This window comes from Homo sapiens, chromosome 10 (assembly GCF_000001405.40).
Source record: "Homo sapiens chromosome 10, GRCh38.p14 Primary Assembly".
NCBI lineage: Eukaryota > Metazoa > Chordata > Mammalia > Primates > Hominidae > Homo > Homo sapiens.
In genome coordinates, this window is record NC_000010.11 from 116531586 (window position 1) to 117685018 (window position 1153433).

The 1153433-nt window shown below is 43.9% G+C and overlaps 11 protein-coding genes, 7 long non-coding RNA genes, 3 other non-coding genes and 5 pseudogenes across 61 annotated transcripts, besides 67 other annotated features; 12 read left to right on the forward strand and 14 right to left on the reverse strand.

Moving 5' to 3' along the window:
• RNU6-1090P (RNA, U6 small nuclear 1090, pseudogene) lies at positions 6598–6691 on the forward strand (annotated as a pseudogene).
• Positions 10634–11164: an enhancer, noted in NCBI's record as "NANOG hESC enhancer chr10:118301731-118302261 (GRCh37/hg19 assembly coordinates)". NCBI's record gives its function as "activates a minimal SCP1, AML or CMV promoter by ChIP-STARR-seq in naive H9 embryonic stem cells {active_cell/tissue: H9 hESC(naive)}" and the evidence as "EXISTENCE:reporter gene assay evidence [ECO:0000049][PMID:30033119]".
• Positions 14346–36270, forward strand: PNLIP (pancreatic lipase). Its single transcript, NM_000936.4, has 13 exons — positions 14346–14373; positions 14508–14553; positions 15709–15863; positions 16775–16897; positions 19513–19647; positions 22142–22253; positions 23593–23712; positions 23803–23922; positions 24415–24533; positions 27569–27698; positions 28831–28939; positions 29887–30051; positions 36150–36270. The coding sequence occupies exons 2-13, from the start codon at positions 14508–14510 to the stop codon at positions 36211–36213; spliced, it is 1398 nt and encodes a 465-aa protein (NP_000927.1). The 5' UTR covers positions 14346–14373; the 3' UTR covers positions 36214–36270.
• Positions 46869–51373, forward strand: PNLIPP1 (pancreatic lipase pseudogene 1; annotated as a pseudogene).
• Positions 56878–57082: a silencer, noted in NCBI's record as "fragment chr10:118347975-118348179 (GRCh37/hg19 assembly coordinates)". NCBI's record gives its function as "represses an EF-1alpha promoter that drives an FKBP-Casp9 reporter gene in an ReSE screen in K562 erythroleukemia cells {active_cell/tissue: K562}" and the evidence as "EXISTENCE:reporter gene assay evidence [ECO:0000049][PMID:32094911]".
• Positions 59374–77590, forward strand: PNLIPRP1 (pancreatic lipase related protein 1). 3 transcript variants are annotated; one of them, NM_006229.4, is made up of 13 exons: positions 59374–59410; positions 59545–59593; positions 60186–60340; positions 60831–60956; positions 63145–63279; positions 64629–64737; positions 66243–66362; positions 66462–66581; positions 68462–68580; positions 69487–69616; positions 72445–72553; positions 73801–73968; positions 77468–77590. In NM_006229.4, exons 2-13 carry the CDS (start codon positions 59545–59547, stop codon positions 77529–77531), a joined length of 1404 nt encoding a protein of 467 aa, NP_006220.1. In that variant the 5' UTR covers positions 59374–59410; the 3' UTR covers positions 77532–77590. The 3 variants fall into 3 exon arrangements, with proteins under 3 accessions (NP_006220.1, XP_047281320.1, NP_001290064.1); NM_001303135.1 differs by lacking the exon at positions 59374–59410 and adding an exon at positions 59428–59454; XM_047425364.1 differs by lacking the exons at positions 69487–69616; positions 72445–72553; positions 73801–73968; positions 77468–77590 and having other exon boundaries at positions 66454–66581; positions 68462–68550.
• Positions 73557–78162, reverse strand: LOC124902510 (uncharacterized). Its single transcript, XR_007062299.1, has 2 exons — positions 77680–78162; positions 73557–75318 (listed from the first exon to the last, which is right to left on the reverse strand). It is a non-coding gene; the product is annotated as an uncharacterized LOC124902510 (long non-coding RNA).
• An 11205-nt stretch (positions 78163–89367) lies between these two features.
• Positions 89368–113558, forward strand: PNLIPRP2 (pancreatic lipase related protein 2 (gene/pseudogene); annotated as a pseudogene). Its single transcript, NR_103727.2, has 13 exons — positions 89368–89393; positions 89721–89769; positions 92360–92514; positions 94361–94486; positions 95279–95413; positions 96178–96289; positions 98358–98477; positions 99653–99772; positions 103256–103374; positions 105200–105329; positions 106784–106895; positions 110530–110697; positions 113449–113558. The product of NR_103727.2 is annotated as a pancreatic lipase related protein 2 (gene/pseudogene), transcript variant 1, non-coding (transcript).
• Positions 102554–103753: an enhancer, noted in NCBI's record as "P300/CBP strongly-dependent group 1 enhancer chr10:118393650-118394849 (GRCh37/hg19 assembly coordinates)". NCBI's record gives its function as "activates an origin of replication core promoter dependent on BRD2, BRD4, P300/CBP, MED14 and CDK7 cofactors, with strong dependence on P300/CBP, by STARR-seq in HCT116 cells {active_cell/tissue: HCT116}" and the evidence as "EXISTENCE:reporter gene assay evidence [ECO:0000049][PMID:35650434]".
• Positions 114603–115132: an enhancer, noted in NCBI's record as "H3K27ac-H3K4me1 hESC enhancer chr10:118405699-118406228 (GRCh37/hg19 assembly coordinates)". NCBI's record gives its function as "activates a minimal SCP1, AML or CMV promoter by ChIP-STARR-seq in naive H9 embryonic stem cells {active_cell/tissue: H9 hESC(naive)}" and the evidence as "EXISTENCE:reporter gene assay evidence [ECO:0000049][PMID:30033119]".
• Positions 130626–138697, reverse strand: SPMIP5 (sperm microtubule inner protein 5). Of its 12 annotated transcripts, none has more exons than XM_047424663.1 (7): positions 138496–138697; positions 136673–136738; positions 134023–134241; positions 133176–133362; positions 132589–132686; positions 130914–131112; positions 130626–130823 (listed from the first exon to the last, which is right to left on the reverse strand). In XM_047424663.1, the coding sequence occupies exons 2-7, from the start codon at positions 136725–136727 to the stop codon at positions 130787–130789; spliced, it is 795 nt and encodes a 264-aa protein (XP_047280619.1). In that variant the 5' UTR covers positions 136728–136738; positions 138496–138697; the 3' UTR covers positions 130626–130786. The 12 variants fall into 12 exon arrangements, with proteins under 12 accessions (XP_047280619.1, NP_001337859.1, XP_011537645.1 ...); NM_001350930.2 differs by adding an exon at positions 132299–132466 and having other exon boundaries at positions 130626–131112; XM_011539343.4 differs by lacking the exon at positions 138496–138697 and adding an exon at positions 137795–138381.
• Positions 138470–141153, forward strand: HSPA12A-AS1 (HSPA12A antisense RNA 1). 2 transcript variants are annotated; one of them, NR_187551.1, is made up of 3 exons: positions 138470–138693; positions 138809–138900; positions 140620–141153. It is a non-coding gene; the product is annotated as an HSPA12A antisense RNA 1 (long non-coding RNA). The 2 variants fall into 2 exon arrangements; NR_187550.1 differs by having other exon boundaries at positions 138834–138900.
• Positions 139607–319162, reverse strand: HSPA12A (heat shock protein family A (Hsp70) member 12A). 6 transcript variants are annotated; one of them, XM_011539579.3, is made up of 14 exons: positions 317981–318137; positions 303613–303672; positions 303350–303437; positions 175615–175700; positions 173566–173693; positions 169358–169544; positions 167050–167154; positions 160766–160882; positions 152206–152377; positions 150206–150292; positions 149567–149671; positions 147918–148176; positions 144814–144917; positions 139607–143833 (listed from the first exon to the last, which is right to left on the reverse strand). In XM_011539579.3, the coding sequence occupies exons 3-14, from the start codon at positions 303435–303437 to the stop codon at positions 143196–143198; spliced, it is 2076 nt and encodes a 691-aa protein (XP_011537881.1). In that variant the 5' UTR covers positions 303613–303672; positions 317981–318137; the 3' UTR covers positions 139607–143195. The 6 variants fall into 6 exon arrangements, with proteins under 6 accessions (XP_011537881.1, XP_005269730.1, NP_001317093.1 ...); XM_005269673.6 differs by lacking the exons at positions 303613–303672; positions 317981–318137 and adding an exon at positions 318506–319162; NM_001330164.2 differs by lacking the exon at positions 303613–303672.
• Positions 144741–145251: an enhancer, noted in NCBI's record as "H3K4me1 hESC enhancer chr10:118435837-118436347 (GRCh37/hg19 assembly coordinates)". NCBI's record gives its function as "activates a minimal SCP1, AML or CMV promoter by ChIP-STARR-seq in naive H9 embryonic stem cells {active_cell/tissue: H9 hESC(naive)}" and the evidence as "EXISTENCE:reporter gene assay evidence [ECO:0000049][PMID:30033119]".
• Positions 144741–145367: a biological region, named in NCBI's record as "Sharpr-MPRA regulatory region 10762".
• Positions 145073–145367: a silencer, noted in NCBI's record as "tiled region #10762; K562 Repressive non-DNase unmatched - State 22:ReprW". NCBI's record gives its function as "represses a minimal TATA promoter and a strong SV40 promoter by Sharpr-MPRA in K562 cells {active_cell/tissue: K562}" and the evidence as "EXISTENCE:reporter gene assay evidence [ECO:0000049][PMID:27701403]".
• Positions 150737–151238: an enhancer, noted in NCBI's record as "H3K4me1 hESC enhancer chr10:118441833-118442334 (GRCh37/hg19 assembly coordinates)". NCBI's record gives its function as "activates a minimal SCP1, AML or CMV promoter by ChIP-STARR-seq in naive H9 embryonic stem cells {active_cell/tissue: H9 hESC(naive)}" and the evidence as "EXISTENCE:reporter gene assay evidence [ECO:0000049][PMID:30033119]".
• Positions 151239–151738: an enhancer, noted in NCBI's record as "H3K4me1 hESC enhancer chr10:118442335-118442834 (GRCh37/hg19 assembly coordinates)". NCBI's record gives its function as "activates a minimal SCP1, AML or CMV promoter by ChIP-STARR-seq in naive H9 embryonic stem cells {active_cell/tissue: H9 hESC(naive)}" and the evidence as "EXISTENCE:reporter gene assay evidence [ECO:0000049][PMID:30033119]".
• Positions 159514–160252: an enhancer, noted in NCBI's record as "H3K4me1 hESC enhancer chr10:118450610-118451348 (GRCh37/hg19 assembly coordinates)". NCBI's record gives its function as "activates a minimal SCP1, AML or CMV promoter by ChIP-STARR-seq in naive H9 embryonic stem cells {active_cell/tissue: H9 hESC(naive)}" and the evidence as "EXISTENCE:reporter gene assay evidence [ECO:0000049][PMID:30033119]".
• Positions 162535–163506: an enhancer, noted in NCBI's record as "NANOG-H3K27ac-H3K4me1 hESC enhancer chr10:118453631-118454602 (GRCh37/hg19 assembly coordinates)". NCBI's record gives its function as "activates a minimal SCP1, AML or CMV promoter by ChIP-STARR-seq in naive H9 embryonic stem cells {active_cell/tissue: H9 hESC(naive)}" and the evidence as "EXISTENCE:reporter gene assay evidence [ECO:0000049][PMID:30033119]".
• Positions 210846–211295: a silencer, noted in NCBI's record as "silent region_2855". NCBI's record gives its function as "represses an Ori minimal core promoter by ATAC-STARR-seq in GM12878 lymphoblastoid cells {active_cell/tissue: GM12878}" and the evidence as "EXISTENCE:reporter gene assay evidence [ECO:0000049][PMID:35858748]".
• Positions 210846–211550: an enhancer, noted in NCBI's record as "H3K27ac-H3K4me1 hESC enhancer chr10:118501942-118502646 (GRCh37/hg19 assembly coordinates)". NCBI's record gives its function as "activates a minimal SCP1, AML or CMV promoter by ChIP-STARR-seq in primed H9 embryonic stem cells {active_cell/tissue: H9 hESC(primed)}" and the evidence as "EXISTENCE:reporter gene assay evidence [ECO:0000049][PMID:30033119]".
• Positions 211551–212254: an enhancer, noted in NCBI's record as "H3K27ac-H3K4me1 hESC enhancer chr10:118502647-118503350 (GRCh37/hg19 assembly coordinates)". NCBI's record gives its function as "activates a minimal SCP1, AML or CMV promoter by ChIP-STARR-seq in primed H9 embryonic stem cells {active_cell/tissue: H9 hESC(primed)}" and the evidence as "EXISTENCE:reporter gene assay evidence [ECO:0000049][PMID:30033119]".
• RPL5P27 (ribosomal protein L5 pseudogene 27) lies at positions 218279–219747 on the forward strand (annotated as a pseudogene).
• Positions 235234–235799: an enhancer, noted in NCBI's record as "H3K4me1 hESC enhancer chr10:118526330-118526895 (GRCh37/hg19 assembly coordinates)". NCBI's record gives its function as "activates a minimal SCP1, AML or CMV promoter by ChIP-STARR-seq in primed H9 embryonic stem cells {active_cell/tissue: H9 hESC(primed)}" and the evidence as "EXISTENCE:reporter gene assay evidence [ECO:0000049][PMID:30033119]".
• Positions 237220–242415, reverse strand: LOC105378498 (uncharacterized). The gene is made up of 3 exons (XR_946339.2): positions 241967–242415; positions 240781–240934; positions 237220–238559 (listed from the first exon to the last, which is right to left on the reverse strand). It is a non-coding gene; the product is annotated as an uncharacterized LOC105378498 (long non-coding RNA).
• Positions 243291–243790: an enhancer, noted in NCBI's record as "H3K4me1 hESC enhancer chr10:118534387-118534886 (GRCh37/hg19 assembly coordinates)". NCBI's record gives its function as "activates a minimal SCP1, AML or CMV promoter by ChIP-STARR-seq in primed H9 embryonic stem cells {active_cell/tissue: H9 hESC(primed)}" and the evidence as "EXISTENCE:reporter gene assay evidence [ECO:0000049][PMID:30033119]".
• Positions 247110–248309: an enhancer, noted in NCBI's record as "CDK7 strongly-dependent group 2 enhancer chr10:118538206-118539405 (GRCh37/hg19 assembly coordinates)". NCBI's record gives its function as "activates an origin of replication core promoter dependent on BRD2, BRD4, P300/CBP, MED14 and CDK7 cofactors, with strong dependence on CDK7, by STARR-seq in HCT116 cells {active_cell/tissue: HCT116}" and the evidence as "EXISTENCE:reporter gene assay evidence [ECO:0000049][PMID:35650434]".
• Positions 253213–253379: a silencer, noted in NCBI's record as "fragment chr10:118544309-118544475 (GRCh37/hg19 assembly coordinates)". NCBI's record gives its function as "represses an EF-1alpha promoter that drives an FKBP-Casp9 reporter gene in an ReSE screen in HepG2 liver carcinoma cells {active_cell/tissue: HepG2}" and the evidence as "EXISTENCE:reporter gene assay evidence [ECO:0000049][PMID:32094911]".
• Positions 295903–295983, reverse strand: MIR9851 (microRNA 9851). The gene has a single exon (NR_162126.1). It is a non-coding gene; the product is annotated as a microRNA 9851 (primary transcript).
• Positions 304351–304986: an enhancer, noted in NCBI's record as "OCT4-NANOG-H3K27ac hESC enhancer chr10:118595447-118596082 (GRCh37/hg19 assembly coordinates)". NCBI's record gives its function as "activates a minimal SCP1, AML or CMV promoter by ChIP-STARR-seq in naive and primed H9 embryonic stem cells {active_cell/tissue: H9 hESC(naive and primed)}" and the evidence as "EXISTENCE:reporter gene assay evidence [ECO:0000049][PMID:30033119]".
• Positions 304533–304827: an enhancer, noted in NCBI's record as "tiled region #690; K562 Activating non-DNase unmatched - State 21:Repr". NCBI's record gives its function as "activates a minimal TATA promoter and a strong SV40 promoter by Sharpr-MPRA in K562 cells {active_cell/tissue: K562}" and the evidence as "EXISTENCE:reporter gene assay evidence [ECO:0000049][PMID:27701403]".
• Positions 304533–304827: a silencer, noted in NCBI's record as "tiled region #690; HepG2 Repressive non-DNase unmatched - State 10:DNaseD". NCBI's record gives its function as "represses a minimal TATA promoter and a strong SV40 promoter by Sharpr-MPRA in HepG2 cells {active_cell/tissue: HepG2}" and the evidence as "EXISTENCE:reporter gene assay evidence [ECO:0000049][PMID:27701403]".
• Positions 306778–306877: an enhancer, noted in NCBI's record as "active region_4094". NCBI's record gives its function as "activates an Ori minimal core promoter by ATAC-STARR-seq in GM12878 lymphoblastoid cells {active_cell/tissue: GM12878}" and the evidence as "EXISTENCE:reporter gene assay evidence [ECO:0000049][PMID:35858748]".
• Positions 316561–316730: an enhancer, noted in NCBI's record as "active region_4095". NCBI's record gives its function as "activates an Ori minimal core promoter by ATAC-STARR-seq in GM12878 lymphoblastoid cells {active_cell/tissue: GM12878}" and the evidence as "EXISTENCE:reporter gene assay evidence [ECO:0000049][PMID:35858748]".
• On the forward strand, positions 317914–380790 carry ENO4 (enolase 4). 5 transcript variants are annotated; one of them, XM_006717835.4, is made up of 14 exons: positions 317914–318146; positions 324038–324166; positions 324907–325097; positions 327405–327553; positions 329209–329378; positions 329474–329605; positions 331214–331267; positions 337065–337121; positions 339540–339707; positions 342491–342616; positions 344480–344675; positions 347706–347773; positions 348284–348401; positions 379914–380790. In XM_006717835.4, exons 1-14 carry the CDS (start codon positions 317982–317984, stop codon positions 379985–379987), a joined length of 1797 nt encoding a protein of 598 aa, XP_006717898.1. In that variant the 5' UTR covers positions 317914–317981; the 3' UTR covers positions 379988–380790. The 5 variants fall into 5 exon arrangements, with proteins under 5 accessions (XP_006717898.1, NP_001229628.1, XP_011538099.1 ...); NM_001242699.2 differs by lacking the exon at positions 379914–380790 and adding an exon at positions 349930–351016; XM_011539797.4 differs by lacking the exons at positions 342491–342616; positions 379914–380790 and adding an exon at positions 349930–351016.
• SHTN1 (shootin 1) lies at positions 349892–595001 on the reverse strand. 5 transcript variants are annotated; one of them, NM_001258300.1, is made up of 18 exons: positions 594722–595001; positions 516860–516925; positions 447671–447723; positions 437067–437127; positions 428551–428645; positions 422457–422625; positions 420324–420421; positions 417331–417412; positions 413339–413433; positions 408881–409027; positions 398264–398417; positions 396207–396306; positions 389849–389931; positions 383790–383899; positions 380205–380258; positions 375042–375162; positions 370180–370372; positions 368727–368955 (listed from the first exon to the last, which is right to left on the reverse strand). In NM_001258300.1, the coding sequence occupies exons 5-18, from the start codon at positions 428635–428637 to the stop codon at positions 368952–368954; spliced, it is 1497 nt and encodes a 498-aa protein (NP_001245229.1). In that variant the 5' UTR covers positions 428638–428645; positions 437067–437127; positions 447671–447723; positions 516860–516925; positions 594722–595001; the 3' UTR covers positions 368727–368951. The 5 variants fall into 5 exon arrangements, with proteins under 5 accessions (NP_001120683.1, NP_001245227.1, NP_060800.2 ...); NM_001127211.3 differs by lacking the exons at positions 368727–368955; positions 516860–516925; positions 594722–595001 and adding exons at positions 349892–354981; positions 473437–473602; NM_001258299.2 differs by lacking the exons at positions 516860–516925; positions 594722–595001 and adding an exon at positions 473437–473602.
• Positions 374542–375741: an enhancer, noted in NCBI's record as "CDK7 strongly-dependent group 2 enhancer chr10:118665638-118666837 (GRCh37/hg19 assembly coordinates)". NCBI's record gives its function as "activates an origin of replication core promoter dependent on BRD2, BRD4, P300/CBP, MED14 and CDK7 cofactors, with strong dependence on CDK7, by STARR-seq in HCT116 cells {active_cell/tissue: HCT116}" and the evidence as "EXISTENCE:reporter gene assay evidence [ECO:0000049][PMID:35650434]".
• Positions 472685–473378: an enhancer, noted in NCBI's record as "H3K27ac-H3K4me1 hESC enhancer chr10:118763781-118764474 (GRCh37/hg19 assembly coordinates)". NCBI's record gives its function as "activates a minimal SCP1, AML or CMV promoter by ChIP-STARR-seq in primed H9 embryonic stem cells {active_cell/tissue: H9 hESC(primed)}" and the evidence as "EXISTENCE:reporter gene assay evidence [ECO:0000049][PMID:30033119]".
• Positions 472685–473487: a biological region, named in NCBI's record as "Sharpr-MPRA regulatory region 1976".
• Positions 473193–473487: a silencer, noted in NCBI's record as "tiled region #1976; K562 Repressive non-DNase unmatched - State 1:Tss". NCBI's record gives its function as "represses a minimal TATA promoter and a strong SV40 promoter by Sharpr-MPRA in K562 cells {active_cell/tissue: K562}" and the evidence as "EXISTENCE:reporter gene assay evidence [ECO:0000049][PMID:27701403]".
• Positions 473359–473468: a silencer, noted in NCBI's record as "silent region_2856". NCBI's record gives its function as "represses an Ori minimal core promoter by ATAC-STARR-seq in GM12878 lymphoblastoid cells {active_cell/tissue: GM12878}" and the evidence as "EXISTENCE:reporter gene assay evidence [ECO:0000049][PMID:35858748]".
• Positions 473699–473778: a silencer, noted in NCBI's record as "silent region_2857". NCBI's record gives its function as "represses an Ori minimal core promoter by ATAC-STARR-seq in GM12878 lymphoblastoid cells {active_cell/tissue: GM12878}" and the evidence as "EXISTENCE:reporter gene assay evidence [ECO:0000049][PMID:35858748]".
• Positions 563028–564147: an enhancer, noted in NCBI's record as "VISTA enhancer hs841". NCBI's record gives its function as "enhancer in: midbrain (mesencephalon)[3/8] | forebrain[5/8]" and the evidence as "EXISTENCE:transgenic organism evidence [ECO:0001131][PMID:17130149]".
• Positions 563251–563769: an enhancer, noted in NCBI's record as "NANOG hESC enhancer chr10:118854347-118854865 (GRCh37/hg19 assembly coordinates)". NCBI's record gives its function as "activates a minimal SCP1, AML or CMV promoter by ChIP-STARR-seq in primed H9 embryonic stem cells {active_cell/tissue: H9 hESC(primed)}" and the evidence as "EXISTENCE:reporter gene assay evidence [ECO:0000049][PMID:30033119]".
• Positions 594568–595068: an enhancer, noted in NCBI's record as "H3K27ac-H3K4me1 hESC enhancer chr10:118885664-118886164 (GRCh37/hg19 assembly coordinates)". NCBI's record gives its function as "activates a minimal SCP1, AML or CMV promoter by ChIP-STARR-seq in primed H9 embryonic stem cells {active_cell/tissue: H9 hESC(primed)}" and the evidence as "EXISTENCE:reporter gene assay evidence [ECO:0000049][PMID:30033119]".
• Positions 596935–606685, reverse strand: VAX1 (ventral anterior homeobox 1). Of its 2 annotated transcripts, NM_199131.3 has the most exons (4): positions 606231–606685; positions 604887–605074; positions 600855–600892; positions 596935–600717 (listed from the first exon to the last, which is right to left on the reverse strand). In NM_199131.3, exons 1-4 carry the CDS (start codon positions 606469–606471, stop codon positions 600624–600626), a joined length of 561 nt encoding a protein of 186 aa, NP_954582.1. In that variant the 5' UTR covers positions 606472–606685; the 3' UTR covers positions 596935–600623. The 2 variants fall into 2 exon arrangements, with proteins under 2 accessions (NP_954582.1, NP_001106175.1); NM_001112704.2 differs by lacking the exons at positions 596935–600717; positions 600855–600892 and adding an exon at positions 601705–602998.
• Positions 599531–600058: an enhancer, noted in NCBI's record as "H3K4me1 hESC enhancer chr10:118890627-118891154 (GRCh37/hg19 assembly coordinates)". NCBI's record gives its function as "activates a minimal SCP1, AML or CMV promoter by ChIP-STARR-seq in naive H9 embryonic stem cells {active_cell/tissue: H9 hESC(naive)}" and the evidence as "EXISTENCE:reporter gene assay evidence [ECO:0000049][PMID:30033119]".
• Positions 600059–600585: an enhancer, noted in NCBI's record as "H3K4me1 hESC enhancer chr10:118891155-118891681 (GRCh37/hg19 assembly coordinates)". NCBI's record gives its function as "activates a minimal SCP1, AML or CMV promoter by ChIP-STARR-seq in naive H9 embryonic stem cells {active_cell/tissue: H9 hESC(naive)}" and the evidence as "EXISTENCE:reporter gene assay evidence [ECO:0000049][PMID:30033119]".
• Positions 608268–608854: an enhancer, noted in NCBI's record as "H3K27ac-H3K4me1 hESC enhancer chr10:118899364-118899950 (GRCh37/hg19 assembly coordinates)". NCBI's record gives its function as "activates a minimal SCP1, AML or CMV promoter by ChIP-STARR-seq in naive H9 embryonic stem cells {active_cell/tissue: H9 hESC(naive)}" and the evidence as "EXISTENCE:reporter gene assay evidence [ECO:0000049][PMID:30033119]".
• Positions 608855–609440: an enhancer, noted in NCBI's record as "H3K27ac-H3K4me1 hESC enhancer chr10:118899951-118900536 (GRCh37/hg19 assembly coordinates)". NCBI's record gives its function as "activates a minimal SCP1, AML or CMV promoter by ChIP-STARR-seq in naive H9 embryonic stem cells {active_cell/tissue: H9 hESC(naive)}" and the evidence as "EXISTENCE:reporter gene assay evidence [ECO:0000049][PMID:30033119]".
• Positions 621936–637470, reverse strand: MIR3663HG (MIR3663 host gene). 2 transcript variants are annotated; one of them, NR_121651.1, is made up of 3 exons: positions 637275–637470; positions 629029–629255; positions 621936–622078 (listed from the first exon to the last, which is right to left on the reverse strand). It is a non-coding gene; the product is annotated as an MIR3663 host gene (long non-coding RNA). The 2 variants fall into 2 exon arrangements; NR_121650.1 differs by lacking the exon at positions 621936–622078 and having other exon boundaries at positions 627071–629255.
• Positions 627775–628531: an enhancer, noted in NCBI's record as "OCT4-NANOG hESC enhancer chr10:118918871-118919627 (GRCh37/hg19 assembly coordinates)". NCBI's record gives its function as "activates a minimal SCP1, AML or CMV promoter by ChIP-STARR-seq in naive and primed H9 embryonic stem cells {active_cell/tissue: H9 hESC(naive and primed)}" and the evidence as "EXISTENCE:reporter gene assay evidence [ECO:0000049][PMID:30033119]".
• Positions 634008–634562: an enhancer, noted in NCBI's record as "H3K27ac-H3K4me1 hESC enhancer chr10:118925104-118925658 (GRCh37/hg19 assembly coordinates)". NCBI's record gives its function as "activates a minimal SCP1, AML or CMV promoter by ChIP-STARR-seq in naive H9 embryonic stem cells {active_cell/tissue: H9 hESC(naive)}" and the evidence as "EXISTENCE:reporter gene assay evidence [ECO:0000049][PMID:30033119]".
• On the reverse strand, positions 636093–636189 carry MIR3663 (microRNA 3663). The gene has a single exon (NR_037436.1). It is a non-coding gene; the product is annotated as a microRNA 3663 (primary transcript).
• Positions 643534–643713: an enhancer, noted in NCBI's record as "active region_4096". NCBI's record gives its function as "activates an Ori minimal core promoter by ATAC-STARR-seq in GM12878 lymphoblastoid cells {active_cell/tissue: GM12878}" and the evidence as "EXISTENCE:reporter gene assay evidence [ECO:0000049][PMID:35858748]".
• RPL12P26 (ribosomal protein L12 pseudogene 26) lies at positions 664540–665147 on the reverse strand (annotated as a pseudogene).
• Positions 665904–678714, forward strand: KCNK18 (potassium two pore domain channel subfamily K member 18). Its single transcript, NM_181840.1, has 3 exons — positions 665904–666126; positions 669574–669702; positions 677912–678714. Exons 1-3 carry the CDS (start codon positions 665904–665906, stop codon positions 678712–678714), a joined length of 1155 nt encoding a protein of 384 aa, NP_862823.1.
• Positions 684268–684785: an enhancer, noted in NCBI's record as "H3K4me1 hESC enhancer chr10:118975364-118975881 (GRCh37/hg19 assembly coordinates)". NCBI's record gives its function as "activates a minimal SCP1, AML or CMV promoter by ChIP-STARR-seq in naive H9 embryonic stem cells {active_cell/tissue: H9 hESC(naive)}" and the evidence as "EXISTENCE:reporter gene assay evidence [ECO:0000049][PMID:30033119]".
• Positions 685032–685091: a silencer, noted in NCBI's record as "silent region_2858". NCBI's record gives its function as "represses an Ori minimal core promoter by ATAC-STARR-seq in GM12878 lymphoblastoid cells {active_cell/tissue: GM12878}" and the evidence as "EXISTENCE:reporter gene assay evidence [ECO:0000049][PMID:35858748]".
• Positions 685282–685331: an enhancer, noted in NCBI's record as "active region_4097". NCBI's record gives its function as "activates an Ori minimal core promoter by ATAC-STARR-seq in GM12878 lymphoblastoid cells {active_cell/tissue: GM12878}" and the evidence as "EXISTENCE:reporter gene assay evidence [ECO:0000049][PMID:35858748]".
• Positions 685282–685820: a biological region, named in NCBI's record as "H3K4me1 hESC enhancer GRCh37_chr10:118976399-118976916".
• Positions 685303–685820: an enhancer, noted in NCBI's record as "H3K4me1 hESC enhancer chr10:118976399-118976916 (GRCh37/hg19 assembly coordinates)". NCBI's record gives its function as "activates a minimal SCP1, AML or CMV promoter by ChIP-STARR-seq in primed H9 embryonic stem cells {active_cell/tissue: H9 hESC(primed)}" and the evidence as "EXISTENCE:reporter gene assay evidence [ECO:0000049][PMID:30033119]".
• Positions 685362–685501: an enhancer, noted in NCBI's record as "active region_4098". NCBI's record gives its function as "activates an Ori minimal core promoter by ATAC-STARR-seq in GM12878 lymphoblastoid cells {active_cell/tissue: GM12878}" and the evidence as "EXISTENCE:reporter gene assay evidence [ECO:0000049][PMID:35858748]".
• Positions 691117–691617: an enhancer, noted in NCBI's record as "H3K4me1 hESC enhancer chr10:118982213-118982713 (GRCh37/hg19 assembly coordinates)". NCBI's record gives its function as "activates a minimal SCP1, AML or CMV promoter by ChIP-STARR-seq in primed H9 embryonic stem cells {active_cell/tissue: H9 hESC(primed)}" and the evidence as "EXISTENCE:reporter gene assay evidence [ECO:0000049][PMID:30033119]".
• Positions 707180–710412, reverse strand: SLC18A2-AS1 (SLC18A2 antisense RNA 1). Of its 2 annotated transcripts, NR_184310.1 has the most exons (3): positions 710300–710412; positions 710076–710198; positions 707180–708596 (listed from the first exon to the last, which is right to left on the reverse strand). It is a non-coding gene; the product is annotated as an SLC18A2 antisense RNA 1 (long non-coding RNA). The 2 variants fall into 2 exon arrangements; NR_184309.1 differs by lacking the exon at positions 710076–710198.
• SLC18A2 (solute carrier family 18 member A2) lies at positions 709529–747845 on the forward strand. The gene is made up of 16 exons (NM_003054.6): positions 709529–709635; positions 710094–710229; positions 712386–712728; positions 721814–721872; positions 722463–722546; positions 722820–722912; positions 723692–723781; positions 723894–723937; positions 724012–724072; positions 726212–726307; positions 735148–735226; positions 735399–735450; positions 736088–736151; positions 738486–738605; positions 738745–738878; positions 745577–747845. The coding sequence occupies exons 2-16, from the start codon at positions 710109–710111 to the stop codon at positions 745679–745681; spliced, it is 1545 nt and encodes a 514-aa protein (NP_003045.2). The 5' UTR covers positions 709529–709635; positions 710094–710108; the 3' UTR covers positions 745682–747845.
• PDZD8 (PDZ domain containing 8) lies at positions 745689–843855 on the reverse strand. Of its 8 annotated transcripts, none has more exons than NM_173791.5 (5): positions 842771–843855; positions 809395–809517; positions 787287–787389; positions 758601–758763; positions 745689–753886 (listed from the first exon to the last, which is right to left on the reverse strand). In NM_173791.5, exons 1-5 carry the CDS (start codon positions 843640–843642, stop codon positions 751683–751685), a joined length of 3465 nt encoding a protein of 1154 aa, NP_776152.1. In that variant the 5' UTR covers positions 843643–843855; the 3' UTR covers positions 745689–751682. The 8 variants fall into 8 exon arrangements, 6 of the variants coding, with proteins under 6 accessions (NP_776152.1, XP_005269575.1, XP_047280531.1 ...); XM_047424575.1 differs by lacking the exon at positions 745689–753886 and adding an exon at positions 754109–754214; XR_945602.3 differs by lacking the exon at positions 745689–753886 and adding an exon at positions 779351–779475 and having other exon boundaries at positions 758712–758763.
• Positions 843346–843525: a silencer, noted in NCBI's record as "silent region_2859". NCBI's record gives its function as "represses an Ori minimal core promoter by ATAC-STARR-seq in GM12878 lymphoblastoid cells {active_cell/tissue: GM12878}" and the evidence as "EXISTENCE:reporter gene assay evidence [ECO:0000049][PMID:35858748]".
• Positions 843626–843945: a silencer, noted in NCBI's record as "silent region_2860". NCBI's record gives its function as "represses an Ori minimal core promoter by ATAC-STARR-seq in GM12878 lymphoblastoid cells {active_cell/tissue: GM12878}" and the evidence as "EXISTENCE:reporter gene assay evidence [ECO:0000049][PMID:35858748]".
• Positions 844176–844295: an enhancer, noted in NCBI's record as "active region_4099". NCBI's record gives its function as "activates an Ori minimal core promoter by ATAC-STARR-seq in GM12878 lymphoblastoid cells {active_cell/tissue: GM12878}" and the evidence as "EXISTENCE:reporter gene assay evidence [ECO:0000049][PMID:35858748]".
• Positions 877362–877720: a transcriptional cis regulatory region, noted in NCBI's record as "candidate enhancer chr10.4281 targeted for multiplex CRISPR interference". NCBI's record gives its function as "positively regulates PDZD8 gene expression with high confidence in K562 cells {active_cell/tissue: K562}" and the evidence as "EXISTENCE:mutant phenotype evidence [ECO:0000015][PMID:30612741]".
• Positions 879843–880331: a transcriptional cis regulatory region, noted in NCBI's record as "candidate enhancer chr10.4282 targeted for multiplex CRISPR interference". NCBI's record gives its function as "positively regulates PDZD8 gene expression in K562 cells {active_cell/tissue: K562}" and the evidence as "EXISTENCE:mutant phenotype evidence [ECO:0000015][PMID:30612741]".
• Positions 904646–923924, forward strand: LOC105378502 (uncharacterized). Its single transcript, XR_946344.1, has 3 exons — positions 904646–904739; positions 923468–923659; positions 923814–923924. It is a non-coding gene; the product is annotated as an uncharacterized LOC105378502 (long non-coding RNA).
• Positions 927053–927347: a silencer, noted in NCBI's record as "tiled region #14976; HepG2 Repressive non-DNase unmatched - State 22:ReprW, and K562 Repressive non-DNase unmatched - State 22:ReprW". NCBI's record gives its function as "represses a minimal TATA promoter and a strong SV40 promoter by Sharpr-MPRA in HepG2 and K562 cells {active_cell/tissue: HepG2 | K562}" and the evidence as "EXISTENCE:reporter gene assay evidence [ECO:0000049][PMID:27701403]".
• Positions 947818–948047: a silencer, noted in NCBI's record as "silent region_2861". NCBI's record gives its function as "represses an Ori minimal core promoter by ATAC-STARR-seq in GM12878 lymphoblastoid cells {active_cell/tissue: GM12878}" and the evidence as "EXISTENCE:reporter gene assay evidence [ECO:0000049][PMID:35858748]".
• On the reverse strand, positions 952708–1013483 carry EMX2OS (EMX2 opposite strand/antisense RNA). Of its 2 annotated transcripts, NR_002791.2 has the most exons (4): positions 1012981–1013483; positions 1012721–1012791; positions 960436–960524; positions 952708–959326 (listed from the first exon to the last, which is right to left on the reverse strand). The 2 variants fall into 2 exon arrangements; NR_144378.1 differs by lacking the exons at positions 1012721–1012791; positions 1012981–1013483 and adding an exon at positions 1010512–1011004.
• Positions 1003291–1004254: an enhancer, noted in NCBI's record as "H3K27ac-H3K4me1 hESC enhancer chr10:119294387-119295350 (GRCh37/hg19 assembly coordinates)". NCBI's record gives its function as "activates a minimal SCP1, AML or CMV promoter by ChIP-STARR-seq in naive and primed H9 embryonic stem cells {active_cell/tissue: H9 hESC(naive and primed)}" and the evidence as "EXISTENCE:reporter gene assay evidence [ECO:0000049][PMID:30033119]".
• On the forward strand, positions 1011161–1017961 carry EMX2 (empty spiracles homeobox 2). 2 transcript variants are annotated; one of them, NM_004098.4, is made up of 3 exons: positions 1011161–1012088; positions 1014047–1014231; positions 1016480–1017961. In NM_004098.4, exons 1-3 carry the CDS (start codon positions 1011683–1011685, stop codon positions 1016645–1016647), a joined length of 759 nt encoding a protein of 252 aa, NP_004089.1. In that variant the 5' UTR covers positions 1011161–1011682; the 3' UTR covers positions 1016648–1017961. The 2 variants fall into 2 exon arrangements, with proteins under 2 accessions (NP_004089.1, NP_001159396.1); NM_001165924.2 differs by lacking the exon at positions 1014047–1014231.
• Positions 1012376–1012998: an enhancer, noted in NCBI's record as "H3K27ac-H3K4me1 hESC enhancer chr10:119303472-119304094 (GRCh37/hg19 assembly coordinates)". NCBI's record gives its function as "activates a minimal SCP1, AML or CMV promoter by ChIP-STARR-seq in naive H9 embryonic stem cells {active_cell/tissue: H9 hESC(naive)}" and the evidence as "EXISTENCE:reporter gene assay evidence [ECO:0000049][PMID:30033119]".
• Positions 1012999–1013621: an enhancer, noted in NCBI's record as "H3K27ac-H3K4me1 hESC enhancer chr10:119304095-119304717 (GRCh37/hg19 assembly coordinates)". NCBI's record gives its function as "activates a minimal SCP1, AML or CMV promoter by ChIP-STARR-seq in naive H9 embryonic stem cells {active_cell/tissue: H9 hESC(naive)}" and the evidence as "EXISTENCE:reporter gene assay evidence [ECO:0000049][PMID:30033119]".
• Positions 1014867–1015489: an enhancer, noted in NCBI's record as "H3K4me1 hESC enhancer chr10:119305963-119306585 (GRCh37/hg19 assembly coordinates)". NCBI's record gives its function as "activates a minimal SCP1, AML or CMV promoter by ChIP-STARR-seq in naive H9 embryonic stem cells {active_cell/tissue: H9 hESC(naive)}" and the evidence as "EXISTENCE:reporter gene assay evidence [ECO:0000049][PMID:30033119]".
• Positions 1016032–1016121: an enhancer, noted in NCBI's record as "active region_4100". NCBI's record gives its function as "activates an Ori minimal core promoter by ATAC-STARR-seq in GM12878 lymphoblastoid cells {active_cell/tissue: GM12878}" and the evidence as "EXISTENCE:reporter gene assay evidence [ECO:0000049][PMID:35858748]".
• Positions 1016113–1016407: a silencer, noted in NCBI's record as "tiled region #1864; K562 Repressive non-DNase unmatched - State 21:Repr". NCBI's record gives its function as "represses a minimal TATA promoter and a strong SV40 promoter by Sharpr-MPRA in K562 cells {active_cell/tissue: K562}" and the evidence as "EXISTENCE:reporter gene assay evidence [ECO:0000049][PMID:27701403]".
• Positions 1018104–1019448: an enhancer, noted in NCBI's record as "VISTA enhancer hs1032". NCBI's record gives its function as "enhancer in: midbrain (mesencephalon)[6/7] | forebrain[6/7]" and the evidence as "EXISTENCE:transgenic organism evidence [ECO:0001131][PMID:17130149]".
• Positions 1018104–1021098: a biological region, named in NCBI's record as "VISTA enhancers hs935 and hs1032".
• Positions 1019387–1020362: an enhancer, noted in NCBI's record as "VISTA enhancer hs935". NCBI's record gives its function as "enhancer in: midbrain (mesencephalon)[14/15]" and the evidence as "EXISTENCE:transgenic organism evidence [ECO:0001131][PMID:17130149]".
• Positions 1020307–1021098: an enhancer, noted in NCBI's record as "H3K27ac-H3K4me1 hESC enhancer chr10:119311403-119312194 (GRCh37/hg19 assembly coordinates)". NCBI's record gives its function as "activates a minimal SCP1, AML or CMV promoter by ChIP-STARR-seq in naive H9 embryonic stem cells {active_cell/tissue: H9 hESC(naive)}" and the evidence as "EXISTENCE:reporter gene assay evidence [ECO:0000049][PMID:30033119]".
• Positions 1030395–1030896: an enhancer, noted in NCBI's record as "H3K4me1 hESC enhancer chr10:119321491-119321992 (GRCh37/hg19 assembly coordinates)". NCBI's record gives its function as "activates a minimal SCP1, AML or CMV promoter by ChIP-STARR-seq in naive H9 embryonic stem cells {active_cell/tissue: H9 hESC(naive)}" and the evidence as "EXISTENCE:reporter gene assay evidence [ECO:0000049][PMID:30033119]".
• Positions 1030897–1031396: an enhancer, noted in NCBI's record as "H3K4me1 hESC enhancer chr10:119321993-119322492 (GRCh37/hg19 assembly coordinates)". NCBI's record gives its function as "activates a minimal SCP1, AML or CMV promoter by ChIP-STARR-seq in naive H9 embryonic stem cells {active_cell/tissue: H9 hESC(naive)}" and the evidence as "EXISTENCE:reporter gene assay evidence [ECO:0000049][PMID:30033119]".
• Positions 1084930–1084999: an enhancer, noted in NCBI's record as "active region_4101". NCBI's record gives its function as "activates an Ori minimal core promoter by ATAC-STARR-seq in GM12878 lymphoblastoid cells {active_cell/tissue: GM12878}" and the evidence as "EXISTENCE:reporter gene assay evidence [ECO:0000049][PMID:35858748]".
• Positions 1132266–1132435: a silencer, noted in NCBI's record as "silent region_2862". NCBI's record gives its function as "represses an Ori minimal core promoter by ATAC-STARR-seq in GM12878 lymphoblastoid cells {active_cell/tissue: GM12878}" and the evidence as "EXISTENCE:reporter gene assay evidence [ECO:0000049][PMID:35858748]".
• Positions 1145479–1146742, reverse strand: LOC124902555 (uncharacterized). Its single transcript, XR_007062384.1, has 2 exons — positions 1146657–1146742; positions 1145479–1145730 (listed from the first exon to the last, which is right to left on the reverse strand). It is a non-coding gene; the product is annotated as an uncharacterized LOC124902555 (long non-coding RNA).
• Between the last annotated feature and the right edge of the window lie 6691 nt (positions 1146743–1153433).

A 1153433-nucleotide genomic window follows, 5' to 3' on the forward strand; every position in this document is an offset into this window, starting at 1 on the left:
ATCCCAGCCCTTTGGGAGGCCGAGGCAGATGGATCACGAGGTCAGGAAATTGAGACCATCCTGGCTAACAAAGTGAAACTCTTTCTCTACTAAAAATACAAAAAATTAGCCAGGCGTGGTGGTGGGTGCCTGTAGTCCCAGCTACTTGGGAGGCTGAGGCAGGAGAATTGCTTGAACCTGGGAGGCGGAGCTTACAGCGAGCTGAGATCGCACCATTGCACTCCAGCCTGGGCGACAGAGCAAGACTCCATCTCAAGAAAAAAAAAAAAAAAAAAAAGAATCAATGGCTTCAAGTGGTTCATTAAAGTGAAAAAACAGTGATAAAAACAGTAAAAAAATAGCCTAGCTCAGAAACCTAAATAGTGAACAATAAGTTCATAACCTAAATAGTGGACAAGACTCAAAGGAGAATCCCCCATATGAATCTCTGTCTTGAAACAAGCGGAAAATGGGATGGTGCTAACAGGGTACACAGCAATGATGAGCTAAACTTGGCTGACAGTAGATCCATATTCATTTGTCCTGTAGTGTCCTGCCCACTACTCCCAGTCTGCCTTGCTTTTGTCATGAATATTTATCCTAAGTGGAGTTGATGATGTTGCTGTTTTCATAATATTTTGAATAATACTAGAGACTGTTCAGATAAATAAATTTAGTCACTTTTTTTTCCAGAACAAACAACAAATAATGCTTTGCAAGAAGAAATGAATTAATTTTTTTTCTAGTTTAGCCACTGATTACAAGGAATAATTTAAAGGATACAAATGAAACAGTTAAATGAAGAGACACACAGGGCAAGGTTTGGAAGGGTCCCAAGCTCAGTAAAATTGATTAATTTTGTGGCTAACAGTGAAAATCAACCCAAGAGTACACAGACATTATTCAAACTTAACATTTCTTGTAGTGGAAACTTGCAAATCATGCTGTCACACGGAAGCTATAAAACCAGCCAAAATGATAATGATACGATATTGCGAGAGAAAAGGAAGAATGAGTTATCAGCCAAATTCCCTTATCAGATGACCACCTTAAACGTTACATGGTATCATTGGCATATTGTTTAAAATTACTCCCCAGAGTGTGCTGGAGAGATGTCTCACATTGCAATCGGATGGCCCCATTCGTGCAGATTTGGAATTGGTTCCTGGCACACAAGGCACAAGGAAGAGTGCTTTACACTCTTTTTTGTCTACTTGATTTTGTCTACTTGATCATTGAATTTTCACAATTAAACATTGTTTTGTGAGCCATAACACAGACTGAAAACAAGGCCCTGGGATCTGCAGGTTTAGAACCCCAACTGTGTTTGCATCAGGGAAGAATGTGGCTGTTAAGATATAAAAGGTGGCAAAGAATTCTAAATCTCAGAGACCAACTGATGATCAAGTAAATGCTTCATGTTCCTGATTGAATGTTGAAAGACATAGTGAAAATGGTAAATTCAATAGAAATCTCTCTTAACCTCTGCCTACCCAAATCACTGTTTTCACTCATGTTCCCCATTCTTACGGTCAACTCCTTTCTTACCTCTGAGTCTTTTGATTGTCTCACCTCCTTGAAACATTTTCTTCTCTCTGTCTCCAGGACACCACTTTCTCTTGGTTCTCCTCTGTCCTCACTGGATGCTGTTTTTCAAATCCTTAATTTCCCTGTGCTTGTAACATTGCAGAGCCTCAGTATTTAGTACTTAGAAACATCTTTCTAAGAGATCTCATCTACACTAATGGCTTTATGTAAAACCCAAGTTGGTATTTCTTACATGGACCTCTCTTCTGAGCTACAGATAACTGCCACCTCTCCATCTCCACTTAGACTCTAAGAAGACATTTAATTTTAACCATGCCCAAAACTGAACTTCGGATCTCCACCCCAAGCCTACTCCACTGACGTGCAGCCTTCCCCATCTTAGTTAATGCAATTCCAGCTTTCCCATTGTTCAAGTCAAAATTTGGGGGTCATCCTTAACTCATCTGCATTTACCCAACTCCCATCCAAATCCTATCAGTCATTTTTTTTGTTTTTGTTTTTGTTTTTTTTTGAGACACAGTCTCGCTCTGTCGCCCAGGCTGGAGTGCAGTGGCGCGATCTCGGCTCACTGCAAGCTCCGCCTCCCGGGTTCACGCCATTCTCCTTCCTCAGCCTCCCAAGTAGCTGGGACTACGGGCGCCCACCATCACGCCCGGCTAATTTTTTTTTTTTTTTTTTTTTGTATTTTTAGTAGAGACGGGGTTTCACTGTGTTAGCCAGGATGGTCTCGATATCCTGACCTCGTGATCCACCCTCCTCGGCCTCCCAATGTGCTGGGATTACAGACGTGAGCCACCGCGCCCGGCACTTTTCTTTTTTTTTCTTTTTTTTTCTTTTTTTGAGGCGGAGTCTCACTCTGTCGCCCGGGCTGGAGTGCAGTGGCAGGGTCTCAGCTCACTGCAGCCTCCGCCTCCCAGGTGCAAGAGATTCTCCTGCCTCAGCCTCCCGAATAGCTGGGATTACAGGCGCCCTATAAATAATCCCCTAATTCACCCTCAACCCTAGACAGACACTGATCTGTTCTTTGTAGTTAACATTAGTTTTGCCTGTTTTAGAACTTCATGGAAGCCTAATAATATAGTTATATGCTCTTTTTGTTGGGTTTCTTTCATTTAGTTTAATATCTCTGAGATTTGTCTATGATGCTACATGTACTCATAGTTCATTTCTTTATATAACTGAGTAGTATTCCACTGTATGAATATTGCATAATTTTTTTCAACTTTTATTTTAGATTCAGGGATACATGTGCAGGTTTATTTCCTGGTTATATTGCATGATGCTGAGGTTTGAGTATGAGTGATGCCGACACCCAGGTACTAAGCATGGTACCCAACAGTCAGTTTTCCAACCCTTGCCCCCCACCATTCCCCTGTCTAATAGTCCCCAGTGTCTATTTTTGCCATCTTTATGTCTACGAGTCACTGAGGTTTAGCTCCCACTTATAAATGAGAACATGTGGTATTCAGTTTTCTGTTTCTGTGTTAATTCACTTAGGATAATGGCCTCCAGCTGATCCATGTTGCTGCAAAGGACATGCTTTCATTCCTTTTTATGGTTGCTATTTTTTACTTCTTATTTGTTTACTTTTAAACTTTTATTTTAGGTTCAGGGGTACATGTGCAGGTTTGTTATTAATATACAGGTAAACTGGGTTGCAAGGGTTTGGTGTGCAGATTATTTCGTCACCCAGGAAGTAAGCATAGTTAACAGATACAGTTTTTCCATCCTCACCCTCCTTCTACCCTCCACCCTCAAATAGGCACCAGTGTCTGTTGTTCCCTTCTGTGTGTCCATATGTACTCAAAATTTAGCTCCCACTTATAAGTAGTATTTGGTTTTCTGTTTCTTTGTGAGTTTGCTTAGGATAATGGCCTCCAGCTGCATCCATGTTGCTGCAAAGGACATGATCTCATTCTTTTTTATGGCTGCATAGTATTACATTGTGTATATGTACCATTTTTTTTAATCCAGTCTACCATTGATGGGCATTTACGTTGATTCCATGTCTTTGCTATTGTGAATAGTGCTGCGATGAACATATATATGCATGTGTCTCTATGGTGGAATGATTTATATTCATTCGGGTATATACCCAAGAATGGGATTGTTGGGTCGAATGGTAATTCTGTTTTAAGTTCTTTGAGAAATTACCAAACTTCTTTCCACAATGGCTGGAATAATTTACATTTCACCAGCAGTGTGTAAGCATTTCCTTTTCTCCACAATCTCGCCAATATCTGTCTGATATTTTTGACTTTTTGATAATAGCCATTACGGCTGTTGTGAGATGGTATCTCATTGTGGTTTTGATTTGCATTTCTCTAATGATTAGTGATGTTGAGCATTTTTTCCTATGCTTGTTGGCCACATGAATGTCTTCTTTTGAAAAGTGTCAGTTCATAATCTTTGCCCACTTTTTATAGTGTTGTTTGGTTTTTGCTTGTAAATTTGTTTAAGTTCCTTATAGATTCTGGATATTAGACCTTTGTGGGATGCATAGTTTGCAAATATTTTCTTCCATTCTGTAGGGTGACTGTTTATTCTGTTGATAGTTTCTTTTGCTGTGCAGAAGCTCTTAGCTTAATTAGGTCCCATTTATAAATTTTTGTTTCCATTGCAATTACTTTTGGCATCTTGATCATGAAGTCTTTGCCATGTCCTATGTCCATAATGACATTTTCTCAGCTGTCTTCCAGGGTTTTTGTAGTTTTACATTTAAGTCTTTAATCCATCTCGAGTTAATTTTGGTATACGGTATAAGGAAGGGATCAAGTTTCAATCTTTTGCATATGGCTAGCCAGTTATCCCAGTATCATTTATTGAATAGGGAATCCTTTCCCCACTGCTTGTTTTTGTCAATTTTGTCTAAGATCAGATGGTTGTAGGCGTGTAGCATTATTTCTGGGTTCTCTATTCCATTCCATTGATCTATGTGTCTGTTTTCATACCAGTACCGTGCTGTTTTGGTTACTGTAGCCTTGTAGTATATTTTGAAGTCAAGTAATGTTATGCCTCCAGCTTTGTTCTTTTTGCTTAGGACTTACTTGGTTATTCAGATTCTTTTTTGATTCCATATGAATTTTCTAATTACATGAATAATGTTGATAGGAGTAGCATTGAATCTGTAAATTGCTTTGAGTAATATGGCCATTTTAACAATATTGATTCTTCCTAATTCTCGTTGGAGAGGTCTTTCACGTCTTTGGTTAGCTATATTCCTAGGTATTTTATTCTTTTTGCAGCTATTGTGAATGGGAATGCACTCTTGATTTGGCTCTCAGCTTGAATGTGATTGGTGTTAGGAATGCTACTGATTTTTGTACATTGATTTTGTATCCTGAAACTTTGCTGAAGTTGTTTATCAGATCAAGGAGCCTTTGGGCAGACACCATGGGGTTTGCCAGGTATTGAATAATATCCTCTGCAAACAAGCATAGTTTGACTTCCTCTCATTATTTGAATACCTTTTATTTCTTTCTCTTGCCTAATTGCTCTGGTTAGGACTTCCAGAACTATGTTGAATAGGAGTGGTGAGAATGAGCATCCTTGTCTTGTTCCACTTTTCAAGGGAAATGTTCCAGCTTTTGTCCATTCAGTATGATGTTGACCATGGGTTTGTCAAAGATAGCTCTTATTATTTTGAGATATGTTTCTTCAATACTTATTTTATTGAGGGTTTTTAACATGAATGGATGTTTAATTTTATCAAAATATTTTCTGCATCTATCAGGATGATTATGTGGTTTTCACATGGACACAAACAACTATGACACTACTCTTGTGACTTAGGACCATTGTTAAGTAATACAAAGCTTCCCTGAACAAAACCACTGGATACCCCAACAGTTGATCTGATGACCCAGACAACTGATTACCAAGTGACTAACACATAGGTAGCATGTCCAGCCTGGAAATGCTGAACAAAGCGATGATTCATGTCCCAGCCAGGAGGGAGTAGGACAGTGCAAAATTTGATAATGCTACGCAGAAGAGCATGCAATCTAAAGCATATGAAGTGTTTATTTTATTTCTAGAATTTTCCAATTAATATTTTCAAACTGTGTTTGGCCACAGGTAACTGAAACTGCAGAAAGAGAAACCATTAATAAAAACAGACTGCTGTATTTAATGTTGTCATAGTTTAGTTAATGAACACTTGGGTTACTTTCATCTTGGGCTATTATGAATAAAGCTGCTATGACTGTTCATGGAAAAGTCTTTTTGTGGATATATGCTTATACCTAGTTGTGGAATTGCTGTTTTTTATGTAAGTGTCGTTTACCTTTATAGGAAACTGTCAAACTTTTCCAAACTGTTTGTCAATTTGATACTCCCACTAGCACTTTATGCACTTTATGAAATTTCCAATTGTTCTACACCTTTGGAATTGTCAGATATTTGCCATCTTACTGGGCTGTAATATTTCCTTGTGATTCTGTTGTGCATTTTTCCAATGACTAAAGGTGTTGAGCGTATTTTTGCATGCTTGTTAGCCACCTATGCATCTTTTTTGTGAAGTTATTGATTAAATATTTTTCTTCTTTCTTTCTTTCTCTCTCTCTCTCTCTTTCTTTCTTTCTCTTTCTTTTTCTTTCTTTTTTTTAGATGGAGTCTAGCTCTGTCACCAGGCTGGAGTGCAGTGGCATGATCTTGACTCACTGCAACCTTCACCTCCCAGGTTCAAGCAATTGTACTGCCACAGCCTCCCAAGTAGCTGGGATTACAGGCACGTGCCGCCATGCCCAGCTAATTTTTGCATTTTTAGTAGAGATGTGGTTTCACCATGTTGGCCAAGATGGTCTCAATCTCCTGACCGTGTGATCTGCCCACCTGGACCTCCCAAAGTGCTGGGATTACAGGAGTGAGCCACTGCACCCGGCCTGATTAAATATTTTTCTATCTTTGTAGGTTGTTTGTTTTACTATCATGTTTGTAAGAATTATTTTTATATTCTGGATACAAGTTCTTTGTTAGGAGTGTATTGTAGACACTTTTTCCAAGTCTGTGTCTTGCCTGAAAAGGCAATGAAAATTTTCTTAACAATATCTTTTGAAGAATAGGGTTTTAGTTCTTGTTTAGACAGCACATATACTAAAATTGGAATGATACAGAGAAGATTAGCATGACCCTGCACAAGGATGAAGAGTAGGTTTTAAATTTTCATAAAGTCCAGTTTATCTGTTTTTTTATAGAGTGATTTTTATGTTTTGTCTAAGAAATCTTTGCTTATTCTAAGGTAGCAAATATTTTTCTCCTCTATTTTCTACTAGAAGATTTTGGTTTTGGCTTTTACATTTAGGTCTGTGACTTTCAGCACACTAAATACAGTAGTCCCTTCTTATCCATGTTTCTCTTTTTGCAGGTTCAGTTACATATGGTCAACCATAGTCCAAAAATGTTAACTGGAAAATTCCAGAAATAAACAATTCATGCATTTTAAATTGCATGCTGTTCTGTGTAGCATGATCAAATTTCACAGTGCCCTACTCCCTCCTGCCTGGGACATGAATCATCCCTTTGTCCAGCATTTCCAGGCTGGACATGCTACCTAGGCATTAGTCACTTGGTAATCAGTTGTCTTGGTTATCAGATCAGCTGTTGTGGTATCCAGTGCTGTTGTTCAGTTAAGCCTCATTTTACTTAATAATGGCCCTCAATCACAAGAATAGTGATACCTATGTCAGTCACCTCACTTTATCACCACACATAGGCATTATATCATCTCATATCATCACAAGAAGGGTGAGTAGAGTATAATAAGTTATTAAGACAGACAGAGAGAGAGGGATGGAAAGAAAGTGAGAGAGACCACATGTACATCAATTTTATGGCCGTACACTGTTCTATTTTATTATTAGTTATTGTTGTTACTCTCTTACTGTGCCTAATTTATAAATTAAACTTTGTTATAGTTATGTATGTATAGAAAAAACATAGTATATATAGGTTCAGTATTATTCACAGTTCTAGGAATCCACTGGGGTCTTAGAATATACTCCCCATGAATAAAGGGGAACTACTGTAAGCCATTCCATTGTCTTTGGCTTGCTGTTTCCATTGAAAAGTCTGCAGTCATTCCTTCTTTGTTTTCCCTGTATCTTTCTCCCCCTGTCTGCTTTTAAGTTTTTTTTTTCTCTATTATTGGGTTTCACAGTTTTACCATTTTTTGTGTTTTTTTTTGGTTTTCATTGGATTTATCCTACTTGATATTGTTCAACTTCTTGGATACATAGATTCATTTTTACAAATCAATATTGGATATTTTCAGCCATGATTTCTCCAATTTTATTTAACACTTGACCCAGGACTGCAATTAGATGCATGTGAAACTGCTTATTATTACCCCAAAGATCATGAAGACTCTGCAGATTTTTCAGCCCTTTTTTCCCCTCTCTGAACTTGGCAGTGTGAATGGTTTTTCTATTGCCATGTCTCAGTTTTCTGATATTCTCTTCTGTATTTCTTAATATGCTAATCTTGCCTAATAGTTACTATTTGTCTTCTCATTATGCCTATGTTTTCCTTTAGCTCTTAATCTTATTTATAATAGCTGTTTTAAAGTACTCATCTGTTAATATTATAATCCCTATCAATTCTAGGTCTCCTTCTATTGACTAGTGAGTCATATTTTTCTGCTTCTTTGTATGCCAAATAATTTGATAATGGATACTGAATACCAATAATTTTACATTTTTGCAGATCAGATTGATGCTTGAAGATTTGTTTTTATGCTTTCTTATGGCAGATTGAGATTAACCTTTATTCTAGGGATATTTTAGTCCTCCTAAAGCATGGCCTTTTGGGGGTGTCTACTAAATGCTCTGATTATACAATAAAATCTCTTACTCTGTTGGACCGAATGTCTTCCATCATGTGTGAGCTCCAGGAGTTGTTTGGATTACAAAGTCCACCAGCAAATTGTTCTTTCTCATATGGTTGTTATCTGACCAGTCTCATGGAATCTTATGCTTTGTAAGCATGTTAGTATTATTCAAGGACTCAAGTGGACTCCTGTGCCAGTTTCTGGAGCTTTTCATATTTGTAGCTTCTCCTCTTCAGTACTCTGCTCTGCTCATTCCAAATACTTTGGCCTCACTGAAATCTGATCTTCATCTCCTCAGCCTGTTGAGTCTACCTTTCTCTTCTCAGATTCTCCCTCTCTCTGCTAGGGTCCTGGAAATGTCTCCAGACATATAGCTGAAGTAATTGGTGATCTCACCTCATTTGTTTTCCTTTTTCACTTATTTTAGTCTTGCATTGCTTATTGTCCAATCTTGGGAAACTTCATATATATTTTCCAGACTTTTAATTATTTATGGTAAAAGAGCAAGTCTGAAGCCAGTTGCCCCATCATGGCTAGAAGTGTAAATCCCTCAGCTTATAATTTTTGAAAGAGACTTTGCTTCATGCCTTACAAGGGTAGTTGTGGAATGCGCATGAATAACAACCTCTGGCTTAGCCTGCCCCTTTGTGAGCCTCCTTGTATAATTCATAATTGTTTGGTGCCTCAAACATCTTAGGTATGGAACAAATATATATATTTGGTACAAATTATTGTTAGTCGATTTTTTTTTCTTTTTGACTTTTCTCTTTTGTGCTTTCTCTTTTTTCACTTTCATTACACCTCTCAATAGTCATGCTGTGATCTTTGGGTCTGTTGAATTTTGCAACTCTTCCTATTTACTCTCTCTTCTTGTTCATTGGCACCTGGAAAAGTTTGTTATTCCATTCTTTAGTACTTTCAGTTGTCTCCCATTCCAAACCCATTGAGAGTGCATATTTTGAAAGAAGCTCATAAGGGGTGGAAGATGGGCTAAGTGGGTATACAACAGGGTTGACCGGAAACCACAGAGAAGCTAAGCAGATCTGTAAAGCTGTATTTGTGATGTAAAGAGAGTAAAGTTAATCTAGAATTGTGCAATACATTACAGCAGCCACTAGCCACATATGACCATTGATCAGTTGACATGTGACTAGTACCACATGTTAATATTGATATGATAATATTTTGTATGTATTGAATTATAAAAATCGTTAACATTATTTTCACTGGTTTCTTTTTGCATTTTAAATGTGGCTTGCTTATATTCCTATTGGGCAGTGCTAATCTAGAAAGCACAAGAGAGGGGAAGGGAAGTGAGGTTTTAAGAAAGACAGTACAATGACCAGTCTGCATTTTAGAACTGACTTTCTAACAGTGTATAGAGAACAGACAGAAAAGGAACAGTCTGAGGGCAAGGAAGGCAGTTAGACTACTGTGATGGCTCAGGAAAGACATGATTTGTCATATTCAGTATCACAAAAGTTGTATTTCTGTTTGATAAAATTACCATTTACTACATTAGTATTGGAAAGCAGACTATAAATAAAACAAAAAAATAGGCTATACAAAGCGTATTTGCATGAATTTGTTTTGGAAAGCAAATACCCAGTCTTACACACCTGTATATACATACTAATGCCCCCTGGTATTCATTCCTGACTATATTTTAGTCCAAGGCTAGACTAACACAGCCTGGGAAAAGATGGCCTTCCGTGGATTGACACAAACAAGTCATTTGGAAATGGTGAGAAGAAATTGTCCCTCCTGACAGCTCTGCTACTTACCAACTGTGTGTTCCTGGGCAGGTTGATTAAACTCATGTCTCACCGACTTCATAAGGAAAACAGCTAATCCTTTAAGTTTGGTGGGAGATTAAAGGCAAAAACTTAAAAAGTGTGGAAACCTAAATAATTAATGCTATAAAATTTTAGGTATGCTTGTTATTCTAGGCCACAAAGAAAACCATCTTTATGCATAACAGAAGAGGGTTGACTATACGTTCACGCCTTGGGCCTGGATAGTGAAAGTGTGACCCACTCACATTTGGCAGGATGGTTGCTCTCTAGAAGGTGTGAAGCAATTAACCACCCCCAGAACTTCACAGTATTTTTCTGCTCAGGGAAGTTTGGGATACTCCAGAGAGCATGTCTTCCTCACCTTCAATGATCTTGGAAAGAGGCTGAGCTAGATAAAGGGAAGCAGGACAGGCTCTCTGAAGGTTAAGTAAATGAGACCTCCTTTGGCTAACATGCTGGTTATCTGGCCACACAGGTGTTCTGAAACCTTTCTTTCCCTCACCAGGAGTTTAGTATCACAAGGTTGTCAGAAGCAGAGCCTAAACTTAAACCAATATTTAACTCTGCTGCAATTTGATTAGAAGCATCCAAGTTTGGCATTTTTATTTTCAAATGTGCAAGGTTTCTGGGGCAAAGTTGAACTGATGTTATATAATGCATTGGTAAATAGGACACATGGAATTAATTCTCAGTGAGATCCCATCTTGGCTGTCAATGCCATGAGGTAGTAGGGTGAGGACTCTCAATGCTTCATTACCATTTGAACAGCTTCTTGTCAAGCCTGCAATCCTGAGATGTGAGGAGTGACAGAGGCTGGTAGAAAGTAGGGTTTTGATGGGAGCTCCAATCTGCCTCTGGTGTTGCAGGGTCTCCTATGTATCAAGAACATTGAGCTGCTCCAAGTTCAGATCAGTTGTGTCTAGGGACCCAGGCAACACTGGGTGAATTTTCTCTAAATTGTGGGTATCATACGGGCTCAGACTGAAGGTAGAACAATAGTCACCACTAGGGACTGAACTGAAAAATGCCCATTAGAATTTAAAATTTACCACAATAAAGTGAATACTTGAGCACTTATATTCTGTGATATGGGAAGTGGCAGGAAAGGGATTTTCAAAAAATCAAGTATTAGAAAAAAATCTGTCCAAGCATTAGTGTTATCCGTAAGTACCATCCAAATCTCATGTTGAAATTTTTAGCCCGGCATTTAATGTTTGATACATGGACTGTTCATGGAAGTAGAAGAAACATTCTATAATAAATAATCTATTGGTTAAGATAATGTTAATTGTTATAACCCTTAAATCTCAAGGCTTAAGATAATAATTCATTTATTGCTCACGTACAATTTAAAATGGATGTTTGTGATTGTGGGTAGTGTTCCATTAAGCAGGGATCCCAGGTTCCTTCCATCTTGTGTTTCTACCAGCTTCAACACATGGCCTTTAAGGATTTGTATTTGTCTGCATCAAGCCACAGAAGGCATGGCACATGGAGGACCATGTGTGGGTTTTTTTGTTTTTTGTTTTTTGAGACGGAGTCTTGCTCTGTTGCCAGGCTGGAGTGCAATGGCTTGATCTCAGCTCACTGCAACCTCCGCCTCCCAGGTTCAAGCGATTCTCCTGCCTCAGCCTCCCGAGTAGCTGGGACTACAGGCGTGCGCCAACACGCCCGGCTAATTTGCTTGGATTTTTAGTAGAGATGGGGTTTCACCATGTTGGCCAGGATGGTCTGGATCTGACCTTGTGATCCACCCGCCTCGGCCTCCCAAAGTGCTGGGATTACAGAGCTGAGCCACCACGACCAGCCACTGTGTGGGTTTTTAGGAACAGGACTGACGGGGGTGCACATCCACGCACTCACATCTCTGTAGCCAGAGAACTGGTTACATGACCCCATCTCCCTGCAAGGGAGGACAGAGAATAGAGTCTAGTTCTATTCCCTGTAGAAAGACGCTAGCAAGGCCAGGTGCGGTGCCTCACGCCTGTAATCCCAGCACTCTGGGAGGCCAAGGCAGATGGATCACGAGGTCAGGAGATCAAGACCACCCCGGCTAACACGGTGAAACCCCATCTCTATTAAAAATACAAAAAATTAGCCAAGCGTGGTGGTGGGCACCTGTAGTCCCAACTACTCAGGAGGCTGAGGCAGGAGAATGGCATGAACCCGGGAGGCGGAGCTTGCAGTGAGCTGAGATCGCGCCACTGCACTCCAGCCTGGGGGACAGATGGAGAATCCATCTCAAAAAAAAAAAAAAAAAAAGATGCTAGCAACTTTGCCACACATACTATGAAAATAGACGCTTCTAGATAGTACATTGTTGTCTGAATGAAACAATGTAGTTTATAACATTTCACAACCCAGCTTAAGAGTTCAACAGGATTATGTATAGAGGAAGTTATTCATCCAGAGCAGATGTAATAGACGGCTGATTATGTACCATTCCGTTCTTAGCTTTTATAAATTTGAGAAGTTGAATCTTCTTGAGATATTATAAAATTTGAACTTATTTTAGTTTACAAAATATCCCCACAGATTTCACTATTTCAGAATTTGGTGACTATTGATCCTAATTCTTTATACTATATTAAACAAATGTCCCCCTAATTATGGATTACATTTTGTGCCATCTAAAATGACAACTTAGAAACTTTGTGTGAATTACTTGGTAACTCACACAAAATGTAAATAACTTCATGGTAAAACCAGAGGAAACAATGACTGTCATAGGATATGACTCTGAGATCAATGTAGCATTACCATCACTAAATACTAGAGAGATGCAAGACTTCTGTTTTTAGAGGCTTCTGGATTTTTTTTTCCACATGTTTTGAATAAAAGAAATTTCAACAGCTTTTTACTTATGAGACTGTGGAGACAATTATTATTGCAGCCATTATGCAAAATAAATTGCTTTGCTTTTCATATTCATTCCATTTGTTCAATCATCCATCAGAGATGTTTTGAAGGCCTGCTGTGTATCAAGCACTGGGCTAGGTGCTAGGATGTGACAACAAGGCCCTGAGCATTCCAGCCTTCTCTGAGTTTATAATATACAAATGATCAGTCTTAAGTGAGAGAAGTTCTAAAAAGAACCTTCCTTAGAGGGAACAAGGGAACCAGCTTAACCATGGCTGGGGAAGATTGCCTGAGGAGGGGATGAAAGGCTGATATTTGAAAGATTAGGTAGGAATTTGCCATGGTGTCCATCCATGGATCCTTCCTTGTGCCTTCTGTCTTTATCTTAACAATTCCCTTGCCAAACTTCCTTGAACTTCCCTTGTACACGATAATTCTGTTGCTTTTCTCTATACCTATAAACTTTTCCAGGGGATTGAATTATTTTTGACCACTTTTGACCTACGAATGTGACAATTTCAACAACTCAGTGTATAGCTGTGACACTTTCAGGCTAAAAGGTTCTGGTCTCTTAAAATTATGGTATCACATTGTACTCTTTTTAACATTTATTGTAAGCAATCCATCATTAACTGAAAACATCCCAGTTATTTTCCATCAAACAATTCTCTTTCAGATTATTTTTTCTAAACCATTTTCTTCCAAGTTGAGTCATATTTTTTCTGCTTATTCATCATTTCATCTGATAGTGGGGTCAGTGATTCTGCCTCTATGCTTTCGGCTGTACCTCCAATTCCTTTTCTTAGCTTGTTTATTCTTTCCTCCATGACATTGTTGAGAAATAAATCAGTTCTATGGACTATCAAAATTAATCAAATGCTTTTCCAGAAGGTATGAGCTCTCTTGAAGGATTGCTTCTATTTCACTGTTTTTGAGGGTAAGGCAAGGTTATACAAAAATGGCAAGAGCTGGTAGGCTGCTGGTATTTGTTTTTAAGACTGCTGTTATCAAATCTGTGAAAACAATTTAATTTCACACATGCCCACAGACAGGCACAGAGAATTGTGAACTTAAAAAGAGACAGAAAGACTAGAACCTTTACTATATAGAACCTTTACTATAATGAAATTAAAGTGGTTTTGAGCTTTACATAATCACATATCTACCCCCTTTCTCATCATCCCACAACTACTATGGAAAACTTTACTCTGTCAACCTTAGTTTATCTATGATTAAAATTAGAAACACATCCTTGGGCCTTTCTTTGCATGCCATTTTTCCACGGTTTCAAAAAGATAAGCTTCGCCTATAAAAGGAGTTTTTGTTGCTATCTGGTTGCGTGTGGAACCTGACGGAACTGCCACGGTGAGTCGGGAACATGTTTTCCAGGCCTAATTGATCAGAATGTATCCATTTTCCCCCAGAGGTCTAAATGAACTAAAACTTGCCGATCTTTTAAAAACTTAGCCAGACTCAATCATGTTTTTAATTTCGTGTAGATGCTGCCACTTTGGACTCTTTCACTGCTGCTGGGAGCAGTAGCAGGTAAGAAAACAAATAAATGTTGAGCTGGGAGAGATTCACTTTTCAACACGGTCAGGAGGGCTAGGGCAGCTGAATTCAGGCCGCAGTAATAACATGAAGATTTACTTCAAGGAGTAAAGCACAGGAGACGCATAAGAGCACAGGTACATGGAGTAGGGTTGTCAGAAAACATCTAAGATGCCCAGTTAAATTTGAATTTCAGATAAACAGCAAATATTTCCCACAAACAACAAATATGTGACATATCTATACTAAAACATTATCATTTATCTGAAATTCAAATTTACTTGTATTTTGATTTGCTAAATCTAGCAACCCTGACATCAAGTCAAGTTAAGAGTTTGAACCTTGGCTCCACCACCACCTACAACTGTATTACCCTGAGCAAAATTCTTAACTCTTCTGTGCTTCAGAATCTTTGTCTGCAAAATGGGGAGAGTCGGATTCCCCATCTCCTAGGATTATTGTGAGAATTAGGTCAGATTAGTAAACCATCCAACCCAGCACCTGACACATGGTAAGATGTTGAGAAACGCAGCCCCCACAACAGCTGCTACTCTTACTCCTACCATTAATCTAGATTTATCCTCCTTAGAGAAGAGAACCCTTCTTTGGGTTATTTTTTTATGGAGTGACATTCAAGCCTAGAGTTGTGTTAAACCATGGATTTTTGGTTTGGTTGTTTGTGAACAGCTTCTTCATCACAGGAATGAAGATGTCCTGCAGTACAGCAAGGATGGGGATATACGGTTTTGGCCTTTCCATAAAATTTTAGCTCTCCTTTCAAAGCCCACAGCTAAACAGTGGCTACAAGAAGTTAAGGCTTAGGGACACAGGGCTGTCCCTTTCTTGAGCACCTATAGCCCAAGGAAGATATCTGAGTTTAGAGGCTAAAAGGAGTCCCACGTTGGGATTGGGCAGAGACACAAGGGGAGTGAAGTGATCCATGTGGTAGAATTGAGGAACAAGAACAACAGCCTGTCTGGAATAGTTGTGTTGTCTTTTGAAGCTGTTTTGTGAGTGTGTGGCTAGGAGGGTGTTGAGAGTAGCAGAGGAGGAAAGTCTACCACACAGTGTAATTGAACTCATATATTGGCAGACAGATCATTAAAAAGAGCATGTTTGTAAAACTAATATCCTTCTGGGGGATTGCAGGAAAAGAAGTTTGCTACGAAAGACTCGGCTGCTTCAGTGATGACTCCCCATGGTCAGGAATTACGGAAAGACCCCTCCATATATTGCCTTGGTCTCCAAAAGATGTCAACACCCGCTTCCTCCTATATACTAATGAGAACCCAAACAACTTTCAAGTAAGAACTATCACTGTGTTTAGAACTAAGTTCTTTGGGAGGCCGAGGCGGGCGGTTCACGAGGTCAGGAGATCGAGACCATGCTGGCTAACATGGTGAAACCCCATCTCTACTAAAAATACAAACAATTAGCCAGGCGTGGTGGCAGGCGCCTGTAGTCCCAGCTACTCGGGAAACTGAAGCAGGAGGATGGCGTGAACCCGGGAGGCAGAGCTTGCAGTAAGCCGAGATCGCGCCACTGCACTCCAGCCTGGGCGACACAGTGAGACTCCATCTCAAAAAAAAAAAAAAAAAAAAAAAGAAGAAGAACCAAGTTCCACCTGTTTTCTGTAATAAGGATACTGAATATTCAAGTTCTTAAGAGAAAAAAATCAGCCGTGAAATTTGCATCTTTGTAGATATTCAGGGCACTGAGCTTAGGTATTACTTAATGTAAATTGTTTATAAAAGATTCATTAACTTCATATTATTCTTGTCCTTCCTCTATAACATTTAATAAATATTGTAAATGTAGGGCTATATTTATACATATAAAGTATATAAACATTCCCAATATTATATATTTATGTAATCTCCTATTATATATATGTATCTCTACATAGATAAAGACATATAAAAATACACACACGCACACACACACACACAAAGCCTTCCATTGTATGAAGAAAAGATCATTACCACCAAGATTATAACAGACATATTATCCCAAGTTGAACAATGGCAAACATGTTGTGATGACTGGGAAATGGCAACATGATGATGATAGTGAATACTGTGGTTGCTATGGAGGAATCATTATTCACAAGGATCCTGAATCCTAGCAGTCTTCTACTTACTGCCCCTCTCCATGTACAAATGGTTCTATTGGCTACTATAGGAAACTGACATGAAACACTTTTCTGTCTAAACAGGAAGTTGCCGCAGATTCATCAAGCATCAGTGGCTCCAATTTCAAAACAAATAGAAAAACTCGCTTTATTATTCATGGATTCATAGACAAGGGAGAAGAAAACTGGCTGGCCAATGTGTGCAAGGTGAGATGTGGTCATCTCTCAAGGAAAGATCGTTTCCAAAGTGGTAATTAACAAACGGTAAGGCACTGGCCCCGACCAATGAGGACAGTGCTTGGAGGTCTTGGAGGATATTCAGACCCCTGCTGGGCCTGGAGTTCCTAGGGGAGGTCAAGGAGGTGGTGGTGGGAAGAGGGGGTTTAGGATGGTCAGAGCAGTGAGGCTGGCAAGCACTTGGTGGATCTAGGCAGTGGTTATTTAATAACTGATATGGAGGTGTTTCAACATTATAGCAACAGATGCTGTCATGCTGATGCACACCAGCTGGTTATAGGCCCCTGTTTTTTCATTAGTTTTTAATTTTATGTGAAGTGCTAAGAGGTCTCATTTTGCCTGAATGAATTCTTTTCCTTTGATTTTCACTTGCTACTCTCGGATCTCCTCTGGTAGCAATAACTTTGAAAACTGTGTAGGTTTTCATTTTTGGCTTCTGTTGTTTCAACAGCGGTGATCCTATTTTCTTTAATTTGCCTTTGGCTATATGCCCTGTCATAAAGAAGAATGAAAAGACAGAAAATCAAATAGAATAAATTTTCCTAGTAACTGCTAGTGCTTGAGGAACATTACTGTTGATTCATTTATTCAAGTATTTATTCATGTATTCATCAAATTTCTTTGACCTGCTGTCGCACAAAGGGAGTAGTCCTTTCTTCAGAGGTGTCAAGAAGAAAGACACAGGCTGGGTGTGGTGGCTCATACCTGTAATCCGAGCACTTTGGGAGGCTGAGGCGGGCGGATCACGAGGTCAGGAGTTCGAGACCATACTGGCTAACACGGTGAAACCCCGTCTCTACTAAAACTATAAAAAAAATTAGCCAGGTATGGTGGCACGCACCTGTAATCCCAGCTACTCAGGAGGCTGAGGCAGGAGAATCGCTTGAACCCGGGAGGCAGAGGTTGCAGTGAGCCAAGATCGTGCCACTGCACTCCAGCCTGGACAACAGAGCAAGATTCCGTCTCAAAAAAAAAACAAAAAAAGACACAAAGGTCCTCCTAAGCCCATACAGTTTCAGGTCTGCCTCTGGCTCAAAGCAAGGGCAGAATGAGTCAACTCCAGAACCTATCCATTGATCCTGAAGACAGATGAGCACTGTAGAATCTGTACACTCCGCAAGTTTAAACACAAGCAGTAAAACCACAACTTGTCCTCCAAAATAATTTAAAGCTGATGATTACTGGAGGGAGGGTAATAATAGATATTTATAGAACAGCAAAGAAAAAAATGTGATTCTCAGTTCAAAAGGAATATAGTTACCTTTGATATGGCTATGCAATTTATTTCTAAGATCCCAAAGGCAATTGTGGTTTGTTTTTGTTTTGTTTTGTTCTGCATTGATTTGGCTTTGACAGAACTATTGCTTTGAGACGCAGAAACAAGTGGTTTAAACTAGAAGGATAAAGGTTCTACAGTCCAGTCCTGACTCTCTCCTTAGCTAACTACGATTAGCAAATCTTTTCCCTGCTTTGGATTTTTCCTTTTGAAAAATGGAAAAGTTGCAGATGATTTCTAAGATTGTTCCATTATTCTCAAATTCTTTTTTTTTTTTTTTTTTTTTTTGAGATGGAGTCTTGCTCTGTCCCCCCGGCTAGAGTGCAGTGGCGCGATCTTGGCTCACTGCAAGCTCCGCCTCCCGGGTTCACGCCATTCTCCTGCCTCAGCCTCCCGAGTAGCTGGGACTACAGGCTCCCACCACCAGGCCCGGCTAATTTTTTGTACTTTTAGTAGAGATGAGGTTTCACCATGTTAGCCAGGATGGTCTCGATCTCATGACCTTGTGATCCACCTGCCTCGGCCTCCCAAAGTGCTGGGATTACAGGCGTGACCACCGCACCTGGCCTATTCTCAAATTCTTTTTGAAAAAAAAAAAAGAAGCTATACATAAACACACTCAGACAACAGAATTCCTTCCAGAACTAACCTCCATGAAGCCCTAATTAAATGCCATCAAACAAGGCTTTCCATAGATATCTGGTAGGCAATGTTTTCATGTGAAATATTAATAACTCTTTAGTGATGTACAATAAAACACGTTCATCCAAAAAATTTGATTAGTCTTTCTATTGTGGAAAAACTTATTTACCTTCAATGTATTTATATAAGGGGTCCTAACATTGTCTTTCATTCATTCATTAAATATTTACTGAGCATCTACTGTGTACCAGAATCTGTTCTGGACACTGAGGCTATACCAGTGGACAAGGTAAACAATGTCCTTGGGTGCATTCTATTAAGGGACAACGTAGTCTTATGGCATTTAGGATGACCTAATGAACAACACATTGTACCACATTTTATACAGTTTATACACTTTTTTCTTGAACTAAATGTCTCTGTATCTGCTACAGTAGAAATCCCAAGAATCCAGTTCCCACTATGGTCAAATTCCAGTTTGGAGATGATTTTAAACTTTAGCAGAGATTATATATCTATAACAGACTAAAAGTTTTGTCAATTGCATTAGGGTTAAAATGACATTGTGTGGGTCAAGGAGGGAATTTATCCTAGTCCTCCAGTATGTTAACTAGTAATTAATAAAGATCCTGAATTATTTATCTGTTTATTGTGCCCCTTCCACCAGAATCTGTTCAAGGTGGAAAGTGTGAACTGTATCTGTGTGGACTGGAAAGGTGGCTCCCGAACTGGATACACACAAGCCTCGCAGAACATCAGGATCGTGGGAGCAGAAGTGGCATATTTTGTTGAATTTCTTCAGGTAATTACTCCCGGATTGCATAAAAGCCTGTACACATGGTTTTCCAGATTATCTTTCCAAAAAAAAAAAAAAAAGCCTGTAGATTTAATCATAGATAAAGACACTTCTCTACTCAGATATGATGTTTCTCTTGGCTACAAAGAAAAATTAAAAAAAATCTAGCTTTGGGTTTCATCAATAACCCATTATGTTAATAAACTAGTTTTTTTAAGTTAACTTATTCAAGCAATTGGTAGGTTGTTTTTAATAAATTCCACGAGTATTTGTTTTAATTTTACTAGTTATTACCAATGTCAACCTTAAGATTAATCTAGTTTTATTTGATTTTAGTTTTGCTTTCTTAAGAGAAGCACGGTGATAACAAGCTAACCTCATTTGGTAACAAAAACCACAGAAAATGTTATACTTGAATGTGTTTAAATAATTGTTTTTATTTTTACTTTCTAATCCAAATACTTGCTTCATCATCTCTGGATAACAACTCTTCATGTTCATTAAGAGTTCTCTCTCCATAGTAAAACAACAAAATACAGCCCTACTTCCACCAGATTAAAAGTTAAACCCATTTCCATTTTTCATTATAACTATTTTAAAAAACATGGAAGTCAAGTGCTTTGGAAAGGCAGTGTATCTTCTTGACACTGAGGTTTTTGAAGGTTCTCCCTCTGCGCGCCTCATTGAATTCTGCAATACAGTCATGCACCACACAAGGACGTGTAGGTCAATGATGGACTTCAGATATGATGGAGGTCCCATAAGATGACAATGGAGCTAAAAAATTCCTATTGCCTTGTGACCTATAGCTATCATGATACCACAGCACAACATATTACTCATGGATTTGTGGTCATGCTGGTATAAACAAACCTACTGCACTCCCAGTTATATAAAAGTCTACCACATATAATTATGTACAGTATGTAATACATGATAATGATAATAAATGATGACATTACTGGTTTACATATTTACTACACTTTTTATCATTATTTTAAAGTATACTCCTTCAACTTATTAAAGAAAAATAAAACAGCCTCAGGCAGATCCTTCAGGAAGTATTCCAGAAGAAGACATGTTATCATAGGAGATGACAGCTTCATGCATGTTATTGCCCCTGAAAACCTTCCAGGGAACAAGATGTGGAAGTGGAAGACAGTGATATTGATGATCCTGACCCTGTGTAGGCCTAGGCTAATGCAGGTGTTTGTGTCTTAGTTTTTAACAAAAAATTTTGACAAGTTAAAAAAATTATCATAAAAATGGTTATAGAATCAAGATATAAAGAAGTAAAATAATTTGATACAGGGATACAGAGTGTTTTAAGCTAAAGGTTATTACAAAAAGTTAAAAGTTTAAAAAAAATAAAAATTGTGGCCTGGCACGGTGGCTCACGCCTGTAATCCCAGCACTTTGGGAGGCCGAGGCGGGCGGATCATGAGGTCAGGAGATGGAGACCATCCTGGCTAACACAGTGAAACCCTGTCTCTACTAAAAATACAGAAAATTAGCTGGGCGTGGTGGTGGGCGCCTGTAGTCCCAGCTACTCGGGAGGCTGAGGCAGGAGAATGGCGTGAACCCGGGAGGTGGAGCTTGCAGTGAGCTGAGATCGTGCCACTGCACTCCAGCCTGGGCAACAGAGTGAGACTCCATCTCAAAAATAAAATAAAATAAAATAAAAATTGCATAAAGAAAGAAAAATATTTTAAATGAACTGAGTGTAGAGTAATGTACAGTATATAAAGTCTTCAGCGGTGTGCAGTAATGTCCTAGGCCTTTACATTGCTTACCACTTACTCCATGACTTGCCCAGAGCAACTTCCAGTCCTGCAAGCTCCATTCATGGTAAATGCCCTCTACAGATCTACCACTTCAGAATTTTTTTATTTTTTTTCAGACAGAGTCTTGCTCTGTCGCCCAGGCTAGAGCGCAATGGCGCGATCTCGGCTCACTGCAACTTCCGTCTCCCGGGTTCAAGTGATTCTCCCACCTTAGCCTCCCAAGTAGTCAGGATTATAGGCACCCACCACCACGCCCAGGTAATTTTTTTACTTTTGTAGAGACGGGGTTTCACCATATTGGCCAGGCTGGTCTTGAACTCCTGACCTCAGGTGGTTAGCCCACCTTGGCCCCCCAAAGTGCTGGGATTACAGGTGTGCGCCACCAAGGCCAGCCTAAAATCATTTATACCGTATTTTTGCTGTATGTTTTTAGGTTTAGATATATTTGGATACACAACTAGTTACGTTGTGTTCCAGTTGCCTAGAGTACACAGAACAGTAACATGCTGTACAGATTTGTAGCCTAGGAGCAACAGGCTGTACCACACAGCCCAGGTAGGTAGTAGGCTATGCCATCTAGGTTTATGTAAATATACTTTATGATGTTCCCACAACAATGAAATCGCTTGATGATGCATTTCTTGTAACGTATCCCTGTTGTTGAGCAACTCATGACTGCACTTGAAAACATTCTGAAAAGGTTTTCTTTCCGACAGTCGGCGTTCGGTTACTCACCTTCCAATGTGCATGTCATTGGCCACAGCCTGGGTGCCCACGCTGCTGGGGAGGCTGGAAGGAGAACCAATGGGACCATTGGACGCATCACAGGTTGGTGAAAACAGTGAAAGATACCAGGGGGGTTGAGGCAAGATGATCTCTTGAGGCCAGCAGTTTGAGGCCAATCTGGGCAACATAGCGAGACTCCTATCTCCTTAAAAAAAAAAAAAAGAAAAAAAGGACGCTACAAACTTAGACTAAATGCAGCCTGTATGTGATTTAAAAGGAAATACAAGATGGAAATTTGGTGCAACCCTACGTTTTACCTTTTCACATTTTCTGAATTGGGCCCCATGATCAGAAATCGCTGTTCTGAGGCTTTGTAAAGTCTTCATTGATACCAATCTTTGGTCTACAGCACTCTGTTTAACATATTTATATTGCACGTGACTAGAATATGAATTAAGGACATCGAGAGATTTTATTCATGTCTATTTCCCCATTGACCGACATTCACAAAGGACAAGTTTCATGAATAGAATAAATTTCATAAATAGTAGAATAAATATAATTAAACCTAAGGAGCTGAAATTTGTATAACTAATTATATTCTGTTTCATTAGCAATTGCTAATGTGCTTAAGCCTCAAACATAACCCCAGAGTTGTCAGGGAAAAGGTGGTCAGGGTGCTCTGGGCTGCCAGTTCTGTGTGCTGCTAATGAGATAACGAATAGTATTTTACAAACCTGAGGCTGGCTGCATTCAGCCAGTGAGCTCACATATTGGATACCCAGGTTCTAAAACCTCTGTAAGGTTATAAGAAAGATGCTACCATCCTGGATCTGAGAGGTGATTATTTTAAGGAAGGACCACTTTCCTCTTCCATCTGTGTTCAACCTTTTTGTCTCTGACTTGGTGATTTTCTTTTTAACCCTTGGGATAAGTCGGCTGTATTTGGACTTGGGATAATCTGGACTGCCTATCCGTTCATTTGCTGAAGGGGAGATCTGCACAAGATTTTCTTTTCCACAGTCTGTAAATGTTTCTTTCCCACAGCCTGCTCGGCCAGGTGCTGTGCAGTGAATGCCTGTGGTCTCAGTGACGTTTGTGAAAGCCAAGGTCCTTGCCCTTGTGGGAGTTCACAGTCTAATGGGGACTATTTTAACCCTGCGTGGTTTTTAGTCCAGTGTGTCCCAGAGTCTACCTCTTTTGTTGTAACTGCTGCTAGTGACTAAGACTCTCCCAGTGACTATGGAGCCATGAGGAAAGGCATATTGTTTGGTTTGGGGAAAATTCACTTTAAAGCAAATAGCTAGAAGTAGATTCCTCTTCAGCAAATGGTCAGGTAAGGAAGAACCCGTTCATCCCTTTCCATGCATAACTCATATTTTACTCTTAATACTTGTACTCAGGACTTGTCATAATTCATGAAACATACTCTTTACTTTAGGGTTGGACCCAGCAGAACCTTGCTTTCAGGGCACACCTGAATTAGTCCGATTGGACCCCAGCGATGCCAAATTTGTGGATGTAATTCACACGGATGGTGCCCCCATAGTCCCCAATTTGGGTGAGTTCCTCAACCCGTCCCCCAAAGGGTGTTATAGTGTCTGAGTCTATATACATTAGCATAAACCCTCATGTATTTTTATGATTTCAGGGTTTGGAATGAGCCAAGTCGTGGGCCACCTAGATTTCTTTCCAAATGGAGGAGTGGAAATGCCTGGATGTAAAAAGAACATTCTCTCTCAGATTGTGGACATAGACGGAATCTGGGAAGGTAGAACTATTATGTGTAGAAAGAGATCTTCTTGGGAGAAAGCTTGTGTTTTGTTTTGCTAAACTTGCTAAATTCTTTGGAATTGTACAGGTCTCACATTTTACATAACAAAAGACTTTTAATTGTATCCATGAGATGTAGGTTTTCACTGGGATAAGTGGGCATGAGGAGACTGGGAAAGAAAGCGTATTTTCAGTCAACTTCAGAGTACCTAATTCAGGGAATGAGCTTTTATTTATTTAAACCAATCTTTTTCTTCTACAGTATTTTAAACCTTTCATTTAATTACAGTATTACCTATTATAATCTTAAACAGTACTCAACTTGTGATTACATCACAAATCATAAATATACTTTACAAATGACTTTGTTCTGTGACCTGCATGAGCTCACACTAATTAGAGAAATCTATTCAACCACTATATTCTGAATATGACGTTAACTTGGAAAAATAAAATCTGTCCTTGATGTGTAATTGTGTCTGATTCAAAGGGACTCGAGACTTTGCGGCCTGTAATCACTTAAGAAGCTACAAATATTACACTGATAGCATCGTCAACCCTGATGGCTTTGCTGGATTCCCCTGTGCCTCTTACAACGTCTTCACTGCAGTAAGTAGACTCCACCTTCCGCATAAAGAATTTTGTGACTGTCACTTCTCATGACTGGTGTGCTTTCCTATACATGACATCATTCAATGAATGTTTATACTTTTGAACTTATACATGCCTTTAATTATATGTATTTAAATAGTGATAAATTAGAGCACTTTAGAGAAATGAGCTTGTACATGGAAATGTCCTGTTTACTTTCATTTGTGTTACTTTTGTATGCATTGGGTAAATGTCCAAACTTGTTTTAGAAATAACCCTAAACAGACAAAAAATAATTAGTCTATGGAAATCTGAGCAATATCTGTAGGATGCTGATGAACATGGAAAAATTTTCTTAAATGCTGACCTTTCTAACTATTAATATATAATTATAGACATGTGGACATTTCTGTGCAATTTCATAATGGCCAAAATTTTTTTTTGAATTTTCATCTTATTTGGTATTCTCTTGATATCTTGGTTGAATTATTTATTTAATTTTACTTTAAGTTCCAGGATACTAGTGCAGAACGTGCAGGTTTGTTACATAGGTAAATGTGTGCTGTAGTGGCTTCCTCTTGGTTGAATTCTTTATATGTGATCTCAAATATGACATATCTATTGTCTGGGTTTTTTTTTTTATAAAATTGACTTTGCTTTGTACCATAAATTTTTGAAATAAAAATTTAAAACCTATGGATTTAATAAGAAAATTTCCAGTAACAAATGTGCCAGCTGAAGTCACAATTACCCAGGATATATACCTTAGTGATTAAGAGAGAGGATGCAAATCTTGGTTTCACCATTAAATAGCTGAATATCTTTGGGCAAAACAGTTCTCCAAGAAGTTTCTTCATGTATAAATGTAAATACTGATGGCAAACTTAACATATTTGGTGAGAGGACTTAATGAGAATACATACGTTAATTGCTTAGCCCAGAGCAAAAAAATATAATAGCATTCAATTAATGTTAGCTATTATGGGAGAGGGAGTACATATATTATTCACACTACAGCTTCCATATGCAGTGAGACAGAAGATCCCTTCTTTATTTATTTTAACTTTATTTTTATTTTCTTCCCCAATACCCAACAATAAGTAATGGGGGAAAAAAATAAAGAAGCAAACACAAAAGCCTCAGGTTTCATTCAGTTAAAACTTAGTCTAATTCAACAATATAAACAGTTCTTTCAAGTGATACTCATCACTTGTATAAGAAAAAATGTCTCAGTCTTGCAGATTTCTTCACCTTTGCACTCCCTTCTAAGCTTCTCTCCAAGTGAGTGCTGGGGCCAGGTGATCTGGTGGTGGTGGTCGATGTGTGTTCAGCAGAGGAAATGAATTGGGAGTCCATGGGTGTAAAGTTTTTGGGCTCCTTTCGACTCTGGGTAATAGCCTTGCCTGTTTTATTGATGGGCACACTGCTGTATTTAGAGATGACGTCTTGGGCTTGTCTATTCTTCTGGCTCTAGCAATGCCCTCAGAGAGCTTTGGCCATTTCTTCCCGGCTGGCTTAGGCAACACCTGGATTTTGTTGAATGCCAACCCTGGGACTGTGATAAGCCCATAATATGGTCCATTGAGCCAGGAGTCCACCACTTGCCTTCACTGTAGAGTAGCCCTGCCCCTCACAGTGGGAATTGGGACACTTGTCCTGCCAACTTGGTTCCTCCCTCTCCATCTCTTTTTCCCAGAAGTCCTTGGTCCAGAAATAAGGGGTATTTTCCTATACGAATATGTCTTCTCCAGGTATCAGCCTCACAGTAAGCCTTAGGCTAGCTGGGGCATTTTCTCTTCACATAGAGAAAATTCCGGGATCTGAATCCTTCAGGGCTTGATATGCTAAACATGAGCTAAAACAATTGAAAAAAGCCGGGCGCGGTGGCTCATGCCTGTAATCCCAGCACTTTGGGAGGCCGAGGCAGGTGGATCAGGAAGTCAAGATCGAGACCATCCTGGCTAACATTTTTAAACCTTTAAAAAAAAAAAAGAATTGAAAAAAGCCTGACTTTTGAGCCTATTGTCCTCCTAATAAATTCTATTTTGTTTATCAGAAGCTGATTATAATCTCTGTTCTACTTATGCAATCTTTCTTTCTTTTTTTTTTTTTTTTGAGACGGAGTCTCGCTCTGTCACCCAGGCTGGAGTGCAGTGGCGCTGTCTTGGCTCACTGCAAGCTCCACCTCTTGGGTTCACACCATCCTGCCTCAGCCTCCCAAGTAGCTGGGACTACAGGCGCCCGCCACCATGCCCGGCTAATTTTTTGTATTTTTAGTAGAGACGGGGTTTCACCATGTTAGCCAGGATGGTCTTGATCTCCTGACCTCGTGATCCTCCAGCCTTGGCCTCCCAAAGTGCTGGGATTACAGGTGTGAGCCACCATGCACAGCCAACTTATGCAATCTTTCTAAAATAAATTCTAGCTGTAAGTAGATGAATGTCTTGGGAGCAAATTAGGCAAAAGAGAAAAAATAGAAGATAGATACACACACACACACACACACACATATTCTCTCATTGTATGATTTGTTTTTTTTTTGAGATGGAGTCTTGCTCTCTTGCCCAAGGCTTAAGTGCAATAGTGCAGCCTCGGCTCACTGCAACCTCTGCCTCCTGGATTCAAGCGATTCTCCTGCCTCAGCCTCCAGAGTAGCTAGGATTACAGGCGCCTGCCACCATGCTCAACTAATTTTTGCATTTTTAGTAGAGACGGGGTTTCACCATGTTGGTCAGGCTGGTCTCGAACTCCTGACCTCTGGTGATCCACCTGCCTCAGCCTCCCAAAGTGCTGGGATTACAAGCGTGAGCCACCACGCCCGGCTCGTTGTAGATTTTTATAGTATTGTGTTGTTTGACAGTGAAGTTGGTGACTTACTGTTGTGAATAATGAAATGCATTGTTAATCTTTGCTGCTGAGACACTATTAAAGTCCCCATTTATCATCAGAACAGAACTGGCTTTAGAATATTTGAATGGCGACAACATGTAGGAAATATGGTACACAACTAAAAGATAGGGCATCCTCATTCATCATTTGTTTGTTTTCACTAGAACAAGTGTTTCCCTTGTCCAAGTGGAGGCTGCCCACAGATGGGTCACTATGCTGATAGATATCCTGGGAAAACAAATGATGTGGGCCAGAAATTTTATCTAGACACTGGTGATGCCAGTAATTTTGCACGTAAGTTTCTGTTTTCTGTATCTTATATTCTTATTGCTATATATTTTATTATTATGTCCACTGAAAATGTGCATACTTGCTTTTCTATACAAAAGCTTTAAACACCCCCTCTGCAAGGTGGAAAAATGCTCAATGCTATGTTCAAGGTAATTATAGCTAATTAGGGTGGCAGAACGGAGTTTGGGTCCTGGACTCTTAATGCTGCAAAAATAAGTTTCTTCATATTTGATTCTGGTGCTGAATTCAGAAGGCTTTCTCTGCTCCAGCCTCTTTATATTCAGTCAAAAGTTTCACTGAACAAAATTCTGAGATTTTTGTAAAAGCAGAAAAGTAATCTAGGAGAGAGAGATGGCAGAGGTTGTGAGAATGGAAAGACATTGACAGATTTAAGAGACGTTTAGGATTGTAGGCTCCATGGGTGATGGGAATTAGAGGCTGGAGGAGTGGTAGGAATGGGAACAGGTTCTGGGTTTCTTTTCCAAATAACAGAGGAATAAAATTATTTGGATGAGAGTTAATGGGGTTACCGACATTTTTAAATACTAATGACAAATTTTATCTCCTCCCCAATTTGCTCTGCCTATCTCTAAATGGCAAACTATTGGCTAGCACCAAGAAAACGTTCTTTTGGTTTTCATAAATTAATATATTCCCAAAGGCAATGAAAAGTTGAATTATAGAATTTTGAAAATAAATGTAGATATTTAGACAAAAAGATAGCAGTACCCTAAAATTTGGTGATCTATGAAAATAAATTAAACTGAAAAAATGTCACAGTTCACAATTTTACAACTACCTTTTAACATAAAGTTCTTATAACTTTCAAGGATAAATTGTCAGGTTGGAAATTGAAAACTAAATGTATTCCTTAGTCCCTTGGCTTGAAAAAAAATCTGTCTTAACTTTGAAAAAATTCTGCAAAGCCCCTATTACCTAATGCCTGTCCCCTAAACACATATAAAGGAATATCTATCACTATTTCATTAGAAAATTACACACACACACACACACACACACACACACACAATTATAAATAAATTATTCAAAACGTGGCAGTAGTGGGATGCAAATTAACTTGTTTTTAGTGTCTTTTATCTCCAAACTGACATTTTGCAATTTTTCTCCCTTGCAGGTTGGAGGTATAAGGTATCTGTCACACTGTCTGGAAAAAAGGTTACAGGACACATACTAGTTTCTTTGTTCGGAAATAAAGGAAACTCTAAGCAGTATGAAATTTTCAAGTGAGTAAAATAATATTGCTCTATGCTTTTTTTTTTTTTTTTTTTTGAGTCGGAGTCTCGCTGTGTCGCCGGGGCTGGAGTCTTGCTCTGTCACCCAGGCTGGAGTGTAGTGGTGCAATCTTGGCTCACTACAACCTCTGCCTCTAGGGTTCAAGCAATTCTCCTGCCTTAGCCTCCCGAGTAGCTGGGATTACAGGCGCCCACCACCACGCCTGGCTAATTTTTGTATTTTTAATTGAGATGGGGTTTCACCATGTTGGCCAGGCTGGTCTCAAACTCCTGACCTCAGGTGACCTACCCACCTAGGCCTCCCAAAGTGCTGGGATTACAGGCATGAGCCATGGTGGCCAGCCAATGCTTCTTAATGTTGGAATACTGCACATGTATAATGTATGTCATCGACATAAGAGTTTGTCTATTCATTACTAAATGGAAGTAGAGTACTGACATGTATAAGGGAAAAGGAAGCAATTATGTCATCCTTACGCCTTAGTACCATTCAGAATTCAGTTTCTAAATATTTTCATGCTATTTCCTGATAAAACCATTCATGTTTGCTTTGATAACTGGCATCTGATTTATGATCAGTAATTAATTAGTCTGCCCACAAAACACATGTGAAAAGATGATGGCATACTCTCATCATTTATTAAATTGTGGGGGAATGGTGACTAATACATGTTTGAAGTTTTACTAAAGTAAAGGTGACTAATATGAGATGTTCATGGCAAATGGACTACCACTGAGTTAGCATGCATGTCTGAATTTGTTTAATATGTTAGAATGCAAATGTACTGCCAATCACCTTAGCCAGAAATGCATTGTAAGCTGGTCTTAGAAACATAAATGTGTATGTATATATGTACACACTTACATACACACAAATATATATGTATATATTTACATGTATGCTCATGTATGTTTTTGTTAACTTCTTAAATCCTTAGGGGCACTCTCAAACCAGATAGTACTCATTCCAATGAATTTGACTCAGATGTGGATGTTGGGGACTTGCAGATGGTTAAATTTATTTGGTATAACAATGTGATCAACCCAACTTTACCTAGAGTGGGAGCATCCAAGATTATAGTGGAGACAAATGTTGGAAAACAGTAAGTAATGAAAATCCCAGGAGATGTGAAATATCGAGTCTGTGTTTATAGTTCTATTCCCACTAAAAGTCTAATTTAAGTGAAACCTCCTACAGGGGATCGCCTACATCCTAGTTGCAGTTGCTTCCTAATGCCTTCTGTTTCTTTAGGGAAAAGGGTAGAACTTTAGGAAACAGCTTTGATCAATTCATGATAGATGTGTGTTAGCTGATACAAATTAAATGTTAGAATGAGAAACCGGCTTCATGATTCTAAGGTGAGAGGAATGTTTCCTTTGGCAGCTGTGCTTCGTGCTATGTGAGTGCTTCTTGTGTGCATCTTCCAAACTTCCCAGGCTCACCTAATTGCTGTTTAAGTTGCTGGAAACACAGTGAATGTTTCAAGGAATAGAAATAGGCTTTTCCAAATCACTGGTCTTCTTAGTGAAGACGAAGGTCCAGGAGATAATTCTTGGTTTCAACCAGGACTGGAGTGTGTGGGAGCCAAAGGATGGTGAACTACCAGGAAAGGTGATCTGGTGATAATCATAACAATACCAATACTAGACCAAGTATTTCTGAGTATTAGGCCAAATTCTGAGGCAAGCACTGTGCTTCTGTCATTCTATCCTTCCATCCTCATAAAAACCAAATGAGAAGACTTTGCTTCTGGCAAAGATGGAGTAACAGAGCCCAGATTTACTGGCCTGACTGAAATAACCAAAATTCAAACAAAGTACATGAAAACACAGTTTTCCAGACACTGAACATTGAGGAATAAGGGATAGTGATTGCTGAGAGACAAAAACGGACAAGATGGAGCCTGGCAGTTGCCCCAGCTTACTGCTCCGAGAGATTTCCAGGATGTGTCACAGGGAGGAGAAACCCAGGCAGAGTTCAGTGGACTCCTTAAGTTAAAGAATCAGAGCTAAGAATGAGAAGATCCAGGGAAGTAGATTTCACAGGACAGCATACCAGAGAGGAGAGAGTTGCTGAGGGAGAATCCCAGAGATTATGAAAAGTCTCCCTGAATATTCATCAAGGTACTGATTGACCCATGTATGAGAACAAACCAGCTGGAGGTCATTGAAATATCCATTTGATGGATTAGAGAAAATAGTTCCCCTACTTTTGCAGGACTGAGAATGGTGCTTGTTTCCACCAAGCAGTCTGGAAAAGTTTATAATTCAAAGGACACAGGGTAGAGTATTTTAGAAGGTCTTGCTTTATAGTGGAAAATAATTTACCTATATTGACCAAGATCTGTAAAGAAACTGTTTCCAAATAACTGCATTGCAGAACAAAAAGGTCAAGAATATTTATAAAGATCCAGAATTATCAAGTACCTAAAACTCTAAAATCCACAGTATCTGACTTTGACTCAAAGATTCCCAGGTATATAAAGAAGCAGAAAAATACAGCCTATAATGAGGAGAATAATCAATCGACACCAAAACAAAACTGACATAGATGTTACATTAGCAGAGGAGAAAATTAAAACAGTTCTTAAACCTGTATCCATTTGCTTAAAAGGTCAGTAAAGGCATGGCATATACAGGTTAAGTGTTTCTCATCCAAAATGCTTGAGATCCGAAGTGATTCAGATTTTGAATTTCTTTAGACTTTAGGAATAGTTCCATTATATGTACCAGTTGAGCATCAAAAATTAAAAAAAAATCCAAAATCTGAAATGTTCCAATAAGCATTTCCTTTGAGCATCATGTTGGCAATCAAAAGTTTCAAATTTCAGAGCATTTTGGATTTTTTATTTATTTTTAATATATTTTATTTTTCCATAAGTTATTGGGGTACAGGTGGTATTTGGTTACATGAGTAAGTTCTTTAGTGATGATTTGTGAGATCCTGGTGCACCCATCACCTGAGCAGTATACACTGCACCATATATGTTGTCTTTTATCCCTCGCCCCTCCCACTCTTCTCCCCAAGTCCCCAAAGTCCTTTGTATCATTCTTATGCCTTTGCGTCATCATAGCTTAGCTCCCACATAACAGTGAGAACATACGATGTTTGGTTTTCCATTTCTGAGTCAAGTAACTCAGGAATGGATTTTTTTATTTTTGGATTTAGGATGCTCAACCTATATAGAAAAAGACCCACACTGAGTTTCTAGAGATGAAAAATACAATGTCACAAACAAAAAATGCACAGAATGTAATTAACAGTAGATTAGACATTATAGAAGACAAGGTTAATGACCTTGAATACATAATAGAAACTTTCTGAAATGAAATACACAGAGAAAAAAATCTTAAAAATAACTTTAAAAGAACATCAGTGATCTGTGGGACAATAATAATAAGGCTTATTTATTTGAAATAAGACCCTTTTTTAGGTCTTTGAAGACCCTAACAAAGAAGGGACAGAAAAATATATGTGAAGAAATAATACCTTGAAAATTTTCAAACATGGTGAAAACTATAAACCAACAGATCAAAGAAAATCACAAGAAACATGAAGAAAACAGCACAGCACCAATACACATAAAAATCAAAATGCTCAAACCAGGTAGAATGTACATTATTCAGGTGATTACACTAAAAACCTAGATTTTACCACTATACAATATATCCATCTAATAAAACTTCACTTGTTCCCTTAAACTTACACAAATAAAAAAATGTTGAAACCCAATTATAAAGACAAAATATTGAAAGCAGTCAGAGAAAAACCACACATTAGAAGAGTAAAGAAAAAAATAACAGCAAATTTCTAATCAGGAACAATGCAAGCCAGAAGGCAGTGAAACAACATCTTAGAGTATGGAAAGGAAAAACTGTTAACCTGGAATTTATACCCATAAATATCTTTCAAAGACAAAGATGAAATAAAGACTTTTAAAACTGAAATAATTCCTCACCAGCAGGTTAACACTAAAAGAAATGTCAAAGGAAGGCCTTCAGGCAGAGGAAAATGATACCAGGTAGAAAAGAATTCACTAAAAGAAATTAAGAACACAGGAAATAGGAAATACATGATAAATACATAATATTTTTAATTCTTATTACTAAATTCTCTTTGAAAAAATTGACTATTTAAAAAATAATGACAGTATTTTGGGGAGTAAATAATATATGTATAAGTAAAATATAACAATGACATAAAAGGCAGGAGGGGAGACCTGAAAATATACTATTGGAAGGTTCTTATACCATTTATGAATTGGTATACTTTCCCTTGAAGGTGTGATAAGTTAAAAATATGCGCTATAAATTCTAAAATAATGAAACAAATAATGAAACAACCACTAAAGTAATGAAACAAAGGATAATAGCAAGTAAACCAAACAAGGAGATAAAATGGAATAAAATATAATCCAAAATAGAGTATAAAAAGAGCTAAAAGGGGCCGGGTGTGGTGGCTCACACCTGTAATCCCAGCACTTTGGGAGGCCGAGGCGGGTGGATCATGAGGTCAGATCGAGACCATCATGGCTAACACGGTGAAACCCCGTCTCTACTAAATACACGACGCAGGCGTGGTGGTGGGCTCCTGTAGTCCCAGCTACTCAGGAGGCTGAGGCAGGAGAATGGCGTGAACCCGGGAGGCGGAGCTTGCAGTGAGCCAAGATCGCACCACTGCACTCCAGCCTGGGTGACAGAGCGAGACAATGTCTCAAAAAAAAAAAAAAAAAAAAAAGAGCTAAAAGAGAACAAAGAATATAGGAGACAAATGGAAAACAAATAGAAGACAATAGACTCATATCTAGCCATGTAAATAATCATATAAAGTAAAAATGGTCTAAATACTACAATTAGAAGACAAAACTTACCCCACTGTATTTTTTAAAACTCAATATCCAATTGTATTCTGGCTATATAAAATGCACTTTTTTTTTTTTTTTTTGAGATGGAGTCTTGCTCTGTCACCCAGGCTGGAGTGCAGTGGCACGATCTCAGTTCACTGCAACCTCTGCCTCCTGGGTTCAAGTGATTCTCCTGCCTCAGCCGCCTGTGTAGCTGAGATTACAGGCAGCAGCACCACTCCCAGCTAATTTTTGTATTTTTAGTATAAGTGGGATTTCACCATGTTGGTCAGGCTAGTCTCAAACTGACCTCAAGTGATTCACCCACCTCGACCTTCCAATACATCTCGCTGAGTCAGCGATTTTGGTGTTCGATATTTACCCATGAGGCAAGAACACATATGATTATACAAAAGATTTGTACATGAATATTTATAGCAATTTTTTTTTGAGACAGAGTCTTGCTCTGTCACCCAGGCTAGAGTGCAGTGGCACGATCTTGGCTCACTGAACCTCCATCTCCTGGGTTCAAGCGATTCTCCTGCCTCGGCCTCCCCAGTAGCTGGGATTACAGGCATACGCCACCCTGCCCAGCTAATTTTTGTATTTTTAGTTGAGACTGGTTTTCGTCATGTTGGCCAGGCTGGTCTCGAACCCCTGACCACAGGTGATCCACCTGCCTTGGCCTCCCAAAGTGCTGGGATTACATGTGTGGGCCACCGTGCCTGGCCTGTAGCAGCTTTTATTGTAACAGCCAAGAAGTAGAAATAATCCAAATGTCTACCAATAGAGGAATGGATAAACAAACTATGGTCTATGGTCTGTCCATACAATGGAATATTACTCAGCAGTAACAAGGAATGAACTAATGGTACACTCAACAATATGGATGAATCTCGAGATAATTATACTGAATGAAAAGCTAGACAAGAGTGCACACACCTTAGATTCCATTTATATAAAATTCCAGACAATTCAAACTACTCTATAGTGACAGCAGAGCCGTGGTTGCCTGGGAGGAGTGAATATTGGAGGGAATGGGAAGAAGCAATTACAAAGAGGAAGAAAGAAAATTGGGGGATGATAGATATGTTAATAACTTTGATGTTGGTGATGGCTTCAGAGGTGTGTGTGTGTTGTGTGTGTGTGAAAACGTATCAATTTAAATATGTACAGTTTATTCCAGGTAAATTAAAGCTCAATAAAGCTGTTAAAACAAAAATATATATCCTATGAGGTAGATGGTTTTATTATCCTTATTTTATGGATAATTAATTAAGGTACTGTTTCTGAATTTCTATGCAGGAAGTTTGACTCTACAAAATTCTTAACTACTACAAAAAAATTCAGTTCACCTTTAATCATGTATAAATATTGGTGCCTTTCTTTTCTTGTGTCCCTGATTGATAACAGTTTTAACCTTTAATTTCCTATTTGTGAGGCTGCCAGTCATTGAGGAAGTGAGCGTGAAGGGAAAAAAACATTTTCTGAGCACTTTTTTTCTGTTCCTGGTAGTTTACATATGGTAAGGTATTTTATTAAAGAAAAATATTCCAAAGCATCCTAAGTATTGTTCAGCCTGTTCTTTCTTTCTTTCCTTTTTTCCCTCCCTCCCTTCCTTTCTTCCTTCCTTCCTTCTTCCCTTCCTCCCTCCCTCTGTCCTTTCCTTCCTTCCTTTCTTCTTTCCTTCCCTCCCTCCCTTCTTTCTTTTCATTCCTTCCATCCTTCCTCCCTCCTTTCTTTCTCTTTCTTTCTTTCTTTCTTTTCTTCTCTTTCTTTCTTTTCTTTCTTTCTCTTTCTTTCTTTTCTTTCTTTCCTTCTTTCTTTTTTTCTCTTTCTCTCTTTCTTTCTTCTTTCTTTATTCCTTCCTTCCTTCCTTCCTTTCCTTTATTTGATCCACACAGGGAAAGAAGGCATATTGTTCAGTCACAATGAGAAAAGTTTGTCATTTCAGTTCAAATATTGAATTAAAATAATGGTTAGCCAACGTAACACCAGAAATTAGACTTTATACACTGGGCTGATTTCTTATGATGGTGACTCTGCTGTTCCTGAGTTGCATTGGTTGACATGGGCTAAGTGTTCAGTGACTGCTCATGACAAATGAGTCTTTCTTTTTCTTTGGGGCGTCTACTGACAGCTTCTCTCTCAGCTATTGCACAACCAGAAAATAACACTGGAAAGGAGAATTCAGTCCTTTATGTAGAAGAGGTCTTCCCTCAGCCATTGTCTGGTCTCCAGCACAGGGTGCGCCCTTCCCTCAGACTAGGAGGTTGGGGGCATAGATTGTCCTCACTGTCACACTCCAGATATGTGCCAGGAAGAGGAGGTGACTTTGTGTTGTTTTTTCTCCACAGGTTCAACTTCTGTAGTCCAGAAACCGTCAGGGAGGAAGTTCTGCTCACCCTCACACCGTGTTAGGAGACTACTGTTATTTGACCAATGAATTGACTTCTAATAAAATCTAGTGGTGATGCATTACATGCCTGTTTCTTTTGTCCAAAACCTCGATTGTTTCAAGTGAATCTGTTGGATGAAGTGACTAAAATCCAAAATTTGGAGTTGGTCAAAAGAACCACCAATGGCTGTTAAATTTTGCTGCATATTTGACCTTAAGAATGTTGTTTACATGGTACTGTCATCATGTTCATTATCAATATTACTTATGCCATTCTGGTCACTTAAGGCAGTCTTCCATGTCCAAAATGACCCCCTCTTGGTGGGCTCACATGGAAAGACTCACAATTGCCACTTTTTCCATAATCTTTAAGTTCTGTGTCTGCTCCTAATCAGATATCTCAGGGGAAATGACACACAAGGAGATAAGGACTAGACAGATCCAATGCTCCCTAACAGGTCTACCTGGTCTATGTGGGGCTCCCCCAAACCCCTCACTTCTGCAGCCTCTTTGATTTTTCTAAAGCGCAAATAAATCATCTTCCCAGTGGTCCCCAGGACAGAATCCATATTCTTTAGTAAGCCTTGTGAGGTCCCTCTTGGTCTGGTTGTCTCCTTGGACTCTAGCTTCATCTTTCACTATGTTCCTTCTGGAACTCTACATTCTGACCCTGTCCCCCAAGAGGGTTGTCTTGATCTCTGATGCTGCTGGATGTTGTCAGGAACTCTTCTTCTTCCTGGGATGTTCTTTTCTCTGTCTTCCTGTCTGTTAAGCTCCTACTGGTTCTTAAATCTTTTTGTAGACATCACTTCCTCCAGGACTCACCTCCATTATCCATACCCACTAAGACTTGATGAGGGGCTTACCACTATTATACTCCCACCACACCCAGACATTTTGCCGTCTCAACACTGGACTTCCCATATTGTAATTGCTTGCTGGCTCACTTCTCTGTATAGCCCATTTCTAAACTCCTTAAGGAGTTTTCCCATTGTATGTGCCTGGCACATGCCTGGCATATAGTAGAAGAGAAAATATGTATTTTTTGTATGACTTTCCCACTAATGGGACCAACGAATGAGTCCACTAGGGTCAGGTACTTAAAATTAGGCCATGTCTAAACAATACATCCTAAGAAAGAAAGGGATATTTGTGTTAGGTCTTAAAAGTTGAGTAGGGATTTGCTAAGAGGACATGGTGGAAAGGGCACTCCAGAGACAAGGAACAGCATAGCCAAAGGCACAGGGCTATGAAAAATTGAAAATGCCATTTATTCTGTATTTCACCAAAATATATGAAGTTAATCAACACACAAAGACTTGTTAAAGGGCCACCCGTTTATATTAATTAGGATGTTTCACTTGCATGAATCAAAAGCTCCAATTCAAAGTTGCTTTAACAACAAGGAAGTGTTTGGCTCACATGATTGGAAAGTTCAGAGGTCGAGGAAGCTTCAGGTTTTGATGACCCAGTCACTCAATAACCTCTTCAAAAGCCACTTTCTTTTTCTATCTTCTGATATCTATGGTGCTAGTTCTATACCAAGTCTGGCTCCCTTCTCAGTTGAAGAATGGCCATCTCCCACAATTGAGGCTATAAACATTTATTTCACATTCAACAAGGAGAGAAAGTGCATCTTCTTTCCTATTTTTTTCTCACAAAACTTGTGAGATTCACTCTTATTGGCCCCTGACCATGGGAGTAGAATGTGCTGATTGTCTTAAGTCAATCAGTGAACACTCCTGGGCAAAGAACAAGGCCAGCATCCTCAATGTACATGAACTATATAGAGAAGGAATTGATATCTAAATGAAAAAGGGAGTTAAGAATGACTCATGGGTCATCATTACAACTGGAAGGATGGAGTTGCCATTGCCTGAAATGGACATGCTTTGAGAGGCACGATTTTGAAGAGGCAGGTCAGAAGGTCAGTTTTAGTCATGTCAAATTTGAGAGGCTCATCAGGCATGCAACTGGGCATGGCATGCTGGCATTTGGATATATAAGCACAGAAGTGAGGACAGAAATCTAGGTTAGACACATAAACTTTGGCATCTTTAGTCTATAGATGTCATTTTTAAGCACTGCACTTCCCTGTAAAGAGAATAATGCAATGTTTATCACGTGAGTGCTTAATGAATGTTTATAATTGTAATTACCATGAGGACCTCATGAAACTTTCCTAAACATTAATGATAATGATGAATAATGAATAATAAAAATCAATGAAGAAATAGGATTATGTGCAAATTTACTCATTTAATAAGATTGAACAAAGGAGTTTAATTTTTAAAAATCAGTTAAAAATCTTTTGTAAAGAAAGATATCCATTTTCATCATAACGAAGCTGTTTCCAAGTTAGTTTAATCATTTCAAATGAATGGTTTACTCAAATTATTTCTATATTTCTAAACTCAATAAATTTTTTGGAAATACTACTTTTAGAACCCTAAATCAAATTTTTCTTCCCCTAAGAGATGAACATTTGTGAAAGGATGCTGATAATGTTCAGAATGCATGATGTAAGATAGTGGTAGAGACAATGGCAGAGAATTGATGAATTTGTTAATTCAAGAAGTGCTTAGAGAATGTTGACAATGTGCCAAGCCCTAGTCTAATATCAGAGAACTAAAGTTGAAAATATAGGTATCATCCCTACCCTCATGGAGTTTTCTGTCTTATTTGATGTTTCTCGAAGTGTGATCCACCTAATAGAAGACAGCTGATGAATTAGTTGGCTAGCACTGCATAGCACATCACCCCAAAGCTCAGTGACTTAATAACAATAATCATGTATTATGGTCCTGTGGGCCAACAGACAGATCTCCTGATCTGGGGCAGGGTTGGCTGATTTTGCTTGGTCTCACTCATGTATTTATTGGTGGTCAGCTTGTAGGTTGGCAGAGGGCTGGATGGTTTAGTAGGGCCTGTGTGCATTGGCTTTCCTCCACATGATCTCTCATCCTTCAGCATGCTAGCCTGTGCTATTGAACTTGAACTCCCAAGGGACCAAGAAAATGAGCATAAGCAAGGAAGACTGCTTGAGGCCTAGGCTCAGAAGTAGCAAAATATCATTTTCCCCACATTCTATTGAACAAAGCAAGTCACAAGGTAAGCACAAATTCAAAGATGAATACATAGACTCTATTTCTTAATGGGAGGAGCTTAAAAGTCATATTGCAAAAGGCATTGCTAGGGAGAGTAGCAGGGAACTGGGACCATTTTTGTAATCAATCTAGGTGGTTTCTCAGTTTTAGTAAGGAATGTAATAGAAATATTTCTCTCACTTTTGACAAATTTGGGTTATAAAATCTATTAATATTTCCACAGAAATTCCCTTCCTTTCTTAAGAATTGTGGTCATATGTGATGCAGAGGCCCTCTGACATTTTGCCTCAGCATCATTTCCTTCACTAAGAAAACATTTTTTGTGGGTGAATGTATTTTCACATCATTTGCAAGTAGTAGCTTACTCTCATGTGTTAAATGTGCATTTTATATTATTCTCATTCTGTTAAGTTATATTCTCATTTTGGGCTGTGAAAAAAAATCAATGGCTTCAAGTGGTTCATTGAAGTGAAAAAGCAGCAATGAAAATACTAACACAAATACAATATCTCAGAATAAGATTGTAACTGAAACAGTGGATAAGACTCATATGAAACTCCCCCCTATCAATCTTTATATCTTGAAACAAGTGGAAAATGTGGTGTTGCTAATGGGATACACAACAATGATCAACTAAACTTGGCTGATACTAGATCTGAGATCATTTGTCCTATACAGTATCCTGTACCCAACTCCCTGTTCTGCATTGCTTTTAGTCACGAATATTTGCCCTAAGTAGAGTTGATGATGTTGACGTTTTCATAATATTTTCAAATAATATCTTTGTATGCTCAGATAAATAATTGATCTTTTTCTAAAACAAGCAACAAATAATGCTTTCCAGGATGAAATCAATTAATTTTGTAGTTAAAGGTAGAAATAAACCCACAGCTACAGTCATTATTCAAAATTACATTTCTTGTAGTAAAAACTGTTGCAAATCACACTATCACACAGAAGCCTAAAAAACAAGCCAAAATAATAATGATACCTGTTATACTGGGGGAGAAAACGAAAAGTATGCTATCAGCCAAATTCCCTTATCACATGACTACCTTAGATGTTACATAGCATCATTGGCATATTGTTTACTATCTGGAGTGTGCTGGAGAGATGTCTCACATTACAATTGGACGGCCCCATTCATGTGCAGACTTGGAATTGGTTTCTGGCACACAAGGCACAAGGAAGAGTGCTTCATATATTTCATTTTTTTGTCTACTTGATCATTTAATTTTCATTGAACGTTGTTTTGTGAGCCATAACACAGACAGAAAACAAGGCGCTGGGATCTACACGGATAGAACCCCAACTGTGTTTGCATCAGGGAAAAGTGTGGCTGTTAAGATATAAAAGGTGGCAAAAAATTCTAAATCTCAGAGAATAACGGCTGGGTGGTCAGCTAAATGCGTCATGTTCCTAATAAAATGTTGAAAGAGGCCGGGCACGGTGGCTCACACCTGTAATCCTAGCACTTTGGGAGGCCGAGGCGGGCGGATCACGAGGTCAGGAGATAGAGACCATCCTGGCTAACACGGTGAAACCCCGTCTCCACTAAAAATACAAAAAAAAATTAGCCGGGTGTGTTGGCAGGTGCCTATAGTCCCAGCTACTTGGGAGGCTGAGACAGGAGAATGGCGTGAACCTGTGAGGTGGAGCTTGCAGTGAGCCAAGATCGCGCCACTGCGCTCCAGCCTGGGCGACAAGAGCAAAACTCCATCTCAAAAAAGAAACCTCTCACGACCCCCTGGAATATTCCTACTGACTTCATTCTATTAAGCCTCAGCTCAGGAAACAAAAGTTCTGCTACAAATTATCACAACAAAAAGGAAGATTTATTTCTATAACTGGTAAAAATAGATTATCATCAAAATGGAAACACATAGTAATTTCTCAGAGAGAGTCTGCCCAGGAGCCCTGGGAGTTAAATACTCCTATATCAGGGCGGACTCTCACCTAGCTGCACATGGGAATCACCTGTGGGCTTTTTAAAGGGGCCTGTGGCTTATGATTACCCTTTAATTGGTTGGGGTGGGGCCTGGGATTTGTCTGTTCTTTTTTTTTTCTCCCAGGTGACTCTGGTTTGCAGCCAGGATGGAGACAAACTGGCATGTCTTGATTGTGTTTTGGCTTCGTGCACCTTGGAGTTGTATGCAGGAGGCGGAGCTTGCAGTGAGCCAAGATCGCACCACTGCACTCCAGCCTGGGCGACAGAAGGAGACTCCGTCTCAAAAAAAAGAAAGAAAGAAAGAAAGAAAGAAAGAAAGAAAGAAAGAAAGAAAGAAAGAAAGAAAGAAAGAAAGAAAGAAAGAAAGAAAGAAAGAAAGAAAGGAAGGAAGGAAGGAAGGAAGGAAGGAAGGAAGGAAGGAAGGAAGGAAGGAAGGAAGGAAGGAAGGGAAAGAAAGAGAAAGTTGAAAGACAGAGTGAAAATTGTAACTTCAATAGAAATCTCTCTTAGCCTCCACCTAGCCAAATCATTGTTTTCACTCATTTTCTCCATTGTTACAGTCAACTCCATTCTTACCTCTGAGCCTATTGATCATCTCATCTCCTTGAAACATTTTCTTCTCTTTGTCTCCAGGACACCACTTTCCCTTGGTTCTCCTCCATCTTCACTGGCTGTTTCTTTTCAAGTCTTCCTCATTTCCCTGTGCTTGTAACATTGTAGGGCCTTAGGGTTTAGCACTTGAACCTCATCTCATCTAGACTAATGGCTTTATGTGAAATGGATGAACCCCAAGTTGATGTTTATTACCTGGACCTCTCTTCTGAACTACAGAATAACTGCCTACTCTCCATCTCCACTTAGACTCTAAGAAGACATTTCATTTTAACCATGCCCAAAACTGAACTCTGGGTCTCCCCCTCAAACCTGCTCCACTGACATGCAGCCCTCCCCATCTTAGTTAATGCAATTTCACCTTTCCAGTTGCTCAAGCCAAAATTTGGGAGTCATCCTTAACTCATCTCCATTTCCCCAACTCCCATCCAAATCCTGTCAGTCCTGTCTTCAAAATATATCTGGAATTTGGGCAATTCTCATCATTTCTGCTGCTAGCATGAAAGAGTTCTGGGTCTTAATTATTCACAGGACCTCTGACAGCAACTAGGAGTCATGCAGAAGATATACAACTGACAATGAAACAAGGCATGAGTGAATGAATGAATTACCAGGATCAAAATATCAAGAGAAGTGAATTGACAGAACCATCCAGTTGTCAGCCACCCTTAACAGAATTCAATTAAATGAATAGTTTCTGAGCACTTAGCATGGGCCTGGCATGTAAAATTTTTTCAATTTTATTGAAGTACATTTTACACACAAGAAAATGCACCCAATTTAAGAGTATGGTTCAATGAGTTTTGAAAAATGTATATATCCATGTATACAATCAAACTCTTGAAAAATGTATATGTCCATGTGTACAATGAAACATTTCCATTATTTCCTGAAAACATTCCCCTAATTCACCCCCAACCCAGGCAGACACTGACCTGCTCCCTGTCATTATAGATTAGTTTTGCCTGTTCTAGAATATCATGTAAGGATAATAATGTGGTATGCATACTTTGTTATTGTGTTTCTTTTATTTAGTTTAAGATGCTTGAGATACGTCCATATGGCTGCATTTATTCATAGTTCTTTTCTTTATATATGAGTGGTAGTCTATTGTATTAATATAGCATAGCTTTTTATCCCTTCATCAGTCAGTTCACATTTGCATTTTTTCCATCTTGGGGCTACTATGAATAAAGCTGCTATCTTAGTCCATTTTGTGTTGCTATAACAGAATACCTCAAACTGGGTAATATACAAACAATAGAAATGTATCTGGCCCATGGTTCTGTAGGCTGGAAAGTTCAAGATCAAATGGCTGCATCTCATGAGGGCATTCTTGCTGTATTTTAACACAGTGGAGTGCGTCACATGGCAAGAGAGCATGCAAGACAAAAGAGATGGGTGAACTTGCTTTCATAACAGACCTAATCTCAAAATAACAATCCTACTCCCACAATAAAGACATTAATCTATTCATGAGGGCAGAGCTCTCATGACCTAATCACCTATCTAAGATTCCATCTGTTGCATTGGGGATTTATATTTCCATCACATAAACTTTCGGGGACACATGCAAACCATAGCAACTGCTACAAATATTCACATAAAAGTCTTTGTGTTGACACATGCTTATATCTCTCGGGCAAATACCTAAGTATGAAATTGCTGGTGAATATGTAAGTGATTCTTTAATTTTATAGGAAACTACCAAATTGTTTTCCAAAGTGATTGTAAATTTGATACTCCCACTAGCAGTTTATGAAAAAAGTTCCAATTGTTCCACATCTTTAGTATTGTCAGTTTTTGCCATTTTACTTGGCTATAATGGTATTTCCTTGTGATTTTATTGTACATTTCTCTGATGACGAAAGATGTTGAGCATCTGTTTGCATGCTTATTGGCCATTCATAAATTTTTTGGGTGAAGTGATTGATTAAAATGTTTGCCTTACTTTTATTAGGTTGTTTGTTTCATTAACTTGTGAGAGTACTTTCCATAGCCTGAATACAAGTCCTTTGTTAATGTGTTTATTGCAGACACTTTTTCCCAGTCTGTATCTTGCCTTTTATTTCCTTAACAATGTGTTTTGAAGACTAGAGTTTTAATGTTCATAAAACCCAGTTTATCATACTTTTATAGAGTAAATTTTATGTCCTGCTTAAGAAATCTTTGTCTACTCTAAGGTAACAAAGATTTTCTCTTATGTTTTCTATTAGAAGGTTTTGGTTTACTTTTTACATTTAGACCTATGACTTTCAGCACTTTAAATAAGCTATTCCATTTTCTTCTGTCTCCACTGAGAAGTCTGAGGTCATTCTTATCTTCTTTATCCTGTAGGTAATGTATCTTTTGGTCTCTCTGTCAAACTTTGATAACTTTTTTTCTTTATCATTGAACTTATTTTTGCCTTTGTGTGATTTTCATTGGATTTATCCTGATTTAGATTGTCCAACTTCTTAGTTATGCTTTTCATATTCATTCCTTCAGTTGTTTGTTTATCCATTCAACAGGAATGTGATGAGGGCCAATGTACCAACCACTGGGGAAGATGCTAACATGTCACAATGAGGCCCAGAAAATTCCAAATTTCTCTGAGTTTATGACCCACAAATGATGGTGATGGTCTCAAAGGAGGGAAGCTCAAAGAGAAGGCTGTCTTTGAGGGAATAGAGTTACCAATCTAATCAGGGCTGAGACATGAAGGATTGTGTAGGAATTTGCCATGGTTCCTATTCACTGGAATTCCTCCCTTGTCTCTTATGCATTCTTTCTTTATTTTAACAATTCCCTTGCCAAACTTTCTTGAACTTTCCTTGTACACAAATAATTTTATTGTTTTTCTCTGTATCTGAGCAGGGAACTAAATTATTTTTGACCACTTTTGACCTACAAACATGGCAGTTTCAGTGATTCGACCTGTATCTATGACATTGTCAGGCTAAATGGTTCTGGTCTTGTAAATTGTAATATCATTTTGTTGTCTTTTAAAAATTTATTGGAAGCAATATATCACAAAATCATCCTAGTTCCTTCTATCAAACGTTTCCCTTTCAGATTATCTTTTCTAGACCATTTTTTCCAAGTTGAATCATATTTTCCTTTCTTATTGATAACTCCATCAGACGGTGGGGTCGCTGATTCCTCCTCTGTGCTCTTGGCTGGACTCCCCCAATTCCTTTTGTCAGCTGGTTTATTCTTTCCTCCATGATACTGCTGAGAAATAAATTAGTTCTACAAACTATCAAAATAACATATCAACTACTTTTCTAGAAGGAATAAACTCTTGAAGGATTGCTTTTATTTCGCTGTTTTTGAGGAAAAAGCGAGGTTATACAGAAACTGCATGACCTGGTAGGCTCTTGGTATTTGTTCATAAGACTATTGTCATTGCATCTGTAAAAACAATGCCCACAGACCTGCACAGAGAATTGTAAACTAAAAAGGGGCAGGGACACTAGAACCTTCACTACAATGAAATTATAGTGATTCTTAGCATTACATAATTACACATCTACCGCCTTTCTCATCTTCCCACAACTACTGTGGAAAACATTACCTACTCTATCAACCTTGGCTTACCCACAATTAAAATTAGAAATACATCCATGGAACTTTCTCTCTTTGCACGCCACTTTTCCATGGTACTCCTCAAAAAGATAAGCTTTACCTATAAAAGGACCTTTCGTTGCTGTCTGGTTGTGTGTGGAACCTGACAGAACTGCCACAGTGAGTCAGGAACATGTTTTCCAGGCCTAACTTAACAGAATTTACCCATTTTCCCAGAGAGGGCTAAATGAACGTGAATTATGCCAATCTTGTAAAGAAAAAAAATCTTAGATTCAATCATGTTTTTAACTTTGTGTAGATGCTGCTACTCTGGACTCTTTCAGTGCTGCTGGGAGCAGTAACAGGTAAGAAAAAATATGAATATGGAGTTGGAAAAGATTCACTGTTCAATAGTCAAGAGGGCTATGGCAGCCGAATTCAAGGCATGACGTGGATGACAAGAGAGGGAGATGCATGGCTAACAGCACAGGTGCTTGGAGTAGGGTTGTCAGATAAAATCTAAGATGCCTAGTTAAATTTGCATTTCAGATAAATGGCAACTGTTTCCCACAAACATGTGATATATTTATATTGAACATGTTATTGCTTATTTGAAATTCAAATACATATATACAAGTTAAATTTTAATTTATTTATTGTTGTTGTTAAATCTAGCCACTTTAGCTTGGGGTCAAGTGAGGGGTTTGAACCCTGGTTCTGCCACCTACAATTTTATTATCCTGAGCAAAATCATTAACCCCTCTGTGCTTCAGAATCTTTGTCTGTAAAATGTAAAGAATAGGATCCCCCCTCTCCTGTGTTATGAGAATTAGGTCAGATTAGCAAACCATCTTGCCTAGCACCTGGCACATGGTAAGATTTTGAGAAAAGCAGCCCCCACAACAGCAACTACTCTTACTCCTACCATTAATCTAGATTTATCCTACTCAGGAAAGAGAACAACACTTCTTTGGATTGTTTCTTTATGGAGTGACATTCAAGCCTAGAGTTGTGTTCAACCATGGACTTTCGGTTTGGTTGTTTGTGAACAGCTTCTTCATCACAGGAATGAAGATGACCTTCAGTACAGCAAGGATGGAGATACATGGGTTTTGTGGCCTTTCCATGAAACTTAAGCTCTCCGTTCAAAGCCCAGAGTTATATTGGCCCAAAGCCCAAAGTACCAAAGGCCCAAAGAAAACATTTGAGTTTAGAGGCTAAAAGGAGTCTCAGAATGGGACTGGACAGAGACACAAGGGAAGTGAGGTGGTCTTATGTGGTAGATTTTAGGAACAGTAGCCTGTATGTAACAGTGGCATTTTCTGTGAGCGTTTGGCTAAGAGGGTGTTTGGGGAAACAGAGGAGGAAAATCTGCCACAAAATGTAAATTAACTCACATTTTGGCAGAGAGGCTATTAAAAAGAGTGTTCTGGTTAAACTAATATCCTTGAAACACATCTAGGAGATTGCAGGAACAGAAGTCTGTTACCCAAGACTCGGCTGCTTCAGCAATGATGCCCCGTGATCAGGAATTATGGAAAGACCTCTCAAAATATTGCCCTCGGCTCCATAAGGTGTCAATACCTGTTTCCTTTTGTACACCAATGGGAACCTAAATGACTTCCAGGTATGAATGCTTATTGTTTTCAGGACAAAGTTCCATCTGATTTATGTATATTGTGGCACTATTCACAATAGCAAAGACTTGGAAACAACCCAAATGTCCAACAACAATAGACTAGATTAAGAAAATGTGGCACATATACACCATAGAATACTATGCAGCCATAAAAAATGATGAGTTCATGTCCTTTGTAGGGACATGGATGAAACTGGAAACCATCGTTCTCAGCAAACTATCGCAAGGACAAAAAACCAAACACCGCATGTTCTCACTCATAGGTGGGAATTGAACAATGAGAACACTTGGACACAGGAAGGGGAACATCACACTCCGGGGACTGTTGTGGGGTGAGGGGAAGGGGGAGGGATAGCATTAGGAGGTATACCTAATGCTAAATGACGAGTTAATGGGTGCAGCACACCAACATGGCACATGTATACACATGTAACAAACCTGCACATTGTGCACATGTACCCTAAAACTTAAAGTATAATAATAATAAAATTTAAAAAAAAGAATGTTGAATATACACATATTCTAAAGAGAACAAATCAGACAACGGAATTGCATCCATAGACACTTTTAGGGCAGTGATCTGAACTGTTATTTTATGTAACTTTTTATTAAAAGTTCTTCAACTTCATATTATTTTTGTTCTACCTTCATGGTACCATTTAACAAGTATTCTAAATATGAGGAGATTTATATATATTTTTACTCTATACATAGTAAAAATTCCCAACATCATATGTTCATATAATCTCCCAATTATATATATATCTCTATATTAGATGGGTAGAGTACAGATATATATAGATACACGCACACATACACACAAACGCACCAAGCCTTCCATTGTGTGAAGAGAAGATCCTTACCACCAAGATTATAACAGATACATTATCCCAAGTTGAACAATTGCAAACATGTTGTGATGACCAGGAAATAGCAACATAGTGATGATTGAGAATAGCGTGGTTGTAATGGGAGAATCATTATTCAGAAGGATCCTGAATCCTAGTAGTCTTCTACTTACCGCCTCCCTCCATGTACGAATGGCTCTACTGGCTACTATAAGAAACTGACATGAAACGCTTTTCTGCCTAAACAGGAACTCATTGCAGATCCATCAACTATCAGGCATTTCCTGGGTCCAGGCAGTGGTTGTTTAATAACTAATACAGAGATGTTTCAAAATTTCAGCAAAAGTTCCTACCATATTGAAGCATTACGGCATGTCCCAGGCCCGTTTTTCACTGCTTTTTTTTTTTTTTTTTTTTTTTTTGACACAGGGTCGGCCAGGCACAGTGGTTCATGCCTGTAATCCCAGCACTTTGGGAGGCCAAGGTGGGCGGATCACCTGAGGTTGGGAGTTCGAGACCAGCCTGACCAATATGGAGAAACCCCATCTCTACTTAAAAAATACAAAAATTGGCCAGGCGCGGTGGCTCATGCCTGTAATCCCAACACTTTGGGAGGCCAAGGCGGGTGGATCACGAGGTCAGGAGATCAAGACCAGCCTGGCTAGCACGGTGAAACCCCGTCTCTACTAAAAATACAAAAAAAAAATTAGCCAGGAGTGGTGGTGGGCGCCTGTAGTCCCAGCTACTCGGGAGGCTGAGGCAGGAGAATGGCATGAACCCAGGAGGCAGAGCTTGCAGTGAGCCGAGATAGCGCCATTGCACTCCAGCCTGGGCGACAGAGCGAGACTCTGCCTCAAAAAAAAAAAAAAAAATTAGCTGAGCTTAGTGGCGCATGCCTGTAATCCCAGCTACTGGGGAGGGTGAGGCAGGAGAATCGTTTGAACCCAGGCGGCGGAGGTTGAAATGAGCTGAGATAGCGCCATTGCACTCCAGCCTGGGCAACAAGAGCGAAACTCAGTCTCAAAAAATAAAAAAATAAAAAAAAAAATTGGCCAAACGCAGTGGCTCATGCCTGTAATCCCAACGCATTGGGAGGCCAAGGTGGGTGGATCACAAGGTCAGGAGTTCGAGACCAGCCTGACCAACACGGTGAAACCCCGTCTCTACTAAAAATATAAAAATTAGCTAGGCGTCGTGGTGCATGCCTGTGATCCCAGCTATGCGGGAGGCTGAGGCAGGAGAATCGCTTGAACCTGGGAAGCGGAGGTTGCAAGCTGAGATTGTGCCACTGCCCTCCAGCCTGGGCAACAGAGCTGGACTCCGTCTCAAAAAATAAATAAATAATAAAAATAAAATAAAGACACAGAGTCTCGCTCTCATGCACAGGCTGGAGTGCAGTGCCACAATCAAAGCTCACTGAAGCCTCAAACTCCTGAGCTCAAGGGATCCTCCAACCTCAGCCTCCCAAGTAGTTGGGACTACAGGTGCACACCACCATGACTGCTTAATTAAAAAAAAAAAATTCTTTTTTTAAGACAGGCTTTCCTATGTTGCCCCAGCTTGTCTTGAACTCCTGGTCTGAAGGGTTATTCTCCCATAGCTAGGATTACAGGCCGGAGCCATTGCACCAGGCTCTCTTTCATTACTTTTCAATTTTCATGTGATGCTCTAAGAGATCTCATCTTGGCTGAACAAAATCTTTTTCTTGATTTTCACTTGCTACTCTTCGATCTCCTCTGATAGTGATAACTTGGGAAACTGTGTAGGTTTTCATTTTTGGCGTCTGTTGTTTCAACAGCAGTGATCCCATTTTCTTTAATTTGCCTTTGGCTATGTGCCTGTTATAAAGAATGAAAAGAAAGACAATCAAATAGAATAAATTTTCTTAGTAACTGCTAGTGCTTGAGGAACATTGTTATTGATTCATTTATTCAAGTGTTTATTCATGTATTCATCACATTTCTTTGACCTACTGTGGCACAAAGGGAGAAGTCCTTTCTTCAGGTGTCGAGAAGAAAGACACAAAGGTCCTCCTAAGCCCATACAATTTCAGGTCTGCCTATGGCTCAAACCAAGGGCAGAATGAGTCAACTCCAGAGCATATCCATTGATCCTGAAGACAGATGAGCACCTTAGAGTCCATACATTTTGCAAGTTTAAACACAAGCAGTAAAACCACAATTTGTCTTCCAAAATAATTTAAAGCTGATGATTACTGGAGGTAGTAATAGATATTTATACAATAGCGAAAAATGAAATGTGATTCTTAGCTCAAAAGGAATATAGTTTTCTTAGTGAATACAATTTATTTCTGAGATCCCAAAAGCAGTTGTGTTTTTCTTGTATTTGGTTTAGCTTTGACAACACTGTTGTATTTAGATGAAGAAACAAGGAGATTAAACTAGAAGAATAAAGGTCCTAGATCCCCGTCCTGATTCTCTCCTCAGCCAACCATGATATTAGTAAAATCAAACTCAGTTCAGGATATCAGAAGTGCTGTGCCCTAAGCACACTTTTATGTTGCCATTCAAGAGTAGCCAAACTGGATTCAAGACAATCATTTCCTTGCTTTGGATATTTCCTGCTGTAAAATGAAAAAGTTGGAGATCATTTCCAAGATTGCTTTATCATTTCCAAATTATTTTTAGAAAAAAATGAGGATATGTATAAACACATAGCCAAATAAACAAAGCTCCTGCCCAAACAAACATTCATGAAACCATAACTGACCCTCATTAAACAAGTCTTCCAGTAGATATCTAGTAGGTTATATTTTCTATTGAAATAACTCTTCAGTGATGTACAATAAAATACATTCATCCAAAAGCTTTGCTTAGTCTTTCAATCATGGAAAAGCTTATTTCCTTACCTTCAATATGTTTATATAAGAGAACCTAAAGTAATATTTTATTCATTCAGTAAGTATTTACTGAGCACCTACTGTGTGCAAGAATCTGTTATAAGAATTGGATATAGCAGTGAACAAGGCAAGCAATGTCCTTAGTTGCATCCTAGTAAGGGACAATGTCTTGTGACATTTAAAATGACCTAAGGAACAACCCATCATACCACATTTTGTACATTTTTTGAAGTAAATGTCTATGTATCTATTACAGTAGAAATCCAAAGATTCCGGTTCCCATTGTGGTCAAACCTCTAGCTTAGAGCCAATGTTAAACTTTAAGAGGGATTCCATAGCCGTAAAAGACTAGAAGTCTTGTCAATTGCATTGGGGTTAAAATGATATTGTGTAGGCCAAGAAGAGAATTTATCCTAGTCTGCAAATGTGTTAACTAGTAATTAATAAAGATCCTAAGTTATATATCTATTTATTGTCTTTTTTACCAGAATCTGTTCCAGGTGGGAAGTGTGAACTGTGTCTGTGCGGACTGGAAGAGTGGCTCCCAAGCTGCATACACACAAGCCTCGCAGAACATCCAGATTGTGGAAGCAGAAGTGGCATATTTTGTTGATGTTCTTCAAGTAAGTATCCTCAGGTTGTACAAAAACCCATACACATTGCTCTCTGAATTTTCTTTCAAAAAAAAATCCATAGGTATGATTAATGACAAAGCCATTTTCAGCAATTTCTCTTTCCCCTTATTTGAAAGAAAACTGCAGGCTGGGCGCGGTGGCTCACACCTGTAATCCCAGCACTTTGGGACGCCAAGACGGGAGGATCACGAGGTCAGGAGATCAAGACCGTCCTGGCTAACACAGTGAAACCCCGTCTCTACTAAATACACAAAAAATTAGCCGGCGCCGTGGCGGACGCCTGTAGTCCCAGCTACTCAGGAGGCTGAGGCAGGAGAATGGTGTGAACCCTGGAGGCAGAGCTTGCAGTGAGCCGAGATCCCGTCATGAGAGACTCCGTCTGAGAAAAAAAAAAAAGAAAACAGCAAAAAAAATCTAGCTTTGGGCATCATCAATAAGCTTTGTTGGGTCAATAAACTAGTGCTGCTTGTTTGTTTGTTTTGATTCAAGCAACTAGGTAGGTTATTTCTAATAAATTCCATGAGTGTTTGTTTTAATTTTACCAGTTATAACCAAGTTGACATGACAATGTCAACCTCAAAATTAAACTAGCTTTTTGTTTTTGTGTCTTGAAGAGAAGCACAATGATAATAAACTGATAACCAAAAATACAGAAAATGTTATATTTGAATGTGCTTAAGTAATTGCCTTCATTATTAGTTTCAAATCCAAATACTTGCTTCATCATCTCTGGGTAACAACTCCCCATGTCCATCAGGGGTTCACTCTACATAGTAAAATCTCAAAGTAGAGCTCCTTCCACCAGTTCTGAAATTCAATTAATTTCCCTTTCTCATTATAACTGTGAAAGAGAAACATGAAAATCATTTACTTTGCATAGGAATTACCGAAGGGGGCCACAACACCTGGCCAATGAGGGTTAGGCTCATTAGCAATGCTATTGATGCAGAATATAATTAATTATACAAATTTTGAGCCTTTGGGTTTAATTCTATTTGTTCCATTAGGTTGGTGCAAAAATAATTGCAGTTTTCATCATTACTTTTAAGGCCAAAACTGCAATTACTTTTGCACCGACCTAATATTCTTTATGGTATGACACTTGTTCTTTGTATATCCCTGTCAATGGGAAGTAGACATAAATGAATAAAATCTCTGGATGTCCTTAATGCACGTTTGAGTCACACATAGTATTAAAGAGAGTGCTATAGACAAAAGATGAATATCATTAAAAAAATACAAGGACTCTAAGGGTTCTGATTTCTGATCATGTGACCCAATTCAGAAAATGTAAAAAGGTAAAATACTTATTGAATGAATATTTATACTTGCATACCTATACTTTTGATCATAGATAAGTATTTTAATAGAGATAAAGCATTTAAGGACTTAAGAAATATGGGTTTGTAGATGAAAATGTCTAAAGTCTACCTTAGTCACCATCACATATATATGTATCAGGTAAATGTTCAAACTTGCTCTGGAAATAATTCTGAACCAAAAAATTTAGTCTATGTAAATCTAAACTATGTCTATAGGATGCTAATGAACATGGGAAATTTTTCTTGAATGGTGACCTTTAAACCATATAATTATGGACATGTGGATATTTCTGTGCAATCTTATAGTTACCAAGATTTTTTTTTCATCTTGTTTAGTATTTTCTAGATATCTAGGTTGGATTCTTATATCTAATCTTGAAAATTATATATCTATTGCTTGGATTTTTATAAAAGACTATTCTTTTCACTATAAATTTATTGAAATAAAAATTTTAATGTATACCACTTAGAAGTAACATTTCAGGTAATGAAGATGCCCAGTGAAGTAAAAATTACCAAGGATATATATTTTAGTGACTACAAGAGAGGATTTGAATCCTGGTTTGGTTTTACCATTAAATAGCTGAATGACTTTGGGTAAAATACTTCAATTCTCTAAGGCAGGTTTTTCATTTGTAAATGTAAATATTAATGATACACTCAACATTCTTGGTGGGAGGCCTTAAAGAGATGATATATATTGAATGCTTAGGTTAAAGCCAAAAGTATAATAATTAGCATTCAACAAATGCTATGAGGGTGCATAAATGCTATGAGGGTGCACATTTTATTTCCACTATAGCTTGCAAATACAGTAAGTATGGAAACTACCTCTCACCTTTCTTTGGTTTAACTCTATTTTTATATTTTTCAACTTCTGTAGTCTAGAAACCTTGTGAAAGGAAGTTCTGTTCACCCTCACATTGTGTTAGGAGGCTGCTGACATGTGATCACTAAATCTTACTGCTAACAAAATTTAATGGTGGAGCAACACATTCTTGTCTTTTGTTATAAATTTCCTCTCAATGAAACTTTTCAATATGGTCTCAAGAACCATACATGACTGTTGAATTTTGCTGCCTTTTGAACTTTGGAATACTGTTTACATGAGACTGTCATCATTTTCATTATTAATATTAGTGATGTCATTCTGATCAGGTAAGCAGACTTCCAGGTCCAAAATGACCCCTTCTGGGTAGGTCCATGAGGAAAGTACCAACCATTGCCACTTTTCCCATCATCTTTAGTTCTGTGTTTGTTCCACATCAGACATCTCAGGAGAGAGGCCACACGAGGAGATGAGAACTGGACGGAATTGATAATTCCTAACTCATCCCCCTATCCCTGTGAAAGCAACTAACGTAGGTTATTTCTAATAAATTCCATGAGTGTTTGTTTTAATGTTACCAGTTATAACCAAGATGGCATGACAATGTCAACCTCAAAATTAAACCAGACCTCTCATCTCTCTGCAGCCTCTTTGATCTTTTTTAAAGCACAAATTGATCATCCTCCCAATGGTCCCCAGGAAAAATCCATATTCCTTAATGAGCTTTGTGAGGTCCTTTATGTTCTAGTTGTCACCTTGGACTCCAGGCCTCATCTCTCACCATGCTCCTTCTGGAACTCTACATTTTGGCCTTGTTCCCCAAAAGGGCCTTGATCTCTGATGCGGCTGGATGTTGCCATGAATGGTTCCTCTTCCCGGGATGTTCTTTTCCTTATCTTCCTGTCTGTTCAACTCCTACTGATTCTTAAATATCTGAGTAGACAGCACTTCTTCCAGGAAATCTTTCCTCACCTCCATTACCCATACCCCCTAAGACTTGATAAGGGGCTTCCCGGCAATAATCCTACTGCACCCAGAAATGTTCCCACCTCAACCCTTGACTCTCCATATCATAATTGCTGGTTCATTTCTATGTATATCCCATTTCTAAACTCCTTAAGGGGTTTACCTATTGCCTACATGCCTGGCATGTAGTAGAAGAGCACATAAATATTTTTTGAATGACTTTCCCAGTAATGGAAACAATGAATGGATCCACTAGGGTCAAGTATTTAAAATTAGGCCATGTCCAAACAATAACACCCTAAGAAAGAAAAGTATATTTGTGTTAGGTCTTAAAAAGTGGATAGAGAGGGCCAGGCGTGGTGGCTCATGCCTGTAATCAAGACACCAGTTTGTTAGAGCTCTGCGAATTCTTACCCAATCCATTGGGATAATCCTAGAGTTATCAGCCTATACTTGTCAGAGTACTTTCCATGAATCTCCATAAAGCTGAAGCTCGGTAAGGTTACAGTTGCTTGCAAAAAGCTTTCAGAAAACAATTCACTGGCCAGGCGCAGTGGCTCACTTTGGGAGGCCAAGGCAGGCGGATCACTTGAGGCCAGGAGTTCAAGACCACCCTGGCCAACGTGATGAAACCCTGTCTCTACTAAAAATACAAAAACTAGCTGGGCATGGTGGCATGCACTTGTAGTCTCAGCTACTCAGGAGGCTGAGGCAGGGGAACCGCTTGAACCCGAAAGGCGGAGGCTGCAGTGAACTGAGGTCGTGCCACTGCCCTCCAGCCTGGGCGACAGAGCAAGTCTCAAAAAAAAAAAAAAAAGAAAGAAAAAAGAAAAAGAAAAGAAAAAAAGGAAACAATTAACTATTTAATGATCTGTGCGTGAATAACAGGACTTAAAATGACCATCGTTAAAAGATGAGAATTCATTATAATAGTGACACAATTCACAAGGAAATGTGGTTGTTTTGTAGCATATAACAGTTTAACATAATAACCAAAATTACAGCTGCTAACACATTAGATTTCTAAGAATTTATTAGTTTGTGGAACATGAAACAACATATTTATACAAGTATAACTAAAAGAAGGTTAAATATAATTTCTTATTTACAATGTTTCCCATATAATTTAATGTATTTAATAAGCCTAATTGGTTTAATATGTCTCTTCCTTTGAGAAGCTCCAGGGACCCTCTAGTATGTCCCAAAGTCATTCTGAGATCAAAAGACTTAAATTAGAATTTCAGAAGTTTGTAAGAAATGTCAAAAGACCTAAAACATTTTCTTAAATAGGATCTTGGTCATTATGAAACAACTAAAGGTAAGTACAGAAAAGTTACACAGTTTTTAAAAGCTTAGCTCTTTTAATATTAAGAAGACAGTTTGTTATGGCTTCTGGGCAGTATTCAGAGAAGAGAATTGTAGGAGACAAGACTAGGATGGTCCTTGAGTAAGCATTCATGTCTTCCACAAACATGTGCTGAGCACCTACCATATGTGAGGCACTCCGCTAGGCATTGGAGACACAGAAGTGAGCAAAAAAAAGACCCAGTTCCTGGTCTCCGAAGTCCATGGCAGCTGGATGATGAGGACTTCCTCATGGACAAGCAGAGGCCCCCAAAAGTGGCTTCAGCCAAGTTTTGGGTGTAAATCAACCGTTTTGATACTTGTATGGAGAGCAAGTTCTGATTATTTCCCTATCTAATCGTCATTCAAGTTTGCAGAACTTCACAGCACCCAGATTCTGAAGGCTGGGAGTTGTTCTGGAAATGCCAAGGACCCCTACAGAGGAGCGCAGACTTTTGGACCTAATGCACTCCAACTGGCACCAGGGTTTGTCTGGCCTCGGTGAGATCTACCAGCGGTCATCAAGGACTTTGAGAACTCTAGGTGAAACTCAGAAGCTGAGTTCACTTCCCACAGACAGGTATCTCTAATAAAAGAAAAAGAAATCAATAGCTGACTAATGATGAGGCAAGTTCTTGTACCCTACTTCCATTACAACACACAGAGGGAGAGTCTGCCAGTTCATGGGATATTTAGAAACATAGTTCAATGTAATACAGTCTGATTCTAGGCTCTGGAAGAGATTTAAAAACCAGCTTTCTCAAAACAAACATTTCTCTAAAATTAAGGGACTCCGAAAACCCACCTTGAACCCAACTCTATCATTCCCCCAGAATTAAAATTGAAGGAGCAAACAAGGACAGAGCTGATTGCCTGAAGGAAAGCAGATATTTGGGCTTCATCTACACATGTATGTATAACAGATAATGGCTGGTGACTTCATTCTTTACTTTTGTGACCTTCAATGAGTCATACGTCTTGAAGACCTGAGAGCTGTCTGGTGGAAATGAAGTCATGGTTTCAAAAAGAGATCCACAGATTTGTATGCCTATGAATCCTTACTTGTGACCCTGAAACTGGATGTAAGTTCAATCAAAATATTCCAGTTGTTGGCCAGACGCAGTGGCTCACGCCTGTAATCCCAGCACTTTAGGAGGCCGAGGCGGGCGGATCACTAGGTCAGGAGATCGAGACCATCCTGGCTAACACGGTGAAACCCCGTCTCTACTAAAAATACAAAAAAATAGCTGGGCGTGGTGGCGGGCACCTGTAGTCCCAGCTACCTGGGAGGCTGAGACAGGAGAATGGCATAAACCCAGGAGGTGGAGCTTGCAGTGAGCCGAGATCGCGCCACTGCACTCCAGCCTGGGTGACAGAGCAAGACTCCATCTCAAAAAAAAAAAAAAAAAAAAAAAGAAAAGAAAAGAAAAAAAGAAATTCCAGTTGTTATTGTTGTTTGAAAGACTCACCCAGAAATCTTTCCATCTGGTGTGGAATGAATAAATTGTCTGACAGCCTGTGAAGGAGAAGCAGCTTGAACCTCAGCCTTGCTAGAGGCTTAGTCTAATTAAATCCCCTAGAGCATTTAAACAGGAGCCAGTGCATTGGAGCACAGTGTATATTGACTGATGCACGGAGTTTCCTCATTGTCTTAGGAAAGGGTATGCTCGAACCTGGTGCTGTGTGCTAAAGAATAGTAACAGTGAGTGCAACAGGTGCTGCTGTCTCTGAATTCCAGGCCTGGCTTGGGTTCCTGTATTGGTTAGCTACTGCTGCATAACAAACAATCACCAATTCAGTGGCTTAAAGCACTGAATTAAAGCATTTATCCATGCTCAAAAATCTGAGTTTGCTGGGTGGTTCTTCTGGTCTTGGCTGGATTTACTCATGCCTCTGTGGTTACAGTGGGTTGAGTAGGCAGTGCCACTAATCTTGGCTGGGTCCTTTACATACTTGGGGGACAGCTGGCTTTGAGTTGTTCAAAGATGTTGCTGTTACCACACTTAATGACCAAATCAAGTCATACCATGTCTAGCTCAGATTCAAGAGGTGGAGAAATAAACTCCACTTCTTGATGGAAGGAGCTGCAAGATCACATTGCAAAGGGTGTGTGTACAGGAGGAAGGGATGAAGAACTCTGACCACCTTCCCAGTCCATCACCAAGTCTAGCCTGTTTCTCCATCCTGGGGATGCCTGGAAGTAGGGAGGAAACAGGTCAAGGGCCAAGAGGGTTTTCACATTTTCTCTTTTGACTCATTCTGTGTATCCCTCTTGTTCTACATGGTTGACATCCAGTGAAGCTTGCTGATTACTAGCTCAACACAACTGAATATTCAACAACTCTGTACAGCCTGAATTCAAATCTTACCTCATCACTCGTTAGTCGTGTGACTTTTTAGGCAATTTACTTATCTCTCTGTGCCTCAGTTCCCACATTTATAAAGAGAGGCTTATGGGATTGTTTTAAAACTTATTAGGTAATACACGTAAGGTGCTTGGAATTCTGACTGTACTTGGTAAGGCTTCGTAACAGTTGGCAGCTATTCTTTATGATTCCAGGAGTCCTTTCCATTTTCTTAAGAGGAAGGCCCTTAGGCCTGCACCCTTGTGTTTTGGTTATTTAAGATTGAGAACTTTGACACCGAGGCATATTTAACTTGGCAAGGGGAGGCACTCATGGTGTTTGCTTTGTGAAGGCTTATCTGCCTTGCTGTGTGAACTGGCTGGGCTGTTCACAGATGCAGAGGTCTCTGGTTATATCATGATGGCTTTACAGGGTCCAAGAATTATCTGCAGGTGTGCAACCTTCAGAGGACCTGGGGAAACTCAACAGACATGACATGGGCCTCTGGGGGCTCCTGAACCCAACTATTGAGATTACAGTGGCATAATGCAATCATTGCTATTGTTTTAAAGTGTTGTCTTTTGGATTGGTTCATTGCATAGCAATATATAACTGGAATAGGCAGTTAATGGGAGGATTGTGGTCAGAAGCTACTGTGAGGGCTGTTGAATTTTTCTCCAAAGCTCAGATGCCCAGTATTCCTAGTCTTCGAAAGAGAGAGAGGAAGATTGAGAGAGAGAGAGAGAGAGAGAGAGAGAGAAGAAGTTTTCTTAATCAGAGATTTCTCTTTACTTTCAACTAATTGCAGGTATTTTCATCTATTCTAAATGAGAAATACTATCCTCTATCATTAGGGTTTGCTGCTGTGTCCCTATTGAGACTTGTAAACTATTTGGTGATGAAATAGAAAACTGAAAAGTGAGGGCCCATTCAGCTCACAAGTACATGCATAGTTACATAGGTACAAGGTTGGTGACTTCACTCCCTGCTTTAACCAAGCATTCTGTCATATTTCCAGACTTGTGGGAAGACTTGACAGCTATTATTAATCTTGTTTTGTGTATTTGGGCAGATTAAAGTATTAAGTGCGCACAGCATGGGCTATAATCACCTGCTGTTTTCTTGAAGTAGTGTCCAAATGATAAGGCTGGAATATATATTTTTAGAAAGGGCTGGACACTCGATCCGGTGGGAGGGAACATCTGGAACATTAGACAGGGTAAGCCACCTTTGCAACTCCTTTCCCCCTGCTGTGACGTACAGGTGAGGTAAACAGTACTGAAGTCCAGGGCGTCGGTGCTCACTGCTCTGGCAATGCCCGGTGAGACTGAATTATGTTTAAATTTATTGTAGATGCTGATCTTCTGGACAATCACACTTTTCCTGCTGGGAGCAGCCAAAGGTAAGAAACACCACTCCTGCCCCGTAGGAAGGGCTTAAACTTAAGCTCTCAGCCCTGGCCAGAGAAAGCTTTAACTGTGGCAGGGCTCCCAGCAGCTCCAGGGTACCAGAGAGAAGATGTGGGCTGACACTCTGCCTGGGAGAGTAGGCTGGGCAGTTTAAGGGAGACCTGTTTCTGGGGATCCCCCCAGTGGCCTACCTTCATGCTCGGGGTGCCCAAGGCCAGACATTTCTAGGTAAAGCATGAAACATCTGCCTGAGTTAACATATTGACTTATCAATGCCCATGATCACATTGGTCAAATAAATGTATCAGAAGAGCTAGGAATGGGACTTAGAACTTTCCAGTTTTGAGGGTAGTTCTAAACAAAGGCTCCAGTGGTGTCCCTGTGGGATTCAATGGGACTGATACTACTACCGGCCAGTAGTAGGTGGGCACTGGGGTCAAGAAGAGAGTGGGAGGGGTTGCAGTAGGTTCATCCATTGTCTTCAGACTGTCCCTGAATAGAAGAGTGACCAGGCCCGAACAGCAGTGACACCCCAGAGCACACCTTGAGAGCAAATCCTTGAGCAGATTCAACCTTTCTCTGTAGGAAAAGAAGTTTGCTATGAGGACCTCGGGTGCTTTTCTGACACTGAGCCCTGGGGCGGGACAGCAATCAGGCCCCTGAAAATTCTCCCCTGGAGCCCTGAGAAGATCGGCACCCGCTTCCTGCTGTACACCAATGAAAACCCAAACAACTTTCAAGTGAGACCTCTGTCATTTAAATGTCACTGTAACTGGCACGGGGCTATGCCCACCCTGCAGACCATGAATACCTTATCTCTGTGCCCTCTTCCTCCACCATGCCCCACCCCATCCCTCAAGCTGCCCCCCAGACCTAGCTAGACCTAGACAGAGCAGGTCTTTAGTAATGTTGGCTTGAATGAATGAATGGTTCACATTTGCCAGAACCTCTAGCTACTGTGTGATTCTGGTCTGGGGCAAACAGCTTACTGTCTAACAAAAACCACAGGGAAGGTAAAACCTCAAACCACAATCCAGGCCTAGTGGAAGCAGTGATTACTCACCTGGAGAGATGGGGCAAGAAAAGGGAGATCAGGGTGGGCTTCATGGAAGAAGTGGCTTTTTGCTAAGCTTTGAAAAGTAGAGGCATTGGCGCAGGCGGAGATGAGGAAGGAAAAAGGCCTGTGAGGCTGGGCTGCGAAAACATGAAGCACTTCTGCGTCTGTCACAGATTCTCCTCCTCTCTGATCCATCAACAATTGAGGCATCAAATTTTCAAATGGACAGAAAGACCCGGTTCATCATCCATGGCTTCATAGACAAAGGAGATGAGAGCTGGGTGACAGACATGTGCAAGGTAGGAGCCAGCTCTGATCCCTGTGGCCAGCTGAGGCCAACACTTCTGCTAACATCTCTGCATCACTTTATGCACTCAAGAAATCTTTACATATTAGGTAACTTTATGCAATTAAAATGCTTCTCTTCACAAAAATTAAAATGCCTTTCCATGTTTCCGCACTACATCTGCACACTGAAGCAACCACATTTGCTGTTAGAAAAGTACTCCTACTACCTAATTTCTGGTTAAACCAAGGCCTGATGTTTTCTGCTTCCATTTGTAGTGAGGGTACTTTGTATCCTATAAGCGAGGGACTATAGGGGTTTCTTTGTTCAAATTTTTCCCACATCCCTGAGAGGCTGACATGTGTTGCTGTGACCACTTAATTGATCCCAGCACTTTGGGAGGCCAAGGTGGATGGATCACCTGAGGTCAGGAGTTCGAGACCAGCCTGGCGAACATGGTGAAACCCTATCTCTACTAATGATACAAAAATCAGCCTGTTGTGGTGGCAGGCTCTTGTAGTCCCAGCTACTTGGGAGGCTGAGGCAGGAAAATTGCTTGAACCCAGGAGGCAAAGGTTGCAATGAGCCAATATTGTGCCACTACACTCCAGCCTGGGCAACAGAGTGAGACTCCATCTCAAAAAAAAAAAAAAAAGAAAACTAAGATTAAGTTACTACAATGACAGAATAGAAAGTGTCACCTACATGTAATATAGGTCAGAAGGAGAGCAACAGAAGAATACACACATGTGCACACACACACATACATACATGGACATGTGTGCAACTTGTGCATACACACACAAACACACACACATGTGCGTGCAATATACCACAATATACCATCATCCTTTCTATTTATGTGGAGACTAGTTCAATCGATTTTTCTGTCACCTAAGAATTTACCTACCCCAGGAGCCTGCCTTCCACACATACATTAATAACACCAACCAGTAATGTCAAAAGGAAAAATTACAAACCCAGAAAATTAAAGTCATTCTGCACTTGCCCTTGGTTTAACAGGCATTTCACTCTTGGCACCTTTCCTGTCCTATCATTAATAAGCATCTTATTGATACAGTTTATACTCCAAATTCTCCAGGCTTGTGAAAGTTTCCTCAGGATTGCTTGAAAATGAAAGTCCTGGCCAGGTGCGCAGTGGCTCATGCCTGTAATCCCAGCACTTTGAGAGGCCGAGGCGGGTGGATCACCCGAGGTCAGGAGTTCAAGACCAGCGTAGCCAACATGGTGAAACCCTGTCTCTACTAAAAGTACAAAAATTAGCCAGGTGTGGTCGCAGGCGCCTGTAGTCCTAGCTACTCAGGAGGCTGAGGCAGGAGAATTGCTTAAATTCGGAGGCAGAGGTTGCAGTGAGCTGAGATCGCGCCACTGCACTCCAGCCTGGGCGACAGAATGAGGCTGTCTCAAAAAAAAAAAAAAAAAAAGAAAGAAAAAAAGAAAAGAAAAGAAAAGTCCTGAGGAGAAAACTCCCACTATCTCTGTGCATGTGATCACACATATTAGTATACTATATGTGGAATGATTCCAAGTGCATTTTAAATTTATAGTACCATTTTAAATTCAAGCTGGTAATATGTACTGCCTGGCAGAACTCCTAAAGATATATCAGCTCCTTTGACATCCAGGAAGACATTTTCCTTCCAGAATTCTTCAATCTCTTTTAAATCAGTACAGTTCTATTTTTCAAATATCTACATGTGTCTACTCCATGAAGTACTGTGTCATCGTGACTATAAAAATAGTGAAACTTCTCTCTCACTTTCCAGCAGCCTGGGGCATCGCCAAGAGCCTGAAAGGACCCCTTACAGTCAAATCCACAAGGTCATTTAGACACTGGCCACCGGAGATTGCACCTAAGACTTTTCCTTTTCAAAACAGGACTCTTTTCATGATGCAATTGTTTTTCCCTTACTAACCAACCTTACTGAATTTGGTTGAAGGAAACCAGAGAGTAGCCAGCTTCCAATTAATCTGCAAGCTGGAGGGGGAATCAGTTTGCCTTTCTCATAGCATTCACCCTGAAGGATAACTCCTAATTACCAACAGGATTCCCTAACAGAGTCTAGTTTATCTCATGCCCTAGCTAGGAGAAGAGAGAAGTGGCCATTTCTGAGCCCTGGCTGGATAAGGTTTCCCCTGCTCCCATTATCTCCCCAACCCCACTATCTCCCCAACACCAGAAACTGTTCGAGGTGGAGGAGGTGAACTGCATCTGCGTGGACTGGAAGAAGGGCTCCCAAGCCACCTACACACAGGCTGCCAACAACGTGCGAGTGGTGGGCGCCCAGGTGGCCCAGATGCTCGACATCCTCTTGGTGAGTCAGCTGGCTGGCCTATGTGAGGAGGGAAGCAGTGCCTGCTGGTCTCTGTTTGGTAGAGATGCAGCTGAGAGTTATGGATTAAAGAAGGACAAAGAATTGATATCCAGACCTTACTTCTAAAACTCTGAAATTTGCCTTCATAATGACACGCCAGTGGAAGCAAAAATAAGAATCGCTAACACTTAGAAAGTGGTTTTTTAAAAATCATCTTCAATTTACAGATAAAGAAACTGAGGCCCAGAAAGTTTAACTAGTTTGCTCCCAAAGTCATAAAGCAAATGAATAGAAGACCTGCCTTTTGATCCAGACCATCTAGCTTCAGAATTCACCCACAACACCAGGTGGGCTCTGTTTCGCGTGAAACACAGCATGGCCAGAGAGAGCCACAGAGAGCCAACGGACAGTACGTGCAATTGGCATGTACCAGCTCTACTGGCCTGGTGGTATGGGTCCTATTGATGTTGGGGAATTCCTTCTGCCACAATCATTTCACTTATTTCTTCCTATACTGTTTCATTATAGCTAACTCCTTCAGTCTTTAATTCTTTAAGTTGCTAATCCTTTGTGACTATTTTCTATACCAGGTAATGACTACAGCCATTTCTGTCTTATAGTTAAAGGGTCTACAAAAGAATCAACTTCTGCACTCCTGCAGAAATCAAAACCCATGGTATTTGTGCAAGAAGTATGATAGACCAATAAATGAAGTGCCTTTGGGTGAACGTCTCTGAGATCAACATGTGCAAATACCTCATAGCTCTATTTGATTTGCTTGTTCACCAGTACTTTTGGAGCAGAATGTCAGGAGTATGTGAGGAAGTAAAGAAGACACATGAGATCCCAGACCATCAAGGAGCTTGCAGTGAAAACTTGCAATGCCAGTAGAGTGCGATCTATTAGTGGGTTCTGATGGGGAGAGTAGGAGCTTTACAGGAACACATAGAAGGCAGCTAATCCACACTGATGGGGTGGGGAAAGGGCTTAAGGAGGTCTCCCAAGGAAGAGACGTCTAAATTGACAGCTGAAGGCTAGTCTGTTGATGTTAGCTGGCAAGTGCTTGGGGGATAGACAACAACAAGAAGAGAAGAACAAACCAGGCCCAGAGGTGAGAGGCTATGATGTATTCGAGGGTCTGAAAGTTCAACAAAGGGTTTGGCTGAAGAGTCTAGAAAAATAGATGATGAGTTAGGAAAGCTCGGAGGCCTTCAGAATGAGTTTGGGCTTGATCCTGAAGGCAATGAGAGGCATGGAAGGTTTTCAGCAGAGGAGTAATATCCATTAGGCTGGCATTTTAGAAAAACCACAGCAAAAAATGTCCTGAAAATACAATCTTCCCTCTCCAGACAGAGTATAGCTACCCCCCTTCCAAAGTTCACCTCATTGGCCACAGCCTGGGAGCCCACGTGGCTGGAGAGGCAGGAAGCAAGACTCCAGGCCTGAGCAGGATTACAGGTAAGGCCCCAGAGGCAGGGCCCCAGTTTTGTCCCCAGAAACCCCAGAATGAGGTCTCAAGAATGCAGCCCAGTTCAGAGCTCCCCTGAAGGAGACTGTCCCCCTTGGCTGTGATAGAGCTGCTTGGAGCCTGCACAGAACATTTTAGGGAGCCCCCAAGAAGCTCATGCGCCACCTTCACGGCAAGGGAAGGGTGATTTTGTTCCTCTTTGCTTCTTCCACCTCTGTCCTAGCCCCTCCTTTCTAAGTCCTGGTTTTCTGGTGGTGTTCGCCTCTCAACAGGACTGGGCACCCAGGAAAATGCAGAGTGAGACTAGTATGAACATGAGCAAAACATAATCAAGGAGGGTCTATATTGCCAATTCTTTCTCCCTTCTCTTTGAAATCAAGGGCAGAATAGAACCTAAAAATTGTTTCCCACTGCTTCTACTAGTAGAAGAAACCCAGTCGCCATTATGGCCAAAAGCATTCTTTTAACCCAATCAAAGCATTTGAATTATAACAGCAACAGCAAGATATATCTACATAATATGATGGTGATAATAATAATAATAATGCTATTATAATTATTATGATAAGCATAGATTAAGTGCCTGCTTATCCCAAATACTGCACAAAATGCTTTATATTTTCTTATATAATTCTCAGAACTGAAGAAAAAGGCTCAGGGATGCAAATAACTTGCCCAAAGCCACACAACTCATCAGTGGGAGAACTGAGATCCAGACCTGGTTTTGCCGATGTTTGGCTTAAGCAACTCTTTATAAGAAATCTCTCTTTTATTTTCAGCTGGCAACTACATTCACGTTCCTATTTTATCAGCTGCTGTAATGAAGCCTTCAAAAACTATTAACAAATCCAAGATCCCTACTAAGAAGGAAATTTGTCAAAAACAATAATTATTAATATCTTACTTATACACCCATGACTATACACCAGGCATTGTGCTAAGTGCTACCTATTAACTCATTTAATCTATAACAACCATATCAAATAGATGCCATTATCACCCCATTTTGTAAAATGAAGAACCTGAAGCACAAAAAGGTAGAGTGACATGCTCAAGGTCATGCATCTTGCCCCAAAAGCAGCTGAGTAGGAATTTGGAGCCAGGCAACCTAGACCCAGAACCTGTGTTCTTAACTATGATACCACATTGCTTCACCCCTTTCTTTCTACAAGCTTGGGGAGAGAAAGGATGATGAAGAAGAAAGATACACAAGTAAATGGGAGACTCTGGTGTGGAAAAAATCCTTGCTTAAACAAAATCTAAATTTCTTTGCTCATTTGTCCTCCTCCATCCACGCCACTGGGAACCCTTTTGCAATGAGCCACATTCAGACTCTATGTCCTCATATTTAGCACCCAAGGCCATGGCACTGCATCACTCTGGTGCATGGTACCCATTGAGTTGGGCAGTGCATAGCCCGGGCAGCTGTACACCTTGGTGCTGCTGACATCTACAGTCAGGTCTATTGTTCTGCAGTGCTGATCATCTCTTTTAGGGTTGGATCCTGTAGAAGCAAGTTTCGAGAGTACTCCTGAAGAGGTGCGACTTGATCCCTCTGATGCTGACTTTGTTGATGTGATTCACACGGATGCAGCTCCCCTGATCCCATTCTTGGGTGAGACCTATGATGCTCCAGCTGTGAGCACGCACAACTGTGTTTTAACCATGAAAGTCCTGCATGACAAAAAGCTCATTGTTTTTCTAAGCATTTCAGGTTTTGGAACGAACCAACAGATGGGTCATCTTGACTTCTTCCCCAATGGAGGAGAGAGCATGCCGGGATGCAAGAAGAATGCCCTGTCTCAGATCGTGGATCTAGATGGCATCTGGGCGGGTAAAGTCATGGTGGGGTGAGGGGAGCAGGGCGGGTACTTTCCTGGAGTGACCAATACCTTTCTGCAGCAAATCTTAAGAATAAAAATGAAACTGTCTTTAAAAATATACAATTCCCTCTTCTGGGGATTATTTCAGAAAAAATGTAGCTACATAGTATTTGTTATATCTCAGCTTTACTGCTTTTGTGCTTCCTTAAAACATTGCTGTGGATGTCCTGGCATGTACAAGCAACAAAGAATTATAAAACTGTCACTTAAAGCTGTGACTCCAGCAATCAGTTGGTAGTTACCTAATACAGAAAGGAAATACCATAAGAGCAAACATCCTGACTGTAACTAAGAGACTTTTGCTACAAATTCTCTCTTGGGAGTCAGTGATAAGGTTCAAAATGATGTAATCAGCTCCCTTTCAGTAGCTAGAATGAGAATATTCCCAGTGGTTTCCACAGCAAGCCTATTTGCACAATGAGAGCCATTGCTCACCCATGTTGAGTAGGAATGAGGAGCAATCACAGTTAAGGAAGGTGAGATGGGAGACTGCTATTGGATGTGGTTATTCTTTATTGTTGATCTAGCACACTTGGGAAGAAAGGGCATCCTGCAGACACAGCTCTGACTCTGTATCTAATGAGGCCAAAAGGACAATGGACAGGTGAAGTTTTCATCCAGACTTGTCATGTGGCACCACACGGAGAAAACCCTTAGTAGTCTGACCAAATGTAATGAGTAAAGATTTTTACTGAATTTCATCAAAATGGCTTGGCATATATGGATGCCATCAAAGCAAATATTAAGAATGAGGACAGGCCAGCTGTGGTGGCTCACGCCTATAATCCCAGCACTTTGGGAGGCCGAGGCGGGCAAATCACTTGAGGTCAGGAGTTTGAGACCAGCTTGGCCAACATGGTAAAACCCCGTCTCTACTAAAAATACAAAAAGTAGCCAGTCGTGGTGGTGCGTGGCTGCAATTCCAGCTGCTCGAGAGGCTGAGTCAGGAGAATCGCTTGAACCCAGGAGGCAAAGGTTGCAGTGAGCCGAGACCATGCCATTGCACCACAGCCTGGGCAACAAGAGCGAAACTCCATCTCGAAAATAAAATAAAATAAAATAAAATAAAATAAAATAAAATAAAAAATAAAGAATGAGGACATATGCAGTTTGTCTTTCACAGCCTCATGAGGGTTTGCGTGCATAGGGCAGTCAAAACTCTTCATCAGTAATGGCCCAGCAAGCTCAGGCCAGGTCTAGAAGGTATAATGTAACATTTGTCACTTGGCAGGAGTTGCAGGGAGCCCAGAAAGGTTGCAAGTAAAATCAAGACACTATGAGAGTGAAGCTCATACAAAACCACCTAAAGTTATCCAGCCCTTGTTTTTATTTGTATAACTGCCGCATGGAAATGTCCTCGCATTGGCTTGGTCATGTCACATCTGGTCATGTCTTTGAGGACCTCCAGCATGGTGCCTGGGACATGAGATGGCACTAAGGTTAGAGGGATGGGCCGAAGACAAGATGGGCATGGGTTTAATTACCAGCTTTCCCACCTATTAGCTAAGCTGTAAATCTGAGGCTACACTCTGTAGTCCTTTCTGTAACATAGGAATGAGATGATAATGCATAAATAAGGATGATATGGTACCCACCTCCTAGGAAGACTGAGGATTACATGGACAAGGCAGGTAAAGTGATCAGAATGTTGCCTTGTACACAGAAAGCACCCTCTATATGTTAATTGTCATTATGGTGGCTGAATTTTGGATTTATCTTAAGTTTCTGAAAATACGGTCCTACTTTGGAACCATCCCATTTGGAGAGAGAGGCAGAGAAGCTGTTACAGGCCCCCAACCACCTGTTCAGGTCTCCTTATTTGTTTTCCCAGGAACCCGGGACTTTGTGGCTTGCAATCACCTAAGAAGCTACAAGTATTACTTGGAAAGCATCCTCAATCCCGATGGGTTTGCTGCATATCCCTGCACTTCCTACAAGTCCTTTGAGTCTGTAAGCTATTGTCCTGCCTCGAGCAACAAGCATCACCCCTCTGAGGGACTGCTGTCCTGCTGCGTTTGGGATTTGCAATGCCTTCTCACTACACGTTTTGCATTGACCCTCAGAGTTCATGGTCCTGTGGAGTGGAAGAGAAAAAAAAGTAAACAACTTTTGGCAGGAGATGGCTAAAATTTTAGATGACATGAGTTATGTGGCAGAGGAAAACTGGGAAATCAGAGAGAAAGAGCAGTCAATTCAATGATATAGAGGCTTCCTGCAGGAGGCAACCTCTGAATCTAGCTTAAAAATGATACAGTTTAGAAAACACAGGAATGCACATTTCTGGCAAGGGCAGAGCGAGAGTAGAAGAATGTATAGAGAATAATTCACACCAGAGAGAAAGCAAGGTGGATGCTGGAGTCCTATATGCCAGGCTGGCAACAAGGGGAGAGATGAAGAATGACAGGTTAGAGCCTGCCTATTCTGGCTCACGAAAGCCAGCATGAGTATCCCTTCCCAACTCCAAATTCAGAGACATCATGTTGGTAGCCTGAAACTGGCCACAGTCAGAGTATTTACACCACTGAAAATGGTAAGCACTGCAATCCAGGGTTTTTGTCCCAGAGCTTTTGCTGCTTATCATTCACCAGCTCCACTCAACAGAAGGTATAATTGATCTAACCTGGGTCCTGGGCATCAGTATTTTTTAAAGCTCCTCAAATAATTCTAATGTGTTGTGCCTAAAAGTTGGGAACCCTGATCCAGATGAAGGTAATTTAGAGATCATCTGCTCCAACCCCTTTGTTGTCACAAAGGAGAACGCTTAGGCTGTAGGAAAATTGAGTGTCTGCCCTCTCAGATGTATCGATCATACAAACACAAATTCTCCTTACAGTCCCATCTATCTCTTCTCATTAGGACAAGTGCTTCCCGTGTCCAGATCAAGGATGCCCACAGATGGGTCACTATGCTGATAAATTTGCTGGCAGGACAAGTGAAGAGCAGCAGAAATTCTTCTTGAACACAGGAGAGGCTAGCAATTTCGCTCGTAAGTTGCACTTTGACTACCTGCCCATGTAAAGAAAGTATATAGTTTCTGTTACAAATGAGGGGCTTGCTTTCAACCTGAAATATTTGTGGGTACATTTTAATTATCTTAGAAATGGACACATTTACCGAAACTATTGCAGTTACAAGTAAACTGAGGATTTAGACAGAGTGTGCATTTCTTCCGTTCTATTTCTGCGGCATGAAATGAGAGCAAGCAACTAGTATAATTAATGGGATGAGGCCAGTTTGCACATCCTTGTGACCAGCTACCCTGAATTTTTACCACTCCACAGTTCATTGTTTCTTTCCTTTTTAAGGCCGCATCAGACACACCTGTTCTCTTCATTCAGCAAAGACGTAATTGGTACCAGCTCTTTGCTGGGCTATGTCCCTTAAGAAGCCCAACTCCATTCTCTGCTTTCCCCTCTGTCTGTGCATCCCTGATGCCCAGGGGCTGCCTCGCTGGTGGAGTGCAGGCAGGAATCAGGGGGAAGGATGATTTCTCTCCAAAACCTGCTGAATGGACTAAGACACAGGGTAGAGACTGGGCATGTTTGGGCCACTTTGTACCAACCTGCCCCATGACACTTCCATAGGAGGTGACCCAGTAAAGACAGAGGTTACATATTCATATAAATGTATAACACATCTTACATAGTTTTTAAAGTCAGATTTATTGAGGTATAATTTATATTTGGCAAAATGCACGCTGTTTAGCATACACTTGTATGAGTTTGGACAAATGAATAGTTGTGTAAACACCTCCAAATCAAGATACAGAACACTTCTATCACCATATATATCACTCTGTAATTTTTTTTTTTTTTTTTGAGACGGAGTCTCGCTGTGTCGCCCAGGCTGGAGTGCAGAGGCGCAATCTTGGCTCACTACAACCTCCCCCTCCCGGGTTCACGCCATTCTCCTGCCTCAGCCTCCCGAGTAGCTGGGACTACAGGCGCCCGCCACCATGCCAGGCTAATTTTTTTTTTACATTTTTAGTAGAGACGGGGTTTCACCATGTTAGCCAGGATGGTCTCGATCTCCTGACCTTGTGATCCGCCTGCCTCGGCCTCCCAAAGTGCCGGGATTACAGGCGTGAGCCACCGCACCCGGCCCACTCTGTGTATTTTTTTTGTAAGAAGACATTGATTAATCAATCCTTCCACTGATGTTGTGATGCATGAAATACTTGCCAATATTTCAACAACAAATTAAACACTCAAAAACCAGGTATTCATTCCTCAATCAACATTTATTTATGGGCCACAGACTATGCTAGACACTGAGGATGCAGGGACGAACAAGAGACTCCTCTCATGAAATTAATAATCCAGCCAAAGACAGAAACTGGGCAAGCAACTACAAGCGTGTTGGGCTTGGTGGCTGTTGCCATGACATTATGGGACAGAGAACCTGGCCCTGACCAGAAGGAGGGTCAGGGTCAAGGTCTCTGAAGACACGAAAGATGAATAGGAGTTAGGCAAGAATCATGTCTGTGTATATTAATGTACATCTGTGCACATGTGTGGGTGTATGAATGCATGTGTGAGTGTGTTTGTGTATGTACCTTTGTGTGTATGCATGTGTTTATATACGTATGTATATGAGTCTGTATGTTTATGTATATGTATGTGCATGTGTATGTATATTTGTATGTGGGTGTCTATGTATGTGCGTGGTTAAATGTGTGTAGGTTTGTGTGTGTGTGCACATACACATGCATGTTTGTGTAGATGTATGTGTGTGTGCACATGCACATGTTGTGTATATGTATTTGTGTATGTGCACGCACATGCATGTTTGTGTATATGTATTGTGTGTGCACATGCATATGTTTGTGTATATGTATTTGTGTGTGTGCACGCACATGCATATGTTTGTGTATATGTATTTGTATTTGTGTGCGTGTGCATGCAGGCCCTGGGACAGCATTTCAGGTAGAAGCCTAAGTGACAGCTGCTCGTGCACCTGCTCTGTGCTAGAGACTGCCCAGGGCCCTGGGGAGCAGAGAGGAAACACAGTCCCCGCCCTCGAGGTGCTTGCCAGGCTGCACTCCCGAGCTACCTTCCCAAATGTGGAGACAAGCCCCTATTCCCTCTCTCTTCACCTTACCTTACTGTACTGCCATTCTGGGGCAGAGCTGGCTAACAGAACTTTCTGCAATGAGGGGCATATTCTGTGTAGCCATTAGCCTCATGTGGCAACTTAACATTTGCAACACAGCGAATGAGTTTGAGAAACTAAATTTTTAATTGTATTTAATTTGGATTTAAATGTAAGCAGCCACATGTGGCTGGTGACCTCCTCCCTGGGCAATGCAGTTCTAGAGGGGGATACTGCTAAATACATACTTCTCCATAAGGCCTTGTTTGATTTGTAGATTAACAAATAGAATTTCTTATACTTTGGCTGGGTGTGGTGGCTCACGCCTGTATTCCCATCACTTTGGGAGGCGGACACGGGCGGATCACTTGAGGTCAGGAGTTGGAGACCAGCTTGACCAACATGGCGAAACTCTGTCTCTACTAAAAATACAAAAATTAGCCAGGCGTGATGGTGTGTGCCTGTAGTCCCAGCTACTAGGGAGGTTGAGGCAGAAGAATTACTTGAACCTGGGAGGCAGAGGTGGCAGTGAGCCAAGATTGCACCACTACACTCCAGCCTGGGTGACAGAGTGAGACCCCATCTCAAAAAATAATAATAATAATTTTTTAGAAAAGAATTTCTTATGCTTTGTTGCCTCAGAGTAAGAGAAGGAGACAAGTCTGGGATGTAGGCTACTTATTTTGTGTGTGAATAAATTGAACTCTTCCATCTCCTGTGCAGGCTGGAGATATGGGGTTTCCATCACACTGTCTGGAAGAACAGCCACTGGTCAGATCAAAGTTGCTTTGTTTGGAAATAAGGGAAACACTCACCAGTACAGTATCTTCAGGTAATTTCCTATTTTAACACTACGTCTCATTTGATGATATACACAGCCTTCAAACCACACACTTAATTTGAACACTTATCATCTCTTTATATGTCACTGGTTTTTAATTATAGTCATGCAACATGTAACAACATTTTAGTTGATGGACCACATACACAACAGTTGCTTTATAAGCTTGTAATACCATATTTTTACTGTACTTTTTCTATGTTTGGGTGTTTAGATACACAAATACTTACCATTGTGTTCCAGTTGTCTACAGAACTCAATACAGTAACATGTAGTACAGGTTTGTAACCTAGGAGCAATAGGCTGTACCATACAGCCTAGGTATGTAGTAGGCTGTGCCATCTACGTTTGTGTGAGTACATGCTATGATGTCCACACAATGATTAAATTACCTAAGGACACATTTCTCAGAACATATCTCCATTGTTAAGCAACGCAGGACTATATAACTTTATGTACTGATGTTAATTGCAGACTTCTGCTAATAATTTTTCTTTTCTGTTATAAACCTAGGCATTTCGTCCTTTCTCTCTCTTTTTTTTTTTTTTTTTTTTTTTTGAGAAAGAGTCTTTGCTCTGTCACCCAGGCTGGAGTGCAGTGGCACGATCTTGGCTCATTGCAACCTCCGCCTCCCGGGTTCAAGAAATTCTCGTGCCTCAGCCTCCCAAGTAGCTGAGATTACAGGCATGTGCCACCACACCTGGCTGATTTTTGTATTTTTAGTAGAGATGGGGGGCGTTTTGCCATGTTGGCCAGGCTGGTCTCGAACTTCTGACCTCAAGTGATCCACCCATCTCGGCCTCTCAAAGTGCTGGGATTACAGACGTGAGCCACCATGCCCGGCCTCTTTCTCTTAATAGATGTTTTTTTAAACATAAATCTAATATTACTTCAGATATGCTGTTTTCTGATTAGTGCAATAACACATGCTTATTGTGCCATACTATGTGGCCAATTTGTTACTGTACAAATAATTCTTCCAAAACATATAAAATGATATGCAGGAATTCTATTTTATTTTCTATTAGAAAGCTTTAAGGAAAAATTAACTTGAGTTTTAAAAACCATAGTTTGAGGTGCTAGCATATAGCTGGCTTTTCCATTTCTCCATCCTTTATTTGGAAATTAATTCGGAAAAATAATCCTGTTAATCTAGAAGAGAAAACAGCAGCCTGGCATTGTATGGTAATTAGAACTCATTTCCGTGAACAGGGATGTTTATGTTTCTCTATTTCAAGGGGGATTCTCAAACCAGGCTCAACCCATTCCTATGAGTTTGATGCAAAGCTGGATGTTGGAACAATTGAGAAAGTCAAGTTTCTTTGGAATAACAATGTGATAAATCCAACCCTCCCCAAAGTGGGTGCCACCAAGATCACTGTGCAAAAGGGAGAAGAGAAGACAGTGTATGTATCTTTGCTGGCTGGTGCCTAAAAATGTTTGCAGAGATTCATGTTATAATGAAAACCCACCCTAGAAAGTTACGTGTAGTTAAGCAAGAAAAGCCAAGAAAATTTACCCATCTGTGGCCCCTTCTCCCCAAACAAGCAACTGACAAACAGCATAAAATGTTTCTGTTGGGTGCACCTTATTGGGTGTTCTCAGCACTGCCTGTGGGAATACAGAAGATAAGGCTGCACTTTCAAGGTAAAATGAGAAAATACAAGAAAGAGAACAAGAAATCCTTTCTGAAGGGTACAAGTTTATAAGTATGGGCTAGTGAATAGCTATACTTGAAAGAGGAGAAGACCAATTACATTTCAGGATAATAAAACGGAAAATAAATCGGTTTTAGGAAAAGATCGAAAATTTTACATAGGACAAGAATGCACTAGGATTGCAATACTTGTGAGATCCTGACCTGTGGTCTCCCTGGCTTTGGGCCTGAATAAGCACAGGGCCGTGGGTAGGAAAAAGGGACGGCTGGAGGAAAGTTGGAGTGGTGACCTGAGAGGGCAGAGCGACTGTCTCTCAAACCTCAGACCCCAAGTCTGGCTAGTAGAACATGTGGCTTTGTGGGAAGGAGATCCTGGGCTCTCAGCCACCGATGTTCTTGAAGTTTGGGGTTAGGTGGAGTCACCGAGTTCAGGTCCCAGAGATTGTCACTCCCCCAGGTGGGGAGGGTGGGGTGGCAGAGTAGAATGGGGGCTGACTCCACATCTGGGTCTCCTCGAACTGGATGACTTAGTGAGGTTCTCCTTATCCCCACGAGGCAAGGAGAACAAAGAGGTTGGCCCTGCCAGGTGGTGGGTGGAACCAGGAGGCCTCATAAGCTAGAGCATAGTACAGAGGAGGCTGGGCCGGGCTGGTCGGGAGCCCTGTGCAAGCTGGAGGTGCAACCAAATCCTTTCCTCCCTGACCCCATCAGAGGATACTCAGCCTCTAAATTCAGCTCCCCAAGGCCCCATTAGCAAGCATCCCATGGCCTGGATCCTGGGACTGTGTGGTTAAAAACATGTCAGGTGGTGGCATCATTGGAATCTTAAAAATTAGAGGTGTTCCCAGGAGATGACTTGCTCACAGGTAAGGCATACAAGTCCAAATCAGCCAGGGCATTGCATCTTCCAGGTTTTCTGAGGAAAGGCTGAGGCTTTCTGAACTTTCTGCAAATGGAACAGAACATACTTAAGGCTGCACCTGAGGTCCTGTGCCCATCAGCTGTCACCTGCATTCCAGTGGCTGAGTGCAGCTCCCCTCGCTGTCTGCTCCAGAAAGACTCTTTCTTAAGAGCAGCTGGATATAAGACATCAGGTTTTCTAAACAGAGGAAAGTCAAAACAGCTTCAAATCTCTCAAACTAGTTTGGGAAGTAAAAACACTGAATTAGTTGAATTACTCAAACATTTTCCTGTTATGAAAATGGCCAGTAACATTTAATAATAATAATAATAATAATAATAATGAAGAAGCTAAAGAAAATCAAGATTTTGGTCCAAGCTCTTCTCAGAATCCCCTCATATTTTTTAGTAACCTCATTGGGGTTTCAATTCCTACTAAGGAATCTGCCGACTAGGATTCCCTCCAATGACACAGTATCCAAAGAGAAAGGCAGCCCTCCCCCTCTTTATTTCTCCGTCCCCCTCTCTTTATTAAGTACCTTTGGTAAATGTACCCTTGCAAATGACTTTATTCAGTACCTATTGTATGGCCTGGCAAACAGTAAGGGATGCAAACACTGAGCCTACACTCAAGGAGCTTACAGTTCAGCTGTTGAGAAAAATCAGACTTATGGTTCACAGGGAAGGTCAAAAGACCAAATAAAGAACTCCCAGGAGAGGCTCAGAAAGACAGTGGCCAAGGAGGAAAGCAGAGGGCCGCGGGGAGGCTGTGATGGAAGGAAGGGCAGCTCTCAGGATGAGGCAGGGAGTAGGAGGGAGGAAGGGCACAGGGGCAGGGCAACAGGTCCAAGTGCATGAGGGGCGACAGGGCCCAAGTGCAGGGAATATGATCGGAGGCCTCCGATGCCAAGTTAGGGCTTCTTGGCAGAAAAAATGAAACACAGAAGAGAAAGTGGGAAGGGGCCAAGGAACACCAGTGAGGAAATGGGGCAAAGCTTCCGAGCTCACAGGTGGTGAGGCCTGAGAGAAGTCCGTGGTTCTTGAACAACCACAAAAATAACTGCTTACATCTGCATTGTTTTTTGTTAATTGTAAGACTTTTTACATTTACCATCATGGGATGTTACGTTCTTATCATGGAATTCTCAACAGTCGTGGGAGAATGACTGAGATGGAATCTCGCTCTGTTGCCCAGGCTAGAGTACAGTGGCATGATCTCAGCTCCACTGCAACCTCCACCTCCTGGGTTCAAGAGATTCTTGTGCCTCAGCCTCCCAAGTAGCTGGGATTACAGGCATGCACCACCACGCCCGGCTAATTTTTGTATTTTTAGTAGAGACAGGGTCTCACCATGTTGGCCAGGCTGGTCTCAAACTCCCGGCCTCAAGTGATCCACCTGCCTCGACCTCCCAAAAGTGTGGGGATTACAGGCATGAGCCACCACACCAGGCCTTGCCTTGCTCTTTTGATACTGTGTCATTGGAGGGAATCCTAGTGGGCAGGTTGTTTAGTAGGAATTAATACCCCAATAAGGTTATTAAAAAATATGAGGGGATTCTGAGAAAAGCTTGGACCAAAATCTTGATTTTCTTTAGCTTCCCAGTTACTAACTACATCCTTCCTCAGAGTCCTCAGATAACTAGCCCCGAAGCACTCAAATGTGGGAGGGAAAGGTCATGAGGAACTCCAGGGAGGAACGCCAGGTCCCCCGACTCCAGAGCTGGAAGACAAGGTCAAGGAAGGCTTGATGTGTGATCCTACCATGGAAAATACAGCCTCTGGCATCAGATGGACCTGTTTTTGCATCTTTGTTATTCTGCTGATTAATGGAGCGCCCTTTGTGCCTCAGTTTCCTCTCCTGTAATGTAGAACTAATCATCAGACCCCCTCACACATGTGTGGTGAGGATGCAGTTTGCATAAGTGAATTAAGCAGCATAATTGGCTGCAGATGAGAAGGGCTCAGGGCGTGTTGGCCGCTGTCCCCTTCCGAGAGTGACTGGAAGACAGCATCCCTCTGTAAGCCAGGCTGCTGGGCCTATGGAGGCCGCCAGGCGCCTGTGGGGACAAGGAGGTGAGAGTCCCTGCCTTCGGAGGCCACCGTCCTGTGTGACACTCCAGAACCATAGCAGACCTTGTCCTAGAGCCTCCAGGCAGCAAGCGCTGTAGGCGCTGGTTGCAGCTCCAGCCCTAGTGCCCCCTCGTGCCTCCTGAATCACTCATCAACTGTGACCTGGGCTTAACCCCTTAAGAAAAACCAAACCAAACCAAACCAAACCAAAACAAAACAAAACACCTGGCTTTTGCTAAGGTGACCCAAACTCTTACAAAGCTTCCTTTTCTCCCCAGGTACAACTTCTGTAGCGAAGACACAGTGCGGGAAGACACGCTGCTCACCCTCACGCCCTGCTAAGCTCCCGGGGCGACGAGGCTGCTGCGTTCACACTAATAAAATCCACTGGTGCATCTGTATGCTCTGGGTCTATCTCCTGCCGCGGCCGCCTCCCGGGGATACATTTGGGAATGGAACGTTTGCAAATGTCCCGAGCACGTCCCCATACCTGGGTTTCTCCCCGTTAACTTTGGGTCACACGGTTTCCCTGGCTCCTGTGCGTAGGTCGACTGTCTTCTCCGTGCCTGAGCTGGTGGCGATGGACTGAACTCCGGAGCCTCAGCTCAGGGATACCAGCCTTTAGCCCCGTCCCTCACTTCACAGGGAGGAAACTGAGGCCCAGAGGAGCAGGTAGCTGTTCAAACTCACTGAGTGACTCGCTGTCCCCGTCAGGTCGGAGGGCCGGGCCCCGGACCCCTATTTCAAGGACCCTCCCTGACTCACCGAGACCACCCCGAGGGATCGCGGCAGGCCCGGGAGGACCAGCCTCTCTGAGGAGGTAGATTTGAGGGTGAGGGGACCCCTCGTTGGCCCTGGCTCTTGGGGAGGTGCGCAGAGGCAGGCACAGGTGCAGGGCGCTCCCGGGCTTCCTTCCTGCTCCCCTGGGTCGAGGCGGCCTCGCGGCCACCTAAGCACAGAGCGGCGCGGAGGCGGGGCCCAGGCGGGCCCTGCTGAAACGGGCTTTTCCGTCAGCCAATCGGCTGGGGCCCCGAGGAGCCTCCTCCCCCCCCACCCGCCAGTCTGGCGTCCCCATGGGCCCAACCCATAGAGACCTGGGAGGAGCGGGCGTTCTTTCAGGAGGCGTTTCTGCCCCGCGGTGTCCCAAGTCACCACTCCCCCCAGGGAGTCTCTCTGTGGTTCACCAAGCCCCGCATCCTACCCCGGCAGTCCTGGTGCCAACTTCTTTTTCTCTTTTTTCTTTTTTTTTTGAGACGGAGTTTCGCTCTGTCGCCCAGGCTGGAGTGCAGTGGCGCGATTCTCGGCTCCCTCCAAGCTCCGCCTCCCGGGTCCACGCCATTCTCCTGCCTCAGCCTCCCGAGTAGCTGGGACTACAGGCGCCCGCCACCACTCCCGGCTAAGTTTTTTTGTATTTTTAGTAGAGACGGGGTTTCACCGCGTTAGCTAGGATGGTCTCGATCTCTTGACTTCGTGATCCGCATGCCTCGGCCTCCCAAAGTGCTGGGATTACAGGCGTGAGCCACCGCGCCCGGCCACCGACTTCTGTTTCTAACCTGCGTGGCCACGTCAAGCTATCATTGAACTTAAGACTTGAATGCGAGTGGGCTTCGATTATCCCTCCAAAGCAGGGTCGTGGCGAGGATCAAAGGAGCGACCTTAGGAGGGGCCTTACAGGACAGGGTGCAAGGCGAGTGCTCGGTAAACCGCGGTGATGACGAGGGTGATAAAGACGGCGGCGGCCAGGGACACCCACCCCTTGGGTGGTGGCACCAAGTGGGAGACAGCCAAACCCTCTGGTTCTCTGTCAGTTTCAGCAGCATCCGCAGTGAGCCCACACCCCAGGCAAAGAACTCAATCAATGGAACGTAGATTCGCCAAACATTTATCAAATACCAGCTCTGTACCCACCCCTGTGCCAGGCATTGGCAGGAGAGGAAATCAGAAGACATGCTGCCCTCAGGCAGTGCTTGGTGTTAGGGAGGCTGCCCCTGAAAAAGCACTGTGATGCTGCCTACTAGGTACAAAAAGCAAGGTAGGTCCCAGGCCAGGGAATTTCAGAAGGAAGGAGCAAGACAAGAAGGCTCCACAGAGATGGTGGTTACAGGACCAGGCTTGAAGGAAGATGTCCTACCAAGACCGCAGCCTGGGAGGCCAGCTAGGAGGAGGCGGCATCTGCCAATACCCAGAATTGATAAGGACCATCTGAGGGTAGTGACTGGAACCAAGGTATAAGGGAGGGGGTGTGGCTGGTTGGCCATGGGTGAGAGCCCTACTCCCTGGTCAAGGACAGTCTGTCTCACCATGCTTCCCAGACTGACAGCTATGGGTGTGATGACTTGGGAAAAACAATTTTAAAATAGGAAGGAAACTGAGAAGAGAGAAACTGGAGAGAGGAAGCCAGCTGGGGAAGCTCCCCAGGGCTGTTGGCCACATCCATAAGCACTCGGCCAAAGCACTGCTCTGAACCTTGGAGTGACCTGTGGTGACCTGGGTCCCAGTTGCAGAGGCAGAGATGGTTGGATCTCCAGGGGCAGGGGAGGCAGCAGATGGAGACCTGAGCTGGAACGGGGCCAGGCCCCTACTCACTCCTCCCACATTCCCTTCCTGGAACCTATGTCCTTTTATCAGTTATGCAGCTGGAAAAATCCCCAGGAAGGTAAAGAACAGCAGGTTCCAAGATCACCAGTGTGAACTTTGACTACTGATCAGTGTGGGTATCTACGGTCCACTTTCTGATGCCACTGGGGAGTCCAAGCTCAGCCCCACAGATCCGTAGCCCTTACACCCTGACTTGAGGAGATGTGGAGTCCAGGACTCTCTGGGGTAGGCCTGCCCTGTCTTTATGGCCCTGACCAAATCTGATCAGGTTTCTAGATTTAAGGGGTTGTATGAGGCCAGCTTGATTGGACTTTTCTATTTGTGTTTTAAGTAACAAAAGTGGCACATTGTTCAGAATGCACATGGATAGAGTCTTTGGGGCAATGAAAATATGCCATACTAACATTGACTTTATTAACATAAAGCTCAGATGGACATCCAGTCTTGTTGGAAGCAATGAAAAAGGGCACTGAGCTAGCATTTAGGATTCTAGTCAAGCCAGGTGACCCTGGACAAGGGGTTTCCACCTCTCTGGACCATAGCTTTCTCATGGGTAAAATGAATGCAACATTTGAGCCCTGTCTTTCTCATGTTGTCTTAAGGGTCTAACTTACAGGGATGTCCAACCGTTTGGCTTCCCTGGGCCACATTGGAAGGACTGTCTTGGGCCACACATAAAATACACTAACGACAGCTGATGAGCTAAAAATAAATAAATAAATAAAAATAAAAGTTTAAAAACTTGCAAAAAATCTCATAATGTTTTAAGAAAGTTTACGAATTTGTGTTGGGCTGCATTCAAAGCCAATATGGGCTGCATGCAGCCCGTGGGCCGTGGGTTGTACAAGCTTGGATCAGCATCACCATGGGAACGTAAGGCTCTAGCCTTAAGTCAGTGTGCTATAAGGCGAGCAAGGCCATCTAAGGAGTGTGGTCACAGTCTGGCTGCACACCCCAAAGTTACCCGAAGGCTGTAGGCATGCAGAGCTTTGGGGTCCCTGCTAGGTAGCAATGCTTGTTAAGGTTGGCTCCAAGCCCCCCAATCCACACCCTGCATACAACTCCAAGGTGCACGAAGCCAAAACACAATCAAGACATGCCACTTGTTCTCCATCCTGGCTGCAAACCAGAGTCACCTGGGAGTTAAAAAAAAAAAAAAAAAAAGAAAGGAACAGAGAAATCCCAGGCCCCACTCCAACCAATTAAAGGGTAATCATAAGCCACAGGCTGCTTTAAAAAGCCCACAGGTGATTCCCATGTGCAGCTAGGTGAGAGTCCGCCCTGATATAGGAGTATTTAACTCCCAGGACTCCTGGGCAGGCTGTCTCTGAGAAATTACTATGTGTTTCCATTTTGATGATAATCTATTTTTACCAGTTATAAAAATAAATCTTCCTTTTTGTTGTGATAATTTGTAGCAGAACTTTTGTTTCCTGAGCTGAGGCTTAATAGAATGAAGTCAATAGGAATATTCCAGGGGGTCGTGAAAGTTTTTTTTTTTTTTTTTTTTTGAGATGGAGTCTTGCTCTGTCACCCGGGCTGGAGTGCAGCAGCGCAATCTCGGCTCACTGCAAGCTCTGCCTCCTGGGTTCATACCATTCTCCTGCCTCAGCCTCCTGAGTAGCTGGGACTACAGGCGCCCGCCACCACGCCTGGTTAATTTTTTGTATTTTTAGTAGGGACGGGGTTTCACCATGTTAGCCAGGATGGCCTCAATCTCCTGACCTCGTGATCCACCTGCCTCGGCCTCCCAAAGTGCTGGGATTACAGGCATGAGCCACCACGCCCGGCTTTTTTTTTTTTTTTCGAGATAGAGTTTTGCTCTTGTTGCCCAGGCTAGAGTGCAGTGGCACGATCTCAGCTGACTGCAACCTCCGCCTCCCAGGTTCAAGCGATTCTTGTGCCTCAGCCTCCCGAGGAGCTGGGATTACAGGCACGCACCACCATGCCCAGCTAATTTTTGTATTTTTAGTAGAGATGGGGGTTCACCATGTTGGTCAGGCTGGTCACGAACTCCTGACCTCAGGTGATCCACCCACCTCAGCCTCCCAAAGTGTTGGGATTACAGGCGTAAGCTACTGCACCCAGCCCGTGAGAGTTTTTTTTAGAAAGAATAGAGTTCACATATTTACTGGCATCTGAAAAATCTTGGAGAGTATGATCTGGAACTGAAAATGTGGAACAGATGTCCAATGTCACAGGCTTTGCGAGCAGAGAGAGTTTGACCTGGGACCTGAAATGAAGGTGGAAACGTGCTGGCAAGGAGCCCCAGGCAATGGAGGAGAAATGAAGCTGGGAGACCTGGGAGTTGGGGTGGAGATGTGGAAACATTCCTGGCATGGGGAACCCCAGGGGCAAAAGCTCAGAAGAGGGGAAAAGCAGGTTCAGAACTGTGAGTGTTGACTGTTTGTGTCCTTCTATGTAGGCAGTTATCAGCTGGGAAGGCATCAAGGGTGTTGGCAGAAATTAGGCTGGGCAGAGGTCATATGGGAGCTGTTAGTTTGCTGGGGCTGCCATAACAAAGAACCACAAGCTGAGGGGCTTAAATAATAGAAATGCATTGTCTCCCCCCAGTTCTGGAGGCTGGAAGTCCAAGATGAAGGTGTAGGCAGAGTTAGTTCCTTCTGAGGGCTATGAGGGAGAATCTGTTCCAGGCTTCTTCCACAGCTTCTGATGGTTTGCTGGCCACTCGTTGGCAATCTCTGCCTTCATGTTCACAGGATGTATGTGTCTCTGTGTTCAAATTTCCCCTTTATATAAGAATGTCAATCATATTGACTTAGGGCTTACCCTAATGACCCCATTTTAACTTTATTAGCACTGTAAAGATCCTATCTCCTAATAAGGTCATGTTCTGAAGTACTGGGGGTTAGGATTCTAACATATCTTTTTGTGGGGCCTGTATTCAACCCATATCAATGTCCATCTGCTATGGTTTAAAAGTTTGTGTCCCTCCAAAATTCACGTCAAAACTTAATCCCCATTGTGACAGTATTAAGAGGTAGGGCCTTTTGGGAAATGATTAAATCATGAAGGCTCCACCTTTGTGAATGTCCTTATAAAAGAGGCTCCAGAGAGCTGCCTGGTCCTTCCATCTCATCTGCCATGAGTTCATCCTTTGTTGTCCCCTTTTACCATATGAGGATACAGCAAGAAGGCAGCATTTTGGAAGCTGAGAGCATCCCACATCTGACACTGAATCTGCTGGTGCCTTGATCTTGGACTTCCCAGCCTCCAGAACTGTGAGAAATAAATTTCTGTTCTTTATAAAATACCCTAGTCTTGGGTTTTTTATTATAGCAGCACAAACGGACTAAAATATCACCCTTGCATACCTAGCTTTGGTGCTTGGACGCCACCTAAATTCTTACCCCTCTCCACAGAGTTATTCTCTTTAAATAAAGCCCAAATTACATGATAGCTCTCCTCACCTGCCTTTTCTTCTTAGTGCTTTTGATCATTTGTAATTATGTATGTATTTATAGGTAACCATTGCCTGTGCCCCATGGGACCATCAGTCCATGAAGGCAGGGAAGGATGATGTTTTGCTCACTGTTGTGCCTTCAAGGCTGGAAGAGCTCTAGCACATTGTAGCCACGTGAAAATGAATGTGAATGAGTGAACCGACATGTGAATAATGCATCTGAAGGGAATGAGGAACCACCCACAGGATTCAAGCTGAGAAGGACTTTAGGAAATGGGGGAGGCTGACCTGGAGGGAGATGCAGTGGCCTAGAGAGAGGTGATGCTAGCCCCAGGAGGGGAAGGGCAGGGGGGAATGAAGGGAGGGGACCAGGCATGGTGGCTCATGCCTATAATACCAGCACTTTCAGAGGCCGAGGCAGGAGGATCACTTGAGCTCAGGAGTTCAAGACCAGCCTGGGCAGCATGGTGAAACTCCTTCTCTACAAAAAATACAAAAATTAGTTGGGAGTGGTGGTGCATAACTGTAGTCTTAGCTACTCAGGAGGATGAGCTGGGGAGATCTCTTGATCCTGGGAGATGGAGGATGCAGAGAGCCGAGATTGCACTACTGCACTCCAGCCTGGGTGTTGGAGTGAGACCTTGTCTGGAAAAAAGAGAAAGTGTTAAGGGGAGGGACAAATAGGTTTCAACAGGCCTCAAGGACAAGCAAAGGAGGACCCAAACCACCCCCATCCCCTGGGCAGCAGCTGTGCCAGCTGGCAGGGCTCACTCAGGCCCTGACCCTCCTACCTGCCAACCATGTGGTCAGCAAATGAGTTTTCCCACAGGTGCTGACCTTCGCTTCCTTCCCACAGTAGACAGCTGGCACCTTGGGCCTTCTTGGTGCCATGGGCAGGCAAGTGGGAGTAAATGAGTGCTACTGGGTGGCAGCCTAGGGGGCCCAGCTGCCTGCCTTGGGCCACCCTGCAGAAGAGACCAGGCAGGCTTGGGACTGCTTAGGAGCACCCAGTGTGTCTCTTCTCAACTACTGGTGACTGTGGCAGGGGTACCCAGCCCTCTTTGGAGAGCAGCTTGGTGCAAAGACAATGTTCCTTGATAAGCCTAGATTCCATCTATTTCACAGATTAACAAACTGACCTGCAGGAGGAGAGACAATAGCACCATAGTAGGAGAAGAAGCCCAGAGGTCAAGTCCCTCCTCTTCCATTCACCCTCACACTAAGCCCTTTAACCTTTCTGGGCCTCTGTTGTCTCAGCTGTAAAATGGGAATTAAATAAGACTCTCTATTTCTTGAATGTTTTACAACTCTAAGAGCTTGGATTTGATCACTGCCATTTATCTGAGGTCAGCTTCTAAACCACCACCACCTGATTCCTTTCCCGTTCTTAGCTCTCTCCCATGGCCCTTAACATCTGCCCTTGGGACTATATGCCCCAGATGTGTTTGCTCAGTTTACTCCTCATTACCTTGGACATTGTTACCTCTTGGGTGATTTCTTATCCCCTTTAGAAAGGGTTTAAGTGATGTGCTCCTTCAGGGTGACTGTTGCTTGAATAGAAAAGCAACATCCTTTCTCTAGGTTGCAGTTTCCAAAATTTCTGGTGGGGTCCCAGATTTGAAAACAACCTTGGAAGAAGATCACCTAAGTCAACCCTTACATGCTGCTTGACTTCTGCCAACCTCTGCTCATGTCGTAATGTCATTCAAGTGGGGCAGAGAGCTCATTCCCCCACCGACAAAACTCCATTCTATTTTCCAACGAGTCTAAGCTCTGGAAAGTTTTTCTTTACACTGTGCAAATCTGCCTCAGTGAGTCCTTCCAGAGCAGGGGTGACTGTGATCTGACTTGGCACTCAGAACAGAGTCTGAATAAAGCAGACCAGGAAATAACAATAATTGCTTCTTGCCTAAAGGAACTGCAACCTCCTCTTTTTTTTTCTAGCTCCGCTTTCTGGGGTGGATGTTGACCAGATGATATGCCACTGGCCACTCAGTGAGAAGTTTTCTTTGACTATTCATGGCTAGAGCCAGGTGAGGATGATGATGGGACCCACAGGTTATCTGAAAGTGCCTTAGCTAAACCACACCAAAGGTTATGAGCAAGCCACAGAATGGGTTGGCTACTGCATGGGTGGCTAAACCAAAAATCAAAGAACTACACAATCCAAAACCCTCTGTCTTTCCTAAGAAAGACAGAAATCCTCGTTAGGAATATAGAGTCAGGAAAGGAAGGTGCCTAGCTAATCCCTTAAAATGGACCACAGGCCTCTGTACAACTGCAGTCATTCTCTCTCCGGGGGAGTCCAGTGCCCAGTTGCACCTGTCAGAGCCTGGAAAAGAAATACTCCAACCTCTTCCTTCCACCATCCCACCTGCTGATACCTCCCATTGGCTAAACCCAATCAGAGGGCCAAGGGTCAAGTAGCCCAGGGAGGAAGCCCATAGAGGCAGCCTCAGGGCACCGAGCAGAGAGTAAGAAGAAGGGGGACTACATCTGGGGACACAAATAGGATCAGCTCATCACCAACCTAATGAATCATTAACTTTTTTTGTTGTTGTTGTGGTTTGTTTTGTTGTTGTTGTTGTTGTTGTTGTTTTAGAGACAGGGTCTCCCTATGTTGCCCAGGTTGGACTTAACTCTTGGGTTCAAGTGATCCTCCTGCCTCCTTAGCCTCCTGAGTAGCTGGGACTACAGGCACCACATCTGGGTAAAATGAGTCATTAACTCTTAATTCCCCATGTTCACATCTGGCAAGTATTTACTGATTACTTACTATCTGGCAGGTGCTGTGCTAGGCTGTCACAACATAGCAGTGACTACACAGAACTTGACCCTTTTGTCAAGACAAGACCTAAACAAATTGTCATGGAAATGTCGTTATCAATTGGGATACTTTCTATGAAAGCAAAGATAAGGAACATGACAAGAGATGTTAAGGAAGGTCTGGTTTCAATTTGAGGATTGAAAAAGGCTTCTTTGTAGGCTGAACCCTGAGGTATGACTTTGATTTAGGCAGGGAAAGGGGAGAGTGTCAGGAAGAGGAAATAGAATGTGAAAAGACCCTGAGACAAGCACTTTCAAGAGACCACCTGGAGTTTAGTGAGCAAGGGAGAGACACAGGTGAGGCCAGGGATGGAGAGAAGGTCCAGAGAACACCACACTCTAAAGGCCACGGTAAGGAGTTTGGATGTTTTCCCAAAAGCTACCGGCACCCACTGGTCCCATGTCATGGGCCTTGGGCTTCATTCAGCCTCATGTTGTCATTCCAGGCTCCTCAGTGGGGTCACTTATGCACATCAGTGTTGAGCCTTAGACCTAACCTCCTCTCTCAGCTGCCGAACACCTCCAGGGGCAGTGGGTGGTGACGTCAGGCTTTGGATTTGCTGAGACATAGGTGACCCCATTCAGGCTTCATCATCACTACAGATTCCAGAAGACTTTTTTTTCTTCTTTTTAAATTTATTTCATTTATTTTGGAGACAGAGTCTCACTCTGTTGCCCATGCTGGAGTGCAGTGGCATGATCTCAGCTTATTGCAATGTCTGCCTCCCGGGTTCAAGCGACTCTCATGCCTCAGCCTCCCTAGTAGCTGGGACTACAGGCATGCGCCACCATGCCCGGCTAATTTTTATATTTTTAGTAGACACGGGGTTTCACCATGTTGGCCAGGCAGGTCTCGAACTCCTGGCCTCATGTGATCTGCCCACCTTGCTGGGATTACAGGCGTGAGCCACCACACCCAGCCAGAAACCTTGACTTTTCTTAAGCCCATTGAGATAAGAAAGTTCATTCTTGGCTTCCCTCAGCTCCACACTCTTCCAGCCTCAGAATTCTCAGAAGAGAGTTTCAAAAAAAAAAAAAAAAAAAGCTATTTTTCTACACATGAAACCCTCAGGAAATTGCTGGCAACCTCGTGCTTCTGGGATTGATCAAAGGCCAGGGGTGGAATGGGAAGCAGCTAGAGCTCCCATCCAGCTGCTGGTGGGAATTACGCTGGTGCGACCACTTTGGGAAGCCGTCTGGCAGCATCTCCTCAAGCTGAACACACTCCAGGACCCTCACAATACTCCTGGGCATAAACCCAGGAGAAATGAGTGCATATGTCTACCAAAAGACCTGCACTAGACTAGAATGTCCTTAGCAGTAGTGTTCATAATAGCCCCAAACTGGAGAATTCAGATGTCCACCAACAGCAGAATGGATAAACAAATTGTGCTGTATTCTTACAGAACTATATCAATACCATACAGCAATAAAAAATAATTACTGATACACGTAACAATGTGAACGAATCTCAAAAATGTCTTGAGGGGGAGAAAAGCAAGACGCTAAAGAGTACATACTGTATTATTACATTTATATGACATTCTAGAGCAGACAAAACGAACCTATGATGATGGAAATCAGAGTATTGTTACAAGGGTGGTGATGGTGGTAGAAAGATCTGGCTGCTGGAAATGGTTTTTTTTTTTTTTTTGAGATGGAGTGTCTCTGTCACCCAGGCTGGAGTGCAGTGGCGCGATCACAGCTTACTACAAGCTCCGCTTCCTGGGTTCACGCCACTCTCCTGCCTCAGCCTCCTGAGTAACTGGGAATACAGGTGCTTGTCACCGCACCCGGCTAATTTTTTTGTGTCTTTAGTAGAGACGGGGTTTCACCGTGTTAGCCAGGCTGGTCTTGATCTCCTGACCTTGTGATCCACCCGCCTCAGCCTCCCAAAGTGCTGGGATCACAGGCGTGAGATAAAACTATACTTAGGTTTTCTTTTTTTTTTTTTTTTGAGATGGAGTCTTGCTCTGTTGCCCAGGCTGGAGTGCAGTGGCGGGATCTCGGTTGACTGCAAGCTCCGCCTCCCAGGTTCATGCCATTCTCCTGCCTCAGCCTCCCGAGTAGCTGGGACTATAGGTACCCACCACCACACCCGGCTAATTTTTTTTTTGCATTTTTAGTAGAGACGGGGTTTCACCATGTTAGCCAGGATGGTCTCGATCTCCTGACCTTGTGATCCACGCACCCAGGCCTCCCAAAGTGCTGGGATTACAGGCGTGAGCCACCGCGCCTGGCCTGTACTTACATTTTCAACTTAAGATGTATGCAGTTTGGTGTATCTAAATTACACACCCATTTAAAACATGGCAGGATGGCACCTGGTTATTCACCTAGGTTCTTCTGTAGCAGTGAAGAAAAGAAAATACCTCCCCTTCTTATCTCCAGGTCAAGGTACAGTCTGTGCAGCTCAGAAACACTTTTAAAACAAGCTATATTATTTCTAAACAAAGTTGTATTTGAACAGTGTTCATGTTCATTTTATTCTTTTTTTTTTTGAGACAGAATCTCGCTTTGTCACCTAGGCTGGAGTGCAGTGACGCAATCTCAGCTCACTGCAAACTCTACCTCCCCAGTTCACGCCATTCTCCTGCCTCAGCCTCCCAAGAAGCTGGGACTACAGGGGCCCACCACCACACCCGGCTAATTTTTTGTATTTTTAGTAGAGATGGGGTTTCACCGTGTTAACCAGGTTGGTCTCGATCTCCTGACCTCATCATCTGCCCGCCTCAGCCTCCCAAAGTGCTGGGATTACAGGCGTGAGCCACCGCGCCTGGCCTCATTTTATTCTTTGGAGCTTCGTCTGTGAGGTTGCGTTCATTTTTGTCCTCTGTCTAGACTCTCTAATAGGGAAGGTAGCCCTCCACCTACCCCACCCCCAAAGTAAGTAAGGTGTCTGTCTTCAAAAACAGTCAGTTCCACTGAGCAACAAGTCTCCTGACTTCCTAGGCCCGCACAATCTGTCAAGAGCAACAGGACGACACGATGGGTTTGGGGGATCATGTGTCCAAAGGGATTTTGTTCCAGAGATGCTATGCGCGGCATGATGTTTCCCTGTTACCACTTTGGGAACACAATCTCTTGGCAACTAAACCTGTAAACTCAGATTAACAGAGCTCTTTCCCTTCCCAAAGTTGGTTTTCCTTTCCTTGAATCTTACTTAATAAACATTGCTGCTCCCAGGGTTGAGTTGGTTTTATGTGTTTACGATAAGTTAGGTTCAAAGCGCCCACGTGCAGTGCCTTATCTATCCTGCCCCGGCCTTTCCTCTAAGGAGTCCAAAGGATAAAGCCTGGTTATAAAAGGCCACAGCCAACCTGCTGGGCTGTGAGTGGAAGCTCTGGTGCAGCATGGTAAGTCAGGGCCCCATGTGAGCAGGGGATTTGGCAGGGCGGGGGCAGCCCAGGCTACAAGAGGGACGTGGCCCAGAGGCGGGGAAGCCACCACAGTGGAGCCCCTGAGTCCAGGGTCCTAGTGTGCTGCTGTCTAACTCCCTGTGCACTGGGAGGACTCAGCCTCAGGGTCCCCACCTCAAGGGAGAGCCCTGTGGGGCCCGGGTTGCGGGGCGTCTGTTCTACTCACTGTCCTTGTGACCCGGGCTCCTGACCCAGCTGGGTCCTGCCCCTGCCAGCCTCACTGTGCGCATGGGTCTGTGTGTGTCTGTGTTTCCATCCATGTAGATGCTGCCCCCTTGGACCCTCGGCCTTCTCCTGCTGGCCACAGTCAGAGGTGAGGATGCTGTCACCATTCCTTTAGGGAGAAAGTGACATGCCTGGGCTGGCCTTTGGTGAGGCAGCTAGAGGTATATTAATAATTATTATAATGATTATGAAGAGCATTATCGTTACTTGGAGAAAACAATTGTGCCACTCAGAGAGTGTTGACTCTCAGGCAGACACAGGGCAACGTGCCGGACACAGAGTATCTCCCGTAACCCTCCTACTTGGCCACCTTCTTCCTGCAAAGACTCTCACGGCTGGGAGACAAGTGGAGGGTGTGGTGTTCCCACCTGATCCCAATGCCCTTGTCCTTGCCTGCAGACCAAAGTCATGTGGATGTGCCCTCTCCCAAGAAAGCCCAGTCCTGCCAGGCAAGCCTGCCTTTCTGCCATCAAGCCCACGTGTCCTCTTCTCAGAGTCACCGTTTCTGTCTCTCCAGTTTGTTCCCCCGACCTGGTTCTGTCCAGAGGAGATACAGATATTCAAGTTCTACTTATCCTAAAACACAAATCACCTCCGTTTCTTTTGGAGCCCCCTGAGCCCCAGCCTGCTGACTTCCCATCTGCCTACGCCTTCACAGGCGTGCTTCCTCCGGGAGTCTTTCCCTCTCCGTGGGGGCTGCCTCACCTCCTCTCCTGCCAGAATACCTCACTGCCCAATTTGGTCCCCCAAGTCCTGCTGTAGGAGACATGGTCTCCTTGGGTCCCTGTGGGGGCTTTCTTCTGCCTTGTGACTCTTCCCCCTTGTCTTCTCAACCCCGCCAGCCCACTCTTGGCCTCTCCTTCCATCCTGGCCATGAATTAAGGCCAGGCTCCTGACGGCAGAGACCGGGGTGGGTGCGACTGCTCCTCCGGCCATACAACCCCTCTTCATCTCCTTTGCTGACCTGCAGCCTCCTCCTGCCCCAAATGTGGACATTCCCCAAGGCTCACGCCAGGCTCTCTCCTCATCTCTCTCCTCCTAGGGCCTTCCTTCTTGCCCAGCTTCCTGGTCTTCCCGAGTTGCAAGAAGCCCTATCAGGGCCAAGCCTCAAGCCTCAAGCCTCACTCTCACTTCCCTGCCCCCAGCCTTCTCAGGCTTTTCTGCTTTTCAGCCCCCTGTACTCGAGTCCCAAAAACACAGGACTGCCTGTGGAAGCACAGCATTGCCACTGCCACCACCACCTCCCCTCAACCTCACCAACTCACACCTTCCAACACTTTCCTGCTCTCCACTTAAGAGAGCCCAGGTGTCTTGCATTCGAGCCCCTTCATTTAACCAGCTACCTTTCCCCTGGGGCAAACATTGCTTAAGCCTCCTAGAGTCCACCTCCAAGGGTGCACCCTCTTCCTGGAATGAATTCAACGCCATCAGTATTGCTTCCCTATTAGAGCTCCTCCCTTTCAGGACAGGGTTCATATCTCATTTATCTTTGTGTCCCCTCAAGTTCTAGCTTTATTCCCAGTTAAACTTCTTGGGTTCAAATCCTGCCTCCACCACTAGCTGTGACCTCAGGTAGCTTACCTTGTCTCTCTGTGCCTTGGTTTCCTCAGCAGTAAAATGGAGATAATACTAATTCCATATTTGTGTTTTCAGGCTTAAATGATACTATACCAGTAAAGTACTAACATGGTATCTGGCACATAGTAAACAAATATAAACTATTATGCATTTTTTTAATGATTCACCAATATTTGGCATCATCAGTACAGGAGTTGAGGAAGCATAAGAGAAAGGACCCATTATAATCCTTTGGGTTGGAATTATGTCACCCGTAGTGACCATATCCTGTGATCATGTTTATGTCATGGACACAGAAAGTACTCTCAGACTTAGATGTGGTTACTTGGATCATGGATTACATGTATTGAGTCTCTACTACACGTAGTGTGATACACAAGTCATTCCTGTTCTTAAGAAACTTACTTTTTCAAAGAGCAAAAGAGAAAATATGAAACGGCAGAGAATCACCCTTTCAAAAAAATGTGCATAAAAGGATGACATGAAGACATGTGAATTGGTGTGGGCACGGCCTATGCTGTGTGTAATAGAGATGTCAAGACAAAGTAGCAACTCTGTGCTACAGAGTTTGTAGGCACTCGATAAATACTCACTATTTGATGCTTACATGTAAAGAGTCAGCTGCAAGTTTCCTGAAAGAGGTGGTTTTAAGGCAGCAGTTTGTATTAGGTTGGTGCAAAAGTAACTGTGGTTTTTACCATTGAAAGTAATGGCAAAAACCGCAATTATTTTGCACCAACCTATGCATCAGCAATTCCCCAATTTGCCTAATGGTAAGGGGCACTTACTGAATATGTGTTTCTAGGACCCCACCCCAGACCCTCTGAACCAGAATCTCTGAGGGAGGGACCTATGAATGTGTATGTACAATACACCTGTTCCCCATACTGCCGCCTGCCCCCACCCGCCCTTCCCACCCCGCGACGCCGCAGCCCCCAGGTGATTCTTATCATCCCAGAGGTTTGGAAAATGATGGCAAAGATAAAGACCAGCACTGGCCTTAGCCAAACCTGGGCTCTGTCCTGCAGAGTTTTCCTGTATGGATATGACGTTGCTTCTTTCCAGAAGTTCACACATGTCCTGTTTGTGGCTCACCCTAGGAAAAGAGGTCTGCTACGGACAACTTGGCTGCTTTTCTGATGAAAAACCATGGGCAGGAACCCTTCAGCGACCTGTAAAATTACTTCCCTGGTCCCCCGAGGACATTGACACCCGCTTTCTTCTGTACACAAATGAAAATCCAAACAACTTCCAAGTAAGAGCAGGCATGTAAGCGCTGCATGGTGGGTGTATTTGGGCCGCCACAGTGGAGTCTTTGCATGGCTGTCTAGGGCATAAGTCACTGCCCTGGAATTTTCCAGAAACTCCAAGGCATAGAATCCAAGGCGTAGCTCTCAGGATCATAAACACCTGAGTATCTGATGAAATCTACTGATGCCTAACCCAGAAACTTACACATTCACACACACTGGTGCAGAGAACTTCAGGGGCTACCCCAGCGTAAATGCCTTGTTCCCTGGGAGGAAGGGACTATGAGCAGCATTTATGGAGAAGCCCAGGCCTGGTGTAGCCACCGGAAAGTCTGCCTCGTTTCTACACAGGAGAGTGGAGGGGGAGAAGCCTCTTGGGCATTGGGGGTGGGGGTGGGTGTAAATTCTTCCTGAAGAGCTAGGAGACAGGTAGGGGAGAGGGGACATGTAGCCACAATAGATAAAAGATGAGGTCCTCTGGAGCAACCTCCAGTTTTCAGCAGGTCTGCCCATCAGAAGCAGATCAGACTTGCTCCAGAGTGTCAGAAGTGACCAGGAGACAGTTTCAAGAAAGACATTGCTGAGAATCCAGCAGCTCACAGCTCTGGTCCCTGACAGAGTTTAGGGAGCCAGGTGCTGTCAATAGGTTTCTGAGGTCACCCACTGTGGGACTCTATCTGACAGACCAGCCTTCTTAGTGCCCCCAGCCCAGAGTCGGCTTGGACATGGTTACGGTGCGTCTCATCTGTAGGGGTTGGTGGCATCTTCTGGCATCTCATCTGTAGAGGTTGGTGGCATCTTCTGGCGTCTCATCTGTAGGGGTTGGTAGAAGGGGGTCGAGCAGCCTGTGGCAATTTAGAAGTGCATTCCAAAGTCTCACAGCTCCACTGAACTGAATTTGCTCCCACACTTAAGCTTCTGGTCCAGGGGTTCCTCACCTTTTCTGTGCCAGGAACCTCTCTGGCCACCTGGAAGAAGCCTAAAGGCCCCTTCTTAGGTCAATTTTTTGTTGTTGTTGTTTTTTGTTGGTTTGTTTGTTTTTTTTGAGACAGAGTCTTGCTCTGTCACCCAGGCTGGAGTGCAGTGGCGCGATCTCGGCTCACTGCAAGCTCTGCCTTCTGGGTTCATGCCATTCTCCCGCCTCAGCCTCCTGAGTAGCTGGGACTACAGGTGTCTACCACCACACCCAGCTAATTTTAGTAGAGACGGGGTTTCACCGTGTTAGCCAGGATGGTTTCGATCTCCTGACCTTGTGATCCGCCTGCCTCAGCCTCCCAAAGTGCTGGTATTACAGGCGTGAGCCACCGTGCCCGGCCAGGTCAATGTTTTTAAATGCAGAAATAAAATATATTGGATTACAAAAGAAACGAATTATATTGAAAAATAATTACCAAAACATTTAAATATATAAATATGTGATATAGTCATATATGTGCTTTTTATATATCATTAAATAACAAGATCTAGGGGTTGGTCTAATAACTACTATAATTTAAAATATTAATGAGTATAAATGATATTTTTAGATATCTGCAATAATTACATTATGACCTGAAAATACCTGTGACTTCTACCGGGGACAGAGTCACAGGTGTTGCTAATACCACTGTGGTTTATTGTCTAGTTTTGTGATTAACTGAAATGCTAGATATGGATTAAGGATTAACTAAAATAGAAAGTCTGTGAATTTGGACTTTCTGAAATCTATCCACAACCCCAGGTCAGGAGCTCCTTCTAGTCTGACCCAGCTTTGTGGGCATTGAAGCTGTGATATCAATTCTGAAACTGGCTCTAATAGACTCGTGGCTTGGAAAGGGCAACATTCAAATTAATCTTTTTAAATTAAACCAGCTAATCACTGGCACGGAACCAGACACCATTGAGGCTTCAAACTTCCAACTGGACCGCAAGACACGCTTCATCATCCATGGCTTCTTAGACAAGGCGGAGGACAGCTGGCCATCGGACATGTGCAAGGTAGGGCCCTACCACTTGGCCACTCCCTGGTGAGACCAGCACCCAACACACAGATTCAAACACTGTACCCCCAGTTTCCCTTAGACTGGGAAAAGAAATACTTCAGAGAGAGATGGGTCCTTTTTAAAACCACCGAGGAAAGCCCAGTTCCAAAGGGCATCCATTACCAAGCTCTCTCTACCTACCAATTTCTAGCCAACAATCTCCTATGAGGCTGAAGACACCCAGAGTTCAGTCAAAAAGTCTCGAGGTGGAGACTGCAGCAAACTGCTGGGCATTTATCCCTGAGGACTTATGTAAAACCCCTTTGTGATGTTAAAAACACTTAAATTTTACCCTCTAAAGCACCGCTATCCAATAGAATGTTCTGCAGTGATGAAGGTGTTCTATATATGCACTGTCCAAATCAGAAGCCACTGGCCACATAAGTTATTCAGCACTTGAAATGTGGCTGGTGCAAACGAGGAGCTGAATTTGACATGTTATTGAGTAGTAGTAGTCTGCTCACACCTGATTTAGTAAGTGGTCTTTTTAACCTGGTTGTGTTCCTAACGATGTGTGAGACCTCAGACACGTCACTCACCCATTCCAGGGTTCAGTTTCCATATCTGTTAAGCGGGTACTAGCATGTCCAGTCCATAGCACTGCAGTGAGGGTGACGTTATGGCAGGTATAAGAACATCAAAGCTCTGGCATGGGCTAGGTGTTTGACAGACGTGAATGCCTATCTCTGGGGTGTGCACCTGGGGGCTGTTTATAAATTGATTTCTCTCCCTTGTTTGTCTTCCCCAGAAAATGTTTGAAGTGGAGAAGGTGAACTGCATCTGTGTGGACTGGAGGCACGGGTCCCGGGCAATGTACACCCAAGCCGTGCAAAACATTCGGGTTGTTGGGGCGGAGACAGCTTTCTTAATACAAGCACTGTCGGTAAAACCCTGCCTGGGCCCTGTCCTGTGGGTAGGGGTCAGAGAGGGGCAGGGAGGTACCACGTGGCATGGAGAGGCAGCCTGGGGACCCGTGGGCATGGGTAGGGGCCGGCAGCTAGTAGCCCAGATTGCAATCAAGAAGGGCAATTCCCAAGATGAAGCTCTGCAACCTTCCTCTTTGCCTGCTGTCCTGAAGACACCTTGCCCTATCACTGTCTAGCTGTGGGGCCTGAGGCAAACTAAGCCTTGGTTTCCCCTTTTGAAATAGACCTTCCTTGCAGGCTGTTCTGCAAGGGTCAGAGAGCAGGCTGGGCTGCCCCGCAGCTCCCAGTGCAGAAGATGAGTTTTCATCCTTCGCCAGCCCACGAGGGAAGGCCCTGGACCTTTCTGCAGGATCTATCGGGAGGGGGCGGGGGGAGCCAGAGATAGGGCCCACTCTACCCGTGCTTGCCCAGACAGGCCATACCCCTGGCAGGGACGAGGAAAGGGAGCTGGGGGTGGGGCAGTCCCGGGCGGCAGGCCGTGTGCCACGCCCGCCCAGGTGGCCTGCAGTTGGCGTGGTGGCCGCTGGTCAGCACTGTTGCCCCGCGCACGAGCCGGCCTGCGGGACTCGCAGGCTGCAAATAGGAAGCGGGGTCGCCCTGCCCCAGGCGGCGTGCTCGAGCCCGGGTCCTGCCCCCATCCCTGGCAGGGCCCGGCGCCCCGCTCTCAGACCAGCGGGTCCCCACGCGGTGCTGTGGGACCTGACACGCTATCCCTCCGCAGACGCAGCTAGGGTACAGCCTTGAGGACGTGCATGTCATCGGCCACAGCCTGGGCGCGCACACGGCCGCGGAGGCGGGCAGGAGGCTGGGGGGCCGCGTGGGCAGGATCACAGGTAGGGGTCGCGGGGCCCCGGGCCGGAGTCCCAGGCCCCCGGGTGCGCACCTCGGAAGCCTCGGCCAGCGCCTTTCCGACGGCGAAGGGCGCCCCTGATGGTCCTCCTGGGGACCCGATTTTTTGTGATGACCGGCCTTAAATTTAAAAATAATTTTCCATAATGTGTATTAGAAAATAGATAATTAAAAATAAAAATGCATTCATTTTTTAAAACAAAGGCTGGGCCACTGGCTCACACCTGTAATCCCAGCACTTTTGTAGGCTGAGGCGAGAGAATCGCTTGAGGCCAGGAGTTCAAGACCAGTTTGGCAACATGGTGAAACCTTGTCTCTATAAAAAATTTTTAAAGTTGGCCAGGGGTGATGGCTCTGCCTGTAGTCCCAGCTACTCGAAAGGCCCAGGTGGGAGGACTGCTTGAGCCTAGGTGTTCCAGGCTGCAGGGAGCTGTGATAGCTCCACTGCACTCCACCCTGGGTAATAAAGGGAGACTGTATCTCAAAAAAAAAAAAAGAGAAAGGAGGAAAGAAAAGAAGGAAAGGAGGCAAGGAAAGAAAGAAAGAAAGAGAGAGAGAGAGAGAGAGGGAGGGAGGGGAGGGAAGGAGAAAAGTGAGGCCGGGCGCAGTGGCTCACGCCTGTAATCCCAGCACTTTGGGAGGCCGAGGTGGGTGGATCACGAGGTCAGGAGATCCAGACCATCCTGGCTAACAAGGTGAAACCCTGTCTCTACTAAAAATACAAAAAATTAGCCGGGTGTGGTGGGGGGCACCTGTAGTCCCAGCTACTCGAGAGGCTGAGGCAGGAGAATGGCATGAACCCGGAAGGCGGAGCTTGCAGTGAGCGGAGACCGTGCCACTGCACTCCAGCCTGGGCGACAGAGCGAGACTCCACCTCAAAAAACAAAAAAAAAAAAAAAAAAAAAAAAAAAGAAAGAAAGAAAAGAAAAGGAGAAAGATTTAACTAGCACATTAAATCCATGACTTAAGAGCTATTATTTTCAGAGTATGGCAAAGTAAAAGAAAAAATGTGAGATGGTTTTAAAAATTCGTCAGTTCCACGTAATTGTTTGAATGTCTCTACTGCGCCAGGCAAAGACAGAAAATGCAAATGCACACTGAGACCTGCCATATAGAAGGCGCTCAGTAAATACTGAATGAATGAATGAAGCACTAAACTGAATGCATATAAGGCAAAGACACAAATAACTTAATTTTGTGCAGCCAAATCAGTTTGTAACTTCACCAAACAGTTCACATCAACATTTAATGAGCGTCCCTTTGCCCAAGGCACTGGGTGAAGGATGAGGGGGTATTGGTTTGTGTTTATGTAGAATTTTGCAGTTTGCAAAGTCCCTTCTCTTACATCTCTTCATGAGGGTTTCACAACGACTCTGTAAGGTAGGGGTTGTCATTATTCCTGCTTTCCCGATAAGGATACAGAAGCTCAGAGAGGGCAGACATTTGACCTGGAGTAGAACTAGGGCAAGAATACAGGCCACTGTGTGCCCCCTCCTCCCACGCTCTGTTTCTCTCTGAAGATGACCTGGGGACAGCATAATACAAAGTGGATGGAATGGGCTGAGAAAGGAGAGGGGTTAGATTTTCCATTTAACCATGAGGAGGTGGTGTGTGAGCTGGGTTTGGAGGAGAAAGATTTAGATAAAGGAAGAATGTGGGAAAGAGCACAGCAGGCTGGAGAATGGCGTGAGCCAAACAAAGGAGTAGATGCTAGCAGCTGGGTAAGGCCTGGGGTCTTGCAGTCTCTGAGAGCAGTGGCCAAATGGTAATGTGTGAGGACAAAAAGAAAAAGGGAAAGAAGGGGTGTACGGAGGCTACCCAGATCCTCCACGGAGCCAGGCACTGGGTATTTCTGAATGTTCATCCACAGGCAATGACCCCATTCCCAGCCTTTCTGTCCCAGACTCTCTCTCCCAGGCAGACCAAGAACTGCAGACCCAATCCCCAGAACCATAGCTGCTGGGGTAGGAGGAATCCTCATGCTTAGTCTGCCAGTACTGGCTTTAAATCCCAGTTCTTAAGAGTCCAGCCTGCCTACCTTCTCCCTTTCAGGGCTGGATCCAGCAGGGCCGTGCTTCCAGGATGAACCTGAGGAGGTTCGGTTGGATCCATCTGACGCCGTGTTTGTGGATGTGATTCACACAGATTCTTCTCCCATAGTTCCTTCCCTAGGTGAGTTCCTCAATCCCATCTCCTGCTGACCTGTGCTACAGCTAATGACATTGGGTCCAGATATCCCCTCTCACACATACATACACACACAGCAGGGGAGGCCATTTGAAATAGCTACAGGAATGGCTTGGGCACCAACCAGTCAAAATGGGTACCAGTCCCAAATAAATAGCTAGTTCAATGCCAGTGGAATCAGCGTGCAGCCCTGGGTTAAACAAAAACCCTTCTGTAGTCTATGAAAGGTTGTCAATCAATCTTCAAACTCTGCATCCTTCCCCAATCTACCAGTAACTAGTGGGGCAGATGTATTCATTCTTAAAACTTGACCTGTACTTGCAAAATACGAAGTTAATTTTTGAATATTTTTCTTACTTCTTCAGTCAAAGCTTTGGTTACACTTTGTTTTGTTGGCAACTTTATCCCATTCTTTAATTCTTCTAAAATCAGTGTTTTTTTTTCAATATTTTCTTATATAGCCACTCATGAAACTTGCCAATAAAGGGTATGTTTTTGATGATGATGATGATGATGTTATCACTTACTTAGTGTTTACCATGTGCTACACTGAACATTTTGCATACATTAGCTTGTCAATTCTGTAACACTCTAAAAAGTGGGCTTTATTACCACCATTTCATGGCTGAGGAACTGAGGCTCAATTAGGTTAAGTAATTGACCCAGATCACAAAATCTGTAAGTAAAACCAGGATTTGATCACGGGTTCATATGCTTTGAAAGCCAAAGAGCCTAGCCATATGCTACGGCTCACAATATAACAATATAATGTTATGTAGTCTCCACATAACAATATAATGTAGACATCAAAATTTTAAAATGAGTAAAGTAATACAAATTGCACCAGTCTTGATAGGTCTACTGGTGCATAATGGTAGCAGGGCATATCAATATGGTCCAAGACTCTCCGAGACACACAGATGCACATCCAAATGTATGTGTCTCACTCACCCAAAGCTCAGCCTCCCCCTCATCTCACTTCCTCTGCCCTCTCCTCCGTCCTCATCTTGCCAAGCACCCATCTTTGAGAACTTTCTGCAGAGCTAGAGGCAGTGGTAGCTGTGATAAAGGGAGAATTTGCCAAAAAGGGTCTTGCTGTGGCCACACCCTAACTTTGGCACCAGTCACCTCGCCGCTCATCTCTGCTTCAAATATTTTAGGTTTCGGAATGAGCCAAAAGGTGGGCCATCTGGATTTCTTTCCAAATGGAGGAAAGGAAATGCCCGGATGTAAGAAAAATGTCCTTTCAACCATTACTGATATTGATGGAATATGGGAAGGTATGTAAATTAAAGAAGTAAGACAGCAATTGCTCTGTTCGGGGAGAAAGCAGAATGCATGGTCTGGCCTTCATAATGCTGACATTTGCCACCGTTTATGGAGTGTTGTGAAAATGTGCCAGGCATTTTCACAGCAATGCAATGAGATAGTTACTCTGATTAGTTCCAGTTTGCAGATCCAAAAACTGAGGATCCGAAAAATTACATAACTCAATTGGGCGTGGTGGCTCATGCCTATAATCCCAGCACTTTGGGAGGCTGAGGTAGGCAGATCACTTGAGGTCAGGAGTTCAAGGACAGCCTGGCCAACATAGTGAAACCCCATCTCTACTAAAAACACAAAAATTAGTTGAATGTGATGGCATGCGCCTGTAGTCCTAGCTACTCAGGAGGCTAAGATATGAGAGTCACTTGAACCCAGGAGGTGGAGGTTGCGGTGAGCCGAGATAGCACCACTGCACCAGCCTGGGTGACGGAGTGAGACTGTCTCGAAATATATATATAAAAAAAGTTACATAGCTCATTCAAGGCCGCTCTATATCTAAGCCCAATTTCTAACTATAAAGCCCTGAGCTCATGCCCCAGCCTGTGTATCTCCCTGTTGTCGGCATCCTGGGACAGCGGCTTGGCTGGCATGTTGGCTCTGGCTTTGACCACCTATCCTACCTGCAGCACCTGCTCCTTGAAGAACTGCAGGACATAGGCCAAGATTTGAAGGCCTTGACTTGCTTGCTGGTTGCTGTTGTTGGGTGCTAGAAATGGAAGGGGACTTTGCTGAGAAGAAGACAAAGGAGGGATGTGCTCTGTGGGTTTGGGGTACACGTGTAGGAGGGGGAGGCCTGGAGGTCTGGGAGACCCATGGTGGCTGCTGGCCAGCTGTGTACATTTCTGTTCATCTGAGAGAGCACGGCCCATGCCCTGCCATTAGGCGACCTCATAGCCCCATCTGATTTGCTGCCCCTTGCTCTGGCCTTTTTTGATTCCTGTTGCCCCTCCCCTGACACCAGGCTTCACTCTCCTCCCTGAAAAGAGAGGTTTTGGGCCTGTGATAATTTTAGTCTATTTTTCTGAGCTGGGAGTTCCCCAAGGCCAAGGACTATGTTTTGCACATTTCAGACACTCCAGTACCCTGCTCAGGGCCTCATCCAAAGCAGGCACGAAATATACTTTTAAATTGAGTTGAGTAGCCTTGTGTGGCATTTTAATATTCCATGTGCTTAATGTCAAAGAGCAGAGTCGATAAAGCGATCGCCAGCATCCACCGGCAAATAAACGGAGCTTTTGCCCTCTCAGGTAACTCCTGGGGAGATGTGACCATTCCAGGCTCCCTGAAAGCACACCAGAGTCACAATAATAGCTGCCCCCTCCCACAAACGATGAGCAAGGCACACATAATAGGAACGAGTCCAGGTTTAATTAGAGAAGCAATGTCGAGTGAACAAGCCCATGAGCACTGGAGTGTGTTTCTATTGTGTCAAGCTCCGAGTCATCCAGGCAGTGGGCACTGAGGAATAATTAAATCCACTTTCTCCTCCATTATGGGGTCCCAGGGCAGCAATTTTGGATGAAAGAAACAATTAAGTTTGAAACAGGTTCTGTTGTCCAGTGATGAGCACCAGTGTGGGCACAGGGAACGTGGCTTCAGCTAGAAGTCGCTGGGCCGAGGGCCGGGAGCCGTGGAGTACGAAGCCACCCTGGGCACAAAGGGAAGTGTTCCTTTCTCAGTGGGTGGCAATAAAGCCCCGCAGACCCCCCAGGAGTGGTCCGCAGGTGTGCCAGGGTCACTGTGCATTTCTCCATGGGAAGTTTTCTACCAAGTAGCCAGAGAAATGAAAAAACACCTTTCCGGACTTTTTCTAAAGAAAAGGATGATAAATAAAATGCAGTAAGAGAGTGGCCAGAGGCCATGGCCACCTTGCCATCACCGCTTTTACCTTGTGCCCTGCATAGCAAAGAGGAAGAATCAAAAAGCCTGGTTGATGGGGAAGGCCTGCCCGGTATGTCCTCACAGGGATCCTCACAGGGATAGGATGCGGTCTGCAGCAGCATTGGATGGGCCGGCATGGTAACTGTTTTTAAGATGGGGATGCGCTGCCTTCACTCACGCATGCGAAGGTTTTCAGGTAGAAGTGGAGATCCTGGCTTCTTATGAAAAAATCAGAGGACCAGGCGATTTGGGGCTTTGAACATGTGACACCTGGCTAGACTGTGTAGGGTTAGAGGGGCCCTTTTTACAGCTATTGCTATCTTCTCTTAGTCTCTCTCTCTCTCTCTGTATGTATGTGTATATATACATATATATACATATATACATATATGTATGTGTATATATACATATATACACACATATATATACATATATACATATATAGTATGTGTATATATACATATATACACATATATAGTATGTGTATATATACATATATACACATATATAGTATGTGTATATATACATATATACACATATATAGTATGTGTATATATACATATATACACATATATAGTATGTGTATATATACGTATATACACATATATGTATGTGTATATACGTATATACACATATATAGTATGTGTATATACGTATATACACATATATAGTATGTGTATATACATATATACATATATAGTATGTATATATATACATATATACATATATGTGTGTGTATATATATACATATATACATATATATGTGTGTGTATATATATACATACACACACTTGTATATATCATAGCGTATGTGTGTATATATACTATATATATACACACACACGTATACCCTCTCTATGTCTCTCTCCTCTGTCTCTGCATCTCTCCTCTGTCTATCTATCCTCTCTCTCTGTCTTTCTGAATCTCTCTCTTTCTCATCACTATCTCTTTTTGTGTTTCTTTTTCTCTCTCCATTTCTCTCTCTGTCTCTGTCTCTCTGTCTCCCCCTCCACCGGCTCTCTGTCCCTCTCTGACTCTCTGTCTCTCTCTCTCCCCCCACCAACTCTCTGTCTCTCTCTGATGCTCTCTCTTTCTCTCCCCCTCAACTCTCTCTATCTCTCTCTGACTCTCTGTCTCTGTCTCTCTCTCTTCCCTTACCAACTCTCTGTCTCTCTCTCCCCCACCGACTCTCTCGTCTCTCTCTGACTCTCTCTCTCTCCCCCGACCAACTGCCTCTGTCTGCCTCTCTCTATCACTTTCTCTCTCTCTCTCTCTCCCTCACCACCCCACCCTATTCCCAGCCCCCAGCCCTCCTCATTCATTTGTGTTACATGCCTGGCCCCTGGAAGAGTGGACAAAGGTGCTTGTCAGGACATGTCACTCCTCCACAGTCACCTAGCCCTGAGTAGGTCCCTGCTCAGCAAATGCCCCAAGATATTCAGGAGCCGACACCCATCGGTGAAATGTGCAGGTGATTCTTCCTTAGTCAGAATGAGTTGTTCACACTTAAAAGTGAAAGGCCTCCTTTGAGCTCCCGGGACCTTTGTTTTTTTCAGGAATTGGTGGCTTTGTGTCTTGCAATCACCTAAGAAGCTTCGAGTATTACTCAAGCAGCGTCCTCAACCCTGATGGCTTCCTGGGCTATCCCTGTGCCTCCTACGATGAGTTTCAGGAGGTAGGTTACCCCAGGAGGCTGAGGAAGATGTTGCTGGCCCTGTTTGGGGTGTTTTTGTGTTCCTGTGGCTTAGAACAGAAGAAAGAGATGTAACTCTGCAACTAATGCAGGGAGGTAATGGAAATTCTGCACCTCACAAAGCCATCTTCCCCCAGGCAGCAGGGTGGGCTGGAGGGGGAAGGCACAGACCTGACTGTGCTGGGCCCTTACTAGGGTCCCCAGTTGTTCATTTAGAAAAATTTCCAATTTGCAAAGAAGGTGAAAGAAGAATAATGATGAATACTGTACACCTGTCACTTAGATGCACCAGTTGCTAATATTTTATATATGTGTGTGTATGTATACTTTTTCTAAATTATGTGAAAGTAAATTAAAGACATTATGACATGTTACTTATAAAAACTTTAGCCTCCATCTCTTAAAAACAAGATCCTTCTCCTATAGAATAACATTCAAGAAATGTATCTTTGATACACTAATATTTTCTAATATATAGTACATATTCAAGCTTCTCCAGTTATCCAAATAATGCCCTCTAGAGCTGTATCTGTTTGCCTGCCTTCTTTCTTTCCTTCCCTTCTTCTTCTTTTTTTTTTTTTTTTTTTTCGCATTGCAATTATTTTGTTGTCTCTTTAGTCACCTTTAGTCAAGAACAGCTTCCCATTTTTTCTTGGTCTTTGAAGACTTGCCAGTTATGAGGCTTTCAGACCAGGTATTTGGCAGGATATCTCACTCTCTGAAATTGTTTGATTTTTTAGGCGGTGCTTCAGTGAGTAATAGCAGGTCCTTCTCAGTGTATTACAACTAAAGAGATTCATTTAATGTTCACTTATTATTTGATGACATAAATTCATTCATTATTTGATGACTTAAACTTTAATTACTTGGTTAAGATGTTTAAACTCACATTTTGTCCTTTCAAAACTAATTTTAACCTTGACATTCTTGGGTTGAACTGAGGTCAAAAGGACATCGTATTTGATCTCCAAGGTCTGTGAGTGTTCAGTGAGAAGGCTTCACTGTGCTAGTTCTTGTTGGGTCATGGATAACAACATGGCCTCCAGTATTTGTCTGATTCCTACCAAATCACAAAACAGCTCTACACATCATGCATTTTGGATGTGGCATGAGGTCAAAAAGCAGAGGACAATGACACTGTGGCATAAAGCAATCAAATCCCTGATTCAAAGACAGCAAGTTGCCTCCTCTGCGCCTAATTAAAGAACTATCATTTGAGAAGCAACAAATAAGAATCAACAAGTCTGGAGAAATAATTCACATTAAAGTGAAAATGGTCCTGGACCTTCCCTTCCTCACTTCTTTTGAAATAACTTGCCATCTCTCCCACTTCTCCCTACATATATTATATTTCATACCCCATTCATATTTTAATTTTACTGCTTCCTGGATATGACTTGTTTTCCCAACTATATTCCAAGTTTTTGAGGCACTTATTTGGATACTCTGCAGGGCCTAGCACAGTTCTATGCACAATTCCAAGGGTGGAAGCATGGATGCATGGGTGCATGGGTAGATAGATGCAGGAGTGCATGAGTCAGTGGGTAGATGAGAGAATGGATGGACACATGGATGCATGGGTGCATGGGTAGATAGATGCAGGAATGGATGGATTAGTGGATAGGTATGAGAATGGATGGATGGGTAGATGAAAGGATGGATAAGGGATGGATGAGTAGATGGATGGTTGCATAGGTAAATGAAAGGTGGATGGTTGGGTGGGTGATGGGTAGATAGGTAGATAGACATAGGAAGGAAGCTGAATTGATTGACTAACAGACAAATTATGGTTTTTTTTTTCCACTAGAGTAAGTGTTTCCCTTGTCCAGCTGAAGGATGCCCCAAAATGGGGCACTATGCTGACCAATTTAAGGGGAAAACAAGTGCTGTGGAACAAACCTTTTTCCTGAACACAGGAGAGAGTGGTAACTTTACTAGTAAGTTTCCATTTTACTCACTTCAAATTCTTGCGAATAATTTTCAAAAGTGTGCCAACCTTATTAGTCAGTATCCTTGGTAACAATGGATAGAAACTTAACTACAACAAGCTTAAGTTGTAATGAAAGGACAGTGAAATGGAATTTGTGTTGGGTCTCACCCCTTTAACCAATACTCCTGACCAGCAGAGAAAAGTACAATGATTGGCCCAGGCTGGGTCACATGTTCACCCACCCCTGTTGCTGGAAGGATGCATCTATTAACAGAAGAGGGCAACGTGAAAGTCACTGTAAGTCAAGAAGTCAGTGCAGTAATGACTATCTATTATATTAGTCCTCCTACATACACACACTTTGTGGTGATGTCATTTCGCCCTGCTTCTTATTTTAAAAGTACAAGATAGTAAAATTATCAAGACTCATTTACTGTGAATAATAGCACATAATGGCTGGAAAGGAGAGCAGTTATTTTCTAAGAGAGTTTCAAATTTAAAAATTTATATCAGCACTTTACAAAACACTTTTCACATACAGTATTTCCTGTAATCCTCAAAATATTTATCATAAAAGATAAGAGTTTGGCAGAATCTATAAAATCTTATATGCACATTCCTTTAACCCAGTAACTTCACTTCTCAGAGTGTACCATAGAGAAATACTTGCGTGTGTGCATAAGATGATGTGATCAAGGATGCTCGCTCTTTATTTTTAAGAGCGAAAGATTGAGGGGAAAACCTAAATGTCCACCAGTTGTAAATGACTAAATACTATAGATTAAATACTACATGTAACCATTAAAAAGAAGGTTATACCTCTGCGTACTGAAGAGAGAAAACCTCTAAGGTGTATTAAGTAAGAAGGCAAGTGACAAAACAACATGCAACACACCCATTGTCTTCATTGGTTCAGACTGCTGTAATGTAGTACCATAGACTGGGTGGCTTATAAATAGTAGAAATGTATTTCTCACAGTTCTGGAGGATGGAAATCTGAGACCAGGGTGCCAGCATGATCAGGTTCTGCTGCACATTGCTGTCTTCTTGCTGTATACTCCCACGTGGTGGAAAGAGGAAAAGAGCACTCTCTGTGGTCTCTTTTATGAGGTTACTGATCCCATTCATGTGGGCTCTTACCCACATGAATTCAGTCCATTGTACCATGTATCAGTCAAAATACACATGTGCAGTATCAGCTGCCCTTCATTCATCCAAGAGCACATACCTTGCTGTGTTCATAAGGGACTGTGCTGAACTATAATATTTACTGACCCCTGAGTCCCTTGCTCCCACCTAGAACCTAATGTACCCTTAATTCCTGGGCCCCAGGAATTCAATTAAGTCACAGTCCTATTGCCTCTCACCCCTGGAGGATTCAGAGCTTGGAACAATAATATTTTCATAGATCATTTTTTCAATAAGATGAGTTCATTAAATGGGTTGTATTTCTTTGGACAGGTTGAAGATATAAGATATCAGTCACACTTTCTGGAAAAGAGAAAGTGAATGGGTACATCAGGATTGCTTTGTATGGAAGTAATGAAAACTCAAAACAATATGAGATTTTCAAGTAAGTTCAATGGTAATGTGAAATGATCATACTTTCCATAATAGATTATTCAAACTTGATTGAGTATAAAGTGCTTTATAAATCTAGGCATCTATTATACAGAACCACTGAATCCTAGAATGTCAGAGCTGGAAGAAAGTCTCAATGTCTAGTTCAATTGTCCCATTTTACATATGAGAAGAGTGAGGCCCAGAGAGAGGGAACTCACTATTTAAAATGAGTCATGTGCTAACTCCTTTTGGAATGTCAGTCACCTGACTAGATTGTTTTTTCTTTTTTTGTTATTTTATTTTATTTTAGATTCAGGGGGTGCATGTGCAGATTCATTACATGGGTATATTGTGTAATGGTGAGGTTTGGACTTCTAGTGAACCTATTACCCAAACGGTGAACATTGAACCCAATGGATAAATTTTATCCCTTATCCCCATCCCAACCTCTCTCCTTTTGGAGTTCCCAGTGTCTATTCTTTCCAGTTTTATGTCCATATGTACCCATTGTTTATAAGTGAGAACATGCAGTATTTGATTTTCTGTTTATGAGTTATTTCGCTGAAGATAATGGCCTTCAGCTTCATCCATGTAGCTACAAAAGACATGATTTCATTCTTTTTTATGGCTGCATAGTATTTTATGTTGTCTATATGCCAAATTTTATTTATCCAATCAACCACTGATGGACACTTAGGTTGATTCCATGACTTTGCTATTGTGAATATTGCTGTGATCAACATACAAGTGCAGGTATTTTTCTGATAAACTATTCCTTTTCATTTGGGTAGATACCCAGTAGTGCAATTGCTGGGTCAAAATGAAGTTCTATTTTTCTATCAAGGTATTTGAGAAATCTTCATACTGTTTTCCATAGGGGTTGAGCTAACTGACATCCCTACCAACAGTGTATAAGCATTCCCTTTTCTCCATATCCTTGCCAACATCTGTTATTTTTTTTTTGACTTTTTAATAATAGTCATTCTGACTGGTATGAGATTGTATCTCACTGTGGTTTTAATTTGCATTTCTCTAATAATTAGTGATGTTGAGAATTTTTTTATATGTTTGCTTGATGTTTGTATGTCTTTTGAGAAGTTCTTTGCCCACTTTTTAATGGGGTTGTTAGTTTTTTTCTTGTTGATTTAAGTTCCTTATAGATTCTAGATATTAATCTTTTGTCAGATGCATAGTTTGTAATATTTTCTCCCACTCTGTAGGTTGTCTGTATACTCCGTTGATTGCTTCTTTTAATGTGCAGAAGATCTTTAGTTCAATTCAGTCCCATTTGTCTATTCTTGTTTTTGCTGCATTTGCTTTGAGGTCTTAGTCATAACTTCTTTCTTTCTTTCTTTCTTTCTTTTTTTTTTTTGAGATGGAGTTTCACTCTTGTTGCCCAGGCTGGAGTGCAATGGCAAGATCTCGGCTCACTGCAACTTCCGCCTCCTGGGTACAAGCAATTCTCCTGCCTCAGCCTCCCACGTAGCTGGGATTACAGGCACCTGCCACCATGCCTGGCTAATTTTTTTGTATTTTTAGCAGAGATGGGGTTTCACCATGTTGGCCAGGCTGGTCTCAAACTCCTTTCCTCAGGTGATCCACCCACCTCACCTAAGCTAATGTACAGGAGAGTTTTATCCTATGTTTTCTTCTAGAATTTTTATAGTTTCAGGTCTCACATTTAAGTCTTTCATCCATCTTGAGTTAATTTTTGCATATGGTGAAGAATAGGGGTCCAGTTTTATTCTTCTGCCTATGGCTAACCAGTTATCCTAGCACCATTTATTGAATAGGTTTATTCAATAACCCTTTCCTCGTTGTTTATTCTTGTTGACTTTGTCAAAGATCAGCTAGCTGTAGATGTATGGCTTTATTTCTGGGCTTTCTATTCTGTTCCAATGATATATGTGTCTATTTTTGTACCAGTACCATGCTGTTTGGGTTAGTGTAGCCTTGTAGTATAGTTTGAAGTCAGGTAATGTTATACCACTGGCTTTGTTCTTTTTGCTTAGATTGCTTTGGTTATTGGGGCTCTTTCTTATTCATATTCTAAAACATGAATTTTAGAATTGTTTTTTCTAATTCTGTAAAAAATGACATTGTTAATCTGATAGGAATTGTGTTGAATCTGTAGATCACTTTAATGATATTGATTCTTCCTGTCCATGAGCATGGGATGTCTTTCCATTTGTTTGTGTCATCTACAATTTCTTTCATCAGTGTGTTTATCGTGCTCCCTGTAGAGTTCATTTGCCTCCTTGGCTAAATGTATTTCTAGGTATATTTTGTGTGTATGGCCATTGTATATGAGATTGAGTTCTTGATTTGGTTCTCACCTTGAGCATTTTTGGTGTATAGAAATGCAATTGATTTTTGTGCAATAATTTGTATTCTGAAACTTTACTAAAGTGATTTATCAGGCCTAGCAGACTTTTAGGGGAATTGTTAGGATTTTCTGGATATAAAATCATGTCATCAGTAAACAGAGATAAGTAGACTTCTTCTTTTCCAATTGGATGCCTTTTATTTCTTTCTCTTGCCTGATTGCTCTGGCTAGAACTTACAGTACTGTGTTGAATAGGAGTAATGAGAGTGGACATCCTTGTCTAGTCCCAGTTCTTAGGGTGAATGCTTTCAACTTTTCTCCATTCGACATAGGGTTAGCTGTGGGATTGTCATATATGGCTTTTATTATTTTGAGGTATGTTTCTTTGATGTCTAGTTAGTTGAGGGCTTTTTATCATGAAGGGACATTAGATTTTATTAAAAGCTTTTTCTGCATCTATTGAGATTATTATATGTTTTTTGTTTTTGATTCTGTTTATATGTTGAATCACATTTGTTGATTTGCATATGTAGAACCACCCTTGCATTCCTGGAATAAAACCCACTTCATTGTGATGAATTATCTTTTTAACGTGCTGTTGGATTTGGTTTGCTTGCATTTTGTTGGGGATTTTTGTGTCTGTGTTCATCAGGGATATTGCCTATAGTTTTCTTTCTGACTTGGATTTTGTAAATATCAAAATCTCTTCAGGCAAGGCACATCTGTATGGCACATACCCAACACACACCCCATCCTCACACACATAGGTACACATATGAAGCCTGTGGCCATCTCATCCATGCTGTGTGGCCTCAGCATCTGGCTTCTGCTGGGCATGTGAGGTGCTTGGTAAATATGTGTTAGATGAATGCATAACCTGTACAATAAAGTTAGGTTCTGTTTTTGCACTAACTTTTACATAAAAATGTTTGTGTTGAATTAAATGTCCTTGACAAATTCCTGTAATACACATGAGATGCTAACAAATGGCACCTGCTGAACCACATGCATCTTTAAACATAAGACATTGCCCCAAATAGTCCTGTAACAAACTTAGAGCATTCATATGCCACCCCAAATATTCGACTTAGCTGTAGGTAAAAACTAAAACAGTGGAAATCTGGAGTCCAGTATTTTTAAAAGGTGTGTTCTGCACAAATACTTTTATGTTATGGCAGCCCCTGGATGTGTATGAAGTCATCCAAGGTGTTTGCAGAAAACCAACAACAGCAACTATTGTTTAGAGAAGTGATAGATCGCAATCATGTTATGTATTCATATATCCAGCTGATATAACATTTTATGTCTATATTTTCAGAGGATCCCTCAAACCAGATGCAAGTCACACGTGTGCTATTGATGTGGATTTTAATGTTGGAAAAATACAGAAAGTTAAATTCCTCTGGAACAAACGTGGGATAAATCTATCTGAGCCCAAACTGGGGGCTTCCCAAATCACAGTGCAAAGTGGTGAAGATGGGACTGAGTATGTATTTTTTATTGCATCTAAGTTTGGTTATTTATATTTACATATTGATCTATCTGTCTAGGCATTCATTCATCCAATTGCCCACCTACTCATCTATGTACCCATCTACTCATCCATTCATCTACCCATCTATCCATTTCTCTATCCTTTTAACCACTTAGCCACTTACCCATTCACTTATTCCTCTACCCATCCACCCAGACACCTATCTTATCATTCTTCTGGCCCTCTGGCCATTATTTGATCTTCCCTCCATCCATTCATCTTCCCAGCTGTTCATCTCAACTCTCCATCCATCCATCTGATTTACTTTGAAAAACCAAACGTTGTTTTCCTTAGGCAAAATTCAACTTGGCAGGGGCAAGGCAATGATTGTAGGCACAGATTCAAGAAACGGGCAAATATGAATGACTATTTTATCTCAAACAATAAGGAAAACACTTGGGAAGCACATAGTGGAAATCTCTGAGTTAATTCCAGTTGATGTGCAGTTATTAATGTAAACAGGTTTGTTTGGAGACTATAGCATTAGAGGGATACACACTGTGTTGGGAATCTGGCTCATAGTGGCAAGTTCTTCCATTCTGAGAGAATAGAATCCTACTTAGTAGGCATTGGGAGAGAATATAACTGTTTTTAAAATATGGAAAGAATGACACCTCAAAAGAGGATAATTCAAAAACAATGGGATATTAGAGAATAAAGGAAACATAAATGTTGACTCTCAACTGATCTTGTTTTAAGATGAGGAAGTAAGATTTGGAAAGTCAAGTAACTTGTCTAAGGTCATGTAGGGAATCTAAAGGGAAAAATATTGAACTTCAGAATGTTTTCAAAACACACACCAAGACTTAGCTCAGCTGCATGACTCAACTTTGCTGGCTGTAAAAGTGGCAATAATCCCAATTACTCAGTATATTATTGGAAGGATCAGATGTCACAGTCAGCGTGCCATCACTTTGTGTACAGTAGACCCCCTTACCTGGGGGGATGGGTGATATAATCCAAGACCCCAGTTGGATGCCTCAAACCTCAAATAGTACCAATCCTACATATACTATGATTTTTTTTCCTATTCATACATACTATATGAATAGGAAATATGCTGGACAAAGGGACACTTCATGTCCTGGGTGGGACAGAGCTGAACAGAGCAAGATTTTATCATGCTACTCAGAATGATGTGTAATTTAAGCTTATGAATTGTTTGTTTCTAAAATTTCCCATTTCCTATTTTGGGACCTCAGTTGACCATGGGTAACTGAAACCATGGAAAGCAAAACTGCAGATAATGGGGGGCTACTATGCTCAGTTGTAAGGCACAACAAGGACTGGGACCCAGGTCTTCTGACAGCCCCTCCAGTGTTCTTTCCACTGTGCCCATCAACTCAGCCAGCTGGATGTGAAACTGAGAAGTCCATATGGTCTGGTAGTGCAATGCAATGTGAAAATGTCTGGATTTCTCAGTATTTAAGTGGGGGTGGAGTTCCTGTTTTAAGTACAATATAGAACACATACTGTATAATCCAAACACCAGAGTCCCCAGCCCACATGAGGGCTCTCTCACCAAGAAGCTACATTCTGAAGCTAACCCGGAGGGAAGGCCAGCTTGGCCACACTGTTCCCCTTGCATCAAAGTCACCTGCAAGGGAAGGAAGAGGCCAGAAGTGGCCAGCTTCTCATGCTTGGTGCTTGCTCCAACCTGACTTAGTTAGTTTGTCACGGTTAATAACCCTCCAGGATCTTTTTTATTTTTAAGCAATTTTATTGAACCATAATTCCCATAAAACACAATTAACCCATTTAAAGTGTGCAATTCAATGGCTTTTAGAATATTCACAGAGTTGTGCAACTATCACTACAATGTTAAAATCTTTTCATCACCTTAAAAAGAAACCCCAGACCCATTAGCCATCATCCCTCCACCCGCACATCCCTTTTTCTCAGCCCTAGGCATCCACTAATCTACTTTGCGTCTCTGTAGGTTTTCTTATTCTGGATATTTCATGTAAATGGAGTCATACAGTATATAGTCCTTCATGACTGGCTTCTTTCATTTAGCATAACGTTTTCAAGGTTCATCCACGTAGCATGTATCAGTACTGCATTGTTTTTTATTGTCAAATAATATTCTATTATACGACTATGCCACATTTTATTTATTCATTTATCAGTTGGTCATTTGGGTTGTCTCTACTTGGGGGCTATTATGAATAATGCTGCTATGAACATTATGTACAAGATTTTGTTTTCATCCTCTTGGGTATATACCTAGGAGTGGAACTGCTTGGCCATATGATAACTCTGTTTAACCTTTAGAGGAATTGCCAAACTGTTTCCAAAGTGGCTGCCACATTTTACATTTCCAGAGCAGTGTATGAGGGGCCCTCTCTGATTTTAATTTGACAGAGAAAGTCCCCTCTGTGCTGGCTGGGGCACTCTTGGTCCCTGGAACTCATTGCTAGACCCAAAGAGGCAGTCCCATCAGAGTCCCCTCAGTTTTGCAGTTTGCAAAGCTTCAGTTTGACATGGCTGATTCACTTTCCACCCATTCAGAGCCCACATGGGGAGAGGAGTGCTCTTTGAGCAGGTTTTGTTAGTAAGAATTACTTGGACTCTGCCTGGTAAAGCAGAACTTTTCGGTCAAGGGGAGCCGAATCCAGGGGGTTGCCCAAATGCTGTTTACTCACCTGAAGTCACATTTCCACAAGCAAAAGAGCCTCATGCTGACAATCTTTTCCTCCACAGGTATAATTTTTGTAGCAGCGACACTGTGGAAGAAAACGTCTTGCAATCTCTTTACCCTTGTTAAAAACGTGGTGCAGCTATTGCGGTAATAAAATCTTTAATGCACTCGGTTTGAGGGTGAGCTGTTAGTTTGACATTCTCTACTTTCTGGGTTCGCATTTCAGAAATGATTTGGGGGATTGGAGCCAAGTTTGCCACAGGTGATGCCTGGAACTTCTCACCCACTTACCTCTGCCACCATCTCTCTCTTTCCAGGCACTTTAGGTGGCCCATTCCAGCGGATTTTATTTCCTTAGACAATGAACTTCTGTCCTATTTGTAAAGGTCATTGTTGCTCTCGCTTGCTGCCCAACCAGCTTTTAACATCCTAGGGACACAAGGTAGACACCACATAAGCATTCAGAAAATACAAAGAGAAGAAAAGCAAAAAAGGAGAATGAAACAAAAATCCCGAGATATTGCCGCATTTTGTGGCAGGTGTAACTCCAAACTCTGATGATTTTGATTAAAATCCACCTGCGGCATGGAGACAGCGGGGCTTTTTTTAAAAAAAAAAAAAAAGTTAATGCATGCACATGTTACAAAATTCAAATGATACAGAAAAGTATTCTTATGAAAGGAGAATCTCTTTCCCCCTTGCCTTCAAGTCTCTCAGTTCTTCTTCCTAGAGACAACCTGGGTTTTTTCAAGAAATAGTCCATATATCCTTATGGATATATCTATTTTACACACTCAACCCTGCCACACCCTTTTTGTCTAAGCACAGATGATAGAATACTGTACACACTGTTCCACATCTTGCATTTTTCACTAACAATAAGTTGCATATTCGTCTCTAATGGTACAGGAAGAGTTTCTCCATTCTTCATATAGCTTCATAGATTCCACTGAGAGATGTACATGGTATGTATGGTTGGACTATTTTCTATTATAAATATTCATGCAATTAATATCCTTTCATGATATATTCTACATTATATAGCTGATCAATAAATATTTGGAATATGTTTATTTTGACCAATATTGCCAAATTGCTCTCTATAGCGATTGTATCAATTTATTCAACGAACAACATAGTAGGTTGAACCATAGGCAATTACAGTTTTAAAGGCCAGAAAAGCCAAATGTTGACAATTTCATGTGATTCATTCTAATATGAGAGCGTTTCACACTCTTACCAACATGGGTATTGTCAAATCTTTTGCCAATTTGATAGGTGAAAGTGTGTTTCCTTACATTGTAATTTGCTTTATTTTATTATGAGTGAGGTTTCAGTATTTAATGGGCTCTTGGTATTTCTTCCTCTGTGAATTATCCAAATTCTTTGCCAATTTTAGGCATCTTTTTAATACAGTTTTCACTTTAAACAGCTCTTTAATATTAGGAAAACTGGAATATTCCATCATATGCGAATATTTTGCTCAATCTATCCTCTACCCAGGGAGGAAAAAGAACGGCAGCAGGAGGGCCTGGGGCAGCTGCTCACAGGGCCTGTACCTGTCTGCCCTGTGCGCAGCTCATACTTAAAGGGTTCTGCAGGTCCCCATCACCCCAGTGGCTTCCCGGAGGGCTCCAACCACCTGAACTCACACTGGTCAGAGGCAGATGAGGCAGCCAGGCCTGGGTTTTCATATCTCCTTCCTGAGCCTGATACTGGCCACCAGCCTGTGTGGTCTTTTTTTGAGGCTATGCCCAGATTTGGGGGGGCCAAGGACCTCCTCAACAAAGCTGCTGGGGCCCGTGTGGAGCGCAGCCGTGGAAGCCTGGCCTCCTGACCATGCACCACTTCCCATTTGCCCCCAGCAGAACTGCCTGGGCACCCCAGAGAGTAAATGGGCTGGTGCCAGGTAGAGGGTGTTGCTTTCAGGGCCTGGGGGTTGTACTGTAGGTGCACCCGTTGCGCCAGGGTGGGGTTATTCACTGTTCAATTCTTAGAATCCTGAAATGGCTTCATCTAGCAGATTGAGAAAATGGCATCATGACAGCAGTGGCTGTTGCTTCAGGAGAATTGCACGTAATTCTTCCTTCCACTGAGATTTGGAGAATAGGGGTAAAGGAGCTCTCTCTTCCCTTTAAGGGGAGGCCTCTAATGCAAACAGAACTGAAGTCCTTGAGTTCAATGTCTTGGGATTTTTTTGTTTCCTTCGTCCTTTTTGCTTTTATTTTCTTTGTATTTTCTAAATTCTTTTTCTTAAAACCCTATACAGCATTTATTTGTTTTTATTTTTTATTTTTTTGGGGATGGAGTCTCGCTCTGTCACCCAGGCTGGAGTGCAGTGGCGCGATCTCGGCTCACTGCATGCAACCTCCGCCTCCTGGCTTCACGCGATTCTCCTGCCTGTCAGCTTCCCGAGTAGGCATCCACCACCATGCCCAGCTAATTTTTTTATTTTTAGTAGAGACAGATTTCACCATGTTGGCCAGGCTGGTCTTGAACTCCTGACCTCAAGTGATCCACCCACCTCGGCCTCCCAAACTCCTGGGATTACAGGTGTGAGCCACTGTGCCCGGCCCCTATACAGCATTTAAAATCTTAGCCTGGTGCAATGAAATAGGTCCTTGTCTGAGACCTACCAGATGTTTTAGATCTCAATAAAACTACAAACTGTAGAAGTTATCAGCCCTGGCCGTGTATTAGAATTACTGTGGAGCTTTAAAAGAAACCTGTAATCCCAGCTACTCAGGAGGCTGAGACGAGAGGATCACCTGAAGCCAGGAATTTGAGACCAGCCTGGGCAACAGAGTGAGGCCCCATCTCTTCAAAAGAAAGAAAGAAAACAAAAGCAAAAGACAATCCCATGTCCAGGATATATCCTAGACCAACCACAATTTTGGGGTGGGTCACCGGTATTCTTAAAGCTCCCTGGACGATTTACAGCCACAGTTCAGAACCACCAGGTATGATCCCATCTAAGAGGTGGTAATGACACTTTCTATCTTTACTCATATAAATCCCCATAGTGTGATATAGGGCCTAATTGCTCAGCTCTGCAGTAAAGCTGAGCTGGCCTTGCATTCATTGCGGCTTCATTTCCTTCTACCTGGACTCCCTGGGCTGGCTGCTTAACTTCTCTGACCTCAACACTTACTGGAGAATAATAGTAGCCCTGCCATACAGGGTGGCTAGTAGAATTACATAAGATAAGAAACGCAAAGCGCTTAGGACAGTGCTTGGCACATAATAAACTGTCATTAAATGAGGAAGGTTGGGAGGCTGAAGCGGCTGGATCATCTGAGGTCAGGAGTTCGAGACCTGGCCAAGACGGTGAAACCCTGTCTCTACTAAGAATACAAAGAAAAAATTAGCGGAGCATGGTGGTGCACACCTATAATCCCAGCTACTCGGGAGGCTGAGGCAGGAGAATCACTTGAACCTGGAAGGCGGAGGCTGCAGTGAGCCGAGGTCAAGCTACTGCACTCCAGCTTGGGCAGCAGAGGGAGACTCGGTCTAAAAAAAAAAAAAGAAGAAGAAAAAGAAGGAAGGGCTGGCTGGCATGAGTTATTCTTTAAGAGTAACAGATACCAATGACAAAGAGCTAAGACAGGTCGTAGCCTCAGAGAAGCAATTTTAAGTGGATGCAACTAAAGATTCGTATTCAGAATACATAAAAGGACAACCCAACAGAAAAATGGACAGAGGTCACAAACATGCAATTCACACACAGGAAAACTGAATTTAAAAAGCTTGAGATTTAACCTCACTAGTAATCAGGGGAATACAAATGAAACCAACAAAATAACATTCACACTTGTCAGATTATCCAAAATATGCCTTCATCAATGAAAAAGAATGAACTAGGATCCATATGTATCAACATGTGTAGATCCCCAAAATGTCCTGTTGAGGACAAAAGCAAGTGTCAGGAAGATATATCATTTAGATACAGAAATTATGACTTACGTACATTTCTATTTACAAAATACTATTACTCACCACCTATGTGCTACAAGATATCAAAACATGACCTACAAGGCCATTTAGAATCCTTCGTCATCCTGGGAGCGAGCATAGTACCTGATAGATAGTTTTTCAACCCTCCCCACTCTTCTCCCTCAAGTAGTCCCCAGCGTCTATTGTTTCCATTTTTGTGTCCATGCGTATTCAGCATTTAGCTCCTGCTTATAAGTGAGAACACACAGTATTTGGTTTTCTGTTTCTGTATTCGTTATCTTATTCGTTATTCGTTAGGATAATGGCCCCCAGGTGCATTGCATTCATGTTGCTTCAAAGGACATGATTTCATTCCTTTTTATGGCTGCATAGTATTCCATGGTGTATAGGTACCACATTTTCTTTATCCAGTCCACCACTGATGGACATCTAGGTTGATTCCATGTCTTTGCTATTGTGAATAGTGCAGCAATGAACATATGAGTGCATGTGTCTTTTTGGTAAAATGATTTATTTTGGGGGGGATATATACCAAATACTGGGTCAAATGGTAATTCTGTTTTAAGTTCCTAGAGGAAGCTACACACTGCTTTCCACAGTGGCTGAACTAACTTACATTCCTACCAGCAGTGTATAAGTGTTCCCTTTTCTCCACAACCTCACCAATATCTGTTGTTTTTTGACTTTTTAGTAATAGCGATTCTGACTGGTGTGAGATGGTATTTGACTGTGGTTTTTATTTGCATTTCTGTAATGATTAGTGATGGTGAGCATTTTCTCATATTTTTGTTGGCCACATATATATCTTCTTTGGAGAAGTGTCTGTTCATGTCCTTTGCCCATTTTTTAAAATGGGGTTATTTGGTTTTTGTTTGTTGAATTGTTTAGGTTACTTATAGATTCTGAATATTAGACCTTTGTCAGATACATAGTTTGTGAATATTTTCTCCATTCCATAGGTTGTCTGTTTACTCTCATGACAGTTTCTTTTACTGTACAGAAGCTCTTTAAGTTACCCACTTGTCAGTTTCTGTTTTTGTCAAAAATGCTTTTAGGGACTTAGTCATAAATTATTTGCCAAGGCCAATGCCCAGAATGGATTTCCTAGGATTTCTTCTAGAGTTTTTTTTTTAAGTTTTAGATCTTGCATTTAAGTCTTTAATCCATCTTGAGCTAATTTTTGTGTATGCTGAAAAAAGGGTGTCCAGTTTCAATCTTCTGCCTGTGGCTAGCCAGTTATCCCAGCACCATTTATTGAGTAGGGAGTTCTTTCCCTACTTCTTGTTGTTGTCAATTGTTGAAGATCAGGTGGTTGTAGGTGTGTGGCTTTATTTCTGGGTTCTCCATCTTGTTCCATTGGTCTATATGTATGTTTTTGTACCAGTACCATGCTGTTTGGGTTACTGTAGCCTTGTAGTATGGTTTGAAGTCAGGTAGTGTAATGCCTCCAGCTTTTTTCTTTTTGCCTAAGATTGCTTTGGCTCTTTAGGCCCTTTTTCGGTTCCATATAAATTTTAGAATCATTTTTTCTAATTCTTTGAAAAATGACACTGATAGTTTGATAGGAATAGCATTGAATTGTAAATTGCTTTGGACAGTATAACCATTTTAACAATATCAATTCATCCTATCCATGAGCATGGAATGTTTTTCTGTTTGTGTCATCTCTTATTTCTTTCAGCAATGTTTTGTAATTCTTGTTGTAGCTATCTTTCACCTTGTTAGTTAGCTGTATTCCTAATAACTTTATTCTTTTTCTGGCTACTGTAAATGAGATTGTGGTCTTGATTTGGCTGTCAACATGGGTGTTATTGGAGTATATAAATGCTACTGATTTTCATACATTGATTTTGTAACCTGAAACTTCACTGAAGTTGTTTATCAGTTGTAGGAGCCTTTTGGCAGGGTTTATGGGATTTTCTAGGTATAGAATCATATTGTCTGTGAAAAGAGATTGACTTCTCTTCTTATTTGTATGCCCTTTACTTCTTTCTCTTGCCTGATGGCTCTGACTAGGACTTCCCGTAATAATTGAATAGGAGTGGTGAGAGAGGGCATCCTTGGCTTTTTCCAGTTCTCAAAAGAAATGCTTCCAGTTTTTTGCCCATTCAGTATGATGTTGGCTGTGGGTTTGTCATAGGTGGCTCTTATTATTTTGAGGTATGTTCGTTTGATGCCTAATTTGTTGAGAGTTTTTAACATGAAGGGATGTTGAATTGTATCAAAAGACTTTTTCTCTGTCTATTGAGATGATCAGGTGGTTTTTGTTTTTAATTCTGTTTATGTGGATGAATCACATTTATTGGTTTACATGTGTTGAGCTAACCTTGCATGCCAGGAATAAAGCCTACTCGGTCATGGTGACTTAACTTTTTGATGTGCTGCTGGATTCAGTTTGGTAATATTTTGTTGAAGATTTTTGTGTGTATGTTCATCAGGGATATTGGCCTGATGTTTTCTTTTTTCACTGTGATCTACCAGATTTTGTATCATAATGATGCTGGCTTTATAGAATGAGTTAGGGAAGTCTCTCCTCCTTTATTTTTTGGAATAATTTCAGAAGGATTGATATTAACTCTTCTTTGTACATCTGGTAGAATTTGTCTGTGAATTCATATGGTCCTGGGCTTTTATTGGTTGGTAGGTTTTTTATTAATGATTCAATTGCAGAACTTGTTATTGGTCTATTCAAGATTTCAATCTCTTCCTGTTTCAATCTTGGGAGGCTGTGTGTGTCCAGAAATTTATCCATTCTTCTACGTTTTCTACTTTGTATGCACAGAGATGTTCATAATAGTCTCTGAGGATTTTTTTGTATTTCTGTAAGGCCATTTGTAATGTTACTTTTGTCACTTCTGATTGTGTTTATTTGGATCTTTCCCCTTTTTTCTTTATTAATCTAGTTAGCAGTCTATTGATCTTGTTCATTCTTTCAAAGAACAAACTTTTGGTTTTGTTGATCTGTTGTGTAGATTTTTGCATCTCAGTTTTGTTTAGTTCAGCTCTGATTTTGGTTATTTCTTTTCCTCTGGGAGCTTTGGAGTTGTTTTGCTTTTGTTTTTTAGTTCTTCTATGTATGGCATTAGTTTGTTAATTTGAGTTCTAACTTCTTGATGTAGTCATTTAGTGCTATAAACTTTCTTCTTAACACTGCTTTAGCTAGGTCCCAAAAATTCTGGTGTGCTATGCCTCTGTTTTCATTAGTTTCAAATGATTTTTTTTCTGCCTTAGTTTAATTTTTTACCCAGAAATCATTTAGTTGCAGTTTAACTTCCATGTAATTGTATAGTTCTAAGGGATCTTCTTGGTATTGATTTATATTTTTATTGCACTGTGGTCTGAGAGTGTGGTTGTTATGATTTTTTTTTAATTTGTTGAGACTTGCTTTATGGTTGAGCATGTGCGCAATCTTAGAATATGTGCCATGTGCTGATAAGAAGAATGCATATCCTGTTGTCAGGTAGGGTGTTCTATAGATGTCTTTTAGGTTTATTTGGTCAAGTGTTGAGTTTAAGTCCAGAATATCTTTATTAGATTTCTGCCTTGATGATCCTTCTAACGTTGTCAGTGGGATGTTGAAGTCTCCCGCTTAACTTGTGTGGTTCTCCAAATCTCTTTGTAGACCTCTAAGAACTTTTTTAAAAATGAATCTGGGTGCTTCAATGTTGGATGCGTATATATTTAGGATAGTTAAGTCTTATTGAATTGAGCCATTTATCATTATGTAATGCCCTTCTTTGTCCTTTTTGATCATTGTTGGTTTAAAACCTATTTTATCTGATATAAGAATAGCAACTCCCTTCTCTTTTTTGTTTTCCATTTGCCTGATAGATCCTTCTCTATCCCTTTCCTTTGAGCCTGTGGGTGTCATTGGTGTCATTACTTGTAAGATGGGTTTCTTGAAGACAGTTGTTGGGTCTTGCTTCTTTATCCAATTTGACATTCTATTTTTTTTTTTTTTTTTTTTTTTTTTTGAGACAGAGTCTCGCTCTGTCGCCCAGGCTGGAGTGCAGTGGTGCGATCTCAGCTCACTGCAACCTCCACCTCCTGGGTTCAAGGGATGGATTCTCCTGCCTTAGCCTCCCGAGTAGCTGGGATTACAGGCATGTGCCACCACTCCCGGCTAAATTTTTGTATTTTTAGTAGAGATGGGGTTTCACCGTGTTAGCCAGGATGATCTCGATCTCCTGATCTTGTGATCTGCCCGCCTCGGCCTCCCTAAGTGCTGGGATTACAGGCATGAGCTACCAACTCTATACCTTTTAAGTGGGGCATCTAACCCATTTATATTTAAAACCAATATTGCTATGTGAGGATTTGATCCTGTCATTGTGTTGTTAGCAGGTGGTTAGGTAGATTTGATTGTATAGTTGCTTTGTAGTGTCAATGGACTTTGTACTGAAATGTGTTTTTGTGGTGGCAGGTATTGTTCTTTCATTTCCATGTTTAGCACTCCATTTAGAACCTCTTATAAGGCAGGTAGTGGTAACGAATTCCCTTAGAATTTGTTTCTCTGAAAAGGATTTTATTTCTCCTTTTCTTATGAAGCTTAATTTGGAAGGATATGAAATTCTTGGTTGGAATTTCTTTTCTTTAAGAATGCTGAAAATTGGCCCCCAATCTCTTCTGGAGTGTAAGGTTTCTGCTAAAAGCCCCACTGTTAGCCTGATGGGATTCCCTTTATAAATGACCTGCCCCTTCTCTCTAGCTGCCTTTAGGACTTCTTCTTTCATATTGACCTTGGAGAATCTGATTACAGTATGTTTTGGGGATGGTCATCTTATATAGTATCTCACAGGGATTCTCTGAATTTCTTAAATTCACATGTAAAATATTAGGAAATTTTTCATGGACTATATCCTCAAATATATTTTTTAAGTTGTTTGCTCTCTTTCAGAAATGCCAATGAGTCATAGGTTTGCTCTCTTTACACAATCCCATATTTCTTGGAGATTTCATTCATTTTCTAAAATTCTTTTTTCCTCATTTTTGTCTGCCTGCGTTGCTTTGAAGGAGTGGTCTTCAAGTTCTTAGATTCTTTCTTCAGGTTGGTCTATTCCAATTGTTGTTAATGCTTCCAATTGTATTATGAAATTCCTGTAAATTTTCTATTTCCAGAAGTTCATTTTGGTTCTTTCTTAAAATGGTGATGTCATCTTTCAACCCTTGGATCATTTTATTGTTTTCCTTGGATTGGGTTTCAACCTTCTCTTGTGTCTCATTGAGCTTCCTTGCCATCCAGATTCTGAATTCTATGTCTGACATTTCAGCCATTTCAATCTGGTTAAGAACCATTGCTGGGGAGCTAGTGTGATCATCTGGAGGTAAGAAGATACTCTGGTTTTTAGAGTTGCCAAAGTTCTTGCACTGGTTCTTTCTGTGAGGGCTAATGTTCCTTTATCCTTTGAAGTTGCTGTCTTTTGGATGAGGCTTTTTGTTTACATGTTCTTTATTGCCCTCGAGGGTTTGACTGTCGTACAGGTTGGGTATAGTTGAATGTTTGTTTCTGGATGCTTTCAGAGGGCCAAGACTCAGCTTGACACTCCTAGGCTGCATGCTTTAACCCTGGGGAGCTGGGACTGGGCCCATAGCTTTTTCTTCTGGCCCCTTGAGGTGAAGCACCAGCTGCTTTAAGGGAACCAAGGTGCTCCCAGACTGCTGGCAACAGCACTCTGTCGGATGCTGTGGGCTAAAGTGGTCCAGGAGGGCAGCAGAGGGGCTGTGGGTAAAAGGACTCTGGTCAGGTAGCACAGGGGCTGCAGGTGAAAGCATTATGGTGGTGGCCACTGGCAAAAGTGCTCCAGTGGGATGGCTGAGGCTGCCCTGTGAGCCAGCACAGATCAGACTCACCCCACTTTGTTGGAAAAGACAGCCTTGCTCTCTCCAGGTCAGGCAGCTAACAAAGGTCAAAGCCACCAAAGGAATATAGAGAGCTTTGGGAGATGGGTGCCTATTGCCGTGTTCCATTGCACCTGACCCTGCACAAAACCACCCGGGCTCCCTGCAGATTCAAGCTCTGTCTCCACCCACTCTCTGGGCAGTTCCCCCTGCCAACTCAATTGTCTGTGGGTGTCATGATATTTTCTGCCACTAGGGTCCTGGAGGTCCGTGGTGGGAGTAGGCTGCTCTGCATTTCCTTCTCTCACCCCTTCCTTAGGAGCCCTTCAGAGCCAGGAATGAGTCCTGGTGCTCAACAACCCCATGCAGGGTTCCCAGCTTCCTCCCCCTTCAGCCCCAGTGTCTGCATCGTCTCTTTATCCACCCTCAGTGCATTCTCTCTGAAGACCTGTTCAGAGTATGCTGGTCTACCTGATATTCTGAACTCTTCCTGGCTGCACCTAGATAGCCATGTTGTCCCAAGTCCCATATTTATTTACTTCTTACAAAAGAGCTTGAAGGAAATATGATAAAGCATTCAACTTTGCTAATTACAGGTGGTTACGTGGTGTTTGGCAATGTTATTTTGTGTTATTTTAATTTTTTATACACATTTAAGAGGAGAGAGAGAAAAAGAGAAAGACTTTGACTGACTGATTCTAGGGAAGCTGAGAATTCAGAATACATAAAGAAAAGGATGAGCTGAGAGGGTTGCCCACGAGCCTAGATGGATGAGGTCTACAGCATTTTGGGATTCGGGACCTGTGGCTGGTGAAAGGTGATTTAGTGGGTTTCCATGGCTGGGCCTTTCCAAGATGGCCCTCCATCTGTATTTGGATTCATATCCTGATTTAGCTGCCACTGCTCCCAAGACACATAGCAAGTGCCTCCCTCCTCTTTCTCTTGAGGACCTATGTCTGTCACATCAAAACCCTCCATTCTCAGTTTCTGACAGTCTTGCCACCTGTCCCTAGTGTCATACTGTCATCCCTATACCAAATGGCACTACTGATAAGGACCAAAGCCAGGACCCGGGCAGCATCCTGCGGGAGCCAGCCAAGACTACATTTGTGTAGACATCTTTATTTCATAGTATTAACCTGCCCAGGCACAAACCACATAATTCCACAGAGATCTTAACTGAATCAAGATGTTAACAGTAACAAAGGTGCAATAAAAAGCCCTTCATTGAGAATCAGGCATCTTCTTCCTGTCTTGCCAGCCTCCATAGGGAGAAAAAAAATGAATACTTTACAAAGCTGTTTCATAAAATGTTATGTTAAATGAACAACAAATTACTTTTTCTTTTACTAGCTTTTAATGCTAATAGTGCCATTTATTCCTGACCTTCAGAAATATGAGATATTTTAAATGACAACATAAAAAGGGTTCTTATTTGAAAACCCAGGCTACTTTAGACTGCATATTATTACTTATAAGTATAGCACGTGCCGGCATCATTCATTTCAGCATCCCATTGATATCTAACTGGTATATATTTCAGTTGACATTTATTGTTCTCCTGCATACGTGTCAAATTCCTTAATGCTGACTCTGACAAAGGCAGAACACTTGGTAGTTATAAATTACATTTGCTACCGTATAATCAGTGTTATCTATTAGAAGGCTGTTTGTGACAAATCATGTTCAAAATAAAAATTGAATTGATTTTTCTGTTATTTTAATATTGTGCCGCTCACAGCAAGCCTTTGATTGAATCTTAAACACTTTAATGCTCTATTTTTGTTTGAGGTAGATCAGAAATGGGGTTTGTACTATTCACAAAGCTAAAACAATTTGTAACACAACAAAATCAAATTTCAAAAAGCATTTTTATTTTCAAGCCAAGGGAATAAATTTGGTAAAGCTCTCGTTACGGGGCCCACAACTTAACGACGAAAGCCACGCACGCACGTTTAATTTCTATGCATCCATTTTCATCTAAATTAGATTTTAACTTTAATGCAGGGTATGAAAAGCCTCTACAAGGCCTTTGTTTCTACCTTTTTTGTCTCAAGCAATTGCAGGCTTTCTCCCGGTGAATACAAGCTACACATCATTCTTTGTCCCCCTCCCTCTTGCCAGTTGGTCTGGGCTACCTTCTCTGTGTTCTGGATACAGAGGATCTCTGTTTCTGAGCTTCTCCGAGGGGGCGTCTCTCAAGGAGTGCCTGCTTCACCCATATTGCTTACAAAATAAATCACACAGTCCGCTGCGGTGGCTCATTCCTATAATCCCAGCACTTTGGGAGGCCAAGGCATGTGGATCACCTGAGGTCGGGAGTTCGAGACCAGCCTGGCTAACATGGTGAAACCCCCATCTCTGCTAAAAATAAAAAAATTAGCTGGGCGTGGTGGCAGGCGCCTGTAATCCCAGCTACTTGGGAGGCTGAGGCAGGAGAAGCACTTGAACCTGGGAGGTGGAAGTTGCAATGAGACGAGATTGCGCCATTGTACTCCAGCCTGGGCAACAAGACCGAAACGCTGTCTCAAAATAAATAAATAAATAAATAAATAAATAAATAAATAAATAAATAAATCACGTACAACTAGATACTGGCTAGTGTCATCCTCTTGGATTAATTTTTCGTTTAAAGGAGGGGTCCTTGAATTAAAGCCCATGGCCACCTGTTTTTGTATGACTCTCCAGCTAAGCGGTGGTTTTCACATTTTTAAATGTTCTTTAAAAATTCAAGAGATAAATAATATTTCAGGATACAAGAAAACTATATGAAACTAAAACTTCAGTTCCCCTAAATTTTTGTTGTAACACAGCCACCTATTCATTTATCTATATAAGTATGCCATATGTCTATATATATTTGTGTGTGTGTGTGTGTGTGTGTGTGTAGCTACTTTCCTGCAAAAGTGGTAGAATTGAGTAGTTGTGACAGAGACCATATGGCCCATGAAGCCTAAAATATTTACTATCTGGCCCTTTATAGAAAAAGTTTTCAAACTCTGGCTTAGAAGACAGAGTCTTAGTGATTTACGTCCTATTAAAAGGGTTGGCACCTTCAGGGCAGGAGGCTGAGGTGGCACCCAGAAAAAATGCTGCATTCATGACAATGAATCTAATAGAAAAGTTTCTTGGACACGCTGGTTAAAAGTTCCTCAAAGTGTTCATAAGTAGATAAAATGGGGGGAAAAAAGAACAACCAAGGAAAACCAAACAACCCCAACCTTTACAAAGCTGCAGATGTGAGAAATATGCATGAATTGTCAGAAGTGCCCTTAGGCAAAAAGCTTGAGAAATATTTTATGGTCAGAGCAATTGGGTTGAGTTTAAGCACATGGAAGTGGTTTCAGACAAACTGGTACTGGGCAAGGGGTTACAGCAGACAGACCCCAGACCCTAGAGTTAGGGTCTAGGATTGTGGAGGGTAGAGGCTCCCGCAGCCAGACAGAAAGACCAGGGAGAGCGGCCTCTGTGTGTACTTCAGGATAGCACCCATCAGAAATGAGGTGTAAAGGACACTGGGCTGGGTGCCTAGCTCCCCTAGACCATGGAGTGCCTGGTGCCCCTTCCTCGTGGTGCCACAGACTGGTCAAGAGAAGTGAGGGCAGGCTTAGTCTTTGGAGAATCCAGACAAATCTGGTTTGAATCTAAATATAGATGGAAGCTGGTGTATCTCCACACTCTTCTTCCCCACCTCCACATGCCCCATCAGCTGAAAATAAGAGGCTGCCAAGGAGAGGGCAGATGGATGGGGTCTGCCTGCCTGGGCAACCTCGCCTAATGATAGCTCACACTCACGGGTTGCTCACTCTAGACCTGGAACCAAGGGAAACTTTGGATTGTTTGGGGAAAGGTAATATGCTTAAGGAACCAGAGGCCATCTGGGAAAGGACTCAAGACCCTGGCTCTTGAAATTCTTGGGGTGAGACAGGGGTCAGATGAGCAAGGCCTAAGAGCAGGGCGGAGGAGCAAGGGTCTTCATCCCTAGTGAACCTTTCAGACTTCCCCTTTGTCGCTATTGCTGTCTTCTAGTGCTTTTCACTGTGGTCAACAGGAAACGGAAGGCCTGCAAGTTTTATGCCTGCAAAATGCCGTAAGCCCTTTGTGTGAGTTATTTCATTAAATCCTCCAAAATGGCCTCATGAGGAAGGTATTATCGTCATTTTATAACTGCGAAGACTGAAGCTTGGAGAAGTTAAGTTTCTTGCTCCAGATTACTCAGCAGTTACAAAGCACAGACCGGTATGAGGACCCCCAAAGCCCAGCTCTCGGCATCTTTAACCCCAGTATACTGACTCCGGCATGTTTATTATACTTTTGTGTTCCTTGCTTATCCTTTCATCTCTTTTCTAAGTTGATTCAATGTTGAAACCGTGAGCCATTTAGTAGTAGTTCATGTTACTGTGACAATGGCTACTGAAGAGATCCACAGGACGTAGCAGTCCAGGCATGAAAGTTAAGTGTGAGACCCTGGCCTCAGACTGCCTGAGTTCGATTCCTGGCTCTGCCGCTTACTGTCTGTGTGGCTCTGAGCAAATTGCTTAACCCCTTTGTGCCTCAGTGTCCCCACCTATGAAATGAAAGTGATTTATCCTGATTCAATAAGCTATTCCAGATAAAGAGCTTGAGCAGAAAAGCAAGCACTGTACTCACTGGCTGCTGCTATTGCTGTTTTCCTTGTTGGCTAATCACACCTGTGCTGCTTGCCTCACGGGAGAATCCCAGGAAGAAAACTGCTGTGGTGCGGAGGGCACTTCTTTAAGAGCCAGGAGCTCTGGATTCTGAACCCTGTTCTGCCAATAACTCACTATGTGGGCTCCGAGACGTCACTCCTAATACTCTCAGTGCATGTCAGCTACAGCAATTTTTCCAGGTCCTTTTACCCGAATGGTAAATGTAATTTATATAACAATATTTACTGAGCATGTGTGGGCCAGACTGACCACCTGCCTAATCTCTCACTCTTTATGCCTACACTACTGGGTAGACTCTTTTGTTATCTTCATTTTACAAACTAGGAATTTGATGCTAAACAGGTGATGCTGAAGAGGAATTTGATGCTAAGGAAGGTGTTCAGAGTCACAAAGCCAGGAAAAAAAAAAAAAGGCTGAATTGGGATATGAACTCAGGGAGTCTGACTGCTGTCCACAGATTTCACAGCTGTGCTTGAGCAAAGTTGTGTTAGAGCCATGATTAAGGTCCCACTTATAGCCAGCTGGCCACCACTCTGCAGGATGGGGAGTGGGGACGGAGAACCGTGGCATCCCCTCTCCACACGTGTTGTGAAGAGAACTGTCAATTCTTGGCCGGGCACGGTGGCTCACGCCTGTAATCCCAGCACTTTGGGAGGCCGAGGCAGGCGGATCACGAGGTCAGGAGATTGAGACCATCCTGGCTAACACGGTGAACCCTGTCTCTACCAAAAATACAAAAAATTAGCCGGGCGTGGTGGTGGGCACCTGTGGTCCCAGCTACTCGGGAGGCTGAGGCAGGAGAATGGTGTGAACCCGAGAGGCAAAGCTTGCAGTGAGCCGAGATTGTGCCACTGCACTCCAGCCTGGGTGACAGAGCGAGACTCCATCTCAAAAAAAAAAAAAAAAAAGAGAACTGTCAATTCTTGCACAGAAAAAGGAAGAGGTGACCCCAAAGGAGCATTTGATTGCCATGGAGGTCAAACTATCCCAACAAAAGGCCCAAGTTGGCCCAAGGAATTTTCTTATCAGGTAATGGAAATTGTTTTTAGTGGCAAGAATGAGCTCATTACAGATGCAGCTTGTGCTAATAATGATAACTTGCTGAGCAGTAAAATCACCTCTCTACCTCCCCCGCCAACAGACGACACTCCAGAAATTATAGGCTAGGGAGAAACAGAAAGGATAAAGATTAAGGAAAAGACTTGCAATGTGGAACTGCTTAAACAAAGGGAGTTACAGATTCGCACGTTGAACTCGGTGATCTTAATCATGAAGTTGTAGAATAATTAGATACTGTTAAAGAATTGTTTAAATTGCCTTTATTCAATTTTGTTACCTCTATCACTGGGTTGTTGTTTTTTCTGGTTTTGTTTCAGTTTTACAGCTCAAACCATTTTTTAAAAGTTGGTGCAAAATGAATTAGTCAATGACTTAAATATTGATGCACCATAGGATCCCCTGGATGGGAGTAAGATAAGGGCAGTCACAAGGGGTCATTTCAGTCCTCACACCCCGTTAATTTCATGGGCAAAGACCCCCAGTAACCTTGAGCCCCTAGGAGCTATCTGCAAATTGTTTGGGCCCAGGCAGACATCCATTCCTGTCTCTCATCCCTGAGAGGCCAGCACAGACGCAGCAGGCTGGGCCACCCCCCAATCCCGGCAGTGGGGAGATCTAGCTCCACGTTTCCTTTCCAAGATCGTGGGTTTTAACTCTTTCAGGTTTTCAGAACACTGGGAAAAAATCCTGACAGTTCACTGAGCTTTGCCTCAGCCCTTGGAAGGGAATCCAGCTACCTTCTATTGAGATGTGGCTTTTTTCTTTGAACATTTTTTTTTTTTTTGAGACGGAGTCTCACTCTTGTGCTCAGACTGGAGTGCCGTGGTGTGATCTTGGCTTACTGCAACCTCTGCCTCCCGGGTTCAAGAGCTCCTCCCACCTCAGCCTCCTGAGTTGCTGGGACTACAGGCATGAGCCACAACGCCCGGCTAATTTTTGTATTTTTAGTAGAGACGGGGGTTTCACCATGTTGGCCGGGCTGGTCTCAAACTCCTGACCTCAGGTGATCCACCTGCCTCAGCCTCCCAAAGTGCTGGGATTACAGGTGTGAACCACTGCACCTGACCTTTCTTTAAACATTTAATCTCTAAAATATTAAAATATCTTTTAATTCAAATAGCGATTTTTTAATGACTTTTTTTTCTTGATTATAAAAACAATACCTATTGGCTATGGAAAATTGAAAAAAGCATAAATAAACAAAAATAACCAACAGGACCATCATCCAAATGACCACTGCTAGCATTATAGGTTAGTGCCCCCCCCCACCCTTTTTTAAAAACAGAAAGCAGGATTATAGTGTGTATGAGTTTGTGTGTATGAGGGACACACACACACAGGTCTGGTGTTACTGTACAGTTTTATGACCTGCCTATTTCATGTATGGGATCCTCAGTATTTTTATACAACACCATTTTTCCATCATATCATTTAAAAATAATGAGATGTACCATAATCCTGAACCCTGTGGGGAAGGTGTTGTTATCTGGTTTTGTGTGACAATCTCCCTTTACACACATTCGTGGCTGTTTTCCTGGACAAAGGTTCTTAACCATTCTTGTGGTGGGGACCCACTGCTGTCTAGTGAAACCTGTGGGCCTCTTGTCAGAACAGTATTTCCAAATGTTTAAAGCAAAATACATAAGATTACAATGGAAACAATATTGAAATATTATCAAAATATTAAAAAGAACAAATTTATAAAACAGCCATTTCTTTATTCTTATATTGAATAACACTATGTGAGAGAGTAGATATAGTCACTGTAATAACCACCATGATTACAGAGATGAGCTTTAACATCATTCCAGCTGTTTGCAGCCAGAGCCACGTGATACAAAAACATCTGTGACTGCTCTCAGGCCAAGGTGACAGGTCCTGCAGTGGTTTGTTGCCTGCATTCATCAAGGAAGGAAATACTAAATTTCGCCTGGAGGTTAGTGAAAACAATGATGTAACTTTTTTTCTCATCAAAGTTCTCTGACCTTCTGACTTCTACCCATGGAATCATGGGAGCCCAGCATGTCCAGGTGAAAATTCTTGCCTTGGAAAAAACCTCCGAGGCCCAGCTTGCTGCCTCGTGTGGCTCTGCACATTTCTGAGTGGATGACAACGGTCTCATTGTCCCAGGAGCTGTTATTTCTTCTGCATACGGGTGGTTGCTGAGGGAGGTCAGGGTGCCTGCTGGTGGCAAGATGATGTTATCCAGTGTTACGGCTTGAACTATGTCCCTCAAAAAAAACATGAAAGTCCTAGTCCCCGTACTTTATGTGACTTATTTGGAACTAGAGTCATTGCAGGTATAATGAGTTACAATGAGGTCACAGTGAAGTAGGGCATGCTCCTGATCCAGTGCGACTGGTGTCCTTGTAAGAAGACGGCCGTGTGGCTGGGCACAGTGGCTCACACCTGTAATCCCAGCACTTTGGGAGGCCGAGGCAGGCGGATCACGAGGTCAGGAGATCAAGGCCATCCTGGCCAACACAGTGAAACCCCATCTCTACTAAAAATACAAAAAATCAGCCGGGCGTGGTGGTGGGCGCCTGTAGTCCCAGCTACTTGGGAGGCTGAGGCAGGAGAATGGCGTGAACCCAGGAAGCAGAGCTTGCAGTAAGCCAAGATCACGCCACTGCACTCCAGCCTGGGTGACAGAGCTAGATTCTGTCTCAAAAAAAAAAAAAAAAAAAAGAAGATGGCCGTGTGAAGGCAGAGAGGCACCCAGGGGGCCTGGAGTTAGTAGCAAGAAATGCCAACGTGGCTGCAAAACACAGCAAGCTAAGAATAGATGAGTAAGGATTCCCCACGGGTTTCAGAGGGAGCTGGCCCTGCTAACACCCCAGTTTTGGACTTCCAGCCTCCAGAACTGTGAGACAATAAATTTCTGTTGTCTTAAGCCACCCAGTTTGTGGGACTTTGTGGAGGCAGCCCTATCACACCAATATAGCTGGTATCTGCCAACTGGACCCTCCTGGGGACTGGGATTCTGGAAAACCAGGGCTGGGGTGGGCGTGGTGTCTGCGCCGCTGTCAGGAACATGCCAGGACCCAGGGACTGTTTGGTTAGAGGGTTGGGCTAGGTCTTCAGTGAAGATCCTGGCCTGGCTGCAGTGTTACCTCGGGGGTTAGGAACCCTAGCTCATGGTCAACATAACCTGGAGAAAACCCGCACAAGAAACTTTAGCATGCGGAGAAGCAGCCTCTTTATTCCCACATGACAAAAAACGGTCTTTATCATTAATGACATGCAACCGTCAACCACTCAGGATGCAGGCGGCAGTTAAAAAATTCTTGTTACTAAATTTCTTTATTGCTCACTGGGCGTGATTCCAACATGAGAATGGCAGGTTTTGGAAGCCCCACTTAAAGTTCACCTCCTTGGGAGACTCTGCGCTTCTAGCCTTCTGCATACTTTGCGGAGGACAGTGGCTCTAGATACATCTTCCCACTGCATGGTATACTTGGCCTCTGAGCACAGCCACATGTCAGCGGAGTTTTGGGGTCCTCTCTCAGGGGCCTTCCAAGGGCAGGGCAGCTTCCATCTAGGAGAGGAACCGTCCGTGTGAGTTGCAGGGAGCTGGCCCAGCTAAGCAGAAAGGCCACTGCAAACATTTCATCCCCTTTTTAAAACGGTAGTAGGAAGGAAAGAGACATTTCTCCTCACCTGGAATAGAAAAATCGGGATATTTTGGCAGCAGCTCTTCATGCTGCAAAACTTTTGGAGACGGAGCAGAAGTTTTTGTGGAGCTAACTCCATATATTCTAAAACAAGAATAGAAGTCACAAAGTTATGGACCTTTTATTAAGAATAGAATAATAATAAATAGAATAAAATACAATACATAAATATGAGTAAATATATGAACATGGTATGTTATTTCTTTACAATTTATTCTAAAGGTAAAGATCACCCTCCTCATTTCGCAGAAGAGAAAGCTGAGGCCACTCAGCACCCTTGGGCCTTAAGCCACTGCCAGGATGGTAGCCCTGCTGGTTTTTACTCCCATCCCCTCCCTGCAAACCAGCAAAGACCACAGGTAGAGCTGCTGGGGAATGCTGAGCACAGGTTGGGAGCAGAGGGCACCTGCCTACTGGGGAAGCCCTGAAACTACAAATGAGGCACCTTCTCTAAGACAAATCACACACAAATAGTCCTAGTGCTGGGATGGGGACATCTGGTAAACCCCCATCCTGGGTTTGCACTTCTCCCTTTGACCTTGTGCCTGGGGTACGGACCCAAGCCAGACTCACTCTTCATATGGTTTCAGATGTGCCTTCTTGGCCCTCTCCGTGATCTCCAGGAAGTCCTTGTAGCAGTTTTTGGCCATGACAGTGTATCTCGTGCCACAGCCAAATTCAGTGACCTTGGCTCTCGGCAGGTAGCCTGCCCAGCCAGGGATCGGGGGCTCCTGGAGAGGTTTCTTTACATATTTGCATTCTGTAAAAAGACACCATGGCACAGAGAAAGCAACTAAAAAATGTTTTCCACTGACCCAGAAGCTGAGGCCTGAAAACTTGTGACTTGCCTAGGGTCTCCTAGTTCTCAGACCAGCACCCTCTTCCCTAACCAGGACTGTGCCCCCTCCCCTAGAAATGTTTCTTTCTGGCCAGCCTCTGTGGCTCATGCCTGTAATCCCAGCACTTTGGGAGGCTGAGGCAGGCAGATCACCTGAGGTCAGGAATTTGAGACCACCCTCGGCAACATGGTGAAACCCCGTCTCTACTAAAAATACAAAAATTAGCCAGGCATGGTGGCATGCACCTGTAGTCTCAGCTACTTGGCTGAGGCTGAGGCTGAGGCAGGAGAATCGCTTGAACCCAGGAGGCAGAGGTTGCAGTGAGCCGAGATCACACCACTGCACTCCAGCCTAGGCAACAGAGTGAGACTCCGTCTCAAAAAAAAAAAAAAAAAGAAAAAGAAAGAAAGAAAAAGAAATGTGTCTTTCTCATTTTAAGAAATGGAGCCTTTGCATTTGGTGCTGACCCCTGGGATTTGGAACGGTGCGGGATTCTGGGTGCTATGGGGCAGCTCAGCTGGCCTATGAGAATCTGCAGGGGTGACCAGGGGTGAGGGGAAATGGTTTCAGGGCGCTGCTACCCAGGATCAGGGGGTGGTACTGCAGATTGTACTGGTGCAGGGCCTGCAGGACCGTCTCCTCGGAGTTGACAGGTTTCAGTTTCGGGGCAGTGGCCACTGCGCAGCACAATTCCCGCAGCTGTTCTTTATAGCGCTGTGTTTTCTCCTGGAAGGTTTTCACACAGTGGTTCATGTCATCCTCCTTGGACATTCCTTGGCAGCTGAGGAATGGCACAAAGCCTGCAAGAGCCGAATGGAATCACAGCCTTCAGCAAGACTGGCCAGCAAGGAATTCAGAGCCCGCCTAAACTCCCCAGCATTTCAGCCCACCCTTTGGCATTTCTTCCTCAGCCAACAGCACTACGTTTTTCCAAAGGCCATTAATACAAGCAGTGCTGTTGTTTCCACTGCGGCTGGGCCCTCCCAAGGCCACAAAAAATGACCTTGGAGCTGGGGAGGGAAGGCCCATTTCAACAAAGGCGATGACAGTAATACTCTTTGAATAGCAAAGCCCCTGATGTCAGCCTGACGGAAAATGGGGAAAGCATTTAATGGGCCAAAATGATAGTCTAAGGAGTAATTGAAATTATTCATCTTTTTAAAGAGAAAGCTTATTTTCCTCGACACTTCCCAAATGCAATTTGGGATCTTTCTTGCCGGACCATCAGGAAATTGCAGGCTTATTAAAAGTAGAGCCCTGTTACACAAAAAGGTAAATTCATTATCTGCAAGACCCACCCCTAGCACAATTTTTCACCATTTCCCACCAAGTAACATATAATCATTACAATTAGTATGGGTAAAACACAACTATTTACTTAAACTGGAGGCTGAATCCTAAGTACTATAATATTGTCACAATAAAACCATTTTTTTTTTTTTTGAAGAACAAATGAGGAAAACTGGTTAAGAACTTAGTTTCAAACTGCAAAATAAATAAATAAATCTCTCTCCTTATGGAAACCCAACATTTTTGCCATGGTCTCCAGGAAAACAAAACCTGGCTTCAGAGTTGAAAGTAGCAATCCTCACCCCCAGAGCCCTACAATAACCCCCTCTGGAAGAACCTAATTACTAAACTAATCTTGACAGTGTTGGAAGCCTTCCATGCATCGCCCAGACTCCCCAACCCTTGGATGATTAAAAGATATCCTAACATTATGAAGACCCTAGGGGCTTTGCCACAGTGGTTTCCCTGCCATCAGGGCCGACTTTGGTCTGCCTAGGTTTTATATTAGTGCATATATGCACAGACATAAGCATACGAACTACCTTTATCGAGTCTCGCTAAGGACCAAGACATTTAAAATAGGTTATGTATGCTGGCTCCTTTAATCCTCACAACAATCTTATGGTATCCCATGTAGTGGGTTGAACTGTATCCTCCAAATAGATATATGCAAGTCCTAACCCCTGGTACCTGTGAATGTGCATTTATCTACAAATAGGGACTTCTCAGATGTAATTAAGTTAAGGGCCTAAAAATGAGATCATCCCGGATTTAGGGTGGGTCCTAAATCTGATGACTGATGTCCTTATAGAGGAAAGAAGAGAGAGACTTGTGACACAGAGACAAAGGGGGAAATGCCGTGTGAGGATGAAGAGAGTGACTGGAGAGATGCTGCCACAAGCCAAGAACACTGGGGCCACCAGAAGCTGGAAGAAGCAAAGGTGGGATCCTTCCCTAGCGCCTTCAGAAAGAGCATGGCCCTGCGGGCACCTCGATTTCAGACGTCTGGCCTCAGAACTGTGAGGGAATGCATTTCCATCACTTTAAACCACATAGTTTGTGGTAATTTGTTGCAGTGGTCCTAGAAAACAAATACATCCATTTTATAGAATGTTGTACTTACCACAGAGAGGCAAGTTACTTACAGTCTCATCGACAGTGACCAAACAGAGATTCGAACCTCAGCTTGTCAGAACCCAAAGCCTATTCTCAACCAGCCATTAGGACCAGAGTGAGGTTGGGCAACCCTGGAATATCACCCAAGTACTATTCCTCCTGAGAACGGCTGTATGGGAGAGCCAAGGGTCTGTGGGGACCACTGGGTTTGTCACCCACAGGGATATGACTTAGTAAGTTCTCAGTAGCCCAGAAGCCTGAGGAGGAATAGCCTCTAGGTAGGGCAACCAATCGTCCTGGTTTGCCAAGGACTGAGGAGTTTCCCAAATGCAAGATTTTCAGTGTTAAGGAAAGTCCCAGGCAGTCCCAGGACAAAGGCAGTCCCAGGTAGACCAGGGCAGTTGGCCAGCCTTCCTTTAGGGGATGCAGGAAAGGATGGGAGCACAAGAATAACCTTTGTGGAGGACTTGAGAAAACCAACTTGGGGAGAACAGGGCCTCTACTTATTCATGTGTCTATCCTCATCACATTGTGTCTATCCTCATCACATTGTGTCTATCCTGGTCCAAATTCATTCAACAGGCATTAAGTGCTTCCTCTGCATACCAGGCCATGTTCTGGGACGTGTGGTCTAAGTTCTGCCCCTCAGAACCCGGCCATCAGCCATCTTCAGCGATGGAATGCTCTCAATGCATGTCTGAGAAGCTAGAGCGCCTAGACTGGTCCAGTTGGCTGCACAGACACAGACAGTGGGTCAAGGCAGGGACAGTGACCAGGACCCGGGTTCCCCTGCCAGGCACAGCTGCAGGGTACGTCCACACTTACCGCTATAGCCTGGTGTGATTGGCAGGTTTCTCATGAAGGTCTTGGAAGGCTCCATGATTTCGCTCTCTGTTAGTGGAGGGAAGAGGGAATGAAACGGTCTCATCAAAAGTCACTGCCTTAAGGAATTACTATTGAGTGTGCACAAGCTCTTGGGAGTGGAAGAATGACTGCCAGGAGTTGGGGCTGAGAGGCAGCACTACCACCTTACCCAAAGCCAGAGACACAGCTGGCTTCAGTCACAAACCAATGACCTATTACCAAGGGCCCATCACCTTTTATGTTAACTTGGATAACAGTGTGTAGATCACACCTACCAGGGTCTCCTCTCCCCTCCATCCGACCTCCAGCCATCCAACAATTGTGAACTGTACTCATACTATGGCTGTGAAACATGATAGAGGCTGGGAATGCAAAGCTTCTGAGCAAGCCCAGAAGCCCCTGTGTTAGGTTCATGAGCCTCAGGTGAGGAGAGAGATGAGGCCCGCACACCCCCAGACCTCCTTCTTGATCCAGGTGAAATCAGGTTGCAGTGGTGATTTTTGCCAGCCCCCACCATTACCCCTGGAACATCTGGCAATGTCCAGAGGCATATTTGGCTGTCAGAAGTGGGGGATGGGATGCTACTGAACATCCTGCAATGCTCAGAAGCCTCCCCCCACCCGCCGGCACACACATGCACACACACACACACACACACACACACACACACACACAAACAAGGGAGAAGAAATTCTGGCTTGAAGGAATCAGGAAGTCCCAAAAGGCAGACATGGAGTCCAAGGAGGGTAAGCAGAGGCCACCCTCTGCTTCAGGGGGCTCCACTGAAACATCAGTTTATGTGGATGCTGTTTCTGCAATAAGACACCTTCCCTCTTTGGGTATCGCTGGTCATTCCCCCCAAGTGGGCTGAGGCCTTGCCAAGTCCTGCCCTGCTGAGCCAGTTCATCTCTTTAAAGAAATGCCTTTGAGGCTGGAAGAAGAGGATTCAGGGTGGAGGAGAGGGCCACAGTCATGGCTTAGTCAGCAATGATGGGGATTGTTAAGACAGTTCAGCCCCCGCCAGGCTGACAGCAGTGAGGACTGTGCCGCGTCTAGGCCACTCTAACCCCTGGCATCACGTACCTGACTCCTGGGAGGAAGCACTGGGCCTGGAGTCAGACAGACCTGGCTGTGAGACCATGTCCCACCCATACTGACCACCTGCTTACTTTTCTGAAAGCTTTCCACGCTTGTTTAATCCTCTCAACAGCCCCATGATATAAATGCTATATTATACCCATTCCCCAATTTAAAAAGGCAACAGACAGGGAACACTGGCTATCCCCATGTGGTTGCAGCAGAACCGCATTCTCCTTTAATCCCCACAGCTTCCCTAAGAATGAGTTCCTGTTGGAACCCCCATTTTATAAATGTGAAAAATAAGGCACAGAGAGGTTAGGTAACTGGTTTCAGGGTTCCAGAGTGAAAGGGGGTGCGAACAGATGACCTCTAAACTCTCAGGGACAGGATATGTTGCCCAAAAGCATCAGCTGGGGTATAAGCCTGCCTGGAGGAGGTGGGCAGGGAGGAGGGTGGGAAGAAAGGCGGTGTCCTGAGAAAGGGGGCTAGGAGTGGGTAGAAAGTAGGGCCCCTCCTAGCCACCCTCTTCCAATCCCACCTCAGCGCTCACCTGGGCGGGGCTGGCGCTATCCGGTGCCCACTTGGCCTCTGCCCGGCCGCCCAGGATCCCTGCCTTCCACCAGGCCTTTGTGCGCTCACCCGGTGGAGCACAAAGGCCCCACCACCGCCAGCCTGCCCCTCCCCCACCCTTCCCGCGGTCCCACCTGGAAGGTGGGCGCTTCCCCCAGCGCCCGGCACAGCCCGGACCCCGGTGTAAAGTCGGGCATCTGCGCAGTAAACATCTGGCCTCGGAGCTGTCCTCCGCGCCTTGGCTGCCCCAGCCAGGGGAAGGATATGCGGAGGGCTCTAAGTCAAAGCGGGCGTTTTTGCGGGTGTAGACACTGCGGCGCCTGGGTCTGCAGGTCTGGCCGGGGAAGCGGGTGGGCGGGAACAGGGGGCGGGGCCGGCAGTGGGCGGGAGGAGGCGAGGCCTGGGGGCCCTGGCGCCTCCAATACAGGAGCTTCCTGGGCCTGGCAGCCCCTCCCTCCCTGTCTCCTGTTAGGAGGGGCAGATTTTCAGGTGGCCGGGACAGGTGAAGGCAGAGAGGAGTGGCTGTCCACCTGGGGAAGGTGAGTCATCCTTCTTTCTAATCACTCTTGGAGGGACACCCAGACTTCCTCTCATTGAATTGAAACCCACCAAGATGTCCGCCCTATGAACCAGCATGTGCTGGCTGCTCCCTTTACAGAAAATGACGCTGAAGCTGCGCTACTTCCAGGACACGCTTGTTTGCTGCACCTCCCGGCCTTCCCTACCTCTACTTTTCTGAAAATTGAACTGCAAATGAAGGCTGGTGGAGCCGACCACCATTTATACCTCTCTTTTATCACCCCATTTAGAACATACCTCGGGCCATCAGGAAGCTTTCAGAGCCAACTGTGGAGGGCGACTCAGGTGTAGGCTCTGGACACAGCCAGTTTCACGTGACGGCTGGGATGCCCAGGGGCAAGAGCCCAGCCAGGCCTTCTGCATGTTTTAATGACTTACACTGGGGTGCAGTGGCATTGGCAGTGGTCACTCTGCTTACCTGCCCTCCCTCTGGCTAGACCACTTTCTTCCAGAGAAAAGGGGCTCTGTGCCCATCGATGGGGCCTTGGTTCCCAGCAAACAAAGGGCCTAGTCTTGTTAGAATAACTTAAGAAAACTTACAGCACCTGGAAAAAACTGAAACTCTCTCTCCACCACCTGAGATGGGGTAGAGAGGGAGATCAGTACTGACGTGTCCATCATGCAGTTTGCAAACCCAGGATGGGGGGAAAAAAAATCTGGGCCACATGAGATTCAGAGTTTTGCTTTATTAGGCGTCTGTGAAGACAAGAGAGTTTGCAGACACAGTCCCGTCTGGTGGTGAACTGCTGCAAAGTTCTGTGAAGTTTGAATTTATCTTGTAGTGAATGAGACCCCAGTAGCTGATATTTTAGAATACTGGTCCATATTTCAAGCAGATGAGAGGTGTGGCATTATGGCCAACAACTTTTATATTAGCCATCCACTCAAGCCGTTTCCCAGCATACATATGCAGCTTAATCACAGCTATACATCTCTACAATGTGAAATTCGATCTTTGACTAATAATGCATTCTGACTCCTGTTTACATTGGTGCATGCGATTCTTTGCTACCCTGGCAATTAACCAGACCTGGACTCTAAAAGCTAAACTTGGTCTAAATAACATTCTAAGGGTAAGGCAACCTCTATAATCTGGACTCAGCCATCATTTTGCAAAAACAGTTGTATGGTTCCTCCTCTTTCCCCTCCTGTCTGTAACTTGTCTGTTACTCAGCATTTATTCATGCCTGCTGTGTACGGAAAGGGCAGTTACAAAGGAAAGCCTTGATGATTCTGCTTCCAAGAAACGTGAAGATCAGATAATATGCCAGGGACAATTGAGTAATGGGTCAAGACAACAGGCCTTGTAGGTATTTTCTAAGGTTAGAAAAATGTGTTCAAGTGTACTTATCCAGTGCTCTTATTCTAGAATATTCCAGTGGGGGTAGGGAAGGAGGGATGGATTTGGGGGTTTCATTTAAGGACTCTGACAACTGGGGCTGCAGCTCTGTGGCCAGAAGATAAAATTATCATCCTCTCCATCACCTATCTGCCAACACTGCAGATTTCTATCTGCTCATTTAAGAGAAACAGTACACAGGGAGATAGCATTAATGCAAGGCAGGAAAGGCTTTACATTAGCCCAAAAAAGAGGGGCTTGACCATGTTACTCACACTTACACTTAGCCCAGCAGAAAAGCTGGGCTTATGTACCACTTGGTTTCTTTCTTTGACCCTAGCATCCTGAAAACATCACACACAGTGGACCACGCTTTGCCCTCAGAGTGACTGCTCCGACCCGGAAGGAGAGGTCAACGACCCCTCAGGACACAAAGGGTTTCTTAGGTTGTTCTGCGCAGTCACATGGCTTCCAGAACCAGAACGTTCAGCTCTTAAAGTCTGCACAGAAGAACTGATAGAATCTGCTCCTTTCAATGGAATCTGTGACTGTTTGGGAAGGATGTGCATGGAGAAGGGTCTGATGAGGCTCCTGATCCAGGCGGTCCACGTGCGTTCAGTGTGTTTGGACCCTAGGCACCTCTGTCTATTGCTCGGTCTTGCGTACATAGTCCATAGCTTGGCATCAGCACAGATCGATGCTTAGTGAGCACAATTAAGAAACCAAACTATGGAAAATTAAGGACAGTAACAAAAGTATCATCAACAAAAATCAAGCATTTTCCTCTTTTTGAAACAAGAAAAGCGCATCGTAGAAACCAAGATTCTGTACAATATTCTAACATTATATGTACATAAAATTATATTACTCATAACTATATTGAAAAGTCTTATTTGTAGAATATGGCTGGCAACAAAGAAAGACCCATACCATTTAGCGTTTGAAGCAGGGCAGGTAGCAAGAGAACATTAGCAAAGACACCTTTGTGCCTGGATACACAATCCTGCTACTAAGTTATGTGACTAACCAGCACACTCTAAGTTCTGTGGTTTGTTCGTTGTTTCACATTCTAGTAGGGAATTCTGCAGCAGGCGATGCGAAAAAGAAGACATGGTCAAATGAAATGTGAAATGCTGTTTAAAATCTGCATATTGGCTATGATAATGGGTTTGTGAATCCAAGTTGCATTGGAAGTTCACTCATTCTCCATTCATTATGCATGCCTCCAGTGATTTAATGAATTTCAGCAGGTGGAAAAGACAGCTTTGAACAGATCAGATGGGCTGTGAGTCAGATTCTTGATTCTTTTTCCTCATTTGGCTCCTGAATGTTGCAGAAAACTGGTTTTGTACACTGGGGAAGGAGAGAGTGAAGACCCTCCAGTTGGTTCCTCAGTCAGCTCCGTTCTTGGTGTCGCTTTCTTGCAATTTTTTTCCTCCCCTGGCCCTTCCTGTGAGGGTTAAAAGGGCCATCTCCAAGCCAGGTGGAGCCCCAATCCCATTGACCAAGAGGGCAAGGTATGGGGTCACCTTCTCATGGAAGCCCTCTTCCTAAAGGAGCCCAAAGGGGACACCTGCAGAGGGCGGGCTGTGATCTGTGTGTGAACTTCAACAAAATCTCAGGTTAGTATTTCTCCAATTTCAGTTGAACCACGATGTGGTATACACTACAAATGCAGATTCTGGTGCCCCTCTCCAAGAGTCGGCCTCAGTTAAAAAGGGCTCAGATCCAGGAACCTGTTCTGAACACGCACCCAGGCAATTCTGATGCAGGCGAGCCACAGGCCCGCTGTGAAAAAAAACTGACTTAATACATCAAGTATAGATCTACAAATTATTTTTAGAGAGACTTGAAAAACTGAAGATTTTAATGAAACATTGCATAGCACAGATTCTCTTCCCAAATTTCACCAATGTATTCCTTTCAAAATGTGGAATTAAATGGCCAAAACTCTTAGGGAGATGAAGGTGAGTGGGAAGGAGGGGGTTAATTTAAAATCTGTCTGCTTTTCAAGGTGAGGGGCTCTTCTGGATGTCTGGTCTTGGTGATGCAAACAAGACCAATGGCAACCTCATTTTCTTACCCAGAATTCCTACTAAGGTTCACTAGAATTACTTATGAACTCAGAAATCAGGGCTGGGCATGCTGGGAATTTATGTCACAGCATATAATTTGGGATACGTCAGTAACTCTTCACTATCTGTTTCCATCATGGCAAGTTTTCACCTGCTAAGAATGTGAGGTATCAGCTCTCCTACTCACAAAAGCCCTAGTGGATTACCCAAGGCTACGGTTATTCTTCCCTGAACCTCCTTGCTGTTTAAATGATATGAGAATCTAAAACAGTGCCCAGTGTAGGCAGCCTTCTACCACCAGCTAAAAACATTCCCAGTTCCCACTGAATCACCACTTTTAATCACATGATGAGGAAAAGAAATTAACTGCAGATGGGTGGCATTTTATATTGATGGCCATCCAAAAAATTTAGAAAGACAAGTCTCAGATGAAGATCTCCTCCTGGTTCAAAGATCTCATTTTAAATCTAGAAAGACAGCAATAGGGCATCCTAAATTCTACATAACGGAGATCTGTTCAAAGCAGCGCAACCACTGCTGCAGAAATGTACTGATTCCCTTCTCCGTGGCCATTTCACCACTTTTGTACCTATGAAAACTAGCTGCTCCTCCAGGATCCTTTAATTTTCTATGCCTAAACCTTAATCTTAATTTCTGTTTTTCTGACTCCAGTGTGCCCTCAAAAGTCACTAATTATTTCTAGCCCTGATTGTTCTCATCTTCCCTGCTGAAATTCACATGGGCAATGGTGAGGGTCAAGGTTAGGGAAAGAACAGTCAAGGTTGAGGTCAGCAGATGCAGATAAGTTGAGTCCAAGGGGACAGGCAGCGGGGCGGGAGGGTTAGTAATTTAAGAAGTCGATCCCAACTTTGACACTCTTCGAAGTGGCTATATCAATGGCTGTGGCTTTGATCTCGGTGTCCCCGAACTGCATAAGGGTCTGGATCTCCCTCCGGGCGGGCACCGCAGTGCCACTGGTCCCTGTGAGATCCAGGCGGAGCGTGCCACACTTCTTCACCCCGGGATCAGTGATGAAGCTGACGTTGTCGTGCTCAGAGCTGTAGATGTTGATGACAATGACCAGCTGGGAGGGCTTGGCCGGGGTGTAGCTACGCTTGACCAGCTCACCCAGAGCCACAGACTGGTCGGCAGAGATGAACTTGTCAAAGACGTCGGTGCACCACCGAGTGCCATCCTTCACCAGCAGCTTCTCAGGCGGGTGCTTGCCCTCCACGTAGCGGTTCAGCACGCCTACCCCGTAGGTGAGCGGCGACCGGCGCACCTTGATGACCGCGGGGTCCAGGCCAAAGAGGACGGCACCCTTGAGGATGGTGAGGCCCACGTCCTGGGGGATGATGATCCGGCACTGGTCCCCAAAAGCAGCCTGCACCGCCTGCTGCAGCAGGGGCGCCTCGGCAAAGCCGCCCACCAGAAAGAGGAACTTGACGGTGGACACCTCGGGCTTCTGAAACAGGTCCCCTGGAAGGGAAGAGGCAGGGAGAATGTCCTGTCACCAAAAGCCAGCAAGGAAGGGGGAACTGGGCTGCCTGCATCTGTGGGGAACGGATAAAGCCACTTGGGCCACTGGGAGGGCAGGCTTACTCTGAGCTCCTTGAACAGAATCTTTGCAGAACTGGTCTTTTAAAGAAAGGGAGTTTGCACACCAATATGTTCCGGAATAAAAGCCAGAGCTGCTGCTAAGTAGAAATGCATTTTAACAGATACATGGTGATAATTTTAAGTAGAATTTGGTTTGCATAAATGAATACTCCTAAAGCTCTCCAAACCTGTGGTTCTGTTGGGTAAGTCAAGGCAGGTTGTTATAAATAGAATTCTCTGATTTTCATAAAAATCCCATTCCACTCCTAGAGAGTCTGATTTGGTAGGCGGGGGACAGGATACTGAAAGAGGTCCTGGTGAGTTTGCTATGTGTCCCTGGGTACTGCCACCAATGTAGCAGGAAAATGACATAGCCAGATTCCATTTGCTTGCAGAACTTCCTTTGATTCACACAACAGTTCCTTCTCCCCTAGCAGGGTGAGGATGTCTAACATGTCCCAGTAAAGCAAAGAATATGCATTTCCTAGGGCCTGCCACTCTCAGGTAACATTGCCTCAGAGCTTCCAGCTCTCTGATCTTTTTTGTTGTTTTAAAGTTTTGTTTGTTTATTTAATTCTTCCTCTTTGTCATTACCAGCTCTCTGACTTTTGAGGCCAAACGGAAAGCTTGGGTGAGACAAGCTCTCAGCAGCTTTGCAGTACGAGGAGAGGGATCCAGAGCCTATGCCCAGTAACCTCTCCCATACATGCCCAAGCCCTGCCCAGTCCTGCAGGGCCCTTGCCTGTGGCTCCCAGATCCAGGCCAACCTGACTCCACAGGCACCAGCTGGTGATGCTGGGAAAGCCCATCCCCTTTCTCAGCTCTGCCTCGCCGAGTGGCCGAGCCTGGCTGATACTTACGGAGATGCTCAATGATGCTATCGATGGTCGGCTTAAAAAGGGCGTTCATGGCATCTGGACTCATCCGCAGCATCCCCTGCGAGGACCACTTCACAAAATCCACACTGCAGGAGCATAGCATGGAGAAGAGCAGGCAGTGAGGGTCTACACGATACCCAGGCTTATCTGCATAGACACCTGCCCTGGCAGAACATCTGTCACTTCTTAGCAGGCAGAAAGGGGGTTGAAAGCCAAAAGCACCTTTGGAAACCCTAAACTGCCAGGACCTGGACCCTTAGAAGCTCAAAAGCTAAGACATAATCTCTTCTCTGTATCTTAAGTTTGGCTGTGACCGACCTTCCCCTGGGATAGTGGAGGCCAAAGTCTAGTGCAAAGACAAGGAGATAAAGGGCTCACTGTCTCTTTCGCAGGACCACACTTTGAACCCAACAATATTTGGATTCAAGCACGTTAAAAGCTCCCTGGCGAGTTTATTGTACTGCTACTTACGGCTACACATGTGTGCGCTCAGGTGCATGTCCTCAGCCTTCCAGGCACCTGTCAGGTGACAGAGTAAGCCTAATTCTACTAGGTGGCCCTCACGGTCTCTGTCCAGAAGCAGCAGTGTGGAGCAGAGAGTCCTGGACGGGAATCCAGGATTGTGGGGCTCTAGCCTGGCCACCACCACTGCGGAGCTCTGGGACTTTGGGCAGATTAGACTCCATTTTCTTCAAGCCCAGTCTCCACGTCTGGAAGTCAGGGATAACTGCGCTTGCCTTACCTCCTTCACGGGGGTTGTTGTAAAGACGAAGTTAAATACCATGTCTGTGAAAGCGCTCTGGAAACTTTCTGGCACTAAGCAAATGCCAGGGACTGTGTATTCCCCAAACCCACAGGGCGTGCCCCTCCTGTTCTCAGAGGCCAAGCAAATGGCGCCTCTGTCCCTGATGCAAAGTGCACACCAGCAGCTTCCCAGGAACATGTTCTAGATGCTGGACGGGAATCTAGAACATGTTGGTAAGGAATCCTTTCCATGGCGTAGGCCAAAGGACAATGTGGTGTGGTATGGAATGACCCCATGGCTGGCTGCAGCCTGTTTCTTAGTGGGAGGGTTGACAGGCCCCAGAACTGTGCAGGTAGGTCTTGGGATTCCAAACAGAGGACAGGTGCCCTCTGTGGGGGACTAACGGGGCAGAGAACATCAGCCCAGTAAGAGGGTCCAGACTGGCCCTGCTCCAAGGGCAAGAAGACCTGACATGAAATCTGCTTTCACTTCCACTAAAAGGAACCAGGGCTTCTTAGGGAAATGGCCAATTCCAGGCCTGGGGTAGGGAATGTACAAGATGAGCCAAGAGTGTCTTCACATACAAGGAGGCAAAGACACTGTCAACCACCACAAATGTCATGTCAAAGGGATTCAGAGCCAACGTGAGAAGGCTCCTACTGGCCGAGATGGGACAGTGTGGGTGTCAATAAGGATAGAATTGCCATTGTTTAAAATACATCAAATATGCTTAAATCCTCAAATTCCTAATGATACTCCCCCTCATGCCCTCACAAAAGGAAAAATTCATTAGCTACTTTGGCGGATACTAGGAAATTGATTCTTTTTTTTTTTTTAACTCATAAATGGAGGTTGAAACCCAACCTATTTATCCTGTCTTCCCTAAGTGAGCTGTAGTTCAGGGCAACCAAACCACTGAGGAGCCAAGTTTCTCTCTCTAGGAGTATTCTAGCTAAATAAATGAGGAAGGAGTGATGGACCAAGATGGTGGCCATGGAGCCACCCCTAATGCATTAGTGGACCAGGCAATAATCATCAATGGCTGCTAATATCACAAAAGGAGAGACAGGCAGACATTTCGTGTCCCCTGATGGGATGCAGTAGGAGGAACCACCACCCGTAAGGCAGATATGCCAAAGATTCAAACTTGAATCTGATTAAACCTCTAAGTCCATCTGCCAACTTGCAAAAAAAAAAAAAAAAAAAAAAAAGGCTATGGGATAGAACCTGCTGTGTAACACCACGGACGTGAGATGAGCAAAGCCCAGATGATAGGAAACTCCAATCTAAGGACAAACTACTAGTTTTGCCATCTAATAAATTGTGAAGGAAAAACCAGGAGGGGAACCTGTACATTAGTGGGACTCGAGGGGCGTATCAGATAGCTGCTATGTAGAGCCCTCATTTGGATGTTGGTACAAAGTGAAAAAAAAAAAAAAAAAGACAAATGGAAAAATGTTAATGTTAATTAGATACTTGATAATATTGAGGAATTATTAATTGTTAAGTGTTATCGTGGTATTGTGGTTGTGATTTAAAACTTGTCTCCTTTAGAGGTACATACTGAAATAGATGAGATGCTAATTTCTAAGATTTGCTTTAAAATAATTGGATTTAGACTAGCCAGGACCTGACAGTTGTTGAAGCTGGACAATGGGGTATTTTACAGGATAAATGTTTGACATGTTCCCTTACAAAAGGATTATTAGAAAAAGGTAATTATGAAATATGATAGATAGGTAAATCTGTCTGTAGTCATCATTTCATGATGGATATTATATATATAAATTTAAAATGTTTAAGAATATTAGAAATCTATTATTTTTATCTTTTTTTTTAAATTCGGCTTTAAACCGTCTTCTAAATATATTCATTTTGCAACAAGCTGAGACACAAAATCAGTCAAGGGACTCAGAGTGGCAAGAAACCTACATTCCCATTGGATTAATTCCACAAATATTTATTGAGCACCTACTGCATACCAGGTTCTCTTCTAGACACTGGGGATATGGCAGGGGCCAAAACTAAACTTCGCTGCTTTCATAGTTCCTCTGTTTTTAGCAAACACATAGATAATACTTGCCAGGTCCCAGGCATTGTTCTAAGCACCCAACATGTATGAATTCATTGCATTCTCACAACAACCCTTGGAGTTACATAGAATTATTATCCCCATTTTCCATGTGAAAAAAACTGAGGGAAGAGAAGTTGAGTCCCTTGCCCAAGGTCATACAGCAAGTGTGTAGGATTGGAACCCGAAGTCCACACTTCGCTCCTCTCTCCCATCAGCACGATCCACCCGCTAGAATGTCCAGAGCCCGAGGTGATGAGCCCAACTCACTTGCTTTTCCGCAAGGCGTGCTCCACACTGTGCCCGCGGAACTTCTTGTAGTAGTCAATGAAGGAGAAGGGCAGGGTGATGTTCAGCGGGTTAGTTCTGTCTGGGGCAGCCGCCCTTTTGCGAGACTCAAACGCAATCATTAAGTCAACCCAGGCTGCAGGGCGTTTGATTTTGAATTGTTCAATAAAATCCTCTCCAAATATTTTATACAGAAGTTTTTCGAACTCATAATCTACTCCTAAAGATCCATAGGGTCCGCCTGAATTGAGAACAAAAAGGGAGGCCATGGTGTTAAAAACCATTAGAAACCCAATCCAGACTCTGAGAAACAGGCCCACCTGTTCATCTCTGAGCCACTTAGCAATGGGACGGCAGCTATAAGTGTTTACTTACACTTCAGAACCCTGCGCTGCTTCTCATTCCATGTGGAGAAGCTTTTCCCTACAGAAATCTCTTGTCAACAATCTTTACTTTATTATTTTATTTTTGTGTTTTCTTTTTTTTGAGACAAAGTTTTCACCCTTGTTGCCCAGGCTGGAGTGCAGTGGCACAATCTTGGCTCACTGCAATCTCCGCCTCCTGGGTTGAAGTGATTCTCCTGCTTCAGCCTCCCGAGTAGCTGAGATACAGGCACGCACCACCATGCCCGGCTAATTTTTGTATTTTTAGTAGAGATGGGATTTTGCCATGTTGGCCAGGCTGGTCTCAAACTCCTGACCTCAGGTGATCCACCTGCCTTGGCCTCTCAAAGTTCTGGGATTACAGGCATGAGCCACCACTCCCAGCCAACAATCTATTTTAAATCAATTACATTTTTTAAAAAATCAATAATTTTATCTAACTAGGACCATTATGGTATTCCAATCCAAGACATCCAAGGGCGGGGGCTGGAAAATCAGCAGGCCTGGTCTAGTCCCTGTGTGATCCTCTAATTACTTATTATCCTTTCCCCTCCAACCTCCCAAAAGGGAAACAGCATGTTCTTTGGTTTAGCAATCTTTTTTTGAGAGTCTCGCTCTGTCACCCAAGTTGGAGTGCAGTGGCGCAATGTCTGCTCACTGCAACCTCTGCCTCCTGGGTTCAAGCAATTCTCCTGCCTCAGCCACCTGAGTAGCTGGGGCTACAGGTGTGCACCACCACGCCCAGCTAATTTTTGTATTTTTAGTAGAGACAGGGTTTCATCATGTTGGCCATGCTGGTCTCCAACTCCTGACCTCAAGTGATCTGCCTGCTTGGCCTCCCAAAGTGCTGGGATTACAGGCGTGAGCCACCGCACTTGGCCAATGGTTTGGCAATCTTGATCCAAGACAAGGTGAGGCCTCCCTAGAAAGTTCACCTTAGCACGGTCATGGGCAACATCAAGTTGCAATCTCATCCTTTCGGAATTTTCAGAAACCAGCGCCCTTGGCCAGGATCTGAAACAGGCTCGCTTTAGGCCAAAACCCAAGTTGTGGTGGTTTGTGTTTTAAAGAATGTTTAATTGCATTTTGCTTTCCAATTTCAAGCAGACATTAGTATCCTCCACCGCCTACGATCCCACATGTTAGTGGCATTCAAGAGAATAAAACTGAGAGTTATCTGAAACAAGTGAAAACAGAACTGCCTGGAATTGGCTCAGGAATAAGAAAATTAGCCCTGCAGGGCCTCACCTGTTGCTTTATACAGTTCCTTAAGGTGTCCCTCCGGTAACCGGATCTGATGGACTGTCAGGTCTACGGTGCCACCGCCACTGTCCACAACCACATACTTATCACCTGGCACAAAAACAGCCATCTTTTACACAGACTGTTTGCCAACCCCATCTGAAACAAGCTTGTGGGTGGTAACTAGGTAGACCCAGCTAAGTGCCCTCAAAACTTCTCATTAGCACAATGGTTTTGCTAATTAGCAGCTCTAGGAGTTAACCATGACCAAAGAGAATGCAATCTGCCCAGGAGGATGGTTAGACATGGACGATGGAGAACCCAGGTGAGTGAATCTAAGATTCACACATTGCTGCATACCTGGCACGTACTTAGTGGGCAGTTTCCTGCCACGTGAATAGTGAGTGCCCTAAAATCATCTGCGTTTCACCAAAGACTTACTCTGGAACTGATCAATTCCAATCCCTACCTGGTTTTACAACATGCAAAATTACAGCTCCCAAAAGAGCTCTCCCTGCATGAGTGGTCTTTAGAACCCACTGAGTTTGAACATTTTCCAAAAGTGCAAAAGGGACAAATGGGAATGGCTTTTCACGAGCAGCACAGGAAAATCCAGCAAGAGCAAAGGACATTGAAGGACGCTACCTTCCTCCAGCTCGGACCAGATTTCTCCTATGACATTCTCCACCAAAAAGGTCCGACTCTGCCGATTACGCCGTATGTGTTCCTTAGCTAGTGGCCGACAGAAAGAAAATGATGACGGGTAAGAAAGCATGAAAAAGCAGAGATCATTTGCAGTCAGTGAAGGCAATAGCATGAGGAGATTTAGGGATGGAACATTAGTGACATTTGACCAAAATAAGTCAATACGATGTCGGGAATCACAAAGCCAGCTCTTCCCAGAGAAAGTGATTTCCACCGGCCTTCCTCTATTCCTCGGCTTAGCCTGTGCCCAGCTGAAAAGCCCACCCTGATGAGATTCTCACAACAACCCTTGGAATTAGGTGGAATTATTATCCCCATTTTCCACGTGAAAAAAACTGAAAGAAGAGAATGTGGTCAAATGTGCGCCACTGCACTCCAACTTGGGTGACAGAGCGAGACTCTCAAATGAGACCTACCCTGGTCACATTTTTTGGAGAATGGGTTAATGAAATCGCCTAGTTTCCCGGCTTTGCTGCCCCAGGGAGGAAGCTATCTGCCAAACAGCCTGCAGTGCGCTCAGTTAAACAATTCCAAATCAAGGAATTTTGTCTGATACAAGGAATTTGGGGTGTGTTTTCCTAACATGCACCCTGGGTAAATAGACTGGGGGGGGGGGCCATTTCCTGACCCAGCTGAAGCCAATATGCATTGCGGCCACAAGGTGGCGCGTCTGGGCCTGGCAAACCCCTGTGCTGCCTTTTCCATGAACACAGGGACAACCTCCGCTCCTGCTGTGGCTTGAGGTGCTGAGTGGCGGAGACGCCTATGTGGCTATGAGAGGGCACAAATCATTGTCCCTATGTTCGGAGAAGGAAATCAGGTCAGGAAAGGTTAAGGGGCTTGCAGTTCCCACAATTTTTTTTTCTTTGAGACGGAGTCTCGCTCTGTCTCCCAGGCTGGAGTGCAGTGGTGCGATCTCGGCTCACTGCAAGCTCCGCCTCCCGGGTTCACGCCATTCTCCTGCCTCAGCCTCCCAAGTAGCTGGGACTACAGGCACCCGCCACCTCGCCCGGCTAATTTTTTTTTTTTTTTTTTTTTGTATTTTTAGTAGAGACGGGGTTTCACCGTGGTCTGGATTTCCTGACCTCGTGATCCGCCTGCCTCGGCCTCCCAAAGTGCTGGGATTACAGGTGTAAGCCACCACGCCCGGCCCCACAATTCTTTTCTTGCAGCCTGAAATTAACCCTTAGACCTTAGGCCCTCGTGCCTTTGAGATTTAACAACAGTGCCCGGCGCCACCCCCATAGTGCTCTCACTTAGCGCTCATATTGGTGCCTTGACCCTGACAGGGCGTGTCTGCAAACCCTATAGCCCTCGACACACCCACAGAGCCCTGGATACCAGGGAACCAAGTTCTGTGACCAAGGCTATGACCTACTTGCATTCAGGTAATTATTAAAGAGGAAAAGCTTTTTAAAATCGCCATCCTCAGTCTCCCTAAGGCGGTGCTCCTTCCCACAGCTAAGCGAGCGTCACCTAGGTCAGGAAAAGTCAGCCGGTTTCATCTGCATTTTAAACTCATCGCACATGAAGCAGACCCAATGAGTGACTCAGCAATAAATCAACAGTCTTAATGGAGAATTAATAACAGGCAATGGAATTAGATTAAGAATCTGTTAATACACAAGAAAGATTAAGAGCCTAGTACAATGTGAGGCCAATAACCGCTCTCAGGCTACCCTCAGATTCTTAGAGAGAAGCTCCCCGCCCCCAGACACTTGGTGGGTGATGAACCAGGGTAACCATGCCTCCATTTATGGGGGTCCTTGGAGGGGCCAGGTAGGGGGGCTGAGCAGAGAGGTGCTTAAAGCCCACCTCCTCCCGGAGTATCCTGATTCTTCATTATGGCACTAAGTGCCTTTAAAATCATCAGAGGGAGAGAGACATCCAGGGCTTGGGAAGGAAGGAGAGCAGGAGGGGGAGAGAGAGAGCAGAGGTACCCTGTGTAAACCCAGCTCCTACTGTGTCACTGCCGCTGTACCCATTGACGGCTGCCTTGCTGCTCAGCTCAATCATCTGGTGTAGCCGCAGCTTTCGGCAGTAGATAGAGGCTGCCTCAGGCTCCAAGGCAATGATGAGCTGCTCCGAGTTCTCGGGGGAGGCCAGGCCTGCCTGGAAGACAGAAACAGAGGCTGGGACCCAGGGCCCCCTGGGCCGGCCTGCTCCTAGGACACCCGTGCCTGGACTGACATCCCTAAGGAGGGCGCACTCGTGCTCTGCATCTGTGGGACATTCTCTACACAGTCCTCTGCAGAGCATAATGTCAGGGTGCCTCGGTACTGGGCCCCAAGCCAGATACCCAAACACCCCAGGGTGGCCAAAGAAAATGTATAGGCACCCTGGGGAAAACACCAGGTGCTCTGGCTGTGGGGCCTCTTGCACTTGGGGCCTCCTTGGCTCAGAGCTGAGCAGCACCATGGGGAGGAGCGGGGGGATTCCGGACTGCAGGAGGCACACGGGCTTCCATGCTCCAGTGGTGAAGGCATGGAGTTGCAGAGACCCTGAAACTTTCCAAACCATCACAGGGTGGAAGGCAGGTGATCTGTTCTCAGTTGTAATATACCACACGGTCTGACCAAATCGGAGCAAACCCCTATCTTTGGTGGCCTTGGAAACAGACCATGGCTGGGCCTCAGCAACACAAGCATTTGACTTTGCTATCTGGGTAACCGACCTGTTATCTCCAGAGCGCTAGGAGGGTTCCTGAGATTTGCCTACTGGGGGTGACAGATAAGCAGTGGCTCCAGGAGGAAGCCCCTCCTGGAATCCCATATAGTCCCTCATTTTCTAGAGTGCGGTTGAGTCAGCAAGAAGATATCTTATTCAAAGCCTCCACCCTTTAATAGTTTTATTATAGACATATATCACATATAGTAATAAATATTCCTTTAACAATCTGATCCCCAAGTTCTCATCTGTGGCTTCCATCTGCAAACATTTGGGGCCTTGGCCTGTAGTAGGCAGAAGTGCTTCTGCTCTGTGACATCTGACCAGTCCCAGTCACCACTCCTGTGGGCCTTCAGAAGGGCCAGCTCAAGAGGCCCTGGGACAACCCTTCTGAGGATGCTCAGAGAAACAGCATGGCTGGGCCTCTAACCAGGTCCCTGGCACCTCTCATGGCCTTGAGCTGCAGCGGGAGGCCCCACTTGCTTCTGGAAACCATTCAGGTACACGGGTGTCCTCAGTTGCCAGCCCGATGGACCACGGAAGAACACTTCATCCCTGCCACTGCCGTGGTGCTGACTTTTTGCCATTTCTTAGGAACCTTGGGATGCTGCCTTCATACCATGCCTACTGGGAGGAAGGCCTCAAGTTCTGTATCAGACCCCTGGGGTTTAGTGCATTCTTCTTGCAGACCAGGTTCAGAAGGTCTCCTAATGTCACACACTCACAAATAACTTCTCATCAGGCGAAGTCGGCCTCATCATGGGCAGAGGGGCTTGGGAGGTCCAATTACTGGGCAAGGAGGGAAGGGGATTTTCAGGTATTAAGAATGCAAAGTGGCCAGGCGTGGTGGCTCACACCTATAATCCCAGCACTTTGGGAGGCTGAGGCGGGCAGATCACCTGAGGTCTGGAGTTCGAGACCAGCCTGGCCAAGATGGTGAAACCCCGTCTCTACTAAAAAAAAAAAATAGCTGGGCATGGTGGGGGCAGTGCCTGTAATCCCAGCTACTCGGGAGGCTGAGGCAGGAGAAATGCTTGAACTTGGGAGGTGGAGGTTGCAGTGAGCCGAGATGGTGCCATTGTACCCCAGCCTGGGTGACAAGAGTGAAACTCCATCTCAAGAAAAAAAAAAAAAAAAGAATGCAAAGGACCTTCAGAGCTATTTATCAACTCCTTCACTTTATGTAGAAAGAGAGGGAGGGTGGCCCACTGTCCCAGTTTGCTCAGGATAGAGAGATTTCCTGGGATGTGAGACTTTCAGTGCTAAAACTGATACTACCAGCAGGCAGGTGACTGAACATCTTCACTCTGTAAATACCAAATGCCTCAAAATGGCAGAACCACATCTGGAAGGCTGACTTTATAAAACCAGATAAGAACCACCACTCTCGTGTCCTGCACTGTCCGTGGCGAACCCTCTTCCCATCACCTAGTACCCTCAGCTACGGCCAACCACCCGGGCAGCATCAATGCCTGTCAGCTCAGCCCATGGGTCAGAGAAGCTGGGTCTGCCCTTAGGTGACATCGGTCAACAGGGCCCTGACTCAGGTGCATGACAGGATTTCCCACTGCCCCCTATTCAAGCAAGTAAAAGTCCCCCCTCCCCAGCTTCACTCTCACAGGGTCACATTAGACATCCTTAGCACAAACATGGCTGGAGGTTAAAGTGAAAGAGGATGTGGCTCTCACACGTATGGTGCCCTCGGGAAAGGTGAAACCTCTGAGCCTGGATCCCAAGGGGTCGGGAGGAAGAAATCCCAAATAAGACCAAGAGGGGCCCCTTCCGAGGGACAGCTCCTGTGCTGATTCTTCCATCCTTGAGGTTGTGGAGTCAAGGACCTCCCAGGAGCATAGAAGGTCCAAGGGGGAAGCTTCCACAAAACGGGGTGAGGAAGAAGGGACAACTTGCTGCAAAGAAACTGCCAGGCCTGTATGTATACAATTCTCCTCCAAAGTTCAAACTTGAAAATAAACTGGGGATGGCAGTAGACCCATGAGTGGAGCCCAAGGAGTTGGTGTGAAGGAAGAAAGGCAAAGACCCAGACGCTACATTACGGTTACCATGTCCCACTGGGATGTCAGCCTGCCAGGTGGGACTTGTGGCAGTGAGGCCCCCACAGGGCCAGAAAAAGCAAGGTGGGCCTGGGCCACGGCAGCAGGGACAGGGATGGGAAGGGAGAAAGGGTGGCATAAGCTCCGCCCCTTGTCCCCTCTTCCCACACTGTAAGTCCCACTCCTCATCCCTCTTCCCACACCATAAGTTCCACCCCTCATCCCTCTTCCCACACCATAAGCTCCACCCCCACCCCTTCCCAAACCATAAGCTCCACCCCTCATCCCTCTTCCCACACCATAAGCTCCGCCCCTCATCCCTCTTCCCACACTGTAAGCTCTGCCCCCATCTCTCTACCCACACTACCCCTGAAATTCTGAGCAGGAACTCTGACTTAGATGGGAAATCTTTATATGGAAATTCAGATCCAGCAGTCTAGAGGGGTGAAGAGCCCTGGGTAAAATTCTACAACTCGAGGGCATCCGAGTGTGCCTGGTGTGCAACTGAAAATCCAGCAGAACTGTCCCCCGCCCAGGACACTCTCACATCCTGAAGACACTGAGGCTGCCCCAAGTCTGTGGAAAACAGCTTGGGCTGGCCACTCAGGGGAGACCTTTCATCTGTCCCTCTCCAGCTGGGCTGGCCTCAGCTCCACAGCAAAAGCTTTGGCCTGTTTCCATAGGGGGTTCCCCACTGTACCAAGATGAGGATGCAGGTGGGAAGCGAAGGTGAAGAGGACCCCACTCCTGAGCAGAGGAAAAGGCAAGGTCATGGGCCCAGGCAGTGTCTGGGAGGCCTCGGACAAAGTAACCACACTTCTTTGCTTGAACCAGCTCCTGTCCAGTGAGGGGCCGTGTCCTACCTGCAAACTCCCATGGAAGCCACAGTAGAGAGCTGAGGAGAGGTGAGAAGAGGCAGCGGACTCTGCACAAATTCAACCTCCCCAGGAGTCCCAGAACTGCTGTGGACTCCGAGAAAAGGAGGAAATGCTAAAGTATCGCCCAGGCTCTCAAAAACCCAGCTGTCTTTCTCTCTGGGCAGGAGGACTCAATGCTTTCAAGTGCAAGCTTTGTTTCTGCATTAACACTTGCAGCCACCCTCAACAGAAGCCCTCCACTTGGCAGCCCTCAGCAAACCTATGGGTCTGTTTGCCTGGGATCAGGCCAGGGTCAACTGCAACCACAGAACACTCTCCGTCTTTGCTAATTCTGCCTTCAGAGAAGGTGCCTCATGGTTACTACTCCCACGTGAGCCCTCCCTCCACTGGGGCCCCTGCCAAGCACTTAACATATTCCGTCTCCAGTCCTATACGCCAAGCTTGTCCAACCCATGGCCCACAGGCCACATTGTGGCCCAGGACGACTTTGGATGCAGCCCAACACAAATTTGTAAACTTTCTTAAAACATGATGAGTTTTTTTTTGCGATTTTTTTTTTAGCTCATCAGCTATCATTAGTGTTAGTGTATTTAATGTGTGACCCAGGACAATCCTTCTTCTTCCAATGTGGCCCACGGAAGCCAAAAGATTGGACACCCCTGTTATTAACGGTGCAGACATGTGTAGCCTCTCCTGCAGGATGGTGGATTTTCTAACAGCAACGCTCAGTTCTTCTTGCCCCAAAGCACACAGTAGGTGTTCAGGAGGTAGCTGCTGAACGAATGGACCCACCAGCCCTCCAGCCAGCCTTTTTTCCTGCAGTTTCCTGGCCCTCATCCCTGCATTCCACAGACATGACCTGGGGATTCTACATACAGGAAGTATCTGAACCAAGAGCATGCTTCCCCATTTGCCTCCTCCAAGAATTCGGGGCAGCAGGAGCGACATCGTAGTAGCTTTTTAGAGCCTTCCTCTGTGATCACGAGTTTCACTCAGGAGAAGCAGGTGAGAAAACCACACTCCAGGGAGACTGAGAAGCTGAGGAGGTGGTGTTTACACCAACTACTCTGCTCCTCTGCCTTGCAGTCAGCCAGGAGAATCTGCCAAGGGACTGTGTCCACAGCTGAGAAAAAATAGCCAGATCAGTTAAGAGCGCTGCTGGTCTGCGGTCAGGCTACAGAAAGGCTACAGCTGCACCAGTTCGGGGTGTTATGCTGTTTTGTTTTCCTGATGATCATTTCTCACTGCAGCTTGTTCAGAAAGGGAGGCAGAAGAAGCTGCGTCTCCATGTTAGATGAGAGGATCATACATATGGGAGCAGCATTTATTTAACACGTTTCCGGAGCCTACTAGAGTTACACATTTTAGGCAAAATGCCCTTTGATATAAACTGGACTATTTCCTATCCACAATCCCCACAGCTTCAGAACAGTCTCCAGTTCTAAGTCTTTTCTAAAGGCCTCAGAAGAGGGATCAGCTGTTCTTTCTGTTATCATCTTTTCACTGAATGCTCTTAAAGGGTCTAAAGATGGCTTGAGTCTGTGAATTACAAAAGATAAAGGTTTAACCCATCTTTTCAACAAGCACTCAACTCAAGGCGAGTTTCTGGAGTTTCACCGATGAAACTGCATCTGTGCACCCTCTCTGCAGCCTTTACGGGCAGTGAGCCATAGCCTGCCCCAGCAGAGGCTCCAGAACTCCAGACCTGCTCCTCACAACATCATCTCCCAGCTCTGCTTCCAGGCTGCTTTCTCCTCCACCTGGCAGGTGGGAGGTTCAAGTTCAGCCCCCACCACTGCCCAGAAACCTGTGCTCAGGAGGCCTTTGATAAGCCTGAAAGGAGGGGCTCCATTTTCCCCACACAAGCAGAGTAGACGTGACCAGTTCTCCAACTGTCCTACTGGAGTAGCCACTCTACCTCATCCTTCCAGCTCTCCTGCCTGAAGTTGGGCCCATGGGATGGGATGCACTTTGGGTAGAAGGGTCAGTGGGCAGCCACCGCCTTGCAGAAGGAGACAGATGACCACCTGATTTAATACCTTTCACATACATGGGTGCCTGGTGAGCACTCGCAGAAGCTGCTAGGCTGAGAACTATGTTCTGTGCTCAGACACTGTATTAGTCAGGGTTCTCCAGAGAAACAGAAGCAGTAGGGCATACAGACACACAGACAGACAGACAGACAGACAGACAGATAGATAATTATAAGGATTTGGCTTATGCAGTTATAGAGGCTGAGAAGTTCCAAGATCTGCAGCCAGCAAGCTGGAGACCCAGGAGAACCCACGGTACAGGTTGGCAGGCTCGAGACCCTGGGACAGTCAATGTTTAAGTTTGAGTCCAAAGGCAGGGGAAAAAAAAAAAAAAAAACAATGACCCAGCTCAAAGGCAGTCATGCAGGAGGAACTCCCGCTTACTCGGGAGGGTCAGCGTTTTGCTCTATTCAGGCCTTCAACTGATTAGATGAGGCCCACCTTCCTCAAGGAGGGCCATTGCTTTGCTCAGTTTATTGATTTAAATGTTGAACTTTATCACAGGAACACTCAGGATAATGACTGACTAAATATCTGGCATCCTGTGGCCTAGTCAAGTTGACATATAAAATTAATCATCACAGGTACATATCTTTCTTATTCTGTATAATAATGGGGGATGGAGAGAGAGTAGAAAGATGTTAATTTTGCTCATAGAGTTGCAAATTTCACTTCCACTTTGTCCTAAGACTCTCCAGAAGACAGGCTAAAGAGACTACAGCAAAGTCTGCAGAGCAACTGTGCCTCCCAATACACCCCTCTCCCTAACCCAAAAGTATGCAAGGCTTCAGTGAACCATTTGGCTGGGAGCAACCCAGGGGCCAGATCCCTGCCTTGGTTGGGTATAGAATCCAGTGCCTACCACGGTCCTGACAGAGAGATAGGCCTCTAGTTTAGGTTTGTTTAATGAATAAATAAATGCATGAACAAAAAAAGCAATTGAATGATCGCCGCCCTCTTTAAATCCACTCAGCGGCTGTCAATGGAACAAAGCAAGTATCAAATCAGAACTGCAAAGGATCAAAAACGAAGCTGCAAAAACACTGTACCAAAGTTAGCCAGCATCGAGGAAACAGCATGTCTCTGGACTTCCGAAAGCAAATTCCCCACATTCATAAACACAGCTCACATCTGTCCTCACCCAAGAGCTGCAGGCCTTTTTCTCTCTGGGGTACCTATTTGATTCCAACAACCCCCAGGGATTTGGTGCCCTCCACTGTGACTCCCCAGTGTGAGGGCCCCACACCTCTTGTCCCACCTCCTAGAAGAGCCAGCCCAGGGCTCAAACTCCCCTGACAGATTCACCAGCCACTGCACCTCTCTTTTTTTTTTTCAGGCTATAAATAAGAATTGACCTTTTCGTGGGTCACACATTTGTTGCTGAAGTCTTCCTGTGGGGCTGGGAAAAGAGTCAAAACCATGAATCTTGAATATTCTTCCTGGGAAAAACTCAGAACGCCAGGTGGCGTCTCTGCAGACAGCTGTGTCCCGATGCCCCATTTCTGGGCCCTGCCGGAAGGCTGACACTATGGAGCTTGTGCTCCGTGATGCCCAGGGCTTCTGTGAATGGCTAAACTGCATTTTGTAATTCTCTTTTTAAAGAGCTTGCCTCTTTCTGGAGCTTCCACCCTCTTCCTTCATCCCTATAAAAACAGATCTATTTTTGGCAGGTACATACACTGAGCCAGATTCTCACACTGCAAGGAGGCAGGGGAGTGCAGGGGAAGCAGCCTGGGGAAGGGGAGAGAGTGCAGGGAGGAGACGACTCGCCCTTGACTGCACGCAAGTTGAACTGTGTGCTACTTGGAGTCAAGCCTTCCGAGTGAGCGCTGAAAACAATTCATGGTGCTGAGGTTCCCATGGCCATTCAACTATGCTGGGGCTCAGGGTTGACTCTGTGGGTTTTTTGTAAAGAAAGTGTCACAAACAAAATCAGAGGTACGTCTCCTGGGAAAGGTGGGCAGGATGCTTCCTGAGAGTCATGACAGTGGGGAGGGGACATCTAATGACTCTGGTGACTTGCCACACAACCCAGCCTCAGCTGAAGACTCACAAAACTGACTCTCAATACACAGAGAGCTGACCCAGGCCCCAGGCGTGGGTGTTCATACGCCCAGGGGCTTAAGTGCAACAGGAGCCAGCTCTGTCCTGTCCCTGGGACCATAACAACAGGTGAGCATGGCTCGCCATTCCTGCCTGGAAGCCAGATCCTCACAGCAGCCGCCCCTAGTGCCCACAGGGATGGGCTGGCCACTGGCACTGGAGCATCTGTCTCCCTGGCCAACAAGCGCCTGTGCCTGGTATGCCCCTTGGCCATGCCACTGCCCTCTGCAGGGGTCTGCCACCTCCAACACCCCCCCGCTGAGTGAAGTGTGCAGGGAACAATCACACTTCCCTTCTTTTCTGCGGCAGACATGCAGTTTTCAGCCTCCACACCAAGCTGAAAATGCCTGGTTCGTGGCCAATGGCCTTGGCTTGCTTGCTTTCTTGTTCAAATATTCCTGTTTCCCAAGCCTTTCCCTTAAGGTTCTCACTTCATTTCACCCACAGAGAAATGTCTCTGAACCACAGCTTTGAAATCCTAGCCCTGGAGACTCCGCAGTAGAAACATGACCTGGAAATGTAGAAAGCCAGGAAGGAAACCGAACCCAGCTCTTGTTGTGGGACTGACCCCCATGGCTCCCCCAGGAGGAAGCTGAGGAAAGGGATGGCTCCTTGTCTCCCAGCTCCCACCCTGGCTAGGGGAGCCTCCTTGCTGCCTCCCATGGAGGCCAGTGAATGTGGGAGGTACCTGGGCGGGGCTACAGTCACCACCCTGGACATCTTGAGTCCTTCTCCTCCGGCTTCCACCCGCCCTGACTCTACCCTCACCTGGTAGGCAGCTTGTCTCATGAACTGCTTGGCCGGCTGCTTCCAGATGGCAGGCACCGTGATGACCCATCTGACATCAGAGTTCTCGAACTCCGAACCCGCCTGGTCACTCAGCTCCTGAAGCCAAGGGAAAGAAATGCAACAGGTCAAGTGGCAGCTGGTTCCTGGAGCAGCCTCCTGTGGCTTCACTGAACCCAGGCTTCCTGCCATGAGCTCTTCAGGAGCCAGTTTCAGGGTCCCCCAAACTTACCAGCATCAGAGAGCAAAGATCTGTTTCCTGAATATTCTGCAAGCCGGGAGCTCTAGCCCCTTTCCCTCACTGAATGGGACCGTGGGCTGGAGAAAGGAGGATCAGAGGAAATCCCTTTGGCCACTTCCTAATCATGTGACTTTGGACAACTGACAACCTCTTAGGCCTCAGTTTCCATATCTGTGCAGTGGGGATTATAATGCCAAGCTCCAACGATTGTTGAGAGGATTGATGATTTATGGAGAGCTACATTTACTGAGTGCTTATCACGTATCTGCCACCTTATTAAGCACTTTGCATACCTTGTCTCTATTCATCCAGTCAAGAATCCTGTTAGGAAGGGAGTCTCACTGCGCCCCTTTCCTACAAATGGGAATACTGAGACTTTGATATGCTCAGTACCTTTTTGACCACTGTGCAGTTAGAAAGTAGCAGAGCCAAAATTTAGACCCAAAGCCTAGTCTATCTTGACTCAGCAAAGGTCTGAGTTGTTACACGTGGTCCCATAGGTAAACAGTGCCTGGCCCACAGTGATGCTTACCAGCCGGTGGCAGCTGTCATCATTGTCATCTACCTTATGCAAGGCCAGCATTATCAGGGGCATTTTCCCAACAGGAAGGGAAGGCTATGAATGATATGACCTCATCAAGAACCATGCGGCCCTTAACTTTTGGTTAAGGTTAAACGACATCACTGAGGCCCATGTTGATAAAGGGGCTGGGCAGAAGCATCAGAGGTTTCCACCTGGTTCACGGGGACAAAATATGTCGCTGGAGGACTTCTTAGACTCAGTATTCCCATCTGCGCAATGGAGATCATAAAACTAACTCACAGCATTGCTGGCGAGATTAAATGAAAACACATGAGGGAATGCTGGCCCAAAGACCTCTGATAAATGCCAGTTCTTTCCTTCCTTTCTCTTCCCCTTGCCACGTTCACCAGACAAATCTGTAATCAAACCGAAACACACACCAAGGCACTTCTGTGTCTAAATCAGCTCTGGAGAGACAAGAAAGATTAATAGACTGATGAAAAAACAAACAAACAAAATTGCTGACACTGTCTCATTTTTCCTATTGTTTCAAACAGTTATCTTGGGTCTGGCCCACCCTCTCTCTCTCTGAACTAACTTCCTCTTTGATCAGCAAATGATTTTTTTTTGCCTTTTTCTAAAAATTTTTAATAAAAATGTTTCATGGTAAAAATGTACACACCCTAAAATTCATCACCTTAACCATTTTTAAGTGCACAGTTAAGTACATTCAGTAAACTATTTTAAAACATCTTTCTAAAAACATCTCTGCTGTGGACCAACACAAAGCAGCCATTTTTTTATCATCATATTTTGTTTCCTTGCAGGTCTGCATTGGGTTTGAAAAAGCAGGTGAGGGTATGATGTGTGTTGGGAAGATTCTAAGCATGGCACCCATTACCAGGCAGGTGATTTTAAACTCTTTAAAAGGAAAAGGGTTCAAAATACACATGAGGGGCTTCCTTGAGCTGTCTGGAGAGTTTAGAGGAGCTGTCAGTTCCCCAGCGGGTAGGGAACAGCTTGGAAGGGAAAGGCGCCAGCATTAATTAATTGACCATCTCATGTGTCAGGCACTGTCACGGGCTTTCCTTCATGACCCACTGGGTGGCTTCATTTCTGTGACTCTTGGACGTCCCACTTGAGTAGGTATCCTGCCTTTGCTTATTCCAGCCAAGCAAGCCATAACCCCCTCCCTCCAACTCCAGCCAGCCCCTGGCAAGGTCTAGCTCCTCCTATACATCAAACAGCTTTTTCTCCTGGAATTTATTCACGGCATATTCCCTGCTGGGAGGAGCTACCTTTGAAAGAAAGGTGCCAGCAAGTTCCCTGGAGTCTCTCTGGCTGAGCTGAGGAATTCACAAACAACCACCCACATGGCCACTTGACCTTCTGGGGCCGTTCCCTCCACCTCCTCCCTCCCCTTCTGAGATGGGCTGCTCACTCCTTTCCTGTTGGCAAATTTGAAACGCACCAACATCCTGGGCTTTCTGAGTCCTAAATTTTGCCCCCGAGCCCCTACGGCTCCTCCTCCTAACTCAGGAGCCCCTGTGCGCTCTGCACTCTCTGCTCCTTCACCTGCCTCGGTGCCCACAGACACATCCTCACGTGGCCTCCTGGGCCACCAGGCGCTGAGCCTGTCCCTCTGCAACCTTTGCTCTTCCAGCAGACCTGGGTCCACCTCGTTGTGCCCCTCCCCTTCTGCCCTTTTGCCGCCTGGAACAAAGGGGCTGACCCCTTCTCCAGTTCCAAGCAGGCTTCACAACGCTTGTCTCTGACTGTGGTCACCTTCCCGAACACCACCCAGTCCCCTCCCTTCCCTCTCCCATGCCTCAACCCCCACCCCACAGTGACCTTGCTGCCAGGCCTCCCCTGTCCCCTTGTCCCCTTACTGGTGGAATACTGTTTGCCCAGAACCCACTCCTTCCCAGCCCACGGGCCCTCTTTCTTCTTGGTTGTCAGATCCTCCTTCTTGCTCCCCAAATGACCCTGTGGCTCTCAGTCTCAGAGCCTCCCTCTCTCCCTGCAGACAAACCTGCAGAATCTGAGTCAACTGCCTCCACACCACCGACCTCCACCCTGCAGGCTCTCGGGATTACTGGGGTCTCTCACTCTATGCTGTGTTCTGAATGTGTCCCCGAAAACTCATGTGTTGGAAATGTACTCCCCAGTGCAACTGTGTTGAGTGGGAGGTGGGGCCTAATGGGAGATGTTTATGTCATGAGAGCTCCGGTCTCAGGAACGGATTTTTGCTGCCATAAAAAGGGCTTGCGGCCAGGTGTGGTGGCTCACACCTGTAATCCCAGCACTTTGAGTGGCCAAGGTGGGCGGATCATGAGGTCAGGAGTTCGAGACCATCCTGGCCAACATAGTGAAATCCCATCTCTACTAAAAATACAAAAATTGGCCGGGCGCGGTGGCTCACACCTGTAATCCCAGCACTTTGGGAGGCCGAGGCGGGCGGATCATGAGGTCAGGAGATCCAGACCATCCTGGCTAACATGGTGAAACCCCGTCTCTACTAAAAATACAAAAAATTAGCCAGGCATGGTGGCGGGCGCCTGTAGTCCCAGCTACTCGGGAGGCTGAGGCAGGAGAATGGCGTGAACCTGGGAGGCAGAGCTTGCAGTGAGCCAAGATCACGCCACTGCACTCCAGCCTGGCTGGGCAACAGAGCGAGACTCCGTCTCAAAACAAAAACAAAGAAAAAAGAAAAAACAAAAATTAGCTGGGCATGGTGGCACACACCTGTAGTCCCAGCTACTTGGGAGGCTGAGGCAAGGGAATTGCTTGAACCTGGGAGGCAGAGGTTGTGGTGAGCCGAGATCGCACTACTGCACTCCAGCCTGGGCAACAGAGAGAGACTCCATCTCAAAAAAAAAAAAAAAAAAAAAGGCTTGCAGGTTTCAGGAGTGCGTGGGCTCTTTCAATCCACATCCCCTTGGCAAGAGGATGCTGCATTGAAGGCTCCATCTTAGAAGCAGAGACTGGGTCCTCACCAGACACCAAACCCACTAGCACATTGATCTTGGACTTCCCAGCCTCCAGACTATGAGAAATAAATTTCTGTTTTTCATAAATTCCCCAGTTTGTGATATTCCGTCACAGTGGCACAAAATAGACTAAGACACTTGATATGGTGTGGCTGTATGGTCCCCACCCAAATCTCACCTTGAATTGTAATAATCCCCACGTGTCAAGGGTGGGGCCAGGTGGAGATAACTGAATCATGGGGGCAGTTTCCCCCATACTGTTCTCGTGGTAGTGAATAAGTCTCACGAGATCTGATGGTTTTACAAAGGGAAGTTCCCCTGCACAAGCTCTCTTGCCTGCAACCATGTAAGACGTTCCTTTATTCTTCCTTCGTCTTGCACCATGATTGTGAGGCCTCCCCAGCCATGTGGAACTGTAAGTCCATTAAACCTCTTCCTTTATAAATTACCCAATCTCAGGTACGTCTTTATTAGCAGCATTAGAACAGACTAATACAACACTCTACTACTATCCCGGTGGCCACGTCACTCATTCCCCCACTAGAAATCCTTTGAGGACTCCCCATTAACCAAGAAAAAGTTCCTTGGCTTGGCATCCGCAGCTCTGCACTACCTTATCCTGAGCTCACGGCATCCTGGCTTTATCCCACAGCCTTACCCTCCTTCCACCTCAACTGCTTTCTTCCCACAGCTGTTTGTCTGCTGCTTTCTTCCTTCTGAGCTGAGCCTGTGCCATTCCACCAGCTTGAAATACCCACCCTTCCAGTTGCTGCCTGTGAACCACACCCCACCCTGCCCCGAATCCACCTCCTACAGGGAGCCTTCCATGATGCTCCCCAATGGACAGAATCTCTGCCTCCCCCAGCACCCACAGTTACCCCCTCACCACTCTGACCCTGACCACACACTCCTGTATACTGAGTTGATTTCTACACTGCCATAACTTGTATAGGATTTCACACATAAAAGGTACTCAAAAAAACAGGTACTTGAATAGATGAAAGTAATACCATGTTCTCACTTCTTCTTTGTCTCCCTCTGACCCTATTTCTAGAATTCACTAAATTTCCTTTAGTGGTCACACAATACCAAATGCTTCTGAAGTTCCCAAATCTTTTTGGATAAAGCTCAAAACATCAGTGCTCTTTAATCATCTGATCCCCACCCACTGGTCTCCATGCCTGTGGGAGGAGACACGAGTGGACAGCCACATTCCACTTCAAAATTAGATGCTTTTGGAATTTCAGGCCACCATGACCACAGACCTTTGTGGGGGCGACCCAAGGGGGCTCACGCTATTAGCTTCTTCCATGGGGTCTGGGGGGATAGAGGAGGAGGGGGAGGAGGGGGAGAAATAGCAGCCACCATTTACCCAGTGCTTACTATAGACCAAGCTCCAAGGAGGGCACTGCATGTCCAGTCCCATTTTCTATCAAATGGCCTATGAGGTACAGTTACCCACCCCACTCTCCAGTTAGGAAAGTGGATCTTGGAAAGATTAAGTACCTTGACCAAAATGGCACAGCTGCTAAGTATGTTTCCTGCCTCTCTTTTTGTTTTACTCAGATATAATTTCCATACCATAAAATTCCCAGTTATAAAGTGTGTAGTTCAGTGGGTTTTCGTATATTCACAAGGTTGTGCGCCCAACCCCATTACCTAATTTCATCACTCCTCAAAGAAACTCATATCCTTCAGCAGTCGCTCCTATTCCCACTCCCTGCAGCCCTGCGCAGAAAAAGTCTCTGCTTTCTGTTTCTGTGAAGGTGCCTGTTCTGGACATTTCATAGAACTGGAATCACATGCTATGTGGCTATCTGTATCTGGCTTCTTTCACTTCACATGGCGTTTTCAAGGTTTCTCCATGTGGTAGGATGTATCAGTAGTTCATCCTACTGATGAATAACATTCATTGTAAGATAGATCACATTTTGTTTCTGGCTGAATAACATTCATTGTAAGATAGATCACATTTTGTTTCTCCATTCATCAGTGGATGGGCATGTGGATTTTTTCCGATTTTCGTCGTTGTGAATAATGTTGCTATGCACATTCATGTATACGTGTGTTTGTGTGGACAGCATGTGGACTGTTTCTACTTTTCACAGTTATGAATAATGTTGCTATGCACATTCATGTATACGTGTGTGTGGACATCTTCTTTCATTTCTCTTAGGGATTTCATTTCTCTTAGGGATTTCATTTCTTCTTTCATTTCTCTTAGGGATTTCTTTCATTTCTCCACCCAGGAGTGGAGCTGCTGGGTCCTACGGTAACTCTGTGCTTTACTTTTTTAGGAATTGCCAAACTGTTTTCCAAAGAGGCCGCACCATTTTACTTTCCCACCAGCAGCGTGTGAGGGTTCATCCTGTTGTGTTGACTCCAAAGCCCACACTCTCCCTCCAGGCTGTGCCTCCTACCCTGGCCAGCAGGTGCAGCAGCCCGAGACACGGAGCTGGCACGGGTGCCACCGCCTAGCACACAGCTGGCTGGCCTCAACTATCAGTCCTACCTTCAGCGCCTGCTCCTTAAAGTACTGCAGGGCATAAGCAAAGATTTCAAGGGCTTTGACTTTCTTGCCATTTGCTGCCGTCAGGTCTGTATCCATGGTGAGGTCCTGGTAGGAGGAAGAGGAACAATAGTAAGAAGATGACACAGGAGAAACATGTCTCCTGGCTTTGGGGACTGCTCCAAGGGGACCTAGAGGATCCTGGTGAGCCATGTCTGTGTTCCCCCATGCTTAAAGAGGCAGACTAGGATGGCGCATCCCCCAAAATGGGGGCTGGCAGCAGTGTCCCCTTACTGTGTAGGAGGCTCTGGCTGTCCCCTCCAGGCCCCACCTTCACTGCTCCCTCCTTCTCTCCCTCTAGCTCCTGGATCCTCTGGGAGCAAAGGTTTCAGGGGCAACAGTAGAAGTCAGGAAGAGAGAATAGGCAGCAGGTGCCACTCCCCATGCAATTTCCGTACAATTTCCACATTCGAACACACATGGTCACGCTCAGGATCCCCCCTGATGGAGGCCTAATCGTACCAACCCACTGCCATCCACGATGCTAAACAGACGAAGCTTTCATTCCCCATTACGCTGCCAACCAAGTCACCAAAATAGAAGAGCTCCTATTTTAAGGCTTGCCCTATCTAATCCGCCAGGAGCCCAGCATCACTGCTTTCCTCTCTCCACCAAAAGTGAAAGCAGCTGCTGAGTGTGGTCCCAGAGAGAGGATGCTCTGCAGAGCCTAGATGCTGGTGGACGGAGATCATTAAAAAATGATGAGAAAAGTCCCTGTGGGGTAGGGATGGGCAGGGAGTGAGAGCAAAAATCAGGAGGAAGCCCCCAGGTCTCCTGAACCAACAAACTCATTACTGCCAGGGGGAAAAAAATCACTGGGGCCTCCAGATTGTCCCAGGCTGGGTAATTATGCTTTGCCTTGGGAGTGAAAACGGGCATTGAGTTACTAAGCTAGCCATGTGGAGCCCGTCTGTGGCATCCTGACCTATCTGCACTTGCTCACTCCTCCCAGCCAGCTGCCTTCTGCTCCTGGTGCCCAACAAAGATACCCCAGCTTTAGGGCAGCAGCTCCCAGGCTCAGAAAGGTGGTCAAGTGCCAGGAAACCATGGCTCTGAATTGAAAAAAATCCCTGTGCTTCCTTCCACCTGCCATCCTGATACTCAGCATTGAATCCCATTAGGCAAAATAGGAACAGTTCATTTCTAGCAGAACTTGGTCTGCACCATAGAAGGACAACCACGCCGATGGGCACAGAGCCTTGAAAGGCAGGGTGCTGGCTGCTGAGTTTCCCACTTATGTTTGCTTTGTCATCTGCAAGTGCTCAGCAGACAAATGAAAGCAATTAGAATAGGAGCTTGCACTTGACTAGAACTTAATCTGCACCAGGCATGGCTCTAAGAGCTTTACGTATTTTGATTCCTTTAATCCCTACAAAATCCCCATGAGGAAGGCACTGCTATTGTCTCCATTTGACAGAGAAGATAAAACAAGGCAGGGAGGGGTTACATAACTTGGATTACATTTCTCAAAGGTACCAGTGACCAGATTGAAACCCAGGCCATCTGGCCCCAGAGTCCGTGTTCTTAAACATCATCATCATCCTGCCTTTCTAAGCACTGACAGTTAAGGAAACTTTATGGAATAAAATGCTTAACTCAAAAAAGTTCTGTCCTATGCCCTATCCTTTTCTACGAAGCTTCGGGGTGGCAGGGGGTGCCTGTTTGATGTAGGTGTCTTATGGAACACTGGCTTGCTGGGAGCTGAGGACACCACTCAGGGAGTTGGACCTCCAATTATTGGGCACTTGATGTCCTGAGCTCCCCCTCCCCACATAAAGAGCTGGATGTACCAGTTGTTACTGGTTGTTACATCCAAACTGGTTAGTTAAGAGCTACTGCCCTGAGCTCGCCATGTGTCCCTAGCCCCCAAGTGGATCCTTCATGATACACTGATCTCTCAATAATCCAGAAACTAAAGGGAGAACTCCTGGCACAGCAGGAGGGCCCCAGCACCCCACTTCCCTGGTATAACCAGGGTCTACTCTGATAGGTCCATTTCCAAGACAAACGAGTTGTTAAATATTCAGAATATCTCCCTGCCCACATGCACATTGGAAAGCATCGCATATTCCACAAAAGCACTGTGTGCTCCAGGTTGTGTCTAAAATCAAGGTAAATGGACACTGATTTCTGCTTGGAAGAGACCAGAGGGCCCCCTGGGTTGGGAGGACATCCCTTCCCCACCCCAAGGCTGGAGGAAGCTTGGCACTCCATTGCGGGGGACCTGGGCCCAGGGGAGAGGCTTGCTCACCCCAGTGGTGTGCAGCTTCATCTTGAACTTCTCCAGGTACAGCCACTGCTTGGCCTCATTGGGATCCAGGTCATGGTAAAAGTCCCTGGCGGCATACCCGAAGCTGTGGAACTTCCTCTCGGGAGTCAGCAAGATGGTGGTTGGAGTCTTCTGATTGGACACACCAGGGTCACCTCCCTCCCATCGCCTGCCACCAAGGGAAGCAGAAGTTATGGGGCCTTCTTTCAAAATCCCAATTCAGGCAGCACAGATTTGAACACCTACTGTATGCATGAGTGTCAGTAATGTGGGTGCCCAGAGGCACTCTGCTTCAGCTGGATGAGCAGCTACTAGAGACACAACTTCAGTTAAAAAGGAGATGAACTGGGCAAGTGCAAAGTTCTTGGTCAATAACAAGCTCTGCCTTAGTCTTTCATTCCATGTTTACTGAGCATCTACTCTAAGCATCTACATGTTTGCCAGGTGCTGGCATGAAACTTTTATGTCTGTGTCTTCAAATAATTCACAATCTGCTAGGCAATGTATTTTTTATTTGCAAGCACTCAATAGCAGATATACTGCTAGCTTGAATCCTGTCTGAAACAAGGTAGGTATAGACAAATGCATAATTACCTGCCTTATGAGATGCAAATGAGATGCCCAAGGTGCCAGCTGGTAGGGCAGAGGAAAGAATGCAGGATTCGGGGGAGAACTGAAGAAGAGACAGACAACTGGATCTCAAAGGAGGGAAGGATACTCCAGGCTGCTCAGAGGTGGGCCAGCCGGGGCATTCGTGGAGAATGTGAAGTGACTGCGTTGGTTGGAGAGAGTATGTGAGTGGGAAGAGTGACTGTGAAAATGGGAAGGGTGAGAAACACGATTGGGAAAGCAGCTGGAATCAGGCTGAGGAGAACCCTGGGGACTTAGACATTTACTCTGTGAATAATGGGAAGCCACTAAAGGTCTTAGAGCAGGGGTATGACAGAATCAGAGCTGCTGTTCATAAGGGCAAACTGGGCTAAATGGAGGGAAAGGGAAGCCAGGAGCCTCAGACCTATCCTGGAGCAGAGGTGAAAGAACCATAGAAACAGATCTCAGCACTCTGGGGGGCCAAGGTGGGAGGATTGCAGTGAGCTATGATCGCATCACTGCACTCCAGCCTGGGCAACACAGCAAGACCCTATCTCTAAAAAGAAATGACAGAGAGAGAGAGAGAGAGAGAGAGGCTGCAGTGAGAGCAAGGGAAGGGGGAAGGGGAAGACAGGAAACTCAATGTATTCGCTCACCTTTGGGGCCACTGCAGAGAGGCCAGGGCCACCAAGAGGCCAAGCTGTTCCCTGCCCAACCAGGTCCTGGCTCCTGGCCTGCCGCTGGCCATGTGACCCCATGCACAGCCCGTGCGCCCTCAGGTGGGGACGCAGTGCAGGAGGGAAAATGAGCCACTTTCCTCACCCACTGGAGAGGTGGCCACGCTCCCAGCTGATCCCGGACCTGCTCCCGACCCCATGACATTAAGCATCAGTAGGACCATCTCAGTCCAGATGGAGCTCCGGCCTCCACTGATATTTGCTGCTCAAATGGGTCTGGAATCATCCCTGGTCAATTTCCTTGTCAAGCTCCATCAGGATGCTGCTCCTACCCCAGCAGCCAAAGTCCCCGAGGTGACCGCACTGAGACACAGGGATGGCCCCGATGCCAGGCAGCTGCTCCACACACTGCCCTTCACAAATGGAATTGTCATTAACAGTGACATTATCAGTAGAGAATGACCCCATGAGCTTTTTCCCTTCAAATTTTTATTCCTTCATTCCCACTTAGTACAAAAAAAAGTTAACTTTCTCACTTATAACTTGTCATATTAGCATCATTATGCTAATATGTTCTGATTGAAATAAAATTCAGGTAGAACCAACCAACCTCCCTCCAAAATGTCGACCATTACTAAGGTATCTCCTCTAGAGGCCCTGAACTATGGTGGTGCTTCATAAGTACCCCTCCCCAAGCAAGTTCAAAGTTATTTCCACTCCTTCTTTTCTGTTTTCACTGCATGACTATTCTGTGGAAATAACATTTCTTAGAACAACTACATAGAAGCTGATAAACATTGATTCTAGCCTTTAATGGCATATTCTTTTCCACTGGGATTTTTCATCTTGGGGGTCAGTGGTGGCAGCACAGACCCTCACAGCATCTGTCTGGCTAAATGGAAAGAGATTCCTGGTGGCAACTGAACACCAAGGGCGATGCTGTCAACAGAGTTGGCTATAGAACCGGCTTTTCATCATTTCCTGATGACATGACACCCAGGAGTGTCTGTACCCTCTTAGGACAAGAGCTTCAGGCTGAGCCACATCTGGTTTTCAAGAGGAAAGGTGAGACTTAAACCAAGATTGGGGTGGGAGTCACTTTTATTATGACTTGTGCTTTACACAACCCTTTATAAAAATTCCTAAAATACAAACATTAGCAGGGTGTGGTGGTATGCACCTGTAGTCTCAGCCACTTGGGAGGCTAAGGCAGGAGGATCACTTCAGCCCAGGAGTTTGAGGCTGCAGAGAGCCATGATCACACCACTGCATTCCAGCCTGGGCAAAGGAACAAGAGCCTGTCTCTTAAAAAAAAAAAAATAACAACAACAACAAAACTAAAAAATATTAATCTAGGAGCAATACTAAATTCCACAATTACTCAGTTGAAGAAACTGCAAAGCCAATTACAATGTATCTTCAGAGTCATCCCTTGGAATTGAAAATTGGGATGATAAATTCTGGGCTTCCAAAGATTCGAGGAGTCATACCCTGCAAGAAGATCATGGATCAAGACTGGGATCCCATGGATGGGTGGCACCCGGGGCCTGCAGGGTGCTGGGTGTGCGGGGAAGGGAAGGGGGCATCCCAGCACAGAGTGCATCCCAGGAGGCCCAGGGCAACTTTGCCTATGGGGCCACTTGGCTGAGATTCCCCTCATGCTGCCTTCTCTCTGGCAGGTGCTTTTTGCCTCTGGCTACCAACACCCCAGCACTTCTCTTCACTTGAAAGGGCCAGCACCTGGAGAGGATGTGGAGAAATAGGAACACTTTTACACTGTTGGTGGGACTGTAAACTCGTTCAACCATTGTGGAAGTCAGTGTGGCGATTCCTCAGGGATCTAGAACTAGAAATGCCATTTGACCCAGCCATCCCATTACTGGGTATACCCAAAGGATTATAAATCATGCTGCTGTAAAGACACATGCACACGTATGTTTATAGCGGCACTATTCACAATAGCAAAGACTTGGAACCAATGTAAATGTCCAACAACGGTAGACTAGATTAAGAAAATGTGGCACATATACACCATGGAATACTATGCAGCCATAAAAAATGATGAGTTCATGTCCTTTGTAGGGACATGGATGAAACTGGAAACCATCATTCTCAGCAAACTATCGCAAGGACAAAAAACCAAACACCGCATGTTCTCACTCATAGGTGGGAATTGAACAATGAGAACACATGGACACAGGAAGGGGAACATCACACACCAGGGACTGTTGTGGGGTGGGGGGAGTGGGGAGGGATAGCATTAGGAGATATACCTAATGCTAAATGACGAGTTAATGGGTGCAGCACACCAACATGGCACATGTATACATATGTAACAAACCTGCACGTTGTGCACATGTACCCTAAAACTTAAAGTATAATAATAACAAAATTTAAAAAAAATAAAAGAAAGGGCCAGCACCTTCCCTGCTTTCATTTTACTACACAGTAAGCACTTAATGGACAATCTCCTTTCATTTGCACACACACATTGTGAGGGAGGTATTGTCAGGATTCCCATTTCACAGATGAGGAAACTGGGGTTTAGCAGGTTCAGCAATTGCCTAAAGTCACACAGTAAGTGGCCAAGCTGGCACCTGGATCCCTCCATCACAGACACTACAGATCTGCGCCTCTCACCCAGGCCACAAGCTGGATTCACCCGGGCCAGGCTTCAAACATACTGCCCAGGCCCCTCCCCAGACCAACTAAATCAGAATCAAACCAACGTCTTTTCAAACCAGGAGCCTAGAGCCCAGAGATCAGAAATGGCTTGTCCCCAGTGGCATGGTGAGCTTGAGCCAAGCTGGAACAGAATCCAGGGCCGTCTTCGTAAGTGCCAATCACTGGCTCATTGCCCGGAGTCTCCACAGGTGCAGTGGTTGGCACCAGCCACGTGGCCCTCCCACCCACAGCACTCACCTCATCACATGGATGCATTCCGGCTCCTTGGTGAAGCTGTAGGCATAGCCACTGGATGTGGTCCCAAAGTCGACGGCCACCACCACGAGAAATGACTGCTGTTCTGAGACGTTGGAGTCAGTGTCGTTCTGCAGATATACAGTGAGGCATGGGGGGTGTGGAGGGGTGGGCCTGGCTTTCAGGAAGACACCCCTGGGGGGTCTCACCTTGCCTAGCTGTGAACCCCCTGCAGACAGAAAGACATTCTATATTCCAGCTCAAGTCTACCACCTGGGGAGAAGGCAGCCCAGCCTGGGCCCCCGCCTGAATGGCTCAGGGAGAAATGGGGGCATCCCTGAGTGGAGGGCCAGGCTGACTGGACAAAGCCTGCAGCTTGCCCACTCCTCTCTATAGACCGTGCCCGCACACGGCTAGTTACAGAAATTCTATCATCAGGGCTGGTCGCCCAGTAGTTCCTGAGCAGATACAATCTTCTTCCAAGCCCTGCTGCCTTCCGCAAGACCCTGTGCAGACCTCTGGCCACTGCCAGGAGCATTTCGCCAGCTGTGCCCTCTGTACACCCAGGTGACTGCTCCATCTGTGCTGGCATTTCATGCATGTGAGCAGGGCTGGGCATCCCAGGACCGTGTCCAATCCCACCAGGCCAGCCACATGACCCACTGTGACTGTCAGGGCCCAGGGCCTTGCCTCATCTAGATCACTTGGTCAGGCTATTTCAGGTTTCCAAGCCTTTCTCTCTCTCCTTTTTTTTTTTTTTTTTTTTGAGACGGAGTCTCGCTCTGTCGCCCAGGCTGGAGCGCAGTGGCCCAATCTCGGCTCACTGCAAGCTCTGCCTCCCGGGTTCACGCCCTTCTCCGCCTCAGCCTCCCGAGTAGCTGGGACTATAGGCACCCGCCACCACACCCGGCTAATTTCTTGTATTTTTTAGTAGAGACTGGGTTTCACGGTGTTAGCCAGGATGGTCTCGATCTCCTGACCTCGTGATCTGCCCACCTCAGCCTCCCAAAGTGCTGGGATCATAGGCGTGAGCCACCACGCCTGGCCTCTTTTTTTTTTTTTAAGCAGTTTACACTTTTTTTTTAACTCCCACAGAACTCCAAATTATAAAACCAACAAATGTTGGAGGGGAGGGGTGAGAATGCCACCCGCCTGGCCTCTCCTCACACCGCTCCCCTCCCTCACAGCCCTGAAGCTCTTACAGGACAACTTCAGGGTGCAAAGCTTGAAAACCACAGAACCTGGCCCTAGGGAACCAACCCTCCCAGTTTGCCCAGGAATAAAGGAGTCCCCAGGGTGCAGGACTTGCAGTGTAAAGGCCGGACAGTTCCAGGAAACCAGACAGGCTGGCATCCCTGCCTAGCAGTGACTCCGCAGTTCTCCCTGGGTCTTCTTTGTGCGTCTGCACAGCTCATGCAAAGCTGCCCTGTCTTCCGGGCACTCACTCAGGTTGGCTGCCTGTGCATCTACGTGCACACCCCTCTAAACGGCCGCCCCCTAACATCCATCTTTCCTCATACAGGGCAGGGTGGGAGCAACAGCCCCATCTCTAGCCCCACTCAATGCATATGAAGCCCTGCTCAGGGCTTCTCTACCAGGCAAGCTGTTCCAGAAGCGATTATACTGCTAGGGTCTTTTCGATACTGCAGACAACCGCAGTCAACAGAGTCCATGTATTCACCGATTCACTAGCCCAGAGTCAGCGGCTTCCTCTCAAGAGGACACCTCACAGGCTCTGACCCTGAATCTTTAAAGGGCTGCTCCCATCTCACCTTCTTCTGTGACCCACCCAGGCCCCTGCTCCAGAAGCACTAGCCACAGCACAGAAAGCCTTCCCAGGCTCGGAGTGGGGGAAGGGGCTTGGCAGGGCTCCTTTGGCCAGGACCAGGTCAACTTAATCTCCAACCAGTGAATGTGAGGGGCTGTCCAGCAGCCTGAACTGTGAGATCAGACCCAGAATGCAAAGGAAGTCAGTACGCACGTGTGCTCATGCGCACCCATGCGCGCACACACACACACACACACACACACACACACACACACACTTCTTACCACAATATGGGAGGGGGACAGAGGCGTTATTCCTGTGTCCCCAAGACTCCGGGCTGGAGATGAATATGCAGATGTGGGAGCCGTTTCTGAAAGGAAAAACAAAGCCGCCTCCTTAGAAGTGGCATGGACTGACCCAGGGGGAAGAAATGAGGGCTGCATGGCCTTAACTCCTCCAGGAACTGCGGCCTCTGCAAAGCCAGCTCACGAAATGGGCAAGGCCCAGCCCCAGCCAGGAAGGCAGGAACATCCGTTCCAGCACCTCTTTGCATTTGGTATTTAGAATTCGACCAAATGAGATGCTCCTTTCCTCCCAGTCGCCACCAGGCCTCTCACTCTGTGCCACTCAACCCAGCTTAGTTGGAGATGCTGGTCAGTCCCCGAAAGCTCCGCTCCTGGCTGTGTTGTCTGTGGAGCCAGAGGCCAGGCTCCATGATGGACTAGCAGGACCTGTAGCCACCTGAAATTATGTCAAATTTTTGTGTGCATTTTCTTGGAAGAGCATCTACAGCCCTCGGGTTCCCAAAGGGGTGAGGGGTACCTCCCCCAAGGAAGAGCAACCCCTATCCTAGGAATGTAGGATGTGATGAAGCTTCAGAAAGAGCGTCCTTGCCTAGCAGATGCACCAGCTCCTCCCTCCCCCTGCCAGGGCATGTGAATTCATCTCTCTTCAGTGATACTGAAGGTTTGGGACCTTTTTCAATCATAAAAACCACAGCAAAAAGGCAGACAGATCAGCATTTCTAGCCCCTGCAGATGGGACCCAACAGCCACGAGGTCAAACAGGCGAAGGGCCAGCAGCTAAGCAGCAGGAACACCATTTTGTCTGTTCCCCTGCACTCACCATCATTCAGGCCTAGCATTTTTCTGAAGTCTTCCCAGAGCCAGTGGCTCTGCCCCAGGAATGGGCCCCCCGGGAGAAAAAACACTCTCCCTGGCCGGCATTGGAACGCGCTACAGTGCTCTCCCTGCCTGCTGCCTAGGGCTGGCAGGGCACAGAGAAGCTGAGTGAAGACTGCGTGCTCCCACCGCAGAGACGAAGGCCGGGCACTGGGCACGTGCAACGACCCAGCACCACCCTCGGTGCTCTGCACATCCTGCTCCGTTTAGTACATACGTACTGAAACCTGCTAGGAAGAAGTGGGTAATTTTCCAAGGCAATACTTGTGGTCAAGGAAACCAGAAGGTTTGAGGTGTCTGAGAAAAGCCTGTCTGCTTCTAGGGGAGCAGGTGGAATGGTTCCATCTGCCTCTTCTGCTAAATCACTTTGGGTTAATCCCAGGCTCTTGCTGATTACTTTTTCTACTTGATGAGGACTCAGGCAGCATCATTACAGTGGGCACCAAACAGGCTGTAGGAATGAAATGAATCATGCAAGAGGGAATGTGAAGCCTCAAATCTGCACAGCCACCTCCCACTCTCTGCAAGCTCACAGCCTCTCTCCGCCTGATGAGGCTCAGTTCCTATCTTGGGGAGGGAGAGGCACAGTCCAGTAATTACAGAGGCAAAAATCCAACTCGCTGGGTAAAGGACTTGAATAGACATTTCTCCAAAGAAAATACACAAAAGATATATCAACAAGTATATGAAAAGATGTTCAACATCATTAGTCTGTAGAGAAATGCTAATCAAAACCAGTGAGATATGGCTTCACACTGACTAGGATGGCTACAGTTTTTTAAGAAAGGAAAATAACAAGTGTGTCAAGGATGTGAAGAAATTGGAATCCTTGAGCATTGCTAGTGGGAATATAAAACGGGACAACTGCTGTGGAAAAGAGTTTGGCAGTTCCTCAAAAAGTCAAGTACAGAATTACCATATGACCAGCAATTCCACTCCTAGGTATCTACCCAAAAAACTGAAAACAGGGACTCAAGGAGATACTTATATGCAAATGTTCATGCAGCATTATTCACAATAACAGAAAGGTGGAAACACTTCCAGTGTCCAACAACAGATGAAGGGATAGGCTGGGCGCGGTGGCTCACGCCTATAATCCCAGCACTTTGGGAGGCCAAGGTGGGCAGATCACTTGAGGTCAGGAGCTGAAGACCAGCCTTGCCAACATGGTGAAACTCCATCTCTACTTAAAAATACAAAAATTAGCCAGGCGTGGTGGCACATGCCTGTAGTCCCAGCTACTCGGGAGGCTGAGACAGGAGAATCATTTGAACCCAGGAGGCGGAGGGTGCAGTGAGCCGAGATTGTGCCACTGCACTCCAGCCTGGTGACAGAGCAAGACTCCATCTCAAAAAAAAAAAAAAAAAAGATGAAGGGATAAACCAAATGTGGTATATCCATACAACAGAATAGTATTTCATTGTAAAAAGGAAGAACATTCTTATACATGCTATAACATAGGTGAACCTAGAAAATATGCTAAGTAAAATACATGGATGCAAAAGGACAAATATTGTATCATTCCACTTATAGGAAATCTCCAGAATAGGCAAATTCACAGAGACAGAAAGTAGATGAGAGGTGACCAGGGGTAAGAGGAAGGGAGAAATGGAGAGTTCTTGCTTAATGAGTACAGAATTTCTCTTTGGGGTAGTGAAAAATTTTGGAAATAGATAGTGGTGATGGTTGCACAACATTGTGAATATAATTCATGCCACTGAATCATACACTTAAAATGGTTTAAGTGGCAAATTTTATGTTATACATACTTTTTAAAAAAACTTTATTGAAAAGTTTAAATCAACTTGCTCATCTGGGAGGGGAAGCTATTTCTGATTTCTATTAGCACCCACGACTAACAGAATTGCTATTAGCCGTGGGCGCTAATTGCTCTTGAAAAGAGAATGGAGAAGTCAGCTCAGTTCCTAGACCAGCCTGCTGATCTCCACCATCTTTGCTAATCTCCCAGCACAAGGGAACCCCTTCCATGAATGCAGGGGGAACTCTGCCTCCCCACTAGGGGTTCCAGCCAGATGGTCCTTCCACCTGTTGGTGAGAGGTCCTCCCTGCCCACAGCCCTTGGGCAGCCTGCGGAGAAATGCCATCAGCACCAGAAGCCACCCTCTCCACCTGCTACCTGGAAGGCCTGCGCCATGTGTCCACATTTGCACAGACGGTCCTGAAAGAAACCAAATGTCTAATTGCCCAGAAAATCTGGTGTTGGCAATTAGCAAACAAGCTATTATCTGCAGACAAACTATCCACCCCGCTGCTGCTTGGTCCTAATTATCCCATCACTCAGCCCTTCTCAGAGCCCTGGGTCTTCTCACTGATTTGCAAAATAGCCAAGGTTGAGCCACACATGGAACACATGTCTTGGGTCCCCAGGGGACTCTAGGATACTTTGAGGGCAAGAAGCAAGGATTTTTTGGTTCTGCTGTACCTCCCTTCAACCCCACGGCAACTGGGCCAATATTAAACAAATCATTTGACTTGCTGATCACTCAGCCAGGCCTAGAGGCAGCCGAACTTCATGGACTTTTTCCATCAGAAGTTAAAATTCAGCTACACTGTGCAATGATTGAAAACTGATCTGCACAGAAGGTATGGAGGGGTAACATTTTCAGAGATACCTGCACATGGTGCACACCCACATCTATATATCTGTATATTCCAAATCAAAGATAATTCACCAGCGAATGTCCATCAGTACAGCACAGAAATATACACAGCCAGTAGAGACATGCTACTGTTTCTCTACTTCACTACTTAGGATGTCAAAATGATGCTCAAAAATTCTCAGGGGAAAAAAAACGGAAAAGCCTATCTCACCCCCTGAGGAGAATGGGGAGTTTAATTCTGATGTGTCCCAACAAGGCTTGAGATCTTTCATTCAGTAGGTAAATGATCAGAAATAAAATACAGAATATTATCTATTAATCTATGAATATCTGACAGATATAAGCTAATGGACAACAGGAGAGAATTGATGTATGGAATGCCCTATACATACCAAGTGTAGGCTGTGTGTCCTGGCTGTCAATTATACAGAGGCCATTATCTATAGTAAGGAATCCCAAATGCCATTAAGTGTGGCCCTGCCTCCACTGCTTCTATAAAGCTAATACAACAACATCTCCCTCGGGACTACTCTCACCCAGGGGATAGTCCAGTTCAGTCCCCACAGGTTGACTTGGACACACTAGGAACAGAAGAGAAAGGCTAAGTCAACACCTCGACACAAATAGAGTTTCCTATAGTCGAGGCTTGAGAGAAAGAAAGGAAGCTGAAGAAAAGAAAATCCAGACCCTTCTGTGGAGGTAGAGAAGGAAGATTGCTAAAAGACAGGTTAAAGAAAATGCTCTATCAAGAAATGTGATCAAGGACAGAGCTAAAGGAACTAGGAGTTTTAAGAAATACCTACAGCACCGTTCCAAGTAGATTAAATAAAGGCCTACTCAAAGCATCTTCCACTTCAAGCACTAAGTTACCCTGAAATCCCATAATACAGAGAGAGTCAATGTTTTCACATCAAGGAATCAGAGAAACACTGACTCTTTCTTTTTTTTTCTTTTTTTTTTTTTTCGAGACTGAGTCTCGCTCTGTCGCCCAGGCTGAGTGCAGTGGTGCGATCTCGGCTCACTGCAAGCTCCACCTCCCAGGTTCACGACATTCTCCTGCCTCAGCCTCCCGAGTAGCTGGGACTACAGGCGCCTGCCAACGCGCCCAGCTAATGTTTTTTTTTTTTAAATTTTTAAATTTTTTTATTTTTAGTAGAGACAGGATTTCACTGTGTTAGCCAGGATGGTCTCGATCTCCTGACCTTGTGATCCGCTGGCCTCGGCCTCCCAAACTGCTGGGATTACAGGCGTGAGCCACTGTGCCCGGCCAACACTGACCCTTTCAAGAATGCAAACTACTAGCCACAAAACTATGGTTAAGCGGAAGGGGAAGAGACCTTTCTGGGGAACAGACCTTTCTGGGAAACAAACAGAAGAGCTTTCTGGGGAACAAACAAAAATTAATCATCATGTCTCCTTTGCTATTAGCTACGTGTTAGATAATTTAACATCACTTCAGTCTTGCAGAGCTAGTGAGCAGAAAATCTTTTTTAACTTTAGTGAACATAAAAATAAGGTGATGAGGGTGGTTATAGATTAACTCACAATCCTGGAACACCCCACCCCAACACATTAAACAATTTTTGCCAGAAAGAGGGGTATATAAAGAAATGAAAATATTTTTGCAGCAATGTAGAGGACAAATAAATAAAAGTATCAAATCCTGGCCAACAAGTCTCCTGCCCCAGGATTTCTTACAACCCCAAACCAGGCAATTGAGGAGGAACTAGTTTAGTTTGTTAGGTTAATCCTCATCGCTGGTCTTATTGGTTTAAGGATTAAAATGCAGGCTTCATCTGGGTTCCTGCTGTAAAATGCAACACATATAAAATTCAGACACAATTTTATGTGGTCCCAGCTCTAATGGCTTTAATCAAAGCAGATGTTCTTAAAATAAAAAATAGTCTTGATAAGAGAACCTCAAAGAGAGCCATAATTCATGAACTTGCTTGCTGTTCTCCTCTGCCAAAGTCATTAGTCAGCAAATGGCCGTGAGCAGAATCACAGACTCTCTGAGATACATAAAATCAATTCTGCTCCATAAATACATGTTTAAAGATGAAGACAGAACCATAGGGCTGACTTTATTCTACAAGGTTCTAGGCTCCGAGGAAATGTGACAGGTGGTCTCAACAATAGTGACATTCTAGTTTCTCTAAACAGTCCTTCTTGTTAGCTTTCAGATTTACGTATCCATCAAATAAATGCCCAATTTGAAAAGGAGTTTTAAGGTCTGGTACTTATGATTTTAAAAAATGCAATATATATATATATATATATATATATATATATATTTGCATTTCTTTTTCCCTGCTGGCTGTCAGATGTCAGGCCTTTGCTAACGATTGCCTAAAATCAGGCTATTTAAAAAAAAAAAACCTCTCTCTCTTTCTCTCCTTATATGCCTGCCTGCAGTGTCATCTTTGAAAACTGATCAGCTCAAGGTCATATGTAGGTTACTGGCAAACATCTTTTCAGAAGGAAAATAAAAAATCTTTTATTACCCTATAACAGGCTTCATGGCTAGCTGAACTAATGCATTATTACTGTAAGCTGAACTTCCATTTCAGTAAATAATTTATGGGCTGTTTTTAATCACTATGGTGGATGTCCAGAGTAAATGGAAATTTTATTGGCATGAACCAGGAGACCCTCTCACTACAAAGAACACTGAGTGTAAAATAACCACTCTGCAAATGCTAAATAATAATTATGGAAATGAGCATTTACCATGGCAGAGACAGTAGCATCAAGCCCAGGCCAAGTTGGGGGCAGCATCAGGCCCATCCTGACACGGGGTAGCAACTTCTTGTTACCCCTCCTACCTCCCTGAATAGTCCAAGAGATGAAATGTCGCAGGGAGAGCGAACTGGGGCAGCTGAGTTTCCCAAGACAGGAAAAGCCCCGAGTCCCTGCAATCCCAAACTGTCAACAGGGGTGGTTCACAGTCTCTCTCCTAACTGCAGGTTCATGCATTGGTCCGTGGGCCTCCAATTGTGTCTATACATGTCCAGGCAACTGCTGGGAGAGGTGAAGACACACTTGCTTGACCAACAGTTTTACTACTAATTTTCATGAATTACACTCCTCAACCTTACAGCCCTTCCCTCCAGCATCCAGCATTTGAAGAGGCTCTACCAGATCACCCTACACATGGTACTAAGATGTTTCTGTCCTCCTGGCTTCTCTCCCATGGACTCTGCTTGTTGGGGTAGGGCCAAGTCTTACTTCATCTCTAATTCCTTAGCTCTTGACATGTCACAAGCACTCAATGTTGGATGGATGGATGGATGGATAGATGGATGGATGGATGGATGGGTGGGTGGATGGTGGGTGGATGGATGGATAGGTGGGTGGGTGGGTGAGTGGATGGATGGACGGATGGATGGGTTGGTAAGTGGATAGATGGATGGATGGATAGATGAGTGGATGGATGGATGAATGGATGGACTTTTTATGTGTACCCAAAAGTGGACTCAGTGACTATCCACAGACTAAGAGTGTCAGGGAGTTCTTTCCCAACTGAGGCATCAACTCTCTTGAGTTGGATATTAGTAACATACATGCTATGCTGAGTGACCTCCAACAATGTGGGATCAGCTCTCAAACCACCCAGGTCTGCCTCTCTCCTCAGATACCCCTTTTGCCAGTAAAACCACCACTGCTCCCAGATGGAAGAGTCCCTAGACTTCCTCCTTTCTCATTCTACCCCCAAGCCCTATCACTCCTTCTAATTAGCATCTCTTGCATTCGCTGGCTCCTCTGCTAAGTCACCACTACAGCCTTGGTCCAGATCCTCCTGAACTTTCAGTCTCCCTGTCCTGGGCCTGCCCCCTCCCCCAGACACACTCACCCTGCAGTTAAAGCCATGACTGCAGATACAGAGAAAGCCATCTGGTCAAAATCAAGGTCTGCTCACCTAACTCAACCTTGTCAGGGTCTTCCCCTGATGCCCATTTCCCATGCAATAAAGTCCAGCACACTACTGACCCCAGGCTCTTCTAAGTCCACCCCACCTTCCTCTGCAGTCTCTTCTCTCTCTACTGCCCCACATCCCTGGCCATACCAAACCTATCCACAGGCCTTGGAACATCTGTGCTTGATTCAGCCTCTGGGCACTGCACATGCTGTTCCCCTGCCTAGCGTGCATCCTGCTTCTACAGCAGGCAAATTCTGCATCACCCTTCAGGGACCTCCACCTCTAAAAGTCAGCCTCCTCTTTTAAGAGAGAAGAGCCTTCTCAGCTCCCCCGGTGCAGATGAGAGAAGAACTTGTGCATCAGTTCCTGGTGATCAACTGGAAAACCCAGATGGGGGAAACTCGACAAGAGAGACAGGTTTCTCCTAAAGATAATCACAAGGAAAATCTACAGGAAAGGAGGGCAAACCTATGGACTAGAAGGTCTCAGCTCTGCTGTGCATCAGAACCCCCGAGGCTTGTTAAAACACAGATTAATGGTCTCACCCCCAGAGTTTCTCATCCAGTAGGTCTGAGGCTGGCTGACAATTTGCACTGATAATTTCCCAGGCTATCCTGACTGCCCCGGAGACCAACTGCGACAGCTTAGAAGAGACTTAAAACACACATCAACTCCAGTAAATGCAGTGGATGGACCTTTAGTGGATCCTAACTCAAACAATCCAAAAATGTTACATTTATGAGCCAATTAGAAACGTAAATGCTGACCAGACATTGGTAATGCTAAGGGATTATTATTAATAGTACAGTTACATAATTTTTAAAAGAGCCCTTGTCCTCTAGGGATACATTCTCAAATGTACAGACAAAACAATAGCATTTCTGGGATTTGTACCAGAATAGCAGGAGAGGGAAGGGGCAGGGATTAAACAAGGTTGGCCACAAGTTGATAATGACTAAAACTGGTGACAGATTCATGAGGCTTCAGTATAATATTTGCTCTGCTTTTGTATGTTTAAAACTTTCCATAATAAAATAATTGTGATTTGAATGTGCCAGTTACATGGAAGCTCCCGGACGGCAGGTCAATGTTTTTCTTCCGCTGTCCATCAGAGCACCTGGCCCATACATGGTAGGTGCTCCACACATATTTGGCAAATGAATGAACAAACCAATAAGGATACGAGTTCACTGAAACCTACAAATGTGGACTCTGAAAGCTTGGGAAGGTTTTGGACCTGGGTCTCAGGGTGGGTGAAGGGCTCCCAAACATCAGGCTTCTCTGGGGCTGAGGCTGGTCGGCCCAGTAGACCAAATAGCCCTTAGAGCAGTCAGAATTTCAGCAGGCACCCACTGGCCCCCTCGCAGATGACAAAACAGATGTCCAGCCACCAGCTGAGCAGCTCCCACTCTGGGATGGGCGCCAGCCAGATCTCAGGTACAGGGCCCTCTGGTCATCAGCTGACAGCTCCTAGACTTTGTAGCCGCTCTGTGAACCCAGGGCCTCAGAGGAGGTGGGGGTGGGGGGTATCCTCCATCCCCTGCTGGGCCCCTCCATGTCTGAGAAACAGTAGGGTATGCCCCTGCAGAGAGGCAGGATCACTTAAAGGACCCTGACATGCCCATTTTGCTTTGTCCTTCAGACTTGCTGAGATCCCAATGCCATATGGGAGGGGCAAGATGTAACAGCCTTGGCATCTTCCTGTGGTTCTCACCCCAGACAGGAATGGTGAGCTGAAATGCTGATGTTAGATGCCACCCTGTGACCCTTTGTACAAGCTCTGAGTCCTCCCGAAAGGCAGGTGTGTGTTGGGGGGTGGGGTGGGGGGTGTGTATGTGTGTGTGTGCATGCATGTGCTCCTGTTGGGGACAAGGGCACTGGGTTTTCTGCTCAGGCCCCAGGTTGGCCTTAGCATTGGGATGAGTGGAGGTGGCAGGCCAAGCAGTCATACGTGGGCTGCAGGCCAAGGGGCATGTCTCCTAGAATCAGGACGGCTTTGGAATAGGAGCAAAGCCAGAGTTGGCTCTTCGGCTGCTGCTCTTAGAGGAACAGAAGAAAAACAAAACAGCTCCTGAGGAGGATGAAGAGAGTGGAGGTGTGGATGTTTGTGAGCCTGGGGACACTGCCTCACCTCCCTCTGTGCCCCCTTCTCCCTCCATGAAGTGAGAATTGGTATTCTCAGGGCCCCCGTCACTCTGTTATCAATGAACACAGGACCAGTGAAACTCTGAAATAAACACCACCCTCCACCCACCATTTTCCAAATTCCTTCATGGGGTCAGATATTCATGCGTTTTTTTGTTTACTTTTAGGCTCTTTTGCAAGCTTATTCAAACTCAAATTATTAATTCAAAACCACTAGAAATATACAAACCCAGCACTCTATTGGGAAACCTATCATAGTCAGCACTCACTGCATGTGTATTTCATGCAAGCTAAGAGCCTTACAGGTGTATCTCATGGGGACCTGCCCTGTAAGGAAGGTTGCTGTGAATTACTATCATTATTCCCATTCTGTAGGTGACAAAATGAAGCCTAGAAGGGTAAGAAAGAAGCCCGCATCCTTAGTCAGGATGCCACCCAGGCAGACTCAGAGCTCTCTGACTCCAAGCCTGCACACCTGCACGTTCCCAGTGCCACTAAGGCATCATCTCTAACTACGAGACAGGTGTGAATGTAAATCCCCATTTCACAGACGAGCAAATAGCTGGAGGAAGTCAGGAGTCACCATCACAGGGCAGCTCCTGGCTGTCTCTGTCTGCAGGCTCATGAGACTGTGTGGCGTATTCTTTGGTCTGCAAAGCTCTATTTCGAAAACCATAATTCTCTCTCAAATCCGAAGATCCAGGTAGGAGAGGCACATATTGGTAAGAGAGATGTTAGAGGTACTAGTTCAAAGTCGGGAAAGCCTGAGCTCAAATCCCACCATGACCACGTCCTAGATGCATGCCACTGGGTGGGCATCTATATCTGTAAAATCTGGCTCATGGCAAGCACCCGATACATTATGGATGTTATTTTGTTTATTATTATTGTTACCATCATCATTATAAAATCGTTCCAACTGCTGCTGAAAAAACGACCGTGTGCTTACACAATGACACAAGCAGAGCCCCCACCTTTGCATAATGTCAGCAAATACATTTCCTTTACGTTTTGCTTCTCTAGGCTTGTTAATCAAAGCTAAAAATTCCCACCAGACAGGAACTTGGCAAAGGGAACCTTCAGGAAAATTTAGTGATAGGAAACGTGAGGGCCGGTGCTGCCAGGGGTAAAGGAGACCCTCTGGCCCCAGTTTGCCCCCCAAGCTGTCTGCTCACCCCAGGGAACTTTCAGAATAACCTAGAAGAACTTGAGAGGCCATATGACCACAGCTTGAGCCTTCCTGTATTCTACAGGGAAGCTCAGTCTCCATTCTAAAACTCACTGGGTCACTGTCAAGACTCTCTTCAGCTTCAAGGACAAGATTCCACCTGCCTGGGCCTCTGGAAGCCCTGGGTTTAGACTTCCCCAATTTCATCATGAACAGCCTTGTGACAGGTCAGTCTTCAGAGGCCACGGCACAGCTAGTGCTGCCTGGACTGAGGCTAAAGAAAGGGCCGAGGCCATTCCAGGCCAGTTGGTTTCCCCTTGAGCAGAATCTTTCACCTCCCAAACACTCACCACCTGTCCCTGGGGAGGGGAGAGGGAAGAGGAGGTAAGGGTAGGGAAGGTGAAGGTTCATCCTTCTTCAGCTGAACCCTCTCATGAGAGAGAGATACACCATCTCCAGGCAGGAAGGGGAACCCTTGGCCACCATGCCCTCCAAACCTGGGTAACTCGGGCACAAACCTTCCACTCTCTGCCAGTGCCCAGGAGGGCAGAGGCTTGAGCACATTTAAAAACCCCTCTGCAGCATTCCTTAATGGAAGAGACATCCCAAAACAGTTGTACGGCTTGTGCACTGCACAAAGGCACCAACCTTGAGGGACACCTCCCAAGCAGGGCTGCACTTACCCAGAGGTAAGTGTGCTATTTTCTTACCACAAAGGCATCTTTCCAAGCCTTGAAGGGCTGCACTGCCTAGAGTGGGCCCCTTTTTTTGAATTTTTGCATCTAAAGCAGATTTTTTCTAATTCACCCAAAAAGTAGCCATGGCACTTAATGGTCAAAGAAGGGAAGAAAATGCTGGGTAAGGTACTAAGTTTCCCGCAAGTAAAGCTCAAGCAGAGGCCAGGCAACCACTTAACTGAGTTCTAGAAGAGGAACAGAAGGTCAGAAAAACTCAGGGGTGTGGGGTGAGAACTAGAATTTATGAATCGACACGAGATTCACTGAATACTTGCTACATGCCGGGTGTTGTAGAGGCTGAGTAGCTGTGCCGAAGTGCAGTGGCCATGGACCTCAGAGGGCTGGTTCAGACCTCGGCTCAGGTCCCTGCTGGTCTTGATAGATGCTGCCAAGATACTGCTGTGTCCACTCAAAATCCATTTCCTGCTTCTTAACTAAACCCCAATTTTTACATTTGGGGTGTGATCCCTCCTGATAACTTGGGGTAGATCCCAAGTAATCTAAGCCAGTCATGGCAAGCCTCCTCCCGCTGCCAATGAGGAACGTGGGAGTGGGTTTGTGACCCACAGTCCTGACTGATGGGACATGAGAGGAAGTCGGCCTGGGGCTTCTGGGAGGAAACACCCCGCCTTTTAAGTGAGTACCCTGAGAAGAGGGTGGACGCACAGGGGCGTGAGGCCACACCTGCAGCTGCCACCTTGCCACCAGCACACAGATGCAGCCACCACCAAAGGAACCTCCCTCCGTCCTTGAGGGGGTCCATGAGCTGCCAAATCAGCCTGCTGGGCCCCTGGACTTCCCATTCTGGTCATAATTTCCCTTCTCTGTAAACAAGACAGGATCAGGTTTTCCATGCTTTGCAACTAAAAACTGATTCCTAGTTATGCAATCTTGAACAAATTACTGAACTTCTCTGGTGCTTGGTTTTCCTTATGTATTAGATAGGGATAATAATAGCTCATACTTCCCAGGATTAATGAGGATTAAATAAGAATAATGCAGGCAAAAGTCTTAACAAGTGTACCTATTATTACTTAGATGGCATCTCATATTATCTTATTAAACAACCCAATGAGGTGGGAAATATTTAACAGCAGAGAAAACCAAAACACAGAGAGGTTAAGCATCTTCCCAAAACCACACAGCCAGCAAGTCCCTGTCACCAGTGCCTGAGCTCCTTGTCTCTACCACATTCCAGCCCTGAGGTTCCTGGACTCTGTGACTCCCACTCAAGTCTGTACTGCTGGCAGCTTGCAGCAAAGAGCAGTGAAAAAGTAAAGGGCTTTACTGGGAGTGGACCTAGGGAGTAAGTGCTAATGAATAGGAGTTTCTTCCCAGGGTGATAAAAATGTTTGGGAATTTAATAGTGGTGACGGTTGCACAATCTTGTGAATACTATAAACCACTGAATTTTATGTGGTGAGTTTTATATGTGAATTATATCTCAATTAAAAACAAATCAAAGAGCTGCTAGAATCAGCCTTGTAAGGAGAAGTGCCCCTGTCCCCCTGCCTTCAGGAGCCCAGCCTCGTCTCTGGGAATGGACTCAGTCACCGCCACCCACCCTGGGCACCGCCCCCTCCCTCCTCCAACCTCTGTGCCTGGTAGAGTTGGCCACAACTTTCTCCCAGGACCCATCCAGTGGTTAATCTAGCTGCGGACTCCAGACTCTCCAACTGGGGCTGGGGCAAGAGCTGGCACTGGCCTCTCCCAGACACCCTGCTCTTTGGCAACGTAAGAATGCAGGCACAGGGCCGGGGCAGCGCCCTAGTCAGACAGCTGCAGTTTCACTCTTCCCCTAGATGCTGGGAAGCTGGCTAGTCAGAGTAGAATGGCCCCACTCCTCCCCAAGGCCAGACGTGCCATCCTGCTGGGGTGCTGCAGGCTGACTTGCTGGTGCTTCCCCTGACAGATCAGCTGTTTCAAGCTATGCCAGAATAAATGCTAGTGAAAGCCTCAAAACCTGCAGCTGTAACTAGTCTTCTGCAGACCCACCTTTGACAGGAGGGCAAACTGCACAGCATTAAAACATTCTGCTGTGTGACCGTCTGCACGTGCCAGCTGCAGCTAGCCAGGTCCTGGGCAGGGAGGTGTGCAGGAACCTGCCTAAGAAAATGCTCCTTCCAGGAAATAAAGGAAAAGAGAAGGCCAATGCTAAAAGGGGCTCCAAGGAGCTCTGAGAGAGGACGAGACAGGACCACCCACTGCAGCCTGGAGGGGAGGCACGATGGGAACTGCCCAGGATGCAGGGACACCCCCAGAGGCTAAATGTTCTGCTCAGAACAGGCAGCCGCAGCACAGACAGCAGACTTCCATGTCAGAAGAGAGGAGACAAAGTCCTTCCAGAGACTTTTTAAGACCTTTGAAGTCTAAAATCCCTAATTACTTCTTACTTTGTAAGTACAAAATCTTCAATGACAGACTTACATTTGTACAAAAAGAATTAGTAAACTGGGTTAAGTTATTGATTAACTTTAGACTTTGCTAAGTTAAGTATGCATGGCAAAATTTCAAGGGTAACTAATCTTGAAAGCAGTTGAAATTGAATCCCTAACTTCAGAGCAGTAAAGAGAGATAAATACACAAGACACTGAATGAACAATTCCTCCTGGGGACCGAATTTGCTCAAAGTCTTTTCCCAAGGAATCCATAGGTCACAGAAAGGCATCTCCCAGGTCTCCTCCACAGAGCACAGGATCCAGAGGTCACCCAGAGCGTCCCACCTGAGGCCAAGCAGCTGTGATGAGGCCAGCAGGGTGCCCCCTCTATCCCACCTTTTTATATTGTACCAAGCCAGCTCCTGGCCCAGAGAAGGCAAAATACTGACCATTAAATTTTGATGAGCTTTTGAATTTGAACTTAAAGTAAGTCAATCTCACTAAAAACAAAACAAAACAAAACAAAACGAAAACCCGGGTGTGCGTGACTATAGCAGGGTAAGAGCAAACAAACTACAAACCCATCCTAATCCCCATCCCTCCCCTCCCCGGCACTGAAATGCAAATATGAGTCTCTCCAAACCCTTTACTGAGCTGCGGTGGGGACAGCAGGCCTCAGAAACATATACACTCCAGGAAATAATGTACATGCTGTGTTTAGGGGCCCTGGGAGGCCGTGCAGATGGCCCCAGCTGCCATAATATTCACACTCATCATCATGGCTGCTCACCCACGTTGGTGTGTACATGTTATGAAAGAATGAGTGAACACACGTGGCCTTCCAGGACCCCTTGTTCCAGCCCCGACACATCAGTCTCTGCAGTCCTTGGGTCTGGGGAATGAGACTTTATACCTTGTTACCATGCTCAGATGGACAACCGCCCAAGTTCAGGCAAGGGAGGAGGTCTTGGGCACCCAGGGTGGTCTGTCTCCGGCTTTTCATTACTGCTGCCCCACAGACCTGTCCCTCCCAGGCGCAGGCCTGCCTGCTTCATTAGGCAGGGCAGCTTCTCTGACTTCATTGTTATCTTTAACAGCTCCATCTGGACCTCAATCAATCAGCGGCCATCTCCTCTGCAGAGAGGAATGCTCCAGACGGGTCAGGCGCAGGGTGACTAGCCTGACTTCCAGCAGGCGCACAATCCTCCCCCACAGAGCCCAAGATGTCTGTGCCCACGGTGCTGACTGCTGGGAGGTGGCCACAGGAATGCCTTGGACTTGGAGAAGTGGGAGCTCGTGCTAGGGACACCCACACGAGCCCACGGCTCCAACCAACCCTTGTCTCCCTGCCTCTCGCTCTCTCTCCACAGACCTAGTCTGGGAGGGTCCTGAATGGCATAGACACCACACTGAGGACATTCTGGGTTAATGAACAAGAAGAGTTCCAGGAGCTGACCCTGCAACAGGAAGACGGGTGGTATGACCCAGAAGTTCATCAGTGGGACCAACCAGGGCCGATGTGAAACATCCCCTGCACCCCACACTCGGTGTGCCTGTCCTGAGCCCTCCTCTGCCCATCCCTACCCAGCTGTCATCAGTCTTATCTTGTGGACATGCATCACATGGGTATTTAATTTATGAGAATCCAACTATGAGATCTCAGGCCAAAACATAGTGGGATGATTTCAATTTAAATATTAAATTGAATATTAAAAACACTGTAATTAAAAGCCCTGTAAAAATCTATTTTGCACATGGACTCTTCATGAGACACCATGGTAAGTGCCACAGGGGTGTTAGGACAGACTGACATCCCTGAAGGGGGTGGGGGAAGGTAGCTCCAGGAAGGTGACGCTTGGCTGGCTCCCGGGAGGGCAAGTTTGCTGAATGAACAAGGTAGGGAGTAAACAGCAGGCCAAAGGAACAGCAAGGGCAAAAGCAGAGCGGTATGAAGGGCTTCCCAGAGAGCCTTATACTCTCCCAGCTGGTGTCACTGCCTCCAGGCTGTCCCACTGGATCACATCACAACCACCACCATCATCATGTCACTCCCAGCCTCAAGCACCTACTGTAGCTCTCTATCCCCTTCATATCAGATGCAGCTGTTTAACCAATCAGATACCTCCATTACCCCCTAACCATTGCCCCCCCATCATTCCTGTCCTCATACAACCCCCTGCACAGCTGGGCTGTGTCCTCTGCCATCTGGGAAAGCCATCTGCCATCCCTCAGGCCTGGCTTGTGCACTGGCTGTCTGCAGGGAGAGAGGGGCCCGCTGACCTTCACGTGGGAGGATTTGACCCTCATGCTGCCCTCCAAATAGGCACAGCCCCAAGCTGTTCTTCCAGGGGCAGGGGACGGGGCTGAGGACCCCGAATGAGCTGGGTTCTGGGGCAACACCCAGTTCCACCCTCACCAGCTCTGTCACAGACGGGACTCTGTCTCAGGTCTCAGTTTCCACAAGTACGTACCAGGCTAACAACTGTCTCTCTCACAGGGCTGCTGTGGAGACCACAAGGGGTGACCCATAAGGAAACTCCAGCACCGAGCTGGGTGAGGTTAGGTGCTCAGGAAGCATGGGGCCTCCCCTGACATTCATTCCTGAGACCCACTGCGCACACGTGCTGAGGTTTTAAAACTGAATCTCCAGCCTGAGGACCATGAGGACCACTAAGCCTCAGGTGGGACCAGCAGCCCTGCTCCTGCAGTCAGCCTCTCCACCCGTTCCTTAGATCCCGGCTGCTTCCAGTACCGAGCCACCTCCAAAGAGAAGGGCTGTGCTTCCAGGCCCATCTACCATCTTGCCCGATGCCCACCTGAGGGCCCCTGACCATACCCCAGTAGCTGAGGCCAGCGGGTCACCTGTACCCAGGCATAGACAGCACTCTGCTGAGCCATCCATGGCTGCATGGCCCCAACAGAGGCGTATCGGGCAGCACTGGCCGGAACTTTAGAAAGACAGAGTTTGGGCTACTTTTCAAGCAGCCCTTCTGCACCTTGTACAGAGCCCTGCACCTGGGGAGGGCCCAGCCTATCTTGCTTCCTGGCTGTTTGATGTCAGGAAACCACTGGATCTTGAAAGTGGCTTTCTTGTGGCTGGAGGCAGGGCCACAAGGGAGTGTCACAGATATTTCCAGGGCAGAGATGAAGAGAGAACACGCACTTTGGGTTCAGAGACCAGAAGGCCACCACCACTCTCTCCCCATGGGATCTTTTTTTAAAACTTTATAAAAAAATTTTTAGTTTTTTAAATGTTTCTGATATATTATATTTGTACCTATTTATAGGTGCCTGTGAAACATTGTTACATGTGTAGAATGTGTAATGACTAAGTCAGGGCACTTAAGGGCCATGGGGTCTTCACCAAGATTCACGACCTTTTGAGTCTCCATCTCCTCTTCTAAAAGAGAAGACCCCCTTCCCCATGGTGCTGGATTTTGTGACAGCCCCTCTGTGAGCTTTGTCTCAATATGCCTGGCCAGTCTGGAAGGCTCCCCACCAAGGGGTTAACAGGGGCTGCCTCTGAGTGTGGGGTCCTGGCTGTTTCCTCCTTTCTTGCTTTGGATAATATTTCCTATAGTAAACACGTAAGTCTTCTGTCATGAGAACCAAAGCTGTCTCAGGTTTTACCCAAAACCTTCCCAGGACAGTGTGGGGCAGAGGAGACAAGTGAGTGACGCCTCCTGTCCCTTCCTGTGGCCTCACTGGGTGCCCTGCGGCCCAGAGCCCAAGACTCCAGCTGCTCCCAGCCATAGCCCTGGTCCTGCCCCAGGTCTTTGCCTGCTCCTCAGTCTCCTGAATCAGGACCCCCAGTCTCTAACAGCTCCCAGTGACCACCTGGCCCCCAGACCCTGAAGGCCAACTCTCTGCCTGGCAATCTCCCAGCAACACCGTGGTGCAGGCTCTTTTTCTCAGCTCCGTCCCCCAGAGGAGGAACCAGAAGCTCTGGAGGTGTTGAGACCTGCCCAAAGCCTCACAGCGAGGAACAGCAGAGCTGAGACTTGAACCCAGGACTTGAGCTGTTCCCACAATACCACTTTGCCTTACAGAGAAAACACAGTGCAGGGATCCCACCTGGAAGGGGGCTCTCAAACTGCCTCATCCTGTTAGCCTCCTCCAGGGCCCAGGAGCTCCACTTGATGGGAATTGCTTCTGGCTTCAACACTTAATTCCCCAAATGTCCCCTGCCTGAAGTGAGCCAGCCTGTGTTGAGACAGAAATCCTGCCACCCTGTAGGGTGGGGAGCACTCTGCTAGGGTCCCAGGCCTCACGCTGGGCCTCCATGGACCCAGCTCCACCTCTGAGCTTCCATCGTTAACATCAGGTCAGCATCCCAGTGTTGTTCAGTCGCCAGATTTGAAAAGAAGCCTGAAGCTGGCATGGCAGTGTGCAAGGGAGGACTGCGTGGCCCCCAACAGGCTGGGGGCCCTGAGAGAAGGGGCAGGCGAGCAGGGGAGGGGCACCAGGAATTGTATGCATATTCACAGATAGAAAGGGGTCACAAATTCTCTCCAAGGAAGACATCAGTTATGAGTATGGGACTGGGGAGAGATGTGAGGACTGAGGAGCTTTGCTGGCAGAAGGAGTGGGGGTGGCAGAAGGGGCGCTATCTTGGGACACAAAACCCAGAACTACTCCCAGCGAGTCACAGGGTGAGAGGGATATCCCACTGCCAGGGTGACTGTATTTTTGGCTTCTGTGTTTATGTTTTGCAGTTTATTTCTGCCTCATCGCTAATATTTCATTAGAAAGTGGCTCTTCCCTCCCCCAACCCCTGCCACACTAATATTTTTGGGAGGAAATCTTAAAAAGACCCCAGCTGCATTCAGCATGCTTGCGTGCTATCTTAAGGCCTGCCTCTACCGGCATAGGACTCCGTTTACAGAATGCAACTCAGTGAGGAAGTCAAGTTTTCTATCTGAATATTCATTCAACATACAAGGTTTAGACACACACACACACGCACACACACACACACACACACACACACAACAGGCCAAGCAGGACAAGGTGAATTCTGACATTCCCATGGTTCTCTACCCAATCCTATCCTGCTGGCTGGTCTTCCCTCCCAAGAGCCTCAGGCTCTGTCCCCTGGCATGTGGCACTTTGCAATCTCACTACCGAATATTTACCAAAGGCCCAAGGAGTGTGGTGTTGGGGCAGAATCTGCACCCATGACCAGCCATGACTTTGTGGGTTCAAGTTTGAATAAACTGCAAGAACCCCAAAGGAAGACCTACCAGAAGCTTCTAACATCTCTCAGCCCATTCCTTCCTCTGTCTCTGTCTCCCTCCTCCATCTCAGCTGCTCACTCTACCTCTCTCCCCACGCATGCATGCACATTCAGAGTTATATACGCACATTCCCAGCAGCCTCCCCCGAGACAGGCCTGGCAGGACCCCACCAGCTCCAGCAGTAAAAGGTCCTTGCTGGGTCTCTGATATCACTACCTACCACCCCCCTTGTGAGTGCTCCCCAAAGGGTTGGTGTCCTTGGGTAGACCATCCCCAATTTCCCACAGTTCCTTCTGGGGGTGCCTGTCAAACCACCAGGCCCAAGAGGGGGCTGCCCCTCAACACTCCTACCCTTAGCCTCTACCCGTCCCCAATATCCCATCCAGACAGCCAGTCTTGGCTTGCTCCGATGAACGGCATGGCCCTACTGCCTCCAGGTGTGCTGTCGGGCTCACTGTCACTTTCTAGGTTTCTGTTTCTTCATGTGGAAAATGAAGTTGGCTCACAGAACACTGAGAGCTCCCACACCTCCACCCTCCAGCCTTAACTATTTCTCACTGTGATAATCTAAGTCACACTAACTAACGTGCCGATGACGGATGAAGACCCCAGACTGCACAGCAACACCTCCCTCAGATCTCCATAATTCAGTGGTTCCAAGACACTTATGTTTTCTAAGAAGTAAAATCTGCCCCCGTCAAAAAACTGTGGATCTAACAAAGTGTTATCACATTTTGATTTTGCCAAGAACAGACATTAACACTTTTATTAAACCTATCATCTGCTACTATATTCAATTCATAAAAGAAAGAAAAATAGGACTATATCAGTTATCTATTGTAATCCAAATATTTCTAACTCCAAAATTTAGTGGGTTAAAATAACAATAATTTGCACAGAATTCCGCAACTTGGGCTTTTCTCACCTGGGGTCAACTCATACAGCTAAAGTCATCTCAAGGCTCATCTGGCACTAGATGGGCCAAGACAGGCTCATTCATGTCCATGTTCACCTAGGCTGTCGGTCGGGGGCCTCAGTTCCCCTCTAGGTGGCCTCTCCAGCAGGACGACCTGGACTTCCTAAATAGCAAAGGACAAGTGAGCAAGCTCCAATGCACTGGCAGGAATTTTCAAGCCTCTGCTGGCTTCCTGTTTGCCAAGGTCCTATTGGCCAAAACAAATCATGTAGCTACACCGAGTCCAGGTAGGAGGAGATGACACAAGGGTGTGAGTACAGGCGTCCCCAACTGAGGATGATTTGACTTATGATTACTTAACTTCATGATGGTGTAAAGGCGATAGACATTTAGTAGAAACCATACTTTGAGTAGCCAAACAACCATTTGTTTTTTTACTTTCAGTACAGTATTCAATAAACTACATGAGATACTTTATTATAAAATAGGCTTTGTGTTAGATGATTTTGTCCAAGGGTAGGCTAATGTAAGTGGGTTTTTTTTTTTTTTTTGGTTTTTTGGAAAGAGTCTTACTATGTCACCCAGGCTGGGGTGCAATGGCACAATCTCAGCTCACTGCAACCTAGGCCTCCTGGGTTTAAGTGATTCTCCCATCTTAGCCTCCTGAGTAGCTGGGATTACAGGTGTGCACCACCATGCCCGACTAATTTTTTTGGGGGGGGGACAGAGTCTCACTCTGTCGCCACTGCACCCAGCTAATTTTTCTATTTTTAGTAGAGACAGGGTTTCACCATGTTGGCCAGGCTGGTCTCGAACTCCTGACCTCATGATCTGCCCACCTTGGCCTCCCAAAGTACTGGGATTACAGGCATGAGCCACCGCGCTTGGCCAATTTTTGTATTTTTAGTAGAGACAGGACTTCACCATGTTGGCCAGGCTGGTCTCAAACTCCTAACCTCATGATCCACCCACCTGGGCCTCCTAAAGTGCTGGGATTACAGATGTGAGCCACTATGCCCAGCCTTGTAAGTGTTCTGAGCATATTTAAGGTAGGCTAGGCATGGATGGTCTGTAGGTTAGGTGGATTAAATGCATTTTCTACTAATGATATTCTTAACTTACAATGGGTTTATCAGGGTGTAACTCCATCGTAAGTCAAGGAGCATCTGTACCTGGAGACAGGATTTATTGTAGGTTATTAATTCAATAAGCTACCACAAGGGCACAATATCAGAAATTGTTTTTCAGATGGAAAAATTTAGCTTCGTGCAAACCTGGTACACAGTCACCTGGGTAACTTCCTCAGTGACGAATGTAGGCTTCAAGCATCAGAAGCCATCATGAACTAGTCCAAAGTGGGGCATTTGGGAAACACAGCACTGATTATCGCATTCTTTCCAACTGAGCCAGAGGTGACCTCAGAATCCTTCTTAACACAGCTCTCTAGATAGCTTCTTCCCTATTGGTCAGAGAGGTAGACACAATTCAAGTCTATGTGCCACTGCTTATCTAAGGGTTTTATATGCAGAGCAGGAGTTTTCTTTTAAAAGAGAACACTAAAGAAATAATGTTTAACCCAAAGGAATGTGGCATCAAATCAAGCCTGCATGAGTAAGACTCCCTGATGGTGGAACTCCAGGCTCTGTGACCAGGGGCAGGTGCGGGGAGCCTTCCAGGATCCTCAAACCACCCCCTCCAGGGGCCCATCTTAATGCTCCTTATGTGCCAGGCAATAAGCCTCCCGGGGCAAGGGCCCTCACACATCCCTGCAGGCGGCCTATGGCAAGCAGAGACATGGGACCCTCATTTTAGGCCAAACCTCACTAGTCCTGGCTCTCTGGGTACCTCACACAAATGTGAGTTGTGTCTCAGCTCTCAGTTCTAGTGGGTTCTCAGCCTCTGTCTGGCAGCATTGCCCAGCCCAAGGACTGACAAAGGGCACCCTGCAGACTCCATCTCTCCCTTCTCCAGAGCCAATGAGGAGCACGCCGGGAAGGTCACAGGAGCCCACCCCCAACCCCTGACTGGTAAGAGCCCCAGCGTACAGGCTGGGATGCTATCATTGGGTCGACCCTGAAAGTCCCTCCCTTTGGGGCACGGTCCAGGCCTTGAGATCCCCCACCATCGGAGGTGGGGCTTTCTGCAAACCAGAGGATCCTGAATGACAAAATCCTCCCGAGTTGGAAATACTCTGCACTGACATGGTGGTTACATGACTACAGTTGACCTTTGAACGACATGAGGGTTAGGGGCACCCACCCCCTGCACAGTTAAAAGTCCACATATAACTTTTGACCCCCCCAAAACTTAACTACAAATAGCCTACTGTTGATCAGAAGCCTTAACAATAACATAAACAGTCAATTAACACATTATTTTATGCATTCACGAAATACCTAAATTCTTGATTTTTTTCAATATTTCTAGGCTATGCAGTAAATTGTCACAAATCTCCAGAAAATGTTCCAATATATGTATTGAAAAAAATCCATGGATAAGTGGACCTGTGCAATTCAAGGCCATGTTGTTCAAGGGCCAACTGTATCTACATTTGTCAAAACTCATGGAACTGTACACCCAAAAAGTGTGAGTCTTACCTTATGTAACTTAGACCTCAATAGACTAAACTTTAACGAAATCTCCCAGCCAGCTCCACTCCCTAATATCAACCTTTCTGAGTACCTCGTGTGTGCCCAGTGGGTGTTTTGAATAATAAAGATGGCCAGGCGTGGTGGCTTACGCCTGTAATCCCAGCACTTTGGGAGGCCAAAGCAGGCCAACATGGTGAAACCTCATCTCTACTAAATATACAAAAATTAGCTGGGCATGATAGCAGGCACCTATAATCCCAGCTACTTGGGAGGGTGAGGCAGAAGAATCGCTTGAACCCTGGAGGCAGAGGTTGCAGTAAGCTGAGATGGTGCCACTGCACTCCAGCCCGGGTGACAAAGCGAGACTCCATCTCAAAATAATAATGATGATGATGATGCCTAACATTGACTGCACATGTTTTATGTGTAGGACAAATTCTTTATATACATGACCTCATCTAATTCTCAGAACCAACCCGTGAAGTGCTGTGACCCATACTTTTGAGATAAGGTCACGGGGATCTAGAGAGGTTGAATACCTTGGTGAGGTCAAGGCCAGGTATGGGAGCCAGGACCCAAACCAGGACTTTCTAACTGAGCTAAGCCCGTTTCACTCTACCAAGTGCCCATCCAACACTAGCTCCCAGGCATGGGGTGTTGAGTGCTATTTTATACTTAACTGAGGCCCAGAGAGGCTAAATGACTTGGCTGAGGCCACTCGGCTAGTCAGAGGTGGCACCACGATCTGAACCAAGTATTGTCTTATTCTAAAGCCCACTCTGTCTTACTGCCCACAAAGGAGGCCTGGGGTCCCTCATGCCCCATTCCATCTGCTGGGCTCTCTTCTCTGGGACTGCCTGGCCCTGGGTGACTCCTTCCCCAGCCATGCCCACCCCCAACCTGTTCTAGCAGCTTTGCTGGCCAAGACTACCAGAGGCTGACGCCAAAGGATGGACGCTCAAAAATATCTTGGAAAGCATCTCGCCATAGCTGGTCTGACACAGACAGACTGAGGCTGTGGGATAAGGGCCTTCCAAGGGCCTCTGTACAGCCTAGGAACCTGGCTATGAAGGAACCGGGCCCTCCTGGCTTTCCCAGACCAGGTCCAACATGGTTCCCACCCTCCCAACGTTTCCTGGGGGAGAAGCCGAGGAGCTTGGACAGGCAGGAATCAGTGTGCTCCCAGGCGTGGGCCAGCTTCTCTGCGCAGCCCGTTCCCATGGTCTGTCCCAGGGTCCTGCTGCATGGGCCCTTGTGGACTCAGTCAATGCTACATCCTCCATGGCTGGCCAGTTGGCCTCCCCTGGAGGGCCCCGGAGTTGGTCCTTGTGCTTAGGCAGAACGGGCCCCTGACCATGTTGGTTGCCCATCTTTCTGTGCCTTGGCTCTTGGCAGAATGTCTGTTTTAAAACGAATTTTGCTTGTGAGTAAGTAAACCTTCTCTGGCCAGAGGAAGCCAAAAAGGTACCTTTACAGTGAGGATCCAGGGATGGTGCCCAGAACTTAAACCAGCTGCCAGGTCTAGGAGGGGAAAGTGAAGCAAGTGACTCAGATGAATGATGCACCCCTTCTGCTGCTCTCTAACTGCCGGCCCCAGGGAAACCACTGCCAGACCGGATGACCACGGTCCCTTCAAATGGGGCCAGCGGCCATGTGGACTGACTACAGCCCATCACACACCAGAAGAACACACCAAGAGTCTGTGCATTATTGTCATGCAAGGGACCCAGTGGTCAGTTACCCCATGTAGCATGAAACTTTTACATGGGAGAAAGTAATTTTCTCTAAGAAAGAACAAAAGAGCAAAATTTCTAACAGGTAGTCTCTTTCTTCTCCATTCTTGTACAGCCCTCACCTAGAAATTCTTTACTACACAGGGCTTACTTCAGACACCTGTACTGTTAACTATTTGTGGGAGATAATTACTCTCTGACCACCAGATATCGTGCCCCCTAACTCCCCCTCTCTCAGCAAGGTAACCCTTCTTCTGGCCAGGGTTGACTGTTTCTGGGTCAAGTCCTGATCATACCTGAATCTTGCGGCCTCGTCTGGGAATCTGGACTTGGAAAAGAAAGAAAAACAGACAGACATCAGACCTCCTGTGTATCAGAACTTTTCATTTCAACATGGGGGTCACTGTTGGGGGCCACATTTGCCCTAAAGATGGGAAGCAATCCTAAAGTGGTCCTGCAGAGAGGAGGGGTGGGTGACATGCAGAGCAAAGCAGAAGTAAGAGACAGGGCCAGGGGTGGTGGCTCATGCCTGTAATCCCAGCACTTTGGGAGGCCAAGGTAGGCAGATCATTTGAGGTCAGGAGTTCGAGACCAGCCTGGCCAACGTGATGAAACGCCGTCTCTACTAAAACTACAAAATTAGCTGGGTGTGGTGGTGCATGCCTGTAATTGCAGCTATTCCAGAGGCTGAGACAGGAGAATCGTTTGAACCCGGGAGGCGGAGGCTGCAGTGAGCCAAGATCACCCTACTGCACTCCAGCCTGGGTGACTCCGTCTCAAAAAAAACAAAGAAAGAAAGAAAGAAAGAAAGAGACAGAGGGAAAGAAAACTGCCATGTTCCCAACACTTTCCCCTCCTAGACCTAGCAGCAGGTTTAAGTTCCAGGAACCAGCCCTGGATCCTCACTGTAAAGTTACCTTTTTGGCTTCCTCTAGCCAGAGAAGGTTTACTTACCTGCAACCAAAATCCCTAATCAAAACCCTTTCAAAACAGACATTCTGCCAAGAGCCAAGGCACAAAAAGATGGGCAACCACTACTGTCAAGTGAGGGAACACACAAGAGACTAGAAAAGAAAAGCTGGGCCTGCGGCTCCACCATTGCAGAGTGTTTTATTCACAGCAATTTGACTTGGCACTTCATTCCTTTGAGTTAAGCATTCTTCAAATACTTTTTTAAAATGTAACTCCTGCTGGAGGGACAAGTCATGAATTTGTTAACGGCAAGGAGGTTTGGATCCTTGTGCCGTCTCTGAGTGACCGGGAGTGGCTGGCGGGACTGCTGGAGGATTCTGTAGCCATTGCGGAGTTCAGCTGGAAAGCATGCAGAGGGAGTCGGCAGACCTCGATTCTGAGCCTGGCTTTGCCTAGTGTCCTGGGGCAGTCTCTTCCCCTCCCTGACTTCAGTTTCCCCATCTGTAAAATGAGAGGGTGGGCCCAGTCCAGACATTAGACAACCTGGTCCCATCTAGCTGTGGATGTATCCATGAGCTCTGTTTTCTAACTGCTGGCCCAGGGAAACCACCACCCAAACTGATAACCATCATCCCTTCAAATCGGTCCAGCAGCCATGTGGACTGACTACAAGCAGTTGTTTTCTGAAACTTTCATCTGTCCTTTGGGCACAGACTCCTGCCTGATGGTTGTGCTGTAAACAGTTTCTTATCCCAGCCAGCGGAGATGGTCACTAAGGGACAATGACTAAAGGAAAGAAAAGGAAGTAAGTGGCCAGAGGAGTTTAGCCTTCAGCCCAAGGAAACATGGGAGACAAGCAAAGAGAGGCCAGCCTGAGGCCTCAGAGGCAGCAGGCTGGAGCCCGAATACCTACAGCTTCCCTGTCCCAAACAGAACCAGCCGCCTGGGTACAGGAACCACTGTTCCTCATCACAGAGAAACCAATAAGATCACGAGGTCTGATTTACAAAACATAGGAAGCCCCAAGGGACATCATTTAATTGTCAGTTTATAGGAAGCAAAGGGCACTGGCGTAATCCATTTCCCTCTGAGATCTTGGGTGCTAAGTGGGTCGATGAAACAGGAGCTCCATCCTACAGAACTTACTCCTGGAGTCTCTGTTTTCTGACATTAAAATTCTGAACATAACTGACAAAACTACCCACTAAGTATGCAAACATCTGGGAAGCAAAGCAGTCTCAAAATTTCAAATGACTGAATAGGAAGTGACTGTAGGCTCTTCCTATTGGCTGTTATTTGAGGCTCCACCCCATATCGGAGCAAATATTTTTTAAATGAACACTTATCCCACATCAAATATAAATACACTCAGTCCTCAACTTAGGATGACTCAACTTATGATATTTTCAACGTTTTTATGGGTTTATAGGGACGTAACCCTATTGTAAGTCAAGGAGCATCTGTTCAAGCACTTCCACTGTAATGCAGCATATTTTCCTACAAATCTTCACATTCTACAAACCCATACACTAAAAATAACAGGATTCATGAGGAAAACAAGGTCGGTGTACATCACTCCACACCTGCGGAACCTTGCTACCGGAACCTTTCCAAAAACAGTAACGGAGCACTCACTTCTTAGGGGGCCATTCTCATCAAAATGCAAAACCCAACAGGGCACAGTGGTTCACACCTGTAATCCCAGAGCTTTGGGAAACCAAGACAGGCAGATCACACCTGTAATCCCAGAGCTTTGGGAAACCAAGACAGGCAGATCACCAAGACAGGCAGTTTGAGACCCGCCTGGCCAACATGGTGAAACTCTGCCTCTACTAAAAATACAAAAATTAGCTGGACATGGTGGCACACACCTGTAGTCCCAGCTACTCGGGAAGCTGAGGCAGAAGAATCACTTGAACCCAGGTGGTGGAGGCTGCAGTGAGCCGAGATCACACCACTATACTCCAGCTTGGGCAATAGAGCGAGACTCTGTCTAAAAAAAAAAAAAAAAAAAGCAAAACCCATCCAGGGTGTCACCCACACACCCATACCCATCATTTTCTTATAGGGACAATGTCTTTGCAGCTCCTTCATCTGCCCTCTCAGCTGCCAACAGAGCTTAAGGGAATGGGGAATGGAACAATACTAAAACAGCCCTGACTTACACTAAAGGTAGTTGCATCTACAGATTTTCAGCTTTTTTTTTTTTTTTGCTTTTTTCATATATTAGCCTTCAATCATGAAAAAAGTGCATTCTGGGCTGAGCACGGTGGCTCATGCCTGTAATCCCAGCACTTTGGGAGGCCGAGGAGGGCAGATCACAAGGTCAGGAGATCGAGACCATCCTAGCTAACACGGTGAAACCCTGCCTCTACTAAAAATACAAAAATTAGCCAGGCGTGGTGGTGGGCGAGTGTAGTCCCAGCTACTCGGGAGGCTGAGGCAGGAGACTGGCATGAACCCGGGAGGCGGAGCTTGCAGTGAGCCGAGATCGAGCCGCTGCACTCCAGCCTGAGCGACAGAGCGAGACTCCGTCTCGAAAAGAAAAAAAAGAAAAAAGTTCATCCTGATCTGTCAAAGTGCAAACATACTGGGAAAAATTGAGAATGTGCCAACACAACTTTTCTGAATACCACCATCATTCTTCATTTATCACTTATAGAAACACATGTTCTAGCACAACAAACAAATAATTGTAAGTGTCAGACAATCACTGGGCACTTGCAGAACGTCTTAAGAAGTGAGATCTAACCTACAAGTTGCTTTAAAGCATAATATAGTTTTCTAAAGTTTGTAGTTTCAACATTTTTGCCAAGCCAACTCTGTTAGATTAAAAATAGCCACACATTCTTTGCAGGTCCTCTCACTAAGAGGTGAAGGCAATTTCTCCATCCCTCTATCTGAGCTGGCTTCAAGACTTGCTGTGACCACCAGGAATACAGCAGACGTGATTTTATTGGACTTCCCAGGAACGCCTCAAGAGGCCTTGCAGCTTCCCCTCTCATCCTCTTGCTGTCCTGAGGCCACCACATAAAGAAGCCTGAGCTTGCCTCTTAGAGGATAAAAGACCATGTGGAGAACGAAGCCCAGCCGACAGCCAGCACCAACCCCCAGACCTGTGAGCGAGGTCATCTTGGACTACCCAGACTAGTTGAGCCATCAGAGTGTTGCAGTCACATAAGTGACCACAGGGAAGACCACCAAAACAACCACCCAACAGAGACCTGCCCAGAGAATCATAAGCCATAAAATGACTATTGTTGCCAGGCACGGTGGCTCATGCCTGTAATCTCAGCACTCTGGGAGGCTGAGGCAGGAGGGTTGCTTGAGCCCAGGAGTTTGAGACCAGCCTGGGCAACATAGTGAGACCTTGTCCCTATTTAAAAAAAAAAAAAAAGCCAGGCATGGAGATGTGCACCTTTAGTCCCAGCTACCCACAAAACTGAGGTGGGAGGATCGTTTCAGCCCAGGAAGCAGAGCTTACATAAGCCAAGATCACGCCACTGCTCTCCAGCCTGGGTCACAGAGGAAGACCTTGTCTTAAAATAAATTTTTTTAAAAAGACTATTGTTTTAACCCATTAAACTTTGGGGTGGTTTGCTACATAGTAAAAGCAAATATAATGTGACATTTTATAGACATTTCAATAACTTGTTTAATGCATTGATTGTTTTCCCTGCTTGGGAGCCAATAAACCTTTTTATTCAGATCTCAATGAGTCATGGGCCCCTCAGAAGGGGCTAAATCAGCCCTAAAAGTAACAATGTCTCTAAGGACCCTACTGAGATTGAATAGAAGTCAAGGGTTGATCCACAATCCAAACTCCAGGGAGGGCAACCCGCAGCAGGTGCACGAGGAACCTGACCTAATGTACAACACGGAGGAGGAGTCATTTCCAAACTTCAGACAGCTCCTGAGGGACACAGAAGACTCTCCAACACCCCAAACCTAGGCAAGACTCCAATCTTTCTGGCTATGAGAGGCTCGATAATAGCCCCCTGGTACCGATGACTATGTTATCTCCTATGGGAAAAGGGAGTCAGCAGATGTGATTAAATTAAGGATCTTGAGATGGGGAAATGATTACACAAGTAGGCCTAATAAGAGGTCCTCATACAAGTGTCCTTAGAAAGGGAATGGGAGGAGGAGGGGCAGAGTCAGAGAAGGGATGTGGCAATGAAAGCAGGGGCTGGAGTGATGGGCTTGGAAGATGGAGGAAGGGGCCACGATCCAAGGAATGCAGGTCACCTCGAGAAGTTTGAAAAGGCAATGAAATGGATTATCCCCTAGAGCCTCCAGAAGGAATACAGTTCTGCCAACACCTTGGTTTTAGCCCAGGGAGACCCATTTTGGACTTATTCCTGACTTCCAGAAATGTAAGATAATAAATTTGTATGGTTTTCAGCCATTAAATTTGTGGTAAGTTTTACAACAGCAATAGGAAACAAATGTACTGGATAATTCCTCCTGCCTACAAGAATGTAAGTTGGGACATTTATTCATAATAACAATAACAGCCAATAATAATTGCTCATATTAATTCAATGTCTACTTCATGCCCGGCTCTACTCTGAGTGCTTTTCATATAAAAACTCATTTAATTCTCATAAAGGCCATATGAAGAAGAGACTGTTATAATCCATACTTTACAGATGAGAAAAACTGAGGCTTTATGGGGTTAAGTAACTTGCCAGGGTCACAGAGCAGGTCAATGACACAGCACAGATTTGAACCCAGGCAGTCTGGCCCCAGATCTCACATTTAACCACTACGCTTCCCAAATCAACCTAACAATGATAATAAAATGACTGGAAGTTACTGAGAGCCCTCTGTGTACCAGGCTCATACCTAAGCTCATTACAAATACTCTCTCATTTCATTCTCACAGCACCCCAGTAGAGCAGAGATTATTAATCGTCCTTGTCTACAGCAGAAAAAACAGATGCAGCAACGTTAAACCCAGATGTTACAAGCATCTGAGACCAAAGCCCAGGTTTACCTGCACACCCTACTGCCTCCCTCATCCGTCTTGAGGCCCGGATGGCTGAGAAGACAAAGATAAGGAGCGCAACCACATAATTCACCTTCCAAACTGAGATACTTAGAAGGTGAAAGATATCATTATTACTAATTTCACTAGGAAAAGAGGCATAAACTAGAACTATTCCAGCAAACCAGGACATATGGCCACCCTAAAAATAAGGGGACTAAAATCAAGGCAAAAACTCTGCAGCTCAGGATTGCCCAGAAGGGGTGCCATGGAGCAGCTGCCAGCCCCGCAGGACATCTGCGGCTGCCAGGTCACGGTCAAGGCTGGAAGAAGAGGGGTGGTCCTGGCAGAGCTCAGAGCAGCATCTGCAAAGCTGCAGCCTGGGAGTCATTTGCAATGACAGGAACGCAGCAAGGATCAGCAGGGCCCGCTTCAGTGGGGCAGGTTTCAATTCTGAGCACTGCCTGTGCTTCCTTGGTCGTCTCCTCGCTGGCCCCGCTCACTCCTGGGGATGCCCAGGCCTGGGGGTGCCCGCAGTGGCAGGCGCTCACTCATTCCCTGCCACACGCTGCTCATTCATTAAAAGCCCCTGATTCCTCCCCGCTGTTCTAATTATGCACAGCAGTAATAAAGATGCTTTCTCCCTTACCAAAGAGGCCTATTTATATGAAAAGAGAGCATTTCGCCCCCACAAGATTGAGTCGTCACTCCAGGCCTTATTGGAATCAAAGCAGCTTCTCTTCTGAGATTGTCCAAGCCCTGCCTGACTCCCCTCCAGCTTGGCCCACTCCTGAGCATCCACATTTCCAGGAGCACCACTGCGGAGTGGGCAAGATGTAGACGCCATTGCCCTCTGCTGTGTTCCCTCATGTCTTGCTGACTGACACTCAACAAAAAGTAAGACATTTATTGAACACCTACTAGTGTCCTTAGTAAAAAAAAATGGAAATGAAAGACATAGTCCACGCCTTTCTCGGAAGAAAGAGCATTGAGAGAAACAGCACAAGATTTTAGGCTCCATGGCTGACTCATATCCCAACTCCAGCATTCACTGGTTGGGCAAGTTAGCAAGTTTTTCAAAGCCCTCAATTGCCTTATCAGCAAAATGGGGTAATAATAATGCCAGCCTCACAGGGTTGCTGGAGGAGTCAATGAGATACAGGCATACAAAGCTGGCATATCGTAGGGCCTCAACAAACACTAGTTGGAATTATCAACCATTAAGTACCGAAGGCTTTGGGACCACACAGGCAGATCTCATCCCGATGGATGAGCCCAGGAAGGCTTCCTGAGAGGTGATACCTTAACTGAGTTTTGAAGGATGAGTAGGACCTTGCTAAACAAAGAGAGGATGTCCCAAGCAGGGAGGACTGCATGTGTCCAGGGCCAAAGGCGATCACAAGGCTCTGGGAAACACAAGACACTGTGTAGGGACATACACAGAAGGCATGGGAGGACCACCAAGGCGGCAGACAAGTTGCAGCAGCAGATGTTGACACGGAAGTGGATCCCATAGCCAGAACCCTAACCTGCAATGCCCAGAGCATCACCCTGACCTTTGCTTACTTCCTTTGGGGGCTATAACCAGCGCCCTGTCACTACCATCTACAGCTTGGTGGCTGAAGGAAGTAGGGCAGCCACTCTCTATTAGCCGCAGGCCTACTCAACACAAGTCCCTGAGGGCCTATGACATGCCAGGCACATGCCAGGAGAGGCTGTTCAGCTTGACCACCTGGGGCCTGCATCCCATGGCCTAGGTCCTTACCTAGGCCCCCTTCCAGCTGTGCGCTGCTAGGACTGTCAGCTTTTTCCTCTGTGAAATGGGGATCACAGGGCGTCCTTCATAGTCATTCATTCAACAACAAACGTGGTCAGGGCTAAATGAGATAACTCAATATTCCCAGGTTTCAGCACACACTAAGTCCTCAATAAAAGTGAACGTTTAAAATGTTTATTTTTATTAAGATGAACCTCCAGGATGGCATCTCCAAAGCCCAATGCCAGGCCTCGAGAGATACCCTCAACCCAGGCAAAACTGCCTGCCCACCATCCCTCTCCTCAAGCCCGTGCCCTGGAAAAAATGACTTGGTTTCCACTCTTCATGTCTAGCCCTGACTTGGTCACCATAGGAGCCATCCCTGTCCGAACCACTCTGTCCACCCCCAATTCATCTCACCCTTCTAGGGCTCCATGTGTCAACCCACTCAGGTCATGCGGGAGGGGGCAGGATTGAAGGTCATCTCAAATTTTGCTGTCCAACACCCAGACCCTCAAGTGTGGCCCTTCAGATTTTGTAAATTAAGTAATTTAAACATCTTATTAAGAAAATTTGCAAACATACACAAAGTAAGCAGAATAGTAATGAACCGCCGCTCCCCATCACCCAACTACCACATTTTGCCATTCTTGTTTCATTGGCACGCACCTCTGCCCACTCCCCACCCCACCCCAACTGCACTTGTTGGAGAAGATTTCATGGCCAGCCTTTCTGACACCACCCCCCAACACCACCTACCCACCAGCAAACCCCTCCCCAACCCAGGACTGCCACTGCTCACAAATTCCAACAGTGTGATATTTGTGGCACCCATCCTTTTGTACCAAAAACATTCTGGAAATCCTTCCCAGGAAGCACAACCATTTTTTTATGTCCTTAATAGAGTGGTAACCACTGCACACATGCATAAGGGCTGTATGCACAGGTTGGTGCCCTGGAATCAGATGGCCTGGGTCCCAAACAACACTTCCCAGATGTGTGACCTTGGATAGGTCACTCAACCTGTGTTTGGATTTCCCACCCAGGAAGGGGAGAATGCTGGTAACAGGTTTGTTGTGAGCCTTTAAAACAATAAAATAATGCACGCTCTTTTCCCAGCAATGAGGAAACCTTAGAAATAAGTGTAGGGGCCAGGGGCAAGCCAACTCTGCTCCTATGCAATACTATTCACATCCTCCATTTTACAGATAAAGGGAGAGGTGCCCAGAGGCACAGTGAGCTGCCAGGGACAGCCCGCTCTTCAGGTTGGTCTCTGTCCTAAGTCCATGCACCTGGAATTCTCACTGGCCACCTTGAGCTGGAGATGACTGGAAGTGAAGAAACAAATACTCCAGAACAAACGCAGAAGAGCGGTGGCAGGTGGCTCGGCACACCAGGTATGGGTGTCCCCATCCTGGACAGGATTTCTCCCAGCACCGTGTGTGTGTGTGTGTGTGTGTGTGTGTGTGTGTGTGTCTGTGTGTGTGTGTGTGTGTGCGTGTGTGTGTGTGTTAGGATAGGGGTGCTGAATTTGATTTACAAGACAAAACAGTGTTGGGAAAGGTGTGGGGAGTGGGTACACATTCCTGCCCACTTCTGATTTGACAAATCCTATGCCCAACCTTGTATTTGGTATCATCGCCCACCCTATCCCAGCATGAGAGGCAAGAAACTGGCTCAGTAATTCTCAGGCTTTAGCAATTCAACGCCCCTACTTATCGTCCTAAAAATTTTTTTATTTTCTGACTTAAAGGAAAAAAGTAAAAAAAAAAAAAAAAAAAAAAAAAAGAGTCAATCCAGTTGCTGAGTGATGTTCAGACAAAGACAGCTGCCAGTCCATTGCCTGCGTTCACCAGCTGAGGAAGAGTACAGGCGGGGACTGGGTGTGTGTTTGGGGACGGCCTGGGCTCTCCGCTGCCTCTCCCTGGAGTGAGCCCTGTCAGGATCCCCCACCCGCCACCCTGCACTCCCCCACCACTGCAGTGCCGCGTGGGGAGGCACCTCCCTGATCCGCAGGAACAATGGGCTGGGGTGGGGGCAGGTGCGGCTTGGAGTGCAGCAGAGGGTGGGGGCCGCAGGCCCGACAGCAAGACAGGGAACCCAGCGCAGATGGTGGCTGTGCTGCCACTGGACTCAGTTTCTCCAGCTTTTGGGGCCCCGCAGAGCCAAGCGCTCGTTTCGTGGCTGAATCTCCCTTGCGTCCCGGCATTTTAATATCATCCTCGCAGGCGGCTTGCCTGTCGCTCCCGGGAAAGATGCCTGGGCCGCGCTCCTCTCCCCGGCGGCCGCTCTCGCCGAGGCCCTGCAGGTCAGGGACGCGCGGCGCCTCCATGCGCCCAACTTTCCCCACTTGGGACCCACAGGAAGACTGGAATCCTGGCCAGCCGGGCCCTCCGTGGGAGAAGCCTTGATTTACAGCCCTGGGCTCCGAAACCTGCTCGTCCTCTTCCCGCAACCCCCTTCCCCGTCCTCTCCGGCTCCCCCACCCTTCGGAGCCCTAATCACGCTCCCCAAAGAAAGCGGCCCTAGCACATCTGCAAAATGCGAGCGTCTGTCCTCCGCACTGGGTGCCTCCCCCTGCCCCCCGCAAGGAAGGGACCATCGAACCCCCGCCGCTTCACCCTTCCCCAGCCCAGTGAGTCCCTGGGGATGGGCGGGGAGGTGGGTGAGAAGCCCTTCGGCCGCAGCTGCAGCCCCCACTCCTGGCTCGAGCGTCCGGCCGGGGTGGGATGGGGCGAGGGAACAGGTCCAAATCTCCGATTTCCCCCAGGCTCCCACTCCTGCCTCGCTGAGTCACGAAAATTACCCGCTGGGGCCACCCGGCCACCCGGCGGCGGGCCCTTTACCCAGCCAGCGCCGGCCTCCGCAGCCCATCGCGCGGGGGCTGCACACGCGGGGCGGTCCTCACCCGCACGCGCGACCAGCCCCGCAGGAGGCGCCACCCGAGGCAGGGACCAACCAGGCGCCTCAGCGGGGGCTGCAGTCCCCGCCGCGGAGTCCGCACCCTGGCGGGGCGCAGAACATGTGACCCGCGGGCCGTCTCCGGTCCACCGGACCCCGGCCCCCGGCCCCGCTGCTGCTGACCCCGGCCCCGCCCGCCAGAACTGGATGCAGCGCGGGCGTCCCCACTTTTCCACGGCGCGCGAGGGGGTGCGGAGCGTTGGGCCAAGCGCGCCTCCTCCCTCCCTGCCCCGCCAGCCGCGGCCGCAGGACCCGCAGCCTGCGCTCACCTCGGGGCCCGTCGCTGCCGCCGGCCTCCTTGTCCGCCATGGTCGCGCAGCCCCGGACCGCGAGGGGAGCCTCCAGCGCAGCGCCCGTGCCCGTGCGGGTCTCTGTCCGCGTCCGCGGCGGCGCTCGGGCCGTGTCTGAGCCGCCGGGCAGCGGGAGCGCTGCTCTGACGCGGCAGCCGCCGCAGCCACGGCTCCTCCCCGGGCCCCGCCCCGGCCCGCCCGGCGCCCCGCCCCTCCGAGCTCGGGCCGGCCGGGAAAGGTCGGGGAAGGCGGGCGCGGGGAACTGCCTGGCTCCGGAGCTGCGCTCCCCGCCCGCCCAGAGCGGCCCGCCGAGGCCCGGCCTCTCCTCTCCCGGCTTCGGGACCGAGCGGTCGCCCCGCAGTCGACCGCGGCGGGGGTAGTGGCGCGCCCGGGGCTGCGCTGCGGGAGCGGATTTCAGGCCCTCGGGGCCCCGCGGCGCGTCCCCTCTTTGGAAGTCACCGAATGGCCAGGCCTGGAGCCCTTCAGCAAGCCCAGCGCGCCCGGCGCTCTCCCGAGGACGCCCGCGCCAGTCCCCACCAGCTTCTGTCTGTCCCCCAGGGTCCCAGGGGAGCGGCCCTGGGCCGGCGCAAAGGCGGGCTGGGTGGACCCCGGCGCGGGCAGGACCCAGGCCGCAGACCAAGGACCTGCGCGGGGGCCGAGCCCGGGGCACCGCCTCCAGGCCGCCTGCGGGACTCCATGGCAACTCCGGACCCAGGGAGGTGCTTGCCCCGGAGGCTGAGTCGCGCCTTCCATATATGGGATCCAGCTGGGCCCTCCTTAGAAGTCTGAGAATAACGATATTAATAATGCAAGGCTTCAGTTGTGAATGATTCATACTCCCTGTCCCCAGCTCCTCCACACACACGCGCCGCTGGCACCTGTTTGGGCCTGGCCAGGCACCCCCTGGGTCCGCGGTGTCACCACCCTGCCTTGGCAAACGAGGGCAGTAATAGGAATCCGAGGAGCACCGTCACTGGGTCGTTTCCGGGTGCCTGGCACTGTGCTACCTGCCTGGTGCTTTACCTCTATCTCCTTTCCTCCCCATAACTAACATTTTGCAGATAAGGAAGCTGAGGATCGGCAGGGTTACAATATCACACCCAGCAGGTGAGTCGCGGAGCTGGGATTCCCACCCAGCTGTAACCACCAGCATCCCTCACTTCCAGAGATGGGTGGCATTTCCCAAAGATCACCTAGGGGAGGCTTCATCGTACAATCCCGTTCTGGATGACGGAGTGGGCAGAGAGCTGCTGCGAGAGCGTTATGGATGACGGAATGGGCAGAGAGCTGCTGCGAGAGCCTGGAGACCAGAAGGTGATGGCAGAGTGACAAGTTCAAAACACAAAACTTGTCTTCTGTCTGCCTGCATTAAAAATCCCAAATGGACAGTTCCTGGCTGTGCATGAAACCACAGTCAAGTTATTTAACCTATCTGAGCCTCAATATTCTCATCTGCGAAATGGGTATAACAGGAGAACCCACTTCATAAAACTGAAGATTAGATAGACTATGCATGTAACATGCTTAGCTTGGGATCTAGCACATGGTAAAAATCATTAAGTCACTGATGGCCCCCGAGGGCCCTTCCTGCCTACGTGCCTGCGACAGCCTGCCCACAGCTCCCCCGCCCTCCTGTCTCACCCCTTCAGTCCATGCTTTGTGATCTGGTCTGTCCCCACCCTACTCCAGCTCCAGCTACAGCCGCTCTGATTCTTCAATCCCTCTCACCCACCCCTGCTTCTCTTATGCTGGTATTTCAAAGACATGAAAATGTGCTTGATGCCTGGATCACCCGTCCTCTCATTTCACCACCACCAGCAACCTAAGAACTTCTCCTTCTCATCATGGACTGCCCAACTCCAGGAAGGCTCCCCTGCATACCCATGCTGGCCAGGGGGGCCCTCCTCAGTGTCCTCAAGGCACTCGTTCCTCCCCATCAGACCAGGGCATCAGGACATTGGCCTTGACAGCCTGTCAGAAGCAGCAGAAACCCGTAGCCCCTGCACATCTGCCTCCTGCTGTGGAAGGGCCTTGGGCGCCACGTGCCCTCATGGGACTCCCAGCCACAGTGACATGAGGGTGCGTGAGAAGGATGGGAGGTGACATGCAGGCCCCAGTGCTGGGGGCAGAGAGCAGAACACTTTTGATTTGCAGGGGAGCATGAAAGGCAGCGCACACTCTGCCTGGGATTTGCCCTCACGGCCTTCATGCTCATCACACTAATTACAACGCGCCCTGCTGAGCACACCATCCAGCCCGCCAGCGAGGGGCTGTTGTGGTCTCACCTAGTTCTCATGGTGGCCCTTGCGGTTTTGCAGGAGAGGAAAAGGAAGCATTCAAAGGCTGAGGCACCTGTTCAGGCATCCTCTGGCCATCAGCAGCAAGGCTGGGGTTCAAGGCTCAGCACGCCACATCAAGGAAGGGTTCCCACCTTCCTCCCTGGAGTCTTCTTCCCCAATAGCAGCCAGAGAGAGAGCATGTCATTCTCCTGCTACCAGGTCCTACACAAATTGGCCTCCTGATGCCTCAGTGACCTCAGCTCCTTCCACTCTCCCATTCCCCCCAAAGCCCAAACACACACAGGCCCCACCTGGGGGGTCACTCCCCCGGACACATCCTTCAAGAGAATCAATCACGTGGCTTGCTCCTCCCAGAACACTCTATCTAAAACTGCTGCCTCGCCCCCACTGGGAAGTAAGTCCCAGGAGAGCAAGATCGTGGACTGTGTTGCCAGTTCTGCATCTCTGTGTCTAGAACAGCGCCTGGTACATGGCAGGCACTTAATAAATCCTTGATGCTTGACTGGCTGAATCAGTAAGTGAAGCGGGAACACAGCCCAGCACACAGACATTCTGCTGACCCCCAGGGCTCATGCCTTTCCACAGCCCCAGCTGTCTCAGGGCACGCCCAGACTCCTGGGAGGTTGCTCTGTACCAAGTTCCCTCAAGCTCCCCTCCAAAGACTCCTCCTCACAGTGCTCTCTGTGGGTACACTGCAGCACCCTCTATACCATCTCTTCTCCACCCTCCACACCCTCCACAGGCTGTAGACTGTGGTAGCTGGTGGAGAGAATGTTACACATCTCGGTTGGATACTCAAGTCCTAAAAAGTGGCCCAGCCCAGAGCCAAGTGACCACCTTCTAGTTCCCTTCCTGCTGGTCACTCCAGCTTCAAGGGCCTGCCCTCAGGTCCCCAAAGAGCCAGTGCCTCCACTGGAAGCCGATTCTCCTCTAGTTTTGCCAGGTAACCAACCCTGTCTCTTCCTACAGGCCTCAGCTTGGATGGCACTTCCTCCAGGACACCACCTAGCCCTCCAAGATCACATGAGGCCCCTCCTCTCTCCTCTGTGCCCAACCCCCCATCACTCCTATCTTAGCACTTATCACAACAACTCCAAGGTCAGTAGTATTGTTAACCCCATTGTACAGATGACCAAACTGAGATACAGAAAGGTCACTGAGCTCAGAAGCTGCAGTGCTGAGACTAGACCTCTGAGACCAGAACTCAGGTCTCTCCAGCTTCAGGTCACCCACCTCCCCCTCTAGCTGCCAGCTCTCCAAAGTGGGACCAGCCATGTCCACATTTAGAGCCCCCAGACCCTAGGATGGTGCCTGGCGCAGAGAGCAAAACATTGATGGAAAACAGCCTCCTCAGCTTCAGGCCTTTCTCATCCTCTCCGGGATCCCGTTCACCCACAGCCCCACACACGCTTCCCTGCCAACAGACTCCCTCTCTGCTCTTCAGCCCCCAAACAAACCCCCACCACATCCATTCATGCAAATAGAAGTCAGAGTCCAGAGGCAGGCCCAGCTAACTGCACCAGACAGCCAGGGCACTCTGTCACCTGCTATAACTACCAACTGTGGAAAGGGCTGGACATGATGCACAGCATGGGTAGGGGAGGCAGCTGAGTCCTCTGGCCCCCAGCTCAGAAGAAACTGAGGATAATTGTTGATGGACCAGATGCTAAGGGCAGTGAGCCCTGGGGGATGCATCAGGACCAAGAATGAGAAAAGTACAACAGGAGGAAGCAGAGAGCATGGGGTCAGCTGGACCAGGGCTCAAGTGGGCTCAGCTGCTCCCTGCCCACCTCAGGGGACCTGGGACATACCTCTCTGGGTCTGTTTCCTCACCTGTCAAAAGGGCCCAGTAATGATAGGTATCATAATTATAAGAGATCATATATGTAAAACATTCCATTTAGAGTCAGCCTATATATGCCACTGTTAATATGACTTATTTAATTTATATATTTGAACACAAAAATGCCATTTCCTTGTATATTATAAATTACAGAATGGATCCAGGCAAGATTTTCTTGGCTGATAAAGACACACAGAAGATATGAGTAGCTTTTTCCATTTTAATTTTTCTTTTATGTTTTTGTTAAGCTTAAGAAACACTGATATGAGTTCATATCTGAACTTTGACATAGGACACTGCCCGTCAAAGCTGCTTTGGACTTTAGGATATGCCAGCGGAACGTTGTCCATGAACTGAATATCATAAAAGAGACTAATTCATAACAGGACCAAGATTCAGATTTGCTAAAGCAACATAAAAACTTGCAGAGAAAACCTGGGCAAATGTCAGCCGCCTTGACCTCCAACTGTCAGTGCATTTTAAAAAGCCAGCCTTACAGCTGAATCATGGTGGCCAGTGTATACATCCTCCCCACCTCACTGGTCTTCCAGTCCATCTGGTGTGAATCGGTCTCTCCATTAACATTCCAAAACAACCTTCACATGTACAATGTGAGCTGCTGAGCCACTCTTTCAGGCAAAAATTCAAGGGCCAGAGGAAATTATTGCTCCAAATATCACCATCACTCAGGACTGCAATGTAAACTTTAGAAATGCCTTCTCAGGTAATGGAAGGTTATCCAAATATTTTTCGTAAGTATTTCAAATAGCAATGGCTCGTCTATGGTTAGTCTCGCAGCCACATTCTCAGAACTGCTCAAACCCTGGCCCTGCAAAGCTGCCGGTTCATTAATAAGACGGGACATCCCGGAAGCCACATCTCAAGGAGGACAATGCAAACTGAGACAAAGGTTCAGAGAAGAGAAACTGGCATGATCACGTGACCAGGAGAGTTTTCACAAGGGCTGCAACTCACCAGACACTATGAGAGCCAAGGGTTTCATGTTATGGAGAAAAACAACTTTCCTCTTCTCCAGCCCACAGCCCAGTGCCTGGCTTGCAGTAGGTACTCAGTAAATGTTTGTGGATGGAATGAATAAATGGTCCAGTAAATAAATAATGGAGGCTGGGCATGGTGGCTCATGCCTGTAATCGCAGCATTTGGGGAGGCCGAGACGGGTGGATCACTTGAGGTCAGGAGTTTGAGACCAGCCTGGCCAACATGGTGAAACCCCGTCTCTACTAAAAATACAAAAATTAGCTGGGCATGGTGGTGCGTGCCTGTAATCTCAGCTACTTGGGAGGCTGAGGCAGGAGAATTGCTTGAACCTGGGAAGTGGAGGTTGTAGTAAGCCAAGTTTGCACCACTGCACTCCAGCCTGGGCAACGAGAGCAAAACTCCATCTCAAAAAAATAAAAAATAAATAAATAATGAAGTAGAAACATGGGCTCAGAGATACTAAACCTCTTGTTCAAAGTCACACAATCAGTGACAGAGCTACGGTCAAACTCAGCCCCCTGACTCCCAGCCCAGCTTAACCCTTGACCCTTGTTGGCCTCTTCTGCAAAATACAAAGTGGAAGATAGCTTGTGCTAGCTGTGATTACTTGGTGATGACTCACTGGGGCATGTCTGCACAGTTGTGTTCTTCCTGGTAGCAAGCCCATGGTCACAGTATTTGCCTGGAGGAGAGGTACAGGCAGCATACAGCTGAGGAGAAGGAGACCAATGACCTAGAATAAGGGTGTTATCTGAGCCAGAGGGCTGAGAGCTTCAACAGCAGTGTCCAAGAGCAATGCTTGCACAAGTCTCCAAAAACCCCAGAGTTAGGAATGCACACTAAGTCACCATCCTCATTGCTACTCTTCTCAGGGAAACCAGCACTTTTCTCAGTGACTTCTGCAAGAGTGAGCCCAAATATTGTCTATCTTTGGGTCACTGGATGTGTTAGTCCATTTTCACACTGCTGACAAAGACATGCCTGAGACTGGGAAGAAAAAGAGGTTTGATGGACTCACAGTTCCACATGGCTGGGGAGGCTTCACAATCATGGCAGACAGTAAGAAGGAGCAAGTCACATCTTACATGGATGGCGGTGGGCAAAGAGAGAGAGCTTGTGCAAGGGAACTCCTCTTTATAAAACCATCAGATTTCATGAGACATATTCACTACACAAGAACAGCATGGGAAAGAGCTGCCCTCCTGATCCAATTACCTCCCACTAGGTCCCTCCCAAGACATGTGGGAATTGTGGGAGCTATAATTCAAGATGAGATTTGGGCGGGGACACAGCCAAACCATATCACTGGGTTCCTGGTGGCAGCCCTGTGGGAGCTGGGACCAGTCACTTGTCCCTGGGCCTCAGTCTCCTCATCTGCAGAGCAGACCCAGCTCCTCTCCCTTCCTCACCCCCTGCTGTCTGCTTTCCTACCTTGTGTCATCCCACTGATTCACCTTGAAGGGCAGCTCCTGAGAAGGACCCTCCCCACCCAACCTATGGTTCCATATATTATGCCACCCCATTTCTCCACGGCACTTTTATAAGAGCCAAGGGTTTCACGTTATAGAGAAAAATGACTTTCCCCTTCTCCAGCCCATAGCCCAGTGCCGAATGACTTTAAATGGCTTTAAAGTCATTTTGCAAATCTGTTTATGGTGAGCCTTCCTCACTTGCTGGGCTCTTCCTACCAGCAGTGGTGAGAATGAACATTTATCAAGCACCTGCTATGTGCTGGGCATTGCTCTGGGAACCTCACATCCATTGCCCCATTTATCTTCATGACCGTGTAGATGAGAGAACTATATTGTTAATGTCCCCCATTTTACAGGTAAGGAAACTGAGGCCCGGAGATCAGGTACTCAGCTGTTGTGACCTAAGAAGAAAGTGGCAGAGGAAGAATTTGCCCCACGGCATTCTGAGCTCAAGAACACGTTTGTCTGTCATGCCTTCATCTGTGTGCAGCAATGTCCCCAGCTCCTAGCGCAGCACCTGGCACATGGCAGGGCCTCAAGAAACGTGTTGAATGAATGAACAAATTATCAAATTAGAAGACAGAATTACAGTTCACAAAGCACCCTTATATCTCTCCTCTCGCTTGACTCATGTAGCGGCACTGAGGGGGAAACATCACTATTCCCGAGTTTTTTAAGATGAGAAAACCAAAGGTCCAGTGAGACCAGGAGCAACCTTGCCTGGAGGTGGATTCTCCATGGGCTGCTTTAGGCTATTTTGTTTCTTTCAGATCTTGTGCTTTATTTAAAAGTTGTGGGCTCTATGTCTAGCGAAGGATGCAGGTCTCTGTTCTGCAGGACAGGGTTTGTTAAAGTTGTCAAGAATAAGGCCTGCTTTAAGAGATACAAAGTGAAATTTAGAAGACAAGAGGGTAAAATGGATTACTGTGCTTGGAAATGCTTGGCAATACAGGATAAAAATAAGTACAACATGCCCAAATACAGGATGATCGCTCACATAACTAACACAGAGAGTGTTTGTCACATTGCTTATGCCTGTATGGAAGGGGATATGATAATGTGTGTACCTTATGCTCATGAGCTACCAAAACATGGTGTGAAGGTTGGCCTGACAAATTATGCTGCGGCACATTGTCCTGGCCTGCTGCTGGCCTGCAGGCTTCTCAATAGGTCTGGCATGGGCAAGATCTATGAAGGCCAAGTGGAGGTGACTGGTGATGAATACAATGTAGAAAGCACTTATGGTCAGCCTGGTGCCTTCACCTGCTATTTGGATGCAGGCCTTGCCAAAACTACTTCTGGCAATAAAGTCTTGGGGGGCCTTGAAGGGAGCACAGATGGAGGCTTGTCTACCCCTCATGGTACCCAATGATTCCCTGGTTATGATTTTGAAAACAAGGAATTTAATGCAGAAGTGCATCGAAAGCACATCATCAGTCAGAATGTCGTGGATTATACGCATTTCCTAACAGAAGAAGATGAAGATGCTTACAAAAAACAGTCCTCTCAATACATAAAAAAACAGCATAACTCCAGGCATGGAGGAGGTGTAGAAGAGAGTAACGCTGCTATGCAACAGAATACAGTCTATGGGAAGAAACCCAAGAAAGAAGTTTAAATAAAGAGAGGGGCCGGGCTCCGTGGCTCACACCTGTAATCCCAGCACTCTGGGAGGCCAAGCGGGAGGATTGCTTGAGCCCAGGAGTTTGAGACCAGGCTGGGCAACATAGGGAGACCTCGTCTCTACAGAAACTAAAAATTAGCTAAGCATGGTGGTGTGTGCCTGTCATCCCAGCTACTTGAGAGGCTGAGGTGGGAGGATCGCTTTAGCCTCGGAGGTCGAGGTTGCAGTGAGCTGAGATCGTACCACTGCACTCCAACTTGAGTGACAGAGCAAGATGAAGAAAGAGGAAGGAAGAAGGACGAGGAGGAAGAGGAAGAACATGAAGAAGAAGAAGAAGAAGAAGAAGGAGGAGAAGAAAAATGAGAGGAAGAGGAAGAGGAATAGGAAGAAGGAGGAGGAGGAGGGAAAGGAGGAGAAGGAGATGAAGAAAAGGAAGAGAGAAGGAAGAAGAAAGAAGAACTAGTAGTGGGTGACAATGGCAAAACTGTCCCAAAATGTCCCTTGCTCAGAAGAAAGATCAGGTAGCTCAAAGGAAGGTGTGCTTCCTCAGAGTTCAGGATCAGGCTGCTGAGAGCTAAACCAAACAACAATTTTCCATGAGGATTTTTCAAATAAAGACAATGAACTTATGGACCAACCAGCAAAAAATAAATAAATAAGTAAAAATTAAAGTTGCATGTACATTTTGCATGTACATAATGCAATGTACATTTTGCATTATTGTGGAATGCATATGCGTTGTGCACTCCACAATATATCTGTTTTCTCAACAAAACTAACATCTTAGATTTCCATTACTTGTTTCTAAAATGTTTTATTGTGAAAAATTTCAAGGATCCAGAAAAGCAGAGAGAATGCTATAAGGACCCCTCAGGTACCCATCACCCAAATTAATTTGTAAAAATCAACTCTAAGTAAAATTGCTTTCCCAGGAAAAACAGTAACAGTTGCTATCATTTACAGTTCATGTGTAAATATGCTGACACGGTTTGGATGTTTGTCCCCTCCAAATCTCATGTTGAAATGTGACTCCCAATGTTGGAGGTGGGACCTGGTGGGAGGTGTTTGGGTCAAGGGGACAGGTCCCTCATAAATGGCTTGGCTTAGTACCATCCCCTTGGTGATGAGTGAGTTCTCAGTTCACTGACTCCTCCTCTGCTCTCTCCTGCTCTTGGTCCTACCATGTGTTGTGCCCGCTTCCCATTTGCCTTCACCATAATTGTAAGCTTCTTGAGCCTCACCAGAAGCCAAGCAGATGCCAATGCCTTGCTTTCTGTTCAGCCTGCAGCACCGTGAGCCATTTACACTTCTTTTCTTTATGAATCACCTAGTCTCAGCTATTTCTTTATAGCAACACAAAAATGGACCGACACGTATGCTCACTTAGTTTTCACAGTTCTCCCTCTAAGAAGTCCACACTTATGTTGGCCTCTATTTCAGATGGGGACGTTGGGGGTGGTGAGGTCAAGTCACCTGCTGGAAGTCTTGGGGCTAGAAGGGGCAGAGCCAGGAGTCACCCAGAGCCGGTCTGCTTAACCACCAAGTAGCCCTGCCAAGAGCCTGGAGGTCAAGTAAGTGCTTTAAAACAATTCAAGGAAATGGGGCTATGCCCTCTTTCTTTGAAGTCTAAAGTTTGCATTAAAGTCACATGGTTTCTGAATTATCCCATAGCAAGTCAGCCAAGACACCTGGTCTTTCCTTCATCCTCCCCTCATTTATTCTCATTCAGCCTCTCTCTCACTTATTCATCCTATCCGTCAATCATTCTCTCCTTCCATCAGACATGTGCTGCAACATAAAATCTAACCAGACACAGGCCCAGCCCTCAAGTAGCACCCAGACCTTGTGAAAAAGAGAGAAACAAACACAACCAAAATTCAAGGCAGACTTCAACCAGTACCCTCATGTATGAAATTTACAAGAAAATTTCACCTATCTTCTGCTTCAGGGAGCAAAAGAGCAGGGTGCAAGGAGTGCAGTAGTTAAGGATGTGGGTTAGGGAGTTAGATTATACTTGCTCCATCCCCGCCTAGCTGTGTGGCCTTGAGTGACTCATCTACCCTCTCTGATTCACTTGTAAAAGAAGATTGACATGAACCCTTTTATACTAGGGCCATTGGAACATTTCCTTAGATAATGCTTAACCCAGTTTCTGCAACAAAGGAATCTCTCCATCAATGTTAGCCATTATAACTGGCCATTACCTATAGCCCACTCTCAGTAATGACTCCTGACCTGCCTGAGTGAGGCAGGAGCTTTGTAAGAGAATGTATGCATTTGCAAGCCAGCTAGGATATTTTCCTTAACAGAATTTTCTCAGAAAGTCTGTAAATCAAGAAAATAAATGACACAAAAAATAAAAGTCCTCAGCCTTCCCTACTCAGCTGGCCAAGGGATGTTGGCCACGTGTGGGAAGTACAATCTGGTGGTCAGCGGAGCAGGGACAAAGATGCCCTGTTGTTTCACAGCCTGGCGCTGGCATGCTGGTATGCTGGCACAAATTCCATGATCCTGCAGGGCAAACCCATGGCAGTGGGGCCAGGATGGTCAGGGCAAGGCCTGCGGGCTCAGACAGGCCTGTGTCCCATTCAGCCTCTTTCCAGGACATCCCTCTTCCTGGGTAAGGACCAAGAGGACCCTGAAAAGACACCTGGCACACTGAGCACTTCACTAGCTGCAGTTATCACTATGATCAGTGGTGAGATAACACCCAGCCTGGGCTCAGGATCCCTGGCTCCAAGACCAGGTTCTGTCTTTTGCTGTGTGGCTTTGCACAGGTCACCTAACCTCTCTGATGCCCAGTCTCCCCATCTGTAGAATGAGGACAAAAATCATACTTATTCTTCCTGCCTCATCCTGCCTGTCATAGACCTGGAGTGGAATCCCAACTTTGCTGCTTCTTAGTTTGTGATCTTAGTTACTGTAAGCCTTATTTTCCTCATCTGTGAATGGGAATAATTATGGCACCCACCTCCCAGAGCACAAATTCCATGATCCTGTAGGGCAAACCCCTGCAAAGAGTCTGAAAGTAAAGTAAGTGTTCTAAAAGAATTCAAGGAAATGGGTCTACGTCCTCTTTCTTTTGTGAAGAGTAAGTGAGGTGGTGCGTGTGGAGTGCTTGGTCTGGAGTCTGGCACGTGGTACCCACTCCAGGATAGAGAAAGGAGCTCCTCGGTAGAGAAGGGCTACATCACTACAAGTCTAATCATATGAACACTCGCTTCACTCCAGTGCTTGCTCATTTTCTGCTGGGCACTAAGCCAAGCACTCAGCTACCTCATTTCAGCTTCCCAAGGGAGCCAGCCTCATGCCAGGGCAGGAGCAGCCCTCGTAGGCAACATAGTAGAGACACGGGCCGGGCCTTCCTCTCCCCACCCTGGCAGGGGTCAGCTATGAGCAATTTAGTCACCACTGGCTACACAGCCAGGTAATGCCCTCAAACTGCTCCACCGAAGTCCTTCCCAGGCTGGCAATGTGGTGGGAGGGAGGAGAAGGAAGTGGGCTCTTCCCTAACCAGCCTGTACCTGGACAGTCTTCACTCATAACGGGGAAAACACACTGTCTTGACCCATCCCCCCTCAGCTCACTGCGAGGATGGAAAGTGCTAAGATCTGGATAAAGGTAAAATGGCCAAATAAAAGAAAATTATGTATTTCATCCCCCAAAAGATTTGTTATTTTCTACGTTTCCTATTTTGTCCAGTATCCTGATAAAGTTCTAAGTTTAGAGCAAAAGAAGAATTAAAGAAAAAAATCAAAATATTAAACTTTTTAAAAGTTAAGTTTCTGGTTTTTAGAAACTAAGAAAATTGGGGATAAGAAGAAAAATAGACACTGAGCAAATAGGTTGCATCAATGTGATCTAACAGGTGTGTAACGTGCATGTGAGCCTAAGTGTGTGCATGTAAATGCATCTGTATCTCTCAGAGTCCAAGAACTAAATACTCAAAAGTCACAAAGAAATATGCTCAAGAAGAAACATACAGATAAATAAAAATATGAACAGAATGACCGATCTTGTCAGTAATTTATTTCTGTGTGTATATGGTTAAACACTTATTAAACACAGGTAAGTTATAAAACAATAAAACAATAACATCTAATAATGAGATCACAGTAGAGTCTATACTTTCATACATACATGGATGGAGTCATCGTAAACTAAGGACTTGCATACTTTGGGAAATCCTATGGCAACACTTAGAAAACACTGACCAGTTAGTCTTTCTCTTAGAAATTATGTCAAAAGAAAACAACTATATTTATCCATGTATTTTTTTTTTTGAAACAGAATCTCACTCTGTCGCCCAGGCTGGAGTGCAGTGGCACGATCTTAGCTCCCTGCAGCCTTTGCCTCCCATGTTCAAGTGATTCTCACACCTCAGCCTCTAGAGTAGCTGGGATTACAGGCGCCTGCCACCATGCCCAGCTAATTTTTGTATATTTAATAGAGATGAGGTTTCACCATGTTGGCCAGCTGGTCTCAAACTCCTAACCTCAAGTGATTCACTCGTCTTGGCCTCTCAAAGTGCTGGGATTACAGGTGTGAGCCACTGCTCTTGGCCTATCCATGTATTTTTAAATGTTAATTGATGCGAGGAGTACAACTGAATAAAATTACAAACATAAATATGAAGGTGGCGGCTGGGCACAGTTGCTCACATCTGTAATCCCAGCACTTTGGGAGGCTGAGATGAGCAGATCACTTGAAGCCAGGAGTTCGAGACCAGCATGGCCAACATGGTGGAACTCCGTCTCTACTAAAAATACAAAAACTAGCCAGGCATGGTGCTGCATGCCTGTAGTCCCAGATACTTAGGGGGCTGAAGCACGAGAATCATTTAAACCCAGCAGGCGGAGGTTGCAGTGAGCCAAGATCGTGCCACTGCACTCCAGCCTGGGTGAAAGAGTGAGACTGTCTCAAAAAAAAAAAAAAAAAAAAAAAGGTGGTGTAGTAACATGAGAAAATGTCACTTATTAAGCGGGGGATTGGGAGGAGGCTAAGTGCAGTGGCTCACGTCTGTAATCCCAACACTTTGGGAGGCCAAGACAGGCGAATGGCATGAGCCCAGGAATTCAGGACCAGCCTGGGCAACATGGCAAAACCCCATCTCTACCAAAAAAAAAAAAAAAAATACAAAAATACAAAAATAAAGAGCCAGGCGTGGTGGGGCACATCTGTAGTCACATCTACTTGGGAGGCTGAAGTGGGAGGATCACCTGAGCCTGGGGAGGTTGAGGCCGCAGTGAGCTGTGATTGTTGCACTGCAGCCTGGGCAACAGAGCAAGACTCTGTCTCAAAAAAGAAAAGAAAACAAAATTTTACAAGCAGAAAAACACCCATAAATAATGATGATAACCACTAAAAGTATGCCTGCATACGAACACCTCCTAGCCTGTAGAAAGATCAAACAGTTGTGCTAAGGTGGAGGGATAATGAGGGAGGCTTTGCCATTTCCAGGTTTCCCTTAAGGCTTTATAATCTTTTTCTGTCTCCCTCTTTCTCTGAACTCTGTCCGGAGACTGATGCCTCTCACTTCCAGGGAAGGGTAGGGGGCTGTATCCTAACTCTACTGTCACTCTGGCTCTCGCCATTTGATTTGGCTCCTAAATTGTGTTGCTCTTTCTCGAAAATGCAGCTCTCAAAACAAACTGGCTGGTGTGCTTGTGAGATCAGAGACAGACAGCTCCAGCAAATACTTGATTCGAGAAAACACATTACACTGTGTGCTGGGGCCAAGGAATTTCACATTTGGACAGGAAATGTCAGTCCCCACAAAAGGCCTTCTGAGGCCCCAAGAGTGAGCTCAGAATGGCTGCCCTTCCCTGAGCCTGCTCGCCTTGGCACACGGGCACCCTCTGGGCACCGGCCCATGTGGGTGGGGCTCACTCTACCCCCATAACCCAAGGCCTGCAGCCGCCTCTCAGCCTGTTCTGAATCTTGTGCTCCTTTGAGAATCTGATAAGTGCTCAGACTTTGCAAACCGTTTTGAAAGGTTTATAGATCTACATAGTGGGAGTTCATTCATTCATTCACTCATTTGTGCACTAAAACAAGCATGGATTAAGGGTCTGTTATGTATTACAAGGATAAATACAAAGGTGGGAAAACACAGTTGATGGTCTTCAGTGGGAGATGGAAAACAAGAGAATACAACTTCCAATGAATTGAGGGTGGGCCAGTCCAGGTGTAAAGTTGCATCAGTATCAAAAGCTAATATTGAGCACTTACTAGATGCCAGGCATCCTTCTAGGCCTTCTCCATGGCGTATGTAACTCATTGTGGATTATGTTTAATTCACTTAATCTTCCAACAACCCTAGAGACAGGTAATAGTATTATATTCACGTTAAAGGCTAGGAAATGGAGGCACAGGAAAGGTTCAATAACTTGTTTAAGGATGGTCAGCAAAAAAGCTTGAGACCTGGAACTCTGACCACTCTGGTGCTCAGACTGGTAACCAAGCCACCGCTGCCACAGTAGGCTTAGCTGGGGGAAATGGGGGATGACCTGCAAATGGGAGGAGGCCCCTCAGGATTCCTGGAGTTCTCTCTGTGAATTGGCACGTTAGTGTTACGGATTTTGCCTGTGTCCCAGGAGCTGGGTTAACAGCATGAGTCTCCCAGGGAGAAGCAGCTCTCGCATGGGCTGACCCCTCCAGGTCCAAGTGACAGGGCTGATGATCAAAATCCAGACACCAGAAACCGTCCATGTAGGGCGACGCTGAGTGTACCCGTGTAGACAACCAGGCCCCTCTCCCAAGGTCACCTGACTTCCCTCCAAATGCCCTTCCCTTCAACAGCAAAGAGTGAGAGGGAGGCACTCCAGAGTTACATTCATCATCCGCACACGGCAGGAGGTTGGACAAATGCAAAATCACCTGGAGACAGAATGTCTTTCAGGCTGAAACCAGGAAGAAAGAGAGGCAGCGGAGGTCAGGGTTAAGAGCACTGGCCTGGGTTTGATTTCTTGCTCTGTGACTTTGGGCACTGCTTGGTACCTTGGTTTGGTCACCTGTAAAATGGGAATAATAACTGTACCTACTTCATAGGGATGTGATGAAGATTAAACGAGTTCATACATGTGCAGGGACAGTGATAACACCAAAGAGCCAAGGATTGTCAGCTGCTATTGATTAGAGACTGAGCGACCTATTAGAATGGCCACATCCAGATAAATACAAATCCCATCTATCTACTTCTCTACCTATGAGATATGTGCATATAAAATTGTGCATTTAAAAGACTAGAAAGCAATGCACTAACATATCAATAGGAGTAGCCTCTGCATAGTAAGATGACAAGTGACTTATTTTTTTCTTCCCACTTCTCCACCCCCACAACATTTTCAATAAGTAACATGTTTTTCTTTTATAACAAGAACAGGATCAATAAATGATTATTTAAAATCCACTCAACAGAAGTGGGATAGGTGGTTTAGAAGCAGAGGATGAGGTTGGAAAGGATGTCTTAATGCTAGGTACCTAACAGCCTTCAGCGAAGGTACCTTGATACATGGATTTCAGTCTCTTTCAGACCCATGTCCTGCCTTCTGAGAAGCATCGCTAGCTCTGCTCACCCTTGCCCCACACTCATTCCCCTTTCACTCTGCCCATGTCCAGGCCTCCTCAATGCATTGCCCTGTGACTTCTGATTGCCGTTTATGAATCACCTACTATGTGCCAAGCTCTGGGAGGCTAATTCACTAGGTGAACTCTGAGCTGAGGTCCAGAAAGCAAATGAGTTGCCCAGGACCACCCGGCCAGGAGGTGGCATGGCTGGAATTCACACCCACATCACTTATCACTTCAAGTCCAGAGCTCATCTTACTGGACAGCTCCATGATACAGGGAAGTCATGGGTTACAGGAATATGAGGCCAGCGGAGATGGTTCCTGTTTTCCAGTTAGAATCCCTGCCTGTGGATCATTTGTGTTTGTGTGCATGTGTATACATGTGTGATTGTGTGTGCATTTTAGAGAGAGGGAAAGAGAGGAAGTGAGATAAAAAGAAATAATATATATATATTTATCAAATGTTTCTCAAAGACTCTAAGAACAGATAGCAACACACAGAGCTTGCTCAAGTTTTTTGAAGAATTAGAGAAACTGAATTTAAAACCAAGGAAATAAAGAGTGTGGACTCAGATGAGTAGAAAATAGAAAAGCCTGATCCTGTGGAATGCTCTGGGGTGAAGGCAGGCCTCGGCTGATTCTAGATCCTGGTTCCTGACAACAGAATCCTGGAAGTTCAAGGTCAGAAGGAACTTTAAAGGTGATGTTGATGCAGAAACCCCTTCTGCTGCACCCCAGACAGCCGGCTTGTTTCAGATTCTCTTTTGATGGGAACTCAGGACCTGAAGAAACAGCACATTCCCTCGTCTCAGAGAGATGTCAGCCAGCTCTTCCTCTCATAGCTGTTTTCTCTTTGGTCTTAATTTCACCCTCTGGAGTAATGCAGAATAAATCTGCCCTTCTATCCAAGAAAGTTTCTGTATCCATTAAGGTATATCCAGCTGCAAATAATCAAAAGTCCTAACTCAATAACAAGTCATTTCAGAGGTAGTTCTGTCTCCATCTCTGTGGCTCTGCCCAGTTTCACTGTTAGCTTGACCTCAGGAGGTCAGCAAAATGGCAGCTGCCCCTCCCTGTGTGCTTTGGAGCCATTCAGTGTCAAGAGGAAGATGTTAATATGTCTTCTTGTGGGTCTTTCTTCTCAGAATCCCCTCAGCCAACCTCTCCTCACTTCTTATTGGACAGAACTAGATCTCATGACCACTCTGAAGTCTAAACCAATGACAGGCAAGGACAATGGAGTTACCTTAATTGGTTTAAGTGGATCTGGGCTTACCTCTGAGCTGGGGACAGGGTCACCTTCCATGAGGATGAACAAATTCAGGGCTCTTCCATCAGGGAATAAGGGGGAAATGGATGTTGAGTAAATGACAGTGGCTTTGACAGCATTCAGTACTGGGGTTGCAGAGGGATAGAAGACATCTCCTCAGGTGGAATTCAGTGGTTTCTGCTTGATATGGTTTGGCTGTGTCCCCACCCAAATCTCATCTTAAATCGTAGCTCCCACAATTCCCACATGTTGTGGGAGGGACCTGGTGGGAGGTAATTGAATCATGGGGCTGGGTCTTTCCCATGTTATTCTCATGATAATGAATAAGTCTCATGAGATCTGATGGTTTAATAAAGAGGAGTTTCCCTGAACAAGTTCTGTTCTCTTGTCTGCCGCCATGTGAGATGTGCCTTTCACCTTCCACCATGAGGGTAAGGCCTCCCCAGCCACATGGAACTATGAACCCATTAAACCTCCTTCTTTTGTAAATTGCCCAGTCTTGGGTATATCTTTATCAGCAGTATGAAAACAGACTAATACAGTGCTTACCCAGGATCCACTCATTCTCATTCTGCCAGAGCAGCACCTATTTTTGCTCTGAAGGATGAGCTCTTCCTTGAGGCCCTCAGCCCAGGAACCTGTCCTCTTCAAGTCATGGTTAATCAGCTTCTTTGGTAATTATACGAGCTGCCCCATATCTTTCTAGTACATTCTTTTTTATAGCTTCAATAGCCAGACCCAGTCTCTATTACTTGCAGCCAAAGAACTCTAACCAGCCCATCAGATTCAAGGGCACCGAGAGCTCCCTGTTTCACTCTCCCAGGCTGGTAGCAGCCTAAGAACAGTGCACAGAGCCCTGGAGTTTAGAACCCAGGATCAAGAGTCAGAAACTGGATTCATAGCAATCCTCTGACTAGCTGTGTGACCTTAAATAAGTCACTCCACACCTCTGATCAGTCAGTCCCTGGAATCTCCTTGCTCCCAGCAGGACTGGAAAGAAAACACATGAATGTGCCCTCAAACTCAAGACATCCCACTGAACTCGGGGGTCCTAGACATAAGCCACAAGTCCCCATGTACTTGCTCAATGAATTATCAAATTCCAAATCACATCACTTCTCAACACCTCAGTTTTCTTTTTTTTGTAAAATGAGAACACTAATAGCATTACCCAGGGTTTTTGCGTAATTACACAGAATGATATTTGTGAAAGTACTTTCTACTCTGTTAATGCCACAAAGTGCAAGGGACGGATATTCCCAATATCTGCTGGAAACATTAGCTTATTTATTCACATAACAAAACAAATGGTATTAAAGTATAAGTGTAGGCAGTCGTCCCCTCTCCCTGCTTTTTCTTGGTGTTTGGGTTTCTAGGATAACAACGGAGATAAAGGATAAAACACATGCAAATATGCGCTCAACTAGAGAAGCCAGAGGCTAGCTAGATGTACGTGGGGAAAAGAACTATAATTCTCATAGAGGTTAAAAAAAAAGAAAAAAGTAAAATAAATAAATTTTTAAAAACATCCTTGATCTAAGCTGGGTATGGTGGCTCATGCCTGTAATTTAGCACTTTGGGAGGCAGAGGTGGGTGAGTCACTTCAGCCTGGAAGTTCGAGATGAGCCTGGCCAACATGGTGAAACTCTGTCTCTACTAAAAATACAAACATTAGGCTGGGAGCGGTGGCTCATGCCTGTAATCCCAGCGCTTTGGGAGGCCGAGGCAGGTGGATCACTTGAGGTTAGGAGTTCGAGGCCAGACTGGGCAACATGGTGAAACACCGTCTCTACTAAAAATACAAAAATTAGCTGGGCATAGTGGCGCACACCTGTAGTCCCAGCTACTTGGGAGGCTAAGGTAGAAGAATCACTTGAATCTGGGAGACGGAGATTGCAGTGAGCCGAGATCACACCACTGCACTCCCACCTGGGCAACAGAGCAAGAGACTCCATCTCAAAAAAAAAAAAAAGAACAAAAATTAGCCAGGCTAACTAGTGAGGAACTCATCTACGTAGTGAAGAACTCATCTAAAAAAAGTAAAAAAAATAAAAAAAAAAACGAAGAAATTAGCCAAGCATGGTAGTGCACGTCTGGCTGGAGGATAGCTTGAGCCCAGGAGCAGAGATCGTACCACTGGACTCCAGCCTCGGTGACACAGCCAGACTGTTTCAAAACAAAACAAAATCCTTGATCTAAAACGTGAAGGTGGAAGGAAAAACAGAACAGACCCTAAGAAGAAAGTTCACAAACCTAGAGAGGAGAGAGATGCTAGAGGTGGCTATCAGGAATATGAGAAAATGAGAGGTAGGGGAGGGAGAAGCAGGCAGTGATAACAAAAAAAAAAGGATTTTTCAGGTTTTGCTGGATGTTAAGAATGTTCCCCTTTACATTTTCTTGAGAGACTACAGGAAAGTTTCAATTTGCTTTCAATTATTTTTGGATGTTGTGCTAGTCTTTGAATGCAACATTGTGCTAAGGCTGGCCTGGACGACAGCCCAGTTTTTTGCAGCTTATATACCAATATTCACTGAGTTCCTTTCACATGCTAGGCACTGTGCTAGGCTCCAAATACAGCGTGGCCCTTGTCCTCACGGACCTTTGGCGTAGCATAAGCCGCCTGGCCTGTCCCCTGCCTCACTCTCCTATCCTGTTGGTCACCAGACCATACAGACTTCCAGAATGGCTCCTCATCAGCCCTGTGGGCACCTCCTCAGATGAAGACCTTGTCACTTCCCACCTGGATGACTGTCAGTTCATCTCCCTGCCTCTGGTCCCAATCCCTCACCCCTAATCCATTTCTACCCTGCTGCAAAGGTGTGTATGTTTTTCTTTTTTTGTAAAATACATACCTGATCATGGCTTGCCTCTATTTTAAATCTTGACTTCCTCTTCATCCCTTACAGGATGAAGTCACAATGGCCATGCTGTGGGTCCAGCATGACCCATGACCCTCCTACTCCACATCCTCTGCATCTCACATGCCTGCATTTCCACACTGCCTGGAAAACCCACTCTGGTCCTCTTTCTCGCCTTAGAAACTCCCCTTACTCTTTCTTTTTTTATTTTTTTGAGACAGAGTTTCGCTCTGTCACCCAGACTGGAGTGCAGTGGCACAGTCTCGGCTCACTACAACCTTCACCTCCTGGGTTCAAGCGATTCTTCTGCCTCAGTCTCCCCGCTAGCTGGGACTACAGGCACATGCCACTACGTCTGGCTGATTTTTGTATTTTTAGTAGAGATGGAGTTTCGCCATGTTGGCCAGGCTGGTCTCGAGCTCAAATGATCCACCTGCCTTAGCCTTCCAGAGTGCTGGGATTACAGGCATGAGCCACCATGCCTGGCCTTCCTCTTACTCTTTCAAAATTCAGTAGGGCATCCCTCCTCTGGGAAGTCTTCCCTGGTAATCATTTGCCCTCATCCTTATCTTGAACAAAACTCTCTTTTCCTCCTCTAAGGCAGTTCTCTCTTTACACTCAGCAATGACTTGGGTATGTCTGTACCTGACACTCAGCTGCCACCATCTTAAGGACAGTAGCTACATCATGGTCACCTCTAGCACAGCTCCAGACACATGGTAAATGCATAAAGAAGTTTTGTTGCTGATGGTGACAGAGCTGACAGGGTATGAAAAGATATACCCTGGTGTTGGTAGGAGGCAGCCCAACTTAGTATTCAACTTGAACTCAGGCATGGTGGAAACTTGCTGCTTCTGAATGGATCTGGCTTTGCTTTTCTATCTCAATGTACATATGGGCTAGGAGAAGCCAAATGATCTTTTAGCTAATATTTTAAAATAAAATGTTTTCAAATGACACCGGTGAAACACGATCATTTTCAAGCAATAATAACTGACAAGAAATGTAAAGAAAAATCTCTTGTGAAAAACCCCTACCCCCAGATAATACTGCTCACATTCTGATAGTAGCCTCTGCAGACCTCTTTCTTCTGCATACATCGCTTCTGTTTGTATAGTGCGATATGATCCAGTCTCTCCATGCATACAGGGCAGGTCCCCAGCTTCCCAGAATCTGGGTGGAACTGCCCCCAGCAGGGTGGGGCCAGGGGACCCTCTATTTGAGGCCTTGGCCCTGGGCAAAGACATAGCTGGCTCCAGTCCCAACTTGGGGCCATCTCCAGGCAGACACAAAGGGGTCATTTTTCTCTCCCTCATGAACAAAATGTGCTCTGGACTAGGAGGTTTTTTTGGGTTACAAGATTCAACTGAATTGGAAAAGATCATCTGAGGTTTCTAAGAAAGTCAGATTTAAGGACAGCATAGACTGAAGCTTTATTTTTGTCCAAAATAATCATAAATTATGAAAGCCACTGGTTGGAAGCTGGGGCACAGCAGGCTTTTGTGGAGAAAGAAAAAGCATGAGTAAAATGTAGACACTGATAGGACCATGGCGTTATTGGGGGGGCGGTCGGCAATGAGCCTCTCTCACTTCCCTGCAACCTTTGGGGGGGTGTTCCAGGAAGTCTATGACTGGAGGCTACAAATGAGTTAATGTCAGGATTTATCCAGTGCCAGGGCTGAGTCTCATGGGACCTCCCCTGCCTCCTCATGGGACCCTCTATTACAGCTCCCAAGGCAGTGGTGAATTTCCTTCTAACTCACTATGGAAAAAGTCTTTCCACTGGCACTACTTTTATGGAAGCCATAGCTGCATGTATTATAGATTTATACTTTGATCCAGCAACCCCATATCTAGGAATCTACCTACAAATACAAACCAACAATGTGAAAGGTTATTATCGTAGGCTGAATTGTGATTGCAAAATAGTGGAAACAACATAAATGATCATTCATAGACAAGTTGAAAATACAATATGGTAGATTCACTCAATGAAATTCTATGCAGTCATAGAAATAAATGAAGAAAAGCCCTATCAATAGACATGGAGCAATTTCTAGGACATGTTAAGAAAAACAAGCAAAATACAAAAGACTACATAAAGAGAGTATTCTATGTTTTGTGTTAAAAAGGAGTGGGGAAATATACATATATATTTATGTTTAGTTTTGCAAAAACAAACACAACAGCCATACACTAGAAACTAACAAAATGGAGGGGGCAGAGTGAAAGGGATGGGGATGATGGTGAGACATCTTATGATGTCTTTTTATAGTTTTTATATCTTTTTATACAGTTTTGACTTGGAGTGCTTTATATACCCGAAAATCAATTTAAATCCAAAGGGTTTTTAAAGAGCAAACCCTATATTTGACATAAATAGAAACAAATAAACCTTACTATCCATCATATGAGTAGTAGAGATACAATATAGCCACACAAAAAAATCATTAATTCAAGTAATTTTGGATGTAGTACTCTAACTGTGTATCTTTAATATACATTTTCTAATGATAAAAAGAACACAAAGAAATCTTGAACTTCATTTAGCAGGCTTGTTGGGGATAGAAGTATTGGTGCTGTAATTCTGAAACTATTCTTTTGTGTAGTGAAGGATTGAATAAATGAGTAAAGATGTGATGTGGGGACCAGTGTTTTGACTTTGGAGAGGAGAGATGCAAACATAGAATGGGGAAAGGTGAGGTAAATGCATGCTACTGGGTACATCTGTATGTACTCATGGTTTTGAGAACAGCTTAGTTCTGTTCTCTGGAAAGACCTAGAAGCAATGACACTCCAGTGACAATGAGCACACCTAGTGCCCAGGTTTTGGTTTCTAAATACCATTCCCCACCCAAAAGCACATGGGCTCCTTGGTGATATAGCTGATTCCAGGACTAGGGTAGGAAAAGTCCAAATTAAACCTGAAACATCAAAAAAAATTTAAATTAAATAAGTAAAATAAAACCTGAAACATCATATAGTGGCAGAAGGGCTGAAAGACCAAGGAGGCAATACTAAAAACACAGAAAGGCCAGCAAGAAGGAGCTCCCACTGGCCAAATCCGGGACCATAGGAGGGGGAAAAAGGAATAATGGTAGTAATTTATTACAATAAACTGAATTTTTAAAATAGACCTAGAAGTCCATAATCATATTAAAAATAAAAGATATTTACAGAAAGAGGGCAGAAAGGAAGATTTTTAGAGGTACATGAGTGTTGATTGCACTATTCTTATAATTCCTCTGTAGGTTTGAGAACTTTCAGGATTAAAAGTTGAAGGAAAGAAGACACACACGTGTGGGGCAGGACACACCCGTTAGATGCTGAGAAACCTGCCATAGCCTGCTGTTCTCGAGGGTGGTGATGGCGCCCCCTAGGGAGGGTTTACAATGAAATGCCTCTCAGTTCTTCACCCAGTGTTCCCAGTCTTGCCTTAGCGTAGACAAACACAGACAAACATATTCTTTCCACTTTTTGCCCAACAGGAACATACCATATGCTGTTCTGCACCTTGGTTTTTCCTCTTTGCAACCTGGTACTTGGACATTGCTTCATAGCTGTGGAACTGCTGCATTCCTCTCTGCAGCCGCTTGTGGCTCCAACGCACGGATGAGCCACCCTTCATGCAACCAGGTCCTGTTTGACGGCACACACTCCCTCTCACCATTCGGCCACATTCACCTTCCCACCTTTCCTGCTCTCCACCTCCTCTGCCCCCTCTCCTCCCTTGTCCACCTTCAGTGCTGAGTGTGATCATGAGTAGCTGCCCTGACACTGGGGCATGAACAATTCATCCAGTTTTCCCTGAGACTTTTTCACTTTGGACACTGAAAGTCCTGGGTCCTAGGCTGCTGGTTAGGATGACCAATTCATCCCGGTTTGTCCAGGACTGCCCTGGTTGAAAAACTGAAATTCTTGCAACCCGAGAACTCCCTCAGTCCTGGGCCAACAGGGACAGGTGGTCGCCCTACCTGGGAGCAAAGTGGCTACTGGCTTGGAGAGGAGCCAAAATGTGTTCCTGGAGGACTTTACTCACTTTCAAAAGCTCCTCTGGATGCCCCTACCCAGCTCCCACCTCCAACTTAACGTCCTGTAAGAAAGGGACACTTCTGCCCATCTGCATCTTCAGACAAAGCTGCCCCACAGCCCTCACAGAGACTGCCTGGTCCCCTTCTTGGAGGCATTCAGAAGAAAGTTCATTGCTCCCTCAGTGGTTTTAACTGCCTGGAAATGACATTAAAAATTAACCCAGATTGTCATTTCCTCCCCACAATTCAATCAGCTTGGCATGGCTCATGGGAATCCCATTCTTTTAATCATGTTTCTCTTCAAACTCACTCTTGCTAGGAGTAAGGAATGCCATTCACTCATCTTTGGTTCAAATAATCTTTTACCTACTCTGGCCGCATCATTTAATAACTAACAATTTTGTTGAGACATTTCCTTTAAATAAAATGCTAGGAACTTAAAAAGAAAAAGCTCACACTGGCACCCGTAGGGCCCCCAGGGAACTGCTGGGTTTGCGTCCACCAGTCGACCCCAAAAAGATCCATCAGGCTGACAGCCAAGCCCATCGCGGAGGGGAAGTGGAGACGCAGTCCCCAGGGAACTGAGGAGGGAACGCCTGCTGGGGTCTGCCCCTGCAGTTCATGACCCTGAGATGGGCTAGGGTGGGGAGTGGAGGGCTGCAGGCCTCTGGGGGCTAGAGCGGGGGCACCTGATCTGGTTCTAGCAGGTTCCTGATGAGTCTGCTTCACAGTGTCTCCTCTCCTCATTGGCCTGGAGGAAACAGTGGCCCTGGGGAACGAGGTCCTGAAAAGAGGCAGCAAAGAGGCAACCAGAGGACAAGAGCCTGGGCCACGGAGACTGGAAGAGGCCAGAGGGCTGCCTGGAAGAAGGCTCATCCACTGATTTATTCTCCTTGGCTCAGGCACTGTGTTCATCCCCCTTCCTCCCATCCTGCACCCCTCCCCCACCAGTGACGGTGCAGACAAGCAGCACTGTCCCTGCAGAGCTAAGGCAGAGCAGACAGGAGAGGGTCATCCACCCCAGCTGCTGGGTGGAGGCTTGGCCCTGGGGCCTCGGGAGCCTCCCCAACATTATCTCCCGGCCCCTCCCTTCTCTGCTCCCACTAGCCTCAGCCAGCAAGGCCAGCCCCACATTCCTGCTGCAAACAGACTGGGTGGGGCACAGTGAGTTTTTAATTTGTCCACAGAAATCCAAAACAAGGGAGGGGAGGTTGTTGGTTAACTCTGCACCATCACCAGTGCTTTAAGCCTCTTTGGCTCAGAACCCAGACTCAGAAGTCCAGGCCACAAGGGGGCTTTAACCAAAATCCCAGGCAAGAGACCCCTTTGCTTCTGATGCCGTGTGTGGCTTCATGACAGCATGATGCCATCTGGGCTAATTTACCAAGGGCTCTGTGAACTCTGTCTCTCGGCACTATGTTCCCTAATTGCAGCCTCTTTCAAAAGGGAGTAACTACCTCTTCTAATCACGTGTACCCCCAGTATCTCAGAGGCAGGGCTACAAAAACAGCCTTAAAAAGTTTGGCAGTTCCTCAAAAAGTTAAACATAGAATTATCAAATGGCCCCCCAAGTCCACTCCTAGGTATATATCCAAGAGAACCAAAAATCTAAGTTTACACAGTAACGTGGACACAAGTGTTCACAGCAGCACTGTTCACAACAGCCAAAAAGTAGAAACAACCCAAGCATCCATCCACGGGTGAATGGATCAAATGTGTTCTCTCCATACAGTAGAACATTATTCAGCCATAAAAAAGAATAGAGTACTGATATATGCTACGACATGAATGAACCTTGAAAACATTACGCTAAGTGAAAGAAGCCAGATGCAAAAGACCACATACTGTTTGATTCCATTTATATGAAATGCCTGGAGTAGGCAAATCCATAGAGACAGAAAGCAGATTAGTGCTTGCCAGGGGCTGTGGGGAGGGGGAATAGGAGCAACTGCTAATAGGTACAGGGTTTCTCTTTGGGGTGATGAAAATGTTCTGAATTAGACAATGGTGATGCTTGCACAACACAGTGAATATCCAAAACCCACTGACTTGTACACTTTAAAATGGTAAATTTTATGTTATGTAAATGTCTCAATTTATTTGACCCTGTCTCAGAATAAATATATAGCCTCCACTCCCGGCTGGAGAGGAGTGGTGCAATCATGGCTCACTGCAACCTCGAACTCCTGGGCTCAAGTGAACCTCCTGTCTCAGCTTCTTGAGTAGCTGGGACTACAGGAGCCTGGCTAATTCTTTTATTTTTGTAGAGTTGGGGGCAGTCTCACTATGTTGCAGAGACTGGTCTTGAACTGCTGGCCTCAAGTCATCCTCCCACCTCAGCCTCCCTAAGTGCTGGGATTACAGGTGTGAGCCACTTAGCCCGGCTCAATTATTTTTTTTTAAAGCAGCCTGCTGACATCACCCTGACTTTGGCCTTAGCACAGCCCCCTATTGCAGGGCCAGCTTGTTCCTCTGAGTTATCTTTAACTCCAAGTCTCTGCTTCCTGGGACTGCCCTGCTGTGTGTCACCCTCTGCTTCCTGTGAGCACACTCTCTCATCCACACTGGCCTGACCTGTAGGACTGGACGTTGTGATTCTTGCCCGCTGCAGACTTTCAAAGCAGGTGTGGAAAGTGACATCCAGCACAGCACAGTGAGACACAAACATCGGACCATTCAATACCTCTGTCCTTAGAAGTCCCCTGGCCCAGCCACCACTAGGATCTTCTGACTGACCAATCATCACTTGACCTCCCCTTCCTCCAGCCACAAACCTTCCTGTGAGGTCACTTGGACTCTATGCTGGACCTAGAGAGCCCCCTCTTAGCAATCAGACAAGACTAAGGTGTGGGCTTGGTGGGGTCTTCTTAAGGAATGCTTTCCCCACCCCTTGCTATGGTGTCATCACCAGACCCTCATTCCAGCCAAGGAAACAAAGGCTTAGAGAAAGTCAAGCACCCAGCTGCCAAGCAGTGGGGTTGGCTCTCCAATGTAGACCCCTATGGTCTCCCATTTTGAGGGCCAGGACTTGGGGTGAAAGGTCCCCACCTTGAGGGCTGGGGCCCGGGGTGGCGAAAGCACCAGGATGTTGCTCTCCTGGGCTGTGTCTTCCTGTCTGGCTCTCAATTTTACTGGAATGATGCCACCACCCCCATCCCTTTCCCTGACATTGGCTCGGCCCAGGGCAGCTGCAGGATCGATTCCCCGTCTAAGTGCAGGACTTAGAGCACTTCATGGCTCAGAAACATGCTAATTAGGTTTAGGCAATAGAGCTCAATAAATTAGAGCAAAACAGCTATTGATTCAGTTATCAACTCTCCTGGAGATGCACGAAGCAGCGCTCCAAAGACAACAGGGAGAGAAACACACAAAACCCTTCTGAAGCCCCTTTACTCTCCACAGGTTGGGTTTCCATAGTTGCTTGGGGTGTTCGGAAGAAAATGTAGGCTGAAGAAGACATTTGCTCAAGTGCAGGCCTCGGCTCCTTGTGCTTAAAATTCTTTCCGCCTTCCAGCTGGGTATGCTCGCTTGAGAGTCAGCTCTCCAGGGAAGGCTGCAAGAAGCGATGACGCCACAGAGCTCCAAGGTCATTTGGGCCATTCCTCTGACTCAGAGCAGAATGAGGCAAGTAAGGAGAGAGTTTGTCCTTGGGGCAGGGTGCTGAACATGCCGTCATAGTTCCATTGATCCTCAGAAGAGCCTGATGGAGGAGGTCTTATGTGAGCCCTTGTGGTGGATGCAAAAACCAAGACTCAGAGAGGGCGGTGACTTGCCATGGTCACACAGACACCAAAAACAGGGCAGGGGTCTCTGGCTCTTGAATGATTACCAAGAGTTTGGCTTATGCGGCCCCTGTGAGAGCTGCTGGTGAAGTTCAAAGGAAGCCCTCAGATGAAAGGCTTCCTGCAGACCCGCCAGTACAGACCGAAGGGGCAGATGTGGGGAGGTCCCGCAGAGGCCACGCTGTGTGCTTGTGAAGGGGCGGATCAGAGGCTCAGCGGACACCCAGCACCTGGTGGGGCCAGTCCGATGCCCTCCTTGGGTCTGGGAATGTGTGAGATGCTCAGGGAAGGATGCAGCATGTTTCAGGATGATAGCTCAAAGCCAGGTGGCACAGGGGGCGGCAGGAAATGGACCCATGAGGCAGCAAGGTGGGGTGGGGGTGAGGGAGGACTGAGGCAAGGTGGTAGGAGGCCAGTGGCAGAGACGCCGAGCTCCAGCTGGAGTGCTAGAGTCTGCTCTTCATAAAGGTCCATGGCTGCCGGGTTGTCCCCACCATCTCTCCTCCAACCTCCTGTGCACTGTTCCCATAAGCCCCTCCCCAGGTGCTCGGGACAGCCCTCTGCTCTTGGAAACAAGGGGCCCAGCCTCCCCTCACCAACCTCAACTTTCTGTGAATTTGCTTTAAACATGGAAGCCTCAAATGCCTGAAAGCCTTTTCTAAGGATGCCTTCGGGTCACTTAACAAGCCTCTCTTGGGGGAGATTTTTACTTTTAAAAGGAAGAATGACTTCTTTTGGCTGCTGCGGGCTGTGTGTGCTGGGGGAGGGGGCAGTGGACTGCAGGGTTGGAGTGGGGCTGTGGGCTGTGTGTGCTGGGGGAGGGGGCAGTGGACTGCAGGGTTGGGGTGGGGCATTCTCAAGTGTGCTCAAGGGGCCTCAGTTTGCAAACCCTGGACTGTGGCTCCCGAGTCTGTAGATGGAGACAGAGGTGGGCGCAGGCTCAGAGCAACCCAGAGATGCCCCAAGTCCACGGTTCAAAGGCCCTGCCCATTTTGCCTCCAACATAGGGCCTGACTGGGCTGCCCCAGTGACACGCTCTGAAGAGGCACATTCACAGGCGAGATAAAACAAGGACACTCGCTGGGAGCTGGGGCCATCAGCAGCCGCTGGCTGTGGAGGCCACACAGAGGGGAGGGGAGGACAGGGGCCCTGACGAGATACTGGGGCCAGAGGCCAAAACTGAAAACCTAGGGGTGAGCCCACCAGCAAAGCCAGTGACAGGCCTGGGTGAAGGGTCACCCTCCTCCGGGAGCTGAAATGGGAACTGAGGAAGGAAGAGAAGCCACTGGAATATTTTAAGCAACGAAAGAGGCCAGGGCAGAGCCTGGGTCTGAATCATTTCCAGGGCCTAGACAGAGGGCCCCCGGGAGGATGTTTCCGGAATGAATACATCCAAAAGGATGGGACGGCAATTGCGAAATTCCATCATGGGAAATCCCTGCCTGCCAGCATGTTTACCAGGAGCCCAGGGACGGGGTGGATGAGAGGCAGTCCCTGCAGTTTCTCTCTGCAGTGGATGGAGGTTTCTCTCCCAAACAAGGGGCGCTTGCTTGTCAACCTACAAGGGGCCCAGATAGAAAGGCAGAAAAGGGGACAATGGTGAGAGTGCACCCCCAAGGTGCCTTGGGTTCCAGAAGCATGGAGTTGGGAGAACTGCTGGGGGCGGTGGGGAGGTGGCATCCTCTGGGGCCTATATTGATGCCAACTCCAGTCCAGGCAGGCTGCTCCAGCAGCTGTGCTGTCTCAGCCACGGCCACACCTGAACAGTCCCCACCGTATTTCCCATCTCCACATTTCCAGGTGAGCTACACTCAATAAGCTTAACATGGGAGAGGGCAGAGGCAGGACGAGGCTGGATGCCAGGCCATTCCCTGAGATGACAGCACAGGACGGGAGCGGGGGTAGTGGCGAGGATGATGGTGTTCCCGCCTTGGGACACTAAATGACCTGGGTGTCTCTGGGACATGCAAGTGGAGATGTCCAGATAAGGCTGGATCACGTGGGTTCAGGGATCATCAGTGCTGGGGCAGGGGGTACTGTGAAGCCATTGAGTGGAGGAGCTGATCTTGGATCCTGTGTACAGGTGAAGAGAGGAGATCCCAGGACAGACCCCCAGAGCCCCAGAGCCCCAACACTTGGCAGAAGAAGAGGATCTCAGACTCTACCCCACTTGCTCCTGGGACCAGCAGGGCTGGCTCTGCTGGCAGAAAATGCTGAGCAGACTCTGTGGAGCTGCATGCCAGGCCCAAACTCAGAGCTCTGTCTCCAGGAAGATGCTTTCAGGGAATATTTGTAACAGCCCTTTTGCAGATGCTGAAACTGAGACCCAGAGAAGTTAAATCACAACTTGAAGGCACGAGAGCAAATGAGGCCCGAAGCTGTCTGGCTCCAAAGTTCCAAGTTTTATCCCTGGGCCCTATCTCTGCTCTAGGAAAGCCTGTGGTTCTTCTTTTTCTTTTCCTTTCTATCTTTATTTTATTTATTTGTTTATTTATTTATTTATTTATTTGGAGACAGGGTCTCCCTCTCTATTGCCTAGGCTGGAGTGCAGTGGTGTGATCACGGCTCACTGCAGCCTCAACCTCCTGGGCTCAAGCGATCCTCCCAACTTAGGCTCCTAAGTAGCTGGGACTGCAGGCACACACCACCACATCTGGCTGATTATTATTATTATTATTATTTGTAAAGACAGAGTCTCACTATGCTGCCTAGGCTGGTCTTGAACTCCTAGTCTCAAGCAATTCTCCCACCTTGGCCTCCCAAAGTGCTGGTATTAACAGGCATGAGCCACTGCACCTGGCCACCTGTGGTTCTTCTGAGAAGGGGCTCATTCAGTCAGGACCGGGGACCCTAGCTAGACTAAAAGTCTGGGTGAGCCAGGGGACTTCCAAACAACTGCAGCCCCAGCTGCTCCCGTTGACTCCCCCTGGGCCCTCCTTCCTCCCACTCCTTTTCCTCTGCACAGCAGGCAAGGTCCCAGGGAGGCAAGAGCAGGCCCAGGTGGGCCCAGGCATTTCCCCAGCCCCTCCAGAGGCCCAGGATGAACTGGCCTGGGATGAGGCCCTGCTAATGAGCAAAGGCTTCAGTCCACTGAGCAGTACATGGTAGCACAGAAGAAGGCCTGGTACACCAACAGCAAATTGCATTTCCTTCTCAGAACCCTCAGCTCTGGTCTGGTACCCCCAGGCAACAACAGCCTAGCGGGCAGACAGGACAGGAGGCCTGGGAGCTGTGCGTCACTCAAAGCCAGACTGGAGAGTGACAATTGCCTTCGCAGCTCCCAGCGGGTTTCGAGAAGGTAACATGACCAGGGAGCAGTTCTGCCTCCCTTCTGTCACCTCTGAACCTCACCTTGGCCCATGGCCCCTCAACCTTGACTGATGCTAAGTAAGCAGTCTCCTCCTCCTTATTCCCTGGCCAACCTGCCCAGCTCACAGTGGGGGCCTCAGCCAAGGGTTGTCAACTGCAGCCTGAGAAAGTCTTTCTCACTGACTTGCCCCAAGAAGGGATTCCACTCAGCTGACAATTATGAAGCTCTGGCTGGTCCCTGGTCCTGGGCAGGGGCAAAGCTGCAAAACAGCCCACAGGGAGCTCACAGTGCCTGTGGTAATGATGATGACGATGATGGTGATGATGCTGACAATGGTCATTATCATGGTGACGGGGTGGAGGACTTGGAGCCAGGAGACCTAATTACAAATGATAACTATGCCACCATTCAGCTGAATGACCTTGGGTAGGTTACTTACCCTCTTTGGTCTTGAGTGGCATTCACTATGACATGGGGTGGGGGAACCTGCTCTGTGGCAAGGGCTTTTTTTTTTTTTGAGACGGAGTCTCGCTCTGTCCCCCAGGCTGGAGTGCAGTGGCGGGATCTCTGCTCACTGCAAGCTCCGCCTCCCGGGTTCACGCCATTCTCCTGCCTCAGCCTCCCAAGTAGCTGGGACTACAGGCGCCCGCCACTACGCCCGGCTAATTTTTTGTATTTTTAGTAGAGACGGGGTTTCACCGTTTTAGCCGGGATGGTCTCGATCTCCTGACCTCGTGATCCGCCCGCCTCGGCCTCCCAAAGTGCTGGGATTACAGGCGTGAGCCACCGCGCCCGGCCGGCAAGGGCTTTTTTGAAATATTTGCCATAGAGCACTCTGCGAGGGTCCCAGGTGATACTGCACCAATGCCTAGTTCAGTCCCTGACCAGTGTGGTCCCTGACCAGCAGCATTAACAACTCTTGGGCACTTAATAGAAATGCAAATTCTCAGGCCCCAAGGCAGATCTACTGACCCAGAGACTCTGGGTAGGGCCCAGCAACTGCACATCTCACACTCTTGCCAAAGTGTGAGAACCCCTGGAATAAAGAAATGTCAATGGTGCTCTTGGGTCTCTTCACAGACGTGGCTCTGCTAGAGGACTGGCCTTTTGGAGCAGGAGTTCATGGCCCAGATCCATCTCTTAGGAGAAAGGATTGGAGAGTGGGACATTGAGAGGGAGGCCTTCTGTGCACCCCTTCATTCACCCACCAGAAAACCCAGGTCCACCATTGAATAAGCTCCTCCCCCAGTCCCATGCCTGCCCACGTGGCCCTGGCCTGACTCCACCCTGACCCTGCAGGCTGCACAAGCCTGGAGCCCTCCACCCTGGCCCCTGCAGGCCCCAGTCCTGCCGGCTCCTGCACCAGCCCCTCGTGTTGGCTATACTGCCATGGCATAGGTCCAGCTGGCATCCTGTCACTCCACTCCCTCCCCAAGGGCCCCAGGTCGACTGCTACACACCCACCGCCACTGCTCCCAACTGTGCTGCTTTGGGGGACTCCAGCATTCCTTTGCTCCCTCCCGCCCATCCTGTGGCTGTCTCTGCTGAGTCACTCTTTATTAGTGTCCTCCCAGACACCTGGCACAGGTGCCCCCAAGGGATTGGGCCAGAAGCCAATAGCAGCAATTGCTGCCATTTACCAAGTGCTGATTCTGTACTAAGAACGTGCGAGTTCCTTATATCAGTTATCCCACCACTCACAAACCTATGGATAGGGCCTCAGGACTCCCATTTTACAGATGGATGAATTGAGACTCAGGAAGGAAAGATCCCAGGGTCACACAGGGCCACATAGCCAGTGAGACGGGAGCCTGGGATTTGAACTCCTGCCTGTCCGGTTGCAAAGCCAGCTCTCTCTGTCACCCCACACTGTCTCTTCTAGAGAGCCCTGGGGAGGACGGGGGCCAGCCAGTGGGCAGCCTGGGAAGGGAGTCTCTGTAGCTGGAAATGGCCAATGTATTTTCTAGAAACAGGAAATCTAACATTGACCGTGAAGTTTGTTTCCTGGTCAGTTCTGTCTGTTCCCACTGACAGCCTCGTGATACTGACTTTCAGGGCACCCGATGAGAGGGGATGGAAGAAGGACCTCCCGCCTCTCCCCACAGGAGTGCTGGGTGAGCCCTGACTTTCCTCAGTGCTCGGATGCTGGGAAGGTGCTGGGGCCATTTCATTTGCTTGCTAAAGGAAACACTCAGGCCAGGGGGCCAGAGGATTTGGGGACATCAGGGCACAGAAGTAACAGGGGGCTTTCAAGCCCTTTCCCAACTCCTCCCCGAGACAGTGACCTGGCCTAATCCTGCAGCCCCTATGACCTCTCTGTCCCTGGGGTCTTGTGAGGGCTCCTGCAGCTGGGGAGCTATGCCTTCTACTGTGGTCCCCAGCCTGGCACAGACTCTCTTATGTGACTCCACCAGGGACTAGACTGGGGGCAGCTGAGTGCCATAAAAGAAGTTAATGTGGCCTCACGTTGGTGGTGAGTGAGGGGCTTTGGGTCTACCTGCCATCCTCTGCGTCCCCTCTGGCCTCCAGTTAAGTGACCCATCCCATTGGTCTCTGTCCACTGAGCTGACTGCCCCCCAGTACCCAAGACAAGTGCCACTGCTCCTGGTTCCCAGGTCCCTGTTTTGGGTGACCACCTCACCCCCTCCCTGCCTCAGCACCTCTGTGGCCCACCCCTGGGACTCCTGTGGGACACAGGCAGGTGTCATGGGTGGACAACAAGGAGCATCTCAGGTCCGTCCGCCTGGACGCCCCCCTCTGCCTCGGGATTTCGCTCAAAGCAGCCTCCAGCTCTTGGCCGCTTCCTCCCGCTGGTCTCACCCCCAACAAACCTCTCCCAGGCAAAGCATAGTGCTTTCTCCTCTGCCTTCCTGTCTCCCAGGAACTCACTTCCATTGTATCCAGAATTCCTTCTATTTATGGCTTACAGTAAAACTCTACGCTCAAAATCAGCCGGGATTGATTCCTTATATTTAGAAAGAAGCTTTGGAATTCAGAAAATTTTTTTTTTCTTAACAAAACCCGGCATTCAAGACTATTGTTTTGCCTAGAAGACAAAACAAAATGGAAAGCCTAATTTGATCGTCAAAGTGAACAACGAATTTATTATTGTAGCAGAATCCACCGCTTCCCTGAAGTACTCAAGCCATTGATTCAGTGGATGCCACAGAGCATCAAAATATAAGAGCAATTAAAAATACATGAGTTTTATTTTCTTAATTGTTAACTCCATATACAATGCTTAAAACTCTAAAAACTGGGCTTAATGTAATCTTAATTAGAATCATAAACACTATTTCAGAATGTATTTTAGATGTATATCCTTAAAAGTTTGATGCAAATATGATAATTTAGGGATGTGAGGCATCATATAAGATGCTTAATGTCTGTACCAGGAATCTGGACTAGGTTCGAGAATGGGAGATATTGACAACCTGGACTTGGTTCAAGTTTGCTTTTAATTTGATTTACTGCAGAAGCATCAAGGAAGCAATGCACAGGGGAAGGAGGTTGTAAGAAAGCTCCTGGGTGGACCATGGCTCCTGTGTAGCCCGCTGAATTGTTCTCTGACATGAGTAGTGTGAGACGCCAGCCAGGCTGGAGGGGCGCTGAGCTGCAGATGCGCCCCTTTTCTTCCCTGCCTCGTCAACACCCGGGTGTTAAGTTCTTGCCGCGTGGCACTGGGTGGTCCCCCCACATCTGAGGCTGCACTGCAGTCTCCCATTTATGCCCCTTGGGAACTTTACATGGACAGCTCAGGCATGGCCTGTCACACTGACAAGCAACCAAAATAATCTAAATAATAAAAGAAATGACTTAAAACAGTATCTTTTAGAATAATTATTGCTATGAGTTTCTTTGCAAATTCTGCAGTTTTCAAACATTAGTCCTCAGGTGGACGGAGCCACAGAGCAGCTGCTGCTGGCCTCTTCCTCCTCCTTCCTGCCCCACCTGGTGCCTCCACCCTCACACCCAGTTCCCAAGAGCCTGCCACTCAGGCCTCCTCGTGCCCAGACCAGACAGGGACATGTGTGGACTTCCCAGGTGTACATATCCCCACCATGGCTGATTTTCAGCTACCCACATGATGTCACCGAATACGGAGTTGTAAAGAGACGCACGCCACTACGTTTCCATCCCAGAGCTGCAACAGACACAAATAAGCTTAAGTGCATCGACAATAGTCAGATCAGATGCACAAAAACAATTAGAAAATGCTGAGTTTGTTTTGTTTTGAGACGGAGTCTCACTCTGTCACCCAGGCTGGAGTACAGTGGCGCAATCTCAGCTCACTGCAATCTCCACCTCCTGGGTTCAAGCGATTCTCCTGTGTCAGCCTCCCAAGGAGCTGGGATTACAGGCATGTGCCAACATGCCCAGCTAATTTTTGTATTTTTAGTAGAGACGGAGTTTCACCATGTTGGCTGGGCTGGTCTCAAACTCCTGACCTCATGATCCGCCCGCCTCAACCTCCCAAAGTGCTGGGATTACAGACACGAGCCACTGCACCCAGCCTGTTATTTAACTCTTAATAATGGCTGTGCTTAACAACTGGCCCACAAAATCCCTGCAAATTTAACAACTGGTTCTCAGGAGGAGCCGCACATCATTGGGGGGGCCTTGGTTGGCCACAGCAGCTTGGGAAAGGGGAGGTACATGCCCTGACACTAGTCCCAAGATGGTTACTTGACATTTCCAAGCAATATATTATTTAAATATGCATATGTTTTTGCTGATTGCTAGTAGGTTTTTTCTTTCATGAATGCACTTAATTTTGCCCAATGCAGTTAATTCACCAAAGGATGACTGGGCACTGACTATTCCCCCCAAAACCTCCAGCTGGTGCTCTAACAGCCGACCTTACACAGAAAGGTCAGAGAAGGAAGCAGTTCTTCAAAGCAGGCAGAATCGCCCTGACACGGATGGGGAGATGAGGGTGGCACACCTCAGGGCTGTGGTCCCTCCCTCAGAGAGAACCACATTGCTCCTGAAGGAGCTCAGGCTCCTTCAAAAGGAGCTGCACTTTGGCTGAAGCTTTGTGTAGTCATTCCTGTCAGCACATTCCCCATAATTCCCACAACCCAAGCCTGGCTTCATCAGAAAGTCCAGGCTGGGCATGGAGGCTCAAGCCTATAAATCCCAGCATGTTGGGAGGCCAAGGCAGGAGGATCGCTTGAGCCCAAAACTTTGAGAACAGTGTGGTGGGCAACATGGTGAGACCAGCTTGGATGGCATGATGGGACCCGCTATGAAAAATAAAACAAAATAAAATAAATTAGCTGGGCATGGTAGCATGTGCCTATGGTCCTAGCTACTCAGAAGGCTGAGGCAGGAGGATCGCTAGAGCCCAGGACGCTGAGGCTGCAGTGAGCTGTGACTGCACCATTGCACTCGCAGTGGGGAGATGGAACGACCCTGTCTCAAAACAACAACAACAACAAACCCAGAAACAGAAAGAAGTCCATGGCAGAGTGGAAGGGTCTGTCTGCCCTTGGGTCACACAGGTCTTTAATCCTGATGCCTGATATAGGTCAGTTAGCTCCTTTCAAGTTAGGCAACAAAACATCCTTCTTTGATTCTCCAACCAAGTGCCATCACTCAAGGCACGTGGTTTCCAAGCCCTCCAGGGCCTTCATCGGCAGTTGCTTCCCTTCGCAACATCGTGAGCGACACATCGTGGCTGAACTCCAAGGGGGACATGTGGGTGTAATGAGTCACTGCCAACACGGAAGGTCCAGTGCAAGCTAGATCGAAGCTGATCCGGGTGCCCACCCCAAACACAAGAGTAGCAGGGAGGGGAGACAAGCACCTACTGAGGAGACCAGGGCCAGTGGGGCCTGGGTGAATCTTCAATGGGGACAGAATCACCCTGACACGGTTGGGGAGATGAGGGTGGGGCACCTCAGGGCTGTGGCCCCTCCCTCAGAGAGAACCACATCGCACTCCTGCTCTGCTGGACTCGGGTGTGGCCACGTGACTCTGCCTGATGAGACATGAGGGCAGTGACACTCTGCCTGGTCAGTATATTCTGTCCCTTTGCCAGGAGACAGGGAAGGTTGCAGGTGGAGGCTACTCTGTCAGCCCCAGGCCCGAACAAAGACAACAGGAACAGTGTTGCTGCCAGCCCGCGATGGAATCTGGGGGTCATTTGCTCCCAAGCTTTGCTATGTCTATCCTGATTGACACCCAGGCAGGTGGGAGAGGTGAAGGAAGTTCCAGAAACCGAATAACGCTGGGCATGTTGGGGAATGGCACGAAGCCCAATGTGAAGGGAAAACAGGGTGGGTGTGTGTAAAGAGGAGCTAGCAGGGGGGACGGGATTCCTAAGGGCTTGGAGCTCTGAGTGCACTCCGTCCCCGCACCCCGACTCCATGTGGGCCCATGGCACCACTCCCTAGGGGACTGCAGCCACCCTTCCCCTAGAACATGGACAAGGGCTGGCCGGCCCTGAAGGAGCTTCGACCTACCTAGAGGAGGCAGGCACCCAGGCCAGCCACGAGTCAGAGACCACTAATTCCGCCAGAGCAAGCTGTTTGGGCACTGCGTCCTTCTCACGCGAAGGGCAAAGATCCCGTTCATCCACAGGGACTGCCCAGCAACAAGGAACAGCAGTCACTCCCTGCATAGCTGCAGGGCACTGTCGCAGACCATCTCCTCCATCCTCCACCATACCTGGAGCTAGTCTAAGATCACAAGAGTTGGTGTGTCTTCCCTGTAGGAAGAGGGCTCTCCCTTGAGTCCAATTCTTAACCTTCCTGTTTCATGGACTCTTCGGTCACCTGAGGAAATCTATAGAGCCCTCCTCAGAACAATATTTTTATTTATTTTTATTTTATTATATAATAATTATTATTATTTTGAGACAAGGTCTCTCTCTGTCACCCAGGCTGGAGTGCAGAGGTGCAGTCACCACTCACTGCAGCCTCCACCTCCCACACTCGAGTGATCCTCCCACCTCAGCCTCCTGAGTGGCTGGGAGCACAGGTACGCACCACCACACCCAGCTAATTTTTTGATTTATTTTATTTTATTTTATTTTATTTTATTTTTCGTAGATATGGTGTCTACCTATGTTACCCAGACTGGAAAATAATGTTTTTAAATGCATAAAATAAACCAGGTAGGATTACCAGGGAACCTAATTATTTGTTAATACGATTATCAAATCCTTTTAAAAATTATGATGCGTGCTTCTTCATTAAAACATTGAATAACAAGGATCTAGTAGAATTATATAACAATCATAATTTTTAAGTGGATATTTCAAAATATCTACAAGCAAAGTAATAGGATGTAAAACTCTCTGTGATTTCTATGGGTGACGAGTCACAGGCATTGCTAACATTGTTTGGTTTGTCCTCTACATTTATAACTGAAAGTAATGCTACATTTCAGCCAGAGATTAATGAAAATAAGGACATAAACTTTTGCCTATTCAAGTTCACTGACCCTTTCACTCCTAGCCCCATCCTGGCTGGGTGCAGTGATTCATGCCTGTAATCTCAGCACTTTGGGAGGCCAAGGTGAGAGGGTCGCTTGAGGCCAGGAGTTCAAAAATTTTATGTTGCCTTGGCATCCATTTTGAGACTAAGTGTTACCTAGTGAGACCCCTGTCTCTACAAAAAAGAAACTTTTTAAAATTAGCCTGGCATGGTGGCACATGCCTGTAGTCCCAGCTACTTGGGAGGTTGAGCCAGGAAGATCTCTTGAGCCCAGGAGGCCGAGGGTGCAGTGAAACTTGCACTGCAGCCTGGGCAATAGAGTGAGACCCTGCCTCTTAAAAGAAAACAGAAAAAAAAAAATGGATTTCCTCTGGATTCACTCTCTCTACTCCCCAATCAGTGCCAATGATGATGATGATGATGATGATGAATGCCGCTCGGTCAGGCCTCAGTGATTTCACCCTGTACATTCTCAGATGGTCCTCTGGCTCTCTAGTTTACCCCTGGGGGAAGCACTTGTCTCAATGAAATGTTGCAATAAAAACTGAAGGGGAGGAGTGGGGAGGGGTGGTGCAGGAGCCCCACAGCCCTGGGTCCAAGGTGAGGCCAAGGGCAGCCTCTGCCACAGCCTGTGTCGGTTTCTCAGGAAGCCTTTTTCTCTGCCCATCCGTGGTGTGGTGATTGCTTAATTGTCGCTAAAAGGATCAAATTCAAAGCACTCGGCCTCTCTCCTTCATTCTCTTGCCTCACTCCAGTTTTTAATCAATCTCTCAGCTGTCAGCTACACCGAGTGCCTGAGGGTCTGCTGTGGGCTCTGCCTTTTCTGAGGTTGGGTAGGGGGTGTCCTCCTTGGGTCCAGCTATTCAATCTGACTCAACAAACAAAGCATTTCTTAAAACAAGTCTTCAAACATGCAAACAGTAAAGGAGAAGACTGATTCATTCTACCAGGTTAAAATTAAGATCATAACATTCATCAAAAGACAGTAAAAAGGAAGTCTCAAACTGGGAGATAATATTCCTTACACCTGTGAGTGACAAAGGGCTAGTATCCAGGATGCATAAAAACTCCTACAAGTCAATTTCAAAAAACAACCCAATACAAAAATGAGGGAGAACAATGGTCAGGCATGTCACAAAAGAGGCCCACAAGAAGGGCAAAGAGACGTTCGCAGAGATGCTCAACCTCAGCTGTGACCAAGAAAACACAAAGTGAGACCATAAGATGAGATTTTGTGCTCACTAGATGGACAAAACTCAGAAATGTGACTATCCCAAGGGTTGGTGAGGAAGTGGGTGAGCACCGGGGATCTTTACACAAAGCTAGAAAGAGGCTTATTCGACTGTTTTGGAAATTTGGCAATCTCTGAAAAGCTGAAGATACGTGAGCTTTGACACAGCAACCCCACTAGCATAGCCTAGTGCCTGTGCCCAAGCCTGCGTATATGACAAGGCTGATAGCAGCGCTTTTTGTAACAACCAAAATCGGGAGAGGGAGTTGTCCTTTGACTGAAGAATGGATAAATAAATTGTGGCATAGTCCCGGGTGGAACATTACCTAACATTGCAAAGGAATGAACTACAGGTACACCCAGCAACAAGGATGATGCTTAGAGTTGTAATGTGGAGCAAAAGAAAAAGCAAGTCACAAAAAAATGCCTCCTGTGTGACACTATTGTCATAAAAACCAAGCAAAACTAAACAGACTATTCAGGTAGGGCTCATAGACATGCTATCAACTGCTTTTTAAAAACAAGGGAATAAATGAGATGCTATTCAGGGTAGGGGCTGCCTGGTCAGGGAAGAGGACAGGATCACCAAGGCTTGTGCAAGTAGATTCACAGGTGCCAACAATGTTCTACGTCTTAAGCTGGGTGGTGGACTCTCAGTTTCAACAAAATCGCTGAGTAGACACTGAGACTGACTCCCAGGCCTGATGCCTGGCAACATACCAAGCCCAGGACACAGGGTCACCCTCACGGAGGGTACTGGAAGCCTTAGAAGTAACCTCAGAGAGGCAGAGAACATGGTGGGCCCCAAGGCGAAAGAAGGGAAATGACAAATGTCTCCTGCCACTCAGATGCCAGGTCTCTCCACAGCCTTTCCCACGTAATCCACACAGGCAATGTGTTAAACAGATACCAATCACGTCCAGCGCACAGATGGGCAAACTGAGGCTCTGAAAGACTAAGCTGTTTCTCCAGGAAGTGCCAATGGGAAGGGCTGGGGCTGAGACACCTCCAGTCCAGGTCCCTCTTTCCACACCATCGACGTGGTGCTGTGGGGATCAGGAGAGGCTTTGATGAGGAGGTGACGTTGGAGACATGTCTGGAAGAATTTGGAGGAGTCAGTGGCAGAGGAGCCTGGATGGCAGAAGGTGGCCTGTGCCCTGGCAAAGTGTGCAGCAGTATGGCTCGGGGCACAGTGAGTGGGAAGAGGGACAGAGCCTGACTCATGTGGCCCAGGGTCTGCCCACGATTATTGACTGTCAAGCACTGAATGAATGAGCGTGTGGGTGGACTTGGCTGGAGCACAGGCTGCACACGGACAAAGAGCTACAGCCGTCAACTGCAGCAGCTGCAACAGTCCTGACCCACCGTCCCCACCCCAGTCCACTCTCTCCCGCTAGCCAGGGTGAGTTTTGTAACACATAAACTGGGGCACATTCTTGCCCAGATCCAAATCCTCCAATGTTGTCTGTGATATAGTCTTAAGTGGGGGGAAAAAAGAGCAAGGAACAGAATGGTGTGTTAGTATACCACCATTTATGGGTATTTTTTGAGACAGAGTCTCACTCTCTTGCCCAGGCTGGAGTGCAATGGCTCACTGCAACCTCTGCCTCCCAGGTTCAAGCGATTCTCCTGCCTCAGCTTCCCGAGTAGCTGGGACTACAGGCATGTGCCACCACGCCCAGCTACTTTTTTGTATTTTTAGTAGAGACAGGGTTTCACCATGTTGGCCAGTACGGTCTTGAACTCTTGACCTCCAGTGATCCACCCACCTCAGCTTCCCAAAGTGCTAGGATTACAGGTATGAGCCACCATGCCCAGCCCATTTATGGTTTTTAAAATTACATAATTACATCTATTTTTTTCTTATGTATCCAAAAGATCTCACTGGAAGGACACATCAGGACCTGGTTGCAGTGTTGACCTCTTAGGGAACCAGATGGCTAAGTGGGACAGCCATGACTGGCCATGTGCTTGCCAATCCCATTTCCTCTTCCTGGACACACAAAAGTCACATTTCCCAGCTTCCCTTGTGGCTAGGCTGGGGCCTTGTGACTTGCTCTGGCCAATGGGCAGTGGCTGGGGTGATGCATGTCTCTCCAAGGCAGGCCGCTCCTGACCTAGGTGGCCCCTTGCCCTGCAAGTGGCAGCGCAGGGTCTTTGAGCACTTTCCAAAGTCCATTGCCTGATTTCTCTGTTCTGCAGAGCATTTTTCACATCCTGGTCACTTTCTCGTTTATTGGTTTATCTTCCTATTAGCGTGTAAGCTCCACTAGAGCAAGAAGTTCATCTGTCCTGTTCATTTCAGTAAGCCTAGCACTTAGAGTGGTACCTGGACTCTGTAGGTGCTCAATAAAGGTTTGTTGAGGGAATGAATGAATGAATGAATGGATGAGTGCAGGAATGAGTGAATGCCTTTAAGATTGGCTTATGATTGACATTTATGAAGTTGTCTGCCTAGCGTCCCTTTAGCAAGAGTTGCTCCTTCCCGTTCCCTCCACGTGTTGCCCTTGCAGTTGGGGACTTGTGCTTCCGGCCCCAGCTGACTGGCTGAGGAATGAGTCCCTGGCTGAGCTGGGTCAATGAATCCCTTCCCTGGGATCTTTGGACTAGATGGGATAAATAGAAATCAACATAGACAGAGCCTCTCCGTCTGGGGTTGAGCCTGTAACGCTAACCTCGGAGCTGTCAGTCTGGGCTGGAGATGCTGAGGGCACGTGTCTACAACAGCAGACAGGGAGGCAGCTGCTCCTAGGCAGGAGCCAACAGGAGAAACCAGAGAGGCCCCAGTCCTGCTGGTTCTAGGCCCTGCTGTGTTCCTCTTTTCTTGGCATCATGAAGCACCTCAGGCCCTAATAACAAGTTGAGGACCAACAAGAGGCTCTGGAGCTTGGATTCCAGAGGAGACATTTCCCAGCCTTTGGGAGGGGCGTCCTGGAAACCCTCATTGTGCCCTGCTCTGAGATGGCTTTGGGGCTTGACCCCTGCATGTCCACTCTCAGATTCCTTTCCTCCCCCTCCCACCCACCGCCACCATCATTCAAATGTCCAAAGCCTCAGGTAGTGGGAAGGAGGAGTATGAATTCTGGAACACAGGCAAGGACTGATGTCTTGTTCGGGAACGTTCTGGCCACCACAGCCTAGTGCTGCTGTGGAGGAAGGAGGAACGGCCCCGACCCAGGCCTGCCAGTGGACATGGCAGCCCGGGGACAGAGATCAAGATGTGGGAGCTGAGAGCAGTCCTGGCCACCAGCAGAGCATGGCATCAGGGCATTGTGACAGAAATGTTCTTGCCTGACCCCAGCCCCAGGACGGCTGTCCCCCACCCAGATCCCCGCCTGCCTCCCTGGTTCTCCCTCTAAGCCTCCACCTCAATGCAGGGGTCAGCAGGTGCCCACTCATAAAGCCCAGCTCACTCCCCAGCCTTGGGGGAACGCACACTCGGGCTCTGCTGCCCACCGCATGCTGCTGTTCATGATCCCTCTCTCTTCCTCTCGGACAGACACACACACACTACCCCAAATATCCACCTGCCCTCTGAGCACTGGCATCTGCTGTCACCCCCTCCCTCCCAGGGAATGGTCTCAGCCATCCACCGGTTATCCCAGCCAGAAGCCAGGCACCCACTTGACTCTGCCTTTCCCCGCTGAGCCCTCCTGCCCCACTGCCCTAATACCGCAAGATTCCTCCTATTTCCCCCCCTCCCCTCACCTTAGACTGCAGGCCCACCCCATGGCCTACTCAGACTCTGCCTGAGTGGTCTAGCATCCTCCCCTGCTTACATCTCTTTGTGGCCCTGGGAGACATCCCGACTCCTGCACCCGTCATGAGGCCTTTGCTGATCTAACGCCCACCTGTGCACTGGGAATCTTTGTAGCTTCATGAGGTTCACCTATGAGGTTAGCGCCAGAGAAGCCCCACGTGGAGCCTCTCGGGTAATTACGCAGGAGATGGAGCGGGTTCTGCAGAAGAGACTCTCAGCAAATCTCAGCAGTGGGGTTGCATGGAAGGCAGGGCTCCCAGGGGCTGAGACACAGTGGTAAATACTTCTTAAAATAGACTGTTTATGTTATGGATCAAACTGAATTCCTAAGTTTAACTATATTTTTGGTAATTTGGTGGGGAAACAGGCTGCGCAGAACAACTCCGCCTTGCCCCTAGCCTGGGCTCAGGACTCTAGGGAGGTCTAGGGAGCAGCTCCAGGGCCTATGGCCCCTCAGGTAGAGGCACAGGTGCGTGTGTGCACATTTTCCTGAAAAAAAAAGAAAAAAAAGATCTAGTGCTTTTGTCAGAATCTCAAAGGGATCCATGATCTAAGAAATGTCTAAAGCATTGTTCTCACAGAAAAATGTTCGTTCTCATTTATAATTCAAGAAATGTACATTTAAATGGTATATTTTTCTCATCTGTCTCAGTGGCGTTCATCTGTAGCTGCCTATTAGAATCTCCTGGGGAATTATTTATTTATTTATTTATTGAGACAGAGTCTGGCTCTGTCACCCAGGCTGAAGTGCAGTGGCTCAATCTTGGCTCGCTGCAACCTCTGCCTCCCAGGTTCAAGCAATTCTCATGCCTCAGCCTCCTGAGTAGCTGGGATTACAGGTGCCCACCACCACGTCCAGCTAATTTTTGTATTTTTAGTAGAGACAGAGTTTTGCCATGTTGGCCAGACTGGTCTCGAACTCCTGACCTCAGGTGATCCACCTGCGTCAGCCTCTCATAGTGCTGGGATTACAGGTAGGAGCCACTGCACCCAGCCTCCTGGGGACATGTTTTAAGTGCCAATGCCCAATCACCTCCCGGACACACACACACACACACACACACATACACACACGCACGCACTCACACACACACGGTCAGATTCTGCTTTAATTGGTCTGGGATACTGTCGTGTTGGCATATTTAGAAAGCTCCCCAGGTCATTCTGACTGCAGTCAAGATTGAGAACCAGCAACCTGTCAGATCAACCAAGGGCAAAAACGTCCATGGGATCTCATGCATTCTGGGTGGGAGTGCGGCCTGGTTTAAAAGTCCTTTGCAGAGCAATCTGGAAATACCAAAGCTAGAAGGGCCTCTACCCTCTGACCAGCAATTCCACTCTTAATAATTTAGTCAACAGCAGCTCTTGCATTGGTGCTTAAAGCTGTGTATAGAGGATATTTACTGCCCACTGCTCCTAATAAGCACAAGATTGGAAAGTGCCCAAATGTCAAATCAAGCATGTCACATCCACATACTAGAATACTCTCTAGCCAGCAAAAAAAAAAAAAAAAAAAAAAACCACAGGCGCCTTCTGTGAAGTGATGTGGGAGGCTTTCAGCGTCATTGCTAAATGCAAACGAGAAACTGAGTGGAGGGTGTGGTTTTGAACGTACAGGCGTCTGTATTTTTATATGCATCTAGAATTTCTGGAAGGATATACTTTTCCAAAACCTCTTAACAATTATGGCCTTTGGGGAAGAAGTGGGGCTAGGGTGGGAGGCGGGGAGCTTAGTTTTCACTTGCTTCCCCCTTTTGTGTTGTTTGAATTGTTATTATTAATATGCACTGCTTTTTCCAAAAACTTCAGAAGGTGAAAAGAAGAGGAAAGAAGGGAAGAGAGTGCCTGGCAGCCGCTTGGCACAAGGACTAAGAAGTGGAGTGCCTGGTCATGGAGGGGTGCGAGTGAAGCCTCCAAACTGGCTTCAGCGTGGGGGCACCCTAAATCCCCTGGAATCAGGTCAGACTCTGAAGGTAGGAGTCTGCTTGGTCTATGGTGGAAGTTGGGGACAGTGACTTGGCCTGAGGGTCGGGGATAGGAGGGCTTCCAGGACGGCAGGGCGGGAGCTCTGCAAGCCAATCCCTCCCTCGTGCCACCTCCACGCAACGCCGTTAAATTCAGATGCTACGCTAAAAGCAGAGGAAGGAAAAATATCTGTGTCACAGCACCAACTGGAAACCAACGCGCGTACATCCTGTCTCTACTCTGGCCGAGCCGACCAAAGCACATCCTGCAAAATTCTAGACCCCCGCAAACGGCGGGAGGCGGCCGTGCGCACAACATCCTGCAAACGCCGCCCTCTGGTGGTGGAGCTGGTGAACTGCGCCCAGGTCCATAGGCGGGCCCACGCTTGAGTGTTCCAAACGGGAGAAGAAAAAAGTACCATTTAATACCGAAGCGAAAACAAGTACTCAGTAAGAAAAGCACAGATGCAAACGCAAAATTCATATTTTAAATATAGTTCGCAAACTGGTTCCCAACTAACTCTTCTCCCAAAATACAATAGCTTGTTTCTCCCCTTGCAAAATACATATTCTCATTCTAAAAAAACAATAATGAAAAGCACTAGGAAAAAGAGACACCTACAGTCACCAGGCTGTGATCTGTAGCTCTTGCTAGCATTTTGGTGAGTATCCTTCCAGACTCTATCAACACATACACAGAGATACATGCAAATGGATAGCAATGGGACTGTGCAACACACCCAATTTTGTAGCCTGATTTTTTTCTCTTAATTATATATTGTGGGTATCTGCACAATAATACATGCTACATCATCATTTTTAATATTTTCAATTGAAAAAGTTATACGTGTGAAAATATACCCACAGATAAACTCACATAAATGAGAGAAACTATCTATTAATAGCAAACTTGCTGAGTCAATTATGATATATCCATCTGGTAGAATTCTACGCAGCTATTTTTTTTTTTTTTTTTGAGACAGAGTTTTGCTCTGTCACCCAGGCTGGAGTGCAGTGGCAAGATCTCAGCTCACTGCAACCTCTACCTCCCGGGTTCAAGCAGTTCTCCCTGCCTCGGCCTCCTAGTAGCTGGGTCTATAGGCACCTGCCACAACGCCCAGCTGATTTTTGTATTTTTAGTGGAGACAAGGTTTCACCATGTTGGCCAGGCTGCTCTCGAACTCCTGACTTCAGGTGATCCACCCACCTTGGCCTCACAAAGTGCTGGGATTACAGGTGTGAGCCACCGCACCCAGCCACTATGCAGCTATTAATCTAATGCACTGGTGCTGCAATATGTCAAAGATATATCACATCGCAAAATAAAATTACATTACAAAATAATACGTATAGAAGTATCCTATTTTAGCTTACAAAAATATATTTATATACATATACCATTATATATGTATTGATATATAGACATATATAGATATATATGTATATGCCTGTGTCTGAGAAGAAAATGTTTCTTGAAGGATACTCCAGAAACTCTCTTAGGAAATAAGACTGGGAAATGAAGGATGAGTATAAGTTGTAGCTTTTACTTTCTCTCCCCTTATAAGATTTTTTAAAAATATTATCCTCTCGATGATAGAATTCTGAATCCTGAATGTGCTATGACTTAGCTGAATAATGCCCTGTTGGTGAACACTCAAGCTGCTTATACTTTTTCTGCCAGGAACAAAGCTACAGTGGTACCTTGGATGTAGTCACTGTGCACTTGTCTGATTATTCCTGCTGAGTAAATTCCTAGGCATGGAATTGAGGGTTCGTTTTTAAGGTGCATCATCCAGGATATTGACTATCAACACGTCGTAGAGTGAAGCTGACGTGACTGTTCAGTGCCCGTTTGCATTTCTGAAGGGCCTAATGTCTGCTTCTAGGTGAGGAGGGCATTATCTCTGGCCATGCTTCATATCCCTGGAAGCTCTCTCCAGACTACGGGTCAGGTTCACCGGATGCCCAGACGTCCCTCTTAAGGTCTTGCTTCCATTTATGGCTGCACCTCCACACCCACTGTCATCCTCACCCACCTCTGTCTATTCCCTCCACAGCAGCCAGTGAGAGCCTTCACCAGACCCTGCCCACGCTCCATCAGTAGCTTTGCTGCACACTGGAAATCAATCCAAGGTCCTCCCATGGCCCAGGAATCCCTGCATGGTATGGACCCTGATAATCTTTCTTTTTTTTTTTTTTTTTTTTTTTTTTTGAGACAGAGTCTCGCTCTGTCGCCCAGGCCGGACTGCAGTGGCGGGATCTCGGCTCACTGCAGGCTCCGCGCCCTGGGGGTTCACGCCATTCTCCTGCCTCAGCCTCCCAAGTAACTGGGACTACAGGCGCCCGCCACCTCACCCGGCTAATTTTTTGTATTTTTAGTAAAGACGGGGTTTCACCGTGTTAGCCAGGATGGTCTCTATCTCCTGACCTCGTGATCCGCCTGCCTCAGCCTCCCAAAGTGCTGGGATTACAGGTGTAAGCCACCACGCCCAGCCCCCTGATGACCTTTCTAACCTCACGTCTCCCTCCTCTTCCTGCCCTCAGCCCACTCATGCTGCACACTGGCCACCTTGCTGTTCCTGACGCTCCCCGAACATCCAGCCCCAGGGCCTTTGCACTTGCTGTTCCCTTTGCCTGGAATACTGATCCTCTACTCACAAGCCTCTTTCCCTGGCTTCATTCACAGCCCAGCTCAAATATTTCCTCCTTAGAGAAGCCTTCTGGCCCACCCTGCCTTAAAGGACACTCTCCATTCCCAGACCCCATCTCATTGTCTAGTTATCATTTTTTATTTTTTTATTGAGACAGAGTCTCACTCCGTCGCCCAGGCTGGAGTGCAGTGGCATGATCTTGGCTCACTGCAACCTTTGCCTCCCAGGTTCAAGCGATTCTCCTGTCTCAGCCTCCCAAGTAGCTGGAACTACAGGAGCGCACCACCACACACACCTAATTTTTGTATTTTTAGTAGAGACAGGGTTTCACCATGTTAGCCATGCTGGTCTCGAACTCCTGACCTCAAGTGATCCGCCCGCCTTGGCCTCCCAATGTGCTGGGATTAGAGGCATGAGCCACTGCACCTGGCCCGTCCAGTTATCTTTGTATTCATAGCCCTGGGATTGCATTCTAAATCTACGTGTTTATTTGCCTTTGATATTCTGCTTTCACTGAGTTACAAGCTGCACAGGAGCAGGAGACTGTCTGGCTAGTGCTGTGTCCCCAACACCCAGGACAGGCCTGGAATGTGCAGGCCCTCCCTCCACAAGTGTGTGCTGCTTGGATGAAGGAGAAGCTATTAACACAAGGATGTCTGAAGCTTGAAGAGCCTAGATAGGCCATTTCTCCCAACTGCTCCCAAAGGAGGTCAGATGTGTTTAAAGCATCTTTTCCATAGATGAAGCTTTATCAAGAAAATCTGACAGAACCTTTTCAATGCAACCATTTGGGAGAAAAATTGCAAATAGGTTATTATTCAGGAAAAATACCTTTCCTCCAAACCAGAGCAGCACATCCACCCAACATACTGGCTCCTTTAGAGAAAAGCAGAAAGGTTAATATCGCCCCGTCAGAGTAAAGCAGCCAATTAGTGCAATTGCAATTCAGAAGAAGAATAGAGGTTAATTGCTTGGAGTCCACATGTCTCAAATGCCTAATGCTATATCATTATTTTTTAGCTACATATTATTCATTTCATACACTTAAGAATTCTACCTTATTACTAATTAGTAATTCCTTATCCTTAAATTTTACCCAATTCAAGTTGTCATCATAGGGCCCTCCTCAGCCCCCATTTTCCCTAAGATGCAACTAAATTGTTGAGAAAAGGTTGGCATCTCCTATTCACTACCTCCCACCTCCAGCCCCTGCCAGCACCCCCGAGTTCACCTCTCCTCTTCCACGGGCATGTGGTTTCCCTGCCTGCAGAATCTTCCATCTCGGTAAACAGGCTTCACTCCTGCCTTGGGTGTTCTCAAGCATCTACTATGTCCCAGACAAAGTTCCAAGCTTATCGATTAGCTGGGCAAAAAGATGCCAATTCATCCTGCCCAGGTGTCTCTGTTCTCTTGAAGAGACCCACAGCTTGGCACCTTGGAAATGTTAACCCAACAGATCAGAATTTCCTGGGAATGTAATAATGATATCATTAATAATAATAATATAATAATAATGATGGCCATAAATACTTCTTGAACACTTTCAGGTCTCAGACACCATGCTCATGAACTTTACATGCATGATTTTAATCCATGGGAAGCCACGTACATGCATGTACGTTGATCACGTAAGCATGTGAGTGGGACAACCCCAAACCCAGCCCCAGTTCAGCATGGGCAACAAGAATGAAACTCGGTCTCAAAAAAAAAAAAAAAAAAAAAATTATCCATCAAGGAACAAGAATTGGGAAATGTGAAAGGAGGTTAAGAGACAAAGAGTTCGGAGTGAGAGGTTCTAGAAGGAAATGAAAGTAGATGAAGCAGAGGTAATATAAGAAGATATATGGGGGTGAGAACCTTCCAGAACTAATGATAACTATCAACCCCTGGATTCAAAACAAAATAAATCCAAAGCAAGAAAAAATAAAAATAAATCAGCTGGGCGCAGTAGCACATGCCCGTAATCCCAGCACTTTGGGAGGCCGAGGCAGGCAGACTGCTTGAGCTCAGGAGTTCAAGACCAGCCTGGGCAACTTTGCAAAACCTTGCATCTACAAAAAAAAAAAAAAAAAAAAAAAATTAGCCAGGCATGGTAGTGTGCACCTGTGGTCCCAGCTACTCAGGAGGCTGAGGTGGAAGGATCGCTTGAACCCAGGAAGTCAAAGCTACAGTGAGCCAAGATCGTGCCACTAACTGCACTCCAGCCTGGGTGACAGAGTAAGACCCTGTCTCAAAAAAGAAAAGAAAAGAAAGAAAAAGAAAGAAAGAAAGAAAAAGAAAAGAGAAAAGAAAAGAAAAAGAAAATCTATTCCTGAAACATCATACTGAAACTGATGACTAAAAAGACAAAGGGAAGATTTTAAATGCACTCAGAAAGAAAATATAGATAACCTCCAACAGAGCAACAGTTTGACAGCTGACTTTTTATTGGCAGGAATGGAAGTTAGAAGAATGGATGATTCATTTGATGTGCTGTGAGAAAAAATAACTGTCAACCTAGAATTCTATGCCCAGTGAAAATTCATTTCAAGAACAAGGTGAAATACAGACATTTTCAAAACAACAAAAACTACGAGAATTCTCCACTAGCAAACTACAATAAAGGAAACTCTAAAGGATGGATCCAAGTTTAAAGATCTAAAATGCAAAAGGAATAAAAAACACTAAATAAACATTAACTGCATAAAACAACAATGATAATGCCTTATGGAGTTAAAGAAAAACAAAACAGACTGGGCACAGTGGCTCACGCCTGTAATCCCAACATGTTGGGAGGCTGAGGCAGGTGAATGTCTTGAGCCCAGGAATTTAAGACCAGCCTAGGCAACATGACAAAACCCTGTCTCTACAAAAGATACAAGAATTAGCCAGGTATAGTGGTATGCACCTGTAGTACCAGCTATTCAGGAAGGTGGGGTGGGAGGACTGCTTGAACCTGGGAGCTTGAGGTTGCAGTAAGCCACGATCACACCACTGTTCTCTAACCTGGGTGACAGAGCAAGACCCTGTCCCCACTGAAAACAACAAACAAACAAAAAAAACCCACAGAATTAAAAGACATCACAACAATGGCATGCAAATCAAGAGAGGGAGAATGAAATAAAATTGTTCTGAGATCCTTGTACTATATAGAAGGAAGGTAAAAGCGTTACATTCATATCATAATTTCTAGGACAATCACTAAAATAATGGAAACAGAATATGTAACTTCCAACCTACTTAGAGGGGGAATATAAAATGAGAAAAAAAATCGAAAATATAATAAGAAAAGGAGAGAAAAAGAAAAACAGAAAGCATAAAATGAGATGGCACATAAAGTCCTAACATATCAATAATTACAATAAACATAAAGGGACCAGGCCGGGCACGGTGGCTCACGCCTGTAATCCCAGCACTTTGGAAGGCTGACGTGGGTGGATCACAAGGTCAGGAGATCAAGATCATCCTGGCTAATATGGTGAAACCCTGTCTCTACTAAAAAATACTAAAGAAAAATTAGCCAGGCGTGGTGGTGGGCGCCTGTAGTCCCAGCTATACTCGGGTGGCTGAGGCAGGAGAATGGCGTGAACCCGGGAGGTGGAGCTTGCAGTGAGCCGAGATCGCGCCACTGCACTCCAGTGACTCCTGGGTGACTGAGCAAGACTCCGTCTCAAAAAAATAAATAAATAAAAATAAAAATATAAAGGGACCAAATGCTCCTGGTAAAAGATAAAGAGTATCACATAAGATTTATTTTAAATCCAACTTTTTGCTATTAACAAGAATCCCAACAAAAACTTAAGGACATAGAAAGGTTGGAAGTAAGAGTGGGAAAAGGGCTACAAGGCAAGCAAGCAGAATATTAACAAACATGACTATATATTGGACCATAAAGCAACTCCCAACAAATTTCAAAGGACTGAACACATGCAGATCACATTCTTTGATCACAATTCATACATCAGAACGCAATAGTAAAAAGATAATAGTTTTGGCCAGGCGAGGTGTAATCATACCTATAATCCCAGCACTTTGGGAGGCAAGGTGGGTGGATAACTTGAGGTCAGAAGTTCGAGACCAGCCTGGCCAACATACTGAAACCCCATTTTTATTAAAAATACAAAAATTAGCTAGGCATGGTGCCATGCACCTGTAATCCCAGCTACTTGGGAGGCTGAGGCAGGAGAATTGCTTGAACTCCAGAGATGGAGATTGCAGTGAGCCGAGATCACACCACTGCACTCCAGCCTGGGTGACAGAGCAAGATTCCATCCCAAAGAAAAGAAAAAAAAGATAATAGTTTTTTTAAGTTCACATTTAGAATTAAGAAATACATTTTTAAATAACCCTTTGGTCAAAGAAGAAATCAAAATCAGAATTTAAAAAATAATTAGAATTGATCAAAAAAGAAAATATACTATATCAAAACTTATAAGATGTAACTTGAGCAGCAGAGACAAACTTATAGCCTTAATTGTGAATATATTTTAAAAATAAAAATAGAAAGGCTGAAGATTAATGAGGTAAGTATTCATCTTAGAAGGGGGATAAATAAAAGCAAAATAAACCCAAACATTCTGTAACCAGGTCTCTACAGAGCTCAGTTCACCTTCATACCCCCAAATGCAACATGGCCTTCTTCCACCCTGCAAGGAAAGGTCCCTTCCATTCCCAAGGCAATATTTCTCCAAACATGCTAGGCTGTCTTCCAATAGTACAGAGGATGATTTTCAGTGTACTTGGGCACATATTTATTTTACTAGATTTTAAATAATAGCTTTTTCCTACATTTGACAGGTAATGTAGTTTTACATTTATAGTAGTAAAATAAAATTTCCTTTTAAAATTACTTAGTAAGAGGCCAGGCATGGTGGCTCATGCCTGTAATCCCAGCTCTTTGGGAGGCCAAGGTGGGTGGATCACTTGAGGCTAGAAGTTTGAGACCAGCTTGGCCAACATAGCGAAACCTGCCGCTACTAAAAAAAAAAAAATACAAAAATTAGCCAGGCGTGGTGGAACGTGCCTGTAATCCCAGCTACTCAGGAGGCTGGGGCAGGAGAATTGCTTGAACTCGGGAGGCAGAGGTTGCAATGAGCCGAGATCGTGCCACTGCACTCCAGCATGGGCAACAGTGAGATTCTGTCTCAAAAAAAAAAAAAAAAAAAAATTATAGTAAATAAAATTACTTGGTAAGAGGATGAAATTCAAAGGAAAATATTAAATAAGTATATCATATATTATTATTTATAAATTATTATATACATAAATTCTCATTTCCAAAATGGAAATAATATTTCCTGCTTCATAGCATTGTTATGAAAATTAAAGGCCGGGCGCGGTGGCTCATGCCTGTAATCCTAGCACTTTGGGAGGCCGAGGCGGGTGGATCACAAGGTCAGGAGATCGAGATCATCCGGGCTAACATGGTGAAACCTCGCCTCTACTAAAAATACAAAAAAAATTAGCCGGGCGTGGTGGTGGGTGCCTGTAGTCCCAGCTACTCAGGAGGCTGAGGCAGGAGAATGACGTGAACCCAGGAGGCGGAGCTTACAGTGAGCCAAGATCCCGCCACTGCACTCCAGCCTGGGTGACTGAGCAAGACTCCATCAAAAAAAAAAAAAAAAAAAAAGAAAGAAAGAAGAAAATTAAATAAGTTATACACAATATAAAATAATACTTCATGAATATATTACTTGTATAGCATCTGGTACTTACCAAGAACTCAGTTCACGTTAGCTGTTATAATAATAATAATAGTTGAATGATCAAAATTTGGGAAACACTAATCCAAGACTCCAAAAATGAACTCTAGACCAGTGACAATCCCTGCAGGCAAGAGGAAAGTAAAGACAACGGGTCTTCGGGTCTTTGCAGCTCCCCTCTCCCTTTCCACAGCCTTCCTGTCCTGCCCTGTGGGTCTTGCTGCTCTGGGTCTCTGGACCCCACGCTGTCCCTGCCCCAGGCCTGCTCCTGCCTCCCCATCCCCACTCAAACTACAAAATGCAAACTCCTCCAGACCATGGAGCAGAGTGCAGGGCTGATGAGGTTAGAAAGTTGTCCCTTCTCCAAAAGTTTCGTTTAAGACAGCAAAAGCGTTTAACACTGAAAGGGAAACCCCCAGCTGTAGCCGCTGCAGCATCCTAGCTGAGCCCCGGGGCAGAGATTTGAGAGCAAAGCTCTGGGTGCCTCCCAGAGCCTGAGCCCCTCTGCCCAGCCCCACCCTTGGATGGGGAACATGGTTCTGAAGCAACCCAAGGACAGCCCCAGGCTGAGGGTGACTGACCTTTCTGATTTGACAAGAGTGATATCTTCAGGTTCTTCACATCAGAAAAATTTGCAATCTGTCATTTCCAAACCCTCACTATATCATTTTTCCGCCCACTTCAAAGATGTATAGCAGGGTTACTTGGGGCCCCCTCCATTGCAACGTTTTTATTTTCCCTGCATGATTATTGCTGCCCCCGGGAACTCTTCTTGAGGTCCTCCAAAGAAATCCCACAGAAGTGAACCCCACCAGGATGTGATGCATTTCCCATCCGCAGGAGCTGGCTGAGAGCACGCACTTGCTGCAGCCACCAGGGGGAGCTACAGGTTTCTCTTTGGAGCCCCAGAACTCAGTGGCCTGAGTTCCTTGTCATTTGCTAAACAGAGGGGCTCCTGAGACACTAATAGATATGGGACATATCTGTGTAGATCCTATGTACTTCATTGGCTGGTGCACGGGGCTGACAGGCTGCCACTGAAGGCTGCTTCCTCATTTGAGACTCTTAGGTTGTGGGTCATCGTCCTTGACCCCAGGGGGCTTACAGTCTGACTAGGGGGTGGCAGAAGGACCTGTGGACCAGCAGTCAGATGTTTGGGTTCCTTACAATTGTTTGTCAAATGTGTGCTCCCGCTTACTCCAGGAGCCTCACAGGGCTGTTCGTGTGGATGTGTGTGCATGTGTGTATATGCATATGTGTTTGAGTGTGTGTGTTGGCTCAGGTCACCCAGCAGTATGTGGGAGGCTGGAATGTGAACCCACGTCTCCTGCCTCCAAATGCAGTATTGACACGCTGTTCAGTAGAAGAAACAAAATAAGCTGTTGAGTAGAAGAAACCAAAGAAGCTGTTTAGTAGATGAAGGGACAGAAGCCCCTGTTTCCAGGGAAAAGCCCTCAACAGGGTGGAAGGTGACCAGAGGATGGCGTCAACTGCTGAGAGCTGTGTACGTGGCTCTGTGAGGGGCAGGGATGAACACATGAACACACCACTTGCATTTGGCAGTGCAACAGGAACACACAGGCCACAAAACGGAAGCACTGAGGAAGGGGTGTCCATCAGTCCCCTGTAAGGACTGATGGTGGGGAAGGCTTCCCAGAGGACCAGAGGGGACAGCCAGCTTTAGCCAGAAGCCAGGCAGAAGGACATATCCAGCAGAGGGCACAGTTTGGGTAAAGACACAGCTATGGGAACACAGCCATGGGAACTTCTGAGTTTCAATGTAAGAGAAGCTCTTACAAGAACTATTTCTGGAGAGAGGCAGGGGCTGGGACCAGATCACGTGGGGTCTCCCAAGCCAGGCTGGCTTTTGTCAGGGGAATGACATGATCAGGCCCCGAACTGGACTTCCCTCAATGTGGACGGTAGAGGGGCGGGGCGGTGGGGCGGGGTGGGGCAGGGAGCAGGGGTGGCAGGAGGGAGCCCAGTCAGGCAGCCACTGCAACCTTCTGGAAGCCGTCTAAGATGAGACGGCCACCAAGGTAACCAACTGTCTTGGTTTGCCCAGGGTGGAGGGAGCTCCCAGGACTTAAGACTTTTAGCTTTAAAACCAGGAGAACCCTGGGCAAACAGGGACAAGTTGGCCCCCCTGCTGGCCACTAAGACAGACATGTCTGCCACTTAACCTCGCATAACTTCACTTTTCTCATTTGGGATCACAGCCCACATTAGCAATGTTCAAGTGAGTTTCAGTAGCATAGCACCTTCAGACAAAATCTTACACGGAAAAGTTGGTAGAGAAAGCACCCAAAACTGGAGCCCCCAGGAGGAAGTAGAGGATGGGATGGGGTGGGGGGTGAAGGACCGACATGCTCACACCCTCAGGCCCTGACCCACCTCTGCAAAACCACAGCGTTTGACAGCCATTGGCCTAGATGGTCAGAGGGTCTCATGACTACATTCATTTGTTGAACTGAAAACCCAACTGAATTAAAATCAATGATCTGGTTCAACTGCAGACTATGCTAAAGAATAAAATAATAAATCCACTCCCAAATTGGCCCACCTCTTTGAACTGGAACTAAATCCATACGGTTTCTCCAATTATTGTCTTGGAATAAAATCTAATCCCCCTGTGAACTGACCTTGAACCAATGGTCATTTTCTTCTGCTTGAGTTCTTGACAAGGCACCGCACAGCCAGACCCATCCACAGACATCCTCCGCAGCCTGGGCCATGGTCAGGGAGTGGCCGACAGGGCCCACTGGCGAGATGCCCAGGGCTCTGCTGACTCTTACTGGGCCCCCTGCCACCCTTGGGGGCCTGACTACCACTCCCACAGCCTGGTCAGGAAACCTGTGTCACTGACGGAGGATTAAAGGAATCTCCCACTCCTGGACATGGATGTGACTGGCTTTGCCCTGATCCTCAGGCAACTGGCCAGCCCTGAGCCTTGGCCCATCTTCACTACCCCTCACAGAGCCACGTACACAGCTCTCAGCAGTTGACAGTTTCCTCTGGTCACCTTCCACCCTGTTCAGGGCTTTTCCCTGAAAACAGGGCCTTCTGTTCCTTCATCTACTAAACAGCTTCTTTGGTTTCTTCTACTCAACAGCTTATTTTGTTTCTTCTACTGAACAGCGTGTCAATACTGCATTTGGAGGCAGGAGACGTGGGTTCACATTCCAGCTTCCCACATACTGCTGGGTGACCTGAACAAACACACACACGCACACACATATATGCATACACAAATGTGCACACACACGCACACGCACACTCATGCGCACAGACACAATGGGGTTATTCCTCTGTTCTTACAAGGCCTGGTGCCATGGAAAGGGAACTACAAGCTCCTAATAGAGAACGTTATTAAACCTCCTAGCTTTTGGAAATCTCAAAGCATGCTGCCCTGGCCTCCAGAGGTGGCCTGCTAAGCCCACACCGGCCCTGTGCCTCACCTGCAGTGACAGCCACTTGCTGGTCTATCTCTCCTCAAGACTCCATGAAGGAGGGTGCAGGGCTGTCTCCAAGTGCTTCACACCAGGTAGGTGCTCAGCGCGTGCTTAGTGAGCAACCCACTCCCCTTCATTCAGAAAGATTTAGTGAGAACTCATAGGCCAGGCCCTGTTCCAGATGCTGGTAATAATACAGCAGTGAACAGAACAGACAAAAACCTCTCCCTATGTGCCATTTACATTCTAGCAGGTGAATGAAAAAGTGGGTGGGTGAAGGATTTTCGTCGCCATGGTTTGTTTTTTTCCAGGGTATCAATGAAGAAACCCATTTCCTCCAACACTCATTCCATCTCTCCTTCCTAATACCCAGCATGGAAAAGGATGAACTAGAAACCCGCTTCTCCCAGAAAATGAGAGATGAACAAGCTGATACCATGGGCAACTGGCTTCTTGCCAATACAGGGTTCAGGTGAAAGCTATGGATGGCTCTAGCTTCGGTACCAGCCAAGTTCATTCCCTTAGCACCAAGTTGGCCTTAGTGAGAAATAAAAGCCTTCTGTGGTGGCCCCAGCCTCTCCCCCAACTTACCCCCAGTTCTGAGAGCTGATGACCCTCACCCCTGGCTGGCTCCATCATGGGGAAGCTCACAGAGGCTTGGTGAGGGGGTGGGGGTGCCAGCAAGTCACAGGTGCCTACCATGAAAGGGTTAGACTGGGTGGATTCTTCAGTCATCCCCTGCTCCTAGACCCCACTGTGTCCTGAGAGCAGGGGTCTCAGCTCTCCCCGAAACCTGGGCACCCACCAGTGGGAACTGAGCCTTTGTGGGGAGAGGGAGCCAGGAGCTACCCGGCAAGCTTTGCCACAACCCCTGCTGCGCTCACTGGGAGTCTCTGTTTTTCATTCAGATGCCAGTAGATACCACGAAACTCAAAAATCCCTTGCACTCCATCTCCGCGATGGATTCTTGGCTGGAAAAAATGGGGTCCTTTACAGAGTGCTTGGTACCTTGTCCCACAGTCCAGGGTAGCCTGAGCCCAGCAGTAATGTCTGTCACCTGACAGGTCTCAAGTCTATACTAACCCCTTCTCCATTCAAATGCAAACTCTGAGGAAGACTCATCGGAATGCAAACAGCAAGAAAGTCATCTAAAGTTGCAGCCTTGAAGCCTTGAAAAATTCTCATTTCTCTCCTGATGCACAGAACTGCAGCCGGGGGTGCTGGGGGCAGGGGCGACAGAGCAGAAGGGCTTCGAAAATCACATTTCCTTGCTCAGAACTCTGTCCGCCTGCAATTTGCTCTGATTCTCTGTCTTTTTGTCTGCTGCAGAGGGATGTGAATCACAGTTAAATTCTACCAAATAAATGAGCTATGTGTTAAAGTTCTGTAAAACCTACAATTTTAGAAAGGCTTGATGTGGTTGACACTAAATTGATTTCAACACATCCTATTTCCGGTCTAATGCTGGGCCTTTCATCCAGAACAAACATGTGCATAATGGCTGGATTCTAAGGGAATGGACTCGGTAAAAATACATAGGCAGCACAGGCACTCACATTAATTTTCTTCCTTTTTTAAATGAAAAGAGATGGTGTGTTTTACTTCTCAATGATTAATTTCCCATAAAGTTTTCATGGCACATCCATCGGAGGTTTTCAGGTGTAAACAACCAATCACGCTGCAAACTGAAAGCTCACCTTTGGGTTTTCATTTTAATCAGCAACAGAAACCTGATGCTTGCCAAGGGCAGGAGATTGTCCTGAGTGTTAAGAGCCCCCATCCCGAGGGGGTTCACAGGGAAGTTGGAGAAAGGGAGTTCCTAGCATCTGGTCACCTCACACTGAAAAAACGAACAGCTGCCTTGCACTGGATCTAAATTCAAGCATTCCCACGAGCGCAATAGCTCAGAAGGACCCAACAACCACAAAAATAAATTGCACAGAGAAAGAAAAAAAGCATATTTATTATACTCAAACCTAATACGTGGTAAGTTTAATAGCTTTGTGGCAAATTTATACACGTCATAAAATATCATAGAACTATTCACCAAAAGAAAAAAAAAAGCGCATGTAAAATCTGGCAAAATCCAAATAAAGCTTACTTAATAGTATTGTACCAAAGGCAATCTCCTGGCTTTGATCTTTGTCCTGTGGTTAGGTGGGAAGCCATCTCTGGGGGACGCTGGGTGAAGGGTACACCAAGTATACCCTTTTTTGTGTCCAGAAAGTGTACAACCAATGGCTGTACTATGTTTGCAACTTCTGTGTGAGTCTAAAATCATTTCAAAATGAAAGTTTAAAAAAATGTGTGGGCTGGGTAGAATGGAAACAGGCCTGCTAGCCACCCTGGGGAGGGCATAAGCTCTGGCACGGGCCTTTGGGAGAACAAGATGGCAGCATCCACCAAAATGTAAAACATGCTCACCCAGCAATTCAATCCTGGGAGTCCAGCTTACAAAATGACCCGACCAAGTGTATATGGGGTGTTCTTTATGGCATGGTTGTCATTGAAAAATCTAGAAATAAACTGAATCTCCCAGAGTAGGACAATAATCAGTGAACATGAGCTGCCCAGGCCCGTGGACTCCTGTGCACTCACCATAAGGAAAGCAGCCCTGCAGGAAGATATTGGTGATGCACTGCTAAGCACAAAATGTGGCCACAAAATAACATGTATCTGCGTGCATATGTCTAGGAAGATCCCATTTCCCTAAAATCTTATCTATATACACGTGCACCATATGTGATTCTGTGAGCAGGGGAACACTTGAGAGGATGCACCTTCAAGGGGTCACAGTGATTGCTTCCCGGATGGAAGGTTCTTAGCAGAGGTAACAAAGGGTCACTTTCACTTTGTTTAAAATACATTACAATGAGAATGTGTTACTTTTATAATTAGAACAACAACAGGAACAAAAAAAGACAATGGAGGCATGGTGGGAGACGCCAGGGTGAGTGCAAAGACTGACCAGGAAAGTCACCGGGGCCACAGGAAGGGGGCAGCTTATCCCAGAAGGCCACTGAGCAGAGGCAGGCTGCCCCGATCACGGCTTGCCTACCTCTCCCTGGCAGGGCCTTCCCACAGGAGGGACATCCTTCCCTGCCCACTGTTGGGCTTGGCCGTATCATGGGCCACAGAACATGAGCAGATGAGGTCTGCCAAGTCTGAACAGAAGTTTGAAGAGCCATGGCCTGGGTCAGCCAGATCTGTGTCTCTTCTCCCTTTGTATGTCTCTGACAGGTGTTACCCTTTCAGTCTGGGTTCCCGAACGAAGGAGACCCGTGGAACAGGGCCCAAGCCAGCTGGCAACGACCACAGAACAGGGCAAGAAATAAAGCATGTTTGGAGTAAGCCACCGGGAGATGAGGATTGTTCGTTACTGCAGCCTTACCTTATGAAAGCTGACGCAGGCGCCACGAGGCATGCGCACGCGTGCACACACACGCACGTATTAGGGAACTGACAGGTAGTTGGTATTTTCTGAGGGTATGCTGTGTGCAAAACATAGGTACACTCGAGGCAGGGGACGAGAGGGTGTGCGGAGAGAATTCGGGAAGATGCCTGCCGACTCCTTGGGGAGCCAACATGCGTACACGCAGATATACACGTACCCAAACACGCTGGCATGGAGCTCACAGGGGCCACGCAGAGTGGTGAGAAAAGCCAGACAGTGGGGCTGGCAAGAGACACTGTGGGGAAGAGGAAGATCCCATGGGCAAGGACCCAGGTACTGCCTTTCTGCTTCGGTATCTAACCCCGCAGGCACCCCCTGAGCTGAATCCAGGCATTCTAATAAAGCACAAAAACAATCACTCCCAGTGTAATCGCCCTCCCCTTTAAATCAAAGGTTCCAGGAAAACACCCACCGCCTGGGGCTTCTGTGTGGGCCTTTTGTTCCTGGGAGATGCGCTCTTCCACCAGAGAAGGCCCTTCTTGGATGATATGTTCTGTGTCTCTTGGGAATGATCGGAGCGTGAACTGTATTTCCAGAAACCAGCTGTTTCTCTTCTGAATGAGGCACATCTTTGTGCAAGGCACACTCTCTTAAAGACGACAAAGGGATGTGAGCTTGACGAAGGGTGTAAATACCAAGTCTCCCTTCCCGTCTTCTCTGACTGCGTGACCACGGTTCATTCATAATGTTTCATACAAATAGGCCACTTGTCACTTTCTCCTCTAAATCTGGACATTTCTGTTTAAAGTCCACTCCCTTACCACCACCCCCTTTTGAAAATAACACAATTAAGCCATTATTAGGTCCCCCAGTAAAAGATTCAAACTCCTAAGTACACGGAGAAGCAAAATGTGAGAATCTCCCCTTAGCCCCTCCTCATCCCCACTCACAAATCACGCACTGTCTTGCAACGGCCCCTCTGTGCAGCTCCCTACGGTCGACAGGCACATACGCATTTATAGCCTTTGCTTCCCTCCCTCCCTCTTGTCCTTCCTCCCTCCTCCCTCCAAAAAAACGATGCACGCATTTTCTTAAGCCACTCATTATTCTTATTTTCACCTGACGACGGGACGAATCTGCTCGCTTGTGGGCTGTTTGGTTCAGCAAATGCGAAATTCATCAAACACCCCAACGTGTTCAGTTAACCAGGGGAACCCATGGTTAGGGGAACTGAGGCTGGGTCCGCCGTGAAGTTGTAACAGCGGTGGCACCAGGCTCCCCGATTTGAGGGGTTGGGCCTTCGGAAAGCAAAGCTTGCAGCGTCCTATGGGGCTCACATTTCCAGAAGGGGTCGGAGAACCTTCATCCTGTAGCGGGTATACCCTCCCCGAGTCCCTGAGATTCTCGGCCAACTCCACTCCAGGTCTCTACCTCCCCTTCCTCTCCCTTTACCCCCAGCCCCCAGCCCCAGCCACAGCGAGATCCCTCCGCTGAGGCATCAGGAACATTAGTGGGAGGAAATGTTCCTGCGTGTTCCTACGCAACAAAATCAAGTGCATGTGTAGGTGTTCTGTGTTTTTACAAACTCTCCTCCCTGGTTGTTATAAGATTAAAACAATTTTCCCCCTCAGTAAATGCTTCCCTTCAAAACCACTGGAGGCACATAATCTCCCAGCCCATTTGCAGCTCCTATTTTCTTGGGGCTGGGAGAAAAATAATGATTGTGGGACCTGTTTCCTTCTAAGAGGCCAGGGTTGAACAAGTGATGGACAACAGAAGTAATGTTTCAATGACAGCTCTGATCAATGTTTCTTTTATTTTGAAGTTCAAAAAAGATAGGCGAGCCTTGCACGTCCTGTGGGAAGGCACGGATAGTGGGGATGGAGGTAAATTATCTTTTATCCCCAGTAAATTTAATGGACACTTCCATTAAAACCGCAGGGAATGTTGGACGGGCGCGGTGGCTCACGCCTGTAACCCCAGCACTTTGGGAGGCCGAGGCTGGTGGATCACGAGGTCAGGAGATCCAGACCATCCTGGCTAACACTATGAAACCCTGTCTCTACTAAAAATACAAAAAATTAGCTGGGCGTGGTGGTGGGCGCCTGTAGTCCCAGCTACTTGGGAGGCTGAGGCAGGAGAATGGCGTGAACCCGGGAGGCGGAGCTTGCAGTGAGCCGAGATCGCGCCACTGCACTCCAGCCTGGGCGACAGAGAGAGACTCCATCGCAAAAAAACAAAAACTGCAGGGAATTTTCAGGTAGTTCTATTCCATTTTAAAGCTGGAGTTGAAGGTTTTTTTTTGAATTCCTAGATCATTTTTTACTGCTGAGAAAACTAAACATTTTAGCCATGTGGCACATTTTATTTTCCTTAACAATGATGGGAAATTCACACACACCTGAGGACACAGAAACACTACTTAAAATCACAACAGATTTCAAGGGAAAATGTACACAAAAGGAGAAAATGAAAAAGCTGTTTCCGTTGATGTTGGGCGGGGGGGTACTGACTTGTGTTTGTCCTTGAAAAAAACAAATTCACCTGTCACTGATCAACGATGCCAGTTTGCCACCATGCTACTGAAAAAGCATTCCTGCTGACTGTAAACGGCCCCATTTATGTGACTGTTTACATAATTGCACAGCGAAACATTGCAATCTTTCCAATTTAATACATGTTTTAAGAAGCCCTTCAACTACAGTGTAGGCTTCTGTAATCAAATCAAGTCTTTTCAATTAAAACACAATTAGAAAAGGTGTCAGGTTGTCACTGTTACATTTTGCTGCGTAAAAGGATTCAAGAATCACCTGGCTGGAAATCGGAGCTAACCCAGGATGCCTGAGCGTAAATGCCACCTCAGACCACCCAGGAGGGCACCTAGGCAGTGGGCCTTTGGTCCAACGTGAGAGATGCATACTGTCATCCTTGGGCCACCTCTGTGATGGACTGAAGGCAGAGATGAAAACCCAGTGTGGCTCTCAGCTTGACCTCCAGGTGCTGACAAGTGTGTCATGGGCCAGAAGTGGTGGGCACAAAGTTACCAGAGAGATGGCCATCTTTCCCTAGCATGAGTGACAGCACAGTGGAATTCTACAGGAAGACACTGCTGTAGATATATATATATACATTTTTGAGACTGGGTTTCACTCTTGCCCGGGATGGAGTGCAATGGCACGATCTCAGCTCACTGCAACCTCCACCTCCCCAGCTCAAGCCATCCTCTCACCTCAGCCTCCTCCTCAGTGGCTGGGACTATACAGGCTTGAGCCACCATGCCCAGCTAATTTTTGTATTTTTTTGTAGAGACAGGGTTTCATTATGTTGCCCAGGCTGGTCTGAAACTCCTGAGCTCAAGCAGTCTACCCACCTCGGCCTCCCAAAGTGCTGGGATTACAGGCATGAGCCACCTCACCTGGCCTATTGCAGACATTTGATCTATTTCATCTTAAAGATGTGAAACAGAGCTCTCAGAAGACACAGTGTTTGCCACAGGCCATGATATGAATCATTTTTTGACACAAGGTAAAATGTGCAGCCCCACGCCACCCCTACTGAAGGATCAGTATCTACTTAAAGCAGATATGCAAAGGTGCCCTGGCTCACAGTGCTAAGGGGCCCTCGTTCCGAGAGGCCATTGGGAGACAGAAGGTTCCCTCCCATCTCAACACATCAGGGACAGAGGTTAGATGTGGAAGGCTGGTGCAGGGGATTGACCCGTGGCCCCCCAAAAGATATATCCATGTCAAATCCCTGGAGCCTGTGAATGTTATGTGGGAAAAGAATCTCTGCAGATGTAATTAAGGATTTGGAGATGAGGAGATCGTCCTGGGTTACCCAGTTATAAATCCAGTGGCAAGCGTCTTTGCAGGAGACACAGATAGGAGAGACACACAGGTAGAGGAGAGGAGAGGGTGATGTGAAGACAGAGGTGGAGACTGGAGTGATGCAGACGTCAGCCAAGGAATGCCTGGAGCATCCAGAGGGACTGTGGCCCTGCCAACACCTTGATTTTGAACTTCTGGCCACCAGAACTGGAAGAGAGTACATTTCTACCCTGCTCTCTGCCAAGGGAGCTACAACCAGGGGCTCTTTGACTTCTCGGTGGGCTCAGCCAGTGCAGGGCCTAGAGGGAGGGAGGAGAGAGGCCAGACATGAAATCTCTGGCTCCCTTCCACGGGGTCACTGTGAGCTGGCTGTGTTCCTCAACCTAACGGCCATAGCTCCTTTCGAAGCAGCCCTCTCCAAGGGACTCTCTGTTTCTGGGTCCCTGGACCTGCTTTCCCCTCTTACCCCTGCAGGCTTAGAGCTCATATCAGCCCTGGTCTTCCTGATACCCTGCTCATACCTTTGTAAACAGTCCCCGTATCCAAACATCCTCGAGTTAACTGGATTGAGTGTGCCACACATACCCTGCCAAGAGCCTGATGAGCATGCTCTGTTGATGTAGCAATGCTTCTATCTTATGGCACATTTGATCTATGTGAAGGCAAGTCTACTCCTTCAGGCCATTAGCTACTAGGTCAGCGGGTCGTCCCCATTTCTCTATGAGATAAGGGTTCTGGGGTGTCTGCGCCACTTGGAAGTAAGTGAGGCTCACAGAGGTGAACTGTCATTAGGACAATACACCGTGAGTCTGGAGCAGAGCAAGGATCACACTGCAGCCGTTCAGCCCCAATTCTGGGCTGTTTCCTAGACTAAGCTGTAGACCAGGCATGGCAGATTCCTGGCCCTCTGGCTACCAACGCCTCCTCATTCACAGCCTGGCTGACATCATTCTTCAATCAGGACATGCAGACTGCGCCCAGACTTCATCCTGGGATCTTCCTCAACCCAGCTCTCTAGAAGGCAGGAGGATCAGTCAGCACTGCTGGGCAAGTGTGTCCTGCCTGCTACAGTCTAACAGGCTTTAGCCTCTGGCCATCTCCTCCTACAATGTCTCCAGGGTATAATTTCCCAAGGTAGTTTCTGAGGACGCTGGTCCCCTGGGTTCCAAGACAATGCCAGCTTTTTCTTTGGAAAGACTGAAGGTTTCAGGGTTATCTGAAAGTCCCCAGGGCTTTTGGAGGAATATAGAAGAGTTTGGCGAAGGGGCCTTGAGTTTTTCTGATGAGGGATGAATGCTGAGGCCCATCCTGGAGGTAGACAGTGGAGAAGGAGCTTGGCTATGAGAACAGATGTCTCAGTTGCCACTGGGAGAAGAACTCTGGTGGGGAAAGGGGGACGGGGGCTGGGGGGCAGCCAGGAAACTTCAGAGGATTTAGGAAGTTTAGATGCAAGCTGGGTGACATCACTTCCTCCTCTGTTGGTCGCCCCAAGAAATCCTCAGTAAAAATCCACATGACCACGACTGTTTTGCAGTGTGGTTTGTGCGTCTGTGGATTAACATGGTATGAGGCTGATTTCCATGGTGGGCATTTCAATCGCCCCACAAGCACACTGGAGGCCCTAAGGAGTCCTGTAGTTTAGAGAACTGCGGGACCTCAACACAGCGTTTCCTTAAACCTGTTCATTTCCAGAACCTGATTTTCATGGTGCAGCTTAATAATGCCCAGCGTGCATCCTGTTCCCCACAATGGTCTGGCGTAATTATGGCCAGATCCATGATTGTGCTGCCATCTTTATTCAAATCACAGTTGAAGAGTCCCTCCTTTGAGGGACAGAGAGCCTTTCAGATCCAGTTGGTCTCCGACTTTTGCACATCTGATGCTCCACAGCTCACATTCCTGTACAGGGTGTATTTACAGAGGGCCCCGCACCGCCGTTCCTATGTTCAGACTTTCCTACAGTAGGCTACCGTAGGGTCACGACATGGCGGTGCCACTGACCAGGCAACAATTCAGTATCACGCCCCCAGTGGCTAGCGGGGAGTGGGAGGCAAGTCGGGAGGGGCCTCCTTCCACAGACTTCTCTTCCTCCGCTCCTTCCTCTTCCTAGAGGGCTGTCCTATGGCTCCAGCAGCATCCGGCCTGGGCACATGCTTCCTGGGACACCTGCCGATCTCTAGAGGCAGGGAAGGGGGAGGATGAGGCACATCAAAGGGCTTAAGTGGGGACTCAGGGGAGCCACTTCCCGGCACCTGGCTCAGGGGCAGAGGCTTTTCCTGACATTTTACATGTTGATGAGGCACAGTTACTTGCAGGTAAAGTCACCAGCATCACCAGCACAAGCCACCACTGAGGCTACTCATGACTGAAGCCCTCTGGTGATGGGGCTCCATTACCCACCTTTGCACAAAGAGGAAAGCACCCTGAACCCTCATGAAGGCAAAAGCTCCGGAGTCAGACACACCTGGATTCAAAGCCAGATCTGCCTCTTTCTAGCTTGAGTTTGACCAAATTTCTAAATTTCTCAAAGCCTTAGTTTCCTTGTTTCTAAAAAGAGGGCTGAAAATAGCATTTGTGCTCTCTGTGCAAGGTGAGGATTCCACGGGAGAGCCCAGTAGAATGAGTAGCCCATGGCCTGGCACACAGGAAGTGCTCAACTGACGTCAGCAATACTGCCGCTGCTGCTGTTTCATCAACACATTTCAGCGACGCCGGGGACTGTCTGCGGGGGAAACCCACTCACTCCTGGGATTCAGGAAAATTGGCGGTTCCAATATTTGCTGTGCCAGCGCCTGGACAGCTTCTTGCTCTCTGGCGCCTCTCCAGGCCTGTCCCCACTACTGCATCTGCTCCAAAGGACCCTTTCCTAAAAAGAGGATTCAAAAAGACAGATGTTGCTCACCGCCATAACTGCAGCTTCCTCTTGGGTATACAGAACTGGCAGAGCACTGGAAAAGGCGAGACTTTCGGAGAGAAAGAGGGCAGCTACCTAAAACCTGTCATGGCTGGTTCTTCCAGTCGCACAGGATCCCTGGGGAGGGACCCGGGGAAGACACGGGTTGGTTTATGCAAGGCTATGTGGACCAGAGAGGTGGAAAACAACCGAAGCCCACCGAAGGAGAACTGAAGAATGTGAACTCTGAGCAGCGCTTAACAAATAAAACACCCAGCCAGGTGAAGGCAGCGCTCCAAGCCATGGGGGGTGCTGGGGTCGCAAGGTGTTTCTTCTTTTGTTTTGTTTTCCCCCTGGTTTAGCCTCTGTACTTCCCTTATTAATTTCGATTCTCTGGTTTTACCCTCCAAGGTGAAGATTAAATGCGGAGCCGGCGGGAAGCGCTCTTGAAACCTCCCGGCTGCAGCCACCGTTTCATTTTCAAGCATTGTTCCCAGAGACCAGCTCAGCCCCACGCCCTGGTCCTGGTCCACAGGCACTTCCATTTAACTGACCTTTGGCCATTGTAAACCCCATCAGTAGGTGTTAATCCCTCCTGATTTAGACGAGGGTTTTTTCTTTCCTCTCTACCACCTCCCCTGCCCTTTTCCTTTTGAAGGTAAAGTTATGTTTCAAAACATCTCTTGCACTTATATATACAGTTCGTATAAGCACGGCACTTTCATATTCACCATGTCACTTATCAGAAAAATTAAAGATGCGAGCCTGAGGGTCTCTGCAGATGGTCTAACCCAGTGGTTCTCAAAGTGTGATCCCTGGACCAGCACCATCAAAATGATCTGGAGACTTGTTAGACATGCAAAAATTCTGGCCCCCTCCTCCAAAACTATTGAATCAGAAACTCTGAGGGTGGGCCAGCAATCTGGTTTTACAAGTTTTCCAGGTGATTCTGATGTAGGCTCAAGTTTGAGAACCAGTGCGCTAATCAAATTTCCCCTACAGCTCCTCTCCGTTGAACAGATTAGAAAACTGAGACCCACGGTAATTTAGCCAAGGCCATTCATTTGTTCAACAAGTGTGCAACACCATGCTAGGGATTTAAGACACATTCATGAAAAAGAAAAATGTGGTCCTGCCCCACGGAATTCACTTTCTATAAACCAAAAAACAACAAAACAAAGATAATCACCGGCTGTAGTTAGTGCCACAAGGGAAACAAACCATAGGGATAAGATTAACTGGGAAGGAGCTACCTGGGATGAGGTGGTCAGGGAAGGCTTCCTGGAGGAGGCAACATTTCAGCTGGAACTAATGGGTGAGCAACAGCTGGCCATGATAGCAATGGAAGACAGAGGCCACCACTTGGGCAAAGGCTTAAGAGCAAGAAAACACATGGCCTCTTCCAGAAACAGAAACACTGGTGTGGCTGGAGCTTGGTAAGCAAGGAGAAGAGTGGCCAATGCAGAATCAGAGGGAGCTGAGAGAGACTGAGGCTGAGACTATGCAGAGCCTCAAGGGCTTCACATCCAATTCCCATTCCCATAAGAGTCAGGCTAAGATTCCTGGCCCCCAGGCCACCTCCGCAAGGCTCTTGTGCCATCTACACTCAGACCCTCCTTGCGCCAATCACCTTGTCAAGCCTCTTAGATCTTCCAGGACCCGGGAGCTCCCTTTCTCCCTCACACCAAAGGCAAGGCAGCTGGTCCTGCTCCAGGCATTTCTCACTGATCTTCCTTCATATTGGGCCTAACTTGGATTCCTCTTTGCTTTTGTTAAAAAAAAAAAAAAAAAAAAAAAAAAGATTGGCCTTGCCGTCCCCATCCCCTGTCTCCTCTTTGTCAGGCTAAACATCTTCACATCTATTAAGAGGCAGTGAGACGGCATGGTGAAGAAGGTGAGTGCTGGAATCAAACTGCCTGCGCTCCGTAGGGCTCTGCCCATGACCTCTGCACCCGGGTTTTCCCATATGTCAACTGGTTGTAATAGCAATAACCCCTACCCGGTAGGTTTGTTGTGGTGTTTACATGTCTTAAAACATGGGAAGGGATTCAGTGAGGGTCAAGTGCCACCGCAGGGATTCCAGGGCGGGCCTCCATTACTCCAGCATCCTAGTAGCCCTCCCTCAATGGCGGCGGTGAGCAGCAGTCACCCCGATGTGGCCAGGCCAGGCCAGAGTGCAGAGGGACTGTTGTTTCCTCCCAGTCTGGCCACTCGTCTTCTGGAACAAAACCAGAGGCTGAGTGGGAGACGGAGAGGCTTGTCATTGTATTCATCTGGGAAAAGTGGCCCTTTACCTTGGGCCCTGTACCTATTACAAAGACACACTTTGTATATTTGCCCCCTGCCTTACTAAAATCATGACACTGGCTGGGCACGCTGGCTCATGTCTGTAATCCCAGCACTTTGGGAGGCTGAGGCAGGCAGATCACCTGAGGTCAGGAGTTTGAGACCAGCCTGGCCAACATGGTAAAACCCCATCTGTATTAAAAATACAAAAATTAGCTGGGTATGGTGGTGCGTGCCTGTAATCCCAGCTACTCAGGAGGCTGAGGCAGGAGAATCGCTTGAACCCAGGAGGCAGAGGATGCAGCGAGTCGAAATTGCAGCATTGCACTCCAGCCTAGGCGATCGAGTGAGACTCCATCTCAAAAATAAAATAAAATAAAATAAATAAAATAAAATAAAATCAGGGAACCCCCACAACCATCAGGAAAACTGATCTTGACTTTCCTGTCAGTTGAAGTGGCTTGTGGCTGACCACTGCAACCACTGAGACCAGCAAGGAAAGCAGAGACCAAATTCAAAAGCCTCCTGTACAGCACTGGAGAGCTGTGGAGATGACCAGGACCCACAAGGACAAAAACCTCACAGCAGGGGCCCCTGGATGGCAAGGTGAGCCGACATTCTGCTGCCACTCTTTCCTTCAGGGAATCTGCTCATTCCAGGTGTTGACCCAAGAGGCTGATGATCTGGCGAAGGACCCAGGCCAGGGTCGACGTCAAAGAGGCGCAGACACAGATGAGCTTTGGGCAGCCTCACAGGAATGGAGGGACCAAAATGAGGGATTTGCAGGGCTGGGATTCCTCTAAAAAGGAAGGACAGAAAAGACGGAACAACACACTCCCACTTTCCACCATGAGACATCTGCCAAGTTCTGAAACTGTGTAGGGAGGGAGGAAGCTAAGACGTTAAGCAGGAAACTTTTGAAAAGCAGTTAGGAGTTTCCAGCCATCCTGAGAAGCCACGGTGATGAGGATTAAAGTCCAGGACCTGCCACAGGGGAGATGCCCTGATGAACTCTCTGGGTTCGAGTGGAGGACCTGGAAGGCTACAACCTTTGGACGGGGTAAGCCAAAGGCAGGCAAGAGCTAAGGTCCTGAGGAATGCAGCCACCAGCTCCTACTTTATCTGCCGTTAAAGAAAGAGGCCATCCAGAGCTCTATTTTTTTTTTTTTTTTGAGATGGAGTCTTGCTCTGTTGCCCATGCTGGAGTGCAGTGGCGCGATCTCGGCTCACTGCAAGCTCCGCCTCCCGGGTTCATGCCATTCTCCTGCCTCAGCCTCCCAAGTAGCTGGGGACTACAGGCACCCACCACCACGCCCGGCTAATTTTTTTGTATTTTTCGTAGAGACAGGGTTTCACCGTGTTAGCCAGGATGGTCTTGATCTCCTGACCTCGTGATCCACCCGCCTCAGCCTCCCAAAGTGCTGGGATTACAGGTGTGAGCCACTGTGCCCAGCTGCTTTCTCACATTTTTATACATAATGTCTGGCATTCAATTAAAAACTCTAAGCCAGGCACAGTTGCTCACATCTGTAATCCCAACACTTTGGGAGGCCAAGGCGGGAGGATTGCTTGAGCCTGGGAGTTCAAGACCAGCCTGGGCAACATAGCAAGACCCTCCCTCTCTACAAAAAAAAATGTTTTTAATAGCTGGGCATGGTGATGAGCACCTGTAGTCCCAGCTACTTGGGAGGCTGAGGTAAGGGAATCACTTGACCCCAGGAGATTAAGGCTGCAGTGAGCTGTGATCCCACCACTGCACTCCAGCCTGGGCAACAAAGTGAGAGGGACCTTGTTGCTAAGAAAAAAAGAAATTATAGAAATGTCTAGTAATAGAATAACAGACAGACAAACAGAACCAAATGACCAGAATCCAAAAGAAAAAAAGACAATAGGAACAGACCCTCAGATAATCCAGATGCTGGAATTAGCCAAGAAGGACTTTTCAAAAGCTATCATAGGAATGTTCAAGAAAACAGAGGAAAAGATGGAGGAAGTATTAAAAGACAGAGAATTTCAGCAAAGAATTAGAATCTATTTTTTAAAAAAGAATTAAATGAAAATTCTAGAACTGAAAACTAGAATAACTAAAATTAAGTCAGTAGATGGTTTAAAGGGCAATTAGAGCAGAAAAGATCACTGAATCAATAGAAAATACTCAGACAGAAGCACAGAGGAGAAGCCAGAAAAGATTCTAAGAGACATAAAGTCACACATGGAAGGTCTGACATATAAGTGGAGTTCCCAAGGCAGAGGGCGGCCAGCTGTTGGTGAGGATCCATACAGGAACCCCCTTTTTGCCTCCTAGCCTTTCCCTTATCTTTGCTCACCTGTGACATATCTCAGCAAGTGAAAAGCCACATCTGCTACCTACACCCACCTGCACCAAAGATGAACTTTTTCCCCCATGGGACTTTGCACTCAACTCCAGCCAATAATGGGTTTGAACATTTTTGCTAAACTGTAAAAACTGGAGTTTCTCTGCTGGCAGTCACTCTCCACCCTCCCTCCCCAGTATTCCTGATGACCCCTCATCCAGCTGTGTCCTAGTGGAAAGGCCAGACCAGGACTTGGGCCAGACTAGACAGCTCAGAGCCAAAAGAGAAAGGACATTTCTGGGACCTGCTGAATCACCACCAGGTAAGGACATCTGGGAATGAGTACCACGGACCATTGCGAGATTGGGATCATCTTTCACCACCATCACCTTGCTGGGAAGTTACATACCTCTCCTGTTCTGTATGAGAGGGTGATTGGGTTGCAAATTTGTTTTCTAAAAATACAGCCTACGTTATAAAGGGGGGAATAAGTTCCCTTCAACCAGAGCTAAGACTTAGTTTCCTAAAACCCATCAGATGGAGAGCAGACAGCAAAGGGGCAGTCTGATCTTTTCAGTAAACTGGGATAAACCCTACACTCTTTTTACACCATCCCCTCTTCTTGCAGTTATGCAGTTTATTTACAGTTGACTTTTGAACCTAAGTACACGACTTTACATTTATCCCTACCCATTTTTTTTTTTAATTAGCACCAGCTCTTTTCTTATTTCTGAGATATCTTTGAAATCAGCAGCTGATCAATCAGCCAGCCTCTTCCAACTTTGGGTCACCTATAAATCTGCCCAGAGTGGTGGATATCCTCTGCCTCAGATCCAAAAGACAAAAAAAAAAAAAAAAAAAAAAAAAAATAGACAGAGGGCCAGGCCCAGGGACTCATGCCTGCAATCCCACACTTTGGGAGGCCAAGACAGGCAGATCACTTGAGGCCAGGAGTTTGAGACCAGCCTGGCCAACATGGCAAGACCCCATTTCCACATGTAATTTTCTGAATACAAAAATTAGCCAGGTGTGGTGGTGCGTGCCCGTAGCCCCAGCTACTCAGGAGGCTGAGGCAGGAGAATTGCTTGAACTCAGGACACGGAGATGGCAGTGAGCCGAGATCACGTCACTGCACTCCAGCCTGGGCAGAAGAGTGAGACCCTGTCTCAAAAAAATAAATAAGTAAAATAAACAAATAAGCAAAAAACCCAGGAAGGAACTAGGAAACTGCTACCCCGTTTTATACAGGTAAGTAGATTCTCTAGGATAACATGGCAGGGCCCTGACTCTGTCATTTTCCCTCGGGCCACTCCCTCCAACTCCCCCACCAAACGCTGCCAGCCACAAATCCTTCTTTTCAGTGCACTCTGCCTGCTGCTCGGCATGTGCTGTTGACAAGGCTCAAAAACAGAAAGCTTGTTGTTGGAAGGGCTGTATTCCCAAGCAGTGCATCTGTAAGACAAAATGTGTATCTCCAGGGAATTCGTGTTTCTGCTCTCCCTCTCGGCCCCCGCGGCCCTAAGAGGAAGGAGCCGGGCTGTGGATTGGAACAAATCCTCACTGAGCACTGACTGGGCCAGACTCTGTGCTGAGCTGTGCAGGTGCATTACCTCCATCAAAGCCCACGCATCCTCTCTGGTGGGTGCTACTTCCTCATCTTATGGGAGAGGAAACTGAGGCTTGGAGAAGGAAAGGAACTCGCATGCTGGCCGCAGAGAGGAGTGAGTGGCATACCAGAACTGGAGTCTCAGCCCTCACGCAAAGACCACTGGCTTACTCAGCCTGATTACTCAGCAATCGCTGACCTTCCAGCTCCAAATAAGCCATTCTTTCTGCCACATTCATATCATCTTGCCCCTGACAGACGAGTGACTATATAAAACATTCCCGAAACCATTGTTCTTCCTGCTCAGCTGCCATCCCCAGAGGCAGAGGACACCTGGCCTGGTCTCTGGCACCCCGCATACGGGGCAGAGAATGTTGGCCATGTGCCAGGCAATGATGTTCCAAATTACAGTTTGATCAATGCACTCTTCACCTTTTCTCCGAGGCCTGGAGTTTTTAGCAGCTCTAACTCCAAACTTCACAGCACCCAAATCATGTCACTGAAGGAGCGAGCAGAGAAGGCGCCATGTGGCTCACGCACCTGACTTCCTAACCTTAAGCTGGTGAGACACACAGCTCCTGAAAGCTTAACCGGCGCCGTCCTGCTCACGTAAAACAGCCCCGACATCCAATTCCGATGGTTGCAGCTGCGTGGTCTCCCTGAAAATCTGCCACTCATGATTTTTTTAAATGGGGTTTTTCCTTCTTTTCAGGGTGACAAAAGTCTTCCTAATGAGAAATACCAGAGGGTTAAAATTGCCTGGAGCCCTCGCCAGTTTCTGGTACTATGGTTTAAAAGATGACTTTTTATGCTCTGGGTTACAAAACGCTTCCAACAACACCTTTGCTCAGTATTGGATTGAGGCTAAGTTTATTTTTCTGGTGGGGAAATCAATCCTTGAGCTGTGTTAAAACAATCAGCAGCTCCAGTCATGACATCACGATTCAAATCGTTCTTCCTTCTTATGTATCAACTATGCTGTCGAATGTGGAAACATGAAATCTACAGTTTGCTGGAATCATCTGGATTGTTTAAACTGTATTTCTTAGGCAGAAAGAAAGAATCATTCTTGCAACCTATACCCCTTCCCCCACCCCACCATGCAGATTTACTTCATATTTATTATTTTTTTGTTACAATTAACAAAAGGAGAAACCCATTTGCTGTTTTTTTTCCCGGGGATTTAGAACAGAAACTTCTACCGCCAGTGGCTTGTGATTCCACCCTCCACCCCTCGCTCTCTAGAAGTTTCTGAGGTCTAATTTTTTCTAACAGAGGCTTTGTCTGTAGTGAATGAACCCTGGCTACAAAGTCGGCTTAATTAAAACAATGGCATTCCAGAGACAATAGGGAACAAGGTGCCGGCTTCTGTGCTGGGTGCTAACCCTCGGCACAGCCTTCTGCGGTGACCTTAGTGGAGCTACTCCTGATGCCGTCAAGTTCAGGGACAGGCTGGTCTTCTATTCGCTCGGTTCAAGGCTCTGGCAGAGGAAATCCAGTGTGTGTGTGTGGGTGGGGGTGGGGGGGATGGCATATTCATACCTACACATAATGATCTTCTATTTAAGATTTCTCTGTGCTCCACCACCATAGCGATGGGTGTCAGGCTGCCAATAGAATGAAGAGAAGTGGAGAATCGCGGCCATTGTTAAAATATTTCAGGCTTGTCACCCAAAGTCCCCCAAAAAAACCCTCTGCCTCAAGAATGTGGGTCAGTCAAGATAATCTGCAAATATGAAGAATGTGGGTCAGTCAAGATAATCTGCAAACATGAAGAATGTGGGTCAGTCAAGATAAGCTGCAAACATGAAGATGATACAAGACCATCTCACTGCTTTCCGTCCGGATGCTGAGAGCAGCAGCAGCAGTTCGGTTGCCCTGGTCAGACACCTGGCAGACATCCTGGATCATTCGCCACCTCCAATTAGGCGCCGATTCCTGTTACCTGACCTTACAATGACACTCTCCCCTCCAGCTTCCTCTTCCTCTCCAGGGTCTCTGCCCTGAGTTAGGAGTGATCGTTTCTCACCTGGGCAACTGCATCAGCCTCCTGTCTGGCTTCCCTGCCTCTCACCTTTCCCTGGCCACACACTGCCAGTAGGGGCCTCTCCAACTAGGAAGACATCTGACCACCTCACCCTCTCCTTGAGAACTTGGATGGTTCTCCCTGAGCTACAGAATCAAGTCTCAATGCCTCAACCTGGCATATGAGCTTGGTCACAATCAGGGACCTACGAGCCTTGGTAGGTTGTCTCTCTTGGCCCCTGTAAGATCATGCTCCAGCCCAGGGAGGTAGACTTTGGGCCTGCCCCACAGCCAGACCTACCCTGTGGTGGTGTCCCAGGTCACCCACTGGTTCTCTTCCCTGCTTTACCCAGCTGCTTGATGCCAGCCATAATGGCAGTGATGTATGGAAGGGGGACACAGTTGCATCATAGGTTGTCTCTCTTGGCCCCTGTAGGATTGTGCCCCAGCCCAGCGAGGTAGACTCTGGGCCCGCCCCATAGTCAGATCGTGGTGTCCCAGGTCACCCACTGGTTCTTTTCCCTGCTCTGCTCAGCTGCTTGATGCAAACTGTAATGGCAGTGACGTATGGAAGGGGGACACAGTTACATCTCCATGTGCTGTCCCCACCAAAGCAAAGGCCACAAGCACCTCCCCACAACACACTGACACAGTGGTCTGATGTCCCAGAGGGAAAAATGTAACTGTCAGAGATAAGAAATGTTAGGACAAGGGACATGGGAGTATGTGATCCCTAAATCATGGTTCTGTTTCCATCAGTGAGTGTAAAAATCAAAATCTGTCTTGGTAAGAATTTTAAATAAAAGGAAAATGGTGAGAGATTTACCCCCAACACATTGCAGTGTGTCTCCAGGAGCAATCATCGCACCTAAGGGCACCCTTCCTGCTTCCAGGCTTGTACCTTGACCTTCTCTGTTAACCCTTTGCAGCCCCTGTCACTCTCTCTCGCTGGATTCCTGTCTCTCTGGGTCTGATGTTCCCATGTGTCTGTCTCCATTGGTCCCATTCTCCCTGAGACAGATGCTCCACAAGGGAAACCCTTGACTTTTCCTCTTCTTCACAAGCAGCACCCCCAAGCCCTGTGTCCCGTGACACCCTGCTTATTCACTGGTCCCAAAATCACCTGCATTTTCCCAGTTCTGAGATTCAGCCTTTGCTTTCCTTTCTGCCCCAAATGCCCATCATCCAGTTGAGAAGCCCTTGTGCCCCTCTCATCTGGATGGCTCCACTTCTTAGATTCCCTGGGTCCCCTGACCCCTACCCACAACAGACAGGGCAGAACAGACAATTCCCCTTGCACTTTACATAGGAGGGTTCCGTGGTCTGAGTCTTTGTGTCCCTGCAAAATTCCTATGTTGAAATCTAATTCCCAGTGTGCTTGTATTAAGAGGTGGGGCCTTTGAGAGGTGACTGGGTCATGAAGGTGGAGTCTTTGTGAATGGGATTAGTGCCCTTATAAAAGAGAGCTGACGGAGCTTGTTCATGTGAGGACACACAGAAGGCACCACCTATGAGGAACGAGCCCTCACCAGACACCAAATCAGTTGGTGTCTTGATTTTGGACTTCCCAGCCTCCAGAACTGTGAGCAATAAATGTCTGTTGTTTGTAAATTACTCAGCCTAAGGTATTTTGTTGCAGCAGCCTCAACAGGCTATGATAGGTGGGTAAGACTGATTCAGAGAATGATGGCAACGTGGGAAAATCGTTATTACTGTAGGATATGTATAATGGAAATGCAACTTCTAAGGGAATCTGTATGTAGCCATACATGTTTGTAAACAACTTATAGGATTTTTTGGTTTTTTGTTTGTTTTTTGAGACAGGGCTGCCCAGGCTGGAGTGCAGTGGCATAAACTCGGCTTACTGCAGCCTCAACTTCCTGGGCTCAAGCAATCCTCCCACCTCAGCCTCCTGAGTAGCTGGGACTACAGGCACATGCCACCATGCCTAATTTTTGTATTTTTTTGTAAAGATGGGGTTTCACCATGTTGCCCAGCCTGATCTCAAACTCCCAGGCTCAAGCAATTCACCCACCTGGCCTCCCAAAGTGCTGGGATTACCAGCGTGAGTCACTGTGCCCAGCCAATTTATGTGTTTTTAGTTGGTAAAAATGGGTTGTACTGAGTCAGTACCATTAGAATTAGACAAATATGACATGATCAGCAAAATATTTTAAAAAATTAAAAATCAAGGAAAAATAAGAGACAAACATCTTGAACAGCAACATACTTGTTGACGTGAGAGTATCAAAGGGAAAGAGATTAATTTTGCCATTTTTAGGGACCATGATGGGGTGGGAGGACAGGCGTGGAGTTTGAGATCTGTGCAGGAGACAGTCACTGTGATCACCTGGTCAGGGATGCGGTTACACTGATCCTGTGGGAGGAAGCCAGGAGTGTTACCTGCCTGCTGTTTCCACCAATGGTATGGTCACATGACCATGACTTTGCATCAGTTCTCAGCCCTCATCAGACGTGGCCAGTCACCACCCTCTCCTCTTCATTTGCTTTCCAGGACACCACATCCTCCTGCTTGTCTTGTTCATTCCCGGCACAGCATTTCAGACTTTTTCACTGGTTGCACCTCATTGCTGTGGCTCTGAATGTGACAATGCCCCAGGCTTTAGTCCTCAGACCTCTCATTCCCATCTACACTCTTTCCTTGGGGGATCTCTTCCGCTTTCTTGGTGTTCAGTACCAACTATATGCTAATGAGTCCACGTTGACATTTCTAGTCGGAGCTCACCATATCTCCACTTGCAGTCTAACAGGTAACTCTAATAAACAGACCCCCAAACACCTGATCTCCAAATCAGCAGGTTCCACCCCAAACCCACTCCTCCTCCTCCAGTTGCTGGCACATCATATTGGTGACTCCACCCTTCAAAATGCCAGCATCATCCTTACTCCTCTCTTTTTCACAACTATATCCAGTCCCCAGAAATCCTATGGCCTCCCCCTGCACCCCTGCAAAATCTGTCTGCTTCTCACCCCTCCACCTTCTCCTCTAAATTCACATCTGTTCCATCTCCACCTACATCATCATAATTGCTGCCTCTCCTCTTGCCACCCCACTTCCTACCAAAGTCTATTCCCAACATGACCTTTGGGATCTTTCAAAAATATAAGTACAGAATGTAAGATCGTGTCACTCTCCCTCTCAAGACCCTGGCTTCCCACCTCAGAGGAGAAGCTGGAGTCCTTGCCAGGCCCTATAAGGCCCTACGTGGCCTCATCTCCCAGCTAAGTGGCCTCCTTGCTCTAACACACAAGGCACCTCCTACCTCAGGACCTTAGCACAGCCCTTCCTTCGGCCTGGGATGCTCCTCCATTGGACAGCCACATGGCTTGATGACCCACCTTCCCTCAGGCTGCTGCTCAGATGCCACCTTCTCAGGAGGCCTCCCCAGAACCCCTATTTTAAATTCCAACCTCATTTCTAGCCCATCATTCTTTATTCCCCATCCAGCTTTATTTTTTCTCTATACCATTTATCATTTAACATATTCAGATTTGCACACATACACACATACATACATTAGAATGGAAGCCCCATGAGGGCAGGGATTTGTACTTTTATCCAGTGCTGCATAATGTGTAGAACTGTGCTCAGCATATGATAGATGTGAAATCATTATCTGTTGACTGGTTTGTGGCTCCACGCTGATCCACCCGTGTCACTTGCCATCCTGACTGCATGAGAGGAAAGCCTGGACCTCAGGGAGTGGCACGGCAAGTCACCATCTACCACAGTGGGCTGGACTCACCTGTCAACCTTCCCTGTCAGATGGGAGCTCCCACAGTGTAGGGACTATGCCCTTTACAGCTCAGAAACACCAGAACCTGCCATTGGGTCTGAAAAAACAGGAGTAGGTGCTTGTTGAATTAATGTAATCCAGATAATCCAGGCCTAAGAGGAATCCGAATTAAATGAGATAATATGAAACCACAAATGTGATTTAAAAGACAGCTTTGCGTGCTATGCCTATCTTTTGGTGTTCGCTAAGGCATTTACATCACTTTGTATAGAGCAGTAGTATTTCACTTTGTGTAAAGTAAGTAGTACACTTGGGTTTATCTGAGGACATGGGATGTGGATAACTGAGTTTCTTCTCACTTCCACACTTGCTCAAGTCTTTGTCCATACGGGAACTGTCTCTCTCCATTACCAGTGGAGGAAGCACAGGACATGCCACTATAAGCTTTGGGTTCTAGTCTTCCCTTCACACTTACCAGTCTTATGTCTGACCTTCCCTTCGGTGATCCTCAGCTTCTCCATCTGAGGTTAATTCTCTCATGATAAGAGAACAACTGGCTGATGAAAACAATTCAGGAATGGCTTGTTAGAGGGGATTTGTGGCTTATGAACATACAGAAAGCAGGAATCACCAGGACGCCCTGTGGGTTCACAGAGAAAATACTCTTTCAAGAGAATCTTGTTTCCTTCCTTGATAGGATTAAGAGACCGGTAGAAATGAGGGAGATCAAGAGTTTATGAATTCAGTAGGGCATTTGATAAGTTCAATGGGGTTGACATGAATTTGGTGCATGGACCATTGGATGGCTTGGGGACTGGTTGGATACGGTTCTTCAGAGGCTACAATTTAATGTTCTCAGAGAGAGGTTCTGAATTCAGGACTTCAAGCCTCTATCCTTTGCAAAGTCCCATTGGACATTTTTATCACTGGCTTGAATGAAAATAAAGAGGCCATGTTTATTGCATTCGTGGATAGGCTGGGAACAAAGATGTCATGACTCAGGGTCAGAATCAGCATCCAAATCACTCTCACTCCTAGACTAGAAGCAATGGCCTGGACCCAAGAATATGCAATGGAAAGGGAAAGGAGCTATTTCTGGCACCCAAGAGCTACTTGCCCAGGTACAGAATAAGGAAGGCATGGCCTAGCAGCAGACGACTTAAAAAGGTGTGAGGGGCTTTTGTTGACATGAGTCAATGGTGTGCTGTGTGTGCCAACCACCCAACCCCAACTCACCTCTTCCACAAAAAGCTTAACTTTGTCTGAGGTTAGAGTACAGAATCATATCCACAAGTTTGAAGTGAACATCCACTGTCTTCAGTGCTAATCTGATGGTTCCAGGGACCACGTTTTAAAAGGGATGTGAAATGAACAATCCAAAAATAAAATTAAGAAAACAATTCCCTTTACAATAGCATCACAAGAATAAAATATTTAGGAATGCATTTAACAAAAGCAGTGAAAAATTTATTCTCTGAAAACTATAAAACACTGTTGAAAGACATTAAAGAAGACATAGGTAATCCAGGTTCATGGATGAGAAGATTTTTAATACCATTAAAATGGCAATGCCCCCCCAAATGATCTACAGTCTCAACATGATCCCTGCATTCACAAAGAAATGCAAGGGACACAGAATAAACAAAACAATTTTGAAAAAGAAGAACAAAGTTGGAGGACTCACACTTTCTAATTTCAAAACTCAATACAAAACCACAGTGATCAAGATAGTGTGGTACTTGTATAGGGCTAGACAGACAGATCAATGGAATAGAATTTCAGAGTCCAGAAATAAACCCTCACATGTATAGTCAATTGCTTTTTGACAAGGGGGTGAAGACAATTTAGTGGGGAAATAATAGTCTTTTCACTAATGGTGCTGGGACAACTGGATATCATGTAAAACAAGGAAGGTGAACCCCTACATCACACCATATACAAAAATGAATTCTAAATGCACAAAAAGCCGAAACGTTAAGAGGTAAAACCATAAAACTCTTATGAGAGGAAAGAAGAAAATACAGATATAAGTCTTTGTGGCCTTATGTTAGCAATGGCTTCTTAGATATGCCACCAAAACCACATGCAACAAGAAAAATATGGCTAAACTGGACTTAATAAAAATTAAAAACCTTCATGCTTTGAAGGACATCATCAAGAAGGTGAAAAGGCAACACACAGAATGGGAAAAAATATTTGCAAATAATACATCTGATAAGGGAGTTATATCTAAAATATATAAAGAACTCTTACAAATCAATAATAAAAAGACATAACCCAATTTAAAAATGGACAAAGAACCTGAACAGATATATCTACAAAGAAGATGTATACAAATGTCCACTAAGTATCTGAAAAGATGCCAGCATCATAAGGTATAAGTGAAATGCCAATCAAAACACAATGAAATGCCACTTCACACCCAGAAGGATGACTATAATCAAAAAGACAGATAATGCAAAGTGTTGGAAATGATGTGGAGAAATAAGAAGCCTCATACACTGTTGGTAGGAATACAAAATGTGTACCCACTGTGGAAAACAGTTTAGCAGTTCCTCAAAAGGTTAAATATAGAGTTACCATATGCCCTAGCAATTCCATTCCTAAGATATACCCAAGAGAAGCGAAAAAATACATCCACACACAAACTGGTCCATATCAACATTATTCATAATAGCCCCAAAATGAAAACAACCCAAACATCCATCAACTGACTAATGGACAAACAAACCATGTTCTATCCATACAATGGAATATTATCATTATCCAGCAATGAAAAGTGAAGGACTGGTTGGGCTCAGTGGCTCACGCCTGTAATCCCACCACTTAGTGTTTTGTTTGTTTGTTTGTTTATTTTGAGATGGAGTCTTGCTCTGTCACCCAGGCTGGAGTGCAGTCGCATGATCTCGGCTCACTGCAGGCTCCGCCTGCCGGTTCAAGCAATTCTCCTGCCTCAGCCTCCTGAGTAGCTGGGACTATAGATGCGCACCGCCACACCCGGCTAATTTTTGTATTTTTAGTAGAGATGGGGTTTCACCATGTTGGCCAGGATGGTCTTGATCTCCTGAACTTGTGATCTGCCTGCCTCAGCCTCCCAAAGTGCTGGGATTACAGGCATAAGCCACAGTACCCGGCTAATCCCAGCACTTTGGAAGGCCGAGGCAGGCAGATCATTTGAGCCTAGGAGTTTGAGATCAGCCCGGGCAACATGGCAAAACCCCATCTCTAGAAGAAATACAAAAATTAACCGGGTGTGGTGGTGCACGCCTGTAGTCCTAGCTACTGGGGGGCTGTGGTGGGGGAATCACTTGGGCCTGGGAGGCCGAAGCTGCAGCGAGCTGTGATTGCACCACTCTACTCTAGTCTGGGTGGCAGGGTGAGACCTTGTCTCAAAAAAAAAAAAAATAAGTAAATTTAAAAAAAAAATGAAGTGGCCGGGCGTGGTGGCTTATGCCTGTAATCCCAGCACCTTGGGAGGCCTAGATGGGAGGATCACTTGAGCTCAGGAGTTCAAGACCAGCCTGGCCAACATGGTGAAACCCCATCTCTACTAAAAATACAAAAAATTACCAGGGCATGGTGGCTCGTGCCTGTAGTCTCAGCTACTTGGGAGGCTGAGGCAGGAGAACTGCTTGAACCTGGGAGGCAGAGGTTGCAGTGAGACTAGATGGTGCTACTGCACTCCAGCCTGGGTGACAGAGTGAGACTCTGTCTCAAAAACAAACAAACAAACAAAGTACTGATACATGCTACAACATGGATGAACCTTAAAAACATTATGCTAAACGAAAGAAGCAGTTAAACAAAAGAATGCATCCTGTATGATTCCATTTATAAAAAATGCCCAGAACAGGTGTATCTATAGTGACCAAAAGCAACTAATGGTTTCCCAGGGCTGGGATTGGTGGGGGAAACGAGGAGTGGCTGCTGCTAATGGGTATAAGGGTTTCTTTTTGGGGTGATGAAAATGTTCTAAAATTGATCATGGTGATGGTTGCACAATTCTGTGATATATTAAAAATCATTGAATTATACACTTTGAGTGAATTGTACTGCATGTGGATTATAGCTCAATAAAATTGTTATCGAAAAAGAAGGATACGAACAAACTGGATCTCAGAATGAAAACAGGCTGTGAAACCACATCCTAGGCAGAAAAGCTGAAGAAGGCAGGAATACAACAGAAAGGCTTCCGGGGAGAAGCCACCTACAGATGTGTGAAGGGCTGTCACATGGAAAGGGAATTCCATTCTCTGTGTGGCCCCGAAGTCGACTCTGCTCCTCTGTCTGGACCGCACATGCCCCACCCCCACACACACCCAATAACTCCTATGCACCTTCACAGCTCAGCTTTCCCGTCACCTCCCAGGGAAGCCTCCCCCGCCTCCCTCCACCTTCATCTCTGCTGTCCACCTTCACAGCACCAAGTTCCTTGCCTTCATCTCACTTCCATCTGTCGTGACATATTTATTTAATTATTGGATGACAGTCTGAGAACCCTGATAAATTACCAGCTCCTTCAAGGGAGCCATTGGCTTTCACTCACCAGAACTTATCAATGTGCCTGGCAGACAAGAGGTGCTTAATAAGTATTTCTTGAATGAACGAATGAATGAATAATGAATGAAACGTAAAAGCCAGAAACTACAAGCAGATCCTCTAAGAAAGAAGTTTCTGAGAGTCTGAGCCATCTACAGATGCGTGAGTGTCACCGCCCCTGCCTGCATGGGAACTGATGGACGACACGGGTGTCACAGAAGTACCAAAGGGAAGGGCAAATGGGGTTGCTTTTCTTTCTGTTTTAAGATCTCACAAACAGTTCACATACACTGGAAAATTCCTAAAAAGCAGATAAATAATCAAATCAAATCACCCATAATTTCTCTACTGTGTGATACCCCCAGTTAATGTGTAGCCTTCTGGAGTTGGGCTATGTAGCATTTCCTTATATGGACAGAAAATGCTTGAATGAATGGGGGACTATGTGGCTCTTTGTACATTTCACAGCCTTTAATCATAACTCACACTTCTTGGATGTTTAATCTGTGCCAGGCACCATGTTAAACACTTGACATGCATTTGATTCTCCTAAAACCCAATGAGGCGGATACTTAGTATTCACATTTCATATTACAGATGGGGAAACTGGGTATTAGAGGAATCACGTCATTTGCTCGAGGTCATAGACTAGTAAGTGGCAAGCCCGATTCAGATCCCCGCAATCTGACTCCAGAAGCCAGCAGGGGTTCCGCAGATGTTGGCTGAATGAATCACTGAATTAATGAATGTGTGCTCAGCCACCCACACACACTGGGGAAAAACTGAGCTGCGCTTAACCAGCTAGTTGGCTGTTGTCTTTCAAATGCTCTAGAATATCATTAATACCTTCAGGGGTCACAATATCCTAAGGTTAAAAAAGGGACATTTTGACAACATAAGGAGCTTTCTTTGGCTCCAAATTCCCCCACCAATGGAGAGGTCTTCCTCAAGGGGGAGCCTCAAGCACCTCCTTGGATAAGGCTCCCCAAGGTCTCCCGTGTCCAGGCTTCTGTCACCCATGGAGTTGTCCAGAGAGCTCGCCCTTGCTGCGAGCCACTCCCAGCCACTGCCTCCACACCTACTACAGCCGATTGGCACCTGTAGCCACTGTGATGCTGCTGCATCCACTTTGGAGGTGTCGGTGCTACCTCTCCTGCTGGTACAGACACCGCCAGTGCTGGTGCCACCACCACCACGTGAGTGTCACCAACACTGCCAGCGCCAGGCTCACCGCCACTGCCATGTCACTGGAGCCACCAACTCACAACACCGCAGGGCCAGCGCAGTGGTGGGGAAGAGTGAAGCTCTGGGTGTTGTTTGCTCAAGTCCCACTCAGTTTGAAGGCAGATGTGGGACAAACTGGGTGACAAGACGTCATGAAGTGCTCCGAACTGCCCCTCTTCTCCAAATAAAGCTTCATTCTGGACTATTTGGGGATGTCCAAGGGACAGGACTTAGTCCCTCAGGTAAACAGATTCCTGGATAGCCCCACTCATGTTCCCAAGACGCCTCTAAATTCTCTGCGGCAGACGGTGGAAGCCAAGTTGCGAGCTGCTGTCCGCCCAACCCTTCTCCTGCTGCATATAGATATGACCAATTGTGTTCCTTTGTTCTGCGACTGGGAAGCTTACAGGCATTTGTAAATTTTAAATTCAGTAAGACCTCGTGGTATGCATTTGTGATCCAATTTTACCCCTGACTTTGCCTTAGTTTCTTTTCAGTTCTGTTTCTCAAATGTATTGTTCTTATTATGTTGTTATACCTCTGCCTGAAAGTCCCTTTTGAAATAAGACAGGCATTTATAGAATAAAAGGAAGAGCTGAAATAAGAACTTATGGATACATACTTTAAAAAGTTCATTTCCAAATGTGGTATGTTTCATTAGCGGTTTTTCTCTGCAGACTTCAAACAAGCAGGAAATCTTCACCAAATGACTTGGCAGTTCCAGGTGAAAAACAGAACTCTCAAAAAGCTTTACTGCATGTGAATTACAGAATGACTGTTCACCTCCTGGCCTGTGGTAGACAGGCAGGAAGGACATGGCTGCGAGGCATGGCCCTGGCAAAGCTGGCATTCAGGACCCCAACCCTTCCTACCTCTCCATCTCCTTCAGCCCAGACTCCTTTCTTAAAGGGCACCCAGCTTCCTGCACTGTCCTGGGTAGGCCATAACAGATGAAGTCATGTTAAGATTTAAAACTGTAACTCGATGCATGCTTCACAGTTAGTTGCCTTGCAGAACCCCAAAGGGAGGACCACCTATGTAATTTGCTGGGCCCAGCATGAAACAAAAATACAGGACCCCTCGTTCAAGGTATTAAGAATTTCAAGATGGTGACAGCGGAGCATTAAACCACGTGCAGGGCCTTGTGTGACTGCACAGGTCACAAGTCCAAGCTGGTCCTGCATCAAGGACACACAAAGGCACACTTTAGAAAATTACTTTTATGTACACAACCATGAATTCTGATTTTTATGGAAGAATGACAAATAGTTGCAAATATTTAAAAAACAACACAAAATTTCAACCACATTCCATTCCATTCTCGCAGAAACACCAGTTGCCTCAGCTCTGCGATTTGTATCACTTTGGTGCAAAAGTGTGAGAAACAATGTTGTAATTTTTACCGTGTTTCCATCCAAGCCTCCACATGCTGTCAGAATGTTGCATTTTTAAGAGAGAAGTTTGGAAGGGGTGATCAGATTGCATATGCCAGATATATTTTGGCTGTGTCCCCACCCAAATCTCACCTTGAATTGTAATAACCCCCACGTGTCAAGGGCAGGGCCAGGTGGAGATAATTGAATCATGGGGGCAGTTTCCCCCATACTGTTCCCATGGTAGTGAATAAGTCTCATGAGATCTGACAGTTTTATAAATGGGAGTTTCCCTGCACAAGCTCTCTTTCCTGCCGCCACATAAAAAGTCCCTTTGCTCTTCCTTCATCTTCCACCATGATTGTGAGGCCTCCCCAGCCATGTGGAAATGTGAGTCCATTAAACCTCTTTCCTTTATAAATTACCCAGTCTTTTGTATGTCTTTATTAGCAGCGCGAGAACAGACTAATGGATACCACAGCAAAGCAGGAAGGGGTAAGACAGCCATGGGCATAAGCGTTTCTCAAAGGATGGGCAGGATTTGGCAAGACCAAGAGGAAGGGCTCTGGGAAGGGGAGCCAAGGCGCAGAGAGAGGAACAAGGAGCAGAACCGGTGAGGGGGCAGGAAGAGGGTCACCCAACAGGCCAGGTGGGGCGGGCTCACCAAGAGCCACTGAGTTACTTCAGAACAATACATAAGAACCCTTTTAAAGTTCTAGAATCTGATTTTAAAACAGAGATTTTGTGTTCATATAGGGTAAAATAAATGTGACTCACTCAATGTCAAATGGGCACTTGTATATAAATGACACATGAACTTTTTCCCTCTACAAGCAACAGCATAACAGAATCCAAAGGATACACAGGAGGACTGACAGCTTGAATTCTCTTAGCAAACCGTCATCCAGCTCTCCCAATCTCGTGGCTGCCTCTGAGCTCTAGCAGAGCCTTTTGGGTTTGTGCTAAGGCCGTTGTCAGTGTTGGGTCGTTAGTCAGTCTTACCCTAAACATACTGCCCGGCACATTCCGGGAGGGCGTTATGGGCACTGGTGGGCACTCCTGGCAAAGAACGAAACTCGTGTTCACCACCATTAACAAGCTCAGCCTCCACAGACTGAATGATGGGGAATCACACAAGAACAAAGTAGGACTTGTCATCTTCCTACCTGAGACAATACACATGGAAAAACTCAAGAACACTATTCTAGCCAGGCATCCTCCTCCTCTAATGGGCTTTCTGACTTCAATGTACTATGATACACCATGGCAGAACTTCAAGAGCTTAGAGGTTTGTCTTTAGAAACATGTAGGCCAAGATACATGCTGTCATCTACTTTACAAGGAATACAGATTAACAGAGAATTTAAAGGCAGGGAAACCATGTAACACACGTATATTCCTCCAGACTGCAACTGATTCTTTCTCCGCCTGCCTCTCTTGCTGTCTTTATACAGAAAATATATGTGAATTTATGCACATATATACATATTGTTAATTTATATGCATAGATGTGTATATGTGTATGTATATGCTACACATGTATATTAAATATGCATATATGGGCTGGTTGCGGTGGCTCACACCTATAATCCCACCACTTTGGGAGCAAAGTTGGGTGGATTACTCGAGCCTAGGAGTTTGAGAACCGGGCAACATGGTGAAACCCCATCTCTACAAAAAAAAATTCAAAAATTAGCCAGATGTGGTGGTGCATGCCTGTAGTCCCACCTACTTGGGAGGCTGAGCTGGGAGGATCCCTCGAGCCTGGGAGGTCATGGCTGCAGTGAGCCGTGATCATACCACTGCACTCCAGCATGGGAGACAGAGCAAGACCCTGTCTCAAAAAATAAATGTATATATGTACATATATACAATATACATATAAAAGCCTATCTAAATATGCATATATTATAGGTATATGCATATATATATAAAGAGCAAGAGGGGCAGGGAGAGGATATGTACATATATACATATATATGGTCTGTAGCTTAGAAGCAGCTAGCAGCAGACTGTCCTGCATATAATAGCTTAGTTGTGAGGCAGGCTATATCATCTAGGTTTGTGGAAGTACATTCTATGATGTTCACACAATGATGAAATTGCCTAATAATGCATTTCTCAGAACATATCCCTGTCATAAAGCAATGCATGACTGTATGTATAATAGTGGCCTCTTCATAGGGTGGCAGGGCTTAAATGATATAACAAGTGAAAGCACTTACACTTACTGGAACCAAAAGGCACTCAATGAAAGGAAACCATCATTGTTACCACTATTGTTGTCATTGACAAGAACATCAAGTTCGACAGTGGGGGACACAAAAGAGAAAAAGGTCAATCTAACTTGGGAGGTGTCAGGAGAAGCTTTGTGGAGGTGATGACATGGGGTTGAATCTTTCCTAATAGCATGTGTTTGGCAGGGGAACAAAAGGAAGAAAAGGCATTTATTCCAAGGATAAGAAAGGTTTGTTCAAAGGCCCTGTGGCATGGAGCACCCTACCGTGTCCGGAGGACGGTCAGCAGATCAGCACAACCAGAGTGAGGGTTCAAGGTCAAAGAGAAGCCAGAGCCAGATCTCGAAGGGCCACCAAAAAGCCCTTAACAATGGAATAACAAAATCAAATTGTCCTTTGAGAAGGGTTAGGTAATATTCAACTGAACATAATTTCACCTTTCCGGGGTCCCCATCGCGATGATCAGCGATCATGAATACTACTGGAGTCTATCAATGCCACAAAACAGAAAACCTGTAATTCACATGTTCTTTCCTCTGTTCACAAGTCTTCAAAAGGTTTTTGTTTTAGTGACTAATTGGCTTATTTTTCCACAATGATTTAGTTGCTGAGGAAGGTTTTCTTTACCACTAATCTCCTCCAGAATGATTTTAAAATACTCATCTTCCTAACCACGAGGAAAATCTTAAGTGGTCACTTTTTAGCACTCAAAAGGGCTGCATGACAACTGTTCACCCTCAAAGTGTGCAAACCGCAATCGCAGCTGTGCAGGTCAGGACTCCGAGTCGGAGGTGAGTGTGCGAGGCATAGACAAGATAGGCGTCAGAACCAGAAATAGAAGAGATATGAGAGCTCAGAATAAAAGCAGTGTGAGTAAACAACAGTGTACAGGAGCAGCAAGAAAGACAAAGAAGGTCACCAAAGAGGAAAAAGAACGTGTGATACGGTCTCAAGGGGACGGAAAACAGGATAGGACAAAAATGCAAAAGGGTTGATTTTGTTTTTTTGGTTTTTTTTTGAGACAGAGTCTCGCTCTATTGCCAGGCTGGAGTGCAGTGACATGATCTTGGTTCACTACAACCTCCGCCTCCCCAGTTCAAGCGATTCTCCTGCCTCAGCCTCCCAACTAGCTGGGACTACAAGCACGTGCCACCACACCCAGCTAATTTTTGTACTTTTAGTAGAGACGAGGTTTCACCACGTTGGCCAGGATGGTCTCAATCTCTTGACCTCGTGATCCGCCCACCTCAGCCTCCCAACATGCTGGGATTACAGGCATGAGCCACCGTGCCTGGCTGCAAAGGGTCTTTTCAGGGAAGTCAGTGGCAGAAGAGGTCTGAGAAAGTTTGGGACAGTCAACTAAACTGTTTTGAATACCTCTAGATCAATTTGCTCAGTCATCATTCAGGAGGTCAGCCTATTGGTCAATTCTATTAATTCTCCTTTTTCAAATATGTCCTGTGCACCTTCCATGCCAGGTGCTGAAGATTCAGAGCTGAATTAGCGTCCAGTCTCTGTCTTCACTCAGTAGCTCACCTGCTATCAGGCCGAAAAAATAACTTGGCACGCAGAACAGCGCATGGTCTCCAACCTTCAAGAATTCATGACAGCAGGGAGAGAATTCACTGCTATTGAGCACCTGATATATGCCAGGTATTGTCCTATGTGTGCTTATTTATGCCATCTTACTCAATCTAACCTTCCTTTGATAAAATCAACAGACATCAGCAATCTGTTTTGCTGGCCCCCATTTTCACTGTTCCATATTAGAGAAAACAGAGGCAGCGGGTAGGAAAGAGGTCATGAGACAAGGAAAGGAAGCTGAAAAACCGAAGTTTCAGATGCCCTTTGTTTTAGACACCCCTCATTTCCAGAACTGTCACCTAAGGATTGGGTCTGAGATTTTCATAAAACAAACATTGCTTTTTCCAGTTCACTTTTTCCCTTTAGTTTAACACAACACTGGCCGCAAATGCCCATGGATTAATTCTGTCATTCCTTGGCTAACAGGCCCATAACATGTTCCGTCTGTTCACGTGCGTTTGTGTGTGCTCAAGTGCTGGTGCGTCCAATTCAGACACAACTAGGGAGTACCGTCATCCCTGCAGGAACTGCCAGTTCGTCAAATCCAAATCCTGGACACAGATGTCCTGTCATTGCCATAGGACTGCTTCTTTGTGTGGTAGCTGCTGCAGCCTGGGGGAGCTGAGAATTAATGGTATTTTGCTTAAGTCGTTAAAAACAAAACAAAACAAAAAAACAAGATAATCATGCCAACCCATAATGTGGAACTACAACTTAGCAAGCATTTTATGGTCAACTGAGAAGTTCAAAGAACATGATAGAAAGAGTTAAAGCAAGCATGAAAAAGAGCAAAATCTCAACCAATCACTCTTTGTTGCTCAGACAATAATTTTTCTCCCGAAAAACCAATTCAGATCAATAAATTTATTTATTGAGCACCTACGATGTGACAGGCACTGTCTATCCCACTGAGTATTACAGAATTTGTTTTCACTATGGTCTTTTATTCTTTCCAATATTTAAAGCATTGATCGGGATGCTTTCATGGTTTTCTCCTTAAGCAATTTTATTATTACGTCTTCAGAAGTTTAACACTTTCAGGGCTACACAGAGTTTTCTGGGTTTTTGTTTTGTTTTATTTCCTTCTTACTGTTGTTTTTCACCTAAAGCATTCCCTTTCTTTTCCTACTCTCTGCTTTTTACGGAGAAAAAAATCTAGCATCTGGGGTCTGAGACCACTTGAAATGTCTGGGCTGGGGATTGCTAATGGCCTCCCAGAGATAACCCAAATTGCTGATTTAGCGAAGCCCATTCTTGACCTTGACACAAGACAAGACAGGCAAAGGGGAAGGACTTGGGAGGCAGCAGTAAAAGAAAAAGGATCATAGAAGCGCTCAGATCTCGCCAGGCCCCTCCCCCATTCAGCAAACACCTGGCTGAGTTGGAAAACATGACCAGCCCAACCTTCCTATTGGCTGCAATTGAAGCTGTCAGTTCTCGGCTTGTCACCGGTTGCACTGGGAGGCCCCAGGCAGCCACAAGAGCCCTAATTAGGCAGAAATGACACTTCTACAACTGACCTGCCAGGACCTTTGGCAAACCATTTAACATCATTAGTTAACATGTTTTAAAAGTGTGAATGTAAATGAACAGCCAGTGGCTTTCAATGGAGTTTGTCGGTGGCATCTCCCCCTCCCTTTCTCAGTCTTTCTCTTTTTACATGAATAGTCCACTTGTTTTCTCCAGAATTGGAGGGAGGCACCAAAGAAGAAGGAGGAAGAGGACCAGTCCTCTGAGAGGAGAGACATGTTAAGGCAAAAATAAGTCCAGAAGAGCGAGAGGCCATCTCTTCCTGCCTTTGTATGGGCCCTCACAGAGCCAATCTCCCAGGGCCACCAGAGCAGGGCAGTAAGACAGCACGAGGCCGGTAGGCTACCCGGATGCTAGGTCCACAATCTGTGCGTGTGAGTGTGGCCAGCGATGATTCTAGGCTTTGGATAGGTGGGAAACGAATTTGTTTCCTGACTCAAGGGTGCCTCTGAAATTCTCTCAAACCTCTTCCCCCTTGCTGGTGTTCTGAACAAGCAGGTTTTGCAGCAGTGGCTTGGCAAACATCTTACACGTGCAGAAGTTTAAACGTCCCAGTTTTAAACATACCTAGTCCCTCTCGACAGGAATGAGGTTCTGGGGCAGTTATTTCAGATGCCAGTTTGATACTTACACACATTAGTTAATTTCCTACCTGAAGCGGCTATTTCCCACCTTGAATCACACTTCATTTTGTTCTTTGCTTTACACCCACAGAATCCGTACACGCCAACACTCTCCATCTGTAGGAGGGGGGAAAAGAGTTGCACTGTGAAAATGTCGATTTGTTTCCATGTTGCTCTTAAGTCGCGTACTCGTGCTGGTTGACGGTTTGTAAGAGGCAGCACCCGGCAGGAGGGAAGCAAAGATTTAGGTGGGCGCAGAGGAGCTGGGTCCCTGGCAGGCCTGTACACTTACCACCTACTTGTTGTGTGGCCTTGGGCAAGGTGCTTAGCCCTGAGTCTCAGATGTTTTCATCTGCAAGACAGAGATAATGCCTTACTACATCAAGAAAGAAAAAATAGATGGAAAATTACAAAAACCAGGAAGCGTTGTGTGCACGTAAGGAGTCGTGGAGAAACAAGAGCTGCCAAAACTGAGGAACGAGGCCCGGTTCTTTCTCCATTTACCTTGGAGAGATGACGCCGAGACTCTGTCCTCTGGTTCCCCAAGGCACATTTGACAGAGCCAATGTACCACCAGCCCATCCCAGGGTACTCCTCGTCCTCTGCCTCCACTCCTGCTTATTCTTAAAAGGGCTGTAGATATTACAAAGACAAGCGACTGGGTGTAAAACAAATTCCTAGAACCCACAGTTACATTAGCTATTCATTCCCTCTGCTGGCTCCTAAACAGTACAAGGGGAAAAGCATATCTTGTTCACCTGTGGATTTCTAGAAGCCCCACGAACACTGGTGGGTACACAGTAGATGCACAATACATGTTTACTAGTTGGAATGCAAGAATTCAGCTTCCACACTTGTGCCGAAAGCAGTCAGGAGTGTGTGCTTTATAAAGGTAGCACAGATCCTAAATTTGGAGAGCTTTACTCATCCCTGAATTAAAGATGAGTAAAATCAAGCCGGCGGTGTGTGGTGGTGAATGCCTGTGAGTAGTCACGAGAGAGGAGCGAAAGAAAACAATCTTAGTTTGGGGCAGAAAGAGAGTGAAAATGCTGGAAAATGTCCTTAATAACAGTAAATGGGGAAAGAGAAAACGGCTCATCATGATGGGGCATTTAGTGCTTTTAAGCTAAATACCTCAGCATATTAAGCAAATAGAGAAAAGCCAGCTAGAAGATGTCAGCAAATTGAACCGAACAGTGCTCAGAAAGCCCATAGGAGGTGTCTGTTTTTGACCCCTTTTCCCATCACATGCCTGGGCCCAGGCTGGTTGTTTAGTGTTGCCTCTCCTCTCCAGCTGCGGAGCTTATTGAAAAGCTCTTGCTCCCTGCCTGGCTTTGGCACATTTTCTGCAGGTGCCTCCTACTGTGGCCACAATGGGCTGCTAGGGAGGTTTAGACCTGTCAACAGCTACAGGGGAGGGGGTGGCAGTGGTGGAGGGAGCATAGTCATTGTCTTAAAGGGCCAGTGACATTGTGTGCCGCCATGGAGCCTGCAGCACTGGCACCTGCTAATGAGATGAACCCTTTCTCCCACTCTCTTTCTCTCTTTAATGATTTAACTAGATCGCTTTGGTTCCTTTCTGGAAGGGGAATTGCTCCATTGATCATATAAAGTAATTGCCTGTAAAACATTGCTCTGCAACAACTACTACTTCCCTGGCTGAAAATGTCACAGCAATTGAAAAGCTCTTAGCCCCGTTCAAGAATGAGGTTGCAGAAGAGAACAGTCTTTGCATACATCCCCAAGTATTTGTGTGTTCCTGGAGTTACAAATTTTTGGTGTGACTGGTGGATTTTTAAGACACAGAATTTCTTCCCTGCTATATGGTATGATTTTAGTGTAGAATTGTGGTAAACGAACCGAACACACACACACACACACACACACACACACACACAAACTCCTTCAACCCTAAAATTACATCTATTCGTTCAGAGAAAGAAATTCTTTTCTTCATCACCCATGCCATTCTTCTCTGAGAGGCCATGAATTTGGAGGGACACCCATATAGGGTCCAGTGTGATTTGGGGAAGGGTCTTCGTTTCTCCTTACAGAAGTATACACTATCTTTATCTAGGAGGTAGCAGGGGCCTTGGTTTGGGAAGGAGGAATTGATGCCTTAATTGTTTAGGATTTGCTGATTTTTCAGACCTGTCACTTGGCGGCGGCAGTGACACACTGTGGGAACGGGGACCACACACTTAAGGAGTTTTCATAAATAGCTTTATTAAATAGTCATTGCCACACCAATGTGAAGGAGTAATTTACCTGGGGATAAATCACTTTGTCACAGACATGAACCTGCCTACAAAATAAAAAACTCTTAGTGATGGTTTCATTTTCCTCCGACAGGTGAAAGTGTAAGTTTATATCTAAATCAGAAAGAAACCTTTTTCAATTCAGTTGGTGGGAAGGGCCACTTACGACACGCCATGCTGCCCGCTACCAATCTGGGAACAAAGCTCAGGTGAATCACCTGTCATCAGGATAAGCCATGGATATGGTTCTTCTAGCTGATGAAGTAAAGGCAGTAGACATGCCTATTATCACACTTTTATAAAAAGGCAAAAACATCTGCCTACTTACTGACAAAGAGCACAGAGAACTGAGCTATAAAAAAGACCATCTATGGCAATAAATCTGAAAAAGCCGTAGAACTTTGTGCAGCTAAACCCTCTGAAAGGTCATGGTACAACTTCCATAGCTGAACATATGTGCAGCATTTTTTTTCCTTAGAATTTAGAGACTGGGGATTTTAGATTTTAAAATACTTTAATACTATCAGAATATACATGATATCCAGCTAGGGCAATAACACATACTATACCAAAATATACTGTATATAATAAAAGGTATTTTCCTACCTATAATAAAAGGTATTTTTATCTACCTATTTAGTAAAAAGAATGCAAAAAAAAAAAATTCTTTAAATCTAAGCCCATTAAATAAACTGATTCCCGAATATGAAGAATTATGTTGATAGCCTTTTAAACAGGAATTTAAATGTGTTTCTATTTGCTCATACTGACAGGGTTTTTCTTTTTAATTTGCCTGTAACACATATAATTAGATGTTTAATTTGATAATATAGAACTAAATAAAATATGAAACTAATAACCCCAAAAGTTCTGCCTGGCTCTGAGTCCCTTAAAAAAAAACAAGATTTATATACTCTCATGGGAAATAGATAGTAAGCGGTAAATTACTCCACACGACAATTTCTAGTAGCTTTGCCTATTTGATCGGTGGTCTAGGCACAGGAAAGTGGGTTGAATTAAGCCCCTGCATCCAAGAAGAGAAGAGCTTGGACTATCGAGGCTGGAAACAGAAACCCCATTCGTACAGAGCAACACAGCAAGGCAGGGTGGGATGGGAGGGCCCGGGAGGTGGCATTCTGTGTGGGAGGGAGGCAGGGGTTGCTGGCCTGCTGCTGGTCCTCAGGCTGAGTGTCCTCTGCATGAATGCCCAGAGTGAGAGTGTGTGTGGACAGTTTTAACACCGTTTCACCATATTTCTGGAGGGGGGGAAAACAGAACATTTGAAGTGGAGAAAAACAAGCCAAACACACACATCATCAGTGGAATGAATGTCAAATCTGACAACAGCCACAGGACTGGTTTCACTTCTGCATGCCCCTTTTTGGTTTATTTGTACTTGATGCAAGAGGTCTGCCTAGAATTCCAAAGTTCAGAGGCAACAAAATTATGCTTTACATCTTATCACATGGATCTCCATAGCACATTTTAAACCATCTGACTTCACAAGGTACAATTAAACCTTTAGCTAAGTTTGTCTTAACTTCATACAAAAGAGGGTTTGTAAAGATGCTGGGGCTTGCTTTAAAAAAATAAAAGACTGCATTTTTAAAAATGTTGCCTTATTTCTGTGTCAAGGCACAGCCGGTTAAATGCACAGAGAGATGAGAATTCTAACCCGGGCTAATATGTGATTGTTCTGAGCAGTAACTGCTAAATTCTTCATAATTCAGGTTTGTCAACTTATTTATGTAGTGAGAGCCACACACATTTCAACCTGAGCACCTTATGTACTTAGTAAATCCGTGTGTTTACATTTGTCACCAATATGTATTTCATCCACTAAAAGTTAACACACAGAAGTGTAAAGATCCTTTATACTTTAATAAAAAGCTAACAGTCAGGCTAGCGGGTAACAGGGCCTGTTGCAATGTTTGTATTCAATACATAAGGTGAATATACTTTCACAGTTGGAAAACGACATCAATCTGAACTTTGTTTTATAGCTCCTGAATTAATATAGAGCTACTGGCTAAGGAAAGAAACAGATTTTACTATTTTATGCCTTTGTGGAATGCACAAGATCATTCTAAAGGAACATTTCAACCGCAGTGTTTAGGATCAAGTCAGACATTACTGAAGCTGCATGAGCACAGACTTCGCTCCCCTCCCCCACGAAGACCCCGGCTCTTCTTTGCTGTTTCCTACAATTTTCTTAGAATTACGTGCTGCAAAGTCTCCTCAAAAGTCACAAAGCACTAAGTAGCCAAAGGAGTCTTCCCATACCCTTGTTTTTCTCAGTTTGACAGGGATCACAGCTCCATTCCTCCAGTAATATCCATCCAAAGTTACAGCTTATTTAAAAATACCCCATTGAAAGAGATGCACTTTAGTAATCAACACAAGTGTGACTGATTCCAAAGGACTTCGTAGATGCCTACCGTAAAAAAAAAAAAAAAAAAAAAAAAAACCTAAAATCTCACCTACACATTTTGTCAAAAATAGATGAGACAGGATGGCATGACGTGTATAATCTTAAAGTCTCAATTTGAAAGCAAGGTGAGTCTATCATAAACAAAAACATAGCAATCATATGATCATAAACATAGTAACTGCATGATCGTAAACATAGTAATCATATGGACTGATCCTGATGTGGCAGCTGAGCCTTAACCCCAGAGGGTACAGACGTGTGTGCAATGTTTGATATACCAGCCAGGGTCTAGTTTTGTGCCAAGAAGGTTAGTGCCTTTTTTTTTTTCTTTAGTATTGGGGCTTGAAAGAATGTGAAAGGCCCAAGGCATGCCCCTAGTGAATTGGGGTTGAACTCAAGACAGCATACATACGGACGGGAAAGCCAGGTCTTTTTAGTTAAAAACAAAACACATGGTGATTTTTATTTTGTTCTCATATAATAAATAATATTTGGAGATAAAGTCTCTTGCAAATATAAATTTAAAAGAGTTCCTGTTTTGAGTTGATTTTGACTGCATATCCTGTTTTGCAGACTTACAATTATCTCTGAAAAAGACAACTAATTTTCCAACATTCGGTTTATAAGAAGTATACAAAAAATTACTAATTGAAGAGATCATGTTTTTCTTGCAAATATTAATTTCTTGGTTTAGAATTTAAAATGGCTGTATTTTCAGTAAAGTAAGAAATGATGATACACAGGAAAACATTCATTCTAAAGCTTACACATTGATAAATATACATTTTATTTATTTCAAATATCACTCTTTAAAATAAAAGTTATAGTCCTTTGTTCTTACCCCAAAAAAACATAGCCTTTGATTTTGTATTTGATTCTGTATTCTCAAAATCAGCACAGAAACTCTATTTTTCCTGTCAGCTTAGCTATAAAGAAAAGAAAGCATTTATGATTAGGCAACCAAAGTTCAGGTCAGGTCCATGGTTAATAGGAATCTCAACAAGTGTTGGCTGAGAATAATTTTACATCAAAAAGAAATTTGGCACTAGTTCCCTCAAATGGGAACTCTGCTTTTAACATGTTAGAGTCCGAAAATCCTTTAGGAGGTACAGAGATCTAAGCTTAATTCAGACCGAATTCCTGCCTTGTGTGTTTCACTGTCTTCTCCATTTTCAAGTTTCCCGAAAGTTTGTAAGACTAGATAGAGTACAAATATTTGGTTGTGACCTTTGGGAAGGATGACTACCTAGGATTGCTCAGTGATGTTTTAAATCAATCAGTTGTTCATTGATCAACTCCAATTTTCACAACAATCTAACAGTAGCTGTTTAACAAGTGCAGCTCCCTCAGGGCACTTTGGTAGCTCCGGTAAAGGCAGTGGAATAGAGTGAAGCCTGAGTTACTCACGCTGCTTCCCTTGGCCGTATCTCTAGGCACACACACACACAAATGGTGATGAGGGCAGACACCCAGATACTTCTAATCCAAACCTCACTTTTGCCTCAATTATTTATTTCAAGTGAAAGTAATTTCATACGACCTTCTCCTAATACACACAACTCTTTATTCCATTCTGAGTACAACTGTGTGTTAGATACTCCCGCACTTTCCTATTCTTTCGTATCCCCCAACTGTAGCAGTTAAAATTGTAGCTCAGGCCAAAGACAAACATCATTAATAACATAATAAAAGCATTTCCATTTTAGAAATCATATTTCAGTCTTTGATCTTTACTAAACTTTTCTCCTTCAAGTATTAATGGAAACGTTTTTCTGAGAAACAGATGCTGATCATCAGTAATTATACTTCTGTAATCTCTACCTAAGGTGTTGAATGCACAATCACAAAATATAATAATTACATTATTTAATTAAAAACAGGATTAATCATACATTATCCCTTGTCAGCATTCAACCCAATTCAATCTATTTTTTAACATCTGGTATAGAAATTTAATCTAACATATTAGAGATTCATTCACATACATCACCTTAAATAATTGTGGAAGTACATACAGCTTCAATTATAATAATTTATAGATGTTTGTCATATACAAAAGAGATGCAGTTAAATCAATACAGGTAAATTTGCCTAAAATGATTTTATTTGCTAAAAAAAATACTGAGAATTTACTCCTCCAGAATACAGTTCTTTGAAAAACAGTTCTCATTCTTCATTTGTGACTGTTTTTTCTTTTTTTTTTAATACTCAAAGAACTGTAGTTCTAAAACTTCTTAGGACAAAATAGCTGCCAACTCTAAAAGACAAAATTATGGCAGAAAAAGAGAAAACAACACCATAATGACAAAAAAAAATTCTACACTTTGCCAATAATTAACGTAAAGTCAAGGCCTAAGTTGACAACTTAATTTTTTAAATTCCCCAAATAACTTTTGAAGGTTTAATATTACCATAAGATTCATAACCAGGCCTGTAGAAATCATCAGTTATAAGGCAGAGGCAGTCTTTTGATTTTGCTAATAACAAACAGATAATTCCTCTTAAGCAGATTAACTTAAAGTACGTTTTCAAGGAAGTTAAAATCCCCTTAAATCAGGTTCTCAAGTTTAATTACAAAAGTCAAACAATTTATTAATACTCATTCAAGTGCAGCAACAAAACAGGCACAAAAGTCTCAGGGGCCAGGAAGCAAACCCAATCGATATTTACAAGAGTCACAGAGAAAACATTTTTTTGCCATAACTTGATAAAACATCTAACTGGTCCTCTTAACTAGGATTCTTCCTCTCTCTTCTTTGCTGCCCCCTATGTGGAAACTACCTTTAACATTTTCTTCACTCACAATAAGTACAATCATATTGTTTATTTTGCTATTTTTATATTAATAAAAGAAGTACAAATTAGAAAACCTGGCCTTTTAAAGGTATTTTATAGGTATCCTTTTGCTTTATTAGCCCTGTAGTTATGTTACAAAAATAGCTTTAAGCTGTGGCTACTTCTATAAAGTTAAAAAATTATCTATTTAAAAATGGCAAAAGAGTTTGCTTAAAGAGTTTGTTTTTGTTTTTGTTTTTGTTTTGAGATGGAGTCTTGCTCTGTCGCCCGGGTGCAATCTCAGCTCACTACAACCTCTGCCTCCCGGGTTCAAGCGATTCTCCTGCCTCAGCCTCCCAAGTAGCTGGGATTACAGGCACCCACCACTGTGCCCAGCTAAGTTTTGTATTTTTAATAAAGTCGGGGTTTCACCATCTTGTCCAGGCTGGTTTTGAACTCCCGATCCACCTGCCTCAGCCTCCCAAAGTGTTGAGATTACAGGCGTGAGCCACCACACCCAGCCAGCCAAAGTTTCTTTTGCTCGATCTTTTCCTTTTCTCTTTACTATCTGAACTCACTGAATAATTACCCTACTTCCAGTTTCATTCTGCCCATATAGAAATTGTGTGTCTAGTCCCTGAAAAATACCAATTAAACTGCCAGCAGTAGCATCTTCAACAGTATCTTTTGGTCTTCAGTGTCAAAGGCCTTTGAACAAATGACTGGAAGGCTGAATCTAAAACAGCCTTTGACAGGATGCCAGCTTTGAACACTCACATTTTGACTATGGCTCCAGCTTTCTATTTATGTGGGAAGCAAGAGTGAAACAACACAACTTCACAATTTTGCGCAAATGCTAAAGGCTAAAATTAAAGTGATACATCACCAGGAGGCATAATCACCTCAAAAGCTCACTGATACTGTTTTTAAAGGCTCCCTTTTAATTCAATTCAGTCTGGATTCCAGTGTAAAGCTAAATAAAGGTTTTCAGACAAATACTGCAAAACTGCTAAAATACTACATTTTCCTTTTCCTTCATTTTCTTGGTCATAACACCACCATTTACTGTGTGTTAGCCACAGCAGAAGGAATCTGACATGGATTTTTTAAATGTCATTTCCTAGCAATTCTATGAAATTAAAAATATTAGTCAGTGAGGAAATGGGCTCAGAAAGGTCAAGTAATTTGTAAAAGGTCACACAAGTGGGAACTGGAAGAACCAGGGTTAGAACTCAGGAGCTTTGATTTCCTAGGCCTTGTTGGCTTCATCCATCAACAAACCATTCCTGGGGGAAGGCTTCATCATTCTCTTTCTGACCTAATCCATGGAGAAATCTTTTGGAGCAGCGGTTTGCAACCTTGGCTGCATATTAATCATCATATATTTTTAAAATGTATATGCATGGGCCCCACCCTCTGGAGATTCCCATTTAATCGGTCTGGGATAGGGCCCAATCACCAGTATCATTCAATACTGTAGCAATGATTAAAATAAACAATATGTCTCTTCGTGGTGCTTAATTTCTAATGGTGCTTAGATTCTAGTAGAAGCTAATAGAACCTCCAGGTGATTCTAATGTGTGGCTCAGCCCAAGAACCAATGATCAAGACACCACTTACTGAGAGTTCTTTCTTCAAGACCTCCAAGTGAGCAACTCAACTGACTCCTCCAAAGAGAATGGACAAGAGTCAAGCAACAGCTAGCATTAGTGGAACCTGAGAGAGTTCTAGCTTTGAGAGGCAGTGGAGCACAAGGGGAAATACATGGACACTGGTGTCACCTAGACCTGGATCAAATTCCATCTCCCCTATTTATTAACTGTGTGACCTTGGGCCAATCACTTACCTTTTGTGGCTGTTCTGCAGATTCAATGAAATGATGTAAGTAAACCTCCAGGCATACAAAAATGCCCAATCAAAGGTAGTTGCAACTGTTGTTTTGGCTGGTTTTGTTATTACTATTATAGTGGTAATGACTACTGCCAGCAGACATCGATGAAGAAAAAAACAAATTTCAAAAGCCTCCCCATTTATTAGCCAGATAATTCCTACTTTTATTACTTAGCATTTAATTTACAGCTATTTATATTTGCAATTAGCTTGGTAATCATATTTCTTATTCATGACAACTGGGTGAGGAAGGTTAATGTTATTATTCTGATTTTCTAGATGAGGAATCTTATTTCCTATGCGTGATGACTGAGTGAAAATAGTTAACATTATTATTCCCATTTTCTAGATGAGGAAAAAGCAACATCTTCCATCTATTGTCTCTAGTTTCTATGATTCCATGATTAAAGGGACCTGCAGTCATGTTCATTGGTTCCCTATGAAAAATGATATTCAACAGAGATGTCAAGTGTGGGAAAGAAGAATTAACAAGCACTTGATAGCAACCCCAAAATAACATCTAAATAATCACTCAGGAACATCAAAGTCATGGCAAACAAGTTCCATTTTAAATAAAGGTGTTGGACAGGATTAGGGAAAAAATGAACAAATACGTCTTTATTCACATTCATTTAGGAAATATCTGACATAGCTTAGAAATTCTTTTTGAAATGCAGACTGAATAAGTGTTAACTTCCTCTATGAAGGGTCTTCAGTTAGCAGATTGCAATAGATTATGTCCTGATATTTTATCTTAAATTAGAGTTATAAAGTAGGAGAGATCCAAGATGGAAAGACCCAGTTCAGGGGTTCTCTAAAAAGGCCACCAGGAAGCCCGTGGACTCTGTGAAAGGGGCCATCACTCCAAAGACACCAAATACTCCCCCAACACTGATGGCTTGCCCATAAATGTATCCCTTTTCATATGCATGAAATTTCCATGAATAAAAATATAAATGCCTCTAGAAACACCACTAAATTTATAGTTATTATATATAACTACTATTACATTGAGGGAGGGGCTGAATTTTGTTATTGTTGTTAAAAGGAGACTTCATATTCGAAAAGCTTAGGCAACTCTAGCCCAGTCCAAACATCTCTTTTTACTGACATAGATGGATCTTAGGGGCAACTGGGATTCCACCTTAGGTTTTCTCATTCCCAGACAAGTGTTTCTTGTTGCACACCATACACGCCTTCCAATGCAGTTACAGACTCATGGAATGTTAACAATCATGACTAGATCCTCTCTCTAATATCATTTCCTCTTTCTGAAGCAGGAGAGTACAGTCCTACCCTCTCTCCGTGGATATGTTCCAGGAACACTCTAAATCTCCTGAGCCTCTTCTTTCCCCTTTCTTCCCTCCCATCGTCAGCTCCCCAGTTTGCTAAGTTTAAGGTTAGCAATACACTCAACCCTTCTCAAGCTCAGAGATGCTCTGGAAATGCCCTAAGACATTTAATCTCAATATGAAATGGAAATGCAATCACCGAGGTACTAAAACAAAGAATGTGTAAAGTATGCATAAAATCTGCATATATATGAGTGTATTTATAGCTAAAACCCCACAAATATTTCCTAATATCGATGAAAAATAAGGAAGTGGAATATTCATGAATAATCATGTTATTTACCTGGATCTGTCAATACCAATCAGCTGTTAATAAACCCCTTGCACACCAACTTTTCAAAATGGTTTCACATTTATGATTTCACTTTCTCTTGATGACTCACTCTGATATAAGTGCTACTGGAGTGTCACTGGAACTTAAATTCCATGAAGAGAAGGAATTTATTTTATTCACTGTTCTTTCCCCAGTGCCTAGAACAGCATCTGGCACGTGGTGGCATTCAATATTTGTTGATTGAGTGAATGACAGAAGCTGACTGGGATGGTAGTTTCTATTTATTGATTGATTTTTTGACTTAATGTAGTTTCACTTTTCTTTGAGAAAATTAAATGAGTCTATAGGGGAATAATTGAGTTCCTAAAACTTTCTTCTTAAAGTCTTCATCCTATTATAACTGTAACATTCTTCCCTCAAATATTGTTAATGTAATTTTTCTTTTCTTTTTTTTTTTTGTTTTTTTGTTTTTTTGTTTTTTTGATGCAGAGTCTCGCTCTGTCACCCAGGCTGGAGCACAGTGGCACAATCTCGGCTCACTACAACCTCCGACTCCCAGGTTCAAGCAATTCTCCTGCCTCAGCCTCCCGAGTAGCTGGGACCACAAGCACGTGCTGCCATGCCCGGCTAATTTTTGTATTTTTAGTAGAGACAGGGTTTCACCATGTTGGCCAGGATGGTCTTGATCTCCTGACCTCGTGATCCGCCCGCCTCGGCTTCCCAAAGTGTTGGGATTACAGGCGTGAGCCACCGTGCCTGGCCTTGTTAATGTAATTTTTCAAGTTTATGTAAGTAATTCATTCATTACAGGAAAATCAGATACTATCAAAATATGAAAAGAAGAAAATAAAAGGTCCTGGTGATCCCATCACCTTGGGACAACACAATTAACATGCTGATGTATATCTTTTCAGACTTTTTTCTATGCAGTTCTACAAACACAAACACATATATATGAAACATTCCCAAAAGTCTCTGCCCTAGACTTTGTGATTTTGATTTTTTCCTTCTTCTCTAAACCCTTTTTCCTGAGGTAGCTCCTTGCCTTCCCTTTATGTCCTAAATCTATTCCTTCCCCAAAATTTAGGTCCTACTTCAAAACGATTTTCCCCCTTTGCCCTCCAAAGGATTCGTCTGTTCTTACAACTTTGAACTCTATGTGGATGTTGTCTATCAGGATCTTCAGTCCTCCCTTTTCTCTGGGATACCAATGCTACTCAAGCTCTACACATCTAACACCCAATGCATCATATCGCCTCCATCAAAACCAGATGACGCACTGATCCTATTTCCGTTAACTATCACAGAATTCTACAAGGTAATCTCAAAAGCCATCTTTGCTTCCCCAACTCCACCACATCCAACCACTCAAAGCCTTTTACATCCCTCCTTCCTATTCTCTCTCACTCATCAATTCCCATGGTTGCCATCAGTGTTTAGGCCCTTGCACATATACTATTTTCTGCCTCTGTCTCTTGTTTTCTGTATAACAAAAACCCATCAATGCTACCCACTGCTGCAAGTTAACTTCCTAAAACCCCACTTATTTCTTGCCCTTCCTATATTCAGAAATTTGTGGTTGCTTCCTTCTCTTACAAAATGGGATTCCAGCTTCTTCATAATCTCACCTCAAACTACTTTTCCACCCTATTTCTCATTATTCCTGAAAAGAAACCCTTTGCTCCAGCCAGGTTGGTGTACTCATTACTCACCCACCTCCAAAACATCTGATTGTGAGTTAAGTACTTATTAACCATTTATTATGTGTAAAACCCATTCAATCACTCAACAAATATTTACTGAGCAGCTATTCCATCAGGTAATGTAATGATGCTGCAGACACAGTGGCGAACAAGACAAATCAAGTCGCTGTCCTCCTGGAACTGAGGCAAATGGGTTATAGGGTTATAGGGGGAGACTCTTAAGACATGGTGGTCCCAGCCCAGGATACTCGCAATCTTCCATTGAGATGTCAAATGAATCAAGACATCCCTGAGGGCTGAACTTTGTGGTCCAGGCTGCAAATGGGGAAAGAGTTCAGAAGGAAGGGCTGGCTGGAGTGAGAGCTGGATTGTGGACGTGGCTTCTTTGATGTGGGACTCAACCCAGGCACTCAAGGATGAACATAGGAGAGAAGCAGGTGCCTTTCTTCCAGGGGTGTATGAGGAAAGGCAAAAAGGTGAAATGGAAACAGCAGCAATAGTGTCAGCTTATTTTGCATAAGGGTTCACTCAACACCTATTCAGCAGAGCACATCCTCTGCCCTTGCAGGGCCCCAGGCTCCGTGGTGGATGTGAAGGTAACACAGACTCAGATTCTACCGTCAGGGGATTTCCATCTAGCAAGGAGAGAAGGCAGGTTCATGATGGTCCATTACACACAGACAGTGAGACGTTCCGTAAGAGAGCAGAGAGAACACGGAGGAAGTTTGGAAGGTGCATGTCTGGGTTTGTGTAACAGTACTTATAGCATCACATTTTTATGCATCTGCACCCATACGTGCATGTATTGAAAATAACTGTGTTTCAAAGTGCTTTCTCACTCACTTCCTCATTTTGTACTAAGTGACTCGGGAAACAGGCAGAGGAGGTAAGATGATGTTTTCCAGAGGGGGGAAAGTGTGGCACAGATCTTGTAACTGATCTGCTTAGGTAGGAAACATAAACAGGCGTGAGTGGAACAAGAACACCCTGTCCGTCGCCGCCCACTCCTGCAGCAGAGGAAGTATCTAGAACTGAGGACGCACACTAAGTTCTGTAATCGCATGATACCTGGCAGGTACAATGAAGCCAGGAAGGCACTTCGGATTGAAAAGGGCAAGGACATAGGCAGCATTCTGGAGAGGGAACGTGAGCCAAGGCCATTCCCCCATTTCCGTTTTACCTCCCCAAGTCCTGCCTGAATCATCCCCCATCCTTAGGTCTGCCCAAACCACAACCATCCCTTAGGGTTCACCCCAGATATTTTCAACCCACACTGGTTTTTTTCATTCCATTGATTTCACCCCCACTAATATCCCAGAGAAGGGCAAGTGGCCGTTTCTCTCCTGGACATCATAGCAGGCCCAGCCAGCACACGGCTCGGCTCAGAGCAGGTAGTTAATAAACATGAGCCGAATGAAAGAATTCCTGAGATCGCCACCGCTCAGTAAGGATGCCCTGAGCCCCTACATCCCTCCCCCAACAGAGTGGGCCTGCCTGGCACGGGCGGCCTTAGCAACCCGGAGGAGCTCACTAACAGCAGAGAGCAAGGGGGCGCGTGGGGAGGGCGGGGTGGCCCAAGACGCTGGGCCACTGGGACCCGAGCGCGCGACCCCAGCCGGAATTCGGAGCTAAGGCTGCCGCGCTCCGGCAAAACGCGCTTGATGAGGTCGTTAAAGATTTCCCCCTCTGGAAAATCGCCAGGGAAAAGTGGTGAAAAACGAAGCCGGGAGGGCCCTAGTCTCGGGAGTCTAGGAGGAGCCCAACCCCCGGACCTAATGCCGCAGGGAGAAAAGACAGAGCAGCGAGCGCAAATACCATCCTAGCTCCAATAAAAGGGAACGACTTTTACCGCAGGAAGAACCTAGGCCTGGAAGCCACGCGAGATCTGGGGGTCGGGATCACGTTGCGTTGCCTAGCGACAGCAGGGACGCTCGTGGGACCCCAGGCTAAACCCCGCTGTAGCCTTAAATCTCCTACCATGGAGGAAGAAGGCGGCGGCCGCAGCTGTGGGACCACTAGGGAGCTGCAGAAGCTGAAGCAGCAGGCGATGGAGTACTACCGGGAGAACGACGTTCCGCGCAGGCTGGAAGAGCTGCTCAACTCCACCTTCTACCTCCAGCCTGCCGACGTCTACGGGCACCTGGTAGGGACCTGGGACAAGCGCTCTCCTCCCGCCAACCCCTCTCCCCCCGCCCCGCGCTGCGGCAACGCCTTGCGCCTGCGCCTGCGCCTCAGAATCTCGCATGCCAGCCGCCCGGGCCCTGGGCCTGCGTGTGCGGAGGAGACTTCTGGAGGGAAGGAGCGGGAAGGACACCCAGGGGTGAAGGGATCTCCCCAGAGAAAGTGGCAGAAAGGAGGCAGCTGGAGGAAAGAGGGCGCTAGGCGTATTTGACCTGCAGCGGCAGCCCAGGGGCTGGCAGGCTTCCTCGCTGCCTAAGAGGCCTCTCCGTTTGTGGGCCGGCCCACCGCCCATGCTTGCCAATTGTCATTTTTAACACATACCTTAATGCCCTCAGCTCAGCTCACCGACCTTAAGCAGCTCCTCTTTGATCACAGGATGAACACCTTGGCGTTTGCTACAACTTGGCTTCAGCCTATTCTGGGGCCTCATCCTACTGGCTCCTCTGCCGGGATGCCAGTTAATATCTGACCAGCCCCGCCCTAAACTCCAAAATTCAGACCAAAGCCTTGCCCACGTAGCCCTGGACCAACCGTCCTTCTGGGTTCCTACAGCATTTCCTTCGTGTATTGTAGTCTCTTGAGGCAGCCTCCCTAGGCAGCCTGTGAGCCCCTGCTGGGCTCAGAAGCCTTGTCTTCTCACCTTCCGGGTCTCTGCCCAGCCCTGAGATCTGGCACATACCTTAGCGTTAAGCAGTGAGCAGCTGAAGCAAAGACGTTTTCTCCCTTCCAGATCTATAAGTAGTAAGGAAGGCAGTGTGGCTGGGGCCCCTAGGAGTTTGCACTATGGCAAGGCAAAGCAAGGAGGCAATGTGAACACCAAGCAGAAGGAGTCCTATGAAGAGGCAGATGTGCTGTCAGGGTGCAAAACCACGTCGTATTGAGGCAGTTGATATAAAGGATGTTCCGCGAATGACTTTTTCCCACTCATGGCCTATACTATCAAAGGGGAGAGGTGTGGGGTTTACTGAGCCCCTTGTGCTGCGTACTGTAACTCAATCCTCAGTACCACTGCGACGAGGTAAAAATGATGATTCCCATTTTACAAATAAAGAACCTGTGGCCAGTGCAATTTAAATGATTTTCCCAAAGGACATAGTGACAGAAGAAAAAAAATCAAACCACATTTGTGTCCCTAGTACCCAGCAGAGTGCATGGCACACAGTGGATGCTGAGAAACTACCTGCAGGATGAATGAGTGAATGCTTGACTCTCATTCCATTCTCTTCCTACTATCTGTTGCTAGAGGAATTCTTGAACACAATCTATTCTAACGTCCTCATTTTACAGGGACACCAAGTCTTTGTCTCACAGCTACTTAGTGTACAAGCTAGGACTAAAAACATGGACTCTTGTTCCCCAGTATAATGATCTTCTTATTCTATTAGGCAGCCAGGATATTCGTTTGTACAGCTCTCTGGGAACTTACATCTTAGTTTGGGACAAAAGTCACTAATACATAAAATAATTGGAGCAAAAGATAAGGTGATAGATGACTGTGTGCTAGATTGAGGGGCAGATCCCTATATGCCTATTAAAGGAATTCAGGGATGGAAAAGATCCTTGGAGGCTGTATATCCAGGAAGGCTTTGGCTTGGACTTCGAAGGATGTTCAGGAATTGCAGAGGCAAAAAAGCAAACTCCTTGAACCTGGGAATCGGAGGTTGCAGTGAGCCGAGATTGCACCACTGCACTCCAGCCTCGGCAACAGAGCGAGACTCCGTCTCAAAAAGAAAAACAGAAAAAAGCAATCTCCTTTTCCTTTTCTTAGTAACTGCCCTAGTTTTGGCCGTGCTTACTCTCACCTCGTCTCTCCCTCTATCTAGTTCATCCTGCAGAATGCTGCCAGAGCAGTGTCCTAACATGCAAGTCTGACCACACTTCTCTTCCTCAGAACCTCCTGTGGCTTTCCCGTGCTTGCTGGCCTTCATGTGTGTGGTTCACAGTGCTCAGCCCCTCCCTCTGGTAACAGGCGCATCTCCCACTCCCTGCCCTCCTCCTCTACACCGAATCACTGACTGTTCCCCAAAGCCAGAAGTTTCCTACCTCCCTCCTCTTTGCTTGTCCCATTCTCTCTCCCTGAAATATCTGCTCACCACATCTCCCCCTTGACTGGCACTGAAACACTATACCTCCTCCAGTGTTCAGCTCCAATGTCATTTCTTCTGTCCCTCTCCAACATTGATATGGCTTGGCTCTATCCCCTCCCAAACCTCATCTTGAATTGTACTGCTCATAATCCCCACATATGACATGTGGGGAGGGACCGGGTGGGAGGTAATTAAATTATGGGGGTGGTTACTCTCATGCTGTTCTCGTGATAGTGACTTCTCATGAGAGCTGATGGTTTTATAAGGGGCTTCCCCGCTTCACTTTGCACTTCTCCTTCCCGCCCTCATGTGAAGAAGGATGTGTTTGCTTCTCCCTCCACCATGATTGTAAGTTTCCTGAGGCCTCTGCAGCTGTGCAGAACTGTGAGTCAATTAAACCTCTTTCCTTTATAAATTACCCAGTCTCAGGCAGTCCTTGATAGCAGTGTGAGAACAAACTAAGACAGACATATTAGAGGAATTCACACATGGTAAAGATCCTTGTAGGCAATAACAATACAATTTATTCCATCATCATAAAACTGAATGAGAGAGTTTTGGACTGGGAATGTGGCAGATCTGGTTTTGATTCTTATCTCTGCCACTTCCTCACTGTGATAGAGTTACACTGATGGTCCTCCAAGAAACTACACTTCCAGTGTGAACACCTTTTTGTAAGTCCCTCCCACACTGACTCTGGAATTGGCTATGTCACTTACTTTGATCAATAGGACCTTGACAAACACGATACAAACAGAGAGTTGATCAGTGCTGGCATATGGAAGCTTGTCCTCTTGGAATCTAGTCATCATGCTGTGAGGATGTCCCAATTACCCTACTGGAAAGAGTGAGGTTGTGTAGAGAAAGACCTTGGCAGATACGAGACCCCTCAGGATATCCTGTGAGAAAGATAGATGCCCAGCCAACCCCTCACTGTGCCAGCCATCCCAGCTACGGCACTGGACATTGAGTGAAAACAGCTTGGATATGCTGGCTCCTGTCAAGCCTCCAGATGATTACATCTGCATAAGGGACTCCAGAGAAGCCCAGCAAAAGAATTTCCCAGTTGAAGCCCCACCCAGATTACAGGACCATGAGCAAGTTAATGGTTTAAACCACCAAGGTTTGGGGTGGTCTGTTACAAAGCAGTAGATAATGGCCGGGCGCGGTGGCTCACGCCTGTAATCCCAGCACTTTGGGAGGCTGAGGCGGGCGGATCACAAGGTCAGGAGATCGAGACCATCCTGGCTAACACGGTGAAACCCTGTCTCTACTAAAAATACAAAAAATTAGCTGGGAGTGGTGTCGGGCGACTGTAGTCCCAGCTACTCGTGAGGCTGAGGCAGGAGAATGGCGTGAACCCGGGAGGCGGAGCTTGCAGCGAGCCAAGATTGTGCCACTGCACTCCAGCCTGGGTGACAGAGTGAGACTCCGTCTCAAAAAAAAAAAAAAAAAAAACCAAAGCAGTAGATAATGAAAACATTAGCTAAGTGATCTTGGACAGTTAATTTTTGTGGAACTGTCTGCCCATCTGTGGGATGGAGATGATATCACATAGCTTAGAGAGTTGAATGTAATGACATAATGTATATACAGTGCCCAGGGATGTCACTGACATTTATTAATTTATACGAGATTTAATTTATAGAATCCTATATATGTCAGGCCCTGTGGTTTGAGATATAGTGATAAAGAAGTCATTCTTTCACAGCCCATATTAAGCACTTCAAAAATGTTAGTTCCTTTCCTCTCCTAACACAACACGCGGCACATTATAGGTGCTTGGTGCTTGTTAAACTGAACTCACTATAACACACAGAGTGTAAGCTAAATAACATTTTTGCTCTCCTGATTCTAAATTCATTTAGGCACTTACTCTGTAACATACAAACCACCATTTAAAGAATCCACGGATAGCTTGAAAATGAGCTCTTGCTTAATACTTCTGGGGCCCCACCTCTGAACTGGCATGTCGCTGTGGGTATTAGATGACCTGTTGTCCAGGTTGAAGTCACTGGATTTTGAACTGAAAGATCAGAGACCTGGTGTCTGCTAAATGAAAGCAAAGCCCAGTCCTATCTGGTAATCAAGAGAGCAATAAAGGTGTGCCTTCACCTTCCCTCCTTCTAGTCTCTCCTAGCTCCTGCTCCTCTGCACAGAAACACCTTCCTGAGCGTTTTCTTGCAGGCTTCTCGAGTGGGCTTTCTATCTCAGCTTCTCTTTCTTCAGTCTCCTTCTTAGATCACTTCCAAATGGCTTCTGCTTTTCCACCTCAATGAAACTGCAATTACTAAGGCTCCCAACAAGCCTCCTTGAACACATAGGACTATGAATGAGCTGATGGTAAGATACAGCCGTCACGTAAGTCTTCACCACTAAAATATCACGTGCCTTGCTGGGAGGAATAAAAATGAGCCCATGTGCCGGGCGCGGTGGCTCACGGCTGTAATCCCAGCACTTTGGGAGGCTGAGGCAGGCGGATCACGAGGTCAGGAGTTTGAAACTAGCCTGGCCAACATGTTGAAACCCCATCTCTACTAAAAATACAAAAGAATTAGCCAGCCGTTTTGGTGCACGCCTGTAATCCCAGCTACTCGGAAGGCTGAGGCAGGAGAATCGCTTGAACCCAGGAGGCAGAGGTTGCGGTGAGCAGAGATCATGCCATTGTACTCCAGCCTGGGTGACAGAGTGAGACTCTGTCTTAAAAAAAAAAAAAAAAAAATTCAGCCCATGTCAGGTTTCTGAAATTTGAATGCGTCATGGTGTTCTAGAGACCAGTTGGTTTCTGTATCTTGAAACAAGGGGGCTGGGCACAGTGGCTGACACCTGTAATCCCAGCACTTTGGAAGGCTGAGGCGGAAGGATTGCTTGAGGCCAGGAGTTTGAGACCAGCCTGAGCAACATAATAAGATCCTGTATCTACAAAATGTAAAAATTAGCCGGGTGTGGTGGCGTGTGCCTATGGTCCCAGCTACTCGGGAGGCTGAGGTGGGAGAATCACTTGAGCCTGGGAAGTTGAGGCTGCAGTGAGCCGTGATGGTGCCACTGCTCTCCAGCCTGGCTGACAGAGCAAGACCCTGTCTCAAAAAAAAAAAAAAAAAAAAAAAAAAAAGAAAGAAAGAAAAAGAAAAGAGGGATAGCTTAGGCAACTGAATTGACTATAAGAACGCCTGCTAGCCTGTAATCCCAGCACTTTGGGAGGCCAAGGTGGGTGAATCACGAGGTCAAGAGATTGAGACTATCCTGGCCAACATGGTGAAACCCCATCTCTACTAAAAATACAAAAATTAGCTGAGCATGATGGCGCACGCCTGTAGTCCCTGCTACTCGGGAGGCTGAGGCAGGAGAACTGCTTGAACCTGGGAGGCGGAGAATGCAGTGAGCCGAGATCACACCACTGCACTCCAGCCTGGCAACAGAGTGAGACCGTCTCTGTTGAAGAAGGCCTGCTAATCAGTGACACAGGGCCTTTTAATTAAGAAACGTATGCAAGTTTCTGTTGAGAGTTCAACATACACCAAATTGCCCCACATACCAGAGACTCAGGAGTGGGCTGAATCCATATCTCGGTATGTAAGGGCAGGGCAGTTCTCACAGAACTGCTAGTCTAATCCTGGCATCAGGAAGAATACTCGCGGAGAGGTTTGGTAGAAACTAGAGTCAATGTGAATGACCTTTTGAAGATAAAGTAGATATGGTATTGTGACTTTTTTCCCCAAACAACAACTTGAACCAGATGATTTTTGTTCTTTTGTGTGTGTTGAAGGCAAACTGCTTTTCTAAACTTGCAAAGCCTCCCACCATATGCAAAATAGTGGGGAAAGACGTACTAGATGGACTGGGGCTTCCAACCCTGCAAGTGGACATATTCTGCACCATTCAAAACTTTCCCAAGGTATGAGGCAGTTTAAGTGTGTTCTTTAATGTCCTGGCCCCACTGCATTTATTAGCAACACTTGTCTAAGCTGTAGAAAATTATTGTTTTGAAATTCAGTGTTTGTGAAATATATTTCATAGGTAGTCATGTAAGCATGAATCATACCATCAACCATGATGGCTTTATTATGTTTAAGTGTAATTTTGATACAGACATGACATGCTAACCTGAGGATGATCCAACATGGATAATGGAAATGAGGCAAAAATAGTTTATAAACTCTGACATTACTCATGTGATAGGTTCTATAAATCTACATGTAGGTTTATAGATTAGTCTATTTACCTAGACATTTATAGATGTTAGACTGACCTAAAGAAAGAAAATAATTTACTTTAATAATTTTAACAATTCGTTTTAATTCACTTTGCTACATATTTGTTAGAAATAATTTTTGCCATAGTCTCTGGTAGGAGAATAATGATGATTAAGTCTGATTTTTATTGTTATTTATTGGAGAGGTAGTGATAAAAATGAAGTTTGATGTAGGGTTTTTCTAAGGGTATTTTAAGTGTTCTATGAAGCTGAGTTCCATAGTGTTTCAACAGCTATAAAAATATCTCAAAGAAAATTATATATTCTCATTGTCCCCTTGAAATTGGTGGTAAAATTTCATGCATGTTAAAAGCTGGATTCATTTAATTTCCTCTTTCTGGGAGAGGTAGGGAAAGTGTTGAACACATTTATATGATTTTCAGAACGTATGTTCTGTGGTGATCTCGACTCATTTTGAAGTCCATGAGAATGCTCTGCCCGAGCTGGCCAAGGCGGAGGAGGCAGAGAGGGCCAGCGCGGTGAGCACCGCCGTGCAGTGGGTCAACAGCACCATCACGCACGAGCTCCAGGGGATGGCACCCTCTGACCAGGCAGAGGTGGATCACCTACTCAGGTACAGTTTCCACTTTGAAATATAAACATCAAGTACAAGCCGGGCACAGTGGCTCACGCCTGTAATCCCAGCACTTTGGGAGGCCGAGGCGGGCAGATCACGAGGTCAGGAGGTCGAGACCACGGTGAAACCCAGTCTCTACTCAAAATACAAAAAATTAGCCGGGCATGGTGGTGGGCGCCTGTAGTCCCAGCTACTCGGGAGGCTGAGGCAGGAGAATGGCGTGAACCCGGGAGGCGGAGCTTGCAGTGAGCTGAGATCGCGCCACTGGACTCCAGCCTGGGCGACAGAGCGAGACTCTGTATCAAAAAAAAAAAAAAAAGAAAATCAAGTACAAATATACGTCCATTATCTTTCCATTTCACCTGCCAATAAAATGGGTCTGTCAAATCTATAGAATTGGGAAGTCAGTTTACAAAGCGTATGTGAAAGCAGCAACATTTAGCATAAAATTTGTTTTTCTCCTGAAAACCATGTAGTTAACACCTTACTATGTAACACTACATAGGGCTTTTCGGTCTCTTTTCATGTATAGAGCTTTCCTAAGACTTAGTAAAAAGCTTCTCAGAAAAACAATCCGATTATGAATCCAGAGGATGCCTTTTTCTTCTCCCCACCTGTCACATGCCACCTGTGAGCTCCTCATATCCTTTTATTTAGTCACAACAGCTGACACTTACATTCAGTCCTCCAGCCACAACTAAGTCTCCCATGCTTTGCCCATAGGTTGACTCAAACACGCTAACAAGGAAGCATTTACTAGGGCTATGGAAATGTTCTTCATTCCCCAACCAAGTAGTGAGTTAGAATCATTTTCCTGTTTGTGCAGGTCCAATGCCACAACCCTTTGGCCAATAGAAGGTCAATTGGATTCTCTTTTCTTAAGCTTTATCACTTACTTAATTGTATATAACATTTTAGTTTGCTTCAGAGTAAGATAATGACCTTTGTAACAGAAACTTTTTTTTTTTTTTGAGATGGAGTCTTCCTCTGTCACCCAGGCTGGAGTGCAGTGGCATGATCTCGGCTCACCACAATCTCCACCTCCCAGGTTCAAGCGATTCTCCTGCCTCAGCCTCTGAGTAGCTGGGATTACATGCACTTGCCACCATGCCCAGCTAATTTTTTATTTTTAGTAGAAATGTGTTTTCACCATGTTGGCCAGGCTGGTCAAGAACTCCTGACCTCAAGTGATCCACCTGCCTCGGCCTCCCAAAGTGCTGGGATTAGAGGCATGAGCCACTGCGCCCAGCCAAGAAACTTTTTTGAATAGTTTTGGGTTTTCTTGGAGTTTCTGAATGCTATTCCTCTATTCCTTTTTTTTCCCCCTTCATGTGCTGTTATCATTTTCTTAGTTTATTATTTTTTTCTCAAGCTCTCAGTTACATCTTGTATTTTATTACACTCCTTTTTTTCCTGGCATTTTCCCTCCCCAAACCACCCATCTGGACTGGTTCTTCTGTAGACCAACTACAGAGATGCCATAAAAACCTCATTGTTCTCCTGTTTTTGGAACCCACATTCTTTTCTTTCATGATTTGCTGGATTGTATCCTTTAAAAGTAAGGATGAGAAAGGGTATATGGGATGTAAAGTTTCTTAGTTATTTTATGTGTGGGAATGTTGATACTTTGCCCCCATGGTTGATAGTTTAGCTGAGTATAGAATTCTCTGTTGAAATCAATTTCTCTCATACTTTAAAGGCATTGCCCTACTGGCATCTGGATTATTAATACATCTGATACAAATCTGATTCCTATGTCTTTGTTTTTTATTTGCCTGGTTTTTTGCCTATAGAAGTTTTTAGCCTCTTTATTTTGGGGTGCTGAAATTTTACATAAATGCATCTAAGTGGGATTTCCAAAAGTTTTTTTTAAATATTAACCCTAAGTGTCAAGAAAAAAGAAAGGAAGTCCTCTCTATTTATATGCTATATTTCACTCTATTCTTGACACATTTGTTTTCTGATGGTCATTTATACAAAAAGAAAATACTGTAACCCACAATAAAATTACATCTTCAAGTTTTACTCTAAAAATGCAAACCCAGGGCGCTCAAATAATTTAAAAATGAGCACCTGAAATCTTTAAACATTTATTTCCATGCCAAAATGAATTTCAGTTCTTGAATGCAGTTTTATAACAGCATCATTGTTTACTGGCTTTGAAAATTAAAGTTGATTTGTTCTTAAGTAGCTGAAAAGCAGTTATTTATTGAAATATATGGGGTCATCTCTAAAACATGACCAAAATCACAGAGTGATATTCCTAAATATCCCACTGTAAAGCCATATTTTCTTGCTATTAAGGATATTCTTCGCAAGTAAAGTACAAGAAGATAAGGGGAGAAAAGAATTGGAAAAGAGCCTGGAATACTCAACAGTGCCTACACCTCTACCTCCAGTACCACCACCACCACCCCCTCCACCTCCTACCAAAAAAAAGGGGCAAAAGCCAGGTTGGTTGGTGACTTATCTTGCAGAGTCGTTAGTAACAAATGTGTGAGGAAGAAAGGCTGAAGCCTGGACTGCCTTTCTGAGTCTCTTGGCTACAGGCCTACTTTGGGCTCACGGCTAAAAGCCATCCATCCTATGCCACATCCTCACTCAAAGATTTTGCCCCCATCCCACTCTCCTTTTTATTTGTAAAATAAAACAGTTTCTCACCCAGAGGTGATAAATACTTATTATTAAATAAGGTGCATTGAGCGGTGCCAAATTGGGGGTAGAGTGGGAGGGGATGGCATGGGAGACCTTTCACCTCCTTTCAAAATTTCCATTAGCTAATCCAAAAGCCACTCCATATCTTAGAGTTTTGATTCCTTTGATATGAACAACCAACATTTTCTCAATCCTATGTAAAATAAACATTTTCTTTATGAAACTTTATTTTAAAGCAAATAATAGAAATTATCACTTCAATTTGCCCTTGCTCCATGCCTTCCAACAGATTGCTAACCTCAGCCCCTGCAGTACTGTTCATTCTGGAGCTGCTCTTGGTATAATAACAGGGTTTTGTATGTCTGCTGAACTAGAACGTGCTCCTTGAGGGCATGAATCATGTTTATTCCACTTGCCATTGCCCGTATCTAGCATGATGCCAGGCACGAACCATACACCCAAATAATGTGGGTTCCATTGAGTAAGAAAGCACCAGAACCAGGAAGGGACCAAAGAGACCAGGGAGGCAGGGTACCTTATTTCATAGATCCAGATGCTGAGGCCCAGAGAAGTGAAGAGATTTGCCCCGAGACAAAATAATTATGTTTGAGCAATCTTCCCATGGGAGGGTGGGATGGCCACTACTGAGTTATAAGTAGAGACCAACATGGATGTTCGTTTGATGGTTGCTTTTGACTAATAGAATGTGGAACTTAAGGGAAGAAGTGGGAGGGCACAGCTATTTGCTAAGCGCTCATTAAGCGTGAGGTGCTGAAATATCTTATCTCCACTGGGGACCTGAACCACATCCGCAGCTGTGAAGGAACGGACAAGAGGAACACTAGAGATATATGATGGACTCTGTCCGGACCTCATGAGACAGGGAGGCTGAGAACATATTCTAGTGAAAGATGGGTAAGGAATGTGGGTCAATGATTGGATCTGAAAGGCACTGCTAAAGAACGTAAATGACACAGAACAAGGCATTGGTTTGGTGTTGGTGAGAAAGACAGCAAGTTAGATATATTCATGCAGAGATGTTCAGCAGAAAGTTGAGTGTGCAGCAGCTATGGTGAAATATAGAAAAACAAATGATTTGAAATTTCAAGACAGTTCAAATCCTCTATCTACTTTCTGTTACATGTTGGGCAAGTCTTTTAACCCCTCTAAGCCCCAGTTTATGTATATGTAAATGTAGAATAAAAATATCTACCTCATATGATTGATGAAGGAATTAATATTAAATGGCCTAAAATGTCTTAGACAGGCAAAATCCATGGCTAATGATTATTTGAGAATCTTAAGCAAAAGCAAACAGAAAACTTTTTGGGGGTTGAGGTAGAGCATTTGTTGTTCCCAGCCTCGGCTTTCATCCTTTCTTTTTCCTGGGTCTTTCCATCTGTAAGTAAAGCATTTAGAAATACAGTCTTACTCTCAATATTTCTCCCTCCAGGGAGGAAGGATACTATTACAGAGAAACCTATTGCGCCTGCAGAGCCTGTTGAGCCTGTACTCAGTGGCAGTATGGCCATAGGGGCCGTGTCACTAGCTGTTGCCAAAGCCTGTGCCATGCTGCTTAATAAACCTCTGTACTTAAATATCGCTCTACTGAAGCACAATCAGGTTAGTATCTATGAAGTTCCATTAAAAGGAGCCATGAGTATCTCAATATGGATGAACCCTGTTTCTCATTTTCCCTCGTTTTCCCCCTATTTCAGGAACAGCCAACAACGCTATCTATGCCTTTGCTGATGGTATCGCTGGTCAGCTGTGGGAAGTCATCATCTGGGAAGCTAAATTTAATGAAAGAAGTGATTTGTATACCCCATCCTGAATTAACAACCAAACAAGTACCTTACATTATCTTAAATTACCTTTTCTAAAAAAAAAAAAAAAATATATATATATATATATATACTCCGTCATTGATGAACTTTTAGTGGGGAATTAAGGATAAAATGAGAAAAAAAATATTTTAGGAAATCAGAGAAGTGGGAAGAAAGACCTCAAACCAAAGGGAGCACATGCAGAGCAACTTAGATGTCTGGTTTCATTACAGCACTGGCTCATGCTGTTGACTCACAGACAAGCCATGGCTGAGAAACTCTGCAGACCTAGAAAGTGCTGGAAGGTTGTTATTTGGGGGCATCTTATTTACTCTGCACTGTGCCCTATGGCAGCAGCAAGTGAAAGCTAGCACTTCCTAGCAGCCCACTCTGTTAAGTAAGAACTCCAGGACTTGCCTGGCACCTATGAGACTTTTAGTGCATATTTGTGGAGTGAATAAATCTCAAGTTGCAGGTTCACCACTCAGAGGTGTGCAAGGATCTATACTACTCCTCAGTAGCCTGAAAGAGTCAATATGCCTCTTTAAATCATGATGACCAAAGGTTCATGATCTATAGGAGATGCTTTGTAAAAAAGTACAGAAAGCTTTCCCCAAGCCCCCTCCAGTAATAAGTTGAGTGATAGTTTATCTTAGTGGAAATCAGTAAGAAAAAAAAAATCAAGATTTTTCATGATAAAGAATTCTTTCTTAAAATAGTTATTGCCTTACAGTTTATCAGTTGCAGAAGAATACTATTTATATCTGGCTTATCATCTGTCAGATCGTATTCAGATCCTGGTGTCAGGATCTTTCCTTTAGTTAGTATCTGTTGAGCTGTTTGCATACCAGAGCACGAGGAATGCCATTCTTTATCAGGTCTTTGTATGTAGATCTCATCATCACAACATACTTTTCTACTTTTTAAGGGACAGTAGATTTATACTGATTCAGCCACTCTAATCCAGACTACCTTGGTGATCTGTGACATGTATTGTGGGAAAGTTATCTAGGCTGGCCAGGCATGGTGCCTCACGCCTGTAATCCCAGCACTTTGGGAGGCCAAGATGGGAGGATGGCCTGAGGTCAGGAGTTCGAGACCAGCCTGGCCAACATGGCAAAACCCCGTCTCTACTAAAAATACAAAAATTAGCCAGGCATGGTGGTGCATGCCTGTCATCCCAGCTACTTGGGAGGTTGAGGCAAGAGAATTGCTTGAACAATTCGGAGTTTGCAGTAGGCCGAGATCATTGCCACTGCACGCCAGCCTGGGCAACAGAGTGAAACTCCATCTCAAAAAAAAAAATAAAAAAGAAAAAAGAAGAAGAAAGTTATCCAGGTTGGTCCAGAGACCATAAAAGAGGATGAAGCTAACTTGATCCAAGCAACTGAACCAGTCAGTTCTGAAAGGTCGAAGAGAGGCTACTGAGGGAGAAGAACCTCTCATTCACATTCAACCCAATGAAAACTGGGGCGAAGATTAACATTTAATCTACTGATTTTGTAGAGCATATCATCTGCTAATCAGGGACTCTACAAATACTCTGAGTTAGAAATAGCCACGTGTTATAAGTTTTTATACTTAAATTTTCTAGTCTGCAACTGTGGAAGATCATGGTTGTTCTACTTACAGGGTGTCGAGATGCTTATGGAAATGCAGAAACATATCAACAAAATAATTGAAATGGTATGTAAAGAGATTCTATGTTATCTAGTTACTGACACTTAGACACCTTCTAGCATGCAACTTGTAGTTCATTTGGACTTAAATCAATTGTGGTTGATATGGAGAATGTATTTATTGGCTTTGGGTTTCCCCCAAGAACCAAGTGTATCCATGTCCTCAGTGGCTATGGATCCAGCCTCTAATGGTACTTAACAATCTCATTTCAATTTCTGGGGCAACTGGCTTTGTGCTAAGATCATCCCTTAGGATTTACTAAGAAAGAAAGGATGTGGCCCCCACGATATGAGAGGCAGCTTGATGGAATGAAGGCAGAGACTCTTGTGCCTGCATTAGGATCCTGGTGTTGAGCAAACAAGGGCCCCTGGCAGAGCAGCCCTCTTAGGGGCAGTCACAGACGCAGGCGTATGAGTCGCCAGTTGTCCCATCATGTTCTAAATGGGCAGTGCACAGTGATATGGAAGGGCTGAGGCCAGGAGAGGGACCCAATCCTTGTCTGTGGGGCTTCACACACACACACACACACACACACACACACGCACACACCTTTTATTTTGGAATACCTCTCACCCAGTTTCCCCCAATGTTAATGATATATTACATGGTACATTTGTCAAAACTAAGAAACCAAAATGGTACACTACTAATAACTAACTCCAGACTTGATTCAAATTTCACTGGTTTTTCCACTAATGTCCTTTTTCTGTTCTAGGATCCAATCCAGGATCCCACATTGCATTTAGCCTGAGGCTTTTAAGCTGCATGATTAGGAAGCAGTAGGGCTGAGGACCCAGTAGGATGGGGCTGGGATACAATAGCAGTGTAACATGGAGGCACTTTGGTTTTAACTCTGTCTCACCAGCACAGAGTGTGACTGCAGGCAGGGGGCACGGGCCCCTCCCCTGCCGCGATGGTGGTTGGCTGGCTGGGGCCCAATCCCTGCAGTTGATCAGAATTGCTTCAAGCAATTCCAGGCTGGAGCTGGTTTCCATGGTGCTTTTCAGGAGGCCAGCTTCTTTTCTGGGTGACCAGCCTGTAGAGACTCAGACTTCGACAAGTTAGCTCTGATGTTGCACTCTGCTTTGCCATTCATAACTCCGTGACCTTGGGCCAATTCCATAGTCTCTCTGCCTCGGGTTCCTCATCTATAAAATGGAGATGATCAGTACCCAAGTCATGAGGGTGACCGTGAAGAGTAAACAAGTGTAATATCAAACACGCCGCATCAGGAGCCGGTGCCACAGGAAGCCATACCTGGTGTTGGTTCTGTCAGAGCAGGTGAAGGAAACCCACCTGAGCATTCTACAATTCATCCTTCTAAATTTCTTTTAAAAGTTTTTCAGCTGGGTGCGGTGGCTCATGCCTGTAATCCCAACACTTTGGGAGGCCAAGGCGGGTGGATCACCTGAGGTCAGGAGTTTGACACCAGTCTGGCCAACATGGTGAAACCCTGTCTTTACTAAAAATACAAAAAAATTAGCTGGGCATTGTGGCAGGCGCCTGTAATCCCAGCTATTCGGGAGGCTGAGGCAGGAGAATTGCTTGAACCCGGGAGGCAGAGGTTGCAGAGAGCCAAGATCGTGCCATTGCACTCCAGCCTGGGCAACAAGAATGAAACTCCGTCTCAAAAAAAAAAAAAATTTTTTTAGAATTTTCTTGAATTCTAAAATCTTTCCTGACATTTTGTCTTTTAAATGTTTTATTTACTTTGTGATTACACAAGTAGCTGATGAATGTTCTTGTGAAAATTCAAATACTGATAGAGCTACCCTCCCACAACCACCTCCTACAGACTGCCACCCTCAGCACAGTCCCTTCTCTAAAGGTAACTGCCGTTAAAAATTGAGTGTGGCCTTCCAGCCTTTTTAAAAAAATAAATAAGTAGATAGGTCAGGCGCAGTGGCTCACACCTGTAATCCCAGCACTTTGGGAGCCTGAGGCGGGCAAATCACTTGAGGTCAGGAGTTCAAGACCAGCCTGGCCAACATGTCAAAACCCCGTCTCTACTAAAAATACAAAAATTAGCTGGGTGTGATGGTGCACATTTGTAATCCCAGCTACTCGGGAGGCTGAGGCAGGAGAATCACTTGAACCCAGAAGGCAGAGGTTGCGGTGAGCCAAGATTGCACCACTGTACTCCAGCCTGGGCAATAGAGTGAGACTCCGTCTCGGGGGGAAAGAAAGATAAATACACAACAGAGAACAGTGTTTAAAATAATACAACAAATTATGCACAAATCATTCTGCAAATTGCTTTACTTCTTTGCCCTTTTCACTGAGGTGTTTATCTTTTATTGATATCTAGGAATTCTTTACATAATAAGGGATTTACTCTTTTATTTTATTAATTTATTTTTTGAGACAGTCTAGCTCTGTCACCCAGGCTGGAGTACAGTGGCACGATTTCGGCTCACTGCAACCTCTGCTTTCCGGGTTCAAGCGATTCTCCTGCCTCAGCCTCCTGAGTGGCTGGGGTTACAGAGCCCAGCACCATGCCCAGCTAATTTTTGTATTTTTAGTAGAGACGGGGTTTCACTGTCTTGGGCAGGCTGGTCTCGAACTCCTGACCTTGTGATCCGCCCGCCTCGGCCTCCCAAAGTGCTGGGATTACAAGTGTGAGCCACCACGGCCAGCCAATTCTTTATATACGGTAGACCTATTTTCCTGTATCATGTTGCCTGCCTTTAAATTGTATGATATGGAGTCATACCGATTTTTAAAATTTTTTGATGAAGTGAAATGTAGCAATCTGTTCTTTTAAGGCAGTGACTCTCAACCAGCAGTGATTTTGCCCAGGGGACATTTGGCAAGTCTGGAGACATCTGTAGTGGTCTTGGCTTGGAAGGAGAGTTCTGACCGCATTTTGTAAGCAGGGATCAGAGCTGCTACTGAGTGTCCTGCAATGTACAGGGCGGCCCCCACAGTGGGGTGATCCAGCCCCAAATGTCAATAGCGCCAAGGCTGAGGAAGCCTGCTTTAAGGCTGTTGCTTTGTGTGCCTTGTTTCATAAGGGGCTCCCTCTTCCTGGAATACTAATAATCCACAAGTATTTTTTTAAGTTTACTACGTACCATCCTGAGTGCTTTAATACTTTAACTCATTCAATCTGCATAACTGTATAGGTAGGTACTATTATTACCCCTATTACATAGATTAAGAACCTTGGGCCCAGCACTCACCCAAGACCCCCAGGTCGTAGGTGGCCAAGCTGGCATTCAAACTCAGAATCCATGATCTTAATCAGATGCTAAACTGCCCCCAAATCACAGAATATGTTTTCTTCAAACACTTTTATAGTTTCAAAGATTTATTTATATCTTAATTTCACCTGGCCTTTATATCAATAGTGTGAAGCAGGGATCACATTTCTGTTGACTTTCCATGTGGTGTTACACGTTTGGAAGCTGCAGTGGGATTCTTAGTAATAGCTCCAACTAGTTCATTCATGTTTGAAGGAAAAGCAGTAAAGCACTTAGAGAAAGCTCAGATATCAAAAACCATCACTATGCTGTCGAAGTCACAAAGTTTAAGTTGTTAAAGATTATGTAGTGTAGCAGAAAGAGCACAATCTTTGAAGCAACAGATTTGGTTTCTATTATGGTTCTGCACTTAGGAGCTGCCACGGTGAGCCTCTTACATATCCTGTCAATGCACTGGTTTCCTCATCTGTACAACTTTTAAATGCCTGTCTTGGCCAAGTGTGGTAGCACATGCCTATAATCCCGGCACTTTTGGGAGGCTGAGGTGGAGAGGCCAGGAGTTCAAGACCAGCCTGGCAACATAGCGAGACCTTGTCTCCACAAAAATTAGTCCAGTGTGGTGGCATGCATCTGTGGTCCCAGCCACTTGGGAGGCTGAGGTGGGAGGATTGCTTGAGCCCAGGAGTTTGAGGCTGCAGTGAGCTCTGATCATGCCACTGCACTCCAGCCTGGGTGACAGAGGGAGATCCTGTCCCATTAAAAAAAAAAAAAAATCCTGTATGGGAGGAACGCTGAATTGCTGGGCTCCTAATAAAGGACACCTATTGATAGCCTAGTAATTGAATATAGAAAGATGTTTAATCCTTCCCAGTGATTACAGTGATAACAGATCATTCCCAACATTACCGCGATTCTTCTATTAAGTCTTAATTTAAATCTATTTTGAGAAAAAAATGCTGAAGAAATGGTATGTTTTCTCATGCAGGCCCCAACCCAAAGATGTCTATAGATAACCTTAGCTAAAGCCACGGTCTTAAAACAGGAGATGATAGGAGTGGAACCAGGGTTACTGCAATCACCATGCTTTGTTTTAGTAATAGAGTGATAGTTCCTGATGACATCATTTGGCTGGTGGCAGAGATTAGTAGATTACATCATGCCAGATTTATTTTGGCATAACTCACTCTCCCTAGGAACTCCTGAGTTGCCTAATTCTTATTAAGGAAAGATTATATTTGTTTCAGTTTTTAGCCATTTTTAAATCCACTTAGTCTGAGAACAGCCATTCTAGAATACATTGCATTTTTTATGATTAAAAAGGCTGCCAGCCTGGGCAACATAGTGAGACCCTGTCTCTACAAAAATATTTACCAAAAAAAAAAAAAAAAAATTAGCCAGGCATGGCGGTGCACGCTTGTTGTCCCAGTTACTCTGAAGCCTGAGGCAGAAGGATTGTTTGAGCTCAGGCGTTCGAGGCTGTAATGAGACATGACTGTGCCACTGTACTCCGGCCTGTGTGACAGAGTGAGACCCTGTCTTTAAAAGAAAAGGGGTAGAGGTGGGGCTGGAGATTTTGACTTCCATTATGTAACAGCTTATTCTTAGTAAGGTAGACAGAAAGATGTCACAGGTTGTTTTTTTCCCTGGTTATTTTTTGCTGTTGCAAGGCCCTGTGCTAGGTGCAAAAGGGGAGAAAAACATACTTCCTGTCCTCAGGCAGTTTAAAAGTCTCAATGAGGGAGCATAAAAAACATGAGAAATCCAATAATAATGCAAACCAAGACTGTTCTTTAATGTTTGCCATTCTGAATTGGAGCCAGTAATCACTATTGTCCCCCGATCACATCACATGACTTCCCTTTGCCCTTCTGTTCAGGGTCACTGTATGTGCATATACTTGAGTGTGAACCATACCTATGCTTGACAATCCTGCCTCAGTTTACAGAATCAGTACACGCTGAGCATCCTTTAAAAGATTAGATCCTTGCAATAATATGCACCCAATACCCCAAATGTGGGAATGCCTCTTTGGGAATTACCTTTGCTTTTAACCTCATGACACTACACCCACCAGATTCACCAGATTTAATGACCTTTGACTGTTTCAAATCAAAGTCAAAACCACCCTGCAGGAGAAAGTGTTTGCACTCTGAGAATATTCAAAACAATATGTTGGGCCTGTAAAAGCAAATCCCGCAGTGGGGTTAAGCCCTAAGGGCAAGGAGGGGACTTTGTATCCTCCTGCAGAAAAAGGGTGCCTGCACACAGCAGGAGTTCATGATATATGTGTGAATAACACATTATTTATATGCATAGAAATGCATGAATCTGTACACACACCCCATATATGTGACTGGGGGCAGAGGGTAAGGATGAACTAAAGGAAACACATTCCTGAATTTGAGAAATAGTTTGTGGCATATAAAGTAGGGAGTGGCTGGAATCATCCCTATGTGCATGAGTGCGTGTGTGTGCGTGTATGTGTGCACACGTGTGTGAGATTCAGTGTTGCTGGTCAGGTCTCAGAGCAGTAAGCTTTGCTTGCTGCCACAGCCATGCTAAAAATTCCAGGTGATACATTTTTATCTTCTGCCCCACAGCCCTCTCCTCCAAAAGCAGAGACAAAAAAAGGGCACGATGGAAGCAAAAGAGGTCAAGTAAGTCTATATATTGTTTACCATCCTTCCATATGACACTGTCTATAAATTTCCTGCCCCTTTTTATCTTCCATAGTCACTTTTTGCTCCAAGACCAGGACTGAGGCAAATGGAAACCATATAGTGATATTGCTCCAGACACCCCCAGAGCTGCAGTATCATGCTGCCCCTGCCTTCCAGCAACAGGCTGCCCGACCATCGCTGGCAGCAGCTGTCTGACCATCTGGAATCTCACAGGGCTAGGAAGCATTTATGAGACGTAGGGTTACACTGGACCCTATAGGGGAAGTGTTTGGGAAGTCGAATCTCTCTGACAACTAGCTGAAAGGCACATAGGATGTTTTACATTTTATTATTAACAAAGAGAAAAACAAGAAGCACAAAAAGATGGCTATTCCTTCCATCTGGTCCCCCAAAGGCACTGAAGCATCATTTCTGACGAACCATTGCAGGAACTCCGATTTTGCCAGGAGAGTGAGGCGAACAGCCCTCCTTGTCAAAACCCGTTCGCTGGCTTCAGGAGCCTTGGGAGACCAGCTGAACTTGATCTGTCAGTCACGTTGGTGATTGTGAGTGCGCTGATAGATGTATCTATTATAGCCTAAACTTTCAACAATATAAATAGAAGAGCCAATAAGAACTTTGAAGAGCATGCACATGGGTGAAGGTTGCTCGCATCTGCAGTATTTGCTTTGGTTTGTGAGCGAACAATCTTTGCCCCACCCTGATGTTAGGTACATGAGAGTCAGCTGAAGACAAAAAAAAGAGGGGCTAGGAAAGAAGGGAGAAGACATGGCAAAGATAAAAAAGTGAAGTTTCTTTTTAAGATCAGGAGAGAGAAGAGAAATGTGTGAACACATACAGCGGTAAGTAAAATCCTGTCAACAGTTTGTATATGTTGGAATGAGCACAGCCTTCTAATATTAGGCCTTGCAAGAGGTGGAGATGGTAAACAAGCCACCAATTCTCAGTGCTGTGCCTTCATCCCAGCAGGTGGTTCTCTGCATGCTGGGAAACTTAGACCAACATCAGCCTTCCCTGTAATAAGCTTTACTACTACTTTTTCTTTTTCCCATTAGAAACAGTCTAGAGTATAGATTCCAGAGAGGCAGCCACACAAGAATTAGGGGTATAAACTCTGGTGCTAAATTGCCTGGATTAAAATCTGGTTCAACTTAGTTAACTCCGTAAAATGGAGATCATAATATCTTTGTATGATGTAAGGAGTAAATGTATTTACTTTATGTAATGTGCTTAGAACAGTACCTGGCATTTAGTAAGCACCAAATAAGTGATGCTTTCATAGTTTAGAAGGCTCTGTAACAAAACTCAGTTGATGGACAAAAATTTCCCCAACTATTGCTTTGTTTGCCAAATAAAAGTTTCTTCTCATTGACATTAAAATAGTGCTATCACCAGTCAAAACAGAATATTCATTCCCGGGTTCATGTTTGTCATTGAGTTTGGTGCACACACACACACCCCTTACCTTAAGCCCTCAGATTCATTGATATTGCTTCAATTTATAATTGCATAGTGGCAATTTATGGCGAGGGCACATCAAGGCTGACTTTGCAGTAGCTGTCTTTCCTTGGGGTTATGTGGGTCCTGAAATCATCTTCCACTAAAATCCATCTTCAGTATTGCATCCTCTTAGTGGAAGTCTTCAATCCTTTTAAAGTGGCCAACACCTGTAATCACAGCACTTTGGGAGTGCTGAGCACAAGACTTCAAGACCAGCCTGGGCAACACAGTGAGACCCTGTCTCTACAAAAAATAAAAAAAATAGCCAGGTGTGGTGGCACATGCCTGTAGTCTCAGCTCCTCAGGAGGTTGAGAAAGGAGGATGACTTCAGCCTGGGGAAGTCGAGGCTGCAGAGCCACGTTCAAGCCACTGCACTCCAGCCTGGGTGACAGAGCAAGACACTATCTCAAAACAAATAAATAAATGAAACTTCTCCTGAAGGAGGGCTATGCTTTTAATGGCTGCGTTTATCTAGAAGAAAACAGAACATACGAAAGAGCAGGTTTGGAGGAAAAGGACTGGCAGAGCTAGAGACAGACAGGGTGGACATTTACAGGGAGGGCCTGGAGATTCACCAACTGGGTGGTTGTGACTCAGGCTAGCCCCATGTACAAGGAATGGCAGCATCCATAAAGAGAGAACACAGACACACTAAAGAGAGAAAAGTGCACTCCCAGGCCAAACTTGGAAACCTCAGGAGTAAGAAAATTACTCCCAGATACTGCAGGGGAATCATATGCCCTAAGTCATGTGAATCAATCCTAAGTAGGATTGAGAATCAAAGGACTGATCTTTGCAGAGCTATATCTGATCATAAACCATGCTTATCACAGGAAGCGCCAAGAACCTTAATGTGCTGTATTGACATGGATCATTGTCTCTTGATCTTGCAGCAGCAGATCACTGGCAAGATGTCTCATCTTGGCTGTTTAACCATTAACTGTGACTCCATAGAACAGCCACTGCTTCTAATACAGGAAATCTGTGCCAACCTGGGGCTAGAACTGGGAACAAATCTGCATCTAGCTATCAACTGTGCTGGACATGAGCTGATGGACTACGTAAGTTTCCACTTCAGAACATTCACTTCCTATTGAGATCCATGATTTTTAAATTAGAACTCAGAAAAAAAAGAGCTTATCTGAATATTGTCCAAACAGATCTTATTGTTTTTTTATTAATATTGTGTGAAGGATCCAAATATAATGAGAAAACCAAATTAGCTAATGACCACAGAATAACATAACCATAAAATTTTTTAAATAGAAAATGTCATTATTATATATAGAAATTCTACAATAAAGATAAGTAAAATGAGTTACTTACATTGCAATCCTGAAAGCTACTGAAAAATAATTTAACAAACTGCATTTGGTTGATAAATGCTGAATTTGTCGAACCTAAAAAGTAGATGAGTTGTAACTTATGATGTGATAGGCGCTTCCAGACATGTAGTTCTTAGAATTTATGCTGTGACTTTTTAAATATAAAAATTTTTCCAAGTTATTGAAGTTTATGAAGAAGATGTTTTTGTCCAACTAAACACATCACAGTGTTATCCACAGCCTGGGTTAGGAGGACAGAGCTTTAGTGATGTGACGAGACTCCACCTGGGGACCACCCACCTGAAGAGAAAGATTCTAAAGAGAGTGAAAAACAGGTTCATTGAAAAACATCCTAGTTGGTGGGGCACAGTGGCTCACGCCTGTAATCCCAGCACTTTGGGAGGCCGAGGTGGGTGGATCACCTGAGGTCAGGAGTTCAAGACCAGCCTGGCCAACATGGTGAAACCCCCCTCTACAAAAAATGCAAAAAATTAGCTGGGCGTGGTGGTGGGCTTCTGTAATCTCAGCTACTCAGGAGGCTGAGGCAAAAGAATCGCTTGAACCCAGGAGGCGGAGGTTGCAGTGAGCCAAGATCGTGCCATTGCACTCCAGCCTGGGCAACAAGAGTGAAACTCCATCTCAAAACAAAAAACAAGCAACATTCTAGTCTTCACTTCCTCAGGGTAATACAACGGCAATTTACCTTTAAACTTGGGAAACTGGTATGTTAGGAAAGTTATTAGTTTTCTGTCTTACACATGTACTTCCTGATATGGTTTGGCTGTGTCCCCACCCAATTCGCATCTTGAATTGTAGCTCCCATGATTCCCATGTATCATGGGAGGTAACTGAATCATGGTGGCGGGTCTTTCCCATGCTATTCTCATGATAGTGAATAAGTCTCACTAGATCTGATGGTTTTATAAAGGGGAGTTCCCCTGCACACACTCTCTCTTGCCTGCTGCCATGTAAGACATGATTTTGCTCTTCCTTTACCTTCCACCATGATTGTGTGGCCTCCTCAGCCATGTGGAACTGTAAGTCAATTAAACCTCTTTCCTTTACAAATTACTCAGTCTCAGGTATGTCTTTATTAGCAGCATGAGAACAAACTAATACACTTCCCAATTTCAAATACACAAAAATGTTGAGTCTACATTTTATGAAATGCCCAGCATATTGCCAAGCATCTATGGTGACTTGGTAATTTATGTCAAATTCAGGGGACATGACCAAATAGCATTCTGCTTTAACTGTGATTTTAACTTTACAAAGGAAATTTTGAACTCTATAAAAGAGCCCTAAATTTTGCTTGACTTCTAAAAGTTCTTTTACTTTTCTAAAGAAACTAAGCACATAAAAGAATATTTAAAGTAATTTCCTATTCTTCACATAATGATTGGTTCCTAGGCATACCATTAAAAAAAAAATTGCATGTTTTCATCAGCAACGTATACCAGGAACTATGAATATACTGACTGCTAGTGCTAACTAGAATGGGTATTTATTGCTTATATTCAGTAAAATGTATTAGCTTGATATCAGATAATTCTTACAATATTGTTAGTTCAAAATCATTAGCGTTTCCTCACTGACAAGATAGGGTTTTTTAAGCTTTGCATTATAGAAGTTAAAAGTTCTTGCTGCTTTTGAAGGTGAAAAAAGTATGAAATCCCTTCAGTTATGGTCTTCTTAGGAAGCTGCTTAATTCCAATGGAATCCATTCTATTAGCAGCAGCAGGAAGGCATTAGCAAACCAAACAGCCACTCTGTTGCATTCCACCTCCCTCCCAGTGCCAAAATATCCCAGGTACCATCCCTGAACATAGACTTAAAAGGAAGGGTGCTTTGTTCTGCAGAAAGGCTATTCTAGATCCTTCAGCCCTGTTTACTTCTATACTTAATGACTTAGGGGCTTTCCAGACTTCAAATGAATGTTGCACTAGAATTCTACCTTCTGGACAATATCGTTACTACTAGAAAGTACATGCTACCCAAGAAAGAAATGCCTCAAATAAATCACATTATTTTTCACACTGGTTGTTAGTATATCAAAAGCCTAGCCTTGCTTTCAAGCGTTAGAGTATTTACAGTAAAGGAAACAAGTTATTCATTCAATGTGACCTGAAAGATGGTAGGGTCTAGTGAGTGAGCAGGTTAGCATTGCTATTCTGCTTATTTTGTGAATTTATGTTATTGTCCATCTACGCAGGCAGCCAAGTCTAACAGATTATTCCCCTCCTACTCTGTAATTCTTGGTGTTTTGTGTAGGAAGCTGCATCTGAAGTCTGTGGGAAGAACCCTAGAGGGCATCAAAAGGAATGGTGACTTGATTTCCCAGGTTAATATTTAAGATATTTAAAGTAGAATGGACAGATTTCTCAGGTCAACGTGCCCTGAAAAGAACCTGTTTACAACCTCTTATATAAAATGAACGAAAACGAATCTGAACCGTATCTTTGGGATTTGATGAATTCATTATTTATCCCTTATTTTAATATTTTCCTGACACATATCAGAATAAAGGAAAGTATGAAGTGATCATGGGCACATACAAAAATGCAGCGGAGATGGTTGACCTGTATGTGGATCTGATCAACAAGTACCCTTCAATTATTGCCTTAATTGATCCTTTCAGGAAGGAGGTAAGCACCCCACCTTCCATATTTTATAACATATTTTATATGCCATAAGATAGGCAGGACTCACCTTTTATATTTTATAACTCACCTTTTATATTTATAACAAAACAGAGAATAAAATCTCATTCTTTTGGATCGTTGTCATTCAAAATGTGTTGTAATTTGGTCTGGGGCTGAGTTGCTTTATTTCAGCATTCATGAGAAAAGGCACTTACTAAGCAAATGAATAGGAAAAACACAATTACCTAGGAGTGTGCCTGTCTGGGGAATGAAACACGTTATTCGCAAGCCCTTCAGGAGTACCTGTATATTTACAAGCAACCTAACAGATGGAAGCTGCCCCTGCTGTGCTAGCTGGAGCTTCAATAGGTTAATCATATACCATTTTCATGTGCTCAGGGGAACAGGACTTCTATAAGGCCAAATATTTTTCAACCTAAATCCAGTCACTATATATGCATAAACGTAACAAAGCCATTTTTTCTTTTATTTGAGACAGGGTCTCACTCTGTCACCTAGGCTGGAGTGCAGTGGCACGATCTTGGCTCACTGCAACCTCTGCCTCCTGGGCTCAAGTGATTCTCCTGCCTCAGCCTCCCAAGTAGCTGTGACTATAGGCGTGCACCACCACACCCAGCTAAATTTTGGTATTTTTAGTAGAAACAAGGTTTCGCCATGTTGCCCAGGCTGGTCTCCAGCTCCTGAGCTCAGGAGATCCGCCCACCTTGGCCTCCCAAAGTGCTAGAATTACAGGCATGAGCCACTGTGCCCGACCTGCAAAGCCATATTTTTAAAGGGTTTGAGATATTGAGGTTTTATGATCTATTAAAACTCATGCATTTGACAAAGGCTTATGTGACCATCTTTCCCCCAACCAACTTACACTCCAAAATTTAAATTCTTGATTTTATAAATTTGAGAAACATCAGATAGATTGAACAGATATATTGAACAGATATCTTCTTTGAGATAATACAACTATTTCAATTTGGAGGACGATATAAATGCTGGTCCTGATGTGGAGTCCCAGGGTCTCAGTCACATCCTCCTTTTCACAACCTCCATTCTACACCAGCATACACAGAATGCACTGGCTGAGCTTAGTTCCTTAACCTTGCCATACCAGCCCTGCGATGACTGTCCTGAGGCTCTGGTCATACTTTTTAAGACAGGGTCTTGCTCTGTCACCCAGGCTGGAGTGCAGTGGCCTGATCACAGCTCACTGCAGCCTTGACCTCCCAGGCTCAAGCCATCTTCCTACCTCACCCTCTCAAGTAGCTGGGACTACCAGGCACACCACCACACCCAGCTAGTTTTTGTATTTTTTGTAGAGATGGGGTCTTGCCACATTGTCCAGGCTGGTCACACACACACACACACACACACACATGCACATGTATGTGTATAATTTTAAAATAAGCATTTCATTTCATATGATAGTCTCACCAACAAAAATAAGGGTGTTGAGAAGGGACTAGAGCCCTTGCAGGCTTTCTTTTTCCATTTTCTGTTTATCAGAAATATCAGAAAAATCCATCCAGCCAATCCTTAGCAGCATTATAGACAAGAGTGGATGGGAATAGCCTGGGTCTGAAGAACTCTAAAATCCATGTAAGAAATAACATTTAGTGTAGTAACATTTTATTCATAAAACCTTTAAGCTCAAATTCACTATTAGTTTCTGTTTCCCAAAGCTTCTTAGTTTGTGTGGCTGTGGTACAGGGTCATTCAGGAACAGAAGTAAAAGAAAATTGTTTTGTGCATCTCAGGAAAAATGTGTGAGCTTGAGTATGTGCTATATTATTCCTGTTGTTTTGTAATTATGTTCAATGCATTATAATGATCAACTCTTAAATATTTACCCAGGACTCTGAACAGTGGGACAGCATCTATCACGCACTTGGTTCCAGGTGTTACATAATTGCAGGAACTGCTTCCAAAAGCATTTCTAAACTTCTAGAGCAAGGAAACATCAGCATCCCCAAATCCAATGGGCTGATCATAAAACACACAAACCAAACTACAATGTCTGACTTGGTGGAAATAACCAATCTGATTGACAGTGAGTAAAAGCATACATCTGAAAGACTCGTAATGACTTGGTTATACAAGAAACCAAAAATACACAGCATATCAAAGTTACTAAAAAGCATGGGAGAAATCTTGGAAGAAAAGAAAGTCCAACCATTTGTGAGAGATTTAGTGCTGGAACACAAAAGGCAGCTTACTGACTCCCTTCACTACGTTCCACTAACAGCCCAATTCCAAGCTCACCCCCTTTACTGAGGGCTACCAGAGGTATGGCCAAGGCCACTGCCCTGTCAACTTCACAGTGGGGAGAGCCTTTCTGCCTGTAACAGGAGGACTAATGGCTGATTTCTTACGAAAGGGCATAGCCTTCAGCACATTTATCAATTTGCTTTAGGTTCTGAGCTTGGACTACAGAAAATCTTTAAATTTACAGAAACCTGGCCGGGCGCAGTGGCTCATGCCTGTAATCCCAGCACTTTGGGAGGCTGAGGCCGGCGGATCACGAGGTCAGGAGATCGAGACCATCCTGGCTAACACGGTGAAACCCCCATCTCTAGTAAAAATACAAAAAATTGGCCGGGTGTGGTGGCGGGCGCCTGTAGTCCCAGCTACTCGGGAGGCTGAGGCAGGAGAATGGGGTGAACTTGGGAGGCGGAGCTTGCAGTGAGCCGAGATCGCGCCACTGCACTCCAGCCTGGGCGACAGGGAGACTCCGTCTCAAAATTAATTAATTAATTAATTAATTAATTTACAGAAACCATAGAGGTACCCCAACTCTTACTGCTAAAGAACAGGTCCCAAATCCTGATTCATGCACTGTGGAACACCTGGGTACCCATCTGCACTAGCCAGGCTTCCGGCTACAATGTAGTGTTCAAGCTAAGAAAAATATCTCACCATTCACAAAGCCAAGGCACCAAGCACAGCCAAGGAACAGCAGGGGCAGAACATGTGTAGCCTGCATCACATTACCGCAGTATTGTAAATTTCCTCCTATCATTTACTACCACTTTATGCTCTAGATTCTAGATAAGGAGTCAACACCTTAACAGGGACCACAGCTCTTTCTTCCACATAGGCATGGCCCAAGTACATAGTAAGGATGTAGGAATTACTTAATTGAAAATAAACTTAGCTACTTATAATATATCCCGACATCAGTCAGCCATTTTAATTTGCATTACTTGGGGAAGTCTAGGAGGGATCAGAATTTGGAACCAGATCATCCACTGCAGGGAATGGTCTACTTGAGCAGTTTAGAAAACAGGCAACAAGATCAGATTAGAAGCAGTTTTCTGTCAGTACAGAGACCTGAGGCAAGGGTAGGTTCACTACTAACATGCAGCATGAGGAAGCTGCCAAGCAGGTTGGCAAGGCAGTGGAGTATCAGGGAAGCCTCGGGAGGCAGAATCTGAGTCATGAAGCTGGGATTCAGGGACAGGATCCCAGCAATGGGGATCAGGGGATGACAGGTGAAAAGCGGGGCTCCAGTGCTGGTGCATCTGGGATGCCAGAGGAGAGCAGCTTTACTTAAGACCATTGGGTCAGGCATTTGCGAATTGGACATAATCCTTACAGCATCCCTGTGAAGTAGACACTATCATTTCCACTTTATTGATAAGAAAACAAGACTTGGAGAGATTAGGCAACTTTCCCATGACACTATAGTCATCTCACTTGCCCACAACTCTTGACCACCTGTCTTTAAACATGCTGTTCCTTTGGACCAGAATGCTTTGCTCTGACATACTTGGCTCTGCATCCTTCAGGTCTTGGCTAAAATGAAATGTCTTCAGCCACTCCTGCCTTCCCCTATCCCTAACTGGTTCAGTTCTGAATTTTCCTCCTAGCATCCTATATTTCCTCTTTGTAATACGGACCACAATCACTTATACAACTACCTAATGACTGGGGTTTCCCACTGGACTACAAACTGAGTTCATGGGCATCTTGTACACTTATGCAGAGGACATGAAACAAATACCACGAGTGGGTCTCAGGAACTAGACAGAAAGCTGGTCTCAGAGCTGGAGCAGAACTCAGAGCCAGACTGGCAGCCAGGGGCCTGGGTTGGTGCCAGAGGATGGAAGAAGATGCTCAGGCAGGGCTGGCCTGTGGGTGGTAGATGATAGATAGGAGGCAATGCAAACACCGTTGCTGCAGGAAGAGCTCTGGCTGGCACTCTTCACAGACTGGCACATTTCAAAGGGTTTTAAGACCCTCAAATGATTGATTACTACCAACACTACTCTTCTAGTAAACATTCAGAATGACAGTCCTTTGAATAAAATTCTACACAATGAAAGGAGAAAGCCATTACGTAGGCATACCAACTCCACGTTACTCTTACCATATTTCACTGACTCAAAGATGCATTTTTCTACACTGAACATTTAAAAAATTGAATCATGTCTTATAGCCGCGGTCTTAGAAATGTGTCAATCTAATTTGAGCATCCCCCTACCCCCTTTTAGTGGTAATAAAATAATAGTGCATTTTACAAATCATATATCTTTTTTTTTTTTTTTTTTGAGACGGAGTCTTGCTCTGTCGCCCAGAGCTGGAGTGCAGTGGCGCGATCTCAGCTCACTGCAAGCTCTGCCTCCCGGGTTCACGCCATTCTCCTGCCTCAGCCTCGCGAGTAGCTGGGACTACAGGTGCCTACCACCACGCCCGGCTAATTTTTTGTATTTTTAGTAGAGACGGGGTTTCACCGTGTTAGCCAGGATGGTCTCGATCTCCTGACCTCATGATCCACCTGCCTTGGCCTCCCAAAGTGCTGGGATTACAGGAGTGAGCCACCGTGCCCAGCCATCATGTATCTTAATTTTAATGAAACACAGTATTCATTTAGTATTTACAGCATCTAAGCTACTGAAATTGGGGGTAAACAAACAAAAGCAGGGCAATAAAAATGCAAACGTTAGAATCCTAGGTAGGCAAATAATTGACTCTTCACAGGGAAGTTTTAAATCTGAGAAATTTTAAATTTTGATCCCAGAGGCCCACATGTATCCTAACTTTCTACACCATATAAAACTGAAAGAAATTCCTCTTCCAGGTAAGAAGCACATCACTGTCTTTGGAAGTACAGAAGGAGAATCATCTGATGACAGCCTTGTCGATTTGGTAAGTGCTGAATGCTGGTCAACTGCCAAACACTGCTTTTATCACGAATTGGTATTTCAGAGAAATGCAGTCTCTGGTGGAGAAAGGCATGTAACCTTTTATGAAATAGACTTGCTTCCTCCCAGATAGCTACCTTTTGCAAAGAGCTAATCTTTGAACTTTTAAAAAGAAGAAAAATTGAAGTCCAGGGAAAATGATGAGCACACTTAAATGACTGGGGTGTGCACCTGCAATCTTTCCTCCTAAAATGAAGAAAGGCCAGAACGTTCTTACATAAAATCAGCATGCCTACGTGACTAGTAAAGTGCCTGATGGATAGTCAGCCACATCATCTGTTTGCCTTTCAGCACTCTCAGCTTGTAGGCCACTGTGCTTACATAAAGATAAAAAACTAGTAAGAGAAAATCCCAAACAGCACACTGTGACAGTTTCCTTTGTCTTTAAAGAATTGTTTGTCGTTTAGCAAGACATGGCTCCTCCGTCTAAAATTAGTTTTTTCCCCCCTTTCAGGCTGTTGGGCTTGGTGTCCGGTTCATCAAGTTGGGGGGTCTTTCCCGTGGTGAACGAGTGACTAAATACAACCGCCTTCTCACTATAGAGGAAGAACTTGTCCAGAATGGAACACTGGGTATGCGCTGCTTTCTTGCTTTGTTTCCACTTAGCCATGAATAAGAGAACAAAGATTGGAAGAGGGGGAATAGAAGTCCCTCTGCAGGAGGGCAGGGGAATCCAAAGACCATACATAAGTGCTGACAAAACTAGGATGGCACTTGCCACAATGTATATTGTTGTCTTAATGGATCATCTATTTACCTGAATGTTTAAAACTCTCGCCCTTTTTCTTGATGAATAGGCTGCACGATGCTCTTCAATAGAATTAATTGATTGGAATTTCCAAGCCTACCTTTTGTTATGGTCCAAATTATACTTAAGGTTTCCCTGCACAGCCCATGAAAGTTAAAGGCAGACACTTTCCTGAGGGTTTTTGGAAACAAACTGTTTTACTTAAAAACAAGTAGGCAGCGTGTTAATTTTAACATACCTTGGAAAGATTAAGGTCTCAAGAGAAATCGATCATTTAATGAAATTGAACCTTTGTAAATCTGCATGGTTAGAAGCACCTTGTATACTGGGTAACTAGAGAGAAACACACCAAATATGCATTTTTATTTTCTTATATTACTGATTGTGATGGCCAAAAGGAGGCCTATAGCATGCAGTGGCATTTAAAGAGACCAACAGAAACTGTGATTATAAACTTGTCATGTTTAACGTATGTAGCGGTCTTGAAATGCATCCTAGGATTCAGAAAATAAAGATATAATTGGGAGACTATTTCTGAGTCATGTAAGGGCAGTCAAAAGTTAGTCTGTATTGTTTAGTGTGTAGTAGAAGGGCTAGTTTTTTCAAATAGGTAAAATTATACTGTTCCACATATCTGATTATTTTTCTGGACATCCTGACTGGAGGCCTTAGCTTCCCTGAATCCCAGTTCCAGCCAGACGTTACCACGAGGGAAACAGCTGCTGCAGGGCATCCAAAAGGACTCTGGTGACCACAGGCTCCACCCCTCTGTGGTGACAGTGCAGCCGCCTCAGTATTCCACAATAGATTAACAGATCGAGGAGAATTTCTCTGACACTGGCCTTGGTGAATCACTATTAAAGGGACCAAAAACTGGAAAAATAAATCTCTCCACTCCCACTTTAGAGTAGGAAATCTTGGCAAAAGCTCAGCCATTAAAATGTTGTCAATACTTACATGTAAGGACCTGACTGGAATGGTCCTCGCCTGCCATCATTTCCCTGGGAGCAGTCAGCTGGCAGTGGCTTGTATCATGCCTAATACTGGCCTTTCCCCCAGTTTATCACCTTCCTCTTAACCCTTTCCGCTAAGCCTCTGCCCAAAGTCCATGATGCGTCATCAGATGTTCCAGAATGTTGAATGAGAGTGCAAGTAAAATCGAACAGAACATCTGTATGGCACAATTAACATATAACCAAAGATACGCCCAGTTGTAAATGGTTCTGGAGTCCTTTCCGATGGTGATGTGACACCTTTGGACTAGTACTGAAGATGATCTCCTTCAACTTATGTAGTATATAAAAACTGGCACCATTGGATTAGACAGTAAACTTTATTGTTACTTTAAATAGGTTTCAAAGAAGAACACACTTTTTTTTACTTTAATGAGGAAGCTGAAAAGGCTGCGGAGGCACTTGAGGCTGCTGCGGCTAGGGAGCCGCTGGTGCCCACCTTCCCCACACAAGGTGTAGAGGAATCAGCCGAAACAGGAGCATCCTCTGGATAGGGCTGTACACACCCCAGGTTCCAGCCACACCATCAGTATTAGTAGACCGGGAGGTCTGAAGTACGGCGCCGTGTCTCCACATGGAGTTTCCTCTTCAACTTCACCAACTCTTGTGGTTTTTATTCTTCTAATTCCACTGTTTGGTAAATTACATATATGATGTTTTTGCCTGAAATTCTGTGAACTTCGTTTTGCAGCCACCACACTTCCATGTGGATTTTGTTTGTCTATTAGCTCTCCTGTCCATTTTTCAGGGACACGCTCCAGTAAAAGAGGCCAATATTTTTGTTGCCAACTCCACACTCAGTCAAACACCCCATCCTTTACCAATCAGAATATCTCTGAGAACAAAAACCTAATGACCCTAGAAGCTCTCTGTGCTGGGAACAGATGTCCATCTTCTGTGTTTATTCTACATGTCTGTGCTGAAAAGCACTGACACATTTTTGTAACCAACCTCACGTAGAAGTGTGAGAGCATCACCATTTTTTGTAAGAGCCAATTTCATCTCACTTTCCTACCCTTGATTCCTTTTTTCCTAATTCCCTCTCCTTTTTAAATTTTAGTTTTTCTTGTATTATTTTTATCTTTGCGAGTCTTCTTAGATCCTTTTTGGAGTAAGAATGAGTATAAATGAATAAGCACATCAGTAAATGAATTAATATTCTCAAGGTTATTAAATGCCCAGTTATTCATACCACAGCATTTAAAAAGCAATCCGCAAGTGATAAAAAAAAAAAAAAAAAATGATGTGACATATCCATTGCCTGAATTGCTCTTTTGTAAGCCAGTGTTGGGATTATAGCAGAGGAGTAGCAGAAATAAATATATTCAGACACAAACATATAGATATAATAATATCCAACCACTTTATATGATTTAGGGTCTCGTTAAAATGGTTACCATTTGCTTCTCCTAAAAATTATATAAATTGCTATGTACTGACCTGTAGGGGAGTTGGCTAAGTTTAGACTTCTGACAAATTCTATAATTTTTATTAAGCACACTGAGGACCTCTCCTTTTAAAGAGTACTAACAAGGGACCTTAATTTCCTCATAACAGAGCCAACTCTTTATTCTCAAAGCTATGATTTGAAACTGGCTCAGGCGCAGACTCTCTCAGAGCATGCAGGAGACTTGGTTGGTATCACTCTAAGTTGGAAGAACTGTGTCACAGTTTGTGGCTGCTACTGCCTCTCCTGATGCTTAGCAACAAGCAACGGGTAGGAGAAACTGGAAGGAAAATTCATTTGAAAGGCAGAACAAACATGACTGGGTGTTCACATACCCTTTGAAAAATACACACACACACACACACACACACACACACATCATGAGACTATGCCCTGGAACAGTGATATAAATTATAATTAAATTACTAAAACCAGAGCAAAAATGTACAATGAATAACAAAATAACTAAATTAAATTAACCAAAGAGGTGATTTATTACAATAACCAGGTCAGCAGTGTGACTTCAACACAGAGCAGTTTACTCACCTATCCTCGAGACTGCACTCACCAATGGATAATTAGCATTTTAATTTAAATTTCTTAGGGTGCTAGGCACTCTTTCTACTTATACTTTCTCTCTCTTGTGTTATATAACATTTAATATGAAATATATTTATATAACTGTATATATAATATTATCTGTGAAAGAAATGAAAGAAACAGTCACATACCAAATTAAAATGACTGTGGGATAGGGACATGTTAGTGCTTGGAAGAGAAACTTCAAACCACTCCAATCCTTATGCAGGGACTGCTTGATGAGTCTTTGAAGGTCAGTGATAATGACAGATGGTTATCCATTCTCGACAACTTACTGGTATATAAGCTAATGTTGTTCCACAACGAGTGTAACTGAACAGGTAGAGTATGCATTTAGAAAAATAATCCAGACTTGAAGGCTGTGATACAGACTATCATTTACTGAACACACAACCAAAAACTGGTCTGGAAAGACAATTAAAAATAATTGTTACCTGTACTACTCCATTTCCAGCAGTTTACCATTAACAAAGAAGGTAAGGAAGGAGCAATTATTGGTGAGTAGTTAGAGCCAAAGCATCCATCCTCCGTACTCAGGGCAAACTATGCTGGGTGCTAATAGCCCTGTTGATGCCTGCCAGTCAGAACTTCCATGGGACTGTTCAGCTGCTGAAACTGCTGTGGGTGAGGACTTTGTTTGAGACCAGCTCACATACAAAAGGGTGCAAGTGCTTTAATTAAAATCTTATTCTTCCAGAAAAAAAAAGAGACATTTTCTTTTTCTTTAATAGCAATGGCACAAAGTACCTCTATCTCTGTTCCTCACTCGGGCTATAAAATGCATCAACATTCGTTTTTCTTAAAGAAAAAAAATCCTCTATAGCGCACAAGACTTAATTTATCTTTCCCAAACAGAAGGAAGCATAAATAACCTTTTAGAGAAATCAAAAACATAAAGATGCAGTCTTTTCCAACTTAAAATTGTGTAAGCAGGACGTATGTAAGTTTTGTGTGTGCAATAGCTATGAACATACCTTGCAGATATAAGCACGGTTCTCCTATGTCTTCCTATTTGGGATCCCTTGCTTTGGTTGACAGTGTCACCCCAGCCAGGGGCAAAACCCCCTCAAAACCAAAGTGAAAAGGGAAAAACTGTAGGCAGAAAAAGGTGAGTGAATATCTTCCATCAAATACCTTCATGTCAAATTAATTTAAAATGCTTTGTAATCACAGTGAGAGAAAGTAAGCAGCTTAAAAAAGGCAGGAATACTTTCAAAATACCTGTTACTAATTGTTCCCTAGTCCAGCTAACACATTTCACCCAAAGGGCAACTTCTTACTCTAGAAAGGAGGGTATTTTGATAACCATATTATTCTGTGATGGTGTGATGAAATATGGAAAGACAGTGTACATATTTTTATATTCCTAAATGTGTGTGAGTTGCATGCTGGCAGACAGATCACAGATGCAAGAAGGAAGACAGCACAAAGAAACATGAAAGAAAACTCAATAAACCATCTTAGGGACTATTAAAAATTACTAAAGTTGTCAAATCATATACAATTTTCTATTAAAGAATGTCAAGCTTGGGGAACTAAACCAGAAACGTTAATAATAACCACAACTGACCCTTAATGGGAAACTATTGGTGCCTTTTTAATAAGTTGTGGTGAGGAGAGTTCAAATTACAGCATAACAGAATTCGTTTCGTGAATTAATGCAGTCTGTAGTAAGCATATCATATAGCAGTATTATCCAGTTAAAGAAAGATACAGTTGAAAAACATTACGTTTTAATTCTCCATGAGTAAAGTGATAAGTAACTATAAAATCATTATTGGGAGAACATGGAAACAGTCAAGCATAACGAACTTACAGAAAGATAATTATCTCCAAATTTAGGAAGTACATGTACCTGCCTACCCACCTCTTCAAGCCTATGCTTACCACACGTGCAAAAATACAATACAATACAACTACTGCAATTATTACTATCATTTTCTTTTGCCCTTAGGTGAAAAACACCTGACAGCTACATGCTGAGCCATGCTAACAAAACTAAACCTTTCACTTTCTTTAATAGTAAAATTACCATTACTGAATCATTGTCATAAAAAGTGCATTCAAGTACATTACCACTTATTTTAAATAAACACCAATTTTGAAACAATCAACTTTGAAAAGCTGCATAAGTTTTTTTTTTAATCCCTGATTACATTTCTATTTATTCACTGTGGTAGCCTGAAACATTGTATTTTTAGAGACTAACTACTGCTTAATTTCTTTTTTAAAAAAAACAACAACAAACCTGTGTAATATAGAACAGCAGTGAAGCAAGAAAAATGTGTGCTTGTCACTTATCTTCACCATACTGTACATAAGAACTCTGATAAAATATGGTACTTGTGCCACATTAGTATTTGGGAAAACATAATTAACTCATAGCACAGAGCACATGGTTTACCAACTTACTACTGTAAAATTCAAGGTTTGGACTTTCACCTCAGTTCTGTATTCAGGCTACCAGAGCATCCCCACGGAGGTCCTCGGGAGGCTTTGGACACAATCAATAGCATGTATTTTTCATCCAATAGTTAACAATGTGTGTAATTAACACTGACTATGGGACTACGAGTTTGATGCCAGCTCCTGAGTTTTCAGTTTATCTCAGTCTACTGTAGAAAATAACTTGTATGCCACAGTACCCAACAATTTCCATGCTGCTGCAGTTTCTCCATCAAGAGGATCAGACCCAAAACAGAAGCTTCTTTGGGGGCTTTTAAAATCACATTGGGTTGATCAGTTTTGTTTATCCGATTATATACAAGCACCTCAAACTTTCAGCATTCCATTTGATGAGTGGTATGCACATTTCCTAAAAAGGTATCAACATCTGAATTTTTTTGTAACCTTCTAAAAGAAGTCATACTTAATACAGTAACTAGGAAAAAAACCTCATCTTTATAAAGATCAAAAAACCAAAACCTACTAGGAATGTGTGTTTTGCTAAACAGCTTACTTATGTTTATAGTTGCTACTTACAAAAGTGACACCAGAAAAGAACCTGTATTCTGAATACAGTGACCAGAGCAGAATGTCTACAGCCCTTGCCAATATAACAACACTAATCATGTGCTTATTGAAAAGGACTTCCAAACATGTCAGGCTTCTGGTTTATGGATCAGCAGTTGGAGCTGTCTGTCTCTCTCACGTTTTCAATGCTGTCTTCTTTGTTTTCTGGTTGAATTTCGCCTTCATCCTCCTTGTGTTGAGTTGGATCTTTTTCAGCAACCTGGTCTTTGGTTTGGGGTTCATGTGTAGAAACAGGATCTAAAACTACAACTGGTTCGGCTTGTTTTTCACCGTCAATGTATTTTTTCCTGCATCCAATGCTACTGGGAGGCCTATGAGATGAAGAGTTAGACAAAAAAAGTAAAAAGCAGAGAGAGAAAATAGTTGTCTCTGATATTCTGGATTCAGACTAACATAAAACCCAAAATGTTCTAAGTCTAATCAACATGCATATAGTAGTCTTTGAGATGCCAGCCATTTAAAAGAAAAAATGAAGCTATCAGATTACACAGCTGATACTAGGAGCACAAGGCCAGAAGAAAGAAGGCAGAGAAAGAGCGATTAACTACAGAAGTGTTAAAAAGCCAAATGCACCTACCTGCTTAATTGCATTCTCTTCTCAGGAAGCGTAAAGCTCATGGACAAACTGTGAACTTCTCACAGCCTGCTGCCCAGACCCCCACCCGCCCTCACTTAGCTGGATGGAGCCAGTTAACTCCCTTCCCTCCTGTGTGTCCCTGGGTATGGCTGGTTGCAGGGTAGTGCTGAGGAGCCTGCAGGGACAAGGGGAGTAATCACCCCTCATCACTGATGGACAGGTGAGAGGCATGCTGACTGCTGCCATTACCAACTAGAGGAGACCTGGTCAGACTTCAGGAGGGGGTGGTGGTAGGACCAAGGGCGGAGAGAGAGCCAGAGTAGAAGCTAAAATGCTAAGTTACCATTAATGTTTCTAAAAGGAGAATCAGGTTTCTTGAGAAATTTCTTATGGAATTTCAGAGGCAGTTTTCCACAGACTCCTTCTCTCGTCTCTTCTGCTGCAAGAAGCTATGGCTTCTCAGGCTGAATGGGTGAGGATTTCATTATGGGAACAGATATCTCTGAAACACCCGAAGGTTCAGGCTGCTGAGCTGCGGCCTGAAGGTGGAGGCAGCTGCAGCAGGCAGGGCTGGGGCTTTCGGACTTTTCTGGTCTTTTTGGAAAATGCTAGGATCAGGCCTTTTTGTCCCTGAGAACTGGCTGTTAACCATGACCCGGCACACCACCATCCCACCTCTTGGTGTTCCGCCAGGTGCCAGTGAGCTGCCAGCCAGTGCCTGCCCACTGCTCTACCAGCCCCTCACCAGGAGTTGGTTTCTACTATTCTCTGACCCCTTCAGCAGGTCAGAGCTGGCAGGAGACACTCTTTTACCACCTAATACCTCTCCCTTGTTGGACTTACCACAATTGTTTCCTGTCTGTCTCTTCCAATAGCATGTAAACATCCACGAGGCAGGGACTGTTTAGCTTTACTCACAATTCTATCCCCAGCACCTAGCACAGATGCATTTGTGGACTAAACGAATGGGCAAATACTAATAAACTGAAGGGTTCAGAATGAAGGGGGAGAAATCAAGGTTTGGGTGTGAGTAGGTCTGGATGTCTCTCTTGCAACAAAAACAACAGAACAAATGATCAACTACTGAGCAAAAGTAACCTGCATGACCCGGTCACGGGCACAAAACCTCAAACCCAAAGACCACACTGCTTTTTTCACTTTCTGACCAGTACTGTAAGATCTGTCCAAATGTTTAAAAACCACTCCCTCTGGCTACTGGGTTATATTACCTATGTGTGGCTCGGTCATCATCCTAAGTGACAAACACTATGTCTTCCTTGGAGGTGGTAAAAACAAAAATAATCAGGAGCCTGGGGACAGGCTGTGCTGTAGTGAGGACAGATTCCTTTATTTTTGCCTGATTATGGCACCATGACATTGTCCATCTACCTTGGCCAAGGAACTACTTCTCCAGACATCTGCCGCTATGCTTTGGGAATCAGAATGGGGTGTAGTTTCTCCAGTGGTACCTGTTTTGACTCTCTCTGACCCACACAATATTTAAAAGCCTGTGATGGGAGAAGCAGAACAACTATGAGTAATATTAAGGATTGATCAGAGGAATCAGACCTTAGGGAATGAGAGGCACTAGTCATGCCGTCTGTGTAAATCTGCTGCTTCTGCGTCTGACACTGGGCCTGCAGTCAGCTGTTCTGACAGTTGGGAGGGAAGGCGGCTGTAAAGTGACAGAGACTGGGGACAAACTAGAGCTGCACCTATCTCTCTCTCACAAGCACCAATCTTGATGATGCAAGACAATCTGCAGAATAAGCAGGAGCCTTCCCCAAGGAGCTGCACATGCACCTGCCCCAGGATTTGGAAAAGCTGGAGGAGGAGATGTGGGGAGCTGGAGAAACTGTGGGCCAGTCACTGCCACATGCCAGTTAGGTGAGTCAGCACATCAGGAATGTCATGCACAAGCTATAACAGAGCCTGCCCTACACGGACCTTCCGAGGGTTAAAAAAAATTTTTTTAAGACAACTACTTCACTTCCACCTTCTAAATCTCATGCAGATTTATCTGTCGGCAACTCTAAACTGAAAACAAACAGGTGAGGAGATTCTAGGAAATAAAGCTGCAGCCCAGCTAAGGTTCCAGGGAAAGTCCCATCCAAGTCTGCAGATTGAGTCACCAGTACGAAGGTTTCACCATCTTGGGCCTGGGCCCACTCTTATGTAAGCCAGTCAAACTGCTTTCAGCATGCAAAGGAGGTAGTATTTCTCTCATTCTAGGTGAGCAACTTCCATCAACCCATACTAACCTTCATCACTTCTGTAGAACTACCATGGATGTTTCCATGCTCGTGTGTGTCTGTAGGTGAAGGGGTGGTGCACAGATCCTAGAAAAAGCTTTCTTCATCAGCTCAGGGCTAAAAATTTCCAGGAAGTGCTCTCTGGGCTCCACAGCAGCAATACATGGATGTTGATTGAACTGAAAACTCATAAACCTAGTATTGTCAGGCTGAAATTGTCCTGGAATTGTCTCAGTCCAAAGAACGATCTCCCTGTCCTGAAGCAAGCTTCTTGACTGCAGATTAATCTATTATTAAGTCACTTATAGGCTACAATTTGAGAACCCCTTTGTTATCACTGAACTAGGCGCAGTGGGCATTTTCTGAATCTAGGCATGGAGGGAGAGTGACTGGTTTCTCAAGGATAATGACCACTGCCTTAGAATCCCAGTGGAAGGTGGAAAGGGACTAGGGCAATCGTCTAGTCTGACCTGTCCTTTTACAGATGAGGATGATGGGGCATGAAGAGGGGAAGGAACTGGCCCGAAACCACACAGCTCATCAGTGGCAGAGTCAGAACAAGAGTCAGAAGCTCCTGTCTCCCTGTTTCTGCCTTTTCCATGACAGCATGCTGTTTCTCAAAGGCATCTTCTCCTAGAAACAGGAGGCTACAGGCTAGTTTTTGGCATGTTTACTGATTTCATTCTTTCCGAATCCGTTTCCATCTCCATCTTCCAGATCTGTAAATAAAGTCTATCCCTTCAAGCTATCCCTTAGTTTTAATTTTTCCCCTGTGGTTTGTAGCTCCTCCTGGCTTGACATCACTAGGTCCACTCTTGGCTCCCACGGGCAGCTGCCCAAGACTCCTTCTGGAATGAGAGTCCTTTCTTTCTCCTAGGCCTCATTCTACCTTCATTCCTATCGTATGGGAAGAGCCACAGAGCCGCATCAGTGATGGTGCCAAGAACCCAAGTTCTCACTCTAGTAGTCATGGTGGCAGGTTCTAGAGGGTTAAATATGAAGCTTCTCCCCAAGGTAGAAATCCCAGAAGCTCAAATGCAACACTTCAATGGGAATTGTAATATACTGTCATTCTGTTCAATTTTTTTTTCTACTTTAATGCAACCTCTAAGGACTAAGACCACAATAAGGAATTAAAAGTCTGTACTTCTAAAAAGTGATGGCAGCCTGTCTCCTGCATGCCACAAAATCTGCAAGTAAAACTTAAATTTTACAAGTATCACTTATAAATTAAAACTAAAATCATGGGATGCTTGGGCTGACAGGGATCACCATGGTGAGCTAGTCTAACCTTTTCAGTTGTCAGATGAAGTGTCCAAGGAACAGTGAGGTTAAATCAGCATACAACTTGTTAACAGCAGACACAGGACTAAACTAGTGGAATCCTGATTTCCTGTCCAATAATTTTTTCTTACCACAACATACTGGTTGTCATTTATGATCCATTCATATAGATATTTTTCACGGGTCATATTAGACTATGTGCTCAAAGGCTATTTCAAGACAAAACCAAAAACCAAAAAGCAAAATAAAAGCTACGAGAAATATACCAAGTTATGCCACTCTATGAAGCCTGGTGCCCAAGTAAAACTTGGGTGACCTTTTAGAAAGCAGCTATTGTGCCCCTACTGCAAGAGAGCCCAAACGTGGGGCCTGAGCAGGTGGGGCAACTTACTAGTAAAAGGAAAGACCTGACTCCAAACCATACTGGTACCAGAAGAATCAGAACAATGGCAATGGCCATGCCAACGCTGAACTTTACAGGACTCAGTGATTTCTCAGACTGTGTTACAAGAGATGAAAATGCAGCATTCTAATTTTTAAAAAGGACATCGTTTGCATTCAATGAAATTCCTTTCAAAATCAACTTTCCACGTTCCAACTATATTCAACAACATTCTAGCTAACATTTCGGCTGCAATTCAAATTAACTAATGCCCAAAAGAGCCCTAATAGACGTGGTTCTGAGCTCAATTGAATACAATCAAAGCTCATGAAATGAAGGGGGAAATGCTTATTTCATGCAAATTCTGCATATCACTCAAGCTTAATTTTACTGATAATATAAAGGTGGGACATTTTGAACATTACAGTGAATGAACTTTTAAGCGGTGAGAGTTATTTTATAAAATGCTACCTCTGAAAAGCTGATTGCCAAACAGTATAAAAATGGTTTGAGGCATAAATGCCAAGTTCATTTCTATTTCACTTCTGAGGTAACTATCTTTCAAATCGCAACAGCTGGACTATTTAACACAATCTGGTGAATCAAAGTATAGTTCTTCTCTGGTCTCCCAGTGGGATGTCTGCATTAGTCTGTGGCAGCCATCCAACAAATGACGCACAGCCGGACGGTCTGAACTCTGTTTCATTTACAATAAAAATGGATAAAACCGCAACCATATTTACCGCCTTCAAGGACAGAAAACAGAAAGATTTAAATTTGTCTTTATAAAGTCGTTTCCTGGACAAACTCCAAAGAGGAAGTTCCTTTTATATTTTCTCTGGTGTAAAAATAAGGATTCTTATTTTTTTCCAAGCCCTTTATACAGTTACTGCAGTGAACAGTAGTGGCATTACAGCAGAGGTAGTTTTGATTGTTTCTTTTGGAAACCCTATTTTTCAGGAGATTTTAATACACTTGTCCAAAACTTCACAAATTTTTAATACACTTGTCCAAAACTTCACAAAATAAAGTTTCAAACCTAAGGTGAAACTTTCTATATTACTACCGATTCTAGCATTATTTTAAAATATAATAAAGGCAGAACAAAGCTCAATTCTTTTTGTTTTGGGTACTTTTTCAAAACTTCATTTTAGCTCAAAGAACGTATTAAGTTTGTCAATTTGGGTCCACTTCTATTTGTGGAAAAAGTAGATTTAATTATTTACATTGTTAAACAACAGAATACTACTATGTTTGAAAATCTGACATCAGCCTCTAGATGCTGATTTGCTCTCAACATGAACAAGAATTCCTTTTTAACATAGGTAACAATGGCTGGGCAAAGATCTATGTCTATGCTCAGCAATATTTTCTTTAGCTGAGTGACTGCAGCACAGGCATCCCAGTACACGGCTTACCTCCCGGACCACAATGCAATGCTAGGGAGCCTTGTAGCTTGTACCTTGTAGGATATTATCTTATTCCTCTAGTGCAGGCTGGACTGCACACATTTACAGAATCTAAAATACACTGGCACAAGGAGGTTCAGGAAACCGGACTATTCTCACAGCAAAAGCAACACTGACAATGCGTGAACTACGATTTCAGCTCGGCCAAAGATTCTGAAATGTGGGTGATCATTTTCTTAAGCTTCGTTTTTTAGCTTTTTATAATTCTGCACAACATTAAGTCATCATGGAAAATCCACTCAGATTCCAGCTATTAAAAGCCATGTTATTTATAAGAAATATTTTAAGAGACATAGTCTTCCACAAAATTCACCATATATAACATTGGTTCCTTAAAAACAGCTGCCATGCACAAAATACTTGCATTTTCATTCTATGTTTTCAGGAAAATACTGTTTTAAATGTAGTAGTTTTTCTTTCAATTTACTGTGTATTTTTAAAACTCTCTTTTAAGATCGAAAGTCACAAATTACTTTTCATAGAGCTATATAATAAAGAATATTACAAATGAAATGTGTTTATTGGGTTTCAGAAATTGGGTCAGTTTATTCTGAGATCTGACATTGCATTTGAGTTTTAGCTTCTTCTATTTGAATAAAAAAACCTCCCCTCTACTCCACTATACACAAATAAAAGGAAACATAAACACTGTGTAGACTATTGAAAAATGGCTAAGAAAACTACAATGTACCGAAAGCAATTTGGTTCTCTATGCAGAAATGGTATATTTTATACAAAGTCTCTTAAAAATCATAGGTGCTTGCAACTGGAAGCAAATGTTAGAAGGCAATTAATTCTCTGAGAGAATTGAGAATTACTCAGCAGCATTTTAACAGTAATTTTGAGATTTACTCAACAGCAGTTTAACAGTCATTTTTACACTAGGTGTAATACATCCTCAACAATTAATCTGGAGGAAGTTGCTGTTTGCACAGCAACTCAGAACACTTGTAAGACAATCCTGACAGGCGGATCTTTCGGGCAGTCCACAGGATAACTCCTTGGCAGCGGGGGAAGGAAAAAAAATGAAGTGAAGGGATCTCAACTTCCAGAACATCCAGTTGTTCTGCTAATTTTGTTGTTAAAACTTAATTGTCCATGTACAGGCGCACATGGAGAACCTTTGTAGCAGCGCTTTGCTGAACAGAGCTGTTTCCTGCAGTGTCAGTACACAATTCAGCAGTACTAAGATTACAGTTGAGAGCAGAGCAAATCCTTTAATTGTATAAGAGCATCAGATTAAGCAGTAACGTCCATGCAGTTCATTCTGCTAGCTGGTAGTCTCTTCTCAGAAACAAATGTTTACTAAGTACAGGGAAGGCGCCTTCCCTCCCCCTCCCTGATAGGCACTCATGTGCACACACACACACACACACACGAGAAAGAAAGCGGAGAAGCGGAGGTTATGAGGAAATGGTGGGGGTGGGAGTATCTATCAGGAACAAAATCCACTCCTTTCCATCCCAGGACTAAAAGAACTTCCCTAGTCTCCATTTGAACAAAACATGACCCCAAACCTCTCTTAAGGAATGGTTATATGGCCAACTAAATTAATTTCCAGCTGAGATAATTAGTTTGAGAGAATAATTTTATGCCAAGTTTCCCTAAAGTAAGTTAAGAATCTCAATTTTTATTTGCTAATGTATTTCAAAAGCTCATAATCTTTCATAGGATTAGAGAAAGTAAACAAAATAAAATAAAATAGCTCAGATTCTCCAGCTCCAGTAAATTAAAAAGCAGTACTTTCCTATTTCATTTTTCTACATTAGTTTCACATCAGAAATACTGAATGAAGAGACCAGTTAGAGGTCAAACAATGATAAAAATCAATCTTACTTTTAATTCAAAACCTGAAAGGCAATTAGATTTTTTTTCTTTCATGGAAATGTTTGACTGGTCACACCAACCAAGAAACATCTAAAATTTATCTTTTGTCAACTACCCTTTGGTTTCATTAATGGCCCAAACAAGATGAACTCTTACAAAAATAAATTTGTGTGGGGCCAAAAGTCACATGTATTTAGAGATACCACAGACATAGAAATTAAATGCAAATTAAAATAAAAATGGTTTCACTGGAAATGAACATTTTCTATTGAAATTGAAGTCTTATAATTGCCACATGGGTTTTTGTTTTTTAAATTCTTCTAGGGCAGCATGTAACCTCTTTTGACTCCCCCAAACGAAAAAGCAAACTGCCTGTCTGGCAGTTAAAAAGGAAATTGAAAAGAGCTTGATAAAGCTTACAGTTTTGAGGGGACCCTGGGGTGAAGAGAAGCATGATAAATTAGAAAAATGTTAACTTGAAGAATCTCTGGCAATTAATTGTGGCTTAAAAGGATCTTTGAGAATGACCAAGACGACACAGCTATGAAAGCACTGCAAACCACACTGTTGAAATGGAACAGGAGTTCCCTTTCGAAGGGCTTCTCCCTTTTGAAGTAAGGTTTTAAAGAAGTAACTAGATAAAATGAAAAATCATCTTTGAGGCTGACTACCTTGTCTAATTGCAACTGTTAGGAGGATATTCACCTTCCTGAAAGTAATTAATTGAAAAAGTGTGAATATGGATGAAAAAGCTCAATTCAGACAAGCAGCGCCACTTTCAGATAAGATGGTTTCAGGGGAGAAAAGCAAGAGGGCAAGAAAACATGAAACTCTTAAGCCTCTGCCTGACTGTGATGCAGACACATTTTAAGATCTGCTTACCTCTTTCTCCATACTGAAGGCCCACATATCCTGCCTCTCTTTATAATAAAAATGTCCTAAATCATAATGACCAATGGATAAACACAAACTCAAAGGTGTTAACCAGTAATTGACCAAACATGAAGCTCTCTTAAAAAGGCATAGAATAAAGTGGATACAATAATAAAATGTATTTGGTGCTTTAGAATGTATGTTTTTCAACTAGATTCACAGAGAGTGATTCACCTTTGTATTATCATATTATCATTTAGTAAAAGCATCTTTCTAATCCAATGATTACGGTCAGAAATTTTCAAGGTATTTGACTTCTGGGAAAAAACTATTTCTCAGCATGGTTAAAATGTTCAATAAAATAAAAAATGTGCAAATAGAACTTATGCTGACGACTAAAGTAGCTTAAGGCTGGTATTCTGACAGGCTAATTTCTAAAATTTATTTTGAAGCACAGCCCTTTATTGGACATTTGGCATGAAAAAAATTGAAATAATTTCTTTCCAATTATTCTTTAAGACTTTTTGCTAATTCAGATAGGCTCCCTTTTCAGAACTCTGTTTTACTGGGTAACACTTTCCTCCCTTGACAAGAGATCTTTAAATTGCTTAGGTTAGCCTTACAGAATGAGAAAAGGAAGACATGAAACTACCTATGAGTATGCAGGGTCTAAGGAACAGGATGTGAGTATCTTAGGGTCAATGAAGCAACTTAACTGCAGAATCATTACCTCCTATAGAAGGAATCTTATGGTCATTCTTTTCTTTCTCCTTCCTTAAGCTCTTAAGACACTAAACGCAGTACACCATAGTTCAAAAAGCACTGGCATTGGAAATAAAGTTTAAAACGTTCAAGTGCAATTTGATCTAAATGTCAGTTAGAAGTGTAATTTTGGGCAAGTTGTTTACCTCACTGAGCCTCAGTTTTCTCACCTGTAAAATTGGGATAATGTCCAATCTATAGGTTTGGGAGAATTAAAATAATAAACAAAAGCACCTTGCTTAATATTAGTGAAATACAGTAACAACAACACAGAAGCAAATTCCAAAACCCTCAATCCCCAAACTGGAAGCTGGTTCCATTACCGATAGCCTCCATCTATAGCTAACATATACATCCTGCCTACTATGATTTCAGCACATTTCCTCTTAGATGGATATTATTTTATTGTGAATATATACTGATAAAGAGTAATAGAAGTATTAAAACACACACACAGAATGGAAGTTTCTTGGCATTTCCCCCGAAAATGCTTTTTTCCTTTATTATACCTATATCAACCAAGAACATCAGATTTATGCATTCTGTTGATAATAGAGTTAACATGTTTCAGGTATCTCACATAGGATTAAAATGGAAGGCAATTTCACCCACACTGATGTATACTGGGTTTTCTTATTTATTGCTTGACTTATGTTTCAGAAACATTAATTTCCTAGCTACTCATTACTCAACATCCCAGAATGTGTAAATGTGGGACTAGTCAACCTAGCTGGGGTGAAAGAAGGAAGGCTAGGCCCCAACCAGCTTCGGCTTGACTGTACTGCACGACACTCTTTGGTAAATGTGATTGGCAGGCATATCAAGTGTCTATGTCACATTAAAAAAATACATACATCTGCAATGGTGGCGAACTGATAGCTATGTCCAAAAATTGAATCCACTTTCAAAAGCTAAAGTCATTTGGAAACATATGTTGAATATAGTGGTGATTAAAATGGGTCACGTCATCTTTTGATCAAAATGAATTACTGACACTATTCTCTTAGAGGACCAGCAGAGCGGCTCCGAAGCAGTCGTCTCATCTTCTCACCCATTTTCTCCACCCCGAAATAAACAGGTGGGAAAGACTGCCCAATTTATTTTCTCTGTGATCAGGTACTTTTTTTTTTTTTTTTTTTTTGAGTTAAGAGTCTCACTCTGTGGCCCAGGCTGGGAGTGCAGTGGCACAATCTGGGCTCACTGCAACCTCCACCTCCTGGGTTCAAGCAATTCTCCTGCCTCAGCCTCCTAAGTAGCTAGGATTACAGGCATGTGCCACCACACCCAACTAATTTTTGTATTTTTAGTAGAGATAGGGTTTTGCCATGTTGGCCCGGCTGGTCTTGGACTCCTGACCTCAAGTGATCTGCCTGCCTCAGCCTCCCAAAGTGCTGGGATTGCTGGGATTATAGGCGTAAGCCACCATGCCTGGCCTGTGATCAGGTACTTCTAATGTAAAAAGGTCTAAATGCATTTGGGGCAACAGTGAAGGGCTGCAATGGGTATGTTGGCCCCTAAGAGTACTACTCTAAAAGATAACAGTTATTTTGATTTGGACTTGTAAGTCCTGAGGATGTATTTTAAAAATTAATTATTTTACATTTCTGGGTTTGTGTTTTTCTATAAAAACTACACTGAGAGACACGTAGCTAGGAAATATGTGCCTCTTACTCCTTTTCCTAACCGTGAACAGCTTTACCAAGTGAACACATTGGCTAGGAATTACTGGGATTCTAAAGCTGAAAGGGACTCTGTACAGTATGTAATCTACTTGCCTCAATTTTGGATTAGAAGAAACATAACAAAAAGAAAACAAAACACAGAGAGGTTAAACAACTTGTCCAAGTCATCTGGCCCACTCAAAAACCCAGGGGTCTAGTATCTTAGCTTTGGTCCTTGATGATCCATTATCCCAGCAATATAATTGTAAGATAAGATAGGAAAGGAATTTATTAAAATGCTTTTCCTATATGATCTAATTTACATGACAGTCCTACAGGGCAGGCATTACTACCATCAATTTACACACCAGGAAATTCAGTTATAGATTACATAACTTTCCCAGGGTCACAAATATCTAAACGGCAGACCCAGGATCTGAACCCTACTCTGTCTGACTTTAGAGTTCAAGTCTTGGAAATAACTGGATGCTGCTTGCCACCCTGTGCATATGTGGACAGGCACCGGCTTAGAAAATAAATCACATTGTTTCCTTGTTACTCCCCCTCCCGTCTACAGGCTTTTATTGATTAAAATACAAATCATTCTTGTTTTTCTGACCCTGGGCAACACTTAATTATTCTATTGCCAGGTATTATAGCTGTCTCAAAGTAAAAGAGTTTCTTTTAAAAAGTCTATAATTTAGGCTGAGCGTGGTGGCTCATCCCTGTAATCCCAGCACTTTGGGAGGCTGAGGTGGGTGGATCACCTGAGGTCAGGAGTTCAAGACCAGCCTGACCAACATAGTGAAACCGCGTCTCTACTAAAACTACAAAAATTAGCTGGGCATGGTGGCAGGCACCTGTAATCACAGCTACTCGGGAGGCTGAGGCAAGAGAATCGCTTGAACTTGGGTGGCGGAGGTTGCAGTGAGCTAAGATCGTGCCATTGTACTCCAGCCTGGGCGACAGCAAGACTACATCTAAAAAAAAAAAAAAATTCTATAATTTAGAATTTTCTCTCTTTGATACCCACCCACTGATTGGCCTGAATCAGTGAATAAAATATCTTACTATATTTTAACATTATCAGATTTAATCTTAATCAACAGAAGAGCATGAAAGCAAAAAAGAGGTTTGCACTTAATGTGCCTGGTCAGCCCTTTACCTCTTATAGCATAAAGGGACATGATGAGCATAATTCTGATCTAAATTATAACCAATCGGAATTCATAACGTTCACATTCACTGTGAGATTTAAGATACTAGGATTAGATGGTATATACTTATTAGACATAATTAACAGGACACATTTTGTAGCTATTATTAAAATAGAAACAGAATAAATTAGGCTTTCCCAAGCCCTGATTATCTTTTCCTTTCTTTTTCTTCTTTTTTCTTAAAAACAAACAAACAAACAAACAAAAAAAACACCCTTGCTTTGCATATGTTGGTGACAGGAATGTTAATTTTAATTAATCCTTATAATTAAGCATTAAAAGTGTTTCTTGCTTTCTTATAAGTCCCTAGGAAATAAATCAGTATATCTTTGACTTTATAATTTACCAGAGAGGAGTTACTCAATTATATGGAATCTATACATATGTTGATTTTAGGAATTTATTGAAAGAAAAAAAACTTTCTAGGTATAGTGTGATTTTATTTAATTTTCTGGTTAAGTGAAGATCTTACGCAGATCATACTGAAAATGTGCTCATTCATTCATTTATTCAAAAAGAATTTATTGAAAGCCTACCATAAGGCAGGAATTGTTCCATGTGTGTAAGACACACCAGTAGACAAAACAGGAAAAAATTCTTACCCTCATGGAGCTTACATTCCAGTGGGGGAGAGAAAAAATAAAACAATAAATATAATAAATAAAGTATATAGTAAGTTAGAAGGTGATAACTGCTCTAGGGAGAAATGACGTAGGATAAGGGGGAATCAGAGCTTAAGGGAAGAGGAGTTACAATTTTGAATAGGGTGGCCAGGGTAGGCCTCATAGAGAAGATAACATTTGAGCAACACATCCATGGAGGCAAGGGAGTAAGCCATGCAGCTCTTAGAGAAGACCATACTAGGCAGCGAAGGGCCTAGGGTGAAGTGGTACTGGGACAAAAAGGCCAAAGTGGAGGGGGAAGGGAAGTTAGAGTGGCTGGGGCTGGTGTGTGTGTGTGTGTGTGTGTGTGTGTGTGTGTGTGTGTGAGAGAGTGCATGCATACATATGTTGGGACAGTAATGTCTGTATTTAGAGCCGACTGTCATTGGCATCCTCCCTTGACCTTGATTCAGGTCAAGAGCCAATAGCGCCACTCACGTGAAACACTAACGGTGGTGTTGCCACAGACAAAATAGAAGTGTTAACTACTAGAATGCAAAGACAGTTTTTAAAAGCAAAGGAAATACTTTACTTATTAATTGCTGACCCGACTTCAAAGTGCTTTGACAGGCCAAGTCTATAAAGTAAGAGAATGTGGTTAGTGTAACAGAGTACTTACTAATAAGTCAAAGCCAGCCAGACACAGCACTGAAAATAACCCTTCTCATTCCTGGAAGCTAGGCCAGTTTCAGGGGATTCTGACAAATGATACAAACTGTTAAAGCTTACATGTAACTACATTAAGTTAAAATTCTTTTAGTCATTAAAAGGTTTAAACATTAAATGAATGAAGTGTGCCAGTCTGGGTAAATAATTACCTATACATACACAGAATTCTCAGATTCAATCTGGATAGTCTAATTATACTTAAGAAACAGATTTTTCCAGAAAGGTGCTCTTATTTGGTAAATTACTGTCAATATGAAAATACACGGCATCAGTTATTTTATTTAGCTAAAGAATGTCAAGAACCGAATAATCGAGCATTAGGTTTCAAAGTTTAGAAGTTAATACAGCAGTCCACAGTATTTGTATTAGAGCTTTAAGTAGATAAATTAAACTGGAATGTGTCTCTTAAGCAGTCATTGAACAAGCAAGATGAGAAATAAATTGAGCTTCACATCTGCCTTTATGGCATCTAACAACTGTGTCTGTCAACACATGGATCCTTTTCACTGTCAATTCAACACATATTTTGCAGACCTTGGGCCTGCAATTATTTCATTTCCTTTCTTGGAAATGTAATTTCCACTTACTTTTGGAGAACAAAAGGCAGACAAAAGGAGGAAGGAGTTGCAGTATTTTCTGATTCAGATTATCTGTGTAAAATGGTAAAGGAGAAAAATCTATACACACACACTGAAGCATTTATCAGAAACTAACTTGTCTCAGCCAAATTGCTTTTGTGTCTGGATATTGGTTCAAATGTAGCCAGATTGTTGATGTCAAATTAGGTGTTAAACAAATTTAATAGGAAAGATGGAGAATGAATATAGATCATCTTTCTGTTAGAACTGTTCAAATGACTCTAGTCAAAAGAAAGGAAACACATGACTACAGGAGAAAATGTGCTTTTAAACACAGTGAAATTAGATAAAACTGTAAATCAGCAAAGAAGGCCATTCATTCCAGAAGAGAAAAAAAAGTTAATAGTAGCAATGAGAGAATGCAAGAGAGGAAGAAAATACCAGTTGGCAAAAATAGATCCAAATTGAATTCCAACTTCATTTGTCCAGGTTTCACCTTTTAAGCTAAGACAGCTAGAGTTACAAAAAAGGGGTTCTTTCTCTCTTGATAGGACAGGAAATCAGAGGTTTAATTAACCATGATTACAATATTCGGCTGATCTGATTTGTCTCACCTCTTCCTTTTCTTTAAGTGACAAACTAGCTGACATCCTGGCAAGAGAACTAAAGCAAAACTGTAGACTAATTTCAAAAAAGAGCTGCCATTGTTATAAAACAAATTGATCCTCCACTAGATCTGTCTGAAACACATTCAATAGCAGGATTAACTCTTTGACAATCAAAGTGCCACTCTGAAGCAAGTCTATACAGATAACTCTTTACATAGTATGTTTTCATTTTCAGGATAGAGCAATATTAGGCACATCTTTAACTGAAGACTAGAAAAGAAGGTTGTAAAAACGTGCCCTTCTAAGTAGTCTCTGAAAGATCTAGTATCTTCTTGGGCTGCTCATGAACCATTAAGAGGGATGATCGATGTATTTAATCTTGAAAGACTGATTGTCTCCTGACGCAGAGTCTGTATCATCCAGATCAATTATTTGTGTAGAAGAACCTGATTACCAAACCAGTTTAGGGGAAGTAATTCTCTTTGTACATGGTACTTGCTTTGGATCTGAATGAGATCTCTTAGCTAGGAGCCTAGAATGAAAAAGCTGGCCCATCAAATGAAAAGAAGAAGAGAATTTACCGGCGAGCCAATCAAAATCTCTCTAAAGGAAACAAATCAAAGAAACACACAAGTTAGTCATTACAGATTCTTCTATACACCACTTAGTAAAGAGCATCGTTACTTACTGAAACGTAACCTTGGAACTTGTGCATCCTTCCAATTTACGGGGCCCTTCACCTGGCTCAGGTGTTGGGGGGGACGGGCTGTTGAATTCTGCCTCCAGAGTTTTCTTGTTCAAGGCTGTTTTTGTTACACTGGATACAGAACCCAACACTGGCATGGATTTGGACTCTGAGGTGGCTAATATCCCAGTTGGACCTTAAAACCAAACACATACCTCAAGTTTAATAATTCTGTATGATGCTTATTAATATGGTACTGAAAAACAGATTAGCTGAAAATCCCTCAAGAAGTGAAAAGGCCAAGTTTGTTAAAATTTCAAGAGCATGCTGGAAAATGTTGTTGGAAATCTGCTCTGCTTTCGTGGTACTACTACATTTCAATCTACCAGGACCACGCTGAGAAATTGTGTACAGACCTTTAAGAAACCACAAAATCCCAGGCCACAATTCCCTCACTGACCAGGGTCCTTCGTAATACTGGAATTGTGGAAAGTCTTTTCCTCTCATAGAGTATGGCTTTCTGACAGCCCTACTCGAACCATTTCGCCTCTCAAGAGTTAATTCTTCCCAAAACTCAGTTCTGCATTTTAAACAGCAAATGGAACCATGTCAAAAGGCTCTAAAAGGCTCATGAAGGCTTCTTGAGCATTAAACAGTTTTTATGAACATTTTCATTTTAATGTGAATGAGAAGTAAGTGGATTTGTTTCCTCTTAAAACACAGACACAAAATCATAAAAATTAAGTGGGAAAGAGTTTGGCTATTTACCTTTTGGACTTTTCTGCTCTTTAGGACAGGATTTAAAAACCATAATAAAACTTGTTACTGGAATTATTGGCATATCAATCTAAAAATTCTGGGCATTGAAGCCAGTCCCTAATTTTAGGTGGAAAGATTCTATCCTAGTCAGTTTTTCTCAAAGCATGATTCTAGTAAGTGCTTCTTGAAACTTCAGAAGGAATGCTTTTAAAACAAAGATAAGTCACAAATATGCAAATTAAATGACTATTTCTAGAAATAAAGTGAGAGGATAACCTTGAAATGTGCCAGTAAGAAGAGCACAAAACTTGGGTGTCTCTTGGGTGTCTATCCCTAACAAATGTCAGATCATCTTAAAATGGAAAGCACTAGTGGGTATAATCCAAAATGCTAGCTAATCCCTGACCATTGGTATTAAGCTCTGGAATGCTATTCTTCCATTTGGATTTAATGTGCCTGATATACTCAGTATAATAGCGTAACATATCAACTCTAAAAATGAAGGTCTAATTTGAAAAACCTACCTAAGAGAGACTAAAAAATTGTGAACCCATTCTGTTGGACACCTCTCTGAGCCTTGCTCTATGCAGGTTACACAGGACCTCTCTGTTCTAGTGGAAGCCCCAGTTCACAAAGCATTAGTTTCTATCTTCCCCATTTAATTCACCTATACTCTCTAGGCAGACACGTTTGGACATTATTGGATATTTTGATCTAAAAGGCCTTTTCCGGCTGTACGTGGTGGCTCATGCCTGTAATCCCAGCACTTTGAGAGGCCGAGGCAGGCGGATCGCCTGAGGTCAGGAGTTAGAGACCAACCTGGCCAACATGGTGAAACCCTGTCTCTACTAGAAATCAGCCAGGTTTGATGGTGGGCGCCTGTAATCCCAGCTACATGGGAGGCTGAGGCAAGAGAATCGCTTGAACTCAGGAGACAGAGGTTGCAGTGAGCCGAGATCACGCCACTGCACTCCAGCCTGGGCGACAAGAGAGACTTCATCTCAGAGACAAAAAAAAAAGGCCTTTTCCTCCCAGCTATGTCAAGCCTCATGTTGCATGGAGCTGTGGCAGTTACGACAGAAGGGCAGAACAGAAAGATCAATTAATTTTAGAGTTCCTGAAAATATAAATACGAAGTTGAATTCAAGATTTGCTTCTGATCAGCTCTATTCTGCCCTTGGGTAAGCGTTGACTACAATACTAGTTAGCTTTAAACAATCTGTCCTTGTAAGAAAGATCTGCTTCTGAATACACCAACACATTTTCTGCAAAAAGGAAGGCAATTAGTGAGCTAAGCTACAGCTCTTATATTTTTCTTATATACAAAAAGACATTTTAAAAAATGTACACCGTTTAAGAGTATTATTATTGCATCCTGTTTAAGCCACCCAGTGTTCTCCAAGAGGCACTTGCTGCTCTTTGAAATGTCAGTTTGGTAGGACACAAGGCTAGGTAAAACAAGGGAACATTAGTTAAATGCCTAAGAAAAATCCTAAGGAAAAGGGTACAACATCCTTTGTCCCTGGGGCAGATAACCATTAACCTGAGATCTTAGCTCTGCAAACTCTCAGGCTGTCTCTCTTCTGATGTTTCCTTTCTCTACTTGTGACTTCACATTTACTTTCCCAAAAGCCTTTCTAGGCAGAAGAAAACCACCCCAGAGATTCAAGTACCTGAGACACCAACCTATCCAACTCCTCACCTCTGTCACCTGACTCCCAACATGCAGCTCTGCAGCTTTACTTTCTTGCTTACTTTCCCCCCTGGAATTTTCACATTATCATTCCACAGCCTTTATAAAAATATTCACATGGTAAAAGCCACCTCTAGTTTGATAATAGAAAAATGTTTGTACCACCTAAAAAATGGTATGATTTCTTTTTTAGATGGTAAGAGTTTGTAAGTTTGTTTCCTTCCTTTTTTTTTTTTCTTTTGCTTTGGCTATTAGGAAACTCAAAGGAAATTTCTGCTCAATTACAAGTCACTCCCTTAGTGTGTGTTTGCTCTCTACCTCACCAATGAGTTCTCATTTTTCTATTCATTTATTAACGATTCTACTGAAAATGTATTTTCTATTCTAACTGCCCTAAAATAATACAAATATTTGTATATTGGTGGAATATAATACATTAAGTGAAAAATTCCCACCATGTTCATGAAATGTGTTCCTTTCTGTACTCTGAATTATTCAAATTTCTATATTAACTAAAATAAAAACCTTTGCTCATTTCTTCCATTGAAAACTAACTCTGAAATGTGAGTATTGCACATTTTGACCAAATTTGTGAGTGAAGTAACAATGTTTCTGGAGAAACGAAAAAGCCAGTGGCAAAACACAAAATGTGAACGACAGAGCACTAAAATGGCACATCAACAAAGTCCTTAAAAATAGCAGTGTTGGCCGGGCGCGGTGGCTCACGCCTGTAATCCCAGCACTTTGGGAGGCCGAGGCGGGTGGATCATGAGGTCAGGAGATCGAGACCATCCTGGCTAACAAGGTGAAACCCCGTCTCTACTAAAAATACAAAAAATTAGCCGGGCGCGGTGGCGGGCGCCTGTAGTCCCAGCTACTGGGGAGGCTGAGGCAGGAGAATGGCGTTGAACCCGGGAAGCGGAGCTTGCAGTGAGCCGAGATTGCGCCACTGCAGTCCGCAGTCCAGCCTGGGCGACAGAGCGAGACTCCGTCTCAAAAAAAAAAAAAAAAAAAAATAGCAGTGTTTACATGAGCACTTTAAGGCTGAAACGATGAAAAGGATGACTCAAGCACTGATTAAGTCACAAAATGAATAACGATTATATGTTACGGGGAGGCTGCATAATGCTCACAAAACCATCCTAAGAAAAAAATGTTGTGGTACCCCCTTAATTTTCCTGAGGTAGTTGTTTTGGGGGGCACAGTAGGAGGGGAGAATCTTTGTAAGATTTTAATACCAGAACTTCCAAACCAACCTAAAAACTGAATGGCTGATTTTTGTTTTTTAAAGAAGAAAATTTTCATCTTCTTATAATAAAAGTTTGGTTGGTATTAAGCCACTTTGGGTTCAAGGAATCAATTTACTCAATTGTCTGAGTAAATCTCTCTCTGAACATGAGAACTTGATGATCAAAAACCCATCTTTAATATTCTTGCTACTTAAATTTGGTCAATGTGACTCAGCATTTTCCAGATTTAAACTGTTACGATAGACTACTTGAAGCTGACTGAACTCAATCTAGAAGCTTCAGCCCATTAGCTGCGATTGCTGATTAATTTTACTTTAAGGTAGTTTTTTGAAGTCGGCTTCCTACCTGGTCACAAGGGGAAACCTCATAAAGGTTTCCGTTAATTCCCATGACCGAGCTGATGAAACCACTGAAGACACGCACAGTTATGGGATACATTTTGAGGCCTAATACAGACCTAATGTCACACAAATGCAAACTGTGAGCTCCAGACTCGCTCAGATGGTACATTATAGTCAGTGACAGAGCTGGAATTTCCCAGTCACTCAGTTCACAGGCAGGCACAGTAAGTTAATGGATACAAAGAGTAAAGATGATTTTCCTGCATTTGTAACTGATGTGTAATTTCTACTGCAACTACTAAATGAGTGCTCATTTTGTGCCATGCACATTGCTAAGCATTTTTCACTTACTGACTTAATCTTTAGAATTATCCTATGAAGCAGTGCTTTTATTATTCTCATTATATAGATGAAGAAACTGAGGCACAAAGAGGTTCAGTAATTTGCTTAAGGGCAACCAGCTGGTATACAAGAGAACTAGGACTCAAACTTGGGTGGTCTGGCTCCAGAGCCTGTACTTGATGCTATATTGTTGCCGAATCTCTTCCTGAATGTCTTTACACAAGGGCATCTTGCATTAAACAAATCAGATCTATAAATGCCTGGTTACCTACAAATAAGTAAACACACCAATAAATAAAAATATCTAAGAGTTCTTATGAGATATCCATAAATATCTTTACCCATCCCATACTTCTCACTCACATTAAAAACAAATATTTTAATAATACTTTTTAAAAGATTGTTTCATGTAAAAAGAGACTTAGAAGAAGATGTTTCAGAGATGAAGAGAAGGACTGTGGAGAATTCAAACCGGCTTACTACTGCTATCTGCTTCTGCTGTCACCTTTCTGCGACGCAAAATCCTTTCTAACTCAGTTTCACTGTTTTCAGGGTCAAGGGATTTTAAGCTTCTTGAACTAGTGGATTTGTTAAGTGTCCCCTAAAGTGAAAACAAAACAAAAACAAAAAGGTTAATGTCTTAATACAATATACAAAAGAATATAAAAATCAAACCATGAAAACATTACCAGAATTTGAATGGAATTATGAAACAAAATGAATTTGCTATATATTAATATTTTTTAAATGTGCACATTTTCAACAAGACAGAGTGTTGGATCATTTAAGAAGATGCTATTGATGGTGTAAATGCTAGCTTTTGTTTCAGAAGAACAGTACAAGAACACTTCTGGAAGAGGTGACTATATGAAATTCATCAGTGGGAAGGTACCTGCATAGCGACGATTAAGACGTGATGTGTGTTGACTGGGTGGAGAAGAGAATTGATATATTAAACTCACCTTAGAAGGAAATCTTTATATGGCAGCCACAAGCTACTAAACTGAAGTCACAGCGGCACTGAAAAATGTGTGACTGATCCTTCAGAGGGTGACCCTGGCTGCACACCTGATGTCCGTGGCGTCGTAGCTGTCAAAGGAGGCACATAATGCTCTCCAGGGGCCGACCCAAAGAAGGGCTGCACTGAGCACATCTTGACTTCAGTATGAAAGGAAAGTTATAATCATACAGAGAGGCAAGCAAGGGTCGGCATCTTAACTCCACATTCCTAACACAGGAGACAGTTAATGTATTATTCAGGGCCCAGAAGACACTGAAGGAAACAAGAGATGCTATAAATCTGTACTCCTGCTGAAACTGATACTGGCTTTCAAGAAGACAGAGGAAGATCCATGTTTCCCTGCTCTGGCTCTTCCGGGAAGTATGTTACAGAGTGAGAGCTATGGTTTTCCATCTCCATTACTAGTCAAGTGTTTGTACAGAACACTGGGTGACGTATTTCTCAGTGATACATAAGGATTTAATACATCAACAAGTCTTTCATCAGAGATGCCCATTATTTCTTAGAAACGGTCCTTCTCAACTGTGCCACATACTTGGGAGGCAGCGGAGGGAGGGGAAGGCAGGAGAACCATACATAATCTTTTGATCAGAGGACATAAGAACCTCAAGTCTGGTATAACTTGCCAGACTTCATGCCAGAGTCAAAAGACAGCTTTTGTCCACCAAGGCTAATAATCTTGCCAGCCTTTGTAATGTTTGAACTCACTAAGGACTTGCCTTAATCCTGCTCCCTCCCTGCCTGCCAACTACCTGAAGGATTCTAATAATTCTACTGGCTAAAAATGGTTGTTTTAGCCATTTTTACAAGAAGCCTTGTTTCTTCTTTAGCATGTAAAACAAAAAAAAGGTGCTTGTAAAATCAGATGGTTACAAATCTCATAATTAACCTCTATTAAGAGATTATGTTATTTTGTTTAGGGAATTTTTTCCCTAACTGCTTGAAGTTACAGAAAAGTAACCTGTTGTCAGGGAGGAAACTGACTAACAAGATTAGGAGATTATATTATTTTGCTGTCAGCTGCCTAATCAACTGGTTTGCAAAAGACTTAAATAAGGCTCATATTTTAATTAGGCATATAATTTTTTCCTTAGAAGTATCTCTTTTTATTTTTCATTTATTGTGTAAATACATTAAAAGGACTATCACATCACATGTAACACTATAATGGCTTATTTTATCATTAAAATCTGGTTTGTTTCTTTAACATTGCTGATATGCTTCTATGTGTAGAAGAGTCACACCATAAGGTATGACCAATACTGACAAGATACAGAAAATAGAACCATAGCCACTTTACATTTGAAAAAAGTACTACAACAACTATTCCCATATCATTTGTATTTATAATTTTTAAAAACTTACCATCTCTATCATTTGTAAACAGATATTTGAAAAACACATGGTCATCACTACTAAAATAAGTTGTAAAACTACTACATTGTTTCAATAGCAAGGACACTGTGTAGTTTTTCTCAATGGCTTGATTTAATTCAAGGAAAACTTATGTGTGTGTTCGTACATACATACATACATACCTTTCAAGGATATCTTTTATTGATGAATGTATCTTTCACAGTAATTTCTAGTTTTTTATTTGGATAATGGCATTATTTCCTCAAATTCTTGACTGTAGTAAGCTACTCTCTCATCATACCTGATTACTGAAGGAATCCATTTTCCATGTTTTAACCCTTGAATCCCCAACTTCTTTCTCCATTTACTGATGGATGTGGTGGCTTCAGCTAACATATGAGTAAACTTTCAATACAAGGGCAATTGTGGAGGAAAGAAAGGTTTCTGCATGACTCTCAACTGAAATGATGAAGAGCTCAGCTAATAAAATACCAAGACTATTTTAGTTATCTCTTTATATTAGAATCATAAAATTTGAGAATCAGAAATTAACTTAGAAACTGTGGTACATATAATTCCTTCACTTTATAGAAAAGAGAATTCAAATTCAGTGAGCCTCAGGGTCTGGGGACAGGTCCCACAATAAGTCATTGATAGGGCTGGATCTAGAACTTAGATTTCCCAAGTCCCAAACCAATACTCTTTTTCTACTTCAAACCACTGTGGTCATTTAACAACCTTAGGCCCCATGTTAGTTAAATGTTCATAATACTAACTAATCTAATTGTCAGGCAAAATTAACTATTCAAAAATTTCTGGGTATTTTGGAAAACTGAAGATGTCTGGAAAAGACCCATAATACAATTTTTTAAAAATTGCTTTTAGTTCTTTGATTTACAGCCAACTGAAATTGAGAAGAGAATTTTGATTTGCATCAATCTATTCTTCAGCAATCACCACTGTCACTTAGAGTGGCTTTCTAAGTGACTGAGGTGACTCAAAAGGTTTCATTTCCTAAACCTCAAAACCTTTTGTGACTATGAGAAATGGACTATACATATTTTTATCTACAAAATATCCAGCTTTAAAACTTAAGTGGAAGTAGGTTTGGAAAAACGAGGTCAGTCAATACTGAGACATTAAAAATTGGCTTGAAAATTGTTCAACTCAGAAAATAGAATAGGGGTTTGAAACTCCCCCAAACCAGAGACTTGTTTTCTACCTGGGGGCTAACTTAGCAGAAGGCCAAATCACTAAGTCTTACAACTTGGGTCACATTCCATTTCATCAAAAAATAACCCACACTGAGCTTCTTTCTGGTTCTGTTCCACAATAGAACCGAACACAGTGTTTTTTGGTTTCTTGATAACCCCTGGTACCAGTGCTTGTGTTTTTCAGTACACAACTGCAGGCTTTTCGTGTTCCATCTTAATTGTTTCTTACATGCCATGATTGTGAGGTTGGGACCATGTGCTTTACAGGGTACTAACTTCAATAATCCTAACAGTCTGAACTCCAGCAACAAGCACCACTAAAGACCCAAATGTCTGGCAGGTCGAGCTAGGAGCTTTCTTTTTATCTTTCTTATAAGAATGTGTGTGGTTTATAGGCTCCAGGTGACAGGGAATTACAAATAGTCCATCCTTCCTCAAAGAAACTTCTATGGGGGAAGAGGAGAACTGCCACTTGGCAGAGAGTAGGGGAGAGGATCATGAGCTCTACTTTTAAAAAAACTTAATGTAAAGAAGTAATATTGTCAGAGTAGTAACTCCTAGTGATACACTAATGCCAGGTAAGGCAGTGAGATCTAAAGATAGATCCAAGGCAAGAAGGATGGGGGCAATTTGCCCTAAAAAAGATGTCTTAAAATTTTTTATAACTTATAAATTATTTCACAAATTTCTCTCCTTGAAGTGGCACAAAATTATGGTGAATATGGTATTTAAGAGTAATGCTGTAATTCAGTAAACTTGCTACCATGCAGCATTCTCAGAGAATGGGATATCTTGGCTAATCAAATATTATCATATGTACCTCATAGAGACGTCTGATTTTCAAAATTAACCTAATTTTTAAAAAGTCAAACTCAGTATAGTCTACTCTTTCACTGTTGGCCAGAACTGTGCCCCAGAGGACATCTTTATGAACATGAATTAGCATTATAACACAAACACAACAAAAGAGACTGTCATAGGGAGTTCTCCTTAATAGAACACTGAATAACAGACTTTTCTGATCAAAGAATCTATTAGATAATCACCACATGCTTTTTCAATGGCTTTAATACACTATTCTGTAGGTAGGCCACCACTGTTAGCCAGTGATATACCTCTCTTCAGTGCTAATCCCACTCACTTAAAACTAAAGCAAACTAATTAAGCCATTCTGGGTTAAGTCTACTGTTTAAAGACATGCTTGATGAAAATAATCTTGTTTACCACAATTATGTGGATGTCTACATGCAATGCATAATTGGCACAGCAACAACAAACATGGGAGTATTCAGTCTTGTACCTCCGCCCCCATGTTTGTTGACTTACTGTGCATAATAACTGGGACTGGGACCGTAACAGGATCTGAGAATAGAGCTCTTAGTATCTGAAACATTTTCTAAGTGAGGCATCTGTCTCTAACAGCAACTGCTGGAGAGTGCAGTAGCCGCTGATTCCATTGGCAAAAGCTCACAGTTTGAAAAGCAAAAATATGACTAGGAAGGGACACAAAGTATGCTCTCCAACTGTCAGAAAATAAAACTAGTAACATAAAAAAAGGGCCTCTTATTTTATTCCTCAATTTATCATCAAATAATTGTTTCGACTGTGAGGAAAGGCAGACTGTGACCCTGATATGAAGCTATTTGGGGAGGAATTTAGCTTCACATTTAGGATTCTCCTTTTAGGCTTCAAAGTAAAGCATTATTCATCTATTATATTTCTGTTTTTCATCAACATGTACGGACCCTTACATATGGCCAGCCACTTCATCTTCAAGCTGTGATGCCAGGATTGGAGGGCAAGAACAGGAAACAATGACTTTGGTGAAAGTGTAACCACTCTTTTAGAACAAAAACAGCACAGTGTTATTTGAAAAATTATTAACATATGTGATGGAGCAGTCTGTAAGCACGATCAAATAAACTGGCCAAAGATGAGGCTAATTGTAAATGGGAATAAAACACACCACAAACAATTCACAAAAAACAGATTTTAAAATACTCTCCTTTCATTTCCCCATTAGCTAAACAATAAACTGAAATCTATTCTTACCAGTATTCCTTTTAGTTCATCCACTGCACTTTCGCAGCCTTTCGAAGATTCTGGCTATAATTTTAATAAGAAAGAAAAATCACTGAGTAATTCAGTTTAAAAATACTAAACAATGATTTTTACATGGCAAACTATTAGTAGCCTTATATTGGTAATATGTATGACTATATATATTTTTAAATTAGGACTATGTCTTAAGGTTAGGAAAAAATACTAGCCATGTTAGTGCTTTCAAGTAGCAGTTAAACAAAAAATAAGAAGTTATATTCAAAGCAAAAGGAGACAAGCTACCCTCTTCTAAATACCATATTGTTACCTCTTGATTATTATCATAGACAGAGAAGATTTGGTAGACATCGGATTTCAAAGATCTGATTCCAAATTATTCAGAGCTTCTTAGGATAAACTGTCCTCTACCTGCATTGCTGGACTCTGCCAGCAAGCAGAGACTAGAAACAAGGCAGTGCAGAGCAGAAGCAAGCCACAGGGCAGAAAACCTCTCTCAGCTCCACCAGCTATGGGAGGAGGTCAGCTTACAGGGGCCTGGCATGTAAGAATTTCACAAGAGGACAGAGTCGAGAGAGCAGGGACCAGCAAAGAACCTGGCTACAGGAGAAAGTTAGCATGGCTGGCTGCCAGAGCAGCCAAAGACCTCAGAGGAGGTGCAGTCCAATCACTCATCTTGGAAGGAAAGTCAGGCTTCAGCCAGGTAGTATTTGAGTTAGGTGTCTTGATTACAAGCTCAGCTCTCTTCTGGCCATACCATGGACAAAATAATCTGAAGTAAAATTCTGGGTATGATTTGCCTGCCTCACAATACCTAACGATCTCTGCAGATCACTCAACTAATTTAATGGAGGGAAAATTTAGCATGAGGACCTCATGAAAAGTAAGTTCAGGAAAGACTTCTGATCTCCCTCGTACCACTTCCTTTCACAAAGGATAGAGATGAAGGGGAAACTTGCAAGACATAGTGAAAGGAACCCCTTGAGCCTCTTATTCCTGGAAAAGAGGTAAGGTTATATTCTCTCTCATCAAAAAAATGAGAGTTAATTAACAGCAACCTATAATCCTTTCCTCTCAAAAACAATTTAAAAATAAGATCCTACTTCAAATTTTAAAAACAGAGAAGAGAGAGGTTTGCTGCTCATGTACAAAGCTGACTAAGGCATTCAGCTCTCATAGCGCAGATTTTCTGTGAAATACACATGCCCTTAGTGCCAGTCCATACGCACTAAGACACTAATTTGAACCACACTAGCACCACCACCACCACCACCACCACTACCACCAAGGAATTTTGAAAATAAGCGGTTAAATTAATATTCTCAAGGCAGGCTTGACTTCTGCAGGTCAACCCTTCAGGTGATAAGCTGTGACGTTCAAACAAATGCCCTGCCTTTAGGCATACCCAAAAGTGCTGCCATGCCACTCAGGCTGCCCTCTGACTGCACAAGCCTTTTGAACCCTGGACCACAAAATGTCGCCATTTGTGACATTTCAGGAAAGCCCTGATGGTACTAGGGGAAGACGTCTGTCCTCAAGCATGCAGTGACAATTTGTTTTAAAGGTTATTGACCAGGTCATTCAGCACTGTATCTACACAGTTCAAGATTTACCAGCAAAAAACCCAGTTGTCCACTGATCCTTGTTCAGTTGCTTCCCAGATTTTGAATTGACATTAAATAATGTGTAACTGCAGGAAGTCATGGGAAGAAAGAAAAAGCACAAAGTGATATTCTGAAAACGAAAGTACGTATGGAACATTGATTGCTTATGATTTAAGAAGTTTTCAACTTTTTTCTTTCTAAAACTAATTTTGTTTCTTTATGGCATTGTATTTTTCTCTAGTAATAGTTTGGTTTTGCTTATTCTTTCCATAATTAGTGGTGATGTGAAAGTCATAAAAATGGATTCTTTTTCAAAGGTGGCACTCAGACCTTGCATTTTAAAGTATTTTCACACTTTATTCCATTTGATCTTGACAACAACCCCATGTGTCAGATAAGGCAGGTGCTATCCCCATCTTGAAGAGAAGAAGTGTGGGGAAGCTGGGTGACAGTGCCAGGGCCCAACTCCAAGAGCTCTGCTCTTCACTCTCTTGCCAGACACCAGCACTGGGCCAGCTGTGCCAGATCATTCTACACACTCAGCTTCTCCTCCAGTTTTACATTTCATCCTTTACTTAGAAAACTGCTTTCAGATAATTGGCACAAGACTGAACTATTTTACGTGGTTGGCTGAAGCTTCTGTTTCCTTAGATGTAAATTTACTCTTGGAGTTGAGTATTCTTTCCCTCTTTCCAATCCTTTCCCATGTACAGCCCACACTATAGCCACTCTCGCCTTGCCTGGCTATCTTGCCTGGCTGTGACAAAGTGGCAACTTAGAAAACCCATCAGAGGCCGGGCATGGTGGCTCATGCCTGTAATCCCAACACTTTGGGAGGCCAAGGTGGACAGATCATGAAGTCAAGAGATCGAGACCATCCTGGCCAACACGGTGAAACCCTGTCTTTACTAAAAATACAAAAATTAGCTGGGCATGGTGGCATGCGCCTGTAGTTCCAGCTACTTGGGAGGCTGAGGCAGGAGAATCGCTTGAACACGGGAGGCAGAGGTTGCAGTGAGCCGAGATTGCGCCACTGCACTCTAGCCTGGCGACAGAGTAAGACTCCATCTAAAAAAAAAAAAAAGAACAGAAAAAGAAAATCCTCAGAATGTGTACTGAAGTCATAACACTGGGGGACGTTCACACGGTTGAGGTAGGGCAGCCTTGAGAGGGAGAAAGAACCAAACCATAAAGGTTAGTGAAGAAGGCGAAGGAAGAAGAGGAAGTGGAGGAAGAGGAAGAACCGGTCAGTTCATACCTAATTAGAGAGGAGAGAGAGTATTTTTCAAGAACAATGTTTAAAACTATTATTGGGCTTATTTAAATGTAGTGGATATACAAACAAAGGCAGGGGAGAGATCATGAAAGGGACTCTAAGCAACTTCACAGATCCTGGAGTGCTCGCTGTGGTCTAGTTTAGGAGAGAGTTTTTCTCCTCGAAGTGACTTGGAAAACATTTGTGAAATTAATGAAAAACAATCATATAAGTCTCACTATTTTCCCCAGAGTTGTCCTAGTTTTGTTCTGCTGTTGTTATTATGTGATTCCGTCCACTATAATAGAAGCCTCAGCAAGGCGAGGGTTTTCGCCTATTTTGTTCAGTACTTTATCCCTCGTGCCTAAAACAGCATCTGGCACATAGCAGATAATCAGTAGAATCACACAAAAGAATCAGGAATCAAAGAAAAGAAAGGATGTGATAATTGTTATTTGTTTGGTGTAACAGTTCGTATCACTGTCTCTCGTAATGAGACAACAGCACCCCCAAAATAACATGGCTTCCTTTTTATACTGATTTAGGTTCACCATGGGTCCTCCTGAAACATGCTTATGTGGAAGTAAAAGCTTTTGTGACACATTAGCTTTATCCTAAGATCTGACAGTGGGTCCTGATGCAGCTTTCATCAAATTTCAAATTTATACATTTAAAAAAGGAAATATCAAACAGGGAAAAAAGCATTCAGTCACTCCATACCTTTGTCTTCGGTCTGGCTGTCTGATTAACGGGTCTAAGATGAACTCCCTTTTTAATTCTATCCATCATCTCTTCAACTGCTTGCCTCTTTAGATCTGTGACTTCTTCAGCTGTTCAAAGAACACAGACATAAATCCTCTTATGTTACAAGAAAACAGCTACTTCCTATTTTTGGTGACTTGGAAAAATTACACTATGCAATTAATCACAGTCATTTTTCATTCACAGTTGCAGAACACTAAAAATTTACTAGTTAACAGCTATCAGGTAGCAACACTTAAAGAAAAAACTTTTAGAGAAAAAATCTGATCAGAAAAATAAGAGTTATAAAAATTTGTAGCCTGGATCCAAGTCAGTATTGTCTTGCCTCTGTCAACAAAGTAGACTTTGTTCGTTTGTCCACATTTCTCCAGGTCTTTAAAATCCCAACTTTGTGCCTAATCCCAAATAATCTTTGTCTCAAAGATGTTTTTACAACTTACTGTACATCCTATGTCAAAGAAATCAGCCTAAAAAAGAAACAACTACCAGAAATCCACTGGGGGAAGAAAAGATGAAACAGATGTTTTTCTTGTTGGAATAAGTCTATAGTCAAAAGACAAACAGTAAATAAATAAAATCTATTTTTAAACTGCCATCTTTTGTTTATGAATCGCATGGAAAGGAAACATTTAAGCAAACCTTTCTCAAGTCTTTTTAAATTGTCAGTGTTAAAAGAAAATATACATGTAGCAATAATTGCAATTAGGTAATTCCATTTGATTTTAAAATTCAACTATCTATTGTTTAACGTTGCCACTATTTTGCTGCAAAAAAAATAAATAAATAAAAAAGAGGTGGAGATGTGTATCAATTGGATGAATGTAACTGAGGTGAACTTAAACTTATTGATCAGAAAAGTGAAATGTCTCTCTTGTAGAATAGCTTGACCAAAATCACAGAACCATTTCAGAACATTTATCACCATTAATGCAGTTCTAGGTCTTGTGTTTACTTCCATCTAGCTCATTGCAGCCAACATATTTGAGTTTATCTAATAAGGACCTTCCAATTACCATCTTTAATAGACTCTACACTGCCTGGCAATATGGTGGGCACTCAACAAGTTTCTACTGACTATTGGCTTCTGAAGTTTCTGCTTTAAATGCCTACTAATATTTTTACTATCTGAGTAGAAATGACTAAACCCCAAAAGGCTGGCTTCTAAATGCCAGGCAATCACTACTGCATCCCCGAGCTAATTAGCTCTAGTATTAGGCTTTGCAATAAGGAGGCCTAGATTATGGCTTCTTTTTCTGCTACAAGGCTAGACTCCATTCCAACCCTGGGTAGCCATTCCTCTTGTGTAAGCGCCTAGGGGAGCAACTAAGAGAGACCAGAGGTTTCCATTACCCTCATCTGTACAAGTCCACAATAAGGGATCACTGCTATATTCACTGTATAACCTAGGTTTTCTGATACCGTCCTAACTTCAAAGAGAATTGTCAACCTCAGAAGCCATTGAAATGCTGAGAATTAAAACCTCTCAACATCTAAACAACAGTTTTCAGATCCAGAAGTCAAAACAAGTATCTTTTGCCAAGCAACATGGGAAACATGGTCACCAAAGTTAGAACTCATCTACCAGTAAATGAAAGATGACTAAACTGTGGGTTGATCAACCATGTGCCCTTAAGCAGCATTTTCTTGGGCAGCTTCTTCTGATGGTTCACAAACATCAACAAAGGGACAGATAAGTAAATTATGATGGGTAGAAATTCATTCATTCATTCAATCATTCATTCCTTTATTCACTCACCCACTCAATATCTGAGTATCTGTTGTGAACTACACAGTGCTTTTGCTGACCCTACTCAAAACCCAGGGAGATAAAACCCAGTCTGCCATTCAAGCATCTGGTATCGGTATGGGATTTATTCCTGAGAATTTAGAAAATACTTTTTTTTTGAGATGGAGTCTTGCTCTGTCGCCCAGAGCTGGAGTGCAATGGCACGATCTCGGCTCACTGCAACCTCCACCTCCCGGGTTCAAGCAATTCTCCTGCCTCAGCCTCTCGAGTAGCTGGGATTACAAGAAGCGTCACTACGCCCAGCTAATTTTTGTATTTTTAGTAGAGACGGGGTTTCACCATAGAAAATACATTTTTAAAACATTTGATTTTTCAAAAAGTCTGCCATTTTGAGACTAGGAAGAGCTGCATGGTGATAGGAACACCGCCTACAAACAGATTAGCACTCTGTAAGGAATGACTGAAACCCAATTAAATGCACCATACAAAAACTAATTAAGGCAGACAGATGGAGAATTATGGTCAACACCATTCAAATCTGCTACAGCATCTAACATAGCAGGAATTTAAAGTAGTTTCTTATATTTGCTTGCCAGAATCATAGTGATAATTCAGAGACGTGCCACTATCTGTATTGTGTACAGATTATAAACCAGGCTTTAATTTCTCAGTCTTTTTCAAATGTAAAGGCTTAATTGGTTTTAAGGAAAAGGAATCATTCTTATCAGATTCCCTACTCAGGCGCAATACAAGAGCAACGCTAGGTTAGCTACACAAGCTTTCTCTCTTGCCGACCCTGTTTTTGAACTAGCAAAAAGCAATCTATACGAACTTCTAAACTATTAAGCAGTTCTAATAAATCTGCAAGAATCACCTACAGAGAGCTCATGGTATGTTTTGTAATTCTTTCTGCAATCACACAGTTGGTAATTGTCTCACAAAAGCATGTAATCAAGGGGACAATAGAAATATGCAGGATACTGGAGATTAAAGAAAAGGGACAAATGAAGACAACAGGTCTAATGTTATTGAACTGCCACAGGAAAATAAAATCAAATGCTCTTTGAGTTAGTGCTTCAAGGTCAGTCTTGGATCAGAAAGCTACATGTAATTAATTGGGGCTTAAATTTTAAGACCCACTTGAAAAATAAGTTAGTTCCTTATAAAAAAAAAAAAGACCCACAGACAAGACCATCATCTTATTACTAAATAAAACCTTCTGCTATTACCTTGAAGAAACGAAAATGAATTTCCAAATTCCACAGGATTACTATTTCTTTCACTAACTTTCTTTTAAAGGTAATTAAAAAAAAAATCTTATGCCACCATGATATACCATATTTCTAAAGAATACATTATAGTCGAATTAAGTTCAAATCTGACATCAGGTCATAAAGTTAAAGAAATTTCCTTAGCTACAATAATCACAAGAACCTGTGGGATGAGGATTCCCTTTGCTCCTCCCAAAGGATGGCTAGTACCTTTTCCATGTTTTTCCATGCTAACATTTTGAGTATTTTCTGTGCTGGATACTACTGTAAACACTTTTCATGTTGTGAGACTCACTAATTCTCACAACAATCCTGTGAAATAGGAAATACTATTATCCCCATTCTACAGATTAGCAAATCAAGGCACGGCGAAGTAAGAAAAGATCAACAAATTAATGACCTAAATGTATGATAAACAGTAGGCATACTTCTGAAATCCAGAACTGGCCTAACAAATACATTCTTGTCAAAATCAGAGTTATTATCTTCAGAGTGTAATGATCTCTTACATTCAATTATTAAAACTATCTATAAAATATTATAGTCTTTCTTTACAATGAAGTTTTTAGAGCCATAAGTAAGGAGTAAAAGTTTCCCTACTAATAAACTCTGAATACCTTACCAACTGTAAGTTAAAAGCCATCATAAGATGCTAACCTAAGAAAGAAAACACAGTGAATGTGAGACCAGTCACTATGTTATAAATGCAAACCCCAAAGTGTCACAGAGAATCCCAATGTTTGATGCTTTACATTAATTCATCATGCATTTAATTATTGATTTGTTCACTCAACAACTATTTTTTCAGTGTGACCTATTAACAAGACACTATAAATAACTGCCTTGCCAGATAGAAGGAGGGTAGTGCTTCAGCCATGTGTGAGTACAGTATGCATTATTCAAGGCTGTGTGTTTTTTAGGGTTGCTCCATTCTAAAATCTCAAGAGCAACTTCTATATTGGTAACTCTACTTAGAATCCCAAAATAGCAATCTGGTAGCCCAAGGATGTGGGAGAAAATACTGTCACATTTCATGAATTATAAATAAGAAAAACTGTATAGGTCCTAAAACCGGGGGTTAAGAAATTCTCGAATAATTTTTCTTTTTAATTTAAGGTGCTATCAAAGTTGACAAGTTGGTGATGTGATTTACTTGGAAGGAAAATTCATTTTATTCCAATTTCCCCCCAACCCTCTAAAATATATCAATTGTCTCTCCCGAAAAAAATGAAACAAAATTTAAATTACAGCATCAGGAAACGCTAATAGCCAGTAACCAAAGAGCAGGGCCACCCAGCAAATCACCAAAGGCGGAATTGCTTCAGAATCCTGCAATGGCTTGTGCAATGCAGAATTTGCCTTTCAGCCCCATTAATGTGCAGAGGAATAGATTCCAAAGGATTGCAGAAGGCAGGCACAGAAAGCCAATTCTTACGAGAGAAAATCAGCTTTCATTTGTAATGGTGCTGCAAGATTCCTGCTAAGAGAGAAAAAAACTAAGTCCAAACTTCAATTCATTCAATATGCATGAAAGCAGTGGGATGCTGCCAAGAAGAGTAAACCCTCAAAGAGCTTGCAATCTGCTCAGGGGGAGAGAGGTGGAAATAACTCAAACACCACAGCCAGAGTAGAGGTAGGAAGTGGGACATTAAATCCTTAAAGTAACAGAATTTAAAGCAAAATGCTGTCACAATGCATGGTAATGAGCTACTCATTACCATGTTGTTTATACTAACAAAATACGATAAAGAGGAGGATGAAGAGTCTGGAACACACCAGCTATCTGCCCAGAATCTGCACGGAGGCTATGGAATTAGAACGGCAGGCACAGGGGACCAAGATCTGGCCTCCTTGTTTTAAGCCTTTGCTGTCACTGTGGCTGCACACCAAACAGACTCCAGTGCATCTAGCCATTTGCTGGCTCTGCTCAATGGGAGGGCCCTTCTCCTTCCAGTCCCATCTCATCATTGTCCTGTATATCTCGATCTCCAATGAACCAGAGTCCTGTGAATTTTACCTCCCTAAATAGTTCCTGAATTCATGCATGTCTCTCTACCCCTGCTGCTACTACCCTCATGTAAGCTACCATCAACATTCATCTGAATGACTGCAATAGTCTTCCCTCATCCACCCTTATCCAGTTACAGTCTGTTCTCTCACTGCAGCCAGGGTGATTTTTTTTTAAGGACAATTCTCATCACGTTATACCTCTGCTTAAAATTTCTACTGCTCTTAGGAGAAATGCCAGAACCTTGACCTTGACCTCCAGAATCTGGCTCCTGCCTACCTATTAGACCTCCTCTCTTGGACACCATGTTCCAGCCATACCAACTTTCTTTCAGTTTCCTAATATGCCAAGTTCCTTCCTGGACACTTTGGACCTTTGAATCCACTGCTCCTCTATTTAAAATGGTTTTACCCTAAACACCACCACCCAACCCACCCAATGTTCTAAAGGCACAACTACTCAGCTTGAACATCATTTTCAGACACCAGCAGTCCACTTCCACAATCTCCTAGCACTGTGTACTCCTCTTTAATTGTATTTAAATAATTACATATTTACTTGTTTACTTCCTGCCTAGTTACACTAGAATGTAACTTCTATATCGTGTACCTCCAGCACACAACAGTGGAGTAGTACATACTAAGTGCTTGATAAAGTCCCAGGTCACTTGCTACCAACTCTAAGAAGTCTTGCCCCAAATCCCTCATTTGGAATTACTCCCTCTCTTTCCTGTACACTCCAAGGTACCCTGACCTTTAATGAAAATATATTTGCCAGTATGTCTCTTATTACAGTGAGGTGTGCGTGTTTATCTCCTCTAGATAATAAACTACAGGAAGGCAATGACGGTTACTGGTTCATTCTTACAGCTGTTCAGTGCTTCATACTACTCTCCCAACAACATGTTTATAGTCAAAGAACTTAACAAATATGTGAATTGCCCCAAAATGGTACACCATCAACCACTTACACCAATAGAAGTGATGCTTACTTGTTTCTGGTTGAGTTGCCTTTTCTTTCTTAGCACCACTGCCACTGGGGTGGGATCGTTTCCGGATCATGGACATGAGGGATCTTTGGGAGAAAGAAAAAGATCAACAGGAGATTACTGGATGCCTAGATCCTAAATAACCAGTAAAAATCTCACTCTTTGATAGGTGCATGAATATATAACTAGAATCTAAGTAGTCTACGTTCCATTTTTAATAATATTAAACTTTTCATCACTTTACAGAAGAGAAACACGTCTCATCCTCTTCTGTATAAAACCAAACTGATTATTGGAGAGAGTACACTACTATAATAATAAAATGCATACACACTTACAAAGGAAAAGAGACAAAAAATTTCAATACTCATATATATAAAATTCAGAAACAGCTATCTATGTACTATGTTAGAGGGGGAGGGAAGAATGAAAGAATTAGGGAATGTTTCACAGTAAAAAGTGTATGTTATCAGTAAATATCTATTTGTGAACTATGGGTATAAAAACATCTGAATCAGCATGATGTAGACTAAATACTTATGGATAAAACATATTTACATCACTCTCTCTCTGGTCCATTTAAAAACAAATCTATGTAAAATCAAATTATGATAAATTTGACTATACTAAAATTTTATAACCTTTGATATTATGCAGAATAAAAAGACAAGGATATATAAAGAAATTCTACAGATCAATGAGAAAAAGCACATAATTCAAGACAAAATGGAAGAGAACCTTGCAACTCCAAAAAAGATGTCCAAATTTCCAATACATATACAAAAGAGGTACTTGACTTCATTAGCTATTAGGCAAACACAAAACCACACTGGGATATCACTATACATTCATCAAATAGACAAAAAAAATCTGATAATATCAAGTGTTAGTGGGTTTGTGGAGTAACAGAAGTTCCCAAACCAAACAGGATATATAAATTAATAGTACATTTCACTCTGGAAAACTCTTTGTAATTATCTAGTAGAGCCAAAAATATATGTATCTTATGAGCCAGTGATTCCACTGCCATATATCCTACAGAAAGGCAAGCACTTGCGCACCAGAATACATGAACAAGAATGTTCATGAAGAATTTCCGTAATTCCCCAGAACTGGTAATAACTCAAATGTCCATCAGCACCACAATGGATAAGTACATTCTGAGACCTTCATAAAGTGAATTATATATCACTGAATATGAATAGACTTAAGCTACACAACATGGATGAATCTTACAAAATAATACAGAGTAGGCCGTGTGCAGTGGCTCACACGTGTAATCCCAGCACTTTGGGAGGCCAAGGTGGGCAGATCACCTGAGGTCAGGAGTTCGAGACCAGCCTGGCCAACATGGCAAAACCCTGTCTCTACTAAAAATATGAAAAAATTAGCTGGGCGTGGTGGCGGACATCTGTAATCCCAGCTACTTGGGAAGCTGAGCAGGAGAATCGCTTGAACCTGGGAGGCGGAAGTTGCAGTAAGCCAAGATCACACCATTGCACTCCAGCCTGGGCAACAAAAGCAAAACTCCATCTCAAAAAAAAAAATAAAAATAATAATAATGTAGAGTAAAAAGAGCAAGATCACAATGATACATGAAAATTCCAATTACATAAAGTTCAAAACCAGGCCATACAGATATTTACAATAGTTTAGGGATACATATTAGGCAAGAAAATTTTTCTTCAATAATGCAAGGAAATGATCACCATAAAAGATAGTAATTAGGGAGGAAGGTGGTTATCTTTGGAAAAGGATCAAAGGAAAGAATTAGGGTACCAGTATTGCCTATTTCTTGATTTGGAGGGTGATTACATAGATGCTCACTTTAACATTCTTTTAAAACTGTACATAGGCTTGTGTACATATCTGCATATAGCATCATTTCCTCCATAAAATGTTTACCAAAACATGAATGAATCAAGAATTTTTGAATTCTTTCAACTGCATCATAAATGTCCTCAGTGTGGTGAACTGTATTTGCAAAACAGTCCTGAGGAAGCCAGCAATAGAAAACACATACTTGGAGGATAAAAAAGGCATAACATTGCCCTTAGGAAAAGGGGCAAATGGATATACAGAGTAACACCTGTTCAGAAGATATCATCACCCAATGCTTCCTTTCTTTCCTTTTTTTTTTTTTGAGACAGGGTCTCACTCTGTTGCCCATGCTGGAGTACAAGGGCACAGTCACCACTCATTGCAGCTCCGATCTCCTGCACTCAACTGATCTTACTGCCTCAGCCTTTGGAGTAGCTGGGACTACAGGTACACCACCACTCCTGGTTAATGTTTTTTAATTTTTTGCAGTGGTCTCATCATGTTGCCCAGGCTGGTCCTGAACTCCTGGCCTCAAGCAATCTTCCTGCCTTGGCCTCCCAAAAGGCTGGGATTACAGGCGTGAGCCACTGTGCCCAGCCTCCAGTTTCTTAATCGTTCTAATTTCTAGCTTTTTTTTACTTTTCACTTCTACGTTTGCTTATATTATTAATCCCCTTCCTAATTGCCTTTTCTTAAAATTCCCAAACTCACTGGATAATCTCCCATAAAGCATAGTAAAAAGAAAAAAACACATCCTGCTCTATCTAGCTTGGGAACCAATCATGGAGCTTCTGACTTTGTCTAGTTTCTCTTCTTTGGGCTTGCAATGGCCAAATGGAATTAAATTATTTTCACAAAAGTTAGAAATTCTAATTTACACAGAACTTTGAAATAAGCACATTTTATTCTAGAAGTTATAAAGAATAAAACAAACTTTACTTGCTCAATTTTCCATTCTGTCAGCTGAATCTACTTGTTACCACTCCATGGCGGGCTGGGTGTGAGGAGGGTTCTCACTAATCAGATGCCTCACCTTACCCTTGCACCACACTCTGCACTGACCTCGCCTCTCGTTCTGTGAGATTTTGCAAGTGTACATTATTGTACATAAAGACGATGAAGCAGGAATTTATCTGTACTGCTCAGAGTACTTATATATATATTTACACACGGGAAGAAGAATATGTTTATTAGCATAAACCACCTAGATGATGGAAAGTGTTAGCTTAAAGGACTCTGAGTTGAAGCATAAGCTGTAGACATACAGTGCTCAAAGGAAAATCATTGCAATATTAAAACCAACAGTCAAGATGGGACTCAGACTACAGGGAAGGCAGGACTCACAGGCCAGAGGAGATTAGGTCAAGACCTCTGGGACCCATACTCAAACCTCTGGCCATCACTGCCCCATTTCACTGTCATTTCAATTGAATGAATAAAATTTCAGGCATGTGTCATCCCAAGATGGAACATTTCAGTGGAGAATTTTCACCTATTTTTTTTTTTTTTTTTTTTTTTTTTTTTGAGATGGAGTCTCGCTCTGTCGCCCAGGCTGGAGTGCAGTGGCGCAATCTTGGCTCGCTGCAAGCTCTGCCTCCCAGGTTCACACCATTCTCCTGCCTCAGCCTCCCAAGTGGCTGGGACTACAGGCACCCACCACGCCTGGCTAATTTTTTTTGTATTTTTAGTAGAGACGGGGTTTCACCATGTTAGCCAGGATGGTCTCAATCTCCTGACCTTGTGATCCGCCCGCCTCGGCCTCCCAAAGTGCTGGGATTACAGGCGTGAGCCACTGCGCCCGGCCTTCACCTGTTAGTTTTTCAAGAGGTGTTCGTCATGTCCACTGTGATAGTTATTTTGTGTGTCAACCTGACTGGGCCACGGGGTGCCTGAGATACTTGGTTAAACACTATTCTGGTGTTTCCATGAGGATGTTGTGGATGACATTAACATTTCAATCAGTAGACTGAGTAAAGCAGATGGTCCTCCCTGAGGTGGGTGGCCCTCAGCCAATCATTTGAAGGCCTAATTAGAACAACAAGGCTGATCCTCCCTCAACTAACAGGGAATTCCTCCTGCCTGACTGCCTTCTAACTGGGTTATTGGCTTTTTCTTGCTTTCGAACTTGAACTGAAACACTGCCACTTCCTGGGTCTTGAGCCTGTCAAACTTTGGAATAAAACTACACCATAGGTTCTCCCAGTTCTCAGGCCCTTAGACTCAGCCTGGAACCACACCATTGACACTTTTGGGTGTCCAAGTTGCCAACTCACCCTACAGATCTTGGGGTTTGACAGCCTCCATAATCACATGAGCCAACTCCTTATAATAAATCTGTATTTATATCTGCCTATATCTGTATCTATAGATATACACATTCTATTGGTTCTGTTTCTCTAAAAAAAGCACTTAATAGCCTCAACCCTCTCCCCATGAACTATATCTGCATAGAACCTGTCCTACTTTCACTACCACTGGGACAAAGTGACCAAGGTTTGCCTTCTTCCTCTTTCTTCTATCTATTCTTGGAGTCAAATGAGTGGGAAGAGAAGGGAAAAGCAGTAAGCCACTTAAGCTACAGGCCCTAGTCTTTTTTTTTCTTCCCACTTTCATTTCTAACCATGATTTACATCAGGATAAAACAAATAGATCAGGAACAAAGTTAGAAAACTTTGATTTGTGAATTCAAAATCCACTCAAACTCAATACATGTGCAAATATACCTCTTTGACAAGAAAGCACTCCTCACAAAAAAAAAACTCTTTTCTTTAAAAAATTATGTCCTATACTATTTAAATTCATCTTAAAATAAAAATCATATTATTCAATAAAATTTTCTTTAAAGAGCCTTATAAAAGAGTTCACACTTGAGACACAAATAGTCCTGAACATTCGTTTCTCAGCGTAACTGTAAAGTGCTCTTTGGGAAAAAAAATTCTACTTAGGTTATACTTTACTTTTAATTCTAGGGGCTCTCAACATTTCTGAGAATAAAAATTAAAGGCCAACAGCAAGACTGTAATTACTTTTTAATCGTTCTCCCTCTTCATGGACAGAAGTGACCTTTCTTATCAGCTCAAAATCCCAGACCTTAGAGAAAGATCAAAGTGATGAATTTCCAATTTTAAATGTCAAATCCAGAATATCTCCTACAGATTTAGCTACCCAGGAGAGAAAGATTTTAAAATACCTGAAATTCTTTCAATTGACTCTTGGATCGATCACGTGTAAAAATTATTTTGCCTTAACTACTTCAATGGCTTAAAGTAGATTATGTCATACCCTACTCAGTAAGGAAAACTAATGAGAATCTTTTTAAAAGGCAAAGTCCCATTTTCATAGTTGTGTGGGAGGAACATGCTACGCATTCTATTCAGATGGATCAGCAAAGGTGCAAAGTATGAATAAATGGCCTCTCTGTGTGAAAGGATTAAACAAATCACATGAGTTAATGAAAGGTTTAAAAAAAAAAAAAACCCTAGAAAAAGTTTTAAAATGCCATTTGTTAAAGAATAAATTATACAAAAGCAGCTAACATCATGACATGAGCATGTAAGCTGTCACCATGGCAAGGAGGTTGTCTTATGTAATTCTAGATGGTGGCATGTGGAACCACAAAAAAGGCAAAATTTGACTCTAAATCTCCTAGTGTGTATTGTGCTCAAGTGATGTACATAATGCCATCATGTCACCTTAGGCTTCAGAAAATACGAATTCCTGTCTGCATATGTGACTTCCTGCCACAAGAATTTAAACATAATCTATCTTTCTTATGGACGGTTCCTCTCTTAGCATTACTAAAGGTATAAATATGAGGTTAGGGATAAAAGTAATTAATACTTCTAGTTTAATTACTAGTTTATAACAATTAGCATGTTTACGTTTTCATTTAGTATTTTTATTTTTAAAATAATTGAACAAACCACAGCTTTTCAAATTTGAATTAGCAAGACAGAAAAGTAAACACATTCTGGAAAAGCTCAAAATTCCTTGTTCTTACCATTAAAGGAAATCTTAATGTTATTGAATGAAATTTGTATACTACAAGAAGGGAATAATATATTGGCTTGTTAGGCCATTCTCATGCTGCTAATAAAGATATACCCGAGACTCGGTAATTATAAAGGAAAGAGGTTTAATTGACTCACAGTTCCACATGGCTGGGGAGGCCTCACAATCATGGCGGAAGGCAAGGAGAAGCAAGTCACATCTTACATGGCAGCAGGGAAGAGAGAACTTGTGCAGGAGAACTCCTCTTTATAAAACCATCAGATCTCATGAGATTCACTATCATGAGAATAGCATGGAAAGACCCACCCTCATGATTCAATTACCTCCCACGATACGTGAGAATTGTGGGAGCTACAATTCAAGAGGAAATTTGGGTGGGGACACAACCAAACCATATCACTGGCCTTTAGAAAAATTTCCAAGAGAAGCATCAGCTAGTATCTTTCATGCTTTTAAGATGACTCCTCTTATGGCACAATCTGATGGAGAAGAACATTTGATGCAGAGCAGTCTTCCTGGATGTGCTTACCGGATAGGATTGGGAGGTGGAGGGGGAAGTGGTGGTGGAGGAGGAGGTGGTGGAGGTACTGAATTCTCAGACTGGTTCACTCGTTTCTGGAGTTCATCAACTGCACAGAGAGCAAACATTCAGAAGAGAGCTGAAATAAGCAACTAAACATTGTTTATACATGTGAAAAAAAGAACATAACCTTTCTCAAAAGTAAGTTCTTTTTATTAAGGCAAAATTAGAAATTTCAATATGAAATTACAGACCTTTTTAAACTTTTCACTATCTAGTCTATTGCTAATGCAAGAGAGGACTCCTATCCATCAATATTAAATGTTATCTTTTTGCTGTATATACAACTTTAGAAAAGAAAAAAATTAAAAACAATGGCTGAAGGGTAGGAAGGAGTAGGCTGAAGAAATATTTGTTAACAACGAAGTATATGACTCAAACACTAAGAAATTGTTAATACTTTAAAAGTGTACAGACCAAGAATTAATTTTAAAGATGACATTTAGTAATGAAATTTAATAGCTGCATACTTCTCTCCCCTGCTTAATTTCCTTCAAAAACTGCAAATACTAGAGTCTTTGATTTTAACCAGATTCAGCTTCCTAAATCTGTAACTCAGAAACTTTTTGCTCTTTTGAAGAGATTTCTGGAAATGTATCGTATTCCTTCAAGTCTTTCATGAGGAAGGCATTTTACTAAGCACCAATGATGTGAAAGTGCCTATGAATGGTGCTACAGGAGACGTAACACCTGACTTCAAAGAACTGAACTTAAGTTGATATCACAGGTGCTAATACCTATGAGATAATGGGTAAAAGGTGCTGCATACTGTTGGCACTCAGAGGTAGCTCTCCCCATCCACAGCCATTCCACTTTCCCCGACTGAGTGTACCCTCAGGGATCTGTCCATTTGTATTTACCCTCAACACTTAAATAGGCAGTGTGGGCTATGCTCTCCAAAACTGAGAATCCTCTAGTCTTTTTATGTGCATGCACCTATCCCTCCAAGGGGAATCTGAGTTCTCTGAAGACAAAAAGCATGGTTTCTTTTCTTCTGTATTTCTTATTGTTTCCTAGGATAGGGCTGGGTACACACACAGCAGATAATAAGTATTAATAGAAGGCATTCAGATTTGAACCTTATATATTTCCAGTGTCTGCCTCCTCTATTCATAATAAAGATGGCTTTGGCTACAGGCTACTCTGATATTCACTAAAAAGAATGAAATACTTCTTAATTTTGGATCAATTAAAAAATAAATTATAATCAATTTTCATTGTGGATTAGAAAGCACTGAATGCTTTTAGAAGGAAAAAAGGCCTACATGGTTCTTCTGCATAGGTTTCAAAATTCTAGTATAAAATTAACCAAAAATATCTGAAGTGAATATTGAAGCTATTATAAAGGGAATGTACCTGACTTCTTAAATTACCGACCTTCCAACAGAGACTTACACATATGCCCGTATAGTAATCTAACTCGCACATTCCCGTTAAGCCTTCTAGAACTGAATGAATAAATCTTTTGATTTAAGTATCCCCTGGTGTTTCTAAAGATTTTCCATTTAATAGATATATTGTTGCCCAGTTCATTGTTAGGTACAATATAGAAAGTATTATTTCATGTGTATTATTAGACACCAAAGATGAAGGTAGTATGAACACCAAAGATGAAGACAGTATTTTTAAAAAGTTTAATTCTTTCTAAAAATGCACTCTAAGTGAACAAAATAAAGTACATAATGAACATTCATCTCTGAAGCTCTGAAAAATGCTGAAAAGTTGGTCTTCCTAGGCTAACGGTATCTCTGTGTCTAAATTCTGTATATGATGTTCACAAGGGCTCTAAGTCCAAAAAATTAGTCTAAATATTTTTGAATTATTTAATACAGCAGCTATTCTACTGAATTGCAATGGTTAGAAATTAAGGAATTTCAAAACAAATCTTGGTATTTTTCCACAGCATTCAGTAAATGTTCTAGACTAACTATATGCCAGGTTTTGTACTAGGCATGAGTAATTCAAAGATTAATAGTAAGACATAGTAGCCTACTCAATGCTTTTACCAGAGTGCTTTAAATTTCTGGCTTTCTCTTCAGAATTCTGATATTTCAATTCCAATTCCTTTTTATCTTCCTCTAGAAGCTCCAGTTGCTGTTTGAGGTTGTGTATTTCTTTGTGGAGTGTTTCATTTTCTAGTTGCTCTTCTAATTCTTTGACCTATAAGTTATTTAAAAAAAAAAGACTTTTATGGCTGACAGTTTTTCCTTTGTCAAAGAAAAGAAAGGGAAAAAATAAATATTTCCCTTTGACTGTACTTCATAGCAAACAGATTCCAATCCATCTTAACAACCATGCAAATGCTAGATACAATTAACACACAATCATAAATCAGCTAAAGAGCTGATTTAAAATAAATTTACTGGGGAGTTACGTACCAGACACTTTAATTTTTTTTAAGTTTTATTTTAGGTTCGGGGTACATGTGCATGGTTGTTATATAGGTAAATTGTGTGTCACAGGGGCTTGGTGTACAGGTTGTTTCATCACCAAGGTAAAAAGAATAGTACCTGATAGATACTTTTTCGATCCTCTCTCTCCTCCCACCCTCCATCATCAAGTAAGCCCCAGTGTCTGTTGTTCCCTTCTTTGTGTCCGTGTGTAATCAATGCTTAGCTCCCACTTAGAAGTGAGAACATTTGGTTTTCTATTCCCATGTTAGTTCACTTAGGATTATGGCCTCCAGTTCCATTCATGTTGCTACAAAGGACATTATCTCATTCCTTTTTATGGCTACACCGTATTCCATGGTGTAATATGTACCAGATTTTCTTTATCCAGTCTACCACGGATGGGCATTGAGGTTGACTCCATGACTTTGCTGTTGCATATAGTGCTGCGATGAATATGTGTGCACGTGTCTTTATGGTAGAATGATTTATATTCCTTTGGGCATATATCCAATAATGGGACTGTTGGGTTGAATGGTATTTCTGTGTTAAGTTCTTTGAGAAATCGCCACACTGCCTTCCATAATGGCTGAACTAACTTACATTCCCACCAGCAGTGTTTAAGCGTCCCATTTCTCTGAAACCTTGCCAACATCTGCTATTTTTTGACTTTTTAGTAACAGCTATTCTGACTGACATGAGATGGTATCTCATTGTGGTTTTGATTTTCATTTCTCTAATGATTAGTGATGTTAAGCATTTTTTATATGCTTGTTAGTCACACAGACACTTTAATTTTTAAACATGGGTCACTTTTGTACCCATTTTCAAAAGAAAAATTCAGGTAATATTTTAAAAGACTCCTGGGGGACACAAATTTAGTAATAAGTATCAAAAGTCTTCAAAAAAAAAAAAAAAGGAAAGGCTTTCGATTCAGTAAAACCATTTTTAGAAATTATTTTTTAAAATACTCTGAAATATATTCACTGAAGTGGTTTTTTGTTTTGTTTCGTTTTTGTTTTTGTTTTTGTTCTGAGATAGAGTCTCACTCTTTCGGCCAGGCTGGAGTGCAGTGGCGCGATCTGGGCTCACTGCAAACTTCGCCTCCTGGGTTCAAACAATTCTTGTGCTTCAGCCTCCTGAGTAGCTGGGGCTACAGGCACATGTCACCACACCCGGCTAATTTTTGTATTTTTAGTAGAGACAGGGTTTCACCACATTGGCCAGGCTGGTTTCGAACTCCTGGCCTTAAGTGATCCACCTGCTTTGGCCTCCCAAGGTGCTGAGATTACAGGCGTGAGCCACCACACCTGGCCTGAAGTATTCTTTACAACAGCAAAAAGTTGCAAATAACCTAAATGTCCACCAATATTTTTAGTTTAATAAATTATAGCATGTTTATTCAATGAAATACTATGCAACTTTTAAATCACATAGCTTACTATATACTGACATGAGAAGATATATTACCAATGGAAAAAAAATCAAGGCATAAAATAGTATGCATAGTATGATTCAATTTAAACAAACTATATTTATAAAGGTATATATTTACAGAAAGTTCAGCTATGCACCAAAATATGGGATACTTGGTTAATCTTCTTTAACTTTTGCTGTATTTTAAAAATGTATTATAAGGAGCATATGCTATTTTTATAATTGCAAAAACCATATGCTGTGCTTAAAAGACTGCTGCATCTGCAAGGGAACTTACAGACAGCTAAGAAACATTTTAAGCGACATACAGATGGTCCCCAATTTAGGATGGTTTGAGATAGTTTTTCGACTTTACAATGGTGTGAAAGCGACATGCATTCAATACAAACCATACTTCAAATTCTGGATTTTGATCTTTTCCCAGGCTCGCAATATGTAATAAGATACTCTCTCAACAATCCTCTGCAGCGGCAGCCAGCCACAGCTCCCAATCAGTCACATGATCATGCGAGTAAATAACTGATACTCTAGAGCAGGGTTCCCCAACCCCCAGGTCTTGGACTGGTACTGGTCCATGGCCTGTTAGGAACCAGGCTGCACAGAAGGTTAGCAGCAGGCACGAGCAAGCATTACCGCCTGAGCTCCACCTCGTCAGATCAGCAGCGGCAACAGACTGTCACAGAACCGCGAACCCTATTGTGAACTGCACACGCGAGGGATCCAGGTTGGCCGCTCTTTATGATAATCTAATGCCTGATGATCTGAGGTGGTACAGTTTCATCCCAAAACCATCCCCCACCCTCTTCCCTCCCCAGTCCATGGAAAAATTGTCTTCCACGAAACTGGTCCCTAGTGCCAAAAAGATTGGGGATTGATGCTCTAGAGTATACTGTATTTCCAGTTGACTCTGCCCAATTGTAGGCTAATGTTAAGTGTTCCGAGTATGTTTAAGGTAGGCTAGGCTGAACTATAATATTCAGTAGGTTAGGTATATTATTTTTGATTTACAATATTTTCAACTAACGTGGGTTTATCAGGACATAACCCTATCATAAGTCAAGGATCATCTGTACATGAAAGACTGTAAGAATAACTGTATATACAAAGAGTATAACAGTTTTAGAAGTAGTGATTGTTATAATTTCATTGATAACTTTAATCTTTAGTACCCAACAAGGTATATATACAACAATTTAGTCCTATACCTCAGCTCAATTCAGTAGGTTCTAGGCACGTATTATTTACTAAATGATTTAACTGTAAGTAGCTGGACTTTTCAGAACCAAAAGTTAAATTCTAGCATAAACTGAAACAAAAACACATTCTTCTTTTTCTCTTTTCTTGAAAAGGTAATTCCTACATATGGGGACAAAAGAAAGAATGAAATTCTTTCCCTCCCACCCTATTCTCCAGTTCTCTTTCCCAGGGGACTGTTACCACCTGTCCATCCAGAGGTACTCTACATATATATCAACATTTCCTTTTAAAATTATTTTTATTATTTATTTATTTATTATACTGTAAGTTCTGGGATACATGTGTAGAATGTGCAGGTTTGTTACATAGGTATACATGTGCCATAGTGGTTTGCTGCACCCATCAACCTGTCATCTACATTAGGTGTTTCTCCTAATGCTATCCCTCCCCTTGCCCCCACCCCCCGACAGGCCCTGGTGTGTGATGTTCCCCTCCCTGTGTCCATGTGTTCTCATTGTTCAACTCCCACTTATAAGTGAGTACATGCAGTGTTTGGTTTTCTGTTCCTGTGTTAGTTTGCTGAAAATGATGGTTTCCAGCTTCATCCGTGTCCCTGCAAAGGACACGAACGCATCCTTTTTTATGGCTGTGTAGTATTCCATGGTGTATATGTGCCACATTTTCTTTATCCAGTCTATCATTGATGGGCATTTGGGTTGGTTCCAAGTCTTTTCTATTATGAATAGTGCTGCAATAAACATATGTGTGTGTGTGTCTTTATAGTAGAACAATTTATAATCCTTTGGGTATATACCCAGTAATGGGATTGCTAGGTCAAATGGTATTTCTGGTTCTAGACCCTTGAGGAATCACCACACTGTCTTCCACAATGGTTGAACTAATTTATACACCCACCAACAGTGTAAAAGCATTCCTATTTCTCCACATCTTCTCCAGCATCTGTTGTTTCCTGACTTTTTAATGATCGCCATTCTAACTGGCATGAGATGGTATCTCATTGTGGTTTTGATTTGCATTTCTCTAATGACCAGTGATGATGAGCTTTTTTTCATATGTTTGTTGGCCACATAAATGTCTTCTTTTGAGAAGTGTCTGTTCATATACTTTGCCCACTTTTTGATGAGATTTTTTTTTCTTGTGAATTTGTTTAAGTTCCTTGTAAATTCTGGATATTAGCCCTTTGCCAGAAGGATAGAGTGCAAAAATTTTCTCCCATTCTGTAGATTGCCTGTTCACTCTGATGATAGTTTCTTTTGCTGTGCATAAGTTCTTTAGTTTAATTAGATCCCATTTGTCAATTTTGGCTTTTGTTGCCATTGCTTTTGGTGTTTTAGTCATGAAGTCTTTGCCCATGCCTATGTCCTGAATGGTATTGCCTAGATTTTCTCCTAGGGTTTTTATGGTTTTAGGTCTTACATTAAAGTCTTCAATCCACCTTGAGTTAATTTTTGTATAAGATTTACGTAAGGAAGAGGTCCAGTTTCAGTTTTCTGCATATGGCTAGCCCGTTTTCCCAACACCATTTATTAAATAGGGAATCCTTTCTCCATTGCTTGTTTTTGTCAGGTTTGTCAAAGATCAGATGGTTGTAGATGTGTGGCATTATTTCTGGGGCCTCTGCTATGTTCCTTTGGTCTACGTATCTGTTTTGGTACCAGTACCATGCTGCTTTGGTTACTGTAGCCTCGTAGCATAGTTTGAAGCCAGGCAGTGTGATGACTCCAGCTTTGTTCTCTTTGCTTTGGATTGTCTTGGCAATATGGGCTTTTTTTTCAGTTCCATATGAAATTTAAAGTAGGTTTTTCTAATTCTGTGAAGAAAGTCAATGGTAGCTTGATAGGGATAGCATTGAATCCATAAATTACTCTGGGCAGTACAGCCATTTTCACGATATTGATTCTTCCTATCCATGAGTATGGAATGTTTTTCCATTTGTTAGTGTCCTCTCTTATTTCCTTGAGCAGTGGTTTGTAGTTCTCCGTGAAGAGGTCCTTCACATCCCTTGTAAGTTGTATTCCTAGGTATTTTATTCTCTTTGTAGCAATGGTGAATCAGAGTTCACTCATGATTTGGCTATTTGTCTATTATGGATGTATAGGAAGCTTGTAATTTTTGCACACTGATTTTGTATCCTGAGACTTTGCTGAAGTTGCTTATCAGCTTAAGGAGATTTTGGGCTGAAACGATGGGGTTTTCTAAATATACAATCATGTCATCTGCAAACAGAGACAATTTGACTTCCTCTCTTCCTGTGTGAATACCCTTTATTTCTTTCCCTTGCCTGATTGCCCTGGCAAGAACTTCCAATACTGTGTTGAATAGGCGTGGTGAGAGAGGGCATCCTTGTCATGTGCCAGTTTTCAAAGGAAATGCTTCCAGCTTTTGCTCATTCAGTATGACATTGGCAGTGGGTTTGTCATAAATAGCTCTTATTATTTTGAGATAAGTTCCATCAATATCTAGTTTACTAAGACTTTTTAGCATGAAGGGGTGTTGAATTTTATCGAAGGCCTTTTCTGCATCTATTGAGATAATCATGTGGTTTTTGTCATTGGTTCTGTTTATGTGATGGATTACATTTATTGATTTGTGTATGTTGAACCAGCCTTGCATCCCAGGGATGAAGCTGACTTGATTGTGGTAGATAAGCTTTTGGATGTGCTGCTGGATTCAGTTTGCCAGTATTTTATTGGGGATTTTCACATTGATGTTCATCAGGGGTATTAGCCTGAAATTTTCTTTTTTTGTTGTGTTTCTGCCAGGTTTTGGTATCAGGATGATGCTGGCCTCATAAAATGAGTTAGGGAGGAGTCCCTCTTTTTCTATTGCTTGGAATAGTTTCAGAAGGAATGGTACCAGCTCCTCTTGGTACCTCTGGTAGAAATCAGCTGTGAATCCATCTGATCCTGGGCTTTTTTTTGGTTAGCAGGCTATTAATTACTGCCTCAATTTTGGAACTTGTTATTGGTCTATTCAGGGATTCCACTTCTTCCTGATTTAGTCTTGGGAGGGTGTATGTGTCCAGCAATTTATCCATTTCTTCTAGATTTTCTAGTTTATTTGTGTACAGGTATTTATAGTATTCTCTGATGGTAGTTTGTATTTCTGTGGGATCGGTGGTGATCTCCCCCTTTACATTTTTACTGTGTCTATTTGATTCTTCTCTCTTTTCTTCTTTATTAGTTGGGCTAGCAGTCTACCTATTTTGTTAATCTTTTCAAAAAACCAGCTCCTGGATTTACTGATTTTTTTGAAGGATTTTTTTTGTGTCTCTATCTCCTTCAGTTCTGCTCTGATCTTAGTTATTTCTTGCCTTCTGCTAGCTTTTGAATTTGTTTGCTCTTGCTTCTCTAATTCTTTTAATTGTGATGTTAGGGTGTCGATTTTAGATCTTTCCTGCTTTCTCCTGTGGGCATTTAGTGCTATAAATTTCCCTCTAAACACTGCTTTAGCTGTGTCCCAAAGATTCTGGTATGTTGTATCTCTGTTCTCATTGGTTTCAAAGAACTTATTTATTTCTGCCTTAATTTCGTTATTTACTCAGTAGTCATTAAGAAGCAGGTTGTTCAGTTTCCAGATAGTTATGCAGTTTTGAGTGAGTTTCTTAATCCTGATTTCTAATTTGATTGCACTGTGGTCTGAGAGACTGTTTATGATTTCCATTCTTCTGCATTTGCCAAGGAGTGTTTTACATCCAATTATGTGGTCAATTTTAGAATAAGTACGATGTGGTCCTGAGAAGAATATATATTCTGTTGATTTGGGATGGAGAGGTCTGTAGATGTCTATTAGGTCTGCTTGGTCCAGGGCTGAGTTCAAGTCCTGAATATCCTTGTTCATTTTCTGTCTCGTTGATCTAATATTGACAGTGGGGTGTTAAAGTCTCCCACTATTATTGTGTGGGAGTCTTTATCTCTTTATATGTCTCTAAGAACTTGTTTTATGAATCTGAGTGCTCCTGTATTGGGTGCATATATATTTAGGATAGTTAGCTCTTCTTGTTGCATTAATACCTTTACCGTTATGTAATGCCCTTCTTTATCTCTTTTCATCTTTGTTGGTTTTAAGTCTGTTTTATCAGAGAGTAGGATTGCAACCCCTGCTTTTTTTTTGCTTTCCAGTTACTTAGTAAATATGCCTCCATCCCTTTATTTTAAGCCTATGTGTCTTTACACGTGAGATGGGTCTCCTGAATACAGCACACCGATGGGTCTTGACTCTTTATCCAATTTGCCAGTCTGTGTCTTTTAATTGGGGGCATTTATCCCATTTACATTTAAGGTTAATATTGTTATGTGTGAATTTGATCCTGTCATTATGATGCTAGCTGGCTATTTTGCTATTAGGTTATGCAGTCTCTTCATAGTGTCATTAGTCTTTACAATTTGGTATGTTTTTGCAGTAGCTGGTACCAGTCTTTCCTTTCCATGTTTAGTGCTTCCTTCAGGAACTCTTAAAAGGCAGGGCTGGCGGTGACAAAATCTCTCGGCATTTGTCTGTCTGTAAAGGATTTTATTTCTCCTTCGCTTATGAAGCTTAGTTTGGCTGGATATGAAATTCTAGGTTGAAAATTCTTGTCTTTAAGAATGTTGAATATTGGCCCCCACTCTCTTCTGGTTTGTAGGGTTTCTGCAGAGTGATCCACCGTTAGTCTGCTGGGCTTCCCTTTGTGGGTAACCCAACCTTTCTCTCTGGCCGCCCTTAACATTTTTTCCTTCATTTCAACCTTGGTCAATCTGATGATTATGTGTCTTGGGGTTGCTCTTCTCGAGGAGTATCTTTGTGGTGTTTTCTGTGTTTTCTGAATTTGAATGTTGGCCTGTCTTGCTGGGTTGGGGAAGTTCTCCTGGATAATATCCTGAAAAGTGTTTTCCAACTTGGTTCCATTCTCCCTATCACTTTCCAGTACACCAATCAAACGTAGGTTTGGTCTTTTCACATAGTCCCATATTTCTTGGAGGCTTTGTTCATTCCTTTTCAGTCTTTTTTCAGTAATCTTGTCTTCATGCTTTATTTCATTAAGTTTATCTTCAATCTCTGATATCTTGTCTTCTGCTTGATCGATTCGGCTATTGATACTTATGTACGCTTTACCAAGTTCTCCTGCTGTGTTTTTCAGCTCCATCAGGTCATTTATGTTCTTCTCTAAACTGGTTTTTCTAGTTAGCAATTCCTCTAACCTTTTATCAAGGTTCTTGGCTTCCTTGCGTTGGGTTAGAACATGCTCCTTTAACTCGGAGGAGTTTGTTATTACCAACCTTCTGAAGCCTACTTCTGTCAATTTGTCAAACTCATTCTTTGTCCAGTTTTGCTCCCTTGCTGGCGAGGAGTTGTGATCTTTTGGAGGACAAGAGGCATTCTGGTTTTTGGAATTTTCAGCCTTTTTGCACTAGTTTTTCCTCATCTTTGTGGATTTATCTACCTTTGGTCTTTGATGTTGGTAACCTTTGGATGGGGTTTTTGCATGGATGTCCTTTTGTTGATGTTGATGTATTCCTTTCTGTTTGTTAGTTTTCCTTCTAGCAGTCAGGCCCCGCTACTGCAGGTCTGCTGGAGTTTGCTGGAGGTCCACTGCTGACCCTGTTTGCCTGGGCATCATCAGTGGAGGCTGCAAAACAGCAAAGATTTCTGCCTGTTCCTTCCTCTGGAAGCTTCATCCCAGAAGGGCACCTGCCAGATGCCAGCTGGAGCTCTCCTGTATGAGGTGTCTGTAGACCCCTGCTGGGAGGTGTCTCCCAGTCAGGAGGCATGGGAGTCAGGGATCCACCTGAGGAGGCAGTCTGTCCCTTAGCAGAGCTCAAGCGCTGCGCTGGGAAATCTGCTGCTCTCTTCAGAGTCGGCAGGCAGGAACGTTTAAGCCGCTGAAGCTGTGCCCACAGCCGCCTCTTTCCCTAGGTTCTCTGTCCCAGGGAGATGGGAGTTTTATCTACAAGCCCCTGACTGGGGCTGCTGCCTCTCTTTCAGAGATGCTTTGCCCAGAGAGGAGGAATCTAGAGAGGCAGTCTAGCTACAGCAGCTTGGCGGAGCTGCAGTGGGCTCGGCCCAGTCCGAACTTCCTGGTGGCTTTGTTTACACTGTGAGGGGAAAACTGCCTACTCAAGCCTCAGTAATAGCAGACACCCTGCCCCCCACCAAGCTCGAGTGTCCCAGGTTGACCTCAGACTGCTGTGCTGGCAGCGACAATTTCAAGCCAGTGGATCTTGGCTTGCTGGGCTCCGTGGGGGTGGGATCTGCTGGGCTAGACCACTTGGCTCCCTGGCTTCTGCCCCCTTTCCAGGGGAGTGAATGGTTCTGTGTTGTTGGAGTTCCAGGTGCCACTGGAGTATGAAGAAACACTCCTGCAGCTAGTTTGGTGTCTGCCCAAATGGCCACCCAGTTTTGTGCTTGAATCCCAGGGCCCTGGTGGTGTAGGCACCCAAGGCAATCTCCTGGTCTGTGGGTTGCAAAGATGGTGGGAAAAGCGTAGTATCTGGGCTGGAGAGCACCATTCCTCACAGCACAGTCTCTCGTGGCTTCCCTTGGCTAGGAGAGGGAGTTCTCCAATCCCCTGCACTTCCCGGGTGAGGCAACACCCCACCTTGCTTCAGCTCACCCTTCATGGGCTGCACTCACTGTCCAACCAGTTCCAGTGAGATGAGCCGGGTACCCAATGCAGAAATCACCCGCCTTCTGCGTTGATCCCGCTCGGAGCTGCAGACCGGAGCTGTTCGTATTCGGCCATCTTACCAGCCACCATATATCAACATTTCTTATTGAGGCAAAACAAATCAACTCAACCTCACCACCAAGTTTGTAAAAACTTCAGAACTTCCAAGGATTAAATGTCAATACTGTTGCCACAGAGGCTTTGACAGGTGGTAACAAGTAGCAGCTAACAGCCTTTCCTTCCCAAATGAGGTACATTATAAGTAGTATAAACATTGATGTAATTTTTCTTAAGTGGTCTCTTTAATTTGGAAGTCTTTGTTCCACTTCTTTGCTTCTCCTCTCACCTACCACAATGACTATCCTTTCTTCTTGGCACACAGAGGTAGGCTGTGTCAGCTGGAATAGCTCCACTCATCAAATTGAAATAATCACTTAGGAAGTCTTTAAACATACACATTTGTGCAAGTTTACAAAATCAAAAATTTTCTCTAAGCAAACAATTACTACTAATACGGACTGTCATTTTCTTTGAATAAAACCTATGCCCTCCAACAAGTGCTCTGAGTTGAATACAGCCTCTTAGTGTGTGCAGTCTCCAAAAAATATAACATTTCCAAAAATTGAATTTCCAGACTTTGCCTTATCCAAGCTGTTTTTAAGTTATACCTCTTTCCCTTGCTTCTTCCGACCCTTTGGACAGTTTAAAGATTATTATAAAGTCTATAATAGCGTATTACAAATTTCAGTTTCACAACATTAAGTTCATTTAGTTATTTTTTTCTAAAAGGTGGTTGAAAGCACTTAGTAACTAAGGCAAAATATGAAACAGTAAATGACTGGACTGACTGCACTGGCTCCCTTCATCTTAAATATATGTGTGTATGCATGTATGTGTGTGTGTACCTAAGATTCCAGAAGAAAATGGGTTACCTTTTGTTGATGCTGAATTCTCTCTTCTTCAAGTTGCTGGGTGAGTTTTGCATTTTCGTCTAAAGCTTTCAAAAGCTGCTGATCAGGGATGGAGCTCTGCAGCAGAAGGTGGCTTTGTCTCTTTAGCTTGTTTTGCTCAATGAACATCTGCAAAAGTTTGTTACAAGAATGTATATATCAATCAATCTCACATACCTCCTCAACTGTAACTTCAGCAAAAGAAAAGTACATGGAATTTTTATTAAATCATTAAAGGCAAATTCTGACTTCTATAAGTTTTAGAAGTAGTGATTGCTATGATTTCATTCCTTTTATATAATCTTTAATACCTTTACTCCTGCCCCAACAAGATATTTATACAATAAGCTGGTCTTACTCTTCAGTTTTTAATATTTTATTATTGCTTTAAGATACATTAATATTAATAGTAGTAGCTAATATTTCTCAAGAATTTACCTTGTGTACTCCACTAAATATTTTATATGGATTATTTTAATCCTTACATCAATCCTATTAAAGTGCTTCTACTATGAATAGGTAACATTTACTAAACACTATGTGATAGATATGGTGGGAATCATTTTACATTCATTATATCATATAATCCTTAAAACAACACTATCAAGTAGACACTACTATCATCTAATTTTACTAATAAGGTAACTGAGGCTCAAAGAAGTTAAGCAACTTTCCCAAGAACACACGTAAGTGACAAGACCAGGACTTAAACCCATATCTGATTTACATGCCCAAGCTCTTAACCATCTGGCTAAGTTCCTCTACTATTTGCTAGATCTAATGTTTTGTTTTAAACTAATTAGTTTCTCCCTAGTGATAAAAGTAGTTAACAGTAGAAGGGTAAAGGGGAGAAGGGAGACAGTATATTTTATTGAGCACTGTATTAAGCAATTTATATGTTATTCATCAAATCCTCACAACTTTACATGATTGAAAATAATATTGATTTCTATTTACCTGTTATTTCTTTTCCTTAACACTCTACCCAATTTGGCCAGTGAGTGATTCCAAGTATGAAATGTTTTTGTAAACTCTGAAATCTGGCCTACCAATTTTATAATAGAGCTTCACCTTTTCAGATTTTTAACAGCATTTTAAAATTTACATTATAACTTAACTGAAAGCTCTGAACTGCAAAATGATTTGCTAAAGCCCTCATATTAGTTTGTTCAACAACTTCACCCATCATGTAACAGAAAAAGTCAGCAAATAAAACTCAGGACAAAAATATTTTCCATCAACCTCCATGTGGCAAGACCACAGCTTTAATGATTTATACAATCCTTAAGCTCTTGATCAGTATCGACTTCCACATCAAAGTCAAGTCATGAATACAGTATACTAAAACACTAACATTTTCTTCCCAGTATGTCTTCCTATGAAAGGGAAAAAAAGGTCAGAAGCTTTCCTTCTTTGCCTAGGGATTTATGAAAAGCCTACAAAACTACGACAGGGTTCTTCTGCAGAATTAAAACACATTACAAAGTCAAACAGGTAAATAAACAATTGCATATACATGAAACCCACATTCTTCTTCCATTTGTGTGAGAGTGAGAGGTATAGAGACTGCAGTGAGGAAGAGTATGTGCATGTACACTTGGCTGGAGAAGGGTGAGATGCAGCTTCAGCATTCTAAGAAAGAGTAATCAATATTTCATCACAGTATCTTAAACTTCAGACCAGTGATTTAATTAAAATGAATTGTTTTGGGTGACCATTATGATTACAGTAATTTTTTTTTTTTTTTGAGATGGAGTCTCGCTCTGGCACCCAGGCTGGAGTGCAGTGGCACAATCTCGGCTCACTGCAACCTCTGCCTCTCAGGTTCAAGTGATTCTCGTGCCTCAGCCTCCCAAGTAGCTGGGACTACAGGTGCCTGCCACCATGCCTGGCTAATCTGTGTATTTTTAGTAGAGATGGGGTTTCACTATGTTGGCCAGGTTGGTCTTGAACTCCTGGCCTCAATTGATCCCCCCGCCTCGGCCTCCCAAAGTGCTTGGATTACAGACGTGAGCCACCATGCCTGGTCAAAAAATTTAATTATGTTGAAGAAATTTAAAATTTTAATATAGTTATGAAGACAACTGATAGTTTTCTTGTTGAGGGGGATTAAGTTTTTGGTTTTGTTTTTTAAATGAACTAGCGGGAGTTAAGAATGGGGGGTAACTTTCAATTTTTATTTTATACATTTAGAAAATATTTGTATCTTTGTGCAAGGCACACATACTCCTTTTTAATTAAAAATATAAAGTAAATTAACCTTAAAAATTGATTTCTAAGGCTCTAGACTATAAGCTCCAAGAGGGTAGGGCTCACATTTGCTTTCTTCACCACTGGATTCCCAATGTCAGCACAGTGTCTGGCACAGTAAGATGTTTGCTGCATGCCCTAAGTGGTAAGTAAAATGCAAAAGAATGGGACTCTGTTGTTAAACTAAGTTATGTGTCTTTGTGCAGTACTTACCTGTTGAAAACCTGAGAATGCATAAACTTTGTAAAAAGGAAAATATACTAGTTCCAACGTGGTGCTATTTTTTAAAAAAAAGTTTTCTTCTCACTATTGTGTAGATTGAATCTAGATATTGTAAAATTGTTGAGTGCCACTGCAAATATTTATGCTGCCAATAACGTAAGTACCATTGCTCTTGCTTTCTTTCTCTCCTCAAACTTCTACCTTCTCATTCTGGGTTAACATGTCAGCATTATTGTTTCCACCAACCACTAAGACTGAAGACCAGGTGAACAGCAGAGTCAATCATTCATTTTTGTCTTCTTACTGCAACCTTGCTTCTTCCATCTGTCTTCTCTGCTACCACATGGCCTTCAAGTTTTTCTTTGAGCTGCTTTGTATTCTAACATCATTGTGCAAACAACAGATGGAAAACTGAACATGTCTTGAAATGAGACCTGCTATTCAGGTCAAAATCAGCCGACCTTTCCAGTTTTGCAATAAAGGCATCTTCACATTATCCCTGCTTCCCCTCCCCCTCCACTGTTTATTTCACTGCATTATTTATATTGCTCCAACGTTTTCCAGAGAGCTCTGACACACTTCAATTCTTTTTTCTTTCTTCCAAGTAATAAGAGAAAAATATTTACTCACCTTTCATTAAACTCTCTAAATAAAACGAATCATAATATTTCAAATCAGATCTACTTGGCCTAAACCTTCGGTAGAGTTCACTGCTAGCACAGCTATGCTCAAGCACAGAAAGACCCCCACAAAACCATCATTGGATTTTCAAATGTCATTCCCCTAATGCCATGCTTTGTCTTCCTTCTATGCCTTGGATACCTCTACCTAGGACTGTTTTACATTTCCTGAGCTATCTTCCTTCAACCTACAGTATGCACACAAATTCAAACTACACCCACAGGATGGAGATCTCATTGCAGACCAGCTTTTGAGTTTAGCCCATTGGTGAACTCCTCATCCCCCTGGATGAGCCCCAGGGCCATGGAAGACCCAACGACTGCATGTCAACAGGTAAGCCGGAACAAGAGATTCAAAGCTGATCTCTAACATAAGAGGAAGATCAGTAGGCTGGTGAAACGCTGAGATAATGAATGTACTACATGGCAGTGTTCCACAGCCAGTGGAAGAACTTCCTGGCATAATGACAGCACTGCACAATGGCTGAAGAGAAATACTGATACCATAATACTGTTATCTGAGATGGTATATGGAGATACATCCCAGATTTTAAGCCTATTTGAAATGTACAGGCATCTTGTACCCAAGTTGGACTTTCCATCACAAGTCATGGGTTGTCTCCAAATGCAATTCCTTTCCCTTACATAGCATTTTATAGTTTATACAACACTTTTTTTAAATTTTGCCATTAAAATCCACTTGGTCAGGTCTGTATTATTGTCCATTTTACAGATGGTAAAAGTGAAGCCCTGAGAGGCTGAAGAATTGCTCAGAGGTCATACACTACTACAACTAGTAACTGACATGGCCAAAATTTGAGCCCAGATCTTTTGACAATGAACTTGATACTATTCTATATCTGCCTCCCTAAACCAGCAGATCCTTAATTCAAACTGGTAAGTTCTTATTCAACCTCAAGAATTTGTCTGATATGTCGTCTGCAAGGTCCCTTACAAAACAAAAATTCAAAAGGTTTTTACGGCTGGGCACGGTGGCTCACTTTGGGAGCACTTTGGGAGGCCAAGGCGAGCAGATCACGAGATAAGGAGATCAAGACCATCCTGGTCAACATGGTGAAACCCCATCTCTAATAAAAATACAAAAATTAGCTGGGCACGGTGGCGTGTGCCTGTAATCCCAGCTACTCGGGGGGCTGAGGCATGAGAATCGCTTGAATCAGGGAGTCGGAGGTTGCAGTGAGCCGAGATTGCGCCACTGCACTCCAGCCTGGTGACAGAGCGAGACTCTGTCTCAAGAAAAAAAATAAGATTTTTACAAGATACCCACCTCTTGTGCAAATGACTCTGCTTTCTTTCGAAGGTCCTTCTCCAGCTCCAGGTTTACTTGCATCTCCTCATACTCTTCTACAGCTAACATGGACACTTAAGAAGATAAAGGAAAAAAAAAACCCAGACAATAAGTCACACAAATAATCAGGAATATGGATGAAAAACAGTGTTGAAAAGATTTTTCATACCAGCATACAGGTACCCTCATGCATTCCTGGTTGGCATACAAACTGATAAAACCTTTTTGGAGAGCAACTTGGCAACGTGAATCAAAAATCTAAAACTATTCATACACTTTGAATAATCCCACTTCCAGGAATGCATATGCTAAGATTGTAACACATGAGCATATACAGACATTTGGTTGCAAGGATGCTCTCTACCTCATTGCTGATAAAAGTGAAATGACATAATACTCTAACACAGAAGAATGAGTAAATTGTAGTACAAGAAATATTATTCTGCCATCAAAATTATATTGTAGAAGCATACTTAGTAAATGGAAAGACATCTGTGATGTATTTTTAAAAATAGATTGCAAAAATTAGTGCAAAGTGAATTCATTTTTGTTCTTTAAAAGCCACAGATAAAGCACATCAACAGCCATTTCACAGAATAGAAAATATACAAAAGGCCAATAAACATGTGGAAAGATGCTCATCTTCATTAGGAATCAAGGAAATGCAGAGTAAAAACACTTCTTACACCCATCCAAGAGGCAACTGGTAAAAATTTTAAAGCATGGTTTTATTAAATTTGGTATGCAGTGAAAAAAAACTGAAGATAAAATTTGACATTTGGCATGTGTCTTAAAGCAACTCTTGGACATGTGCACCAGATGACATGTCTAACATTTTTTATAACAGCATGACTCAGAATAGCAGAAATATGGAAACAGCCCAAAGTCTACCAATAGGATACTACTTAAAATAATTTTAGTGTAGTCATCTAATGGAATAGTATATAGCAGTGAAAACAAACATACCACAGCTATGCCTGTCCACATGCATGAATCTCACAAACACAAAAAGTTGCAGAAGGTTACAGGAAAAATGATTCCATTTACATAGAGTTCAAAAATATGCAAAATTAAACAATGCTGTTTAGAGATATAGACATATTTGGCAAAACTACAAATAAAAGAAAGGAAATAATAAAAATTCAAGGGAGGGGTAAGAGTAGAGAGGGATGTTCATGGGTTTGTAAGGTACCAGCAAGTATAAAGAGATTCCTTTTACTGGTATTTCCTCTGTCTTCCATATATATATAAATATATATATAAACATATTTAACAAAACATTTAATATGTATATATGTAGAGAGAGTTTTTTTTAAGATTGGAAGAATATACACTAAAATGGTACTAGTGCTTATCTCTGGATTGTAAAGGTTGAGATTTTTTTCTTTCCTTACATGAATCTAAATTTTCCACCAAAAAAAGTATACTACCTGAATATATACATTTTTATGTATAAAAATATATGTATTATATATAATATTAAATGTAAATAAATGTATAAATTATGTATATGTATATACATATGTATAAAATGTAAATATTTTATATATAAATATATAAAATGATTTATATATAAATATATAAAATGATTTATATATAAATATATAAAATGATTTATATATAAATATATAAAATGATTTATATATAAATATATAAAATGATTTATATATAAATATATAAAATGATTTATATATAAATATATAAAATGATTTATATATAAATATATAAAATGATTTATATATATAATATATATATATGTTTTATTTATTTATTTATTTATTTTTTGAGAGATGGAGTCTCACTATGTCTGTCGCCCAGGCTGGAAGGCAGTGGTGCAATCTTGGTTCACTGCAACCTCCGCCTCCTAGGTTCAAGTGATTCTCCTGCCTCAGCCTCCTGAGTAGCTGGGATTACAGGCAGGTGCGTGCCACCATATCTGGCTAATTTTTGTATTTCAGTAGAGACGAGGTTTTACCATGTTGGCCAGGCTGGTCTCAAACTCCTGATCTCAAGTAATCCGCCCACCTCAGCCTCCCAAAGTGCTGGGATTACAGGTGTGAGCCACCGCGCCTGGACATATAAGTTATTTTTAAGTGTTCTCCATATTTACAAAGGAGAGAAACAGCCTTAGATGCATTCAGAACCAAAGAATCAGAGCTTTGTACCAAGGAGTTACTGCAAGACCGAAAGCTTCAAAAGGTCCTGTCAAATAAAAGTAATATAAATTCTTTGCTATTTTCAACATTCAGTGGCCTATTTTGTTAAATAGTGATAATGACAGGACAGAGGGAGTGACGATACCATTAGATATTAGGCACAAGCTGGGCAGACAGCACACTGTCCATCCACTTCTGGTGAGTCACCTCCACCCTGAGCTGAGTCATACCAACAAAATCTTTCAAAAGGCTCTCTTAACAGCTGCCTTCACACACTGCTCCACCAGGGCACTTCAATCCTAACTGACTTAAGGACTGGTTTGCTGCGTAATGACATAGAATTTCAAACTCTGTACTCAATCTACAGCCTCTTCAGATGAAAGACTAATAAGTAAAGCAATAAGAGTGGTGATTTTTTGGTGTGAATTATAGGTCCCTGAGAGCTAAATGATTTTCAAGCCTATTTAAACAAGAAATTTCATGAAGAAAACAAAGAACACTATGACGATCTGAAGCCCAGGCAAGATAATTGACTCTCTTTTCTATGTCCAGAACACTATAATAAAAAGGGAATTTTCACGTGTCCTGGCCCTTCTGACTTGGAATCTGAAAGAAATCAGGTTGGTCCTAGTCAGGTATTTATTTATATAATTTTTCTCTCTTCCTAGACAGGGGACTCTCTGAAGGCAAGATCTACATGATTAATCCTTGCAGAACCCTTTTCCTAGCACAGTGAATCAAGACTGAAAATTCTACACCATTTCTATCTTTAAATACAGAAAGACTTGGAGAAATGTTACAATCCAGCATATTGCCCACATTTAACTACAAGGTCCTTTATTTACAAAAAAAATTCCCAGTTGATGAATCACAAAAAGATTGACAGCTACCACCAATAACAATAGGGAAGGCCCTGGGTCGCAAAGGTTTCCTGTTAGTGTTGCAGCTTCTAAACAAGGAAAGAGAGTGACTGAGGGAAAAAGAGAGAACAGAAAGTATATTAAGTTCTTCTTACCACTTCCAGAATTATTTTTGCAGAACTACACTTTGGCATCACTTCCTTGTCTTAAACTGGGAGATACATGAAACAGCCCCGATGAGAGCTGATGCTGTGTTTTATAACTAGATGGATAAAGTCACTGTTGCCCAAAGTACACAAAGTTTTCTCTGGATATAGCCACTGGAGACACTTCCCTCTCACCAGGAGAGCAGGTCTGCTTTTCCTGATCATTAGGTTCATTTTCATGTGATTCATTTAAATGATCATCAATCTCTTATTGCACTGACTGTCAGACAGCTCAGAACCAGATTTCAAACACACAGGCAGGAAATGTGCAAGACCTCAGAACAAGTATGCACTTTGTATACCAATCTAACTCTTACTTTCCTTTATCCCTTTTTCCACATCCTCTTAATTTAAAATTTCATCACATAATGTTACATGTTTTATGTAGACAGCCTAACCTCTTCTGGATTGAGATTTACTAAATAACCTACCAAACATATAAATGCTGAGGGGAGAGCTAAAAAGGCCATGATCCCTGGATATATGTAAGACAGAAATAGTATTTCGGTTTGAAGTTTCAAAATGAGTGGGTTCCTTGTTCCTCAAGTGAAATCACTTTTAGATGTCCCCAGACTCTAAGTTGGGTAATAAAACAATGGAAATGGGAGAGACACAATGCTAGAAAATCACAATATAGGAGAAGATTTTATTTACAGTCATATTTAGGCACAGGTGTAAAATGACACACAATATATGCAAACAGAACACACCGCATACGTATTTGAGAAAAAAAGACTGGACAGACTTACCTCTATTGCATTTTTCTAAGACTTTTCTCTGTTCAAGAACTTCTGAATTTAAAACAGTCTTTTCTTGTTTAACTTTATTTACCTAAAAATGTGAAATTTTGAGGGGAGAAAACACCAAAAATTGTAAAACAGGACATATGGCAATGTGTGATACTCAATTGCTGTTCAACTTTCAACATGAAGTTACAATTTAAAGCAGAAATTGGTTTCAATGTGTTAGGACTTTTTATTAAAGCTCTTCTTTAAAGCTTCAAGGATAGCTATTTAAGTTAGGATGTATACCTGGTACAGAACTTATTTATATATTCCAGTTGGCACTGGCACCTAAACATAACAGTATGCTAGCCATCCAATGTATATGATACATATTTTTTTAATTAAAAAAAAACAAAGAATATAGAGATGGGGTCTCCTATGTTGCCGAGGCTGGTCTCGAACTCCTGGGCTCAAGCAATCCTCCTGCTTCAGCCTCCCGAAGTGCTGGGATTACAGGCGTGAGCCACCATACCCAGCCATGATTCATATTTTTAATGCAAAAATCCAACTAAAGATCACCCAGAAAATACAAGAATCATTTAGTCAAGATCCGATACTCAATTTTGGTATTCATTTTAAATGTTGATTAGCATTAGGAGATATACCTAATGTAAATGACAAGTTAATGGGTGCAGCACACCAACATGGCACATGTATACATATGTAACAAACCTGCACATTGTGCACATGTGCCCTAGAACTTAAAGTATAATAATTTAAATAAAATACAATAAAATAAAAATGCTGATTATTTTTGACTTAAGTAAGATGAACATGAACTTTTAAAATAAGACTTTGAACTCTGATGACTCTTGGCTTAAATAAAACACATATAAATACTCCCACAAAAATTTAAATTTCTGAAGTAACTTTTGATGTCTATCAACGAAAGAGAATACTATAGAAAAGTTTTTTTAAAAAAAAAGAACATAAAGTAAAGCTACATATATCAAGGTAGAAGATAAATCTCAAATATATTGAATTTAGAAAGCAGGCATGTTTATAATATTTAAAAACACTCAAAATACTATGTATTGTAGTGAACATGTAAATATATGCACTGACATGATAAACACCAAGTTCAGAATAACAGTTGTTTAGGGAAACTGGGCAGGGAGCAAGGAGTATGCAACCAGAAAGAGTTACACCAGGGCTTTCATCACCATGCTAATATTCTGTGAATTAAGTTGGGTAGCAGGTATATGGATGTTCATTAAAAATAATTTTTTTAGAGACAGGGTCTCAGTCTGTCACTCAGGCTGGAGGGTGGTAATACGATCATAGCTCATTGCAGCCTGGAACTCCTGGGTTCAAGCAATCCTCCCACCTCAGCCCTCTGAGTAGCTGGGACTACAGGCACATGCCACCATGCCTGGCTAATATTTTTAAAAATTTTTTTGAGAGACGAGGTCTTGCTAGGAGGTCTTGCTGATCTCCAACTCCTGGGCTCAAGTGATCCTCCTGCCTCGGCCTCCCAAAGTGCTAGGATTACAGGCGTGAGCCACTGAACTCAGCCCCATTATTTTGTTCATTATGCCTTCTCAGATGTCTGAAATAGCCATAATAAAAATAATTGTTGAATTGTCTTCCAATAATACCTCTAAGTGGGAAGCGAGAGAATCATCAGTAAATAATCACAACTGAGGAACAGAGCACACTAAGAAACAAAGATAATGGTCCTGAAAGTGGCTCTGAATCCATCAGCACCTCCAGATAATCTATTAACTGGTTCTTTTAGTGTAGGCTTTATTTTTGGTTTTGGTTTAAATTAGTAACTGGTACACATTGTCCAACGGTAAGGTCCTTTCCAAAATATCATCTTCCTTCTTCCCATTCGTTACAATGTTTTGCCACAATAATAAAAGGAGCTCAGGCTGGGAAGTTGGCAGACACTGCTTTCCAACCTTTTTTACATCATGGCCTCCAAGAAAATGACAATATGTGTGTGCAAACTGAGGTAACTGGATGAGGCTGCTCACTGACAGGATCAATACGTTGGCATGCTCATAAGTCACTTTATCAAGCTGCAGTTGGCACATCAGTTGGGAAGTGCTGGGCTACAGAATCTAAGAACCACTGATACAAATTAAATCCAGAATCAAGACTGTGAAGGCAAATCCTTGAAGCCTCGTGCAAATAAAAGGCAATTGTGAGGGTCTTGTTCTGAAAGACAGTTCAAAAGGAAAAAGAGGCCAGGGCAGCGGCTTGCATTGGTGGTCCCAGCACTTTGGGAGGCCAAGGTGGGAAGATCATTCAAGTCCAGGAGTTCAAGGTAAGCCTGGGAAATACAGGAACCCACATCTCTATAAAAATTTTTAAAAATCAGGCAGGCGTGGTGACGCATGCCTGTACTCTCAGCTATTTGGGAGGCTGAGGCAGGAGGATCATTTGAGCCTGGGAGGTTGAGGCGGCAGTGAGCTGTGATCATGCCACTGCACTCCAGCCTGAGTGTGACAGAGTTAGGTCTTGTCTCAAACAAAACAAAACACCAGAAAAGAAAGATTCTGTAAACAACCACTTGAACCCATCCTACCACCTATCATAAATGCCTGTGTTGGAGATGCACAGAGGGACAGTCCTTCCCAATTGAACCAGTCATTCACCGGAAAAGCAAAACATGCTCTTCTTTCTCTACCAGCAGCAATAAAATATATGACTTGAAATAGTAGCTACTATTCTTACAAATTTGCCTTACATAGCAAAAACTGGGGGAACAACAGGAAACATGTCCATGCTATTTCAGAATTTTATTTATTAAGCTAGCTAGTGGGTACATGAATCTTCATCATCTTATTTCCTCTACCTTTTTTTATGTCTGAAATTGAGGAGAGAAGATTAAAATTGGTACATGGTTCTCATGTTAGAAATTGGCTTATAATATTAAGTTCTTAACTTAGCAAATCCCCAAACACCTTGAAAATGCTAAAGCCCTTGCCTTTCAGGCCTGAGATACATACTTCTTCAATTACTTCTACGAGTTTGCTCTTGAGATTTTCCAGCTCAATGGCTAAAATCTTCTTTTCCTCCTGAACAGATACAATTTGATCTCGAAGTTCTGCATTTTTAAAGAAAAAAAATATATAAATAAACTTATTTTTAAAATAAGAAATCAATCTGGTCAAAAGAATTGAAAATGCCAGTCCATGTGCAGCTTATGGTCAAGATTATTTAACAATTAAAAAGAAATGAAGAACCAAAGGACAATGAGAATCTCATTTGCGTGGCCCTCCCCAAAATAGCCATGGATATTAACAATTTTATATCAGGCAACCTCACTACATTAAATGTACCAGATCATGTTTTCTTTGCATTCTATCAAAACCACATTCTAGAAAACTATCTAGCATTTTGGAAGTAAAATTTTTTAAGTTTTCAGCAAAACAAATTAAGGTGTAGTACTAATTTCTTTTTTATTTCATAATGCCATGGGCTGTTATCACAATAAAATATAAACAATTGGGATGTTAATAATTTGGATATTTTGATTAGAAGTAAAAGATCCTGACTTGCTGCCAATTTATAGTCCTTAGACATTATTTGAACTGATTCAAAATATAACTATTTGAAAGAAGGGTTAATTCTAGTAATTTTCTCTCTAGAGTCATGGGTGTTTTGTTTTTAAATTTATTTCATAGTTTTATTATTAGGATTCAATGAAAAGTGTGTCACTAGAATGAGAGTATTATCAACTGTAAGCGCAAAAGCTTCTGGTGTTAAAGTTACTTCTGTCACTCAAATGTTTGAAAATACACATAGATTAGCACAGACTACTCAAATTCATATTCTGGCCTACTGTTTTGTCACTTAGGTTTTAACTGCCTTTAATTTCTTACTGTTTTCCAAGTGCAATAAAGAATATGTTATGTGGTTATTTGTAAATTAAATCAAACTTTTTACATAAACTCAGCTTGGAGAAGTTCTCAGAGACTTATTTCTGAATCACTTTCTCCATTTGCTGGCTAATCCAGAAAGAAGAACATGAAACCATATTGTTCAAGCTCGAACAGAAAGGAGAATAATGAGCAAAGGGAACTCCTTTAAACTTCCTCTCCCTCCCTACCAACATGAATTCTATTTTGTGTTAGCTTGAGGGGTTGAAGAGTAGGTAAAGATGGTGTCTGTAACATCCTTTCTTCTTTATACTTCCAGTTGAAATTTTATCTACCAAACAAATAAATGAATATTGCTTTTGACCTGTGTACTAAATTAAAATGTTCCAATAGTTACTGAGCCAGAACTGCTTTCCTACATCTTTAAATAAACATGTGTATGAGTAAAATGAATGTGCATTCAGTAGATGTATCATATGATCTTGCCTTACAACACTACTTGTTAACCAACAAAAAGGGGTGTCGCTAAATATATTTTTATTCATTGTTTCTTTCATTTAACAAAAATATCTTGACATATAGTACATATCCTTAAGGTTATAGTATAACTGGCTGCTTCCATTGAGACACTTTCAAAAGTGCTTAATTCCAAACAAGAAAGTAACTCATAAAGCACAATTGTTATATACCCTATGGTGATTTGGAGATATAAATAAATGATGTGGGAAGCTTTCAAAATACTGATGCCTAGGTCCTACCCCATCCAAAATTCTGATTTAATTGGCCTATGGTGTAGCAAAATTTTGGATAGGGTAGGACCCAGGCATCAGTTTTGTGTTTTGTTTTTTTTTTTTTTTTTTTTTTGAGACAGAGTCTCGCTCTGTCGCTCAGGCTGGAGTGCAACGGCGCAATCTCGGCTCACTGCAACCTCTGCCTCCTGGGTTCAAGTGATTCTCCCGCCTCAGCCTCCCAAGTAGCTGGGATTACAGGCACCTGCCACCACGCCCAGCTAATTTTTGTATTTTTTAGTAGAGACCGGGTTTCACCAGGTTGGCCAAGTTGGTCTCCAACTCCTGACCTCAGGTGATCCACCCGCCTTGGCCTCCCAAAGTGCTAGGATTACAGGCGTGAGCCACCACGCCCTGCCTAGGCATCAGTATTTTGAAAGCTTCCCACATGATTCTGATGTGCAGTCAGGGTTCAGAAGCACTATCATAACGGGGTAAAAAATATGCTCAATAATTAAGCAAAGAGTTCTACCTTTAATTTGCTTCTGACACTGTACTGAGACACAAGTCTCGGCGGCACCGTCTGTGTCTGTAGTCGAATCTTCATCATCAATGTTTATCTCTTCAGTTATTACATCTGGTCCCAGCTTGGCCATGTACAACATGCTGATTCTTTTCAACGTTTTATTTTCTTTATTTAGCTAAGACAAAATATAAAAACAGTTATTTTAAAAGCAGCCAAATGAGTATCTTGGATTTTTAAACAATAGACAAATTAAGTATATTTTTGTCTTACATATTCATCAACACTCACAGCAGGACATAACAATTAGTGGATTCATTAAATAAGGTTTTATATTAAATTTATTTCTTTAACCAAGATCTGATGTCTGGATTACAGCCAGCAGCAAGTGGAAATGCTAGTTGTAACTGATGAGAAATATAAGGAACTAAGATAAAACACCAGTACAGATTAAATAAAATTCTGATTTATAGTCATTAATAGTCTTAAAAAAGGCACTTTATTTCAAGCAAATCTTCTGCGTGCTGTGGTGCTGAGAACACCTTTTAAATGTCTGTTTGCCTAACATCTCTCTTTTCTGGACATTACCACTTTCCATTGTTCCACATGATTTCAATGGGAGTGCCATGCTCTCCCAAGCACACCCCATCCCTTTGGCCACAGCGAATTAGTCCAGGGATTAAACACATGACCCAAGTGTGACCAGTCAGATCCCCTCGCTAGAAATTTGGAGGCTGGAACAGAGCAATGAGTTTCTTTCCATGTGCCTGGACAGGAGCTGCTGGTAACCACATTCCACTATAGGATCAAGGAAAAGAGGAAGGTAGTTTTTAGAAAAGCTAAAACTGAAGCTGATGTGTAGAGAAAGGAAGAGAAAAGCAACAGAGAAAGGGTTTCCCACCAGACTCAAGCCCCAGACTCCAGTCCATTCCTAAACTGCTCCTGTCTCAGAGATTCTATGGAAGTCTCTGATATTTCTAACAGATCCCACATCATTTTCTTTTCTTGTTTAAACTAGTTCAAGATGTTGTTTCTACTATCTCTATTAAAAGAGTTCTACTTCACAGCAAAAAAAAAAAAAAAAAAAAGGAATCCTACTTTGTTAATGTATTTTTTATTCCCGGACAGGGAAATGAGTTGGTTTTTTAACTTCAGTTATTCAACTATTATCACCTTCTTTAGCTAATGTGTTTATGTACAAGAAAATTTAGGACAAAGCACACACAAAGACTAAGGATGTTCCAATGTCCACAGAAGTACAATATGGTTTTGCTCATATTTTCTCTTCCCAAGACTAAAAAATAAACAGTTTTCCTTAATTTGCGCACATCAAAGTAATCAGTAGATTATTTTCCCTACTATAAAATGTAAGTTATAGAAATGCAAATACATTTCCTTTACTAGAGCCCTTGACCAGGAAGACATGCTCTGAATTTAATAATTGATATTGGAAACAAATGAACATAGTTCATTGGAAAGATAACTACCTTTCCTCACTGTAAACCTGACACTAGAATAAGATATTTAGCATAGCACTGGTCTGACTTTGCTCTTTCATTTGTGATCATAATTAGGGTTCCTCAGGGTTTCTCATAGAGAAAGCCCAGCCCACTTTAATCTGGGAGATCTGATTTCTACCCCAATAATATGGAACCTAAAGTGGCATGGTCTGGAGCACGAGAGGTTTGTCTGACCTCTTTGGAGAATCAGGAAGAATCTCTAAGAAATGGTTATGAACTCTTCCATGGATTCTTCCTGGAAGACTGGCAAGCTCTATTCAGGAAATCAGACACAACCCTTTATCCTCAGTCCCAGTCTCCAACTCTAGCTTCTGTCTGCACACATTACATTAGGAGATCAAGATAAAAGATGAGGCCCATCATTTCCCAACACCTCTTCCTTAAGTTGGAAAATTCAGATAAAAACTGTTGTGGGTTCTTTAAACCATGAATGCTACAGCATGGCACACGAAGCTCAAGGACCCTCACTTGTCAATTCTCAAACTATCCCATCTTTTAGGAATGTCAGAAGAAAACATCAATTTAAGGAAAAAGTGAAGACATTTAAGACTTAATTTCTGGTTCTGTATCCTAATATTTAAACTAATGGTTCTCAACTCTGGCCATCAGAATCTCTGGAGAGCTTTTTAAAAACCTCAATGCTTAGGCGCTATGCCATACCCAAATCTCTGGCAGTGAAGCCCAGCATAGCCCTTTTTCAGTTTCCCAGGTGATTCTAATGTACATCAACACTAAGAATCATTGATGTAAAGAAACGCATTGCTTTAGTATACAACCCAGCTCTGCAATAAAATTCCATCTCTGCCTCTACAACTAACCTAATCCTTATGTTTCAGTTTTCTCATCAGTAAACTAAGAATTAAGATAGTCTGTATCCCACAATATGATGACTAAATGAGACATTATATATAAAGTATTTAATATAGTAACTGCCACACAGTAAAACTTCAGTGTTAGTTATTCATAGTAAGAAGAGGTTTAGTTTGTGTCTAATTATCCTTTGGAAATCATTTATCAGCTAGTTTTCTTCAAAGTATTCATTTAGGCATTTTCTCCTTCCTCCAGGATACTCAAGAAACTACTAGTTTCTGTCATCTAGTGCTTAATATATTACTTCTTAGACAACCACTACAATAATACCTTAGCAACATCATAGCTAACAGTTCTGCCCTCAAAAGGGTTTAATGCCCCTATCAAACCAGGCACCAAAATCCACCAGTTTGTCTGCAATACAATTACTCTACTTAACAAAGTCACCAGCTCAAGAAAAAAAAGCCAATCAGAAAATTTCATAATCCTTCTCTGAAACCCCATTTTCGCATTTTGAAAGAAGAAATGTAAGATTTATATATATGAGGGTTTTTTTTGTTTTGTTTTTTTGGAGATGGGTTCTTGCTCTGTCACCCAGGTTAGAGTGCAGTGGTATGATCATAGCTCACCACAGCCTCAAAGTCTCAAACTCCTGAGCTCAAGTGACCCTCCCACCTTGTCCTTCCAAAGCACTGGGATTACAGGAGTGAGCCACCACACCCGGCCTAGACATGAGGTCTTATGTGCATACTATTTGAACATTTTTGAGAATTCTGAATTCACAAATTTTGGCTAAGTAATTTCATTGTAGCTATTCATCAAGCTATAGGTTAATTGCATGCTACTTGTTGTTTGGAACCCCTCTATGTCTAAGGCAAAAATATATCTTTTTACTTTTTTTTTTTTTTTTTTGAGATGGAGTCTCTCTGTCACCAGGTTGGAGTAGAGCTGCGTGATTTCAGCTCACTGCAACCTCTGACTCCCTGGTTCAAGCGATTCTCCTGCCTCAGCCTCCCGAGTAACTGCGATTACAGGCACACACCACCACGCCCAGCTAAGCTTTGCATTTTTAGTAGAGACGGGGTTTCACCATGTTTGCCAGGATGGTCTCAATCTCCTGACCTCAGGTGATCTGCCCACCTCAGCCTCCCAAAGTGCTGGGATTACAGGCGTGAGCCACCGTGCCCAGCCAAAAATATATCTTTTATAACCCTACAGTAACAGAACCTACTATTATATTCAAATGTAAATAGGGTTTTTATATTGTCCAGTTTAGTGGCTATTTAAAGGTACAAAACAAGCAAGTTTAATGGCTTTGGATCATATGACTTAAATAACTGGTCCACATTTATCAGTTTAATCTACACATTTTAGCAAAGCAAAGTATCCATACTTGCTTCTAAGAAAATATGAGGAACTGGGCGCAGTGGCTCACGCCTGTAATCCCAGCACTTTGGGAGGCTAAGGCGGGCAGGTCACCTGAGGTCAGGAGTTTGAGACCAGCCTGGTCAACACAGTGAAACACTGTCTCTACTAAAAACACAGAAATTAACTGGGTGTGGTGGCACATGCCTGTAATCCCAGCTACTCGGGAGACTGAGGCAGGAGAATTGCTTGAATCTGGGAGGTGGAGGTTGCAGTGAGCCAAGATGGCATCACGGCACTCCAGCCTGGACAACAGAGCAGGACTCCATTTCAAAAAGAAAAAAAAGAAAATTACGAGGTCAAGCTGCATCATCAGAATTAAACATTCCATTTGTCATTAATTTGATGGCAAAAATTTAGAAAAATAAGAATTTATAGAAACTTTGCTCTCAGGAAAAAAAATGAGCATTTTTGAAAGCCTCCTTTCAAAAATGACAATTGATACTTAAATCAGAATGAAGTCACACATATAATGAAGTTTCCACATTTTGCATTCAAAGCAGTCTTTCACAACAAACAAGCACATTTATAGTATTTGATTTAATCCATTTTTTAAATTTTTTTCTAGGCCCCATGAGTTCATACTATATCTTCAAAAATAAACTATATGTTCATTTTAAAAAAGGGTTTTTAAAGAACAGGCAACAAACAGTGTTAGGTAAGGATCCTATTATTAAGACTTAATTGTAAAAATGAGCTTAGAGATTAGGTAACACTGGTTCGTAACGAGCAATGAATATAACAGTCACCAGGCAGCTTTTCTACATGCACATGCCTGGGCCACACATCTAGAGCCAATGGATCTGGGGTATTATGATGAAGCCAACCATGGTCCATCCTGGCATTTAGAGCAAGACAACTGTAGCTCAGAGAGGTGAGTTCTCTTGCCCAAAAACACCTATTAAATAAAAGGGGAGACAGAATAAAGTAATTTTTTAAAAGGGGCCATATGCAAATAAATTATTAACTCCAGTCCTAACTCTAGTCCATCATGTCATTTAAGATGAGATACTACACTCCAGAGAACAAAATTAACTTGTCCAAAATCACATATGCCCAAAATTACATAACCAGGAACAAAACCTGTATATACTGTCCCACAAACCAGTGCCTTCCATAAACTCTGCCAATCCTGAAAGGTAGCCAGTATCCTCACTCTGGATGTGCTATGACAACAGGAATACTTGTTAATAACAAGAAAAAATAGAGAGTATATCCTTAGACACTAGAAGATTCAGAGCAGCTAGCAGGCTCCAAATGTACTTTTTCTCTACTTATTCCAAAGAAAGAAATTCAAAAATGAAAATAGAATTCACACAACATTACGGACTAGTGAACTCTAGGAATGTGCCGCAGAGTAAAAATGATGTGAGAATACCCATGTTATCATTTTTTAAAAAGTGTTTTTAAAGTGTATTGCTGTGTATTCTTCAGATGAATAACAGGAGAGAAGTTACATACCCAAATTTATATTCTTAGTTAGGTCCTGATTAAATATCTTATGAATTCTAATGTAGTGTTGTTATGCAAACAATTAAGCAAATACCTCTAGGAAGCACACTGTTAATGCATACAAATTACATTTATTTATGTATTTATTGAGAGTAGGATTTCAGTCACATCCAAAGAAATTTTCGGAGGTGGGTGATGGAGGGGAGGGAAAAGAAACACAACCAGTATTACTAATGAAATTTGGTTGAAAATTGCTGTAATCCACTTTCTGATGAAGTGGTTCAGATGCATTTTACCCAACCCAAAATACATAAGACAGAGATAAAAAAAACATTCTTTAATAATAATGTACTTCTGATGAGATAGAATGTAGAAAATTACACACTTGGTAAATTCATCAGCAAGAGGCAATCAGTGGAACACTGGAGGTCACCTTCAGCATGCCCTCGCTTTGCTTTCATAAATAATCACCTGAAATGCACGGCTTCAGGGTGACTTTTTCATCTGATTCAAATATGAGACATTCACTGCTCTTTTATGTCACACCAGGTTAGTTTTAAACTTGGTTAGCATTTTAACCAAATGCATGGACATTTGCAAAGTCCCCTTTAACACTACTCTGGGACCATTTTTTCCACATTTTCACAGGCAAAAAGCACAAATGCTGAAATACTCACATACAAATGCTCCTTTTACAATTTGGAATAACCTTTGCATTAAGGTGAATATTTACATAATCATATTCCAGGATTCTGAGGCCTTTTAACATTTCCCTCATCATCAGAGTAGATAATCGATTAGAGAAGTAGAAAAGCAAAACCAGATAGAAGCCACTGCTTAGAAAAGCAAGTTGAAATTTAAAAGCTCAGGTAAAATTCCTTCATTTGAAGTCTCACCTTTGTTGCCAAAGCTTCAGCACTTTCTCGACAAGTCTTCTCTATTTCAAGATGGTTCTGCATGAAATTAACTTCCTCTATGACCATGTGAGAAACTAGGAATGAGGGGGAAAAAAAATCTCAGCATTCAAAGATTAGTCAGCTATTCCAGGAGCCCACGCATCGTCCCATGATTAAGAATACTTCAATTCTTTGGCTAGCCAGACCTTTAGCTATCACTGAAAAAAGGTTTTTGAGAAGCTGCCCTGATTAAATCTGAGCTAATATTTGAATGTAGAAAGAAACAAGAACACAACAAAATACATTCATTTCACATACATACATTTTATTATGTACATTTTAAGAGCGCTATTTAGATTTTTTTACAAGTCTATTTTCTATGCAACTATATATGTATCCATAGACATATGTGCTAGTTTAAACAAAAGAATATTTCATAAATAAAGAGGAGTGACAGCATGACTTCTTTTTCTCAGCAGTGTATAACACATGGCTCTAATAAGAAAAATTAACAAAAAATAAAAGAAAAATAAATCTTAAATTGATCTTATGACTGGAGTAGTGATGTGGCGACTTGGCTAAGTACTGCAACATTTGTCTCTATTAGCTACAAAGTAGTTACTGCTATTTCATAAGTAACTCTCAGGCAGAAAAGTATAGCAGTAAGATTTATGTACTATATGGTTATAAAGCAGATGCTAATAAATTACTTCCTGAATCATAGGCTATCAGAAGCATTAGAAGAAAAATAAAATTTTACTTGATATGTCACCAATGCTCGAAAAATTGTATTTTTTAGATTTTTTGACAGCTGGTGCATGTAAATTGAGATTTACAGGTATAAAGTGATTTAGAACTTGAGTTATATTTTGAAGATCAAGAAAGAAAAATGCCAATTCCTTCCACCCATATTTCTAGTTAAATGAAAACTCTCAGAATCTCAACCCTAAATGTAGACATTACTTATTGCTATTTGTTTGGCTTAAAAAAAAAAAAATTAAAGGACACCCAAATGTGAAACCCAACAAAGTTAGGCAAAAAGCACTGGGCTCACATAACACAAAGAGAGATTACTTTTGCTTCATTTAAGCTTAATTAACCTGCAATTATGATTAAACTCAGGGGAAAAAATTTCTCTCCAAATTAAATACAAAAATGTATTACTTCCTAAGTCTGTCCAAAGTTCTTATTATGTTAATATTCAAATTCATAAAGCAGCACTAAATGGCCAGAAACATCTCTAACCTTGACATTTTTTCAGGGGTAATAATAATCTGCAGCAAATGCAGGCCAACCAAAAACCACTTAACTAATTAGTAGTTGCAGTCACCGAGAAAAACATGAATCAACACTGTTATTACAAGTGGCACATTTGAGTGGCATCTAATTATGACTTGATGAGCACGATACTTGCATTATCAACATTACTACTGCATCCCATCAGGGCCTAAAAGCTGCTGATGGCATTGACTTCGAGAAACTCCCACTCAATGGTACAGCAGCACCCAACAATCGGCTTGGCAGGGGCCCCCCTCACTAAATGACACGTTAAGCGTAATTACTGGTAGACATTGTAAATAAACAGGATTGGAAGTGAAAATTGTACCAAGTGCATAAGACACAATCTGACACATTGGAAGTGGCAGCCTTAATTGAGAGTTTCTTTGACTGCTCAAGATCATTTCAACTGCATTTCTCAGAGGACAGTGATTATAACTGTGGAGACAGACGGCATAATGGTATCAGCACTGCTGACAGAGCAGTGAATTAAATTGTATCTGCTGTTGTGTGAAAGCCTTGATGAGAGGTACAGATGCCTTAGTGGTCTTATCATTATAACACAATGGTCATGTTGTCATCAACCTTTCTGGCTCCAATTGAAAAGAAATGATTGTGTGTTGAAGCTCCCCCCCCCTTCCACATCACCCCCCTTCTTCTCTTCTATCTCTTGTTCTGAATAGAACCAATTTTCAGAGAGCTATGAAATCACGCAATAGGTCCTAAAATGCAGCTGCTTGGCATACAAACGGGTCCCCATTAAACTGGAATCACACACAATATGTGTTTATGCCAGAAGAACAAATAGAAGCTGAACACAGGCCAAGTTTATTCACACACACAAAGCCCATGTAGCTCTTCATCAATATAATTGCCTTTTATATTGTAGTTTAAATAATAGGCTCTATTATTTCCTTAAAATCCTAATATTCCTGGCATTTTATCACTATGTTTACAAGGTAGGTTCTTCAAAAATGTGAAGGAAAGAGAAAAGAAACCTATACAATTTTTACAACATCAAATATTACTTTGAATTTTTAGCCTTAACTACTTGACATCTTCTGCCACAATCTGGTATTTCCACTATCATAACAAAAACATAAACACTCTGCATTTTTCATAGGAATCTTACTTTTTATTCAATAACATTCTTGCTCTTGAAAGAGTAAGAAAATTCATTCCACAGTAGTGAGGTTTAGGCCTAGCAAATAGGAAACAAAACAAAACAAAAAAAACATTTATTTTCTGAACATTTTGTAAAAAGGTGCCCTGTGATTCAACTTGATAAACATAGCTGGGTAGTCCTTGCTCACATTTTCTCCAGTTCTGATTTGGTACACTCCATCTGGTGGGGTTTTTATTTCTTCTCAAAGAGAGAACAGTAGACATTTTTTTAAATTGCGCATTAATTTTTAGTTTAAGAAATTATTCCAGTGCTAAACTGGTAGCATAACAACCTACTTACCAATGTTCTAGGTTCATATGGGAAGAGTATATTTCAAAGGGTGATTATATCTTTAAAAAGCATGACCCCATTTCCAAAACCAAAAGTCAAGTCACATGACGCAAAACAGAAATACTTTTAATATGTAAATTTATTTGCACATTTTGAATAATAAAAGTTTTTTTTTTTTTTTTTTTTTTTTTTTTTTTTTTTTTTTTTTTTTTTTTTTTTTGAGACGGAGTCTCGCTCTGTGGCCCAGGCTGGAGTGCAGTGGCGCAATCTCGGCTCACTGCAAGCTCCGCCTCCCGGGTTCACGCCATTCTCCTGCCTCAGCCTCCCGAGTAGCTGGGACTACAGGCGCCCGCCATCACGCCCGGCTAATTTTTTTGTATTTTTAGTAGAGACGGGGTTTCACCGTGTTAGCCAGGATGGTCTCGATCTCCTGACCTCGTGATCCGCCCGCCTCGGCCTCCCAAAGTGCTGGGATTACAAGCGTGAGCCACCGCGCCCGGCCATAATAAAAGTTTTTTAAACGTTTAGCTATTCATGTAATAATTTGCCCTATGGTTCTGAATTGGGCTTGTCTCAGGATATCCACAATCCATGGCCACTGTACTTGTCATATTTGCATATTTGGATGACATGAGGTTTAAAAAAGAAAAAAGATGAACTTTTAATAAAGTGTCCGTAATACTGCAGTTATGTTAAAAAGAAAAGACTACTAATCTTTTAGAAATATATACTGAAATATTTCCAGGCAGTAAACAGTAAAATGATATGATGACTGGAATTAGTTCCAAAGCAATCTGAGGTCAGTGACAGTGGGTGTATGGGTGTACAGTTGGAAGACTGGCTGTGAGTTGGCAACTGTTGCAGCCAGAAAACTGGAACATGGGGATTCGTTAAATTATTTTCCCGCCTTTGCATCACTTTGAAATTTTTCATAGTAAAAAAATTTTAATGACCCTGAGAACATAGAAGTATAACATAAAAGTACATCAAGTATTGTTTCTATTAGTCTACTTGAATTAGCGAAGTTTGTCTCTCTTCAACTATGACTTCAAAGCAGTCTTACATAAATGGCAGTGTAGTACACATCACATTGTAGGGTAACTGTTTTTTTTTTTTTTTACTTGTTTTTATCTTCTACTCACTATGAACATTAGAGCAGGGATTTTGTTTTACATGTCTGATTCTCTTGCACCTAGCACAATGCTACATGCAAAGCAGGTGCTCGTGTTAGTGTCTATTTGAAGGACTGAAGGCCTAAGCTCGCCTGTGAACAGCCTTTTATGAGAATGTTCTCTGTAGTATAGAATTGCTTAGGAAACAACTACCATCGCCATTTGTTGAGCCTGACTATGTGTCCAGCCTTGTGCTAAACTCTTTACATGTGTTCCCTCCTTCACAAAGCCTCACAACAATCCTATAACGTAGGGATCATCACAGCAATTTTATATTTGAGAACACGGAGGCCCAGAGAAGTTAAATAACATATTCCAAATCACAGAGTTCTAACTGGTAAAACCCAGTTAAAACCATTTCTAGGTGACTCTACTTTTCTATAGTCCTTTCTAATTCATTATACAAGGTGTCACCACCAATGATGTTGCTTCTAGAGCAAATCTCTCCCAACTCTAACTCCCAGCGATATTTAGATGTAGAATATCTCTAAAGCATATGTGGTGAACATATCACAAATTCTTCTTCAACATCACACTACTTCAAAAGTTTTCCATGTGGTAAGGAAAGAGCCATGAAAGTTGGCATATATGTAGGAAAATCGGTGTGTCCTTAAAACAGATTAATGGATCTAATATTGTGGCTGAAAAGACATGAAAGGGGCTGGGCGCGGTGGCTCATGCCTGTAATCCCAGCACTTTGGGAGGCCAAGGCAGGCAGATCACCTGAGGTCAGGAGTTCGAGACCAGCCCGGCCAACATGGTGAAACCCTGTCTATACTAAAAATACAAAGTTAGCTGCCTGTAATCCCAGCTACTTGGGAGGCTGAGGCAGGAGAATCACTTGAACCCAGGAGGCGGAGGTTGCAGTGGGCCAAGAACACGCCACTGTACTCCAGCCTGGGCAAAAAGAGCAAAACTCCATCTCAAAAATAAATAAATAAATAAATAAAAAGATATGAAAGGTCTTTAGTTACCTTTCACAGGAATCCGGTCTAGGGAATGCAGCTTTGCTATGTAGTGGTGTTCTTTGTGTGTAGGAGGAAGGCTCAGAGAGAGCTGGCGAGGATCAAAAATGACATGGACATATGGATAAAAACATTTATCCTGGGAAAAGTATGCTAAGCTAGGGAGAGTAGAGCCCTATGGCCAAACAAAGCTTTTCCTAACCCTTAGTCAGCTGTTCCGTAGGCCTAGGCCGGGTGTGGTGGCTCACGCCTGTAATCGCAGCACTTTGAGAGGCTGAGGCAAGAGGATCACTTGAGGTCAAGAGTTCAAGACCAATCTGGCCAACATGGTGAAACCCCATCTCTACTAAAAATACAAAAAATAGCCAGGCATGAGGGCACACACCTGTAATCCAAGCTACTTGGGAGAGTGAGGCACAAGAATTGCTTGAATCCAGGAGGCGGAGGTCGCAGCGAGCAGAGATCACGCCACTGCACTGCAGTCTGGGCAACAGAATGAGACTCCGTCTCAAAAAAAGATGTAGGCCTAGTAGGTTAACGTTACAGGGATTTCAGATTTCAACTCAGCACCAAAAGAAACTTCCTCCATCACTATCCAAATGTGGAGTCTGGTGTCAAAGAACTAACTCCCTAAAGGTAAATGATATGAACTCTTAATACTGAAGGGCAATCAGGCATTGGATATTTTAGTTGATGAGATGGTGGTAGTAGCAACTAATATTTATTGAGCACTTACTATATGCCAGGTACAGTGTTAAGCATTTTTTATACAGATTATCTTTTTTCACCCTCAAATGGTATATGAAGCAAGGTCATTTATACCAATTTTATTAACGCAGAAATGGATTCACACAAACTAATGCTCTTCACTGGTGATAAAAATACTGCCTATTCCCTTCCAAATCTGAAATTCTACCCTCTGCTCAAAAGCCATGAATTATTTATCCCAGATACAGTTTTCTGACAAATATTTAAAGTTTTCTTAGTCCTTATTTTTTTTGTTTTTTTGGGGTTTTTTTGAGACGGAGTCTCACCCTGTCGCCAGTCTGGAGTGCAGTGGCAAGATCTTGGCTTACTGCAACCTCCGCCTCCCTGGTTCAAGTGATTCTCCTGCCTCAATAGTCCAAAATAGCTAGGACTACAGGTGCCCGCCACCACGCCTGGCTAATTTTTTGTATTTTTACTAGAGACGGGGTTTCACCGTGTTAGCCAGGATGGTCTTGATCTCCCTGACCTCATGATCCACCCGCCTCGGCCTCCCAAAGTGCTGCGATTACAGGCGTGAGCCACTGCGCCTGGCCAAGTCCTTGTTTTCTCTCCTTTTGAGACTGAGTAAAGAGTTGGCACTCTGTTGTTCTGTGAGTTACCAAGAGAGTAAGAAAAAAAGAATTAGTACTCTGTTTTCCTAACATCCAAACCTTAAATTAATTAAAGACACTTAGTAAAGGTAAAAACTAAATGCATACAACCATACAGATTGTTGTACTAATCTTCCAATCAATCCTCTCAGGCTTTGAGTTGCTCATAAGGAAAAATGTAAATTTTTAAAACTATCAAAGTTATTCAGAGGAAGAGACAAAGAAAGGGAAAAGAGAAATGGCAGATGAAAGCAGAATTTAAATGTTACTTCGAAGGTTGATTTTGGGGGAATGTTGCTTCTGGTTTTGCATAATGCAGGAGGCAAAGTCCCTACTGCCTACCTAGACCAAAATATTTTATAAACCCTAGACCAAATATTTTATAAGCCCAACCATAAGGAACTTGAACTATTCCCACTGCACACCAATCCATTATCAATAATTCAAGCATATTAACCGGTAACAATGCCAATGGTATAACTCTAAGAATAAGTACATTCCATAAGTAAAAAAGTACCATATAATTGGAATTCATACATTTGCAAATAAGAGGTATTTCTAGCATAGCACATTGGCCTCCAAAGACAGGTAATATCAATAAGATTCCCCTTGGATGTTCTCTGTTACAACCAGACACTGAAGTAAACTTGCTGTTGAAATTTAACCATAATGCTGCATTTGTATGGCTGTTTTAACTAGAATAAAATGTTCTGTTGTGTAGTTACCAAATCAACTCTTTATAAATAATCAAATACCCTGACTGACAGAACATCTGCAGAATGATGGAGAAAGGCCTTGTTTCCAAGGGAGGGGGTCACTTTCCCTGCTACGGTCTGACCCTTTGCCTATGACATATTTCCATCTGGTCCCTCTGGGTCTGATCAGCTATGCTGTCTTAGGGGATAAATAACAGATTTACATTACATAAAAAAAATAGCAAAAATTTGGAAAGTACAGCTTTTGTGGGAATGTAACTTTCTTCAGTGAGAGGGCTATTTCAAACATTCACACTCTTAAAAATGTTTAAGTTCTATGAAGCTATCATTCCTTTTCTCTATTTTTGAACCACTTTATTAAGGTATAAGTGACATGTAAAAAGCCATACATATTTCATGCATACAACATGATGAGTTTGGGGGATTATTATACACCTGTGAAACCATCACCACCATCAAGGCTGCAGACATATCCATTGCCTCCCAAAGTTTCCTTCTGCCCTCTTTATTTACTTATTTTCTTTTGTAGTAACATCACGTAACGTAAGATCTACCCTCTTAGTAAATTTTAAGTATACAACACAGTATTATTAGCTATAGGCACAATGCTCTATAGTGGATCTCCAGTGTAATTCCTTTTATATGAATTAACCTCAGGAACTATTTAGATTACTGTAAAGATGTAAGTGTCAGAATACCTGCCATCGCATTATTTATAATAGCTAAAAACCAGGAATAATCTGTCAATGAAAGAATAATTAAATACATTATGGTACTATCCTATAATGGAATACTATGGACAACATTAAAACTGATGTACAGGCTGGGCGCAGTGGCTCCCGCCTGTAATTCCAGCACTTCGGGAGGCCAAGGCAGGAGGATCACGAGGTCAAGAGACCAGGACCATCCTGGCCAATATGGTGAAACCCCGTCTCTACTAAAAATACAAAAATTAGCTGGGCATGGTGGTGTGCGCTTGTAGTTCCAGCTACTTGGGAGGCTAAGGCAAGAGAATTGCTTAAACCCAGGAGGTGGAGGTTGCAGTAAGCCAAGATCTTGCTACTGCACTCCAGCCTAGTGACAGAGCGAGACTCCATCTCAAAAAAACAAACAAACACAAAAACAAAAAACTGATGTACATCTGTACTGACATGCAAATATGACCAGGAGTACTGTTTACTGAAAAAAGCAGACTGCAAAACTGAATTTAAAACACGATTACATTTTTTACTACACAAATAAAAGACCAACAAGGACAGATTATAAAGTACTAGCACTGGCCTTTTTCAAGGAGCCAACAAGGCATTTTTGTTCTCCTTTAACTTTTCTGTATAGTTAAACTGTTTTATAACAAGTATAGGTTTTTCTAACACCCTTGATGAAACAATGATGTTTATTCCAGTTCTTTAAAGCTTAAAGTGATGCCTGGGCATGTTTGGACAAATAGAAAGAAGTCTTGCTTTCTTGATTGTATGACCAGGACATTAGCAACTCAATAGGGTATAAGTCTACTCACATAATCCCCAATAGGCTATATGTGTTATAATAATTCCACTGAAATGCTTACGTACTTTTCTGAAATTCTTCCAGTTTTTTAACGGCTTCATCTCGTTCTTGCCTAATTTTGTCACACTGAAATGAGAGAAGTAAACAAATGTTAAACTTCAATCATAAATTTTAAGTTTGAAAAGGCAAGCAAGAGCAAACTTATAAACAACAGCAATTTTCTGAAAACAAAACAAAATTTAAAACCTTTGAAAAGCATCAATGGTCATATATGAACTTGCACTGCTCAGCCAGCATGGTGTTTGTGCCATTTGTATCTGGCCAATTTTCTCAGACCTTCTAAGATATAAGTCACCTTCCTGCTCATTATCTCCTCAGTAATAGCCCGATTTAACATCCTTGAGTTAAAATATATTCATTCTTTAAGAGAATGTTTGTACCTATTTTTATGTTTGGCTAATGCTGTACATAGTCACTCATGTACATGTCTGATTCCAAACAGCTTCAACTACCCAGAACATTGGTGCATACCTGGGAGGTAATGGAAAGACTACCGCAGGCCAGGCGTGGTGGCTCACGCCTGTAATCCCAGCACTCTGGGAGGCCGAGGCAGGCAGATCACGAGGTCAGGAGTACAAGACCAGCCTTGCCAGAGACCAGCTTGGCCAACATGGTGAAACACCATCTCTACTAAAAATACAAAAATTAGCCAGGCGTGGTGGTGCGCACCTGTAATCCCAGCTACTCGGGAGGCTGAGGCAGGAGAATTGCTTCAACCTGGGAGGTGGAAGTTGCACTGAGCCGAGATCACACCATTGCACTCCAGCATGGGCGACAGAGTGAGACTCTGACTCAAAAAAAAGACTACTGCATGAGGGCAAAAGGCAGCCACATGGCACACACTCTCACCCAAGAAAAAGTGATCCATGTGTCCTCAGAATTCGGAATAGAGGAAGGTACCAAATTAAAAGAAGAGAAGATAAAATATTCCATACTAAGCACATATCATTTATATAAACCGATTTTTAATTTAAAAAGGTGGGAGAACTCACTGAAAAGACTTTGGGAGGCAAGACCATAAAAGGCAAAAATAACTATTAGAGCATAAGGACCTTTTAGGGTATCTGGTATAGAAACAAGTATCTCCTGTATTGATAGGCCCTGGAGGCATTAATGAATTTTTTTAAAAAACCTAATGTTTATTATTATAAGGACTGAATTCAGTATATCTTGAATTTCATAAAACAGGGATATATAACAAGATATTCACCACAAGTAGCTAAAACATTAAAAAGTAATTTCTAGCTATTAGAGTAGTAATTTTAAATGTATTATCTTGGGAATACCTTATTCCCTAAGAGTGCCATATGAATAAAGCACAATTTTAAATTATATTTGATTGCTAACCTGCCATATAAATATATAGGAATTTCATCCCTTTGGATGTTCTTAATTCCGATTTTCAATAGCTAAAAAATTATGATGTCACATAATGTGAAAAATCCAGATAAAAACAATGAGATAGTCTCACCTATCGGACTGGCAAAAACTGAAAAAATCTGATACCAGGAGACAGGAAATCTCATAGACCACTGATGGATGTGTCAATTGGTATAATTACTTTGGAAAAAAACTTCTATCAAAATTGAATACATACTTCCCTATGACTCAGCAATTCTACTTCTAGGTGTATATACCCAGAGAATCTCTAGTAATGTATAACATATACAAAAATGTTCCACATTTTTAATAATAGTACATCATGGTATGTTCATACACTATACTACAGAGCAGTGAAAATGAATAAAGCCGTATGTATCAACATAAACGTTAAAAACCATCATGTTGGCCGGGCACGGTGGCTCAAGTCGGTAATCCCAGCACTTTGGGAAGCCAAGGCAGGCGGATCATGAGGTCAAGAGATCGAGACCATCCTTGCCAACATGGTGAAACCCCATCTCTACTAAAAATACAAAAGTTAGCTGGGCGTGGTGGCACACGCCTGTACTCCCAGCTACTTGGGAGGCTGAGGCAGGAGAACTGCTTGAACCCATGAGGCGGAGGTTGCAGTGAGCCAAGATCATGCCACTGCACTCCAGCCTGGTGACAGAGAGAGACTTACTCTCAAAAAAAAAAAAAAACAAACCATCATGTTAAATGAGTTGCAGAAGATATATCAGATATATCAAATAATATCTTACATACACAAATGCATCTCATATATTTATATATGCTTTATGATACATCTAATATATATAAATATGAAATAAAAAGAAATATACAACATTTATAACAGTAGTTGTCTCTTAGGAAACAGGGAGGGGAATGGGACTAGAAATGGTGAGAACTTTCAGTTGTATTTGCTGCATTCCTTATTTTTGAATTTCAAGAGAAATAACAGTTCTGTGCAATGGGTATTTGTTATACTATTCTCTGCCCTTTCCTGTCCTTTCAAAATATTTTAAAAATAAGTAAGAAGCTTGCAGTTCAGTTTTCCCCTTTAGTCACTAAAGAACCACTGAAATGTCATACTGTACCTGCTCATATGGGTAAATGTATTCTGGCAAGAGAACATGAAACAAGTACACAGTGTTAAATTAGCAAATCTGGTTACTAAATCCTGACTCAGGATCCCCCACCCAGTCAAAATGAGTTAGGCTGGACCTAACTTATTTACCAAAGGAGAAGGCATTTCTTTGATTAAGGTTTCCCGTGGCAATCCCATCCTCTGTAAAAAATAATAATAATTCTGTCTAATATAGTCTGTAGTTTCAGCTTAAACAAACAACATTTATGATTTTTTGGTGTTTAAAATTCGAAATAGTAGAGTTCTAAATTCGCATATAGGCTTTTCTTAGCTCCTTCCTCAACCCAAACGGACTACATTAGACATCATAACCCTTAATGATAGGAGACTTCTGGCTAGCGGTTTCAGGAATGTTCCTCTCATTTTCTAGAATGGGCTTCTGTTTGGTCTGGATTTCCCCACCACCCCTACCAGTCTGTCTACCTTCCTCCAATAATGCACAGTGTAGCATAAGGCACAAAAAGAAACCTAGTTTCCGACTAGGCTCAAACTCCTGAGTCATGATTGCCAAGTGAAATATATCTGGTGCTTTACTTTCAAATTAATTTAATGTTTCTTAATCTGGCATTTCTGAAAAATGTGAGATGTCTTGTAAAAAACTGTCTTCATTTAAGAGCTGGCACTTGGGAGTGTTGCTCCTGACTTAATGTCACTTGGTTCCCTCTATGTAGCTCTCGAAGCTCTACCTAAAGGAATTAGAGGTTTATTCAATTCTCGCTTCAGTCAAATAGCCAGAGTTTTTAGTGAGACTTTGGATGGCAAAAGCATTAAACAGGAATGGTGCTCTATCTAGTCAGATCTGAAAAAGGCCACCAGTTGACATCATACACAATCACTAATGTGATGCATGACAATTTTAGGTAGGCTTGTACTAGTTGCCCAGAAGAAAAACGTCAGGTCCACGCTCTCTGCTATTAAGGCCCAGGTAGACAAGCTCAGATTAGTAACAGGTCTCAACATCAGTTTTATTCCAACATGCAGGTAGCCCATTTCTATAGTCCAGCTATATGGGTTCACACTAATCCTATGGTTATCATCAGCAGATTCACAAGCTGTCTCCCATCCCCAGCTGTGTTCTATCAGGGGTCTTCATGTTGCTTTGCTTTCTATTTTCTGCAACCACATTATGCTAGAACTGGCAGCCACAGAATTTACCATCTGTTATGCTGAAAGGGGTGTGAGTTGGGGGTGGGGAGAGTCTACACATGCTGCAAATGCAGCTTACTTATTCTGAACCAGAACTGAGCAAAATATGGAGGATGTACGCATTTACTAAAAGCAGAAATCCAAACACCCACTTATTTCATCTTTTTAGGTGAACCCAGAAAAGAATCTTGCAAACTTTCTCTCATTCTATCAACAGAGGGAAGTCAGCCAGGATAACGGGCCTTTTTGGAAGAATGTTTCATCTTTCCACCACACAGAAGCCCCTCACCCATCCCACCCCTTCCTCTACCCTGCTCACGCAGCTGCACCATTTGTAAAAACTGCTTCTTTTTGTGTGAGAATTGCTCATGAAGACTTTGCAATAGCAACAGATGTTCTTGGGCCTACATCACTTAATTATGATGCCCAACGATTCTCTGTAGCTCAAGGCTGAGGTAGAACCCAGTGGCACAACTGCTGGCTCATGTAAGCAAGCTGGATAACATTACATCGACTCTAGAGTCTCTATTTGGCTCTTTATGAAGGGATGAATTGACCGGAGGTTGGCCTTGCTGGTTTTGAAAGCCCTTAATATTAGAAGCCCTGGCTATTTTCCATATCTCTTCCTTGAGCCTCATCCAGGCAGATACCTGGCTTCTGAAACTAAACCAGGATTTCTGAGCATTGGCAGACTGATTTGTAGAGAAACAGCCTTTCCAGTGTGAATTAGTATCTTCCTTGCACCACCCACTCCCTAAAATGGGCAGCTCAGTTATTCATCCCTCTCTCACGTATTCATCCAACTACCATCAACATCAAAATGTCTGCTTCAAAGGGCTCAGCAGAAGTACAGATAACTGATACAGATACCAAGAAATCTTTATATTCTGTTGTACGTATACGTTATGCAAGAAAAACCTCAACATTCTAAATTGTATCTAACTTCCACTAATATAAATATTCATGCTTGTCTTCCTGGTGCACAAATGCATCAGAGGGTTGCTAGCCTATAGATAGGGCAGTTCAGGGCCCAAGAAGTGCATATATGCACTGCATATGCACAATACCAAGACAGGGAACAATCTATACATACGCAAGTACATTACAGTTGACTGAATCAGACTTTTAAGCAAGTATCTACTATAATCATTGAATGTCATTATTTCCTCCTCTGAGAACTGAACAAATTTATACAGGGCCCACACAGCCCAGCCACTATGTTAAACACTGGGCACAATACATGAACACAATAGACAATGTGTTCTCACAAAAACTTATGATCTACCACAAAAGATCAACAAATGAAGTAAGCAATTCATAAGGACACCCGATATAATGTGAGAAATACTGCCAAACCAGAACTGAACAAAACATGTACCCATTTCCTAAGGAACGTACAGCAGAGCCTACAACGCCACTAAGTCTGAAGAAGTTTAATGCTACACCATTTTTCTTGAAGTTCATTAATGTCCAGTTACAACAGTTAAAGATTTAAACATGCCCAGCATCAGAATTGTGTGTACTTTACCTGTTTACCTGTTTAAGAATCCTTGGCATACAATGAAAGGACCATCAATTCATTTTTAATAGTAGTCGACAATTCTACTGCTCCACCTATGTAAGTCTGGCCAGAACTGTGCTTTCTGGATTTCTACACTCTTATCCCTAAAGAATACAACACATTAAATCATTCCCACTAGGATGGAATTCCTTTCACTCTCTTTCTCTTTTGGTGTTCTTCTTTCTTCCAATTCAAAGTTCTTTCCCTCCAATTTTCACAGGCAAAAAAGAAGTGGTAGCTGCCCTCAAAGCTGTCTTGCAGCATTCTCCAAATTCTAGGTATTGTGTGTTAGATGGAAACACATGTCATCAGAACAGAGATCCTTGCTCTTTGTTTCTAGATAGATTGCTGTTAATAAGAGACTCATTTTCACTTTCAAACTGCTAAGTAATTACTTTTTCTCTGGCACAACCACTTGCCACTCTGTCTCAAAGAAACTGCATGTATGTGGATGTATTATGCATGAACAGTTAGCATAATGGATGCATATCTTGCTCTTTAAAGTGGCTTCTTTATTGATTTTTTTAAAAAATAAAATACTTTGAGACCTTCATCTCTGAATATTACACAAGAGGAAGAAATTTTAACAATAGACAACTGAGCCAAGATGCAAACAGTATCATATATCCTGCTTCTTGAAACATAAGTCTTGGAAAGTGTCTGTCTCATTCTCTTTTCATTCATTGTTCCTGGCAAGCTGACAGAACCGCCTGATGCACTGTTACAGTAGCTCACCCAAACGACTTCTAATCAGCCACTTAAACATTTATGCATTTCAAAACTTGATCTCAGAACATAATACTAAACATAAATACTTACTATTTAAAGGCAGACATTCTTCTATTATACAGATTTCCTTCTTTTTACGCACACTCCACACACACCCCCACCCCCACCACTCTGAGAAACATGAAAGCTATTCCATTCAAAGCTCAATGACGCTTTCCCCCCATATAGGAAAAAAACCCAAACGATTATGATAAAGATCCTGAGTGAGTCATAAGAGAATGCCCTTCAATTGTGGAGGCATGACTAACATTTGAATATGGTGATTGCTACACAAGCAAAGTAAACCATTTTATTTGGTTGATTGCAAAATATATAGTCATCTATTTTTCTATACCCCAAAAATATAAATTTGAAGAGTTGTTCACCTCAGTATGATAGGCTCTTACTTTTTCACATACTGCTAAGTCCACTTAGAAAATGGGCAAAAAATAATGGAAACTAGCAAGTAGCACCATTTCCATAATCCCCATTTATCTTGATGTTAAAAAAACTCGCTGTTTTTACATTTGAAGGCAACCCACATCATTTGCTTATACTCTAATATTTTGACAATAAATTTTGCTTGATAAATGTGATACATACATACATAAATATGCAGATGTCTTATTACCAAAAAAGCAATAAATTCTGCTTGTGAGAGAGTTAGAGAAGACTTTGAAAAACCTAAGTGACATTTATTAAGGCAAGCATTAAAGGCTAGTAAAAAGTTATCACATGGAAAAGAGTAGGAACCTTGTCTTTTTGTTCTTTGTCCATTGCCCAGCCATGCTCTAGGCACTCACAGAGCAGCATAATTGATCGTGGTTATTTGTCAACTTATTTGAGGTCCTCATTAGAGTGGTTTTACTCAAGAGTAGGACCTTCATATATTTTTCTTTATACCCCAGTACTCAGAAGGCATTCAATAAAAAGGTTTCCCTTCAAAAGAGCTTTCCTTATAAACTCAAACAAATTGACTCCATTCTCAAAGTCACTGATAAAAAAAAAAAACATAAAAGAGTCAGCAGTTTTCCTAAAATGGAAGAACTGCAAAAAAAAGAGAAAATATCCATCAAAACATGGGTCCACTCCCCCTGCCCCAAATTTCCTGCTTTTATCCTTGGGATGCATTATGCCAGAATCTATATGTATATATACAAGTACACACATACATATACAAACACATGTGAATGTTTTGACATAAGATTGATTTGATACTTATATTCAACTTTCAGTTTTTCAACACAAACCAATAGCTGGTAAAGATAAATGACCCAGAAAAGGATCGGGTCTGATAATTTGCTGTGGAAAACTCATGCACTAACAATACAGAATTAGAATAAAGTTAGGACCTTTGCAGAAGAAGAGTCAATAAGCTCCCACTGTTCACCTGCTTCTAAAAGAACATCGTGCTCAGAAGACCCATGTTTGAATCTAGACTCTGCCATGGTCTGTGTAACACTGGGAACCTCACTCAAGCCCTGGGGTACTGTTCTTTCCTCTGTGAAATGGAGCAGACACACTGCTGTGTAGAGCATGAGACAGGGAGATGAGAGAGCATGGATGTCCTATAGCAGCTTCTTACACCATGCAGCCTCTGAACAACTGGTTTCCCTGAAGAGCACCATGTCAGACCACTTGTCTCAACGCAAGAGAGTCCAAACAGGGCAGGAAAAGATCCTGCCCAAAGGAATCACATCCACCGCCGCCTCCCATTGATAAGGTTCATGACCTGGGGACAAAGATAGTAGACATGTGGAAGGAAAAAATACCTTGCAATTTATTTTTTTGCTTCCTCTGTTCACTCTAAATTTCCCTACATCAAATTAACCATGGCAAAAGGAGTCTTACTTTAATTTGCTGTCCCTGAACGATTTAACTGCACTCTGGTTTGGGGCCATGAATGAAAGGATGGCCATACGTATTTGCTGATGTCAACTGGACAAAGCTCACCCAGCCAGGCACAAGAGAGTGCTTTCCCAGAGAAAATGCTGTTCTCCATTTACCACCTCCGGAACTAAAGCTGCTTTTACTCATTCTACACTCTATAAAAGGCTTTTATTATATGCTTCCCTCCTTTGTAATACAGCCCCCCTTTTTTGAGGAAAAACCTGCAGTAATAAGCAAGCTAGTCTTTTAACAGAAGATAAACAGAGTGCAGTGAACTTAAAACCACTCTACTTTGTTTTACCCAACCACACAGCATTCCATATTGCTTTCATTTCTTTTCTTCCCGTTTCTGTTAATAGTTATTTTTAAAGAATTACAACAGAAGCAGGTCAATAATGCCTACAGATGTCATGAAAGTATTAGGCCATACTCTATGCAGTGAAACATGTAAACAGTTAATGGGCTGAGGTAATTTATAATCCTCCTTTTACCAAATGCATTTTACCTATAATTCCACTTGCATAACGGATGATTCACTTAAAACCTCACTGAGAAAGTGTCTGTCAGTTAAACAACTATCATCTCCACCAATAACAGATGTTTACAGAGCATCTACTATGTATTTTTAGGGCACTGCTAGGTCTACATGTAAGCAAGGATTAAACAAGAAGAATAAATAAAAAATTTTATCTACTTCCTCTTACATTATTCATTTTCTTCTATCATCCTTCTTTCTCTATTATATGAAGACAACTGTTTGCTTTCCCTTCTCTTACCTTCTAGGTTAAGTCAAAGAGTGCTCCTGAATTAACCCCTCCAACTTGCTTTGTTCTTCTCGTGGGTCAGGAGCAGCTACGAAAGAGACTCAGGGACTGATATCATCTCAGTCTCTTTGTTCTCCTACAGCTGGAAGATAGCTGAGTATCTTAGAGCAAGATGCTCAAGTTATCCAGCCTAAGCATTACCCACTAGGTTTACTTTGGAATTTTGGGGCATCAGGGGCCCAGGATCTAAGAAAAACCTCCTTACCTGTTTATGTCCTCAGGACATTTGTGATTCTGCATGGTTACAGGGTTGGAATTAGAAATCATGCCAAACTACTATTTTCAGTGACTTTCTTACTCTGTGTGTGTGTGTGTGTGTGTGTGTGTTTTGAGACAAGATCTCACTCTGTTGCCCAGGCTGGAATGCAGTGGTGCAATCATGGCTCACTGCAGCTTCAACCTTTAGGGCTCCAGGAATCCTCCTGCCTCAACCTCGCAAGTAGCTGGGACTACAGGTGCATGCCACCATGACCGATTAATTTTTTAACTTTTTTGTAAAGATGGGGGTCTTACTATGTTGTCCAGGCTGGTCTTGAATTCCTGGTCTCAAGTGATTCTCCCACCTCAGCCTCCCAAAGTGCTTCTTACCATATTATAGATGCAAGCACCAGCCCCTTCTAATATGGATGTTTTTATCACCTCCACCTACCATTCCCTGAATCACCTGATGAAGGCAAGAGAAGAAACTTAGGATTTCACAGAACACCAAGGATTTATTTACAAATGAGCAAAGGAGCCTTAAAACTAGGTGAAAAATAATGATCTAAAAATCCCTTATAATCGGCTTCAAACTGGAGTACTTACCATTAATATCACCATCCATACTACAGCTATATAGGTGGCAAATTAATAGTGAAAAAGTTAAATATAATTCTAAAGAGCCCAATAAGTGATCCCAAATATCCCATACGTTTTACAAATATTTAGCTTGCTGCCAGTTTTTATTACAGCTCTTACTCCGAAATTTTAAAAATGAGGTTTCACAATTTAGAGCAGTGATGGCTATCTTCTTCTTTAATATCTACAAAGGACCTGTTTTATTAATTTTTGGTCAGGGATATTATGTTCTGAAATATTTAGCCTACCCAACAAAGTAATTTTTTAAAGTAAATTTTTTTTATATCTAAAACCGAAAATAGGCAGTCTGCTTTCTTTCCTTTGCTATTCAGTCCCTCTACGTTTCTGACCTTAGTCTGTTCTTCCATTTGTCTCCTCCCTAAATTTACAAGAAATATATATATATATATTATTAGCTATATATATTAGCAAGCATTCACAAATCTTAGATATTTTCAGTGATAAGGATATAGTTTGTAAGGTAAGTAGAATTCAATTATTTAACAGTTAAAACAAAACTGACAGAACCCCTGAAAATATTCACCAGACTTCCCCACCTTCACAGTGGATGCTTCTCAACTTCCAGTGTATTATTCATATAAATAGAAGAAGCAGACATATAAAGATTTATGGAGGTATTGGGGCGAAACACCAATGACTAATTCCAAAGAGTTTTCTCTAGGACCCAATGTGTCTAGGTCCCAACAGTACATGTATGAAGTGTTCAATTCCACTGACAGAATCCCAAATCTGACTGTTAGGGAAAAAGTACGATTCCTGGGGACTTGAGTTGCTTGGCCTGGTGCCTTGCTGCACATTTAGCCATGTAGTTAATCTCCCAGAGCTGCACCCACTGTGGCATGCCTGCTATTCTTTACCATCTGGAGCCTGGAGTTGGTATTAGCTTGAACCACACATGCAAGAGAAAAGGGAAGAAAAGAAAAGAAAAAAACAACCCTCATTCACATTTAACTGAAATTGGTGACTGAACAATGCACTATGCCGCCTAGGCTTTTACACATGTAAGAAAGGGGAAAAAAAAGGTAAAGTACAAACCTTCTCCTTTGTTTTCTGGTTCTCTGCTCTAAGGTCTTCATATTCGCCTATTGCTAAAAGAAAAAAGGAAAGCAACATTACAACACTGTCAAAAGTTTACTGCAGGGCAACCTGGGGAATCCAACTAACCCCCATAGTCTTCTTACTAGGTTGAGGTAGGGTGGAGAAGAGGCTGCAGAAAAGGGGCTTCTGCTTTTTATTTTTTTTATTTTGTAGAGACAGGGTCTCACTCTGTTGCCCAGGCTGGTCTCAAAACTCCTGGGTTCAAACGATCCTCCTGCCTTGGCCTCGCAAAGTGCGATTACAGGCACGAGTCACCAAACCCGGCTGGGCTCCTGCTTTTAACAGTAAGGATGAAAAAGGAGACATGAGCCCACCAAACTAAATTTCAGTTCTCCCTAGGTCATTAGGAACACCCATGATCCAGGAGAGGTGACAGATGACAAGCAATTTCTCCTTTCTGATGCTCAGCACTTGGTCCTGTGAAAGGATTCAGGCAGGTGTTCCCTGAAGTTCCTCCCAGCACTATTAGTCTGTGGTATTGTAATCAGAGATTTATTTAGAAAATCAGCCTGTAGAAAGTAGAGTAGGTTTGCACACTCGACTCAATGTCACACGTCTGCTTTATTCACAAAGCAAAAAATTTATGAAGGATTCAGCTAAGAACAACTATTTTCAGACAAGATTGTCAGTCACGACCAGAAATTCAGACTCATTTCACTAAATGGGGAAGATATGTTAAACTGTTTGAAAATATTATCCACTAGGTAGAGGGGAAAGTTGTGTACTTAAAATCGTTTATTGCCCCTGCCCAGAAAAAAAAAACGAAACCTAAATCCCCACATTCATCTTTAATCAAAGCACCATTTTTAGGTATCCCTACAGTTGAGAATATAAAGTTTTGAACACATGAAGTGAGAAGAAAAAGAATGGCCTAAGATCAATGACAGAGCAGAACATCTGAAGTAAGTCTAAAACTGCTGCTCACCCCAGGGCTGGCTTCTTGACTGGCACCAGAACGTCAGTGAATCATCAGGTTGATTTTCTTTTTTTAAGAGACAGGGTCTTGTTCTGTCACTTAGGCTGGAGTGCAGTGGCACCATCATAGCTCACTGCAGTTTTGAACTCCAGGGCTCAAAATGATCCTCTCACCTCAGCCTCCTGAGCAGCTGGAACTACAGGCACATACTACCATGCCCAGCTAAATTTTTAAATTTCTTGTAGAGATGGGGTCTTGCTATTTTGCCCAGCCTGGTCACAATTTGAACTTTTGCTTTATGGATTTATCTACCAAAAAAAAAAAACCCTCAGTTTTTCTTTTAAGAAAGAAAAAAAAACAAAAAAACAGAGCTTCCTATTTCTATGAATAATCTAGAAACAGAAATAAAAAATCCGAAACCAGTGGTTCCAAGAACATCCCAGATAATCTGGTCCTTAATTCCAGAAATGTATGATTCTAACCACTAGGGCAAAGAACACCCCAGAAACAGACAATTAACATGGTAAAGCACATGCCTTGTTTTCTCCTATGGTGATCGAAAGGGTTCAGAATGGCTACTGTGATGGTGGCACCAAAGTCCTAAAATCCAAATTTAAATTGGCGAATATTTATGAGATTATATCACCAATGTCCAGAAGTTTTATTAGTATACCAGGACCACTTAAACAAGAATAGACAATTTTATTGAAGCCACATCCCAAAATAATCCTTGAAAACTAGTCCATAAAATAGGTGAATGTGTACATGTAAAGATATAGTTCTGAAAATAATTACATTTACAGGCTGGGCGTGGTGGCTCACGCCTGTAATCTCAACACTTTGGTAGGCCGAGGTGGGCAGATCACTTGAGGTCAGGAGTTCAAGACCAGCCTGGCCAACACAGCAAAACCCCGCCTCTACAAAAAGTACAAAAATTAGCTGGGCATGGTAGCACTTGCCTGTAGTCCCAGATACTTGGGAGGCTGAGGCAGGAGAATCGCGTGAACCCGGGAAGCAGAGGTTGCAGTGAGCCAAGAACGCACCACAGCACACTCCAACCTGGGCGACAGAGCGAGACTCTGTCTCAAAAACAAAACGAAACAAAACATTTTCAACAGAAAAAGATTTGACTGACCTAGAATGAAGCTCTCTGCACACCAGCTCTTCATCAGCCCCACCACACGCACCGCAAGAACTAAGTAAAACTAAATTGTCTTTGGAGCTGAAAAACCAATAAAATGTGTCCCCACCTTTTTAACTGAAAGAAACAAGAACTAAGTAAGATCTTCTAAAAATATTCACTTACACCACCACTGGGTAGTCTATGGTCATGATCCCACATCTTACTACTGTATCTTAAATTGTTTCAAAAAACAGATATATAAGTATTTTATTAAAAGACTTTGATTTTAGGTTACTTGACATTTAAAAGTATCTATAGATGAAGTTGAAAAAACCAAAATTTATTTAATGTTCTATAATTGGTGACCTACTTTACAGACATACAGAATGAACAATAAAGGCTTATAAAACCATGATCTCAGCCGGGTGCGGTGGCTCACATTTGTAATGCCAGCACTTTGAGAGGGTGAGGCGGGCAGATCATCAGGTCAGGAGTTTGAGACCAGCCTGACCAACATGGTGAAACACCGTCTCTACTAAAAATACAAAAAGATTAGCTGGGCGTGGTAGCGCGCACCTGTAATCCCAGCTACTCAGAGGCTAAGGCAGAAGAATCGCTTGATCCCGGGAGGCAGAGGTTGCAGTGAGCCAAGATTGCACCACTGTATTCCAGCCTGGGCAACAGAGCAAGACTCCGTCTCAAAAACAAACAAACAAACAAACAGAAACCCATGATCTTATATTGACATTAAGAAATTTTTTCTATTTAAAACATCAGATAATGGTTTTGAAGTCTTTTTAAAATACCAGTACTATTCTTCCATTATACTGACAATAGAACCCAGATGAAACATTGTAGGCTCCCAATTACTGAGTATTTATGAAAACAATTAAGAATCTTTGAACTATCATATTTTAATGAAAATCACAGAAAACATGCTTTCTTGTGACTATGTACAACTTTGAAGTAAGGTATAAGGAAAGGAAAGGGAAAGTATGAGAATAATTCAACCCCTTGCTAATAAAACCAAGCTCACTACCATAAACAACACATACACAGACATGCACACACATACACACACATATGTATCACAGTGGACCCCTAACCCTAACTTCAGCAAAACTGGCAAAAACTGAAGTGATCTATATTACTCAGCTCCTTTTTGGCAATGTTACGGGGTCGCAGAGAAAGCTGCCTTTTTGTTTCAGAACTGGCTTGCAGTCTGAAAATTTTAAAAACTGAGCTTGCACAGCTCAAGTGATTCCATCAGAGACATCCTCCAAATCCTGAATTTGCCAATGCTAAAGAGATTAATCTGGCCGGGCGCAGTGGCTCACGCCTGTAATCCCAACATGTTGGGAGGCCAAGGTGGGGGGGAATCACTTGAGGTCAAGAGTTCAAAACCTGCCTGGCCAACATGGTGAAACCGCATCTCTTCTAAAAATACAAAAAAAATTAGCCAGGTATGGCAGCACACGCCTGTAATCCTAGCTACTCTGGAGGCTTGAGGTGGGAGGATCACTTGAACCCAGGAGGCGGAGGTTGCAGTGAGCCGAGATCATACCACTGCACTCCAGCCTGGGTAACAGAGCAAGACTCTGTCTCAAAAAAAAAAAAGAACAGATGAATCTGACCAATTCTCAGCATATGAAAGATAGCTGCAGCTTGAGAGCTCGAGAAGACTTCATCTCTCAGATTTACAGGTACAGTATATTTCACTGTACTATAAGGTTATATAGGACAGTAATTAAAAAGTACATCCTAATGACAGCCGAGCACTTACTGGCTAGGGGACCTTGGGCAAATCAGTTAATCTCTCTGAGTCTCAGGTTCCTCATCTGGAAAATAGGAATAATAATTATACATCTCTCATAGTGTTGTTATTAAGAGTAAATGAGTTAACATATAAAAGAGTATTTGGGCTTATTAACTGTTTAAAACATGTTAGCTATGGTTATTATTACTCATACAGCAAAGTACCTCAAATTCTGTGTTTATGACAAAGGAAGTGTCCTGCATGGCAGACAGGAAAAATTTCCAGGGTACTTCTATCCTCCACCAAATAAAGGGAGGAGAAAAGGGGCTAAAGATCTACTGCAAACAATTTGTTGCAGTAAAGAAAGGTGGCAAAGAAGTAAAAGCACTTCTGAGAGCTGTACTTGTCAATCCTGGCTACACATTAAAATCACCTGCGGGGCTTTTAAATCATATAGATGCCTCGCCCCTCCTGCTTCAAGATTGTGATTTAACTATTCTGGGGTAGAGCCTGGGCATCCAGATAGATAGATAGATAGATAGATAGATAGATAGATAGATAGATAGATAGATAAATACATACATACATACATACATACATACATACATACATGCATATACACACACTCACATACACACACACATATATATATTTAGAAGTGAGAGCCCCAGGTAATTCCAATGTACAGCCAAAGTGGGCTGTAACATAACAATATAGAATGGAAGAAAAAGGAAGATGGTGGAGAAAACAAGGAGAATATCAGGCAGAGCACGTGTTTCAAGAATCATGCTGGTTTTCTATTTTCTAACTCCTCAGTGCCAAGAAAAGGAGTTTTCTTTCCAAGCTGCAAATCATGACATAGCCAGCCCAACAGGCAGCTGAGTAGACTTAGTTGTTTCAGAAATGTGACAACTAAAGTTCGTAACTACAAGCCAGTAACACCTCTAGCTAGGGTTAATAAGAATCATGCTTTGTCTGGGATTTTGTCAGTTTTAGCGCTGAAAGTTCAGCATCCTAGGAAACCTCCCAGTCCCAGGGAGGCTAATCACTCTACCTCTAGCACTCTTTCCAGACCAGTATTTCCAACCAATACTTACCAGACCTGTGTTGTCCAAAATGGTAGCCATTAGCCACAAGTAGCTATTTAAATTTTAATTGATTGAAACTAAAGAAAATGTAAAATTCAGTTCTTCAGTTGCATAAGTTAAATTTCAAGTGCTCGATAGCCACATGTGACTAGTTAGTGCCATAATGAACAATGGACACAGAACATTTCCAACAGAACAGACAGTTCCACTGGCAGTTCTGGGCCGCTCTGTCAAGAGGCTCTGCAAGCATCTCAAACTCAACTTTTAGAAAGTGAGCTCATCAATTTCCCTTCCCTACTCCCTGTATGAAACGTCTCCTTTCACTGCTGTCATCATCTACCTACCTAGTCCTCAAGCTACTACCTGCAGGATCACCCTTGAGTTCCCACTTTTTTCTCCCTCCAAAGGATCATCAAACTGCTCAAACCTCTAAAAAGTATCTCTGCAAACTGCCCTTCCTCTGAAGCTGTTATCTCTGCCCTTAGACCCTCAATAATGACAAAACCCTCCTATCTAGTTCTAACTTCCTTCTATCCCAAGGGCATTCTTTACACAGCAGTTAGTTAACAAAGCAAGCTGGTTATTTCATGTTTAGAAACTTCAAAAGACCTTATCTTTACTGCCTGGAATCCCACTCTACTGCCCACCATTCAGCCTCAAAGGCCACACCCAAAGTCCCAGTGCTTCCCTAAACCCTCTAAGACCTTTCATACTTAGGTACCTTTGCAAATGTTTTTCCCTCTGCCTGCAAAGGCTTTCCCTACCCCATCTTCCCTATCTCCTCTTTTTCAAAGCAATTCAACTGTTACTTCTTCTAAGAAGCCTTCCCCATATACTTCATGCAAAATCAGCAGGTTTATCTTAATATACCATCAGAGTACACTGTTCATACAGCTCTATTGGAGCATCTACTTATAACATTATAAATTATCTGTGCACAGGTCTGTTTTCCTGTCATTCTTCCTACCCGATTCACTGCTATATGTCTTATACTCATATGAATACCAGAGTCCATGCCTATGTTGAATAAATGAATGAATGGTTCGTGTAAATCTGTGAGGCAAAACAATCCAAATATTAACGTCCCCATTTTACAAACAAAGACACAAATGCATAGAGAAGTCAAATCCCACAATACAGAATGGTAGTGGAAGCACCAATCTACTGACTCCCAGAGTCATTCATCCAAAAAGACATTACTGAGCATTACTGTGTGCAATGCACTAAAGCAATGGATCAGAAATAATCCTCTTGGTTAAAGACATCTTTATCTATCCAGATTCCCATATCTAGGATCCTGTCTGACATATAGATTATTTGATAAACGTGTTAAATTAAGGAAGAAGGAAGAATGGATCTAGGTCTTCACGTGAGCAAATCATGAAAGAGAACATACTCTCCTCCCCATGGTAAGAGTCTCTTATACATCATATATTGTATCAAGATACTTAATAAAAATGAAGGTTTAAATAGCCATCAAATGTAACCAGAAAACAAGACCTCATGAGAGCTTCTAATGTAGACTTTCATCCATTCAGTCTGCATCTTTGATACTCAGGGAGTTTTGAGATACCTCTTACTAATGGGAAATGAGGACATGAGTCACAAAAGATAGTGTTCAATTACAACATTATTCCCTTCTGTACACATCCCAATGGGTCGTCCTCTTATAGCCAGAGTAGAAAGAGAAGTCATTTGTAACTTACTTGTTAATTAAAGCATTTGAAAAGCCATGGAAAACACTGATAGAAAATCTGATCAAAAAACAAAGGTGACAGATTTCATATCCTGAAAAGAAATTACGGCAAACCAGAAATTTATTCATTACATGGTAAAACACACAGTTCAGTTAATAAATTAATGATACTTAAGAAGTACTCTCAACAAACTACATTAATGACTTCAAATTAACCAAGAAGAAAGGAAGAAAACTGAGTATCTTTAAAATACACACATAAGTCTGATTTCTGGTCTGTCATGTAAGGAGCTTGTAAATCCTCATTCCGTCCTCACAACAAAAAGTAAAAACAAATTGAAAATCAACAACTCTTCCTAAGATATATCAAATAATTGAAGTCACAGGGCAAACCACCATCCCCAAAACTGAAGAGACACATAAGGCAGATAGAAAGGATTATAATTTATTAGAGAAGCAGCCTGGAAGCGAAACCTCCTTGGGAACCGGTACCTGGTAACTGGTACTGGGAACCCTAAACTGTAATTAAAGAATAGCTGGAGGCTCAGTTTGGACAAGTTTGAGAGTTAAAATGTCCAGGGGGACATAGCCTTAGAGGGGCCCCTAAACTTTTGTGAGTTTCACCTCCAGGATCACTACTAGATGCTCAAAGTGAAAATTTTCCCTACTACTCTGGCAGGTGGCATAGAAAAGTAGCCACTGTTGACAGAGTGCAGTGGCTCAACCTGTAATCTAGCACTTTGGGAGGCCAAGGCAGGAGAATCATTTGAGCTCAGGAGTTTGAGGCCGGCCTGGGCAACATAGCAAAACCCAGTATCCTTTTTTTTTTTTTTTTTTTTTTTTTGAGACAGAGTGTCGCTCTGTCACCCAGGCTGGAGTGTAGCAGTGCAGTGCGATCTCGGCTCACTGCAACTTCTGCCTTCCGGGTTCAAGCGATTCTCCTGCCTCAGCCTCCTGAGTAACTGGGATTACAGGCGCCCGCCACCACACCCAGCTAATTTTGGCATTTTTAGTAGAGACGGGGTTTCACCATGTTGGTCAGGCTGGACTTGAATTCCTGACCTCGTGATCCACCCGCCTCGGCCTCCTAAAGTGCTGGGATTACAGGTGTGAACCACCGTGCCCGGCCTATTTTTTTAAAAGGAAAATAAGGTAGCCTCTATGAAATATGCCCAGAGCATTTTGTTCCTCTAAACAATGTCTGTCCTCAAGAGAAACTATCTTACCAGAGCCTAACAGACTTGGTGGAAGGCAAATACCCAACGCCAGCCCCCACTAGCCTTCTTGTCTCATCTAAGAGGTAAATAAAACAAAACTGAGAAGAACTCGTAAAGGTCACATCCTAGGGACACAGGGTCACTAAGAGCTAATGATAAAACTATGATCTAATCACAGAACTACAGAACACTTCCCTTCCTTCCATACGTTACCACCACCCTAATGTTTATACAACTTGATTCCTAATTGCCAAAACTTGGGAACAAACAAGACGTTCTTCAATAGGTGAATGGATAAATAAACTGTGGTACATCCAGATAACGGAACAGTATCCGGTGTTAAGAATTAGTTGGTGCTAAGAAGTAGCAAGTGAACTATGAAGTCACAAAAAAAGACAAGGAAAAAAACTGTATATAGCTAAGTGAAAAGTCAATCTAAAAAGGCTACATACATATGATTCCAATTATATGACATTCTAGAAAAGGCGAAACTATGGAGACAATAAAAAGATCAGTGGGAGGTCAGACGCAGTGGCTCACACCTGTAATCTCAGCACTTTGGGAGGCCTTGGTGGGCGGATCACAAGGTCAGGAGATCGAGACCATCATGGCCAACATAGTGAAACCCCGTCTCTACTAAAAAAACAAAAATTAGCCAGGAGTGGGGGCATGTGCCTGTAGTCCCAGCTACCAGGGAGGCTGAGGCAGGAGAATCACTTGAACCGAGGAGGCGGAGGTTGCAGTGAGCCAAGATCATGCCACTGCACTCCAATCTGGTAACAGCGAGACTCCGTCTCAAAAAAACAAACAAACAAAAAAAAAAACCGTGGGTGCCAAGGATTTGTAGTTAAAGAGGAAGGGCTGAACAGGTAGAGCACACATTTTTAGACCAGTGGTACTATTCTGTACTATAATGGTGAATACATGTGCTATATATTTGTCCAAACCCATAGAACGTACAAGACAAAAAGTGAGCCCTAATGTAAATTATGGATTTTAGTTAATAATAATATATCAATTCTGGCTCAACAATTCTAACAAATGTACCACATTAATTAAAGCAAGATGTTAATAATAGTAGAAATGAGAGTAGGAAAAGGTGAAGAGGTATGTGAATATTCTCTGTATTTTTGGCTCCATTTTCTGTAAATCTAAACTTCTAAAAAAAAGTCTTATTTATTTAAAAAGCTAATACACACACACACACACACACAATCAATCATACACAAATTTGTGCCATAGAGGATCTGAAATGGAATCAAGCCTAAAGGATCTTGATATAGTAGTATTCTTCATGGTACCACAGAAAAATTTCAGAATTCATGGATGGGCTTATTTTACTTATTTTATATTTTTATTTTATTATTTTATATTTTTTCTTTTACTTATTTTTTATATTTTATCTTATTTTACTTATATATTATTTATTTATTTATTTATTTTATTATTTTTGAGACAGGGTCTCACTCTGTCACCCAGGCTGGAGTGGAGTGACATGATTATAGCTCAATGTAACCCCAAACTCCTAGGCTCAAGCAATCCTTCTGCCTCAGTCTCTCCAGTTACAGATGCATACCCTGCCCAGCTGATCTTTTATTTTTATTTTTTGTAGGGAGGGGTTCTTGTTAGGTTGCCAAGGCTGGTTGTACTCGTGGCCTCAAACAATCCACCTACCTCAGCCTCCCAAAGCACTGGGATTATAGGCATGAACCATCATGCCTGGCCCAGAACTCATGCTTTAGTGTTTAAAATGCTAAGCAGGCATGGTGTGCAATCAATCAATCAATAAAAGCGTGTTCCTTCTACATCTTGAGGCAAAGCTTAGCTGTGCAACAGTCTTACAGAATAAAATTTAAAGCACAACAAAGTTTAAAATACATATATTTTTTGGATCCCACAATTCCATTTTCAAGAATGTGTCCTGTACCCCAAAAATCCATATAATTATGTCAGTTAAAAAAAAACAGTATTTTTAAAATGAACTTTTCCTACAGCTGAACTTAAAGATACATGTGTATAAGAATGTAAGCAGAATTATTATATTTAGTAAACTTTTATGAGTTTCAGATTTACAGTAAAACTGCAAAGATACTGCAATATCTTACATTAGTATGGTGCATTTGCTAAAATTAATGGACTAATATTGATACACTGCTATGAACTAAAGTCCATATTTTATTCCGACTTCCTTAGTTTTTACATAATGACCTTTTCTAGGATCCCATCTGGGATACCACATTACATTTAGCTATTATATATCCTGCAAAAACAAAAACAAAAAAACAAACAAAAAACAGAATATTTCTCCTTAAAATATGAAGAGCTGGGGAGAACTAAAGATAATTAGGATGCAGGGGAGCTCTCTACCTTTCCTGTTTGCCTAAAAGCAGGACAGAGAATTACAAAAACAAAAGGTCTTTCTATCCTCCCCCTCGTTCCTGCCTAAAAACAGGATATAAATTCTCCTTTACAATCCATATCAGCTCAGCAATGGCACCAGAGGAATCTGCAAGCAGACTTTGGCCCATTAGCTTCCCCATACATTTACCTTCCCACATTTTCCCACCCTTGGAAGCCTGGGACTGCTTTCCTTTGTCCTATCACTTCTCTAAAATGAAGTGTTCTTTGTTGAAGATGGTAATATAAACCAGAGTTTTAAACCACTATTTGGAGTTACTTTTCGGCCTCGCGATGTGCATTGCATGTGTTAATAAACCTGCTGTCTCTTGTTCATTTTGTCTTTTGTTACAGGAGTCTGTCCCAATTACCAACTTATGAGGCTTGAGGAAAACATAATTTCTTCTCCCTTTCATTTTGGCATAGTTGGCAGGAAATTCTGGGCCACTTTACTCGTTCTGGGACTTGCAGACACAATCCTGGGAGAACAGAACAGGCAGAAGCTGGTAGGAAAAGATAATTCTTACAAAGGCAGCTCTCCCAAATCTCTACCTGTAGAGCCTGGTCAAGAGGGGAAGGTAAAAATTTTTCCTTGTTCCTTCCTTTCCAAATTCAGATTGGCAGGAAAAAAAATTTGAAATTTAAAAAAGAGAAAATTAGTTCTTTGAATTTGTGACTCCTGTAGATTTGGTTTGGGTACATATTGATGACTGATCTTTAGCCACCCAGAAAAGGCCTTTGTTTTTCTTGTCTTTTTTCTTTTTCTTTTTTCTTTCTTTTTTTTTTTTTTTTTGGTGTGGTTTGTCATAAAAAGGAAAATCGTAAGAAGATTCTCCTTCCACCTTGTTGTATGTTTTGAGAGCTTGGCTTTTGCAACAAGCAAGGTTTTTCTCCTTGCTTGTTCTCCCAGGGGGCACGAATTGTCAGATTTGTATCAGGCAGCAGCTATCCAGCTGGCTAGGAGTCTAAAACATGTTTGTCCAGCCATTCCAGCTCTCAAGGAACATTCTCTTAATTGTCTTAACATTCACTGCCTTGTTAACAATGAGGGTCTTTACTTTCTTAGGCTGTCGTTGGAAGAAACTGGATCTTGAGGGGAACTGCATCTTTTTCATTCTACCCTCTTTGGAATGTAATTCTTGCATCTATGGTTTTAAGTCATAAAGAGGCTTATTGTTAGCAAACCCCCAAACACACCCCATGGGCAGCTTTTGTTTTTCTGTTTGTCTTAGTGACTCCTGTCTCTTTTTGTCTTTCCATCTCTTGGTGGCACACAGGTTATTGGGCCTTTCTTCCTTCTGTCTTTTGGGAGTGGTGTGGCTCTTGGAAGGGCGGCATCTTCTACTCCCTCTTTGAAGACGTTGGTTAAAGCCTTAAAGGGCTTCTTGGTTTTGGCCGGGCGCAGTGGCTCACACCTGCAATCTCAGCACTTTGGGAGGCCGAGGCGGGTGGATCACGAGGTCAGGAGATCGAGACCATCCTGACTAACATGGTGAAACCCTGTCTCTACTAAAAATACAAAAAATTAGCCAGGCGCGGTGGTGGGCGCCTGTAGTCCCAGCTACTCTGGAGGCTGAGGCAGGAGAATCGCTTGAACCCGGGAGGCGGAGCTTGCAGTGAGCCGAGATTATGCCACTGCACTCCAGCCTGGGCGACAGAGCAAGACTCCGTCTCAAAAAAGAAAAAAAAAGAAGGGCTTCTTGGTTTTAGTCTCATGCATGGTTGTAGTTTTCGTATTGAGTCACTCGTAATATATAACTTTAGTATAGAATTTTGGTTTACATTTGTTTCTTAGTCTATCTGTGTTGCCATAAATGAATACCTGAAGCTGGGTCATTTGTAAAGAAGTTTATTTGGCTCATGGCTCTGCAGGCTCTACAAGGAACATGGCACCAGCATCTGTTTGTGTTGATGGCTTCAGGCTGCTTCCACCCCTGGCAGAAGGCGAAGGGGAACAAGCGTGTGGAGCGATCATACGGTGAGAGAGGAAAGCAGGAGAGAAGGGAAAGGTGTTATGCACTTTTCAACAAGTAGCTCTCAGGGGAACTCTCAGGGAGGCTATAGTAGACAACTCTTCTAGCTTCATTACTTATTGCTACAAGATACTAAAAAGCAGGCATTACTAGGAGGACAAAAGCACCAGGCCATTCATGAGGGATCCAGCCCCATGACCCAAACACCTCCCATTAAGGTCTCACCTCCAACATTAGGGAATCAAATTTCAACATGAGATTTTGGGGGACAAATATCCAAACTTCCAAACTATACAAATTTGCCTGTTTCTTTCTCTCCTAAGCTAAAATGGAACTATACATTCGAGGGGAAAAATGATTTATTAAAATACTGCAGGCCGGGCACTATGGCTCACGTCTGTAATCCCAGCACTTTGGGAGGCCAAGGCAGGCTGACTGCTTGAGATCAGGAGTTCAAGACCAGCCTGAGCAGCATGGTGAAACCCTGTCTCTACAAAAAATACCCATACTAGCCAGGCGTAGTGGCACACACCTGTAGTTCCAGCTACTCGGGAGGCTGAGGTGGGAGGATGGTTGGAGCTCAAGAGGTTGAGGCTGCAGTGCGTCATGATCATGCCACTGCACTCCAGCCTGGGTGACAGAGTGAGATGCTGTCTCAAAAAACAAACAAAACAAAACGAAACAAAACAAAAAAACAAATTCCAAAGGCAAACAGCACTAAAGCTGAAAGGGAAACCTTTTTATTTCTATCTTAGTTGGAAATCTCCTCCCTGATAACACAAGTTAAAGATAATGCAATTAGATAAACAAGTCAGTCCATTGATATGCAGACTGCAACCCAAACTCTCTGAGGAATTAAAAACAACTCTCCTTGTCTTGCAAATTGTTTACAAAAATAGGACGTGCCTCTAAAAGCAATTCAAAGCCCACTTATTCTAACTAACCCCAAATCTCACCTATTCATCTCAGGATGCCAGCAAATGCTGTTCAACATCAGGACATTGAAATCAGTACTGTCCTGCACTTAAGAAGGAAAAGCTGAAATACTAATTACCCTAGGCCTCTAGTAGGCAAATAAGCCCCCCAAACTCTGTTTTTTTGTGAAAATTTACATTACTTCTCTATGCCTTTGAGATACACATTCCCTAACTAGTATTACCTGAGAAACTATCCCTTTTAAAATGCAAACTTCTGGGAGATGATTCTTAGAGGGGACAAAAAAGAGAGGAAAGAGAAGCCAGGAATATATACTGTCTGTCCTGGAGGAAACCTGATAATGAGATGTTTTAAAGAATTTTATTTTTGAAGATCTCTATGGTCAGAAGTTGGCTTAATTGAAAGCTGTTATTCAGATTACAATGCATTTTTGAGGCCTCTTTGTTCTCTCTATTGGATCCAACTGTCATTTATAAATTAGTGAGTTTTATATTATTATACCTACCTCATGGCTGAACATTTTTTAAATGAAAGCTGTACTATCTTTTTTGTCTGTATTTTTTATGTATACATGTTTTCTTTTCTTTCTTTTTTTTCTTTTTTTTTTTTTTTTGAGATGGAGTCTCGCTCTATTGCCCAGGCTGGAGTGCAGTGGCATGATCTTGGCTCACTGCAACCTCCGCCTCCCGGGTTCAAGCGATTCTCCTGCCTCAGCCTCCCAAGTAGCTGGGACTACAGGCACGTGCCACCACACCCGGCTAATTTTTTGTATTTTTAGTAGAGACAAGGTTTCACCGTGTTAGCCAGGATGGTCTCGATCTCCTGACCTCATGATCCGCCTGCCCTGACCTCCCAAAGTGTTGGGATTACAGGGGTAAGCCACCATGCACTGGCCTGTATACATGTTTTCATATATGTTGTAGGTTGTTCTTACGTGGTATAAAATGCTTTGAAGAAATTTCACATTGGCTTAAAGATAGCAATGAGCACTCGTAAATTAAATTTACTTAAAACTCCAAAGATATAGAAACTAACCCAAATACTTTTCAGGTTCACATGACTTGGGCAAATAAGACTAGTTTAATAGTGTTAGTTTAGTAAAAACAACTATGTCTTCTGAGTTACAAGAAAAAAAAATACCATATATAATTAACTTTAGAGTTCTTGCTTGGGTAGTAACTGCCTAACATACACGTGCTGTAAAATGGATATGAGAAAAATAACCTGAGATGATGCCTAGCTTTGTCTGTCTCATAAAATTTTCCAAGCATAATTATTAAAATGAGTGAATTAAACAGATACAGCAGGATAAGAGTTTATACAGGTACTTTTAAAATAATATATTTTATAATATGTTTGCTTACAAAGGTTTCGCAATCTCTTTGGTTACCATATCCTTAGAGTTTTGTGAAATTAAATTAAATGATGAATATTCACTGAGTATATAGATCATTTTCAAGTAAGATAAAATGTTTAAACATTAATTGCTAAAGATAAATTTAAGTTTATCTACTTTTGGCTTCTCACTGCAAAGAAACTAAAGATATCTGAGTCTGTTAGCAAGCTTTAAAAATTGTACTTTGAGGAAACATATTTCTAAGATATTATGAAGTGGTATTAGTCTATGGAATGCTGGTTCAAAATTGCTAAGGATTAAAACTCTAATTAATATATGTAATTAAGGCTACTAGAAATAAGAGGAACAATTCTGTATGCAAAGTTTACAAGTAAAATAAGATATATTTTTGGTGAGAAAGTTATAAGCAAGATATGAGGATCTGTTTTTATTGAGGAAAGGAGTGATTTTGTCTAAGTAGATGTTATTTAAAGGTTGAAAAATGAATGAAGAAATGATATAGAGAAAACTAAATGGATACAGAAAGTTGAGAAAAGAGAGCAAGAGAAAGTCTTGTATGGTTAAACTAACAAAAGTTGAATTAATTTATTACGAGATTTAAAATGGAGCCTTGATATCTAAAGTATACTGATATAAAACTAAAATTTGGTCTTTTTTAAAAGATTTTCCTATAGTATTGACAAGAGAAAATAAAAGATTTTTGTTCACCTTTTTAGTCAACTGTAGAGACAGAGAGAGAAGGGGAAAGAGGGAAGGGGAAGGGGAGATTCTGTGTTTCATCAAGATGATTCCCTGTGCTTCACATTGTCTTTATTGGGTCTTTGATTACTTTAGAAAATTGAGTTAAAGAGTTAAGGTTTTTCTACAACTATATGCCTTCCTATTTGCTTTTGAAGCCTTTATCAGTCTGATTAAATATTATTTCACAATCAGAATGACTATTATTTCACAGTGACCTGTGATCCTATTTTGATTGTTTTGAATCTTTTTTACAAACCTCCCAAAATCAAATTGTAAATGATGTCTTTTTTACCTTAAACTAACTTTAGGATTTCCAGAGGGCTCCCTGGAAGTCTGAAAGTGACATATTAAATAAACCCATTAGGTTTATTCTGCATGCTAAATTATATAAGAAACATTGTCAAATAACATGTAATGCTAACCTTTGAGTTATTATTTGTATGAATGTTATTAATGTGTTTCAAAACTATGATATTCCTAGAAATCTAACATGCTACCTGTCATAATTCTGATTATGTTAAATTGTTATATCTCACAAACAACCAAATTTCCTTGTCAACTGCATTATTATCATAATGAACTCCCATCAGATCTTTAACCATGGCCATTTTAAGTCTTGTTGTTCACATTTATCATAACTGCTTTATTCTGATGCTCTTTCTAAAAGCTTTTTGCAAGCAATTATAATCCTAAAGTTTTGGGTCTTCAAGGAGGTATATGGGAAGAACAAAAAGAACTCTGACCTGTACAGGTCTCTGATAACTTTAAGGAAATACCAGTGGACTAGGTATGAACTCCAGAAATCTAAAGGAGAAACTGAACTCCTAAAATTGCTAACATCGAGCAAAATTAAGAATTAATTACATGGGACTAACATGATGAGGGACTGTGATTTTTAGGACTTTATTAGAAACACTACTGATTCTTTTATTTTCCAGATTTAGGAAAACATTTTCTTCTTTTGCGCTATCTATGGCTTAAGACAATTTGGTAAAGTATACTTTTGCAAATAGAATTGAAACATTTACTTTTCTTCCTTACTTGATCCCTCCAAAATTTGGAAACTATTCATGAGTATTCTTATTTTTAGGATAATATAGGCATTTGCATAAGTTCAGGAAGAATCCGTTCTTCTTTTAATAGGATACAATTGAAAATACTGGTTATATTGCCAAAGTTTGATGAGAATGTCGTATTTTCTGATATGACCAGTTTTTGGGAACTGAGGTCCCTAGAGGAACCTCAGTTTAATGGGGCCAATAAAGGCACCTTGGAAATACTGGCCTCGTACCTTGAATACATGGTTCAAATGGTTGCCTTATAGGGTAAAGAATGTCACCTTCCTGACAGGCCCAGGAACATCAGGAATCTAGGGAAGAGAGCTATCTATCTAAGACTACTATAGGCACAATCTGATGTTGAGTCCTAAGCTTGGCTTCTTAGCCTAAGGAGGCATTTTTGTAAGCCTAATCCGAGATTCCTTATGAAGAGTTCCAGCAAAGCAGATTTTAAAAGGGCTTACATAGTCAATCACTATTTTTGCTGCATTTATGTAAATAATTAGGCCAAGTATAATAGACAAAAACTTATTTTACAAATAAACTGGTCTTACTGATTCTTTTTGGTAGAAATTAGTGTGAGAGAGGAAAAATATTTTCAGAAAAATAATAGTTCAGAAACTATAGTTCACCCATTACTAGATTCTAGCCCTGTTCATTGTTTTTGAGATTTTATTAACTACCTGCAATCTGGAATGGATCCTAAATTCTTTTAGTTTTTTCTGATACCTGGCTGTGAGTCTCCAAACTAACATTTCCAATTTTTCTCCCACCCTTTGACCTGGAATCACTGAAATTAAAATTGGGCTTTTTCTGAAGCTATGCAAGCTAAAGCTGGACAACTTGATACAAACATAAGAGAAATCACCACAACAGCTTTTGTATCGACAACCTTTATGATATTTAAACTACAAACAAGGAAAATCTGTCAGATTGCAATTGCCTGCCCCACTCCAGCTGAAGACACTTTGAGCCTAAGATTTATAAATCCTCTCAACTGGCTGCTCTCCAGACTCAGAAACTAATTTATAGACTGCTCTAAACATTAACCTTGCTTTTCCTTTTTTTTCATAGAAATGTCTCTTATTAAGTATTTGTATGCTTATACATATAGAAACCTAACATTAAAGAGATCACCCATAACACCACCTCTTGAAATAAAACATGACTGTTTACCTAAACTAACCTAGTCTCAGGACTAAGAGACTGACTCAATAAGATATGAGACAATATACTTAAATCTGTTCTTTTCTGCTGGTTCCAATCTGGTTTTCTTCCCCTTTGCCAATCACTTATCTACAACCATACCTCTCCAAAGCTACCAGCCTAGCACATAATATGTGAGACTTTCTGAAAGTAAAGTTTCAAAGGGGAGAACTGAAGGAAACCAGCCTATCTCCCCAAAATATGAAAGACCTTCGAGCTAAAGATAATTAGGATGAAGGAAACTATCTGCCTTCCCTCTGTCTGCCTAAAAGCAGGACACAGAATTACAAAGACAAGAGGTCTATCTTCTCCCCATTTCCCACCTAAAAACAAGATACCCATTCTCCTTTACAACCCATATCACCTCAGAGATGGTGGCAGAGAAATCTGCGAGTAGACTTTACCCCAGGAGTTTCCCCATAAACTCACCTTCCCACATTCTCCTGCCTTTGGAAGCCTGGAACTGCTTTCCTTTGTCCTAACACTTTTCTAAATGTATAGTTCTTTGTTGAAGACAGTATGTTGAGCCACTGCTTATTTTTCTCCCTTGCGATGTGCACTGCATGCATTAATAAACTTGCTTGTTCATGTCTTTTGTTACAGGTATCTGTCCCAATTATGAACTTACAAGGTTTGAGGGACAGATTATTTTTTCTACCCTTCAATCCTTAAGGCATCTCTTGACTATGACAGTTTCTCAGACTTTACTCATTTTTATGACCTTGACAGTTGGGAGAAGTGCTGATCAGGTATTCTGCAGAACGTCTCTCAATAGGGATTTGCTGATATTTTCCTCATGAGTCGACTGGCTTTATGGGTTTTTAGGGGAAGACCACAGAGGTAAAACGCCAATTCATCACATCACACTATCATGCTATCATCATTGTTGATGTTGGCCTTGATCATCTAGCTGACATAGTGTTTGTCAGGTTTCTCCACTGTAAAGTTACTGGTTCCCCCTTTTCCATATTGTAGTCTTTGGCAGGAATTCACTATGTGCTGCCCACACTTAAGAATCAGGGAGTTAGGGCCAGGCGCGATGGCTCACGCCTGTAAACCCAGCACTTTGGGAGGCTGAGGCGGGTGGATCACGAGGTCAGGAGACCGAAACCATCCTGGCTAACACGGTGAAACACTGTCTCTACTAAAAATACATAAAATTAGTCAGGCATGGTGGCGGGCGCCTGTAGTCCCAGCTACTCGGGAGGCAGAGGCAGGAGAATGGTGTGAACCTGGGAGGCGGAGCTTGCAGTGAGCAGAGCTCATGCCTCGGCACTTCAGCCTGGGGGACAGAGCGAGACTCTGTCTCAAAAAAAAAGAATCAGGGAGTTAAGATACACCGCTTTGAGGGGGAACATCTACATAAATTATTTGGAATTGCTCTGCATGGGAGATTTGTCTTTAATCATTTATTTATATCAGTATCAACTCATGAATATTACTTCAAATTTTGAATTATAATCCAATATTCTGTTGTTCAGAGTTCCGTCTTTGGACATTGGATGTTCTTTCCATCGGCTCTTGTGTCTCTGACAGACAGTAGTTTCCCTCTTATCTACCGTTTCACTCTTCAGGGTTTCAGTTACCCATGGTCAACATGGTATGAAAATAGATGACTACAGTACCACAAGATATTTTGAGAGAGAGAGAGAGAGACCACATTCACATAACTCTTATTACAGTATATTGTTATAATTGTTCTATTTTATTATGAGTTTTTATTATCTCTTATTGTGCCTAACTTATAAATTAAACTTTATCACAGATACGTATGCACAGGAAAAAACTTGGAATATATAGGGTTTGTTATTATCCATGATTTCAGGCACCTACTGCAGGTGTTGAAACATAGCTTCCTCCATGGGTAAGCAGGGACTACAGTATCTCCATCAATGTCAGCTTATCAGTTGGTGCATTTCCTTAGTTTCCACACTACAAGATGCCCTAGGCTCATCTTGTATATTTCCTGCCCCTTTCCTAAAATTAGCCATTTCTCCTAGGAACCCTGTTCGTTTTATTCGAGAATGGCATTAGAAGCCAAGTTCTGGGCTCTAGATGTGCTCATTGATACTGGTGCATCTAGGCTCTCTCAGCTGACAGAGCAAGAAAATATATGTATATACCAACATATATATATATGTGTAACCATCCATACCTGTATTAAGCTAAACATGAGTTCACACTGATGTCTCCAACATGAATCCAGTGCCAAAAGCATTTTCTTTTTAGAGAGATGGGGTCTCACTACATTGCCCAGGCTGGTATCAAACTCCTGGGCTCAAGGTATCCTCCTACCTTGGCCTCCCAAAGTGCTGGGATTATACGCGTGAGCCAACACAACCAGCCCAGAAGCATTATTTGTAATAGCAAAAACAAGGAAAGAAAGATAGAAATGTCCATCCAGAGGACATTAAATACATTGTGGTACGTCTGTACATTGGAACATTAATCAATTTTTAATGACAACGCTACATGTACTAATATAAAAAATTACATATTACATGATAAATACATATGCACATACAAACACAATTTCTGGAAGGAAAGAAAACAAAAGGTTAACAGTAGTTAACTTTGGGAAATGGGAATGGGGTCATAGCATGCATTGTCAATGTAGTGATTTCATCCTCAAGGAGATAAGAGAAAAGATCTTGGATATTACAATGGCTTATGGCCCTTCAAAGAGTCACAGTGCATAAAACGCCTAAAAAGTTTCCTTAGGAGAGTGATAATGAAATAAAGATTGAGAAACAATGGGTCAGATAGAATAGTTAATTGTACTTTTCACTTTACACACTTGTTTTCTATGAGCATGTGTTTATTTTTGCATTTATTTTAAAAAAGGTTCACAGCTGGGTGCGGTGGCTCACGCCTGTAATCCCAGCACTTTGGGAGGCCTAGGCGGGTGGATCACAAGGTCAGGAGTTCGAGACCAGCCTGACCAACATAGTGAAACCCCATCTCTACTAAAAATACAAAAATTAGCCGGGTGTGGTGGCACATGCCTGTAGTCCCAGCTACTTGGGAGGCTGAGGCGGAAGAATTGCTTGAACCTGGGAGGCGGAGGTTGCAGTGAGCCGAGACCACGCCATTGCACTCCAGCCTGGGTGACAGAGTGAGACTCTGTCTCAAATAAATAAATACATAAATAAATAAATAATATTAAGGAAATAGTGAAATTCTGACTAGAAGACATAGTTCCTTAGCCCACACTGCATGTTCATCTCATGGGGGGTTGCCAAACTGTTGTTCTTCAGCAACCACTCCCTAACTTTCAGAGGAAAATGCATTGTTGATAAGTACCTGGTGATTCAGATGCAGCTGGCCCTTGTACCACACTTTGAAAAATACTGATGTAAAACCAAGTTTGCACTTGAAAACAAGGCAACATTTAATTCCAAACAGCTTTCTACTGGCTGATCTCATATGCACCCAAGATTGTCAATGCTTCCGTTTTCCCAGACTGACGTGGTCATTGTGGTAGGCAATAGTTTCAGACTGTTTTGTCAAAATAATGCTCCAGTTATTTCCTGGCCTAGAAGCCAATGGAATACTGGATGCATCTTTTAATTACTAACTTGCTCTAAGAATAAGCTTGACTAGATTTCCATGTGAACTTAAGTATCATCTCAATAATCTTGGGGAAAACGATACTAACTCTAAAGGTGAAAAGAGGTTTAAAATTGCTTTAAAACCAATTACCTCACCATAGGAAATCCATTTTAAATACTGTTAGCCCAAAAATTGCCCATTATTGGGGTGGTGGTGGTTGTTTTCCTCTTATGTATGTCCTTATTATTAAATAGCCATCTCTCTTCAAAATTTCATCAACTTGGAAATGACATGGCATTACTACACTGAACAGTTTAGCAGACATGTGTTGTCTGTGTCTGCCCGGTCAGCATCCTCATGGTAGTGCACCCCATTCTGTTTTGGACTATTCCTCCAATCTTTGCAGGGGCTGCCAATTAAAGTATCCTGCCCTCCCGTGGCCAAAGTATTTGAATACATGAGATTGGCCAAACTAGGCCAATCAGACACTCCTCCTGGAATTTACATGCCTAGCACTATCTCTAGACCAGGAACTCCTCACCAGCAGAGGCAAGGTCTTATTCAGCTCTATCTCTCTGATGCCTAGCACAGTGCCTGGCTATGAATATTCAATGCATGTGGGCTGAATGAATTATACAGAAAATCATGCACCTTAAACAAATGCTGAACTAAGTCTATCATTTTCCCACTGAATTCCGGAGGGGGAGCAAATTGTATGATGTTTTGTAAGGGAAATATCCACTTTAGTAGCTAGGAAATATGCCTCGGAAATAGTATCCAAAGTTGCCATTTCTCGGTGCATTAAAGATGTCAATCAGTCCAATAAAATAAAGCCCCAAAAAAGACAAAAGGAGAATTACCTCATTACCTCAACATCTGCTTGAACATAAGCAATCACACACTGGCTAATTTTTTTTAAAGGGACATAATATAACTTTCTGGAAAGACATAATATAGCTAATTATACCATTCACTAGGAGGGAACATAAAATGTTTTGAAGTAATTCAGAAGTGGGTGTGATTTATAAGACATAGAGCTTAGGGAATGGTAAGTATAAATTAGAGATTGTTCATATTATGACAGACTCCGTCATTACATTTCACAACTTTTGTCAAAAGCAACCTTATTCACCACACCACTAAAGGCTTCACGTTAGGGAAGGCTGCTGTCAGCTTTGTGGTTTAGAGTAGACAGGAATCTCCTTTCTGAACACTCTCCTGGGGAACTGGTTCAAGTTTTAGACTTAAAACTTACTAAGGCAGGGCAAAATGAAGAGAGATTGTTTAATGGGTTCAAACATAGTTAGATACAAGGAGTAAGTTTTAACATTTTGATAGCAAAGTAGGGTGACTACAGTTAACAACAATGTATTATATATTTCAAAAGAGATAGAAGAGAGGACTTGAAATGTTCTCAACTCATTGAAATGATAAATACTGGAGGTAATGGATATCCCAAATACCCTGACTTGATCATTATGCATTCTAAGCATGTAACAAAATACCCCATGTCTTCTATAAATATGTACAAGTCTCATGTATCAGTTTAAAAAAAAATCACTAAGGAAGGACCCATATGATGAAACCTAAATGGCCAATGGCCATGTAAAAAGATTTCAAACATCACTAATAACCAGAGCAATGCAAATCTTAAAAGGTAACATTCTGCCCATTAGATTGGCAAAAATTCAAAAACTTGTCAGGCCATCAAATGAATAAAGATTGCTATTAGCCAGAGTTGACCAATGTGTGGGGAAATGGGTACTGCTGAAGGATATCTGAACTGGTATAATCATTTTGGAGGGCACTTTTGCAATGTCTAGCAAAAGTAAATGTCCGTGCCCTCTAATCCAACAATTCCATTTCTTCTAAGAATCTATCCTAGAATAAAAAAGTAATTGTACATTTATTCATATGATAACTTGAATAGTACCTGTCTTCTCTTCTAGAAAATTAATTTGGTGACAAGGACTGTGTAGTTCACTATTTACACCCCTAGTGCCTACCACATGGACCTGACATATGGTGGTACTTGATAAGTATTTGTTGAAGGAATGAATAAATATGTTTACTCAGCATTATTAAGGGAAAATAACATATTTGATAAATAGTGGTTCTTCTTGCTCACACTAAATAGGGGTAGTGGAATTATCACTCAGAATATTAACATTGTGAGTAAAAAGGTAGTAACAGGTAGTAAAAATTACTATTTTCAAAAATAAACCATGCAACCATCAGCTTACAAAATTGATCATAGTATGTACTGTTAAATGCTCAAAGACCCAGTTACCTGTTCTTCCAAATCCCTAGCTTCCCAATTAGTTCTACAGGTCAAACAGTAACTGAACACTTTTGAAGTAAATTGTTTCCACAGTCTGTGATCCAATGACAAGCAAACTACCTGGTTTTGAAATGTATAAAAATCACACTGTGGGCTGAAAAAATCCCAACACCTTTGTAACTAGACTCACTATCCCCAAAAGTGTACCTTTTAAGAAACACAACTTTGAATATCTAACTGTTCTATTACCTTTCATATGCACTTAATCAAGGAAATATATCCTCTAAAAATACCAATGCCAAGGATTTGTTTATTTTCCAATACAATGCAATAGGAGAAAGAGCCACAAATATAGAAATCCTTTTTGTCAGGCCTCAAACCCAACATAGGAATGGAGAATGTGTTCCGAAATCAAATATAAGCAATTTGCAGATTATCTACATTGTTAATCGACCCTTGATTATACAAGAAATGAAAGGGAAAATTTTTTTATGTTTATCATTATTCGAAAACTGACCAACCATAAGAAGATCTGATATCCACTGACAGATATTACCTATAATGAAAGCTCCACAAATCTAGAATATGAATCAAGTTTTAATGTTTTGGGTTGGGCGAAGGTGTATTAAATATAAAATACCAGTCAGTAGAATCCAGTCCCTCGCTAAAACACTTGAGAAACTTCAGATAAAGGCATTCTGTCCACCCACTAAATTCACTGATGCTTGTGACTTTATGACCTCAGGCTAATCTAGGATGCCAGGTAAAGGTGCTGGGAAGGCCAAAGAGACTAACATTTATCCAGCACTTTCTAGATGCTGGATATCACAGAAGAATGTGTTATGTCCATTTCAGAGGTTAAATAATTTCCCCAGGGTCACACAGTAAACAGTAATGTTGAAATTTGTTTGCCAGAGTGTGGCTTCAGAGGAATCCGGGAGCACTTCCCAACGGTGTCTGTGGTTTTACGCAACAACAGGTAAGAGTACTGGACAGGACCTCAGAAAGTCCTCCAGTTTCACCCTCGCCTTTAGTCAGGTCGGCCTTGATTGACCAGAAGATCCACGGAAGGAAAGAGACTCCTCCAAGTTCACAGAGCAGGTGAGCTGGGCCAAGAGAAGTGAAAGAGCTGCAACTAAATACCAGGTTTTGCCACAGAGCAGGGATCCTTCCATTACATGGTCTTGTCAGCAAGACATTCAGAAAAGTACATGTTCCTACACATTTTTACTTCCTTTAAATCTGTATGGTTCCTCCCTTTATTTCTTTATTATTTATTATTATTATTTTTTTTTGGAGATGGAGTTTCGTTCTTGTTGCCCAGGCTGGAGTGCAACGGCGCCATCTTGGCTCACCGCAACCTCCGCCTCCTGGCGATTCTCCTGCCTCAGCCTCCCGGGTAGCTGGGATTACAGGCATGCACCACCACGCCCGGCTAATTTTGTATTTTTAGTAGAGATAGGGGTTCTCCATGTTGGTTAGGCTGGTCTCGAACTCCTGACCTTAGGTGATCCACCTGCCTCGGCCTCCCAAATTGCTGAGATTACAGGCGTGAGCCACCGCACCCGGCTGGTTCCTCCCTGTCTTGACCCACATTCGCAGACCACCCTTTGGTCAGGGTAATAATGATAAGTGTTTAAATGTGATAGGTTAGCATTTGGTTGTTGATCTGGTTTGGTTCAGAAGTGTGGTAACTGATGAAAAAAATGATTGACTGAAGCAGGTCTTTATTAAAGGATAATCCCCAGTTACCAAGCAGTACAGAAATGCGTGCGCATGGCCTGGCTCTCCTTCGCCCAGCGTCAACCCTGTTAATTCTGAAAGCTCAACACTGGCAGGATGTTGACCTTGCTGACTAATAAACTGCTAAAATTGAGAAGTGATTAAAAAAAAAATTATGGCCTGAAAATCCCAGCTGGGCAAGGAAAGAGGAACTAGACCGAATCCAAACGAAAAGCTGGGAAGGGTGTGAAACAGCCCTACAGGCCACCCAGCGCCAACAAATGTGTAAGGGTGGGGCCAAGCTAGCTGAGCCGCCCAAAGCAGCCAAAATATCCTGCCCCACCCGCTTCTCCGGCAAGGAAGGTGGCACTGTGCAACCTCGTCCGCACTGAATCCTCGTCCCTTCCCCCAGCCCCCGATCGCCAGCAAACGCAACCAGCGGGCAGCGGGTCTCGAGCTGCGGGGCCTGACTAGCCCCGACACTCCGCGTTATCCTCGGTCCAGAGCTTTCCCAGGCGCGCCGGCCACGGAGGACGCTTCTCTGCGGGTGACGGAGCTACTGCGGTGACCACGGCGGCCGCCACGTCTCCCGCCCGGCTTCCAACTGCCCTGGCCCCAGCGCCCTGGGGCCGTCCCCGCCCACGGGCCGCGGCTGCCCACACCTGGCGCCCGCGTGCTGCCTACCTTGCTCCTTCAGACTGGTAATGAGCTGCAGCTGCTTCTCTTCGTCCGAGCTGTTCATTTTGGCGGGTGGGGCCGGGAATAAAAGGGAAAGAGGGAGCGGCGCGGGGCACACAGGAGGAGGGGGAAGAAAAAGCAAGATGCCGGTGGCTTGCGGCTCCACTACCCGGAAGTTGGATCCGCTCCCGCTCCTCCTCCTCCTGGCGCGGAGCGCGCGAGTGAGATCATCCCCACGCACCTACTCGGCGGCTGCGGCCGCTTCACCTGCAGGCGGGGCGGGGCGGGCCCAGCAGTCCCGTTCAGGGGGTGGAGGAACGAGGGCGGGTCGGCAGCCGCTATGCCAGCCTGTGGCTGCCGGCGCGGCAGGACGCGCTGGTGGGAGGGGGGGCGGCCCTGCGTGGGGTCGCTCCGCACCCTTTTCTCCGCCTCCACCTCCCGGACTCAGGGACGCGAGTTCAGAGAAAACCGGCTGTGGGTTCGCAGCGTGTGTGGGAACTCCACTTTGGACGCTTCCCGGGGGTCGCTCCCAAAGAACCACAGAGGTAGAGCGGGACGCAATGAGCCATGAACGCCTGGGCTTCTTCCCTAGTTTTCCCGCAGTAGACTCTGGGGGCGCGGTTGCAAAACCTAGCTGCCCACAGGGGCGGGCCCAGGGTGGTACATTTTGCACCTTGAAGAGGAGACAAGGATCGAATCAGGCCGCCCAGCTACTTAAATGACCATGCCGTGAGTGAAGGAGGGCCCTGGCTAGCTTTCCCCCATCGCACCAGGTTTGCCAGGTGGTCAGAACGTGGACCCTGCTGCACGTGGATGGTGGGGCCTGGAGGGCCCTTGCAGATCATCTGGTTGGTGGCGGGATGACCTTCCCTTTAGAGAGGGTGCCACTGCAGTCCGAATGCCGAAGGTCACGCAGCCCCCGGGCAGCAGAGGCTGGCAGTTAAGCCAAGCGTTTGTCCCAGTTCACTGCCCTCTGAACTATTTGAACTCATGTCTGTGTTAGACCATGCCCAGGAGAGAAGTGGCAGGTCTGCATTGTTTCAAAGGTGCTTCTCCCCAACCCCTAGTTGCGAGCTAACCTTTGGTCAAGTCTCCTGCATCTTTGAACTTCATCTGAAGAATAGGAAGAATAGTGATACCTACTCTCAAGGAAGAGTTGTAAGGATTTAATAGAGGAAGATTAACAAAACACCAAGTCCAGAATTTATAATGCAGTTTTTTTTTGTTTTTTTTTTGTTTTTTTGTTTTTAATAAAGATTACAGGTCTGTGGCCGGGCACAGTGGCTCACGCCTGTAATCCCAGCACTTTGGGAGGCCAAGGCGGGCAGATCACGAGGTCAGGAGATCGAGACCATCCTGGCTAACACGGTGAAACCCCGTCTCTACTAAAAATACAAAAAATTAGCCGGGCGTGGTGGCAGGCGCCTGTAGTCCCACCTACTCGGGAAGCTGAGGCAGGAGAATGGCGTGAACCCGGGAGGCGGAGCTTGCAGTGAGCCGAGATCGCGCCACTGCACTCCAGCCTGGGTGACAGAGTGAGACTCCGTCTCAAAAAAAAAAAAAAAAAAAAATTACAGGTCTGTGAGAAAGGGGTTGTGGTTGCTGACTATAAGCTGAAGGTTGCAGTTCTTTTACACTGATCATTAAGCATGGGAGATAAGTCCAAACTGAATTAGACTTATTGCACAGCTTGGTTTTTCTCACTACCTCTAAGCTCTTAGTTTGGGTACAGCAACAGCACAGTGCTGCTCATTCCTCAATTGCTGTTTTATGGAAGTGCCCAGCTCCATTTCTTGTGTTCATTTCTCCATGATAGTTGTAGAGTGAGGTTGAGATATGGGTAAATCCTGTAACTAGTGTCTTTCTGATACTCACTACATGCTAACTAAAATTTTGAAAAAAAAAATGGTAGCACTGCTTTCTCTTTCTCTAAAATGGCAATATAGTACTTTAGCATGAGTGATTTAGGGGTAGAATGATCTAAAAGGGCAGCATAGTATTTTTTAATACAGTGTATTAAAATGTTTAAAGTTTAAAAATAATTTTGATATGGGATTGTATTATTCAGCCCTTTCCCTAGGTATGCGTAAGATAATTCAAGATAGTTGCAGATAGCTGCCATGAAGATCCCCAGGAGATAATAATAAAAAAATCCGGGAGATTTTAATGAAAAATAATGGACATTTAGCTTTTGTCCAGCAGTTGGGAAACCTGTTAAACCTGATGAGTCATCCTGACTCATTCTCTCTCACTCTACCAAATACAAGCAGAGTGCCCATTAAATATTTGGCTTAGTTCACAAAGTTCCATTTTTTTTTAATGGCTGATTTGTCTACTCCAATTATACAGTAGTTAGATAGTATTTCTGGAGTTTAAGAATGAGTTAATTATCAAATCTATAATCAAACTTTTGGTTCCATACTAAATCTGCGGCCTCTTGCAATTAATCCCATTTATCCTCCTTAAAATTAGAAAAGGCTCCTGAGCTGAGATTCTGCCACTGCACTGCAGCCTGGGTGACAGAGTGAGACTCCATCTCAAAAAAAAAAAAAAAAAAAAAAAAAACTCCTGAAATACAATATGGCATTCACTTGAGGACATGGTATGAATTATTAGGAGGGCTATTAGAGTCCTTATTGGGATTCAGTTCTCCCATTACACTATTGTTTATTTATATGATATGAATATTGATGGAAAGGATAGAAGTGATAAATTAGTTTTTGTTCCGTTTAATAATATACAGAGTGATGGCTATGGGAGGCCGAGGCGGGCAGATCACGAGGTCAGGAGATTGAGACCATCCTGGCTAACACGGTGAAACCCTGTCTCTACTAAAAATAAAAAAAGCTGGGTGTGGTGGCGGGCACCTGTAGTCCCAGCTACTCGGGAGGCTGAGGCAGGAGAATCACTTGAACCCGAGAGGCGAAGGTTGCAGTGAGCCGAGATCATGCCACTGCACTCCAGCCTGGGTGACAGAGCGAGACTCCATCTCAATAATAATAATATACATAGTGATTTATGTTGCAGGCATCACGTTGGAGTTACTATTGACCTCCAAATAACAGGTCATTTAAAACCCTTAAAAATGTGTGTGTTTACATATATATATACAAATATATACATAGAGATAAAGGACAGACTTTTAAAAAATGAATTGGAAGAATATGTGCCAAACTCAGGATAATGGCTGTCTCTAGGGATAGAAAGTAGGGGAACAGGACCAAGGTGTGGGGGTTGGAGTGTGAAAGTGCAGTGGTCAAGAAGGAGTTTCTCTTTAATCTTTATTTAATTTTTCAGGTAATTAAAGTAAAATCACATATGTCATCTTTTGAGGTATACAGATAAATAAGATTGAAATACAATGAGGAGAAGAAGGTTCACTGTCTTTGATCCACTAATTCTATATCAGGGAATCTATCCTAAAAGGCTTATGTACAGAGCTATTTAATGTAATGTTAATTATCATATGAAAATGGCAATATTGGAATATTATTTGGTAATAAAAATAAAGTACTGATATATGGTACAACACAGATGAAATTTGAAAACATTATACTCAGTGAAAACTTGATCAGAAAAGACCAGATATTGTATGATTGCACTTGTATAAAATGATCACAACAGGCAAATCCATAGAGGGAGAAAGTTGATTGGTGAGTATCTACTGAGGTGGGGTGAAAGTAGGGGAGGTCTGGGAGAAAACAGGGAATGGCTGCTGATAGGTGTGTGGTTAATTGTTGGGGTAATACAAATTTTCTAAAATTAATTGTGGTAATGGTTGTACAATTCTCTGAATATACTCAAAACTATAGAATTGGCCGGGCGCTGTGGCTCACGCCTGTAATCCCAGTACTCTGGGAGGCCAGGGCGGGTGGATCACCGGAGGTCAGGAGTTTGAGACCAGCCTGACCAATATGAAGAAACCCAATCTCTATTAAAAATATAAAAAATAAGCTGGGCGTGGTGGCACATGCCTGTAATCCCAGCTACTCAGGAGGCTGAGGCAGGAGAATCACTTGAACTCAGGAGGAGGAGGTTGCAATGAGCCGAGATCGTGCCATTGCACTCCAGCCTGGGCAACAAGAGCAAAATTCTGTCTCAAAAAAAAGAAAAGAAAAGAAAATATCAACCAAATATGCACAAAAGGAAAGGAGAAAGAAGTCAAAATGATTACCAAAAACATACACATTTTTTTAAAAACTAAGTATAAAATAAGGCAATAATGAAGCAAATGAAGAGCAAAAGAGCTATAAGACATATAGATAATACATAGCAAAATTGCAGAAATAAGTCATTTCTTATTAACTGTAACTTTAAATGAAGATGGCTTAAACTCTCCAAAAGGCAAACACTGGCAGGATGCAAAAAAAAGTATGATCTAACTATATGATGTCTACAAAATATTTATTTTAGATCCAAAGACAACAATAGATTTAAAGCAAAATGGTAGGAAAAAATTTAATTAGTAACCAAAAGAGAGTTGGGGTGGTTATATTAATATCAGACAAAACAGACTTTAAGTCAAAAACTGTTACAATAAACAAAAGTCTATATTCACAAAAGGGTTGATTCGGTAAGAATATATAATTACTATAAACATATATACAAGCTGGGCACGGTGGCTCAAGCCCGTAATCCCAGCACTTTGGGAGGCCGAGACGGGCAGATCACGAGGTCAGGAGATTGAGACCATCCTGGCTAACACTGTGAAACCCCGTCTCTACTAAAAATACAAAAAATTAGCCGGGCGTGGTGGCGGGCGCCTGTAGTCCCAGCTACTGGGAGGCTGAGGCAGGAGAATGGCATGAACCCGGAAGGCGGAGCTTGCAATGAGCCGAGATCGCGCCACTGCACTCCAGCCTGGGCGACAGAGTGAGACTGTCTCAAAAAAAAGGAAAAGAAAAAAAAAACTTATGGAATACCGTGAAGACAGTGCTCAGAGAGAAATTTATAGTTCTAATTACTACATTATAAAAGAAAGATACAAAATCAATAAGGTAACTGTACACCTTGAGAAAATAGACAAGCAAAATAAACCTAAAGTTAGCAGAAGGAATAAAATAATGAAGATTAGAGTGGAGATAAAATAAAAGACAATAGAAAAATAATAGAATTAATAAAAAGCTATTTCTTTGAAAGTATCAAAATTGACAATCCTTTCCCTAAATTAACGAAGAAAAAAAAGAAATATGAAAATCAGATATTAAAATGGGGACAGTAATACCAATGATTCAGAAATAAAAAGGATTCTAAGAGAATAATAAGAACAATTATATGTCAACAAATTAAATAACCTAGAAGAAATGGACAAATTCCCAGAAACACACAAGTCACCTAAACTAACTGAAAAAGAAAATTTCAGCAGAACTATTATAAGTAGAGTAATTCAGAAAGTATTAAAAAAAGAAAAGAAAAGAAAAGAAAGACACCCTTCAATGAAAATAAGTTCAGGCCCAGATGTCTTTCCTGGTGAATTCTATCAAACATTTAAAGAATTAACACCAGTCTTTCTCAAACTTTTCTAAAACACAAAAAAGGAGAGAACACTTCCTAACTCATTCTATGAGGCCAGCATTTCTGTGATACCAAAGCCAGATAAGGATATCACAAAGAAAAGAAATGTACACACCAATTTCTCTTATGAATATGGTTGCAAAAATCCTCAACAAAATACTAACAAACCAAATCCAACAACACATTAAAAGGATTATACACCACGACCAGGTAGTACTTATTCCAGGAATGCAAAAGTGGTTCAACATAAGAAAATCAATCAATGTAATATGTCACATTAATAGGAAAAAAACCAGGTGATCATCTCAATTGAGACAGAAAAGGCATTTGACAAAAGTCAGCATCGTTTCACCATAAAAACTCTTAGCAAACCAGTAATAGATGGAACATCCTCACCATGATAAAGGGCATCTGTAAAGAAGCCACAGCTATAATCATGGTCAATGGTGAAAGACTGAAAGCTTTCCCCCTGAAATTAGGAACGAGACAAGAATATGTGCTTTCATCACTGCTATTCAACAGTGTGCTGCAAGTTCAATTAGACAAGAAAAAGAAAGAAAAGGCATCCAAGTTGGAAAGGAGGACGTAAAGCTATCTCTATTCACATATGACATATAGCTATATAGAGAAAATCCCAAATAATCTGTGAAAAAGCTACTAGAGCTAATAGATGAATTCAGTAGTTTTAGCTGAATTTAGCTCTTAAGTTTAGGTCTTTGGTCCATTTTTAGTTAATTTTTGTTAGGCCTTTTCTACCTTCATACCAACTTCAGTCTTTTGCATGTGGATATCTACTTTTCCCAATACCACTTGTTAAATGGCTGTCCTTTCCCCATTGAGTGGTCTTGGTACCCTTGTTGAAAATCAACTGGTGATATACATGAGGATTTATTTTGGGGCTCTCTATTTTATTCTATTAGTCAATATGTCTGTCCTTATGCCAGTACCATCTCTATTCATAGATGGCAAAATTTCCTATGTGGAAAATACCAAAGAATTTCTTTAAATGCTTCTAAAACAAATACTTGAGTTTAGTGAGGTTACAGGATACAAGGTCAATAAGCCCTTGAAAAGATGCTCAACATCATTAGTCATTAGACAAATGCAAAAGTCAACTGTATTCCATACACCAGCAATGAACAATTAGAATTTGACATTAAAAATTAATAACATTTACAATAGCACTAAAAATACTGAAGCACTTAGGTATAAATCTAGCAAAATATGTGAAAGATCTAGATGCCAAAAAGTATAAAATGCTGATGAAAAAAATCAAAGAGTATCTAAATAAATGGAGAGATATATTATGTTCATGAATTAGAAAACTCAGGCGGGGCGCGGTGGCTCACGCCTGTAATCCCAGCACTTTGGGAGGCCGAGGAGGGCGGATCACGAAGTCAGGAGATCGAGACAATCCTGGCTAACACGGTGAAACCCTGTCTCTAATAAAAATACAAAAAATTAGCCAGGCGTGGTGGCGGGGCCTGTAGTCCCAGCTACTCCGGAGGCTGAGGCAGGAGAATGGCGTGAACCCGGGAGGTGGAGCTTGCAGTGAGCCGAGATCGCGCCACTGCATTCCAGCCTGGGCGACAGAATGAGACTCCATCTCAAAAAAAAAAAAAAAGAGAAAAAGGAAAAAAAACCCTCAATATTGCTAAAATGTCAATTCTTCCAAATTTAACCTATAGATCCAATGCAATCCCAATCCAAATCCAAGCTGATCATAAAATGTATTATGGAAAGGCAAAAAACAAAACAAAACAAAAACTAGAATAGCCAAAACAATTCTGAATAAGAACAAAGTTGGAGGACTCACGCTACCTGATTTCCAAGACTAACTATAAAGCTACAATAATTAAGACAATGTAGTATTGGCAAAAGGAAGATGCATTAACCATCCCAAAAGTTGATCCACACAAATATAGTGAATCACTTTTTTTCTGCAAAGTAACAAAACCAATTCAATGGGAAAAAAAAAGTCTTTTCAAAACTTGGTGCTAGATCAACTGGACATCCTTTCTTTTTTTTATAAAAAGGAGCCGCAACACATGCCTCATAGAAAAATTAACTCAAAATGGATAATAGACCAAAATGTAAAACCTGAAACAGTAAAACTTTAAAAATGAGACACAAGAGAAAAAACCGTGTAACCTAAAGTCTGGCAATTAGTTTTTAAATACGATGCCAAAAGCGTAATCAATAAAAGAATTGATAAATTAGATTTTATGAAAGATAAAAGAAACAGATTAACAATACCTGCCATAGATGAGGGAAAATATTTACAAATTACATATTAATTCACATTTTAAAAATCACATATTAATATTTTGTATCACACATTAAATAAATCACATATTAATATTTTGTATTCTAAATATTTAAAGTACTCTTAAAACTCCAACAATAAGAGCCAATGTAGTGGCTTGTGCCTGTAATTTCAGCTCTTCAGAAGGCTGAGCTGGAGGATTTTGAGCCTAGAAGTTTAAGGCTGCAGTGAACCACTGCATTCCAGCTTGGGCAACAGAACAAGACCCCATCTCTAAAAACTATATAAATTTTTTTAAAAATAAATATTAAAATAAGTCAAAAGTAAAAAAGATTAATTGGCAAAATATATAAACAGATACTTTACCAAAAGAAGTTTATTTATTTATTTATTTTTTGAGACTGAGTCTTGCTCTGTGTCCCAGGCTGGAGTGCAGTGGTACCATCTCGGCTCACTGCAACCTCTGCCTCCCTGGTTCAAGTGATTCTCCTGCCTCAGCCTCCCCAGTAGCTGGGCTACAGGCACCCGCCACCACGCCCACCTAATTTTTGTATTTTTAGTAGAGACAGGGTTTCACTATGTTGGCCAGGCTGATCTCAAACTCTTGATCTCAGGTGATCTGCCCACCTCGGCCTCCCAAAGTGCTGGGATTACAGGAATAAGCCACCATGCCTGGCCCAGAAAAATATTTTTAAATGGAAAATAAGCACATGAAAAGATGCTCAACATTATTTGTCACTAGTGAAATGCAAGTTAAAACAACAATGATATAATACTATGTATCTATTAGGATGGCTAAAATAAAAAAGGAACAATCCCAAATGCTGAGAAAGACACAGAGCAACAGTAACCCTCTTTAATTGCAGGTAGCTATTTTAAATGGTACAGCCGCTTTGAAAGACAACTTAGCAGTTCCTTATAAAATTAGAAATACATTTGCCATACAACTTGGTGGTTCCACTCCCGGGGCTTACCCAAATGAGCGGAAAACTTATGTTCACAGAAAAACCCATATACAAATGTTTATAACAGCTTTATTAATAATCACCAATAACTGGAAAAAGCCAAGATGTCCCTCAATAGGTGAATGAACAAATATATATATCTTCCAAATATGTGTGTGTGTATATATATATTTTTTTTCCATAAAATGGAATATATACATCAATTTTAAAAGAATGAGCTACTGAGTGGATACAGTGTATACAGATCTTGAATGCATTCTGTTAAATTTAATAATCCAGACCCAGAAGGCTATATACAATATGGTTCAATTTATATGACATCATGAAAAGGCAAAACTATAAAAATAAGAAACAGATCATGGCTACCAGGGGTTGAGGACGAATGGAAGGGTTGAATATAAAGGGGGAATACAAGGGAATTTTTAGGGTGATAGAATTATTCTGTATGGTACAGGGGTGTTGGATAGATGACTCAATGCACTTGTCAAAATCCAAAGAGGTATACATCCCAAAAATGGACTTTGCTGCATGCAAATTTAATAACAAGTCAGCCAAGATAGGGAAATCCCAGGATAGAATGCAGAAAATGACAAATAAATCGAACCATATTACTAATATATGACATTACCTTACTGAAGGGGAAGGGATGGGGGAAAGGATCTGACTTAAGAAACTTTGGATAACTGTACTTTGACTGGACACCGTAAGGCTGAAGACAAAAGGAACCATACATCAGCACCCTTCTAGCTGGCAAATCTACCTCTCTCTAGAGTATGGGTTAGCAATTCTCAAACTACTCTACATGTAGGGTAGGGTTGAATAAATAAGTAAATCAACTGTAGATAATGGGAGGCAGGTTTCTCACCATAAGAGAAAGAAGTTACAGTCAGTTCTGCTACAACACAACTTATGTGTTCTTAAAAATTATTATGCTGTGCAAAATTGTACAATAAAAACCATAGGTCTCATGGGAAAAATGAAGCTAGTAGCACAACATTTAAAAACTTATTCAGTGAAAGATTAGAACAAAAATAGGAACCTAATTTTAAAATAGTACCATAGTTTTATATAAGAAATGATTAAGAAATGCATAATGCTACAATCAATGTGGTATTTTAGTTTTAAAACACCTAAAGTTTGTGAACATAGGCATCATAAAGGCTACAGCTTTTGAGTTACTGCAAAGTGATGGAAGAAGGGTTATTTGAAATCCAATGGGAAAGTTGTAACAGCACATGTGGATGGGTGTGGCTCATTATCCTTGGTTTTGTGGTTGGATTCAAACATCACAGTACTTTCAAAGTCTTAAATCCTGAGGCATTTTTTTTTTCCCTGACTGATTTGCAGGTCCTTCAAGGAAGGCATTTGTAACAGATATCTGTTTCATCTAAGTTAGAATTTCAATCCAATAAATGGCCTTCTTCTTAATTAACTTCTGTGTCACTGTTGGACTTCTTTGCTACTTTCTCAGCTGTACTTGCCTTTCCCAGCTGGACTCTGGCTCTGCTGACAGCTGAAGGCTTTGGAAATTGTAGTAATTTTTTTTGTTTGTTTTGGTTTTTTGTTTTTGTTGTTGTTTGTTTGTTTTAAGATGGAGTTTTGCTCTTGTCACCCAGGCTGGAGTGCAATGGCACGATCTCAGCTCCCCACAACCTGTGCCTCCCAGGTTCAAGCGATTCTCCTGCTTCAGCCTCCTGAGTAGCTGGGATTACAGGCATGCACCACCACGCCTGGCTAATTTTGTATTTTTAGTACAGACGGGATTTCTCCATGTTGGTCAGGCTGGTCTCGAACTTCCAACCTCAGGTAATTCGCCTGCCTCAGCCTCCCAAAGTGCTGGGATTACAGGCGTGAGCCACCGTGCCCGGCCTGTAGTAATGTTTGAAACCACAAATCCAGCCACTATCTACACTAAATGGAACCACTTCTGCAAGATGTGGCAATTTCTTTGAAAGTCTTCATATACAGTGCTTTCTTTCTGATTGTAGGAAAAAATGTTCCTGTTTGGTTTTCAATTCAAATGCTCAACAATCTTTCTATTTCTTCTAATTCTTCAGGCTGTGTTCCTATTGACTCTATAGCATTTGAAGTTAAGCCATCATAGATGTTTCTTTTGTTTTCACGGTATTGTTCTTCAAGGTCCTCAATGTGGATTCCTTTATGCTTGAAAGATGTTATGCTATTTTGTTTTTTGATAAACACTTCATTATTTCAAGTTTCTCCTCAATACCTAAAGCTTTCTTTTTGCATTCACTGCTTAGCATTTTTGAACCACACATTTAGATGTGTTTGAGGTATATATATTTCTCACTGCTTCACAAATGTGAAAGAATAGCATTCTTATACAGATTCACAAATGTAAACAAATAGCACTCTTACACAGGTTCAAAAATGTAAAAGAATGGCATTCTTTTACAGGTTCACAAATGTAAAAGAATAGCAAAACATAACCTTATTGGATAATACATATGATGAACTAAGGTAGTTGTAGATGTTTGAGGCGTATGTGTGTCTGTGTGTGCGTTTTATGTATCCCAATTTGGCTTGATTTAGATGGATGCAATTTTCTCTGTTCATCTAGTGTTCCTCAAGGATGAAATCATACAAAAGAAATGTGAAATATGTACCATGCTCAAATTATTCCTTTTGTTTGTTTGTTTGTTTGAGACTGAGTCTCGCTCTGTCACCTAGACTGGAGTGCAGTGGTGCAATCTCGGCTGTCTGCAACCTCTGCCTCCTGGCTTCAAGCGATTTTCCAGACTCAGCCTCCTAAGTAGCTGGAACTACGGGCGTGTGCCACCACGCCCGGCTACTTTTTGTATTTTTAGTAGAGGCAGGGTTTTACTATGCTGGCCAGCCTGATCTTGAACTCCTGACCTTAGGTGATCTGCCTGCCTCAGCCTCCCAAAGTGTTGGGATTACAGGCGTGAGCCATCGCACCTGGCCAAATTATTCCTTAATATATCAGTTGCACTGGAATAAAACAAACATTGTATCAGAATTAACATAAGAAAGGAAGGCTAGAATGAACCCTATGGTGCTAGAGAGATATCAGTATGAACTCATGTTGATATTAATATATACAAATAGGTACATACATAAAGGTATATGTATATGCATGGGTTAATGTACATATACATAATTATATCCTAGTTTTGTCCACTGAGAAGGCCTAGAAACAGTGATAAACCACAAGCATGAGCATAGCCAAAACCCAGATCTTGGTTTCTGAATACCATTCTCTAAGAGAAAGAATCAGGGCTCTTTTGAGAAATGGCTGATTCTAAGGCTGTGGCAGGAGGTCTACAAGATGAACCTAGAGCATCTTGTAGTGCCAGAAAAAGAAAAGAAGAAAAGATGTAGGGCATGTCAAAAGGACTCAGGAACCAACCTGAAAGAGCTCTCAACAGCTGCAGTTAGAAAAATTTGAGCAACAAAACAAATAACAAGGCCGGGCGCGGTGGCTCACGCCTGTAATCCCAGCACTTTGGGAGGCCGAGGAGGGCGGATCACGAGGTCAGGAGATCGAGACCATCCTGGCTAACACGGTGAAACCCCATCTCTACTAAAAATACAAAAAATTAGCCGGGTGCAGTGGCGGGTGCCTGTAGTCCCAGCTACTCGGGAGGCTGAGGAAGGAGAATGGCGTGAACCCGGGAGGCAGAGCTTGCAGTGAGCCGAGATCACGCCACTGCACTCCAGCCTGGGCGACAGAGCGAGACTCCGTCTCAAAAAAAAAAAAAAAAATTAAATAAAATAACAGTAGTATTACAATCTAACCAAAAGATTAGATAAATATCCATGAGTTCATACTGATATAAATAAATGATTAAGTAGAAAATTAATGAGGAAGAAGGAAAAAAGTGTTATTTTAGATTTCCAACTAATGTATGTAAATATACCCCCGCAGGGGTTGGAGTATAACTCCCCTTTCCTTGAGTGTAGGCTGGATTCAGTCACTTGCTTCCAAAAATAAGAGATGGAAGAAGGAAAAATAGCAACCTTACAGTGGCGAATCCTAGCAGACGGCAGTTTAACTAAGTGATCAAGGTTAACATCAATAGTGGTAAGTCATATTTATTAACTTACATTGATATGACGCAATGAGAAATACACCTCTCTTCCGTGGTATTTTTCCTAAAACCCATAACCCCAGTCTAATAATAATAATAAAAAAAGAAAGACAAACACAACTTGATGGACATTTTACAAAATACCTGCCCCATAATCTTCGAAACTGCTAAGACCACAGAAAACATGGGAAGACTAAAAAACTGTCACAGACCAGAAGGGACTAAGCAGACATGATGACTACAATTGATGTAGTATTCTGGACTGGATCCTGGAACAGAAAAAGGGCATTAGTGAAAAAATGAGTAAAATCCAAATCAAGTCTCTAGTTTGGTTAAGAGTATTATACCAATGTTAATTTCTTAGTTTTGACAAATGTACTGTGGTTATGTACCCAGTGGGCTGGGTGAAGAGTATACAAGAATTCTAGGTATACTCTGTATTATTTTTGCAGCTTTTCTGTAAATCTAAAATTATTCCAGAATAAGAAGCTACACATCAACTGGCATCTACCATATTAACATAGTAAAAATGAAAACCTGTAATATCATCTCAATAGATTTAGAAAAAAAGCATTTGAAAATATTCAATATCAATTCATGATGAAAACTAACAGCAAACTAGAAGTAGAAGGGAATCTACTCAATCTGATAAAGGGTGTATGTGTATTTTTTTTAAAAAAAAAAAAAAAAGGAAAATATTTTTCTCCCCTTAAGATTGGATGTCTGCTCTCACCATTTTTTTTTTTTTTTTTTTTTGAGATGGAGTCTTGCTCTGCTACCCAGGCTGGAGTGCAGTGGCACCATCTTGGCTCACTGCAACCTCTGACTCCTGGGTTCAAGCAATTCTCCTGCCTCAGCCTCCTGAGTAGTTGGGATTACAGATGCTCGCCACCATGCCCAGCTAATTTTGTATTTTTTCAGTAGAGAGGGGTTTTCACCATGTTGGCCAGGCTGGTCTTGAATGCCTGACCTTGTGATCCGCCCACCTCAGCCTCCCAAAGTGCTGGGATTACAGGCGTGAGCCACTGCGCCTGGCCTGCACTCACCACTTTTATTGAACATCATACTGGACATCCTAGCCAGTACAGTAAGGAAGAAAAAGAAATAAAATGCATACAAACTAGGAAGGAAGTTAAATAGTCTTTATCCACAAGTGACATAATTATACATATAGAAAAACTACAGGAATTTTCAAAAAAGCTACTAAAATGAACAAATGGACTTACTAAAGTCACAGGATACAGATCATTATAAAAAATTACTTGTATGTCTATGAAATTGCAACTAATGACTAGAAACTGAAATTTTAAAAAAGATTCCATTTACATTAACAGTTAAAAAACTAAAATAATTTAATTTTTTTTTTTTCTTTGAGACTAGATCTCACTCTGCCACCCTGGAGTGCTCTGGTGCAAACACAGCTCACTGCAGCCTCAACCTCCTGGGCTCAAGTGATTCCACCATCTCAGCCTCCAGAGTAGATGAGACCACAGATGCAAGCCACCACACTTAGCTAATTTTTAAAAGTTTTGTAGAGACAGGGCCTCACCGTGTTACCCAGCCTGGTGTCAAACTCCTGGGCTCAGGCAATCCTCCTACTTTGGCCTCTCAAAGTGCTGGGATTACAGGCATGAGCCACCACACCTATCCTTAAAAACATTTAAAAAAAAATAGCTTTAACACAAAAATTGTACAATATCTATATATTGAAAAAGAAAAGAAAACAGGCTGGGTGTGGTGGCTCCTGCTTGTAATCTCAGTGCTTTGGGAGGCCAAGGTGGGAAAACTGCTTGAGGCCAGAGGTTCAAGACCAGCCTGGGCAACACAGTGAGACCCTGTCTCTACGAAAAGTAGCTGGTCATGTAGCACATGCCTGTAGTCCCAGCAACTTGGGAGCCTGAGGTGGGAGGACCACTTGAGGAGGTTAAGGTTACAGTGAGCTATGATCATGCCACTGCACTCCACAGTGGGTGACAGAGTGAGCCCTTGTCTCAAAAAAAAAAAAAAGAGAAAAAGAAAAGGAAAACAAACATTGCTGAGACATAAAAGAAGACACAAGTATTTAAAGAGATATACCATGCCCAGTATATTGGTATGGTATGGATTGGAAGACTTAATATAGTTCAAATGCCAAATTCATCTACAGACGTGATGTAATTTCAATCAAAATTCCAGCAGGCTTTTTTGTAGAAAATAAAAAATTGGTTCTAAAATGTATGGCAAGGCAACAGATCTAGAATAACCAAAAAATCTTGAAACAAAAGAATAAACTTAGTTCATATATGCAAAAGGAATTGAAGACTTAAACTACAATCAAGACTGTCTGGAATTGGCATAAGAAAAGACTTACAGGTCAATAGAAAAATAGAGAGAAGTCCGGGCACGGTGGCTCATGCCTGTAATCCCAGCACTTTGGGAGGCCGAGGCAGGCAAATCACTTGAGGTCAGGAGTTGGAGACCAGCCTGGCCAACACGGTGAAACCCTGTCTCTAATAAAAATTAAAAAAAAAAAAAAATTAGCCAGGCATGGTGACACGCGCCTGTAATCCCAGCTACTCAGGAGGCTGAGGCAGGAGAATCACTTGGAACCTGAGTGGCAGAGGTTGCAGTGAGCTGAGATGGTGTCACTGCCCTCCAGCCTGGGCAACAGAGCAAGACTCCGTCTCAAAAAAAAAAAAAAACCCACACTTATAAAGTCATCTTATTTTCAATAAAAGTGCTAAAATAATGGGGAGAAGAAAGTCATTTCAACAAACAGAATGCCTGAATATTGATAAAGAAAAGAACAAACCTCAATTCCTACCTCCACCATATTAAAAAAAAAACTAATTCAAGAAAAATCATGGACCTAAATATACAGGAAAAAGATATGAAGTTTCTAGAAGAAAACACAAAACAGCATCTTCTCAACCTGAGGGAAGCAAAAGTTTCTTAGACAAGATACAAAAGCAACAAAATTTTACAAAATGATAAATTTGACTGTAAAAATTAAAAGTTTTGCTCGTGACATCATTTAAAAAATAAATACACTATCCACAGACAGTGGAAAATATTTGCAAGACATATATCTAAAATACAACCAGTATCTAGGACATATAAAGAGCTTCTACTCAATAATAATACAACTCAGTAATTAAAAAAAAACCCAATAAAAATGAGCAAAAGGTTCACAAAGGAAGATATATAAATGGCCAATATGCATTGAAAGGATAAACATCAGCAGTCATCAAGGAAATACAAGTAAAAACCACAATGATGGCCAGGCGCGGTGGCTCACGCCTGTAATCCCAGCACTTTGGGAGGCCAAGGTGGGCGGATCACCTGAGCTCAGGAGTTCAAGACCAGCCTGGCCAACATGGTGAAACACCATCTCTACTAAAAATACAAAAATTAGCCGGGCGTTGTGGTACGTGCCTCCCTTCCTCCCTCCCTTCCTCCTTTCCTCCCTCCCTTCTTTCCCTACTGGGGAGGCTGAGGCAGGAGAATCACTTGAACCTGGAGGTAGAGGTTGCAGTGAGCAGAGATCATGCCACTGCACTCCAGCCTGGCAACAAAGTGAGACTTCATCTCGAAATTATAAAGACTGACAACACCATGTTGATAATGGTAAGATTAAATGAGAATTCTGATACATTCTTAGTGAAATGTAAAATGGTATATGCATGTTGGAAATTTTCATACCATAAAATTCATTCATAAAACTATAAGTGTATAATTCACTTTTAGTAAATTCATAGTGATGTGCAACCATCACCACAATCTAATTTTAGTGGCAGTTTGCTATAAAAATGTAATATGCATGTACCTTATGACATAGCAGTTTCACTCCTATGTATTTGCCAGAGAAAAATGAAAATATTTTATCCATACAAGAACTTATAGACAAATATTCACAGTAATTTTAGTTATAATACCAAAAACTAGAAAAAGTACAACGGTCTATCAACAAATTAATAGATAAACAAATGGAAGTATGTCCATCTGTGATGGTTAGTTTTAGTTTTATGTAGCAATTTGGCTGTGGTATAGGACTTAGCTAGGGAATAGGACCCGGTTATTTAATCACTTTATTGCTGTGAAGATATTTTGTAAATGTGATTTACATCTATAATCAGTTAAAGTAAAGCGGATTACCCTCCATAATGTGGGTAGAACCTCATCCAACCCAATAAGGCCTTAAGAGCAAAACCAGATCTCTCTGAGAATTTCTGCCACAACACTATATCATTAATTCCTGCTTGAGTTTCCAACCTATTGGCCTGCCTTCTAGATCTTGGACTCCTGACTATATCTCTATATATAGTCTGCCTGAATCTCTAACGTGATACACCATCCAATAAAATACTAATCAAAAATAAAAGGAACAAACTACTTACACATACAACACTTTGAATGAATATTTTTTGAGACTGTGCAGTTCAACTTTTTATTTTAATAAAACCAGAATATGCACAGTACATGCAGTGCTAATATCTAAACCAATACAATAAACAATTACTAAAGCTACAGTGACTTGAGGTTCAATCTTTACGTTCAGCAAGTTTAAATCCTTACACTATTTTTGAAACCTTATTTATTAGTTGAAAATATTGCTTGCTGATGAAACTTGCTTAAATGCTATTGCTGAATGTATAAGTCACTGATTATGCCAATACATCAAAGATAACCACGTTTGAGGATTGCAATATGCCATGAAAAAAAAAATACACACAACTAAACAAAACTCACACAACAAACATCTGAGAATCTAGACACTTCGTATTCAGTGTTTTGAAGTGTTTCATTAATATCTTAAAACATGTGTAGGCCGGGCACAGTGGCTCATGCCTATAATCCCAGTACTTTGGGAGGCCGAGGAGGGAGGATCACTTAAGGTCAGGAGTTCGAGACCAGCCTGGCCAACATGGTGAAACTTCGTCTTTATTAAAAATACAAAAATTAGCCAGACATGGTGGCAGGTGCCTGTAATCCCCGCTACTTGGGAGGCTGAGGCAGGAGAATCACTTGAAGGGAAGGGAAGGTTGCAGTGAGCCAAGATTGCACTCCTGCACTCCAGCCTAGGTGACAGAGCAAAACTCTGTCTAAAATAAACAAATAAATAAATGCAAGTGTATCAAAACCTTGGCATGATTTAATTTCAAGTCTCCAATTTATTTTTACTGACATCAGAAAGTTATGGCTACACTGCCAATGCCAGGTCTGCTTAATTTGACTTAAGAATTTAATATGACAACATTAAAAGCTCATGCTACCCCAAAATATATAATTTCACACATATGGTGACATTCAACATTCAAGTGCCAGTGTTTTTATACTGTCTTTTGGTCAAGTTTCTTTAAACTTTCAAAGGACCACTTTTAGGCTTACAAAAATAAGTCTTTGTCAAAATGTTCAATAAATATTACATAAAACTAGCAGCAAAATGTATCTAGAAATCTGTCACGTGCAAATAGTTTTCTCCTCAACTATCATTCCCATGGTCCCAAATAAATTTTAGAATCTAGTCCCATCCCCTTCCTAGATGAGCTGCATTCAACAGTCTCCAAGAGACAAAATAAGATTGGAAGTTTAAGGACATGCATACCAGACATATATATATGAAATTCTCTGAATGTGCAATAAAAGAAGTACTTTGTAAAAAGTTATGGGCAAAATGTACAAGGGCATACACCTAGACTAATTGAAATAGCACCATAACAAATGACCTCAATCCTGTCAAGTACACCTACTTAAAGTTTTAGAACAAGGCAGAATACACTTGAAAATCTATTGCACTTTGGGAAATTTTTGCCGTCTTCCTATGCCACTGTAAAAAGATTGAGCGTTTTGATCACCACATTCTGGCCACAAAATTAGAACAGAATTCAAAGTGGCAGAGGCCATTTTAGTGGTGGACAGTGCTCATCTTTGGCCAGATTTAGCATAAACAGACTATAAATACAATGGAAACCTATGCAACTAAAACTGACTAAAACTGCACTGCAGAGCAGAATTGACACCTTGTGTAGTTATATACGTATTTCCAACCTGTGTGATCTCAAAGATTTCAGTTTGTTACTCTTCTGAAGCTGTTTTTACAAAGTCTATAGTAAATCAGTTCAACATCTCAACTCAGCTTGAACAGAGTAATATGAATTGGCATTTAAAATAAAGCCTGCTGCATAATTCTTCCTGTTCATACCAAACAACATCAATGCTAGCATGCATTATTAGACCAAAAATCATCCGGGGCCCTAATGAGGGCTGGTTATTGCTGTGGTCAGGCACTCTGAATTTTTTTAAAAATTATGCTGAATGGAAGCGGCCTTACACAAGAGTACACGTTCCATTTTATGAAATTCTAGAATAGACAAAACTAACCTATAGTAAAAGCATTTCTGAACAGAGTTGCCTCTGAAGGACTGGGTCAGGGATTGACTGAAAAAGAGCATGAAGCAATTTTCTGGGGTTGTTAGTGTTCAATATCTTGATAGAGGTTTAGGTTGTACAGATGTATACACTTGTCAAAACTTTTCTTTTTTTTTTTTTTTTTTTTTTTTGAGACGGAGTCTTGTTCTGTCGCCCAGGCTGGAGTGCAGTGGCGCAGTCTCGGCTCACTGCAAGCTCCGCCTCCCGGGTTCACGCCATTCTCCTGCCTCAGCCTCCCGAGTAGCTGGGACTACAGGCGCCCACCACCACGCCTGGCTAATTTTTTATATTTTTAGTAGAGACGGGGTTTCACTGTATTTGTTAGCCAGGATGGTCTCGATCTCCTGACCTCGTGATCCGCCCGCCTCAGCCTCCCAAAGTGCTGGGATTACAGGCGTGAGCCACCGCGCCCGGCCTACATGTAAATTTTACCTTAAAGAAAAAAAAGGATCATCAGCAAATATTGAACTATAGTTGAGCTACACATGCTGAAGTAGTTAGGTTAAAATATACTGAAGTCTTCAACTTGCTTTGAAATACATTTTTAAAATGAGATGGATTGATGGAGGAATACAGGAGTAGATGAATGCATATGTAATAAAACAGACAAAAATGTTAATTGTAGAATCCAATAGGAATATAGATGGTTATTCACTGTACAATTCTTTCAACTTTTCTGTATACTTGAAAACTTAATAAAATTTTGGGGAAAAAAACATACAATTTACAATATCATCAAAAAATGCAAGACCTGGGACTCGGATGGAGCAAGATGGCAGAAGAGAAGACTCCACTGATAGTTGCCCCTTCAAGGACACCAATTTAACAACTATCTACACACAAAAACACTTTCATAAGAACCAAAAATCAGGTGAGAACTCACAGGACCTGGTTTTAACTTCATATCACTAAAAGAGGCACTGGAGAGGTAGGAAAAACAGTCTCGAATCACTAATGCCACCCCTCACCCATCCCCTGGCAGCAGAGGTGTGGTGCAGAGAGTGTTTCTGTGTCCCATGGAGAGGGATTGACCCAGTACTGCCTTATAGCAGGAAACAAATCAAACCAAACTCAGCTGATGCTCACCCATGGAGGGAGCATTAAAGCCAGCCCTGGGCAGAGGAGAATTGCCGATCCCAGTAGTACGAATTTGAGTTCCTGCAAGCTTCGCCACTGTGGGCTAAAGTGCTCTGGGACCCTACATAAACTTGAAAGGCAATCTAAGGACACAAAGGCAGCACCTCCTAAGTGAGTCCTAGTGCTGAACTGGGCCCAGAAATACTGAACTGGTGGTAGGGGTTGAGGGACACACAACCTACTGAGACACCAGCCAGGGCAGCTAAGGGAGTGTCAGCATCACCCTTCCCCTAACCCCAGGCTGCACATCTCAAGGCTCCAAGAGAGACCCCTTCCCACCGCTTGAGGAGAGGAGAGGAGAGGGAAAAGTGGGGAGAACTTTGTCTTGCATCTTGGATACCAGCTCAGCCACAGTAGGTTGTGGCTCCCATAAGAGTCATGAGGACACCTTTCCAGGCCCTAGCTCCCAGATGACATTTCTAGACAAACCCTAGGCCAAAAGGGAACCTGCTGCCTTGAAGGAAAGGATGCAGTCCTAGCTGGATCCATCACCTACTAACTGAAGAGCCCTTGGGCCTGAATAACCAGCAGCAATACCCAGATACTATGTCGAGGGCCTTGGGTGAGACTCTGAGATGTGCTGGCTTCAGATGAAACTCAGCACATTCCCAGGTGTGGTGGCTAAGGGTAAGACTCCTTCAACTTGAGAAAAGCAGAGGGAAAACTTAAGGGGACTGTGTCTTGCACCTTAGGTACCAGCTCAGCCACAGGGAGGTAGAGCACCAAGTAGGCTCCTGGGGTCCCTGATTCCAGGTCTTGGCTCTTAGATGGCATTACTGAACCTGACCTACGTCACAGAGGAGCCCACTGCCTGAAAGTTTGAGTCCCAGGACAAGGATCATTCACCACAAGCTGACTGAAAAGCCCTTCAGCCTTAGGGAACATTGACAGTAGTCTGGCAGTACTCCCTGTGGGCCTGTGGTGGTAGTGGTCACGGGATGAGGCTCCTCTGCCTTTGGAAAGGAGCAGAAAGAGTGGGAAGGACTCAGTCTTGTGATTTCAGTACCAGCTCAGCCACAGTACAATAGAAATCCAGATAGACTTCTTTTTTTTTTTTTTTTGAGACAGTGTTTCACTCTTGTTGCCCAGGCTGGAATTCAATGTCATAATCTCAGCTCACTGCAACCTCCTTCTCCCGAATTCAAGCAATTCTCCTGCCTCAGCCTCCCAAGTAGCTTGGATTACAGGTGTGCACCACTATGCCCAGCTAATTTTGTATTTTTAGTAGAGACAGGGTTTCACCATGTTGGTCAGGCTGGTGTCAATCTCCTGACCTCAAGTGATCCACCTGCCTAAGCCTCCCAAAGTGCTGGGATTACAGGCATGAGCCACCACGCCTGGTCAAATTCCAGATAGACTTCTAAGGCTTTTGACTCTAGTCCCCAGCTCCCAGATGGCATCTCTGGGCCTGCCCAGGGCTGGGGAGAACTCACCATCCTGAAGGAAAGGACAGAGGCCTGGCTGGCTTTGCCACCTGCTGATTGTAGAGACCCAGGGCCTTGAGTGAACATAGGTGGTAGCCAGGGAGTGGGTGTAGCAGACCTTGGGTGAGGAGCAGGCCTATGCTGACTTCTTTGACCCAGCACAGTCCCAATGATGTTGGCTACAAGGGTGCTTGTGTCACTTCCCCTCCAGCTCCAGGTGGCTCAGAACAGAGAGAGACTCCATTTGTTTGGCAGAAAGTAAGGGAAGAAAACAAGAGTTTCTGCCTGTTAATCCAGAGAATTCTTCTGGACCTTGTCCAAGACCATTGATATAGTTTGGATCTGAATCCCCACCCAAATCTAATGTTCAGTTGGAATCCCCAACATTGGAGGGGGGGCCTGGTTGGAGGTGACTGGCTCATGGGACTGGTTTCTCATGAATAGTTTAGCACCATCCCTTTGATGCTGTTCTTGGGACAGTGAGTTCTCATGAGATCTGGTCATTTAAAAGAGTGTGGCACTTCCCTCTCACTTCTTGCTCCTGCTGTGGCCACAGGAAGTGCCAGCTTCTCCTCCACTGCCCACTGAGGCCTCCCCAGAAGCTGAGCAGATACCAGCATCATGCTTCCTGTACAGCATGTGGAACCATGAGCCAAGCAATCCTTTTTTTTTAAATAAATTACCCAGTCTCAGGCATTTCTTTTTTTTTCTTTTGAGACAGAGTCTCGTTCTGTAGCACAGGCTGGAGTGCAGTGGTGTGATGTTGGCTCACTACAAGCTCTGCCTCCCAGGTTCATGCCATTCTCCTGCCTCAGCCTCCCAAGTAGCTGGGACTACAGGCACCCGCCACCACACCCAGCTAATTTTTTGTATTTTTAGAAGAGACGGGGTTTCACCATGTTAGCCAGGATGGTCTCGATCTCCTGACCTTGTGATCCGCCTGTCTCAGCCTTCCAAAGTGCTGGCATTACAGGCGTGAGCCACCGCACCTGGCCCAGGCATTTCTTTATAGCAATATGAAAACAGACTAATATAGGAAGTTGGTACCAAGAGGTGGGGCATTGCTATAAAGACAACTGAAAATGTGGAAGCACCTTTGGAACTGGGTAATGTGCAGAGCTTGGAAGAGTTTGGAGGGCTCAGAAGAAGACAGGAAGATGAGGGAATGTTTGCAACTTCCTAGAGACTTGTTGAATGGTCGTGGCCAAATTGCTGATAGTGGTATTGACAGTGAAATCCAGGCTGAGGAGGCCTCAGATTAAAATGAGGAACTTACTGGGAACTGGAGCAAAGGTCATTTTTTGTTAGGCCTTAGCAAAGAACTTGGCTACATTGTGTCCCCGCCCTATGGATCTGTGGAACTTTGAACTTGAGAGTGATGATTTGGGGTATATGGTGAAAGAAATTTCTAAGCAGAAAACTATTCAAGATGTAACCAGGCTGCTTCTAATAGCCTTTGTTCATATGTGTGAGAAAAGAAATGACCTAAAGTTGGAACTTATTTTAAAGGGGAAGCAGAGCATAAAAGTTTGGAAAATTTGCAGCCTGGCCATGTAGTAGTAAATAAAGGCCCACTTTCAGGGGAGGAATTCCTGCAGTCTGTAGAAATTTGTATAAGTAAAAAGGAGCCAAGTGCTAGCAGCCAAGACAATGGAAAAAAGGCCTCAAAGGCATTTCAGAGAACTTTGTGGCAGCCCCTCCCATCACAGGCACAGAGGCCTAGGATGACTGAATGATTTCCTGGGCCAGGCCCAGTGCTCCACTGCCCTGGCACAGCCTCAAAATATGGCTCCCTACATCCCGCTCTCCAGTTCCACCCATGGTTCAAAGGGGCCCAGGTACAACCTGGGCCACTTCTTTAGAGGGCCACTGCTTTAGACGGTGGAAGCTGCAAGCCTTGGCAGTTCCCACGTGGTGTTAAGCCTGCAGGTGCACAGAATGCAAAAGTTGAGGCTTGGGAGCCTCTGCCTAGATTTCAGAGGATGCAGGAAAAAGCCTGGGTATCTAAGCAGAAGCCTGCTGCAGGGGTGGAGCCCTCATGGAGAACCTCTACTAAGGCAATGAAGAGGGGAAATGAGGGATTGGAATGCAGAGCCCCCACTGAGGCACTGCCTGATGGAGCAGTGAGAAGAGGACCACTGCCTTCCAGACCTCAGAATGGCAGACCCACCAGCAGCTTGCACACTCAATCTGGAAATATCCACCAGCACTCAATGCCAGCCCATGAGAGCAGCCACCAAGGCCAAAACTCTGCAAAGCCACAGGGGCAGAGCTGCCCAAGGCCTTGGGAGTCCACCTCTTATATCAGTGTGCCCTGGATGTGGGACGTGGAGTCAAAGGAGATTATTTTGGATCTTTAAGACCTAATGACTGCCCTGCTGGGTTTCAGACTTGCATGGGGCCTGTGGCTCCTTTTTTATGGCCAATGCCTCCCTTTTGGAATGGGAATATTTACCTAATGTTTATACCTCCATTGTATCTTGGAAGAAACTAACTTGTTTCTGATTTTACAGGCTTATATGGGGAAGGGACTTCCCTTGTCTCAGAGGAGACTTTGGGCTTTTGACTTTTGAGTTAATGCTGGAATGAGTTATGACCTTGGGGATTGTTGAGAAGGCATGATGGTATTTTGCAATGTGAGAAGTACATGAGATTTGGGAAGGTCTGGGGCAGAATGATATGGTTTGGATCCATGTCCTCACCCAAATCTCATGTTCAATTGGAATGCTGAATGTTGGAGGTGGGGCCTGGTGGGAGGTGATTGAATCATGGGGGCAGTTTCTCATGAAAGGTTTAGCACCATCCCCTTGATGCTGTCCTCAGGATAGTGAGTGCTCGTGAGCTCTGGTCATTTAAAAGTATGTGGCACCTCCCTCCACCTTCTTGCTCCTGCTCCAGCCTTCTGAAGTGCTGGCTCCCCCATCGCTTTCTGCCATGATTGCAAGTTTCCTGAGGCCTCCCCAGAAACTGAGCAGATACCAGCATCATGCTTCCTGTATAGCCTGTGATACCATGAGCCAGTTAAACCTTTCTTTCTTTCTTTCTCTCTCTCTCTCTCCCTCCCTCCCTCTCTCTCTGTCTCTCTCTCTTTCTTTTTTTTTTTTTTTGTGTCTTAGTCTGTTGCCAGGCTGGAGTGCAATGGTGTCAACTATCTTGGCTCACTGCAACCTCCGCCTCCCAGGTTCAAGCTATTCTCCTGTCTCAGCCTCCCAAGTGTCTGGGCCTACAGGTGCATGCCATCACGCCCGGCTAATTTTTGTATTTTTAGTAGAGACGGGGTTTCACCATGTTGGCCAGAATGGTCTTGATCTCTTGACCTCGTGATCTGCCCACCTTGGCCTCCCAAAGTGCTGGGATTACAGGCATAAGCCACCATGCCCGACCCTTTTCTTTTTAAATTACCTAGTCTCAGGTATTTATAGCAATGTGAGAATGACGTAATACAACCAATAATGTGGTATCTCTATGAATGTGTGAGAACTACAGCATTGTTGGGCTTTGTGTGCCCCCTAAAGCAGATACAGGTTAGATCACAACACCCAAGTCCTTTTGAATATCTGGAAACCTTTCCCAAGAAGGACAGGTATAAACAAGCCCAGATTGAGAAGACTACAATAAATACCTAACTGTTCAATGCCCAGACACAGACAAGTATCTACAAGTATCAAGACCATCCAGGGAAACAGGACATCACCACATGAACTAAATAATGCACCAGGAACCAATTCTAGAAAAACAGATATATTGCCTTTCAGACACAGAATCCAAAATAGCCATTTTGAGGAAACTCAAAGAAATTCAAGATAACACAGAGAAGGAATTCAGAATACTATCAGACCAATTTAACAAAGTGATTGTAATAATTAGAAAGAATCAAGCAGAAATCCTAGACTGAAAAATACAATTGGCATTCTGAAGAATGCATCAGTCTTTTAGTAGCAGAATTGATCAAGCAGAAGAAAGAATTAGTGAACTTGAAGACAGGCTATTTGAAAATACTTGGCAGAGGAGATAAAAGGAAAAAGAATAAAAAACAATAAAACACATGTACAGAATCTAGAAAATAGCCTCAAAAGGGCAAATCTAAGAGTTATAGGTCTTAAAGAAGAGGTAGAAAAAAATATGGGGTAGAAAGTTTATTCAAAGGGATAATAATAGAGGACTTCCCAAACCTAGAGAAATATATCAATATCCAAGTACAAGAAGGTTATAGAACACCAAGCAGATTTAACCTAAAGAAGACTACCTCAAGGCATTTAATAATCAAACTCCCAAAGGTCAAGGACAAATAAAGGATCCTAAAAGCAGCAAGAGAAGAGAAACAAATAACATACAATGGAGCTCCAATATGCCTAGTAGCACTTTTTGGTGGAAACCTTACAGGTCAGGAGAGAGTGACATACTTAAATTGCTGAAGAAAAAAAGTTTTACCTGAGAATAGTATATCCAGTAAAAATATCCTTCAAATGTGATGGACAAATAAGCTTTCCCAGACAAACAAAAGCTGAGGGATTTTGTCAACACCAGACCTGCCCTACAAGAAATTCTAAAGGGAATACTTCAGTCAGAAAGAAAAGTATGTTAATGAGCAATAAGAAATCCTCTGAAGGTACAAAACTCACTGCTAATAATAAGTACACAGAAAAACAGAATATTATAACACTGTAACTGCAGTGTATAAACTACTCTTATTTCTAGTAAAACGACTAAATGATGAACAAATCAAAAATAATAACTACAAATTTTTAAGACATAGTACAATAACATATAAATAGAAAGAGCAAAAAGTTTAAAAGAGGGGGATAGAGTCTGTAGTTTCTTTTTGCTTGTTGCTTCTATTGTTTATTTATGCAAACAGGGTTAAGTTGTTATCAGCTTAAAACAATGGGTATTAAGATAGTATTTGCAAGCCTCATGGCAACTTCAAACCAAAAACCATACAACAGATACACAAAATATGTAAGAAGCAAGACACTAAATCATATCACCAGACAAAACCATCTTCACTAAAAGGAAGAAAGGAAGTAAAGAATGAAGGAAAAGAAGACCACAAAACAACCAGAAAACAAATAACAAAACGGCAGGAGTAAATATTTACTTATCAATAATAACAGTGAATGTAAATGGACTAAACTCCAATCAAAAGACATAGAGTGGCTAAATGGATAAGAAAACAAGACCCAATGATCTGTTGCCTACAAGAAACAAACTTCATCCATAAAGACACACATAGACTGAAAATAAAGGGATTAAAAAAAATTCCATCCAAATGGAAACCAAAAAGGAGCAGAAGTAGCTATACTTACATCATGCAAAATAGATTTCAAGACAAAAATTGTAAGAACAGACAAAGACGGTCACTATATAATGATAAAGGGGTCAACTCAGCAAGAAGATGTAACAATTTTTTTTTCTTTTTGAGACTGAGTCTCACTCTGTCGCCCAGGCTGGAGTGCAGTGGCGCGATCTTGGCTCACTGCAACCTCCGCCTCCTGGGTTCACGCCATTCTCCTGCCTCAGCTTCCTGAGTAGCTGGGACTACAGGCACCTACCACCGTGCCCGGCTAATTTTTTATATTTTTAGTAGAGACGGGGGTTTCACTGTGTTAGCCAGGATGGTCTCAATCTCCTGACTTTTTGATCTGCCCGCCTCAGCCTCCCAAAGTGCTGGGATTACAGACATGAGCCACTGCACCCAGCCATATAACAATTTTAAATAAACATGCACCCAACATTGATAAATAAAGCCAATATTATTAGAGCTAAAGTGAGAGACAGGCCCCAGTACAATAATAGCTGGAGAATTCAACACTCCACTTTCAGCACTGGACAGATCTAACAGACAGAAAACCCATAAAGAAACATCAGACTTAATCTGCACTGTAGACCCAATGGATATTTACAGAACATTTCATCAGTCAGCTGCAGAATACACATTCTTTTCCTCAGCACATGGATCATTCTCAAAGATAGACCATATGTTAGATCACAAAACAAGTCTTAAAACATTAAAAAAACTGAACTAATGTCAAGCATCTTCTCTGACCACAATGGAATAAAACTAAAAATCAGTAACAAGAGGAATTTTGGAAACTATACAAATACATGTAAATTAATCAATATGCTCCTGAATGACCAGTGGGTCAATGAAGAAATTAAGAAGGAAATTGAAAAATTTCTCAAAACAAATAACAATGGAAACAGAACATACAAAAACCTATGGGACAGAGCAAAAGCATTTCCAAGAAGGAAATTTATAGCTGTAAGTGCCTGCCTACATCAAAAAAGAAGAAAAATTTCAAATAATGTAATGATTCATCTTAAATAACTAGAAAAGCAAGAGCAAACCAAACCCAAAATTAGTAGAAGAAAAGAAATAATAAAAACCTGAGCAGACATAAATGGAATTGAAATGAAAAAAATACAAAAGATTGATGAAACAAAAAGTTTTTTTTTAAACTTAAACCAAATTGACAAACCTTTAGCCAGACTAAGAAAAAATGAGAGAAGATCCAAATAAACAAAATCAGAATGAAAAAGGAGACATTACAACTGATACTGCAGAAATTCAAAGGATCATTAGTGGATACTATGAGCAACTACATGCCAGTAAATTGGAAAATCTAGAAGAAATGGACAAATTCCTAGACACATACAATCTACCAAGACTGAATCATGAAGAAATCCAAAACCTGAACAGACCAAATAACAAGTAACAAGATCGAAGCTATAATAAAAGGTCTCCCAGTAAAGAAAACCTGGGACCTGTTGGCTTCACTGCTGAATTCTACAAAACACTTAAAGAAGAACTAATATCAATCCTACTCAAAGGACTCCAGAAAATAGAGGAGGGAATACTTCCAAAATCATTCTATGAGGGCAGTATTACCCTGATATTGAAACCAGACAAAGGCACATCAAAAAAAAGGAAACTACAGGCCAATGTTTCTGATGACTATTGATAAAAAATCCTCAACAAAATACTAGCAAACCAAATTCAACAATACATTAATAAGATCATTCATCATGACCAAGTGGGATTTATTCCTGGGATGCAATAATAGTTCAAAATATACAAGTCAATCAATGTGATACATCATATCACAGAATGAATGACAAAAACCATACGATCATTTCAATTGATGCTGAAAAAGCATTTGATGAAATTCAACATCCCTTCATGAGAAAAACTCTAAAAAACCGGGTATAGAAGGAACATACCTCAACATAATAAAAGCCATATGTGACTTTCATATGACTCACAGCTGGTATCATACTGAATGGGGAAAAAAATGAAAGCCTTTCTTCTAAGATCTGGAACACAACAAAGATTCCCACTTCCACCACTATTATTCAACATAGTACTGAAAGTCCTAGCTACAGCAATTAGATTAGAGAAAGAAACAAAGGGCATCCAAACTGGAAAGGAAGAAGTCAAATTGTCCTTGTTTGCAGATGCTGTAATCTTATATTTGGAGAAACCTAAAGACTCTATCAGTTCTAATAGTTTTTTGGTAAATAAATTCAGTAAAGTTGCAGGATACAAAATCAACATATGGCCGGGCATGGTGGTTCACGCCTGTAATCCCAGCACTCTGGGGAGCAAAGGCAGGTGTGTTACCTGAGGTCAGGAGTTCAAGACCAGCCTGGCCAACAAGGTGAAACCCCATCTCTACTAAAATACAAAAATTAGTTGGGTGTGGTGGCACATGCCTCTAATCCCAGTTACTCAGGAGGCTGAGGCAGGAGAATCGCTTGAACCTGGGAGGTGGAGGTTGCAGTGAGCTGAGATTGTACCACTGAACTCTAGCCTGGGCAACAGAGCAAGACTCCATCTTAAAAAAAAAAAAATCAACATAGAAAAATCAGTGGCATTTTTTATGCCATCAGCAAACAATCTTTAAGAGAAATAAAAAAGTAATCTCACATACAATAGCCACAAATATAATTAAATATCTAGGAATTAACCAAAGAAGTGAAAGATCTCTATAATATAAACCATAAACACTGGTGAAATAAATTGAAGAGGACACAAAAAATGGAAAGATATTCTATATTCATGAATTAGAATAATCAATATTGTTAAAATGTCCATACTACCCAAAGCAATCTACAGATTCAATGCAATCCCTCTCAGAATACCAATGACATTGTTCACAGAAATAGAAAAAAAAATCCTCAAATGTATGTGGAACCACAAAAGATCCAGAATAGCCAAAGCTATCCTAAGCTAGAAGAACAAAACTGGAGGAATCACATTATCTGACTTCTAATTATACTATGGGGCTATAGTAACCAAAACAGCATGGTCCTGGCAAAACAACAACAACAAATAAATAGACCATTGGTACAGGATAGAGAACCCAGAAACAAATCCACACACCTACAGTGAACTCATTTTCAACAAAGGTGCCAAGAACATACACTGGGGAAAAGACAGTCTCTTCAATAAATGGTATTGGGATAACTGGATATCCATATGCAGAAGAATGAAACTAGACCCTTATCTCTCTCCAGACACAAAAATCAAATCAAAATAGATTAAAGAGTTAAATCTAAGACCTTAAACTGTGAAACTGACAAAAGAAACATTGGGGAAACTCTCTAGGACACTGGTCTGAGCAAAAATTTCTTGAGTAATATCCTATAAACACAGGCAACCAAAGCACAAATAAACAAATGGAATCACAAAAAGCTTTTGCACAACAAAGGAAACAATTAACAAAGTGAAGAGACAACTCACAGAATGGGAGAAAATATTTGCAAACTACCCATCTGACGGGGATTAATAACCAGAATATGTAAGGAGCTCAAACAACTCTATAGGAAAAAAAATCTAATAATATGATTTAAAAATGGGCAAAAATGGCCAGACATGGTGGCTCACGTCTGTAATCCCAGCACTTTGGGAGGCTGAGGTAGGCGTCAAGGTCAGGAGTTCGAGACCAGACTGACCAACATGGAGAAACCCCGTCTCTACTAAAAATATAAAAATTAGCCGGGTGTGGTAGCACATGCCTGTAAATCCCAGCTACTCAGGAGGCTGAGGCAGGAGAATCGCTTGAACCTGGGAGGTGGAGGTTCTGGTGAGCCGAGATTGCACCACTGCACTCCAGCCTGGGGAACAAGAGCGAAACTCCATCTCAAAAAAAAAAAAAAAAAAAAGGCAAAAGACTTGAATCGACATTTCTCAGAAGAAGAAATACAAATGTCAAATAGGCATATGAAAAGGTGCTCAACATCACTGATCATCAGAGACATGCAAATCAAAACTACAATAAGATTTCATCTTAACCACAGTTAAAATGGCTTTTATCCAAAGGGGAGCAATAACAAATGCTGACAAGGATGTGAAGAAAAGGGAACCCTCATACACTGCTGGGGGATGTAAATTTAGTACAACCACTATGGAGAACAGTTTGGAGTTTCCTCAAAAAACTAAAAAAAGAGCTACCATATGATCCAGCAATCCCACTGCTGGGTATATACCCAAAAGAAAAAAAATCAGTATATTAAAGACATATCTGCACTCTCATGTTTGTTGCAGCACTGTTTGCAATAGCCAAGATTTGGAAGCAATGTAAGTGTTCCATCAACAGATGAATGGATAAAGAAAATGTGCTACTTATACACAATGGAGTACTATTCAGCCACAAAAAAGAATGAGATCCTGTCATTTGCAACAACACTGATGGAACTGGAACTCATGTTAAGTGAAATAAGCTAGGCACAGAAAGACAAACATCACATGCTCTCACTTATTTGTAAATCTAAAACTCAAAACAATTGAACTCATGGAGATAATAGAATAGTTGCTAGAGGCTGGGAAGAGTAGTGGAGTGGGTGGGGGGAAATAAGGATAGTTAATGGGTACAAAAAAATAATTAGAATGAACAAGACCTACTATTTGATAGCACAACAGGGCTACTAGAGTCAATAATAATTTAATTGTACTTTTAAAAATAACTATAAGAGTATAATAGAATTGTTTGTAACATAAAGGATAAATGATTGAGGGGATGGATACCCCATGTTACATAATGTGGCTATTATGCATTACATGCTTGTATCAAAACAATTCATATACCCCATAAATATATATACCTTCTATGTATGCACAAAAAACAATAAATGGACGACCTTATACAGATTTAGATGGAATACAACTGTCTTTGTTTGCAGATGACATGATTGTCTATGTAGAAAATCCAAAAGAATCAACAAAAATCTCCTAGAACTAATAAGCATTTATAGCAAGGTTGCAGGATACAAGGTTAATATACGAAAGTCAATCACTTTCCTATATGCCAGCAATGAATAAGTGGATTTTGACATTTAAGACAATATCATTTATAGCTAGACATCATGGTTCATGCCTGTAGTCCCAGTGCTTGGGAGGCTGAGATGGGAGGATTGCTTGAGCCTAGGAGTTAGGGTCCAGCCTGGGCAACATAGTGAGACTTCCCCTCCAAAGAAAACAAAACAAAAAACCCTAATACTATTTACATTAGCACTCAATAAAATACTTAGAATGAAATACTTAGGTATAAATCTAACAAAATATGTATGAGATCTATATAAGGAAAACTAAAAACTGATGAAAGAAATCAAAGAACTTAATAAATGGAGAGATATTCCATGTGCAAGGATAGGAAGACTCAATATTGTCAAAATGTCAGATCTTCCTAAGTTGATCAATGCAATACCAATCAAAATTCTGGCAAGTTATTACACAGACATTGACAAGCTGATCTAAAGCTTATAAAGAGAGGCAAAAGACCCAAAATAGCCAATATCATATTGAAGGATAAGAACGCAGTTGGAAGACTGACACTACCCAGCTTTAAAACTTACCATAAAGCTACAATAGTGAAGACAGTGTGATACTGGTGAAAGAACAGACAAATAAATCAGTAAACCAGAGGCTGGGTGTGGTGGCTCACATCTGCAATCCCAGCACTTTGGGAGGCCAAGACGGGTGGATCACAAGATCAGGAGTTCGAGACCGTCCTGGCCAATATGGTGAAACCCCATCTCTACTAAAAATACAAAAATTAGCTGGGTGTGGTGGCACATGCTTATATTCCCAGGTACTTGGGGAGGTGAGGCAGGATAATTGTTTGAACTGGGAGGCAGAACTTGCAGTGAGCCGAGATCATGCCACTGCACTCCAGCCTGGTGACAGAGCGAGACTTCAAAAAAAAAAAAAAAAAAAAAAATCAGTGAACCAGAAAGGATAGCCTGGAAAATAGACTTAAATGTAAAACGTAAAACCATAAAACTCCAAGAAGATAACATAGAAGAAACTATAGATGAGCTTGGGTTTGGAGATGACTTTTTATACTTTTTGTTTTTTGAGACAGGGTCATGCTCTGTCACCCAGGATGGCATGCAGTGGCATGATCATAGCTCACTGCAACCTTGACCTTCTGGGCTCAAGCGATCCTCCCACCTCAGCCTCCCAAGTAGCTGGGACTACAGACATGCCACCATACCCAGCTATTTTTTTTTTTTTTTAGTAGTGTTGAGGTCTCACTATGTTGCCCAGGCTGGTCTTGAATTCCTGGGCTCAAGAGATCCTCCTGCCTCGGCCTCCCAAAATGCTGGGATTACAGGCATGAGCCAATGCACCCAGCCGCAATGACTTTTTAGATACAAAACCAAAGGCATGCTATGAAAGAAAGAATTGATAAACTGGACTGCATTAAAAAAAAAATTCTGTTTTGTGAAAACCTCTGTCAAGAGAATGAAAACAAGACTGGAAGAAAATATTTGCAAAAGACATCTTATAAAGGGCTGTTATCCAAAATATACAAAGAACTCTTAAAACTCAACAATAAGAAAACAAACAACTCAGTGAATAAATGGGACAAAGACTTTAACAGACACCTAACCAAAGAAGATATTTAGATGGCAAATATGCATATGAAAAGAAGATCTACATCAAATATCATCAGGGAAATGCAAATTTAAAAAACGACAACGTGATATCACTACACACCTGTTTTAGAATGGCCAAAATCCAGAACACTGACGATACCAAATGCTGATGAGGATGTGAAGCAACAAGAACTGTCATTCATTGATGGTGAGAATGCAAAATAATACAGCCACTTTGGAAGACGGTTTGGTAGTTCTTACGAAACTAAACATACTCCTACCATATGATCCAGCATCGTCCTCTTTGGTATTTACCCAAAAAGAGTTAAAAACTTGTATCCCACCCAAAACCTGCACAAATATATGTATACCAGCTTTATTCACAAATGTCAAAAGCTGGAGGCACCAAGATGTCCTTCAGTACATGAGTGATAAATGAACTGTGGTACATCCAGACAATGGAATATTATTCAGCACTAAAAAGAAAGGAGCATCAACCCATGAAAAGACATGGAGGAAATTTAAATGCATATTATCTAGTGAAATAAGCCAATCTGAAAAGACTTACTTACTGTAAGTGACATTCTGGAAAAGGCAAAACTAGGGAAATAGTCAAATGATCAGTTGTTGCCAGAGGTAATGGGGTGGTGAGGGATGAATAGGCAGAGCATAGAGGATTTTTAGGGCAGGGACTTTACTCTGTATGATACTGTATTGGTGGATACGTATCATTATACATTTGTCCAAACCCATAGGCTCTACAACATCTATAGTGAACCTTAGTGTAAACTATGGACTATGGGTGATAATGATATATACCCAACAATGTAGGTTCATTAATTGTAATAAATGTATCACTCTGATAGGGGATGTTAAAAATGGGGAATCTCGGCCGGGCGCAGTGGCTCACGCCTATAATCCCAGCACTTTGGGAGGCTGAGGGGGCAGATCACGAGGTCAGGAGATCAAGACCATCCTGGTTAACACGGTGAAAACCCGTCTCTACTAAAAATACAAAAAATTAGCCGGGCGTGGTGGTGGGCACCTGTAGTCCCAGCTACTCGGGAGGCTGAGGTGGGAGAATGGCTTGAACCCAGGAGGCAGAGCTTGCAGTGAGCCAAGATTGCGCCCCTGCACTCCAGCCTGGGCAACAGAGTGAGACTCCATCAAAAAAAAAAAAAAAGAAAGAAAGAAAAAGGGGGAATCTCTCCATGTGTGAGAGCAGACGGTGTTTGGGGAATCTCTTACATTCCATTCAATTTTGCTGCAAATCTAAAACTGCTCTGAAAAATAGTCTACTAAAAAAAAGCAGGGCCTTCATAGTAAAAATTGTAAAACATTACTGGGACAAATTAAAGAAAGCTGAAATAGAGAGCTGTACAATATTCATGATGTGGAAGACAGTATTGTTAAGATATCCATCCTTCCTAAACTGATCAATAGATTGAATACAGCTTAAATCAAAATCCCAGAAAACTGTTTTTAGATACTGAAAACCTGATTTGAAAATTTGTATAGAAATACAAAGGACTTAGGGTAGCCAAGACAATCTTTAAGAAGAAGAATGGAGGACTTACATTACCTGATTTCTAGATCTGATATAAAGGTATAGTAATTAAGGAATTATTTAAGGATAAGAAAAATAAGTAAGTGAAAACAGAGGATCCAGAAATTGATCCATACATAATAGTCAACTAATTTACAACAGTGACACCAATGAAATTCAATAGCAAAAAGAAAATCTTTTCATCAAATGGTAATGGAATTGTAAATTTTTCAGAAATTGACATACCACTACATGCCTTTTAGAATGGCTAAAATAAAATTAAAAGAATGTGTAAATATTGGTCCAGTAATTATACCAAATGTACCATACTAATGTAAGATGCTAATAATAGGGAAAACTGAGTGTGAACTATATGGGAACTCTCATGAATCTAAAACGGTTTTTTAAAACAGACTCATTTTTTAATAGAATGCATACGCTTTAGGGCAAGGGCTTTATTATGCTGCTTTAAACTGCTCAATTGACTTTTCATTACTTTTGTGGTGTTTACTATGGTCTGAACAGTTTACTTCACCTAAAATCTAAGTTGTAACAATGTTTAAAAAAATTTTTTTTTGGATTTTGTCACTTTTTTATTGAAATAGTTTAACAAACATGATTCATTGAAAATAATATTCTCATGCCATATTAAAATAGTTTTGTAATTTTATTTTTATACTCAACTCTTTTTCTTTTATTATATTTTATTTTATTTTATCTTAAAATTTTTTTATTATACTTTAAGTTTTAAGGTACATATGCACAACGTGCAGGTTAGTTACATATGTACACATGTGCCATGTTGGTGTGCTGCACCTAGTAACTCGTCATTTAACATTAGGTATATCTCCAAATGCTATCCCTCCCACCCCCGCCACCCCACAACAGGCCCCGGTGTTTAAAATGTTTTGTGTTACTTATTTCTGCAGCAAGCTCACACACCTCTTGAGGACAAGGCCTGTTTCTCTAAGTGATTTCTTTTTATGACACTCAGTACTCAGTCTAGCATTATACCTAAGTATGTCTTCGTTAATATATTTTCCCAATCTAAGTATATCTACTGAAATGCCAAAGGAAATTCAACAGAAAGTTGGGTTTTTAATGTGACTCCTCGAATTTAGTAGCTACCTATTTTTATTAAAATCAATCTTCAATGCTGAAGAAAAACTAGATGAGTAAATAAGTGATACTATTGAAAAATCAATATGTAGCATCACGGAGTCCAATACTCTATTTTTGGAACTATTTTAAAACCTGCAACATGTGTTTTCTTTTCTGCATTTCAATTTTTTCAGTGACAGGCATTGCTTCATACGAGGATAGCATATACACAGGCTTATAGTTCAAGAGGGAAAGGAGGTTCACTGGTTTAATATTCTCACCCTTTGTCTTGAAGAGTTACATTGGTTCACCTTGGTTAGGTGAACGTGTAACTTTCCGAAGCACTTGTAATTTTCTCACAATTCTAGAGAAAAATTAGTGTGCCTCTCATTGTCATAAATATCTACCGCTAGCCCATCACGTGAAGAGACGCTTAAAATCATTAGTATTTTAAAGATTATACAGATAGAACACTATATTATTCTTTTCAAAGATTCACCAACACTGAGTTATTTGTTCGAAATCATCTACTTAAATTTTAAAATTCCTTTTACTTAAAGAACCAACAGAATGATATTCCCAATTTTACATAAGAGGAAAATAAGATCCACAAAAATTAAATGATATGTTCTCATTCACTTAGCTACTTGTCAGAACTGCAGTTTCATGCCCTATGCTACTCAGTTAATTTAGTTTTTGAGTATGTATGTTAGTGGAGGAAATACATTAAGGAAGAGGAAGCAGGTAAGGAGAAAGAAAGGGAAAGCAAAAGTGCATTTCAAGTGTTTTGTAACATATCTGCCATTTTTCCTTTGATATTTACAGGCCATCTTTACCAGGAATGGTAGCTCACTAGCTGCAAAACCAAACAGCCCTTTGTCTTTGAAGCCACCCTTCAAAAGTAGCACTTTCTATGTAATCAGAGAAATGTCATGCTCAGAAGCAAATTTATCCCTTCATAATCTGCTCCAACTGAATGTCTGTGGTGGATCTCAAGTTATTCCACAGAAAAGAATATATATTCCATGGTGCTCAAGTCTGAGGTTCTCCTTATCCTCCTTCTGCTCCCCTCTCTCCTAATACTGGAAGTCCCACACCAACATTTTTAACCATCTTTCAGTAGTTACATTTGATAACCATTGAGTCTCTTCATCTGACTAACTTCTGTAGATATAAAGATAAATACCTCCCTTTTTGTCATGAAAAGCATCCAATCTAGTGAAAAACATACTCCAATACAGCTCTCAAGGGGATGTGCTTCCATTATATTCATGACCAGTAGCACCTATGCAACACTTCCTTTTTTTTTTGAGTCTCTCTCTGCTGCCCAGGCTGGAGTGCAGTGGTGCAATCTTGGCTCACTGCAACCTCCACCTCCCAGGTTCAAGCGATTCTCCTGTCTCAAGCTCTTAAGTAGCTGGGACTACAGGCGTACACCACCACACCCAGCTAATTTTTGTATTTTTAGTAGAGACGGGGTTTCACCATATTTCTTAGGCTGGTCACGAACTCCTGACCTCAGGTGATCCACCCGCCTCAGCCTCCCAAAGTGCTGGGATTACAGGCGTTTGCCATTGCTCCCGGCCCTTTTTCTATTCTATTAACTAATGTGGCATTAATAAACACAAATATTTAACCTGTCTGAAGTCTAAAACTCTCTGTAAGAACAGGTCATTGAAAGCAGTATTTTAAAATGAAGGACACCATAAGTCTATTCTTATTTTTCTATATTTTTTCAAACTTATTTTACATGATTTTCAGACAATTTCCATCTCCTAAAAGTGGATCTTTATATTTATTTATTTATTTATTTATTTATTTTTAAATGGAGTCTCGCTCTGTCGCCCAGGCTGGAGTGCAGTGGCACAATCTCAGCTCACTTCAACCTCCGCCTCCCAGGTTCGCGCCATTCTCCTGTCTCAGCCTCCCGAGTAGCTGGGACTACAGGTGCCCACCACCACGCCTGGCTAATTTTTTTGTATTTTTAGTAGAGACAGGGTTTCACCATGTTAGCCAGGATGGATCTTTATTGTTTAATGGGTACAGATATGTTAGTTTAGAAAGATGGAAAAAGTTCTGGAGACCAATGGTGGTGATGGTTGTACTACAATGTTAATATACTTAATGTCACAAAACTGCATACTTAAAAATGATTAAAATGGTAAACTTTGTTATGAAAACATTATCACAATTCTTTTCTTTTTAATGACTCAATAAAGAAGAGAGGGAGGCCTGGCATGGTGGCTCATGCCTGTAATCCCAGCACATTGGTAGGCTGAGGCAGGAAGACTGCTTGAGCCCAGGAGTTTGAGACCAGTCTGGGCAACATAGGGAGATCCCATCTCTACAAAAAATGTAAAACATTAGCCAGGCATGGTGGCACATGCCTGTAGTCCCAGCTATTCAGGAAGCTGAGCTGGGAGTATCACTTGGGCCCTGGAGGTGGAGGCTGCAGTAAGCTGTGATCATGCTACTGCACTCCAGCCTGGGCAACAGAGCAAGACCCTGTCTCAATAAATAAATAAATAAACAAACAAACAAATAAATAAATAAACAAGGGGCTTTTAGGGGAAAATAAAATATAAAATGAGAATTGTATATATGGAAAAGAATGTGCAATAAGGGGAAATTTAAATGTTTCAATATTATAAAAATTAAATGATTCTCCAGGAGACAGCTTAGTTCTAAAATTATTTTATTAATCTGTAGTTCAAATGCCAGGTTGAAAATAGATTTTAAAACTATTTTTTAAGTTACGAAACTAATATCTGCTCTTTATTTTCATTCAAGTATAGCAATAAAGTAAGTATTTTTCTCTTCCTCCAACCTCTCCACTCTACTCAAGGGTAACTACTATTATGTCTCATAGATATTCTCCTGGAAATGTTAATACATATTCTTATACACATATTTTTATAAATATGGCTCATTTATACTATTCTATAATCTGTTTTACTTAACAATATATCTTGGAGATCTTTCCATATTATCACATTGATTTACCTTATTTTTTAAAGCTACATAGTGTTCAACTATATGTATGTACATTACTTACATACTCACCTACACGAAAGCCTTATAACTATTGGAAAAAAAAGGATTTAGAAACTGTGTAACATTGTTAACAATGATGTAATTTGTGTCTGAATAAGATAAGCTATGTCCAATTTCTTTCTCAAAACTGCAATAAATACATACTGTGAAACACCCATTCTTGAAATCTGTGTAGAGTATTTTCTATATCAATTTGAAATCAAAGAAGTAATTTAGTAGGGAGTCTATAAGTACCCAAATAACAGGACAAAAAGCATTTAGCTTGGATTATTTTTCTGACCTAACAGAGTGGAAACATCAGAATTAAAAAATATACCTCCAAAAACCTCCTTGAAAAGCTGAGAATAGATGTTAAACACCTATGTTGAAGTGAAAAGTATGGTCAAAATATTTTGATGGTAATGCCTAACAATGAGAGACGATGAAATTTCATTGTTGCCTTATAACATTTTCAATGAAAGTCCTAATTTTGGCATATTAAGGTGCTAAAAAGAAAGGATGTTTCTGAGCAATTTGTGTCATTTTAAAGCTTAGCTATTAAGTTTCTTAATACTTTAACAGTTTAATATGTGCATATATATGCAGAGCAAGTATTTAGATCATCATCAAGCAATTAATATTTTAATTAAGATTAGCAGGATATACTGACAACTTACAAAACTTACAAAATCCATCTTTGATGAGTATTAGTGCCAAGCCTTTCTATAAGAAATGGAAATTTGTATTATTTCTGAACTAGGCAGCATGTTCACAACATTCATTTATGGAGAATAATCTGGAATGGTATCAGCAGAAATAAAAGTAACAAACTCTGGAAATCTTCTCCTTAAAAGCAATGAGAACACTGACAAAATTGTTGAAATCAACATTTTCAGAATTCTGGAAAATAAGCAAAAGTGTGCAACAATCTGATGGGCATTTATATTTAAAAATGACTTGATCTTGGTAAGAACAATGAGCTGAGAAACATAAAGGTCACAGCCCAGAGGCACAGGCTCACGAAAAAGCTGAGAACTAGTCACAGGACTATAGCACACTTCTCCTCTCCCCACATCTTACCACCACATCTACATTATTCAGGGACCTACTAATACAAGGCAATTACATATGAAATAATTCCACATCCCAGACCTTATTTAAGAAGAAGTCTTCAGGAAAGCCCATATACAACAGTTGAAACAAAAACAAGGACACTAGAAGAAATGTTAGCTTCTGACACATACAACTATGGCAAACAGTAAACACAGCCTAACTTCTAGTCAGATTAACCTCATGCCAAAGGCCTATTTACCTCAATTCCTTTTACTCAGTACATCATGTCCAGCTTTGAACAGAAAATTCCAAGGCATACTAAAAGACAATAAAACATGCAGCTTAAAGAGACAGAGTAAGCATCACAACCAGACTCAGCTTTTTAAATTTTCAGACTGGTATTTAAAGTAACCAGACTGGTATTTAAAGAACCCTTAATATGCTAAGGGTTCTAATGAAAAAAGTGGATGGCATACAATAACAGATGGGTAAGGTAAGCAGACAGATAAAAACTCTAAGAAGGTATCAAAAAATGCTAGAAATAAAAAATACTGTATCAGAAATGAAAACTGTCTTTCACAGGCTCATCAATAAACCAGATACAACTGAGGAAAGAATCAATGTGCTTTATAATTGGAACACCAGGAGAAGAAAGAGGGAAAGAAACAGAAGAAATATTTGAAGGAATAATGCTGGGGGATTTTCCAAAATTAATGACAGACACAATGCTGTAGATCCAGGAAGCTCAGAGAACACCAACCCAGATAAACACACACACACAAAAACTATACCTAGACATATACTCAAACTGCAAAAAATACAAAGAAGCTAGGGTAAAAAATGGCCATTTAGGACATATAAAGGTACTCAACACCATGAGTCATTAGGTAAATGCAAATCAAAACCACAATGAAATACTTCACACCCATGAAGATGGCTATAATAAAAAAACAGACAACAAGAGTTGAGGAGAATGTGGAGAAATTGGAAGCATCATACATTGCCAGTGGGAATATTAAATAGTGTAACCATTTTGGAAAACAGTTTGGCAGCAACTCCCAAAGTTAAACATAGAGTTGTCATATGACCCAGAACTTCCTCTGCTATGTATATACCTAAGAAAACTGAAAACATATGTACACACAAAAACATGAATATTCATAGTAGTATTGTTCATAAGAGTCAAGAACTAAAAACAACCCAAATATCCATCAATTGGTAAATGGATAAACAAAATATGATATATCCATACAGTGAAATAATATTTGGCCAGGAATGAAGTTCCTACACATGCTACATCATCCAACCTTGAAAATGTTATGCTAAGAGAAAGAAGTCACATGTTATATGATTCCATTTACATAAAATGTCCAAAATAGGACAGTCCATAGAGACAATAATTAGATGAGTAGTTGCCAGGAGCTGGGGAAAAGAGGGAATGAGAAATGACTGAGAGTGGGTATGGGGTTTCTTTCTGGGATAATGAAAATATTCTGAAATTAGATAATGGTGATAGTTGTACAACTTTGTAAATATATTAGAAACCACTTAATTGCATACTTTAAAAGAGTGAAGTTCTGGCAGTAAAAAAAAAGAGAAAAAATGAAAAAACAAAAGAGTGAATTTATGATATGTAAATTATTTTTCAAAAAATATATATATTTTTTGAGACAGAGTCTCACTCTGTCGCCCAGGCTGGAGTGCAGTGGCACGATCTCAGCACACTGCAACCTCTGCCTCCCAGGATCAAGTGATTCTCCTACTTTAGCTTCCTGAGTAGCTGGGATTACAGGTGCCCAGCACCATGCCTGGCTAATTTTTTTGTATTTTTGGTAGAGGTGAGGTTTCACCATCTTGGCCAGGCTGGTCTTGAACTCCTGACCTCGTGATCCACCCGCCTCAGCCTCCCAAAGTGCTGGGATTACAGGCGTGAGCCACCATGCCCAGCCCTCAAAAATATTTTTTTTTAAAAATAATCTATGTCATTCAACACTGAGAAATGATTAATCATCTATTATGTACCAGGCACTATTAGATCTGGGTGATAAGAGACATGAATATAATATGGTCCTAACTCTCAAATAAACCAGTCTGTTATTGAAAGCAAACGTATCAACGATAATTGCGATACAGTTTGACGGGGCTGTGATGGTGTTAATTCTCAGATACAGTAGTTGAGATAAAGCAGGCAATGATTAACTCTCTCTGGTACAATTAAGGTAGCCTTCCTTGAAGAATGGAAATTTCAGGCCTGGCCTAAAAGAATAAATAATAGTTTGCAGGAGGTATGCAGGGAAAGAAAACTCCAGTCACTGCAAAAGCATACACAAATACATAAAGACCAAAAAAAAAAAAAAGTCTCTCTTTTTTTTTGTATTTTTAGTAGAGATGGGGTTTCACCATGTTGGCCAGACTGGTCTTGAACTCTGGACCTCAAATGATCCACCCACCTCAGCCTCCCAAAATGTTGGGATTATAGGCATGAGCCAAAAAAAAAAAAAAATTATTAAAAGTCAGTTCAATTATGTAGTCTTAACTAACTCTCTGAAACCAAAGAGAGTTTCCTTCCCCAAATTAGATGACATCAGAAACACTGTGAACAAACTACTGAAGATCAGTTTTTATAAGTGGAGGTGCATTTTGCAGCTGTAAAAAGGGCATAGTCCGGTGAAAAGAGGGATCCATAAGTCATCACATATATAAACAAACCCGAATAGTAAACACCATAAATAAGAGCATGGCAGTAACTCTTGGAGTATATAATTAACATTATGAATAAGATTAAGTGGCTCTGTGTGCTGAGGTAATGTAAATATCTCCATCAACTCAATCAGACCTAAATAATGACTCCAGCATAACTTATCTGGATAAATAAAAGCTCTTATTGTTGTCCTATTCTGACAACTAACTAATCAACACTCATTCACAAAGAGAATATAACTATGATTAAATATAAATTCTAGATAGGAAAGATTCATTTTACAACCTTCCCAGCTGATTAGACACATCGGCACGGTCTTGTTACCTACCCCCTTCTCTGAGGCAGACTTCATCAATCTGGAAAATGAAGGCAGACCACTGATTGGAGGGCAAACCTGAAAAGGATTAAACACTTAGCATGGCATTCTAAAATACTGTAATTACAGTGCAATTAAGCATACTGCATATTAAACGTGCAACTCTGAAATGTGTTCAGACTCCCCAATTATAACTAGTTATTCTTCAAAGAATTTTGCCGCCCACATTGAACTTCTGTAGTGCTTCTTTGTTATAATTCAGGTGTGACAGTCACTAATATATCTAAAAGGACAGTTAATAAAAAGTAGACATTCTTTACTGTAAACCTAACACATGCATGCCAGGTAATACCCAGCCATTAGCACTAATTATCATGTTTCAGACAGGCAGACCTATTATGCAATTGGACTTTGCCCTCTTTAAAATATATTTAATGGTCAACTAGGAAGAGACAGTGAGATTGAGGCAAAAGTAAAGGCCTAGGTGGGAATCTAAAAACCTGTATCAGTTCTTGATTTTCCCAACTGGGCAAGTAACCTAGCCTTTCGGAGTCTCAATTGGTTCATCTGTCAATTGGGGACCATATCTATCAAGGGTTTGGTGATGACCAAAAGTCCTAACTAACAGAACTCTAAAAAATTTTATCACTCTACCCAAAGCTAAGGTGCTACTCCATTATGGGCTCAGATTGTATCACAAAAGAGTGATCAATGGAAAGGGACAGACAGAGATGTTTGCAGTCATGGTTCAGGTCAGGGATGATCTTCAAAACATCCAACCACAGCCTTAACCAATCAGAAACAAGTCAGCTTTAAGCAACTGGAATAGCCTGTAGAGTGCAGACCAGCTGAGGATCACCCTAGGTTCAAGGTGGCAAACACTTTTGAAAATAGGATAGAAAATGGCAGAACTTGTTGGAAAAAAACAAACAAACAACAACAACAACAAAAAAAACAAAAAACCTCATAGAATTTTAACCTAGCTTTGTGTTAATGGTAGTAGAGTTTCTATAACAAGGGAGATAGTGGTGATGCTTGAAATTATTTGTTTAATTATTTGTCATCTTTGCCAGACAGAGCCATAAAGAGAAGGAGTATGTCTGTTTAAACATCTCTATATTCCTAGCCAGCACAATGACTGGTATAGGACCGCAGTAAATGTTTGTTGAATGAATGAATGGGTAAATGAATGAACAAACAAAGGAATGAACAGATAGTCTAGTACTATTCTGCAATAGCTAGACCAATCCAGACATCTACGTTCTAGAAACCATGATTTAAGAGAGGCTTGGATGAAGGAAAGGGGCCACAGTTGAGGAAATTAAGGGCCATTAGACTAGGTACTGAAAAATTCCATGATGCAATAAGTATCTTAAATGTTTTTCGGTATGAAAATACACATATCAAAATATGTGGGACATAGCTAAAGTAGCACTGAGAGGGAAATTTATACTGCTAAATGCTTATATTAGAAAATAGGAAAGGTCTGAAATCAATAATCTAAATAATCATCTCAAGAAAATAGAAAAAGAAGGGCAAATCCAAAGGAAGTGGAAGGAAGGAAATAAGATAGGAACAGAAATAAATGAAACTGAAAACAATAGAGAATATTAGCTAGATGTAGTGGTATGAGCCTGTAGTTTCAGCTACTCAAGAGGCTGAGGCAGGAGAATTGCTTGAGCCCAGGAGTTCAAGGCCATCCTGGGCAACACAGCAAGACCCCATGTCTAACAAAAATAGAACGATAACAATAGAGAATATCAATAAAACAAAGCCTTCTTCATTGGAAAACAATCAATAAAACTGATAAACCTCTAGCAAGACTGATAAAGATAAAAAGATAAAATATATAAATCATCAGTATCAGGAATAATACAGAAGATTTCACTACAGCCATTAAAATTATAACAGTTTAAACAACTAATAGATTAAAAAAGAAATCACGAGAATGACTGGAAATTCTTTGAGATGAATGAAAATAAAATACAATATATAAAAACATATGGATGCAGTGAAAGCAGTGCTCAGAGGGAAATTCATAGCCTACATTAGCAAAAAATCTTAGGTCAATAATCTAATTGTACACCTTAATTAGCAAGAAAAAGAAGAGCAAACCAAACCCAAAGTTAGAACAAGTAAGGAAATAATCAATATTAGAGTGCAAATAAATGAAATCGACAATTAGAAGAACAAAATAATTGGTAAAACCAAAAGTTAATTGTTTGAAAAGATCAACAAAATGGACAAACCTTAGCTAGAATGACTAAAAAAAAAAAGGAGAGAGATTCAATTACTAAAATCAAATATGAAACTGAGAACAGGCTGGGCATGGTGACACAGCCCAGGCTTGGTGGCTCGCACCTGTAATCCCAACACTTTGGGAGGCCAAGGCAGGAGCATCACTTGAACCCAGGAGTTTGAGGCAGCCTAGGCAATATAGTAAGACTTCGTCTCTACAAAAAAATAAAAATAAAAATTAGCTGGGTGTGGTGGCACCTGCCTGTAGTCCTAGCTACTGAGGAAGCTAAGCAGGAGGATCGCTTGAGCCCAAGAGATTGAGGCTGCAGTGATGTCTGATCGCACTCCTGCACTACAGTCTGGGTGACAGAGTGAGATCCTGTCTCAAAAAAACAAATGGGAACATTATTATTAAGTTTACATAAATAAAAGGATTATAAGGGAATACAATAAACTACTATAAACCAAAATATTAGACAGCCAGGATGAAATGGACAAAGTCCTAGAAACACAAACTACCACAACTGACTCAAGAAGAAATAGAAAATCTCAATAGACCTATAACATACAAACAGATTGAATCAATAACCAAAAGTCACCACAAATCACCCAACAAAAAACAAGCTGAGGATTAAATGACTTCATTGGTGAATTCTACTGAACATCTGAAGAAGAATTAACACTAATCTTTTTCAAATACTTCAAAAAAATAGAAGAGGAGGAAATACATCCTGACTCATTCCAAGAAGCCAGCATTACCTTGACACCAAGCCAGACAAAGACAATGCAAGAAAAGAAACTGCAGACCAATATCCCTTATGAACACAGAAGCAAAAATCCTCGACAAAATACTAGTATACCAAATCCAGAAGCTCATTAGAATAATTATACATGATGATAAAGCAGATTCATCCCAGGAATGCACAGGTAGTTCAACATAGGAAATACAATCAATATAATATACCACATTAGTAGAATAGAGAGGAGGAACCATATGATCTCAATTGATCTAGTAAAAGCCTTTGACAAAACCCAACACCCTTTCATGATAAAAAAAAAAATTCACTATTCTAGTGATAACAGGGAATTTCCTCAACAGGTTAAAGGACATTCATGAAAGACCTACAACTGACTTCATATACTCAATGGTGAAATATTGAAAGATTTCCCACTGTAATCAGAACAAGACATGGATGATAGCTTTTACTACTTCTATTCAACGTTGCACTGGAAATCCTAGACAGAATAATTAGGCAAGGAAAAGAAATAAAAGTCATCCAAATTGGAAAGGCAGAAGTAAAACTACCTTTATTTTCAAATGACATAATCATATATATATATATATATATATAGAAAAGCCTAAGGAATACACAAAGAAAATTTCTAGAGCTAATAAACAAATTCACCAAAAATCTATCATAAAAAAATAAACATGTAAAAATCTATTGAATTACTATAAACTAGCAATAAGTAATTTAAGAAGAAATGTTTTAAAATTCCTTTTATAATAGCATCAAAAGGATCAAAATACTTAGGAATAAATTTACCCAAGGAGATGTAAGATTTGTATACTAAAAATGATAAAACATTACTAAAAGAAAATTTTAAAACCTAAATAAATGAGAAGACAATCCATGTTCATGTACTAGAAGACTTACTATTGTTAAGATGGCAGTGTTCCCCAAAGCTATCTATATATTCAATGCAATCCCTAGCAAAATTCCAATGGCATTTTTTTGCAGAAATAGAGAAGCCATTCTAAAATACATATGAAATGGCACAGGACCCCAGATAGCCAAAACAATCTTGAATAAGAAAAACAAAGTTGGAGGACTCACACTTCCCAATTTCCTAACTTACTACAAAGCTACAGTAAGAAAAAAAATTGAAACTGGTATAAGGATGGATATATAGATCGATGGAATAGAATTGAAAGGCAAAAAATAAAACCATATGTCTATAGTCAAGTGATTTTTGACAAGTGTTCTAAGATCCTTCAATGGGGAAAGAAAAGTCAACAAGAGATGCTGAAACAACTGGATATCCACATGTAAAAGAATTAAGTTGGGCCGAGTGCGGTGGCTCACGCCTCTAATCCCAGCACTTTGGGAGGCTGAGGCAGGTGGATCACGAGGCCAGGAGATCGAGACCATCCTGGCTAACATGGTGAAACCCTGTCTCTACAAAAATACCAACAAAAATAGCCAGGCATGGTGGTGGGCACCTGTAGTCCCAGCTACTCGGGAGGCTGAGGCAGGAGAATGGCGTGAACCTAGGAGGTGGAGCTTGCAGTGAGCCAAGATCATGCCACTGCACTCCAGCCTGGGCAACAGAGCAAGACTGTGTCTCAAAAAAAAAAAGAATTAAGAATTAAGTTGGACCCTTACGTGACCCCTCATAGCATTTACAAATATTAACTCAAAATGGATCAAATACCTAAATATAAGAGCCTAAACTATAAAAGAAGTTTTATGGAAGAAAGAAGTATTCATAGAAGAAAGAATAGTAATGATCTTTAGAATCTTCAGATTAGAAATGATTTCATAGATAGGACATGAAAAGCACAAACAACAAAAGAAAAAATAGATAAACTTGACTTGGTCAAAATTAAAATATTTTGTGCTTCAAAGGACACTATTAAGAGAGTGAAAAGAAGACTCACAGAATGGGGGAAAATATTTATGGAGTATATATCTAATAATGGTCTAATAACTAGAATATATAATACTTTTATAACTAAACAACAAAAAGACAAACAACTCAATTTAAAAATGGGGAAAGGACTTGAATAGATGTTTCTCCAAAGATGATATACAAATGGCTTACAAACATATGAAAAGATACTCAACATCATTAGTCATCAGGGAAATTCAAAATAAAACTACAATGAGATACTATTTCATACCCACTAGGATGACTATTATTTTAAAAATGGGAAGTGTTGGCAAGGATGTGGAGACATTGGAACCCTCACGCATTGCTAGTGAGAACATGAAATGGTGCACATACTGTGGAAAACAGTTTGGTAGTTCCTTTAAAAATTAAACATAGAATTACCACATGACTCAGCAATTCCACTCCTAAGTGTATACCCACAAAAAGTGAAAGTGTCAAACAAAAACCAGTATAAGAATATTCATAGCAGCACTATTCACAATAATCAAAAGGTAGAAACAAACCAAATGTCCACCAACAAATGAAATAAATGTGGTATATACATATAATAGAATATTATTCATCCATAAAAGAAACATAGTATGATACATGCTACAATATGGATGAATCTTGAAAACATTATGCCAAGTGAAAGAAGCTAAACCCAAAAGGCTACATATTGCATGATTTCATTCACATAAAATATCGAGTAGGAAAATTCACACAGATAGCAGATTAGTGATTGCCAGTGCAAACTAGAAATACTAAGCCCCTCACCAATTGAATGGATCCCTGCTTAGCCAGGGAATCCCAGAGAAATTGAATTCCCTGCCACCATGGAAGGGAGGTTGGACACGTTTCATTTACCCCTGACCTTTTGGAGTTTAGACACAACAACTGACCAGCATTAATGTTAAAATAGAGATCATAAGACTGACAAAACTGATTCTTTATGGCAATAAGATACCAAATTATAAGCAAAACCTAAGGCCATGCAAGTCATGCCTGTAGGACATCAATCTTGCTAAACAGGTCTGTTTCATCCAGTATATTGTGCTGACTCTGACATAGCATCCTTATCTTTTTTTTTTTTTTTTTGAGATGGAGTCTCACTCTATCGCCCAGGCTGGAGTGCAGTGGTGTGATCTCGGCTCACTGCAAGTTCTGCCTCCTGGGTTCACGCCATTCTCCTGCCTCAGCCTCCCGAGTAGCTGGGACTACAGGTGCCCGCCACCATGCCTGGCTAATTTTTTTAATATTTTTAGTAGAGACGAGGTTTCACGGTGTTAGCCAGGATGGTCTCGATCTCTTGACCTTGTGATCCGCCCGTCTCGGCCTCCCAAAGTGCTGGGATTACAGCCGTGAGCCACCGCACCTGGCCAGCATCCTTATCTTAACTTAAATATTTCTTTCTGCTGACTTCAAGGTATAGACAGAGCCTTACTCCTTTAACTGCAAATTAAAGAATCTCTGAATCCACCTATAGCGTGTAAGACTCCGCTTCAAGATATCCCACCTTTTCAGGACAAAGCAATATATATCTTCCATATATTGATTTATGTCTTTGTCTATAACTCCTACCTCCCTGAAATGTATAAAACTGTATTCGTCTGTTTTCACACTGCTATAAAGAACTACCTGAGACTGAGTAATTTATGAGGAAAAGAGACTTAATTGACTCACAGTTCCACATGGTTGGGGAGGCCTCAGGAAACTTAAAATCATGGCAGAAGATGAAAGGGAAGCAAGGCACGTCTTACATGGCAGCAGGAGAGAGAAACAGCAAGAAAAGCCAGACACTTCTAAACCATCGAATCTCGTGAGAACTCACTCACTATCATGAGAACAGCATGAAGGAAACCACCCCCATGATCCAATCACCTCCCACTAAGTCCCTCCCCTGACACATGGGGATTACAATTCAAGACGAGATTTGGGTGAGGACACAGAGCCCAACCATATCAACTGTAATTTGACCACCTTGGTATCCCTTACTCAAGGCTTCTTGGGTTTGTGTTTTTCCTGAGCCACAGTCACTTATACTGGCTCAGAATAAACCTCTTTAAAATATTCTACAGACTTTGGTTTTTCCATTAACACCAGGGTTGAAGAGGAAGGGGAAATAGAGAGTGCCTGGTTAATGGGTATGGGGTTTCCTTTTAGAGTGATGAAATTATTCTGGAACCAGATAGTGGTGCTTGTTGCACAACACTGTGAGTGTACTAAATGCTACTGAAATCTACACTTAAAAATGGTTAAGACCTGGGTGCAGTGGCTTGCACCTGTAATTCCAGCTACTTGGGAAGCTAAAGTGGGAGGATTGCATGAGGCCAGGAGTTCAAGACCAGCCTGGGCAACATAGCACAGCCCTGTCTTTAAACAAATATTTTAAATTAGCCAGGGATCGTGGTATGCATCAGTAGTCCTAGCTACTCAGGAGGCTGACGCAGGAGGATCACTTCAACTCAAGAGTTCCAGACTGCAGAGAGCTGTGGTCATGCCACTGTACTACAGCCTGAGCGACAGAGCAAGACCCTGTCTCTAAGTAGAGAGAAAAATAATGGTTAAAAGGGTAAATTGTATGCTATGTATGTTTTACTGTAATTTTTTAAGCCAAAAGAGATAATATGGGAATACTATGAACTTAGAGAAAATGGACCGATTCCTCAAATACCACAAGTTACCAAAACTTAACTGAGATGAAACAGACAGCCTGAATAGTCCTATAACCATCAAAGAAGTTGAATTGTAATTAAAAACCTGAAAAAGAAATTTCCAGGCCCAGATAGCTTCACTAGAAAATCCTACAAAACATATAAAGAATTAACACAAATTTTACACAATATTTTCAAGAAAGTAAAAGATGAAGGAACACTTACCAACTCAATGTATGAGGTTAGTATTACCCTGATACCAAACCAAAGACAATACAAAAAAGAAAATTACAGATCAATATTTTTCATCAGTATAGACATAACAATCCTCAACAAAATATTAGCAAATCAAATGAAGCAATGTATAAAAAGAATTATACAGCACAACCAAGTATTTATTTCAGGTATGCAAGTTTAGTTCAACATTCAAAAATCAATCAATGTAATGGTCCACCCTATCAATGGGCTGAAGGAGAAAATTCATGGGATTGATTGATTCAGAAAAAGTATTTGACAAAATCCAATACTCATCCATGATAAGAACTCTTGGCTGGGCGTGGTGGCTCACACCTGTAATCCCAGCACTTTGGGAGGCCGAGGCAGGTGGATCACCTGAGGTCAGGAGATCAAGATCATCCTGGCTAACACTGTGAAACCCCGTCTCTACTAAAAATACAAAAGATTAGCCGGGCATGGTGGTACGTGCCTGTAGTCCCAGCTACTCATGAGGCTGAGGCAGGAGAATCACTTGAACCCAGGAGGCAGTAGTTGCAGTGAGCCGAGATGGTGCCACTGCACTCCAGCCTAGGCAATAGAGAGAGATTCCTTCTGCCTCAAAACAAACAAACAAAACAAAATAAAAACAAAAACAAAAACCCTTAGCAAACTAAGAACAGAGTAACTTTCTCAAGTTGATAAAAGCATCTATAAAAATCCTACAGATGAAAGACTGAATGCTTTTGGTCTAAATTCTGGAACAAAATAAAGATGTTCACTCTCATCACTTCAATTCAGCATAGTACTGGAAGTTCTAGCTACCGCAATGAGGTAAGAAAAATAGTAAAAGGCATACCAATTGGAAAGGAAGAAATAAACTGCCCCCATTTGCAGAGAACATGACTGTTTACATAGAAAATCTCAAGAAATCTAGAATCAAAAAAAATCTAGAACTAATAAATGGGTTCAGCAATGTAGCAGGAAAACAAGATCAACTCTGGAGTCTATTGAAGGCTTGCAGCTTCCAGAGGAAGACTTAAACAGTAAATTGCGGGTTAATTTTGGTGAATTTCAGCTATTAGCTCAGCAGCAGCTATCCATCCCCCACCCCAAGCCACCTGGTAAGCAGCTGTACACATATTCCAGGAGCAGCTTGCAGTTTGCCTCAGCCAGGGTAGACAAAAAAGACCCAATCCTTCAAATGTTGGAGAGCTGGGTTGTAATCACGGATTGCTGCTTTTGATCATGGAAGTGCAGACAACACAGAGATAGGCAGTAATTGTGGCAAATTCCCATTGCTACAAGGCCCTCCCACTCAGGCAGAAATAACTTTCAGGCTATATGGCTCCTTCCCTTTTCCCTTCATTTTTCTCTTTTTCCCCTTTGGGAGCCAGGCATTTAGGGGCTAGGACATTCAAAACAACCACATATGCAGGGAATTTAGAAAGTGACTCTGCATGCTCAAGGGAAGGCACAGGCTCAGAAAAGACATTAAGTTTATACCTTAAGCTGATCCCCGGCACAGACACAGCCTACAACAATCTAAAAACAAAAGCAGAATTAAACAAAACAAGCACAAACACACAGCAAACCCTAGGGAAGGGGGAGAATCTGATCTCTAGAGTTACCACATTGTTACATTAAAATGTTCAGTTTTCAACAAAACATCACAAGACGTTTAAAGAAACAGGAAAGTATGACCCACTCAAGGGAGCTAAGACTATTCAATAGGGAAAGGACAGTCTTTTCAATAAATGATCCTAAGAAAACTGGATATCCAATGCCAAAGAATGAAGTTGAACCCTTACCTAACACCATATACAAAAATTCACTCGAAATGCATCAAAGACCTAAACATAAAACTTCAAACTATAAAACTCTTAGAGGGAAACACAGAGCAAAATCTTCATGACATTGGATTTGACAATGATTTCTTAGGTATGACAAAAACAAGCAACAAAAGGAAAAAATAGACAAGTTGGACTCCATGAAAATCAAAAACTTTCTTGCATCAAAAGACACTATCAACAGAATAAAAAGGCAACCCACAAAATGGGAGAAAATATTTGCAAATCACATAACTGGTAAGTCATTAAAAGCCAGACTATATAGAGATCTCCTAAAACTCAACAAAATAACCCAAACAACCTGATTCAAAAATAGGCAAATGAATTGAATGGACATTTTTCCAAAGAAGATATACAAATTGCCAATAAACACATGAAAAGATAGGCAATATCACTAATCATTAAGTAAACACAAATCAAAAGCACAATGAGATACCACCTCACACCCATTATGGTGGCTACTATTAAAAAAAGAACAGAAAATAATACATGCTGGTGGGGATAGGAGAAATTAGAACCCTTACGCACTGCTTGTGGAAATATAAAATTGTGCAGCCATTATGAAAAACGATATGGCAGAATTACCATATAATACACCAATTCCACTTCTGAGTATATACTCAAAAGAATTAAAAGCAGGGTCTTGAAGGGATATTTGTACACCTATGTTCATGGCAGCCATAGCCAAAAGCAACCCAAGTATCCATTGATAGATGAATGCGCAAGCAAAATGTGGTATATACATACAGTGGAATACTATTTACCCTTAAAAAGGAAAGAAATTCTGACACATACTACAACATGGATAAAACTTGAGGGCATTAGGCTAAGTGAAATAAGCCAGTCACAAAACAAAAATATTATTCCACTCATATGAGATACCTAGATAGTCATATTCATAAAGACAAAGTAGAATGTGGTTGCCAGGGGATGAAAGGAGGAGGAAATGGTTATTGTTAAATGGGTGTAGAACTTCTAGTTCTGTAAGCTGAAAAGAGTTATAGAAATGGATGATGGTGATAGCTGTACAACAATATGAAGGTACTTAATGCCACTGAATTGCAGACTAACGAATGGTTAAAATGATAAATTTTATGTTATTTTACCACAATAAAAACATGGGAAAAATACTACCCCCCACTGCAATAATAATAATGACAAAACTAAATACTGGTGAGGATATAGAGAAACTGAATCACTCACACATTGCTGGTGAGAATGTAAAATATAGAGTACAGCCACTCTGGGAAACAGTTTGGCAGTTTCTTACAAAACTAAACATGCAACTACAACATAGCCCAGCAATTGCACTCTGGGCATTTATTCCAAAGAAATGAATACTTATGAATACTTAATGTTTACACAAAAACCTGTACACAAATGTTCACAGCAGCCATATTTGTAATAGCCAAAAACCGAAAACAACATAGATGTCCTTCAACAAGTGAATCGCTAAGTACACTGTGATATATACATACCATGGAATAATGCTCAGCAATGAAAAGGAACAAACTCTTGATACACAAAACTTGGAGGAATATCCAGGAAATTATGCTGAGTTAATAAAGCCAATCCCAAAAGGCTGCATACTGTATGATTCCATTTGTATAAGATTCTTGAAATGATAAAATTATAGAAGTGGAGAACAGATAAGTGGTTGCTAGGGTTTGGTGGTAGGGGCAGAAGAGATCTTTGTGGTGACTGAACTGTTCTATATCTTGACTGTATCAATGTCAATATCCTCGTTGATATTGTTCTACAGTTTTGGAAGATTGTACCATTGAGGGAAACTGGCTAAAGGATACATAGAATCTCTCTGTATTATCTTTTGCAACTGCAAGTGAATCTATAATTATGTCAAAATAAGAAGTTTAATTAAAAATATGGGCTGGGTGTGATGGCCGACGCCTGTAATCCCAACACTTTGGGAGGCCAACGTGGGAGGATCTCTTGAGGCCAAGAGTTTGAGACCAACCTGGGCAATACAGCCAAACTCCATCCCTAAAAAAAATTTTTTTTAATTAGCCAGGCATGGTGGTGCATGCCCGTAGTCCTAGCTCCTCAGGAAGCTGAGGCAGGAGGATCACTTGAGCCCAGAATTTCAAGGTTACAGTGAGCTACAGTGGCAAAATTACATGCCACTGCACTCTAGCCTAAGCAACAGAGTAAGACCCTATCTCTAAAAATAAAAATAAAATAAAAATATATATTGTGATTTTTCATTTTAAAATGTTATTTATGCTAACACATAGTGGGTTTATTGTTGTTAGGCTTAATGACATGAAATAAATATTTTTTAAATATCTACTTTAATTTCTAATAGGGTAAATGTTGATAGATATAAAGGGAAGCTCTTTGTGGGTCTTCAATAATTTTTAAGAATGGTGTACCGAGCCAAACAGTTTGAGAACCGCTTCTCTCCCTTAAGGTCAATAAATTTAGAATTATTTCTTCATTCATGGCAAGGCATAAGTAATTACATGTAACTAGGAACTCAGATGACTTCAAAGAATTAATAAACAGAGCAACTAAAATGTAATGTCTTTCCACCCTTGTTTACCTATATAGAAGCTGTCTATAGTAGGTCAACCAAGAAAACAAACCAGAAGTGTGTACAATACACAAGAACTTCACCTTGAGTAGATAACATGGAATACAAAAGGAATCAAATTTCAACCAGATGATACTATCTTCATGATGACTGTACCATCTTGAAGTTGGTTTCATAGCCTAATAGTTCATTCAGGAATTAATGTTACAGAAAACTTGTGGTATTTTAAACTACTTATGGTCGGAAAAGCGAGAGGAAAGAAATCTTAGGAAGAGTAGCAACTCTGACAAAAACCTAATGTAGTACAGTGCCTAAAACAGTATATATCTGCCTAGATGATTCTGTTAAAGACCTTGGTTTCTAATTTAAACAGCAGTAACAATTAATGCTGAACTAGTATAGGAATCCAATTGGGAAGAAACAACAACACATTTTTAAGCAAAATGGTCCACCTTTGCTGGCAATGTTCATATTTTGTTGATACACCATTATTATGCATAGTTAAGACAAGTCTACTGTTACTATAGCCTGAAGCTTTAGTCTTTTTTTTTTTTTTTCTTTTTTTTTTTCTGAGGTGGAGTCTCGCTGTGTCACTCAGGCTGGAGTGCAGTGGCACGATCCTGGCTCACTGCAACCTCCATCTCCTGGGTTCAAGCAATTCTCCTGCCTCAGCCTCCCGAGTAGCTGGGATTACACGCGTTCAAGCGATTCTCCTGCCTCAGCCTCCCGAGTAGCTGGGATTACAGGTTTGCACTACCATGCCCAGCTAATTTTTGTATTTTTAAGTAGAGACAGGGTTTCACTATGTTGCCCAAGCTGGTCTCAAACTCCTGACCTCAGGCGATCCGCCCGCCTTGGCCTCCCATCACATAGGTTTTCTTTTTCTTTTTTTTGAAATGGAGTTTTGCTCTTGTTGCCCAGGCTAGAGTGCAATGGCATGATCTCGGCTCACTGCAACCTCCACCTCCTGGGTTCAAGCGATTCTCCTGCCTCAGTCTCCTGAGTAGCTGGGATTACAGGTATGGGCCACCATGCACGGCCAATTTTGTATTTTTTTAGTAGAGACGGGGTTTCTCTATGTTGGTCAGGCTGGTCTCAAACTCCCGACCTCAGGTGATCCGCCTGCCTTGGCCTCCCAAAGTGCTGGGATTACAGACATGAGCCACCACACCTCGCCAGGTTTTCTACAAAGAGGAAAAGTCACTCCACTTAGGCTTCTGCGAAACCTAACAATCAGCACCAACCAATTGGCCTGCTTCTACAAAACACATTCCATGCTATGTTTTAAAATAACACTCTTACTGACGTGTGCACAATGATTCTCTTTCTGAATTGAAATGTAGGTAGAGTATAATGGCATTTCATGGGTTTGCTTCAGGTTTAAATGATCTCCAAACATTATTTATCTTTTGCATTGCTATTAACCTCAAAAAAGGGTCAGATAGGTTCTGCTAAGGAATTTCAGCTCTCCCTCCAGAAGAATTACTTTCCCTTCCCGTCACTGTGGCCTGATCAAATTATTTGCATAACATTTCACATTAGTCTTTTAATTAAACTTTGTATACTTAACAAAATAACCTGATTAAAAAGGAAACACTAACAGTAAAGGAGGAAATAAATCTTAGAACTTTTCAGCTAGGAAGAGAATGATATGATTTATAGGTAAAAGTGAATTTACCCTACAGTGAAAAACATTTTTTGACCATACATTTTAAGTATCATTAGTTTAAAAAGTTCAAGATACAAAAGATCCTGAGTATTGTGTGTCTTGCTCAACTGACACAGAATTCCCATTGGGAATCTCACAAGTAAGAAATTGGACATCAATGAATTAGCTTACATTTTGAGGTTCTTATTGAGGAGCTCCTCCTAGAATTCTAGGCTAGATACTATGCTATAATTGTAGGAGCACAGGTTTTGGGTCACAAAGCCCTAGTTCAAATGTCAGCAAGGCCATTTATCAGGTTACCTTCCTCAGCCTCAGTTACCTTTACTCTAAAATGCACATAATAATAATACCCAGTTTATAGGTTTATTGTGAAAATTAAATGAGACATTGTAATGTGTTATGACATGGTAGGTATTCAACAAAGGGTAACTATTATTATTAGATTCTTTTGTATAACTCATAGGTTAATGTTGATAGATATAAAGGGAAGCTCTTTGTGGGTCTTCAATAATTTTTAAGAATGGTGTACTGAGCCAAACAGTTTGAGAGCTGCTTCTTCCCCTTATGGTCAATAAATTTAGAATTATTTCTTCATTCATGGCAAGGCATAGGTAATTACTTAGAATTATTTCTTCATTCATGGCAAGGCATAGGTAATTACATGTAACTAAGAACTCAGACGGTACCTACAGGAAAGAGAATGTAAGATCAGCAGGCTTTAAGTTGAGTGACTGGAATTCACTGGATAATACTAACCATAAATGGAGATGGCTTTGTAAACCGCAGAAGGGAAGTTTTCACAAACATATCAATCTCTTTGCAATCTATGGATTCTTTTCCCTCCCCTAATTTAAACCTTTTACTGACTCATCCTATTATTGTCTCCCATTCCTACATTCACCCTTTTCTATTCCACACGATAATATCATGGCTAGGAATCTGTAAACTACATTTCCTGTTAGCCTTTACTAACAGGAAGCATTGGCAGGAGGGTAAAAGGCAGGAAGAGGAGGAAAGCCCCCATCCCTTCAGATAGCGACTTTAGAAGTGAAGTGGATCTGTCCTTTGGTGATCCCAGTTTCAGCACCAGGCCCTCTGCTCCACGGTTTCACCACGTGCTCCAAGAGTCACTTTGGGCACTCCCAGGTTCTAAGAATATCATCAGTCCAATGGTGTGGAAAATGCTTCCTGTAGTATTAATATCAGGTTATCTCAATGGGCATGCATTGCTCTCTCAGCCACCTAGTACATGTGTTAGCCAATTCCCTGTATTAAATTCATTTTATTGAAATTTCTAGAGAGATTTCTGTTTTCCTTATGTGCCCTTAATTGATATAGCTTCCTATTGCTCTTGAGAAAAATGCAAAGCCCTTGGTGTGGCATTAAGATCCTACATGATCTTGTCCCAACTACCCCCAGGCCTCATCTACTGACCCTCTTTCCTTGAATGTTCAAGGTCTTTTTATTCCTTATAATACTCCAATCTTGCCTCATTGTATTCCTACATTTGGTGCCTTTTCTCTAACCACTCTTCCTTACACCATTCACCTGGCAATTTGTATTCATTCTTCAGTTCTCCACTGCAATGTTACTTTTTCAAAGGCCTTTCTTGATATCCCCAAATCCAACTTTTAACTTTTTTTCTAAACAAGAACTAAACTAAGATAAAAGCTATAATATACTTTTCACCATATTCCCTAAAATAAAAAAAGTAACACCAAAAGTATCACTTCGGAATAAAGGATGGTCCTTTAAACTGAATAACTTTATGAAAACTTCTCTCTGGTGTGCTCATTTCCCCCTTTACAGCAAGTCTCATTGAGCACTGGCGTTAAGAAACTGTGAAACTAGAAGCTGGAAAGTCATATATTCTTATTCAATTTTCAGTGAACTAGATAAAACAAATGTTTCAACTCAAAGCTGGCCTCAAAAGTAGATGCTCCAACCATGAGTTTGCTGTGGCTACCAATTGGGCACTGTGATATTGAGACTATCCTTGGGCTACATTTGCAAAGGTTACAAGGAACCAAGAAAGGGAGTTTAATCCAACTCTTCATACCCACTCTCAGACACATTGGCTGTATCTTGCCTCTCACTAGAAATGTACGTTCAGCCAGGCATGGTAGTTCATGCCCGTAATCCCGGCACTTTGGGAGGCCAAGGCAGGCGGATCACGAGGTCAGGAGTTTGAGACCAGCCTGGCCAACATAGTGAAACTCCGTCTCTACTAAAAATACAAAAAATTAGCTGGGTGTGGTGGTGGGCGCCTGTAATCCCAGCTATTTGGGAGGCTGAGGCAGGAGAATCGCTTGAACCCGTGAGGCAGAGGTTGTAGTGAGCCGAGATCGTGCCACTGCATTCCAGTCCGGGCAACAGTGTGAGACTTTGTCTCAAAAAAAAAAAAAAAGAAATGTACTTTCATACCCCACTGCCTTTCCAAACCCCACTTGTCCCACCCTCAACAACGATCACCATTATTGCCCAAAGTCCCACACAACTGTGGTGTTCAGAAGAAAGCCAGCGATCTAAATTGAACCTTACTGTCTGTTCTTTGGGATAATTCCGTTAGCCTCATTAGGAGTCTCTGAAACAGGGTTTCTGAAGCTGAACTATGCAAATTGTTGCCTCCCTCTTCTGTGAAAAGGTTTCTTTCGGGAGGCTCTCTGATTCCTTTCTTACTCATTTACACCTCTCCCAGAGCTTGCTTCTTTTTGGTTCTGCTGATACTAGCACATGCTTATCACCTCACTTAAGAAAGGTGGACTACATCATTCTCAGCAAACTAACACAGGAACAGAAAACCAAACACCACATGTTCTCACTCATAAGTGGGAGTTGAACAATGAGAACACATGGACACAGGGAAGGGAACATCACACACTGGGGCCTGTAGGGAGGTTGGGGGCAAGGGGAAGGAGAGCATTAGGACAAATACCTAAGGCATGTGGGGCTTCAAACCTAGATGACGGGTTGATAAGTGTAGAAAACCACCATGGCATGTGTGTAATTATGTAACAAACCTGGACATTCTGCACATGTATCCCAGAACTTAAAGTAACATTAAAAAACAAGAAAAGAAAAGTGTGTTAATGGAGAGCATCCATCAAACAGCTTCCACATCTCCCTAAGAAAAGAAATATTAGGCTGGGTGTGGTGGCTCATGCCTGTAGTCCCAGCATTTTGAGAGGCCGAGGCCTGTAATCCCAGCACTTTGGGAGGCCGAGGCAAGTGGATTGCTTGAGGTCAGGAGTTTGAGACCAGCCTGACCAACATGGTGAAACCCCCTCTCTACCAAAAATACAAAAATTAGCCGGGCATGGTGGCAGCTGCCTGTAATCCTAGCTACTCAGGACGCTGAGGCATGAGAATTACTTGAACCTAAGAGATGAAGGTTGCAGTGAACCAAGATAGCACCACTGCAGTCTAGCCTGGGCAACAAAGCGAGAGAGAGAGAGAGAGAGAGATGAAAGAAAGAAAGAAAGAAAGAAAGAAAGAAAGAAAGAAAGAAAGAAAGAAAGAAAGGAAGGAAGGAAGGAAGGAAGGAAGGAAGGAAGGAAGGAAGGAAGGAAGGAAGGAAGGAAGGAAGGAAGGAAAGGAGGGAGGGAGGGAGGGAGGGAGGTGGGGAGGGGAAGGGAGGGGAGGGGAGGGGGGAAAAATTAGGCTGGGCATGGTGACTCATGCCTGTGGTCCCAACAGTTTGGAAGGCTGAGGTGGGAGGCTTGAGGCCAGGAGTTTGAGGTTTCAGTGAGCTATGATTTCACCACTGCACTCCAGCCTGGGCAACATATCAAGACCCTACCTCTAAAAAAAGAAAAGAAAAGGAAAAGAAACATTAGAAATAGCACAGAAAAAAGTTATACACAAGATTCCATGTCTAACTAATAACAGGACCTATGGAGTTCTTGTTTACTTTTGAAAACTTTGCTTACATTTGAAAAATTACTCCCTGGGAAACAGGCTTGCAATTTTCCCTTACCAGTCCTAGAACTGTATCACCTCAATTTCTATAGCAGGTATTCATTTATTCCTCTTTCCACTAATACAATAAATATTTATAGAGTCCCTATTATACAGCGATGAACAGAATAGTCAAAGGTCCTTGTCTCCCTTGGAGAGAGAGAGAAAGACAAATGAACAAAGAAACAGTAGTGTTATGGGTAGAATTAAAATTGGGACATGGTGATAACTATGTGACTATGTTAGACTGTGAGATCAGAAAATACCTTTCTGAGGGTGATATTTACACTTGTCTAGGTGACAAGGAGCCAACTAGGTGAAGATGTGGGACAATATTATAAGGAATGTGAATAGTTACTACAAAAGCCCTAAGACACAAACAAACTAACAATCTTTACCCTATACTACCTTATTTCCATGTTTCGGCCATTTTCTGAATATCCAGCTGAATTTCCCAAGGCCTAGATGCTAGAGCAAACAGCTATCACATACAATACTTACAACACTAAGAAACAGTGGTATACTAGAAAGAACGTGGGACTTAGAAGACTTCTTTCATTCAACTGATATTTACTGAGCATTTGCCTCATTTCTGGTACTATTCTTAATGCTAAACTATGACCAGAAGGCAGCAAATAACAGGCATTACTGCTCTTATCTGTGAAATAAAAGCTACAAAAGGAGTAAGAAATGGATACTTCCAGGTACCTCAGTCACCCAGAAAACAGGCACCTCACTAAGACTTGGAAAGTAAACAAAGACTTCCTAAAAGTGTTGTTTAGGCAAAATACAAAGACAAGTAGGGCTTAAATCAATGAGGAAAGGGTTGAGAGAGGAAATGTAAGAGCATTCTGCCTAGAAGGGGCAACATATACATATGCCTGAGGAGAAAGAGTGTGGAACATTTAAGGAATGAACAGCTGGAGCACCCAGTATCAGGAGAAAAAGAAAAAAATTGTGCTGGAGACATTAGCAAGAACTAGGTTCCAAAGGCCTTATAAGTTAAAATTGATCCTGAAAACAATGAGGAGCCACTGAAGAGTTTTAAGGAGGGTGGCAATGGCCAGATTTACATGTTAGAAAGATCCCAGCCAGGTACGGTGGCTCGTGCCTATAATCCCAGCACTTTGGGAGGCTAAAGCAGGTGGATCACTTGAGGTCAGGAGTTCGAGACCAGCCTAGCCAACATGGGGGAAACCCCGTCTCTACTAAAAGAAATACAAAAATTAGCCAGACGTGGTGGCAGGTGCCTGTAGTTCCAGCTACTCAGGAGGCTGAGGCAGGATAATCGCTTGAACCTGGGAGGCAGAGGTTGCAGTGAGCCAAGATCGCGCCACTGTACTCCAGCCTGGGCAACAGAGCAAAACTCCATCTAAAAAAAAATTTTTAAATAAAAAAAAATTTTAAAATCAATCAATCAATCAATCAATCCCTGGCTGTCATGGAAAGAAGATCTGGAGGAGGAAGGACTAGAAATGGTGAGCATTTAGGAGGTTGTTGCAGCAATCCAAGGGAAAAATGACTTAAACTAAAATAATGGCAGGAAGGATGGAAAGATAGACTGAAAATATATCTAGGAGATAGAGTTGACAGTATTTGGTAACATATTGGATATGGGAAGTGGGTGAGATGGAAATATCAACAATAAACCTCAGGTTCCTGGCATGAACAATTGCATAGACAAGGAGTACCATTTACTGAGAGAGGAAGCACAAAATAAGGAATAGCTTGGAGAGCCATAGGAAGTTGAAGTAGAGACATAAAGAGTCCAAAGCATCTTTGAGGCCTCCAAGTGGAGCTATGAGAGGTGAGATAGATACTTGGGTTCAGAGCCCAAGACAGAGGCCTGGTCAGGCAGACGAGAAATGGGAACCCATTTAAGAGTCATCAGGCCAGGCACGGTGGCTCACGTCTGTAATCCCAGCATTTTGGGAGGCCAAGGCAGGTGGATCACTTGAGTTCCGAAATTCGAGACCAGCCTGGCCATCATAGTGAAACACCATCTGCTAAAAATACAAAAATTAGCCAGGCGCAGTGGTGGGCACCTGTAATCCCAGCTACTCAGAAGGTTGAGGCAGGAGAATCGCTTGAACCCAGGAGGCAGAGGTTGCAGTGAGTTGGGGTTGCACCACTGCACTCCAGCCTGCACTGCATTTAGGAACCAGAAGGTTGCAACGATCTTTACTGGGTCCGCCCAATATAGTAGTGGGCACCAATCTCGGATTACAGCAAGCTGAAGAACAAGTGGGAAGTGAGGAAGAGGTGAAAGATGTATAGATCACTCTCAAGTGGCCTGGCTCTGAAGGGGAGGTGAGGAGAGCTGTAGCTAAAAAAGAATGTGGAACTGAGAAAGATTTTGGTTCATTAGATGGTGACAGAGTGAGACTCCATCTGAAAAAAAAAAAAAGAGTCATCAATTTCTTGTTTGAATCTGGATTCAATGCCATTACTTAATGACATTAAATAATTACTGCTAATTCTGCTTAGGTATACAAATGGCACAGTGGCTATAACTTCAAAGCCCTCATGAAATGTATATTGAAATATTTACAAATATTTACAGGTGCAGTGACATGATGGGGAAGGATAAGTGACACAAAATGTGTAAAGTGCTGGTAATTTTTGCAGCTGAGTGATGAGTACACAGACATTAATTAAACCATTATTTCCGCTTTTGTTTATGTTTGAGAACATCTGAGACAGTTTTTTTAAAGAATCATCTACCTATATAGGAAACAGTGAGAAATGGATAAACTTGCTCTGGGATGACAAGAAAAGGGAAGAAAAAGGAAAGGGAGGTGAATGGAAACTGGCCTCCCGAGGAAATCTCCATATTTAAGGAAAAAGCAGAGGAACAGGAGTCACTGAAAAGACCATGAAAACTCTGCTGCAAAAGTAGGAGAAAACCAGAAGACAGTGAGGTCTCAGAAGCCAAGGGAAGAGTTAGTTGTAAGAAGGCAGGAATAATCAATAATGTCAAGTAATATAGAGAAATCAAGTAAAAGAAGGACTGAAAAGTATTCACTGCATTTAGGAAGCAGAAGGTTGCATCGATCTTTACTGGGTCCGCCCAATATAGTAGTGGGCACCAATCTCGGATTAGAGCAAGCTGAAGAACGAGTGGGAAGTGAGGAAGAGGTGAAAGATGTATAGATCACTCTCAAGTGGCCTGGCTCTGAAGGGGAGGTGAGGAGAGCTGTAGCTAAAAAAGAATGTGGAACTGAGAAAGATTTTGGTTCATTAGATGGAAAAATACTTGAGCCTGATTAAAGGAAAGAAAGGGCGGCCTCCCTTACTTACTAATCATGAACTTGTGTAGGTCACATTTATAACCCTTCAGGATTCAAACCAGATAATATAAATGAAGGTCTTCAGTAAACTGTCAAGTGTTACATTACTATTATTAAGTAAATTATTACTATTACATTTATAAAGTCCAAGTGGCTTTACCACTCTGCTTGTTTCCTCTCTATAACTAAGAACATTTTATCTTCACTAGTGTAGAGGAGAAGAGAGATCAGAGCAAAACAGCTAGTGAGTATAATCAGGAGATAACACATGCCATTTTTCTGTTGGGCATGGATGAGACAGTGATTTATTCTGCAAAGCAAATGAATCAGCAACCAATTTTTATTAATGGTACACAGGGAAAATATTTAAAGCCCTGTTATATCTAGCCAACAGATTGTACATATTACAAAGGCAAATGTAATAATAAAGGGAGTAGAGTTCTATAAAAATTAAGTAATGAAATTGGAATTCAGAAACCCATTAGCAAGGAACTACGATGATAGAAAAAGTAGTACTTTCAAGGTAAGTAAAGACCTTTGCTTTTAAAATCCATAATGAAGATGAATCAAAAAAAGTATTAAAAGCCATGGGAAAGTCTTAAAAATCAAACTGCTAAAAAAAAAAAAATCCAGCCTGCTGCATTGATGCCCATAATGGACCCCGAAGTCAATATTAAGCATGTTAGTCAAATGGCTGCAAACTACCACTAAGTGGATATGGGAGGTATACATTTTTTCTATTCTTATGTGTGTGTGTGTGGAGTGGGGAGTTCTTGTTTAAATCATAGTTTATCGCTAGAATTAAAAAATTTGATAACTCCAGATTCTAGTTTAAAACCACAGCCGGAGATTTTCTTTTGAAGTCCCTATTGACTCTTGGGGGCTCCTTTCCTCTATCTGCTTTTCTCTTTGTGTTCTATGCTTTTTTTCCCCCTCACCTTCCTTATTCCCAGCAAAATAACTGCCCAGAATTTAACGAGTTGCAGTCACTTAATTTTTTTAATGAGTTTTAGTCATTCTGGTCTATTTTCTAAGAGGTATTTATATTTTTCAAAGCTATCTCTAACAATAAAAAATAACTTTCCACATTTTGGTAAGCAGGCAGGATAGCTTCTTTTTCAGAGAAGAAGCACGCAGGGCTACTCAGGTTCTTGAGATCACGCCTGACTTGCATCCACTCAGGGTGCCACAGCGGCACCCTGAGTGGATGCAAGAGATCAGTTTGGCGGTAAATCTTCCTCTTGGCTCTCAGTTCATTCACCTAGATTTACTGGAATTCAACGTCGAATCCTTTCTTTTTCTTTTCCTAAAAGCAGGCTTTAGTAGGGATAAAGTGGAGGGAGAATGCCACTCAGGGGGCATTAAACCCAGAAGAGAAGGCTGCATCATCTTCACCAGCCCACAAACAGAGGGCCCTGTAGCAGTTGCATAGATGTTGGTTTTATAAGGATCCAAAATAGGCTTAGAGATTTTTTTTTCTCAGAAAGAGGCTTGGAGATATCAACTAAAATATAATTTTTCTTAATTTTAAAAATGTTTTATTTATGTATATTTTCCTACCTTTAACAATAAAGCAGCAATTATCTTACATGAATAAATAAAATGTAATTTCATAAAATGCCATTTTACAAGATTTAAGCAAAATGAGTTTTAATTGTCTTTTTAAAGTAATTTTCTGTGCTCTCTTGCTATCAATAATTATGATGTTTCCTCATGTTTGACACTTTGCATTGGTGAAATATTTAATTTTATTATATTTGAAAGTCTATCTTCAGAATCTCCTGTGTAACTATAATGTCAAAACAAGATCAAAGCAGGAAATACTCTCTGTTTTCTGGCCCTATAAATGGTGATTAGATAGTGAAGGAAATGAAATCTGCATGTCAGGAACTATGCTAGGACCGCTAATAGCATTACTCAATAAGTCAGCTCAGTGAATATTGCTATTCTCATCACATAAATGAGGAAACTGGGGCAAAGTGAAATTAAGAAATTAGCCCAAGATCACATAGCTAATGAGTGACAGAAATGGCATTTATTCCTGTTCTGTCTCTAAAGTCCTTCCACATTTGTTGATAAACTTGTGAGGTGTTTTAGACCGTGAGATTCTTGACTCCTGGCCAGCCATCAGGGCTGGGCTTTTGGGGCCTCAAATCACATAATTTAGTCAGCCACTTGCTCTGCTTATTATAACAGTCTACTAGGCTGCCAGAAAACTGTTGGAGTTATCTTGAGACCTAGAATCCTGGCTGGGTGCGGTGGCTCATGCCTGTAACCCCAGCACTTTGGGAGGCCGAGGCGGGCAGGAGACCTAGAATCCTGTTGCAAATCCTGCTGTTGTATATGTCACTGCAAATTGTATTTGAGCTAACAAGGAGCATCTGATAATACCGAAATTCAAATTCCTGTGGTTTTCTTGTGAAAGACAGTAATTTGTTAGCTCAAATAAGATGCAGACCTTTTCTAAGGACTTTCATTCTGTGAAATTAATATCTAAGACTTTGTTCCTGACAGGAAATTTGCAATTTGTACTTTACTGTGTATGTCAAGCTGGTATTTCTTACTTTGGGCCAATTTTGACTACAGTGAATGAAGAAAAATTTAGTTCAAATATGCGGATGGGAAAAGAATAGACTGGCCTAGCCTCCCAGCCTACATCTTTCTCCTGTGCTGGATGCTTCCTGGCCTCAAACATTGGATTACAAGTTCTTCAGTTTTGGGACTTGGACTGGCTTTCCTTGCTCCTCCACTTACAGATGGCCTATTGTGGGACTTTGTGATTGTGGTTCCATCATAGCAGACGGGAAGAGGACTAGATTGCAGCTCCAGCTCAGAACGACAGAGCAGTGTGTAGAGGCCCACATCGTGAATTTTAGCTCCAGAATGACGGCAGGAATAAATCAAGAAACCCGAGAGGACCCACACACCCTCTGAAAGAAGTGGACTGCTCCTGCAGGACCCAGGAGACATCCCAAATACTGTGCTGGTATCCACAGCCAAGAGACCCATAGACGGTTCACATCACAGGACTCTGTGCAGACAACCCCCAGTACAAGCCCAGAGCCTGGTAGACTTGCTAGGTGGCTAGACCCAGAAGAGAGATAACAATCACTACAGCTTGGCTCTCAGGAAGTGACATCCATAGGAAAAGGGGGAGAGTACCACATCAGGGGAACACCCCATGGGACAAAGGAATCTGAAAAACAGCCTTCAACCCTAGACCTTCCCTCTGACAGTCTACCCAAATGAGAAGAAACCAGAAAACCAACTCTGGTAATATGACAAAACAAGGCTCTTTAACACCCCCAAAAATCACACTAGCTCACGAGCAATGGATCCAAACCAAGAAGAAATCCCTGATTTACTTGAAAAAGAATTTAGGAGGTTAGTTATTAAGCTAATCTGGGAGGCACCAGAGAAAGGCAAAGCCCAATGCAAGGAAATCCAAAAAATGATACAAGAAGTGAAGGGAGAAAAATTTAAGGAAATAGATAGCATAAATAAAAAAATATCAAAAGTTCAGGACACATTGGACACACTTACAGAAATGCAAAATGCTCTGGAAAGTCTCAGCAATAGAATTGAACAAGTAAAAGAAAGAAATTCAGAGCTCAAAGACAAGGTCTTCGAATTAACCCAATCCAACAAAGACAAAGAAAAAAGAATAAGAAAATACAAAGGCTCCAAGAAATTTGGGATTATGTTAAACGACCAAACCTAAGAATAATTGGTGTTCCTGAGGAAGAAGAGAAATCAGCTTAGTAGGGAAGAGTAGATGTCCAAATAACTACAAAAACGGCAAGCATTTATTAATTGCTTACTAGGCAGCAGGCACTGTACTACTTATGTGCATTATTTCATTTAATTCTCATAATAACTCTATGAAGTACATACTATTATTTAGCCATTTTATAGATGAGAAGCTAAGCAGATAGATGATGTGCAATGGTCACATAGCTGGTAAGTGGCTGAGCCACTTAACTACCATATTATAGTGCATTTCCAATATGTCACAGAAGTTAGAGGGGAGGAGAACGTTTGCAGGTGAGGAGGATAAAAGCAGTGCCACTTTTGCATTTCATTGATTAGCCTAACATCCAGAACATACCAACATCAAAGTATGGGTGATGCCACCTCTCCTCACTGGATTTGCTTTAATTTTTAGCCCCCTCCTCTAGGAGTCTGACATGAACCCTGAGGCTACTGGCTGGAAGACAACTCAGTAACTCTTCTTGAGCCCCAATTTGTGTCCCCTAATTCTGTCTCCTTCAGGTGAGCACCTGGAGATCCACTTTGCCCCTCTGCCAGTTCAATGGATGGCTTTTGCATCTTGTCATGGTCCTTGAGGCAGCCATCAGGATTAGTACCCCCTAGGCACTGTCCCCCTCCAGAGCTCCCTGAGGTTTCTACAAATAGAGCTCCCGCTGCCTATATCCCAGAATGCCTGCAGTCATTGCAGAATATATGAGACTTTTTTGAATGGGGCAGGGGCAGAGGCAGCACTAGGTGTAATGGAATGGGGAGTAAAATGCTATACGTTAAGTCCCGACATTGTGGAAATATTAGTTTAAAGCATATCATTTTTCCCCTTTAGCTAAATTTAGCTAATTCTTATTTTTCTAATTGTACATCCTATCTTTTCATTAGAAAGCTAATAGTCTCTAACTACTCTCAGCAAACACCAAATGACCCTGTTGTTCACTCCCTAATAGCTTTTGAGCTAACGGTGTCATAAATTTTAATAAAGCACATGTCAAAGCCTATAATCAAACTCTGTGACAGGGTGCACTCCTTGGAAACGTTTCATGTTTAATAACAAATTCATAGCCATAGCACCTCCAATTCTTCTCATTCATCAGTACCCAACTGTCAGAATTCAAGAGTCCTTCAGTAAGAGATCCAGCAGAGATCCTTAATCTATACTTCATGAGACTTCTGAAATTATATGCAAAATTGTGCTTATGTACATCTTTCTGGGGAGATAATCCATAACTTTCATCAGATTCTCAAGTAATCCACAACTCACAAAAAGAACCACTGCACTTCAGTGATACCACCAAAAATTTTAGATCCTCTCTTGTACAATTTTGATATATGTAAATTAATTTCCATATCACTTTCCAGAACAATACAGAATTACAGTATTTTTATTTTAGTAACCCATGCCATTTCTATTGGAGATAATTACAAGAACAGGGAACTGAGACTAGGAACAGGAAATGCAGCAGTAGGCAGGGCAGGAGTAGAAATTTTTACAACACCTTGGACAGACAAAAGAAGTCCAGGGACAATAAACCTGCTTTTGCACTGCCCTCCCGTGTCTGTAGGGAGGATGGGCAGATAGCAGGTACTCTCTACGGCTGAGAGTCATCCTGGTCAAAGCTAAGGCTCTATACTTGAGGAATTAAGAAATGTAGTAGTCTTTCAGGAGTTTCAGTTCCTCAGGACATTCAGGGAATTTAGGATTGAAAAAAAAATTAAGATATTGTGAAGAAAAAGACTCTTTTGCATTTCCTAAAATAAAACAATACAGATATAAATAACTGAATTTTACACATTATAAATTATTAAAACATGGAAACTGTACTATTATTTTCCATTTATCTTTCCCCTGGCTTGGTAAAAATGTTCTAGATCTCCTTTCCCCAGAGTTTCAACACAGTATTTAGGAATCTGCTTTGCTTTATTGTAGTTACTCTGCATCCTGAGAATCAGTGTTTCTCAAGCCCAGCCCTCAACATAGAGGCTCCCTAGATTTGATGAGTCACAGTTGTTCATTCCTGCCCTGAGTTTTGTCTCTTGGATCTTACAGTGATCTCAGTGCAACATAACTTGTGCATTTGAGATGGTAAAAGCCTTGGGTCAGCCTGTCATGGAAATCACAAGATCCTTCATTCATTCAATTATTTACCAAATAAATACCGGGCAAATTCTTAATGCCAGGTATTCTGTTAGACACTGAGGATGCAACAGTGACCAAGAAAAGCATGGCCTGGGACTTCATGGAACTTCCAATCTACTAGGGAATACAAACTAATAATTAGAGGCAATTATCCACATAGTGTGATATGCATTATGGTAGGAACATTCTAGGAGTTAGGAGTGGTCAAGAAGACACCAGAAACTCTACTTGGTTGGGAGTGGTCAGGAAGATACCAGAGATATTATAGTAGTGGCTCAACTAGGACCTGAAGGAAGAATAGAAATTAGTTAGAATGGGTTAGAGGAAGAATTGAGAACACCCATGGCAAATAATAACATTAAATAGAGTAGAATTAGAACAATCATGTAAGGAGGAAATAGCTAGAGATAAGGCATACAGGTCCAGACCATTTAAGGATTTTAGGCAACACTGACAGGATGATTTGTATTTTAGAAAGATAACTTTAGAGGCTGGGTGCAGTGGCTCACGCCTGTAATCCTAGCACTTTGGGAGGCCAAGGTGAGCAGACCACTTGAGTCCAGGAGTTTGAAACCAGCCTGGGCAACATAGTGGAACCCTATCTCTACTAAAAATAAAAAAATTAGCTAGGCGTGGTGGTGCATGCCTGTAGTCCCAGCTACTTGGGAGGCTGAGGCAGGAGGATCACCTGAGCCTGGAAGGCAGAGGTTGGAGTAAGCTGAGATTGTTCCACTGCACTCCAGCCTGCGCGACAAAGCAAGACCCTGTCTCAAAAAAAAAAAAAAAAAAAAGATAATGTTAGATATTATATATGAAAATGGACTGAATTGAACAAGATTGATGGCAGAGAAACCACTGTTTAATTTAGGAAAGTGACAGTAGGGGTAGAAAGGAGTGGATTGATTTGACATACAGTTACATCCTTGGAGCTGTCCGCTAGAGTGCTGAACTAAAGCCCAGGTTTTCTTTGCTTCAACTGCATCTCTCTTTCTTAGGAGTTCATTGCAAAGACCTCCAGATCTCCTCCATCATTCACTTATCTCTATTCCATTCCCAAACCCACCATCTGAGAATATCAACACATGTTTATATTTAAATTATAACAGAAATGATCAACTCTGCCTGAAAAATGTGCACAAATAAACATATGTATACCATAATTCCATATAAAGTCACAAATTACAATGCATATTTAGCTGCACTGGATAGGATGGATGAAAGTCACCAAGAGATTTCATCATTTCAAATATCGAAAGTTATTTTGAATCTCTGGCTCAAAGTTGGGGCTTCTAGGAAAAAGCACTAACTTTGATTCACAAAACCTGCAAAACATTAACTTTTAGAAAGAGAACCGGAAAAAATATGCCTCGCACTAATTTGTCCAAGGTCATACAGACGCCTCTGAATTTACACATTATCTTCATTAAAGCGAAATTGACTTACAAGTTTCTGGAGAAAAGGGTGGCAAATGGAAAGTAATTGCACAGTATCCATTATTATTAATTTAGGGTGTATAAAAGTTCATTAGTGTTGCCTTTAGTGTGCTGACTTTATTGCTTTATTTTAGTGGAAGAAAAGTTCTAAGGACTTTCACTGGTATATTTACATCTCAGTACCTCTCATTTTATTTTTTCATATTAGATCTTAAGCTCCCCCAGCACAAAAGCCCTTACGATTTAAGAAGAAATGTGCAATCAAAAATAGTAAAATGCTTCACCTCTACGAATAGGTTTCCTTAGTTGGCAAAGTAAATCTTGAGTTTCATAAGCAGAAAGTGTGGTCATATGTCAGCTTTTCCCAACAGCTGATCAGGAGGAGGTATGAAAGGAAGTTTGATTCTCACAAGTTTGCATTTTGACTAAAGACAACGAAGAGCTAAGATGGAAAGATAGTGAATGACATGTGACTTCTGACCTTGATAGAGGTATGTGTGTGGAGAATAACTCTACCTGGGCACTTAAGGAAATCAAGGTTTTCACTGGAAGTTTGCCCACAGAAGAAAGGATAACTATCACATAGATATTGGGAGCAATCACCAAAATCTTTTTTTTTTATTAGGAGGGAGGAGAATCTTTTTTTTTATTATTTTAAGTTTTAGGGTACATGTGCACAACGTGCAGGTTTGTTACATATGTATACATGTGCCATGTTGCTGTGCTGCACCCATTAACTCATCATTTAACATTAGGTATATCTCCTAATGCTATCTCTCCCCGCTCCCCCCACCCCACAACAGGCCCCAGTGTGTGATGTTCCCCTTCCTGTGTCCATGTGTTCTCATTGTTCAATTCCCACCTATGAGTGAGAACATGCGGTGTTTGGTTTTTTGTCCTTGTGATAGTTTGCTGAGAATGATGGTTTCCAGCTTCATCCATGTCCCTACAAAGGACATGAACTCATCATTTTTTATGGCTACATAGTGATTTAGATGGGCAAGCCTCCACTTTGGATGAATCATCAACTGTATTTATCTTGATGCCCCAAATAAATCAGCAGTTTACAATGGGTAACTCATTTTAAGAAGAGACGCAGCAGCAAACCACCCGCAACAATTTATTCTTACCTTAATCGAAGAAGGTCGACGATTAACAGCACAAACAATAGCCAGCACTATAGACATCTCAACTGGTCCAACTTACAGAATTCTAACTGAAAAATTAAAGTTTAGCAAACTTCCCATTCTATGGGTGCCAAATCATTATGCCCAGATCAGCTGCAGACAAGAGCAGAGCTTTCAATGGACATTTTAAACACATGGGATTAAGATCCTGAAGCACGTCTTTGAAGAACTATAAGAGAAGGTGAAACATGGCTCTACCGGTATGACTCTGAAGACAAAGCACAATCGAAGACACGCTTCCCATCTGTAAGCCATCTACAAGGATGGTGGCTCCTGTCAGCAGTTGACTCACCTTTCTAAAGGTGATTACCTGCCTGGCATGTAATCTTGTGGCCACCACTAGTTTTCCTGGTATGTAATCTTGTGGCCACCGCTGGTGACTAACAGCCTTTGACATTTACTCTCGCTATGATATGCCACACCTATGAGAGTAGTAGATTGTGGCCACATCATTATAGCACTTGGGACCAAGCTCTGCCATGATTTTGGGAATAAGCGTACCATGCAGATGCTCCTGATGTTTGCTGCACTGTGTATAATAAACTACTTAGCTTTGATCCATTGTGTCTTGTCTATTTTTGGCACCTATGGAGTTAATAGAATTGTTTGCAGCACATTACACACACTAGACCACTAGTAGGAGTGCTTTAGGCAGGAGGAAAATCCTCCCAGTGAAAGCACAGAAACAAAGGAAGAAATGAAGAGAACCAGAAGAGTAAAAACATGTAGGTAAATATAAATAAATTATTTATTTAATATATGAAGATCTGTTCCATATTTATTCCTCCCTGTGTGACTTTTGGAAGGTCATGTCTTTCAAGGAATTGGTCCATTTCATCTATGTTATCAAATCTGTGGGCAGAGTTGTTTATAATAGTCCATAATTATCCTTACAATGTCCATTAGATCAGTAGTGATGGCCCTGCTTTAATTTATGATATTAATAATTTATGTCTTCTTTGTCTTCATTAGCTTGGCTAGAGATTTGTGAATTTTTTTTATTTTTATTTATTTTTTTATTATTATAAGTTTTAGGGTACATGTGCACATTGTGCAGGTTAGTTACATATGTATACATGTGCCATGCTGGTGTGCTGCACCCACTAACTCGTCATCTAGCATCAGGTATATCTCCCAATGCTATCCCTCCCCCCCTCCCCCGACCCCACAACAGTCCCCAGAGTGTGATGTTCCCCTTCCTGTGTCCATGTGATCTCATTGTTCAATTCCCACCTATGAGTGAGAATATGCGGTGTTTGGTTTTTTGTTCTTGCGATAGTTTACTGAGAATGATGGTTTCCAATTTCATCCATGTCCCTACAAAGGACATGAACTCATCATTTTTTATGGCTGCATAGTATTCCATGGTGCATATGTGCCACATTTTCTTAATCCAGTCTATCATTGTTGGACATTTGGGTTGGTTCCAAGTCTTTGCTATTGTGAATAATGCCGCAATAAACATACGTGTGCATGTGTCTTTATAGCAGCATGATTTATAGTCCTTTGGGTATATACCCAGTAATGGGATGGCTGGGTCAAATGGTATTTCTAGTTCTAGATCCCTGAGGAATCGCCACACTGACTTCCACAATGGTTGAACTAGTTTACAGTCCCACCAACAGTGTAAAAGTGTTCCTATTTCTCCACATCCTCTCCAGCACCTGTTGTTTCCTGACTTTTTAATGATTGCCATTCTAACTGGTGTGAGATGGTATCTCATTGTGGTTTTGATTTGCATTTCTCTGATGGCCAGTGATGATGAGCACTTTTTCATGTGTTTTTTGGCTGCATAAATGTCTTCTTTTGAGAAGTGTCTGTTCATGTCCTTCGCCCACTTTTTGATGGGGTTGTTTGTCTTTTTCTTGTAAATTTGTTTGAGTTCATTGTAGATTCTGGATATTAGCCCTTTGTCAGATGAGTAGGTTGTGAAAATTTTCTCCCATTTTGTAGGTTGCCTGTTCACTCTGATGGTAGTTTCTTTTGCTGTGCAGAAGCTCTTTAGTTTAATTAGATCCCATTTGTCAATTTTGTCTTTTGTTGCCATTGCTTTTGGTGTTTTAGACATGAAGTCCTTGCCCATGCCTATGTCCTGAATGGTAATGCCTAGGTTTTCTTCTAGGGTTTTTATGGTTTTAGGTCTAACGTTTAAGTCTTTAATCCATCTTGAATTGATTTTTGTATAAGGTGTAAGGAAGGGATCCAGTTTCAGCTTTCTACATATGGCTAGCCAGTTTTCCCAGCACCATTTATTAAATAGGGAATCCTTTCCCCATTGCTTGTTTTTCTCAGGTTTGTCAAAGATCAGATAGTTGTAGATATGCGGCGTTATTTCTGAGGGCTCTGTTCTGTTCCATTGATCTATATCTCTGTTTTGGTACCAGTACCATGCTGTTTTGGTTACTGTAGCCTTGTAGTATAGTTTGAAGTCAGGCAGTGTGATGCCTCCAGCTTTGTTCTTTTGGCTTAGGATTGACTTGGTGATGCGGGCTCTTTTTTGGTTCCATATGAACTTTAAAGTAGTTTTTTCCAATTCTGTGAAGAAAGTCATTGGTAGCTTGATGGGGATGGCATTGAATCTGTAAATTACCTTGGGCAGTATGGCCATTTTCACGATATTGATTCTTCCTACCCATGAGCATGGAATGTTCTTCCATTTGTTTGTATCCTCTTTTATTTCCTTGAGCAGTGGTTTGTAGTTCTCCTTGAAGAGGTCCTTCACATCCCTTGTAAGTTGGATTCCTAGGTATTTTATTCTCTTTGAAGCAATTGTGAATGGGAGTTCACTCATGATTTGGCTCTCTGTCTGTTGTTGGTGTATAGGAATGCTTGTGATTTTTGCACATTGATTTTGTATCCTGAGACTTTGCTGAAGTTGCTTATCAGCTTAAGGAGATTTTGGGCTGAGACAATGGGGTTTTCTAGATATACAATCATGTCATCTGCAAACAGGGACAATTTGACTTCCTCTTTTCCTAATTGAATACCCGTTATTTCCTTCTCCCACCTAATTGCCCTGGCCAGAACTTCCAACACTATGTTGAATAGGAGTGGTGAGAGAGGGCATCCCTGTCTTGTGCCAGTTTTCAAAGGGAATGCTTCCAGTTTTTGCCCATTCAGTATGATATTGGCTGTGGGTTTGTCATAGATAGCTCTTATTATTTTGAAATATGTCCCATCAATACCTAATTTATTGAGAGTTTTTAGCATGAAAGGCTGTTGAATTTTGTCAAAGGCCTTTTCTGCATCTATTGAGATAATCATGTGGTTTTTGTCTTTGGCTCTGTTTATATGCTGGATTACATTTATTGATTTGCGTATATTGAACCAGCCTTGCATCCCAGGGATGAAGCCCACTTGATCATGGTGGATAAGCTTTTTGATGTGCTGCTGGATTTGGTTTGCCAGTATTTTATTGAGGATTTTTGCATCAATGTTCATCAAGGATATTGGTCTAAAATTCTCTTTTTTGGTTGTGTCTCTGCCTGGCTTTGGTATCAGAATGATGCTGGCCTCATAAAATGAGTTAGGGAGGATTCCCTCTTTTTCTATTGATTGGAATAGTTTCAGAAGGAATGGTACCAGTTCCTCCTTGTACCTCTGGTAGAATTCGGCTGTGAATCCATCTGGTCCTGGACTCTTTTTGGGTGGTAAGCTATTGATTATTGCCACAATTTCAGATCCTGTTATTGGTCTATTCAGAGATTCAACTTCTTCCTGGTTTAGTCTTGGGAGAGTGTATGTGTCAAGGAATTTATCCATTTCTTCTAGATTTTCTAGTTTATTTGCGTAGAGGTGTTTGTAGTATTCTCTGATGGTAGTTTGTACTTCTGTGGGATCGGTGGTGACATCCCCTTTATCATTTTTTATTGCGTCTATTTGATTCTTCTCTCTTTTTTTCTTTATTAGTCTTGCTAGAGGTCTATCAATTTTGTTGATCCTTTCAAAAAACCAGCTCCTGGATTCATTAATTTTTTGAAGGGTTTTTTGTGTCTCTATTTCCTTCAGTTCTGCTCTGATTTTAGTTATTTCTTGCCTTCTGCTAGCTTTTGAATGTGTTTGCTCTTGCTTTTCTAGTTCTTTTAATTGTGATGTTAGGGTGTCAATTTTAGATCTTTCCTGCTTTCTCTTGTGGGCATTTAGTGCTATAAATTTCCCTCTACACACTGCTTTGAATGCGTCCCAGAGATTCTGGTATGTTGTGTCTTTGTTCTCATTGGTTTCAAAGAACATCTTTATTTCTGCCTTCATTTCGTTATGTACCCAGTAGTCATTCAGGAGCAGGTTGTTCAGTTTCCATGTAGTTGAGCGGTTTTGAGTGAGATTCTTAATCCTGAGTTCTAGTTTGATTGCGCTGTGGTCTGAGAGATAGTTTGTTATAATTTCTGTTCTTTTACATTTGCTGAGGAGAGCTTTACTTCCAAGTATGTGGTCAATTTTGGAATAGGTGTGGTGTGGTGCTGAAAAAAATGTATACTCTGTTGATTTGGGGTGGAGAGTTCTGTAGATGTCTATTAGGTCCGCTTGGTGCAGAGCTGAGTTCAATTCCTGGGTATCCTTGTTGAATTTCTGTCTCATTGATCTGTCTAATGTTGACAGTGGGGTGTTAAAGTCTCCCATTATTAATGTGTGGGAGTCTAAGTCTCTTTGTAGGTCACTCAGGACTTGCTTTATGAATCTGGGTGCTCCTGTATTGGGTGCATATATATTTAGGATAGTTAGCTCTTCTTGTTGAATTGATTCCTTTACCATTATGTAATGGCCTTCTTTGTCTCTTTTGATCTTTGTTGGTTTAAAGTCTGTCTTATCAGAGACTAGGATTGCAACCCCTGCCTTTTTTTGTTTTCCATTTGCTTGGTAGATCTTCCTCCATCCTTTTATTTTGAGCCTATGTGTGCTCTGCACGTGAGATGGGTTTCCTGAATACAGCACACTGATGGGTCTTGACTCTTTATCCAATTTGCCAGTCTGTGTCTTTTAATTGGAGCATTTAGTCCATTTACATTTAAAGTTAATAGTGTTATGTGTGAATTTGATCCTGTCATTATGATGTTAGCTGGTTATTTTGCTCGTTAGTTGATGCAGTTTCTTCCTAATCTCGATGGTCTTTACATTTTGGCATGATTTTGCAGCGGCTGGTACCGGTTGTTCCTTTCCATGTTTAGCGCTTCCTTCAGGAGCTCTTTTAGGGCAGTCCTGGTGGTGACAAAATCTCTCAGCATTTGCTTGTCTGTAAAGTATTTTATTTCTCCTTCACTTATGAAGCTTAGTTTGGCTGGACATGAAATTCTGGGTTGAAAATTCTTTTCTTTAAGAATGTTGAATATTGGCCCCCACTCTCTTCTGGCTTGTAGGGTTTCTGCCGAGAGATCCGCTGTTAGTCTGATGGGCTTCCCTTTGAGGGTAACCCGACCTTTCTCTCTGGCTGCCCTTAATATTTTTTCCTTCATTTCAACTTTGGTGAATCTGACAATTATGTGTCTTGGAGTTGCTCTTCTCGAGGAGTATCTTTGTGGTGTTCTCTGTATTTCCTGAATCTGAACATTGGCCTGCCTTGCTAGATTGGGGAAGTTCTCCTGGATAATATCCTGCAGAGTGTTTTCCAACTTGGTTCCATTCTCCCCATCACTTTCAGGTACACCAGTCAGACGTAGATTTGGTCTTTTCACATAGTCCCATATTTCTTGGAGGCTTTGCTCGTTTCTTTTTATTCTTTTTTCTCTAAACTTTCCTTCTCGCTTCATTTCATTCATTTCATTCATTTCATCTTCCATTGCTGATACCCTTTCTTCCAGTTGATCGCATCGGCTCCTGAGGCTTCTGCATTCTTCACGTAGTTCTCGAGCCTTGGTTTTCAGCTCCATCAGCTCCTTTAAGCACTTCTCTGTGTTGGTTATTCTAGTTATACATTCTTCTAAATTTTTTTCAAAGTTTTCAACTTCTTTGCCTTTGGTTTGAATGTCCTCCCATAGCTCAGAGTAATTTGATCTTCTGAAGCCTTCTTCTCTCAGCTCGTCAAAGTCATTCTCCATCCAGCTTTGTTCCGTTGCTGGTGAGGAGCTGCGTTCCTTTGGAGGAGGAGAGGCGCTCTTATTTTTAGAGTTTCCAGTTTTTCTGTTCTGTTTTTTCCCCATCTTTGTGGTTTTATCTACTTTTGGTCTTTGATGATGGTGATGTACAGATGGGTTTTTGGTGTGGATGTCCTTTCTGTTTGTTAGTTTTCCTTCTAACAGACAGGACCCTCAGCTGCAGGTCTGTTGGAGTACCCTGCAGTGTGAGGTGTCAGTGTGCCCCTGCTGGAGGGTGCCTCCCAGTTAGGCTGCTCGGGGGTCAGGGACCCACTTGAGGAGGCAGTCTGACTGTTCTCAGATCTCCAGCTGCGTACTGGGAGAACCACTGCTCTCTTCAAAGCTGTCAGACAGGGTCATTTAAGTCTGCAGAGGTTACTGCTGTCTTTTTGTTTGTCTGTGCCCGCCCCCAGAGGTGGAGCCTACAGAGGCAGGCAGGCCTCCTTGAGCTGTGGTGGGCTCCACCCAGTTCGAGCTTCCCGGCTGCTTTGTTTACCTAAGCAAGCCTGGGCAATGGTGGGAGTCCCTCCCCCAGCCTCGCTGCCGCCTTGCAGTTTGATCTCAGACTGCTGTGCTAGCAATCAGCGAGACTCCGTGAGGTAGGACCCTCCGAGCCAGGTGCAGGATATAATCTCGTGGTGCGCCGTTTTTTAAGCCCGTCGGAAAAGCGCAGTATTTGGGTGGGAGTGACCCGATTTTCCAGGTGCCGTCCGTCACCCCTTTCTTTGATTAGGAAAGGGAACTCCCTGACCCCTTGCGCTTCCCGAGTGAGGCAATGCCTCGCCCTGCTTCGGCTCGCGCACGGTGCGCGCCCCCACTGACCTGCGCCCACTGTCTGGCACTCCCTAGTGAGATGAACCCGGTACCTCAGATGGAAATGCAGAAATCACCCGTCTTCTGGGTCGCTCAGGCTGGGAGCTGTAGACCAGAGCTGTTCCTATTGGGCCATCTTGGCTCCTCCCCCAGGGTTTGTGAATTTTAATAAACTTCAAGAAAACAGCTTTTGGTTTCATTGATTTTCTCTATTGTTTTCCTGCTTTCAATGTCATTGATTTTGGCTTAAATTTGTATTATTTTTCTTCTACTTTCTTTGAATTGTATATGCTCTTTCTAGTTTCCTTAGGTTAAAAAACATTATCGATTTTGGACCTTCCTTCTTTTCTCATATATGCACTCAATGCTATAAATTTCCCTCTGAACACTGCTTTTACTGGTCCCACAAATTTTGATAAGTTGTATTTTTATGTTTACTTAGTTGAAAATATTTTTAAATTTCTCTTGCGATTTCTTCCTTGCCCCATGTGTTATTTGGAAGTGTGTTGTTTAATCTCCAAATATTTGGGTATTTTCCAGCTATCTTTATTACCGATTTCTAGTTTAATTCTGTTGTGGTCTGAGAGCATATTTTGTGAGTTTTCTAAGGTACGTTTTATAGCTCAGAATGTGGTCTACCTTGGTGAATGTTTCATGTGAGCTCAAAAAGATGCATATTCTTCTGTCGTTGAAGTATTCTATAAATGTCAATTAAATCCAGTTGACTGGTGATGGGGTTCAGTTCAACTATGTCTTTATTGATTTTCTGTCTGCTGGATCTGACAATTACTGATAGAAGTGTGTTGAAATCAGCAACTGTAATACTGGATTTGTCTATTTCTCTTTGCAGTTCTCTCAGTTTTTGCCTCATGTAGATTGATGCTCTGTTGTCAAGTGCATACACATTAAAATTGTTATTTTTTTTGCAGATTGACCCCTTTTATATTATGTAATGGTCCTATTTATCCCTGATAATTTTCCTTGATCTAAAGTCTGCTTTGTCTGATTTTTTTTTTTTTTTTTTTTGAGACGGAGTCTCGCTCTGTAGACCAGGCTGGAGTGCAGTAGCGTGATCTCGGCTCACTTCAACCTCCACCTCCCGGGTTCAAGCGATTCTCCTGCCTCAGCCTCCTGAGTAGCTGGCACTACAGGTGTGTGCCACCACGCCCAGCTAATTTTTTTATTTTAGTAGAGACGGGGTTTCACCATGTTAGCTAGGATGGTCTGTATCTCCTGACCTCGTGATCTGCCCGCCTTGGCCTCCCAAAGTGCTGGGATTACAGGCGTGAGCCACCGCGTCCATCATGAGCCACCGCGCCCGGCCGTCTGAAATTAATATAGCTATGCCAACTTTCTTTTGACTAGTAGAGCACAGCATTATCTTTCTCCATCACTTTACTTTTAGTCAATTTGTGACTTTATAAAGTGGGTTTCTTGTAGATAACACATAGTTGGGGTCTTGTTTGCTTTATTTTAACCACTCTGAGCGTCCTTGTCTTTTCATTGATGTATTAGACCATTCACATTTTAATTAATTATGAATATAGTTGGACTAGTATCTACAATACTTGTAACTGATTTTCATTTGCCACTCTTGTTCTTTCTTTTTTGTTCTCCATTCTTTTCTGCCTTCTCTGGTTTTAATTTTAGTGTTTTATATAGTCCTACCTTCTCTTAGCATATCATTTATACTTGTTTTGGCAAAAATGTGGAGAAACTGGAACCCTCATACAGTGCTAACAGGAATATAAAAGGAGGCAGACATTATGGAAAAGGTCAGCGAGTCCTCAAAAAGTTAAACATAGAATTATCATATGACTCAGAAATTCCATTCCTAGGTGTATACCCGAAAGAATTGAAAACAGGGACTCAAACAGATACGTGGACAGCAATGTTCACAGGAGCATTATTTATGTGAGCTTAAAGGTGGACACAACCCAAGTATCCATCAATATATGAGTGGATAAACAAAATGTGGCACATACATATGATGGAATATTATTTGCCATAAAAAGGAATGAAGTTCTTATACACGCTGCAACATGAATGAGCCCTGGAACATTATACTAAGTGAAATAAGCCAGACACAAATGGTCAACTATAGTATGATTCAATTTATTTGAAATATCTAGAACAGGCAAATTTATAGAGATATGAAATAGATTAGAGGTTACCAAGGTTACCAGGGTCTGGATAGAGGAAGAAATAGGGAGTTATTGCTTAATGGGTGCAATAAGCAATAGGTTTAGTTGTTTGGAGTGACGAAGAATTTCTGTAAACATAATGGTGATAATTATACAACATTATGAATGTACTTAATGTCACTGAATTGTACACTTTAAAAATGGTTGAAATGGTTAATTTTATGTTATGTGTATTTTAAAACAATTTTTAAAATGCATAAGGAAAGGGGAGTAACCCTACCGGGTACAAAGATTTCACACACAGAAAATGTTAATAATTAAAGACACCATGGTGTTGGATCAGAGTTAGACAAACTGACTATTAACAGAGAATAAAAAGCCACCACATAGATACATTTATTTACATTTGGCACATGACAGAGATGACAGGGCAGAAAAAAGAGTGACTATTTGATAAATGGAGTTAGTTATACACATACAAAAAGGAAAAGTGGATCTCTATTTCATATCATACATAGAAATCAACAAAAAGTAGATTAAGATTTTAATGGAAAATAAAACTTTAAAAAATATTTACGTGACATACAGGAAAGGATTTCTTAAACAAGACAATATGAGTCAAAACATAATGATTAATACAATTGATTACATTAAAACTAAGAATGTCTATTCAGCAAAAGGCAGCTTAAAGAAAGCAAAAAGACAAACTACAAAATCAGAGAATATTTTTTGCAATGTATTTAAATGCAACAGATTAGCATCCTAAATATACAAAAACTTGACTGGGTATAGTCCCGATACTTGGGGAGGCCGAGGCAGGAGGACTGCTTGAGACCAGGAGCTTGAGACCACCCTGGGCAACATAGCAAGACCTCATCTCTACTAAAAGTGTAAATATTAGCCAGGTATGGTGGCATGCACCTGTAGTCCCAGCCACTCAGAAGGCTGAGGCAGGAGGAAACAAAACAAACCAAAATAACAGGTCAAGTGTTAGAGATTACAGTTAGTTCTGCTGTATTGTTTGTTGTGAAAATATGAATGTGCTCCAGTGTAACTAATATATTAAAGAACAATTTGTGCAAAATGTGAATTTTGCATTTGATTACACACAACTTTACCCCACGGAATGTACTAGGTGAATGCAGAAAACTGTACCTGGGTGGATGCACTACACAGGAATACACAAAACAAACCTCTAATATCTACCAGCTACCTCAGTTCACTACAGTGTTTTGAGTCACATCCATTCACATTTAGTACCTTTTATTCATAACTGATTAAAATTTAGAAATGTTTTGTTATAAGGCATTGCCTAAATATTGGTAGAGTTGATTCACGTAAAAGCTACTTTTTGAATTATACCTTCTAACTTCTCCATTTCCCTTTAAGGACATTTTCAGTAGGCCCGAAAAGGTTAGAAATAAGCATGAAAATATCAGTGTGTCCATTAGAAAAAGAAACTGGAATTATAGCTAGAAGGGAAGAAGAAGCTGAGTCATTCCCAGGAGAATGATGAACTACAAACTTTCAGAGATGCAATTTCCTCCACCCTCCTTTGTCAATTTCACGGCCACCCATTAAAAAGTCAAAATGTCTGTACTCGGCAAATCCTCCAATACAGGTGTGAGGGGGCAGCACCTGCAACGTATAGGCTGTTTACTTTGTAAGAATTCTGTGCTTGGCATTGCTACTTGTGGCTCTGGAAAGAGTCTTTGATCAAATTCACTCTGGTACTAACTTGCCTTAGGTCTGCCACTAAAACATAGATGCCTAAGTTCTCCTTTTAGGCACATTTCCTAGACCACACACACATCAGGGGTCTTGTCTGGGGCACTTTCAGTGAAGCATACAAAAGTAGCTCCTAACAGACCATGAACGTGTTAAGTATCATGTCCCATTCCTCTCTATATCCCTATAACCTGGCACATTATTATTGAGTGCTGGTGGTAAAGGCAGAATAAAACCCTATCTCTGGCACATTAATAGGGCTGTACAGCCCCACTAACCCATGGTAGGGCTGTACAGACAGCAGCCCTATTAGCAACAGTTCTAGACAACACAAAACTATAGTGAGAAAAAACAGATCAGTGGCTGTTGAGGGTAGGAGAAAGAACTGACTAAAATGGGCACAAGGGAATTTTGAGGGTGACAGAAATGTTCTAATCTTGATTGTGGTGTTGTTTATGTGGTGTGTACATTTTTCAAAAGGCTTGAAACAGTACACTTAAAACAACCTTTATGTAAGTCATATCATTGTAAAAATTTAATAAAAAGTAATTTAGAGTCTAGAAGTGGGGAAAGGCAGGATAATACTTCAGGAACTTTGTACTCTCTTTAAAAAGTAACAAAAAATCACCATTTAACTTACAACATATAAAAAATTAACTCAAAATGGATCAAAGACCTGAACTTGAGACTTAAAACTATAAAACTCTTAAAAGACAACATAGAGCAAAAGCTTCATGACGCTGGATTTGGCAATGATTTTTTTGGATAGGGCGTCAAAAGCACAGGCAACAAAAGTAAAAATAAACTGAACTACATCAAGATTAAGAACTTCTGTGCATCAAAGGACAGTATCAACAGAATGAGAAGAAAACATACGGAATGGGAGAAAATATTTGCAAATCATATATCTGATAAAATATTAATATTCAGAATATATAAAGAACTCTAAAACTCAACCACAGAAACAAACAAGCTGACTCAAAAATAGGAAAAGGAATTGAATAGACATTTCATTCATTATGGAAATACTAGGAAAATGAAAATCATTAGGGGAATAAAAATCAAACCCACAATGAAACACCACCTCATACCCATTAGAATGGCTATCAAAAAACACAAAACAAAAAACAAATAGAAAACAACATATGTTGGTGAGGATGTGGAGAAATTAGAACCCTTGTACACTGTTGGCGAGAATGTAAAATAGTGCAGCCGCTATGGAAAACAGCACAGTGGTTCTTCAAAGAAGATCCTACAATATCACTTCTGGGTATAAATCCCAAAGAACTGAAAGCAGAGTCTCAAAGAGATATTTGTACACCCATGTTCATGTTCATAGCAGCACTGTTACTAACAGCCAAAAGAAAGAAGCAACCCAAATGTCCATCAATAATGAATGGGTAAACAAATTGTAATATACATACAATGGAATTATTCATCCTTAAAAAGAAAGGAAATTCTGACACGTGCTACAACATGGATGAACCTTAAAGGACACTAAGTCAGTTTAAATAAGCCAGTCACAAAAGGACAGATACTGATATCCCACTGATAAAGGTACCTAGAGTAGTCAGATTCATAGAGACAGAAAGTAGAATTTGGTCGTCAGGGGCCAGGGGACAGAAGGCTGGGGAGTTGTTGTTTTAACAGGTACAGAGCTTCAGTTTTGCAGGATGAAGAAGTTCTGGAGATTAGCTTCACAATAATGTGAATACACTTAACACTACTAAACTGTACACTTAAAAATGGTTAAGATGGTCAATTTTATGCTATATGTATTTTCCACAATTTGAAATAAAACAAAACAATCACCATTGGGTGGGCTCAAATAAAAGTTAAGAATTCAGAAGGGAATAAGGGCTGTTTCATATGATTGTGCCAGTTGTCTTACACAAGGGCACCTAGCTATGAATTTAAAATCCGCCCCGTCCTCTGTTCTCCAAGCCATGTGCCCTAATTTGTGAAAACAGAAGGAAGGAAGGAAGGAAGGAAGGAAGGAAGGAAGGAAGGAAGGAAGGAAGGAAGGAAGGAAGGAAAGGAGGGAGGGAGGGAGGGAAAGGTGAGCCAGGAAAAAGAGGATAGAGAAGGGGAAGAAGAATAAGAAAAAGGATCTGACTGTTGGGGTGGATCTGTTCCCAAGACTTTTTCTTTAAAGGCTTCTGACCCTGTGACAGAAGAGCACAAGTTGGCTCAGAATGATGATTTAGGAACTGTGCTTCCCTTTCCAACTACAGTGTGTGTGGTAGCACTAAATTATCCTCTGGAAGAGAAGATTGAAAGCACAGGATCACCTTTTACTATTTCTCTTGACCTCTGTTCCAAATAGGAAATGACATCATGCTGAAAAAGTCCACCATTACTCTCAGTTAAATTCTGCCTTCTTCTGAATGGAAATACTCCTGAGAGTAATTAACGCATCAATATTAACATTTATCGAGCTTACGCGTTGTGCCAGGGACTGTTCCAAATACTTTACATGGATTGTATCACTTAATCCTGAAATATCTCAGATGAGGTAAATAGTATTACTATCCAAATTTTAAATTTTATAGATGAGGAATCTGAGACACAGGCTAAATAGCATAAGGTCACACAGTCAAAAAGGAAAGCTCTGGAAATCCACATTTGACTTTTCCTTAAATGACAGACATGACCTTTCCCCATAAATGACCTTTCCTTTCAGAACAGAAGCTAAGCAAATTAAAGAAGAACTGGTATTCCTTGGACTATGTCACCTTCTAAGGGGAGGTGGAACCTACTAAGTTACCCTGAGGGAACAAAAACAAAGGCCCAAAGAATGCCAGCCCATTTCCAAGCAGCCTCTCTTAACAGGTAAGCACAATCCAAAGGCTTTGAGTTCCTAACAACACTGAATTTCTTGCAGTTTTTAGCATATACATTTTCTCCAGTATGCATTTGCTCATGCTGGTCCTTCCACTGGGAAAATATGGTCCCTTGCCCTACTTTACATGAATGACTGCCTCATCCATCAAGACCGAAGGCAAGTAGTGAGTGTCCTTTCCAGGAAGGTTTCTCTAAGCCCTCTTCCTCCCACTCTGCCAGAATGAGCCTAGTTCCCTTACTACATGACATGGAAATGATCTCTTTTCCATGCCTGTATCCTCCAGTTGAGGCAGGGACTGTGTCTTATTAATGACTGCCATGTGTCAAGTGATCAGGGCTTTACATACAGTGTCTCATTTAGCCTTAAAAACAACCCTGGGAGATTGGTATTCTCAACCCCTTATAAATGAGGAAAACGTCTAAACTAATAAGGGATAGATGAAAGATTTAACCCAGATGTGACACCAAAGCCTGTACATGTAACCACTATATTGCATAGTACTTCCCGTACTTAGATTTGCATTCACTATGCCCAACACAGTAGCTTGCAAATAACCGATGTTTAAGAGATGTTTACTGAACTGATTTGAAGCCATGGGCTTAAATGATCCCCAGTAAGGATGTGAACATAATAGGTTAGGTTATAACTTTGGCCTCTCACAGGCAAGCAAACTCTAGTTTGGGTAATGACACTAGCCTCTCAGAAACTCTCTTGCTGCTGCATATGAAAGCCTATGATTCTCTAGATGACCAAGCTACAACATCCTTTATCCAGAATTTGCGACAAATGCGAGAATTGATAAATCTGTAGGAGTAAATCCCTGTGTGTTTGAAATGAACCAACACACACAAATGCAGACACGGTATTTAAAAATTGTGAAACTTTATCCCCTTTGGGGACAAATTAAGCCAATAAAAACAAAGGGGAAGAAGAAGGCATTCTCTAGACCCATCTGGCTGCACCCAGTGCATAAGGATCTGCCAATCATGAGGCAACGGCGCCCAGCTGGTTTGGGTCACTGAGAGAAAAGCTGCATGCAGATAGTTTATGTACTGGAATAAATCAAGATGAGCAATTACCATTTTCTGGAGAAGCTTGGACTTATTCAGGGTGAGCTTTCACATTGTTACTGTCTTTAGAGAACCGAATTTTAGAAAAAGTGAGGGGGAGATAAGGGAGAGACTGAGGCTGAAGGGTTTAAAAAGAAAAGGGTATGGGCTCATATGTAATACTTTCTTCAGCTCATAGATAAGAAATGCCTGGTTGAGGGACAGTTCCACCAGGTCCACTAATAGCAGTACATGAAGAATTTGACAGAGCTGAAATTCTTCAACAATTCTAAGGGCTTCACAATAAATGCAAGAATAGCAGCCAATACTTATAGAGTCCTAAATGCTTCAGACTCTACAATATATAATGAGAACTCCTTCAATAAATGTCAGTAGTAGTCATTATATCTACTATCATTAGTATTACTATCCTCAGTTCACTATCCCTCACAAGGACACTGAGTATATACTACCATCATCCCATATTACACATGAGGAACTAAGCTAAGACAAGTTAGGTAGCATGCCCAGATACATACAATTAGAAATTGGAGGCAGCAGAGCCCACAAGTGCAGAAAGTATTACTACAATAATAATGGTAGCCACCATTTTACAGCTACTGCAGGTGATCTTGTGTTGAGCACTTCACAATCACTATCTTTCAAGCTCACACCAACCCTGCAAGGCATTATTATTAATAACTTGAAATGAAAAAAAAAGCCACGTATCATGGTGCATGCCTGTGGTTCCAGCTACTCGGGAGGCCGAGGTGGGAGGATAAGCCGAGATCATGCCACTGCACTCCAGCTGGGGTGACAGAGAAAGATCTTGTCTCAAAAACACAACACAACTAAACAAAACAAAAACCTGAGACTCAAAAAAGTCATGTCAAAAGTCATTCAGCTAATAAGTAGCTGAGGCCAGATTCAAACTCCGATCTACCCAACCCCAAAGGCTACGGACTTTTTCACGACACCAGGCTCTCTTTAGTCATAAGCTGTACTGTAACAACTTACGGAACAACTAGGAAACAATTGTGGACAATGCATTGGAACCACACACAATGGGCATTCACTGTGTGGACTGCACTTTGTCAGTGCTATTGTGCAGGTAAAGAAGGGATACAGGAAGCCAAACACTCAGCAATATGATTTTCTATACATGACCCCAAGTTCAAAAACCAATGCTTTCTGTCAAGGGTAGTTGTGCACTCAAGTAACAAACCTGGGTAAATAAAAGGTTCAGAGGAAAACATGGAGCTTCCTGGAGAAATGATTTTGAGGGAGGCTAATTCTTCCAATATATTATTTTTGAGAAACAAATTTGATATATTTTAACTCAATGTGGAACTCAGGATATGTGGGCTTCCCTGACTCAGAAGCATCACAGACCATAAACAAATCACAGAGTATCTCTCCTCCTGGGCACAACTCCGTTGCTCTGCCACTATCTGAGGCACTACACCGCTCTGATGAGAAAAATGTATTGCCCCAAAAAGACCTAAGAAATACCAAAAGGAGCAGAAATGACAGTATTTGTCTTGACTTATTTTGGTGTCACAGATGTTGCCACACAGTACAAACTGTGTAATATTTGCTGATTACAATGACACGCAATATACTTCAGCTTGGATTGATATATCATCAGCACTGTAGGAAGATCTTACCTTGCAAAAAAATGTTTAATTTCAGTCCAATCTGTCAGTTCTTCCTAGGGTTTCACCTTCCCCAGTTTTCCCCTCCTCAGGAAAAAATCTTTAAAGCCATTTCATAGATAAAAATAGGTCTGGAGTTTCACAGGGGTAGCCTTGTAATTTGGTACTTCTTGGTTATTACCATGTGTTTCTTTAGAACACTTGGGTCAGTTGTCTAATTTGAAAAGCTCTGCTGACATCTCAAAGTATTTGTTCTAATTATTGCTTAACACCCTGGTAAGAGGCTTCCCAGAAGATAAGCGAAGTTTCATAATCATTTCCCTGGTTTGAACTTAGAAAGAAATGTAAATATATATTATCATTAAGTGAGTTGTGATTTTAATTACTGGAAAATGTTATTAATTCTGATAAGAATTATTCAGAAGGTAATAAAGATAAAAGCTGTCAAAATTAATTAAGCACATATTCATTAAATCCAAGGTAGCTTCAGTTTCCTTATTGCATAAATACAATTAACACTTAATCTGAATCTCGATAAGTTACATAATCATGTGCCTCAAAATCAAGGGAGGATACAACCTTGGCCTTCTCCGTTTTACATGGGAAAACATTAATGACGCTGACATCGGAGACAATTAGACAGTGTCAGCCAATTGTTTTTAGCCAGCTTTCTCTCACATCTGTGGTGTCTACAAGCAAGAAGGCTCATTGTTTCCACAGGCCTCCTTCGGGCCTTGGCTTTTTGTGTAAACCGTCAATCTCTTGGCGAATATCAAAGCCGTGAGGAAATTAGAACAGACCAGCTCTGCTGCCCCACACTAAAGCTTAGCAGGGTGCATCCACTATGCTACTAATTAGGCAGTGACCAACAAAATAACCTGTCAATGTCCGCTAGCCATTTCCCACACACCTGCATTTCATACCCTAATAAGCATACAGCAAGAGAGAAAAAGGGATAACTGCTGAAGTGTGAAAAATGAACAAAATATAACAATGTTTCCATCCCCACCTATACTTCTGGCAATTACCATTTAACATTAGGGGGACTCAACATGTCTGAAGACTCACAATACGGTATCTGAAACTAAAACCCAGGGGGGAAACCACACATTGAGACTGTATTAAGGTTTGCTTCGAAAATATCACACTAAGAAGAATCTAGAGTTATGTATAAAACCCAGGAAACTGAAAATGACCATAATTTAGATTAGGGACCAGGAGACTGACTTTTTAAAAACATTTTCCATTCAAGCCATTGAAAGAGAAATGCGTACTATTCTCTTCATCTTTTCCTTCCATAAAACAAAAATATATAACAGGACAGAAAATAGAATATCTGAAAAAAAGTTTCATTTTTTTCCTTACATTTTCCACTCTGATTTAGTGAATTTATGATCATCATCATTCTTTTGACCTACTGTATATTAATTAATTTCTTTTTCAGGTCTCTTTTTCTTTTCCCCATGGATTCCCACTGTAGTCTTTTGGACAAGATTCTGCAAGCAGCATTTTATTTGCTAGTATTTTCACTCACAGAGAAAGCTACATGCCTTGCAGTTGAGGGAGCTGAGAAGGTTCAGTATCAAATGGATTGAAAACACCTCTATTTTGCCCTTGAGCTTTAAAATGTATTTGAGAACTCACAACCCAAATATAAAAGCAGGTTCCATTGCATCTTTAACAACATAATTCTTAAGCGATTCCAACTGCATCTCTATTTAAGACTCTTCTCAATTTCTTGGGTCACAAAACCTCTGTGTTTTACCTCTAATATCTTTGTTGATTCTAGTATTCCTGAACATAAAAAGATACACACTATCTCCAAAAATTAAACGGTCAAAAAAATAAAGTGTAACGATTTGGTTATTGTGCTTAAAATAAAACAAAAGTAACTCAACTTCTCTCAACTGAAGGGTTAAAAAACAAACAAACTTTGCACAATGGCTCTCTCCACTTTATTTTGCCCCAAACAAAGATTTTGTAGTACAGGTACCCATATGATAGATTTCTTATGAAAAGGCTTCTGGCTTTTAAGACCATATATCCTTTGGAGCAGCTCCTTTTTGTGCCTCAGGATCCAGCTGAACTTTTTTTAAAAGAGAGAACAAGAGAAATGTAAGGACAAAATTGTTATGTGAAGAAACATCACTTCATCTCAATATGTGCCAAGGAGCAGGCTATATTGTGAGAGCATCCTTGATGGAATCACATACAATATAGACCAACATTCAAATGGTATTTGTTAGATACTTCTGAACACTACTTTTCTTTTCATTAGACTTTATCCAAAAACAGCATTTTCAATTATAAATAAAAACTTTCTCCACCTCTTCCTACTTGAACTCAAGTACAGAAGGCCCCTATTTAAAATGCAGCTCCGGAGCCGCCACCAGGCTGCCTGTTCAGCTGCCAGTGGCTTTTGTGTACAAAGATGTTAATTGGTTCTAATCCTCTCCTAGAAGCTGTTTTGGTAGCCTGACCTGGCACCCTGAAGGACACCTTGGTGTGAAAAACTAAAGGGTCCATTGAGGAGGGAGTGAAAGGCAGCCAAGCATTCCAACACATTTTAATTTCAGGAATTAAAAAAGAGGAACATCATCATGGAGATCCTAGAGAAATCTTACAAAGCTTTAATAACAGTGAAGTAAGTCCTACAAACACCCAAGCGCGCACGCGCGCGCACACACACACACATAGACACACACACACACACACACACACACACACACAAAGGAAAAAGGAAGCCCTAGAGTAGGGGCAAAGGGAAATTCAGATTCTCAAATTCTTCATTTCATAACTTCATCTTATAAACTGGTTTGGTTCTCTGAAATCCAAAAACGTAATTTCACTAGTTGAGACATTTGTTTTTTCTGTCCTGATTTACCAAACTGACATCCTCATGAAAATCAGATTCCCACTCTGCTCAACCCCGACAGACTCTGCCAGAATGTATGGTCTTATTTGGTTGAAGTATAGCATCTATCTCAATGACTAAGTTTAAATTGATTTTATAACTCACAGTTTCTGAAAGAAAAGGTGAAGAGAAAAAAGTAATTCTTACGGCAAAATTTTAATTCACTGTTCTACATGGCAAACAATCTTTTCTCACAATTCTGTAAAATACTATCCATACTATGTGCCAATTTAGAGAATATACATTTACACCTTGGGTGGCAAATTATGCTAATGAGATGCATGATCTACAACTGTGGGGTTTTGGATTTTTTGACAGAGTTCACAGATCAGCTTCATGGGTCAGAAGAATTTGCCTTTTGTCTGATAAAAGCAGAAAGATATGAAGGTTATAGGTTACTAAAACTACACCAAGTGCCAGATTTTCAACCATGACCCAGTTTACACTTTAATCTCCACCCTGATTTTCAAATGTATTTGAGAACTCACTACCCAAATAAAAAAAGTTTCCATTACATCTTTAACACCATAATTATTAAGCGATTCCAACTGCATCTCTATTTAAGACTCTTCTCAATTTCTTGCATCACAAAATCTCTGTTTTACCTCTAATATCTTTGTTGATTCAAAGGTTATCAAAGGTTGTTTTTTTTTTTCCATCATCCCAACAGATTCAGATAATGGCAAAAGTCAGAGGGACTCTGCTGGTGAGAACAGTGGCAAATGCTTCACGTGAAGTGGAGTGGATAGTCCCCAGAACAACTGAAGAGGCACAGAAAGGGAATGGCAAATTTTTTCCAGTAGTGAAGATTTTCTGAGCAAAAGAAGGCACTCCTGGTGTGCTTTTAAAAGATGCCTGAGGCCGGGCGCGGTGGCTCACGCCTGTAATCCCAGCACTTTGGGAGGCCAAGAAGGGCGGATCACGAGGTCAAGAGATCCAGACCATCCTGGCTAACACGGTGAAATCCCGTCTCTACTAAAAAAAAAAAAAAAAAAAAAAATTAGCCAGACGTAGTGGTGGACGCCTGTTGTCCCAGCTACTTGGGAGGCTGAGGCAGGAGAATGGCGTGAACCCAGGGGGCGGAGCTTGCAGTGCGCCGACATCGCGCCACTGCCCTCCAGCCTGGGCGACCGAGGGACACTCCGTCTCAAAAAAAAAAAAAAAAAAAAAAAGTTCCTGAAATTTGAAATGAGATAGCCTGTGGAATAGGAGATTCTAATGATCAAGATGAAATTATTATATGTAATCAGATACTGACAACAATCCTCAAAGTGACGGCAGCCCTGATTTGCTCATCAACATTTTTCCTACAAGCCACTTAACGCTTCCCACTGCATGTTTTCAAACTGTCCACCACTTGTAATAACCACTGATCACGCCAAAGTCCACTCTGAATATGAGCATCGAACATGATCATGATGTGGACCTTACAAGTCACTCTCCCAAATTATTTGCCACTTAGCAAATAGAAGAAAAAGAATGCAGGACTCAACAACTTATATACTATTGACATCAGTATCTACATTCCTGAGTTTCCCCCAAACGCTTCCTCCTGCTGATGGAGACACAATTTGTGTTCCATCACGCAAGCCAAATTCTTAGAAACAGACCAGCCCTGAAGGAGATAAAGAATAACTGTCTCCTTTTTATCTCGATCCTTAAAAGACTTCAAATTTATAAAGACCTTAACAGTACTTAGTACGGAAAAATTCATAGCATAAATCAAAAGTATAATGTTCCACAAAGAAAATGTGGTATGTATACACACACACACACACACACACACACACACACACACCATAAAAAGGAACAAAATAATGTCTTTTGCAACCACTTGAATAGAGCTGGAGGCCATTATTCTAAGTGAAGTCACTCAGGAATGGAAAAAAATACTCTATGTTCTCACTTATAAGTGGGAGCTAAGCTATTAATATGAGGACGCAAAAACATGCAGAGTGATATAATGAATCTTGGAGACTCAGGGTGGGGAGGTAAGGAGGGGTGAGAGATCAGACTACATATTGGGTACAGTGTACACTGCTTGGGTGACGGGGTGCACTAAAATCTTAGAATTCACCACTAAAGAACTCATCTATATAACCAAAAAAAAACCAGTACCCCAAAAACTATTGGAATAAAAAAATTTTAAGTATAATATTCCTTTGAATATAAAATCTCATTTAGAAATTATTTGATGGAGGCCTAGCATCTACCAATATCACTTCACTGATTTTGCTCTCAGGATGTTAAAGCCAGAACTTAACTTTCCCAAGTTCACAAAGTTGTTAAATAGTGGGGCTAAAATTTGAGTCACGTCAGATTCCAAAACTCACATTCTTTTCACCACACCATGCTGCCTTCCCAAATTAATTAAAATAAAATAAATAAAAGGTAACTAGAGAGAAGTGAAGTTAAAACATGCTAGTTTTTTCAAATGTCTAGCACTACTATAATCATCTAGGAGGCGCTCCATGAATACTTGTTGAATTAAACTTTATTGACCATTTCCTTTCTCTAACCTTTGAGGCCTAGGTTAGAATCCAAAGTTTTCCCCTTACCAAGCTGAGTGGCTCTAGACAAGTTACTGCACCTCTATGAGCCTATAAAATGAATAAATGTCTATCAGTTTGTCATAAAGAGTAAATACAGGCCAGGCATGGTGGCTCACACCTGTAATCCCAGCATTTTGGGAGGCCGAGGTGGGTGGATCATCTGAGGTCGGGAGTTCGAGACCAGCCTGACCAACATGGAGAAACCCCGTCTCTACTAAAAATATAAAATTAGCCAGGCATGGTGGTACATGCCTGTAATCTCAGCTACTAGGGAGGCTGAGGCAGGAGAATCGCTTGAACCTTGGAGGTGGAGGTTGCGGTGAGCCGAGATAGCGCCATTGCACTCCAGCCTGGGCAACAACAGCGAAACTCCGTCTCAAAAAATAAATTATAAATAAAAAATAAAGAGTAAATACATGTAAAGCATCTGGCACACATCAGATCAGGGCCTGGGAAACAATCATCCATTTTTGTAAGTAAAGTTTTATTAGAAACTCATCACCTCATTCATGATGTGTTTTCTGTGGCTGCTTTCACGCTAGGATGGCAGAACCAAGTTGTTGCCACAGAGACTTATGGCCCACACAGCCTAAAATCTTCACCATCTGGCCCTTTATAGAAAAATTTGCCAAACCTGAAGTAGATAATCAATAAATGTATGTTTTCTTGCCATTCCTTTCTTTTCCTGACAGTAGTCACTTCAAGTTGAATGAACTATATTTTTTAATGTTTTTTTAAGTTTCAAGTGTCATATTGTTAGCAAAAATCCTTACATACCCAGCCTGCATGTAATAATACAGATTGGTGGACAGTGCCACAGGAAGAACTGCACACACCTCAAAAGCACAGGCTGAAAGGTTACACTGTGCTTATCCTCAAAGCAAAGGGCTCAATTTGGCTACCATTCATTTAGCTAAGGCATTTCTTCCAGGTTATGAAAGAGCTTTTTGAAGAAATGATACCTGAGCTGAAGTCTAGGGATTAAGAGTTGGCTCGGCAAAAAATTGAGGGAATAAGCATCTGAGGAAGCAGAAATAGTTTATGCAAAGATTCTGAGGTGGGACTAAGTTTGGGAAATGGCCCGTGTAGCTGAGAGTAGTGACTAACATAGATGAAGGTAAAAAGAGGGTGGGGAGTAGTCAAGATGGAGTCACACCACAGAGTCACATTATGCAGAACCTTATACGCCTTGGTAAAGACTGGATTTTAGGCTAAGACCTAAGAAGGTTGAGAAACCCTTGAAGGATTTTAAGTGACATAATCCAATTTATACTTTAAGCTCACTTTGACTGTTGTGTAGTAATTAAATGGATAGAAGAGAAGGAGTTGAAATAGGGAAGTTCCATGGCTGAGAAAAGGCTAATATCCAGGTCTCTAAGTCTCAATTGATTTTCTTTTCACTACACTGTGCTGGTTCTGGAGAAAACACCTTATATAACATTGTATCTTGGTCTTCTCCAAGCTTTGATCAGCTCATCTGTATGTGGAGTTTCAGGGATAGGCAGCTACATGGACCAATAATCTAGTGTGAAGACTTAAAATACAAGGTGATAGAAAAAAGGTTTTCTGTCACAAGCCTCAGGAAATGAGCCAAGTTGAAAAAATATGGTTCAGCATCCAAGGGATAAGAGAACAGCTGGAGAAGGAATAGCCAGAGCCATTGTCCAGGAAGCCAAAACATTACTGCATCTAGGACGTGAAAGGCAGGCCAATACAATGTCTTGATTCTTAATTCTGAGAAAATAAGAGACGAATTCTCAAGTGAAAGAAGGAGCAGATTCATCTTCTATGGTCTCATGAGGACAGAACAGGGGTCAGTGGGTAAAAGTGTGGAACAAGGTCCAAGGGGGTAACAGAAAACTACAGAAAGACATATATTTTCTCTCACCACAAGGGAAAAGTTTCCAACACAAAGCTATCCAAAGAAAGAATAGCCTGTTCCCGAACGGTTGATTCAAATCATTTAACTGTATTCCAGATACTATACCAAGTGCTAGAGTAAGTTCCCTACCACTGAATACTTTTGGACCACTTGGCTGAATTAGGTGACTATAAGGTTCCTTCCAACATGAGATTTGATGGTTGCCACAATAAAACTAAAAATGCATGCATCAAAGTATACCTTTCTTTTAAACTTTCAATTATTTTTAAAAAAATTATAAATGGTAGAAGTAAAGCCATCAGTTGGGAACAGACTGTGAGGACAGAAAAAAAAAAAGAAGAAGAAGAAGAAGAAGTAAAGCCATCAAAAAGAAACTTTGTTCTTAAAAAAAAAAAAAAAATCACCTGACCACATGGCAAGACTAGGATGCTGACTTTCCTATCTACAGTTAAGGAACAGACCCTGCTGTTTTCTGAGGGATAGGATGACCTGCTGCATGCTCTAATCAGAGCACCTGGTGTGACAGAGGAACTCACGAAGGACTCAGTAATTTTTAATAGAACAGTAATACAGCTATCCTTTAGACTCCTGCAAACCAAATCTCAAATACCAAGGTATTTCAAATCTTTTACTAAGTCTCAGGCAGAGACCAAGATTAATTCTTTATTAGGTTCTGCAGAGACTGAGGCGTTGCTACTGAAACTTACATGCTAAAATTAATTCATCCAAATGTTCGGGGACTTACTTTCCACTCACTTCAAATACCTGAGGAAATGGGCTGCCAGTGAAAAGCCCTGCATTGTTAGAAAATCCAAACCACGACATGCTTCCTGGGATCTGAAAATTAGCAGGAGCTCACCCTCCAGCTTCCTGTCCTAGTGTTTTCTTGCTTTTTTCCCCTCCAACAAGTGGATCTGGTTACATTTGTTTCACCTCTCAGATATTTTGGCAATTTTCCTTTTTGAACGGAAGAATTCAGTTCCTTTCTTAAGAGTCCAAGCAGGAAAGGCAGGTGAAAAAGTTAACTGAAAAAACTAACAGTGCCAGTACCATAATTACCCAAGGACTATAAAGCTCTATTCTCTCAGTGATGAAAAAGGGGAATTACACATGTAACTTCCATTAACATTAATGAGACTTACCTACATAAATCCCTTAAGCATCAATGGGAAGAATGGACTCAGCATAACTACTGGCCCGGCATCTTTACTCTTTCAGTCATTTCTATTATCTGATTAAAAGGCAAAGACACGAGTGCTCCACAAATCAGAACCAGGTGAAGCTTCACGCCACTGAATTTACTGTCATCTGCCTCCTCAATGCCATTTTGGCAGAATGATTATAAAAACTGAGGCCTTGTCTCATTTTGGTTCCTTGTTCTATTTTTTGTTTGTTTTGTTTTTGTTGTTGTTGTTGTTTGCTTTTTGAGACAGAGTCTTGCTCTGTCACCCAGGCTGGAGTGCAGTGGCAAGATCTCGGCTCACTGCAACCTCTGCCTCCCGGGTTCAAGCAATTCTTCTGCCTCAGCCTCCTAAGTAGCTGGGATTACAGGTGCACACCACCACACCTGGCTAATTTTTTATATTGTTGGTAGAGATGGGGTTTCATCATGTTAGCCAGGCTGGTCTCGAACTCCTGACCTCAAGTGATCTGCCCGCCTCAGCTTCCCAAAGTTCTGGGATTACAGGCATGAGCCACCACACCCAGCCTCGTTGTTCATTTTTTACCTGACAGAAACAGAATGTAACATACCACCCATGTTTTCTACATACTTTTCCTTAGCGGTTATGGGTCTTGAGAGCTACTCTTTCTTTTTCCTTTCCTTTCCCCTCCCCTCCCCTCCCCTCTCTTTTTTTTTTTTTTTTTTTTTTTTTGAGACGGAGTCTCGCTCTGTTGCCCAGGCTGGAGTACAGTGGCACAATCTCAGCTCACTGCAAGTTCTGCCTCCCAGGTTCACGCCATTCTCCTGCCTCAGCCTCCCGAGAGCTGGGGCTACAGGTGCCCACCACCACGCCCGGCCAATTTTTTGTATTTTTAGTAGAGATGGGGTTTCACTGTGTTAGCCAGGATGGTCTCGATCTCCTGACCTCATGATCCGCCCTCCTTGGCCTCCCAAAGTGCTGGGATTACAGGTGTGAGCCACCGCACACGGCCAATGTTTTCTTTTTTTAACTTTTATTTTGGGTGTGGGGGTACAGGTGAATGTTACATAGGTAAACACATGAATGATGAATAATTTTAATGGTAATTACAAATTAATGAGCAATTAGTATTACTAGATTAGGGCTGAGGCTTTCAGTAAATTCCTCAATTGCCTCATTTCCTTTTCTCAACCTTATGAAGTATTATTGTCTCCATTTTATAGATGGGGAAGCTGAGGCTCAGTATGGCTAGTCAGAACGAGGAGTCAAATACATGTTTATCTGGCACCAAATCCACCATTTTTAGCATGATTTTTTTTTACCTCATTTTTTTTTAAGCATTTTCTACAGTCATTTCTGTCTAGCACGTTGTGTTAGAGTTTATTTTGCTTGGCCTCCAAGGCCCAATTCAAATAGTATCTCTCTCATAAAATCTTCCCTTCATCCCCAGTAATAATTTTTTTCTTAGTAAGCATGCTAATAACTAAGAATTCTCAGTTTGTATTGCACAGCAGTACACCACATTTTCTATTTTGTGTCATAGTTATTTGGGTACAAGAGTGTCTTCCTCCATTAGGGCTGTTCCTCAGCAAAGTATCTAGCTAAAATTGCTTCTCAACATAGCTTTGCTAATAATTGCATTCCAGGACAGAAATAGTAGCTCTCGGCCAGGCGCGGTGGCTCACGCCTGTAATCCCAGCACTTTGGGAGGCCGAGGCAGGCGGATCACGAGGTCAGGAAATCGAGACCATCCTGGCTAACAAACACAGTGAAACCCCATCTCTACTAAAAGTACAAAAAATTGGACGGGCGTGGTGGTGGGCGCCTGTAGCCCCAGCTACTCAGGAGGCTGAGGCAGGAGAATGGCGTGAACCGGGGAGGCGGAGCTTGCAGTGAGCCGAGATCGCGCCACTGCACTGCAGCCTGGGCGACAGAGCGAGACTCCGTCTCAAAACAACAACAACAAAAATTTTAAAACCTTAAAAAGATTATTTGTCATGAATATCTTCCAAATTATTTGTCATTAATAGTCTCCAAAGTGAAAATCTAGTATGTCTGACTCTCTGTGGGAATTACTGGAGTTGGATTAAATTCCACCCAGGCTAGTCTCCCTTCCCTTCAACACACATTCTTCTCTTCTAGCCCCACAGCCACCATCTTTGATCACCACCACACACCACTGCCCTTACCTCAAATGCGTACTCCTCCACGAAACCAACACTCCACAACCTTCACAGCCCAGAACCACATCCTCTGCCCAAAAAGCTGTCCTAGACACTGAGCCCAAGGTGATCTCCAAAACCATAACACTCTTACTATGCATATCTCATATTTGGTGACTTTATGTGAACATACCATGTCCTCAATTAGATAGCCAGCTCTCTGAAGGAAGAGCCTGAATCTTTTACTTCAGAAGCCTCAACAGCACTTATCACAATGATATCTAAAAGGTACACAGTAAATATTTGCTCATTGAGAGATCACAATAAGCAAATGCTATATAATAATTATATCCATTAACAGGTATGCTTTGTAGTATAAAAAAGGCTTTTACTGAGATTATCTTATTGAATATTCCTGAAAATCTTATTAGTTAAGCAGATTAGGAATTCTTATTCTTATGTGTAAGATGAAAGAACTGAGGTCCAGAATGGTCAAATGACTTACCCACAGTCACACAGCTGGCATTTGGCAGAGCCAGCACCAGAATCCTGGTCTTTTTTACTCCTATTTCTAATAAGCATAGAACCCGTTTGCTACTGTAGGTTTTACAAACGTAGTCCAAAGATAAACCAACCATGATGACAGTATATTTTCTAAACAAGGTGAGAACAGTTATATGCCTGGGATTATTTTTCAGACTTTCTGGTTTGACATTATCCTCCCAAAATAATCATGATTTTGAAATACCAAGCCCGACATGGTGGCTCACATCTATAATCCCAAAACTTTGGGAAGCCAAGGTGGGAGGATTGCTTGAGCACAGGAGTTCGAGACAGGCCCGGGCAACATAGTGAAACCCTGTCTCTACAAAAAATTAGAAACATCCAGGCATGGTAGTGTGCCTGTTGTCCTAACTACTTGGGAGGCTGAGGTGGGAGGATCGCTTGAGCCTGACAGGTCGAGGCTGAGGTGAACCATGTTCACGCCACTGCACTCCAGCCTGGGCAACAGAGGAGACCTGGCCTCAGAAACAAAATAAAATATAAATACCAGGCAAAAGTTGGAGTGAGCCGAGGTCGCACCACTGCATTCCAGCCTGGGCGACAGAGACAGACTCCGTCTCAAAAAGAAAAAAGATAAAAAAAAGATACCAGATCAACTAACTGAATTAAATAACAAACAGCTCTGGGCCAGGCGCCGTGGCTCACGCCTGTAATCCCAGCACTTTGGGAGGCTGAGGTGGGCGAATCAGGAGGTCAAGAGATCAAGACCATCCTGGCCAACATGGTGAAACCCCACCTCTACTAAAAATACAAAAATTAGTTGGGCGTGATGGCGGGCACCTGTAGTCCCAGCTACTCGTGAGGCTGAGGCAGGAGAATTGCTTGAACCCGGGAGGCGGAGGTTGTAGTGAGCCGTGATTGCGCCACTGCACTCTAGCCTGGGCGACAGTGTGAGACTTTGTCTCAAAATAAATAAATAATAACAAAACAGCTCTAATGATGTCCTATGTTGAGACCAGAGCCACTGAGGGACAGCAGAAACAGCCATCCCTAGGACTCCAACTTGTGTGCAGTCTTCTCAGGCACAAACTTTTGGGATCAATGACCAGGGAAACAGCTGGAAGTAGAAATAGTAGCAGCTCCTATAGGATGCAGTTTAAGCTCCCTAGCCTGGCATTTAAAGCCAAACTCGAACAAGCTCCCAGCTACTTTTCAAACCTCACTTCTACTATTTCTTTCCTTCTAATTCTTGGGGGTGATCATGTTTCTTATGCATTCTTGACTACATCCCTTTGACCATGGTGCATGTTTCTTCTAGAATGCTTTCCTTACCTACCATCTCACAAGATAGTGGGTGCCTATCCTTAAAAACCTGACAAATTACTTAGTCTCTCTGTATCTCATTTTCCTCAACTGTAAAATAAAAAAAATAAGGGTATCTATTTTGCAGGATTGTTTTGAAAAATAGCTAAGTGGACACATGTAAAGTGCTTAAAACACTACCTGACACATAAGTTCCCAATATATATTTGTAATGAAGGTATCTTTAAAGAGAATAGTCAAAAACCTCCACTTATATTCCCAGCTTTGACTTATCTCTAACTATGAGGATGATAATCAATTTAGTAATCAATTGAGCATTTACTATATGCCTGGTAGAGTGCCAAACTCCTTTACGTGGATGACAGCAATTAAGCCATCCTCATAGCAATCCTAAAATGTAGAATATCACTATACTTATTTTATAGATGAGGAAACAGTTTTGGGACGGTGAAGTACCCTGCCCAAAGTCACACTGCTTAGTGTGACTCTAAAGAGCAGGATATCAACAACCACATTATTTCCTCAGCAGCCTTTCCCTAAGGTTGCAGGCAGCAAAGCAGTTTCTGTACATCTCCCCCTGAAGCCACAAAGCTTCACTCACATACTCCGTTCCGCAATAGGACCCAGAACCTAAAGAGGAAGCAAATCACAACACATATCTACCCTCGCATTGTCAACAAGAGCAATCCTGCCAGCTCCCCAGCCTCAGTGTGATTACCAAATCAGTAAAGTGTGTACAATTATCCAATTCACTCCAGACATATATGCCAACTAAGTTGAAGTACTATAATATTAGGATGAAAGCCAAATACTAAAAACTAGTCAGAATGTGTTTGATAGCAGCAGTGACAGAGGCCAAACTCTAACTAGCCAAGTCTCAGGGAAACTCATGGACTGGACTAACCAAACAACAAACAGGAAAAGTCAGAAAGAAGATAGAAGTTTGGGGCTTCAGAATCTACCTCTATAAAGCCAAGAGGGGAGGTTTCCCTCAGCAATTCTGGGAAGGAGTTTTTTGTTTTGTTTTGTTTGAGAAAGGGTTTCATTCTGTCACCCAGGCTGGAGTGCAGTGGTGTGATCACAGCTCATTGCAGCCTCAAACTCCTGGACTCAAGCGATCCTCCCACCTCAGCCTCCCAAAATGCTGGAATTACAGGCATGAGCCACTGCACCTGGCCTATTAAAACTTTTTATAGATAATTTTTATCTTGAGCCGCCCAATGTTTGTCGTTTATGAAAAGTAGGATGAACCTAGCAAAACATGTACCTGTGCTTCTGATTACTATTTTTGTTTCCAAGGCTAATAAGGAGCTGTTTTCTTAACCACAATTTGAAAGTGCCGAGTTGAAAAAGGACATATTAACTACCATTTAACCCAGCCATCCCATTACTGGGTATACACCCAAAGGATTATAAATCATGCTGCTATAAAGACACATGCACACATATGTTTATTGTGGCACTACTCGCAATAGCAAAGACTTGGAACCAACCCAAATGTCCATCAATGATAGACTGGATTAAGAAAATGTGGCACATATACACCATGGAATACTATGCAGCCATAAAAAAGGATGAGTTCATGTCCTTTGTAGGGACATGGATGAAGCTGGAAACCATCATTCTCAGCAAACTATTGCAAGGACAAAAAACCAAACACCGCATGTTCTCACTCATAGGTGGGAATTGAACAATGAGAACACCTGGACACAGGAAGGGGAACATCACACACTGGGGCCTGTCGTGGGGTGGGGGGAGGGGGGAGGGATAGAATTAGGAGATATACCTAATGTAAATGAGGAGTTAATGGGTGCAGCACAGCAACATGGCACATGTATACATATGTAACAAACCTGCACGTTGTGCACATGTACCCTAGAACTTAAAGTATAATAATAATTTAAAAACAAGAAAAAAAAAGAAAAAGTACGTATTACCATGGATACATACAACTTATGAAATTAGTGGACATTAGCTAAGTTGACACTGATGGAGTGAGGAAAACAGAGAGGTGAAAAAAGTTTAGGCCTTTTATAGACCTGGGTACATATGCCAGCTCTACAAATTTCTAGCTGTATATATTGGGCAAATTCTTTAATCTGAGCCTCATTTTTCTCACATGTAAAGTGGTGAGAAACCTGGGAACGTGATGGAAAGGCAAAACTCTCAGATCCTACTGAAGACCTATTGACTAAGACACTAGTGGTGGGCCGCTGCAATGTCTTTACAAGATCTACCGGTGATACTGATGCACACTAAAGTTTAAGAACCACTGCTCTACGTTATAGCAACTTGTTAGCCTTGATTGCGCATTGTAATCATCTGAACAACCTTTGGAAAATACTGATGCCTTGGTCCCACCCCTAGAATTTCTGATATAATTAGTCTGAGGCACAGGCTTCAGACTTCTGAAGACCACCCCCCACCACTGCTTTGGGTGATTCTAGTATGTAGTCCATGTTGTGACTCCTGCCTTACAGGGTTGTTGTAAGGATTAAGTGATTTAATATATCTTCAGCAACTGGCACACTGTTTTGAGCACAGTAGACACTCAATACATGTAAGCTTCCCTCAATACAGAGTATCTTAATTTTATACTGTTTTCGTAAAAATTTCAGATTGGAAGGAAATACACCAAAATATTAACAGTGGTTTTCTCTGAGTTGGGAGATTGTTAGTGATTTTTATATTGTCTTTTTTATACTTTTATAAAATTTTCCAAAGGCATTAACATATATTACTTTTTTTTTTTTTTTTTTTTTTTTTTTTTGAGAGGGAGTCTTGCTCTGTCACCCAGGCTGGAGTGCAATGGCACGATCTCAGCTCACTGCAACCTCTGCCTCCCAGGTTCAAGCAATTATCCTGTCTCAGCCTCCCAAGTAGCTGGGACTATAGGAGTGCGCCATCATGCCTGGATAATTTCTGTATTTTTAGTAGAGACGGGGTTTTGCCACATTGGCCAGGCTGGTCTCGAATTCCTGACCTCAGGTGATCCACTGCCTCGGCCTCCCAAAGTTGTATTACATTTATAATCACAAAAATAAAACACAAAAATAAACACAACTAAATTTCAATAAGTAATAATCTTCAGAATATTACCTTATAAACCTGATCTTATAATTATCTGTCTCTGTCAATTAATCAATGGGGAAATCACATTATTTCCACCTTCTAGATGGAGAAACTGAATCATAGCTGGAGAGTCTACCTGAGTTTGTACTGGATTCTGCTGGTAGTTAAGGTCAAAATAGCTAATATGATAACTGCAACTAATTTCTGTTCTCTATAACATCTCTCATATCCCTCAGAACCGTATTCTTTCTGGGTATGACAAAAAAGGAGGAACTGAAGTCTTCAGCACTGAAGCTGTCCAAGTTCATTTGATCCCTAAGAACTACCTTGAGCCCCTATCACCACTCCAACTGGCTTATTGTAATCCTCTATAAAACAACCCCAGAAACTGCATTCACACATTGCTGTCAAAATCAAAGAGGCAGTCTTGAATTTTTTTCAACTTGAATTGTTTTGTTTTGTTTTGTTTTTGTTTTTGTTTTTGTTGAGACGGAGTCTCGCTCTGTTGCCAGGCTGGAGTGCAGTGGCACCATCTCGGCTCACTACAACCTCTGCCTCCCGGGTTTGAGAAATTCTCCTGCCTCAGTCTCCTGAGTAGGTGGGACTACAGGTGCACACCGCCATGCCTGGGTAATTTTTTTTTTTTTTTGTATTTTAGTAGAGACAGGGTTTCACCATGTTGCCCAGGCTGGTCTCAAACTCCTGAGCTCAGGCAATCCACCCACCTCGGCCTCCCAAAGTGCTAGGATTACAGGTGTGAGCCACCGTACCCAGCTGCAACTTGAATTTTTAAAAACCACTGAAAAATGTGGTGTCATGGGAAAAGCTGCAGCGAGGAAGTCTGAGTTTTGTTCTAGAGCAACAGCTACCATACATTCACAGGCATCACATTCACAGTGCCATACTATGTACCAGGCACCAGGCTCAGCATTTTACAAGCACTTATTAAGTAAGACTAGATTACAGCAGTGGTTCTCAAACTTTAGAGTGCACTAGAGTCACTTGGAGGGCTTGTTAAAACACAGATTGTGGCTGGGTGTAATGGCTCATGCCTGTAATCCCAGCACTTTGGGAAGCTAAGGCAGGCAGATCACCTGAGGTCAGAAGTTCAAGACCAGCCTGGCCAACATGGCAAAACCCCCATCCCTACTAAAATTACAAAAATTAGCCTGGCGTGGTGGCACACGCCTGTAGTCCCAGCTACTCGGGAGGCTGAGGCAGAAGAATCGCTTGAACCTGGGAGGGGGAGGTTACAGTGAGCCAAGATCATGCCACTGCTCTCCAGCCTGGGCAACAGAGTGAGGCCCTGTCTCAAAAAAACAGAAAACAAAAGACACAGATTGCTAAGCCTCAGCCCCCAAATTTCTGATTCAACAGGTTTGAGATGAGGCCCAAGAATGTGCATTTCTTTCTTTCTTTCTTTCTTTGAGATGGAGTCTCGTTCTGTTGCCCAGGCTGGAGTACAGTAGCACAGTCTCAGCTCACTGTAACCTCCGCCTCCCAGGTTCAAGCGATTATCCTGCCTCAGCCTCCCAGGTAGCTGGGACTACAGGCACGTGCCACCACACCTGGCTAATTTTTGTATTTTTAGTAGAGACGGGGTTTCACCACGTTGGCCAGGCTGGTCTTGAACTCCTGACCTCATGATCCACCCACCTCAGCCTCCTAAAGTGCTGGGATTACAGGCGTGAGCCACTGCACCTGGCCAAGAATGTGCACTTCTAACAAGTTTCCTGTTGATGCTGATGCTGCAATTCAACCACCCTTTGAGGACCACTGGATTAGATCATCCCTTCCAGCTCTCATATTCTGCTTGAACTCAAACCCCAATTCTTATCCTATGGCCCTACACTAAAACTTAGAACTAAATCCCCAAAACTCTCAATGTTCTTGTCACAATCCCCTATGACCTCCACTTGGTCCAAATGAGAGAGTTTGTGAATGTGAGAGGTTGTAAATGTGAATCCAGCAAAGTCAATGGACCAGCACCTAAGGCACCTGTGATGACCCTCTGTAGTTGGGAAGACCCAAACCAAGTTCCAGCCCCCAAGCACATACCAGTGTTTTGGTTTTTTTGTTTTGTTTTTGTTTTTTCTTTTGAGACAGAATGTTTCTCTGTCACCCAGGCTGGAGTCCAGTGGCACGCTCTCTGCTCACTGCAACCTCTGCCTCCCGGATTCAAGCAATCCTCCTGCTTCAGCCTCCCAAGTAGCTGGAATTACAGGCACACGCCACCATGCCCGGCTAATTTTAGTATTTTTGGTAGAGACAGGGTTTTGCCATGTTGCTCAGGCTGGTGTCGAATTCCTGGGCTCAAGAGATCCGCCCGCCTCGGCCTCCCAAACTGCTGAGATTACAAGTGTGAGCCACTGAGCCCAGCCCCAGTTCTCTTAATAATAAAGTCCTGGTCATCAGAAGCAGGATCTCCAGTCAATTACAGACACAGCCAACAAATCACCCTAGCTCATCATTTATGCATCTTTTCCTACACAAAGGTTGGTATCACATATTAAAGCCTTTTCCTCCCACCACCAATAGAGGGCCTGGCCTGCTATGAAAAAGAAGAGAAAGCATGATACTGGAATGTTATTAAGACCTTACAACGCTTTAAAATTTACAAATACATTACAATAACCATTGTTTCATTAAGGATTCACAACAATACCCTGAAGTAGATATTATTATTCTGTTTTATAGCTGAGGAAACAAAGGCTCAGATAGACTTAGTGATTTGGCCAAAGCTCCAGAGTTAATGAGAAATAGAACTGGGACAACTAGAACCCAGTTTTCCTGCGTTCCAGCCTAGACGTATTTCCACTGTGTCTGGATCCAAATTAGGGAAAAGTTCAAATTAAAATTTCTCTTCCTAACTCCCTTCATCCTTAGCATATTAGCAAGAATGAATCATTATGGGTAACTAGACGAAGAGCTCTAATTGCAGGTCTCTGAAAATGGAGATGTTTAATTACATAGTTACATATATGATTTATCAACCAGTTTTGATCGTTGACAATTCTCTTTAAAGAATTCTTTTCCTCTAAAAATTAAAGTAATATATTTTTTAATCTCCCCTGGAATGCTTTGTTTTCATTCAAATAAAGAGGTGACTGTTTCTTATAAGTGTCATGATTTCTAGGCAATTGGTCTAATGTCAGACAGGCATGAATTCCTGGTAGATTTATCACGATTAGGTCTGAAACTGCAGAGTTTTTATCTAGAAACAATAATCATTTTCTGGACAAAGCTAAATCACAGGCACTTACTTGTCTGAAGTAAGAGGAGCCATTCTTTGAGAAAGCCTACACCTTTCATTCCTAATTCTCTTTGAGCAGGAATCTCCTCCAAATACTACTCACCTTGAAAGATGCTAACACAAATTCGGTTTTGCCCTAGAGAGGGAAAAGGTGAAGGGCCATCATGTCAAAAGAGCAGAAAATGTCAAAGTTCCCAGTGTTACTGAGGCAGGCCAAGCATGAGGAATGAGCCTCTTGATGTTCATAAAAGCAATTTGGGCTTAGATCAGGATTAGGTCTCAAGGACATGACCAACTGCTGAAGCAGGCTGGAGCAATACTGTCAGTTTGCTTCTAAGTGCCCCAGGAGGGTCAGTTCCTGCTACTCCTTTCTCTCAGGATCCAAAAGGGCTTGCTTTGACCATCATTAAGACCTTCTGTTTTCTACTTTACTAGGTAACCATATGCGTTCATGCTCAGAGACATTAACTTACTCATTAGAATAACATCACTTGGCCAGGAACAGTGGCTGAATCCCAGAACTTTGGGAAGCGGAAGCCAGAAGACTGCTGAGCCCAGGCGTTCAAGACCCGCCTAGGCAAGATAGCAAGACCCCATCTCTGCAAAACAATTAAAAAGTCAGCTGGGGATGGGCGCAGTGGATCATGCCTGTAATCCCAGCACTCTGGGAGGCTGAGGCAGGTGGATCATCTGAGGTAAGGAGTTCAAGACCAGTCTGACCAACATGGTGAAACCCCGTCTCTACTAAAAATACAAAAAATTAGCCAGGTGTGCTGGCACACGCCTATAATCCCAGCTGCTCGGGAGGCTGAGGCAAGAGAATAACTTGAACCCGGGAGGTGGAGGTTGCAGTGAGCTGAGATTGCACCACTGCACTGCAGCATGGACGACAGAGCGAGACTCCGTCTCAAAAATAAAATAAAAAAAAAAAGCTGGGCACAATGGTGTGCCCCTCCAGCTACTCAGGAGGCTAAAGTGGGAGGATTCCCTGAGCCTAGGATTTTGAAGCTGCAGCAAGCTGTAATCATGCCACTGTACTCCAGTCTGGGTGATAGAGTGAAATCCTATTCCTTTCTTAAAAAAAGAAGAACATAGCTTGTAAGTGGTAGAATCGAGATTCAAACCCAAATAGAATATCATTAATTTATTTAGTCAATAAATAGTGATTAAAAGCCAGGCACCAAGCTAGCTTATGGGTATAATAAAATGAGCCTCAGAGTATAGTGAGGAAATAGAAAAGGGGCTGTGGTTTTAGGCTCAAGAGGGGTTGGGGGCAGCCTGCAAGTCTTCATAGGAGATAAAATATGCAAGGGACATGAATACCAATTGCACTTTCCCATATTAAAGCCACTCCTGGATCCAGACACTCTCTGCTGGTGTAGAAAGCATTTTGTCCTGCCTTTCTCCCTCCTACTATGGCCTCCTCAAAGGAGGCCTGACTTGCCACAGCCCAGGCAGCGTTTCCTCTACCTGGGGTGAAAACTATACACTAGGCAGGAAGCAGGCCCTTGGATGGTTGGGTTGCTCTTCTACACTTCAGCTCACATTAGAGCAGTCACTTACTAATGGTACCCTATAAAGTAGCAATTTACCAAATAGTACTAATTTAGTACCTGGTCCTTGAAGAGTTAACACACCTCTCTCCAGAGGCGCCTAACTGACTCCTTGCCAAGACAGTTTTAAAGGAGATCTGGTTCTGCACACTGTAATTCTTCCAAGCTGCTCAAGGCTTCTCTGCTCTCATATGGGGCATCAAAGAGATGTACAGGGGCCCTGGGGTCAGGAGGACCGGGTTCTAGCACAGGCTCTGCCACTTGTCACTCTGTAACAAATCTCTTCCCATCTCTGTGCCACTGTTTGCCCAAATTTGAAATGAAGACGGTGAGACTGATTTCTTAGGGTCCTTCTGACAGTCCAGGAAGATGCTTTTAACTCTTTGGGGGTCATAAATCCTTTTGAGAATCTATGCTAAATGACCATCTCCCCACAAAATTGTGCCTATAATTTCAAAAAATTCGTGGAACTTTTAAGGTTCAAACTAAGATTCTCTATCCAGTATGGGCTCTGAAGTCAGACAGGTCTGAGATTAAGCCCTGGAGATATTTCTCTCTCTCTCCTATGGGCAAGTCTCTTACCTTTGAGCCTCACTTAGAAAAATAACACCTGCCTTGCAATACTGTTGTGAGAATGAAAAATAATTATATACAAGTGTCTGGCCCATAGAAGGTGCTCAATAAATAGCAGCTAAAGAAAAAAAAAGGTAATGGCACCTGTCATCAGCGCTCAGGGAATGTTAGTTTTCTTTCTTTCTCACAGTAACCAGCAGTTATCTGTGCACTTCAGGTGTTCCATAAATGTTACTGCTTGGCTATCAAAGTTATCTTAAAATTCCCTTCTCTGTGAGGCTGCTCTAGTGATGGAGGATCTCTCTTTACACTCAACTGGACTACTGCAAGTCTCCAAACAGATAAAGAAGTCTCTCCTTCTGTATCTCATAGAAGCACTGTCACATTAATAATCCAGAAATCAACACTGAAATTGTGATATACTCCACAGCTCACAACTTTTAATGATCCTACCATATTTTCAAACATTTCACTAGAGATTTCTTCAAGAGAAATAAAAATGGCAGCTCACTATACTGAGCTTTTGCTATATGCCAAGCACTGATTAAATGAACACATTATTTCATTTAATCCTCTCAATAGCTCTACAGACAACTTAGTGTACAGTCTGAAAGTCTAGGAGTACATTCTCTAAATGTTTGCTTGAGACTGTCTCTGATTCAACTTTTAATAGCTATACAATCTTGGACAAATAAAATTCCTTATCTGTAGAGTGGAGATAATTATAGAAATCATTTCCCAAGTAACTAGAGAATCAAGAACAAACTAAACCCAAAATTAGTAGAAGGAAAGAAATGATAAAGATCAGAGCAGAAATGAATGAAATTAAGACTAAAATAATATGGAAGATCAATGAAATGAAAAGTTGGTTTTTTGAAAAGATAAGCAAAAATTGACAAACCTTTAGGTAGATTGAGAAAAAAAAAAGAGAAGACCCAAATAAATAAAATCAGAATCAAAATAGGAAACACAACAACTGAAAGCACAGAAACACAAAGAATCATTACAAGCTATTATGAATAACTATATGTCAACAAATTGGGAAACCTAGAAGAAATGGATAAATTCCTGGACACATGCAACCTACCAAGACTGAACCATGAAGAAATAGAAAACCTCAACAAACCAGTAACAAGTAATGAGATGGAGGCCATAATAAAAAGTCTCCCATCAAAGAAAAGCCCTGAACCTGATGACTTCACTGCTGAGTTCTACCAAACATTTAAAGAATACCAGTTCCACTCAAACTCTTCCCAAAAAAATTAAAGAGGAGGGAATATTTCCAAATTCATTCTATAAGGCCAACATTACCTGGATATCAAAACCAGACAAGAACACAATGAAAAAATAAAACTAAAGGCCAATATCATTGATGAACATAGATGCAAAAATCCTCAGAAAAATACTAGCAAACCAAATTCAACAACACATTAAAAGGATCATTCACCATGATCAAGTGAGATTCCTCCTTGGGATGCAAGGATGGTTCAACATACACAAAGTAATAAATGTGATACATCACATTAACAGAACCAAGAACAAAACCATATGATTATTTCCATAGATGCTGAAAAAGTATTAAATAAAACCAACATTCCTTTATCATAAAAAATGCTCATCAAATTATATATAGCAGGAATATACCTCAAAATAATAAAGGCTGTATATGACAAACCCACAACTAACATATTGAATGAAGAACAACTGAAGGCCTTTCCTCTAAGATGTGGAACAAGACAAGGATGCCCACCTTCACCACTTTTATTCAACATAACACTAGAAGTCCTGGCTAGAGCAAATAGGAAAAAGAAAAAAAGAAACGGTGTCCAGATAGGAAAAGAAGAAGTCAAACTATCCTTGTTTGCAGGCAACATTGATCTTATACTTAGACAAACTAAAGACTCCACCAAAAGAACTGCTAAGACTGATATACAAATTCAATAAAGTCACAGAATACAAAATCAACATACAAAAATCAATAGCATTAATATGCACCAACGACGAACAATCTGAAAAAGAAATCAAGAAAGCAATCCCACTTATAATAGCAACAAAGAACATAAAATACTTAGGAATCAATTTAAACAAAGAAGTGAAAGATCTATACAAGGAAACATTGGTGAAAGAAATTGAAGAGGACACAAAAAATGAAAAGATATTCCATGCTCATGGGGAAGAATAGTGTTAAATGACAATACTACCCAAAGCAATCTACAGATTCAATGCAATCCCTATCAAAATACCAATGACATTCTTCACAGACATAGAAAACAAAAATGCTAAAACTTATATGGAACCACAAAAGATTCCAAATAGCCAAAGCAATCCTTAGCAAAAAGAACAATACTGGAGGCATCATACTATGTGACTTCAAAATTTGCTACAAAGCTATAGTAGCCAAGTCAGCATGGTACTGGCATAAAAACAGACACACAGACCAAGGAAACAGAATAAAGAACCAAATTATAAATGCATGCATTTACAACCAACTCATCTTTGACAAAGGTGCCAAGAACATACACTGAAGAAAGGACAGTCTCTTCAATAAACAGTGCTGGGGAAATTGAGTAACCATATGCGGCCAAATGAAACTAGACCCCTATCTCTCACCATACACAAAAATCAAATCAAAATAGATTAAAGACTTAAGTCTAAGACCTGAAACTATTAAACTACCAAAAGAAAAAATTGGGGAAATGCTCCAGGGCATTGGCCTAGCAAAGATTTTTGTGTAAGACCTCAAAAGCAAAGGCAACCAAAGCAAAAATAGACAATGGGATTACATTGAGCTAAAAAGCTTCTGCACAGCAAAGGAAACAAATAACAAAGTGAAGAGACAACCCACAGAATGGGGGGAAATATTTGGAAACTGTCCATATGGCAAGGGATTAAAAACCAGACTATATAAGCAGCTCAAACAACTCAATAGGAAAACACACATACATACACACAAATAATCCAATTAAAAAAGGGCAAAAGATCTGAATAGACAGTTCTCAACAGAAGACATACAAATGGCAAATAGGTATATGAAGAAATGCTCAACATCCCTAATCATCAGAGAAATGCAAATCCACCACAATGAAATATAATCCATTTCAAAAAAAAAAAAAAAAAAAAAAAAACAGGCAATACTGGATGCTGGTGAGGATTTGGAGAAAGGGGAACTCTCATACACAGGGATGGGAAATGTAAATTAGTATAGTCACTATGAAAAATAGTATGGAGGTTCCTCAAAAAACTAAAAATAGAACTACCATATGATCCAGCCATTCCACTCCTGGTTATATATCCAAAAGAAAGGAAATCAATACATTGAAGGAATATCTGCACTCCCATGTTTTATTGCAGCACTATTCAAAACAGCCAAAACATGAAATCAACCTAAGTACTTATCAACGAATTAGTGGATAAAGAAAATGTGGTATACATGTGTTCTCACTTATAAGTGGGAGCTGAATGATGAGAACACATGGACACATGAGGGGGAACAACACACACTGGGGCCTGTTGGAGGATGGGTCTGGGAGGAGGGAGAGCATCAGGAAGAAGAGCTAATGGATTCCGTGCTTTATACCTGGGTGATGCGATGATCAGTGCAGCAAACCACCATGACACGCATTTACCTATGTAACAAACCTGCACATCCTTCACATATACCCCTGAACTTAAAATAAAAGTTGGAAATCAAAAAATAAAATGTGATATATATACACAATGAAATATTATGTAACCATAAAAAAGAATTAAATCCTGTCATTTGCAGCACCATGGGTGGAATTGATGGTCATTATGTTAAATGAAACAAGCTAAATACAGAAAGACAAATATCACATGTTCTCATTCAAATGTGGAATCTAAGTGAATCTCATGAAGATAGTGAGTAGACTGGTGGTTACCAGAGGTTAAGAAGGATAGGGGGAGGGAAGGATAAAGAGAAGTTGATTAATGAGTACAAACATATGGTTTGACAATTAACAAAGTAAAGAGACAACCCACAGAATGGGAGAAAATATTTGCAAACTGCCCATCTGACAAGAGATCAATAACCAAAATATATAAGAAGCTCAAACAATTCTACAGAAAAAAATGGAATAATCTGATTTTAAAATGGGCAAAGGATTTCAATAGACATTTCTCAAAAGAAGATATACAAATGACAAACAGGCATATGAAAAGGTGCTCAACATCACTGATCATCAGAGAAAGGCAAATCAAAACTACAGTAAGATATCTCACTCCAGTTAAAATGGCTTATAATCAAAAGATAAGCAATACCAAATACTGGCGAGGATGTGGAGAAAAGGGAACCCTCATACACTGTTGGTGAGAATGTAAATTAGTACAACCATTATGGAGAACAGTAGAGCTACCATATGATACAGCAAGCCCACTGCTGGGAATACACCCAAAAGAAAAGAAATCAGTACATCAAAAGTATATCAAAGGGATATCTGCACTCCCATGTTTATTGCAGCACTGTTCACAATAGCCAAGATTTGGAAGCAACCTAAGCGTCTATCGACAGATGAATGAATTTTAAAAATTGTACCTATACACAATGGGTACTAATCAGTTGTAAAAAAAAAAAAATAAGATCCTGTCATTTGCAACAACATGGATGGAACTGGAGGTCATTACGTTAAGTGAAATAAGCCAGGCGCAGAGAGACAAACTTAGCATGTTCTCACTTATTTGTGAGATCTAAAAATCAAAACAATTAAACTCATGGAGCTAGAGAGTAGAAGAATGGTTACTAGAGGCTGAGAAGGGTAGTCGGGAGCAGTGGGGCAGGTAAGGATGGTTAATGGGTACAAAAAAAATAGGAAGAATGAATAAGACCTAGTATTTGATAGCACAACAGAGTGACTATAGTAAATAATAAATTGTACATTTAAAAATAACTGAAAAGAGTATAATTAGATTATTTGTAACACAAAGGTTAAATGCTTGAGGGATGGATATCCCATTTTTCCATGATGTGATTTTTTTTTTTTTTTTTGAGACTGAGTCTCGCTCTGTTGCCCAGGCTGGAGTGCAGGGGCGTGATCTCGGCTCACTGCAACCTCCACCTCCTGGGTTCAAGCGATTCTCCTGCCTCAGCCTCCTGAGTAGCTGGGACTACAGGCACCCGCCACCACGCCCAGCTAATTTTTTTGTATTTTTAGTAGAGACGGGGTTTTACCATATTGGCCAGGCCGGTCTCAAACTCCTGACCTTGTGATCCGCCTCCCTTGGCCTCCCAAAGTGCTGGGATTACAGGCGTAAGCCACAGCGCCTGGCCCCATGATGTGATTTTTACATATTGCACGCCTATATCAAAACATCTCATGTATCCCATAAATATATACACCTACTATGTACCCACAAAAATTAAAAATAAAAAAGTAAAAACAACAAATCTATGGTTTGGTAGAAGAAACAGAACCTAGTGTTAGATAGATGAGCAGGGTGACTATAATTTACAGTAATCTATGGTATATTTCAAAATAGCTAGAAGAAAAGACAAATATTTCAGGTGATAGATATCCCAAGTACACTGATTTGATTTTTTTTTTTTTTTTGAGACAGAGTCTTGCTCTGTTGCCCAGGCTGAAGTACAGTGGCACGATCTCAGCTCACTGAAACCTCCACCTCCCAGGTTCAAGCGATTCTCCTGCCTCAGCCTCCCTAGTAGCTGGGATTACAGAAGTGTGCCAACATGCCTAGCTAATTTTTGTATTTTTAGGAGAGACGGGGTTTCCCCATGTTGGCTAAGCTGGTCTCAACTTCCTGACCTCAGGTGATCTGCCTGCCTCAGCCTCCCAAAGTGCTGAGATTACAGGCATGAATGACCATGCCCATTTACAAATTATATAAATGTATTAAATTATCACAGGTACCCCAAAACTATGTATCTATTATGCATCGATAAAAAAATTGTTTAAAAAAGATATTATGAAGATCAAAGGAGATTACATGTATAATCTCCTATAATCTATATTTTGTGTACATTTTATAGCTATAGATTACGTATACAATTCTAAATTTTGGGCCAGGCGTGGTGGCTTACGCCTGTAATCCCAGCAATTTGGGAGGCCGAGGTGGGAGGATTACCTGAGGTCAGGAGTTCAAGACCAGCCTGGCCAACATGGTGAAACTCTGCCTCTACTAAAAATATAAAAAACTAGCCGGGCATGGTGGCACACGCCTGTAATCCCAGCTACTTGGGAGGCTGAGGCAGGAGAATTGCTTGAGCCCCAGAGACGGAGGTTGCAGTGAGCTGAGATCATGCCACTATACTCCAGCCTGGCCGATAGAGTGAGACTCTGACTCAAAAAAAAAAATTATAAATTTTATACATGTTTTATATACAGTCATACCTCAGTATGAATGGGGGTGGTTTCCAGGAACACCCCCATCAGAGGATGTCCAAGTCCTTAATGTAAAATGGCATGGTATTTGCATATAGCTTACACACACCCTCCTGTATATTTTAAATCATCTTGGCTGGGTGCGGTGGCTCACGCCTGTAATCCCAGCACTTTGGGAGGCCAAGGCTGGCAGATCACGAGGTCAGGAGATCGAGACCATCCTGGCTAACACAGTGCAACCCCGTCTCTACTAAAAATACAAAAAATTAGCCAGGCGTGGTGGCAGGCGCCTGTAGTCCCAGCTACTTGGGAGGCTGAGGCAGGAGAATGGCGTGAACCCAGGGGGAGAAGCTTGCAATGAGCTGAGATCGCGCCACTGCACTCCAGCCTGGGCGACACAGCAAGACCCCATCTCAAAAAATAAAAATAAAATAAAAATAAATAAAGAAATAAATCATCTCTAGATTACCCATAATAACCTAATACAATGTAAATGCTATGTAAATAATTGTTGTACTGTATTTGTATTTACTTTATTTTTTATTTTCATATTGCTATTTATTGTTTGTTTGTTTTGAGACATGGTCTCACTCTGTTACCCAGGCTGGAGTGCAGTAGCATGAACACTGCTACTGCTCATGCAGCCTCAACCTATTGGGCTCAAGTGATCCTCCCAACTCAACCTCCCGTATAGCTGGAACCACGGGCACATGCCACCATACCCAGCTAACGTTTTTATTTTTGGTGGAGACAGAGTCTCATTTTGTGGCCCAGGCTGGTCTCAAACTCTGGGCTCAAGCGATCCTCTCACCCCCACCTCCCAAAGTGCTGGGATTACTTGTGTGAGCCACTGCACCTGGCCCTATTGTCTTTTAAAATATTTTCGATCCATAGTTAGTTGAAACAGGTATATGAAAAAGTGCTCAACATCAGTAATCATCAGGGAAATGCAAAGCAAAACCACAATGAGGCATCACCTCACATCTCTTAGGACAATACTTTTAAGGATATATTTTCATGACATGACTTATGAAATCCTAGGGACCCAAATAAGCTGTCCTAATAAACTAACTTTGTGATTCCAGTCAATCAGTCCAACAAATGTTAAATTGTCTACTATGTACCAATCTAGGAACAGCAATTCCAACAGTAAAAACAACTTCAAGAGAACAGTGAGAACTCTCAACCTCTTCATATACTATTAAACTTAAGAAAAATAATAATTAAAGTACTTTATTACATTTTTATACAAGGCAGTTTAGCCAATGCTTCTACCCTCTTAGGGAAGTTCTGAGAAAGGTGACTCTGCCTCTGACTCTTACAATTCAAGAGAAAAGTAAGAAGATAATCTGATTGGTGAGCACTACCATTCACTGAACCACTACATGGGTTGTTTTGTTTTGGAGATGGAGTTTCGCTCTTGTTGCCCAGGCTGGAGTGCAATGGTGTGATCTCGGCTCACTGCAACCTCTGCCTCCCGGGTGCAAGCAATTATCCTGCCTCAGCCTCCCAAGTAGTTGGGATTACAGGCATGTACCACCAAGCCCAGCTCATTTTATATTTGTAGTAGAGATGGGGTTTCTCCATGTTGGTCAGGCTGGTCTCAAACTCCTGACCTCAGGTGATCTGCCTGCCTCGGCCTCCCAATACGTGGGTTCTTTAAAAGGCAGGGGTTCTATCCCTTTCCACTCTTCATTTTCCCGTTCTCTACCTGTGACTAGACAGGTAAATTCAATTCCAGAAGAGACAACTTTGAGACAACTTTGAGAGCCATTTGATGCCACTTAAATTTGGAACCCTATGTGGCACCTAGTTTGCAGTTGATTTGAGACAGAAAGAAAAGGTAGTGAGTAATTAACACCCCTTAACTTCCAATAATGACATAAGTGACCCCTGACCTTGGGGGTCACCCAACATCTACCTACATTCCAAATTATCTCTACCTAATTTTGCATGCTTGATTACTGTTCCTAATGTACTGCCAGAGTACTCTTAAAAGGATTGCTGGCCAGGCACGGTGGCTCACGCCTGTAATCCCAACACCTTGGGAGGCCAAGGTGGGTGGATTGCTTGAGGCCAGGAGTTCGAGACCAGCTTGGTCAACACGGTGAAACCCCATCTTTACTAAAAATACAAAAAAAAATCAGCTGGGCGTAGTGGTGCATGTCTGTGATCCCAGCTACTAGGGAGGCTGAGACACGAGAACTGCTTGAACCCGAGAGGCAGTGAGTCGAGATCACATTGCTGCAGCTGCACTCTAGCCTGGGTGACAGAACAAGACCCTGTCTCACAAAAAAAAAAAAAAAAATTGCTGGCCAGGCACGGTGACTCATACCTGTAATCCGAACACTTTGGGAGGCCAAGGTGGGAGGATTGCTTGAGTCTAGAAGTTCAAGACCAGCCTGGGCAATACAGTGAGACACTGTCTCTACAAAAAATAAAAAAATAGCTGGGCATGGTGGTGCATGCCTGCAGTCCCAGCTACTCAGGAGGCTGAGGTGGGAGGGTCCCTTGAGCCTGGGAGGTTGAAGCTGCAGTGAGCCATGATCTGCACCACTGCACTCCAGCCTGGGTGACAGAGCAAGATTATGTCTCAAAAAAAAAAAAAAAAGCCAAACTTCAGATGTGTCACTGATGGTCCTGACTCTAACCTGGGGGTTAATGAGCCTCAGGCAATGAAAAAAGTGGACCCTGAATTCAGAGGAAAAGCTTGAGGGTAGAGCACATTTGACAGTGAAGCAAAACTCAGGAGTTAAGCATCATGTTCAGAGTGGTATACCAGTACTCAGAAAAATAAAGTTCAAATTATAATCCCTTCACTGACACATTGATTCTCCATGTCTCAGGCTCTACATCTTTAAAACAGGCTGCACTTTGCTTTTCTCATTGAATTACTCTGTAATCCCACCACTTTGGGAGGCCGAGGTGAGTCGATCACCTGAGGTCAGGAGTTCAAGATCAGCCTGGCCAACGTGGTGAAACCCCATCTCTACTAAAAATACAAGAATTAGCCGAGCGTGGTGGTGGGCACCTGTAATCCCAGCTACTCAGGAGGCTGAAGCAGGGAGAATTGCTTGAACCCCAGAGGCAGAGGTTGCAGTGAGCTGAGATCGCACCACTGCACTCCAGCCTGGGCGATGCAGTGAGACTCCGTCTCAAAAAATAAGATAAAATAAAAGTAATAATTCTATTTACAGATGAGGATTCTGACTGAAAGAAGTTATTTGCCTAAGTTCACATGGCCAATAAAAGTCAAAGGTGGAATTCAAAGCCCAAGTTTTCCTACTATTGCTATATTGTGGGGGTTAAGGTGATGACTGGGATACCTGCTGCGGGAACCTTGCCCCGAGTTACTTGGAAACAGCTTCCTACTCTGCCATGACCTGCCCAGGCTAAGAAAAATTGCTGAGCCAAACATGGACCCAGCTCCTTACTCAGAACCTAGGGAAGCAACCTGGCCTCAAAGCCACTTATATTTGTCTCAGAATTGCAAGAACCCCTCCGATGCTGGCAGACATCACTAATGATCAGCATACTTTTCCACGGAGGCCTCAGAATCCTCCACAACTTAGTATCCCCAGGCAGCTACCATCAAATAATTCAACTTAGCACTAGAGTTGAACTTATTTGCCACCCTCCCACTGGTCTCTGAACAGAGACGGTCATAGGCAGCTCAGGGAAAGAGGATCTTAAAACGAAAATAATGGTGATGTCTAGAAACAAATGTTGGCATTAATGTGTTAACTAACTTGTTTCTCATCCCATCACTGATGAGACACCTACCTACTTTCTATCCTCCCCACCTGCAGCTTAATCCCAGACCTCGACACCAATCTGTTTACTAACCTTTCTCACCTGTCGGCACCCATCTCATCTTGTAACTGGGCTTTCCTCCCATCGTTACCCTGCCCAAAACCTCCCCTTCACCTACAGAATAGAGATCTTTAGTTTGGTCTTCAGGCCCTTCCTTGACCAGGCCACTTTGCAAGCCTTATCTTACACCTCTACTCGATGTGAGACCCCCACCTCCTTCACATCATTTCCTTTTCTTTTTCTCTCCCCTCCGTTTCTCCCTGGGATGCCCTGGTTAAGAACCCAAATACCTTCTTGATCATCTCAGAATTCTACAGGCTGTCTGCCCATCCCTGCCAATAATGCTCCCACTCCACTGTGCTTACTTTCCCTCGCATCAGCTGACAACTAGGACAGAAAACTGAATTTGCCTTTAGCTCTTCCCGGGAAGGGACTAAGCCAGACCCTCAGTAAAATGGGCTGATGACCTGACTTTCTGGCCACCGATCTAACACATGGCAGTCTTATCTAACCCATGAGACGCAAGGGAAGGAAACCAAAACAAAAACCTGGCACTCCGTCCGTCCTGTGCACCCTTAGCAAGCCCCTCAGCCCCCATGCCGCTGCTTCCCTCAGTGCAAGAAGCCGGGGGTCAAGGGCGTGGGTCTGGAGGGCGGAGCGCTAGGTGCTGGCAGGGGCCTTTCAGGGGGCGCTGCCGCCGCTTGACGTCACTTCCCGCCGCTCCACTGCCTTGGGTCACAGCTGGCGTCTTAAGGGCCGGACCCAGGAAGGTATTTTCAGTCCCTATTTCTGCCCGTGCTGGCAAGAGAGCACGGGAGCCGGACTCAGCGTGGGTCGGGGCCCTGCCGCTAAAACCGTCAAAGCAGGCCTAACTTACCACTTTCCTGGTGAGGCCCCGGCCTCCGTCGACGGAAGCTGTGGGAGATGGGCTGCGTGAGGTGCCGGGTCCAGGCTCACAGGAGGAGAGCTCCAGGAGTCCCTAGAGCGCCAGCCCTGCCTCCTTTCTAGCCCTAGCACCTGGCCCTCGCCTCGCCTCCTAGCACGCATGCCCCTCGCCTCGCCTCCTAGCACGCATGCCCCTCGCCTCGCCTCCTAGCACGCATGCCCCTCGCCTCGCCTCCTAGCACGCATGCCCCTCGCCTCGCCTCCTAGCACGCATGCCCCTCGCCTCGCCTCCTAGCACGCATGCCCCTCGCCTCGCCTCCTAGCACGCATGCCCCTCGCCTCGCCTCCTAGCACGCATGCCCCTCGCCTCGCCTCCTAGCACGCATGCCCCTCGCCTCGCCTCCTAGCACGCATGCCCCTCGCCTCGCCTCCTAGCACGCATGCCCCTCGCCTCGCCTCCTAGCACGCATGCCCCATTGTGCATGCCAAATGGCTCACATGGCGCAGGCTCCACGCCTTTCCCGCCCTTGGGCCCTCCTGCCTTCCGGGCTGAGGCCTCTGCCCCAATTCACAGGTATCTCCCCAGCTTTGGAGCCAACTCGGCCTCCAGTACCCCCACTAAACCCTTATTGGCTTCAGGCTCTCTGATCAAATTCCCTCTCTGATACAAGGAAAATGGTTTCAAAATTCCACTCGGACCCGATCTTGATATCAATGCTACCACCGGGCACCTCTAGTCAGACAGTAAGATCTGTTGGTTTTATTTAAGCAAAATGCCTTGAAACCATTTCTCCTCTCCATTTCTGCTGCCACTTCACCAAGCAACCCTCACCCCCATCCCCTACCCCCACCATCATCGCATCACCATCATCCTCTCTTGCTCTCCTGTTCCTATGGAAGTGTACTCACTAACTGGCATCTGCCTCAGAATCCGTGCACTCCTGTTCCCATGCCACCTCTTCTGGGATTCTCCCCCAGATTGCCAGAGAGACCTTGTAAAATGAGAACTACAATGATTCCATGATCTCCTTGGGAGAACTTTTCAGTGGCTCCTCATCGCCCTGATGGCAAAATCCAAGTGTTATCAACGTGGTATTCCAGGTGCTGCCTGCATTCCTGCCTCTTCTCCCACTACTTGCACTCAGCCATCCTCACTGCTTCCTCTCCATTCCCAGCTCTTAGCATTCTCCTTCTCATACCTTTCCATTGAAATTGGTTGACTCAAGAACTGAGGAAATTAGCATGTAGGAGGTTTACTAAGGAGTGCTTCAAGCTCAACAATGTAGAAGGGAAAGGAAGGAAGCAGTACTGGACAGAAGTCAAACTGCATAGGGATCCCAACAGAGGCCTCAGCCATTCCTTCTAAGAGTTTAGAAGATGGGATGAGTCTTCAAATATATCCAAAGTTGGGGTGCAAGAACCAGGCTTATCCCCAGGTCTACCAGTCATTGGAAACCACCCTGGAAAGTCATTGGAAACCACTTGAGTACAGTGGCTCTCTTCAGATGAGGCAGTCTCCAATGAACAGACAGCTGAGAGCTGTCTGCCAAGTCATTAAAATAATAATTTAGCATTTTGGTAGAGATGCTGTGCTTACTAATGGCTGTGATACCAAGTCTAAAGGCAGGGGGAGTAAATTCCATTATGCCTGACCCAATCACGTTCCCCTTCCTCAGGAAAGGACTTTAGGCCAACACCGTCATTTTACAGATGGGGAAACTGAGGCCCAGAGAGACTCTCAGATAGTCAGCTATCTCAATCACAGTCTTATAATAAATAGCTAATATTTGAGCATATAACTTATCCTAGGCTTGTACTAGATGCTTTAGATGCTTTATCCAACTAAACAACCATGACAATCCTATGAGGTAGGTGCCATTATTACTTTCATTTGATATACATGGAAATAGGTTTGGAGCAGCCAGATGACTAATTTGTCCAAGATTACACAGCTATTAAGTGGTGTATCTGGGATTTGAACCCAAGTCATTCTGACTCCAGAACCATAACTAGAAACCATTAAGATGAATTACTTTTTCTCTGTGCATTAAACCAGCATACTACACATTGTATGATACCAGGGAATGCTATGTATGTGTTTATATGTGTGTATATGTGTATGTGTTATTGCTATACATGTTATGTTGTTAACACACATAACAGACTTTTTTATATGAAGAAAACTTTTACATGAAAAATTTTATATATATTTTACACATATATATGATGTGATTTATTTTTAAGAATGGGTACAACACTACCACATAAAGCACAATATTTATTTTCTGTTTCAGGGTAAGAAGATAGGCAAATGTGTTTCTAGAAAGAAAATTATTTTCATATTAGCTAGAAATCAGAGAATACCCAAGTAATTTTCAGCTTCCATGTCCATTGCATGCCAGGTTCTCTGGACCTGGTGGCCTTGCTCCTTCCAGAACTCATGTCTCTTCAAACAGAAGCTTTCAGTTCCAACCAAGAAGGGTGTGCATCTGAATGCTTTTCAGCAAACCTGAAGGGCTCTCCTCCTCCTTTCCCCAAACTACCAGGTCTGTAAGGGAGCAGCCTCTCCAGGAAGGTGGTCCCCATTGAGTTTATAAAAGACCTTCCCTGAGACCTGAGAAACCACCAAAGTAGATCTCTCTTTTCTCTCCTGCTCCATTAAAATGAAACCTCCATGAAAATGAAAAAGACTGAAATGTAAAGATTTCCCGACGTAGAAATGGTGTTAAATTACAATAGCATAATGTGGTCCAAGAAATTCTAAACTGTGTCAGAAACTGTGGATTAATTTGTTTAACAAACATTCATTGTATTCCTACCAAATGCCAGGCCCTGGGCCAGATGCAGGAGGCTGCAGTGTTTTGGGAGTTTGCCATTTAATACAGTACTTCTCAAATATTAGTCTGGATAAGAATCACTTTGGAAAAGTGTTTAAAATGCACGTTCCTAAGCCCCAACCTAGTTTCTGATTCATCAGATGGGACTAGGGCTTAGGAACCTGGAATTTTAGCCAGTCCCCAGATGATTCTGAAGCAGCTGGTCCTCAGTTGTATCTTGAAAAACATTGACCTAGTGTGTTTTTAAGTTTTGATCAGCCATTTAATCAAGCCACTTAAACTCAGGATTTCAGGGGGTTAGAAGAGATATATGATTTCTAAAATCCTTCAAGAAATCTTAAAAAGACTTCTTAAAAAAGGCTTTCTATGCAAGAACAGCACACCAATATGACACAATTTCTTTTCAAACAGGAGAAAGACACTGTGTGTCATCATATGGCTTATGTGGCTGAAGGGAAGAAGTTAAAAGGGTATCCTTGGAGCCATTCAAGAAGGGGTGTGTGTGTGTGTGTGTGTGTGTGTGTGTAAATCATCAACTTGTATAGTTAAGCTTTGTGTACTTTACCCTATGAGTGTTTACCTCATGGATATTATAATTCAATTTATAAATAATCATTTTTAAGGATGTGTAAGACCAAAGAGTGTAAGGGGTTTAAAGATGTCATTCTAGAGAGACGTAGAGGGAAAGAGTTGGGACAGTGGCAGGAAAAAAAAAGGAAGGAGGGAGAAATTCAAACTTCTTGATGAGGGCACCAAGTAAATCCTCAGCAGCTGGTGTAATAGATGGCTAGATATGGACATTAGCAGATGTGGGTGCAAATAGGCTAAAGAATTCAGGTACCATGATCCAGACACTGTGGGCACAAAAAGAAGGAAAGGAGGAAGGAGGGGAGAAAGGGAAGAAGGAAAGAGGGGTCAAAGGGGGACGAAAGAAAAAAACTGAAAGAAAGAGGCCTCTGGCCCTAGGGGGAGCTTACAATCTTGGGTTCTGAGCAGCTATGTGGCTTTGAGCAAGTTATTTGCTTCAGTCCTGTGTGAGTCTTTAAAACGGAGCTGGACCTCCCAAAGCCACCATGAGGAATAGTAGAATGGTGTATGTAAAATGCTATTTGTAAACTATAAAGGGTTGCCAAATGCTACTTATGAATACATTCTGGCTGAAGGTTAGACCAACTGCAAGTGTGGATAGGAGCATGTGTCCCGTTTAGCTCTCCAAGTGACTTCCCACATCTTTCTTGAACCTGACCCCCAAACTCACAGGGCTTTGCTAAGAGGTTTTCTCCCTTTTTCTTTTCTGCTCTGAAACAATTTGGCGGTTGCTTTGTGCAGGCCTGAGCATCAGATTCCTTTCAGCTCCCCCCTCCTGCAGCTGTTTCTCCTTCCACCTTTCCCCAGGCAGGCCCAGCTATTGGCATAGAGGGTACCTGCCTCCTCCTCCAAGGCCTGTGAGTCTCCAGTTGGAAGCCAGAAGCCTCCAGGGACCAAGGCAGCTTACTGGAGGCCCTTGGGGAAGGAGGGAAAAGAAGATAGTCACTAAAATTAAATGAATTTTCTATAAATGTTTTTAAATTAAAATTGCAATTCTTTTTCTATGCAGAAGAGGCTCTTTAAGAACAATTGCACTCCCTGAGTGGCAGGCAAAGAGCTCAGCAGCTCTTCCCAAAGCCAGGGAGGGAAGGGAGGTGAGAGCAGAAGTTATGAGGTGACTTGTCCTTCCCTCTTTCAGGGGTAAGAAAGCAAAAAGGAGAAAGAGCAGGAAGCTGGAAGGAGGGATCTGCTTGGTGACTTCCCAGGCTGAGGCCCCTGGGAGAGGAGGCTGAATTTGTTGGGAATCCCAAGCTAGGATTTTGTGTTTTCTTTTGTTCCAAAAAGTTATGCCACCTTCTCCCTTCCTTCTCACCCCTGGAGGGTCCCAGCCACCAGCCTTGAAGCTGCAGCGAGAGCCACCCACTGCCTTGGCCTTTGGGACCCCTTGAGCAGGAGAAAAAAACCAGAAAACCAAAAGAGAGAGAGAGACCTGGAAGGAAGAAGTAATGGAGGAGGGAGACAGGGGGAACGAGAGGGGAGCCCACACCACAGAGAGAGAACTCCTTAAAGGAAGCGCAGGCGTTTACGGGACAGGAGCGCGGAAGAAAAGAGTAGAAAAGGAAAAGCAGTTTCAAGCAAGAGAAAGTAAGGAGAGGCGGACAGGGAGGGGAAGAGCCAAGAGAAGCCAAGCTGAGGGATCTGCAGCAACTTTGAGAAATAAAAGTGAACTGTCTGTGGGCGGCTGCTGTGATCTCAGCAAAAAGCGGAGCTCAAGGCTCAGGGACTCCGCCGCCCACACTGTGCCCCGCCTTATTTTGGATGCCTCCAACTTCAGCTTCAGGCACAGTACACGAGTAGGGGCAGTAAGGCCTGGCTAGGGCCGGTGCCGCACGGGAGCTGCGGGTCCCTGCAACACCCAGGTGTGCAGGCGCTACAAGAAGGAGCCGGGGCCGCTGCCCCCGCAGCGCGGACTTCGCCCCGTGCTGCACACGCTTTAGAAGAGCGTGTCCGGAAGTGTCCTCCCCGGCCCTCCTCGCTTCCCAAGATTTGTTTGCAACGTCTACACCCGTCACCACCGCATAAGCACCAGGGTGAGGAGGTCTCTTTGCAGGAATTAATATCGATTTCAGTCTCCTGCTCCTTCAAAGTTTCTCTTTGACGATGGCGAGACTTATATTCTAAGTCAGAAGAAAATAAAACCTTGCCTATTCTGGGCCCATGATTGCACAAAATCCAAAATGCTGCCGGCATGAAGATGCAGCTGGAAGACTCTAGAAACCTAGCATTAGGAGGCAGAGACTTTATAGTGCCCAGAGATGAGTTCCTAAATAAACTAAGAATTACGCAGTGGGAAATTAAGGAGGAGGGTCTGAGGGGCCGACCTCAGAGGGACAGATAGAGAAATCGAGAGCGAAACACTCAAGGAAGTGGAACAAATCGTCGTAGCCAGGCGTCTCTGCCTCTCCGGAAACCCGAAATCCGCCCAAACCTCATCCCAGGCGCTCACGGTACCAGTCGCAGGGCCCCGCACTATAGGGGCTGCCACCCTCTGCCCCCGGAGTCCCCACGCCGAGACTCATCATTTGCTGGCTCTTTCTTCCTTTTCTTCTTTTGTTTTTTTATCCTTCAAATATAAGACAAAAATACACCTCATTTATCATCATAGATATATATATTTCACTCTCACCACATAAATACAAAACATCCAAATATCCAAAACATTCAGAACAAAGTTAGTAGCCTGGATTCAGTGACACCTACCCGCGTTTGAATCGTTCATTATTTTCTTCACTATTTGCCTAGAAAAAAAAAAAAGATGAAAAAGAGGGGGAGAGTTTCCGACGTAAATAATTTACAATAAAATTACTATTTTAAAAAAGTGTTTTTCGCTTGCTTCAGATGGATGAATACATTCTAGACACTGCGGCACCTCGCAGTCTGGGTCTGTGATTTTGGTTAAAATGTGGGTGGCCGTGGCTGTAGGGACGATCGCCGCTGCGCAGGGTAAGGAAAGAGGGTGTCGCGGTTCGTGTTCTGATTTGGGACCACTGAAACCCTAAGACTGGGGAGGCGAGGGGAGTGTCTTTCCTATCAATCACACAAGACGCTATCTGGACTCCGAGACTACTGCTAGAGGAGGCCCGACCACCCAGCGGCGTCCCTGCCTCCCCTTCCGCAAAGAACTGCTCAGAAATCCAGACGTTTCCTGCGTGCAGGAAGGGTTTTGTGAATCCGGGTGTTTGGGAGAGGAGGCAATGAGTGCTGACTCGTTTTCCAAACCGAGCAATTGTGCCCGAAGCTACGCGCCTGGGAGGCCGTAGGGTGAAGCGCCGGCTGCGCAGGCTACCGCCGGCAGCCGCTTTGCTCTTTCCTGGAGGAGTGGGAAGCTGTCGGCCACCGCCCCGAACAGGCTCGGAGAAAAGATTCTGAATTTCCTTTGATTAGCGGCGTTACCTTTTCCTTTGCTTTTCCCCCATTAAATTCCTGTTTAAAGTTACAACACCCAGAACCTTAATTTTGCATTGCCCTGTGGGGCATTCTGTATCCTGAATTTTCTTACACCTTCCAAATTTCATCATTGGAAGTATTTAAAAACTGGTTCCACTTCATCTGGTTTTACGTAGCAATTGCTTTTATTGCTGATTAGATCAAATTTATCAGTGTCGTTGCCTACTACGACGTTTGTTACTGTTTCCTGGGGTCGGGGGTGGTTGTGATTGGAGTTGCCCTAAAGGGGAGAAAAACCGCAGGATTTGCCCGCCAGGAAGCTGTGTTGTGTACCGACTATCCCGAGAGGTCCGCAAAGCGGGGCCCAGGGGCTCCCACAAGCCCTGGTTTCCCTGGCAAGAGGAAGGAACGTCCTCCTTTTTTGGTCTAAAGAAACCTGGAAGCCCCTGGGGTCTGCGCGCAGTTTTCCTCTTTCAAATATTCCTAGGAATAGTCGGCAGCGGCAGCAGCCGCAGCAGCCGCGGATCTAGAGCAAACGTCCTGTGCTTTGGAGTTAGAACCAGTCTTTTCCCTCCTGGGCTGGGCACGGGGTCAGGGCATCAGGTTGACTAACTCGGGCATTTTTCCCAATTCTTTGGATCGCTCCTGGATTCAGAAGGAAGTTGGGGGTTGGGGAGGAATCTCAGAGGAAAGGTAGTAGAAAAAAAAAATAGCCCGAATGAGATGAAATTGGTAGCAGAGTCTAGTGGGAAAGGAGAGCTGTCAGAGGCCTGGTGGGAGCCAGGAGCCCAGCGCAGGAGCTCTGGGCACCTAATGCGCGTGAGTCCATAAATATCACCACAATAGATACTATAAATATAAATACAGGGAAACACTTAAAATCAGTCCAGCGCTTTTTTCTCGGCCCCTTCTTTATTGTTGGTCCGGGAGTAAGGCTCGAAGGCCGAGGAGCTCAGATATCGGGCGGAGAGTTCTTGCAAATTCCCAGCTAGCGAACCAGCCATTGTTAACGGGGCGGAGGACAGGCGGCTGGCGACGGAGCCGAGCAGCGAGGGCACCGGCAGGCTGAAGAGGCTGTGGCCCGCGGCCGGGGCGCCTGCGTGCAATCCCCCCGGCCCGGCGGGCCCGGGACCTGGAGCACCGCCCACAGCCGGCGGGTGCGGGGATGCAGCGCCCGCTGGGCCCGGGGCGGCGGCGGCGGCTGCGGCGGCCGAGCCTGCAGCGGCGCCCGCGCCCAGGGCCGGCAAGCTGGGCCCGCGCAGCGCTGAGCCGAGAGCGCCCGTGGCGCAAGGCGGCAGCAGCGCAGGCAGGCCGGGCGGCGACAACAGGCGGCCCTGCTCCAGCAGCCGTAGCACGCTGCACGTGGCCGCGGTCTCCGACACCACCGAGCGTAGCTCCGAGTCCTTGCCCTGGTCCTTCTTCTGCTTGGTGCGCCGGTTCTGGAACCAGACCTTCACCTGCGCGCCGGGGTGCGGGGAGAGTTGGAGAGAGGGGCAGGGAAGACCAGCGTCAAAGGAAGCGAGCTCCCGGGGCGCGCGGCTCCGGGGCTCTCCCCAAGTCCCAGCCCTATCCGCAGCCCCACCCAGCAGCCGGAGGGGTCCGGGCCGGGGCGCTGCTGGGGGAGCTGGCGCCGCCACGAGGGGGACACAGCTGCTCCACCGGGCTGCGCTTCCGGGTCAGGGAAGCAGGCCCAGGCAGGCGCCGCTTACACAGAACAAAGTAATAAAATGCCCACGGCAGGAACTCGAAGGAAGACCGGAAAGGGTTTCACTGGCTTCCGCGCTACCCCGCAGCGGTGTTTGGGGCTCACAGATGTGTGAATCAGTGCAGTCCCAAAGCCGGAATTTCCGGTGGAGGGTGTGAGGCCCTAGGGTGCGGGTGCGGTGAAGGAAGAGGGAAGAAGGAAGAGGGAAGTGGGAAGAGAGGCGGGGAGGGAGTATTGCCCAGCCTTTCTGGACCCAGGCCCCTGGCCCAATGCGCTCGGATTTAGTCCTAGAAGCACTACTCCTGGTGAAGGCTACAAAGGACCATTTCCTGCTTAAGACGTGACCATTAGCTAGCAGCAAGCAGGGAAAGTGGCTGCAGGAGAATAATATGTGCGGGAGACTTTATGTAGACCGAGATTTCTGCACCTCTTCTCACCAGATAGCTGCATTGAAGGGTCTGGTGATACTCTTAGTTTATCTCTCCACTGGTCTGAGTCATGAACTTGGAATCATGGGAGAAAGTCAGGAGGCTGAGGTGGATTGAATATTCCCCACTAACCTCCCCTCTCATTCTTCTGCCCCTCTGCAGGCCTAGCAGTGGCCCAGAAGAGTTTTGCAGCAATAGGCAAAGACTATCCTATCTAGATTTTATAAACTAAGAGGAGTAGTAGCAGAGAGAATAGAAAAAGCTACCATACCAACTCAAACTCAAAAAGAACACCCCTATCTGTTCTGTCAGTCCTCAGCTTTCAGCCCAGATCCCGGACCTAAAATGCTCTCCACCTGCTTCAGGGTTGGGCATGGGGAAAAGGATCAGTCTTCAGAAAGAAGGCTGCCGTAGCTAGGCCAAGCTGGTGACATGCCACTTGGCAAGTTCTTGGGTCCTCTCCTGGGCCCAGAGCCCACATGGCCAGCTCCAAGGGGCATCATATGGATTTAATGTAAAGGGAAAGATCTAAAGCACAATCAGCAGTACTGGCTTCTGGGTCCTAGATCTCCTTCCCATCACACACCTCACACATCACTGGCCCAGAAGACAGGGTCTCCTAGGTGCTCAGGGCTGGGGCCAGCTCAGAATGGGGAAAGCCTTCCTTTAAGGGTCAGGGCAGCCTGATCTGCACAGGCAGATCTCCAGGAGGGCGTACACCTAATTCCTGGGAATCACCCATGGTGCTGGGGCAGGGGGTGTTAGATCTAGCCTCACTCCTGTAGAATGGGCCTGGACGCTGAGTACAGCTGGGTGGGCCCACAAGGGGTGGGGCCTAGAAATCTAGCCAAAATGGGGTACCCCAAACAAGGGCAAAAGTCAGTTCTTTGTAGAGCAGAAGCTCGAAGGAAATGCTCAAAACCGGGGGACAATAAAAATTCCAAAAGGACAGGATTTGGGGCCTTCTGGGCCTAGGCCAAGGTGGATAAAACATGGGCCCTGGAGGATTTGGGGATGGCAGGAATGGTGGGGGGAAAGGATGTATTATCTAGGGGAAGGAATCCTTAGGCCTGTCTTACCCATCCTTCCCATCTCCTCCACCTCCCAAGGGTAGTTCTGTCCAGAGCAGGTTAGGAGGTGAAGAGCAGGCTAGGTAGGGGTGGTGGGGAGGAAGGCTGGTGCAGAACTGTGTGCGGCCTGGTCGCCGGGTACCTGGGTCTCGGAGAGGTTAAGCTGCCGGGCGAGCTCGGTCCTCTCGCGGCCCACCACGTACTGGCAGCGCTGGAACTCCATCTCCAGCCGATAGAGCTGCTCCGCGGTGAAGGACGTGCGCGTCCTCTTAGGCCGGTCCAAGTCCAGGCCCTTGGGCAGGATGATCTCTCGGATGGACCCCTTGGCATCTGGGGAAGGGGAGATGTCAGCCGCCAGAACCCTCCCGTCCCCCTCCACCTCCTTGGCCCGAGCTGGATTTGGGGACACAGTCCCCAGAAGCGTGCAGTTTTGGGGATGGGGGGCGGGGTGCGGAGCGCGACCACAACCAGGTAGCAAAGACACTGTGTGGAGGGCAAGGGGCCTAACTCCATACCGCTGACCGAAGGAGGGACCACACTTTGTCTTTTTGTAGAGTCCTCCAGACAGGGGAGAGAAAAAAATCCAATCAATTCCACATAGGCGGACGTTTCTTCCGGCCTGGGGGGGCCTCGGCTGAGCCTTCCGGGTCCCCTGTAGCCTGAGGGTACCCTTGTCGCCCCGCCCGGGTCCTGCGGGCCCCAGCTCTGGGCTTGCCGACCAGACCGTGATCCAGACGTCCCCACCCCCACCCTCGAGTCTCCTTCCCTCCGGAGTCCGCGCGGCGGAAGGAGGAGGGACTGAGTCGGGGCCGGCCGGGCCCGGAGATCTGCTGCTGGCTGGGGCGGCGCCGGGCCGGGGCCCGGCCTCGCAGCCTCCGCCGCCGGGGCTAAGTGCACGCCGCGCCATCCGAGAGCGGCAGAGCAGAGCACCAAAGCGGCAACCGCGGCTCCGTAACCAAGCCCAGCTGCCTCTCCCGGCGGCAGCGGTCGGGCACCGATCGCGGCCGTGGGGTCCTCGGCCCAGTGCACTAACTGGCAGGGCCGTAGCCCGCGATCGGCAGCTGTTCTCCGGGGCTCGCGTTCCCCCTTGGGTGCGCTCAGCCCTCCAGAGCGCGGGAGTCCCCTGGCCGGCTCCCGGCAGGTCGTCCGGCCCTTGGAGCGCGCACACCTCCTCCCGGAGTTTTCTGCTCCTTTCCCGGGTCGGAGGCCGCAGCCCGATGCCCGGCCGCACCCGCGCAGCCCCTCATCTCCCCCCGCAGCCCGGTCAGCGGGGCCCCTCCGGGCGTGGAGGGCCGAGGCCCCTGGAGAGCGCACCGGAGAGTCCCAGGCGCTTGTCCCCAGCCGGACTCGGGGCGGGGAGGGCCAACAACTTTCTCCCAAGTCCCAGCCGGCACTCCTTCCCACCGGCCTGTGTCGGCGGCAGCGCGCAGCTCCGGCCCCGGAGTCGACCCCAAAGAACGCGCCTGGCAGCCCTGCCCATCCCTACCTCGGACCAGGATCCGGCGGCAGTAATCCGGGTCCGCTGCGGAATTGGATTTACTTTTGTTACAATCCTCAGCAGCGCCCGACGCTGAGAAGGCGCCCTGCGGCTCCTTGAGGAAGGCGGCTGGGAGGTTCCCCTCCGCGCCCTTGCTCTCCCGACTCTCCTTGTGCGCGTTCTTCGAGACCCGGGCAGCCTCGGCGTCCGAGTGGCATCGAACGTCCATTTTGTCTGGTTTCCCGAACATAGGCAAGAACAACAACAAAAACAGAAAGGAAAAAAAAAGCAAAAAAAAAAAAAAGGGGGGGGGGCGGAGAAGGAAAAAAAAAAGAGGAAAAAGGGGACAAAACCCCCGACAACGCGGCCCGTACGCCCGGCCCGGCGACAGGCAAGGGGCAAGAATGAATGTCCCCGCGGGGAGGCTTCGGCGGCCGCGCGCGGGTCAGCGGCGACGGGAGAGTGGCGCGCTCGCCGAGAGGCGGCCAGTCTGGTCCAGGATCCTGGTGGAGCTGCGGCGAGGCCGCCTCGTCAGCACCCGCGTCCTCTGAGCACGTCCAGTGTCCCCAGCCTGGCGATCAGGTAGCGAACAGCGCAACTCCGAAATGCTGCGGCTCCCGCCTGTTTCTGAGACGGCGAGTTGTAGTTGTCCGACACCCGGGGGGACGCACACTCGCTGTTGCAATTGATTACGGGTAATTTCGCAGCCCCCACGTTTCGGTTACCTCATGAATACACTAAATTGTTTGGATAATATATCAGATCGTAATGGATGGTTTCTGTCCTTGTCCCCAATCAAGTAGGGGTTTAGCCAGTGAATAAACGGAAATGATTGGTCTTGCTTTCAGGAAACACACAATCAAAGACCCACACTTCCAGAAAAACTTTTGACAAGATTCATCCTGAATTGTTAGTACCATTAGCAGGCATTATTAACTTTCCTTTTGCCTTTGACCCTCCTGCTCACATACTGGCTAGAGGGGTTTTCTCCACACTCGCCAGATAGAGCTGAATGAGGGTTGGGCGGCGGGGGGGTGTGGGGGGAGAAAAAAAAAACCCTGCGCACCCTGCGGCAGAAGAAAGCAGTTGTCTGGGAGTGGGGGATGGGGGACAGAGCGGGGGGAGAAAGTTTTCCCAAAAAGTATCTCCCTTGCACTCTAAAAAAGCCAAGATTTTCCCCTAAACAACTCCTTCTTAACACACCTCGACGCAGACAGCCATCTTAAACTGCCACCTCTCTTCATTTAGTTCCAGTTGGATTTTTTCATGCCTGCACCTCCAGCAGCCCTGAGGCAGCCCATTCAAAGGGCAGCTTTGTACTCAGAGTCCAGCAGGAGAGAGAGGGGGAGAGGGAGAGACGGCCGAGAAATCTCAACTGTGAGATCTGCTTCAAAAAAAAAAAAAAAAAGTTTTCCCCTAGCTATTTCATTGTCTCTGCTACAATATCTTTGAGAAAAGCAACAGCCAGTAATCCAATAAGAGCATTGATTAGGCTACAATGATTCAATTCAAGCGCATGGCCTTGTGCAAGGAGCATGCTCCAGCCCTTCTCGTCACCTTGCCGGGGCAGAAGCCCTCTCCACGCCGCTCTCCCCATTCATTCCTTTATGGGAAATGCGGAGCAAAAGGAGTGAAAGATGGCAATTATCTAATTGGACTATTAACAAACAGTCCTCTGAGTGCGGCGGTCTGGCGTGGCTCCTGGGCGGGGGAAGGGCCGTGTTCCCTGCCCTCATTCACAAAGAGTGCAGGGGCCGGGGAGGAAAGGGGTTTTTTAAAGGGGGTGGGTGGGGGGAGAGGAGAGGTGGGAGGTTTGGCTGAGAATTTTTCCACACAATTCCAAGAATGGGGCGGAGGCGGGGGGAGGGGAGGGGGTTGGGGAGGGGGTCGCGGCGAGCGGGTGGGAGGAAGGCCGGGAGGGGGAGGGGTGCGAGTGTGTGTGGCGGGCCCCTAGGGGCTCCAGCTCGCAGCGACGCGCGCACCGTCCGCACCTCCCGCCCCGCCGCCACCTCCCCTGCCTCCGCCGCCACCCCGCGGGACCCCTCTACCGTCCCAAGCCAGGAGGGGGCCCCCTGAGCGGGGTCTTTCGCGCTGTCCACCCAGCCACCCCTCCAGCCACTTAGGGGCACCCAGGTTTGGCCCAGCTCCGGAGGGCATCTCTGGCCCTGCAGGCCGACATCAGGCTTCCACTTTAGTTGACTGGGCGGAGCGGTGGAACTGTCCCGAGCTACTCTCCGCAGGGCGGCGGGTTTCCAGGGTCCCCAGCGGGCTGATCGCCCCTCAGCCCGGCTTCGCTGCGCACGCTGCCCTCGAAGTCCGACGCCGACTGGGCGCCCGGGGAAAGTGCCTTTGATTACGAGCTCTGCTCCGGCGGGTTGGTGAGGCGGGTGGGAGCAGAGACGGGTAAGAGGGGTAAGGGACTTTGCGGCCACCCTGTTCTGAAGATGTAGAGTGGGATTGTGTTAAAATCCGGCGAACTCTCCTGTTACCTCCCGCAACGCTCAAAAGCCCAGACTGGCGCCTTGAGGCACCGAGGGCTTTGCTCCCATGCGGCCAAGCCGTCGGGGGTGCAGCCGCCGGGTCTTGACTCCCACTACCGCGTCGCGGGTGCGGGTCCCTGGGATTCGGGTCCTCCTGATGGGGGTCCCTGCAGCAGATGGGGCATTCACTTCCCTGCAGAGCTCGGCCCGAGGGAGCTCCTGGGCCTCCTTGGGCAGGGAGGGGTGCGACCGAATTCCCTGGCACACCGGCCCTTCCTTGCCCCCTACCCTGGAGGGGTTGGAGGGGTCGGACCCTCGGACTACGCGAGATCGGGTGCGCAGGAGGATTCTAGGCCTTCCTCAGCCCTTTAGGAGCCCTGCAGGCGGCGGAAGTCCCAAACCGCAGCCTTGGCCCAAATGGGACCCAGATGGCTCTGGGTCCCCGGCCCGGCCGCACCCCTCTGTACGGCCTCCTTCTGTCGGTGAAGGCCGCAGCGGCCTGGGAAACCCATGCGGACACCTGCGGCGCCCGGTCAAAGACCTGGAAGAAAGCTTTTTAAAAAATAAAAATGGCCCAACCCATTACATTTTCTTTTAGGTAGATGGGGGAGCTGGGGGGCGGGGCGGGGGCAGTCAGGGAACAAACAGCTGCCCTTAGAAATGACACGCCCTGTGGGCAATGGCGGCGCTGGGACGTCTGCAGCCGCATTCACTGCCACAGAGAACGGCCAAAGTATGGCCAAATCCCAAATGCAAATTTTAAGTTTGGCCTCGGAAATTTCTGCCCTCCCTCATCTTGTGGCATATTTTGTTGTAAGGGGGAACTATTTGTTTGTTTGTTTGTTGTTTGTCTGAGACGGAGTCTCACTCTGTCGCCAGGCTGGAGTGCAATGGCGCGATCTACGCTCACTACAACCTTCGCCTCCCGAGTTCAAGAGATTCTCCTGCCTCAGCCACCTGAGTAGCTGGGACTACAGGCGCGCGCCACCACGCCCAGCTAATTTTTGTGTTTTTATTGGAGACAGGGTTTCACCATGTTGGCCAGGATGGTCTCGATCTCTTGACCTCGTGATCCGCCCGCCTTGGCCTCCCAAAGTGCTGGGATTACAGACATGAGCCACAAAGCCCAGCCTGTTTGTTTGTTTTTTAAACTTACTTATTTTTGAGACAGGTTCTCGCTCTGTCGCCCAGGCTGGAGTGCAGTAGCACCATCACGGCTCACTGTAGCCTCGAATTCCCAGGCTCAAGCGATCCTCCCACCTCAACCTCCTGAGTAGCTGGGAGTACAGACGTGAGCCAACGTGTCCAGGGGAATTATTTATGAAGCAGTCACTTACTGGATGCATAAACTCACTTAATCTGAACTCCTCCTTCAGAGATGTAGTAATATTCCGGTTTTATAGGTGAAAGAATGGAGACTCAGAGAGACGTTCAGTAACTTGCCCAAGTCACACAGACTGGTATGAGCAGAATTTGAATTGACTTCTGCCTGACTTCAAAGCTATTTATGCTCTTCTTTGCCACACCCCACAAGACTGCCCCATTTTTAGTTCCAAACCCATACTTGCTTTGAATTTTCCAAATCTTCAGGTGATCATGTGTGTATCAAAAAGACACAGAGCAATGACTTTAATGTTAATGCGAGGAATCCTTATTATTAGACATCAATTTTCACAAATTTTATCTAAACAACAGTAAGTAGAAATGGAATCATGAAATTCTTGTTTCTGATGATGCTATTTATTTCTGGCCATGAGCATTTATTAGGAGTTTATCACTCATCTACTAGCTGATTGGGGGTGAGTAAAAAATCATTTCCTGGGTTTCAAACTTACAGAATGATCATCTGAGAGCAGTGTCCAGGAATTTGCATTTCTAGCTGGCTCACCAAAGGATCTTTCACAAATTGAGTTAGATAACTTCACCTTTTAAACTTCGGTGACTCTGCTAAGCTTCCTGCGGGCAGGGACTTCCATCCCTCCCTCCTTACTGGACATGAAAATGCTTATTGAGGAAAGGCATAAAATGGGATATTCTGGCTGGGCACAGTGGCTCATGCCTATAATCCCAGCACTTTGGGAGGCTGACGTGGGCCGATCGTTAGGAGTTCGAGACCAGGCTGGTCAACATGGCAAAACCCCCGTCTCTACTAAAAATGTAAAGATTAGCCAAGCATGGTGGCACGCACCTGTAATCCCAGCTACTCGGGAGCCTGAGGCAGGAGAATCGCTTGAACCTTGAAGGTGGAGGTTGCTGTGAGCTGAGATCATACCACTGCACTCCAGCCTGAGTGACAGAGCAAGACTCCATCAGAAGAAAAAGAAGAAGAAGGAGGAGGAGGAGGACGAGGAGAGGGGGAGGGGGAGGGGGAGGAGAAAATGGGATATTCTGGGAAAACAACGAATTTAATTAAGCAGACATTTACCAAGAGTTTGGAGGTGCCAGGACCCAGGTAGCCCCTAAGGCATACAGGGCCTCATCTCTGCATCATCATAGACAAACCCAGTAATTAAGAGAACTCACTGGCTTTAGGTTAGTCATGGCTTCAGGTTGGCAGCACAAATGAAATAACCAAATTAAAAAAGAAAGTCAACTCTTAACTTGGTTTTGCTTTTTGTTATACATGGTACTTTTTTCTTTTTTTCTACTCCCTTTCTTCCTTCCTTCCTTTCTTTTTCATTTCTTTTTTCTTTCTTTCTTTCTTTCTGTGTGTGTGCGTGTGTGTGTGTGTCTGGATTAAAATTCTGTGGGCATCCATCCAGAAAAACCATGACAGGTTTCTGAGAGGACACAGTGGAGGACGGAAGCCCTGGGATGGAAATTTCAGAAAAGCAGCTGCTAGTCCCAGAAAAAAACTAAAGCTGTGTGCTCACTGGCAAAGAAAGAAGAGAACTCAGTCAATTATTTGGATAATCTGAGACAAGCCTGTACTGCACAACACACACAAGGACACAAGGCTGCACCAGGTGAAAGTGTTTTATTCTCTTGACTAAATTTGCCGCCCTCCCCAGTGCCCTTCCTGCCCCCACATCACTGTCTGCAGGTGCAGACAGACCCAGAATAGAACTGTAGCACTGGAAGGATTTTTAGAGATCATCTATTCCATAACCTTCATTTGACTTGACAGATGAGAAAAATGAGCCCAGAAAGACAAAGCAACTTGTTAAGGATTAGACAACTAGTTAGTGGGGGCCTCTGTGCTACATTCCTGGTCTCCTGACTCAAAGCTACATTCCCACCTCCACCCAGGCTTCTTGAAACCCGAACAAGATGCACTGTCTGGGGTTGGGTGAAATGATGCCATCAAAATGAGCTAAATCACAATCTGAGCTTTGGGGATGCTTTTCATATTCCCTGCCCCCGCCTACTTGCTTCCAGTCACAGAAAGCAGGATCCGAGGTGGCACAGAGTGCTTTCCTTTTCCATCTTCACTTTTTATTTCAGAAAGAAGTAGGAGGGGACAACTTGCAGGCAGAAAAAAAATCTGAGATTATCCTAGATTATGAGCGGTTTAGGGACAGCATAACTTAATGTCTGAGACACCATTTTAAGAAGGACTGCATCAGAAGAGATGATACAATCAGAAATTAAGTTTCTGTAACAATGAATCAGGGTACCTGATAACAATAATTAATTAAAGGGAAGAACACTTAGCATTTATACAGAGACTTTCATCTCTAATCAAAGTTGCCAGTGGTGATGAATTCAATCTCATTGAATTATCACTATTCCCATTTCACAGAAAATAGTCGGGATATTGGGGAAGCACTTGAAATAAGAACCAATGTTGACTATCCAAAGTGGAAAATGCAGCCATATATCCAGATATTTCTTACCAATTATAGCTAGAGTATTAGCCAATGTGTAGACAGCTAAATTCTGAATTATTCTGTCTACAAGTCAAGCAAAAAATCCCATTGGCCTCCATTTCTCAACTTAGCATTTTGTACCAAGAAACTATTTCATCGATTACATATACATTTTGTACTTGGAAACATCATACAATTTTAGAGTTAAAAGGAACCCCATTAATTCTATAGGCTCACTTATTCAACAAATCATACAAACATGGGTTTTGGAGTTAGTCAGGATTCCTGATTTATAGATCCATACCCCAGGTCCCTTACCTGTTAGGCATGTGGCTTTAGCAGGTCAGTTTCCTTCCCTGTGCCTCATTAGTCTATCTGCAGAATAAGGTTAGCTTTGATACTGTAGGGTTGTTATGTAACAAAAGTGCTTAAAACAGTGCTCGACACACAGTGAACACTGTCAATAAATATTTGCTATTAGAGTCTTTATTTGAGCATCTCTTATGGAGCCATAGAACCCGGGTGCATTGTGTTAAATAGAACCAGAGATACCAAGAAGGAACTAAGAGTCAACCAAGGTAACTGATTGGTCCAGGTACTCCATGGCAAAGCTTGATTGGCTTCATACTTATTCAATACTGTAAAACAGTAATGAACAGCTTGTGCTTATTAAGGACTTACTGACTAGCATTATCTCATTTACTTCTCATAACAGCACTTTGAGAAAAGAAGAATTATGTATACCCATTGTGTTGAATTAAAAATAGCTGTAAATCTTTTGCCATACTTCCCATCAAGAGGTAGAGTCTATTCCCTTTTGCTGAATTAGGTGGAGCTTTGTGACATGCTATAATCAATAAAATGAAGTGGAAGTTGTGCTTGTTCTGTCTGGGGCTAGGCTTTAAAGAGGTCTGGTAGTTTTTGTTCTTGCTCTCTCATAGAACCGAGCTGCTATGCTGTAAGGAAGGCAGTCTAGACTGTGAGAGGAAAAGAGGCTACATAAAAACTGAAGCACCCCGGCTGACAGCACCAACTTCCATTCATGTGAATGAGATCATCTTTGATGTTCCATTTCCAGCTGAATTCAGCCTTATGAGGGTTCGTGATAATACCATGTGAGGCACGGATGAACCACCCATGCTGAGCCCTGTCCAAATAGAATCTGGAGAAAACATAAGGTGGTTTTGTTTTAAGCTACTAAGCTTTGGGTAGGTTTGTTATACAGCAATAGGTAACTGAAACATCCATATTGTGAATGAGAAACTGAGGCTCAGAAAGGCTAAGCAACTTGTCCATGGTCAGGAGCTAGGAAGTGAGACAACCTAGATTCAAACCCAGGACCATCTGACACCAAAAGCCATGATCATAACCAGCGAACTACACAGTGCCTCCTATGGAATAACCAAATTCTGAAGAATAATTCACAAATTAAATTTTTGTTCTTTCCTTATTTCAGACATTACCTAATGTAGGCTGAACTAATAAAAATCATAACATGTCAGTCTTAAAACCATAAAGAATAAAAATGTTAGAGTTAGAAATGAAGGGTCGGGCATGGTGGCTCAAGCCTATAATCCCAGCACTTTGGGAGGCCAAGGTGGGAGGATCACCTGAGGTCAAGAGTTCGAGACCAGCCTGGCCAACATGCTGAAACCCCTGTCCCTACTAAAAATACAAAAAAAAAAAAAAAAAAATAGCTGGGCATGGTGGTTCATGCCTGTAATCCCAGCTACCTGGGAGATTGAGGCAGGAGAACCGCTTGAGCTGGGAGGCAGAGGTTGCAGTGAGCCAAGATCGAGCCATTACACTCCAGCCTGGGGAACACGAGCGAAACTTCATCTCAAAAAAAAGAGAAAGAGAAAGAGAGAGAGAGAAAGGAAGGAGGGAGGGAGGGAAGGGGAGAGAGAGAGAGGAAAGAAAGAAAGAAAGAAAGAAAGAAAGAAAGAAAGAAAGAAAGAAAGAAAGAAAGAAAGAAAGAAAGAAAGAGAAAGAAAGGAAGGAAGGAAGGAAGGAAGAAAGAGGCAAAAGTGATCTCTGCCAAGATCTCACCTCTTGAAATTGAAAGGAGGCATCTCACTGGAAGGTGGGTACAGACCTCTAAATTTTCTTTCTGTTTTTCAAAAACAAAGATGAAAATGAACACGTTCTGCTCTCACCTTTAGGAAACCAGAGATACATTAACACTTAGGGTGGTGAATGGAAATTGACAACAGGTGGTTGGTTGTCTCTTTGAAATTCTCCAGATGAAGCATTCTGGGAGAAAAAAAAAAAGGTTGATTTTATTACAACATTTTCTGGGTCACAAAGAATTTGAGGTTTTCTAGGAAACCTGACTTATAAATGTGTATCTTTCTAACAGGAGTACATTTGTGTTTCAAAGCGTCTTTAAACCCATCATTTTCTAAAATTTCTTACTGCATGAAAAGCTGCTGGAGCCATTTATTCAACAAGCAGGTAGTGACACCTACTCCATGCAAGTCTCTAAGAACTCCCTGTATCAAAATCATGAAGTATTTTTATTTCAGTGTGTAGGAATGCTTGCTCAGAAGTCACTTATTTTATAAACCTCACCCCATCCAGAAGAGAGCCCCAACTGGAAAAGGAAGAAGACAGTGCCACTGAGCAGTTAAAATCGGCATATCACAGAGTCTGTACATTTCAACTTGAGTTCTTTGCTCATAGGGGACCTTCTCAGTCCCTCATTCAAAGTCTATTCATGTTTATTTTTATTTTGTTTTTGAGACAGAGGTTTCGCTCTTGTTGCTTAGGCTGGAGTGCAGTGGCTCACTGAAACCTCTGCCTCTCGGGTTCAAGAGATTCTCCTGCCCCAGTTTCCCAAGTGGCTGGGATTGCAGGAACACACCACCACACCCAGCTAATTTTTTTTTTTTTTTTTTTTTTTGAGACAGAGTCTCACTCTGTCCCCAGGCTGGAGTGCAGTGGCATGATCTTGGCTCACTGCAACCTCCACTTCCTGTGTTCAAGTGATTCTCCTGCCTCAGCCTCCCAAGTAGCTGGGATTACAGGCACCTGCCACCACGTCCAGCTAATTTTTATGTTTTTAGTAGAGACCAGGTTTCACTTTGTTGGCCAGGCTGGTCTTGAACTCCCAACCTCAGGTGATTCACCTGCCTCGGCCTCCCAAAATGCTGGGATTACAGGCATGAGCCACTGTGCCTAGTCTATTCATGTTTATTTTTGACCTAATTCTAACCAGTATAATTCTCCCATTTCCCAGCCTGCAGTAGATTAGCGGCAACAAATGGGAAGGGAGAGTTGTGTTTGGAGCAGGAACACTGAAGACAGTAAGAATATCCACCAACAGCAAGTTTTGGAGAGGGATAAAAAAAAAAACAACTGACTCAAAAAAGCATCAGGTTCTGGGGTCACTTTGGTTGGATACAAGTAACTGCAACCTCAAGTGCTCTTGAGGGCATGAATGCAGTAGAATGCAGTGTGGCAGTGGATATTCAGGAAGTGACCCTTAAAAGATTACATTGCATTTCGTTTAAGAAGGCAGAGAAGCACATAACTCATTTCAGAGGTAACATAAAACAAACTCAGAAAAATTATGTATGTGACACCTTATTCCTTTACAGTAAAGGAGAAGTCACTGCAATTTTATAGTCGATTGTTGTACCACTGAGCTCTATCCCCCAACACCGTAATTTTGAAGAGCAGAACTATACCCATGTGAAAACAATGCAAGCAACATGGACTTTCCTTGGTTCACTACTTAAAGCTGTCCAAGGTGAGATGTTTGATGAAGGAATACAGAACTGAGCATGAGCATATTTTCATCCCCAGGTATTTTGTGTTGGCTCCCCTGAAACACAGGTAAAGGGATGAAAAGCAGAGATGAAATGACCCATCCAAGATCTCTCAGCAAAACCATCAGCCCAGACAAGAAAAGAAGACCCAGAGGGAGGGGAATACCTGGTACATGGTGGGCACTCGCTAATATTTACAAAAGGGGGGAAGAAAACAGAAAGACTATTAGCTATTTGTGAGAAAGCATTTGTTCTAAGAGTTTGCCAAGACTCTCAGCTGTAACAGAAGCAGAGACCTGTGGTCACAGGGTCACAGATGGCTGTAAGTGGCTCTGGAACCCGATGTGATCCAAATGAAAGAAACAGTCTCCAAGGAATGAAGCAATGGTGGGAACACCCCCATCTCCCTACAATGAGCAAGGAGGGATGGCATTTAGGAACAGGAGATGTTAATATAAAGTGTGTTGAGTAACTTCTAAATACTACTACTTAGTTCTCCTGTGGCACTTTCCCACTTCAAAAGCGCTTTACAAACATTAACTAATTAAATCAGCATGACTTCTGGAAGGGAAAATTGAGCCTCTTTAATCTGTTTGAATTCTCAGAAAAAGCTAATAAAATTAAGGTATAATGTTCATGAAAAGGAGTACACAGAACCATAAACAGCTTTTGTAAGGGATTAAATATCGAAGTGTGGTGGTGGCATTTGATGAGCTCAGAAGCTATTTATGGCGATGTTATGTGACTGCTCCAACATCAACCACTGAAGACTGAGTTGCAAATACCATGCAGGCTCTCTGGAAGGAGCCTGTGGCTGGCTGTGGTCACCTGTCATAAGGTGTTTTTTTGTTTGTTTGTTTGTTTGTTTCTGGGCAGGACCCTGAGCCCTGGGCTGATGGAAGCAGGAAGGAGGAGGACATCTGCCTCGTGGGCCAACCAAGCTCTATTCACCATTTTTACAGAAGGAGTCAGCTAAAGAGGTGCAGGGGTCAGACACCTTCCCAGTGCCCTGCCTACCAGAGCTCAGAGCTGGGAAGGTGTCTGATCTCCCTGGTCTAGAGCAGGACAATTTGCTTCCATTCAGCTACTTGGTTGCTGCTGCCACTTCAGAAATGTTTTTAAATAGTCACAGTGAGTAAAATAGTAAAATAGTCACTCTGTCACCCAGGGTGGAGTGCAGTGGCATGACTTTGGCTTACTGCAACCTCCACCTCCTAGGTTCAAGCATTTCTCATGTCTCAGCCTCCCAAGTAGCTGGGGTTACAGGCGTGCACCACCATGCCTGGTAATTTTTGTATTTTTAGTAGAGATGGGGTTTCGCCATGTTGGCCAGCATGGTCTTGAACTCCTGGCCTCAAGTGATCTGCCTGGCTTGGCCTGCCAAAGTGCTGGGATTACAGGCATGAGCCACTGCGCCTGGCCTTCCCACTGTGTTCTTAATCTGGACAAATTATTTTGCTTGCTTTTATGTTTTGCCACTTTTTTTTTTTTTTAGAAGTAAAAGGGAGACTTTGTGATTCTCTAGTGAAGGAAACAGAAGGCAATCAGTTGAAAGTGCACAGGAAGGGGGAGTTTTGGTTTGCTGTATAAGAATTCCTGGGATTCGGCATTCTGCTGGTCCTGTTTTTGACCTCGGCCATAAGTATACCACAGTACTGGCCACTCATTCAAACTGCCCTTCATGACTTGGAATCCCAGTGACTCAGAGGACTACCCTTTCTGAGGAAGATGTGGAGTTGAAGCAAAGACAATTATTTTATAGCTGTAAATGGAAGCTACAGGAAAAGGGGAAGAAAATAGAGTCAGAGGTTTAAGAGGCTATGCTATTGCTCCAAGTGGGTCACTGAAAAGCTGAGTGACCCCAGGCAAGACCCTACCCCATGTGACCTTCACTTTCTTGCTGAAGCAGGAGGCAGGTCAGGGTGATCCCAAGGGTCCTCCTGGCTCTAACATTCTCAGATTCTGTGATCACACATGGTAAGCCTAAGGGAGTTGGGTGCTTAGGCAGAGATTACATGCTTGATGGTAGAGTCACCAGGCTCTGTAAATTATATGACTGCAGTTGGGTATTTAGACAAGCTGGCCCAAAGGTGGAGTAGGTGACTTTCCATGTGCTGTTACCAAAAACATATCCCCTCTGCAATATCTACCATTACTGTCATTCTGAGGCACCAAGGCCGCAGGAAAAACACAAATAGGTCACGTCACAGAACAATAACTCTGAGCATCTTCCAAGATGACGACATGGATTAGTTTAAAGCAGAGGCTGAAAACCTGAGCCAAATCCAGTGTGTGGTTTTGGGTTCTGTTTGGTCATTGAATTTTCTTTCATTTTAAAACATTTGAGTTAATTTCCACTATGTTAAGAATAAGCGTATTGTATTAGTTCATTCTCACATTGCTATAAAGAACGACCTGAGACTGGGTAATTTATAAAGAAAAGAGACTGGGTGCAGTGGCTCACGCCTGTAATCCCAGCACTTTGGGAGGCCGAGGCGGGCAGATCACAAGGTCAGGAGATCGAGACCATCCTGGCTAACATGGTGAAACCCCGTCTCTACTAAAAAATACAAAAAATTAGCCGGGTGTGGTGGCGGGCGCCTGTAGTCCCAGCTATTTGGGAGACAAGGCAGCAGAATGGCGTGAACCTTGGAGGCGGAGCTTGCAGTGAGCCAAGATCACGCCACTGCACTCCAGCCTGGGCGACTGAGACTCCGTCTCAAAAAAAAAAAAAAAAAAAAAAAAGAAAGAAAAGAAAAGAGGCTGGGTTTAATGTGTTTAAAAACACTTCTAAAATTAGCAATATGGCCCGGTGCAGACTCGCACCTGTAATCCCAGCACTTTGGGGTGCCGATCCTGAGGTCAGGAGTTCAAGACCAGCCTGGCCAACATGGCGAAACCCCACCTCTACTAAAAATACAAAAATTAGCCAGGCATGATGGCAGGCGCTCATAATCCCAGCTTCTCAGGAGGCTGAGGCAGGAGAATCACTTGAGCCCAGGAGGCAGAGGTCGCAGTGAGCCAAGATGGTGCCACTGCACTACAGCCTGGGTAACAGAATGGGACTCCATCTCAAAAAGAAAGAAAGAAAGAAAGAAAAAATAAAAGAGAAGAGGTTTAACTGGTTCATGGTTCCACAGGCTGTACAGGAAGTATGTCTGGGTGGCCTCAGGAAGCTTAAAATCATGGCAGAAGGCAAAGGGGAGGCAAGCTCGTCTTACCATGTGGAGCAGGAGAGAGAGTGAAGGGGGAGGCACTACACACTTTTAAACAACCAGATCTTGTGAGAACTCACTCACTATCATGAGAACAGCAAGGGGAAAATCTGCCCCCATGATCTAATCACCTCCCACCAGGTCCCTCCTTCAACACTGGGAATTACAATGCAACATGAGATTTGGGTGGGGACACAGAGCCAAACCATAACAGGTATTTTAGCTAAAAACTTGAATTCCCAGTTTGTGTGTGTGTGTGTGTGTGTGTGTGTGTGTGTGTGTGTCTTTTAACACAAATGACATGGTTGCACTGGGCTCATTTTTTCATGTCAATAGTCAGCTGGAGGAGCTGGAGGCCAGGCGCAGTGGCTCACGCCTGTAATCCCAACACTTTGGGAGGCAGAGGCGGGTGGATCACCTGAGGTCAGGAGTTTGAGACCAGCCTGACCAACATAGTGAAACCCCGTCTCTACTAAAAATACAAAAATTAGCTGGGCGTGGTGGTGGACGCCTGTAATCCTAGCTACTTGGGAGGCTGAGGCACCAGAATTGCTTGAACCTGGGAGATGGGGGTTGCAGTGAGCCGAGATTGTGCTGCTGCACTCCAGCCTGGGCAACAGAGTGAGACTTTGTCTCAATAAAAAAAAAAGTCAGCTGGAGGTGAGGGGTGACCACCCCTCCTGAAGGGGCCTGTGTGCTCCAGGTCCCCATGAGGCTGGCCTGGTCACTCACATGACCTGTTTGAGCCTTGAGGCATCTGAATCTAAGATGATATCATGAAGAACAGGCATTCTAAATATTATATCTATCAAGTTGGGCAGCACGAGAAGGTGGGGGTGTAAGCTCTCTTTTCTCCCAGGAGCTAACAAAGTGGAAGTGCCTCAGTGGCACCCTTGGGTTCTCACTGCTTGCTGCTCTTGAAAAAAAAAAACAACCAACATCTAACAAGACTGCCCCATCTGGTTTGCACCATCGTTAGAGTACTTAGAACCCAAGTCACATCAGAAAAGCCCTGTGCTGGGGGAAGGGCCTTGAAGCAGAATGACCTCCCTCTCTTCTTCCTCCCCAGTTTAGAGATCCAGCCACCATGAAGCCAAGGAATGTAAGGGAACAAATGACAGGCAAGTGGTGAAAACAACACGAACAGCCACATCCACCCCATGTGTTATGAGTCAGCAAGAGCTTTCACAATCATCTCCCCACTGCCTGTCCGATTTTACAGATATGGAAACTGAGGCTCAGCGGCCCCAGAGTGACAAGGCTGGAGAAAACAGAAATAGGATCAGGAGAACAGCCTATATCTTCTGTTGCAAGGCCTGTGTTTCTGCACCCAGAGAGTTGGTGGCAGACACAGTGGACTGGTGTTTACCCTGACCAGATGGGGAACAGTGAGAGAACACGGGCATGTGTCCCTGGAGGCAAAGGTGAGTTCTTTAGCTCCAGGAGAAGAGCAAAGAAGAAAGATGAAGGCAATAACTGCCCCGGAGAGGAAAATTCCAGCCCTGTTTCAGTCCTGTGGCAGGGAAGAAGGATTAAAAACAGCAAAATTGCACAGATCAATTCACTTGACAGCAGTTCAACATTCCAGTTAAAATTTTCTTTAAAGAACAAATCTTTGCATGTCAAAAAGGAGGAGAGGGACAGAAAAGCAGAACTGGGACTGTATAGCACAGTGGCTCAGAAATGAAGAGACAGGCACTGCCACACCAGGATGATCACTCAAGGGTGTGACCGGAGAAGAACAAGAGAAGCAGACTGTTCTGACAGACGTGGCACCAAGGAGAGAGAGGAGTAACAGCTGACGATGAGCCAGGGAACAGGGTCTGATGACAACCCTGGGAAGGCAGGTCCAGAGAATGGAGTCACCACTGACAGGAAACATGCTCAGAACATCTGGCTTCTCCCTTGCTTTCTAACACTGGTGTTTTTGTGCAAGTAAAAATAAGATTCTCTCCTCTACAGTCTCTCTGCCCAAGCCAGACTACCCTGTGTGCTGCCCCTAGACACATAGCCTGTCTCCTCCAAGCCTGTCTCCCCGAGAACTTCTTCTCCTCTTCCGTCCCCTTGCATCTGCCCATTAATTTTGGCACCTCTCCAAGCCACCTTTTCCTGCAGTGACATTTTCCTTCCAGATGTCCTATCAGGAGTTCTAAAATTTTGCATTATTGCTGTTATTCACTAAATGTAACTAAACCTGCTTTACTAACACTAATACAAACAGTTAACACTAAAATAGTATCCTAACGGTCTTACATATATTAACTCATTTAATCTTTGACCACAACTCTACGAGGCAGGGACTATGACTAACTCCATTTAACAGGTAAAAAAACTGAGGCAAACAGAGGTTAAATGATTTGTCCAAGGCCAGCCAGCTGGTAAGATGGTGTGTATGTCAGTCTGCTGGGGCTGCCACAACAAAATACCACAGACTAGGTGCTTAAACAACAGACATTTATTTTCTCATTGTCCAGGGGCTAGAAATCCAAGATCAGGGTGCCATTAGAGTTGGTTTCTAGTGAGGGCTTTCTTCTTGGCTTATAGATGGCTGTCTCCTCCTTATGTCCTCACATGGCCTTTCCTCTGTGCCCATGAGGAAAGAAAGAAAGATCTGGTGTCCCTCTTCTGAAAAGGACACCAGCCATATTGGATTAGGGGTCCACCTTTATGACCTCATTTAAACTTAATCTCTTCCCTAAAGGTTCTGTCTCTAAATACAGTCATATTGGGGGTTAAGACTTCAACATATGAATTTTGGAGGAACATAATTCAGTCCATAACAGTGTGGAATGACTTTTTTTTCATTCATTCATTTACTGAGCAACTAAGAATTGCCACTCTTAGGTTAAATGGCTGGAGACATAGCAGTGAAAAAGGCAAACATTGGCTTTGTTCTTAAGGACTTTTTTTTTTTTTTTTGAGACGGAGTCTCCCTCTGTCTCCCAGGCTGAAGTGCAGTGGCACAATCTCAGCTCATTGCAACCTCTGCCTCCAAGGTTCAAGTGATTCTCCTGCTTCAGCCTCCTGAGTAGCTGGGATTACAGGCATGCACCACCATACCTGGCTAACTTTTTTGTATTTTTAGTAGAAAAAGGGTTTCACCATGTTAACCAGGCTGGTCTCGAGCTCCTGACCTCAAGTGATCCGCCCACCTCAGCCTCCCAAAGTGCAGGGATTACAGGCGTGAGCCACCGTGCCTGGCTTAGGAATTTAAGTCTAGAGGGAGAGGGTAGCAGCAGGCAAGGAACAGGTAAACACATCAATCAGCTGGATAATTCAGACAGTGTTAAGTGCTACAAGGTCATAGAATGTGTGACTGGGACTGTTTTGGCCAAGCATGTGCAGAACCAGGGAAAGAGATTCCCAGGCAGAACAAAGACAAGGGCAAGGGCCTTGAGGCAGGAATGTGTAGCATATTAGAGGAACCGAGGAAGGCTCCTTTGGCTGAGTCAAGGAGAGAGTGAAAGAAGAGCTTGGAAAGGAAGCAGGCAACAGGCCATAGAATGGCTTCGTAGGCTACGAGAGGGAGTTTATATTTATTCTAAGAGCAATGGGCAGCCACAAGAGTTTGCGATCTGATCAATGCTTTTAAAAGACCCCTGTAGCAGTGTAAAGATACCTCATAGCAATGTAAGAGTGCAAATAGGGACCCCAGTGAGGAGGCTCTTCGTTCGTTCACCCAGCAAATATTTAAGGAGCACCTACCTGCCACATAATGTGCTGAAACCCACTCTCAGGGAGCACAGAGCCTCCTGGGTTGCAGGATGGGACCTCACCTGCCATATGTGCTCCTAGTGCGGGATACTTCTAATCTTCCACTGAAATGTCAAATGAATCAAGACATTCCTGAGGGCTAAACTTTGTGGTCCAGGCTGCCTGTGGGGAAGGAGGTCAGAAGAAAGAAAGCGCTGGCCGGGGTGAGAGCCAGACTGTGCCCATGGCAACTTTGAAGATGTGGAACTCAATCCTGGCATTCAAAGATGAGCATAGGAGAGAAGCAGGTGCCTTTCTTCCAATGGCTGCAGAACCATGTCTAAACACCTCCCCATGCACATATGTATTTATAAACAACACTTCAGGCTGAGCACCAGCTCATGCCTGTAATCCAGCACTTTGGGAGGGAGAGAAAGGAGGATCGCTTGGAGCCAGGAGTTCCAAATCAGCCTGGGCAATGTAGTAAGACCCCTGTCTCTATAAAAAATTTAAAAAATAGCTGCACGTAGTGTTGCACACCTGCAATCCTAGTTACTCAAAAGGCCGAGGCTGGAGGATCACTTGAGCCCAGGAGCTTGAGGCTGCTGAGAGCTACAGTTGCACTACCACGCTCCATCCTGGGTGAGAGAGCAAGGCCTTATCTCAAAAAAAAAATTTTTTTTTAAAGAACACATGATACTGTTAGAGTACTTTCAAATATAACTACATAAATGTCTCATGAAAGTACACATAACAGATGTGCTGGTTCCTTATGTTTTCCATCTGAATAAATACAATGCTCCTTCAGTTTAGACCCAACCAGGAAACCTGTACCATAGCCCTGCCTGACTCTACGCTTCCCCTTCCACCCTCAGTCAAGGGCGGCTGGGGAATGTCCTGATGCACAGGCAAGGGGCAGAAGTGCGCAGATGCAGCCCATAGCTAGAAGGTAGACATGGCAGGACCTGCTGTTGGATTGAGTATGAGGGAAAGGGGAATCCAGGATGACTGCAAGATCTACAGAGGACAAAGGAAATACACATTGAGGGGGAGTGGAAACAATTAAGATCTAGGCACTAGCTTAGCTACTAAGAGGCTGTTTGATTCTAGGCAAGCATTTCTCTGTCTAGATCTCAGTTCCTCATCCCGAAAATGAGACTTCTAAAACTCAATAACTGGCCGGGCACGGTGGCTCACGCCTGTAATCCCAGCACTTTGGGAAACTGAGGTGGGCGGATCACTTGAGGTCAAGAGTTGGAGACCAGTCTAGCCAACATGGTGAAACCTCGTCTCTAGTAAAAATAAAAAATTAGCTGGGCATGGTGGCGGGCATCTGTAATCCCAGCTACTTAGGAGGCTGAGGTAGGAGGATTGCTTGAACCTGGGAGGTGGAGGTTGCAGTGAGCCAAGATTGTGCCACTGCTCTCCAGCCTAGACAACAGAACAAGACTCTATCTCAAAACAAAAACAAACAAACAAAAAACCTCAATAACCAAACTATATATGTTATAATATTTAATATCCACCAAAATTTATAGAATGAGATGACAAACATTTGTATAACCACCACTGAGCATAAGACACACAGCACACCAATGGAATTGAAGGCCCTCTGTGTACCCATTCCTATGGCACTCCCTCCCTCCTGCCCCCACCCCAGATAGAATGATACTACCATGCTACTAAATCTGGCATTTATTATCTCAAGTGCCCTCTTAAGGTTTAATAATAATTCTGTTAATTTTATGATTTGACAAGACCTCTTAATTTTTTGGCGTAATTGACTTGTAGTTGACAGAAATCTTCCATACCTACCATCTCATCTGATTTTCACCAAAATCCTATGAGGATGTGCTAAGCTTGGGAAGATTCTCTCCAGCTTTTCATATGAGCAAAGTGAGGTTCCGAGTGTGATATGTCATAGCACTTAGCATCCTGACCACGTTTCATCGCATTTCATGCTTTGTTTTCCATTGCTAGTTATTTTTTCATGTACCTTTGTATCCATCACTAGACTGTAAGTTCTTGAGAGCAGTGATCTCTCTCCTGAAGCTGTGGCCAGTGTGGTAACGTTACAGGGCTCAGGCTTCAGTAAAAATAAATAAATAAATACCCAGTGATGAGGGGAAAGTAGCCCACGTTACGGAGAAGCTTCTGAAGCCTGAGATAACACAGATAAGGTATGTAGAAACTGGACCTAAAGAGAGGAATAAGACACAGGATGCCCAACAGAGTATGACGGAGCTCCACGGACTGGAACCCATGACACAGCATGCTGGCAAAATTTGGCTGTTATAAGTCACGCCCCTGATGTTTGAAAAGGCAAAACAAGGAAGTTTTCGGAAGAGCTGTAAGAAAGCAGAAGGGTTATCCGGTTCACTTGTTGCCATAATCCTGGACTTTCTGCAAACACATCATACACCATGACATCATGATGTGTAATGGGATCATATCACAAAAAACCAATGTAATGCCATCAAAAGCATGACCCTTTAAGAATATTTCAGAATTCACACATTTAGGACTAGGGAACTTTAAGGAAATGGTATTAAAGACAGCCATGATCTACGGCTGGGCGCGGTGGCTCATGCCTGTAATCCCAGCACTTTGGGAGGCCGAGGCGGGCGGGTCACCTGAGGTCAGGAGTTTGAGACCAGCCTGACCAACATGGAGAAATCCCGTCTGTAGTAAAAATGCAAAATTAGCCGGGTGTGGTGGCACATGCCTGTAATCTTAGCTACTTGGGAGGCTGAGGCAGGAGAATTGCTTGAACCCGGGAGGCAGAGGTTGTGGTGAGCCGAGATCACACCATTGCACTCTAGCCTGGGCAACAAGAGTGAAACTCTCTCTCTCAAAAAAAAAAAAAAAAAAAAAAAAACAGCCATGACCTTAAAAATTTTGTCTCACTCAAAGCTGGAGTGGATCTCTTTTGTTCCATAGACTTCTCTGAGCCTCCCAATCCATCAGTAGGGAAATGAGAACTTCTTACAAGCCATTGTAAGAACTTCTCCCCTATTTCAGGCATTCCTTATGAAAGCTTTTTTTGTCACATGTCTGATATCCTTAAGGAAAAATAAAACGTGTTGGCCTTAATGATTTCAACCTCTTAGACTTAAATGGAACACAGTAATATGCCAGTTAATTTCTGCTTGTAGGTTCCCAAGTAGGGCTTAAAAATATATTCTAGCTTTCTCAACTATTTTTCATAAAGAAGAATCATCATGACTGTGAAGACCACTGTGATTTGTGGAATAAATCCATAAATGTATAACCCAAACAGATCAACTAAATGAAGCTTCCCTCGAGCATGACAGTAAGTCGGCTGGGCTCTAGGAACAAAATGTGTAAGCACAACACTCACAGAGTGGATATTCTTTCAAGTGATAGAGACAGGGTTGGGAAGGACTCTAGAGTTAGAGCCTTCCATGGGCAGTGCTGTTTATTGTATACACAAATAATAGTGACAATCGCTAATATTGACTGTGGAATGCTTTACATGCACCTTGTCATTCACACTTTCTTACAAATAATGGGGCACTATTCCTTTTATTTCTTCTACTCTTAGAAATAACAGAAGCTCAGAGTGGTTAGTAACTTGCTCTATCACCTAGAGAGCAAATGGGGGAGCCAGGCTTCAAATGTGGGTGTGTCTGCCTCCTGATCCCCAACTCTTAAGCATTTTGCCATTTCATCTTTCACCAAGGCTCTCCTGCTCTCCAGCATGATCTGGGCTCTGAACTGTTTCTCCACTAGCCATCTGAGGATAGGTTTCCACCAATTCAGCCACCGAGCTGCTGGAGACGGGGGTTATTAGATTACCATCTCAGAGCAAAACAAAATCAGTATAAAATCTTAGCCTCATTAGCATGGGACTCAGTCTCCTCAGGTAGCCAGTCTTGGCCATTGATTTTTTATTATATGCAGCAGTTACATTTCAGTTTCTCAAGTTACTCATAGCTACATATGAGTAATAAAATGATAGCAACAACTGGAGTGATGCTAACCATTAGTTTGCCTTGAGTCCAAGGACAAAACAAAGTCTTAAGTGTCCTACTCACTCCTTAGCTCCAAAGTAAACAAGTCTTTCTGCTACTAGTACTGGATTAAGCTTCATAACATTGTCCAGGTGAAAGTACTTAGGGCTGGAGGCCTGTGTAGATGCTTGTAAAGAGGGAGATGCTTTGGCAGATTAAACCCATTCTGTGGGCTTGTTCTATTTTCTGGAAAATCTCAAGTATGACAAAATAGCTCCAACGAGTTATTGTTCATCAACATCTGTCATAAATGTTAGAAATCTTGGCATCATTTATCTCTATCTCAATCTCATCTCTATCTACATTTATAATTTACTTATGTATTTAAAAAGAAATAGAAAAAAACACCCTGGTCTAATGGAAAACATCTCAGCTCTAGTGGTTCCCAACCTTTTGGGGTTTGAGAATCAACAACACAATGTTATGAAACCTTTTGGGGTTTGCTATTCAATAACAAAACAAAAAAAGATAAAACAACTATAAATAAATCCTATCTGGCTGATTTAAATTATAGAGCTCATGCAGCTTGAGCAAACCCTCTTCCCTTAGCCATGGTGTGATTCCTCTTGATTGAGAATCGAGTTTCTAGGCTACTTCTCAGAGAATGAAATTACAAAACACAAGATAGCAGATTTTTAAAAAATTGTCACCAGGTATCCCTGCTGGATATCAAGTGACTGGGTCAGAAACTCAGTTGGAAACTCTGCTTAAAGAAGAGCGGAACAAATCCCCCTTGCCTGGGAGGCCAAACAGAGCATTGTTTTAGTTCCGTAGGAGATAATGACAATGGAATAAAACATTGTCCCGGGTAATGGTCTCCCGCTGGTAGGGAAATGCGTAGGCAAAAACAAACAAGGGGCTGAACTGCTACCTTCTTTTTAAAGCAAAAACTGTTGATCCTGGAACTGAGTACCTCCTAGCAGCTTCCATTTGGTTATATTAAGTCTTACATTTGGAGGTGCTCTGGGCTGGGGTGTCGCTGGGTAAATAGGGGGCAGGGTACAGATGTTAAGAGAGCCGCTAGCTCTACTGCTTCTGAACTGCTGGCTTCAGAGATAGGCTTAGGGGACCATTTTGAATTTCATCAGCCACTGGACAAAACAGGCTTTCCATAAAAACACAATCACCACTTCATGCTTTGCTGCCAGCTGAGATCTCCCTGCTGCCATATTCCACCCTCATGCCACCCATTTTATGACTGCCGATTAGACTGATATATATTGTATTGGTAAAGTTCTGCATTTCTTGAAAAGAAAACCTTTATAAAATAAAGAAGAATGAAGCCAATAATCCATTCATTTGACACAGAAAGTCAGCACTTTCCGATCTTTCTCCTTTTTTCCCTTGCAAGATAATATAATATGTAGAGACTGTCTAATGTGTCTCTCAAAACAAGATTTAAATCAGAGATCAAAAGTGGGTAGTGATTTAAAATTCTAAATTTTGGAAAAATAGCAACTATCCTTTCATTTTTGAAACAAAAATAAATGAAAATTCAGGGCCAAAGTCGTCCTTCTGCCAACTGGAGCTTCTGTAGAACACACAGCTCAGACTCTACCACACAGATGGAAAATAGTCCGAATGCATGCTGGCAGTATTCTTTCATTCCACGAACTTCTACAGTTTCCTTTAAAGCAGCATGGCATTCAAAAGTTGAGGTCCAATTCATCTTTGCTGTTAATGAGGCATTTTACAAGTGTATTTTTTTTTCTTGGGAAAAAATTTTGAATTGGGTAAAACAAATGGCAAGTGGATATTTAAAAACAAAAACAAAAACAAAAACAAAAACAAAAAACACCTCCTTACTTGGACTGGTGATTGACTTGCTTAGAATTCTCTGGGCCAGCATTTCATTTCCTGATGGCTGCCATTTCCCCTCCCATTCCAAGTTCTCTCTACTTGGGGCTGACACAGGACGTGGAAATACTAATATGGCTGCTGGGACTCCTTTCGTGTATTTCAGCAAGAGAATTATTTCGTATCAGTGCTCAGTGTCTCTCCAACTTTTCCATTTCCTCTAAGGTCAGGTTTCCCTACAAAGAAGAACGCCATATCGATTGTTAGTAACAGGAACTAAGCATTTGGGGGCCAGACACACAACTTTTCTGTTTCATGGTGTCACTGGCAGAAGAGGATCCTGGCCTGAATACACATTGGAAAGAGGCAATTTATATTTTTATTACAGTCATTAATCTGATATTTCTAATTTAAAAACATTCATTTGGAAAAAACTCAATGATGAGACAAAACAGTGTTTTTGCCCTGTTACCTGTATGTAATTATCTCAGTTTTCTCCCTCACCTTTGTGGCTTGATGAGGATTCCCTGGTTAAACGCAACTCCAGTACGTAATAAAGGGCATCAGTTACTTTTGAAGGTGCTTTGGCAATGTGGTCACTAATGTAAGTAACCATCACAGAAACCTCAAGTCGAGAGAATAAATGGGAGAATAATAAGCAGAGAGAACTAGCATAGGGAAAAAGTTAAGGGGGGGAGGTAAAAATTTGGTGGAAACAGAAAAACTCTTTAATGTGGATGCTAAGGAACAAGATCAAAGTATAAGAATTTGGATTAGGCAGGATCAGTTCAAGTTGTTAATAAAAATATGTGGGAAGAAACGAAAGCAAACAGTTCTCGGATCAGTCTCCAGGTATTCAGGGCTGGCCAAACACAACGAGAAGTGGAAAAGGGGTGATAATTAGTAACAAATATGAAGGTGTGTAGACACTTTGGGCAATTCCGATCTTAACGCCTCCTCTTCCTCAATATCACAGTGCTTCATGCAAAACAAGGGACTGCTTAGAATTCTGTCTTCAGCCTTCATGAATCTGGTCAGGAGTTTCTGCATCTTCCTTACCTTGTCAGCATGCTCAAAATATTTAATGCGATGACCTCTCACTCAGTAGGCATGGGATGCCTAAACCTGTATCATTTCAGCCTTTGCCCTAAAGCAGAGTTCTTCAGTAATGCAAAATTTCCTATATGAGAACTTCTGCTTCAACAACAGTAAGGTCCCAGGCACACAAGGAAATGCCCAATGCAAAGAATCTGGCAGGAAAATGAATGGTTGTGAAGATTGGGCTCCAACTCCTTTTAAAAAAGAGTTCCAGGAACATGTTTACTGTGTAATTTTGCCATGAGAAAGTTCATGGGAACCATTTTCAAGTCTCAGGAAAGTCTATTTGGTAAGGTAGGAAGTTTGCAAGTTCAGAGACTATTTTTTTTTAAAGAAACAAATTTCAATCACTTTAATAAACACTTTAAAAGCAATTTATGATAACTGTAGCCTTCCAATGACTAGGGCTACACTGAACTTTCCAAGCCGAAACATTCATCCTTGTATTCAGGAAAAGTCCTCTCAACAATTTGGAAAAATATTAAAAATATGAAAGCAATTGAAAAATCACTTTCACCTGTGCAATATCCTTCTTTCATGAATGTCTCCAATTACATAGCTAGGGTTACAGATTTTCACAAACACAGTTTCATTTTTGATAGTTATGTAGCTGTAATTTCAGGCCATTTCACTCTATTGAAAGGTACGGGGGCTGCCTTTGCCCTCTCTTCCTCCTGTCGCTTAAACCATCCAAGAAAACATCAAGAAATTAAATAAGAAGGGAAAACAAGAGGTAGAGATCGTATTCAAAAGACTGGAGTCCACCACATGAGAAGAATCAAGTTTGTAACCGCTGGGGTTACCTCCCTGCTCTGTCTTCCATCTGGGCAATGGGCTAACATCCCCGGGCTGGGGGTGTCTGAGGAGGATGAAGACATCCTCAGCGCTGCAGAGGTGCTAAGAAAACAGCCAGCTGTCTCCTGACTTAGAATTTTTGAAAGCTTTCGGGCCTCTCTGAGAAAGCCGTTCCAAATCCACCCCGTATCAATTTGCCTTCTAGAAGCGGCAGGATAAGCACACGGGTTTGGGCAGTGCTCACATTTTGGGTTTATTGGCTTGATGGGGTTGTTTGGGGCGCTCTCAGTTACAAACTGCAGAAGAGTGGGGGCGGGGGACAGGATGGGGAGGAAAGGGTGGGCGAAGGAGCCGAGAGTAAGACAAGCCGAAGGGTGGAAACTGCGGGAGGGAGAGGAAACGCCGAAGGCGATGTAGAGTCCTGCGAGGGACCGGGAGAGGTAGGGAGGGATCCGAGCCGCAGTCCTGAGGGAGAGCGACCGCGCGCCCCGCAGCCGAGCTGGGTCCCTTCGCCCCGCCCGGAATCCCGGCCCCCGCCCGCCCCACGCAAGTCCCCGTGCCCCCTCCGGGAGGTGGGAGTCGCCGGGACTCTGCGCTCCGCCAGCCTCCGTCTGCTGGCCGGGTCCGGGATCCGCACCCGGAGAGGCTGAACCGAGGCTGAACCGAGGCGGACGCAGCCCCGGGTCGGTGGCTCGCCTGGCCGGGTGGGGTGGGAGCGATTTTCTGGCGGTGGCGTTTGCAGGAGGGGAGGAGACAGCGCCACCCAGGGCCTCCCCGAGCACTGCCGGCCAGGCCGGGCTCGGGGGCCGGAGTGAGGGTGCAGGTGGGGCTCCGGGTTCTGCTTCTTGAAGGCGGCGGCGGGGCGAGAAATGCAACCGCGTGGGCCCCGCCTGCTCCCCCCGGTCCTGTCTTTCCTCGACGCTCGGGAGGCGTCCCGCAGCCCCCTAGTCGCGATGCTCTCAGGTCCCCGGCGTGGACCAGCACGTGGGCCCGGGAGTCGAGTGGGGACGAAGGCATGTTGGCCGCCTCAACTTCCTGCGCCGACGGCTGGGGACGCGGAGAACCCTCTCCGAGCTGGGGTCCCCGCCTGCTGGGCAACCTCACCTCAACGTCTGGCCTGGCCTGGGGCCGCTTGGACTCGGCAGCGGCTGCACTCCTACAGAGCCCAGACGCGCCTTCTCGCTTTTTCCTTTCTGGGCCGGGGCCCTAAACTCCCGGAACTCGCCGCAAGAGGAGCGTTGAAAACAAAAGGGACAGCCCAAGCTGTCCCGCCCGCTGCGCCCGAGGAGCATCCCCTTGGCGCTGCAGGCTGTCGCCTCCCCCAGCACCTGGCGGGGCGGGTGCCAGGCTGGGCCTCTAGACGGTTTCACCGCTGCTTATCATTTCTCCTTCATTTTGCAGGGGCAGGGGAGCTGCCCCTCCCTTCGGAGAAAGGCCGCGCCTGCACCCAAAGGTAACCCTCGGGTGACCCCGGGAGCGGGGCTGTCTGGCCTTGGTGCGAGACCCCGGGCGGGGGGTCAGAGGTTTCTGTTGCATCAGAGAAACACGGCAGCGTCAAAAAGAAAAAGCTTCCAGTGGGTCTGGGCCTAAAGCTATTTTTATTTAAGTCTCAAATTGTCTAGTTTGCCATTTTGCTTCTATTTTTTAAAAAATTATTTCTCAGTGGCATGGGGGAGGGGAGATCAAAGGTGACGGATGGGTATCTCTATGTTGGTGTCAAGTATGCCTTCATGTCTGTCGTTTCTTCAGCAGTTGTCCCAGTACCGTCCACATAAAGTATCTTCTTCCAAGGACCCGTTGCAATAAAACGGGATATTTCTATTTGGACCGTTCTATGTCAAAGAAGGTTGGCAGCAGCGCCAGGCTTACCCATGATTAAAGGGGGACATTTCCTACAATAAGGTAGAGTCAATGCAGAACCCACAAGCTCATTGATTTCCATCCCTGTGTCGTCAGCTTGTTCACTTTCTCCTAAGATTATGACAATAGTAGTAATAATAATAACCAGGACACAAATAACTCTTGAGAGGTCACTTGTAACTACCTCTTCTTGGAGGTGAGAAACACACACATGCATACACACATACACCCCTGTGGACTTATGGTTTATTTTTGTCAGAGGAACTTAGAATTGCCTGAGGTGGTGTGTGTGTGTGTGTGTGTTTTTTTTTTTTAATGATTTATTTACAGACTTGCTAATGCCTCCGCAGAAATCCTGTTTATCAGCCCAATAGTTGTGACAGGGTTAGAAAACCAGTTTAAACTGTTAATCGGCCAGAAAAAGGGCCCTAGATTGATGCCTTTCACTTACCTTTGAAAGGCTATAAAAGCAACGCCATACATTGGGATGAAATTAGACAGCGACAAAATCATTACCTTGACTTCCCACAATAAAGACAACCTTAAAAGGGGGCTATTGATGGTTTCAAATTACATAACGGTGGTTTATATGTTCTTCCTCTGCGCTCACAGAAAGCAATTTTAAAGTGTGAATTCTTCAAAGAACGGGCAAAGCATTCACACACAGACATGCGTTTTTATTTTATGTATTGCAAAGCGCTATGAGAGAGAGAGAGAGAAACCAAAAACAAAAATCCCAGCAAAAGGAGGCCGAGTCCAAAGAGAATATGTCCGGTTTCTATTTCACCAAGCTCCTGGACTCACATTTGGCCCCGGAGCCGAGTGCTCGGTCTCTTTCCCCGGGACGGGACAGGGAGTGGAGTTCCTAGCCCCTTGGGTGGGAAAAGCCCCGCGCACGTCACCGGGTCCCGTCTGCTCACTGCTTCTGCATATTTTAAGCCTGGACACAGCCTCCTTTAGGATAGAAAGGCATTTCCCAAACAACACCGATTCTGGGGGTGTAGTGGGCCTGGCGCTGGGTCCTGGAGAGAAGGTTCAGCCCCCCTTCTCATCCCTGTACTTTGGGGATGGCTCGTACTTGGACAGGGGTGGGCCTCCGCCTTCTCCGCCTTCTATCGGACCTTTCTTCGGATGGATTTCTACGTAAACTCGGAAGGCGATCAAATGCAGGCGGCCAACCTCCAGCGCTTTTTTTTTTCCTCTCAAAGGCGGCGCCTGCATTTTTGGGGGCTCCAGCCCAGGCTGAGAAAGTCCCCTCAAACCTCTACTCTGAGGTTGCTCACACGGCCTGCAAAAACCCGACGGGGCACCCCGCCACCCCACCTTACGTTTCCCTAGGGCCAAGTCAGTGGTCAAAAACCAACCCGGTGGTAGCTGCCTTTACCAAGGAAAGACAGCCAGGACGCCCGCACCGACGGCAACGCGCGGACAGAGAGGACCGTGCCCTCTTTCGCATGTTACGGGGCGAGGGGGCTGTTGGCGTCAGGAGCGCCCTGGGAGGAACTTCGTAGCGGATTCGAGAGACAGAGGGAATTCAGCAAACTTGCTGCCCCGGGCTGCCGGCTGGAGCCCGGCAGATTCGCTGCGCAGCACTGCCCCCTGGTATCCAGCGCCGAAAGTGCCCCCCTCCGCAGCTGCAAGGCTCCTCCCTGGGCTGCGCGGGACAGATTTTTTCTCCTTTCCTGGCTACACGCCTAACAGAGAAGCTATCCCGAGGGACCTCAAGAAGTCCCCCCAAGCCGTACTCAAAAGCCTTTCTCCCTCCTCCTCAAGCGCTCACTTCCCCAAAGAGGACCCGGACCCCTGACTGCCTGAGCCAGGTCCCCAGCATGGTCCGCAACCCTTCTCGACTCCGGCATCCACCTCCAGGCTGACGTCTACCCGGGAGGGGGCTGGGGACCCAAGGAGACTTCGACTACAGGCCCAGGCGAACGGAAGGAAGAGGCTTGCGTTCAGAGAGACACGTTTGGAGCTGGGACTGTTCATTCTTTAAGGAACACCAGCTTCCAGGGCATCTTTCGTTGGCACCTTGGCTTTCCAGAGAAGAAAGGAAGTGGGTATCAGGGCCAGCCCCTCCTCGCACCCCAGGCTGGAGAGGTGCCGAGGTGCTTAGTCACTCAGTCCAAGGGCACCTGAGAGATGGGGGCAAACTTGGCAGGAGCTTGAGCACGGAGGCGTGATCCGCGGGGGGCGCAGGCAGGGCGGGGCCCAGAGCCCCCTTCCGCCAGCCCAGCCTGCCCCTTCCAACCCAACTTGTCTGGCACTGGCTTCTACGGGTGCCGAGAAGACTGCTGTCGTGGGCACAGGGTCCTCGACCCCAGGACGTGCGTGGCCTTTCCCACCCCAACCGGATGGTTTGTCCCAGGCTTTGAGACTGAGCTTGATAGAGAGGTAGGAAGGAAGCGGCGCCAGCTCCGGAGCCAGAGTGGGTTGGAGTCCCAGCTTGGCCACCCTCTAGCTGTGTGACCTTGAGTGAGTTACTTCGCCTCTCTGAGCACCAGTTTCTTTGTTTTTTTTTTTTTCAGGAATGGTGTGAGGATTGAGGTAATGTCCTTAGGATGCCCACATGTGTTCAGTCAAGGTCGGTCGTGATGGTTGCCGGCGTCCGCTGCAGGAAAGGCCCCCAGGAATCAGCTTGTAGGGTGGGCGCCAGCCGGTACTGCACAGGGGCATCGCGGCCTCCGGTTTTAGAAGGGGCAGAAACAGCGCAGTGTCCTCAGCCCTGAGGGCTGAGTGTTGGAGGTCCCGACGCTCCTGGGTTCTCTTCTGCCCGGGTGCAGACTACAGCAGGTGCGCAGGGCTTCGCACACCTCTGCTGTGGGAAGTGAGTCATCTTCGCTTATGATTGCATCTGGCCAGGCCAGCTACGAGAACACTGGGCCTCACAGCTGCCACGTATCCAGCCTTAACCTGTGCCAGGCACTGTGCTAAGAGCTATGCACCCACAATCCCACTTCTTCACAACAGCCTCGACCGAAGTAGATGTTTAAGTTTTTAAATTTCCATTTTACAGAGCAGGAAACAGACTCAGAGAGGTTAACTTCCCCCAAGATCACACAGCTGGTAAGTTGGAGAGCGGGGACTTGAACTGAATCTTCCTTGGAGGCCAAGCTCTGAACCACTAAGTTGGGTGGCATTAGAGAGCCAAGCTCTCGCCCTTCGGTTTCCATTCACGCTACCCTCTCTGAGCCGCAATTCTCTCTCCTGCGTTGGCACTGGCAGAAGTTGAGACACGCTCCCAGGAATCGCGGGCCGTGGCGCGTACTTCCACGCACCCCAGCTAGTTCCAGAGACTCAGCTTGTTCTGAGATCCTCTTGTCGAGCCCCCTTGGTCCCGGCGCCCGGCCTGTGTGGTGCTCAGATCAGACTTATCCACCCGAGCACCACGCAGACCAGCGCCTGGACCAAGGTCCCGGGAAGGAAGCCCTCCTCCCCTTCTCCTGTGGCTTAGCTCAGCGATCAGGGAGGAGCCAGTTAAGAAGTCACAGTCGAAGCCATGACTGCTGTGTCCCGGGGAGGCAGTGGAAGGCGAGGAGCACGGAGCGGGGATACCGCCGGACAACCCCTCCCCGCCGCCCCGTCGGCGTCCTCGCTGCGCAGGGGCTCCCTTGCTGCCCCAATCTAAAAGGAAGCCGTCGCGGCCCAGGGCACGGTAACTAAAAGGCCGTCGGGGAGGGAGACGGGAATGAGTGGGCTTGGACTTGAGGTTTCCGAGCCAGCTGCTCCCTAGAGCCGTTCCTGAGCTCGTCAGCCAGCACGTATTTAATGAATGGCCACTGGGTGCTAGGCCTTGCACGCAACCCTTTCGTCCTCCCCCGGGGCTGAGCCGAGGGTGACCCAACACTAGTCGGAACGAGCCTGGAGACATGGCGCCGGGGCTGCGCTCTGCAGGCCTGGCCTGGTCGCTCTCCACGCACCCCTCTCTCTGTAGCTGCCGCCCCGCCCGGCTCTGCCTGTGGGCGCCCCCTGGCGGCAGGAAGCCGAGCGCGCACCACGCCCTCGGGGCTCCATCCCCACTCACCCCGGCGCCTCTAGCCGCTCCACCCGCACCCCCAGTTCGCGCTGCGGCGGCCAGCCTCTTCCCCGACGGCCGACCGAATGTCCCTCAGAGCTTTCCGTGACCGGCCAGGGCGCGTGGCTGTCCGGAGCCCCTCCACGTTCCCCAGCAGCAGGCCCGGCTCTCTCTGATCAGCGAGCGCGGATGCCGGTCTCCTCCCTCCCTCTGCCGGGCTCCAGCCCGACGCCAGGCCGCTGGGGGCAAGCGCTGTGCTTTGGAAGAGGAGAAAAGCCCCAAATAAACAAAAACCCAAAGCCCATTCAAGTTCAGGGGTGGAGAACTGTTGGCATCTGAATTTTAAAAAGATCGCCGGGACTCCCAACCACCACCAAACACCCTCTTGTCCACCCCCCCCCGCCCCCGACACCATCCCACCCCACACACCCCACGCCCGCGTCCCGTGAACCGAACCGCCAATGCGCCGCAACCTTCTCGGCAGTCACACCTGTGTCCCCGATGCCATCTGCCCACGTCTGTGTGTGAAGCAAACCCCGCTGGCAGACGGGATGGAGAGAGATGGCTCCTCCAAACCAGAATTAGGAGGAAAACCCCGCTGAGGGCGTTTCAAAAACCCAACAGGCGAGCGGGGAAACCTGCATTGTCAGACCTGCTGGGCCCTGAGTTCTAGCCCCATGCACCGCGCCGAGCTAATTCTCCCGGCGACTCTCTGAGGGGTTATTACCACGTAATAATTGATGAGGACACTAAGGGCTAAGAGGAGTCAATTAACTTGTCCCTAGTTACAGAGTTGGAAGTCAGGGATGGATCTTAACTGGTGGGGCTGTTCCGAGGGCCTGTGAGAGACTGGGTTTCAGCCCAGAGCCCAACACAGCGCCGGTAGAGAAAGTATCGGGTACATTTTTGCCTGCTAATCCGGCGGTAGGAAGTCAATTACATCTTTGATGACTCAGATTTTTGAAACAGCCCCATACAACTTCCAATTACGGGGGCAAATATAATTGTGAAAGTCTATGGGATTTGGAGATGAAGGAGTAGGCCATCAAAACATAACCCAGAACTTAACTTGTTTTGGAAAAAAACATTTTATGGAAAATTTCCAACATATAGGAAAGAAAAGAGAATATTATAGTGAACTCCCATGCACCTGTCCCCAACCTCCAAATAACGAAGGCAAATCTATTTTATGGTCAATCTATTTCCTCCCCTCCTTCCCACGGACTCTGCCTCCCCAGCTGTCAAAACCTACACACACACTGCTTCCCCTATTCACACAGATTATTTGGAAGTAAAACCTGGACCTTGCCACACTTAATCTGCAAGCATTTCAGCATGTACTGTCAAGAGATGACCACATTACCAAAACTACAATAGCATCAACACAACCACAATACCAAGATATACCCACAAACTTCACATTCCTAAACACCCTGGAGTATCCAGCTGGCTGAAGCTTTATTTTAACCACAATTCCTGGCTAGAGCTTGGTTTTCACTGAGTTTCAGCTCTAGGGCCAGAATGACCTGGGTTTGGATCTTGATTTTTTTTTTTCTTTTCACTTATTAGCTGAATGACTCGGGGGCATGACTTACCTTCTCTCTGAGTGTCAGTTTAGTGCAATCTCACATGGTTGTTACAAAGATAAAAAAACAAAACAATGCATGTAAAGAGTTTGGCATAAGCCAGGGAATAGTATCTGTTATTTCTCCTAAAGCTGGACTTCGGTGAGATTTTAGCTAACGAAGGCTTGAAAATTAGGTTTGAGTTGGGGCATCAGAAGTTTTCACGTTGCATGGAGGGTAAGACTAGAGCCAGGGATGCACCACCACACCCAGTGATCATTCATGAGTTCACCCCTCCCAGGATTAACAACTGAACTCTCAGTGATGTCTTATCTTATAAGGCTCTAGTCTTATCCTCCATGCAATGTGAAACCTTTTCAGGTTCTCCAAGGATCCTCCTAGGTCCGACAGTCATCGTGGGCTTTTCTTGGGGGCAGTGCTGGTCTTTCTCCCCTGTATTCCTGCCTCTAGCATGCGGCTGGGCACACGGGGTCAGTGCTGTCTGCTGAAAGAATGGTTGATGACATCATCCCATCACGTGGCCTTTGCATAGCCAATTCCTTCTGCCTGAGACATTTATGCCTTTTCCCTTAGCTTAATTAACCCTCTCTGAATGGGTCAAATTCCCCTGGCATATGCTCTCAGAGGACCTCAGTGCACTTTCTCTTCAGAGGGTTTATCACTGGTTAAAACGTTAGATTTATTTGTTACTTATTTGTGTGATTACCAGATAGTCTTTCTTCTGTTCTAAACTTCATGAGGGCAGGAATCATGGCTGTTTTCTCATCATTGTATCTTTAGCACTTAATGCAATGGCTAATTGTTGAATGCAAGTGGTTTTTATGGTAGGGGGGAGTAGCTAGATTCAGAAACTGGTTTAACCCTAACCCTCACCCTAATCAGCAGTCATAGTAGCCAATTCACAATGCACTATTTCAATATGTTGTATAGGAAATTAATCTCCAGGCAAACTATTGCGCTACCAGGCAAACTATTCTGGAGGTAATACAATAGAAAGATCTAGTTAAGATACTTGAATCATACAGATTGTTGAATAAATTTTAAACACACAATGAGAAGCAAGAGGAAAGAGATGGGGTAGGTTAACACATATACCACAGAAGCAGGTGGGAAGTCCCCTTCCTGAATCCTGGGCCATTTAATATGCAATGTTCACATATTGCCTCCCACCCATATCCCTCCCACCCATATTAACTTTCTTTCTTAATGATGTGGTTACAAGGACCATAATTGAGGATGAGTGAAGGGACCCAACAGAAAGAAGGTGCCCGAGGCAACGATACACGCTTTTGCTATTGGAGAGCCAGGGGCAAGTTCTCCTGGCCACAGCAGGAGCATCCATTAGCCTCCTGAACAGCTCTCTCTGTTTATCTGTGCTTCTTGGGCAGAACACAACTGGGACCATAATGGGTGTCACCGATGGATGAGTGGCTGATTTTGGGAATCAGATAGCTGTCAGCCCTGATGTAGCATGAATGTATCTTACAACTTGGTCTTTTAATGTCTCTCTATTGGTCCATAGCACTCTGGTTTGTTCTATTATATGTTCCACTTATTGTATCTGTCTTCAACATCTCCCACAGGTTATTGATTTACTCATTATCCATGTGAATTCTGTGAGTTCTTCCTGAGTCTCACAGCTCCATCTTATTCATCCCCTCTTCTACTTAACACATACTATGAATTTTGCTTACGTCTTATAATCTACGGACTTGCTTGCTCTCCACATCTCATACTTATTATGAATGTATCCATTTGCTTTTCTTACCTTCTGAAGATTCCCAAATAAAACAGTACACAGGCACTACACAACACATTTATTAAATGCCTACTGTGTGCTAAGCATCATACTAGGCATCGGTAATCCCGACAGGATTCCTCTGAAACTTTCCATCTAGTGGAAAGACAGTTAACTAATCCCCCAGTCCTGTGAAATGATCCACTGTGTCAAGTGCCAGGCAGGGCTGGGGGAGATCTCTGCTGTCCCAGGAATGTGGAAGTGGGCAGTCCAGGAGAGCTTCCTTGACGATGTGGCATCTGAGGTCTGAGATCTGAAAGGTGAGCTCTAGTGTCCTAGGGTTTCAGAAATCCCTAATAAATAAACATCAAGGCAAAGTGTACTTTTGTTTGCACTATCTTAGTTTTGAGTCATATTTTGACTATTTCTTGTCCAACTTTGCCAGAGAACACTAACCTGTTGTAGTCCCCCAAAAGCACGAATGTTATGTTTTATACAACGATTGGAATGAAACACACCTATTGGCAAAAGATGCTGCACAACAGTGTTTAGGCTTACAAATGGTTCTAATGGGGATCAACAGCCTATAATTAGAATTTAACAATCCAAGAAAGGAGTAATATGCACCCTGCGGGACAGATTGGAGTCTTTTTCTTTAGTTCTGCAGGTTTGGTGGGTAGACTGGCTCCCGACTTCCCTCCTACAATAACTGTCCTACTGAGGTAAACATGTCACAAACAAGAACAATGAGATCACCAATAATATAACACTAATACCATAAACAAAAGAAACACCACCTTCGGCTCTGGTGGAATGAAAAACACAATGTGGACCAACTAACAGAGCTATTTAAAAAACAAATTACTCACAGCCAAGCCTTCATAGCTCTCCAAATGCAATTTTCCAGGAAGCTCGGTAACAAGCAGAAGTTTTTCCTGAGACGTACTAGCTTTTGCTGGTTTGGTTGCAGATCTGAGGTGTTGGACAAAGAAGAAAATGCCCCACATAAACCCACCATGACACTTATTCTCCCGGATTCCTCATTTTTCTCCCAACGTGAGACATTTCTAGTCACAGGTTACTGTAAATGGAGAGTCTTGCCAGCGTCAGTTCATCAACGACATTTTCCTAAAACCTCAGGCTTTGCACAAATGCCAAAACCCTCATCCTTGATAAGGCCATTTTTTTTAAAATGCACACATGAATAACAGAATGTGCACATTTTTATTTTTATTTTTATTTTCGGAGTCTCACTCTGTCCCCAGGCTGGAGTGCAGTGGCGCTATCTTGGCTCACTGCAATCTCTGCTTCCTGGGTTCAAGCAGTTCTCCTGCCTCAGCCTCCTGAGTAGCTGGGATTACAGGTGTGCACCCCCACACCCGGCTACTTTTTATATTTTTAGTAGAAACGGGGTTTTGCCATGTTGGCCAGGCTGGTCTGGAACTAACAGCCTCAGGAACTGCCCTTCCAACTAGAACCGAGCCAGACTGTCACCACAAACATCAGAGGAGTCTCAGCCCTGTTCCTCATTGCCCCTCTTCCTCAAGCTGCCCTGTGAAATGGGGATGCTGGGGAAGGCAGAGGCAATGGCATGAAGGCTCTAGGCCATTTCAGAGGAGGCACTAGCTGACATGAGGATGAAAATCACTGATGAAGGGGCTTGATCATCCCTGAACCAAAACCCTGAGTGTGCACCATCTTGGACAGAGTCTGCATTTTTGACCATGCATGAGAAGAAAGAGAATGCAAGTGCTCTCTTCATTCAGAGTTTTGAACCCAGATGCCTCAGAGGGCGCCTTCCACCCATCTCAGCTACAAGTCATGAATGGCAAATGAGACCTGAGCAGGGGAGGCCTGGGGGACAGCAGCAGCTCCCTGTTGGTCCTGTCGTCCCTCTTGAAGGTGCCTGCCAGTGCAGGCCAGGCTGGAGGCTGCAGTCATCTCTTGGTAGAGGGCAGGAGGAACTCAGGTCTGCCTGCCCTCTGAAGCCTTTCCAGACATCCCCAGGAATGGCTGCCGTTACCCAGTAGTCACGCACGCCTCAGATACATTGTTTTTCTTTTTTTTCTCCCCCAAGGCTCTGTTGCTTAGGCTGGAGTGCAGTGGTGCGATCTCGGCTCACTGCAACCTCCACCAGGTTCAAGCAATTCTGCTGCCTCAACCTCTGAGTAGCTGGGATTACAAACATGTGCTACTATGCTTGGCTAATTTTTGTATTTTTAGTGGAGACGGGGTTTCACCATGTTGGCCAGGCTGGTCTTGAACTCCTGACATCAGGTGATCCACCTGCCTTGGCCTCCCACAGTGCTGGGATTACAGGCGTGAGCCACTGTGCCTGGCCAGATGCAGTTTTTCTCATGCTTGTCCTTGCACATCTCCTGGGTGCAGGAATGTCTGGATCCCACAACAGTGATCTGTGCTGAACCCCCAAACCTGAAAGTCAGGGCCAATTCTCTCTGCCTCCCCCACTAGGTGAGGTCTTAGATTTTGCATGAAAACTAAAGGCCCATGAGCCCAAGGGTTCTCCCCTCTTTACAACTGTCTCCAAACTTAAAGAAGGAAATTGCTGGCTGAGTATACCCCCAGAAGAAGGAACAAGTGCTAGTGACATATTCACATGAGGACGGAAGCCTCATGAATTCAGACTATTCTAAGATACAGGTCATCTTAGGTGGGCTTTGTCATGCTTTTGGACGTGACTGCTGCATCTCCTTCTAGGAGAATTGAACCACTTCATCCTGGCAGCAAAACACACTGCCCACATCCCCATCCCAAACCGAGATGAGGGTCTGCAGTAAGAAGCGGCACATGGAATCTATAGCCGGAGTGGTTCTGACTTTAATTTCAGTGCCTGGAGAACACAGTCACAGCTCTTATCACTGTTCACAGGGCAGCTGGGGGAAGAGGGGCACTCAGGAATGGGGCTGGGACTCCTCTGATGTTCGAGGTGACAGTCTGGGCTCTGTTCTGGTTGAAAGGGCAGTTCCGGAGGCTGTAAAGCCTGGCAGAGGAGGGGAGGGGAGCGAGGGTGCTAGGATTCAGTCCTCTGGAGAGAACACTACAGACTGAATGCAGAGGCAGGAGTTCTGATTTGGAGATCATTTGGGTCTGAAGTATTTGAGTCTGAAATGAGGGAAACTCACGGTGGAGGACAGCTATTCTGTCACTCTGCAGATCCAGCATTATTCCACCATATGCTTTTCACGAATTAGTAGTGAAGTTACAATCTTGGGCGTTTTAAACTGATCTTTGCACCTGCTGGTGGCAGAGAACAGCATTTCCCCCGCCCCCGACTTCCTTTATGAGCTGGGAGGAAGCAAAATCCAGCTCTATTGTTGGAGCTCCCTCTGGTGGCAGTTTCCGAAAACGATCCAGCCCTGAGGATTTTGCGGAAGGTAGGCAACACCGAGGCATCCTGGGCATTCAGTAGGAAGCAATGAGAGGAAAGATCCTTGGCCCTTTCAGAGATGGGGCGAAGGGTCAGCTGTCCCCTCTGCAAGGTGGCAGATTCAGAAGAGTTGGAATTCCTCCGGAGTCGGCCCTGCCAACATGCGCACGTGTCCTGCGGGGTCAATGATCTGTGCAGACGACTTGGAAATCCGCTGCGTGCCGCCCAGGCGCGTGCATCTTTGCTTACCCTTTCCTAGATCGGTCTCAGCCCCGCAAGCAGATTGGCAGCTTCCGGGGTGCTGGGACGGCGCCCCCTCCTGCCTTCCCGCTAGCATCTGGCAGGGACTGGAGTGCTTCCTGGAGACCCGTAGGCCGGGGACAGGTCACCAGGTGAAGCAGCGCGCCTCCGGAGCTGATGCTGGGTGGCCGACTGCGTCCGCCACTTCTCCTGCCCGCCTGCCCGTGCTGTGTGCGTCCTCATAGGTCTTGACAGATGGTGGCGGCTTTGACAGTTCGTCAGCCCCGCGTGGACACTCGTCCCCAGTCACTGCTCTCGGATCGCCAGCTCTGCTTGAGAGACGTGGCGCAGCTGGGGTGGGAATTTGGAGGCAGCGGTGAAATGGGACGGGAACTGTGCTGTAGGAACAACAAAGACAGGTGCTCATGTCACCACGCAGGCATGGCTTGTGCTGAACGCCGGAGAAAGGCTCAGGGGAGCAGGAGGCTGCAGCACCGAGAGCATGGGACGTGAATATACGAGACCTGGGTTCCAGGCCTGGCTCCGTGGCTCTGGGCCAATTACTGCCCTCTCTCAACCCAGTTTCTGTATAATAACCCTGGTTGGACATGATGTTTTCGAAAGATCTTTTTCCAGATCCAGTATTTTCTTTAATATACATACATATTTTCTAAATGGCTGTTGGCTTGTTAAGTGGACTGGGGATAATTGCTACCGCTTTCAACGAGAGAAACTCGAGAATCTGAAACTCAGTATTTCTACGAATTTGCGCAACATGGGAGGTCATCGCCTGGACACCACTGCCCCCTTGCGGCAACTCATCTAAATTTGTAGGTGGTGACAAGGAATTCAAGGGCTTGAGGGTTCAGGCCTTATAAACTTGGGTTTATAAAGCGGTTGGATAATGTCCCCAAAGCTTTATTCATCCCTGGAAGGAACTGTAACTAGATCAGAGGCTTTATCTGCTTGATGCCATAATGCCTTTCCCCTGCCCTCAAGACAGTTATTTACAGGCACCCTCTAAGTGGATCTAGAGCCAGATTACCCAAATCCACTTGCAAATTAACTCAGATTAAAATTTGCAAGCTTCTTGGGAGCGGAGTGAGGCGGTTAAAAAAAAAAGAATAAAATTTGCAAGCTTCTGAGACCTAGTATGCTCCTACTCCAGAGCGGATTCATTGATAGAGGAGATGACACTAAGTCCATATGGTATTTCTGGTTATTAAACACCCCATTTGTATGGACATAATCTTTTCTCTTTTGTTTTTATTGAAGTAAAGTTTACATAACACAAAATTAACCGTTTTAAGTGAATAATTCAGTGGCATTTAGTACATTGACTATGTTACGTAAACCATCACCTCTATCTAGGTCCAAAATATAGATATATGTATCTTTTGAGAAAGAGTTTCGCTCTTGTTGCCCAGGCTGGAGTGCAGTGGCATGATCTCAGCTCTCCACAACCTCTGCCTCCCAGGTTCAAGCAATTCTCCTGCCTCAGCCTCCCGAGTAGCTGGGATTATAGGCGCATGCCACCACGCCCGGCTAATTTTTTTGTATTTTTATTAGAGACGGGGTTTCTCCATGTTGGTCAGGCTGGTCTCGAAATCTCAACCTCAGGTGATCCGCCTGTTTCTGTCTCCCAAAGTGCTGGGATTACAGACGTGAGCCACCATGCCCGGCCAAATATTTTTTGTCACTCCAGAATAAAACCCTGTACCCAGGATGCAGGTAGACCCCATTCCCAATACTTCATGCACCTGGCAGACACCAATTTGCTTTCTGTCTGTATGGGTTTACCTATTTTGGGTATGTAATAGAAATACATATACTTTCTGTCCATTTGTGTTTGTTTCTTTCACTTAACATAAGGCTTTTGAGGTTCATACACATCGTGACATGTAACAATACTTCATTCCTTTTTATGGTTGAATAATATTCTGTTACGTGTATATTCCACATTTTGTTTTTCCATTCGTCCACTGATAGACATTTGGGTTGTTTCTACTTTTTGGCAATTGTGAACAATACTGCTATGAACATTCATATACAAGTATTTGAGTTCCTGTTCTCAATTCTTGTGGGTATGTATCTAGGAGCGGAATTTCTGGGTCATATAGGAGTTCTCTCCAGGCTGGAGTCCAGTGGCACCATCTCGGCTCACTGCAGCCTCTGCCCCTGGGCTCAAGTGATCCTCCCACCTCAGCCTCCTGAGTAGCTGGGACTACAGGCACACGCCACCACCATGCCCAGCTATCTTTTTTGTATTTTTAGTTGAGACGGGGTCTTGCCATGTTGGCCAGGCTGGTCTTGAACTCCTGAGCTCAAGTGATCAGCCTCCCAAAGTGCTGGGATTAGAAGCATAAGCCACCTTGCCCGGCTGAAAGTGCTCTTTAGAGTGAAGGGTCATTAAGAGGGGATGGATGACAGTGTCCTCCAGGATATGCCAATTCCTAACACCTTGAATTAGGCCATTCTTGTGTTGCTATTAAGAATACCCGAGGCTGGGTAACTTAGAAAGAAAAGAGGTTTAATTGGCTCTTGGATCTGCAGAATGTATGGGAGGCATGGTGCTGGCATCTGCTTCTGGGGAGGGCGTTGGGAAGCCTCCAATTATGGTGGAAGGCAAAGGGGGGTTATGTGTATCACATGGAAAAAGTGGAAGCAAGAGAATGACGGAGGAGGCCCCACCAGTTTTAAACAACCAGATCTCATGTGGACTAACAGCGAGAACTCCCTCATCATCGAAGGGACGGTGCTAAACCATTCATAAGGGATTGAGAATCACATCAACATGAGACTTGAGAGGGACAAACATCCAAACCACATCACACCTCCTTGTTGATTCTCTGGTATCTGCCACAGGTTTGTGGGCTGGCTGGTTTGGCTTTGCTTCAGATGGGGTTCCTGGGGCCTCTGGGCACCAGGTGTCTAGGAACAACAGCTCCCAGAAAATGCTCTTCTTATGGTGCATAACAGAAGCCCGAGGGGCTAAACCAATCCATGCAAACACATTCAAAACCTTGGCTGCCATCACGGCTATTTCACTGGCTAAAACAAGTCACGTGACCAAACCAAATTTTAATGGAGAGGCCATGTTAATACTGTGAAAGAAAAGTATCTTGGGACCCCAAAATCACTAAGCTAAAAGAAAAACTCAAGCTGGAAACTGCTTAGGGCACACCTGCCTCCCATTCTATTCAAAGTTATCCCTCTGCTCACTGAGATAGATGCATATCTGATTGCCTCCTTTGGAAAGGCTCATCAGAAATTCAAAAGAATGCCACCATTTTCTCTCATCTACCTATGACCTGGAAGCCTCCTTCCTGCTTCAGGTCTTCCTGCCTTTGTTTCCAATTGTCCTGCCTTTCCAGACTGAACCAATGTACTTCTTACATGTATTGATTGATGTCTCATATCTCCCTAAAATGTATAAAACCAAGTTGTGTCCCAACCACCTTGGGCACATGTCATCAGGACTTCCTGAGACTGTCACGGGCGCACCCTCAACCTTATTTTAACTTTCCAAATTAACTGAGACCTGTCTCAGATTTTCTGGGTGTACAATACTCACCAGCTCTATCAGGCAGCACTGCAGTCACATGGCAGAGGGTGTGGCCGTATCATTCTCTTACAGGCAAGGATTAAAGGATTGGGGACGGTCATCTTCCCCCCAACTCCCAATGAGGTTTCTTAGCTGTAATTTAAATGCTTAATTTACCTTTTCTCCGACATATTTACATTTTATCAAAGACATTCATGATCTTCATACAAAAGACTTTGTACTGTGGGATATTTTTAGTTAGCGATCCCCCACGCCCAAGTGTGGAGCAGCCAAGCATCTGCAAGAAATGCCTTCAGGGAAGCTGGGCTCCCACTCAGTGGAAACCTTCAGTCTCCTTTAACCTCAGCCTTTTAAGGACCATGAATCAATAAGTGGCATAAATTATTCACCTCGCGGAACATTCTCAGAAATGGACAGCAGGCTGGAGAAATCGCCAGCAGGAGATGTGTTCTTGCAGTGTTTGGGCCTCTGCTCACCTTCTGAATGGCTGGAACTTTCTATTAAAAATTCAGATTTCAGAGAAGAATGAATCTAAGCTGTTCAGAGATTTCAATGAGACTCCATGTTTCCTTTTCAGACGCAACTAACTGGTCTACGGGGCCTCTTCTGCAGGGTCGAAGGGAAGCGCTTGTGTGCAGACTTGCTCAGTGTCAGGAGCAGCTGGCTGCCTCCCTGATGTGATCTCAGACCTGGTGAAAGGACCTGGCCTCTGCTCAGAAAGGTCTTTTCTCCTGGTGAACTGAGACATCAGAAGTTCATTCCATTTCTGCCGGGTGCAGTGGCTCACGCCTGTAATCCCAGCACTTTGGGAGGCTGAGACAGGCAGATCACCTGAGGTCAGAAGTTCGAGACCAGCCTGGTCAACATGGTGAAACCCTGTTTCTACTAAAAAACAAAACAAAACAAAAAAAAACAAAAATTAGCCAGGTGTAGTGGCATGCACCTGTAATCCCAGCTACTCGGGAGGCTGAGGCAGGAGAATCGCTTGAACCCTGGAGGAGGAGGTTGCAGTGAGCCGAGATTGTGCCATTGCACTCCAGCCTGGGCGACAGAGTGAGACTCCATCTCAAGAAAAAAAAAAAGTTGTTCCATCTCTAAAAACCATTCTGAAAGCTGAAAGTTCTGCCTCTTTGAAAGATGCCTTTCAGAATGCAAAGACTTTGGAAAGGAGGGAAGGTAAACTAACATTTATCAAACACCAATCACCCACCCACTTTAAACATTTACTTCTCTCTTGTCCTCTCTGTCCTGGTAATCTTAGCTGTCCGGGTTTCTTCAGATTCTCAGCTCATTCTTCTCACCCAGCTCTGCCATGGTTCCCCATCCCTGTGCCACACCTGGAAACTGAAGGCAGTAAGCTGCGACAACCTTAGGATTTCCCCTTGTTTCAGGGGTCACTGTCCTTTGTTGCTTGATGTCCAGTTTTTCAAAAAACCGTTGCTTCATATAATTTAACTTTTTTTTTCAGGTGGGAGGATAAATCTGATTTTTGTTTCTTCATCTTGACTGAGCAAATGACTGTCTTTGAGTTCATTAATTCTGCCTTCTATTGTGTTCAATTTTCAGTCAAATGTATCCAGTAAGCTATTTTTTTAAAAACTAGACTTCATTTTTAAAGAGCAGTTTTAGGTTCCCAGCAAAGTTGAGCAGAAAGCACAGAGTTGACATATACCCATACCTCAATGCATGCAAAACTTCCCCACTATCAACATCCCACACTTGAGTGGTACATTTGTTCAATCAATGAACCTACATTGACATCATTATCACTCAAAGTCTGCAGTTTACATTAAAGTTCACTCTTGGTGTTGCAGATTCTATGAGTTTGCATAAACGTGTAATGACATGTACCCACCATTATAATATCATATAGAGTAGTTTCATTGCCCTAAAAATTCTGTGATCTGTTTATCTCCACGCCCATCCCCACTAACTCCTGGAAATCACTGATATCTTTACTGTCTCCACAGTTTTGCCTTTTCTAGAATGTCATATGGTTGGTATCATGTAGTAAGTAGCCTTTTGGATTGGCTACTAGTAACATTCATTTAAGTTTCCTTCATGTCTTTTTATGGCTTGATGGCTCATTTCTTTTGAATGCTGAATAATATTCCATTGTCTGGATGTACCACAGCTTATTTATTCATTCAGCTGCTGAAAGACACTTTGGTTGCTTTCAAGTTTTGGCAATTATGCATAAAGTTGCTACAAATACCCATGTGCAGGTTTGTGTGTGGACACATGTTCAACTCATTTGAGTAAATACCAAGAAGCATGCCAGGCGCTGTGGCTCATGCCTATAATCCCAGCACTTTGGGAGGCTGAGGCGGGTGGATCACTTCAGGTCAAGAGTTCGAGATCAACCTGACCAACATTGTGAAAACCCATCTTTATTAAAAATACAAAAATTAGCCAGGTGTGGTGGCAGATGCCTGCAGTCCCAACTACTTGGGAGGCTGAGGCACAAGAATTGCTGGAACCCAGGAGGTGGAGATTGCAGTGAGTTGAGATTGTGCCACTGTGCTCCAGCCTGGGCCACAGAGAGAGACTCCATCACACACACATACACACACACGCGCGCACAAGCATGATTGTTGGATTATACAGTTAAGAGTATATTTAGTTTTGGAAGAAACTGCCAGCCAGGCGTGGTGGCTCAAGCCTGTAATCCCAGCACTTTGGGAGGCCGAGGAGGGTGGATCACTTCAGGTCAAGAGTTCGAGATCAGCCTGATCAACATGGTGAAAACCCATCTTTATTAAAAATACAAAAATTAGCCAGGTGTGGTGGCACATGCCTGCAGTCCCAACTACTTGGGAGGCTGAGGCACAGGAATTGCTGGAACCCAGGAGGTGGAGATTGCAGTGAGTTGAGATTGTGCCACTGTGCTCCATCCAGCCTGGGCCACAGAGAGAGACTCCATCACACACACATACACACACACACACACACACGCACAAGCATGATTGTTGGATTATATAGTTAAGAGTATATTTAGTTTTGGAAGAAACTGCCAGCCAGGCGTGATGGCTCACGCCTGTAATCCCAGCACTTTGGGAGGCCGAGGAGGGTGGATCACCTGAGATCAGGAGTTCGAGACCTGCCTGGTCAACATGGTGAAACCCCATCTCCACCAAAAATACAAAAATTAGCTGGGTGTGGTGGCAGGCATCTGTAATCCCAGCTACTCAGGAGGCTGAGATAGGAGGATCACTTGAACCCAAGAGGCAGAGGTTGTGGTAAGCTGAGATCATTCCACTGCACTCCAGCCTGTGTGACAGAGCGAGGCTCCATCTCAAAAAAAAAAAAAAAAAAAAAAAAAAAAAGTCTTGCAGGACCTAATGATTAATTAGACTTTAAATTAGGAATAATTAATTGGACTTTAAATCAATCACTGGCCGAAAGTCAGCCTCTGGCTCCTATTCCTTGCCTAGACAATCACCCAGGGTGCTGGATGGGGCAAAAGGGAAGTTTCTTTCACAAAGAGGACATATATATATATATATATATATATATATGCTTTCACAAAGAGGACCATATATATAAGGTGGGGTAGCCAGGGTTCTTCAGAAAAACAGAACCAATGGGATATATAAAGCCATAGAAGAGGAGATTTATTGTCGAGATTAGCTCACTCTATTATGGGGACTAGAAGTCCCCCAATATGCTGTCTGCAAGCTGGAGACCCAGAAAAGCCAGTGGTGTAATTCAGTCTGCGTCCAAAGGCTGAAAACCAGAGCCGCTGGTGTTGTAACTCTCAGTCCGAGGCTGACGGCCTCAGAGACTGGGGGACCACTGGTGTAAGTCCCACAGTCTTTAGACCCAAGAATTCAGAGTTCTGATGCTCCAGGGTTCTGATCAGAAGAAGGATGCCCCCAATCAAAATGAGAGCAAGTTTGCCCTTCTGCCACTTTTTTGTTCAATGCAGGCCTTCAATAGATTGGATGATGCCTGCCTGCATTGGTGAAAGCAGACCTTCTTTACTCAATCTACTGGTTCAAATGCTAATCTCTTCCAGAAACATCCACACAGACACTCCCAGAAATCATGTGGTGCCAGCTATCTGTACATCCTATGGTTCAGTCAAGTTGACACATAAAATTAACCATCACAAGTGGCTTAAAAGAAATAGAAGTTGATTGGTCTCTTGCTGATGTCCAGAAGCAGCAGTTCCAGTTTGGGGGCAGCTCTGCTCGACCCAGCCATTAAGTCCAGGGTCTTCCATTTGTTTCCCTTTTATGTTCCAGGGCAGTGGTTTTTCCAAGTGTGGTCCCTGGACTGATAGCATGAACATCATCTTGGAACTTGTCAGAAATGGAAGTTCCCAGGCCCCATGCCAGACCTACTGAATTGGAAACACTAGGGGTGGGACCCAGCTATCTGACCAAGCCTTCCAGGTGAGTCTCAGGCATTATCTTCATCTGTATGGTAAGACTGGAATCTCAGGCACACCTCTGTTCTAGCTCAAGGAAAAGGGAAAGAGAGGAAGTCCAGGTCAATCAATTTTCTTTTAAGCCAGTGAGGTGTAAAGGCAAACACCACTTCTGTTACATCCAGTTGATGACCACTTTGTCATAGCCACACCCAGCCACAAAGTCAGCTGCCAGCTGTAGCCTCTAGCAGATGTCCGTTGCACAGGAAGAAGGGAAGAACTGATCTTGAGGGCACAACTGACCATAATCCCACCAAAGGAAACAGGACATCCTAAGATGGCCGCTGAAATCACTACCCTTGCTGATGGAAACTCACATCTCTGAGCCTTTGGCAAGGGCTTTAATAAATTCTCCTTCTAGAAATGACTTCCTGCAGCCTGCTGTTAATTATCCTGGTTGGAGGAGGACAGAGTGAGGAGAACTTAAAGATAAAATACATGTAAAATGCCTTAGGAACTTTAAAGCACTGTCTAAGTCCAAAGGGTACGACACTTCTTGTTCTGGCGGTGGTGGCTATTTTTATTCTAGAATTTTGAGGTTTGAAAGTCCCATCCCTTCCCTCCTACAGGTTCCACACCAATTGGGAAATAGACACACATGTTGAAGAGGGGCCCTACATCAGCTTTATTGCTGATAAAGTTGGATCTGAGGAAGTGATTTGAACTTGAGGTCAAAATTGATTGTTCAGTGACTTCCCCCAGCCATTGAATGGATTTGCTCATTCACTCAGGGCAAAGATGACCTGTCCTAGTCTCAGAGTCCATTTCCTCCTCTCTAAAATGGGAATAACAATGGCATCTATGGCACTACTGACTTACTCAAGATGCATACCATTCTTTCCAGTAGAGGCTGGAAATTTAAGTACTGTATTTCCCAGTCTCCTTAGCTGTTAGGATTCTGGATGCAAATTAGATTAGATTCTAGACAACAAATGCAATTAGGTTTTGGATTCAAAGTAGATGTCTTTCTGCAAGATTTGGAAAGCAGAAGTGCAGTAAAGATGTTTTTCCCATCCCTTTGGGACATTTCTCTGCTGGCAAGCGGGGTCACAGAGGTAAGGTGCTTCTTCAGGACTGTGCTTCAAGACACAAGACATGTTCTCCAGCCTCCTGACTGCGCTGCCGCTGCCGCTGCCGCTACCGCTGCGTGTCCTCGTAAACTCAGTGGTTCCAGCGCCAGCCTCTGAGGTAGCAGCTCTCCTGGAGAACCAGGTCTGCACTGTTCTGGGTGTCGAGCCTGCAGGACCAGCTGAGAACCTGCTCCTTTGGGCTTTGCAGTGTTTGAAAGCACATAGTATCCCATTTTAAATCCCTTCCTGCTGAAACACCCAGAGTAGATTATTTCCTCTACTGAGGTCTGATGCATTCAATTCTTCATTTACTGTGAAGATTAAATGAGATAATGCATGTGGAGCACTAGCATATCTCCTGGCACCCAGTATGTGTTCAATAAGTGGTAGCTGTGGCTTGTGCTTGTCATGGTAATAAATTGTTTACTTGTGACCTAAGTTATTAAGATCATGTCAGGGTTTTCAGGCAAGCCGCAAACGTCTTTGATCCATATTATGACAAAACCATACCTATTCAGTTTTTTCTTAGGATACTTTTGAAACACAACCAACAAACACATAATGAGTGCAGGCCACCATGCTGGCAAAAGTAATGAATGAGCAATCATGTATTTGGACTTCGGATATGCTAGTCCTTGTGCTAAGCAAGTTAAGACAAGCTTTTGAGATGGGTGTCATCATAGCTATTTTACAGAAAGAGATACAAGCTCAGAGAGGCTAAGCAATTTGCCCAAGGCTGCACAGCTAGGTAGTGGCAGAGCCTGGTCTTGGAGGCCAGGTCTTCTTTCTTCTCATTCCACCACAACAGCCTTTTGGAGTTTTTGCATGGGTTGTTCGTTCTGGTTTTTGGTTTGGTTTTTGGATAAAAATCAAGTGTCATTTTTCAGGGCCTATGTGGCAGGCATCCCAGATTTCCATCTTATGAATGGCCCTGAGGAGCCTGTACATTGCAGCCTCATCTTCCTCTCAGATGGTGGAGACAGAAAGCCTTGAGCAGCACTGTGCTCAATCTGGTGACAGATGGTGGTCAAGGCTAGACGTTCTCCTCTGGGAAGTCTGAGGGACTGGTGAGCCCTTGGAGCAGGCCCAATGCTGGCCTTGGGCCTGGCCTGAGGGGAACCACCGCCATAGAGGAGGCACAGTTCCACGGCTTACATAGGATCAAAAAAACTTTTTATTCTTATTTTCTCGAGATGGAGTCTCACTCCGTCACTCAGGCTAGAGTGCAGTGGCGCGATCTCGGCTGACTGCAAGCTCCGCCTCCCGGGTTCACACCATTCTCCTGCCTCAGCCTCCTGAGTAGCTGGGACTACAGGCACCCGCCACCACGCCCGGCTAATTTTTGTATTTTTAGTAGAGACGGGGTTTCACTGTGTTAGCCAGGATGGTCTCGATCTCCTGATATCATGATCTGCCCACCTCAGCCTCCCAAAGTGCTGGGATTACATACGTGAACCACCACGCCTGGCCAGATCAAAGAACTTTCTAACTTCTCCCTAATAAACACAGGCAGGGTTCTGGAGCAGGGGTCCCCAACCCCCAGGCAATGGACTGGTACTGTTAGGAACAGGGCGCAGGGGGTGAGCAGCGGGTGAGCAAGCAAAGCTTTGTCTCCATCTACAGCCACTCCCCATTGCTCACATTACTGCCTGAGCTCTGCCTCCTGTCAGGTCAGAGGTGGCATTACATTCTCATAGGAGCACAAACCCTATTGTGAACTGTGCATGCAAGGGATCTAGGTTGCCTGCTCCTTATGAGAATCTAATGCCTGGTGATCTGTCACTATCTCCCATCACCCCCAGATGGGACTGTCTAGTTGCAGGAAAACAAGCTCAGGGCTCCCACTGATTCTACATTATAAGTTGTATAACTATTTCATCATATATTACAATGTAATATTAATAGAAATAAAGGGCACAATGAATGTAACATGCTTGAATCATCCCAAAACCATCCCCTCTGTGGCCCATGGGAAAATTTTCTTCCACGAAACTGGTCCCTGGTGCCAAAAACGTTGGGAGCCACTGTTTGGGAGGATAAGTCAGAGCCTGGGTCTAGGAAAGGAAACAATTGATCAACTGATTTGGTTTGGGGCCTTTCTGTTGCTTTCACTGAGGGGTATTAGAAGACTAGGGGTTTCCTGGAAAACCTTTGTTTGGGACCAACCAACTTCTTGGTACAAAATGATCTTTCAAGCTAAGTCAGATCAAGGAGGAGCTGTACAGCCATGAGTAAGTAGGATGTTGGAAGGACAGAAAGGAACAGAGTTTCTGGGTAATCTCCCCAGCGTACGCTTCTGCTGTTTACTGGCCATGTGACCTTGGGCAAGTTACTTAACCTCTCTGAGCCTCAATCTCTTCATCAGTAAAATGGAAATAATAACCTCCTTAGCAAGGTAGAAAATTACATCATACATGTAAAGTGTTTAGCTTAGAACACTCTCAAAATGTGCTAGCAATAAAATTGATGGGTTATGGTTTCAGCCAAGGACCCCACTGGACCAGTGGTTCTCATCCTTGACTGCTCATCAAGGCTACCTTAGGAAGCTTCAAAGGCTACCACAGCCAGGTGCCCACATGGACCAAATTAAATCAGTGACTGCAACGTTAGTCACTGCTGATGACTTAATGAGGCAATCATCCATCTGGATTGAGAAAGAAAGGGTGGCTTTGAAGTCAGACCTCAGTTGAAAGCCCGGTTCTAATGCACAACAAAACAGTAAACATGGGCAAGGTCCCACACCATCTGGCCTTGCCTATCTACCCAATCTCAACTAACACTGTCTCTTCTGTGTTCCAGAGCTTTCTGTTCACTCCTGCAATGCATCTACATCCCCTTTCCTTCTTGCCTCGGTGCAGTTGCACCTGCTGTTTCCTCTGCCTAGCATGCTCTTCCCTTTGCCCTCCACCCAGTGTTGCAGGAAGCTCCTCCTCATTCTTCAGATTCCAGCTGAATTGTTCTTCCTCAAAGGAGCCTTCTCTTAACTCCCTCCTTAAAACTACATCAAATCTCCCTGTGTAGAGATTGCTAGTTTCCTCTCAAATATCAGGTCTTCCCTGGTAATACAAGTTTTATCTGGGCACATGGCTTTATGCAAGTAAAAACTACATTTCCCAGCTGCGCTTGCAGCAGGAAGTAGCCATGTGACCAGAATCAGGCAAAGGAAAAAGTAATATGTGCAGTTTCTGGGTCCTGCCTTAGAAGGAAAGGTGTTTGCCCTTTACTTCCTCTTTCCCTTTTCCCACTGGCTAGACTTAGACCTGACGGTGGTAGTCAGCTTGTTGAGGGTGGCAAAACAATAGAATGAATGTGGCTTGCATGAAGCAGAGCCAGTCAGCCAGGCCTGGGCCACTTATGAGACTATTACGTGAAAAAAGAATAGCATTCTTATTTTTATTATTTCGATCAATGTTATGGCAGCTGAAAAGTTATCCTTGGTAATATGTAGCATATTTTTTTTTGCCATGATAGCATCCTATACTTCCTTATACCCAGCTCATCAAAAATTTATTACTTGCTTTCTATGTGTTAGGATATCTTACACTCTTTAAATCACGTAATTGCTTTTTATACATATTTAATTAACGTTCAACTTCTCCATTAAACTGTGAACTCCTTAAGAGTAGAGACTGTATCTGCTTTATTCACCTTTCTAGCTTTAGCACTTATCACATGTCTGAAATCAAGATGCATTTTTATAACCTGCACTGCCAGGCAGCAGCAAGGACTTTGTCGTCACTTCCCATGTGCACAAACTGAGTCACAGTTGTTCACACTTTGTCACTTCATTTGAGTTATGTCCACTGTTGATAATACATGCCAGAAAATATAAGTGACATGAGGAGAAGTTGCTAATACTCTCAGAACAAAGGAAAGAAATTTCAACTTAAAAGAGTCTGGTGTGACCAATTTATGTATTGTGTTGGGTTAACAGTTAGGATGCTAAACTTCAATTTGTCATAAATTTCTTGCTGTCTTGAAACAGACGCTGAGGAACTTCCAGTAAAATTTGATTTTGATTCAATTGAAGAAAAAAATGAAAGAATTCAGTCAAATTCTTATCAAAATTTGTGGCATGTGTCTGCAACATGGCAAAAAACCTAGAAACCACAGTAGAGCACTCTTTAAGACACACTATGGCACAGATGCTCTTCATGATGCAGAGAATGAGACTGTGTGGAAAAACATGGGCATCTGTGACTCTGATGCAGAAGCTGACTCATGGACTTGTGCTCTGGTAGCCAGGAGAAAGTAGCAAGAAGCCAGCACTCCTGCTGCAGCAACTTAAAAAAAAGACAAATAGCAAAAATCGTATTTAAAAACAATTAGAGAGTTGTGGAAACAAGGAGAAGATAAAATTTCCAGAGTGGAAACAGCCCTCCCTAGGTAAGCTGGTTGGCACCGGGCCTCTTCTTCCCTTTGGGTATTTGGTCATCTGGGAATGGCTGTAGGATTGGGATATGGCCTATGCAGAGACTTTGCTTGGGGAAAGAGAAAGCAAGAGAGCTTTCATTGGTTATTTTGGGGCTAGCACGACAAATTAGAAACTAAAGGACACCAAACATGAGGCTGACTTTCTCACATGGAAAGCTTGATATATTTTAGGGTGATGTGACAGACTGGGAAGCTGGGTTAGATAGAAAGGTAGAGTAAAATCCCATTGTGCTTAGAAGATGAAGTCTTGCTAGAGAGAAGAGTTATATCCCAAATATATGGAAAGTCTCCCCCTGAAGATGTTTGCCATATGTTGAGTCTACGTATGGCAAGAGACTAAGGGCTAAGAGATCCTCTAAAAAGAAAATATTTCATAACTGAGAAGAGAGACAGCTGCCAATCTCTCACCCAAAGTACTATTCAAGGGGATAATGCTTGAGGGACCAGAAAAATTGCAAAGATAATAGGACTTAATAAAATTGCAACCTTCCCCAGTTCAATCTATAATTGAGGTCATCAGTACTTCACCTTATCTTCCAGTAAAAGGAAGGAGGGACTTTAACTGATTAAAGATGTCATCTGGCTGGGTGTGGTGGCTCACACCTCTAATCCCAACACTTTGGGAGGCCCAGATGGGCAGATCACCTGAAGTCAGGAGTTCAACACCAGCCTGGCCAACATGGTGAAACCCCATCTCCACTAAAAATTCAAAAAAGTTAGCTGGGCATGGTGGCAGGTGCCAGTAATCCCAACTACTTGGGAGTCTGAGGCATAAGAATCACTTGAACCTAGGAGGTGGAGGTTGCAGGAAGCCGAGATTGTGCCACTGCACTCCAGCCTGGGGGATAGAGCAAGACCCTGTCTCCCAAAAAAAAAAAAAAAAAAAAAAAAAAAAGGCATCTGAAGCTACTATTGTTCTTGTGTACTTAATGTCCAGCACACAATAAAAAATTAATAGACATACAGAGATGCAGATAAATGTGACCCTAATCAAATGGCAGTGGGTGGGCATGGGGGCAAAAAGTAGACCCACAGATGAGCCAGATGTTAGAGTTAACAGACAAGTACTTAAATAGTTGTAAGTGAGATGTAAAATAAAATGGAGGAAAACATTGACAAAGGGATGAATGAACAGTTTTAACAGATAATCTGTCAAAGGGTCTATAAAAGAGAATCACCCAAGGTCAGGAGTTTGACACCAGACTGGCCAATGTGGTGAAACCCTCTCTACTAAAAATACAAAATTAGCAAGGTGTGGTGACGCGTGCTTGTAATCCCGGCTACTCGAGAGGCTGAGGCAGGAGAATCACTTGAACCCGGGAGGCAGAGATTGCAGTCAGCCAAGATTGCACCATTCCACTCCAGCCTGGGCAAAAAGAGGAAAAGTTTGTCTTTAAAAAAAAAAATAAAATAAAAAAAAGAGAGAGGGAGAGAATCAAAAGGATATTTTAGATTTCAAAATTAAAATACATGAAATTTAAAACTTACTGGATTCAAGAGAATAAGGCAAGCCACAGACTAAGAGAAAATATGTGCAAAACACATATGTGATAAAGGACTGTTATCCAAAATATACAAATAACTCTTAAATTTCAACCATAAGAAAAATTCCAACGAATATACACACCTACTATGTATTCATAAAAATTAGAAAAAGAAAAAATAACAACCCAATTTAAAAATGGGCAAAAGGCTGGGCACGGTGGCTCATGCCTGTAATCCCAGCACTTTGGGAGGCCGAGGCGGGCGGATCATGAGGTCAGGAGATTTAGACCATCCTGGCTAACACGGTGAAACCCCGTCTCTACTAAAAATACAGAAAATTAGCCGGGTGCGGTGGCGGGCGCCTGTAGTCCCAGCTACTCAGGAGGCTGAGACAGGAGAATGGTGTGAACCCGGGAGGCGGAGTTTGCAGTGAGCTGAGATAGTGCCACTGCACTCCAGCCTGGGCAATAGAGCAAGACTCCATCTCAAAAAATAAAAAATAAAGGGGCAAAAATCCTGAATAAACGCCTCATGAAAAAACATATACAGCTGGCAAATAAGCATGTAAAAAGTTGTTCAGCATCACATGTCACTGGGGAATTACAAATTAAAATGACAATGAAATATTCTATATCTCTATTAGAACAACCAAAATGCAAAACACTAGCAACACCAAATCCTGAAGGGATGTGGAAAAACAGGAACTCTCATTCATCAGTGGTGTGAAAGCAAAATAATAATACAGCCACTTCATAAGACAGCTTGGCGGTTTCTTTCTCCTTCTTTCCTTTTTTTTTTTTTTTTTTTTTTGAGACGGAGTTTCACTCTTATTGCCCAGGCTGGTTCAAGCGCTTCTCCTGCCTCAGCCTCCGGAGTAGCTGGGATTACAGGCCTGTGCCATCATGCCGGCTAATTTTGTATTTTTAGTAGAGACAGGGTTTCTCCATGTTGTTTCTCAGTTCACCACAACCTCTGCCTCCTGGGTTCAAGCGATTCTCCTGCCTCAGCCTCCTGAGTAGCTAGGATTACAGGTGCCCACCACCACGCCCAGCTAGTTTTTGTATTTTTGGTAGAGATGGGGTTTCACCATGTTGGCCAGGCAAGTCTCGAACTCCTGATCTCAGGTGATCCACCCGCCTCAGCCTCCCAAACTGCTGGGATTACAGGCATGAGCCACCATGGCCAGCCGTGCAAGACCATCTTTTTCTGAAAGAATTGTCCTTTGCCCATAGCCCCTACATAGCAGGCCACATGACTCTTGCCAGAGCAAAGCCAATGGGGCCAGAGGAGGAGCCCCTACCCAAGAGGTGCCCATCTGGGGGCTGAGTATGTGGGCTGAGTCAAACAAACAAGCTTTGGAGGCCTGGCTTTCACCCCTGCTCTCTCTCTAGCAACCTTTTTATATTAAGACTTTATTTCTTCAATTCCCACACTCTCTCCTAAAGTGATTAAACCTGTAGGCCATGAATAGAAAGTTGGCCATACAACTGGATTGTAACACAGCAATTGGATTTTAGGTACCAGTGCTGTGTTCGTGTAGGAGTGTAATTGGCTTCTCATTATTCTTAAAAGAGTTGGTGGGTACTTTGTGACCAAGTAGCCCACCTCCGAATGCCAGAGAGAGAGACAGAGACAGAGAGAGAGAGAGAGAGAGAGAGAGAGAGAGAGAGAGAGAGAGAGAGAGAGCGAGAGCGAGAGCCAGAGTGTGAGAGCATGAGCCAGAGCATGAGAGCAGGTGGTCATCAGTTAAGCAGCCAACAAGCACTTCCAAGGCCTACTGGGAGCCAGGTGATATGAGGGTACTAAAGGTCCCCCACGGTCCCATGGAAGGAAAGGATGTAGATAGATGAATTCCTATACTTAAATATGGGTGCTGGCTGAATTACAAAGTAAGATGCAAACCCTCTGTGCCTTGTGGAGTCAGAAGAAAGATGCCACAAGCTGGCACAGCCCATGCAGGGCTCATAAAAAAAGGAGCTCACAGGATGGCAAAGAGAAGTAGAATAATGGCCAGCTGACTCTTGTATACTTGAGACAAGACTGGAATGTTTCAATAAAAACTGAAACTGGGAAACAGACACACTGAGTTATACACAACTAGATAATCTGGCTAATGTGCTGGAGTTCACTCACCTTCAGCTTGTGTCTCATCACAGTGTCCCTCCCTCCCAGCTCCCTTTCCAGATGCATGACATTGTGATACCCACCATCAAGGAGGCTGGGGACACAGGGCTCTGTTAAGTCATTCTGTACACTATTCTAGATACTCAAAGTATGTTTTTTTAAAAGACTTAAAATGAGGAGTAAAAATACATTTTCAGACTTTCACCATCTAACATTTTTCTCCATTAACACTGACCTCACATGCATTAAATAACACTTAGAATGCCTTACCTAAAAAGTAACAAATAACTTGACTACTTGCTCTTTTTTTTTTTTTTTTTTTTGAGACGGAGTCTTGCTCTGTCACCCAGGCTGGAGTGCAGTGGCACGATCTCAGCTCACTGCAAGCTCCACCTCCCAGGTTCATGCCATTCTCCTGCCTCAGCCTCCTGAGTAGCTGGGACTACAGGCGCCCGCCACCACACACTAATTTTTTTTGCATTTTTAGTAGAGACAGGGTTTCACTGTGTTAGCCAGCATGGTTTCGATCTCCTGACCTCGTGCCTCCCAAAGTTCTGGGATTACAGGCGTGAGGCACCACGCCTGGCCGCTCATTCTTTTATTTAAACTTTTTTTTTTTTTTCCAGAAAAAGTCTCACTCTGTCATTCAGGCTGGAGGGCAGTTGCATGATCTCAGCTCACTGAAACCTCTACCTCCCAGGTTCAAATGATTGTTATGCCTCAGCCTCCCGAGTAGCTGGGATTACAGACATGTGCCACCAATTGTTTGTATTTTTAGTAGCTAATTTCTTTGTATTTATAGTGGAGACAGGGTTTCACCATGTTGGTCAGGCTGGTCTCGAGCTACTGGCCTCAAGCAATCTGCCTGCCTTGGCATCCCAAAGTGCTGGAATTACAGGCATGAGCCACTGCACCTGGTCCTAAGAATTAATTTTTGCCTTGAATCAAGGATCATGGGAGCACACTAAGCTGTTTTTCAAAAGTAATAGCCAGGAAAGACATACCGTATTCATGGATTGAAAGATTCAACATAGTAAAGATGTTGCATCTGCCCACATTGATCTACAGATTTAATGTAATCCCTATCAAAATCTCAGCAAGGTTTTATGTATACATAGATAAGACTATTTTTAAATTTATATTGAAAAGCCTTAAAACTGCTAAAACAATCTTGAAAACAGAATAAGGCAGGAGAAATCACTCTATCTGACATTAAGTCCTACTACACAGCTACAGGAATTAGAAAGTGTGCTATTGGTGAAGGGCTATGTGCTATTGATGCATGGGTCAAAGGAACAGAATAGAAAACCCAGAAATAGACCCACACAAATATGTTCAACAGATTTTTCAGAAAGGTGAGAGACCAATTCAATGGAGTGAAGATAACCTTCTCAACAAATGAAGCTCGAGCAATCGGGCATCCATAGGTAAAAAAGTGAAGCTTGACCTCACACCTTACCAGAAATTAACTCAGAATGGATCACTGACTGAAATGTAAAACACAAAACTATAAAACTTTTGAGAAGATGATAGCAGAAAACCTTGGGCATTCAGGGCTAGGCAAAGAATTTTTACACTTGACTCATCTGGGAGGCTGGATACAGATGGAGGGTGGGAGCAGGATGTGCAAGGAGATTGGTTTGCTCAAGGCTTGGAGATCTTGCCTTCTCTTTCTTCAGGGCGGTATAGGTGCAATGAAGCATTTGCCCCTTTCTATTTCAAATGGAAAATTATACAACTACATGTCGTCTTCACTGTTTTCCATCTCCAGAACTCTAGGCTCTGCAGTGTGAGAATTCTTGGTCCCCAAGGGGGACACGCTCACCTGGAAACCCAGCAAGGGGCACATTGAATACACCTTATGACTGCTCCCTGGGCACTTTGGGATCCTCGTGTCCAGGAACCAGCAGGTAAGAAAATGGGTGGCCATCTTGTCAGGGGCTGATATGTTTTGGCTGTGTTCCTACCCAAATCTCATCTTGAATTGTAATTCCCATAATCCTCATGTGTCATGGGAGGGACCAGATGGAGATAATTGAATCATAAGGTGGTTTCCCCATCCTGTTCTCATGATAGTTTGTTCTTACAAGATCTGATGGTTTTATAGGGGGCTTCCCCTTTCGCTGGGCACTCACTCATTCTCCTTCCTGCCACCTTGTGAAGAAGGATGTGCTTGCTTCCCCTTCCGCCATGATTGTGAGCTTCCTGAGGCCTCCCCAGCCATGCTGAACTGAGAGTCAATTAAACCTCTTTCCTTTATAAATTACCCAGTCTTGGGTAGTATCCTTGCAGCAACATGAGAACGGACTAATACAGGCGCAATTGACCTGGTCAGCAGGAGGAGACAGGGCTGCTTTCACACAATGAGGGCGGAGAATAATAGTGGGGGAGGTCAGGTGACTCACTTGGGTACCTCTTAGTACTTCTTACCCAACTGTCTGTGAGTGGACAAGCACAAGCAGCCACAACCTGAAAAGGATATGGTTACCAAGGGCTCAGAATCCGCACCCCCCTCCCACCGGGATGAGGATTAGGGTCATGCCATCAGGTAAGCCATTGAGACCAGTAGAAGAGGTAGCAGAGGGCAAGGAAAAATTAGAATGGATAGTGAAGGAAGGAGATGATGAGTGTCAGTTGCAGCCTTGAGACTGGTGGCAGTAACGGGCTGTTTGTTTTACGAACCTCCTTCTTCTAAGCTTGCCTGCAGGGGGTCAATGCAACTTTATAATAGCCATCCAAACTTATTGATCTTGTGTTTATCGCTCCTTCAATATGTTTCGAATGCGAGTCATTGCACCAGTCAACATGCCATCCCAGCTCACTGCTGGTGACAAGTTTAATAGTTGGGCAGCCACCTTGCACTAAAGGCTGCCTGTACACCATCTCCTTACCACTTGGGTATTAAGGGACCCAGTCCTCAAACCCCATCTTAGCTTTCTTTTTTTTTGAGACAGAGTCTCACTCTGTTGTTCATCCTGGACTACAGTGGTGTGATGTCAGCTCATTTCAACCTCCGCCTCCCAGGTTCAAGCAATTCTTGTGCCTCAGCCTCCAAGCGTAGCTGGGATTACAGGCATGCACCACCATGCCTGGCTAGTTTTTGTATTTTTAGTAGAGACAGGGTTTCACCATGTTGGCCAGGCTGGTCTCAAACTCCTGGCCGCAAGCAATCCGCTCTCCTCAGCCTCCCAAAATGCTGGGATTAGAGGTGCAAGCCACTGTGCCCGACCCCCATCTTAGCTTTTTGAGCAGGCTTTCTCAGACCACTTCTGGTGCCAACTACTGTTGAATCCTCTGGGAAGCAGACACCAAGATAGAGTCACAATTGCAAAAGCTTTTTTGGGAAGACTTGTAAAATGAAAATGAAGGAAGCAGATGGAACAGGGAAAGCCTCTGGATCATAACACAGACTGACAAGTTCTCTCTGTAGACCAAAGGGCCACTCTGGAACAGGCTCAAGTTGGAGGAGTCCTGTATTGGGCAGAAATGAATAGGCCCTTGGGTCCCCACCTTGCTTAGTCAGTGGGCACAGGCTTCTCCAAGAAGAGGGCTTGAAACCGGTGGCAAACCCTCAGAGAACAAAAGGGGCTGTCATGAACCATGCTCATCAAAGCTGCACAGCGAGTCCTTTCTAGAAGAGGGATCTGAACCTGCATGCATCTCCACAGCTGCCATCTGAGGCACTTTTTATCCCCACTGGTTGTCAAATGATCCTTTATTGAAATATTTTCCTTTGTGCTTAACAAGCTGAGCATTCCACTGCACCACTGTTGATGTCATGAGGGTGGTGACCATCAACATTGCAGCCCACAGATGGTGCAGTCCCCGGGATCTTTTTAATTGTTCCAGAGAGTTCCCTAACTAAAGATTGGAGCTGCATCTGTCAGGCAATGTTGACATTCTCATCAAATGATATTTTCATTGGGTTTAATGTTTTTCTGTTTCTTTCTGTCTCCTGGAGGTTCCTTGAGGGCTTTGATGATCAGGGCAGAGGCAGAAGGTACTACCTCAATCTATGCCTGCCTGTTCTGAATGGTTTCACTGTAATCCTCAGATCCTTCAAATCACCGGTTGCCCTAACGATGTCATTACCAATGTGTTTTGGAGACAGACACAGGGGTTTGATCTTAGGGGCCAGCACAGATGTGGCACCAACATCATTCCCGGTGCATCTCAGACTTTAATCTCGTTGGGGTCAAACTTAGGCTGTATGGTGGAGGTAGGTGGTGTTGGATGAACCTGGATTCAGGACCACCAAAGAAAGTTGCACATTGGTCTACTCTGAGCTGAAAATTGAAAGGTGGGGCACCTTTTCTCATGGCAGACACAGGCATAGCTAAGCAAGTCCAAATGCACAAGCACAGGCCTAGCCCCTGCTTGCATCACATCTGCTAATGCCCAGCTGTCTGGAGCAAGTGAGATGACCTACCCTAAAGCCAAGTTCAAGGAAGTACACTCTGCCCACCGTGAGGCCCCAGCAAGGGGGGGTATGCAGCAGGGGAGTGAAGAATTGGGACCAATAATTAGATCCACACAGGATAAAGGTCCTTTGGAAACCATTGAGCTCTGGCCGCATTAGTTACTATGGTTACTGTTACTATTATAGGTTACTACTATTATCACCTGTCCAGAAGACCAGGTACCCTAAGCCAAGTTGTGTCACAGACAGCTCTCAGGAAAGAATCACTTGACTAAACGCCAAAGATCAGGTTTGGGATCTGCAATTCAAAACTGCAGTTTGGGCATAGAAAAGATTAAACGTAGCACAAAACAACAACCACACTATCCTCCCAAAGCCCCTTCCAGGCAGCTCCAGGGCCGGCCCAGCGGATCAATAGCAATCTGGGGTGCTAGGGAGGGCGCCATCTGAGTAGTTCGGAAGAACTGAACATGATGAGTTGCCGGCTGCTTCCTGAGTCCTTGGGGAAGCACACGCACCATCCACTTAGCACTGGAGCCTGGCTGTTCTCCGGGCACTCCTACCCCATCTTCCTGGCGGGGCTTAGATGCTCCTGCCTCTTCCACCAGCTCCTCTTGCCCTGCATGCTTCAGGGACGATGGAGGTCTCGGGGCACCCCCAGGCCAGGAGATGCTGCCCAGAGGCCCTGGGAAAGCTCTTCCCTGGCCTCTGCTTCCTCTGCTTTCTGGTGACCTACGCCCTGGTGGGTGCTGTGGTCTTCTCTGCCATTGAGGACGGCCAGGTCCTGGTGGCAGCAGATGATGGAGAGTTTGAGAAGTTCTTGGAGGAGCTCTGCAGAATCTTGAACTGCAGTGAAACAGGTAGGTGCCTCACCTGGACAGGGTGGGCCTTTTCTCCGTGGTGGCAGCAGTCCCCCAAGAGCAGAGGGCTGCCTTCTAGGAGGCTGGGTCTGGGAGCTGCCTGCCTGGATCCTCCTCATGCCTGGGCACTTTAAGCGAGTAACTTCTTTCTGAACCTCTGTTTTCTCCTCTGAAAAGTGGGGAGACTAACTGCCTCTCAGGGTTGCTGTGAAGAATGCAGGAAAGGCCCTGAGCACCCTGAGGTGCTCAGGAAAGACCAGCTCCCCTTCCTGTGCCTCAGCACCCAGCCCCATCCAGACCAGTGGCCTCAGGGGACGATGGATTACTGGGAATTTGGTGGGGTGGGGTGCATGGGTGAGCAAATCTGGGGCTGGGGTTGGGGGGCTAGCTTGCTTTTCAGAACTATGTCTGCCTGACCCAGGATTCAGTTTGCAGGGATGAGAATTTAGGGAACAACCCAAATTGGATTTAAATTCCAGCAGGAGCACCTGCCACCCACGCCCCCACTTCCTGTTTCAAACTCCTTTTCTGCTGTCTGGCTCAGCGGAGTGGGGAGGTGTTGTGAGAAGACCTGGGGGGAGGGGTGGGGGTCCTGGCTGTTGTCCTGGCTGCTCTCCCAGCTTGCTCTGCAATCCGTGGAGGCAAAGCTTTGTTCTCTCTGGGTCTCAGTCTGCGGGAGAGAAGGGGACCCCCAATCTCAGACTTGGTGGTCACAGGGACCCTGTGAGAAGCAGAGGAGACAAGGAACATTCTGGCTCTTGGAAGACAGAAGTCACTTTATAGTGTCCTCATTGCATTTTCTTCATATTTAGTCACTTGTTTCTACTCTGCTGTGTTCCTCGAAGGAAGCTTGTTATTGTATTCAACAGAGCAAGATAAAACAAGGGAGAGTAGATAAATGAAAAACAAAGGAAAACCAGACACTAAAAGTCAGGAGAAGAATGGGGTGCAGGGAGCCCCTCCCCTCCCACTCTGGTGTGGGGGCTCCTTCCACAGCCCAGACCTTGATTTGGGAACAGGTGCAGCTCCCAGAGACAAGAGGCCAGTCCAGGGAGGCAGAGTCTCCTGTCTGTGGAGGGTCCCACTCCCTGCATCCTTGCCAGACAGACGCCAGCCTGCTCAGTGGACCTGGGAGATTGCTGCCAAAGGGACACTGCACCATCGCAGGGCCTAGACTACCAGCAAGTTCAAGGCTCTCTAAGCCAGCAACACATCAGAATCAACCAGGGAGACTGCCTAGAGTACACATCCCCAGGCTCTTCTCCAAACCCACTTAATCAGGATCTCCAGGGCTGGGCTGGGAATCTTAAAGTTTCAAGGATAAGGCCAAGCATGGTGGCTCATGCCCATAATCCTAGCATTTTGGGAGGCCAAGGTGGGAGAATCATTTGAGGCCAGGAGTTTGAGACTAGGCCTGGGCAACAAGGTGAGACCCTGTCTCTATAAAAAATTAAAAAATTTAGTCAGATGAGGTGGCGTGCACTTGTAGTCCCAGCTACTTGGGAGGCTGAGGCAGGAGGATTGCTTGAGCCTACGAGTTTGAGGCTACAGTGAGCCGTGATTGTGCCATTGCACTCCAGCCTGGATGACAGAGCCAGAGATGTCTCAAAAATAAATAAGTAAAAATAAAGTTTATCAGGTGATTCCAATGCACAGCAGGGTATGGGAACACAGAGCTGGTCCCACTCCATTTTGTACCGATTTTCACTGGAGATTAAAATGTTCCATAAGGGTTAGTTGCATGTAGACCCTGTGGCAAACACTTCACACATTATCTCACCTAATCCTCACAAGAAGCCTCACAAGAAAACAACAAAAAGTTGTCCTTCTTTTACAGATTAGGAAATTGAGGCCTTGGGAGGTTAAGCAATTTGTCCAAGTTCACAAACTAGAAAAATGGAACCAGGGACTTAAACCCATGTATCTGGATTCCAGAGCCTGAACCTTTCACCACCATCTCAGGCTGTCTCTCTGATGGGGAAACTGAGGCTCAGAAAGCAGCCTCTTGTCCACAGTTACAGAACTTATCAGGGTTAGAGCTGGGTCTAGAATCGATGTGTGTAGACTCCCAGGCTGGTGCCAATTAAAAGGAGTAGAGACTTCCTGCTGCATGCCAGGTTCAGTGCCATTCTCTTAAAGCCGAACAAGTCTAGCAGGTGGCCTCTGGGTCCCAAAGCCCACTGGCGGCTCAGGCCAATCGAGCCATTCAGGAACCTCTCTGGGAAACCAGGGTTCCCAACCCTGCTCTGTTAGCCTTGGAACCAATGTGTAGGAAGTCAAGTTTTCCCAGCTCTGTAGGAGACACTCACAGGTAGCTGGTGCCCAAAGATCACAGTATGATGGTATGATGATCAAACTCCATCAAGTTTTTATTTTTATTTTTCTAGATGGAGACTCACTCTGTCACTCAGGCTGGGATGCAGTGGCACGATCTTGGCTCACTGCAACCTCCACTCCCCAGGTTCAAGCAATTCTCCTGCCTCAGCCTCCTGAGTAGCTGGGACCACAGGTGTGTGCCACCACACCCGGCTAATTTTTGTATTTTTAGTAGAGACAGGGTTTCACCATGTTGGCCAGGCTGGTCTTGAACTCCTGACCTCAAATGATCCGCCCACCTTAGCCCTCCAAAGTGTTGCAATTATAGGCGTGAGCCATCGTGCCCGGCAAACTCCATCAAGCGTAATGACCTCCAGGAGTGGGTATGATTTGCATCTGTGTAACAGCTTGCTTTTCCTAAAAGCCTTTTGCTTTTAGTACTTGAGAACCCTGTGTGAGAGGCAGAGCAGAAGTTATCTTCCTTTGAAAGATGATAGAGGCGGGGCGCGGTGGCTCACGCCTATAATCCCAGCCCTTTGGGAGGCTGAGGCAGGTGGATCACAAGGTCAAGAAATTGAGACCATCCTGGCCAATGAGGTGAAACCCCGTCTCAACTAAATATACAAAAATTAGCTGGGCATGGGTGTGGTAGTACGCCCCTGTAGTCTCAGCTACGCAGGAGGCTGAAGCAAGAGGATTGCTTGAACCAGGGAGGTGGAGGTTGCAGCGAGCCGAGATCACACCACTGCACTCCAGCCTGGCAACAGAGCAAGACTCTTGTCTCAAGAAAAAAAAAAAACAGATGAAAGAAATGGCGGTTCAGAAAATTAAAAGGCAAAGACTACACAGCAATGCCAGGGCTAAGCTCTGGTGGGACCCCCATGGGCCTCTCTGTTAGGTGCTCTTCTCACAGGGCTAAGTGGCCTCCTTATCTCCATAGGGACTGAAGGCAGGACCCAGGCTGCAGAAATATTTTAAAGGAGGACTCCGACCACCGAGCTTTGGTGTTGATACTGACCACAAGGCAAAGGGGCTGCTGGTCCTTGGGGAAGACTATCCCTTTCACTGGGGCGGGGCTTGTCTTTACCAGCAGAACCTTTTCCTCAAACTCTTGGTCATGTCTTTCTCCAGTGGTGGAAGACAGAAAACAGGATCTCCAGGGGCATCTGCAGAAGGTGAAGCCTCAGTGGTTTAACAGGACCACACACTGGTCCTTCCTGAGCTCGCTCTTTTTCTGCTGCACGGTGTTCAGCACCGTGGGTAAGTGCAAAGCCACAGTCCCCCTCACGGTGGCCCTGTGAAGGGTGGGTTTCTGGGTGGCAAAGGACACTGGAATTGGGGTGTGGAGATGGCCCTCCTCTCCCTCTCTTCTTCCCTCCCTTCCTCAAATCTATATTGCACACCTACAAATAGCAGCAGCTGCGCTGGCCGACACCTTTGCACTGAAGATGCACCAGGCCCTGTTCTAAGACCTTTATGCTGATTAGCTCATCTAATCCTCACCAAGAGGTGGGTGCTGTTATTGTTCCCACTCCAGCAGGTCCGTCAGTTTCAAAAAGTCGCACAGTTCATGTGCGTTTGAACCCAGCCACTTGGGTCTAGACCCAGCACCCTGCTGCCTCTATGTATAACTTTCTATGCACCTGGCACATAGAAACTGGGAGGGAGATGCTTCCTCGTGCTTATGAGCAAAACGTTGGTTTACTGGCCCCTTTAAGGACATGACCATTGTGGCTGGAGGGCAGAGAATGATCAGGAGAGTGGTAGGGGATGCTGCAGGAGAGTTAGGCCTCCTGGGCTGGGGGCGTGATGCCACTGGGTCAGCAGTAACTAAGGTCCCTCTGGTGATTAAGGGCTCACTCTGAGCTGGCTGGCCCATCCCCAGCTTCCCTTCTGGTGGGGCAGCAGTGGGGCCAGGTTGGAGGGGCCAAACCAGGCCAGGCAGGAGACACAGGAGGCGATGGAGCTGCCTTCAGCCACAGGGCCAGAGCTCTTGGGTCAGAGCCCTCACCAGGAGCGTGGCCCATCACTCAGCCCCTGCCCCTCTTGGCTGGCAAAAGGGACTGTGGGCCCTCTCCTCCTTCGAGAGAGCAAGTGCCCATCCCTAGGAGGACCTGGCCCACAGGGGTTGCAGAGAGAGGCTGGGGCCCCTCATGCTGAAGGTCAGGATGGAGCACAGTGGCCAGCCTGGGTTGGAGCTGTGGAATCTCCAGCAAGGGACGTGGCCCCTCTGAGCCTTGTACTGGGACCCAAAAGCACTTCTAGACCTGCCTCTCAGGGTCAGCTGATGACTATGTATGTAAGTGGCAGCCAGGATGCCTTCAGCAGTGACTAACAGAAAACCCAACTCGCCTGGCTTAAACCGCAAGGAGAATGTCACCTTCCAAGTAAGAAGTCCAGTGTGAGGACAGCTCTAGGCTGATATGCAGGTCATGCCCAGTGCCCATTCGCAGTCATGGCATTGGGCATCAGGTTTTCTCCATCCTTCTGCCCACTGGGCCACAAGAGGCCACCAAGGTCCACAGTCCATTCAAGCATAACTGTGTCTTATACAGAAAGGGCTGCTGTCTCTCTGCATGGTTCATCAGCCATGACGATGTCTTCCCAGGAGCCACCCACTGGGCCTCCCAGCCGCCTCTAAGCTGGTCCCAGGCAAGGGGATTGGAGCACCAGGATGACTAAGACCAATCGGATCTACTCCTAAATCAGCTGGGGGAGCAGTGGGTCTGCAGGGAAGAAAGGAGGGAATGGCTGCTGGGTGGGCAACCGGTGTCTGCTGCACCCAGCTTCAGAAATAGCCACACAGCCCCAGGAGGGCTCTCACAGCCCCCACGTGGTTTCTCCCATTTGCCTGAATGCTTTTTTTTTTTTTTTTTTTTTTGAGATGGAGTCTTGCTGGAGTGCAGTGGCACAATCTTGGCTCACTGCAACCTCTGCTTCCCTGGTTCAAGTGATTCTTGTGTCTCAGTCCCCAAGTAGCTGGGATTACAGGCATGTACCACCACGCTTGGCTAATTTTAGTATTTTTACTAGAGACGGGGGTTTCACCATGTTAGCCAGGCTGGTCTTGAACTCCTGACCTCAGGTGATCTGCCCATCTCGGCCTCCCAAAATGCTGGGATTAGAGGCGTGAGACACCGCGCCTGGCCTTGTTCACCTGAATGCTGATGCAGGCAGGGATGGGTGAGGGACAGAAAGAATAAGGACAGCAGCTACACCACTCAGCACGTGCTGGATGTGGGGTCCAGGTGCTTTCGGAGCCTTTTCTTGTGCAATTCTCACCACAACCCTGCAAGGTAAGTGCTGTGACTATCCCATTCCACAGGCTCTAAGAGGGAATCACTGTGAGGGAGTCACAGGCAGGGCTGAGGTCAAACCTCAAAGCTGGACTTTCCAGGGGAACCCACAGCTCAGGGGATGCTTTGAGGAAACAATAGGCCCAGGAGAGCAGTAACTCCAAGAAAGACACGGAACTGTGCAAAGGGGCTAGAAGTTATGAAGTTTGTCTTTTTGTTTTCCTCAAGCTTTTTGAGACAGAGTCTTGCTCTGTCGCCCAGACTGGAGTGCAATGGTGCCATCTCAGCTCACTGCAACCTCCGCCTCCCAGGTTCAAGCAATTTTCCTGTCTCGGTCTCCCGAGTAGCTGAGATTACAGGCACATGCCATGCATGGCTAATTTTTGTAGTTTTAGTAGAGATGGGGTTTCATCATATTGGTCAGTGTGGTCTTGAACTCCTGACCTCAGGTGATCCATCCGTCTCGGCCTTCCAAAGTGCTGGGATTATAGGCGTGAGCCACTGCACCCGGCCATGCCTGGCTAATTTTTGTATTTTTGTAGAAATGGGGTTTCACCATGTTGGCCAGGCTGGTCTTGAACTACTGACTTCAGGTGATCTACCTGCCTCGGCCTCCCAAAGTTCTGGGATTATACGCTGATCCACCATGCCTAGCCTCCTCAAGAATTTAGGTTGGTCCAGGTGCCCTGGCTTATGCCTGTAATCCCAGCACTTTGGGAGGATCAGGTGAGAGTTGGAGACCAGTCTGGGAAATACAATGAGACCTCATCTCTACAAAAAATAAAAAAATCAGCTGGGCGTGGTGACGTGCACCTGTAGTCCCTGCTACTCAGGAGGCTGAGGTGGGAGCATCACTTGAGCCCTGGAGGTTGAGACTGCAGTGAGCCATGATCGCGCCACTGCACTCCAGCCTGGGTGACAAGAGTTGGCCTGGATGGCAGAGTCTCAAAAAAAAAAAAAAAAGAAAAAAGAAAAAAACCTCAGATGCATCTGAGGCAGGATTTCTCAACCTCAGCACTATCAGCTTCTTGCATGGGATAATTCTCTGCAGAGGAGGCTCCTGTGCAATGTAGGATGTTGAGCAGCATCTCTGGCCTCCACCCACCAGATGCAATAGCACTTTCCCCACTGTCCCTACCCATTATGACAGCCACAATAGTCTCCAGGCATTGCCAAATTTCCTCTGGGGGGCAAAATTGCCCGCTATTGAGAAATGATCTATTGCAATGGTTGTCAAAATGTGGTCCCTGAGTAACATCGACATCACTGGGGAACTTGATAGAAATGCAAATTAATTCTCAGGAGCCATTCTAGACCTACTGAGCCAGAAACCATGGCTGTGGGACCCAGCAATCTGTAGTTTAGAAAGTTCTCCATGTGATTCTGATGTGTGCTAATGTTTGAGAAGCGTGCCCTGGCTGCATGTCAGAGTCACCTGCAGAGCTTTTGCAAGCTCCCATGTGTGGACCCTGCCCTAGAACAAACAGAATCCCTAGGGACCAGGCCCAGACATCAGTATTTTCCAGGGCCCTCCAGGTGATTCTAGTGGGAGTCCAGGCTGTGAGTCACTGATCTAATGGAAATGCATTAGCTTGGCTTAAATTCCAAGAAGGCAATGCTACTGCCCATTGTACGAGTCAATTAGGACATCATGCCGCCCAGTAATTACAAACAACTGGAAGAGGATGTTGGGGAATGTTCCGCACTGTCCATAATCAATAACGGTGTTTGAAAGTCTCTCTGGTAATACTGCTTCCTGCCCTGCATCTCTGGGTCATCTGAAATGCACCTGGCCTTAATGCTAAGCACAGGATACCTGACAGCTGTGAGGCCGGTCAATCCCGTCATTCCCAACTGGGTCATCCCTCTTGGATTAGAAAGGAAAGTGCATGAGCTGTTAAGTACTCACAGGCCAAGTGCAGTGAACTGATTGTATCAAAATATATGAATGCATTCTAAGAAATAATGAGTTCCATTATGCATTTTGGCATTCAGTAATTAGAATAGTTAATACATTCCCTTTGTGGGGGTTGTGTGCTCTCTGAGACCTGCTTCCTTTAAACTTTTTCAGGAATGTGACATATTGCATATTTTGGATTGCAAAAGTATCTCACCCAGAGGCAGCCAAAAAGGCTTTGTTTATAATCCTGTAAACCCACCTTTGCCAAAGACAGCAGTAGATTCTGGTGGATTCACAGTGCCTGCTCTGTGCTCAAATCCCAGCTCCTTTCAGGCACTCCAATCCAAACCATCCTCCTGTCCTGCTGAGATTTCTGCCAGTCCCTACAGGTCTCTCCTCTCAGCTCCCACCTCAGCCAAAGCCCCCTTTATCTCTCACCTGGGCAGGAAGCATAGCATCCCCACTCATTGTCCTGCGTCTATCTGAAGCCCTACAATTTACTGTCTGTGATGCAGTCAGGATGATTTTTTCAAGATGCAAACCAAGTCAGAAGTGGTGGCTCACTCCTGTAAGCCCAGCACTTTGGGGGGCTGAGGTGGGCAGATCACTTGAGGTCAGGGGTTCGAGGCCAGCCTGGCCAACATGGTGAAACCTTGTCTCTACTAAAAATACAAAAATTAACCAGGCATGGTGGTGGGTGCCTGTAGTCCCAGCTACTCAGGAGGCTGAGGCAAGAGAATCTCTTGAACCCAGGAGGTGGAGGTTGCAGTAAGCCAAGGTCGTGCACGCCTCTTCACTCCAGCCTGGGCAACAGAGCAAGATCTCATCTTAAAAAAAAAAGATACAAACCTGATTTTATTAGTTTCTTGTGGCTGCTGTAATAAATTCCCACAAACTCAGTGGCTTGAAGCAATAGAAATTTATTCTGTCACAATCTGGAGGCCAGAAATTCGAAATCAGTTTTACTGATTTCAAAAATGAAGGTGTTGGCAGAGCCATACTCCCTCTAAGGCTCTAGGAGAGGACCCTTCCTTGCCTCTTCCTTGGCAGCTTCTGGTGGCTGCCAGCATCCCCTGGCTCGTGGCCACATCACTCTTGTCTCTGCCTCTGAGGTCATATTACCTCCTCTTCTCTGTGTAAAATATCTTGCTCAGCCTCTCCCTTATCAGGACACTTGTAATGGTACCTAGGGCCACACACACAATCCAGGATAACTTCCTCATCTTGAGATCCTTAATCACATCGACAAAGACCCACTTACCAAATAAGGTAGCATTGACAGATTCTAGGAGTTAGGACTTGGCTATATTTGGGGGCTGTCATTTTTCAGCCTTCCACACTGATCAAGGCACTCCCCCATCTGCCATGGAAGCCCTTAGATGCTGCCCACCTCCCGGCCTCCCCTTGCTCCCCTCCCCTACCTCCCTGCACACTAGACACACTGGCCTTCTCTTGGTTCCTTAAAGCTGGGTGACAGCTACACTCAGGGTGACACCTTGGTGAAAAGTTAGAAAACCATATCCCTCACTAGGCAGACACAGCCCAGTGCCCCGAGCCCTGAGCTCCAAGCTTGGTAAGTGCACGGAGGCTAGGTTTCAGCTCCCAGTCACCCCCTTGGTATATGTGCAGTACACAAGTTGCCCCACTGTCACTGTATGGATAACCCTTTGTTGAACCCGCCATAGGGTCTTTGCACAGGCTGCTTCCTCTCTCTTCACCTGGCTAGTTTGTGACCCCTTCCCAACATCAGCTCAAAAATCCCCTCACAGGAAAAATCTTTCCTGGGCCCAAATCCAGGATGGGTGCCTTTGTTTGTTTTTGTTGAGACAGAGTCTCGCTCCGTTGCCCAGGCTGGAGTACAGTAGCACGATCTCAGCTCACTGCAACCTCCGCCCCCTGGGTTCAAGTGATTCTCATGCCTCAGCCTCCCAAGTAGCTGGGATTACAGGTATGCGCCATCACACCTGGCCAATTTTTGTATTTTTAGTAGAGACAGGGTTTTGCCACGTTGGCCAGGCTGGTCTTGAACTCCTGACCTCATATGATCTGTCCGCCTTGGCCCCTCAAATTGCTGGGATTACAGGTGTGAGCCATTGCGCATGGCTTAGGATAGGTGCCTTTGTTCTAATCATTCATGGAATGGTCTGCTCTTTCACTTCCTGTTATTGATCTCCATTTGTAATTACATACTCATTAGTGTGGTTTTTAAAATTAATGTCTGCCTCTTTTACCAAACCAGAGGCTCAGAGAGATCGTATCCCATATCTACTTTGCTCAGCACTATGCCCACAGTGCATGCAGTAAGCACTCAATACTGAATGTATGCATGCATGAATGGATGAATGAATGCACATAGTTAACTGACGCTGCCATCAAATGGTACTTAGTGGAACCAGCCAGAGTGGCATGGAGTGCTCTGGAATGGATGCAAACTGATGAGACTCTTTGAGAGCCACAGCTCCCTCCCCTACACTTGGGACCCTGGTGAGGGTAGGCAACCTGAATGCCCACCTGCTCTTGGAGGGCAGAGCCTGAGGCCAAAGTTTGCCACAGGGAGCTGCACTTCTGGAGGAAGTTGGGGCTTAGCCAGCTGAGGAGTTGCCTTCAGATTAATTTACATAATTGGGCTGGGTTTTTCTGTATTAATCATCCTTTATGACATCAAAAATTAAACACAGGCATTAAATACAAAAGCTTTGTCCTCTGCTCGAATTGATGCTTGCCCGCTCCAGAAGATCTAGCCACCTGCGCTGTGGGGTTTGAGGTCTGTCTGCTCCTGCCCCTCTGTAGGTGCAAGGGGAGGGGAGGGGCTCCCGACGGGGATGGAGACCTCAGCGCATCCCTTCCTTTGCTTGGCTGCCTGGTTGTCTCTGATTGAATGGTCCTGCCCCCGGATGCTCCTGAGGGTGACAGCACTGGTTGGGGACCTGAGAGTCCTGTGGATTTGACCCCAACTCCACTGTGTATCACATGTATGCTCACGGCCAAGCTACTTCGTTTCTCTGTGCTTCAGTTTCCCCACCTGTGGATGGTGATAACAATACCTCCCTATGAAGGCTGACTGACACCCAGCCCACAGGAAGTGCTCACTAGGCAGCTAAGGTCTTGAGGGTGAGGACACCACCAGTTATTAATCGCGCACTGTGTGTCAAGCACGGGCCTCATGTAATCCTCCCAGCTAGTCAATACGCAAAGTAGGTATTGTCATCCCCATCTTACAGATAAAAAAAACCTGAAAATATGAGCAGTCAAGTAATATTATCATAAATAGCAGAGCTGGGATTCAAAGCAAGGTCAGTCAGAACCTAGATGCTGGGAGGCTAATGGCTTCACTGTCATTTAGGAACATGTTTGTCTAATCTGCTAAGCCACAAATGGCTCTGAGGGCAATTGTATTTTATTCATCTTCCATCTTTCTGTTTTTCCTAACACTGTGCACACTGCTGAGCACACCATGGGAACACAATAAGTGCCTCTTAGAAACAAAGAGCTCAGTCCTCTTATGGAGGACAAGGGTAGCTTTTTTTTTTTTTTGAGATGGAGTCTCACTCTTGTCCCCTAGGCTGGAGTGCAATGGCACAATCTTGGCTCACTGCAACCTCCACCTCCCGGCTTCAAGTGATTCTCCTGCCTCAACCGCCTGAGAAGCTGGGACTACAGGCGCCCTACACCATGCCCAGCTAATTTTTCTATTTTTAGTTGAGATAGGGTTTCACTATATTGGCCAGGCTGGTCTTGAACTCCTGACCTCAGGTGACCCGCCCATCTTGGCCTCCCAAAGTGCTGGAATTACAGGCATGAACCACCACGCCCAGCCAAGGGTGGCTTCTTAAAAGCCAGCACCTTCACAGAGGATAAAGGTGGCATTGGATATGATTACAAAGCCACCCATCCTCTCTCACTTGTACTCATCCTGTCCTTCCAGGTCAGCTGAGCCCTTCCTTTGGGGGGTGCTCAGAAATGGCCAGAACAGAATCAAAGGCAATCTGTTCACCCCAAACCTGTGCTGGTCCCCTGCCAAGGACATTTCAAATCAAAGACCTGGATATCAGTTGCTCCTTATCCTAAAGGGAAGCTGTTTCACTCCTTTCCCTCCCACCAAAGCAAGCCTAATGCCAGACCAGTGGCTGAATGCTTTGAGATGAGTATTTTCAAAAACAATGTGTAAAATGTCATGCCAAGGAGGGGAGATGGCAGAAGGTCTCTTTAAAGCTTTTGGGGGGAAAAAGGGAAGGGGCCAGATGCAAACTCTAAGCTCCATCTTCTTTTTCAGGCTATGGCTACATCTACCCCGTCACCAGGCTTGGCAAGTACTTGTGCATGCTCTATGCTCTCTTTGGTATCCCCCTGATGTTCCTCGTTCTCACGGACACAGGCGACATCCTGGCAACCATCTTATCTACATCTTATAATCGGTTCCGAAAATTCCCTTTCTTTACCCGCCCCCTCCTCTCCAAGTGGTGCCCCAAATCTCTCTTCAAGAAAAAACCGGACCCCAAGCCCGCAGATGAAGCTGTCCCTCAGATCATCATCAGTGCTGAAGAGCTTCCAGGCCCCAAACTTGGCACATGTCCTTCACGCCCAAGCTGCAGCATGGAGCTGTTTGAGAGATCTCATGCGCTAGAGAAACAGAACACACTGCAACTGCCCCCACAAGCCATGGAGAGGAGTAACTCGTGTCCCGAACTGGTGTTGGGAAGACTCTCATACTCCATCATCAGCAACCTGGATGAAGTTGGACAGCAGGTGGAGAGGTTGGACATCCCCCTCCCCATCATTGCCCTTATTGTTTTTGCCTACATTTCCTGTGCAGCTGCCATCCTCCCCTTCTGGGAGACACAGTTGGATTTCGAGAATGCCTTCTATTTCTGCTTTGTCACACTCACCACCATTGGGTTTGGGGATACTGTTTTAGAACACCCTAACTTCTTCCTGTTCTTCTCCATTTATATCATCGTTGGAATGGAGATTGTGTTCATTGCTTTCAAGTTGGTGCAAAACAGGCTGATTGACATATACAAAAATGTTATGCTATTCTTTGCAAAAGGGAAGTTTTACCACCTTGTTAAAAAGTGAAGGTTTCATTATCTCTCAGGTGACAGACACTGGCTGAGCTGGTTTTCTTGTGTTGTCTTTCAGGGTCATGCAGCCTGTCACCTGAGACCTTCAGTCTTGGAGACAAATCCCTTATGAGAGCCAAGTTCAGTCTTGAGGCCCTGCAGAAATTTGGCCAATGCCCTTTGTATCAGGGCATTAGGAAAAAAAAACTATCACCATTCCCCAAAGTCCAATTAATTTATCTGTCTTCCTTTTTTAAAGCATCACCTCATGTAGATGAAGCAACCTTATGGATGTCCCTGCTTTTCTTGAAATATGAGAAACAAAACACCTTTATTCTTGGAAGTTGTACTTTTAGTTAAATTAAAATCTTCCTGAGCTGTTCTTTGTTACCTGAAAAAGAACTAGTGCGAACAACCTCTTTTCTTGAATGACTGCATGAACGCATGTAAGACCAGCCCAATCCCAGCCCCTGTAAAATACATAGATGCCGGGTGTCACCAAAATGACAAAGTAGAAGCAATCTGGCTTCACTGTCCTCCATAGAAAACTAAAAACAATGATCTAGTGCCAAGATGATAATTACCACTATCCCAGAACTCAAAATGAGGCTGTGACAAACCCTGGGGCCATAGAAAAGTGAAAAACTGTGAACAGAAGGTAGTAAAATGGACTCCTCTGTGACATCCCTTCCCCAAACTGTAAGTCACCACGCAGAAAAGTTCCCTGGACATTTCTACACTGGGAAAAATAAGATCAAGGCAGCCAGCCAGCTTCCTCATCATCTTGACTACCTACTCAGGAAAGTTTTCCTGCCTCAACCCACAGGAAGAATCACGAATACCTATAGGGTGAGGGACCCCTGAAAGCCTCTGGAGTCACATAGACAGTGGAGGTGGGGCTAGCAGCCCAGTGCGTGAAACTCTGGGGCTACTCTTCATCTCAGACAAACAAGACACTGAATCAGAGAGGTGGTTCAGCAGCATCACATTGTAAGAGGCACTCTCCACAGTCCCTCTGGGCATGAACCCCTAGTCAGCCTCCCCACAGAGCTGCAGAATCCCCTTTGATGCCCTTTATCTGTGAAAAGGCTGAGCTTTGAACTTTTGCAAGAGTCATGACAAACCTGGGCTTAGGGTGTTATTTAGTGCTGAAAAGGAGGCAGTGATCTAGAGCTAAAGGAATCAATAGGCCAAGTGCACAGAACATCTAAACACACATATGCTAAAGAGACCAAACTAACCCAGGCAGCAAAGATGAATAAATAACTAAACCTTCAATGTGAAGACATATGTGTACATGCATAAGAAACTGCTAACACCAGGAACCATGACTTCTTCAAATGGACAAAGCAAGGAGCCAGTGAGTGACTGACCCAAGCAAGATGGCAATCTGTGAGCTCTCAGATCAGGAATTCAAAATAGCAGTCTTGAGGAAACTCAGCAAACTCCAAGGTAACACAGAAAAGCAATTCAGAAACTTACCAGAGGAATTTAACAAAGAGATTAAAATAATTTTTAAAATATCAAACAAAAATCTTGGAACTGAGAAGTACGTTAGCTGAACTAAAAAACACTTCACAAAGTCTCAACAACAGAACAGACCAAGCAGAAGAAATAATTAATGAACTCAAAGACAGGCTATTTGAAAATACACAATCAGAGGAGAGAAAACAAAACAGAATGAAAGGAGTGAAGAATGTCTACAAAATCTAGAAGATAGCCTCAGAAGAGCAAATCTAGAAGTACTGGCTTTCAAGAGGGAATTGAGAAAGAGTGAGGGGGCAGAAGTCTTGTTCAAAGAAATAATAACTGTAACCTTTCCAAGTCTAGAGAAAAATATAAATATGCCAGGTACAGGAAAGTCAAAAATCACCAAAGAGATTTAACCCAAATAAAACTACCCCAAAGCATAGAATAATCAGACTCTCAAAGGTCAAGGACAAAGAGAAGATGCTAAAAGCAGCAAGAGAAAAGAAGCAAATAACATATAAAGGAGCTTTGATTCATCTGGCAACAGACTTCTCAGCAGAAAGCATACACACCCAGAGTAGGAAGGATGACATATTCAAAGTGCTGAAGATAAAAAAGACCTGTCGACTGAGAATACTGTACCCAGCAAAATGATCCTTCAAACATGAAAGAGTGATAAAGATTTTCCCAGACAAAAGCTGAGGAAATTCATAATCACCAGAACTGTCTTACAGAATTGCTAAAGGGAGTTTTTAATCTGGAAGAAAAGAACATTAATGTGCAACAAAGACATCATCTGAAGGTACAAAACTCACTGGTAAAAGTAAATACACAGACAAATTCAGAATACCCTTATACTGTAATTGTGGTGTGTAAACCATTCATTTCTCTAGTATGAAGACTAAAAGACTAAAAGACAAATATATCAAAAATAATAATTAGAACAACTTAAGAGATAGGCAATATAAAAAGATGTAAATTAAGACAATAAATAGTCAGAATATAGGGGAATGGAGTTAAAGTGTAGAGGTTTTTAGTTTTTTATTTCTTTTCTTTGTGACCAAAATTGTTATCTATTCAAATAAGATGTTTTTTGTAAACCTCATGGTAACCACAAAGCAACCACAAAACCTAACATAGATACACTAAAAATAAAAAACAAGGAATTAAAACATACTACCAGGGAAAAATCACTTGAAATACACTGATGCTGCAGAGTGGAACTGACACCTGTATTCACAGGAGCCTGAGATATTTCCAGTGGCCACATTCTGTATAGATCACTTTTCTCACTAATTAGAGTATGAATGGTGCCTCCGGAATGAGTTGGCCTCTGAAAACGTTGATGCCTAAATGAATGGATTATTACACAGGAATGCTGGCACTTGTTAGGTAGACACAATCCTAGGCTGTTCATGGATGGGTTGGCATGTGAATGGGCTGGTCTGTGTAGTAGATGCTGCAGGTGCCCTACCCATATGTCTTAGCACTCCAACTCCCTTTGCCTGATCATTTTCTCTGGCCATGAAAGCATGGACATGTGCAGGGGTAGCTAGAAGTGCCAAGGAGTTAATGCTTCTGGGAGCAGCCCTCAATCAATGACTGATAGAAGCTGGTGGATATATGGTGCCCAGCTCCCTTTCCCCTCCCATGGAATAACTCTGTGGCATGTTCGCTACTGACACTGTCTCCCCAAGTTCCCCAGTGGACTTGAGCCCCAGTTGCTCATCAGCACACCCTGTATTGACCCCCTTCATCTCCCTGTCTCACTTCTTCACTCCTTTACTTGGGCTTCCTGAGATCACCTCCAAAAGAACCACTCACTCATATCCTTGTTTCAGGGTCACTCCTGGGGACTCCAGCCTGGGAGAAGATGTAAACAAGTCAGTATGTGAACTGGTTGGCACACACATGGAATAGCACAAGTCTTTTACTATTTCCCTTGTGGGTTATTAGAAATTTTGTTTTGTTTTGTTTGCTTTGAGATGAAGTCTCACTCTGTCACCCAGGCTGGAGTGCAATGGTGCAATCTCGGCTCACTGCAACCTCCACCTCCCAGGTTCAAGCAATTCTCCTTGCCTCAGCCTCCCAAGTAGCTGGGATTACAGGTGTGCGTCACCACACCTGGCTAATTTTTGTATTTTTAGTAGAGGTTTTGCCATGTTGGCCAGGCTGGTCTTGAGTTCCTGATCTCAGGTGATCTGCCTGCTTCGGCCTCCCAGAGTGCTGGGATTATAGGCATGAGCCACTGCGCCCAGCCTAGACATGTTTTATGACTAGATCTTGCTTGAGTCTTGCAAAAATCACTCTGTGTTCTATGATTAGCAAAATCAATCAGTTCCTGGGTAAATGGTGAACATTGCTACAGGGTATAGCATACAAATTGCAAGAACCAAGAAAAAATGCCAGGAGGTTCCCATTTGAAAATAAAATAAGCACCTGTCTTTTAAATCTTTATTCATCTTAGGTCTTGGCCAATGCCCAGGCTATCTCTCAGAGGGGTCTTTCTGGATCTTTCCCCTCTTCCCTACAACTAGCAGGCTTTCTGCCCCTCCAACCCTTGAAGACCTACCTCTGGCAATGGAATTGACAAGGTATAGGCAAGAACCAGTGAAAGACACAGAGCACCAATAGTGGGATTTCAGGGAGTAGTCATAGGCACTAAGGTTTTTGTGGAGTTTCTCAGACCACATTAGCCCAATTAAGGTATAGAAAAACCTTGAACCCAGATGCAATCAACACTGGCCACTCAAGTAGGAGCCCATGATCGCACTGAAGGGCTGTTCTTTCAGTTCAACAAACATTCACTGAATGCTGGCTATCTTCCAGGCTCAGAGTATCCAAAGATGAATCAGCAGCATCTTCAGAAACACAGAGGTAAATTCATTACAAGTGGTACTGAACCTCTCAGCCACTCCCTTCTTAAGGCAATAGCAATTCCTGTTCAAATGCAAACATGGTGGTTGTCAGGGATGCACATTATGCAAATTAAAGGTCATGATTATTTGCTTATTTGCTAGCTGGAATTCTTCCATGGTTCTAAGGAAATGGTCCATTGTGCCCCCCTGCCCCTTGTTTCTTGCCCCAACTTGAGCTGTTTACTTCTGGGCCCCTGTGCAGACATGTGAATTTATTCCTTCAAGACTTTGCTCAGTGGTTCTCAACCTTGCCTGCGCACTGACACCTGGGGAGTGTCAGATATTTCATGGCATCCCCCTCCCTGCCGTCTTAGTGAGTGCAGGCTGCTATAACAAATTATCATAGACCGGGTGACTTCAACAACTCAAATGTATTTCTCATGGTTCTGGGGACTGGAAGTCTGAGGTCAGAAAGCAAGAATAGTTGGGTTCTTGGTGAGGGTCCTCTTCCTGGGAAATGCACAGAGAGTGAGGCATAAAGAGAGAAAAAGACAGAGGCCAAGACAGAGGCAGAGACACAGGCAGAGGCAGAGGCAGATCTTGTGCTTCTTTCTCTTTTTATAAGGGCATTAATCCTATTATGAGGGTTCCAACCTCATGATGTCATCTACAGCTAATCACCTCCCAAAAGTCCCACCTTCTCATACCATCACACTGGGGTTAGGGTTTTAACAAATCAATTTTGGGGAGACACAGACATTTAGTCCAAAGCACCCTCTAGGATTCCGACATTCGTCTGGGTGCCACTTGCACACTGAGGTTTTGAAAGGTCTCCCAGGTTACCCAACATGTGGTCAGAATTGAGAACCAGGGCACTAGTGGCTCTCCCAGCCTGAGGTGTCCTTCTCCCTTCCAGGCTAGGCTCACATGTCACCTCTGCTAGGTGGCATCCCCCAACTCCTGAAAGCGGTCACCCTTGTGTGCTCCATGCTCCCACTCCATCCCCTGCTACCTCTTCCTCTGTTACAGGATAACAATGTTCTCACCTGTCCTCTCCTCTCCAGACTCTGAGCTGCCCAAATAAAATGATCGTGCCTTTTTTCATCCTTATTGCTTTTTTTCCCTTTTAATCCTTGAGTCTCTACTCTGCAGCATCTCCCACATAAGGGAGGACGCTGGGTGGGACTTAGGTGCACAGAAACACCAAGGAGAGCAGCCAGCGTTTGCTGCACACCTACTTTGCGCCAGGTCCTGGGCTGAGCCTTGCGTGTGCCTCTCATCCAATGCTCCCTGCAGCCTCCCTGTGGGGACAGTTTGTGAGGACAGTAGCCTGGGAGAAGCATGAGGGCTGGGGTCCTGGGCAGGGATGCTGAAGCGGGAAAGGCCCTCCAGCCAGCGAGGCCTCCCCCAAACTGGAACTGACCCTGTCCTAATAAGAGGTAGTATTTCGTCTTCTCCAAGCTCGGTTTCTCTTGGTGATCCCAGGGGGCTGCTTCTTGCCTGGCTTGGACTCACTTGGGGGATCATCGTCAACTGCCCAGCATCACTTGGCTCCATGGGAGGGCCTGCGGGGTCTCAGGTTGGCTAAAGTCCACCTCCGGGAAGCGGGGGTCCTGGAAATTGCCCCGGAAGCTCCCAGACTCAGGAGGGGAGGGGATTTTGACGGTCACCCGCTGCATCTCCTACTTATGGGTGCAGAAGTGCCCTGCTCCGCTTGCACATCTCATCTCCAGCCTCCCGGTACCTGGACCAAAGCCTTTGGTGCGACTCACCCAGCCGCTGTGGGGGTCGTCCCGTTCAGTGGTCCACCAGCCCTGAATGCTGTATTGTTAGTGCCCTCCCCGCCTTTAGAATACGAAGAAACTGAAGATCAGGGACGGTAAGCGATTTTGTTCAAGATGACACAGCCAAAGAGATGCAGAGGGGGCGTCGAGGCGGAAGAGGGGTTCCTCGGGGAGGCCCAATCCCCGGGGACGATAGGGGCTGCGAGAGTGGGCGCTGTCAGAAGAGGGGCAGCTAGTCCAGGCCAGGCGCCCCAGGATGGGGTAGTGGCTCAGAGGTCGCGGGGTGCTGGAGCTGATGGAGGAATCCTTCCGCACACGCCCGCGGCCCCTCCGCTCCCGCGAGGTCTTGCGGCCGGGCTGCGCTTTCCCAAGCGGCCACCAGGTGGCGCGGCCAGACCGCGCAGACCCCAAGCTTTGCGCCAGCAGGTGGCGCGTCCCAAGCTCCCCGCCTTCGCCGCGAGGAAGGGTCCTCCCGGGAGCGGACATCTCCAGCCGCGGTCCCCGGGGAGGGCTCCCCCTTCCGACTCCAGTCTTCCACCGTGGACTCCTGAGAGGGGACGCCTCGGACTCTTGTTCTCACCTCCGTCCCCGGGACGGGCACTTCGCACCGCTGTCCCCGCAATCCCAAGTCCTGCCAAACTTGTCGCAGCATGCCCACTAGCTTCACCCTGGCTGCCTCTTTCCTGACCCCACAGCCTCCCTGCGGGCCTGCGGACAGACGGGGTGCAGCTCACAAGCGACGCCTGGGAGCTCCTCGTGTCCGGATGTCGCGTCCCACCTGGAGCCCCCTGCCTCGGACGCTCAGTAGCCAGGTCCAAGAATGGCCGGGATGCTGGGGCTGGGGCTTTGCTTCCTGTCTCCAACACTGCGGTGATTCTCAGCTGGGGTCGAGAACCCCTGCCTTCACCGGAGCGCTGGGGCCAGGCGAGCCCAGACAGGAAGGGGATTGGAAGGGCCTCGCGCTTCCTAAGAGGGCCAGTGAGAGAGAGGGTCTCGGACGCAGGAGACCTGGCCGCACCCCTGCCCTGCTGGGTAACCTCACGCAAGTCGAGCTCGCTCCTGGGTCTGTCCCGGGATGGGGAGGGGATGGGCAGGGGATGGGCCAAGGCAGCCCCTATGGTCCTGCCTTGTCACCAAAAGAGCAGCTGCTACTTTCATGGGCGGGAAGTAGGTGTGGCCTGTCCTTCTGGGGCACTGGCATGTGGGCTGCTGAATGCACTGCTCTGTGCTGGGCGCTGCCTCTCCGTAGGAGCGTGCCTGGCAAATGGGAGGACGGGAAGGAAGCCAATATTTAATGAGCAACTAATATGTGCAGGCTGTGTAGCCACGTCACACATTTAACCTTCTCAGGTGTGCCCGTGTGGTTCTCAGTGATCTGCCCGTCGCTCTGGCACCGTGCTGGCATGTGGTGGGCATTCGGTAAACATCGGTGCACGAATGAGTCCCTGTCACCAATCTCTGGAGTAGGTTAATATTGGTGCCTGGGTCAGAGGCTTTGCCCCTGAAGGCTTGTGCCGGAGCCCTGCTCAGAACTGCAGGAAACTTCCCTGACACTGTCCCTTCCCCAGTTCAGGTGGGCCAGGCTAAACCCCTGAAGGTGGTGCTTCAGACAGCCCCTGTGGTCCTGCCTTGTCACCAAAAGAGTAGCTGCTACTTTCATGGGTGGGAAGTAGGGGGTGATCTGACCTCCCAGGGCAGAGATATCCACTGACTCCCAGCAAGGGAGCTGTTAAGGGCAGAGATGATTTCTGATTTCCGGGAAGCTGAGGAAGCTTAGGCTCAGAGTTTCTTGCTTACTTGAAATCTCATGACCGGAAGAAACCCTGGCAATGCGCTCGCATGATTGTAGGTTTCTGTATTTGTTGGCATTGTGAAATGTGTAATTTGTTATTTCTCATTCTAAATGAATATTCATGTTCATACCTAATTTTGAATGGGCAATTTCGTAGTTTCTTTTTTTCCTTAAAGAGAGCCCCTCACATTGCATAGGCGGCAACCAGACCTGACCCACTCCTGGCCAAGAGGCATTAAACAGGAAGAAATGCTGTCCCTGGGACAGTCCCTTAAGCCAGCTGCCTGTTGCCTTTTCCAACATCCTCCCCAGGACGGAGGTCCAGCCACATTTCCATCAGGCACCAGGCCCCCTCCTGCCACATCAGCCCATCCCCACCTGGTAAAATTAACTTTAGTGTTACCGGATGGAGAGTCTTGACTGTGAGTTGTCCAGGTTCTTGGTGCGTTGAACAAAGCATTGAACAAAATGCACAAACAAAGCAACAAGAGAACGAAGCAGCCAAGGCACAGAAGGCAAGCTGAAGCAAGCGGCTCAAGAGCCCCGATTACAATGGCTTTTAGGGTTTTTATTAAGCTAGAAGAATTTGGTAACACCCCTACGTGCCCCTTAGAGGCTTCCAGTTGGTTACACCCTGTGAAGGATTGGCCCTCGACCAATCAGAGGCTGAAGTGAAGACTTCTGTCTTGTTATCAGAGCGAGCACGTGGCCTGGATGCTGCCTAATCTTGCCCAGAACCGGCTGCACCTGCTGTTCTCTTGTTTATGCCTTAAACCTTAGTTACCATAATTCCCTATTCTCCTGCCTTATTAGCATGGAGTCACAAACTAACAAGGGCTAGAAAGTGGGCTTGGCAGGGATACAGCAAAACTCCATGCCCTAGTTTCCACCATGGGTACAGCTGCCCCTTGTCCAGAGGTGTCCACAGCGTAGGTACCTGGTGGATGGGTCAAGGGGAAGGAAGTCAATGGCCAGTCCAGAAGCTTTCCCCACAGCGTCTTTTGATGTTGTGCTGACCGGGAAGTGGTGTTGTGCCCTGGTGGTCAAGACCTTTGCCTGTGGAGACATGCTGCCTGGCCAGCCTCCATGCTGGGCAGGTTTCTTGACTGACACGGAAGTGAAGTAGATAGTACCTACCTCAAAGGGTGGTTGTGAGGCCCAAATGAGATAATACATGTAAATCCTGTGGCAGTGTGCCCAGCTGTGCAAGATCTTAAAAAAAAAAAAAAAAGCCGGACGCGGTGGCTTACGCCTATAATCCCAGCACTTTGGGAGGCCAAGGTGGGCGGATTGCGAGGTCAGGGTATCGAGACCATCCTGGTTAACATGGTGAAACCCTGTCTCTACTAAAAATACAAAAAAAAAAAAAAATTAGCCAGGCGTGGTTGCAGGCGCCTGTAGTCCCAGCTACTCGGGAGGCTGAGGCAGGGGAATGGTGTGAAACCTGGAGGCGGAGCTTGCAGTGAGCCTAGATCACGCCACTGCACTCCAGCCTGGGCAACAGAGAGAGACTCCGTCTCAAAAAAAAAAACAAAAAAAACCCAAGCCATCCCCATTACTATGTTTTTTGTTTTTTGTTTGTTTTTGAAACTAGGTCTCACTCTGTCACCAGGCTGGAGTGCAGTGGTGTGATCATGGCTTACTGCAGCCTTGACCTCCTGGGCTCAAACGATCCTCCTGCCTCAGCCTCCTCAGTAGCTGGGACTACAGGCATGCCTGGCTAATTTTTCAAACTTTTTGTAGAGACAGGGTCCCATTATGTTGCCCAGGCTGATCTAAAACTCCTGGGTGCAAGGGATCCTCCCACCTCAGCCTCCCTAGTAGCTGGGAATACAGGCGTGCACCACCATGCCTGGCTACTTTTTGTATTTTTTGTAGAGATGGAGGTCTCGTTATGTTGCCCAGGCTGGTCTTGAACTCCTGGGCTCAAGTGATCCTCTTGCTTCAGCCTTCCAATGTGCTGGGATTACAGGTGTGAGCCACTGCACCTGGCCCCCATTACTGTTTAGGAGGCAGATAATGGGATGGCTCAGCTTTCTCCAGCACTCAGCTCATTGCCTTTGATGGAGGAAGAAGAGGTAAATTTCAAGGTAAGAACCTCAGGCCTGGTGGACTTAGGAGGGGTTTGCAAGATATGCTCAGTGTGGCCACCACTGAGGCCCCAGTCTTTGGGCAGAGGTAGTCTAGGCAGCCCCCACCCAGGTGGGGCACCCACAGCAGCCGGCAGTCACCACATGTTGGATGGGAGACTTTCTTCTGCAGCTCCTGCCTTGATGCTCTGGGCATGACTATCTTTCTTCCCCAGCCTGTGCTTGTCACATTCTCCTGGCTTCCCAGGCACCACATTTGCCTGGTGCTCACTCTCATCTCCCTCACCTACCCCTCCTTGTTGGCCCGTGTGTTCCATGGCTTATACCTTGGATACTCGGTCTCTTGCTCATTGATATGGTTCGACTGTGTCCCCACCCAAATCTCCTCTTGAATTGTAGCTCTCATAATTCCCACGTGATGTAGGAGGGACCCGCTGGGAGATGATTGAATCATGGGGGCAGTTTCCCCTATACTGTTCTAGTGATAGTGAATAAGTCTCATGAGATCAGATGGTTTTATAAGGAGAAACCCCTTTCGCTTGGTTCTCATTCTCTCTCTTGCCTTCTGCCATGATTGTGAGGCCGCCCCCGCCACTTAGACCTGTGAGTCCATTAAATCTCTTTTTCTTTACAAATTGCCTAGTCTCGGGTATGTCTTTATCAGCAGCGTGAAAATGGGTGAATACATCTGTCTCTGCACCCTCACCATGGTCTCATCACTCTGGTGGATAAAAAGGCTGCCTCCCTCCCTGAGTTCTCCCCAGAACTCCGGACTCCCAAACTCCTCCTGGGCACCTCTAACCCGACACATCCCAAAGCAAGCGCCCCTCCTGCCATCTCCGTGAGTGGCAGCTCCAGCAGCCCCACCCGGACTGTCTCCATTCAGCTTTCTCCTCCTGCTCTAACTTGAGGGGCGCGTGTGCAACTGTAGCCCCCCAGTCTTGCCTGTACCTCCCAGAGATGCTGATGCAGCCAGTTTCAGGTGGTGGAGCTGGGCATTTGTTTATTTTAGAAGCTCCCAGGGGACTCTGGTTATGATTTCATTCATTGACTCATTCACAGGCCTTTGTTCAGCGACTAGTGCCAGACACGGGAGTGTTATCTCTAAGGAGTGACCCGATGCACAGGCACCTGGTGGCTACTAATGCATGCTTGCAGGATGACAGTGCAGCCAATCGAGGTGCTGACCCAGACCCCTCTCCCCACAGACTGAGAGCCAATAAGACGTGCTGGGTGGAGGCTGGCGAGGTTGAGCGGCAGCCCCTGTGTTCTCTGCCCCACCTGGCTCTCTGAAAGCCAGGCACATGCTATGGCTGGCAGAGGGCTGGCCAGGGTCGAGTAGCCTGGGCAGATTGGTGGTTGCCATGGTGACTGATGTGCATCTCCATGCAGCAGAAAACTTTGAAGTTGACTTGGATGTGGGACAACAAAGGGCACTTCCATCTTGGATGCAAATTGTGGCTCCTTTTCATCCTCCCTGGCCCTCTACTCCTCTGCTTTTATTCTTGTCATTAGATCAGGAAATTAAAACCTTTCAAATGCTGTACATTCCAAACATAGGCAATTACAGACCCTGTCTCAGAGGCAAGTCCCTCCTTTAGCCTCTTCAAAAAGTAGTTGCATTTGTAGAAAAACAGAGATGACTGTGCAAAGGCCGTCAGCATTGCCTGTGTGTCTCTTCCAACAAATATTTATTTATGCAAAAAATGTATGTTGATCCAACTAATCTGTATCTGTCCAACCGATATTTATTGGGCATCTATATGTGCCAGGACTGACTGAGGTGGATGCTGGGGATGCAGTGTGCTATAAGACCAACCAGGTCTTTGCTCTCACATAGTGTATGGTCAGGACTGTCGCTCTGTGCCTCAGTTTCTCCAGTGTATAAGCCAGTGGAAGTAGCCCAGGCATTTTCATGTGGCGTTTTCTGAAACCCATGGGCAGATCGGAGTCTCTTATCCCTGATTTGGTCTGAGTAGCTTTGCTTTGCTATGTTTTATATTTGGCTTCTTATAATGTTTTGTTTGAATACAGAAGTCCATAATTAAAGACAGAAAGGGTGGGGTAGAACTGAACACCACTGACCAAGGATTCCCTAAGGTTTTTCCAGGTGGAATGTTCTGTGATGTTGCCAGCTAAGAGGACTGTAGGTTCTCTGGGCTGCTAGGCCACAACAAGGGGGCTGATATACGGGACCGGGTCAGTTGCATTTAGGATGTAAACCTGCCTGAGATGATTGACATCTGCCTTCATTTTAAATAATGCAACAAGAGAGCAAATCCTGCCATGTTTCTCACTGAGGTGACCAAGGGCTTCATTTCCAAAGGCATCTTCCCTCTCACACTCCGGATCCTACCTGGGCCTCAAGGCCCCACCATCACCCCTTGCTCCCAGAGCTCCTTCAGGGCCAGCAGCCTTCAGGGACGATGCCCTTTTCCGGGATGCCCCTGCCCCAGCTGCTCTTGATGCACCCACTCTGTGATGATGTGGGGTCCTGGCCTCTCTCTCCAGCTGGGCTGTGTGTTCTTCAAGCGTGAGGCTTGTTGAAGGGATGTTAGGTGAGGTACCGGTTGGTCTTCCTTATTCCCTGAAATGCAGGTGGGAGAAGCTAGTGGCAGCCCAGTGGGCCAGCCCTCTGCCACCTTTCCCTCCCTTCTCAGCACCCTCCCTCCTTCCTTCTCAACAGGTGACTGAGGGACACCAGGCTCTGATGACAAAGACATCCTGACTCTTTTCCAAAAGCCACATACAATGTCTGGGCAGGGAAACAAGAAGTGGGACCGTGCATTTTATGGATAATCTTTTGTTTTGAAAGCTTCAGCAAAGCACTTATTGACACAGCCAAATCAGACAACTGTCATGTGCCGCCTGCTGCCTGGGCCTGCTCCAGGTCCCAGCTGTCACTCTCCCCTAGGCTGAGCTGTCTTGTGTTTGTTTCTTTGGGATGCACATTCCTTCTCTCCCTGAAGGCTAAATTCATGCAAAGAGCAAGGAAAGCTTCGGGGCTGCAGAGCAGCTTGTATCAAAACACCCTGAGCTGTCTGAAGCCGCCCACCCTGGGGGCTGTTGGAATTTTGTTCTCTTCTCTTGTTGTCATGGGGCCTACACAGAGATCAGAGGCACCTTAGGAGCCAAGGCTGTGTCTTCCACTGCATTCCACAAGGCCCTTCAGGCCCTCTGTTAACTCACCCATCTAAGAGGTGAATGGCCCCCATTCTCCAGAATCATGGAGGAATCCCAGGACAGTGAGGACCACACACAGATGGCCTTCCAGGAGACTGGACAGCTGGGCTGACTGCAAGATGGCTGGCTCCTGGCCTTCTGTGGTGGGTGGATACTGATGCCCTTGGCCTTCAGGTGGCCTGAAGATGCCAGCCCCATTTTGCTCAGAACCCAAGGCCTCAAAATTCCCTCTTTGCACCCCTCCTTTGAGTCCACTCCCATCCTCTTTGAGCCTGAGCTGTTTGTTCTGAGCTGTGTTTCTCCCTCTTCAGGTCCACCCCACCTACCCCTGCCAGGGGATGACCCCCTCTCCATGGCTTTAATGTCCCACCCCCTACATGGAAGCCTCTCTCTTGCCCCCAGAGTATGGCGGAGCTCTGTGGACTTGAACGAGGGATTTTTTCCAGCTCTAATTGCATGTCGATTAGTGCCCAGCCCCCATGCAGTGTTAGTTCCACGAGGCAGGATGACTGATTGATTCACCACTGTGACCTCAGAGCCTAGCACAACTTCTGGCACATAATAGGTGATCAACAAAAATGAATGCATGAACAGCAGATGGCTCAAAATGAGCCTTAATTATGTGGCAGGACTACAGGATCTAGAAGGCCTTCTGGAGCCCGCTGGTGCTGGGCTGGAAAGCTGAGCCCGGGTCTGAACCTGAAAGGAGTCACCATTCACCTGGGAAAAGACCTGGGCAAGGAGGAGCCTGGATAGGAGGGGAGATGAGTCAGAACATCCTTTGCTCTGTGCCAGTCACTTTGCTATGGTCCTTACATCTTTTAATCATCACAAGACATACAAGGGAGGTGCTATTATGATCCCCAGGGCTGAGATGTGAAGTGACTTGCTCGCAGTCCCCTACTCAGTAAGTGGTAAAACAAGAAAGGGATCCAAATGAGAAAGTTTTTCTCCAGAGCTTGGCTCTTACTTGACCACACATTGCATGCACTGTGCAGTCTTCAGCTGACCCTTGGTTTTGGCTGCAGTCATACCAAGAAGGGGCCGAACACCTGTCTCTTTAAAGTGGGCAATGGATATGTCTGTCATTGCCGTATTACTGTTGCCTCCTTTCAGAAATAAAGAAAAGTGTTCTTGGCTGGGCGTGGTGGCTCACACCTGTAATCCCAGCACTTTGAGAGGCTGAGGCAAGCAGATTATCTGAGGTCAGGAGCTAGAGACCAGCTTGGCCAACATGGTGAAACCCCATCTCTACTAAAAGTATAAAAATTAGCCAGGTGTGGGGGCATGCACCTGTAATCCCAGCTACTTGGGAGGCTGAGGCAGGAGAATCACTTGAACCTGGGAGGCAGAGGTGGCAGTGGGCCGAGATCACGCCATTGCACTCCATCCTGAGCGACAGAGTGAGACTCTGTCTCAAAAAAAAAAAAAGATGTTCTTGCTGGCTTAACTGCACATGCCACTGGGCCCTTGCCCAGCTAGAGTGTCAACCCCATATATGCAGGGCCATGGCCTCCACTATCGATGCCCATAGTGACAGGCACCGAGGCCAGCACATGGTAGGCCCTAAGCTAAGATTTGCTGATGGGGACTCAGCCTCCCTAGAAGTTAGAGGGACTGGAAATGCTCTTTCCCCACCTGTTGACATCCCCACCTGCTGCCTGGGGACCAGCAGGATCCTGCCATGAGTACAGGGATCAGAGGCCTAGGTTGGTTGGCACCCACCAAGCCTACTCTGGCCAGGCTTTGAGGGTGTGTTGGAGAGGGCCTCCTGGCGTTCCAGATGGAGTGCTGGTGTGAAAAAGCATCTCTTCCCCTGCTCACTCCCTCAGCCTTCTCTCCCCACTGTAGATTTCAAACTAGCAAAAATGAAAGTGTGGCCTGGGGACCAGATCAATGTAAGCGTGCAATTGTTTTCCGTCCTTAACAGGATAAGTTTCTTGCACCTGAACATCAGTCAATTATATCCCCAAGAACACTGTTTAGTACAGCAGGCAGTTTTTTTTTGGTAGCAAGGCTTTCTTGATGAAGAACGCAGTGTGTTAACGATTGTTAAAGAAAAAGTTATTCTGACCCTTGTTCAAACAGCAAGGAAGACTTTATTCTGGACCATTCTGATAGGTGTCAAGACTATCACAATAGGGGAGCCAGATCAAGCTCAGCTCAGAATACAGCGGAGACAGCTGGGGGCTTCAGAATCTTGCTGGAGGCAAGTCAGGGAGATCAGATTACAAGAGTGGAGAGAGACTCTCAATAAGCTGACTTAGAAGAATTCTTGCTATAACTGAACTAGGGAGGCTGAAGACAGGGCCCCAGGGTAAGACCTAGTCAGAAAGAGGGCTCTGAGGGGTCGGTCTAAAGTTTGCTCAAAGAGAGTCTTTGCCAAGCTCCCTATCCCATCATGTGCCTAGAAAGAGCAGTTGGCCAACTGGCCATTTTGAGGAGTGTTATGGTTAGAATGTCCAAAGTCATGTTGAAATTTAATTGCCATTTTGATGGTATTAAGAGGTGAAGACTTTAAGGAATGATTAGGTCATGAGAGATCTCCTCTCATGAATGGATTAATGCCGTTATCACAGGACTGGGTTATTTTCTGGGAGTCTGGCCTCCTTTTACGCTGCCTCATGTGCCTGCTCACCACATGATGCCTTCCATCTTCAAACATGGAATGTCTCTTGCGAGATGCTGGAGCCATGATCTGGGACTTCCCAGCCTCCATAACTGTGAGCTACATAAACTTCTATTCTTGATAAATTATCCAGTCTGTGGTGTTGTTATACCAGCAAAAAATGGACTAAGACAAGTAACACTGCTCTGAACAATCTCATCTTCATTTCTTTCTTCAAAAGTTTTCTTCCCTTGGTCTTGCCTAGAGAAACTTCTAGAAGAATATTGGAAGCTGTTTAATTGGAGCAAGATTCAATGGACAATAGTAAAGAAAAATACATACTTCTGCCTGAGAATAACAAGACTGAATTAAAACCTTTTTTTTTTTTTTTTGAGATGGAGTCTCATTATGTTGCTCAGGCTGGCTATGAACTCCTGGGTTCAAGTGATCCTTCTGCCTCAGCCTTCTGAATATCTGGGACCACAGGCACAGGCCACTACACCCAGCTAAGACTGAATTTTAAAAAGGAACAAGAGTTATTTCCTAGGGAAATGAGGGTGTTCAGCGCCAAGAGCTGAGCCTGTGAGGCACGCTGGACATGTGCCCTGGGGGTTCTTTTGTACACCCCTGGCAGGTTATGGGGTTGGAGACATGACTGGGAGGGAGAGGAGAGACAAGAGGTGGATGGAGGAGAATTCTACATCTACAGTTTCTACTTACCCAACGTTCTTCTAGAACCTTCAACGCTATGCTGACCAAGACTGGCCAGGATGAACCCAAGGCAGGAACCACCCCTACAGCTGTGAGGCTCCCGGCGCTTCTCCATTCATTGTGCCATGTGAGGCAGGAGGGCTGAGAGTCATCTCTTTAGTGGAGGAAACCCTGAAGCTCAGGGGATGAGGGGTGTGACCCTGATCTTACAGCCAATGAACGGAAGAAGAGATTCCAGCCAGCATTTCCCCAAACACTCCCAGCCACTGGGCGGTGCTGTTCTCTAGAAGAAAACAGTCATGAAATATGGGGAAATAGGTTTTTGCAGTGGGCTCTATCCGCAATGGAAAATTTCCCACTCTCCATCCAACTGTGCCACCACTGGGAATTTCCAAACGTGATCATTGCATAGGTGTGAAAGATGTGATCATGGAGATTGTTCCTTGTGGCATTATTCATCATGGACAATGGCATTATTTATCATGGACAATGGCATTATTCTTCATGGGCAATGGCATTATTTATCAAACACAAACAAGGCAGATGTCCACTGAAAGAGAACAATTCGGTAAAATCTTGTGCATTCACATGCTGAGCTCCTTTGAACGACTGAAAGCAAAACTTATTTGCAATCTACGTAGTTTTGCAGTAAGGCAATCACAAAATAAAAGATATTTTTAAAAATTATTGGAATAGTTTGCCAGAAAAGGATATCATTATCAAAAGTAAACTCAATGTGCAATAATTGTGCACAGCTCCGTGTGTGTGCAAAGCCTTGTGCTTAGGTCTGTGGAGGGACCAACATTTAATGACACCCAATCTTGTCCTCTGAGGATTCACATTTGGAGAGAGCTGGGACAGGGCTCTCCCTCTCACCTGGGAGAGGCAGTGCAAAGCCTTCTGGGGAAAGGCAAGGGTTCACATGGGCTTGGGTTCAAGTTCTTAGGTGGGGGGGAGATCAAGGTAAAAACAAAGGTCATACAGTGTACCAGGTGCTGGGATGCCGGTGTCTTTGGTCTGTTCAGGCTGCTGTAACAAAGCACCACAGCCTGCGTGCCTGAGAAATGGCAGACATTGCTCACCTGTCTGGAGGCAGGAAGTCCAAAATTATGGTGCCAGGAGGGTCAGGTTCTGGTGAGAGACCTCTTCTGGAGAGTAAATGGTTGGCTCCTCACTTATCCTAACATGATGGAAAGAGGGCTAGAGAGCTCTCTGGGGTCTGTTTTATAAGGGCATGAATCCTATTCATGAGGGCTCCACCCTCATGACCTGACTGCTCTTGAAGGCCCCACCTTCTAATACCATCACACTGGGGGTTAGGATTTTAACATATGAACAGGGGGAACTCAAATATTCAGTCCATTGTATAGAGGGTGCACGCAGGGGAGGAGAAGTCAGTGGTGGTGATGTTGCTTGAAGGAGAGCATCTTCCCTCTCTTCCTTCCCTCCCTCTTTCCCTTCCTCCATCCTTCCCCTTCCCTTTCTCCCTTACTCCCTTCCTCCCTCCTTCCCTTCCTTCCTTCCTCATTCCCTCCCTCCCTCTCTCCTTTCCTTCCTTCCTCCCTCCTTCCTTCCTTCCCTTCCTTCCCCTCTTCCTCCCTCTCTTCCTTCTTCCCTTCCTCTTCCCTCCCTCCTTTCCTTCCTTCCTCACTTCCTCCCTTTTCCCTCCATCCTTCCCTTCCTCCTCCTTCCCTCTCTCCTTCCCTTCTTCCCTCCCTCCCTCCTTCTCCCCTTCCTTCCCTCCCTCTTTTCCTCCTTCCCTTCCTCCCTCCCTCTCTCTCTCCTTCCCTTCCTCCCTCCCTCTTTCTCTCCTTCCTTTCATATCTCCTTTCCTCCCTCCTTCACTCCCTTCCTTCCTCCCTCTGTCTTTCCCTTCCTCACTCAGGAAGCCAAAGAACCTGGAGTCTGATGTCTAAAGGCAGGAGGAGAAAAGCATCCTGCTCCAAAAGGGAGAAAGGAAGCAGAGAGAGTGAACCCCCCTCCTCTACATGCTTTTTTTTGAGATGGGGTCTTAGTCTGTTCCCCAGGCTGGAGTGCAGTGGCATGATCAGAGCTCACTGCAGCCTCGACTTCCCAGGCTCAAGCCATCCTCCCACCTCAGCTTCCTGAGTAGCTGCGACTATAGTCGTGCACCACCATGCCAGGCTAATTTATTTTTTTGTAAAGACAAGGTCTCACTATATTGCCCAGGCTGGTCTTGAACTACTGGTCTCACAATCTTCTCCCCTCAGCTTCCCAAAGTGATGGGATTATTTTGCTTCTGGCTGGGCTCCCCCGGCCAGGGGCAGGAACGACATCCTAGGAAGACGATCTGCCTAAGCAAAGACTCAGCATCAGGAATGAGCAGAGGTTGGGGCATGGGGGAATAGCCACAGGGAATGCTGGGGAAGGAGGGGACATAAATGATTCTATTATTGTAGCTTTAATGAGCAGAGACAGCAATCCCTTGTTTCATCATAAATTGGGTGGGTTTCATAGTCACTCAGTAATTGACAGTGGGGAAAACGTTTTCCAAGCCCAGCCCCTCTACCTGCTTTGTCTCAGCCAGGCCCCAGCTGATTGGATGGTGGCCCCCACATTGAAGACAGGTCTTCCTCCCTCAGTCCTCAGACTCACATGCTATTCTCCCCTGGAAACACCTCACAAACACCCAGAAACAGTGCTCTATCCGCCATCCAGTTCTCCTGCCATCCAGTCAAGTCGACATGTAAAATTAACCATCATAGAACTTGTGGTGAATAAAACTTCAAAAAAATCTGGATGGGCATACATTTACAACTGGGAAGTGAAAAATATTCACCCTGGTAAACTCCCCATCTCCCCATGATTTTTATTCCCTGGAACTAATTCCTGTCAACACCATGGTGGGTTGATCAACTTCCATTCAGAACTGGTCCATCGGCATTTGGCCCAGACACATGTATTACAGCCTTTTGAAGAAATTTATTTGTTTACCTAAATTGGATCATCCCAGACATGCTGGTCTGTGAGCTTTGGTTTCACTGAAGAATAATATGTCTTCCATATTTCCCATGGTAAACACTGAGTTACTTAATTTTCTCTACTGGTCATGTGGTGCTCCACTGTTCAGGTGGACATTGCTTAGCTTTGCAGGTCCCTATGGGCAGGCATTCTGGAGGTTTACCAGGTTTTTCCTATTGCAATTCTGAAGGCTACTCAGGAGGCTGAGGCAGGAGAATCACTTGAACCTGGGAGGCGGAGGTTGTAGTGAGCTGAGGCTGCGCCGTCACACTCTAGCCTGGCAACAAAGTGAGAATCCATTTCAAAAAAAAAAAAAAATGACTTGATATTTGATATGGATTGGCTCTGTGTCCCCATCCAAATCTCATCTTGTAGCTCCCATAATTCCCATGTACTGTGGCACAGTCCCGGTGGAAGATAATTGGATCATGGGTGCAGGTCTTTCCCATGCTGTTCTTGTGATAGTGAATAAATCTCACGAGAGCTGATGGTTTTAAAAATGGGAGTTTCCCTGTACAAGCTCTCTCTTTGCCTGCCGCCATCCATGTAAGATGTGACTTGCTCCTCCTTGCCTTCCATCATTATTGTGAGGCTTCCCCAGCCATGTTGAACTGTGAGTCCAATTAAACCTCTTTCTTTTGTAAATTGCCCAGTCTCGGGTATGTCTTTTTCAGCAGCATGAAAACAGACTAATACAACATTCAAATATCTTAACTAGTTGTTGAAAGATTTCTCACCCTGAAGTATTTTCTCCCATTCGGGGTAGGGGTTGTCAAATGCCTGGAGTTGGAGGAGGCATTCAGTCCTTCCATGCTGCCTTTGAAAGAGATTCATGCTCTGCTCTGCCCATCTAGAACTTCAAAAGTGAGACCCAGGAAATCACCCTGTCAATCACATCTCAGGTCATCTGTGAGAAAAGGGTAAAACAGAACCTTCCCAAAAGTCTCCTAGAAAAGAAAAAAAACCTGTGTGTCTCTCTGTGTGTTTCCCTGTGGTATTCAAACAACAGTTTTGCAGGGATTCAGCATCTACAACAAGCCAACAGTCAATATAAATCCAATTGGACCTAATGACTGGCTTTCTCTCCCCTCCCAGCGATGGTGACAATGATTTCTCAGACGCCTTTTAGTTACAGACAAGTTTCTGAACAACATAATTAGGTTTGGGTCTTTGCAGCCTGCCCTGTCGGACTATTGATTATCCACTAAAATCTCCTGCCCTGAGGATGTCTGGGTGTGCAGTCGGCATGGCAAGTGAGTGAGGACAGCTTTGAGCAGGGGCATGTGGGAGCCTCCACAGGGCTGTGTCCCGAGTCTGTAGTCCCTTCCAATGTCCTCTGCTGTGAAGGACCACCTGTGGGTGCCCACCTGTCAGCACCCACAGTGTTGGACATCATCTGCCCTCAAACCACAAAGGTCCAAGAAGCAGAGTTCCAGTCCTCACCGCCCTGCCCTTACATGTGTATGACCCTGGGCAAGGCGCTGTCCCTCTCTGGGTCTGCTTTCCTGTGTGTCAAAGGCAGCCACTAGACTTAATAGCCTCAAAGACCCCTTGCAGCATATAGGTGCTACCTGGTGCCATCTCACAGAAATAGGTAATTTAAAACTTTCTCTCAGCCACATTTTAAAAAGCACAAACAAACAAACAGATACAAAACCCAGATGAAATTAGTTTAGTTGAGCCCAGGAAGTCAAGGCTGCCGTGAGTTGTGATCATGCCACTGCACTCCAGTCTGGGCAATAGAGCTATTCCCTGTCTCTTAAAAAACAAAAACAAAAACAAAAAAGAATGAGCCCAGATGAACCTACTGGAACATGGACATGGCAGAGGCTGGTAAATACTTTATCAGGGCTTTATGTGTTCTTACAGGTCAAAGCCCAGGGAGGCTGTGATGACCATGTAAAGCTCAACATTTGCAGCAGAGAGAGGACTTGAGTTGGGCTCTGGGCTAGGAATAGGATTGGGAATGGTGGAGGGATGAGGCGAATAGCATAACCGATGACTGTTTCTGGGGCATGGAGGGACCAGTGTGATTCAAGCGGAGGTAGAGTGAGGGATGGGGTGGGGTGGGGTGGATTGCAGATGATCTTGGAAGCCAGGCAGGAGAGTGTAGATTTGAGGTATCAGGGAGCTACCTTAGGCTCCTGAACAGGGGAGGGGTTTGTTGAAAGAAAGCGGTGGTTCATGGATATCTACAGAGTCACAGATAGACTGGAGGCAGCACATGGTGCCGGGTGGGGCAGAGAGGAGGCTGCTGGGGTAGGAGGTGGTGGCAGGGACAGGAGTGGGGATGAAGAGGGAACATGAAACATTCAGTAGAGAATTGGAGGGTGCCTGTGCCATACCGTGGGCCTTCAGCTTTGATGGCACAGCTGGGACCGTGGGATGACATCTGGGCATTTTGCTTTTGGCTGGGCTCCCCCGGCCAGGGGCAGGAACGACATCCTAGGAAGACGATCTGCCTAAGCAAAGACTCAGCATCAGGAATGAGCAGAGGTTGGGGCATGGGGGATGGCCACAGGGAATGCTGGGGAAGGAGGGGACATAAATGATTCTATTATTGTAGCTTTAATGAGCAGAGACAGCAGTCCCTTGTTGCATCATAAATTGGGTGGGTTTCATGGTCACTCAGTAACTGACGGTGGGGAAAATATTTTCCAAGCCAAACCAGGTAGGAAGAGGTGAGGGCTTGGATAGGTAGAAGAAAGGAAGTGGATGTTCCAGGTGGAGGAAGCCACTTAGGCAAAGGCATGGAAGCTGGCCTGAGCAACAGCAGATCACTGGACCCACAAGGAGACAGCCAGCGAGGGCCGAGCCTTCTGCGTGGTGGGTGCCTGATGGCATTTGTGAGGTGCCTGGGATGGTAAACTCACTTCGTAAGTGATCAGGGAACTTGGATCAGCCATAGCATTTACTGAACTTTTACTCTGTGCCAGGCTCTGGGGACGCAGGGGTGAACGAGACACTGAAGCCCCTGACCTCACTGAGCTCCCAGGGGGAGGGACCCAGAAGCCCAACATTAATGACAGTCATATTAGTAACATTGTGATTATAATGAGAAATGCCAGGACTGGAAGGTTTAGGGATCTATCAATATGGCACAGGGGACATACGCTCAGGTGTCATGGAAGGCTTCCCTGGGAAGAAATACCTTCTCATCCATTGACTTTCAACCTATCTGTGTTTTGACCTAGGATGTAAAGGCTAAGGGAGAATTAATGAGATGAAGGTGGAAGAGGGAAGGACATTTTGGACAGTAGGAATGGCCTGAGCAAAGGCCCTGGGGTAGGAGGGAACATTGGGTGTATGAGCAGATGAGAGGCTAGGAATGAAAACAAGATAATCAGATGAAGAGGGAGAAGAGCACCCCAGGCAGAAGGAACAGAGAGCAGAAAGGCCCTGAGGCAGAGCGTGCTTACTGAAAAGAGCCCACTGTAGCTGGGTGGGGAAAGGGAGGGCAAGAGGGAAGGCCATGGCCAAGTGGTATAAGAGGAGGCGAGGAGCTCCCAGGCCAGGGCTTCTCAGGCTGGAATTCTGGGGCCCTGGAGATACACAAAGACATCTGAAGCCATGCAAGAGCCCAGAGAATCATAAGGGAATCTGATATGAAACAGACAGCAAGGACAAATGTGGCAAATTAAGATGGAAAGAGTGGGCAGGGCTGGACCAGGCTTGTCCCATTGGGCCACATGGAAAACTTTGAACATTATCCCAAGTGAGAGGCTGTTGACGTGTTTTACACAAGGAAGTGGTGTGACCATGTTGGTTTTTTGCCGCTGTCTCTGGCTGGGGAGGAAGGTAGACTGTATGAGGCCTGGGGATGCTGGGAGCAGGCATGGGTGTAGAGTGGGAGGGGGATTGCAATATTCCAAGTGAGAGTGGAGGATCAAGGCATGAAGCAAATGAAAACCTGCTCTTCACAGCCAGCTGGCTCCTCTGCAGCCTTCAGTGACAGCAAATGTCCTTAGACAGGTTAGTGATTCTATTAAAATAGCCAAACCTGGAGACCCACATTTACAGATAATGCCACATGAAGCCAGTTAATTCAGTGATTGAATTATTAAGTTAGAGCATCTATGACCTAATGTCATTGGTAGTCAGCAAGGCATCCTTCAAGTAAATTGACATTTGCCTTCCCATTCCCTCTTAAAATCAGAACAGTCGATTTGGTTAAATTTTACACAGAAAATGTTCTTTTGCAGCTGCCTACGCAGAAAACCTCAGAAAAGCATGAGAATGAAATGCATTCTTTTTCTAATCATAGTCTCATTATTTACCTGTATGCTAAACAACTGATTGAGTTGGTGTCAAGGAAAAAACAACCCTCTACCTGAATGAGACAGATCTTGGCGGAGACTTTCCATATATTCTTGAAAAGAATGTGAAGTCTGCTACTGTTCAGTGTAAATAAATACCAATTAAGCCAAAGTGGCTGCTGCTATTATTTTGATCTTCTGTGTCTGGTGATTTTTTTGTTCAGGTGTTCTATCAATTGTTGAGAAAGGGTGTTCAATTTCCCCACTTTGATTATGGAAACATCTATTTCTCCCTTTCATTCTGTCCATTTTTTTTCATAGATTTGGGGCCTTATTATTGGGTGCATATGCATTACGACTTTTATATCTGCCTGTTGATTGACTCCTTTTCCCATAATGAAAGCTCCTTTTTAGATCTCTTTTTCAAGTTTTGTTTTTGAAATCTATTTTATCTGAAATTAATACACTCACTTCAGCCTTCTTACGCTTACAGTTTACATGCATTGTTTTTTTTCCATCCATTTACTTCCAACTGATCTGTGTCTTTATATTTAAAGAGTGACTCTTATAGACAACATAGAGTTGATACTCTTTTTAAAATCCATTCTGACAACTGCTTTCTTTTACTTGTAGTGTTCATTGATGTTTAATGTAATTCTTGATTTAGCTGGGTTTCCTCTATCATTTTATTTTTGTTTTCTGCCTGACTCCTCTGGTTTTTGTTCATCTGTTCCTCCTTCCCCATCTTTTAAAATGACTTGAATACTTTTTCTTAGAATGCATTTAGTTTTAATTTTTCTGTCAGCAGTTTAGCTATTCTTTGCATTATTTTTGACAGTGGTTGTGCTAGGATTCCATCATACATCCTTAACTTTTCACAGTCCATTTACAGTTAATCATAGGCCCTTCACATAAAGTATGGACATCTGGCTTCATTATAGCCCCGGAACCACCCCCATCCCTTAATAACAGTTGTTGTAAGTAATGCATCTACATATGTCATGAGCCCCTCGAGATGATGTTACAATTTTAATTTTAAACAGTTAAAAGTTTATAAAGACAGTTTGAGGGAAAAGGCAAAAACAAAACACACAAAACAAAAAGAATCCATCCAAGAGTCTTTTGCCTTGAGCCAGACATTGCCCTTTTCCAATGTTTTGCCATTGTTTTCTGGGGAAGGAGGTTTCCATCTGCTATCACTGCCCTTCAGTCTGGCTTGAGACAGCTCATGGCCCTGCCTGCTCCCCAGGAGGCGTCTCCCTGCGGCGTCTCCCTGCATGGCCTGTGTGTTCGGTGCAGCCAACGCTACATTGAAAGTGTTTGCCTTTTCTAAGTGTCTATGGTGACAGCCTCTTTATCACCAACACATCCTTTTGGCAGGGGTGGCAGTGGTGGGGTACCTTATGTACAGAGCAGTGAGTTGATCCTCTGCCCAGTTCTGAGCAGACTGTGGTGCCCATTTCTTGGTTTCTTTTCACTTATTTCCACTTTTCCACTTCATCCTAGATCCCCATTCCTGGCCCCCTCCTGGAGAAGGGGATCCAATTCCGATGTACTTGATTCATACCCTTGGATGGGGACGAAGCCTCCAAAAATGTAGTGGTGCCCATCTGCTTCTTATGTACCCACCTGGAATTATGCTATAGAACTTGCCCTCCTCCTCCTCCCAAGACCCAAGGCCTCCTAAAATCTGCCTGTGGAGATGTGTGCAACGCAGTGCACAGCTTCTATGGCTCCATGGTACTCTACAGTCGCGTCCTCCACATTTCACTTACATCGTCCCTAGTGAGGGAAACCCAGGTTGCATCAGTTCCCCACTGCTGCACACGACATGGCAATGACCATCCTTATCTATGCCCCTTAGGTTCTGAGTAGGGATTTCTCAGAGACAAACAGGACACACACACACACAGAGAAAGAGAGAGAGAGAGAGAGAGAGAGACCGCAGCCTACCTTCGGGTCCCTGTTCTGGGCCCTCTCACTTCCTACTCTCCAGCCACGGTGTGGGGAGCGGGCAGACCCTCCCTCAAGCCATGCAGTAATCCTCCCACTAGCACCTTGTCTTTGCTCTTCTAGGAGGAGGTTGGCAAGGAGCTCTTGAGGGTCTTGCCCAAAAGGCACTTGCTCTACCCAGTCTGAAGATGACGCAAACAAATCCTGTCTAGGTGTAGCCCTCCTGGGAAAGTTCAGCTGAGGCTGCCAGCCCTGGAAATTCAGGGGACTGGGATACAGGCCATGGGAGCCACCCGGGGCTATGTACAAATGGGATGGAATTTCCCACAAAGTGCAGTGGTAACTGTCTCAGCGACTTCCCTGGTGTGTCCTGAAACGTACAATGTATCCTACATTTACCCAGGCTCTTCCTGGGAGCAACTCTTTGTGCAGGGACTCTTCTGTGGGTAGCCTCTGGGGGGCTTTTAAATCTGGCTTCTTGGTTTGAACAAAAGATGGCAGAGAGAGAGGGAGAGAGAGAGAGAACTCTGGATCAGAGGGTGGGCACTTACTTAATTCCACCAAAAAGTTCCTGATTGCTCTCCAGAAAGGCTGCACCAGTCCCCATGCACCCCAAGGAAAGTACTCTCATTTAGCTATATTTTCACCAACAAATGGTCTCACCCAACTTCCTATTGTTGCCAGTGCTCCAGGTGTAGGGCTGTGTCTCAACCTCATTTTAATAGGCATTTCTCTGATTACTAGCGTATGAGTGTCTCTTCATGAGCTTGGTAGCTATTTGGGCTCCCCCTTCTGTGACCTATCTGTTCCAATCCTGTGCCAGCTCGCTGGCTCCTGCCTGGCTACTCTACTCTCCCTTCCTTCCCTGTCTGTGATAACTAGTACGCCAGGTTGGGCTAGGCTAGGAACCACTGAGTCTCTTGGGATGGTTTTGTTCGTTTCTGCTCTGACCCATTATTTGAATGTCACAGCTTAATGCCCAGGAGGTGAGGGTACTGTCCTTGTTTCCAAGTTCTCTGGTGGGGGAGCACCTGAGGATTTTTCCCCCAGGAAACACCTACACCTTCCCTGTATCCAGCAGTTTCCATTTTCCAGTAACAGAGAACACCTAATGTCAGGCACTAGGCAAGGCCCATCCCACTTTCTCTCTATAACTATGCTGGAGGGAGGGACTGTTATCCTGCTGGAGAGACAGATAAGAAACAGGTATGTAAAGGTCAAGTAGAATGACCAAGGTCATGTAACTTGTAAGAGACCCCACTAGGATGCTGTCTACAGCTTAAACTGTTAGTGCATCTCCAGTAATGTCTATTTCAAATAACTGCTATGTCCCAGGTGGCTACTTCCTAAATAGAATTTAGAAATTATCATTCTCAATTATTGAAATGTAATGAAAAAGTAAACTCGGGTACCACCTTTGTACCTCCTCAGTCCCCAGTGTCTAAAAAAGGTGCAAGTGAGTGGAGGGAGAGGAGGGAGAGTTACTTTCCTCTAGAGAGGAAGTAACTCTAGAGGAAGTAATGTTTCTTTGAGGGTTACTCAAAGGAGGAAGTGAAGTAAAAAGGAGAAGTAACACCTTCATGAGGGTTTATAAGGGAGGGGCCTGTCTGATGCTGGACAGCATGCTTTCCTCCATGAGGAAATAACTAGAAAAGAAGAGGAAGCGGAAAGAAAATGTGCAAAGGCCCTGGGGCAGAGAAATGCTGAGAGGAACCACTGTGGCCAGAGGGGGAAGGCGAGGGCTAAGATGTTTGAGAAGTGGCCGTGGAGGCTCTTCAGGCTGGAATGGCAGGACACTGAGTGTATATGAAGATGTCCCGAGCCGTTTGAGACCCTCAATTTTCATGTCTTCCATTCTAAAGCTTATCTGGCTGATATGGACCTGGGTGGGGACATGCACATGCTCCTGCATGGCCTCCCCTCTCCACAGTCTCCCATCTTCCCCTGGGCAAAGAAAGGCTCCCTTCCTATCTAACCTGAGTCTGACCCCCTTCCTGTATACAGTGTCCTGAGGCACAAAAACATCCTCGGCACCAAACAGAGACACTTTTGGTGTCTCTTTCAGCAAGACTCCAAAAATCCCCTCTCTATCCATCCCTTAAGTAATGCACTTTTAAGACAATTTTCCTTTTTATGTTTAATAATTATTTATCAGAATACATATTTGTGTATGATGTCTTGATCACTTAAATACCATTAATCATTGTTATAATCACATAATCCTAAAGAGAATTTTAGAGCCTTATTAATTAATCATTAATTAATTTTTGAGGCAGGGTCTTGCTCTGTTGCCCAGGCTAGAGTGCAGTGGTGTGATCATGGCTCACTGCAGCCTTGACTTCCTGGGCTCAAGTGATCCTCCCACCCCAGCCTTCCAAGTAACTGGGACCCCACGTGTGTACCACGATGCTCAACTAAATTTTAAACTTTTTTGTAGAGGGTCTCACTATCTTGCCCAGGCTGGTCTCAAACTCCTGGCCTCAAGAGATCCTCCCACCTCAGCCTACCAAAATGCTGGGATTACAGGCATGAGTCACTGTGCCTAAACTTTTTTTTATACTTTCAACTTTTGTTTTGGATTCAGGGGGTACATGTGCAGGGTTGTTACACTGGTATATTGAGTGATGTTGAGGTGTGGGGTATGACTGATCCTGTCCCCCTGGTAGTGAGCATAGTACCCAAGAGTTAGTTTTTCAACCTTTTCCCCCCTCCCTCCCTTTCCCCTTTAGTAGTCCCCACCAGGGTCTGTTGTTGCCATCTTTATGTCCACGTGTAGAAAATTTTAAAAAGCTAATGCATATTCACATATTTATTGTGGTTCACATAATAGATAGGTGATGAATACAGAATTTAAACAATAAAAGCATTAGGGTAGGATACAATTCTGTTGGAAAACGGAATGGAAACATACTTAAAAGGGGTAAAGAACACAATGTAAATATTTTGACTGTTAAAGGGATACTTGTTTATATTCTTAAGTATAACATGGCAGTTTTGTATTCTTATACAAATTCCTTTGGGTATATTTAAAAGAGAGAGATAATAATTTTATACATAAAGGTCAATAAATACAATATACCCTATTTAAATATATGATTAAAAAACTCATTTTAGATGCCAACTTGAAAATGTGTAAGGCAAACATATTGTTAAACATTTTTTAGGGGGTTTCAACAAAAAGTCTGTTATAGGCCATAGTGCTCTAGGGGTGGTGACAGTGATCCGGAGGCGGGAACGCCGGGCTGGCATTGTCCCTGGAGCCATCTACATCCAGCTGGCTGGGCTGGAGTTTGGTGTGGCTTCCAGTGTTCACTGCTATGATGCTGCTATCAGGTCAGAATGTCAGCAGGGATTTGTCTAGGCTTTACTGTCTCCCCAGCATTAACCATAGTGCCTGGCACGTAGTAAGAGCTCAACACATATTCAGCGCATGAATGAGGGGCCGGCACTTACGGAGCTCTCACTTTGTGCCAGGCACTGTGCTAAGAGCTGCCTATGCATTCCCCTGGAATTCTCACAACCACGCTGCAGTAGGTCCAGTGAGTATCCCCATTCCAGAGATGGCGAAACTAAGCCACAAAGAGGATACATAACCAGCCCAAGGCCACCAGTCAAGGAAGTAGCAGACTGGGACCTGGGCATCCTGGCAGGCACCCTTTACCATAATGCCTCTCTGTCCCCATGTGGTCCCTGGGGTAGAGTCTGCATCCTTGGGTTCTGAAACTCCAGAGCAAGCACTCTGGGGCACTCCCTGAGTGATACCCTCCTGCCATCTTAAACGGCTCTCTGCCATCTGCTTCCTCCTCCTAAGTGGTTTTCCTTCTGTCCTCCCTGTTTAATGTTTAAGTTGTGCACATCCTGTGACATCCTGGAGACCCATGTTCCTGACCTACTTACCTATTCAACCATCTCTTCTCACACATGGGGTAGCAATGAGAAGCACAGGGGGTCTCTGCAAGGGAGTAGGGAGGTGGAGAGAGCGGGGGCAGCCACACATCACACTGCTGTTCTCAGTGGCCTCCTGCTGTCAACAAGCTAACATTAATAAAACAAGCCCACTCTTCTGCTAAGAGACTGTGACAGGGTAACATTTATTCTAGGTAGCTTTTCAAGAAAACAGCTCTTGCTCCCACGGTCCCCTCGGAGGGCCTGCAGAGCTCCAGCGATGTCAGAGGGCATCTGTTTGTTTCTCCTTTGCTTATAAAAGGGACCTGGAAATCAAAGGCAGGCTCTTAGCCCTTAGCAGTGAGGATGACAGCTCTGCACCAGCCACACGCAGGCCCCTGGCTCTAGGAACCACCTCTCACCCAGACGCCCAGGCACAGCATGGTGGGGAGAGAGTACAGGACACAGGGCCTAGGCCTGCTGCCCCGCCCACAGCCCGCCCCCTAGCCCTTTCTCTGAGGCCAGGTGTACTCACCTAGCCTCCAGGGTCCCCTGCTCAGGTGGCCCCAGAGGCCCAAACCCACTGCTCCCACTTTCTGAGACCTGGGACCCTCACCTCCCCAACTCCCACCATAGGGCGACACTGAAAAGTGTCCCCTTCCCCCCCCCGTTTCCAAGTCACCAGCTTGAGGATGCCCAAGGCTCAAAGGCTCCTCCGAGTGGCACCCCGCATCGGGCTGCAGAGGTCGGAGAGGGGAGGGGATGGTGGGTGCAAAGGGTGGCTTCTTCAGGAAAGGGAAGCCTGTCCCTGGCTCCCAGCACCTGTCACCCCTGGCGATCTCACCCCGCGGCCATCATTCCCGTCCTCACGGCCCATTTCAGGGACACTGAGGCTCAAAGAGCCACGTGATTTATTCAAAGCAGCTCGAGCCACCACTTGGAGCCACAAGAAAGCCCTGGTCCGTGCCTCCTCGCCTTGGTCCCTGGCCCTTCACTCTTCGTCCAGGCTCTCTGACCTCTTTCCCTCTGCGCCCCTGCCTCTTCCCCAGGCCTGGGTCCCCAAGGCACTCGGCCACGCGCTGGGTCCGGGGAAGAGGCGCGGCCGCGGCCGAGGCGGGGACAGGGAGGCGGCAGCCCCTCCTGCGCAGCGACGGCGCGGGCGGGCGGAGGCCGGGGCGCCCCAGCCCCCCGCCCCCGCTCCCTCCGGCCGTGACGTCAGAGCCGGACGGGGTAAACTGAGCGGCGGCGGCGGGGCGCTGGGGCGGAGACTGCGACCCGGAGCCGCCCGGACTGACGGAGCCCACTGCGGTGCGGGCGTTGGCGCGGGCACGGAGGACCCGGGCAGGCATCGCAAGCGACCCCGAGGTAACACGGCCCCGGTTCCCTGCTCGCAGGGCGCGGTGCCGGAGGGGAGCGGGCCCGGGGGAGGCAGGGAGGCAGGGAGGCCCCCAGAGCTACGCGGGCGGGGCTGCGGGGACCCCGGGGCAGCCGGGGCGCAGGGCGCAGGGCGCAAGGTGCACGGGGCCGAGCGTGCAGTTTGGGAGGTGGCACAGTTGGGGGCGGCGGGGATCAGGGCAGCGTCCTGGGGGTTCTAGGTTGGGTCTCCAGATTGGGTCCCCGACGGCGCTCGCGGGCGCTCTTTCCAGGGAGCGCGGGCTCTCGTGGGGACGCGCTCGAGGCAGGTGAGCCGAGGCTGGGGCGCCCGGGGGTGTCCCCGGATGCCGGTGCGCGCGGCTCCCTGACCCGCCCTTCCGCGGCCTGGGGGACGGGAGAATGGGGGGTCCACGGCCGCCTTGGGTCCTCACCGCGCACCGCGCCCGCAGCGGAGCCCCGGAGCCATGGCCCTGAGCGAGCTGGCGCTGGTCCGCTGGCTGCAGGAGAGCCGCCGCTCGCGGAAGCTCATCCTGTTCATCGTGTTCCTGGCGCTGCTGCTGGACAACATGCTGCTCACTGTCGTGGGTACGTGCGGACAGGGCACCCCTGCCCCGGCACCCCAGCCCCAGCGCCCCTTCCCCGGCACTCCACTTACCCCTGCGCGGTCCCGGAGCTCCGCCAAGGCCCGGGAAAGTTGGAGAACTCGCTTTGCAAAAAAGACATCCCCTCCAGGCTGCCGCGCCGGGGCTAGGAGGAGCCGCGTTGTGTGGCTTCGCTTTCCTGATGCTCGGGTCAAAAACTGTGACATCCGATAAGACCCAGAACTTATGTTTCCCCCTGATAATTTCCCGCATCCTCTTGCCTGCTTTCACTGCGATGAAAAAGATTTCTGTTCCAAAAGAGAAATTCCTAAAGTTCAAAATTACGTGTTAGAATAATTATTGGGCTACTCGAAAAGGCAGGTTAGTAATTTGGTGTAGTACCTAAAAGAGCAAGTTTCGATCCCTTACTCCAAAAACAAGACATTTAGATATACTGTATTAGTGAATGACTTGAGATGGAAATATTTCAGGAACCATTGCAAGAACAATTTGAACAATCTTGGTTCTATTATTTTTCCTATAGTGGAATTTTGAAAAATTAAATAATCGAAATCCAGGTCCCTTAATTAGGCCCATTAACAGAGAAGTATTTGGCATGCATTTCCTTAAAAAAAAAAATCCCAGTTTTTAATGAATGAAAAAAAAATCACGACTCATTTAGACTGTAAGTGGTGGGAGCTGTTTCCTTTCTCTCCATTTGCAGGTTTTCTCACAGCAGTTTTCAGAGCATCTGATAGGTTTCATCTCGAGGAGTTATCAGAGCCGTGGAGCTCATCCCTGTTCAGTACCAACGGCATTAGTTCTGCTTCGGCTCGAATGCTCCATTGGACACATGTGCTCACAGCTTCGATTATATGTTTCACAATTTAATTTGTATTTTTTGTTGTTGCTTTTTATTTTGGTTTTTGTTTGTTTTTTTGAAATGGAGTCTCACTCTGTTGCCCAGGCTGGAGGGCAGTGGCACAGTCTTGGCTCACTGCAACCTCCACCTCCCGGGTTCAAGTGATTCTCCTGCATTAGCCTCCCGAGTAGCTGGGTTACCGGCATGCCCCACCAAAGCTGGCTAATTTTTGTATTTTTATTAGAGACAGGATTTTGCCATGTTGGCCAGGCTGGTCTTGAACTCCTGACCTCAGGTGATCTACCCGCCTCGACCTCCCAAAATGCTGGGATTACAGGCCTGAGCCACCGTGCCTGGCCTGTTTCAGTTTTGCTTTTTCCTTGTGAAAGCCTTAGGAATTCTTAAATCTTACAAGTTGTAGGAAAAATTACAGATTCCCACTCATAATAGAAGGATGAAGTGGGCCTGTTGCAGAATTTCCAAGTTATTACTTCCTGCAGGTTAATTTTTTTCTAAGACACATAATGAAGTGTAGTTTTCTGTTTCCTTGATTCATTCATTTGAAAGTCTTTTGAGCCTCTCTTTCTTAGAAGCACTGGTTGACTCCAGGTCAGCACTCTCTTAACGTCAGGCCACATTTTGCTTTTCTGAAATATTCCTTGAAGGAACAATGTGGAAGAAACCCACAAATGACAGAATCTCTGGGACCAGTCAGTTCAGCACAGCAGCTGCCTTTTGAGAGGAGACAGTTCTCAGGGCCGTTGGGGGCATGGTTCTTTCTAGTGAGCTAAGTAAAGTGAACTTGCTCCAATGTCGTTATAGACATATGGCACAGGGCTCCTGTTTTGGGGTAGACCTGTCACCCTCTGGACCTCTTCTGGCATTTGACACAACCATAGTTTTGTTGTTGTTATTGTTGTTTTGTTTGTTTGAGACAGAGTCTCACTCTGTCACCCAGGCTGGAGTGCAGTGGTGCAATCTTTGCTCACTGCAACTTCCACCTCCCAGGTTCAAGCGATCCTCCTTTCTCAGCCTCCAAAGGAGCTGGGATTACAGGTGGGTGCCACCACGCCCAGCTAATTTTTGTATTTTTAGTAGAGAGAGGGTTTCTCCATGTTGGCCAGCCTGGTCTCGAACTCCTGACCTCAGGTGATCCACCTGCCTCAGCTTCCCAAAGTCCTGGAATTACAGGTGTGAGCCACTGCTCCCTGCCGACACAACCATAGTTTTTTGCTGGCTTTTTTCCTGGAGAGGGTTTCAGTGTGATCACCACCTTGCCATTCTGCTCTTATCCCCAGTCCCCATCATCCCAAGTTATCTGTACAGCATTAAGCATGAGAAGAATGCTACAGAAATCCAGACGGCCAGGCCAGTGCACACTGCCTCCATCTCAGACAGCTTCCAGAGCATCTTCTCCTATTATGATAACTCGACTATGGTCACCGGGAATGCTACCAGAGACCTGACACTTCATCAGACCGCCACACAGCACATGGTGACCAACGCGTCCGCTGTTCCTTCCGACTGTCCCAGTGAAGACAAAGACCTCCTGAATGAAAACGTGCAAGTTGGTCTGTTGTTTGCCTCGAAAGCCACCGTCCAGCTCATCACCAACCCTTTCATAGGACTACTGACCAACAGGTAGGGCAGACTACTTTAGTCAAAGAGTTTGATATTTGTATCAGTCCTAGCTTATGTCCTTCCTGGAATTCTGCTTCTTACTCATTGGTGAGAGTCTGGAAAATCCATGGTGGGTGAGCTGGGGAAAACCCAGTCCCCTTCCCCTATGTCTCTGTTCCCAGATAACCACAATTTCCTATTCTATTCTCCCTTCTGTTGCTCAACAAGTAAGAAAATATTAAAGAAGACAGAATAAAGAGGACCTCTTCCACCAAGTGGGAGGACTTTGGCCTGTCTAAATGCCAGGTTTCGTAAGTGCATTTGTCAGAATCGCCCTTGGCAGCAGGAACTCTACAGCCACCATGGCTGTCATCCTATTTTATGAGCCATGTGGCCTCCTCTTATCTCCTACCTCAGGCCATGCACTTCTCTGTAGAGAGCCAAGGTGTCTTCTTTTGGAACTGGCATGTTAAAGCCTCTCACAGATACCAGGTAGGGAGTGTGGGAAAAGGTTGGACGCACTGGTGCGCAGATGGAGCTCCGAGTTGATGCCGAGGTCATGGGCTGTGTTCTTCCCTTCTGCTGGCTACGTAGCCACGTCCACGTGCATGAAAGGAAGAGAACTGAGGCTGTTGTCTGGATAATCCAAGCTGCCCAAACTAGCTTCAGATGAATCAGGCTGTTCTAGATTTTTTTGAACCCACATTGTTTGGAATAACTGTTTACTTCTCCATTGTTGGTGAAGTGTTTGTTCTTCTGTAGCTGAGGTGGACCAGTTCTGCCTGGTCCGTGGGGGCTCAAAGCTCAGGACAAGGGCCTTGCAGCTGAGAGGAGGAGGCAGGCCCCCAAGGTGTCAGTGCAAGGAGTGGGAGCTGGTACAGTTAAGTGTTGGTGGTGGGCTGCCAAGTGCGCAGTGTAGCTACCTAGGTGAAAGTTACAAAACACCAGAAATGGTGGGGAGGGGTGTGCCCAGAGTCCTACCTGCAGACCAGGCCCAGAAGCAGGAACAAAGACTAGACTAGAGATGGAAGAGATGGTGGCGAGGAGAGGGTGGAACTAAGGAGGCAGGGGAAACCAGGGCTGGGCTAGGCTGTAAGAGGCCCCAAGTGCTGGGCTGAGAAAGGAGTGGGATTCTGTGTGGGGCAGTTGGGAGCCATTAGAAATTCCAAAGCCAAAAAGAAATGAGTGAATCAAGCACTATTTTAAGCAGGGTAGGTGGGCAGGGAGCAGGGAGAACTTCACATTTCCTCTGCCTTTGGCGTGGGGAGTGGGGCGCAGGACTGGCTGCATAATTTGTGGGTCTCGGTGCAAAATGAAAATGTGTGCCCCACATTCAAACATTATGAAACACTTCAAGGTGGCAGCAGAGCATTAAATCAACCAAGCTCTGAGAGCAGAGCCCTGTGCGACTCTAGGGTTAGGGGCACCGAGAGGTGAGGAAGCCTGGGGTGGTGGCTGGGGCTCAAGGAGGGGATGGCAGATCTGGCCTTCCGCCAGCACAAGCTGCCTTGGACACATGGAGCTTGAGTCGGACAGGAGCACATTCTCAACATCTGCAGTTGAATTTTCTGGATGGAAGGGTGCCATTGAATTGATTTCAACAATCTCAAGCCATGTCCAGCCCTCTAGTCTGTGCAGAGCAATATTCTAAGGCTGCTACATAAAACATGCTAAGCAAATTAACCCAGCGAAGGGCTGACTGTGAGCCCATTAAGAAGGTGACATTCAGTGACTCCTCTGTTCTCAGGAGAAAAACCAAACCGACCTCAGTAGTTGCAGGATTGTTTTCTTTCCTTTTTTCAAGACTAAGAATGCTTCTTAAAATGCATCTGGTATAATTACAGAAAATAGCTCAGGGTTTTGTATTCTGAGAAAGCAAACAGCTCAAATATTGTATGTGAAAATTGAGGACATTATCGTAATAATACCTTGCCAATCACTTGGGTGGAACGTTACTAGCCGTACAGTGTAATACTTAGAAATTCGGCTGAAATGATGTGAGTACTCCAATCTTCCAAACGCAAATGGCAAATGAAAAGCTTTTTTAAAAATCCCATTCTTATTTTTAATGCTTTGCTTATGCCATGGGGAAGAGGCTTGTTTAAAACCAGTGAGCTCTTTCCCCTGTTAAATACTCCAACGGCTTTGAGGCTGTAGCCACACCAGGCTCATGTTTGGGACTTCAAAAACATTATCTTCCATTTTGTGACTTGTGAAATTTAGTCTATTCTCATGGTGAGTAATCCACTTTAGAAATTATCTAGAGCAAAATTGTAATCCCCAACTGTTTTGTCCAGCTACCGAGCAAATTTGAAAATGATTTTCTAGTGCTGCCTGGTAATATGGAAGGACAAACAAATTTTTTTTTCTTTTTTTTTGAGATAGAGTCTTGCTCTGTCACCCAGGCTGGAGTGCAGCAGTGTGATCTTGGCTCACTGCAACCTCCACCTCCTGGGTTCAAGCAATTCACATGTCTCAGTCTCCTCAGTAGCTGGGATTACAGGCGTGCACCACTATGCCTGGCTATTTTTTGTATTTTTTGGTAGAGACGAGGTTTCACCATGTTGGCCAAGCTGGTGTCGAACTCCTGACCTCAGGTGATCTGCCCACCTCGGCCTCCCAAAGTGCTGGGATTACAGGCGTGAGCCACCGCCCTCAGCGAGCAAATAAATTTTCATATTGTGATCCTGATTTGTAATTTGTCTCATAATTTCCAAGCCCAGTAGATATGAATTTGGGGACTGGGCAGCTCTTCTGGACACTCCAAGATTCTGCTTCCCACCGCAGTTCAGATGGATTCAGAGAAGGGACAAATGTGCATTCCATTTGCCTTTAATTGTCTTCAAGGAGTTAACTTGTGAGCCATTGCAAACAGTCTTTTGATGTAAACTGTGCCAATCACATCCTCCATGAGCAAGATGTATGACTCAAGTCTTCAGTGTTGTAAACAAATGTGTTTAAAGGCTTTTTAAAATTGGTTAATATGTTTCTGATTAAAGAGTAGTTAAAAATATGGAGCATCAGAGCTTGCAGAGACTTTTCCTGAAAGCTTTTGGGCCAGTCCTAGCATTTTATAGGCAAAGGAGTTTGCAGTTCAGGAGGAGAAAGCATTTACCACAACAGTGGCAGGACTGTAGCCACATGTTCCGACTGTCCCATTTCAAGCTTTGTTCTTCCCCGCTTCCTGTTCTTCCCACCTGCTTACAATTATACAGCTTGTACCTTTAGCTACTAGAAATAAAGAATGCAGCTCAAAATCTGTCTTTCTTGCACTGACTTGGGCTCTTCCTGGTTGTACCAGGCAGAACTGCTGGAGACCCAGTGAGTTGCTGATTTTGCTACTTTTAATCAATGAGCAGAGAGTTTAGAAAAGATCAGCCTGATTCCTGTGGACATGGAACCTCCCTGGTCCCTGAAATATTCAGTCTTTTTCCAGTCCCTGATGTGAACTGGTCCAGCCTCGTGCATCCCTAAAGATGTGTGGGGAAAGCTTCCTGTAGTCAGGCTGGGCAGAGCTATTCTTTTCCAAAGCTGCTTGTTTTAACTGAAGTGGGACCCACTCTGAATCGAGACATTCTACACCACACCACACCATAACTGGAATCCTCTATTCACAGTCGTGATGGTGCCATGTGTGTGGCTTTTGTGGGTAGGAGTCACAAAATGTAGGCCGCCTGTTTATTTATTTATTTATTTAGACAGGGTCTTGCTCTATTGCCCAGGCTGGAGTGCAGTGGGGCTATCTCGGCTCACTGCAACCTCTACCTCCCAGGTTCAAGCAATTCTCCTGCCTCAGCCTCCTGAGTAGCTGAGACTACATGCCACCATGCCTGGCTAATTTTTTTTGTATTTTAGTAGAGATGGGGTTTCAGCATTTGGCCAGGCTGATCTCGAACTCCTGACCTCAAGTGATCCTCCTGCCTCAGCCTCTCAAAGTGCTGGGATTACAGGCGTGAGCCACCATGCCCGGCCCTGTCTGTTTTTTTTAAATATTCGATAAGTTCTCACACCAAACCCTGAAAATATAGAGTAACAATTCTTGGGTTCATTTAACTGCTAATAGGATGCACATTCTTCCTGTTTCATTTGTTATTCAGATCCTGTATTTCTGCTGAAAATATATGACCAGTTAGGTGGCAAAAACCTTTGATTTGGGTGTGTGTAGTGATGACCTGGCCAATAGCACACTTTCCAAGAAAGCCTGAGGTTGCTGGATTGACCTGATTTCCATGTTGGAACCTCTTGCCTCCTATTTTATAATTTTGGCTGAACTATTCATTTCATGATTGCAGTTGTGTGCAGGTGGTACCAGAAATTATACTAGTGATACTTGGTCATCATTTGGTCTAAGAAGCAAATTTTAGATATATATGTCCATAAGAGGAAAGTTCCAGGCACATGAACAATGGGACAACACGTTTACATTTCTCTCTTCCCTCAGTCAGGTAACGATATGGCATTGTGGTCTTGCTTAGCATAAGGTTGAAATAATAGTTGCATCTTCAGAACCAAAAGATATTCCACACCAAACGACTGGCTTGGGAAAGAGTTAACTTCATTGCTGGGGACCGTTTCCCTTGCTTCCTTCTTAGCTTGTCATTGTCTCAGTGATCTGCTTTTTATCAAGCCAGCGTCAATGGCTTAATTTATTTCCATAGTTACTTAGTATATTTGAAAGCAGTTCTTTTTGCTTGCAAATCTTAGCTAACATCTGAACGACAAGGAGGAAGCCACAGGGCATGAAATCTCTACGAAATCTACCATGGTTTTATTTTATTTTTTTGCTAGCTTCAGCCAGTGGGTCTGAAGTGGGCTGTGTAGGAACAAGCAGTGACCTTTTCAGCTTCTCTATGGACAGGGAAACCGGCTGTTCTGAGAAGAGATCTCCCATCCTGCATGTGGTTAGGATGGTAGGGAGGGCTTGATGAGTCTTTGCTTCTGAAATCAGAGGAAACTGGCTGTGGAATTAGAACATTCCTAGGAGAAGCAAAAGCTCTGTTAAGCTATGTGTCAGAGAACAGGGCTCACGCCCAGGAAAGTGAGAAGTCCGTGCCCCCTGGAATTCTCTGGTAGCTGAAAAAGACAAGCAGAACCTAAGAATTTTGACAAGCGGAATCGAAGAATTTTATTTACTAAATGATTGACAAACCTCCTACTATATCCAGGCAAATTGAAAATATCATTCCATTTACTGACATTCATTTACTGCACACCTTTTAGGAGTGTGTAGGGATCACTGGAAGGGAGCTGTTGTCTCTCGTTGCATCTGGTGATAGTTTGCACCCTTCGGGGCTCTGTAGTCTGTATGCTTCTTGTAATTTACCACGGTAGAGGAAACTGTGGTTTTAGCAATCATGAGAAGAGAGCTTCCATTAGTCTCTATGGCAAGGATAAGCTAATTATTAACACTAGAGAAGTATTGTCTTCATTGACCATTTAGGGACAGATGGGGTTTCTCCAATGACTAAGTATATATAATTAACATAACTTTTATTGTTTTACATGTTTTTCTAGGGATTCATTATGTGATTTTTAGTCTTACTCAAATTGGATTAACTGCTTCGTGATGCTCTGTAGAGGATGACCGTGGGCCAGTATGACATTTGGCTAAAGGTTTGCTGAATCAGATCTGGCTCTGCTTAGCAATACTTTAATTGAGAAGGCCCTGAATTGAGACAAGGGGGGCAACTCAGACACAGATTGTGACTAATGTCAGTTGAGTTTCTGTCTGTTTAGGAGATACTGTGGGGAAGCAGAAAGGGTTTGGTCCTTCTGCCCACCACTCAATGACTAGGGACGCTGGACGACTCTCCTTCTATGGTGGGTGCCCGAGGGGCCAGAAGAGTTTGAGAACGGAGACCCAGGAGCTTCCCAGGGAGTCTTCTTTGCCTTGAAGCCGAGCTCTGGGGAAAAATGATGCCCAGCGCTTACCACTGAGCAGCCCATGCAGTGGCTTGGCCTGTGTTGAAAGTGCAGGCACAGGTGTGTCCGGTACTGAGGAGGCGGCAACATGAGCCTGGTTGTATCTGAAGCCATTGGCTTGCTCTGCAGCCATGGGTGAGCCACTCTGTCTCTGAACCTCAGCTTTCTCATCTAAGGTGAGGGTTTGGACTGGCTAGCCCTTGAGTTTCCTTCTAGCTGTGATATTCGTTTATTCCATACGTGCATTGTTAAAATCCCAAAGAAAATTAAAAAGAAAAACAGTAGCTGCAGTGTTTCTAAAGAAAACACAGTACCTCAAATGGTAAAAAGAACCCTCTGTAGGCACAAACGCTGTGGTTTTCAGTGAAACTGTGCACTCTCCATCCCATGTGCTCCAGCGTCCCCACCCAGGTGCACATCAGCAGGGCCTAGCACATGTTAACACACTCAGGGTATGCCCGTAGCCTTGAATTTGGGGCAAGTAATTCACCTCCCCGAGCCTCAGTGTTGATCCTCTGAAAAATGGATAAAACCAGCTACCCTCCCTTGGAATCTCAGGCCACCCAGCATGCTGGTTCCCTGCCTACAGTCGTGGGAATGTCTGAGTCTTCAGGTAGGGAGGGACCTCAGTGGCTTCCAGCCCACCACAGCTGTGCCCTGATGGGTTACCTGGAATACTGGCTGGACTGAACAGTGGGCACAGTATGGCTGGTGGTTTGGGGGCCACAGACAAGGGTTGCCACATTTTATTGAGTTTTGTCCTGAAACCACCCAGTGTTTCTGCCTACAGTCTGGGAAAGGGCCACAGATGTCTTATTTGCCTTCAGGGATGTCCCTGCAGCCTGAAGGGTTCCATATTAGAGCCTTATAAATAGCCAAAATGAAGAACTGGTGAAACAAGAGTGAAGCCCCTAATTCCAATAGCTTTGATACGTATTGGTACTTCAACAACTAGATTTTCCAAATATATATTGAACAGAGGGAGAAGCCTGTGTTTATTCCAGGACAGCCCGGAAGATTGTCATATGCCCGTTCTTTCATGGGACAAACTGTAGTTGCTGAAAATAAATTGCCTGTGAGTTCTCCTCTCTGAGCCTCCTGGACGTTTCCTGATTCAGTATCCTGCAGTGCCGTGTGAGCCCCCGGTGTTGGGTTTCTTTTGTCCACATGAATAAGGGGTACAGAGAATCAGCTCTGGGTGGGCTGAGACAGAAGAAGCTGTCACCCGATGGCCATCTGAACTGCAGGTCAGAATCCTGGCATCTTCTCTGGTTTACCCAATTTGCTTGGGGCCCCACTTTGTGAATTACAAGCTCATCTCTGTTCACAGCAGGGGAATCTTTGCATGGTTTGTGGGAGGGGACTGACTGTCTGGGAATCTGTCATGCTTGTGAGTTACTCTCTGTATTTTTGGTATTTGGTTTCTGGATACAGGTGAAGCAGTTAAAAAATATTTGAATATGGTCAAGAGAACTTTTGGAAAGATTCTATTTAAAGCTATATATGCCGTTTGGGTACTGGCGGAGGTGGTAAAATTTACAAGGAAAAGCCATGTGGGAATGGCCCAGGCGAAATTAGTCTGATGACATCTGATAAGTAATGACAGATATCATGCCTCAGTTTCCTCATCTGTAACATAGGGAGGTGAAATAGGGCCCTTATTAAATCATGACTAAATCTGGTGGGTGTAAATGCTTGGAGAACTGAGTGTAAACTTTAAATGAAGGCGCTATGATTATTTTTTATTTATTTATTTACTTTTGAGACAGAATCTCGCTCTGTCACCCAGGCTGGAGTGCAGTGGCATGATCTCAGCGCACTACATCCTCTGCCTTCTAGGTTTAAGCAATTCTCGTGCCTCAGCCTCCCAAGTAGTTGGGATTACAGGTGTGCACTACTATGCCTGACTCATTTTTTGTATTTTTTTTTTTTTTTTTTTTTTTTTTTTTAGTACAGACAGGGTTTTGCCATGTTGCCCAGGCTGGTCTTGAACTCCTGAGCTCAGGTGATCCGCCCACCTCGGCCTCCCAAAGTGCCAGGATTACAGGCATGAGCCATCATGCTCAGCCGATTACAATTTTTTATTAAAGCCTGGAATGGAAGAACCCTTCCAGGCTGTTGCCAGAGCTCAGGATGCTTGGCCCTTCTGCCTTCCTGGATTCATTTCATTCCTCTCCAGGTTCCTGAGGGTCCAGAGCTAGAGACAGAAGAGACTTAGAGATGTTTCAGGCTCTTCTGGGTTGGAGCAAACCTTCAATTGGGCAAGAGCTCAGCCACTGTTGGCTTCCTCTCAAGGCAGAGGGGCTGGGAAGCTGCCTGTACCCTCATGCCCCACCCACAGAGCAGGGACCCAGCTGTCTACTTAATCCAGCAGAAACAGAGGACAAAGAAGAAAGAGAATGAGGGAGGAGATGACATTTCTTAGGCACCTTCTATGCTCTAGGCACTGGTGTTAACAGTTTAACATCCATATCTCTTTCTGTACTCCAGTCCTGGGAGGTGGGCGGTGGTCTCTCCGAGGGACTGAGAGGAGACCTCCCTAGATTAAGTGGCAGGGTCATGTGTCCAGCCAGACATGGCATAGGGGAATGCCAGGGTCTTTCCACCAGCCCTGTTGACCTGGCGCCAGAGTCCTAGGTGAGCAGTGGTCTCACGGAGCAATTTGGATTTTGAAATTTTGCACAGAAAATGAGACTTTGTCTTTCTGGGTTGGCCTCATGGGGTCAACAGGAAGGCAGATCTTAACATCTTGCTTCCTAATGCCTCTTAGACATACTGCAGTCTGCCAGTGGAATCACTTGATGGCCTTTTACCCGAATCATTTGATTGCAGTGGCTCCTTTGGGAGAGCTTTAGCAAAGACTATAATTAAAGGAATCATTTTTTAAAAATGACAGAAATAGGGGCCGTGTATTTTGGATGTGTTCTGGGTTACTTGCCAATATTGTGTTAACATTTATTCCAAACAAATTTCTGTTCACAGTGGCAGTCCATAAATGTATTCACGTTCCAAGACAGTCAAACACAAAAAGGTCACATAGGAAGCACTGAGTATATGAATTTTCAGAAAAGTCCACCAAACACTTATCTGTCTGATCCCAAAGGGTAGCCAGGCGAAAATCAATATAAAGCCTTAAAAAAATAGCCTGCAGTCACCAGATTTGTCTGATGTTTGTGTTTTGCAGAATTGGCTATCCAATTCCCATATTTGCGGGATTCTGCATCATGTTTGTCTCAACAATTAGTAAGTGTGTGGTGTTTTCCTTCTGAGTGTGGGTCTCATCAGGGTGGGCATTGATGCCCATGAGCCGGGAATTAACAATACAACCTAAGGACGGCGGGGGGGCGGGGGGGGTCGTGGTTGGCTCATGCCTGTAATCCGAGCACTTTGGGAGGCTGAGGTGGGCGGATCATCTGAGGTCAGGAGTCCGAGACCAACCTGGCCAACATGGCAAAACCCCGTCTCTACTAAAAATACAAAAGGTAGCCAGGTGTGGTGGCATGCACCTATAGTCCCAGCTACTGGGGAGGCTGAGGCAGGAGAATCACTTGAACCTGGAAGACGGAGGTTGCAGTAAGCCGAGATTGCACCACTGCACTGCAGCCTGGGCGACAGAGCAAGACTCCATCTCAAAAAAAAGTATATGGCCTGGGAGGTTTGTGTATTGGCAACAATTGCAGAAAGGAATTGATAGCTTTTTACGGAACAAAAGCACAGGGTGGCTAACATGCAAATGCTCCACTGGGTTAAGGGGGGCTTCTGAAACGTTCCTGTTTGGGACGGTTGTGTCCCAGCAGCACTGATGTGCGGTCTTGGACCCCCTCTCTCGGCAGTGTTTGCCTTCTCCAGCAGCTATGCCTTCCTGCTGATTGCCAGGTCGCTGCAGGGCATCGGCTCGTCCTGCTCCTCTGTGGCTGGTAGGTGTGGAATGCCTGAGTGAGTTCGTGAGGGGCCCCTTGCAGAGTGAGCTGGACTCATTCAGGGAATTCAGGTATTGGTGGTGGTTGGGGTGCTGGGGATTCTTGGAGAAGGCACCCACTTTCCTCTTGGGTTCTGCTTGGTCTTACATTTTAGTGAATCTGACAGGTTTGGGAAGATCACAAGGCTGGCTGGAGAGGGAAGGCGAGTCACGCATTATTCTTTTGCTGTTCCCCGGAGCTGGCCTGTTGACTATTTCTTTCCCTGTGTAGGGATGGGCATGCTTGCCAGTGTCTACACAGATGATGAAGAGAGAGGCAACGTCATGGGAATCGCCTTGGGAGGCCTGGCCATGGGGGTCTTAGGTGGGTAAGGCCCCCGTGTAGGCAAACTGGCAAGAGGGGCCTGCCTGGTGCTGGACAGCGGCAGTCCTCGCCCAGTGACCCTGGCGCAGTTTGCACTGACACAGAGGTCCCCTTTTTATTTTTTTCCTTTCCTGCTTTCATGGAGACTTTGAAAAATGGTAGGAAGAGCCCTGAGCTGGGGGTGGAGGGGATCAGGACTTCCCCTGCCTCTGCCCCAAACCTCCCTGGGCCCAGATGGAAAACCAAAGGTTGAACAGGATGGTCTGCCAGACCCTTTCCTCGGGAACATTCAGTGAGTTGTGATCACGGAGAACCTTGCTTTCTGGGTCTGCCTCCCCCAGCTGCCCTGGCTGACTTCCCAGACCAGGGGACAAACATCTTCCCTGAGAGGGATTCAAAACCTTTTCCTTCCTCTTCCGATTTCCCGCCTGCTTCCAGGAGCCTGCAGCCTTGCCTGCGCTGGTGTACAAGGAGCGAAGTCTCTGTTTACACATTTTCCTGTGCAGTGGAAGCAGCCCAGCCCTGGGCCTGGATCTTGTTTCTCTCGGGCCTTTGCTTTCAGGGTGACCTTTATAGACTCCTGCCCATTTCTTAGGAAAAGGCACTTGGAGGAAGTTGCCAAGACAACTGAACTCTAACCGAACAGAACAATAGGGCAGCCACCCCAAAGCCTTATTGGAACAAAGTAGAGAGAGAAACACAAGAGTCAAATAGATGGTTCTAGTACAGGGAGAGGGCATGTGTCCCAGGGGTGGTGTCCCCACTTTCTCTCCCTGCAGTGGGCCCCCCCTTCGGGAGTGTGCTCTATGAGTTTGTGGGGAAGACGGCTCCGTTCCTGGTGCTGGCCGCCCTGGTACTCTTGGATGGAGGTGAGTGAGTCCACGTGGGCGCCATGCCATGACCTTGGCATCGTGCTGGCACGCGCTTGGGCCACACCTGCTTTCTGAAGAGGGGCTTGTCTTTTTTATTTTTATTTTTTAGCTATTCAGCTCTTTGTGCTCCAGCCGTCCCGGGTGCAGCCAGAGGTAAGCGGCTGGGAATGAGGGCCCTGGGGGAGGGGGCATGGTGCTGCTTCTGACCCGTGTTTTTTTCTTGACAGAGTCAGAAGGGGACACCCCTAACCACGCTGCTGAAGGACCCGTACATCCTCATTGCTGCAGGTGGGGCTCTGTGGGTCTTCTGAGTCAGGGGAATGCGAGGTGATGGCCGCGTGCTGGAGGCAGGGGTGGATGGCCAGGGCTGATTTTCGTTTTGCTGCTAGAAATGTTGGGCTATATAAAAAAACAGAAAAGGCAAAGAGGCTACAAGTCAAAGGAAATGGTTTTCTTCCGCCATTGCTTTCTGACACTCAGCCAAGGCCCTTTTTGTCTCATTTGGGGAAAATCAAAATGGCGTATGCTGGGCTCTGCAGAGCTGCCTGGGTCCTGGGGATGCCCGGCTGGGTTTGTTTGGAGCTAAGCTTGCCCACTGTGTTTGTATGGAAGGCCATCATTGTTTGGCCTTGAACTTTCCGGAAGGAGTCCTTGGCCTCAAGGCAAGGGTCCCCGGTGGGCAGTCTGACTCACCTTGGCATATATGAATAGAAACTGACAGCAGAGCCCCACAGGGACCAGAGGGGCTCCCTTCTTGCAGAGAGCATCCCTGCCGAGCAGCAGGGAGGCCGTTCAAACACCCTTTGGCTAAAGGACATGCTTTGGCCTAGAGGGGCTAAAAGAAAGCACTGGGGTTTTGTGACTCTTGGGAAGGATAATGGTCTGCATCTATCCAAGGGACTGTTCCCCAAGACTGTCCCAGTGGTAGGAGGCTGCCTGCTTTGCCAGGCCCCGGGCTGCCTAACCAGGGACCAGCCTTGTGTAGGTGTTGCTGGGCCTCAGTACCAAGGTAAGCAGACCCTTGGGGTCAGGCCAGGAGAAGGTCTGGCTGCGCGCTGATGTGTTGGTCTCTGGGGCAGCCTGCACTGTAGCACTAGACCCAGTTAGGGTTAGACTTGTCTAAGCACGGCTCCCTAACACAGGTAGGCTGGAGGGCGCCTGGGAGAACTGGGCACCAGTAGTTAAGTTCAGCCTTTGTCAACCCTCAGGCTGGTTTTGTTTAACCCTTCTGCTGCTGGATTTGATTAGGGCAGCAGGTATGTAACCCTGGCCAAGACCCTGTCTATCATGCTTGCTGGCCAAAGGGATATGGAGGTGGCATGGTGACTTATTCATGCAGTGACGTCTGCAAGATGCAGGGGGCATCCCAGAGCTCAGATGCTTCTGGAACCCTGGCATCTGAGGTGGGGACGAGGAGGTATGGTGAGGGACGGGGGCTCCAGAAATGTGACTTCCTGAACCTCGGGCACGTCTGAGCAGGGCTGTGCAGCCTGGGCCTGTCCTGTCTTGGGCTTCCCTGGAACCTCACTGCCTAGTACCTGCTCACAGGAGACACAAAGATGCTACCCAGCACTCCTGGACTGTCATCGACACTTCCAGACAGCCCGACTGGGGAAGGGAGTTGAGAGCCAAGTGGCTGTCCACTTGAGGGGAGTCCTGCCATTGATATGCTCTGCCTTTAAGTGTCATGTCGAATGAACAGACCTTTCTTCACCATATGTGCACCTTCATCACGATTGCACAATATTCTTTGAATTTGTTGTAGCAAATTAGAGGTTCCAAGAGGCACAACACGGGAAGTTCCCAGAACGATGGAGAACAGTTCCGTGGGTCTTTTTCCAGATAGTTCTATATTTACAAAGGGTTCTGGTTAAGAGATCATGAATATTTGCATAGGTGCCCTTATGTACCGCTGAACCCCGCCCCCTCCACCTAACGGCATGCCTGTACTGAATGCACCTGATCCTGCTTGGATTTTCTGGCATTTCTAGGTATCATTAGAAATGCCCACGTATATTGCACAGTAAAACACAGATGCGAGAGCCTCAGGCTGCCCCGAGACTGTGTGTGGTCTGGAAGTGGCCTGATTGCTGGGTGGCCCCAAGCAAGCTACTGCATTAATAAACTGGGCTTCCTTTCTTCATTGATAAAACCATAATTGGGTAGGTTAAACCAAAGGAACTCTAGGGCTGCCTCCAGTCCAAACTTTGTCTCTGGGATTCTAGTTGTTTAAAATGAGGACGACGACGACCATGATGATGATGATTATGATAAACAGCCTTTGCTGTCCCCTTGATATGCGATTTATCCTTTACTTAATGAAAGTAGAAGTTGCGGTTATCTGAGCTGTAGGCGCATGGAGTCTAACTGTGCCTGGAAATGAGAGAGGAGGCAGAAGCCACTACAAAGCCCTTTCCTCCCTTACAGGCTCCATCTGCTTTGCAAACATGGGCATCGCCATGCTGGAGCCAGCCCTGCCCATCTGGATGATGGAGACCATGTGTTCCCGAAAGTGGCAGCTGGGTAAGGACTGGGGTGGGCTCTTCTGATTCAAGAGCATTTGTCCCCAGGGCAGCCTTTGTCCCCAGGGCATCCCTGCTGAGTTGCCCTTATGGGGATGATAAAGTGATTGCTTCTGTTTGACTCTTAATGGGGTCATTGCTTAGGGCAGCCTTGGGGTCTGTTTGTTCTCTGGTTTATCCATCATCCCTGAGGGGTGCAGAACTCACACAGACACATCAGATCTGGGCAGAAATGAGAGTAAAAATACAGTCAGCATCTTCCCCTGTTTCTGAACTGGACTAACTGGACAGCCATAAAATTTATGTGAAAGAGACTAATAACAAACTAATTGTTAAAAGGATTAATTCTTAAAAAGTATTTTTAATTTTGAAAAGTAATACATGCTTATTATAACAAAATCAAAGTGTGCTGATTGAGGACGTAAAACATTTTTAAATTTCATGCTCATCTTTCTCCCTCCCCCAGCCCATCTCCTGTGATATTCATTGTTAACAGTTCTATGTCTTTTTCTAGATGGTTCTGTGTTTACCACCCTATTGCATGAAATGCCTAAAAATCCAGTCAAGTGAATTTTGCCATTTACATCACTGTGTGACCTCTTGTTTTTCCTTCATGCAATTTTGTGGCCATGTTTCCGTGTCAGAACAAGTAGATTTACTTTTTAAAACTAATTAAATTTTATTTTTTTTTATCAAAGTTACACATGTACATAATTGTAAGTCAAAGATAAAAGAATTATAAGGAAAAACAGCTGTCTTTTTCCCACGCCTCTTGATCCCCAAAGCCCTTCAGATTCCATCACCTTCAACGTTTTTAGATCTTTCTTCTGCTGATACCCTTATGTCTCTAAATAATATGTGTACACCCCCGACTCTTTTTTTTTTTTTTTTTTGAGACAAAGTCTCACTCTGTCACCCAGGCTGGAGTGCGGTGGCACGATCTCCACTCACTGCAACCTCTGCCTCCCGGGTTCAAGCGATTCTCCTGCCTCAGCCTCCCGAGTAGCTGGGATTACAGGCACGTGCCACCACACCTGGCTAATGACACCCCCTTTTTAAAAATTTTCCAATTTCTGACATTGTCCACCAGCTTCCTAATACAGTAGATGGGGATTATTTAATGCCGTTGCAGCGCCACATAGAAGTATCAAACAACCAGCTCACACATTTTCCCATCTTCTGTCCTCCCTGAATAATTGCATTACAGCTTCTTGTTAGACTGGCATTCAGCACTGACATTATTGTGACTGGGTAATTATTGTTCACAGCTGACTGAGCTATGTAGGGTACTGTGATTAATTTCCTTTCTTTTTGCAAATTTAATTTTCCTGGAGTTAGTCGTTGCCTTGTCCTTTCATTTTCTTAATGTTTTATGTAGTGTTTATGAATATATCCACCAAAGTTTCTGGCAAAGATGAAAAATTCTCCAATTGCAGTCAAGTGTTGGCAAACCTGATCTTTCTGTGTATTTGCTCGTTTGTGGATGTCTGTCCTAGGTCTTCAGTCTAGACTTCCTTCCCCATCACCCCAGCATCTTCTGTGCCTCTCTTCTGTTTCCTGTATTCCTTGCCCTTGACTGACTTCCTCCTTATTGCAGAGCATAGCCTCCCACAGCATAGCCTCCCACAGCTTCCTGAGAGTGTGCGTGGCAGGTAAAGGTCTCTGAGACCCTGCATAGTTGCAAATATTTTACCCTTATCCTACACTTTGTTGACTTTGTCTGCATGTATAATTCTTGGTTGGAAATCATTTCCCTTGGGAGTTTTCGGGCCACTGTTCTGTTGTCTTCTAGCATCCAGGGTTGCTGTGGGGGAGGCCAGTGTTGCCCTCATTCCTGAGCCTCTGTAGGAGCCCGAGGGACCTTTACTTCTTCTCTAGGTTATAAAAGTCCATGTTGATGATTTGCAGTGGGCTCTGTTTTCCTCCTCTGGGCTGAACACTTGCTTAATCAGCCCTTTCACTTGGGGAACCCCATGTTACAATTCTGGGGAGACTCTTTGTATTATTACTTGAATGAATCCCCCTATTTTCTCTCCTGTTTTACTCCAGTTGGCTGAGCGTTAGGCTCCCTACTTTTATTCTTCTAATTTCTTGTCTTTCCCCTTTTCCATTGAGTTATTCCTGTTCATCTTTTAAACTGCTTATTGAGTTTTTAAAATTGATGCTATCATATCTTAAATCTGAAGAGCCTTTTGTGTATACCCTGAGTGTTTGGGGTTTTGGTGAGGTTGTTGTTATTGCAAAAACACCCTCCCACCATGTTCCTGTTTCAGCCTCTTGTGTTGCCCCGGTTGCCATTCTGGTTAATTTCTGTGGAGAAACTGTCTCCTGCCAGGGTGAAGGCTGGAGTGCTAGGGGCCCCACTGCTCTTAACACAGCCTCTCTGCCTGCTTTCATGTTGACAGCCTCTGCTTTCAGCCCCACCTTCACAGTACCCGAAGCTTCAGTTCCTTTCTGGCTGTGAGGCACAATGGCTCTTGCCTCTTGCTGGCCTCACCATTTGCAGGTGGAAGATTCCAGCATTCTCTGCGGTGTCCTCTGCTCACTTCTTCCTCGTATTGTCCCTTCTCCTCTCCCACTCTGTTTGTCCTCAGGAAGGTATGGGGGCGGAAGGGGGCATAGGCTGTGTGTCTAGAATTTTCTTCTATTCCTTTGCTAGCATTTAAATGGACTTTGAGGTGGGAGTGGAGAAAAACTATAGATTCAGTCTGCCCTGTTTAACTGGAAACCTTTTATTCTTTTTAATGGTTGCATATTGTTTTATTGTTAAAATAAAACAACATATAACTGTTGAAATCCTCAGTCAGTCCCTATTATTGGGCATTTGGGCTCATTTTGTTGCCAGAAAAGGGATCTCAATCCAGACCCCAAGATAAAGATTTTGGAAATCACTCAGGAAGGAATTCATGGCATGTCACAGAACACAGTAGAAGAGGCAAGTTTATTAGAAACAACTCTGTTAGAGCAGGGCGTCCTCAGAAAGCACATCTGGACTTTCTGCTGTTGTAGGAGAGTGTCCTTGTACGTATCTTTAGGCTGTTTCCTTAACTCTAAACATCTCATGACTATGGGTCGTGACTGGCAAGGAATGTGCTTTGCTAGTTTTAAGGTGGAGCTGAGCTTAAAATGGTGTAACTTCTGCTTCCTTAACAGTTCCAGTTTTTGCCATTAGAAACCATATGGCAGGCTGGGCCGGTGGCTTATGCCTGTAATCCCAGCACTTTGGGAGGCCGAGGCAGGTGGATTTCTTGAGACCAGGAGTTTGAGACCAGGAGTTCAAGACCAGCGAGATCCTGTCTCTACAAAAACAAAACAAAACAAAACAAAACAAAAAACCCAAAAACAGCAACAAAAAAATTAGCCAGGAGTAGTAGCGCACACCTGAAGTCCCAGCTACTCGGGAGATTGAGGTGGGAGTATTACCTGAGCCCAGGAGACAGAGTTTTGCTCTTGTTGCCCAGGCTGGAGTGCAATGGCGCGATCTTGGCTGACCGCAATCTCTGCCTCCTGGGTTCAAGCAATTCTCCCTTTTTCTTTAAGAATTTATTGACAGTCCTTCCTAGAGATTTATATTCTTTTTATAGTTCTTTCAAGGTACGTGTGGATAGCTTCAGATGGAGACTCTCAGCTCTGAATCAAGCAGACATTTTCAATGTCCCCAACCCTTCTTCAGGTGACCTTATTCTCTCACAGGCATCCAGCCCTGGGGAATGGGGGTGTCTTGCCAGAAGCTGCCCCCTGGCTTAGACTTTCCCTGTTCTGCCTGCCTCCCTGCAGTTGGGCTGGCCTGAGTACCAGTGTCTTTGGAATCTGCAGAGTTGCTATGCTCTCTCATCGAACAATACCTAAAAAGTCCCAAATGGCCGGGGGAGAGGGGGTAAGGATGGAGAGAAACTGCTAATGGGGTGTGAGGTTTCTTTGTGGGATGGTGACAATGTTCTGTAATCAGATGGTGATGATGGTTGCTCAACTCTGTGAATACACTAAACATCACTGAGCGATGCACTGTCAAAGGGTGAATTTTGTTTTTTTTTGAGACGGAGTCTCAGTCTGTTGCCCAGGCTGGAGTGCAGTGGCACGATCTCAGCTCACTGCAACCTCTGCCACTCGGGTTCAAGCAATTCTCCTGCCTCAGCCTCCTGAGTAGCTGGGATTACAGGTGCCTACCACTGTACCCGGCTAATTTTGTATTTTTAGTAGAGACAGGGTTTCACTATCTTGGCCAGGCTAGTCTTGAACTCCTGACTTCGTGATCCCCCTGCCTCAGCCTCCCGAAGTGCTGGGATTACAGGCGTGAGCCACCGCATCCTGCCCAAAGGGTGAATTTTAAACCACGTGAATTGTGTCATAAAACAAAACCCAAACCAAGCCTGACATCAGAAGAGGTATTCAGTGAAGGAGGAAGGATTCTTGGAATTAAACAAGAATGTTTCTTAGGCAGAAAATTTAGCTCTGAACTCCCTAGCAGCCAAGATGAAAGTGGAAGCCCAAAGACCTTCAGAGCTCCTAAAGAGGCGTGCCGCTTGGCAGGAGGGGTGGACTTGGATCTGACACCGAGTCAGCAAACAGCAGATGAGAAGACACCCTCCAGCCTTGTTGCTCATACCCGCTGCTGACACTGGAGAGGCTGTTTCCCAGCTTTTCTTCCCTCTGGCCCTTGAGGTGATGTGGATCTCTCGGTGTTTTCAGGAGGCGCCCGCTGTCCAAGTGGGGTGTGCACTGCTGAGTCCAGCTGCTGTGTTGACTTTGCATGCAACTCTTGAGCTGAGAAGCTCTTATTTGTTTATTTATTTTTAGAGACAGGGTCTCGTCCTGTTGCCCAGGCTGGAGTGCTCTGGTGTAATCATGGCTCACTGTAGCCTCAACCTCCTGGGCTCAAGCTGTCCTCCTGCCTCAGCCTCTCAAAGTATTGGGATTACAGGCGTGAACTGGGTCTCCCGGCCACCTAGCTGAACTCTCATCCTCTTTGAATGTGTCCTGGCCATGTGCAGGACACTTAAGATGTTTTGTGCTCATCCTCTTCAGACAAAGCCTGAGGCTTTCTTTATAAAATCTTTAAAGTCAGCCAGAAGCCATGGGCCATCAGGGGCAGATAGCAGAGTGCAGGCTGCCTGGATCTCATCAGATTGCTGTGTGGGGCCTATCACCGGCGCCAGACGTTCACTCAACCCGCTTGCTGCACATTTCCACCACCGAGGTTCCTCCTTTCATTTGCCCCAGAGATAGACATGTCTGTCTTTAAGAGAATCAGGTTTCTCTACCTGCCTCCTGTGTCAGCACCAGCAGGAGGGGAAATACCCCACCTTCCCTAGTTCTCTGTAGCTTTCAGCCCATGGCTCCCTGACCCTGGGGATGGGGTACTGTGAGTGAAGCAGTGCGGAGGACCCAGTGCTGAGGGCGGGGAGCTGCCCCTGCAGCCCAGACTCTGGTGTTCAGGAATCTTCTCTGAGCTCGCTCCAGTCCAGGGTGAAAGGGAGGCTGTTCTGCCTTTATGCTTCCCTTCACTGTTTCTGGAGAAAGACTATGATATTTGAAGTCAGGGCAAACAATCTTATTAGCTGCATGGGTGACACAGGATTGCTCTTGCTGAAGGCATTGTTTTTGGCCACATTTTTTAGGGGTAGTAAAGATGGCAGCCTACCCATCTTCCACGTCGCTCCCTTGCCAGCCTGCCCCCCAAATTCCTCATCTGCCACTTGAGGGGAAGCCCTGGGCTTGAGTGGGTGGAGAAAGAATGATTTCATGGTGTTTTCTCTATATCTGAGTTCTAGGTCAGATGGCCTCTCCAGACCCCTTGAGACTTAGGGACTTACAGTTTGGGGTGAGGCCTACAAGCCCCCAAAGGGAAACTGAAGCCCTGGACAACAGGCCCCAGACAAGGATGGAGGCACACTCTTGTCTTCTGGTTCTTCTAGCCCCTTTGTATTTAATGAGCTGTGGGGATGCAAAGTGGGATGGAGGGTAGGACACGGGCCTGTACCAGAAGACAAGAGGGACTGCCAGCCTTCTGTGGCTCTGGGGTGCGAGGACTTAGGATCCTCCTAAGCCTGCCATAGGACAGGGCAGACCATTGCCCCTATTCTGGTTCTAGGCCGAGCCCTTGGCCTTCAGGGAGGGGTCATCTTGAGCTTGGAGGAAACCCAAGGTCTCATTTCCACCTTTGCTTCCGGGGCTGGATGGCCAGCTCATCTCCCCGCAGGCTTCGTGATGACCGGAGCCCCTCTCTCACTGGCTGGCCAAGGCCGTGGCTGAAGCCAGATTGTACCAAAATGTAGAAGATCTCCCTTTGGTGAACTTTCTGGTGTGAGCAGAGATATGTGAAGAGTGTTGCCCCGCAGAAGGGAGGGTTCCTGCCATGGCCCAGGGCACTGTTGCAGGCCAGTCCCAGCCAACACTTTTCTCAGAGTCGGGAGAAGCCCTAGAAAGAATTCTTGCTGAGGCTGGGTGCGTGGCTCATGCCTGTAATCCTAGCACTTTGGGAGGCTGAGGCAGGTGGATCACTTGAGCCCAAGAGGCAGAGGTTGCACTAAGCCGAGATCGTGCCATTGCACTCCAGCCTGGGCAACAGAGCCACTGACATTCTGCCTCTATTGAGACTCCACCTCAAAAAACAAACAGGATCTTCCAATACTGGAACTGCAGTCCCTCAGGGGAGTGAATGGCCACAGAGAGTGGCGTCTGCCTTCTAGATGGAGTCTGGGCCCTCTGGGTCACCACAGATCTCTCTTTGCTCCATTTTTCATTTTATTTCTCTGACACTGAGGCTGAATGTCAGTGGTTCTTTATCATGGTATCTGCACTGTTATTTCTGCTTGCAATTTGCTTGTTTTATTCATTTATACCTACCTGGCCTTTGGGGATTCTTATCATGAGACAAATGTTGTCATGATATCTTACTATCCGGACTAACAGTCCCTAGAGCTGGTAGGAAGTCCTACGACACAGCTTTTGAGGCCAGGTTTATATACCATCTGCTCTGTGGAGCTTGGCCAGACGCAGTTCCAGGTCCCCAGAGCATGACACCTGTGTTTTTGTTATGTTCCTTACTTGGCCAGGTCACAGTTTAAACGTCATCTGCTCCTTTCCTTCAAAACACTTGCGTCAGGACAAGAATCACGTTGTCATTGTCTTTGCTGCAGGCCACTGCTGTGCTGGGCACGTGGCTGTCAGTAAATGTTTGCTCAATCAGATTACACTGAACAATTATTTGACCACCACATATTGCTAAGCATGACAGAAATAATTCTCTGGAAAATGAAATGAGATTGCTCTTTATTAGTGTTTCCCAGAACTCCCATGTCTAGAATGATCTGGTTTTGGATTTAGCTCATGGAGCCATTTATTTGGAAGTCCCTGCTGTGTTGGAAGACTCAGCCTGTTTCTGGGTTTGATGGTAGACGTTCGTGCTTTATCCTAAAGAGACAAGATCACACTTGCCCGTGAGTGTGTGGCCAGCTGCTGGGATGAGAAGGACCTCCAGGCCCCATGCATTTTGAGTGTAGCAGGCACTCGGTCATCTGATATCTACCTGCATGTCTCACTTATGCAGTCCTCTGATTGAGAACAAAGTAACTTTTACTATGTGTGGGCAAGGCTTGGAATCAAGTCTGGTATATCTGATTTCAAGGAAAAAATACTAAAATCACTAGGAGTTTGAAAAGCAGTCACTCATAAAGAGATTGTCCTGTGGTTCTGAGGACCACACACAGCTTGGATGGATGAGGACCAGACACAGCTGATGTGGACAATTCCCCTGTAGCCAAGCTGGGTCTGATAATGGTTAGGCCTTTCTGTTCAATGCGGAGGACAGGTTCAAGGCCACTGCTGCCACCACCAGCAGGGAATCACCCTGGGCACATCAGAACCTGGGGGATGCAGGTGTCCTCTATGGGGACAGCAATAAAACTTGGATAGGAGGCCGGACGTGGTGGCTCACGCCTGTAATCCCAGCACTTTGGGAGGCTGAGGCAGGCGGATCACCTGAGGTCAGGAGTTTGAGCCCAGCCTGGCCAACATGTTGAAACTCAGTCTCTACTAAAAATACAAAAATTAACTAGGCGTGGTGGCGCATGCCTGTCGTCTCAGCTACTTGGGAGGCTGAGGCAAGAGAATCACTTGAACCTGGGAGGCAGAGGTTGCAGTGAGCCAAGATCGTGCCGCTGCACTCCAGCCTGGGTGACAGAGCGAGACTCCATCTCAAAAAAAAAAAAAAAAAAAAAATCTGACTTGACAACAAAAAATGACCAGGCAGACATTTATGTTTCTGACATAGAAAAATGTTCATAAAGCTAACTGAAACAAGCAGGATAGAGTATAATCCCTTTTTTTTGTAAATCAAAACACACATAAATATATTTATATATGTAAATAAACTTACAGGAGAAAATAACTGTGGTGATTATCTGAGTAATGGATGGGGTTTGGGGTAATTTTAACATTTTTCTTTTTGTTTATCTCACGGTTCCCTAATTCTTTCAATGACTGCGTCTTACTTCTGTCGGATGAAATCACACATAAGATTGCAGGTGCTGAGCTCCCAGGCAGGAGCTGTTTGTATTGGCCCACGTGTGAAGCCCACCACCAGCCAGAGATGGAGGCAAGATGAAGCAGTTGATAGAGAAAGGACTTTCATTTCTGGAGTGTCTCAGCAGCTTTGTGTGGAGGATAAGCCACGTGGGTCCAGACCGGATCCGGCAGGCGCCGGATATTAGCTGCTGGGGTGTGGGCCCCGGGGCTTCGTTTTATCTGCTCTCATCAACATTGTGGTGTCTACAGTTATTACTTTTTCTAACATATGACTGATATCAGCACTGATAAGGTCTCCTTTTCATAAATTTACAGGCGTTGCCTTCTTGCCAGCTAGTATCTCTTATCTCATTGGAACCAATATTTTTGGGATACTTGCACACAAAATGGGGAGGTAAGATGATATGAAAACAACACTCATTCTGTTACAATAATGTAGTTCTTTCAAAAAATTCTAAGTTGTTTCTGCCTTTGCTGTTACAAGTAATTGTTTTGATTTTCATTGAAAATTTGGACTAGAAAAAAATCAAATGATCATTTCTTGATGGTGCTTTTTCTTTTGGTAGGTGGCTTTGTGCTCTTCTGGGAATGATAATTGTTGGAGTCAGCATTTTATGTGTGAGTAAAAGATGGCATTTGACAAGTGGGAACAATCTGTGAATAAAACTTGCGCTTTGGGCAAGAATCACCAAGAAACATTTTACGTTTGAGTTTGTTGATGTTTTATTACAGCTTTCATTTTATTCTAATTTTTTATCATCTTAAAAATGTTTGGACAAGACTTTCCAAGGAGTGTATTTTCATTTTATGTCAGAAATTATTTAAAATGTTTTATTTCACAGTTTAACTTTTCCCCTGCATCATCTTAAGCTTGACAGTGTCTTAAACACTTCAGGACAACCAACCTGAAACAATAGCAAGATGTTTTTCTAGAATAAAATCTCTTCTACCAATGGCCAATATCCATCCCTCATGAGGCCTACTTGTTCTTGTCAAAACTTGAGGGTGGACTAGGCTGATCTTTCACATATGCCGGTGACAAGTTTTTCATGGTGGTCATAAAACTCGTTTCAAGCTTTGACTTTTAAAGATTTGGAGGGTCCGGTTCTTCACAAACCCCACCCTTCTTCCTCCTGTTTTCTTCAGAAGGGAACAGGCATACCACGCTCAGAGAAAACACAAGTTCAAGACTTTCCGAGATGATTTAGAGTTGGATCTCTTGTTATTTTAGCATAATGTTTATTTCCTCTTACAGATTCCATTTGCAAAAAACATTTATGGACTCATAGCTCCGAACTTTGGAGTTGGTTTTGCAATTGGTAAGTCACACGAACCTTGTGCCTACATTTAAAACCGCTTTTCCACTAGGAAGGGTTCTTCTTCCTCTGGTAGACTGTAGTTCCTCAACCTAAATTTCCAGAATCTTAGAAGGAGGCTGCAGGCAGCTTAGCTAAATTACAGCCTGTCGATTCTCCGTGTAAAGACACCTGCTTCTATGCACTAGTCATTTATTTCCTGAAAACCAGTATTTTTTAAAAGCTGATATTTACAGAAGGAAACTGATGCTCCACTGCTGGGGCTGGGCAAACAAAGGAATCCCTTGCACAGAGCTCATTTTTGTGGACTCCTCCCTATGAGCAGGTCTTCTCATGAGGCTGGGGGCAAAGGCTTCACATATGTATTTTGAAGAGGTTTTAGTACAGACAAAGCAGACTAATGTGTTGATGACCGCCTGTGCTGCAGGAATTCCCATGGGCAAGGAGATGGGCTTTTGTAATGTTAAGAATGATAATATGTTAGGAAAAATCTGTCACTATTTTGAGTGAATGGTATACTTTTGTCTCTTATTTATAATATACCAATTGATCATGATAAAAATAAGTGCTCAGTCCACCCCTGTAGAAGCAGGAACGCAACCTTTGAGTGGTACAGTGGCACAGCATGGCTTTCACTGAGGACAGATGGTAGAAGGCTGCTGAGGCTGGGGTAGAACTCAGTATGGTACTCTAGGTCCTTCTCAGGTGACCGTTTGCCTGTCCTCTGCCTTGCCTCCCCTTGTCCTCCACTGTCTGGTTGGCCCATCTTTTTAGGGAGGGTGCTAGTCCTCTGGCGGCTCCCCTTGCCATTCTGCAGGTCTGGCAGAGTTGCAGGTTGCTAACTGTACGGCCCCTGGCCTGCATCCTTTTGGTGCTTCCCTGCTTTGCTGTTTTCTGGTTCACTTGTCCCTCACCACTCAGCACACCTGCATGCCTGACCCACCTCCTGCCAGTCACACCTGGGCCACACGCTTAGACTATGGGTGTTTCCAAGGTGGAGAATAATAGGGGGGACCAGAACGCCCCAGAACTCCAAGGAGTCCGAGAGATCATCTGGCCCTGCTCAGAAATTATGTGTGTGTATGTATGTTTATGTGTGTGTGTGTGTGTATGCATGTGTATCCATGTATGTGTGTGTTGTGTGTATGAGTGTGTATGTGTGTGTTGTGTGTATGTGTGTGAACTAAAAGAAGCTAAAACACACATGCACACACATACATACACATACACACTCATACACAAACACACACATTCATACACACAAACACACATACACACACTGACACACGCATACACACACACATACACACATACACCCCCCACATAAACACATACACATACACAAATATACATACACACATATGCATACATACATACACGTAGATACACATACACATACAAACACCCACCCACATACATATGCACACATACACACATACATATACACACATACACACACACCTACACACATACACATACACACACATACACAAATACAAGTACATACACAAACACATATACACAGACACATACACATGCAAACACATGTACACACATATATACACATACATACACAGATACATATATACATATACATAATACACATACACACATGCATACACACATATACATAGACATACACAGATACATATATACATATACATACATACTCATAAATACACACATATACATACAGACATACACCCCAGCAACAACCACGACCAGCATTAGAATCTCGTCTCTTGAATAGTGGGGAGCAGGTAGCATAAAGATGGTGTGTGTTCAGAGTTCCTGGCTCAGACTCCCTGGCTCAGTGAGTGTGGTCAAGCCTCGCCTCTCTGAGTATTGGTTTCCTCATCTATAAAATGGGGATGCTCATGATTGGCTGCTGTGAGCCAGTGTCTGTGAACACACTGGCAGGGACTCAGAGGTTGGTGCCCTCCCCTCCACATGTGTCAGTGGCAGGCACATGAGGAAAGTTTCTTTCATTGAAATGGTGCTTGCTGCTTCCTAATATGTACAAGTGCTGGGGATATGGGTGAACAAAACCAACAGAAGAGTTGGGCATTTAGCAAAGAATTGAAGAATGAATGACAATTGAGATGATGCTGTGAGAGAACATCTGTATACGAGGGGAACCTGACCTCCTCTGGGGGTCAGAAAAGGCTTCCTTCATTCTTTCTACTCAAAGATTAGTATCACCCCAAGACTTGCAGGTGGTGATGACAGAAGGGGAAGAGCTGGCAGGGTGGTGAGTTTAAGACACACTCCCTGATATTCGGCCCATTTTGGGTTTACATCCGTTTTCTATACACTGTGTTCCCTGACTGTCTTCAGGAATGGTGGATTCGTCAATGATGCCTATCATGGGCTACCTCGTAGACCTGCGGCACGTGTCCGTCTATGGGAGTGTGTACGCCATTGCGGATGTGGCATTTTGTATGGGGTATGCTATAGGTAAGGACATTGGCTTTTCATAAGAACCTTTTACCTCAATACGTAATGGATAACGTCTACTAAAATTGTTTAAATCTTTGCATCTTTCAGTCTACAAGACATTTGGAAGAGCTTTATCTAATTCTCTGTTTCCTGAAAGGTCCTTCTGCTGGTGGTGCTATTGCAAAGGCAATTGGATTTCCATGGCTCATGACAATTATTGGGATAATTGATATTCTTTTTGCCCCTCTCTGCTTTTTTCTTCGAAGTCCACCTGCCAAAGAAGAAAAAATGGTAAGAAAAATTTAGGATGCAGTGAGCATTTCTTGATAATTTTAGCATGGCCTTCCTGATAGCTTCCTCATGGTTTCATTCTAAAGCCTTCAAACATAAATGGTGAGAATTCCTTTTTAGTTTGTACCACATAGAGCAGTTACTTCTTTTATTTTTTTATTACTGTGAAAGTTATTTCTTTCAAGCTTATGTTTATAAACTGGGAGAATGAAATTATTTTTGTACATAGATTAGCATCAGTGTTGCTCTTTTGTCGACCAAGTATAAACCTGGAATCATTCAATTTGATTTTCTATGGTTCTTGAAAATCTTGGACACAATCTTTCTGCCTCCTGTACTTATGCCCAAGGTTAGCCATTTGTGGTGCTGTTGCTTTTCTCATAACCCTTACAGCATTCAGTAATAGTTGCTGTCTTGTCTTTACTGTATGTAGGATTTTAGAGATGATTTTACGATTTTTATGGAAAAATCATTGTATATGGACTTTGGGGTATATGTGAACACACAGAACGATTTAATTCATAACTTTATGACCAAAATTATAGCCATAGGCAAGATACAGAGTATAAAGCATCCCTCTTTTGAAAAAGTCCAAATTAATTGATTCAAAATTTGAATTTTGAAATGCATGAGTCATTTTAACCTTTCTAAGGTATTTACCTTACCCAGCAAGGAGACGCTCAGTGTTTCTGATCATCTTTCTTATCTGGTGTTGCCAGTTTTTAAAACAGCAAATGCTGATAGGTACTTGTCCAGGTGAAAGGAGAGTGTCTTGGATTAAGGATGAATGAGGTGAACAAGAGGACATGCATTTTTGTGTTTGAATAGATGTGAGGTTTGTTTGTAATGTTCTCTTGGAAGTACATCAGAAGGTCTTTCTGACAGTGGAACTGAATGCATCTTAATGCTTTGGCATTTCCTGAACTGCCCTTTGATGCTTTTCCCCAAAAGGAGATTTAAAGACAAACCTTAAAATAAGGTTATGTGCAGCCTGTGTTTGTCTTGGGTGTTTTTTACATTCATTAATTCATTCCACATATTTTAAAATATATCAAGCACTGGGCACTGGCCTTGTGCCCTTTATTTTAAATAGGATTTAACTAGATACTTTTGAGTAATGCATGGCCCGTCTGACTCATGGAAAAGGTATGGAAGGTGCTGTGGAAATAACTCAGACAGAAGCCATCCCCTTGTCCTTCCCTCCGCTTGCTTAGATGCTTCCCCAGCTCTGAAAACCACATCACCTTCTCAGACCTCTCTTAGGAGACATCTGCTTTCCAGCTTGGGTGTGTAAATTTCAGATGCATCTTTGCTTGGCTGACCCTAGCATAATACCTTGCCGAAATGGAGTCAGAAAATTCTCAGCACAAATGCAAACTGCCATTCTGTTGCCATGATAACAGTTTAAGGCTGAATGGAGGTTACTCAATGTTTTTGACCAAAAAAAGTATATATGTGTGTATATGTGTTTGTGTGTGTCTGTGTGTGTGTGTATAAAATCACCTACAAATGCTCCTGTAGCCCAGGAAACTGTTTGAAGACTCCTGGGAGATAGTTAGGGCTAGCATGGGCCTGGGAGCCACACTGGCCCCACCATGTAGAGGCTTATGAGTCTTGGTTTCCTCCTCTGTTGCATGGAGAAATGATAACGTCTACCTCATAGGATTGTTGTGAGGATTAAATGAAAGAATCCCAACAGAGTGACTGGCCCTGTGGCTCAAAAAGTGTGTTCCTATTTCCAATATCACCCCACTCTTTCCTGCTTATCTAACTCTCTGGCTTCCCCCGTCAGTCCAGCAATACCTGAATTTTCTCCCTTTTTCCTCCTCTGTGATGTGAGAGTTTCCTTTTGCTATACAGACCCCAGAACTCCTGAATGGGCTCCCCTTGCCAAGCCGGCAAACATCAGTGGCTGTTGTGATGTCCGTTTGTGAACGGCAGCCTGATGGCTTATCTGTGGCCTTGGGGAAATGAATGAGGTCAGAGGATGAGCAGAGAATGTGCTTGCCCAGCCAACTACCACTGTGTTCCGCAGAAGGACTGGCAGAAGGCAGGCCTCAGTACCCCTCCTCTTTCCCCATTTAAACGAATACTTCAGTTCATGTTTTAAAAAAATGCTGAAGGAAGTGGAAGAGACGATCCTGAAAGGCCAAACAGTAAGAATTATAGGTTTCCAGGAAGCCACTTTCACTGCAAGATGTTACAATCCTTAATAAGCACCTAGCAAGATAAATCATTAAAAACTTGAGAAGGTGTGCATCTCGCTGCCCATCAATGATGCCCATAATTGAAGGCATCACATTGGATGCCATTTGACTGGCCTAATGGTGACATTTGAGAGTGGTGGCCAGCAGTTGCTGCCTACTCATTGTGCAAGCAGAGCAGGAAGCCAGCGGTGGCGGCCGACAGCACCTAATGATAAGGGGGCATGCAGGCAGGACAGCAGTGTGTGAGGGAGGAGGAAGAATCAATGACCATGCAGTTGAGAAACCCCAGAGCAGACAAGTGCTGGCGTTCAGGATGAGCAGTTGCCAAATGCTGGGGGATGTGAGGGCCAGAAGGCATACGACCCTTAGCAAATCATTCTTCCATTAGACAGCATCCTGATAACAAGGTGTTTGGACTTAAGCTGTTTTATATTGTAAGATATAATGCTGTTTTCATGGATCACAAGTGACAGAATCATGAACTAGTTTATAAGCATGTGAGTTTGTCTTCCATTTGGTTTACTGGATTTCTGTTTTTTATAATCAGCATTATCAGTATAGGTGGAGGAAAAAAACTGTTACTCAAGTCCCTCTGCACATACAGGAAATATCAACATTACCATTTGAGGAAAAGTGTCTTATAAGACAGTTACACGGTAGCGCTTCACTCTCAAAATTCCCAGTTGAGAAGAGCTGTGTTGCGGATTTTTTTTTCCAGGTTGAAGAATTATTTTTAAAGACAAGTCACGCTTCTTAATTTTACTCTTGAAGTTTCTAATTGTTGCCAAGACAAGAAATTAGGTGGTTTGAGGATTGCAGCTTTCTTTTCCTGGATGGCTCTGATAGTTGTTCCATAAAGCCCTTCCAGCAATAGCTCTGTTTTCTGGATGCCATGCGTGGGGCAAGGATGGGGTGGCCCGAGGCTGCTGAGATAGACCACATTCTGCATATTCTAAGTTGTTTATAGAATTTGTCCCTTTGCAGGTATTTAAATAGTGGGTGCAAAACCATCATTGCTTTTCTAGTTATGTTAAAGAGAATAAAACTTTCCTACTCAGAAGGCCCAGGACCTATCATCAAAATCTCAAAGACTGGCACTCTTATCTTTTAATGCTTTTATGGGTTCACTACCCCAGCTTTGTATTACTTATACTTTTCATTTGGTCCACCATGTTGGTTTGTTTGTACCACTTAGGAGATCCTAACTCATGAAAGGGGCATTTGGAGGGGCTGGGGCTCACCTCTCAGTAAGAGGGCTTTGCTCTGAATTCAAATGCCAATCCTCTCCTATTGATTTTCTCTTTGGTTGAGAGTCAAACACACCTTCCTCACCACAGCAGTGTGTGGAGAGCAGATTTAATTTACCTGCCTGCACTGCGGCCGCCCTACTTGTTCCCCGGGCACCTGACTGACCTGCTTGATGCTGTTCATGCCTTTCTTCATGGCACTTTTGAAACATTACATGCCACCTGGCTTATTTGTGTATAACTTTTTTTTAAAAAGTACAATTATTGCACAATAGATCTTTCAAGAGAGGTTTGGAAGCCAGTGAGCTAGGTTTTAAAGGCTACAGAACATTTAAAGGAGGAAAACTTCACCTGAAACAGGCTGCTAATAAATATGTTTTTGGTGAATTGACAAATGCTGGTCAGTTAAGTATGCATGATGCCAAATAGTCTGACTGAACTGCTTTTCCTGCAGTGCAGTTTTTTGTTGCGTTCCTATCATGTGCCCAGTCCTAGGTTCTGGGGTCCTTAAGATGACATATTCCTACATTCAGGTCTAATGTGGATGAGCCAAGAGATGGAAGGCAATTAGGAATAAGGTAGTGATGACCGTTCTTTATAAGGTGACCTGCCTGCCTGGGAGCCGTGCAAGGATCGAGGCCCCATGCCCTGCATTCCAGTTGGGTGTCCCAACTGGTATCTCACTGTGCCTCCTCAGCAGACCTCTGTGGTGGCCAGGCTGGCTTACTTAGTGTCCTGCTTGGTAAATAACTCATGTTTTACTCATTGCCACCTCCCTTGCTGTCCAAACCTTTTCCATCTTTCAAAGTTTACCTCAACTCCCGCCTCTATAGGATAGCGTTCCCTGGGCACTGAACCAGCAGTGAGCACTCCACCTGGGACCCTGGAGTCCCTGTCCTTGCCTGTGCAGGGAGGTAACTAAGATGCTGGGATAGGACCTTAAAGGCACTGAGATGCAACACCTAGTAGGTGTCCCGTCAGCTGTTGTCAGCCAGATGACAGTGCTGTAGTCTTAGATAATGCCATGTAACTAGGGCAGTGTTTCTCAAAGTTGACACTGTTGTCACATGAGGACAGGGCCCTCAAATTTCATTTTTTAACCTGCTCCATCTCTCCACCCCTACATTTCCTTGCGAATCATTAATCTGGGGGAGATGAGACATTTATTGTTAGGGGGGTTAAACCTTTGTGTTACATGGGGAGAACGGTCCTGGTGTACAAAGTCTAGTGCCGCCATTATTTTAAAAATTGAGCTCTTTATTGAATACAAGTATCAATTCACTTGGCAAGCAGCATAAAAAACAGTTAAGTTAGAAGCTGACAGGTTGAGCTGGCAGCCTAACTTAGAGGGTCAAGGAAGTCCTTATCTTCACATGTTACACAGATCACTGGATAATGTCTTGGGAAATGATAAATGGGTTAAGCACTGAGTCGAGTCTTATCTGGGGACAAGAGCTGGGAGTAATAGCTAACAGACAAGATGGGTTACAATAGGCCAACATCAGATACATTTTAATCTATTTAGATTTGCAAACTGCAAAAAAAATATTGGGGAGTAGTTCACATGGAGAAAAACTCAAGACATACCTGATAATTCATTTTAGTTGCACATGACGCCCCCTTGCCATCCTCTGTGCTCATCTAACTACCACGGAGTGCTGCAGGCGGCTCCTGTCTGCCCCATCCTAGCTGTACACCCCTCGGTCAAATTCTTTAACTGCTCCGTGCCTGTTTTCTCACCTCCCACAGAGGGTTATTGTGATGTATTGCCACTAAAATGCTTAGCATGGTCTTGGCATGATAAATGCCAGCTATCAAATATAAGCAAATACTATTGGACAATCTGGTTTGAAAGCAGAGCAGCACGTTTTTGTCACAGTTTTTAAATTTTCAGTAACAATAAAGGAGGGCATGAGAGTTTCATGCTCATCAGAAGAGGATTTTTAAAAAATCATATATTTTAGCTAGAGGACAGCCAGGATTGGGGACAGGCGGTCAGGAAATCACATGTGTGAAAAAATAATAGCTCTAGCATGTTTTGCCTACTAAGAAATCTAAGGGGCCATGACAATATGGTCTTAAAAGATTGGGGGCCAAGCATGGTCACTTGCACCTGTAATCCTACCACTTTGGGAGGTTGAGGCAGGAAGATCACTTGAGCCCAGGAGTTTGAGCAACCTGGGCAATGTAGTGAGATGTCATCTCTACAAAAAAAAAAAAATTAAAAATTAGCCAGTCTTGATGGCATATGCATGTAGTCACAGCTACTCGGGAGTCTGAGGTGGGAAGATGGCTTGAGCCTGGGAAGCAGCAGTGAGCTGAGATCGCACCACTGCACTATGGCATGAGTGACATTCTGTCTCAAAACAACAACAAAAGATTGTAAGGGCAGCCTGTGAAGATATCAGAACTGGCTGGGTGCAGTGGCTCGTGTCTATAGTCACAGCACTTTGGGAGGCTGAGGAGGGGGGATCACTTGAAGTCAGGAGTTTGAGACCAGCCTGGCCAACATGGTGAAACCCCATCTCTACTAGAAATACAAAAAAAGTAGCTGCGAGTGGTGGTGCACACCTGTAATATCAGCTACTTGGGAGGCTGAGGTGGGAGGGTTGCTTGAACCCAGGAGGTAGAGGTTGCAGTGAGTCAAGATCACAACACCGCACTCCAACCTGGGTGACGAAGCAAGACTTCATCTCAAAAAAAAAAAAAAAAAAAAGAAAGAAAGAAAGAAAGAAAAAGATACCAGAACCAGATTCATGAATGCAAACAATGGAAACGGGTTGTAGTCCAGACTTAGGTACATTTCTCACATGTGAGGGCTTCTCTCATTAAGGAGAGAGCACATCCTTTCAAGGTGTGTTGCTACAATGACGTCTGTAAACAGAAGTTGGACTGGGTGACCTCCAGGATCCCCATACCCCAATTCCAAGATTCTAAGTATAACAAACCTAACCTGCCTGTCCCTTGCTTCATAGAGTATAAGTTCCCAGAGTGGACTTATGGCCCCTGACAGGTATAATGAAAATACTGCAGAGACCACTTCTGTCTCCAATTGCCTGGAATTTTTAGAGTGTAGAACTACAGGTCTTTTAGGTCAGGCGTCTGGCGATTGCTCCAAATGACTGGTTAATAGCAAGTAATACTACATAGTTTTCAAACTAATAATCCTTAAAAACAGTAGGTTAAAACCATCTTATCTTTATGAAACAAGAAGTTAATATACTTGCACTTTGCTCTCTTTTAGGCTATTCTCATGGATCACAACTGCCCTATTAAAACAAAAATGTACACTCAGAATAATATCCAGTCATATCCGATAGGTGAAGATGAAGAATCTGAAAGTGACTGAGATGAGATCCTCAAAAATCATCAAAGTGTTTAATTGTATAAAACAGTGTTTCCAGTGACACAACTCATCCAGAACTGTCTTAGTCATACCATCCATCCCTGGTGAAAGAGTAAAACCAAAGGTTATTATTTCCTTTCCATGGTTATGGTCGATTGCCAACAGCCTTATAAAGAAAAAGAAGCTTTTCTAGGGGTTTGTATAAATAGTGTTGAAACTTTATTTTATGTATTTAATTTTATTAAATATCATACAATATATTTTGATGAAATAGGTATTGTGTAAATCTATAAATATTTGAATCCAAACCAAATATAATTTTTTAACTTACATTAACAAACATTTGGGCAAAAATCATATTGGTAATGAGTGTTTAAAATTAAAGCACACATTATCTCTGAGACTCTTCCAACAAAGAGAAACTAGAATGAAGTCTGAAAAACAGAATCAAGTAAGACAGCATGTTATATAGTGACACTGAATGTTATTTAACTTGTAGTTACTATCAATATATTTATGCGTTAAACAGCTAGTTCTCTCAAGTGTAGAGGACAAGAACTTGTGTCAGTTATCTTTTGAATCCATAAATCTTAGCTGGCATTAGTTTTCTATGTAATCACCTACCTAGAGAGAGTTGTAAATTATATGTTAACATGTTATCTGGTTGGCAGCAAACACTAAAGCCAATAAAGGAAAAACAGTAAATGTTCCGAAAGCAGAGAAAAGCAACCAAACATATTGTTATGAACTAAAAGCTTTCCCTTTAAGATGCATACTTGTCTTACTGGATGAAGAAAATTGAGGGTACATGTACCTTATACTGTCAAGGTTGTTTAAACATGATAAGGTTAATCGCCATCTACTTCAAGTTTTAGAAAAGGAAACAAGAAGCTGAAAACAGCTGCTCTGACTTTAATATCTGACTATATCTTTGATCTGTTTGCAGGTCATCCAAGTGTTTTCTAGGAATATATTTATTTTAGGTTGTCTGAAACTACTATTTTTTAGACTCCTGAAAGTTGTTCACATCAATGTGAAGACAAATTTTAAATGAAAATGAAGAATGAAATTATGTCTTGAATCATATATTAAGAAGTAAAAATAATAGTGATCAGGCAGAAAAGAAAAATGGAACATCTAAAAATGTATGTGCTAACTATATCATCCAGTGTGCAGTGTTGTGTATTTTTCTAAGCATGACAACATTGATGTGCCTTTTCAGTGTAACAGCAAATACTGTTAGTGAACATTGTCAATTTATGTCATTTTGTTAAGAGATATGACTGGAGTGTGCAGTGTGGAATGTCTCTAATACTACTTGTGAATCCTGCAGTTCTATAATCATAAACAAAAATTACTTAGTTTCGTTAAGCTAAGATTGTGTTTGTGTTAACTTCGACATCAAGGAGCAAAGAACTTTAGAACAGACTCCTCAATCTTGTGACTTTCTTATTCTCTAGGAAAGTAACACTTCGTTTCATGAAGCTTTTCTGTGGGGCTTCGATTATTTCAAGTCTGGTTTCTAAGTGCAGTGTGTTTGAAGCAAACGAACTTCCAACTCACTTATTTGGCATTGGGCAACTTGGCCAAGTCTGCCACTTTGGAAGATGGCTCTGGAGGAAACTCTCATATGGCTAAAAAGGCAGGCTAGTTTCTTACTTCTACAGGGGTAGAGCCTTAAAAAAGAACGTGCTACAAATTGGTTCTCTTTGAGGGTTTCTGGTTCTCCCTGCCCCCAATACCATATACTTTATTGCAATTTTATTTTTGCCTTTACGGCTCTGTGTCTTTCTGCAAGAAGGCCTGGCAAAGGTATGCCTGCTGTTGGTCCCTCGGGATAAGATAAAATATAAATAAAACCTTCAGAACTGTTTTGGAGCAAAAGATAGCTTGTACTTGGGGAAAAAAATTCTAAGTTCTTTTATATGACTAATATTCTTGGTTAGCAAGACTGGAAAGAGGTGTTTTTTTAAAATGTACATACCAGAACAAAGAACATACAGCTCTCTGAACATTTATTTTTTGAACAGAGGTGGTTTTTATGTTTGGACCTGGTAATACAGATACAAAAACTTTAATGAGGTAGCAATGAATATTCAACTGTTTGACTGCTAAGTGTATCTGTCCATATTTTAGCAAGTTTACTTAATAAATCTTCTGAACCATGTTTTGTGCCTGTTTGTATTCCTTTATAAACCAAATGTTGTTGGAATAAAATACATAAGGTATCATTTTGACTGTGGATATTTAATTAAAAACTATTTTTCTGTGCTTGTAGGCATCAGGTAAAAGCCACCCCAGGTTAGCTTGACCATACTTTTTTGGCTTTCCACAATTTATTTTAAATTGAGATATGTAACTAGCCACATTCAATGTGGAAAAAAACCAGGAAGTTATCCTTCCATCTATAAACATTGTTGTCCTGATGGTTGTCAACAAATAACCATATCTGATGAAAACAGCTGTAATATCCACCCATTTGACTTAATCCCGGGGGAGTTTGTAAAACCGTTGAAATCTGATACATTTTGAATGGTGTGCCCATGGGTATCTTCCTGCGGTGAAAGTCCACATCTTTAATCAGATCCTAAAAGCGGATCTATGGCCCAAAAGGAATTAGGGGAACCTCTCCTTCTTTTGGTAAGAAAAGCAATTATGTCAATTTAGAAGACAGTATTTTTAAAAGTAGGTATTTAAAATTTATTCACTTTTAGGGGACTTAACATTTTATTATTTATCTTATTTTTAAGAGCCAAATATTTCCAAATTGCTTTAAAAAAAATTCAGCTATACATTTAGAACTTGATAGTACCCCTCAAAATTTTTAGGTTGTGTTTTCTCCTCCCAGCATCACAAAATAGCCACTTATTTCAAGTACTTCTGATATTGAATATAAGGCTTGATATGAAGAAGTATAGCCTATTATGATTGCTAATAATGCTAAAATGTTGCTCAGTTTGTCTAAGCCATTCACTCAGCTAATACTAATGTAGAAAATATATTTTAAAGTCTAATTACTAATACATAGCCAAAGGAAACCCATAAACTTGATAATCCATAAGGAAACAATAGTAAAAAAATGTTTTGGGGCAGTCTGCAAAACAGCAATTTTGTTTAGGAAAAGTGGACTTTGTTATGCTTTTCTGCATGGCCAAATTATACCAGAAGATAATTCCATAGAGATGCAGCAATCACCTTTTTTAAAGATTTCATTAAATGAAGATATTCTTGTTTTCTGTGGTAGTCTTTATTATTATTTTTTAGCTATTGATACATAGCATGGCAGCAAGATTACATCAGTAATGTAATATAATACAGCTTTTTTCATTGAAGCTTTGTACCTTACTATACTCTAGGCTATTTGGAGTGTTCCCCCACTTGCACTAAAGTACAACTATGATGTCTCTACTGCCTCTCCCAGTGAAATATAAAAATATTGCACTACATTACAGATATAGTTTACAAATGTCATTAGCAGCATTACTGAGCTTTCTATAATTGTGGTCTACAGAGTTAAATACTTTTAAAACATGAGTAGATTCTTATAAAACCAAAGTTTTGCATTATTTCAACAGCTCTTTCAAATGCATCAGTTTCAGCAACATGCTTGGGTATCATGAAAACTTCCATGGTTTAATCAATAAACACCAGCTACTTACAAGTAGTCCACCTTCCAGGTTATCAATGGTAAGTTATTTTTTATAAAGTGGTTACACACTGAGCAGATTGCCTCAAGTGTAAGTTATGGAACAATACTTTAGCTTTCAGGGAATTTGGTGTGTAAATTCTTCTATAGCAGTGTTCTTTTAAAATAAGATCACGTGGCCGGGCGTGGTGGCTCACGCCTGTAATCCCAGCACTTTGGGAGGCCGAGGCAGGTGGATCACGAGGTCAGGAGATCGAGACCATCCTGGCTAACATGGTGAAACCCCGTCTCTACTAAAAATACAAAAAATTAGCCGCGCCTGTACTCCCAGCTACTCCGGAGGCTGAGGCAGGAGAATGGCGTGAACCTGGGAGGCGGAGCTTGCAGTGAGCCGAGATCATGCCACTGCACTCCAGCCTGGGAGACAGCGAGACTCTGTCTCAAAAAAAAAAAAAAAAAAAAAAAAAAAAAAAAAAAAAAAAGACATCACGCTTAAATAAGTAATGAAGTATACTGAGATGTTTTTGTTATAAACTTGGCTAAGAAAGGTATTTAGTACCTGAAATTTTCGCTTACTAAAGTAACAAAAGGCATGAGACTTGGCTATTGATTTTTAAAGTGGAATAACTTTTCTCCCCTCAAAAATGTCTTTCTTACTCATATAAATAATGCCTTTTACTTGTATATCTTTTTACTGTTCAAAGCACTTTTGCAGTTATGCTATTGTTTCCCTCACAACAATACTGTGAGGGAGGTAAAGTATTATTATTCCCATTTTAGAGATGGGTCCTTTTGTAACTGCCTATGCTTACACAGTTCATTAATGGAAGGGCTTGAACTTAAACTCTTTTATGGAGTCCTGGAGTCTAGACCTGGGCCCCAGTCCTTAATATTACACCATGCTTTTTCCTGCCAGCAATAAAAGCTGCTCCATCTAGTTTTAAACTCATGTCAGTTTCACTATATAGCAATCATCATAGCAGTTACCTACAAAGGGACAAACATATACTTGTCTATTTTATAGGTATATAACAGACCGAAACCATTAAGGTACCCCAACAACAGTCGAGCTTACTTGTTTTCCCTCAGTCAAATGTTACTGGGACCCGTAAAATGGACCCAGTGTGAGTATATCTTCATTTTCAGAGAACTGGTCCCAATTCCTATGTATGAATACTATTTTTGTCATTCTTTTCTTAATGAATACTCACTACAGAAGTATTCAGAATGATCACCATTCCTTTACAACTGTAAGACGCCAAAGCAAAAAGTATATTTTGCATGATTCCTTTCCTTCACAGAATACTCCTACATGAAAATGTTTTTTCTAAAACAAAACCAGCCCAAACTAGTTATCAACACAGTCATTTTAAAAAGAGTCCTCCAAAACTTTAAATACCCTTTCACATGCTTTATTTCCTATGGGAGAACTGATGAGGAAAATTATCATAAATGTTTAAACTTTTAATTATAAAATTTAAATTTCCATTTAAAAGGAAAGCATCAATATTTTAAAAGATTATATTTCAAAATGCTATGTTACTGTTTTTCAGTAATTAAGTCTTGTTATCCTCTCTACAAAATTCTTGACCAACTGCAATCTACATTTATTTCCTATTACATTGTCTTTCAATGTAAGCTCTTCAAATTAATCACCATATTTTTACCATACAGCTGCACAAAAGCTTTAGAAAAAAATTTCACAGAAGCATCGAAAGCAAGCAATATATGTAAAAAATTTTTTTTTACTAAATCAGCATAACAGACTAAAGCTGCAGCATCTGCTTTCATGTTACATTTGGCAAAAACAAAACAAAAAGCACCCCCAAACCCCCAAAATAACAAAAATCTCAAGCAAGTAGAGACGATAAACTTCATAACACAAAAGAAAGATTCAAAACCTGTTCCCTCAGTGATTGCTGTTGTCAGTTTGGGCATGCAGCAAATTTGTTATAACCATGATGGAAATGAAAATATTTTAAGAATCTAGACAGTATTCTATTTAACACTAATTCAAAAACCAAGAGGAAGAAAAATAACACAAGGGGACACCATACATACATAAACATGAAAAGCTAGCTTACATAATTACATAATTAGAAAAGTTAAATAATTTAGTAAAAATAAATTCCCAGTATAAACCCAAAAAAGCATAGCTATAAATGCAATCCAAAACAACCAATTAGTAAGCTGGTCATGTTTTTACTGGAAAACAACCTTTCTCATTTTTGTTCTTACACAAGCAAGTAACTGGAGAAGCAGGCCAGAGTGCATACGAGGATTTAAACATGGTTGTATCTGTGGTACTTTAGATGCAACTTTACCCTGTTCATTTGAAAGCTTAAATAGACCTGTCTGCTACACAGACTCGGATGGGCCAAATAAGTCATCTGATATGCTGCTGAATGGCTGAGAGTCTATTAGTTGGCTTATTTCATTATCAAGGTCTTCTTCTGTATCATCTGTGTACTTGCTTATTTTTTTGGAGTGCTGGTCTAAAGACAGACTTTCTAAAGTTTCTATATCTTCAATGCCTGCTCTGTAGTGAATCATAAGAAGTGTTAGAGCTTGTAGCCTTTCACCTGATTTAGCTAAGGCAGCAGAAAGAAGTGATTTTTTCCTTGTATCAGTTGTCTCTTTTTCTTCTCTAACAAGGGAATTATTGTGTTCCAACTCCTGATCAATTTCATTCTGTAGCTTATCCAACATGAACTCTAGTTTCTGGATCCTTTCCTCTGTAGGCAAGCCCCTGTACAGATCACGACCAATTTCTTTAACTGCAATGAAAACACTGTCATCCAGACCACCCTCTTTTCTCACTAACTTTATTCCTGTGCTGTTTCCCCGTTTAGAAGGACTGTTTGGACCACAGACCTCCGTGTCACTGCCTTCGTTGTCTGACGTGTTGGGTGTGTGTTTTGGTGAAGGTTCTACGAGATCGGTTCCTGGTTCAGAAAGGCGAGTTTTAGAGACTTGACGCAAATTTAATAAACGAGAACTAGTATTGATAATATGCCTTGTCAAACCTGTTGTTTTATTGACTGACTTGCTAGCTTCAGCATCAACACGAGGAGGCAGGCCTAAGAGGGTTTCCTGTCCTTCCAGCCTAAGGTTTTTCAGTGTCCTGTCTATTCGCCTATCAGTTGCTCCACAAACAGAAGTCTCAGCTAGACACTTTTCTTGACATTTTTTATGGCAAACATAAGCACAAAACATACACTGGGAAGCTGCTTTAGTCCAAACTTTTTTCTTACAGTAGTCACACCATGTTGGGTTCTGGAACTGAGTATCCTGAAAACTGTGTTTGTTTTCTGTTAAACCCATCTGTCCAACAAATTGCTCCTCTTTAGGGAGAACAGAAACTTCTTCAACCAAATGGGGTTCTTTTTCTTTTTCTACGTTAGTAACTACATGGTGGTCTGATTCTCCTTCTTTCAAATATTTGAAGTGAATAGTAATGTCACCATAGCAAAATTTGTCATTGAATCCCTTTTGCATACTCAGATTGCGTAGTGCGGTTCTAGTGACTATAGCCTTAGGTGAGGGGGCTTCCAGTCTCAATTTGGAAAGGTATTCCGTGTTTGATGTAGCTAGGCATCCTAAAGCCACATCTTCAAGTTTTAAACTAACATGCCCCAAACAGATGAGACCTCCCAACTTGAAAGGATCCCTGCACCACAATGCAATGTTTAAGTACCTGTGACAGGCTTCTATGTCAAACAAACAGGATGCTCTGGTTCTTGTCCATTTTCCTAGCTTATTACGATAAAGAATTTCTGATGATTCCCATGTTTGACGGTCGTCCGAACTGTCCTTAGTAGGGCAGGAAGTTTCTGAAGTGACATCTTTGGCCACTTCTTGCTTTGCTAAAAATTGCTTAGGTGCAGCTGCATCGTCTATGGCATCCACATTTTTTGCTTGCTTTTCAGCAGATTTATCTACAAGAGGAGGTGGCACCACCTTCTCTGGCTTTTCAACGAGAACATCTGGTTCTGCCTGATTTGGAGCATCGGCGGAAGGCAAAGGAACTTTCGCTTGTGGTCGTGGTGGCACAGGTGGTTTGAAAGCAGATCCTTGGGTTGGTTTTGACACTTGTGCTGGGTCTGTTATCTCAGAAGTTTTTAGGGGTGGAGGTTTATTTCCATCTTTGGACTGAATTTTCGGTGGTAGTGGGTGACTTCCTACAGCTAATTTACGGTTTAAAACTGGTGATATAGCTCCAAGGGGTTTAATAGAAAGTGTTGTTGGAACACGTTTGGGACTATGACTTAATGATTGTGCCTCATCTTTGAACTCATTTTGTGCTCTGACATCACTTGCCAAGTCTTCAAATTCAGAATCCAGCTCTCTACTTTCAGTATCTACTGTCAACCCGGCAGCTTCCTCTTCATAACCCGATTGGCATGAGCTTGACAAAAAGTTTTCTTCCAACTGGCCAAAGTTATCTTGCAGCACTGCACCTTGATTACTCTGGCCAACAGGCCTTTCATAGTACACCAGGACTCGGTCACCAGCCTGCTTGATAAGCTTCAACACTTGCAGTGTTGATGTGATTTTCACACCTGGTTTAAGATTTTAAAAGGGAAAACATGTAAATTATTGCAATAGAAATTACTACATTTGTTAAATGTATTTAATTAAATATATATAATTGCCATTACCTCTGGTTATTTAACTAATAGAAGAATAATAGGAAAATCTCAACAATATTTTATTTGGCTTTTGGATGAATCAGTGTGCTAATTCTCAAACCCTGAATGTGCTGATATCCTGGAGATGTTTACCTTTTCAAACCAGATGATGACACAGGATCCCAAAAAGAGTGCCAGGATGCTAACTCCTAATTGCTTTCTATCTCTTCTTAGGTTAGATGACATCTCTCAGTTTGAACTGAAGAAGTGAACAGAGAGAGATCTATTTAAAGGATTCTATTAATGGCTAAATCAGACTTAGAGTGAGGGAAAGCTGTGATTCCACTGAAGGAAATTCTAAAATACTCCAGGGATTACAAGACATATGATGAAAGATTCAAATTAAGAGAGCAGTGCTTGAAAATAATGTAGCAAAATACTATACTATGAATAACGTACTTTTACAGATTCTTTTTATCAACCGTACCCATCACATTCATCTTTTTCAAAACCAGAAAGAACAAGTAAGGGATAAACTGCTTTAAAGTTAAACAAGCTGGTTACTATCTGCATCTGTAATATCTACGTTGTTTTTATTTTTCTTATTTTTTAATTGTTACACGTAGTTTAAAATTTGAAAGGTATAAAGGTATAAAAAGATGTACAGTAAAAAATATTCTTTCCACCTCTGTCTCCCAGCCATACTGTCCCTTCCCTGACCTTAGTAGCTTCTAGTGTATGCTTCTATAGATATTCTAGGTGTGTTAGCACTTAAAGGTGCTACTTGTTTCCTGTCACTCTTCCCACACTCTCTAAAACAGCACTTGCCCAAGCTATCCCTTTATGTAGAACTTAGAGAAAGAATGAGAAGGCTCTTTGTTTTCCAAAGATCTTAGGGCCATCCTAAATAAATCTAAGTAACACCACCCCTTTCTCATAACTTGACTTCAGGTTTCCTCAACCTGTGTCCTCTCTTACTTCAGCTGTCTGGGAAGATCAGGCTTTAGACTCGGTCATCACTTGGAACTTGTCCACATCAAAGATCTTTCATTTTCAATTAGTCTCTGATCACAAGCTCCTATTTTTCACCTCTTACAATCCTGTCTGCTCACTACTTTTAGGCAACTTCCCGGCCCAATCATTCCTCTTTTCTTCTCATGGTCCTGTTGGTCTCCTGATACCACTTGCTCTTCTATCCAACCCTGTGTCTCAAGATTACAACGATGTTCTTACCAATATTTTATTTTCTCGTCCTCATGTTTTTTGATCCCCAGCTTTACTAGCCCCACTATTGCCCTTTCCTGCTCTTGAGCTTGCCGCTTGGATCTAGCATCAAGTTAGCCATCCATCTTTGGCAAGGTGTTCAGGGCTGCTTAGCATTCTTTTGATCAGTCTGTAAACAACTAAGTCTCTCAAACATCAGCTGTAAATCTTTCCTGTTTCCCTAAAGTCTACTCTCCCTACTCTCTTTTACTCTGTGCATGCTATCACCTTATTTGCCAAAAAGATCAATATGAAGCTACCTTTTCTCCCTACCATCATTTTTAGTATTATCTTACTTCAGAGGAGAAAATATCCCTCTATCTGTATACTTACTTTGGATCCAATCCTCCTGTCTCCTTCCTGACTTTGCTCTATCAATTATCCTTAAACTTTTTCTTCCTTTTCTTTAAAATTTTTCTTTTTCTTAGTTTCCACAACACTTTACACAATTGGTTCTGATCACCTCTCCTCTAGCTTCTTTTTCTCCACCTATACCACCTGCACCTTATATGCAACTGTTACCAAAGTTTGCCACTAGTTCTCTCACCCTTTTTTGCTCTCTCCCTGGTAAATTACAGCCACTCCAGTAGTCTCAAAAACTATCAACTTTTTCTTTGGTTTCCCTTCTTCTTCACTTTAGTTCTACATTCCCAACTACTGGACATCACCACCTGGATGTTCCTTTGGGACTAAATATTCAGCAGAGCTAAAACCTTTCTTTGACTGTCTCTCTGTCCTCACTACTATCAATCAACTTGCCACTCCCAGTTAACTCAATTTGAATCCTAGGGATATTTGACTCCCTAGAAACATTCAGCTGTCAACTCAAACTTGTGATTTCAGCCCATTTTCCTTCCCTGTTCAGATCCTCCTGATAACTGGCCTTCACTTTAGTAATAAACAGCTTTTAACTGCAATCTCTCACTCAGACCTTCCCTACTTTAAACACCAAACATATTGCTACGAAATTTTCCTAAAGCATTTGCCCCTTTAGCCTACAAACTTATCACATGGAAATTCAGAGCTTTCTAATATGGTGCTTCATTATTTATCTAGCTTTAAGTTCTACTACGTCCTTCTAACCATACTATGTCTCAGCAAAATTATAGTTTGACATATGCATAAATGAAAAATTAGTCCATCTAATGATCTACAGTAGGCAAAAACTTCAACTCAATCTGAACTCATTTTTTATGACTAAAAATCTGCCCTCGTCTCATCTATTCCTCAGTCATCAGGTGTTTTGTGGAGATGGCCATTGCAACTCTCTCTCAGGAATACACCATTCAAGTCTGGATTTTTCTTTTGGAATATTTCAAACACACTCAAAAGCTGAGGAAACAGTAAAATGAATTCCATTTTGAGCTTCAAATATAATATTTTGCCAATCTTATTTCAACTATCATCAATTATATACCCATATAAATGAATCAAAGCGATATAAAAATGTTTTGAAAAATATCTGTTGACATGGGGAAAGTTTACAACATGCTAAAAGAAATAAAGACTATTACAAAAATGCATAGTTTAGAAATTTTTGTTTCCTAAACAAAAATTGGGAAAGGCATATATTTATGTACAGAAAAAAACAAACAAACAAAAAAACAAAAAAAGAGACATACAAAAGCTTTTCTGTTATGTTCCAAGGTTTTTCTTTTTTTTAAAACAATGAATGTGTATTGTATCTGCCCTTCATCTTAATACATATTATTATTATTATTTGAGATGGAGTTTCGCTCTTGTTGCCCAGGCTGGAGTGCAATGGTATGATCTCAGCTCACTGCAACCTCTGCCTCCCAGGTTCAAGCAATTCTCCTGCCTCAGCCTCCTGAGTAGCTGGGATTACAGGCGCCTGCCACCATGCCCAGCTAATTTTCATATTTTCAGTAGAGATGGGTTTCACCATGTTGGCCAGGCTGGTCTCGAACTCCTGACCTCAGGTGATCCACCCGCCTCGGCCTCCCAAAGTGCTGGGATTACAGGCATGAGCCACTGAGCCCGGCCTGTTGTTATTGTAATTAACAAATGTTAGATGTCAAGGGATGACTTTTGCTTTTTCACTCTGTATACATTTATATCGCTTAGGTTAATTAATTTATTTTTGATAATAGGTATTTACTACTTGTGTAATTGAAACACAACCCCCAAAAAAGACCGAAAAAATTAATTTTATCCTGTAGCTAAAACCAAAATATTAAATGATATTAATATAATGAATGATGTCTATTTTATGCCTCCCTAAGTGTTTATGCATAAGCATCATCATTTGGGAGGAGTCTGTGAGAAATGAAGAATCTTGGGCCTCACTACAGGTCTCCTGATTCAGAATGCACATTTTAACATCAGGTCTGGGTGACTGGCATACATGGGAAAGTCTGAGAAGCACTGCTTATGCCATGATCAGAGATTCCCATGTGAAAATATTGACTTAATTGGGCTCCCAGATATGCAACTAAATAATTTTCATTATTTTATTGTCAAGGTGGATTTGAATCAAAGGCAGAGTTTCTTTGACATGTAACCAAGGACAACTGCACCTTGATTTGGGAACTGTTCTAACTTATTTATTGTCTAAGCTGTGAAAGAAAATATCACATTGCCCTTTTCAGATCAACTGTGACCAACCATATGTTCAAGAAATCTCTCAACAAGCCTAGAATAGATGGGACAGGTACTACAAAGGTTGAAAAGGCTTGGACTTTCCCCTCACTGCTGTGCACAGTGAGTCCTACTGCTTAGACATTTATATACAAGCAAATAACCTGCTATCTTCAGAGAGTTTTTACTGTTAACAATCCAAGTGATAGGAAGGCATGTAAGTGACACATTTTTCCACCAGTGATTTGGGCTGAATTCTGAGCAACAACATACTAACAAATGGCTGGCCATTTAGATGACACAGGATCACAGGACAGTTCAGATGTGCCCTCCTGGAAAAGGAATGTTGGTTCTTCTGCTCATCATCTAGTGCTAAGTGATGGGGGCAGTAGTGCTAATACTACCAATTTTAGGTTCAGAGTAGCAATGGTGGTAGTCGTACAGAAAGATAACCTGTTTATTTGCCCTTACTTTCACATTCAAGAAAAAATAAATAGAGTAGTAGAAGGTGGGAAGGGAAGGATTAGAGTGGTTATATAAAAGTGGTCTAAACAAAGTATTTTAAAGATTTATACACTAGAACTAAAATGGCATGTATGTTTTAAATGTATTTTGAAGGCCTCCTTTGAATTTTTATTTATAATAAAGTTTATTACTTTATTTCCATTATAAAAGTGACATATGCATATTATAGAAATAAGGAAAAAGGAAGAAAGGAAAAACCTCACACCTACTTTGTAGTTTATCTGTAAAGGTAAAGTATAATGCATATTAGCATAATTACCTCCAATGGCGATAAGTCGATCTCCCCGCTGAAGATCTGCAATTGCAGCAGGCGAGTTTGGAGCCACAGTTTCAATGATGACGTGCCCAGCATACCCATCAGTTGACTGGACAAGACGAAGTGTAAGTCCAACACTTTGTAAATTTCCTTTTATTAATTCAACCTTTGATAAAGGGGAAAAAAATGAAAACTGATTCAATGGATTCCTAGTAATAGAGGAAAAAAACAGTAACAGACTGTTATGTGCAGAGAGCACCATGGCTGATGCTGACTTTTCTATCATGGCAAATAAAGGAAGGAGAAAATCTTTACTGTAACAATATAAATTAACTATCCTTAGGCTACACATTTAAATCATCAAAAAAATTAAACACTTTATCTTCAATGTGTTTTATTATTACTCCTTGCTCCATGCTCATTGTAGAAAATTGGGAAATAAACAGAAAGGCAAAATAAAAAGAAAACCATTCCTAATTATACAATCTAGAACTATTCTATATATTTTCTAATATATATTTAACACAAAATTGAGATTTGTCTCAATAATACTGAGACATAGTAGTCAATACAATTATAATCATGAATATAATTCTGAATCTTGCTTTTTTCAAATATAATGAAAATGATCTATGTCATTCATAATATGTGCTTTGGAAACTCCATTTTGTATGGTGTATCCTTTTTTTTTTTTTTTTTTTTTTTGAGACAGGGTCTCACTCTGTCACCTAGGCTGGAATGCAGTGGCACAATCCTGGCTCACTGCAACCTCCACCTCCCAGGCGCAAGTGATTCTCTCACCTCAGCCTCCCAAGCAGCTGGGACTACAGGCGTGCACCACTACGCCTGGCAAGTTTTTGTATTTTTTTGTGTAGAGATCGGGTTTCACCACTGTTGCCCAGGCTGGTCTCAAACTTCTGGGCTCAAGTGATCCGCCCACCTCAGCCTCCCAAAGTGCTAGGATTAAAGGCGTGAGCCATCCCACCCGGCCAGTGTATTCTTCAAGTTTCTTTTTTGGGAATAGGCAAAGGAAAAGAGTTTACATTTATACTTTATTAAGAGTTATCGGCCGGGCACAGTGGTTCACGCCTGTAATCCCAGCACTTGGGAGGCCGAGGTGGGCGGATCAGGAGGTCAGGAGATTAAGACAATCCTGGCTAACACGGTGAAACCCCGTCTCTACTAAAAATACAAAAAATTAGCCAGGCGTGGTGGCAGTGCCTGTAGTCCCAGCTACTCGGGAGCCTGAGGCAGGAGAATGGCATGAACCCGGGAGGCAGAGGTTGAAGTGAGCTGAGATCACACCACTGCACTCCAGCCCGGGCAACAAAGCGAGACTCCACCTCAGAAAAAAAAAAAGAGTTATCATGTGGTGGGGATGATGGGGATGGTGGTGCACACCTGTAATCGCAGCTACTAAGGAGGGCTGAGGTGGGAGGACCATTTGAGCCCAGGAGTTCAAGACCAACCTGGGCAACATGGTGAGACCCCATCTTTATTTAAAAAAAAAAAGTTACATTGTTAATGAGATGTCCTATTCTAACCCATCAAGATCATTTTGTTTTCTAAATAAACCTGCCATCCAATTTTCAGGAATGTGGATACTAGATTAACATCATCTGTGAATTAACAACAACATCATCATGCTATGTGTCCTCATTCAAACAACTGATTTAAAAAAAAAAAACAGGCAGAGTGCTACATCCCAGCTGTTGACAAGGATTCAATTAGTGTTTATGGCGCTCAATTACAAATCAGTCTAATTGTATTATTCTCCAGTCCACATTTCTTAAGTCCTATTCTTCAAGGATATCTCATGAGGGACTTTGCCAAATACCCTAATATCCAAATATATCACTGGCTGCACTGCTTTAATATATAAATCCCACTTGGACAGAAATTCAATTTTCCTACCTAATGATATTCGCTGGTAAAAGAACCCTCACTGGAAGTTGCTCTTTAATTTGGGTGTTAACAAATTTTGTAAAGTTATTTTAAGGAAAATCTTAATCATACTGTGCTCAAGAAATGGGATATGTGGTCAAATTCTGAATTACCTAAAGGTTTACAAAACACAAAGCCCCGCCAAAACACGTAATTTGTGTTTAAATCTCCTAAGACATTTGTCCAATCCCTGCCTTATGACACAGCAATTAATCACCTTACAATGTAAAGTGCTGTACACAATTAAGGCTTTTAACAAAACCCTTAACAACATATTCTCTCAAATCCAGGAACATAAATATATTCTTAATATACAGATTGCCAAAGCTGAAATTTAGAATGTAAGTTTTTCTAATTGCAGGAAGCTAATGATAGCAAATGGGTAGAAAACCTAAACAGTGTAAGTCTGAGTACTGTAAAGTTTAAAAATTAACACCTGCATTTGGAATGTGTTTTTTTTTTTTGTTATTTACTCTGCTTTTAAAAGTAGAATGGAGATTCAGGGGGTAGGATTAGGAAGTGAATAGAGGCTAGTGTAAGGTGTTAGTGTAATTTAGTTTCTTAATTTATTTTCTATCTATAAATCATATCTTTCCCTTTGCTTTTCTTAATTCAAATGATACCTGAAGTAAACATTCCAGATGCAAAAAAAAAAAAAGATAAGGTTTTCAGTAGCAATAATTAGGGCCAATATTACATTACCTCACTTTCTCCCCAATTTTTACTGATTATTAGTAAATACTCTTAATTTCAAGTATGTACAGGGAACAGAACATAAGACACTGTTTCTTTTACAAGCTGGTTTTTGTTTCCTTTTAAGCCTGCACCCCACTGACCTAATTTTAGATTTTAATTTCAGCATTCCCTGAAATGAAAATCATCACCTTAATTAAGTTCTGACATGATTCAGAAGTTTCAGAATATAAAAACACCTCTTAATTAAAAGCCTGGTGAAACAAAGCATTTTAAAATGAGTATTTCACAAAAACATTGTTATTTTAATATAAAATTTAAGATAAGGTTCAAGACCATGCAATGATACACAACTTTTGGAACAAAACTGATTTTCCACTAGGGTAAAACTACTATTTTAAAACCAGAATAGTACAATGATATATAATATATAATTCTCTCCCATATGTATGCATCTATATCTTAAAATTATTTATGACTATTGGATATGCCTGGCACTATAAAACATATGCCAAAATAGAACTTTTAAAATGACAATGTAAAAAACAAACATAAATAGAAACCCTAAATATTTTTCCTGTACATGGTGAAGCATGCTGTGGCTTCAACATGCATTCCCTGGAATATAATATCACCTGAGAGGGTTTGGCTTTTAAGATTTTATTACAGAAAATTTCCAATATATACAAAAGTACAGAGAACAGTAAAATCAACTCAGTGGTAGACCATAAAACATGGTAACAAATTCCTCCTATCCTTATAAGCATATCTCTTTGCAATGTAACTTTACTAAAGCTGCTGCTAGAGGTATAACTTGGTTTCTTCATCCCTCTCTCAGCAACCAATATAACTAGAAAAAAATAAGTGGAGGCACAGGCAACCTCAACATCATCAACCTTGATTTAACTGACACTTATAGAACATTATACTCAACAATGGCAAAATACATTCTTTTCAAGTGTACATGGTAAGTTCACCAGGATGTAGAAGGTCATGAAACAAATATCAGTAATTTTAAAAAGACAGAACTCTTACAAAGCATGTTTTCTGACCATAGTGGAATTAAATTACAAATTAGTAACTAGGAAAACCCCAAATATCTGGAGAGCAAAACAACACACTTCTAAATAATTCATGAGTTAAAGAAAAATCACAAGAGAAATCCAAAAATATTTCAAATGAAATGATGAAAATGCAACCAATCAGAATTTGTGGGATGCAACTAAAGTAGTGTTTTAGAGGAAATTTATAGTTTTAAATGCTTATATAGGGGGGAAAATCTAAAATTAGTGACCTAAGTCCCCATTTTAAGAAATTAAACCCCAAAGTAGAAGCAAAGAAATAATAAAGAACAGAAACCAATGGAACAGATACTTAAATAATAGAGAAATCAATAAAAGCTGACTCAATAAAATGACCAATAAAACTGGTAAGCCTATAGGCTAAACTGATCAAGAAACAAGAGAGAAGACACATATTACCAAATAAATGGCTATTACCAAAAAGACAAAAAAAAAAAAAAAAAACAAAAAAACAAATATTGACAAGGATGTGGAAGAAGAGGAACTCCTATACACTGTTAGTGGGAAAGTAGATTAGTTACAGCTATTATGAAAAACAGTACAGTGGTTCCTCAAAAATTTAAAAATAGAACTAGCAATGATCCAATAATCCCACTATTGGGTATATAGTCAAAGAAAATGAAATTGGTATGATGAAGATATACTTGCACTTCCTTGATTACTGCAGTACTATTCACAAGAGCCAAGCTATGGAATCAACCTAAGAGTCCATCAATGGATAAATGGATAAAAAATGTGCGGTATACAAACACAGTGGAATACTATTCAGCCACAAAAAACAAAACCCCAGAGAAAAGTCATTTATGACAACATGGATGAACCCAGAGGACATTATGTTAAGTGAAATAAGCCAGGCAGAGAAGGACAAATACTGTATGATCTCACTCATATGTGGAATCTAAAAAACTTGATCTCATAGAAATAGACGTAGAAGAGTGGTTACCAGAGGCTGGGGAGAATAGGGGGAGTGGGGAGATCAGAAGTGGCTATAAAAAGTTACAGTTAGGAGGTATAAGTTCTGATGTTCTATTGCACAATAGGGTAACTATAGTTAATAATGTATTGTATATTCCAAAATAGCTGGAAGAGATTATTTTTAATATTTTCACCACAAAGAAATGTTTGCGGTGATGGCTATGCTAGTTATCCTGATTTGATCACTTGAGCTGGGAAGGTGGAGGTTGCATTGAGCCATGACTGCACCACTACAGTCCAGCCTGGGCAACAGAGCTAGACCCTGCCTCAAAAACAAAAAAAACCCACCACCACCAACAAAACCCAAAAAAGACTGAAAATGAACTCAGTGGTAGACCATAAAACATGGTAACAAATTCCTCCTATTCTTATAAGCATGTCTCTTTGCAATGTAACTTTACTAAAGCTGCTGTTAGAGGTAAAACTTGGTTTCTTCATCCTCTCAGCAACCAATATAACTAGAAAAAAGAAGTGGAGGCACAGGCAACCTCAACATCATCAACCTTGATTTAACTGACACTTATAGAACATTATACTCAACAATGGCAAAATACATTCTTTTAAAGTGTACATGGTTATATCAATTATATACATTAAATTCATAATTATAAGCCTTCCTTCCCAACACACAAAAAACTCCCTCCCAGTTGGGAGCTAGGTTGCTTCATCGGTGAATTCTGAAAGAAAAAATAAAACAAGGCAAACATAAAACAAGAAAACAGAAGTATAGACTAATCTCTCTAATGTTCAAAAAGATACAAAATTTAACAAAATTTTAGGAAATTCAACCCAGCAATACATTAAAAAAGATAATAATCATAACCAAGTGAATCAATCAATGTAATTTATCGTGTTAACAAAACAATGGAGAAAGCCATATTTCAATACTGCAAAAAAATTAACAAAATCCAATATTCATTAATGGTAAAAGCCCTCAGCAAACTAGAAGTATAAGAGAACTTCCTAAACCTGATTAGACATCTACAAAAATCTACAAATAACACAAAACTCAAAGATGAAAGATTTTGTTTTATAACTCAGATCAGTAACAAGGCAAGGATTTCTGCTCTTAACACTTCAACACTGTACTGGAAGTTAATGTCAGTGTAATGAAAAAAAAAAGGAAAGTGTAAAGATCGGAAGGGAGGAAAAAACTCTGTCTTTATTTGCAGATACTATGATCCTATACATAGAAAATTCCAAGAAATCTACAAAACAACTATTAGAGCTATTAAGTGAAATTAAGTCACAGACTACAAGGTCAATATTCAAAAGTCAAATGAGTGTCTCTATATCAGAAAATTATTACAATTAAAATTATAAATTATAGAATATATGGAATTATAATTAGAAAAATTAAAAAATCCCAAATCTATTACAATAGTATTAAAAATATTTAAGTTTAATGAAAGATGTGTAAGACCTATATGTTGCAAATTACAATATACTGCATTATTGTGAGAATTTTAAGGGAAATGAAAGAAGATTTAAATAAATGGAGAATACCATGGTTCATGCATAAGATTCATTATTGTTGAGATGACAGTTCTTCCCAAATTTATCTACAAATTCAACACAATCCCAGTCGAAATCCCTGCAGGCATTTAGAGAAGAAATGGACCAAGAACAGCCAAAACACTCCTTAAATATAACAGGGTTGGAGGTCTTACACTACCTGATTTCAAGGCTTGCTATATGTTAGATAAATCAAGACAGCGTGGTATTGGTCTAATGACAGACACATGAAATAATGGAATGATAGTCCACAAACAGAACAACACTTATATGGTCAATTTATGTTGGACACAGGTGCTAGATTAATTAATAGGGAAAAGGGTATACTGAGACAAGTAGATGTCTGAATAGGGAAAAAAGTGAACCTTGACTCACACACTACATAAAAATTTATGGGAAAAGGAAAATGAACCTAAACTTAAGGACTAAAACTATTAAATTTATAGATGAAAATACAGGAGAACATCTTTATGACACTGAGTTGGGCAAAGATTTCTTAAACATGACACAAACAGTATAAATCTATAAAAGAAAAAAGTTATAAAATGGACTTCATAAAATTAATGACTTTTGCTCTTTGAAAGACAGTTAAGAAAATGAAATGATAAGCCATAGATTAGGAGAAAATATTTGAAAAACATTCATCTGAGAAAGGACCTTGACCCATGAATATATAACTCTTACAACTAAATAAGAAAAAGCCCAATAAAAAGTGGGCAAAAGATTTGAACAGATACTTCACAAAAGAAGATATGCAAATGGCCAACAAGCATATTAAAAGATGTTCAATTAGCCATTAGGAAAATACAAATTCAAACCATGAGATACTACATACCTACTAGAATGACTAAATTAAAGGTGGACAATACCAACTGCTGCTGAGGATGTGAAGCAACTAAAACTCTCCTATATTGCTGATGGGAATATAAAATGGTACAGCTACTTTGGAAAGCAGTTTGGCATTTTCAAGTTAAACATACACTCACCATAGGACCCAGCAATCCTACTTTTAGATATTTACCAAAGAGAAATGAAAACATGGCCACACACAGACTTGCATGCCAATATTCACAGAGCATCATTCATAAAAGCCAGGAACTGGTCAAATGATGAGGTGAACTGTAACACAAATAGCAAGTGGTCCCTGACTTATGAGGGTTAGACTTAAGATTTTTTGACTTTACGATGTGGGAAAGCAATACAGTTTCAGTGTGCTCCTCAATTTATTATGGGGGATATATCTGGATAAGCCTATAAGTTGAAAATATTGTTAAGTAAAAAACATACTATTTTCAATTTACAACAATGGGTTTATCTGGATGTAACCCCAATGTAAGTTGAGGAACATCTGTAATGGATGAGGTGATAAAATTATTCTCTATCTTGATGAAGGTAGAGGTTACATGATTGTATACAATTACCAAAATTCACCACACTGTACCCTTAGTAAATTTTATTGTTTAAATTATACCTCAAAATAAAGCTACTAAAAGGAAAGCAAAAACAAAACCTTATATATGCCAGTTTTTGTCCTAAGATGCTTAAATATGCAGATCACTAATTCAGATAACCTTTAGTTTTCCAATTTACCTAATTTAATAAAAGACAACTTGGTATGAATTTAGATGATCCTTAAGTTAATAAGGAAGAAAAGCAATATTTATATGGTTTTTTAAATTCAACTTATGTCAATCAAATGCATACTGACTTTGACCTACCCATAATTGGAATTACTAGACTGTAGATACAGAATGAAACCAGATATAAGAAGCAAGAACAGCGTGTCTGAAAGAAAAAAAATGTAACTCAAGTTTTTACTACTATTAAAAAGAATTAGAACTTGTAATTATCAAATACTTGCATGTGGTTAAAAAATCAAATATAGAAAAATAACACAAGAGCAATAGTCCTGTCTCCTCAAGTCCCCTTTACCCCATCCCCACACCATAGCAACTGCTTTTAAACTCTTTGTTTTTAGTCGTTTTGGGGGTTACCTTTTTTCTCTAGATAATATGCATACATCATCATTTCTTAATATACCAAATTTTAGACAATGTGTTGACTTCCTACTATTACAGGCAAGGAGGCTACTCACCTTTCCCCCAAATTATAGTAATTACAGCACTGTTTTTAGTTCTTCTACATAACTTCTTTATAACTATCATCAATACAGTTATACCCCTATATTTCTTATTTATCAACTACAGACAATATATATATCTGATATCAGGACTTTATATTCTTCCCTCTTTCTCTCCTCCTTATACTTCTACCTTCTAAACTCTACTATCAAAGTTAATAACTATTATATTCCTTTTGTAACTACAGTGAAGCTACAAGGTTGATCGATTCTAAAACTAAAAATCAGCAAATAATGTTTACGATATTGTGACTACATATTGTTTACTGCAAAGCTGGGCATCATTACATTTTGTCTTGTACAGCCTTTTTCTTGAAAGTTTTTTTTCTTTAAACATATCTTTAGCAGTCAGCCCTCCATATCCACAAGGGTTCCAGGACCCCACTCGAGGATACCAAAATCGGTATATGCTCAGATACATACGCAATGAGGCATATAATGAGGCCTTATGCAAAATGAGGCAGTACAATCAGCCCTCCATATCCATCACAGTCCTCACAGTCCTAATCCACAGCTGGGTTTCAGTCCGTAGTTGGCTGAATCCCAAGATGTAAATCTGGGTGCTTCCTTATTCCAAAAGATAACCTACAATTAAGGAATTAACATTAACATCTATAGACGTTTTCACTCAAAATCTTTATAAATGGTGAAAGTTTGCCACCATCTACAAATTTAATAGTTTTAGTTCTCTTTCAGAAAACAAAGAAAATCTGATCCCTCACAGTCCACGGTTGGGTTTCAATCCACAGTTGATTGAATCTGGTAATGATCTTTTTGCAAAGAATTTCCCAGGTATTCTTTGAACTTCTTGTATTTGGATGCCTAAATCTCTAGCAAGGCCAGGGAAGTTTTCCTCAATTATTCCCTCAAATCAGTTTTCCAGACTTTTAGATTTCTCTTCTTCCTCAGGAACACCAGTTATTTGTAGGTTTTTCCATTCAACATAATCCCAAATTTCTTAGAAGCTTTGTTTATTTTGTTTTATTCTTTTTTCTTTGTCTCTTTCTGATTGGATTAATTCAAAAGCCTTGTCTTCCAGCTCTGAAGTTCTTTCTTCTACTTATTGTAGTCTGTTGTTGAAACTTTCCACTGCATTTTGTATTTATCTAAGTGTGTCTTTCATTTCCAGAAATTGTGGTTGCTTTTTCTTTATGATATCTATTTCTCTGGAGAATTTTTCATCCATATCCTATTTTTTTTCTAATTTCTTTTAGTTGATTTTCACCTTTCTTTGGTATTCCTTGAATAGCTTAATAATCAACCCCCTGAATTCTTTATCTGGAATTCAGAGATTTCTTCTTGGTTTGGATCCATTGCTGGTGTGATCTTTTGGGGGTTTTATAGAACCTTGAGGAAGATATTTCTTCCTCAGTGCAGGAATCCTGTTTTATTCAATTACTATTGCACTTGTGTGCAGTGATCTTGTTGCCTACATTTTTAAAACAACAGAACCACCACTTCTTTCAGCTATTACACGGGTTTTTGTAGACTGGCCAGGGAACCTATATGCTAGCACAGGTTATATGAGAAACCCCCCCCATGTCAAATCAACACCTTTACCCTCTCCTCCTCCAGGTCTCTTTTCAGTACCAGGCCAGTTCTCTAATTTCACCTGTTTTCTCACAGGTTAAAAAAACTGGGCCTGCTATTCCCTCATTTTAAAAAGCTGCCACCACTTAGGGTTTGTTCTGGCTTCCTAATTCCTATTATTCCAGAAAAATGCAATATTTTTGTTTCGTGGTCCTCTGGCTGGATAAACATCCTAAATAAGCAGGAGTAGAATTAGACTAATAAGTACAGAGACTCTTTAAAAATTTGCTTATATAAATGGAAGTTTTGGAAAACATGTCTGAAAGTAGAAATATTTGTTAATGCCAAATACTCTGAATATTCTCAGATTATTCAAATTTTAAAATGGTCTTCAAAAACCATTCTATAATGTAGCATCCAAACATTTCTGTCACAAAGCCTCTTAAGTTTATAAAATTTAGTCCTTCTGCTCATGAGAATATAAAAAAGCTCCTTTGGTTGAAGGAACCAAAACTCTACATGCTACAGATCTTCCAAAGGCGATTGCTATGAACTAAATATATGTGTTCCCCCATCCCCAACCTTCTACCAATTTATATGTTGAAATCCCAACCCCCTAACATGATTGTATTAGGAGATGGGGTCTTTGGGAGATGATTAGGTCATGAGGGTGGAGCCCTCTTTTATTAGTACCCTTATAAAAGAAGCCTGAGAGAACACCCTTATCCCTTCTGCCATGTGAGGACATAGGGAAAAGACAGCCAGCTATGAATCAAGAAGCCAGCAGACAGTGAATCTGCTGGTGCCCTGATCTTGGACTTCCCAGCCTCTCAAACTGTGAGGAATTCATTTCTGTTGCTTACGAGCCACTCAGTTTGTTATTTTTGTTATAGCAGTCCAAATGGACTAAGGCAGCAACTAAAAATCATCATTTTTTTCTTTTTTTTGAGACAGTCTTGCTCTGTTGTCTAGGCTAGAGTGCAGTGGCATGATCTTGGCTCACTGCAACCTCTGCCTCCCAGGTTCAAATAATTCTCTTACCTCAGCCATCAGAGTAGCTGGGATTACAGGTGCGTGCCACCACACCTGGCTAATTTTTATTTTTAGTAGAGACAGGGTTTCACCATGTTGGCCAGGCTGGTCTTGAACTGGCCTCAAGTAATTAGCCCACCTCAGCCTCCCAAAGTGCTGGGATTACAGGTATGAGCCACTGCGCCTGGCCAAAAAATCATCATTTTTGAGGGACCAGTATACAAATCACCTTTGTTTGGCTTGCTTTTGGCACTTGGCAATTGAATTCTGAATATCAGGAACTTGGGCCATTATGATTAAAGTATAAGATAATTATTTCCAAATTTTCAGTTACAATTGAGAGGTCAAGATTTCTAAAACTAAAACAACTTTTTATATTAAATAAGTTACTGAGCTGTTTGCAAGGTGAACTTCTATGTACAACATACTTGGCAGAAAATATGTTAGAAATGTAACTTTGGTTACATTTTCTGAATGAGCAACTCTGGCTATTTCGGTAAATGCCAGATGTCAGATCAATTTGTTTATGGTTAAAGGATACAATTTACTGCCAAGTGAGGGACTACCAGCTTACTGTCCATCCCAATTAGAGGCAGCAAGAAGGCTGTTGAAGATCTAGGGCTAAATTTCCTATTTTACCATCCATCACCTTTAAAAATCACAACCATAATTGACGATCCCAACTAACTCCATTAGCATTAGGCTAAACACAAAGAGATACACATTTGTTCTTGTTCATTTTTGTTCTCTCCTCCCTCCCTTTTTCCTCTAATTCCCTCTTCTCTCCCTCCCCCGGACAGCCCCCACAAACACCCTTGAGTGTAAGGTAACTCAAGTAACATGTGGTTCAGTTTAGAAGTGACTAAGTTAGAACTAGACTACTATTACTCAATTTCTGTTTATAAAGCATATTTCAGTAAATTATAATTCTGAAAAGTTAATAAAACAATTTCTAGGTTCTAGAACAAAACAAAGAAAACACATGAAAAGAAACAAAATACTGAGCTTCTGAAGGGTCCTTCTGGTATCAATCTAATTTACTTCTAAGCCAGGCAGTTTTAACAGCACAAAAGATATAAACTGAAATACTTCATGGGACCCTCAACTACTTGGAAACAATAGACCTTGTTCCAAGGAACCCACTATATTCTCAATCATTTTCCATTTAGTTCCATCACTTTAATAGAAAAACAAAGGAGATACCACATTTACTAGGTGTCATCTTTGAAACTGTCTTACCAGCAAAGAGGATTCACAATTTGGATGCACACAATCACACCATCTTTTTCAAAGTAAGTATAACTCTTTGAAACAGACATATGGCAAATGTCTTGTTTTTATCACTTGGCATAAAAATTACTATCAACTCCCACAGAACTTTTCAAAAGACCTGTCACTATATTTAAACAATTCATAAAGATATAAAATCAGAAAAGTTCTTAAACTCATAAGCCAGATAAATGGAAAAGAATCTCTCAACTAAGGAGAAATGCTGTATCTCAATTATGACAAAAATTATATATGCAGTTGTGCCTTGGTATCTGATATGGTTTGGCTGTGTCCCCACCCAAATCTCAACTTGAATTGTATCTCCCAGAATTCACATATGTTGTGGGAGGGACCCAGGGGGGCGTAATTGAATCAAGAGGGCCAGTCTTTCCTGTGCTATTCTCGTGATAGTGAATTAAGTCTCATGAGATCTGATGGGTTTATCAGGGGTTTCCGCTTTTGCTTCTTCCTCATTTTTCTCTTGCTGCCTCCATGTAAGAAGTGCCTTTTGCCTCCTGGCATGATTCTGAGGCCTCCCCAGCCATGTGGAACTGTTAAGTCCCATTAAACCTCTTTCTTTTGTAAAATGCCCAGTCTCAGGTATGCCTTTATCAGAAGCATGAAAATGGACTAATACAGTAAATTGGTACCATTAGAGTGGGGCGGTGCTGAAAAGATACCTGAAAATGTGGAAGCGACTTTGGAACTGGGTAAAAGGCAGAGAGGTTGGAACAGTTTGGAAGGCTCAGAAGAAAAGAAAATGTGGGAAAGTTTGGAACTTCCTAGAAACTTGTCGAATGGCTTTGCCCAAAACACTGACAGCGACATGGACAATAAGGTCCAGGCTGAGGTGGTCTCAGATGGAGATGAGGAACTTGTTGGGAACTGGAGTAAAGGTGACTCTTGTTATATTTTAGCAAAGAGACTGGCAGCATTTTACCCCTGCCCTAGAGATTTGTGGAATTTTGAACTTGAGAAAGATGATTTAGGGTATCTGGCAGAAGAAATTTCTAAGAAGAAAAGCATTCAACAGGTGACTTGGGTGCTGTTAAAGACATTTGGTTTTATAAGGGAAACAGAGCATAAAAGTTTGGAAAATTTGGAGCCTGACTATGCGATAGAAAAGAAAAATCCATTTTGTGGGGAGAAATTCAAGCCGGCTGCAGAAATTTGCATAAGTAGCAAGGAGCCTAATGTTAAATCCCAAGACCATGGGGAAAATGTCTCCAGGCCATATAGAGACCTTCAAGGCAGCCCCTCCCATCACAGGCCCAGAGGCCCAGGAGGAAAAAGTGGTTTCATGGGCTGGGCCCAGGGTCCCTGTGCTGTGTTCAGCCTAGGGACTTAGTGCCCTGTTGTCCTAGCCACTCCAGCTGTGGCTGAAAGAGGCCAACGTATAGCTTGGGCTGTGGCTTTAGAGGGTGGAAGCCCCCAAGCCTTATTCAGCCTGTGGGTGCACAGAAGAATTGAGGTTTGGGAACCTCTGCCTAGATTTCAGAAGATGTATGGAAATGCCTGGATGCCCAGGCAAAAGTTTACTGCAGGCTTGGGGCCCTCATGGAGAACCTCTGCTAGGGCAGTGTCAAAGGGAAATGTGGGGTCAGAGCCCCCCACACAGAGTCTCTACCAGGGCACTGCCTAGTGGAGCTGTGAGAAGAGGGCCACCATCCTCCAGAACCCAGAATGGAAGATCCACCAACAGCTTGTACCATAAGCCTGGAAAAGCCTCAGACACTCGATGCCAGCCCATGAAAACAGCTGTGAGGGAGATTGTACCCTGTAAAGCCACAGAGGTGGAGCTGTCTAAGACCATGGGAACCCACTTCTTGCATCAGCGTGACCTGGATGTGAGACCTGGGGTCAAAGGAGATCATTTTGGAGCTTTAAAATTTGACTGCCCTTCTGGATTTCGGACTTGTATGGGCCCTGTAACCCTTTGTTTTGGCCAATTTCTCTTATTTGGAATGGCTGTATTTACCCAATACCTGTACCCCCATCGTATCTAGGAAGTAACTAGCTTGCTTTTGATTTTACAGGCTCATAGGCGGAAGGGACTTGCCTTGTCTCAGATGAGACTTTGGACTGTGGGCTTTTGGGTTAATGCTGAAATGAGTTAAGACTTTTTGGGGACTACTGGGAAGGCATGACTGGTTTTGAAATGTGAAGACATGAGATTTGGAGGGGCCAGGGGGGAATGATATGGTTTGGCTGTGCCTCCACCCAATTCTCATCTTGAATTGTATCTCCAAGAATTCCCATGTGTTGTGGGAGGGACCCAAGGGGAGGTAATTGAATCATGGGGGCCGGTCTTTCCCATGCTATTCTCATGATAGCAAATAGTCTCAAGAGATCTGATGGGTTTATCAGGGGGTTTCTGCTTTTGCTTCTTCCTCATTTTTCTCTTGCTGCTGCCATGTAAGAAGTGTCTTTTGCCTTGAGATGATTCTGAGGCCTCCCCAGCCATGTGGAATTGCAAGTCCAAATAAGCCTCTTTTTGTTCCCAGTTTCAGGTATGTCTTTATCAGCAGCGTGAAAACAGACTAATACAGTATCTGTAGAAAACTGATTCTAGGACCCCCATGGACACTGGGTCTGCTGATGCTCAAATCTTACAGTCAGCCCTGTGGAACTTTTAGATACAAAAAGTCATCCATGTCTGTGGGTTCTATATCCGACAAATACCATATTTTTCATCAGCTGTTGATAGAATACAAAGATGCAGAGCCCTCAGATATATGGCAGCAACTGTATAATAAAAAAGTATTCTTGGCTGGGCATGGTGGCTGATGCCTATAATCCCAGCACTTTGGGAGGCTGAGGTGGGCAGATCACCTGAGGTCAGAAGTTCGAAACCAGCCTGGCCAATATGCTAAAACCCCATCTCTACTAAAAATACGAAACTTAGCCAGCATGGTAGTGCGTGCCAGTAATCCCACCTACTTGGGAGGCTGAGGCACGAGAATTGCTTGAATCCGGGAGGCAAGAGGTTGCAGTGAGCAGAGATTGCACCACTGCACTCCAGCCTGGGCAACAGAGCAAGACTCTGTCTCAAAAACAAACAAACAAACAAACAAAATACACACACACACACACATATATACACACACATACACACACACACACACACACACACACACACACACACACACACACATATATGGAGAGAGAGAGAGATATTCTTATAGGGGTGCATTTGAATAGTACAAGGAATGAATCCTAAATTATCTCACATGTTGAGGATCCCAAATCTGGAAATCTGAAATCTGAAATGCTCCAATGAGCATTTCCTTTAAGTGTCATGTCGGTGATACGAAGTTTCAGATTTCAGAGCATTTCAGATTTTTGGATTTGGAATGCTCAACTTGTATAACGCCTAAATTTTCAGAAATTAACATTTAATGGATAGCTAAGAAGCTGCTGAAGTCAGCCTCTCCTAAGAACTAGGGCAGATTTAAAATTAGTTTTTGAAGAAAATCTTCCATGTCATCTAGCATGGCTTTGTTCTAAGAGTTGGGTTTGAGTTTTGGCTCTAACATTTACTAGTTTTGTCACCTTAGACAAGTGATTTAGCCCCTGTGAGTCTTAACCATAAAACGGTGACATCTGATATCTACCACACTGGGTTGTTGTCAACATTAAATGAAACTATTGGCATAAACATCTGGCGCAATCTAGGTACAGGTACGTCTGTTATCTCCCCTCAAGAAGATTTCTTTCTGGATGAAAATACAAGTGACCCCCCTCAATCTTCAAAATAGAATGCCAGCTTGGCCATTTGATAACTTGGTTTCTAAAGCAACTGGATGGTAAATCGGGAATGTATCCACTGGTCACCTCATCTAAGAGACAACAAAGATCTAGAAGTATAATATCAAAAAGTAAACTCTATTATACAAATATAACCAATTTAAGAGATCTAAGGAATAAAAATGATCCTCTGCTCAGGTTCAAAAGGCTGTTAGGAAAATAATTACATCCTAATGATTACCTTGCAATATACTTAAGGTTTCTTCTTTTCTCTCTCTTTTACAATGATTGATGTTGGAAATAAATTTAAATTTTATACTACCATTCCAGTAAAATAAAAATTTCAGTAAAATATGCAAAGGCCGAGGTTGTCAGGTGAACAACAGAGTAGAACACTCTTGCCCTTTTTAATTCCTTTGTTAAATAGAAACAGTTCTTATTCTGAATCACCAGGTCAGGCCTCAACTTCATATAGTATCACTCTACTTCTGCAGATGACTTACATCTTACTAAGGAAGTATGAGAGCCTTAGGTACAGATAGGTTTTGTTTTTTTTTTTATAAATAAGGTTTTTTTTTAAAAAATTACTTTTTTATCTTGAAATAATTTCAACCTTACAGAAAGGCTCCAAAACTAGTAAAGAATTCCCATTTATCCTAAACCCAGATTTTCCAATTATTAACATTTTGCCACATTTGTTTCACTCTGCATATTATTTTTCTGAACTATTTGAAAATAAGTTATACATATGATGTCATTAACTTCTAAATATTTAAGCATGTATTACCTAACAAGGACATTCTCTCACATAACCACAGTATAACTGCCAGAGTTAGAAAGCTAACATTGGGATAATACTATTATCTAATCTACAGACCTTATTCCAGCTGAAATATAATTTGAAATATGAATCAACAGCCTTTTATTTTTGCATAATCTTTGACCAAGGGATTACTTACATCAGTAGTAAACTACTGCCTGTTGGCTACTTATGCTTTAAGAACACACAAGCATATTCGTATGTGAGCAATGGGTGTATGTGTATGTTTATAAAGTTTTTTCTAAAAAGTTAACAGTGATCTCTCTGGGTAGTGGAATTATGGTTGACTTTTGTAGTCTTCTTTATAGGTTTCTAATTTTTTTTAAATGGGGGAAAATTGCCCATACCAATTTCTAAACATATATAACTTATCTTACACAGGTTGATTTTGTTAAAATATGCAAGTTTCTGCAAACAAATGAGTGTATCATCACAAAAATTAAAAATCTGCTTCATGATACTTCCTTTTGCTTAATGGCCTCCTACTTAAACTTCTGACAACACTCTCAGTATTGATCAACTTACAAAAGATAATTCACAATCATTCATTTAGGAAAAAAGTCATCTGTCCATACTCTAAGAATTACTAGATAACCTTTAAAAAATATAATGAATTATCCAGAAGTAGTCTTATTTACAGTAGTTAATAAAACATCCTTATCTCTTCCAGCATAGGGCATATTGTTTATACACAAACAATTTTCAAATATAACCACCTATTTCTCTAGTACAATCCAATATCAATGTAAACCAACATGCTTACAAATGGGAAACACGGCTGTTCCCAAATCGACTTTAAACTCTACTCATGTTCAATATTTAAGTTGAGAAATACACAATAACTAATGAAAATACTACAAAGACGGGTTTAATAAGACATACGAATTAAGTGTTGCTGTTTCTACCCCTTTCCACTTACCTGTTTGAAGGCAAAAACAAAAATTTTAACTAGTCTTACTTTTAGCTTATTCATTTTAAAGTACCTTCAATTAGTATATTATAGAACTTCACATTTACAGCAAAATGCAAATGGGTGAAACTAGAGATGTCAAATAGTGAAGTATCATGAACTACTTCCTAAATGCTTTAAAACTTTCTGTTATTAATTACAACTATCTGGAAGCACTAACATCCATGCTATGATATTAATATTCTTTATTCCTAAAAAGTTCTTTATTTCTTATCTTAAATATTCCTGATGAAATATAAATGCTTGTCCATATTTTATCCTCAGTTGACATGGGCAGCAGCTACTGATCTCCATCCTCCTTATAACAGCTCTTAATAAGCTTGCTGATATTCTCAAGTCATTATTTGAGAACACAATCTTAAACAACAACAACAATACCACTATCTCATGATTGAGGAGGATACTCTCCCTGCCCTCCTCACATTGTTACAGGAAGGATTTAAAAGGGTCTTATAAACTTGTACAAGAAAAAATAAACAAATAAAATAAAAGGGAGTGAGTGTAGGGGATTTATGAGGACACACAAAATATATGCACTAAAACCATAGGAACAAAAGAGGTCAATCAGGTTAAGTTAAATAATAATAGATATTATGTGCCAGGTATTATGCTAAGGGTTTTACATACATTTAACCCTTATATCCTGTAAGGCAGTTACTATTACCTCTACTGTAGAGATTATGAAATACCTTGCTCATAGTCATAGAGCGAGAGTGGAAAAAGCTAGATCTGAACCCAGGCCTATAGGACACCATTTGTGGAAATGATATAGTACTAGTTAAGAACATCAGCTGTGGAGTCACACTGCCTGGGTTTGCAGACTGTTTTTACTGCCAGCTAGCTGGGTGATTTGGATAAATTACTTCTGTCTTTACATCTCAATTTCCTCATATATAAAACAGAGATAATAATAGTGCCTATTATTATGGTATTGTTAAATGAGGATTAAATGGTTAATGCATGTAAAATCTTAAAACTATGACTGGCACAGAAAAATTGCAGAAACTTGTAATTGCTGACTACCACTGGACTGAATATATGTGGACAGGGAGTTGAATGCTACTGCCAGATCTCCCAAAACATCTCTCTAATACTTTCCTAAAGTGTGTGTTTATGTCCTAGTTCTGCATCCGTGTATGGCTCAGAAAATCAGCTATTTGGCTAAGTGGATTTTTATAGGAAGGTGCTACTGTGCCTTGAAAAGGATGTTTTAACTAGTGAGAATATATGGACTGTGTGAATCAGTTTTAGTTGAATCTCAGTAAACTGCAGGATTCTGAGAAACAGAACCTAAAAATAATGTTTAAGTTTTATGACTGTTGCCTCCTTTAACTTGCTCTTAAAAAAATTTAGATTCTTACTACAATACTGTGAAACTACTTTGCTTTTCTTTACCCTATATGAAAAAAAGAGAGCTTAAAAACATAGCATAAACCTCAAAGCATTCAACTTATTAGTTAAGATACTAAAAGTTGAAATAACAGCAGTAAAAATTAAAAAAAAAAAAAACATAGTAGATCAAAGCACCACATGAAAAACATTCCATCTCTAGCCTGGCCTTTGATAGTCACTATACCTCAAACAGCTTGCACAGAATGAGATCCTCTTTCTCCTTTTCCTTCTCCCTCCTCATAGCTCATCTTTCTGGCTTCCTTGCTCACTCCAAAAACCCTCCATTCCCAGTGGTATTCAAGCCACACAGACTCTATTTTCCATTTCCATTGCCACCTTTCTAGTTCAGACTTTCATTACCCCTCACCTCTACTTTTTCAGGTCTTTACCCTATCAAATCATCCTTGATTTTATCCATTGCTGCCAGGTTCAATAAACATTATTGACTAACTACTATGTGCTAAATACTGTGCTGGACATTTTAATATATTTAATCTCAATTAACCCTCATACAACCATAAGAAGCATCAGTCCCATTTTATAGAATAAAGTACTTGTGGATGAAACGGGTTTGGGGACTCTTGACTAAGGTCATGCTGGAAAAAGTGGCCTAGCTGAGACTCAAATCCAGCTCTCAATCTGCCTGAAGAAAGATTCTGATGTCACTTTCATTCTAAAAGCCTCCAGAGGTCCAACAGTCTTGGAGAGTAACAGGCAAACTTCTTAGTGTGGTATTTAAAGTCCTCTATAAGGTGGTCCGACCTTTTTATTCTTGTTTTGCATAACTTCCTATGCTATCATATTCTTTAGCCAACTTGAACAACTCACTCTATCTCAAAGATACTCAAATAGTCTCACTCTTAACTGGGGATTTTGTTATGTCCTCATCTTGAACTGGCCTCTCTGCCATCTCAAAATCCTATACATACTATGAGGTTTGGTTCAAATGTCACCGCCTTAATATATTCTTTTCTTGTTTTCCCAAAAGAATGTTACTTCTCCCTCATTGGAACCTCACAGTACTACTGATACTCACAGTACTGTTGCTCTGATTTCCCTACTACGAATTTTCCTTGAAGGGAAAGATGATACAATGCCTTACACCTCATACTCAGTTTCCTGTTCTCATACTCATAGTGCCTTCCACTGATTTGATCTGGAGAGTTTATGTTTGTATATTTTAACATAACTTCCTATTCTTTCCCCAGCATCTTAGAATCATAGTAAACATACTTAGAAAACCTAAGACAGAGAACTACATCCCTCATTTTTAATCAAGATGAACTTTAAGAGAAGAAATGTTCCATAGGATTTACTATTAAAGCTCAAAGGCATTTAAAGAAGCCAAACTATAGAATGTTATATATGGTTAAAATTTCATTGAGTCCCTACTGTATTCACAAGTATTATCAAATTGAACTAAACCTGAGTTTTCATAAAAACTGACATTTTCAAAAAGGCTTTATTTGCTTTAATCTTTCTCTTCCTTTTGATAAGATTAAGACTGTAAATGGCAAATGGTTAAATAGGAGCACCAAAATGCTATCTGCAAGGAATCTGGCCTTAAAAAAACACACCAAAATGCCAACTCTGAGGCATCTGGCCTAACGTATTTGTAAGTTTGTCTGTCTCAAATATTCTTACTTGAAATCACAGTTCTTTAGGAAGCTCTTTTATACTCTTTGTATGTACATTCAACAATACATGACAGAGGTGGGCTTGTAGGTGCATTCAATTTCATTCAGCAAGACTTCTAAAACTCTCCAAAACTGAAAGGGAAGTAAGGCAAGTAAAATTTTAGATTATACCTAGTCATTTTATTTAGGTTACATTAAACTATACACATAGAGTAAGAAATGTTTTTGATGTGTTTAGTAATGCCAGAAATAAAATACTATAATGCACCACATCTGTAAACTAAAATCCTCACTCTAAAAATCAGGCTTTTCACAAAATTAATATTGAGTAGTATATCTCTCATTTTGTGGACTTCCTTACCCTAAACATTTTTATTTGGTTAAAACATACATCAGGAATAGCCTTGAAGATGGAAAGGAAACAGAAGTGTGACTAAAAGTCACGCTAAAACTTTGAAGGTCTGGAAGAAGAAGGGTTGAGGTTGTATGAAGGCTCATGGTCAGACAGCCAGCCTTAGTCATACCGAAAACATTTACTGAATACCCACTGAATGCCACGTGCTATGAGCAAAACAATCATGGTACCTGCTGATACGGAAGATATTGCTGGAGACAATACTGATCACATTATCATAGAAACATAAATGCGAAATCCCAACTGTGATAAGCATTACCAAGGAGTTTCATGATAGTTAGGAAAGGTTTCCAGAGGAAATGATGATTACTGTTTTATTAATAGGCTCTAAGAAAACAGAAAACTAAGTATTTAATATGGAAGCCCTTTAAAACAGAGGATGGCTACTTGGTGACAGAAGAACTGAGTACCAAACAGGAGACAGTGAGGACACTCAGATATGAGTAACAGTTCTAAGAAGTTACTATCAACCTTTGGCTGGAAGGAAGGGCAGGGGGAGGAAGAGGTGGTATTAGTAGAGGCCAGAGGCTACAGTATCAAGCAGAAGCTGGAAATATGGTGGGCCTGTCCTGTCAGAAGCATGGTGCCACGAAGGAGAAAGAATGGCTGTCAGACACATTGTCCAATGCAGAGGGGGGAAGAGGAAGAAAACCCTGGCTTTCCCAGTTCACTCCTATTTCCCATCAGTGCTTTACATTGGTCAAACCTAGCTGAAATACAGCCTGCAAAGGTCAGCCCTCTCATGGCATACAGCAGGGAAGGGCCCAAGAATGTATCCGAGGGCAAACAAGCTAAGGTCTAACACAAGCAGAGATCGGATGAATGGGTTAACCAAGGTTTGTATGGGGAGAAATGAGTTGGGGGTAGAGTGCACATGTACCATGGCTGTGTAGAGGACAGAGAGTATGGCAAGTGTGGAGGAGTGAAAGCATGGCTAAACTGGAGAATGGCAGGGGAGAAAGGAGGGCTGAGAAATAAATAGGGACCAGGCCTGCGAGGGCTGGAATTTGTCATCCTACAATACGCAATCAGAAACCACTGAGGCAGGCAACTGATAAAATCAGATTTTTATCTCAAAAGTTCATTGATCCTCCCCTTTCCTCCCAGGACATTCACTAAACTGCAACAAGCCAGAAACTCTACTAGGTGCAGGATACATAGCGTAAAAAAAATACAGCATGTTTGTGTCTCTGTGAAGTCTACCAGCAAGTGTCTAGCATGCTGGATTATCGAAGACCTTTTAAGTATTCTTTTAGCGTGAATCATCTGATTATCATCAGGAACATGAGATTTATCTTCATTGCTCTACAGATTTAGTTCCAGTAAGGTTGCTGACTATCCTTATTGTTTACTTTTTGTATTTATATGCTTCCATTAGTCATTCACCCACCTTTGTCTTTTCAGCTGAAGAACACTAATTTTTTTCCCATCCATTTATCTTTATATGGCTATCTCATTTCCGTGTTAATTTTAATTATTTGTCCTCGCCCTATCCAGTTCTGTTTTAAATTCCTTGTATTATAGCAACCATAAATGCACAAATAATTTATTCCCAGAGAATTTCATAGTTTTAAAATAAGGGTATAAAAAGATTTCATTTTGTGACATCTTTCATGAAAAGTCAGATTTCTTGTTTTGGAAGCACAGTGACATACTGACTACTTCTTTAAGAATCCTAGATCTCATATTTTAAAGTGTAGTTTGGATTTATTTCTTACATACTTGTCCTGAGAGTTCTTCCTTCATATTCTACTTCTTAACCTGGCACTTCTGAGCTGAGTGCCATGTGTAAATCTGAAGATTATACTGTACATTCCTTCTTCTAGATCTGTGCTGTCCAATATGGTACCCACTAGTCACATGCTTCTGAGCCCTTGGAATGTAGCTGAAATTCAACCTATGCTGCAATTGTAAAATATATACCAGATTTCAAAGACTTTGTATAAGAAAAGAATGTAAAATATCTCATTGATTTTTATGTTGATTACATGTCAAAATGACCAGGTTTGGGATATATGGGTCAAATAAAACATTACTAAAATTAATTTCTCCTGCTTGTTTTTTACAGTGTCCACTAGAAAATCTAAAATTAAGTAAGTGCCACATATTATATTTCTATTAGTGCTGTTTTAAATCATTTATGAAAAATGATCAAAGTCTCGGGCTCAATCATTCAGGACACTATACCTGATCATCCTTACCCTGTTTCCCACATCTCTAAGCCAGATCTAATTGTGACAAAATATTCTCCTAGGAATTAGATGTTGGGAAACTTTGGTATGGATCTTCATCAAAAGCTTTCTGAAAGTTGAAAATGCATTTACTGTTTTCATTTCTTCTATATGCTCATTTAGCATCTTTGTATCAGGAATGATTTCCCTAAATACTGTTTTTTTCTCCCAACTGATTACTTTTCCTTTACACTAAGTCTTTCCTGAATTCAACTGCCCTAATCATTACTCTGGAAGTAAACAAAGACTCACTGGGCTCTATAATAAGCCAGACTGTCTCTGAATCAGGCTTAATCTTAGGCAAGTAAACATGGCTGATCGTATTTTGAAGGCCCTTGTATTCAAATCCCATCTCCCCATACTTTCAGATCTCTCCTTAACTCTGTTCTAAAATGATCCCATTATCATCACTACTAATTATTTGAATACCATTCACAGTCCAGTTTTTGTTAGAGGTAGTGGGATTTAATCAAACAAGTAGAGATCTTATAGTCAGAAGACTTTGGCTCTTTGTATATGGGAAGAGTATTTCATAGATTCTAAAGTGCTACATATGTTAGACATTTTGTTTGCATATCTTGTTTCTTACCCTGGCAGTAGTTCTTAGAATATAGGTATCATCTCCTCAAATATCTCTTTAATTGTATGGGCATGTTTAAAAATTGATAGGAGGCTGGTATCAATGATTTACCTTTTAGAATCGGATTACACTTTGATGAGAAAACAATAGCTTTCTTTTCTAAAAAGAAGAAAAAATACCACTCAATTCAAACAGAAAGAAAAAGTCCAAAATCTAGGAGGTGAATTCTTCAGGCTTCACAATTTTAAATATGGCTGACCCTATCTAAAGCCCTTCTTATAACGGTTGCCAGTTAATACCATGTAACACTCAGAAAGAATATACTGTTCTGATTAAGAACTCCAATATATCACTTACAGCTTCTCCCCAACTGTTAGCTGAATGCTTTTCAGGGATGCATCACTTCTTGCTTTTTAGGTAGATCTGAAGTAGCATGTCATCTCCTAATGCCTTTAACCACAGTTCCCTCTGGTACCTGCATACTGGGCTACAAAAGGTATGAAGTACTTCTACTCTTTTACTTATACTGAACAAATGATTGTTCTCTCTTCTGCCCATGTACTTTAAACAAGGGCAAAAGCTTCTTTTATAATTTCCTCTCCATTTCAAAAGAGGAAAAAATTCATATTCATCTTTCCTTTCTGATAGTGACATATTTATATACCAATATTGTTTGGATTTTCAACCTCGTGTCTCTAATTGCAAAGGGAAATACTTGGTCTCTTATGAAAGGCAATTGCTGTCAAGTACCTGAATGCAGAGCGTGGTAGGTTGAAGGAAGATGGAGAGTAGGGTTAGCATCAGAAAATGTACATAAACGCTTGTTTCTAAAAATCAGAACTCCTTACATCCTTTTATTCAGAATGAAAGAATAGGTGGGTGTTTGTACTAGCCCCTACTGCCTTTTCCTCTACCCTAGAATTCCCAGATTCAGAGGTTCCAGAGCCCATTTTCATGGTACCTTCTCTTCCCCAGTGGCCTCAAACATTCCAAATTGGAAGGATAGAGTTGGAATAGAACAACCTATTTGAAGAATCAAGTGAGTCAGTGTGGATAAATGATGAAGAGAAGATACAGAAGGCACAGGCAGACTAGCTAAAATAGGAAGAGAGAGGGAAAGAGAACAAAACTTTTATTAATAATCTATTTGGTGTCTGAGGCCAGGCGCGGTGGCTCATGCCCACAATTCAAGCACTTTGTGGGGCCGAGGTGGGTGGATCACCTGAGACCAGGAGTTCGAGACCAGCCTGGCCAACATGGTGAAACCCTGTCTCTACTAAAGATACAACAATTAGCTGGGTGCAGTGGTGCACGCCTGTAGTCCCAGCTACTCAGGAGGCTGAGGCAGGAGAACTGATCCAGGAGGTGGAGGTTGCAGTGAGCTGAGACTGCGCCACTGCACTCCAGTCTGGGCGACAGAGCTAGACTCTCTCAAAAAAAAAAAAAAAAAAAAAAAAACAATAATCTATTTTGTGTCTGGAACTAGGGGTAAAGCAACTGGGTGGTCAGTGGCAAGAAAACTCCAATTCTGGGAGGGTAAAACTTAGGATCTCTCTCTTTCAAACAATGTGTGCTACTGTGACATTTATGTGTTCTGTGGCGCTAACCAGGCACATAATGATTCACATGTGCTTTAATATATGTCAGATTAATTTATTGTGAATTTTATTTGTAAGCACTATACATTCCACAGATATTTATAGATATTTTTATAGTTTATTACTAAAATATCATGGCCTGAAACTTTTTAAAATCTGAAAACTCCTTAAATTTCTTTCTTGGTGAAAGTTAAGCAAAGTATGATCACCAAACCGGAATACTGCAATGGACCCGAAATAAATCACAAATTGCACTGTCTCTTTCTGGTGTGGTAAAGTAATTTTTAGTATTTACTCTGTCATCTCTTGTAAGATGATCCCCTAATTTTTGTTTAAGCCTAATATCTAATTTACTTATACCTCAGCTATCTTGGCTTATAGGATTCTCATGAGGAATCTTCATTATTTTCAAAGAACAAACACAACCACAAGGTACCTCATTTATCCTATGAGCTCTTTTATTGTATAAATGAGCTAAGCAGGGCACTGGTCTGAGTGAGTTTGCTCCAAACTTTTCTTGGATTTCTAATAAGGTATTTCTAAAATAGGCTTTATGTAGGGTATTTGCTAAATTATTCTTTGCAATTTCTCCCTTATGTCCCAATTTATAAAAAATTCCCTTAAAAATAAAAAGTCATGGCCAGGTGTGACAGCTAGTCCCTTTAATCCCAGCACTTTGGGAGGCTAAGGTGGGAGGACTGCTTGAGGACAGGAGTTCAAGACCAGCCTGGCTAAGATAGAAAGACCCTGTCTCTACCAAAAAAATAAAAATTAAAAATAAATAGATGAGTGTAGTGGTGCACACCTGTAGTCCCAGCTACTCGGGAGGTGGAAGCTGAGGTGGGAGGGTTAACTTGATCCCAGGAGTTGGAGGCTGTAGTAAGCCATGATTGTGCCACTGCACTCTAGCCTGGGTGACAGAGCGAGACCCTGTCTCTAAAAAAATAAAAAATGAAAAGGTCATCAAATAGATTTGTTTTCTTGTGGACTGGCTACATAAAAGCCATTCATAACTCCGTTTCTCCCTTGCCTTCTACTTCTACAAAGGCAGAAAAATTAAAATGGCTTCTCATACTGTACTTTCTTGCTGCTGAGGAGGCCATAGGACTCACTTCTGGCCAATGAGATATAACTGGAAATCCCTGGGAGGAACTTCCAGGAAAGTTTTAAAAAGGACATGGCTGACATGTGCTTTTGGCCAGCTTTAGACCACACCCTTTTTCTTGAAAGGTAAAATCCTAAGGATGCATTAGACATCTTGCAACCATCAGGGCAAAAACTCCATGCTAACGAAGATGAAGGAGGAAGCTATGTTCCTAGATTACAGTATTATACTCCTTTAAAAACTCAAGGCACATTAAAAGTATGACAGGAATTAAGTTTCTTTTATTCTGTATATTCATTATAATTAGTGACTAACTTGACTGAACAAATTTCAACATTAAATACTGTTTAAATCTAGAGATTGTATTTATACAAAGATAGCATCCTAAACTCATCAAATAATTTAGCATAATTGTTTTAATGATGTTCTATTTTCTACCCATATTTGTAATGTATTACAAATTATTGAATCCTACTCCCTGATGTTTTGTCTTAAGGAACTAATAATTCTCCTCCCTAGGAATATTAAATTCAGACATTCGTAATTTAATGCCTGTAGACACTTTGCTGACATTTTCAACATCAGATATAATTAATAACCTAGAATTCTTTCCTCAACACTACTTATGACATATACTAAGATCTAAAATAATGACAAGATTAAAGTCTTACCAATTTTTGCTATAAAATATTAGAACTGTCTAATCTCATATCTTTGCAAATATAATAAAGGATATTGAAAATGCCAATAGCAATGGCAAGTTATGACCAATTCAAAGTAAACGCAAAAATTTAGCTGGACAAAACAATAATGCTTCTTCATGTAGTTATGTATTTCAAAACAAATTCTAATGCTAGTTATTTCAATCTTCTGAGGAATTGCTTCAAATTGTTTGAGATATAACATAAAGAAGGTTGGGGCAAGAACAGCCACCAAAGAAAGGGGAAACTTTCCATGAAACCTCTATTTTGACCATGTCATTACCATGCTCAAAATGTTCAACAGCTCCCCACTGCTTTCATAAACGCAAACACTGTGGGCCAACCATCCTCCCTTTCCAGTTTTTCTTGTCCCTCCTTCTCCACTCTGATCAAAATTACCCTCTTTCTTCCAAAATAATTTCATACTGCCCAATTTTTATATAAAGATGTTCACAACAGTTAATACATAAATAAATCAGAAACAATTTAAAAGTCAAAGGAATATCCATAAAAATACTACATAGTTGTCCATTAAAGACTTAGCAGGATTTTGACTGTTATCCTGTAGTACTGGGTACATGCTTCTACTAAAATAATTATTCACTATCTGAAATTCAGATTTAACTGGGTGTCCTCTGGTAAGCCTGCTCCAGTGTCATCTCTTTAGAGTCCTATTATCACCAGATCTAAAGAGCCTCCTTTATCATAACTTATAATTCCTCTGTCATATGCCTATTTTCTTCATAGCACCTGTGAATCTTTGGGAATAGCTTTGTTCACTTTTTTTGTTTACCATTTATTACTGTGTTCTATCTTTACCCTATAAAATGTAGATCACCTCCTCCCTCTTCTAATCCCCATACCACAAATCTACCCCATGTTAGTATCACAAGAATAGGGGCCTTTTTTGTCTTGAACAGTTTCTCTTGCATCTAAAACAGTGCCCAGCACAAAGTAAGTGCTCATAAAATATCTGTCCAATGAATGAATAATGAATACTCTGAATTCACATGTATTTGAAGGTGTTTAGTTAAAATTAGTTCCTTCTAATTTCATAACTGAAGCAATCTTAAAGTTCTGAAAGGAAAGCTAGTCGGACTAGGTTTCTTGTGCAGGTAATATGAATACTATTTATAGTTTCTTGTGATTTACTTTATCACTGTAGTTGTATTGTAACGAGACAAATAAATAAGAACTGTTCATAGCTATTTGCACATGACCAAAAATAACTCTAGGAATACAGAAATAGTAATAAATGCATGCTTATAAAATAGAACTTTATATAGATATAAATCACTGTAAATCCATTTTACCGTCTTAATAGAACTCCTCTGTTTTTCTTCCCAAACACTACTGCTTAACTCAAGTGTGCAATGAACATTTGCCTCTCTGTCATAGGATCCAAAAATGAGTAACCTGCAGAATAAAACAAAACAAGGGAGAGTATCATACCTGTTATATTCATTAAAATTTTTCTTTCTGATTATTATAACAAGAAACAACACATTACTCCATTACTATTATAGCTTTAGTAACAGAAAAAAAAATTAAGTCAAATATTTTATACACCCTCTAGTGGAAACATGAAGTAAAGCTAAAATTTGGTGAGATTCCAGGATATGCTATTTTTCAGCAGCTAAGTCAAACAAATACAAAGTATTATCTACTCATTAGGTAAAGAAATTGACCAAATATGTACATGTAGCAGCAAGAGCTATACATCTTCAAAACAGACTGTTGAATTTAAAAACAAACAAGATGCAGAATAATGCTAGTATACCATCAACTCTGTAAAACACATACACACACTAAAGTGCAATATAATTGCTCATAAACACACACACACACACACACACACACACACACACACACACACTCTTCATCTACTAATGTGACCTCAGGCAAATTATTTAACTTCTCTACGCTAAGCCCAACTCCTCCTCTAGAAACTCTGGGCAAAAATAGTACTTACCTCTGAGAACTGTTGTGAGTAAAAGGCAATGCACACAAGGCATTTAGCATAGTGCCTAGCAAACACTAAGTGCTCAATAAATGTTATCTCTATTATTGTCTTGAAAACAATTGTCAAGGAATACTGGCATCATGTAATTTTACTGTTTAATATTTAGATCTAAAAAAGACATATGAGGTCCAGTCACGAGATTATATAATATAGTTTTTATTGCTGAAGAAAAAAGGTTACTCATGGGTCCAACTTCTATATTATCTATCCTCAAAATCAGAATGTAAATCTGCCAACTTGTTTCAGGAGTAAGCTTGAGAACAGCTTTAACACTAACGAACATGTTGACTGTTACTCTATTACTTTACCTCTCTATGAAGATCATGAGGTAGTAGTGAATAATGAAAAGGTGGATAAAACACATTAGAGAAATTTAAAAAAAACTGTGTCCGCAGGTTAAAGACCTCAAGCAAATCATGTCCATACTCCACAAACTAGACTCACAAACAGAAGTCTGAATAAACTCATGGTGAAAAATCAAACCCAAACAAACAAAAACAAACCCCTAAAATTCTAAGCTCTAAACAATTCTTAAATAATCTTAAAAGGAACTTTAAACTTAGTGCTTAACAACCTATTATCAAAAAGAAGGCAGTCCAAATACATACAGGATTCTTAAACATAAAACACTAAGTTTAGGGAAAAAATGAGAATTTACATTCATTAAAGCTCTGCTGCCACCACCTGTTCAAAGAGTAAACTACCTAAGGGCCTTTACTATCAGGCAGACAAAACTGCACCAGCTAGTGTCCCCAAATTCCTGACAGGTATAAATCTTCAGAATTCAGGAATGAAAAAGCAAAATTGTCAGAAATTCTCCCCTGTAATCGTAAGTTATTCCATATTTTTCACAGCACTTTAAAAATGTTTTTAGAAAGAGTAATAAAAAATTTAACAAAAATTAACTCAAAATTTAACATAAACTAACTCAAAAATTAACTCAAAAGTTTAACAAAAATTAACTCAAAATTAACAGACCTGAATATAAAAGCTAAAACTATAAAATCCTTAGAAGAAAACATAAAAGTAAATCTTTTTGACCTTGGACTAGGCAATGGTTTCTTAAATACAATAAGTACCAAAAGAAAAATAGATAAACTGGATTCCACCAAAGTTAGGAAAGTTTTAAAGTAAATGAAAAAACAACCCAGAGAATGGGAGAAAATGTTTGCAAAACAAGTATTTGATAAGGGCCTAGTATCCAAAAAACATATAAATTCTTTACAGCTCAACAATAAAAAGACAAATAATGCAATTTTAAAATGGGCAAGGAATCTGAATAGGCACATCTCCAAAGATGCACGAATGGTCAACAAGCACATGAAAAGATGCTCAACATCATTAGCCATTGAAGAAGGGCAAATCAAAATGACTTTATACCCACTAGATTGGCTATAATAAAAGAGACAATAACAAGTATTGCTGAGGATATGGAGAAATTAGAATGCTCATACATCGCTGATGGGAATGTAAAATGATATAGTCACTTTGGAAAACAATTTGACAGTTACCTAAAAAGTTAACATAGAGTTAACACATAGCTCAGTAATTTCACTCCTAGGTGTGTAAGCAAGAGAAATGAAAGCATACATTCATACATGCATGCAAATGTTCACAGCAGCATTATTCATACCTAATAGCCAAAAAGTGGAAACAAGCCAAATATCCATCAAATGATGAGTGGGATAAATAAAATGTGTCATATCCATATAATGAAATATTATTCGGCAATAAATGAAGTATTAATACATGCTACATACACTATGAATGAACCTTGAAAAACTTCTAAGTGAAATAAGCCAGCCACAAAAGACTACATATTGTATGATTCCATTCATATAAAATATCTTGAATAGGCAAATTTATACAGATAGAAAGTTATTTAGGGTTGCAGGAGGAGTACTAGAGGAAAATGGGCATTACTGATAATGGTTATGGAGTTTCTTTGAGGGGGATGAAAATATTCTAAAATTAAACTCTGACGGTGGTTATACAGCCCTGTAAATTTATTAAAAATCAGTTACTTGTATATTTTAAATGGGTGAATTGCATGGTATATTAATTATATCTCAATAAAACAATTGAAAGAAAAAATAAGTAAGCGTAACAATAAATAATGAATCATTTTTCTGTGGTAAGGTTACATTTAAAGTTTCAAAGATTTTTTTAAAAAGATGTAATAATAAATGATTGGTTTATTATGATTATAAATCAATATATTGTGACAAGATTATAAACCAATAAAATGTAAGACTGCTCTTTATTTGATACAGATATTTGATAACAGAAAACATTAAAAGGGTACCTTAAAACCAAATAAATTCAAAAACATCATTAATTGTGAAAAATAACCATACATATTAATAACATTCTTAACAATAAAAATTTAAAGCATACAAAGCATTATTTGTCCTATTCAAAGACTTGATCTTTGTTTTGTGACAAATACCACAGAAAAAGTTTTTGTTTTGGATTGTTACTGATTCGTTCAATTGTAATGAGTATTCCCAAAAACATCTCCAGGTTGGGTGCACTAAACAAAAATTATGGGAGGCCATTGTACTGAGCTCCTTCCTGTGCTAGATCCTAATAAGAACAAACCAAATAAGGGGCCCAAACAGACTTATAACTAAATTAGTTGTAGTTTTGTCTTTTGACAGTTCTGGCGGCCATATGAAGGGACATGAAGGAGATTTCTGATGACCCATGACCCAGAGACCTCGAGGAACATGGTAAAGGTGCTGCTGACCCCCCTTTTGGATCCTCTGTCTTCCTCAGGAAGCCCGGAAAATTGTTTTCTTTTGCTTTGCTTTCAAGCTTTGCTTTCTTTTGCCCTGAGTTCCCTGATCTCTGTGGTTTGGGGTTAATCTGTGCTGTGAGAAGGCACTTGACTTTTGGATTTGCAGTAGCTGAGGAGTCACTGGCAAGAGCTGCAGTTTTAAAAGTAACCGACAGTGGTTGAACTAAGTGGTTATTACTGCAGGGGGCACGAACTCTAGTTTTCAGAATTTGCAGTTATGTTGGTTCTACATTCTTCATTTTTCTTGTACACTCAGGTAAGAGAGGCCTCAGGTGTCTGGTTCACAGAGAAATGGGAAAATCATTGGCTAGGTTGATCAGTGGAATGTCAGAGCCAAAGCCATAACCTGACTGGTGGAAACGGGTGAGGCATGTAAGAGCTATTAGAGCAACCCATCACTAAAAAATAAGACTACCATGAGAAGATAAGCCTGGTCAGGGAATGGGTCAGTTAACATAAAGTTGTCCAGCAGCCACAAGAAAATATCCATGCAATGAAGTATACTGTAGAAACATTATAGGACTCAAACTCGTGGCATATCCCTCTTAGGTTTTTATCTTGGCTCTGGGAGACCCAAGACTCAAGGTAAAAATAGGATCCTTAATTTCTGAAGAGCTGAGTACTCAGCCTTCTGACTACACCTGACTTTCACATGTATGAGTATTAAGCCTGAAAGCTGCATATACTTACAGAAGTGGCAAAACCTTATTAAAGATAATTTAGAATTACAATGGCCATATGAAGACCGTTCCAGAAGAACAAGATCGTTCATCTAAGAAATGTACTTGAATCCCAAGCCTCCCAATTAATTGGTAGAGAGAATGGGATTCTCCTTTTAATTGGTATTCAGAAGCCTTAAAGAAACAACAGGATTCAAAAATAGCTTTTATAAAAGATTCATTGCAAAAAGCTAATGAAAAGCTAAAAATGCAAGATAATCCTCATATACCAAGGAAAATAAGACTGGCTTCACTACTACTGCTCCCCTCTATCCTACTTTGCCTGAATATTCAGTCTACTACCGTTTGAACTACCTTTCTTCTCTGAAAAAGCAGTTAAACAGCTTTTTTATAAAATAAAACCCCCTGAAAATTCCAAAATGATCCCCCAGTAACTTATACTTCCTGGACAAAAGCATAGACAATTTTCTAAATCCAGGGAAGAACTTCAAAATTTTTCTGAAGAATTCATGGTCTTAATTGGAACCTATGACCTGGTATTACTGACCTCTACCAACTAATACACTTTGTTGAAAGGGACCTGAGGAAGCACAAAAATGAATGTAAGAGGCAGAACAGTATTCTCCTGAGAATGGTATCAGTGACCCAACAAGACCTACCTGGATCTACTTATGGGCAAGGCAAAGCCCCCAGAATTGCAAATGACTTTCTGAAAGGCATTCCTAAAGTGTTTTTCCATTTGCACTATGTGGTCTATCATCCAGACCTGCGTGCTAGAGAAATATGAAGCTGTTACTGACTTGAAAATTCACTTGGAAGCCCTTTTGGTAAGGCATTCCAGCTTCCCCCAACTTGATGCAGGCTCATAAAAAAGACAAAAGACAGGCAGGGAGCAGTAGCTCTCGCCCGTAATCCCAGCACTTTGGGGGGCCAAGGAGGGTGGATCACTTGAGCCCAGGAGTTTGAGACCAGCCTGGCCAACATGGTGAAACCCTGTCTCTACTAAAAATACAAAAATTAGCCAGATGTGGTAGTGCACACCTGTAATCTCAGCCACTCAAGAGGCTGAGAGAGGAGAACTGCTTGAACGCGGGAGGCTGAGGTTGCAGTGAGCCAAGATGGTCCAGCGTGAGCAAGACTCCATCTCAAAAAAAAAAAAAAAAAAAAAAAAAAGACAAGAGGCTACAGGACTGAGCTAAACTAGTAATCATAGCAGAACATTTCAAGAGGACCTTAGAGCAAAATAAGAAACAAATGACTTCCAAATTATTCCAAAATTTGTAAGAGATTCCTAGAAATCTAATAGTTATCAGTCATGATTTTTGGTTATTATGTTAAATGTTACAATGCCATAGCAATAACCAAATTTCTTTGTCAATTGCTGATTATAATGAACTCTCATCAGATTTTTAGCCATGGCCATTTCTAACTCTTGGTCATCCACAGACAATGGTTTTGGTTCTTCCCTAAAAGCATGTGCAGTCAGTTACAGTCCAAAATTGCTTATTCGTCAAGATTCATTATAAGTACTCTGGAATACAAGTTTCTGATAACTTTAAGATCATACCATTGGCCTGGATAAGAATTTATAAAACTCTAATGAAGAAACTGATGGCTTCATGAAACTGCTAACCAAGATCTGGCAGAATAAGAATAAATTACACGGAACTGAATAAACTGATGAGAATAATTTTTTATGACTTTTTATTTGAAATATTGCTGATTCTTCAGTGTTTTGTTTTCCAGATTTAAAGAAACTTTTTTTTCTTTTAATCTATAGCTTATGGCAGTGTGGTAAAGTTCACTTTTGTGAGCAAAATTTGAAGCCTTTACTTTTTCATCCCATCTGATCCCTCCAGATTTTGGAAACTATTAGTGAGTATTCTTAATTTTATGGCAATATAATCATTTATGAAAGTTTCTTAAGAATCTGTTCTCCTTGTAAAAGGACACAGTTGGAAACACTAGTACCAAGCTTTGACTGGAATCTCGTATTTTCAGATATGACCAGACAACTTCAAGGAATTAAAGTTGACTTTGTGGCGCCATTAACACCTCTGTCACCCCTCTCCCCAACTGCCACCATGGAAAAACTGGCCTGGTACCTTGAATACAACAGCCCAGCCGGTGGTCTTATAGCGGGGTGAAAAATGTCACTTCCTGACAGGCCCAGGAAACTCAGGATATTTTTGGGACCTCAGAGAGGAATTCACCATAATCTATTAAGTACTATAGGTGACGTTTAATGGTGAGCCCTGGGTTTGGCTTCACAGCCTTGAGAGTCTTTTAAAAGTCTAAAAGACTTATTTGAGATTACCTATCAAAAGTTCCAGAAAAGCCAACTTTTTTTTTTTTTTTTGAGACAGAGTCTAGCTCTGTCACCCAAGCTGGAGTGCAGTGGTGCAATCTCAGCTCACTACAACCTCCACCTCCTGGGTTCAAGCAATTCTTGTGCCTGAACCTCCCAAGTAGCTGGGATTACAGGCGCGTGCCACCATGCCTGGCTAATTTTTGTATGTTTAGCAGAGATGGGGTTCCGCCATATTGGCCAGGCTGGTTTCAAACTCCTGGCCTCAAGTGATCTGCCCACCTCAGCCTCCCAAAGTGCTGAGATTACAGGCATGAGCCACCACGCCCAGCCAAAACTATGAAAAAATCCACACTTCATCTGTTAGATTACAGCCTGGTTCACTGTAAGTTTTTATTATCTTCCTATAGACTGAACTGGATCCTGGATTCTTCTAGTTTCCTCCTGATACGGTTTGGCTCCGTTTCCCCACCCAAATCTCACCTTGAACTGTAATCCCCATAATCCCTATATGTCAAGGGTGGGACCAGGTGAAGGTAATTGGATCGTGGGGATGGTTTCCCCCATGCTGTTCTTGTGATAGTGAGTGAGACTCACAAGATGTGATGGTTTTGTAAGTGTCTGGCATTTCCCCTGCTCGCACTCAATCTCTCTCCTGTCACCTTGTGAAGAAGGTGCCTGCTTCTTCTTCCCCTTCCACTATGATTCTAAGTGTCCTGAGGCCTCCCCAGCCATGCAGAACTGTGAGTCAATTAAACCTCTTTTCTTTATAAATTACCCAGTCTTGGATATTTCTTTATAGCAGCATGAGAACGGACTAATACACCTCCAATATCTGGCTCCATACAACTCTCCAACTAAGAATAATAACTGCTCTGTTCTTTAATCCCTATAAGGTGAAGCTAGACAAATCAATATAAATTTCAAGAGACAAGTTTCATGCCTAATGTGTGGGCCACACAGAGTTCAGCAAATCACCCTATGCCATAACCAGAGACATTAAAACAGTGAACCAGGACAAGAAGTTGATAGCTTTGTGCTGTGGATAGCTTTTCCCAAGACTTTGGAACAAGCCTCCTCATCATAATGAGACTCTCACCTCTCTTAATGCCTTGCTTAAGCTTTCCTCTTTTGCTTGGCGCAGGATAATGCTGTAATCAAAATTCCACAATCAAACAGCTTCTGTAGGTAACTTGATGAAGTGCTGGATCTGTCATGTCAAACCCAAATCTTTACATGACCTAAGAGATCCTTTAATATACCTAGTGGTTAACTTTAGCAACATCTCTAATACAACTGTTTGTTCAAATTGAACTAGTGGTCCCTTGCATAGAGTTAGACTTCTAGAACCACTCATTCTCTCTCCTTGTTTTAAATTAGCACAGTCATGGGAAGCTGGATAATAGAATTTCTACCTACTAGCTGAACAGGGAGGCATCTGTGCAGTTGCAGACACTTCTTGTTACAGATGGATAAATACATCTGGTATTAAAGAGACTCAGGTACAAAAAATTAACAAAAGGCGACTTGGTTAAAATGGGTAGACTTCTAATATAGCTCATTCTTTGATCTATCTGATTTGATTGCTTTGGTTCATGGGGACCCTGCTTAGGGAACATACTCCAAACTCTTCATACTATCCTTCTGATAGTAGTAGTCTCCCTATGCACTGTATTCTCTCAAATGCTTTGAATGTTTACATGCAGCCATCCGTGAAACGTCAAATGGTCTCTCTTGGCTGGAACAACAAAAACTCAAAGAAATGAGTGACCATGAGGACCCTGTAATCCATGAATGGCATGTTGAAACTGGCAATGCAGAATGATAGAAACTGAAAGTAGCACTAATGCCCTAAGTTTTGGTCAGACTCTCACCTAGGGGTACTAAAGGATCTCACCTAGGTGAGACTGTGACCAAATGGGGGGAATTGTTAAACAAAAATTATGGGAGGCCATTGTTTTGGACTAAGCTCCTGCATTAGGCCCTAACAAAACAGACCAAATCAAAATACAGTCTCTGTAATGTTAAATGCCATATAAGCAAATAGATGCCAACAGACTAGTTTTTCCTGAAAACAGGTGATTCCAGTCTACCTGAGTTAGCATAAGTCAGTCCCCTGTGCTTTAATCTTTACCAAGAAGTAACTTATGTTAACCAATCAGGTTTTTTTTCTATTGTTCTGTTTCCTTGTTTCCACCTTACCAAACCTACTGTTCTTTCTGCCATTGCCCAGTGGGAGTTTTCATTCTATTTGCAGAACAGAGGCTGTCCTGATTCATGAATCATGAATAAAAGCCAATTCAATCTATAATTAAATGTTATAATTGTCTTTTGACAGGTGTTAGGGTACACATTGCTTCACATACATTTACTTTTTTCCATGATGAAAATATTTTGTCCAATTATTCTGAATTTGGTTTTACCTTTGAAATGGATATGGCTTTTATTAATTCTGATTTTTAGATTACTTTTTTATTCTGTCACAGAATTATGCAACATTCACATCTTCTCTTTACATTTCTTCTGTTGAAGTATATATAAAGAACTGTAGCTTTTAGTGGATATTCAAATACTGGAAAACACCCACAAGCATTATTACCACTCTAATAAAATAACATTAGTGTCTCCTACAAAGGTTAGCTTCACTACACAGAAGCATCTGTCCAATCTGCCAATTTAAGGATTTGTTTTGCTCCAAAACTTATTTCTTGGAAAAAAAAATTATTTCTTAGGATTTATATAAAGTATAATATGTGCACCAACTTATTTATTTTGTTTGCAAGAATGACTCCCATCACCAAAGTTATACTCAAGACTAACTGTTCAGAATGTGATTGTTTCTCTCCTACAAGTTCCAGATTTGGTTTCTGGGACCTAATTCCCTATGTCAGTGCTTCTTGTGCCTGCTTTTGACCTGACATCAATGGATTCCTTCAACCAGCAGTGGCTCTATGTTGACTGTCAAGCTTTAATTCTCAGAAGAATTACAATATTCCCCCCTCCCCTGCATTTTCCTGATTTCTTAAGATCTCTCTTTTTTTATTATTATTATTTTTTTTGGAGACAGGGTCTTGCTCTGTCGCCCAGGCTAGAGTGAAGCACTGTGATCATGGCTCACTGCTGCCTTGACTTCCCAGGCTTAAGCAATCCTCTCACCTCAGCCTCTGGAATAACTGGGACTACAGGCACGAGCCACCATGCCCAGCTAATTTTTTTTTTCTATGTTTTTGTAGAGAGAAGGTCTCACTATGTTGCCTCAAACTCTCTTACGAAAAAGTAACTTATGTTAACCAATCAGTCTTTTTTTTTCCTATTGTTCTATTTCCTTGTTTCTACCTTACCAAACCCACTGTTTTGCCAATGCCCAGTGGGAGTTTTCATTCTATTTGCAGAACAGAAGCTGTCTTAATTCATGAATCATAAATAAAAGCCAATTAGATCTATAATTAAATATAATCCTCCCTCCTCAGCCTCCCAAAGTGTTGGGATTATAGGCGTGGGCCACAGCACCAGGCCTTGACTGATATCTCCTCTTGGTATTTGAAAAACATGGAAATTTCTGAAGAAATGCCAGAAAGGAGTTCCCACTGGAAACGTGAGTACCAGCCAGTTAGGTGAATATAGACGACATTTGCTTTAGCTTAAGGTGAATTATAATCTCTACATTTAAACAAAAGGATAACTTTTCATTTCACATTTCTTACAGTTCAATCTTAAACAAAGACAGGCTTTCCATTCAAATTATATAATGACCAGAAGCAAGCAGTAACAATCACTGGCTAATAAATATTTTGCATAAATATAAACAAACATGTGTTAAATATGCAATAAATGAGTATAAATAAATTTCTACTACTACTACTTCCAAAGGGAAGTCAGTACTACTAAACAAAAAAGCAAAAGAAATTGCCTTTTATCTCCTCTAAATTGCCGTCTATCTCCTGAAAGAGCTATTACCTCTGTGAAATTTCTTACCAAGTTCAAAGTATTCTTTTAAAGGCAAAGGTATGTTGAAACCTTCCAGTAAGCATAAATACAAACACCACCTAGAAACATGTTAAGATCGTTTACATGATTAACCCATTTATACCGGAGGTTGAAAAATTTTTTTGTGAAAAATCAGACCTTGGCGATGACGTTGAGCAGTAGGATATAAATAACTCCCACAAGCTTAGAGTTCCAATAATGGAACACTAGGTATAAATGGATTAAAGATGAAACCAATGAGAAAAGGAAAGTAATTCCCAATGCTCATGCTATAAGAAAGTCATTTCTACAAAGAAAAGTACAAAATGATGGGGCATGGTGGCTCATGCCTGTAATCCCAGCACTCGGAGAGGCCAAAGTAGGTGAATACCTTGAGGCCAGGAATTCAAGACGAGCCTGGGCAACATGGCAAAACTCTGTCTCTACAAAAAATACAAAAAGGAGTTGGGTATGGTGGTGTATGCCTGTAGTCCTAGCTACTCGGGAGGCTGAAGTGGGAGGATTGCTTGAGCCTGGCGGGTGGAGGTTGCAGTGAGGCAAGACCAAGACACTGCACTCCAGTCTTGGTGACAGAATGAGACCCTGTCTCAAGAAAGGAAGGAGGGAGGAAGGGAAGGAAGGAAGGAAGGAAGGAAGGAAGGAAGGGAGGGAGGGAGGGAGGGAGGGAGGGAAGGAGGGAGGGAGGGAGGGAGGGAAAAATCTGTTTTTTTTTTTTCCTTTGGTGACTAAACTTAATTTGAAAGGAAAACCCTGCACTTGAAGGGGGTCAAATACCACTTCACCTGTTGTTAAAAGAATCAGGCTTGGTTGACCTTTTATACATGCTCACCTCCTCTCTATATTCCCAACCCCCCTCAGAAACATCCTCATGCAGAACTCAATTTTCCTCAATTTTCACGACTTCCAAATCTAATCTTCAGTCCTCATTTTCCCCCTGCTACCTCTAAAACCCCAAGAGTTTGCAGAACACTCCTACAGGGAAATCTAACCATGCCTTACTACTTAAGATATGTAAAATCAAATTCATCTGCCTTTGAAATGAGTACCTCTATTTCCCCATCCAGTCCTGGAAGGTAACTGTGTCTTGTTCTTTCTATCCTATAACATGCAGAAAATAATCAGTACTTGCTGAGCAGATCAACGTCAATGGATACATAACTCTCCTACACTCAGATCCTTAGAGTTCCTTTGCCTCCCCTGCCTATTAACTCATCCATATATTCAGTCACTCACTAAACCCTGTCCTAGTTATCCCACGTGTCCCTTCCTTCTTGTTCCTATTAAAACATATCTATGAGGCATTTACTTCCTCACCTTTAACCCACAACACCTCTTAAATTTGTCTCTGGGACTTCAATCTCTATATATACAATTTACTCCATAAATATGCACATTTTTCTTAATATCACCTTCAATAACTTTTCTCTGATTAAAGGATCACCATTGTAACTTCTCTTGCCAGCAAATTTGGCCCTGAGACATCTACACTTCATTCAGACAAGACCTGGAAAATACTTTACAATTCTAATTCTCTTTTATCTTATGGCTCTTTTTCCAATTACCTAAAATCTACAATCCATCTAGTTTCCTGAATCTTATCCATGAAGTTTTCCATGGTAGTGTCAATTCAAAAATACTTTTTCCTTGCACTAAGTTTCTATACTACCCATCACTTAAGCCTCAATTCAAATTAGACAGCCTCATATAGTTGACTTATTTATGCATTTGTTTTTGTCTGTTAGCCCTAACTACATTTTAAGTTTCTAGAGGGCAGACACTGAGCTCCATATTTTTTGTATTCATCGTAGTATTTAGACAAAATGCATTCACTATTGATGTTGGAAAGACTGGTGGTAGTGTGGTGGAAGCAGTAGTGGTGGTGGTAGTAGCAGAAATAGTTGAAGCAGCTAACATTTACTGTAAGGACAATTCTAAGAGCTTTACATTTATTATTTCATTTAATTTTCACAATTACTCAAGGAAATAGGTAATGGTATTACCCCTAATTTACACATTAGAAAATGAACACAGAGAGGTTGAGTAACATGCCAGACATTGCACAGCTAATAAATGAAAAGTCTGGACTATATAAGTTGAGACAAATGGGTTGAAAAAATTTTGAAAGAGAGAAAATAAAGGCAGTTGTCTTTTGGTTAAAATTACAAATGCTACCCGTGAATAAAATACATTAAAAGCACTGATTATCAAAGACACAATCCTCTTTTAAATTATTATTTTCTGACCACAGTTCATTTTTGCTGAAGGTATTGTATGAGTGTATAGCATACCAATACAGCATTTAAAACATTTTGGAGTATGGCATTTTAAAAAAGAGCACTGGTATTATGTCAGCTGTGTTCCTACTTAGTTTTCTTACATTCTCTTACAATTCAGACATCAGAAGAATTAAAGAGCTATATTTTGTAGTATGAAACAGTAGTGGAGGTATACAATTACAAAAGAAACAAGGCTATTTTCCAGCATCACAACCTTAGGGAAAAGGATATGGGGAAGAAAAGAGAGCCTACATAAATACAGGAGGGAGAAATTCCAAATTTGCAGTCTTTTGAAAAGTCTGCCTCTAGTCAAAAGCAACCTAATTATACGGAAGATTCTTTATATCTGAGAGAAATGTATAAAAACTAACGGAAAACATCACTCAACTTTTATTTAACTGCATATAAGATGTTAAATAATTAATAAATGCAAACATAGTCTCAAAATCTTTACAGGAACTTGGTTCATCTGGTAGAGTTATGCCTAAATTTACACAGAATTACACAGCTTTAAAGACTTTGAGGAATAATATTCAGCAACAATTCCAAGTAATTCCTTCTGGTTTTCAAAAGCATTCATTTTGAGTGCAACTTTTCCTTTATACAAATTTAAATGTCTTATGCCTGAGCTAATTTCCTCTTATCGTTCCCTCCAAGAAAAAAACAAAAAACAAAAAACAGAACTTCAGCCTTCAACTAAAAAATACTTCATTATTATACACATTTCTCCATCCCTCGATCTTTCTGAAAAGGTAATTTATTTTAAAAATAATGCCCTGCCCTAAAAAATGTTACAATTTTCCAAAACCTACACTTCTAACATAATATAAAAGTTTTCAGAACCAAAATAATTTTTATTCTGTAAGGGTTTTTTTTTTTTTTTTTTTTTTTGAGACTGAGTTCTGCTCTTGTTGCCCAGGCTGGAGTGCAATGGCGCCATCTTGACTCACCGCAACCTCCGCCTCCTGGGTTCAGGTGATTATCTTGCCTCAGCCTCCCGAGTAACTGGGATTACAGGCATATGCCACCACGCCTGGCTAAGTTTTGTATTTTTAGCAGAAATGGGGTTTCTCCATGTTGATCAGGCTGGTCTTGAACTCCCGACCTCAGGTGATCCACCCACCTCGGCCTCCCAAAGTGCTGGGATTACAGGCGTGAATCACCACGCCTGGCCTCTGTAAAGTTTTTTTAAAAAAGGATATGGGCCAGGCGTGGTGGCTCATGCCTGTAATCCCAGCACTTTGGGGGGCCAAGGCAGGCAGATCACTTGAGGTCAGGAGTTTGAGACCAGCCAGGCCAACATGGTGAAACGCCCGTCTCTACTAAAAATACAAAAATTAGATGGGTGTGGTGGCGGGTGCCTGTAATCTCAGCTATTTGAGAAGCTGAGGCAGGAGAATCACTTGAACTTGGTAGGCATAGGTTGTGGTGAGTGGAGATTGCACCATTGCACTCCAGCCTGGACAGCAGAGTGGACTCTGTCTCAAAAAAAAAAAAAAAAAAAAAAAAAAGGGGATATGGAGGCAGAATAAGATAACAGAAAGACCGAGGAACTCTGGAGTTAGACAAAACTAGATTCAAATTCCAGTGGTACTGAGCAAGTAACTTGTGGATCTCAGTTCATCTATAAAATGGATATAATAACACTAATCTTGTAACGATGCTCTAAGAGCTGAAAATAATACATGCAGTAAAGTACCTACATATTGCAGATAATAAGTACAACTAATAATACAATTATTTGTAGAGCCATGCCCCAAATATCTTCAGATTTAGCTAGATATTTTTCCTTAAAAAAATGTCAAAACATTAAAATAAAGGCAGGTAATATAAGAAGCACCCACATACCAACTACTCAGGAAAAAAGCAAATATTATTATTTAGCCTCATTTGCTTCAGGTGGATTTAAGTTATATTCAAGCCAAAATAACCAAACAAATTTAATCAAACTCAATGCTAACATAAACGGGATTCATAGACAAATGCAAACTGGAAATATTTTGAAGTTATAACTACTAAAATAGCTCCTCTTGTAAATGAATTTCAAAATTTCATAATATTAGCAGCCTTCCCTACAGAACTAAACATTTCACTTTAAAATATGAACATAATGCTATTTAAAGGATTAATTCCCTATTTCTCTCTTCTGTCAAACTTCTACTTTGAAAATGCTTCACCTAATATGTGAATCAAGACCAGATGACAACACTAAAAAAGAATTTAATCACATAATTAAATGATTTTCTTTGCCTTAAAAGATCAATGTATTTCTGGTTCCAGAATGATGTCAAGAGTGGTGACACAGTTTTGAGTCTCCCCAAAACCCCCCCATAAAAGGACAAAAAGCAATGAGGGAAACAAAAGCAAAATTCAACAACATGTACAACAAAATGAGGTGGCCAATACTTTAACAGTAGTGAAGTGTCACTCAAATTCTTCCACAGATTGTAATTATAAAAACTGGATAAACAAAATTTTTTATCACATTTAAAGACAATGAAAACCTTCTGAATGTAGACAGAAGCCTGCTTTGAGATTAATATTTCAATTATCAAAAAACTGCAGCTGCAGGCAGGGCACAGGGCTTCATGCCTGTAATGTTGGGCTTCATGCCCAGCACTTTGGGAGGTTGAAGCTGGTGGGCTGGATGAAGCTGGTTGAAGCAGGAGTTTATGACTAGCCTAAGCAACAGGATAAAACTCTTTCTCTACTAAAAATACAAAAAATTAGCCAGATGTTGGTGTCACATGCCTGTGGTCCCAGCTACTTGGGAGGCTGAGGCGGGAGGATCGCTTGAGCCCAGGAGGTCAAGGCTGTGGTAAGGCATGATCATGTAACTGCACTCCAGCTTGGGTGACAGAGCAAGACCCTGTCTCAAAACAAAACAAAACAAAACTGACTCCTAATGTGCTCAGATACTAGATTTAGCAGATCAAGGCTTCAATGCAGCCATTATATATATATATGGCTCAAAAAACTGACAGAACATTTGTTCAAAGAATTAAAGGAAAACATAATGAGTGAACAGATAGGAAATATCAACATAGAAATGAGACACTATACAAAACAGAAATTCTAGAGCCAAAAAGTATAATAAATGAGATTAAAAATTCACTAGATGAGCTCAACAGAAAACTGGAGATAGGAGAAGACTCAGTGAACCTGAAATTAGACCACGTGAATTACTCAATCCAAAGTACACAGAGAAAAAGAATTTAAAGAAACAAACAAATAAACAAGCAAACAAACCAAACCTCAGGGGACCTATGGGAAAATGAAACAGCCCAACATAATATGTAATTTAGAATAAGAGAGGTGGGAAAAAAAGGCCAAAACAATTGGAAAAAAAAAATAGCCCAAGCTCCCAAATTTGGTTGTAACCATTAATTCATATATCCAAGAAGCTAACTGAAATGGAAGCAGGAAAAAACACAAAGAAAGCTCCCTCAGACATGGTCTAAGTGCTGAAAGCCAAACATAAAGTAAAAGGTTGGAAAGCAGCCAGAGAAAAACAACATGTTACATATGGGGGAAGAATAAAAAAAGTTGCTGACTTCTCATCAGAATATGGGATTGACATAGCCAAAGTGCTGAAGGAACAGATGAAAGGAAAATAAATTTCCAGGTAAGCAAAAAATGAGTTAATTTGTTGCCAGCAGACCTACATAACAAGAAGCACTAAAGGAAGTTCTGCAGGATAAAGGGAAGGAATACCAGATGACAATTTTGATATAAAAGAAGAAATAAAGGGCAACAGAAATGGTAAATATACAGTAAATGTAAAAACAACCCACCACTACCAAAGTTTGTTCTTCTTTTAATTTCTTTAAAGGACAGATAACAGTGTAAGGCAAAAATAACACCACTGATGGTTTAATAACCTATATACCATCTGTATATCTTTTTGTACAGTTCTGGGTTTGCAGAAGCATGTTAATACTCTATGTATTTAAAAGCGAAAATCAGTAAGGATGAAGAAAAGTAGGAGTGGGGGGAGACTAAATCTGAAAGCAATCTGAAACAAACCCAACTATATTTTAAATGAACACCATAATCACACCAAAGAGGAAAAACAAGTCTAAATAATTTAAGAACACAGTACTTGACCCCCACGTTCCCTCAACCTTGGGCAGGGTAAGGGAGAATTACAAAGGAATCCTGAACTCTTTGTATTATGTTTTTTGTACTTGTATGGACAATGCATTCTGAAACTAATTAAGATTATTATAGGATTGAGCAAGTGAATAAAAGTGCCGATGTTGTTGAGAGCCATGAAGTAAGAATTGGAGGAAGAACCAAAGCAAGGAACAATTCCATAAGGATGAACTAGAGTTGGAGGTACAGGTTTGCACATTCTTTATCCAAAATGCTTAGGACCAGGAGTGCTTCAGATTTTGGAATATTTGCTTATATTTAACGAGATATCTTGAAGATGAGACCCAAGTCTAAACACAAAATTAATTTGTTTCATATACACTTTATAGCCTGAAGGTAATTTTATACAAAAATATTGTTTCCTGCATGAAACAAAGTTTGTGTACAGTGAACCATCAGAAAGCGAAGGTGTCAGGTGTGTATTTTCTACTTGTGGCATCATGTCAGCACCGAAAAACACTCAGATTCTGGAGCATTTGGGATTTCAAATTTTTCAGATTAAGGTTGCTCAACCTGTATCAGGTGAACTCATGATTTCTAAATTACGTATGTGTATGCATGTATAAGTATTGATACATGAATATATTTCCTAAGTGTCCTCTGAAGAGGTCTATGAATATATGAAGTAGCAATAAACACACCCAACATTCAGATCTTAGTTTCTATTAATAATACCATCCTTTACTAAAATGAACTAGGCAGCTAGTCATGGTGGAACATGCCTGTAGTCTCAGCTAAAAATAAAAAGAATTGGGGCTCTTTGGAAAAATAGTTGTTCTGGGACCGTGGCAGAGAAGATAGAAGATAAATGCAGAACAGCTTGTTACATCAGAAAGTAATGAAGTCTAAAAAAAAAAGACAAAAAAAAAGATGGGGTCATATCACACACAGGATCCATCTTGAGGGGGTTCCTACTGGCCAAATCTGAGACAATTTAGACACCAAAATAATTAAGGACAGTAAAGAATTATAACCATTGAGAAAAATAAAAATTCATGGGTCAATGGTGACAATAAACTAAGAATAAGGGAAGACTCTTGGTAACAGAATAGAATGTCAACTGCTGTGGTTTTCTGTATTTGTGTTATATTTAACATTTAAAACTTAAAAAAAAAAAAGATGTAATATTGAAATCCAGTGAGACCAAACACCCTAGCTGGGCATGGTGGTGGGCGCCTGTAGTCCCAGCTACTTGGGAGGCTGAGGCAAAAGAATGGCGTGAACCCAGGAGGTGGAGCTTGCAGTGAGCCGAGATCATGCCACTGCACTCCAGCCTGGGCCACAGAGTGAGACTCCATCTCAAAAAAAAAAAAAGTAAGATCTAACTAATCCGTAAAGTTTCCTTTGTTGTCTTAGCTGCCAGAAAATTGATCTCTTTTCCATGTTTTTGATCTAATATATCTTCTGCTTAAGTATACATGCTTACATGTTTTCTTTGCAAAATATCTCAAATATCTTCTATCCTTCAAGACAGAAGATAGACTATAAATTATAAATTTAAAAATAATCATCTTAACAATCTGATTGCAACACTAATGTGAAATAATTTCACCTACTAGCAGTACGACAAACAGCCATTGCATTCATCTGTGGTTAAAAAAAATCAGCTTTCATCAACTCAAAAAAACATGCAATTGTTCAGAATGACTGCTTTTTAAAAAATACTTGACAAAAGCAAAATGTGAAAACCAATTTTTACACATAATACTGCCTTTCCACCCTCAAGCTATTGCTTGGGAAATGCGAAACAGTATTTCAGATAGTTAGGAAAGAACCTCCCTTTACAATATGAGACCTTTTTAAATTAATAAAATTCAAATTCCAATTCTCACAAACAAATATGCAAGAAAAAACATGCCGTTTTTTCTTCACAGATACTGCAACGATTATCTTGAGACATAATAATAGAAGCTACATCTACTGTAGGTATCCTATGTGGTAGGCATTGTGGGTAGTTGCCTATCTCTGATTACAATTACCAGCAAAGTAGCTCCCTTGCCCATTTCACAGATGTGTAACTTGCCTAGTGACACTATATAAGGGCATATGGCTAGATTGAATTCAGTGCTTTCTATAACTCAAAAGTCTATGTTATTCCACTATATATGAAGTAATAAGCATTTTTTTGGTCCTTCTTCCAAAAAGAAAGCACTGTTATTTGTGCTTTCATTTTCTCTAGTGCCTCTTTTTGCTTCAGGAATTAGAATAAAACACACAAGCTGAATTTATATTCAAAATGAGATTAACTATTGAAATAAAAATGCTTAGGTTACAGTAATATGTCCTCTTTAGTTTGAATCCTATAAACTTAAAATCTACCTGAACAGAGTTTTCTGTTTTTATACTAAGAAAAAAGTTTACAAGAAAAACAGTAACGTTAAGTTTTTAACGGAAAGAATGTTAGGACTTAATACGAAGACAAAAAAGCAGGAATGAGTTGAGACTTACTCTTGCCTTCATACACAAATAATTCTTAAACTATGTAAACAATAACACAGTACCACAACACTGAGTAACTTTTACATGCTTGGATTTGTAAAAATGGCACAAGGAAATCTCTAGATAGTGTACTTGTTCCCAAGATGAATCTATCACTTGGGGAAAGGTGCTGGCTATATAACCTAAGCCGACAGTTACATAACTTCAGATATTAAAAAAACTATTTTTCCATGTTTTTCCCTTCAGCCTAATTATGTACTCTCTAAAAATACTGGACCTTAATTTTTGACCAGGTGATAAATAAAACAACATAAACAAGTTTATAGTGAATAGCTGGGCTATCACCTTGACCCCTGTCCATCATCATCAACCCAGTTCCTTCCCTGTATACCCCGTAAAAATTCTTATTGGTTTCTCACTTATCCTTTCAGAGATTTATTACACAGTTCCTTATTAAAATAAAGTTGGTTACAGGTACTTCACACATTCTAATGCTTTTCTTTTCATTTATCTCAACATGACCTAAAGAATGTCTGGCTATACTTTCTCAATGCCTTACATGCAGTCTTTGATTCCTGTAGCAAGGCTTTAAGTGAGCAGTACTGCAGGTAAAGCAAAAATGTGGTGAGCAAAGCTGACACCAAAGCTAGTGGTTAAATAGCTACAAGCTAACAGACATATAATCAATACCTAACCCCACCAGCAACATTAAAGCAAATGAACTAGTATTTTCTAAATACCTAGCATAGTACCTATTATATGTATTTTACTGTACACTGCAGTTCCTTTTACAAAATAGACAACATATTTAGTCTTTTTTTGATTTAAAAAAAAAGGGATTCTTTGTCTACCAGGCTTTCTAACATAATGATACACAATCCTGAGTCACCCTGGACTTAACCAAAAAAAAAAAAAAAAAAAAAAAAGGATTAAGTATATTATTAGTATACTCAAAACTAACCTAACCATTAGCAAGGACACAAATGTATTAGATATAAAATATAACCTGTGTGCTCAAGTACTTAATTGTATTATGGGTTGGAAATAAAAGTCATATGTACCAAGTAAGTGGTACAAACAAGTGTCAAAGAAATGTAGCCGGAGGATAGTATACTTGTACTTGGAATGATCAGGAGATACATTAAGAAGGTAGCTTTTGAACCAAACCAAGAAAGGTTGGCTTCATGGAGCAGAGAAGGGGGCCAAGAAAGCAGCAGCTAGTCAACACAATGGGCTTGGTGCTTTAAAATATTTAAGTAGGGAATGGCAAACTACAGCTTATGGTCTAAATTCAGTCCACTGCCTGTTTTGTATAACCTGTGGGCTATCAAGGGTTTCTATGTTTTTAAATGGTTGAAAAGTATCAAAAGAATATTTTATAACATATGAAAATTACAAAATTCATATACAAAGTTTTACTGGCACACAGCCACATTCATTCAGTTACACATTATCTGTGACTGCTTCTGTACTGCAAGGCAGAGTTGTATAGTTGCAACAGAGAGCATGTGAATCACAGCCTAAAATGTACTATCTGGCCCCTTAGAGAAACAGTCTGCCAACACCTTGCCTTGGGAAGGCCTATGTAGCTGAAGCACTATGAATGAGGGGCTGGGCGGAGGATGGTGAGACTGAAGCTGGAGAGCTAAGAGGAACCTGTGTGTCATGGTGAGGATTTGGGTCCACATCCTAAGAGTAATGGGGAAGCTGTTAAAGAGTTTTAACTAGGAGACTGACAATTAGATTTGCATTTTGAAAAGATCATGTTGGTTGTTATATTGGGGACCAGAGGACTAGGAGATATGAAGGCTAGTATAGTAAGTAGCTCAAGCAAGATATGAATATAGCTTAAACTTTGGTGCTGGCAAAGTAAAACAAGGAGGCTAGGCAAGATTATTTCTGAGATCGCTTCCAGTTCTAAAACGCTAAAAATCCACAGTGGTTCAAAGTCTAGTTTTGCAACTTTCCTGAGTGTTTCCAATTATCACAAACAATTCTCAAAACCGTTTTGATAGGTGACAAAGATTCTTTGCCAGGCCAAACTTTACTGAGGTTTCTGAATCTTCTGCTAGGCCCATCTGTCCAGTTTCAGCAAAGAACTCTGCGAAGTCAGTTTAGCAAGAAACCCCTATCCTTGATATCTGATCGTCCTTTACCATCCTCCATGATGTCTGATCACCCTGGACTGTTTTTAGCAAGAATCCTGTTAGGTCGGTTTAGCCAAAATCCCCTTTACCCTTGATGTTTCCTCTTAGTAAGTTTCCATCCACTGATCCCACATTGCTTCTTGGCTATAAATTTCCACCTGCCCATGCTGTATTCAGAGTTGAGCCCAATCTCTCACCCACTTCAAGACCTCACTGCAGTGGCTGCTATACTTATCATGATGGTCCTGAATAAAGACTTCCTTACTCTGCTTTAATAAGTATCATTGAGTAATTTTCTCTTTAACATAGGAACAGCTCCCCAGTAGGTAGAATAAGTTAAAAATAAGCCAACAGAGCACTATGCATCTAAATAGTGTCAGAATGACTACAGAGTAAATGCCTCTCCCTCCATTAAAACACTTTCTAAAATATGATTTATATTTGTTAAAGTTAGAAAGGACTACTTTTATGATATTAAATTTACAATTAAAGAATTTACAGGTAAATAATATAATTTAAATGAACACACAACACAAATACTGCTTAGGAATATTTTCACTGCACTGTTCTTCCCGTAACTTAGTAATGACAAAACAAAGAACATACCTGCTACATTCTAACAACGTAACTTTAAGACGGCCTTCAGTAAGTGCCCATTGTTGTATATGGATATGCTCTTCATCTTCTTCAAATCCTTGCAAGGTCTGGTATGGAAAAAACGGCTTAAACCTGACAAAAGTAAAGATAAGTCTAAATGTCTGAATAATAAACACCACAGTTTAAAGCATAACAAAACTCACCTGTACAAAAACACAAAGCAAAATGAACACCTAATACTACACGTGCTCTACAAAACCAAAGCTTACCACACTCCCCCATAACTGGCAGCAAATGGTGCCTTCGCTATGGCACCCATAAGTCTTGGTTTTTTGGTATGCCCCCATTGATAAGGCAAGAGAGAACAAAGAAAAGAAAAGCCTAGAGGCAGCAAGTAGGCCATGAAGTTTAGGTGGGGCAGGAGAGAGACTGTGAACCAGATGGGAAGAGTGTTCCTACGGTACAAGATCAAAATTCAGAATGCATGTTCCATGGAAATAATATACAGTCCCCTTGGCATCCATGGGGGATTGGTTCCAGTACTTCCCAAGGATACCAAAATCCCAGGATGCTCAAGTCTCTAATATAAAATGGCCCAGTATCTGCATTATACACATTCTCCCATATGTTTTGAATCATCTCCAGATTACTTATAATACCTAATACAATGTAAATGCTATGTAAATAGTTGTTAAGACTATATTGTTCAGAGAATAATGACAAGGAAAAAAGTCTGTACATGTTCAGCGCAGATTAAATTTTTAAAAAATATTTTCAATCCACAGTTGTTTGAATCCATGGATGTGGAACCCATGGATGTGGAGCCCACGAATACAGAGAGCTGACTATTACAGACAGTGATTAGTACATGATAAAGATGACTGTAATAGCAACATCAATAACAATTAACACAGCAGAGATATTCATTAGAGATGTTTACTATTTGCCAGGCAGTATGCTAAGTGCTTTTTACATGCATTATCTTATTTAATGCTCACAACCCTGAAGAGGGCAATATTATTGGCTCCTCTCTCCAGATGAAAAGAATGAAGCTTAGGAAGGTTAACAAGTTTGTTCAATTTTACAAAGTGAATGGCAAAACCAGAATTCAAGCTAGTCTAATTCCAAAGTCCAACTATATAACACCTCAGTTACCTATGAATTATCCAGGCATTCATATGCTCATCACTAATATTGTTGTTTTTATGGAGAAGTTTGTGCTGAGTTATAAACTGTAGGTTTTAAAAAACTTTTAATTTAAAACACAACTCATACTCCTCCATTAAAGCTAAAGAAAAAGAAAATGAAAGAAAATTGGGCTTAAAGCCCCGTGGTTTTCAATTCACCCTACACATTGTCACTAGCCATGATATCTACTTGCTCAGAAAGTTTTAGTGGCTTCTTACTGACCACACAAACAGATACACACACACACACACACACACACACACACACACATAGTCAAAAGTTCTTGGTTTCACATTTAAGGTCCACCACAATTAATGTTCCTTTTTTATTTTTTCTTGAGACACAGTCTTGCTCTGTTGCCCAAGCTGGAGTGCAGTGGCACGATCTTGGCTCACTGCAACCTCTGCCTCCTTGATTCAAGCTATTCTCTTGCCTCAGCCTCCCAAGTGGCTGGGATTACAGGCATGCACCACTATACCTGGATGATTTTTGTATTTTTAGCAGAGATGGGGTTTTGCCACGCTGGCCAGATCAGTCTTGAACTCCTGACCTCAAGTGATCTGCCTGCCTCGGCCTCCCACATGGCCTCCCAAAGTGCTGGGATTACAGGCCTGAGCCACCACACCCAGCCCACAATTAATCTTTCTAATCATATATTCTCTTAATATAAACATTCCAATCTAGAAAGTCACCTCATATGCCCAGAAGACACTATGAATATTCCTGCCTTCAGGCCTTTCATACCAACTGGAAGTTTTCCCAGATTCCTCAAAGCCTGTCCAAATCCTCCCCTCTTTCGCACTCGGCCATACATGCTGCTTTCACTCTTCTCTATCTTGCAGTCCTCTAAATTGCGTGCATTTATGCCTTAAAATGTCAAATATGACTTAGTCTCACAATTCTCTGCATCCATCATCCATACCTGACGGGATGTTTCACACACTATCAGGATTTGAGTATGTGTTGCGCTGATTTACAAAGAGTTAACACTAAAACTGAAATAAACACTTAGAAAATATCAATGGCCTACTATAGTTTATACTGAAAGACACTAATAGAGGGGGTTAAATGCTGTTTTATGTTTTCCCAGTAAGTAAGATTAAAGAAAAAAATTTTAAGGAAATGTTAAGTAGGGACACAGGCGATGCTCAGTGGTTTTCTCCTGTTTCTAAACTAGTATGGAAAGCAGAAAGCCCCCCGAGTTTCTCCCAACTAAAACGCTAATTTGCATTTGAAGTCATTTGATTCAGACAGACTGGCACCAAATTTTTAGAGGGAAAAAAACTAGTAACTAAATTTATATCAATATAATGTTGTAGCTGGGTGCTTTTAACACACAGTCCTTATGACTCCTGAAAAACATATAACTGTTAGTTTGTAAAAAAATTATAATAACCATATACACTAGAAACTTTGAATTTAATAATCCAAGTTAGCTAAATCACAACTGCTCTAAGAACCAGCTTTCCTTGTCAAATATAAAGTCAAAATTCAATAAAATTTCTCACAGGAGTATGAGTTGAATGTTATATGGATTAAAGTCTAATTTGGATTTACTAATGCTCAGGGGGTTTTGCTAAGAGTGTTTATGCACAAAAATAATCTAAAATCAGAACAACGTATTCCATTTTAAATGAATATACTAAACGGTGGGATAAAGCATGAACATGTTCGGCAAGCCAATAAATAGAATCCACACATTAACATTCTCTAAGAACCTTTGGTTTTCAGAATTTTTAAGTCCAAGTCTTTAAGTATCCCAAACCCATAAAGAATCCAAACAATGAAGCGGGCTACCTCTATCACTTTCTTTTATCTTCCTATTCCATCATATCATCTTTCTTCAAAATCCATTAGTCTTTATTTCCTAATTAACCTATTAACTCAAAAATGTCAGTTTTCTCACTCAGGCTTCCCCGCAAAATAGTCTTAACAAACTACCTGTACTTCCTCCTGTAGAAAACTTAAAAACCCAAACTAGGAAGATCGACTTTAAGGATGACAGTATGAAGAGCCCTGCTGATCTGCTCCCCAGTGAAATTCGTGAAAATTATTTTAAACCAAAACATTTACAGCCTCTGGAAATGATCTTAAGAGCAAACAGCAAATTTTAAAAATCTACTTAAGAAAATCGATGACAATTTGATAAGAAAGCCAAGTCTGTGGTGTTTGAACCCTGTTTCCCCAACAAGCTCAGGGTGGCAGATTCCACAGTAGACTTCTTTACTTTTTATTTTTTATTTTTTTGAGACGGAGTCTCAATTTGTCGCCCAGGCTGGAGTGCAGTGGCACAATCTCGGCTCACTGCAAGCTCTACCGCCTGGGTTCACGCCATTCTCCTGCCTCAGCCTCCCGAGTAGCTGGGACTACAGGCGCCCACCACCACACCCGGCTATTTTTTTGTATTTTTAGTAGAGATGGGGTTTCACCGTGTTAGCCAGGATGGTCTCTATCTCCTGACCTCGTGATCTGCCCACCTCGGCCTCCCAAAGTGCTGGGATTACAGGCGTGAGCCACCACGCCCGGCCACTCCATGCTAGACTTCTATTGCCAGGAACACAGGGCTCCCTCATCCCACAGCTCTCATTTGGTGGGCTTTCTCCCTGGGAAGAGGAGGATAGGAACATTTCTCATCTAGCCTCCAGTCACCTGTTACTTCCAGGCAAGTTCAGTCAAGAGGAGGGGGATTCCTTCATTGACCCAGCCCCCACTCATGGAATGGAGGGTCTACCTTGGGCACAGAACACTGAGAATACTGGAACCCTGACTGTCTTGCCCTGGCTCATGAGGAAGTGGTTCCATAGTGGGAAAGGCAAGCCAAGAGGACCTCTGGCTACTCTATCCCCAATCTAGCACTCAGCTCCTAGAGTTGTGGTATCACCCAGAGAGAAGCCTGCAGTAGTCTTCACCCCTAGCTCCAGAGACCTGGTTCTGATTATTTTGCTAAGGGGAAAAGAAGAGGGAGAGGCAAGTCAGAAAACAGATTCTCCCAATCTCTTCCCAAAGGAATTAATTTCATTTACAATAGTCTGTGAAGAAGCTCAAACCTAAAGGCACTACCAAGAACAATGGAGGTTGTGGTGAAAAGCACATGTCTTCCTTCATGGATTTAAGGAAGACATATCCTAGGCTGCAGGCTGCTGTGCCCCTAGTAGAGAAACAGGAAATAAGACAGCTGGGAGGAGCCCTCCTGGGGTGAGAGCAAATATCAAACACTTACCCAAGAAACTATTCCTGAAGGAGGCACAATTTGACTGGAATAGTTTGTAGAACAAGTTATGCCCCTGGGTGCTGTTAAAAGCAATAAGAGAGTTAACACTAGTGGGGGGGTAAGTGGGGTGGGTGTACTGTACTAAAATAATCCAGGCAGTCAACCTAAAAACAGACAAGCAAATATCAAGCTCTGGGTAAGGGGAGACCAGTATCTAAGGTTGCTACAATATATTATCTAAAGTGTCTGGTTTCCAAGAAAAAGTTATGAGACATAAAAAGAAACAGAAAAGTATGACCCATACAGCAAAAAACAAAGAAAAAACAAAACAAAACAAACAAACAAAAAAACACACACTGCCTGTGAGAAGGACCAGATGTTAGATTTAACAGAAAAAGATTCAAAATTTGTGGAGACCAAAGTTCTTATTTACAGAGGAAGCCTTCAGGTAGTAGGCTTTGGAGAGAATAGGCTGTAAAACGTTTCTTATCAGACTTAAAGTCTGTGTCCATGTTAAATATGTCTCCATAAATATGTTCATGGAAAAAGACATGATTAAAGAACTATAGGGGTTCAGCTATAGGGGTTCAGCCAGGCGCGGTGGCTCAAGCCTGTAATCCCAGCACTTTGGGAGGCTGAGGCGGGCAGATCACCTGAGGTCAGGAGTTCGAGACCAGCCTGACCAATATGATGAAATCCCGTCTCTACTAAAAATATAAAAATTAGCCGGGCGTGGTGGCATGCACCTGTAATCCCAGCTACTCAGGAGGCTGAGACAGGAGAATCGCTTGAACCTGGGAGGCGGAGGTTGCAGTGAGCCGAGATTGCACTCCAGCCTAGGCAACAAGAGCGAAACTCCGTCCAAAAAAAAAAAAAAAAAAACTATAGGGAGGTATTATGACAATGTTACACTAAATAGAGCATACCAATAAAGAGACAGGAATTGTAAAAAAAGAAACTATGAACCAAAAATAAAATTCTAAGATCCCCCCAACCACCTGATTGAATTTCCTCCTCAGCCAGGGCACTCTTAAAATTTAATCTGAAAGAATGGTTCAAGCCATGATGGCAAATGGGGGTCGGACATGCCAGAGATGCCTCATTATACCCCTCCAGCATTAATAATACAGGAGTTATTAATAAGTAATTTTTAGGCAGCAAGAAAGGGTGAAAGTTCTCGGTGGAATTTTCCTTTAATAAAAAGCAGCCCCCAAATCATTTCTTCTCTAACAGAAAGCAGCCACAGAAGTCAGGCATAATATGCAAACTAGGAGCTTTTATATGTAAATGCCAGCAGCTGTACCTGGAAGCCAGGTACATTCAGTATGGTGTCTCCTCCCCTCTTTTCCTTGTCTCCTGCCCTCTTTTCCTTGTCACCACTTTTAGGGTTTCCTGGCAGCCTCCTGGTAAAACCACGTACAGGCATCATGGCCGCCGCCAGGTGGAGGCCTCATTTGTATAATAAAAGGCTAGGGTGGGAGGGCCAGTCTTTTTGGGGCTATGTAAGTAGCACACCTGGTCAACCCAATCCCCTGAGCCCTATGTATATCAATCACTGCCCCCTCAAGCCTCTGTACAAAACCTATGGCTTTTCACAGTAAATCAGAGACCCTCTTTTGAGCTACCCACTTTCTTAGCATGAGGAAGCTTTTTCTCTCTCTTTTCTTTTTCTATTAAACTTTCCTCTCCTAAACCCACCCCTCCTGTGTGTCCCTGTCCTGAATTCTTTCTCCACCAAGACCAAGAACCAGGGTATATACCCCAGACAATGGAACCGTTTCATTAACATCAACACAGATGCGGGACAGGCCTCATTATACCCCGCCAGCATTAACATGGACACAGACTTTAAGTCTGATAAGAAACGTTTTACAACCTATTCTCTCTGAAGCCTACTACCTGAAGGCTTCCTCTGTAATAAATAAGAACGCTGGTCTCCACAATTCTTTATCTTAATTCAGACATTCCTTTCTATTGATCCCAGGTTTTAGATAAACTCAACCATCAACCAGAAAATTTTAAAATCTACCTATAAGCTGGAAGATGCCCCCTAGAGTTGTCCTGCCTTTCTGGACCAAATCAATGTATTTCTTAAATGTATTTGATTGAAGTCTCATGTCTCCCTGAAATGTATAAAACCAAGCTGTACCCCTGATCACCTTGGGCATATGTTCAAAGGACCTCCTGAGGGCTGTGTCACAGGCCATGTCACTCATATTTGGCTCAGAATAAGTCTCTTCAAATATTTTACAGAGTTTGACTCTTTTTGTGGACAAAAAAAAATGGAAATTCTGTAGTCAAAAAGTACAATAAGTGAAATTTAAAAATTACAGAGGAACTCATAACAGTAGATATGAACTGGAATAAGAATTAGTGAAACACATAATGGGAGAACCAGAAGGAGAGAAAAGAGACAAGGGAGTAGAAAAAAATACTCCAAGAAATAAAACACACAGCCAGTACGTCCTGAAGCCACAAGGATCAGATATTATATGACTCCATTCATATGAAAACCCAGAATAGAGAAATTTATAAAGACAGAAAAGTACATGAGGGGTTATTTAGGCCTGGGGGTAGGTAAGGGATTAGGAGGGTGATAGCTAAAGGTTATGGGTTTTCTTTTTGAGATGATAAAAATGTTCTAAAACTGACTGTGGTGACGGTTGCACATATATGTGAATACAGTAAAAGCCAATTAAATTGTAAGTTTTAAACAGGTGAACTGTATAGCATATGAATTATATTTCAATATAGCTGTTAAAATGAAAACCAATAACCCTGCTACCCAGAAATAATTTTTCTTGTCACTGCTTTGATGTATAACTGTTTGGTTAGAATTGTCTGATAAAATAATAAAATCATAAAATGGCACAGCTTCGTTAAAACAAATTATAGTCCCTTTTAATGCTTATGAAAAACAAACATTTATTGAATGGCTACCAAACCAGATGCTGACTGTATAAAGCACTTTATTTGCTCACTTAATCCTTACAACCTCCAAACTAGGCATCAGCACACTGTACATAAGGAAACAGTCTTAAGAGATCTCAGTAAGAGATCTAGTAAATGCTAGAGCCAAAACTGGAACTTGTGTTAATCCGCGATGGCTTCCATAACAGAACTCTGAGTGGCTCTGGAGGCTGGAAGTCGAAGATCAGGGTACAGACAGGGTTGGGTTTTGGTGAGGCCTTTCTCCTTGGCTTGGCGATGGCTGCCTTCTCACTGTGTCCTCTCACAGACTTTTCTCCATGTGCATATTCCTGTTCTCTCTCCCTCTTCTTATAAGGAAACCAGTTTTATCAGATTACTGCTCATCTTTATGATCTCATTTAATTAACCTGATTACCTTGGTAAAAGCCCTATCCCAAACAGAGTTACACCGAGGGTTGCAGCTTCAACATATTTTATCAATTTTTGAGGGGAGCACAATTCAGTCCATAACAAAACTCATATGTAACTCCAGAGCCTGATCTACAGTCCCTTAACTGACTTGATTACCACCCTGTTTTCTGCTGGAATACAAGTTCTAAACCAAGTCTGAAGGAGCCTGACAAAGGAGGCTCATGGTTTTACATACATTACTATATTTGATCCTCACAATAACATGGTATGGCAAGAATCGCAAATCATTTTCTCATTTCACACAGTCCAGGGAGAACAAAAAGCTTGCTGAAGACTACATCCTTTTATTAAAAAGTTACATGAAGATACATGCCCACAAAATAAGGGCATAAAGCAAGACTGAAGAAAGTGATCCAAAAACAGTGGATCTAAGTCAAGAGGGCAACGATGTCCTAAACCCAGATGACTGGTGTGTGGCAAGCCAAGAGAAAACCCATTTGGGGCAGGTGATGAAAGCTCCAGGAAGGAAATCTCCAAGAAATAAGAGGAAATAAATAGGAGAGGCAGAAGGAATGAGAAGGGAAAGGAATACTCTGAAAATCTGAGTAAGGCAATTTGATAAGAGAAAAAAATATTGCTTTGAATGGCACCAAGGTAACGAAACTGGAATATAGAGAAGGAAACATAAATCTGCATATTAGACAGTTCTGTAATAAACAGTACTTACATAGACATAATAATGTAAAAACACAGACCAAGGAAGACTAACTATGAACAGAACATGTTATCAATTATATAAAAATAAGGATGGCCAGGTGTGGTGGCTCATGCCTGTAATCCCAACACTTTGGGAGGCTGAGGCAGGCGACCTGCTTGAGCTCAGGAGCTCGTGACCAGCCTGGGCAACATAGCCACACCCCATTTCTACAAAAAATACAAAAACCAGCTGGGCATGGTGGTGCGCTCCTGTAGTTCCAGCTACACTGGAGGCTGGGGCAGGAGGATCATTTGAGCCTGGGAGATCGAGGCTGCAGTGAGCTGAGATCACAACACCGCACTTCAGCCTGGGTGACAGAGTAAGACCCACTCTCAAAAATAAAAAAATAAAAAAATAAAAATAAATAAAGATGTAGTTCAGTGAATGAATGGAAAATAGTTAATATAACTATATCAAAAAAGGCAAAAGAGAAGGTGAGAGGATATTACTTAGTGAAATCTTTTATCTTCTGAAGCCAATTAATAGTCACTGTCTAAAGCTTCTGACTCAAGGATAGCTATATGACACTGTTTAGTAATACAGAGGTAACACCACTATTATTAGTATAGCTAACACTTATTACATACTTAGCATGTGAAAGGCATTATATTAATTAACTTAATTCCCAAAACAATTCTTTGAGATAGGTACTATAATCAGCCCCATTTTGCAGATGAGGGAACTAAGACACAGAGAGGTTAAGTAACTTGCTCAGGGATACACAGCTAGTAAGTGGTAGAACCAAAATAAGAATCTAGGTAGTCTAGCTCCAGAATCTGTTTTTTTTGTTTGTTTGTTTCTTTTTTTTTTTTTTTTGAGACGGAGTCTTGCTCTGTCCCAGGCTGGAGTGCAATGGCATGATCTTAGCTCACTGCAACTTCTGCCTCCCGGATTCAAGCTATTCTCCTGCCTCAGCCTCCCAAGTAGCTGGGATTACAGGGTGCCCACTACCACGTTCGGTTAATTTTTGTATTTTTAGTAGAGACGAGGTTTCACTGTGTAGGCCAGGCTGGTCTCGAACTCCTGACCTCATGATCCACCTGCTTCGGCCTCCCAAAGTGCTAGGATTACAGGTGGGAGCCACCACGCTTGGCCCCAGAATCTGTGCTCTTCATCAATGCCTCTTAAAAGTTGTTAAAAATAGAAATACATAGGCCGGGCGCGGTGGCTCACGCCTGTAATCCCAGCACTTTGGGAGGCCGAGGCAGGCGGATCACAAAGTCAGGAGATCGAGACCATCCTGGCTAACATGGTGAAACCCCGTCTCTACTAAAAATACAAAAAAATTAGCTGGGTGTGGTGGCAGGTGCCTGGAGTCCCTGCTACTCAGGAGGCTGAGGCAGGAGAATGGCATGAACCTGGGAGGCAGAGCTTGCAGTAAGCAGAGATTGCACCACTGCACTCCAGCCTGGGTGACAAAGTGAAAAAAAAAAAAAAAGAAATATATAGTTACAAATGATTGCTTCTGAACAGTCTAGCTTAGGGCAGGAAAGTAAAGGGTTTAGGGAGGCAATTGCTGATTTTCATCATAAGTTCTTCTGTTTTGATTTTTAAGTTACATGCATTAAGTAAAATGAAAGAACAAACAATGCCAAATGTTGGAGAGGATGTGAAACTGCTGGTTTCGACTATTAAAACTACTTTGAAAATTGTAGTAATATCTACGAAGCCAGTAGAGATCCACCCTATGACTCTGCAATCCTACTCCTCGATATACCCAAGAGAAATGTGCACAAATGTTCACCAAAAGGCATATATAAGAATATTCATAACAACACTACCCATCAACAAAAATGGACAGACTGAAGTACATTCACACAGTGGAATACTCCACAGCAAATATAATGAACAAACTACATCTATATGCAACAACATGGATTAATCTCACAAACTACTCTTGAGCTAAAGACAACAAAAATGAGTACATACAGTATGATTCAATTTATACAAAGTTCAAAATCAGGCAAAAAACAAACACAAAAAAATCTAAAAATAGTGTTAGAAGTCAGGATAGTAGTTACTTTAAGGCAGAGGAGAGGAAGGTAGTGACTAGGTAGCATATGAGGAGCTTCTTGGTTGCTGGTAACACTCTGTTGCTTGTTTTGAATGCTGATTTCATGAGTTTGTTCACTTTGTAGACATTCATGGAGCTGAATTTTCTGATTAGTACACTTTTCAGGTGGTGAGTTATATTTTAATAAAAATTTAAAGAAAAAACATGTTTTTTTCTTTTTTTGAAGACAGGGTCTTACTCTGTTGCCCAGGCTGGAATGCAGTGGTGTGATCATGGCTCACTACAGCCTTGACCTCCTGGACTCAAGCAATCCTTCTGCCTCAGCATCCCAAGTAGCTGGCACTACAGATGCAGGCTACCACACCCAGTTATTTTTTGTAGAGGTGAGGTCTTGCTATATTGCTCAGGCTGGTCTTGAATTCCTGGGTCCAAGCAATCCTCCTGCTTCGGCCTCCCAAAGTGTTGGGATTCTAGGAGTGAGCCACTATACTTGGCGTGTTTAATTTTTAAATGTGCATTATTTTACTAACACTTAAAATACATATTTAAATTTATACTTACAAGAGAAGCCAAGCCTTCTTCTCCTGTGTAGATCTGACAGAACCTTTTGTAACATCTAAAATATGTCTTACTTTAAGATGTCTCTTCAAGTTTGCCCTATAAGCATGCTGAATACCAGCTGGTGACATCTCCATCACATGGCAGCAGTAAAACTGTTTGCAAACACTGGGATCTTTAGAGAGAAAGGTTTTACTACAACCCAATGTAAAAATATGCAGAGGTCTAGATCTACTGTTAACTGCAGTTGAGCGTTCATGTTCTTGCTCAAGTGATAAATCTGCTAGAGTTTTCAGATCAATACGAGAAAACTTTGTGACAATTAGAGCTAGTGAAAAAAGGACATGGCTTTCTCAGTATGTAGTAGCAAGCCTCTATCTCTAGAAATATTTAGGCAAAGGTTAGATGAGGATTTGTCAAGGAGACAAAAAAGAACACAAAAAAGAAGACAAAGGAACACAAAACTTAGAATCATATATACATATAGATTGTTGTCCCAACTTCATCACTGATAAAGCAGGTGATATTGGAAAAGCCTTTTATCTCCTTAAACTTCAATTTCTTGTTCAAAAAGGGAGGAGGGGAATAATCCATGCTTTTTGTTACCTATGAGAGGGTGAAGTAAAACTAATTCATATGCCAGCATCTCTTAAACTACAAGGTATTGTAACCACCTGAGGGGTTCTTCCTGCCCACAGCATAAAGACAGACCATGGTGGCATTGTCATAGAGGAAGAGTTTAATAGACACAAGGCTGGCCACACCACAGGGGAGATAAAATTTGTACTCAAATCACTTCATTCAAAGCTCGTAGGGGAAGGGTTTTTCAAAGGCAGTTTGGGGAAAGGAGTGGGGTGGCCAGCTAACAGGGGCTTGCTGCTGATTGGTTGGGGCAGAGATGAACTCATAGGGGGCTGAAGCTGTCCTCCTGTGCGCCAAATTGCTTCTGGGTGGAGCCACAGGAGTGGGGTTGTAATAAGTCCTAATACAATGCCACTTTTACTAAAACACATTTCCTAATCTGCATTATAAAGCTGTATAATTTCTATAAAGTCACAGTATCTCACTTTTAATGGTTTACAGAAAGTAAATTCTAGTGTCAATCATGGGCTCTCTATTAAATTTACTTTAGATATCTAAAACAGTACCTCTTGTCTTCCAAACTATTTTGTCTAGGTTATGATGCTGAGTAAAATATAAAGAACTCAATAAAATTGTTCAGCAATTCTATTAATACTGACTTGGAGTCCTAGAGGGAGTGGAAATCAATAATAATGGTAATGACCTTCCCAGTGCAGTTTGATGGCTCTCAAACTTTCTCGAATTATTCCAGTCCTCCAAGAAAGACCCATATTAGTCACAATATTTCAGAAGGAAGGGGTAAACAAGTCCACGTGATTAAAAGATCAACGAATCTCTCTCTGTTCTAATAAAAATCCATGCTAGTTTATTATAAGGAACACTATGAAAGTCATTTCTGAGAATCTACACCTTGATGTTTTCTAATTTGGGGATATAAAAAAATGATCCTAAGCTAGATGCTAAAGAATTATTACTTTTTAAAGGTTTGATAGTGGGATTATACTTTTTTAAAAAAAGACATATTGATGTTATACATAAATTTTGTTCAAAATAATCGGGGGAGGGGTGTGTGGCAAGATGAACAAGAGTGGCCCTAAGTTAATTACTGGCTACAGACAAAGCAAGATGAGGGAGGGGGGTGAGGGGGCGGGGAGTGGCATTTACTGAACTATTTTCTTGACTTTTAAGTGAAGTATTCCAAAATGGAGAATTAGAAAAATTGTTCTGTATACTAAAACAATGTGGTTTCTGTCTTCCTGTTTCCTTTCTCTAACTTCCCTGAGCAACATCACTTGCTGTCACTGCTTTTATCACAGTTCATACATTGGTACCTAAAAATGAGTTAAACACCCTTTCTTCAAACTTGCGCCCTTCTCTCCTGCTTTCTCTTACTGGCACCACCAATTTCAAAGACACCTGGAAACCTGGAGGTAACCTTTTATTCCTCCTCTTCTCACAACCAATTAGTTCTATCCCCATTCCCTCCATTCATTTACTGTTAAAATGTCTCTTCTGTTGTTCTGTGTTCCTCATTGGCCTGATTTAGGTTTTCATTGATTGCGGAGAATGTTGGGATTTCTGAAATTGTTTCCTTTTCTTAAAAAGAGTACTTTCTTAAACCAAAAACAAAGCCTCTACCTTTTGTTGTTGTAAATAAAAAGCTACCTCACAGGACTATTACTAAGATTTAGAGTTCACACATGTGATACACCTAATCAAGTTCGTGGCTTGTTATAAGCACACAAATTCTGGTTTTCTTCTCTTCTTTATGCCAAAGTATTACTATTTCAAACTAGCTGTCTCACTGAATCTCTGAAGATCCTACAAGGCCCTCATTCTGTTCCTTTGTGATTTCTCCTACCCACAATATGCTCCTACCCCATCTCCCTATGTCTAAAGCTAAACTATTCTGTAAGTTACCTCAAATACCATCTCACCTGTTTAACAAATAGGCTTATTTGAGAATAGAGAGACCAGTCAAAGTTAGATACTCAGATACTGCAGTCATATTTCAGGCTCAGGAATACACACAACACTATATCCTTTCTAAGGGAGAGAGTAGAACGAGCAGCTATAAACAGGCAATTGAAAGTCCTATATGGTTTATGCTTTCAGTCGGAAAGTTTTGGCTCTATCACATTAGGAACTAGCAAACATAAATGTTCTCTTCAAATTCTCCTACACCAAATATATAAACTAGATAACTCAGTGAGTGATCATTTTAAAAATGTTTCTTCATTTATTATGCTTCAGAGCCAGTACTCCTTCAAATAATGAGTTCCCCCTGCTGCATTAAAAGTGTAATTTTCAAAACCTCTATTAGTTGTAACTTTTATGGCATACATTATCATGCAAACTATGGCACGCTAATACAAAACTAAGTGTAAGCCAGAAAGAAAACAAAGTACAATGGTTCCAAATACTCCTCATTTTCTGTGTTGGTAAATTATGAATCTAAATTTCAAATTTTCAATTTTACTTAGATACTTCAATTGATATATTAAAAGGACAATTCATACACAAGGCTCCTCTATATTCACCAAGGTTAGTACTGCTGTATTATTTCTCCTGAGAAACTGTACCTGCTAAACACTCTGATGCCATACGTAGCCTAGTCCTATGTGGTAAGCTTTTCACTGCTGAAGTTCTACTTCAGTCGCCTCCTGTCTGTAACCCGTCCCTCTCCTCTACCATCTGGTAATTGTTTCCTCTCCTGTGTTCTAAAAACACTTTATATATGCTCTGTTTTACTACTAGCCATACTATTTATGTATCTGTCTCCATCTTTCTAGCTTTCCTGCAAGATCCCCTCCTCCCAACTAAATTGTGAGTTGCTTGAGAAAAGAAAGCTTACATTTATAGACAATATAAAATAGAGGTTAAGAACAGACTCTGGAGCCACACAGCTTGGCTTGGAATCCTATTGTGTCACTTCCCAGCAATATAACCTTGAGCAAACTTCTGACCTTGACCAAAATCTGAGACTCGGTTTCCTCAGAGGCAAAAGGAGGATAACAATTACACCTACCTCACAGTGCTGTTACAAGAATTGCATTGAATAATGAAAAGCACTTAGTACCATGCCAGCAAACACTCAATAGACATTAGTTATTATTACTGTTCAGCTTAAATTCCTGGTATTTAACAAAATGCCTGGCACTTAGTATACCTCCACTGAAATAAAGAAGCTATTTAATGATATGACATATACCTTAAAATGGCATACTTTTAATTATACTACAATACTTACATTTTTCTGAAAATTTTCAGAAGTTTCTAGAAGAAATACCATTAAGGTGTTGTTATTACCATTAAGGTATATCATGTTAATACCATTAAGGTATATCATGTTCTATTTTTTAAAACTCTTAAGTTATTATATGCTCGTTTTTCTCTTTTCTAAGACCATAGGAGCCTTAAGTCTTAGAAAAGATAGTATCTGGATCTCATTCATCTTTAAGTCATTATAATGAATAGATCCAGATCTCAGTCTTATTTGTAAACTATCAACTGGTTGATTCCATCTTCAATCCTTTTTTTCTTCTGTGAACTGAGAGTTTCCTACAGATTCTATTTTTAGAGACAACTGTGTTAAATCTAAAATTGCCTAATATTTAACATAATTTTCTTAACATCATTTAATAAGTTAAAAAAAAGATGCTGAGACATTTGTGACATAAAAAAAGAAAAATAAGAAAAATTTAAAAAGGTAAAACTCAATTTGAAGGTTATCATTAAAATTTGAAAATAACTAAAGCAAGACACACGAATAATAATTTATTCCACAGAATGTTAGATGTGAAAGGTAATTCCACAGATATCCAAATATTTAAATCGTTTCATTTTACTGATGAGAAATAGTCTAATTAGACCTGAGTCTAAAAACACAGGTACACTCACATCCAGGCCCATGCTCTTTTAGGAATAAAGTTATATTTAAGTGTTCCCAACTAACAAGTTAACCATATTTGGCAGAAGTTATGTTATTGTTATTCCTGACCGCATTTACAAAAGCTAAATTAGGCTGGTGTGATAAGAGAATAATATGTACTTTACTATTAATCTATCATTAAGGTAGGCATCCTAATCTGGGGTTGGGGAGAGGGAAGTAATCAATGAAAAACAAATGAGAAAAAGAAAAATTAAAAATAACCCAGATAGCTTATAAGTCCGGGGTAATTACTGAGATTACTGTCTATTTGGAAAATGAGTTCATGTTGGCCTCCTCAAAGGCTTTGGAGTACACCCTGCTCCCCCTTTCCATGATATAGAATCTTTTATCTTTCAAAAAAACTAAGGTATTTTAAAATATAGCATGTTATTAAACTTACAACTTTTCATACAGACAAACTTTTTTTCCCAGTAAAAGCAATAAAGCAGTAAAATGTTTAAAGATAAGAAAAGAATGCATTCAAGTCTAAATTAATTTACAAAGTTGAAATAAAATACAAGATAATGCTTATGTTAAACTGCTATTTAGAAAATCAGGTCTGGGCACGGTGGCTTACGCCTGTAATCCCAGCACTTTGGAAGGCCACAGAAGGTGGATCACTTAAGGCCAGGAGTTCGAGACCAGCCTGGCCAACACAGTGAAACCCCCATCTCTACCAAAAAATACAAAAATTAGACAGGCGTGGTGGCATGCACCTGTAGTCTCAGCTACTTGGGAGGCTGAAGCACGAGAATCACTTGAACTTGGGAGGTGGAGGTTGCAGTGAGCCAAGATTGCACCACTGCACTCCAGCCTGGGTGACAATGAGACCCTCTCTCAAAAAAAGAAAATCAGGATACATTGTTGAACAGAGCATGATCACTGCTATGTAAAACAAACCAAAAGTCTGTGATTAAAAAAGCCTACAGGGGCCAGGCGCAGTGGCTCACGCCTGTAATCCCAACATTTTGGGAGGCCGAGGTGGGCAGATCACTTGAGGTCAGGAGTTTGAGAACAGCCTGGCCAACATGGTGAAACCCTGTCTCTATTAAAAATACAAAAATTAGCCGGGCATGGTGGCACATGCCTGTAATCCCAGCTACTCGGGAGGCTGAGGCAGGAGAATCACTTGAACCCAGAAGGCAGAGGTTGCAGTGAGCCCCGATCATGCCACAGCACTCCAGTCTGGGCAACAGAGCAAGACTTCATCTCCAAAAAAAAAAAAAAAAAAAAAAAAAAAAAAAAAAAAAAAAAAAAAAAAAAAAAAAGGCCTACACGATCAGGAAAATGTGAACACTATTTGGATACTTAATGACATTAGGTATTACTGTTAAAATTTATTTTATATCTGATAAAAATATGAGCGCTACATACTTAGTATTTACGGATAAAATACGTGGGATTTGCTTCAAAATAATCTATGGGATTAAGGAGGAAGGGGAGTTAGAGATAAACAGGATTGGCCGTGAGTTGACAACTGTTAAAGATGAGTGACAGATCATGACTGTTCATCTTACTATTCTTTTTACCTTAGAACTATGTTTGACATTTTTCATAATAAAAAGTCAAATAAAAAAGTTCCCTGTTTCTTAAACTGTACACTGGATATGATATAAAAGCATGAGTTCTGTAATCTTAGAGACCTGAGTTTCAATTTGAGTAACTCGTTTAACCTTTTGAATCTGTATTTATTCATTTATAAGTGAAATATCACTATTATGGTTTTACTGTGGGGATTCAATGGATAATATGCATATAAAAGTATAGTATTGTCCCAGACCAAAGCAGTAGTTCACTAAATTTATTAGGGTGGTGCAAACGTAATTGCGGGTTTTGCCATGTAAAAGTAATGGCAAAACCACAATTACTTTTGCACCAACCTATAGTCATCTTTCTTTCCCCCTCATCTCCCCTCTCTTCTTTCACGGACTATAAAATAGTCTTTTTTACTGATTGCTAACCCTTAGTCCTCACTGCTGCATTCCACACCTATTTTTAATACCCACCATCCCTTATCTTTCTCTTCCCTCTGATTTTCTTCTCCTGGGTTTTCATTTATTTATTCCTCACTTTCAGCTTCTTTTTGACAAGGCAGTTTAAAGTAGTATTAAATCAATACTTGGTCTTGAATTTTGGCTCTAATACTTACTAGCCTTGACACCTTTGGCAAGTTACTTGGAACTCTGAGAGCCCCAGTTTCTTCACCTATGAAAGAATACTAATAATAATAGCACTTATTTTATAGAGCTATGTAAGGACAAGGTAAGAAATTTCTCATAAGGCATCTGGCCCAGTGAGGTGCTCTAGAAATATTTCCTATCAAACCTTCTATTTATCTATATTAAGGATGAATTCCTACAGACATGTCAGGTAGCAAACTTCTTCCCTTCCACAAGGAACCACTTCAGGACTCAGCATTCACCATGTATGATGGTCCCAGTTCATGGCTGTTTGTCTTCCTTGGGCTTCAGATTCCATGTGGTGATGATTTCAGTCCCATGCTAGTTGATTTTTTTTAATTGCGTCCTTTGTGACGATATCATTTGTTAAGTGCAAGAGAACAAATTAACAATAGTCAGGGCCAGGCGTGGTGGCTGATGCCTGTAATCCCAGCACCTTGGGAGGCCGAGGTAAGTGGATGGATTGAGCCCAGGAGTTCGAGACCAGCCTGGGCAACATGGCAAAACCCCATCTCTACAAAAAAATACAAAAATTAGCTGGGCATGGTGGAGCATGCCTGTAGTCCCAGCTACTGGGGAGGCTGGGATGGTAGGATCACTTGAGCCCAGGCAGTTGAGGTTACACTGAGCCATGAGTGTGCCACTACACTCCAGCCTGGGTGACAGAGCGAGACCCTGTTTCAAAAACAACAACAGGCTAGGCACGGTGGCTCATGTCTGTAATCCCAGCACTTTGGGAGGCCGAGGCGGGCGATCACTTGAGGTCAGGAGTTTGAGACCAGCCTGGCCAACATGGTAAAATCCCGTCTCTACTAAAAATACAAAACATCAGCTGGGCATGGTGGTGCGCGCCTATAGTCCCAACTGCTCGAGAGGCTGAGGTGGGAGAATTGCTTGAGCCCAGGAGGCAGAGGTTGCAGTAAGCCGAGGTCGCACCACTACACTCCAACCTGGGTGACAGAGTGAGACTCCGTCTCAAAAACAAAAACAACAAACAAACAAAAAGTCAGCATGCCACCCTACCTTAGTTATCACCTTTGTATTTCTGCATCAAGTTTTATAACTAAGCTTATATTAAACTGAATATATTAAAAAACTGACTTCAGGAAACCCACAGAAAATTGTTCTATTTATGAAATTCCTTGAAGTGTACTATTCTTGGGGAAATTATTTTAATTTCTGTATTCCTACAGAGAAAAAAAAGTATTCCTGAATAGTTATGAAATTAATAAGAACAAGGATAACAAATACTGTTACAAAAAAAAAATTTCTCCTGCTCATCCATATACCCTCTACCTAATATAAAATGCTCACTTTTATCCAAGCTCCTATTTCTGCATAGAATGATCAAGGTCCAAAATGCCTCACAATTTTCTAAAGCAGTTTTTATATATATGCTGAACAAAAGAGTGATAATCAAGGCTGCAGGTCCCTCATAATAGAATTCAAAGAGCTGGTGACTAAAAGATGAGTCAATGTTAACTGATAGCCTATGCACCACAGAGGTAAGGTATCAAATGAGACGAGTTGCTCAGGGAACCAAAGTAATTCTCTTGACTATGTCTGGCAAATCTCATATCTTCTTATGTTCATCACAACCCACAATGTAAGGGTCCCTTACCATGGCCTATGATCAATTAAATCAAAATTCCCAGCTTTCACATAGCTAAAAAAATGGGCAAATCCAAACTCTTATTCTTTCCTGTTCTTCTCTACCAGCCCCCCAACACACACCATTGAATGAGAATATAAAAATGACTACTTTGAATGTTTCTAGCACTTCTGTAAATTATGCAACTCTGATATATGTCCTTGATTCTCACAACTCATAACAAGGTACAGTATAATAAACATTATTTGACAAAAGAGAAAGCTAAAGCAGCTTGTCTGTGATCACATAGTAAATGGTGCAGTCAAAACTAACAAATCCACTCAAGTAAATGGTGCAGTCAAAACTGTAACAAATCCACTCAACCTTGTGTCTTACAATACCAAGGTGTACAAGCAATACTAGATAGCAACTGAAAATAACGTATATATTTAATATTTATTAAAGCTCACTGAGAAAGTGAGGCAACAGAGGTGGCTCCTTTACATATGGTAAAAATAAATAAACTTCAGGTCAGACTAGCAGTTCTTATACATTTTGTTCTTAGGACTCCTATAAACTTTTAAAAATTATTGAGGATCCCAAAGAGCTGCTGTTCATGTAGATTATGTCTATTAACATTTTGCATATCAGAAATTACAAATGATAAAAATTTTAAACATAAGAATATATAAAGCTCACATTCCATTAGCTGTGAGGGTGATGATGTCACCACATATTTAATTTCTGTAAAATTTCACCATATATTTGCGAGAGAACAAGGGTGAGAAAGGCAGATAACATTTTTGTATTATTATGAAAATAATTGACTTGACTTGGTAGACTGCCAACCCCTCAAAGGTCTGGAACATCCAAATCACACTGTGAAAACCACTGAGTCAGACTGTAACGACTGAGTCGGGGCAATTTTTTTTTAAATTCTAAGCTGTAACCCATTACCTTACTTTAAGTATATTTTCTTACTACTAGATTTTTAAAAATACCTTGAAAGGACTGTGTTAATTTACTCCCTGTTAGCACTAACTGTCTCTGCAGTGTGTTGCTCTCTGGACAAAGATGGTGTTAAACATTTACTGAATAAATTGAATCTCTTCTGAAGTCTTGTGTACTCTGGACAAAGTTGGTGTTAAACATTTACTAAATAAACTGAATCTCTTCTGAAGTCTTGTGGACTGAAAGAGAAAATACTTTAAAGCAAAATTACCACCTCCCTACTATGGTAAAGACATGAACACTGAAGTTTATGAAACAGAAATCTGGTCTTCTTTAGCTAGTCAGGTGTTATCAAACAGACAAAAATTCCTTTCCAAATATGAAGGGACAACAAAAAATCTGAATAAGACAAATAAGGAGAAGTTAACATAGCCCTCCACGTCTATGGGTTCTGCATCCTTGGATTCAACTAACCCCAGATTTAAAAAAAAGACTGTTGCGACTGTACAGAACTTGATGTACAGATCTTTTGTTTTTATCATTATTCACTAAACAATATAGTATAAGAACTATTTATATAGCATTTACATTGTATTAGGCATTATAAGTAAACTAGAGATGATTTAAAGTATACAGGTGGATATGCTTAGGTTATATGCAAATACTATGCCATTTTATATCAGGGACTTGAGCATCTGTGGATTTTGGTATCCTGGTGGAATGGGGAGGGTCCTGGGACCAATCCCCCTTGGATACTGAGGGATGATTATGTTTTAAGGTTATAACTGTCCAGCTTTCTCCTAATTTTTCCCTATCCAAATAAAAGTAAAACATCTTCTAAAGTACATAAATGATTTTAATACTATCTGTATCTCTGCATCTGCTAGTTTATAAGTACCTAACTCAAGTTAGAACTTATTAAAGGAAAATATTTATTGGGTAAAGTTTGTATATCCTTATTTGAGAGAAATCCCTACATTAAACCTATGCCAGGATAAGATGCAGCCTGCAGAAATAACAGCAAAGTGAATAAATAATGCCATCTTACATTTACATAATTCTTTTCTCTAAGAACTTTTAAAACTTTAGATTTTTCATTTCATTTAGTCTCAAAATAACAAGTTGCATGACTTGTCCAAGGATATACTAAACCAACAAATCAGTAGTAATTCCAGAAATAAAACAGGAATTCCTCATCTTCTAATCCTACTCTTTCAGGGCAAGAGGCCAAGTTACTTTCAAGAGAAATCATAAGAGCACAGATATCCTCTAGACTCTAAGAATAATTACTAAGAGTCTGGTTCAATAAATGCTTGTTGAGTGGCATGATTCTCAGAATTACTGAGTCCAAATTCTAACTCTGTAGTATTAAAAAGTTCAAATATTTTGAGTAAGCAACTTACTCAAATATTTTAAGTAGATAATTTACTCACTTTAAGTAAGCAATTTACCTAAAATGGGCTATAATTTAGATACACTGTATTCACTGACTTTATTTTACAGACTGTCAAGAATTTTCTCTTTACATTTCATTAATCTCAAAATATCTGAAGTAAATTCAGTTTGTACTACCTACCACTCCAGCATTAGTAAACAAAAGGACACATATTTTACTACAAATATTTAGTTAAATTCTTCCCATGGCAAGAGTTTGCCATTCTGGTCTCGATTAAAATCCAAAGAATTAAACATTAAGAACTAACAAGATTTCCAAACACTGAAATACATCAGATATCACCTGTCCTAAATTTTACAGAAAATAATATTATACTTAGTAATGGTGAGAACAAAATAAGATTTTCAGTGCATTATAAAAATAATTACCATACAAATGAAATTTGCTATAACAGAATGGCTTTTATTTCAGCCACAGCAGGTTTCAGAGAACAAAAAGCTTTGAATTATTTATTTGCATGACCAAATGACTAAGGTAGTAAGACCGTATAGTCAGCAACCACATCCTTAGTAATAAGTGTTAGTATAATCCCGTATGTATGAAAGACTATTGTGTAAAAAGGACAAAAAATTAGCATACAACACAAACACCAGATGCACTATTCAGAAGATATTGATGTCTCCATGAAAGTTGTATCTGAGAACAGAACATAGTCATTTTTCAAAATAGAGATTCTTGTAGCCAGCTACTAAATAGAAATTGTATCTCCCCATCACTACTACTTAAGATTTCACAGCAAAAAACAATAGTTATTTATAACTGTAGATTATACAGGTAGGATATTATAGAGTTCATCCTAGGAGAAACACCATTTCTAAAAAGTAGTTAGGTTGCAAGTTTCTGTTTAACTGGTAACTTATCAATGACCCAAGTATACATAATAGATACTTAATACAGAAGAATAAACCCAATGAGGATATTTTTACTATGCTATTCAAGCGTTTTTGTTTTTAAGTACATACCAACAAGAACTATTAATGCTGAGAAGTGAAAAATTTTCTAGCTTTTCTATCAAAGTTATGCAAATCAAAGCCCAGACATTCAGTACCCCACCCACCATATCATCAGCTCCATTCTCCCTACAATACATGAAGAATTCACAGGCGTAAATACTCAATGTGCTGATTACAGAATAAAGAGAAATGTGTTCTAAAGCATTGTGATTTCATGAAAATTGGCAATTATATACCAGACTAGTAAAAGCAAGTTTGTTATTCTATATCAATCCAAGAAAAGTATAATCTACAGTTTATCAATATTGACCTTTCTAAAAATGTGAAATTAAAAATCAAGTCTTCTGGAGTGTCAGAGAAGGTTGCAAACACATATGTGTTTAGTATTTTGTTTGTGTGTGGGAATGGGAGAAGGATACTGTGCCAGTATGGTGCCTGGACAGACCTTGAATTCAACATGGTTAACTGCTGGAGACCACAATCAACATAATTTATGGGTGTGTGTGTGTGTGTGTGTGTGTGTGAGAGTGTGTGTGTGTCTGTGTGTCTGTCTGTCTAAAAAGAAGCCACTCTCCTTCAATACTGATTTCACAATAGTATGGGTTACATGTCATCAGCCTGTGTTTATAATGACAACGTTTAACCATAAAAAATGTTAAAATATGTTCCATAAATTATGTTTAAGAAACCAAAATCACAGCACTCAGATACATGTTTCAGTTCACTTTGTGAAAATTCATCACTGTACATTTAGGAGTGGGACAGTTTCTATACGCACACAGACAGACACACACGCACACACACACACGCATATTTCCGTAGGAAGTCTGAGCAAAAAAAAATTCCAGCATTTAAAGGGCTAAACCACTATTTTTTTTAACATAATATGTTGAAAGGTGATATTTAAGAGGGACCTAAAAAATGTTGGAGTGAGCTCTTTGGCTATCTGTGGGAAAAACACTCCAGAAGAAGGAATAGCAAAGGCCCTGTGGTGGGAGCATACCTGAGAACAGCAAAGAGGCATGAACAGATTAAGTGAGAAGTGGTGACGAAAGATAAGGTCAGAGGCAGAGAGAATGGCTGAGAGTAGAGAAAAGCAGTAAATGAGATGGATTTATACATATTATCTGAAGGGACATCCATGTTACACTTCACAGAATAATTTGGAGGGTCACATTCATATTATAGTCTCATTTTACTAAGGGCAGAAGGAAGGAGGGAGTGAAAGTGGGGGCAGGAGGGAGGGAGAGGGAAGAAGGTAAGAAGAGGAAGAGAGAGAGGCACCTCCTCAATATATATAAGAGGCTTGTATATGTATGCTTGAGCATACAGTTAGGTTTAGACCTCAAACTTAACATGGGTATATCAGGGGATGAAATCAAAATGGAGAGGAGATTTTTAACTTCTTTATGCTCCTCAATACTATACAAATATATGCCAAAAAAAAAATGGCCAAAAATAACCAACAAAATCTACCATCTACACAGAGATACAGGTAGAAGGATGTTTATGGTGCCATTATTTACATTAGTGAGAAACTGAAAAATTAACAAGGAATTGGTTAACTTATGGTACTAATGGTCAATGTAATTATAAGCATCTGTTAGAACAAATGAAGTAGGTATATATAGAAAACTCAAGATACAGTAAGTTTTTTAAAAAAAGATGCTAACAATGAAGTATTGAGTATGATCCTGCCTTTATAAATTAATAGCAAATTATAATACATTTAGAAAAATATGGAAGAATAGTTCCCGAATTTAACAATAGTTTTAAGAAAAGATATTACAGAAGATTTTCACTTTGATACTACATATTTTCTAACAGCTTGAATTTTTAAAGTGAGTTTGTCGCTCATTTGAAAGGGAAAAGAATATAATGTGTCACCTAGAAAATATCTGATATATATCTAGTAAAATTAGTACTGCTCATCTAAAGGTAAATAATTAACGTGCATATCACATTTTTCCCTAGTACAAATACAGGAAGTGTACAGTTTTATGCCAGTCTTAGCAATTTGGCAAGAGAGATTTTGAAACTACTCTGTAAAACACCTGCTAATGACCAGGTAGTTGGCTTTAAAACTTTCCAATTAAGTGTGATGTGCTCTGATGCCATGCCAAAAAAGTGTCAGTACGTCCTATGACTCTGAGGTAAGAACAAAGTCATTTAATAATACTTGTTTCCTGGTGACACTGTTCTGAGAAAACAGAGAATATCATGGGAAGAAATGTTGAGTCAGTATTTAACTTTTAAACAAGGTATTTAGTAATAAGAACTCTAACTTGAAATTTCATATATTCTTACTGAACTATTGATCTAGAGTCCCTCAGCCTGCTATATGAAATCTTAAGAGGAAAAAAAAAAGAATCAAAAAGACATACACTTCATAGGATAGAGAGAGGGATTACCCCCTCCTCCAGCATTTTTAGAAACGCCTGAGCCATATGAATCCTATATACATTTTAAGAAGGTAAGCAAAATAATGAAGTGGTTAATATTGATTTCAGCATGTTAGTTTTAGTTATGTTTACGGTAACAAAGTTGTATACTTCTGTTTGTGTTTATTTTTCAACCTAAAGTCTAAGGACCCTAAAAAAGCTTCAAGGGAACTATGAACTTAAATGAAATATTTTTATGCAGAAAATTTGTTTTCTGCAGAAATTTTCTGCAGGTTTCCAAAGGACAGGACCCTCAAAGACTTAAAAGTACTTTCAATGTACACATATATAGCTTCTTTTTTGGTAAACATTGTAACTGTTGAGGGGGGTGTATTTTTAGGGTTTTTTTTTAAAGTTTAGAGCAGGGATCAGTGAATCTTTTCTGTAAAAGGCCAGATAGTATTTGTGGGTACATAAGGTCTGTCACTACCACCACCACTACCACCACCACCACTGTCACCACCATTACCACCACCACCACCACCACCAGTACTTCTTTTAACAACGTCAAATATAAAGTTTAAGAATGTAAAAACCATTCTTAATGCAGGGGCCTAACAGCAGCTAGTTTGCAGACCCCTGATTTAGAGTAACAGTTGGTTTATCTCTGAAGAAATAATAGAGCATGAGCTCTGGAAGTCCAGGACCTTTTACATTTAGGACTTTATATCACTAATCCTCCGTAAATCGCATATTTCCACATCTGTAAAACTGAGATACCAACCTCTCCCACATAGGAGTTTTAACTATTGAGATTGCAACTGCATGGAAATGCCCACACAGTGCCTAATGAATACTTAGCAAACAGTGTTTTATTAGCCCCACCCTGCTCATATGATAGATTGTTAGTAATACTTGTAAGTCAACGTTTAGTATTTGATCAGGCATGCTCCTTCAACACAATCTACTTTATAATGATCTGCTTTGGCTATTTCCAGGAAGAAACTGTGGCTTTTTGGGATAGCCAATATACTTGTACATTACTGATTTGAATTTATAGCCTCCCGGCAGGGTGTGAATCACACCTGTAATCCCAGCATTTTGGGAGGCTGAGGCGGGGGGATCACTAGAATCCAGGAGTTGGAGACCAGCCTGGCCAACATGGTGAAACCCTGTCTGTACTAAATATGTGAAAATTAGCCGGGTGTGGTGGCATACGCCTACAATCTTAGCTACTTGGGAGGCTGAGGCAGGAGAACTGCTTGAACCCGGGAGGTGGAGGTTGCAGTGAGCCAATATAGCGCCACCGCACTCCAGCCTGGGCAAGAGTGAGACTCCGTCTCAAAACAAACAAACAAACAAACAAACAAAAATTATAGCCTCCTCAAAATGACTATTCTCCCCTCAATGAATAAATCAAATTTCTAGAGCAAAGATGTAATGTATCAATACATTATTCTCCATCTAAAGTGTTTTAAAAGCTGAAATTAAAATAATTCAAAGCAGCTGGAGGAAATCCAATGTGCAAGAAGTAAAATCAGCACTAAACTGGGTATTTAGGTGGAGTACACTTAGGTGTGCTAAGAAAGCTAATGTGGTGGCTCATGCCTGTAATCCCAGCACTTTGGGAGGCCGAGGCAGACAGAGCACCTGAAGTCAGAAGTTCAAGACCAGCCTGCCCAACATGGCAAAACCCCATCTCTACTAAAAATAAAAAAATTAGCTGGGCATTGTGGCACACGCCTGTGGGAGGCTGAGGCAGGAGAACTGCTTGAACCTGGGAGGCGGAGGTTGCAGTGAGCCGAGATCATGCACCTGCACTCCAGCCTGGGCAACGAGAGAGGAAAAAAAAAAAAGCTAAGGTCACAATGCATTACATACGGTACCACAGTAATCAGGTGTTTGCCTTAGCAGAGCAGAGATATTGATCTCTCCTGTTCCAGTTTCTCACAAAACTGAAGGGCTTAAATATTTCCAATGCCACTAAAATAAGCTTTATGTGTTCTTTGTTTTCCCTAGAAAGACTAACCCTATAATAGCATGAACTAGTTTATAACCATTTTTATCACGTTTACTATACCCACCGCAACACTAGGTAGTATGCACTAAGCACTTACTGAAGATAAATGACTATTTTTTAAATGACATAATTATTCATCTCTAAGACAATGATCTTGCAATTCAACTTATACAGAGATATGACGAGATATAGAGATATGAGCAACAGTACAAGAAAAAGCACAACAGGTTAAAAATTAGCTATTACAAGATTATTCCAGCATAGCTAGAGTAATGCACAATGCCATTGTCTATTCTCCCCAAATATTAAAGGTTAGATTTCCTATCAACATTAGTAAGTAAAACTGTCACTATTATAACCATCAAGGAATTTTAGTAGCTATTTTAAAATATTTTCCAATGTAATAGAAAGGAAAAAAGTATGAAAAAGTAAATAAATACAACATATTACACTTGACTTTACAAATGATTTTGTCAGTTTTCTGTGAATTTACTTTGAAAGATTTTGAGATACGGATCACTCAATTCATTAAATTCAAATATACTGTCAATAAGTTGATGCCCCCCTTTTTGGAGATCAGTGAAGTAAATGCTTACATAGTTATTAATGACCCATTCCACTAAAGCAAACTATCCACCAAACTCGAACAAAAAGGAGACACTATCTACTTACCATCACTACATGGTAGAAAAATGGATTGCATTTCAAGGCATTTTTTTTTTTCTGGCAGAGTGACTTTTTAAAATTCAACATTATATTGACAATGTTTTTTTTTTTTTTTTTTTTTTTTGAGACAGTCTCACTCTGTTGCCCAGACTGGAATACAGTGGCGCAATCTTGGCTCACTGCAACCTCCGCCTCCTGGGTTCAAGCAATTCTCATGCCTCAGCATCCCCAGCAGCTGGGACTGCAGGTGCGTGCCATTTTTAGTAGAAGCGGGGTTTCACCATGTTGGCCAGGCTGGTCTCGAACTCCTGACCTCAAGTGATCCACCCACCTTGGCCTCCCAAAGTGCTGAGATTACAGGCATCAGCCACCACGCCAGGCCTGACAATGTCTTTTATTTATTTATTTATTTATTTTTACTTTTTGAGATAGAGTCTTGCTCTGTTGCCCAGGCTGGAGTGCAGTGGTATGATCTCGGCTTGCAGCAATCTCTGCCTCTCGGGTTCAAGCGATTCTCCTGCCTCAGCCTCCTGAGTAACTGGAATTACAGGCATGTGCCACCATGCCCAGCTAATTTTTGTATTTTTAGTAAAGATGGGGTTTCGCCATGTTGACCAGGCTGGTCTCGAACTCCTGACCTCAAGTGATCCGCCTGCCTTGCCCTCCCAAAGTGCTGGGATTACAGGAGTGAGCCACCGCACCTGGCCAACAATGTCTTTTAAAAAATAAAATTGCTCTATGACAGTCCCTTCAAAAATGTAATTAAAAGAAGGATAAAAATGATCACTCTCCCTCTCCACTCCAGCTATTAAGTCTTCTCATTTTCACTAATCAGCAACAGTAATGCTCCCTATTTACTCCTCCAGTACGGGTCTCAAATTCATATAACTCCAAGCCAGGCAAGTACCATCAATTAAGCACAGCAAATAAGGGGGGACTATAAACTCCACCTAGGAGCTTACACACCGAGTTTCAACCCCAAAGCTGCTACTACAGTCCATCTCTCCATCCTGTTGTTGCTCTGAGAAATGCAGCACTGGCGCTACAAGATATTCCAATTTTTCCTAACAGAAGCCACAAATCCAAAACACACAGAATTTTCCATTTTTTAAACAGTGCAGGCCAAATTAAAAGTACCTGCAAACTGAATCTGCTTGTCTATATACAATAATACTCCAGGAACACAAGCATCCGTAAGAATCTCAAATATTTGACTCCTAAACCCTAAACAGAGCTCCCCACCCAGACACTATTACTCAGACTCCATGTTTAAGATGAATTATCCACGTAGTAAAAGAACATTAGTGGTAATCTTTCTCCCTTGAGGATGGATTCTGAGGTTCATTTAAAAAAATATATTGCTATTATAATATACTATTTTAATTAAAAAATCAAACCAATTAACATTGAGGTGGATGAATGAAATTCCTAACTTGAATAAATCTGTAAACATATTGTCTACATATTATAATTCATTTTGTAAAATAAAATGTTTTACAAACATTGTAAGTTTGTTAACTTGGGTAAAATGAAATGTCAGTCAGCTGGGTCCTTAGAAAGCAACCACTTGAGCAACTTAGCATCTCTAGGTGAAACATCAGGAACTGGCAGTCCAGAGAGGCTGATTCACTTTAGCAACACGAAAAAGGCAAAATAAATGAAGGGGGAAAGAAGTAATAACAACGTTAACTGGCAAGATATTTGTTATGTAATGATTACAAATGCCAAAGGATCGTAAGACTCCATACAATTCTCTTTACTGCTTTAGCTCTACTAAGAAGATTAGATAGCTAAAAAAGAATAAACTAGGCCGGGCACAGCGGCTCACACATGTAACCCCAGCACTTTGGGAGGCCGAGGTGGGTAGACTGCCTGAAGTCAGGAGTTCGAAACCAGCCTGGCCAACATGGTGAAACCTGTCTCTTCTATTTGGAAACACAATTCTGCTCAATTAAAAAAGAAATGCCACGTGGGACAGTACCCAAAGATTTAGCCTCATGATTTACTTTTAAAAGGATCCTCTAAAATGACCAATTTAAGAAAAAAAAATCAGCTTTATAGTCATACTCTTCTCAAGAGTTCTAGGTTAGTTTGGAAAGATATCCCACATATTTACTATATCGATGGCATGCTTTTAAAAAATAAATCACTTAAGAACAACATAGTTTGTGTGTGTGTGTGTGTGTGTGTGTGTGTGTGTGTTTAAAGGTGGCCTGGCCTTATCAGAGCTGCGTTTCAACACTTGAAAGCTGTGTGACTTTAAGCAAGTTATTTAACTACTCCGAGCTCCATTTCCTCATCTGTAAAAAAAGATGAACACTAGCTAGTTTAATTTTCCCTGTGAGAAGTATGCTATATCTTAGATGTATTGTAATTCATTCTTATCTGAAACTTGAATCAGTCCCACATCATCACCAGTTTGTTTATTTATTTATTTACTTATTTATTTTGGAGACGGAGTCTCACCCTGTCGCCCAGGCTGGAGTGCAGTGGTGCGATATCGGCTGGCTGCAACCTCTGCCTCCCAGGTACAAGCCATTTTCCTGCCTCAGCCTCCAGAGTAGCTGGGATTACAGGCGCCCGCCACCACGCCCAGCTAATTTTTGCATTTTTACTAGAGACGGGGTTTCATCAGGTTGGCCAGGCTGGTCTCACACTCCTGACCTTAAGTAATCCGCCTGTCTCAGCCTTACAAAGTGCTGGGATCACAGGCGTGAACCACTGCACCTGGCCCATCACCAGTTTAAAACACTGGACAGAACAGCTACACAGACAAGAAGTCATCACTTGCTGAGGCAGCCCTTTTCATCGTCATACTTGCTATTTTCTTCTACTAAGCTAAAACCGGCTTCCTGGCTACTTCAACCCCATCAATCCCATTCTAGTTTAAATCTTACAAAGCGCCGGGCAAGGTGGCTCACACCTGTAATCCCAGCACTTTGGGAGGCTGAGGTGGGAGGATCACTTGAATGAACCCAGGAGTTCCAGACTAGCCTGGGCAACAAAGCAAGACCTATCTCTACAAAAAAAATTTTTTTTTAATTAGCCAGGAGTGGTGGCACACACCTGTGGTCCTAACTACTTGGAAGGTTGAGATGGGAGGATTGCTTGAGCCCAGGAGGTCGAAGCTGCCGTGAGCCATGATCCTGACACTGTACTCCAGCTCTGGGCAACCGAACAAAATCCTGTCTCAACAAACAAACGAAAAACACAAAAAAATTACTAAGTATAGCTAATTCAATTCTCACTAGACTCTAAGCTTCCTGAGGGCTGAGTTCAAGTATTGTTCAGTACTGAAATCCCAGCATCTACAACAAGGATAAGCATATAGCAGGTGTACAATAAACATTTACAGATTGAGTGATATGCTCTGTGCAGCTGACTGAGCATTGAGATGCCATCCAGTATAAATAGCACAGATGTGCATACTTCTGGAAATGATCATTTAATGCTTCACATTTAGAAGTTGAAATATCATAACCAAATTCATGCTGTTTTTAAAAAAATCCCTTCAAAGTGAAAAGCAATTTTGCCATACTTTTAAATGGTTGTTATTCAATGATACAGATAATAGTTTTTCAAAGTAATAAACTTCTCAATGCCTCCATAACTTATTCATAACTTACTTCAGATTTACCTAAATTCCAAGTCTACATTAAAAAAAAAATCTCAAAATGATATGTAATCTCACTGTCATTGGCTAGTCTACAAATTTCAAAATAATAATCTAGTCAAATTGTATTAACTGAAAGCTATCAGAAAACATCATAATTGAAGTTGTGATAGAATACCAAAATTTCTAGCAACTTTTTCTCATGACTTTTTTGGCAACACACTGCTATAAATAAACATCTCTCACTGCTTAAACACTAGAACCGAGTTATAATTTAATCACTGATATTCCAGAGGTTAAAAGTAGGTTTCATAAAGTATGTTCTACTTCACAGAACCAGAAATCGAACACAGTGAACAACCAGTTCACCACCCTCCGCAAATCTATGGAAATATTTCCATTACAAAGTAAATTTCTCCTGCCACGCAAGTTTTAAACTGTCACTCTGCGCTGTTAGCCTAAACAAAACATAATTGGTAAGGTACATCTGCCACATACAGAAGTCAATAATCCATTCCAAACCCAAAATATTTCTGGATTATCTTGCTCCTGAAAATTGACACTGGTAGAAAATTAGTGATCCAGAAATAGGCAACTTCCACTAAAAGGCAAGTAAAATTAGGTAAGTAAAATACAAGACTGACATAATTTTATAATAAAGGGCAAAATTTTAAAGGCTCAAATGTCTTAGTGAATACAAAATTAAAGGAGGACCGAAAGAGAAGTTAAAAATTCAGCTTTTTACAAAAGAAAAAGCACCTTCCACTCCACCTCTAGCCCTAAAAAAGTCTTTCCCCTTCCACTCCTACAATATTAAAACAAAATTTATATACTACTCAAAACTGTATACCACAAAATTTAAGCCATCAGATGCTGGAAGGCTTAAACAAAATTAAAATCACTACCTAGCATTAAAATACAATTTGTACAGTGACTTCAGGTCCCTTGAGAGAAGAACTTACAGTCACAGAGAGTAAATGCTTGATGGGCAGAGTCTGGATCTGTGTTCTACAATCTACCCAAAATGGGCAAATGACATTAATACAAAATGTAAAGTACACTATGTACAGGCTCCCAACTCCTTTCCCATCTGCTGTGGAAAGTATTCCCGGGCCGGGCGCGGTGGTTCACTCCTGTAATCCTAACACTTTGGGAGGCCGAGGCAGGCGGATTACTTGAGGTCAGGAGTTCGAAACCAGCCTGGCCAATACGGTGAAACTCCGTCTCTACTAAAAAATACAAAAAAAAAAAAAAAAAAAAAAAAAATCAGCAAGGCGTGGTGCCATACGCCTGTAACCCCAGCTACCTGGGAGGCTGAGGCAGGAGAATCGCTCGAACCTGGGAGGCAGAGGTTGCAGTAAGCCGAGATCGCGCCACTGTACTCCAGCCTGGGCGACACAGCAAGACTCTGTCTCAAAAACAAAAACAAAAAAAACCCACAAAAGTATTCCTTTGCAAGAGTTACCACCTCTGCCTTGAAAGGTGTCAAACCATCAAAGCAAAAGTGGCTTGCAATGTCAAATTAGCACAGACCTGGGCTATAAGCACACTCTTCACGCGTGTACTGTGTCCAGGAACAATTTCTCAAAGCGGCCAAGGGGATGCTGCAAAGCCAGTGACGCGGCTGCCCTCAATGCAGCAACCACATAGAGGGAGAGTTTCTCAACAGTCCCAGAAGCGACTCCTGGGGATTAGGGTAGGCTTCCCTTCCATTTCCAATATGCTGCTTATAAAAGGAGACGATTCTGCCCGCGTTGACAGCACCCTGAGTCCCCATGAACACGCGAAAAGGTTTCTAGCTCCTATCAATGCCGTTCGGAAGCAAAGCAAGTGTTCACGACTCGCCTTGATCTGGGGCCCTGTCCAGGGTGGGAAGGCCCCAGAAGCAGGCGCCAGGACAGAAATGAGCCTTTGCCCTTCCCAATCCACGCAGCGTCCCGCCCAGGCCCGGGTTCCCGGCAGCCAGGCCCCCTCCCCGACCTCCAGCTCACCTGATCTTGTAATTCGGTAGGGTGTGCTTGCGCTTGATGATCTTCTTGAGCTGGTTGACGATGATGGAGGTGAGCTGGGGCATGGGCCGCCCTTCAAACTGGGAGCGCACCTCGAAGTCGATCAGCGGGTCTTCCACGAAGGAGAAGAACCAGTGGGTGAAGGGCACGCGCGTAAAGACCAAGCGCAGCCTTCCCACCACGCGGGACAGCTTGACAAACAAGTAGGCGGACTTGCCGAAGACCAGGTCCACGTCGATGGCCAGGTGGAAGCCCCCGTTGTACTCCACCTCCGCCTCGAAGGCCAGCTCCTCGGGGCAGGCGGCGGGCAGCGCCTCCCCTTCAGGGCCATCGGGCTCCCCGGTGGCCGAGGGCACGACTGGCCGCACGAGCCGGATGGTCTTGATGAAGGGCACCGTCTCGCCCAGGAACACGTCCCGCAGGCTCAGCCCCTCCAGCAGGCGCCCGGCCGTCTTGGTCTGCAGCAGCTCCTCGAACTCCACCTTGATCTTCTTGGTGACCCAGCGGCGGGTCAGCGCGGTGTCCCGCAACTCCCGGAACAGGAATAGGATGGTGGCGTTGAGGAAGTAGCAAGTCTCCCGCGTCGGCGGGGCGGGGGTCTCGGGGGCCGCGGTGGGGGTCGCGCCGCCCTCAGGGGCCGCTCCGGAGGGCTCCTCATCCCGGCCGCCGCCATAAAGGTACTCCCTTAGGAGCAGGCCCGGCACTGGCTTGATGTAGCGGAAGCCCTCGCCCGCGCGGGCGGCCTCGTCCGCCGGCGGCTCGGGCTGTCTGCGGTACAGCAGGAAGAACTGGGCGAGGAGCGTGAGGAAGGAACCCAGCACGGCCGACGCCAGGATCATGAGCAGCAGCCCCATCCCGCCACCGCCTCCGCCCGGGCCCCTACTCCCGCGCCCACAGCGCCGCTTTCTTCACGCCGCCGCCCCCGCTGCCTCCATTTTGAGGACATCGGGCGGCTGGGTCGGGGCGAGCGGCTCCGTGGGCCTCGTCCAGGGGCTCGGGCCGGCGCGCTGCGGCGCCCGAGCCCGCAGCGGCCCGCGCCTCCTCAGACGCTCCCGAAGGGCCGGTGTGGCGGCGGCGGCAGCGGGGCCGGGACCGGCGCCTCCCTCAGGCCTCCACTCATTGGACGAGCAGCGCGTGACGTCAGAGGCGTGCTCGCTCCCGGCGGCGTCGCCCAGCAGTCGGCGCCCGGGCACGCGGACGCGGGTCCTCCTTTACTTCTCTGCGGCCCTTCCAACCTCGTCCCCCCACGCCAACATTCCAATCCCCGCGGCGCGCGCCGCCACCCACGTGGCCGTCACTTCTGGAGCTGCGGTCGGGATCTGGGAGGACGGCTGGGGACGCGGGCTGGAGGATAAGGCGGTCCGGCGGAGCGGGCCTGACGCGTTCCGGATGCCGGCCATCCCGTTATCCTCGGCTGCGCCCATCCCCCGTCTCTGGCCGCAGTCCCCGCGGTTACCTCTGCAGCGGCGTCGCTCATCCTGCGGTGTGCTTCTTCCACTCGCACCCGTGACAGCCCGGCTGGCAGCGGCGCTTTCCCTGCGGGCAGCACCGCAGACGATCCGAGCGGGCCTTTCGGACGCTTCCCAAGCCCACGGCGAGAGGGGACCGACTGCCTCAGAGGCAGCCATCGCGGACCTGCCGTCCCCCCGGCAGACGCTCTGCGTCCGCGGAGGGTGGGCCCTGGGAAGGAGGGACGCAGGGAAAGGGCGCGCCACGCGGAATGACTTTCCCACCGAGGTGGATCTTCGAAATTTCAGGGAGGAGGAAGTTGAAAGAACAGCCAGGAGGAGAGATGCATAGTGAAACGAGTTTGCCAAGTGATTGGAAGATTAATATGCGACCCGCTGTCAGTCTCTGGTTAAGCCGGTAGTCCATCTATGAGGCAGTTATTCACTGTTAGCCCCCACCCACTTGACAGATGCCAACACTGGTGCAGAGAGCGTGGGGAGGTTGCGTGGGGCCGCAGAGTGGAGCCTGGTTTATCTAACACTAAACCCTAATGTCTTGATCACTACTCTCTGCCCTAACACAGAAACTGCTTCAGTTGTAAGCAGGCCAGTGGGTTCCCTAATGTTCAGGAAGGGAGAATTGGGGAGGCGGATTAGGGAAGACGGCAAGGAATTTTGCATAGAGTAGCACCTTAACCAAAGCCACGAAGCTAAGCCAGGTTGCCCAGCAACAGCGTTACTCCTCCTGCCCTCTGACTACTTAGTGGTTACATCATAAATGCTTATCCCTCCAAGCACGTGGAGTTCCAGTCCTGCAGGAGTCAGATATCCCATACCTTAAAGGCCGATTCTGGCTGTACCTAAGGAGCCAGGGCAGGGCTCCTCTCTAGCCCTTGAAAACCTTCAAGCCGGCCGGGCGTGGTGGCTCACGCCTGTAATCCCAGCACTTTGGGAGGCCGAGGCGGGCAGATCACGAGGTCAAGAGATCGAGACCAGCCTGGCCAACATGGTGAAACCCGTCTATACTAAAAATACAAAAATTAACCGGTCGTGGTGGTGCGCGCCTGTAGTCCCAGCTACTCAGGAGGCTGAGGCAGGAGAATCACTTGAACCCGGTAGGCGGGGGTTGCAGTGAGCCAAGATCACGCCATTGCACCCCAGCCTGGGCGACAGTGCAAGACCCTGTCTCAAAAAAAAAAGAAGAAAACCTCCAAGCCAAGGATTCTCTTAACTGTAGGTGATTCTACCACAAAAATAGACCTGACCCAGCTGGGACAGGTACAGAACTTCGGAACCAGGCTTATCATGCCTTACCGAATCATGCCCAGATACGAAACCAGAATGGCTTTCATTACTATGAAGACATAAGATAGGTGTCTGCTGAGGAACCATGCTCAAACCATGGCCGAGATTTTTCGGAGATCTTGGCAACTTCTGTTCTCTGGTCCCCTTTGGTTCCTGGCCTCTGCTTCTGGGCTGCTCTCTGGGATCTACACTGTTTCAACTCAAATGAGAAATGTAGACCCTTCTATGATTTCCACCGTAAACCTATTCATAACATTCATGCACATTGCATATTATAAATGTTACAGAAGCTGGAAGTAGGGTGGCATGAAAGAAGTTATTCACATTCCTGAAATATAAAACCCTCAAACTGTATATTGATCCATCCCGAGTTGCAAAATATTCTTCACCCACCTCCCTCCTCAACAATGAAAGTTTGTGGTCTTCATGGGAATGAGTCCTCAGTCTTCATCTTGCAGACTCCTTTCTTTTCTCTTCTCCTCTCACTTCTGCGCTCCTCAGAATACCTGTGAGAATCTTAAATCTTCTCAGTTTGTTTTACAGAGTCAGAGTCATTGCATTCCCCAGCAAAACTTGACCCCTTAGGGACACACTTCAAATCCATGAAAGAGCTCAGCAAACCTTTTGGGAAGAAAAAAGTATTCTCCCTTGTGTGAAACATGACCAACATTGATTAAACACTAATAATAATAATACAGAGAACTGACCATGTGCCAAGCACAGTGTTAAGCATGTTATTTAGAAATATTTAAATATTTCAAACATTATTTAGAAATCAAAATATCATGAGTTTTTGTAAAGTCAAATATGCAGTCATGCACCATAGAAGGATGTTCTTGTTAACGACAGACTGCCTATAGGATGGTGGCCCCATAGGATTATAGTACCGTATTTTTACTATGCCATTTCTGTGTTTAGAGATGTTTTGATACACAGATACCATTGTGTTATGGTTGCCTACAGTATTCAGTACAGCAACGTGCTGTATAGATTTGTAGCCTAGGAACAATAGGCTATACAATATGGCCCAGGTATGTAGTAGGGTTTCCCATCTAGGTTTGTGTAAGGACACTCTGATGTTCGCACAATGATGAAACTGCCTAAAGATTCACAACTTATGTCTGTTGTTAAGCCACACTTGACTGTGTTTGATAAGTTAGGAGATAATGCTCTGGATAATATTGGTGTTAGCATGCCCTTTATTTTATGAAATTATACTATGTTAATAGAGACGAATTTGTTTTAATGCTATTTTCTGGAAAAGGATAAATTCAGCAACCCCTCCCTTTTTTTCTTATATTAATGCTGGTTCATAGAAACTCAAAAGCCTGAGAACCACTGGCCCCAGCTCTGAAGATCGATGATTCTGAATAGGTTTTTAAAGGAAGCAGTTGTGCTTAGCCTCCCTGCTGACTTTTTAATGTGTTTTAAATGACATCATTGAAATTAAGCTGCCCCAACAGCCTTCATGGAAATATCCATTTCAAGGTCGAAGTCAGTTGAATACTGGAAGATGGGTTGCATATAAGACATTCTCACCAACTAGAGGGATGCATGGACCACTGCTTGACTATGAATCATTCCTGGTGACCGCGAAAAATAATGAGAAAGCCAAACCACGTAAATGTGCAAAGTTTGTGAGTAGCATGAAAGCAAATTTGATTTTTTGAAAGATGTAAAATAATGCAAATATAGTGAAATATGGTGGGAAACATAGAGTTTATAAGGTTTGCCTAACAAATGATACATCAACAAACCATTTTGTGAACTGGGAGAATTCAAATTCCACAACTATTTTTTGAGCATCCAACAAGTACTAGGCTCCAGGGATACTGAATGAACAGGGGCGCTGCGCCCCAGGTGGAAGCAGACACACATCTGCATAACTCTGATGATAGGAGATAGTGCTCTAATAGAGGCACATGCAAGGTACTATGGGAGCAGAGCCTTCTGGTTCAGGGGCAGTGACAATTGATTGCAAGGAACAGCAACTACCTCAGGCTAACTTACAACTAAAATTGGATTCACGTTAAGGATGCTGGAATATCTCCAGGAACTCAGCTGCAAGATGTTCATAGAAATCCTAGAGTAAGAAAACTGTCTCTCACTCTCATTTCCTCTGCCCCCACCCCTACCCAGTATCTTATTTCTGCATCTCCCTGCAGGTCTGTGCCATTTTACTCCAGAAGGCTCTTGGTTTCTACTTCCCCATTACCCTCAGCACACAGGCACTTTGGGAGGCACCAGCTCTCTATCCAGATCTAGAGGGTCCTATGTCTCTGATGGCTAAGGTAGCCTGCAAGCTCAATCTCAAATCCTGGGAGAGAAATCTCCAATTGGCTGTGCTACTCCAATAATTTATGACCAAGGAGCTTGCCTCTTCTGGGCTGCTGGTGGGTGGGGCAACTTCTTCAAGGACTGGGAGAGGATTGAGAAGACATGATGGGCAATACTAGCTCAATAGGGGATAAGAGATTAATTCTTGCTGGGGAAGGTGGGAGGCTTTTGGGGCAAATGGAATTTGCATTGGCATTTAATGATTAGAAGGGCATTCTAATCAGAAGGAGACAAAAACTCAGAAGATGGAAACCCGCCAGTTTGGGGAAATTGAGACCAGGATGACTGGAAGAAGGTAGTACGAATAGGTTGGTGCATCAAGGAGAGAAGGGAGATGGAGGTAGCATAATAAAGTAGACACAAACTAAATTATGGAGAGATTAAATGTCAGGGCAAGTTTTTATTCTATTTTGCAGTTTTTGTGAAGTCTTCAAAGGTCTTTAAGCTAGAGAATGGCATTAACACTTTTCCTTCCATCTCCACCTGCAAAACCTCAACCCTAAATGAATCCAACTATCTACCTCCTCCCCTCTACATTATAAATTTATGGTCTTCGTTCTTATTAAGGCCCTCAAGGAAACCCAGACATTTTTCTCCACTACCACATTTATCCATTTTTTCTCCATTACCAGCATCTTCTTCCATGTCCCATAACAATGCCATCAAACCTTGACCAGGCTCAGCTCTTTCATCATGCTCAGGGGAGGACCCTCCTCCCACTTCAGGGAGAAAAAAAGAGGCCCTTAGGCTGGGCTTTCCTCCGCTGCTTGCTTCCCTGGTCCAAGCTCACCTGCATGACACTCCCATGTTTTCATGCTTCTCTTCTGTGGCAAAAAACAACCAAAAAACAAAGCAAAAACTTTTTTGTCCAAGGGTAACCCTGATAATCCCCCTACTTGTGCCATGGATTCCACTCCCCTCCAGGGTCAATCTCCTCTCCCTCAACACATAAACCAGATTCACTCTCCACATCTTAAAAAATGAAAACGAAACAAATCCAGAGACCATCTTCCCTTAAGCCTTCCGACTTCCACTCTTTCTTGCCCACAGAGTCAAGCTGTTTAAAAAGAGTACCCAATTCTGTCTGATTGCTTACTTCCCTTCCATTTACTCCTTAACCCTCCATAATCTGACTTCTGCCTGAACACCTCCCCATCTTGCCAAAGGCCAGCGACTTCTATATGGCCACAACCAATAGATGTTTTTGGTTCTTATCAGAGTTCTGAGGAACATCTGACAATACGAGCCATTCCTTCTTTCTTGAAATCCTTCTACTCATTGACACCATGAAGAGTATCCAGTCAGGTCGAACTTTAAACACATTCTCCCCTTTTTGGTTGTTAGCAAGAGAAATTACCACTCTAAAGTTGCCTGCCACTTCTGTGTCTAGAGCTAGTGATGTGAAGTTGCCTTGGAGAAAATCTGTGAAGAAATCTCTGGGTATAGGGTGACCAACTGTTCCAGTTTGCCCCAGAATGAGAGGGTTTCTGGGAGCAAGACTTTCAATGCTAAAATTAGAAGTCCTAGGAAAACTAGGACAAGTTGGCCACCCTACCTGGGTGGTACCTTTAAGAGTGAAAAGAATAGGCAAGTTGCTTCTTACCCTTCTGGGGAAAGAAAGTAGGCCATGCTGGCCCATACCCTCATATGCATAAGAGCCAAGGGACCGCCTGGGATTAAGGAGATCAAGACCCTGACTCCTATCTTTTTGCTTTTTTGCTTTTTAAAATAACAGCTTTATTGATATATAATTCATATATACACCCATTTAAAGTGTACAGTTCAGTGGTTTTTAGTACATTTACAGAGTTGTGCACCCATTGCTACAATCAGTTTTAGAACATTTTCCCCACCTCAAAAGGAAACCTTATATGCATTAGAGTCATGCCCTTTTCCTTCCTCCAAACCCCCTCAGCCCTAGGCAGCTGAATTTACGTTCCATCTCCATGGATTTGCCTATTCTGACATTCCACGTAAATGGAATCATACGATATATCATATTCTGTGACTGTTCTTTCACTTAGCATAATGTTTTCAAGATTCATCTACGTTGTAACATGTATTAGTACCTCGTTTTTTATAACTGAATAATATTAAATTGTATGAATATAACACAATTTGTTTATTCATTAATTGGTGGACATATGGGTTCTCACTTTTTGGCTATTATGAATAATGTTGCTATGGACATTTGCTTACAAGATTTTGTGTGGACATATGTTTTCATTTCTCTTGGGTATATACCTAGGGATTAAATGCTGGATGCTATTGTAACAGTAATTCTTAAGTTTTAAGGAACTGTTAAACTATTTTCCCATAGTCTATGTGGGTTTTGTTGGTTTATGTGAGTTTATGTGGGTTTTGTAGTTTATGTGAGTTTTGTAGTCTTGTAGTTTATGTGGGTTTTGATTTTTCCACATCCTCACCAACAGTTGTTGGTATCTGTCTTTTTAATAATAGTCAGCCTAGTAGGTATAAAGTGGTATCCCATTATGGTTAATATTTGCATTTCCCTGATGGCTAATGATGTTGAGCATCTTTTCATGTGTTTATTAGCTGTTTGTATTTCTTTGGAGAAATGTTTATTTAAATCCTTTGCCTATTTTTTTTTTGAGGCAGGGTCTTGCTCTGTTGCCCAGGCTGGAGTGTAGTGGCGTGATCTTGACTTACTGCAGCCTCTGCCTCCTGGGCTCAAGCAGTTCTCCCATCTCAGCCTCCTGAGCAGCTGGGACCATAGGTGCATAACATTGTGCCCACTTTGCCTATTTTTTAATTGGGTTATTTATCTTCTTCTTTACAGAGTTGTAAGAGTTCTTTATATGTTTTAACTACAAATCCCTTATCAGATATATGATTTGCAAAATTTTTTTCCATTCTGTGGGTTTTCACTTTCTTGATGGTGTCCTTTGAAGCAAAAAGGTTTTTAATTGTGAGGACCAATAAAGCAGAAAGATTTTTAATTTTGATGACCAATTCATTATTATTATTATTTTGCTGCACTTTTGGTGTTGTATCTAAGAAACCATTGTCTAACTTAAGGTCATGAGGATTTATGCCTATGTTTTCTTCTAAGAACTTTATCATTTTAGCCCTTACATTGTGATCTTTGACCTATTTTGAGTTAATTTTGGTGTCTGGTATGAGGTGGGGTCCAAATCTATCTTTTGCATGTGGGTGTCACGTTGTCTTGCACACTTGTTGAAGACTATTCTTTCCCCATTTAAATGTCTTGGCACCTTTGTCTAAAAATCAATGGACTGTAAGTGTGAGGGTTTTTTCCTGGACTCTAAATTCTATTCCATTGACCTATGTGTCCAGCCTTCTGCTAGTACCACACAGTCTTAATTACCCTATAGCTTTGTAGTAGGTTTTGAGATCAGGAAGCATGAGCCCTCCAACTTTGTTCTTCTTTTCCAAGATTGTTTTTGGTCCTTCTGACTCCTCCCTTTTGAGACTCAGCATTATTGACACATCGCTTATGAGTGGAAGTGGTCACTAAGGGCCAATGAAAGACTCAATAAATATTTGCTTAATGTCTGAAGAAAGACTCTGACCTGGGGATCCAAGTTCAATACTGTGCCTTGATTGCTTTGCAGGGAGGCTGGTTCAGGGTACTGGGTATGGTTAATACTGGCCTCCTTCTGGCCTGGTCATCCTGGCACTGTGTGTGTGTACATGTGTGTTGGTATGTGTGTATAATATGAGAAAGCCCAGCCAGTTCTGGGGTACAGTAAAGAAAACATGAGACATGCTGTGAGGTGAGGGGAACATTATGAAATCCTCCAGCCTTAAGGAAGAACAATCAGTTCAAACTTCACTGGCAAATCCTGAACAAGAACTAGCTCTTGGGAAAGGTCAGATAACAGCAACACCCTACAGCACTAGCAGCAGAGGATGGATGCCTGCACGAGATGTCTGGCTTTGTTGGTAGCAATAAAAGCACAACAGCATTGATGAGCTCCAGGCATCTGGTAGCAAACTGTGTAGTCCTCCAACCTCAAGGGATCTTAGAAGAGTCTTGGCTTCCATGATAAAGGGAGAGCAAACAGGACCCAATCACTGAATTCAGTTAGCTCCTGAAATTCATCCTGGGATAACAGGATGGGTGCTCAGAATAAGAATTATAATATTAAAGGTTATATGACCATATTTATATGAGGTGGTGGGGGCACCATTATTTCCTACTTTTCATGTTTCTAAGTGAAAGGACCTCAATCGATATAACACTTCTATCCTTTCTCCACTGCCTTGATCTGACTTATCTGATTTGTGGGTTTAGGAGAAAATCTGGGCATAAGTGTCTCCGCCCCTTCTGAGCTCTTCTTGAGACAATCTGTCTGCAGGAGGCATGTGTTCTACTCAGCGGTGCCATGTGATAAGGGTAGCTGTGCCTATGGTTGTTTAGCTTGGCCTGTGCCTGTGCCCGTGAATTTAATTCCAATGTGCATTTTTAAGCTACCTCTGCCAATCAGCCTTAAACTAGTAATAAAGCTAACATTTTGAGCTCCCTCTACTTGATGCCCATGCTCACTCTCAATTGGTTCAGAACTCAGCTCAGGAAGAGGAATGCTACTCATTGATTGATCACTAAAAATATTTACATTATTTTATACTGTTAAGTGATTAAACATTACTAAAACTCCTGTTTGTTTTGATTTGGTTTCATGGCTTCTATTCCTCTACTAGCCCATAAAGCATTAAGTGATTCTGTGATCCTCAACTAAGCCGTCTTTTTTTTTTTTTTTGAGACGCAGTCTTGCTCTGTCGCCCAGGCTGATGTGCAGTGGCGCAATCTTGTCTCACTGGAACCTCCACCTCCCAGGTTCAAGCAATTCTCCTGCCTCAGCCTCCCAAGTAGCTGGGGTTACAGGCACATGCCACCAAGCCCAGCTAATTTTTTTTTTTTTTTTGGTGACACAGTCCTGCTCTGTCGCCCAGCCTGGAATGCAGTGGTGCAATCTTGGCTCACTGCAACTTCCACCTCCTGGGTTCAAGCAATTCTCCTGCCTCATCCTCCTGAGTAGCTGGGATTATAGGCTCATGCCACCATGCCTGGCTAATTTTTGTATTTTTAGTAGAGATGAGGTTTCACCATGTTGGCCAGCCTGGTCTCAAACTCCTGACCTCAAGTGATCCGCCCACCTCGTCCTCCAAAGTTCTGGGATTACAGGCATGAGCCACCGCACCTGGCCAGCCATCTTCTTTTTTTACTCTACATCCTTTACCTGGAGGATGACATCCTCTCCAAAGGCTTCAACTCACACTTCTCCAGCCACATCTCTCTCCTGCCTGCTCCCAAAACATCTCCAACTCAACCTGACTGTTTTGCAGTGGGAGTATGCAAAGCTACTCCCAAAGTCTGAGAAAGCTGAGAGGCCAAAGAAAGAGGCTGACATATCCAATTCCTGAGAAATAAACATTTACTAGGGGCTTCAAACAGAAGCCATGTCTGTGTCTCGAGACAAGATAGTGGATCTCAGCGCTGTTACCACCACTCCCATCTTCCCACAGCCAGGGCTTATATTCCATAGGAAAAGGGTGATTCAGAAGGGCTGAGTAGGAAAACAGAAATACAATAACATCAAGGTTGTTTAACTTAAGGGCAGGAATTACTGTAAGTACTTGCTCTTCAACAAAGAAGAATAGATAAATGGGAAATCTTAGAGGTCTTTCTGGAGCTGGAGTTAATCAGAAGCCAAAATGGCAGATTCAAATCTAAGATGGAGTTGCTTTAGTCTCCACACTGCCCAAAAAAAGAAGTCTCCCTCTGGCAGAGACCACTAGTTGCCTGCCCAGTGTCCATTCTCCACTTCTTTTTTAGCAGCAGAACTCCCATTTTATCATGAATGACAATGCACCTAGCTAAGAGACTCATTCCTCAAACTCCCTTACAACTAGATATGTCCATGGGACTGGTTTCTAATATGTAAGAAGTGTTGTGGAGGGCCTTCTGGAAGTCTGTTAAAGGGAATTGACTCAGCTGGAAGCTATACCATTTTGCTCTTCCCTTTTGTTCCTCCTTCCAGCTGTCTGGAATACAGTCAGGATTTTGGGAGCTCCAGCAGCTATTTTAGACTATGAGGTAACTTTGATGATGGAAACCATATGCTAAAGATGACAGAGCAGAAAGATAGATGGCTGGATCCCTGATGACTTCTTGGAACTATCATAGCACCCCTAGATTTTCTGTTTTTTTCAAACACAATCTGAATTGTTTCACCCTGTAACCATCCTTCCCAAGCTGTCTCCTCCTCTGTGTTCTCTGTTTTCAGTGATGGTCCCACCATTCACCCAACTGTTCAAGCCGTGATTGCCCTCCTTACTCCCCCACATCATTTTAATTCTATCTCCTTAGTACATCTCAAACTTGTCCACATTTCTCTAACCCCATCACTAGATCCTTATTTCAGGCTCTTTTCTTTTCACTCACAATGAACTTCTTTGGTTGTATCTTAACTGGTTACTCGGCCTGTCTTGCTTCCCATACTGTTGCCAGAGTGGCCTTTCTTTAGTGCAAATCTGATTAAGTTACTTCACTACTAAAAATCCTCCAATGACTCCCCACAGTCGTATTAATAATAATGGCCATCACACAAGAGAACAGTGAATGGGAAATACTGAGCTAAGCACATTACAAGCATTTATATTTTCATAATTGCCCTTTTGGGTGAGTATCTATTTTATGGATGTGGAAACATGTACTTACGTGGACAAATAACCGCCAAAGATCACTAAGGTAGTAAGTGGAGGAGCAGAGACTTGAATAGCTCTAACCACAGAGCTTCTCATTTTAGGGCCACATTCCTTGAGGATATAGTCCAAACTCATTAGCATGGCAAAATAGACCCTTTGCAATCTAGCCTCTGCTTCCACTTCTGCCTTCTCTCTCACTACTCCAGAAGCAGATTTTAAAGCTGTTATTGATGAATTTGCTTCCAATAAAGTTAGGAAAGTGAAATTATAATAAACTCTGGTTTTGGTACAAATAAAATATTTAACTTTAAAATAATGTGAATATACCAACTTTTAAATTTTCAATATATTGTCAACTACTTTAATGTTCTGAAAAAATAAACCATTAAAATGCATAAAGGAGTGCACATTTTTCCTTTTGTCTCAGGCTCCAATATTTCCTGACATGGTGCCATCAGATCCTGTCTATATTTTTCATGGATTTCTTATTTTTATTTAAGTATTTAAGATGTTGCCTTAAATATGCTTTATCTTGATGACTGAGTTTTTTGGTGCCCTCTTAAATTTTGTGCCCAAGGTGAATGCCTCACTCCCCTCACCCTAATCCTGGTCCTGCTTATCAGCCAAAGGACTCATTTGCAGCCCCTCTCTCCAACACACAAAGATCTGTCTTATCTTCCTTATTCTTGCCATTCTTGCCTAGCACATAGTGGGTACTTCATAGGTATTTGTGGGCACACGAATGAATGCTGTTTCTTCCTACCACAACAGCCTTTGGTCACCCATCCCCCTGCCTATTTCCCAAACAACTCTTACTTGGCCTTTTTCAAGATTGAATTTGAGTGTCACCTCCACCAGGAAGCTTTCCCTGATTGCCCAGAGCTCCTTCCCTCCTGAACTCCTCTAAGTCTGGATAATGAGCTTCTTCATTGTACTCAGTGCACCCTGAATGCACTTAGGAAATAACAGTCTTTACAATATTCTGAGGTTCCCTGTTAGTTGCTATGAACCACAAGTCTATTTGTGAGCTCCTCAGGAGCAAAGTCGGGGGGTTTCTTATCTCTATATTCCAGCCTCAGTACCTTCTAGGGAGTATGCTCATAGGACGGATGGAGAAATGTATATACGTATGGGTGGATGGATGGGTGAATGGATGGAAAAGTAAGATCTGTTTTATGATATAACTGGTAGTAGACTGCAAGGGAAGTCTGTATTGAAGGGGAATGAGACTCATGTGGAATCTTTGCTAGAATCCAGGTAAGAGTTAATCAGGGCTATCAACCTGAAATAACAGAAAGGATGTGAATCCAGTTTTAAAGAGTCTATTCAAGAACAAAGCTGAGAATAGCCATTCAGGTAACACAGACTCCAAAGGAATGGGATCAGTGCTCCAAAGTTACAAGTTAAAGTCTTGCTTATACAGGTAGAAAACAAAGAAATTAGTAGGATTACAACATTTTGTACATAAGGCTGGTTTATGAGTTGCAAAAATTTGGTTACTTACAGTTTGTTTTCTTTTCCATATGGCTTGTTTTTATTTCCTCTCCAATTTAAAAGAGTATATTTAACATTCCATCTCAAGACAATGAGATAATCATAAAATCTTTGTGTGAGAGGGAAGAAGGAAGTTAATCTATAATGATGATCAACAGAGAAGAGGGAAGAGGTATTCCCTGGCACTCTTGGGTCATTTGCAACATTTTATGAAATAACATAGGTAAGGAAGAAGGCTAATCTATAATCAGAAAAACGAAGGTTACAGCTGCCTACCTTACAGCTGCCTGTCACATGGCTCAGACCCCATAATCACATTCCTTTAAGGCTCAAAATAACTTAAAGTTCCAACAGCTCGGATTTCAAATTACTTATTTTCACAGAGCCCAGATTAAGGCAGTGGCAGTAGGTTGGATATAAGAAACATTTTAGAGGAAGAATCAATAGAATTTGGCTGGGAATAAAGTGGATAGAGAAGAAGGATTCAAAGGCAACTGAGATTTTGCAACTGAGTAGGAAGTTGAGGGTTCCCTTATCAAAGACAATGTAGGAGGAGCAGACCTATCACCTGCACATGGACACTAACCCAGAGAATGGGGATGATCTTGGCAAGGAAACCCAGAGAGATGCTGTGGCCTCTCTCAAGCTACCCAGCAAGACAGTATCACAGCCCGGATCATAATCCTGGGGTCCTAACTCCTGGTGTCTCTTTTTCATCTTGTCCTCATACTTTTTCCATGCTCGCTTCACAAAATATTGGTTATTTTCTCTTTCTCAATGGAAGTGAAAAACTGACTCTAATAACACTTTCAGGAGAGTCTAACAATAGCTGTAAATTCTATCTGCTTTACACTTTAATACTGTTACTTACCAGTCTCAAAACTGCTTATCTTTCATTTGAGGCTGTTTGCTAATTTCCATTCTCCTTCACTACAATTCAGAACCTGAACTAAACCCTGGAGTTGTGAGGCTTCGCAGAAGGTCATTTTGATGGGTCCCCTTCCTGGGACAACAATAATCAAACCGTTTTTAGATAGCCGAGGCCTTAAATCAGCATTTATATTCCTCGTAAATTGTTGTGCAAGCCAGTCCACTTCTCTCCATCCCCTGAAATACCCCAGTCTGGGCCATTGTTATCTCTTGCTTTAATCCTGCCATTGCCTCCTAATTGGTCTACCTACCTTCGGCTTTCCTCGCCTTACTTTATTCTCTACTCTGCCCTCAGGACACATTAAGCTGATTCCTCCTTAAAGTTTTTCTACAGCTGCCCTTAGGCTTAAGGATGAAGTACTAGTTCCCAGTAACATCCTTCAGGCCTTTCACAATCCATCCCTTCACTTTCCCCTTTCCCCGTCACAGAGTTTGCTCCAGCCTGCCTGAGCTCTTGTGCTTCCTCCTGTGCTGACTTCTTTCTGGTATCTCCAGGCCTTTGCACATGCTGCTTCTTCCACCTGAAACTCTCTGCCTCTTCTCTTTGCAGGTAACCCTACCCTTAAAGTGTAGACTGAAATCTTCCTCTTTAGGAGACTCCCCTGGCCCTAACCAAGGCTTATCCCTTGCTATATCCTCATATAACATCCAATATATGTTCCCTCATCCTGGTGCTTATGGCAGAGACTGCTACTTGCTTCGTCCATATCCATTCACTCATTTCAAAGAAGAATTTGGGAACAGCAAATTGTTCAGATTTTAAAAATGACATTTCCCAACCAGCCTTGCAGATAAGAGTGGCCAATGAGATATAAGCAAAATTTTTGGGTGGGAGCTCAACAAAGGATTTTGATTTATTATCTCCATATCTCTTTTGTACTTCCCTCTCCCTCCCCTGGCCTGGAATTCAGATGTGATGGCTGGAACTTCAGTGGCCACTTTATAATCATGTGGTAACCTTGAGGATAGATGCCACACACTGAAGATGGTTGAGCAGAAAGACAGAATAAGCTCAGAACACTGATGACACTGAAGCTGAACTCAACTTTGCAATACCCACCTTGGAACTTTTTTTTTACATAAAAAAATTCCCCTTAAGCTGTCAAACTACTATTACAGGTCTCTGTTACTAGCAGCCAAATACACTCCTGACACAGTATTCACCACACTTTACTATCATCACTTGTACAATGTGTGTCTTGTAAACCACAGTTTCCCAGCACTCAGCACAGGGCCTCGCCCATAGTAAGTACTCAACTGGTATTTATTAAGTGAATGAATTTACATGACCTACTCTCCACTTTGGTGAGAAAGAGCCACCTTCTCCTGAAGCCCTAAGACCACTTGTTTGAAGGAAGAGGCTTTGTAGAGGGGAGCCAACACTGACACCAGAACGTCCTATCATGCTGGGAGAGGAGGGATCACTGCTGGCTCTGCTCCTCTGGCAAAGCCAGGGAAGGTAAGTAACTCTGGAAGAGAATAACATTGCTGCAGCAGCAACATGCTTGGAGATGGCAAGTCCTTGAGACTGCCAGTGGATCTAAATCTACTGTGTGGAGATCAGTGTAACTTTTGGGGCCCAAGAGCATATTCACCTCATCTCTACTTTCATTCAGTCCTTAGGTGATCTCATCCAGCCTCCTACCTTTAAATGCTATTCATATGTGTATGCTTCCAAATGCATTTACTCACTCTGAGCTCCTCTAGGAAACCCATATATCCAACAGCCTACCAGCCATCTCCACCTTGGTGTGAGATGACTTACTGTGTGTAAGACTGAGCGAATATCCATCCCATGAGAGTTCCTTGGGCATTTCCCGCCATATTTATCAATGGTACCTCTGTCATTCCAGTTGCTCAGGCCAAAAGCCTTGTGCTATCCTTGACTCCTTTCTCTCTTATCTGCATTCACACTTGCAACACATCCTATTGGTTTTACCCTCAAAATATATTCAGAGTTTCACCACTTCTCACCGCATTCACTATCATGGTTCAAGCACCATATTTGGCCTGATTATTGGAGTGGTCTCTTAGTTGGCCTCTCTACTTAAAGGTCTCTCTGGCCTTTGCTACCCTAATGTCTGTTTCAACACAGACACCACAGTGACCATGGTAAACCACAAGTCGGATCATGCCACTCAACTGTTTGAAACGTACCAGTGGTTTCTTGTGGGGGGGCCCAGAATAATGGCCCCCAAAGTTGTCCACATCCTAATCCCCAAAACCTGTGGATATATTACGTTACGTGGCAAAGGGGCGTTACTGTTGTGGGAGGAATTAAGGTTGCTAATCACCTGATCTTCAGATAAAGAGATTATTCTGAATTATCCAACTGGACCCAATGTAATCACAAAGGTCCTTAAAAGTGGAAGAGAGAGACAAAAGAGAAAGTCAGACTGATGCAATGGGAGAACGATTCAAACTGCCACTGCTGGCTTTGAAGATGGAAGGGAACTAAGAGTAAGGAATGCAGACAGCTCTAAGGGCTAGAAAGGCAAGAAAATGGATTATCCCCTAGAACTTCCAGAAAGTGAGGCAGCTCTGCCAACATCTTGATTTCAGTCCAGTCAGACCTGCTAGAGGTCTGACTTTAGACCTCCAGAATTATAAGATAATAAACTTGTTTGTTTTAAGCCACTAAGTTTGTGGTCATTTGTTATAGCAACTGCAAGAAACTAACACACTTCCCCATCTCATGCGATGTAAAAACCAAAGTCTTCATAGGGAAGTCCAAGGCTCCAAATGTCTGGGTCCCCGTTACCTCTGTCTGCAGTTGTGTCTCCGGCTTTCTGCTGCATTCACTCTGCACCACACCGCCCCTTGCCACACATCTTTGTAGAATGGATGAATGATTTTAAAACTTCACTTCCAGAGGACAGAGGAGAGGTGACTTGCCCAGGGTCCCCCAGCAGGGACTTGAACCCAGGACTCCAGCCCTGCCACAGTGGGTTACCATGTTTATTGTACTTAGCTTTCACTTCAGCCTCCTCCCCAAAAAGTCTGTGGTTAAATCTCCCCAGCCACCTACTGAAGTGCTTGAATTCCCTCCCAATGAGGAAATCCCTGTTGTAATCATATCATTCCTTGCCATAAGAGTAGCTCATTTCCTGCTGTATGAAATTCAGCATGGAAACATTTTCCCTGTAAATGGCAGGGGAAGAAATTCCCAGGGCATCAGATTGTACTGATCAATACAGGCAAATTCTTTAGGAGGAAAAGACAGTCCTGGCTTTCCTTCAGCCAAGGAGGTTTACTGGGTGGGTTCCTGTTTATACAGGAACAGGATGGAGAGTGAGCTACATAGAAACCTGGATGAGATTCTGAGTATTGCTGCCAACATCAAGCTCCACTTTTGCTGACTTATCATTTATATTTGCAAGTGAGAAGGTTTGATTGGTTAACTTGCTGCCACTCAGAGGAGGGCCCCCCGCTGGACCTTTGTGTGGAGTCACCTCAGAGCTGATCAGCCACCCTCGTGTCTGGCACATGTGTGTTGTAAGCTCTTCCCGAGACTGATCTCTGGTCTGGTCAGCTGTTGCCAGGACAGCGGAACTGGCTTCTCCTGTAAAGCTTGTGCATACCAGCCTGGCAGATACCACAGGCATGGGTTGCTTAGATTCTTTTGTCTGCCTAACTTTGCTTTTCTTTTCTTTTTTCTTCTCTTCTCTTTTCTTTTCCCCTTCCCTTCCCTTCCTTCCTTTCTTTTTTGAGATAGAGTCTCACTCTGTCACCCAGGCTGGAGTGCAGTGGCACGATCTTGGCCCACTGCAGCCTCCACCTCCTGGGTTCAAGCGATTCTCTTGCTTCAGTCTCCCGAGTAACCGGGACTACAGGCGGCCGCCACCAAGTTTTGCAATTTTTGGTAGAGATGGGGTTTCACCTTGTTGGCCAGACTGGTCTCAAACTCCTGACCTCAAGTGATCTGCCCGGCTCGGCCTCCCAACGTGCTGGGATTACAGGTGTGAGCCACCGCGCTGGGCCAACATTCCTTTCTTTTGAAAACTCCCCTCTTCCCTTCTAGGCTGTTCTGAAGTTCTCAATTCCAGGCCCACCCCTTGGCCTTAAGGATAGGCACATGTCCCAGGTCTGGCCAATTTATAGCACCTGATCCCTCTGACAACAATGATTGTTCTAGAGAAGGTGGGCATGTGACTGAGCAGGGCCACTCACAATCTAACCCCAAGATGAATGTACAGGCTTAGGGAAAGAGACACTCTCTTTCTGCTGGGGTGCCTAAACTGGGAGAACATGAACCTGAGGTCACTCAGTGGAGCATGTCTGTTTGTGCAGGAAGCCAAGCAGGATTAAGCAAAGATGAGAGGCAAATGGAGAGATGGTTCTCTATGCGGTGAGTTCCTGAGCCAAGGGCTATGGACTCTTTTTTCTGTTGCTCTTTTTTGGCTTCTCTGAGTCACCTACTGCCCTTCCCAGCTATGTGAACCAACACATTTTCTTCCTGCTGTATAGCTGGTTTATATTGTGCTTCTGTTATTTGCTCCCAATTGATTTTGACCAAAATAGGGGCTTAGGTAGGAAGAAACTGACTGTGACCACTTGCCACAGGCAAGAAAGACTTAGAACCCATTTATGAGGAGATTAATGCCACAATTCCCTTATAGGGATCTTTGGAAGGACTGGCCTGGCCTGGGATATCCTTACAATGTAAGTATATATTCAACTCCTGAATGTGCCTAATGAAATCTGATCCTGTTATTCCCTGTCTCCTTCAGTCTTAAAACACTCTGATGGTTTCCCGTAGCTGTTAAGACAAAGATCACAATCATCAATGGGCCTGCAAGGTCTGACCTCCACCATCTGGTTCAGAGGTCTGAAAACTTTTTATTAAAAAAAAAAAATCTACTTTTTTTTTTCTTTTATCTTCTTTTTAAATTTTTTTTGAGACAGGATCTCATTCTGTTGCTCAGGTTTGGAGTGCAGTGGCGTGATCACAGCTCGCTGCAGCCTCGACCTCCCAGGCTCAAGTCATCCTCCCATCTCAGCCTCCTGAGTAGCTGGGACTACAGGCTCATGCCAACAAGCCCAGTTAATTTTTTTTTATTTTTAATTTTTCAGGAGAGATGAAGTCTCTCTATATTGCCCAGGCTGGTCTCAAACTCCTGAGCTCAAATGATCTTCCCACCTTGGCCTCGCAAAGTGCTAGGATTGCAGGTGTGAAACACTGCCCCTGGCTGCAAACTTTTTCTATAAAAGGCAGACAATACATTTTCTAGACAGCATTCTGAATTTCTTCCCACCTTTGTGGGTCATAATGTCTCTGTTGCAACTACTCAGCTCTATCATTGTAGCTGAATTCAGCCCATGGGCCATAATTTGTTGACCCCTGGTCAGGAATGGTCGGAACCTTTCATCCAAACACACATCCAGCCTCACTGGCCTTCTCTCAGAATCTTCGTATTCCCACCCATAGGCTCCCTCTCCTCATGGGGCCTCTATCCAAGCTATTTTCTCAGCTTGGCTATTCTCCCAAATCTGTGTATGGTTAACCTTACTTACCACCTGGATCCAATGACAGGTTTCCAGGGAAGTCTTCCCTGACACTCTGAGACTGGGCCAGATTCCCCTAGCACATACACACCTTCCTAGCATTCTCCATCTCTCCTGTATGGCATTCACCATGGTTGTAATTTTTAGGATTTTCATGTTGGTTTGCCCTCTGTCTTCCTACTACGTAGGGAACCCCATAATGATGAGGCACTGTCTTTTTTTTATTACCTAGCAGAGTGCTTAGTACATAATAGGAGCTCAATATATATGTGATTGAAGAAAGAAAGAGAGGGAGAAAAGAAAACAGGGAGAGAAAGAAGGAGAAAGAAAGATGGAGGGAGGGATAAAGAAGGAAAGAAGGAATCAGCCCTTTGAATTTACCTGTTCAATGACTGAGAATGAGAATTCAAAGTAATAAAAGTAAATGGAATATTTTTCTTACTCATCCATTGCTGAAATCAGAAGAACATGAAGAATTGGTAAAAACTGGCACTTCTCCCTACCCATTCAGACACTTGGTAGCTTTTGGTGCTTGGGTGACATCAGATCTCTAGTCAGACTGGAATCAGGAGGCCTTCTCCTTGCCACTCTTCCTCCCAGCACCTGGACCCTCCCAGTTGCGATCATGTGTCCAAGTTCCCCACAGGGATGCCCATCAAGGTCACCTCTCTCAAAGTGCCTTTTCCCAAAGTTACTCAGGCCTCCTGGGATCAAATCCCAGCTCCAGGACTTAGGGGTTGTGTGACCACGAGCCAGTCATGGAAACTCTCCAGGTTTCTGGTTCCTCTCCATAAAGTGGGGATACCATTAAAAAATGGGCAAAGGATATGAACTGACACTTCTCCAAAGAAGAGATACATGTAACCAATAAGCATATTAAAAATGCTCAACATCACCAATCATTAGAGAAATGCAAATCAAAACCACAGTGAGATACCATCTCATACCCGTCAGAATGGCAATTACTAAAAAGTCAAAAAAATAACAGATGCTGGTGAGGTTGTAGAGAAAAGGAAACGTTTATACACTGCTGATGGGAATGAAAATTAGTTCAGCCATTGTGGAAAGCAGTTTGGCGATTTCTCAAAGAACTTAGAACTACCATTCAACTCAGCAATCCCATTATTGGGTGTGTACCCAAAGGGATAGAAATTGTTCTACCACAAAGGCACAGGCATATGTATGTTCATCACAACACTATTCACAATGGCAAAGACATGGAATCAACCTAAATGCCCATCAATGGTAGTAGACTGGATAAAGAAAATGTGGTACATATATGCCATGGAATACTACATAGTCATAAAATAGATTAAGATCATGGAGCTGGAGGTCATTATCCTATGCGAATTAGTGCAGGAACAGAAAACCAAATACCATATGTACTCACATGTGGGAGATAAACTATCACAAGTGGGAGATAAAGATTGAGTACACATGGACACAATGAAGGTAACAATAGACAACACAGCCTACTTGAGGGTGGAGGGTGGGAGCAAGGTGAGGATAAAAAAACTACCTATGCTTATTCCCTGGGCAATATGCTACCTGGGTGATGAAATAATCTGTACACCAAACCCCTGTGACATGCAATTTACCTGTATAACAAACCTGCACATATACCCCAGAACCTAAAATAAAAGCTAAAAATAAATAAATAAATAAAGTGGGAATAATGACATAGGGTTATTGGGAGGATTTAATGGCATAATATGTAGAAAGTACTTAACACAGGGCCTGGCACATATTTAGTGTCAATAAGTTAGCTATTATTAGTTAAATTTTTAAAAAACTCTATCTGATCATCTGATTATAGCAGTCAGGCTCATCTTCAACATATGTGGGGCCAGGGCTAGAGTACAAATGGTCTAAATATTTAAAATTATAACTAAGTGGCATGCGTTGTAGTCCCAGCTATTTGGGAGACTGAGGCAGGAGGATTGCTTGAGCTAAGGAGCTTGAGGCCAGCCTTGGCAACATAGGAACCCTATCTCTATTAAAACAACAACAACAACAACAAAAATTAGCTGGGCCTGTTGGCTCATGCCTGTAGTTTTAGTTACTTGGGACACTGAAGTAGGAGGATTGCTTGGGCCCAGAAGTTTGAGGCTGCTATGATTGCACACCACTGCACTGCAGCCTGGGTAACAGTGAGACTCTGTCTCTAAAAAAAAAAATTAAAAAAAATAATAATAACAAAATAGAAAATTATAAATCAAGCTGCAAAATACATTTTTTCTCCCCCTACATTGACAAATACGACTTCATAATGGAAATTTTCTTTTTAAGTTGGAAAACTATAGTTTTTATCTGACTGAAAGTCTACAAAATATCAAGAATAACTGAATTCAGGTATTACTGTGTACGTGCTATTGATGGCCCAGAAATATTTGAATGAGTGATAAAATAAAGACATATATCATGAGTCATTACATATTTCATAAATTTTTTTTCTTTCACAGCAAGAAAAAAACTAATTATCTAATTGCAATTAAAGTATGCAAATAATTTACATTCCATTGATATGATCCAAAAGATTAAAACATAAAATTATATTCAAAAAGTATCAAATTTTAATATATTTCCATCAAAAATGTAAAATGAAAGTAAATGTAATAGTTAAAGTTGAATATTTTTGAAAAAAATTTTTAAAGCATGAAAAATATTTACATTAAAAGGCAAAGTAGAGGGTCGGGCATGGTGGCTCATGCCTGTAATCCTAGCACTTTGGGAGGCTGAGGTGGGCGAATCTCAAGAGATTGAGACCATTCTGGCCAACATGGCGAAACCCTGCCACTACTAAAAATACAAAAATTAGCTGGGCGTGGTGGCGTGTGCCTGTAGTTGCAGCTACTCAGGAGCCTGAGGCAGGAGAATCACTTGAACCCAGGAGGCGGAGGTTGCAGTGAGCCAAGATCGTGCCACTGCATTCCAGCCTGGCTACAGAGTGAGACTCCATTTCCAAAAAAAAAAAAAGGGTTAGGCGAGGTGGCTCATGCCTGTAATCCCAGCACTTTGGGAGGCTGAGGCGGGCGATGGTTCACCTGATGTCAAGAGTCCAAAACCAGCCTGGCCAGCATGGTGAAACCCTGGCTCTACTAAAAATACAAAAATTAGCCAGGCATGGTGGCAGGTGCCTGTAATCCCAGCTAATTGGGAAGCTGAGGCAGGAGAATCTCTTGAACCCAGGAGGCGGAAGTTGCAGTGAGCCGAGATCGTGAGATTGCACTTCAGCCTGAGCAACAGAGCGAGACTCCGTCTCAAAAAAAAAAAAAAAAAAAAAAAAGGCAAAGTAGAAATTATAAATTAATGAGTGTAAAAATTATAGATGAAATTATTTCAGTAAAGTTACATTTTTTGTTTAAAATTTTAACAGTGGAGTTAAATCATAATAAATACTTTTACAAAAATAAACTATTCAGTATTCTAGCATTCACCGTTTTAACTTAGTTGCCAATACAAATAATCAGTACTACATGCACTTATTTCATGCCTAAAATTACAAATCATATCTTCAAGATGTCAATCATGACATTGGGTTATGGATAGTTGATACGTGATGGTTCTACTACAGCCTAACCACATGGTGACATTTTATTATGTGATTCGTGTAATTCATGAAGAGTTTAGGAACCACAAATGAAAGAAATAAAATGAAAAGAAAAGCTCAGCATGACAGGGAATGATACTATGCGAAACAAAAATCTGTTTTATTCATGCTCTCTGGGAGGAAGAAATTGACAAGTTAATTAATTTGCTTTTTCTCTTCCTAATGGTCCCTACCACTAAAATGCTCTCTGCCCTCTGAAGCTGTGTCCATCTCTGATGTTGGCAGCAGCAACCCAAAAACCTTTATGACCTTCAGGACAGGTAGCCTTTGTTTTGAGGATAAAAGGTAAGAAATATGGAAAAGTGTTCCCTAGGGCTTGAGCAGCGTTGGTGCCAGGAGCAGATGTTTAGGATTAGGGGTAGTGATATGCCAGTGCTGAGCACCAGGTCCCATGTGACAAAGGAACACACATGTTCTTTAAGAAGTGTGTATGTGTGTGTATTAGTCTGTTCTCATGCTTCTATAAGGAACTACCAAGAGGTCTAATTGACTCACAGTTCTGCAGGCTGTACAGGAAGCATGGCTGGAAGGCCTCAGGAACTTACCATCATAGCGGAAGGTGAAGCGGAAACAAGCATGTGTTACCATGGCCTAGCAGGAGACAGAAAGAATAAAGGGGAAGCGCTACACACTTTTAAAGCAACAAGATCTCATGAGAACTCATATACTATCATGAGAACAGCAAGGGGGAAGTCTGCCCCCATGATCCAATCACCTCCCACCAGACCCCTCCTCCAACATGTGGGGATTACAATTTGGCCTGCGATTTGGGTGGGGACACAGAGCCAAACCATATCAGTGTGTGTGTGATATTATGGGGTCACCCTTCTCTTTCCCAGGTCTGAGGGCAATATGGAAAGGAATACCCTGGATAATTGACTGATTGATAGGTCATCTGGGGTATTTGCATTGCAAATAAGCACTTCTGCGTAGTCCCCAAAGAAGCCCTGGGATGAAGGGGGCCTTAGAAGGTGGTTTTGAACTGAGAGACTTCTTGCCTACATTGGCCCTTTCTGCCCGCCACACATCAGAAGAATGAGGTTCAGCAGCTGGGCATCTCATTCTGAGCCTGCACTCTGTACACTTTTGCTAAGGAAAAGTAGAGTCACATTGGTTAAGAAAATACATAGCAATCAAGTGTCTTAATTCTTTTTTTTTTTTGAGATGGAGTTTTGCTCTTGTTGCCTAGGCTGGAATGCAATGGCGTGATCTCGGCTCACCGCAATCTCTGCTTCCCGGGTTCAAGCAATTCTCCTGCCTCAGCCTCCCATGTAGCTGGGATTACAGGCGCACGGCACCATGCCCAGCTGATTTAGTATTTTTAGTAGAGATGGGGTTTCTCGATGTTAGCCAGGCTGGTCTCGAACTCCCAATTTCAGGTGATCTGCCCGCCTTGGCCTCCCAAAGTGCTGGGATTACAGGTGTGAGCCACCATGCCTGGCCTAAGTGTCTTAATTCTTAATTACCTAATAGCAGAGTTTCAGGAGAGTACTTTGACAAATAACTTAATAATAAACATATCAGAATGAAACAACTAATAGAAAAGGATAAGATCCTGATCTTCAGAAAATGCCAACACTTTTGTTTTTCTAAGTCATGAAAGAAATCATCAAGATATACTGCTCATAAAATGTCTACACATAAAGGTACCATTTATGAGCACAATACAACAGCCTAAGCCCTCCGATAAAAACTGAAGGAAGTGTAGAATTCTCATTTTATAGAGAAGGAAATGGAGGCACAGAGAGGCTAACTGGCTTGCACACGGTCATACAGCTGCTAAGTGGCAGGGGCAGTATTCCAAGCCAGCCACGTCCAGATTGTGACTGTGTAACCACCATGGCATACCAGCCCTTTGCTCTCTTCCACCATACATCCAAAGGAATCAGATAGTCAACATTAGCAAAGAAAAATTCCGTGGGACCCCTAGCTGACCATCTTTCTTCTGTGCACCCTTCAGTTTCCCCCAAAAGACAAATAAGTCTTTTTAGCACCATGTAAACATTTAATAAGCGTGTGTTAAATTTTCAGTTACAAAGTGTAAAGCAACATTTGCAGGCCTACCTTTCCTGTTGGGTAAAAACCTGACCACTGAACCATGGACTACCTCTTCCCTCTAATTGCAAAATGTTGACTTACTTCATCTTTTGAAGACCAATGATCTTTGCAAGGTTACTGTATGTTTAAAAAAAAAAGTGCCTTCAGGGCCTTGAGTCATAAGATGGGAAAACATGTTGAAGTGTTACAAAAATATTGACAGTATCTCTATGATTTTTCAGTATCTTTATGATTAATGAGATTTTAGGGCTGGACATGGTGGCTCACACCTGTAATCCTAGCACTTTGGGAGGCCAAGGTGGGCAGATTGCCTGAGCTCAGGAGTTAGAGACCAGTATCCTGGGCAACATGATGAAACACTGCCTCTACTGAAATACACACACAAAAAAAAAAAAAAAAAAAAAAAATTAGCCGGGAGTGGTGATGTGTATCTGTAGTCCCAGCTACTGGGGAGGCTGAGGCATGAGAATTGCTTGAACCCAGGAGGTGGAGGTTTCAGTGAGCCGAGATCACACCACTGCACTCCAGCCTGGGCAACACAGCAAGCAACTGTCTCCAAACAAAACAAAACAAAAAACCAAGATTAATGAGATTTTAAATAGCTTTACTGAGATATTTTTCACATACCTTAAAATTCACCCATTTAAAGTGTACAGTTCATTAGTTTTTAATATATTCAGAGTCGTGTCACCATTACTACAATCTAACTTTAGAACATTTTCAACGCCCTAAAGAGAAACCCATATCCATCAGCAATCACGCCCTATTTCTTCCCAACCCAGCAACCACAAATCACCTTCTGTCTCTAAGGATTTACTTAATTTGAATATTTCATGTGAAAGGAGTCAAACAATATATGGTCTTTTGTTACTGGCTTCTTGCACTTTGCATAATGTTTCAAGGTTCATCTGGTTGTAGCAGTTATCAGTACTTGATTTTTCTTATGGTCAAATAATATTCCATTATATGGATATATAATTTGTTTATGCTTTCATCTGTTAAGTGTTTAGGTTGCTTCAACTTTTTGTCTATTATGAATAATACTGCTATGAATATTTGTGTACAATTTTTAGTGTGGATGTAGGTTTTCATTTCTCTTGGGTATATACCAAGAAGTATAAACCCTGGATCATATGACTTTATGATAGCTCTATGTTTAACCTTTTGAGAAACTGCTAAACTTTTTTTCAAAGTAGCTGTACCATTTTACTTTCCCACCAGAGAGTATGAGGATTCCAATTTCTCCATTTGTTTGCCATCACTTGTCTTGATTTTAACCATCCTAATGGATGTGAGGTAGTATTCGATTGTGGTTTTGATGTGTATTTCCTTAAAGTCTAATGATGCTTTTCTTTGGATAAACGTGTTTTCAAATCTTTTGCTCATTTTTAAATTGGGCTATTTATCTTTTTATTACTAAGTTGCACGGGTTCCTTATAAATTCTAGGTACAATTTCTTTCTCAGATATATGTTTGCAAATATTTTCTCCAATTTTGTAAGTTTTCATTTCCTACTTTGATAGTGTTCTTTGAGGCATAAATGTTTTATTTATTTATTTATTTATTTTTATGACATAGGGTCTCACTCTGTTGCCCAGGCTGGAATGAAGTGGCATGATCATAGCTCACTGTAGCCTTGACCTCCCAGGCTCAAGTGATGCTCCCACCTCAGCCTCCCAAGTAGCTGGGACTACAGGTGTGTGCCACCGTGCCCAGCTAATGTTTTGTATTTTTGTGGAGATGGGATTTCACCATGTTGCCCAGACTGGTCTCAAACTCCTGGGCTCAAGTTATCTGCCTGCCTTGGCCTCACAAAGTACTGGGATTACAGGTGTGAACCACTGCGTCTGGCCAATGTTTTTAATCTTGATAAATTCAAATTTATCTATTTTTTTTTCTTCTGTTGCTTGTGCTTTTGGTGTCATACCTAAGAAGCCATTACCTAACCCCAGGTGACCAAAGATTTTCTTCTGTTTTCTTCTAGGAATTTTATAGTTTTAACTCATACATTTAGATCTGTAACACATTTCAAATTAATTTTTGTGTATGGTGTGAGAGAGGGGTTCAACTTTATTCTTTTGCATGTGGGTGTTCAGTTGTCCCAGAACCATTTGTTGAAAAGACTGCTTTTCTTTATTGAATTGTCTTGGTATCATTTCAAAAATCAATTGGCCATAAATGTGAGGTTTTGTTTCTGAACTTTCAATTCTATTCTGTTGATCTCTACGTTCATACTTCTAGCAGTACCATGCTTTTTTTTTTTTTTTTGAGATAGAGTATGGCTCTGTCACCCAGGGTGGAGTGCAGTGGCATGATCTCAGCTCACTGCAACCTTTGCCTCCCGGGTTCAAGCAATTCTCCTGTCTCAGCCTCACAAGTAGCTGGGATTACAGATATATGCCACCACACCTGGCTAATTTTTGTATTTTTTAGTAGAGACAGGGTTTCACCATATTAGTCAAGCTGGTCTCAAACTCCTGACCTCAGGTGAACCATCTGCCTTGGCCTCGCAAAGTGCTGGGATTACAGGCATGAGCCACCACGCCCAGCCCCTTCTTTATTATTGAATATGTTCTGTCCTCTCCCCAGGCATTCTGAACATCGCTTCCTTTGGACCTCACTGTTCTCAGTACATATTCCTACCCTTGCCTCTGTCACTCTACCATTTCCTTAAATTTGCTAATATGCCTGTCACTCCAACTAGATTGTGCTCCTTGAGGGCAAGGACTATAATCTTACCTGTCTCTATAACTCCAGGTCCAGGAATTCAAAGTGTGTTAAGTGAATGAATTGGATACATTTGGTATATATGAACTCCTGTGGGTAGAAGAGCACACTCTTGGGAGGCTGAGGCAGGAGGATTGCTTCTTTCACTCAGGAAGCAGAGGTTGAAGTGAGCCAAGATGGTACTACGGCACTACAGCCTGGATGACAGAGAAAAACCCTTCACAAAACAGAACAAAGAAAAAAACAAAACAAGAAAAAGGAGAACACACTCAAATTTTACAACTGTTAACCCTGCAAGGCACATCTGCGGGCGTGTTTTTCTTTTACAAACTGAGGAGGAGCTTTGGTCATTATTGGATTTGTGGATAGGTATTGGTTTATTAACAGTCTTGTTGGGCTTTATACATACCTACTTAAAATAAGTTTATTTCAGGACCTGAATTTTCTCAAATGCTTGAATGCATTGATTAAATAAACCCATGACTGTCAAAACTCCTCTTTTCCTGCAACTCTATGGAAATTGACCTAGACTCTCATTCAACCCCCAGCAAATTTTGTTCTCATTTGTGCAAAAGCCACTTTTCTCGAACCACACTTGGGCTCTTTATATCCTCTGATACCTTTGGATGAATAGGTGGAAGATGCTCGTGTGTTTCAGATGTTTTTACCCTTACTGTCTCACTTCCTGGCTCAGACCAAAATATCTCTGGACTGAAGACAGACCAAGAGCTGACCTAAGAACATCGATCCTGCCCATTTTGGACTACATGGCTTTTTATAGTCATCTCCATCAGCATGAGCATAATTAAGAGCATCCCTAGACTGAAGAGTGTTTTGTTCTTTCCACAAAATTGCTTAGCTGGACAGAACTTTTTTCTTCCATGTTCTTCAATTGCCTCAAAAGATTATGGGGGTGGGGTTGGGGGGTGGATCCCTTTCTTAAGAGGAGGAGCAAGACTGTCTTTTTGACCGAGGATGATTTCTCACTATAACATTTAATATGCAATTCACTGATTCTAATGAACAAAACTGACATATATTTCCAATGTAATATGAAGATTAGGAATCATCTACTTGAAACTACTTTACACATCTCTATTTTGCAAAGGACCCTTCATATCACTTTTAACCACAAAGCCACTGCAGAAGGCCTTGCGTGCCCTCCCCTGCCTCCGCACCCTTGTTTCAGAGTCCAGAGGTCATATGCAAAGCATTTCGTTTGTGAAATCAAGAATTCTCTTCCCCTCTACTTTAGATATAAACTTTTTTTTTTTTTTTTTTTTTTTGAGACAGAGTCTTTCTCTGTTGCTCAGGCTGGAGTGAAGTGGCACCATCTCTACTCTCTGCAACCTCTGCCTTCCAGGTTCAAGTGATTCCCCTGCCTCAGCCTCCTGAGTAGCTGGGATTACAGGCACCTGCCACCATGCCTGGCTAATTTTTGTATTTTTAGTAGAGGCAGGGTTTCACCATGTTGCCCAGGCTGGCCTCGAGCTCCTGACCTCAGGTGATCTGCCTGCCTCAGCCTCCCAAAGTGCTGGGATTACAGGCATGAGTCACCACACCCAGTCCTACTTTAGTCATAAACTTTTTGTATTAAAGCATCCCTAACTGGGCTGGGCATGGTGGCTCATGCCTGTAATCCCAGCACTTTGGGAGGCTGAAGCGGGTGGATCATGAGGTCAGGAGATCCAGACCATCCTGGCTAACATGGCGAAACCCCATCTCTACTAAAACTACAAAAAAAGTTAGCCGGGCATGGTGGCTGGCGCCTGTAGTTCCAGCTACTCGGAAGGCTGAGACAGGAGAATGGTGTGAACCCGGGAGGTGGAGCTTGCAGTGAGCCAAGATCGCGCCACTGCACTCCAGCCTGGGTGACAGAGCGAGACTCCATCTCAAAAAAAAAAAAGCATCCCTAACTGCTCATTCTGCTGTCAAAATCGATGCGGGGTCAAAACAGAAAAATTTCAGAAGAGAATTTAGAGCTACAGCCTGTGAGAAACAGCAAAAAGTGAAAACCAAAGACCTGCTTAGGAAAACCCTCATTGAAGAGATGGGGAGGAAGGGCCTGAGCCCCCTACTCCATTCCACAATCATGTAAGTCATTCTTCTTTCTCTTGCCCTGGGGACAGAGAGAGGCCAGCAGCCTTACTCTGATGTCATTTATTTCCCATAGAAACATAAAAAGACTCACCAAAGTACTTTTTTTTTTTTTAGATGGAGTTTTGCTCTTGTTGCCCAGGCTGGAGTGCAATGGTGCAATCTCAGCTCACTGCAACCTCTGCCTCCCGAGTTCAAGTGATTCTCCTGCCTCAGCCTCCTGAGTAGCTGGGATTATAGGCATGCAACACCATGCCTGGCTAATTTTATATTTTTAGTACAGACGGGGTTTCTCCATGTTGGTCAGGCTTGTTGTGAACTCCCAACCTCAGGTGATCCGCCCGCTTCAAACTCCCAAAGTGCTGGGATTACAGGCGTGAGCCACCGTGCCCGGCCCAAAGTACTTTTAGTCAGATAATGTTGGGAAACAAGGGTCAACGTTCAATAAGCAAGGTCAGTCTGATTTCATCATTGCAGACCAGGGAGACTAATTTCCTTATGTGCATTGTGATTCTCGAGGGAGAACATGTTGTATGGTTTTCTCTAAAGGCATTTGGCCATGTAGCATTTTCTTCCCAGATCAGCTCTTCTTAAGGTTAGTGTTCCAAGGTGCAAGCTTTGAGAAATGCTGCCTGACAACTTTTACAAAAGTCTAAACCCTGGGTGTGCATGTTAATTCGTATTTCTCTATCCACACCTGGGAACCCGCCTCTCAAAGCAGTCACTTCCAAGAAGGAGGAATGTTTGTGCTGTGTAGGGCATCTGTGGTTTAATTCAGGGAATTGTCACCATGCTATTTGGCCAAAGCTAAGCCACATCCTCTAATATAGCTTTTTCAGTAATAAAGATGATATTTTTATTTCCATTTGTCTAAATACTTTGTCCTCAATTTGTTCAAAACTCAGGCAGAATTTCTTTTCTGGAATCAAAATTCCAACAGGGACTGGGCATGGTGGTTCACGCCTGTAATTCCAGCACTTTGAGAGGCCGAGGCATGTGGGTCACTTGAGGTTGGGAGATGAAGGCCAGTCTGGCCAACAGGGTGAAGCCCCATCTCTATTAAAACTACAAAAATTAGCTCGGTGTGGTGGTGTATGCCTGTAATCCCAGCTACTCCAGAGGCTGAGGCAAGAGAATCGCCTGAACCCAGGAGGTGGAGGTTGCAGTTGAGCCAAGATCATGCCACTGCACTCCAGCCTGTGCAACAGAGTGAGACTCCACCAAAAAAAAAAAAAAAAAAAAAAAAAAAATTCCAACAGGGACCATGAAGCTGGGGTTCCTCTGGACACATTTTGAAAACCACTGCTGGAGGCTTATGCAATGCCAGAATGGAGATTTTTGCCATTTGCCGGTAAAAGAAGCTGCGTGAGGCTTCCTGCCAGGTCTCTGACCCCGTGTGGAGGTAAAAGAAAATGATGCAAACAAAAGCAAAGAAACAACAAGATCAAATTAAGAACTGATGGAGGGCTGGGTTTGGTGGCTTACACCTGTAATCCCAGCACTTTGGAAGGTTGAGGCAGGTGGATCACTTGAGACCAGGAGTTCAAGATCAGCCTGGCCAACATGGTGAAACCTTGTCTCTACTAAAAATACAAAAATTAGCCAGGCGTGGTGGTGTGCACTTGTAATCCCAGCCACTCAGGTGGCCAAGGCATGAGAAATGGTTGAACCCAGGAGGCAGAGGTTGCAGCTAGCCGAGATTGTGCCACTGCACTCCAGCCTGGGCAACAGAGTGAGACTCCATCTCAAAAAAAAAAAAAAAAAAAAAAAAATGAAAACAGGCCAGACGCGGTGTCTCACGCCTGTAATCCCAGCACTTTGGGAGGCCGAGGCGGACAGATCACGAGGTCAGGAGATCCAGACCATCCTGGCTAACATGGCGAAACCCCATCTCTACTAAAAATACAAAAAATTAGCTGGGCGTGGTGGCGGGCGCCTGTAGTCCCAGCTACTGGGGAGGCTGAGGAAGGAGAATAGCGTGAACCTGGGAGGCAGAGCTTGCAGTGAGTCGAGATTGTGCCACTGCACTCCAGCCTGGGCGACAGAGTAAGACTCCGTCTCAAACAAAACAAAACAAAACAAAACAAACAAACAAACAAAAACAAACGAAAACAAAGAATGATGGAGGCAGGGAGACCTGACCAAGTCCAGGAGAGAGATGCTGGGAACCTAATCCAGGGCAATGAGGGCTAGGGAGAGGGGAAGTCACTGAGAGGCGGATAGGTAGGCAGGACTTGATGCCCGATGGCTCTGGGGCAGAGGGCGGAGGGGAGCTGAGGAAGACGTCCAGGTGGCTGACTTGGATGACTGTGTGGATGGAGCTACATGAGGAGGAATGGAGGGGGAAGGAAGGTTGTAATTTTGATCTGAACTCCGTGTCCTCAACTCTTAGGGAGAGAGGAGGAGGGGAAGCAGTACTATTGGCAATTAGTAGGAAGAGGGAAATTATGAGTACAGTGTGAGGCTTTTGAAAGGAAATCCTCTCTGGGGTTGGGGTGGAAAATTACTAAGGTGAAAAACTTGCCTAGGGAAGCTTTAAGCTTTCTCTCTAGGGGGCTGCTTTACTTCACTTCCCTTCCAGACTCACAGCTTGGGAGGTGAGATGGGCAGCTTCTCAAGTAAGAAGAGCATTCCAATTCAAGGGGTGCTTTGTCAACTTAAGTTTCCAATTGCCATTCTGTTGTCCACATGTGTCATGTTTCTTTAAGTTATTGGGAGTAGATCTGTAGGGGCTGATCCCCCTGGGCCTGCAGGAGCTGGAATATCTGAGACTTTGTCTCACTGACTTCAGCAGGTTATATCCATGAGAAGCCTTGGTTAGTGGGATCGGCCTTCCTCTAATTTCTGCACTGTCTCCCTCAAGGAGGAGCTGTAAAGATCACGTGAGATAACAAACATAGTGCACCAAATGTATTGACTGGCACTTGGCCGGTGCTGCCCGCACTAGATCTTCTTTTAATATCCATAGCCCGCAAAATGCCAGATCTTGAAAAAGGCCATCCTGGTGGCTTAAAGCACTGACCTACTTGGGTGTGACTCCTGGGGATAATAATCCCACCATCAAAAGATCATGGTAAAGATTCGAAGTGACATGCCATATAAAGAGCTTAGTACAGGCCGGGCGTGGTGGCTCACATCTGTAATCCCGGCACTTTGGGAGGCCAAGGTGGGCAGATCACCTGAGGTCAGGAGTTCGAGACCAGCCTGGCCAACATGGTGACACCACATCTCCACTAAAAATACAAAAATTAGCTGAGCATGGTGGTGCATGCGTGTAGTCCCAGCTACTTAGGGGACTGAGGCAGGAGAATCTCTTGAATCCTGGAGGCAGAAGTTGCAGTGAGCTGAGATCCTGCCACTGCACTGCAGCCTGGGCAACAGAGCAAGACTCTGACTCAAAACAAACAAACAAAAAAAAGCCAAGTGCAGCAGCTGGCACCTAGCAGTACATCACAGTGGCCATTACATTATAATTATTCTCATCAATCCAAAAGAGACTGGAGAAGGTGTGACTTCAGATGTGATAGACCAAGGCTTCACTCTATCCCAGAATATTCAAAAACAAAATGCCACAAAACACTTTTCCCATTAAAAAAAACTCCAATTGCCTTATTCACATATCATCCTTCAGAATCTATAAACAGTTCGTATTGTGGGCTGTGCATCAGCTGATCACTCACACTTTGCAAGGCTGCTCAGGAATATTCGGTAAACTCATCTTAGGGCCCAGTGGGCTGTAAGGTATAGTGAGTTAAATGGTGGCCTCCAGAAAGATATGTCCAACTCCTAACTTCTGGTCCCTATAAATGTGACATTATTTGGAAAAAGGGTCTTTGCAGATATAGTTAAGGATCTAGATCATCCTGGATTAAATAGATGACAAGTGATGAGAGAGGAGAGGAGAAGACACAGGGACAAGAGGAGACGGTCATGTGAAGATGGAGGCAGGACTGGAGTTGTGCAGCCACTAGCCAAGGAATATCTGGAGCCACCAGAAGCTGGAGGAAGCAAAGAATAATCTTCCCACAGAGGCTTAGGAGGGAGCATGGCCTTCTGATGCCTTGATTTCAGGCTTCCGGCCTCCAGAACTGTGAGATAATAAGTTTCTGTTGTTCTAAGCCACCCAGTTTGTGGCAGTTTGTTACAACAGCCGTGGTTAGCTAATTTACAAGGAACAGAAACACACTTAAACTAACTTTGAGAACCAAAAAGGTGGAGGAAGGGCACTTTCTAGGAGGACTCGAGGGAATATTATGAATTCCAAGCACAGGAAGTTCAGGCTGGCCTCATAATGGACAAGGCTCAGAACCTAGACAGTTGGGAATGGGGTGGCTGTCATGACACCTGATCATTCCTCGTTTGTCATTTCTCTCTCTCTATGCCTGCAGGCTGGCTCTCTTTGGTTCCTCACTCATGGGGCCAGTCCAGGCACCTTGAACCTGACCTGTCTTCACATCCCATTTCAAGTGCCTAAGAGAAAGGCATATGGCTCTGTGGCCTGATTCCAAATTCCAGGGAGAGAAACTCACTCAACCTTGGTCCAATCAACTCTTGCTAAGGGATGAGCTCTTGTGTCTGGAGGCCTTTGTCCAAGGGTATCTGTTGCTGTCAGATACCCTTGGAAGTTCCTACTTGAGGGCCAAAGATAATTTTGAAGGGCAGAAAACCAGCCAGCTAAGTTCCATTCAGCCACCAACTTGACAGGTCAGGGAGAATCTAACCTTCTTTTCAAATCTTCCTTCCTGCTTTAGAAAATGTCCTTAGCCTTCTAACTTTCTGTCTCTGCCAACTCTTCCCTTTGATATAACCGCATCATATTACTGAGAAGGAAAAAGCAGAAAAGCCATCCATTTAGATTTTCTTTCTGTTCTAAGCATGAAGTTAATCCACTGGAACAAAAACATTATTGATTTTTATCTGTTATAGTCTTCTCCCTGAAACAACAAATGTGTACTACTATTGGTATAATATTTGGCTTGTTTTGGATGTAGACCTTAATAAAAATTACGGTTCATTATTTTTTCATATTGCCTTTGCATGGCTCCTTTAGACTCAGTGGCACATGACACGTTTGGAAGTTGAAAGACTTTATATTTGACTATAATGCTTTTGATCAACAGAGCAAAGCCTGAAACAAAACCCAAAGCCAAACCAGGCAGGGGTGTGGGGACAACAGGAGAAACAGGTTCTGGGGAGAGTCCCTTTCCTTGATGTTCATTCAAAAATCAGTGAGAGTTTGTTGAGTGCATAACTAAGTTCTGGGCATTTAGCTAAAGATAGGATTACAGAGGTGAAAAAGCTGGACTTCTATTTCCCACATGGAGCTTATAGCCGAGGGAGAGGCAGGCAGAGATAAAGGAAAATGATGCAAATAAATGCATATTTGCAAGCTTTAACAAAGGCTATGGAGGAACAGTGCTTTGGCACGATGAGAGTGAGTATGAGCAACTCGGGCAACCAGCCTGAGGGGGCAGGGAAGGCTTCTCTGAGGAAGGCTATTTCCTTGAGATCTGAAGGGTGAGTAGGTGTTTAAGTGGGTGAAGTGGAGAGGTAGAGGTTGGGAGGTGGGGCATCTTCCAGACAAAGGGAACTTTGAGTATAGATATTCATTATGCCATTCCTGTAGGAACCCATAAAATGTAAATCTACACACACACACACACACACAGACCCACAGAATCATGGAGGAATGAGCCATCAGGCAGCTGTGCTCTGCTTTTTTTGCCATCTGCAGGTAGAAGAGGCTACTTGAGGCTTTCTGCCAGGCCTCTGACCCCATGTGAATCTCCCTGGATCATTTTAAGAGGATCCTGAAATCCTTGGTCCTGTGGAGTACCCCCAGGGCTCTCCCTGTGTCAGCCTCAACTACAGTGTATCAAGGAGCTCTCAAAAGAGCCTCAGCAAACAGAAAACAGGACACTTTATCAGAAAGAAAATTAATTTGGAGCTGTCTTTAGTTTTACCGTGTCTCTAAAGGGAGAAGATGGGATTCTTTGGGCATAAGGAGACGCCCACCTGGAATCTTCCCATCTGAGCTCTACCCATTGAGGTCTGCCCATCTGAGAGCTGCTCAGTGAGGTCTGCCCATCTGAAAGCTACCCATGGAGGTCTGCCCATCTGCCAGCCCAGCTGAGGGTTGCCCATCAAGATCTGCTTATCTGAAATCTGCCCATCTGAGGTCTGCCAGCCCTTCTGAGAAGGCCACCTGGAGGAATAAGTTTATCATCCCAGGAGCAGGAATCAACGTGGGATAAAATAGAGGACATGAGCAGAGGGCACCTGGCTTCTCCCCAGGACACCTTCTTGGCCGTTTCTAATGAACTGCTCCTTTCTGTGTGTCGCAGGACTTGGGGTGCACCTCTCTATCACAGCCTGCTATATAATGCTTTACCTACCTGTCTGTCTCCCCAAATAGTTGCTGGGTTCCTTGAGGGACTATATCTTTTTCAGTTTCTGTTCCATGCCTACTGTCTGGTATCTACATGATCAGCATTCAATCAATATTTCTTAAAGGCAGGAATACATTAATTATTAATTTTTACTCTGCTATCAGTCCCCAGGCATTTTGGGGCTGAACAGTGTTACTTAAAAATAGGTAAATGGGATTAAATTAATGGTATTATTCACATGGCCTTGCACATAGCTCAATCATGACATGTCGAATGGGCGGTTATCAATATCTCTGTGTTAATCCTCTGAAACTTACATGTAGCACAATTTATTTCTTAATGGCATTGATTTTGTAACAAGGCAGCATTTTGGGGGAGCATTCACACATCCCTAAGCTGATTATTTCAGTGAGTCAGAGATCTTTTCAATTACCATTCTCTTTGTACATAAGAGTCTATATTTCTGCCCCCTCATTAAAGAAAGGATGTTGGTCCTTTGGTTGGCACCAACCGTTGTAGGTCAGGACAATTTTTTATTTTTATTTTTTGTATTCAGGAAACAAAGGCTAAAAGTCCTTCAGCAATGGCAGTTGAGGTTTCTGTATCTCCTCCTTACATAATGAGTCCTGCCAGTTAGGACTGCACGAGGTGGGAGGAGGTGGCAGCTAGCCAGGAAGGCCTGTGGCATTTTGATAAACAGACATCAATATTTATCAGAGCTGCTCCGGTGTGCTTCCTTGGCTGCAGGAACAGGGAGCCCTCCCTGGGCTTGTATATTGTTTTCTCTGTATGAGATAAATGTTTGGGGCCATTAAAGAAAAAAAAATGTTTGTACTCTGCTCCCCAGTTACCTAAGCTAATTTACCTCACTAGGAGGTCTTGTAGTTCATTAATAATATACAAATACAAATCAAGGGAAGAAATTGCCTTGTTAATTGACTTTTGCGATGGTAATCTAAGACTCATTGACTTTAAACATTGCCCAACAACTGTGTTTATACCACACTGGAAGGATCAACTTTGGAGAATGCAGAAAGCTACCCAAAGCAGATACTTGAAATCATTGCTGCTTGGCTTTGTAAACAGACACCCATCTCCATTTGTTCTCTTTAGGCATCTGGAGGTAGAAGACAGAAAAGAGACTAAGAGCGGGGAATAGACTCAACCATTCTAGAATACAGCCCGGATGTGTTACAGGATCCTGCCCTGGAGTCCTCGCGCAATCAATGTTTATGCTGTGCTCTGCTGGGCTGTGCTGGGCTGGCCTGGGCTGTGCTGTGCTGTGCTGTGCTGTGCTGTGCTGTGCTGTGCTGTGCTGGGCTGTGCTGGGTTGTGCTAGGCGGTACTAGGTGTTGCTAGGCTCCTGCCCCATCACAAATGGTTGCAACAAGATTGATTAGAAAGGGTACCATTAGATTCAGCTGACTGGTTCAATTAGGAGAAAGGTTCATCACTCTTAACACATCAAATCTCCCCCTATGTCAGTCTTTCACTGACATCAGGGGCTGGGCTTCTGTCTCCTCTTCTCTTCTCTGATCATTGCCTGTGCAGAAGACATGGAACTTTTGTCTGTTCATTAATAGAGTCCAGTGGTAAGTTTTCCCAGGCCAGCCCTGGTGGTCAAATGCTCTGGATTCGATGCCTATCCATTCTCTCCTCACCCTGCAACCACCGGTCCCCAATTCCTACAAGTCTGGAGCTGGTTTCAAGTTCATGAATGTGACCTAGAGAGTAGCAACCTCCCAGCCTCCGGCATAACCCATGTTCTCTCTGACTCTGCTTGGGCCACGTGGATAATAAATCTGGCTCCTCCTTGAAGCAGCCACTCACCCATCAGCATGGGCAGCCATGCAAATTTTCCTGCAGATTTCACAGGGGAGACAGAGCAGTTTGTAAGTTGCATGCTCCACAGCACACAGCCTTAATCCCCTTGTTTGATTTTTAAAATTCTCCCCAAGGCGCACCTTGATTGCTTTGCCTCTGGGACTCTTCCTTTCTGACCTGGCCCTTTGACATCTTTTAATTCCTCTCATTCATGCCTTTCTTGATTAAAAGAAGAAGAGAAAAAAAGCTAGATCTGGAGTGTGAAGCTTGAGATTCTTTTTTTCTGTTCTGTAAAATGGGGATGATAATAATTCCTACCTCATAAGGTGAGAGGGAGAATTAAATGAGAATTAAGTAAATATAAACTCTAAAGTAATGTTTTGCAAATATGACCCATGAAATCAATTTAATGGGTTGCTACCTGCATTAACATGAAGTAAAAAAGAATAGAAAATATCAGAGTGTATTGCATGTAGTAAGCATAAGTTTTGTGAGTCTTTTCTTCTGATTTTGTATGTGTATGTGCATGTGTGTGTATGTGTGTGTGACCACTGGCAATGTAAAATGGACTCTGCTGTGAGTTATGGTAAAAAAAAAAAGTTTGAAAAACATTTCTCTAAGAGTTACATGGTTTAGGTATTTGTCGTTAAAATTTGTCTTCAGCTTTGAAGTTGAAAGATCATTGTTGAAAAGATCAGAGATCCTCATTTACCCCCATTTAGGAGATGACGTGACCTCACACAAAAGACACAATCTGGCAGCCTGGGGATCTAATTCTGTTCAGGCAATTTTTATTAGCTCACAAACGTTTATTTTAAAAATTTGATCACGCCTGTAATCCCTGCACTTCGAGGGCCAAGGCGGGTGGATCACGAGGTCAGAAGATCGAGACCATCCTGGCCAACAAGATGAAACCCCGTCTCTACTAAAAATACAAAAATTAGCTGGGCATGATGGCGTGTGCCTGTAGTCCCAGCTACTCGGGAGGCTGAGGCAGGAGTATAGCTTGAACCAGGGAGTTGGAGGTTGCAGTGAGCAGAGATCGTGCCACCGCACTCCAGCCTGGCGACAGAGTGAGACTCCGTCTCAAAAACAAAATACAAACAAAAAAAAATTTGAATTAATTAGTATCATTTGAAAAGCAGGAGGTTGGATATAAACATCTAGATTTTTCATTTCTCATGGAAATTTGGAGATTTGGCCACATCATGTATCTTTCCTCATTTATCTCCTGTCTGGGCTCTGGAAACTTGCCAGGCTTTGACTCTTGGATGACTGTATGGGGCACAGTTCCTGCTCCTTCCTTGCCCTGGAATCTTTCTCAATCAATGTTTGTTTTAAAGAATCACAAAGCTGGAACGTCCCTACAGGTTCTCTGGGTTCAAACCCTCATTTGTCAGTGGAGGAAAGAGGATTAGGGAGGAGGAGGTGACTTACCCTATGTCATGTGGATCACCAGTGATGTGGGTGGGAAAAGAGCCCAGGTCTTCTTCCTCCTGGTTTAGTGCCCCTGTTCAGCCCTTGGGGACAAGTGGCCATCATCCTCCTCCTAAAAATTGAGACCTTCTTAAGAGATGTGTTTGATTCACCTCAAAGGTCATCAGCCCTTACTTTTCTTTCCTGTCTCAGCCAAGGCAAATGTTTACCTTGCAAAAGTGGAATTAGATCCAGAGTGGTTCCTCTTGGCTTACATGGTATTTAAATGTCTCTGTCTTTGTCCTCTGTGACTTTTCCTCATGGCCTTGCTGTGGTTGCAGCTGTTTTAAGAGATGCCTGCACAAAGTCATTCACCTAAGTGGGAGTTCAAAAAGGACACTTATTTTCAATGTTGGCTGGTTACTTTTTTAAAGCCTTTTACCGCAAGGTAGAGGAAAAACAGCTTGGGGTGCATTTTTTGTCAAGCATGGTCACAGATAATACCAGTATTAACAGTTTGACATATGTGTAATCCCCTGACTGTCCCAGAGAAAAGGTGCGGGGTAGCAGCCATGAGCCATTTGCAGAGGGGGATGCCACACTGCACTGGGCACTGGGCCAGGATTAGCCGATATTTTCAATTGTTTTAATTTTTTAAAATTTATTTTGCATTAGAAAATAGCCAAGCATAGGCTGGGCGCGATGGCTCACGCCTGTAATCCCAGCACTTTGGGAGGCCAGGGCGGGTGGATTACCTGAGGTCAGGAGTTCGAGACTAGCTTGACCAACATAAAGAAACTCCTTTTCTACTAAAAATACAAAATTAGCCAGGCATGACGGCACATGCCTGTAATCTTAGCTACTCAGGAGGCTGAGGCAGGAGAATCGCTTGAATCCGGGAGGCGGAGGTTGCAGTGAGCCGAGATCGTGCGATTGCACTCTAGCCTGGGCAACAAGAGTGAAACTCCATCTCAAAAAAAAAAAAAAAAGAAAGAAAGAAAATAAAATAGCCAAGCATACACAAGAGCAGACAAGATGGTAAAATGAACCTCCATACATCTATCACTCAGGGACTCAGCATTTATCAAGATTTTGCTACATTTGCTTTCTAGTCTCGTTTTTAACTTTTACTTTGATGTATAATTTGTACACAGTAAAATTCATCAACCAATTTAAAGTGTATGGTTTGATGAATTTTTAAACTTTTATTATTTTGAAATAATTTCATACTTACAGAAAGTTGTAAAATAATACAAAGAATTTCCATATACCCTTCACTAAGATTCCCCAAGTGTTAACATTTTATCATTCTTGTTTTTATCATTACTCATCAAACTTTATCCACATACACATTGTTAATATTTTTCTGAATACACACACTGTTAAAAAAACAATTATGCCAGGTGCAGTGGCTCACACCTGTTATCCCAATACTTTGGGAGGCTAAGGTGGGAGGATCACTTGAGCACGGGAGTTCAAGACCAGCCTAGGCAACATAGTGAGACCTTGTGTCTACTGAAAAAGAAAAAGTAGCCAGGCGTGGAGGCTGAAGTGGGAGGATCACTTGAGCCTGGGTGATGGAGGCTGCAGTAAGCTATGGTTGTGCCACTTCACTCTAGCCTGGATGACAGAGTGAGACCTTGTCTTAAAAAAAAGAAAGAAAGAAAGAAAGAAAGAAATAATTATTCAATGATACTTGTCAAAACACACTAAGGAACACTTTATTCAGGACCATAGGTATAGGGGCCACTGTAACAGGGTCTTGCAGTGAGAGAGAGAGATTGAACTTAATTCTGAATACAACATGGGCAGGTGGGAGTTTACAGCCCAGAAGCACTGTGGGGTCAATGGATGGAAAATTACTAAGAGGAAACAGCAAGGGTAAGGGAGATTCTAGCTAAACGAACCTAACACTATTCTTGCTAAAGATAGGCCAACTTGATCAGACATCACCTGCGGAATGCTGGAGGTTGGTCAGATGTCAAGGATAGGGGTTTCTTGCTAAACTGACTTAGTGAGGTTCTTTGCTAAAACTGGACCTTATAGGAAGCACACAGATGGGCCTAGGAGGAGAATCAGAAGCCTGAATAAAGTTTGGCTAAGCAAAGAATCTTTGTCAACATGCTATTATTATTTTTCTGAACCATTTGCAGGTTAATGAATTTTCACAAATGTTTATGTCCATGTTATCAGCACTCAAATCAAGTTGTAGAACATTTCCAGTACTCCAGAAAGTTCCCTTGATACCCTTTTCCAAAGGCAATCAATGATCTTATTTTTTTTAATCACCATAGATTTGTTCTGCCTCTTCCTGACCTTAATGTAAATGGAATAACTCCTGTCTTTATTTTTGCTGAATTACTTTAAAGCCTATCCTAGGCCTCATGTTATTTCATCTTTACATACTCAGTAAGTATTTCTAAAAGTTATAGGCATTTTCTTAAGTAATCATGATGCCATTGTGGTTATATAAAATGTCTTCATACCAACTGCCTATGATTATTTCCTTTTTTTTTTTTTTTGAAACAGAGTCTTGCTCTGTCACCCAGGCTGGAGTGCAGTGGCATGATCTTGGCCCACTGCAACCTCTGCCTCCTGGGCTCAAGCCATTCTCCTGTCTCAGCCTCCGGAGTAGCTGGGATTACAGGCATGTGCCAGCATGCCTGGCTAATTTTTGTATTTTTAGTAGAGATAGGGTTTCACCATGTTGGCCAGGCTGGTCTCCAACTCCTGACCTCCGGTGATCTTCCCACGTTGGCCTCCCAAAGTGCTGGGATTACAGGCATGAAACATCGCACCTGGCCAATTATTTCCATTTTACAGGTGAGTACACGAGCTCAAGGAGGTGGAAAAATGTGCTCAGGGTCACCCAGGAAGTGACTGCAGAAGCAGGCAATCTCCCTGCAGAGCCTTACTTGACACTGCTTAGTCTCTGCTGCTGTTCTCAGTGCGGGTCCCCGGCGGAGGTTTTGGCTGCCTGGGGGACCAAGGAGTGGCTGACATCTCTGACGACCCTTTCTTGTGCTTTGTGTGGTCCCTCTCAGCTGGGGCCCTATAACACATGGCAATCCATAAATGCACTCACAGTGGCCCTTTGAGCCCCCCAGCCCACAGGCACACTCACTTATGCCACTATTTTTAGAGATGCCGCCTGCTGCCTTTCAAAAGACCAAAGAAAGGAAATAGCCCTGCAGTGGCTAAACAGATGGAGACCTGGTGGATGTGTTTGAAGGCTGCTGAGAGCTTCTCATTCCCACAGTCTAGACTTCGGAAAGGTGCAGAGACAAGTTAAGCCATCAAAATGCAGAAAAGACATATTCCTTTCATATTTTAGATCATAGTTGCAAATGAGTCCTAATAACACACAAATCCCTATTTGTATAAAAACATGTAAGTAAAACTGACGGTAACCTGTTCTTCCAGGAGACAGTTAGGTAGAAACAAGCCTAAAAGGATATGTTTCCCCCCCCTTGGAAGCCCAGCACAGAACTCACTGGGAACAAGTAAATTATTATGAGCCTGAATTAACTGCTAGTAATCACAATTTTAATCTGTCTTATAAATTGTAAGGTCCATGTGGCAACTAGATAAGTCAAAGACTTAAATGTATTCACAAATCAAACCTTACACACTTCCCAGAGGATGTATTTGTTTGATAAAAGCATCCTTAATCTTGTTTCTAAAACAGAGCTGGATGAAGCTGTTTGAATGGAAATGGATTTTGATCAAAAATATATTTCCCAATTACTTAGAAATAGCTTCTCTGCTCTCCACATGACAGGCCTGTTGACTATTGCAAGGTTTTCAAGTGTTTTCTTTCTTGGCACAGTGATCAAAAGAAGGACCTTTGGAGTAGGGGGTCAGGGAGGGGAGATAAAGGGGAATGGTTGGGACTATAGCATCTCTTCTTCCTTCCCTCCCTCCCAATAAGCTACCTGGCTCCTTTTTAATCTGTTTTATGGACTAAACTTCAGTGTAAGATTACCTTTGGAAAACCACTGGCTTCATGTATCTCTTCTTTCTGTAGCATGTGAGATGCTAAGAAAGGTAACAGGAAGCTGCATAATTCCTACCTTGTCAGCACCCCGAGGGCCTAGGGAGTGGCCTTGGTCCTACAATTGTCGATTCTGGCCTGATGCCCATGGACTTGTCACTGTGTTGTTCTTCCTTCCTCCTCTCCACTTACTTCTTGGTATCCAGAGAGGAAAATCATGATTTTAAATGGGAACAGAGGCCTGAGAGGATGTTAGACGTTCTTTTTTTCGTCTTCTTCCTCCTCCCTATAATTGTTATTATTATTATTAGAGGTTGAGCCTCCCTAATCCAAAACTCCAAAATCTGCAACTTTTTGAGCGCCCACATGACACCACAAGTAGAAACTTCCACACCTGACCTCATGGGATGTCTTGCAGTCAAAACGCAGTCAAAATTTTGTTTCATGCACAAAATTATTTAAAATATTGTATAAATGTACTTTCAGGCTATACACATAAGGTATATATAAAACATAAACGAATCTCATGTTTAGACTTGTTTCTCATCCCTAAGATATCTTATTATGTATATGCAAATATTCCCAAATCTGACAGTCTGGAATCTGAAACACTTCTGGTCCCAAGCATTTTGGTTAAGGGTTACCCAACTTATGTAAAGCCACAAGTCCACTGAAAAATTAATAAAGTACAGAAGAGTAGGGAGAAGTAAAAAAACAAACAAAAAAAACCCCCTTCAACATCTATATCCTAGAGACAAGAAGTTGTATTTCTGACTTAGAATTTTTTAGGTGCATTTTAACAACATAGCTCAGACAGTAGGCACAACTTTTTAGCCTGCTTTTTGTCACAGACCCTTTTCAACACAAGCGTTTGACTTAGTGTTTAATATCTCACTAGGGGATGGCTACAAGATTTCCATCCAAGTGTGGGTTTGAAGGAGGAATTTTATTCTTTATGTATTTCTGTTCTATGAAATTCACTTTAAATTTCTCCTGACATCTCACTGGGGAGCTCACTCTTCCCTTTCTCTATGGCATAAAGTAAGGAGTGCTTCATTGTGCATTAAGCCTGTGCTCTGGGGGATAGAGAAGTCAGCCACCAACACGGCCATCTAAGAATGTGCTTCACATAGACTCTAACACAAAGACTGTTTGCATGGAGCACAGTGTGGGGGATGATGAGGTCCATGACCCAGAAGAGTGCCCTGGAATTCTCCCTGTTAGTGGTGTGAGAGCTTTTTTGTACTCCTGCAGCAATTCACGTTCTTGGAGTGGTTTCAGGAAAGCTTACTGCCCTCTCTTCTCATGAGTACTAGGTGTGCTTCAGGCCCCCAAAGTCTTTCCCAAATCTTTATTAGTCCCTCCAAAGGACCCAGAAGAGATCAGGTGTGGTGGTTCACGCTTGTAATCCCAGCACTTTGGGGGGTCGAGGCGAGCAGATCACTTGAGGTCAGGAGTTCGAGACCAGCCTGGCCAACGTGGTGAAACCCCATCTCTACTAAAAAGAAAAAAATTAGCTGGGGTACATGCACCTGTAATCCCAGCTACTTGGGAGGCTGAGGCAGGAGAATCGCTTGAACCTGGGAGGCGGAGGTTGCAGTGAGCCCAGATCGCACCACTACTCTCCAGCCTCGGTGACAGAGTGAGTCTCCGTCTCAAACAAACAAACAACCGAAAAAAAGACCCTGATCTTTCCTCTACCATCAGAAGCCAGGCTCTACGATCTAGCACTATAGAATGTAATGTCCGAAAAGGAACCACCAGAATATTTGCTGGATGTTGTCTTTGCACCAGTCATTGTGCCAAGGAATTATACAGCTGAGATTTCATTTCCTCCTCATGGCCACCTCACAAGGCAGGAAGCGTTCCTTCCACTTTACAAATGAGGAAAAGTGAGACTGACTCACAGAGAGCTTGAATCACTTGCTCAAGGCCACCAGATGGCAGGGACAGAACTGGGACTGAAACCCATCTCCCTGCCTTGAGTGCCTTATCCTGTAACCTAGCCTCGTGGCCATGGTTTCCGTTGCCTGACTTTTTTTGCTTTAGCCAGTTAGGGATCTCTTCCTCCATTCTCACCTGGATGCTGTCCCCATTAAAGAAAGGAAGGACTTTTCTCTGCCTGCCTCTGGCTGGAGGAGCCAGCTTGCCTTCTCCCAACTCTTCCTAGCACCAAAGACAGAGAGGCACACTTCACCCCACAAAAAGGCCTTACGATCTTCCCAGAGCCTGATGGTTTTCAGAAAAATGGGAAAGAAAGAACCCTCTGGAGACAGGGCCTTTTTATTTTATTTCATTTCACAAACACAATGAAAAAAAAAATCCTGCTAATAGGATTGCCAACTCAGCAGGCCTAGGCAAGCAATTCTAAGTAAATAGAAAGCATCCTGGCACACCTTGAGATTGATTACAAGTCAGGAACAATGATAGGCAACCAGAAACTAATCAGGAGAGTTGCCTTTTACTAAAGGGAGGGGATGGAGAGAGAGAGAGTGCCAGGGCACAGCCATTACAACCAAGTCCTATCGATTTTGTGCTGGTTTCCCAGGGACCTCCATGGCTCCCAGGAGCAGAGGTAGCAGCCAAGTTGTTCTCTGGGCTGCCTGACCGCAACAGCTCTGATGATACCAGCCTCTGGGCAGTTGCACTGCCAGCCAAGGAGGGGCTTCCTCTGGTCCAGGTGTAATAAACACCTGGTCCAGGTGTGATAAATCCCTTACTCCACTGGCCTCACCAGAAAGGCACAATGCCTTCTCGGCCAAAAGAGGCCCCGCCTTTCTAACCTTGGCCTGGCACCAGCAGCTCTAACATGAGGTTGATGGCCTTGAAACTGCTACCGGCCATCTCCCCAGCTGGGCTGATCTCACCTGGATCTTCCACCTTGTGTCCTTCCTGGGTCTTATCTCTCATCTCCGTCAGGCAGCTTTCTACTGTTAAGGGAGCTGGCCAGAGAGCAGGCTAGGATCTGATGGGGGAGGCAGCTGCCCTGAGGGAAGGCAGAAAGATGCAGACCTGGCTGTGCCCTGGGGCCCGAGTGGCCCACAGCTCTTCCTCTTCCAGGTCACAAGTGCCTCCCTGGAAAGTGATCTGTGGTTGCTCAATTCTTACAGGTGTAGTCTAAACTCATTGGATGACATTCAGGGCTGTCGTGAACTTGCTGTTGACCTTACCTTCTCTTTTGCTTTCCTTCCACACTTTTCTCCCCACCCCAGCCATTTAGTGTCTAATTACTACTCCTTCCTCAAGTCCTAGGTCATATTGCCTCCCACCTGGCTCTTGGGAGGCCTTCCCGCGTGTAATCCCCACTTGCTCTGTTGGCCCTATAAATATCAGGTAACTGTCATCCACCTACTGCTATATACTTTTTTTTTTTTTTTTTGAGATGGAGTCTTGCTCTGTCGCCAGGCTGGAGTGCAGTGGCATGATCTCGGCTCACTTGAACCGCCTCCCGGGTTCAAGCGATTCCTGTGCCTCTGCCTCCCAAGTAGCTGGGATTACAGGCATGCACCATCACACCCAGTTACTTTTTTTTTGTATTTTTTGTAGAGATGGGGTTTCACCACATTGGCCAGGCTGGTCTCGAACTCCTGACCTCAGGTGATCCTGCCTACCTTGGCCTCCCAAAGTGCTGGGATTACAGGCTACTGCTATATACTTTTAAACCCAGTTCAGTGCCATACACCAAAGAAAGAAAGGCCTGATACAGGTGTTTTGGGCATCCCTTGGGGGAATACAGGCAAATCTTAGGGGTAGCAGGCATTGGATCCGTATTGAATCTCAAATCTTGTTACAGAGGTGCCACACTGTTTCAATTTTCTTTTGTTATTTTAAAGGTCTCCCTGAGCCTCGAGACCATCATTAGAAACACTTGGCTTCATTCATTTATCTTCATTTTATGACCCAGCAGTCACTACTAAAAGTACTGACCCCTGTTGATGGGAAGCATCAACCACTTCCTTAATTTTCACTGTCTCCATTCCTCTTAGCAAAGGGCAGGACTGCGGTGTTGGAACTGTCTTTTGCATGTTTGGCTTTCACAGCTGCATTTGTAGTCCAATAGTTTCCTCCTGTTGGTCACAATGCAACCGAATTCATCCTCTCCAGCCACGTTTATTCTTCAGACCCATCGTGCTCTCTGGGCACCTGCCTTTCTGGTTGGGGAGGAGAGAGCAGAGGAATGCCCAGGTTTGGGAAGAACAGTGGGACCTGTAGAGAAATTGCCATCCAGAAACTATGGACGGGTAGGAGTTGGAGGCTTTTGAGAAGTCAGTCAGCCCATTTCTGTCTTACCACTTAATAATGCTGAGAGGTTGCAGGAGTTTGTATTGTTTTAATTTACGAAGAGCAGGAACCTCTTAGTGCTATGGAAGTAATTGAAGAGGCAACATGGCTATGAAAATTATCAGGCACCAAACAGCAGTGATACTGATGGGGTGAATGCCTGCATCCCAACTGCCCCTTCTCAGGATGAGCCTCAGATACATAGGAGCAGGACTGAGTTTGGGCTATGTGACCCCATCCCTGTGCCACACCCATGCACTTGAGTGGTCCAGTGGTGGGCACCTGACCCAAGCTGAGCCAATTAGAGTTCTTCCCTGAGAATTTTCCAAATTCGAACCATTTGGAGGTAGGAGGCATTAGGATGTGAGACAGAAGCTGTGAGCTGGCATGTTCTCAATCGTTCAGAGAAAACTGGGCTGCAGTGAGAGAGTGTAAAATCCACATACAGAGGAAGTCAGCTTTTGAATCCCTGGTTTCATTGTTCCTATGGCTCAGCTGCAGCTCTCCCCTTCTTTTTAGTTTGAGCTAGTTTGAGATGCATTTCTGTTCCTTGTGACTAAAGTGTCCTGACTCACAGAAACCAAACTATATCAAGCATCTGACATGGCAGGAGCTCTTTGTCCTTAAAACCCCACACCTGCACCTTAAGAAAGACCATTGCTTCTATAGGAGATGTCATGAGAGAATGCAGCAACTTCAAACTGTCTGAATCGAAGTTACATGAGGCCCGCAGGAAGAGTTTTACAACTAAATAAGTGCAACATTTGGGTTTCCCCAACTGATTCTGTTCTCTAAGCTTCTTCATTGCTGCTTCTGCTCTGCTATCCTTCATCTAGCCTTGACACGTGTGTGCTGAGATGGAGGAGCACTGGACTGCGCGTCCTGATTCTGCCCTTCCCCAGTCACATGATGTCAGGCAAACCATGGACCTCTCTGAGAGTTTATTTTCTCATCTACAAAATAAGGATAATAGTAATGCCCAGCTCATGACTTTACTGGGAGGCCCACAAGGGAGTGAAGTTTCAAATTCAAGTGCTGTGACTTTCTCTTGTAAAACAAAAAGCAGATCACATGGCCTTACAACTCTTTGATCATTCGATTCAATTCAATTCCACTTAATAAATATTGCTGAGTGACCACCATATGCCAGGTCTGATGAGAGCTGGAGCTCTTGTAATGAGCAGGACAGATGAGGGCTGTCTTCATGCAGCTGACATTCTAATGGGGGACAGCAGAAAATAAACAGGTAAACCAAGAAATGAACAACTAAGACAGTTTTGAATGGAGAGAAGCCCAAGGAAGAAAACAAAATGGGATGTAGAGTGAGTGGGGTATGTGCTTGAGAGGAGAGCAGGGCAGGCTATTTCAAACTGGGACAGTTTTAGAAATTCTGGGGTATGTATTGACCATGGATATAAGCCATCTCGTTAGGTCCCATGCCCAGCATGCAGGTGTTGGGCCCAGGGTCAATGAAGGATGTGTGTGAATGGCTGAAGAACTCCGCATGCACACTGCCTTGCCAGCTTTGGACTCTGCAACCTAAAGAATTGATATCCAGACTCAACATTTGTTGAATCTTAAAAAAAAAACATGTTAACTGAACAATTGGCTTGAGCAGGGGAAAAATGCTCACTCTGGGCTCACATTTTCTTCGCTTATTTCCCTTGGTATTTCTTTGCTATGGATAATACCCTTTTCTTTCTTTCTTATAATTTTTTTTTTTGGACAATATCTTGAAAAGCATCCAGGTCAAGATTGATATGACATTGGCTCTTTCCTTGCAAAATTAGGCCTTGCTCAGTCTGGGGGCCCAGCGTTTCAGAGTTTCCTGCTGCTGACATCTTCAGAAAAGACTTCCACTTTGAGGTTTAAAATTTTTCTTCCATGGCAAGTCTAAATGGGAGGAATGTGCCTTAGGCATTGTACTAGGCATGTTATATCATGTAATTCTTGTTTTTTTTTTTTTGAGACGGAGTCTCACTCTGTTGCCCAGGCTGGAGTGCAGTGGCCCATCTCCGCTCACTGCAAGCTCCGCCTCCCGGGTTCACACCATTCTCCTGCCTTAGCCTCCCGAGTAGCTGGGACTACAGGCACCCGCCACCATGCCCGGCTAATTTTTTGTACTTCTTTTTTAGGAGAGATGGGATTTCACCATGTTAGCCAGGATGGTCTCGATCTGCTGACCTAGTGATCTGCCCGCCTCGGCCGCCCAAAGTGCTGGGATTACAGGCGTGAGCCACAGCTCCCGGCCATATCATGTAATTCTTAAAGAAGTGAACCTGTGGAGTTTTAAAGAATTGGCCAAGGACATCAAGCAAGTTACAAGGTGATCACACGTACCTCTAAGTCCTGCCTGGGTTCACTCCACAAAGGTCATTCACAAATTACAGCAAACATTGCATAGTGTGCTTTAAACAAAGCCACCTTACAGAAGCTCTTTTGCACCCATTATCAACGATCTGCACAACAGCTCCGTGAGGTGTTGTGGACGCTTTTATTATGACTTGTCAGTACCTCTTACCCTCTTTTTCAGCTTTGCTCTCCCCTCTCAAGGAACAGCACCTTCCTCATTTCAGTGAATTGGTTCTAGGGCTACGGTGGTATCTTGCTCCTCTGGCTGCAGTGATTGGCCCAACAATGTACTTGTGGCCCACACAGGGCCAATCAGAGTCGTTCTTTGGGTTCTTATACCTTGAGCTAGAGGCGTATACTCTTCTTCCTGGGCAGCCACTGCACACGTGAGCCTGAGGGTAGCTGTGTTCCAGCTTTGCACAGAAAGCAGGTTTGGGAGAATGAAGCCAGAGGCCAAGGAGAGAATGCGGAATCCTGGAGTGTTGAAGGCCCTTGTTTTGATTCCTCGCGTCCTCCAGTGTGAGTGAGTTCACTTTCTAGGACATGCATTCAAAGAACTCCCACTGAGGGGCCAGCAGGAATTAGTTTCTGAGGCAGCAACTAGGGGCAGCAGTTGCACACAGGTTGTTGTTTTTTTTTTTGAAGCTGTAGAAGAGGAAAGCCTCTGTGGACGATATGCAGAAAGGTATCTTTCTCTGCGCCAGACCTCTTTATGATGCAAATGACAGAAAATCCCAGCTTAAACTGGTTTAGACAATAAAGCAAGTTTAAAAGCTAAGGTAGGGCAAGGCACGGTGGCTCATGCCTGTAATCCCAGCACTTTGGGAGGCCAAGGCAGTTGGATCACTTGAGGTGAGGAGTTCGCCGACATGGTGAAACCCTGTTTCTACTAAAAATACAAAAATTAGCTGGGTGTGGTGGCATACGCCTGTAGTCCCAGCTATTTGGGAGGCTGAGGGATGAGAATTGCTTGAACCTGAGAGGTAGAGGTTGCAGTGAGCCGAAATTGTGCCACTGCACTCCAGCCTAGGTGATAGAATGAGACTGTCTCAAAAAAAAAAAAAAAAAAAAAGCTAATGTAATTTAGAAGTCTAGAGACAGTCTACCTTCAGGTGATGCTTGACCCAGGCTCTATTGATGTCCCTGAACGAATTTCTTCACCCCTCTAATCTGCCTTCCTCAGTTTTCGCAGAATGACCTTGAGAAACTTTAGGCTTCTCTTATTGCAGCAGCATGCCTCAGTTTCAGATCTTCAGAGAAAAAGGGTTTTACCCCACCCCCATGGATTTTGCACAGTGCAGAGATGTGCTTTTCCTTGATGACCGAGGCTGGGGCAGATGCCCAGTTTTGATTAAAACACTGGCTGGGGGAGGGTGCTGTGTTGCAGCGAGGGGCTAAGCAATCCTCTCCCAGTTCCATGGCAGAGAAGGGAGGAGAAAGGATTCTCTAAAGGCAAATCAGAATACTGTTGGGGAGAGAAGCAGGAAATGGAGACAGTAGATGTAGTGATGTGGCAGGTCAGGTCTCACTAATGCAGGCCTCCATGACAACTGTTTCGTACTGACTGAGTAGTTAAGTTAAATATTAAAAGTGGAAAGAGTCAGTGTCCTTATACAAAGACTGGAATGTAACAAAAGCCCACCAAGAGTTTTGCCTAGGTCTTTCCTGGGCTTTAAAACATGACAAAATAACAAAAGAATTCTTAACAGGACCCATTTAGGATGAAACAAGTTTTATTGAGGGTCTGAAGAAACTCCCCAGGCTTCCACAAACAAGTTTACTGGGGGTGTAAAGGAATTCCCCAAACCTTTATGATTTAGCAGGAGACAAGATAAGGATAATCACTTCAGCACCTGGGCCCATTTAGATTAAGTAAATTTACTGAGGCTCCAGAGGAAGGTCTTCAGGACTCAGACCTTAGTTATGCATTAAAAAAAGTTAATCACTTATGTCTTTAGATGAATGCACACTTACACACTTACATGTAGACATGTAGCTTAGAAGGTATATAAGCTCTGGAAAACTTTGTAATTTTGAGTTGGTCTGACAATAATTTCCAGGCCTTCTCCCTGTTACCTGTTGCAGAAATAAAAACTCTCTTCCTCCCCAGTTCATCTGCATCTTGTTACTGGGCCACAAGAAATAGCAGCCTGACCCTCAGTTTGGTCCAGGAACAGTGACACATGGCCACTGCAGCTCTTATTGCTAAGGTCACTGTATGTCCAGGTGAAGGCTGGGATTGGCTGAGATGCAGGAGGAATGAGGGCAACTCAGCTTGTGTAGACAAACTGAAGTGAAGGTTTTAAACATGGCTGCAGGCCGGGCATGATGGCTCATGCCTGTAATCCCAGCACTTTGGGAGGTTGAGGTGGGTGGATCACTTGAGGTCAGAAGTTCAAGACCAGCCTGGCCAGCATGGTGAAACCCCATCTCTGCTAAAAATACAAAAATTAGCCGGGCATGGTGGCACACACCTGTAATCCCAGCTACTCGGGAGGATGAGACACGAATTGCTTGAACTCAGGAGGCGGAGGTTGCAGTGAATCGAGATCATGCCACTGTACTCCAGCCTGGGTGACAGAGCAAGACTGTCTCAAAAAGAAGAAAAAAAAAAAAAAAAAAAAAAAACCAGCTGCAGATGAAACACACTTTGGGGTGATTTGTAGCACCTGGTGCGCACTTTGCCAAACAGTTCCCTTCATGTGGGGACCTAGTAGATGATGTGTGACACAGTCTTTCTGCTGCCTCCCCCATGTGGCAGAGTGGGATTCTTAACCCTAGCTATCTGACACCCCCAGGATCCACTGCCCATCAAGGTCAAAGCCATGTCCTCTCTCCTGCTCTCCTGGCCCTTTTTGCTTCACCTCCCTGGCCCAGACGCTAACTAGCTGTGCACTTGCACAACAAGACCCTGTCTGCTTTTTGCAAACGGCAGGCCCCTTAGGGATAGAAATTGGGGCGGGGGGAGGGGTGTTTTTGAAACCCTCATGCTGACAACTGAGGCTCCATCAGTGTCTGCTGCATCAACATCTTTAGGGCTTAGGCTATTTTTTTTGTTTTTTTTGGTCTTAAAAAGCTGGCTGAATGGATTCTCCTGACTGCGTGCTTATTAGAAAGATATTGCATCAAAATGTGGTGCAGAGTTTTCACTTCTAGAAATCTGACTTTTCCAAATGCCTGAACAGCTGTTCCTTTTGCATTATGCATAACAGGGAATAATTAGAGATGACCTCAGTGTCCATCAGGTAGGGCATCTCTCCGATAGCACACTTAGCAGCTCTTTTTAAAAAATGAGCTAGTCACATGTCTTCCCATGGAAAGATGTCCAGGATATGTATTCAAGTGACAAAAAAAAAAATCGCAGAACAATATGTAATCCAACCACCCCCCTTCCCTGGCAAACGATGTACAAAAATCACTGAGAGGCTACACTCCAAATTGTTAATAGTGATTCTCATTGGAGAATGGGATTGAGGTAGTAAAACATTCATGTTTCACTTCATTTCCTATTTTTTATTTATTTATTTTTTGAGACGGAGTCTTGCTTTGCCGCCCAGGCTGGAGTGCAGTGGTGCGATCTCGGCTCACTGCAAGCTCCGCCTCCCGGGTTCATGCCATTCTCCTGCCTCAGCCTCCCGAGTAGCTGGGATTACAGGCACGTGCCACCATGCCCGGCTAATTTTTTTGTATTTTTAGTAGAGAAGGGGTTTCACCGTGTTAGCCAGGATGGTCTCGATCTCCTGACCTCGTGATCCGCCTGCCTTGGCCTCCCAAAGTGTTGGAATTACAGGCGTGAGCCACGGCGCCTGGCCATTTTTTGTTATCTTTAACAGTTAGGCAGTCAGGCACTCTTAGATAAGATTTGGAAGGCGTAAGCTGACAAGCACAGCTTGGAGGGATTGGACTTTATTGGGGCTGTGTTAGCAGAGGTCTCCTGTCTGATTACTGACTTTGTGGAGAGGGTGCAGAGCACCATTTGCTAGTTTGCATTAGAGCAGCTGTGATGTGGTTCTGCAGCCGCTTCAGCAGGAAGCTTTTCAGTTTAGCAGGTAACTTTCTGATGGTTAATGAGCCAGCTACTCTCTTGTAGACTGATTTTGCTACTGGATTCTGTGACTGGAAATTGTACTTTTATTCAGCCCTTCCTATAATTCTATAAACTATTTGTGATAAACCTCTTTTGTTTAAGCTAGCTAGAGTGGGTTTTTTTTTTTTCTTTACACACACACTGATACGGAAATCTGGAAAAAGCAGCATATTTCTTTGCGTTCAAAGCTGTCTGATCCCTTAAAAAGCATGAGAGAATTGCTTTTCTGTTTCTTTTAAATTAAGCTCAACTAGGAAGACTAAACTTCTTAAAGTTCCTCCCAGTAGTTTATGAAATCTGTTGGCACAAATTGAAAGAGTCAGAAGTGTGGTCTCTAAGCCTCCAAAATCATCTCTCTACATTTCCTCTGTGTGCACACACCATTTCTCTATCTCTGGTCATCCCATAATTTCATTTAGAACCACTTTGCAAAACTAGTTTTCCTAGACCAGATACTAGACCAAATACAAATAGAAACACAAGAAAAAAATTATGAGAGAGTGAAAAGTGCGTAGTCTACTAGTCCAATTGATATTAACAATAGCTTCCTTTAACATAGAATGAATGATGACTCACATTTTTCCTTCAGGATAGGATTCTATTCTTTTTTGAGACAGAGTCTTGCTCTATCACCCAGGCTGGAGTGCAGTGGCACGATCTTGGCTCACTGCAACATCCGCCTCCCAGGTTCAAGTGATTCTCCTGCTTCAGCCTCCTGAGTAGCTGGGATTACAGGTGCTCACCACCATGCCCTGCTAACAGGATTCTATTTTTAAAAACCTGTTTGATATGCAATTTTCAAAGTTAAGTGGCATTTGAAGTTACTTACCAACGTTTATGTCAGAGATTTGAGTCCAGAGAAAAATGAGGAATGCCCTTCTCTGATGAGGTCATCCTGACAGTCCAAGGCAGAGTCTCTGAGGCTTGAGAGAAATTGGAAACCAGAAGTGCAATTTGTCATCTGGCCATGCCTCCATCTGGCCATAGTACCTCCTCACCAGCTCCACTTTGCCCTACCCTATCCATCAACACCCACATCCCAGCAGCCCCAGCTGTGCAGCACTGTACAGTTTACAAAACTCTTTTGCATATGCATTCCCATTTGGCATCACCACCACCCTATGAGGCTGGCAGAGCAGCTGGCATTAGCCTCACTTCAAAGAGGAGGAAGCTCCAGTGCAGAGAGCTTAAGGGACTTGCTGCAGGTGACACAGAAGCAGCGCCAGGTCTTGAATCAAGGTTTCTAAGTCAAAACCCAGTATGTTTTCTAGAAGCCATGGAGCCACTTGTGTTTTATTCTTCTTTGAAATTTATTTTTATTTTTTATATTTTTAGAGACATCTCTCGTTCTGTCACCCAGGCTGGAGTGCAGTGACATGATCACAGCTCACTGCAGCCTGGAATTCCTGGGCTCAAGGGATCTTCCCACCTCAGCCTCCCAAGTAGCTAGGACTACAGGTGCACATCACCATGCCCAGCTAATTTTGTTTTATTATACTTTAAGTTCTGGGATACATGTGCAGAAAGTGTAGGTTTGTTACATAGATATACACGTGCCGTGGTGGTTTGCTGCACCCATCAACCCGTCATCTACATTAGGTATTTCTCCTAATGCTATCCCTCCCCTAGGCCCCCACCCCTTGACAGGCCCCGGTGTGTGATATTCCCCTCCCTGTGTCCATGTGTTCTCAGTGTTCAACCCCCACTTATGAGTGAGAACATGTGGTGTTTGGTTTTCTGTTCCTGTGTTAGTTTGCTGAGAATGATGGTTTCCAGCTTCATCCATGTCCCTGCAAAGGACATGAACTCATCCTTTTTTATGGCTGCATAGTATTCCATGGTGTATATGTGCCACATTTTCTTTATCCAGTCTATCGTTGATGGGCATTTGGGTTGGTTCCAAGTCTTTGCTACTATAAAGAATGCCACAATAAACATATGTGTGCATGTGTCTCTATAGTAGAAAGATTTATAATCCTTTGGGTATATACCCAGTCATGAGATTGATGCCCAGCTAATTATTTTTATTTTAATTTTTTGTAGAGATGAGGTCTCACTATGTTACCCAGGCTGGTTTTGAATTCCTGGTCTTAAGTGATTCCCCTGCCTTGGCTTCCCAAAACACTGGGATTACAGGTGTGAGCCACCATGGCTGGTGTGTTTTATTCTTTATGGTCTTACCCCCTTACGAAGATGGGCCCCATTTCTCCTCCTGGCTCTTGGGTCAGCACTCAAATAACCATGGACATCTTGCAAACTGGCAAGGCCTTGACCTGAGTTACTTGGTATCTGGCTGCAAGTTGCACAGTTCTCCAAAGTTAACAGCACTGGTAGCTGTCATTTTTCGCCACTCCTCCTTCCTCTGTGTGAATACCCATTCATTTTTGGGAAGAGAAAAATGAAGAGCTTCAGGCAGATAATTCTCTGTGACCACTGGATGTCAGTACTGATCTATGCTTGATAAGTGATCCTCTTCCCAGGCCAGGCAGAGCCGTCAGCACTCGGGTTTATGATGAAGCAGGCGCTGTACATTGACCAAAACCAAAATGTACAGTGACTACATATTTTAATTAAACAGCTGTGTTCCTCCTGCTCCCTCTCTGAGGATTCTTCCTCTAAATTGCTTGATTGAGCTGTTCTGGACCCAATCTCACAAGAGTGAGGGAAGAAACAGCTTTGCAAACACAAGCTTAGATCATCTCTGTTGTCTGATTAATTCCCTTTCCGAGGATGGCACAACTTCAGGTGTATCAAAAGTATTAAAGAGCAGAGAGCCTAAGTGGTCCTTTGAGATGGGGAAAATTGGAGCGGTGAGCCTTGTAGAACTATGTGATTCATTACACTATGGGAATGTGTAGCTTTAAAAATAAAAACATAGAAGTGTGATAAAGCAGCTACTAAATGGGGAAGGAAGAAAAGTAAGAGAAGGAAGGAAGGGCTTATGGATTGGACACAGTGGCATTGGGTGTGAGGGTTTTGGGGACCCTGGACTAGAAGCTCTTGTTGCGTTAACTCACTAATTCCTCCTTTAGCCCCATAGCAAGCTCATGAGGTGCTACTAGATGAGGAATTGAGGTTTAAAGAGGTTAAGTCCAAGGAGCCAGTGAGTGGTGGGATTGGGCTTCAAACCCAGTCCTCTATGATTCCAGAACTCATGCTCCTGACCGCTGTTATCCTGTCTCCCTTCACCTTCACCCACGTGGTCTTGGTGACTTGTCTAACATCACACAATGTTTGGGGATACAGGAAGTGGAGTGGGGCAGAGACTAAGTGTTGGGGTTTCCTGACGGTCTCAAATGTTCTTCCCATGGCCTCACTGGGCAGTGTCCGAATGTCTGCGTCAGAAAAGAGGTAAGGTGAGACCAAGGACCCTGCTCCCTGAATGAGCCTTGGGGAGAGGCCAGATGACTGTGGCAGCCATTTTGGAGAGGGGAGTCAGGTTCAACGCCTGCCCCCCCACCCACCCTGCACCCACCAAGCACAGCTCTGAGCAGCCCAGTGGGTAACTCACATTTCCTGGGACCCTCCTGCCTTTCCTCATGTAGCCTGCCTAACCCCCCCACCCTGGACTTATTATGATATTCCCAAACTGGCAGGTGACCCCTATCTCCCCCATTCCTCCACCTCTGCTCCTGGGAGCTGATTTTAGTTCAAGGCAGCCTTCCAGGCCTCTAATCTCTGCACATTGTACACACATTGTCAGGGGCCTTTTTCTTATAGACTGAAGCCTAGCGACAGGGTCTGCACAGCAAGTACGTACCCTGGTGACTGGCAGCTAAGTGCATTCTGATCTAGTCACCCTGGGGCACTGGAAGGTTTCCAGACTGACCCTGGAAGATTTCCTCAGACTGCTTGGTGGTTCAAGTTGGGGGGACTCAAAGGGAAGAGAAGCCCTTCAATCCCCCAGTTAATGACAGGCAGAAGCCCCAGACTCTTTATTGTCAAATGGCAGGGCGGAGCTGGGGGACCCTCCATGGCCATCCAGCTCTAAAGTTCCATGTTTCCAAGGTAAGTTGAGTTTGGAGCATGGCCCGAGCAGTCTGGGCTGATGTCATTCACAATGACAGAAGTGGACAGAGTCTTGGCTCACCCTCAACTGTGGGTGAGAGTGATTCTGTGGTCTCAGATGGCAGATGGGTAAGGTCTGGGGAGTAGAAAGGTGATTTTTATCTTTAACCAAATGAAAGTTCCTACCCACGTGACAGCTTTGGTTTAGGGGGTGAGAAGGCACCCTTGAGGTGATAACAAGATTGATAGGGAGGTTGGGCACCCGCCTAAATTCACTGCTGTCTCAAGGGAGACTCTTAGGAACTGGCAAGAGGACTTGATAGGAACCTCATCATGGTGGAAAGGGATGTGACTGAGTGTTAAGTTTGTGAAACGGATGGTCTTGTGGGAGAGATGTAGGAATAAGCCCCATGTGTTGAGAAAGACATAAAAGGACATTGAATACCACAGTGTGCACACGTGTGTGTGTGTTTTAAACTATTATAGTTCCTGGTTTAAAACACACACACGCGCGCACACACACACACACACACACACACACACACACATGCACACTGTGGTGTTAAATGTCCTTTTCCGTCTCAGTTCCCCAGCTGGTCTCTCAGCTTCCCCACTATTCCCGTCTTCCTTTCTACACAGACCTAACAGCCTAAGGCCCCATTTTCAACTCATTACTCTCAGATCTTCTGGGACAAGCTTCCTACCTGCTCCGACTTCAGGCCTCCCGTCCCTGGCTGCAGCCTTCCAGCCACCTTTGCTCTTTCCTGTTTCCCATCAGCACCCTACCCCGCACCACAGGTTCACGCTCACATGGATCTCACACTCACGTTTTTACCCACCTGCAATTCTCTCCACATTCTTGCCTGTCAACCTATCCACATTCTCCCCTTTTAAAAATAGCATTATTGAGACATAATTCACATACCATATAATTCATCTATTTAAAGTGTAAGATTCAGTAGTTTTTGGTATATTTACAGATATGTTCATTCTTCACCACAGTCACTTGTAGAATATTCTCATCATCTCCCTATACCCCTTAGCTATCACCTCCCAGATCCCCCAGCCCCATGCTGGCACCCCAGGTAAGCACTAGTCTACTGTGGGTCTCTACAGAGTTCCGTGTTCTGGACATTTCATATGCACAGAATCAGAAGTGCGGTGTTTTGTGTCTGACTTCTTTTGCTTAGCGTAATGGTTTCAAAGTTCATCTATGTTGTAGCTCTATCGATACTTCATTCCTTTTTATGGCAAATGTTCTAATTTCCCCTTTCAAGGGTCAGCTTAATCCTCATGTCCCCCAGAATGCTTTTGTTAACTCCTTGGGCCCTCTTGATGGCTCTCCCATGGATGTTTACAGTGTGGTATGGGGTTGTCTTTGCATCCTCTGTGAAAACCTTTCTTGCCTACTAGACTGTGTCCCAGGACAATTCTCTGGGAAGCAGGTTCTGAGAAGGAGATCTGTGTTCAAGAAGATTCTTGAGGATAACACTTGGGACCTACATCATGGGGGAGTGACCGATGCAGGAGGGGGCAGAGGGAGAAGCTGAGCTGCAATGCAGTCCCAACAAATGTCTCAGCCACCCTCCAAGTGATCTAGAGCTGGGATGGCCATCAGAGTTGAGTGAGGGCTGGGTTGTAATACACCCGTATCAATGGTCAACAGTCATTGGATACAGCTGCTTCAGGAAGATTGTGTCCTTGGGTTGGTCATCTCATTGCAGCCAAGGACAAGTCCTGGCGGCACTCCCAGCAGCCTGGAGAATGAAGAAACCATGGCATTCACGGTGGACTAGAAGACCCTTGAGAACGGGGGCCATGTCATCCCTCCTGCTTGCCTCTCCCCTTCCCTAACACCTGCATTTTGCTTGAATTCAGGCCTTGAGGTCAAACAAATGTGAATTCAAATCCTAGCTCTGCCATATATTAACTGAGGAACCATAGAAAGTTACCAGATCTTGTGGGTCACACCTGTAATCCCAGCACTTTGGGAGGCTGAAGTGGGCAGATCATTTGAGGTCAGGAGTTCGAGACCAACCTGTCCAACATGATGAAACCCCTTCTTTACTAAAAATACAAAATTAGTGGGCATGGTGGCAGGCCACCTCTAATCCCAGCAACTGGTGCGGCTGAGGCACGAGAATCGCTTGAACCCCAGAGGCAGAGGTAGCAGTGAACCGAGATCATGCCACTGCCCTCCAGCCTGGGCGATAGAGTGAGACTGTCTCAAAAAACAACAAAAAAAAGTTACCATATCTCTTTAAGCCTTAGTTTCCTCATCTGTAAAATGGAGATAATAATAGTCCTCACCTTATAGAGTTACTGTGAATATGAGGGGGTCAATGTATGTAATGCATTTAACAGTGTCTAGTACATAGTAAGCTCTCAATAAAGGTTAGCTTTTGTTCTTCTTAGTAGAGTCTGGAGGCCGTCTGATAATTGACTGATTTAAAGGGGTGGAAGCTAATATAAACTAAGGGTCAGCAAGTGAACCAGACACCAACACTGAGTTGTTAGCATTGGAAAATTATTTTTCAAATCAAAAAATATTTCATACATAGAGAAAGACATAAAGAGTGATTTACTGAACACCCATGTTCCTATCATCCACCTTGATTTTTTAAAATACAGATATATTAGAAAGCTTTTATTCATCCCTCCCCTGCTTCCGAGGTGAATTATGAAGGAGATGTTCATCATTCCCAGGAATGTCTTGATGCTGTTGCCGTTTGTGTATGAATCTCTAGGTAATACATAATCTTTTATATGTTTTAAAACTCTGTGGGCTGGGCAAGATGACTCATGCCTGTAATCCCAGCACTTTGGGAGGCTGAGGCAGGAGGATCACTTGAGCCCAGGGGTTAGAGACCAGCCTGGGCAATATAGTGAGACCCTGTCTCTACAAAAATAAAAAATTTGCTGCATGTGGTGGTACATGCCTGTAGTCCCAGCTACTTGGGAGGCTGGGGTGGGAGAACCACTTGAGCCTGGGAAGTTGAGGCTGCTGTAAGCTATGAGTGCCATGGCACTTCAGCCTGGGTGACAGAACAAGACTCTGTCTCAAAAAATTTTTTTTGGTATGTACATAACATCATAGTGTATCATTCTTCTGCTTTTTCACTCAACACAATGCTTGACATCAAATGTGAGATTTGCACGTTTTTACCTGCAGCTCAAGTTCATTTATCTCCTTCCAGTGTAAGGTTGAAACTCCTGCTCCCAAAATGTAAGAAGTGGAGGGAGAGAGACTCTTTGTGACTGAACTGTTTGCCCCTACTTTTTTCCAGCCATCCTCATTTTCTGGAGAGGCAGCGTGACCTAACGACGAAAGCCTCCACAACTGGTTTCTGTCGGTGTGAGTCCCAAATCTGCCACTGGCTGGCTGGGAAACCTTGGGTAAGCTACTTAACCACTCTGTGCCTCAGTTTCCTTGTCTGTAACATGAGAACAAGAATGCCTTCTACCTACTTCATAGCATTGTTTCTAAAACACTTAGTGCAGTTGCTGGTTTGTAGTGCAGTATTGGTAAGGTTAGCTATTACTCTTTTATTTGAGTTGTTTACAAGCAGATGGTATGGAACACAGCTCCATGAAGTATGGTCCCAATCACTAGGGCCTGATCCCTGCCTTGCAGGGAAGGGCAGCTACACAGTCTGGGATTCTCTGCATTTGAGAAAGCTGGGTAGCTGACATTAGGAAAGCTGATTGTTTGCTTGTTCTGTTTGATATTTTGCCAGTGGCTTCTGGCACAGCCGTGAAGACAGGGTTCCCAGTTTCTCATCCATCACCACCTTTGATCTACCCAGCTCCCTCCATGCCATCTTTATTATTGTTCCCATCACACAGATGAGTAAATGGGCTCAGAGATGTGAGGTGACCTGCCAATAATAGGTGGCATCCCTGAGACTGGAACCAAGTCTGCTCATTCTTAATCCTGGGGCCTTTAGCCATAGAGTGGGCCTCTCCAACTACTACTGATTGTTTTCTTGCTTGAGGGCAGGGACAGGACCCTGGGGCTCAGAAAGGAAGAGAGGCACTTTTCAGGGCCACTCGCCCTGTCACAAGTATGATCTGCTGTTGGCCTTGCGTCCCCAGCGATCAGATGGAAGAGAGCCAGTTTAGAACTAGAGGGGGTTTTATATGTGCTTTTTTTGCTTCTGTTTTTCCTTGAACACTTTAATTGAGTGGTTAAAATCTACCTTCCGGCCAGGCGTGGTGGCTCACGCCTGTAATCCCAGCACTTTGGGAGGCTGAGGTGGGCGGATCATGAGGTCAGGAGTTGAGAGCATCCTGGCCAACATGGTGAAACCCTGTCTCTACTAAAATACAAAAAATTAGCCAGCCATGGTGGTGCACACCTGTAGTCCCAGCTACCTGGGAGGCTGAGGCAGGGGAATTGCTTGAACCTGGGAGGTGGAGGTTGCAGCGAGCCGAGATCGCACCACTGCACTCCAGCCTGGGTGACAGAGCAAGGCTCTGTCTCAAAAAAAAAAAAAAAAAAAAAAAGCGTACCTTCCAAATTCCTAACAAGCTGCATGGCAAGTAGGATGAGTGTCAGGGGAATCTGTGGGTAGGTGATGACTGTGGAGGCGGATGGTGGTCAGCCCATGTGGCTTTCATTCATCCAGACATGCAAGTTTTGGCTTGCCTCACCTTGAGCTGGAGTTTTCTCAGAGGAAAATATGTCAAGGTAGACAGATTCTCTCCTTTATGAGATGTCATATGACTATTTTTGCATGCAGTTATTTCTTTTCTTTTCTTTTTTTTTTGAGACGGAGTCTTGCTCTGTCCCCCAGGCTGGAGTGTAGTGGCACGATCTCAGCTCACTGCAAGCTCTGCCTCCCAGGTTCACACCATTCTCCTGCCTCAGCCTCCTGAGTAGCTGGGACTACAGGTGCCCACCAACACGCCCGGCTAATTTTTTGTATTTTTAGTAGAAACAGGGTTTCACCGTGTTAGCCAGGATGGTCTTGATCTCCTGACCTTGTGATCCGCCCGTCTTGGCCTCCCAAAATGCTGAGATTACAGGCATGAGCCACTGTGCCCAGCTGCAGTTATTTCTTTTTAAACTAATTCATAATGGCAGAGCTCACCACCATAATCAGTTTCTGTTTCCATTATAAATCCAATTTTGGAGGGTAATGGTGTCTGCCATTTCATCTTGCTTAGGGCTTCAGCTTTATATTCTCTCTCTCTCTCTCTCTCCTCTCTCTCTCTTAAAGGAAGCAGTTGCATGCATGTTTAAAGAAACTAAAAGCTTGGGCTTTTGGAGGATGGTTTAGCAATAGGAATTTAGGCAGGAAATAACAAATAGGTATCCTTGTGGACTTTGATTGGTTAGTAGTGGATGACTGGAGTATTGTGTTGAGAAGGATCCTGAGGCCATATCCAGCATAAGTGCAAAAGAGCTGTGACTGACAAGTGATGTCTGTCATGAATCCTTGCAAGTGGGAATGGAGAGTAGCAGAGAGAACCCTGCAAGCAGTCATCCATAAACCAGAGGAAGCATATTAAATTTGCTCCTAATAGCAGCTCCTTACCTCTTTATAGCGTTGGATAGTTTCAAAAACATTTTTCATGTGCTTTATTTTCATTTAACCATTACATCAACTGGGTGATCTCTGTAGGGCTAATCTGTCTTCATATTAATTAACTTATCTATTAAATGCTTATTGAACAATTACTCTAGTAGGCTGTGGACGACAATCTTGAAGAATGTCTGCCACCAATTTCTTCCCTTCTTGTTGGTGCATGCCACCTGTCTCATTTAGAAGTGGAGTCTAATTCCCTTCCCCACCCGCCCCCCCCCTTTTTTTTTTTGAGACAGGGTTTCACTCTGCTGCCAAGGCTGAGTGCAGTGGCGGGATCCAACTCACTGCAACCTTGACCTCCTGGGCTCAAGTGATCCTCCCGCCTTAGCCTTTTGAGTAGCTGAGACTACAGGCACATGTCACCATGCCTGGCTAATTTTCATTTTTTTTTTTTTTTTTTTGTAGAGATGGGGTTTTGCCATGTTGCCTGGGCTGGTCTCGAACTCCTGGGCTCAAGCGATCCTCCTGCCTCAGCCTCCCAAAGTGCTGGGATTAAAAGAGTTAGCCACCGCATGCCTGGCCCCCTTCCTCTTAAAGTTGGGTTGTTCTTAGTGACTTTCTTGACCAAGAGGATGTAGCTGAAACAATGTTCTGGGACTTCCAGTTTAAGGTCTTAAGAAGGCTTTCCGTTTTAGCCTAGGTTTTCTTTAAACATTTGCTTTTGGGGCCCTGATCTGCCACATTCAAAATATGACTGCCCATTTGAAAAGATCATGTGGAGAGGCTGTGAAGCTAGAGAGAGGGGCCCAGCTGAGCCTGGCCTTCCAGCTGCTCACTAAGGCTCCAGTTATGTGAGAAGACATGTTGGACCTCTCAGCCAAGCCCAGCTGCCAGATGAATACCACTGAGTCACCCCCGTGGAGGCTGTGTGGAACAGAAGAATCACCAAGCCAAGTCCTGCTGAAATTCTGGATTCACAAAATCAGGAGGTGAAAAGATGGTTACTTGAAGTGACTAAGCTTTGGGATGGTTTCCTGGGCAGCATGTTATGTAGCAATAGTGTGTTATATAACCAGAACATTGACACTGGGCTTTCAGGGATGAGTAAGACCCAGTTTCACTCCATAGAGAACTCCAAGTCTCCTGGGAGAGATGGACAGATGAACAAACAAGTCACAATTCAGTGAAAACAAACATGTGCAAGAAAAAATCGTAGCCCAAAGAGCAGATGGAGCAGGAAAGGCTTCCTGAGGGAGGTGACGTCTGTCTGGCCCCAGCCCCATTGTTCTTGGCATACATGGCCCACAGAAAGTCATTTTTTTTTTTCTGGGGACGTCCCCAACATGAGAGAAGGGTCCCCAGTGACCAAGTTTATATTAGGTAACTCTGTTTTCCTGGCCATAGCTGATAGATCCAGGGGTGGATGAGCACTCAATGTGGGCCAATCAAGTTTTCTCTCCCAGTAAATTGAAATTTGGAATGGAGAGTTTCGGAGGCTGGGCGTCATTGGAACTAAATCACGGTGAGAGAAGCTCTCTAAAGCAGGGTTTCTTAACCTTGGCACTATTGACATTTAGGCTGGCTAATTCTTTGCTGGGGTTAAGGGCACTGTCCTGTGCATTGTAGAATGTTTAGTAGCATCCCTGGCCTCCACCCAGCAGATGCCTGTAGCATCCCACTCCTAGTCACATCTCCAGACATTGCCAAACGTCCCTTGGAGGACAAAGTCGCCCCCAGTTGAGAACCACTTCTCTAGAGTGATAGCTCCAAAATGCATGAGCAGTCCTATCTCTCCCCTCGCTGGTCCTATCTCTGCCCTCGCTGGGACGTGGCAGTTCAACTCTTGTACCCGTGAGGCATCCCAGACCCTTCTAATCACCTAGAGTCAGTTTCTATATCATGCAACCAAAATAACCCTAGTTCATACAGTATTGAAGGTTGGAATGGAGTTTGTTACACAGTTGGGTCCTGGAAGGGCATCTAGCGGAGTAGAAACTGTTTGTAGGGAGCAGGAAACAGCAGTATGATGCTGTTGGGTGTGGCTGGAGGGCTGGAGGGGCATAAGGGCCAGCCCATGCTTGGCAGACCACACTTAAGTCTGCAGACCAGGGGGTGGTTACTCTCGGGACCGCCATAATGAACCCAAGTCTGTACTTTCCATAGAATCAAAGGCCTCCCACCAACTCCCATTGTCTCAGGTGGAAGGAAGGTTCTTCTTCTTCTTCATTTTTAAATTTTTTGATATAGGGTCTTGCTCTGTCCCCCTGGTGGGAGTGCAGTGGTATGATCATGGATCACTGCAACCTCAAACTCCTGGGCTCAAGCAATTCTCCTGCTTCAGCCTCCAGAGTAGCTGGGACCACAAAGGTGAACTGCCATGCCTGGCTAATTTTTGTATTTGTTTTCTAGAGATGGAGGTGGGGGGGTCTTGGTATGTTGTCCAGGCTGGTCTTCAATTCCTGGACTCAAGCCATCCTCCTGCCTTGACCTCCCAAAGTGTTGGGATTATAGGTGGGAGCCACTGCATCTGGCAGGAAGGTTCTTAAATGGCTAGCCTTCTAGATTTTTGGACTCTAGAGGATGATGTTCCACCCATAATATTTCTCCTTGATGAACAATCAACTGCTCTTAGATTTTATTTTATTTTATTTTTGGAGGTGGAGTCTCACTTAGTCACCCAGGCTGGAGTGCAGTGGCGTGATCTTGGCTCACTGCAACCTCTGCCTCTCGGTTTCAAGGGATTCTCCTGCCTCAGCCTACCGAGTAGTTGGGACTACAGGTACCTGCCACCACACTCTGGTAATTTTTTTTTTTTTTTGAATTTTTAGTAGAGATGGTGTTTCACCATGCTGGCCAGGCTGGTCTTGAACTCCTGACCTTAAGTGATCCTCCTGCTTCTGCCTCCCAAAGTGCTGGGATTATGGGCGTGAGCCACCGTGCCCAACTGCTGTTAGATTTTAACCTTGTTCATGTCTCTTAGACAAACTAAAGTGAGTAACTGAAGACATTAAAACAATTTACACTGGATCTCCCATATCTCTCCAGTGCAAGGCTAAAGTGGAGTCCTTTAGGCTTGAGTCAGTCAGATAAGTGTCCCGTCGCCTCCTTGGTTATGAGTGCATGGGTTTGGATGTGTGACAGGGATACTCTGGGTCTCCAAGAACGAAGACAAATTCAGATGATTTCCAGCCACAGGGCACATTAAGAAGTACCCCTCATTCCTGCAAGCAGCCATGCCACAGCCACCTTGTCCTCTCCTCTGGAAATTCAGCTCCGCAGCTTTGGTTTCCACTGCTCTTGCTACTACCTGGTAACAGATTTTATGCAAGTGTCAAGTTCGAGTTCTCCGGGAGAAAGTCTGGTTGGTTTCAGCCCTGATCTAGGACAGAGTTTGGCTCCTGTCCAACTATAAACCACTGCCGTTGGGGGCTGTGTCCACCCTTGGTTAAACCAGATACAAAGCCTGGCGGGCGCTTTGTGGAAAGAGAGTCTCAGAAGAGGGTTTTGAGGAAGTGAGACCTCTCAGCTGCCCCAGAAAGTGAAATGTCCTTGCCAGTCACCATCCTGTGTGCCTGAGTTATGGCTCAGCGCTATCAGTCTCCCTTCTAAATTACAGGGTATGTCTCTGGACCCAGAATTCCTGGTTTCTGACCAATTGGCCAAATCCAGTAGCCTTGGGCAAGTTGCACCCAGGGGAGGGCACTTCTCAGGAGTGAGCTTCCAGGAATAAATTCCCTTGGGAAACTCTGCGGGCAGCTTAAACCTCAAGAAAATGACTCATTAGGAGCTTGGGGAGCTGTTAATTGCCCTGTCCAGCCAAGATCCAGTGCCGCTGTGCCAGCCTGCTGAAAAATAATGAAGTCACTAGAAGTTCCAGCTCAGTCCCTGTCTGCCCAACTTCCCTACTGTTTCCTCTTCTTCCTCTCATCCCAGACACTGTGTCCCCCTGCTGCTCCACTGCCCAGAGACCCTGACTGTGATGTTCAAACAGAACTGCCCCCCCAGGGACCTATCACTGCGGCAATCACATTCTCAGAAAGAACATCCAGGAAAACAGAACATGGCAAAGGCTTGTTTTGCTGAACTGTAAATATATTCATTGGAAAGCTATGTTTACCAAGGTATAAGGACTAAATCACATAGAGCTACTACTTATCCCTGCTTAGAAAAATGTGAAAGCTCAAGAAATTCATCCAGTCTTGGAAAAGCTGTGACTTAGGGTCGCCATGGCAATGCCACGTCCTCTGCCTCTGGGTCCTACGCTGTCATAGGCCAGTCGCAGGCAGGAGGACATTGGCTCGGGGCAGGGAGACCACTGGATGGGAAGCTGGGAGGCCCGTGTGCAGCCCTGGTGCCAACACTAACCAGCCCTTCTGTGCTTCTGGATCAGGAGTGTTGAACTAGTAGGTTTCAACTCTCTTCTAGAAGGAACATTCCATAGTAAATTATCTGAGTGCAGGGAACCTTAGACCCTTTTAAGGGACCTAGCATGTGAAGCCACTTGGTACTAGGGTGCGTTCTTCATAGAGTGGGTTAGGGTGGGAAGGGCCCCCCAGCTGCTGGAGGAAGTGAGAGTTGATTGGGACAGAGGCGGTCTCTCTGCTCTCGGCCACCAGGGGGCAGCACCCAACCTATGCTCAGGCAACTGGCGCTTTCTCCTGGGACTTTCAATCCTGAGCGTGACCGGAAAAGGTGAGCTCAGGGAGAGGCTATTTAGCGCGGCAGCTGAGGGGCCAATGCAGTGGCCAATGCAGCGGTGGGGAGCCGTGCCAACAGTGTTGCCTCAATCACACTTTTCCTGTGTCATGAACGTGACCGTTCTGTTAATTTCTACAGTCTTGCCTCTGCTTCTTGTCAAATTTTGTAAGCAACTCAATGTTTTCAATAGGGATTTAGTGTTTTCTCTTTAGTTGGCCAGAGATGATTTCTATTGTTTGAAATCAGGAATCTCCTCCAGAACCTTGGTGAACTAATTAACCCACAGTTTGCTGTTTATGATGGAAAGAATTTTGAGGTCTTACCTAATCCCAAAGGTGTTTATGGCTTCAAGGAAGTTGCTGGTATCAGCAATATCTCAACCCGAGGCTGCCACGTAGACATCACCTCACCTGCCAGTCCTGCTCGGTTGACAGTGGCTTTGTGGGGCACTGTGTTGAGGAGGATTCTGAAACCAAAACTCATTAACAAAGTCAGCCAGTGGGAGACAGTTGGCAGAGCCCCTACTAACTTTCAGGGGGTTGGGAAGATATATGTTGATATGGTTTCGTTCTGTGTCCCCACCCGAATCTCATATTGAATTGTAATCCCCATGTGTCCAGTAGGGGCCTGGTGAGAGGTGGTTGGATCATGGCGGCAGATTTCCCCCTTGCTGTTTTAGTGCTAGCGAGTGCGTTCTCATGAGATCTGATGGTTTAAAAGTGTGTGGCTTTTTTTGCTCTCTCTCTCTCCTCTCTCTCTCCTGCTCCACCATGGTAAGACGTGCTGGCTTCCCCTTTGCCTTCTAACATGATTGTAAGTTCCCTGAGGCCTCTGAGCCATGCTTCCTGTTAAACCTGTGGAACTGTGAGTCAATTAAACCACTTTTCTTCATAAATTACCCAGTCTCAGGTAGTTATTTTTTAATTTAATTTTTATTTTTTTGAGGTGGAGTCTAGCTCTGTCACTCAGGCTGGAGTGCAGTGGTGTGATCTTGGCTCACTGCAACCTCCACCTCCCAGGTTCAAGCGATTCTCCTGCCTCAGCCTCTCAAGTAGCTGAGATTACAGCGTGAGCCACAATTCCCAACTAATTTTGTATTTTTTGTAGAGATGGGGTTTTACCATGTTGGCCAGGCTGGTCTCGAACCCCTGACCTCAAGTGATCCGCCCACCTTGGCCTCTGAAAGTGCTGGGATTATAGAGGTGAGCCACTGGGCCTGGCCTCAGGTAGTTCTTCACAGGAGTGTGAAAATGGACTAATACATATATTATGGGGATGGTGATAGTGGGGTTATCCCAGATCCTCTCAACCCTGCTGCCTCTGTGGAAAGCAGCTGAGTGTCCTTTGCCATCATCCTTCAGTAGGGCAGCCTCTCTGACAAACCAAAATGATCAGGTCAACCTCCCTATGGACCCTGGCAGAGGCAGACTCAGCATATGCTGTTCCAATGACTGCAGCTGCAAAGCCTGAGGGACCAGAGCATCAGAGCTGATGGATCCCTTAGAGGTCATCACCCCAATGCTCCCATTTTCACAGGTGGGAAAACTGAGGCCAAGCGAGGGGAGGGCTGACTTGCCTGTGACTGTGCAGTTAAGTTAGTGGTAGTTTGGGGTTTCACACATCATTTGGCTTTGAGGCCAGTGTTCTTCCCACATCACCGCCATCTCATAGCCACTGTCTTCCTCCTGATATTTAGTCATCCCTATCTTTGGAACATCCCACTGTATTGGTTTCCTATCGCTGTTGTAACACATGACCAAAAAATGTAGTGGCTTAAAGCAGCACAGACTTATCTTAGAGTTCTGCAGCTCAGATGTCTGACATGCATCTCACGGGGCTGAAGTCAAGGTGTCTACAGTGTTGCTTTTTCTTCTGGAGGCCCTGGGGTCAAGTCCATTTCCTTGCCTTTTCTGACTTCTAGAGGCTGCCCATCTTCCTCAGCCTGTGACTCCCTTTCTCCATCAGTAAGGCCAACCTTGGCCAGTTGAGTTTTTCTCAGATCTCACCTCCTGACACCAACTGTTCTGCCTCCTAGTCATACCTCTAAGGCCCCTTGTGATTACACAGGGTCCCCTAGATAACCAGGGATCATCTCCCTATGCTAAGGTCAGCTGATCAGCACCCTTAATTCCACCTGCAATCTGAGGTCCCCTTTGCCATGTAAGGTAATATATTCACAGGTTCCGGGTGTTAGGACAGGGACATCTTTGGTGCCATCATTCTGTCCACCACACCCACCTTCTCTCTGAGGTCAGGGTTTCTCATCCTAAAAAATCATTTCCTTGATCCTGCTGTTTCCCTCCGGGTATCACCCAGTGCTCCTTTTAGATCCTCTGCCAAGCATCTCCATGGAGGCTCTATTCTTGCTGCTTCCCTTCTACCAGCCCTCACTCGCTTTTGAAACTGAGATCATATTTACATACCATAATATTTCCCCTTTAAAATGTATACTTTAAGCCGGGCATGGTGGCTCATGCCTGTAATCCTGACAGTTTGGGAAGCCGAGGTGGGCAGATCACCTGACGTCAGGAGTTCAAGACCAGCCTGGCCAACATGGTGAAACTCTGTCTCTACTAAAAATACAAAAATTAGCCGGGTGTGGTGGTGGGTGCCTGTAATCCCAGCTACTTGGGAGGGTGAGGCAGGAGAATCACTTGAACCCAGGAGGTGGAGGTTGTAGTGAGCCCAGATTTTGCCATTGCACTCCAGCCTGGGTGACAGAACAAGACCCTGTTTCCAAAAGCAACAACAACAACAACAACAACAACAGCAACAACAACAACAGCAAAGTACACTTTAGTGGTTTTTAGTGTGCTTGCTGTGTTGTGCAGCCACCACCACTATCTAATTCATCACCCTGAAAAGAAATCTTGTACCCGTTAAGCAGTCACTGCTGATTCCCCCTTCCTTAGCCTCTGGCAATCTCTTTCCTGCCTCTGTGGATTTCCCTATTTGATCCTGGATACTTCATATAAATGTCATCATAGAATATGTGGCCCCTGTATCTAGCCTCTTTCACTTAGCATAGTGTTTTCAAGGTTCACTCCTTCTTAGGAACCCTCCCTGCAACCTGGCTTCTGTGAGCTGCCCCATGACTTCTTTGCTAAGCTCGCCAAAACATCCATTATGAAGTTCCCAAACTCCACAGCCTTTATCAATGCACTGGCGGGAGCTTCCTCTGAGCATGCTTCTTCCTTGGCTTCCACCATGCTGTCCCTTCTTGATTCTCCTTCCATTTCTATGATCTTTTCATTCTGCCTCTGGCCCAAGTCTTTCTCCTCTTGTCTCCTGAAAATGACCTGTCTCCCAAGGATCAGCCCAAGGCTCTCTGCTGTTTCCTGTATCCCAGAGGTTCTAGGAGTCCATGACTGGGCTCTTTTATGAGATTCCCCCACCTTGAACTTGTAGACAACCTTTCTTGCATTCATCCAGAGCTTTCCATCAGCTTCTGAAATGGGTATATGGATAGTAAAGTGTTAAAAGTCAGCTATGTAATCTTTCTGCCTTTGAGAGCCAAGTTAGCTAAGATTCTTTGGAGTGCAAGTGATAGAAACCCAATTCAATCTGACTTGAAAAGAGAGAATTTAATGACTCTCATGTCTGCAGTAGCTCAAAGAACTGAAGGAAGTAATGTGGAAAGCACAGAAGCTTTGGGAGTTTCTGAGACTGGAATCAGGAACACGTTGCAGTCAGGATTCTCCCCCTCTCTATTTCTCAGCTCTGCTTCCTTTGATTGGCTTTATTCTCTCCAGCAAATTAGCTTTCTTCATATTCCACAGAAGATGGCCCCTGGTATGTCTCAATTCCTTCCCACTCGGGGATGCAAAAGACAAAGCCCCTTCTCTTTTAATTCCAAATTTAAAAATCCCCAGGAAGGACTCTGAGTGTCCCATGCTGAGTCGTATCTTCCCCACTGCAGCAATCACATGGCCAAGGGAGCTGCCTGCTTGGATGACCAGGGGCCCAGGCCTCTTATCTCCCCTTGCATTTTATTGGGACTGTCAGTCCTGCAAATACTCATGACGGCAATGGAGGAGGAGCAGTTGTTTGAAGGTGTGTGTTATGTTGGACAGTCAAAAATGGCATTTGTTTCCTACCAGACCTCACCCATGCCCATCGTGTCTTTAACGACCACCTGTGGATGACTCCTACGGTCTCCAGCTGCCAGGTGCCTACTGATGACTACCTGGTTGGCCCACTGGTCTCCCAAACAGAGTATCTTTGGTGTCCCCAGTGGGTATCAATGGCACCACTGCCCACCAAGTCTCCCAAGCTTCTCCCAGTTCCTTGCCTTCACAAATGGTGATCCCCCACCCCTCTGTAGGGAGTTGCCAAGTCCTGTTGATCTTAGCACTTCGGCATCTTTCCCAGCCATTGTTCTCATCTGCAATTTCATTAGTGCCCCTGGCCTAAGCCACTCTCCCAGTCTCTTAGTGGATCTCTCTGCCTCCAAGGCAGATTCTGTCACCGGCTATGGAATCCCATGTAAAAAAGAAATCTTCATCACAGTTACATGAGTGGGATAGTGTTAGCACCACTTTACAAGTTAGGAAAGTGAGCCTCAGTGAATTAAGGACTTGCTGAAGAATGAGAGGTGGTGGAAGGATTTGAACTTGGGTCTCTAATTCCAAGTGTAACATCTATTCTGGTTCCCCTCCATGCCTTAAAATAGTTGCTGAATGAATTCATGAAACCTGATTTTATGGCGATTTTTTCTTTTGCATCACACAGCTGTTCTGAAGCCTTTGGAGTTTACAAATAAGAGTCTTCAAGCAGTCTCGGGCCTTGCCCAGTGCTCACAAAGTGAAGGGCTGCTAAGCTCACCCTGGTATTTGGGCTCCTCTGAGAGATTTTGCAGCCCTTGTCTCCCTGTGGGCACCTGAGGGTAGGGGGAAAAAACCTGTTTCCAAAAGGAGTTCAGCAGAAGAATCTGAGCCAAACACTTAACACTGAGCCTGGCCCCTGATAATCAGTGAACACTCTGAGAGGCCCTGTGAGTTCATCATAGCTGGAAAGCAGAGCCCTGGGGTTGGGATGGGGTGGGGCTGAGGGTAGGGGGGCCTGCATTGTCCTGGCTGCTCCATGGAGGGGGTGCAGTGTGGCCTCCTCTGGGCTGCTTCTCCAGCTGAGGACAGCTCTGTCACAGGCTTCCTTCTCTGTCTACTCATTTACATGTTCATTCTCAGGCTTTCTATGCTCCCCTCAAAAAAGCTCCAAGTGAGGACCCTGCCTGTTTTCTTCTGCACCAGTGCTAGATACATGAGTAGTTGCTCACGAAATAATTGTGGAGTGGGTGGGTAGATGGATGGATGGATGGATGGATAGAATGGAGGGATGAAGAAAAGAGTTTCTAGTGAAAGTCCTGGAATGAGATATTCTGAATTATTATAACATCTAGTTATTCCACTCATGTGGCGATGTATTTTCTACCAAGTTGACCAATGTGTCCACACAGGGCAAATCCACAAGGACGGGCTCTGTAAACACTTATTGAAGACTCCATGATAAAGGCCCTCCCCGTCCCCCTCCCACAGTTAAACTTCCTGCTACAGAACACTGGGCTGCTCTAATTGACCTTGAATGAGATGGTGTTTACAGCTGCGACTTAGCATCCATTGATCTTGAATTGATTAAGCGAGCATTTTGCAAAGGAGAACTACAAGAACAGGGACAAAGAGCCCCATGCATTGAGGATTTCATGCCACCCATTCACCCCCTTTGCTTCACACATCTAATGTGTGTGTGCTTTAAAAAAAATAAACAAACAGTGAATGAATTACTGTAAAGACAGAAGAGGAACCGGGTCCAACTTTCACTCAGCAGGAGGGCAAATTGGCTGCCCAGGGCCCTGAAAGGGCATTCCCAGCCCTCATTAGTTTTAACCAGAGGGGCCCTGTCCAATTCCCCCAAGAGCAGGCAGCCCATCAGAGCTCGGTGGGTTGGGACTTCGTCAGCGATTGTAAACTCTTTGGATCAGCTTTTTTTTGTGTGTGGCAGTTCCAGCACTTGGCTGGGCCCCCGGAAAGAGCAGAAAACTTGGGTTCTCCTCTTGGCTCTGCCTGGCTGAGCTTAACTGGCAAGACGTTTTGGGGGCCTCAGATCACTCATCTGTAAAATGAGGGGGTTGGACAAGAAGAGTGACTTCCAAACCTTTAATTTTTTTTGTCCTGAAATCTATTCTTTCTGCAAAGCCTAACTGGGCCACGTCTCCCCCTACAGTAAGTTAAAACAAACTTGGAAAAAAGATGAGGTGGGGAGAGGCAGTGTGGTCCCTTACTCCTCCCACCCCTGATCTCCAGTCTGAGAGGGGGCTTCATGGGACCCCTCAGCTCCTGCAGAATGCAGTTTGCAAACCACTTCAGGATCTTATCCAGTTCTGATTGGAGCTGCTCCCCATCAGGAAACTATGCTTGCAGCAGTTAGGAATTGTACATTGCTGCTGCTAATAGGAACCTGACAAGTGGGGGCTTACAGAGATTACGGGGTTATTTATTCATTTATTTGGTTACAAGAAGTCCAAAGTCAGGCGGCCCAGGGCTGGTACGGCAGCTCCACAGCGCCATCTGGGAGGAGAGACTCAGGCTCCTTTTCTCTTTCTGTCTCATCATCCTGGGCACAGGACTATCATTCTCCAATTGGGCTCATGGTCCAAATATGGCTGCTGAAGCTCCAGACATCACATTCACATTCTAAACAGGAAAAAGGAGGAAGGGGAGAAAGACAGACAGGAACACGACAGTTCAGTCTGCTCCCTTTAAAAAGCTTTCTGGGTGCACTACTCACCATTCCAGCTGTCATCTCCCTGGCAAGAGCTGTGTCACATGACTTTTTTTGGCTGCAAGGGAAGGCAGGAAAAGCTATTATTTTAAAACTCGGGTTATATTGGCATCCAACATAAAACAAGGGTTCTGCCAATAATAATGATGAAAAGGATGGAGACTGGGTAGACCCAGGAAAAAACGCAACAACAAGCTAGAATCTGTCAAGCACTTACCATGTCCCGGGCAACATGCTATGGTGTGAATGAACTGATTTAATTCTCGTAACTGCCTAGTGAGGTAAACTCTCGTTCCCATTTTACAGCTGAGGATGTTGAGACACAGAAAAGTCACGTAACTTGGCCAAGATTCCACAACAGATAAGTGACCAAGACAGGATTTTAACTCAGACATTTAGATGCTACAGCCCAGACCCTTCACCCCAGATTATTCCTCCCCTGTGAAGACCATAAAGTAAATTAACGCCCCGGACCTTTCAATGCTGTTTCAGCATCTTTATTTAATTTAATTTCATTATTATTTTATTTTATTTTGAGATGGAGTTTTGCTCTTGTCCCCCAGGCTGGAGTGAGATGGCACCATCTCAGCTCACTGCAACTTCCGCCTCCCGGGTTCAAGCGATTCTCCTGCCTCAGCCTCCTGAGTAGCTGGGATTACAGCTATGCACCACCACACCTGGCTAATTTTTGTATTTTTAGTAGAGCTGCGGTTTCACCATGTTGGCCAGGCTGGTCTTGAACACCTGACCTCAAGTGATCTGCCTGCCTTGGCCTCCCAAAGTGCTAGGATTACAGGCATGAGCCACCACGTCTGGCCATCAGCATCTTTAAAAGAAAGGGTATACAAAGCACGGAGTGCCAGAGCCTGCACCCCAGTTTCCTTATTGTCTTTCTCCTGGCACTAAGGCAGCAGTGACAGGCCAAATTGTCCATGATGCATTTATCAGGAGGTAAGTGTTTCAAATACTGTTTGGAGGGATTTCAGGGGAAACATTTTCAGGGACTTGACTTGCAGGAATGATTTATGAAGAAATATGAAAAGAGCTAAATATATATGGGCTGGCAAGTATGAAAAGAGCAAGAAAGGAAGGGAGGAAGGCAGCATAAATTAAAACACACAGACAGCCTGATTTTTCCAGAAATCCAGGAGAGGAGGGCCGCAATGGGAGGCAAAGGGAGGCATGACTCAGATCCAGTTGAAAAAGGAAACACAGCAAGCCCTTGGCTCCATCCATCGAATGTGTCTCAGTGCTCACTCCATCATCAGCTCAGGGATGGGAGGTGGGGATGGCCTCTGCCTTCATGGCACTTAGGAGCCAGGAGGGCAAGCTCAGTGGAAAGACACACTGTGTAGGTAGAGCTTGGTCAAACACTTGGCCTCCTAAGGGGAAGGAAGCAATGTCTACACCAGGCTTTATATTTATTTATTTATTTATTGATTGATTGATTGATTGATTGATTGATTTTTGAGATGGAGTTTCACTCTTGTTGCCCAAGCTGGAGTGCAGTGGCACAATCTCAGCTCACTGCAGCCTCTGCCTCCTGGGTTCAAGTGATTCTCCTGCCTCAGCCTCCCGAGTAGCTGGGATTACAGGCCTGCACCACCACACCCGACTAATTTTGTATTTTTAGTAGAGACGGGGTTTCACTATGTTGGTCAGGCTGGTCTTGAACTCCTGACCTCAGGTGATATACCCACCTTGGCCTCCCAAAGGGTTGGGATTACGGGCATGAGCCACTATGCCTGGCCCGAGCTTTATATTTATAGACCATGTTGGCAACATTTTCCTCTTTTAATTATCACTATATTATCCCCATTTGGCAGATGAGAAAATGAAGGCAGAGTCAGCTCAAGTGACTTCAGGTTCAAGTGACATCACACAGCCCCAGTCAGTGACAGATCCAGGAATGGGGACAGCAGTGTTTCCACTGGTTGTATTTTCAAAAGCAGCATCTTCATTCGGCACAGAAGCTGACACAATAGGCGCATAATAAATGCCATCTCTCTTTATTTCATGTAGCTTATAACTAAATCCATGGATATAACCCCCTGTGGATCGTGATTTTTCTAAAGGGAAATTCACCTTCAGTTTCAGCTCGTTCATCAAGAGAAACACTTACCAGTATTACCAGAAACTGAAAACATAGTCCTCTAAGAACAAGGATTTGGAAACTTAGTCCTCTAAGAACAAGGAGTGATGCAAACTAAATTCTCATGAACCAACATGGAATGAGACAGCTACTAACCTGGGATTTTATTTTCTAATCAGACTCTTGTTTGGCAGGAGGTGGCCTTTCTGGGGTGTTGGTTACAGTCTATATCATGATTCATTTATGAGATTTCTTTGAGCTCTATTATCTGTATCCTTTTTTTTTGGCATATATTAAAAATTTTTTTAAAAAAGCAACATCTGGCTGGGCGCGATGGCTCGTGCCCATAATCCCAGCACTTTGGGAGGCCGAAGCGGGTGGATCACCTGAGGTCAGGAGTTTGAGACCAGCTTGGCCAACATGGTGAAACCCTGTTTCTACTAAAAATACAAAATTAGCCGGGCGTGGTGGTGCATGCCTGTAATCCCAGCTACTCAGGAGGCTGAGGCTGGAGAATAGCTTGAAACGAGGAGGTGGAGGTTGCAGTGAGCCAAGATCGCGCCATTGCACTGCAGCCTGGGTGACAAGAGTGAAACTCCGTCTCAAAAATAAATAAATAAATAAAATTAAAAAAATTAAAAAGCAACATTCCTCCATTCCTCAGCAATTTACTGTCCTAAGCCGGCATATTGGTTAAGACTACGATGTGGCAGAGACCACTAGGGGTCTCCCAATTTCACTCTCCTTTTCACATAGCCCGTTGGAATAAAAATAACATCTTCTAGCTTCTCCCACAACTGGGTGTGGCCTTGTGACAAGTTCTGGCCAATAGGATGTAAGGGAAGCATAGTGTACAACTTTCAATAAGTCCCCTTAAGGCAGGTGACATGCCCTTCTTTCCTTCATTTCTCCTTTTTTGCTGGCTTGAAGTAGATGAGATGGCTGGAGTGTGGCAGCTCTCTTGGTCCAGGAGGTGTAAATGGTGCTGCAGGTGGCAGCTCAGGGACGGCTGGTCCTGGGACTGTGGAGCTCCCACAGAAGCCCTGAACTGCTTCCCTCCAGCTCTCTCTTACAAGGGTCAGTAAACTTCTAGCTCACTTGAGTAACTATTTTGGGTTTTCTGTTATTTGTAGTCAAACTTAATCCATATGATAGGCACAAGAGTCAGCTGATTTTGAGAAGGGGGAAGAGAGAATGGATCAGCTTCAACTCCATTGGTAAATGCTTTGTTTCTTAAGCTGAATGGTGGGCATGCAGGTATGAATTATGTTATATTTTACACCTCTTTGGCATATCTAAGAATCACTTATTAGATCTTTTAAAAAGGCAATGGTAGAAGCAGTGTTAGAGCAAGACCATGAGTAGCACAGAAAAGAATCAAATAGAGGCAACTTTGGCTTCACCCAGGCTCTGCTCCCAGACTGGCTTTGGAGTTAGGGTCTGAATATAGCCTCTGAATAAGCCTCATGGACAGAAGAAACAAGACTTGAAAGGGCAAGGGTGGGTGTATTCATCCGTTTTCATGCTGTTGATAAAGACATACCCACGACTGGCCCAATTTACAAAAGAAAGAGGTTTAATTGGACTTACAGTTCCACGTGGCTGGGGAAGCCTTACAATCATGGCAGAAGGCAACAAGGAGCAAGTCATGTCTTACATGGATGGCAGCAGGCAGAGAGAGAGCTTGTGCAGGGAAACTCCCCCTTATAATAACCATCAGATCTCATGAGACTTATTCACTATCACGAGAACAGCACAGGAAAGACCTGCCCCCATGATTCAATTACCTCCCACCAGGTCCTTTCCACAACACGTGGGAATTCAGGATGAGATTTGGGTGGGGACACAGCAAAACCATATCAGTGGGTTCAGCCTGTGGGTACCAAAGCCAGGGTTTGGAAGCAAGAAGGGACAGGGAAAGAACCCAAGGTCTGGGCACCACTCTTTCCTCCACCTGCCTCAACCCAGGATGTTTTTGCTGTAGGCAAGTCCTGGAAGTCTCTTTTGACCACACCCTCCCACCCCCTCCTGTTCTCCACCAATCCCCACCTTCATTTTAAGGGATTTCATTGCAACCAGGTCAGCCAGATGTGATTAAAGTAAAACGTGGACATACTTGCCTCCTGGGCTCTAATCCTACCTCTCAGAGCCAGCCACAGTGAGCAGTAGAGCAAGCATGAGACCAAAGTAAAGGCTGGAACCCTAGAGGGACCAGGCAGACATCTCCAGCCACCGGTATCCTCTGCTGGGATCTGCCTCAGATGCCAGAGGCTGCACTGGCTGGGGAAAGGGCTTCAGCTGTAGTACTAGGGGAAGTACTAGGAACTCCTTGAACCTGTGACTCTGCTCACCTCTGGGATCAGGACATTTCGGGGAGGCAGGCATACCTCTTGCCTCACTGATCAAGATTCCTTCCTGGGGCCAGGGCTAGGACTGGGGCCCAGGTTGCTATGGAACACACAGTCCTTGTTTCCTGAACAGAATGGGAGTTCTATTCAGCAAGAAAGAGTGTAGAGGCATGGACTGGGGAAGGGGATGGCTGTGGGGTAGGCAGCCAACAACATCTGCCACTCCTCACCTCTCCCTGCTCAGGGAGGCAGGGGTTCTGATGGAGTCAGTACAGTTAGGAAATTTCTTCCTTCCTGGCTTATGATGACGGCTTCAATGATGCAATAACTAGCCAAGGTCACACAGGAAAGGAGAAAGTGAGAGAGGGAGGAAATGGCTCCTTAGCCTCAACACTTTTGTGGCTAATGTGCCACATTTCTGTTTTCTCAAAATGTGGTCTCTGACCATCTGGGCACCTTAAAAATGCCAATTCTTGAGCTCCACACTGACTTACAGAGCTAGCATATCTGAGGTGAGACCTGAGATTGGCATTTAACAAACACAAGTGATTCTTAATACGCCCTCGAGCCTAAGAACAATGGAATTAGATGCAACAAAAATGAAGAAATGTGCTCCAAGTTTTCCATTTCTCCGGGAGGGTGAATTTAGTTTCCTTATCATTTTCTTTTGGATCCTAGCGATTTGGGAAGATGGAAAATGCCAGCTTCAAAGCTGGCTCATGGGGCTAAAAAGAAGCGACTCTGAAAATGAGTGTTCTGTTGCCTGTGGAGCTGCCTGGAGGTGTCCTCAGCAAGGCCCTGAATCACCATCTGGGAAAGCTGCATGTGCTGGGCCAAGAGAGGTGGCCTGGGATGCCCAGCTTGAGGAAGGTGCAGGGCTGGTGTTTGGGGTCACTGTGTGGCTCTGTGCATGAGTGTGACTGTGTGTGCAGATGTTTGTGCCGGGGGGAGGGTGCGGGGGTGGTCCTTTAAGGTTCTCTTGCAAAACTGTAAGAAATATTAATTGGTCTCTACTCCTTGATAGGTGGATTTTTACCCTGGAACAAGTGACATGCAAATAGGCAGCTGAACACAGTGACTTTCCAGGCCAGGCCTGCTCCAGCTGCTGTGCTCCAGCCTCGGGGCCTCAGCCTCCCCTCTGGTTCGTGCTGCATGAGTGATGAGTCTGATCATGTCCTGTCCCTGAGTCCTGGCCTCCCCACGGGCCAGAGTACCCACAAGTCCTCTGGAATCTGCTCCGCTGAGTGCTCTGGCTAGTTGCTCATCTGCCTGCCCCTCTGCTCTGCCACACAGAATACCCTGTGGTTTCCCAAATGTGCATTGTGCCTCTGTGCAATTGTTGGCAGCGCTTCCTCACCCTGAACTCATCCTCCAGTTCTTAAAATGAGGGCTTCTATCCAGGAAGCCAGTCCTGGCCTTCTACCCCATGCAGGGATACCCACTCCTACCTTTGGGTCCCAACCGCACCCATGAAGACTTCTGTAAACCAAAAAGTGACAAAGGCTGGTGTCTCAATTGGTTAGAGGTTTATTTAGCCAAGATTAAGGACCCACGGAGAGTTGGGGGTGGGGAAACAAATCACAGGAGCATCTGTGACCTATGTTTTTTGGGAACTTCATATTTAAAGGAGAAAGAGCAAGCAGGAGGGGGTGGGGAAGGGAGGGAAGGTGGGCAGTGAGGCAGACAGATATATCCTTGTGAGGCTCTTATAAGTCTCAATAAATCTACATTTTACATGTGAAAAGAAGGAGTAGAGGAAAAAGTCAATTATGCATTGTCTTGGGCTCAGTAAATCTACATTTCACATAAGATAAACATGGGCAGGGCCCGGTGGCTCACGCCTGTAATCCCAGCACTTTGGGAGGCTGAGGCAGGTGGATCACCTGAGGGTTCCAGACCAGCCTGGCCAACATGGCGAAATCCCGTCTCTACTAAAAATACAAAAATTAGCCAGGTGTGGTGGCACATGCCTGTAATCCCAGCTACTTGGGAGGCCGAGGCATGAGAATGACTTGAACCCAGGAGGCAGAGGTTGCAGTGAGCCGAGATCGTGCCACTGCACTCCAGCCTGGGCAAGGGAGTGAGACTCTGTCTTAAATAAATAAATAAATAAAGTAAATGTGTGAGAGGAGAGAGTAGAGGCAATGAGGCTATGACCCCAGGTTGTGAAATTATAGGTATCTGTTTGGGAACAAAAGGAAGGCAGTGTTGGTGACTCACTTCCCAAGCTTAACTTCCCCTTTGGCACAGTGAGTTTGAAGTCCCAAATCCCTGCAGTTGCAGCCCTTTACTATGGGGCTCCAGGATGTGTCTCCTTTGGCCCTGAAGAGTTCCTTGAGGAAAAGGCTTATCTCTATATGCCTTGAGCCTTCTGACCAGAAGGGGCCCCTTCAGAGTTTGTAGACTGACTGAATGACGTGTTTCCTAGACATCTGTTTAGTGCCAGATCTGAAACGTCTGTGTTGTGGGAGAGTCTCTCCACCTTTCTGGGGGCCATACTCCAGAGGAAGAAAATCCTCCCAATCCCTGCCATCCTCTGATTCCAACAGGTAAAAACAAGCCAACCTCTGCTAGGCACAGAGCCCTCTAAGAAGTGGGAGCAGCTCCCGGAGCAGGGGCTTAGCCCTGCTGGGAGGGCTGAGAGCAGCCTCCTCCTGTGGAATCTGGAAACAATTCAGGAGGGGAGAAGGCAGGAAGGACCAGAGGAAAGGGGACGCCATGAGACACCAAGGGGACAAAGACTTCACCATGCAGCATCTTCTCATTTAATCTTCATGAAAAACCCTCAGAGCAGAAGTCACTTTTCTCCCCATGTCACAGCGAACACCAGCTCAGTGGGAGAACTTGCTCATGGTTCCACAGCAGGAAAAGGATGCCTGGCGTGGGCTAGTCTCTTTGTTTCTGAATAAATAGAAGGTTGGGCTGGGGAATGCTGTGACCGCTTCTGCATGCCGGCTTGAAAGGGAAGCTGCTCACCTGTGTGGGGAGACAGGTCCATGTGAGCAGGAGGGCACTCCAGCCATGGGGTCACCTCTAGAATGGACCGGCCAAGGCTCCCAGGCCCCACGCCAAGCTTGCCCTACCGGGTACAGGCCAGCCTGGGGCCAGCAGACAAGTCACCCAGGCCATAGAGGCCAGCTAGGCAGGGAGAAGAATGGCCCAGCTGATTTACGAGCTCATTGTATGTAGATGAGCTGGAAGGAGCCACCTGCCTCCCCCTGGTCCCTGAGCCCTGCTGGCAGCTCTGGGTGGAGAAGGTGCTGCAATGTCACCCTCGGTTCCCTCACTCTGATGGCTATTGTCTCAGGTCCGTTGAGCAGAAGAAAGGAGACCAAAGTAATTACAGGCAAAAGAGCACTAAATGAGGTCACTTTTCAAAGTCTAAGACTTGTGGGTTTCAATAACTTCCTCCATGCCCCAGCTTACTTCTGGAAGCCGTGTGGCAAATGCCAAACACACACAACCTGGGCACTGTGTTAATACATGCCCCCAGGCCCAGCTTTAGATTTCCTGAATCAGCTCCCCAGGCCTGGCCCCCCACCCCTCTGGCTGACTGAGGACACAGAGCCAATTCCATGTCCCTTGGTTTTGAAGGGCTGGAGCTGCAACTGCCATGGCCTCTTGGAGAGGAGAAGCCTCACTCACAGGACCGCCCTCTGGCCTCCTCTTCCCAGAAGTTCTGTGTTTTTCCATCAGCAGCTGCATTCTGGTTCCTCCCTCACCGATGGCGGTCCTGGTCACGGCCCTTTCTTCCCTGGGGCAGGGCAGCCTGATATGACATCGTCGAGGCAGGTTTGTTGGAATCATAAGATTCCCCCTGATCCAGGAGTTTGGAAAGAAGAGAGGGAGGAGGTGAGAGGGAGGGAGAACAGGAGGATGGGCTGGGACAATGTGTCTGCAGAGGAAACTCCTGGTCGTCTGCAGGGCTTCCTGGGGGAAGGGAGACTCCCGTCCAGCCTGCCCATCCCTCCTGTGTTTCCTGAGCCAATGGGGTTTAGGGCTTATTCTGCCCCTAGCTGCCCCATCACCACCTTGCCTGACTCTGCCCATCACACCCCCGAGCCCTGCCTCGTCCCCTGCCAGCAGCATGTGGGCCCCCGACCCGTGTCTACCCCCATGGAGCTCCATTTTCCTAACACCTGGCACAAGCACGACCTAGTGAAATGCTCACAGCATCTCTTCGAGATCGGTGGCGTTTTCTCATTCATTTTTCAGATGGGTAAGCTGAGGCTTAGAAAGTTATGATGTGTAAGGTCATGTTGGCTACTAACAGCTTAGACTGGATTGGAGCCCTGTTTGTCTGCCTTACGTTCTTAACCTTGACACCTCCCATAAACTCTTTTGACCTCTTTTGACTAAAAAAGAGAATGTTTCAATGACTAGGATTTGTTTGATTTAACCCCGGACGGCTGTAGCAACACAGAACGTTTGGCTGAGTGCCTGACACAGAATAAGCATGAAATGATTGTCAGCTATTAGAGTAATGAAAACAACTAATGATATAATAGGAACAACTTCCAGTAGGGTCCTGATGTTTGACAGAGGAAAGTTTGGCCTCCACACAGTGGAGCTCTGTGTACAGGGAAGCAGAGGTCCCCAGGTAGGGCTCTCTGCCTTCCTTCTAGTCACCTTCTGGGGCCATCTTTCCACGTCTGTCAGTGATAACTAGTGAGGTAGTAGTCATACCTCATCCCCACATCGTTAGAGAAGTTTCAAACTGTTTTCATGGCCTCTGTCTGATTTGATCCTCACTATAAGCCTGTGAGGTGGGGAGAGTAATAACATTTTGTTCCCAGTTCACAGATGGGGAAATTGGAGCCCAGATGGGTGAAGTGACTCTCCCAATGTCACACAGCCTATTTGAAGCTGAGCTGGGACAAGTACTGCAAAGCCTTCCCCCTCTTTGTCCAAATGGGAGATGTTGATGTAGAGTGGCACAGGTTTGTAGAGCAGGGAAGACCCTCTGGGCATCACCTTATCCAAGTCCTTCTCTGTACGGATGAGTGAACTGGAGAGCAGAGAGCATCATGAAGTGTCCAAGTTCAAAGAGCTGGCTGGGGGGGAAATGCCCAAGAGGGTTTTCCTCCTACTGCTGGTGGTGTGATATGCACAAGGACACGCAACAGCAAAGATGATGCTTGTACACACATCTCCTTTAACTACTAATATAACAAAGCACAGAGCTCTTTAGTTCTGCTGCTAAAGGTTGCAAAAGGAAACATTATATAAAACATGAGGCCAGGCGGCCGGGCCTGGTGGCTCACGCCTGTAATCCCAGCACTTTGGGAGGCCGAGGCGGGTGGATCATGAGGTCAGGAGATCGAGACCATCCTGGCTAACAAGGTGAAACCCCGTCTCTACTAAAAATACAAAAAATTAGCCGGGCGCAGTGGCGGGCGCCTGTAGTCCCAGCTACTCGGGAGGCTGAGGCAGGAGAATGGCGTGAACCCGGGAAGCGGAGGTTGCAGTGAGCCGAGATTGCGCCACTGCAGTCTGCAGTCCGGCCTGGGCGACAGAGCGAGACTCCGTCTCAAAAAACAAACAAACAAACAAAAAAAAAAACAAAAAACATGAGGCCAGGCACAGTGGCTCATGCCTGTAATCCCAGTACTTTGGGAGGATGAGGCAGGAGGACCTCTTGAGCCCAGGAGTTTGAGATGAGCCTGGGCAACATGGTGAAACCCTGTCTCTACTTAAAAAAAAATAGCCTGGCATGGTGGCACATGCCTGTAGTCCCAGCCACTTGGGAGGCTGAGGCAGGAGGATTGTAGTGTAGCAGGACAAGCCTCAGACAAAACCCCTCAGACACCGAGTTAAAGAAGGAAGGGCTTTATTCGGTCAGGAGCTTTGGCAAGACTCACGTCTCCAACAACCGAGCTCCCCAAGTGAGCAATTCCTGTCTCTTTTAAGGGCTCACAACTCTAAGGGGAGCCACGTGAGAGGGTCGTGATCGATTGAGCAAGCAGGGGGAACATGACTGGGGGCTGTACGCACCGGTAATTCGAATGGAACAGAACAGGACAGGGATCTTTGCAGTGCTTTTTTTATGCAAATAACTGATTAGGTCAGGGGTCAATCTTTAACTACCAGGCCCAGGGTATGGCACTGGGCTGTCTGCTTGTGGATTTCATTTCTGCCTTTTAGTTTTTACTTCTTCTTTCTTTGGAGGCAGAAATTGGGCATAAGACAATATGAGGGGTGGTCTCCTCCCTTAATGAAGCCAGGCGCAGTGGCTCATGCCTGTAATCCCAGTACTTTGGGAGGCTGAGGCAGGAGGACCACTTGAGCCCAGGAGTTTGAGATGAGCCTGGGCAACATGGTGAAACCCTGTCTCTACTTAAAAAAAAAAAAAAAAAAAAAAAAAGCCTGGTGTGGTGGCACATGCCTGTAGTCCCAGCTACTTGGGAGGCTGAGGCAGGAGGATTGCTTGAGCCTGGGAGGCAGAGGTTGCAATGAGCTAAGATTGTGCCACTGCACTCTAGCCTGGGTGACAGAGCAAGACCCTGTCTCAAGAAACTCACAAAAATCCAACAAAACAAACGGACAAAAAACATGAGCATGCTAGAAAATGTAGAAGAAGGTGGACTCCTGGAGAGGAGAGGTTTTGAAATCAGATGACCTGTGCTTCTCAGCTGAGTGACCATGGGTAAATGACTTCATCCCACTGAGTCTCATGGAAATAACAATGCCCACCTCACCTAGCTATTTAAAAGTTTTAATGTGTGTAAAGCACTTAGTTCAAGCTTGGGCCATAGTAGGCACTCAGTGAGTGAAGCTATTATTAATGCTGGTTAGTGTTACTATTGATATATATTTTTGCCTCCTCCAAGCATCCTGCAGAGTGCTGAGCCCAGAGAAGGCAGGAACTGTCTCTCTCTCACTCACCTCTGCATCTCTGGTGCCCAGGCATGGCCTGGCACAAAGCCGGCACTTGGTAAAGTTCATTGGGTTGAACTCAAGACTTGCTATTCTTCACTGTTATGTGTCACTTTGGACTTTTCCAAATCCTCTGAGTACAGTATTCCATGTGAGCCCTGCCCGATGCCTGTGGGGCAGGCAGGACAAATGATGTTGTCCTTCCCATTTTATAGCTAAGGAAAATTGAGGCTGGGAGAGATGATGCTTCCTGCCCAAGTCACAGGACTGAGCTGAGATGGGATGAGTCTCTTCAGACTCTGGGTTACGTGGCCACTCTGTGTAAATAGCATCCTTTGGAGGAGGATCCCCAGAGAGACCGTCCCCTTCATTAAATCCAAGGGCTTCTTGCCCATAGATTCAAAAAGGGCTTCAGAGAATGTTTGAGCGAAATTCATCAGGTCACACTGATCTTGGCCCCTCTTCCTACACAGGCTCAGCCCTGCTGTTGAAACTGCGGTAGAGCTGGATGCTCCCAGCCCAGCAGAAAGGACCTAGGGAGCTATGCAGATTTCAGGCAGGGGCTGCCTAGGACCCTCAAAGGAGCTGGAAGCAAGAGGCCTTGCCTGGCCACAGAAGACACCCAGGTCCTACATCCAGGCCTGGCTGACAGCCTCACTGACAGGTTTATTATCAAGTTTTACGACTTTCAAGCTTAGTCACTGCTTAAGTCAGCCTGCCCAGAAACAAACACATAGCAAAGCCCTGACCCAGATGCTGACGCCAGGAAAGGCGCACCCCGCCCCTGGCAGAGCTGGCTCCCAGGACCAAGTCTGGGGAGACAGCGAGGCTGGGGCTGGTTGAGATGTATTTTGGTGATCCACATGGTTGTCCTTTATTTTCCTCAAGTCTCCACTACCGAGCTTGTGGGGTGTAGGAGGCAGAGGCTGTCTGCCTGCAGAGATGGCCTGACACTTACCAAGGCATCTGATCCCCTGCCCCCAGGCCTTCCTTGAGAACTAAGCCTCTGACATACAACTCACACCCCCTCCTGGCTTTCAGGTCACGAGTGAAAGGTGGAAGCCCAAACCTTGACCCAAAGCCCTTCAATCTCAGATTCCAATTCCCATTGTTCCCCTGCCCACCTGCTATCCCTGTATGTGGCCTCTATTAAAGCCAAAACTTCCCCAGAATCTCTCTAGCCTTGACACAGCACTGCGGTTCTTCCTCCCTGGGGCTGCAGCAGGCCTGGATGGAGTGGCAACAGCCCCTCTGCCCAACTGTGTGTGGCAGAGCCCAGGGGCAGGGCAACAAGGAACCCTAACAGTGGGGCAGCCCCTCCTGGTGGCCGAGGCTGCAAGGATCTGGGGACCCGCTTCCTGCTGGTTGCTTCTTCCTCTGGTTCATTTAGGGCGCCTTCTCAGGCTGGAGAAGAAATGAGGAGCCGAGTTAACTGGAGACTGGCTCTGGGCTGATTAACTGCAAGAATCTCCTCACTGATCTCCCGCTGGAGTGAGAGCTGCATACCAGCCCCTTGAATTGAAGAATAATAATCATTTCTCCTTTTTCTTTTGGGGATGTTTACCTTCTCATATATAAACCATTTCTTTCATTCTCTTTCCCAACATATGCTGACATTTTATTCTAAAAGTTACTCTTGCTCTCTAACTAATTATAATACAGTAAGATCTACTGTAATGCTATTAAATGGGGACTAAAAATTAACACACATTAAATGTGAGGTGGCATTCTTGAGAAGTTTTGAGAATGACTGGGTGAACCTTGTAGCTGGGCAGCTCTGGGCTCTAGAGGTCTGCTGTCAATTGTATCACATCCAAAGTTAGATCATCACAGGTGTCCAGCAATGCAGGGTTTTGCAGGAGCAGCACCAATACTTACATTTTGTACTTTAGCCCCAGAAAGTCCTAGATGTAAATCCCAATTCTGCCACTTACTAATTTATGACACAAGCCTATGTAGAAACCTCAGTTCTGTGTTTTTTCATCTGTAAAATGGGAGAAATAATACTGGCCTCTTAGAATTGTGAAGTTTGAAAGTGTATCAGCTAGCTACTGCTGTGTAACAACCAGTCATCACCTTTCAGAGGCAGACAGCAATGAGTATTTATTTCTCATGTTTTTGAGGTTTGGCTAGGACCAAGTCTGCTTCCAGTGGCAAGTCTGGCTGGCTCAGGCAGATTCGTGGCTGCCCCATGAATCTCACTGTGAGCCAGGCCAAGGTGGCAGCAGCTGCATGGGGGAATATCTTCTTATAGCAATGGCAAGACACAAGAAGAGAGCAAACTCCACAGCTGAAGCACATTTCAAGCCCCTGCTTGCATCTTATTTAGCCACATCCTATTGGCTAAAGCAAGTCACATGGCTGAGCCCAAAACCAGGGGTGGGGAAGCACACTATGACCACAGGTAGGCCACAGCAAGAGCATGGATGCACGGAGGAGTGAGGAATCAGGACTAATAATTCAGTCAACCACAGATACCTCATTCAAAGCATGTCAGCTTCTGGACTGTGGTAGGTGCTTAGGAAACAGCAACTATGATCATTGCATGACTTCTTACAGTTTGTGTAAAGCCACATGTCTCAGTCTCATTCTTGGCAAGTAGCAAAGTCAGGAATGGAATCTGGGCCTCAAAGCATCTTGCTATCATTCAACATTTTCTAAATGGTCCCATCAACAACTTCTCATGTGTGACTTGTCACAACCTCATACATGGATGGAGGGAGGGAGATTTGGAAGTGGGGATGTGGAAGTGGGGATGTAGAAGTGAGAACTTTGGGCTGTAGTGGCTCAAGGTACATCCAAGACATGTAGACTGAACATCGAAGGGGAAATTGATGAGTTCCCCCATTCAATTCTCCTTTGCATAGTAAGGGGCATGAGTTGGCATGGGAGAAAGGGCAAGGCCTTGGGCTTGTGTCTGGTTTTGGAACTGGGTGACTGTATGCTCCCCAGAAGGAAGCTTTCCTTGAGTCCCTACCCACAGTAGACCCCCACGTCATGGCACCCCTGGACCTTTCTTTACTGTGTTTCATGGTGATAGATAATTGCATATTTGTTTGTGGGCTTGTTTCCTTAGTGCCAGACTTGCTCAGCAGACTGCACAGGGCCCACATCTTTTGAGGTCAGTTATCACCAGTGCTTGGCACAGTGCCTGGCATGTTCTGGTTGGATGAATGAATGGACCAATTCAAACTCTCTGAGCTTCACCATCCTCATGAAATATGAGATAAGAATATATTCTTTAAAGAGTTTTTAAAAAATAAATTTACAGCAAAATGTTATGAAACACCTTCCACAGGGGCTGGCCTGGTCCACGGTATATATATATATACTTATCTTTAATTCTTACCACTGGGTGGTTAAGAACACAGAGTGTAGAAGATGTTCAAAACAGATCTGTGCTCCTAGCTTGTCTTGGCAGCTCATTCCCAATCTCCTCAGTGGGCATGAGAAGCCTTGGTTCTAGCCTCGTGGGGCTGCTCCACTTAGCTGCTGCTCTCCAGCCAGTAGGAAAAACCCTCTGCTTTGGGCCCCTTCTGTCTCCCCACCTTCCTATTACTGCTCAGCCCCTCGGACTCAGGGCTGCCGTTCAATGAGAACATACTATTAAGGCCTCATTGTGATTAGAAGATTGAAACCCTCTTATACCAGGGGGCAAAATGTATGACTTAATGAGACTATCAACCACCAAATAACATTGCCCACAGCGGCCCCGGGGAGGTCACCAGGCCTGAGAGTGGTGCTGGAGAGGATGCTGGCAGCCGTGGGAGGTGCCATGTGGGCAGAGGCAGTGAGGGTAAATGCCATGACTGCCCACCACTCCAGAGTAGCCAGCATTGGTGGGTGCGACACAGCAGGAGGTGGAGCAGGTGGCCACTGTGCCAGAGGCTGTGTCCAGACCATGTGGTAGGTGTGTGTTCCCAGGCAAGATGTGTGGACAAGGCGCTGTGTAGCTCTGGCTGCTACAGAGCACCAGGTGCCGGGGACCTAGTGACCATCATTGTACTGGGAATGTCCTTGGAAGAGTTTGAGACAGTCCCCATAGCCAGCCATGGATCAGACAGAAACCTCCCACATATCAGTTGGTAATTATTACAAGGATTCAATGAATAATTTGTGCTGCAGTGTTTATCACTAACAAGCAGTTTCAGCATATAGTTTCATTTAGAGTATAGGAGGTAAGATCCTTTAAAATTCTGATTGATATGCTAATGAATTAATTACTGCCCAGGTTGTAAATACCTCGCACATCCTCTGACCCTGGGGTGCTCCTAGGAGCCCTCTCCATGTGGCCTTCTTACTTTGCAGTCACTCAGGGACACCTGCCTGGGCACCTGCTTTGGCCTCAGGCTGGGGCACTGGCAAGACAACGAGGCCTTTGTCTGTGGCTGTCTCTTGCATAGCACTTATATGTTTTAATGCTAAGTGGCCCATTGTCCCTTCTTTTTCCATCTCAAGCCCTGTGATGGCTGATTTCTTCTTCTTCTTTTTTTTTTCTTTCTTTTTTTTTTTGAGACAGAGTCTCACTCTGTTGCCCAGGCTGGAGTGCAGTGGCACAGTCTCGGCTCACTGCAAACTCTCTCGCCTGAGTTCAAGCGATTCTCCTGCCTCAGCCTCCCAAATAGCTGGGATTACAAGCATGTGCCACCACGCCTGGCTAATTGTTATATTTTTAGCAGAGACGGGGTTTTGCCATATTGGCCAGGCTGGTCTCGAACTCCTGACCTCAGGTGATTCGCCTGCCTCGGCCTCCCAAAGTGCTGGGATTACAGGTGTGAGCCACCGTGCCCGGACTGATGGCTGTCAACTTGACAGGGCCACAGGGTGCTCAGATACTTGGTCAAACATTATCCTGGGTGTTTGTGTGAGGGTGTTTTGGATGAGAGGGACATGTAAGGCAGCAGACTGAGGAAATCAGGTGGCCTTGATATGGGTGGGCCTCATCCAATCAGGTGAAGGCCTGAATAGAACAAAAGGCTGACCCTCTCAAGAGAAAGAGGGTCTGTCTGACTGCTTTGAGCTGGGACGTGGGACTTTTCCTGCCTTTACACAAAAACATCAGCTCTTCTTGGGTCTCAAGACTGCTGGCTTTTGGACTGGAACTTTCTATACCATCAGCTTCCCTGGTTCTCAGGCCTTTGAACTCTGGCTGGGTCTACACCTGGGCTCCAGCTTGTTGATTGCAGATCTTGGGGCCTCTCAGCCTCCAGAGTCACATGAACCAATTCCTTATCATCTCTCTTTCTCTCCCTCTGTGTATATGCAAATATCTCCTGTTGGTTCTGTTTCTCGGGAGAACCCTGACTAATCCAAGCCCCGATTCTCCAGGTTCCTAGCTTCGGCATATATATGTTGGTGCCTAGCAAGGCCCGAGGAGAGAAGCCTCCCATCTAAGGCACTTGTGGCTTCAGGTATCTTAGCTCTTAGATCTTCTGTGCCCTTCCTCTCTCGTTGCCTCCCCACTGTGTTGATGGGTCTGGCTGCGTGGGTGGCGTATTTCTGAAAAGGTGGTGAACCCCCCGCCAGAGGCTTCCCCAAAAGCCTTATCGGAGCCACAGGGAGAATTCCACTTGAACTGGGTTTGTTGGGTGCTGATTTAGGTCGCTTTTCCCAAAGACTAGAGGCTGAATGTCAGGGCTGCTAATCTGTCTCCGAATAGCTTTGGGCTCAATCCACATGAAATTCAATCCAGAATTAAAATTCAGAGCTTGTTCTGGACTGGAAGGGCAGACTTAGCTCTTTCCCTTGGGGAAAAAGAAAAGCCCAAGGTTGGCTTGAGAAGGCTGATTGGATCGGGGGTCTGCTGGGTTGATGGACTGTCTACTGAGTGTGGAGAGGCGACAGAGTCCCTGTCACTGTCACCATAGGGTTTACAAATGCAATAGGGGAGCCTGGAGTGGGGATGGGAGGCTAAAGAACCCTCAGATAAGAACCCCAACACAGTGGAGAGGCACCTGGTTCCCACCTGTCAGCTCTCCCTACAGGCCAGGGCACCTACACTCTGTCCTTATAGCTGCCACTTTCTCCCTGGCCTCGCTGTAGGTGGCTGCCTGTTTTTTCGCCATTTGCTGTTTCCCCTTCCAGAGGCTGCCTGTGTCCGTGGCAAGAGGAATGCGCGAGCCAGAGAGAACCAGGTGGAAGGATGGTCTGCTTTCTCAGCCAGCAGGAAGCCTGCTTTCATGCCACTCAGTCATGCCTTAGGCCAGTGTGTAACCCAGACCTGGGGGACCCCAGTAGGGGACCCACTTATCAAAGGAGGCGGCACAGTGGAGTTGACTGTTTGGAGGCAAATCCCAGCTTTACCCTTTAGAAGCTCTCTGACCCCAGGCAACATAGTTCACTTCTGTGTGCCTCACTTTCTCCATCTATAAAATGGGAATGATAATGGTTCCCCTCTTTCAGGGTTGTTCCAGGTAATGTCATTAATGGATTAAAAGAATTCATACCATAAAGCACAGGGGCAGGCCTTTCATAGGCACTTGATTCTGTTGATTATGAAATCATAATTACTTATGACTAGTTACAGAAAGTCCACCATGACCTTTCTGGGTTTTCTTTTCTGTTAAATGAGATGATGCTTGTAGGTTGCATTAATATTAGTTCATTTTCACACTGCTGTAAAGAACTGCCTGAGACTGGGTAATTTATAAAGAAAAGAGGTTTAATTGACTTACAGTTCTGCATGGCTGGGGAGGCCTCAGGAAACTTATAATCATGGTGGAAGGGGAAGCAGGCATGTCTTAGACGGCACCAGGTGAGACAGTGCAAGAGAGCAGGGAAAATTGCCTTATGAAACCATCAGATCTTGTGAAAACTCACTATCACAAAACAGCATTGGGGAGACCACCTCCATGAGCCAATCACCTCTCTCCCTCGACACGTGGGGATTACAGGTCCCTCCCTCAACTCGTGGGAATTACAATTGGAGGTGAGATTTGGGTGGGTACACAGAGCCAAACCATTTCACAGGTGTTGCCTTGTACAGGCTCTGGGGCAGGTTCTCTGAATTCTCATTCCTTCCTTTTCTCCTTGGTCAATGTCCTCTTCTCTTATTGTTGGTTGTTTAGAGACTCAGCATTAATCATTTATGCCATAGAAGTGTCATCAGGAGTGTTGTTGGTCTAAAATGTGGCCTTGTCTTGAAAGTCCCTGCTGCTGGAGGCAGGCCCTGCTTGGTCTCAGGGTTGGCAATGGAAACTGTTGCTCAAATGTCTGCTCTACGAATGGTCACCTCCCAGGGCCTGCAGACCCGACAGAGTTAACTTCTCTACATGTCATGGTCCCTGCTGCTGCAGGACTCAGGAAGATCTCACAAAGGAAAGTCCCCAAGTCCTGGATACTACCACCAGCCTGTGGTGGGGCACCCGGTTCTCAGCTCTCCCTTGCTTTGGGGTGAGTGCCACTCTTTCCCTCCTGATTTGGAGATAATCTTTGTCTCCCTTTTCTTTGGGTACTTGGGATGATTAATTTTATATATCAACTTGACTGAGCCATGGGCTACTCTGATATTTGGTGGACATTGTTCTGGGTGTGTCTGTGGAGGTGTTTCTAGGGGACATGAACATTTGAATGGGTGGACTGAGGACAGCAGATGGCCCTCCCTAATATGGGTGGGCTTCACCCAATCAGTTGAAGGCCTGACTAGAACAAAAAGTCTGCTGCTTCTCCAAGGAAGAGAGAATCCCTCCTGCCTCACTGCCTTCGAACGGGGGCAGCAGCATTTTCCCGCTTTCAGACTAGAACTAAAACATTGGCTTTTCCTAGGCATCCTCCAGCCTGCTGGCCTTTGGAATGGAACAACACCCTTGGCTTTCCTGGGACTTCTTAGCCTCCATTATTGTGGGGCCAGTATCTAAACCTCTCTTCTATATGTTTATTTTTATTTTTTTTAAGACAGAGTCTCCCTCTGTCACCCAGGCTGGAGTTCAGTGGCGCGATCTCAGATCACTGCAACCTCCATCTCCCAGGTTCAAGCAATTTTTCTACCCAGCCTCCCGAGTAGCTAGGATTATAGGTGCCTGCCACCACACTTGGTTACTTTTTGTATTTTTAGGAGAGACAGGGTTTCGCCATGTTGGCCAAGCTGGTCTCGAACTCCTGACCGCAAGTGATCCACCTGCCTCGGCTTCCCAAAGTGCTGGGATTACAGGCATGAGCCACAGCACCAGGGCTCTTTTCTATATGTTTACATCCTTTTGGTGCTGCTTCTCTGGAGAACCCTGACTAATTGGGTGCCCTGGAGTAGTCACCTGGGGGCCCTTCTCTCAGGCTCACAGCCTTTCCACCCTTTCTCCCACGAGGTCCTGGAGCCTCCCTGCGTAAGAGGCTCCTCTGGTGTCCCAAGGCTCCCAAAGGGGCATGGATCTGATGCCCCCGTGCCTGTGGCCACTCCTCACCCTTAAATACCCAAGTGTTCTGGGAGCTCCGCTCCGCATAGATGGGAGCACACTGCCAATCCCTGCTCCCTCCTGGCTTCACTGACCAGGAGGGAGCCGCAGATCCGATGAATATAACCCATCAGAGAGTCCTGACCTGAGTCTTGGTTGGAAGCTCATGTGAGAGATGGCAATGTTACAATTAAGTAAATGGATGACCTCAATTCGGAGACAATGTTTGTCGAATTGAATCTTCAGTGGGTTAACTTTCCTCATATGAGTAAAAATGATATTTGGGATTAAATTTTCACTGCACTGAATGCATTACTGGATTTCTGCCTCTCGTCATTAGAAAGGGGACATAACCTTCACTAAGGCGGTCTGCAGGGACCAGGATGGCTGGCATAAGTGCTGAGTGCTGACTGACCACAGGGGATTAGGGCCGAACACAACTCATTTCACACTGTAAATAAGCTGATTTGTTTTTGTTTTTAAATAAGCCTTATTAAAAACTGGCTGCCACTCACGGAGGATCTGCAGCAACATTGCAGGGCAGGGCTTTGACTTTCCTGGCTTGGCAGACACAGCAAAGCCGCTTTCAAAAAACTGCTTCTGCCTGCTTCAAGTTTGGGAATAACCCAGAGGGCCTCCCTGCTGTCCAGGTCCCTGGGGAGGTCCTGGAGCCATGGCCCCAGGGAGTGGTGGAGTGTGGGCAGCTTTGGGGCCAGCACTAAGCTGCAGAGGACACTGTACACAGGTCAGGCGGGCATGGCGGGGTCTCTTGGGCTGTTCTCTCTGCAGTGCATCAGCCTTTCCTCCTTAGCTCCTCCAAATGTATTCTGGAAATGTGCGGAAGTTCTTTGGAGCCCTTCAGATCTGTAAAGTCAAAACTATTTTCATAAGAATATAATGATGTTGCCAAGTGCGGTGGCTCACATCTGTAATCCCAGCACTTTGGGAGGCCGAGGCAGGAGGATCACTTGAGATCAGGAGCTTGAGACCAGCTTGGCCAACATGATGAAACCCCATCTCTACTAAAAATACAAAAAATTAGCCGGGTGTGGTGGCACATGCCTGTAATCCCAGCTACTCGGGAGGGTGAGGCAGGAGAATAGCTTGAACCCAGGAGGTGGAGGTTGCAGCGATCTGAGATTGCTCCATTGCACTCCAGCCTGGGTGACGATGAGACTGAAACTCCGTCTCAAAAAAAAAAAAAAAAAAACATAAAGCATATGATGATGTTATTTGCCCTTTTCCCTTTCATTTTGTCACAAGTGTGCAGTGGAGGTTTTTGTGGCCTATGTGACATGGGATGATGTCATCACTCTGGTGACGGATGGAAGTTACACCTGTGTATTCTTGTTGGTTAAATATTTCTCAGTTTTTATTTAGCATATGGAAAATATCGATAGCTATAAACCACATAAACATGAGCTCTTTGGAGTTCTTAATTATGTTTTAAGAGTATAAAGAGGTATTGAGACCAATAAGTTTGAGAAACTTGTTCCAGATTTTTTCTTTCTTTCTTCAAGATAAAGTGTCATATGCATTGTGATACTTATATACTCTCTCACCACTGAACATGTGCAAAATTGTGCTATGGTTATTATTAGATTCCTATCTTTTCAAAATATGTAAATGACAGTCTTTGAATGTTATGGGTCAACTCTATTATTCCCATGAACCCTGTGATTTTCATTGTGCAATTTAAAAAAATTATTTGTGATTGTGGCAAAATACACCTATTATAAAATTTACTCTCCTAACCATTTTTAAGTGTGGAGGTCAGTGGCATTGTGTATCTTCACACTGTTGTGCAACCATGACCACCACCATCTCCAGAAATTTCTTCTTGCAAAACTGAAACTCTTTACCATTAAATGGTAACTCCTCCTTCTCCTCACCTCCAGCCCCTGGCAACCAGCATTCTATTTTCGGTCTGTGGATTTCGCTTACCTCATGTAAGTAGAAATAGACAGTATTTGTCTTCCTAGATCTTTCTTGACTCCCCCCCACCTGCAAAACTACCTAGCCTCAGGGTCCTGGGGGATGATGCAATACCAGAGCTGAGAGCTCTTGTCTTGTAAAGATGTGTCACCATGCTCTTCCTCCATGTCACTTGTGTTGTGATGGCCAGTCTTGTTGGCATTGGCATGTTGGAAAGATCATAGACCTTGGACAGGGCCAGTTTTAAAACCTGGGTCCTCTGCTTTTGAAGCTATGTGACCTTTGCATAGGACTTAAACGCTTTGAGCCTTAGTTTCTTCATGTCTACAATTAGGATACAGATCCCCTCATTGGGGTGGTTGTGAGGATTAAAAAAAATGTGTGGAGGAGAAGGCAGGGGCCTTCCATGCATGGTCCATGGTTGCCAAAACCCTGCAGTGAGGGAGAGGAGGCCATAGGTGGGTGAGGAGATGGCAGGAGCTCAATTTGCCAAGTGTAAAGTGGAAGGTGAGGAGTCACATCACGGAGGGACTCACGGCTACTTGGAGAGACTGGACTTTTTTCTGAGGGCAATGGGGAGCCACTGAAGGTTTTAGGCAGAAAGAAGACCGCCAGATTTGCATCTCAGGAAGGTCATTCTGTCAGTGTGTGGAGGACGCATTGGTGGGGGACATAGTGGGAGATCAGTGGGGACGCTGCTGCAGTGGCCTCGGTGAAAGATGGCTCAACACAGCAAAACACCAGAGATAGCCCTCGAAATGCCTTTATTCTTTCCTCAATGTTTCTGTTTCCTGCTTCACCTTTCCTCTCTCTTCGAATCTACAGTCTCTAGAAACTTCTTTATTATCCCAAGCAACCCCACTTTTGCTCTCAGCTGTCACCTCTTCTCAATGTCAGAGAAATGGTTGGCTGGATATAAACCATCTCTTGCTCCTCACGGGCGGCTCCCTGAGGGTGTCTCCCCAAGCTCACACCCTCTGCTCCAAGAACTTATCAATTCCCCAAAGCAGTCAGCTATTGTGAGGAGGTCTCTGAGAAGAGACGGGGAGCTGATACATTCATTCCACATTTGCTCCTGGTTTTTCCTGTTATCAGTAATGCTCCCCGCATTTTGGCAGATGGATCATCACCTCGAGAGAGGATCATTAGAGCACAATGAAGAGAACAAGAGCTAAATGTTTGGCTTTGAGTATTGAAAGCCAAGATCCAAGTATGGAATAAAAGATCTGGAAAACTCTGATTGCCACAAGCCCGTTCCCCCTGCTCTTGGAGAGGAGATCAAGTATGCCTCAGCAAGGGGTAGGTGGAGGGCAGGGCATGGGAACACAAGGCTGTAGCTATCTGAGGGCTCCTCCTCTGTGGGCTGAGCCCCTGTGTATTTTTTTTTTTTTTTTTTGAGCAGGGAGAGGTGATGCAGGGGGATTCAATGGGGCCTTGAGATAGGTTTGGGGAGCTGAGGGGCAGAACCACAGAATGAGCCTCTGTTCAGCGTGATGTGAAGTGGAAGAAATATTTGCATAGTTAATGATAACAGGACCAGATGCCGCTCATTCTGACCCCCTTGAAGACGAATGGAACAGAGAACAATTTCATGTACTATTTGGGATGTTTCTCTTGCAAGTAACAGAAAATACCCCTCCTGTTGACTTAAATGAGAGAGTTTATTGGCTCATGTAAATGAAAAATGCAGGGATAGGGCGGTCTTCAGGTGCAGTTTGATTGAGATGTTTCACAACAGCATCAGTGCGTGGCTCCATTTCTCTCCCATTCTCCTGGTTTTGCACTTTTCCCCATGTAGGCTTTGTCTTCAGCTCATGGTAGCCAGATGCCACACGTTTCCTTGCTTGTATCTTGGGGGAAACAGAAGAGAAAAAGATTGCATTTCTCTCCGTCTAATTATTGGACAAAAGTCCTGAATTTTGCTCTAATTGGACTAACCTGGGTCATAGGACTTGAGCCAATGTATGGCCTACCATGAATGAAGGGGAGAGGTTGAGGGGGGTGAGTTCCTGGAGGTGGGCAGGGGCCACATCTGGGGCGGGGACTGGATAGCCAAAGTAGGGTCTGGACTCTATTCTAATGGCTTGGAGGAGCCAGTGGGGATGGAGCAGGGGTGTGATATAATCTAATTTACATTTTTAAAAGAACACTGTGCTAAGAGTGGAGAATGGATTAAATGAATGAAGCTTTTTGGTGTGGAAAGAAGTGAAAACTTTTTGCTACTTACAACCCCTGCTTCTTTTTAAGGAGAGTAGAGTCCATTGTATGAAAGACCCTTTTGTCTTGCTCTTACAAAATCTGAGAGTAAGGGCTGGGCAGAACTGAATTTCACTGTGCAAGAAAAGGGAATAATTTTTTTTTTTTTTGAGATGGAGTTTCATTCTGTTGCCCGGGCTGGAGTGCAGTGGTGTGATCTTGGTTCACTGCAACCTCCTCCTCTCAGGTTCTAGAGATTCTCCTGCCTCAGCGGGCTGAGTAGCTGGGACTACAGTTGCTTGCCACCACACCTGGCTAATTATTATTATTATTTTTGTATTTTTGGTAGAGTCAGAGTTTCACCATGTTGACCAGGCTGGTCTTGAACTCCTGACCTCATGTGATCTGCCCACCTTGGCCTCCCAAAGTGCTGGGATTACAAGCATGAACCACCATGCCTGATGGGAAATAATTATTATTGTTGGAAGTTGTTCTTCTGAGAAAGAGGACAGAGTTGCGGGGAGAGAAACAGATGAGGCCAGGCATGGTGGCTCACACCTGTAATCCCAGCACTTTGGGAGGCCAAGGTGGGTGGGTCACCTGAGGTCAGGAGTTCAAGACCAGCCTGGCCAACATGGTGAAACCCTGTCTCTACTAAAAGTACAAAAAAGTTAGCTGGGCATGGGGGTGGGCATCTTAATCCCAGCTACTGAGGAGGCTGAGGCAGAATAATTGCTTGAACCTGGGAGGTGGAGATTGCAGTGAGCCGATATTGCATCACTGCACTCCAGCCTGGGCAACAGAGTGAGATTCTGTCTAAGAAAAAAAAAAAAATGGATCTAGTTAAGATCAGAAGTCTAGGGCTTCCATTTCAGAAATGTTTGGGGAGGGGCCATAGGAGATGGAGGATGGGGATGGATCCCTAATGAACAGACTAATGCCATCCTGAGGGAGTGAGTGCGTTCTCAATCTTCCAGGAATGGATTAGTTCCTGCAAGAGCAAGTAGTTAAAGAATCTGGCTTCCCCAGTTTCATTCTTTTTCTTGTCTTGTGATCTCTTTGCACTTTTCCTTCCCTTCTTTCCACCATGAGTGGAAGCTACCTAAGGCCCTCACCAGATGCAGCAGCCCAATCTTGGACTTTCCAGCCATCAGAATTGTGAGCCAAATAAACCTCTTTTCTTAATAAATTACCCATCTTCAGCTATTCTGTGATAGCAACACTAAAAGGACTAAGACGGGGCATTTTTAGAAACTGGTTTATTGAACTTTGAATTTTAAGTTGTATGTGTCCTAAGATGTGAGTCCTTCCAGGTACACTAAAGTTTCAGTAGTCTGTACACTATGAATAACTGTATGTGAGGAGGGTGTGTACATGTATGTATTATAGAAAAGGGCACAGTCCCAAGTCTAGGTTAGTGTGGCACAGGCCACAACAGCATGTGTGGGATTACGAAATGAACCCAAATGGAATGATTTCAGGCCCCTGCCCACCTCCAGGAACTCATGCCCCTCAACCTCTCCCCTTTATTCATGGTAGGCCATACTCACATTGGCTCAAATCCTGCGACCTAGGTTGGTCCAATTAGAGCAAAATTTAGGACTTTTTTCCAATAATTAGAGGGAGAGAAATACAATCTCTTTCTCTTCTGTTTGGAGCTACAGTAAGGAGCTTGAAGTGACTTTAAAACTATCAACTCCCCCACTTCTCACCCTGCATCAGGAGCTTCCAAAACCCTGGGTGAGGCAATGGCTTAGGGAAATTCTGTAGAATGGAGATTGGAAGTGCTATTACTTAGAATTTAGGAGTAAATCATCACCGGCTGACATCTCAGTTGTAAATGCTTTAGAGTTTATAAACTAATTTTGTATGTTTTATCTAAATATAAAGTGAAATCCAAAAAAAGGCCTTCCCTGAGAAATTACCACCCTCTGGTTTTGGAGTTGAAGACTTATTCTGAAGGGGTGTGAATTGCAAGATCTTTCTGAGATGCTATCTGGCAGTGTCTACTGCAATTTGAACATAGGTTTCCTCTGTCGCGTAAATCTTTTAGACCACTTTTAGAACTTTGTCCTACAAAATAAAACTGCCAGTACAGCAGGAGAGATGCACAGTAATTATTACAGGGTCATTTATAATAGTAGGAAACACACCAACAAACCAACAAAAATCCCTAAACCTGAAACAATTTGAATGTCCATCAACAGAAGACTGGTTAATAAAATCATGGCACCTCCACACAATAGGATGCTATGCAGCTGTTAAAAAAGAGTCAGAGCCATATCTCCTGAGCTGGAACAATGGCCAGGATATATTGTTAAATTTTTCAAAAGCTAATTGCTTGTCCCAGTTTTGTCTGGGGGAGAAAAGCCAATAGGGGAATGTGTATTCATAAGCATTACATTAAAAAAGCATGAATAAAAAAATCAATGATACACATCAAAATAGTAATCCTGAGAGTGGTGGGATTAGAAGGAAAGAGGAGAAGACCGTGAACTTTAAAATCTATATATTCCTATATAAAACTTTATATAGTGTGTGATTTGGTTCTATATTTATGCAATAAAGTAGAAAAATTTCCAACTTACTCTGAGGAGGAGCTGCCATTCCAAGCAGTGGGAAGTATGTTTCAGAGCTCTGTGGATGGCTGCTATTTTTCTCAGGGTCAAATCAGGACATCCAAATACCTGATTCTTTGCTCAGCCACCCAAGAAACATCTTCTGCACAACAGCGTGTGCGTGTGTATGTGTGTGTGGGTGTGTGGGTGGAAGGGGGGGCATACCTCCAGCCAGTCCCTATAAACCCCTCATCTCACACATCTTAATCCACAAAACCTCCAGGATAACCAAAAACAAACAAACAAACAAACAAACAAAAAAACATGGGTGGGGGTGCAGAACCACTGTTGGGAATGGAGTTCTAAAATGGAGGCTGAGTTTCCACACACAGAGGAAGTAGGTGGAAAATTTGACAAAACTCTGGAGATGGCTGGCAGAGACCCAGGAAAAATTAAATTATCTCCAGATTTGAGTTTTTCTGGTAGAGGCTTAAAATCTCCTCATCCCGTTGCATGGGGAGCACAGCTGGCAAAGGAGTGTTGTCCAACATTGGCCCCTGCTGGATTCTCCACTTCCTGTCCCTCCACTTCCTGTCTCTCTGCTTCCTATCTCTCCATTTCCTGTCTTTCTGCTTCTTGCCTGACTTGCCTCTCCTTAAGTATCCTAACCCGCTGCTCAATGCTCTGGGGCTGGCCTGGGAGTCCAGATGGCTCTGGGTCTCAGCCCCAGTAGAGTTGGCTCCTTTGTGGGAGAATTGTGCCCAGGTGGCCCCACTCTGGCTCCGCAGAACAACATCACTTGGCGTTTTATCAATGGATTACTTTCCTGGTTTTGTTTACTCTTTCCTTCTCTTTTTAGCACCAGAGTGAGGAGAGGCTAGGAGGAAGAGGAGACTTTGAGAAGCTGCTTCTTTGCCAGGTGAACTAGGACTTGGACTGGAAGGGAAAGTGAGTTTTCTCAACCCTGCAGGCTTAATAGGAGGCAACTGGACACTGTCTCTTCTGGTGCCTGCCAGGAAGGTTTCTAAATCACACTCCCTGGGGTCCCTGGACAGAGCCTCAGCAGACTCAGGCTTGGGTCATTCAGCATAAAAAAATATGAAATGAACAATGACTTTCTGCAAATAAATGGCAATGTTCCATTGGGGAAAATTTATTTTCCATTTAAAAGCTAATGAAAACCAGTTATGGTGAAAAACCCAGCCAAAGAAAGGATTGAGGCTTTCTTTTCTTCATGAGGAGAATAATGCCAAATTCTGGCTGGTTCTTTGTGGAATCCAGATCTCAGGGAGAAGAGGGGCTGGGCCATGTGGAGTCCCTCAAACCCTGGTTGGAAAATGTGTCTTGGGGTCAGACAGGAAGCTTGATGGGGTTGGCAAAGGCTGGGGGGAGCCCAGGAAACATGCTCACTCTTCTGAGGGGGTGTGGGACACGCCTGAGCAGAGGAGAATTCTGGAGCATCTAAATATAGCATGAAAGGCAGAGCCCAAGAGCCCGAGACAGGAACTCAGTGGATTTAATACATCTGACACTTTCTCAGCTGTTTCTTTTTTAGTTTGCCCATGCTGAGGTGGAGGCAGGGAAATCCAAGACTGAGTCTGAAATGCTCCAGGTTTCATGTGCCTTGTCTGTGGCTTAATTTGACCATTGCCTTTTCCTATCAACATGCTACCTTCATCTGAGCATTGGGCCTAACTGGAGTGCCCTGCCTCTAGGAACCTTGTTGGCTCACCCTACCCATGTTCTTCTCTCCCATGACTCAGAGCCCTGACAATATGGTTTACTTCTACTGACCTGTGATCTTTCAGATGCTCTCTTCCCTGCTTAACAACCTTCAATGGCTCCCTATTGCCTCCAGAAGTTCTATTTTTTAGGTTTCTGTTCAAAGCTCTTGCTTCTGCCTCCCTTCGCAGCTACGTCTCCCACCATTACCTTGAAAACCTCTTAGATTTTAGAATTGAGCAAATAGCTCATGCCCCCTGTGTTCTTTTATACCCAGGTGTTTTGCATATACTAGTCTTGTTCCAGGAATTCCTTGCCTTGCCTGGCCTGCTGGAGGTTGAGTCATTTAAGAAGCAGCTCAGACACTATTCTTCCCTGACCACAACTTGCTCTGAAAAGTCAGTCTGAAGCTCCCAAGGCAACGTGTGTAGGCTCTAGTTAGAGCACTTTGGACACCTAGTGGTGATTATTCAGACGATGGACACATTCCAGAGTCTAAGGTTCCTCGTCTGCAAAATGGGGATACTAGGACCTCCTGCATGAGAGTGGGTTAGGATTACAAATGAAACAAAGCATGCAAAGCCCCTGGAAGCCCTCAGTTGCTGAGTGGAATTATATTATTAGACGGTAAACATTTTGAGGACAGGGACAGTGTCTCATTCATTTTTGTATCCTCGACTCCTAAGGCAGAAGTTGGTTGGAGAGTTTTGCTGTGCTTGTTTGTTGAAGAGAGGGATGGCTGTCTTGTGGTGTGTTATTTGTCTCTCTCTCTCTGGGTGCGTGTCTCCAACTAGGTCTGAATCCTTCCTGACGATTCTTATCCTCTTCCCCCCACAACGCATGGCTTACTGCAGGGGCTCAATGAACATTAGCCCAGCAAAGAGAGGCAGGGAAGGGGAAAGAGATGAACATCCTAGTGCTCCCTTGGAAGGCTCCTCTTCCCCTCCTCAGACACCTGGGGAGGCACCGTTTCTTCTCTCCAGGGAGCCAAGGCTGGGGACAGTGACCAGCCCTCCTAACCAGGGCTTTGCTTGGTTCTGTGGGGGAATGAGAGGGCCCCTCAGATTTTTTTTTTTTCTGAGATGGAGTCTCACTCTGTAGCCCAGGCTGGAGTGCAGTGGTGTGATCTCAGCTCACTGCAACCTCTGCCTCCTGGGTTCAAGCGATCCTCCTGCCTCAGCCTCCTGAGTAGCTGGGATTACAAGTATGCACCACCATGCCCAGCTAATCTTTGTATTTTTAGCAGAAATGGGGTTTTGCCATGTTGGCCAGGCTGGTCTCGAACTCCTGACCTCAAGTGATCCACCTGCCTCGGCCTCCCAAAGGCTCATGCTGGGATTACAAGCGTGAGCCACCGCAGCCAGCCCCCCTCAGATGTTTTGAGTCTCCAGCAGGATGAGACAGAGGCAGAAATGGCAAGTGGCAAGGAGGCACTTCCTCAAAAGGCAATGGTGCATTTAATCTTTAGCAAGAGAGCAGCCTCCTCTGTGCCCGCAAGCCACCAAGCATTGTGTGTGCATTCTCTTGTTGACTCTCACAAGTCTAGTGGGGCAGGCACTGTTATCCTGCCCATTTTACAGATGAGGAAACAGGCTCAAAGAGTTCAAGAGGCTTCCCGAGGCCAGCTTGTTTATAGAGGGGCTGGGAGTTGAGCACAGGCCAGCCTGAATCTATAAATTGGGCACATAGATGCCAGGTATAGAGCAAAAGGAAGGCATTGTTATACCACGTGTGGATGTACCATGCAGATGGCAAGGGCTTTAACCTGAGCTAGCCAGTTTACCCATCTGGTGGTGAGGGCTTTAACCTGAGCTTGTCCATTCACCAGTCTGGTGGTGAGGGCTTTAACCTGAGCTAGCCCATTCACCCGTCTGGTGGTGAAGGCTTTAACCTGAGCTAGCCCATTCGCCAGTCTGGTGGTGAGGGTTTTAACCTGAGCTAGCCCGTTTGCCCATCTAGTGGTGAGGGTTTTAACCTGAGCTAGCCTCTTTGCCTGTCTGGTGGTGAGGGTTTTAACCTGAGCTAACCCGTTTGCCTGTCTGGTGGTGAGGGTTTTAACCTGAGCTAGCCCGTTTGCCCATCTGGTGGTGAGGGTTTTAACCTGAGCTAGCCCATTTGCCCATCTGGTGGTGATGGCTTTAACCTGAGCTAGCCTGTTTGCCATCTAGTGGCTCCAGGGAGGTTCTTTCCAGCTCACAGAAGAAGAAAAGGGGATTTGCATCAGGTGGACCTGTTGCAGTCCAGCCAGCTGCATCCAACCACAGTGTCTTCCTTGCAGACCAGGCATGACCTCCCAGGTCCTGGTAAGCTTGTCTTTAGGAATCTGACTCCCACCACCATCCCAATCACCTCTGAGAGTGCTCACCTGCTTCCACCTCTCCAGGCTGAACCCAAAGATACAAGCCTCACCTGCAGCCAGAAGGGACTTAGGAACCCTGAGTTTCTCTGGCTGAGCTGCAGGCCAGCAGCCTTCTGGGCTGGGGCCCCTCCTTGAGGTGGGTCTCGGCCACATGACTCCAGGCATCTCCATCCTCCCTCCTAGGCACAACGACTTAGTTCCATCATGGGGCTTTGATCTCGGGCTGATTCTTCCTCAGGGGTCACAGTGCATGGGCTCCAGAATCTGTCTGGGGGTGTCCTGCCCAGTGCTGGGGACCAAACTGAGCCCTGGATGAGCAGGTGCTTCCACTGGACCCCCAGGTACTGTTTTCAGAGTGGCTGCCCTGCGATGTGTCCTTAACGAGGTGAAACTCTCCCTGTGGTGCTGGTGGCTGGGAGGGAATTTTACCTGTGGCCTCTGTTTGGAGGTTTGAGAATGGGCCATGTTTACTTTCATTAAAATTTTTAAAAAGTATATCTGGGTGTTTGAGACTAGGGGAAGGGGATATTGGGGCAAAAGGAGAAGGACAGATTATCATAGAATGGCAAGGGAAGCCCCTTGAATACCTTTGCAAAGTTTAAAGTGTACAGGAAGAGGCTGGGTGTGGTGGCTCACACCTGTAATCCTAGCACTTTGGGAGGCCGAGGTGGGTGGATCACTTGAGGTCAGGAGTTCAAGACCAGCCTTGCCAACATGATGAAACCCCATCTCTACTAAAAATACAAGAATTAGTCAGGCGTGGTGATGCATGCCTGTAATTCCAGCTACTTGGGAGGCTGAAACACCAGAATCATTTGAACCTGGGAGGCGGAGGCTGTACCCCAGCTTGGGCGACAGAGTGAAACTCTGTCTCAAACAAAGCAAAACAAACAAAAAATAAAGTGTACTAGAGGAACACAGAGCCAGTTAGCTGCTCTGAGCCGCCTGCTCTGAGCCCCACCTGGGACTCAGTGATGGAGGGGTGGCCTGAGGACCGGCTAGGCAAGGAGTCCGGCTTCCACAGCTCCCCTTTGTGTGATAGCTGGGGGTTAGCTGGGAAGTCCCCTATTAGGGCTGGGACCCCAGGGCCCATCCCAAAGCCAACCCCTCCCATTCTAGAGGAGGAATCTGAGGCCCAGAGAAGGGAGAGACATTCTGAGGTCACTCAGGCAGGTGAAGCCAAGGCTGGCTCAGACCTGGGAGTCCTGCCTGTCATCATGATACTCTCTCTAATGCCTTGAACCATGCCTGAAGGTGGTGAGTGAAGATGATAAATGATGAAGATGATTAGTAAAGAAGACTCTTGGCCGGGCACAGTGGCTCACACCTGTAATCCCAGCACTTTGGGAGGCTGAGACAGGGGGATCACCTGAGGTCAGGAGTTTGAGACCAGCCTGGCCAACATGGTGAAACCCTGTCTGTACTAAAAATACAACAATTAGCCAGGAGTGGTGGTGGGCACCTGTAATCCCAGCTACTGGGGAGGCTGAGGCAGGAGAATCTCTTGAAGCTGGGAGGCAGAGGTTGCGGTGAGCTGAGATCATGCCATTGCACTCCAGCAGCCTGGGTGACAAGAGCAAAACTCCGTCTCAAAAAAAAAAAAAAAAAAAAGACTCTTCACCAACAGGTTGGGAGTTAAAGGTCAAAGGTCAAATTATCATCAGGATGCCACTCCCATTCCAAGTCCAGTGACTCAGGTCAGGGGATGACAGATCCACACTGTAGAGAGTCATGGAACATGCCTTCTCCTGGTTTCAACTGCTTGTTGTGAAACACTTTCACAGGGGCATATTTCCCTGGGCATGGGGCTACTTTCCAGAACTTCACAGACACTTGAATCTTCTGGACAAGTGCGTTTCACAGTGAGAGAATTCTGGGACTTTGCCTACTCTCCCAGGTAACAGGATCATGGTCACTCTTGGGCCTCCGTGTGGGTCAATGTTGAAGAGAGATGCTAGACAAAGCATGCAGGCCTAAAGGCAAGGATTTCTAGAATTTCAAGGGCAGAGGGCAGGTAAGAACCTGGGTTCCAGGGAGGGAGGGAGGGAGGGCAGGTGGGCAGTGGTGGCTAGGGAGCAGAGACCAGCCCAAACAGGAATGAAGTAGGGTCAGAAGATTCCATGTGCTGGAGATGGGGACACACGTTCCCCATCACATACATTCTGGATGAGAGGGCCCACTGGCAGAACCTCTTAGGAGGGCACTGTGGCACTATCTAACAGAAGCTAAAGGGCACATACCTGTTGGCCCAGCAACTCCACTTAAAGGTATTTATCTGACACACTCCCACATGTGTGCAAAGAGGTATTCAGAAAGCATTCTTTATTTAGGTGAGAAATGAGATATCTCATTAGACCACCTCACTGGGGGACTGAGGCATCAGTCATACAGTAAAATGCCAACATGTGAGCCAGTCGAAAGAATGAGGTGGCCTCATGTAGGTGGATCTCTAACATATATTAGGTTGAAAAGCAGAGCAAGTGAATGACAAGGTGCAGGATAATACGCATAACATGCTCACATTTGAGTAAGAAAATCCTATTAATGCGTGTGCTTGTGTATGCGTGGAAGCGCTTCTGGAAGGACATCGAAGATGCTGGGGAGAGTGATTGCCTCTGAGAAGATAACTGGGAGGCTGGGGTGCCAGGAGGGAGGAAGATGTGCTTCTCACAGTATGTCCTTGGATTGCTTACATTACCATGTTCAGTGCACAATGTATCAGATCCTTCTTTCATGCCCCCTCCCCTGTCCCCCGACAGCTGCAAGACAGGGAGGGAGTGATGGCCTGAGCTAGTGAGACCTGAAACACAGGGCCTGACTGATGGCCCCAAGGTGAGGGTGTGGGTGAGGACACACCCAGCGTGCCAGTGTCTGTTTTGTGCTGATGAACAGATTTGTCATTGGCACTTTTGCAAAACTGCAATGAAATTCTGGCTCAGGGCACAATCACCCAGCTGGGGCCCCGAGGCTTTTGGAAGTCACCCGTGGACAGCTTGTCAGCAAATCTTTATGGAGCAACAACTCTGTGCTAGGTGCTGAGTACACAGTGATGAGCAAAACATGCAAAGACCGTGCCCTCTTCAACTTGGATGGCCAGTGGGGATTAGGAAAACAAATAAGTCAACAAACCCACAATACCATCAGTGTTGTGTTCAAGTAGGCTATGCAGAGGGACAGGAGGGCCTGAGGGCTGCTTCATACAGGGTGAGGATGGAGGGGTTCTGAGGAGGGATGCCCAGGCTGAGACCCAAAAGGTGAAAATGAGCTGATAGGGAGAGGTGGGTGGCAGCCAGGAGTGAGTAGAATTACAGGTGGAGGGACCATGTTGGGAGGCTCCACGGAGGACAGTCTGGAAGGACTGAAGGACAGCCAATGTGGCCAAAGAGTAGTGAGTGTGAGAGAGGGGGAGCCAGGTGAGGTTGGTGGGGAGGCGGTAGGGACGCCACGCTCCTGCTGCCCTGACTGTGGGGCACAGGGTGGCAGTCAGGCCTGTGGGTCACCCACCTTCTCAGGGGCTGGCATTTGCCTTTTCTTGCCTTGCCCTTTCAGTTGGATGCAACCACTCCATGACTCCAGTGGAGGATGAGACCCTGGGATCAGTTCCTGCCCTGGCCACAGGCTTTGCTCACCCTATGTTCTAATGATCAGTATTTCTGCAGTAACATCTTGCAGAAATAGTTTTAGTTCACCCATGCTGAGGTGGAGGCAGGGAAAACCAGGACTGAGTTGAAAATGCTCCAGGTTTCATGTGCCTTTTCCGTGTTCTAGGTGATCAAGATTTCTGCAATAGTATCCTGCAGAATTAGGTGGTGTGGACAAGGGGGCTTCAGGGTGCATCAGGCAACATTATGTTTGGCTGCATGGGACAGAAAATGCCAGATCATGTAGCTTTAAGAAGATAGAGTTTTATTTTTTGTAGATAAACAAAGTTTGGAGGTAAATCTAGACCCTTGAATTAGTCCTAGATCATCCATAAGAAGCTACCACATGGCCCAAGATGGCTGCTCAAATGCCAGCAGTTGCATCTACATTTCAGACAGGAGGAGGAATGTGTGGGGAAGAGAAGGGCACACTTCTGTTTAAGGTCCCTTCATGGAAATCGTATATGATTTACTTCTGCCTGTATTTCATTGTCCAGAATTTATCCCAGGGCTGCCCCTAGCTGCAGGAAGAGCTGGGAAAGGTAGTTTTTATTCTGGGTGGCGATGTGCCAAGCTAAAGACATCAGGGGTTCCATGTTAAAGGAGGAAGAGGGAAATGAAGAATGCCAGACACAGCATTTTCTGCCACATATGATCAAATAAATTTGAGAAATACTTGGTTAAACAAAATGAAATAGGCTTCTTCACTGCAGAATGTCTCAACCTTTAGTGCGCTCATGGACATTGCTAATCTGTAAAAGAGGCTGTAGTAGTATGTAGCCTTTCCAAAATGTATTAAATGATAGAATTGGTGTGTGTGTGTGAAGCACCTTACGGAATTGGTGTTCTGCAGAGGCTATTCAGGTAAACGTAGTCCTTGATTATAGAGTTCAAAAATAACCAAGCTAGGCAACATGCTTTCATTTTAAAGACTAAATGCCATTCCTTCAATCAGCCTAGACCACCTACCCTGGAAACGACAGGCCCTGGGCCAAGTGCTGGGATATATGGCTGAGTCATGATTCCTGCTCTCAATAAGTTCAAAGTCAAGAGAGACACATTCTCAGCAAAATAATGACAAGAAATGCCAGAATAGAACCTGGACTGGAAGAATGTGACATTGGCCTGCAGAATCAGGTGGCTGGGGTGGAGGCTGTGGACAGCATAGAGTGGGGTGGGCGGAAAAGGGTTGGTGCAAGGCAGTGAGTCTGGAGGGGTGAGTGCAGCCAGTGGTGAAAAGCCTCAAGTGCTGTGCCAAGGATGTGTGCCTTCTCGTTGTGGCACCTGGAAGGAGACTGCGGGGTGCAGAAGGGCCATGTACCAGGGAGTGGATCGTGATCTTTCCTCCTCCCTGGCTCCCAGCCTGCTGCCCGTATGAAGGGCTTCTTCCTGTCCCGACACAAGACAGTGAATTGGTCACCAGAACACATAGCCCTCCTCCCGTTGCAAAGCTCTGTCATCTCCTTTCTCTTACATTGTCACAAGAAGCCTTAGAAGTGGAGCAGGCCGGGCGTGGTGGCTCATGTCTGTAATCGCAGCACTTTGGGAGGCCGAGGCAGGTGGATCACCTGAGGTCAGGAGTTTGAGACTAGCCTGGCCGACATGGTGAAACCCTGGCTCTACTAACAATACAAAATTAGCTGGGCGTGGTGGCAGGCACCTGTAATTCCAGCTACTCAGGAGGTTGAGGCAGGAGAATCGCTTGAACCTGGGAGGCGGAGGTTGCAGTGAGCCGAGATCGTGCTATTGCACTCCAGCCTGGGAGACAGAGTGAGACTCTGTCTCAAAAAAAAAAAAAAAAAGAGCAGAGAGGGCTGCCCTTCCCTCACTTTACAAAGAGGCAGGGACAGCTCCAGCATCCTGCCACCTGCAAGTGGCAGAGGTAAAGGGGAGGGATTTCACACCTTGGTCGGGTGTGCGGAGAGAGGAGGCTGAGAGAAGTTCCTCTGAGGCGGGTCTGAGCTCCATGCGATGCCTCTTCCTGCTAGCAAAGGCTCCCCTTGGAGGCTGCTCCACCAGGCAGGCAGGGAAGGGCCTGTATCCATTCCTGAGGGCTGCCATGATGAAGGACCACAGACTGGGTGCCTTCAAACAAGGGAAATCTGTTCTCCCATGCTTCTGGAGGTCAGAAATCTGGAATCAAGGAATCAGCAGTGCATGTTCCCTCCGAAGGCTCCTTCTCACCTCTTGCAGCCCCAGGGGGTTGCTGGCAATCTTGGCGCTCCTTGGCTTGCAGCCGCGTCACTCCGATCTGTGCCTGCGTTGTCCCATGGAGTTCTCCCTGTGTACATGTGTCTCTGTGTCTTTGGCTTTTTCCTCTTTGTGTGTCTGTGTCCAGATTTCCTTGTCTTATGAAGACACCAGTCACTGGATTAAGGCCTGACTAAATCAGCGTTGCCTCATCTTTCCTTGATTACATCTGCAAAGAGCCTGTTTGCAAATAGCACAAACAGAGGTACCCGAGGTTAGGACTTCAACAGATCTTTCAGGGGAACCCAATGCAACCTAAACAGACAGTTTTGCCTCTTCAGCTCACACCTGAGCCAGCCTGGGGCCATGGAAAAGACCCAGAGCTGATGCCAGACCCTGCAGCTCTAACCTCCAGCAAATCTACAAATCCCACTTATCTCTAATTTATTAGCCTTTGCATGGATCTAATGCCCTTCAGTGCAGAGCCCTACAAACACACACTGTTTTCCTACTGACTCCTAGCCAGGTATGTGGTGGGGGAGCTGGGCCAGCTGGCAGAGAGCATCACCCATTGCCAGGGAGGCAGGCAGGGATGTGGCCAAATTTTCTTCCTGGGCATCTCCTCCTAGCCACAGGTGCTCCTTGGCAACCAGGCAGTGAGGCAAGCTGGTTCTGCAGGCAGCCTGGGCCCACCTGGAGCCCATCTCCCGCCCTGGCCTTCCGGCCTTCTCACGCGGCTGCATCATTTTGAACAGCTTTGAAAGTGATGGCCTGGGGTGGTAGTGATAGGGGCGCTTCGATTCTATTATTTTCAACAACTGTGGCCAGTTGGCTTTCTCTGTGCATTACAAATTCCTACCTGTCCTACAAGGCTGTATTAGCTCACTAGAGCTGTTGCAACAAAGTACTACAAACTGGGTGTTTAAATGACAGAAATGTAACATCTCACAGTTCTGGAGGCTGGAAGTCTGAAATCCAGGTGTCAGTAGGGTTCTTTTTTGTTTTTCTGAGATGGAGTCTCGCTCTGTCACCCAGGCTGGAGTGCAATGGCACGATCTTGGCTCACTGCAACCTCCACCTCCCAGGTTCAAGCGATTCTCTTGCCTCAGCCTCCCGAGTAACTGGGACTACAGGTGCACGCCACTACACCTGACTAATTTTTGTATTTTTCTGTAGAGATGAGGTTTCACCATGTTGGCCAGGCTGGTCTTGAACTCTTGATCTCAGGTGATCCGCCTGCCTTAACCTCCCAAAGTACTGGGATTACAGGCGTGAGCCACTGTGCCTGGCCTGCTTCTTTTGGAGGTTCCTTCCTTCCTCCTTTTTGCTGGGAGGGAGAATTTGTTCGAGGCCTCTCCCTGGCTGCTGGTGCTTTGCTGGCAATCTTTGGCGTTCCTTGGCTTATAGCCGCATCAGCCAGGTCTCTGCCTTCATCTTCTTGTGTGTCTGTCTTCAAATTTCTGCTTTTTATAAGGACACGAGTTGTATCAGATTGGGGTCCACCCTCTTCCACTGTGACCTCATCTTAACGAATTACCTCTGTTATGCTTCTGCTTCCAAATAAGGCCACATGCTTAGGTACTACAGGTTAGGATTTGAACATCTGAATTTTGGGGTGGACTCAATTTAGCTCATAACAGAGGCCCATCAGAAATCTCGCCTCCTCCAGGAAGCCTTCTGCACTCAAAACCAGGCAATCCCCCTTTCTGGAACTCCCATAGCACATAATGTCTGAGGAACTCAGTGGCCCAGGGCCACTTGGGTATTTATATTCTGTCTCTCTGAGGCTGGACTTAACTCTGGGTCGATGGCATTTATAGTTTTTGAAAACAAGTGCAGCACAGCGGAAGCCCTTTTATCTGATGTTATTAGGACTGGTAGTTGGGTAGTAAACTGAAAATCCAAAAGGAATGCCAGAAAGCAGCATGGCTCAACATGCGGTAGGCGGAAGATTGATGCAGGAGTAGAGAGCAAAGGTTAACCACTGTGTTAGTGAAATCGACGTTGGCTGGGAGAGATTCTCCTGCACAAAAACAAACAGCAGCCACCAAAGCCCAAGATGGATGAAATCTGGATGCGAAGTTATCCAGCTTCCCATTGAGAGTGGATTTCCTTTTAAAGAAACCATCAATACTCTGTGTCATTTAAGACTCCTATCTGGTTTGGGTGTCAAGGGAAGTGGCCATACAAGCTGTTTGGGACTTTAAAAGTGGAATGGAATCCAGGACACAGTGAGGGTCCCCTACAGAACCTGAATGATTTTGTTTTTGTTTTTTGAGATGGAGTCTTGCTCTGTTGCCCAGGCTGGAGTGCAGTGGCACGATCTTGGCCCACTGCAACCTCCGCCTCCCGGGTTCAAGCGATTCTCCTGCCTCAGCCTCCCGAATAGCTGGGATTACATGTGTGTGCCACCATGTCTGGCTAATTTTTGTATTTTTAGTAGAGACTGGGTTTCACCATGTTGGCCAAGCTGGTCTCAAACTCCTGACCTCAGGTGATCTGCCCGCCTTGGCCTCCCAAAGTACTGGGATTACAGGTGTGAGCCACTGCACCTGGCTGGGAACCTGAATAATTTTGGAAAATAAAGTTGTCTTTTGAGAGTTAAACTATAAAACAAACATAATAGGCCCAAAGCAGGGAGTGGCAAAGACTTTGTTTCACCTGCTTCACAGTGTCAACATAGCCCCAAAAGATTGGCCATCAGAACTGTGTGTGTGTGTGTGTGTGCAAGTGTGTGTGAATGTATGTATGTGTGTTGTGTATGGCAGTGTATGCATGTGAGTGTGAGTGTGAGCATGTCTGTGGGCATGTGGGCTTGTGTAATGTGTATGATCATGTGCATGTGTGTGTGAGTGGGTGTGGATGTGTGGACAGCCAGGGAGGCCAAGGAGAGGGAGAGCATACTGCCTTTGCCTAGAAAGGTGTAGCAAAGCCAGGCAGTGTGTCCCTGGCTTTCCCCAGGGGAAGAGGGGGACACTGGGCCAGAAACTTGAGCTCCTGGCCTCTGCTGAATCTCTGTGCATTCAAGGGGAGATATGTGCATGAAGTCATTGCAGTGTGACGCCTCTGTACTCATCAGATCACCCACGTCATCTAATGCACTCCCATCACATTCCAGACTCAGTGCTGCCATCAGCTCCCTAGGAGCTCTCCCTCCAGGAAGGGAATGTGTCCACCGTCAGACACTCAGACCCAGCATGTGGGGACAGAGGCTGATGGCCTGTCTGGCCATTCCTCTCAGTTCCTCTCCTCACTAGCTTGTGTCCTTGTGCAAGTCACTTACCCTCTCTGAGGTTCAGTTCCCTCCTCTTTGAAGTGGGTTTAATAATAGTACCTGCCACATAGGTTGTGAAGATTGATGAGATTAACCATATAATGTGCTTAGCACAATGCCTAATGTATGGCAAGCCTTCCAAAAGTATACGCTACCATCATAATGATCAATATGATAATAAATCAAAACATCCGTATTGTTTTTCATATGTGCTCCAGCGGGCTGACTGTGCAGTCGGCTTCCTGATGGCACAATCTGCCATTCATCCTGTATCCCCAGAGCTGAGCTCAGGGCCTGGTGTATAGCATATGCTCAGGAAGTGTTTGTTGCAGAAATGAATGAATGATAGTGAGTGAGTGAGTGGCAAGTAATGTTTCTAGGCCCATAGGTCCAGGGCTGATAGCTTTGCACAGGTAAGCCGTTCTATACACTTGCACTTGGCAACTGGGCCACCTTTCCCTGGGGACAGCAGACCCCAATGAACTCTGGCACATTACTCACTCTTGGAGGGGAGGCAGGAAGGGAAGGAGTTTGGAGATAGAGCTCTCTGAGCAGCCACTTGGTCACCAGGCCAGGGCTTGGGTCATTATCACCAAACTTCTCAGGCTGTTGAATTGGGCCATTTATGTCTGCTTTTGTTTTATTTTAGTTTGGACGGAAGCCCAAGCATCACTGAGCAAAGTCAGTATCCTCCTATACCTTGCTACTTATTCTAAGTGTGTTTCATGGACCAGCAAAATGGACCTCATCTAGGAGCTTGTTGGAAATGCAGAATCTCAGCCCGACTTACGGAATCAGAATCTACATGTCAACAAGATCCCCAGGGGCTGTGTGTGCACATCAAAGTGTGAGAGTTTTCTGCCCTAGTGCCACTGCTTTAAGAACTACAGCTTGGTCATCTCTAGAAGAAAATCTAGCATTTGTGAGTTGCCACTTCTCCTGCACTCCAAAATGCACGTCCCAGCCCCTGACCCATTAGAATGAGGTTGTCCAGGGATGTACGGTGCTCTTGCTCCTTCTGGCCATCTCATCTCCCCTCTCCTTTTCTGAAGCTCTTTCACTGGTCAGCAACCCGGCCCTTCTTTGCCATTATGAGAGAAACTTCTCTGCTGTTTGCTGATCGAACTGATAATTTGTTTTCTTGAAAAGCGTGTTTTAATTCAAGGGAGTTGTTGTTAAGGCAAGTCTGTCTGCTGTGAGTTTTATCTCCTCTCTGTTGCTTCCTGGCAGTGCCACCCAGGGTCCTGGCATGCATCTTCTGGAACCCAAAGGGCAAACAACACCCTTAGACTTCCACACAATCCCCGGCTTCTCCTCCACATCTTTCCTCAGCTATCCAGCTGTGCAGAGCTGGCACACGGGCATGCCCTGCCTTCATTCTTCCCAGCTCATACCTGCTCTGGAGAGAATACACACATACGTCAATGACAACACATAAAATCCAATGACAGCCCAAGAACTCCTAAATCTTCCAAATTGCCATCTGCACTTCCTCTCTCTTTATATCCTGGCATGCCTGAGCTGACCTGCCCCCCAGATCCAGTCCCAGCAGCTGTAATCATGTGTCTGCGTCTTCCAGCTGCTTTGGGAAATGCTGGGGCTCCAGGTACCAGCGTCTTCCTGGCTGCACCTCTCCAGAGTTGGATACAGCTAAGGAGTTAGGGTCCCTGGGGATTGGGAACAGAGGACAGGGCCTAGAGCACTCCCAGACTCAAGTGTCCCTTGGCTTTCCACGTGGAAAACCAAGAAATGACTAAATCCAGTGAATTAGCCACAGGAATCCCACTGCAGGAAAAAAGAGAATTCCCAGTTAGAAGAGTTGTGGCAATGGGACAGTGCCTCCTTTCCAAGCAGCTGTATGCTAAATAAGGAAACTCCAAAGAAAGGTTACAATTTTCCTTGAGCATCTGGAAATTAGGTTCTGTTCTCAGGTTCAAGTTAAAAACAGTGGTTGGAATTCTGGTATCAACTTTGCCAGATAAGGGGGAATTGGGGGAGCGCCTCGGTGGTGACGTGACATCCTGGCTGGTCTCTGTGCCTCAGTATTGATGAAGGATTTTGGGAGACAAAGGCTCCAGGACAGCCCATTTGCTCATTACAGGTGCAAAGAGGCCAATACTTGGCCTCCAACCCTTTTTTTTTAACTCTAGGAGAAGCAAAGCCATTTAATAACTCATTTCATAATGAAGAACGAATCATTTTTAAAAGCTTTCCACCTCTTTTACCAACTGACCCTATAATTAGACAAAGCATTCATTTCCTTTTTACTGCTGGCTCCCCAAAGCAAGATCTAATGGTCAGGGGCTATCAGGAAACAGATGCACACTCAAATTAGGATGCTTTAAGGAGTCCCTTAAAATAAATGTGTATCCTGCCCACACCTGCCTTGACTAAGGTGTGGGCAGGGTATACAGAAACTGAAAGGGCTGGTGCAATATCCTGGAGCTGGGATCTCAGTTCAGGGCTCTTACCATCCCTGGGCCTAAAGGGCAGACAGGAGAGAGTTACCGAATCTGGAAGGAGACAGTCAAGCAGAGAGGTGGCATTGACAGGAGCTGGGATCTTCAGCTGAGGCATGCAGCCAGCCTGAGATGACCCTGTGAGAACAGAGACAGAGGAATAAATATGCCAGCTTCACTGACCTAGTCTATCAGAGACCCCATTGACCAGACCCAGCCCAGAGCCAGAGGGGGTGCAGCCTATTACTGTAGGACAGACAGGCCAGTCTCGTGGGGTAGAGAGCGGCATGGAGAGGGGCAAAGGGTGGATCTGGAGAGGCTGAGAGGAGCCACCTGGGACTGGAGCTGCTCTTACATTCCCTCTGCACCCCGCCTGATGCATTCCTTCTTAAAACTGCTGCCGTGCAAACATCTTGTCATTTTGCTCTGGAGCACCCATTTGTGGTTGTCACTATTATATATTGCCTGGATCTGTCTTCTGCCAAGCCAGCTTGCAAGCCCTTAGAGACAGAGATTGTGTCTCTCTTGGATTTACCCACCACCCTGGGGTACATATGTTCCAAGTCTCCTTTGGCTTTCTACATGGAAAACCAACCAAGAAATGAATAAATCCAGTGAATTAGCCACAGGAATCCCACGACGGCAGGACAAAAGAGAATTATCAGCTGGGAGAGTTGTGGCAAAGAGAGAGTGCCTCCTTCCCAAGCAGCACAATGTGTATGCAAAACATGTGGACAAGTGCATGTGTGTGTGCTTGCTCATCAGTGAGGAGAGGCCATGTGACGTTGCAAGTAACAAGCACCCGATCTCAGCAGCGTTGTACAATAAATGTTTTCTTTTGTTCACATTACCTGTCCATTAAGGGTCAGCATGGAGTGGTGTCATAGTTTGGGACCCATGATGGCTTCGTCTCAACACACACATCCCCAGTACAACAGAAGAGAGAGTATGAAGTGAATTACTCACTGGCCCAATGTGTCCCTTCTGTACACATTTGATGGGCCAAAGTGGGCTTGTGGCCATGCCTAACTTTCACAGTCAGGGAAGGAAAAGCCTCACACACTCAGAAAGCAGAGAACTAGAAACATTTGGTGAACAGTCTCCCAAAGTGGCTGAGGTTGGTCTCTACCAGGGAGCCATGGAGGAATGAATAATTTTGAATTAAATGGAACAGTGGGTGTCAATAAAAATTAAACGAATAAACAAATCTATGCCTTTTGACATAGTAGTTCAAATCAGTCAACTCAGCAACAGAAAAAACATGAGCAAATCAAGTACCCAGGAATTATAGAAATCAAATGATTTGTAAGACACAGACTAGTTTATACTACAAGACCCCATGTCTTGCTGGTTTTAGCATAGCCTATGTTGTTTGACATGAATTGTGCCTGGGATGTGGATTCTTCATTGGGGGAGAGTCGAATTCTCCCCCAATTCAATTATGTTATGGTTTTCCAGATTCTCATGTCCTTGGCTATTCTTTAAGACTCAGACAGATTGATAAAGATCTGCTCATTGATCCTGATGCCCTCTGTGGCTCAGCTCCAAAGAGGACATAGCCGCTGCCACACCTGCTTCCCTGCCTTTTGTGGGACATCCCCATGCATGGCACTGTGTACTACCCCCAGGCATCAGGTTATAAAATTGCCCTATCCTGAGCCCCTCCCAAATCCCTGGACCTTACAGGAAATCACCTCACCTCAAAAGTAGAAAAGGGTGAAAAAAACATTTTCAGATCTGGGCAATCACTTTGTTGAAAAAAATTGAAACCAAGTTTTCAGGATTATTTTCAAAAGCAGAAAAGCATGTTCACTCATCTTCAGAAATTGTCCATACCTAAAAACTGTTTAGGTAGTGATGCAGGTTGGCTGAGTTATCATCAAATTGCCTCAGCCACTTGGCTTCCCAAAGAAATTGCCTTGAAAAATCATGAAGAGACTGTGACAAAAGATGTAAGAGATGGCAATATTTTTTTAAAAAACAAGATCAAAAAACTACGATATCTCTTCTCTGTTCCCTCCTATTTTTAAGTAATCTTTTGCACATCATGAACCCTGAAAGCAAATGCTAATACTGCTTCCTCAGAGTAAATTGTCAAAGTAATTTTGATGGCTGGACTTAGGCAGGTGGTTGTTTTATTTACAATGCCAAACCAGATATCCTGGGATAAACACTAATTCATGAGATCTCTAAGCACTTTTGTGTGCCTAGAAGAGAAACATGAAAATGACCCTGTGACTGAAAATGTGCATGGTCTCAATGAGAAAGTTATTGTCGCAGTAATCTTACAAGCCTATAAAAGTTGGGTGGCTAGCAGGGTCCTTCCCTGTCTTCTGAGGGGTCTGGGTCAATTCAGCTCTGGGACCTTCTTAAGGGCCCTTTTGAAGTCCTGTCATCTTCAGTTTTTTTAGCAACTCACATTCTGATATGACCTGCCAGGGAGAGGGTGAAAATGATCAGCAATGGCAACTTCCACTATTATAATTCATTTTCCTGATGGTAAAACTAGGACATGCTCATTGCAGAGAATTTGGAAAGTATGAAATAAAAAGAAGAAAATAAAAGGTAACCATATTTTCCCACCCACTGATAATCACCATCAACTTTCTGATGTCCTTCTCTTCCTTTTTAAGCTTCAGTTTTCCGGGTCTTGATTTTTAAACTATTTCAATCATGCGTTCATCCTTATTTATTGAGAGCATACTATTGTTCTGTTCCCGTCATCAGTGATGTAGCGATAGAATAAATAAAGTCCTGTTCTCATGGAGATGAAATAATATCAGAGACAGTTACTAAAATTCAGAGGGCAGAAAGACCACGGGAAAATCTTCAAACACTTGGAAGTTAAACAGCATACTTCTAAATAATTCATGGGTCAAAGAAGGAGTCTCAAAGGGAATTAAAAACACATAGAACTCTAAGGTGCAGCTAAAGCAGTGCTGAGAGGAAAATTTATAATACTAAATGCTAACATTAGAAGAGGAAACATCTGAAATCAATAATCAAAGTTCTCACTTCATAAAACTAGAAAAATAAGAAGAAAATTATGCCCAAAGCAAGCAGAAGAAAGGAAATAAAAATAAGAGCAGAAATAGATTGAAAATAGGAAGATAATAGAGAAAAATCAATAAAACAAAAAGATTGTTCTTCAAAAAAAACCAATAAAATTTATACATCTCTAGCAAGACTGACAAAAATAAAAAGAGAGAAGACATATTACCACAATCTCAGAGTTGAGACAGAGGATATCACTACAAATCCTGCAGTTGCTAAAAATATGATGAGCAGATGCTTTGAACAACTTTACGCTCATAAATTCAACAACTTAAAAGAAACGGACCAATTCTGTAAATACTGCAACCTATCAAAACCCAACCCAGATGAAACAGACAATCTGAATAGCTCAAAAACTATGAAAGAAATGGACTTTGTAATTTAAAAAGCTTCAGAGATGGTTTTTCTGGAGAATTCTTAAAAAAAAAACACGAATTTTACACCATGTTATTCAGAAACTAGAAGAGAAGGGAATACTTCCCAATTCATTTTATGAAGCTAGTTTAACCTTGATTCCAAAGCCAGATAAAGATTGCACAAGAAAAGAAAATCACAGACCAGTGTCTCTCATGAACTTAGATGCAAAAATCCTCAACACAATATTAGCAAATCAAATCCAGAGATGAATACACATACCTAGGGAGGTAGGGGTGACTTAACAAAATGAGCTAAGACTTCACACTTAGACAGACTTAGTTTCAATTACCAGTTTCCCATGCGATACAATAACTCTCTGAACCTCAGTTTACCTATCTGTAATACAGGGGCAACACACATATTTTAGGATTGGTTCATGTATCTAGTAAATGAAATTATATGTCTAAAAAAAGCCAACGGAAGTTATATTATTTTGTCATGTTTCTTTCTTCTTCTTCTTCTTTTTTTTTTTTGTTGATAGAGATGGGGTTTTGCCATGTTGGCCAGGCTGGTCTCGAACTCCTGAGCTCAAGTGATCCACTGCCTTGGCTTCCCAAAGGGGATTACAGGTGTGAGCCACCACACCCACCAGGTTTTCTCTTATGGAGGAACTAAATGTTACAGCAATACCTGGTATTTTGTTATGGCAGACAAAGGTGACTAATATAGTCATGGCCCTTAAACGTGGCCCATGAGACCCTGCACCTTCTGGCCTCCCCTCTTTCTGATCAGTACCATGACCTTTCCTCGTGGCCCTCTCCCCCCAGCACCGCAGGCCTCCTTGGTATTCTCTGAATGACATGAGCGCATTCCTACCCCAGGGCCTTTGCACTCCCAGCCAGCCTCACTCTTCCTCCATGGAAATTTCCCTCATTTCCTTCAAGCTTTTGTTCAAAAAGCTTCAGCCTTCTCAATGAGGCTGACCCTGAAAACTCTTTACAACTCACCTTTCCCCATCGAGCACTTCAACCCCCCCTTACATGTTCTACTAAAAAAAAAAAACTTCCCACATATTGGTCACTTCCTAACATATGGTATCATGTATTTGTGATATTGTCTATTGCCTGTCACCCTCTGAAAAATGATAAGCTCCAGAAAATCAGGTATACGGGTCTCTGTTTTGTTCACTAAATCATTCCAAGTGCCTAGGACTCTGGCTGACACATATTTCCTGCTCCAGAAATATCTCTTGGCTGAGTGAATGAACCTCTTCCCCCAGCGAGCGAGCCTGTCGGCCGAGGAGACCACGCCATACCAGGATTTTCCAGCAGGTGGCAGCCGACGCACGCCAGAGACAGCTGGGCGCCTACACTTTGAACTCAAGGTTCTTCCAATTAAGTGCAAGATAAGGAGCTTGGAGACTCATCGCGTTTGGCTTACTCCTGACGCAGACTTGCACTGGAGGTTGTGTGGAGGGGATGAGCCGGTGAGCTGATAAAGCCTTTATCTAATACGGGAGACTGTTTACCCACAATTCAGGGGTAAAAAAATGTAAACAGCTGTTGAGAAGAAAGGTCAGAGTCCTCCCACGGTGGGGAAAAGGGGCAGAAGAAAGCCTGTGGCCACGGATTGGCGTCACTCCTGCAGATGGAAAAGTGACATTGGACAACTACTCAGGGAAAAAGGTGAGCCCCTAACACACCGCTGGGGTCGTGGACGTTTCTAGTCTTACTTTTTTTTTTTTTGAGACTTTTTTGAGTTTTGCTCTTGCTGCCCAGGCTGGAGTGCAGTGGTCTGATGTTGGCTCACTGCAACCTCTGCCTCCCGGGTTCAAGCGATTCTCCTGCCTCAGCCTCCTGAGTAGCTGGGATTATAGGCGCCTGCCACCACACTCAGCTAATTTTTTGTATTTTTAGTAGAGAGGGGGTTTCACCATGTTGGCCAGGCTGGTCTTGAACTGCTGACCTCAGGTGATCCACCCGCCTTGGCCTCCCAAAGTGTTGGGATTACAGGCGTGAGCCACCACGCCCGGCCTAGTCTTACTCTTGACACACCAGAAGATGCTTTGTTATGAAACCTTGAATCTTCCTGTGGGCTCCTGCCAAGCTGCCCTCCTCCCGGGTGCTTCTGTTATCCATCCAGTCATGGAATTGAGTTGCAGTGGTAAGGAGCCCTTTAAAAGCCAAGTGCAAGGTGAACCTGCCTTCCATCAAATTCAGCGTTTAAGTGTGTCCGTTTAGCAGGAGGCTCTGAGGCAGAAATTGCTTGAGAATCTGAGTCTACAGGCCCAGAACAATCCATGCCAGCTGATCAACCTAGTAACTACCACAGTGACTACAAGAGCTAGCATTTATTGAGTGCTTCCTGTGTACCAGGCATGTGCTGGATACGTTTACCTGCACTATCTCATTCATTCTCAGTGCAGAGTTCTGAAGTTCACCCTCTTCTCATCCCCAACTCACAGATGACACAAGAGAGGTTGTCACTAGCCCAAGGACCCAGTTCGGTGCTCCGAAGCTCACCCTCACCCCTGGAGGGGAGGAATCTGTGAGTTGTGCCCTGGTGACCTGATAGACCTCAGAGAACATCTAGTCCACCGCTCCGTGTTGACAGATGGGGGAGCTGAGGCCCAGAGAGGGGAAGGGACTGGCCAAGTTTACACAGAAGCCTGCCCAGTCCCTGTTCAGAAAGAGCAACCCAGTGCGCCTTTAACATTCCCAACCAATGTCAGGAGGTCAAGCACAGGCTTTTATTATTTATTTCTTTGTTTATTTAGAGACAGGGTCTCTCTCTGTTGCCCAGGCTGGAGTGCAGTGATACGACCATAGCTCACTGCAGCCTCGAACCCCTGGACTCAAGCAATCCTCCCTCCTCAGCACTCCCCACCCCCAGTAGCTGGAACTATAGGCATGTGCATCACCGTGTTGTCTTGCTCTGTTGCCCAGGCTGGTCTCGAACTCCTGAGCTCAAGTGATCTTCTCACCTCGACCTCCCAAAGCGCTGGGATTACAGGTGTGAGCCACCATGCCCGGCCAGTCACAGGCTTTTAGTTTGCTTTCCTCAGATTCCTCATTTGCTTCAGTCCTTGCTGGCACTGAACACTTTTGCATAAGAGCTTGTGAAAATAACACCACCTCTCTTATTTTAGGAGTTTTATCAACTAGCAGACTGTTCAGCTGGAATCACTGGCCTCTCATAATGTGAATTCTGGTTTCTGTGGTTATTAGCTGGTGACTTTGGTCAAGCTGGTTTGTTCATTGGTAAAATGGAGGTAGTGGTATATATTCATGAAAGGCTAGATTCTAAGCCAGTGCTGTCCCATGCAAATGTAATGGTAGCCACATACGTAATTTTAAATTTTCTAATAGCCACATCAAAAAAAAAAAAAAAAAAAAAAGGTAAAGGGCGAACCAAAGCACACGCCATGATTAATTTTCATAAATTGTTTCATTGAATGCAATAGCTTCCAAATACCATCATTTCAACATCTAGTCAATATCCAGTTGTTCATGGGATACTTTGTTTCATTTTCACATGAAGTTTTCAAGATGGGGTGTGTGTTTTGCACTTACAGCACATCTCAATTTGGATTGGCCACGTGGCAAGGGGCTGCCCTGTGGGACAGGACTGTTTTCGGCCTCCGTAGCATTTTGAGCACGTAGCTCTGTGCTTTAGGAGGATCTTTGTATCTACACCTTGTCTGTAGAGGGTCATCATTTGGGACCCTAACGGAACAGAGATGGCCTTCTTCTTGGCCTAATAAGTCCCCAGTACTCCCCTGTCATCAGCAGGCCTCTGGGCTGCCTTTGAAAACCTTCCCTTCCCGGATAGGTTTCCTCCAACACCACAGACAGGTCTTTCCCATTCTCTGCAAATATTCACGTCCATTTTGTCCTTGATGTGGTGGAAGTGTTCTTAACAACTGCACAGCAGACTGAGATACGGTGAGAGAGAGGAATGCAGAGGATATGGGGCGATGGGGGAGGTGGAGAGATCGCATCCTCCCTCAGGATGGGCTTGGTATTGTGGCAACCTGGGGCTCAGGGCTCTGGTCACTGTGGAATGTTGTCTTTGCTTGCCAGCTTAGAGCCTCACCTTGCCGCACCCAGCTCAACTCTGTGGCCTCAGTGGAAACACCCTCATTACAGGAGTGCCCCACCTCCGCGACCGCGACTTATATTTGATAATAAGCAGGTGTAAGGGGGGCAATTGTGCATGGGCAGTGCTCAGAGAAACATGAAAAGGCTCAAACCATGCTTCACCCTCAGGGGCCTGGGCTGGGAGATGGGAGCCAGCGTCTGCTTGGGTTCTCCTGACAGCAGTGGTCACTGGGGCTCATGGAGAGTGACAAATGCAGGTGGGGTAGCTCAGACACAGGGCTCTGGGCTCTCCAGTGGGTCTGGGGGTGGCAGAGGCCCCTCTAACTCTCCCGTCACTCCCAGCTCCCAGGCAGTTCCATCCTTTTTATTTTTTCTGGAAGGCAGAGGTTGATGGCAAGAGCTCTGCATTCAGCCTGCCTTTGTTCACATTCCAGCTCTGCCACATCCTGTGTGGCTTTGGTGAGTGACCCAACCTCTCTCTGCATTGGTGTCCTCCTCTATGAGTGGGGTGGTAACTCCTTCTCCGGGTTTTCTGAGGAATAAATGAGGCAATAAACAGGAGACTCAGCATCAGACCAGGGTATCATTATTATATTTTACAGGGAGAGACCTGGTTCCCAGTACTTTGGCTTGTCCAGAATAGAGGCATCTTTTTTTCCCCAATCAATGTTATAGTTAAAAAATACAATATGAATAAAATCTATGCTGATAGAGAACAATCTCCGAGATGTACTCTGAAGTGAAAAAAGCAAAGTGCAGAATAGTGTACAATATAGGCCAACGTGGAGCATGGATGTGTGACCTGTGTTTGGGATGGCACAAAAGTTACTGGTAATGGGTGACTGGGAAGGGGAGCCGGGGACAGCGGTGCGAGAGAGCTTGACTTTTCATTCTCTAGCCCCTTGTAATATTCCCATTTTACCAGGAGTATGTATTCCTGCTTTTTTTTTTTCATTTTGAACGTGAATTAATTTTTTCAGTAAAAAAAAAAACTAATTCAAATATCCTTCCCTACCCCCACCAATGATAAATGGTCATTGTAAAAAATTTCCCAGTTCTGAAGAGAGAGCCTGAAAATGCTGTACCATTTCATTGCTGGGTGTTAGAGGATCCAGGGTCCCTGCCTGGGAAGTTGGTTTGCTCCGAAATTCGTTTTCCATGTATCACCACTTAAGCATCTGTCAGGGTTTAACTTGGGCGAGAGGAAAGCACCCAGCAAACACAGCACCACAGCATTTCTCTCTCACACGTGCACGCATGCACACACACACACAACCTAAGGACTACACATGCAACCCTCAACAACCAAACCACTTCATACCCACATACTAACAAATGAGCCACTTCACCTATCCACATCCAATCCCAAAAGCCCTTTACACCTACAAACGCACAACGCCCACCCCAACAACCAAGCACTCCACACACCACAACAACCTTTACACACATGCACCCAATGACCAAAGTACTTTACACATGCAACCCAGAAATCAGAAGGGCTTCACACATCTGCCCAATAAGCAAAGCACTTAATATACACACGCACAGAGCTTTACACACATACACACCCCAACCAAAGGGTCCACACACATACTCCAACACCCAAAACACTTCGCACACACACCCACATGCACACCCAAACAGCTTTACTCCTTCAACCAAAGTGCATCATACACAGTCCCCAACAACCAAAATATTTTACCCCCATGCACCCCGACAGCCAAAGCTCTCCTTACAGACCCCCCTTCAAAAGCCCCAAAGTGCTTCAATTGGTTTGATGCAGCGGCAGATACTTGAACACCAAGACATTAGAATGCAACTTTCTTTTCAGATTAATGAGCAGAAAAAGATTGGAGGAGGGAGGGAGTGAGAATGGCGGGAGAGAGCAATTACACCCAAATCTTTTCTCTGTTGATTAGGGATTCCTTCTCTAGCCTGCTTTGGCTCCAGCTAAATCTTTTTCTAATGAGATGTGGCTTATCCAGATCAAGGCGCTGAGAAAAAAAGTTGCAATTAACTTTAAGAAGAAAAAGAGTGAGTGAGAAAAGGAAGGAAGAGTGGAGGGGGCGGCCAGGGGTTGAGGATGGGGGCAGGGCCAGGGGCCTGGGCGGGCAGGCTGGGAGGAGCCCAGGGTCTGGAGCAGGCTCCCAGCAGGTGGAGAGGCGCAGGCCCGGCTGTGGTTCTGGAGTTTAGGGAACGGCCCTGTGATGCCTCTGCCAACCTGAGTCAGGCCTCGTGGCCACTTCAGGCTCAAATCAAGGTTTGGGAATGGCGAGTGCCCTCGGGTTTGGGCTTTCCCGGCTCTGCACCCCCATCCCTGGCAATGGCCTCTCTCCCTTCTGTCTGCCTGCCCTCTGGAGGACATGGGCCCTCCACTGTCCACCCAGAACCTCAGGTGGTGTCCGGTCAGCACTGACTCTGCTCTTGGGAGCTGGTGGGTTCAGCAGTCCTCCAGCGGCCAGGAGCCATGGGCTTGACATGTGCCTCAGCACTGATGGCTGCTGCTGAGGTCCCCCTGACTTGCCCCACTCTTTCCATCTGGGAGTAAGGTCTTGAGTTATTTTCATGTGAGCCACTTAGAAGGGTGGACAGGGCCTAGGACTGAAGGAGACACTTCATGTCGAGATGCTAAAAACACCTCAAGATCCTAGAACTGACACAGATTGACCTTTCTGTGCTTCTCTCTGGATAAAATCAAGCTAGACCTAGCTACAGCTGATGAATGGTCACTTCCTCTCTCTGATGCTCAGTTTCTTCACCTGTTCGGAAAACTAAAGAAGTGGGGCAGTGGATCTCCAGAGTCTCTGCCAACCTGACACCCCCAGATTCAACAGAAGGCACAGACGCAGACTCCACGTGTCCTGATTTGAGTACTCATGGTTCCCTCCCCGACTCCCAAGCTCTGCTTGGCACATTCGTGGGACACTTACACCTTCCTGAAAGTTGTTATCTGTGCAGAGATTGGTTTTTGCCCTATTTGGCAAGAAATATCCAGCAATGCCTGAAGGCAGCTTTCACAAATCTTGAGGTCTCTAACCTGGCGCTTGTGGTGGGGTCTCGGCTAATAACTCAACATCTGTATGCCAGCCGAGCTGGGGACCCTGAGCCTGGATCAGATGGAGTTAGAATGGGTGGGGTGGATGGCGGGGGGTGCAGGAGTGGGCTGCAGTCTCCCTTCTCTTTGGTCACACACAGACACACACAGCCAGGTATGCAGAAGGGGTCTGGGCAGATTGTTTAAAGCTGAAGTCCTTTATTTTCCTACTGACAGCATTTCCTTTTCCCATTCTATGGATCTCCCAGTGCAAATTAAAAGGGATTTTGATGGCACGCTGGTGACTCCGTGGGAAAAAGTGAATCTGGGTCTCTGCAACTTGCTTGGCTTCCAAAGAAGCAGGGCCCTTGCATGTTGGTGGCCACCCACACACGTGGGCTTCCTCATGGGATGTTTGGGTGACCCCTTGCCAAATAAGCCATGGAGATGACCCCAGGCCTGGGCACAGATGAGCTGGGCCCGTCTTTCCTGTGTCTAAGTTCTAGAGAGGTCACACAAGTCCCCACCTCCAAGCCCCAAGAATTTCTTTTGAGCCTGGTTCCCGGGTCCCCAGCCAGCCCTCCCTTCTGTCCCTGCCCTCCACACTGTTAGCTGCTGGAGACAATCTGGGCTTTCTCCTGTCTCTCTCTGGCTGTCGCCAATGTAATAAGCATATGTGCTAGAAATCCTAGCTGCAGTGCTAAGTTAGAAATTCTTCTTAAACATATAGCAAGGTCAGATGAAGGGAAAAAAAATAGAAAACAAAACACAAAACCCCGAAACAGAAATTGGACACAGGAGGGCAGATGCAGACTGAACAGGAAGTGCTGGCCCGAGGCTAAATGAAACAGCTGTCACCATTGTTCTGGACTAAAAACTGCCTTTGCAAACTCCATGCGGTCCAGGCTCAGAAAGCAGATGTTAATAATTACAGCACATGAAACGAAGGGCACAGGATTAGGCAAGTGACGAAAAAGAAATGGTACCAGTAGATTTATAACTCGCCTAGGCAAATCTGCTTGCTGGTGTGGGGGGTGGGCTGGGCGGCTTCCCTGCAGAGGCCCCTCCTCAACCCCCTTCCTAGTTTGGCATTTTGGCTTCCGGGATGATCTCAGAATTTGGGGATTGTTTTATGGTGGGGGGCCATGGAGACCCATTCAAGCTGCCTTTCCCGGGACCCCATGCCTGCAGGGCCATAGCCGGTTGCCTCTGACCTACAGGAAAAAGGATAAAACCCCTAATGCTCAGCCCAGGTACCAAAAGGGGATCTGTGGGCAGAAAATAGTTGGATGGGTTCCTGAAAGCAGGGACTCATGTGGACACAAAGCTGGGCAGCCATTCTTGGAGCTCTTGCTTTTACCAAAGAGTTCATGTCTAAAATCCAGGAGCTCAAGTTCTTTGCAGCAGAAATTGATTCGCACTTTAAAATCAGCCAGCCCCTAGCGTCTTGGCAAGGGAGCTCGGGTAGAATGTTGGGACACTTGAAGAAAGTAAGCAAGGCGAGTTTCTTGGGCTAATTACATAAGTAGAAAAGGCAGAGTCTTCACATGTTTTCTGAACATTCCTCGGTGCTTTTCCATGTGAGCCAGAGTTGTAAAAAACAAAACAAAACAACACACTCACATCTACAAAAATTCCTGCCATCCCACCACCCCCTAGAAAGGACGTTTCTAGGAAAGGTTAGGAAGAAGGTAAAGCATGTGTTTGGCATCTTTAGGCCTGATATGGAAACCATATGCTTATATACACTAGCAAACATACTTAATATAACACTCTCTTTTATTAAATGTGGTTTTATAAACGCTCTCCCCAGCCAGGGCACCTTCCCCATGCTGGAGGCTGGAACTTGGCAAAATAATCTTCCCGCTGTTACATCTATGGATACACATTTTTTGAAAATGAGTCTCGGACCCTTGGAAAATAGACTGGTTCTGATTATTATTGCAAGAGGGAAGGGGCACACGAGGGCATCTTTTTTCCTCTGATAAATTAAAAGAACTGTAACGGGTGCTTTCTGCAACCTGTAAAAGGGCAGAGCCATCTGTAATTCATTTAGCAGCTCCTTATAGAAGATTTATTTGATTAATTCAGTCAGAAGAGAGAGTATGGATTTTCCCCTTCTCTGAAAGGCACATATACACTCACACATGCACACATGCACCCACCCATGGGTAGACATCTCAGGAATGAAAAATTACTAATCGTATTATTGGAACTGGTGAACGCGGGGCCTCAGTGGTGAGATAGCAAGCTCCCGCCCTGCCGATGGGAGGGCCGGTTTCAGAAGAGATTTAATATCCTCAGGCCCAGTGCCACCAAAGAGTGAGCCCAGAGGATAATACCGTGAACTACTGGATCGCTTTGCTTAGGCATTGATTACTGAGTGCCAGGCACTGTGTTGAGCATTTTGAATGCATTATCTCATTACATCATCACAATGACCCTTGCGGGAGGTACTGTCGCCATCACCACTTTATAGACTGGGAGACGGCCCCATTCCCAGCAGCCCTCAGCTCAAAATTCTTTTCACTTTTTCCAGCGGAATTTTGCTTTCTCAGTCCTCCGTGCCTACAGCAGACAGATGGAGGCCACGCCTTACATTTATCTAGTGGTGGGTGATCTTGGAAGGGGTTATCCACATTGGCTATGCTTTATCCCTGTAGGTTTCAGTTCAGTGCTGATTAGAGAAACACTCTCCTTTAGGCTTATCTCTAGTCTCAAGGAAAGCTCTGGCCTCCTCTGGCCTTGGTTGCCTCTAACTTACGTGACCCAACCCTATAAGCAATCATCTCTAGACCACTGTCAATTCCTGGTCGGGGGAGGTGGCAACAGCCCCTGAGAGAGGTCTTTGCAAAGGGCAAAGAAAACAGTACAGGTGAGAGGAATCATAAAAGCACACAAGATCTGAGCCAAAGAAGACTATGGATGTCAATGTCAAGAGTGGCAAATATATGGTAAGTAAATGTGTCACTGCTCTCTTTCCCTTCCTCACAGCAGACATTGCTAATTGATCCCAGCTCTCTCTTCTACTAAGCCTCAAAATCCTCAATACAGAACTCTACGCAGCCTCTACCAATAGATTAGAATTAGCAAAAATAGTTGAAAGCAGTTTGCAGTCCCTTTCAGTTGAATGTTTCATTTTGTGGAGGGAGAAACAGGGGCCCAGATAGAATAAGTCAGCTACAAAAGCAGTCAGAGAAGGTCAGTACCCAGCCTCAGATCTCTGGCTTTCTCTGCCCGGTATTTTCAGCATCCACACCAGTGGGGCTGGTCCAAGCCAGGGTGCAGTGGATCAGAAACCTCTCTATTTTGCTGGGTCTCTGCTGTCACCCCCTCCCTGCAATAGAACGTCACCGAAGCTGCTCTGCAGACAGGATAAAAGGCATCCTTTTGAAGGCGGCAGAAAATTGAAATCTTTGTGACTTTAACATAATTAACCCCAAACCAGGATGGAGTGGGGCAGCCTGAGCCCATGATCTGTTACAATCCAGGGTCTAAGATTCTAGAAAGAAGTAGAAGTTTTCATTTTGGAAATACTGGCATCAGTAGACACTCCTCATTCTCTCACTGGCTGGACCACAGGAAATGCCTAGATCAAAGGCAACCAGGACTCAATAGGCTTAAGGTATTGAGGGCTTGTCTCGGCTGCAGGGCTCTCACCCCGGCCCTCAGACTTTTCAGCTGGGCGGAATTTCTCTGTGGAAAGAATAACAGGATTTTGTGAAAGGAAGAAGGAGGCTTCAAGTTCAGAAGTTCCCTCCAGAGCTCTTTCCTGCTGCTCCCTTGCTAGGACCTAATCTTCAATGTTTCTCAGCCTGACGTAGCTCAAGGGGGATTTTGTGGCTCACTACTTAGTTCTGTTGAATATCTGATTGGTGGAGAAAAGCTTTTCCATAGAAGAATAAGACTGAGTACCAGGACTTAGGTTCAGAGAATCAGAGGGTGAGTCTGAAATCCAACATATTTTGAAGGGAGGCAGTCATGGCCCTTTCAGTATGAAAAGCGTTTTCACTATCCCATTGGCAGGGGTGCCTGTGGGGTCTTTAGGGGGCCTGCTTAAAGAATAGACAAGTATCGTGTGCAACTTGCCTCTCAGCCCTGGGGTTGATCCTGGTACTCCTGCTATTTTTGAGGAGGCTTGAAAACACTTTGTTTAAACCTTCCTTCTACAATCCTGTGTATACTATGAATTTCCATTATCTAAAAAGAAAATTTTGCTAACTGAATCAAACTCTAGCCCAGCCCAACTTCTTGAAAAGATCACAAATATTGGACGAGTGAGGTCCCAGATACTGAGGATTTTACAGGGCCCAAATACTGCCCCTTGAGGGGGTTTGTTGACCAACATCATTTGTTGAAAGAAGATGCTTATATTACAGAAGTGGTTTTCCAGAATGTTCCTGAGTGGGTGATTGGACAGTCCAGAGAAGGAGCCAAGTTGCGGGTCAGGTAATGAAGAGAGGAGGTCCTCTGTGTGCCTTTTTTTTTTTTTTGATGGAGTCTGGCTCTGTCACCCAGGCTGGAGTGCAGTGTCATAATCTTAGCCCACTGCAATCTCCCCCTTCCAGGTTCAAGTGATTCTCCTGCCTCAGCCTCCTGAGTAGCTGGGATTACAGGCACCCATCACCACAACTGGCTAATTTTTTTTGTGTTTTTAGTAGAGACACGGTTTTGCCATGTTGGCCAGGCTAGTCTCGAACTCCTGACCTCGGGTCATCCACCCACCTCGGCCTCCCACAGTGCTGGGATTACAGGTGGGAGCCACCATGCCTCGCCCCTCCCTGTGCCATTTCTGATTCCACTTACGGATAAACGAGCAGGCTGAGGTGCATATGCATTACCCTGAAGACACAACTCAAAAGAGGACTGTGTGCCTCTGGGAATTACACTCAGTGGCCAACCAGATCTTCACTAGATGTGTGATTTTGGACAAGTTAGATAACATCTCCTATTTCCTTCTCTGTAAAATAGCAGTAACAAAAAGCACCTAACTCACAAGGTTGTTGTGAGGATTCAATGAGATAAAGCACTTAGAACAGGGACTGGCACAAAGTACCAAGAAAATATTATCTCCACAATCTCCATCAGCTGATGAATGGATGAAGAAAATGTGGTCTATCAATGAGATGGAATATTATTCACCCATAAAAATAAATGAAGCGCTGATACACAGTACCATGTGGACGAACGTGGAAGACATTACGTTGAATGAAAGAAGCCAGACACATAGGCCATCTATTGTATGATTTCATTTATATGAAATATCTAGAATAGGCAAATCTACAGAGACAAAAAGCAGAATCATGATTTCTTAGGGCTGGTAGGGGTGGGAGGACGGGGAAGTAACAGCTAAAGGGTATGGGATTTCTTTTTGAGATGAGGGAAATGTTCGAAAATGGACTGTGGCGATGGTGGCACATATCTGTGAATATACTCAAAACCATTCCATTATATACACTTTGAATGACTTGTATGGGATGTGAATTATATCTTAATAAAGCTGTTTAAAATAAAACTTTTTGGGCCAGACGCGGTGGCTCAAGCCTGTAATCCCAGCACTTTGGGAGGCTGAGGCGGGTGGATCATGAGGTCAGGAGATTGAGACCAACCTGGCTAACACGGTGAAACCCCGTCTCTACTAAAAATACAAAAAAATTAGCTGGGCATGGTGGCGGGTGCCTGTAGTCCCAGCTACTCGGGAGGCTGAGGCAGGAGAATGGCGTGAACCCGGGAGGCGCAGGTTGCAGTGAGCCAAGATCGGGCCACTGCACTCCAGCCTGGGCGACAGAGTGAGACTCCGTCTCAAAAAAAAAAAAAAGAAAACTTTTTTTTTTAGGTGAGTGTGGTTACGAAAATGGGATGATGGAGCCTTTGACAACTGGGCAACTGGGGAGTGGATGCTCTACCTAGAGACATTCAGATAGAAAATAAAAACACGCCTGCGGGCCAAACTCAGCCTCAATTTCCTCATCTTCTAGACAGACAGAAGTTCCTCCCTCAAAGGGCCGTTGGAAGGAAAAATGAGATAATTCATCTACAGCACTTAGCATGGAGCCTGGCATATTCCAGGCACTCAGGAGGTAGCAGTGGCATTGCCATTATTCTTTTAGACTCTAGAATTCCATGCTGGAGGAGTTTGGGGGGCAGTCTGATTGGAAAGGAAGTGGGTAACTAGGGGTCGTGTCTTGAAGCTACATTTGCAAATGAAGCCTACTGCATCAGCTTAGGTCATATGTTACAATAAAAAAGACATTTGCAAAGTTTTCTAAACATGCCTTTATTCACACTGTCATAGTGTTGAAAACACACCTGTAATCAAATAATAACATTGTTAAAAAGTTGAAGTGTCTTTGATGAGAGGCCCATGAGGATTTTGGAGGAATTTGAGTCTCCCTGATCGCTGAAAACTGATGCCATAGGTGCCTGATTCCATAGGTGCTACCACTGTCGTTAGAATTAATACTTAAGTGACCACCTGTGAAGGGCACTGGACAGAGTGAAGAGGCTGGGTTCTTGACCTGACCCAGCCACTCACCAAATGTGCAACTTAAGGAAAATAGTTTAATTTCCCTGGACTTCAGTGTTTTCAACTATAGGATGAGAAGATGGTGGGTGCAACCTCTGAATGTCCTTCAAGCAAAAAACTTCAGAATCCATGATAATGGCCCAAATCTTATCGCTGCCTAGGTAAGCCAGACTGGACTGTCCGAAGGATGTCTCCCATAGACTGGAACGTGTCCCTTCTATTCCAAGGGTCTTGAGTTCTAGATTCTAGGCCAAAGCTCACAGCACACTTGCTAGAGAAGAGCCTCACCACTACCTCCATTCTGATTCCCCCTTAGGCTGAAGTGCCAACATAGTTAAGCCTCTCTCTGGGGCTGGAGACACCTGAATTGAACAGTATCACCCCTAAATTCATGTCTACTGGATCCTGTGAGAGTGACCTTATTTGGAAATAGGGTCTTTGGAGATGTAATCAAGTTAAGATGAAGTCATACTGGATTAGGTTGGCTCTTAATCTGATGATTGGAGTCCTGCTAAGAAGAGGGAAATTTGGAAAACATGACACGGAGAAGAGAACATCATGTGTACGTGGAAGCAGAGATTGAAGTGAAGCTGCCGCAAGCCAAGGAAGTCAGACTGCTAGCACCAACAGCTAGGAGAGTGACATGGAACAGCAATGTTATCATCCCAAGGGCATGGCCAGAATTTCGTGGCATCAGTGATGCTGTAGCTCACGCCTCCGAACTTGCTTCACACAGTCCCAGAGTAACTTCTACACCCCGCCAGCTTTCTGGTGCTCCATGTTTTGTGGGCCAGACACCAACTGGACAGTACCCTAAAGCTGTCCTATTCTCCCTCCCTACTTTGACTTGGTGCTGAGCCTGGCCTGTGGGTTTCTGCAGCAGTGAGACAGGATGGGGCTGAAGGCTTGGCATTTCCTCAGGCATGAGGGATAACAATGGTTATTGAAGAAGAATGTCTAATGACAGAAAAGTGCTCATGGTTCATTTGTTCATTCATTCAACAAATATTAATATTACTTGAGCACCCACTCTGTCACAGGCACTGTCTCAGGCACTGGAGGTAGAGCACTGCTGGTGGGAATGGGGATGAGCCAGTCCAGGGATCCTGGGGCTCTAGGGTTGGCTGAGATTGTTCTGTGGACCCCTGAGCATTTTTGCAGTTTCTTAATCTCTAATGGAGATGGTATAGTTACTCCCAGCAAGATCACTTGGGCTGACATGTCACCTTCCTTTGCAGGAATCTGGAATGACATCAGCTGGAAATGGTGATGCTAAATAAATATCTTGTGGTGGTCAGAAGCTGCCTGAAAGATAGGACTGCAGTTAGAATTAAGTTTTTTTGTTTGTTTGTTTGTTTTGAGATGGAGTTTCTTTCTTGTTTCCCAGGCTGGAGTGCAATGGCATGATCTCGGCTCACTGCAACCTCCACCTCCTGGATTCAAGCGATTCTTCTGCCTCAGCCTTCTGAGTAGCTGGGATTACAGGCAACCGCCACTATGCCTGGCTAATTTTTGTATTTTTAATAGAGACAGGGTTTCGCCATGTTGGCCAGGCTGGTTTCGAACTCCCGACCTCAGGTGATCTGCTCGCCTCCGCCTCCCAAAGTGCTGGGATTACAGGTATGAGCCACCATGTCCAGCCAAGTTAGAATTAAGTTTTTAAAATAGGAGAGCAATTAGTACATTATAAGTGCCTTGGCTTGGTAGACAAACAACTTTCAAAATGTAGAACTAGAGGGAAGGGCCAAATAATTGAAAGTGTTCTTGGGGAGAGGAAAGCCCTTTATTCAACTTAATACATTGACTAAGTTTATTTAATATATACCTTAGAATAGAACCTGTGTGCTAGGCCCTGTGGTCGGCGCTGGGGACAGCGACACACAACACAGAGAAGGTCCCTGCTCCCACGGGGCTGTCGCACTTACTACAGGAGACAGCCAACAGGCAAACAAAAGCCACCTTCTTAGGCACTCAATACATGATAGTTATTCTAGTTATTCACTGTTTCCAGTGAATAACTATCATGTATTGAGTGCTTAAGAAGGTGGCTTTTGTCCCACACAGGCACTACCCTGGGCTCTGGAGACTGAGCAAGGAGCAGCAGAGGCCAGCTCAGGCCAATTGCTTGCTGTCCTGAAACTTCCATCCTATCAGGGCAGGCAGCTAAGAAGCAAATGGGGAAAAAAAAATCCAAACAGGAAAAGGTCAGATGGAAACATCAAACAGAGTGACACGGTTGAGACTTCCAGGGAGATGGGAGGGGGGTACTGTAGCAGGTAGTCAGGGAAGACTTCTTAGAGGAGGTGGTCTGGAACTAAGGCCTGACCAAGAGGCAAAGATGAGGAATCCCAACACTCACTTCTTTCAAGAGGCAAGGTGAAGGATGGAGAAGCACGATTTCTGCCTAGACTTGGCAGGTCCGAGCTTTGTAGGAACTAGCTAGCTTTGCTTTAGGGCCACAGGTAGGTAAACTGAGGTGATGTGGTCTGTCTAGGGTTGCTCAAGAAGTCAGTGGCAAAGCCGGCCTAGAACTCTGGGTTTGGGCTCCGTGGGCAGTGCTCTTTCCATGCTGTGTACCATCCTGCCTCTCAGGAAATGACTTCCTGAATGCTTTTATGGACCTCTGGCCGCACAAAGGATGTGTCTCTGTGTCAGGCGGGTCTCAGGGATTTCCAGAAGTCCTAAAATGTGCATGGTGCTATGCCAGAAGCCACGAGGAGTGTGACAGTCCAAGCTATGAGGGATCTACACTCTCACAGGAAGATGAAAGCAGCAGTATCAGAGGGTGTGGGTGTGGATGTGACAGTGTCCCATCGTGCTGCTGAGAGAAGCGGTGGGTTGAAGGGGCTCCCGGGAGGAGAGGCCACGGCAGTTGGGCTGGGAGCTTAACTTCTCATTTACTCACAGACAACTTCTCAGCCCGCATTTCACCGGCCCCCCAGCCCCCAGCATGGGGGCCCAGGGACAGGAGGAGGTCTTGGCACAGCTGGGGCTGGAGGCCTTTGCTTGAGCCCTGGGTTGAGGTGTCTTCGACCTGCAGAGAGGTCCCTGCCCAGGGTTCCTATGGGACTAGCCCTGCCCCTGCTCACTTCTGTTCCTTGTTGCTGTGCCACCGCCCCCCACACCCCCCGGCTGGCTTTGATGTTAGTCCCACTCAGCCTGGCCTCCTGCTGCGACGCCCCAGGATGGCTCTCCAGCTCGCAGGGACTCTCCCTCTCTGTATCACAGCCCAGATCTGGCCTCCTGCTTGCTGGGCTGTGGCAGCGGGATCACTCTGGGGCCCAGGGAGAGGTAACGAAGGAACAAGGTAAGTTTGGGCCAGATTGAGGGGGTTTTGTAGGCCTGGGGTCGCTAGGCAGATGTGCTCTGATGGATGACGGGGAGTCCCCCATTCCTGGCCATCTGAGTGGCATGTGAGGCCTAATGGGGGTAGTTGGAAATAGTGGTCAAGAGTTTCCATTTCCTCCCTGAGTAGCCATGGTCAAGTTCCTTAGCAATACCTGCCTTGTTGACTTTACTCTGTGCCTCAGTTTTCCCATCTGTAAAATGGCGATAATAAGAATGGGCAATTCACAGGGTTGTTATGAGGACTAAATGAGGATGTGCCCGGCTCACTGTACTCTCTCTAAACTGTAGCTGTCGTTGATGCTGAAGTCTCTGCTGGATTTGGGAGGAATTAGCCCTTTGGAGCACAGCTGCAATGGTGCTTGGACCCTCTTTGCTGCCTTCGGCATGACAGGAGCCTGCCTTCCCTGTCTTGAGTTTGTGTTTTCCTCCTTCTCTGGCACTTGGCCCAGTTTGGCCCTAATAACCTTTGAGGGACCTTCATAGCTGACCCCCAGCCTCTTTCTGCTCACAGCTGCCCGATGGATCTTCCAGCCCTGCTCAAAGTCCTCTATGGCTCCCAGGGGCTACACAGCAAATATAGCCACCTCCTTAGTCTTTATTTAAGATCTTCTGCAATTTGACCTTTGTCTTAACCTTTCAGCCCCATGTGGATCTGGGGAGTCCAAGCCTGAATTTGAGTCTGGGTTCCACTGCATCTGAGCTGTGAAACCTTGGGAAATGCATGTAACCTGTATGCACCGTGGTTTTCTTATTTGTGAAATGAAAATAATTACTCCTGCCTTGTGGACTTCACAAGGATGTTTGAGGATCAGATGAATGGGGATGTGTATGGTGTTCGTAACCCAGAAAGCAACTCGCTGTTTGGGGGCCATACAGTGGTTTCCTTTCTCTAGGCCTTTGTTCACACTATTCCTCCACCTGGAGTTCCTTGTCTCCCTCGGTTACCATTATCCAAATGGGTATAGCTATGTTCAGAGCCCAGGGAAGACGCCATGTCTCGTCTGTAAAGACGCCCTGACTATTCTGCCTGAAGTGTATGTTTCCTACATCTGATCCTCACACCTCTCACAGACACGTCTTCCTGTATCTGCTGTCTCCTTCCTTTGACTGGGAGCTTCTAAAGGGCAGGACGATACCAAAATCAGCTCTGCTTTTTCCACGGCACCTCGTACTCCACACACAACAGGTGCTTGATGAGTACTTGGTAAAAGGATGGGAGAGTGTGTGGATGAGTGAGTGAATTTGGGGAGAGTGATAGCGCACTGAAGCCAAAAGCATGGCCCCATCCCCTCTGGGACCTATTTCATGGCCCTTGATGACTGTGCCTAATGGACAGCCATTTCCCACGCGTGGCTCAAATTTTCACAAATAGGATAGATCCATTCACCTCTATAAGGAGGGTTTAGGGGCAGAAATCTGATTGGAAGTTGGGGAGTGGGCTTGTCTGGACATTATATTATGCAGACCAAGCATATGTTTTGAAAAATTATGTATATAGCTGGGTGCAGTGGCTCACACCTGTAATCCCAGGACTTTGGGGAGCCAAAGTGGGAGAATTGCTTGAACCCGGGAGTTTGAGACCAGCCTGGCCAACATGGAGAAACCTTGTCAATATGAAAGAAAAAAAATTAGGCTAATGTGGTGGCAAGTGCCTGTGGTCCCAGCTACTCGGGAGGCTTAGGTGGGAGGATCACTTGAGCCCTGGAGGTTGAGGCTGCAGTGAGTGGTGATTGTGCCATTGCATTCCAGCCTGGGCAACAGAGCAAGACCCTGTCTCAAAACAAACAAACAACAACAACAAAAACCTCAAAAAAAGCCCAAATCAAACCACACACACAAGCACACATGCATCATCCCTTCAATGTGGGCATGGCGGGGGTCAGAGGCACATCACACAACTAGATCAGAGAGTCGGGGTGAGTCAGGGCAATACCTCCCTCCTCCCAGGTTGGGGTAGGGGAAGACTGGGGCTACGTGGGAGCTGAGGAAGTGACTCTTGGTGACCTGAATTATGTTCCACACTTAGGAGCACCTGATTTATTATCAGGGACTGAAACACACAAAAGAACAAAGGGCCCTGGGGACATTTGTGACCCATCTGCTCCTTCTCCACATTGCACCAAGGCACTGCACTCTCAGCAGTTCTCAGTGTCTTTGCATCTTTGCGGGAGCCCCTCCTCAACGTCCCCCTCCCCACCCGCCCCACTTACATTCTAGGGCCACACATTCCTCAGGCCGTGCTGAATCCTAAGTATTTTAATGCCTGATATCTATCTCCGTATGGATTTTTTTTTATCATGAGGCCACTGGAAAGTTTTTTGATATCTCTTTGAAACAGATGTCAGCAAAAGCTTCCAGCACAGATCAAGGGCAGGTTAAGGCCTTTGAGATGGGTCTGAATGTCCCTTTAACATCGTTCAATCTAATACCCAAATATACCTCGAGTCATTACCCTGTTTTTATAAGAAGCTCTGAACCATATGTTCGGGAACTAATTAAGCATACAAATCAAGCCCTGGGATCAGGTGGCGCTCTGTTTAAATATCTTAACCTTTTATGATTATCTTAATTTAGAGAAAATTCAAAACACATTCAGAAGTCTTAGAAAATGAGTTCACTAGGAATTTACTGGCCGGCTTTTTTTTCTTGATGTTGGGATCCTTTCTTTACAAGTCCAGCCGAGATTCCTGGGGAAGTCCTCCGAGCTCACACCTCCCAGGAAATGTAGACATTTGCCGGCCTGGGGGGCCCAAAAGGCCACACCTGTCTTTACCTTCCACTAGCAGCCTCTCCCAGCCAGAAACTCCACCTGTCCCCACCTCCCAGCCCACATGGCCCCCATTTGCCAGAAGGAAGGGGAGAAAAACCGTGGACTCTGCACTTGGAAGTTTTGCCTTCCTTTTAGATAAAATAAGGTATGAAATGAGTTGGGGGGAAACATTCCTGCAGCCCATGTTATTTTGGGGGAAGCCATGGGAGGAGCTAAGGGCAGAGACTGAAATGTGATTGCACAAACCTGGCTCCAGAATGGCTACAGGTGGCTGAGAGGGAAGACAAAAGCTGGAAACCATCCTTGTTTTAGATTCTGGGTGATTCTAGCAGTGGGAAGTGTGGGCTGGGGTAGCAGATGGGGATCTGTCTTCTCACCTACCTCAGGCAAAGGAGATACTTGATCTAGAAGGCATGTCTAAAATGTGTACACATACCAAATTGAATTGACTTGTGACAAGTTCTTCTAATCTTTTACCTGCTCAGCCAATATATCTTTATTGAGCACCTACTATATGCCAGGTCTGTTCTAATGTCTTTACAAGGACATTAAACTGCCTTTGACACAAGTGCCCAGTTTACTTACAAAGACTGGACTGGATCTCAAAAACACTCTTTCTTAATGTTCTTAGGACCAGTAAACCTTTACAATAGGGTTTCCAGATAAACTGTAGGATGTTCAAGTTTAAATTTCAGATGAACAACAAATACTTGTTTACTCTAAGTATGTCCTGAATTTTGCATGGCACACACTTATACTAAATCATTATTCATTGTTTATCTGAAATGCAAATTTAGCTGGGTGTTCTGTGTGTTTATTTGTTAAATCTTGCAACCTGACTTTAGAAAAAGATATAAATAGATATGGGTGCTGTCTCAATCTTGGATGTTAAATACTAATTTTGGAGGAAGACAACAGAAAGCAGCTTTGTGCAAGGCCCCCTTACATATGTGATTTGACTTAGACCTGTATTAGTCTGTTCTCATGCTGCTAATAAAGACATACCTGAGACTGGGTGATTTATAAAGAAAAAGAGATTTAATGGACTCACAGTTTCATGTGGCTGGAGAGGCCTCACAATCACGGCGGAAGGCAAAGGAGGAGCAAAATCACGTCTCACATGGTGGCAGGCAAGAGAAGAGCATGTGCAGGGGCAACTCACCCTTTATAAGACCATCAGATCTCATGAGACTTATGCACTATCATGAGAACAGCACAGGAAAGGCCCACCCTCATAATTCAATTACCTCCCACCTGGTCCCTCCCACAACACATGGGAATTATGGGAACTACGATTCAAGATGAGGTTTGGGTGGGGACACAATCAAACCGTATCAGACCTTATCACAACTCTAGGAAGGGGGTTCTGTGATCATCCCCATTTTGCCTGTGAGTGAGCTGAAGCTCAGAGAGCTTGAGGGACTTACCCAAGGTCATCCAGCTTTTTCTCTAGCCCAGCTCTGCTGGACTTTGAAGCCTGGGCTCTTTACAGTGACAAGTTGATGGTTATCTTTCCAGAGTTCTTATTTTCCTAGAGCTTTCCCTGGCTTCTCTCAACTTCTTCCCCCCTTTCCCACAAATATGCAAGGAGAGATTCACTCCCGTCAGATCAATGTCACTGCCATAATGAAAACCACCACCCGAGTTCATGAAGGACGAGATCTGTCGAACCCTAATGAGAATGGTTCCAATTATGCAAAAAGCAACCTCATGGTTATTCTAATGTTACAAGTAAATAGAAAACATTTAGAAATACTTGGCTTGGATATTTTTTTTAAGTACAGATGTCTGACTCTCTGCCAGTTTGTTATTAAAAATGCTACAGTGGTTTGGGTACAAAGATTGTTATAAAAATAAAAGCTAATGCGGTCTGAGCACTTGTTTTGCCTTTGTGGGGACCTCAGCCACGGTAAGGCCAAAGGAGATGGTGGCTAGTGGTGGCTCTTAAGCAGGCACCCCAACATTCATAGCTCTGTTAGTGCCCTGCTTAAAATGATGCAGGAGCTTCCTGGTGTCCCTCAAATCCCGAATCTGCTCCTGCAGGGTTCCAGCCCTATCTGTTCCCACTCCCTCTTGCTTACTGGCTTTTTCTAGCTCATCATGCATTTGCACTTGCTGTGTCCTCCACCTGGTGTGTTTCTCCCAGCCCTTCACCTCGATGGCTCCTTTTCTTCCTCGGCCTTCAGGTCTTCTCTGACCAGCTTCTCTGTATGGCTGTCCTCTTGCCTCCAGTTACTTTCTATTGTAACTCTCTGCTTATTTCTTTTATTTTTCTTATAACTCTCTGAAGTTATCTTGCTCACCTTTTGTCTTTCCCACCAGTAAGTCAACCCCATGAAGGAAGGGACCCTGTTTGTTTCATTGACACACATCATCTTCAACACCTAGAACAATGTTAGGCACATAGTAGTTGCTCAATAAGTATTTGTCGAACAAGCGAATGCATCTACCAAAGCACCTGAAGTCTTGCATTGCTTAATCCCGCCTGGGGCCACGGGCCAGAAGAAAAGTAGCAGCGTCTACAGTTTTTTTTTTTTTTTTTTTTTTTTGAGACAGAGTCTCACTCTGTCACCCAGGTTGGAGTGCAGTGGCATGATCTGGGCTTACTGCAACCTCCGCCTCCTGGGTTCAAGCGATTCGCCTCAGCCTCCTGATTAGCTGGGATTACAGGCGCATGCCACCACGCCTGGCTAATTTTTTGTATTTTTAGTAGAGACAGGGTTTCACTGTGCTAGCCAGGATGGTCTCAATCTCCTGACATCGTGATCCGCCTGCTTCGGCCTCCCAAAATGCTGGGATTACAGGCGTGAGCCACCATGCTGGGCTGCATCTACAAATTTTAATCAACTCAACTCATGGAAAACAATATAACTTGGGAGAATCCTAAACTCCTGTGAATGATGGTTTTGAGTCTAGCAGGAGTTTCCAAGACTGTGCTTCAAACCATGGCAATGAAAAACTTCATTGCTATAGCATTTGCCTACGTGTAGAAGGTGAAGTGTAAACAGAAAACTGGGGGTGTTCAAATGCATCAAGGAAAACATTGTCACCCTAATAATCTTTCAGACAAATGTGTTGATGTGAACAGAACCATTTTGGGGTCATGGGAGGGGGATCACTCTTTAGAGGCTATTCCCCTTAGCTTGGCATTCGAGACTTTGCACACACTTGCTGAGGCCTGCCTCTCCTGATTTCTTCTGCCTCTCTCCCTGCAGCCTGCTGTCCGTTGGTCCCGGGTTGTCGTCACACCCCCACTCCTTGCATGCTTTCCCAGGCTTGCTCCTTTATCTTGCTCTGAAGAATGCTCTTCCCCATCTGTGCATATCCAAAGCCTAATCACATGGGCCTGGTTCAAAGGTCGTCTCCACCCCAATCTTATATCTCATCTACCTCTACCTGGTGGCAGCCTTTCCCTCCTTTGAAGTCTCTGGGCATTTTTTTTTCTTTTCTTTTTTGAGACAGGATCTTGCTCTGTCACCCAGGCTGGAGTGCAGTGGTGCAATCATGGCTCACTACAGCCTTCACCTCCCAGGCTGAAGCGATCCTCCCACCTTAGCATCCCAAGTAGCTGGGACTACAGGTATGCACCATCACACCCAGCTCATATTTTATTTTCTGTAGAGATGGGTCTCGCTAAGTTGCCCAAGCTGGTCTCGAATTTCTGGGCTCAAGCAATCCTCCCACCTCGGCCTCCTAAATTGCTGGGATTATAGGCATGAGCCACCGTGCCTGGCCTCTGGGCAATTTTTTTCTTTTTCTCATCACCTTCTACTTGACATCAAGCCTGACTTCAAGCTGCTAAAGGACAGGAACTGTGTCTCATTTTTGTGTCCTCCACTGCCCCAGCACAGTCATTTTTGTTAATAGTGAGTTAGTGATGCTTTTTAGGATACACAGCCCCAAGTCTTCAGCTCCCGACAATAGTGGTGCCGTGTCAGGAAGCTATAGCCAATCGGAGTCCATAACATTACCTGCCCCCACCCCAAGGTGTGAAGGAGAAGTGATGTGGTTTACAGTGTGGACAATGTAAACCAGTGTCTGCATGACCCCACATGTCCAGATGAAAGACCCAGGGGGCCAAAGATCCAGAAAACAGACTGAACTTTCCCTTTTCCATTCAGATGTTTTCCTGTTGGGTGGCCCAAAGCCTGAAACGGCTGAATTCCTGGGCGCTCTATAAACCTCTCCCATTCCAACCTTCCCAAATGTTTTCTTCCAAAACTCTGTCCAAACAAAGAAACAAAAAAAAAAAAATCCCTCAAGAAACTCAAGTGCTAACACTGAACACATGAGCCCAAGAACCAGCGGTCCAAGGGGAAGCAAATACCCTGTTTTTGCCAGACAAACGTTGTCAAATATATGAGCATGCAAATATATTTATCTCAAATGAGTTACAAGGAGAGTCGCACAGGGTCCAAAGCCACTTGCAAAAGATGGCAATCGGTTTTGAAGAATTTCACACATATTAAGCCAAGGATCCTCCCTTTCTGCACGATCTAGGAGATTTGGAAGTGTTCTGCGAGCAATGTGGTTTTCAAATGAGGTCCAGTACAAGCTTTTGATCTATATAGGATAGTATGAATTCATACGCAGTACTGATGAATTGACAGGCCACATTTAAACATTCCCCTCACGTACACAATCTGGATTTATGATTTTGTTTTTGTGCACACATATCCTTTGAGTTTCTACATATATGACACATGGAGAGGCAAGGAAGGAACTCCTGGTAATCTTTCAAAGGCTGACACCCAAGTGTGATCTTGACAGCTTTGGGGTCATTGTCATATTTTTGACAAGCAATCGCACTGTTACAGAGGGAGCTAGTAAAAATGTTTCCCTGAACTCATCGTGGATTGCAACAGGAGGAAACACTCCATCACTGGAAAGTGACACTAATGCATTCTATTAGATTTGCTTATCATGTTAAAGAGCATATTAAAAGGAAATGTTTGGAAAAGAGATGCCATAACTTGGTATGATGGGTTGAAAATTCCTAATTTGGAAAAAATGTGCTAAGACAACATGATTGATGTGAGTGACCTACTTTATTTTATAAGAAAGTATGAGTTGCCTCGGGCCCATTGGTACACATATTTGGAAAAAGTTGTTTTTTTTCCACATTAAGTTTTTATTAACATTTCAAAAGAGCAAAAACACCATAGAAGGATATAAGTTGTAACTTGTCAATGCAGATGTGTTTGTAGCCATTTGCTGCTGAGAAAAACATATCACCCTTGCTGGAAGGGTTTCTGAATTAGGTGAGTTTCTTGCCAAGCGAACACCTGATGGGGAGAAATATGACAGTCTTTTCCCTGATAAAAAATGACAGGGAAGAGGTGTTTTTATTTAAAGCACAAATGACTCTTCTGCTACTTGTAGGCAGTGATCTCTTAGAGTGATTAACATTTCATGGAGCCTCCCAGCCACCTTTCTGTGTAGGTGGCAAAGGATTGGGGCTGAGTTAACCATTTTAGCTCTGCTTGAGAAGATGGAGTTCAATGCCCTCATCCTGTTCCTCAAATGAAGTCCCTTGGTTTGGAAGTCAGGAGCTCTTAGGTTTATCTCAGGCAACAGAAGGGACAGCTGAGGGTCCAGCAGAGGGTTGGTCCTCTCAAAATACTCTGTTACCATTCAATCAGTATTGCCACTGAGTTTAAGACCTCAGGAAATGCCTATGGTACAATGTTTACTGAAGAAAGTAAGATTAAAAAAATATATAGACCTGGCACAGTGGCTCACTCCTGTAATTTTCTACATTAAAAAAAAACAAACAAAAATAAGAAATTAGCCAGGTATGATGGCACATGCCTTTAGTACCAACTACTTGAGAGCTGAGCAGGAAGATGGTTTGAGCCCAGGAGTGAGTTCAAGGCTGTGGTGAGCTATGATCATGCCACTGTACTCCAGGCTGAGTGATAGAACCAGACCTTATCTTAAACAAAACAAATATCTTAATAATGTAAGTGGGAGAATAAATTGGCACAAACTTTCTGAAATGCAATTTGTGAATTTGTCACAAAAGCTTTAGATTGTTGCATACCTTTGGACCTAAAAATTCCACTTCTAGAAATTTCTTCTAAAAAACAACTATGAATACTTATAAAGATATAGCTAATAAGATGTTTACTATATAATTATTTATAATATTAAGAGATAGACTCAACCTAAATGTCTGAAGTTAGAGGATTGCTTAAATAAAGTCATACAATTAAAACAGCCATTAAAACGATAATGTGTAATGTATAAGAGTTATGTGGAAGAAGGTTTGTAATATTTTACAGGAAAAGTGGGTTATAAAACATGCATATTATGATGCTATTTGAAAACTATACATATGTCTACTTAATTTTTAGATATCTACATATGTCTACTGCAGTAGACATATGTATAGTTATGTATATATTCTTATACTGTCTTTAACTATATGCATATATATGTGAAGGACATTTATCAAAATGTTAAGTGTAACTATTTCTGAAGAGTAAGTCTTCCAGGTAGTTTTTGTTTCTTTCCTTTTGTATGTTTTCATTTTCTATGCTAGCCATGCTTTACTTTGATAATAAGTAAAACAGTTATTAAATGGGAAAAATCCAAGAGATTTAACAGGTTACTTAACAGAAATAAGAGAATTCACAAGGATTACCCGGCACAAACTAGTTTTCTCATATAATAGTAAACAGGTTAAAATATAAAATGAGAAATTATTCCATTCACTATAGCAAAACAAAACAAAACAAAGCATAAATCATCCACAAAACTGAAAATGCAATGACTAATTCATGCAAGAAACATCCAAGACCTATTTAGAAGCAAATAATGAAGTACATCAAAGAAAATCTAAATAAATTATTGTGTTTCTGGTTGGAATGACCAAATATTGTGAAGATTTCAACTCTTTCCCAAATTAATTCATACATTTGATACAATTCCAATAATGGTTCTGATTAAAATAACTGGCAAGTTGATTCTAAATATTATCTAGGAGAACAGATGCATGAGAATAGTTTTCCTAGGTGAAGAAAGATGAGAGCAGCTTTGCCCTACTGGATTTTAAAAGATATTACAAAGTCAGGGTCATTAAGCAGTATGCTAATTTTGTAGGAATATCAAATATGTTAATGAACAAAATAGAATGCAGAATAGAATAAATAGAATAAAATATAAGAATCTAGTATGCGATAAAGGCTGTATTTCCTGTTAATGGAGAAGGGCTATATTGTTCTGCAGATGATGTTGGAATAATTAGTTATCCATTAAGAAAAAAAAGTGGGTCTTCACTTCAAGTTACATTCACAGAAAAAAAGTCCAGATGTATTAAAGACGTACACATTTTAAAAAATTATAAAAGTTATTTAAAGGACTAAAAACAATAATCCCATAATCTTGAGAATGAGAAAGACTTTCTTGAAGAGAGATAAGCCTCAGACTCCATAAAGGATAAAACCAACAATTTTGCCGGCATAAATATTTAAATCTTTGGTATGAGAAACATACTATGAGCAAAGGACAAACTAGGAAAAAAATGCAACTTGTATGATAAACAATAGATTAAGAGCTTTACTATATAAAGTGCTGTTTTCAGATAAGAGAAAGATTATCATTCCAATAGAAAAATTGGGAAGATAGAAGCAAAGCTTTTTATAGAAAAAGAAATATGAACATACAAAAAATGCTCAACCTCACTAATAATCAAACAATTTAAAATTAGAACAATAAAATATTATTTTCACTCACCACTGTCAAAAGTTTTAAAAGGGAATGATCATATTTAACGTATTATGAGTGTAGAGAAATACTTTGATGCAGTAATTTCATCTCAGGGAATTTACTCTGTGTAAAGATTCAGAAAAGGGTTCCAAAAGTCTGGAATCCTATGCAGTTGGTTAAACAAATGAGGCAGACCTGTGTACTGATGGAGGAAAGTCTGAGGTATATCAACACATGAAGAGAACTGGCAGGAAAACAATATAGCCTTGTGATCCCAACTTCTGCTTAATAAACATACATAGCTATTTGTATATATAAAATAATTTTTATAGCAGATGTTCCATGGCAGTAGGATTAGGGGGTGATATGGTTTAGGTGTGTCCCCACCCAAATCTCATCTTGAATTGTAGTTCCCATAATCCCCACGTGTTGTAGAAGGGACCTGGTGGCAGGTACCTAGTGGGAGGTAATTGAATCATGGGGATGGTTTCCTCCATGCTGCTGTTCTTGTGATAGTGAGTGAATTTTCATCAGATCTGATGGTTTTATAAAGGGCTTTTCCTCCTTTGCTCAGCACTTCTCTCTCCTGCTTCCATGTGAAGAAGACGTGTTTGCTTCTCCTTCCATCATGATTGTAAATTTCTTGAGGCCTCCCCAACCGTGTGGAACTGTGAGTCAATCAAACCTCTTTCCTTTATAAATTATGCAGTCTTGGGTAGTTCTTTATAGCAGCATGAGAATGGACTAATGGCAAGGGGGTGAGCGGGGAGCACCTTCATTTGGACTTTCTCCTCTTCTGTCGTATTTTAAAATTTTTAGGATCATATATCACTTTTGTAATAAAAAGCAACACACATCTGACAAATCTGCCTAGAGAGGTGAGGTGACTTGCCTAAGGTTAATAGCACATGAAGACCAGAAGCCACTGGGTCTCCTGACACCCAGGCTCTTAGTGCCCCCAAAGAGTCCCTTCTTCTTATTGAGGAACCCATGGGACCATGGCATAGCCTCTCTCTCAAAGGAGCCCACAAATGTCCTAAAAATGCTATTTGCAGCCTCCTATCAGGCTGCAGATCACCCCATCCCCTGGGCACTCTTGGATGGGAGAAGTCACATATGCAGCATTGGGTTGATGAGTTTCAGGGTGGGACCAGTGCCCTCAGAAGTGCCCATGCCAATGCCAGCTTGCCCACTTGCCTTGTAAGGAACTCTGGATGGCCCCCTGTAGCCCACAAGTGGTGAGCAGGCCAGGGATTCCTTCCCCAACCCCCATGACTGCTTTTGCACCCACCATACTGGAAACCTCACACAACAGACCTGGCAAAGCGGGATGGGTCAGTTAGGAAGCAGGAAGATGCATCACTTCAAAGTACAACAACATTAGCTTATATCTTAAAGTGCTTTATAATTTACCTTTCTACCCATCACCTTGTTTGATCTTCAGAATCATCATCTGAGAGAAGAACAAGTGTAATTGTTATCATTCCCATTTCATGGAAAAAGAAACTGAGGCTCAAGAGGCTGAGCCACTGACCTGGTCACATAGCAAGGAAGTGTGGAGAGAGAAGGAGAGGTTGGGTCAGCTTGGCACAAATTCTCCACTTTTGCCACATTCCCTCTTTTCCTCTCTCCTGAGTAAACTCCTACCCACCCTCAGCCCATGGAAGCATGTTCCCCTTAATCCAGCTTGGTCTTGGCCAGGGCACTATGGCACTTCTTGCCATAGTACAGTTTGACTTCTGACCCCAGCCCCTGACTCAGTGTCTACTGCACCTGGGCCTCCCCAGCAGCCTTCTGCTCCTTGGGGGATAATACTGGTTGGGGAAATTCTCTGGAGCCCCCAGAGAAGGGCACAGATCTGAGGGTTCTCTAACTGAGGATACTGTCCTGTCCAGGAGAGCTTCTAACCACTCACATCCTGGTCTGTAAGGATGTGAGTGGTTAGAATCATATATCACTTTTATAATAAAAAGCAACACACATCTGACAAATCATTCCATTGATTCACACTTGTGCTCCCACAATCTAGCAAAGCACCTGGCATACAGCAGGTGATCAATAAAAGTTTACTGAATGAGTGGAGTGGCCAGAGGACCCTGAGTCCCATCACCAGTCCACCTAGAACTCCTGTGACTTCAGGCCATCCCTGTCCCCACGCTGAGACTCTTTATTCCCTCCTGTAAATAGGTGTGAGTTAGTCTCTAAGAACCAGAAGCCACCCAGCAGAGGTAGAGGCTCTACCAGCATTACATTTAGAATAAAGGGACTGGAGGAACAGAGGCCAGTTTTACCCAAGAGATCCAGAGGCAGAGAGTGGAGAGGGATCCCCACACATCTATTCTGAGTCCAGTTCTGGGAAACTGTCTGAGTGTCTAGCAGATCCACCAGCTTCAACATCTTCAAGAATTGGATGCCACCACGAGCAGCTCCTTAAGGCCAGGGGATGTGCCTCCTTGCTTCTCTGTCCCCAGCACACAAGCAGGTGCATGTAAATGAATGCATGGATGGAGGGCTCCTGTAACAACTTGTCATAATAGAAATCAAAAGTTTGGGACAGGAAATGACATTATAGGCCATGTGGTTCAACTCCTTCCACTGGAGACCAAGAAACAGCAAAGACTTGCCCAAGGTCACAGAGAGAGACAATGGAAGAGATTTGGGTGGGATACATTAGCTGGTTTTCAGGGATCAGCCAAAGCTAAGGCCAGCTTGCTTGAGTTGGTTCAGAAACCAGGGGAATCCTGTTGGGAGCCACTCCTCACACACTAGAACCCCCACATTGGCTCTACCCAAAGCTCAATTACTGCTGGGAGAGGCCTTATGCTCTCATAATGAAGTCATATCTATGGCAAAGATCCTTGAGGCTAACAACTGTGAAATAATTACATGTGCCTCAGAACTGGGAGATCAAGGATTTCCATCCAAAATCCCATGATGCTCTTAAAAAAGGTTTCACTATAAACTGCAGGAGGGGTGGGGAGAGGCGAGATTTCCAAGCCAGGTTGCCATATTTTAATTCCACCTTTTATGTGTTGGCATCATCCCATCTATGTGTATATCTCACTCCATAGACATATTAAAACAACATCAAAGGAGATTAAAAGAGTAACAATTGTCATCCATAATCATATTGCTATAACTAAATTATACCCACATGCATGTATCTGTCTCCCTGTTCAATTATGCAAGCAATATGTGAATGTATTCTCATCATCAGAAATCAAGAAGTATACATTGTAGTCAGAATAAGTACCATGACCACACCAATTCCTGCAAGTTCCCCTCTCTTCTCCTGAAGCAATGCAGTTGTCAGGTTGGTGTGTATTTTTCCAGAACTTTTCTCTGAATTTATATCAAGTATACACATATAACTATATATTAGTATGTGAATACACACATGCACACACACAAACAAGCACAAACAAGTAGTATTTATTTTAAGCATTAATGGGATCATATCATGTATTGTCCTGGAGTTTGTTTTTTCTCCCCTTAATAGATCTTGGAGGTCTTTCCATGACACTACAGAAAAAGAGCTACTTCCATCTTTGCAATAGCTATATTACACAGTTTTCCATAATATGGAAACATACTTAAAAAAAAAGTCCCCATTAAAGAACATTTAGTCTCTTGGGTTTCCAATTTTTCAATATTTCAAATAGTGAATATGCGTATATATATATAGAGAGAGTATATATATATATATATATAGTCTATATATATACTATATATAACTGTATCTATATAACTATATATATAACTACATCTATATAACCGTGTGTGTGTGTGTATATATATATATAGAGAGAGAGAGAGAGAGAGAGAGAGAGAGATTCAGCCTTAAGCACTCTCTCTCTCTCACATGGCTGATCAATCTTTTTATTCATGTCTGCAGACTGTCCTGCTTGGGGAAATGTCAGCTCCACCAGGGTAAAGATTTTATCTGCTTTTCTCCCTGCTATATCCTGAGTGCCTGGAACAGTGCCTGGCTTAGCACACAAGAAATATTTGTTGAATGAAGACCAGCAAGGGGAGAACATAGCCGCAAACTATTTTAACAAATAATGCTTGTCTAATGCCTGCATTTTCCAAAGGCACTTTGACTCCCTAATCACATTCTACCTGCAGAACAACCGTGGGGGCTCAGTAGATCCTGCGTGGTTAATACCCCATGCTGAATTGTGTTCTCAAGTCAGGGCTTAGGAAACAGACAGAGAAAGGTTCAAATCCTAGCTCTGTCACTTTCTCCGTGTGTCTCTGGAGAATTTACTTAACCTCTGTAAGCTGCAATTTTTTAATCTATAAAAAAATGGATATACATACCTTCCCTTGAAGGATTTTATGACAATTAAATGTGTTCTTATATGTGAAGTACCTGAAATACTGTAAGCACTTAATAAATGCTTGTTCTCTTTTGTCCCTTGCTCAGTATATTCTTTCTACCTGCTCAGGTCAATCACCCATGGCCCTCCTTGTAATGTCTTACTGTCTACCAATTACTGAAATACCTTACAGTTTTTCCTAAAAAATATCCTGGTATATCAGTTTTCCTCCACCCCACAGGAGTTTCTTGGGAAAGAAACAAAAGAAATATTTTCTTGTCTGTGTTGTTTAAACATAACATCAGTGGCTTTTTCCTGAGCATTGTATGTTTGGGCACTTATCACGTTCAATAATATTTAGCTGTCTAGTTCCCTAACTGGTTCTCAAGGGCAAGGACCATGACAGACTCAATTTTTTAACCCTGTTAATTACAGGTCAATTGCAAATTTCCTTATAAATGGTAAATGCTCGATACTGGTGGAACTAATAAATGATCTGAAAATACTATAAATATCTGATTTTAAGTGATCCCATACGTTCATACTTCTGGGAGCACAGGGACTCCTAACCCACTCTGCTCTCATGATAGCACCCAAGCTGTCCTGAGTCAGCTTCATCATCCAGTGGTTGATGTGGGGAACTGACCTTTTGTTTCTTTTCCAGTGTTGGGGTTTATGCTTTTTCCTTCCTCCACACTCAGTCAAATCCCCCTCTGGCAGTCCTTCTCCTGGGTTTACATACCTTTTAAATGTTCTTTTCTTTTCCCTTTGAAATTGCAAGTTTTCTCACCTCTACTCCCTTCAGATAATTTGAAAGTCAAAAAACAATCAACCCACCCCAACAGGGCTTGAGAAGTTAAACTGTAATGGTCTTATTGTAAAAGAAAGAGACATTTGGAAATAGTGTCAGATCCAGGGCCATTGTGCCCATGAACCCTGAAAGTCTACCTAAAGGTCTGCATCTAATTCCTTACCCCATCAGCCCTCCCTGCTTTAAAATTCCTTTCCCCTTGCCAACCGACATTCACTTCTATTTTTCTGTTTTGTTTAACTGTGACGACCTCTATCACAATGTCTGTGAAGATTTTATTGTACTTATGTATTTACAAGGTTAGTCTTCCTCGGCTAGCTTCTTGAGGGAGGATATCATAGGACTTTTCATTTTTGAATTTCAAATGCCAACACAGTGTCTGGCAGATAGGAATATTTTTGGGAAAAAAAGAATATTGTTTTCCTCTAATTTTTTTTTTTTTTTTTTGAGACGGGGTCTTGCTCTGTCGCCCAGGCTGGAGTGCAGTGGTGCCATCTCGGCTCACTGCAAGCTCCGCCTCCCGGGTTCGCGCCATTCTCCTGCCTCAGCTTCCCAAGTAGCTGGGACTACAGGCACCCGCCACCACGTCCAGCTAATTTCTTTTTTGTATTTTTAGTAGAGACGGGGTTTCACCATGTTAGCCAGGATGGTCGCTATCTCCTGACCTCTTGATCTGCCCGCCTCGGCCTCCCAAAGTGCTGGGATTACAGGCGTGAGCCACCATGCCCGGCCTCCTCTCATTTTTTTTTTTTTTATGACACACAACCACTATCACTTAGGAAACACAGTTTTTCCTAAAGAATCTCCTAGTATATCAGTTTTCCTTCACCCACCAAACTTAAAATTCTGTATTTTTATGAGTAGACATTGAACAGATTGTTTTGGGTAGCATCTTGACCACCATTTATAACATTGCTTCTGAGAGACCACATTCTGAGTTCCAGAGAGTGGCTAAGAAGGAAACTTTTGGAATCTTTTTGAAAGCTAAGGCCTTTTACCTTCCTTCCTGACTCAAGCACGGATTCTCGTTACATTCCAAGGGACCCTCACCCCATCAGGAAATGCAGTGCCTCACTGTGAACGTGGCAGAGTGACAGCATTAAAGAAGAGGGAGGCTGGCAAGCGGTGAGGCCCAGCAGGACCTTAAGATTGTATTACCCATTTAAGGATCCAGCCCTCTTGGATGTACCTGCAGCCTGCCTAGGAGGGCCTCTGAGAGGCTGGAATGGAGGGGAGCCAAACCTGGTCTTCCTCTTTGTAAAGCTCCAGGTGTTGTGTGGCTGGTGTTAGCTCAGCATCTCCTGCTTTTTAGGTCAGTCTTTTGCTACTTCATCTCTCTTGTTTGTTTGTTTGTTTGTTTTTTGATATAATATTTGTCCAAGATTCTTTCTTTTTCTTTATGAAGATCTAAACATTTACAGTAAAATACTTTAAAATCTTAGGTTTGATGACTTTTTGCAATTGTATACATCCGTGTTACCATCACCCAAATCAAGATATAAAACCATTCCTGGCAGCCCAGAAAGTTTCCCGGGCCTTTCCCAGTCAACCCACTCCAGAGGCAAACACCATTCTGAGTTCCATATCCGTAGATTTATTTTGCCGGTTACCTCACATAAACAGACTCACATAGCCTGTTTCTTCCCTTTCAGTCACTAAAACAACAATGACAATGTTGTTAGACATATCTAACAATATTAGATGTTAGACAAATGTAATAATAACAATGTATAGGCATAACCTAATTCCTTTTTTCTTTTTTTTTGAGATGGAGTCTCACTCTATCACCCAGGCTGGAGTGCAGTGTGGTGTGATCTGGGATCACGGCAACCTCCGCCTCCTGGGTTCAAGCTATTCTCCTGCCTCAGCCTCCTGAGTAACTGGGATTACAGGTGTGTGCCACTACGCCCGGCTAATTTTTTGTATTTTCAGTAGAGCTGGGGTTCACCATGTCAGCTTCCTAAAGTGCTGGGATTACAGGCATGAGCCACCACACCCAGCCCTAATTCCTTCTTTTTTTTCAGTTAACATCTCAAAATGTTTGGCAGTGGTGACCCCCACATAGGGGTAATTTGCATGATTGTTATTGACTTCTTTACACATTCTGGCATAATGTAAAAAAAAAAAAAAAATATATATATATATATATATATATATATATATATATATATAACATTTCATGATAATGAGGAAAAAAAGCTTCTTCATGGGGTAGGAGAGCATAGCTTTTGTGGAGAGGTAAACAAGTGAGATTCAGAATGAGCCTGATGAGGGAGCTTTGGTTGTCCGAGGGCTGAGAACATCCTTCCCTTGCAGGCTTTTCCTGGTGGCAGGGGACTTCTTACAGTATCTTAAGATCAGAGACCCCTTGAGCCACTTCCTGTCTGCATTCTTGTTTGTCTCTTTGAACATGGAACTATTTGACCAAAGAATTCCTTCTGCCTCAAATTCTTCCTCTTGGATCTTAGCAAAGAGAAAACATTGTCTAAAGCGAGAGTTAACTGTACTTTGAAAGTCATGAAACACACACACACACACACACACACACACACACACACATACACACACACAGAGCCATACCATTGAAAACCCTTGACCACACATTTGAGTTTGAGTGACACAAGTAAGGCAAATGGTAATAGAGCAAAATATAGAGTTATCCATAAAACCTATACACCATTGAGTATAGGTCTCTCAGTATCATCTGACCACAGATAAGGGGCAACTCCTTGTTCTGTTTCCTTGATGGCTTCGCAGTACAAATGGGTACATACATGGAAAAGGTATGAGTCTCAGAGAGGCAATAAATGCAGAAAAAGTTGGGTCCTGAAATAATATGTGCAGGAATACTTAAAACATGAAAAAGAGAAAACTTAGCAATTTCACAACACAATGCAAGGTCTAACTTCATTGGTTAAATGGTCCCATATGTGGTAATCTACAAAGCTGGGAGACTTGGAATGGGACAGCCAGGGCTCTGCGCACAATGGATGGGGAGTGAGCAACTTGTGCAACCTCGTTGAGTCCATTCCTGCCTCTCTAAGTGGGGTAATAATGACAGTGTCCACCTCACAGGGCTGGTAGGAGAGGTGACTGAAGTGAGGTATGGTCAGGCTATTTGTAAACCATCCACGCTGTCCATGTGCCAGTAGTCTGTTGTCTCTTTCAGAGTCGGAATAAATGCTCTGGAGGGGATGTGGGATCCAGACTCTTTATCCTATGGTCATTGACTTTTTGGAGGACTAAAGAGCAAAGTGTTGTCTCCTTCCTCACCCAGTGGCTTCCTCTTTGGGGAAAGGTGGGCATTTTGATATGAAATCAGATGTAGGGAAGCGGGGAGAAAGAAAAGCTTTTAGAGTCAGAAAGACCCGGGTTGGAATCCAGACGTCCTCATTTACTAGCTGTGTGTGTGACCTTGGATGAACGTCTTAACATCTTAGAGCCTCCGTTTTCTCATATGGAAAATGGGAATAGACTTCAATGGATTTCTGGGAGGACGAGATGAAATAAATCCTCGTAATGGGAGCTCAGCACAGTACGTGGGACTGGTGCCATCAGTGATAGAAATGAATTATCTCTCATGTGAGATGTCCTGGCAGCAGATGAGAAATGAAATATAGTCTATCTCGCTTTCAGCACACCCGGGCAGCTGCCCTTTAAACCAGGATCATGGAGACTCAGAGAACAGGGTAGAAATAAGGAACGCTGGTGCTAACACAGAATAAAGTTCTCCACTACACCGGGCAGGGACGAGATGGATCACCTGGATGCAGAAAATGCTGCAGACAGGCCAGATGTGCCCAAGCCCATCTGGGGAAGACCCACATCCACATGGTTGGCACTGCAATCCGCTCCTCATCTGGAAGGCCTGCCATTCTGTACGTGTTCAGAGGCCTCCCAGTGCTGCCAGGGCCAGAGACTGCAGCCATTGGGGTGAGGGGAGTGGGTTGTTTTATTTTTAGCAACAAGAAGACATTCTCCTCCCTCCTCTGATCTCAGCCCCTCTACCCACTTCCCAGCTCATCCCAGCAGGTGCCTGGGAGCCCCTTCAGGGACAGAGCCGGGAGGTACTGTCTCTACTTTTCCACACCCACAACAACCTTTCCCAAGGCTGGGAACTGGACCAGATCCCAAGTGGGCTCTGGGCCTCACTGAACCTCAAGTTTTGCCAGAAGTGGGGAGACTAAACTGCCTGTTCCAGGTTTTAGCCAAGTTTCTTTGTTTTGTTCTACAAGATGTTCACCAGGTAACCGTTTGGGGGTTTTTGCTTTTGAGAAATAAACAGCCCACGGCATCCTGACAGTCTCCTCTCCCTCTTGCCCTTTTGCTGAGCCTACCCTCCCTACCTCCCCACCTCACCAGCCCAATTTCCTTCCCCAGCTCCCAAGCTTCTGAGTTAGCAGCCTCCTGTTTATTAAGCTGTAAAGTTAGGACGGTTCTCATTTCTGATCTTTTCTTTGGCTACACCTGACTTCGTCTCTTTTTTTCTTTTTTCCCCCCACCTCCCTAAACTAAATCACTTGCGCGGTTCTTGCCTTTTAACGGAGCGATAACGTGAGGACATCTGAAATTCCGACTTTATTTTCCTCCAGCACACCTGGCCCCTGCCCTCCAACGGGAACTCCCGACTGCTTGCTTATTTTAGCTCTCAATTGGTATTAAAAGCAGACTGTAGTTGGGACCATCTGATCTGTAAACGATGCAAGCCCTAGACAGCTTTTCCCAGTCCGGGGTAGGGACGGGCGGCCGCGAGCTGGGGCAGAGGACCTGCGGGAGCCCGCGCAGCGCCTCCGCTCTGCCAGGCCCCTCCGCATCGGGCACCCAGGCTGGAGCCCTGCAGTTTGTCGTCTGGAGCCCGGAACCCGAGGTGAAAGGCCTCCGCTGAGCTCCCAGACTCCTCAGCCGAGCATATGCTGCACTCCTCACATTCATTTTTAATTCATGACATCAGTTTAGGGATCACTAGAGCCTCTAAACAGCCTCTCTCAAAACCAAAACAACCACCATAACACAAGCGAGGACAGGAGACGGCCGCGGAGTCCAGAACATCAGAACATCGGCTCCTCTGTCCCCGGGGAATAAACATTTGGAAAATCACTTTCCAATGGGGACCTGCTGTCCCTCACAGCAGCTACCTTCCCCCCAACTTTGTCCTAGAGCCGACAGTGGACTCCAGGGTATTTTGCTATAAAGACATAGCTGGTTTCAAAGTGGCTTCGATTAGGACTTTATAAAGTTACATTAAAATGATCAAATGCATACTTGGAGATTAAAGGCTCTCCCAAATACATTCACACACACACACATCTAGAATTGTATACAACATACATTGTATAATAATATATGATAAAACATTGTTAGATAAGTAATATAACAACATTATATCGGAACTGGATGTTAAATATTAATTTATGATATGAAACCACATAATACATATTTATATGTTAAACAGCATATAATACAAACGGAACATCTATGTTATAGATGGTACATAGGAGACATCGTGTCCTCTGAAATAGCCCAGGTACCGATCTGCTCCTTGTCGCCGAGCACCAGCTCAGTACAAGGCGCTGGAGGGGAAGGAGGGAAGCACATCAGCGTCTCCTCATAGTGATGCAGCCACCCCAGCCCTCACCCTATCCCAGTTCCCCACGCGCCCACGTGCCTTTGGGGTGGATGAAAAGATCTCAAACGACCAGCTCCTCATTGGGGTAAAGGAGTGAAGAGATTATCTCTGATAGAGGTCAAACTCCAATTGGGAGGAGGGCACCAATTCTGTAAATGACACCCGAGGGCACACTCACCAGGTTCACTGCAAGCCCTGAGCGTTTTGCGTTTGGTGCCCCGAGTGTAAGCCTAAGTATTCTGTCTCCGACACGTAAAACAACTTAAAGTGCCATTTTCCAACGGAGGCATTTAGAGGCAATTTGAAAATTGAAACGAATCTTTATATGCAAGACTGGAACGTTCCAGAGGCCCTTTAAAGCTGCGGTTAGAAAGGCAGTTAGGGAACTCAATGATGGGCTGGAAGGAGACGATTGAACGCACAGCCAAATGCACAGTTAGAAATTTGATATTAAACACGCTCTCTCAAGTAATGCAGTTTAATGATAATTGCTGCGTGTTTACTCTTCACTGGTTGGGGAAATAGAAGAAACATTTTGACAGAAAAGTTACCCTAAAGAGTTACACCATTTACAAGGGGAAAATATCTCAGTGGCCGCTGCTGGCTTACTAGCAACCCAAAACAGTGTGTGGGGGGAATTAGTTTTTCTCCAGAGCTACCGAGAAGGGGAACCTCAACATCAAGTGTCTGGCAGATGGGAGTGTGTGTTAAGCGAGGGCTGTTTTCGTTGGGAACGCACAGCACAGCTCCCTTCCTCAGAGCCACCTCCAGACCCCTCGGCCCTCCCACGACCCCCAGTTCCCGGGTCCGAGGTTCTGGGCGCCAGCGGCGGCCACCGCGCCGCGCGAGCAGCTTTTATTCGCACTCTCTTTAACTCGCCCTTTCTGGTTCTCTTCCCTTCGAGCGCCCTGCAGCGGAGTGTTAGACAAGCCCTGTTGTCTGTGGGCTCTCACCTCAGAGTCAATATTATCTCAGATGGGCACAATAGACTGGAATGAAAAGCTAATATTGAATCAATGCTGTCCCTGTCCGCGCCGCTGCGATGCCACCCTTTGTTGCGCACGCCGCCCCCGGCAAGCTGCTGGCGGCCGGGGCTAAGCGGAGGGCGGCCGCGGTCGGGCCTCTCCGGGTCCACGCCAGGGGTGGGAGGACACTTCGGGCCCAGCGTAGAGGAGGCCTCCGAGGCCCAAGCGGGCTTCGGCTGCTGCGAGTCCCCAGAGGCTCCCTCGGGCCTCACTCGCGGTGTCTCCTCCAGACGCCAGGGGCAGGCCACGAAGCCGAGGGCTCCGCGTGGCCGTGGGAGAAGCGGGGTGCACGGAGCCTTCCCGCGCCCAGACGCCGAGGGGATGCAAACAGGGGAGCCGGGCCTGGTATGGCCAACCTCCAGGATCGAGGGGCCCCAGAATGTGCGTGTGGCCGGGGGCGGGGGCAGCTGCGGGGGCCAGAACTAGAGTATTCCTTCGCTCTCCCCTGGGGGCCGGGCCCCCACGAGTTGCAGCAGAGCCCGTCTGTAATTAGGGCCTCCTGGTCCGGCAAAGCTGCGGCTGCTCCCAGAGAGAGTTGGGGTCTTCTCAGGGCCCGCGATGGGGGAGTGGTCGTGGTCAGACCCCCGTGAGCCCCTTCGGAAGGTCCCAGTCCCTGTCCATTCTTCTGTCCCGCAGCTCTCTCCGCGCAGGCGGGGCAGAGCCGGGGAAGAAGACGCTGGACGAGGGGTCTTGGGGCCGCCTCGCTGGCTGCGGTTGGAAGCACCCGTTTTCCCGCCCGCCCGCGCAGGCGCTGCTCTGTGGCCACCAGCAGAGGTTTCCCGGCCGCTGTGAGTCGCCCACGCGAGCGACGTGGGGATACGGGGCGCACGGAGTCTCAGCTGCCGCCACGCAGCGCTTGCCCTGCCCGAGCTTCGGCTCACTGGCAGCGGCGAGGCCACCGACCACCCTCCGCCTTCCAGTCCTAAACTCGGGGCTGGAGACCGCAGGAGCTAAACCAGGAAGAAGAAAGAGGGCAGGGCCTGAGGCCGGGAAGAGCGGCCCGGGGGTCAACGGTGAGCGGGTGCATACGAGGCAAGAGCCAGAGTGACATTAAGTGGGGCCGCCCGGGCAAACCTTGCGCGTGCACCCCGGCCCACCTGCAGGGCATTCTCCCCTGCCTTTTCTCCTTGGCTTGAGTGCGGGCGGCTGACTCCTGTGGGCGGGGAGGAGAGGGTGGTCTTCCCAGGGCTCCAAGTGGAGTGATCACTGCACCCATGGCCAGGAGGTGGGGGTGCGCGGAGTGATTTTTGTAACTTCCCTGAGCCTCAGTTTTCTCATCTGAAAAGTGGGTATCACGACTGTTTCCCTGACCACACCAGGTTGTGATGTTCACTGAAATCATGGGCTTGAGCACACATACTTTTAAAAAATTGCTAAAACTCGATACAGGTGAGAGGAATTGTTAGTTTTCTTGTAAGTCTTGCCCCAATCCTCCCCATATTTCAAGGAGGGCCGCAGAGTCCAAAATAAAAAACCTCCAGTTTCCTTTTTTTCCTCAGTTGGCTGGATTTCCCCTCCAAGCCCCAGCCCAGCCCCCACGTCCAGAAAATGGGGAAGTATTAAAGGAAGAGACGATTAAGCCCCTGAGAGTGTGGCTCCTGGGACGCCAGCGTTTCAGAAGTAGCATAGGCTCCTAGATGGACGCTGACAAACCCAAGTAGCGCCTTACATTGTCGGGCGAGGACCAGACTCCAAGTTAAAAGGCCGGCCGGGCTATCAGTGGCAGAGAGCAGAGCCTCAAACACGAAAAGCCAGAAAGCGCTGCAGAGGCGTGGAAGGTGCGCCCCGCTTCGCTCCCCATGCTGGTCCTCTGGGAACTCAGGAGCCGGTGCACGCTCTGGTGGGCTCATAGAGATGTAGCTTTGGGGGCGATGGGAAGGACTTGCCACGCTCCCACCCACCCTCCATCCCGAGAGAGTGCAAGGGAGACGCAACTGTCTTCATCCCTATCCCGGGCTGGCGCCCGAACTAGAGAGTGTACTTCTTCCCTAGCTCCTGCACCACCGTCTGTGTGTACGTCTGTCTGTCCCTCCCAGTCCTTGCTCGGTCCTAGGCTTTCATTTGAAGGCAGCTGAGGGAGAAAGAAACTGCAAACCCCTTTGGTTCTGTTTCCTTGCTTTCAATAATGAATCGAGACAGCGTGTGTGTGGTGAGGGAGTGACGAGTTTCAACGTGATGAAGGAGATAAAACCCGACGGTGGGGTCCTGCCAGTGGCTCCATGCGTCACTGAAACATTGGGTCTCAAAACGGATAGATCTCCGGAGACGCAGAGGTTCGCGCGGATGTCCAGAGGAGGACAGCGCCCCTGCAGCCACCCGCGGAGCCCAGGGCCAGGGTCAAAACCCTGCCGCAAGGGCTCGGAGCTCCAAGCAGTTATGCTGAGGGCGCCGGTCCCAGGCCGCCTTGCTATGACACGGGTTTCCAGTGAAGCCCAAGCGGATTCCACGGCCCCACATCACCGGAGGAGCCAGGCTGCCCCGGGATGGATGGGGTCCGCGCGCTCCGAGAGGAATGGGCTAGTCAATGTGCGCTGCTAGGAGTGTGTGGTAATCAATCGCCACCCCTGCCAAAACCAAGGACCCCCTGTGTCGGGCGTCTTCAGCCAGCCGCGAGGGGGCGCGGATCTGAGAGAGTCGCACCCCGGGACCCCAGCTCTTCCTACTCCACCCCAGGCAGGGCCCGCGCAGGCCGTCCAAGGCCTGTTCTCTGAACCACCTGGGTTGGGCCGCGAAATATGGGACCTCAGGCATGGAATTGTGGCTGCACAGGTGATCACGGCTTCCTAGTCCTTCTTAGAGCAGAACCTGTCCCACTCCAGCCCACCTCTGCGCCCCCTTCGGAAGGAAGCCTACTGGAGCTGGAATTCCAGCGTGGGTGGCGAACTCTCAAGCCAAGAGCTGGAGCTGATGGAGGCAGGAGGGACGCACTTCCAAGCCATCCGGGCTCCTCCGTAGCCAGTGAGCCTCCTTTAACCCCTCCACTGGCCTGGATGACGGCCTAGGCGAGACTTTGGCAGTGTGGCGCGACCCCAGCGCTCCCCCGCCCTCGGGCTCGGGGGCGCGGTGGGTACCGCGCCCGCGCCCGGCCCTCGCCACTAGGCGCCGCTGCGCTCACGCCGATCGGGGCCCCGGGTCGCCGCGCCCGCCTGGCGAGAGGCCTCTGGGGAAGACGCCAGAAAGGGATTTGTCGTAATAATTTTTAAAAAATGTTTTTAGGGCATTAATTATACTTTTCGTTTTCTCACCGCCACCCTGCGCGTTCGGAGAGGCCGGCGTGACTGGGGATCTCAGTGGGTTGGAGGAATTCTTAACGCCCCCGAGGCCTTTCCAACTCGGGACACCATTCTCGCGCCTCGGGCCGGGAAAGGGCTCGCCCTTCACGGGCGTCGGTGCGGTCCGCGGCGAGCCGCGGGAGCACAGGGCGGGCTCAGCATTCTGGTTCAACGTGAGGACCAGAACCTCGGCGATCAGGGACCAGGACGTGGCAGAGTGCAGCGGGTAGCTTCGACGGCACAAGGCCATGGCCTAGCAATAACTAAAATGTGATGAACGCTAACAGTGTGCTAAATATGAGCTCACTCACTCTCTCAACAACCGTTAACACATCGCTATTTCCTTTTCACAGATGAGTCAACCGTGGCTTAAGAAGGTGAAAGTCACACAGGTGGTGACCCCAGACAGCTCCCACACACCTATTCTCAGTTGCAGGAGGCCATGCACCCACCCCAGGTACCTCACAGGCCTAGCACGGAGCGCAGCTATAGTGAAGCACTGCCCTTTGCTCCTTTGAAGCCCGGGGGCACCTTGCAGGAAACTCCTAGCAGATGCTTATCAGAGATCCCCAGGAGTCTCCGCCCTTTGACACCAACCAAGGAGCCAGGACTCCAGGCCTTGCTCACCCCAAAATCTCCCTAGAAAAGCTCTCAGCTTTTGGGGGAGCACGGAGGAGTGTGGCAGGAGTGTCAGCATTAGCTGATGTTTGTACAGCTATATTGTTCACAGACTCTGAAACCCAGTAACAAGCCTTGGAGGTGGGTATGTAATAGCAGCATCAAGGACAGGAGCAAACTTTTATTGTAGTTCATTATGTGCCAGACACTGTCTAAGCACTTTACTTTGTTTATCTCATTGAACAAACCCAGAGCAAAGGTACTATATTATTTATTCCCATTTCAGAGAAGAGAAAACCGAGGCACAGAGAAGTTAGGTAACTTGCCCAAGGTCACACAGTTAAGCTGTAAATGCAAGTCTCTCATCTTGGGGGATGGGGGCAGGTGTATTAAAGTATAATTACATATAGTAAAACTCACCCTTTGTAGTATATGGTTCTGTGAGTTTTGAAAAACACATAGAGTCATGTAAATACCACCACAATCAGGAAGTAGGATAGTTCTATCTTTCTCCAAAACAAGCCCACTGCTACTCCCCACTGCCTCCCAGACAGCATTGGCTGTATTTTTACATATGACAAAATGAGGTGGGGAGGTTTCTGTGTTGCCCAAGGTCATTCAGTGACAGATTCGGAATTAGAACGTTTGAATGTGTCTGCTAGTCCAGCTACCTGGAAAGGTAGATTCCTCAGTCTACAGAGCCCAAGAGGCAGCAGTGGCTTGGGGCACACATGGGGCAGAGGGAGGAAGCCCCTTGCTCTAAGCTGGAGCCTCAGAAATCCCCACATCTCCCACTCCACGCAGGGCTACTTAACCAAACACCCACTCCTTGGGCAGCTAAGGAACAAAGGTGGCTGTATTCTGCAAGGCCTAAATCCACAAGTAAAGTTGAGTGGCAGGGCAGCTGCGCCATCTAGGAGCTTAGGGTCCAGTCCAGACCACAGTGCCCAGTGCCCTGGCACGACTCCACTGGCCAGTCTGGTTAATGAGTTACTATCCTAGTTAATTTCCCTGCACATCGGGGCCAGACCCCGCGAACCTTCCCGGGCCCTTCTGGCCCCGGGAATTAGCATAGATTACCCATGCATGAATTAGCATAGATTACCCAGCTTCTGGGGTTCTGAACTGCCCGACTCACTGGAAACCTGCTTCTCCTTCAAGGGGCTGGAGTGCAGCTCGGGTCTAGCAGCACTTGGAGCAGAGGAACTAGCATATCCTGGTTCCTTCAGGAAGGGGGACACCAGATCTCAGATCCTGCTGCCCCTTTACCCCTGCCTACGTGTTGGCTAGCTAGAGCCCCTGGGGCAAACCTGGCCACAGAAGGGCAGTTTATAAAAGGCAGGTAGCCTGCAGAGGATGCCGACTGACTGAAGTGGGACTGTGGAGCACTCTACCCCTCTACTGCAGCCAGATGTCCCTGCCTGGGGCAGAAGGCTGAGGGGTCCCATCTCCAGCCCAACACTGTCCTGGTTAAGGGAATAATGATTGCACCTTAGCGCCCAGGGCTGCAAGTTTTAAAAGAGGGAAGGCACCCATCACCCTTATACATCACAAACCATCTGGGTCTCACCCAATCTCCCAGACAGACTGGATACCTGTTGCCCTAAAGGTCAATGACTTTTATGCCCCCATCCAAGATCACTAAGGGTGGAGTTTCAGTGGCTCCAGTTTGCAACCTCTGAGTCTCAGGCTGAGTTTGGAGGGTCTGGCCTGAGGGCACTGCCAGAATCTGGCCCTCCAGTCCTCCTTCTGAAGTTTGCATGAAAGGTGCACTCTCCTGCTTGCCAGGATTCAGGATGCACAGTCTGCCTAAGCTGAGTGTTTGTTTCCAGCCTCAAAAACCTGAGGGCGGACCTCTAGCTCCACCCTAAGCTTACTGGCTGGGCACAGCCAAAAGACCTCCCCCCTCTGCCATGTCTTCAGGCTCCCTGCTGGCCTAGCTGGGGTTAGAGGAGAGGCCTGTAACCTCACAGCCTAATTGAGAGAGGGATTTCCAAACTGTAGACAATATTTTGGGGGACAGTGGTCCAGGCCCAAGGGAGGTGCATCTTTAAGTGCACCCCTACCCCAAGGGCTGGATCCAAAGCCCAGAATCTTTGGGCCTGGAAAAAGGGGAGGAGGAGAAAGCAAAGCCACCTGGAACTGACAGAGGGACAATACTGGGCTAGGACCCCAGCCCAGAACTTCGAAGCCTAAGGGAAAGGCAGGTGTCTCCCACTGTGAGGGCAAAGCTGAGGCGCACACCTGTCTCATCTGTGAAGATGTGTATGTGTGTTCCCTGGGAAGGTGTGGGGTGGGGGCAACAAAGATGATCTCTGCCAGTTCCTCACGAATCTGTCTGGTGCCCTGACAACCCCGGAAAACACTGCTCCCAACTCCTCTCTTGCCTGGTTTCCCAAAAGAGGTTTTTGGACACTTGCCCCAACACAACATTATATCTGGAATAAAGGAGTAATTGACACAAACATAAATATACACCAGATGAAACCAAGGGAGGAAGCAGGTAGCTCGTCCTGAGACCTGTCCCCTCAACTATGCATCTGGTGGCAGTGCAGCCTGGCTCACGGTGGACTTCACTCTTCTCCTCCCATTGCCATCGGCTTCCCAGGTTTCACGGCAACCTAGTCACCAAACACAGGCAATTCTGCGTTCTTAGGAGAAATGACAGGGGCCTGGGAGTAATAGTTTTAAACGACGCTAGAATTTTTTTTTATCATTAATTGTAAACGTGCAAAATACCTGCTGGTACTTCACTTTAGAAGAATGTAATTGGCAAAAGGAAAAAAAGGAAAAAAGAGGCGGCTGATGAATAGATAATAGATCTTTAACCACCAATAAACAGAGAGCAGCGCCAGCAGCCTGGGGATGTGATCATAATTATGCCGCCGCGCGAGCCAATGGGGACGAGGGAACTCGGTCCTAAAATCATCCCAAAACCGAAGGCGAGCTCGAAAATGCGGACACGGCCCGGGACCGGAGATGCGATCCGTAGTCGTTAGTTGCACTGGGTTTGCACAGCAACCACCACCCCCCCACCAACCCCGGGACAACAGATGGCATAATAATAATAATAGAAATAATAATAATAAAATAATATCATCTATAATAATAATAACATTGACCACACTGACAAAAATAATTACGACGGAACCTTAATAGTACAGTAGCACCATATCGGGCTCTCCCCTGACCTTGGACTGCCGGTCCCAGATATTCCAGAAGGAATTGTTTTGGGGAAGGAGGTGAGCACCCTCCCAGACAGAAAACGCTAGAGACCGTGGGGCGAGAGAGGGAGAGAGTTGGAAGCCCACTGCTCCGGCGGGGTCGGCAGCTCCCGGTCTCAACTCGCAAACGAACGAGCCGGGTCAAGAATCGCGAACGCACCGACCCTGGGACCTCGAGGCTAAGCGTGGTTGATGGGGTGGGAGGACCCCGTACCCCTCACTCCAGGATCCCTCCTGGCCTAGGAAACCGCTGGGAGTTTTGCTAAGTGTGGGGATTGGTATAACCGAACGGCGCCTTTAGCCCGGGAACCAGCCCCTGCCCGCTTACCCTCGCGGTGCTCTTGGGGCGATCCCAGTTCTCCCGACGCGGGGCCGCGTAAGGCAGCAGCGGCGGAGCGCTAGGCTAGAGGAATCTGTCTGTCCTTCTGTCCTACCAGCTTGGGCGAGGCAGGCTCGGGATTCAGGGGGCCGCAGCGGAGGCGGCGCCGGCCAGGGACTCTGCAGGGACCGGGGTGCCCCGGAGGGAGTGGTGCTGGTGGAGGAGGAGGCGGTGGCTGAGGGGGAGTAGGTGGGGAAAGAGGAGGAGGAAGAAGAGGAGGAGGAGGAAGAAGAGGAGGAGGAGGAGAAGAAGAAACTGGAGGAAGAGGAGGAGGCGAAGGAGGAGGAGAAGCCGCAGCGGGCGCCGCAGGAGCGAGTGAGCTGGGAGCGAGGGGCGAAGGCGCGGAGAAGCCCGGCCGCCCGGTGGGCGGCAGAAGGCTCAGCCGAGGCGGCGGCGCCGACTCCGTTCCACTCTCGGCCCGGATCCAGGCCTCCGGGTTCCCAGGCGCTCACCTCCCTCTGACGCACTTTAAAGAGTCTCCCCCCTTCCACCTCAGGGCGAGTAATAGCGACCAATCATCAAGCCATTTACCAGGCTTCGGAGGAAGCTGTTTATGTGATCCCCGCACTAATTAGGCTCATGAACTAACAAATCGTTTGCACAACTTGTGAAGAAGCGAACACTTCCATGGATTGTCCTTGGACTTAGGGCGCCCTGCCCGCCTTTTGCAGAGGAGAAAAAACTTTTTTTTTTTTTTGCCTCCCCCGAGAACTTTCCCCCCTTCTCCTCCCTGCCTCTAACTCCGATCCCCCCACGCCATCTCGCCAAAAAAAAAAAAAAAAAAAAAAAAGAAAAAAAAAGAAAAAAAAAGAAAAAAAATTACCCCAATCCACGCCTGCAAATTCTTCTGGAAGGATTTTCCCCCCTCTCTTCAGGTTGGGCGCGTTTGGTGCAAGATTCTCGGGATCCTCGGCTTTGCCTCTCCCTCTCCCTCCCCCCTCCTTTCCTTTTTCCTTTCCTTTCCTTTCTTTCTTCCTTTCCTTCCCCCCACCCCCACCCCCACCCCAAACAAACGAGTCCCCAATTCTCGTCCGTCCTCGCCGCGGGCAGCGGGCGGCGGAGGCAGCGTGCGGCGGTCGCCAGGAGCTGGGAGCCCAGGGCGCCCGCTCCTCGGCGCAGCATGTTCCAGCCGGCGCCCAAGCGCTGCTTCACCATCGAGTCGCTGGTGGCCAAGGACAGTCCCCTGCCCGCCTCGCGCTCCGAGGACCCCATCCGTCCCGCGGCACTCAGCTACGCTAACTCCAGCCCCATAAATCCGTTCCTCAACGGCTTCCACTCGGCCGCCGCCGCCGCCGCCGGTAGGGGCGTCTACTCCAACCCGGACTTGGTGTTCGCCGAGGCGGTCTCGCACCCGCCCAACCCCGCCGTGCCAGTGCACCCGGTGCCGCCGCCGCACGCCCTGGCCGCCCACCCCCTACCCTCCTCGCACTCGCCACACCCCCTATTCGCCTCGCAGCAGCGGGATCCGTCCACCTTCTACCCCTGGCTCATCCACCGCTACCGATATCTGGGTCATCGCTTCCAAGGTACGTGCCACGTCGCGGAACTGCAGCGCGCCGCTCCCGCCGCATCCTTCACTGCCCCCGGCCTGCTCCGGGTGGGCGCTTGGCAAGGCCTGGGCGGAGGTTCCTCCGGCTCGCGGGCCAGCGCGCCCTGTTGGGAAACTAGGCGGCGCGGGGCCGGGCGTGGTGTCGATCCCCAGTCTCCGAAGCTACGACTGGTTTGGAGTGATGGCCTGCGGGCCGCTTGACCCTTTGGGAAGGGGTGCGAACGGAGAAGTTGTCCCCCAGTGCGCTCGAATCAGAGCAGGCTGGGCTGTGCGTGCCCGGCGCCGCGGAGCCCAGAGCCCGCGGGATCCCCAGGCTCCTGGTACCCTCGGCAATGCCCCCAACCGTCCTGGCTCCGAGGGGCGCGGACAGGACTCGGCCGCCAGGCTTGCTTTCGACTGCGTTCGACCCTGTTCACCACCCACTTTGCGCCCCTTCAGTCCAGACCCGCGGCTTCTTAGTCTTCCACCCTCTTCTGGAGGCGAGAGGATCCTCGCGCCCCGGGAGAAAAGTATGGGATTTGTTTTTTCTTTCCTGCTTTTCGGAGGCCTGGGGAGGGGCGGGAACCCGTGCGGGAGGAAAGCTCCAGGGCTTGGCGCTCTCGCCGCGACCTGCTTAATTGGGGCGCCGAGCAGCCACAGCGGGAAGGCAGGTTCGGTCTGGTTTTTGTTTTTCTTTCTTTCTTTAAAAAAAAAAAAAAAGAACCTGGTCAGGAAACTGTCTTAGAGGGAAATATCTGTTCGTGTGTTTTCATTTCTTGCGATATTTTTTATTTGTTTGTTTTTCTCTGGGTACGGGGTGGGAGGAGGAGAGTTAAAACTTCAGAAAAAGGAGTAATTAGTTTACGGATTGGAGTCAGTAAAAGACCTACCTCCGGCGGCAGCCGATCAATACTCCGCGGCTTGTCCATTCATTAACCCATTGCGTTCCTGCCGGAGCCTAGAATCGGGTAGATGTCACCCCCCTCCCCATATTTTAAAAAATCAAACCAAAGGAAAAAAAACCCAAAAAGCCTTTTACCCTTAATCCCGAACTGGATTTGCCTGCATCCTGCCTGGACTGTCGGCTTGTTTTTCTTTGTTTGGGTTTTCGGTGAATCGATTTCCTATGCTAATGAGTGAACCCAAAACTCTGAGGCTTTGCTTGAAAAGTTTAGGGCTGCCCTTCCTCATTCGCTATCAGTCATGCTTATGGTCCCCTCACCAGACCCGGAGCCGCTGGGATCTTCCTGCGTTACAGACTGTCCTGGCGGTGTCTGCAAGTCGGTAACCCCCCGGGTTTCGATCCCTTCGCTCGCGTTTCTCTTCTAGTTCTCGGGAGCCGGGAGCCCCGGAGCCCAGTTCGCGAGAGGCAGCAGCGGCTGTAGCCAAGCACACCCGCCGGCCAGATTTCTGTCCCGATCGGGCTTCAACGACTCGCCCCGCCTCTATACTTTTCCGGAGGGGCAATAAAACAAATAATTTAAAAATAAATCTCCATGAAAACTCTGGAGAGCAGCCCGCCGCCTTTCCACCGTGGGTCAAAGTTCCCCGAGAGGTTAGAAAGAAGAGAAAGTAGTTTCTTCGGGTTGTGGGCGCCAATCCCCTGGCCAGGCTCTGCGGCTCCCTCCCCTGCCTCCAGCGCCCGGCGAGGAGGTGGCGAGGCCCGCGGCGCCAGGGCGGCTGCGGAGCCGGCCGAGGTCAGGAGCCTGGGGACTGGCTCCTCTGCGACAGCGGCTGGTTGGGTGCCGCACCGGTGGAGACCCGGCGTTCCGGGCCGGGCAGCTGAGCAGGCGTTCCCTTCGTGAGCCCTTGGGAGGACCACCGGCCCCCGCAGGTCGAGCGGCGCGGCTATGCGAAGGCCCTGAGCACGGTGCCGGGCCAGCCCGGCTCGGGAGAAGTGCGCGGCTCCGGTCAGAGCAGCCCCCCCTAATGGGATTTCTGCTGTGCTCCCCGCAGGGAACGACACTAGCCCCGAGAGTTTCCTTTTGCACAACGCGCTGGCCCGAAAGCCCAAGCGGATCCGAACCGCCTTCTCCCCGTCCCAGCTTCTAAGGCTGGAACACGCCTTTGAGAAGAATCACTACGTGGTGGGCGCCGAAAGGAAGCAGCTGGCACACAGCCTCAGCCTCACGGAAACTCAGGTGACTGCGGCCCGGGCGCGAGGAACCCATCTAGGCGTGCGCCCCCTCCCCAAAGCTGGCTCCCAAGCACACCCATGAGCACGGAGCTCTGTGAGGGCCTTCCGCACAGGTCCTGGTAGCTGGTTCCACGCCTGGGCTCGGGATGTATGTCTCAAGGTGCTGGCTTTGTTGGGCTCCAGAAAGGGGCTGTAAGTGCCAATCTGCCCCAGGTTCTGGGGAAACGCGCCGAGTTGTTTCTCTGTCCAGTTGGGCATGTCCTGGCTAAGACATCCCTGCATTTCTGGTGAGACTTTTGATGAGAGTGTGAAGACCCCTGCTGGGGTCCAGGAAGAGGGAGAGCACAGTGGGGTTTCTGGGTGTTTGGAGCTGGAGGCTGGTAAGGACAGGATGTGGGTTAAAGATGAGTTCTGAGCGACTGTGAGCCCACGGCTCACACCGTCGGCTCCAGTGACTTCCCTGAAGGAGATGGGCGATGGGAAGGTAGAGGGCAAGCGTCCTGTGTGTACCCTATATCAGAGAAGTAAAGTTGGGAGGCTGCAGAGAGGGTCTGCCTCAGGGCACAGGCCTTCTGCACAGCAGGGTCCCTGGGCGGGCCTGGCTTGGGTTTATCCCAGGGTGGGGAGGGGGTTTAGGACTACACTAGGCGCTACTGTACACGGAGCCGCAGGGCGGGGTCAAAGTTCCCAGCAAACAGTAACGTTTTTTTGGGCAGACTAAGTTGTAACACTTTTCCTGGGCAGCTCAGAAAGGTCGAGGCTTTTGTTTTAAAACATGTTCCCCACCCCAAAACCGAGGAGGGCCTGGCGGGTTTGTGCGGAGCCCGGCACAAGGCGCGGCCCGGCTGATTTCTCCTGGACAGCCGAGGCGGCGGTGGTCTTTGTCCGCCTCGCTGCCCACGCTGCCTGGAGTCTTTGTGTGCGTGTCAAGCCCCGAGCGCACCGACGCGCGCCTTGGGCCAGCGCCGGGGAGAAATGAACCGTCCTCCCCCTCAATTAGCAAACTCAAAGCAAATTAAATTCAGCCTTGTTCCCGCTCAGCTTTTTTCATGGAGCACTTTGGGCGACTGTGGCTTTCCGGGAGAGCAAGACGGACCGGCCTGCGGCCTCAAAGGAGGGAATGGAATGGATCCCAGGGGTCCAGGGACTGGCACTGGGCTGTGGGGTACTCTTATCCAGATAGAATAGGAGTTGTGGGGGGAGGGTATCAGAGGTGCAGTCACTGCCATCTCCCTTACCTGTACACCACTGCTGTGAAGATTGGACTGTGTTACTGTCTGGTGGCTAAATGAGGACCCACGACTCAGCTTTCCTAGGGGGCCGTGGGATGGCAGCCGACTCCCACCTCATTGCTCCTGAGACCTCTCACAGCCGCTCTGGTGAGGCCGGGCCTCCAGCCCCACCCTGGTGGGAAGTGATGGGACTGGGGTCCGAGGTTGTGTGACCAGCAGCCTGTTCCGGGGCTGTTTAGAAGGAGGGAAGAGGGGGCTTGCTGTCACCTCCCCTTCTCTTAGTTTCTCTTACTTTCCGTGTAACCCACGGTCTTTCAGAAGCTTTCAGTTTTGAACTCATTTTCCTAGCTATAAAGGTACAGCTGGGTTGGTCTGGAGGCCTACACACTCCATGTCCCTCCTGGCCTCCTCCAGCCCCATCCCCTTCCTGCTCACCTGTGAGAGTCCCCCGCACGGAGGATGCAGCTCAGGCAAACCCTGATCGCCTACCCAGGGCCCCCGCCACGAAGAGGAGACGCTATATTTAGGAAACGCCGCCCAGACCAGCAGAAAATAGAAAGCACATTGGGCCCTGAGGGGAGCTGCAGCAGCGGCGGACTGAGGTCTCTCTTGCACTCGCTTGCTGGAGGGAGTTAGGGACATGTCTCTTTTTCTTTTAATCACTTATTATTTTTGTAGGGGCTTCCCATGCTTTGCAAGGCTTTGCTCTCAGCGGGATATAGATGCCCTCTGCAGGGCCAGGAGAGATGGGGCTCAGTGCACTCCGGGCCACAGGGCCCTGGGGAAAGGCTCTTCAGGAAGCCTCAGAAGGGCAGGGAGCTGGGCTTCTGTTCCACCACGCACTAGCGGCCCTGCTCCCTGAGGGCAGGCCTTGGGGAGGCTGGACCTTAGGACTTGCATCTCGGGGGCTGGGTCTTTGCTGAGTCTGGAACTGGAGTCTGGGCTGGGTGAAAGGATCAGGCACTTGATAGAAGGGTGCTCTGAAAGAACTAACGCACCCCATCTGCCTCTCACCCGCAGGTAAAAGTATGGTTTCAGAACCGAAGAACAAAGTTCAAAAGGCAGAAGCTGGAGGAAGAAGGCTCAGATTCGCAACAAAAGAAAAAAGGGACGCACCATATTAACCGGTGGAGAATCGCCACCAAGCAGGCGAGTCCGGAGGAAATAGACGTGACCTCAGATGATTAAAAACATAAACCTAACCCCACAGAAACGGACAACATGGAGCAAAAGAGACAGGGAGAGGTGGAGAAGGAAAAAACCCTACAAAACAAAAACAAACCGCATACACGTTCACCGAGAAAGGGAGAGGGAATCGGAGGGAGCAGCGGAATGCGGCGAAGACTCTGGACAGCGAGGGCACAGGGTCCCAAACCGAGGCCGCGCCAAGATGGCAGAGGATGGAGGCTCCTTCATCAACAAGCGACCCTCGTCTAAAGAGGCAGCTGAGTGAGAGACACAGAGAGAAGGAGAAAGAGGGAGGGAGAGAGAGAAAGAGAGAGAAAGAGAGAGAGAGAGAGAGAGAGAGAAAGCTGAACGTGCACTCTGACAAGGGGAGCTGTCAATCAAACACCAAACCGGGGAGACAAGATGATTGGCAGGTATTCCGTTTATCACAGTCCACTTAAAAAATGATGATGATGATAAAAACCACGACCCAACCAGGCACAGGACTTTTTTGTTTTTTGCACTTCGCTGTGTTTCCCCCCCATCTTTAAAAATAATTAGTAATAAAAAACAAAAATTCCATATCTAGCCCCATCCCACACCTGTTTCAAATCCTTGAAATGCATGTAGCAGTTGTTGGGCGAATGGTGTTTAAAGACCGAAAATGAATTGTAATTTTCTTTTCCTTTTAAAGACAGGTTCTGTGTGCTTTTTATTTTGATTTTTTTTCCCAAGAAATGTGCAGTCTGTAAACACTTTTTGATACCTTCTGATGTCAAAGTGATTGTGCAAGCTAAATGAAGTAGGCTCAGCGATAGTGGTCCTCTTACAGAGAAACGGGGAGCAGGACGACGGGGGGGCTGGGGGTGGCGGGGGAGGGTGCCCACAAAAAGAATCAGGACTTGTACTGGGAAAAAAACCCCTAAATTAATTATATTTCTTGGACATTCCCTTTCCTAACATCCTGAGGCTTAAAACCCTGATGCAAACTTCTCCTTTCAGTGGTTGGAGAAATTGGCCGAGTTCAACCATTCACTGCAATGCCTATTCCAAACTTTAAATCTATCTATTGCAAAACCTGAAGGACTGTAGTTAGCGGGGATGATGTTAAGTGTGGCCAAGCGCACGGCGGCAAGTTTTCAAGCACTGAGTTTCTATTCCAAGATCATAGACTTACTAAAGAGAGTGACAAATGCTTCCTTAATGTCTTCTATACCAGAATGTAAATATTTTTGTGTTTTGTGTTAATTTGTTAGAATTCTAACACACTATATACTTCCAAGAAGTATGTCAATGTCAATATTTTGTCAATAAAGATTTATCAATATGCCCTCAGAGTAGTCGTCTTGGGAAATTGAAGTGGATCTTTAAAAATGTATCTCAGTAATTTGAGTGTGGTCCTTCCCCAACTAGGCTCAAGAAACCCAGGCTCCTCACCCACAAAAGGGCCAGATTGATGGATTCTCAGGCATTTTAAAGAAAGATGAGGGTGGAGAAGGGAGAAGATTAGGAAAACTTAAGTCCTTCAGAAAAGAGATGGGAGAAAAGTTTTTCAACCAGACTTTGCCCATTGTATGCCCTCCTGAGGGAGTTTAGTTTGAACTTCAGGTTAAAATGCTTACTTCTCTTAACCTCTGGTTATTAAAAAAAAACTGGACATATAGTTACACATTGAGGACTACTCTCCCAAAATATTGGGGAAAACATGTAGCAGAATCTTGCAACTTCTAAACTTTCTGACTTCAAACCCCAAAGTACAAGTCTTACTTTTCCTTCCTTTCTTTCCTCCTCTCCCTGGCCCCAATCTGCTGAAGGTGATGGGCCAAGCCCAAGGGCCTCAGCAGCCTTATAAGGCAAGTGTTCTGAAAAACCTTCAACTCTTAATTTTAACATTAAAGAAAAAGTTGTAATCAGACTTGGAGGAAACTTAGCTTTTTTCCCTCCCTCCTTCCCCCTTCTGGGGGTACGAGGTTGTTTTTGCATGCTTCATTTGCTTCTTATCCTGATAGGCTGCATTAATCAGTTTTATTTCCATTGATAGAGAAACCTCGTCTGTTCTGTTCGAGCTACAAAGCGTCCTGCGAGCTTTTGTGAAAGTGCAAATCAGTTTAAGCAATTATCATACCAGGAATATGAAGGGGAAAGAGGAGGCCTTGCCCAGTGGTCTCCTTTAATCTCTTAATCCACGGATCCAGGGGGGCTGCCTGGACATAATTTAGGACAATCTCCCCACCCTTTACACTGTGATAAGGCCAAGTTACAATGCAGGGCAAAAATACAAGCTTTGTTAACATCTTGCCTTGAAAAGTTAAGATTAGACATTCCGTGCACGTGTGGGGACTATAGGGCACTATGGAAATTTTTTCTTTTTTTTCTCCTCTTCTCTAAAGCAGAATTCATTCTCCGTCTCTTTCTCCTTTCCCCCATCTCTGCCTGTCTTCCACCTCCCCTCTTTCCCCCCATTTCTGTCCCTCTGTAGAAACCTGGCTGCTCATAGTGCATTTTCACAGACTCTTCTTGGAAGGTGTGTGTGCCGTGAGGGGATACACCGCCGCCGGGAGTTGCCGGGGGAGGAGGGAGACGGGGTGGCCTCAGGAGACCCGGGCTTGCGTCTCACAGGGACAGGTGCGCCTCGGGGTATCCTGGAAACCCTCGTGGGGCTTCCAGGCGCTTTGACAGCACGACCCTCAGTGACCACCAGCTGTCTCAAGCGCTTTGCAGTCAGTGCTCCCGGAAAGCATCCCTTTCTCTTCAACAAGTACAAATTACCTTTTCCTTCCACTCACCTTCCAAAACCCGGAATACCTCAAACACCGAGCTCATTCTTAAACATTCTTAAAATTCAGATGGTCTGTCCAGAAAAAAAAAAAAATTCCGTCTTAACAGAAGGTTTACTTCTGCCGAAATTATATACTTTATACTTTTTAAGTACAAGAAAACGGGGCTGGTGGTGAAGATTTTTCTTTTTTTGGGTAAATGTCCTATGTAGTGTAACAGCAATAAAATCATCACAGAATACTATTAGCTTTGAAAAAAAAACTAAAAGCTTTATTACAAACCAAGCTTTGAAAATAGGGGGGATTAGGCGGCTGAAAGGGTCCCACAATGGTAAGAAGAAAAGGTTTCATGCTAATGAGGTTAATGCCCTTTGTATCTCAGGCCTCCACATCTTCATTACGCGCTATCTCCGGCTGCACGGAGCGGCTCAGAGAGCCGCAATCCACTCCAACGCCCCCCTTCCCGGCCCAAAGAAGGATTTGATAGCAGCTCTGTTCAAACTAGATAATTATATCTTTTCAAGTCGGAATTAAGATAAAGAAAGTGAAGCAGAGGCGGCTCGCCTTGATCCACTGCAAACAAATTTGGCGCACTTTCGAGTCCTTCCTCCGCCTCAAAAAGGCAGGACAGTCAGCTTATTAGCCGCTCGTTTGCTTTATTAATTCATCTATTTAAAGTGGCAGGATTAGAGTGTCTAATGTGGACGCGGGCTGCCGTGGCGCTGAGGAATATAAATATTTGCGAGATGCCATCCCACGATGACTATCTGGGAGTGGGGCGCGGGGCAGGGTGCGCGTGTGCCCTGCCTCTGCGTTCCCTTCGCAGTGCGCGCGTGCTGAGCTGAGCAGGGGGTTGTAGGAGCCATGAGCCGCAGGTCTATGTGCCCCTTCGTGCTATATGGGTGCCAGCCCTGGATGCTCCCGGGCAGGGCTCAATGGGCATCGTGGGTCAGATTCTGCGCTCCTTCTGGGACACGGAGAACTGTATGCACGTTGCCATTGGGTCCTGCCTGGGACCCCTAATGGGGATGTAGGATACAAGTTTGATCCATGTTCCGTTTCCTTGTTAATTACTTGTGGACCTTCCCTGTGGGACCCCTTGGCCAAGCGCATGTTCGGGAGAGGCACGGGTTCTCCGTTTGCGCTGCCCTGAGAGGGTCAAACGGAATCTACCAAGCGCGTGTGCCGCGGCTACGTTCTCCTGCGAAGTACACATGGGTTCCGTGTGCGTTTCTCGCGGAGGCGCCAGAAAGTCCTAGGGTGAGAGAAGCCTTCGACCTCCGAACTTCCTGGCTCTCGTTCTGGGTGTTCAGTGCTCCAAGCTCCCTCTGGCTCTGCTCCTGGCAGGCAAGCCGAGCAGGAGCTGGCGCATTGGCTGCGGCCCGGAACCTGCCGGGCCACTTTTGTGCGAGGGGCGGATTGTGGCAGCCTGAGAGCCGCGCCAGGCGGGCCAGGCAGAAAGGGGGCTCCGGCCTGCGCTCGGCTTTGGAAACCTCGGCTCCTCCCCGTCCCCGCCTCGAGTCGCAGGAAACAAAGTCTGGGACGCGCAGGCCGGCTGGGGAGGGACTCTGGCTGCTCGGAGGCCTGGCCCGGGGCCCCACTCCGTGGTGGGGGTTTTAGGGCTGGTCCAAGTCGGTGTAAGGCTGGCAGGGTGAGGGTCTGTTCTTGTGTGTTTGTATAGGGTGAGAGCACTAGTTTGTGGTATAATGGCATTTGTGTGGATTGTGGAATAGAATTGTGTGTCTCAGCTAGGACTTTAGTCAATTTGTGTCAGTTCTAATTGTTTGAATAAGTTAAAGGCTGGAGAGGCTGGGGCTACTTATGTAGATTTGGTCAAGATGTCTAGCTGTCCTTGTGCGTCTAGATTGTTTTGAGTTAGGGCCAGCACGTGCAGTTGTGAGGCTGCAGAGTGCCTATGACGGTGTGGAAATGCAGTTTATTGAATGTGTGTGCCGCGGTCTGGTTGCACTGTGTATCTGCGAATTCGTCTGGAGTTGCACATCTCAGAAGATGGGGGTGGCCTCGGTGTGTGTGGCTTGCGGGGACGTTTCTCGGTGTTTGGATGGGGGTCCCTGTGATGGATGTCCATGCCCAGCCCTAGGGCAACATCTGTGTGTCTTGGGATCGAGGCGTGTGTGTCTAGTGAGGAGGCTTGGGCTGGGGTGTCGTTCCAGCAGCGCCCCACTAACTCCGGAGTTTGGCAAACAACAGCCGTTTTGTGTAACTGCGCATTTTTCTAGACCAGTCTTTATTATTCCAGCAATCAGCGCTGGAATTACTGGGGCGCCGCCTAGAAGCAACCGCCGGCGGGGCGGCAGAGGATGCCGGCCTCCAGCGTCGGGGGACCGCGCCCGAAAGCCGGGCTGCTTTGTGGGGCCTCTCGCGCCTCGCCCGCAGCTTCCGGCCCGCGCCCTCCGCTCGACCGCCGATTTTCTCGCCCCAGCCAGCCCCGTAGCCAGAGGAAAGTGGGAGTTTTGAGAACCCTCTGACCCCAGCCGTGACCCCTCTCCGGGAGGTGGCTTCTCCCGCAGGACCCGGTGCGCCAGAAAACTCTAGGCGGCGCCACGCTTGGAAGCGCAAGGTCCATTCATCAGCCGCGCCCCAGCGTCTAATTGGCCTTTTGTTTATTAGTGTCTGTTGCCCGGCTGGGAGTCTCCGGAGGGCCCCGGAGCTGCGAGTCGGGGTGCCAGAAGCGGACGGCGGGCCAGCGCCCAGAGCTGGGGTCCGGGTAGGGCAGAGGCGCGTCGCACTCCTCTGAGGGGGCGCCAGAGCGCGCCAAAGATCACGCCCACGTGCGGAGATGCGCGCATGGAGGCTGGACTCCAAGTGCTGGAGCCTGGTCCTCCCGGCTGCTAACGCCCCAGGCTTCGCCCCTGCCCCCACCTCCACCTGCAGACCGAGCCCTCCCCATCTCTCCACACCCTCAGGATTTCAGACCCGCCTTCCTGCCTCTCCTAAGTACCCATCCCAGGCGCTGGCCTTGTGGCTCGGTTCCGCTCACGTCCCGCCCTTCCTCGTTCTTCGTGCTTCGAGTTCATTAGTCGTGGCTCCGCCGCTAACCCCGGGGAGAAAGCTCCCCTTTTACTCTGGGTTTCCCTCCCTAAACACCAACCCGGCAGTATGGAGCCAGCCTCCTGCTTCGCTGGGTGGTGTGATTGAGAGAATGTTTTTGGCAAGGCAGGGAGAGAGGGACGAGACAGAGCACTCAAAATTCCACCTTCCTCACCAAGTCAAACCTCACCTTCCGATCCCTATCTCCCACCCAGTGTTCAATCTCCACATCGAGCCTCGCCATCCTCCTCCCTACCCCACACTTACTGCCCCTCCTCCCATTCCCGAGAGACAGTACAGAAGTAAGGTCTCCATTCCCAGCACAGGCACAAAGGCCAAGATGCACCTGGGGGTCCTGAAGGTGCTTGGGATGGGCATGCGGTCTCATTTGGAAAATGACTTGAGGATGATTGGCCTCGCCTGGCGGTGGCCTGGCTGCCAGCAACGTCTGGATGGCTGGGCCTCAGCCTGGCCCCAGACGTCCCCTGCTCCCAGCCAGCTCCAGGCCCTATATATAGCACGGGTCTCCATAGCCCTGGCTGGACCCTGACGTCAGAAAGAACTTGATCTTGCCTGCTTCGCTCCTGCTTCTGAAACTGATCCTTGAAATGAGAGAACAGACTCTACACAATTCCCATGGCCTTGACATAAGGTACAGCGATAAATATACACCACTAATGAGCAATTACCATATAATCACCTTCCAATTAGCTCGCATAATGATGAATTAAACATTCTAGCAGGCGGGATTAGGTTTCTTACTTTGTATATTATTTACGAAGGCTATAGCTTCTGCAAAGAACCAAATATCAAATTAGATGGGGGAATTTTCACTTGGGGGTAATTATGCATTCAGGCCAGCGGCTGTGTTCTGGTCACTTGTCAACTGAGGCCTCCTGCAAGGTACTGACCAGTGCTTTTGGGCATTTATTTTCCTTTTTTTCCCTCTCTCTCTTTAAGTTGCAATTGCCTTTTCCTTTTCCTTTTACTACTCTGGCCCGTGAGGTGAGAGGCTGGGGACACTGAGGCGGGGCACTAGGTGGGGTTTGGGGAGGGACCTCAGAGAGGATGTGGTGCAGGCATCAGGCCCTGTCCTTCTGGCCCCATTCGCTTGGCTCTTGTTCCCGTTTCTCTCCAGCCCAAGAAGGATGCCTGAGCAATCGGCTCTGCACAGCTACTGAGCACAGGGCCAGCGCGGCTGCCCACTCACCTAATGCCAGGGGCTTCCTCCCGCTGCACCTGGTGCCACCGCCTGACATTCCTTAGGCCCCCCCGGGGCCTCAGTGCAGTCTATGCCAACTTTTACCCCCACTCCCACCCCAGTAACAGGGAGAGAAAGGATACGGGGAGTTGAGAAACCAACGACAAACCTCCACATCGCCCGCAGCCACCTCTCTTGTTCGGAAATGAATTTTGGCAAGAGATTAGTTCCTAATCTGATCTAACGCTGCTGACATTTGGGAAGAAGATGAAAATGGCAGCTCAATTTCATTCTGAAACAGGGTCACTTCGCAGGGCTCTGCTCTTCAGAGAATGTGGACGCCCCTCCCCTCCCCTAAAACAGAAGAGCTAGAGGGGCAGCCATGCCAGGGACTGCCCATCCCCAGGTCAGCCAGAGCCCCTGGGCCCTGGGCCTGTCTGCGGTTGAATGGCGGGAGTGGAGGGAGGCTGTCTGGGCTGGGGCCACTGCCTGCGTCCTCTGCTGTCTGCCTTCAGGGCACTGCGCTTGCACACAGATAGGGGCTCCTGGGCACCCATAGAAGACTCTTTAGGCTAGAGAGCCTCTTTCTTGTAGGGAGGCCCTGGGGAAGGTAAAAAGTTTCAGGAGTCACCAGTGGAGTAATTAAAGGAAGATGTCCCCAGGGCCTGTGGGGGTACTTTCCCCTGTGCTTACTGGGTAAGTAAAAGCACAGCTAGGGCTGGGTGGCTGGCATTGGCTGAGGGTCTGGCTTACTTGGAAGCCATGGGTCTGGAGACAGCTACTCTGGCACTTGGCTCCATGAGGCTGCAAGGTCCTCCTGGAGGCAGAGCTCTCCCTATCCCCCGCTTCCCTGCTTTCTCCCAGACACACACTCACCCACTGCAAACCCAAGAGGTGGGTGGGCCATGTTCTTGGTCACCTAGCAGAGCCCACCATGTCCAGCCTTTGTCCTCAACAGGGGCCACTCTGGCAGTGGCCTCATCCTGGGTCAGGTAAGAGAGGGCAGGTAAGTCAGTTGTTGGGGGACCTGCCCGGTCACTGGATCTTGTTCCTGAGGGATCAGGCACTTCTGAGACCTTGTCTGTGGGGTGCAGGGCCTGGAATGGGGGTTGAGGGCATCATCATCAGCTCAGGTCAAGGCCAAGCAGGAGAATCTGTGCCTGGGTCCCTAGGAAGGGGTGTGCTAATGAAGAAAGTTCTGTGCCATGTACCTTGCATGCTGGTGGCTGCATATGTATGAGTGGCTATACCTGAATATGCTTGTACAGCATGCAACTTTGAACACGTGGATCACAAACATGTATGTAAGTGTGCACGTGACCGTGGGGATTGGGGTTGCTGTAGCCCATACTGTGTCTTTGTGCAGCTTAGAAAAAGGCATCCCTTCTTCTGGGTGGAAGGCACCCCTTTCTCTCCTGTGGCTTGCCAAGTGGAATGTGAGCTGGATTTCAGCAGAGCACCCCGTCACCCATCCTTTTGTCCAGACTTCTTAAGCAGTACACAATCTCGAGTCCATAAACTCAAACTCTGGTGGAGACGTCTGTGTGTTGGGTGTGGTATTATCCAAGGGTGACTTTATTATTGAGAATCAGCTTTATTCCTAGGAGTCCCTCCTTCAGTGGCACCTAGCTAGGGACTGCCTCTTGCCCCCTTTGCAGTACGGAGGACCTGAAGAGCAACAGCCACCACCATCTTGGACCCTTAAAGCCCCTGATCAGTATGTAAGCCTGGTAAGCACAGGTACATTTGCACTTGTGAGTGGGGCTGAGTAACAGAGTACATGTGTATGGATGGATGTTCGGAAGTGTGAATATTTGTGTGTGTGAGTATAGGTGGGCACAGGGGTGACCATGAGGGTGGAGAGGGCATGATTGGACATGTTTGTGGGAGCCACAGTGAGGTGCATGGTTGCGGGGTACAGCTGGCTTCTCTGTGGTGGCTCCCCCAGCCTCACACAGGCATAGCCCCCCTCCGGCCATGGTGGTCTGCTTCCTAAAGGGCTCACTGCCACTCCTCTCCTTGACCCACTCTAAATGACTGCAATTGGCCGGGGGCAGTGGTTCACCCCTGTAATCCCAGCACTTTGAGAGGCTGAGGTGGGCGGATCACAAGGTCAGGAGATCGAGAGCATCCTGGCTAACACAGTGAAACCCCATCTCTACTAAAAACACAAACAAATAGCCGGGCGTGGTGGCAGGCACCTGTAGTCCCAGCTACTCGGGAGGCTGAGGCAGGAGAATGGTGTGAACCCGGGAGGTGGAGCTTGCGGTGAGCCGAGATCACGACACTGCACTCCAGCCTGGGCGACAGAGTGAGACTCCATCTCAAAAAAAAAAAAAAAAAAAAAAAAAAAAAGACTGCAATTATGGCCTTCCATGAAAGCCAGACGTGGTATCTGCTACTGTAGATCACTTCAAGTGGAAGGCCACTGCTTTATTAAGTAAACAGCACCATGTTGACTCAAATGTCACTTTCTATACTTGCCGTTTAGGGGCAGCACAAAGGGACTTAAGCAGCTACAAGGCCCCTGGGTGGTGGTGTCATTCAGGGTTTATTGAAAGCCAGAGCCCTTTAAAGGCCCACCTTCTCTGCCTACACCCTATGGCACCCCACAACCTGCTTCCCTCTCAAATCTTGTTTTCATAGCTGAAAAGGAGACTTTATTTATAATATACTGAATATGCTAGACCACATCCACTTGTCAGCCTCAGGAGGGTAGAGGAAGAGAGCATGTGTGGGCCTGTGTGTACACATGTGAGGGGTATGGGTGTGTACCAATGATCTAAGCCCATTAGCTGTTCGTGGAAACCCCAGGAAGGGTAATCTCTAGAGGGGTCACTTGGTTCTTTGCCCCAGGGAAGGGAATAGGTGAGCCAGGAGCCTCTGGGAGTCTAGCATCCAAGTCTCATGCTCATTTCGGAAGCTCTCTCCCCACCTCTGGCCTTGAGTTAGATTGTAGGCCAGCCTGTGGGCAGGAGTAAATAGCCACTGCTTCTGCTTCAAATGCCTACTCAGTGCCAGCACTTCATGAACATTACGGCTGTCTGCCCCCCACCCCTACCCCCATGGGTCAGGCCCTAGTTACCTGCCCTCCCTGCTCACTGCCCTTTCTGGCCTCTCCTTCTATTGCAGACTAGTGGATGATGGGAGGCACTTGGGGAGGGAGAGGACCTTGTGGTAGTTCCTTCCCGGCATCATGACTCGCTCTCTCATCCTGGTGAAAGGGACCAAGCCAATGGGTGTAGAGGTGTCACTATAAAGAGACAGGATCCAGCATAGCCCTGTCCTGAACCTTCCTGCTTCCAGTCTGATCATGATTTTCGCCCATTTCCCCGTGTCTGCTTGCTTGAGGCCACAGACGGGGCTGTGCCCAGGAAGGGGAAAGTTTTTCCCCTGAGTCCTGTACCTTCTCTCAACCATCCAGCCCTTCCTTCCTTCCTTCCTTCCTTTCATAATATTTGTTTAACTTAGAGAGATTTATTCCACAAATGAACTCATTCATATGTGAAGTGACATATATATATAAGATTATTATCATTATTATTATCATTTATTTTTGAGATGGAGTCTCGCTCTGTCGCCCAGCCTGGAGTGCAATGGTTCAGTCTCAGCTCACTGCAACCTCTGCCTCCTGGGTTCAAGTGATTCTCCTGCCTCAGTCTTCTGAGTAGCTGGGATTACGGGCATGGGCCGTCACGCCTGGCTAATTTTTGTATTTTTAGTAGAGATGGGGTTTCACCATGTTGACCAGGCTGGTCTTGAACTCCTGACCTCAGGTGATCTGCCCACTTTGGCCTCCCAAAGTGCTGGGATTACAGGCGTGAGCCACCATGCCCAACCTGTGTGAGATTAATTATTAAGTGCTGTTAGCTATAGGGAAATATTTGAAGCAATCAAAATGTTCATTGCTAGGGGATTGGTAACGTAATTTATCCTAGGATGGGATGTTATGCAGTAGTTAAAAACAAAGAAGCATAATTTGTGTTCTAATATGGGAAGCTCTTTAAGATATGTAACTGTTAATTGATAAAAGCAAAAGGAGTGTGCATGGAATATCATTACTATAAAAGAAATACATATGGGTGTGTATTTGTTGTGAAACTTGCTTGTAATATTCCTAGCAGGATACAAGAGGGACTGGTAAAGTGGATTCCACAGTCTTTCTTGAATGCTATGGCATGCTTTCCTCCAGTACCTGGCCGCTCCTCTCCAGATGCAACTCTGTCCCTCTTGAGTGGTTAATGGACCATTTGCAAAGGGATTCTCAGAATGGAGCATCATAATCCAGCTGATCCCCTCCAGTTCTATGTAGAGCAGGACTCTCCCATTCCTTGCCTTTAGCCACCGTCCTGTTAATGCAGTCCACAAGGGCACTGGCTTTTTTTGGCAACCAAGATTTGGACAAAGTTATAGAAATTGGCCAGCCCAGCTTCCCTTCCATGAAAGACTCCTACAGGAGGTCCCACTGGTGGTCATGCAGGCTGGGCTTGGATATTTCCATGCTGAGAAGCTCTCTACCTCCCACGGTTGCATAGTCTCTTCTAAAACAGTAGAGTTTTAGGATTTTCCTTGAGCTCTGGAGAACAAGTTTTACCTCTCTGGAGTTTAAACTGGAGTTGAGTCAGTTGTTTGAAGCACTGCTCCCTTGTTTGCCTACCCACTCCGCCCATTATTATGAAGAAAATGCAAATTTATACAACAGTAGAGTGAATAGTGTAATGCATACATCTCCCATCTTCAGTAATTATGTGATGGATTGAATTGTGACGCTCCCTCAAATTTACGTGTTGAAATCCTTACCCCAATTACCTCACAATGTGAACTCATTTGGAGATGGGGGCTTTATAAAGGTAATCAAGTCAAAAGGAGATAGCTAGAGCAGGCCCTAATTCAGTGTGACTGGTGACCTTACAAGAAGAGGAAGTTTGGTGGCTTGTCTTGGATCACACCTGTAATCCCAGCACTTTAGGAAGCAGAGGCAGGAGGAACACCTGAGTCCAGGAGTTCAAAACCAGCCTGGGCAACATAGTCAGACCATCTATCTAAAAAAAAATAAAAAATAAAAATAAAAAAAAGAAAAGGAAGCTTGGACATAGACAGACCCAGAGGGAAAATGATGTGACGATCCAAGGAGAAGATGGCTGTCTACAAACCCAGACCTGGAATAAAGCCTTTCCTCGGCAGGACCAGTACTGCCGACAACTCCGTCTTGGATTTCCAGCCTCCAGAGCTGTGAGAAAATAAATTTCTGTTGTTTAAACCACACAGTCTGGTGGTTTAAACAACAGCAGTCTTAGCTTGCTAATTACAAATGATCAAGTGAAGGTCAATCTAGTTCCATCTACCCTTCCCAGTCTCTCACCAGCCCAGGCTATTTTGGAGCAAATTCCAGACATTGTATCTTGTCCTTAGTAACCATGTTAGGATGTATCTCTAACAGGATTCTTTTGAAAGCTTAACCGCAGTACCACGATTCTTTAATAATTTGACTGTCCCAAGAGGGGATGCCCCACAGGATGAGCAGACGCCTGTGTGGTGACTGCTGCCCAGCTGGCATGGACTCTGAGCTCTGTCCAGAATTCAGTCTCCACTTTCCCCAAAGATGAGATCCCTGTTGGATCCAGGTAAACCAGACTCTCCAGCCCTGGTCCTGGGAAGGGGGCTCTCCTACTGGGTGGAGCCTGGTGATGCTGCCCATTTCTGCCATTCCCACCCTGCCCAGCTCCCCTGACTAAGCTCATGTAATTTCAGGTATACAGCAAGAACACTTCTAGGATCTGTGGGTCTCATTTAACAAGATGCTCTCCAAAATTTCCAGAAACATTCCCCAAAGCAGCAAATGCTAAGTAGAACTAAAAATACGTATGCAATTCTGGCTGGGTGTGGTGTGTGGCCTCTGTGTGTGTGTGTGTTTAGGGGGAAACGTGGATGCCTCCCCCTTCCTCTGTGGGACATGAATCTTGATGTTGCCAGTCTGGCCATACTGTGGACATCAGCAGGGCTACAGGGGTCTCAGGAGGAGGGCTTTGCTCTCTTACCTGGGGCCTTGGGTGCCTGTGGTCATGGTCCTGTCCCCCTTGGGTGCCAGCAGCTTTAGCCACTATCTCCCCTGCTATGTCGCAGCACAGATTAACCATGGGAACCAGGCCCCAGCAGGAGCTGGCAGCCCAGAGTAACCAGGATAGCTGAGGCAGAACCTAGGTGGAGTTGCTCATGTCCTAGAGCTGCCTCCCAGAGAGGGCCCACTAGGGAGGAACCCACTGGGAGGGTTAGCCTGGGAGTGTCCTCCTAGTCGCTCTGTGAACACCTCCGAAGGACCTTTCTAAGGTTTCTGGCATGCAGGTTGCTTCCAGCGAGCAGCTAGCTAGCCAGGGCTGCCTTCTGCTGTTCTGGGCTGCTGGGGGGTCTGTGGCCCTGGAAACCACAGCTATGGGGCTGTAGCCTCTCTGAGCAGAGCCAAGTGAGGCTCCAGTCTCCTCTGGCAGTGGCTGTATTGTCAAGTAGCATACAAGCAATTACACCCATGGCAGCTCAGTTGCACCCTAAGCAAATTAGGTGCTGATCCAAAGGTGTAATTAAGCAATAGTGAGTGCAATTTAGCAATTGCAAGTGCCTTCCTCACTAGTACAGCAATCACAGGCCCATTCAAAGACCTGTTGGAGGCCCATTTTGTTTCTACGACCCTGCCTGTGCTAAGTCCAGACCTCGAAGCCAAGTTCTGTTGGCTAAGAAAGATCTCGAAGCCAAGTTCTGTTTGATTTCTAAATATTGGGGGAGAACTTTGGATGTGTCAAGGTGCCAAACATAATTAACATTCCTTAGAAACAAAACACACAACAAGCCTGCTATTGTTTTTTTTTAATTATACGTCTTCTGATATAAAACAATCCCTTGGTGTTGGTGATGTGTTGATTAATTATCCCAGACAGTTCCTTCTGAAAGTTAGGATATGTGTTTCTTGACCTCCTTCTCCATTTCAAGGTAGCCAACCTATCGAGTTTCCTCAAGTGCGTTGTCATTACCTGTGCTGGAAAAGTGGAGGGAGAAATGGATATCCTTGGGTGGTGGTGGGGCCAGGCTGGCCTGTGGGCTTTCGGGGGCTTTGTAGGCTTTGGGGCTAGGGGTCTGGGTGGCTTTCTAGGTGGACCCAGGGGAGCCAGGTCTGCAGCCCCCATGTGTGCCCTAGATAGAGGGCCCAGTGGGGAGGGCCCAGTGCTTGCCATGCCTGGTGGGTGAGGACGGAGCAGTGTGGCGTTTGTCTGCAGACTCTGGACCCTCCAGTCACGAAGTCCCTGGTGACTTGCTGAGCAGACTCTCCCATGGCCACTCCCCATGGACCACTCACTTTCTGCTACCCTTTTCTGCGTTTCTGAGTCCTCCTGTGAGCCCCTGAGAGGCATGCCAAGGTGAGGCTGCAGCTGACACAAGACCTGACCTGAGAGAGCCACAGGGTGGCAGCCAGGAGAGGGGCCCGAGTCTTGGCAGGTGTGTGCGGGTAATTCTGTGGGTGCTGAGGGGAGGGGAGAGGCCCCTCCAAAGAGCCATGAAGGTGTATGTGTGCGCACATGCACAAATGTGTGTGTGTGTGGGGCTATGTGTGGTTGCTCATGTGTTTATATAGGGGACTGTGTGGGTGCTTGTGTGTGTGTATGGATGTATGTTTGAGCATGTGTATGAGTGTGCATAGGTGTGTATGTGTGTATATGGGTGTGTGTGGGTGTGTACATGTGTATGCATATGTGTACAGGTGTGTCTGTATGAGTGTGCATGCGTATGGGTAGGTGTGTATGAGTGTGTATCAGTGTGTGGGGATGTGTCTGTGTGTATATGGATGTGTGCATGTATATACAAGTAGGCATGTGGGTGTGCATGTGTGTCCGTGGGTGTGTGTGTCTGTGCATGTGTGTCTGTGGGTGTGTGTGGGTGTGCATGCATGTCTGTGGGTGTGCATGTGGGTTCGTGGGTGTGTGTGGGTGTGCATGTGTGTCTCTGGGTATGTTGGTATGTATGTGTGTGGGTGTGCATGTGTGTCTATGGGTGTGTGGGTGTGCATGTGTGTGCGTATGTGGGGGTGTATGTGTCTGTGTGTGTGGGTGTGCGTGTGTGTCTGTGTGTATGTGGGGATGCGAATGTGTGTCCATGGGTGCATATGGGTGTTCATGTGTGTCTGTGGGTGTGTGTGGGTGTGCATGTGTGTTCGTGGGTGTGGGGGGGTCTGCATATGTGTCTGTGTGTGCATGTATGTCTATGGGTGTGTGGGTGTGCGTGTGTGTCTGTGTGTGTGGTGTGTGTGAGTGTGCATGTGTGTGCATACGTGTGGGTGTGCTTGTGTGTCCATGGGTGCATGTGGGTGTTCATGTGTGTCTGTGGGTGTGTGTGGGTGTGCATGTGTGCCTTGGGTGTGTGGGTGTGCATGTGTGTTTGTGGGTGTGCATGTGTGTCTATGGGTGTGTGGGTGTGCATGTGTGTGTATGGATGTGTCTGGGTAGTGTGTAGGTGTGTGTGTGTGTGTTGGGGAGATGAATGAGGGTGGGAACATTTTCTGTCGCAGTTTCCTTTTAAGCACCTGGTCTCGGTGTGGCTCATAGGGGCCTAATGTTCCTGCCTCTGTGCCCTCACGGGTAGCACTTCCTTGCCTTGCCCACCATCATTTCCCTAACCTGCTGACCCCAGTGGTTCCCTCCCTCTAAATCTGTAAGCCCAGTCTCTCCAACAGGCAGTAAGAACGCGGCGCGAGGGAATGGGGCTGGTCCTTGCCCCTCTTGGTTGCCCTTTGGTGGTCGGTCCTTCTAGGGGCGCTCAGTCTCTTCTTCTGTCCTTCCTGCCCCACCGCCCCTCCTCCTGCCCCTCTCTCAGTCCTGCCTTCCCCATCACCTCTGCCTGTCTCTGTGTGGCTCTCTGAGTGTCTACTTTTCCTGCCTGATTACACAAAATATCTGAAGTGGCCCTCAGGGAATAGAATTAAACTTTATTAATACATTTGTGGTATAAACACATTATAATGTAAAAATAAAACAGTAAGAAATCAATATGGGAAAACCATAAATTAAAACAGTCAAGACCAGGGGAAAGTTAGAAGGCAGGTATAAGATTTTGAGTATTCACGGCAACAGTGCTTGTGACCAACAGCTATTGAATGTGCTCTGTGCCATTCAATTCTGAACTTTATGAATTCTGAACTTTATGTGCATTCTCTCATTTAATCCTCTTGATGACGCCCCCAGAGAGGTAGAAACTCTCACCAACTCCGTTTTAGAAGTGAGGATATTGGGCTCAGAGTGGCTGAGTGCCTTGCCTAAGGTCACACAGCTGATAAATGGCAGAGAAGGAATTTGGGTGGAGATAATGTCTGGCCTCTGGACAAGCTCATTTGCAGGCTGTACCAAGGAGTGACAGAGCCCCTGGGAGCACGCGCCGGGGAGGAGGGAGAGCTTACTGGGGGCAGCAATGGGTGGAGAGAAAGGAGGGAGGAGGGTAATCTTGGCCAACCCAGAAATGTTGGGAGGTAAGTGAGGTCCACAGGGGAGACAGGGGAGCTCAGGGCAAGCTCAGGAGGTCAAACCTAGGTGCTTGCAGTGGGGAGGTGGGAGAGCACACAGACTCAGCCAGAGCAGGCTTGGAGATGAAATCCCTACCCTGTGGGGTGGCCTGGCAGCCCAACAGCAGGAAGCAGAGCCCTTTGTGCCCCCTTCTCACGGGGGAGGGTTCTCCAGAGAGGGAAAACAGCCTTGTCTTAGGCACACCTGGCTGCCCCACCAGCCCAGCATTGGATTTCAGGAGCGCCAGATAACATACCAGGGGCACTCCCCTGGGGAGGGGTCTGGTACACAGTTCTCTGCCCATATCCGGTCCCCTTAACTGGCCATCAACCAAAAAACTACTTACTTTCTTGAAGGCAAATGAGCAAACAGTACCCCTGTGTGGTGTCAGGCGCTGTGATAAATGGCTGCTGAATGCAGTGGCTGGGCTGAGCTGAGAATGGAAAGATGGAAAGACGGGGTGGTGTGGGGGGGTGCACAGGGAAGAGCCATTCAGAAGGAAAGGAGGGAGAGTGTCTTCTCTCAAGGGGAGAGTTGAAAGGCAAGGTTTACAAGGTAGCAACATGATCACTTCCTGTCCCCTGTCCCAGGCATCAGTTTTGGAAAATCTGTTAGTGAGATGGGTTTAAAGATCTTAGCTGAAATTGATGACTCAGGCAAGAAAAGTGGCCAGGAGATATAGCTGCCCTTGGCTTGGAGAAAGAGGGTTCAGATCCTGGTGATTAAATGATAGCCCATCTTCACGGGCCCTCACTCACAGCAGCCGCTGAGGCATCTGAAGAACTGACTTCTAGAGACCAGTTTATTTAGCACAAGGAAGCCAGATTCCTACCTTGGCTCAAAGTGCACATCTGGGTAAAGTGGCCACTAACCTTGCCAACTGTGTGACCCGGGGCAAGTATTTTGGCCTCCGTTTCTTCATGCATAAATGAGGGCAATAGTAAAATTTACAACCTGGGAGTACTGTGTATATTAAATGAGCCTAGCATGCCATAGGTGCTCAATAAATGCTAGGCACTACTATATTCCTGCAAGTTGGGGAACAAATGGCTGCCATTGAACTGTCAAGAGTTCAGCTTTCTTTTGACTGTGTCCTAGTATGAGACAGAGTCATTGTAGGCAGTGGACAAGCCTTGGGCTAGAGCCAGAAGATGGGGATCCCAGTTCCAATTCTTTCTCTGATGGCTATGTGACATTGGGCAAGACCCTTTCCCCCCCGGCCTTCAGATTTCTCACCTGGGTAGTGAAGGAGCTGGACCAATGGAACTTCTCAGCCGGATAGGTCCGTGATGAGGCCTCCTTGAACATCTCATAGAGTGGCTTCTCCTCAGCATCCGAGGGAGGCTTGGCAGGATGAATCCTAAGCTTATCAGGAAAGATCCCAATGGGAAAGGTGATTGAAATATTGTTTATCTTAGTGTAACTCAGCCAGACCCCTGGTGTGGCTGCCCCTATTCTGCAGGCTTTGTTCAGAGTTGGGTGGAGATGACTCATTCTTGTGCCCTCAACAGACTTCTGTCAGTGAACATACTGAGCACACTCCCAGTAGGCATGGAGGGACACACGCAATGCACACATATAACACACGTATGTATACATGTGCACACACGGACATGCACAGAGCTGTTTCCATGGTCTGTGTAGAAATGACTGCCCTGGGGATGCTCTGATTGGGGGTCTCAGAACACCTGGACCCTGGAGTAGCATTGCCAGATTTAGCAAATAAAAAGATAGGATGCCCAGCTAAATTAGAAAAATAGTTCTAAAGGCTGAATTTTGTAATTTATTGACAAAAGCTAAATACAGGGTGTTAATTATGGACCATCTTGACAGTTTATACAGGAGTTGCGTCACATAAGTAAATATGAGACACATCCTTGTATACAAGATACCTGGCAACCCTACCCTGGGGGTTCCCAAATCAGCAATGAATTGGACTGAAAGCTGGAGAACTTCTTGGCTTAGAAGACAAGTAGTTTACTTAGGAGACTCTCAGATTGGGGGCTGGAGGAGAAAAAGGGAGAAAATAAAGGGAAAGGTCCAGGGTAGGGCTTAGGGCTTTGCTAGAACTCTGAGGGCACTGAGGTCCTGGCTGCACTGTCTTCCAGATCTGAACCCCACCTCTCCCTCACTGACCAATGCCTGGCATTGGTCACTGGCCACTAACCTTGCCAGCTGTGTGACCCAGGGCAAGTATTTTGGCCTCCGTTTCTTCATGCATAAATGAAGGCAATAGTAAAATTTACAACCTGGGGGTATTGTGTATATTAAATGAGCCTGGCATGCCATAGGAGCTCAATAAATGCTAGGCACTACTATATTCCTGCAAGTTGGGGAACAAATGGCTGCCACTAGCCTGTTGACTGGGGGCAGCTGCCCGGGCACTACTGCTATTTCAGGATGGAACTGACTCATAGCAACAAAAAATGGACAGAGGGAAGGACCTAGCTCAGACCCCGCCCCGAAACCCCATATAGGTGCCCCAGCTAAGATCAGCTTCTTTCTAAGTCATTGTTCATCCACCCCTTATTGGGCAGGGGCACTTTCCACTTTGCAGATGAGCAAATGGAGGCTCAGGGAGATCTGCTGGGCCTCTAGGATGTTTGCTCTGGGACTAGAAAAAGGCCACTAGCCCCCAGCTGAGCCCCAGCTGGACTGGATTCTCTTGGTGTGTGGGCTTTGTGCCTGCCTAGGAGGGGTGGGAGCTGCAGTTAGTGGGCACTGTGGTGTGCAGGAGACTGACTTAGCTGTGTAGCAGAGCTGAGGCTTGGGGAGGTGAATTAATCAGGTAAAATACCTTGTCCAGTGCCCACACAGCACACGGGGTGGGGGTAGATGATCATTATTGCTATATTAATGCCAATCAAAGTGATGTTATAACTATATTATTTCTGTGCACATTTATAGAACAGCTTTGATACACCAGGCATTGTGCTAGGGGCTAAGGGGACCCTCAAAGAAAGTGTTTGGTACTGCCCATCCCCTAGGAGCTGCTGACAGTCTAGGTGAGGATCTATGCATGACATATTGCGTGAACAAGGCAAGTGGTGGTAAAGCCACGTGACTTGGCCTTAAAGTTTAGGAAGACATCAAAAGAGAGGGCTGGTCTCACTGACCAATGCCTGGCATTGTGTGGTGGTCAGGGAAGGCTTCCCGGAGGATGTGAGGATCAGGCTCTGGTCCTGGCCCACTCTCAGCCCAGTGTGTCCTGTTCAGCACCCTGGGCTTGCAGTCATGTGGCACAGGGGTGACACTCAGTGAGTGGTCCCAGTGGTGTGTCCAGGGCTGGACAGAGGGCCCTAGGTAGGAGAAGCTGGGAGTGAGTGTCCATGACCTGGCCAGAGTTTTGAAGGGCTGGGGTAACATCAGTTCTTTACCTGTTCCATCCTCCTCTTAGGCCCCAAGGAGAAGAGCCAGGTAAGAGCCGGGTGTTGCTCATCTGTGCCTCTGGCTGGGAGGTTGCTCTGCTGAGAAGCTGACAGCTCCTCCCTATCCACATTGACCCTAGGTGCCCATTGCAGCCTTTGTCCTACTGCACAGGAAGGAAAGATCCTTCTCTGCATCTCAGGGATTCCATCTGGTTTTTATTTTCATGTGTAGCAGTGATGAATGTTGCTACAAAAAAACCCAGAAAGAGGCAAGAGAACCATACCTCCTCCTGCATGGGGTGTTTCATTGCATCGTGTCCGTGCTGGCTGACTGATGGAATTTGACATTCCGAGCTCATTAGCTCAGGAGTCACTTACAGCGAGCAGTTTGCGCATGGAGGTTGAAAAGGGGCTTTAGTTTTGGCGTCAGTGCAAAATTTGGCTTCCAAGGAGAAGCTCTTTGGCGGGGCTCATCCCTTCCAGTGGTTTCCCTTCTGCTGTGCCCAGGCTTGGCTTAGCTGGGATCTGTGTCCCCTCCTCCAGGGAGAGGGCCAGCTGGGGCCACCCTCCCCATTTCATCTCCCAGGTCAAGACACTCGATTGTCAAAGTTGGAAGAGAAAGTCTGACTCCAGCAATTTGCAGAGTAGCAGGGGAACTGAGGCCAAGAAAGTGGAGGGGCTTGCCCAAAGTAGTCCAACATGTCAGGGAAAGAGGGGCTGTAGATAAGCATGTGGATTCTGGAGGCAGAAAGATGATGCTTTGAAGACTGCCTCTGTTCCTCACTGGCTGCGTGATCTTGGCCCACAAATGCCCTCATCTCAGAGGACTGCAAAGAGATGAAGGTAATATATCTAAAGAGCCTAGCACGGTGCCTGTTTCTGACCAAGGGCTCAACACATGCTAGTTATTGCTGTTCTTATTCTTGTTATTATTGTGGTTCAGCCCTGACTTCCTGACTTGCAGTGTGGCCCATTACTTCATGGTGAGGTCTTTTCTCTGCCTTCATGAGTTGCCCAGCGAAAGTCAAACAGCAAAAGCAGCCTGGAGACTGCTGGGGGAAGCTCTGCTCTGGCTTTGCCCTTTGGCCTGGAGCTAAATGGCAAAGTCTCTGAAGACCAGGCTGAAGGGAGGCAGAGCTTCAGTAGGAGGGGAGATGTCCCCGGGGGGCAGCAGCATGTGCCAATATCAGTCATCAACCAGCCCCCTGCTCCAGAATATCCTTACTGAGTGACAGAATGATAAAATGTTTGCCCGTTGTTGATTTTTCTACACCTGGGCCCCTTGGATGCTCCCCTCTAAGGCAGAAAGAGCATGAGTGTGGGAGCCAGCTGGCCTCAGTTTCTTCGTCTGCAAAAGGGGTTATATTTCTCTCTTGGGACTCAAGGAGAGGGTGTCGGTAAAGCATCTTGCACATAAGCCTCATTCCACTTCCACCTGCACAGACAAGCTCCAGCTTTGAGGTCAACTCTCCTTCCATTGTGTTCCTCAAACCATTTTGAAGAGGTAGGAGAGAAGTATTACCACTCCCATTGTGCAGGGGAGAACACCGCGGCCCCAAGAGGGTAGCTGACTTGCTCAAGAAGTCATCAACAAAGCCGGGACCTCATGCCAAACCTCTTGGTTCTCAGGCCAGTACCCAAGCTGCCAAGATGCTTCCATTTCAGCAGATGGACAAAAACACGGTTGAAACTAAACAACAAAGTCAGCAGTTTCTCAGCCCTTCTCTTCACCCACCCTGGGGATCAGTTGAGCTTTCCTCTTCCAAGACATAAACACTCCCCCTGGGTTAAGGGAGCCTTGGATCTACCCCACAGACCTGAGTCAGACTTCAAACAGGGCTTTGGATGAAAGGGAAGGGGTTCTCAGCCATAAGATGGGTCACGTGGGCAGGGTGCTGAGACCCCAGGCTGGGGATCCTTCCCAGGCTGACTTCCTGGGCAGATCGTGTAAGCGTAGTTTCCTCCCAGCTCCTCTCAGGAAACCCTGTACAAACAGTACCCTCCCCACCTGGCTTGGAGTCCTGGTGATTAGGATTTAATGAGCTGGCTGCAGAGAGCTCAGTGGGCTGGGGTCAGTCTTCTAGGCCTGCGGAATGCACCTCTGCTGGGCTGGGGCTCTGAGTTTTGTGTTTTGGGCCAACCTGATCCTCATATATCTATTTGGAACCAGCGAGTCTCCCCAGAATATTTTATCAAGTTATTTTGAGTTAGGAGTTTAATAGACATAGAAGCCTTTAAGGAGAGTGAGTAAATGAAGTTGGCAAGGGGGAGTAGGCAGGGGAGAGAGGAGGAAATCCCAGGCTAAGTTTTGGAAGAGGGCTTGATTATGTTGGTGACAGCAGGCTGCATCTTCCAGGACAGGAATCCCCCCGTGGTTTACAAAACACTTCCCCTTACATAATCCTATTTAATTCACACGACAAGCCTAAGAGTTAGGGAGGGTTCATTTGCCTTATTAGCCCGTGTTTACAGATGGTGAAACTGAGGCTCAGAGAGGTGCTGAGATCACACAGCAGGATCATGCAGCAGACCACGGGCAGGGCTGGGATTCCGGACCAAGCTTGGCATTCTTTTCCTGGCACCACAGTATTTGGCTTTCACAATTTTAATCTGGAAACACTTTAACTACGAATTTTCATTTTGAAGTCATGTCTCAGATGGATTCATAACAGTATAGTGATCCATAAACTATAAGAATACTAGGATTTTTATTGCTCAGGACTTTAGTAATACTCTAATTACTAAAAACGGAAACTAAAGTGGTGACATTACTACTGCAAGCCCTCTGTGTTTTCCACTCCTGAGTTAGATGTCACTGGTGGTGCTGTAGAGGGGGCTGCTGGAGCACTGTCCTTCATGTGAAAGGGGGTTCCCTTTGCCCTTTTTGGGTGCCCACCCACAAGCTTCTCTGTGCTCTGCTTCCCTTCGCTCTCCAAGATGCTACCTTAGAGCTACTGGAGCCACTTTGTTCAGGCAGAGGGCTGTACGTGCCCTAGGGCTGATGTGCCCCTGGAAAGGTTTGCAGCTAAGGACTGCCTGGAGCAGGGATATGAAAGCCCAGCTTTCTCGGCTCGAGGCAGGGCAAACTCCTTTAGAGCTCCCCATGGGACTGGTCCCCTGCTGGGGCTGGGACTTCACCTGAAACTGCACTCTTCTCATTTCTCTCTGTCTTGCTCCCCCACCATGTCCTCCCTCCAATCTTTCCTGGGAGCACTTCCTTAATTACTCATGAATCCAGACCTTTAGATGAGATACAATCTTTTGTTTTTTGAGACGAAGTCTCACTTTGTCACCCAGGTTGGAGTGCAGTGGCACAATCTCAGCTTACTGCTTGAACCACCTCCTGGGTTCAAGCAATTATTTTGCCTCAGCTTCCCTAGTAGCTAGGACTACAGGCATGCACCACCACACCTGGCTAATTTTTGTATTTATAATAGAGACGGGGTTTCCCCATGTCGGCTAGGCTGGTCTTGAACTCCTGACCTCAAATGATCTGGCTGCCTTGGCCTCCCAAAATGCTGCGATTATAGGTGTGAGCCACCGTGCAGGTGTGGTAAGATAAATTTTCATTTTCCTCTAAAGGTCCGCTTCTGACCTGGACCCAAGACAGGTGCTGAACAAGGGCAGGGCTCCAGAATCAAGATCATGAAAGGAGATGAAATTAGAAAGGGAAGGGGAGCTCCTTCACCGAAATTTAAGCTTGAGGGGAGCCCTTTTTGAAGCGTTGGCTAGCACAGAGATGGGGAAGAGGTCATCTGAGAATGTGCTAGAGTGTATTTGTGAATGAACCATATCTTAGAGGCTGTGATCTCATCATCTCTTCTGAATGACAAGGGTAAGGGGTTGGCCCATGGGTCTTGGCTATGAACAGGGACACAAACGTGCTGGAGACTGAATTGTGTCTGAGACACAAATTAGCATGCAGGACATCGATTAGGAAATGCACTTAGGAACAAAACCTACAAACAAATCAGGGAAGGAGGATGGGGTGGAGGGAGATGTTGGGCTGTGATTCAGTTGCAGACCCCATGGGACCCTGGAGCTGGGATGGCCTTTCAGAGATGACCTGAATGAGGCTGGGGACTGGGTCTTTGTACTCCTGCTTGGACCAGTCCTTGGATGCTAGCTGCCCCAGGGAGGGGGGTAACCTTGAACTAGGCACCTTCCTCCAGGTGAAGGAAAGTTCTGGAGAAGGACTCAGCTGCGAGGCATGTGGGTGGTGCAGCACAGAGTTCCACCATCGCTCATGGACTGTCTGTTGGGATGTTTCCACCTGGCATTTTCTTGCCACTGGTTCATCCAATCTTTGGGTACAGAGGCTGTAGAAAGAAGGGAAACATACCTGCTTTCAATTCCATTTAAATTAACATGGATTTCCTGAGGACTTCCTATATGTTGGACCCTTTAAGGCCTGACAAATGAAGAAGAGAAGGTCTTTATCCTCAGGAAACTTCAGTCCAAGTGGAGAGATGCAACTTTTGCCTGTTTGAGGAGTGAAATGGTCATCCAAAGGAGTGGGTGTCTTGATGACTAGTGTTTATCAAGCACTTACTATGTGCCAGGTACAATGTTGAGTACTCAACCCATTTATCTTCTCGTAACAATTCATGATGACTTTAGAGTATTTTAGCTTCATTTCACAGATGGGTTAAGTGGCTTTCCCATAAATACTAGGAAGTGGTCAAAATGGGATTTGTAATTTGAGCATTCTAACTCCAAAAGCCTGAGCTCTGAAGAATCACCTTCCACTGTGTGCGTGGGAACTGAGAGGATGCTGCAACTTTTTGCAGAGTAAGATGAGGATTATCAGGGAAGACTGCCTGGAGGTGGTGGTACCTGGAATTGGTGGTACTGACAGCATGTGTGTTAGGGGAGTGGAGTTTGCACCAATGCTACACAGAGAGACGGCAATCTCTTATTGTAAATTGGTTTATGAAATGCTCTCTTCTGTGTGGTCTGCCTGGATCAATCAGACGTGTAATGATTGAATAGTACACCCTCTCCTGAGCGGAGGAGGAGTTTTTCTGTCTTCCCTTTTCATCTTTTGCAGCGATCTCTGCATCCCGACAGTTACATTCTGTCTGTGCAGTACCCTGACTTATAGTGTTTGGCAGTTTCTGTGGTGTAAATACACCACCATGGCTGATTCATGACTAGTGTCATGAATAACATGTCACTGGAGGTGGAGTTGGGAAGAGATGCCTACAATTGGCTGTCAGACCACTGCAAGTTACCTCTTGTGTCTCTAACATCTCCACTTCCAGAGTTGGATTTTAAGGGTCAGGTCTTGACTTTTACAATGTCTGGGAAGAGGAGTGATTCCTTGGTTCTGTTTGGCCCTCACTCAATGAGTGATATCTCACATCCTCATATCCCCAAGTTGAGGACATGGATTACATCGTGAAAGTCAATCGTTCACACAGAGTAGATATCTTTCACCACCCACCCTGGGATATCGCACTGTCCACCCACCTCCTTCCTCCATGTCTGATACTTAGTGGTCTGGCATCTGCCCAGGACCCACTTTTGCTCTTATACCATAATAACCCTTCACACGGAGAGGGCATTTACAAAGTGCTTTTCAGAGCCATCTTCCCATATAATCCTCCCAACAACCCGTGAGGTCAGCTGAACAAGGTGTGACTTCTATTACTTTACAGATAAATTATCCAAGGAGGTTTAAAGACTCACTCAAGGGCACACTGGCTGGTAAATGGTGGTGGAGTAGAATGTAAACCCTTTGGCCTGGAAGGCCCAGTCTGGCAGATTGTTTTGGACAGGTTGAGCATCATAAATATTCCAGAGTACATTATAAGTGAAAAGCTGGGTTAAAAGTTACATGTCTGGACTTATCCTTTTATTTTACAATATTAACTTTAAAAATTCTGCCAGACTGGGTGAGGTAGCTCAATCCTGTAATCCTAGCACTTTGGGATTCTCTTGAATCCAGGAGTTTGAGACCAGCCTGGGCAACATAGCAAGACTCTGTCTCTACAAGAAAAAAAAAAAATTAGCCAGGCATGGATGGTGGTGGACACCTGTAGTCCCAGCAACTGAGGAGGCTGAGGTGGGAGGATCACCTGAGACCTGGAGTTGGAGGCTGCAGTGAGCTGTGATTGCACCACTGCACTCTAGCCTGGGCAACAGAGTGAGACATTGTCTCTAAAAATAAATAAATAAACACTAAGATATTTAAAATTGTGCCAACTTATACCCAACTCCTTTTTTCATTGTTCCCTTTTGATTTTCAGCAGCAGTTGGGAACCAGGGGTTTTGGGGCGGGTGGCATGGCACTTTTCGTGGGTGATTCGGTCCCTTCCTGGCCTGCTCCTTGTCTTTTCAGCCTCCCACAAACCCAACACTGCAACAGTCCGGGTGACTGTGAAGGGGCCGGGTTACAGTGAAGGAGTAGGCAGAGGTAATATTTCAGCCCAAGGTGTTTCAGATCAACAACTTCTTTAGTCAAGACGACAAAAGTATTTATTACAGGAAATCCCTGGCAAGGACGATCTCAGGCTTCTCAAAGAGACAGCAATAAAGGCAAACTTTTGCCTGGAGCACCGGACTTCTGAGGCTGAGCTGCAAATATCTGACGGAGGTGGCATTAACATTCCTGCAGGAGGTGGAATCTGTCCTTCTGATTAGGAAGCTGCGAACAATGTACAAACATCGGTGTCCGCCTTTGAGGGGAGGGAGATTTATACCTGCGATTTCTCTTGTGATCTGCTGTCCTCTAAGCTTCGGGATGGAACAGCTGCTGTGTTTGACTCAATTTTTCAGGAAAGATAAACCTGCCATCCTCCAGATGCACCCACCCACCTGCACACCCACAACCATGCTCTTTATGGTATCTCATCCCAGTTTTCTTCCAGTGCAGAGTCAAAATGTGAATAGCTTGGATGAATGTTTCAAAAACTTGCCCAGTAGAAAATTAAAAGATACTGATTCTGAGGTTCTCCCTGCCCCTACTCTGCAGTCTGATTCATTAGGTGGGGTGGGGCATCTAAGAAGCTATAGTCTTAACAAGACCACAGGTAATTCTTATAATTGGATACGTTTGAGAGGCAGCAGGTATGGACCAGTGTGTTTCACACAGAGCAAGCACCTGAATCAGCAGAAGAGCTTGCGAAAAATGAAGTGCTGACCCTCTTGTTGGGTGGGTGCATCCAGGGGTTTCTGATAATTTGCATTTGGAACACACTCTCAAGCCATGGGGATGCTGATGGTGAGGTAGGGGTAAAGAGCACAAACCCTGGAGCCAGACTTAACCTGTCTAAGCCTCTGTCATCTGTAACATGGGGTTGGCCATAACATCCACCTCTTAAAGTGTTGTTATGAGGACTAAGTAGTAATACTTGTAAGGCACTTAGAACAGATTCTGGCAGGTGGCAAACTAGTATTACATGTTTGTTAACTAGAGTAAATAAATTGCCAGCCTAGGTTGGAGGTTTGTATTCATTCATCCACTCAACCAATGCTTTCTGAGTACTTCCCCTGAGCTGGAACTGTAGTAAGTATGGGACGACGCAGGCGTGCAGGCGGCAAAGGCAATCCCTTCTTTCTTTGGTATTTTACGTGTAATAAGATGCTAAAAGGACACCTACCAGAAGATTATAAAGGATTGAAGCAAAGAGGTCAGGGCAGAGGACTTAGGGGCTAGTTGAAATGTGGTACATTTCCCCATTTTACAACTCCTTCTGCTCCCTGCACCCTGCCCTGCCCCACCCTGGGAGGTGGTATTTCCTTCTCACTCACAAGTCAAGGGAGACAGGCTCAAGCAGGACCACTGAGAAAGCTTGACCCATGTTCCCTAGAATTGGGGGCCTGGGTGAATGAGCCTTCCCATGAACCAAGGAGATCTGCAGGAGACAGTCGACTTTGGCTAGTCAGACAATGTGACCTCAACTGAGAACATCTGAGTTGGGAGGACCTCTGGAAGCCCAGGGGCTGGGGTGTCTGAAGTAGCAGGAGGAGAAATTCCTAGAGGGAGAGTTCTAGAGAAACCCAGAAAAAGCACCCCTCAAGAAAGTGAACTTTGAACGTCTATGGTAGCCAGTTAAGGCACAAGATTACATCTGAATCCTCTTCTTCCTCTTCTTTTCCAAACCTGGAGGCCTGGGAGTACGGGGGAGTAGAGGAGGAGATACACAAGACTGGGAAGTGGAGAGAAGACCACACTGTTGCCCTTGGCCCCCCTGGGCCTCCCTGGCTAAAGCTGGCCTGAGCTGGGGAGGGCTCCTACACTGTGGGGAGAGTAAGGAGTTAGTAATTATGACTCTGGGCCTGAAATTTTAATTACTGAAATGAGACTATGCTTGGGACTGAAAGTGACTGCAAAGCAGAAAAGCTCTGGGACCTGCCAGAGATTTTATTCTCAGGGCAGGGAAAAAACAACCTGAAGAGCTGGTTTGAAGGGACAGTTGAGGCTGGGATGAGCAGTGTTGGAGAAAGTTGTTCAATAGAATGGTGATACAACCACATTTACCTGAATGCATGAAAATATACATAAATACACATGTATAATACAGATTCATATCAATATATGTACATATGGACATAGCCATGTGTATAACAGATATATCTGTATTCAAAAACTATCATTTTTGAGAGTCCACTACTGCACATGCTCTAGACCAGGTATCATTACATACTAATGTATGTAAAAGGTATTATTACATACTAAGGTATGTAAAGCGAATGCTTTAATCCTCAAATAAGATAGATACCATCCCTGTTTTACAGACGATAACACTGAGGGTCAAAGACATGAAATCTTTTATCCCAAGATCACTTAGCAGGTGGCAGAGCTGCAATTCAAACCCAGATTCCCTCCCTCATCCAGACTGGATATCTGTGGTTCCCCTGCCATGCTGCCAGTCCTGAGATGGGTCTGTCCCCAAGGTCCAGGCCTCTTTAGTGATCTTATGTGGCCTGTAGATTTGTCAATTCCTGTGTCAATATATAGCTTTCTCTTTATGCATAGATTAATGTGATCTGCTATTGTGGTTAATTGATATGCATTGGCCCAGGCTAAAGGATTCCCCTTCTCCCTTAGCTTGCTCAAGTTTAAGGCAGATAATACAAAGTCCCATGGCTAAAGCATTAGAGGAGGGTGACTGAGCTTTTGAAGACTTGGGGGCCAAAATAGTGGTAATGGGGGAATCCAAGGAGACGCAGCATGGAGACTGAACCTACAGCATGATTAATTGGTAAAATAGGTCCCCATGCTCTGGCTGAGTTTCAGGATAGGCAGCTCTCCCTCCTCCCTCTCTTCCCTCCTCTGTGCATGCTACCCATGTGGCCAAGAGAACTCCTTTGTCCCTGGCGCAGTCACCTTCTGGGACCATGCAAGCCCATTGATCCCATGTCACTTGGCACTGTTTTAGGTACTTAAATCCAGTCTTCCTAAAGCGGGCTTCAATCCTGGGCACCGTGCTGGGGGAGGTGGAGGACGAACCAGGTGCCTGGGCGTGCACCTGCGCATATGCACAAGACCCTGTGTTTGATTCAAAGCTCCACTGTTTTCCTCTTAACACGTTTTGAATAAGGTGCCCCACATTTTCATTTTGCACTGGATCCTGCAAATTATATAGCTGATTTTGATGGGGGGCATTTTCGTCCAACAAATCCATGTATTCTCCATAGAACCTAGCACCATGCAAATTCAGCCTGAACCATGTTGTGTGTAAACTTGGTAAACAAATAGGCCTGAGCTGCTGTGCGTGGTCAGCGTTGGGGTGGTGTGGGCAGGGTGGAGAGATGTTGTATGTGTTACATGGAGAGAGACATGGTGTCCAGCCTTCTGTGCAATGATGAGAAAAAAAATCCACTCTTAACTGGGATCTCGTTCAGGAAGTTACTCTTTTCAACTAAAGGAAAACGATACAATTCTCCCCTCTCCCCAACCAATTTGCACACCGAGATGAACTCCAGAAACAAATACCCACGGCCAGGCATCTGGCCATAAAATTTCTAAAACAGAAAGAAGCCATCCCATCCCCTTGGGTAATAGGTAATTAGTAGCAGGCATTTTACTAAAGGGATCGGAGAGATGCAAAGCTTTCCCAGCAAAGCGATTGATAGAGAACTGGCACTGACGGTGGACTGGGAACAAGCCATAAGCAATGACAATTAATGTTCTGCAAATCTCAAGGGTCCTGCGTACCAAGTGACCAACCATCTGTATGGTCAGGAGCAGACCAGGAAAACAGGAAACATGTCAGGTATTTACAACAGGGGAAGTGTAAGACAGGGAATTTAGGACGCAGATGGTATGGAGGAGCCCAGAAGCCAAATATGGTTATTTCAATAAAGTACCCCAGAGATTAGCAAGGGGCGGGAGCTACTACCCTGCCAGGCTGGAAAAACGGAGGGAAGAGATGGTGTTACTGGAGCCCAATGTAATCTGGAATCAAGTGGGAGTGAAGCTTGGAGGAGCTGCTGCCTGAAAGACACCCCAAGGCAGAGAGTCAGGAGGAGAAGGACCCTGGCTGCCTCCTCTTCCCCACCCTCCAGTACGATCTCTCTTGCCTCCCATAGGCTGACATGGGAGTCTGGGAAGTGCAGCTTGTAGGGTGGTCTCTGCTGTGATACAGAGCTGGGAAAGGGCACAAGGTAGCTCAGTGGCACCTTAGCACACAGTGGTGAGGCACGCTGCCCAGGAGAAGATCAGCAGAGCATCTCAAGGGGATAAGAAAGTTAGGTAGGTTTATCAGCAAGAGTGACATGAGGCCAGTTGCAGTGGCTCACACCTGTAATCTCAGCTCTTTGGAAAGCTGAGGCTGATGGATTGCTTGAGCCCAGGAGTTCAAGACTTGCCTGGGCAACATAGTGAAACCTCGCCTCTACAAAAAATACAAAAATTATCTGGGCATGGTGGTGCACGCCTGTAGTTCTAGCTACTAGGGAGGCTAAGGGGAAGGATGGGTTGAACCCAGGAGGTGGAGGCTGCAGTGAGCCACGATCACATCACTGCACTCCAGCCTGGGCGACAGAGCCAGGCCCTGTCTCAAAAAACACAAACAAACAAAAAAAGAGTAACATGAGTCATTTATTGATGACATCATGTGCCAAGGGATACTTGATTTCACGGAAACTTTTATGACAGTATTGTGAAGTAAGTGTCCTTATCCCATTTTTAGGTATGAGGAGACTGAGGCTCAGACACTGAATAACTTGCCCAAGCTCTCAGTCACTCAGTGGAGTGGAGGCCAGGTCTGTGCCACTCAAAGCTTCACTTCTTACCACCGCAATGTGGCCCCTGCTCAGCCATGCCTGGGCCAAGTGAAGGGCAGATTGACAATATCAGAATCCCCTGAAAATCATTAATAGTAAGGTCACTGAGTTGTAAAATGTCTAGAATTTGTACTTCATGAATTGGTTCAGCAAATTCTTCTCATTCTCAGCAAATTCTTTTATAGGCATCATAAAGTGACCCCTCCAGGTATTATTTTGGCCAACTACCCAAACTGGGAATATCCCTTCTGACAGCCTAACTGAGGTTCTGGTCCCCAAAGTGGGAACTTCTAGGAGAGCAGAACCCTATAAACAAGGCTTATTCTGTTTCGTTTGTTTGTTTTTAGCAATTTTAGTCGTTGTGTAGAAGAATCTCATTATCCTTTCTTTTTCTTCTTCTTTTTTTTTTTTTTTTTGGTGAGACAGTCTCTTGCTCTGTCACTGAGGCTGGAGTGCAGGGATGCAATCACAGCTTATTGCAGCCTTGACCTCCTGGACTCAAGCTATCCTCCCACCTCAGCCTCCCAAGTAGCTGGGACTGCAAGTACATGCCACATGCCTGGATAATTTTTGTATTCTTTGTAGAGATAGGGTTTCACCATGTTGCCCAGGCTGGTCTTGAACTCTTAAGCTGCATTCCACCTGCCTCAGCCTCCCAAAAGGCTGGGATTACAAGCGTGAACCACCATGCCTGGCCTCTCATTATCCTTTTAATTTTCATTTCTCTGATGACTAATGATGTAGAGTATCTTTCAGTGTTCTTATTGTCTATCAGTATGTCTTCTTTTGAGAAGTGTCTGTTCAAATCTTCTGTCTGTTGTTTTCATTGGGTTCTTTGTCTTCTTATTGAGTCATAAAAGTTCTTTATATATTCTGTATGCACATTCTTTTTAAGCTATACATATTGTGAATTTTTTCTTATTGTCTGTTGGTTGCCTGCTATTTTTCTTAATTGTGTCTTTTGAAGAGCAGAAGTTTTTATTTTGATGAAATCCACTTTATTTCTTCTTCTTTTTTTTTTAATATGTGTGTATGTGGGTGTGTGTCCCATCTAAGAAATCTTAGCCTAAGCTAAGATCTGAAAGTTTTCCCCCATCTTTTCTTCTAGAAATTTTGTAATTTAAACTTTTGTGCTTAGGCTTATAATTCATTTTGAGCTTTTTTTTTGTGCATTTGTGAGCTGTGGAGCAAAATTCATTTTTTTCTGAATAACTTTCCATTTGTTCCAGCACCATTTGTTGACAAGACTATCCTTTCCCTATTGAATTGTTCTGGTACCTCTGTCAAACATCAGTTAACCACACTGTTTTAATTGCTGTAGTTTTCCAAGTAAGTCATCTATCTATCTATCTATCTATCTATCTATCTATCTATCTATCTATCATCTATCTATCTATGACCTGTATAACTTATATAGTAAGAAATCAAGTAACGCAACTCCTTTTCTTTTTTCCTCTTGGTCAACATTCTTTAGGCTATTCAAAGTTCTTTGCATTTCCGTGTCAGTTTTAATCGTCAGCATTTCAATTTCTACAAAGAAGCCTGTGAGGAATTGCATGGAATTGCATTAAATCTATAATTTGGAGTGAATCAACATCATAACAATATTGAGTCTTTCAACCCATGAATATAGTATATATCCCTCCATTTATTTAGTTTATTTCAGAAGTTACTTGTCTCTAATACAATGCTGAAGTTTCTCTGTTACTTGTTTTATTGATCTCCACTCCTATATTTATTTTTCCCTCTTCCTGTTAGCTTTGAATTTAAATGGTATGCTCATTATTGTTACTATTTTTGTGTTGCAATTTGGTAGATGTTTTCATATTGCTCTCATGGAGTAGTCTATTTGGATTTTCACCAGCAATATAACTGTGAGCCTTTTTCCTATATTTTTGGCAACTGTTTGATCTTTACATATTTGGTGGGTAATCTTTGTTTCTTTTAATATGCATGAGGGTGGCCATCTTTTCATAAAGTTAAGAGCCTTTAGCACTGTACTTCCTTTTCTGTGAAATGTCCATTCATGACTTTTTCTCTACTTTTTATAATTTAAAGAATACCAAATACATATATAAATAAATGAGAGGGTTGAACTGGCTCTTTTAAGTCCCAACACACTCTAAAATTTTAAAGCAAAACCACTCCAGTGCACGTCAAATCAACAAACAACACACCCCAAAGATATAAATGGCTCTTGATCTATTGGAGCAGAGACCTGAATGGAGGAAAAAAACCAAGATAAGTGTAAGATTCAGAATTTGGATGAGTCCAAATGCAATCCCTTAATAAGAAACCAGGGAAGAGTGACTTCTTGACACACGTGAAACAGACCTAGTTGGCTGAAAGAAAGCCCAGTATGTGTCACAAGTGTGGGAGGAAGTGCCATTCCAGTGTCAGGCTGTGAGGATGGAAATGCGGTTGCTGGGGAGGGAAGGATTTCTCTGTGGTGGACTGGTGAGAATTCCACACTGGCTTCTGTCCTTGGTTGTTGGATCTCTGAAAAGAAGTGGAAACCTTTCCAGAGAAGAGAGCTCAAGTTACTAAAGAGACTTGAAACCGGGCCATGTGAGAAGTGATGGAAGGCACTGGGGACACCCAACAGAAGGCAGAAGGTTAGGGTCCCATGAGCCAAGTCCTCAAATGAGGGAAGACCTTTCCTTGGGAAGAACGGGTTCTGCTTGTCTCAAAGAGGGAGATTAAAGATCTACAGCTAGAGTAAGCAGGGAAATAAATATCAGTTCACTTTAAGAACTTTCCAATAGAGCTGCCCAAAGATGACAGATGCTTCCCTAGAGAGTGCTGAGTTCTTTATCATCAGAAGTATGCAAGTATAGGCTACAACTCTTCCAGTGGGGAGGGCTTCAAGTATCTTGTGTACTAGTTAGCCTGTGAGATCTCTTGCAATTCTGGTACTCTCTGATTTCTACCCCTTTCTATAGACATCGAAAACCAGGCTCCAACAGAAGGCCTTGCAGTGGGATTAAATGACTGAAAAATGGCAAAGCCAGGTCTAGAACATAGGTTTTGAAAGTCTTGGTGGAATTTATTCTAATCCATTTCCATCTATACAATCTTGGGACAAGACTAAGCAAGACACTTCTGGAAAGTTGTCAGTGAGGGGAGGATTCTGACATCACGGACATACCTGGAACCCAAATTCAGGAGAACTGAGATTGAATTCTGGTTCCCCCATCCTTTTTTTTTTTTTTTTTTTTTTTTTGAGACGGAGTCTCGCTCTTTCACCCAGGCTGGAGTGCCGTGGCGCGATCTTGGCTCACTGTAATCTCTGCCTCTTGGATTCAAGCAATTCTCCTGCCTCAGCTTTCCAAGCAGCTAGGACTACAGGCGCCTGCTACCATGCCCGGCTAATTTTTGTATATTTACTGGAGATGGGGTTTCACCGTGTTGGCAAGACTGGCCTCAAACTCCTGACCTCAGGTGATCCACCTGCCTTGGCCTGCCAAAGTGCTGGGATAACAGGCGTGAACCACCGTGCCTGGCCCTCATTTAGATTTATTAAACTTTCATGGTTTGTGCTTTCCATACGTTTTGTTTGAGGCAAGGTCTCTCTGGAGTAGAGTGGTGCAAGCCTTGAACTCCTGGGCTCAAATGACCCTTCTACCCCGGCCTCCCAAAGTGCTGGGATTACAGGCATAAGCCATGGCACCCGCACCCCCACTGCCATCTTTATTATGCCAGTCGTTTCATCTTTTCCAGTCTTAATCCCCTTATATACCAAATATTGGTGATCTCAAGTGGCACCATCTCTGCTCAGCCAGCCTCTGGAACTTCCCTTTCCTCAAAAATTCCTGTAGGATTTATTGTCTACACCAACTACTATATCCCCTTCCTTATGATTCTTCCCCAAGTGTGTGCATGGTGAGGACAGGGGCCAGACCTTATTGTTGCTTGCATCCCTGAAGCCTCTTATGTAGCAGCTGGCACTTAGCAGGTGCACCCTAAAAAGGGTCTTCTTTTTTTTTTTTTTTTTTTTTTGAGGCAGAGTCTTGCTCTGTCACCCAGGCTGGAGTGCAGTGGCATGATCATAGCTCACTGCAACCTCAAACTCCTGGGCTCAAGCGATCCTCCCGCCTCAGCCTTTTAAGTATCTAGGACCTACAGGTGTACACCACCATGCTCAGCTAGTTTTTATTTTTTGTGGGATTGGGGTCTTGCTGTTGTTGCCCAGGGTGGTGGTCTTGAACTCTTGGGCTCAAGTGATCCTCCTGCCTCGGCTTCTCAAAGAGCTGGGATTACAGGTGTGAATGTGAATGACTATGCCTGGCCAAGGGTCTTGTTTTCTAACATCCCCTCAACTCCTCTTCCTGGGGCCTGGGGAAGTTCTATGGGCTAATGAATGAGATCTCTCTTTACATGTGTTAAGAGAATGTAATAACTCAATAAAGGTGCTCTGCAAGATAGAAAGACAATCCGGCCATCTGCTCTGCCCAGGTGGTTCAAATCAACATGTTTCACAAGGAAGTTTTACCCAGTTACCTCGAAAGTGTTCTGCTGTCTTAACTGCTAGAAGAGGTTTAATCATAAAAATGTGTCCTGGACAACAGTCCCTGTCAGATATGGATATCATCCAATAGTGCTGTTTTCAACCTTGACTGTAAGATCCTAGTGACATTGGATATCAGAAATGACGACAAGTGTCAAAACAGGCAAAATCTAATGCTTCTATTCTGACAAATGTAGCCCAGTGGCCTCAGGGCTTTGTTTTCTGTGGGAAGACAAAACCTTATGCCCATGGCATCTTTTTGGCCATTTCTACTATGGGACCTGGGAGCAGAGAAGCTTCTGGGAAAGTGCTGGTCACCTTGCAGGGCAAGACTGGCTGACCTGCTTGTTACTTCTAGCTTTGAAGTGATGGAGCCGGGGTGGAGGAAATGGAAAGATCAGGGGGCCAGGGTGGCAGGTTGTAGCAGATTACAAAATTGGACTGGATTCTTTACTTCTATGTAGGAGTATTCCACAACCACACCTGACATGGTTTTGTGGTATACAAGGGATATCTCCCTGCCTTTTGACTTCAGGCTTAGCTGTGTAACTTGCTTTGGACAATGAGATGTTCACAGTTGTGATGTAAGCAGAAGATTGAATGTTATTGAACAGTTGAGCTCTCTCTGTTGTACTTCTGCCATTGCTAGGAAAAGCATGTGCTCTGTGTAGCCACTGCCCTTTTGGTCTAGACCCCAAAAGGAGACACGTGGAAGACAGCAATCCCAGCTGAGCCTAAAACACAACTGAACCCCAACTGACCCACAGACCTGCAAGCAAGAAAAATTAATATGTGTTGTAAGGCACTGATTTTTAAAAAAATTTAATAATTTTTAGTTCCAAGATACATGTGCAGGACATGCAGGTTTGTTACATAGGTAAACATGTGCCATGGTGGTTTGCTGCACCTATCAACTCATCATGTAGGTATTAAGCCTGCATGCATTTGGTATTTTCCTGATGCTTTCCCTTCCTTCCATCTGACAGGCCCCAGTGTGTGTTTTTCCCCTCCCTATGTCTGTGTGTTCTCACTGTTCAGCTCCCACTTATAAGTGAGAACATGTGGTGTTTGGTCTTCTGTTTCTGTGTTAGTTTGTTGAGGATAATGGCTTCCAGCTCCATCCACGTCTCTGCAAAGGACATGATCTCATTCCTTTTTATGGCTGCATAGTATTCTACAGTGTATATGTACCACATTTTCTTTATCCAGTCTATCACTGATGGGCATTTGGGTTGATTCCATGTCTTTGCTGTTGCGAATAGAAGGCACTGATATTTTCAGGTTGTTTGTTATGCAGCATTATGTGTCAATAGCCAATACAAAGGTGAAAGCTTGTATGTGTGTGGGGTCATGTTGGATAGAAGGTTCCAGTTTCTTTCTTAGGATTCCGGCCAGACCCGATAGCTCTCAACCAGCTGCTTCTTGATCTCTCTGGCTACCCTGGTGGTCTTCAATGCTCTGCTTCTCCAAGGAGTTTATGGAACATGGGCCTAGTCAAGCCTGTTCCAAGTCATCAAGTATGGTAAGTTGTTGCATTAATGTCCCCCAATAAATTATGTCTCCTCTGTCAATGCCCTTGTGCAATCCCTTCCTAGGTTGACTCTGACCTGACCTTGGCTGTGTGACTTGCCTTAGCCAGCAGATAGTAAATGTGCGATGTTGTCTTAAGTTCATGTGCATTGGGCTTGTGTTCTTTTGCTGCTGGAAGCTCATCTGCTGTTTTGTGGAAAAACCAGGCTTAGCCTCCTTGAGGATGAGAGGCTATGTGGAGAGAGGTCCCAGTCATCTCAGCAGTCCCAGACATGAGCGAGGCTGTTCTAGACCATCTGGTTCTAGTCAAGCTACCTAGACCAGAACTGGAGGCCACCCACAGAATTATGAGGACTAGTATGTGTTTGTTAAGCTACTACATTTTGAGGTGATTGGTTATGCAGCAAATGCTAACTTATACACCTAGGCAAAACACAGTTTGGAAAATCAGTGAGGCATCATTCATGCATGAACACATACTTACTAAGATCTTACTAAGTTCTAGACATTGTGCTTTGGGTTGGGCTTGAGATCTCCAGCTAGGAGACAAGTTTTGCTCTCCAAATGCAGAACTGGAGGCAGATGGCATTGCAAGAACTTTGTCTAAAGTACAACCAGGGCGAGGTCGACGCATGGTGGACATTGGCACAGCAGAGAGCAAGGTATGTAAGGCAGAGAAAGGCAAGCCAAGGAAACACTGATTACCACCAAGGCAGAGGGCTGAGGTTCAGGTACAAATTAGGCTGACTTTGAGGGCAGCAGCAAGTGAGGAAGACACAAGGCCCTAGAACTTGGGAGATGCCTTCTCCAGGCAGGAACTCTTGCTCCTTAACTGCTAGAACAGAATGAAAGTCATTCCTGACATCTGTTGGACACCCTCATATGTGGTTTCTCCTTTGATTCTCATGACCCTGTGAGCAGGTGGTCCAGATATTTTTAGCTCCACTCTACCAAAGTGGAGCTGAGGTAGAATGACTTGCCTAGGATCACACACCACTAAGAGGCAAAGCTGGTACTCTGCCTGAGTCAGGGCCTACTTTGTATACCTGTCCACTGCAGTGAAAATCTTTCAGGACCAAGTGCTCAGCATTGGTCCCCCAATAGTCCTGGAAGATCTGGACAATGCAGGACCTAGGGGGGAATAAGTAGTGTCAGTGTCGCCCAGGGCCAGGATTCAGGGTCAAGGGAGTTGGTTGGGTCCCAAGGACCCCGGAAGGAGAGATTGTGCAGTGAGTAGGGAAGACATTAACCAGTTAGTGACCAAACCAACATCCCTACTGCCTACTTACCCAACCATCAGCCAACCATTCATTCCCCCATCCACCTATTCACCCATCCACCCATCCAATCATTCACCCAGCCAGTCAACTACCCATCCACCTGTTAACCAACTACCCACTCATCCATCCAATTAAGCAACTATTCAATCAATCAACCATTCAAACAACTAACCAGTCAGCCAATCTGCCAGCAGATAGCTGAGCATCTAAGTATTTAAGTATTCAAGTATTCGTTAAATCCTGCCATGGGCAATGCTTGGTGCTAGAAATAAGGGACATATAAAAGTGAGACTGAGTCTCACTCTACTCCTTTTATTCCTTCACCCTCCATATCTATTCCATCAGCAAGTAGTTAAACACATCTACCTTCTAACATACATTTCACATTTGATCCCTTCCATCCATCTCCACTGCTTCCTTCCAAGTCCAAACCTCCACCATCTTTCCTTGGCTCCCGAAGTAGCCTTTTGTCTGGTGCTTCACATTCCACTCCTGCATTTTGATGGTGCAATGGGTCACCTCCCTGTCCTGCCTAAGGCCTTCCAGTGGTTTTCTTATCACAGAAATAACCCAGGCAGCCGGGCCCGGTAGCTCACACCTGTAATTTCAGCACCTTGGGAGGCCGAGGCAGGTGGATCACCTGAGGTCAGGAGCTTGAGACCAGCCTGGCCAATATGGTGAAATCCCATCTCTACTAAAAATACAAAAATTAGTGGAGCGTGATGGTGCATGCCTGTAATCCCAGCTATTTGGGAAGCTGAGGCAGGAGCATCGCTTGAACCCAGGAGGTGGAGGTTGTGGTGAGCCAAGATTGTGCTATTGCACTCCAGCCTGGGCAACAAGAGTGAAACTCCATCTCAAAAAAAAAAAAGAAAAAGAAAAAGAAAGAAATAAACCCAGGCTTCTCATCAGGGCTTCCACGGCCTTCCAAGATGGCTGCATTGGAGATACCTCCAGTCTCCCTTTCTCCCACACCTTCCCCTCTTTACCCCAACCCACCTTTGCCAGGCTTCTTTCTATTACTCACACCCGCAAGTTTGTTCCTGTCTTGGTCTTCTCACCTGCTTTGCATTCTGAAATGGTCTATTCTCAGATCTCAACACAGCCACTGCCTCTTCAAGAGGCCAGCCTCCATTCAGGTTATCACCTCGGCAGAGAGGCCTTCCCCAAGCACCTGCTCTTATGGCCACTCCGGTCACTCTCTTACCATCCTGTTTCATGCTCTGAACAGCATATATCATTCTTGAGTTTATTTCCTATGTGTTTACTTGGTTGGTTGTCTGTATCTACCTTTAGAATCAGCTGGGAAGAGCAAGGGCCTTGCCTGTCTCACTTACCACAGTACCTCTGGGGCCTAGAACCATGGCTAGCTCATCGCAGGCCCTCAGGGAATGGCCATTATTGATATTATGGCCACCATCTGCTTTCTCCTCCCTGCCTTTTTCCTTTTGTCCCAGAATGCACTGGTAAGTGCTATTCCACTGCAGGGCATCCTTGCTCTTTCTGAGACAAGGTGTAGTCTGCGCTTTGCCATTTTCCTCTCTGCAGGCCCCCTGAGGGATGTACACCCAGACATGAGCCTGGGAGGGCATGTGCCGACCCACCTCATGTTCAGGCCCAGCCCTGGTGGGATTTTGGCACTTTGATGTGGTGGACTCACTGCCTACAGCACTGGCTCCCATCCCCACTGACGGCCTCAAGGCTTGGTGATCTGACTCCGAACAGCAGTGACCCTGAGTTCTAACTTGGAGAGCCCTGTGACCACAAGACCTAATGGCCCCAGGCTGCAGAGATGTGGAAATCCTTGGGTCTGCTTTTGATGACTTTCTGTTATGCTGTCAATTGTCATCACTTGTTGCCATCAAGTCTCCCCTTCAATATACTGCTTCTAATCACACTGATTTCTCTTGTAGTAAAATGGGAATAAACAGCTGCTGCTTCTGTGATATCAGGCATTCGGTCCATAGACACCGTTGGGGTCTCTCCTGTGCACACTGTGTATGGGGAAATGAGAGATATCCAACACCACAGAAGGTCTGTGCCCTTAGGACCCTGCCATTAAGTGGTGGTAATAAGATAGAAGCATCCACAAAGAGTGACCAGAGGGGCCAATTGGGAAAAGCTCTCTAGGGGGTCAGATGGACCTAGAGAGGAACCTTGGAAGTTGGCACCTTCTAACCCAGAATGGGGAAGAATTCATTGTTGGAGAAAGTTGGAGGTGATTTTGGGGTCCTGCCTTGTTGCTGGGGAGATGTGGCTCATAAACCAGCAGTTGAGGCAGACTGGGATAGGAGTTTTCTGGCAATAGCCCTGCCCTCTCCATGTCCCAACTCAGGGTCCAGCAAGTCCCCATCAGTGCGGTCTATGGATTAGAGTCAAATCTGATTCTCAGTCCCTGGCCATGGTGGCGTCTCTGCATCACCATGATGCAAACATTTGTATAGAGTCTACCTTGTGTGCAGGCCACTGTGCCCTGAGCACAAAGATGGCAGGATGTGGCTTGGGATCCTATATACTTAGTGTGAGTTCTGCTCTGCCCCTTCCTGGGTGTTTGTGAGGTTTAAAATATAATGTCTTTTGAATAGTTAATACCTTTACATGGTTTAATACTTCAAGGTACATCTGATGAAATTCTTATCAACTTTGTCCCCAGATGTCCAGCCCTCCTGCCTAGAAGGTGCTTGCAAGAAGAAGTAACCACTCTCCTTGGTATCTTATTTCAGGGATTAAAAGTATTTCAGGGATTGAAATATATATGCAAGCAAATATGAATATGGAGTCTCATTTCTCCCTTTCGCATAAAAGGTAATACATTAGATACTCTGTAATTTTCTCTCTTCAGAATATATCTTGGAGATCTTTCCATTTCTATTCAGAGAGTCCTGGCTTATTTGTTTGTTTGTTTCATAGCTACATGGTATTTTCACTCTATGGCAGATCATTTATATACATATTTTAAACATTTTCCTGCTGTTGTGGACATTTGAGTTGCTTGACTACAAGGTTTGGCCATGGCCTCATTCATAGTGAGAGCCTCCTTCTTGGCAGGTGGCCTGCAGTCATGGGAGGCTAGCCACAGCCCCTAGGGAACCATTAGAGTAAATAGGACTAGGACCAGCCCTGGGGACTCTGTCTCCACTCAGGGAAGCAGTCATGAGACCCTACCAGTGGTTGGAAACTCATGCTTCAAAGGCAAAAAAAGAAGAATCTGCCTTTGTTTCACAGATGGGGAAGATGTGACCTGGGTGAGTCTTGAATTTTTGGGTCCACCTGGAGGCTGGTAGTGGCAGCGGCCTAAGCTCAGAGCAGCTGCAAACACATGCCTGTCCCTCTGCTGCCCTAAGACCTGTGATGTGCTTGGAGGAGAGTGTAGAGCAGTAGATCTAAGTTGTGGGTGGGTGGTGGGGTGCTTTGGGTAAAACCTCTTATTGCTAAAATCTCATCTTTAGTAGGATGAGTAGAATTGAGTGGAATTCTCTAATTTTTTTTTAAACTCCTAGGGTTGCAGGGCAGAGGCGACACTATCTGGCAGCTAAACTCATAAATTCATCGTTAGTCATTGAACATCTTTATGACTGGCTAATGGGGGGTGGGGCAAATGGGAGTTCTGGACTGAGTAGGGGGGTCTTGCCAAAGAGACATGTGAGGCATGGGAAGGCTGTCTGTCCTTCTTTCCCAGAGTCAGCACAATGTAGGAGAAAAGCGTGTTATGGAGGTCAGCCCATGCTCCTAGGAAGGTGAAGGCATTCAAAAAACTAGCAGAGAAACTGGTGGGGGTGGAGATTCTGCCTGCATTCTTGACACAGTCCTGGGAGGATCAGGGTCTTGGTGATCATGTAGACCTAGTTTTTAAATCCTGGTGCAGCCATTTACAACTTAAATGGCTTTGAGTAACTGGCAACTCTCAGTGGGGATGCTAATACCTACTGCATTAGTAAGGGTTCTCTAGAGAGACGAACTAATAGGATAGATGTATATATGAAAGGGAGTTTGTTAAGGAGAAATGACTCACACAATCACAAGGTAGAGTCCCGCAATAGGTCGTCTGCAAGTTGAGGAGCAAGGAAGCCACTGGTGGATGAGTCCGAGTCCCAAAGCCTCAAAGATAGGAAAGCCGACAGTACAGCCTTTATTCTGTGGCCAAAGGCCTAAAGAGCCCTGGCAAACCACTGGTCCAAGAGTTCAAAAGTTGAAGAACTTAAAGTCTAATGTTTGAGGGCAGGAAGCATCCAGCATGGGAGAAAGATGAAAGCAGGAACACTCAGAAAGTCTGCTCTTCCATCTTCTGCCTGCTTTTATTCTAGCCACACTGGCAGCTGATTAGATGGTGCCCACCCAGATTGAGGGTGGGTCTGCCTCTCCCAGTCCGCCGACTCAAATATTAATCTTCTTTGGCAACACCCTCACAGACATACCCAGGAATAATACTTTGCATCCTTCAATCCAATCAAGTTGACACTCAATATTAGCCATCACACCTACCTCACAGGATTTTATGAAAGTTAAATGAGGGGTGGATACGAACACCCAGCATAGTTGGACATTCAATACATACTAGCATTTTTCATCCCTTCTTGCCTACAATGACGAAACACAGCTTATTCATCTTTCCTTCTTTCCCTTGTCTTCTCTGCCTATGAACCATACACATTTTACATAAGTACTTTGTAATTCTGAAGCTAGGAAATTGAGCAAAAAAGCTCTGAAAACCTGTTATTTCTATGTAGGTAGAGTATGTGTGTAACAAGGGGTTGGGTGGAGAAGAGTTTAACTTCCCCAGTTCTAGTAGCAAATACACTATATGCACTGTTACCTGTTCTCCTCTTTGTATCTCAGATGATTTATTTTAAGGTCTGCTATAAAAGCAAGACATTGCTTAATTGTCTTGCTATAAAATATGTAAAATATTACACTACTGGGGCTCATTAGCTAAAGCAGTGCTGCTGTTTAGTAATCCATAAGGTGATACTGATTAATGAACACTGCAAATGATTCTCCTAACTACCTAAGGAGTAATAATAGATATGTCAGCTCGAACAAACAAGTCTCTTGTCCCTGGGGGGTGTGAAGACACTGGATCATAATTAGACAGAGGTGCAGAGCAGACACTTGTAGTTTTGTGGATAGGACTCTCCGTATGCATCTCTGGCATCACTTCCGGGTCTGCAGAGGTGGAGCCCCACTTCTGTCCGCATCCTTGTTTAGGGGAAGGATAGTTCCCTGCTCACAGTGGAAGTGGCCACAGGATCTTACTGAGAGTCAAAGTTCTGTTCTTCATGTGTGGGGCAGTCGGGATCCTGATTTAGAGGCCTTTTGGGCAGTGTGGGGTTTTCAGTGGCGCTCTCGATCCCTTGAGGCTACAGCTGAAGCTCATTCTTATTATCCACCCCATGGTTCTGAAATAAAGCAGAGAGTAGACCTGAGGGTTGGAGAAGGGAATATTCTTAGACAGTGGTGTGTTAAAAGCCACTTGGTTATTGGAAAACAGTATCGTGGTTCTTAAAAAAAAAACCTAAACATAGAATTACCATATGATCCAGCAATTCACTTCTGGGTATATGTCCAAAGGAATCGAAAACAGGGTCTCAAACAGATATTTGTACAGTTATGTTTATAGCAGCAGCTATACTGTTGATTGTCCCACAGTAGTCTCTTAACAGCAACAGGTTCCTCATCTAAAATAATGGGACTTGCCTTGTAGGGTCATTTAAGAATTAAATGAGATAATGTGAATAAAATGCTTAGTATTTGCCTGAAACATGACAAGTGTATAGCAAATATTGGTCATCATTGTAATTGAAAATGGGTATCATTAATGGCAGGAGAGTACACTCTTACAACTGTAAACTGTAATATTTATCTTCTTTGTTTGTTTATGAGACAGAGTCTTGCTGTTGTCCAGGGGAGCTGGAGTGCAGTGGCATGATCATGGCTCACTGCAGCTTCAACCTCCTGGGCTCAAGTGATCCTTCTACCTAAGCCTCCTGAATAGTTGGGACTACAGGCATATGTGCCACCTTCCCTGGCTAATTTTTTATTTTTATTTTTTGTAGAGATGGAATCTGCTTATGTTACCCAGGCTGGTCTCTAACTCCTAGACTAAAGTGATCCTCCTGTCTTGGCCTCCCAAAGTACTGGGATTACAGACATGTCCCCGGCCACATTTATCTTAATTCATAAGCTCAGGGGGCAGAAAACAAGAATCTATGAATTCATACTCCTGAGATAAATAAATAAAGGGAGGAAGCATTTCAATACAGTAGCTTTCAAATGATGGATGAAGAAAGAACGATGGGGTTGAACATTGGCATCCACTACAGTAATACTTGTTTCAGGCCAGATTCATCCATGGAGGCTAACATCATTGGTTGAAATTGTGATAAGATATGAGATATTTACCTAACTTCAATGTCACTCTCCAAAAGATACTTATGAATGACAGAAGGGAAAAGGTAACACCGTGGAAAAACCTGACAGACACCACATGAACCAAGATCAGAGCTAACATCCCCAGTTAACAGGGACAAATCAACACCGCGTAGTGTGATGCTCTGAGAAGGCATAACATCCCTGCTGGTGCTATGGTGTTCCTGCTAAAAATCCCTAACTTGAATTTGATCATGAGAAACATTATACACACTCAACTGAGGGACATTTTACAAAATAACTGCTTTTACTTTTCAAAATAATCAAGACCATGAAAGACAAAGGAAAAACAGAAGATCATTCCAGCTTCAGGCAGACTAAAGAGATGTGACAAATAAATGAAACATGCCATCCTGGAATGGATTCTGGACCAGGAAAAGAACATTAGTGGGACAGTTGGTGAAATCTGAGTAAGATTAGATGATGCTATTTTATCAAGGTCAATTTCCTGATTTCAATAATTGCACTGTGGTTATGTAAGAGAGTGTCCTTGTTTTTAGGAAATATACTCTATAAAATATTTAGAGATTAAAAAAACATGATGGCTCTGCCTTACTCTCAAATTTTTCAGGAAACAAATTGAACTTATACACACCTATGTTTGTATATATGAGAGAGAAAATGATGTGCACAGGGGACAAAATGTTAAGGTTTGGGGAAGCTGGTATATAGAAGGTGGATGGGAATCCTTTGTGCTACTCCTTCAAATTTTTGTAAGTCTGAAACTATTCCAAAAGAATAAGTTAAAAATGAGCATTATTCTACAATATACATATTGTATATTGTATATACATAAAAAACATATATATATTTGTTTTTTAACCACTTGTCTCATTTAATGAATTTATTCCTTAAGGCCACCATGGGAAGTTGGGAGGTAAGTGTTATTATTTTCTTGATTTTTCAGATGAGCAAATGGGGTCTCAGTAGGATTGAGTAGCTTGCCCAAGTCCGAGGGCTAGTAAATGGCAGAGTAAAGATTTGGTTACAGGTAGGTTCACACCAGTGCCTGCGTGCTTCAACAGTGTAACAAATATTTATTGAGTGTGTATTAGGTTCTAACTACTTTTTACATAATGCTTTATTTAACTCTCACTGTAACCTTTTGCAGCAGGTATTTTCATCCTGGTTTTATGGATGGGGGTGTGGCTGCTCAAAGAGGTTAAAGGATGGACCTACAACATCCTATGGCTAAGAAATGGCAGCTCCAGAATTTCCTCTCAGGTTCCCCTGAAGCCAAAGAGTGTCTCTCCACTGTGCCCTGTGTTCCAGTTCAGGTCCAGGCTGGGGACCATCAACAGAGTATTGAGATCCTGGCCCACATCAGGCTAGCGGGTGTGCTGCCCCCCTTGCTTTTGACAGTATCTGTCACAACCACAGGCCTCCCCTTCCAAAGCAGGGCAACAAAGTTGCATTGCAGTGTGCATGATCATTTGACAGGGAGCCACACCGCCATTGTGGTTGGAAAATCCAGAGACTCCTGGGGAAATTGTAGAGAATGCCGTCCACATGATGATCTGATTATATGCATCACCATCAGCACGACTTCGTGCTTGGCTCTTAATACATCCTTAGTGGGAGTGGGCCAGGGAGGGGGACCCTCTTCCCCCAGGAGCATTTTTCACTTGTGGCCTGTGGGACTGGGGCACAGAGACTATCAAGAGAATGTGTGGGATTTATCCACAGTCCCCAGGCCTGCCTCCCTCCCTGACGGGTGGCTGCGAACAGGTTTTGCTTACAATTTTGGCAAGACAGTTTGATCATGAGTTGGGTATAAAAATATTAAGGGGAGGACAATGACTCATCATTGGGGAATGAGAGGGAACAAATGCGATGTAATGTGGGTTTAGCAGGTGGTCACTATGATGTGAAAGAAACTTGATCCTCAGAGGGAGAGGTTCGGGGGGACTATTAATTCCTTTAAGCAAGTTGTAGATGTCCTTCTGATATTTTCTTAGATTAAAAATACGTATGATGTTCATACATGTGGGCCTTGGAATAGACAAACAAATCAGCTTCCAAAACAATCTTAGACTATTCACACTAGCTGGAGCCCATGAATGATGGATGGGGCTTAGTACCCACACCCTGGCCAAGGAAACTGAGGTTGAGGAAGCCGCATCAGACCTGACTCCTAGCCCAGTGCGCTCCACCCCAAATTCTCTGCCCCTGAGCTCCCCACTGAAGACATTATCCCCACTTCCAAGGCTGCCTGCATTCCCCAGGCTGTTTTGCATTAGACTTTCTCTAGGTCAGTGATATTTAAACTGCTTTGATTGTAACCCACAGCAAGATAGACACACACATTGGATCAGTGGTGGTCAAGGTCCCAGCAGGTTACAGAGTTCTCTCAAATGGTTCAAATAAAGGGATTTTATTGAAGGGATATTGACAGAGGTGCGGGCTGGGTTGAGGAAACAAACAATACCTATTGAGGCACCCGAAGTCTAGCAATGATGGGAAGCTGTTACCACCCTTAGGGCTGAAGGGACGAGATGAAGGATGGTGTAACTGGGGCCCACTGAGAGCTGAAGCCATGGCAGGAGCTGCAGGCCTGGGAGGAACAGCCTTTATCGGGGGTGTTGTGCTGAGGCCAGGAGGGATTGGGGAAAAACAGTCTCGTGATCTCAAACAGGGATATCCACTGGGCAAACCCAACCAACCAAAGAGCCAAGGAGATGGCATTTGAAGGGGTCAGCCTGTAGCTGCCCAGAACATCGCAGAGAAGGGTGCAAAATGAACAGTGAGTGGGGTGTGGCCAAATGGACAGTGTCCAGCCCATGCACACACAGACACCATTCACCCATGCAGTGCCCCTGCATGAGGAAAGGGGTGCCTCTGCTGGGGAGACCCAGCCCTGTTAGCACACAGCTTGGAAAGAGGTGCCCTTTGCTCTTGGGGATGTGGCTGCCTCTCAGAATGTAGGAGCTGGTGAGTGAAGATTGGGCTGGATTTCTGGATTGGGCTGAAGCATGAAGGCCAACCTGGCAATCATTCCCCACAGCCCCGCACACATATGTGCAAAACTGAAATAAAATGTCCTGAAACAAAACTTACCCTTGCTGCTTGCCTTGATCTAGTTTTTTTTCACCCATTCTATTCTATTCCTTCATTAAAAAATGTAGATTTTGACCCAATTAATAGATGACCATTGTGGTTTAAAAACACTGCTCCAGATTGCGGAGCTCTCAGAGCCCAATAACCAGGCATAGTGTTGTTTGGAGGGTCCGGGATGAACTTCAGCTTGGCGCCGCTCACCCACTAGGTCCAGAATTCTCAGGGGGTTGGGGAGGAGCTAGGCTGCCTGCAGGGTGGGAGCCTGTGAGGTATTATTCTGGTTTTGCTGTTAGAAGGTTTGGTGTCAAATCTTGCCTCTATCATACGTGACATTGGCTAGGTGATTCAACCTCTTAAACCCTCAGCATTCTCATCTGTAAAATGGGATAACTACCTACCTCTTAGATTTAGGACAGCGTTAAATTAAACTAGACAAGGTCAGTAACACACATGGAATGTGTACATGCTCAAAAAATATTGTAGCAGTTAGTATTACATCTCCCATCTCAGGGAACAGTGGGCAGATATTAATAACTTGGGGGTTGCCTGGTCTGGAGAGAGAGTCAGCTACCAGCTTCTGCTTTTCCTATCTGTGAACTAAGTAGGTCAAGGATCAGCTTCTATGTGCCACAGGGCATTCGGAGGATGGGTGAGGCCCCAGATAGTCACTAGGCATGTACAGCGACCTCCTGTTAACCCAGAATCCAGACTGGAAAGTCCGAATACTCGAAATTTTTTTCTGCACTTTGCTTTTATGAGGGAGAGATACACACAGATAAAGGAGCCAAGAGCAGGGATTTGTTCAAGAGAGCAATTTCCTGGGCAGGTCTTAGACTGAGTACAGATTCTGCCGTGTATTGCAGTCCTCCTGCTTCTACAATCACAATAAAGCCTCTCTTACCAGCCCCCGGCCACAGTTCAGCACAGCGTTGGCAGAATCTGTAGTGGTAGCTGGAACTGTCACCAGCTCCACTTTTAAGAGAGGACAGTGTGTCACTCTTTCCCGACACTTTGCCTGGGCCAGTTTGGTTTTCCAGGTCTTACCTTAGAACTCCTTTTCCAGAAAGCCTTCTGTTACCATCCCAGGCTAAGTTAGTTCTGCCTCTGTGCATCCACAGGAACCCATGCTGACTTCTCTCTTAGGTAGCCTGTCCCACACTTAGGGAAATTCTCCACTTGCTCATGGAGCCTTAGGATGGGGCTGTGGGCTACAAAGGGCAGGGCCTGTCTGATTCATCTTCCTGGCCCTAACCCCAAGGAAGGAGCTTTGTGTAGGGTGAATGCTTAGTCCATGCTTATGGAATGAATGGAGTGTAAACATTCAAATAAATAGTTGGTCAATATCATGTTATTTACCCCCATTTGTTGTGTGCTGATGACATTTTGAGAAGGCTACTTAAAACCAAATGCAAACCCAGATCAAATCCCTTCCACCCAAACTTGTCATTTTGTGTAAGGGGATCGTCAGTCAAAATAACTTTTATGGATGAAAAAAACAGAGCACTATAATTCCACACTTGTGTTTTTGTTGTTGTTTTTTTGTTTTGGACAGGATCTCACTCTGTTGCCTGTGCTGGAGAACAATGGTGCGATTTTGGCTCACTGCAATCTCGACCTCCTGGGCTCAGGTGATCCTCCCACCTCAGCCTCCTGAGTAGCTGAGACTACAGGTGTGCACCACCACACCTGGCTAGTTTTTGTATCTTTTGTAGAGGCAGGGTTTCACCAATGTTGCCCAGGCTGATCTTGAACTCCTGGACTCAAGCTATTCTCGTGCCTTGGCCTCCCAAAATTTTAGGATTACAGGCATGAGCCACTGTACCTGGCCCACACTGGTTTTTGTTCTTAGCATCTTATTATCTTAGAGTTTGTGGATTCTCCCTCCCATGCTGACCCCTAAGCCACTGGGACTCACTCACTGGCTTACTCCCTTCCCAAATAAAAATAGCTTCATTCTGATCACCAAAGGAATATATACTTATCATAAAGAATCAGAAAGTATAGGAAAAAAGTCAAGGAAGAAAGTAAAAACTACCTGAAACCTGCTCCTGAGAGATAACCCCTACCACCAGAGTTGAGTGTGTTCTTCTAGAATTTTCCTGGTTTATGAAAACACACATATACACACTCAAAAATGTATGTTAGCGCTACATTCATAGCACTTTGTAATGTGCTTTGCCAGTTATTACCACACTGTGGACATGTTTTCATGTCAATATATTTAGTCCTGAGTCATGTCATTATATTTAAAAGCTTCTTCATGTTCTATTCATAATGCAGCTTTGCCACACAGCTCCTCATTATTGGACATGTAAGTTGTTTCCACTCCGTTTGCTGTTGAGAACAATACAAGCACTTGCTTGGGCTATAACTAAGACCACAGCAACATGGTACCCAAAGCTCTGGGTGGGTAATGCTATCTCTTATCCTAGAAGAGGCTTGACAATATGATTGGCGGTTTATTCCCCCACTAAATAGACTAATTAGTGTGTCAACAGCCTTGGAGTGAGAAAGCCTGTTTTCTCTTCTGCCAAGATGATAGTAACCTTGTCAGAAGGAAGAGGGAGTCTTTTGGAGGAAGGCTGGGTGTTTTTTCAAGTTTTTGAGAGAAGCAACAGCAGCTCTCTCTGGCTGCATGAGTGCAGGGAGGAGAGTAGTTTTCCCTGCGGCCAGCACGCCCATGTTAGGGGCTGAAGCCCTTCCTCTACAAGTACACAGATGCGTGTTTTACTCTCTGGCATGACAACCTACTAGGGAAATACAGACAGAAAGCCCTAGAGAGCTCGATAAAACAACATAAACATGCCTATGTCTAGAAGGTGAGAATTAAGACCAAGACCTGAAAATCTTCGATCAACTTTCTTCCTTTTCATGGAAAAGTGTTTTATTCCGATAGCCGTAATCAAATGCAAAAGTGTGCGCCATGATATAAAGGCACTTAAATTTGTGAGCTCCAAGAAAAATCCTGGTGATGTAACTTGATTCTGTTGACAAATTAACCTAATGAGAATAGTTTCCTACTACGAATTCATTAAGCAAAAATGTGCAAAGATGGTATTTGCAGCCTGTTAACCCTTAATTGGCTCAACACTGAAAACACTTAATTGTGACATGTGTCACCAAAATCCCTAACGTAGTTAATCGCTTTTAGACTCACAAAATGATACACTTTACATGATGATCTTTAATTAAAAATTATTTGGGATAATCTTCAGCCCATGCTTTAAAATGAGCAGCTTTAGTACACTTGAGAAAATGTGGGTGGGGGGAAGGGGAAGGCAACAGAATCAGGAGTGTTGCTTTTTGCTTATAACCCAACTTCTACATGTGGGAAATGTGGAACGAAGAGTCAGGCTGTTTTGAAATAGGCTTCACATACTTCAGACTGGTATGGTAGAAAGTGATGGACACAAACAGGGAGAGGCCCTGCCATTTGATGGCTGTATGATCTCGGATAGAGCACACTTCTCTCTGGGACTGAGGGTCATGATCAGTAAAATGTGGTGAATTGGATTAGGTTGGATTTGGAAAAGTCTAGTGTACACACTAAGAGAAAGATGAAAAGAAATATTTTCAGGTATCATCGGCTCAACCAAAATTCAGGACACAATTGTGAAGCTTCTCACTCTATGGGTGGATGAGCAAATGTGCAGTAGACTCTAAAATGGGCTATGGAAATTTACAAAAAATCCAAACAACAAAAAAGGTGGGGCTCAATTAGATTTTTCTTTCCGGCTCCTGACACATCTGCCTTTGGAGCACTCACTGGCACAGACAGCTAATTACCTTCTTTTCCTTGGTGGTTCCAGTAGGTGGGGGGGAAAGTTTTCATTCTAACCAACAAGCCCCATATTGCAAAGAAAATAGTTTTTCTGTGTTAAGAGAAAAAAAACGCAAATTCTGGAGTTGTGCTAATCTTCCTTACACCCTCTATAGCTTGAAAAATTCATTTCAGAATGCATATCCAAATTATAGTAGCATCTTTTGGCTCCCTGGTGACCCAACACCACGTACACAATTTTAATGATCTATATTCTAAGGTGGTTGAACAGTGGTCTCTCCCAAGAGACTTGGAAGTCTCTGAGGCATGTGTTCAAAAAACACAGCTGGTGGCAGGCCTTGAAATCCCAGTGGGGTGAGCATGGAGCCTGGAGCCTAGGTAGGGGAGGGGAGGAGGCTGATGCACTGACCATGTCTACACAGACTTGGTGCCGACTCAGCAACATGGCGGCATCCGGCACGAACCGTAGTGAAAGGGGTGTAATGGGAAGAGGGCGAATATGGAGTAGAGTGGGGCTGAGGTGCCAGAGGTATCATTCAAAGAGAAATTGAGTTCTCTTTTTCCCTTGCTGTGACCATAGACTAGAATCAAAGACTGTCAGCTTCTCTAGGTGAGGCTCTGCTCATGTTAGGTCAAGTTTATGCTAGGAGACAACAGAGCCATCCATCCACTTCCCTCCCTTCTCCTTCTCCTCCTCCCTCCCAGCTAAAGGGCTCTATAGAAACTGACCACAGTTGATCACTGGCTGGCTCTGGGGTTACTGAGGCCTGCTCTTTATGGGGCTCTAGGTTCATCAACCTCTACTGCTTGCTTTGCTCTGCCCTGGATTGCTCTCCTTGTCAATAGGGTGGATTCTGTGTCTCTTGGGCTTACTATTGTCTTGGACTGAGCTATTTTTCTGGGACTACTCCTGGCTGGGGCAAACACTGTGGCTGTGGGTGAGAGGAACGCACTTCCACCACTGCAGGGGTTCCCTGAGGCTGTGTCTGTCTTCCTTGCCAGTGAGGGGTAAGATGGGACACCATAGGACCTCACTGGAGGGACACAAAGCATGGTCCCTGAACTCATGGGCTTCAAGGCTGATGGGGGAAGGATCATGATGCCCGTAAACCAGACGGGGTATGGCACGGGTCCTGGGAGGAGGAACATCGAAGAAAGTCAGAGGGCAGTCTTTTCCAAAAATCAGAACAACCCTCCTTCTTTATTTTTTCTTTTTTTCTTTTGTCCCAAATGAAACTATGTAACCAAGCAAATCGGATCAAAGCTAAAGGCAGATCTTCTCTAGTTGAAGTGAGAGATGGGAGTCTCCAGAGAACATTTAAAAAGATTATCAGTTGTTCAATGAATACATGTGCCTTAAAAAATTAGAGCATTAAAAGATTAAGCTAAAATCCATTGGCCCTCCATTTCCAGGCCTGTTCCTGTTGTACCCTCCCCAGAGGTAACCAGTTACACATTGTTGGGGATTCCTCCAGACCCTTCAACCATGCTTATATTCAAATCTATGCCTACATACATAGCATTGCCTTGTGTGTGTTTTATATAAAAATTACCATACTGCAGGCAGGGTGTGGTGGCTCATGCCTCTAATCCCAGCACTTTGGGAGGCCAAGGCAGGAGGATCGCTTGAGCCTAGGAGTTCAAGACCAGCCTGGGCAACATAGGGAGACCCTATCTCTACGAAATACTTTTTTAAAAATGTTATCTGGGCATGGTGGCATACACCCGCAGTCCCAGCTACTCAGGAGGCAGAGGTGGGAGGATGGCTTGGGCCTGGGAGGTAGAGGCTGCAGTGAGCCATGATTGCATCACCGCACTCCAACCTGGGCAACAGAGTGAAACCCTGTCTCTCTCATACACACACAAATTTACCATACTGTAGCCCCACATATACCTGATTAATTCATTTCAGCTGCTGTATAGTATTCCACTATATGGATAATCCCCATTTTACAGAGCAGTCAGTCCCCTATTGATGGACACTTAGGTTACTTCCTATTTGTTCATGGTCATGAACAAAGCTTGCACCTGACTTTTTATACACAGATGAGTTTCTCTCCTGAGAAGAACCATTTTCCTGACAGCTTGGAAATTAATTATCCTGCTTATTTGGGCAAAGGAGAGTTCACTGGGGGAAGAGTAGAATATGATGGTGGGCTCTGCAGAGGAGCTGGGTTTGGATCAGGCCACAAAAGGGAAGCAAGGCTTTAAGTAGATGGAGAAAAGGGAAGGGGGTGGTTCTGGAGCAGGGAGAGGCAGAGATGTGGTCAGGGGCTATCCTGGAGGGCACAGGAGGTCTGCATCTGGTGCCAGGGTGGGCTAGTATGCCTGGAAGGGCATAGCTGTGAAGGGCATGCTGCTTTCTGGGGGTGTAGGGTGGGAGCAGGAATGGCAATGGGACAAGAGCAAGTCATTCAAAGGTGCCTGGAAAGAATGTTGGACCCAAATCTGCTTTTAATGAGGCACCTGAGTTTGCTTCTGCTTTAAAGGTACCTTGGAGGGAGTGATCTTGTGCAAACCCTCATCCTTGTCTCCCTGGTCCAGTAACCCAGGCCTTTCCTTTCTCTTGCCAACATGCTACCACTCAGCTGTTGTCCCTGCATGGCTGCAAGGAGCCAGCAGCTACATCATCGACCTCCCCAAGGGTTGGGAGTTGGTGGGTGAAGTCCATTCAGGTGCTCACAGCAACCTCAGGTGGCTTGGAGGGGGACGGAGCAGACCATCTTCCTCTGGGTCACCTAGGGTGAGTCTATCTCCCAGGCCCTGCGTGGAGCCTCCTTGCTTCATGGTGATGGCAATTGCAGCCGTCGCCTGCTCACAGATTTGCTGTGACACTGGCAGGGAAGGCCTCTGATGGACACCCACACTGCCTTGGGGAAGTTGGGGGGTGCCCTTCCAGATGGTGTGGGGAGTAATCACAGAAATGTGGACTCTGGGAGGGATGGAGAGGAAGAGGGGACGTGGAGCCAGGGAGGGCTGACGGCTTTCTTGAACTTCCCTTTCTGTGAGTGGGGACATCCCTCCCAAAGCTTCTCCTCGCCCCAGCACAATCATACCACAGGAGATCTAGAAAGTAGCTCCAACTGTGACTTGGTTTCCCTTTATGCCTTAGGACTGGCTCTCCATGTTCTCCGACACGTACCAAAGTGGGCCTGCAAATCTGTGTTCTTCTGGGTGAGGCTCTGAAGAACAATGGGGAGTGGGTGTGAGGGGTGGCTATGTGTGGAAGTCCCTTCCAGCATCTGCCGGTGCCCCTGCCAAGTGGCTCTCTCTTCAGGACCCCCTGTGGTCAGCACATGCTCCAGGCAAGAAGACAGACCCTCTGTTGCCCTCCAGGAGGGAACAGGGCCTGGGAGTGGAAGCAGCGTTAGAAAGTGTTGGAGATTGGGGTTGGCAAGGAAGCGAGGGTTGCACTGAGCAGGTCCTGAGTGCAGGGCTGAGGGGTCTCCACTGTTTCCTGGGAGCGGCAGAGCCACTGAAGTTTTCTGCATAAAAGCAGCAAAGTGATCTGCTACAACAGTGGGGGATAGACTGGGGGCAGAGGCCACTTGGAAGAGGTTGAGTTGTCCGGGTGTGAGGGATGAAGAGCTGAACTACAGCATGGTGGAGCAGTGGGGAGGGAAGGAAAAGATGCAGGAGAACTTCTGGAAGACCAGTAACTTTGCATCGGAAAGACCCACCCAATGGGACAGCTTGACCCAGCCCTGCCAGCTGCATTTTCTTTGGGAGAGCCTTCCTAATTAAGGTGACTTTTGTCAGGTGGATGTGTAATTAAAACAGCAGAACTTCTAACCTTTGAGGCCCTTAGCAGTCCCAGGTCAAAAATAATGGTCTGGTCCTCAGAGACAGTTAATGCCAAGGTAACTGGGAGAGAAGCCTTCTGAAACGGCAGGTTGTGCAGCATGCAGCCCAGCCTCCAGCCATGTCCCACATCTGCTGTGTGCCCTGGGGCAAGTAAACAACCTCTGTGAATTTGTGTTTTCTTACCAGCGAAATGGGACAGTGACAGTCCCAATCACCACGTTGTGCAGTGATGAACTAGGCTCAGCCCAGTGTGTGTTGAATGGGGGGCCTGGCACACGGTAAGCATCTGGTGAATGGCCATTGGGATTCATGTCAACCTGGCTGCGAGTCTTCTCAAAGACTCTTCCTTCTCCCAGTGTTCCCCAAGAGCCCTTCCTGATTTCAGATCAGTCTTTGCTCTTGGGATACCCTGAAGTTTCCTTTTCCCTGTTCTGATAACCAGCCCTGAATTTCCTCAAGGATCCTTCAAGACCTCTTGGAATTCAGGTGCTCACAGTTCTGGGGGACTCTCTGGCCAGGTGCCTTTTCTGAGGTCACCGCTTCATAAGGGTCCCTTGCTCACCTGTGAATTTCTCTTCCTTTTCCCTGGCCTGTCAGTGATATGGAAGGCAGAAATTTATCTGGAAGCTGGGGTGGGGTAGCCGTGTGCTTTTTTCTGTACTAGGAACCAGTAATTTCGTTGGTCAGATGCTGCTAAGTATTTAGACAATGGCTTTGCCAAAAGTGGTGACCAAAAGGGACTTATTAGCACTCCATCAATTAGCTTATAGCTCCGAATGCGATGCCCTCAAGTGTCCTCTGTGCTCTTATCATATTGGCTGAGTCTGGCATGAATGAGGTGGCCTGATGCCAAATGTTCAGTTGAGAATGGAGGGGACTAGCCTTTGGTGCCTCCGGGATGGAGGATATCAGAATGGGAAGAGGTTTGGGAGCATCTGGGGATTAAGGAGGCCAAGTTACTCACTGTCTGATAAAAAGCATCTTTGTGGACTGGGACCTAGGAGTTCTTGTAATGTGCCTGGTGGAGAGAGGGGAGGGTGCGTGGTTTTAAGGTTTTTCCCTTCGCCAAGAATGGAAATAAGACAGAGCACTGAAGTCTACTCAAAGACTGGTGGGGAATTTCTGGCAGAGTATTGAGCTACCCCTGTGACTTCAGAAGTCTTCAGGATGTTTTTTGTGTGTTGGGGGGGAAGCCAGCTCCTTCAGCGTATCCATTTGGGTTTGCATGTTTCCTTGGATTTATAGTAACTTGGATGGATATAGGTGGATCCAATTTGGGTCCAGGTGTCTGTGTGTCAATGACTGGAAGATTCTGTCTTAGGAATGTAGGAAGGGCTAGTGAGCATGGCATCACACATATGGGTTAAAAAGGAACATGCTGGTCAAGAATCGTGCCAACCAAGTCATAGATTTTAAGTATGGTGGGAAGCAACTGTAGATGATATAATTTTTTTTAACTTGGTTCAGAATCCATTTTACCTTCACTCTCCTATTCTCAATCCATTAGGTTTGAGTGGGTTGACATCACTCCCTCATCTAGAGCATTCTACTCCACTTTGGCCATGGTGAATGGTTCAGGGATAGGGCAGGTGACCCAAGCTCATCTGACGAGGCTGCATCCAGGGGTTTTTCTTGGTACTGTTGAGAACGAGGCACATTTTCTCTGCTAGAGGTTCTGGTTACCATGAAGCTTGAAGCTATTAGCAGTCAATGGGGGAGACTGAAAATGGAACAATCAGAAGGAAAAGAAGAGTGTAGATATGGAGAGAGGCAGATTCTCATGATGTTGTTTGTATACTTGGCTTCAGCCATTCTTGAAAGTCATCAAAAGTATCAGTTAAATAAGCCTACAAATACCTCATCTACCCTTTTTTATTGTTCTTATGTCCCTGGCACCCCAAAGAATACTGGCTAACTCAGGGTTTTAATTGCCTCTACTAATCCTGTCGCCTCTTCTTGGACACCTCTGTGGATGGGAATCTCATTTCTTTTGGATGTAGGAAGACCTAGAATTAAAACAGCACTCTTTCCCAAGCACGGGTTTGTGTGCCTCTCTCCTGGGAAGGAATTAGTTACCGCATTCAGTTCATCACCATCCGTTCTGTGAATTGTTTCTGTTACACTCAAACTTGATTGCACAGTAAGATGCTTTGTTGGGTACCTGGAAATGCCTGATATGGGGCAACATCCTGAAATTGGTTAGCAGGCATCTTGAGAGATAGGCAGCTGCAGGGAACAATCACCATCCAATCCCCAGGCTGGAGCTGTGAGCTCTTGACCAGCTAAATCAGGGGCATGAGGCTTTGGCTCCATCAGATTACTTTTCTTTCCTTCCTTTCCTTCTTTCCTTCTTTCTTTCCTTCTTTCCCTCTTCCTTCCTTCCTTCCTTCCTTCCTTTCTTTCTTTCTTGCTTGCTTGCTTGCTTGATGGAGTCTTGCTCTGTCACCAGGCTATAGTGCAGTGGTGCGGTCTCAGCTCACTGCAGCCTCCACCTCCCAGGTTCAAGCAATTCTCCTGCCTCAGCCTCCCGAGTAGCTCGGACTGTAGGTGCGCACCACCACGCCCGGCTAACTTTTTTGTATTTTTAATAGAGACGGGGTTTCACCATGTTGGCCAGGATGGTCTTGATCTTCTGACCTCGTTACCCACCCACCTCGGCCTCCCAAAGTTGTGGGATTACAGGTGTGAGCCACCACACCCGGCCCATCTTTGTTTCTTGTCAAATGATGAATTGTATTTCCTTAAAGATAACACCTGGCTCGACCCTGGTTGACATTTTCCTTGCCTGCTTGTTGGTATTTTGCATGCAAAGACCTCAACTTTGAGGAGTGCCTGGGGGCTGCTCAGACCGGTAGTCAGTGGAGTAGTTGCAACGGCGCTGCATGGAGCCATCTGAGCTCTTTCCTAGCCAATGAGGCACCAGTTTGTGAAAAGAGCTTAGAGGGTGCAAGGATGCAGGCTGCACTCATGCAGCAGGACAGAACAAGGCAGCCCCATCAGTTCCAGGCCCCACCAGCTTCAGCCGAGGCAGACTGTGAGGCAAAGCGGAGTTATGTGATTCTCCAGCAAGGACCATGGCATTTATGGATTTATATTGCCTTGCATAGTTGGGAAGTTCAAGGGGCAGACCAGACTTCAGGCCAACCAGATCCAGGGTTTAAACAATGTCACCAGGGCTCCTCTTTCTCCCTTGTCTCTGCTCTGCTTTCCTGAGTGTGTCCTCATTCTCAATGCAAGCCTCAGGCTTGTATCTTCCTCATGGCCAGTCCCAGAGAGGTACTGCCATCTTTCTCCCTCATTCTTATTCATCCCTGAAAAAGACTGATTGGTAGACTTGGATAGCATACCCTCTTCAATCATGTGCTAGGGATTGAGCGCAGAGTACTCTCATTGTCCATCCTGGAGGATAGTACTTGTGGCTCCTGGATTGACAGCCCAATCAGAAACAGGTGGTGTAGGTACAGTAATTTTCTAAAGTAAGGGAAGCAAGGTGGACCCAAAAGTAAGGGAGATTTTCCATAGCCCCCACAGTGAGCAGTTACCTTTCAAATGCAACTCCATTGGATTGGTGTTGGCCGCCACAGTCAGTGGATAAGGAGGCTGCCATTGATTGGCAGGGTCTGCCGTGGGTGCACGACATGAGCATGGTAAACACAAGCACTGTATTTACTGTCTGAGCTTCTATGTAATGATGGGCTGGAAGGTTCACACCGATTTAGTTTGGAGGAAGTTCCTAGTTGCACATCAGAGGAATTGATCCAGAAATCTCAGGGTACATCATTAACTTGCTCCCAGCCTCTCCCCCCATCCCATCTCCCTGCTTCACAGGAGCATTTCCTCCCTGTTCAGGGCCTCTGCTTGGGCTGGGAGAGGAAGCCCAGGGCACTCTAGCCTGTGGACCCTTCTCTTCCCATAGTGCCCTGCAGAGGTCTTTAATTATTTCTCCTCTGGGAGAAGGGGCTGTTCTGGGGCCAGGGGCTCTTATGGCCAGATGCTTCCTTCTTGTCTTCCATCCTGGACTGAGAGGGAAAGAAAACAAAAAACAAACAACAACAACAACAACAACAGAGAAGAGAACAGGGAGGAGGAGAGCCCTGAAGCAATTTGGATGTCTGAGTTGAGTCTTCTCTCCCGAATCAACAGCATCTTGGTTGATGAAGGGAAAAAGTCAGTGACCTGGAAAGCTGGGTTCAAGAGCCAGTTCTGACCCAGTAAGTCAGGGCCCTTGGCACCTCTGGGTTTAGTTTCCCCATCCCTAAAACAAAGGGTGAGCACTTTACATCCTTCTCCAGTGCAGTTGTTTGGAAGCAATGCTAGAATTAAGAATGAAATCCAGTAGTAACCCTTGGGGCTAGGTGTGGTGGCTCACGCCTGTAATCCAGCACTTTGGGAGGCTGAGGCGGGTGGATCACCTGAGGTCAGGAGTTTGAGACCAGCCTAGTTAACATGGTGAAACCCCGTCTGTATTAAAAATACAGAAATTAGCCAGGTGTGGTGGCGCGCACCTGTAATCCCGGCTACTCGGGAGGCTGAGGCAGGAGAATCACCTGAACCCAGTTGCAGTGAGCCGGGATCATGCCACTGCACTCCACCCTGGGCGGGCAACAGAGTGAGACTTTGTCTCAAAAAATAAATTAATTAATTTTAAAAATTAATAAAATAAAACAGCAGTAACCCTTGTGTCCTTCTCATGATGGCATCTCACACAGAGCAGGGAAAGTAGTTCTTCTATTCGCTCATACACATATGAAATCCCATGCAATTTTTTCAAGAACAAAGAGAGTTTGGATTCAGGGGGGCCGGATACAGTTGAACTCCATTTGCTTCACTCTCACAGAGCAGTAATTTATCTGGCCCCTTCCTTTTTTTTCTTCCAGTGATCATGAAACATGAGATCTAGTATCAACTTTGCTGGGTGACCTCAGGCAAGTTACTTGTCTTCTCTGTTACATTCTTCCTCTGCAAAGTGGAGATGAGATTATCCACGTTATTGGACGGCTGGCTGGGATGTTCAGATATGATAATGGCTTTGGAAACCATAAAGACACAGTCCCAGCACTTTGGGAGGCCAAGGTGGGTGGATCACCTGAGGTCAGGAGTTCAAGACCAGCCTGGCCAACATGGTAAAACCCTGCCTCTACTAAAAAAACAAAAATTAGCTGGGCATGGTGGTGCACCCCTGTAATCCCAGCTACTACGGAGGCTGAGACAGAATTGCTTGAACCCAGGAGGCAGAGGTTGCAGTGAGCTAAGACCGCACCACTGCACTCCAGCCTGGGCAACAGAGCAAGACTCTGTCTCAAAACAAAACAAATAAAAACAAAAACAAAACAAAACAAAACAAAACAAAAAGCTGATGCAGGGGACAGAGATGAGCTGTTTCTGAACTCTCACTCAAAACTGGCCTAAGAATGGGCCAGAAATTCCTTTAGGCCTGTTCATACTATGCCTTACACTTAGCAGACACGGAGCAAATATTTGTTGAATGATTAGAATCCCAGGGGCTTGTTTGAATATGAAACTCGACACAGCACTTGGGCTGTGCTACTTAATGTCCCGGCCTCAGGTCTCTGCTGGGGTAACTGGCAGGGAGGGTTGGAGCCAAGACACCAGGGCTGTGTGATGTGTGTGTGGGGCTGGAGACCTCGACTGTAATGCCAAAGCCACTTACTGGCCTGGAATGGGGCCAAATGTGAGCCAAGGTAGGAAGACAGACTTCTAGCAGTAGGCATAGGGGGTGGTGGTGGGAAGGCTGTGTTTTTCTGCTTGTGTCTTAGGAAATGTAGCTGTTTTCTCTCTTTTGGGAATAAATTACTGTGGCTTTATTGCTCTTACAGGAGTTTCTGGAAACTCTGACTGGATGAATCCCAAATACTGAATTCTTTTCTGAGTATCCAACTCCCCCAGATCCCCATTTGGAAGGAAAATGGGGTCAGCTTCTTTGCCTCTTCTATTCACCCTCCAAACAGGGTAACCACAGCATGATCTCTGAAGTTTTTTTTTTTCCCAAGGAATTCTACAGAGATGGCTGAGCCGTTTCTCCCAGACCCACAGCCACTCCCTGAGGGTGAAGGGCATTGCTTTGAAAGTCTTGTCACCTCCCTGATGAAGATGCTCAACCCTATCAGGACAGAGCTCAGGCTGGCAGAGGTCAACTCACCCCCTGTACTATTTTCCTTGCTCCTGAGAAACACATATGGATATTCATCAAAAGCTTCTATCCCCATGCAGATGCGTACAGCTTAGGAAGCATCGGGGATGCCATAGAGTCAATTAAATTAATCTCCCCCCTTCCCTATCTTAGAAAAATGTTCTGTGCAGCCAAACATCTGTAGCCCTGGATATTGTAATCTCCTTGTGTTTTGTTTTGCTCCAGACAAAATGGTGGAAAAGCCGAAATTTATGCCTTTGGAATCTGAGGCATTAACTGTTGTAAATCAGCCTTGGGTGCCCAAAGGTAACAATTACCGCTCTCATTAATAGATTTCCCCAGCCTCACTCTTAAAACAACTCTAGAAATGTCTCCGGGGACAGGGTGGGGGAAGTGTGCCTGGGGATCACTAACAGTCAAGCACCCTGGGCAGAGAGGGAGGCTGCACCCTTCTCCCCAGGGCCTTCCCAGTGGACATGAGAGAAAGCACACTTGGAGGCCTCCAGACAAGGGTAGGGGCTGTTTGCATGAGTAGACCTGAGTGAGAAGCAGGACTCCCAGGGCTGGGTGAAGCCCTTCTAGGCAGGGGATTAGAAGCACTGGGTCTAGCAGAGGAAGGGACTTGCGGGAGGGGGAGGGAACATCTGCATGTCTATTACCAAGTGGTGACTTCCTTCTCGTGGGAACAACAAGGCTGGATGGGATCTTGGGGTCATGGGGTCTACTCTGTTAGTACTCATAGGGGACAACGGGGGCCCAGGGACTTGCCCCGGGTCAAGCAGCAAGTCAGTGGCTGAGCTGGGCTCTAAGAAGGAAAACAGCAGACTGGCCCGATAGTGTTAATAGTGTTTCTCAAATGGCTTTGGGTCCCTGCGTCTCTCTTTGCTTGGAACGTAAACTGGATTGGAATCCAGGTAATGCTTTCTTCTGTTCTGTAGGTGGCATAAGGGTAACGATTTCAAGGCCAAATGGAAATGGTAGGTTATGGGGCTGCACTTTGCCGGGAGGCAGGGGCTGTTCCCCATCTGGGCATTTATTTGTACCTGAGTGTGGGCTAAACGCTGGACTGTAGGACACAAAGACCAGACAGTCCTTTGAGATACTTGATGATACCCTGCCCCAGTTTATTTATGTTTATTTATTTATATTTATATATTTTTGAGACAGGGTCTTGCTCTGTCACCCAAGTATCTTTACTTTTGAGTGGGATTCTCATATTCTCTTCTGAAATACTGATTTGTGGAAAGAATCCATACGGGACTTGGATGCAGACTGGGCCTGCCTTAGAATCTCAGCTTCACTGGTAGCTGTGAACGTGCCTTGGGAGAGTCACAGAACTCTGCTGCTCCTGTCTGTGATGGGTGTCATTGATCCTACCTGAGATGTTGGTGGAAGGGTGAGTGCCTCACTGATCATGCTGTGCGGGTGCCTAGCAGAGTGCCTGGCACGTTGTGGGTGCTCAGAAAGTGTGTCTCGAGTGAGTGGAAAAGAAAAGGTGCCAATTGTTATAGCAACAAGAGGGGACTGTCCCGCCCTCCTGGGTCAGTTTCTTTCTCCCTCTGCAATGTACTCAGAGGTAAGTAACCAAAGGCTTCCTGATCTCTGGGGAGGGTTTCTGGCCCTCAGGCAAAGCTCAGCTCAGAGAGGCTGTCATGCTCCTCAGGGTGCACAACACAGCCGGCAGGCGGTCAGCTTCCCAGGCCCCCACCTACCGGCTCTGACCATCATTTCCAGCTTGTTTCAACTCCTCTAGGCTGATCGAAAGAACCCCCCCGCCCCACCTTTGTTTTAGATGTGGTAAAATTCATCAGATTAACCATTGTAACCATTTTTAAGCCTGCAATTCAGTGGCATTAGGTACATCCACATTCTTGCACAACTATCACCACCATCCATCTCTAGAAGGTTTTATCTTTCCAAGAGAACCTCTGTATCCATGAAACACCAACTCCTCATTCTCCTCCTCCCCAGTCCCTGGTAACCTCTAATCTACATTTAGTTTCTATGAATTTGCTCATTCTGGGTACCTCGTAGAAGTGGAATCATACAATCTTTTCCTTTTGTGTCTGGCATATCTCAATTAGCATAATGTCCTCAAAGTTCATTCATGTTGTGGCACATGTCAAAATTGTGTTCTTTTTTTAAAGTCCAAATAGTATACCAGTGTTTGTGTATACCACATTTTCTTTATGCATTTATCAATCAGTGGACCTTTAGGATATTTTTCTCCTTTTGACTATTGCAAATAATGTTGCCATGAGCATTGGTGTATAGATATCTCAGTCTCTGCTATCTGTCATCTATCTATCTATCTATCTATCTATCTATCTATCTATCTATCTATCATCTATCTATGTATCTATGTATCTATCTATCTATCACCAATTATCTATCATCTATCAATCTCCCTAATCAATCATCTATTATCTATCGATCATCTATCTTATCAATCTATCATCTATTATCTGTCTATCTACCTACCTACCTACCTACCTATCTTATGAATATACCTAGAAGTGAAATTGCTAGATCTGTATTTAATTTTTTGAGGATCCTCCATATTACCTCTTATTTTAACTTTCCCAGTGGAAGGGGAGTGCTGCAAGGCTGGGTGCACTGGACTCCATGGCAGACTACTCTCTTCCATGTAGGGCCTCTCCTAAGTTAGAGATGGGGGCTGTGGCTGGACAAGGAGGCCCCTGAAGCTGGCATGGGGTCCCTGGGTGGTTTAGCAGTCCCCCTATTCCCCTAACCTCAATTTTATACTCAGCTCTAGGAAAGAAAATACTAGCTCTACCCCCATGGACAGAAAGAGATTGTCTTATTCTTACGGTTAAACAACAACAAAACTCCCACTCCATGCACATATACAAATTCTAAGTTTTGCTCAGAAAGGCAAGTTAAGCAGTTTTACAATATTGTGATTACACAGATGGGCTTCGGAGCCAGTTAAAATTCTGATTCTGTCACTTATTAGCTGGGGACTTCGGGCAAATCACTGAACATATGAGCCTCAGTTTTCACATCTATAAAATGGAGATCACAGGTTTTTGTGACACATCAGAGAGACGTTGTATGTGGAGAGCTGTGTACAGTCTTGGGCATGCAGAGAGCTCTCAGCCCATGGGCTGGGATTTCATCCTTAGAGGCCAGTGACCATGTCATAAGTGAAGATAGTAAAAGACGCCTGATTGGCAGTTTGGCTCTGGTCCAGCTCACCTACTCTGGTTTTGGAGGGCCATGTATGGCTGTGGCAGGTGACCAGCCCCATCCTAAGCCTCATGCATTACACATTCACTGCCAGGCCTTCCATCTCTCAGGGCGGCACTGCCTGTGGGGAACTCTCGCAATGGAAGACAGCCCGCAGTGGGGGGTTTATGATCCTTGGTCTCCAGCACTTCCTGGGTCATGTGACATGGCTGATTGTTAATTACACCTAATGTTAAAAGTTAGTCCACCTCTGGGATGTTTCCCAGCTTGAAGGTGCCTACGAAAAATTAGTTCATTCATGAAACAAAGTGTCGGGTTACAGCCCCAAATGGTTTCCTCCCATCCATCCCTGGCAGAGAAGGGCCAACAGGGGCTGATAAGAAGCATCTCCAAGCCTGCCTCTGACTCCTCCGCTACCTCGAACAGGGTGTCCAGTGAATGTTTCACCTCCAGAAAGATAGTATCATGCACAGAGGATGGGAGAGTTCAAAAGGCTTCAGAAACATTGGACAGAGGTCAGCACAAAGAAGGTGAAGCCTGGGACATTTCATGGAGATGGCTTGGCTTTGCTGTTGCTCCATCCTGACTGCCACTGTGCTTTGTATGGCCAATGGAGACATTGCTGAATGGCTGAGAGGTGCTGGGGCCCCTGGCTCCATTGTGGGGGCAATGCCCCTGTGGATCTGGAAGTTGTCACAGCCAAGTCCCAAACTCAGGGCAGCTCCACCATGTGGGTTCTCATCAGTCCCTAACTTATCAAGTCATTCAACACATTTTTTTTTTTTTTTGACACAGAGTCTCGCTTTGTCGCCCAGGCTGGAGTGCAGTGGTGCGATCTAGGCTCACTGGAACCTCTGCCTCCTGGGCTTAAGTGATTCTCCTGCCTCAGCCTCCTGAGTAGCTGGGATTACAGGTGTGTACCACCACACCCAACTAATTTTTGTATTTTTTAGTAGAGACGGGGTTTTGCCATGTTGACCAGGCTGGTTTCGAACTCCTGGCCTCAAGTGATCCACCTGCCTTGGCCTCCCAAAGTGCTGAGATTATAGGTGTGAGCCACATTTTTAGTGGTTACTCGCTGTGTGCCAGGTACTACTCTAGGATCTGGGAATATAGTGCAGTGACCAAAACAGACAAAACAAGAAACAAGAATGCCTATCCCTGCCCCTACCCTGCACAGGGTTTACATTCTAGTGGTGGGAAGTACAGACAGAAAGTGAGTGAAATGAATTAGTAAAATGATGGAGCTATTCAGAGAGTGATAAGTGCTATGGAGAAAAAGATAGTGGGGGTGGGGGGGTGGCGGGAGACAGGAAAGGCTGGCATGGGTGTGTGTGGCCAGTTTTGACAGGGTAGTCAAGGGAAGGCCTTACTGAAAAGTCATCGGTGGAGCAAAGAACAAAAGGAGGTGAGGGAATGAGCCATGAAGGAATCTGGAAGGATGGGTGCTTCAGGCAGGGCCAACAGCAAGTGCAAAGGCCCTGAGATTGTGGGATGCCAGGCATGTTTGAAGAGCAGCGGGAAGGCTGTGCAGCTAGATTGGAGAAAGCAAAGGAAAGAGTAATAGGAGATGAGATCAGGAAAAGTGCAGGCCACGCGTTGGTCTCTCTGCCTCCAGTCCTGTGCCCATCGTTTCCTGACCTGGAACCTGGATGTGACATGGCTGTGGACAGGCTTTAGGGTAGTGGTCAGTCAACTATGGCCCTCAGGCCAAATCTTTCCAGCTGCCTGTTGTTGTAAATAAAGTGTGATTTATTTACACAGCCACACCCACCCATTTTACATATGGTTTGCAGCTGCTTTCAAGTTACAAGGGCGGAGCTGACTAGTTGTGACAGTGACTGGATGGACTGAAAAACCTCAAATATTTACTATTATTATTATTATTTTTTGAGACGGAGTCTTGCTCTGTCACCCAGGCTGGAGTGCAGTGGCGCAATCTCGGCTCACTGCAAGCTCCGCCTCCCAGGTTCACGCCATTCTCCTGCCTCAGCTTCCTGAGTAGCTGGGACTACAGGTGCCCGCCACCACACCCAGCTAATTTTTTGTATTTTTTTAGTAGAGACGGGGTTTCACCGTATTAGCCAGGATGGTCTCAATATTTACTATCATTGTAGAAAAAGTTTGTAGCCTTGTGCTTTGAGACATGCGCTCTGGAGTTAGATGACATTGGTTCAAACTCCTGCTCATTTATTATCTAGGTGACCCTGGGCAAGTTGTTTAACTTCTCTGAGCTTTATTTTCTCATCTGTAAAGTGTTGATAATATCCATCTTGTGGTTAAATTAAATAACTAATATAAAATGACACAGCACCTGATAGAGCCAAATATTTTGTTGGGAGGCAGCATTAGGTGCACAGTCTTGGACTCACATGGGCAGGATTTTGGCTTTGTTGGGTGATCTTGGCAAAAGGCTTTATTGGCCTCAGTCTCAGTTTCCCTGTCTGGCAAGTGGGGATAATTATAACTAAAATGAGACGAGGTGGATGGCTCATAGGAAGCAGGTATGAGATGGAAGTTGCTGTTTTATAATCATCAGTCTTACTCTCCATCATCTCCTATGTGCCAGGGCATCTGCAAATTCTCCAGGATCTGGAGGAAAAATCCAACATCTGTCTCTCTGTCTCCGTGTGCCGCTGTCATGCCACCCAGCCCCCAGCACATGCCTCAGATGACAGTGCCTGGAAGGGGGTGGGTATTAAAAAACCTCCCTTTCCCACAGCTTGGCACCCAGCCTAAACCCACTGCTACCTGAAAGGGTGCCAACCTGTCCAGCACATTTGAATTTGCAAATTATCTCTTGTTTACTATGAGGGGATCCACAAAGCCGAGGCTTGTCATTGGTTTTATGTTGCTGCAATAAGTTTCTGTTGGGGAAGGTCTGTCTTTGCAAAGCCCAGTTGGTGTATTTACTTATAGGGCTATTTTATCAGTAGGCAAGAAAATAAGAGGATCACTAAAGAATTTTGCCCACGGGACCTGGTTTGAGCGTTTGCTAATTTGGGGGGTGTGTATGGCAAATGGTAGGAGTTTGGGGAGTGGGATGGAGGTTTGGGATGGAAAAATGTTGACTTTGCTAGAAGACTCTGTCATGCTGCTTGGCCACGGTGAAAATTCACTTGAGTTACGTTGCACTTAAAAAGAAAAAAGTGGTGAGAGTTCAGTGGTTGAAATGCAGACGCCCACGTGTATTTATGTTTGCAACGCCTGGGCCTTATGTGTGGTGATATAGAGAACTCAAAAGTTGTGGAACTGAAAATAACATATGTTTGTCTCAAGTGCCAGAGGAAATTGTAGCACTGGTGAGAAGGAGAAGGGTACAGATTTAGAGAGGGGGAAAGAAATACGCTCCTTGTTCAGCTGTGATGTTTATACACAGGCCCTCGCCTCTCCTCACACGTAATGAGCAGTCACAGAACCCACAGGAAAACAAACGCAAGTGGAGTGGATTGCTTCTTGGAGAGCGGGTTGGTTTGAGTTCAGGATTGAAAATATTCCTGCAGAAAAGGCATAAGAATGATACAATGGATCTTGGGGACTTAGGGGGAAGAGCGGGAGGGTGAGGGATAAAAGACTACAAATAGGGTGCAGTGTATACTGCTCGGGTGAGGGGTGCACCAAAATCTCACAAATCACCACTACAGAACTTACTCATGTAACCAAACACCACCTGTACCCCAATAACTTATGGAAAAAAAATATTCCGGCAGATTGAACTTTGACCCTCCCACAGCCCCTTGCTGAGGTTGAGTTTCTTGAAATCTTTACAAGAAAGAAGCTGTGACTGGGGCTGAAACAGGTCAAAGTGAAGATGATAAGTAAAAGGCCACCCTTACACCACCAAACTGCCTGGGCTTAAAAAGGGTTCCAATAAAAATCTCTAAACCAAGTAATTTCAGTCTTTTGCGAGCCAGAGAATTGTCTAGAATTTTTCTGTATTCAGGAACACCATGAGACCCCGTAAGAAGACATTTCTCTTTTGGGTGCGGTGCTATTTTTAAGGGGTGGCTACCACCCTCTAATACCATGTGTCTATATGTATAAATAGAGAAGACTAAATTAAAAAAGAAACAATAGGTTAAGCTCACATTAAAAAAAATCTTTGTGTAAGCAAATAACTGGTTTGACTTCATTTTCCACATTTCACTTTGCCATTTTGACATTATCAGACACAGCCTTAGACTCAGAGCCCATTGGTCTTTCTTTGCAGACAAAACTCAGCAGAAAGAATCAGATGCTGACACCTCCCTTTGATCCCGTGATTCATCTCTCTCAGGGAACCACTGATAATCTGGCACCCCACCCAGACCCCAGAACAAGCTGGAAATGTCCCACTGTGGCCCCTAACATGAAACTACATCCACAAGTTTTTAACATGCACATTGGCCAAGGAACCCACGCCTAACTTCCTCTGCCTCAGTATTTTCATCTGCAGAATGGACATAATATTCTCTCTTCTGCAGGGCTTGGAGAGGAGGGATGAATTGAGGAAGCACGGGGGACGAGGTGAGGGGGAGGAGGTGGTTAGAGGAGTTGCTGACATGAAATAGAGCCCAGTCACTACTCACTACTCAGCTACTGTTTGCTGCCTCTTCCACACCCTACAGGTAAAGCATCTTCACCACCTGGGTTTCCTGTTCTAATCTCCAGGGACCTCAGTTTGCCAGGGTGCCTGGCCTAAGAACCTGAGATCGGAGGCTGAGCTACCATAGCCTGAGCACGTCTCATGGGCCGGTGCTTGGCACCAGCCGCTTCACCTTGGTTTGCTGGGTTAGGCATCATAACCACTTGTGAGAGTCACACTGCTCGCCACATTTCACAGGTTGAGAGACTGGCAGCAGCTGCTCCTTTAATACCAATTGAAACTTGACTATAACAAACCCAGTAGTTAAAAAAAGCTTTTTTTACAACCCACCAAAGAAAATCCATGCAGTTGTCTATGGAGAAGGAAGGGCGGGCATGGAAAGCTGACATTCCAAGACTTGCATCTTGAGAGGAAAGTACCAGATCTTTCCACATCCTGCATAGTGGATTGGATGACATCCCCCCAAATTCATGTCCACGCAGAACCGCATAATCTGATCTTCTTTGGAAACAGGTTCTTTGCAGATGTACTTAGTTAAGGATCTTGAGCTGAAATCATTCTGGATTAAGGGTGGGCCCTAAATCCAATTATCAGAGACATTTGAACCAGAGCAACTCCATCTTGAGTAGGGGGCTGGGCAAAATGAGGCTGAGACCTACTGGACTGCATTTTCAGCTGGTTAAGGCATTCTAAGTCACAGGATGAGATAGGTGGTCAGCACAAGATACAGGTCACAAAGACCTTGCTGATAAAACAGGTTGCAATAAAGAAGCTGGTCAAAACCCACCAAAACCAAGATGGCGACGAGAGTGACCTCTGGTCATCCTCACTGCTGCACTCCCACCAGCACCATGACCATTTACAAATGCCATGGCAGTGTCAGGAAGTTACCCTATATGGCCTAAAAAAGGGAGGCATGAATAATCTACCCCCTTTTAAGGATATAATCAAGACATAATCATAAAAATGGGCAACCAGCAGCTCTCAGGGCTGCTCTGTCTGTGAAGTAGCCATTCTTTTATTCTTTCACTTTCTTAATATACTTGCTTTCACTTTACTCTGGACTCGCCCTGAATTCTTTCTTGTGTGAGATCCAAGAACCCTTTCTTGGAGTCTGGATCGGGACCCCTTTCCTGTAACACAGTGACTATAGGTATCCTTTTAAAGAGGCAAGGACACAGACACAGAGGGAAGAAGGCCAAGTGAGGATGGAGGCAGAGAGTGCAGTAATGCAGCCAGAAGCCAAGGAATGCCAGGAGGTGACGGAAGCTGGAAAAGGCAAGGCAGGATCCTCCCCCGGAATCCTTGGAGGGAGCATGATCCTGCGGACACCTTGATTTCAGATGTCTGGCCTCCAGAACCATGAGAAAATAAATTTGTTGTTTTAAGCCACCATGTTTGTGGTGATTGATTACAGCAGCCCCAGCAAATGAACCCATCCTGCAGTCCTTCTGGTTAGCCTGTTACATTTGGTCTCCAGAAATAAAGCCAGGCGGGGGCAAGTGCTAAGCATACATAAAGTGTTGACCACATAACAGGAAAAGTTAAATCATATTTGTTAAACAAAAGGCAGAAATTGCCTTGTTCTTTCCTAGAGCATGCCTGAGAGACGGGATCCCTGAGTCTGCAGAGGAGCCGGGCAGCATGAGGTATGGGATTGGGGAATGACGTAAGATGATATGATTTATTGCTTTGTTAAGCAACATTTTCAGCTACGGATCTTGCTTTCACACTTAACCTATTGCCAACACAATGGGTGGGCCAAGGAAATTTGAACACATGGAGAGAATGTCTCCAGTGCAGAGATAGAGCATGGCTGACATTTCAATTGCGAAGGTGGGAGGTAAGCGGTCTGAAGACTCGATTATGGAAAAACTGCACAGGGTGACCAGATGACATTACTAATACTTTAATGAGCTCGAGGTATGGGGAATATTGAGATAGGTTGGTTAAGCCTTCTCTCCAAGGGGCTGATATGAGGAGTCCTTTAAACTGGGGCGGCAATTGGGAGCCTCAAACTCCAATAGGTGAGTGGTGCAATTAGCATCGCTCTGACACCTGAGAGGCCCAGGCGTGCTGGATGTCAAATGTAAGGGCAACTTTTGATTAGGACAAATGCTATGATATATGAGCAAGGACCAGCCAACAGCAAACTACAGCAGCTCAGCTGGGAGATGACTAAAGCAAAAACTAGAATCTTGGCAATAGTTGTCCTTAAGTATCTAGCCAGCCATGTGTGAGTGTGTGTGTGTGTGTGTGTGTGTGTGTGTGTTGTTATTTTACAGAGATTAAAAAGAAATAATTGTTAAGGCTTTATTAATGCATGGAGAGAAGTCAGAAATAATAAACAATTTATATCCAGAAGGGCATGAAGATTTCTGACCTGGGGCTGAGGGTGCGGGTGGGGTGATTTACCCTCCGGAAGCCAGAGATCTGTCACTGGGGATGGTAAAGACAGACCTGCTTGTGTGGGGAAGAGGGGCCACCAAGTGCTTTGGAGTGAGGGGCTCCTGGGTTCTGACCTCGCTCAGCCTGCAGCAGAGCATAGAGCCATGAGCTTGGGTCTATCTCTCTTCTCTGTTGGTGTCGAGGGAGCTAGTGCCCCCATCAGGTTCTCAATCTGTGCCCAAATCACAGAGGCCGATACTCACTCAAGTTGATGGAAATGAAAACGTGATTCATAATGAAACAACAGTTTCCACGTATTCAGGGAGAGCATAGAGACCAGGGCTCAGAGCTTGCTCTCTGGAGTTTAAAGCCCAAGTTCAAATCCTGCCTCCAGCTGTATGACTTTGCACACGTTGTCTGCTCTCATCTGCTAGGGAGGTGGATTCTAGGACTACTAGTGGCAAGAGCAAGATGGAATGATCGGTGGGAAGCAGAGGAGTGCCTGGCACATAGTACACCCTGAATCCATGTGACCTGCTGTTTTCACACAGCTTACCCTGTGTGGGACTACATTATCCCATTTGATCTGCACTACTGCACCAGGTAGGGGAGGCAGCTGCTCTTTTCTGGGTCATACATGAGGAAACTGAGGCTCAGAGGTCTTGAGTAACTTGCCTGAGGTTTCTTGCTTGGTGTGTGGTAGGGACAGGATTTGAACTCAGCACTCTGAGCCTCCGATTGTTCTCCTACACTGGCTCAGAGAACAAGAGCACGTTGATTCAGATCAAATCAAGGAGCTTAGCAGCAGTACTGGCCCCTGTCTCTCCCACGATGAGTGGCCTCACCATCCTACGGGCACTGGGAATGGCTGCACCCTCAGCAGGCAGATCCGCTTGGTCCACAGTCTGTTGCTCCTGGTCTCGCTCTTTCAACTTAATTGCCATTTAGATGTTAATGACAAACAATGTTGATATCTCTACAACCACACAGATGTGTGCACACACACGCGTGCATGCACACACAAGTGCACAAACACATGTACACACACGACCACCCTCAAATGCTCCACCTGATCAGGCTCCTTGTTTTGACAAGTTGCTCTGCAGTGAGTTGTGTCGGATTCGCTAAAGCTGCACACATCCAAGACAGCAAGATTGAAAGCGGCTTGTGGGCTGTCAGTGACAAACCACCCTGCCCCAGAGCTCTGCTTCTCCAGAGGAAAGAAGCCGCCTCCAGACAACTCCTGCGTCCCCTCCTATCTCACGCCATCCCTCCCTTTCCTGGGTGGGTCAGTCCTGAGGCCTCCCTGCCTCCCTTAGCCTCTCTTTGCTCTGAAGTTTTCTGCCTGGAGATGGCAGTTTCCTGGGGGTGGGTAGGTGACTCCAGAACTCCTGATTGCAGGTGCAGCCCCTTTCTCTTTTGTTTTGAGTTTTGGGTTCCAGAATCCTAGACAGCTGTCCGGGGCTCCTCAGATCTCCTGAGCTGTGCCTGGTTCTTGTGTCCGCCTCAAGGGAACATCCCCTTTCCAGCTCCCGCTCCTTACAGCTTCCTCATTGGAGGGTGGTTTAGGTCTCCATGCTCTTCTTCTCCCTCTCTCCCTTCCTTCCCCTCCTGCTTCCCTTCCCGTGGGCAGCCTTAGCACCAGATGCAGCCTTTTTCATTTTGATAGTGGCAGGCTGAGGACCCTGATGGCCCCGCCCACTAGTTCCTCCCCATCACATACTTGGAGGGGAAAGGGAACTCAGAGGAAAATAACCCGTCCTGAGAGTGAGACTGGACATTGTGACCAGCCAGAGAGCCGTTCCTCTCCAGGGAGCATGAAAGCTTCAGACCTGCTCCCAAGGCAGTGATGAGAAGAAGTGATGAGAAGACCATAGGCTGGCGCCAGGCTTGCTGTGAGTGGAGAGTCCACCTGAGTGCAGGGGAGGGTGGAGAACGGAATAGAGAGGTGAGGTTGGGGAGGGCACACCTAGGGGCTTCCCTGAAGCTGACACTGAGTGGACTGATGGGAAGCCAAGAGCTGATGGCTCCTTGGCATTGCACTTTTGGGGCTGACTCCTGCAAGACTTGGGATGAGATAGATGTTGTTGGCAGCTGCTTGGGGCACAGTGTCGGGGACACCCGGCAACTACTCCTCCTTACAAAAGGAAAATCAATGCACCTTCTGCAACACCTTCCCAATGTTGACAGTTCTGATCCAGCCTGTCCCCAGGAAGTGAGTGCACTCACTTCCAGCTCCTGCTCCTTACTGCTTCCTCATTGGAAGGTGGTTTAGGTCTCCATGCTCTTCTTCTCCCTCTTCTCCTCTTCGCCCAGTGTTTCTCAGCCCTGGCTGCACACATTCAAATCACCTGGGGCTGCTTTAAAACTGTCCCATGCCTGCGCCTCACCTGAGAGCAGCTGCCTGCCTCTCTATCAGCCCAAGTGAGCTGAATGTGCAGTTGAGCTTGAGGACTACTGCCAGGTTATACTTCTTGTGCTAGGTCACAGACATGTGTTTGCAATTTAAAACCTCTCACCTTAGATAGATGCCACATAGCTGGTGGAAGGCCCCAATCTCAGGGTTTGCAGGACATCACCTGGTGACGAAAACCACCAGACCCTGCTAGGGTCGGGGAAGATTGAGGAAGAGGACAGCACAGACTATTCCCTTCAAACAGGCAGGGACAGCCCAATACCTGCTCCCCAGGGGCCTCTGAGCCAGTCCCCATTGCCCCTGTGGCTGGCATTTGCAGGGGCGGTGGTCAGGGTCTCTAGGTTCTTCATTCGCTTCCTGAAAGGCAGGTCCTGTAAATGGCTCCACTTTAAACGGCTTTTCTAATCATGGAAACTCCCTGTTTTACTGTAACAATAGCTGAATGCTTTTTAAATAGCAGCATCTAATGAGCCATGCAACAACTCTTCGTTGTAGGTATTTTTATCCCCATTTCACAGATAGGAAAACAAGGGGTTTGACAAATTGGATGACGTCGTATGCCAGGAATGGCAGAGCTGAGATCTGACCCCAAGTCTCTGGGGCAGAGTCCGCTGGAGGTGAGATGCTTGGTTTCCACATTACAAAGCACTCCTTGACAGTGCCACCTACATTCTGGGCCATCCTGGACATGTCTTTTTTCTTGGGGTCTCAGTTTTTTGTTGTAAAATTCTGAGAGGGGCATATCCTTTAAGGGTTTAATTAAAGCTGATAAGTTAAAGATAATTCACTTGTTAAGGTCATAGAAGGGGACTGTGAAAGTACTCTTCAAATGAGAATGCCTCCTTCAAATGCGAGGGCTGTCACCACAGTTGCCCTCAAATACAGGCCCCTGTTCCTTCTCTTACATTCACTCTGCCCATTTTGGGAATACTGGGTGGAGGGCCACATGTACCTTATTTACACCTGCATACAGGCGGCATATATATATGCACTGTCTCCAGGCACATCTACTCTGTTTACTGATGTATATACTGTATACAGGTGTTCAGAAAAGCATTTTTAAGTCATTTTAAAATATTGAAGTATATAACACATAGAGATGTGTGTAAATCACAAGTGTACAACTGGGTGGAATTCTCAGTGTGAGCATGTACCCACGTAGCTACCCATGGGTGGTTGCCATGTAACCACCTGAAACAAGATGTAGAACTCACCCAACACCCTTCACAGGCCTCCCTCATGGCCCTTCTGGTCATTACCCCCTGCCAACGAACTACCATCCTCACTTCTAACCTCATCTATTTGCTTTGCTTTTTTGAGCTTTATTTGGATAGAATCTTGTAGTATGTGCTCTTTTGCATCTGTTTTATGTGTGACCTTATGTTCGTGAGACTCATCCATGCTGCAGCGTATACTTTTGCATCATTCATCCTCTATACATTCCATTGTGTAGTTGCAACTCATCATATGTATCATTCTACTGTTGATGGATATTTAGATGGCTTCCAGTTCGGTGGCTACTTGGAGTAAGGCTGCAATGAACATTCTGATATTTTGAAGCACATATGTAGAAATGTTTGTTGAGTATATACCTAAGAGTGGAATTGCTTGGTTATTAGATTTTTAAAATTCTGCTCATTGGTATTCCCAGTAGCAATGTAGGAGAGAAAGTTTTAGCTCTTTCACATCCCTGCTAAGACTTAGGATTATTCTTTTATTCTTCTGGTGTGTGTGAAGTGGTATATCATTGTGATTTTAATATGCATTTCCTTGCTAGTTATTTATGTTGAACACTTTTATTATGTGTATTGGCCATTTGGACATTCACTTTTTTGAAGTGCCTGTTTAAATTTTTGGCCCTATTTCTGCCAAGTTACTGATATCTTTCTTATTGAGTTCTAGGAGTTCCTTATATTCTGGTATGAGTCTCTTAGGCATACCTTCTCATTTCTTCATGGTGTCTTTGTTGAACAGAAATTCTTAATTTTTTTAAAGTTATTTACATTGTAATATAAGCTAATAATTGCGAAACACTGAAATTATTTCCTTTTGAATATTACTTCCTACATTAGATCATGTTTTTATTTTTATTTTTTAATTGTGGAGAAATTCTTAATTTTAATAAAGTACAATTTATCAATCTTTTTACTTATGATTATTGCTTATTGTGTCCTGTTAAGAAAATGTGGACTATCCCAGGGCCATGAGGATATTCTCATATGTTACCTTCTTGAAGCTTTGTTGTTTAACGTTCACTTAGGTCTATATTTCCCCTGGGATTTACTTTTATGTATGGTGTGAGGTTGGGGTCACTATTAGCTGCTTCTCCATGTTGATATGCAGTTTTGCCCTGCAGTATATATGGGCTGTCTTTCTTCCATGCATCACAGGTGCATCTTTGTTGTAAATCAAGTAACTGTATATGTGAGCATCTATTTCTGCAGTCTGTTCTATTGTCTCAGTAAATACTTCAGGGATGAATGGTGGCTGGCCTGGGTCTCACCGTGTTCCCAAGGAAGATGGAGGTGCTGGGCTTCTGCTTCCTGAGGAGATCCTGTGTTTCCTCTGCTGAGTCACTTAGCCTATCTCTGCACTTTTCTGGCTTCTTCCCACAGACACAACTAAGTGGCTGACAAAATTAATTATTAAAATAGCAAAGCCTTGGTATTAGTCCATTTTCACACTGCTGTAAAGTACTGCCTGAGACTGGGTAATTTATAAACAAAAGAGGTTTAATTGACTCACAGTTCTGCATGGCTAGGGAGGCCTCAGGAGACTTGCAATCATGGCAGAAGTCTAAGGAGAAGCAAGGACCTTCTTCACAAGGTGGCAGGAGAGACAGAAAGAGAGAGCAGGGGAAACTGCCCTTTTAAACCATAGGATCTCGTGAGAATTCTCTCACTATCAGGAGAAGAGCATGAGGGAAACTGCCCTCGTGATCCAATCACGTTCCAATGTGTCCCTTCCCTGACAAGTGGGGATTACAATTAGAGATGAGACTTGGGTAGGGACAAAAAGCCAAACCATATCAGCTTTACATAACACTTACTATGTGTTAGGTTCTGTTGTAAATGTGCTTTAACTCCTTTAATCTTTACACAAACCCATGATGTAGTTACTATTCTTATCCCCATTTTCCTGATGAGAAAGCTGGGGCACTCAAGGCCACATAGGTGGTAAGTGCCAGAGCTGAGACTGGAGCCCAGGGATTCTGCCTGGCAGTCCATGGCCTTAAGCAGGATGCTACATTTTCCTTCAGCCAATAGCAGGAAGAGGAGCAGTGGAGGCCAAGTCACTGACCTGGGGGCAAAGACATCTGAGTTCTCATCTTGGCTTCTATACCTCCTGGCTGGGAGACTGTGGACACATTGATTAATCATCTCCTTGAATCGGTTTCCTCAATGGAAAGCAAGGGAGTAACATGATATTTGAGGGTCTATTCCACTCTGACATTTTATAGTATTATCTCTCTGGAGATTCCTAGAGAAACTATGGGCTTTTTGGAGAGGCGAAATTTGTACAATGGCGGGTAGGGTTGAGGCACAAATGGAGAAGGAGCCTAGAGAGAGTGGTGCGAGGAGGGCAGGGGGTGCTGCAGGAGATGGGGAAGTGGGAGAGGGGAGGGTGAAAGGAGGGGATGGACCCAGCCCTCCAACCTTGTCTGTCCCCCTCTCCTCACCCCTGTTCTGGACCCCCAGACCCAGCCTATCGTGTTACACGCTGGAGGAGGATGATTCCTAGGTGTTAAGTTTTCTATTTGACCCCTCTTCTGGGAATTAGTTTCAGAGCATTCCTATTCATTTCCAAGGCCAGGGTTCCTGTGTGAGCCTCCAGGGAGGTGGTTTCTCTGCCCAGAGCTGGCTAATTGTTCACCCACCGTGTCCATTCGGTGCTCGTGAAAATCATGCCAGGCTCTTCTACACAGACACTAAGGGTCCATGTGGGGCAGTCGCGTGACCTTGAGAGCCCTCGCAGCCTGAGGCTGGGGGCTGAGAATGGCCTTTTATCATTAACTCAGTGACAGGGACACGGTGTGGTGGTGGTGGGGCCATGTTAAAAAGTAACTTAGAAATTTCACATAAGGAATAGATGCTAGTTTTAGAAAATTTAAAAAAATTCAAGTAAACAAGAAGAAACAAAAAAATCTACCTGCCCGCTCTTAATCCACAGATAACCATGATTAACATTTTAGAGTAATTTTCCTTAGAATTTCTTTGGATCTCTCTCTATAATATGTATATGTGTGTGTGTATATATATTACTTATATAATATACATATTTATTACTTATATATATACATATATAATACTTATATAATGTGTGTATACACACACACACACATAGATTCCCCTCTCCTATAGCTAGATTTTTTTTCTCTTTTTTGAGATGGAGTTTCACTCTTGTTGCCCAGGTTGGAGTACAATGGTGTGATCTCGGCTCACTGCAATCTCTGCCTCCCGGGTTCAAGCGATTCTCCTGGCTCAGCTCCCAAGTAGCTGGGATTACAGGCGCCCACCACACCTGGCTAATTTTTGTATTTTTAATAGAGACAGGGTTTCGCCTTGTAGATCAGGACCAGCCTGGTCTTGAACTCCTGACCTTGGGTGATCTGCCCGCCTCGGCCTCCCATAGTTCTGGGATTACAGGCGTGAGCCACTGTGCCCAGCCCCATAGCTAGATTTTAAAATTTTGCAATGTATCATAGGCATTTCCCATGTCACACAACATATTTTATCACCTTTAATATCTGCATAATAAACCATAGGAGAGTGTTTACTATGTTTACTGTTATACACAATGACTATCCTTGTTCATTGAACACATTTTTTTATTACTTCCTAAGGAAACTTCTGAAATAAATACGGCCCAGTAGTTTTTCAAAGGATGATAAAATCTTTAATATTGTCTTCATCATTATCCGTAAATATTTACAGAGAATCAATAACACTAATAGCTATATTTTAATCATGCCTTATATATTAGCAACACTGTCTATACAGTCTCTCATTTAATTTTCCAGAGAGGTTTTTAGCCATTAGATTCACTTATTTCCATTTTACAGCTGTCAAAACTGAGGCCTTTTAGGGTTACATGATTTGCCCCGAGTCTCCCAGCTGGGAAGAGCAGGGACACGAAGCAGGGCTGTGTTGCTTTCCACTCCGCAGTGTTCTCTGCTCTCTGTGGGGTGCATGGCACCTGTCCAGGACAAGGCCCTGGCTCTCCAACCTACAGATGGAGGTCAGGTACCTACAGATGGATGGGAGATTGGCATCTGCTGAAGAGCAGTCGAGTAATGGATGTCAGAGTAATGCATCCTCTGTGAGGATGGGTGGGCTGGGGCTTCAGAACAGACTTCCTGGAGCTCAGCCAGGATGGATGGGGTCAGGGAGGCACAGAAGAGCTGGGAGGGCATGCCAGCCAGGGACACAGCATGGGCAAAGGGGCGAAGTCAAGGAAACCTGACGCTCCTCCCTCAGACTCAGTCCCTCGTGCTGAGATGAGCTCATAGGAGGCCTGTTCTAGTGCCTTCTCCAGTTACTGACTGTGAATGTGCCTGGTGTCACAGAGAACCGTGGTAATAATGGGAATTTAATTTTCTTTTAAACTGCCATGTGTTAAATACTTTCATTATACAGTAAGAAATAATTTTCTGATTTATTTTCTCAAAATGGTAGCAGCCTTCTCACCTGATTCTAAGAATGACATCTATTCACTGTAAAGTTTTGTTAAATTTTGGTCAGGTATGGCGGCTCACACCTGTAATCCCAGCACTTTGGGAGGCGGAGCACAGTGGGTCACTTGAGGTCAGGAGTTTGAAACCAGCCTGGCCAACATGGTGAAACCCCACCTCTACTAAAAATACAAAAATTAGCCAGGCGTGGTGGCATGCACCTGTAATCCCAGCTACTCGGGAGGCTAAGACAGGAGAATCAGTTGAACCTGGGAAGCAGAGGTTGCAGTGAGCCGAAATGGCACCACTGCACTCCAGCCTAGGCAACAGAGTGAGACTCCATCTCAAAATAATAACAATACAATTAAATTTTAGACAATACAGATAAACATAAAGACAAAAGCAGGACCCCTCACCCTCACCCCAAGATAGCTCCTCCTAGGGTCCCCGTGGCCAGCTCCCAGACTCTCTCTAGGCCTATAATGGGGAAAGGGATTTTCCTTTAGGTTTCACATAAATACACTCTTGTATGGCATGCTTTCCTCCTCAACAATCTGCCTTGGATACATTCCCTCGTCATCGCGCATGGATTTCCATCATTATTTTTATTTATTTTTGCAGAGTCTGATGTACAGTAATTAAAAATGGTCAGAGTTTTGGGGACTAACATGCACAGAAATTGAAGCTTGACTTACCCAGATGAGGGTCTTTAAACTCTTCAAAATTACATGGGCTTTGTAAGCCGGGGTGGCCTACAAACAAGAAATCTTCTGTTTATATTTTTTGTTTCCTTTTTTGTTATGCAATTTTTCAAACTTTGACGAGTAGAGAGAATAGCACAATAAACTCTCAAAGGCCCATCACTTAGATTCAACAATTATCAACATTTTGCCACATTTAATTTTTTTTTCTTTTGTTGAAATATTTTAAAGCAAATTCAGTTATCTTGTCATTTTACCCCTGAATCCTTTAGTATAAATCTCTGACCAGGAGATTGTGGGGGGCATGGGTGAGGGAAGGTATTTTCTTGTGCAACCACAGAGCCAGGACCTAACAAAGTCGACCTTGGGATCTGGTCTATCATCAGATTTTCCTGATAGTCTCCTGACTGTGCTTTCTCCAGCTGTTTTGTTTGAATCAGGAGCCAAAGAGAGAGAATGCCTTGCATTGTGTTTGGTTGTTGGTGTTTCTTAAGTTTATTTTCCAGAGCAATCCCCAAATAATACTAACTCACATAGTGAGATAGTACTTCATGAATTTTGATTATACTTCAACACCTCTGGGTACAAGGGGAAAGTCCCAGCCTGCTGGGGGTATGTTTTTAGCATCTCACTAGACTACCTCTAATATCTCCCCTGCTTGTTATTGTTAATATTTTAAAAGTCATTTTCTTTCCCTCCCCTCCTTTCTCTCTTCCTTTCTTTCTTACTTGCTAAGTCTGTAGCTGTATTAGTTAGGGTCCTCTAGAGAGACAGGACTAATAGGATAGATGTATATGTGAAAGGGAGTTTATTAAGGAGTATTGACTCACGCGAACACAAAGTGAAGTCCCGCAATAGGCCGTCTGCAAGCTGAGGAGCAAGGAATCCAGTCCGAGTCCCAAAACCTCACAAGTAGGGAAGCCGACAGTGCAACCTTCGGTCAGTGGCCAAAGGCCTGAGAGCCCCTGGCAAACCACTGGTGTAGGTCCAAGAGTCCAGAAGCTGAAGAACCTGGAGTCCGATGTTCAAGGGCAGGAAGCATCCAGCATGGGGGAAAGATGAAGGCTGGAAGACTCAGCCAGTCTAGGCCTCCCACATTCCTCTGCCTGCTGGCAGCTGATTAGATGGTTCCCACCTAGATGGAGGGTGGGTCTGCCTCTCCCAGTCCACTGACTCCAATGTTGATCTCCTTTAGCAACACCCGCACAGACACACCCAGGGACAATACTTTGCAATCTTCAATCCAATCAAGTTGACACAATAGTAACCATCACAGGCTCAGTCTTAAAGAGGCAACTTTATCGAGCTAGATTTTAATAACATTACTTTCTTTCCATTGTGATATGTGTATTGTTTTTATTTATGGCACTGACACTAATATTCCATTTAGGGTAATATAGTTTTTCTTTTCTTTGAAGTAAATACATTTATTTTAATAAAACACTTGGATTAATTTACGGGAAAGTCATGGATTAGGTAACACGAAAACACAGCAACCCTTCTGGAAAGTTTTATTGAGAATGGAAGAGCCGCTTTAACCAGTCCTCTTTAGAAGGGCATTTGGACCATTTCCAATTTTTCCCACTAGATACAATGCTGTAATGAATAATCTTTAACCATCTGCCCTTGTTTGTTATTTTCTTAGGATATATGTTTTAGAAGTAGAATTGCTGATTTTAAAAGCTATGAGTATTTTAAAAAGTCATAGCTTCTTAACCAGAGTATGCTGAAATTTATTTAATGTTTGGCTTCTGTTTTTATTTTTTGGCAACTCAGGGTTGTATGGGGAGCATCAACAATTGTGCAGTGATGGCCTTGGCTTCCTGTACTTTTCCTGTGTCCCCAGGCTGTGATAGCGGGTTTTGTGCCTACTTATGGTGTTTCTGTCCTTCTGTCCTGCCCTTTTCAGTATGCCCTTCCTTCCCCTTTCTCCTACATTCTTTTAAATTTGCTACTTCTCAAGTACAAAGAGCTGGGAAACAGATAAACAAGTTTGTTCCGATTGTACATAAATTAAGAGTAAATAGGGCCGGGCCTGGTGGCTCACGCCTGTAATCCCAGCACTTTGGGTGGCAGAGGTGGGCGGATTGCCTGAGGTCAGGACTTTGACACCAGCTTGGCTAACATGGTGAAACCCATCTCTACTGAAAATACAAAAATTAGCCCGGCATGGTGGCACAAACCTATCATCCCAGCTGCTTGGGAGGCTGAGGCAGGAGAATCGCTTGAACCTGGGAGGCAGAGGTTGCAGTGGGCCGGGATCTCACCACTGCACTCCAGTCTGCGCGACAGAGTGAGATTCCATCTCAAAAAAAAAAAAAAAAAAGAAAAAAAAGTAAATAGGGCATGAGTGAGTTTCTAGTGGGACAAACACGAGGCAAGTTTCTAGGTAGGTCCTGCCCCTTCACCCCACTCCTCCTAGCTCTCTCCTGCGTCACAGCTCTAGGGTTTTTTTGAAGAGTGGTTCCTGGTGACAATAATGGTAAGTACTGCTACTTCCGGCAGGGGAAGTGACAGATGAGAGTGCCACAGGCCCCTTGCATCCCCAGCGAAATTTTTCAGGAAGCAATGTGGATTTGCTTAATTGCCTCCCTTCATCCTTACAGCAGTTTGATGGAGGTGGGGCCAGCATTATGGCCTTTGCTTTGTGGAGGATGGATCTGTGGTTCAGAGAGGCCAGGTGATTTTTCCAAAGGCCACACAGCTGGCTTATGGCAGAGCTGTAGCTCAAATCCAGGTCTCAATAGCAAATCCGGTGGTGTTCACACTCTTGCTGCTCGCTTGCTCATAGCCTGGGCCAGCCGCACCTGGAGGGCTGTGAACAGTGATTGTCTGCCAGAGGATGGGTGCCAGGAGGGGGATGAGTTTTCTAACAGCAACGAACCATGTTATCATGGTGTTCACCCTTCTCAGAAGGGACCAGAGTGTGGACAAGATCCAGGGTGTTGGGATCTGGATAGGCAGGTCCAAGGGGGTGTGCCTGTGAGGGCAAGGCTCTCATGCAGCCTAAGATGTTCTCAGCCAAAAGGCCAGCTGGGCAGGAGCAGGGCCAAGAACGCAAAGTCCTCATTAGCGGGGACTGTTGGCTGTGGAGGGAGGAGCAGGGCCCCACCAGTCCCTCAGCTGGGTTCTGGAGCCTCCGTGGCCATGTGCTGTGCCAGGAAACCCTTCCTCTCTGAGCCTCAGCTGAGAAGAGGGGCCTGGACCTTCAGGGGCCTTCCAACTGTGATCCGGGGGAGGCCAACCCCCTCTGCACCTCTCCAGGCTCTTTGGTATTTAAAGCAGTTCTGGGTTTTCTCTCTCTCTCTTTCTTTGTTAATTCTTAAGATTTAATTAGAAGGATTCTGATGCCAACATTTTTCTAAACAACTGAACAAAATGATCTTACATGTTCAACCCTAACCTCCTTGGTGTTTCACTCTTGGTTCATGAGACTTCCCCATCCTCAACCACATTAACCAGTTCCTTGGGAGGCATCCTCAGATCCTGCCTCTTCCTCCTCACCTCACTGTGTTCTTTTCATCCCACTTCCTCAGTTTCCCTTTCAGCCCCCTGCCACCATCCTTCCCTGCACAGTCGCCTTGGCCTCCTCATGGAGCCTGCCTCTAGTCTCACTCACCCCTGACACAGTCATGTTCCTTGACTCCCGCTGCCTGCAGGAGAAAGCCCTAGATGCAAGGTGCCCACGCTTCCGCCCCAGGCTGTTTCTGTCTTTCCCCTCCACCCATCGCTCCTCCAGGTCTAACCTCAGGGGGCTGTTTTGAGGTTTCTGAATGCTCTGTGTTTTCGCTTGTCCTCAGCCGTCTGCCCAGACTGTCCCCCCTTGCCTGCAATGTGCTTTCTGCCCCTTGGCAGCTTGGAGGCATTAGACTCATCCAGGAAGACTCAGCTAAGAGGTCCTCAGTGAAGCCTCATCCACGCACCTGCCACAGGGATGAGACCCTCTTGCATTCCTACATCTGCCACCACAATTGATCACATCATTCTCCCCTGGGTGAGTTCCACGCTAGACCCCAGGATCCTTGGGGCCTGAGATTTAAAATTCACCCCAAATCCCTGGCACCTAGTGTCTCTAGCAGGCCCAGGCCCAGCACATACTTGTAGAGGAAACAAATGAGTTCCTTGCTGCAACCAGGGCTCTATGCCAGGTACAGGAAGTTTAGAACTTGCCATTTTGACTCCATGGACATTTAGAACCTACCATTTTGATCCCTAGCATTCTCTGCAGCTTTATGAACACTCATTATTCTTAAAAATTAAACAAAAAGATACATTTATGCCGAGAGAGTCTTCGATTAAGCCAGTTTAACATATTGATTTCTTTTCTATAGAACACAGTCAGGTCCTGATTTTCCCTTATTTTCATCAATATCAATTGTTTTCTAGGTAGATTTTAGAGTGAAGATTTGTTTCATTGATCAGGATTTTTTTTCCCTTATCAAATTTTGCAAATTATAACACGTTTCTGTTGGGAGTTTTCTTTTATGGGTATTCTACCAAATCGAGGTTTTCTGGAATGAATTTGGTGCTAAAAATTTTAGCAGGATGATTTCAATCTTCTGTTAATTCTGTAATAATTTTTAACATGTCCCATTTGAACTGTTGTCTGTTCTGTTTTGTCTAGATTACTTTTACAGGAAACAATTGATTAAAAATTAATTTATATTCATTCATCAGGTTATTTATATGAAAACTGTGAAGAATCCCCTATCAGATATTCCAGGATTTCTCCATTGTCTAGGAAAGGATTAGTGTCCTTTCTGCTACAGGGACAAAGAGTAGGTGAAAAGGTAGATGTGAGGTTGTTCCTTCTCAGGCCTTACCATCTTTCTCCTTCCTCTGGAAGAGAGCTGATCTCTTTATCCCAGCAACTCAGAGAGCTGAGGTCTCGGGTCAAGGTCACAGAGCTTATGTTGAGGTCAGAGTCAGGGCCTAAATCCAGCCTGTGTGGCTCCAAAGCCTGTGCTTTTTTGTTGAGCCCTTTCCCTTCCCTGCAACTGTCCCAGGTGATAACAAAGTCTTGTAGAGACCTTTGGTGGAGGGTGACCAGCAGCCACTGTGAATGACCACGGAGGCCAGATCAACTCTGGGTTGTGAGAGCTGCAGGCATAGTCAAAGCCTCTTGGTAGCAGGAGTTTGGTTTCTAGTCTCAGTTTTCCAGTCGACTTGGGCATGACTTTAGATAAATCATTTGTCTTCTCTAATTCCTGGTTTTCTCATTTTTAGGATTAATTCATCCAACAAGTATTTATCAAACACATACTAGTGCCAGATGGTGTTATATGTGTCAAGGTTACACCTGTGAGCAAAGCAAAGTTCCTGACCCCATGGAGCTGACTCTGGACTATGTGGTCGGTCCCTACATCATCCTCTGAGCTCAATGATTCTGTGGATAGGGGTGGATGCTGTAGAGGAGAAACAAGAGAAGGCATTTTGTTGCGATACACAATCAGTTCAAGGCCAGTCCTTGCCTGCAACTGGTTTCCCATTCTGCTGGGGAAGGCAGGCTGCCACTGTAAAACAATCGGAGAGACAAATTTCCTCTAAGGACATCAGTGGCCTGCATGACCTGGCCCCTCTTGTCCTGTCCAGAGTCCCTGTGTGCTGATCTTGCCTTGACTCCCCACCAAATCCTTTCCAGTTTGTCTTAGTCTGGGTCTTCTAGAAACAGCCTCTGAGATGAGTGGTTGGAATGCATACCACTGATTTGGAGGTAACCCTAGAAAGCAACAGTGGTGGAGTGGGAAGTAGGATAGGGAAGGAAGGGAAACCAGACAGGCTGGTGTGTTTCATTAGAGCAGGCTGTTGCTGTGGGCGAGTGGAGCTTGACCCTGCTGCACGTTTCCGAGGGTCCCACACCATGGGTGAGGAAGCCGGTGTTTTAGCACCAACTCCAACTGGGGATTTGCTGAGAACTGCTTCTGGGGGCATTAACTTCCCAGCACTTCTGGCCTGTTCAAGGCACTTCCAAGAGAGAGTACCCAGGCAGAGAGACTTGGGTGCTTGCAGTAGGGCACTGCAGGTGTGCCCTGGGAAGGTGAGTTCTCAGGGAATATGGGAGGGACTGCTAGAAGGTCTCAGGGCCTTTGCACTTACTGTTCTCTGCTTGGAGCAGCTTTCTCCCTAGTTCTTTGAAGGGCTGGTACCTCATCGTTTAACTCAGCCCAGAATCTCTTCCTCAGACAGATTCCTTTCTAAATGTTCACCCTCTTCCCAGAATTCTCCATCAGATTTCTCATGTATTTCTTTTACAGCACAGATCACAACCAGAAATTAGCCTCTGTGTTTGTGTAGGTGCTGCTGTATCTCCAGTGCCCAGAGAAGCATCTGACTCATAGTTGCTCCTCGATAGCTACTATATTCTTTTCAAATAATACACGAATACACTCTCTTGTCATACTCACCTGCACACACAGGCACCTTGCCATCTGCACCCCAGCTAAACACAGACGTGCCTCCCACTACTTCATCCATACTTACTACCAACAGGGGCAATAAGGATCGAGTGTGGGTTTTGGGAATATGAAGATGCTGCTCAGTTTTTCATGCATGTTGGCTGGATGTTTGCTCATTAGGAAAGTCTGAATGTCCTTGTGCTTTGGGGGGACACGTGGTATTGATATCCCAGCAGGGTAAGAGAGGCAATGTCCAATATTTGTGAAAATGGCTGAGCTTCTGAGTTTCCTGAATCATTAGCTATTTTTCACTTCTGATGTAAAATCCAGATCCCTTCTGACAGCCCACTTGTAGGTATTAAACGGACAAGAGCCCAGTGAGTGTCCTTCAAGATAAATTTCATGTCATCTTTTCTTGTGCAAAGAGGTTTATTCCATCCCTTCAAAAATCTGTAGGGTATCCTGCTTCTATTTTTTTAAAACTATATTTAGTTTGCTTTGAAGATGAATAAAACTGAGATGCTATTATGTTCCTTTCCTACTTTGCAGCATCCAGAAATTCCTTTGCTATTAATACTCCAGAGAAACAGATTTCTTTGATTTTTTTTTTTTCAGTTTAGAAGATCAAAAGCTGCCAGAAATTGTTTCAAAAGAAAAATAAATCTCTGAGAAGTTGGATTTGAAATTCCAAGGGGCCGGCGCCTGAGTCCACTGTGCTGGGAGTCGTGTAATGAGAAAGTTGCTCTAATTGTGGTGCTGGCCTCCTTTCCGCCTCCCCTCTGCTCCTGGGAAGCCCCACCTTAGCCTCTGCCATCTGCTCTCTCTTGTGGAATCAGAATGTTGAGCCTAAAATTAAATTGCTTGTAAATCTGAGCAGGCAGAATTGTTTCCCAAAGAGAATGGTTAAAAGAAATGACTGTCAATTTCTGGTAAAACTCACTTCTTTTTTAGGGATGAGCAGTCAGATTGTAGAAAGTTTTGAATGAAGGACTCCATTTCCTCTGGGGGTCTGAAGATATGTACACATCATGTTTATATTTTGACACCCCTGCTCTATCAATAAAGGGAGTGCCTGAACCATTCATTACATGGTGCTGCTTCCCCTTGTGGCTTTGGGAAGGTCTCTGGCCTAGAAAGTCCAGGGTTTAGCAGCCATCTCCCTACACTTCTCTTGTGTGCTTTGGGCTTTGAAGAGGACTTGATGACACATTTGGTGGGAACATAAAAGCTGAGATCCCCCACTGAGAGGGTTTGGATACCTGCTAGAAGATACAAATCAAAGAAAGGGGAGACATTACCCTAGACCTGCCCTGGCATGAAACAATATAGAATGGGTTCAAAGAAGACAGCAATCAGAGAGTCTCCATGACCACACTGTTGGAGCTCAATCCTGAACTGGGGGCTTCCCTGGTTCCCCAACTCAGCTTCGTGCTTGGATTTTATGTAAAAATTAAACGACAAAAATGTTAGAGACTGGGTGTGGTGGCTCAAGCCTGTAATCCCAGCACTTTGGGAGGCTGAGGTGGGCAGATCACTTGAGGCTAGGAGTTTGAGACCAACCTGGCCAACATGGCAAAGCCCATCTCTACTAAAAATACAAAAATTAGCTGTGCATGGTGGTGTGTGTGTGCCTGTAGTCCCAGCTACTCAAGAGGCTGAGGCATGAGAATCGCTTGAATCTGGGAGGTGGAGGTTGCAGTAAGCCAAGATTGCACCACTGCACTCCAGCCTGGGTGACAGAGCAAGACTTCTGTCTCAAAAAAAAAAAAAAAAAAAAAAAAAGTTAGAAAATACACAGTAAAAGGTTAATGGCAGAAGAATTAGAAAATAAAGACATATAAAGAAAAGAAGATTAAGAAATAGCACCATCTACAATCTCATCCACCCTGAGAAAACTAATGGAAATACTTTGGTATCACTTTATACTCTGGGTATAACATGATACGATATGACATGTCATGATATTAGTATACATACATGCTATATGTATAAAAATATGTGTATGTACATCTACATACATTTGTACTATAAATATATGTATGTATACTTATTTTGGTAACTAAACAAAAATATATGCCATTTTTTGTGATTTTCTTTTTATATTGATATATTGTAAAGATATTTTATGTCCATAAATATGTTTTTTATCCACATAGTTTTTAAGCTTTTGGGGGGGAATAATTTTAGACTTACTAAAAATAATCACAAAACTATGGTAAAACAATCAAAACTAAAAAATTAACATTCATTAAACTGTGGACTTTATTTGGACTTTTCCAGTCTTTTCTCCTAGTGCCCTTTTTCTGTTCCAAGATCCAGTCCAGGATCTTACATTAACTACAGTTGTATTTTTTCCTTTGTCTCCAATGGGTGCCACTTCTCCAGTCTTTCCTGGTATTTCATGACTTTGACACTTTCGAAGAGTACTGATCGGTTATTTTGTAGAATGTCACTCGATTTGGGTTTGTCCAATGTCGTCTTGTGATTAGATTGGGGTTAGATTAGATTAGATTGCATTGTTGGTAAGGAAAACACACAAGTAGCATTCTCAATGTATCATCAGGGGCTGCATGATGTTGATGAGTCTTTTTACTGAAATATTAACGTTGATCACTTGGTTAAAGCAATGTCTGCCAGGTTTCTCCAATGTAAAGTTTTTTTTGCCTTTGGAATTCATAAGTATCTTGCAGTAGATACTTTGAGAGTAGGCAAATATCCTGTTTCTGCTAACATTAGCCTCCAATTTTAGCATCCACTGGTGGGGCTTGCCTGCAATAATTATTATTATGGTGTTCAGAGAGCGATTTCCTATTTTCTTCATTCCTTCTGCATTTGTTAATTGAAATTATTCTGTCTGAAGAGCAGTCCCTTCTTATTGATTTATTAATTAGCATCACTCAGGTCTCATGTAGCTGCTTATAATCTAATGCTATCCTTATTTATTTTGTTGCTCAGGTTGCTCCAGCTTCAACCTTTGGGAGCTTTTCCAGATTGGCTTCTCTGCCTTTGTAACATGCTCTCCCCATCTTTTCTCAAGCACTTCTTTACTTTTTAGTACCTGGAGATGTTCCAGGCTCATTGTGTATTTTCCTGACCAGTCTTGGAATAAACCAATTCTCCAAGGAGCCCTAGTGTATTTTACTGGAGAATGCTATTTAGAAACCATGATCTGGCTAGATGTCCTTATTTCTGCTGACTGTCATTGCTTCTAAGCCCTTTCAGCAGACAGAGCCTGGAAATATACGCATGTGTCCCATTCTGGGCATATGCATGTATTTCTCTTTCTTTCCTAAAAGACGCATGAGTTTACACTAGTACCTCTTATTCCAATCCAACACCACAGGGTTCATCTTAGCCTTTCCCCATTTATAACTTTCTCTGACATGAAAACCTGGACCCTAAAAGTAGTTTCAGAATACCTAATTCTTTGCCTTGTGGGGAAGAAAAGCTTACTAGCTAAAATATGGTATTTGTGTACAATTCTTTTGTTTTTAGCCTTAAAATACCTAGTCAACATACTGTGTTTCGGAGTAATTTGGTTAGTCCTTTTCTTCCTCACTCTCTTCAGTGTGGTTACATGATTCATTTGTAATATGGGCAGCTTTAATTATCACACTTAGCCTTCCATTTTCAGTACTTTCCACATCCTAGGTTTTGAAAGTTACATAAAGTAAAATTCACTCTGTGGCATACAGTTCTATGAATTTTGACAAATTCATGGAATTATGTACCCACCACCCTATTACCATACAGAACAAGTCATCACACAATTCCCTTCTGTGGCCCCTTTCTAGGCTTTCCTGACCTTCCCTCTATTTCTGGAAACCACCAATTTTTCATTTCTGTAGTTTTGTCTTTTCATATAAATGGAATCATACAATATGTAGGTTTTTGGGTCTGACTTAGCAAAGTGCACTTCAAATTCATCCATATTGTTCTGTGAATCAATAGTTGTTTGCTTCTTTTTATTGCTGAGTACTATTCCATTTTGTGGATGTGCCATATGTTGAATATTTTTCTATTTATCAGCTGAACTACATATGGGTTGATTCTAGTTTTTGGCAATTATAAATAAAACTGCTTTAAGCATTTATGTACAGGGTTTTTTTGTGAGCATAAATTTGTATTTGTTTTAGGTAAATACCTTGGAGTAGGATTGCTCGGTCATATGTTAGTGTATAATGAACTTTGAAGGAAATTATGAAGCTGTTTTCCACAGTAGCTGTACCATTTTGAATGTCCACCTGCAATGTATGAGATTTCCACTTCTCTGTGTCATTGTCAGCACTTAGTACTGTCAATTTATTTTTTAAATTGTAATCATTCTAATAGATGTGTAGTTACATTTCACTATGATTTTAATTTGCATTTCCCTAGTAACTAATGATATTGAGCATCTTTTCATATACTTATTTCCCACTTGTGTATCTTCTTTGGTGAGATGTTTGTTTATATCTTTTGCCCATTTTTAATTGGGTTATTTGTTTTCTTATTCTGATTGAGTTTTGAGAGTTCTTTTCATATTCTGAACATGAGTTCTTTGTCAGAAATACAATTTGCAAATATTTTTCCTTTCTCTGTGCCCTGAATTTTCATTTTCTTAACAGTGTCTTTTGCAGAGCAAAAGTTTTAAATTTTGATAAAGTTCTATCAGGTTTTTTCTTATATGTATTGTGCTTTTTGTGTCATGTCTAAGAAATATTCTTAATCTGAGGTGACAAAGATTTTCTCTTATGTTTTCATCTAGGGATTTTATAGTTTTATGTTTGCATTTAGATATGTAATCCATTTTGGATTAATTTTTGTATAAGGTGTGAGGTACAGATTGAGGTCTGTTTTTGGTTAGTTTCTGTTTTTATTTTTTTACATATGGATAATCACTGTTTGCAAGCACTATTTGCTGAAAAGACTATCCTTTCTAAATTAAATTGCCTTTGCACCTTTGTCAAAAATCAGTTGACTATTTGTGCGGGTCTATTTCAGAACTTTCTGATATGTTAGGTTCACATATGTGTCTATCCTTTTGCTAATACTATGATGTCTTGATTACTGTAGCTTTAAAGTAAGTCTAAAACTTGGAGTATGAGTCCTCCAACTTTGTTCTTCTTTATAAAGACTGGTTGGGTTATTCTAGTTCTTTTTTCCATACAAATTTTGGAAATACCTTTTTGATATCTACAGAAAAGCCTGCTTGATATTTTGATGGGGATTGCATTAAATCTATAACCCAAACTGGGGAGAACTGACATCTTAACAATATTGAGTCTCCAACCCATGAACAAGTTATCTCTTTCTGCTTATTTAGCTCTTTTATTCTTTCATCACTATTTTGCAACTGTCAGCATATAGATTCTGCATATTTTTCGTTTGATTAAAGCTAAGTTTTAATTTTTTTGGTGTTGTTAGAAATAGTGCTGTTTTAAAAATTTTGAATTTCAATTATTCATTTCTAGTTTATAGAAATACAATTATTATTTTTTTTAGAGAGAGTCTTGCTCTGTTGCCAGGCTGGAGTGCAATGGCATGATCTCAGCTCACTGCAACCTCTGCCTCCTGGGTTCAAGCGATTCTCTTGCCTCAGCCCCCCAAGTAGCTGGGGCGACAGGTGTGCACCACCACACCGGCTAATTTTGTATTTTTTGTAGAGACGGGGTTTCACCATGTTGGCCAGGTTGGTCTCAAACTCCTGAACTCAAGTGATCCACCTGCCTCGACCTCCCAAAGTGCTGGGATTACAGGGCTACTGCACTCAGCCTTATTTTTGTAGCTTGACTTTTGAAAAATTCCACAACCTTTAATTTAAGGAATTCTTTGGTAGAGCCTTTACATTTTCTACATCAAATATCATATTGTCTGTAAATAGGGACAGCTTTATTTATTCTTTTTGAGTCTGCATGGTGCATACTCCCCCTTCCTTCCATCCTTCCTTCTTTTCTTTTTTTTGCCTCATTGTGCTGGGTAGGACATCTATTAAGACGTTAATAAGGAGTGATGAGAGGAGACATGCTTGCCTTGCTCATAATCTTAGAGGAAGAGATTTCAATCTTTTGATGTTAAGGATGATGTTAGCTATAGGTTTTTTTTGGTGATTTTTTTTTTCTGTAAATGCGCTTCTATTCCTACATTTTTGAGATTAAAAAAAATCAGCAACAGATGTTGAAGTTTTTCAAATGTTTTTTCTTTTCTTATTTTTTTTTTTGAGACAGGGTCTCACTCTGTTGCCCAGGCTGGAAAGCAGTGGTGCAATTGCGGCTCAATGCAGCCTTGACTTCCCAGGCTCAGGTGATCCTCCCACCTTAGCCTCCCCAGTAGCTGGGACTACAGGCGTATACCACCATGCCTGGCTAATTTTTTTTTTTTTTTTTGTAGAGATGGGGTTTCATCATGTTGCCCAGGCTGGTCTCACTCTTGAATTGAAGGCATCTGCCCACTTTGGCCTCCCAAAGTGCTGGGATTACAGGAATGAGCCACTGTGCCTGGCCTCAAATGTTTTTTCTGCATCTATTAAGATGAACAAATAATATTTCTTCTTAAGTTTGTTAACATGGCCATTTATATCACTTGTTTTTTAATGTTGAATTAGCCTTGCACTCTTGGAACAAACCTCACTGGTTGTGATGTATTCTTCTTATATATTGCTGAATTACATTTGGCATTATTTTGTTGAGGATTTTTGTGTCTATGCTCATGAGAGATACTGGTCTGTAGTTTTCTTAACTTGTAATATCTTTGTCTGGTCTTGGTGTAAGTGTAATGCTGGCCTCATAAAATGAGTTGGAATGTGTTCTCTCATCTTCTATTTTTTTCTGGAAGAGGCTGTGTAGAATGGGAATTATGCCTTCCTTAAATGTTTGGTAGGATTAACCAATGAAACCATTTGGTCCTGGAGTTTTCTTTGTTGGAAGGTGTTTAACTGTGAATTCAATCTCTTTAATAGATATAGGACTATTCAGGTTAGTGGTTCATATCTGTAATCCCAGTGACTTGGGATGCTGAGGCAGAAGGATCAGCCCAGGAGTTTGAAACCAGCCTGGGAAATATAGTGAGACCCTGTCTCCACATAAACAAAACAAAACAAAAAGACAGCTGTGCATGATGGCCCGTGCCTGTAGTCCCAGCTACTTGGGAGGGGGAGGTAAAAGGTTGCTGGAATCCAGGAGTTTGAGGCTATGGTGAGCTATGATCATGCCACTACACATCAGCCTGGGTAACAAAGTGAGACTCCATTTCTAATAATAATAATAATCATAATAATAATGGGTTATCTGTTTCTTACTGAATATATTTTGGCAGCTTGTGTCTTTCAAAGAAGAGTCCATTTCATCTAAGTTGTCCAATTTTTAGGTATAGAGTTGTTTATATTATTCTATTCTTATCCTTTTAATATCTATGGAATCTGCAGTGATATCTCCTCTTTCATTAATGTTGTTGGTCAATTTGTGTCTTTTTTTTGTGCTTTGTCAACTTAGAGGTTTATCAATGATATCAATCTTTGCAAAGAACCAGCTTTTGGTTTCTCTATTATTTTTCTGTTTTCAATGTCAATAATTTCTGCTGTCATCTTTATTATTTCTTTTCCTCGAATGCTTTGAGTTTACTTTGGTCTTCTTTTTCTACTAACTTAAACTCTAGGCTAAAGGTACTGACTTGAATCTTTTCTTCTTTCCAACTATAAGGAATTAATGACATAAAGTTATATCTAAACACTGTTTTAGCTGCATTCCACAAATTTTGTTATGCTACATTTTCATTTTCCTTCAGTTCAAAATAATTTTTATTTTCCATTGAGATTTTTTTCCTCTTTGACCTATGATTAATTTAGAAGTGTTTTATTTAATTTCCAAATATTGGGGTATTTTCAGGATATCTCTCTGGTACTGATTTCAAATTTAATTCTGTTATGAACACAGTTCATATGATTTGTATTTTCACAAAAATAGAAATGTGTATTTTCACAGCAGAGTTTGTACGGTTTGTATTTTTTTTTTTTAAGAGATATGTCTCGCTTTGTCACTTAGGTTGGAGTGCAGTGGCATGATCATAGATCACTTTAGCCTTGAACTCCTAGACTCAAGTGATTCTCCCGCCTCTTGAGTAGATGGGATTATAGGCTTGAGCCACCACACCTGGCTCCTCATTTGTATTCTTTTAAATTTGTTAAGGTTTAATGGACCAGAATATAGTCTGTCCTGGCTTTTGTGTACTTAAGCTTGCATGTACCCTCAGAACATTGTATAGTGCTTTTTTTTGGCTGAAATATTCTACAATTGTCAATTTGATTGATAATATAGCTCAGGGCTTATATCTATAATTTTATGCCTACTTTTCTATTAATTACTGAGAGAGAAATGTTGATGTCTCCAAGTAAAACTGTGGATTTATCTGTTTCTCTTTTCACTTCAATAAGCTTTTACTTCACGTATTTTGAAGTTCTCTTTTAAGGTGCATACCTATTTAGGATTGTTCTGTATTTTTAGAGAATTGACTTCTTTATCATTGTATTATATCATATTCCTTTTTATCGCCGATAATATTCTTTGTTCTAAAGCCTACTTTGTCTGATTTATTGGTTAGTGTTTGCATGACATATCTATTTCCACTTTTGTTTTTTTAACCTATTCATATCTTCATATTTAAAGTGGGTTGCTCATAAATAGCATATATTTGGGTCTTGGCGTTTGTAAAAAAACTGTTTTGACAATATCTGTCTTTTAATTTGTATGTTTAGACCATTCACATGTAATGTTATTGATATATTTGGATTCAAGTCTACCATTTTGTTAGCTTTTTCCCATTCTATCAGTTCTTTTCTTCTTTTTTCTCTTTTACTGCTTTCTCTTAGGTTACTTGAGCATTTTAAAATAATGTTGTTCTTCTTACCTATTGACTTATTATTTATATCTTTAAAAAGTTGTTTTCATAGCTGCCCTAGTGTTGATAATTTGTCTTTAATCAGAGTCTACCTTCAAATAATATCATACCATTTCATGTCTAGTGTAAGTAACTTACAATAATACATTCCCAATTACTCCCTTCAATTTGTTGTGCTACTTTTGTCATAATTTTACTTTACATGTTAAGATTACATAACACACTGCTACTATTTTCACTTTAGATTGTCAGTTATCCTTTAGAAAAACTAAAACTAAGGTAAATTTTATTTGCCTTCTCTTTTCCAGTTTCAGTGCTCTTCATTTCTTTGTTTAGGTCTTAGTTTCTGTCTGACATCGTATTCCTTCTGCCTGAAGAGCTTTCTTTAACATTCTTCTGGTGTAGGTTTGCTGGCAATGAATTCTCTCAATTTCTGTTTTACTGACAATGTCTTTATTTTTCTTTAAGAAATGTTTGTCTGGGTATTGAATTTGGGGTTGGCAGATTTTTTTTTTTCTTCAGCACTTTAAAAATGTCATTTCATTGTCTTCTGACTTACATGGTTTCTGATGAGTTGATGAATAGTCTACTATAATTATTATCTTTTTTCCTCTATAGGTAACAAGTCTTTTTCTCCTGGCCATCTTTAGGATTTTCTCCTTGACTCTATCCCCCATATATTTAGGTGGTTTGTGTTGTGTGTTTTTATTTTGCATGTATCATGCTTGATGTGCTCTGACATTTTTGGATCTATGGTTTGGTGCCTGTCATTCATTTTGGAAGTTCTTGGCCTTTATTTCTTCATTTTCTTCATCTATTTCTTCTGTCTCATTGTCTGTCTCCCCTTTAGATGTCTGTCTGCTGCAGTTAGGGAAGTGCTCATGTCTTGTTTCTTTCTTCAGGCACCTGTGCGTCTCCAGATTGTTGGTTACTTGGCTGTCCTATAACCTCAGCTCTCTGATGGGCTCAACAAATGTAGAAGTCTTGTAGCTTGTCTGACTTTTTTTTCTTTTCTTATAAGGGTGGGAATAATGTCCTTCCCAGTTCTTTCCATCCATGAGTAGAAACTGGGATCTATAACATAACTTTTGTATTTCATTTTATGGATGTGCTGTGCTTTGTTTAAACTATTCCCTATTATTTGGTACTTAACTACTTAATATTTATTTTTGCTATCATTAATAATGAAGTAATCAACATTTTTGGGCATGTATCTTTGTGCTCTTATTTGAGTAAGATAAACTATTAGAAATCAAATAGTTAGGGCTGGTTGCGGTGGCTCATGCCTGTAATCCCAGCAATTTGGGAGGCTGAGGCAGGCAGATCACCTGAGGTCAGGAGCTCAAGACCAGCCTGGCCAACTTGGTGAAGCCTGGTCTCTACTAAAAATACAAAAATTAGCCGGGTGTGGTGGCCTGTGCCTGTAATCCTGGCTCCTCGGGAGGCTAAGGCAGGAGAATCGCTTGAACCCGGGAGGCGGAGGTTGCGGTGATCCAAAATCGCACTATTGCATTCCAGCCTGGGTGACAGAGTGAGCCTCCGTCTCAAAACAAAAACAGAAACAAACAAACGAAAAAAATTAGGCATGTACCTTTTGAAAGTTTTATTAGATGTTGCTGAATCAACTTCCAGAAAAGCAATGACAATTAACCCACCTACCAGCAGAGATGGGAGGGTCCATGAATTACACTTTTGGGACTCTGGGGGAGCTGCCTCCACAGGCATGAGAAAGTGTCCCTCTCCACAGATCTGGCACTTGCCTGGCCAGACCCAGAAAGACCCTGGTTTCCCTCTCTGACCAACTCTCCCTGCAGGAAGCACTGCCAGGAAGGAAGGCCTGAAGTAAGGCTGGATTCAATATTGATAAACCCCAGCCCAAGCTGTAACTATAACATGCTTCTCCAAAGACTGATTAAGATATTGGAGGAGTATCTTGATAGATCTTGTCTAAGGAGTTCTAAACCGATTCTAAACTACAGCTCAATCACATTTATTCAACACTGATAGCAAAATTGGACATGATAGAGATGAATTTCTGATCAAGACAACTTCTAATTATTGTGCTGGCAAATAAATAACGGAAGCAATCTTTGAATTTTTTGGCAGTTGGGGGATGTTGTGATTTGTACTTTTAATTCCAAATTAAAATATTTAATGCTTTATAAAGCAGTTGCTATTTAAACTGCCAATAATATTTAACATGAATTTACTCACCATTTCCTATACTCATGCTGTATAATTTATAACACTAAGCCCTTTCAATACTCCAAAATGCCAGATAAACTTTTCTCATTTGCTCTTAATTTGGTCACGCAGGATAATACTAACATCTGAAGACTCTTTAAACTGCTTTTTAAAATGCATTCCTGGGAGCGCCACCCATGGCCCCTCTGCTTCTTGTCATCATCCATAATTATTTCCAATCCAAAGCAGCCCTTAATGCACTTATTAATCTGGCATTCTCCTCCGTGTGAAGCACATTCAGCTCTATTAATTTTTAAAAACCCTCTTTTTTATAGGGGACTGCAGATGCTTGGCTATTACTGAAAAGCTATTAGAAGTTAACACCTTTCTCTCCCCGGAGACTGGCATCATCCTAGGCCTCCAAATGCCACCCTGTTTTACATTACCAGCTGCTAAGACAAAGTATTAGATAGTTTTTTTTTTTTTTTTTTTTTTTTTTTGCTGCTGAGCTGGTGATGCTATTATTAGTGAATGGCAGAATTCCACCTGGCCTGGGAGCCCGGGGCTGTTGGGGCTGAAACAGGCAGACTTGTAGACTTTCTGGCCATCTCAGAGGGCATGCCTCCTGCTCTGCAGCGCGTGTGGTCCCAGGTGAGCAAGGCAGGTCTGGCTCTTGGAGACAGAGACTATTTCTATTTCTCCTCTGAGTGACCCCTTCCGCTTAGATGACATCCATGGGCCATTCCAGGCACCACAAAAATATTGGAAAAAATGGCTGAGGCTGTTGTGTAGAAACAAAAACTCAGGTTTCCTGTTTCCTCAGAAACTACAACAGGGATACCAGCAAAGTGATGGCTCTTGGCTTTGCAGGGCCTGATGAGGCACTGGGGGCCTGGGTGGGAAGGAGAGGATGCTAATGAATTATTTGCCATGGCCCATTTTGGGATATTGGGTTTTACAGCTTGTAGCTACATGTCCAGGTCACCCACTGAGAAGCAGCATGGACAGGGGAGGCCGAGCTTTCAGGAATGAATGGTTGCTCCTTAGAACTGGACACAGCCTGGGATCCCCGGTGAGGAGGATTTGTAGGGGAGGACCTTCCCAGGGAGCGGAGCCTCCATCTGAGTTTCCCGGGCTCTGCGGTTGACCTCAAACAGGCCCATCTGGCTGCAGACCAACCAGATGAACAGGATGCTTACAATGCAATTTAGTCATGTGCTTTCTCCCTCTGTCCTCCTCATTTGTATTTGGGAAAACAGAAGGCCAGGAAACAAAGCTGGAGATATTGAAAGAGGGACCACAGATCCTCTTGATTGCAGCTCTCCGTAGAAACATCTCTGCAGGGATGGAAGAGCAGGCCTGGTGCCCATCACCCAGGCTGGACCTCTGGCCATGAGTCTCACCCCTGTTTTCCTGAAACTTGGCCATTGGTTATATCAACCTCCCCTGCAGATTTTTTCCTTAGCGCATGTTCCACTAAGATATTCAGATCCACAGTGCTGGGGAAGACATTATTCTCCCCAGTTTACAAATGAGAAAACTGGGGCTCTGAAAAATGAAATTATGTCTTGAGGTCACATTGACAGGAATAGGACTCAGCCCAGGTCTTCCTGCTGCAGGGTCTGGGTTTATTTCTATTCCAACATTTTGCCTCAAAGGCTCTGATGGTTTTATTGGGTTCTTGAGTCTTCACTGGTAAAAAAAAAAATTACCAGAAAACACACCCCGTTGTATAGTTTAAGTTGCGATTGCTGGTCACTGTATAGTCATCTCAACCATGAATTAACTCCCTGAAGAAACCATTTGAAGGCACTTTTCAAAACGGTAGATGGTAAAAAAAAAAAAAAAAATCTAGGAAGGAGGTAAGATGCGGAACCATAGCCCAAGAATATAAATAACTCATGACAGAACTGTTCTAATATAAGGCTTCAAAACAATACTATTTTTTGTAACATTATGAAGACCATTTTGCTGGCAGTTCTATTTTTTCTGGATGTCCCAAATAAATGCAGTTTGTTTTTACCTCAATATGACATTACTTGTAATTTAAAACCCTCACTCAACTAATTTCAAAGATAGTAGATTAAATATGATGCTAAAAATAACAATAAAATAATACCCTCAAGAGTTTCCATACCTCAAGTCCCCACCATGTACCCTTACATGTACATATTATTATTTTCATGTTTTTAGGCTCAAGGAGGTTAAGTAACTCTCCCAACTTTCCAGAGGATGGGTTGAAGGATCCAGATACCTTCATTGATTTCTGGTGCATTGCATTGTTGCAAACTTTATTTTGTTTTTGGAAGAAAGTAATCCAACAATAGCTATTAGGAACAAATATGCATATACCTTTGGCCCTGCAATATCCCGTGGGGGAACTGAATCTACAGGTAGTTTGATCTCTGGATTTCCTGCCCCCTGGCTACATATAAGGATGTTTTCTCCAGCATTATTTATAATGGCAAAAAAAATGGAAAACAACCTAGAAGTCCATTAAAACAAGACTGAATGAATAAAATAAATGACAGTGTTACTGTAAAGTGGTCTACGACATAATAAATGTCAAAAGCAACTCTAAAGTAATATTTATTATGTTATGATCCCATTTTGGCAAAAACTGAATCAAACTAACCCAAAGCCTTGCATGTGCATATCTGTGTCCAACTGGTGTTTGGGTTCAGGTAGAGGATGCTTGCCTGGCAGTTAATGTGGGTTGTCAATGGGGGTTGGAGGATTAGTAAACTTCTCCCTATGTATCTTTGGATACGTTTCCATGTTCTAGCAAGCATGCATTACTTTGTATAAAAAATTGAATTAAGAAAAGAAATAAAGTCACCAGGTAAAATCAAAGCTGAGGATGTGGGTTCCCACTTTGTAGTCAAAAGATGTTAAAAATTAGCCGTGCTGCTGTTCTGGGAAAGGTTATTACCAAGTCTAGTCATTTGGAATATGTAACAAGATTTTTCCATTTTTAAATTGCTAGCTCCCAGTGTTGTATTCTTACACTCGATTTTAGGAAAGCATTTACATGTTAACAGAGCTCTGCACTAATATAATCACTGCAATAGAGAATATTCTTCAGTTATCATAGAATGCTTGTCTCTCAAATAGCTTAATTTTTTCTCATGATTTAAACAGAAGATATGGATGGCAGAATAGATAACAGATAGCAAAGCAGAGGTTTGAATAAGAAAGTTGTTGCTTAATCAGAATGTACTATCTTTCTAATAAAAAGTAACGCTGATTTAGTGCCTGATAATGCACTTGATTGAATAATATTTTTGAAAGACTGCTGAATAGATTGATTTTCTTACAGACTTTGCTCAAACTCACACCTTCTCTGTCCCTCAAGGGAGGGCCTTGCTTCAAATTACTGAATAACTGAATTGACTTTCACTCTTAGAGTCTAGAAACTGAAACGGAACCATTCACCTCTGTTGAGAAGACTATCTCTGGGTTCTAGTGATCTGCAGTGGGACAGGAACCATGTTGACTGACAGCTACTCTGTGACAATGTGCAGTTGCATTCTTACTCTTGATGTTGTAGTGACTTTGATTTGGGTGGCCATTATAAGACCACTTCCCTCTGTGGCTCTCCCTATAGTGATAATTATTGTAGAAGTCTTCCGACAGTGGAGCTTGGTGGATCTGAGATTCTGTGTCATCTGTGTCATTTTGGGGTCTGTTTCTATTGATTGATTTTTCTCCTCATTAATGGTTGAATTTCCCTGCTTCTTTGTGTGCCTAATAATTTCTGTTGGATGCCAGACATTGTGAATTTTACCTTGTTGGGTGCTTGATATGTTTGTGTTCCTTTAAATATTCTTGAGCTCATTCTGGGACATTGATAAATTATTTAGAAACCACTCGATCCTTTTGGAGCTTGTTTTCAAGCTTTGTTAGAAGGGACCAGAGCAGTCTTTGGTCCAGGGCTAATAATACCCTGTTGAGTACTCCACCTGGTACCCAATGTATGATGAGGTTGTGCCATTCTAGCTGATGCGAGCACAAACCATTCCTAGCCAAGTGGGAACCCTGGTAGTTATTCTGCCTGGTCCTTACTGCTGTTGTTTTTTCTCTTTCCCTTTTCTTGAGTAGTTCTCTCACATGCTCACATTGGGAGAAGCTCCATGGAGCAGTTTCTGCACAGCTCCTATTCTGAGCTGTTCTCTTCTTTCAGGTGCTCTACCATTCACAGTCTGGCCTTCATGGCCTCCCCAGACTCTTAAGTGTGTCTCTTTAACCCAAGGAGATGTCGAGCTCTGTTTGGGTTTCTCCACTCTGTGCTGTTTAGGAAATGTTCTCCAGGCAGTCAGCTGGGCAGTTGTAAGGTTTCCCTCATTTACTTTCCTTCTTGCCAAGATCACTGCCCTGTGCTGCCTGTTACACACTGTCTGAAAACTGTTTTTCATATCTTGTCTGTTTTTGGTTGTGGGAAGTGAAAGAGTATAAGCCCAGGGCCTCATCACAGCTGGAAGTGGAAGTTTTGGAGCCGAGACTCTTAGCTTTAAGATGCCAGCTGGGTCCCTTGGTCTCAATGTCTTCTCATCATTGTCTTATAATGCAGTGAAATAATGTCCCTAAGTGAGGCCCTAAAACTGGGAAGTCTTCATCCGGCCTGGGGATTTTGAAAAAAGGTTTTGGTTCTAGGAAAAAATAAGAAGTCCAGCAAGGCTTTTCCTAATGACAAGAAGTAGGACAGTATCTGCCATGAGGTACCCACAAATTGTTACCTTCCTGCTCAAAAAGCTTGCAAAAATGACCTTTGCTTGTATGATAAAAAGCAACATCCTGGACCCTATCTGTATCTTCAACCTCGTCTCCTGTCCTGCCCTCCTTCCTTCTGCCTCCAGCCATGCTGGGTTTCCTTTAGTTTGTTGTGCCAGCCGGTCGCCACATCTCCTTTTGGGCATGTTCTCACCTCCAGGCTCCTGTGCTTTCAAGTCTCAGCTGTGATGTCACTTTCCTAGACCAGCTAAACCCGCTTTGGGTCTTATAGCCCTCTGGATTCTCCTTTATGGCACTCATACCAGTGTGATGACAGAGGGCCTTGTTATCCTGAGGTGATCCTCCCTGAAAGGACACCTCAGACCAAGCCCACTTAACATAGGAGCCAGTATTTCATGGGAAATGGGATTTAAAGAAGATTTGATTAAGATTTTCTTGAAAACGGAGATTAGAAATTATGAACATAAATTTATTTTTATCTTATACTTACCCAATTTTAGATTCTAATTTCAACCACACACTGAAGTTTAGAGTGGACAAAAGTTGAATCAGATGTTGATAATTTCAAGCAATATAATTTTTATGACAAAATCGGATAATGGCATGAGATGGCCTCCCTTGTTTTGTAATTTTAAAAAAAAATTCTTTAAAACAAAAACATAAAGAAAGCTGTTTATTGCAGAAAGGGTCTAGGTCTTTATGCATTTGCCCAAGGGCTTCCTTTAACCACTTGATCCAACCATTCTGTTTTGACTATGAATTCATCATCCGTGGCAAATCCCTCTCTCTCTGTTGTTACGTGATCTAACTGTCAGAGCTTCATCTATCATTGGCTTGGCCTGGGGTTTAAGCTGTTCTTTAGCATCACTGTCGTAGACATCATAAAATCCTACAGCTTTGGTAAAGTCTTCAATTTTTTTTTTCAATTTGTTTGTACTGCAATTGCATCATACTGTCAGATAACAGAAAGAAAGAAACAAACAAACAAAAAACAAGGAGAGATGGAACAGAAATGATGACAGCTCTTTGGGCTGTGATAGATGCTGACATTATGTATGTTGTTTGAGTAGACACTGATCTTACAAGTGGTTAGTTCACTGAATATTTTTGAAATTCTCAGGCTAATTTCTGTTTCTCTATGAAACCTCATGAATGTGGACACTTGGCTAATAAATACTCAAGAGTATGTGGCCTCCCTATGTACGAATATTTGTGCATTTACTTGTTTAATGTTATCTCCCTCCCTGGACATCAGCTCCATCAGAGAGGGACCTCTGAACCACAGGGGCCTAGAACAGGTCTAGCCTAGAGTCAGGGCATGGTCAAATGTTTGCTGAACAAATATGCAAGCTCAAGAGGAACTGGGAGGAGAGGATCCTTGATAGAGTGGTCTCAGCTCATCGAATCATTCCGTTTTCAGTGATCTGGGCTCCTTAAGATCAAGCATTGGGCTGATTGGTTGAAATTGTTTCCTTATTGTTCTAGGGTAGTGTTTAGGAAAAGGAATGTATGGGCCAAGCTACTGCTCTTCAGGTGAAAGCAAAGGAGAGATGATTGCCCCCCAAGGGGAAGAGTTTTAGGGTTTTTACTCTGGGCTTGGCTAGTGAGGGTGAGTTGTGGATCTGTGTTAGGGTACTCAGGCTAAGCAGAAGCTCTGGGAGAAGAGAGTGCTGCTACTTCTGACCTCCACTGGGAGAGCCCCTTCCAGAATTCTCTCTGCTCCAACCTGGGAGGGGAATGTGTATGTGTGTAAGTTCCTTGCATGGTTTTGGGAGCTTGGTGGCTTCAGGCCTGTCTCTAAGAGACAAGCCTAGGAAGCTGTATATAATAAACCAATATTGTGGCTCCAGACAATCTCTCAGAAGAAATGCAGTGTCTTGGGTAATTTTCTTTACTTGGAAAATGTCACTCAAAGTGGCTTGCTTTGGGAACATTTTAGCCCCTGGAGATTACCTAATACTGGGCCTCTCACTCTTGGCCACACAAGTAACCCTCATGACAGATGAGAGTAGCCATGTACCCCTGAAGACACATGCTGGAAGGAGGACACTTCTTTGATGTTTTATTGGAAAATTAATGTACATTTTGCATTTGATTTCAAGATGTGCTCAGGTTTACTTTTATATAAAAATACTACCTCCTCAAAAAAAAAAAAAAAGAAAAAGAAACCCTTCAAGTGAGTCAGGCTTGTGTGCTCTCAGGCAGTAACACAGGGGTTTCCACACCCCAGTTTGTGAAATGACTCATGTTAATGACTCATTTCTGGAATAGTAACTCTTCACCTCAGCCACTGCAATGTGGAATGCACCAGCATCATCAGTCTCTGGGTCCTCCTTAGCACTGATTCTGGGTTAGAAAAGCAACAACTCTCTTGGCTAGTGTACACCTTCACTTTCATGAAATTACAGCTCCTTCCAGAGAGCAGTTAGATGTTCATTATGATCTAGTTTGATCATTTAAGAAAACAAAGAAAATATATATATGCTACACATGTTTTAATTTTTCTTCTTACTGACTTTCGAAAAATAAGTTGTTGGATCAGTTTCCAGATAGGTAGAAGTTTGAATATGGGAGTTGAGCAAATTCTTGAGGTTCACTAAGGTTTTTCTTCTCATTAAGATCTGGGGGATTTCTTTTCTGAAAGGCCTAGCCCCTGCTCTGCTCCTGCATTTTCTGAAGCCTTTACATCCCAACAGAAAGCTCTTTCTGGATTTAGATGTTGACAGTAATTTCGTTTCTTTACATGCCAGCATAAGCTACAGTTTCTTTCTGGTCAGCATTTTTCAACTTCATATTTTAGCCCAGAATCCAACAACACCATTAGAAAACTGACGAAGCATTTTATATTTGTGCTCCCTCGTCAGGTAGCTAAATCTCAGAGCTTGACATTTAGGCACATAAAAAAAAAAAAAAAAAAAGCCCCAGATACTGTGCTATGCGTCAGCTGGTTCATACAATTTTACCACATTCATGATATTTTTGTTAATAAGATTTAGTATCACAGAATGAGACAGAACTAGAAGGGGCCTTTAATGATCATTTAATTTAATCTCCTCATTTTTAGTGGAAGAAACTAGGCACCAGAAAGGTTTAGTGACTTACCAAAGGTCACACAATGAGTTAGGAACAGGGTCCCAGTCTGCTGACTCATTCTGGGATACCACAATATAGAGTTAACTTTTGCTGCATGTCAAACTGCCCCAGTGTTAATGGCTTAAATTGCTTATTTAGGTAAAAATTCTGTAGGTTAGCAATTGGCCTGGGCTCAGCTGGGTGGTTCTTCTGGTCTTTGCTGGGCTGGGCTGATCTTGGCTGGGCTTACTCATGTCTCTGCAGTCAGGTAGTATGTTGGCTGGGGCTGGCATGTGATGATGGCATCATCTGAAATTACTGAGATAATAGAGGCTTCTCCCATGTGATCCCTCATCTTCCAAAATGCTAGCCCAGGTTTGCCCTCATGGCAGTTACAGGGTTCCAAGAGCAACAAGGGAGAAATCTCTCAATGTGCAATCATTATTTTAAAGACACTACTTATGTCATGATTGCTAATGTCCCATTGGTCAAAGTAAGTCACAAGAACAAGCCCAGATGAAAGGGAATGGACAGAGAGAGAGAGAGAGAGAGAGAGAGAGAGAGAGAGATAGGATATCCTATAGGCCATCTTTTTAAGAGTCTCACTTCTAGTTACCTGGGATGACAATAATGACATGCAGTTGTAAATGATATCATGGGCTAGCCTCTTATAATTGAGTTATTTCAGTTCATCTGGTGCTGGTAGATTTTACTTTATTGTATATTATTTTCTCTTCAAGTACAATCTATTGTAGGTGGACATATGAGAGAACCAAAAAAAAAAAGGTACTATTTCTTGTTCCCCAGTTTATGATAAAAACTCTCTTTAAGCTCCCAAAATGCTGTTAAAAAGAAGCTCAAAGGATCTGTGGATCTATCCCAATATTTATTTGTAGGTTCAAGGAGCAATAATAGTTCTAGCCTTCATATTTTAGGACCATTATATGGTTTGTACATGAAGCTCATTCTTTACCCCATTTGACTTTCATAGTCTTCCTGTGGAGTAGCTGGGCATGAGATATTTGCACTATTTTACAGATTGGGAACTAAGGCTCAGATTCTCACTCCTCCTGCCCCGCCCCACCCTACTGCCCCAGGAATTGCCATGGGACTCCATAGGTGTGATGCCTGTGTTAATTTCCTCTTCCCCCAAGTCTAGAAGCCTGTGGAGAACCCCCAAACAGCTCTCCCTCAGCTCTGTGATTTCTCTCCAGTCTCAAGGTTGGAGGACCATTTTAACTGTGCCATTCTGGGAAGAGGGTTCCTGCCTTTTCTTTACTGAGAGGAGCCAGGCCACAGATGTGGGCTCCTGGCCTCCAACTTTCCTCTCAAGGTGCCTCAATTTGTCTGAGTGTCATCCCCTCATCCTCGGAGGGTCCTCCTCCTCCACCTCCTTCTCTAAGTTTAGTCCTTCACTGGGATCCTGATTCCATCCCTCTCCTTGCTGGGCTCAGGGAAGGTTCCCTGGAGGAGGTGGTGTGTAAACTGACCCCTGGATGATGAGGAAGGTCTTTCTGGTATCAGGCATTGGCAACAGTTTGAAGTATTTTCTAGTTAAGAGGAAATGGTAGCAATCAGTATGAGAACTGTGTGGCAGCTTTCATGACTGGAGGTTAGAGTGTGTTATTAGGGGCAGGAGGAAGGGAAAAGATGGGCCCTTCCCTCAAGTGGCCTCACCACAATCTATCCCACCTCAATGGAAAATCACTGGCTGGTGGGAATACGTCTTAGAGAAGGGTCCAGCTTGCTAGCCAGAGGCCACAGGTAATAGCCACCTGGTGCTTTCCCCTAGCTGGGACAGATGAGCACATATTCTCTCATGCTCTTGGAAAGCCTGGAGTGGTGTAATAAGGACCAGCATCCAACCCTTTGCCGGATTACTGAAGGCAGGTGGTGAGGAAGCCACACTCCACACCAGTCAGCATCTCCTCCATCAGACCTCAGGGCCTGGAAAAGTCATGTCTCCTCTGAGAAACTGCTGTGCTCTCCTTGGGTTGGTTTGTGTTTCATCTGGTGGATACCATGCATAGTTAGACTGTCATTGATTGTAGTTTCCTTTCTTCTTTGGCTGCTAGGAAGCTCCGAGCTGAGTGTTTTCCTAATGTATTTTAAAGAGTAAAAATCAGTTTGTTGATTTTTATAAATAGAAATATAATAATAATTAAAAATTTTCAACAGTGCAACAATGTATGAAAAAGAAAGTTTAGGTTTAAAAATCACTCCAACTATTACCATTAGGTAAAAATATTACAGATATTATTTTCTGTCTCTCCGTTTGTGGAGACACACACACAAACATACACACATGCAGTTTTCCATATATGTCAATATTCATGAATGGACTTCCATCTATCTATCTATCTATCTATCCATCTATCTATCTATCTATCTATCTATCTATCTATCTATCTAATTACTTATCTATATCTACCTCTCTACTTATCTTCTTTCTCAGTCTCTCGTTCCATCAATCAACCAATCAACCAATCAATCAATCAATAGATAGATAGATTGATAGATAATGTGTGGAAGTCCATTTGTGAAAAACAAATCATATGAATGATGCTTGTTACTTTTAACATAAAGACTTGAAGTTGATTTTTCTTAAATTTCAAAAAAGAAAAAGAAGCTAAAGGCAAGTGGAATGAATGGTTGAACTTTTCACCACAAGATACATTCTCTTCTAAAAGGTCTAAGGTTAAGACAGGAGACTGTGGAGAGAACATTGAGGTTGGGGTAATGATGTTTTTCTAGATGCGTTGTTTCGCTTTCAGATACTCTCAGTCACCCCCTTGCTGTGAAAGATGAGGAACTGAGCACCTCACACCTCCTACACGCTTCTTTGAGGAGTTATAAAATGTTCACAGTTCACACAATAGTTTGGTATTAATTCTATGTTTAAATAGATTCTATTGTTACTACTGGCCATTTTACCACCCCTTCTCCACTACTGAAATCTCGATTTCCATTTATCTCTTAATTAGCTGGTTTCATGGGCAAGTAGTTTTGTCAAGAAGACACTGTATTCACTGAGTTTTTAAAATTTCTGTTTTGTACTTACCTTCATGTCTGAGAATGTCTGTTTGTTGCCTTTCTATGAGACCAGATCCTTGGCTGGCTGTGGTACTCTTGATTTCCTTCTCCCTTTAAATGGGGTATCCTTGCTCCATTGTCTCGGAGGAGGAATGTTGCCTTAGGCCTGAGGGCAGCCTGACCCTCTCCTTTCTTGATGATCATAGGCTTTCCATACCTGAATTCTTGAGAAACTGTTACATTTTCATTTAAGTTAAATTACATAATTAGAACATATCATGATGTCGGACTTACTGAATGAGATTATTTCTTCTGGAATATTATGTGTTATGGATTCAGTTCTTCCTTCTCAGACAGTGCTGTATTGTATCATTCAATTCCTTTCTAGTCAATACCTTTTCCCTGCCTTCTGTGGTTTCTCTATGTCCGGGACACTAATTACCTTGTGTTGAATTCTCTTTTTTCTGGTTTCTTTGTCTTTTTCATCTATTTCTTTTTGATTATCTAGGCCTTTCCTTTATGCCAGTAATTCGATTTTCAGCTATATCTGTACTGTTCTTGCTGATTTTAATTATGTTATTTATTTTTAAACACTGTTTGGTCCACAATTTATTTTCTTTGGTTTGTAATCTCCATTTTCCTTTCTTTATGTCATTTTCTCACTCCTCTCATCATTTTATTATGACAGTTTCAAAGATATATAAAAGGTGAAAGAATTGATAGTGGATACCCATATACCCACCACCCATGTTCTACAATTAACATTTTACTCTACTTGCTTCACCATGTATCTGTTAACAACTAGTCCTTCAATCCCTCTATCCATCATATTTTTTGCTAGGTTTCAAAAGCAAGGGGGTCACATAGGTACACATCCCTCTAAATACTTCAGCAAGAATATCACTAACTGGACCCAGCGCGATGCCTCACGCCTATATCCCAGCTCTCTGGGAGACTGAGGCAGGCGGATGGCTTGAGTGCAGGAGTTTGAGACCAGCCTGGGCAACATGGCAAAAGCCTGTCTCTATTAAAAATATAAAAATTAGCTGGGCATGGTTTTGTGTACCTGTGGTCCTAGCTACTTGGGAGGCTGAAGTGGGAGGATTCACTGAGCCCAGGAGGGCAAAGGCTGCAGTGAGCTGTGATCACACCACTGAACTCCAGCCTGGGTGACAGAGCCAGACTCTGTCTCAAAAAAAAAAAAAAAAAAAAAAAAATCACTAATTGGAGTTTAACTTTTATTTACAGTTTTTTATTTTTTCCCTTGATGTGAAATTTGCATACAACAAAATGCCACACATCTTGAGTATGTCATTTGATAAGTTTCCCCAAAAAATTTATCGCAAAAATTTCAAACATACAGCAACATTGAAAGATTTTTACAGCAAACAACCACGAACGCATTACTTAGATTTTTGTATTAACAATTAACTCTACTTGTTTTATCACATATCGATCACATTTTCTTTTGAGGTAAAATTTACGTATCATTAAATGCACAAATCGTAAGTGTACATTTGATGAACTTTAGCAAATACATCCACTGTGTGCTCCAAATCACCATCAAACTATAGACCACTACGTTGGAAACTCCCTGGTGTTCAGCTCATTTCCAGCCCCCACCCAGAGGCAACGACCATTCTGATTTTTTTCCACCATAGATTAGTCTTCCTTGTTCTTGAGCCCCACATAAATGGAATCATATAAGGCATACTCTTTTGTGTAAGACTTCTTTCACTCAGCATAATGTTTTTGAAATTCATCTTTATTGTTGTCTTTATCGGTAATTTGCTTCTTTTTATTGCTTATAAGTTTTCCATTGCATGAGTATACCATTGTTTATTCTTGTTTCTGGACACCTGGGATGTTTCCAGGTTTTGACCATTATGAATAAAGCTGCTGGGAACATTTTTGTGCAAACCTTTTGTTCATTTCTCTTGGATAAGTGCCTAAAATTAGAATTGTTAGGTCATAGGGTAGGTATATGTTTAGTTTTATAAGACACTGCCAGAACTTTTCTCCAATTTTTGTATTATCTTATATTATCACCAGCAATGCTTGAAGGTTCTATTAAATAGTTGCTCCATATCCTCGGCAACACGGGGTGTTGTCAGTCTTTTTGATTTTAGCCTTTCTGGTGGGGTAGAGTGGTCATTTGGGGCTCTTTTTAAAAATTGGATTCATGTTCTTACTGCATTTTTCTTCAGCTATTGCACTTGTAAAATTTTTCTTGTGTACTTTAGTTCACGTTTCTTCCATCGTTTGGTCGTATCTATCTTTCACTTGCTGTTTCTTTTCCCTTTCAGGGGGAGTGGCCGTCAGCTCCATGCTCCAAGTCGCTTAGTTGCTGCACCATCTCTTTTCATTTAATTTGTGCTTGAGCAGCTCTCTCCAGACATTTATTTTGATCTAATGGAGTGTGTTTAGCTTCTTGACTTTCTTTCCATTGTACTTGAGGATGCTTTGATTATTTTTTCCCTCCTTTGCTACAGTATTTTTTTAAACCAGGTATGATTTACATAGAGTAAAATCCATCCTTCCCCAGATGTTCACTTCTATCAATATTGGCAAGTGTGCTCAGATGTGTAACTGCCACCACAATCAGGATATTCACTGTTTCCATCATTCCACAAAGTTCCCTCATGTGCCTTTGTAGTCGATCCCCACGACCTCCAAGTCCCGGCAACCTCTGATGTATTTCCTGTCCTTAGAGTTTTGTTTTTTCCAGAATGTTGTATCAGTGAAATCATACAGTATGTCACCTTTTGAGTCTGGATGCTTTCACTTCATCTGTGGTGTTGCACGAATCAATAGTTTGTTCTTTTTGTTGCTGAGTATGATTCCGTTATCTGGATGTACCACAGTGTGTTTATCCACTTACCAGGTGAGGGACACTTCCATTATTTCTGGTTTTGGATGATTATAGAAAAAGCTTCTATAAACATCTGCATACTGTTTTTTTTGTGGGTGTTCATATCATTTGCCACATTTTAAGGACTGATGTTTCATGTTGTAGTTGCATATTTTTGTCCCGAATAGCTCCAATAAAGCAAGTGTCTATGTTAGACTTCCACTTCTGGACTTTTGTTTAATATCCACTCTTGGGCTCATCACACACAGTGGAGGGGTGTTGACCTTTCCCATGGCATACTCTTGGCTTTAGATGGTTTCTCTAATCACCATGTGGACCCAGAATGCTCACTTCTATCTGAGAGAGTAAGGGCCCTGATCCTGTCCTCAGTTTTCCTGTTTCCCCCAGCAGCAGTTTTCACTCATCCCCAGTCAATGGTGAGAAAGCTGTGGCCAGCTTCACTCCAGATCCTAGGGTATTAGTGAGAATAGCTAGTATTTTGCTGACCCAAAATGGCTCCTGGGGGATTGGGAGTGGGAATGGACACATTGCTGCACTGAATCATTTTGCTCTGCTCCATAATTTTCCTTTTCTTTCCTTGGCTGATGCTTTTGAAGCTTTGTGCTATGCCTCTGTCCTTTTTTGCTGTATTTCAATTTTTATTTATTTATTTATTTTTGAGACAGAGTCTTCCTCTGTCACCCAGGGTAGAGTGCAGTGGCACGATCTTGGCTCACTGCAACCTCTGTCTCCTGGTCTCAAGCAATCCTCCTGCCTTAGCCTTCCAAGTAGCTGAGACCACAGACATGTGTCACCATGTCTGGCTCATTTTTGTATTTTTAGTAGGGATGGGGCTTCGCCATGTTGCCCAGGCTGGTCTTGAACTCCTGAACTTGTGTGATCTGCCTGTCTTGGCCTCCCAAAGTGCTAGGATTGCAGGCATGAGCCACTGCACCTGGCCTATTTTTTTTATTTTTAAAATCAATTTCTTTAGCTATTTGGGGAGGGAGGTTCTCTATGCAGCTTCCATTAGCCATCCTAACTCAAAAATCTCTGCTTACCATTAAAAACTGTGCAGACCGTTTTGACTTGCATTTTCACGTCCTAACTTTTCCTTTGGCCTCATCCTGCTATTCTCGTCTGATTTTCCTTCTCTCAGATTTCTTTATCTATTTTAAAATTTTATGGTGCTATATGCATATTTACAAGCTGCCTCAAATACTTTTGGAATGTAGTGGGATATAAATAAATCCATAACATTAAAAAAAAATCAAAATCAGTCAAGGGTTACCTAAGACCTGTGGGCTGTGGCGGCTGCAGGTAGGCCAGAATTCTGGATCTCAAGGAATTGTTAAGTACCTCCGGTTGAGTTTAGTGGTGACTTTGCTAAATGAACCACTTCAGCCCTTCAGGGAGCAGAGCTTCATTTTATGGCAGCTGAAACAGTATTGAGTAAGAGTCACAAAATCAAATGCCTCCAGGGGCCAGGCAGGTACTACTAATTAGTAAAGCAGGTAGGTACAAGGCAAGAGGGAGTGGTGGTGACTGTGGCAAACCAGAGAGCACCTGCCTGGTCTGTTGATGGCTGCCTCTCCTCCATTTAATAGGTAGGCAGGTATATGGGCTAATCTTACCAGAACCTTTAGAGGGGCCAGATATAAAGCAATGGGCCAGGCACTAGTTTTTTTTTGTTTTGCTTTTTGTTTTTTTCTTTTTTTGAGGCGGAGTCTCTGTCACCCGGGCTGGAGTGCAGTGGCGCAATCTCGGCTCACTGCAACCTCCGCCTCCCAGGTTCAAGCGATTCTCCTGCCTCAGCCTCAGCCTCCCAAGTAGCTGGGATTACAGGCGCCCGCCACCACACCCGGCTACTTTTTGTATTTTTAGTAGAGATGGGGTTTCACCATGTTGGTTAGGCTGGTCTTGAACTCCTGACCTCATGATCTACCCCTCTCAGCCTCCCAAAGTGCTGGGATTACAGGCGTGAGCCACCGCGCCCGGCCAGGCACTAGTTTTTAACACCACCCCGCCCCCCACCCTTTTGCCATAAAATGGGACTTTCAGATGAAATCTTCGATTAAAATTCAGTATCTACAAGGTTGAAGGTGGGACAGGTTATTTGGGTTAAGTGTGGCAGCCTGAAGAGCTGACCCCTAGAGGTGCCTCTCCAAAGGCCCTGTGGCTCTAAGGAACACTTTGGAGACTTCAGACTAGATCGTGGGCAGACTAGATCTCTGATCTCCTCTTGTGCCTTACATACCCACAGGAATAGTCACTTACAGCTTCTCAACCCTGGATGCTGTGGGTTTGCACATGACACACTGACCCTGAACAAACTTTGGAGCATGTGTGTGCTCTGCAAATTCCAGAAATTATTTTCAGAGAATGCATTTTTGCCCCAGTGGAAGCTTTGAGTGTGTTTGTGAAGATGTCTATGTCCAAGTGTGTGTCTCTGTGTGTGTATGAGAATGAGAACATCATTGATCCGTGGGCATTTATTGTTCCATGGGAAGACCAGTTGATCTTGTAGGGAATGTTTTGAGTTAGTGATTCTAGAACAGGGGTTGGCAAACTACTGTCTGTGTGTCCAATTCAGCCTGCAGCTTGTATTTGTACAGCATGTGAGCTAAGAATGGTTTTTACATTTTTTAAAGAATTTTTTTTTAAAGCCCAAGATACAAAGCCTAAAATATTTACTATCTGGCCCTTTACTCAAAATGTACTGAATATTCTGGAGTATCTTATATTCCCATTTAGTCTGAACCACCCAGTCACAAGCCTTTAAATATGCATTTTATGTAGGAGATGGATGTGCATAAAACTTTTTTCTGTCCTGAAAAGCTGCTGCTGTGGGTTTGCTCCCAGTACAGAGTGAGGCAGTCCTGGGCTAGAGCAGCCTCCAGAACAGGTGCGGCACCCCTGCAGAGCCTGGGGCCAGTTGAGTCGCTCACATGTCTCCCTCCAGGCTTGGCTTCCTAGGAGCTGGATTCTCCAGATGAACAAGTGGCTGCCATGACCATGTTTGGGAATCTGGGGCCTCCAGCTGTCCAGTGGCAGCCATCTGATCCCTCTGCATGAGTGATTTCCTGGGCAGTGAAGACTTGCCTTAACTTTTGAGCTCAGGTGGGTTCCAGTGATAGTCTCTGGGGTCAGAGGCCTCTGCGGCTGCAGAGGCCCATTGCTGTTGCTTGTACTTCTCAATCTCTGGTGAGGCTCTCGGGAGCTGTTCCAGCCTGCCCGTGGGCCTCCACTGTGTGCCTCCACGATGCTGACTTCAGTTGTTGGTCACAGTGTCTGGAGGGCACAGCTGCCCTCCCCACTCTGGAAGAAGCCGTTTACATCATTGTTAGTGGCTCTGGCTAGTGACCCCTCCTTCTGGATCCCAACTGGGAAAATTCTGCTTCCCAGATGGCATCTCTGGCCAGCTGTTCTTGGGGGCTCTTGGGAGCTCACCCTTGGGCTGAGAAGCCACCTGCATTCAACTCTGGCTTCAGCCCCAGCTCCCATTGTGATCTTGGCAAGTCACATTCCTTCTGTGGGACTTAGTTTCCCCATCTGGAAAAGGTGAATGGTAGGCTAGATCTCTGCTTTTCAAACCAGGATCCTCAAACCGTTGGACAAATCCTCTAAGATTTTTTTTTTAATTCCATTTTTATTTTATTGATAATTTGAAAAAAATGGATGTAAATATTTTCTGGCTTGGCTGGCTGGTCACTTTATACCTGGGTATGGACATAAGATTTTAGTGTCCAAGTTTTAATTGTATCATGAGATGCTGGGGCAATCAAACACATTTTAGTTCTCACAGGCTGATGAGAGAAAGCACAGATGTGGTTGAGTGAGTATTTGTATCCACTGAAGGCCCATGTTGTCATGGCTTTCTGTGTGAATGAAAGTGTTTGCAATAGTTAGAAGGGAGAAACCGAGTGGGAGAATTGAGTCATCACACAGCACTCTGTTGGTACTGACCTTGCTAAATGTAAACAAATCTGTATCCTAGAGGCCACACGTGCTCCAAGTAGCAATGCCTCTTCAGCAAAAGCATCACCAGTTGTGTTATTTTAATGCTGTTAATTTTAATTTTAATGTTTTTGTCATTCTGCAGGCATTGAGTCCAAGAATCTTTTTTGTTTTCTAGTGGTGTAAGAGCTAAAAGCCTAAGATGATTATACGTAATTATATGTATGCATCTATTTAAATAACATTACAATAAAATAATTTAAGACAAAGATGGGGCCATGTGGATATTTATTTCCCCTTTCAGAGTGATGTGCACATTACCTGAGAATCCATGGTCTAAAACAGGCACTGCAAACTGTGTCTGTAAAGGGCCAGATAGTAAATATTTAGAGTTTACAAGTCATACAGTCTCTGTTACAACCGTTCAGCCCTGAAGTCGTAGCACAAAAGCAGCCATAGAAAACACTTAAATGAATAGGCTCAGCTGTGTTCTAATAAAACTTTATTTACAAAAATAGACAGTGGGCTAGATTTTATGCTGCCGGCCATAGTTTGCCAATCGCTGGTCTGAGGCATCTTCCTTCTCAGATGACTGGCAAAGTGGTCTTGCTGAGGGGACAGGTTTTCTCTTCTGGTTTCCACAAAGAGTCTCTTCTGTTGCTTTCTGCTGTATGAACTCCTGGAGGCCCTCCAGAACGAGTTGCCTGGGTGAGGTGAGCTTGTCCCTTGATGCTGGCAGTTTCCTTGCTTTGGCCATGGGTTCCCACTCCACCTTAGGCCTGCAGAGTCACCTGAAATTTCCTTGCGTGTCCCCTGTGCCGGCCTCTGCACCTCTGCGGGAGAGTCATCCATCCCTCCTCCCCTGGCACACACACCTTGCCAACATTTGGAGGCTGTTATCGAAATATCCTGCAGCCCGGCCTTATGAAGCTGGGCCCTTTTATCTTTCTTTATAAATCACCCTCTCCCTCCACTTAATCCTGCCAGGCCCGCTCCTCTGAACTCCCTCCAATCTGTCTCTGGTGAGCTGGTTCTGAGCACCACGGGCTGCAGGCAGCCAGGTGCGGCCTTGCTGAGGCTTCGGGGAAAGGGAGGGGGTCTTGCTTCCATCTGCCAGGGATGGGGCTTTGGCTGCAAATTCCCACACCTTTCCTTTGCTCTGCGGAATGGAGCCTAAGTAGTTTATTCATTCAACATTCACTCAACATTACCTATTGAGCTTTGCACTGTCAGCAGTGAAGACGACGGCTGTGCTGCTGTCATCTTGGGGCTCACAAGGCTGAAAAAAATGCACAAAATAGTTACACATTCTTGCACTGCTATGGGGAAAACCAATAGAGGTTGAGATGGACAATAGTGGGGTAGAGAGTGCAGGGACGGCTGTTCTTATAGAGTGGTTGAGAAGACAGACCCTGAGGAGGTGACATCTATGCCTGGGCCTAAAAATGAGAAGGAGCCAACTATGGGCACAGTGGAGGGAAGAGCATCCCTTCCACAGGAAAAGCACATGCAAAAGTCCTGTGGTGGGAAGGCACTGCTCTGCTTGATCGTGTGAGGAGCAGGAAGGAGAGAGAGCCTTAGGGAAGATGGGCTCAACGGTGCCCTGGCTGTGCAGTGAAGGTAATAGCCCGTGCATATGTGACGAGCTTAATCATCCTCACCATCATTGCAGGGCCCATATGCTCGACACTTTATTAACTTTGTTTCGTTTAATCCTCAGGGCAACCCCTTGAAGGAGTTATGCTTTCCCCTGTATTTTACAGAGGAAGAAACTGATGCTCAGAGAGGTTAAGTTGCCTAATATCACACAGCTAATAAGTAATGGAGCTGGAATTTGAATCCAGAGCAGTCAGAATCAAAGCCCCTGCTTTATTATCTGATTCAAAATCCTATTACGTTTTGAAATAAACAAAATCTCCTGTTCATTCATTCATTCCCCGTATTAGGGGCATTCTTGCATGGGTATAAAGCAATACCTGAGACTGGGTAATTTATAAAGAAAAGAGGTTTAATTGACTCAAGGTTCTGCAGGCTGTACAGGAGAGTAGAGCTGCCATCTGCTCTGCTTCTGGGGAGGCCTCAGGGAGTTTTTACTTATGGCAGAAGGCAAAGTGGGAACAGGCATGTCACATGGCGAAAGCAGGAGCAGGTAAGCAAGAGAGAGAGAGAGAGAGAGAGAGAAGGTGGGGGCAGGTGCCACACACTCTTAAACTATCAGATTGCCTGTGAACTCATCACTAGGAGATGATCCAAGCCATTCATGAGGGATCCGCCACCATGGTCCAAACCCCTCCCACCAGGCCCCACCTCCAACATCGGGAATTACAACTCAGCATGAGATTTGATCCGGGGCAAACATCCAAACCGTATCACTCCCTATGCAAGAAGCAGACAACAGACAGATTAAAAGACACGATCTTTGCTCTTGAGAGCTCCTGGTTTAATGGGGGAAACAGCTGCAGAGACAACTGCCATATCATGTAGTGGGTTCTGTGCAGGGACAGCAGAGGGTGTGTGGGTGGGGTGGGTTGGGAGGTCAAGGAAGGCTTCCTGGAGCTGTCTTGAAGGGGAAAGATGGGAGTAGAAAAGGCGTCTGAGGCAGAGGAAATAGCACGCACAAAAGCTCAGAGGCATCAAAGCATCAGCTGTGCTCAGCAGTGGGCTTCATGTCTTTGGCCTGGCTGGAGCCCTGGCTGTGGGGAGATTGATTGATGAGAGCATTTTGAGGGTGCACTAGGTTGTGAAGGGCTGTGTTCCCATGCCAAGTTCATCCTGTGACTGATTATGAAGAAACCCACTGAGTTTACTAAGTAAGGGAGGCTGAGGCCAGACTGCCTGGCTTCATACCTCACTGCTGCTGTTCACTCCTGTGTGGCCTCAGCACCCTGTTCCTCAGTTTTCTCACCTGGAAAATGGGGATGATAATAGCACTTCCTTGACAGAGTTGCTGGGGGCTTAAGTGAGCTAATGTAGACAAAGGACTTGCCTATATTCTTATTGCCTGTAATGATTATTATCACCAGTATTGTTTATGATTAAGAATGTGTCCACCATGCAGTTCTGTGGACACTGGCCTAGAGGGTGTCTCACCAGAGGCTGGAAGACCAGTCAGGGGCTTTGGCACCAGTCCAGGAGAGTGGTGACTAGAACCCAGACCGAGGTGGTGCCCTGGGGATGGTGAGGAGCAAGCAATTCTGGAGATGAGCAGGAGGTTGGGTGACAAAGCATCCGATCATCAGCTGAAGCCCAGAGAGAGGTTGGTAAGGAGGGACACCTGGATTAGGCTAGGGATTTGGAGCTTGGGGGTCAGGGGAGATGATGTTGCCAATCCCCATATTAGGGGTGCAGGATGGGGGCAGGCCAGGGGAAGATGATGAGTTCAGTTCTGAGTGTGCAGCTTGGAGGAGTCTGTGGGACATCCAGAGGGACATGTCCTGGGTACAAGTGGATATGGAGGTTGGGGACATGGGACAGAAGTGGTGACTGAGAGGAACCCTTGATGTAAGTGTATCTCGCACCCTGGTAGAGTGGGCCACCACTGACAAAGCGCCCTCACGTCCATTTTCTCAGTAGATCTTCTTGTCAACACCAGGAATGGGGCACAATGAGATTCATTTTGCAGATGCAGACGCTGAGGCCCAAGGAGGTGAGGCAAACTGCTCAAGACCTCATGATCGGTACCTGGTAGACCCGGAGTCTCAGTGTGGCCTTCCTAGTGCCCCAGGCTGCCTGGAATGGGCCCACAGGTTCTCCCACCCCAGTTTCTCCTGGTGTCACTTTTCTGTACCCTGGCAATGTTTGTAAGGAGGCCCAGGCCCTATCTCCAGGGCATTCCTGGCCACCATAGGCAGAATCTGGTCATTGCCCCTGTGGAGAGGGCCACATGGCCAGAAGTGTGGCAGAGAGCCTACTTTCCCCTCCCTGCTGACTGTGTTCTCAGGGTGGGAAGGCAGGCATCTCACTCTCTCACATGGTCCTGACAGTGGCCCCCACCCGGCCACTTGGCCACTTGGTCACAGCTGGGGTCCAGCAGAAAGGAAGGCACTACAGCCCCAAAGGGTCTCTTCAAATCATTGATGGGCTGGAGGGCCATTTCCCGTGGAGGCAGAGAAGTGGCCTAGAACTCATGCAAGCTAACAGGCGGACCAGCGGGAGGGAAGTAAAGTCCCCGGGGGCTTGGGAAAGTGGATGTCCTGCTTTATGAGGCTGTGGGCGTTGTTTTTAACAGGACAAGCCTTGAAGACCCAAGGAACCAAAGACTTATCTGAGACATAAGTCCTTCACTTCTCCCTGATAGAGAACAGTGTCTCTCTTGCCATATTGGTGTCTATTACCAGCCCTGCCTCCCACTGTGTGGGGAAGGTCAGCTTTGACAATTTTCCACTTGATCAGGTGAAAACTGAGGCTCTGAGACATGAATCAGCCTCAGGAGAGAACAATAAATCCGGGGTTCCAGATGCATCTGGGATAGCCCAAGGTCAGGACTAGTGGCTGAGAATAGTCAGAGTCAAAGTGAGCTGGGGTGGCAGGGGGCAGTTATTACACACACCTTCTATGCACCAAGCACTGCTCTCAGTACTTTACATGAATCATCTCATTTGCTGTAAGGAAGCTGCAATTATGGCTGTCTAATCCATGAGGGAACAGTCTCAGACAGGTTAAGGAACCGGCCTAAGGTTACCCAGCTGATCAGCAGTAGATTGCAGCCTCTCTGACTTGAAAGCCTGTTCTTTTTCCACTGCACTGTTAGTTTTTCCACTGTATCTGCTAGTAACCCTAGTGGCTAACTCTCCCCACCAGATCCCTGTAACTTCCAGGGCCTGAAACATAGTAGGTGCTTTTTTGCACATAAAAGTCTGTTTCCTGTTTCCTGTACACATTTGTGCTTTTGGTAAAAGGTGCAAAATGCTGCCTTTCACACAACTTTGCCATGTACCTGGCTTAGTGGGAGAATCTAGAATCTGTGGATAATTAATAGTGTTATTTTAAACTTAAACTCAATGGCTGGGGGCTTTGTGTTAAGTCCATGGGGCTGGACACCTTCAACATCTCCTGTCTTGGGCTTGGATGTGGGAAAGAGATGCTATTCTGTGTGCAAATTTGAATCCACTAGGAACTGCCAGAAAATGTCCTCCAGCCATGGAGTAGCACAGAGGGGGTGATCTGTGTGTTCTGGTGGCTACGGTGGGAGGGATGAGTCCTCCCTGCCCAGCCTCCCAGCCTCTTCTTTCCCAGCTCAGCCGAGGTGCATGGGAGCTGGGAACCCCAGGAGGGCTGGTACCTGAGCTGCAAATGTCTGGCCCGGCCTGGCCTCTCTCAGCACATGTGATGCATTAGGCTGGAACGGCTCCTCAGGGAACCCTTTCCCATCATCTCCTCCGCAGCAGTTCAGAGGTGGTGTAGAAGATCAAAATTAGCATGTTTGCAGATCACATGCTTGTTGATTTGGGCAGCTGTCTCAGCTAGGGTGTAAGGAAGAAGGTGACATTTGAGGTCTGAGTGAGGAGCGAGGGGAGCCCAGGCAGACTGGGTCCTCATGATTGCAAAGCGGGGTTTGCAGAGGCCGGGCAAGGGGTCACATGGCCCAAGGGGCAGTCAGTAGCCTGAAAGCCAGTGTCCACACACCCAGGCCCCAGCAAGCGTGGCTCTCTGGGTGCTAGACTGCCAATCTGGGTCTTGGCAGGAGGCAGCCTGGTGGGCAGAGGCAGCCAACTTAAGCTCGCCAAGGACCCAGGAACAAACTACAATCTCTGGTGCTGGGTAGAAGAGAGAGGTGGGTCACAAATGACCTTCCCCATCCCAGATTCCATCCTGCATGGGATGTGGCTGGCCCTTCCCTGGTGATGGCTACAGGGCCCTGGGGAGACATCCCAGTGGAGGCACCTCCGCTTAGGCCTGACCCCAGGCTGGATACTGGGCTAGGTTTTCTTATGGGTAACAAAATCTTTTATTCATTCATTTATTAACATAAAAACATTTATTGACCGCCCATTATATGCTAAGTGCGAGGAAACGGCCAAGTGAGTTTCAATCCCTACTCTTGCAGACCTAAGTACAAAATAATGAGCTTATTATAGCAGACCTTCATGTTAGGAAATTTTCGGCCATCCACAAATTTGAGAATCTCTCTTCCATAGCAGACAATATCCCTTACAACATGCAGTCAAGTTCACTGAAACCCTCTGACCTGCAATGAGTCTGAAAATGCAGCACTAAATACATTTGAGAGTTATGAATGCCTCCAATTCTCCACCTGGTTTTCCTCCCCTGGGCGGCATGGCTTCCAGAATCTCCAGGTCCCAGACAGGCTGAGGAACACAGAACGCCACTGGCTCAGCTGAGATGCAGGTGCTGGTGGTGGACAAGGCATGCTTCCTGTGAAGCCTTGTCTTCTCACTCCAGCCCTGGGTCATGGGGAAAAAAGACAAGCACCTATGTGAGCTTCCTGGGCTGCTTGCTGACAGACAGCTCCAAAGAGACACTGTAAAAGCCCCGGATGTTTGGGTCTCTGGGAAGAGGTCAACTTAGTTTTCATTGAGCCCCGGGCCTCACTTTTCTGCAACTTTGGTGGGGTTGGGGTTGGGTGTGTATTGTGGGGGGCAACTTTAGCTTGTTGGGGTATGTGAGTATGCCTTGGCCCTGGGCAATGTAACCAAGCCACCACTTGTTGAGTGCTCTCCTGTGCCACGTGCTTCCCTGTACCCATCTGTTATGTTATTTGACTCTACAGCCAGCAGTTTGTGTGAATGTTTATTGGCAGATACCACATGGGCACCAGCCAATGAGAATGAACACTGTCCGTCTTGCCATATTGGTGCTTGTATTAGTCTGTTTTCATGCTGCTATGAAGACATATCCAAGACTCGGTAATTTATAAAGGAAAGAGGTTTAATTGATTCACACTTCTGCATGGGTGGAAAGGCCTCAGGGAACTTACAGTCATGGTGGAAAGGGAAGCAAACACGTTCTTCACAAGGCGGCAGGAGAGAGAAGTGCTGGGCAAACGAGGAAAAGTCCCACATAAAAGCATCTCCCTTATAAAAGCATTGGATCTTGTGAGAACTCACTATCATGAGAACAGCATGACGGTAGCAGCCCCCATGATTAAATTACCTCCCACCAGGTCCCTCCCATGACTCATGGGGATTATGGGAACTACAATTCAAGATGAGATTTGGATGGGGACACAGCCAAACTACAGCAGTGCTTATTATCGGTCCTGCCTACTGCTGTGTGTGGAAGGTCAGTTCTGACAACTTTCCACCTGACCATGCAGAAACTGAGGCTTTGAGACATGAATTGGTCTCAGGAGTGAATAGCAAGACCAGGATCTGAACTCAGGCACCCAACTCCAAAACCCCTCTCTCCCAGTTCACTCCACAGCCCCAGGCCAGTTCCCTAAAACCAGGTTGCAAAAAGCGCCTTTCAGCCCAATGACCTCATTTCTGCACAATCAATTCCTTGACCAGCTGATTTGCCAAATTCCTGAGGACCTTTCCCAAAATTTTTTCCCCCTCCTCCCCTATGTGAGACCCAGCCCTTGTCTCTGAAGGCAAATGGCTGCAGTCAATAGTCCTAGACCTAGAGACAGGAGCAGGAAGAAGAAACTCAAGCATCAAACCTTCCCTAAAAATTCTGCAGACCACTCTGTAGATCCTGGACAGTCCAGTGAGTTGGTGGGCTGAAGAACTGGTGATCTGATGACTCTGTTATAGTAGGAGGGGTCTATTCCAGACTGCCTGTCTCTCATGGCTGGCACAGCCCTGGGCAGCCTGGGCTGGAAGACTATTTTGGCAGTGGCAAGTGCAGAATGAGGGGAGGGCTCCTTATCTCCCAGGGCTGCTTGTCTGGGGTCCCAGTGGTTTTCCTGAGCCTGCTCCAGGAAGGTGACCTTTGCAGGAGGGAAAGGAGTTTGCTGGCCTCAGCCAGCACTGTCTCTGAGCAAAGCTTGTGAAGGCAGCCCTGAAAGGCTTGGACATTCAAAAGCAACCCCAGATCCAGAGCTTCATAAAGGATGGTGATGGGGGCATCAGCTACTGGGGCTAGGGGAGGGGAAGAAAGGCCCCGGGACTCCTCCAGCCCTTCCTTTGCCTGGCTCAGTCTAGGCCAGTCTCCTCTGGCCCTGCTTGGTAACTCTGGGTGTCTAGTTCCCTCATCCTTGGAGAAGACTGTGAGATAAAGACAAAATAAAATCTTACTAAAATGGACCAAAAGCTGTGGTGGATACCATAAAGTTTTTAATATATTCTATTATGTTTGATGACTTAAGTATGAATGAATGAAAAGTATAGGATTGCATTTTCTCTCAATTATACAGTTTTAAAACTGGGGAGAAGTGCTAGCCAATAGGTGTTTTTGGCTTTATCAGAACCCCAACAAGGAAATTGCTGGAGACATTCAACCTGACCCAGGCTCCCACCTGCTCGCTGAACCTCAGCCACTCTCTCCTTTCAGTTCTTCCTATGTGTTCCTCTGGGCACAGGGCCTTTGTATGAGCTGTTTACTCTGCCAGGGACACTCGTCACTCCTCTTGGTCTAGTTACTCCCATTCAAGCTCTGGATCTTGTCTCAGCCATTGCTTCTGTGGGGAAATCTGCCCTCATCTCTGGGAGGCAGGAAGGATAACAATGATCTCGCTCATATTTAGCTTCCCAGGGCCTGGCACAACATAGTTACTCCGGAAACATTCTCTTTGAATGAAGAAGAAAGAGTCGGTCTGCAGTTTGGGACACTTTTGTTGGAGGCCCAGAGTGTCAGGTTATGATTTCTGAGCTCTCCTGGCCCTAAACCAATTGGCTGTGTGATCTCCGAGATGCAGCTTCACCTCTCTGGGTCTTACCATCCCTGCCCAGTGGGGAGTGGACTTGACTCGAGGCTGCCTGTGGGGTGCTCCATCACATGTGCACAGCTGGGCTGTTTCCCGGTACCCACTGTGTCTGTGTCTACGGGTCATGGAAGCACCTTCATTTGAATTCCAAGTGCTTCCAGGCCAGCCAGGACAGGATCTGTTTCACATTGGAAGGGAGCTCTGGCCAGACAGGCGCCCCTAGGAGAGCTGTGCTTAACGGAGGTCACTTATGGGCCTTGGCCTATTGGCATCTGGGCTTGAGAAGGCTGCACCTACACTGGTGCCAGGAGTACAGGTCCCAAGCCTGCCATAGGCAGGGGCTTTCTCCAAGCAACCCCCACTCACTTGTCCATGGGAGGCAGGAGCCAGGGTGGTCAGGCTGACCTTCCAAAGTTGGGATGTGTCCACTTCCTGTTGGATCATCAGGCCGTTTAGCTGTGATGACCACCCATGGGAAGATCCAGAGGGACATGTGGACCAAAAGAGGGCAGAGCTTGTCTCTAGGGAGAGGGCAGGCTTTGTGAAAACTCCCCACCTTGGGGCTACCCCCAGGGGAGAAAGCAAGGTGCTCTCACTGCAAACCAGCCAGCTTCAGATCCAAGCCACACTCCGAGGCTGCCCTGTCTGTGGCTGTCTGCTCACACCCTTTCTCCCAAGCAAATGCCAGGCTTGTCAGAACGCTCATTTACATTTCATTAGGAGGTGTCAGGCTGGGTGTTAAGAACAGAGCTGTTCCAGGCCTGAATCTAGAGTTTTTGGGCCAGCACTAAGCACTGATTTGCCTCAACCCCCTTGGTGGATCTACCTACCCCTTCCTTCCCAAAACAGAGCCTAGAACCATCTGACCTAATAGATGAGTCTCCATCTACCTAGCCCTTTGCCCATTCTCAGCACAAACCTGAAAAGTAGGTATTATTGTCACCACTTGCAGATGAGAAAGCCAAGACCCAGGGAGGTCAAGTGACTCGTCCAAGGCCACACAGCTAGGAAATAGCAGAGCTGGTTTGCAAACGTGTCAGCCTGCCTCCAAAGTTCACGATTTTTCCATTTCTCCAAGCTGACTCCTGTCTATTCAGGTGAAGGGAGCTGCGGTGTGATGCTTACTTGCACCAAAGGTTTTTAGTGTGGACTCTCTAAAATGGGATGCAAGAGATAACAAGAATGAGAGCTCGAGAGACAGGCTGTGTGTGTGTGCATATGTGTGTGTGTGTGCATGAGTGCATGTTTAGGAGAAGGTCCCACAGCTTTCATCAACCTTTGTAATGCCCCAAAGGCCATGATTATCTGCCACTCCATCCTCTATAGATTTCCTTGGAGAAAATCACAGAACCCAGGCATGTAGTTTCTGTGTCCATTATGAGATACCATGTGAAATTCTCAAGGTGTTCACAGCTTAACTGAGCTACTATCTTGGAACACAAGTAAAGGGTAATATTGTTCTGCAGAACACAGAGACCTCTGCTTTCTATAAGGAAAATGTTACAGAGCTCATCTTATCGCCTGGCTCTTAGAGCATGAACGGTTTGAAAGCTTGTGGCGCAGACACGGCCTGTGGCTTATCTCAAAGACAGGGAACAGTGGGGCTCAGAGGAGAGTGGGAAAATCCTGTTTGTTTCTCTTTATTCCTGGGGACTTGCAGAGACCTAGCAGTGAGCTGGCTCTAAGAACAGAGGCCCGCCTCCCCGCCCATCCTCGAAAACTGATTCCTCCTCAGGTTCCTAACAATTGGTGTTTTATCACATTTCCACATGCAAAATGTGTGCCATTCTTCATTAGATTTTCAAGGCTCAGATTGATGAGGGCAAGGTAAGAGCCAGACACAAGGTATAAGAGACAAGGTTTAGTAATGAGTTTGAAATTTACAAAACACAGAAGCAAATATGGCTTCAATACACGACGTGACCCCTTATAAGGCTGGAAATTACTCTTCAAAAATCATTCTGGCCTGACTTCAGAGTCGAGTGGATGCTGGGATACCACAGATTGACTTTGAGAAGTGGGTTGGTATTGCAGGAATTTTTTAATTTCCTGTAACTCACAACAATTTTCTCCCAGTGAGACTTAGAGTCACTCCTGCGATGGTGCGCTGACCGCATTTGCTGAACAATCTGCTGCAAGAACCAGCTCAAGCAGAAAAGGAATATGTCAGGAGGAAGGGGACAAATGGGATTACCTTAATAAAAGTCATTAAAGGTTTTGAAAAGTATTTCCAGGTAAACGAGGGACCTGTTGCTTAAACAAATGTGTCCAGGTAAACGAGGGGCCTGCTACTTATGTATTTCAAAAAGTGAAATAAAAATGGCATCACTTACACTTCTGAACTGAAAAGAATTTGGGGAAAGCAGATTATTATGAATTATTTTTAATAGCTTCTTAATTAGCCCTTCAAACAGGTTTTTCAAAATCCCCAAAGGTGTCTAATTTGCATGACATGTTTTTACTTTTCTACGCATCTCATTAGCAGCACTTTGTTTTTTTAACCTAACAGCAAGATGGTATTACAACACTTTCAGAAGGTGGACCAAGAAAAGACAAGAAGAGAAAAAAGAAAAGAAAAGGAAAAAATCCTTAAATTATTGCTCCAAAAAAGTCCTGCGTTTCTTTTTCCATCTTCATGATGTCTTGCTATATTATCTCAGGGCACTCATTGGAGCTTATCTGTCTTTCAGAAATCACTAAACAAATCCGTCAGAGCAAAACCGTGGTGTGGAGGATGGTCTATTGGATGCGATCCACTGGGGCAAAGATTTATTAGGCGGACAACCCCTTCTTCTACCCAACAGCAAATCCATTACAATAATGGGCTTCGAACCCATCTGCAGGCAAACAGCGGGTCAGGAGGAGCCCGATGTGTGGACACTGAGCAATCTGAACATGGCTGCCTTTTACAATGTGTGAAGCCAGGCAGAAAAGCAGCACATTTGATTGAGAACAGAGGAGAGCGGCCAGAATCTGCCTTCCCTTTGCTCCCGCTTCCGGGGGGATTCATGGCGGGGGATCTGGAGGCGACACTTGGCAGCCAAGGGCGTGGGGCCAAATGGAGGGCCCGGAACTCAGAAAGAGAGGAGGGGGAGCTAATTAATGCTTTGTCCTGCCTGCCCTTCTCTCCTCCCTACCCCCAGCGGCCAACAACTACCACCACCATAATACTAAAGAGCAATATTATCTGGTGCTTACCATGTGCTAGTTCTTGTGCTAAGTGCTTTCCTGGAATTTTCTCCTCTTTATCCTGGCAGCAAAATAAACCCTATTTGTTAGCCCCATTTAACAGATAATAGCTATTTAATAGCTACTTGTATTGAGTACTTCTGTGTGGCAGGGCCTGTACTTTATTTGTATTAATTCAATTAATCACCACAACAGCCACTGGCATGGGTACTATTTTGGTCCCCATTTTACAAATGAGGAAAAGGAGGCAAAGAGACGTAACTTGACTTGGTCACACAACTGTGATCAGCAGAGATGGGATTTCAACCCAGGTTGTGGGACACCATCTGTTATCATCCCTCAAGGCCCATCCTAGTTGCCTCTTTCCTCCAGGAAGCCTTCTCTGACTTTCCCACAGATCTGCGTATCTCATTCTTCCTCAGCCATATTTCATTATTTGTGCAGTCCTCTGAAATGATAAACCCCTGGAGAGCAGGGGCCGTGGTCTCCCCATGACACACCTCCATATTCGCAGCATTACCCAGCCTGATGCCTGGCACATAGTAGGTACTCAAGACATAGTTGTTGAATGAAACATCTAATCAAAAAGCAGCTTTAGTTTTGAATCTGGGCATTGTTAGGAGACAAGGGCCTGATGTTGCTTATTACATTTCAAGGTGATTTTTTTTTTCTTTTTTTTTTTTTCTTACTCACTAATGGAAAATTCTCTTCTGAAGTCACACTCATTAGCACTCAGAGGCTGTTGTGGCAAAAGCTTTCTAAAATAGCCCCAAGTTTATTTGTGGGAGGGAAAGGAGCTAAGCCAGAGACAAAAGTATTAAGGCTTGGCATGCCGGAAAAGTTTGAAATGTGGGGGCTGGCTGCCTCTCACCTCGGTCCCGGGGCAAGGGTGGGAGATTGCCGGGCCCCAGAGGGGCTAGTTAGATTTTGTGTTTAGGGAGAGAGCAGCAAGGAGGGCTAAAAAGGAATGCACCAAAGCCACGTGGAAATGATGTGGTGTCGTTTTATCTTTTCGACAGACCTAGTTTCCAGCAACACGGAACTAATCAACAGTAGTAAACGTCTTGTAATTGGCACCTCTTTTATTATCAGACGCATAAATCAAGGAAGCTTCTCTCTCCAGTTGGAACAGGAGCTCAATAAAATTGGTGCAGTTCTCTGCTGTAGGGAAAGGGTTCTGTTTTTCTCCGGGCTCTCTTTGTTCGTGTTATATCATGACGTGCATTTTACATTCATGATCCCATTTTAACTCTTCCAACAACCTTTGCAGTAGATTTAATTCCCATTTTGCGGATGAAGAATCTGAGACTTAGCATCTGTCAAAAGAAACAAAACCACACAGTAAGCTGGGATTCGAATCCAGGACTTTCTGATGCAAGATCCCACAGACCTAATGACATTGCTGCTGCTGTCGGCCTGACTGTCCCGCCCTTTCAGAAAGAGCACACTGATCAGTGGGTGGAGCTTCTGGCTGCATCCTAAAGGTGTCGCAAGGTCCCCACCTAGCCTACCTACCGCGTGACTCACATGTTACTGCTAAAGGGATGCCTTGGGGTTAAAATACTGTCCACAGATGTTTTGGCTAAAAGACTCAATAATAGAAGTGCTCTGGTCTGGACTGAAAGATGATAGTTAGAAGCCGGAAAGAGGGGATAATAAAATCTACCTGATAGGATAATTGTGACAAGAAACTGAAACACTGAACGTAAGACTGTGGGATGGTGCCATCTCCTAATCACCATCATTATTCATAGCTCTGCAAGGCTGCTGTGGAGACGCTATGCAGTTTTCTCCTCCACTGCATTCAGCCAGGGTTGATTGGGGGCTTGCCCTGCGTGCGGCCACAGGTCCTCCTGCAGACACCACCCCACACACACTGTATCCTCCCAAGGAGAAAGAGTGGAAAGCCAGCCATACAGCAAATGCTCCCCAATTGCTTCTTCTTCTTGAAAACTTAGGTATGTGGACAGAGTCAAGGAAAGGCTAGATGTCGGGCCTCCAGGAGCAGTCAAGGGTGAGGGTGGAAGGCCCCGTCCTGCGTCTGTCTTGTGATGGCAGCTGGCTTGTGAGAGGGTCTTGTGGCCACAGTATTAGGCCTCTGCCTGGACCCTGCAGGCCAGTCTAGGAGCACTGCAAACACAGTGAGATGCCACTTTGGGATGTGTAAAGGTGACCCATGCTGACAGGAGAGGCTTCAAGGCCTTTCTGATTCAGGATGTAGGTAGACACTTCTAATGTTCACCTCTGTCTGATTCTTCCCTCCTTCTGCACACGAGCGGATTACATTTCCTGGGCCTCTGCTGTTTGATGAGCTGTGTGAGTCATTTTAGCCAATGGACTGTGGGTTGAAATGATGCATTTGTGTCTTCCCAGCTGAAACATTTGATTGCCTGTATGAGATACTATTCTTCCGCTGTTTCAGCAAAAACCCTGAATATTGTGTTGAGATGGTAGCCTAATAAAAAGATTCTAGAACATTCTGTAACATAACAGAACACCCCTCCCTCCCCACTGACCTGCCTTGGGCTTATACTCTGAGCAATACACTTACCTTTATTATTTGACATCATGAAGATTTGGGGTTGTTCAGGAAAGCCTCTTACCTTACTGATACTAACTGATAACATTTCCTCATTTTGGAATTCACCCGTTTCCCTCTATCACCTCCTGAGTGTCCATGGCTGGCTCTTCCTCTTCTTCCTCACTAAAGTTTAGAATGTCATCTTTCACATGCAGATGTCCTGACCATCCCATAAAATATCCCCTTCCATATGCTCTATCATGCCACCTCGCTGATCTCTTCCATTCGTGTATTGATTTGTTTCTATCTGTCTCTCACATCAGACTGTACATCCCATAAGGACAGAGACTGTGCTGTTTTATCCACTACCTTATATACCCAGCGCTTAGCACCATGCTTGAAAGAATGTCTCAGGTGAGGAAATCAGCTCAGAGAGAAGTGACTTGCTTGAAGCCACACAGCAGGCAGCCAAGGTGAGCCTGGCCCCTGGTTGCCACTCTCCCCAGGTGGATGCTCTTTAATGTCTCCGTTTAATCCCGGGCCAATGGTCAAGGTTTGGGAAAGATTTTCAATGCTGCTGTTGTCGTCAGGCCTTCGGGGAATAAGAAAGCCTGAGCCTTGGATTGGGAGGTACCTCGGAGGTAAGAGCAGGGTCCAAGAGCTGAGTCTTATCCGAGGCTCTATACCTGTGTGAGCTTGGGCAGCTCACATCACTTCTCTGAGGCTCAGTGTCCTCATTTGGGAAATGGGGAAAAATTAGACCTACCTCAGAGGCTTATTTGTGAAGACTAAATGAAATAATGTATATAAAAAGTTCAGCACCATACCTCATATCAAGGTTCGACAACGCCTGTAATCCTGGCACTTTGGGAGGCTGAGGCGGGTGGATCACCTGAGGTCAGGAGATCGAGACCAGCCTGGCCAACATGGTGAAACCCCATCTCTACTAAAAATATGAAAATTAGCCAGGATTGGTGGCACACGCCTGTAATTCCAGCTACTTGGGAGACTGAGGCAGGAGAATTGCTTGAACCCGGGAGGCAGAGGTTGCGGTGAGCCGAGATCGCGCCACTGCACTCCAGCCTGGGCAACAGCGCAAGACGCCATCTCAAAAAAAAAAAAAAAAAAAAGGTTTGGCAACCCTTGGTGGTTATTACTATTAGCAGTATGATTTTGTTGCAGAGTTAATACTCTCTTCTGAAGGAACTCTGAGGAGGAGGAATTTTGCCCACAGGTGGGTCCTCTATGGGGCCAGCCTCTGGGGAAATGGTGGCTTCGCAATCTGGAAGCCTCTGCTTCCCCACTTTTAAAAATGCTTCTTTCAATGCTTTCCCCAGCCCAGCAGAACTGCTTCTGCGAAAGGACTTGGCCCCAGGTGGAGAAATCCTACAAGGCAGCTCATCCCACATCCCTTCTTACAAATGAGACACTAAGGCCCAGAGAGGTTAGAGACTTGGCTAAGCTCACACAGCTCACTAGAGGGAGAGCCAGCTGTACCCTTGGTATTAATTGGAGCCACCGTGCCCCTTCTGCCCAGGCAATTCATCGTGTCTCAAGGCAGAAATACCACGTGTCCTACTACCAAGCAGTGGTTCTTGGCCCTGGATGATTTTTTCCTTCCAGGGGCTATTGGACAACATCTGGAACGTTTTTGGTTGTCACAATTGGAGGGTTGCTACTGGCATTTAGAGGACAGAGGCCAGGGATGCTGGTGAATGTCCTACAATGCTCAGGACAGCCCCCCTCAACAAGAAGTTATCTCACCCCAAATATCAATCGTGCCAAGCTTGAGAAATATCACACTAAAGGCTTTTCATAGATCAGAAGGGGAAATTAGTTTGGGGGTCAAGAAGCAACTGTTCCACTCCCCCTGGATGATACTACAGAATAATAACAGCAACTCACACCAAGAAATTGATTTTACAAACACCAGACGCTTTCATAAGCATAGTATTATTTAAGCCTCATGGTAACCCTGAAAAGGTAGGTGTGATTATTCCATTTTACAGATATGGAAATAGAGTATCTGAGAGTGGGTATGACCTGCCCAAGTCCACACAGGCATGAAGCAGACAGGAGCAGGGCTAGGAGCCAGATGTGTTCACTGCTGTGGCTTTGCGTTAGATACTCCAGCTTCTTCTCATGCTAGGACCGGGCCCTGAGTGAGACAGAGTGCCTGTGTTCTATGATGCTAGAGTCTGGGGAAGGAGGGACCCATGACCATTTAGAAAATAGATAACTTCCCAGCTACCTAAAATAAATTACTCAGTACATTCCACTTCACTGAGTCTCACTGATCAAAGTTAAGGATCATTAGGAAAAACAAATCCTGGGTCTTGGGAACCACTTCAGGGTGAGTGTGAAATTTTAACCTGGCTGGGGAGATTTGCAGTAGCAAGCTAGGGCTGGACTGCACACTTCTGATACCAGCTGACAGGTTTGTGGACTCAGGGAGAAGCAGCATCTGCTCAGAATAAAAAGGCAATATTGAGTTTCTCTTCCAGGAGTCAACAGCCTTCTTGCTTCCTGTTCCCAGTCACCTGCAGGGTGGTGGCTAGCTGGCTTCCCAGCATAACTAGAGATGGGATGCTAAGCTGCTACCTCTCCACTCTTGGTATTGGAGCTACCAGGCTGAGAAAGACCAGGGCTAGCTGGGGCTCCTTGTCCATGAGGCCTGCAGGAGCAAATGTTCAGTCTTATATCACCTCCCACTCCTTCATCCTCATGCTTGGCAAAATGCTTTCACATGCTTGCAAATTAACTTTCGATGTAACTATAACCAGTCCCTTTTCTTAGGATCATTGTGAATCGATTAATCATTTATTGAACACCTACCATGTGCTGCAGATTCAATGGTGAGTGAATCACACAGGCCCTGGAACTCATAGAGCTTATTATTTGAGATGTGTGGAGGCGGGGGTGGATATGTCATCAATACATCAGGTCAAAATGTGACACATCAACAATGACATCACAGGAGATTGATCTATTGGTGGTCAGGGCATCAGACATCAATGTCCCTGGAGGAAGGGACACTGGGCTGGCATTTAGTTTGTCAGGAGGAGTAACTTCTGCTCTTAGAACCTCCTTATTCCAACCTCTTCATTGAGGTTCTCAGTACACAGAACTGGGAGCCATTGGGTGGGATGAAGTGTCAAGAGGATGAGCTGAGAGTTCCTGTAATTTATCCTGGCAGCCTGGCTCAGAGTGAGGGCAGGTATGCCAATACCTGGTGCTGATGTTCATTTCATCTACCAGCCATTATGAATGGACTGAGCACCTATAGTGCTCCATGCACCACGCCAGGCCCTGGTGAGCTGCAGCTTTCACAGAGCTCCAGTGCAGCTGGGGAGGCAGACTCAAGGATGAGCTCAACACAGAAGTGGCATCGCCATCGCCTACACGGGCACTTTACTTGCTCTTAAATATTTGTGTAGGGTAGAAAGCACGCACATATATCAAGGAATGAAAGCATTAGAAGGACACTGGGGCCGGGCGCAGTGGTTCACACCTGTAATCCCAGCACTTCAGGAGGCCGAGGTGGGTGAATCACCCGAGGTCAGGAGTTCGAGACCAGCCTGGCCAACATGGTGAAACCCGGTCTCTACTAAAAATGCAAAAATTAGCTGGGCGTGGTGGCAGGCACCTGTAATCCCAGCTACTTGGGAGGCTGAGGCAGGAGAATTGCTTGAATCTGGGAGGTGGAGGTTGCAGTGAGCCGAGATCGTGCCACTGCACTCCAGCCTGGGTGACAAGACCAAACTCCATTTCAAAAAAAAAAAGGAGTCTGGCCAGGTAATGGGTAAATGCTGGTCTCTGATCCTGAATCACTCCACCCACCACATGGCCTAGTTACCTGTTCTCTAGTTCAGCTCAGAAGTTATCTCTTCAGGGAAGTTTCCAAGTCACCTGGCTCTAGCCCAGGCTCTCTGCCTGGCCTCATGGCACGTAATTACATACTTGTGTGATTACTGACTAATATCTGTCTCTCCCATTAATTTATGAAGTTCTCAAGAGCAGGGACCATATTTCTGTTTTGCATCCCCTGGGATGCCTGGCATATAGTAGGTATTCAGTAGATGTTTGTCAGATGAACAAATAATACACAGCCACTATTGTAGCAACCACAGTGAGAAAGCCATGAATGGTGCATCTTCCCCTCTCTTTCAAGGAACCATTCAATGCATTATCAGATTCCTCTTGCCTTTAGATCCCCTAAACATTCTGCAGGGCTGATTTGAACAACCCTGATCTCCAGATGAGAAAATCAGGGCTCACTCCACGCTCAGCACATCATTGGGGATGCTCATCTGGGCTGCTGCAGATATGACGTCCCCCTAGTTCATGGACTCTATACTTGGGCTGTACATTAGAATAATCAGAGGACTTTTGAGAACTACCCCTGCCTGGGGCCCACCCCCAGAGGTTCTTTCAGCTGCTGGGGGTGGACCCTGGCCTCGGTGTTGTTAAAATGCTCTCCAGCCAATTTCAACTTGCAGCTAGAGTGGAGAATACATATCTAGCCACAGTCAGAGAACCAGAGGGTGGAACCCCACCTGCATTCTACCCATGAAATACCAGGAGCCCAGAGAGAGGCAGAGCTCACTGAAGGTCACACAGCAAGTAGGAGGCCTGGCCTGGACTAGCAGCCAAGCTCTACAAGAGTGCCCAGGAGGCCATTCCCCTGTGTAGGAGAAGCAAACTTCTCCTGAATCCCCTCAACTCCTCCACCCCAGAGCAGGATGCCTTTCAGACAGAGAGAAGGGGGCTGCTTCTCAGGCTGAGCCTCAGAGCCCCTGAACCCAGTCTGATGGAGGGGCTGTGTGCAGTGAGTGGGCCAGGACCAGGGGCAGCCAGTGCTCCCCGTGGGCTCACAGAAACCCATCCTCTTGTCACCCCGGACCCCAGGGTAAAAGCACCTGACAGCAATAACTTAAGCATACTCTTCAAATGACCCTCTATGGCAGACATACCTGAATGTGTGTTCCAAGCTAGGGAATCTGCGAGTGGCCAGCCTGGTGGTTCATTCCTTATCTATGAGGAGCATCTGAGCCCCTGGCCTGTTCTATAGAACATGGGCCGTATAGGGGATCGAGGCCCTGAGTTTTGGGTTGGATGAAGATTGCCAGGTGGAGGTTTTCGAGGGGAAGGTGTTAAGAGAAAATGCTATAGAAACTGCATGCTGTTTGGGAGTGGTTTTCCCACCCAGCCCACTGCCACTGGGGTATAGAAAGGTAGATACCTTGTCCAACCCACCGCCACTGGGCTCTCGCCCCTGTCACCCCCTAATGAAACCTCTTGTCTTATTTGTTGGCTCTGGATCTCTTCTTGGGTCTCTTGAACCTGATGCCTTCCCTACTGAGGTTAATAGGGGTTTGGCGCAATACACTCACTCCTGCTGGAACATGGCAACATCATGCCTGGCCCCCAACAGGGCTGGGACTCCTTGGTGGGGAGAAGGTGGTCTCCTCCCAGCCTGGGACCTGTTCAGGGGCAGCCTCCCCCGGACCAGAGATTCTGGAGCCTCATGGGGAAAAGGCCTCATTTTGCAGCCCTTGGAAGCAAGGAGGGGTCTCCTGCGCTGGAGCGCCGGCCTCAGTGATCCGCCTGCATACCCATTCCTGGCAGAGGATTAGAACACCCTTGCCCAGACTGGGCTCCAGGATGGATGTGGAGAAGCAACCAAATGTCCCTCATTAATCACCGGCTCCATCTGGCTCCCCGCTCGATGGTTTTCAGCTGACTTGAAAAAGACCCAATTAGATCAAAACATTTTGACAATTTATCTTATGGCATGAGCAGGTCCAGATCGAGACTGTGATTTCACCATCCGTGAGCGAGGAAGGAACCCGGGCGTGGGTCACGCACGGAGCTGGGGAGATGAGGGGATCTCCCCCAGCCGCCTTCCTGTGAAAGTGGCGCAGCCCCTCCCGGCGGCTGCCGACCCTGTGAATTCCAGGGCGGGGGATAAGACGTACCCACTGCAGGATGATGTGTGTCCTTCCGTTTGGGTGGGAAAGGTCCACGGTAGGGGAGTCTGGGGTGGGGAAAGGAAATGGACAGCCAGAAACGACAGATATTCCAGGCAGCTTGGCGTGCGGGTGTTGAGCACAAAGCAGATTTAGAAGTCAAGATGTGGCTCAGGCCAGGCCTGTTCTAAGTCCACACCCACAAGATGCCTGGGTACCCAGCCCCTCAGCCTAAACAAGAATAGCCCCGATTTCCGGCTGATTCTGGCCTTCCTGAAATGGGCTCGGCAGACTCCAGCAATTCCCACACTCTCCTTGCAGGGCTGGCAACCTGCCAGGGTCATGGGTGTGGCCCATCCTTGGGGCAGTCATTTCCACGAGCCCACGGCCCTTGGTTCTTAGGCACTGTGTATGGTTTGGCTGCCCCCTTGAGGGTCCACCGGGCAGCTCAGCAGTCCCGGGAGAGAGCCCCCAGCAGGCAGCACCACCCCACGGGGTTTGCTCCCCCCGAGCCTCTCCTGTGTGTCCC

What these genes read in the sequence shown, in the direction of transcription:
- SPMIP5 (XM_011539340.4), bottom strand. Translation starts at nt 137,852, where the DNA reads ATGGTCTCACAGCCAGGTCTGTCTGACTCCAGGCCCAGTGCTTCCTCC. An exon ending in CATCTGAAACCATATGAAGA is followed by an intron (nt 132,687 to 133,175) that starts GTGAGTCTGGCT and finishes TTCTTGTTTTAG; the next exon opens with AATATATGGAGTTAGCTCCA. An exon ending in TCCCGATTTTTCTATTCCAG is followed by an intron (nt 131,113 to 132,588) that starts GTGAGGAGAAAT and finishes TCTTGCCACCAG; the next exon opens with CAGGCACCCTGACCTCCCTC.
- PNLIPRP1 (NM_006229.4), top strand. Translation starts at nt 59,545, where the DNA reads ATGCTGATCTTCTGGACAATCACACTTTTCCTGCTGGGAGCAGCCAAA. An exon ending in AAAACCCAAACAACTTTCAA is followed by an intron (nt 60,341 to 60,830) that starts GTGAGACCTCTG and finishes CGTCTGTCACAG; the next exon opens with ATTCTCCTCCTCTCTGATCC. An exon ending in TCTAGATGGCATCTGGGCGG is followed by an intron (nt 66,582 to 68,461) that starts GTAAAGTCATGG and finishes TTGTTTTCCCAG; the next exon opens with GAACCCGGGACTTTGTGGCT.
- HSPA12A (NM_001330164.2), bottom strand. An exon ending in AGGAGCTGGGTTTACACAGG is followed by an intron (nt 150,293 to 152,205) that starts GTACCTCTGCTC and finishes GTCGGCCACTAG; the next exon opens with CTAAGGAACACATACGGCGT. An exon ending in CTGGTCCGAGCTGGAGGAAG is followed by an intron (nt 149,672 to 150,205) that starts GTAGCGTCCTTC and finishes TTTTTGTGCCAG; the next exon opens with GTGATAAGTATGTGGTTGTG.
- PNLIP (NM_000936.4), top strand. Translation starts at nt 14,508, where the DNA reads ATGCTGCCACTTTGGACTCTTTCACTGCTGCTGGGAGCAGTAGCAG. An exon ending in GACCATTGGACGCATCACAG is followed by an intron (nt 22,254 to 23,592) that starts GTTGGTGAAAAC and finishes TCTTTACTTTAG; the next exon opens with GGTTGGACCCAGCAGAACCT. An exon ending in GAGACAAATGTTGGAAAACA is followed by an intron (nt 30,052 to 36,149) that starts GTAAGTAATGAA and finishes TTTTCTCCACAG; the next exon opens with GTTCAACTTCTGTAGTCCAG.
- SLC18A2 (NM_003054.6), top strand. Translation starts at nt 710,109, where the DNA reads ATGGCCCTGAGCGAGCTGGCGCTGGTCCGCTGGCTGCAGGAGAGCCGC. An exon ending in ATAGGACTACTGACCAACAG is followed by an intron (nt 712,729 to 721,813) that starts GTAGGGCAGACT and finishes TGTGTTTTGCAG; the next exon opens with AATTGGCTATCCAATTCCCA. An exon ending in CGTCCCGGGTGCAGCCAGAG is followed by an intron (nt 723,938 to 724,011) that starts GTAAGCGGCTGG and finishes TTTTCTTGACAG; the next exon opens with AGTCAGAAGGGGACACCCCT.
- KCNK18 (NM_181840.1), top strand. Translation starts at nt 665,904, where the DNA reads ATGGAGGTCTCGGGGCACCCCCAGGCCAGGAGATGCTGCCCAGAGGCC. An exon ending in CTTGAACTGCAGTGAAACAG is followed by an intron (nt 666,127 to 669,573) that starts GTAGGTGCCTCA and finishes GTCTTTCTCCAG; the next exon opens with TGGTGGAAGACAGAAAACAG. An exon ending in CACGGTGTTCAGCACCGTGG is followed by an intron (nt 669,703 to 677,911) that starts GTAAGTGCAAAG and finishes CTTCTTTTTCAG; the next exon opens with GCTATGGCTACATCTACCCC.
- SHTN1 (NM_001127211.3), bottom strand. Translation starts at nt 473,494, where the DNA reads ATGAACAGCTCGGACGAAGAGAAGCAGCTGCAGCTCATTACCAGTCTG. An exon ending in GAATTCAGCATCAACAAAAG is followed by an intron (nt 398,418 to 408,880) that starts GTAACCCATTTT and finishes AATAACTTATAG; the next exon opens with GTCAAAGAATTAGAAGAGCA. An exon ending in AGCAGAAGCAGATAGCAGTA is followed by an intron (nt 370,373 to 375,041) that starts GTAAGCCGGTTT and finishes TTTGGTTTTAAG; the next exon opens with GTCCAACTGGGATATTAGCC.
- VAX1 (NM_001112704.2), bottom strand. Translation starts at nt 606,471, where the DNA reads ATGTTCGGGAAACCAGACAAAATGGACGTTCGATGCCACTCGGACGCC. An exon ending in CCGCCGGATCCTGGTCCGAG is followed by an intron (nt 605,075 to 606,230) that starts GTAGGGATGGGC and finishes CCCCTTCCCCAG; the next exon opens with ATGCCAAGGGGTCCATCCGA. An exon ending in TTAACCTCTCCGAGACCCAG is followed by an intron (nt 602,999 to 604,886) that starts GTACCCGGCGAC and finishes CCCGGCGCGCAG; the next exon opens with GTGAAGGTCTGGTTCCAGAA.
- ENO4 (NM_001242699.2), top strand. Translation starts at nt 317,982, where the DNA reads ATGGAGGAAGAAGGCGGCGGCCGCAGCTGTGGGACCACTAGGGAGCTG. An exon ending in GAGGTGGATCACCTACTCAG is followed by an intron (nt 325,098 to 327,404) that starts GTACAGTTTCCA and finishes CTTGCTATTAAG; the next exon opens with GATATTCTTCGCAAGTAAAG. An exon ending in CTGAATTAACAACCAAACAA is followed by an intron (nt 329,606 to 331,213) that starts GTACCTTACATT and finishes TTCTACTTACAG; the next exon opens with GGTGTCGAGATGCTTATGGA.
- PDZD8 (NM_173791.5), bottom strand. Translation starts at nt 843,642, where the DNA reads ATGGGGCTGCTGCTCATGATCCTGGCGTCGGCCGTGCTGGGTTCCTTC. An exon ending in CTACCGAATTACAAGATCAG is followed by an intron (nt 809,518 to 842,770) that starts GTGAGCTGGAGG and finishes TACTTTTGTCAG; the next exon opens with GTTTAAGCCGTTTTTTCCAT. An exon ending in AGAGGAGTTCTATTAAGACG is followed by an intron (nt 758,764 to 787,286) that starts GTAAAATGGATT and finishes CCTTTATCAAAG; the next exon opens with GTTGAATTAATAAAAGGAAA.
- EMX2 (NM_004098.4), top strand. Translation starts at nt 1,011,683, where the DNA reads ATGTTCCAGCCGGCGCCCAAGCGCTGCTTCACCATCGAGTCGCTGGTG. An exon ending in TCTGGGTCATCGCTTCCAAG is followed by an intron (nt 1,012,089 to 1,014,046) that starts GTACGTGCCACG and finishes TGCTCCCCGCAG; the next exon opens with GGAACGACACTAGCCCCGAG. An exon ending in TCAGCCTCACGGAAACTCAG is followed by an intron (nt 1,014,232 to 1,016,479) that starts GTGACTGCGGCC and finishes TCTCACCCGCAG; the next exon opens with GTAAAAGTATGGTTTCAGAA.